This window comes from Sabethes cyaneus, chromosome 3, assembly GCF_943734655.1.
Source record: "Sabethes cyaneus chromosome 3, idSabCyanKW18_F2, whole genome shotgun sequence".
Classification (NCBI taxonomy): Eukaryota; Metazoa; Arthropoda; class Insecta; order Diptera; family Culicidae; genus Sabethes; species Sabethes cyaneus.
In genome coordinates this window covers 159055888-160209320 of record NC_071355.1, presented here as the reverse complement: position 1 = coordinate 160209320, position 1153433 = coordinate 159055888, and the positions used below count along the sequence as shown (strand labels likewise).

The window sequence follows — 1153433 nt, the reverse complement described above, 5'->3', positions numbered from 1 at the left end:
ATAATAGCCATAATGAAATAATCTTAAAAATTTGGTATAACTGAGGATTCATTGTAGTTTATAATTACGATTGTTTAGCTTATATTTGAAGAAACGCGAAAAATTCAGCACTTTTATTCTGGACCTGTGGTACAAAAATATTACCTGACTGTGACTGTACCAGGCTAAAAAAAAACTTTGTTGATGAAATGTTTCTTTCGATCGCAAGATGTCGGTGGTTCAACTAGTAAACAGCTGATCCAAGCAAATTGTCATATCCGTAGCCGAAACTACGACCATAGTAGTTACCAGGATAGTATCCAACCGATTGCTGTACCTGGACCGATCGCCTGGAGCACTGAACTGGCTCCACACATGCCCCGAGGGAATTGCGCACAAATCCGGACCGACAGAAGCATCCTACCCGGCACGAGCTGCCACACCGTGGTACTCCGAGGTTCCAGTTATCGCAGGTTGCCGGACAAGCTGATCCGCAGGTGGAGAAGACTTCATTTAAACCACTGCAGTAGGTGTCTGGTATAATAAGCAATGTTGATCAATTAGAATATTTACAATTCTGTTGTTCATTATAAATCATAAATTACTACTATATGGGAATCCCTGCACTAAGGCACCACAAACTATGACGAGAATCGCTACTATAGCCAATTTCATTTCTAAAATGGTTTTGTTTCGATACCTCGGTTAAAGTGATTGGTCAATGTGAATAGTTGATGAATAGCAACGTACGCATATATAGCTAAAAAAAAACCAAGGAAACGCTTGTGACTAGTTTCATTCAACAAATTGAAACGCAAACGTGTCCACAAATAAAACAATAGTCAACATCAATACGCCTCAATACTGCCGGAAGAATTAAAATAAAAACGTGCCTTACTATGCGAGCTATGCCTAGGTAGTATATAATACTTCTTTGAGAATTCTTCCTGCTAAGAGCTGTTTTAGTTTATTGACCGTTATATTATATTCCGAATATAGTTCTGTGTGACAAATAGACAAATAGAGATGATTTTAAGTTTGCGGAATGGAATACAAGTTAAATATTTCTTGGATTTAATTCACTTCTTATCGCAATTTTGCTAGTGGAGAGTAGTTGTGATGACCATTAGTGTGCCCAAACATAAAAAAAGGTGGGGATACCTTTTAGTAGACTGTTCTGGCCTGAAAAATGGAGTAATCGAGGGATGGCGAGTCTATTATTACGTACCTAAAAAATACCTAAAATACCAGTCGATTAGGTTGAAAATTCCGGACTTTCGGGTGCAATTGAATTTAAAATTAATGTTTAAATAGGACTTTAAATTAGACTTGGAACTGGAAAGTTGAAATTGGACTTAAAATCGACATAGGATATTAAATTAGGCTTGAATTTGGGCTAATTTGGGCGTGAAGTTTTACTTCATATTAAACTGGAAATTGGAAGCCGGACTTAAATTTAGAGAAGCTTGGACTGGAAGTTTTATTTGAAAGTGAGGAAGTGTCTGGTGCGAAGAATGATAAAGCTGGATGAACTAGAAAATTTCTATAGGCCAAAAATATATTGAGTTGTGCAACGGCTCGCTTCCACACTCTTTCGGTTGCCGGCCGAATGTTTTACTCACTAAACTACTGCCGTAGTCTTCAGGAATCAGAATAAATCGCTCAAGCGGCACGCTGTCCACGCTTATAAGGAAATCAATACCTAGTCTAGTCTAATATCTAGTATTATTCTTCCAATTCTATCAATTATTTTTGTTGATTTGTCTTTGTTTCTGGAAGTTTTACTTCGATTTAGACATGAAATCGGACTTAAAAGAAAATTTGGAGTTTTTATTTGAGTTTGGTATTGAAACTTTATTTGAATTGAATTGGAATTGGATTTGAAATTAACGTTGGAATTGGAATTAAATGAGACTTGAAGCTGGGTTTACGATTGGACGTACAATAGAACTTGACATTGAACATTTAATTAAACTTGAATTTAGACGGCTTTGAACATGAAGTTTTACTTCAAACCGGACATGAATACAAAGTTTTACTTAAAATGAGAATGAAAATTTTTGTTTTATTCTCTTTTCTTTTTTCGTTACTATTTTTCTGTTGGGAACTTTTTTTCTTCCTATTTCGTTTCCAGTTTTCGTCTTTTCTTCTTTTTCTTTATCAGCACAGAGCCAGGGTGGCTCGTGGTGTTTCAAGCACTCGTCTCCATTCAGCTCGTTCCTAGTCGTCTCAGAAGTCGCAAATCGCTTTCGACCTAGTCGAGCCATCGTGCACGTTGGGCCCCACTGTACCTGGTGCCGGTAGGGTTGTTGAAGAGGACTATTTTCGTCGCACTGTCGTCCGGCATCCTTACGGCGTGTCCAGCCCACCGTAGCCTGCTAAATTTTGCTAGATGTACGATGGGAGTCTCCCCAAGCAGTGCCTGTAGCTCGTCATTCATACGGCTCCGTCACTCTCCGTTTTCAGTTTGTACTTCGCCAAATATCGTCCGCAGCACTTTCCGCTCGAACACGGCAAGGGCGCGTATGTCCTCCGTGAGCAGCGTCACGGCTTCAAGTCCATAAAGAACTACCGGTCTAATAAGGCTTTTATACATTGTTAGCTTCGTGCGGCGGCGTGTGCTTCCTGATCGTAGCGTTTTACGAATGGCAAAGTAGGCCCGATTTCCCGCTTGGATGCGCCGCTGGATCTCCTTACTAGTGTTGTTGTCCGCGGTGACCAGCGATCCCAAATACACGAACTCCGTCCGAGGGAGATGCGCGTTTGTTTCCCTTGAGCCTATTCCTTTCATGTATTTGGTCTTCAACGCATTTATTTTTTGCCCAATTCTCCTAGACTCCACTTTCATTCTGTCGTAGATTTCCTCCGCCGTCGCAAAGTTCCTGGCTATGATATCGAATTGATGATGATGATGATGATGGTCCCGCCTCATACCCCCACAAAGGTTTGAGCAAGACGGTTTATCTATAAGATAATTGATATAATAACAATTTGAACCAGTTATGCAAAAAAGACGAACTGATTTCATAAACAGGTATAAATTCCTTCAAAAACAGTTTACTTGAGATCTAATAAAAAAGCTTTTGATGTCTACCACAAAAGTTTGCAAGTTGGCCCAGCAGTCTGCCGGATAACCCACTAATCATTTATGATTTCTCTCAAAGCATGCAATATGAATTATTTTTCATCAAAATGTAAAAATGTCCTTTATACCTGTATTCCGCGCGCGAGGCTCAAACTTTTGTAGACTACTCTTTATTTTTTTTTTAATTACTACAATTTAAAAGAAAATTCCATCATCACCATCGTGGTGAACACAGCAGTTAATGTGATATACAATTAAAATAAAAATAAATAAATAAATTCTATATAAATACAAGTTAAAAATATTCAATACATACAGAAATGAGAGCCGTTCATAAAAACTTTGTTAGTTACAATCTTCGAATTATTAAAAAAGAAAAAAAAAAATAGAATAAATATAGGTAATGCTATGCAAAATAGAATTATCCACATATAAATTAATCCTTTTTGAAATTTCGTCAAATGTATGCTACAGCAATGAGTAAAATATTTTCTTCCGTTTTTAATAAATTGTTTTAACGTGTGAAATGCATAGTCTCTTAAACTCGGCAAGTGTTAATGCCCGGTTAATGTGTCTTGGCATTGAATTGAAAACGTTTATTCCTTTGTAAAATAATGAATTTTGTGAAGCACCTGACAAAAAATTCGGTGTCCTTATTTCATCCGCGTTTCTGGTGTTATATCTATGAAAATCTCGTCCTCTTTCAATTCGATTACACAAATATTGAGGCAACATACCGTTGACTACTTTGAAAATGAACACCATAGTTAAATAAACAATTCTTTGCTTCACTGACAACCATTGCAACGCGTCTAACAGAAAAGTTGAGGAGGTGAATCTATCGCATCTTAAAATCAACCGCATTAATTTATTCTGCAAACGCTGTAGTCTCAATATTTGCGTTTCATTGGCCAAAAATAAAATGGAAGGGCAAAAGTCCAAATGAGGAGAGATGATTGATTTGTATAGCTGTATTTTACTACCAACAGTTAAATCGTTTTTCAATCGGCATAAAATTCCATACTTTTTGGCAATTTTCTTGATGACATTGTCAATGTGAGTATTGAACTTTAGTTTGTCATCAATAGTCACGCCAAGATATTTTATCTCCCGAACGCGTTCAATTGTCTCATTATCAATCATCACTGAGACATTTTGATTTGATCGATTCCGCGAAATGACCATAAATTTTGTTTTAGTTGTGTTCAATTTCAGTTGCTTATACTTCAACCATCTACTTAGACAACGTAAATCTTCATTCAAGTGTAAAACGGCTTCATCTAAATCTTTAGCTGCAATGAACAATACGGTGTCATCTGCAAAAAGATTGATGTCACAAAAACGCAAAACTCGCCGCATGTCATTTATATACATAATAAATAAAAGGGGCCCTAATACACTTCCCTGGGGTACACCAAGATTGTTACCCACAGGATCAGATACGAAATCATTAAAGGCAGTCCTTTGAGTTCTGTTGGACAAATAGCTTTCAAACCACTTGAAAGCAATATTCCTAATTCCAAAGCGCTTTATTGTTTTCAACAATAAGGGCCTAGAAATTGTCTCAAAAGCGCGTTTTAGGTCCAAGAAAACAGCAACTATTGAGTCTTTACGCTCTAAGTAGTCTTTCCATTTTGCTAACACCAAGTTCAATGCGGTTTCACAAGAATGACCTTCTCGATAGCCCGATTGTTCCGGAATCAACAAAGAATTACTACTTAAGTATTGCAGTAGCTGATCTTTAACAACAAGTTCTAGGATTTTTTCTAAAGTGTTCAACATGTTGATGGGACGAAACTCTTCGGCTTTAATCGTTCCAGCAACCTTTTGAATTGGAACAACCAACGATTCTTTCCATACTTGAGGAACGTACCCAGTTTGCAACGATTCATTAATCAGGTCTAGTACGGTATAACCTATAACATGAAAGCAATCTTGAATAACTCTAGCATTTACGTTATCTACGCCAGCCGTTTTTCCTAATGAAAAGCAGATTTTTCTAAGTTCACCTAATGTGATTGGTTGAAAACCTTCAAATCTACAATTACTATTAATCGGCTGTTTTATTTCATTGGGCTCATCGACCAATTCAATAGACTGGTTGATCAACGACACACTTTCGACGAAATAATCGTTAAACTTAGAAGCAATTACTAGTTCTGACTGTTCTAACGTGCCATTAAAAGTTATGGACCGCGATCTACAATTACTTGGTTTCAATAAAGCTTTTAAAATTTTCCATAACTCTTTGCTGTTATTTTGATGCTGATTAATCTTCCTCTGGATATATTCACATCGAGTTTTCTTAATCTCTTGTGAATATTTATTACGCGCGGTCGTGTACTCATACCAATGATTTTGACTATTCGATCTGCGAAATTTTTTGTACCATTTGTCCCTCTCACGTTTAAGACGCAAGAGGTCCAAATTATACCAGCTGTTCGAGTTTTTCAAAGAAACAAATTTTTGTTCAACTAATTGATTCGTACACGTTTTCAAAGCATTCGTAAGAACAGCCGCAGATTCATCTAAACTTCCGGCCGCGAGTGGAAAATCTACGCTTCTCTCAACAAGATTCGAAATAGCATGTTTCGAATATTTTCTCCAGCATTTCAATTTTACAAAATCCTCGCTATTATTTAAGTTATCCACAACTTTAATAACTAATGTTTCATGATCGGTTATTTTCAAATTTATATCCGTGACTGTGCAAACAGTATCAAAATTGGAATAGACATGATCAATCAAAGTTCTGCTATGCTGGGAAATCCGCGTGTGATTATCTACAGTTTGTCTTAAATTGAAAAATTCAGCAAGACGTTTCAAGCGATGCGAAATTGAGGTATCGAGCCAATTCATATTAAAATCTCCAGCCAATATGTTTAATTTACCTGCATCAAGGAATGTCCCTAGCCAGTTCTCTAAGATTTCAACAAAACGCTGGTTACTAGAGCTGGGAGAATGATACAAAACACCATAATTACCCATCTTTATGCCACGTACAACCGTAATGCCTAAGAACCAGTTACCTTCATTCACTTCGTTAAGACAAAGGTTGAATTGAACTGATTCTTTGACATAAATAGCAACACCGCCAGTATGTCTAGAATGTGATAAACAAGCAGCAACATTATATCCCGGAATAGTGTATTGATCAAACGCTTCAGTTTCAATAATGTGAGTTTCTGCTAGAAAAACCATAAGTGGACGTTTTTCTTCAACAATCTGACGTAATGCAACGTAGTTTGTTGACAACCCCGCAATATTCAAATACAAAAAATCGATTTGATTCACACTTTTCTTGGATCTTTGTTGCTATTTGTTGAAACGCAAGCTGCTTTGCTTTTGCTCAAACAATCTTTTATAAATTGAGCACTCTGAACTAAATGCGGCATGGTTGACTTCCAAATTCATTTTTCGTTCTTTATTAATTTTCAAACAATTAACACATTTCAATACAGTTGATGTGCACTCTGATGTCTTATGTTTTTGGCTACACTTTGAGCAGGTATCACAATTTTTGCAATCCGTACTCTTGTGTCCAAATTCCCCACACTTGAAGCATCTTAAAACATTAATCGCGGGAACAACAAAGCACCGATCAAACTCGACATTTACTTTTTTCGCAGACAGCATAGACTTATACGTCGCCAAATCGACTTCAATCACTGCGCTAAACTTGTTATACATGAAGCGTGGATTTTCATATATATTTATAACTTTTACATCATTAATTTCGATACCATCATTTTGACTTTTTAAAAAATCAATGAAGACATCGGAGGAATATTTATCGCTCATGCCCACTACCTTTAATCTTGGCACCGACATGGGAACAACAGCGCTATAATTTTCACCCAGATTGCTTTCGATACCATTCTTCACCTGATCAATATTTTCGCCCGAAGCGCATTCAACAATAATGGAACCATCTTTACCGTTCCTGAAATTACTTATTTTATGTGTTCTCGGATCTAAAGCTCTCTTTAAAAACTTACGAGTGTCATCGCAAGCTTGTTTGGATTCTTTCGGTTTAATCACAATGACCGGTCGAGTTTTACGTTTAACCGGTTTAAAACCGGCATTGTTATAGTTGCCAGTATCGGTAACATTAGTATCACTAATAGTTTTAGGTTTACTTTTACTGTGATTTTTAACGACTTCCGCAAATGTTGCGTCGTCCGCAAAAACATTATCATCATCACTACAATTTCGTAATTTACGCTTCTTTCCAATTTGGTCAGATTCAGAACGAATCGTCCCCGACAACCCGCGAGCATTATTCATTGCAGCTAATTTCTGATGCGCAGTAATTTCTGACACTGAACAGTTCAATGATTCAAATTTGTCACAAATTAATTTTTCAAGGGACTCATTCATGTTTAGCCTTACTTGTTCCATAGCGTTTCTCAACGCGTTCTCTATCTGGGCAGAAATTTGATCCCGCATGCCAGTGACCGAGTCGGAGAGTGCAGTCTTCATCTCTTCCTCCATTCTCTTGACGTCCGAGATCAAATCGTTCCGCTGCCCACTACAACACTGATCTGATCGATCAGATAAACAATCATTACACTTGAAGCAAAGATTGTCGTTATCTGTTATCATTTTTGCCACTGGCTTGTTGAGTGGCGTACACTTGTAGTGAAATACTCGTGCACACTTACCCACGCATTTCAGCGGCAAATCTGACAACACAATTGCCAAATCACAGGCCGAACAAATCATGGCTCAATACACATTAAACACGGGACGTTAACGTTACACCAACAGACATGCAGTGTGGCACAGAGACAGGAAGAAAAAAAAAACAAAATCGCCGCCGCAGCTGCTGTATAGTAGCGCGCTGGGGGGATAAAAATATATCAATATTTAATAAGAACAAGCTGTAATTGCAACTATTTTTCTACTTAGCTTGAAGTAACTTTAGTTTAGTCACACGGTAGGAAGTTTCTACGGTGGAACACTTCACTATTTCACACGAAAAATATCAATTTATTAGCACCACAAAATCACACGAACTACTGTGTTCGCCATTACAAAACAATTGAATTCATCTGCAAACCCTAGAAGTTGGCTACCCTTGGTAAAAATCGTGCCTCTCGTTTCGATGGCCGCTCATCGGATCACCTCCTAGGAGCGATGTTAAACAGCATGCAGGATAAACCGTCACCTTGTCTCAACCCTCGCCGCGTCTCGAAGGGACTCGAGAGTGTCCCAGAGATGCGTACGAAACACATCACTCGATCCAATGTAGCTCTGATCAGTCGCGTCAGTTTGTCCGAAAAACCATGTTCGTGCATTATCTGCCATTGCTTGTCTCGATCGACTGTATCATATACTGCTTTGAAATCAATAAATATGTGATGAGTGGGCACGTTGTACTCCCGACATTTCTGCATGACCTGTCCGATAGTAAAAATTTGGTAGTTGCGCGAGCCCCCATGAAACCCGCCTGATAATTCCCTACGAAACCTTGTGCTATCGGTGACAACCGGCGTAACAGGATATGGGAGAGTACCTTGCAGGCGGCGTTTACCAGCGTAATACCACGATAATTGCAGCAGTCTAGCCGATCACCCTTTTTGTAGATGGGACAAGCCACTCCTTCCATCCATTCCTCCGGTAGCTTTTGCTCCTACCAAATCATCGAAATAACCCAGTGTAGAGCTCTGCCGGTAGGCGGTTCTTCCCAGCGGCTTTATTGGTCTTCAGCAGCCCAATTTCTCGTTTGACTTCTTGGAGATCAGGTGCTAGGATATTACTGTCTTCCTTGCGCGCTCCTAGGTTAATTTGTAAATTGAGGTGTTCATCGAAGAACTGCTTCCATCGACCACCTCGCGCTCGTTTGTAATTAGATTCCCTCCCTCGTCCCTACACATGTCAGGTTTCGGTGTGTAGCCCTTCCGAGTTTGGTTCACCTTCTCATAAAACTTGCGCGTGTCATTAGCTCGGAATAGTTGTTCTAGTTCTTCACGAGCTCTGTCCTTCTTTTGGCGCTTTTTCCTCCTCAAGATTGTGATCACCTGGTTCCTAGCTCGTCGGTATTTGGCCAGGTTCTCTTTAGTGGCAATTCTTAGATAATTTTTCCAAGCAGTTTTTTCCCCTTCACCGCTTCCCATCAAACCAATCATTTTGTGTACTCCGAGGCTCAATACCTAGTGCCGAGCGTATTCTGCCCCAACCGTCTTCGAGGTTTGAAGCACCTAACTCCTCGGAAGAAAGCAGTGCCTCATTCAGTGTTCGCGCGTAGTTCTCGGCAGCTTACGGGTTATCTAGCTGCCTGATGTTCAGCTGTGGAGGGCGACTTTGGCGTATCCGGTATACGGTGGATAGCTTTAAGCACACATGTACTGCTACTAGGTAATGGTCAGAATCAATATCCGCACCCCGTTGGAAGTGTACGTTTGTGATGTTAGAACGGCCCTCTATAAGAACGTGGTCAATTTGGTTCATTGTACGTTGGTCAGGTGATCTCCAGGTGGCTTTGTGGATATCCTTACGCGGGAAAAAGGTGCTTCGGATCACCAGGCCTCGGGAAGCTGCGAAGTTTATACATCGTTGGCCGTTATCGTTTGTGTCGGTGTGCAGGCTATGGGGTCCTACCACCGGTCTATACATTTCGTCTTGTAGTTACTCTTTTTATTCCTCTTCTTACTCGTTTTTCGTCTGTTCCATCGTTTCTCATTTTGATGCCTTCTTTTTCGTCCGTCTGTCATTTTTCCCTTTTCTCTTCGGTTTTTGGTTCTTCATCCTTTTCTGTTCCGTTTCACCTTTTTCTTTAGTCAGTTTTCTTGTTTCTTTTTCTGTTCTATTTTCCGGTTTTTTGCCTCACCTTTTCCTTTTATATCCCGATTGACTCTTTTTTTCCAGTTTCCTTGTTTTCTCATCGGTTTTCTTTTTTCTCTCATGCTATTCTTCTTTTCCTTTTTGGTTTCTCTTGTTTTCTGCTTCGGATTCCTTTTTTTAACTCGTTTTCCCTCTTTTTCTCGTTTTTCATTTTCCCTATCCACTGCTACCTCTTTTCTGTTCCTTTTCTCTTCTGCTTCTGTCCTAGTTTCCATCCTTCACTAAATCCTAATTTTCCTCTGTAAGGTTCTTTAGTCTTTTTTCAGTTTTTTCTCGTTTTCAAGTCCATTTTTCCTCTTTTCGTGTCTCGTTTTTTGACATCCTGTCCCGATCATGACGGTTCCGGTTTTAGTCCATTTTTCGCTTTATAAAAACTTTTCTATCCCGTTTTTCGATGTCGTCTGTTCCGTTCTTCCTGTTATTATATTCAGCATTTCCTCCTTTTTTGTCACGTTCTGTTTTTCTTTTTTCTGTTCCAGTTTCTCTATTTACTTGTCCCGTATTCTTTTCATTTCTTTTTCTCCTATTCTATCCCACTTTCCTCCTTTTTGTTCCGTTGTTTCTTCTTTTCTGTCCTTCTTTCTGTTCTGTTTATTATAGTTCCTTGTTTTCACTTTTTTTCTCACCAATTTTCTTCTTTTCAAACTTTTTTCTTCTGCTGTCTCGTTTTTCTTTCATTCTGTCACGTTTTTATTCTCTCTCCTCTTTTTATATCCTGTTTGTCCAGTTTTCAACCATATTTTCAGTGCTTTTTGATTGAAATTTGAATAAAACTTACAATCAAGTGAGAAAAACAATGTGATAATTGTTTATCCATGTAGATATTGATAGGACTAATATTGGATCCTGGGATTAATAAATATTTATCCATGTAGATATTGATAGGACTAATATAATAATGTAGATTGATAGGGCTAATATTGGCGCCCCACCCTATATTGTTGATAAAAAGGATTAGATAATATTATTAGAGAGATTTAGAGAGCGGTTAAACCGTCAGCTCATTTACCACATAAAAAAGGACATCCTTTAACAAAAAATAATAAATAGCACAAGCAACACGCCCGTTGTATAAGTCGAGAAATTAATAAATCCATTAGTTACACTTAATAACTGAAAAGCTAGTTAAAACCGATTGGGACTTGATTTATGAAAATATGTGTAAAATATTACCAATCGACTTGCAAACGAAAATACGCACATATTGTCCATGAAACTTTCCTTCGCCAAAGCATACGATATCGGATTTCTTCGGTCATAGATTTAATCTTTCCCTCGCCAATATCTGTCGGAAAGCCCCGAAAAAACGGAAGGCCTCACGTCGCAATAAGTAAACAAATTTTCATAAGGATATCCTCTTTGCTGCCAGCATGTTCCGGCAAAATCTCGATAATAAAATTCATCTAATCATCTCTGACACCGCAGTGCTCACCGAAATACGGCACAGCTGGAGAAAAATCTCTTCCACCCTCGTCCAAGGAATCATCGCCGCATTCATGGCACAGCCTTCCGTTCGGAGGGTGCGAATTTGGCACTTGTACCATCACCGTCGTGTACCACGATTTCGATACGGATTTTGCCCGCCAGGTTCCCCTGCCTAGGCATCATGAGTGCGGAAAATAATAAAAACATATCGCTACGCCGGCCGGCGGAACGGATGCACTTTTCACTGTCGGCGCTTAATTCGATAATGAGAGTGATTAGATTATAATCTCGTTCTCTCTTCGGGTGTGCCACGGGAGCGGATTACATGCGTTTTCGCAGTTTCCTTGCCGTTTCGGCTCTGATGTGTAATGTACGCGGGTGTTCATGCAACGTCGCCGGTGCTCTGGTGGCGTAACGAGGGTCTCGTTACGAGAATATGCGGATTGTCACTAATATCTTACGGTACTGAGTTTCAGTAGAGAAATAAAGTCAAAAATTTTACGAATAATACGAAATTTTTTGAAGAAATGGTTAACCTTAGCTTCAAAAATTCCAGATTTGTACAGAAAAGTTAAGCCGACAACAGTATCCTAACTTAGGTTCGTTTAAGATTCAACTTGTTCCTCAACAGATTTATAATATGCTCCGTTGAAAAGTTCATCGATCTTATCTTAGGTGTTGGAGATTATAGATGACCGAAGCTTAGCACCAATTTAAATTTAATTTTTCACACTTGAACATTATTGTAGCAATTAAAACTGGACAATGTTTAACACACGTGCACGAGATTATCGCCTGTAGCAGTAATCATTAACCAAAGCAGCAGGATTTTCGGACAGTACTTAGCACATATTACTGATTCTAATATTATTTCTTATAATTTTTATTTTCATTTATTAGCGCCGTGTTGTAACACCTGTATATGCATGGTTCGTTTTATTGACTCGATTACCATGTTATCACTGTCATTCTTATAAACTTACATGGCTATAAACAAAAATAAATCCTAATAATTTTTGTGACATTAGAAACCATCGTAAAAATAAGTACTTTTTTTGATACAGTTCATACTGTTAGCTGACTACTATGGTAATAAAAAAATACCAACAATTCACTCGACAGCAGTATCTAATATGTGATGGTCTAAACTATAAGCAGCCTAATCAACGCGGATTGAAAAATAAATTAATTAGCAGGTGTAACAATCGTCTTGAGATTTATTTGAATTGCACTTCCAAAGTACTAGAAAATATGACATGAAAAATAAAGATGTGTTATGGTCAACTAATTCTGTTTTAGGGTATGTCTTACTAGTGTAGAAGAGGTTAAGCAAATATTTTTTTAATTCTCGCATCAAACACAAACTTTTAATCGCTCTACAGCAACTACAACTTGACTGTCGCAAATGGTTTTGGGAAATATTTGCTTCTGTCACAAAATATCAAAATACGTAACAACCTCTGTAGTTGTCTTAAAGTGTAACTAGCCAACAAAGTAAAATTTGAGGGTACCATTAAAGACCAAACAATTTTCCGAAGAGTGATTGATTGTATCTTAACGAAATGCAGCAATCCAAAATTAAAGCAAACAATTGATCGCTTACGGAAAATCGACTCACCGATCAGTGAATACAATTATTTAAAAATTGAAAGGAGTAGATATAAATTAAGCAAAATACGAAAAAATCTAAATTATATTACTATTATTGTCGCTTTTCAACAAATATTAATTTTCGTACTATCGATGGATCTTCGAATTTACGTCATGACTTTTGTTACACCTGTTATCTGTTTCTGTGTAGGTATTGTTTGATCCACTTTTATGTATACAAAAGCCTAGTCAAAAAATCAAAAAATATTAAAAGCCTAGTTATTGAATCCACGAGCAATGTAATCTACCATCGGAGCTAGTCTACACCCATTTGCCGCTGAGTATTTTGTTTTCCACGAAATGTACAGCTTACTAAAAATTATCACTCAAAAAGAATTATTTACACAGCTGATGGTGATGAATACAGAAAAAGATAATGCAAGATCCTAACCACATGAAAGGATGACGTGGGACAGCATTGCGTTTATATCACGTTATATCAATTTGTGTTTTTCACTTGTTTCAAATAAAATGTTATTGTCTGCCAAGACTTAATCACAGCAACTAGGTACAGTCACTAAATTTGTAGTTGAATACCTGTGGATGATTTGACTTCATCTGTTCGCTTCGTTCTATTCGTTCTATGTGATCATTTTACGTAACTTATAAAGCTTTATACCTTGTAGGCTCTTTTGTTGTTTAAAAGGATTTTGCACTCCAATAGCTTATAAATGGTTTATTCTCAGACAAAGCGCAATTCTATAAAACCCAATAGACATGCCGAATTATGCAATGCAACATCCGTCAGTTTTTCTGGGGCGAAAATATCGCAATCAATAGCAGCCAATATTGTTCGATTTAGTGATAACACGTATAAGATCCACAAAGCCGGTATTTTAGTAAGCACGTTCTCAAATAAGCTAATTGCTTTAATAAATCACTCTATACCGAAATACTGCAATGGTAGAAAAGAAACATCATTGTTCAATTTTTCAAAAACTGAAACGTAATAATCAATTAATTTGTTTGCAATTGTTCTTGTTGTAACTAATCCGGAAAGAAACTTGTCTGGGGCCCTGAACGTGAATATGGTCTCCGAGAAACATGAGAGAATCCCAATCGCTGGTTTGTCGAATGCTGATTTGGTTTTAAATAAACTATTTAGAAAAAGCCTTGTTGCAGTGCCCCAAGGTACACCAAAATATGGGACCATGTAACATGTGGCCTCGATCTGTGAGAATCATGAAATTACGAATGATACCAAATATTGAAACATAAAAATGTAATGATCATTTTAGTGGATTACGCATTGCTGTAGACCTTAGAGAAATTAATAAACTTCTTTAGTAATTTTATTCCAGTAGACGAAAAGGATGGTTGAAGAAAGTAAATGAAATAAAGGTATTTTATAGCACCTTTAGAGAGGGACAAAACATAACGGGAAAAGAGCATAGTAGCAACACTTACTTTTCACCAAGCTAAGAAATCCCCGAAAAGAAGATGTATTGAAATTTTGATTTGGTTCACAGCTTATGTATTTGTTTCTTATTGGAAAATATTGGCCTCATATTTTTTCATTGGCCATTAGGTTGCACTCTTCTTAGTTAGGGTGGTCTCACAAACTATAATTTATGCATTGAGACACTTTTTTTCTGAAAATTTTTGAACTGATTTTAATGGTTTTGGTAGGAAATAAAAGATATTTTTAATGGTTTTTTTAGGGAAAATATTTGATTGACACAATTTTTTTTTGCCATGGAAAAACATTGGAACATCATTTTACCATTTTTTAAGCAGGTAAGCCATTTTATATTGCCAACAACGTTTATCTTTGCTAAAGACAAAATCAGGAAATAGAGTAAGGAGGGGTAAAAGTGCGATGCGGGTAAGAGTGCGATTCAATAATTTATCGGTGCAGATTCCGAGTAAATTTTCTACATTGGCATGGATGAGTGACAACTTTGACAGCTTGAATCTAACGAAAACTTTGGTTGCTTACGAAGCATTGTTACTGAGTTATGTTCAAATGTTATTTTAGGGCGGTTTTAATGTAATTTTTCGTTATATGGCAAATACGATATCAACAGGAGGATATTACTTATTGAAAATTTGTAGCAGCGTTTTACATCACACACATATCTGTTTTGAAAATACGGCGAAAATAATTTACAAAATATATTTCGCTTTTCCGCAATTTAATCTAAACCCGTCAAGCGCCTTGCGGGGTAAAAGTTCGATTTAGCTAATTATGTAAAGTTTTAGGCACTATATTACAGATACTAGAAATGAAAGATCTGCAGAAAACTGTGTGCTCTACAGATGTTGGCCGAAGAAAAACAATGTGTTTCCGCTGATGAAACAAAAAACAAACGTTTGGAAAAGTTTCGATCTAACGGAGGCTGCAATACACCAGCGCACAATAGAAAAGGTGCAAATTCAGAATATTCCTTACCGAAACATAACGCAGATTGAAGATAATATGGTTTTGTTAGCTACTGCTGGGCTAATTTCATGGATTCTAACTTCGAACTTTTGCCCCGCGGTATTCGCACTTTTGCCCCGCTAGTGGGGTAAAAGCGCGAATCTGCACTTGATCAGAAGAAAGAAGAATTTATTTTGCAAAACACTATTACCGCAGATGATTTATAGTTGAATATGAAGACATTGAGTTACTGCATCACTATAAAATATATTATGTTGTTGTCCTTCTTTATACCTCACGAAAATTGATGACAACTTCAAGCATCGCACTTATGCCCCGCCCTACTCTACTAATTTTTTGGTCAATAGGCTCAAACTGCGAACCTCTTGAGGAGTCAGGTCATAAGTTTCGGTGTACCTTATAGTTTTTTTTTGTCTGCTTGACAGAAACCGCCTAAATCTAATAAAGCTTTTCGCTTTAGTCGACAAAACTATTAAGCATAAAGATTGCAGACAGCTTTATTAACTTGAAAATATATAGCCGTGAACAGAAAAGGCAGAGTTTTACTGTCATATTATCCTGATCGAATTTACAGCGATTTACAGCGACCATTATAAAAAAACGAAATATAATACATTTTCAGCAGTTTTCGTACCTGTGCAGCATATGCGCATTAAATTTTTTCGTGCATATTGGAATAAGCGGTTAAAATTAATGAGCCATAAAAATTTTGCAATTTTTGAGAATCAGTCGTTTAAGAAGAAATGAGTAGTCAATAACTTTTCGTCGGAAAGCCCACTTTCGGAAGCAGTTTTTGGGTCCAAGACAGGGCTCTGTTTTTAGAAACATATTTATCGCATTCTTCTTGCCAATTTAAGCACAGAGAAGATATTTTCACGAACAGAATTGTTGTTTCAAACAAAAAACTGCTTTTGAAATTTACAGAATCAATGACGGCTCATTTCTCCAACTAAATAATTAGGGGTACTCACGTAACGCTTGCTACGTTGCGTATACGACGTATTGCGTATTTATACTGCCACTATTCACATATCAGTTCCATCTCTATAGAAACTGGGACTGTCATGCGAATAGCGGCAGTATATACACGGAATACACGGTTTACGCAAAATAGCAAGCGCTACGTGAATACCCCTATTATATTTGATGGGCAATCTGCGGTTTGATAAGTCAGCTTTGATTGGTGCGCCATATTGTATTGCTACGCTCTACTTCTAGTATGTTTATAAGAGATGTGTCGGAGCCAACCAGTTTTAATGTGGTACTATAAGCAACCTAAATAAATTTGCTTTATTAACAGTTTTATTATGGTTTTATAGCTAGTTATAAGTAGTTTTTGACTTGTATCATCTCGGTATTGCATAAAACCATGATAAAACCAGTGGTAATGATTAATATCGTAACCTTTAAAAAAAATAAATAAAACTTTAGAACTGTTACTTGGATTTTCTTCACTCGTTCGGAAATTGAGAAATCATGGAGAAAATGAGAAAATGTTTTCAACTAAATTTTCAAAAGCACGAAAAAGAATTTTATAATTTTTTAAAAATTTTGTTTTGGTTCATCAGCCTATCAACTCTGTCCGTATACAAAATTCCACGAAGTTATGGGACCCTCCAAAATGTCCAAAAATTTCCATCCCCATTATAGTACCCAAACAGAATGCGACAAGGCGTGAATGAGAAAGAGCAGAAAATAAGGTAAGGGAGAGCCTTTGAAGTAACGCTTATTAAGAATGTGTACCGTTCCTCTATACCCGAAGGTCGGGTTAACCGCTGATCGATAAACACGGAGATCAGCAGGAACGGGATAAGAATTATGACCGAGGGTCAAGCTGTGGAGCCACCAGTACAGGAGGAGATTAAGAAGGCAATCAGTAAGCAGAAAAACGGTAAGGCTATTGAAAAGGACAGTATCCTGGCTAACTTGCTAAAAGCGGGGAGCGAGCGGTTGTACAAAGGCAATCCACCGGATCATTGTCACAATCTGGGAGGAAGAACAAATGCCGGAAGTTTGGTTGGAAGGCCTAATTTGTCCTATTTTTAATAAAGCACATCGACTCGAGTGTAAAAACTATCGATGCATTACATTATTCAATTCTGCCTATAAAATGCTTTTCCGTTTCCTGTTCTGTAGACAACAAGCGAGTAGCAAGCTGGTTTTCCTGAGGTTCGCTGCACGACGGATCAAATGTTTACCCTACGGCAGTTACTTGACAAGTTCAGGGAGTACAATTTGCAGGTTCCTCACCTGTTTGTGGACTTTAAGGCGGCGTACGATTCAGTCAAACCAGAATAAACTGTGGCAGATAATGCCAGAACATAGGTTTCCGACGAAATTAGTTACGCTGATTCGTGCGTCAATGGATAGATCAAATTCATGCGTCAGAATGCTTTGGTGACGTTGGATGAATTGGGCAAGGCAAGGAGATGCACTCTCTAACCTGCTATTCCATATTGCCTTGGAAAGTGCAATACAAACGTGGAACAAACGTGGAAAGGAACGGAACTATCATCAGAAAATTTTACATGCTTCTTAGTATTGCAGATCAATCAACCGTAGAGCAGTGGAAGATGCTTTTGAGCCTTTTAAATGGGAAGCAGCGAGATTAGAACTTTTACATTTTTTAAGCCCACCAAAACGAAGTACACGGCTGCTGACAGAGAACGTGGGTGACTAAATGGTGCTGATGCCGAGATGGAGCTGGATGGGGGACAATTTGTAGTATTGGAGGAATTCATACACTTTGGTACGTTCGTGACATATTTATTTGATCTGTGAACATGTGACAACGATGTAAACCGAGAAGTGAAACGACGAATTGCAGCTGCGAATCGGGCTTTTTACGGATTCATAACCAGCTGAAGTACCGTAATTTGTAGTTTGAGGATGATGCACGTTCAACTGACGTTCGAGGAGACTGGAGAACGGCAGCCCAGGACCGACAGTACTAAATAGAAGACCATAATTCGGCATAGGATCGATAATCGAGAATCGATAACGGACCGTTGTCACTGAAGTAAGTAGGAAAGGGGAGCAGGGGTATAAAAAATTGTTGATCTCTTATTACGTAATATATAAATAAAGCTTGCTTCATTTAGAATTGGAACAAACTTTTGCTCATATTGTGGCGCTCTTGGTGGACGGATTTGGAAGTTCTTGGCGACCACTGATCGGAAATTTTCTCTAGCTCCACCTATGTACTTTTGACATTCCGCAAAACAACTGCATTTTGTAAACAAACAACAAAACGGCTTCCAAAAGAAGGGAAAAATTGTGCACAGTTATTTGGATAATCCATTGTGGTCTGCATCTAAACTAGCTAAACAGTTGAAATTGCCCAGAAATACCGTTTGGCGCGTTATCAAACAATATTAGGAAACATTGACGACGATTCGGAAGCCTCAAGCTAATCATCGGAGTGGAACTGTCGATCGGAAGCTGCGTGGTAAGAATTTGAAGACCATCAAGAGGAATCCCAATCTGTCGGACCGTGGCCAGAAAATTCGGTGCTGCCCATAGTATAGTACCGTGAGGAGAATTCGACTCCGGGAAGGAATCAAGTCGTATCGAGCTAGCAAATAGCCAAACCGAACCATAAAACAGAATAGTGTGGCCAAAAACCCTGCTCGAAAACTAGACGAGCGGGTGCTAACTAAATTCGACGGGTGTCTTCTGATGCACGATGAAACCTATGTCAAAGCTGACTTCGGGCAAATGCCAGGTCAAAAATTTTACTTGGCAACGGCTCGGGGGATGTTCCAAGCAAATTTAAATTTGTTTTTACCGACAAATTTGCACGAAAATTTCTGATTTGGTAGGGCATTTGCAGCTGTGGCAGAAAAACGAAAGTTTTCGTTACAAATAAGACAATGACGTCGTACCAAAACGAGTGTCTCCAAAAACGAATTTTGCCGTACATTCGATCCCACCACCATCCCATGATGTTTTGGCCAGATTTGGCAAGCTGTCATTACAGCAAAGTCGTTTAAGAATGGTATGCAGAGACAGGGGTCCAGTTTGTTCCGAAAGACCTTAACTCACCCAACTGCTCCCAGTTCTGCTCTATTGAGGAATACTGGGCAATCACGAAAAGGAGACTCAAAGCAAAGGGAAAAGTTGTCAAAGATATCAACCAGATGAAGGCCTGGTGGAATAAGATAGCCAAAACGATGAACGAAGAAAGTGTGCGCCGCCTAATGAGCCATATTACAAGAAAAGTTTGAGAATTCCTTCGAAACCGTGACGAATAGTTTTATCCGTATTTTTTCTTAAAAGTATGTAGAAAATGCTACATTAGTGTAAGAAAATCTTGAATTCAAAAATAAATAACTGAAATACACGCATCACTAGACACAATCGCGGACAAGACACTTCTAACTCTTACAAAATGTTGTACGTTGCACAAAAAATTTATTTGTTAAATACACGCAATTGTTTTTGTTCCAATACTGTCTGAAGCAATCTTTATTCCCGGAATATGTTACTGTTGCTAGATACAGGTGATATTGTGGGGCGATTTCTTGTAATTTTTTTCTTTCTAGCCTCTCCGCGCCCATTGCGTGTTTCCCGAGAAAAATGGACAAATTTTCGACTCGCGGAGTCATCTTATACTTTTCAGCTGTGCATTCTGTATTGCTAGGTGCAAAAAGAAACAATAGCTAGTCTCGTAAAATTAACGGAAAGAAGTTTTTTATGTCTGCTAATTGTTGCAAGTGACCCCGGCTAAGTACATGTCTTCGAAATAATGTGGTAACAAGCAGGATACATAAAAATAATCACCGTCATGAATTACTTTGTTTCCTTGCAGTATACTTGACTATAAAGAAGTTATGTTATAGTTTTTTGACCAATTGTGGACGAAACGAACATTTTCCAGACGAAAAAATCACAATAAATGTTCAAAGATTTTTCAAAAGTCAGAAAAGTCAAGCAAAGCTAAGGGTTTATACAGTCTTTAGATATTACCCTTCTTTATCGACAGACTACAGTACAGGAAAATTACAGGGCCAGCTCAACGATCCTGCTGACTCTATCTAGCAAGCACCGCGTAGCCGAGATTCGAACATACGACGACTGGCTTGTTAGACCAGCATCGTATCTCGAAGCTAACTGGGCGGTAAATCAAAAATCAGCGAAATATGAAAAAATCAACATTGCAGTTGCTATGCCTTTAATTGTTTATAAACAAGTTTCAGTAATTGATATAAATAAAAAATTGAAGTAACAGGTCATAAAATACAAAAAAATCGACCGATGTAGTGTTGTTCCAAGTTACCCCGCTATTGCAAGTAAAAAGTGTAAAAAGGGTATTAGAATCTTTACCCGTATTCGACAAGAGAATCACTAAAACTTTGTTCCATCGCTGTAGTATCAATCCAGTTTCCAAGGCTGAATCTGGGCATGAATTCTCGACCGTGATACGGTAGGTTTCCATCCCCGGACGAACCAAAACGGTTCGCGCTGAATCTCTACGATTTCTCGCATTGGAATTGTGTGGTGGGATTCTGAATAAAATTCGTACAGAATGCCATGCTTTATAAAACCAGGATTCTTGTATGAAAATCCAACAGGTGAATTCTCAGGATTCCTGCAACTTGGTAAGGGAATCTCCTTTATTATGAAATAGAAATTCTCAGGATTCTGAAAGCCGGAATCCTGTGTGTGTGTGTGTTGGTAAGGATTGTTTGATAGTTCAATTGATTAAAACCTTTTTTATAGCCGGTTAAGGTTAACCCTTCTAATTGTCTAATCGTCTGTTTCCAGCTATTTTTAATCTTCTCAGCAGGGAACTTAGATAATAAAAAAAATATTCCCGAGCGTCTTAGTAGATAATGAATAAACGAAAGAAAAATTCTGTGGAGTTGTTGCGCACTATCTGATTCACAGGTTTGACCGCAATCTTTTTCAACAAATCGAATAGTCTCAAACCAAGTGATGACTATATATGACTACATTAACCCGCGTAGTATGAGTGAATTTTGTGACTGGCACTAAAAGGTGAAAAAATTGCATTTCCTGCCGCTAATGCTTGCTCAAGCTTGCGAAAAATTCTATGCTTTCCATCTGTACTCAGTCCATCGAACCACAAATCAAATACAACTTTCTAAATTACACTTCCGTCAGATGTCAGAATAGAAATTTTTCATCGCTACCTCTTTTATAGCCTGTTACCTAACATATTTGAAAGCAGAAAATGGAAAAAAAAACCTACCATTGGGTACAAGCAGCTTATGAATATGACAAAATATGTAGTATTTCAATTCTACGTATGCTTTGTAAATAGAAAACTTATCTTTCGTTTATCATGCCTTTGCATCTTATTATTGAACAAATAGTGTTGATATGAAAACACCATTTAACCTTCGACCGCAATACTTAAGACCGTTGTAGCCAGCCGCCTGTTTGTACACATTATGCAGCGCGGTAAGTGTAAATTTCACAGATCGTGCACTCGACAAACATTAGGAGTGCAAAACATCCACCTTTACCTAGTATCACATACACAATAAAATCAGTACAAGAAAAAAAAATAACTCCCCGAACAGTGCACTGTAGTGGAACGTTTAGTTTGTCAGCGGCAAGCTGAAGTAGGAGGCACACGTAGCGTCACGTTGCGTTGCATGAAACCCATCTCATTAGAGGCGGTGATCAATTTTGTGCAGCGTTATATTACTCGATCAATACAATCGGCCCCTTCTTGGTTCGCGAGTCCCTGAAGACGCCGAGGGAAAACAAGGGGTTACTGACGTTAATCACTGCGCTTTTATGTCGCTGTTTTATTGATTCCACTTCGTTCTCATTATTTATTGCTTTCGACAAATAGCGATGACAGACGGTGGCTCCTCGGTGTTGATCTGCGTTGACCTAAGCGTAATTCGACTCGAACGGTAGGAAGGGCAGAACATTCAACATTCGGTATTGTTTATTTACCATATCAGGAAGTGAGTACGGAATACTGGCCGGTGAAATCTATTCCGTCTTGGTCAGCAGGGACACGATTCGGTTCTTTTTCGCCAGATCCGATCGGCTGTACTCCTCCAGCGACTGCGACAATAAACGATAAAACAGACAGGTGAAGTTAACATTAAGATCTTCATTAGCATTCTAGCAGATTTGTGGTCTTTTTCGAACACCGTCTGCGGATGCGACAAGTGTCATAAAAACGACAGACAAGCAGTAACAAAATGATTCTTTTTTTCTTCTTCTGGCCAACTTACCGCAATGTCGAAATCTTTACTTAGCACAGCTTTGGCATCAGGATTCTCGTGGGTGACGGTGACTAGTGTTGGGTAGATGACCATGTCGAATTTCTTCGGTAACTTGGTCAAACTCTTGATTATCACTGACGACTGATCTGAAGTAAGCCGATCCTGCAAAGATGCAATCATAGAAGAGTGGGGGTTTAAAACTTAGCTGAATTAGGGTATATAAAATAGAATAGTGATCCAGAAAATGATGACTGATTTCAATACGAGATTTGGGAGTCAAGTAGCTTGATACCAATTAACTTATATCCGGTATCAAATTTTTATATGGACATGGCACATGTCTTCTACTATGGGGTTTCGTTATTGTGTTCATAGCATTTTTGGTTGTTGTTCGTCGTCAAACAGGTCGAGGTTTGTGCCTAATAAGTAAACTGTTTTTGCAAGAAATATTAAACATTATATCTACTTTAAACAAAATAAAAATTATCGCGGAGAGTCACCGTATATTTTAGTGAATGATTATGGTGAGATGAGTCTTGCTAAACAAACGTGTAGAGAGATTGGTTTGTACAGTATTTATAAACGTAGAAACTTTGATTTGTCATGCACAACTGAAAAAGTTTGCGGCGACATAGATAAGGACCCTCGCCAAACGGTTCCAGAGTTGTACGACTTATCCATTATTAATGAATGCCTCAAATTCACGATAGAACGATCCAAACATAAGCGATATAGGCTCCGCATGATTGGAAGGTTATGGCATCTGCTAGAAAAAGTGAAAAAGGTTGGAGTTTGTTCTGCGCTAATACAATGGCTTCGATCGTATCTTTTAAATCGAGTGCTCTATGTAAAGATAGGAAGTCAGCAAAGAAAGCAAAGCCTAGGTGCTACATTCCGTTATCGAAACTTGACCTTCTGTTTTCATACGACAGACTTCGCAGCCAGCTGTTAGAGTGCAGGACAATTGCAGGGCACCAATTGCTACGATCCTATTGACTCTAACAGCCTCTCCCAGTCGAGATTCAAACATATTACGACTGGCTTATTAGGCCAGCGTCATACCTCGAAACCAACTGGGAGGAAGTCAGCAGCCAGCAGTGCATATTTCACGAACCTCTCCGGTGTTCCACAGGACAGTAATCTTGGACCATTGCTCTTCACGCTGTTTATAGACGACGTTTCATTTTTGCTCCCGGAGGATTGCCGATTGCTTTTTGCAGACGACGTGAAACTGTTCAAGATTGTCAATGGTACTGACCTGCAGAAGACTGTGTGCTCTTTCAGATATTGGAAATAGCAAAACAGCGTCTAACCGTGGGTAAAAGGACAAAATACGGTTGGCAGGCTGCAGTACACCAGAGATTCACAGGAAGCGCGAGAATTGTGAATATTTTTGTCCGAAATCTATAGCAGATTGGAGATATTCCGGCTTTGTTAGGTAGGGTAATAAGGGGTAAGAAGGCCCGGCGGGGTAAGAGGGACCTCATCGATTTCGCCAAGAAATCCTTAAATTTTCTACAAATGCCCCAGTATGTTTTGTTTATTAAACTATCTAAACACTTTCGAGATAACCTGTGGCACTCGGCCGTATCCAACGTCAAAACTAGAATCAAAACAAGCTTTTCGTTCGCAGTGTTTTCATGCGATATAATTTCAGCAGCAACAAATTTAAGGTTATTTAAGCAAAAAAAAGCTTTGTATTTTGTCGATTTTCTTACCACTGACTATTGGGCAATTCTTGTTCTGTGTGTGGCGGAAAAGGTAAATAAAATAGTACGGATTGAGAGATAAAAGCAAAATAATGTAAATTGTTAACTAGGGGTAAGACAGGTCATTTTTCACGGGGTAAAAGGGCCATACGTCATAGTGCTTATAATTGCCTGAAGTTCTTCTGTTTAGTGTCTTAATAGATTTTAAAAATATTGAATGAAAAAACCAACTTTTTTCCTGTTGAATTTGACTAACTTTTTTATTATTCTGACAGATACGCATTTCGTTTACGACAGTGTCTTTTTCGAAATAGAGTACACTTGCAATAAAAATTATTCCTGAATCTGAGATCATCCTGTCTAACACAGAGCCTCCCACGTCAAAAGAAACCAGCAAGTGCCATTCAAATTACAAAATCAATGTAAATTTGGATCTAACGGAATCAAAATTCGATGATCCCAAGTCACTTAACGGCTCATTTAATGTGTTGCCTTCTTTGCCTTCACATAAAGTGAAGTGTATTCAAAGAGTAAAAGTCCTGCTGACATATCAACAAAATAACGCCAAGAAAAGAGTAAATAAAAACCAGTGGAGTAAAATAACGTCTACCGCCATCCGGGGTGAGATTGTGCCACGGGGGTGAGATTGGGCCAAAAACCAAAAATGTTTACTTGTGAAAATTTATTATATCTATAGACACTGGTGACCTAAATTCAAACTGATGATGAACATAACATATTTATTCATAACTTAGAGTGGAACACAGATAAAATTAGCAAACTATTTAGCCCAAACAGGGCTTCAAAGTTCGCGATCAAAAATACTCGGAAATAACGCTTGTAAAAAATGTCCGCCATAAACCAACCCAAACAAGAAATCGCATCAACTTGCTATTTTGAAGGTAAATAAATTAATCATTTACAATGTATTGAAAGGTTAATATGCGTTGGATAAGTTTTGATTACGAAAATAATATTTTTCGAAACTTTGTACTTTTCGAGCTTCATGGGGGTGAGATTGTGCCAAGCCATAATGATCGATCCTATTTGTGGATTTCACATACACAACAAAAATACGTCAGTATACACCAGTACACTCACATTTCTTACTATTGGGCACAATATTTTGACAGATTAGATTGCATCATCCATTTTAGAGCAAACAGCATCATATGTCTGCTGAATAATTTAAACTAATTTTTACTTTTTCTCTGGAAATTTCAGATGCTTTGAATAAACACTCTAATATACGACGAATATATTATGCCGTGTATAAACTGCAAGTTTTAAGGAGGGAGAGGGGGGTGGGATGGGCCACATGTTCCGCGGCCGCGGGTTCTCGAACGAAGTAATGGTTGCTTTTGTTAAATGATCAAATAGGTATGCCACCTTAGGATACACGCCCTCCATATATTTGCCCTTTGTTAACCATAGAAACGCTACTGGCTATATAAAGGCTGTTCATTGACTACGAACTCATTTTTAGTTATTTCAGACCTCCCCGGGTTATTTTTCGTTCACACTTCTTGTGTGATGCGTTGTTTTTGGCCGACTCCCTGCCCCTAAAAGCCCACTTAGTTCATGGACGGCCCCATACGAGCTACTTTATACTGATATTTATGTATATTGTTTATAAACATGCTAATGTTCACTGTTTAGGTTTTTAGCTCAATCTTTTTTTTGGCACAATGTCACCCCCTAGAAGGGGTAAGATTGTGCCAAAGTTCAAGCACTTCCAGTAAAATTAGGTTTCATTGTAACTAAACCATCTCTACGGTTGTTGTTAATTGAACAATTTAGTATATATTAACAGGTTTGAAATTAATTTAGTTTCTAAATTGTGTGTATACTAAGCTAAAGAACAAAAACAAATGCTTTTTTGGCACAATCTCGCCCCGGATGACGGTACTCTTATTTTCAAAATTGAACTAGTAGTAAAATTCCTTCTTTTAGCAGGTCTCTAAATTAAACTATACCTTCTTTTAGCATGTACCTAAAATCCCTTAAGAACTTGTTCTTACTTAGTTAATAATATTGAAATTGTGTTTACAACTCACAGAAACCTTCAAATCTGCCACAATCCGCCTTACTCCGCCATGGTCCGTCTTACCCCTTTGGTGGTCCTTCTTACTCTGCCTGGTTGTTAACGAGTAATTTTTAGACGTTTCGAAAATTGATGAAAAATCACGGAAAAATAGACTAATTAATTCTTTATATAATTTTTAGTGGTAGATAAATGAACGCTTTTCCATGTGTGGAACAAGAAAAGGCGAATTTTCGTACTCATTTTATGCTAGTAATTTATTCGCTTAGGGGGCCCGTCTTACCCCGTCTTCCCCTACTACTGCGCTAATCTTATGGATTCATATTTCAACCTTTTGACTCGCGAATAACGCAACTTTGCCCCGAATCTTAAAAAAATATTGTGCATAATACTAATACCAGATGGTTTATAGTTGAATGTGAAGATACTGAGTTGCTGCATCAATCTGATATATAAATATGGATTTCTGTCTGTCTGTCTGTCGGGATGTTCCTTATAGAATCGAAAACTACTGAACCAATTGGCGTAAAAATTTGCATGTAGAGGTTTTTGGGGCCAGGAAAGGTTTTAGTGATGGTTAGAGACCCCTCCCTCCACTTAGAGGGCGGGCTCCCATACAAATGAAACACAAATTTCTGCATAACTCGAGAACTAATCAAGCAAATAGAACAAAATGTGGCATGTGGGTGTTTTTGGTGACAAGAATTTACCCTATGGTAAATTGAGACCCCTCCCCTCTTTAGAAGGGGGGGCTCCTATACAGATGAAACACAAATTTCCTCATAATTCGAGAACTAATCAAGCAAATGGAACAAAATTTGGCATGTGAAGGTTTTCGAGGACCAGAATATTTTCTATGGTGAATTAGGACCCCTCCCCACTTTAAGAGGGGGGCTCCTGTACAAATGAAAAACAAATTTCCTCATAACTCGAGAACTAATCAAGCAAATGGAACCAAATTTGGCATGTGGGTATTTTTGGAGACATGAATTTTTTCTATGATGAATGGGGACCCCTCCCCACTTTAGAAGGGGGGGCTCCTATACAGATGAAACACAAATTTCCTCATAATTCGAGAACTAATCAAGCAAATGGAACAAAATTTGGCATGTGAAAGTTTTCGAGGGCAAGAATATTTTCTATGGTGAATTAGGACCCCTCCCCACTTTCAGAGGGGGGGCTCCTTTACAAACGAAATACAAATTTCCTCATAACTCGAGGACTAATCAAGCAAATGGAACCAAATTTGGCATGTAGGTGTTTTTGGAGGTAATAATTTTTTTTATGATGAATTAGGACCCCTCTCCACTTTACGAGGGGGCTCCTATACAAATGAAATACAAATTTCCTTATAACTTGAGTACTAATTAAGCAAATGGAACCAAATTTGGCATGTGGGGCTTTTGGGGGACAGAAATTTTTTCTATGATGAATTAAGACCCCTCCCCTGTTTAGGAGGGGGGGGCTCCCATACAAATGAAATTCAAATTTCCTTATAACTTGAGAACTAATCAAGCAAATGGAACCAAATTTGGCATGTGTTAGATTTTGGAGTCTTGAATTTGTTTTATGATAGTTAGAGACCTCTCACCCCTGTGCACAGTGGTCCAAACAGCGAAATACTTGATCGTTTGATATAGCGCTGAAACGTGAAGTTTTTCGCATATAGTGTCTTTAGGAACATTTCTTTGTATAACAATTTTATTTTTTGTTTGAGTAAAGTTAATTCTTAACTGCTTGTCAATTCGTGTTTTCTAATTAAATAGACTAAAAAGTCATTCCAAGAAAATTCGGTCTTCTGTGACTGTTGTTGAAATTCGGTCATTTGGATTTCGGCCATTCGTGATTCGACCATCTGTGTTTCGACCATTTGGTACCAGCCCATTATGAGTGGGATCTTTTGAAAAGACACAAATCGAAGGTATTGAACAAAATAGACTTAAGTTAGTTATTTGGAAGCTTTTCTGTTATTAATTGCATCAAATAATTTTCAGTCTACATTCATTTTCAACTCGAAAATAGGCGAAAAAATTGCTGGTAACTCAACTTGTTAGAAAGAGATTGTCAACATAAACAAAATGGCGTTTATTGCATTCGAAGTACATTTTAATTGTTCGATAAACATGACTGCGAAGGATTTTTAAAACAACTATAACTTTTGAGGATACAAACAGATACAGTCAATTGACACTTGATTTTAAAGGTTTTTTGTTGTACTTTTAAGTAGGAGTTGTTTGGTCTGCCACCATTTGCCACCTTGGGAAATATTTAAGCTCAAAGTAGTACTATTTTTCATCAAAAATGCTCAAAATCTCCGAAACTGCAGAAAATCACTTATAATAGTGTTCTACAAAAACGTTGATTTTAGCAAGATAAACAACTTTTTAGAAGACTATGAACACGTAAAAGTTGACCAGAATAAGTTAGGGTTTAAAAACTGTTTTAAAGGGTTTGTCCACGAATAACGCTTCATAGACAATTTTCATGAAGAGATACAAGTATAGTGTCTTTGACAAAGTTGTTTGCATTGATATTTACTACAACTTTGCCGAGAGTACCAAACCTGTATCTAGAATGTACGAGAAAATAAATTTCTTATCTCACTTTTAAGGGAATTAATCACCCAAAGATTTCTCTCACAAGAAGGGGCTTGTTATACCAAGAATTGTTCCTAAAGACACTACATGCGAAAAACTTCACGTTTTGGCGCAATATCACACGATCACGTATTTCGCTGATTGGACCACTGTGCTGTGGTAGGGGGATATGGACTCTCATACAAATAAAACAGAAACTTTTGCGAAACTCAAAAACTAATCGAACTCGAGAAATTCCAGACTCTTCCATAAAACATTAGTCAATAACAAGACCACAAAAACTATGTATAGTAACACTAGATCATTCAGGACGTGACGGCCGCGAGTGTTGCCGGCGACCCGCCGTCAGAAGCGCCGCCCACGGGGGGAGGCAACTCCCCGCAGAAATCACTACTGTCTAGGTTTATTTGTTTTCCTAGGTCTACCTGGGTTTCCTGGAACGAGCGACAGCGAGTAAGGACAGGATCGCGAAATGGTACTTTCCACAAAAAAAAAAATTCCGTGAAATGGTACATTCCGCTTAAGGTTTTTTGCAAAATGATATTCGGCGAAATGTTGTACAATCATGACGAATATTACTATCCGCTTTCTGGCTATGCAATGAGGGGACAGGGGAGTTGTTTTCTACTTTACTGTGAGGAAAAATTGCAAATTTGTATATTAAACTACCCATTCCTGGTAACTAATAAGCATTAACATAAGCAGCAAATCAGCGTATCTGGCATTTTATAATGCACGTTGTTATATATTAGCTTTTTGACTGCATAGGTGTTGTAAATTGGCATTCAAAATTGTATTCAAATTCTTCATGTCGGTAATTAGCTGTAAATTAGCATTGTCAGCACTATAAAAAGGTTATCAGTAAAGCAGCTGTATATTTTGCCAAAATAGCATTTAAGTAGCATTTAAGGCGACTTAAATGCCTATTGGCCTACAATTGAATAGCATTGGTGATGCTTATTGGTTAACTGGGATGCTTTCATAGTTACGTAACTGCCAAAATGAATCATCTAAGGTTGAACTCCTCAGAAACTTGCAAAACTCGAGATTATGACAAAAATCATCCGAGATTCATGTTTTATGTACAACACAGGTTAATTTGTGGCAATACGAAGTTTGTCGGGTCGGCTAGTATCAAATAAATTTAATTGTCAAGCTTCTTTATATCTCATGAAAGTTGAAGACAACTTCAAACGTCGCCGTTTTGCCCCGCCTTACTCTATATGTCAATCCATCTAATCAGTGCGAAATCTTAAAAAAGAATAGATTTGATCACATTGAAAAAGTTGTAAACTTTAAACAAAAACTGTCGAACTTGTACAGAAATCCTTATGCAGTAGTAGTACTATACACTGCCGATTTCAGTTATTTTGCGTTAGACAAACAAATAGCAACATAACATGACAAATAAGTAAAACCAAAAGTAAAATCATTTCGCAGATATCTTTCAATCATCGTCACGACAAACTGAGCCGCTGCTTCCTTCACTGGTACTCCGTACTACGGTACTCCACATCGTTAGATTATTGCAATTTGGCAGCATAAACACGAGCCGAAAAATCTCAAGGCGGTAAAGGTAGGTACATGTACGATGTATCCTATTGTTTGCCGTTCTGTGCCCTATATTTACCCATCGACGATAATTGGCAGTTTTCAGCGGAAAAAGTATCAAAATATTTTGCTGTAAATTTTGAATTATTTATCATCCATAGCAGCATCGGAATGAAAAAGGAATGGTTTTCCTGTGTTGGTGGCTGGTGGCAATGTGTATCGTATTTTGACTGCTGGTACTTGAGGGCTGGTTTCTTTATGTGGGTACAAAGTAAACTTTTCAGGTTATTTGAACTGAAGGATACTAGGGATGGCCGCTTTGACAAACGAGTCTTCCGATTTTTTTTGCGCAAAAGTATTCTATATGTATTTTGTCGCAAGGATTTTTACTATTACATTATGAGGAAAGCTTTAGAGTGACTGCGAAATAAAATAAAAAATGGTTCAAGATTCCAAAAGACGCAAGCTACAGCCTAATGGTTCCCATCAGAGAACCGTGGAAACTTGAGCAACACTACAGCCCCTCCGCAAAATGATTGCGCCGGCTCAAGGCTGTGCCGGGCTTCGGTGTTCCACATAAAGGCCGGAAGATGGCATCGAAAGCAAACTACAGATAATGATACGTTTTGTTACGACGATATGACTGGTGCTTTTTTGCGGCTCCGAGCTACGGCAAAGCAACATAAAAACCAAAATCAGAAAGATACGACCCCGCTGATAGGAATCGGGGCTGGCGAGAAGGCTCGAATCTGGCATTTATTTTTAGAGGAATGGCCTCGCGATGCAAAACCGATGTGCGCTGGGAGCCGAAAATCCAAATCAGCATTATTCGGGTTACACGGGCATGGCGAGGAAAAGCGGAAAACATAAACTAACTAGAATACACAAGTCATAAAAGTAATTTAGATCAGAAAATCATTGCGGCAAGCGGTAAAAAGCTAATGGAAGAAAAAATTGGCTGCCAAGCGAAGGAGGCGCGCGCGCATTCGGAAGAACAAAAGGAAACTTGAAGGTTCGTTCCCTTTGTGGTTGGCTCGGTTTTGCCGTTTCTTCGATTCGTTTCTACCTACAGACAAGTGGCTGGTCGTGCCACAAAAGCATAAAGATATCCACCATCATAACTAATCTAACTAACCTGTCTCGGAAATATGGTTGCAACCGTCCATAAGAGAAAAAATGGCGTCTTTGTAACTTCTGAAACCGACACCCCATCGGGTATCGAAAGCAAGCGGGACGTACCTGATTAATTTTATTATTGGCACAAAAGAAACCTAGCGTTGCTATTAAGTCGATTATCACAGCCTGGGTTTCGCCTTTCTCCTCCGCCTTGGGCACGCAGTACTGCAGTAGGATGCTGACCACGTCTAGGAACTTGAACGAAAGATTCTCCTCCGTTAACACGCCCTGTAAAGCAAAGGAAATTGGAAAAGCAAAGTTATTGTAGTTTAATTTAATCTAGAACATTAAGAAAATCATAACGGACTTCATTTGCAGTTGCAATCATTATGAATTTTATATAACCAGTCATAATCATAATAATAGTTTATTATAACAACAAATTAACAAATATAAAGCATAAAAATGCACGGTGGCTGAATCTAACGACCCATAGCAGAAGTGTACACTTCAAGCAAACATTAATCCAGAAAGTTTAATTCCAAATTGAATTACAGATTGATACAGATTGTGGCGTGAGTGAAATCCGCAAGGCAAAAAGTGAAACATAAGACCGAAAGACCTTCGTACCGATGATATAAGATAGCGCCGAAAGAAAAATATTTGCAGAACATATTGCTTTTCGTACTCGAATCGAATATTGCAGTTCATCACAGCAAATAAACACGAAAAACATAGAGATGTGGATCTGAAAAAAAGTGGTTTACTACCTTATAGCTCGATAAGCTGACTTCGATGATTAGATAATTTATTCTTACGTAAGACGGAAAACAGAGCCTGCAATAATTTTTTTTAAACCAACACAAGAAAGTGCGTAAATCCAGATATTCTGAAGCGATTGTGAAATTCACGGGAAACCCACTATAGTCTATAATTGATTTTTAAAAAGTTTACTCTCCAAGCGCAACTGATTTGAAATTCAATGAGGTCATCTTCAAAAATCACAACCGAAACAAATCTCTGTTGTTTGCAAGTTGTTGCCGTTTTTCCAGCAGCAACCCAAAGAGACACACTGTATCTGACTTGTTGCACGCTTGTTGTTCTACAAACAAAGGGTAAAACCCGCTTCCCGCCCATCCGGCGTCGTCGGGTGATATCCTGTCAGAGCACTTTGATTAAAATTTCAAGCAGTGTTTCAACACTTTAGTAAATATTATTCCAAGGAGCAGTTTTCAATCAGATTCACCGAGCTGGAGGAATTGCCTACTTTGGGAAAGCGTTCGCAGTTTTTTGCCGGATGTCAACCTTCTTTGCGAGGTTGACCACCGAAAATTGTGTGCAGAAGGTACAGTGTTTACCATTTCGATATACTCAGTAGATCAGTTTCTACTGAAATGACGAAATCAATGATTTTTACCACAAAGAAACTCAAGTGAACAGACCCTTTTGCGCCGAAAGAATGTTGAATTTTTTGAAGTATAAAGAGGACACCCAATCAACTTATGAGCAATATTGAAGAAGAAAACACGCGAAAAATTAAAAAATGCACGAATAAACCATGATATTGTCGTACGTAGTAGAACAATTCAGCTTTGGAAATGAAATGAATTAGTACAGGCCGCATACTACAGATAAATTTGTCTCTTTTTACTAGTTTCACTAATCTGTTTACCAAATTAAAGAATTTGTTACATTATAATCGTTATTATTCAGTATAAAAAATCAGGTCCAATGAAATCAGCCAAACACTTATATCTCTATAACGCATTTCTTTGCAAATACTTTAGATTCAGAGCTAAAAGTTTTTTGGTATGCACTTTTAAATAGTACCTGAATCGTTAAAATTGAAAATAAAAATTGCTTTTCAAGCTGAAGACGACCAATCCTCAGCTCCACATAATATTGAACAGAATAGCGAATAAAATTTGGTAAGTGGAAATGATCCATTAGAGAGCATAACTTCCGTACACAATGATAAGAATTGAAAGCTTGAAAAGCGAAATGCTCTTTGCTGACAATGTTGGGAGAATATTAGAATAACAGATATGAGTAGGATAGGACTAGAAGTCGCGTTCCGTTATGCAAATTTTTCAGTTCGATATGATTCTGCGAAGAGCACATTTATTTGTTTTTGTTCTATTTGTTCAAAAGCATAATCATATATTTTTATGGATATAGGTTTAGTTCCGAGTGAATGGGAAAGTTAATCAGAGCCACTGAATTCCCCATGAGAATAATTTAATGAAAACAAATAAGATGGCGAATGACCCTTTGGGTTAAAACCACTCTAAAAAAAATAAGGTTTACATATCGAATTAAATGAAAAAATCAAAAGAGTAATAACTTTATTAGACAGAGATGAAATATCACATATAAGACGATATGCACACTGGCTAAAGGATGCTCTGGGCAATCAACTTATTGTCCTGCTTCCGATAAATGTTTGTTAGGTAATCTTCTAGTATTCAAGCTATTTTTGAATTTTTGACTTTCGTACGAAATAAATTATTCAAATTAACATACTAAATCAAACAACGTATTTGAGAATACACTGAAGTCTCTTTTTACGCGAATTTCGTAATTTACGCGATTTTCGGAATTTACGCGGATATGCTCAAAACGTCTATTTTTTCGCGTATTGTTGAAATCCACAGTTTTTTTACGCGAAATTTTGGTTTTTTTTACGCGAACTTTGGAATTTACGCGGTTTTTTACGCGAATTTCGGAATTTACGCGTTTTTTACGCGGTTTTGATTTACGCGGGACGAGTCCTCCACGTAAAAATCGACTTGAGTGTAATTTCATGTAGAATAAGGAGGAGTAAAAGTGCGATGCAGGTAAAAGTGCGATTCGATGATTTATCGGTGCCGATTCCGAGTGAATTGACTACATTGGCATGGATGGGTGACTACTTTGACAGCTTGAATCAAACGTAAACTTTGATTGCTTACGAAGCATAGTTGCTGAGTGATGTGCAATTGTTGCTTTAGGGCGGTTTTGATGTAATTTTTTATTATACGGAGGATCAACAGGAGGATATTACTTGTTGAAAATTTGAAGCAGCGTTTTACATCACTCACATATCTGTTTTGACAATACGGTGAAAAGAATTTACAAAATATATTTCGCTTTTCCACAATTTAAGCAAACCCCGTCAAGCGCCTAGCGGGGTAAAAGTGCGATTCACGGACGGGGCAAAAGTGCGATTCATGGGCGAGGCAAAAATGTATAGCTAATTACATACAGCTTTAGGCACTATATTACATACTGGAGATAGACGATCTGCAGAAAACTGCGTGCTCTACAGATGTTAGCCGAAGGAAAACAATGTTTTTCCGCTGATGAAACAAAAAACAAACGTTTGGAAAAGTTTCGACCTGACAGGGGCTGCAATACACCAGCGCAAATGGGAAAGGTGCAAATTGAGAATATTCCTTACCGAAACATAACGCAGATTGAAGATAATATGGTTTTGTTAGCTATTGCTGTGCTAATTTCATGGATTCGAGCTTCGCACTTTTGCCCCGCGGTAATCGCACTTTTGGCCCTGCTAGTGGGGTAAAAGTGCAAATTGGCACTTGATCAGAAGAATGAAAAATTTGTTTTGCATAACACTATTATTCCAGACGATTTATAGTTGAATGTGAAGACATGTCAATGCATTGAGTTACTGCATCACTATAAAATATATTTTGTTGTTGTCCTTCTTTATATCTTAAGAAAATTGATGACAACTTCAACCATCGCACTTATGCCCCGCCCTACTCTAATGAGAATCAGTTTATGTATAAAAATGTGATAAATAGCATAATATCAGGGATTTACAGGCACCACTATCGTGCCCAAATCTTTCAGAAGAATATTTTGGACAGAGCAAACGGGGTAATCGAAGGATGGCGAATCTGTTATTATTATCATTATCACAAAAATAGCGGCCGATAAGGTTGAAAACTTCGGAATTTTGTTTGCAATTGGATTTAAATTCAAAGCTGAAATTGGGTTAGAAATTAGACTCTTGAAACTGGAGTAGAAATCAGAGTTGAAATTGGACGTGAATGTGGGCTTGAACCTTTACTTGATATTGAAGTAGAAATTGAACCTAACATTGGATTTGAAATTGGACTTAAATTTAGAGTAACTTGGACTGGAAGTTTCATTTGAAATTAGACATGAAATCGAAGTTAAAACAGAATTTAAAGATACATTTGAAAACGGACTTGAAATTTTATTGGAATATTAAAGTGTAAATTTGACATGAAACTGGATTTGAAATTAAGCTCGAAATTGAATTTAAAATTAGACTTGAAATTGATCAGCATTTGAATTTGATTTGAAATTGAAACTAATATTGAACCAGACTTGCAATTGTGTTTAGAATAGGACATGAAATTGAACATTAAATTAATCTTTAATTTGGACTTGAAGTTTTACTTCACACAGGACATAGACACGAAGTTTTACTTGAAATTCTATTGCCATTTTTCGTCTTACGTGTGAGAGAACGTTCCACCTCTTTTTTGTTCCGTTTTTTCTCTATTCCAGTACCGCTTTCCCACTATTTGTTTTTCTCCTTTTCTATATCGTTTCTATTATCGTTCCGTTCCGTTCCATTATCGTTGATCTATTGTGGGCTTGAAAAAGGATCGCAAGGTAAATGTGACTGCGTAAATGGGTACGCTGCCGTCTTATAATTCATGCGGCCTCTCAAGAGAAGCCAACAGTCGTTCTCCCGCTTTGCGTCTATATCGGAGAATATAAACTGCAAACTGACTGGAAGTATAAGATGGCGTATTTTTTCGTTTCTCTTTTTGTCTCCAAATCGGTTGCTCACAGTAACATTTTGTCATCCGGAGTCGGTCCGGTGCAAGCAAAATGTTCATTTGTATTGGACGGAGTCCGACCGACTTCTTCCATGCACATGTAGTGGTTGTTTTTATTAATGGTCATAATGGCCAAGTAGCAAAAGCAGTCGGACCGGAAGTTAACTTCGAGATGCACATAGAAGATAATAATGTGCCAGTACCTGATCTCGAAGAAGTCAAACGAGAAATGAGAAATCGTTTTGCTCAAGACCAATAAGCCCATTGGTAAGGACCATCTACCAGCAAAGCTTTATAAATAGGGCCGAGAAACGCAGGCATAACATCTTTATCGACTTCAAAGCAGCATACGATACAGTCGATCGAGACCAGCTATGACAGATAATGCACGAACACAGTTTTCCAGACAAGCTGACGCGGCTGACCAAAGCTACATTTGATCGAGTGATTACGTGCGCATTACCTGGACACTCTAGAATCCCTTCAAGACACGGCGAGGGTTGACACAACGTGACGGTTTATAAGCCGGATATCCGGTATGCTATTCAACATCGCTCTTGATGGGGTGATCCGAACGAAACGAGGTACGATCTTCAGCAAAAGTAGCCAACTCGTAGGCTTCGAAGATGACTTTGATATCATACCCAGGAATTCTGCGATGGCGAAGGCATTAAACACCAGACTGAAAACGGAGTCTACGAGGATTAGGCTAGACATTAATGCGTCAAAGACGAAATACATGACAGGCAGAGGCTCAAAGAAGGCCATCGTCCTCCGGCTGGCATTCACCTCGAATCCGGAACTTTCATGGTTTAGTGAAATAGCTGGTCCATCAATATATTCGCACATCAAACCGTTTTTGGAACCTGCTTTCCTCGCGGAGCGTAATCGCCACAGAACCGATTCGACTATTCACGGTAAATTTTACTTAACTCAGCATTTTCAGGTATTTTCAGCATGCTACTAAATTCAGCTTACAGTCCCTTTCTTTTGCTGCGCTTTCCCAAATAAAAACTTTGCCGCTGTATAACAATACTGAAACGAATGTAGCACTCATAGACTTTGATGTGCTATAACTATGTATTTTTTCATAAAAATGTAAGTAATTTACTAATTTTTATACAATAAACATCAAAACCATTGTTTCTCTTCTAGCACATAATCAGGCCGAAAAAATAGAAACAATAGCTTACGTGTATCCGCTCCCGATGATGGTTTAGAAAATACACAATTATGTTCACGTTTACTTATTCTATAAATTCAACAACTGTTAATACGGTATCACAGAACAATTCTGCTTTTTTTATCACGGAGGAACACAAAAAATTTCCTTCCGATATGAAAATACAAATCAATTTTCATTCACTAGCAATTTGCAGCATTTTACAAATACAAATACAAATTTTGTTTTTAATTTATGCCTGAAAAATGAGGTGCTCCATTTACAATACTACAAATGTGCGAGGCAGATGCGTCTGGAACACTTCTAGCATGTTGAAATAGCTAGGTTTCGAGTGACAAGTTGTCACTGACAACCACTTGCTTCTGCGCTAGTGAATATGGACGTTTTCATGTACACTAGCGCCAGAAGCAAGCTGCTGTCATTGCAATCTTCAATGAGCCGGTATGTAGGCAACACCGACATGTAAAATATCCTACTCACTTTTGATCTGCTGTTGAAGCACACTGCCGATGGAAGCATAACTGTCCCATGTTACATTTTGATATTTTCGACATTTTGTTATCTAACGTTATAATTCGATATGTATTTTTAAAATATGAATCGAAAACATGGTGTTTATACTAGAAAAACTCGAAAGAAATTTGAAGAAAATTTGTCCCACTGAAATAATAGACGCATATTTGTCTTACTGCAAGTATCATTTCATATAAAATGTTTTCAAGTTCTATACAAAATTGATTGAAGTTTTTCAACATTTTTTCAAAGAGAGACAAATAATAACATCAAAATTCAATTTTGAATAATTTAAAAAAAATCAGTTTTTCAACTTTGAGTGCGAATTTCTCATTTTCGTGTTTTGTAACATGGGACAGATATGCTGCCAGCGGCAGTTCAGCAATCCACTGAATAGACCCTTGGGTGGAGCTTGCTCATCGCAGTTTCCTAAGTTTCTTCAAATAGATTTAGCTGGTTTTTGGTAGACGATAAGCCTTTGATAAGCCCCAACAATATGCCAACAATCAATCAGTTATTCGGGTTATTGGTCAATCCCGGCGTAGTGGTTAGCATTCACGCCTCTCACGCCGCGGACCTGGGTTCAAATCCCAACCGCGCAGAAGTCACGAATGACCTAAAAGTGTTAAAGTGACTATAATCTAAGAAAAAAAATATAGGGTATTGTCGTTATCGTCGGGCCACTGTTATGGTCGGGCCATAACGATTTTACAGTTTTAGTAGCTCATGATATCTATGCTACAACCATTGTAAAGCTTCTTACTGTGATAGCTAACTTTTCACAATATTGTGAGTTTCAATCGTGTATTCAAAACACCCGTACTGAATTCAGTGACTAAATCTTACAAAAAAAGTTTTCCAGGCGCAATGAACTTTTCTTCAAGAAATGGTTTAAGAAATGCAATTATCGAGATAAATTTTGAAAATGTATAAAGTGTGTTGTGCTGCACACGAAGACTATAGAAAAATCCCCGCTGGTAAGGTGTTTGGGAAGGCTAAGGTGATATACTAGAAAAGCGCTATTTGTGAAGGTCGGGCCACTTGAGTAGTCATGGTTGGGCCACCATAATTTTAAGCGCAGAAGCGCAACAATCGCTAGAGAATGTCAGTCACGTAAAATGTGATGAAATAAAGCAAAATTAATACGATAAAAACTTAGATTTTTGTTGTTTTTTTTTTCATTGTAGTTGTATACTTCGGAAAAGGCGATTGTAGCAATATTGATTTTACTAGATCGTTAAAATTTCGCAAACATGCAATTAAAAATAGGGGATTTGTACTTATATCGGCCGTTGTTCACGGAATTCATTCTTTTCATGTCTCTATATAGAATTTCGATACGTATGTCTTAGATTTTCTGCGGAGGCCCAACCTGTACAACATGGTCCGACTATGACAACATTTTTTGTCGTCACGTAAATGCCTATAACTTTTTTATTTTTCAAGCAATTAGTTCAAAACTTTTCAGAAATATACCTTATTCTTAGACCTTTGCAACGATGTATTTAGATTTCCAAAACTCCTTTTGAAACGAATGTTATGGGCGAATTCCAAAACGTGGCCCAACCACGACGACACTCCCCTATAGTTTCAACGTATTTCATAAATATTGTTCAGACTACCGCTTAATAGGTCGCTTAGGGAAACTCCAAATTTTCTTCGAAACTGACTGCACAACTCGAAGACAAAATAGCTAAGCAATCGAAAACTTTCTTTGGCGCATTGAAGAAAACTTTTCAACTATTTTTCTGTTGCGAAAGTGCTAGTATTCGAGATTTCGAGATAGACGGCTGACAGCTTAGTTAACCTTCTGTCTGTACAAAAAAATACTTACAAAAATTCAAACTGCTATATCTCAACGAAAACTTGACGGATTTCCGAATTTTTAGATGTTTTAGAAAACTAATTTAATGGACTAACTGAAAAAATTATGAATTGGCGAAGGAGGGGTTTTAGTAAAGAAAAGTCGGAAAAATGGGATCCGTTCCAGATTTGTGACGTTTATATCACGAAATCCTTACCACCTAGAGCAATGCTCTCAAAAATATAGATATATCAGGATATATGTTAAAACGCTTCGCAAAACTTGAACATAGTACCGGAAGAAAATGAATACATCACTAGCGTCCCCTGGCAACTGAATTTTATACCAAATTTTTCAGAATAGAGTGTCCATCTGTCCAATTTTTCTGCGAGCAAGAACGATTTGGAGTAGAATTCAAAAAATTTAAGACTAAAAAAATTGATTATTCTCGCATTAACGTCACCTAGCGAGCAAACTCTGTAAAATGCCACATGTAACTTTGAATATCTCGTGTTTGCTTATATTTTTGTAGAAGGAACCATCGCTCTAGGTGGTAAGGATTTCGTGATATAAACGTCACATGTTTGAAAAAAATGCGATTTTTCCGACTTTTCTTTACTAAAACCGCTCCTTGTAAAAGGTTTTCCCCGTCAAGTCGCCATTCATAATTCAGTCATTTAGTCCATTAAATTACCTTTCTAAAACATCTAAAAATTCGAAAATCCGTCAGGTTTTCGCTGAAATACAGCAGTTGGAATTTTTGGGTCAAATTGACCCCAATGTACAGACAACGAAGTTTTTCAATAAAATTGTCGCAAAACGTAAGTTATCGAAATTTCGAATAACTTCTAAAATAAAAGATCTCCGATAGACACACCTAGTCGTGAAAGAAGTAGATTATTTCATTGAAAAATAAAAAAGTTATAACTTCTCAAAATGGCCTGGGGTCTACATACAAAGGCTTAATAATCCCACTATTCTTTTACTAAGCCCTTTTCGGTACAAAGGTACGGCCTGAAACTTAATTTTTCGTATTATAAAATTGAAAATTACCTGGAATGTTGCAATGTCCAGATTGGCCAGTGTTACCAGAAGATTAAATGTGGCCGCCGCCAGCGAAATAGTTCTCGGTGGAATACATTCACCTGGGGGTAAAAAAAAGAAAAATACAAATGAAATAAAAAACCTGTTTCGATTATAACCATTACACAGAGATACATAGTCACATCAAATATACTAAATACCATAAATTAATCAGTCGTACTAAATTAGAAAGCTTAGGTTGTTTTGGGGTAAACGCTAACTGATTACAAAACTTTTAAGTTCATTTTCACTTTGATTAAAGTAACAATGCCTTGGGATGATCCTACAATTTAACTGCTCGTAACGTAACCATTGAGCAAGTAGTAAAAATCGAATTTTAAACCACCCTTCTATTAAATTAGTTAAGCTTGGATTCTGACACGAACTTAACTAGTTAGCAGTAGCTTCTCAGCCATAAACATGATGCTACTGTTAGTGATTGAAGCGTCCTTTAACGGTCAGTCAAAGCCGTCTTCCGGTACTTCAAAGAGCTCCTTCTTTAGTTCAGATTGTTCCGAAACCATGAAATGGGACGAGAAAAGCACACAACGGAAAATAGATCTGAATTACCGAAATCAACCTATTCTCACGTTTCGAACCGTCCGCCTGGGCTCAAACAAACCGACAGGCGGTTCAAGCAAATACAGCTTCCCGTGCGTGTGCATGCGCTTGAAGATGTACACGTTTACACCCAGTCCAGAGCCCATAAGATATATCAACGGATTATCCAAACAAAAGCGGAGCGAGCTTGGCAGACAAACACTTCGCAAGTAAATAAGTATCTCCACCATTCTTTCCGACAAGACAGCTGGGGAAAAACAAAACATCAAACTTTTTGTTGTGCTCTGTTAAACTAACAGCACACTATCTCCCACAGCAAGGGCAACAGCAGAAAGTGGCATCAAAGTTCGGTCTTACCGATCGGTACAATGGCGGCGTACAACAGCGAGATGGTTCCAAAGAGTTCCGTCGATTTGACCGTTAGCAGAAATTTGGTAACGTCAGGACCTAGAAAACCGGGAGAGAAAATAAAGGAAAACGAATCAAGTTACGTCCGATGTAAGCACAGCCAGCGGATTCACGCCGCGAACGGATCTTACCTCTCGGGCACAATTCCGCCAGTTTCGTCAACAGACCGAGCGAAGCCAGCAGGGATAGCACCAAACTTTGTTGACTTTCCACCGATTCTCGGATGGTATTGAATTTCCTAACTAGGGTATCTATCAGTCCTAGGCATACTGCGTAACTGTAAAAAGAGTGAAAAATGAACCACAATGAGAAGTTGAAACTAAACTATGAAAATATGAAAATATTATTCGTACAAGGACAGCTTTTTCGTAAGAATTTTTAAAAACTATTTGTATACTACTTATATGGTTTTGAACCATTGCCGAACAATTTCCCATTTTGTAATACATAGTTGAAATATAATGTACAGCATTCGAAAGATGAAGATGTAATCCGAAAAGGTTTTGCTTATGAACATTTGCCATTGTTTTCTATCAATAAACGTGCATCTTTTATACAACAATGGCTAAAGTCGAATCACAGAGCCGATATTTAGCAGTAACATCAAAAGCTTGAAGCCAGGGAATCAATCCTTGAATTTTAAATTTCAATTACTCGCCAACTTAATCCTTCATTTTTACCAAAGTAGAGAAAACACGAATTGATGGGTTCAGATACCATCCATGGAACCAAAGCTTAAGCAGAATGATGCAAACAGTCTCCGTGGCAGTTCATCTGTCTAGGTTTGGGTTCTTCTAGGGCAAATGGAATACGCTTTCCACCATTCGCTCCAAGGGTCAGCTCGGTTGTTTACTCTCCTAAAGGATTTAAAAATAAACCCGTAATTTGTATGCCGAAGTGGTCGGCCTGAAACCCTTCGCCAAATCCCTCCCAGTTAAGGTGATTGCATGCCAATGGGACTGGACTGGACAGCGTCTGGACCGAGTATGTCGCCTACGGTGAGGGTTGAAAAAGGAACCGAATGGGGTAGAGGTGCATTGCTCTCCGGAGCATGATGAACAGTTGCAAAGATTCGATGCTGCATCGAGAGTGGTTATGATATGCAAACGCAAAGTGTTAATACCTTTTTCATTTATTACTGGCGTCGAATTCGAGTGTGTCGTGTGCTGCTTTTTTTCCTTGACATCCATGACGAGGGCATGGCTTGAAGGGAAAGAGCAGGTTTTTGTAGCTGATACGGCTCTTGTAGATTTCAATGGGGTGTGACGACACATGCAGAAGTCTGTTACTAGGGGAAAATTACGTAGGATAAAAAAGGTTCGAAAAAAAACTTAACTTAGATGTTGGTTTGTGTCTAGCGATCCCTTGAATACTCTAAAATTGTAACTTAATTAGGTCTCGCCGGATTAAAACAGCTTATCCAGTCGAACGATGATTGGGAGAGTGATTGCGAAGTGAAATCAACAGAAACTTTTACCGTGTCGTCCCTAGCACAATACGAAATTTACATTTTGTTGTTGTTTAATTATCACACATTTTCATAATCCTATGGAAAATTAAATCGCGAATAATGATGATAAACAATTCCGAACATGTGTATTTGAAATATTTGGAACTTTCGTACGATATAGTTTAGGCAATACAACATGTAGAAAACAAATGCATTTTTTAGATTTTCAAATATCAAATGAATGCAAAGAACTTGGGAAAGTCGATTGAATGGAACAATTTAAGATCGAATAAATTTCACATAAACTATGAAACTGTACCATTTATTACTGAGTGCAAATGGAACAACCAAGAAGCTCAGCAACTAACTACATTTTCGGATCAATCCACACGATAGACTTATTTATATTAATTGAAGTCGCACAATCAGAGCGAGTGTTCGCGGCATAGAAATATGTTTCACTTAAACTAAATTTGCATTTCGTCGCCTGTTCTAGTTTGGCTGCATTTGTTTTTGTTTCGTTGTTTCGTTATTTCGTTCACGTATCTGCGACGCGGAAATAATCCGAATTTATCACCAGCGGTAAAAAGCAAATAAACATCGCTAATACTGGTGTACACATAATTCAGTTCCAATCTAAATATAAATAAATCATCCATTCCATTATAGGCGAGAGCTTGTGTGTTTGTCCGCCTAGTGACCGAGCTCCAACTTTCAAGCTGTAAACATGCAAGCAAGCATAGATGTCGCACCGACGAAGGAAGGCTGCCTGGGAATCACTCGAACCATTCATCCGTTCGATCGACCAATTGAAACTGAAACGGGCGACAAAGTTGCCCATATTCACACGATACTAGTTGATGGTATAAATGTTTCGCCGAATCGCTATTTAGTTAGGTTTGAATGGTATTCCCATGATAATCGATGTTTATTCTTTTAATTGACTTGTGTTCATTTCAAATGCACAGCAAAGTAATTTTGGTAACTACTCATAGTACCATACTCGATAGATTCAAATCGATGAACTGTGTCGTCAATTAGACCATGTAACACATTTGAGATTTAGTGAATAAAGCAAGTTCAAGTTAAAACAGGAAAAATTGATAGATTAACGGTTATCGATTTCACATTCCACTGTGAACGAACATTGAGAGCGATTTCTGTTGGAGGGTTTTATCGCTGTAAGTTAATTATTTATCAATTTTGTTGATTATTTTCGGTGAAATGCCGTTAACAAAACATAATTTTCTTACTAAAAAATCGGCAAGAATATTCTCCTTTGTCACATCAGTTTGCTTTTGGTGGGCTAGGGTTTAGGATTATGTTTTGTGCTTGATTTTGTCTTTGAAATTATCATGTTAAATGTAAAATTAAGTATCAATCCAATGTGTAACTATGTTAAGTAATAAATTTTGCAGGCGTCTGATCATAGTCGAAGTATAGTAGACTGAAACGTCACGTGTTTAAAAAAGGAATTGCAAAGTTGTCATTTCACCGAAAATAATCAACAAATTTGATAAATAATTGAGAGCGATTGTGTGTATTTTGATCTAGTTTTTTGCTGATACTCACAAATGCGACACATGCTATCGAACTCCACTGTGACATAAGACTACGTTGAACAGGAAAGTATGAGCATATAAACAAAATCTAAAAGTGCAACAGGTTTAAACCTTTACAACTTTCAGTCCTTAATGAATTAATAAACTTATTTCATAAATCAATTGGATTTTTTTCTACGAATTAATTCGTACAGGAAAATGACTATTTTCCAATTCATAAATAGTTAAAATTGAAAGAAAATATGGTGTACATTGTCAATAAATATTCTACAGGATTTCTCCGCTTCCCAAGCACAGATGACACAAATATATACACACTTGAGGGTGAGAACTATCATTAAAAATTGTTACTGATCACTATCAGTAGTTTCCAAATAAAAACGTATTTGTCGGAAGATTTGACCACTGCGTTTCAGTACGTTACTGATAACAATAAGTAATAATCAGTAATTTTACCCATCACATTTAATCACATTGAATCGGCATTGAAGCAAAAAAAAAGGAAATTGTTATACTATAACTGTGTTATGCATTGTAAGTTTACTTTATAATTTACTAGGCGGACTTGATGGTGACTCGTGCAGCTGCGTACCAGATTTTTACCATCCTACAGATCTTGCAAAAATGTCGGGAGTACAACGCGCTCGCGCATCACATCTTTATTGATTTCAACGCAACATACGATACAGTCGATCGAGACCACCTATGACACATAATGCATGAACACCGTTTTCTGGATGAACTGACATGACTGATCTACATTGTATCGAGCGATGTGTTTCGTGCGGATCTCGGGGACACACTCGAGTTCCTTCGAAACGTAGCGTGGGTTGAGACAAGGTGACGGTTTATCCTGCAAGCTGTTCAGCGTAACTCTTGAGGGGGTGATCCGACAAACGGGCATCGAAACGAGAGGCATGATTTTCACTAAGGATAGCCAAATCCTACCCTTTGCAGATGACTTTGATGTCATATCTAGAAACCTTGCGACGGCGGAGGCAATCTAGGCCAGACTGAAAGCGTAATCTAGGAGGATTGGGTTAAAAATAAATGCGTCCAAAACCAAATACATGAAAAGAAGATGCTCAAAGGAAACCAACCGTTAACGGCGACGAACTCGAAGTGTTAGATGGGATGGCTGAAGAGCGCGGACAACAACACTAGTAAGGAGATCCTTATTAGACCAATAGTTCTTTATAGACTTGAAGCCGTGACGCTGCTCACGGAGGATTTACGCACGGCGGAGGCACGGATTTGGCGGAGTACAAACTGAAAGCGGAGATTGACGAAGGCATAGGCATCACGAGATACTTGCACTACTTAGAGAGATTTTCATCGTACATCTGGCGAAAGTCGGTAGGCTACGAAGTACGACGAAAACAGTTCTCTTCAACAATCCCACGGGCACCAAGAACAGGGGGCTCAATGTGCAAGGTTGAACGTGTTTTGTGGCTTCTGAGATGACTGGGAAATGGGCGATGAGTAGCCCAAGATCCACTTGAATGGAGACGACATATTGTGTCATTCTCGTTTATCGTACGCAACTACCGACCAATAAGTTTAATCTTACTGTATCAGTAAACATCAATAACAGCGAAACCTTACTGATGCTTGGTGATATTATTGCTTACTGATAACTATCAGTAGTTAATGATAGTTTTCCCATCCCTAAGTCACCTAACAGTATGCTTAGATATATCATCCTGGTACAACATGAATATATCAGACCATTATAAATTTGTGTTAATTTTGCTTAAGATTGTTCTGATAATCGAGTTTACACTTAGTTGTATTCAAAAATATATAAATTTACTACGTCAGAGCTTTCCATGCCCTCCCACAAGGTATAATGGGATGCGATCTGGCAAAAGAAGAGGATGATTGCTCACTTTTCTAATGATATTTCTTGAACACATCGTCAGATTGTTGTCATCAGGGCCCGGCATCGTCGAAACAAATAAATGAAACTGACTTTCGCTTACCTTCGCTTCATACATGAAGTGACTTGCTTCATCTGTTGAACAGAACGTTTCAAGCAAGCTTCAGTTGAAGTTGGTGGCTGTATCGATTGACGCCGGCAGAAAGTCAGGCACGATTTGTCGATCTTGACAAAGTTGACTTTAACATGCGTTGGCATGGAGGAAATGTTATTCAAATTCAATTCATTTGCATTCATAGTTACTGGCCTTCTTCTGAATATTTGGTAGAAAAATTCAGATGAAAATTTGAAACCGATAGTCATGACGAAGTGAAACCCGTTTCGCTGACGCTGACAAAAGCCAGTTTGAAACTGAAGCGGTGCTGCTTCTGTTGAAACCGAGGCTTCACTACTTCATTGTTGAGTGACGCTATGCAATTGAAGGTGATGTTGTTTGGCCCTGGTTGTCATACTAATATGAAAATGTCATGAAATCTGTTCTGCGCACATTATTCATATTTGACAATTCAAAACAAATATCGTTTGTGGCTTTGAAGCTTGAAAAGCGAAGATCGTCTACGGTTTTAAGTTCAATTTGAAGTGGTATTTCATGTCTATAGCCAAGTCTAATTTGAAGTCCAATTTTAAGTAGTACAAATTCAAATCCTTCCAAGTTCAACTTCAAGTTCGATTTCAAATCCAGTTTCTAGTCTAATTTAAAACCAATTTGATTCCAATTTTTAGTCCAATTTCTAGTTCAGTGATGGAGAAAAATCCGAAATAAAAGACGGAAAGATATATTCCCTCACTTGGAAGTTTTTTGAAATGTTTATTCTTGTCATTTTCATATTTTTTAATCATAAAATTTTCATGGTTACATTTTTTGTTATTCCTGAGCTTAGATTATGTTAGGTGGGTTTTTGTTGTTCCTGAGCTATGGCCGAAAAACTTGGTTTTCCTGAATATTTACCTAATTCAAAAATTTATTTCATCTCATGAACTTAGCAGCGTAAAGCAAACGATTTCTTATAAATAATATAAGTAAATTTTTATAACATATTTGCAGACGGATTACAGATGGCTCTATTTTTTTTATTCAATATTTGAGAGGTTTTCAGCAAATGGATCTATTCCTGTGACAATTAAATAAAAAAAGAAAAGAGCCAAGGGTAAACGTAACAAAAACTGGATAAAGAAAATAGAAAAAGAGGAAAAACGTGAAAGAAAAAAATAAGAAAAACTGGTATAAAAGAAGAAAAAACAACAGCGTGACAAAATGGGAGAGAAAACGAGACGTCAAACGGGACAAGAAATAAGTAAAAAGAAAATCGGGAAAAAAGGAAAACGAGAAAAAAAGAGGAGCCAGAGCCAGATAAAAACAGAGCAAGAACGGAAGAGAAAAGAAGAAAACACGATAAAGATAACTAGGAAAACAAAATTAGAAAGATAATGAGAATAAACGGAACAAAAAAGAGAAAAACGGGATAGAAAAGAAGGAAAAAGAGAAAGTAAGGACGCGAAGAAACGTGAACAGAAAAAGTGGAAAATGGAGAAAAATTAAAACGGAAGACAAATGAAATAAAGTGACAATAAAACAGAACGTGACAGAAAATAAGAAAAAGCACGACATAAGAGGAAGAACGGAACAGAGAAAAATAAAAAATGGAAAAGAAATTTAGCGGGACAGAACACAAAAAACGAGACAGTGAAAGAGGAAAAACGGGTCTGAAAATCAGAAAAAATGAATAATAAAAGGCGAAAAACGGAACAAAAGAGAGAAAAACAAGAGAAATAATAGAACTGAAAAGGGAGAAAAACGGGATAGAAAAGGAAGAGAAAAAATAAACAGGCAGAAAAAAAGAAAACGAGACAAATGGAGGGAAGATGGGGCAGAAATAGAAAAAATAACGCAACCGAGAAGGCAGAAAAGAAAAAGACATTAAAAAGGGAACACGCAACCAAAAACAAAAGAAACTAAAATGAAAAGAAAGAATAACGAGAGAGGAAAATAAAAACCTATAGAGGAAACGAGAACGGGAAAAAGAGTCAAACGTTATAAATTAGAAGGATGGGACGAAATGGGAATGGAAAAATGAGACAGAAAAAGCATAAAAGAAGAACAAGGAAAGCAAACCAGAAACAGAATAAAGGTAAGAGAAAAGAAGAAAAATGGGGCATCTAAAAGAGGTGAAAAATAGGCAAAACGAACGAGAAAAGATGGAAAACTTGACAGAAATCTACCAAAAATAATTTAAAAAACAAGCGGGAAAACACAACTAAAAATAATAAAAATGCGACAATAAACAAAGAAAAATGGAACAATGAAACACAGACCACAGAAAAAAATAAAGGACAGAAAAAAAGGAAAACGAGAGAAGAGGAAAAACGGAAGGAAAAAGAAAAAATAATGAGAGCAAAAACTAAGAAAACAGTACAGAAAAGAAGAAAAACGGAACGAAAAGTGGAAAAACGGGACTGGAAAAGAGAAATAAAGAACAAAAAATGTAAAATGTGTGAGAGACGAAAAATGTCAATCCCAATGTCAAGTAAGATTTCATGTATAATTTCGTGTTAATGTCCAAATTCAAATTTAATTTAATATCCAATGTGCAATTCCAAGTTCAATTGCATGTCCGATGATACACCCAATATCTAGTCTAATTTAATTCCAGTTTTAAATTCAATTTTAAGTCAAATTTAATCTTTGATTTCATATCCAATTTCTAGTACAACCCGAATTTCAATTTGAGGAATTTTGAAGTCTAATTTCAAATGAAATTCCAAGTCTATCTAGTGATTCTGGTTATGGTTATACATATCAACACAATAATACGATGTAGATGCTCAAGTTTTGCTTTCTCAGATGCACACACACACAAATAAAAAAAATCCTTCTACAGTAAACTATAAGTTTCCCATCACTAAGAGACAAATCTCAGCCATAAGCCGACACAATGCTGCGCCAATCCTTCCGTTAAACGTGGCCCAGCATACAATAAGGAACAGTTCACCTCGCAATAGCTGTGAGTAAATATTTTAACAAGTGTCAAATACACACGGATCTTAGATTGCCGCTGTTGGAACAACAATCGTGTCTCATCCGTGTCTCGAGTCCCTATCAAATAGTGAACCGAAGCAGCTGGCTGTACGGTAAAGTGGAACCCTCTCCGTACCGACCGTAGTATGGTTGTGCTGCGTGTCACGGAACGAATATCCTTTTTGCGTGCCAGTGAAGGATTTAGTTAAATAAATCTCCCAAATCACGAAACGAGTAACTGTTGCGAACGACAGGTTGCGGTGGGTTATTCGAAGCTCTTGCGTTGATATATGTATACGGCTTCGACGTGTTCGGTCAGGTTAAACAACTATTATTATGAGCCTATGGTCACCGAGAGCTGTTTGACCCTCGTGATGAATGTGACATTCGGCATTATCTGGTCGTAGACTTTTGATATTCAAGTTTTCTCAAGTATATGAAGATAGTTTAGAATTAAAAATAGTGTCTAAAGATAGCCATAAAACTTCGAGATAGACGATGGTTGACGAATGTAGTAATAAAGATATTGATTTTTAGTGTCCAAGATCTCATTTTTTTATAGCCGGTCTTCTCCTTGGAGGACTAATTAACAAGATCAAGACTGATAAGGCGTACTGGTGGTGAATTCACTTGTTCCATCGTCACCAAACTCCGAATGTTGCTGGAAGCAAGCACACGCAGACAAAGAGCAAACAAAATTGACTAATTAATAATAATTTATTTAGACACGGTGCGGTTAGTTTCTCTTTGAACCCCCAGAGTTTCTGTTCGTTTATCTTGTACTGATTTACCGATATGCAAATAGACAAACACCGGCATCGGCCGTTCGGTCAGGTTGGGTTAGGTTTGCTGCACGCTTTGCGAACCCCTTTTGGCTTGAGATCCGTCCGTCAGACACCGCACGTCTATGGCGAATTTTATCCCAAGTCAACGAAGATTGTATAGTACGGCTATTATTCTCCGCTGGTCACAGCAAAAAAAGCTAGATAGAACTCCGTCGTAATACAGACAAAGAATACATACACCAACCTCTCACGAGAAAGGCCTCCGTTTGTTTTCCATCATCATTATCAGTGACCAAAACGAATTATCGATGCCTTTCCTACCGATGCGATGCGGCAGCATGCATGAGATTGTGGGAGAATCCGCCGAGGCACGTCTTGGCACATGATCCGACCGGTGGCATCCCTTCGCCGCTGTTTGCCTTTGTTTGTTTGCGCTGGAAAACGGAAAATTCACAAGCAGCAGCGCACTGCTTCCCTCCTAAACTCACAGATCCACAGCGCGTAACACAGGAATTGAACATCAGTGCAAATATTTGTCATCAGTAACTGTTCGCTAATTGAAATTTCAGAATTTCTAGCCAAGCTTCTGTGGCATACGCAACCCAAGCCTGAAGCCGCTCTGGGCCGGGGTTTGATGAACTTTAACGGCGTCGGAAGTCGGAACGAATTGGTTGCGGATTGAATTTTTCCTAGAACTGTTGTAATGTTTACTTAGACGAGGGAAGAATTTAACGTAACGTGTTTTTCAATGCTCATCAAATTTTCACCCAGCTTTAGTTTGTATGATTGAATATCGCAATTTTAAACAGTAAACCTGTTGCTTTGGATGCACGATCCTGTAAAAAATACGTCATTTCAGTTCAACGAAACAACTATATAATAAAATATCGTGAAATTTCCTGATGTCAATAATCCAGCTTTTTTGAAGCGTTTTCTGAAAATTTCAAAAGATGCGAAAATGAACATGTCGTTTATATCGATTCATATCTAACACGCAAACAATAATCAATACGTGAAGCAGATGTCACGCTACGCTAGATACTGCAATGCTATGCACCCTCTAATATTCATTAACGTACATTGTCACCTCTTGTTTAACCAAAAAAAATCCTCCCCACCTCAAGGAAAGGTACTTCTATTTTCATTGCTATTATTATTTATAAATTTTCGACTTCAATTGTTATTGTTATTACTCGGAGGTCCTCTTTAATCTTCCCTTTTTTTGCCTGCACTGCTTCTCGTGTCTGCTGTTGTCATTGTCATTTCGCCAATTTTCCTCTTTTTGAGACTTTTTTTTGTTTTGCATTGAATAGCCCGCCGGCTGCTGCTGCTTCTGTCGCGTTTTATTGTCGGTCAAATTCAATAAATGTTTTCCTCCTCTATTATGTCGTCTCCCTCCTCTGATTATTACATACAGCACAAGCAGGGGACATATACAAAAACCATACATCAGCCAGTACATGGAGAAGTACGTCACACAAGAGTTTTCTATGCTGTAGGTGAGCATGGTGTACTTTTGGTTGTTTGCTATTTTATTTTAACTTTTTTCGAAACGGCAATACTTCATTTCATAAGGTTTGAAATTTTCTTTCAATTCTGGAATAAAAACCCGCGTTGTGAACCGCCAAAAATTGACCATCGAAACGTTGAAACCGAACCGAACTGCCACTAGTACAACACACTCTCCTACACTTCCCGAGCTTCGATGATGATTCTGCTGAATGTTTATCCACTCCAATGTGTTTTCATCATTCTCCGCATTTTCCTCCCGTGACGGGTACAGAGTAACCACCCCTACCTACAGTCCATAGGATTCTGCTACCGTGCAGTTTCAGAGTAGCGGAAAGCGAGAATGGGAGTAGGTACAATGGATTGGCACTTGAAATTCACTCGGCGGTAAAATAGCACATGCTGTAATTGTAAATCAATACGGAAAGTAGATTCATCTCACTACTGGCAGGCAGGGTTTCGGTGTCTGAATGCAAGCCTGCCCGATCGAGGGGACGCCTTCTGTTCTGCGTTTCAGTCAGGTTCAATAAACATAGTGTCCTCGATGGCGAAACAATGCCATGACGGCGCGGCCGCGCTATTGTGCGTGCGTCGGTTGGCATTAACACAATCGGTTTTGCCATCAATACGTACTCGAGAGATTTTGGAAATTACAAACACGAGCTTCGGATTGATTTGTAATAACTACGGGATACAAAGCGCGTTAAGTACAATTAATGCCATTATCGTGGGCTAAAGAGGAACATTCCCCGCATATTGGCCGTTCTCGATAGTTTACAAGTACCCAACCCAATGGCGCTGTCCTTCACCGTGCATCGAAAAGAAAAAAAAATACAATGAAAGTAAAACCACCTCGACGATAACGACGGGTCCAGCAAAACTTTGTCGAATCAGAGACGACTGACTGCTTTGGTTTCGTCCGGTCAGTACGGTCCGAAGAGGTGGATGCGAAGGAATTCCAAAAATATTCTAGATAAGACTGTCTCCTCACGTTGTCGCTTTTTACGACGCAACGACCATCTGGGAGGTAACCGCTTAGTTCTAGACTGGGATTTGGTATTTGTATGGTTTTTTTTTATCTTCAGAGAGTTTAAAATTCCACTGCGATGACTGTAAACGCCAAAGGCAAATTGTTCGTCGAAAAAAAATCTGGAGCGCGGCCAATAAACGAGCATAGTATGTTAATTCGTAGAATGATTGTGAAATAGGCGACCCATGTTCTACTACTTGCGAAAAGTTAACAGCTTACCTTAAACAATCTTTATATCTGGCTAAAAAGCCTAGGTGCTACATTCCATTTTTGAAACTTGACCAGTTGTATGTTCTTTATACTACAGACTTTGCAGCCAGTTGAAAAAGTACAAGACAATTGCGTGGCCAGTGCTACGATCGTATTGACTCTAATCCCCAAAACTCATGACAAAAGCTTATTAACAATATAGAAACTGATTTGCCGTCGTGAAATGAACTAAACTAGCTTTTAAAAGTTGTCAAAACATCAGAAGAATCAAATCTAATTCACTTCATACTGTACGAAACACAATAATATATTATGCCGAATGGTTATGAACCTAGTAGCAGTAAAAGAAGTCTGATAGCCAGCATAGTCAGGTCAGTGGTAAGGTATGGAGCACCACACCGGGTTGGGTCTCAGCACTGTGCAGTAAACGCAATTACTCCCTATATGTATGCTCCTAAGCGAGGATGTTGAGTGCCATAGGCGGAGAAATGTCAGAAGCATTCAGAAGAGAGTTAGGCAGAGTCGGTATGGTCGAGCACGGCAGATGGACCCATAGTCATCGTCGTCGATGTCAGCAGCCTAGACCCGGGGTGGCTCGCAGTTTCAAGCAGTCGTCTCCATTCAACTCGATCTTGGGCTACTCGTTCCAAATTTCCCAGTCGTCTCAGAAATCGAATATCATTTTCGACCTGGTTGAGCTATCTCACACGTTGAACCTCCCTATTCCTGGAAGGGTTGTTGAAAAGAACTGTTTTCGTCGGACTGTCGTCCGGCGTTCTTACGACGTATTCCACGCATCGTAGTCTACTGACTTCTGCCAGGTGTACGATGGGAGCAGCTCGTGATTCATACGCCTACGCCACTCTCCGCTTTTAGTTTGTACTAGCTGACCCGACATACTTCCTATTGCCACATATCAAACTGTATTGTACATAAATCGTGAATCTCGGATGACCTTTGTCCCAATTTCAAGTTTTGCAAATTTCATTTTGGCAGTTACGTAACTATGAGAGCATGCGTATTTGCTTGATTAGTTCTCGAGTAATGAGGAAATTTGTATTTCATTTGCATGAGAGCCTCACTCTTAAAAGCGGAGGGGTTCTAATTCATCATAGAAAAAATTCTGGCCTCCAAAAACCCCTACATGCCAAATTTGGTTCCATTTGCTTGATTAGTTCTCGAGTTATGAGGAAATTTGTATTTCATTTGTATGGGAGCCCCCCTCCTTAAAAGGGAGAGGGGTCCTAATTCATCATAGAAAAAATTCATGCCTCCAAAAACACCCACATGCAAAATGTTGTTCCATTGGATTAATTAGTTCTCGAGTTAAAAGGAAATTCGAATTTCATTTGTATAGGAGCCCCCCCTGCTAAAGTGGGGAGAGGTTTCAATTCACCATAGAAAAAATTCTTGTCTCCAAAAACACCCACATGCCATATATGGCTCCACTTGATTAATTAATTCTCGAGTTATGAGGAAATTTGAATTTCATTTGTATAGGAGCCCCCCCTACTAAAGTAGGGAGAGGTTTTAATTCGCCATAGAAAAAAATCTTGTCTACAAAAACAGTGGGGAGGGATGTCATTTCACCATAGAAAAAATTCTTGTCTCCAAAAACACCCACATTTCAAATTTTGTTCCATTTGCTTGGTTAGTTCTCGAGTTATGAGGAAATTTGTATTTCATTTTTATGGGAGCTCCCCCTCTTAAAAGGGAGAGGGGTCATTATTCCCTTCCTAAAGATGCGAGGGGTCTCAATTCACCATAGAAAAAAAAATTGCCTACAAAATCACCCACATGCTAAAATTGGTTCCATTTGCTAGGTTAGTTCTCGAGTTATGAGGAAATTTGAATTTCATTTGTATGGGAGCCCCTCTCCTAAAAAGGTAAGGGGTCTCAATTCATCATAGAAAAAATTCATGACTCCAAAAACACCCACATGCCAAATATGGTTCCATTTGATTAATTAGTTTTCGAGTTATGAGGAAATTTGAATTTCATTTGTATAGAAGCCCCCCTCTTAATGTGGGGAAGGGTCTCAATTCACCATAGAAAAAATTCTTGTCTCCAAAAACACCCACATGTATAATTTGGTTCTATTTGCTTGATTAGTTCGCGAGTTATGCCGAAATTCGTGTTTCATTTGTATGGGAGCCCCCCCCTCTTAGTGGGGGGAGGAGTCTTTAACCATTATAAGAACCTTCCCTGGCCCCAAAACCCCTATATGCAGCTTTTCACGCCGATCGGTTCAGTAGTTTTCGATTCTATAAGGAACATTCGGGCAGACAGACAGAAATACATTTTTATAGGTATAGATTTGTATGGGAACCCCCCCTCTTAGTGGTGAGAGGGGTCTTTTGCCATCGAGAGAACCTTCCCTAACCCCAACAACTTCTACATGCTAATTTTCACGCCGATCGGTTCAGTAGTTTTCGATTCTATAAGGAACATACGGACAGACAGACAGACAGAAATCCATTTTTATAGGTATAGATATTCCGTCAAATATACTCCGCAGTACCTTCCGGTCGAACACGGGAAGGGCGCGCATGTCTTCCATGAATTAATGGTCTAATAAAGGTTTTGTACACCATCAGCTTCGTACGGCGGCGGATGCTTCTTGATCATAGCGTTTTGTGAAGGGCAAAGTGGGCTCGATTTTCCGCATGACTTTTGGATCTCCTTATTAGTCTTGTTGTCTGCGATCACCAGCGATCCCAAATACATGAACTCATCTATCACTTCTAGTTCGTCGCCGTTAACAGTTACCACTTGTATTTGGTCTTTGACGCCTTTATTTTTAACCTAATCCTCATAGACTCCGCTTTCAGTATGGCGTAGATTGCTTCGGCCGGCCGTGCTTGCTATGATATTATTAAAGGCATCTGCAATCGTGCGCTCGTCGGCTCACACCTTGAAGAACGACATTGAACAGTAGTGATGTTGATAAGCCGTCTCCTGGTCTCAACCGTCGCTGCGTTTTGAAGGGACTCAAGAGTGTCTCCGAGATGCGCACAAAACAAATCACTCGATCAATAGCTCGAATGATAGCTCGGTCAGTCGCGTCAGTTTATCCGGAAAAACGTCTTCGTGCATTATCTGCCACAGCTGGTCTTGACCAACTGTATTATATGCCGCTTTGAAACCAATAAAGGTGAAATGCGTGGACACGTTGTACTTCCGAAATTGCGCGAGCCTCCATACAGCTCATCTAGTACATCCCTACGAAACCATATACTATCGGTAACAACCAACGTAACAGGATTTGAGAGAGTATCATGTCGGCGGTGTTTATCAGCTTTTTGCGCGATAGTTGCAGCAGTCGAGCCGATCACCCTTTTTGTAGACGGATTATACTACCCCTTCCATCCATTCCTGCGGTAGTTTCTCCTCCTCCCAAATCTTGGAAATAACCCAGTCTTGTGATTATATAGCCCTGCCGGTAAGCGGACCTTACCTGCGACTTTTTTGGACTACAGCAACCCGATTTCTCGTTTGACTTCTTGGAGATCACGTGCTGGAACACTGCTATCTCCCATGAGCACTCCTGATGGACCCGTAGGCAGATCCAAAATACCACATCTTGGATCGGCAGAAGACATGGCGAGTTAAATATTTACCTCATATTTCCCTGTCAGGCCACGGGCATTTCAAGAAAAAACTTACACAGGCGTGGGAGGCTAGGTTCACCCTTCTGCCCCGTTTGTGGAACGTGCTGCTAGAGCCAAAGATGCTGATGGTGTTGTTTTTAGAAGTTTTTTCAAACCTGTGTTATAAAAAAAACTAGCGGCGCACAGAGGAGTAACTAGGGCAAAAAGATGGCCAAAATTATTTTCTTACGTATTAAGTAATATTTCGCTCGAATATGAAATGAAACGTAAAAATAGTTAATTTTGTAACAAACTGGTGCCATTACAAGTCATTTCAATTCACTTAATAGTGCAAATTATGCTTTTCTTCTATTCACTATTCACTATTTAGCCTTCTCCAAAACCTACAAACGCATGAGTAAATCAATGAGTATCTTGTTTGTCTCTGATTCATATAAAATAATGACATTGGTTAATACCAAATTGTTGATACTGGAGTAGACTGATTCTTCGACACTAAATCAACGCAGATGTCTTCTCTGTGATATATAACTTTTGTTATGCAATTTATCAAATAACAATTGCGCCACACATACTATTACATACTTTACCGTCACCCAACTAACATTTTTCCTACTATTTTTGTCAGCGAATTTTGTTGAATGGGAATGTAGATTCAAATAGTGACATATTTGGAGAACAGACCTCATAATCCCTAGACATGTAGTATTGCTAGTGTGCCCATTGTATTGAAGGTGAATTCTCTTGCACAGAAGATAGTACGCATCTAGATGCGAATGGTCGATATTTCCTTCAAAACAATGTGAAACATACAATTTTCAAAATGGTCGCAAATGCCAGTCCGGACGTTTCCGGATGAGCTTTAGGTACCGATTTGTCCAGAATACCACAAAGATTCATTCCTTCATAGAATGTATGACCAGATTCTGCAAGATTAGATAACTTTTTTACCGTTGAAAAAGCACAAAATTACAAAAAAATAGTTGTTTGAAAAAACTATTTAAAACAAGTCATATTTTCAAAATTTTAAATTTTCTTCCTACAAACCAGTTAGAATTACTTATGATGAACCTATGTTTTGATAAATATCCTTTGTTAATCTTTTTGTTTACTTCTGATGGAATCCGTTTCCTGATGCTTGATGATTTTTCAAAAAAATGTTTCAAATATTGTCAATGTTTGTACACCTGCCAAAACTTACAGGTATGTTTCCGTGTGTTTTGACTAAGAGTACTTTGAGCAGCATCTATTTAAGCATACAAAAATATATATATTATATTAGAAGACCGAAAAAAATGTTTTTCTTATTTTGGCCAGCTTTTTGCCCTAGTTACTCCTCTGTGCGGCGTCTAAATAATTGAAATAACGAGCCCATTTTCGCCCACTAATATGCTTATTACTTCTAGCAGCGCAGAGCCGGGATGGCTCTTGCCGTTTCAAAAACTCCACTCCACTGTACTCGGTCCTGGGCTACTCGTCGCCAATTCGTAGAGCGTCTCGACACACGCAAGTCGGTTTCAACCAGGTCGAGCCATTTAGCACGTTGGGCCCTCTATTCCTGATGCCGATGAAGTTGTTGAAGAGAACGGATTCCATTGCACTTTCGTCCGGCAATCTTGTGACGAGACTGGCTCATCGTAGTCTCCAAACTTTCGCCAGGTGTACAATGGGAATCTCCTTAAGTATTTCCATTAGTACTCCACCAAAAAAAAGTCCGCAACACCTTTCGTTCAGATACAGCACACAAAGCTACAGTCTCGAGTTCGGCAACTTTATACGCTGGCGTATGCTCATTGCCGCTTCAGAGGGAAAAGTAAGCTCGACTTTCAGCTTGAATGTGTCGTTGAATCTCTTTACTCGCATTATTGTCGGCGGTGACCAGAGATCTCACTGGAAGATCATTTTATATGCGGCGTTGTTCAGCGTAATACTTACTTACTTACTTACTTAATCAGCTCCAGGCCGTGGTTTCCTCTGCTGTACGAAGAAGTCGTCTCCATTCCACTCGGTCCATGGCCGCAATTCGCCAGCCACGTAGTCTGCGTAGGGTCCGCAGGTCGCCTTCCACTTGATCGATCCATCTTGCTCGCTGCGCGCCCCACTGTCTCGTTCCAGTCGGATCGACGGTGCTGCACTCCGCCGTAGATGGTGCGCAGCACCTGCCGTTCAATAACACTAAGGACGCGTTGGTCCTCCACGAGCATAGTCCATGTCTCATGGCCGTAAAGGACAACCGGTATAATCAGCGTCTTGTAGATTGTTAACTTCGTGCGGTGGCGAATTTTGTTCGATCGCAGCGTCCTACGGAGTCCAAAGTAGGCACGATTTCCTGCCATAATGCGACTTTGTATTTCTCTGCTGGTGTCGTTGTCTGCGGTAACCAGTGAGCCCAGATACACGAACTATCCTACCACCACGATTTAATCACCGTCTAAATGAATCCGGGGAGGGAGGTCAGCATTCACTTCTCTAGAATCTCTTCCTTTCATGTATTTTGTTTTCGATACATTAATGACAAGTCCAATCCGTTTGGCTTCAGCTTTCAGTCCGATGTACGTTTCCGCCATCCTCTCAAAGGTACGTGTAATAATGTCAACATCGTCACGAAGCCAAGAAGCTGGACGGCCTTCGTGAATATCGTGCCACTCGTGTCTATCCCCGCTCTTCTTATCATACCCTCCAAAGCGATGTTTAATAGCAAACATGAAAGCCCATCACCTTGTCGTAACCCTTTTCGAGATTCAAAGGAACTCGAGGCTGCCCCTAATACTCGAACAACACACATTACTCGATCCATCGTCGCCTTGACCAATCGCGCCGACCGTTCGCGCAAAGGATATGCTCAGCGTAATGCCACGGTCATTACAGCAATCGACCTGATCGCCCTTTTTATAGTTGGGATAAACCACACCTTCTATCCACTCCTTCGGTAGTTCCCCCTCCTCACCAATCCTTAAAATTACCCAGTGAAGTGCCGTTGCTAGTGATTCTTTGCCACTTTTGTAGAGTTCTGCTGAGAGCCGGTCTTTTCCATCAGCTCTGTTATTCGTCAGCTGACCGATTTCTTGCGGGATCTCTTCGAGATCGGGAACCGGTGCAATGTTATCACTTGTAGGCATTCCTAGGTTAACTTCTGTTCTGTCTACTTGCGTCATGTGCCAATTGTCCTTCACGATTCTGGTTCACCTTCTCATATAACTTGCGTGTGTTATAGCCCGGAATAGTTCTACCTCTTCACGATCTATGTCCCACTTCGGGCGCATTTATCTTCTCAGAATCGTGGTCAACATATTCCGCACTCATCGATACTTGGCCAAATCCTCCCTCGTGGCAATGCTTAGATTAAAGTGACTAGATTTTTTATGGACTAATTCGGGGCGGTGGAGGCAATTTACACCAGACAGAAGCCGAAGCCTGAGAGGATTGGGTTAAAAAGAAATGCGTTGGGCACATGCACAAAGGGCACCAACGCGCACCTTCCACGGACGGTAACCGTTAACGGCGACATTCTAGTTCGTAGTAGATGGGTTCGTGTATTTGGGATAGCTGGTGACCATGGATAACAATACTGGTAAGTAAATCCAGCGATGCATTCAAACGGGAAATCGGGACTACTTTGCCCTTCACAAAACTTTATGATCAAGAAGCATACGGCACCGTGCGAAACTGCCGATTTACAAAACCCCTATTAGTAGTTTTTTGTGGACTTGAAGCTGTGGCGCTGCTCACAGGGAACATACGCACTCTTCAAGACTTGTAAATGTAGAGTCGTGAGCAGGGCTCGAAAAGGGATCGCAAGTTGAATGTGACTGCCGTGAATGCGAACTTTCCGCATTCAAACTCCGCTTATTGAACGATCATTTGACTGTTTTTCTTATCCAGTCAATCTGCCGCTTGCGCTGCTGCCGTCTTACAATTCATGCGGCATCTCAGCAAAAGCAAACAGTCAATCTCCCGTTTTGCTTTGCGCTTTGAGAATATAAACTGCAAACTGACTGGAAGCATACGGTGACGTATTTTTTCGTTTCTCTTTTTGTCTCCAAATCGGCTGCTCACAGTAATAGTTTGTCACCCGGACGTCGGTCCGACGCAAGCAAAATGTTCGTTTGTATTGGACGGAGTCCGACCGACTTCTTCCATGCACATGTAGTGGTTGTTTTTTTGTAGTATTGAATCATACGATTGTGCGATTGCTTTTCGTTAGCGTGGTGATTGCCAGTCATTTGACTGTTTTGCAGTCATTCGCTGCTCCAAACGGTAAAGGTAACTTGATCGAAACGAAAATGTCAAAAAGTTTTAGAACGCGTTCATTCTGTTGCGTGCATTCGGCGTTTGACTGAGCAAACTGCCAGTTGTGTTATGCATAGCGTTCGTGTTCCACCTCTAAACGGACGGTGTGAACTTGAATGCGCGTTGGTGTGACTGCGGTAGAAAAAAAGGATCGGTCGAAGCATACGGCACCGTGAGAAACTGACGATTTACAAAACCCCTATTAGTAGTTTTTTGTGGAGCTGTGGCGTTGCTCACAGGGAACATACGCGCTCTTGTCATCTTCGAGCGGAAGGTGCTACGGACAGTATTTGGTGGAGTACCAACTGAAAGCGGAAAGTGGCAGAGACATATGAATCACGATCTACATGCACTGCTACAAGCTACAAGCACTGCTTCCAATCGGATATCTTGCAAGTCGGTAAGCTACGGTGGGCAGGCCACGTCGTAAGGATGCCGCACGAAATTGCGACGAAAACGGTACTCTTCAATAATGCCACCAGCACCAGGAACAAAGGAGCTCTACGTGCGAGTTGGCTTGACTAGATCTGAAGCGAATTGTGACTTTTGAGACGCCTGGGAAATCGGCGACGTGTGACCCAAGATCGGATTAAATGGAAGCGACTGCTTGAAACAGTTCTAGTTTGTCCAGCTCTATGTTGACGACGACGACGAGGAAATTATTTGCTAAATTCGTCATGTAGTGTATTTTAATCTATAACCTATATTGAATATAAAAAATAATCAATACGGGACACTTTCCGGCACAAGCCATCCGAGTCCGGGACAGTCCCGCAAAATCCGGGCCGTCTGGTCAGTCTAACTTAGATAGTTTTTCCAAGCTCTCTTTTTCCTCATTTCCAGCATAATCAACTGGGACACTGATTAGATCTAATCGGTTCCGATAGAAATTATAATTCGCCTGATTCAATAAACAAGATTTCCACAACAACTTTATCGAGGGACAAGAGTTTCAAATTATATGTGAATTGGTTGTTCACTGATTTCATAGCCAACAATTTTTTTTAGTTATCTATGACTGTTTGATGGAAGAATGAGAATTCATATTGATATCGATTTAGCAATTATATTCGACTTAGTACCTACGAATATATGCATTATTTACAAATTGGCTTTTTTAACAAGTAAATCCTAACTCACATAAAAAATGAAGACCGCCTAGAATTCACACATCCTCTAGTACTGATTGGTCGTATCGATATACTTCTCAAGTCTCATCGTGTGATCTCTAGTCGATGGTCATTAATCGTTTTCCATCCACATCCAGTGCATTATAGCTTCGGATTCGCTAACGTCGTTGGTTGCAACCGGGGTAGGAGCCAGGGGTGGCAAGGTGCTGATGCATTCGCGCTAGTAGTGATGGATCAAAGAGGATGAAATTTATTGTCTGCTCTCGTTAACACATGTTTTCAGCAGCTCATTTTCACTTTCACACGCCGACCGTGGTTGGTTGCAGCACATCATATTCTATGCAGAGTGCGGGGCGGTGGAAACATCAAGAATGTCGTTTCGTTTTATTTTCATCCCATTTGCTAGAACTAATGCAGTCGATGAAATGTGGAGAGAAAAAAAGTTGCTAGTCACTGGTGTACCACCTAAAAAACACGAACGTCAGATGGCACCGTAAAGTACGTGTAACGGATTGGAAAATTATCAAAGTACCTAGCGGGCCATTTACGAGCATCGTGAGGCAAAACAGGGAACGGTGGGGAGAGATGCAGAAAAGGTAACGAGCTTTGGTAAACGTTGACGGAAAAGACATTTGTTTTCACTGTTTTCTAACTGTGGCTTTTGGTGGGTGGGAAATGTGTTAACTTGTGTTTCCCTCAAGTTTTACAAAGGTCATTCATTAGTCCTTTGAAAAGCAAAGATTTTTTTTCTCTTGATAAGGGTTCATTTGACTTCAGGTGAAATAAATTTCTAGGAAGTCGCGAAAAATGAAATAACAACCACATTAAAATTGTTGTTTGCACGATGAGCCAAACCTGCATCCATTTTTTGCGATAATCATTGCTGGTCGTGAGTTTCACGTTCATTTTTTCTACTGCTGCGTTTTTTATCAACTTGGTTTATCGTGTATGCATGCGTTATGATTTGCGATCACGTCTTTGATTAATGTTATCTGCGCGTTGCTTTCTAGCGATGATTTTCAATCAGAAGGCAAAAAAACTGTAAACCGGGAAACGAAGATGATAAGTAATATCCTGCCTAAAGTAGTATAAATGATCCTAAATGGACGATGATGACACCCGACGCATCCCTCTCGCAAAGAAAGGATGATTTATTTCGGGACAGAGCATGTTGATGATTGGCGATTATTCATATGAGCCTAAAAGGGTGTTGGCTGTAAGTCCAATTTATCAGTTGGCGTTGCTGAGATTAAAATAATGTTTTACTCTATTTATAAAATTGAAATGTTTGCTGAAAATTTTATGGTTCATAACATGATTTAATTCAACAAAATGGCAATATAATAATAAAATAATTGGGTGGTCCGGAAATCTTGATGAAATAAATTTTCAATATTTCAAGAAAAAACCCGATTTAATCCACCCAGTGGTGAAAGGAACCTTTGTTATACGGTCTTACTTGCTATTTGAGATAGAAATCGACACGTCTTCGGAACATAATTCATGTATTGGTTATCGTTGCGTAGTACGTTGGTTTACATAAAATTTTTAAAAATTGATTAAGTTAACAATATTTGAACAAAATAGGAACACTTTTTAATTTTGATACATCCTTTTTTCATGAAATTGCTGAGTAAGGATTAGTAAGTTGTTATTAATCTGAGTTATTAGTTTATAGGTTTTAGAACTATGCATAGTTTCCTGTAATGCCATTCTATTTATATCACATGAATAGAGTTTTCTTGAATAATTTTCATCAATTTCAACGCCATATTGTTATAAAGTTACAAATCGTTGTTTAACTAACGTATATTCTTCAACAAACTTATTGTGAGCAAAATATCATAATTATTCAATGCATTAATAATTTAAATTGTTGGGAAAATTTATGCAGCAAAACTATCAGCAAATGTAAAATGTTTAAAATGTATCCGTCTGCTGGTAGTCGAGTGATTCGGAGTCAAAATTAGGGTATTCTTTATAATCAAAGTTCTACGGTTTCTAAACAAGCAAACATACAGGTATACTATTTTCAGCAAAGTTGTGTATTTTTACTATTTGTACAAATTTGTAGTACATGAAAAAGTCATACAACAATTACAAAAAGAGGAAAAATAGAAAAACTGGTTTTACAAATTCATATACAATAAATAAGATATTTCTATCTTCTCTGCAGAGATAGAAGGGTACTATCTTTACTAAAATTTCTTGTAATAATATGCTCTATAACTTTGCAGAACACATCAATGTGTTATATTGACACTGAAGAAAAATATTTTTTATATTTCATTTTTAGGGGGATTAATCAAAATTTAAATTCCACCAGACGATAGAGCTTTCAATTTCAAGAAACTCTTCCAAAGGTTCGATAAACCTAAAACCAAGTTTTCCCAGTCAAAACTCTAGTGCACACGTTTTCTTTGGTTTGGGGCTATTGTGCGCGCGAGTAACTGTGTTACAAAAGTTGGCGCGAGTGTTCGAGGGTTAATATCTTTTAAGCGGTAAAACCAATTCTTATGAAATTTTGCATATATATTCGTGGTGTCAAAACCTCTCGTTTGATATTAAAATAATTGAAATTAGGTGAATTATGTAGGTTAAAATCATTATAAATTATTGTTACTTTTGGTGTGGTGTATACGGTTGCTCATAACTTTCGAATTAAACGTCCAATTAAAAAACCATTCAATAGTGATCTATTAGGATATATTATCTTTCAAATGAGACTAATAGCTTATAAATCGGTTTGGCCATCTCTAAGAAACAGGCGATAATTATTACCTTGTCAAAACAGGTTTTTTAAGCATAACTTTTAAACTACTTGTTTGTATTCAATTGAAAATTCCTGAACAATTTAGCTTTAATAAGGGCTTTCATTTGATACTAAGATCGTTGAAATCGGTCATGTATTTCCGAAGAAACCAGTGTCACGTATTTTTCACATTTTTGCTTATAACTTTTAAACGAAATGTCGTATAACGAAACAACTCAATAGTGATCTACTAGACAATAACACCTTTCAAACAAAAGTAATAGCGAACCGTTCGGTTCAGCCATCTCTGAGAAACAGGCGATAGAAAAAATCATTACATACATACACACACACACACACACACACACAGACATTGCTCAAATCGTCGAACCCTATCGATTGGTATATGTGACTTGGCCCTCCGGGCCTCGGATCAATTTCGTGTTTTTCGACCAATTTTTAAACCTTTGTTATAGTATAACAAAGGTAAAAAACAAATTCGGATTTGTATTGTTATTTTTCCAGTAACAGTGAATACTGTCATTGCGTCAAATTACAAATTACAAATTACTCTCCAATGTGTATTTCCTATTTCAATAAAATAATAAATATCGATCGTAAAATCGACAAATTTTGAATTCCATCGCAGACAAACCCTTGGAGTTGAATCGTAGTGAGTCATAGCAAATTAGCTGAACCACAAACAATTACGTATGAGATGACGAAGCTTTCAATTATAAAAGACGAACACATTAAAAACTACCCGACAATTATCTCAATACACCACAATCCTTTCACACTGTGAAACCCTACGACATCGATTGAACTGCATTGATTAATTGGTTGAAAGCCTATAATCCAGGACTACGAAGTCACCGCCTGGAGTTATTGTTCCGCATACAAGTCACATGTTTACATTCCTATGGCCCCCGAGTAGTCTACCGTGGCCCAGCTGCCAATAATCATTAATATCGACATAATCATCGAGAGCAGCATCCTGCTACCCTACTGGGCGCAGGGATGTGTAGGTACTCAGTTGCCCCACCTTCCGCTTGAAATGGGAACATTTCAGCCGAAAATATCAAATATCAATGCCCACTCCAACCAAACTACCGTTCGCACGAGAAACGGTATGAAGCCTCCTGTGTTACATCGATTGTGGTGATTTTACGCCACAGGATGCCTTTCCACACACTCCGTAAGCTTGCTTGGCCGAAAGCTGCACAGCTGCCTCCCGCTGGGTTGTCCAAGTGATTTTAGAGAGTCGGCTCTTTTCCATTACCAGATTAAGTCTTTTTATTTATCCAATCGGGAGAAATCATCTTAATTTATAAATAAAGAGCAACGCTAGCGCGTTCCCGAGCACGGTACTGCAAGAGGAATCCCTGCTGTTTTTGTTTTGAGCAACCCTCGGCTTGAAGTGCTACCGGAAAATACGGCACGGGGGTGATTTCATTTTTAAGGCTGCTACAAGTCCATTGAGGACCATTCGTGGCACTGCTGGAAGAAGTGGCTATGTACGGCTGGCTGGCTGGAAAAGGGCCCCCTGGGGAGACACAAAAGTTTTATTCTCACATTAGGATCGGTTATGAGCCAAGCAGCGCCTAATGTGACGGTCATCATCTTCAGCATTAGCAGAACACAACGGAAAAAAAGGAACATACTATCGATGAAGCGTGTTTTTTCTCCAATGACAAAAAGATATTTCAACAATTTAAATCTTACTAATTCCTTAGGCTACGAGTTGTGCACTGTTAGGTGAATTGTTATTCCGAGAGAATGCTACGTAGATGCTGATAGGGACACCGGCGTAAAACATGGTCAAATACTATTGGAGAGTGGTAGCCCACAGGAATCCCAGCGGGTAGCTGCGAACGACGTATCGGTTGTATTTTGCTTGCCGGCAAGCGGTATGATCGTCATAATAATCGACGCCATTAAAACGAAATGTCTTAATCTTTAATGTAGATGGCACCGCCATTCGGAGGTAATTCTGGCACCATTAGGGGAAACAAGGGAGACTTGATCCCCATTTTGTTTTTTGTATATTTCTCAAAAGTCTACTAGAAAAAAAAACCTGGGTTTTCAATTTTTCGGCAGTTTACAATACAGCTTACTACCTACAATTTATCAGTTAGTGATACGTAGCGCTAAACAAAAGATATGAGATATTTTGGAAAGTACAGAAAATTGTACATATTCAAAATATGCGGGAGACTTGATCCCCTGTTAAGGCACAATTGATCCATTTGCAAGTATATATTTTTAAAGCTCAACTTTCATTTGGAAGTTTTATTAAAATAGGCCTAGTTCATATAGTATCATTATTTAGTGTATAACAGTTTAATTCAAAAGTATAAAAAGTATTTAGAAATCGTTAAGTGCATCGATCTGTAAAAGTATAGCTTTGGACATCTTTTATAATTTGAGACGAGAACTTTTTCGTTGGGTTTTAATTTTTGAAGCATTATATTTTTCCTGTTTAATAATCAGAGCAGCCTCCAGCTTCTATATCGTTGGTGCATCTGTAAGGATGTGTATCTCCTCATTTTCATACTCTTCGCATGTTTTTACGTGGTGAGGCCTTTGGTAATAGTTTTATATTTACAGGTGTTTTGATAATTGTATTGTTCGGAATCATCGATTTTGGTACCTGATTAATAGAATTCTTCAAAGAAGATGAGCTGTTTTGTTCAGATGAATTCTTTGTCCGAGCAGTCTTTCTTCATCCTCGGAAAATGCACAGGTTGCTTCTCCGTAGTCCGGTTGGTAAATGATCTTTTCAGAAGCATTTTTTCGCTTTCTCACATATCGCTTAAGTGTCATTACAATCAAATTGAACATTTTTGCGGTCGTTCTGACCGGATTTCCAGACTATTCGTGATTTTTACATAACGAATGTTTACGACATGGAAAATTGTTCATTTTATTATTTACGACATAACGGCCTCCAAGCTCTTCACTACCTAACAAAAGGATCAAGTGTCACTGAAATTATGTGGATCAAGTGTACCTGTCGTAGTAAGTTTTACTGAAAATTAATTTTGTAAAATATTCACAAGTTTTATTGTAAAATGTATACAGCATCAATGAATAAACATGTTTAGCTAATTTTTTGTTTGAAAAGTAATTCAAAAATTTCAAGGCAGTTTTCCGTAGCCAAAAAGTTGGACTTCACTAAAAAAAGAAGTATAGAGAATTATTCCGTTGCAAATCTTATTATATTATATTTTCCTTGCAATGTAAAAATTTATTACATTTTTGTTTTGCAATTTTGTTAGTTGAATGAAATGTACAACTTTGTTTTTTTTCTACATAAAAACAACATTGTATTTACTGAGAAACAATGAATGGATCAAGTGTCCCAAGGGATCAAGTCTACCTGGTCTCCCCTACGCGGTACAAAATACCTACTTCGCGAAGCAGTAACCTTATCGCGAAATTGGTTTGCTACATATAAAGCTGAATTGCGGGAACACCTGATGCACTTAACTGAGGGCAAAACATTAACAAGCAGCGGCGCCTGAAATGTGCTCATTATGATCTCGAATTTTTTTAGCTGGATTCGTCGGCGGAACTGAAAAGTTTCCAAACTAAAATTCACATTCAACCTGCGTAACACTTTGGTTGATGGTAACTTAACTTTTAATGGTTTTTGTCGATATCTGTTTTAATACTGAAGGGTAATGCTAGGGAAGATGTGAAATCAAATCAAGATTCATTGACTGTACTCTAATTAATTGGATTATAAACTGTAAGAACTTAGTTGTTCTGAGCGTAAATTCTAAAAAACATAAAACATCCGGCATAAAAAAATGTGAAGCAATAAACAAATTGTAACCATAGTAATGATTGAAAAAATCATTAATATTACTAAAAACGAGCTTTAAGTACTGTGCTTTTGGGATCACCGATAAGATGATTAAAATTCTATATTGTTGATTAACAAACGTACAATAACTTTCGATGAAACACAAGCTATTTCAAATCAGAAAATATCGTAAGCTCACTGAGAATCGGACATGTGTCTCGGTCCAGGAAGGGTAAATTTAATATTCTAAAGCCATCATCTCTTACTGGCTGCCAGGCAAAACAATCACGAATTTTGACAGGATTAAAAACTACCGCGCGTTTATTTGCACAATGAAAGTGAACAAAAAAAAGGAACGATCCTGAATCCCAAAAAATCCGTCCATCAGCTTTCCGGTTGCCGGTGTCGCGAAAACACTCCATCCAGTCGCCCTCGGCTATGCTTGTTTACTTGTGTCATATGTTAATTTTTCACGACTGATTATGTTGTTTGGCGTTCCACTTGTTCCACTTGATTACAGCTGACAGTGTCACCAACATGCATGCAGGCAAAAGGCAACCATGAAAGGGCCTGTTGTGCGTTGATTGCAGCGGCACTCGCACAAAAAAGGATGTGAGAGGGAGTATTCATCTCCCTTAGGTAGGCAATGTATAGGCATAGAGACGTGTCCGATGTAATTTCATCTTTGCGCAAACAATTCATCGTGATGCTGTCAAGTATCAACTGTCACTACGAGTAAGTGTTACATAATGCGCTGCAGAACAGTGGACAGTTGATAGTTTCAATCAAGAATAGATGATGGGCATGCCGGGTTTGCCAATTACCAAAAGTACTGCGAAATTAGGTTGATTTGTAAAATTAGGTTGTCATTCGTATGGCTTGCATATGCAGCAAACATAATCGAGCGGTATAAACCTGTACTGAAATCTAAACTGTTTCGTACGTTTTAAAAATCTTTGTACAAACAGGTTGAATTTTGGGTTTGTGGAGTGATTAGCAGTGACCAAAGACATTAAAATACATAAACTTTCTGACAGTTTCATCTCACTTAAATTAGCTATCATCGACGAATTCTAATATTTTAGCAATTTAATGAATCAGTAGCTAAAGAAACTACTGTGATGATGAATGGCCTCGCAAAAAAGTATCGCATAAAAGAATTACTTACTGATGCACTAGCACTGGGTATGATTTGAAGAGACAATCCTTTCAAAAGACGAAAAAATTTGAAAACAAAGAATTGGAAGTATTACTCAATGACGATCCGAATCAAACGCAAGAGGAGTTAGTTGAATCATTGGGATTAACACGACAAACAGTTGCTGTACGATTTGCACCTATGAGAATGATTCAAAATGTTGGAAATTAGGTGCTGTATGAGCTAAATTGAGAGACATTGGAAAGGAAAATTTTCAGCAGCTGACCCCAAGAAGAAAAATACTATGCTCTGGGCGGTTAATCATTGCCATCGAACTCTACATTAACACTAAAACTGAAACATAGTCAAGTCATAGATTGAAGGTCATGCTCATTACCTCTAATTTTATTAGGGTACTACGAAATACCACGATGATCAAAGCCAAAAAATGCTTCTAGCTAGCTACAAAACCATAATAAAACTGTGTACAGGTATACCTCGATAGTACGTACACCTCTGCTTCGTTTAGCGTACGTATTACCGAAATGTACGTATTATCGAATCACAATTTTTGGCTTTAAAGCATTGTTGTATTATGCTTAATATTGCATGAAATATGCAAATTTGCATACTCTTTTGAATAAATACCTATATTTTTTTTGTTAGATTCTAGTCACTTTAACACTTTTAGGTCATTCGTGACTTCTGCGGGATTGGGATTTGAACCCGGGTCCTCGGTGTGAGAGGCGTGAATGCTAACCAATACACCGGGACTAACCCATATATTTTAGTGGTATTGATTTGATTTAATATAAATCAATGATGTTGCCCTTTGCAAAGCTTGGAATGAAACAAATAAAGTGTTGCTGCAAAATGTACGTACTATCGAGGCAAAATGTACGTATTATGGAGGGAAAGGGTATGTACTATCGAGGTATACCTGTAAAAAACAAATATATTGTGGTTGCTTATACTACCACAATAAAACTAATTGGCTGCGCCACATCTCTTAAAAAATTGCTTCAAGTGTTTATACGTGAAGGCGCAGCAATACAATGGCGTACCAACACTAAGCTGATCTAATTGTGGTTACTTGTTAAACCGCAATAAATCTGTTAACTTTACAGTACTGTTGAAATGGTAACACCCTGATGAAGCAGATTTATTGCTGCTATTAGGAAGAATATTAAAATTCAACACCGAAAACATTTCTTTATGCTAGGCCATATTACCATATCCTAGCACTTTTTAGCGCACAAAGAAAAATTCACCAAGCAAAGTGTGAGTTACAAAAGAAAGTAATTGTCAATCGGTATTCATGTCACAAACTGCAGCTACAATGATTTTGATAATGATGATTTTGAGTTTGCATATTTGGGATCTCTGGTTCCCGCTGAAAATAATACGAGTAACTAGATCCAACGACGCATTCAAGCTGGAAATCGAGCCTACTTTTCCCTCCGCAAGACACTTTGATCAAGGAGCATACGCACAAAGCTGACGATGTACAAAACGCTAATAAGACCGGTAGTCCTCAACGGACTTGAGAGAGTAGCTTTGCTTATAGACGACATGTGAACGTAGTCGTATTTGAACGAAAGGTGTTGCGGATTATTTTTGGCGGGGTACCGGAGAGTGGAGGAGGAGTATGAATCACGAGCTACAGGCACTCCTTGGAGAGGTTCCCATCGTACACCTGGCGAAAGTTGGAAGGCTACGGTGGGCCGGCCACGTCGCAAGTATGCCGGACCACTGTGCAGAGAATTCCGTTCTCTTCAAGAAACCCACCGGCACCAGGAATAGAGGGGTCCAAGGTGCTAGATGGCCTGACCATCAGGTTGAACACGACTTGCGTGTGCCGAGACTCGCAACGAATTGGCGATGAGTAAACCAGAAACGAGTACAATGAAGAGGAATGCTTGATACGGCAAGACACATCCCGACTCTCGGCTGGTAAAGTAAGTAAGTAATGACTTCGATAAGACTGGCTAATCGAATATGTTTAATTTGTTCAAACAACTGGTTTGAAAAATATGCTAAATTTTGATGGCACGTTGATTTTAGTCACTTATCATTATGCATTATGCATCCAATATGCACGAGGACATTTAATACGCATATGTTGCACAACTATGGAAACTGCTGAAAATTTATTCTTTATTCTTTTGGATATTTTATTCTGGTCGCTATAAACCATTGTTCCGGACGATTTGACAGTAAAGCATGAACTGTTCTGCTCACGGCCAGGGCTTCGACCGATCCTTTTTTCTACCGCAGTCACACCAACGCGCATTCAAGTTCACACCGTCCGTTTAGTGGTGGAATACGAACGCTCTGCATAACACAACTGGCAGTTTGCTCAGTCAAACGCCGATTGAACGAAGTAGAACGAATGCGTTCTTAACTTTTTTAACATTTTCGTTTCGATCAAGTTGCCTTTACCGTTTGGAGCAGCGAATGACTGCAAGACAGTCAAATGACTGGCAGTCACCACGCTAACGAAAAGCAACCGCACTATCGTATGATTCAATACTACAAAAAAAAACAACCACTACATGTGCATGGAAGAAGTCGGTCGGACTCCGACCAATATAAACGAACATTTTGCTTGCGTCGGACCGACGTCCGGGTGACAAACTATTACTGTGAGCAGCCGATTTGGAGACAAAAAGAGAAACGAAAAAATACGTCACCGTGTGATTCCAGTAAGTTTGCAGTTTATATTCTCAAAGCGCAAAGCAAAACGGGAGATCGACTGTTTGTTTTTGCTGAGAGGCCGCATGAATTGTAAGATGGCAGCAGCGCTAGCGGCAGATTGACTGGATTCAAAAAACAGTCAAATGATCGTTCAAAAAGCGCAGGCTGAATGCGGATAGCATGCACATTCACGGCAGTCATATTCAACTTGCGATCCCTATTCAAGCCCTGCTCACGGCTCTACATTTACAAGTTAACAAAGGTGGTGCACTATGGAATGAAGCTCTAGGTGGACAAAAGTAATTACGCTAAAACCGTTGATCCTAGATATATACACTGAAGTCGCTTTATACGCGGTTTTTTACGTGGTTTTTTTACGCGACTATTTTTACGCAAATTTCGGAATTCACGCGGTTTTTTACGCGAATTTCGGAATTTACGCGATTATTTTTTACGCGATTTTCGGAATTTACGCGGTTTTTTTACGCGAATTTTGGAATTTACGCGAATTTCGGAATTTACGTGGTTTTTTACGCGATTTTCGGAATTTACGCGGATGTGCTCAAAACGTCTATTTTTTCGCGTAATGTTAAAATCCAGTTTTTTTATGCGAAATTTTGTTTTTTTTTACGCGAATTTTGGAATTTACGCGGTTTTTTTTACGCGAATTTTGAAATTTACGCGGTTTTTTACGCGATTTTCGGAACTTACGCGGTTTCGATTTACGCGGGACGTATCCTTCGCGTAAAAAGCGACTTGAGTGTAGTATCTTCAGAGAAAATTCATTATTTTAACCTACAGTTTTTTCTTAATATCTCCTTTCGTGTCCATTTCTAACAAGTCATGTCTTCTGAGCACTTTCACATCTATTGAAAATGCACATTTTGTTTGAAGGAATCAAGTCGCTATCTCCTTTGGTTATGAAGCCAAAGACAGTTTTTCTAAAAAATATACTTTTTTCAAATGTCAATAACGTAAAAACTGCTCAAAAGAAGCAAATCAAATTTTGTATAGATGTTCAGTAATATATTGGCAATTCAGACCGCATCGGTCCAGATCGGCCCTTTTTTTGCTAGACCGTATTGAATAATAATTTTGGGCGAAATTTCATGAAGTTGTGGGACCCTTAAGCCCATTTTTTACAATAATTTCAATAAACATTAAAATTAAAATCAATGTATGTCAAAATCAAAATGAATCAAAGTAGACTAGTAGGAGGTTTTCAGTGATACACGCTTTAAGAAGGAGTTCTTTTTATCATTTAACCATGTAGGGCAGCGTTTTCCAAATGGGGGTCCGCCAAAAATTTAGTTCGCAATAGAATAGCATAGGGAATTTCGCCAGGGGGTTCGTGAAATGGGGAAGGCAAATGAGGAGCGTCCAATATAGCTCTAGCCATCCCAAGCCATCCCAAGAAAAAAGTTTGGAATGCTGATGTAGGGAATCAAATACAATAATTTTACCAAATGATTCGAATAGATTATCATAGAATCACAAGAATTTTTCTATCTTTTATTACAATATTCATACACAGTTCAAACCAACGTTTATACGTGGCATAGCACGCATAAGTTACCAAAAGATTATGAATATAACAATTTTACGAAAAACTGGTACAACAGTCAGTTTATTAGCATGTTCGTTTCGGCAGTAGCTCTGATTTCTCCCCTCGTTAAAAACTGTCTAAGCTAAAACCTGTAAAATCGCAAGGGGAACGGCCGGTAATGAATGTTTCATTATCACACCCATATTGCTGGGCTATAAAATTAAGAAAAAATACAGTTGCAAAGTGCACATTTGCCTGCGCCGAAGCCAAAAATAATGTTTTTGGCATATCTATCCAATGATCCATGTACCGATCCGGTAACCCTCATCATTGCCATTTGATTGACTCATCTATCTATTGTTTGCATATGTCACGGAAAATATTTTGTAATGCAGATATACGGTTCATTTTGCATACATACATTGCGCATATTTATGCTACAGGCACTGAGTGGAAAACGGCAACATAAGTTCAAAGTAAACCGCATCCTGGGGAAAAGAGGGTTGTCAGACGGAGAGATATACACGCAGAGTAAATATACACAGTTGTTGGCTGTCCCTAAATGTTGTATCTTCCGCGCATAGCCGTTTCCCCTTAAAATACAAACGGGTTGACACATCTAGCAAAACTTGTTCGCTAAATTTAACCAGGCCGTGATGATAATCTAGCGGTATATCCTTTTCAAGGGGCTGACGAATGTTTCCTCTGTATAAGTGTCAGAGTGTTAGCAGCTATATTTAAGGACCCCTTACAATGAATCTGGCTGTAGACGTCTCAATTTCCGTATTCAAAGCTTTGAAAAATATGACAATTGCTCGCAGTGGCAGTTTGAAAAGGGGTGATGCAGCGTCTGACATTGCAGGCACCAAGAAAAAATTAATTTCATTTAATGCTGATATTGACGAAATGGCCTGAGGTATAATTAACGAAGATTTATCAGATCGTTGGGCGTATCCGGAAGGAATTACATAGACCATGTGCTTCTGTTCTCCCACCCACGAAGAGTAATCGAGTCGCTAGACATTGACATATACAAGCAGGCACGCAATTCGAGAGTTTTCTCTTTATCTATCAGAAGAAAGTCAAAGGGCATACCGCGAATGCACACATTTGAGTGAAAGGAAATCCTAAAGCAACCTAAGTGGAGTTAAGAAAACAGTATCTGCCCGGAACCTGGAACACCCATGATGGTCTGATAGGCTGATGTCGATGTAAGCTACTTGAAACACTTAATTTTACATCACCGAAATAAGGGAAAAGAGATGACGTCTGAGCCGACACATCTGTTTAGAGCCGTCCTACTTTGGATGCGATATTTATCACCACTCCGTGCGAGAGGCCTAAGCCGAATCGGTGAATCGGTGAAAATCTCGTTCAAAGAAAATCTGACCTTTTGGCTCAATCTCGTTTGACAGACAGATAGGAAAAACAGTGCATTTTGCTGGTGTTTCACTGGATGACATGTTGAAATGATTGCATGTACAGAAAGAAAATTTTAAAAGAAAATGCGAATTTTTCAATATATAAAATACATAAAGCAAGTAACGTATATACCAACAGTAAGCTAACCGAATAAACTATCAATCATTCGGACAGAATACCAGTACATGACGGAGAGTCCGTTTGGGAAAATTCATTTCAAAGAAGCAGTTGTTTACATCCAGTTGCTAATAACTCGTCGAAGATGATCGATTCTACTTGGGTGGCAAACAGCGGAAAAAAAACGAACGTTGTGCCGCGCGCTAAAAACTCATCGACCGGATCGAAACGAGCGGAAAGCCACCCAAGCGATCAAACGGCAAATCGAAGATGCTCAACTTACCGCAACGGATATTGGTTGTGCGTATTTTCAAGCCAGACGGTCTCGTCCACTCGTACCTATACAAGAGTGTGAGCAAAAGAAACAGAAACTACATACTTTTCATGTGGAGAATTCCCAGTCAGTTGCGGCTTCACATGCTGTCAGCCGAGTTTTCCGATGCAACCATTGGGGAATGGTGACGTTCCTTCACCTGCTAATGTGACGCGACAGATCGTGTGTTTTTTTTTTCTACCTATTCCGAGAGGAAAAACTCGAGACATAGCACACATGGTCGTGAACCGTAAAGCAACTGAGACTGAGACAACCGCAACGGCACAAAGGCTAGCATGCAGAAAATATCAATCGAATGTCATGAAGATTGGAGAAGTGAAAACACGCACTTTGACTGCCACCAACCCTTGAAGTGTGACTTAAAATCTCAAAATAATAATAGGTATGCCCCCCGAAGGATCGCAGTTGAGAAGCATTTCGGAGAATAAACAGGAAATCGATAGTTCCAGCTTCTGTACAAGATAAACAATCTGACATTCTCAGTGCTCCATATTCAAATATTAAATGCATCAACCATTCTTTCGCATTTGTTCGTCAGCAAGCAACGTTTGTAAATTACAACCACATTTACAGGTTTTTCGTAACTAGTTTCAAAAAGATGGATGGAGATTTATTTTCTTATGTTTTACTAGTAAGAGGCAAATTGGTAATATAGCATGTTAACCCTCTAACGGGTAAGGCCGTCTGTAGACGGCCTTCGTTTTTGGAGCTCCAGAGCCGCATACGAAATTTGTTTTAAATTGACAATATGCAAAATGTGTTCAGAACAGATTTCTTGACATTTTGATATTAATATCACAACATTCTGACTATGCATACAAAAGTTATCATTTTTCAAAAACAAAAATTCCGAAAAATTTCGAAAATAATTAATGCACGAATATTTCCTTTTTTACTTTTGATCAAAAAGCACATCTAGAACGAAATGATTGACCTTAAAATTTTTCTATGAGTAAACTTCATGCTTTATATCAATTTTGCAATGTATTTGAATTGAAAAAATATCTGGGTAGAGCATTAGACATGAAAAACGAAAAAGAGAAATTGGACTTTTTCTAACCTGGCGCATTTTTGCATGAAAATCAGAACTTAAGGTTCTTTTGAGTGTAGTTTCATGATAAAACAGTCTTTAGCTTGATCGCATCGTTTTTACGATGTTGCCCGTTAGAGGGTTAAAAATAGGCCACTTTCTTTTGGTAGGAATAGTTGAAATTTACGTTCTATCAGAGCACTTAAATTGACCTTTAAAAGTTTTACTGTGTTTGCTCATTGGGTTTCGAGATATTTTTAATAAAAATTATAAAAGGCCGGAAGCTGTTATAAAAATAGTTTTCAATAACATCATTTCCCACTTTGATTCCCTTAGTGTTATTAAAAGTGAATAAAATATTGCACCTGAAAATTGAAAATATTAGACAAATGAGTTTTGGATGCAATATTGTGATCAAAATGTCGAATATTTCATCCCTTGTCGGTTTCAATCGGTACTAGATTGTATGATTCCCAGTTGACTTCTAGGTACGACTCTGGTCTAACAAGTCAGTCGTCAAATGTTCAAATCTCGGCTGGAAGAGGCCGTTAGAGATAACAGGATCGTAGCATTAGCCCCACAAATGTACTGTATTCTAACAGCGAAGGCTACGAAGTCTTTCGAATAAAAACAACAGAACATTAAGTATTGAAAACTCTAACTCAAAATTCATAGAAATCAAAGCCAAGTGGCATCACGAACTTCGAATGCAATTAAACTTCTATACTGAAACCGCAAGTAAATCTTTATTAACACCGATTTAAAAGTTACATTTCATCGTATAGAACACTGAATACTTTTGCCGAAATCTTGGTGGCACATAACTAACCGGGGCTGGGCATTTTTCAAAATAATCGTACAAAGGAACCGAGGGATTTTAAGCATGAGAACATAGTTTTTTTGAGTTTCTTAATGAGAACAAAATTTGAAAAATTCGAATTTTCAAAATCTCTTCGAAAATTTGAAGTGAAATTTTCCATTTGGTCGGACATCGGAGCATCGTAGAACAATTTTTTATAAAAATGCAAAACCAAATTCTCAGTTTCTCAGTCAGAAAACTCGAGTTTTCCATCAATTAAGGTACCCTGGGCCAAGTGGGAATGGAGGACATAACTCGCTTCAACATCATTTTAGAAATGACAGATACTGCAACTTATAAATTGGCATTCCAAACACCAAAAATGAACGTTAAATTTAAACTTCATTTTCAATTTGCGTTATGCATTGGACGTACATTCTATAAATAATGTTTTGGTCGCAGGCACCCAGAACAAGTTGGACCTATTAGAAATAAATACTTTCAGTTACGTTTGTTTGTTAGTCGGCCTTACATCTTATGACAAGGCCTGCGTAGTATAATTCCTCCATTTAATTCGTCCATGACAGCTGGTCTCCAGTTTCGCGGGCACCCAGTGCTCGCCACATCTCGCTCCACCTGGTTTTGCCACCTCGCTTGCTGTGCCCCACATCGTCTTGTTCCTACCGGATTCGATGCGAAATCCATTTTTGTAGGATAGTTGCCGGCATTCAAGCAACATGTCCTGCCCAGCGTAAAAAGCAGAGCCTGGGTGCTAATTCCGTTATCGAAATTTGACCTTCTGTTTTTATACAACAGACTTTGCAACCAGCTGTTACAATACAGGACAGTGCAGGGTTAGTGCTGGTAAACGACTGGATAATGCAGAATATAGACCCCATAGTGGTCGTTAGCCTCTTATCCAGCAACTCCGATCCCGACCTCCTCGTGGTACCAGCCGGAATACGAGCAACCTTAGCGGAGATCGGGTAACCAACCCCGGTGGAAACTAAGGTCGTATACTAACCGGGAAGGAGGTATAGCGAGTCTCGGTACTATAAGATGGCAGCCTCATCGCGAGACTCGGTAGTGTTGCCCCAGTACGGCTACACACCTAAATAAAGAAAAACTTACAAAATTCAAGCAAATTCGAAGCGGAATATTCGGCATCGACCTAGGCGACGGAACAAGGACGACGAATGGAGACTCGGTACTTGGAACTGCAGATCGCTAAATTTCGCAGGTTGCGAGCGGGTGCTGATTGAACAGCTTGAACCCCGCAATCTCGGCATCGTAGCTCTGCAGGAAATCTGTCGCAAAGGAGAGAAGGTATGGAAGATGCCTGGCGGAAAGGCCCAGTTTTACCAGAGCGGTGGCGCTACCAACGAACTGGGAACGGGTTTTGTAGTGCTGGGCGGAATGCAGGATTGCGTGATAGATTGGAAGGCGATCAACGAGAGAATGTGTGTATTGAGGATAAAGAGCCATTTCTTCAATTATAGGATCATTAACTTGCACTGCCCGCACGAAGGTAGACCCGACGATGAGAAAGAAGCGTTCTATGCGAGGCTGGAGGTAACGTACGACAGCTGCTCGTCACGGGACATCAAGATCGTCATCGGGGATATGAACGCCCAGGTCGGTAGGGAAGAAATGTATAGACCGGTGGTAGGACCCCATAGCCTGCACACCGACACAAACGATAACGGCCAACGATGTATAAACTTCGCAGCTTCCTGAGGCCTGGTGATCCGAAGCGCCTTTTTTCCCGCGCAAGGATATCCACAAAGCCAACTGGAAATCACCTGACCAACGTGCAATGAACCAAATTGACCACGTTCTCATAGAGGGCCGGTTTTTTACTAACATCACGAACGTACGCTCCTGTCGGGGTGCGGACATTGATTCTGACCATTACCTAGTAGCAGTACATGTGCGCTCAAAGCTGTCCACCGTATATTGGACACGTCAAAGCCGCCCTCCTCGGCTAAACATCAGGCAGCTAGATAACCCACAAGCTGCCGAGAACTACGCGCGTGAGGCACTGCCTTCTTCTGAAGAGTTAGGTACTTCAAACCTCGAAGACGGGTGGGGCAGAATACGCTCGGCCATCGGAGAGGCACTAGGTATTCAGCCTCGTAGTACACCAAATGATTGGTTTGATGGGCAATGCCCAACAAGCGGTGGAGGGGAAAAAACTGCTTGGAAAAATTATCTAAGCATTGCCACTAGAGAGAACCTGGCCAAATACCGACGAGCTAGAAACCAGTTGACCAAGATCCTGAGGAGGAAAAAGCGCCAGAAGGAGGACAGAGATCGTGAAGAATTAGAGCAACTATTCCGAGCTAATGAAACGCGCAAGTTTTATGAGAAGGTGAACCAAACTCGGAAGGGCTACCCACCGAAATCTGACATGTGTAGGGACGAGGGGGGAATCTAATTACAAACGAGTGCGAGGTGGTCGACAGATGGAAGCAGTTCTTCGATGAACACCTCAATGGCGAAGTGGCAGAAGGAGGCGGAACGGAAATTAACCTAGGGGCGCCCATAAAAGATAGTAATGTCCTAGCACCTGATCTCCAAGAAGTCAAACGAGAAATCGGGCTGCTGAAGACCAATAAAGCTGCTGGGAAGGACCGCCTACCGGCTGAGCTTTATAATCATGGCGGAGAAACGCTAGCAAAGGCTCTACCCTGGGTTATTTCGATGATTTGGGACGAGGAAAAGCTACCGGAGGAATGGATGGAAGGAGTGGTTTGTCCCATCTACACAAAGGGTGATCGGCTAGACTGCTGCAACTATCGTGGTATAACGCTGGTAAACGACGCCTACAAGGTACTCTCCCAGATCCTGCTACGCCGGTTGTCACCGATAGCACAAGGTTTCGTAGGGAATTATCAGGCGGGTTTCATGGGGGCTCGCACAACTACGGACCAAATTTTTACTATCCGACAGATCTTGCAGAAATGTCGGGAGTACAACGTGCCCACGCATCATATCTTTATTGATTTCAAAGCAGCATACGATACAGTCGATCGAGACAAGCTATGGCAGATAATGCATGAATACGATTTTCCGGACAAACTGACGCGACTGATCAGAGCTATATTGGATTGAGTGATGTGTTTCATACGCATCTCTGGGACATTCTCGAGTCCCTTCGAGACGCGGCGAGGGTTAGGACAAGGTTACGGTTTATCCTGCATGCTGTTCAATATCGCTCTTGAGGGGGTGATCCGACGAGCGGGCATCGAAACAAGAGGCACAATTTTTACCAACTTCTAGGCTTTGCAGATGACTTCGATATCATTGCCAGGAACTTTGCGACGGCGGAGGCATTCAGATTCAGCGGCGCTTCCAAGCGGGAAATCGGGCCTACTTTGCCCTTCGTAAAACGCTATAATCAGGAAGCGTACGCCGCCGCACGAAGCTAACAATGTACAAAACTCTTATTAAACCGGTAGTTCTTTATGGACTTGAAGCCGTGACGCTGCTCACGGAGGACATAAGCGCCCTTGCCGTGTTCGAGCGGAAAGTGCTGCGGACGATATTTGGCGGAGGACAAACTGAAAGCGGAGAGTGGCGGAGGCGTGTGAATCACGAACTACAGGCACTGCTTGGGGAGACTCCCATCGTACATCTAGCGAAAGTTAGCAGGCTACGGTGGGCCGGACACGTCGTAAGGATGCCGGACGACAGTGCGACGAAAATAGTCCTCTTCAACAACCCCACCGGTACCAGGAACAGAGGGGCCCAACGTGCACGATGGCTCGACCAGGTCGAAAGCGATTTGCGACTTCTGAGACGACTAGGAAATTGACGACGAGTGGCCCAAGACCGAGTTGAATGGAGACGAATGCTTGAAACAGTACGAGCCACCCCGGCTCTATGCTGCTGAAGAAGAAGCAGTGGAGTTAGTGCTACGATCCTATTGACTCTAACAGCCTCTCTCAGCCGAGATCCCAACGTATCCGTCAATTTTTATTCACATTCTGAATACTGGGTTCGCCGTAGAGACGCGCGAACTCGTGGTTCATTCTTCTCCTCCATACACCGTTCTCTAGCGCACCGCCAAAGATGGTTCTTAGCACCCGCCGTTCGAACACTCCGAGCCGTAGGTCGTAGTCGTAGACCACATTTGTTTGTGGAGTTCGTAATAGGCCTCAATTCCGCAGGTAATACGCTTTGTGTGGTGGCGTATGCTCCTTGACTTCACCCTCTGAACGATTCAAAAGAACTCGAGAGTGTCCCAGAAACACGCACGTAGCATATCACTCGTTCCAGGGAAGCTTTGATCAGCCGCGTCAGTTTGTCCGGAAAACCGTACTCGTGCATTATCAGCCATAGCTGTTTGCGTTCAACTATATCGTATGCTGCTTTGAAATCCATGAAAGCATGATGCGTGGGCATGTTCTACTCGCGATATTTCTGGAGGATCCATCGTAGCCATGATAAATGTAGTAAGCTTACCCGGAAAGCCGTTTTCGTCCAAAACTTTCCGTAGCTCTAGTCGGTTTACACTATCATATGCGGCTTTGAAATCAATGAACAGGTGAAGCGTGTGGACTCGGAGTTCGCGGCACTTCTGGAGGATCTGCCGCAGGATGAATATATTGTCAGTCTAATTACATAATATTTATACCGATAAAACTTTAAAACAGAACCAAAAGCAACCCTTACTATAACACATACTTACAGCACTTACTGTAACATACCCTTACCATTACTGTAAACCATACCGGACTCATACTTTCAAAATTCCGAGGATTCCTATTTCATAGTAAAGGAGATTCCTTTGGCGAGTTATAGGCATCCTAGGGATTCGCTTTTTGGACTCTAATATAAGAATCCTGGTCTAATAATCCAGTCGTCGTATGCTCGAATGTCGGCTGGAAGTCTGTTAGAGTCAATAGTATGGTAGCACTAACCCCGCAATTTTATTCTAACCGCTGGCTGCGAAGTCTGTCGTAGAAAAACAAAAGGTCCTTTTTGGTTCGTCCAAGAGTGCTAAAAAATCATCGCTATTTTTAACTGGAAATGCTTTTAAATTAATTTCAATTTTCTGCAACAGTGTCAAAAACTACATGTCACTGTATGTAACTTTCAGATCTCTCACAGCTAGTCAGTTTCACTTTTGTTGGACGAAACGGTTGCTGGTGTTATTAATAGCTATTAATTAAGAAAAATTGCATTGGAATGCATTTATGTCGCCGTGTTAAGCGTAGGAAGAGAGATACGAAGAGAATCTCTCATTTGCACATAAGCCCTTTTCCCATGTTGTGCTTGTTTCTTTAGTGTATCATTTAAGTTCCTAATTGGGGTTGTTACGTCGGTTTACTGATGTTTCGGTACCAAATTTTCGGTAAAATTGCTGATAAATTTTCAAGTAGCGGTTAGGTTAAAATACGTTAAGTTATTTTCAAAATATAAACATTAATAAATTTTAAATATCTGTTCATGTAAGAGAACACGGCCGACTAAAAGTTGTGAAAAATCATATATTTATTGCAGATTTTGATATTTGTAGCTTTATTCTACCAACAAAACATAAAAAGATTACTGCAATACGATCAACCGAGAGAAAAAGACACATAAAGTTTGAAAATCGTGTTTTTACAGCAGAGGTGTTTCATTGTGTGAAGTTTATTCTGAATACTTATGAGTATGATTGTTTTTCATCCACTTTCTGGGGTCATATCATCACAGCTAGTATCAAAATAACGGATTAGATAGAGAGATTCAAAAATAAAATAAATATTATGATTTTTGACGTAGGACTACGTCTTACGGCAAGTTTTGAGAAAGGGTGTCATTCCAAAAAATCGAAAAATGCGAGCGTCACGAAAAATGAAAGGTTTTGAGCGCTAATAGCTCAGGGGTTTTCCGATCGATTTTCAATATTCTTACACCAATCGATCGGAAAATCTTCTAAGAATTGACTCAAATGAAGAAAAGTATAGATTCTTGATGTTGAACTATTGAAAAATTGAAAATAATGAACCTATGTTTTACCAGAATTCTCGCTTCGTGATTGGTCTGAAGATTCTATACGATGATCTAAACCTATAACAATTTGATATCTGTGCTTGGGAAGTGAGCCAAAACAAGTGACAAAGCTTCCTCATTTCAATAAGATTTCTTAACACCGCGGTTCAACCTAGACCATTTTGATGTCCTTGCTTGGGAAGTACGCCAGAGAGAGTGACAAAGCCCCCTCGTGCCAACAGATTTCTTACGAACGCGATTAAACCTAGTCCAATTTGATGTCTGTGTTAGATAAGTGTGCCAGAAAAAATGACACAAGTCCGTTACCCCAACAGATCGCAAATTCTTTACTGCGAGACGATTAAACCTCGGCGAACTTGATATCTGTGTTAGAAAAATGTGCTACAGCTGTATTGTTCGGTTATAATACGACTCTGTATGAATACGCATGCTTGCCGTTTTATTAGAAGTGTAGTGAAAAGATGTGCTGTTGATAAAATAGGATTGAATTGGTAAAATCCCTTCAACGTGGGAAACCATGGATAATAAAAACAATCAGGAAAGCAATAGTTTGTGTTCTTGATTTTGTTAAATTGTTTTCAAATGCACAACCTTTGAGAATTGAACGTATGCAATGTTACTACTTTGATAAATGTTACATACAACGCATGTAGCATGTATATATGTTACATATAGCATGTATACATGAAGAATCGAATGATTACAAGCATGAATACATGCTACTATCACTATACAAAGAGACTTACGTAGTCCTGCGTCACCTATATATGCGGTCGTGTCTTGTACACAACCCCTCTGATTTTCCAATAACTTTTAGTCGTTTATGTCGGCTATCTTCAACATTATTGTCAAAAATTGACTACTTGTGATTCGTCACTCTGGACAAACCGAAAGCTCTTTGCACACAGATCAAAACTTGATCTCCAAGTGTTTTCTTAACAGCTGCACTAGGCGGAGGTCTAAATCTTCGTAAGGTTTTTTTTCGTTTCAAAAAGTATTTCTTATGATTTATTCGTACTATCCAAAATTGAAATAGTTATGGATAAGTGTTTCTGCTAGTATTGTTTAAGTCACGGTAATCGGCCATCAGCGCATCAAAAGACTTATGGTCGGTGTTAAATCAGATTGGACCAAATCGCGAAATTAAAAAAAAGTGTTAATGACGGCAAGCTATCAAGAATTTTCTAAGCTACATTGTACTCTAATCAGACTACATAAATGTTGCAAATAACCAGAGTTTTGAAATGACTTTGTATGATTGATAGCTTTAAATCATATGGAGCAGCAAACTTTAACACGTTTTTCTCGAATTCAGAACTTTGTCACTTGATTTGGTCTGACTCACACCGACCACATAGGCAACAAAAATATTCAAAGATGGGCTGTCTTTGGTCTTCACACTATGAAAACTAATATTTTCAATATTTTTGAAATTATAATTGATGCTTTTGGGACCTAAAATTCCATATGAAAAACACATATCTAAAATTTTCTACAACGGAATATAAGTTTTGATTTTGATCAAAATTTTCGATTTTTATCGGAGCCATGAACGTCCATTTATATTTTTAAAAATGTTGTATGTTCAAGTACTATGTAAATAAAATTCAATTGAATTTTGCTCCTCTCTAAATGTTAATTTTAAACGAAGTTATTAACCTTTTCCCTTGGTTATATATAGCAATAAGAATGGTAAAACTATTGATTTTTTCTCTGCAAACTCCAGAATTGCTTAAGATTATTTTCAATCTAAGTGCCATTCTAGTATGTCAACCAATATAGCAGCGCAGCATGGTTTTTGAAAACTAGATTCAATCAATAATAACAACATGCAGAAAAAGCTATTTTTACCTAACATCATCGCATTGACAGTAATGACACTTCACGTAAGATCGTGGATTGATAACAACCGCATCACAATAGCTCAAACTTCACCTACCGTTGCAAAAATACATAAATCACAATTAAACATTCAATAAATAACAAATAAAACATAGAAAACGACCGGCTACTGATGTGGTTCCGGACTGCCACAGGACGGCACCGCCCCTACGTCCATCCGCCATGGAGCTCCAAGATGGCTTAGCCCCTAAAAGCTTTAGCCTTGAACTCGCCACGATTTGGAACGTAGACATCGTCTGTTATGTGCTGCCATCCGCTAAACTACAGGGACGACAGGAATGGATTGTGCGAAATTTTACGACCATCACCGTCGGATGAAATTCACTGCGATCTCTAGTTTACATAGGACGACGTGTGGACCAAACTCAGAAACCACATGAGTGAACCACAGCTCTCCGGCAGCCGACGTACACGGTACACCCACACACTTCATCGCAACCGAAACCAGTCCGCTGAGAAATTTGTTACAACTTTTGTGTCGGACATGCCACCCACATATGTATTAGTTCTATCGCAACATACAAAACTGCATTTCTAGGCAACACAAGTGGTAGCCTTCGTCAAGGCAATGTTTCTTTGCACGTCAAACATCAGAACCACTACCACTACTGCGCAGCATAGTTCTATGCTCTAACGTTTGTTGATACAACCCTATTCGAGCACGAAAGTGTGCAGTGTCGAATTAAGAACAATAATACAAACACACCAATAATGTAGAGAAACTGTTGCACTAGAAGAAACAGATTTTCAAGTAAGTGTATGTGTGTGTGAAGAGACGGGGGTTGGAAAGAAAGGTTCTGTCCGACGGTGATATAGATTGTGCTCGCTCGCACCACTTACCTTATGAGATCCGGAAGGCGTTCCACAACCTTTGGGTGTGTCTGCTTGAGTGAGTTGGAAGGCGAGAGAGCTACCGTGCAGGCTAGTATGAGCTCGGTAGATAATTCTACCGGATACAAAGGACTTTTCTCCTCCGGTGTCTGTCGGAAAGAAACAAAAGAAATACAGACGTTAATAACTTAGCATGAAAAAGTTAGATCAAATATAAATTCTCTCCGAAAAGCCGAGTCGGGATATATCCGAAGCTTTAGTTATGGGTATCGCTTAACGTAGACACCGTCAAAACGACTCGTTCCAGACGAGAAAAGTATGATAGAAGGAGTGGAGCTGCTGAACGAGATTAGACTGACTCAAACGTGTCAGAGCATAAATTCTCCGTCAGCGTCCATTCGCCAACGCACCCGATAAGTATTCCGCCCGTGACTGTACCTATATTGGGCCACCCCAGCGCAAGCCGGGAATCGTCGGAACGTGTTTCCCCCTCGAACTATTGATTTTCAATTTGTGCTTTTACGGTGAAATATTTTCACTTCTAAAAGTGTCCCATGCGATGGGCCTTTCTAGAACACTGGCACGACACGTGAACGGCGCAGTTATGCTGCTACAATCTCCACATTCTCCACAGTTCCACAACTTGTCAGCACCTATCAGCTATCACTATGCTGGCCGTTGCGTTGGTAGATAAAACTGCGATGCCACGTCGGTCGTTGTTGTGTATATAAAGTGCTCCTCCATTCACATAGGTTGGAGTAAATTGAAACGGAAAATCCGAACGCGACTCAATGGTGCAATAAGGGTTTTCGTTTGCCCCTAAATTTCTACAGCTTTAAGTTGGTCTATTGTTATGTTAAAGAGATTTTTCCGCTGCAAAAATTTGAGTTGTAACAATTTTTTTTCGTTCTATCAGAAGCTTGTTTGTAGTGATGGAGCTTTCAGCGTGTTTTCACATTTTCGTCCTATTCGAAAGATTCTCAAATGCGTAGCAACTTATTGTTATAAAGTTTTTGTAGAAGTACACTAACATTAGGTACGAATATATAAACCTGAAGTACAATTTTAATCTTTGAAGTTCGCATAATCATATTTAAACCTTATTTATTTTCGTATCATATAAAAAAATAGCTTAGATTGTTTCAATCAGAAAATAAAATAGTTATCTGGAATAATCCACCCAATAGTAAAATAAACCTTTGTTGTAGAGGAAAGTCGGCGTGGTTTGGCTTCCTTTCGGCATTTGCCTATAAATCCCGTTCAAAAGACTTTTTAACAATATAATACATCCATTGTAAAGTTCTAAAAATAATTTTCATTGAAAGTGAAGTTTGTGCATAATATAGTTTGGGAAAAAGTTGTTGACTTTTCAATATATTTTTCAACAAAAAAACCCCCCAAAGGTCAAAGTATTTTTTTTTTGCAATTGTTTTCAAGTGATTTTCAGCAACAAAATACAAATTAAATTGAAATTAAAATTACTGCATGGCATCACAAGTTAATATTCAAAAAAATATGATAATCGAATTGTTTGCTAACTTCGCTAGTTCACTATTTTTCATAAAACATTCCTATTGGCAACGGCGAGACACGGATATATGGCTGACACTGAGACATAGCTTTGGCCATGCAAATTTTTTTGAAACCTTTTTAGTTATTAATTGCAAATCAACTCATAGTTCAAGTTGAAAGTCAGATTTCCAGGATTTATCCTTTCTATGAGTATAAATGTATATGTGAAAATAATCGGAATTCCAATCCAATCATACACCGCACAAAGTGCTTTTGTAGCGACCTGAAGTGCAAACTGAGCTCTGCACATAATCGCAAAGATTTCAGCTTTAAAAACGGTGCAGTAACTACCCAATGATTAAGATTCCGAAACCAGACACTGATGAAGCCTGCAAGTCGTAGACGAAATACGTATCTCATCTGTCGCGAAGAAATATACATAGTAGAATTTAATAGGATTCCTCCAATTGCAGCTCACGGCAGTAAACATCAGCACCCGTGCGACCTCCGTGCAAGGAACCATCGGTATAACAGACCACATATTTAGTCGGAAATTTTCCTTTCCATGTAGTCACTCCTCTCTAGGATGAAAGTTACTTGAGAAAGTCCTATACGGAAAAGCATTCATAAGCGTTACATCGCTAGGAGCAGGAGCAAATTGTAGTCAGCAACAATTCACGACCACAATCGAGTATGACCAGGGAAACCATCCACATACTGCCAAAAGCCAATCGTGTGTACTCGATAAGCACATATCAGTGCCTTTTGCTTTAGGTGGAAGTGTAGAGGTTTCATATTGAAACTAGCTTCTTAGGCGGCAGTAGAGTTGTAGTAAATGCTGCAGACACTGCCAATCTGCTATTAAACACATGCTTTGAAGATGGTTTAGCTTTGTCTGAACCCGAACACTTACAACGTCCCCACTCTGCCAACATACACGACAACCATACGCCAGTATTGGTCTGACAAAGAGCGTGTACAACCAGTGTACACTTAAAATATTCTGCACATAACTAATGGTAAATTTCCATATGAAATTCCATATGATCATCATGTGCTACACATAAGCACAATCCGTGTCCACAATAAAATTTTTCGCGTTCACATAAATGATAACTGTTTGGCACATTAAGTTCTATTTTTTTGAAACGATGATTCTACAATTGATGAAGGGACGGTAAGGGAAAGTAATGAAGAAGGATTTTTTGGGAATGGAGGGGAAAGAGTGGAAAGGAAGGGGGGGGGGGGTAATAGGTAGCTACGCTTAACAAGTTGTCGTTGTGATTCCAATCTTTTGTCCAATGCTGGAAGGTGCATGGGTCGAACCAAGCTATAATCAGAGATTATAACCGGATTTGAACCCACACGCCCTGGCAGGTGTATTTGGGTTTAAGTCCCCAAGAGTTGGCAATTGCTCGTAAACATTGCTCGAGGGCCGTGCAAGCTTTTTTTGAAAATAAATATTTGTGGACCAGTCAAACTTAGAGTTGAGAATCAGCCCCACTTACTACAAGCCCATCCGGATCATAAAAGCGCAGAGCGCGAGCTCCAATAGTATTTCTACATCTTGAAAATAAGACGATAGATATTTTGCTCGAATTTACGGAAAATCCAGATTCTCAGCACCACGTTTCCATAACGCTTAGTCTTAGTCTTCTTCTTCTTCAGAAAAGCCACCCCGGCTGCTCGTGCTGTATCAAGCACTCGTCTCCATTCAACTCGGTCTTAGGCCACTCGTCGCCAATTCCCTAGTCGTCTCAGAAGTTGCAAATCGCTTTCGACCTGGTCGAGCCATCGTGCACGTTGGGTCCCCCTGTTCCTGGTCCCGGTGGGGTTGTTGAAGAGGACTATTTTCGTCGCACTGTCGTCCGGCATCCTTACGACGTGTCCAGCCCAACGTAGCCTGCTAACTTTCGCTAGATATACAATGGGAGTCTCCCCAAGCAGTGCCTGTAGCTCGTGATTCAAACGCCTCCGCCACTCTCCGCTTTCAGTTTGAACTCCGACAAATATCGTCCGCAGCACTTTCCGCTCCCGTGTCCTCCCTGAACAGCGTCACGGCTTCAAGTCCATAAAGAACTACCGGTCTAATAAGGGTTTTGTACATTGTTAGTTTCGTGCGGCGGCGTATACTTCCTGATCGTAGCGTTTTACGAAGGGCAACGTAAGCCCGATTTCCCGCTTGGATGCGCCGCTGGATCTCCTTACTAGTGTTGATATCTGCGGTCACCAGCGATCCCAAATACACGAACTCCTCTACCACTTCTAGTTCGTCGCCGTCAACGGTTACCGTCCGTTTGTTTCCTTTGAGCTTCTTCCTTTCATGTATTTGGTGGACAGCGCTTAGTGCCTGCTGCATCAAGTCAAATAATGTGCTTATGCACTTTCCAACTATTAGAATGAGACAGTCATCCGCAAAACCATATGACGGATAGACTCGACCATTGAATTTTCTTAGTAGGCCGTCCGCCACAAGGTTCCATAAAAGAGGCGAGAGAACGCCATGGAACATCCACAAACACATCGCTTCCAAATGCTTGCCTTCCTTAACGATGAAAAAAGCAATCGGTTACTAAGCATTTGTTCTATCCAATTTACGCACGAATCAGAAGGAAGCATTCTACGCGAGGCTACGGGACATCAAGATCGTCATCGGGGATATGACTTCCCAGGTCGGTAGGGAAGAAATGTCTTTACATTTTTGGTGATTGGACCCCATAGCATGCACACCAACATAACGGATTATGAGGTATAATCTTCGCAGCTTCTCGAGACCTGGTGATTCGAAGCACCTTTTTTCTACAAAGATATCTACAAAGCCACCTAGAGGTCGCCTGACCAACATATAATGAACCCGATTGACCACGTTCCCGTAGATGACTGGTTCATCTCTAACATCATGAGGATACGTTCCCTACTGGGTGCTCAACATCACCTAGTAAAAGTTAACATGCGCTCAGAACTGTCAACTGCATACCAGACACGTCAAAACCGTCCTCCTCGGCTGAACATTAGGTAGTGTTAGATAACCTGCAATCTCCCGAGAATTACGCGAATACTGAATGAGGCAACGCCTTCTTCCGAGGAGTTAGTTACTTCAAACTTCGGTGCTACCGCGGTACTAGGTGCAGAGTCACGGAGTATGGAACATGATTAGTTTGATGGGAAATGCCAACAAACAGTGGAGCGGAAAAAATTGCTTTAACAAATTATCTGAGCATCGCCACTAGAGAGAACTTGGCCAAATACCGACGAGCAAGGAACCAGATGACCACGATTCTGGGGAGTAAATTTTTATAAGTTTTACGACAAGGTGAACCAAACTCGTCAGGGCTGCACACCGAAACGTGACATGCGTTGGGATAGGGACGAGGGAAGAAATCTAATCACAAACGAGTAGGAGGTGATTGACAAGTGGAAGTAGTTCTTCCATAAACACCTCAATGGCGAAGTTGCAGAAGAAGGTGGAACAAAAGTTATCCTAGGAGTGCCCAGGAAAGGTAGTAATGTCCCAGCACATCTCCAAGAAGTCAAACGAGAAATAGGGATTGCTTCGGCAACAAAACTGAGGATAGAAGGAGTAGTTTGTCCCATCTACAAAAAGGTTGATCAACTCGACTGTTGCACTTTTCGCAGCATAACGCTGGTAAACGCCGGCTACAAGGTACTCTCCCAGATCCTGTTACGTCGGCTATCACCAATAGCACAAGGTTTCGTAGGAAATTATCAGGCGGGTTTCATGGGGGCGCGCTCAACTACACACCAAATTTTTACCGTCCGAAGATCTTGCACAAATGTCGGGAGTACAACTTGAACACGCATCACATCTTTATTGATTTCAAAGCAGTAGGGGAATGTCGTCGTGGTTGGGCCGTCTTTTGGTCCATGAATTCCATTTTAAAAGAAGTTTCGGAAATTTAACAAAGGTCTCAATACAAAGGTCTAAATACGAGCTATTAATAAGACCTTTGTTAAATTTCCAAAGTTTCTTTTGAAATGAGATTTGTGGACCAAAAAATGGCCCAACCACGACGACAGTCCCCTACACGATGCAGTCAATCGAAAGCAGCTATGGCAGATAATGGCAGACTGAAAGCGGTATCTAATAGTAAGAGAGTAAGAGGCTCAAACGAAACAACTTCTAGTAAGCACATATTTCAAATAATATTTTCTCTATCCCGGTAATTTCGACTAGATTGTATGTTTTCATCTACAAACTAGTACTTTCATTTGGAGTCCCTGCTGATTTTTTAAATCCTGAAGAGCAGCATGAATGGATGATCTCATCAAATAAAACAGTATGTAGTTGCAGATCAAGTCTTTCGGATTATTGAGAACAGTATTCGCGATGAGTAGTTTGAAACTGAACTAAATTTGACCGAAAAAAGTAGCGAAAAGATACTATCGTGGATGTGGTCTGTTAAGCGGTATATTTGTCACTAAGCTGCCGACTGCTATCTATCGATATGCAAAGAGCATTGCTACCTGATGTAATTAATCGATTCGCGCGATCGGATTCTGATACTAATTAATTGAAACGGGCAAGCGAATTTTATGCATTCTTGCAGTTTGTCGTCCCTAAATTACGACATGCTTTAACACAGTAGGTAGAGAATTTTCCGTTGTTCGTTTCAATAGCCATCAACAATAGTCACAAGTCACATGTCACATTTCTTTAGACAACTGAAACTATACCAAAATTAATTATTTAGTGCGATATAAGCACTCTCGTTAAAAGATAGTCACTTTAGCTTAGATGGTTGGCTTCGTTTAATATGTACATGTGAGGTTAGTTACCCACAACAAATCCAAAAAAAAACACCATAAACAATTCTATCCAACAGCACATCAATTATCATTCCGCAAAATTATTGCTTGAACCCGTTGAACTTTTGTGTCGAAAACCAGCGTCATCGCGACTCTAACGCTCAACCAAAGCGTGCTAGCAATCACCAAATCATCATCAACATCAGCATCATCACCACCACAGTTCCAGACTTAACGACCTTGAAGCAATCAATCAAACACCGCCTGATTCATCTCACTTAAAAGCCCGATAATGCAACCGCCGAGCAAGGCAACGAACGCCGAACAACGGGAAGGGTGTGTGCAAGTGAAAGCGGACGAAAACCGGACACGTATATAAAGATGATTTTTACGAGATTTCAACCACATAAAAGTGAAGTCTAATCTAGACAATTCTTTTAATCTGCACATGAATCCATTAGGACTTTGCTTCGATTGCATGTGCTACAAAAAGTGGGGATATTTTACAGCTTCGTCGAAACGTTGCGCAAATTCTTCATCCAGACGTCCTGTCCACCCATCGCGATGTCCGAAGGGGAAAGATGCAAAAATACATAAAGTAAAACGCATCGCGGATTACGACGTGTTTATGAAGGAAGTTAGGGTTCCGCTAGCTTGCGTCCGTTTTACGACCGAGCAGGAATCAGGGTTGCCATTTTGAAATCTGTGTTTCTAGTTTAAAAATCTGTGAAAATCTGTAAAACTACCGAAAAAAATCTGTTACTAAATCTGTGCAACATAATTATGCTCCCATGAAGAAAAATTAGCATTTTAATGTTTTTGAACAATATGGTTTATGTAATATCATTCATACGCTTCGTAAATTTTGATTTTGATGTGCAGTAATTTCGGTTTTGTAACTTTACCTCCCGATTGTTTGTGCAATTTCGCTTCCAGTGATAAAATTGATAAACTTTTCTTCAACATGTAGCATATCTGTGAAAATCTGTGATTTTCAAAAATATCTGTCATCTGTGATCACAGATTCTGTGCTTTAAAATGACAAAAAAATCTGTGATTTTACAGAAAATTCTGTGAAAATGGCAACTCTGGCAGGAATCTCTCCAATCTCGCAAACACAGCAGAGCAAGAGGGGCAAGGGCAGCCAGCGGAAAAGGTAAACCGAGAAGTGAAGTAGGCCGCCCTCATGCCGCCGTCGTCGATTAGCTCAAGTGTCCGCCTGTTTGTTGAATAGCTTGAGCTGTAGCTAAAGTGTTGAGACATTAAACGACGGCGGTCGGATTTACGATTGTTTTACATTAATGGGTGTAAAACCGTCTCTACGGAAGATCCTTCCAGAGCAGCCCACGTCGTTGCATTGCGAGACGCTGCGCGCTGGTAGTCTTAATGTGTTGAATGTTATGACTTATTTATACAGGAATTATAGAAGACGCACCTCATATCATTTAAAGCAAAGGTATCTCAGCGTCATAACAAGATAAATATCGTATTTTTTCAACGCTTGTTCGAGAGGTGAGCGGTTTGACGGACAGGAACAGTCAACTACTGGCGGAGCATATCGTATGCACTATTAGTAATGGATCATTATGAAAATGTTTTTTACAAAAACCAACACAACTTTTAAGGTAAAGTGAGTTTAGCGTTTTATTTTGAAAATACCTTTTGTCTCGACTTATAATGTAATCAGGCATTAATTGAATAATTCTTAAAACGGTATTCTTTCTAATCAGGGATCGAAAAGGTTGACATTTTTTCTGTACATTTACCACAAAAAAAATTCTTGCACAAAATGTATAGAAACGATATGTATTTGCCGCTTTTTGTTTATAGTTGTAGTTTAGATATTGGTGTCATTTTTCTTTTCTCTAACAATCCATATTTTTAGTAGAGATGGAAAACCAACCGCCTTAGTGAAATTACTCGCATTCAGTGTTCAGTGTTCCTTCCAAAATGGTCGATCAAAAGATAGACGTCAGCATATTCAACTCTCTTGGGGCCTTGATGATCAGCTCCTTCCACGTTTTGACCACAAAACGTGGGGGGGGGAATGCTGCGTTTGAGCTTCGCCCAATTTTCTATTGGTTGCAGTTGACGGACGTTGGGATAGTTGATGATCGTCGGTACAGCGTTTCAAGGTCCAAGGCCTGGTCCGGCTAAAAGACCACGGCAACTTGGTAGGTTCCAAAAGGGTGGTAGTTCCAAAATAAGGCAGCAACTTCCGGTAGGTACTTCGTACTGTATCTTCGTATCTCCTCGTTCACCGTGAACCCCAAACGATACAACAGCAGCTTAAACATTCGTTTCGCGCTGATCGTCAGCTACAGGATCTTTTTCGGGAACTTGGCGCGGAAGATATAGTTAACATCATCGTTTACCTTCTTGGTCAGGGACGTAAAATACTCGGTCCTCTGCCAGTCGTTGCCATCCAGCGTCAAATAGTTTTCATCACTGATTATAACCACGACATCGAGCTTTACCGACACCTTCAGCCGATCTCTGGGCGATTGCCCTCTGCTCAAACACGGCCAGTTTCGACTGACGTTTCCGTATAAAAAAGTCCAGTTTAGCCAAGTACTTCTTCATCGTTTAGCCGGTTACTCCGACCTCTCGGCCCAAGGGGCGCAGCAATGAGATCGCCTTGCAATCGATTTTCATCTTCAGGTGCTCCGTGCCGTTCAACGCTTTCGCTTTTCTCACTTTCGTCTTTCTTGTAAATGCTAGATTGGCTCCATTCAGCGGGTACGAAGTGCTCACCATGTCCAACTTCTTCAATACGGGGTGGAGGTTGCAGTACGAACAAAGCATCGAGCGTAGTTGTTTAGCTGTTTTCGTGGTAACGTGGTGTGAAAAATCGTTAAAATCAGTCATTTTTCAATGCATATGTCATTGCTTTACACAAACGCAGGCCCTTTTTGGCGCCCCAAAGAGCTAGCGCCCCAAAGAGCTAGCGCCCTTGGCGGGGGCCAGTCTGGCCAACCGCACGCTACGGCCCCCAATAAATTACACTCTTAAATGGTAAATTGGTTGAATTTAGTAAAACTTGGTTAAAACTACTCAAAATGCCCTTAAAGTATACAAACTCAGATTTTGAGTAGTTTTTCAACCAAAAAATTGGTAGTAGGAACGCAAACGATGCCATCGTTATTTTGGCATTTTTTTTCGGCTAGACGCCTACCGCAAGACTGGTCACAAGAAAAAATATCAAATGTCTTCAATTTTTAGTCACCAACTAGTACATTTAACGACCCTGTTTGTTTATTAGAAGTCAACAGGTTTCTTAATCCTACTGACTACTTAAGAATTAATAGCTAGAATTTTAAATCAGGTTTTTAGCACGTTGCGGCTGACATCCTAGTCAAAGTAGAGCACGAATCCCCTGAAATAGCGTTGTAGCCCATTATAGCATCGAAGTGCTGTATATGCAAGAAGGAATAGATAGGTGTTAAGCGAGGCCGAGCTATGATGTCGAATCTTTCTAGAATCCAAGGGCAGCTAATCCGGGATATCAGAACATTTGATTTGAAGACAACTCTATTTACGTCCCGGCGTGCTTGCAGGGGGTCCAAGTTGATTAATCTGCAGCGCTGTTCGTAGCTTAGTAACCGAAGCGGCTCGTTCCATGGTAACCATCGGAGGGTAAAGCGATTCGATTCGGCTGACACCGTTTTGGTAATACGGGTGCGTAGTATTCGAGGTTGGAGCGAACCAACGCACAAAAGAGTGATTTTAAACCATAAATATCGTTAAAGTTTTTGGCGAAAGGCATAATGAATCCCAAGTTCCTGCAGACCTCGTCGACAACGAACGAAACATGCTGTTAGAAAGTCAATTTGGAGTCGAACGGTACCCCAAGATCTTTGAGTACTTTGCACGGCGTAAAGCAGTGATAGCCAAAGCGCGGCCCGCGGGCCGCATGCGGCCCTTCGTAATAATTCGTGCGGCCCGCGGGCTAATTTGAGGGATGGCAGACTTATGAATATTTTTTTTGATGACACAAGGGTCACTCAGTTCAGTCGTAGTCGTAGTATGCATATTGTAGATCTGATTGGTTTAAATCTTGTGGTGATTGCTAATAGCTGCCTATTTTACATTTTGTATGCGAAAGAATGGCCAGAGGTCACTGCGGCCCGCGGACTCATGCGGCGATCTGATTTGGCCCGTACCACGCTTATGCCTGGGCACCACTGGCGTAAAGGTACACTTGATAGTCGGTAATCAAATTTTATTTTATTATCGAGAATGTAATCACTTCACATTTGTCCAGGTATAGTGCCAAACGGTTGTGTTTGCACTATCCAGCGAATATCAACAGTTGTTCCTGGAGTGCAAGAGTGTCCGATGAGTCGTTGACTTTTGTGAACAGTTTCAAGTCGACGTCGAACACAAACCGAGGAGCTTTGAGCACTATGCTAACGTCGTTAAAATAAATAAGGAAAACCAATGGGCCGAGCTGGCTACCTTGTAGGACTCCAGAAAAGGCTTTCAGCCGGTTAGACGAACTCATCAATGGATACATTTATAAGACGGTCATCAAAGCAATCTATTGCGTAGGTAGTGGGTGTTAGTAGATTGGTAGACGTTGAGCGCTTGGCCAGGAATCCGTGTTGCTCGTCGGCGATGTATGCTGGATGGACCAGGGAATTTTTGCGGTCACAACGAGTTCGCTTTGTAGTTGTCTATGTTTCTTTTGTTCCCCTTATGTAGGGGAATAAATTTTATTGCTAATTATGTTGATATATGAACCCATTATATCCCAGCAAACAAACGTTTGGACAAACGATATAACAAACGCTTCCGCCATTTTGGAAGCCTAGTTTTAGGAGTTCATACAACATGTAATTATATGTAAATTTGTTGGTTGTGTTTAACGCCTGGCTGGGCAAACTTGGTGCGTTTTGCCCATGGGTTTTGGCATTTTGTAATGATTTGATTTTGACTCTTGCTAAAAATCGTCAAAAATAATGAAAAATACCGGTTTTTGTAAGGAAATTTTACCAGGAATAAGTGTAAAAAAGATCCCAAAGTCTTCTAGAGGTTGAAAAACGTGGAACAAACACACCGTTGCTCTGCAAAATGATGTTTTGCTTAAGCGGTGCGTTCTGCACCACTTTACCCTACTGGAAACATGCAAGCGGATTTCCAAACATAAAAAATGAGCTAATCGATGAGTTAAATAGACGTCGGATTGGAGCAACCAAGGTATCGATACAGTTCTTTAGAAAGATTGAACGTATGCCAACGGGTCCACTGGTTGTTGAGCTTTTTAACTTCAAGACGGTCTGCTTGATCATAGAATCGTCAGTAGTCAGGTTATAGACGGAATCGCCGAGATTTGGAACGCTGTCTAGCGCAGTAGACGCACTTCTGTTTCGGACAGCATTTCATCGATAAACAAGCTGGAGAATTTCCTCAAGAACTGTTAACAAACCATACCCAATTTGGGTGCAGTATTGTTTCCAAGGAACATGATTGATAGAAGACTGTCGTCTTTTCGTTGAACACAAACATATTTCTAGAATGACTTAGGATTACGCTTCAGTCTACACTCAAGATTGTTTAAGTATTTGCGGAGGCAGTGCCACCTAAATGTTTTGTAGCTAAATGCTTGTTAAAAGCTAGATATTGGTGATAGGGAGTGATAGGGTTTTATACCTTCAGTACCTCCTCAAGGCAGTCTTTTTTCAGATTTGAAGCGACGTAGCGTAGGTTTATCCAAAGCAGGTGCGGATCCATGCGTGCGTATAGCGGCAGTATTTACGTTATCCTCTTCCATGGCTACATGCATCGATACTATTCAATACACTTTAGATTGCGTCAAAATCGGCACGGTTGACAATATAATAGACGGATAGTGGTGTATCGGTCGTTTTGTCTGGTGTATGTTGATGAATCAGAACTAATAGCGGTGGATGTTGGAGACCATCCTTAAACGAGTGAAGCTGTTGCCAACATACATTCTGGAGCCTGGCTGAGAACAATAGCGTTACAAAGATCCAAACAGCGTCCGTTTTCATTGAAACAACTTGGTGATACTCGAGGGAAGAGTTACTTACTTTACTTTACTTTAGTGGCAACGGCCCGTTCCCGATCCTGCGCCGAACTAATTATGGTCCTCCAGTACCGTCGGTCCTGGGCTGCCGTTCTCCAATCCCCACGAACACCAGCTAAACGTGCATCGTCTTCGACAGCACTATGTCTTCAAGTGAAAACATTTCACTTTTTTGTAACAAAAAGTCTTCAAAATGAAGACATGTCTTCACTTCTGGCATCTCTGGACAGCACACACCCACTGGGTGCGGGGTCTGTCTCGGAGTCTACGGCCTCTTCCTGCTTCTCTGCTGAAAATAGTTTTGGCTACTCTTTCATCGGGCATTCTGGCCACGTGTCCAGCCCACCGCAGCCTGCCACATTGCACTACCTTCACTATATCAGCATATTTGTATACTTGGTACAGCTCGTGATTCATGCGTCTGCGCCACACTCCATTTTCCATTTTGCCACCAAGTATAGATCGCAGAATTTTACGCTCAAAAACCCCAAGCACTCATCGATCAGCTTCCTTTAGCATCCATGATTCGTGTCCGTAAAGGGCAACCGGGAGGATTAGTGTTCTGTAGAGCGCCAGTTTTGTGCGAATTTGAAAACTACGGGACTTCAGCTGGCTACGTAGGGGAACTGGGGGGAAAATGAACACCCTTAGCAACTTCGCCATTTTCTTCCCCAGGAACCATCCAAATGCTGATCGCACTACATGAATTGAAAGCTGGATTCATATTCCACGTAGCAATATATAAAGATGTTTAAAAAAGGACTATCTGTCATGAAAAATTCCTTTTTTTCGAAAGCGTCACATTCGAGCCTGATTTTTTTCATGTGGGTAAAATGAACATGCAGTGAGGGTAAAATGAACCTGTCATAGAAAACTAAAGTTAACATGCAGTTTGGATAAATTAAACATTATTTTACATTATCATAAGCTCTACATAAGCCGTAGGTATTTAACAAGGCTGTTGGAATTAAAATGGGAGTCCACAAAGTTAACATAATGTATCTTCGCCACGTTCATACAATGCTTGACTTTTAGCTCGCAGGATTTTCCAGCACTCGGTCATTTTCCGTCATTTTTCGAGAGACTCGATCATTTTTGTTGCTTGAATTGTAATTATTTCGTAGCTGCTGATAAATGGAAAGTAAAACGTCATGATACACACTGTTCATTTTGCCCCCATAGTGAGGTGTTCATTTTACCCGCAAAACACCAATTGTTTTCAAGTGTTTATTATAAACAAACAGTTGATAAAAATATTTGGAATTTTCGACAGATCCGTAGGATAGTGATAAGCAAACAACACTGAATGATACCAATAGTCGAAATTTAATTTGTTTATCCAAAATAGCTTATTTACTAATAGTGGAAATTACCATCCGCGTCAGATTTCTGCGAATATTTTTTACTTTTTCCATTTTTTCACATTGGAAAGCTTATGATCACCACATATTGTCTCAAACAGCTTGAAATACTTCTAGGAGAAGATACCTATTGATCTGGAATAGATTTTAATTGGTTTACTGGGAATTTGGCTGCCTGTTCATTTTACCTCCCCTGTTCATTATACCCACAGTTCCCCTAATCCGTAGAAAGCCCGATTCGCGGCACTCCAGACACAGCCGGGGAAGAACTGGAAACGTACGTCAGCGTGACATACTTGTCGCTGCAGTGTCGGAAAGCCCTAACTCCCACACTCACACGCAGGACCAGGACGACTGATGTACACTGGCGTCATAACCAGGGATGGTACGATCACTTTGGCTCAATTTTGATTCATTTGACAGTACCGTCTCAGTCAAGCAAAATTTGACAATGTTTTATATGGGACATTTGTAGAATTAGTTATTATCTACAACCTTTCTAAATAAAGTTAGGCTGTATCTTTTGTAGTTACTAGTTCTACAAATGTCCTATACACAACTTTGTCAAATTTTGCGCGGCTGAGACGGTACTGTCAAATGAATCAAAATTGAGCCAAAGTGATCGAACCATTCCTGTTCATTAGTAGCTAAGTGAACGTTCACTTGGCTACTAATGAGTTGCTAGCATTGTAGCACCGTAAATACAAAATTAAAAAGCCCAACTTTTTTCAGAAAAGTTGTAGATAATAACTAGTTCTTCACTATAACACTAGCTGTAAACCGCGCGCGTCGCCTCGCGTCTGATTGAGAGCAAATTGGAAGTACGCTATGTAACGCTAACGTTATGTAACTCTATGAGGTGCAACGACTTTTGCACGTCTTGAATGCAATCTGGTATGATTGGTTTGAGTCTTTGTTTAACGTTGGCGATTATTACCACGAAAATATATGGCGCCCCTCGTTTTGGCTACAGACAAGGCTCTTATATGTAGATTTTCAAATTCTGCTGGACTGATACGGTACTGTCAAATGAATGTGAATTGAGTGTGGTACAAACACAACTTCTATACAATACAAAGTGATTGTGTCATCGCTGGTCATCACTTTATTCACATTCTTTCTTTCGGTAGTTTTTTACAACCAAGAAAGTAATGAAACAAAGATGTCGATAGAATCCAAACAGAATGAGACCAGGCATGAAGAGGAAAGAGCGGAAAAATTAGGTAAGGGAGAGTCATTGATGCAACGCTTAACCCATTATGTCCTAGTGTATGAAATTTAATATGTGTTTTCAATGGAGCCCGGGTCATGATGGACTAAGAAGTTGTGTACCGCTTTCTATCCAAGCTGATGCATCCGCGGATCGAAATAAGGTATAATCGGAGTAAACTATAAGCGATTTCGAATCACAATGTTAGCATAGCTAAGATTTCTGAAAATATTGCAAACATGTAACGTAAGTACAGATTATCAATATGTTCAATAAAAGAAATGCTGCTTTTATTAAAAATTCAATTTGCTACCAGCCGTTAAAACCGCAATAGCAGACTTTAAAATCGAAAGAAAAGGATGTTGCCATAAACACTTACAATATTGAAACCAAATTAGGTCCTATTTATTACAGAAGCTATTGTCTAATGATAGATAATATATAAAAATTCGAAACTAAATTTACGCTATTAATGAGAAGAGCACTCAGTCTGTCTATCATCCATAATTTGTCTAAAATTCCATCCCTGCTTGGTTACACCATCACGTATCTATGCATTTCTCAAATGAACAACGTTCACGAAGAATCTGCAAGTGGCTGCAAGTCGGTACTTTCCCACTGGGTTGAGGGCAAATATTCACTGAATCGACAACGTCACACAAGCCTGAGCCATCGTACTTTGATGTGACTTCCTTTTGCCTTTCCATTTTTCACCCGCTTTCCTACCAGCTGCCTGCTTCGTCCGCTATATCGACACGCGATGGAAATTAAATTTTATCACACTCATTAGACAATCACATTAAAGCACGTTAAAATTTTGTACATAAAACCGCTAAATGTTCGTTGAAACTACTACTCAAAGCGAGAATCATTAACGAGATGACCGACCGGCCGTACAATCGAAAAGCTTCCCAACCAAAAACCATTTTAGAGCTTCGACTCCGTCGACTGCTACGACGATACCGGTGTTGATAACGAACGTACTGAACGGATCACATCATTCATCCTTTCTCGCATGCAAACACCTACCCACTCTGTACACTGCACTGCCCTGGAGGTATCAGTTTCGCGGGCGTGAAATGCACTGTTTATTTGCGATGATTTTATTGCCAGTTTGATTGCTTTCATTAGTCGCCGTAATTTAAATATTGGTTCGTTTTGGGACCCATCATATCCTATGGAGCCAGGCCAGTAGAGATTGCATTCCCATACGTCGATTCTCGCCGTGAAGGTTTTGCTGCCATGGGTGGTGGGTGGTAGATACCGCCAAAATTCGCAATCGAGAAGTTTTTCATGCTCTTCCTTAATTAATTAGGAACGTTCTCATGAAAACGACTCATGTACATTAAGCTTTCATTCCGGTTTGCATGATCTGTATGCATACGCACTCGCACAAAGAGAATATTTAATGAAAGGATAAGTAAATGAGCCTCTCGTGTGCAGGAAATTTTAGAACTGACAAGTTGATGCTGCTGAAGTTTTGTAATTAAAATCCAAAACTAAGTACAGTGACTGGTGTTACATACCCCATGTACGACTCAATGGGTATGATTGCGAAAGTAAAAATTAGTAAATGAAACAAACACTGAAAACTACTATTTGGCTTTGCCCGCAAGATCTCTCAATTTGAATTTAGTTTGGCTTCGTTTACGGTGATTATTATACTTGATAAATGCGAATTTATCAAATTTCTTTAATATTGAACGTTTTTGGTTCCTTAACTCGTTTTATGATATACACTTCGTGACGAGTGTGGCCATCTAGAACAATTGGTACAGTGCTTACTAGCAAAAGTTCGAAATATCCCACTTCCGGACATTTGAAAGCTGGAAACACTAATAGCATTCGGAAGAGAAGTTAAGAATCTAACCTATATTGAATCTCCATGCACACCTATCGAAACCATTGGTTTTGACTGAGTTGATAAATAGGCTGCCTACGAATCCACGGTTAGATGGGGGACTATATACTCAGCGATTTCCCAAAATTTCACTCAAAGCGTTTAGCGGTTTCGCCCTGATTATTAAAAACGTCCGACTGATTACAATCTACCCGAGCGCTCGGGAGTTATGCGGGGTTGACGCACTCCAAGAAAAGATTAAAGGCAGTGGAAGACTAATGTAAAACTTCGGAAAAACTGGAGCGACCCAAGTATGACATTTCGAATGACGATTCAAATACAGCCTGACAAGCCTGACAGGTCACGAAAAATGGCCATGCGGTACAAAACAACCTTGTCGAGTGCAAAGAACGACCTAAGCAAGAAATGCACCATAAATTGCTGCTTCTGAACCCGAAAACCCGACAGGAGCAATATTGCAGGCAATAATAACTAGACTATTACTTTAGGAATGTCAGAGGAACTGTTGAACTGTTGGGTCTGCCTAAGCAAAATCTTAATTGCGAAAACGTTTTTTCGCGGTTTACCTCTAAAAGGCTACTCAGACAATATATAAGCCCGTATCTTGATAGGGGTGGATAATGCAGGGTGGAATCTACTTTTGAAGAAACGAGATAGAAGGGAAGCTGAACCAGTAGCCATTAAGCACGCTTAGATTGGATAAAATTTGGTGGTCAGTAAGGATCAATAGGACTTCAACGATGTATGGTTGAGACTGTTGAGGATCGCGAGCTACACTCATTGGTTGAAGATAATTTTGCGGCTAAGGATACAGAGATTAACTGAAAAGTCCCCACGGAATCAATGGAAAAGCAGAGGTGCAATAAAGATTTTAGAAGAGGCGCAACGCACAAACGCGCTGGCCATTTCGAGACAGACCAGCTATGGGCCAAGGACAATGTGGACTCAGCGATTACCCAATGACCGAACCTCGTTTAAGTTTTTAGAGTGCCGGCTATCAGTCGATTCAGTGTTACAAATTGTCGAGGATCAGAATCTACGCTACGGGATACGCTCACAAAGCATCGGTAGAGGAGCTTCGCGATTCGGAATATCATAGGGGATGGTGCCTGCCAGTGGGAGTGATCCGCAATTCCAGGAAGTCGAGTGATCGGGGTCGCCTTGGTGACTTTCAGAATTACAAATTGCGCTCTCCTTGAAAAATTTAGGTGAGGTGATGGTTAGAATAGGGCCCCTGGTATAGAACTTATTTACTTACTTAAGTGGGTTGCCGTCCTAAGAAAAAGCCTGTTGAACAAGGTTTCTCCAGTTAACTCGGTTGTGGGCTACCGCGCTTCAATTCCTCGGACACCGAGTACTCTCCACCAGATCTCGCTCTACTCGGTCTAACCATCTTGCTCGCTGCGCTTCTAGTAGTCTTGTTTCTACCGGATTTAATGCAAACATCTTTACTAGATTCGCCATAAAGCTGTATGAGTTCATGGTTCATCCTTAGCTTCCATACTCCGTTTTCCTGTACGCCGCCGAAGATTGTTCTTGTTAGCACTCGTTTTTCGAAAACTCCGCAGGTCCTCCTCGAGTGTTGTCCAAGTTTCATACCCATAGAGAACACCCGGTTTAATAAGCATCTTGTACGCCTTGTGAAGCCCATAGTAAGCACAACTTCCGCTGATAATACACCTCTGAATCTCCTGGCTAATATCACTGCGCCGCCATTAACAGTGAGCCAAGGTAGACATATTCGTCAACTTCCTCATCGTCGTCGATCATTATACTACCGCCCAAGCGGCTTCGGTCGGCCTCGGTTCCACTGGACAATACGTACTTTGTTTTAGACGTATTTACCTTTAACCCAATCTTTTCTGCTTCGCGCTTTAGTCTGGTATACTGTGTATGGTTGACTAGATTTGTTGAAGATCGTACCCTGCGTGTTGATATCCGCTCGGTTCATTAAACTTTGTAGCGCTATCAGTTTGGCTCATTTCACATTCATTCACCAGTACCGGTTCAACCAAGCATGCCTTGAAAAAGTCATGGATAGTATATTTGTAGAACTAGTTATTTACAACTTTTCTGAATAAAGTTAGGCTGGATCTTGTGTATTGACAGTGCTACAATGCTGCTACCTCGTTGGTAGCCAAGTAAACGTTCATTTGGTTACCAATGGGTAGCAGCCGTATAGCACCATGACTACAAAAGATACACCGTAGCTTTATTCAGCAAAATTTCAGATAACTAGCTCTACGAATGCCCATACATAACTTTTTCAAATTCTGCTTGGCTGAGACGGTACTGCCAAATGAATATGAATTAAGTCAAAATGATCGTGTCATCCTTGGGCATGAGAGACCATCACCTTGACAATGCCCTGTGTGTGATTTAAATGATGATAACCGGTCCGGTCTTCCGGTCGATGATATCATATGTGGCTTTGAAGTCAACGAACAAATGGTGCATGAGAACTCTGTATTCACGGCTCTGTATCGCGTTTCATCTGGATAACATGCTTCAAACGCTTTTTAAAGACGTTACATGCGGCACGCACTACTTCCATCAGTGTATCATCTCATATCTTGTTGATAACTAACTTAAATTCATCCAAATTATGATATTTATAATCCTTGAGCTACTGCTGCATGTACCCCATATACAAAACTCCAATGGGTTCAAATCAGGAGAACTCGGAGGCCATTTTTCGATATGAAATCCGTCGGATTGGCTTTGCACCACATCTGCACGAAATTTGCAGTGTGGCTGGAGTTCCATCCTATTGAAAGTCGTAATCTTCTTCACCATACATTCCCCGAACGTAAGGTGTCAAATTTTGTTCTAAGACCATTTCCAGATAGTATTTTGCATTAACTTTCACACCCTTGTCAATAAATACAAGAGAAAGTTCCTAATAAGGAAATATCCTTGAAATACCTCCCCATACCATGACTTTGTGCTTTGGAACGTCCATGATCGAACCCGACCACAACCGATGATTTTGAGCATGATGCGGTGTTTGAAGAACAAACAAACTTCTCATCAGAATAGATCACTTCTAAAATACAGTGCCGACAGAGCATCAGTTTGCATCTTTCCTGCCGTTTTTGTTTTGTTGCTCCCGTTAATCCATAGATTTTACCTTTTTTGAATGCTTTCATATCCAGATCCATTTTCAAAATTCGAGGAAGAGTTTTCCTTTTGATATTCAGTTGAACTGTCATTTTCCGAGCGGACCGGTCGCAACTGCGTTGAATTCATTCTCGATCAACCTGGTGGCTTTTCTGGTCCCATTTTAATAAACTCCTCTTCGATACCATCTTTTCCATCTTGATGACCTCCTTAACTTCGCCTATGGTTGGGGAAGAGATGCTATTCACCGTTTGTTGCACCGTTGAAATCGCTATCTCCGCCGCCATGATTCTCTGCTTGGGCGCCACCCAGGCGTTCATCGAAGCGCTGCTTCCATCTATCGGTTACCTCACAATCGTCCGTCAAAATACTGCTACATTTCGGCTCACGGCACAAAGCGAAATCCGATCAGCTCCTGGTAGAACTTCCGCGTTTCCTGAAAACGATGCAGCCGCTCCATCTCTGCATATTCGTGCTTTTACAGGTAGCGCTTTTTCTCCCGGAAGATTTGGTTTCGCGGCATCTTGTTCTGTTTGTGTCTTTTCACGTTCTGATGTGTGGCACTGCGCATCTTGGCCGCCCCACATACCTGACGAAGCTCTCCGCTACACTAGTAATGGCTGTGTTGATGGTGTTCCAACAGTCCTCGAGAGGACCTTCGTCCAGCTCGTCCTCCTCCGGCAGCACCATTTCGAGTGAGTGCGCATAGCGGCTACATCGGGCTGCTTCAGCGCGCGAGATCTAACCGAGGCTGGCATCTGTACCGAACGTTGTTCACAACGGAGAGTTTTGGGAGTATTTGGGAGTACGAGTCAACGTTAGCGCTACGATAGAATCTGACGTCTATAATGTCTAAGAAGTTTGATTGGAGGATTGATAAACCGCAAAGCTGTGATTCCATTCAATTACATATTTTTGCAGATGCTAGCTAGCTGGCATATTGCTGTGTAGCATTTTTTTCGCATTTTCAACAATGGGCTGCCTGGATGCGTGTTGGTTTCAACAAAAGCAAAAATAAATCCGGCACTACCGCTTACAATTCCTACCGGACAATGAATTAAATGCGGTTTTTGTGGACTCATTCACGAACAGTCCTATCCTGGATTCGAACTTACTGTAAGTAAAATTAAATATTTTGTTGGTATAAATTGCAAATAGAACTATTTCAGTTCGTGTCACGCAAAAACGAATTTCGAAAAACTCTCTACAATAATGTTCACGCGCACAGCAACTGATTCACAGGCACATTAGTTTTGACGAATTCTACATGTTTTCGTTTGAACTCATTTGGTCCCCTGATTTGTACTGGCAACGTGTTACACGGTCTCACTCCTTTAAAGAATAGTGCATTTTGAGTGCTTACTATCAGGAACGATTTGCTGATCTTGTATCATACAGGTAAATGTCCCTTCCTCGCGTGATTCTGGAAGTAAAGTTTTCTGGTGCCAAGTACTTTGCAATCTTGTGTATCAGTAAGAATGAGGTACGTTACGTATTAATTGAGAGCCATTGTAGTGTTTGAAGCATGAGCAGAAGGGAAGTCCGTCGATCGTATTTCAGGATTACATGCATAATCTTATTCTGTATTTACTGGAGGCGACGTATTTGCTGATCATTGGCGAAAACATTCAACAAATTCAAAACCACCGCAGTCATACTTTGCTTCTTCTCCGTGTTCTCTTTCCATTCTTAAAGTACTAGATTTCAAAACCGAGACTCGTTAGACCTTTATCTGTGAAATCTCCATTCAGCTCATCTGGTTCTGCCTTTTCTTCTATTGAACTATATTGTATGTACTTTACTTTTGCTTGACAAAATAAATAAATTTATTTAAAAAGAGCAAATGGGTCATCTGAGCTAAAAAGGTTGAGTCAAACTTAAGTATGAAAAGCTGTTTTTCTCTTGCACTCTGGTCTTAAAGTAGATGCTTGATATATAGGTACAAATTGAATCAACGTATCGTTTGAGAAATATGAAAACACACGCCTCTATTCAGCATACCAGACTTATTCAAATCAGAAATTTCACTCCGATCAAAATCAAACTTTATACTATAACATACGTCGATCAGAATTCAGAAAATGGTTCCTGATTGGAAGCTTCCTACCGGGATGTAGAATCGAGGCGACAGTTTCAACAAGAACTCAAAAATCTTCAGTTATTAGGTATGTCGAATATACTAGGGGTCAATAGGACAGTAAGAGTCAAGACGTGGTTCTCAATTCAAAGTTTCATATTTGTACCGAAGCATTTCTGTAGCTAGGTGTCTGTAGACTAAGTGCATAAGGTCTTTAATATAGATCCAAACTGCGAAATCGTTTGTCAATTATAGCTGAAACGTAGTCATGCAACAAATATCACAAACTAATACTGCTGGTGAATCGTTTCAAGGTTCATAAGTATGCTGTAGTTACGGCATTGTTTGGCTCTAGAATGCGTGATGTACAAAATGTTTACAAATATGGGAAGATCCCTCCGAAACTATCTGTCAATCATTGTACATTATGCACATCGGATGATGAAAGAAGTCTTTACCACAAACAACTCTTCTTGGCACAGTTCTCATCATTAATGCACTTCCTTGTTTACCAATGATTGCATAAACAATTCGATGCGCAGAAAAACTGCAACAGCTGTTGCTGCTACATCTGTGATTCTCCAGCTGCTATTCTGCCTTACTACTGAAATGTTAGACTTTTTTACTACCTACCTTCAAACTAATCTGCAATGCATCTAATAATACTGTGATTGTATTGCCCAAAATAGCATGGCGGGAAATTTGCGGACACAGGGAGCACGAGTTGCGGTAAAGCTGCACCGAAATGACGACCGCTCTGTAAAAAAAGATATACATCGCTGGTGATTGTTTACTTCACTAGATAAATAAACAAGCGTACCGTTTAGAAACCTCTGAGTTCGGTTCCATTCCAGTTTGAACGACATCAGCGATTGTCTTCAATCCATCTAGGAGCCACATTGACTGAAAGTCGACCACTTCCGCTTTGGCCATTAATCGCAGCAATTGGCCAAGGGGACGCTCCACTCCCAGAGGACCACCACCTTTAACGATAGTACCTAACAGTTTCGGCACTTGACTTTGCTTCCGAATTTGTGGTGCCAAAGGTTGCATTTCCGCCAAGTACTGTTCCGCTTCCTGAGCCATTCGCAGCCGCAGTTTCTTTAATTTCTTTTTGTTAATCTTAGCACTGTTATTATCCTTATTGCTCTTATCACTAACACTGAGATTATCATCGTTTTCGTGGTCTTGCCTGTTTGAGTTGATTTCATCAGGGTTCCGAGTTGGAATGGTCAGTTCAACTGCTCGTTGCCGGATATGTTCGATATTTTCCTCGTGTCTACGAGCTGACTCTTGCTGCTTCTGAATTATCTTTCGTTGCAATTCCTCAGTAGTTGCCTGCTGTTGCGCTTGCAGCGCAAGAAGCCGCTCCTCTCTATCGCGTGCCTTTTCTCTGGCGAGAGCCTGTCGTTGTTTTTCTTTTTGTTCCTGCATTTTTCCAACTCGCTTTTCTCGCTCCCGGCGATTTTCACTCATTATTTGAAGCTTCTTCTGACGTTCCTGCTCAATTTCCTGCCGCCTTCGTTCAACCGCCGCCTCTTTAGCTGCTTTCTCTTCAGCCCTCTTCTGCCTTTCGGTTTCCAGGTCCTGCAGCCGACCTTCTTGCTCTTTACATGACTCTATGAAATCTAACCTCTTGTTTTGTGCTTCTAAATTTTTAATAAAAGCAATTTCCTTTAATTTTTCCTCTTCGTCGTGGGCTTTTTTAATTTTGTCTTTCAGATATTGAGTGCGATTTTCCGCTGCACGCTGCAGTCTTTCCTCCATTCGCATTCTTTTTTTATCAATCAACTGCTGTTTGGCGGTCTTTACGTCTTCCACTCTTGCCAGCAAATGCTGAATTTTGAGAGCCTTCTCCTTTTGCAAAGCCTGCCTCTTCTCCAAGGCTCGGGTTTGTTTTGCTTGGTATTTTTTCAGTGTTTCATGCAAGGATCTCCTCCGTGAAGGACTGGACAGCTTCGCATGCAATTGCTGTGCTCTGCCTGGATGCCGGGCCACCAAGGCTTGCAATGTTGCCAAAGTTTGAGCGCGCTCAACCCACGTCATTTCTACGATGGGGGAACAAAATGGTAACTTTAGAACGTAGTTAAACATAACATGATAGGCACTTACCAGCCAGCACCGATTCGTACCGCATTTCAAGGGTCATTTCCTCTTCATCCATTGAACCATTTACACTAACGGGTTCTAAGTTTTCCGCGCTACTTTCGTTATCCTCCAGATCAATGATAGCTTCACAATCCGTCTCATCTGTCTCAGTATCAACGTCAATTTCTAAAAGTAAAGCAGCAAATTTTGGTTTGGTAAGAAATAAACGATAAGAATTAACTTCAGAAATCTGGCTTACCCGTATTTTGCAGCTCCCGAATTTGAGCTTCCAAGCTCTCCTGCTCTTCCAATAATTTACGTTGATCTTCGTCACTTTCCATGTCCTCCCGTTCCTCTAGTTCATCACAACTGGACAGATTGATATCCGGCCGATGTTCGGACCTGACGCAGTTGGCGGTAATCGTAATGCCGTCACCACAGCTTTCTTCGTCGGCTAGATCCGATGATTCCAAGCATTTGGCGTATAGGTTTTGGATTGTTGACGACACCAAATTGGTTTGAATGTTCATATCCACTTTGTTCAGATGAGAAGCCAAATCTTCCTGCTGTAGTAGTGCTGATTGCGTCGGAGATGTTTTTGACAATGACGGTGCTTCGTCGGTTTTGTCTAGATCTGTTTCCGAGGACGGTTTCAATTTAAGTTTTTCGTTGCGCAAAAACTCTTTGTGAAGGGTTTTCAATTTTAAACCCGTCAAGTCAGATTTTTGTCGAGTAACAGCCAACCCGTTCGTCGTTACGGTTGCTGTTGCCGTTGGTTTATTCTGTGATGATTGTGAAGCCCCATTAGGATTGGATTTTTTTGTGGCTGCTGGTGCTGTTGTTGGTCGTTTCAGCACAGGGGCAGTAGTAGCTTTACAAGGGGGATTTTTCGGTTTTACGTTGGCCAAAGTTGGTGCTTTGGATTTTGACTCAACCGACGGTTTCGAAACGGATGCTAATTTGGAGGGTTTCTGCTGTATCTTGGGTTGTTTACCAATGCTTTCAGTGGATTGTTTTGTTTCACCATCTTCGGTAGGAGCGTTCTCATCTAACAGAGAAAGTGAAGGCAAACTTGCATAACCACTGGGTTGATTGAAGCGAGTAGCCCAATGTAGACTGGATCGTCGCTTATTTTTAACCGTGTACCACCCGTCATTGTTGGTGGCTTCTGACGGGAGACATTTAGGTTCCGAACGTCTGCTGCTGGTGCTTGCTCCGCTTTGAGTTCGGTTTTTCAAGGATTCATTAATCGAGCTTCGGGATCCCAATCTATCAGTACTTGCTTTTAAAGTTGAGGTAGAACTATCAATGTCATCGCGAGATATTTTTCGAGAAAAAGTTAGTCTGGAAGAAGCACAAGCAGATTTAACTTCATTTTTTCGATTGTTAATTTCTATCATCGTCTTCGAACGAGCCGAAAGTCTCGAGGCAGTATTAGTTGGTATAGTTTTATTCTTTGTAGAGTTGATTAACGACCGAGCTCCGGACTTCATCGCGGTCGAGTGTATATTAGAAATAGTTGCACTCTTCGCAGGAAGCTGCACCATTTTTGTTTGACTCTGAGTCAAGCTAGACATAGTAGCGGACAAACGAATGCTGTTAGTGGCCGTTGAAGGGGCTTTAAGAATTTTTGTTGGAAGAGCTTTCGATGGTAAACCTGGTTTGTTTTGTAAAACCGGCCGTGGTGCTGGTTTTATTGCATTATTTACGACAGTGGCATATTTCGCAGCAGGTGCGATAGTTTTCTTTGTCAGCAAATCTGGTTTCTCCACATTTTTGGATACTTCAGCAAGTTTTTTGTCTTCCTGAATGCCATTTTCACCAGTTTTACATTCCTGTTCAGTTAGATTCTTGGTGTCAGTTTCAAGCTGCAAGCATGGTTCTTCCTGTTTACAATACTTTTCCAGATACTCTGCCAGTGTTAAATTTTCATCGTCTAGATTTGTCTGCGTATACTGATCCAGTTTCAACACATAATTCTCTAAGCTGTTACATGCTACTACGACATCGAAACAATTTTCACCATTTAAAGGAGGTTTCCCATCTGGAGAACAGTTTTCAACAGTACAGGGCCCAATTTGCTTTAAAACGCCTATTTTTCCAATACCGGTTCCTTTTAGACTAGTTCCGAGACTTTCCGTTGAACTGAAATGCTTTTTCGGGGAATTTTTGCTAACACTGAGCTCCTCGTGCGCATGGCTTGGACTATTCTTGCCCGAAAAGCTTGGACTTGATTTTCCAGATAGACCTGGGCTGGAGATTGGTTTTCGAACACCTGAGCATGAAATATTGATAAAAAATTATTATTGTTCGGTTGTCGGCTAGTTACGGTTAAACTTACGCGGTGCTGGATTACTCTTTCGCACCTCCCAAGCCAGAGAATGAGGACGTTGCGGTAAAGGGGTAGCTTCGTAATCCCAAGACACTTTGAACCACTCAGCCAATGCTCGAAAATCGCGTATGTAGTTTTCAAGCACCAAAATCGCCTCTTGACAAGAAGGCAAATTTTCGTAGCACTCAACGGTTTGATAAATTTCATTTACCTAAAATAGAATAAACTTTAAGTTAATAGAAAAAAAACTAGCAAAATTAAACTTACTGATCTTTGCAAATTTCCGAAAAGAAACGCCCAATATCGGGCTTGAAGTTCGGATTTTTTATCTCTGCCCGTGGAAGCGGAACGAACACGGGGTGCCGATGATTTGGAAGTTTTACTCTGCGTTGCACTTTGAATGGAACGGGGTCTCAAATTCACCGGTGGTTTGCGCACATTGTAGCTTCCTGTAGAAGATGATTCATGAGTTTTAATTTGCGAACAAGAATCGGCCTGTGCGATCGCCGTCCCACGCAATCTTTTGAGCATCAGTGACGACACTCTAGAACAAACTTACTTTCGTCACCGTCATCAGACAGATGGTAGAAGTTTTTCGCCTCCTTGCCTTCCTGTTTAAAATACCGTCGATTTTCCATTTCCATCATATCGGATATTCATTGATTTTTGTCGTGCCAGTAGTCGATCACAGACGTACAGATAATTTATGCTTTGTAACTAACTTTAACTGTTAACCACTCGAATGTTTTTTTATGAATAAGAAGACACCTAACGGTAATGCTATTAGGGATCACAGTGAACTCAAGAGGAAACAAAACGTTACAGTACCAACTTATTTGAAAACTTATTATTAAAAGAGGAAGTAATACACGATTTTCCAACGCGACATGCAAAAACTTAATGCAGTACAAATAGTAAATAACAACAATCTGGCTTAGTATTTGCCTTGATGCACAAAGAACCTAAACGAAAATAGCCTGAACACCAGAATGATCAAAAACTTTTTCTTCGATGCCAAAACCTTGTTAAATCGACATAAAAAAGATGTGGAACAAAGCGAGCGAGGAAACAATAATAATTTATTTTGCTTACACTTCGCGAAATTCGACGGACGGTGGTTCTGCTTGTTTTGACTGTCAAGTTAACACCCAGTTCTCTTTTACCCAGAGTTTCGTAGCTTTCACATGTGTGATGTGAATTGCAGAAGGTGCGAAGCAACCAAACATCGAGATTGGATGTTAAAAATAATAAACAAAAACATAATCTTTTTAAAAACTATACTAACTTCCTGAATATTATTTGGAATTGCGTAAGAACAATAAGCTTTTAGAGTACAATACAGGCAAGTGGCAGTTTGACGTATAATGTTTAATAATGTTAATAACATTAATTATTGGCAATGCAAAACGAATATATTGCCGCACCTCTTGTAGTGAACGTTGGAAAGCAGAGCAGAAAGCACCAGCTGTAAAGCGAAACGAGCGAAACACTAAAAAAAAAACAAAATAGCCATAAAAATCAAAAGTTAAACAATATTCAGCTATGTGAACACTGCTTCTTTTTAGCATCCCATAAAAAAATCTGTTCCACGAGGCAAGACACTGAAGGTACTACCCAGTAAACCATTTGGTTTGTATATCTCGATTGCAACTGAGGTATACGAAATCATATCTGAACGAAAAAGTTATATTTCACGCCATATAAGAACATATATGTACCAAAGTGGAGGCAATATACGTGCGAAAATTTTGACAACTATTTGTAATTCTATTTTGCGCAGTTTTTATAACACGCAATTAAATACTCCTGAATATACGATAAAAATATAATCAAATATTGCAATTGTCTATCCTGCTTTATAATTCACAGTCATGAATTGTATATGAAGACACGCACGACTGCAAAACAACTTATTGTTCACTTCGATTTGACATACTCTAATCATTATACAATTCCAATGTGAAATTGACATGAAAACAATTTAATGTGAACTTTCTATTACGATTTTGTGTTATCTGGGTAGTACACTGTTTGCTGAATCATCCAATATTTGATCTATTTCTTCAAATAAATTTGAAAACCCGTGTACTGACCCAACCAAATATTCGAACAAATTTTATTTTTCAAAATGTCGCCGAGCTTTTCCAATAAAATTTGGCTGTTTATAAAACAGTGTAATATGCCAATCAAATTAAATTTGTTTTCGTAACATTTTCGCTGTTCGCTGGTTTGTATGCTTGAAACTTATCGAAAAGCTCACAATGTTTATTATTTGAACTGCTGTCAAAATCGAATTTGGTACAGGAAAAATAGTGCAGAAAGGAAGGTTTGCAAAAGGAAATCTGGAATAAATCAAGACATTATTGAATCAATAGTAAAAAGTTAAAAAAATTCATGAATAATGAGGAAATCACTTTATAGACCTGTTTTTCGAACATGATTTGTTTAACGGGAAATTAGCAGTCATTAACTTTTCGTCGGAGAGCCCAATTTCGGAAGCAGTTTTTGGACCCAATAGCTGGGGTCTGGTTGTAAAAATGTAAATACTGCCTTCTTGCCAAACTGAACACAGCGAATATATTTTCATGAACAGAATGTTTGTTTCAAACAAAAAAAACTGCTTCTGAAATTGGCAGAATCGATGACGACTAATTTCACCTTAAATACCCTCTAAAATTAGGCACTAACGTATATAATACTACATATGTCAAACATTATTCTAGTAAATCTAGTAAATAAATAGTCAGCATGTAAACGTTCATTTCAGGATCGAAAGGCTACATTCTGTTTTTGTTAACATGGATAATCTACTGGAAAATATGAACAATAATTGTATGCATATCCACCTTTTCGCGCGCTTAATGGCGGCTAATGGGTACAGTTTTCGACAATATTTATTTGCTTTTGGGAACTCCGCTTACGTATGCTTGAAAGTTCTACAACAACAATTGAGGCTAGAAATATCAACTCGAAGTGAATAAAGTTGCCAAAGGCATGCTAACGTTCTACGAAAGTTGTACCCACTAGCTGCCATTACGCACGCGAAAAGGTCGATTGGACAAAAGCGACACGGCTGACATTGGTATTGATATTAGTGATGTCCGAAATTTTCAAATATTCGATTACCGATTAATCGGTTAGCGTTGTAGGCACTGATCGATTAGTCCAGTATTCGTACCAGTATAATATTCGACTATAAATATTCGAATATTTCGTTAAATTATTCGATTAATCGTACGATTATGAACGATTTATGGCGATTATTTGTATTTTTTTATCCCCTTTGAACTATTCGATTAGTGAATCATTCGTGCCGGCAGTATTTGATTATAAATTATTCAATTATTTCATGTTTTAATCGATTACTCGATTAATCGAGCGATTACTGGACATTACTAGATATTGGTATTGTATTCCTTTGTTGATTACAATACCAATATCTTTGGTACGGCTTATCAGTAAGTGACATGGCCGGTCAATCTGAAACGTTGGTAACGGTAGAGACCGAAGTGAACATGTCTGATGGGGACGGGGAGTCATCCCAGTCCCAGTCACAACATAAAAAATCGAAAAGGAGAAGGGTGCTAGTGGATAGCTATTGTGGAAAGTAAGTTTTAATTGAAATCAAATTCTATCCTTTTCTACCTTAACATTTTAACATTCAAAAATAAACATATTTTGCTGATGCCATTGTATATAGGCTATAGCGAAACGTTTTATCGCCCCGAAGAGGTACTGTATGGGACTACCCTGCATTTCATATCGGTCTGTTGTAAAACAGAATTGCACATCTCCTTATTGATCCCGTTATTCCTCATCCGGTTTGATAACATACGCTTAACAAGAGTCATGACCTTACTGAGCAGCGCACAGGAATCAATGTACTGCTCGAGCATGGTTATAAGCCGGATCAGTTATCGCATTCTTCTACAGCAACTGCTTGGCCAATTTGTACTGAATCTTCGAACAACCATTCTTGGCAAGTAGTAAAAGATTATTTATCTGTGAGAGAAATTGCATTTGTTTAAAAAAATTAAATTTTCCACCCTGAACATAGCCGCATTTTCTAAACAAGTTTGTCATGTCAAAATTAAGGAACTTCACCATTGTCTCAGCAATTTGCATTTTAATGTTCACTCTTCTGCCTTCCTGGTAGCATTTTTGCATTTCGCGTTTACAAAGCCAAAACACAATCTCTATAGGGTTATAAAATGGGCAATATGCCGGAAGAAAAATTGGGTATATTCCAAGTGACCGTAAATATTCGATAATTTTTGCACTGCAATGAATTTTGGCTCCATCCATTATCCAAATGGAGTGTTTTCCAGGGTAATGGTGCACTAAGCCAGATTGTAGTGCAAATCGCTTACAATTTTTAAAGAAAATTAGTCTCGTGAATGTGCCGTTTGTACTACATGAATCGAGCATACCTCGCTGTCCGATGAAGCACAACAGAGATTCTCTAGCTCTTCGTAAAAACTCTCCGCGAAAAACCAAGCGTTGACCTTTCACGTCGTAACCTCTTGAACGAAGCATGGAACGGTTATCGAATGACACCTCATCCAAAAAGACGAGATTTGAATAATCCCATGGTATGACTGAAAGCTCATTAAAAAAGCGGATGATATCCGATTCTTTGATTTGTAAAGCACGTCGTTCGAGACTTTTCCAAGTCAAGCCTTCGTTGTGTAGAATACGCCAAATACTAGCTATCGCGATTCTACTACCAAATTCTTGGTGAAACATTCTTTGAGCTTCAGTAATAAGTAAAAGTTAAAGTAATAACCGTGAAGAACTAGCTGTCAACATAAAAATAAAAGACAGACGAATTTCGTATCAAAAGTCTAATCATCAATGAAAAACACAATAGTAGTGATGTCCGAAATTTTCAATTATTCGATTACAGTGGACCCCCGTTCGTTTGAACGATTCCTCATGCAAACTAACGGGGTTAGTTTTTAATTTGAACAACTAGTAACCCTAAATATGCTGAAGTTTGTGTGAACTGGCTGCCCTGTTCTTTGTTATTGTTTTGGTGGTTTGATTCAGTTGGCAGTTGCAAGCAGCGAATATTTCATTTTGCGATCGGATTTCTATACCATAACCGTTGGGAAAACGCGGGAACACGCAATGTGAAACAGATTAAACACGCTAAATCAGTACAAACAAATCGTGTTTATGTGCATTGTCCGCATTAGCAAATGATGTCATATTGAGAATGACATTTGAACCATTTTTAGTTTGCACGTCGTGCAAACCAACGGGGTTCAAATTAAAAAGTGTTCAGATTAAAAACGGTCAAACGAACGGGGGTCCACGATACCGATTAATCGGTTAGCGTTGTATGCACTAATTGATTAGTTCAATATTAGTGCTAGTAGTGTTCGATTATAAATATTCGAATTCTTCGTTTAATAATTGGAATCGTACGATTATAAATGATTAATGGGGATTATTCGCATTTTTTTATCTTATTTAAACTATTCGATTAATGAATTACTCGTGCCGGCAGTGTTCGATTACAAATTATTCGATTATTCCATTACTCGATTAATCGAGCCATTACCGGACATCACTAAATGTAGAAATTGAATTTATATAATTTGTATTTTTTTTTTCATACCGCAGTAATTTGTATTAATTATTTTGAAATAACAATAATGACCGTATTAAAATGTGTTTAAAAAAATTAAAATTAAATCCCGTGGGTGAAGGAGGCTGCTGCTGGCCGTCATTTGTTTTTCGAACAAGACGGAGCACCTGCTTGGAATGCCAACAAACCACAAAAATGACTTGCTGAAAATATTCCGGAGTTTTGGGAGAAGGAAATTTGGCCCACTAGCAGTTCCGATATCAATCCTTTGTTGAGTACAGGATAATTAATGTTTAAATATTAATTTGCGTAAAACTCGTAAAAATGCTAGAAAGCACATTATTAATCGCGTGGCATTTTTTCCGTGCTATAATACCAATTGTAACCCCGGCTGAATATTGCAGTTTAGACGTTTCGCAATTGACGTTTCCTTTTTCATCCCACTTCGCTCTTGGCTCTCGGTCGATTTTTGTGCTGCTGTCGCTGTGATGGTGGGCGAGTAAATTTTCCTACATCGCTATTTCGAGTCGGAAGAAAAACTTTCGCCAGTGCCACTGTCCAGCAGTTAGTTGAGTTTTTCGCTTTTCCGCTCTCACCAGACAGATCGCGCATACCATCCATCAATCGGAATTTTCATTTCCAGTCTGTCGTCGGGATAGGGCAGAACAGTTTCTTTTTCGGTATTTAATCCATTTAATCGGACGTTCCATTATGTGTTGTCGCTTGTCGCTGAGTTGTCGAAAAGGGTGAAAACGGTGAGCTGGACATAATATAGTTGGCAAACCCTTCTTCAACGAGTAGAAAATTTGAGATGTGGAAAAGTGTGAAGTGAATGGCCTCAAAGAAAAAGTGATTAGCCTCTTTTGTTATCTATCGAATTCTTTTTTCGAGTGAAGGTGTTGTATGGGTGAAAATCTTTGACGAGATTATATGTAATTTTGTTCGGACTTGCTTTCCCGTCCATTACCGTCGAGTCTGACATAAGTGAAGATCTCTCGGGTGAGTGATGTTTAAGTCGAATTGAAGAGAAAAATTACCCATTCTGAAGAAAACCAATTAGATCGAAAACAAAAGCGGTCTCCAGACTAGGAAGTAGCCCAAGAGCAGTCCCAATGGCGCTGGACGACTTACAATCCGAGATCGAGCGTCTCAACCGGGAGCTCGATCAGGCCAGCAGTGAAAACATCCAGTCGGCCAAGTATGGCTTGGGACTGCTGGAGGAGAAACAGGCACTGCAGCATAAATGCGAGGAACTGGAAGCGCTGTACGAGAATGCTAGACACGAGCTCGAAATCACCCAGGAGGTAGGATGATTGATAATAAATTTATATGCATACTTTTCACTCGAGCAATTGTTCGGTATAACCTGGGTAAGACCTGGTAAGACATGTAACGATGATGATGAAGGTAAAATAAAATGTGCACTCAGGTGTGCGAATGAATTCTCACCTATCAGATCACGTCATCTGTCTGTCAGCCACATAGGTGCGAAGGCAGAGTTGCCATATGCAATTTGGGCATACAAACATACCTACCTATTATTGTACAAATTTTATTCCCGTATTGCTTCACAACTTAAAATCGTTGTTTTCTGTTAAGCTGGGCGGTGAAGATGAAGTAATTATAGATCTGCAAATTGTCAATTCACATTTTCGACCAGGGGCTTGCGATGGGTGCCATGTTTTTGTTGCCAACATCTCAGCACATCTCGACAAAGGTTGGCAGCAAATCTACCTGTCAGACGGGCGCTATTTCTTGCATTTTTTGAAATAGCGCCCTTCGTTAAGTGGACTGTCAAACACCGTTCGTTAAGATACGGATAGCACCCCGCTGTTTTCGACCCTTGTTTTGGGTAGGTTATCTAACTAAACAAAGATTCCATGCTTACTACAGAATATGGTTCCAGTTCAGGATAAACTTGTCTAAAAAAAAACCTAAAATTATAATATAATTATTAACATGATCCACACGTGTTGCTAAAAAATATTGGCCCGTCCATATCTTGATGCACGATGATATGGATGAAGGAATTTCGTTAAAAAGCTGCAAAAAAGGTACCAAGACTACCACCAAAACACTAAGAAAGGTATCTTATGCGTCCTTGTGTATGTCGACGATCTCCTGGTAGTTGGAGATCACTTGGATTCGGTTTTGGATATGAAAACACATTCGGAGCAGTTCCAAATGACGGATTACGGTGAAATAGCTATTTCTTTGTAATCAATACAATCGATACGGCAAATCAACAGAAATTCGCTAAATATTAAATTAGGCATTCCTCGTGTCCTCACTAGACCAATTTTGGAATGGTTAAGTGGAATACTGTTGAAACTATGCTTATGCCGTGCTCTGAAAATAATCTCAATACTCAGCGTTTTACTGGCAAAGCCCAGAAAACGAATCGATCTGCTCTCTCTATTGGACGTTAACCGCCTAACGAATCTCGGTTGAGCGGCTCTGCTAGAGTAAGTAGGATTGTTCCACTAGCCCCGTAATTGTCCCGTACTCTAATAGTCTGTCGGTAAAGAAGGGTCAAGTCTTAAAGACGTTTATAGCCCAAGGCTTTGCGGTTGGATGTTACCTTCGCTGACAACTCGGACTAACCCAAAAGATTCGCAAAGAATTCCTGAGATTCTTTCAAGCTACGTTGGCCCTCCGGCGATACTGTGGGGTTGGTTGCGGGCTTTGCAAGCCTGAACCATTAAAAAAACCAAAGCAATGGACTCCGTAAGTAATAATAATAACTCTAATCGGAACAATCGGCAAAGACCCAGGCGACGAAAACGGACTAACGATTGGAAATTAGGAACATGGAACTGTCGGTCTCTAAATTTCCTCGGAAGTACCCACGTGCTTTCTAAAGAAGTGAAGAGCCGCAAGTTCAACATCATAGCGCTGCAGGAGGTATGCTGGAAAGGAACGATGGTACGTACGTATAGAGATAGTCTTACCATCTACCAGAGCTGCGGCAATACACACGAGCTGGGCACAGCTTTTATAGTGATGGGCGAGATGCAGAAGCGGGTGATCGGGTAGTGGTCGATCAACCCCCGAATGTGCAGATTAAGAATCAAGGGCCGATTCTTCAATATAAGCATAATTAACGTGCACAGCACTCACCTCGGAAGTACCGATGATGACAAAGACGAATTCTACGCGCAGTTGGAGCGTGAACACGACCGCTGTCCAAGACATGATGTCAAAATTATCATCGGGGACTGTAATGCTCCGGTTGGTCAGGAGGAGGAATTCAAACCGGTGATTGGACGGTTCAGCGGCCACCCGCAAACGAACGAAAGCGGCCTAAGACTTATCGACTTCGCCGCCTCCAAGAACATGGCCATACGTAGTACCTTCTTCCAGCATAACCTCTACCATCGGTACACCTGGAGATCACCCAACCAGACAGAATCACAAATCGAGCACGTTCTGATAGATGGTCGGCACTTTTCAGACATTATCGACGTCAGAACCTATCCGGGCGCTAACATTGATTCGAATCACTACCTAGTGATGGTAAGGATACGTCAAAAACTATCTGTTGTGAACAACATACGATACCGCCCCCCGCCACGGTATAATCTAGCGCGACTGAAGCAACTGGAGGTCGCCGAAAACTACGCGTTATCTCTCGAAACCGCGCTGCCGGAAGAGGGTGAGCTGGATGAAGCCCCTCTTGAAGACTGTTGGAATGCCGTGAAAACAGCCATTAACAGCGTAGCGGAGAACGTCCTAGGCAGTGTGGCACCGAATCGACGTAACGAATGGTTTGACGAGGAATGCCAGCAGATATTGGATGAGAAGAACGCAGCGCGGGTACAAATGCTGCGTAGAGCCACCCGTCAGAATGTGGAGCGATACAAACAGAAGCGGAGGCAGCAAACCCGACTCTTCAAGGAGAAGCGCCACCAAGAGGAGAAGGAGTGTGAAGAACTCGAACAGCTGAACCGCTTTCACGACACACGGAAGTTCTATCAAAGACTCAACGGATTTCGCAAAGGCTTCGTGCCGCGGGCCGAAAGGTGCAGAGATAAAGATGGAGGTATCTTGACTGACGACCGTGCGGTGATCGAAAGGTAGAAGCAGCACTACGATGAACACCTGAATGGCGTGCAGGCGGAAGACAATGAGCGGAGGAAGTGACCACATTGGTGCAGCAAGCGACGAAGATGTTCCACCCCCATCGATAAGGGAAGTTAAAGAAGCCATCCAGCGGCTGATGAACAACAAAGCAACGGGAAAGGATGGCATTGGAGCGGAACTTATTAAGATGGGCCCGGACAAGTTGGCTGGCTGTCTGCATCAACTGATTGTCAAGATTTGAGATACGGAACGACTACTGGAGGAGTGGAAAGACGGGGTTATCTGCCCTATCTACAAGAAAGGTGATAAGCTGGATTGTGAGAACTACCGAACCATCACTATCCTGAATGCCGCCTACAAAGTGCTGTCCCAAGTCCTCTTTCATCACCTATCGCCAATAGCCAATAGATTTGCGGGAAGTTACCAGGCCGGCTTCATGGAGGGTCGATCTATAACGGACCAAATATTCAGCCTGCGGCAGATCCTCCAAAAGTGCCGCGAATTCCGAGTCCCCACGCACCACCTGTTCATCGATTTCAAAGCCGCATATGATAGCGTAAACCGACAAGAGCTATGGAAAATTTTGGACGAAAACGGCTTTCCGGGTAAGCTTACTAGACTTATCTAGTGAGAATCTCGGGTGGATTGTCGGACCCATTCGAATCTCGCAGGGGACTTCGACAAGGAGATGGTCTTTCCTGCCTGCTATTCAACATTGCGCTTGAAGGTGTTATAAGACTAGCGGCGATCGAAATGCGGGGCACGATTTTCAATAAATCCAGTCAATTTATCTGCTTTGCTGACGACGTGGATGCTGTCGGCAGAACATTTGAGGCGGTGGAAGATCAGTACACCAGACTGAAACGCGAAGCAGAGAAGATTGGATTGAAGATAAATACGTCTAAAACGAAGTATATGCTGGCGGGCGGGACCGAGCGTGACAGGGCCCGCTTAGGCAGTACCGTGGTAATCGACGGGGATGAGTTCGAGGTAGTCGACGAGTTCGTATACCTTGGCTCGCTGGCAACAGAGGACAACAATACCAGCCGTGGGATTAAAAGACGTATTATCAGCGGAAGTCGGGCCTACTACGGACTCCATAAACACTTGCGATCGAACAATTTGAGCCCCCGTACAAAATGCACACTGTACAAAACGCTAACTAGACCGGTTGTCCTCTACGGGCACGAAACGTGGACACTGCTAGAAGAGGACCTACGAGCACTCGGAGTTATCGAACGGCGGGTGCTAAGAACCATCTTTGGCGGAGTGCAAGAGAACGGTGTATGGAGGCGAAGAATGAACCACGAGCTCGCGCGTCTCTACGGCGAACCAAGTATTCAGAAAGTGGTTAAAGCTGGACGGATACGTTGGGCAGGACATGTTGCTAGAATGCCGGACAACTATCCTGCAAAAATGGTTTTCGCATCAAATCCGGTAGGAACAAGACGAAGAGGGGCCCAGCGAGCGAGGTGGCAAGACCAGGTGGAACGAGATCTGGCGAGCACTGGGTGCCCGCGGAACTGGAGATCAGTTGCCATGGACCGAAACAGATGAAGAAATTATACTGCGCAGGCCTTGTCGTAAGACGTTAGGCCAATTAACTAACTAACTAACTCCTGAGATTCCTCGCATGGGAATCGTGTGCAGGAATTCTGCAGAAGATTCCTACAGAATGCCTTGCTTATAGCGCCAGGATTCTGATATGAGAATCCAACTGTTAAATTCTCGTGATACCTATAACCCGGTATATAAAACAAGAGTCCTCGGAATTCTAAAGGAGGAGTTCCGAGTGTGTTAGTAACGGAAGTCACGAGATTGTTTTCTTTTGCAGTGCTTTGCTGCTTTGGTGTATCCCGAATAAGCGTCACTTTTGTTTCATCTTTCTTTTTCTACTGCAGCGCTACCAAATGCATGGTCTCACGATAACGGAGCAAATCGTTTCATTCCATATAATTTCCTGCCGTGATGTTATCTTTGGCATACGGAGCAAATAGTCTCTAGCCTCCAGTGAGTAAAGAAAAGATTAGCTCTGCTTGTAGTTGTGCTCTTTTTGCGCAAGATCAGTGGTTGTAAGAGAAAACGGTATTTGTGCATACCCCATTTGCCATATTTCCAAAGAAACTACAAAATGGTCAATTTTGAGTTCCCGTAGAAGCAACAACGGAAATTCCGGAATGTCCAGAGCGACTCAAAATACATCCAAAAGTCCACCCAAGAGCTGGCGTTGAAAAATTCTTTGATTTGATACCCCATTTGCCATATTACTGAAAAGAATTCAAAATGGCCAATTTTGAGTTCCGGTGGAACCGATACCGGATGTTCCGGAGTGTGGGACATGAACATGCGCTCTACAGGATAGTGTAACATTCATTCTTATTGACCACAAATGAAATGGATAACTATTGCGCACTCTGTTAAGCAGATTTCTAGTTTTATTTCACATGCTACTTATGACATCAAGAAAATCCCACTGCGATCTGGAATATTTCCTGGAAAATAGAGCCATAATTTACCTACCTAAAGGCCAATATAATGTGGTTCTTTTAAGACTAATTGCATAAAAATCGAATGAAAATAAGTGGAGATATTGCCAAAATTGTAACTGCTAGTACCATCATTTTGGATGTCGGGAACGTAAAGGTTAATTTGCATAGAGCTCATTAGGCATTGATTTGAGTAGGACAAGAAGATATAGGTAGCTGGGTATATGCGGTTATCAACAAAAGAATAGCTCATTTGTCAATCGATAATCGATGGCCCATTGTCAAAACCAGAGCCCAAACCACTTTAACAAGAAAAACATCAACATCGATGTTATCCTCAACAAACACCAGTCGTTATGAGCAGATATCAAGTTTCTGCAACAGCAATGCTAATATGCTGCTTTTTTATACAAGGCAGACAGGATGGCAGAAGGTTTTTTTTCTACTATCTTTTGTCTGTCAACAAAGACTTTTTCAGTGACCTGTTAAAAACTCCGCTCAAATAGGCTTATCAGAGAGCACCCAGATGGTAGAAAGGCATTAATTTATGATTTATTTACATTTATGCTCTTTGTATGCGCGTTGTGTGTCATTTCAGCCTGTGAGCCGGCACTATGTGGCACGGTAGTACACATTCTAGTGTCGCCCGATTTTTCAAATGACACACGCGTTGCGTTGCGTAAGATGTGATCAATCAATTTAATATGTACTTTTTTTTCGGAAAATATCCCAAAAAGCGATACATTATGCCAAATGCTGCATCATCAGCTACGATGCTACAATTTCGATATGAATCATTTTCGTTATTGCTCGCGCTGCTGCATTTCACCGGCTCCAGATAAAGTTCAAACTGATTTTGCATCTTTCTTTCATAACATTTTCTCGTGCCGCTTGAACGAATTTTAAAAAGCAATCCATCCGATCTTCCCTGCGTGCAGTTTTGCAAGTGTTGGTATGAGGCTAATTGTATTGATTTTCCGTGTCCCGAGTACTTCGTTTTTCCTGCTTCTGCTTCGTCGGGCAGAACAGGGGCGAAATGCTGTTCGTTCATGTGATGTGATGTGATGTGATGGGATGCAGCCTCCCTATTTTCCACGGTCGGAGACGTTTGGCCTGTGCACTGTATGTACACAGATACGTATAATACGGGCTTCTAGAGGGCATGGCTCTTTCCTAGCGTCCTCCAGGCAGAGCTCGCGCGGATGAGGAACATGTGCCTGTGGGGGTCTACAAGCTAAGCCGGCTAATTGCGCCCGTCCGTGGATAATTTGAATCTGATGCTGCTACTGCGCTGGGTGCATCTTTTGCGAATTTCTTTCGTTTCGCCATGCGGCTGCTCTCGCCTGTCGGCTGGAAATTGATTTTGCCAAGAAAAGAAATTAGCGCAACTGAGCGAAAGAAAGTGGTTGTAAATGAATTATGCAATTAAAGGTGGACCAACTTCGGACGTGGCTTCGGGGCTGATTTCAGTCTCTCTGAGTTAAAACTGTGCACGAAAACTGAATAGTGATAGCGGCAAATGTGTATCACACGTAGAGCTGCTGCAATCGATGAGTGGCACCGTTTCTTCTTAAATCGAATATTGATTTGGCTGGTTTATTCGACTTGTTTCGCTAGCTGTTTCTACTGATAGAAACGTGTGATGTCGTGGTTTTTTGTATTGCACCAGATAATAGCCCGTTGATATGATGGGAGTTTTTATTTTATCCTTATATGCAATTTTTATTCTGAAATTCAATAATCGTTTAATTTAAAATTCTATCATTGTATATTTTTCGATACGACAATCTTATACACCTGCAATTGGCTATGATGGAGCCGAAAAAGATTTTAATTTTTTATGATGGAGCCGAAGTGTCAACGCGTGCGTGAAAAAAAGCAAAAACATTTCTCTTTCTCTCTCAAAAACCAGAAAAATATCAACAACTCCATCATAGCGAATTTCGATTACTTCAATTCTAGAAAAAAAGTGACCGATGCTTTCCGTCCCAACTGGTCAGAAATTATTTATTTAGATAAAACTTCGACCAAGTTGATGTCCTGAAAGTAAATCAATTTGTAAAAGTGTAAAACTATAAACTAACCTTTTTCTTCAATCGATTTAATCATTTGTACATTGACCTTATACGAACTTGATGTCCTGAAAGTAAATCGATAAATCGAAAAACTCCACCATCGCTTCTCCTTAACCACTTATAGCTATAAAATTTAAGACTTTATTAAAAATTGAACTTACGAATGAAAACGCGACAGACGGAATATTCGAACATGTGTTGTGACACAGAAATTTTCAGAGTGGAGTACGCTGTATTTGAAGGCTAGCGACGGAATTCTTTACATACTTTCGGTTGCATTACTATCAAGTATAAAAATAACTGAAGAGCAAAGTCCAAAGCAAACTTGCAAGGTACAGAGAACGATAATAATAACAATTGATAATCTTTTAACCGTCATAATTTTTAACTAGCATTCCACATGCTAGTTGAAAGATAAATTCAAATTCATTTCCAACAATCTGACTTTTAGTCACAGTCAGCAGTTCTACAGTTAGGCATTGGCCAAAAATGCAAGAGAAACACACCCACTTTAGTTATTTTACGCCATTCCGGCTGCAGACTACATCCCTTGTGTCAATCCCCTTGTGCTGATTCTCTCATGTCAAAGAACATGCGTGTCAAGTTTGATGAAGAACTGTCCAGGCGTTCTGGAGTTATGATGGAACATTCATACTTATATTCCTCTTCCTCCCTTGTTGGTTTTTGCTGTCAGCTCCTCCCTTTTATCACGTAGCCACTTAATGATCTGCTTTCTTTCCGAAAATCCATATAACAAAAGAAAAACAAAGCTATTTCTCCATATATCCCACCTGTGCTGCCCTCCTATCAGAAGCCCCTTCCCCCTCTTATCTCCCGGGGAAAGGAAAGCGCAACCCCTTTCATTTATTTTGGCCTAATTCCCTTGTTGGGGACCCCCCACTTTGTCAAATCCAAAGTGCTATTTCCTTATGTGAAAGAATATGTAAAGGGTGTTCCACCTAAAATTGTATCACGGAAAAAACGCTGTAGTAAATTACCTAGTTGAACGATCCTTTTCAAACTTTCAGACACTAAAATATAACCCTTTAGTAAGCTTTTGGCAAATTTATTTCATTCAACTTCTGTACCATAACCGTCTGCTCGCACCTTTCGCTTAACTCCACTCATAAGGTTCTGTACAACATCTGGCTGCAGCTTCTTCTGTACGAAACCCCACTTTTTCTTCATATCTAACTCAGATTAGATCTCCTTGGGATGCTTATGATGTTTCTGTAGTGCCTACTCCACGTTAAATTAAATTAAATAATAGCCCAGTATTGTTCGAAGGGCCTTATGGGGGGGACCCCGTCGGTTTCATACCATTCCAGGACATCTTTTGAATAGTGGCCAGGAGATCATAGGGCCCTCGTATTGCTTCAACAGGGAAAGCAGACGCCTTTGTTAGGTAGATTTGTCTGTCTCGGTCACGAGCGGCGTACTCCGTTTGCCACGTGAGATCGCATGTCAAATCATGTATTTCTTAGCAAACTTTGAAACCAAACAGTTACTTCCTCCGGAACTTCTTACTTGTGCTGGACGGTGACGAACAGCAGCCTTGGAAGTCCGCCTTGACGTAAGTCTCATTATCCATGATGAGAAAATGAGGCTTCGTCAGCATCTGGGTGTACAATTTCCGAGCCCGTGCCTCTCCCACCGTGTTTTGCCGTTGGTCACGATTTGGAGCCTTCTGGACTTTGAACGTATGCAATCCCTCCGGGTTCTTGGCCTTTTGAACTATGACTTTGACAGATTCAACTTTTTGGTCACATCCCTGGCGCAAGCATTGGGGTTCCGCTTAAACGCTTTCACGACACGCTTGCGTTCCTGATCATTAATAGAACATCAATTTTGACCGCATTTCTCTTTCCGCTCGATGCACAAAGTTTCGTAGTAATTCACACGACTCACCGTTGACTGCACGATTCCGAGTTGTTTTCCGATGTCTCGATTAGAGTTGAGAATTTTCCAGCTGCTTGCGCAAAATCAATTCGTGACGTTGCGTTGCAGCGTTAGGTGACGCCAATTCTTCCAATTTTCGAAAAACTGAGCGGTAAAAATACAGTGTTTGTGCACTCTAAACTACTTCTACCCACATTTTCAAGAAGAAATATCCTAAGGGTAATTTTATACTGCGTTTTTTCTGTGATGTAATTTGATATGGGACACCCTTTATGACAAGTTTGGTGCAGCATGGTCACGGCGTTCTGGAGTTATTGCAGAACATACAAACATACTCACGTTCATTTCTATATATTTAGATAATAATTAGTTCTACAATTGCCCTATATACTACTTTTTCAAATTCTGTTTGGTTGAAACGCTGTAGTCAAAAGAGCAAAAACGAATACAAAAAGAGCAAACTAAGTCTGTAGGAATCACCTTGTCAAAATCTCCTGCGAGATTCGATTGGGTTCGACAGACCAACGGAAATTCTTACACTGCAGTGGATCCTATCCACTGATAGGACCATGATCAAGTCCAATCAGCTTCCCCGGAAAACCGTTTTCGTTCAAGATTTTCCAAAGCTCTGGTTGTTTTACACTATCATATACGGCTTTGAAATCAATGAACAGGTGAAACGTAGAGACAAGGAATTCGCGACACTTCTGAAGAACCTGTCGCAGAGTGAAGATTTGGTCCGTTGTAGGCTGATGAAGCCGGCCTGATAACTTTTCACGAATTTGTTGGCTGTTAGCAAAAATCGATGGGTGATGACTTGGGAAACCATTTGTAGGCGGCAATCAGGACAGTATTCTCAGTTCCATTTCTCCCGTAGTTCGGGCCCATTATAAGTTTCTGCGAAATTCCATCCTTTCTTGCTGCTTTGTCGTTCTTCAGTCGCAATGCAATGGTCTGAACATCTATATCTCTTAGAGAATCGAAAACTACTGAATCGATCGGCGTGAAAATTTGCACGTAGAGGTTTTTGGGGCTAGGGAAGGTTCTCTCGATGGCAAAAGACCCCTCCCCCCACTAAGAGGGGAGGGGGGGGCTCCCATACAAATCTATGCCTATAAGAATGGATTTCTGTCTGCTCTATATTCCTTATAGAATCGAAAACTACTGAACCGATCGGAGTGAAAATTTGCATGTAGGGGTTTTTGGTGCCAGGGAAGATTCTTATGATGGTTAGAGATCCCACCCCCCACTAAGAAGGGGGGCTCCCATACAAATGAAACATAAATTTCTGCATTACGCGAGAACTAATCAAGCAAATGGAACAAAATTTTACAGGTGGGTGTTTTTGGAGACAAGAATTTTTTCTATGGTGAATTAAGACCCCTCCCCACTTTAGGAGGGGGAGGCTCCCATACAAATGAAATACAAATTTCCTCATAACTCCAGAACTAATCGAGCAAATAGAACCAAATTTAGCATGTGGGTGTTTTTGTAGGCAATTTTTTTTCTATGGTGAATTGAAACCTCTCCCCACTTTAGGAGGGGGGGGGGGGGCTCCTATACGAATGAAATACAAATTTCCTCATAACTCGAGAACCAATCAAGCAAATGGAACAAAATTTGACATGTGGGTGTTTTTGGAGACTAGAATGTTTTCTGTGGTGAATTGAAACCTCTCCCTGCATTAGTAGGGGTGCTCCTATAGAAATGAAATACAAATTTCCTCATAACTCTAGAAGTAATCAAGCAAATGGAACCAAATTCGGCATGTGGGGGGTTTTGGAGTAGGGTTGCCAAGTCTGAAAATTACAAAAACCGGCCGGTCGATCCTGCCTTCAAAAAATGCGGGGGGGGGGGGGGGGGGTTGTGGCAGCATATTAGAGGATTTGTCTGTAATGTGTAACGTGCGTTAGACAGTTTCCTGTGTAAATTCTTGAAGATAGCTACTGTTTTACCTGACTCACTGCGAATATGCGTATTATTGAAATCAAACGTAACCGTATGCTTTATTCGTTTATAACGCATATGCAGTTAATATCGATAACAAACGATTTTTTGTAAGTTGTGCTTTTGTTATTGCATTTAATTTGTAAAAAGTTGCATAAATAACAATTCGGTTTCACAATACAATTATTGCGTACTACTGGCACATGAAATATAACGTTTAAGTACGTTATTTTTAGTGATCAAAATTAACGATATTTTCGATACAAGGGCGATATTTTTCGAAACCTTTCGAACCAACACGATCCCGCGAATACAACGCATTTCGCAGTGAGTCAGGTAACACAGTAGTTTTTGAGTGACAACTACTTGCTTCTGGCGCTAGTGGACAATTTAATGTATATTACCGTCAGAAGCAAGGTATTATCACTGCAAAACTTCAATCTTCAACTATCTTCAATGATCCAATGTTCAGGATTGGTAATAAATTTATCAGAAAATTTAACAAACCAGGCAAAAAGTACAAATCCGGCTTTATACGTCAGAAAACCGGCCTTTTTGCTGGATTGACCGGCCACCGGTTTTGCAAGTGAAAAACCGGTCGGGCCGGCCAAAAACCGGCCACCTGGCAACCCTATTTTGGAGGCAGGAATTTTTTTAATGATGGTTTGAGACCCCTCACCCCTGTGGTAGGGGGATAAGGACTCTCATACAAATAAAACAGAAATTTTTGCGTAACTCAAAAACTAATCAAACTCGAGAAATTTTAGACTCATAAAACATTAATCAAAAACAAGACCACCAAAAACTATCAATAGTAACATTAGATAATTCAGCGCCAGTCGGCCGTAGGCCGCGAGTGTTGCCGGCGACCTGCCGTCAGAAGCGCCGGCCGCTACGGGGGGGGAGCTCCCCGTAGAGATCACCTCTATCTAGGTTTATTTATTTGCCTAGATCTACTGACCTCTATTAATTTCCTTCAGTTGGGTCACCTCTGCGAAATGGTACTTTCTACGAAAAGATTTTCCGTGAAATGGTACATCCCGCGTAAGGTTTTTCGCGAAATGGTATTTTGCGAAACTCTATATTCCGCGTTATGGTCAACCGAGAATTGGTGTTCCGCAAAATGGTATTCGGCGAAATGGTTCGTAATTATGGCGAATATTTAAATGCTATCCGCTTTATTTTATCAGGCTGAGCGATGGGGGGAGTTGTTTTCTACTTTACTGTGAGGAAAATTTGTATATTAAACCACCAATGAACTCCTCAGAAACTTGCAAAATTCGAGATTGTGACAAAGGTCATCCGAGATTCACGATTTATGTACAACATAGTTTAATTTGTGGCAATACGAAGTTTGTCGGGTCAGCTAGTAAACTATATTTCTGGAAAATGTTAAACTGGTTGCTCGAAAAATAATAAAGTTATAGGCGTTTACGTGAAGATAAAAAATGTTGTCATAGTTGGGCCATGTTATACAGATTGGACCACTGCTGAAAATCACAGAAATACGTATTGAAATTCTGTATAGACACATGATAAAGAATGAATCTCTTGCACAACGGCCCATAGAAGTACAAACCTCCTATTTTTCATTACATCTTAGTGAAATTTTTGGCGATCTTGTAAAACCAATATTAGTACAATCGCCTTTTCCGAAGTGTACCGTGAACGTACCATATTCTGCGCAGTTAAGACATTTTTATGATTCTTCCGCTATTCTAAGTATTCTAGATCTAAAATAAACAACGCGGATAGCAGCAACGTGTAGTGCTATGGTCTATAATATCTGGTAAAAAATATGGGAATTATAAGTCGACCAACAATTGAGTATATTTTTTTTTGTAAACTTATCCACGGTGCCTAATTCTGCGCACTCTCTTGTTCATGTTCTCCAATTCTGCGCATGTTTGCTCCTAATTCTGCGCATGTTTGCTCCTAATTCTGCGCACCCAAAAAGTGAAAATAAATACTCCTGACATGCTGTTTATGACTTCAGGCGCTGAAAGCACACCAAAAAATTCGGCTAAGCGTGTAGGGCGCTATATCTCTGCATATTAGCGTTGGTAAGAGGAAATGCTTATCAACTTAGGGACTATATTGACTCGTTTCATTATCCCTGATTTCCCTGATCGCGGATAAGTTCAAGTTGTTACGTGGTTTTTGAGCCGTAAATCTCGCATGTGCATAGTATTTTTCGATATAAATTAAATTATGGTTGTATATGAGCACCATTGGCATTATATTAAATTTGTTAAAAAGGTATTTTTTATATCTTAATTTTCGTAGTTACTGGCTTTACAAGAAAATTTTCGAATATCCAGGTTAGTCTCATATGACTGATGCTTACATACTTACATTATCCATCTAGCTCCGCCCATCTACTAACAACAATTCCTTTCCCGAAATACTTGTGAAGATGCAGAGGATTCCCTGGTCTTTAGTAGCAACAAGTATTGGACTAACATTCCTTTCCATCCCACCAGGACCCGCATTCGGACGTGGCCGGCGTCGGTATTGATCAGCATGCAGGGACCTGATAATGTTGCACAATGAAAAATAGCCTGCTGTCCCAAATATGCTTTTTCCAACCATAATTTTGCAATTTTCATCGGTCCTGGTCAATAACGGAGTAGCAGCACACGGGCGGTATCCTATTATTATGCTTATGCTTATGCTTATGAAAGCACACCAAAAAATTCGGCATTAGCCATTACCATAATTAAATCTATGAGTCGGTCTTCTTGTGCTGTCCGGGCGGCAAAGGAATATTGTTATCATTTTGATTGCCTCATTTTAAATATTTTATTCTCGATAACGTGAAAGACGAATTGATTTGGGTTTTCTGCATACTGAGCATTACACTTTAGACACTTTTTACTAGTAATTGTGTTTTCATATAGAAACCACTTCCCCACGCTCTGACAGCCCCATGAGATTGGACATTAAAAAAAATAGAAGACATGGTTTCATGAATTGGCGCTCGTAGGTTCGGACCCCGAGACACAGCACAGGATTCCATTAAATGCAAGTTAAAGATTCTATTTGAATTTTCATGCCTCTATACCTCAGCCATTTGGGTGAGGTTGCGTATTCTTTCGCGATTTCTTCGTAGGATACATTACTGCGCAGAATTTGGAACATGAATAAAAAATCTGTGCCTAAATCTGCGCATTATTGCATCGCATTTTTCTAAGGAAAGCAATGCATGCAATCACTCTTTTTACCTAAAACGTGACTAAAATTAATTATTATTTCTAATTATGCTGGGTAATTTGATGATTGCAAAGATTTTCGATCATAAATTTGTTAATTTTCTAGAAGGACAATCTTAGCGTTGGTGCTAACGATAATGTTTTCTGCCATATAAAATACTATCAGTTTGACGTTAAATTATTTCGCTCTCAAATATTATGGCCCGTTTGTGAATAATGACGTAATATTCAACAGACATTTATAAAAAAATAACGCAATGATCATAGTTATGCACAATGTTAAAAAATACTTATATAAAGAAAAATGCGCAGAATTAGGAGCTGCGCAGAATTAGGAGCGTTCACGGTACTTCTATAATGAAAAATCAACAAGAATTTAGGTTTTTATCGTATTAATTTTGCTTTATTTCATCACATTTTACACGACTGACATTCACTAGCGAATATTGCGCTTCTGTGCTAAAAATTATAGTGGCCCAACCATGACTACACAAGTGGCCCGACCTTTACAATAGGCGCTTTTGTAGCATTTCGCCTTACCCTACCCGAACACCTAACTGGACGGGATTTTTCTATAGTCTTCGTCTGGAGAGTTTCTATGCACCTGGAAAACTTTTTTTTTGTAAGATTCAGTCACTGAATTCAGTATGCGTGTTTTGAATACACGATTGAAACTCACAGTATTGTGAAAAGTTAGCTGTCACAGTAAGAAGTTGTACAATGCTTGTACTTAGATACACTCAAATCTCGTTTTACGTCCACTATTGGGGGGATAAAAAAATCGGTCGTAAAAACGGATGTTTATTCAAATTTTGGACGTAAAACGAGAGGACGATAATTCAAATTTTGGACGTAAAACGAGAGGACGTTAATTCAAATTTTGGACCTAAGAAAGGTGACGTAAGACGAAATCACGTAAAATGAATAGATATAAATCGAGATTCTAGTGTATCACGAGTTACTAAAACATTACCCCACCTCCATGCTTTTCTGCATCTTTTGGCCCGTTGCACAAAGCTTCCGTAAGATACATTAAGTTTTGCTATGGAACCCCTCTTGAAGAGGGTTTCTCCAGGTTGATAGAGTGACTTCGAGTGGTAAGACGTAGCTTTCGACGACATCGGATTGTCAAAGTTGCGCTAGATTATACTGTTTTGAACAGTTTTGACGTATCTAAACCATCATTAGTTAGTGGTCCAAATCAATGTTAGCGCCCCACCGATAGATTCTGGTGTCGATAATGTCCGGAAAATTGCGATCATCTATCAAAACGTAGTCTATTTGTGATTCTGTCTGGTTGGATGATCTCCAGATGTTCCGATGGCGGAGGTTTTGCTGGAAAAAGATTCTACGTATGGTCATGTTCTTGGAAGGGGCGAAGATGATAAGTCCAATTCCCGATTTGAATGTCTCCTCTTGGCCGCCCTGAGCGTTGGAATCCCCAATAACGATCTTGATGTCTTGGGTAGCGATCGTCTTCGCGTTCCAACTGCGCCTTGAATCTTCAGCGTTGTGATCATCGGTACTTCGCCAAGGTGAGAGCTGAGCACGTTAATAATGCTAATATTGAAAAATTACCCTTTAATGCTCTTGAACTGAACATTCGGGAGTTGATCGTTCACTATCCGGTTACCCGCTTCAGCATGTTGCCCACCACATTAAATGTTGCCAGAGTCTTTGTCAGCTGTTCCGATCTGAATTACTACTTAATTCGTGCATTGCTTTGTTTTTTAGTGAAGCTAGCTTGCAAGGCTCGTGGCCAACCAACGTAATTTATTTTTCGGGTTCCGAACACCACCTAATCACTTTTATGAAAAAGAAAGCCCGTTCCTCTGTCAACATGTGACCAGTAGTTCCACCGGGGTGGATTCCTCGCATTCCAGTTGGCATCACGAGTAGGCAGGGGTTCGGTAAGTCTAAGGTAAACTATGTGGGAATATATTGTTTGATGGAATGCTAATACTGGCACTGATGATGGTTTGAACAAAACACCGGTAATGATCAGTTCGCCCGGAGGAATAAAACCGTTTTCGTTATTTAGAGCATCCCCCAGACCACTCTTCCCTTTCGGTTTGATTCTCGCTATGTCTCTCCATTTATGCCAGCGAACCCATATGTTAAGTTTGGTGGAGAAAGGGCTAGACGAACATATATAAAGAAGAACACTCTCTCCCTGGCGTTAAACTCATTGCTGTTTTAGAAATTGTAATTGTAAATTATTTTTTGATTTTTTAGTATAACTTCCGAATAAACTAGAAAAATTTGAAGCAATTCCATTTACTTCTACTAGTTAGGTAATGCGATCTTCATATCGTAGAGAGGTACGCTTATTTCGGCTACGATTTGTAACATTCATCAATGTGGCAAGTTAAGGACTGCAGTTGGTTCATTTATATAGTAAATTTTCCGAATTTCGCAGGTTGGGTTGCTTTCATAGCTCTTAATTCTAAAGTCAATTCAAAGCTTTTAATTCTAAAGTCAAACATTGTACAATAACATTTTTATGAAAATGTAAGCAAATATCATAGAAATATCAAAAAAATGTGATCAGAAAAAGTTCCATTTTTTTTAGATTTATTGTTCGTTTATTTCTTAATCTTTAAACGATGAAAATATCACAATACGACTTTTTTCTTTCTCGATTTATGGCATAATAGAATGGCATGGATACAAAGCAATAAAAATACATTTCAATGCACGGGTTGGATGCAGAATGGCACTTTTTTGCAATGTTACACGGAAAGAATAGCTGAGATGCTGTCGGTAGCACCACTCTTAAATAAACGGCAAGGAGAACCAGTCTTACCCGCGAGTGTGAAAATACCAATAAATCTCCACTAGCGCCATTCCAGCTCTACTAGCGAGCTTTATGTTTGGACAGTTTAAAAACCAGATAAAAGTATCACTAAATTCAATTTTTGTTATACGTACATTCCCTGAACAATACGCGCAAATGTCACAGGAATTCAAGAAACAGACAAACAATACGTGAAAGAAATATCTAGGGTGCAAAAATTCCGTTGCTTTGTACGTAATAATCGTAATCAAATTGCGGCTGAAAGACATGTTAGTTCAGGAGATGACCCTAAAATCTTTTCTGTGATCGATAAAACTAGGGAATAAAACATATGAACATGAGTTTCTTGTACATAAGTACTTTCCATAGCTGGATTTATCAAAGAGAAACTTCGGTGATGTAATTTTTATTCAATTATAGTATTTTAGTTCTAAGATGTATTTTAATGTAATTAATTTTAAATTTGTGATTGTGATTGCAAACTTGCTATTTGGATAACGGAAAATCGAGACTTCCTGCTCATGCTCATTCAAAAACATGCTTTTGTTTCCATTTATATCTTGACCAGTGCTGTTAACCCTCTAGTTCCCAACCCTGCCAATTGGCGGGCTTCAGCAAAATCGTAGTAAATCTACTATGCTTATTCGTTTTATGTTGAGATCCACCCATACCTTCTCATTATAGTCTAATCTAACTATTCGAGTGGTTTGTTTGTTTTATTACGTTAATTTGAAACAGATATTTCGTGCAAAACTTGAAAAATGCCAGAAAACTGAGAAAAAAAATATTTTGCTCTGCAGTGTGAAATTCAAATTGTTGTAAATTGCTTATTTCTTGGAATAAATGAACAAAAAAATTATTGGTGAATAGCTGATAAGTTGTACTTCATGGTAAAAAAGGAAATTTGCGAAAAAAGTTTAGGAACTGGCCGATTTTTATCCAGGAACTGACCCCGCCAATTGGCGGGGTTGGGCATTAACGTCAGCTTTTTTTGGTAATTTGACAACGTGTTGTTTTCGTTGTATTTATTGATTTTTTCGAGTTTAAGCTACAAATTATTGTTATAGGCCTTGTTAGCTTCTTTTATATGCCTTGAAAAATACACAAGCATGCAGTGGCATTAATATGGAAGGGGAATTTACAGGACTTATCACTAATTTTCAGTGCGCCTTTTTGACGAGCTGCAATATAACGCTTTATAGCTATATCACACAACATTTTTGCATTTTATGGTATTTGAATACCATAACCCAACCCAACCCAACCCAACCAAGAAACAGATTCATTGAAACCCGGCTAATTTTACTGCTTAACGACAAAATCTTGATAAGCAAGACAATATTATTCAAAATGGGATCTATCGTGGACCATTTTAAAACCGCAAATTTCAATCTATACCTAAATTTCAATCTATCTAAGTTTGTGTTAATGAACAAATTGAATGGATTACCAGTCGATAAAAGATTATAGTGAACAAATGTGTAATACAAAAATGAAAAACCCAATTTATCAAACAAGTCACATAAATGAGGATTTAAGTTTCATGTTCTATCAGATTCTAAAGGTTTTTCAAAGGTTACAGTTTCAAAGCATATTATGGCGTAGACAATCCTGACTTGGGAGCAGCTACTAATGTTGTTGTTCGCTTTTCTAAAATTTTGCCGGATTTTAAAAATCATATTTTTCGATTATTATTATACGGCATTACGGCATTGATTTTATATCTCCACTCGAGAGGAACGAGAGGAATATACGACTGGTAACTATTCGGAGTAATAGAATCCCCAAAAACTGCTTACTGATAAGGACATCAATAGGCAAGATCGTGGTGATTCTGCTGAATTCATTGCCAAATATGAAAATACAACTGTTTCTGTGTCTGTTTGGAAAGATTCGCTTCCCACGGGCAATGACTATAGACAACGATGAACTGGAAGTGGTTGATGAGTTCATATATTTGGGAGCTCTGGTCTCCGCCGACAATATTACGGGTAAGGAGATTCAATGATGCATTGAAGCTGGAAATCAAGTCTAGTTTTCCTCCGCAAGACGCTTCGATTAACCCCTCTAGAGAATACTTCATTTTTAGCACTGCAAAATTCACTAAACAGGCCGTAACTTTTTTATCTTTCAATATTTTTTTACCACATTTGGGAATTTTTCCGGAAATATTTTCTATTTTCATAATATCTATAGCTAATGTAGAGAGATTTGTTTGACCAACGATACTAATTTTGGTTTTAGTGATGGCGTTTTGGTCATCGGGTTACTAGTAAACTAGTTTATTTGCTGTCTAGGCCAACGTTTCAAGGACTTTATTTCCTCATCATCAGGGCAACTACGAAAATACAGTTTACATTTACATTGAGTTACAAAGTCAATTTTTTACACATAAAACTTACAAACATATTAAACTAATTCTTGTCAAGTTTGTTGGGGTGGGTTTTTTCTGCTATTGGTCGAACTACACTATAAAAACAGTACAATTTATTACAAACTACTGGGTTGGTCTAATTTTGAAAATTCAAATTTGAATACCGGCGAGCAAAAACTTACACAGTCATTCCTGTACACAACACAGTACGGTTATGACTTTCAGGGAGCGTCAAAATGGAGAGTACTGTTTCAACCTGATTTGAGAGTGTGTATCATTGTGTGAGAGACCGTAACATACCAGAATAAGCTATGCTCAGGTTGTTTGTGTCTGTTCTGTAGTTGATTGCGGTTCTGTCACAAGTAATATGGCAATATGGCTATAGCTAATAGCCATATGTCATATGGTCCCGGAGTTATTCCAGAGTTCCTTGGGCGACCGTGACATGGCTTATTTAGATAAAGTTGCAAAATATTTAAAACTTGTTTAAAATCTGTTGATTTTTGTAAGCATATCATCGACTGTAGACATATCAGTTACTTTGCCGCAGTTATGAGCCATGATGCGCGCCATCCGAATCCGGGGGGATATTATAAATCCGGAACCGGTTCCCATAAAGGGACATTTCAGCATCAGTAAATTAAGTCGTGTCGCATATCAAAAAACATCAGCACTCGACAAAATAGCGATTGGTGATCATCTCACGTCTCACAGAGGCCGTATGATCGGTTCCGGGCCCGGGGAGGGTTTCTTTTCTGATTCAAGCACGGAACGGATTTCGAAGGAACTTGTCCGGGACCTGGAATCACCAATATGGTCAGAAAATTTCAGTTGAAGCTCATTGTAACTAGTTCCATAAATACTAGCACTGTTATAGATGTTCTGAAATCGATGTCCCGAATTAAATCGAAAAATTTGATTTTGCAACTTTTTTGCGCCCAGGTGCCCAACCCCGCCAATTGGCGGGTTACGAATTTTTATAAATAATCAAACTATTCCTGAACTTAGTAATTAGAGAATATTTTTTCCATTATTCTGGCCACGAAATGAGCATTTTAAAATTTTTTCAAGCAAATCAAAAATTTGGGCACTAGAGGGTTAATATTCACGAGCACAACGTTCAAACTTCTGGATTATCAGCCTACCTTGTATTGAAAATCTACTAGGTATCAAAGCGAAGCGCTCGTAATAACAGCAGCAAGCATGAGTTTCATATGGGAGAATATAACATATTAGTACGCTGTGATATTGCAACAAACTGATATTCTCGTTTGAGCAGTGAAAATCAATAAAACAAATGTTATGGTGTGGTTTTGCATCTATTGCGTTCAGCTGTTGGTTAAAAATTCATTCTTTTCATTAACTGCATTTAAAATTGTTTTTCATCTGAAGTAAATATCACCTTCTGTATTTGAAAATCATTTTCTTCGGTTTTATTTTCATGAGATATTGAACTTGTTTATGATAAAAATCACTGTGCAATTGTATATATGAAACTCAGAGGTACAAAACACAATGCATGCTAAGAAAAAAGATTATCTGTTCTGTTTGAAATTCGGTGATAATTTAAGGTTCTGATCTTGACATTGAGTAAGTAAGATGAACGAAAATGTTTACCACTCTATTCATCTAATAGTCTAACGTTATTCTATCGTAAATACGCGTAATTCGATTACTGCATATTCGTAGCCTTCTTCACAGCTTATGATTATGTAAATTCGAATAATTTTCCTTTCGAATACATCGTGATCATTTCCCGATCCAACCACTTTTACGAGCAAAACATAAATTTGAGGTTATTCAAAGTTGATCATTTGGAAAGTATGTATGCTTGACCAATTGAAAATATTTTCGGCGATCCTTTTTCCATCATACAATTCCACTCCCACATCACCGTGCCATCGCCGGTCTGCCGCTACACCTGCTGAAGCCCGTCTTTTTTCCACCCATTTTTTACGCCTATTACCGGAACGAAAGCACACGAATTCAAATGCCGAGCGAAATTAAATGCTCGATTTTCACCTATCATCTGGGGGGCCTTTCGTATCGTTTGCCGGTTATTGCAACCGCACCTTCGACACCGGCACTATGTACACATTGACAAGCAAAGCTGTATATACAGATACACAGGCATCGTTGTTGCGTTCGTTCAACATCGATTCACGGCCTTATTCGCCACACCCATCAGTCGATAGTCAAAAGCACTAGCAGTCTATCGCTCACAATCGGGTTGTCATCTATTGCCTAGAGCTGTTAGATTTTTCGTTCGTTGCTGGTTGCAAAACCAACAGTTGAAAAGGGCGTAATATACCTGCATAATAATATGATAGATCCTACGTTATCTGGAACACAACCAGTCTAGCGAATAAACAATATTGATGGTCATCTCATAGCAGCTAAAATCTATTCCATAAAGGGACAATGTACTTCTAAATCAAGCAGAAGGTAGAAAATAGATACATATTAACGCACAAAAACTATAAACCATACGAGTTATTAAAATCGTATAAGTGACCAAGTGTTTAAAAGTATTTTGTTGATGTAATTGATCATTACTTAGTATAAAACAGATTTTCTGCGTATTTACGACATATCTTTTCGGAAATTCCGGAGTTTTCTTACGTCTGGATGTAAACAACACGACATTTCAAACCCCCAGTGACATTAGTTTTACTGCCGGATTTTCGAGTCAAAATTCGATAATTTTCCCATGAATTTCCCGGATTAGCGGGGTGGTACTGTAACATAAAGTATGGCAATGAGGTCGTACGTTGCACCAATCGAACTGTCAAATGTTCACAGTCGATGATATGTTTACAAAAATCAACAGATTTTTAAACAAATTTTATATATTTGACAACTTTATCTAAAAAAGCCATGTCACGGTCCCCCAAGGAACTCCGAAATAACTCCGGGGCCATATGACATATGGCCATTATCTGTAGATATTATGAAAATAGAAAATATTTTCGGGAAAATTCCCAAATTTGGTGAAAAAATATTGAAATATAAAAAAGTTGCGGTCATTTTAGTGAATTTTGCGGTGCTGAAAATGATGTAGGCCTTAGAGGGGTTAATGTTTTTAGTGTCATTGCTGCTGATTTCTTACAAGAAGTTCTACAACTCAATGTCCTACCTCACCGGATAGAAGACATTCTAACGAACACGGTGGTGTACAATAAGCATCATATTAGCGATACTAACGAGCATTTTATTCTGAAGTGTTCAAAGTGAGACTGTTCTAAGTTTGAATCAGTACGGTATTTCTCCAACGCGCTCAATATAGAGCGCACTGCTTGCTTAAAATATACAGACACTTAAGAAACGCCGTGTAATTGCAATGCTCTGCTTTATCAGTTACCGTAATCCGTGGGCAAATTAATCATGTTTTTGAGGAAACTTTTAATGTTTCCGTTATTTTAAGTTTATTTTTTTTTCTCAATTATTTTCAAAACTAGTAGGTGCTAAGATCAAAAATAAACTAACGCAAATCTCGGTTGAAATATTTTGTTAAGTAGGGTAATTTGCCATTTATTGCACACCACCCAACTATTGCACACTTTCTCGACAGTTTATTATCTTATATATAAAAATGGATTTCTGTCTGTCTGTCTGTCGGGAAAACTACTGAACCAGTCGGCGTGAAAATTTACATGTAGAGGTTTTTGGGGCCAGGGAAGGTTCTTATGATGGTTAGAAACCTCTCCCCCCACTAAGAGGGGGGGCTCCCGTACAAATGAAACACAAATTTCTGCATAATTCGAGAACAAATTAAGCAAATGGAACAAAATTTGGCATGTGGGTGTTTTTGGTGACAAGAATTTTTTCTATGGTAAATTGAGACCCCTCCCCTCTTTAGAAGGAGATTTATGACTCCTCTCCTCTTTAAGAGGGGGGGCTTCCATACAAATTTCCTCATAACTCGAAAACTAATCAAGTAAATGGAACCAAATTTAACATGTGAAGGTTTTTGGAGGCAAGAATTTTTTCTATGGTGAATTAGGACCGCTCCCCACTTTGGGAGGGGGGGGGGGGACTCCTTTACAAATGAAATACAAATTTCCTTATGATTCGAGAACTAATCAATCAATTGGAACCAAATTTGGCATGTGGGTGTTTTTGGAGGCAAGAATTTTTTCTATGATGAATTGGGACCCCTTCCCACTTTGGGAGGGGGGTTCCCATACAAATGAAAAACAATTTTTTCATAACTCGAGAACTAATCAATCAAATGGAACCAAATTTGGCATGTGAAGGTTTTGGGACGCCAGAATTTTTTCTATGGTGAATTAGGATCTCTCCCCACTTTAGGAGGGGGGGGGCTCCTATACAAATGAAAAACAAATTTCCTCATAACTCGAGAACTAATCAAATGGAACCAAATTTGGCATATGGGGGTTTTTGGAGGCAAGAATTTTTTGTATGATGAATTATGATCCCTCCCCCTATAAAAGGGGACGCTCCCATACAAATGAAATATGTACAAATTTCCTCATAACTAGAGAACTAATCAACCAAATGGAACCAAATTTGGCATGTGGGGGTTTTGGAGGCAGGAATTTTTTTATGATGGTTTTAGTCGCCTCACCCCTGTGATAGGGGAGGGGGATAAGGACTCTCATACAAATAAAACAGAAATTTTTGCGTAGCTTAAGAACTAATCGATCTCGAGAAATTTAAGACTCTTCCATAAAACATTAGTCAAAAACAACTTCACCAAAAACTATCAATTAGGTTTATTTGTTTTCCTAGGTCTACTGACCTCTATTACTTTCTTTCAGTTTGGGTCCGAACGAGCGTCAGCGTGTAAAGAGAGAATAACCCCTGCGAAATGGTACTTTCTACGAAAAGATTTTCCGTGAAATGGTACATCTCGGGTATGGTTTTTCGCGAAATGGTATTCTGCGAAACTCTATATTCCGCGTTGTGGTCAACCGAGAAATGGTGTTCCGCAAAACGGTATGCGGCGAAATGTTATGTAATCATGGCGAATATTTAAATGCTATCCGCTTTATTTTATCAGGCTAAGCAATGGGGGGAGTTGTTTTCTACTTTACTTTGAGGCAAATTTGTATATTAAACCACACATGAACTCCTCAGAAACTTCACGCAAAACTCGAGATTGTGACAAAGGTCATCCGAGATTCACGATTTATGAACAACACAGTTTAATTTGTGGCAATACGAAGTTTGTCCGGTCTGCTAGTGTTAAATATAATTTGACAACAACATCGGCTATACAATTTCATTATCCATCGAATGTTACGATTTTTTCCAGTAAATCAACGTGATTTTGAAGCGTAATGATAAACTTTCTTACGTGTGTCAAAGTTTTACCTTCACTAAACGAGCATTGATAGAAACATACTATACTCAAAAAGTGAATAAAATTGTGTCTTTATAACATATATTGCCGATAAATTCATAAGTTCAACAATTGGAACAACGTACGACACTCCTTGCAATCTTATTGCGCACCTGTTTTTCTAGTCCTAACCCAGTGGTGCCCAGGCATAGGCAAGGTGCGGGCCAAATGAAATCGCCCCATGATGTTGCGGGCCGCAAATTCCTCTGGCCATTCCTGCGCATAACAAAATGCAAAATATGCGGCAATAAAAACCATTTTCTGGGAATTACCACAAGATTTAAACCGGAAAGCATTCGGAACTACAAAATGCAGGAGGCATTACGACTGATTTGAGTGACCCCTGTGTCATCAATAAAGTTACTCAGAAGTCCACCATCTCTCAAATCAGTCCGCGGGCCGCACAAAACATCTTGAAGGGCCGCATGCGGCCCGCGAGCCATAGTTTGGCCATCACTGTCCTAACCCCTATTTTTCTGCAACACACGTTTGAAAGTTCACTTCTCTGCGGTGTTGCTTTTTGTTTATCAACGCAAGCGGTGGGAGCCGTAGTTTTCCTTATCGCGATTTTTCCCGTTTTTTACCATTTATTGCGAGCTTTTCAAGTCCGTACTGGATGTTAAGGTAAATCTAATGTATGTATATGTAAGTGGCTTTGTGGGGGGCTCCGTAGCCGCAAGGTTACCGAGTCTGCTTTGACAAGCGAGTGGTCGTGGGTTCGAATCTTAGTAGAATCAAGCCATTCGATGTCAAGTGACTTTAGCATGGGTTTATTCTCAGGCCCCTCCATTTACCCTTCCTTCGTGCTGAATTCTATATTTACCCTCTGAAGCCCCTTGACAGTGCAAATGTCCCTCCTATAGTTAAGTGTACAGGTCAGAGGTACGAATGAGTCCTCGCCAGGGACGGCTAGAATATGGGATAGTGCTGGTAGCGAGGAATAAGTGGGTAAAGTAGATCAAGCTTTGAAGGAAGGGTAAACCCCAATACACGCAAGCACGCATACAATTTAAAATAAGCATATCCCTCACTCAATAGCGATTATAGCAAAAAGAAATGCAGTGCAGGTCATACAGCAAACACCCGGGCGATATTACAATAGATCAACTATACTGGTCGCAGTAATGAGTCCACACATGAAAAAAAAAGTGGCTTTGTCCACAAGTAAAACAATTTGGTAATAATGTCAATGTGTTAATGAGGAAAAATCAAAACAACAAAAGCTGTGCAATAATTGAGCGTTAGGTGTGCAATGATAAGATTTGAAGGTTATTTTGGTGTGCAATAAGTGGGTGCAGAGCTGCTATGCAAAAAAACATATTTTACAGTTTTACACGGTTTTTGTAAGGAATTTCTCAGCGATGGCTATAGGAACTTATTTTATATTAGTCTTTCGCATAGTAAGCAGTTTTCCAAAAAAACAAAAAATCTGCTTTTATTTGTTCAAAATCATCAAATTGCTCATAGACGAGTGCTTAGCTGTGCAACAATTGGCAATTTAACCTATTTAGACTAATCTCAAATTTTTAGTCTTGACCTTGAAATGCGGTCATACATATATATTAATATTTTTTTGAAACGATGGTTCTACAATTGATGAAGGGACGGTAGGGGACAGAAATGAAAATGTTTTGGTGAAGGAGGGGAAGAGCGGAAAGGAAGGGGGGGGGGGTATTGGTAGCTATGCTTGATAAGTAGTCATTTTGACTTCTACCTTTGTTCGACTCATGCACCTTCCAGCATTGGACAAAAGGTAGGAGTTAAAATGACTACTTGTCAAGCATAGCTACCAATCCCCCCCTCCCCTTCCTTTCCGCTCTTTCCCTCCTTCACCAAAAAATTTTCATTTCTTTCCCCTACCGTCCCTTCATCAATTGTAGAACCATCGTTTCAAAAAAATATTAACCTATTTGTTTGAAAATGTTTTATTACAAAATTTTAAAACAGCGCTTTGTGGTGAAATTGGTCAATTTGTTTTTTCGTCATTTTTTAGTATAATATATATTAAAATACATAGAAATTGACGAATTTAGGAGTTAGGTAGATTACAGTTTTATTTGCGCGATTTTCGGAATTTACGAGTGTACATGTCATTGCATTTGACGAATTTGTATGCAAATTGGTATACTAACCTACATCTACGCCGTTTTCACATGTTAGTGTGCCCTGCTTCTGTATATAGTAATCATAAATGGCGTAATCAAATCAAAGTCGCTTTATAGTTTTCACTGGTTACACCGTTCATTGCCGTACCGAAAGGAAGAAAAAGGAAAAGAAAAACGAATTATACGCTCTGAACAATGGAAACTGTCAAATAGAACAGAGGGTTGATTGGTCATAAAGAAGTCTGTAGTTTATTACGTGAAAAGTCGACCATCGGTATTAAGCTGAAAAGTAAGTATTTTTGTCTCATTAGGTAAGTGTCGGCCGCATTTCGGTCGCTATATCAGTTACTAAGCTTTCTCTAATAATGAACAGTCATTCTTATTCCATCTGAAATGAAATCTTTTGAATTGTAGTCGCCCCAGCTTTACGAAATGCATCAATTGTATCTAAAGTTATGGCGCTATATCCTTGCCTACAGTAGATGGCTCGTGCATACGGTATGAGGTAAAGGCTTGCCCAGATAGCTCATACATCAGCAATATCACCTGTCATGACAAAGCCGACGAAACACCCATCCTTGAACAGTTCGATATTCTCTTCAGACAAACTTGCCTCCAGTTGCAATAAATATTGCATCACGCTAGTTGTTGAAGTGAAGTAATTATAAATTGGAGAGGAATTTTAATGACTGCATTTTTCCTTTTTTCCTTGCCGACAATGTAGTTCCGATTGAAGCCGAGCTCGAAAATATATCTATCTTCAGCTTATTAGGCGATTATACACAATTATTTTTGAACAGAGTTGTATCCTTATTAGTCGATCATATGCAATATATTCCAATCGTAATGCAATTCGATTTGTTATCCATAGTGAAAGATGTGCTTCGAACCATGTAGTTTTCCATGCCGGTGAACCACAATCCACAGTTCATTGAAAATCGCAATTCAGCGCTTGCCAATTTCCACGGTAAATTACGGATTACAATTTTAATTCAAGCTTTTGTTTGGAGAAATTTCCAGCATCCAACGATTTCATAATTTGAAAGGGACCACTTCGGCTGGAAATTTGCCTGTTATGTGCCGGTTATATGCGGTTCTCCTGACTACGACCGGAAAAACAGTACAAACGGTCCACATCGGAAACACACTTGAGACAAGTGCATCGTCGTCGTTGCAAACATTCTATTCTCTGTTTTACATTTCCTCCGCATGGCATGCAAGAAACAGATCGGGTAGTGGCAGCATACTTCATTATGAAATATTTCTTATTTTGGAAGCAACCAGCAACAGCAACCAACGACGGTGCGATGTGATGGTCGCCGAGAAGTGATCTATTATTAAGCGAAACAACATCCAGTTGCTAACGTTTTAATTTACATACTGTCGAAGGGGGTGACTTTGCACCAAATTAGTTTATTTTTACAGTATTTACCATGAAGCAAACTTCTACGTTAATGATTAAAATTATGGTTTAATGCTTGTTGGACTAGAAGTACATTCTAACTCCTACTGACGGGTGTAAAAATCTTAATTCAAAGTGGCGATTCCGGAAGTAAGAAAATGTAGGCGTAGATCTGGAATCTCTAAAATTTTAGACTCAAATCATTAGTAGGTTTGTTTGCTGCGTACAAGCTTATTTCAAATTATTCTGCCATTTTATCATTCCATAAAACCTATTTCGGTTAAATGCGTTGACGGACTTTTATTTTTTGTGCTATCGGTGACAGCCGGCATAAAAGGATCTGGAAGACAATCTGGTTTACTAGCGTTATGTCGCGATAGTTGTAGCAGTCGAGCTGATCACCCTTTTTGAAGATAGGACAAACAACTCGTTCCATACGTTCCTTCGGTAGCTTCTCCTCTTAGTGAATAACCCAGTGTAGAGCCGATGCCAGCATTTTCCGGCCATGTTTGTAGTCTTTGTTGGTATTTCTCGTTTGACTTCTTAGTAATCGGGTGCTGACAACTTCGCCATTGCACAGTGGTCCAAACAGCGAAATACGTGATCGTTTGATATAGCGCCGAAGCGTGAAGTTTCTCGCATATAGTTTCTTTAGGAACATTTCTTGGTATAATAAGCCCCTTCTTGTGAGAGAAACCTTTGGGTGATTAATTCCCTTAAAAGTGAGATACGAAATTTATTTTCTCGTACATTCGAGATACAGGTTTGGTATTTTCAGCAAAGTTGTAGTAAATACCAATATAAACAACTTTGTCAACGACACCATACTTGTATCTTTTCATGGAAATTGTCTATGAAGCGTCATTCGTGGACAAACCCTTCAGAACAGTGTTTAAACCCTGGCTTATTCTGGTCAACTTTTATGTGTTCATAGTGTTCTAGAAAGTTGTTTATCTTGCTAAAATCAACGTTTTTGTAGAACATTATTATACGCGATTTTCTGCAGTTTCGGAGATTTTGAGCATTTTTGATGAAAAATAGTACTAATTTGAGCCTCAATATTTCCCAAGGTGGCAAATGGTGGCAGACCAAACAACTTCTACTTAAAAGTACAACAAAAAGCCTTTAAAATCAAGTGTCAATTGTCTGTATCCGTTTGTATCCTCAAAAGTTATAGTTGTTTTAAAAATCCATCTCAGTCATGTTTATAGAACAATTAAAATGTACTTCGGATGCAATAAACGCCATTTTGTTTACGTTGACAATCTCTTTCTAACAAGTTGAGTTACCAGAAATTTTTTCGCCTATTTTCGAGTCGAAAATGAATGTAGACTTAAAATTATTTGCCGCAATTAATAAGAGCAAGACTTCCAAATAACTAACTTAAGTCTATTTTGTTCAATACCTTCGATTGATGTCTTTTCAAAAGATCACACTCATAATGGACTGGTACCGAATGGCCGAAACACAAATGGTCGAATCACGAATGGCTGAAATCCAGATGGCCGAATTTCAACAACAGTCACAGAAGGCCGAATTTTCTCGGAATGACTAAATAACTATTTAATTAGAAAACACGAATTAACAAGCAGTTAACAATTAACTTTACTCAAACCAAAAATAAAATAAGCAACACATCTTTTTGTTGTACTTTTAAGTACGAGTTGTTTGATCTGCCACCATTTGCCACCTTGGGAAATATTTAAGCTCAAAAAAGTACTATTTTTCATCAAAAAAGCTCAAAATCTCCGAAACTTCAGAAAATCACGTATAACAATGTTCTACAAAAACATTGATTTTAGCAAGATAAACAACTTTCTAGAACACTATGAACACGTAAAATTTGACCAGAATAAGTCAGGGTTTAGAAACTGTTTTAAAGAGTTTGTCCACGAAAAACGCTCCATAGATAATTTCCTTGAAGAGATACAAGTATGGTGTCGTTGACAAAGTTGTTTGCATTAATATTTACTACAACTTTGCCGAAAGTACCAAACCTGTATCTTGAATGTACGAGAAAATAAATTTCGTATCTCACTTTTAAGGGAATTAATCACCCAAAGATTTCTCTCACAAGAAGGGGCTTATTATACCAAGAAATGTTCCTAAAGAAACTATATGCGAAAAACTTCATGTTTTGGTGCAATAGCACACGATCACGTATTTCGCTGTTTGGACCACTGTGCATTGAGGTGTTCATCGAAGAGCTGCTTCCACCTGTCGTAGTCATCTAGTACACTCTGAAACTCTTCAGCTAATATCGCTGTAGCAGGCTGCTACTAGCAGCCTCTTCGACAACCGAGCGTATTCTTCCTCCGTCTTCGAGGGCCGCATCCAATATATTACGCGATTCTGCATTCTGCCGAACACTACGAAGCCCGTACTCAGTTCAGAAGATTTTCCAAATCTTCTCCCCTTGGCGGCAGATACATGCCGATACCGAGTTTGCGAGGTTCAAGCTATTCGAATAGCACCCGGTCGTCACCTTCGAAATCCAGCGATCTGCAGTTCCAAGTACCCAGTTTGCCATTACTTTGCTAGGGCTGTCATGTTAGTTTTAGTGCCGAGTGTCACATTTCTGTATTCAGCCGCCCATTTCAGATCAGACGCTGTCGTGAGCCGCTCTTAACCTGGAGGACGAACGAGTCAGAATCAATGCGAAGAGTAGTTCATTTTTGTCGAAAGAGATCTTAAGAGATCAATTGGTCAAATATTGGTCAAACATGATTAAGTACACGCCAATTATGTTATTATCTAAATATTCAAGCCTCATTGGTCATTGCAAATTATTTATTTTCTCTTTAAAATTTGCTTCAAAAGTCGGGGAAGCAAAATAAAAAAATGTTAGACATGAGTAAGAATTTTTTAAGTAAAATCGATCATCTGCGGGCTCTATAGCTAAAAGTACTCAAAAAATGAGTGCACGAAATTTTAACACTTCCAACACGAAACAGAAGTAAAAGTTTCAACAACATTACATTACTTCCGGAAAGCGGTAAAAAAGATCTATCGATTTTGTTTCTTTTTTTGCATGAAAAATAATAACGTAATATTTAAAAAGCAATAGAAGATTAAGTTTTCACGATTAAGCTTCAGATAAACACGCTTGAAATGCTGAAATTTTTGTTGTGATAAAAAATATTTCTATAAAATATTTGCTACGGCCTTATTGGATTTCACATCTTCCATCAGATTTTGTACCACTGGCTGTATCCACCTTATCAAGACACCAATTTGAGCTGAATGAACCGATTCATATTTCAACTGTTCAACTGTTTTCTAAGTTTTTTGAGGTTCCGCCTAAATTCTAAGTGTAATATATTTGAATAAATTGGAAAAAATAATCGGAATCAATGGAGAATGGAAAGATTTGCGAATGTGATGCGCGACAGATCTTAGATATGTGCCAAAACGGCCTGCATAACTTTATGGCCAAACTTACGCTTCTAGCTGCCCACGTCGATGCCCTGCAGAATGTCAAACTACAGATCGCTGCAGAAGAAGAGTTGGCGAGTAGGTTTGGTATAAAAAAATTTACATTAGCGTTGCATAAAAAATTGATTTCTAGACGTTTCCAACAATAAGGACAAAATGATAAACGACAAGTTGAACGAAGCAATTTCAATGCACGCTAACTGGTTTCCACTGCTGAAAGGAGATCTTGAAAAGTTAAAGAAAGACATTAACTGTGCAGATGCGATGGTAGTGGACGAAATTACGTGTCTGAAGAACAAGGTAGTAGTTGAGTTATTGAATTTATGAATGGTTTTAATTGATTATTCCTTTACTGCACTAGGTACTTTCCACTGAACAAAAGTCATTAGACCTACACAATGTTGTGCAAGGGCTAATAACATTGTCACAGAATGCCGGCCAAAGCCTCAGCTCAACCAGGAGTAATTTGGTATCACTTAGTAACGATCTTGCTCAACTGAATCATATCGTTTGTACTGCTAATGGCCAAACACCAAAACTGGGTTTATTACATCATAAGAATGACGATCTAAGGTTTGTTTGTGAAAAAGGGCATTTGACTAATTTCATCTGATAAATGTTCCTAATTTGCAGCTTTGATAATAATGCCCGTTCGGCCATCCAATCGCTCAAGTCCGAAATCCTAACTTCGAGGCCAAACATCTTGGAGGATTTGCAAGCATTGAGTGACGCTGTTGAAATCAAAAAGTATGTCGATGCTATCAGCGATCAGATTAAATATCTTAAAACGTATGTGGAACATATTGTCGATCTCAACAAGGGTAAACCAGATGCGACTGCTGCCAATAAAGATACCGAAGAGGAGAATGCCAACCTACATAAACAAATTATTGAACTCAAGAATTTGCTGTCGAGGAGACAGGAACATTTAGTTAAGTTGAACGCAGCACATACATTGGAAATGAACAACATCAGAAAAGTAATCGATACTTTGCTATCCAATCACGAAAATGAGAATCTGGTTGTAAGAGACACCATGTTTAAGTTACGAAACGAGCTGAGTATTATGAGAGAGGATGCGTCAAATTATCGAGAGCTCAAGAGCTTTCTGTCGACGAACCAGGAGCCGGAACTGGAGAACTCGAACCAAAATAACACCGAAGAGACCCCTCATATCGAGCCAAAATACCGAAGTGACGCCCGCCAATGGATTTTTGATTGATTAAAATATCCTTCAATTGAATTTAATTAGTACTTTAATTTATGAATGAAATGTTAATGCTACGATTGGTGCTTTCTATTAGCCGATTTTCAACCAAACTTCCAGAATTTCTTTATTTCAGGTTAAGTTTCTCGATTGTATCTGATAGCAGTATTTAAGTAGCGGTATTTAGTTAGTTCTATACGTTCACAATTTGATTTAGGCAATACTTTCTTACCACTGGATTAGTAAACCATCAAGCAATAAATTTTGTTGATTCCCTTTGAAAATAGTAATAAAAATAGTGATTACAAATTATTAATTTTGTTAAGCTGTTTCACGCCGAAAGACATACAACAAGCTTTATCGTTTTACATTCCACTTGAGGTCAAACCAAACTTTCTGTGTTCAATCGTCCATTCCGACCGCTATTAAAAAGCTAAGGCGTGCGACTAAGTAGTGTACATATTCTGTGACGATCTGAGATTTTTTTAAATTTCGCTTAACGATAGCTCAATATCATATGTTTAATTGGGTGCAATCCCGGTGAGTTTAAAGACTTTTTTTCTTGGGTACAACGTGCTCGGTGTTAGCATTCTGAACCATATTCCCGTAATGACATATTTTTGGGAACCTTCACTAATTTTTTTGCTTGAACTTATCTTAAATTTTACTTTTCGGGTTAAGCTGGGAGTTCCTTGTAATCCGCTTTAACGTATCAAACTTGGTCAACCATGTCATGTACAACTTACGCGCTTTTACTTTGGCCGTGCTGTTACACTTGTTTTTTCGGTGTCACTGAAACCTTAAGGTGAAATTAGTCGTCATCGATTCTGCCTATTTCAAAAGCAGTTTTTTTGTTTGAAACAAAAATTCTGTTTATGAAAATATATTCGCTGTGTTCAGATTGGCAAGAAGAATTCAGTGTTTACATTTTTATAAACAGAATCCCGCTTTTGGGCCGAAAAACTGCTTCCGAAATTGGGCTTTCCGACGAAACGTTAATGACTGCTAGTTTCCCGTTAACGGGTGACACCTAAAATTTTGGAATTTTTTTCTCAAGCTGTCAAAAAAAGATACATGAAGAAGATCTGATTTACCGAAATTAAAAATACATTATCCATTATTGAAAAAAAAATAGTGTACATTTGAAAACGGTCCGTAATCGGCTGTTAGCCGTAATCGGCGAAGCTTTCGTTAGACGTCGAAACAGGAGCGTTGTACGACCGTCATGTCAACTTTGCGTATGCATCTAATGATTCTACCAATCAACTGTTTGCAATTCGTGGCTCATCAGTTATTTTTGTTCATCGAGGAACTCAAAATCCCGAAGAAATCTTCGATTGGGCGCACTGAGACAGATTTTTTGGGGTCGTGGTTTTTGGGTAAAAATGGAATCGAATGAGTAGTCATGAACGATTGAGTTTTTTTGGCGTAATGCGGTGATGCTCTATCCGGCCAAAACACGTATTGTCAATCTGTATGATATTTTTGTAGAAACGGGATCAAAATTTTCTTCAAACATTCGTCTGGTGCATCTTAATGGATAGCTAAACCAGAGGGCTTGTTGTTGAAGAAATGAGAAAGAGAACGATGTCCTTCTACGTCCATAATTTTGGCTGGTCTTCCACCACCTTGCTTGCGAATAGTTTGTTGGGCGTCTTTTCCCGAGATTTCGGTGGAAGTTCGTAGAAGTGTACAACGCGCTTGTGGAATGCTTCTTGTTTTGACGCCATTTTAAGCAAGACTTGGCCAGCATAAACAAAACAAAAAATACTGACAGAAAGAGGAGAGAAAGAGCTAACACATACACACTCTCATTCCTCTCTCAGCCCGTTTGTTGTTGAGTATAGGGGCCTCGAAAAACTTCCAAAATTTTAGTTGCCACCCGTTATAGGTACATTAACATGTTGGCTCAATTTGGCTCTTTGCACTATTTTGTGCGATATTCCCGACATTTTCTGCCATCTCTGATGGAAAGTTTGGAATACATTGGAAAAAGCAGGCCACCCTTACTAACACATACTGGGTTCCTGCTTTCAGAATCCCGAGGATTCATATTTCACAGTAAAGGGAATTCCTCGTATCGAGTTATAGATATCCTGGAGATTCGCCTTTTGGATTCTCATACAAGAATCCAGATTCTTTAAGAAAACCATTCTTATGCAGGGTTTCTCTACACGATTCCAATACGAGGAATCCCAGAGATTATGTGCGAATCTTTTTGGTTCGTCCGGGCACTCTTCTTCCGTTCGCTGCATCCTCGTTTCGGTATTGTCACAGCAGATTTGACTAGTTTTAGCTATTTTTTCAAGTTGGCGTGGAAACAATTTGTATTTTGATTATGGTGCTCCTCTTGTCTCGACGCCATTTTGACAGCTGAAAAAAAAAATGAGGAAAACGAGATATGAGCAACATGCCGTATCATACACATACCTACATACCTACAAAATGGTGTTGAAATTTATAAATACCTACATGATTGAAGAATTAAATTCAAACTTGATTCTACCAATTTTTGCCCGTTTCGTCCTTTACATTTTTAAGTAGGCCGCGCCGGAAACACACGTCATATGCATTAAACTTTTCGGCAAGACAAAAAATCAATAAAATTTCTTTCGGTCCAAAAGTTTCAAAATTTTTTGTAATGCGTGAAATAATCGCTCTTCATTTGGGACAGTGTGGAAACCGGATTGCCGACAGCTTTTGGGAAACCATTTGCGAAGAGCACTGCCTCAATGAGCGCGGCCAGTTCGTCGGGAAGCACTTTCTGCCGCTACAGCGGATTAACGTTTACTTCGAGGAAGCGCCTTGCTGCAATTTTGTTCCCCGAGCAATATTTGCCGATCTGGAACCGGGCACTTTGAATGGACTGCGCTGTAGTCGTTTCGGGAAACTCTTTTCGCCGGAAAGCTTCGTCAGTGGAGTTCTGGGAGCGGGAAACAATTGGGCCCGTGGTTATCATACCGAAGGTGCAGAAATGCTGGATCGCTTGATGAACGTTACGCGGAAAATGGTAGAGAGCTGTGACTGCTTTCAGGGATTTCAGCTGGTGCATTCCATTGGCGGAGGCACGGGTTCGGGATTGGGAACGCTTATGATGGAGAATTTGAAAGACGAATATCCACGGAAAATACTGAACACGTTTAGTGTTATTCCATCTCCTAAGGTATGCTTTCCTCGATGCCCGGTACTAACCAAAAATAAACGTACATATTACCTTACCTACAGGTTTCAGAGGTTGTTGTTGAACCATATAACGCTGTATTCACGCTGAGTACAATGATCGATTGTAGTGATGAAACGTTTTGTCTCGACAATGAAGCGTTATACGATATAAGTATGCATACTTTGCGAGTAGATAAACCGAGCTTAGACGATTTGAATCACCTCATATCGATGGCAATGTCAGGAATTACATGCAGTTTTCGCTATCCTGGACAGCTGAATTCGGATTTGCGAAAACTTCTCACCAACATGGTTCCCTATCGAAAACTGCATTTTTTCGTCCCAGGAATAGCTCCGTTAACGTCAAAGGAGAATCAGTGTTACAAACAGCTGTCCGTACCGGAACTGGTTTATCAGATATTCGACGAGCGGAACCTTATGGCTGCCTGTTGTCCTACCAAGGGAAAGTATCTCACTGCTGCTGCACTGTTTCGGGGTCGCGTCTCAACTCGGAACGTGGAGGAGCAGATGGTCAATATCAAGCAGAAAAACAGCAGCTGTTTCGTCCCTTGGATACCAAATAACGTAAAGTCAGCCATTTGTGACATAGCACCGCGGGGCATGAAAATGGCAGCAACGTTCATAGCCAACACAACCGCCATTACGCAGCTTTTCAACCGCTTGCTGGATCAATTCGGTGTTATGTATCGACGGAAGGCTTTTTTGCATTGGTACACCGGAGAAGGAATGGAAGAACGGGAGTTTACGGAAGCTGAACAAAAACTGCGGGAGCTTGTCCAGGAGTACGAATCGTACGAGATGGGAAATGACTCGGCGGGATCGGTCAACAACTAGATTATTGCTGATCAGAGACTGAGAATATAATGTGTTGTTGAAGGGAGCATGTTTCACGCAAATTTGTCATGTTAAATGTTGTAATAAATCAAAATTGGATTGATCAATGTAAGTGATTCAAATGTTCTCTGTTGACTGACGCGTTTGGTTTTTCTAATTAGAAATTTAAAATTGACGAAAACTATGGGTAATCGTGTTTGATAGCTAATAAGAAACGCGTTGACTGGATTTCAATTGCTATAGAACAGAACTTTGAAATTAAAAAGTACTTATCCCTGTACTTTATATATGTAATCCACTGGTGTGAGACTTTTATTGCACTTGCACTAAATATATCCTTGAACAATGGTGATATTTTAGATGCAATGTTCGGGAAGTTGGCTTACGAGACTCAACCTTCATAAGCATTATTTTTCCACTAAGCCTGTTCTCTCGCACATGAACAATCTCGAATTCAAACAGTAAATTGTTACCAACTGGAAAAAAAACTTAAAGTGCTTCCTTTTTGCATACGTAGCAAGCCTTTTGCGGTTCCATTTATAGTTCTGTGCTTTTGCCATCCCTCTGAGGACGCCACAAGCAATTGCAATTGGAGAAGGTGCTGAAGCACACTCTTAGTTTGTCATTAATAGTGATAAACCATTCCGCAGGTACCTACAGCGTCTACACTGTGCTCACGGTGGATGCATACTGCCGGATACTATGTGAAAGCACCTCATTCATCATCATCGTCACATGTACCTGAATTATGCGAGTCGATTCTCTGCGAGCTGCTAACAAATGGCACAAGTATTCACAATTCATATGCCCTTTTCTGTTCCGTTGTTTTTTACAGGCGCTGCAAAAATTTCAAAAGACACAGCAAGTTACCACCAAGAGTGGCATCGAACAGGAAGATGCCCTGCTCAACGAATCCGCCGCGATGGAAACGTCGCTTAACCTGCAGATTTTGGAGCTCGAAAATGAAACCAAACAGCTGCGACACGAGCTGGAACGGGTTACGAACGAACGGGACCGGATGTTGCAGGAAAATTCCGAAATAGGTCGCGATAAATCCGGTGCCGAAGCCGAACGAGCTCGGCTGAAGGCCGAACTCAAAGACATGAAGTACCGGGAGACCCGGATGCTGAGTGACTACAGTGAATTGGAGGAGGAAAATATTTCGCTGCAAAAGCAGGTGTCCAGCTTAAGGAGCTCACAGGTATAATTTTGAAATTATTTTGATCAGGTAGCAAGTTTTAAGTATTTTTCTTTCGATAACAGGTAGAATTTGAAGGTGCCAAACACGAAATCCGAAGACTTTCGGAAGAAATTGAGTTGCTCAACTCGCAGGTAGAGGAATTGGCTAGCCTGAAGAAAATAGCCGAAAAACAGATGGAGGAAGCATTGACTGCTCTACAAGTATGCATTGTCTTGTATGAACTGGAGATTATCACTCAATCATGGCTCGTTCCTCGTTACAGATCGAACGTGAAACCAAATATGCACTGAAGAAGGAGCTTGATACACATATCAATCGAGAATCGATGTACAATATTAGCAATTTGGCAATCAGTATACGTGGAATGGAGGAAAGCACTCTGAATAGCAGTGATTGTGAAGATGAAATGCCCACGCTGAAGTATACATATCATTAACTCATTTCAATTATGTTTATTAAACTTTTTTTATCGCAATTACAGAGACTCAACACTGAAACGGTTGGAAACCTTGGAAGCGGAAACGGCAGATCTGAAGTCCCCGGACGGTACCAAGGTTGACTTGTTCTCGGAGATTCATTTGAACGAGCTGAAGAAGCTGGAAAAACAACTGGAATCAATGGAGAACGAAAAGATTTGCTTAACCGCTAATCTGCGTGATGCGCAACAAAACCTAGATAAGAGCCAAAACGAACTGCAAAACTTTATGGCCAAACTTATGCTTCTGGCTGCCCACGTCGATGCCCTGCAGAATCTCAAGAAACAAATCGCTGCAGAGGATAAGTTTGCAAGTAAGCTTGGTATAAAATCATTTTAAATTAACGTTTGCTTAGTAAGAATTCATTTTTAGACGTTTCCAACAATAAGGACAAGGTGATGAATGACAAGTTGAACGAAGCAATCTTAATGTACTCCAACTGGTTTGCACTTAGTTCGAAGGAGATCGATACGCTGAAAGCAGATCTTGTTGAGTTGCAAAAAGGCATTAACTGTTCAGATGCGATGGCTGTATTGCGTAATGAAATTACCAATCTAAAGAATAAGGTAATTGTTGAGTTCTTTTAATCCATGATAATCGTTTTATATAATTGATTATTCAATTACTAGCTACTTTCCACTGAACAAAAGTCATTAGACCTTCACAGCGATGTACAAGTACTAACAACCTTGTCGCAGAATGCCGGCCAAAGTCTCAACTCAACCAGAAGTAATTTGGTATCACTTAGTGACGATCTCGCTCAACTGTATCATCTCGTTTGTACTGTTAATGGCGAAACACCGAACCGTGTTTTATTAGATCACAAGAATGACGATCTAAGGTTTGTAATTTTATCTTACAAGCATTTCATTAATTTCAACTAACAAATGTTTCTAACTTGCAGCTTTGACAATGATTCTCTTTCGGCCATCCAATCGCAGCTCAAGTCCGACATACTAACTTCGAGGCCGCACGTCTTCGAGGATTTGCAAGCATTGAGCGATGCTGTTGAGATCAAAAAGTACGTCGACACCATCAGCGATCAGATTAAATATCTCAAAACGGCCGTCGAACATACTATCGAGCTCAACAAGGATAAGGTGTCGGATGTGGCCGCTGGCGACAAGGACACCAAAGAGGAGAATGCCGATCTGCATGAACAAATTATCAAACTCAAGAGCTTGCTGTCGACGAAACGGGAGCAGATAGCTACCTTGAGAACAGTACTTAAGTCGAACAAGAACACCGCCGAAGTGGCGCTGACCAACTTGAAATCCAAGTACGAAAACGAGAAGCTGGTTGTAAGTGACACCATGTCTAAGTTACGAAACGAGTTGAGGATTCTGAAGGAAGATGCTGCTACGTTCTCAAGTAATTATCGCAAGTGTTTGCTATGAAGTCGGAAATAATTAAAGCCGTTTTGTTTATAGGTCTCCGTGCAATGTTTGCCGCTCGATGCGAGGAGTACGTTGGTCAGGTCGACGAGCTAACCAAAGCTTTATCGGCAGCAGAGGAAGAGAAGAAGACGCTCAACCAACTTCTACGATTGGCTGTGCAGCAAAAGTTGAGCCTTACACAAAAACTGGAGGATTTGGAGATGGATCGGTAAGTCAAAACGTATTTATTGTGCGTACATAATTTAGTTTAAGCATTACCTAGTTCGAAATTGGCATTTGTAATTTTGCTTTTTTTTATATTTTAGTGAAATGCGCCATCGACGACCGGTAATGCCAGCACGAGGTGGCGGTAAGTCAGCCTTCAGCCGCGGAGTCCCTGCCCGTAGTAGCAACCAGAATCCGAACAACAGCAACAACAATCCGAACCAAGCATTCTTCTAACATAAGGTTAGCGTACAGCGTAAGATCTTAGCCTTTATTTATACAATGCTGAAGCTGTAAACAGCACGATCAGTCGTTTCCATGATCATCATCGTCGTCATCGTCGTCATCGTCGTCGTCTTCGGCGGTCCCATCTAGCTCCGCTTGCAATTATTTCTTCCGGTAAACGACGATACGATGAATCTTTCCATCCATTTTCGGACTATGTTCGTTCACCTGATCCGCGGTGGATGTGGACTACTCTCACCACCTCTGTTTCCGTTTTTGTACTATACACATCGGACTGTTGTAGGTGAACTTGGAATGCCACAGACAGATAGCGAGTGCGAGTGTGTGAAGAGGGCATATATTTTTACTAATATTGTAGCAGAAGAGAAGTCTGGCCCACATCCCCACAGGGGCATATGAAATAAGAAGAATGTGTGAAAGTATATCGTTAATTTATTTTGATATAAGATTACAATATACATATTACAACGGCTAACCATTTAGAACTATTATCACTTGAATATATGGGTAAGGGGAAAGATTATTCTGTCCTGAAATACACAGACGAAATCAAGCGACGCAGCTGTACGAATGAATGACATGCCAACCAGGGTCGTCACAATTAAGCCAATTGTAGTGAAATACTTTATAGGATCAAGCAGAAAACAAATGACTATTACATTATTGTCAAACAATAATTTTATTTATAGCATCCGATCAATGTAGACACTATTGTTCACAAATGTTGTGTTCGTAGTTTTTGTGCAATAAAGACTTTTTTCTTAATTTAATTACCAGCTCAGTTTCTGATTGTGGTAAAATTATCTTTGATTAGACTCCAAAATAATAAGCAGAAATATGATAACTTTTTAAGCAACTATTTTTTTGACGAAGGACTAAATTTTACGAAGACTTTTAATGGGGTACGGCGAAGGCAGCCTTGAATGACCTGCAAGCTATAAAAAGAAGCAGCTTTTTTGACCAGAAGATTTAATTCACAAACAGATTAGCATTATTTAAAATGCTAATTTGTATTCCACACGGTAGTTGTTTTTATATTTTGCTTTTAAATATTACAGTTTAAAATTGACTCTTTGTACATTGATGTTCCGAATGAACCATGAAATTCAATAGGGTTGAAGAAAATATTAGACGCAAACTAAATTAGTAGTTTTTAAATAATGAACACTTTGTCGTAGTCTAATAGTTCAAGTAGAGTATTGCAACTATTCACTCATTCTAGAGAGCATTATTGATTGCTTAATTTATCTTAAGTATGCTGGGCTCTGAATTAAAGGTCACATCAATAGAAGGTGGTCATCCTGAATAGTTAGACGTAGAGCTATAACAACAACAGACTTTTCCTTGGAATCGAAATGCAAGCTTTTTAATATTTTTTGCACCGTACTAATATGATAGCAACGAACTCAGCTCATGAGAGTATAAACTATGATTTGAAAATCCTCCAACCAACAAGAAGCATCTAATCAAATAATTTTACCACCCGATTGGCGTTTATGTTTGACACCGTTGAAAATGATGACATTAGTAACTATGTGCGTGACCACGGCATAACATTCACTGCGACGAGCATCACAATTCTGTCCTAACGTTACGAATGATGTTTTTTCGATGCGAAAAGTTGTTAGGTAAGAAATCTAATCAGAAAGCGTCCAGATTAACTATTAACTGAAAAGTCATGTTTTTCCAACTAATTAAAGAGCACAGTGAGAATGAAATTAATTTGTGTCGGAAGGCACAGAACACGAATAAAACGATGAAAATTACCGAGCCATTTATTTATTTATCAAGAATTTAATTGATAAAATCTGAATTTAAATTAGGTATATTGAACGGTGACTCACTGAAGCAAAAAATAAACTAATATCTTTGGGAATGTCTTTCCTGTTTGCCCAATATAAATGGTCCAGCAGCTGAGTCACTGTAACGAAATCACAAAGCAACTCAAATTCGAGAAGTAAACAAACCAATAATAAAATAAATTATTTACCGTCCCTTTTTACGAAAACAAAGTAAAAGTAAAACAAATATGATACCTAAGTGTGTGTGTTTGTAGAAAATCAATAATCCTTATTGCTGATTGTTTGTAACTGTTGACTGTTACTAGTAAATGTAAAAGAACGCAGCTTTTTTTGAATAAGTTTGTGTTTGATTATATTATCACTCACTGAAAATTAGGCAGTGTTTCGTTCACAGATTATTCTATTATGTTTGGTTTCATCGCAGCTTATTATTGGCTTGTTATAGAAATGACATAAGCAATTATGGGATGAATGGAAGTTTAAAAAAAAGCAATGTTTTCTTTCCAAGGAACTCGTCGTGTCCCAGCGAGGATGGATTGAATTGCAAGATAGGCAAGAACCGACACAACCAGCTCCATTTGACACACACAAAAATCTAAAAATGTAATGTAGCTGTCCAGCATAGCAAAATACAAGAATACAACACAGTAGAGATTTTAATAGCCATAACCAACTACAGAACCGTACAGTAGGTAATAAGTTTGGCCTCAAAATTAATTGTAGTGTTATTCGTCACACATGTTTTATAAGTACCAGACTAAGGATATTCTGGTCAAATTTATTACTACTTCCGATCAGTGACATTGGGAACTTTAGCCACACAACAGCAGTAAAATACCAACAGCTTACGAATTATTTTTTGTAGATAGCATCTTGATCGACCCACAGCAGTGGCATTGAGATTATTCACCGCTCTGTAGAACTCTTTCCATTCATCTGTTAAACTGATAGTAGTAGTAATAGTAGTAGTAGTTAGTATGCCAAACGTAGCATAATAGTTTCAGCATCCAATTTTCAAACAGCCCGTAGAAAGCAGCGTTGTTCGAGTGAATACTCATTTCCGGTAAAATATAACAGACAGTAGCAGTTACATGTTTTCCTCTGATTAAGCCCCAAATCCAGATGAAGTACCGTACAGATTACAGGCTCGTCCCGAAACCTTTCACTATTAACACTGAAAAGTAAAACGAATGGCAACAAGAAGCAGGAAATATTCTAAATATCAATTTACAGGTACTCAGTTGGTTGATTGCATGCATGCAGTGAACAGTTTAAGTTTGAACGCATAGTTCTAGTAAGATTTCTCACAGCAAACGAGTTTGGTTACCTAGATGTATTCGGTTATGAGCTATTATAATTAGAGCAAGTAAAAGCGCCGTTAATATATTGGTTTGCAGCTTTCCAACTATTCGTTATCTGTTCGCTATTCAAGTCTTTCCCCGAGTCAGACGCCGTGTAGTAACAGCGCAGGTCTTTTATATATTGGATACCAATATTAAAGCGAATAATTATTATTTGCTTCATACTAATAATTTATTGTATCTCATTGGAAATAAACGTAATCTATGATAAACTATATTGTAAAACTCGTACAGAGGATGAAAAGATAACATAAAAATACAGGAAGCTATCGATTGTTACTACCTATTTAGAACGAAAAGAATTTGTTTTGTTTACGCCTCATGTTATTTATTATTCACTTTTAAATAGTCATTTGTAAAAAGCTATGTTAATTTTCTTATGGGAGCGGTAAATGTGTTTGTGTAAAAAACGAAAATTAAAAGAAATGGGGAGAATGATGTGCTGCAAACTTAAAAAATAATTGACTGGACCGAAGAGACTTGAATCTACAGCTGTCAGACTCCGGTCGAATGCGCTATCCAATTTTAACACCGACCTGTTCTTTATCAGGGCAGTCTGATATTTAGTTCTCGTTTCCGCTCTCCCTGTACAAAATAACTTCTTCGACCTATGGTCGCTGGTGATATCGGCGGGCACAGTAAAACCCCGGAGTGTTAAATACGACACTTATATTTTAATAACGCAAACTACGCGACTGGATACGTCGAACGATTTATTGCAGCTGACTAACTGATATAAAGTAATCTCGATCTTAACCCCTCTAAGGTTTACATCATTTTTAGCGCCGCAAAATTCACTAAAATGGCCATAACTTTTTTATTTTTCAATATTTTTTCACCAAATTTGGGAATTTTGCCGAAAATATTTTCTATTTTCATAATATCTATAGATAATGATCATATGTCATATGGTCCCGGAGTTATTCCGGAGTTCCTTGGGGGACCGAGATATGGCTTTTTTAGATAAAGTTGCCAAATATCTCAAATTTGTTTGAAATCTGTTGATTTTTGAAAATATATCATCAACTGTGGACATATTAGCTACTTTGCCGCAGTTATGAGCCATGGTGGGAGGTGTAGTACTCCAGTACATCCAGATGATTGTGACTCGCTCAAACAAGTGGTTGTCAAACTTTCTCTTTCGACCAAATCTTTCTATGTGGAATCTGCTTGAGGCCCAACAGCGAACCGGATAATTACATCGCGCATTCCAACTGCGTGCAGTAAATAATGACTAAAGCGGCCCGGCGATTTAGTGGTGACAGTCGGAAACCATAAGGTAGAGGCACAGACAAACAGACATAACTCTAGGAAGAAAAATCAACAAAAATTATCGTACCTCAAATTTAGCCTGAACACTAGCACCATCTATGATCGACATTCCTAAATATCAAATAGCAATTTGGGTATCCCTCGAAGTAGCAAGTATTTTTTATGAGGAATTCCCCTTCTTTCGTCAAAAAGCGCCACTTTGACCAAAACGGAGACATTCCCAACTAAGCTCAAATTTGAAATGACGGTTTAATCGGTACGATGAATGGAAAACGAGTGTTATGTCTGTTTGTCTGTGGTAGAGGTTAAGTCGGATCCATTCTATCTCTGACGATTTTTCAACGCTGAAGGCTGGCTTGCCATTTTCTCACTCATTGGGCAAAAAGTGTTTGTCCAAATTCCTTTTTTTTTTGTTTAATACGTTTGTTCGATTCTCTGGTGTCCAGCAAAAGCATTCAAACTTCTGACTCACGATAGAAAGTACATACTCTGCAGCTGAACCCATAATACGTGAAACACTGCTTTATGGAAAATCGCTCCACCACTACCACAAATCTTATGGTATACACGAGTACGCTCAACAGCCACGTAGCCAGAAGGGGGGGCCCGGGGGCCCAATTTTGATTTTAACTGTTTTATGTGCATATTTTTGCGTTTAGAACTACAATACATTAAATGCATTGTGATGTATTATATTTATAAGCAGTAAGATATGCCTATAATGGATTAGAAGCCAAGATAGGGCTCCTGGCCCCCACCTCTAGCTACGTGGCTGACGCTCAACTCTAGTTTAAAGAAGCGATGTCAAGAGGATTCTGCCAAACCGTTCCATAAAGTGTCGTTAAAGCTGAAGAAGTTTGAAAAGCTAAGTTTTCCTCATTGGTTTATTGCATGGTTGAAGTTATGTCTATTGGACAGATCAGCTGTCGTTAAATTATGATCGGTCGAGTCAGGTAAACAGGCCACAAGGTAGTCATCTTGGTTGCTTGCTTTCATCCTGCTCGTGAAAACCTTGAGCCGCCGATTTAGCGAACTATTAGCTTGTTGGCAAGGCGTTTATTTGTTTATTTGTTTATTTGTATAAAAAATATCAACAGGCCTACTGGCCCTACTGATACACCTAAACTAGAATCTACGTGCTAGTGCCAGGAAACGAGTTTTCAGTACCTCGCGGCTGACGTTTAAGTCGAAGCAATGTGTGAATCGATTGAAATGGCGTTGCAGACCGATGATTGTGCTAAATGTGCTATAGTTGGTTCGCCGATGCGGTACACGCAGAAATGGACCGTTGCGTAGAACACGACTTTGGGCGTATATGTTGAGGTTCGCGAGTAGACATGGGCAATCCACTCTCGAGGTCAGCATGTCGGCGACTGCCATTGCTCTGATCACGTCACGACGAGTGGTCAACGAGTCAAGATCGATGAGTCTGCAGCGTTGTTCATAGCATGGCAGCTGAAAGGGGTCGTTCCAGGGCAATCTTCGAAGTGCAAAACGTATGAATCGGCGCTGCACTGACTCGATTCGGTCAACTCCATTTTGGTAGTACGGACTCCACACAGGAGCACAGTACTCAAGGTTGGACCGGACAAGAGCACAGTAGAGAGCTTTGAGGCAGTAGATGTCGTTGAAGTTCTTGGCGATCCGCATGATAAATCCCAGATTCCTGCAGGCCTTATCGACAATATATGCGATGTGCTGTTTGAAGTCGAGCTTAGAGTCAAGCAGTATTCCCAAGTCCTTAACACAGTTTTCGCGGCGTAGAGGCACGTCTGATAGAATGTAGTCGAAAACGAGAGGGTTCAATTTCCTTGAGAATGTAATTATTTCACATTTGTCGGAATTTAGCAGCATGCGGTTGTCTGTGCACCATTTTGCAAAAATCAACAGCTGCTCTTGCAGGAACGCGGCGTCGGACGGACTATCGACTTTAGCATACAGCTTCAGATCGTCGGCAAACAGTTGACGCGTTGACAGCCTAGTCAGTTGGTGTGTCTTAAATGGCACAGTGATGAACGCAACAAAGTACATGCTAATAAGTTTTACTAAAGCGCGGACGCAGCTGACTTCCCAAGCAACAAGCTTGGGTTTTATTGTACTCTTATGGCGGTCTTCATGACTAATTTTGGTCTTGAATGCCATCATAAGAGTGTAATAAAATCCAAAATTTTACTTGGGTTATGATCACAGAGTAAATGTTTTCAGTTTGGATCGTATTACATCGATACAAAATTTGGGAGTCACAATGAACTGCAAACTTTCTCTCAACGAACACGTCAGTGCAACTTCCAAGAATTTTGCCATGCTTGGATTCGTCCGCCGTAATGTATATTTATACGCAGGAAATTTAGTTCAAATGGGATGTCAAATTCCTGCAGACTGAAAACGAGTTTGTCGCGCGGAACTGTTGTTGAACTTTTTTGTTAGGGAAACATCGTGCCAGTGCGAAGACCCTGAATGTTATGTTTGTCACAATAAGCGAATCCAAGAGTTTGGACGAGAGGGAAAAGCCGTATCGCTTGGATTTTACAAATATACAAGACAATCCGGTGATGAATTGAGCGAAACTGTACAATTTCTATTCGAAAGTTGTGAAATGTCTGAATTTACTAATACTGTCAAACAGCATCATAACTACCTAAATGATCGGTTTTTCATCATGCAGATCTTATTTTGCTACTTTCAAATAACTATTTCAAGAGGTCATCATCTCGCTGCCATGATTTGAGACAGGATGTGGAGGAAAATCTTGTGGAGGAGCAACACTTACCTATACCAGGTTCGCTGTTCGTTACTCGTTTACCAAACTAAAAAATCAGCGGGCTTAAGCAGGGTATAATGGTAGCTTATTAAAAAAAATACTGTTAGTTGTTGTTACCCAGTTAGCCCAGTTAGCTTCTAGGTATGTGAACTAACAAGCCAGTCGTCGTATGATCGAATCTTGGCTGAGCGATACTTTTAATTTAATTTTACTATTAATTTTTGCAATTGCCTTTTCGGAGCTTTTGAATGAAAGGATAAACCTCTCAAATCATCCAATTTCTATTGTCCATCTTTAAGTCCAAAGCCTGCAGAACCACGCATAAATGACTACCATCCGAAACCATTTCTTTTGAAGGTTTTGGAACGAAATAAACGTAGAGGAGCTTGCGACAATCATGGATAAACTCCTGGAACGTTGGAAAAGGCGCGTATCTTAGCACAGGGTGATTATTTTGAAATAAACAAATTAACCCATTATGACCCAGCGTATGATATATCATACCTCGTCTTCAAAACCTGTTTACTGCTGAATTTCAATAGTTAGCATTGTTAATATATCACTACAAGAGAGATAAGACATCAATCTGATGTGTGTGTGATATAATTTGTCAGTTTTTGTCATTTCATCTGTATTTTCAGCAGTGCAAAGTTGTGACAAATGGCGGAAAAAAAGTTGAAAAATTGGCGAAAAAATTTTTGTCTCCAAAACGCATGGAAAAGTCTACATTTAGTGACGAAACATTACCTGACATGTAAATTAGTATTTATATGTAAAGTCTATCACAAAATTCGGTAAGAAATCTGTAAAAAACTTTGTAATTTGTTTGTTTGAAACAGAGCCTATAAAATATTTAACCTGCGATATTTTGGCCTTGAAAGCATTCCAAATGATGATTTTGCGTTTCCCGACACATTCGAGCCATAATATAATAGATTACAGAGTTTCACTTCATTTGGTCCAAATTTAGGTATACCCGGGTCATAATGGGTTAAAGTTGTTTCTTATTAATATACCAGTTAACCCGACAAACTTCGTATTGCCACAAATTAAACTGTGTTGTACATAAATTGTGAATCTCGGATGACCTTTGTCACAATCTCGAGTTTTGCAAGTTTCTGAGAAGTTCATGGGTGAATATACAAGTTCAGGGGTGTAATATACGGCCTGCGGCCGTCTCGCCTTCAATCATCTAGTGTTACTATTGATAGTTTTTGGTGGTCTTGTTATTGACTAATGTTTTATGGAAGAGTTTCATTTCCCCTCTTAGTGGGGGGAGATGTCTCTAACCATCAAAAGAACCTTCCCCGGCCCCAAAACACCTACATGCAAATTTTTACGCCGATCGTTTCAGTAGTTTTCGATTCTATAAGGAACATACGGGCAGACAGACCGAAATCCATTTTTATAGGTATGGATTTGTATGGGAGCCCCCCCCCCCCTCTTAGTGGGGGTCTCTAACCATCATAAGAACCTTCCCCGGCCCCAGAAGCCCCTACATGCAATTTTTCACGGCGATCGGTTCAGTAGTTTTCGTTTCTATAAGGAACATACGGACAGACAGACAGACAGAAATCCATTTTTATAGGTATAGATTGTTATAATGTATTGTGCATATTGATTTTAAGGTAATCAATAAACGATAATTCTAACATCATATTGTACGGAAAATAATCGCGGAAACTGAATTGGCATATTTTAAGTAAGATACTCTGTTACAATAATATTACTCGTTCTGTTTTTAAGTTTGGCAGCATATTATACTTTCACTCAGTGGCGACTCGTGGTGGTTTAGCTTACCTGTTCAACCAGCGAAAAATACAAATTAATACGCAGCTTTTTTTATTATCAAAATTCTATATTTTATTCATAAAACAAACATTAGGTGTATGCACGTAGCGCTTGCTATGTTGCGTAAACGGTGTATTTCGTGTATATGCTGCCGCAATTCGCATAGCAGTTCCGGTTTCTATGGAAGCGGCAGAGTAGCGGCAGTATAAATACGCAATACTCCGTATACGCAACATAACAAGCGCTACGGGAATACCCCTATTATTTAAATAACAACGGAATACGGCGGTTTACTTTACCAGCAAACCCGTCTCTGAATTTTAACTACGAACCTAAGACTTTCCGTTCAATTTACCTATTGAACCAAATTCAAGAATAACCACCACACGCACCACAAGCAATATGCGTAAGTTGTTCAATGCTAAAGATGAACGAGTTAATGAGAAAATTTTGCGAATAATGCATGCCATCCCCTTCGTACCAATACATTGTCCTGGTGCTAATCTCTAAACCAACGTTCAAGCGTCGTATTGAACGTTTTGCTCATTAGCTTCGTAACTCGATAAAATGGAATCAAAGCGCAGGCCATAGGAATATGGGGTAGTAAGTTGTTCAATGCTGAAGATGAACGAGTAATGAGACAATAATGCGCCCGCACCTTCGAGTAAAAGCTGTTTCACATTCTCTTTTTATCTCCTTCGTACGCAGAATCAATACCAGGAATAATGTGTTGGTATATGCTTGTGCATTGAGATCAAAGCAACGTTCAAACGTCGTGTTGAACGGTTTGCTCAGCAGCTTCGTAAACTAAACTAATAATTTACCGAATTATTCGTATTGCATGTGCGTCGGTTCAAACGAAATCATGAACTAGTGATGAAAAAAAATTTTGTCGGGTTGAATTTTGTTGCCTGTCCTATGAACAGGTTGAACATGCGGACGAGTCGCCACTGCTTTCACTGCTTAAATGATTAGATAGACGACTTGGCTTGTAGGCTTGTGGACGAGAGGCATGGGGACGCTAAGTATAACGGATATTAAGCAGACAGCTACTAAGCTCTTTTGGCAGTATGCCTTTTATGTCCATTATGCTTCAAGTCCATTATGCCTGACATCTGTATATCTCGTGTCCCATCTCCGGTTAGACAACATGGTTAACGTCATCGTAGTCCAGAATGTACAATTCAAGATCTGAAGGACGATTGTATCTCAGCGGAACGTACATGAAGAAAAACACTGCATAGCATCCCAGAAACAATAAGAAGAACATGCGATCCAAAGTTTTGCTGAACGTTGACCAAACTGTACGGTTCGGACAGGTTTCCGCTGAAGTGTCTAGCGGGATTACTGATTTCTGCAAGCATATTATGAGAGTTACTAGAATACGCAAAGAATTAGCTAAATACCTTATATTCCACGCTCATGTAATTCCCTGCCAGAATCAATTCGCCGACTTTGTTCTTTTGAATGTTACCAGTTAAAAGAATAATTGTATTTGGCGGTGTTCTCTTCATTCGTTTCAGAGCCGATCCTAGCAACGTTTGGACAAGTAGCAGACACACAATGATGATCGAATTGCGGAGAAAGATCACTGAAATACCGACAATTAAAAACAGTAACAAAGCATGTTAGGTTTAAAGTTACACAATCCGGGAACCGTATCCCCATTAGCAGGAGCCGCCCACTGAAGAAGAGCCAAGTATTTGAAATGACAAATAATGGACACACCTAGAAGAAGTTTCCGTTCAATGGAGTCCGTATCAAGCCAGGTTAAAAATAGATTTAAAATTATCAGCACTGAAATAAATAAAAATAAAAACTGGGTTATGGAACGGAGCATTTGCAACCAGAGAAAATAAATTCTCACAAAATATGGGCGTCAATATCGTTGCCATATGGAAGTTGGAATGTCGTTCGATTATATAGTCGTATATCAGCACCGGATATGAGTGGTTATCACTGATAGACTTAATTGATTGTTTGTCCGTTTTAGCCGATATAACGCGCCACTGAATGTGGTCGTTGGATTGGGTCGACCCGAGCCAGGTTAAGTCGGAATGGAAGTCCACCTCACTTGCTGACTCCATCCAGGCTCCGTAATATAAGAAACACTGCTGCAAATCAAGCGGCCAATCAGAATAATCTGAATCGCACCGGCCATTGAAATCACAGGATGGTACACATAAAGCTCCTCCGTTTGATTTTACCCGACAACGCAGATTGGTGCAGCTTGCCTTCGAGTCCGGTTTATAGTAGCTGTGAAAAAAAACGTTGCATCATCAAAAAATACCGACCAAAAAATCTGATAAAATTTACGAAGAGAAAAGCTGCAAATCAGGAGTCCATATTTCATCTGCGTTAACCACTATACTGCTTATATTGCTGAAGGCCTTCGAGTCCCAGCTGAGAAATGCATCAGTCCATTGCTTTATTGAAAAAATATCGGTTTGAGCATTGGTTTTTGTTAAGTGCTAACATATATCTTATTTCGAAATTTACATACCAGAATCAGCAATATATTAGCATTGAGGGTATCTTCTCTGTCATCCTAGATATGTCGAACTATATTTACTAAACGATTTTCGAATTAATCACACTTGGTGGAACTTACGTAGTCGTAACTCATTAGAACCGGTGTAACCGATACGTTAACCGAGAGCTTCGAATCCTTTACAGGCCGTAGTTCCGAGTTGTAATTGCCACACAGTAACTGCTTCTTCAAACGGCCTTCCACGTGTGTAGGATCTTTGTCGCAGTTTATGCTTTCTAGACCACATTAAACCGATTATTTTCAGAGCAAAGTAGAAACAACAATAGAGGGCAAATCACCTGATGATTGAACTAAACATGTTACGATGGAAATGGCAACTATGAACAGACGGTTTAGCAGCTTCATTTCGACTGTACAATGATTCTCTGGACACTGCTCAACATTGAATGCTGCTCATGGGTGTAAAATTGATGGGTTTGCTTCTATCAGGTTCGACAGAGTCAAATTTCAACCGTGATAAATTGTGTATAGTATTGAAGGCATGAAAAAATGAGAGATAAAATGTAATGGTTTTGGTATTTCAACATAGCTAGATATCAAAATCAGTCGGAATAATGCTTTTTGAAGAAAAGTTGAAACTTCTAAATAGAGCGAGTGGATCAGTGACTCATGGCTTCTATCTAAAAAAATACTACATTTTTTCTCAGTGACTTTTCTAGATTTCTTGAAGCAAACTACCCAACAAACATTTTATTTGATGAGCAGCTTATTCAACCATTTACAGCTAATTTCCAGTTAAGCGGGCATACACGACTAAAAATTTTGAAAAATTCATTATTTTTTTGTTTCAAATTTTGATTCTGCGGTCTTTTCCGCCTATTTTGATACTAATTTTGTAACGATTCGACCACGGGAAGTGACCGAAAAATGATCACACACATTAGCGTTCCAGTGCGGCATGGAACAACCTCGACGGAATAAAAGGCCGTTCCTGAAAAACCACGATTTACAAACTTTATGTACCTTTTTTCAGAAACTACACAACGTACTGGAACAATTTTTTTTGTTTTGTTGGTAGGAGATTGGCAAAGACTTATATAACTTTTGAGCTCTGTAAACGGAATACAGTTTGAGAAAAACGAAAAAGAAGAATAAAATATGGCTGAAAAAATCAAATTTAGTCTTCTTTTCCTTTTTTATCTTTTTTATGTCGCACTGGAACCACGGGAATGACACTTCCAATACCAACCTATACAAAAAAAACGTAGCCAACATAGAGCGGGCCCAAGCTGACAGCTTCATAGATGGGCTCAAGCTGACAACCGAGTCGGATGTATAAATTGTTAAATTTTGTTAGTTTTAGTTCGATTTTAGTCAAGGTTTTAGCATCACATAGCCAATTTCAGGCAGACAATTAATGCGAAATACATGAAGCTGTGAAAATGGTTAGATAAATTCGTTTTGTGAAATCGCTTTGCGTTTGCCGCCTTTTTCATGTGAGTAACGAAAATGTGACGTCATATCAGCCTCCTGACTGGAACGCTTATGTGTATGCTCGTTTTTCGGTCACTTTCCGTGGTCAGATCATTACAAAATTAATATCAAAATAAGTGAAAAAGACTGCAGAATCAAAATCTGAAATAAAAAAATAGTGAATTCTTAAAAAGTTTTAGTTGTTTATGTCCCCTTAACAAGTGCTTGATAAGCTATTATACAACAAAAATGTTTGTTATATGGAAAAACCGTAATGTTATATTCTGCTACTCTAAAGTGGCGCTAGAGTGATATGCAGCTAATAATGTCGCTTTGAGACCAAAAGAGATGAGCCCTCAAAATTGTTCGGAGTCTCGATCAATTGTCAAACCACAACTTCGACGAAGCGGGGGTCAACCGTTCAGTCGCATCTTCAACTGTGCAGGGTATGATGACTTCTAGAGAAAAGTTCGAGATTTTATCAGAACTGGAGAAATCCAATGATGAATACTGTGAAAGCTGAACAAAAATATTGCAATTCAGATATTTATATTTTATTCGATGCTTCAGCCCCGAATTGTTTGTTTTATGCATCCAGATTAATTTTTTATGCATCCTGTGCTTTTATGCTGCATGTGCAGATTATGTTGTTTTATGCATCCAGATTAATTTTTAGCCAGGCTTTACTTACTGAACATCATGATGAAATGAGAGCATTTTTAAATTCAAGGCAATTTTTGTGCAACCTTTGGACCAGGGTTTGGAGGAGGGTCTCAACATTTCATAAAATTTTGTATCGCGGTAAGCATGGTAAGCTGGGTAATGAAAGAAAAAGTTTGTATTATTAGACAGTTTTTTTTATCCCAGAAAACTTCAAGGTAAATTTTTTGATTTACTCGGAAATTGTTTATTTCCAAATTTTACACTAAGCACTTAGCACTAAGCTTTTCCACTAAGCAAACATTTTTGTAAAGGTAACAAATATTCTCAGCAATACCACCAGGAATTTATTTTAAAGTTTTTCGAAATATTTTTTTTTGATTGCCAATCCATAATCTTTTAATGTTAACATTTAATGTTTCTGAGTTATAAATCTTGAGCAAATCGGGCTTTTCGGCTGAATTTTTTTTTCAGAAAAGATTTAAGCATATTCATCATATCAGCATATTCATTGCATTGCATTGTTACGTCGCTGTTCAAACTCTAACTTCTTTGTAAATTATATCAGAGCAGCTGTTTACGCCTGTACGCACGTTCGCATCTTAGCTAGATGCTGCGATTAACAAAGGAGTTTTACAACGTTTCTGCACATATATAAACTGCATGCAGCATCTGCTTTTCATGCAACAGTTGCTTGGGATTGAACACCGGTTGAACGATTAAAATTACCACAATGAAATTGGCAGTCGTTGCACTTTTAGCTACCATTTGCGCTTCCATGGTTCATGGTGTACCTTACAGTAAATAGCAATCAATATACCTAAACGTTTTCGTTTTTAATTATATTTAATGTTATTTCAGATACCTACTGCAATGGCATAAATGAATACTTTTCGAGTTGTGGGTGTCCTTCCACTTGCAATTCATACCAATACGGATATCAAGGATGTGGTTCTTTCTGTCAAAGGGGATGTTTCTGTCGACCCGGCTATGTTCGAAATACAGTTGGTGTATGCATTGAAGAGGTACAATGTACCAGAAGGAGAACATACGTTCAACAGCAATCAGTTGGCGGTTGGTATCCATTCGCATACTATGGCTATGGCAATAATGGACTAGTTTACTGATCTGTTTTCGATGTTTGAAGCTTAGTAATGACTACGCGCGGTAGCTTGAGAATTGTTTCACATTTTAAAAGGTAAAGGGTTTTCATCTAAATAAATTGTGTAGTAAAGAACAAAAATCGTTTTTATTTTATGTGATGTTCTCACCATTTCAAAATATTTATGTATCGTGCGGAGCTTCCTTTGAAATGCGGGACAACTTTGGACAATTTAAAAGTTTAAATATTTTAAACAGAAAATTTAATTGATTTCATGTCATATCCATGACATTTCATAGAAAAATGTTTAATCTACCTTTTGGCATAAATCTACCACTACGGCTTTGCAAAACGAAAAAAACACTGAAAGCCACACGGCGGAAATTACCAGCTGCTGGAACTTCTGTCCACATTATTACAAATAACGCTAATATTGAAATATATCTCACGAAACATGTGAAAAGGGCTTATGTCGGTGGTTACAAGAGATCCCAAATATATGAACTCATCAACCACTTTGGGTTCATCTCCGTCAATAATGACGCTTTTTCTGGAACCTTTTCGTACTATATATTTGGGTATTGACGCATTGATCCAGAGCAGGAGCGAAGAGCAAAATGATATAAAAACAATATCAAACTAAAGTATCTATATATATAAAAATGAAATGCTGTTCGTGTGTCCGGTATAGACTCGCAAACCGCTCGACAGATTTTGGTGAAACTTGGCATATACATTGCGTTTGATGCGAGGAATGTTGTTAGCATAGTTTGAGACCCCTCCCCCCTCTAGAAGGGGGGGCTCCCATACAAATGGAACACAAATTTCTTCATAACTCGGGAACTAATCAAGCAAATGGAACCAAATTTGGCATGTGAAGGTTTTCGTAGGCAGATATTTTTTCTATGGTAGATTGAGAATCCTCCTTCCTCTAAGAGGGGGGGCTCCCATACAAATGAAACACAAATTTCTTTATAACTCGGGAACTAATCAAGCAAATGGAACCAAATTTGGCATGTGAAAGTTTTTGGAGGCAGAAATTTTTTCTATGGTAAATTGAGAACCCTCCTTCCTCTAAGAGGGGGGGGGGGCTCCCATACAAATAAAACCAAAATTTCTTCATAACTTGACTATTAATCAAGCAAATGGAACCAAATTTGGCATGTGAAGGTTTTTGGAGGCAGAATTTTTTCTATGGTAGATTGAGAACCCTCCTTCCTCTAAGAGGGGGGCTTCTATGCAAAAAAAAAAACAAAATTTCTTCATAACTTGACAGTTAATCAAGCAAATGGAACCATATTTGGCATGTGGGGGTTTCTAGAGACTGGATTTTTTTCTATAGTTGTTTGAGACCCCTCCCCCTCTAGAAGGGAGGGAATTTATAACTCGGGAACTAATCAAGCAAATGGAACCAAATGTGGCATGTGAAGGTTTTTGGAGGTAGAATTTTTTTTCTATGGTAGATTGAGAAACCTTCTTCTAAGAGGTGGCTTCCATTCAAATAAAACACAAATTTCCCCATAACTCGACTATTAATAAAGCAATTATTAATTATTTGGGGGTTACTGGAGACTTTTTTTCTATGGCGTATTGAGATTCCTCTCCCGTCTGGAAGGGGGGAGGGCTCTCATACAAATTAAACAATGCAATATTCAAAAAATATTCGAACTCGTGAGTGTTGCCGTCCGTACTAAAATATAAGAGAAATTTGGAACAAAATTTTTAAAAATAAATCGGTGAAGCCTAGATAATGGGTCATATTACATAAAAGTAAGATGATATGATACTTATTTTAAAAACAAAATTGAAGAGAAAATACATTGTTGAAATGAAAATATGAAGAAAATAATGTTGAGATTACACTTAGTTTATGGTTTCTGACCAGTTTTCAACTGATTTCAATCGAACTGCACTGATATTTTATTACGATTTTGTCAACATTACCATTTTAAGGGTTAGTAATCGCAAATCGTTACGTTGGACTTGCTGCTCGAGTCACAAATGCTGATGCGTTGGATTAGAAATTTGCGGCATGATTTAGGAATATCTTGGGTTGTCAAAAAGAAAGCTCTTGGTTGCAAGATTACAATTAATCAAATCTTCAGGATTATGCATGTACCCCCTTTTTAGAATGGCGTAGCAACGCGCGCCGGGTCCTCTAGTAATGCTATATTTTGTTATTGAATAAATATGGAGATACATTGATAACACATTTTGTTATTGAGTAGATATTTAGAACATTGGTTGTAAGATGAGTTTAATAACTGATTTGATTATCACAGCTTATTATGACCTTAAAATGTCATTCGATATATTTCAAAAATTTATTTTTTATTGATTAAAGAGATTTTAAATTATAAATATTTTATAAAATATTTTTTTAATATGTCATATGCTACTGCATTTGTTATTCAATACCTTAATAATACTAAAATATGTTATTCCAAACTCTGAATACAGTAATGTTATTGGTTTGTTATTCAAATAACACATGTAGTTATTGTTTTGGCGTTAGAGGAACAAGATTTTGATATTATTTTTTGTTGTTTTACCAACTATGTCAGGCAAAACAAGACCAAATTTTGATACGAATTATTCGATTTCCATAACACATTTTGATATTATTTTGCCCTTCGCTCCTGCTCGGGATTTGTAACCAAATCCTCTTAGCTTCCGTTTTAAGACTAAAGTAAGATGCCCCCTACTTTCTAATGGTTTCTAAGAATGATGTTAAGGTCGTCTATCGGGTACAAAAGCTAAAAGTTAGATACTTTTACCGAAGATCACTCCTGTCGTTTCGATGTTCGCTCGCCGGATCAAACTTCAAGTAGCAATGTTAAATAACACAGATTAGTCCATCCCCTGGCTGCAAGCCTTTGCGCAATTCGAAAGGACTTAAGAATGCCCCCAAAACACGCACGTAGCACATCATTCGCTTCAGGGTAACTTTGGTCAGCTGCGGCTGTTTGTTAGGGTAACCGTTGTCGAGCATTATCTACCATAGCTCTTTGCACTCAATTGTATCGTATGCTGCCTTGCAATTTACGAAAATATGAAGCACGGGTACGTTGTACACCCGACATTTCTGGAGAATATGTGGAGAGTGAACATTTGATCCGCAGTAGCATGGGCCCACCTGGTACTGCCCTATGAAATCTTTTGTTACAAGGAATAGACGACGTAATATGATTTGGGAGAGAACCTTGCAGACTGCATTGATCAGTCTAATGCAGCGGTAATTTCCCTATCCAGCAATTCCTATCTCTAACTTCTCGTGGTACCAGCCGAGATAGCAGCAACCGGGTAACCAACTCTGGTAGAAACTAAGGTCGTATGCTGAGTGCTGACAGGGAAGGGATTTGCGGCAATATACATGGGCTGAGTACAGATTTTATCATGATGGCCGACATGTGATCAGGTGGTGGCCAATCGACAACCGTATGTGCAAGTTGAGGATTAGAGGCCGTTTCTTCAACATTATCAACATTATGGCATTACTAACGTGCAAACCCTACACCAAGGAAGTGACGAGATCGATAAGAACGCTTTTTTACGCGCAGCTTGAGCGTGAATACGACAACTGCCAAGACATGACATGAAAATCGTCATTGGAGACCTTAACGATCAGATTAGCTAGGAAAACGAACTAGGACCAGTTTTCGGAAAGTTCCGCGCACACTCGCCTACGCTTACAAACGAAAACGGCCATCAACTCATTGACTTTGCCGCTGCTTCAAAAAATATGACCTTTTGAAACCCCTACTTCCGTTTTGATTGATGGAAGGCACTTCTCGGACTTGAGCGACGATAAAACTTATCGTGGCGTAAACATCGATTCTGACCGATACCTTTTGATGGTTTAAGAGCACAAAAGCCTTTCCGTTGTTACCAACTTTCGGTAGCGTTGCTCGCCACAGAATAATTAGGAATGACTTGAGTTACTTGAGGTCGCTACTGAGTACGCGCGATACCTTGAGGCTGCGCTGCCGGGTGAGAAAGAGCTAAACAAAACCCCTCTCGAGGACTGCTGGGATAGCGTTAAAGTAGCCATTAACAGCGCAGCGGAAGGTGCGACTTTACAACTGTTTCGACGAGGAATGCCAGAGGATGTTAGACGAGAAGAATGCAGTACGCTCGATGCTGCAGGAAGGGACTTGTCAAAAGGTGAGACGATATAGACAGAAAGGAAAACAGCAAGTTGGAACTATTGAGCGATCATCATTCTCAATGCCGCCTATAAAGTGCTTACTCAGATCATCCTTCGCCGTCTATCGGCGCTAGCAAGTAGATTCATTGGAGGTAATGAAGCCGGTTTTGTAGACGGGCGATTAACGACGGACCTAATCTTTGTACTGCGACAGATCCTCCAAAAGTGTCGCGAATCGCGAATACCAGGTCTCTACGCACCAATGATAAGAAAACGTGCTGGTTTGAACCAGTGTTTTTGCGAGTGTGTGTTTAGCTAACAGCTACAGTCGTCGCTCGTCGTTCGTTGTTGCAGCCCGATCCGCTGATCCCGATTACTCGCGACGGCTCGTACTCCCTCCCGTGAGTAGAATCGAGGGCGAAGATGAAGAAGAAGAAGAAGAAAAAGTAATGCAAAATTTGTGTCCCAGTGCGTCACCAGCCTCATGGGTAGCTGATTCCCCACGAGTTTTTTGACTCGGGAATAAACTATGCAGGAAGACGATGTGAGGATGCGCGTATACGAGTGTGTGGGTAGCAGAATGTCTGCACACAGCACCGGCGGCTGTTTCTTTTACGGCTGGGTGTGCGGCGTAAGTGTTGAATAATATGTTTCTCATGCTCTTTCGCGTATTAGTAGACATGATTGACTTCTCGCTGGATTCGCAACATTGGTTGAACATGCGGGGCATGATCTTCAATAAATCTAGCCAACTTATCTGTTTCACTGGTGACGTGGACATTGTCGGAAAGATACCAATCGAAGAATTGCTTCCATCTTCTTGAACCTAGATCTAGTAAAGGTGTGCCTTAAGGAGAGAATGCTGCATTTTTTAAACTAAAATAGCATGAGATTGATACTAAAAGGATGGTTTTATGAGAAAACATTAACATCCTACATAGCAGTTCCACGCGAAATAGGAAATTGACAAAATTTGAACCTTTTTGATTTGGCTTAACCTACATTTTTCATAGCAGGAAACATGCACCTTCTACAGATACTGGTGCGATTTTGATTTAGGACTTATTTTTACAAAGGTGTTTTTATTTTCATGGGAGTTTTTTGAAAAATTGTATCTTGAAAACTATCGATTGCTCTAAAATTGATGTGTTAGGATAGGATAGAATGTTGATGAAAAAAATATACACTCAAGTCGCTTTTTACGCGAAGGATACGTCCCGCGTAAATCAAAACCGCTTAAAAAACCGCGTAAATTCCGAAAATCGAGTAAAAAACCGCGTAAATTCTGAAATTCTCGCAAAACAAAACCGCGTAAATTCCGAAATTCGCAAAAAAAACCGCGTAAATACCGAAATTCGCGTAAAAAGCGACTTCAGTGTATACTCAAAAAAATACACTTTTTCTTGCTTCCGTGGCACCGCCAGAGCACCACAATACGAAAGTTGATGGACAAGACACAATTTTTTCAAAAATAAGAAAACAAATTTAAATGAAAATACCCAAAATATGTCATATTCTTGATGTCCCACTAAAGTTTCATCGTTCATTATAATGCATGGTGCACGGTATTGTGAGCCACTTTCTGTATAACTTCCTTGTCACCGTGTTCTGTTTGTCATTCCAGTTCGGTACCGTCGATTCGGGCGAAATTGATCAGTCGGGTGAAATTGATCACCTTGGACCAACGAGTAAAAAACTCTTTATTCTACGTTTATACTGATTCATAAAACTGAATATGCACCCATCCATATAAAGATTGAGTTACAGGTCAAAGTCACTTGGCTTTCAGCAAGATTGATCTCGTAAATGGCTTGATTTTTTAAAATTTACTATTTTGATCGAATCGCAATTTTCAACATGCCCGATAAAACTCCTTGCTGTTAACACAAATTTCGTTGCAGAAGGAAATTTTGATAGAACTAATTCGATTCTCTAATTATCTGGCTGTGCTTTGATAATTTCCATGAATAAAATTATGCGACAGAAATTGTTTGATTTGACCTTTTACGAAATAAAACGATTGATAACATCATGAACTGAGGCAACATAGATTTCTAGATCGCTATGGGTGCGAAATGGAGCTGCCACCTGCGAAAGTTTATTCTTTCTGTGAAGCAGAATGGAGATTTATAAAAGGGTGCAAAAGACAGACAATACTTCGCACAAATTTTACAAACGCTCCATATGGCAGTTGCATGAGAGTGCAAGAGATCGGTTTGTGCTTACATAGCGAAATGCAACTACACATTCAAAGAGACAGTCAAGCTCCCGTATATGAGGAGAATTAAATTATTTGTTTCACTAGATTGATGAAGATTGTATACGAAAATCGTACATTTACACATATATACAGCAATGTTTAAACAAAAACAAATGATAACGATGCTAAAATTGGCTTAATATCTTTTTTATCGTTCATATTTATTTAGCAGATGCATCAACCATGCTAATGTAGAGCTGACTGTTTGATTTTTGTGCTAGTTGCTGTACGCGACATTGTTGCCTACATACAGGCAATATCTCGATTACGCCAGATTTTATACTGCACGTTTGGTTATTGCTGTCAGAGCGTATGGTTTAATAGCAATATCGTCTTGATTTCTACGTGATCAATTTCACCCGTTATTTGTAAATTTCCAATTTCACGATTACATTAAGTTTTATCTAAAATAAAACTATTTATATAAGATATAGATGATACTGTCGTGTAGCCAGCACTACAGTACTTATTTTAAAATTGAATCATCTTCCTAAATATGTTTCTATTCAAAGATATTTAAAAAATACTCGAAAAAGTGATCAATTTCACCCGAATTCACGGTACCTTCTGAACTTTGTACACGAGAAGTTCATAACACGTCATTATTTTTTGCACAAACAAACAGAAGCAGAGGCTTTTTGGCTATTTTCTGATTCAAATTGGGCTGGATTGTGCTTGAATTGGTTAACTATCATCCTGGCATTTTTCGAGCCGGTGGTGCTGCGTTTTCAATCCCTACCATCCTTATGCATCGGACTACATGCCTCTTGAACGTTCTGATCACTTGTTGGGATATGGTTGAATGTGTGATTAAGAACTGTTTACCGATCTATCGATGAGAAGTATTTGGATTTTCGAAGTGAGTGCCCAAATTTTTTTTACGTACTTTCTCTAGTTTCAAAGATTTTACTGTAATGGGCCAATCGATTATGCCGATGCAACTCAATAGCAGAAAGTTGAACATTCACAGTACCCAAGATCCCTTACATACGAATTTTAATGACGATCGGTTCAGTAGCTTTTGAAAAGGCGTGCTTTGTTATATTATATTATAATTAGTTTTATTCCAAATCATCAGGTGAAAAAAAATCCTAGATCATAAAAGATTTCTCACATAATTTTAAAAGAAAGCTATGTTACCGAAGCCATTTCCAAGCATTGCAAATACAGCAAATAAATCAGTAAAGCATATCATCATCGCCATAACCGTAGTCTCCAAATGGCCAGTATCCAAGTGATTGTTGAACGTATGTATTTCTGGTACATTGCACCTCTTCGATGCATACACCAACGGTATTACGAACATAGCCGGGCCTGCAGAAGCATCCTCTATTACACGAAGAACCACATCCTTGGTAGCCGTACAGATAGGAATCACAGGTTGCTGGACAAGCCGAACCGCAAGTAGAAAAGATCTCGTTTACACCGTTACAGTAGGTATCTAGGATAAAGTTAAGTAAATTAAGAATTAATTAAACAATTTAATAAACAGGTATCACTGCAAAGCTAGCGTTACCGTAGGGTACAGCATTAACCAGAGAAGCGCAAACTGCAACAACCGTTACGATGGCTACCAGCTTCATTATGAAATAATTATAATTTGTTTCAGTTTTTCCGAACTCACTCAATTAATGAATGAAAATCTGATGCTGCATACTGTTTATATATGTGCATAAATGCTGAAGAGTTCCTTTGTTGTTTGTGGCATCTAATTGAGATGGGAACGTGCGTGCGATCGTAAACATTAAGCCTGATATACTTTTGAAAGGAGTTACAAATAGAACAATATGCCTAGGTATTCTCCGGCAGTTTTATTCAAGAAGATTTTATGATTCGTTTTTTTTAAATTTCGTACTGATACAAGCTGGACCAGATTATCTGAATTGAAAACGATGAAGATTCCGAATAAACTTAATCTTGTTCTTTAATAATCTAAGGAATAATCGAGTCTTGCCCGTAAAGTACAAATTATCTGAAGATGAAAATTTTGACATTTACGCATAAAAAGTAAGCATTTAAGATTTTTTTAAATATATTTACTGTGGATAATCGTGTCTAAAACACTAAATAACCGATTCCTTGGATAATCGAGTTCGATCTATAACTGGTTCTTCAGGTTCAAGAGAAATAATATATGTGGGGAATACCGAATAATTGAAAACATGGCGAAAATCTCATATCCTAACTATTAACAGTTCTCGTGTTATCATGCTTTAAATTTGGTTACTGTCGAGTTCAAGTATGTTACAGGAACCGGTTTTATCGTATCGCTTGGTGGTACGAAAGATGAATTTATTCCGAGTGATCTCATTCTTTAAAATATCACACGGTCGAAAGTTTTTCAAAACAGACTTATCACAAGTTCTCTTTTTGCGCCTATGATCACCACGACTCTTAAACGAACGAAAATTCATTTGAATGAAAATGACATTTGAACACACTTTAAAAGAAAAATATTCAGACACATCTGTGATTAACCCATTTTTCATTATAGGGGGAGGGGGGACAAAGAACACTGTTAGTTATTACTACTCAGCTTGTATATTCGATCCCAAGGAAATGTTTTGAAATATTTTTTACTCATTCGTTAACTTCTGATCTTTTAATGGTGAAATTTTCATGATAACATTTTTGTTATTTCTAAAGCATGGCTGAAAAACTCGGTTTTCTTGAATATTTGATTCAAAAATACATATCTCATCAACCAAATAGTACTCAGAAAGTAGTACAATTTATTTTCAACATGCTACCATGTTGGGATGTTGCCTTCAATTAAAATAACAAAATAACAATTAATACTAAATGACAAAGTTGCTGTTCATAAGTAAAGGCATACAGCGAAAGACGACACACCACCCCAACAAGGAAAAAAACAGTACGCAGTACGAGCAAACGGTTTTTTATGAAAATGCAGGGAAATTTGCTTAGCAACACATGGATTAACGATGTATCTAGAAGTGCTCCGTACCTTGCTGCTTATGGAAATAAAACGGTAACGAATGCGGGAAAAACGTGACAAAAACTGGACAAACGGATTAGAAAAAGAGGAAAAACGCGCATAAAAAATAGAAAAACTAAAGAATTTATCATGACACAATGGAAGGGAAAACGAAATGTAAAAAGAAAAAAAGTGTGAAGAAGAAAACGAGAGAAAAACATTGGAAGTGGGGCAAAATAGGAGGAGAATAGGCAGAAAAGAGGAAGAATGGAAGAGAAAAAAAAGCAAAATCAGAGAAAAGCAGGTAAATAGATAAGAAAAACGAAAAAGGAAATAAGGATTAATAGGACCGAAAAAAATGGAACAGAAAAGTTGCAAAATGAAAGAAGAGAATATGGAAGCAGCAAAATATAAAAATGAGATCAGAAACAGTGGAAAATGGAGAAAAAATACATACGGAAGACACACGGTATAAAATGGTAAACAGAATGTGACGTAAAAGGAGAAAATGCAGAACGTAATAAGCAGTTAATGGAACAGAAAACAAAAAAAAAGACGGAACTAGATGAAAAACAGGCCTGAAAATAGTAGAAAAAGAACGAAAAACGGGACAGGAAAACAAGTTAAAAAGATAACAGAGGGTAGAAAACAGGGAAAACGAGTGAGAAAAGAAAAGAGAACGAGACAAATAGAGGAATTATGTGTGTGAAAAGAAAAAACGTGATAGAAAAAATAGGAAAACGGAAAAAGGAAGAAAAACAGACAAGGTAGAGAAAATGAAATAGAAAACTAGAGAAACTCAAAGGTAAAGAGCAATAGTGAGAGAGAGAGAAAAAAGAACACCGAAAGAAAAAGCTACGAAAACGTGAAAAAGATGATTGTATAAAAATTCCCCGAAAACCACTTCCCCGAAACCCGCCTCCCCGAAAGATATTTCCCCGAATGAACCAATTCCCCGAAAACCATTTTCCCGAAAGCTATTTTTCCGAATGTACTAATTCCCCTAAAGATATTTTCCCGAATGTACTAATTCCCCGACAGATATTTCCCCAAATGGACTAATGTATGTATGTATGTATGGGGGTAGCCACCATCACCTCAAGGGTTTTCCATTGTATGCAAGTAGAATTACTGCAGAATCGAATTTATCTACCTAGCATGTCAATGCTGTTCGTGAAGGACCAAAAGGGGTTTTTCCGTGTTGGGTATTTTTATCACTGCGACCATTTGTTCGATCTATTGTGATATATCCCCCGTTTTATTAAAGCTATGTTGTCAAGATGACGTACCACTATCAGAAGTGATCGATTTGACTAATAGTATTTGTCCAGCCCAGTGATGCACTTCGGATGAAGTGCACTACTGCGCTGGGAGTTGTTCTCCAATTATCAGGTTCTGACAGCCCTCTTTCGAAAAACCCTAATCTTTTATTGAGAATTGCCGGACATCGGCATAACAGGTGTTCCGAGTCTTCTTTTTCTATGTCACAGAAGCGACATAGGGTTTATTTCTAATTCTCGTCGTAGTAAGTAAAGCCATTCTAATTTTCATCATTTGTTGGACGGATATAATGAATACTCCAAAAGTTCTTGTGCTGATTTGACTAAAAGACATTTACCATCCGATCCGTGAACTTTGTAATCACTGAAAAGCGATTATTAAAGCATATTATTGAAATTACGCAACTGATTTTATTTCTAAAATTCGTCGTACCGTTTTAAAATCCGTCCATCAAAATTTTTCATCGTTCGAACTAAAAATCACAACAATGTTTACGAAGCTAACGCGCATGTAGGTATTTGTGTAGGACGGCATGACAAATGTTATTCTGCAAAATTTCTGCAGGTCAGGCAAGTTTTCCTAGCTGAATAATAACGACAAAGCCTTGCATGAGTTATTTTCATTTATGAATGCCGGAAATTAGACATTTTCTTCTTCGTCGCATGAAAAAACGTGGGTAATTTGGCTGGTAGGACTTCTTTAATGATAAAAAGCATTTAAATAAATCTCAGCTCACTTTGATTGGTCGCGGATGATAGACAACAAACTAAAATATTAGGGAATAACTAGTTTTGTATTGTGTGTCATAAATATGCTGATATTTTTAATAATTTGTGTTGGATAGGACGGGAATAGGCAATTACGACGAAGCAGCAACATACTCTATATCATCTTGAAGTTTTCCCATTAGCTTCAGATGATATCGGCTCGGACAATGTCCTGTTATAAGACCAGTATAAATGCTAAGATCTTTCTTCGAAAGCTCCAGGATTTTGTAAGTCATTGAAACGTTTGGAGAGATAAACCGTTTCGACTGTCTAGCATTGAAAGTGTTATTCCAATTTGATTCCACTTTCGTACATTCCCATGCTTTTAGCTCCATTTTTAAAGCAGAAGCAGATAAACCACAGAAGGGTTCAGGTCCTACAAATTGATGAGATGATCCGAGTCTTGCAAGCGCATCAGCTCTTTCATTTCCATCGATTCCACTGTGACCTGGGACCCAGTACAGGTTGACTTGGTTACGACAAGACAATTTTTGGAGTGATTGAATACATTCCCAGACAAGTTTTGATGTGCATGTCGCCGACTTTAGAGCGTTTAGAGCTGCTTAGCTGTCGGACATGATGCATATATTTGAATGTCTATAGTTCCTGCGCAAGCACACAGTCGTACATTCTATAATTGCTTGTATTTCAACGTGGAATACAGTTGGCCATCTGCCCATAGAAATTGACATGTCTATTCCTGGGCCAGTCACTCCTGCACCAACTTGATTGTCCATTTTTGAACCGTCTGTATGGAAAACTGTCGAGCCTGGACGAAGATCGGGACCACCATCTGCCCAAGAATCACGTCTAGGCTCAAATACACGAAATATTCGATTCAAATTGTATTTTTTCTCCATCCAATCTTCATTATACCAAAAGGGGTTGGGTGGATCTATAAGCAATGTCGCTTATTTACATGATTCCACGGGAATATACGACACTCCTTCCAGCATAGACTTCCGGTTTCAAGATGCATAACTTCGCCGAGCAAACTTATCTTACGTGATGATTTGTGTGCTAGAAGGGCGCGTCAAAATCCTCTCCGACCTTATGTGACTTGGGCTGGTTATCACATCCCTCATCCAGTCTGCGATTCATTCATTACCCTGATGCTCCTTCCCCTTTACAATAATGATGATATATGGCAATGTAATAAAATATGTGTTATATGAATATACATTACATAAAGATATATAGACAAAAACAGAACAATCTCACCAGCAGTCCTTCGAATGGAATAGAGTTGCATCATTTGAGTTTACATGAGTGCTTCCATTATTAATTTAATTTTTTCTTCTGGTATCCATGAGCATTATTTAAACTCTCTTCGGCCCGAGTTTTCACTGTACAGTAGGAGTGCTTGCTTCATGAGCCAAAACAAAACAAATCATTAAAATAACTTATGTTAAGCATACCTACTAACAAGGTCGTGTGGCTCAGCCGTCATCCAAACCCGCAGTTTTGAGCTCAGGCAGCCGGGAACCACTCATCATCGCACCTCCTTGCTTGGCTACTCAATAGAGCATTACCGGGTAAGGCTACGTGGAGGCGCTAGGTAGGGACTTGGAATGGCTGGACCCAGCTAGCACCAACTCGTATATCAATGTACGAAAACTATCGTAAATATCTCCTAACAAACTCGAAATCGTAACTAAAGCTGGATAAAGTGGTATCAAGTTGATTTTCTGTCGTATATAATGGTAATGACTGACATACATACGATTTTCAGCACAAAATCGTAGAGTAGTACGGACTGAATCGCGCTTAATCGGATATTATCGTATATAAATACTTTTGTAGTCGTAACGCTCAAAATTATTCGTAATCACGTATATCGCCTCCAAAATAGTACGGATATGCCAATTTTGCGCATGAAATACGATTTATTTAACATGTATATCTGTACGTAATGCTGATTTTTACGTTTTTTATACATATGAAAATGCTAGCTGGGGAGCTATGTTGGACGCTTCCTCATTTGCCTTCCCCATTTCATACCCAGATATTTCCCCGAATGTACTAATTCCCCGAAAAATATTTCCTAGAATGTACCAATTCCCCTAAAAACATTTTCCCGAAAGTATCGTTTTCCCGAAAACCATTTACCCGAATACTGATTTCCACGAGTCAAATCATGTTACATTGCATTGCAAGCCTGTTGCCAAGTGTGTGTCTCGTCTTACCCAAATTTTCTTTCCCAGTATTTTGAAAGTAGAAATATGTGTAAGATTATACGACTTTTCCTCGAAACCCTACTTTTACGAAATATTTTCTCCGAATGAAGTTTATCTGAAAAATGCTTTTCCGAATGCATTGATTCCTCGAATGTATTGAATTCGAAAATTAACTCCCTCAATAGTACTAGATTCCCAAAATACAGTTTCTGAAAACAAATTTCTAAAATGCCGCTTCTCCGAAAACCATGTTTTTAAAAATAACCCATTACTTTCACTGCGCAGCATTATAGAATAGGTGAAGCAGTTTGATGCTACAAAACTGATAGATTTAAAATTTGATAATAAGGCTGCAAATCAAAAAGCAGAAAAACACATAAAGCTGAAACAATTGAAAAATCAATGAATTTTGACGTAACATGTAACCTACCGTTTAACATTACAAAACAAAACCAGCTTTCACGTACTCTTGCTCATAAAATAATTGCTGCTCGTGCGGAATCAACTGAAGATTGATTACTACGGCTGGGTATGCGGAGATTCTTAAATTTGTGCGTGCGAAACATCTTATAAAAATCTATCAAAAGTATTTCAAAAGTCATCAAAAGTCATTATTTCAAAGATATTCTCGCGCTTTGCTATTGATAACGCTCATCAGACGGCGCACATCTTTTTCAACTACTGTCTAGACCAGCCGGTTCCATTAATTTTTCATATGACCAAAGTCGCTGGAGATTGGTTTCTTCTTTATCTTCAGCTTTCGCTTTATTATCACCCAATACTACTACATTGGATAGAACTGGAGATGATCTTGTAGATTTAGTTTATTTGACATTAATTGTCATTGTCATTCGAAGAAATGGTTTTCGGCGAAGTGTTACATTCGGGGAAGTAGTACATTCGGGGAAATGGTTTTCGGGAAAGTAGTACATTCGGGAAAACAGTTCATTCGGGGAAATAGGTTTCGGGAAAATATCCTTCGGGGAACTGGGTTTCGGGGAAACGGGTTTCGGGAAGATGTTGTACAACCGAAAAAGATATCAAACGGGACATGAAAGGAGAGAGATACGTCAAAATGGGAATGAGCAATCGGATGGGAAAAAGAGATAGAAAAAGAAAAACAGGAAAAACGTCCCAAAGAAAGAGATAAAACTGGAGACAAAAAGAGAAAAACGGGAGATAATAAAGAAGACCGGGAAGAAAAACGAAAAATGGGACTCAAAAACAGAAAAAAACGTGACAAAAAAGAAGAAGAAAGTAGGCCTTCATAAGAAAAAACACTGAACAAACGTAAAAAATCGTTAAAAATGTGAAAACTGGAAACGAAAAGAGGAAAAAGGGAAGAGGACAAACAGGAAACGGGGGAGAAAATTACAAAAAAGTGAGTAAAAACAAAAAGAAAAACTGAAATGAAATTTAGAAGAAAAAATAAGCTGGAAACATAGAAAACAGGTGATATGTAACAGGAAACACGGAACAGAAAAAAATAAACTCTAGGAGGAAAGAGGAAATCGGAAGGAATAAGAAAAATAGTGAGAACGAAAATCAAGAAAATGATACAGAAAAGAAGTAAAAAAAGGAACATGAAAGAGTTAAACGACAAACTATGTTAATTCTTATTATAAGTAAGATTTCTTTTCTAATTTCGTCCAAATTCCAAATAAAGTCCAAATTCAAATCTAATTTTATGCCCATGCGTCAAGTCCGATCTCACGTCCTTTTGCATGTCCGATTTAAGCATTATTTGGAGTGCAATTTAATTTCAATTTTAAATCAAATTTGAATTTTGGTTTCAAGTCCAATTTCTAATCAAATTTAAATTCCAATTCCGGTCTAATTTCATATATAATTCCAAGTCCAATCTCAAGCGCAATTTAAATCTAGTTTACGTCCATTTTCATTTCAATTTCAAGTACAATTTCGAGCATAAGTTCAAATTCATGTTTGAATATACACATAAAACTTACGTTCAATCTCGTTCACATTCTGCAATCATTCTTACTGGATATAACGCTAGATTCCAATGTTTATAGACACTCTGAGAAAGGTGCATAATGCTAAAATTACAGAGCTGTAATGCAGTTATTGTTATTATATGTTATTTGTTTGCAGAACGTAATTATGCAAAAAAGTTACAACGTTTGAAGAGATAAAATTTGATTTAAAAAAAGCAAAGTCATGGGTATAAACGTCCTTCAGCATGTGACCCTTCTTTATCGACTGACTTCGCAGCCAGTTATTAGAGTACAGGAAAATCACGGGACTAGTGCAAAGATCCTATTAACATTGTAGCGGCACCGCCCACTCGAGATTCGAACATACGACGACTGGTTTGTTAGAGCAGCATCGTACCCCGGAGCTAGCTGGGCGGGCTATTTTGCTGATTTGTTAACATATGTTAAAATGTAACGGTACACTCTATCTGAATGTTGAATCATGAGATTGTTTTTGCACGGTGATTTTATAAATACTTGGATTGGTGCATGGATTTTGTATATTCTTATTTTTTAGAAACAATTCAAAACTTAGCACTTGACTTGACTATTTTGCAATCAAAATATTATATGTTTCATCAATTAATGATGAATTTATCGCAACAATTGTTTATACTCGTACGCACGTTTGTGTTTCAGCTGGATGCTTCAATCAACAAAGGAGTTTTTCAGTGATTGGACGCGTATATAAACTATGTGCAGCATCTACTATTCATTCATTCGTTTATTGGTTGTGTTAGCAAGCTAGCAAAGCAAACATTATTGCAACAATGAAGCTGACAATTATCGCAGTTCTTACAATCATTTCCATTTCTATGGTTATGGCAGTGCCATACAGTAAGCAGTCAGGGCAACGAACATTTTTGAATGTTCTTTAATATTTTTACTTTATTTCAGATACTTATTGCAATGGGGTAAACGAAGTCTTCTCGACTTGTGGATGTCCTTCCACGTGCAATTCGTACCGATACGGCTATCAAGGATGTGGTTCCTTGTGCCAGAGAGGATGCTTCTGCCGACCAGGTTACGTTCGAAATACAGTCGGTGTGTGCATCGAAGAGGTACAATGCACCAGAAGAAGAACGTACATTCAACAGCAATCAGTTGGTTACTACCCATTCGGATACGGATTCGGTTATGGTAACAACCTGGTTTACTAATTTACTTTTTGAACGATTAAATTAGACTATGCATGCGTTGCTGCATAACAAAGACAAACTGATTTTGGTTTGACATTAAAATCTTTTTGTTTTGAAACCACCAATAAATGCCTAAACAACAACGGTTAGACTCAAGTTCGTTGCTTTTTTCAATGTCATAATTCTTCTCATCTGAGCGTAAATTTGTCCGAATAAATTCTGAATGAGCGGATCTAAACTGACTTAATTCGTTTACACGTGATGCATAGCGTGTATTCCAAGTGTGTCGTGTAAAAGTGGCAAACTTTTCACATGTGTCTCTGTGATCACGTACGTGACGAAGCTCCTGCGACAGATAGTAAATATCCACCCTCACAGCAGCGAACAGCGGGTTACAAGTGGTCACTCCAATCGGAGGAGTAAATTCTTTAGTTGATATACTTCCTGAAATCTAAATTTTTCACAAATCGTTGTCAGGCAATACGGTTGAGTTTTCGAAATGTATTTTTGGATCAACTTTTTTTTGGGATAGATCACTAACTGTGTCTCTGACTGCCGGTTAGGTTGATCTATCCAATTGATTATCTCGTTCCGTTGTCTGTAGGTACACATCTATTTGAATGAGGTTGTGTTTATACTCTAAGCAGATTGGCATAAAATAAAGTGCAATTTTAATGACGTTTCCCTCGAGACACGGCACAATATTTGCAACATTAGTGACTGAATAAAGCATGTATGTGCATATTACGGTTGCAATTGCAGTTTCAACTATGCAGCCGGCTCATCTACAGCCACAGCTACAGTAGTGCAAGGAACATTACGCTGCCAACGGAGGTGGGTCGTAGAACAATTCGGATTTCATAACTATGCCGTACAGTGGTAGTGCATTTTGAATCATCGTAATCAGTTCTGATCAGTCTGGATGCAGAAACATACCGTTGGATTTGGTTCGGCAAAGATGCCAAATTTCACTGGTTGGTGGCAACCCGTGACACTTATAATCACTGTTTGGATCATTTGTTGTGTCAACGTCAGTGGAATCAGTGGTAAATTGAGTAGTAAACCGAAGTGTGATTTGATGGTAAACATAATATAATTGAAGTGAATTTTCTAAGGTTCTACGAATGGTTTCGGTTGTGATAATGGCTATCAAGGAAACAATTCGGAGTTGATACTGAAGAATGCTCTGCTCTGCGGAACTGGCTATGATATTCGTAAACGGCCAGTGAAAAATCAGCAGGATCGTGTCGCAATGTACATTGGAGCGGAAGTTCTGAGTGTTGAATTGGTAAGTTTTTTTTTCATTTTGATTGATCTATTATTCACAGGTTTGCAAAAAACTTGTGTAAATTTTTTGACCGATTCTTAAATTCTTTTGTCTGACATTTGGTAGTAATAAATATATCACAAAGGTGATTTAAAAAAAAAAGTTTCATCATAATTGTGTTGATTAATGTAAAGCTTCCATCACAGACTAACAGACGTAACAATGAAGCCTCATTCCAACGCCAATAAAAACGATCATTTCAAATTTTCGCTTTAGCTAAGACTCAAATAACAGTCGCTGCGCGAAAATGCCGCTCGCCTGCGTTGGCGCTGTTGTCAAATAATATTGTAAGTTTCACTGAAAATTATCCACCGCGCAACTCTAAAATGAAATGCTCTTTCATAGTTTCCGGGTCGATTTTGATATTATTGGAAGAAATTATCAGAAATCATAAAGTTTTAGTTACCTTTGACGACCTAGTTGGGTGAACAACATGCCTGTTTACAGCATTCTGGCAACAGTTCTAGCGCGGTGTTTGCTTCAAGCGCAGTGTTTCCTTTAGACCGCGTTTAACTTTGGGCAAAGCACCCAATATACAAGTAAATATATAGCATTACTAAATTTATACCAAACTACTCTGCGTAGCGCGAAGACTGCACCAGGTGGTGCTAGTATTTTTTCCAAGTTTTAGGGATGTCATTGAAACGATGTATTGTTAGAAAATTTGATCGAAGCGTTACTTCTGTTAGTCTGTGCTTCCATGCTTTGTATTGAATATGTAATGGTAACTGTTATGTGTATAATGAATCCAAAATCTATTGTTTTGAAGTGCATAATACGCTTGCATTTAAAACTTTTCCATATAAAAAGTATATTTTGCCAAATAATCTGCACGTAGAAAATTGGAAATCAATTCTGGATTCTCCGCGACAAACAAACTGATCTAAAATATCCCATGTGGCGCACGAGGAATTTCTTTTCGATAGAAAAAAAAACAACAAAATGAAAGAAGTGTTATAAATACACTCAAGTCTTTATTTACACGAAGGATACGTGCCGTGTAAAATAAAACTGTTTAAAAAACCGCGTTAATTCAAAAATCGTCGTAAAAAAACCGTGTTAATTCAAAAATCGTCATAAAAACCCGCATTAATTCAAAAATCTTAAAAATAAACCGTGTAAAAAAGATTTGAGTGTAATACGTTGTTTAGTGTATAAGAACAAAAAACAGTAGCGGACTAATTAGATTAGGACTTTTTTCGTCCTCTTTCCGTGGACAAATTTTAAAACATCAGTTTGTTTAAACAGCAAAACTTCGATGTTTGAATCCATGAAATTAGCACAGTAGTAGCTAACAAAAGTGTAATACCATCAACCTGCGATAAGTTTCGTATAAAAACAAAACAATTTCAATTTTAGTGTTTTCTGTTTGATCTCTGTTGTGCTGTGGCCTCCGTCAGACCGAAAATTTTAGTAACCGTTTCTTTTTTCTTCATCAGCGGTTAGACCCTGCTGTAATAGAGGAGGGGGTTTACAAAAAAAATCGTACATAGCCTAACCTTAAGCAGTTTATTCCAGAAATAGGGAATTATTATCAGTCAAATGTTAAAATTATACCTCTCAATGTGCATCGAGGTATGTTGTATGTTCGAATCTCGCTCATTCAATAGCGATTAAAGCAAAAAATACAGTGCATGTTATACAGCAAACACCCGGGCGATATCACAATAGATCAACGATACTGGTCACAGTCCATACAAGAAAAAAAAGTTCGAATCTCGGCTGGGAGAGGCTGTAAGAATCCATAGGATAGGATCTCTTCGAGACGCGACCAGGGTGGAAGCAAGCTGACAACTTATCCTGCTTGCTTTTCAAGGTCGCTCTTGAGGCGGTAATTCGACAAACAGATATCGAAACAAAAAGCTTGATTTTCAGAAGCTTGATGTAGCAAACTGCGTAGGCTTACTTACCTTACTTAATCAGCTCCAGGCCGTGGTTTCCTCTGCTGTACGGAGAAGTCGTCTCCATTCCACTCGGTCCATGGCCGCAATTCGCCAGCCACGTAGTCTGCGTAGGGTCCGCAGGTCGCCATCCACTTGAACGATCCATCTTGCTCGCTGCGCGCCCCGCCGGCTCGTTCCAGTCGGATCGTTATTGAGAACTTTTTTAACCGGGCAGTCTTCCGACATCCTCACGCCATGCCCAGCCCATCGTAGACGACCGATTTTTGCGGTGTGAGCGATGGGTGGTTCCCTAAGCAGCTGATGCAATGCATGGATCATTCGCCTCTTCCACGTTTCGTCTTCCATCTGCACTCCGCCGTAGATGGTGCGCAACACCTTCCGTTCGAAAACACTAAGGGCGCGTTGATCCTCCACGAGCATAGTCCATGTCTCATGGCCGTAAAGGATTACCGGTCTAATCAGCGTCTTGTAGATTGTTAACTTCGTGAGGTGGCGTATTTTGTTCGATCGCAGCGTCCTACGGAGTACAAAGTAGGCACGATTTCCTGCCATGATCCGTCTTTGTATTTCTCTGGTGTCTGGTGTCGTTGTCTGCGGTAACCAGTGAGCCCAGATACACGAACGATTTCATCACCGTCTAAATGAATCCGGGGAGGGAGGTCAGCATTCACTTCTCTAGAACCTCTTCCTTTCATGTATTTTGTTTTCGATACACGAATGACAAGTCCAATCCGTTTGGCTTCAGCTTTCAGTCCGATGTACGTTTCCGCCATCCTCCCAAAGGTGCGTGTAATGATGTCAACGTCGTCAGCGTAACCAAGAAGCTGGACGGACTTCGTGAATATCGTGCCACTCGTGTCTGTACCCGCTCTTCTTATCACACCCTCCAAAGCGATGTTGAACAGCAAACATGAAAGCCCATCACCTTGCCGTAACCCTCTTCGAGATCCAAAGGGACTCGAGACTGCCCCTGATACTCGAACAACACACATTACTCGATCCATCGTCGCCTTGACCAATCGCGTTAGTTTATCCGGAAATCCGTAGTAGTGTATAATCTGCCATAGCTGATCTCGATCGATCGTGTCGTACGCCGATTTGAAGTCGATGAATAAATGATGTGTGGGCACGTTGTATTCGCGACATTTCTGCAACACTTGCCGAAGCGCGAAAATCTGGTCCGTGGTGCACGGGCACCCATGAATCCCGCTTGATATTGCCTCACGAACTCGTTTGCAAATGGTGATAAACGACGACATAAAAGTTGGGAGGGTACCTTGTTGGCGGCGTTCAACAGTGTGATTGCGCGGTAATTACAACAATCCAGCTTGTCGCCCTTTTTGTAGATCGGACACACGATACCTTCCGTCCAATCCTCCGGTAGTAGCTACTGCTCCCAAATCTTGATAATGACCCAGTGCAGCGCTCTAGCCAGTGCGTTCCCACCGCATTTCAGCAGCTCGCCGGTTAGCTGATCAGCCCCAGCCGCTTTATTGTTCTTCAGCCGACCGATCTCTTCTGCTACCTCTTGGAGGTCGGGGGCTGGTATTCTGTCGCCTTCTGCACGTGCTCCAAGATCTATTGCCATATCGTCACCTTCATGTTCAGCTACCTCCCTGTTAAGGTGCTCGCCATAATACTGCTTCCACCTTTCGGTCACCTCACGTTCGTTCGTGAGAAGATTACCGTCTGAGTCCCGACAGATATCGGCCTGCGGCACATAGCCTTTGCGCGAACGGTGTAACTTCTCGTAGAACTTCCGTTTATCATTAGTACGGTACAGTTCTTCCATCGCCTCGCGATCTCGATCTTCCTTTTGGCGCTTTTTCCTCCGGAAGACCGAGATTTGCTGATCCGTGCTTGTTTATATCGCTCCACATACGCCCTCGTACGGTGTTGCAGCATTCTCGCACATGCTGCATTCTTCTCCTGCACTAATTGCTCGCATGCGCCGTCGAACCAATCGTTTTTTTCGGATCGGATTCATTGTACCTAGTGCCGCTAGAGCAGTACTACCGATGGCGGTTCTAATGCCTTTCCAACCATCTTCAAGAATTGCTGCGCCAAGTTGCTCTTCCGTTGGAAGCGCTGCTTCCAGTTGCCGCGCGTATTCCTGGACAACTTCGGTGTCTCGTAGCTGCTCGTGTTGGGTCGTGGCGTACGACTTCGACGCGTGTTATGCACCGTCGAGAGTTTTGAGCGCAGGCAGACTGCAATTAGGAAATGATCCGAATCTATATTCGCATTCTATATTCGTTTATAACATCAGAGAAGAATTTACCGTCGATTTGAATATGGTCAATTTGGTTTTCTATTCGTTGGTCTGGTGATCTCCAGCCTTACCTTACCAGATACCTTTGTGGGGGAAGAAGGTACTTCGGACTACCATACCGCGGGAAGCTTCCAAATTTACGCTTCGTTGGCCGTTGTCGTTCGTTGTGGCATGCAGACAGTTTGGCCCGATTACCGGTCTTCCCGTCTTACCTGCGCGTTCATGTTACCGATGACGATTTTCACGTCCCGTCGCGGACAGCTATCATACACCTGCTCCAGCTGCGTGTAGAACGCCTCCTTCTCGTCATCGGGTCTCCCTTCGTGTGGGCAGTGCACATTGATGATACTGTAATTGAAGAAACGGCCCTTAATCCTCAACTTGCACATCCTTGCGTTGATCGGTTGCCAACCAATCACACGCTGGCGCATCTTTCCCAGTACTATAAAGCCGGTTCCCAGCTCGTTGGTGGTGCCACAGCTCTGGTAGAAAGTAGCCGCTCGATGCCCGCTTTTCCATACCTTCTGTCCTGTCCAGCAAAGTTCCTGCAGTGCTACGACTTCGAAGTTTCGGGGATATAGTTCATCATATATTATCCTATCGCAACCCGGGAAGCCGAGCGATTTGCAATTCTATATCCCGAGTTTCCAATCGTAGTCCTTATTTCGTCGCGTAGGTCGATGCCGATTGTTCCGATCCCTATTTTCTTGTTGGGCCTGTAAGGCCTGCCCCTAACCTCCTGTCTCGCCGGAGGACCATCGTGACAAGCACTGTTTAGAGTCCCTGCTGGCGCGAGGACGAGTATAATAATCAGCCGCCCCTAACATGGAGAACAGACCTTGGTGAACCTCCTTGGTGAACAGACGCTCGTGTTTGACGAAGCATTTCCTTTACCGCCATGCTATGGATACCGCGCCAGTATTCGCGTCGCACCTCATCACTTCGCTATTGTTAGATTGACAACTTCACCCAGGCTACGCCGCATTTGGTATCAAATGACTCGTGGAGGCGTGAGGCGGGAGCTTGTGAGGACCAGAGCTGTGTTTGACGCTCCTTCCAGGTTGTCAACTCACCATTTGAAGCCCAACTACGCAGGCTATGCGCTTTAATATTAAAGCCAGAAACTTTGCCATTTGCCCTAGACTGAAAGCGGAGGATTGGAGGATTGGGTTTAAAATAAATGCGTCGAAGACCAAATGCATGTATGGTAGAGGCTCAAACGAGATCAACGTGCGTATTTCGCGGACGTTAATTGTGACAGCGACGAACCAGAAGTGGTGGATGAGTTCGTTTATGTAGGATCGCTGGTGGCCACGGACAGCAACACAAATAAGGAGATCCAGAAACGTCAAGCCTACTTCGCCCTTCGTAAAACGGCACGATCAAAAGGCATAAGCCGCCGTTCGAAGCTGACAATGTACAAACCCCCTTCTAGACCGATAGTTTTTAGGAATTTGACATTGCGTACAGAGGACAAACGCGCCATTGTGGACGGTATTTGGTGGAGTGAGTACAAGCTGAAAGTGAAGAGTGACGGAGGTGCACACATCAAAGGCAACAGACACTACTTGGGGAGATTTCTAACGGATTTGGCGACAGCCGGTAAGCTACGGTGAACCGAACACGTCGTAAGGAAAACGGTTCTATTCAACAACCCCACCGGCACCCAGAACCGAGGGGGGGGGGGGGTTAAACCTTCAAATCCCCTCCCCCCTCGCTACGCCCATGGAGCTGAGCATGGTAATTAGGGTTTACTATTATTTAGGGGTGAATTGGGCAAAATGGACTGTACCTGTATTTCGCACAATATAGAATGGATGGGATTTGATTCTTCTGTTTTGACAAAATTTGGAAGCTTTTTGAGTTCGTTTCACGGGCGGCAAATAAGCTTTTATACTGTTTAATTAGCTTTTAACATGATTTTTGGGGAAAATAGGGCAAAATGGACTACTTCTTGAAGTCTGCGCAGGATGTAACCATCACCAATCGATTTCCTGCATTTTTTTACATAAGAATAGGTATTTTGTAAGATTCCAAACCAGCGACTTCTAATTCTTGGGATTACGAGCTCATTTTTGCCCATTGCGCAATGGGCGGCGTTGTTTTCTACTTTATTGTGAGGAAAAATTGAAAATTTGTGTATTAAACTACCCATGCTTTCATAGTTACGTAACTGCCAAAATAAATCATCTAAGGTTGAACTCCTCAGAAACTTGGAAAAGATTATGACAAAGGTCATCCGAGATTCACCATTTATGTACAGTACAGTTTAGTTTGTGGCAATACGAAGTTTGTCGGATCAGCTAGTAATGGAATAATTACATGTTTCTAATCTTGCAGTAGTAAAACATTGTGCACTACAGGTGTCCAAAAAACTTAAAAGTGGAAAAAACGAAAAAAAAACATGTTGGGATTCGTATAAAAGCGAGTGTGTTCGTTAATTTTTGAAGTACTCTGACAAATGCCGTCATAATTATTATCGCCACCTAAAATTTAAACAATTTAGAATAGAATATTTAGTATTAATGAATATTATTTTTCAGAAAATCGCAGTTTTTAAACGTCACGCACTAACCCAGTTAGCTCTAATTCTTTCAACGTGAATGAACTTTCTCTATTCCGGCTTTTATATTACCCTATATCAGTTGCTTTAATACGATTTATTCCAATGATTTGATTGATTTTAGGTACAAAACTCAAACTTGAAGCTGGAGATAACGGTGGAGCTATCAATGGTAAGCTTCTTTCTAACAGGGAAATATTCTGATCAATCAAATATTAAATAATTATTTTCCAAACAAAACAGCAATGGTACGATGCCTATCTGCACTGGAACAAAAAGGAACACGCCAACATAAATACTCTTTCCATTTCGGAGCAAGACATCTGGTTGCCAAAGCTGGCAGCAAAGTCTTTGTTTAGGTACAAACCAGAACCACATGAACCAGTCAGAGATGCAATTTTTCTAACCCAATTTCCTTTCAGATCACGCGTTCAAGGTGCTAGCCACTGCTTCCAGGTTAAATGTCATTTGAGCTTCAATGGCGAGGTGATGTACTCCATGCTGTGCACTTACGGTGTTGACTGTTTCGACAATTCGCGCCATTGGGCGTTCGAGACAAAGAGTTGTCCCTTGAGGATTTTTACTCCGGATTATGATATCAATCAGCTTTCGTTGTTTCATTTTCAGCGACGATTATCGTATGCAGTGTCCGGTGTGCTGCCTTATAAGATAACATCGTTCCAGATGGCGATTGTCAATAATACGGTGCATCCGGAATTTAGAATGGATATAATTGTGGAACGATTGATTGGTCCTCATTTGGTTATCTTTCTGCTGTTTATTCTCAGTAAGTGAAATTCTGAAACAATTAATTGAAATAATCAACCCTTCAATTTTTTCAGTATTATTTGCCATAAATCTTACGATCACTTGGTTGAGAATTGATAGTTCTATTCGAGCGGTAATTACGTTTGCTTCTTTGGCACTGCATAGTGCATACACCTGCATACTATATTGGTACGCCAGCACTCGGATGGAACCTGCTCTAAAGTTAGCTCATATGCTGCTAGGTTCATTGTTTTGGACTGTTGCATTAGTCGGTTTGTTGGCCTATTCGGAAAGAATGTCAAAACGTGACTGCAACGGTGTTCCTCACTTTCTTCGGAATATTTATCGAACGCTAGCCAGAAATGCGACTTTTAAACCTTTCCTTCAGTTAGGCTACATCAATCTAGAGGCTCCTCTGATAAAGCCAACCACTGAAAGTACCGAAGCACGAATGTCCAACCACGTGACCGAGGACCAATCAATGCCACCATTGCCTCCTCCATCGACCCGGGATACTGCTATCGAGCAGGCAGATTCTGACGAGGAAGTCGATCCAAGCGACGTTAAGTGGAGCGTGTTTTTTCAACCATTCGATCGTATCGTCTTCTGCGGAATTGCGACAACCTACGTGTTCATGCTGATGGTGCTGTTTCTGGCGTGAGTCTGTTTATCTATCCGGAGAAGCATGCGATAGAGACGAGACAGGCAGGCTTACGGCTCAATTGGATGCAATATAATAAAACCAATAAACTATAAGAAAATTTCCCATGTTTGTCGCTCGCTACGAATAGGAAGATTATTATTACCACATTCACAAGCAGGGAATGCTCATTGATTAGTAGCTGCTGGAAGCAGCATAAATAGTGACGGTTTGAAACTAGTCACTTCCGTTCAGAAATTAATGTGTTCGGTGCTAGGTTTAGTGTGGACCATTTGCAAATGGTCCAGAAAATATGTAGTTTTATTACGACATTAAAGGATCGTTCCAACTAGTTGATGGTTTTTCTATTCAACCGTGTCGGAATTTTGGCCATTGCGTTTGAGTAATAGGTGCATAAATTAATTTATGGCTCGTAACAGGAACATGCGACGAACAAGGATGAATGCTTAGAGAAAGCAATTTTCTTCACTTTTTTGAGTTTTGATTGGGTGAGTACACCCAACCCATGTAATGTGCGGCTTTTACTTGCTTTCGCTGCTCAAAGCTCAAAGCTTTGTGAATTTTCGAGGTTATTTTTATTGCAGGTATTTTTTCGAATTAGGGGAAGTTGCTTGCTAAACAAGAGAGATAGACAGATAGACAGATACATCACGTCTAAAACTTTGTTTAATAGAAGCATAAGGAACGTTAAACTTTACTTCGTGTTTAAAATGATGACTTGCAGCCCAGGCAGCGAAAGAATAGAAAAAGAAAAACAAATTGCAGGTGAATTGGGTATTTGTTTCAGTTCTGGTGGTCACCACCATCACTATGTTTGTTAGGGAAAACACATTTCATAAGCAGTTTTCTAATTACAAGCGAGTTTCTACTCGGAGTGCCAAACCATGAAAATTAATACTCCGTCAGTCCTAGCCATGATAAGTCTAGTAAACTTTCCCGGAAAGCCGTTTTCGTCCAAAATTTTCCACAGCTCTTGTCGGTTTACACTATCATATGCGGCTTTGAAGTCGATTAACGGGTGATGCGTGGGGGCTCAGAATTGGCGGGACTTCTAGAAGATCTGCCGCAGAGTGAATATTTGGCCCGTTGTAGACCGACTCTCCATGAAGCCGGCCTGATAACTTCCCACCAATCTATTGGCTATTGGCGATAGTCGATGGAAGATGACTTGGGATAGCACCTTGTAGGAGGCATTCAGGATAGTGATTGCTCGGTAGTTCTAGTTCTAGTATCGCCTTTCTTGTAGACAGGGCAAATAACCCCGTCTTTCCACTCCTCCGGTAGGTGTTCCGTATCCCAAATCTTGAATCAGTGGAAGCAGACAGCCGGTCAACTTATCCGGGCCATCTTTTATCGCTGCTTTGTTATTCTTCAGCCGCTGGATGGTTTCTTTAATTTCCCTTATCGATGGGGGTGGCACATCTTCGTTGCTTGCTACACCAATGTGGTCACTTCCTCCGCTATCATAGTCTTTCGCCTGCGCGCCATTCAGGTGTTCATCGTAGTGCTGCTTCCACCTTTCGATCACCGCACGGTCGTCAGTCAAGTTTCCTCCATCTTCATCTCTCCACATTTCAGCCCACGGCACAAAACCTTTGCGAGATTCGTTGAGTCTTCGATGGGACTTCCGTGTTTCGTGAAAGCGGTACAGCTGCTTGAGTTCTTCACACTCCTTCTCCTTCTGGTGGCGCTTCTTCTCCTGGAAGCGTCGGGTTTGCTGTCTCCGCTTTTATTTGTATCGCTCGACATTCTGACGGGTGACTCTACGCAGCATTTGTACCCGCGCTACATTCTTGTCAGCCAATATCTGCTGGCAGCAGGCTTGTCTTGCACTCAGTGAACTTATTTTGCTCTTTTAACTGTAGCACCTCAGCCAAGCAAAATTCGAAATTGTGTGAACTGGGAGTGCGCCGTAAATACTAAAGATAGAGCAATCTTATGGATAATAATTTACTCTATAAATGCCCCATACATAATATTTTCGAATTTTGTTTGGCTGAGGTGCTACATTTAAAAAAGCAAAATAAGTTCACTGAGTGCAGGACAAGCCTGGCTGGCATTACTCGTCAAACCATTCGTTACGTCGATTCAGTGCCACACGGCCTAGGACGTTCTCCGCTACGCTGTAAATGGCTGTTTTCACGGCATTCTAACAGTCCTCAAAAGGGGCTTCATCCAGCTCACCCTCTTCCGGCAGCGCGGTTACGAGAGATAACGCGTAGTTTCGGCGATACCCGCTTGCTCCAGTCGCGCTAGATCATACTGTGGTAGGCGCCGGTATCGTATGTAGTGATCCGAATTAATGTTGGAGTCCGGATAGGCTCTGACGTCGATAATGCCTGAAAAGTACCGACCATCTATCAGAACGTGGTTGATTTGTGATTCCGTCTGGTTGGGTGATCTCCAGGTGTACCGTGTACCAATAGTAGAGGTTATACTGTTAGAAGGCACTACGTATGGTCATGTTCCTGGAGGCGGCGAAGTCTATGAGTCTTAGGCCGTTTTCGTTCGTTTGTGGGGGTACGCTGAACCGTCCAATAACCGGTTCAAAATCCTCCTCCTGACCAACCTGAGCATTATAGTCCCCGATGATGATTTTGACATCATGTCTTGAGAGGTCGTATTTGCGTTAATTGTGCTACTATTAAACAATCGGCCCTTGATTCTTAATCTGCTCATTCGGGGGTTGATCGGCCACCATCCCATCACCCACTTCTGCAGTTCGTCCATCACTATAAGCGTAGTACCCAGTTAGCTTCGAGGTACCATGCTGGTCTTGCAAACCAGTCGTCGTATGTTCGAATCTCGGCTAGGCGGTGCTTGCTAGATAGAGTCAGTAGGATCGTTGCACCCCTAGTAACAATTTGGGTTTTATTACACTCTTATGATGGCATTTAAGACCAAAATTGGTCTTGGAGACCACCATAAGAGTACAATAAAACTTACACTGTTGCTTGGGACTTGCCCCGTAAATTTCCTGTACTCTAATAGCTGACTGGGAAGTCTGTCGATAAAGAAGGGTAATGTCTAATCCTGATCCTGTTTTCAAGCTAAGTTACATAGATATTTTATACAAATAATTTTCAAAAGCTGTCATCTTTGGAACCCCTATATAAAATTAGTAGATGGCCAGCGCATGTATTCGCGCCCGACGAATCGGTCGAGTTATAGCAAATTTTTATTGTGTTTGGCTTTATGGCGCGTTCTGTTATTTTTTGTCGTCGTGTGCATTTACCGTTACGTATATTGTTTGTTTGGGCGTTCTTGTTGGATCGTGTACGGTGTACGGTTTGGTTTCGAGTTGGCGCGTGTGAACTTGTCGTTAAGCCTAAAAGTTATTCTTATAAATTTACGGCTATAGTCGAAGTAGCAACATTCCTTTTATCAACAGCACATCTTTTCACTACACTTCTAATGGAACGGCAAGCATGCGTATTCATACAAAGTCGTATTATAACCGAACACTACAGCTGTAGTACATTTTTCCAACACAGATATCAAATTCGCCGAGGTTTAATCGTCTCGCAGTAAAGAATTTGCGATCTGTTGAGAGACAATGAACTTATGTCATTTTTTCTGGCACACTTCCCTAACACAGACATCAAATTGGACTAGGTTTAATCGCGTTCGTAAGAACTTTGTTGGAACGAGGGGACTTTGTCACTCTTTCTGGCATACTTCCCAAGCAAGGACATCAAAATGGCCTAGGTTTAACCGCGGTGTTAAGAAATCTTGTTGAAATAAGGAAACTTTGTCACTTGTTTTGGCTTACTTCCCAAGCACAGATATCAAATTGGTATAGGTTTAAATCATCGTAAAGAATATTCTAACCAATCACGAAGCGAGAATTCTGGTAAAACACTGGTTCATTATTTTCAATTTTTCAATAGTTCAACATCAAGGATCCATACTTGTCTTCATTTGGGTCAATTCTTAGAAGATTTTCCAATCGATTGGTGTAAGAATATTGAAAATCGATCAAAAAACCGCTGAGCTATTAGCGCTCAAAACCTTTCATTTTTCGTGACGCTCGCATTTTTCGATTTTTTGGAATGACACCCTATCTCAAAACTTGCCGTAAGACATAGTCCTACGTCAAAAGACGGCATCCGTTAGATGGAAGAGGACACGAATAGTGGTCATAGAATAGCAAAATAAGAAGTCAAGTACAAGCCGTTTATCAACGCTTACGGCTCGTTTTAATGCAATTGACTAAATTCATTATATTGTTACGTTATATGCGCATATATTGCTTTATTTAATGTTGATTTACGTTAATGTTTCTATGCATCAACAATGTTAATATACGTTTTATAAGCATTAAGATGGCTAATATACAAAAGTTTGGCACTAGAGATGCAGAATTATTTCCAATATACGGCTTTGGATTAATGCTTATGGTTACTTGGGCAGTGCGCAAGGCACCGATGGTACGTATTAACCAGCCGTTTACCAGCCTAGCCTAGTCTGAGAGTGTTTGTTGGGTCTTATTATGTTAGACGTCGAGCTCGACACGAAAGACAGGGTATTAGGAAAAGCCCTTCAAGCTGCCGAATAAAAACAAAAAGCTGTAAATAATACAGAAGAAATTACGGATAGGAAAAACCTTGCCTATGAAATAAGGACTGTGATTGGAGACTCGGAACAGTGAATTGTACATCGCTCTGCTTCGTAGGTTGCGATAAGATAAGATCGAAGGTAACTACGACCGTGAATGGACGTAAAATTTATTTCACGTGTAAATTTTTATCATTTTCTTTGTTTGGAAAACGAATGAAAATTAGTGATCAAATACTAAACTAACCCTGAACGTGAAATATGTGCGCTTTAAGGAAAGACCCTACTCTGGTAGGTCGAAAAATAATGAGTTTTCCTAAATTTTTTCGGATGCTGGAATTTATGTTAAGTGGTGGGGTATTTTGGTTATACTTGCTTTCCCTAAACTGCAGCAGAACTTCTATAAGCGGAACGAGGGGATGCGGACCTTTCAGCAGCATATCGTTAAATGATACACCTCCAGCTTTCGCTGTGGCATCCCAAACCATTCGAATTTTATCCGGTTTCTTAGGAATTGACATTGACACTATCTCTAGCCGGAGATACAACGCTCGTTGCGGGTTGATGTTCTTCAGTTCATCCACTGACACCTTACGGACATATTCTTTCTGTTCGAAGCTTTCGATTTGTTCGTTCAGCCTTCTGCGCAGCTCCAGATCTTTTGCGAGCCGTCTATCCAAGTCTCTTAACCTGTTGACCGCCATTGGGATTGCCATCAGGGAAGTTAACATTTTCACTTCGTCAGAGCAAACCCGTTTCAGTACGAGTTCTGAGCTTCGAGCTGTTTCATCGCTACCGCGAAAAACTTCCGCATTGAGTCCTGTATTAGTTATTCCTTCTCAGGTGTAAAAATGAAGTTATTCAATAGCCTAGTTTTAGTTGCGACCGGCGCACTGCCAAGGCCTATTCGAGACTTCAGACTAGTTAGCAGATGAATAGTTATGCTCTAGACTGACAACCATGCTTGCTTTAGCGCTAGTGTATCTGGCCACTGGAGGTTTCTACAGATGCGGATAATTATTCGAAAGCTCCGCATAATCCACTATTTGACGGCGAAGTCCCAGCTCCCGCGCAGCCCGTACATTTCCCAATTGAGATATTTTCTTACTGGAACCGGATATTTTCACACTTAACCTTCCGTTACTCGCGCTGTTGTATTTTGTACAACACTTGTAGATTTTTGGATGCCATTTTGTTTTAAAGTAACAGATCGATGTCAAACCAAAATGTATTCTTCAATAAACTTATTATGAACAAAATAACATAATTATTCAATACATGAATGCTGTAAACTGTTCAGCAAAATAGATGAGCATAAACCGAAATCACAGAAACGATGTAAGCGGTGTGTGAGGGGTACCGCACTTGGTCCCTACTGGAATTTTCTCTTATTTCTTCATAGGGGAAAATGGTTTCTGTATACTGCAAAGCTATTCAGCAGTTGACGGTCATTCCACAGGTGTGCAAAAGTTCATAATTTCGTGACTTCACTGCGCTAGTGTATGGGCACGTTTTCTGAATGGGTTCTATCTACGGAATCTGTTTATTTGTAAGATCCTGTTTTCAGAAAATGTTTTAGTTGACCAAAAATGCTAGGCTGATGAACGGAAGTATTCAATTTTCATACTATGTATCATCATTGTGCAAAAAACTTTCTAAACATCCTGCCCAAGTAAATCAAAACACCACATCAGCCCTAGTTTCTAACCACAGATGCCCTTCTTTCTGCCAAAAGCAGAAATGTTATCATACTTTATGTGATGAGATGTTTTATGTGAAAAATATCTAAGAAAACATGATAACTGCAAGAAAAAATTTAATCAATAGAATGCTACATCATTTAGGAACGATAAAAGGATCTTTCCGAATGCAGCTACTTGTATATGGCCGCAATTGTAAGATGTACAATTTACAGCGGGTTTTGGCGCCGCCTGGTGACAAACTTATAAAATTCTATCCCCCAAACAAAAGGTCTTAACCTACTGGTTAACTTTGCTGAAGACAGTAACTTTCTACATAGCAAGGATTCTGAGATATTCCGAGATAAAGAGTGTTGTACAAAATACAACGCGCGAGTATCCGTGTTACAAAAGTTGGCGCGAGTAACGGAATGTTAAGCGCCTAGAAGTTTTCTTGTATCTGCTGATCTTTCCCGCCCAGCTCAACAAAAGATCGTCAGTTTTACTTTCGATGCCTAACTGCGCAGCGATTCTTGCTTCCAGCAACGTCGATGACGATCCGTCGGCTAAGACATGAACATTTTGAGTTGCGTCCCATCTCCATACAGTGTGACTGGCAATAACCAGAACAGGGAAAACGACTTCATTTGGTGATGATTATGATAAACGCGTCACTCCGGCTACTCTAACTACTCGGCATTCTTTCTTCGAACGGCACGGCCATTTCCGATGTGGTATCAAGCACTATCGACACAAATTCTTCTGTCACAACTCGCTCAAAGTCTAAGGGCCAAAACCGGCATGTGTCGAGATTTGGAGGGTCATTTTATACGTACTACTTTTCGATCACCCCACAAATTTTTTTTTTGTGTTGATCGAAAAGTAGAAGCAGCATTACGACGGCGATGTAGCAGTGAACAAAGGCGATCAATATACGAGCACCCGCAGATGACGGCCGTCGACTAATAAGAAGGTAGTAACTCCAAATCATAACGATAAACCAAACCAGATAACGATTCCGAAGGCTGTATAGGACGATGCAGATGAAGTTCGGTTACGTCGTATTGGACGATAATGCCTACACCAATAGCTGCTTCCTAGGCAAGAAATTTATACACAACCGGAAGGGAAGTGGTGACAGACATTTTCAAGCATATGGAACCGACGAACTGTTAACGCTCACTAAGAAATATCTGGTTTGGCTGCCTGTGGTTTCAAAAGGGACAATTTAATTGCAACCAGGGCTGTCAGTCTGAAACAAAGTCTGCTGTCTTTTCTGATGCATTGCTGTTTTGGCCGGGTTTAGCATCCTGCCATTACGGAAGAAAGGCTATGAGGGACGACAATTTGCCAACCACTTAAATGAGCATGTACTTTGTATTGTGCTTTCTCAATTGTTTTTCAGTTAGAATGAAACAAAATATTTTGAAACGATGTTAGATGTGTTTTAATGTGAAGGTCGTCAGAGTCCAGCTGCATTTTTTACTGATTTCAGTACTTTCACGTCCTGTTCAGTGATGGTTGAAACTCAAAATCTCAAAACTCATCAAAAATCAAAATCAACTGTGAATCATGTCAGCTTGATCCTATGCAGAAAAAAATCACACGTGAGTTTTTCTCTTTTCAAAGCAAAAAGCCCAAAATTCACACATATTTATTCCGCTTGATCACATTCTGCTTTGCCTCAACTGCTACTCGGAGCTATGCACATATACATACACATTCCTTGTTGAATAGCATAGGCATTCTCTCGTGCGATACGTAGCTGGGAGTGAGCGCGAGGGAAGAAATCTGTTAATAAATCGCTAAGTTGAACTAAAACGCACATTTAAATTACATGTTTATCTAATTCTTATTAGGCTTGTTACTTTCTATTTAAGAAAATGTCGATTCCCGCGAAAGAAAAATGTAAATCCCGCCAATATGTTTGCCATCTTAATTCATGAATGTGTATTGCATTTTTCGCGGCGGGTGTTTTCTCTAGTGGTAGATTCTCTTTTGCTCTCTGGTTCGTTGTATGAAGTGCCAGTGCGTTGTATGAAGAATCAAGCAAAAAGCTCACAGTTGAATTTGGTTCACATCGCATAGCAACAGAGACATCGCGTATAATAGCGAGAGAAATTTATATGCGAGTTTCGCGCTTGTGATCAAGGTTGAAATTTCACTGAGTGTTTTGCTGCTATGAATTTTTCAATACTGGTCCTGTTGCCACTCTCGTTTTGTTTATGCTATGCACTTTTTCCAGGAGAACAGTGTTTTAAGTATAGTACGTAATAATCTGTTATGAACAATTATTAAACGTAGAATCGCGTATCAATTTTTGCTGTTGAACTAGATCCAACAGTAATTCTATCACATAAAATGTTGTTTACGGTGAATTTTATTATCAGTGAATTTTATAAGTACGTTATCGACACTCTACGACTGTTAATTTGATAGCGAAAATAATTGGTCAATTTCATGCTCAAATGTTTACGTTGGCATCACTCCATATATAACGGGTGGCAACTAAAATTTTGGATTTTTTTCTCAAGCTGTCAAAAAAAGACAAAGATACATGAAGAAGATCTGATTTACCGAAATTAAAGATACATTTTCCATTGTTGTAAAAAAATTAGTGTGCATTTGAAAACGGTCCGTAATCGGCTGTTCGGCGAAGCTTTCGTTTGACGTCGAAACAGGAACGTTGTACGACCTTCTTGTCAACTTTGCGAATGCATCTTTTGTTTCTACCAATCAACTGTTTGCAATTTGTGGCTCTACAGTTATTTTTATACACCAAGGAACTCAAAATCCCGAAGAAATCTTCAATTGAGCGCACTGAGACAGATTTTTTGGGTCGTGGTCTTCGGGTAAAAATGAGATCGAATGGGTATTCAGTAACGATTGTGTTTTTTTGGCGTAATGCGATAATGCTCTATCCGGCCAAAACACGTATTGTCCATCTGCATGATGTTTTTGTAGAAACGGGATCAAAATTTTCTTCAAACATTCGTCTGCTGCATCTTAATTGATAGCCAAACCAGAGCGCTTGTTGTTGAAGAAACGAGAAAGAGAACGATGTCCTTCTGCGTCCATAATTTTGGCTGGTCTTCCACTACCTTGCTTGCGAATAGTTGTTGGGCATCTTAGAATATGGTAAACAATCGAAGCCGCAACATATTTGCTTTTTGAATGTTGTATCGTATAGTTTTTGCCGAGATTTCTGTTGCAGTTCGTGGAAGTGTACAACGCGCTCCCGAAATGCTTCTTGTTTCGACGCCATTTTTAGCAAAACTGGGCAAGCATAAACAAAACAAAAAATATTAGCAAAAAGTTAAGTTTCGCGAGTGATGTAATGAATGGAACAGCCGAAAAAAATTAATGAAAAATCGACAGTGAAAAAGTGCAAATAATTTTAATTGGGCACAAATCTCAATATTAAGTGTAATTTATGGCCCAAAAAGTAATAGAACTTGTAGAATGCAATGCTTACTGCCTCGAGTTGCTAGATCTTATTATGGCTAGCAGGTTAGTTGAACAAATTTTATTTTGTGTGATGGTTTCCTAAGTCTATGGGAGTATGTTGGTTACATTCCATTGGCGCCCTAATGTTGGTACACTGAAGAAGGGAAGGGTGATATTCGGTGCCATACTAACTGCCATAAATTTACTCTGCCGACCTTGTCGTTAACCCAATCTGGCAAAAATTTTATTTCAGTAGGTAGCCATGAATACGTAATTTCATTAGATCAAGTTAAAAACTTTTCACTGAACTAGTTGTGAGTTTTAAATTCAAAGGAAGAAACACAAAAAAAATTGAAAGGTTCTAATACTACTTAATATCTAGGAATAAGCGTAAGAAACATAAAAACATATATAACAACTGTACCCACAAAGAGAAGTTTATCGCACACTACTGCTACCATTCTACACAGCTTTCTCGTCCCGTTAATTTTTTCCGGCTCGTTCGGATTGCCATCAACCAAAATTACAGTATCTTCGGTTATTTCCTCAGCGGAACGCTCATTGGCACGGTCATTTTCTATCGCATTGTGACTACTATCGTCTTCATCCGTGTCTGCACTGAAAAGCTTCTGTGCCAAGCGGTTACTGGCTATGGATACTAGTAAACCCCTGATAGCCAGTGGTGCTTCCTTGTCACTGAAGAACACGTATTTGAGAAAAACTGTCGCGTACAAGATGCATGATGTGAGTACTAGGGAGTCTCGGAAGAAAAGTACTGTGTGTTGAAAAGAAGCAATCAGTATTGAAAATTCAGTCATGTCCACAATAAACCTACAAAAAGAGGGCGTTGTCGATCCATTATAGGGAATCATCCAGTAAAGATTTTCGATGAACAGAAAATGTATAAAAAGGTTCGCTCCAAGCAGGAGCATTCGATCCAAAGAGTAACATTTCAACCAAAGCGCTATCAAATTTATGGCAACCATTACTATGGAAAAACAAAATTCATTAAAAATATCTCATCTGAAACTATTCAAACCCTAAATGTTAGGGGACAGATTTTAGTTACCAAAAGCAGGTGTTAGTACGACTGCACAATGCGATCCGGAGTGTCGTTCCAGGATGTAGTTGTAGATCAATGATGGATAGGTAGTGTTTTTCTCCGGTAGTGGTGAATCGTATTTTTGCACACTCATGGAAAGAATTTTCCACTCGTTGTGACTGTTGGTTTCCTCTGAAGCGAATGACGTTTCGTTTGCGACGAAGTCAATCTCCTTCGAATGTTCCGCCCACATTCCGAAGCGGATACTACAGTTTTGCCGATCGAACGGCCAATTGGTGTAATCCGATCGACACAGCGTGTGGTACTCGCAGGCAGGGACACACTTTATCTTCCCGGTACTCTCCAGCAGACACTTTGGTGTAGTGCATGCGGTATCTAGGTTGTTGCTGTAATAACTTCAGATTGATTGAAAGACGGTTAGAGCTGGTACGTGTGGAATGTTGAGTCAATTGAATCTTACGCCGAATACGGGAGCATGTCGGGAACCCAGATATCGTCAGATTCTATGATGAGTTCTATGATGCCATCGTACTCCATTGGATTCCAATTTAAATATTCATCCTTCCAAAGCAGCAATAGCCACACGTTGATGTACAATTTTTGAAGGTTGTCTTCCTATTAGTGAAATGCAATTAATTGTAAATACTAACTTATTTTAGTATTTGCTTAGCACTTACAAAGTTAAAATTTTGCATAATCATATGCATGTCTACGAGCACTGGAATGGTATGATTCTTCACTGGTCGTTCCGATTTATCGTATTTAGAGCAGAGGAGTTTTTTTCGGAGTACTGCTTCTGTAGTTTTTGGTTCGACATCACAATTAATTGCCACTGGAATGAAAACTTCTTTGCTTCTTTTTCGTTGAAATAATAAACAATAATAAACATATCTTACATGTTCCGTGGACATATAGAAAGAATGTTAAAAACAGGAGCTGCTTCATGTTTTCCTAGCAGTTGACTTACGCAGAGATGTGATGCTCACGGTTTTGAAATCTGTACTGATCCCACTAGAAGCGACAATTTCCAGAAAACATTGAGAGACATTAGCCTAACCTACATTTAGGAGTCGTCAATATCCGCCCCTAGTGTAATATGATACAATTGTGCTATATATATTGGTTATCACCCGACGTCATAATGAATGAAAGAAACTAACGGTTTTATCGCACTGACTATCGTGAGTATTGCATATGTATTACCAGTGATAATGTTAGTTCTATTTTACTGATAAACTAGGGCAATTCTAGAAATAATAGAAATCTGATTTTTTTTCAAAAAAGATCACTTTTAGTAGTATCTTTCATTTCCAAGGTCTTACAACGGGAGCCATGATGTTATCCGGTCTGTCGTTGCCAAGTGGGATGAAGCAAATTAGCATCATCGCATAGATGACAGCCACCAGATAGAAGCCGATCCGTTCTACTATCAAAGCAAACCATTTCCATTGGTTGTTGAGGTGGGATGCTTTCTCAGTTGCATCATTCTGTACCAAATTGGTATCATCTGCGGTCGTTTCAATGAAAGGCTGTAATGCAATGTGTACGTACTACGATCAGTGTTTTTATATCTATCAGCAGGGTTACGGATTCTCTTCGTCATACGTAAACACGATCCATATTTTATTGCGAATTTTTATAAGAAAATTTTATAAAAAAAATTTATAAAATAAAAAATGGGTACATGTATACCCATTTAGCCCGAAAAAACATTTCGGAACTTACATTTCTCAGTGCAACAATTTTTCATGCTCCAGCGGGAGTTCGTCATACGAAAATTCACTTCGTCATAAGCAAGATTTCTTTCGTTTATCCTGGACAGACACCAGTTATTTATAAAAATCTAGGCACGTGTTCTTTGAGCTGAGTGCAAGAGCTACCCAACTACTATAAAAAAGTGGAAATAGTTTGAATAACAGCTCAAAATTTCAAGTAGTTACTCTTCGTCATCCTCAAATTTCTCTTCGTCATACTCAAAGCTGGTAGAAAAACCAAGATGACTTTTATTTTTTGAACAAATAGTGAAAACCTAGAATCAAATCGACAATATTCTCATCGAGGGCCGGTTTTTCTCGAACATCATCAACGTACGCTCCCTACGGAGTGCGGGTATTGACTCGGACCACTACCTAGTAGCAGTACATGTGCGCTCAAAACTATCGACGGTTTATACCTCACGACAAAGTCGCCCTCCTCGGCTAAACATTCGGCAACTAGACAACCCGCGAACTGACGAAAACTACGCGCGCGTACTGGATGAAGCTATACCTTCCGCCGTGGAGCTAGATGTTTCGACCCTCGAAAACGGATGGAACAGGATACCAGGCCGCAACCGCGGTGCTAGGTGTGGAAACCTCGAATGCACGAAATGATTGGTTCGACGGGGAATGCCAAGAAGCGATAGAGAGGTAAAAAAGAGCTTGGGAAAACTATCTGAGCATATCCACGAGAGAGAATTTGGCCAAGTATCGACGAGCGAGGAATGAGTTGACCACGATCCTGAGGAGGAAAAAGCGCCAGAAGGAGGAAAGAGGTCGTGAGGAGCTAGAACAACTATTCTGGGCCAATGACACCCGCAAGTTTTACGAGAAGGTGAGCCAAATTTGCAAGGCCCACACACCAAAACCTGACATGTGTAGGGTCGAGGGAGGGGATCTAATCACAAACGAGCGCGATGTGTTCGACAGGTGGAAGCAGTTCTTCGATGAGAAACAACGACGATATAGCAGCAGGAGACGCAATGGAAGTTGACCCCGGAGTATCTACAAACGACAACAGCGTACCGGCTCCCGATCTCGAAGAGATCCGGCGACAAATCGGTCTGCTAAAGAATAATAAAGTCGCCGGAAAGGACCGACTCCCGGCAGAACTCTACAAAAATGGCCAAGAACCGCTAGCAACGGCACTTCACTGGCTGATTTCAAGGATTTAGCAAGAAGAGAAACTACCGGAGGATTAGATGGAAGACTAGACTGCTATAACTACCGCGACATTACGCTGCTCAACGCCGCCTACAAGGTGCTCTCCCAGATTTTGTTGCGTCGTCTATCCCCAATAGCAAGAGAATGCGTAGGGCAGTATCAGGCGGGCTTCATGGAGGCCCATGCTACTACGGATCAAATTTTTACTCTCCGACAAATCCTTCAGAAATGTCGAGAGTACAACGTGCCTACGCATCATATTTTCGTTGATTTCAGAGCAGCATACGATACCGTTGAACGCGAACAGCTATGGCAGATAATGCACGAGTACGGTTTTCCGGACAAACTGACGCGGCTGATCAGAGCTACTTTGGAACGAGTGATGTGCTACGTGCGCGTTTCGGGGACACTCTCAAGTCCTTTCGAATCGCGCAGAGGGCTACGGCAAGGGGATGGACTACCCTGTATGTTATTCAATATCGCTATTGAAGATGTGATCCGGCGAACGGGCATCGAAACGAGAGCAACGATCTTCAGCAAAAGTAGTCAACTCCTAGCCTTTGCAGACGACCTCGACATCATTGCTGGAAACCGTGGAACGGCGGGCGAAATCTGCGCCAGACTAAGACCGGAGGTTAGGAGGATAGGGTTATAAATTAATGCGTCGAAAACCAAATATACGGTAGGTAGAGGCTCCCGAGAAAATAACGTTTGCCCCCTTGATCCAACGACGCATTCAAGCTGGAAATCGAACCTATTTTTCCCTCCGCAAGACGTTTCGATCTAGGAGCATAGGCCGCCGCACAAAGCTGACGATGTACAAAACGCTAATAAGACCGGTAGTCCTCTACGGACTTTAGGCAGTAACCTTGCTTACGGAAGACATACGTGCACTTGCCGTTTTTGAATGAAAGGTGTTGCGGACTATTTTTGGCGGAGTACAAACGGAAAGCGGAGAGTGGTGGAGACGTATGAATCACGAGCTACACGGCACTGCTTTGAGAGATTCCCATCGTACACCTGGCGAAAGTTGGGAGACTAAGGTGGGCCGGCCACGTCGCAAAGATGCCGGATTACTGTGTAGTAAAATACGTTCTCTTTAAGAACCCTACCGGCACCAGGAATAGAGGGGCTCAACGTGCTAGATGGCTCGACCAGGTTGAAGCCGACTTGTGTGTGTCGAGACACGCAACGAATTGGCGACGAGTAGCCCAGGACCGAGTACAATGGAGAGGAATTCTTTATACGGCAAGAGCCACCCCGGCTCTCGGCTGAATAAGTAGTAGGGTTTTTTTCTAATTCCCGTCGTAGTAAGGAAAGCCACTCTGATTTACATCATTTGTTGGATGGATTTAATGAATACTCCAAAAGTTCTAGTGCTGATTTGACTAAAACACATTTACCTTCCGATCCGTGAACATTGAAATCACTGAAAAGCGACTATTAAAGCATATTATTGAAATTACGCAACTGACTTTATTTCTAAAATACGTCGTACCGTTTTAAAATCCGTCCATCAAAATTTTTCATCGTCCGAACTAAAAATCACAACAATGTTTACGAAGCTAACGCGCATGTATTTGTGTAGGACGGCAGATCAAATGTTATTCTACAAAATTTCTGCAGGTCAGGCAAGTTTTCCTGGCTGTAGAATAACGACTATGGCTTGCGTGAGTTATTTTCATTTATGAATGACGGAAATTAAAACGATTAGTCGACATTGTCTTCTTCGTCGCACGAAAAACGCAGGAAATTTGGCTGGTAGGACTTCTTTAATGATAAAAAGCATTTAAATAGATCTCAGCTCACTTTGATTGATCGCATGTGATAGAAAACAAACTAAAATATTAGGGAATAACTAGTTTTGCATTGTGCGTCATAAAAATGCTGATATTTTTAATAATTTGTGTTGGATAGGACGGGAATAGGCAATTACGACGATGTAGCAACATACCCTAAGTGAAAACTAATAATTTTCTAACATAATCTTTTCCTCGATAGCGAAGAGACAATCCATAAATATCAATACCAGGTTAGCTTGACTGTAATTCGCATCAAAATTGGGTATAATGCTGGTTTCTTGTCAATATGTCTAGAAAGTAGACGAAGACCCGCCGTAGACGAACCCGTCCAGCACCCTACAGAGCATTTTATCGATTTTAAAAGCGAATCGAAATTTGATTTTTTTTTTTTAATTTTTTGCTATAAAAAAAGTTCAATTTGTGTTTAACAACGTTCACAGTAATCAAACGGGTCAAGAGTTGTGTACAACCTCTAGATATGGACGTTAGATGCGAATACACTAAATAAGCGCTTCAGACGTTCAGACAAGCAAGCTAGCTTGTTGACATGAGTTTTATAAAATTTCATTAAACAGTAAAGTCAATGCGGCCAATAGCGTACTTGTGAAAGAACTCCGTACATCTGTTTTCTAGAAAGAGCAGCCCAAATAGCATTTGAGTTAAGAAACCTCTGATGAATAGAATACGACGTCTTTTCAATAACATCTAAGATGGCAGCCTCTTCGCAAGCTTAAAGCCGGGGTCAGACTACATGGCAAACTTCCATGTTTAATAAACTATATAATATTCTTCCACGCGATCCTGCATTCTGCTCAATACTACAAAGCCCATTCCCAGTTCGTTGGTAGTTCAATCATAATCTAGTAAAACTGGAGTTTCCCACAGCGGATCTTCCAAGCCTTCTCTCCTTTGCAACAGATCTCCTGCAGAGCTACGATGCCGAGTTTGCGGAGTTCCGGCTCGTTGAGCGACACTTGATCATTCAGCGATCTGCAGTTCCAAGTACCGAGCTTCCATTCGTTGTCCTTGTTTCATTGGTGATTCGAAGTACCGTCATCCTTGCCACTTGCAACATTTTTGAACTTTGACTTAGTATAACTTTCGAAATATACCGTGTAAATCCAAGTGTAAGTAGCCAAAACTTGTATAGTGGTGAGTATTTTTGATTTTTGATTATGAGAAAAAATATAAACTAAATGAATCTGCAGAATGAACCGAAAATAGGGGTGTTGCAAGTTACCCAGTAAACGGGGTTACTTGCAACACTTTTCTGATTTTGCGTTTCTTATGATTTAATATCTGATTTCAAACCGCGAATGACTATTTTGAAATATTTTGAATGTATTTGTAGTAAAACAAGAGATACTGGAGGTGTTTTTTGTTTCCCAATTTCGTCTATCGCTTTTTTAAAGATATTCGGTGAAAATGCAGCATGTCGGCGAACTCCAAATTGCCGTTTCAAGGCACGTGAAATTTTTCACAATTTTAATTTTTCTGGAGATGGTGGTAGACAAAATAACATCGTACAGATGCAAACTTGCTTTGTACATACTGTCTATTACGATAATTTTCATTTTTACAAGTGCTGCAAACTGCGCCATATTGGAAGTAACAACACGAATTCATCGTTTCTTCTCCAAGTTCAAAATATAAACAAAGCTCAAAGTTGCTATTTGTTAGCTTATATGATGCACTTATTGTGTACAGGGACCAAACAATAAATAATAATTCCATGTCAATGAACTGACGCAACTTTGCACATCCATTTTTCCGACTCTGAAAGTGACATTACTTTCTAATCGTATAAAAACAAGCAAAACAATGATGTAATGGATTAAACTTAACTAAACAATAGATAAACATCCCTTCTTTGAAATGGCATTGGGTACAAATGGTTATGTTAACAAACAAATGCGTTAGAGCTGCCTGAAGCGCGATGCGCCAAAGTGTTGCAAGTAACCCCGGTGTTGCAGGTATCCCCGGATGACGGTACCTTTTTTCCACGCAAAGATATCCACAAAGTCTGCTGAAGATCACCTCAGCAACGTACAATGAACCATATTGACCACAGTCTCATAGATTGCCAATTCGTCTCTAACATTACGAACATACGTTCCCTACGGGGTGCGGATATCAGCGCTGACTACTTGGTAATATATGTGCGCTAAAAACTGTCAACCTGATACCAGACACGTCAAAACCATCCTCCACGGCTAAACATTGAGCAATCTGCCGACAACGTTGGCACAGACTAGGCGAGGCCATCGGAAAGGCCACTACCGTGAAAAATCATGCAGCATACGAAACGATAAGTTTGATGGGGAATGCCAACAAGCGGCGGAGAGAAAAAATATGAGAACTTGACCAAATACCGACGAGCAAGGAATCAGTTAACTACGATTCTGAGTAGTAAAAAGCGATAGAGTTCGTGAACCGGCATGAGCTGCATCGACAAGAAGTGGAGATCCCTGCTATACAAGAAGTTCGATGGCCAAATTCCGATGAACAGAATATAGTGTCGGTTTCGTAGTGCTGGGAAAGCAAAAGCAACGAGTTTTCCGTTCGGAGCCCGTCCAACAAACACTTTTGTTTAAGAGTATTGTATAACTAAAACTAATGGAACAAGCGTTTAGCAAGCTGCTATGCAACAAAATTGTTCCTTGGGCGTAGATGACCGTATTTTTGTGCTGAGAATTAAGCGCAAATTTTTCAACTACCGTCTAATCAACGTCTACGCACCGACAAACGATAAATCTGACGATATTAAGGACTAGTTCTACGTTGGGCTCCAGAGGACCTATGGAGAGTACCCAAAACATGACGGGCAAATCATCATCGGAGATGCAAATGCGCAGATCGGGAGGCAGGAATTCTTCCGTCCCGTCATTAGAAGACATAGCCTTCATCTGTCGACCAATGATAATGGTCTGAGGCTCATAAATTTTACCGCGACCAGAGGAACGGCCATCTGTAGCACCTACTTTTCACGATTGAATATTCGGAAAGACACCTGGAGACATCCAAATGGAGACTCTAGCTCTCAGAACGATCATTCTTGATTGACGATCGACACTTTTCGAATGTCATCGATATATGGTCTTTTCGGGAACAAATATCGACTTTGACCACTATCTCGTAGTGTGTAAGATTCGCGCAAGGCTGTCGAACACGGCGGAGGCTAGCACTGAGAGGTCGCGGCGTTTTAACATACAGTGGTTGACGGCAGATGCCGTGGCAGCGGAGTACGTCAGGAAGCTTGGTTAAGGAATCGCAGAACAGCAGGTAGAAGGAGAATATATAAATGGCCTGCAGAGGAACATCCATGATGTCATCGAAACAGCTGCGAGAGAGGTGGTAAGCACGACACGTGGAAGACAGCGTAACAGCTGGTTTGATGCCGAAAGCCAGAGAGTAGGCCAAGCTGTGGAGTCACCAACACAGGAGGAGGTTAAGAAAGCAACTGAAAAACGGTAAGGCTGCTGGGAAGGACGGTATCCCGGCTGAACTTCTGAAAGCGGAGAAGGAGCGACTGTACGAAGCAATCCACCGGATCATTGTCAGAATCTGGGAGGAAGCCCAATGTTTTAAAAAGGGCATCGACTCGAGTGTAAAAACTATCGAGGAAATATATTGCTCAATTCTGCCTATAAGGTGCTCTCCCGTATGTTCTGCAGACTGAGACTGTTAGCGGAGTCTTTCGTCAGCGAGTACCAACCTGGTTTTCGTGAGGGTCGCTCCACGACGGATCAGATGTTTACCCTGTGTCAGTTACTAGACAAGTTTCGGGAGTACAACCTGCAGATACATCATCTGTTTGTGAACTTTAAGGCGGTGTACGATTCGGTCAAACGAAATGAGCTATGGCGGATAATGCTAGAACATGGTTTTCCAACAAAACTAGTTACGCTGATTCGTGCGACGCTGGATGGGTCCAAATCATGCGTTAGAATAGCTGAGGTAGACCTCAGCCATTTTGTGACGTTGGATGGACTGAAGCAAGGAGATGAACTCTCTAACCTACTATTCAACTTTGCCTTGGAAGGTACAATACGAAGAGCAAACGTGGAATAGAATGAAACTATTATCACGAAGTTTCACATGCTTCTTGGTTTTGCGGATGACTTTAATATCATCGGAATTAACCGTAGAGCAGTGGAAGAGATCTTCAGGCCTTTCAAAAGGAAAACGGCGAGATTGGGGCTTACCATTAACACCACCAAAAAGAGGTACATGATTGCTGGCAGGGAACGTGGGAGATCAAGTGGTGTTGATGCCGAGGTGGAGTCAGATGGGGAACGATATGAAGTAGTGGAAAAAATTTTATACCGTCATCCGGGGTTACTAAAAATGTGACATAACCTAATTTAATAAGTTTACTGGGTGAACAGTTATAAATGTAAGTGTTTTTTGGAGGTGTTTAATTAAAAATTAGTTAATCACAGATATGTCTGCACATTTTTCGTTTAGAGTGTTTTCAAATGTTAACACAGCTTGCAACTTCGTGTTAAATTTTTATTCGTTTAAAATTCGTAATAATCAATGACGCAAAATGGGAACTTGTGATACGTCGGTTTTTGGAAAAAATTTCGACCGTGTGTAATTTTAAACAAATTGAGGCCACCCTGAATAAACGAAAGATTCACCTTTCGTACCATCAACCAATACAAGGAACGCACTGTAAGAACACTGGAAGCTAGAATTCGACGGAAAATAGATTACTCTATTCGTAAGATAGCTAAGGAACAGGGAATTTTGCAATCAACCATGAATAATATTTTGAAGATGATCTTCGATTAATTCTATATAAAAAACAACAGGTGCATGGTTGGCTGAAAAGCAGAAGGTTGCAAGAGTTGAAAAATGTCGGCAACTACTCGAGCGGCACGGTGATTGCATAATTCTGTTTTCGGACGAAAACATGTTTCTATTACAGGATCCCCTCAATTAACAAAATAATCGATTATATGCAGTACATCTTTCTGATATTCCTCGGAACAAACTCGGTTGTTCGAAGGTTCCAGAATGTTTCCAGGGTGATGACACGGGGATGTTTCTTCAAAAATTTGAAGGATCATTGAACCAGGTGTTAAAATCAACACTAAATATTCCATCAATAATGTTTTGAAGGACCATTAGCTTCTATTCTACAGACCTCGCAGCTAGCTATGAGAGTAAAGGTCAATGGCGAGGATTGTGCTGCGGTCTTATTAACTGTCCCAGACTCTCCTAGTCAAGATTCGAACATACGACGACTAAGGGGTTAGACCCGTCGTGCTCCAAGGCCAAATGAGGTAGAAATCCGGGTAAATAGTTATTTAAATAATTGGTACAAATTGCATAACTGTTTGAAAATTACTTACATTAATCTGGTCATTATTTGTTGACGGTAAGACCAACGAAAGCAACGACTGTCTTTCCATAGTCCTTAGTGTAACATCAATCCAGTGTGGAACGCGGGATTGCTTAGTTGCTAGTCTTCCAGTTACAGTTATAAAAAGGACCAAAAATGCAGTCAACAACATGGAGTCGCGGTAATAGTTTACTGTCAACACGAAATTAATTAAAAATTATTGATTCGTAATTGAGGTTTACATCTACTAACACAACATCGGTGTAGATTCTCCATATGTTGGCAAAATCCAGGATAACTGTTGCATGAAAGTGAAGTGTGCATGCAGAACAACTAGCAGTATTATATAGCGAGCGTTGCTGTTTAGTGGTAACCAAAGAGAAACCAAATTGCAGCATAGCATGACTGAAATTTTCATCGAAGAAATAAAAACGAATTTTTAATGACTTTGAAAACTTACCCAATGCTGGCACAACGATGGAAATCGCATAGAACGTTGACATTCGCTCTATAAGGAATGACACCAGGACCAGCGTAAAAGTTTTGTCATGCAACGGAGTGGTGTTTTTCGTCAGATCACTGGTGATCGATAGCAGTCGCCAATTCTTATTAAGTGCTTTCAGTTCCGTTATTACCGTTGCACTGAAGCCGGTAATTGTGGTATCATCATCGATTTGATTCCAGACTCCTAGCTGCAGTGTACAGGACGCCGCTCCGTACGGCCATCGTTGCAGATTGTCAACGCAGGGACTTGGAAAGGTACAAAATGAACTGCACGTTACTTTACCGCTGCTGCGTGCGATGCAACCCATGTCGTAGCATTTGATGTCCGATTCATCGAAGCTGAAATAAAAATTCTAGTGTTTGGTAATCACATTTTTCTACGACAAAGTCGGCACGACATGTGAAGTACGCTACTTACGTTTTTTCAACGTTGAAAGTCGGATTCCAGATATCTTTTTTCACGAGAAATGCCGTGTCTTCTGCGGAGAATTCTGACGGATTCCATCGCAGTCGCTCATCAGTCCACGTCTAAATGTTATTGTTGTAGCAATAAATAGAGACATATCAATTATTATTACTACTTTTCATTACTATTGTTGGGAATTTTGGGAAATGGGCCAAAGAGTCTCAGTATTAATGACAGCTCATGTATGGATAATTTATCCACTTAAAAAGAAAAACAATATTTTAAAATAGCGAGTTCTCCTATTTTCAACTAACGGGTAATATTCTGATGTTCAAGAACTTCGCTTAAGGGGGGACCCTACTCTGGAAGGTAGAAAAATGATAGATTTTCATAACAAAGGTACATTTGAAGATGTAATTTGTATTTTTTGGATGCCAAAATAGTGGTGATTATGGTGGTGGCAGCTAGGCGCGTGGATGCTCTCTAGAAAACAGTTCCTTGCTGGCGGTACGTGGCGGAAACCAACGGAGTATCGGAGAATGGATTTCAATGATGATTTTGAAGCTTTAGGTCAATATCTAAGTTGTTACGTAGCGGTTTTTGAAAATTCGAAAAATCACCAAAATGGCGCCAATTTTTCGAAAAGAAAAGTGTGTTTGCGTCAAAAATCGCCAATTAAGAGTTCATGAAAGATTGAAAGGGCTTCAAATGGTGAGTTGACAACCTGGAAGGAGCGTCAAACACAGCTCTGGTCCTCATAAGCTTCCGCCTCACGCCTCCACGAGTCATATGATACCAAATGCGGCGTAGCCTGGGCAATGTTGTCAATCTGACAATAGCGAAGTGAGGAGGTGCGACGCGAATACTGGCGCGGTAACCATAGCATGCCGGTAGAGGAAATGCTTCGCCAAACGCGGAGCGTATATTCACCAGGGGTGCGGCTCAAACAGCGTCTGTTTTCCATGTTAGGGGCAGCTGATTATTATACTCGTCCTCGTGTCAGCAGGGGCTCTAAGCAGTGCTGTGCACGATGGTCTTCCGGCGAGACAGGGGGTTAGGGGCAGGCCCAACAAGTTTCTCTGGAAAACAAAAAAATACCAACAACGTAGAAGAAAATCGGGATCGGAACAATCAGCGTCGACCTACGCGACGAAATAACGACTACGATTGGAAACTCGAGACATCGAATTGCAAATCGCTCGGCTTCTCGGGTTGCGATAGGATAATCTATGATGAACTACATTGCCGAAACTGCGTAGCCGTAGCACTGCAGGAACTTTGCTGGACAGGACAGAAGGTATGGAAAAGCGGGCATCGAGCGGCTACTTTCTACCAGAGCTGTGGCACCACCTACGAGCTGAGAACCGATTTTATAGTCCTGGGAAATGCGCCAGCGGGTGATTGATTGGCAACCGATCAACGCAAGGATGTGCAAGTTGAGGATTAAGGGCTGTTTCTTCAATTACAGCAGGTATCAGTAACAGTATAACAATGTGCACTGCCCTCACGAAGGGAGACCCGATGACAAGAAGGAGGCGTTTTACGCGCAGCTGGAGCAGGTGTATGATCTATGATGGCTGTCCGCGACGGGACATGAAAATCGTCATCGGTGACATGAACGCGCAAGTACGACGGGAAGCTATATATAGACCGGTAATCAGGCCAAACAGCCTGCATGCCGCAACGATGGCCAACGATGCGTAAATTTTGCAGCTTCCCGTGGTATGGTAGTCCGAAGTACCTTCTTCCCCCGCAAAGATATCCACAAGGCCACCTGGAGATCACCAGATCAAAGAATAGAAAACCAAATTGACCATATTCTAATCGACGGTAAATTCTTCTCTAATGTTATAAACGTTCGCACCTACTGCAGTGCGAATATAGATTCGGACAATTTCCTAGTTGCAGTATGCATGCGCTCAAAACTTTCGACGGTGTATAACACGCGTCGAAGTCGTACGCCGGGACCCAACAGCGAGCAGCTACGAGGCACCGGAGTTACCCAGGAATACGCGCGGCAGCTGGAAACAGCGCTACCAACGGAAGAGCAACTTGGCGCAGCAACTCTTGAAGATGATTGGAAAGGCATTAAGACCGCCATCGGTAGTACTGCTCTAGCGGCACTAGGTACAATGAATCTGAACCGAAAAAACGTTTGGTTCGACGGCGAATGCGAGCAATTAGCGCAGGAGAAGAATGCAGCGCGTGCGAAAATGCTGTAACACCGTACGAGGGCGAATGCGGAGCGATATAAACAAGCACGGAACAGGCAAAACTCGATCTTCCGGAGGAAAACGCACCAACAGGAAGAACGAGACCGTGAGGCGATGGAAGAACGGTACCGTGCTAACGATAAACGGAAATTCTACGAGAAGTTAAACCGTTCGCGCAAAGGCTACCCAACAAACAATTTTCTTGAATAGTAGCTTGTTCAACCATTGTACGGTCAATTACTAAGTAACAAGCGTTTGAAAAGCTGTTATTCAACAAAAATGTTTGTTAGGTATGTGCCGCAGGCCGATATGTGTCGGGCCTCAGACGGTAATCTTCTCACGAACGAACGTGAGGTGATCGAGAGGAGGAAGCAGTATTATGATGGGTACCTTAACAGCGATGTGGCTAAACACGAAGGTGGCGATATGGCAATAGATCTTGGAGCGCGTGCAGAAGACGACAGAATACCAGAAGAGATCAGTCGGCTGAAGAACAATAAAGCGGCTGGTGCTCATCAGCTATCCGGCGATCTGCTGAAATACGGTGGTGACGCACTGGCTAAAGCGCTGCACTGGGTCATTGACAAGATTTGGGAGGAGGAGCTACTACCGGAGGAGTGGATGGACGGCATCGTGTGTCCGATCTACAAAAAGGGCGACAAGTTGGATTGTTGTAATTACCGCGCAATCACACTGTTGAACGCCGCCTACAAGGTACTCTCCCAACTTTCGTCGTCGACTATCACCATTTGCAAAGGAGTTCGTGGGGTTATATCAAGCGGGATTCATGGGTGCCCGTGCCACCACGGATCAGATATTCGCGCTTCGGCAAGTGTTGCAGAAATGTCGCATATACAACGTGCCCACGCATCATTTATTCATCGACTTAAAATCGGCGTATAACACGATCGATCGAGATCAGCTATGGCAGATTATGCACTACTACGGATTTCCGGATAAACTAACGCGATTGGTCAAAGCGACGATGGATCGAGTAATGTGTGTTATTCGAGTATCAGGGGCAGTCTCAAGTCCCTTTGAATCTCGAAGAGGGTTACGGCAAGGTGATGGGCTTTCATGGTTGCTATTCAACATCGCTTTGAACGGTGCGATAAGAAGAGCGGAGATAGACATAAGTAGCACGATATTCACGAAGTCCGTCCAGCTTCTTGGCTTCGCTGATGACGTTGACATTATTACACGTACCTTTGAGAGGATGGTGGAACTGAAAGCTGAAGCCAAACGGATTGGACTTGTCATTAATGTATCGAAAACAAAATACATGAAAGGAAGAGATTCTTGAGAAGTGAATGAATCCCACCCCGGATTAATTTAGGTGGTGATGCATTCGAGGTGGTAGAAGAGTTCGTGTATCTGGACTCACTGGTTACCGCAGACAACGACACCAGCAGAGAAATATAAAGACGCATTATTGTAGGAAATCGTGCCTACTTTGGACTCCGTAGAACGCTGCGATCGAACAAAATTCGCCACCGCACGAAATTAACAATCTACAAGACGCTGATTAGACCGGTTGTCCTTTACGGCCATGAGACATGGACTATGCTCGTGGAGGGCCAACGCGCCCGTAGTGTTTTCGAACGGAAAGTGTTGCGCACCATCTACGGCGGAGTGCAGGTGGAAGACGGAACGTGGAGGAGGCGAACGAACCATGAATTGCATCAGCTGCTTAGGAAACCACCCGTCGCTCACACCGCAAAAATAGGTCGCCTGCGATGGGCTGGGCACGTCGTGAGGGTGTCGGACGACAGCCCGGTTAAAAAGTTCTCAATAGCGATCCGATAGGAGCGAGACGGCGGGGCGCGCAGCAAGCAAGATGGATCGATCAAGTGGAAGGCGACCTGCGGACTCTACGCAGACTACGTGGCTGGCGAATTGCGGCCATGGACCGAGTGGAATGGAGATGACTTCTTCGTACAGCAGAAAAAACCTCGGCCACTAGCTGATTAAGAAGAAAAGATTGAAAAGTTGAGATATCAAAAAACGGCTACGTAACAATTTAGATAATTCATTTTTACATGCTGAAAAAAAATTTCAGGCTAATCGGACCACCAAATCGGATAACGATGCACTTCCCTTAAGGCGACCCCACAGTTTTTGCCGTAACTTTTCAATGAGATGTGATATCAAAAAATCATTTTGGCATGACATTTCTAAAGGTATAAGCTTCTCAAAAATGCAAAAAAAAAAAAAAATAAAATTCGATTTTCAAATTTTCCAGAGTAGGGGGACCCTACTTTGTTTAAAAACTTCATAACTCTTGAACTAAGCATCGTATATTATACGGGCAAGAGGTGGGCAAAACGGCTCTGAACCGTTCATTTGCTACCGCGAACCGATTCAAATGAGCGACTCATGGTTCACGGTTCACTTGTCCGCCAAGTTGACAGTTCGGTAAATTGCGATTCACGAACCAAACTTCGTGCCACTTTCGGCAACCTTCGGGTAGGTTCTTTTTCAGGAGCCGTTCTTTTGAACGCTCTTTCCTTTGAACCGGTTCATTTGAACGCCTCGCGAGCTGTTCGCCCATCCCTATCGTATAAAGATATTTTGATTTTGATAATGAAAGCATAGATGAAAATTTGTAATTCATGGCCTGAAAATTTCACAAATAAACTAGAAATAATTACACTCACCTGTAGAAACAATCCTTTAATCTTCATGGTTTCACCTCCCGATGCGAAATATCCTCTTTCCTGTTACAAAACGAATGGTTAATAATTTTTAGAGTAATCAGTTAGGTGACATAGGTGCTTGCTTAGCAAAATTATAAAAGCTTCCAGATTGTGAAAATAAGTATTAACGCGCTTTGCCGTGACAAAACAACTACTTACGACCCGAAAATTTTTGAGTTGTAGTTCCAGTTCTAGCTCAGCCGGTTGATTTTGTGCAGACGCGGGTGCAATGGACGAATTATAATTATTCAGTATTTTTTCTTTTATTTTTAATCTGTTTGATTGACCTGTTTGGGCGATGACAATAGTTCAGTAGAAGCCATTTAACTGATTGAAAAAATTACCATGAATCAAGTGGATATTACAAATGAGAAGTATTAGCAGCATTTTTGACGCTAAACTTTCATGTTTTACAAAATACGACCACAAATATGACAGACTGAAATGAAACTGGTAGGAATCAAAGCTGTTGTCCGCCATAACTGATAAACATTGATAATGATATTTAAAATTACGCCCACTAATAGCATACCACGGATGATGTGTCAAATTAGCAAAGTGGCAGTGGCATTGCAAAGTATCATGTAAATTTAGTCCAACACAACCAACGATGAAATCAATAAAATTATGGAGTGTTCGAAGAATTCATTAAATCTTTTAAAATTATTAGGCTAGAGTTTCTGTACGTGCTTATTTGTCTACAAACAGAATCCTGGTCCACTCGGTGGCTGAGCAGGAATATTGCGTTTATTCATGCGACAAGCATGTTCCTCCAGACGATGGGCGGCTTCATCGGCATCGTTAACGTCTTCCTGTGACCATAGCTTTTCAGCCGTAGCCGATACTCGTGGAAAGATACGCTGCAGAATGTTGTGCTCATTCACCACTTCGGCCCACATGCAAGCTTCACCGCCGAGCACCAGATCTTTCTGGTATTGTGTGCCAACAAAATCGTGCGGATCACAATTGTAGAACTTGCGCCAATCTCCACCGGTAGCGAGGTGATCCAAATACCAGCAGGATGAGAGCAGGGCAGGCAGTCCTTCAAGAGTTATCTGCAAAAAATAAAAAGCAATTAGTTATCTATAAGTATCGGGTCGATAGTAATAAATGAATACTCTATGAAGCAGATCCTGTCGGTTGCCAGTCCACACATGAACTACCGTTCCGTTGGGAAGTCGCACTCCGTTGACGTACACTTCTTGCCAGACAAGCGAACTTCTGTTCAGGACATCAATCTGATCGACAACTCGCTGGATGAACTTTTCCTCCAGCATCTCAAACGAATACAGACGATTTCGTTCCATGTAGTCCATGATATCGGAATTGCTAGCCCAGCATTCGAACCCGACTTCGTCGCCACCGAGATGAATATACTGATCAGGAAATACTTTGACCACTTCCTGAAACAGATTGAACAGGAACGTGTAGGTGGATTCCTTTGTGGGATCCATCGGTCCTAGTTTCCCTTCGTATTGATCATGGCACTCAGTTAAAAGTTCCGGATGGGAAACACCCCATGAACGAGTGTGTCCCGGTGTGTCGTACTCCGACATGACACGAATGCCTCGCAATCGAGCTTCTTCGATAATCTTCTGCACGTCTGCCGGAGTATAGACCATCGAAGGATGATAGGCTCCTTTGGCGCTTAGTTCCGGATAGACTTGACTTTGGTAGGGGAAACTGTGATCATCAACAATGTGCCAATGAAAAACGTTCAACTTATTGTATGCCATGCCGTCCAGGATTTTCACGAGAGTGCACACCGGAATGAAGTGCCGTGAAGTGTCCACCAGAAGACCTCTGTGGGAGAATCGTGGTCGATCCCTAATTATGGTGGAGTTTATACGGAGCTACATGAAACATAACGTATAATTTAGAAAATTATTTGTCTGCTTGTTTTGGTGTCAACTCACCATGGTTCCCTCATCGTCCAACACCACCATCTGCGAGAAAGATTCCAGGGCTCTTAAAATACCCCATATTGAGTACGATTCGATACTTGCTCGTGCATCATCAACGGTAATATCATCTAGAAGATTACAAGGTTTATTGAAAATTCTAAACTTTAAACAGCTATCCATACGTACAAGACTCATCCATTCCTAGGTGCGGCAAAGTCTCACATGGCATCTTAAGGTCGACCTTCACTTCATCAAGGTAACCCTAAAATTGTATTTTTTTTTAAGTAAAACAAAACCGTTCCGATGATTAGTAGCAAAAACAATTACATTGAAATTCACATCTGATCGCCAGGATTTTCTAGGTAACTCATTTCCTACAGCCGCAGTACTGAAAATTGACCTCCGGGCGTCATTTGCTTCGTCAACGATCAGCTTTTGGTAACGTTCGATGGCCTTCTCTAAAATATCACATGTGTAGTTTGCAGTCTGTAATCGTACCGCGAAATTTTATTTTTTTCAGAGTTGTTTGAAAATGTATTTAAATCAGCAAACCTTGAAATGGAAAGATGTTCTCTTGAGAACATTATATCGACCGGACGAAGTTTGTTCCTTTGGTTTGGGCCAAATTTCACCTGTAAAAAGAAAAATAATTCAAACTCTGGATGACTATTGTGGAAAAATATCTCGCAAAGACAATGAAATTCAAATAAATGAGCGTAATTAAAATTTCGATTAGGTTGTCTTGAAAATTGCTTGATCAAATGGATAGACGTGAGCGTTGTGAGTGTTGTATAGTCGAGTCGTGAGAGGAAACAAGAAGTAGAAACAAATAATGATCACTTAAAGTGCCCTATTGGCAGTCACAATTAAACCATCAACTTTTATATTCATCACATGGAAATCACAGCTTGTAATTGATAGACTATATAATCATTGGCAAAGCTAAGCAGTGTTAAGCGCTAAGATGATGCTTAGTTGTTCATGAGTGATTTATAGTTTAAGATAAAAACCAACACATCTTTGAAACATGAAACCACTCCATGTTAACTATACATTGAAGCGTGCTGATTATTTGTTTGCTTGTGTTGTTTTATTGTTCAATTTTATTGTTTTCAATTTGCAATCTTCGATCTTTCCGAGTCCAGCTTGGTACAGTATTCATAGAACTTTTGCTTATAATCTACTATTTATAACTATTGTTGATTTCAATAAGCTGCCCTTCTAAAAAAAATACTTCTGGCGGTTAACGCTTTAATGAGCTTGCACGGAAAGAAATTTGATTCCGATACCATGAATAAAATCATGAAATAATGAAGTTTGAATTGCTGTCAAATCATGACTAAACTACCATATCAGGCAGCACAAAATCATGAGTAATAGTTCATGATCTTGTGTTGTGGTGCACTGCAAGAATTTCGCGATATCATGGTTATTATTCATAGACCATCGTGTATTTTCATAAAACATAAGCTAGAAACCTGAAATCATGAGTAATTTTGCGCATTTTGGAGATTAAATTTCTATCCGTGTGGAAGAGCTGCAGTTAACCATACCAAACACAAACAGTGAATTAGCGTCGCACTTATGGCCGCCTCCCAGTCGGCCTCGATGTAAGACACTGGTCTAATAAGCCAGTCGTCGTATGTTCGAATCTCGGCTGGGAGAGGCTGTTAGAGTCAATTGGATCATAGCACTGACTTTGCACTGTCCTGTATTCTAACAGCTGGTTGCGAAGTCTGTCGTATAAAAACAGAAGGTCAAACTTCAAACTTCAAATCGGCTGGAAATAATAACTTTAACTAAATTTGGGTCATTGATTTCAAATTTGAGATTAAAAATCGAAAAAACAAATAATTTACTTATTGGGGTGATTTACAAATATTTTATATTGGTTTTATTTGTTTTGGGATAGCAAATTTGAATTGAAACTCTGGAAACTTTTATTTCAATCTTCTTTCAAAACTTGCTCTACTTTACCCACTTATTCCTCACTATTAGTACTATCTAAAATTATAACTGTCTATGGTGAGGATTCATTGCGTTCCTCTGGCCAGTACCCTTAAACCTAGCAGCCATTGATATCAATGTCGAGATGATTTCGAAGCCGCCCAGTTAGCTTCAAGGTACGATGCTAGTCTATCAAGCCAGTCGTCGTATGTTCGAATCTTGGCTAGGCAGTGCTTGCTAGATAGAGCCAGTAGGATCGTAAACCCCGTAATTGTCTCGTACTCTAACAGCCGGCTGCAAAGTCTGTCGATAAAGCAGGATTATGTCTTAGAAAGACATTTAACCCCAAATCTTCGCTTTATGATTTCGAAGGCCGTGACCATGCTCAGGTTCCCCTTCAATCCTGGATCCTTCAATCCTGGAGTACCTACGGTATTCTTGAAGAGACACATAGCCTGCTTGCTGACACCGTTGCTCCGTTTATTTCGAATGTCCATCTTCAGCCGAATTTTCCCATCGTATCGGAAATTTGCCAATATGTTCCCTGTACACAAAAAAGGAACTAAACGGAATGTGGACTGAGTGGTTCAATCCTACTAAGATTCGAGCCTACGACCATTCGCTTGTCAAAGCAGAATAGGTAACCTAAGTCTAAGTCGAACGATGTCGATCGATGGCCATACCAGGAAACGCTTCATGTACGTACATGCTAGAGCAGCTAAGTTAGGAGGTGCGAACTTGAGCACCTGTTAACCTGGTGAGGGGTGACTCCAACGGCGTTTATCTCGGAACGAGCAGCTGAATATGACATGTTGCCTCCCACAAGCTATACCTAAGATGGCTGACACATCAGCGAAATGAAGGTATTGCGATTCGCGATCCCGGTAAGGTAGTCTACCGAAGCTCTCATATACCACAAACAACGACTATGGAAATACGGAATGAACCAAACGATATAGGATGCGGCAAAGAGCAACGAAACGATTAATGGATAATCATTGGAAACTTGGTACCTGGAATGTCCTAACTCTCCATAAAACGGCACGAGCAGTTCTCGAAGACCAGTCGTGATAAGCGAAAATTTCAATGCATGGATTGGGAAGTAGACATACCAACTCAAAAGGTTTCAGTCTACTGCAAACTCTTGCAAAACTAGATGTCCACCTTATAAACGAAGGCACCACTAGCACCTTGCGCAAAGATGGGCGGGAATCTTTTATCGATGCCACCTGATGCAGTCCGTCGCTGGACCAGGTAACAAACACAAACTGAAGAGTTTGCGAGGGGTACACACATAGTGACCAGTAGGCGATCCGGTGTAACATTGGCCAGCGAAACACTGTGGCAATACTGGAGCTTTGACTTCACGAGCGTAAGTGGAAGACGAAACATTTCGATCGCGTTCTTCTCGTTGTAGCACTTCGTGCAGAGAGTGGATCTTCAGTGCCAGCCAGAAGACGGGCACAGTGAGCAAGAACGGTGACAGACAGAGAGGAGCGTAGGGAAGGGTAGAATGCAGCGCTTAAACAGGAAATCAAGCAGAGCAAATCTAACTGCTTCAAGGAGCTGTCAATGTCAAGGAGCTGTGTCAATGCAAACCGCAAAGACGACGCATACCGCATCACCATGAGAAATCTCAAAGGTCCATCGATGCCCGCTGAAATATGTCCAGACACCTTACCGAGAGCAGGAGGATGGAAACGCAGTTGAAAGAGTAATCTTCAATGCGGAATTCGTAGTAATTGCAAAACGATTGAAACTGAAAAGCACCCGGGATGGACAGAATGAATCCACAATGTACCTTTAAAAACGGCGATCCTGGCTTTTCTGGACATATTTAGGTTGGTGATGCAAAAATGTCTGGACAAAAGCCACTTCCCAGACAGGTGAAAATCACAAAAGCTGGTGTTGCTACCTAAGCCAGGAAAACCACCTGGAGAATCGGCCTCGTATAGGCCTCTCTGAGAAAGAGTCATCCTCAACAGATTGACATGATATATTCGTAGAGTGAGTACGGATCGTCGAATAAATAATTCGGTTTCCGGAAAGAGAAGTCCACAGTGGATGCAATTCGGAAAGTATATAAAGTATATAAATTAGACCAAGTAAATGTATTGTAATTGACTGAAAATTTTATGTTGTATGTAAAATGTAATCGTAAATAAATTTTATTATTGTTTTGTAGACGTCTGATGATGGCCGAAGGAAAACAGTAGGCAGAAACGTCACACCAAATCAATAGTTTTTGATTTTCACCGAAAAGAATCAACAAGTTCTAATAATAAAAGTACCACTTCTACTACGGTGGCGACAGAAAGGCAAGGAGTCGATTTCGTATTGTTGGGAAAGCAAAAGCAACGAGTTAGTCGAAAGAGGCCCGTAGATGACCGTATATTTTTGTTAAGACTTAAGGGCTAATTCTTCAACTACAGCCTAATCACCCTATGCATACCGACAAATGATAAATGCGATGATGCTAAAGACAAATTCTACGACAGGCTCGAGAGGACCTATGGACAAAGCATGACGTGAAAATCATCATCGGAGATCCAAATGCACAGATTGGGAGAAAGGAATTCTTCCAGACTATCATTGGAAGACTTCATTTGTCGACCAATGGTAACGAATAGCAATCTGTAGCACCTACTTTCCACGACTGAATATTTGGAAACACACCTGGAAGCATCCAAATGGCGTAAAAAACTGGCGCTCTATAAAATGCAAATCCTCCCGGACATAAATCATGGACGCTAAAGGAAGCTGACGCGTACTCATTCTAACGAACACGCCAGCATAAGCATTTCTTTCGGACTTCGCTCTTATCTATTCATGAACTGCGACGAGTTTTTACGAGTGTGTATCAAGCTAACAGCTACGGTCGTTGCTCTCGTTCGTCATTGCAGCCTGAGTTGCTGATGCCGATTACTCGCAATAGCTCGCACGCGTGAGTAGAATTGAGGGCGAAGATGAAGAAAAAAAGAAAAAGTAATGCAAAATCAGGAGGCTACGTACGACAGCTGCTCGTCACGGGACATCAAGATCGTCATCGGGGATATGAACGCCCAGGTCGGTAGGGAAGAAATGTATAGACCGGTGGTAGGACCCCATAGCCTGCACACCGACACAACCGATAACGACCAACGATGTATAAACTTCGCAGCTTCCCGAGGCCTGGTGATCCGAAGTACCTTTTTCCCGCGCAAGGATATCCACAAAGCCACCTGGAGATCACCTGACCAACGTACAATGAACCAAATTGACCACGTTCTCATAGAGGGCCGGTTCTTCTCTAACATCACGAACGTACGCTCCCGTCGGGGTGCGGATATTGATTCTGACCATTACCTAGTAGCAGTACATGTGCGCTCAAAGCTGTCCACCGTATACCGGACACGTCAAAGCCGCCCTCCTCGGCTGAACATCAGGCAGCTAGATAACCCACAAGCTGCCGAGAACTACGCGCGAGTACTGAATGAGGCACTGCCTTCTTCCGAGGAGTTAGGTGCTTCAAACCTCGAAGACGGTTGGGGCAGAATACGCTCGGCCATCGGAGAGGCCGCTACCGCGGCACTAGGTATTGAGCCTCGGAGTACACAAAATGATTGGTTTGATGGGGAATGCCAACAAGCGGTGGAGGAGAAAAAAAACGCTTGGAAAAATTATCTAAGTATTGCCACTAGAGAGAACCTGGCCAAGTACCGACGAGCTAGGAACCAGTTGACCACGATCCTGAGGAGGAAAAAGCGCCAAAAGGAGGACAGAGATCGTGAAGAATTAGAACAACTATTCCGAGCTAATGACACGCGCAAGTTTTATGAGAAGGTGAACCAAACTCGGAAGGGCTACACACCGAAACCTGACATGTGTAGGGACGAGGGAGGGAATCTAATTACAAACGAGCGCGAGGTGGTCGACAGGTGGAAGCAGTTCTTCGATGAACACCTCAATGGCGAAGTCGCAGAAGGAGGCGGAACGGAAATTAACCTAGGAGCGCCCATGGAAGATAGTGATGTCCTAGCACCTGATCTCCAAGAAGTCAAACGAGAAATCAGGTTGCAGAAGATCAATAAAGCCGCTGGGAAGGACCGCCTACCGGCAGAGCTTTATAAACATGGCGGGGAAACGCTAGCAAAGGCTCTACACTGGATTATTTCGAGGATTTGGGAGGAGGAAAAGCTACCGGAGGAATGGATGGAAGGAGTGGTTTGTCCCATCTACAAAAACGGTGATCGGCTAGACTGCTGCAACTATCGTGGTATTACGCTGGTAAACGCCGCCTACAAGGTACTCTCCCAGATCCTGTTACGCCGGCTGTCACCGATAGCACAAGGTTTCGTAGGGAATTATCAGGCGGGTTTCATGGGGGCTCGCGCAACTACGGACCAAATGTTTACTATCCGACAGATCTTGCAGAAATGTCGGGAGTACAACGTGCCCACGCATCACATATTTATCGATTTCAAAGCAGCATACGATACAGTCGATCGAGACAAGCTATGGTAGATAATGCACGAATACGGTTTTCCGGACAAACTGACGCGACTGATCAGAGCTACATTGGATCGAGTGATGTGTTTCGTACGCATCTCTGGGACACTCTCGAGTCCCTTCGAGACGCGACGAGGGTTGAGACAAGGTGACGGTCTATCCTGCATGCTGTTCAACATCGCTCTTGAGGGGGTGATCCGACGAGCGGGCATTGAAACGAGAGGCACGATTTTTACCAAGAGTAGCCAACTTCTAGGCTTTGCAGATGACTTCGATATCATAGCCAGGAACTTTGCGACGGCGGAGGCAATCTACGCCAGACTGAAAGCGGAGTCTAGGAGAATTGGGCTAAAAATAAATGCGTCGAAGATCAAATACATGAAAGGAAGAGGCTCAAAGGAAACAAATGTGCGCCTCCCACGGACGGTAACCGTTGACGGCGACGAACTACAAGTGGTAGAAGAGTTCGTGTATTTGGGATCGCTGGTGACCGCGGACAACAACACTAGTAAGGAGATCCAGCGGCGCATCCAAGCGGGAAATCGGGCCTACTTTGCCCTTCGTAAAACGCTACGATCAGGAAGCATACGCCGCCGCACGAAGCTAACAATGTACAAAACCATTATTAGACCGGTAGTTCTTTATGGACTTGAAGCCGTGACGCTGCTTACGGAGGACATACGCGCCCTTGCCGTGTTTGAGCGGAAAGTGCTGCGGACGATATTTGGCGGAGTACAAACTGAAAGCGGAGAGTGGCGGAGGCGTATGAATCACGAGCTACAGGCACTGCTTGGGGAGGCTCCCATCGTACATCTAGCGAAAGTTAGCAGGCTACGGTGGGCCGGACACGTCGTAAGGATGCCGGACGACAGTGCGACGAAAACGGTCCTCTTCAACAACCCCACCGGCACCAGGAACAGGGGGGCCCAACGTGCACGATGGCTCGACCAGGTCGAAAGCGATTTGCGACTTCTGAGACGACTAGGAAATTGGCGACGAGTGGCCCAAGACCGAGTTGAATGGAGACGAGTGCTTGAAACAGCACGAGCCACCCCGGCTCTATGCTGCTGAAGAAGAAGGAGAAGAATGCAAAATCAGTTTCCCAGGGCGCCACTAGCCCTCATGGGCAGCTGGTTGCGCACAAATTATTTGACTCACGAGTGGGCTATGCAGAAAGACGATACACTGAGAAAACTTTTTGTATAGTTTCTATGTGTCCCACATATAGATTTTTGCAATGTGCCCAGTAAATGATCTTTATGTGCCAAACAGTTATCATTTAAGTGCAAGCGAAAAATTAACACATACTATTCATACGCGTATAATTTTTATGTGTATTTCTGGGAGGATTGTGTTCATATGCGGCTCATGATAATCATATGGGATTTCATATGGAAATTTACTATTAGTTATGTGCAGAATATTTTGAGAGTATGAGGCTGTGCGTTCGCGAGTGTGTAGGTAGCAGAATGTCTGCACACAGCTACGACGGCTGTTTGTGTTACACTTACGCGAGCGGCGTAAGCGTTGAATGTTACGCTTTTCATACTCTCTCGCGTGAGAGTGGGCATCGTTGGCTTCTTGCTCGCTTTGCAGCGATACTTGGCACACTCTTCTCGCTTCGATTTTGCTTCTTTGATTACTGCTTCTCAGTAAAGCAGAATTTGAAAAAGTGATGTATGAGGCATTTATAGCATTAGTTATAATCTATAATATTGCTGAAGTAAGCATTGCTAAGCCTTTTGTATTTACCAGTGCGGGGACTAGTTATAATTTGCCCTTGGACACGAGATTTCGTTATACACCACAAGTCAGTACCATTCTTATAGCTTGCCCTGGTACGTTGCTTCATTGTTGGTAAAAGTTGAATTCAGTGTGAAGGAAGAATGTGGAGAGGTCTCAGAATTAACCCTTACTAAAGTCACTTAAGGGGGCATAGTACTTTTGCAATTTAAAAAAATCGAAATTTTTTTTGTTGATTATTTCGAAAGATTAATATTTTGACCATATGTGTTTCAAGTCATTTCGATGAATTCCAAAAATTGACAAAGTTACAGCTATTTGTACCGCGCATGTCTGGAGCGATTACACAGCGAATAAAAACTTCAACGTCGTTTTTCTCGAAACCAGGTTTTGAAAGTCGGTACCATAAATATCTCAAGAACGGCTGAAGCAATTCACATGATTCTTTTTTTGTTTCAAAGCCAACAAAATTATCTAGTGTTTGACCCATCCTTTTTTCGATATTACAATTTTTGTATTTTTTAGAAATGTTTAAAGTCAATTTTTTCGACTGAAAACCTTACTTTTATGTTTGAATGTCTGCCATTTTGTTATGCGTTCGAATTTTAAAAAAAGGATGGGTCAAACACGAGATAATTTAATATTCTTTCATGTCGTTTTGGAATTTTTCAATTCGGATAAGCCCCCCAGCGCCAATCCATGGTACCGCAAATCATGTTTTTTTCGAATGATCATGTTCAAGGAGCCGTAGGGGAGAGGGGAAGAGGTTCACATATGCAAACAAAACTGCAAATATTAGTATAAAGTGCAATGTTTAGTAAGCAATAAACCCGAATCGATTCGCTTTTCGCGTTATCGAGAAAAAAATATTTGAAATAAGGCAAAAAATATGGTGTAAAAAGTACTATGCCCCCTTAACGTCTGATAAGTCACTTAACGTCTGAAAAGTCTGATAAGATTCGAACCCACGTCCTTGTCAAGATAGACTCGGTAAACTTGTCGCTACAGCGACTCCAATATAGAGAGATATTGACAATATCATCCAGGAATGTCGTTCATCTGCTAGAAAAAACAGCAAACTAAAGTTCCCATTCGATTCACGGCATTGCGATTTAATGTGATTTGTTCGTCTTTAATTTGACTTTTAATACTTTTCAGTGACGATTCTTTTGCAGATTATATATATCTTTATTTCGTATACACTATTAAATGAAAATAAAAAAAAATTAAAAGGTTGGCACAGTGACGGTAATTTGAAAAACGAAGCTGATAAATAGGTACAACTAAATTGTGTATGGAAGAAATTATTTTCTTACAAGCAAACGAAAGGAGCATTCATGGGGAATCCCCTTTAATCTTAGCTGTATGAGCCCTTAATGACTAACATAGAAATTAAATAAATTGGAAGAAATCGCGACATGTGGATGAAGTTTTTCTTGTCTTTATTGAAAAATAACTTAAGCTATTTTCAGATATTATTGATGAAGTTTTTAAGCTATAGTAACGGCTATAATAAAGTCCACAGTCATCTTTCTAATAATACCCCGGGGACTTTTTGAGCCTTTTGAAACTTAGAAAGAGGTAAAAACTTGCATTGCCGAATGTTCAAATATGTTCGTTAATAAAAAATACTAACGTTTGTGAAAATGTAATGAATTACAATTAAACATTTTATATGATATTGAAATTCTAGGAAAAGCGACTATTTTTTTTAAAATTTATTGCAATGGAAATTTCTCCTTGTAGAAAAAATATGCACATATCAACATTTGTAGAACGAGTACTAGCATGTCCCTTACAATCATGTGGAAGAATTGTGCCTTACTAATAAAAGTAGTCCATTAAGAAGAAAGGTAAATAATGACCATTAGTTAAGTATGAATTCGAATATAAAATAAATGCCATTACCAACGAAAATCAAAATGCTAAAAACGGTTTAAAAAAGGGTTTCATTGAAATATAAAAATGGCTATTTTCTGCTAGAGGTGGATTCATTCTACAATAACCTACGAAAACCTATAAGAAACTGTTTTACAACAAAAATACTGTATACTGTATTACTGTAATACTGTAAATTATATTATATATAATTGTGAAAGCATAATATATTACCTTTGGTAGCTTTAACAACCGGACCCGGTTCAACTATGTACGACAGCACTCCATAGCTGACCAAACAGTACACATTCACCAGAACCAAAACAAACTTCATGTTCAACCAGAAACACTCGAAACCACGAAAAACACTTGTCGCAAAGGTCACTGGGCAAGACAAATCGAGCTCATTGGTTACGGTAAGCACTTTTAATTATTCGTTGACCTATTATCACCTCGGCCGATCGAGAAGGTATGTTGCGGCTAGCCTCGAAAGCGCACCAATAAATAATAAAGTATGTAAGTCAGCAGCAGCAGCACACCTCCGCACTGCTAGCTACCGTCGTCCCCCTGCCTGGCACGGCCCACAATCAAGCAATCTGAAGAGGAGACTCTCGTCGCCTTCCCACAGTAACCGGTCGTTCCTCCCTGATTGATTGCTATTCTTAGGAGGAGCTCCGTGCGTATCCAACTAACCGCCGAAAGGAACTGAGCTGAAAGTAAAATGAAATTCTTTGATGCTGCAGCGATCGCGAGAACTACCTATCGACGACGCGATCGCGATCGATGCTCCTTCGGCCTTCACCACTGTACTTTATGTTTCATCCTCCCGGCTGAACGGAAAGTCTAGTGGCGTTCATTCGCCAAGTGAGGTTTCAATTAATTCCGCAAGTGTCGAACGATCCCAAGCTAACTAATGAAAACGACCTAATTAAATAAATTTTACATAAAATTAATGTGGATTAATTCTGAAAATTTTGCTTGAAAAAGTATCAACGAATATTAAAATATTTAATAAATTCTAGTTTTTCGTTATGCCCTTTTCCAATGTTGTTCCTGTACTTAGATTTCTTCACACTTGACGAATTACGATAATACGAGTATTACGACTACTATGGGGGTGGCGGGTACGGTACGAACCCCTATTTAGAACCTATTAATTTGAGCGCCTTTGAAAGGACTTGTCAGCACAAAACAGCAGCCACTACCTGCCTGATGGCTGGACGTTTCCAAGCATTCGTTTCCCAGTCCAATTAGTGCTCGTATTTTTTCTCCCATTCCAACATTCGGTTCCAGTCGCTGCTGGCTTATCGCTATCGGTTGGTGATTCCCTCTCATTGTGCCAGCATCATTTGAGAATTTCTGTTTTTCTGAGCTATTGAAGTTGGCTCCAGTGTTTTTCATGTTATTGAATCTCGTAAGACAATGGGACGAAATTAGGCACGAGTGTTATCGGAAATTTGATGAGTTGACGGATTCATGTCTAGTTGGTAATCGTGAAAGCAATCGATGAAATTAGAATTGAGTTGATACTGAAGTACCTATATTTGTAGCTTGACTGAAAAGTAATCTCATTTCAGAGCAAAACATTGCGTAACAGACATCAAAACAAGTTTGAGTTTGAACATGTGTTCCAGGCAATGTAGTAGAGTTTTGCTTTGACTCCATCAAGCCCCCACGAGAGCTCATCATTTACACCTGTCAAGTACCGAAAACTCAAAGCTTCATCCAATTACGACATGAAGTACTTGCAACTAAGTATCTTATCAAGCACCCACTTCAAGTAGATTTTGATATAGAGCACAGTAACGAAGAAAAGTTCAGCTAGAATTCACCTATTCCTGCATGGATTTGCAAAGGTTATAAATTTATCAGGCTGGTTCTGCTGCAGCATGTTGTTACGCGCAAACTTTCATCCGTGTGGCGTCTTCCTGACTCACTCAACAAGCACAAGATAAAGTTTACTTGATGAGGGTAATTTTCTAAAATCTGATATGGGAATAGCTGAGAAAGTTGATACTTTCTATGACTTTCGTTCGGGTGGGACATTTGCGGAGCAGCCATTTTCCGATGTAGAAGAGTCTCTAATATCAAGCACCATGCCATATGTGCGGCATTGCTTTGTACTCTGCACTTGGCTGCAGAAAGAAGCTAATATTGGATTGAGAGCATTTTGTTATAGTTCTACTTGTTAATTGTAATGCAAAAGATATTTCATTTCAATGTTGGCGTTGACACGGTTGTTTTTTCTATTACCTTTTCTAAGTATTGGCAGCGTGTTTTGGGATTGGTTTGAATAATTCAATATTGTCAAAACCTTTATTTATTGCCTCAAATATATTTAACAATGTTTTTTTTCCGAAAAAAATTAACTATGATGATTTTTATTAAAGCATGTCGGATCTTCCTCTACAAAGTAACTGTGTTGGAATATTTTTGGCGTATATTAAAAATTTATCATTGAAAATGTCATCAAAATTTATGACATTGAAATATATTAAAAATTCTGATATTGTTAAATATACAAACGTGTTATTTATTTATTGCACTTCATATAACCCAGTATGTGTTCTGCAGTTGTGTACACTTTGTGGTTAAGACACACCCCAGATGTTAAAGAATAAACAATTGCACTGCCAATTACACTTGGTAGTAGACGTTCAAGTAACCCATAAACAATGCAAGAACTGATAATGAATTGTCGCATATTAGTTTCTCAAGTTTTTAAAGAACTATCTGAATATTTCTTAAAATAAATGTGATAATGGTCATTGATATTTTCGAGATTCTCCTAAATGCATCCTTGTGTTGGATATAAAATTGATAAATAGACGGTTAAACGATTAATGAAATGTTCTTTGGTGTGAATAACCTGTTCTTTGGCTTATATCAAATATGGGCTGTCAATGGTTTTCCAGGGTTCAGAAATAAATGGATAAAATTGCTTCGTGAAAGCACTAGATCGTTTCTTCTCATGTGGTCGCTTTGAACCCCAGCATTGCGGTGAACGAAGCCCTGATGCTTAGCTCATTAGCAATTGAAATGTGGCTCGAGAATGGGAGGAACAAAACTTGCAAGCAATAGACGCTCAACTAAACTTAAGATAAAGAATTATAAGATAAAGAAGATAATTATTTTACAGTTTGAAGTATCTTTTAAACACAAACCAAATGTGTCCCCATGGGAAACCCCTTTTTCACCTTATTCAAGTGAATAAAATTAATTGAAAGATATAAATCTCTTACCAGCCCATTGGTAGCGATATGTAGATTTTGTTCGTTAGGTTGGCATTTCGGAACGAGGGGATATTGAAAAGTTCCGTTGTTCCGTTGCATCCGTTTAAACAACCCGAGCAGGAGCGAAGAGCAAAATAATATCAAAATGTGTTATGGAAATCGAATACCTCATATCAAAATTTGGTCTTGTTTTGGCCACATAGTTGGTAAATTAACAAAAAATAAAATCAAAATTTTGCTCCTTTAACGTGGAACCCAAAGTGGCTAACGTTATTGTGTTAGTGCGACAAACACTGCACTGTGTTCTCATGTGTTCGTTAAAAACCTCAACGTTTATTTGAATATTGCATTAGTATTGGTAATTGTTGCATCTGAGAATAAATGTAACGGAGTTTATCGCTGCGTCCTCTATGGACGAAATGGATTAATACGATTTGTCTTTTGCTTTGCCTTTGTTAACGATAAGTAAACGAGAACAATATAGTGTCTATATAATTTAAGCTGTTTTGTGCGAAATGAGTCAGTTGTTCAATATACACGATCAAGAACGATCACGATAGTTTTATTTGACCGAAAATTCGTCCCGTGCCGAAGATCATACTCTCGTTTCGAAGTCGATTGGATGCTGCTGCGGTTCACTACCGTTTTCTGGACTACTGGTAGAAGTTACTAATAGTTCGACACATTTCTTTCGTTTGCGGTTGGTGCTGCCTGTGTTCGAACTTGCTGTGCTGTTTGATGAGCAGCAACAGTAATATATGTCAAATAGCGGAGCTTGCAAACATAAACGGCTGATCCGCTGCCGACCGCACTGACTACAAACATCCCGAAAAAGGGTTTGTTTTCTTTATCAATGCATTTCGATTCAATCAAAATTAACAGCAGTAACTGAATAATGCGTTGGATCACTAGGATGTTTAATTAATCCGCTAATATCGGTGGCGAAAGCGTGCTCTGCCAATACAGATGCATTTTTAAGGCGCAAAACAATACATGATTCGAAGGGTAGCCATTTATCCAGCCATCTTTGAGCCACTTTCGGTTTCCCCTTAAGACCAAAAGAATAACTACTTGTGCTATTTGAATAACAAAGCAATAACATGGAATAACTTATTTTAGTATTATTAAGATATTGAATAATAAATGCAGTAGCATTTGAGATTTTAAAAAATCATTTTATAAAATATTTATACAATATAGTGTGTGTATATAAAATATTTATAATTTAAAATCTCTTTAATCAATAAAATAAAATTTTATTAAATATATCGAATGTCATAACGGAACTTTTTATCTATTGTGATTTCGCCCGGGTGTTTGCTGTATAACCCGCACTGCATTTATTTTTGCTATAATCGCTATTGATTGAGCGATACGCTTATTGAATTTTTTTTATGCGTGCTTGTGTGTAATTGGGTACCCTTTGTTCAATGCTTTACTCTACTTTGCCCACCTCGTTTCACATGACAACACGCAGTCCCCAATTATAGCCATCCCTGGCGTGGCAAATCAGTGCATTTTTACTATAAGGGTCTCATTTTTGCACTGTCAATAGGCCATATCGGGATAATATAGAACTGAGCATGATGGAAGGGTGATAAGGGGCCTGAGAATAAACCCATGCTTAAGTCACTTTGACATCGAATGGCCTGATTGAATTATTTAAGCGATTAAAACTAACTCAAAGGTAAAAATTGTCTTCAAAAAAATGTGTAGTTTATCGTACTGAATAACTTTGGAGAACAGTTGAAAGCAATAAATTAATTGGAAGCGGAGTTATTCAGCAGAATTGATTTTTATTTGTACTTTTTAAATAAATCATTATATCTCGCAACTAGTTAAAGATAGGTAGGTAGTTACTATATTCAGCAAAGTTGCTCATTTTAATGCGTTCTATAATTTTTCTGAAGAAAAGATGAATATAAGGTCACCTTGATAGTTTGAAATTGAAAAATCATTGAAAAATTACGACTTTTTCCGCAATAGCAAATGAACTTGTTTTTGTAGATCTAGAAGAGAATCAGGTAAAACGAACCGATTGTGAATTCATCACTGTACTAAATCGATGACAATCAACTCTCCTGATGTCTTTCGAGTAAATTGGTGCTATTTGAGTTTATTCCCCTGTCTTTGAATTAGTTTTAATCGCTCTGATTAGGTTTTACTATGTATTTAGGGGTGAATTATGCAAAATGGACTATAACTGCATTTCGCACAGTATGGAATGGATATGATTCTTCTTATTTTTGGGTAAAATAGGGCAAAATGGACCACTTTCCGAAGTCTGCGCAGGATGAAACTATCACCAATCGGTTTCTTGCATTTTTTACATAAGAATAGGTATCTTGTAAGATTCCAAACCAGCGGCTTCTAATTCTAGGGATTACGAGCTCGTTTTTGCTCATTGTGCACTCTACTATATACTCTATCTACTCAATAGCAAAATGTGGTATCAATGTATCTCGATATCAATTCAATAACAAAATATAGCATCATAACACAGTTTGATATTGTTTTTATATTATTTTGCTCTTCGCTCCTGCTCGGGAAGCAACACACATTTATCAAAATGGTTCTATACCATGCTGCATCAAAATCCGGACGGTACCAATATCCGGACACCTTCACTAATTTATCCTTATTAAGTAATAATATGTACAAATTATGAGGTGTAGCGGCGTGGATTACTCTGCAAATATATCGTAAGATCGTTTAAACATAGTCAGTGGTTAAGTAGGCTGCGCGAAATAACTTAAATAAATCCAAACGTAATGTTGGTGTCGAACAGTGTCTTTTTTCTACGAGTTTTTTTAGATTACTAAACAGCAGTGTTTTCGCGATTTAAGGTTTTGGGAGCTTATTATTATAAAGAAACCAACTTTTTAGGCTTAGTATCAACAAAGAAGGTTAGTTTTCAATAATTGAAACGGTGTCATTCATTAATGTGTCGAAATAAAGTGTATTTTTATAAATAATTACGCTGTCCGGAATTAAAACCATGTTTTTAAATCCGGACATGTTTGATTATTGATGGTAACTACCTACTGTTTTTCTTAGAAAATGCGAAAGGACACACTGAACCAGGCAGAAGGTGTGGTAAGAGAAGGAGTCTCGATCCATGGAACCGTCAAAATATTTGGAAATGCAAAATACTTCAATGCAATTAATGTAGAAGTATTTAATCACTTTCGTTCTCTGGTTAGGTACGTGGGTCAGTGTAGTACTTGACTAAAATCGTACTGTTAATGGCATTAAAAGTAAAAAAAAATGTATAGAGAGATGATTATTTAATACTACAAGTGACAGGTTGTTTACTTATAGGCATACATTTCTTAGACAAAATATGAAAAAGTTTTGCCTGTCCGGAAAATGATTCAAAAGTGTCCGGATATTGATTCACTGAGATGTCAGGTGTCCGGATTTATGAACAAGACAAGCCTGTTTATTTCTCTTATTTTAATGTTTTTATTGGGTTTTCATTGTAAAATTGACGTGTTATTGCGAATTTAAGCTTTATATTTGATTATAGTACAAAGCAATTACTAGAATGTTGCGAAAATATTGTTTACGGAGCATATTAAAAATATGACCTGCTTAAGTGTCCGGATATTGATGCAGCATGGTACTGTACTGTTAACAATTCATTCTAGCATAACATTGTTGTTTCTTGTATATAAAATTGCATTGACCAGTAGAGTTGTAAAAGCACATCTAGCAGCGGCAAAAAGTTTAGATATTTAATAAAGATCTTCCACTAATTTATACACCAACCTAGCAATCTTCACTTCTGTCTGATTATTTATTACTGCAAATGGTATGTTGATCTGTTGTGATATTTTTCAGGTATTTTCTGTATTCCGCACTCCATTTTCTCTGCAATATCTTTATTAAGTAGGGTAATATCGTAATCGTTAGCAATTCTACAGTTCAATCCCATCTAATAAGGTGTTTGGGTAGGATAAGGTGAAATGCTACAAAAGCGCTTATTGTAAAGATCGGGCCACTTGTGTAGTTACTTGTGTAGAACGTCAATCACGTGAAATATAATGAAATATAGCAAAATTAATACGATAAAAACCAGGATTGTTATTGTTTGTTCGTTGCAATTGTTTGCGTCGGAAAAGGCGATCGTAGTAATATTCATTTTACGAAAAAACAATAGATATTAACATAAAACATATCTATAATTATACTTATTCATTTCTCGAGACACATTCAAATTAAATATATGGTAACATTCATTAAATAGACGAGATATACTGCGCACTGGTTCATGTAGACCATAATTCCTAGCTGGGGTAATGCTGAGAAACGAGTGATATCGCAGATTGCGGCGACGTATATTGATATCCAAGCATATGAGCATGATATGAGCAATTAGCGGAACTTTGCAAAAGATCGCCATTTAAACATGAATTTTCGCTCAACAGCCAGGATAGGTCGAATAATAAAACAATAGAGAGTTTTCAAGCAGTGAATATTCTTGAACCTTTTCGCTAAACGCAAAAAAAGCTCAGCTGTGAAGAAGCTTTTGCCACCACGTATGAAATGTGATCCACGAATGTTAATTTAGCATCCTTAGCTGTGGATTCACGCAGTAAACGTACGTCGCTAGCGTCTCCATACAACGTTTCAGAATGATTGACGGGATATCATCAGGGCCAAATCCCATGGAGGATTTTGGAGTTTTTCCAGCTGATGTAACCATGTCAACGGAGATAGCAAACTTCGGCAAAGGTACAGAAAATCATGGAGCCAGCTGTTAGAGTACAGGACAATTGCAGGGCCAGTTGCTACGATCCTATTGACTCTAACAGCCTCTCCCAGCCGAGATTCGAACATACGACGACAGGCTTATTAGATCAGTGTCATACCTCGAAGCTTTATTGTTATATCAATGGTAAATTGAAATTTAAAAATACTTCAGTTTTAATTCAAAACTGTTATTTTTTTGATTCAAATAGAATTTCGTTTCGTCCCTTCATCAATTGTAAAACCATCGTTTCAAAAAATATTAAAATTTTCAGGTTGAAATTTTTTTGTTGAGGCTTGAAGTAACAATAATATTGTTTGAAAAAAAAACTGGATTTTTTCGCTCCGTGAAATATGCACAAACGGCCTTACCCGCAGGTAAGGATATTTCACGAAGAAAGATACATCAATTCAAATGCAGTAGATCAGCCTACATGTATGCTACTAAACCTACCTAAACCTTATTTTGCATTGTGAAATATTCCTTAATATTACATAGTTTACGTGAATATTAAAAGACATAAATTTAGTGGAGTTTTTCGAAGATGGTTATAACGGAGGTTTTACCTACTTCTTGTAGAACCGGTAATGTTGATGCAACTCTTATGAAAACTTATTTAACCCTAATCAAATAAAAGGTTAGTTTTAACAATGACTTGTGGAAAGAGAAAATAGAACTAAATATGTTGCATGGAACGCAAGTGATCTTCAACCTATATCACTAAACTATTATTCGCTATTATTCATTTATTTATTTCATTTAAGCCGTTTTGTTTGTACGTTTGTACGCCATATGAATATAACAGTTTGCTTTGCTTTTCCCGTGTAAATCTTATGGGAGAGTTTGCCCTAACTCTTTTATACATACGGCCTATTGTGGCAGTTAGGCATATCGCCTTTATTCTTTAATCCGCATGCAATTTCTTATCCTAATTTTGACCGAATTGTTTGCCCATTTAATTTTGCTGGCAGAATAAAAAGTACCATCAACTTTCGGTCGAAAAATCGATCCGTCGAAATATAGAAACAGGCTGTAACCTCTACAATCGTTACTTTTTTCGAAGATTTAACAAGAACGTTTAGAATATTATTTTTTCTTCAAACCAACTGATATCTAAATATACGGAAATTTAAATTACAGTCATAAGAAACTTTACTTTTTCTGCAACATCAGTTGGGAGAGAAATTTAGTTCTTCCAGAGTAGCGAAATATTTAATGTAACCACCATGCTTTTTGCTTAACAATGTTTTATTTTTATATTTACGTAAATTCCCTCAAATTGAACAATTTCCTCGCAGTTACACACTTTCAATAAACAACCGACGGAAGCAGATTGTCATATCCGTACCCGTAACCGTAGTACCCGGGAGCAAATCCGAGAGGATAACCGATTGGTCGAGAGGCAAGCGTTTCGTAGGTTTCAACCGAGGTTCTGCTGCATTGGGCCGGCTCGACGCACAGTCCCTGTGTGTTACGTACGAATCCTGAACGGCAGAAGCACCCTCGCTGACAGGAACGGCCACACCATTGTGGACCAAGCCTCCAGTTGTCGCAAGTGGCCGGACAGCCGCACTGGGAGTAGACCTCGTTTAAGCCGTTACAGTAGGAACCGACTAAAATGAGGAAAAAAAGCAAAGTTAGTTGATATCGTACACATTTTTAGTTGAAAGATAGACAACTTACAGTACGGAACTCCGTTCACCATGGTGGCGCACAACGCGGCAAGAACTGCAACAAGGGCGAACTTCATTGTTGAATTGAATTGAACTATTGCTTCACTGCACAGTTGGTTGACTGCAATTGATGATGGTTACTTTTTTGTTTTCGCATATATACTAGTAAGTATTAAGGAAGAACTTTTTCGTGGATTTTCACAATCGAATGTACAAAACGTGCGTAAAATGCAAAGCTTTCGGTTCTTCCGAATCAGTGCACACAAAGCTATTGCTACTAAAGCGAACGTGTTTGTTTTTCGTTAGACAAAACTACCGGCAAGATAAAGGGCATAAACATAGCAATATGTTTTCTTTTCACACGTAGTTATGCCGGCAACGAAATCGGTTTGGATCTTCGGTTTCTGTTTGTTTGTTCTGCAACGTAAGTAAATAAGTCTGGATATGATTTAATGCCAGCAGTGTATGATTATCGAGCTCAGCTAAAATCAAAAGAATACTATTTTGCTATGTGATAAAATTGAAGTGAAAAAATGGCATGATTTTACAAAAGTCTTATTATTTCAAATTTTTATTGGTGTCAAGTTTGTTCAAACATGTAATAGAATTTAATACGAAACAAAATCGTTGAGTATTTCAACTAGGATAGAAAAGCTTATAATTGATTGGATTTAAGGCAGAGATAAAATAATATCAATAATTACGACGACTAATTATGGATAGAAAAATCGTCACAAAACTTTGACTGCCATCGGCATTTGTTTACCAAAAGGCAGCTGTCTGTCAGATACTGATTGAATTGACTCAATTAAGTATCAGAAATCCTCAATTTCGCGGGCCAAATCTGAAAGCATTTCCATGAAAAGCTGTGAGTGCGAATCGTCGGCATTGTTGGCTCGCCTTCCAGGTGCCTTTTCCGCTGCTGGGCTGCCCACGGGAAAGGGTCCACCGGTGCCGGTGCCACCCCGCAGCACGGTATCCATTAGGCGCGAAACGTGTTCAAGTGTTTGCTGGAAATGAATTCGATTCAAGGAGACAATAATTAGCATAAATTAGCAGCGACAGTGTTCCGAACGTAATTGCACGCACACTTCATTCGACTTCATCCTGGCATCAGCGGTTCAAATTAAAGTGGCTCTGTTTAAATGATGTTATTCAGAAAATTCATTTAGGAAATGTTGTCCTCCGATGTGCAACAATTCTCCTTTCGCTTCGCTTGTTTTATCTCACTGTGTTTAACGGTGCCATTCTTTTGATATGCTTAGTGTTCAAAACAATGACTCGTTATTTTGTTGAGCTATTTAAAGTATTGTTTTGAATTAGATTCACATTGTTGAAGACAAAAGTGAAGCGGAGTGAAAAACAGTATGAATTTTAATCATTTTGATATTTTCAAACTCGAATAGCCTAACGTAATATTTCACCATAAAGTTTTTAATCAATAAAATAGGAAAATTCAAATAATAAACTGCTAATCTTATTAAATGTTCGGTGATAGCATGTAATGATTGGTTCTCTCACACGAGAACGCACATCGAAGGTTCTTAACAACACCGAACCGAACGGACCGAAGGACATTCATTATCAACCAACTGGTTGGTTCCAGGTTCGCCCCGAAAACAGGGTAAAACTTGCGAAACATCAACCAATCAATATTACAACGCATTCATTCATTCGGTTCTCGCAACACACCAAACCGGGAAAAGCGCACACGAACTAATTGCACGCTCTAATCCTGCTGAATACTTACCTGCTGCCAGTCCTCGCTGAAAATCTGCACAAACTGCTCGTTCAAGCGCCGGATGCTGATCAGATTACAGTCCACCAGACTGTTGATGAAATTAGCAAAGCAGGCGAACACTTGCTCTGCCGTGGCTCGGTGGCTGGCCGCCATCATTCGGATGCAGCGATTGCTGACCAGCGTCGAGAAGATGTAGTTACTTCCTGGTTAACCGGAATCAGTCCAAATTGGTCGAAAAGTTCGGCATGACAGGTGGTTGTGACGGATGCGGTAGCCGTAGCCAAACAACGATGCGGAAAATAAAGAGGGGCAATGAGCGTACACGTAAATCAATTAGCTGCGGAGGTCTGATGAAATTAAAACGACTGAAGTTTGTCGGTGTGGTTCGTGCTAGGGTATGAAGTTGGTTGTAATTTAGTTTACGAACTCGAGTGGAATAAATATTTTCATCTTTGGATCTAATTTTCACTGGGTATAATCTCGAATACTAACCTTCCTGTTGTTTCTTTAATCTGATACGCCGAATGTCCTCTTCGTCAACAATTGGCCTTTCACCGTCCTCGGTGGCATTTTCACTAATAAGCTTCTCCAACTCATCCTCCAGATTGCTTGCCTCGGAATCATCGGGAATCGTACAGAACTCACTCAATTTCCGGTGTCTCCACACGGTTGTGAAACTTTGTATTACGTCAGGTACTATTAAATCACATCGGTTGATCACTGCGAATGGTGAAAGATAAATCGAATTTTCGTTCGAACACGCAAACGGTGGCCAGTGCCATTAGCCAATACAAACCTAGCAGTAGGGCCAACTGCAACACCATATACGCTAGCATTTTGTTCATCGCAGTCGTTGCTTCCTGCTCGTCCAGGTAGCGCAACGTTAGCGCTAGAAACTGTGCTAATTCGTCCGGCTTTAATTCTTCCGGATATGAGGCCGCCAGGTGGATGGTAGATTGAAGCTTGTCGTACACCAGTGTGTGATGTACACGGTCCAGTAGAACGGTCAGGTTTGTCACAGGAGATGGCTGCTTGGTATTCGAGGCATCCTTCGCAATCCTAGCGGCTTCGCTCGGGATGTCTTTGCAGAATAGGTCTGTGGAAGAAGGTACGGTCATAATTGGATTAGAAGCATAGAATACATAATTCAACAATTGATTAAAATTTTACCAATCAGTTAAACCACAGCAAAACTTTAGAATTATTTTCAGATTGAATTTTCGGAATAGGTCGGAAAGCATAAACACAAACAATTTGTAAGATTTTGAGACAAATTGATTTACTTTCAAAACTAAAATAATTTAAAAGGTTTTGATGAAATTTTTACACCATAATTTCTTGAATTGAAACTGCTTGAGATAAAAACATTAAAAGTAGGGTAGGGAACCTGTTTTAAAACCCTCTAAGTGGAACACTGATTGTTTTACCTTATTATAAACTTCTGTCTTTTGTATTAATATGACGCTGGAGCTAATTTCAGTTAGCCAGAATGCATTTTAATCACCATGGTGGTTACTTAAGCAGCCTTGAATTTTACTGATGTATTGCAAACTTGTTATTTAAAGAAATATGTTTACGCGTCGCCCGTGTTCAGCGAGGAGAGCAGAAAGTAGGGTATCATTACAACGTCCGCCAATTGGAAAATGAAACCGAAGTGAAACAGGCTGTTGCCGAATAACTTGAATCTCGAGCCTCGAAGTTGCTACCTAGCGGTACCGTAGAAGACCAATAGACCGTAGAAGACCTTTGTCCCGCGCAAGGATAACCACAAAGCCACCTGAAGATCACCTGACCAACGTACAATGAACCAAATTGACCACGTTCTCATAGAGGGCCGGTTTTTCTCTAACATCACGAACGTACGCTCCCGACGGGGTGCGGATATTGATTCTGACCATTACCTAGTAGAGTACATGTGCGCTAAAAGCTGTCCACCGTATACCGGACGCTTCAAAGCCGCCCTGCTCGGCTGAATATCAGGTAGCTAGATAACCCGCAAGCAGCCGAGAACTACGCGCGAATGCTGAATGATGCACTGCCTTCTTCTGAGGAGTTAGGTGCTTCAAACTGAACCTCGGAGTACACAAAATGATTAGTTTGATGGGGAATGTCAACAAGGGGTGGAGGGGAAAAAACTGCTTGGCAAAATTATCTAAGTAGTGCCACTAGAGAGAACCTGGCCAAATACCGACGAGCTAGGAACCAGTTGACCACGATCCTGAGGAGGAAAAAGCGCTAAAAGGAGGACAGAGATCGTGAAGAATTAGAACAACTATTCCGAGCTAATGACACGCGCAAGTTTTATGAGATGGTGAACCAAACTCGGAAGGGCTATACAGCAAAACCTGACATGTGTACGGACGAGGGAGGGAATCTAATCACAAACGAGCACGAGGTGGTTGACAGATGGAAGCAGTTCTTCGATGAACACCGCAATGGCGAAGTCGCAGAAGGAGGCGGAACGGAAGATAGTTATGTTCTAGCACTTGATCTCCAAGAAGTCAAACGAGAAATCGGGCTCCTGAAGACCAATAAAGCCGCTGGGAAGGACCGCCTACCGACAGAGCTTTATAAACATGGCGGAGAAACGCTAGCAAAAACTTTACACTGGATTATTTCGAGGATTTAGGAGGAGGAAAAGCTACCGGAGGAATGGATGGAAGGAGTGGTTTGTCCCATCAACAAAAAGGGTGATAGGCTAGACTGCAGCAACTAGCGCGGTATTACGCTGGTGAAAGCCGCCTACAAGGTACTCTCTCAGATCCTGTTACGCCGGCTGTCACCGATAGCACAAGGTTTCGTAGGGAATTATCGGGCGGGTTTCATGGGGGTTCGCGCAACTACGGACCAAATTTTTACTATCCGACAGATCTTGCAGAAATGTCGGGAGTACAACGTGCCACGCATCACATCTTTATTGATTTCAAAGCAGCATACGATACAGTCGATCGAGACAAGCTATGGCAGATAATACACGAACACGGTTTTCCGGACAAACTGACGCGACTGATCAGAGCTACATTGGATCGAGTGATGTGTTTCGTACCCATCTCTGGAACACTCTCATGTCCCTTCGAGACGCGGCGAGGGTTGAGACAAGGTGACGGTTTATCCTGCATGATGTTCAACATCACTCTGAAGGGGGTGATCGGACGAGCGGGCATCGAAACGAGAGGCACGATTTTTACCCGGGTATCCAACTTCTAGACTTTGCAGATGACTTCGATATCATAGCCAGGAACTTTGCGACGGCGGAGGCAATCTACGCCAGACTGACAGCGGAGTCTAGGAGAATTGGGCTAAAAATAAATGCGTTGAAGACCAAATACATGAAAGGAAGAGGCTCAAAGGAAACAAACGCGCGTCTCTCACGAACGGTAACCGTTGACGGCGACGAACTAGAAGTGGTAGAGGAGTTCGTGTATTTGGGATCGCTGGTGACCGCGGACAACAACACTAGTATGGAGATCCAGCGACGCATCCTAGCGGGAAATCGGGACTACTTTGCCCTTCGAAATCCCTACGATCAGAAAGCATACGCCGCCGCACGAAGCTAACAATGTACAAAACCCTTATTAGACCGGTAGTTCTTTATGGATTTGAAGCCGTGACGCTGCTCACGAAGGACATACGCGCCCTTGCCGTGTTCGAGCGGAAAGTGCTGCCGATGATATTTGGCGGAGTACAAACTGAAAGCGGAGAGTGACGAAGGCGTATGAATCACGAACTACAGGCACTGCTTGGGTAGACTCTCATCGTACATCTAGCGAAAGTTAGCAGGCGACGGTGGGCCGGACATGTCGTAAGGATGCCGGACGACAGTGCGACGAAAATAATCCTCTTCAACAGCCTCGCCGGCACCAGGAACACAGGGGCCCAACGTGCACGATGGCTCTACCAGGTCGAAAGCGATTTGCGACTCCTGAGACGACTAGGAAATTGGCGACGAGTGACCCAAGACCGAGTTGAATGGAGACGAGTGCTTGAAACAGCACGAGCCACCCCGGCTCTATGCTGAAGAAGAAGAAGAAGAAGAAGAAAAAGAAGAAGAAAAAAAAGAACAAGAAGAAGAAGGTGGGACAAGAGAGCCTGGACTATCTCTCTAGCCGACGAAGGAGAAACCGCCGCCTTCAATCGTGATATCCGTTCATCGTACGATATTTCTCGCCATCGTAGTGTTACCAGGATGAATACTAATACGCCGCTTAAGAACTGGTAAGTTACTGATTGACCGTACAGAAAGAACAGTTTAAGCGATGCACTGAACATTTTGAACAACACTTTCGAGTTTCAAATGTCAGAGACCAACAAAACTAGCATAGCATGATGCTAATAGTTTGCCACATGCATCGCATCAACCCAGAGGCGCCTTCACTGAATGAAATTGAAGCAGCCATCATTAGTATGAAAGCCAATAGAGCGCCAGGGACAGATTGTATTGCAGCCGAGATGCTCAAAGCTGTCCTATCTTTGTCAACCCAGGAGATCCATCAGCTTCTCAGCAATACATGGGACACAACTTTTCCGGTGGACTGTATGCAGGGCATATTGGTCAAAAACCCTAAAAAAGGACACCTAGCTGAATACAATAACTGCCGTGGACGTTGCTTTGTATTTTTCTCAAAGTACTCTGTAAGGTAATCCTCAACCGGATCCAGGAGAAGGTCGACGCTATTCTCCGGCGCTACTCTGATCGATCATCTACAGACCATATCACAATGCTTCACATTATATTCAACGAATAAATCAACGAATTTCAGACTCTCTTCTGCTGGCGTTCGTTGACTTCGATGCCTTTCCAGCTAGCACTAACTCGAATAACAATGTATGTAAATTATCGTAAATATCTCTTAACAAATTCGGATTCGTAAATAAAGCCTAACAAAGCACGCACAAGTTGACATTCTATCGTTTATAACGCTAGTAGCTGACAAATGGGGTCAATCCCGGTGTAGTAGTTAGCTTTCACGCCTCTCACGCTGAGGACCCGGGGTCAATTCCCGACGCCGCAGAAGTCATGAATGACCCAAGCTGTTAACGTGATTATAATAAAAAAAGAAAAAAATAGTAGCTAACAAACATAAAATTTTCAGCACAAAGTTGTATAATAGTATGAAGCTGGTCTTGTTTAATCGGATCTTATCGTATAGAAATACCTATATAAGTGTATCGTTAAAAACTATTCCTCAGTGCGTATATCGCCTCCAACATAGTACGTATATGCTGATTTTACGCATTAAATACGATTTTGTTGGATACATGTCATATCACATACGTAACTCTTATTAGGAATCTAATCATACATATGAAAATGCTGGCTGGGTTTCAATATCTTGGTAGACAGACAATGCCCGATAGTGGTACCAAGATTGGAAGAAAAATCTTCTTGTCGTCAGCGTAAATCTATACCTATAAAAATGGATTTCTGTCCGTCTGACTGTCTGTCCGTATGTTCCTTATAGAATCGAAAACTACTGAATCGATCGGAGATGGTTAGAGATCCCTCCCCGCACTAAGAGGGGGGGCTCCCATACAAATCTATACCTATAAAAATGGATTTCTGTCTGTCTGCCCGAATGCTCCTTATAGAATCGAAAACTACTGAACCGATCGGCGTGAAAATTTCATATAGGGGTTTTTGGGACCAGGGAAGGTCCTTATGATGGTTAGAAATATCTCCCTCCACTAAGAGGGGGGGGGGGGCTCCCATACAAATGAAACAAATTTCTACATAACTCGAGAACTAATCAAACAAATGGAACAAAATTTTCCATGTGGGTGTTTTTGGAGACAAGAATTTTTTCTATGGTAAATTGAGACCCCTCCCATACAAATCAAATACAAATTTCCTCATAACTCCAGAACTAATCAAGCAAATGGAACCAAATTTAGCATGTGGGTGTTTTTGCAGGTAAATTTTTTTTTCTATGGTGAATTGAGACCCCTACCCTCTTTAGAAGAGGAATTATGACCCCTCTCCCTTTTAAGATGGGGAGCTTCCATACAAATGAAATACAAATTTCCTCATAACTCGAGAACCAATCAAGTAAATGGAACAAAATTGGACATGTGGGTGTTTTTGGAGACAACCCCCCGATGAGATCACCTCTATCTAGCCGGAGACTTAAAGTCTGACTGATTTAAAGTCTCCGTTAACAAATAAAAAAACGAACGAACGAACCTCTATCTAGGTTTATTTATTTTCCTAGATCTACTGACCTCTATTACTTTCCTTCAGATGGGTCACCCCTGTGAAATGGTACTTTATATGAAAAGATTTTCCGTGCAATGGTACATCCCGCATAAGGTTTTTCGTGAAATGGTATTCTGTGAAACTCTATATTCCGCGTTAGGGTCAACCGAGAATTGGTGTTCCGCAAAATGGTATTCGACGAAATGGTTTGTAATGATGGCGAATATATAAATGCTATCCGCTTTAATTTATCAGGCTAAGGGCATGTGCAGCACAATGTTTGTTCTATTCTATATTTTAAAACAGTTTTAAATTTTGTAACATGTGAAAAATGAAACAAAATGCAGGCAACCGCAATCCAGTGTTAATGGCAGTTCTATTTGATATTACCCCATAAACAATCCTTCCTGCTTTCCCCCTATTTAGAGATGCGTGTTGATTTGTGGGGAACAAAGGTCATATGTCACTCGCTAGGTGTGTGAAACGGTGCTGCCACCTGCCTAACTTTGTTCTATTTGTGAGGCGGAAAGGGGATTTGTAAAAAGATTGCAAAACATTATTGTCTGTCGCAAAAATTTTAACAAACACTCCATATAGACACTTGGGTGAGTGTACAAGGGATCAATTTATGTTTAGAATAATCACTATTCAGTATCCCAAAGTGCTCCCTGTACAAGACGCTTATGCGCTTGTTAAACTGGTTGTTCTCTACGGGAATGAAGCATGGACAATGCTGGAGGAGGACTTGCGAGTGCTCGGAGCTTTCGAACGATGAGTGCTTAATGCGATCTTCGGCAGCGTACAGGAGAACGGAGTAAGAAGGCGGAGGATGAACCATGAACTCGCATAGCTCTATGGCGAACCCAGTATCCAAGAGGTGGCTAAAGCTGGACGGATACGATAGGTAGGGCATGTTGCAAGGATACCGGACAAGTACCCTGCAAAGATGACGATTGCCTCAAGTCGGATAGGACCAAGACGACCAGGAACATAGCGAGCAAGATCGTTAGACCATGTGGAGCGAGATCTGGTGGAGAGTACTCGGTGTCCAAGAAATTGGAGAGCGGCAGCCTACAACCAAGTTGATTGGAGAAATGTTATTCAACAGGCTTTGTCTTAGGACGGAAAGCCACCTAAGTAAGTAAGTACTATCCAGCATTCCACTGTCTGTCCAGCATTATCTGTCTGATTTACGCAACCGCTGCCACAACGTACCAATTCGGCGCGTGCCTTTAACGAAACTCTGTCCGGAGGCAGGATCTATTGGTGTCAAATTCTTTACATATGTGTATTACCGCGGATGGTGTTTGGTCCATGACGTTTGAACACTGTCAAGGACCAAACGGCGGGTAATTGTTTTCGAGCCAGGGGACTCGAAACTCTATTCTTGTCTACTGCAACCAGCCTATAGGGTATCTCTATATCGAGCTGCAGTAAGTGACAGCAAAAGGATGCCCTCGGCTCAAAATTTGACAGCGGGCCCAAATCACACTGCTGGCAGTCAAGTGAAACGACGCACACACGAGATGTTGGCGACGAAAGCATGGTTGCCTGCCGATGGGGTGACTGCAACTGATAAAAACTCAATTCCAAACATGCAGCACAGTTATGGTTTGTGTCGTTTTGATCCCGGTAATGCATTTACCTCCTTTTTAGCATAAATGAAACAAACTAAGTAACTTTTTGTAAGCTACATATACTGGCAGGAGCGTAAAATCGATCATAAAAAAGGTAGCAAGAGCAGCATTACAAATCATGGTCACCTACCTGTCCGTTTCACAATTTCTTATCGAATGATCCCCCTGGTCCGGACGACAGGTGGAAGCCATACCAGGGGCCCTATTCTCACAGTTACCTCACCTCACCTCACTTCTCTCACGCGTCCTATTCTCACAGTCACTCTCACCTCACCTTACCGGCCCCATTTGATTTGTACAGTCACCCAGGTGAGTGGTGTCACCTAGGTGACTGAGAATCGCAAATTGTGCTCTCACTCAAAAAATTTTGGTGAGATGACTATGAGAATCTTCAGCAATGGACGTCTTTGGTTTCATCCCTTTGCTCTGGACCGGCGAATAGTGATGTGAATGTCATCTTTTAATGAACGTTAAAGAAAATCCGTCATTACTACTATTTTGATAGCAAAGCAATAGTGCTGCCGCCGCGAAATTTAGAATCCTTTGCTATAATTTCGTACTAACCTGCATACGTAGCAGGTTTTACAATATGAAACAACTAAACAAATAACCGTCGGCCGAAACACACCCCAAATTTGTTTAAATTACTTGTATCATTCTGAACGAAAACGATTATGAAGCAACCGACTGTCAAAAGTTTGTATTTTGCTTATTATTGGCCACATACACAATATCCCATCTGTTTGAAACTCCGCTTTACTCGTGTTTCAAATATCTGCAGAAATAGAACACTGTTGTATACCAGTTTCAAATTTTGTAACTCAACTGTTAGAAAAAATAGAACTGAAACGCTCTGTTGGGGTTGCCGATATTTTAAATTTGTTTCATTTTAAAACTTTCATATATAGTAAAACAGTGTTGTACATGCCCTAAGCAATGGGAGGAGTTGTTTTCTACTTTACTGTGAAGAAAATTTGTATATTAAAACACCCATGAACTCCCCAGAAACTTGCAAAACTCAAAATTGTGACAAAGGTCATCCTAGATTCACGACTGTGTACAACACAGTTTAATTTGTGGCAATACGAAGTTTGTCGGGTCAGCTAGTCTTATATATAAAAATGGATTTCTATCGGGATGTTCCTTATAGAATCGAAAACTACTGAACCAATCGGCATGAAAATTTGCATGTAGAGGTTTTTGGGGCCAAGAAAGGTTCTTATGATGGTTAGAGACTCCTCCCCCCACTAAGGGGGGGGGGGGCTCCCATACAAATGAAACACAAATTTCTGCATAACTCGAGAACTAATCAACCAAATTTGGCATGTGAAGGTTTTTGGAGGCAAGAATTTTTTCCATAGTGAATTAGGACCCCTCCCCACTTTAGGAGTCGGAGAATAACTTTGCTACTTCAGTGACGTTTTCAGCTATCCTGTGTTTATGAACAACTTTTGTCAGTAGTAAAACATATAAGTAAGGAAGTAGGGAGATCCATCTACTTTGGACAGTGCTTTGCGCGCTATATTTTGAATGGGACATTTACGGCAAAATCAAATGGATGTGTCCGAAATTAAGTACGCGTACCGCACGGTACAAAATACGTACATCACCCTAAAACTCAGTATTTTTAGCAGACGGTTAGTTAAGCAGACGGCCGGAAAACTGTAGTTCTATGTAGGTAAATTTGTTTCGTCTGGATTATACCTCAAATAGTAGTAATTGATTTATCTTGGACAGTACGTTACGTGTAAATATTTCGCACATTTGCAATAAAATCAAATGGAAGAGTCTAAAATATATTCATGTAACACTCTGTTCAAACTAGTTTAATCACCTTATTATGTCAAATTTTAAAACCTTCCAAATTAGTTTCAGGTCAATAAAAATGCGCTACAAGCGCATGGGTCCGGGAATTGATTAAGTAAAACATCAACGTGTGGATAGTTACGGATACTGAAAAAGAGTACAAGTAGCAACTGAAATACATGTCTATAAACATTGTTATACTATATCTTATGTTCCACTGCACATTTAATAAAGTTTTCTTCATACGTTATCGTCGGTTATAATTTGTTCAAATGAGCCGGAGGCGTTGGTCGTTCGTTAATTGTTGAATAATACTATTGTTTTGTAATTTTTAGATAGCTATTTGAGTAATACGCAAAATTCAATTGTCATAAAAACGTTACAGGGCATTTTTTTGTTACAGGACTTTAGAAGTATGGCAATTTGATAGAAGTTCAAATTAGTCCTATAAATCTCTTCTAAGCCTATTAGTATTCAAACACCTATCAGATTCCATTAGATCCTAAAATGCTAACCTAAGGGAAATCCCGCGTGCAGTCATGAATGCTGCCACTGATTGGTTTCAAATCCCGCCCTTAACTAAACAGTCAAAAATGTTACACTTACCTATCTCGAACATATGCGTTTGGCGCCATTCGTTCGTCTTGGCGAGGCACCGCTCCAGTGTAAGATTTATACAAGTTTGCTTCACTGGTACCAGAGTTTCGCAGGGGAGCAATGCATCAAATGCTTCCTACGGCGGGTGTGGGAGGAAAATAAAGACACATGAAATCAAAAACAATTGCTGACGGCAGGCAAGTGTGATTTATGAAAGAAAGTACATGTTCGTTCGAGGAACAGTTCTTAATCGTGTCACTCTCGACTTATCATAAATGCGATTTTGAACTTAACAAAAAAAAAGATACAAGGATACTTATTTCGAATACATTTTGACTTCTAACTCAATAAAGTAACACGAAAAAGAACTGCTGTGCTTTCTCCTGCAAACCTGAATTCGCCTTGCCAACATCAAGACGATGTGCGTCTCCCAGCTGGCATTAATGTTGGCCAGTGCCGTCGAACAAATCTTGTAAATCTCTTTCGTGGCGTGGGACACAGAGTCCGCCTGGACGGAGCTGATTCGGTCGGATGTGCGTTTTCTCAGCGGCAAAAGATGCGTAATTTGAAAGTCCTTTATGGCAGCGGATGAAGCTCGTTCGATGACAAACTCCACGGTTCGACGAACCGACAGACTTTGTGAGCGCAGAAAGGCTTCAACCAGCCGGTGCTGGTCGTTGGTTGGCTTCTGGCTGTTGTTGCCATCGCTGGCTATGGTTGAGGTTCCAGAGTATTTGGTTGTGATATGTCGGTATCGTCCCGAACGAGAGACGGTTTTCTCCATTTTGCTGGGCATCATAGAAACGCGGAAATCGGCTAGGAATGGACAGGCAGCGTTGAGGATGGTTTCAAGAAACGGATTTAGCACAATAGCATCGTTTCCGGTAGCAATCAAACCAGTTTTTAGTAGAGTTCCAGTAGCTTGTTGCTTTGAAGGCTTTATTTCACATTTCCACGTTCCTTGTAAGCGTTCATCAATTTTTGTTAGGATTAGAGGACCTGTGGTTTCAATTTCTTCACAAACAGTTTTGTCCACAAGAACTTTTATTTTTTTGTAATTGTGCAGGCCTTCATCAACCAACAACAGAGAGCGGCGCTCCTGCCGATAGCTATAGTATTCTTCGGGGATATTCGGATGTTCAAATAGCCAACCAAGGCATGCTCTTAGGATAAATTTTGAAGTGGGGGTAACTAAAAGCTTTCGCTCAGACCAACTGTCGAATGCGGTGGTCCTCAGGTACAGCTCATACAGAACATCGAACAATTCCTTGTAGTAACTTAACCGGAGGGTGATTGCATCCAGCATGGCCAAATATTGAACCATCCAAGGCACCGTGATGATAAGCTTTCGTTCCGCTATGGCTTTTAGCAGAATCGATTTCACGTCAAACAAGGGGAGAAGCTGTAAAAGAGAAACGAATCATGTGTTAATCCACCTGGTTGAGAGTATGATCTTTTCTGGTACAGAAATGTCAGAGGAACTTCTCCCTCCAGCGGAAAACTTTCTCAATAAGGGAAATGGTATAAATCAAAGAAAGGCACCGGATCTGCAATAGCAGACAAGATAGACACGAGTTGAGAAATTAAATTCCTTCCTCTTCAGCTCAGCACATCAATCAACCTCAATCTGCCCGGTTTCTGATGGTGCGCCTGTCGCTCGTGGCAGATTGTAACAAGAATCCCAATATGCAGAAGCAGGACCTGGTAATGGAAGGTGTTTGCTTAGGCGATAGCTGAAAATGAAACATCAACAAAAAATAGAGAAAGGGAGGAAACGGGATGCGTCCATTGTTACCATCAGGATACGATGGCACAGAGATGTGATGAAAAAAGGGTCAATAGTTGGTTCAAATTGTAATTATTTAAGTGGTGGGAGATAAGCTTCATTCGAGAGGAAAAGGTTAATTTTGAACACCAAAGTAAAGATCGAATGGTGGAGATGGCATCATAAAATCGATTTGTTGGATTACTATTTTGGTGATGACTCAAGTTACTCAGTAAAAATTGAAGTTAGAAATTTAGGCTAAATATGCAAGCTGCTGTAAAATAACACATTTGATTGTTTGTAAACTTCCGGCCTTACTCATATTTTTTCGGCGAATCAAACAAAATACAATTTATAATTTGGTTTGAATTTTCAATTGAAGCAAACGATGGAAATTTTATAAAATTACCGCACAGCTTTAAGCCATCTACCTTCAGCTGTATTTTTATAGCATCTACTTCTGTGATGACCGAAATTATGGCCAGACAAAGTAAAGAGTCTACCGGCATGCGGTTCCTCTTTATTGTCTGTCAAAAAAAGATAATTCACGTGCAATGTTGGATCTTTTTATGCAAATTTTGTACGAATATTGTTGTGGATCTAAAATGTTAACGATGCAAAAAAATCTTCAATGTTATTACGAAACAGAACCTTAAACCACCATAAACAGTAGATAAGTGAAGAAATCGATAAATTTCATCACGCTAGTGGTGTCACGAGGAGTGATTGTTGACGATGCTTTCGATGAAATATCTTGTTGAAATTTTTTAACTGGTTCTAAGTGGTAGCACGTGGCACTGCGAGTGTTGATAATGTCTGGTGCTGCTTCGTAGTAACTGCCTGTTCGCGTTCTGTCCAATACAAATCATTACAAATATCCACGTTTTGCCTGACACACAAAGAAAAATTAGTTATTCTCTAATATTTTAGTTTGCTGGCTATCGTGCGGCATCACCTAAAATGAGCTGCTTTTTTTCATTAAACAATTCATAGTAGCGAAATTCCTATCTTTTTCGTGCGACAAAGAAAAAATGTCGACAAATCGTTTCAATTCCCGTCATTCATAAAATGAAAGTAACTCTCGCAACACATTGTCGTTGCAGAATGACTTTTGTCGTGCCGCCAATAGATGTGCGCACATTTCGTAAATATGGTTGTGATTTTTGGTTCGGACGAAGAAAAATTATGATAGGCGGATTTAAGGACGGTACGACGAATTTAAAAAATAAATTCAGTGGCATAATTTCAACAAAATGCTTATAAAAATCGCTTTTTAGTGAAATTAAAGTACACGGATCGGAAGTTAAGCGTGTTTGAGTCAAATCAGTACAAGAATTTTTAGATTGTTTGTTTAAATCCATCCAAGAAATGATGAAAATTGTAATCGCTATCGTCATTACGATAGGAATTAGCACTAAACCCTATATTTGAAACAGTTTTGTGCTTTGTTAGGACGAGGGTGTGTTAATGTTTCATTTTTTTTTATTTATCAGCTTGTTACTAAATTTATCGGAATCTATATATATAAAAGTGGACATATATATAATAACTATTTATAACTGACAAATGAGGTAGAGGAAAAAAAGTATAGACATTCAAACGGAGAAAGAAGGTTTTGTTTACTGCATTATGAGAATTTTCGTTGCAATAACAACAGATGGACAAGTGGCTGAGAGACAAAGAGGCCCTGAGTAAGAACAAGCACTCAGATTCAGCTAGTATTTCATTACTGGAACGAATAGTTAACAATACACCAGACAAGAACGCGAAGCAGAGAAGGTTGAGTTGAAGATAAATACGTCTAAAACGAAGTGTGGTAGCCGACGAGTTCGTGTATCTTGGCTCACTGGCAACTAAAGACAAAAGACAACAATACCAACCGCGAGATTAAATGCGTATTATCAACGAAAGTCGTGGCTACTATGGACTGTACAAATACCTGCGGTCTAGCAATCTGGGTCTCCGTCTCTATGGGTATGACAGGTGTACAGAAGATGATCATTGACCACTCGGATTATTCGAACAACGGGTGGCGTAACTCCGTCTGCAAATGACGGATCTCGGTAGAAGCATGCTCGATGAACCTGAAAATACCGAAAACCTGAGCAGAGGGTACAAAGCCCCCAAAAGGAGGATGGTAAAATAGCTGTTATCCATGGCTAAAAGTAAAAACGTGAATGGATAAACCCCTAATCCAAGGTGTCATGCGACATCCGCCGAGGGATGAATGGCGAGAGGGATTCTATAAATACTCAGCCTCAAACGGAGCCTGTGGAGTACCAGAGCGCCCTCCACAGTAATCAACCCTTACGGCATCATGAGGGGCTCAGATGCGGCGGACTCTTCTTTACCCTCAACTCGTGGGAATCTATAAATGAATGTATAATAACAAAACAAAACTAACTTCAGTGAGCGTGGACGGATTAGATAATCCGTTCGCAAAAGGTGGTATCCAGAGCTCTCCGCCGATGGATACGAGTAGATGCGCCAGCGTAAGCGGGAAATAACACCGAAGAGAAGCGACCAACTGCATTTACGCCGGACGCAACGATGAACGGCCCGTCGCTAATAAAAGCAGTGGAAGGAAAGAGAGACATGCTACCAAGAGTGGTAGCGGCATCTCAACAGCTCGATGCCATTATCGAGTTTGTGGCAGGTCGCAGCACCCTAGTGAAGGACCGAGCTCCACCGAAAGTGGTCAGAAAAAAGAAGAGCAAAGGCGATGCCCTTATCCTCAAAATTAAGGGGCCAAAATATTCGGAAGTTTTGAAGGCCATGAGAGGGGACGATCAGTTGAAGGGTCTTGGCGCGGATGTGCGGAATATTCGCCGCTCTCGCACGGACGACATGATCCTTGAGCTCAAAAAGCATGTCATTGAGATGGGTTCTACCTACAAAGTGCTGGCAGAAAAGGTCCTCGGCGATAGCGTACAGATCCGCGCACTAATGCCCGAGATGACCCTCCAGCTTAAAAACTTGAACGAGATCACTGAAGCGTGGTGGTGACTACCGAGGCAGTTCGTCTGCGCAAAGGTCCGGCAGGAACCCAGGTAGAAACTATAAGACTTCCACTGGTAGACGGAAATGCAGCTCTGAAAGTGGCTAAGTTGAAGGTGGGATGGTCCGTATGCCCACTGAGCGTGTTCCAGCAGCCGGAGGCCTGCTTCCGGTGCTTTGAGCGAGGGCACCAGTCCTGGAGCTGTTAGGGGCCTGACAGAACCCTCCTGTGTAGGAGATGTGGCGATGCGACCATATAGCGAGAAACTGTACTGCGCCGCCCAAGTACCTGATACGTACTGACCAGTGGGACGCTAAGCACACAATAGGAGGCCCAAAGTGCTTGGCAGGTGCGCCGGCGACTAAAACACGGGCGTAGTGCATGTGACGCAACTAAACTTGAATCACTGCTACGCAGCCCAGCAGCTGTTGTTCCAAGCAGTTACTGAGTCGACTGAAGTTTTTGGAGCGTCTTAGTAGAATACGAAACCTAAAAATAAAAAATAAGAAAACTTATCCAATTTAATTCTACTATGTGTATTTTATTCAATGACAGATACGTATTTCGCCTACGACTTGCAGGCTTCCTCAGTGTCTGTTTTCGAACGAGTTCGAAATTGGATAAGTTTTCTTATTTTTTATTTTTAAGTTACTGAGTCGTTGACGGGCATTGCCATCATCTCGGACCTATACCGCATCCCTACCGGAAACGGCAACTGGGTTTCAGATAAGTTCGGGACGGCGGCTATATGGACGACAAGCAAGCGGTTCAAGAGGTTGTGTCAACCGCAGACGAGGGATTTTTCAAAGTGGGTGGAATGTTCTACTGCAGTTGTTATGCTCCGCCGAGTTGATCTATCGAGCAGTTTACGCGGATGATAGACCGAGTATCAGTTGTGCTGACTGGTCTAAGACCGTTGGTTGTGGCGGGCGACTTTAACGCTTGGGCGGTAGAGTGGGGAAGTCGTCGCACGAACCATAGGGGTCGGATTTTGCTTGAGGCTCTGGCAAAGCTCAACGTAGACCCGGCCAACGTCGGCACCATAAGTACCTTCAGTAGGAATGATGCAGAGTTTATCACCGACGTGACATTTGGCAGTCCTGCTCTGATAAGAGACTGGAGGGTAGAGAATGGCTACACTGACAGTGACCATCAGGCGGTCCGCTATTGTGTCGGTCAGATAATGAGGCGGCAGGCGGCGGGTAGAGTCAACACTCCAACCACCCGTGAATGGAAGACATCATACTTCGATTCCGAAGTATTTGTGGAAGCGATCCGAAGAGAGTGCAGTGACCGCGATATGCCCGACCCGAACGCTGATCATTTGGTTGAGGTACTGCTGCGAGCGTGTGACGCTACCATGCCTAGCAAAAGCCGACCTAGGTATAGTAGGTCACCGGCTTACTGGTGGACAGAGGAAATTGTGGAACTCCGCGGAGCGTGCTTTCGTGCGAGGAGAATTATGCAAAGAGCTCGTTCGGACGAAGGCAGGGCAGCATGTCGAGCAGCAGTGCAGCGCTTAAGAGTGGGATAAAAGCAAGCAAGTGAGCTTGCTTTGAAAGGTTATGTGCTAGTGCCAATGCGAACCCGTGGGGTGATGCCTACAGGATCGTAATGGCAAAGACCTAGGGAGTGATGGCGTCCACACAGCGATCGTCAGAGATGCTAGCGCTCAGAGTATCTCAGACCATAACGTAAGATGGTCGGCCTCCATCCAAAGTAACGTGGGCGACGGCGGTTTAGAGGTCGAGGAGAAAGCGACGGTTACGAACGAGAAACTAATTGAGATTGCTAAATCCCTAAAGATGAACAAAGCATCGGGGCCGGACGGAATCCCGAATATGACCATTAAATCGGCTATTATAGAGGCTCCCAAATTATTCAAGGCAGTAATGAGTAGATGCCTGGAAGATGACCACTTCCCGGACAGATAGAAGCGACAGAACCTGGTCCTATTGCCGAAGCCGGGAAAACCTCCGGGTGTCCCCTCGTCATACAGGTTATCCTTCACAGACTCGTACAGTACATTAAGGATACAAACGGTCTGTCAAGGAACCAATTCGACTTCCGAAAAGGCAAATCTACGGTGGATGCCATCTTGTCTGTCACTAAGACGCCGAGATGGCAATCCAGCACAAGAGGAACGCTTCGGAACGTCCAAGTGCCGGTGTCGCTGTACAGGATTCTGGAAAATTATTTCCAGAATTGTGTGCTATGCTACAACACGGAGGAGGGTCAGAAGCGCGTTCCAATTACCGCAGGGGTTCCGCAAGGTTCCTTACTGGGCCCGGTGTTATGGAACGTTATGTATGACGAGGTGTTGAAGCTTAAGTTCCCGGTAGGGGTTGTGATTGTTGGCTTTGTGGACGACATCACCTTGGAAGTCTACGGTGAATCTATCAGAGAGGTTGAGTCAACGGCTGCCCACTCTATAAGCATTGTTGAAGACTGGATGCGCTCCAGGAAACTGGTGGAGAAAACGGTGCAGCAAGCGAATATCAGCGTTGGGGACTACACTATTTCGTCAACACGGTCCTTAAAACTCCTGGGAGTCATGGTCGACGACAAGCTAAAGTTCGGGAGCCACGTCGACTATGCCTGCAAGAAGGCTTTCACAGCTATTTCGGTATTGTCTCATATGATATCTAATAGCTCTGCGGTATATCACAGCAAGCGAAGGCTATTAACCAACGTGATCCAATTAGGTATGACGGGCCGATGTGGTCATCGGCGTTGTGTACTAAAAGCTACCTAGGTAAGCTGAAAAGTAGGGTAAATGATTTTGAAATGGACCTAGTCGAAATCTGATCTTGAATGGACCTATTTTTAAATAAGAATTTTAGGATATAATTATCAAGTCTTTGTACTGTATTTAGCTTTTATGTTTATCTTTAATCATTTCTGAACGTAAATATACTAAAATTAAATTAAAATTATAGCCAAAACCACTTTATTGCCGCTTATTTAAAAGTAGCTGTTTTTCAGCGTTTTGGCAGTCACCATAGAGTATTTTCAAACTGTTACTACCCGGAACCCTTCTGGTTTGAAATAAAACAATACTCTTAAAATGATGCTAAAATATGTGTAATTTCAATTTAGGTATTTAAAAGTTCAGTAAAACCAGTAAAATCTTCAAATTCCTTAAAAATGTTAACCCCCTTTTTTGATCTTGAATGGACCTAGTATTGATTTTAGAATGGACCTAGTTTTGCGCTCCGAGACATCACTGGCGGTAGCTATCATTGCCTACCACTAACGAACACGCCGTTGTATATTCCATAAAACTGCTTGTTGTCACTATAGTATCTCCGTTTATAATTAATCTATAAGCACGAGATATTGAAAGTAGGCTTGATTTATAGCCTAAATAAAAACTTAATTATATTGATAAAACTAACTATCACTCATCCTTTTTCGTAGTTGCTTCATAGTGTTTGTACATTGTAGCCTCTAGTTTTGAAACTAAAAAGTCTTCCTAATTAGTTAGCTAACATATGTCATTTTATGCTTAAAATAATATAAACTTAATTTATTCTCAGTATTGTACAAAAATTTTAACCATCATTGTTTAAAAGATAAGATGGATCAAAAGATAAGAGGGATACTAACTGCCTTCTGTTAAGGGGGCAATGTCCGCCATTTTGTTATGTGTTCAAATTCTAAAAAAGGATGGATCAAACACGAGATAATTTAATGTTCTTTCATGTCGTTTTGGAATTTTTCAATTCGGATAAGCCCCCCAGCGCCAATCCATGGTACCGCAATTCATGGTTTTTTTTGAACGACTATCTTCAAGGAGCCGTAGGGGCAAGGGGAAGAGGTTCCCTTATGAAAACAAAATTGCAAATATTAGTATAAAATGCAATGTTTCGAATGCAAAAAACCCGATTCAATTTGCCTTTCGCGTTATCGAGAAAAAATTATTTGAAATTAGGCAAAAAATATGGTGTAAAAGGTACTATGCCCCTTAAAAAAGAGTTATTTTTGCTTCATTTGCTTTTAGCACAAAACCAGTTACACTTAAATTTTTCAATTGTATTTTACGTATTTGTTTTAGCACGAAGCAAAAGTGTAATCTATATAATCTATATAAGTAATCTATATAAGTAGAGTAAAATTTTCCCAATTTGTTCGCCCTATGTAAAAAAAATCCCAAATTATGCTAAACGGGACAATTCTTGTACCATTAAAAGTAATACACAGAAGAATGAAACAAGTTATTTGAGAATACAATTCTGAAGATTTATATATAGCTTTATTGTATAGGAAAGTCTAGAACTGGAACTTCGAATTGAGTTACAAAGCTAATATTCCAAACTCTATTTAAAGTGGTTATCCCTGCTTAACTATCTACGGGCAACATCGTAAAAATGGTTGGAATCAAAATTTTGGACAAATAACGTCCTGTATTTTCCATATAAATACAGCAAAAAGTTTTGCTGTAAATTTAAGTTTTGACAAAACTCAGATGAGAAATAGTTTAAACACGTTAATCAAGCATATACCAAAGCTTCAAAACACCTTTAGCGCGCTGACCAAAAACCCTAAGGCCAATAAAATTCAACCGGATCCTGTAGTCACAAAATCAGACTCGTCTGAGTAAAAAGAAGCAGCCACTTCTGATGGTTAAGAACGCCAACTTCCTCACCCTCGTGAAACTTTGAAATCATCTGTGCGTCAATGGAGGATTTAGAAATTAGGTAAAGGCCTGGATAATGTTATGGTGCAAAAAATATAAAATTTGGATCAATATCTGGACCATTTTCGAACTGGATATGCCTAAAAAAAAATATTGTATTTGATAATTTTCTAAATAGTTTAGTTAAAATAATTATGAGGCTCAGAATAAAGTAAAATTAGGCCATTACAAATATTTTATAAAGTTTTTGTCCTTCCGGTGTTGGGCCACTGAAGGGGGGGGGAACAAAGTGAATTTTTTAATTGCTCGAACATAAAAACATGGGTTTTAAGCATTTTTATTTAAAGTTTAAGCGTGAAAACCAAATCTGTTCTTGCTTTTAATATATACGTTATTATTTTCCATGCAAAAATGTACGAAAAGAAGACAAAGTTCGTCAAAGTTCAAGTTTTTCAGGCTGTAGAGCCCACGGACAATTGATTTTATACTCATATCCTACAAATTTTTTTAGCCCCCCGATTTTTCAAGCCAATTTCCAAAGGCGGGGGGGGGGGGTGACAAAAACTTAAAAAATATTTTGCAAAGGCCTTATATTCCGCCGATAAGTAAGCAGGTTGACTTCACAGCACCTTTTAGTCGATTGACAGATAGATTAAAAATCAGTTTAGTAAAATATTCAAAATCATGCAACCGGACTAACATTGTACTACGTCATCCGTGGTCGTATCTTATACACAACCCCTCTGATTTTTTTCTTGCGGGATGTAAAGTTTTATTTGAGCACCTCTCCCCTCTGACTTGATTAATACCTCCTTGTCCACCGAAATTGAGTGACCCTGAGAACTAAACTATTCATTTTTGAAACTTCCTATTTTCTATCTGGTACAGTTCTTCATCGACTATCATTTAAAATTAAAACCTAGTATTTAACCTTACCTTTAAACCTAGTAAAATTACCAAGTCGAATTTTTTCAAGCACCATTTACAGTATGATTTCGAATTTGACAACAAATGCGTGTCGCCTATGTTGCCAAAATCTAGACCATTTTTTAACTGAAAAAATTGCATATAAATGTGTCAAAAATTGAATAATTACCACTAATTAACGAATTTTTCACGATTGCAACGGTTTTATATTCAAAATGTTCGACAGAAGCTGTCGCAAACCTTTAGATACTTTGCAGTAAGACGTAGTCCTACGTCAGTAAAAGTCTGACCTTTCGAAATATGTAGTCACTAAATAAAAACTCGAACCCCACTGTACTTGATAAACTACGTTTAATACAAGTTATATTACATTATAACTAATGAATGGTTTAAATTTTTGAAACTAATAGGCGACATAATTTTTTTATGACGTGGAAATCGTTTCAACCATATCTGAACAACATGTAATAATAAATTCCCAATATACAAATGTCACACACAGATACATACACAACGCATATCAAGTCACTGAAACATTGTTCAATTGTTGGGCTGACATCAAAACAAGACCCTCGGTGACTGTGACTGATTTCAAATTTTTCAACCGACTTTCATACCTTTCTAACAGAGTATAAGAAAGGTAAAAGCTGTTCAACCTTGTGTCCTATTAATAAATAACATTAGTATAGTAATTAAACTATTAAACTACTATTAAAAAAAAATTCTTTGTTATTATTTTGTTCATTTACATGGAAGAAACTATGACAATCCTAATTTAGGTCCATTTCAAAATCAAAAATAGGTCCAATTCAAGATCATGTTGGGTCCATTCAAGATCAAAAAAAGGCTTTGGCAAAAAACGATATATTTAGTAAAAGTTTCATCAATTTTTTAAAGTACATTTTTAAAGTACTGATAATGTAGAAAAAAGGTGGTACTTTCCAACAAATAGTAACATCACCACATATTATTTATAAATGACGAGTAAATTGAGCAGGAGTGCGAGTGGTGGTGTTAAAAAGCGCTAAATAGGTCCATTCAAGATCAATTACCCTACCTATCGTCTCATGTGCTTGAGAGTGGCGAGTGCGTATCGCACAGTTTCACACGACGCAATCTGCGTCTTAGCTGGTATGATGCCTATTGGCATCATCATCAGTGAGGACGTAGAGTACTTCAACCAACGTGGAACTAGAGGCATACGGAGTACCGCAAGATTGGTCTCGATAACCACAAGTCAGCGGGTATGGACTGATTCCACAAAAGGCCGATGGCCACGTCGACTTATCTCAGAACTATCCGGGTGGGTCAACAGGTGCCACGGCGAAGAGCCAATCAACGGCGAATAAACAGCCTAACTACCATAGTCCAGTAGTTATCTAAGAGGGTGCGTTAAGCACAATAGCCCCTCCCTGAAGTAATACCGATAAGGTGATCCCAGGGAGGATTGAGGCTGGAGACTCGAGTAGGGTTTTAGTGGGTCGCGAATCTCACGCCCCTTTAGGGGGGTCAGGATACCCAACCCCACACTACTCGAGTTGTCTTCCCAGGTGTCTGACAGTACTGTATCTTCTCAGGTGCTTAGCAGATTTCTCTATTCGTAAAAAACAACGGGTGGCGTGCAAGAGAACGGTGTGTGAAGACGAAGAATGAACCACGAACTCGCGTGTTTCTACGGCGAACTTACTATTCAGAAAGTAGCTAAAGCAGGACGAATGCATTGAACTGAATGTTTCGTGGAATACCGGACAACTATTCTGCAAAAAGAGTTTCGCATCGAAGTGGCAATACCGAGTGAAGCGGTAACTGGCGAGCACTGGATGCCCGCGTTATGCGTTATGCAGGCCTTATCACAAGACGTAAGGTCTTAATTCTAAGCAGTCACTACTCTTCTAAAGTGGTACTAGAGTGGTATGCAGCGAACCCTCCAAATTGCAACCGATCGTTACAGTAGTACAAAGTAATTTTAAAATTTGTTTTACATATTTCACATAAACGCCCACCTATTTTGGATACAAATCGTGAATAGTACTAAACTCTAAACACACTTCAAACATATGCAACAAAACCGATGGGTAACTGGGTAACGGCACAATACACAATGCTAACACAGAACTGAGCTACGGGCAGTTCTCGGCAGTGAGCTAACAGCCATTTCGAATCAGGTGAACAAGTCCTTTAGTAGTGCGAAAAGTTAAAATTGAAATTAGTGCCAAAGTGTCAAGTTGAAAGGTTTATGAAAAGAGTTTAAGCCGAGACAGCCATTCAGTACCTTTTGTATACTTTTTCTATCGATACCGTTTAAGGTAATTTGCCAATTATTGCACACTAACGTAGGAACTTCCAGTTTTTCTTATCTCTCATGGAAACTGTTATGTTACTATCAAAATTTTTCCTGTAAAAAAATCCATTTTAAGATCAATTTCAAATCTTATTTAAAACCAATTTCAGCGCGGATCTCAAGTCCAATTCTGTGTATCACACTAAGTAAAATTGCAAAGTTCAGTGTGTTTATGTCTGGAAATGCCAATGATAATACTACTACTTATCATATGCTGAACATTATCAATCGAAATGGAACTAGTTATATTAAAATGTACGGGACCGTTACCCTATGGAAAATTATTTCCTCCTGCCTACCGGGCGGCGTTCAACTGAATAAATGAAGAGATCTGCTTCCGCTGTAAGTAAGCTGGAAACTCAGTTTGTGGAGCAACGCCGTCACAAAATTGACATCAAATTGAGGAGAAAAGGAAACAATTTCGCAATTCAAGTCAACCGTTGCCCAGCCACCGTAAAGCACTCGGATAAGTACATAAACAGCACGATGACGGAACAACTTCACACTTGGTCACGATGAAAAATAGACGCGCTCGCTGGAGCGCTGAATCGATGCTGGCGACATTTTCTTTTTTGTTCAGTTTTTTTTTTCTTTTAAAAGGATCCCCCCGTGCACAGTAAAAGTATTTAATAGCAAGGCACTCGGTGCAATTCTCTGCTTGAGCCTGTTGCGGAACGATATCGGCCAGAAGAATGAAAAATGAATGATTTAACAGCAGGTGAACATCGCAGCAGTTCTCGGCTTCTGCTTGGCCGAGGTGAAGGCGTAATCCGAAAGATGAGCTGGATCCTTGTTCTGAGCTGAGCATCGCTGGAGATAGTGAAGCAGAATTTCATTGGCAACGACAGAGAATTTTTTTTTCTCAGAATATATGACAACAGACGGTACGTGATTTCATTATCATTATGAGCGCCATCCCAAGCAACGTCGTGACGGTACTACTGGTATGGTAAAAAGCAATATTCCGTCTAGCGCCACGACCACGAGCAGCAAAGAAGGATACTGTATTTTCTCGGGTGTGTGGTGAAAAAAAGCACACTGGATCTGCCCGGAAACGATGATGGTTATGGCCGTCATTTGATCGTGTTCTTGAAATATTGGATGCTTTGTGTGCTACCATTAGAAGTGCAGAGCGCACTCTCGGTACAATCTTTCCATTAGTGCTAATAGAAGCCTAAAAATTGAAGCTTCAAACATCTTCAATAAAGCTTTTGATTTGATACTCTGGCGATGTGATTCTATGATTATAATATAATACTAAAATGAATGTGCGTCATTCTGAATCTCACATAGTAACAACACAAGGACAATGGTGCAAATCACGGTTAATGGATCGCCTTGGTTGTTATATTTATGTCATCGTTTTCAAAGAGATTTTTTTCCTCCAACAACATACGATACACAGGAGACGATAGTTATTTTCCCTCTTGTGTGTGTAACAATCTCGTCATAACACAACAGGATATAACGATATTGGCTGCGCTTATGCTTACTTTGGCCGTAGTTTTTTAGGTCCCCCGGATACAGAATGTTCGTAAGCCATGGAAAAAGATATTTCGCTTCACCGTTGCTGATTTATCATTAACATCATGTCATGAGCTCATATCAAAACACTGGATGAAACCAGTATGGGGAATGAGTGGTTTACTTTATTGTCAGGAAATTTGAGTGATGAGCATAACATCGGGGAAATAATGCAGCAGTGCATCACAGCACCCGTTTTCCTTCCTGAGATGCTTTCAACGTTGAACAATAATTGAAAATGAAATATTCTCGACCATTTGGGATGTAAAACCCTTTTAAGTATTAATGTAAATTGAATGTTGTCTAGCTTTTCCTCGGAGCAGGATGTATCGTTCATTTCCGAAGTACTTGAACAAAGTATTTGCAAATGTAATTAACTAGACTACCAACGTCTACAAGTCCGGGTCCTACAACTTTCGCATTTTAACACATACAAAGGGAACCCCTTGGTAGGTACTCACCCTACCCAAACGAATATTGCAATTTAATGCAAATATCCTTTACACTTGAGATCTCCTTTGAATCGTGCACGATGAAAGTACTGAGAACCATGCCAGAACCATAGACGAACATCTCTAAACGCTGTCTGGGCTGCTGTCTGCTCAATTCTTTGCACTTAAGTGGAGACGATATTTGTACACAGATCCGTCGTCTATCCCTGCACAGTTGTGACAATTCATTGAAGCACATCGGAACCGACCTGTGAGAGCTGTTCAAACCGACTGCAATATGATTGGCATTAAATCACTCTATATGACACACGGGGAGGTGCTCTCCAGTGATTTCCAGTAGCTTGACTGCTTCACCCCATCAACAACGGTTTTAACTTGACAGGAATACTGTGGGAAAGATGCTAAGTATTTCTATTTCATAGTGTATACTCATTGACGCTATATTTCGGCTATCTGCCGAATCTCTGGTACGTTTCTATCAGAAATACAGTTTTCAGCTTACCGCTTCTATCTTCCCTACAGTTTTTTCTCGCTTCTTGCTTTTCCTCTTTTGGCTTGGTCTTACGGTTTATTTTAAAACATTTAAACAAAGCGAGCGTCACGAAAAATAGTTAGATTTTGAGAATGAATAACTCAGCGATTTCTTTTAAATTTTTGACGCTAATCGTTCGGAAAATCTTCTAGGCATCTAATCCAGTAAAGAAAACTCTTGATTTTGAATGCGCGCTAAAGAAAAATTGTAAAATATCGTGTCGTTTCTGGCTTTTGTCATTTTAAACGTACATATTATTCAAGAAAACGAGGTGTTTACTAGGAAAGACAACAATTTGATTACAGTCACAGCAGCTGCAAACAAATGCAGAATAAGTTCGTTTTTATCTTGCTTTCAAAAATTACAATCTTCGTTGTAATCATTTTTCCTACGATTTCCCAAGTACGAACTAGGGTGATTAATGTATTTTGGACAGGCGTTACGCGTATTCTATTTTGGACATTTCCATTCGATTTTGCCGTAAAAGTCCAAAATAGAGTACGCGTAACGCCTGTCCAAAATATATAAATCCCCCTATATCTCCCACAGTCTGACTGCTGCAGTGGTTGGAGAATTCACGAGAAAATGAACATTTGAATCGATGAACGTCCCTCATGAACATGCACTATTCGCTTCTGTTGCTGATGATGCATTTAGCGGCTTTTGACTATCACGTGTATAGCTCATCATGAACATCGCAAGTTTGTTCAAAAATTGAATATTGAACTTTGAACGCAGCCGATTTAATGGAATGGATAATTTTCCATTTATCAATTTTATTTCAATTTTTGCCTTATCTAATATTTGCATCGAACTGAGAAAATCAACAGTGAAACTATTTACTCATCATTTTAAATCCTATTTAAAAAGCTGGCAATTATTTTAGTGGATATTGCCCAACGGTATACTTTTTACTACGGTTTTGCATTATTGTAGTAACGATTCTAAGTATGTTTAAAAATAATTGAGTTTTGAGCAAAAATAAAGTATACAACGCTTTGCTTCAGTAAAAAAAAAACATACACCGGTTTCATAAGACATAATGACAGCTAGCGAGTTATTTTCCACTTGGCGTAACGTACGCTATAAACTGGTGCGTTATCTTACGTCAAGATGTTGTGTCAAATTGAAAACCGTTATGTTGTATTCGTCAAAATCGTCAATACGTTTGCGTCTTTCAATGCAGTCAAATTGTACTTACGTCGAATTAAACATAAGCATATCATGCTGTATTATAGGCTTTAGCGTAAACAGTGTTGTGTTTTGGTTCGTCGTTCGTATCATTGTGAGTTAGAATAACTCGAGGAAAAACTAAAATAAAGCTATCCGAATAAAAACCACAAGTTCACACAAAATGACGAAAGTGACTGTGGTGCATTTCTTTTTTCTTTGGTTCCTTCCGCTGATGTTATAAGAGCGTGTGTCAAATGACAATTCGTTTCATACATTCGTCCCGAAGCGGTGCAAGTAAAAAATATAACTGTAGGGAAGTTCGGTCATATTGTCAAAATTGTTTAAACTTATTGAAGCGTCTATTTTCGTTAATTTAATCGAATAAGTGCGCCTTCATTACATGTTATATAGTAACATAGCATAAAAAACCGTTTGTTGACATTTTTCGACTTACGTCCCTTTGAAAATTTTCCCAAGAATTGAACCCAAGAATTTTGGTCAACACTTGTGATAAAGTTGCTTGCCGATGCTTGGTGTATACATTCAATTTGCAAATTCTCCAACCTCTGGACTGCTGTGAAACAATGTTTGTACCTTGACGGTTGCAACTCAGAAAACAGCACAAAACATGCTCGGACGGAATGAATCAACATTGAATAGTTAGAAAAGTGTTATAGCAGAAAACCTGCCTACGTCAATCATGCATTCGTGGTTGTAAAACAACCCTTCTGATTTTAGCACTTATTTTATAATTAGGCACTTGAGGGTATGAAATGGGGAAGGCAACTAGGAAGAAGCGCCCGACATAGCTCTAGCCATCTCAAGCCCCTACCCAGCGCCTCCACGTGGCCATACCTGGAAATACTTCAATTTGTATAATTGAGTAGCCAAGCTAGGAGATGCGGGGTCGTGCGGTTTTCAATTCCTAACCTTACAAATGTAGTTTTTGGGCAACCATTAATCCACACGAGACATACACGACCTTATTTTCAAGTATTATATGATTTAAACTAATATTTTTGGCAAACTAATCTATTTTCAGAGAGCGAAGTAAGGCGCTATATCCTTGGCCAATTGCAGCCTGGCTGCTGGCCTAAATGCCACTAGTTCATTTCTAAGGGTCCGGAGCATCACTTTCACTTAACCTTTATTAGGAAAGATACTCTCAACGACTGTAAATAAATCATTAGCTATGTATATGGGAAGCGTTTGGTACGGGAGGTCCACGCTTTCTTCCTTCCCCTTGATTTCAAGGAGTTTAATGGAATTGGGTATTTTTTCTGGTTCCACTTGATTCCTTGAAGCAAGCAAGCGAAGGCTATTAGCCAACGTGGTCCAGTCTATACTTAGGTATGGCGGACCGGTGTGGTCATCGTTAGGTACCAAAAGCTATCTAGCCAAGCTGGAAAGCACCTATCGTCTCATGTGCTTGAGAGTGGCGAGTGCGTATCGCACAGTTTCACATGACGCAATCTGCGTCTTAGCAGGTATGATGCCTATTGGCATTATCATCAGCGAAGACGTAGAGTGCTTCAACCAACGTGGAACTAGAGGCATACGGAGTACCGCAAGATCGGCCTCGATGACCACATGGCAGCGGGCATGGTCTAATTCCACAAAAGGTCGGTGGACACATCGACTTATCCCGGAAGTATCCGGGTGGGTCAACAGGCGCCACGGCGAAGTCAACTTCCACCTGACACAGATTCTGTCAGGGCATGGTTGTTTTAGACAGTATCTGCACAAATTTAAGCATGCGGAGTCCCCCGAGTGTCCCGAATACGCGGACGTTGAGGAAACTGCAGAACATGCTTTCTTCATATGCCCTCGTTTCGCGGGCGTGAGAAGCAACATGATGGCAGTTAGCGGACAGGACACTACTCCGGATAACTTAGTCCAAAGGATGTGTTCTAGCTCGGACGTCTGGGGGGCGGTCAATGCGGCTGCTACCCAGATCGTACTTGAGCTACAAAACCGCTGGAAAGCCGATCAACGGCAAATAAACAGCCTAACTACCATAGTCCAGTAGTTATCTAAGAGCGTGCGTTAAGCACAATAGCCCTTCCCTGAAGTAATGCCGATAAGGTGGTGCCAGGGGGGATTGAGGCTGGAGACTCGAGTAGGGTTTTAGTGGGTCGGGATCCTTACGCCCCATTAGGGGGGTCGGGACACCTAAACCCCACTCCCTGAGTTATCTTCTCAGGTGTCTGATAGTACCGTATCTTCTTTGGAATGAACGTTGGAATGAAATATTTCAAATGCTAATAACTACTAAACTGCTGAACGAAACTGAACAATTTATATGTCGTTGGAAAGATAAAATGATCAGCATTTCCATGGAGGGGGCGAGAGAGCAATTTACGGACGGCGTAAGAGGGGGGGGGGGCTCCTATACAAATGAAACACAAATTTCCTCAAAACTCAAGAACTAATCAATCAAAAGGAACCAAATTTGGCATGTGGGGATTTTAGAAGGTAGGATTTTTTTCTATGATGTTCTGAGACCCCTCCCCTTTCTAAGAGGGGGGCTCCCATACTAATGAAATACAAATTTCCTCATAAATCTAGAACTAATCAAGCCAATGGAACCAAATTTAGCATGTGGGGGCTTATGGATGCATGAATTTATATTATGATGGTTTGAGATCCCTCATTCCTGTGGTAGGAGGATAAGGACTCATACAAATAAAACAAAATTTTTGCGAATGTGCCATATTTTCTGCTATGTAACCAGCGATAAGCTGTGAAAGTAAACTAGTAAAACCTTCTTGGAGCAAAAGACAGTGAATCGACGCCGTTAACTTACATGCCTGTTGCCATTCATGTTAAAAGAGAAGCACATTCGAATGTCATATTTGCGATGAATGTGCTTTGGCTTTAATGTTATTTATAACCAATGGCCCTTTTAAAGGTCACAAGCGAGTAAAAGTAAGATTATTGAAACATGTCAAGCTACGCATAATCATATTTAATACAAAAATCTCCGGGGGCTGGTCATTCATTACTATTTCAACCTTTATGATGCACACAAGTGATTTTTAAAAGAAATTTATGTCTCAATGGTTGCAGGCGTTGTACTTATGAACCCCCTTCCATGTATTTTCAAAGACACCATTGCATTCAATGAAGAATTGAATCTGAATATTTCGCTCTCTTTTAAACATTCACTTAAACAATGGCACTCACAGATACTTATAAACATACATACGCCAGAAATGCAGTTTACATTAGTCTTTGATCAGAAGATCTGATATAGTCCTACGTCACCCTTTCGTACAATCCTTAGGGCGGTACACCTTATAGTTTTTTGTTCTCTCTACTACATGTTATATTTTAAATCACTCTGACTTTTCATCCCCACTAAACAACAACGTATTTTTCTTTCCGTTTGAGGTAACTAAATATTGTTTTAGGGAATAAATTGTATTATTCTATTGACTACGTTTTGTTATTGATTTTGTTTACCATTTTATCAAATGGTATACTAAAGGTGCAGTAAAATATGTTGAATATCACAAAAATAAAAATGTTTTTGTAGGTTCATCCAAATTATTTAAAGTGTCTTCCTTTTAATATACTTTATATACATGACAACAGAAACATTAAAGGTAGTACTTTCAAAAAGAAAAAAATATTCCAGTGCGGTAATTAAGCAACTAATATCTCTTCAAACACCCGTACGCTAACACTTCAAAGCAAAACAAATTCTAGCTTGTTTGTTTTCTAAAAATAAAAACCCACGCATTTGTTTAATAATTGTTATGCACAAGTGCTTAGTACAGTATCCAACAAGCAGAAGCTGTTTCGAAAAAACCCAATCCTTGTTGGTAGCAAATTCATTGTATGGACGTATCTGTGCCAAACAGAAAAGTACGGATTTATTTCCGGCTGATGGGAGTTATTAAAAACTTTTCCTAATGGATTAATTCTGCTTTCTCCATACGTAGGTACCCATATGGAAGGTAGACTTACTTATACAATTTTAAAATATGCAAACACCGGTTTCATCTCACTCAATTCCAGCGCAGCGCTGGCTGGCTGGCTGGCTGCTGCTGTTTTGCTGCTGAAGTATGCTCCGGTAAGACCGGCTGTCTACCCAAGTCAACCAAAGTCTCGATATTGAAGTTAAACGTATAAAAAAGCTGTATTTTATTTCCGCATCAATTTTTCCTTGCAATGCTTCATCGCTTCACCTTTCGAGCTTGTCTTGGTCCAGGAAATGGGAGACTTAAGAGGGTACGAAGAAAAAAGTTTTCTCGGCGACTGAGTGTATTCAAAACACCCTACCCAGCAATTTTCCACACTCCTTATGCCATCTCTTAGCTACTACATAGAAATCGTGAAGGGAGCCTTGTACTTGGGCATTCAAGGAAAAGCAGACGGGGGAAATCAACAGTTATAGAACTGTTTCCTTACTTTTTCCTCTTCATTTTTGCAGCTTGATCGGATTCACGCAGGCTCATTTGCCTCTATATTTTCCAGTCCGATAGCTGTGCATTGTGTTTTGCCAGGGCATACCGATATATTCCGCTGTCACTGGAAACTTTCGGTGTCCTCTCGGTTGGGCGGAAATGCTTCGTTGCTTTTTTTGTTTGGTTTGTTTGCGCAATTTATCATTGCCAGTCTCGTAGAGTTGTGGATGTGCGTTACAATAATAGGGGAGACAGCTTGGTCAGGTGTTCTGATGATACGAAAATAACAAAAAAAAAATGCAGGGAAGTGTTTGTCCGTAATCAGAATCTATCTCTCTCTCTAGCAATTGCCAATGGATGCTATACCAGTTCAGAAGGTACAGTTTACTGTGAGATCATGAGGATTCTTTCCTGCACTATCACTGTGATAGATGGCAAACAAAACAGAAAGTAATGCTAGTAATAAACGTTTGTGACAAGCTTTTACGATATTTTATTGCGACCATTTCCTTGTACTTCGAGTACTTCTATTTTATTTGCCCGCCAACGTGTCCGGGAGTATAATAAACGAGAAAAAATCCGTTAATATTTCATCTTCTCGCTTTCAGGAACGTAGCGGAAAGCAGATGGCAAAACATTAGAGCAGGAGCATTTTCAGATTTTTTTAGGTAGGATTTACCATTATAGTATGATATCTCACAAAATCTCGTAGGTAACAGCCAAAAGACCATTGTGAGCATTGACAATGGCAAGCGTGAGTATTTGAAATTTCTACATGTCATTCGATGGAAGCTATTAACTAAGCTTTTACTATTTCAGTACCATAAATTTTGTATGGTACTTATGCCCCAAGTTTATGATGATGGTACTCCCAAATCATTTATTACTCTGACACAGATATACTGCGTAATCCTAATACTGGCTAGAGTTTAGACTATTAGATCTCCATGTGTAATCGACAATTAATAGCTGTTTATAGTAATTTATCGGATATTATGGGCCATCCGAGAGCTCCATAGTGTGTAGTTACCAATATCTAGAAGCGTAGATTTATTTTTTTTTTAATTTTATTTTTGATGGTGTTTAACCAGTTGGTCATTCACCACGCAGATGTAGGTATATATTCCAAGAGCTGTATTGAACTAAGTTGAATAAATTATTGAATTCAATAGTAATTGTTGGTAATCTAAGACTCCCTGAAGTTTGAATCTTGAAACCTAAATCTTTGCACAACAGTCCGGGCCCACTCCAAGTCTTCGCTGGGATGGCAGAGGCAACTTACGCCAGACTAAGAGCGGAGGCTGGGAGGATTGGGTTACAAATCAACGCGTCGAAAACCAAACATATGGTTGGAAGAGGCTCCAGAGAAAACAACGCTTGCCTCCCACGAACAGTGACTATTGACGCCGATGAACTGGTAGTGGTTGGTGAGTTCGTATATTTGGGATTTCTGGTCACCGCCGGCAATATTACGAGTAAGGAGGTTCAACGGCCTGGTAAATGGCTAGATAATGCGGAATATAAACCCCTTACTGGTCGTAAGCCTCTTATCCAGCAACTCCGATCCCGACCTCCTCTTGGTACCAGGCGGAATACGAGCAACCTTAGCGGAGATCGGGTAACCAACCTTGGTGGAAACTTAGGTCGTGTATTAACCGGGAAGGAGGTATAGTGAGTCTCGGCACTATAAGATGGCAGCCCCATCGCGAGACTAGTGGTGCCCCAGTACGGCTACACACCTAAATTAAATCACACTTACAAAATTCAAGCAAATTCGGAGCGGAATATTCGGCATCGAACTAGGCGACGGAATGAGGATGACGAATGGAGACTCGGTACTTGGAACTGCAGATCGCTAAATTTCGCAGATTGCGAGCGGGTGCTGATTGAACAGCTTGAACCCCGCAAACTCGGCATCGTAACTCTGCAGGAAATCTGTCGCAAAGGAGAGAAGGTATGGAAGATCCGTGGCGGAAAGGCCCAATTTTACCAGAGCAGTGGCACTACCAACGAACTGGGAACGGGCTTTGTTGTGTTGGGCGGAATGCAGGATCGCGTGATAGATTGGAAGGCGATCACCGAGAGAATGTGTGTATTGAGGATAAAGGGTCGTTTCTTCAATTATAGCATCATTAACGTGCACTGCCCGCACGAAGGTAGACCCAACGATGAGAAAGAAGCGTTCTACGCGAGGCTGGAGGCAACGTACGACAGCTCCTCGTTACGAGACATCAAGATCGTCATCGGGGATATGAACGCCCAGGTCGGTAGGGAAGAAATGTATAAACCGGTGGTAGGACCCCATAGTTTGCACACCGACACGAACGATAGCGGCCAACGATGTATAAACTTCGCAGCTTCCCGAGGCCTGGTGATACGAAGCACCTTTTCCCGCGCAAGGATATCCACAAAGCCACCTGAAGATCACCTGACCAACGTACAATGAATCAAATTGACTACGTTCTCATAGGGCCGGTTTTTCTCTAACATCACGAACGTACGCTCCTGTCAGGGTGCGGATATTGATTCTGACCATTACCTAATAGCAGTACATGTGCGCTCAAAGCTGTCCACCGTATACCGGACACGTCAAAGCCGCCCTCCTCGGCTAAACATCAGGTAGCTAGATAACCCACAAGCTGCTGAGACATACGCGCGAGTACTGAATGAGGCACTGCCTTCTTCCGAGGAGTTAGGTGCTTCAAACCTCGATGACGGTTGGGGCAGAATACGCTCGGCCATCGGAGAGGCCGCTACCGCGGGACTAGATATTGAGCCTCGAAGTACACAAAATGATTGGTTTGATGGGGAATACCAACAAGCGGTGGAGGGGAAAAACTGCTTGGAAAAATTATCTAAGTATTGCCACTAGAGAGAACCTGGCCAAATACCGACGAGCTGGGAACCAGTTGACCGCGGTCCTGAGGAGGGAAAAGCGCCAAAAGGAGGACAGAGATCGTGAAGAATTAGAACAACTATTCCGAGCTAATGAAACGCGCCAGTTTTATGAGAAGGTGAACCAAACTCGGAAGGGCTACACACCGAAACCTGACATGTGTTGGCGCAAGCGCGAGGTGGTCGACAGATGGAAGCAATTCTCCGATGAACACCTCAATGGCGAATTCGCAGAAGGAGGTGGAACGGAAATTAACCTAGGGGCGCCCATGGAAGATAGTAATGTCCTAGCACCTAATCTTCAAGAAGTCAAACAAGAAATCGGGCTGCTGAAGACCAATAAAGCCGCTGGGAAGGACCGCTTACCGGTAGAGCTTTATAAACATGGCGGAGAAACGCTAGCAAAGGCTCTACACGGGGTTATTTTGAGGATTTGGGAGGAGGAAAAGCTACCGGATGAATGGATGGAAGGAGTGGTTTGTCACATCTACAAAAAGGGTGATCGGCTAGACTGCTGCAACTATCGCGGTATTACGCTGGAAAACGCCGCCTACAAAGTACTCTCCCAGATCCTGTTACGCCGGTTGTCACCGATAGCACAGGGTTTCGTAGGGAATTATCAGGTGGGTTATATAGGGGCTTGCGCAACTACGGACCAAAAAAATTTTACTATCCGACAGATCTTGCTGAAATGTCGGGAGTACAACGTGCCCACGCATCACATCTTTATTGATTTCAAAGCAGCATACGATACAATCGATCGAGACATGCTATAGCGGATAATGCACGAACACGGTTTTCCGGACAAACTGACGCGACTGATCAGAGCTACATTGGATCGAGTGATGTGTTTCGTACACATCTCTGGGACACTCTCGAGCCCCTTCAAGACGCGGCGAGGGTTGAGACAAGGTGATGGTTCCTGTTCAACATCGCTCTTGAGGGAGTGACCGACGAGCGGGCATCGAAACGAGAGGCACGATTTTTACTAAGGCTTTGCAGATGACTTCGATATCATAGCCAGGAACTTTGCGACGGCGGAGACAATCTGCACCAGACTGGAAGCGGAATCTAGGAGAATTGGGCTAAAAATAAATGCGTCGAAGACCAAATACATGAAAGGAAGATACTCAAAGGAAACAAACGCGCGTCTCCCACGGACGGTAACCGTTGACGGCTTCGAACTAGAAGTGGTAGAGGAGTTCGTGTATTTGAGATCGCTGGTGACCGCGGCCAACAACACTAGTAAGGAGATACAGTGCCGCATCCAAGCGACAAATCGGGTCTACCTTGCCCTTCGTAAAACGCTACGATCAGGAAGCATACACCGCCACACGAAGCTAACAATGTACAAACCCCTTATTATACCGGTAGTTCTTTATGGATTTGAAGCCGTGACGCTGCTCACGGACGACATACGCGCCCTTGCCGTGTTCGAGCGGAAAGTGCTGCGAACGATATTTAGCGGAGTACAAACTGAAAGCGGAGAGTGACGAAGGCGTATGAATCACGAGCTACAGTCACTGCTTGGGGAGACTCTCATCTAGCGAAAGTTAGCAGGCTACGGTGGGCCGGACACGTCGTAAGGATGCCAGACGACAGTGCGACGAAAATAGTCCTCTTCAACAGCCCCATCGGCACCAGGAACAGGGGGCCCAACGTACACGATGGCTCGACCAGGTCGAAAGCGATTTGCGACTTCTGAGACGACTAGCAAATTGGCGACGAGTGGTCCAAGACGGAGTTGAATGGAGACGAGTGTCTAAAACAACACAAGCCGCCCCGGCTCTATGCTGAAGAAGAAGTAGAAGAAGAAGAAGGTTCAACGACGCATTCAAGCTGGAAGTCGTACATACGTTTCCCTCCGCAAGACGCTTCGATCAAAGCGTCGCACAAAGCTAACGATGCACAAAACGCTAATCAGACCGGTAGCACTCTCTGGACTTGAGACAGTAACTTTGTTTACGGAAGACATACGTACCATATTTAAATGAAAGTTTTTGCGGAGTACAAACGGTAGTTCTTGGAGAATCCCATCCCACATGGCGAAAGGTGGGAAATTACGGTGTGCCGGCCGCGTCGCAAGGATATACAGCGAAATATGTTCCCTTAAAGAAACTCACCGGTAGCAGGAATAGAGGCCTAACGTGCTAGATCGCGCGAGCAGATTGAAGCCGACTTGCGCGAGTCGCAGACGTGCAACGAATTGGCGACGAGTAGCCCAGGATCGAGTACAGTCGAGTACAGTTCTTGATACAGCACGATCCGTCTCGGCACTATGCTAGCCGATGACGCCACAAACCCCATTTGATTGCATTTAAAGTTTTAAATTTAAATCGCCTAAAGACCTCTTCCACTGCTCTACGCTACACGCTTGATATATCGACCGCTCCGCACCAGGACCGTCCCAACCCGAATAAAAATGTATAGCGAAAAAACATTAAATTTCACTGTTACAAACATTGAAAAACTTCGAAAAACCACATTGCAACAGTGAAAATCTTGGTAAAAGTTACACTGAAGTTACCATGAATATCGCTGTTTTCACAGTAAATTTTAATGGAAACCGCCAATTTTACAGCGAATAAGGGGGTGATTAGGTGATGTAACACTAAATTTTTCGGCTTTTTCCCATACAAATAAAAACCAAAAACAATCTACCAAACAATATAAGTTTTACACTGTTTTACAACGAAGTTATAATGAAATTTAAGGTGAGTTCTGAGAAAAAAATTGTAGGCTTTCGGATTATTAGGACAAAATAAAACCGGCTGATTAATTACGGTATTTCATGTTTTTGAAAAGATATGATGACAATGAAGTTGATAGGCTTCGAACTATTATGATTTTCGAGCCGCATTCATCGCTCATATTAGGAAAGTATTAGAGGTCAGTACAACTACATAAATAAATTCCGCTCTTTCCCATTCACGCCTTATCTCAATCTGTTAGATCCTATCGACTCTTTGTTTCATTACTGTCTTCTATCGTTCCCTTTGTCAATTGTAAAATCTACCGTTATAAAAACTTAATTATATGCCTGACACCTCAATCGATGTCAAGACGTAGAAACAACGAGGTTGGTCTATTCCATAGGAACGGAGCGTTTCCCCGAACACCCGCGTTGAATATCGCGGCTAATATGTTGACGAACAAGTAAGTCGCAAGCGCCTGCATAGTGTCGTCGTCCCGTCAGTAAAACGAATTAGATTAAACTTCTCGATCGATACTTCGATAGTTTCTACAGTAGACGGAGGAAGAGACACAATTTGTGTCTACAAATAACTCAACCTGCCAAGGATTGGACCTTAGATAGAGATTATTTCCTGCTTCGAAACAATTTGCATTGTTGCCGAATTATATGAAAAATTTTCCAAGAACGTTACAGTGAAGTTACAGCATAAAGTGTTGTAAACAGTAAAATTCATTGTAATCGGAAAGTTTTTACATTAATATGAAAAGTGAAGTTACAGCATAAAATGTTGTAAACAGTAAAATTCATAGTAACCGTAATGTTTTGCCTTTCTACTATATAAATATATAGTATAAAGGTATAGAAATCACTTGGAAAACCGGAAATGGAAAGAAGGTCCTGCAGGCCGAATGTCATATGCCATTCGACTCAGTTTCGAAAACTGAGCATTTTCTGTGTGTGTGTATGTATGTGTGTGTGTGTGTGTATGTGTGTGTGTGTGTATGTGACGCTTTTAATCTCACTCACTTTTCTCGGAGATGGCTGGACCGATTTTAATGTTCTTAGTGTCAAATGAAAGGTCTAGGTGTCCCATTGGTCGCTATTGAATTTCATACTGATTTGACTTTTAGTTCAAAAGTTATGTATAAAAATATGAAAAATATGGGACTTCATTATCTCATAGGTCCCTTAACCGATTTGAACAAAATTGATTGCATATGAAAGAGGAGCATTGCAAACCCTTAACTTCCAAATTTCATGACGATTGGGCTTGTAATTTGAAAGTTACATAAAGAAATGTGAAAAAATAGTATTTAAAACATATTTTTGTAACATATAAGCATTAATTCAATGAAAAACATCACACATTTTATTATTATTTGAAAATTACTACTGAGATCTATCAAACGAAACCGAGTTATTTAAAATCGGACGGTTCATTCAAAAGTTATTTAAACTTTAACATTTAAGCACCGTATATTAAACCGTTAAAACGTGTGAATTCAAAACAAATGTTGATTGTATTCAATGTGTGTGATGTATGTGTGTTTGTATGTATGTATGTATGTATGTATGTATGTATGTATGTATGTATGTATGTATGTATGTATGTATGTATGTATGTATGTATGTATGTATATGGGTCATTCCACGGGAAATTTACAGTCAAAATTTTTTTTCTCTCCGGAACATTTTTTTTACGTTCTTTGTTCAATAAAATTCGACACGTATTTTTGTATTTCGATGTTACTGTTGAAATTCGCAAGATATGATTTTTTAAAGTATTGTAATTCGAAAAAATTATTATTTTTTAAATGCTGATTGTAAACATAGTTTGTAATATCAAAAAATGACTTTCTACCAGATGTGTTCACTATTCCACAAGCTTTCAAAATTGGTATACCATACCTCATCTCGATTGTTTTTCAATAGTTAAATAGTGCATTTTTATAAACAATTGCAATTTTTTCAAAGTTGGAACTTTTTTTTCTCGATTTTTTTAATTTTAATATATTTGTTGATCTTTCCTGAAGAAGCATGCAAAATTTGGAAATGGAGAAATGAAAACTCTAGAAGCTATGAATTTTTATATCGAAGCGCGCACGTTAATGCAAACGAGCGGACGAACACACGTGCTTCAACGACACGTTACACTTAATAGAATCAAAGGCGGCCTCGTTATGAAGCTGCCCGTGGGTTAGAACATCGATTGAGCATTTCCGCTCGCTTCACATTAACATACGCGCTGCGACATAAAAATTCATAGCTTCTAGAGTTTTCATTTCTCCATTTCCAAATTTTGCATGTTTCTTCAGGAAAGATCAACAAATATATTAAAATAAAAAAAATCGAGAAAAAAAAGTTCCAACTTTGAAAAAATTGCAATTGTTTATAAAAATGCACTATTTAACTATTGAAAAACAATCGAGAGGAGATATGGTATACCAATTTCGAAAGCTTGTGCAATAGTGAACACATCTGGTAGAAAGTCATTTTTTGATATTACAAACTATGTTTACAATCAGCATTTAAAAAATAATAATTTTTTCAAATTACAATACTTTAAAAAATCATATCTTGCGAATTCCAACAGTAACATCGAAATACAAAAATACGTGTCGAATTTTTTTAAACAAAGAACATAAAAAAAATGTTCCGGAGTGAAAAAAAATTTTGACTGTAAATTTCCCGTGGAATGACCCATATATATATATGTATGTATGTATATATGTATGTATGTATGCATGTATGTGTGTGTATGTGATCCCAAGCAACAATGTGAGTTTGATTGTACTCTTATGGTGGTTTTCATGACCAATTTTGGTCTTGAATACCATCATAAGAGTTTAATGAAATTCAAATTGTTACTTGGGATGACAATTTGCAATTTTTAAATTTGCATTGAAATTCAAGAAAAGATGTTTCTCACTTTTCTGAATCAATTGTCTGAAATTTTTGAAGCCTCTCAGTGGAATACGAAATTTGAAATTAAAGAAAAGAAAAAACTTTTACGACTAAATTCCACTATTTAATATTTATTCGCGACAGATACGTATACGCTTTGAAATAAGACACTGCTGAAGCCTGCACGTCGTAGGCGAACTACGTATCTGTTGCAAATAAATATTAAATAGTGGGATTCAATCGAAAAGCTTTTTCTTTTCTTTGATTTCAGATTTCAATTGTCATTTTGTTCACTTGCTGTTACTCACAATTGTACACAAAAAGCAAACAGCGAAGAAAAGCAGTTAATTTAAGCATGTAGGTCTTTTTAATCAATAGATACTAGAGCATAGAAATGTTATATGAAAAATAGGAAGTAAACGTTGCACGGTAGTAATTTTGTAAGATTTGTTTTCGTTGATGACATTTTAAAGGACAGATGTCTTATGTCATGTATCATGTTTCAACAAATAAATCAAAAATGACAAGCACTGGAAATCATATCGATCATATTTCCCATTCTCAAGCATGTTTAAGGCGCAGCTTGCACTATTTTTCGACCTCATCTTGTTTTCCTAACCCTCTAACATTGTAAAAACGATGCGATCAAGTTAATGACTATCTTTTCATGAAAGTACATTCAAAAGAAGCTTAAGTTTTGATTTTCATGCAAAAATAATTATCTGAAAAATTTCTCTTTTTCATATCTAATGCTCTATTCAGTTATTTTTTCTAATTCAGATATATCGCAAAATTGAAGCCAAGCAAACTAATAGTAAAATTTTGAGATTAATCATTTTGTTGTCGATATCTTTTGTCTTCAAAAGCGAAGTATAATAATAATTTTTCTGAACTCTTGTTTTTCAAAGATGCTAACTTTTGAACGCATGGTATTAATTAATTATCAAAAAATCTGTTATGAACACATATTTCATATTGTCAATTCAAAACAAGTTTCGTATATGGCTCTGAAGCCCAAAAGTTAAGGCCGACCGATTATAAAACTAAATAAGGTTTTACAAGTATTTACGCACCCAAGGAAAGAAAATTTAATTATTCTACGCAATACGTTGTGAATTTTACTGGCAAATAAGGATTTTGAGGAATACGGAACGGATATTTAAAAATATAGTCAAGTTAATTATACATAGACGTTCCTGAGAAATTAAATAATGATTATTATGGCAGTAGAAAGGCTAGGTCACGCCGCTAGGTGGATTAATTCGGGTTTTTACATTAATATTCGTTATGCATTTCTACCCGGGAAGTAACAATTCTAAAGCCACTTGGCTTTACTTGAATTTTATAAAGGTTTTATTGCGGTATTAATCATTACCTCTGGTTTTCTTGTGGTATTGCGCAATACCGAAAGGATACGAGTCCAAACACACACATAGCTAGCTAGAAAACCATAATAAAACTGTTAATAAAGCAAATTTATTGTGGTGGCTTATATTACCACGTTAAAACTTGTTGGCTGCACCACGTCTTTTATAAACGTACCATAAGTGTGGCGTAGCAATACAAAATGGCGCACCAATCAAAATTGATCTTATCGCGGTTTCTTGTCAAACCGCAATAAATCTGTTAGTTTTACAGAGCTATTAAATCGGTATCGGTTTTTTTGCTGCTATTATGAAGAATACCAAAGTTTAACATCAAAATCAATTTTTTATACGAAGCCACAAGCCATATTGCCATATTCTAATATTTTGTTTTAGCTCGTAAACAAAAATTCATCAAAGCAAAGTGTTTTGCAGAAAGAAAGTTATTATCAATCGGTTTTCAGCCATAGGAAGCAACTAAAATGATTTTGCTAGGAATTGAGATTGACAACTGATATTCAGTTTTATTTTAAATTTCATTTTGTTAAAACAACCAGTCTTCGAAAATTGCAAAAATTTAGAGGCGCGTTGATTTTATCTTTTACATTTATATTATTTACCTATTATATCAATATGCACGATGAAATTAAATGCGCACATGCTGCAAACCAACGAAATTGCTTAAAATTTATGACATATTCTATAAGATATTTTATTATGGTCGCAATACCTAAACCAAATCGATAAGAATAATCTGACAGCAAAACTATAACTTTGCTGCTCACGCATGTATTCTCAAGTTGATAATGCTGGCGAACTTATTTAGCTTTCACCAGATTCGAAAAGCGAAAAGCTTTTTTAAATTATGGGGATGGCTGTCAAGCAGCGAAAGCTTAATCGGTTTTATTGTTGCTTTCAGCAGAGCGTGATACGACTACTTGAGCTTATGACCTGATTCTTATAGCGGTTATGAAAACCTTCTGAAGAGTGGGCCACTTAGTCAGAAGGCAGTTTTATATCGGTCATCAGATAAATCTGGTGGAGCTCATAGTTTTATTAGCGGTTTTATGAAATTGGTCATGAAACCCACTATACGAACGTAATAAACTTGGAATTGTTACTTGGAGTTGACCGCATGTGAGATTTGGTGATGAAATTTCTGTTCCTTTCCACATTTGCCCTTTGATTGCACCTCCCAAGGCAATGCTGAATAGCAGATTAAAGAGTTCATCCAACGACACGAATGCGGCTGAGGTGTCGCCCGAATCAGCGTAATTAGTTTAGTCGGTAAATCATATTCTAGCATTATTTGCCACAGCTCATTTTCGTTTGATTGAATCGTACACCGCCTTAAAATCCACAAACAGATGATGAGGCTGTAAGTTGTACTAACGGAACTTGTCTAGTAACTGACACAGAGTAAATATCTAATCCATCGTGCAGCGACGCTCACGGAAACCCGCTTAACCCTCTAACGGGTAAGACCGTCTGTAAACGGCCTTCGTTTCTGAAGCATCAGCGCCACATATGAAATTTGTTTTGATTTCTTGACATTTTGGTATTAATATCTCAACATTCTGATCATGCCTTCAACAGTTATCATCTTTCAAAATCAAGAATTCAGGAAAATTCCGAAAAAAATTGCGCGAATATTCCTTTTTTTACTTTTAAAGATAAAGGACATCTAGAATGAAATGATTAGCCTCAATTTTTCTCTGTGAGTAATTTTCATGCTTTATTTCAATTCTGTAATTCAATGTATGTTCGAATGGCAGCTGGGAGAGGCTGTTTGAGTCAATAGAAGTCAAAAACAGAAGGTCAAGTATCGGAAACGGAGTGTAGTAACTAGGCATTACTTTGCTTTTACTTAGGCCTCAAGTCTTAGGCCGCGTACAGAGTAAACGCGACACGACTTCGTTCACATTCGTTTAAATACGCAGCACTGCTCCCGGTCGTCCCCTGTCGCGTTTACTCTGGCGGTACCCTTATTTAGGGTGCAACATCTTTTTTTCAGTATAACTTTTTTGTGTTGTTTTCTCATGAAAATATTCTGCACACAATATCAATATACTTCGGTGCAAATTTTAACCTGGTAAAAAGCTCAATTTAGTGTATTGTCATAGATAGAAATATCAATGAGCCTCATAGGGTTAACAGATAGTGTCACTCTAGTGTATACAGCGTTCAAACAGAAGCGTCCATTGAGTTTTAATTAGATTTTACAGGCTTGAAATTCCATTAGTCGAACACTTAAAATCGAATTAGCATAAGATGAATCTAAATACCAAAATTCAGGCAGACGCGCTCCGGTAGCCATTACTGGCACTTAACTCAAAGCTCCCTACAAACGTTCCAATCCGTCTTGTTTCGTGTCGCTACAGTCACACTCATCATGCGACCAGTCCATTCTAGACTTTTCTTTTTTTGCTGGGGATGCAATGTCAAATATTTACAGTCAAAACAACACCGACCGTCGATCGAACATCGTCAACTTAATTGAATTTCCCTAAGATGCTACAGATTCCAGTCTAAATCCCTGCGGATCTGAAATCGAAAAAAAACTTCATTACGCACAGGCATTCCTGCACACGTAAACAAGTTGCTGTTCTCACCGAGCATTCCTATCGCTTAAATTAAATTCTTCATTTCGCATCCTCTGCAAAATGTCGTACCCGGAAACAAGGAAAATTCTTTGAGTGACCAGCCAACCAACGAACGGATTGAGTAGACAAAAAAGTAGCCACAGTCCATGGTCGCAATACATATTGACCAACCTTCAGTGGCACCACCCACACCCATTAGCACTGGCGAAAATTCGACAGCTTTAGCACTGAGGGTACTTTCATTCAGCCAGACATGTCTAAATCCAGATAGGAATATGTAGGTACGGTGTAGGTACGGTGCAGCAACACACCTACCACTGTACGTAGGTATGCGAGGATTTCCGCGTTGCTAGATGACGCTCATCCTGCACTACTTGCTGCCATTTTGCTTTCCCGCCGCTCTCGGGGTGATGAATTACAGTTTATTATGTCTTACTAGGGGTGTCTGAAGTTTTTCAAATTGAATGTTTCTAGCAGACAATACGTGCAAAATGTTTCGTATAAAAGGCGCGTTTATATACATCATTAATCATCATAACCATAACATTCAACGCAAGAAACTATTTGCATGAAATTTGTTTAACGGTACAATGCTCTCGATGAATGATTGATCATCTTTAAAACTGCCGTACATTTTGCAAACCCCAAAATTCCAGATTGTCTGATTTTCGTCGCGTCAGACGTCTGCTCTCGCACACACACCCACTCGAGCACACCAACGTGCATAAGAAAAGGACGTGCTGAGGGTAAATAATAATAATGCAATTTTCCCATCCCAGCATCCTCGGTTTCACCACGCGCAGTACCTAACGGCCCAGGCAACCGACACGGCACCGTTTCGACCAGAGCGAGATTAAATACAAATAAGCCACACAGACACAAACACATACTCACTACCACATCAATAAACTCCAGCAACCGGTGAGTTCCGTACAGACAAAGAAAATGACGATGACGGTTGCTGATGTTTTTTGCTGATGGTACTCAATAATTTGTTTTCCGGCATAAACGTGCTTTTCAGCAGTGGATCCGGTTACAACAAGTAACTGTAAAAATAAGTTATCCTAAAATGAACGCTCGTGAGTGCTACTCGACCGCACCGGAACCGAAAATGTCAACAATCGCAACCGAAAGAAATTTTTGCGCACATGGCAACAACTTCCACACAGTTGCGGAAAAAAAGTTTCGGATAACCGGAAACACAATTTACCAACACATGGTTGACTGTTTTCCTGTTCTTTACCAGCGGCGGCGAGAGCACGCTCCTGGCGCCGGAAACAAAGAGCACCCAGACTTAGCTACTCTCGCTCACCCGGGTTTTTCTCGCCAACCTTGAAAGAGGGAAAACTCTTTCATTGTACACGCTTGTTGCGCATAATCGAAATTCAATATTAATGTGGAAACTTTATCCTACAAGCGGCATCACCATCCTGCAGCCAAGCACCGCGCACTCTTCACGGAATTGGTTGTCGTTCTCATCTGCCTTTTGTTGCCAATTAGACGACGACGGAGGCAGGCAGGCAGGCCCAACGGAAGGCAGGCAGGAATCGACGGAGATCTGCGAGCGACGGCTCTTTGTGTACCGATTCCAGTTTTGCCGGGTTCTCACTCTTCTTTGTCGTCTGAGACTTGTTTTTTGTGCTTGTGTTTTTCTGATCTTCCGGGTGATAGTTTTGCACACACGCACGGTACAAGGCTAGAAAGGTAACGAAACTGAGGTGAGCGCATGGTCTTCTGTGCCGCTGGATGCATTATAAATCCGACGTCGATGTGTGCGTGCCCTACCCCGCCCCCTAACTAGGGCTGTCAGATTTGATGGTTTGATACGGCACTATTCCGCCCGCATCGTAGACGGTCCATCACTAGGGATTATAGTGCTAGGAGATGATTATATGGTCTACCGTAGCTTTGAGAATTGAGAAACATAAAAGTACAAAATATGGAACGATTAAAGGGTTTTGTTGCGATTTTGTCAGCTTTTAAATTTAGTGTCATTTTTTTATATTCGTGTGCAGTAGGCCTTATGAATCTTAAATATTATTAATTTCGAGTTTATGAATTCCATGAACTCTTTTTCCAAATTCATAAATCTCAAAATCAAGTTATTAATTTTTATTCTTACAACTTTTGACATGAAAATGCAGTAATAAGACTCTAATATGGTAAGAGATTCCAACATAAGCATCAATTGAATTTAGTTTTTTTTTCAATAAGAAATATAAACTTTTACAGTACGAGATTCTTCATTCAACAGATTCAACGCTTATACAATTTTGGCTTACTGATTATTCTTGTCGATTCGTGAGAGCAAACAATAAAAAAAGGAATCGAGGTCACTAGTTTTTCGATTAGCTTAAAGTAGGTTTGTTATACAATCGCCAATAAATCTTTCTATCTAATGAAATATCTAGACCTAGAACAACTTTATGTAAAATGTAACCGGGCTCTATTAGATCTCTTCTTAGCAGATCCTGGAAGACTACCAATGAAATCATGCAAAAAACTACAAGGTATACAGCCCTAAGGGTTGTACGAAAGGGTGACGTATGCCTATGTTAACATTATATTGTAACAACTGTTAATATTTGGCAGGGCAGTCTTCGGAGAAATTTATCAAGACTGAAGTTTGATGTTTTTCCGACGTTTCGACACTTTGTTGGTGTCTTTTTTAAGGGGTAATATCATTTAGTCGTTTGTTCTGTTTTTAGGAGTGCACATATTACGGTCATGGAGGGTTTCACCTTGAATTTGACCTTGTTTTTACATATATTTTCACCATTAAGCGTATGAAAGATGAAATTGGTGGACATTTTATCTTTCCATCGACATATTAACAGTTATATTTTGTTTAGTAGTATAGAAATTATAAGCATTTAAAATCTTTCATTCAAATGTTACACTTCTATTTTCATTTTCACAAAGTGCTACCCTACCCAGTATAGTAAACAAGGGACGTACTCCTACGTCAAAAGAAATAGTTTTCATTTCATAAATGTTAAGTGAAAACCGGATCAATAATTATACCTAATTCTCTATCGCTTGCCCATACTATTTCAAGTAGTACGCTAAGCAAATAGCGACGAATGCCTGTCATTTCCATACTATGACATTTTGCGTGACTGATCACCGGACATAAAAGAATATTTGCTTATTATAATGAAAGTGTTTGAGCTAGTTTTGACAGAAGACAATACGGAACGACGGCATTGGTTGAGATTCTGACATGACACTGCATACAGGTAAATGTAGAGAAAAATTGACAAAGGAGGGAGAGAGTGGCCCCTTTTGATGGGGGAGGTTCAAAAGGGGTTGCGTTTCTCCTGCATGCAGACCGATTGCAGTTTCACAAGTGGCTGGGACTCTGGGAGACAATAAAGCGGGAGTTATGGTGGGGGTACGAGGGAGGAGTTTTGTTTCTCTTCCGTTATAGACATTTTCAAAGAGCAAACAGATACATAAGTGGTTACGTAACAAAAGGGGGAACTGATTGGTAAGGAGGAGAGGCGACGAGGAACGTGAGTGTGAATGTATGTTCTGCCATAACTCCGTAACGGCTGCACGATTCTTCATCAAACTTGGCACACTTATTCTTTCACGTAAAAGAATTAGCGTAGGGTGATGACAAAAAGGGGGAGTTCCCTTACAAGGGGGGGGATCCAATTAAGTAAAAGGGGTCGCGCCTCTCTTGCACTTGGAACGATAACAGTTGTACAATAAACAACTAAACAAGTGGCTGAACGACAAGGGGAGATTTCTTAAACGGGGACGGAGGTTTAAAAATGTGAAAAAGGCTTTGCCATACTTTATAGGCATAACCGAAAAGAAAACAGATTTACAAGTGGCTTGAGGAAAACAGGAGGGGGAAGCTGATAAAGTGTAGATACATTCAAATGAAGAAAAAGGGTTTAGTGTTTTGCATTATGAGAATTTTCGTTACAATAACAGATGTACAAGTTACTGAGAGACAAAGAAGCTTTGAGTAAGATCGGGCAATCAGCTAGTATTATAGTAAAATTGTATCTCATGCTTATAAATGAAAATTAAACCGGCAAACGTGGACTTCAACGAAATTAGTAGTGGCCAGGCATGAAATAGATTTCAGTATGCTTGTTCATACTGACGTTGCCAAACAATTGGCATCCCCCTTCATTTTTTGCACGCGAAACCACCATATTTTACGTATTCAATCTGATAATACTCAAAATACGCATTGAAAAACATTTTTGTTAAATATTTCACTAGCTGCTTTTGAAAACCATATATTGAACTGAAGTAAACTGCATTTAGATTTTAGAAATCATAAGTTTAGATGTTCTTCTTAACCTGTTTGTCTTACCCACTGTTCCCCTCAAACTTTCTTACGTCAAATAAACTGTTTATGGCCTAAAGAGCTTAAAAATTAGTGTATGAAATGTTAACGCTTCTAACGCGAGACAAAAGCGGAAGTTTGAGCAAAGCAATGACCGAAAATTAGGAGGAAAAAAGTTTTTACGATTTTGACTCGTTCTAGCAAGGTAAGAAATAATGCATATAATATACAAAAATAAGATTAAACTTAATTTTCACGAATACACTTAAGATGAAAGCGCACAAACTATAAAATATAAAGTATAAAGTTCAGAATGTAGCATCGATATTAGACTCTAGGTCTACACAATCAATTAACGATAAGTTGAAAGTGTATTTTATATAATATATGTTGTAATTCATTTATGTTATGTGTAAAGTATAAAGTATAAAGTATAAAGTATAAAGTATAAAGTATAAAGTATAAAGTATAAAGTATAAAGTATAAAGTATAAAGTATAAAGTATAAAGTATAAAGTATAAAGTATAAAGTATAAAGTATAAAGTATAAAGTATAAAGTATAAAGTATAACGTATAAAGTATAAAGTATAAAGTACAAAGCATAAAGTATAAAGTATAAAGTATAAAGTATAAAGTATAAAGTATAAAGTATAAAGTATAAAGTATAAAGTATAAAGTATAAAGTATAAAGTATAAAGTATAAAGTATAAAGTATAAAGTATAAAGTATAAAGTATAAAGTATAAAGTATAAAGTATAAAGTATAAAGTATAAAATATAAAGTATAAAGTATAAAGTATAAAGTATAAAGTATAAAGTATAAAGTATAAAGTATAAAGTATAAAGTATAAAGTATAAAGTATAAAGTATAAAGTATAAAGTATAAAGTATAAAGTATAAAGTATAAAGTATAAAGTATAAAGTATAAAGTATAAAGTATAAAGTATAAAGTATAAAGTATAAAGTATAAAGTATAAAGTATAAAGTATAAAGTATAAAGTATAAAGTATAAAGTATAAAGTATAAAGTATAAAGTATAAAGTATAAAGTATAAAGTATAAAGTATAAAGTATAAAGTATAAAGTATAAAGTATAAAGTATAAAGTATAAAGTATAAAGTATAAAGTATAAAGTATAAAGTATAAAGTATAAAGTATAAAGTATAAAGTATAAAGTATAAAGTATAAAGTATAAAGTATAAAGTATAAAGTATAAAGTATTAAGTATTAAGTATAAAGTATAAAGTATAAAGTATAAAGTATAAAGTATCTATACCTATAAAGAAGGATTTCTGTCTGTCTGTCTGTCTGTCTGTCCGTATGTTCCTTATAGAATCGAAAACTACTGAACCAATCGGCATGAAAATATGCATGTAGAGGTTTTTTGGGGCCAGGAAAGGTTTTAGTGATGGTTGGAAACCCCTCCCCCCACTAAGAGGGGGGGCTCCCATTCAAATGAAACACAAATTTCTGCATAACTCGACAACTAATCAAGCAAATAGAACAAAATTTGGCATGTGGGTGTTTTCGGTGACAAGAATTTATTCTATGGTAAATTGAGACCCCTCTCCTCTTTATAAGAGGAATTATAACTCCTCTCCTCTTTAAAAGGGGGGGCTTCCATACAAATTTCCTCATAACTCGAGAACTAATCAAGCAAATGGAACCAAATTTGACATGTGGGAGTTTTAGATGGCAGAAATTTTTTCTATGGTGAATTACGACCCCTTCCCCTTTTAAGAGGGGAGCTCGCATACAAATGAAATTCAAATTTCCTTATAACTTGAGAACTAATGAAGAAAATGGAACCAAATTTGGCATGTGGGAGATTTTGGAGTCTTGAATTTATTTTACGATAGTTAGAGACCTCTCACCCCTGTGGTAGGGGGATATGGACTCTCATACAAATAAAACAGAAATTTTTGCGAAACTCAAAAACTAATCGAACTCGAGAAATTCGAGACTCTTCCATAAAACATTAGTCAATACAAGACCACAAAAACTATCTATAGTAACACTAGATCATTCAGGACGAGACGGTCGCGAGTGTTGCCGGTGACCCGCAGTCGGAAGCGCCGCCCACTGGGGGGCTTGCAAAACTCAAGATTGTGACAAAGATCATTCGAGATTCATGATTTATGTAAAACACAGGTTAATTTGTGGCAATACGAAGTTTGTCAGGTCAGCTAGTAAAGTATAAAGTATAAAGTATAAAGTATAAAGTATAAAGTATAAAGTATAAAGTATAAAGTATAAAGTATAAAGTATAAAGTATAAAGTATAAAGTATAAAGTATAAAGTATAAAGTATAAAGTATAAAGTATAAAGTATAAAGTATAAAGTATAAAGTATAAAGTATAAAGTATAAAGTATAAAGTATAAAGTATAAAGTATAAAGTATAAAGTATAAAGTATAAAGTATAAAGTATAAAGTATAAAGTATAAAGTATAAAGTATAAAGTATAAAGTATAAAGTATAAAGTATAAAGTATAAAGTATAAAGTATAAAGTATAAAGTATAAAGTATAAAGTATAAAGTATAAAGTATAAAGTATAAAGTATAAAGTATAAAGTATTAAGCATACAGTATTACAGTAATGTTCCGATTTTGTCAACCCAATGTTGAATTTTGGGCTGACAAAATGGGGATTCTGACAAAATCGGAAATTTTTTTTCGAAATCATTTTCAAAATTCATGACTTAAGACCTTGAAATATCGAAGACTTCTACTAAAAAATAAATTTCAACCCTCAATTGATCAATCGAAAGTTCAACGCAATCTAATCAACCAGGTACAGTACACTGGTCCAGAACCTTTCTTGGGGCGCATTAGAGTTTTTGGAACCTTTGAAAGAGTTACTTATAATTGTAAGTTCTATCATCTAGCGGAAGTCAAATTTTGATTAATCCCCCTAAAAGTACAATAAAAAATTTATTTTAAACTGCTGAACGTTTGGTAAAAATTTTGGTGATGCCAAGCGTTACTAAAGACCCGATAACGTTGATATCCATCTCCGAAATTTTTACCGAACGTCCAAAAGTTCTAATTTCGTCAAAAAATTTTGGTGTTCGGTAAATTTTTAAGTGTGTAAAACGATATTTGTTGTATATTCGACGTTTCGGCCGTTAAATATACAACAAATATCGTTTTGAAATCAAATCAAGTAAAACGAAAAAAGTAAAACTAATGGTAAAAAATAAAAAGAAAGTAAGTAAAGTGTAAAAATGTAAAAAGTAAAAAAGTAAAAAGTAAAAAGTAATAAGTAAATCGAAAAAGTAAAATGTAAAAAGTAGAAAAAAAAGTAAAAAGTAAAACGTAAAACGTAAAAAGTAAAATGTGATAAGTAAAAAGGAAGAAGGAAAAAGTAAAAAGTAGAGGGTAAATAGTGAAGAGTTAAAGGTAAAAAGTAAAAATCAAAAAGTAAGGCCATTGCACAAATTATTTTTAAAGGTTGTGTCACCCACCTCCCCCCCCCCCCATGGAAATTTGCTTGAAAAATCGGGGGGCAAAGAAATAATTTGTAGGATATGAGTTGCTTTTTTTTTATAAAATCGATTGTCTGTGGGCTCTACAGCTTGAAATACTCCAAAAATGCGTGTACGAGTAGAGTTAACGCTTCTAGCACGGAACAGAAATGGAAATTCGACGAGACAGAAATGGAAATTCGAACAATGAGATTTCCGAATATCGGCCAAAAAAAATTCTTTCGTTTTTGATTATTTGTCGTAGATTTTTGCATGGAAAATGATAGCGTATATATTAAAAGTAAGAATAGATTTGGTTTTCACTTTAAACATTAAGTAAAAATGCTTAAAACCCATATTTTTTTGCTCGATTAAAAAAATCTCTTTGTTTTTTTTTTGTCGCAACCCCCTTTAGTGGTCCAACACCGGAAGTACAAAAAGTTTATAAAATATTTGTAATGGTCTAATATGTAAAAAGTAAAAAGAATAGAGTAAAAAGTAAAAATTAAAAGGAAGAAGTAAAAAATAAAAAGATAAAAGTAGAAAGCGAAAATTAAATGGTAAAAAGAAAAAAGTGAAAAGTGAAAATTAAAAAGTTAAAATTTAAAAGTTAAAAGTAAAAGGTAAAAGTTAAAAAGTAAGAAGTAGAAAACGTAAAGTGAAAAGTCAAACATAATAAATAACAAGAAAAAGTAAAAATACTCTGTCTCCAAATGTTGAACAGTTTGTTACCGTTTGTTATTTATATAATGTTTGTTAAATATGGTCGAAGTTAAATTTTTCAAATGCCTGAGCCCTGTTTATGATTGTAAAAAGCAACAACCGAAAGTAAAATGTTAAAAGTGAAATTAAAACTATGAAAGTATTAGGTACTAATGAATCATGAACGCAACTTTAGCCACCTACAAAAATAACAATGTAACGTTAGCATGTAATTTGCTGGGCCAATAGCAACACAAATTTCACCATTTCTTATAATACGTCTGAAGTGAATGCAATGTTTAAAGGTTTAAAGTAAGTATGGAATATGGAGCATTCGTTCCAGTCTCATTCTTAAATTCATGTTTATATTTGTTATCCTAAATTGTTGCCGATAAACCTATAAAGTTAACGTTCTGTAGAAGATGCACTGGGTCACGAATAAATAATTAGATTCCAATATAAAATAATCCTTATTACTTTGGTCGGCTATATAGACAAAGAAACTTACCGCATTACGGAGCTCTATTTGGCGATTTTCCACTGTACTGTTCCTGTAGCTATCGCAGTTGAATGGCCTTGAGATGATATATCCGATAAATTTCGCCAGGACACGCATTGTTGTCGTCGATTCTGGCCGGACCTGTTGTTTAAAAGACCACGAAAGGAGAGAGAGAAGAAAAAAAAATTGAAATGAAATAAATTCAGCTCAAGAGTAAGGATTGCGTGAAACGGTGCCATAAAATATCTGTTGGCAGTCGGCCGCGTACGTCTCCGGGCAGCATGCAACAGAAAGTGCTACGGTGATCCGCACGGAAGGAGATTGGGGACGAATACACGAAGGTAGCAGTCCTATACAATACAAATATACTAGCCGGAAATGGAGCCTAGCAGAAATAACAACAGCACGCCTCCCCACTCCCCCAAAAGCTTTATAGTAGTGCTGCATCGTCCGCACCGGAGGACATAAAACTAAATTGAAAACAAAATTCGGCACGGTCTTCTTTGTTCCGAGAAGAGTCCCGGAGTCAGAGGCTGAACAACCAGGGAAATAGAATCGATTATTATTAACTCGAAGCCTTGTTCGTTTCAGCACGGCTGGAGTTGTTTTCAGCCAGAATCTTTTACCTGACAATCCGCTTCCGTTCGTCTCGCATTTTCGATGGTTGCTGTATTAGACATTCTCACAAATGGTGTATTTCCCATTCTGGTGATGTGTTAGTTAGGGCACGTTTCAGGCAGGACTCGGTACGGTAGTGGGTGGAAAAATTGAGTGGCTGTGGCAAACAAAATTGTCGGACTAATACGTGGATCTGTCCGTATCGCTACCGACGGACCGACCGACCCGACGGACGCCTGGAGGTGTGTGCGTGTGTGTATGTGTGTGTGTGTGGGTTCTCCCTGCTGTCGGGCCCCTGCTTTTGCAACAAGTGAGCTACGGCGGCGGGTGAAATGGTCTATTTAGCATAACATTGCTCTCTGCATTGATAGGAATCACAGCCGTACTGTGATGTGAACTTCTTTGTTTTGAGATTATGCGATGTGGATGTGATGGGAAGTTGTTGTTTTTATTTCGATTTGAAGTCTCTACTTAGATTCTAGAAGAATAAACGCATTTAATTTTGAAATCAGGTTATTCGAACAGGTTTTTTTCTGCTCGATATAACATGACAAACATTAACCTGAAAATTAGATTTAATCTAATCAAATAGTCATCTTACGACATAAACTAAATAAATTATTTTAAAAAACTACCCATTAACGTATTATGTCCTATTTTAATGATACTTAAGGTTATGCTTGCCTTCGCTCTTCACCCATGTATGTGAATAGTTGTTCTCGAAACGTTTACATCTATTGTTCGCAGCTATCACTTTGTTTTGTCATACTGCCATATGTATAATTTTGCTAATTTGTAGAGTTTCTTTAAATAATACGAACAATAGTTGAGCAAACTATGCCACAGTCAGTAACAGCAAACGATCTCAAGCACCGATTCTTTCCTTATACATATTTACAAATGGATTTGATAGCTGGTCCAGCAGCAGTGGCTATTCAGCACGTTTGGCGCATCCAGTTGGTGACATTTCAAGTGCTTGGTAAACGGTAATGTCGAGATGCTATTCGTGGCATTTTATATAAAAATCCAATCAAGCCTTGCCGGGGTGCTGTATTTGATTACCGCAAGAAAAACCAAACACTAGCAGACCTTTATCGTCATTGGCAATCAACGGCAATGATTTGTGGTATTATCCAAAGAATTAAATACTGAATTTTGCGCTGAATAACTAAATCTCAACATTGCTTTCATCTTTGTTTATGAACTTTATATTTATTGACAAATTATTTTCAATATGTTTAAATATTCTATTAAGCAAATGAGTGAAAAAAGAACATTTATAATAGCAATCAGGTTACTTGGTATTCATAGAATGCAACAATAAGTTCTAAATGCCTGTATATATGCACAAATCAAATTTAAACATATAAAATTCAATGTAGGTATGCCTATTCAAATATTCGTACATCCCGCCACTACTGTCTTATTGTAAATCTGCATTTACTTAAGTAGCTTATTACTTGAAATCTCTCATCGTTACCTTAAGACAAGTTCTAACACAGATGGTAAAACTATTATGACTAAGACTGTGTTTTCTTTTATCCTTTGTCATCTACTGTTTAAACTTTTTGACTGAGTTTTAGGTTTTCAGCAGGCGTCAGAATTACTTTCCGAATTTCTTTTCGAACCCACTTCTTATCATGTTCGTCATTATCCGAGATGGGTCTTCGTAACTGACCGATTGTGAACAATTTCCGTGGCAGACAATCATTATGAGCAGCTTTTCTTCGAACTTCGATCGATATAATCCCTCTTGTCCGAAACGATTGCGCTCCGACCAACTGTAAACTGTTAATAGAAGTCCCAAGGGTACCACATTTAGGCCCGGTCTCATCGGTCCACCTCGGAAAAGCGATCCCCATAAACTAAGGAGGTAAATCGATTGTAATACACAGGCATAAAAAAGGTAAACTTTCGATGGGACAGCTAGCGGTCGGATTTCTAGCGCCGTCCTGTTGGTGAAAATTGAATTATTCTTAGCTCTCGAGCTAAGGCATGTAATTGGTTTGCGAAAAACCAGTCTAACGTTTATTGTATTATAATGTCGTAAAGTCCTGCGGGTAATTCAGGACAAATATATGTTTTTGCTGGAGCATCAAATTTATTTTCGAGCTGTGCATTTAAGCTGTTGCCGCTGTTTATTTGCGGTTTCGGTGTAAACGGTTCAGTCACTGAAGTGAAAAGTGGGATGACAAGCCACATCAAACTCCCGACATTTTGTTGATATCGAAGGCATCACGATAAATATGCTGCCCGCAGCTCCGGCCAGGTCGAACTTTTTACTTCTAGCTTGGGCGCAAAGGCTGTTGAAAAGGACTTTAACAACGGCCATAAAGGAGGTGAAATTTAATCCCATCTTGTGTAACCAAACGGGTATAAAAGGAAAACGATACAATTGAGTGCTAAGAACACAATATTACCATAAACCATATATGATTGTGACAAATGATCAATAAAGCCAGAATAGACACATATGTGTTTCGGCAGTACGGAAAAGAGGTTGACTCCCCTGAAGGTAAATTGCTAAGTACAAAGGTGATGAATGGAAACTGAAAGGTGTGTCGTCTTATTTTCACTCCGGGCTGTACATACGCAACCATTATAATGATTACCTTTGTTTGGAAGTATCAAGTTGTCAGGCAAGGAATTAGTAACCGAAGGCGTAATTTAATGAGTTTGGTATGTGTGTCGAAATTGCTATGTAGGCTCTTGTTTACAGGATCAGTGTCAGTTTGTGACGATTTTCGATGTCATCAATACAAAGCTTACATGAACCCATTATTATATTTAGTTTGCGAACAGCAATTTAAAGCATGAAAAGTTTCTGTTGTCAAACTTCGATGAAAAATAATTGGTAGAAATTGACATATAGGAGGCACACTTGTTTTTTGCAATAAATTATTAGCTATTTCTAACCGACTGTCAATTGTACGATATAACAAAGTATAAAAAACTGATAAGTTAAACAACCTGCCAATTCAACAAGGCATATCTCGTGAATCGTTAACTGGAAATAGTATTTTCGGTTAACTAGTAAAGATTGTTTTCAATAAATTTACAAATCTATTCCATTTATTCAAGGTTCGCGAGAAATGCGATATCAATGCTTTGCTACAGCTATAATATATGCTGCTGCGGTAACAATATGTCATTGAAAACAAAACGCCGGGTAAAATTTGTGTGAAAGAACAAATTGAAAGTGAGAAAAGAAAATTGGATATCGGACTCCCTGTTGATAAACTGACCGGTGCGCGGTGGTGTAATTGGAAATGCACTCGACGCGAGATTGAGAGTTGTGGGTTCTAATCCCACTTGGACAGTCAATTATTTTTCACAGTTGGCAAATCATTTTTCCTTACTTTGCATCAGCAGTTTTCTCACTTATATGGCAGCCAAATTTCATTTTTGTCTATTTCTCGGCGCTAGCAGTTCCACCTTTCAAATTCGAAAAGTATTTTTCAATCTGCCTTAGCTGCGAGGTATTAGTAGGAGTCCATGCCTTGGAAACCACGGCCATTGTCGTTGTACCACAATTTGACCAAATTTGGATAGTGACAGCTATCCTAGTCGGATCAGAAAAGATAGTCAATCTTAAACTGCTCCTAAAAAGGCCCCATTATTTTCTGAAGGTACTCCCTCTGATAAAAATACGTGATCATGATTCCAGCAGTTACGAATGTATCAGTTTTCAATTGGCAACTGCAGATTGGTTATCAATGAGGAACTTTTTCAGAAACTTTGACATAATTTTTACTTTGCAGTGCTGATCAAACGAGGTAAAAAGTTGTTGCCCAGGTATTTACCCGCAACAGCCAAGCAGTACGTATTGTCAGCAATCTTTTATAATATTTCTTTCTCTTCAGATTTTCTGCGCCTTACGACCCGGAACGGTATAATGCGTACCGCCGGTGTTTCGCGTACCTATAGGAACGAATATCGAGTAACTCTTAACCCTACTACGATACGAGCAACCTTAATGAAAATTGGATGTCCCCCAACGCCGCCGGTATATGCAGGCCCTTGCGACTTACAAGGTAGTACGTGTGAACGCTGTTCGTCTGCCAGCGTGTTAGCCACGATTCTCAGCGCGGGGTTGCGGGAGGTCTCGTCGTCCTGCCAGTAAACACAAAGTTAGATTAAGCTTGTCTGTCGGTGGTTTCTGCAGTAGGTTAAGGAAGAGGCACAAGTTGTGACTAAAAACAGCCCAACCCATGTCGCTACATTAATAAGGGGGGTTGTGCAGTCTCCTTTTGTCCAGCGCCTCTGTGGTTCATAAGTACACGGGTACCAGCGAGTCACATGCCCTGGCGGGTGTTGTGGGTTCGAATCCGGTTATAATCTCAGATTATAGCTTGGTTCGACCCATGCACCTTCCAGCATTGGACAAAAGGTAGGAGTCACAACGACAACTTGTTAAGCGTAACTACCTGTTATCCCCCCCTTCCTCTCCACTCTTTCCCCTCCTTTTCCAAAAAATCCTTCTTGATTACTTTCCCTTATCGTCCCTTCATCAATTATAGAACCATCGTTTTAAAAAAATATTAATATATGCCTGACGGCATTTCAAGGTCATGACTAAAATCACGAAGGCTGTTAGGTTTCTTCTTTTTTGTCTTTTCAGGTCCCGTTTGCCTGTCTTTAGTGTCAAAATTTTTGGATTCGAAATCAGACTTGAAGTAGAACTTGAAAACATTTAAAGTTTGACATAAATTCTTGTAATTGCACTTGAATTTGGACTTAAAATCAAGATTAAATTTAGATTTGGCAATGTGGATCATGATATAATGGGGATATGAATAAAGCCATGGATATAAACGTCCTTAAGAACTTGACCCTTCTTTATTGACAGACTTCGCAGCCAATTACGGGGCTAGTGCAACGTTCCCAATAACTGTATCTAGCAAGCACCGCCTAACCGAGATTCGAAGAAACGACGACTGGTCTTTAGACCAGCATCGTACCTCGAAGCTAACTGGGCGGTTCTAATTAGAATTGAAATTGGACGTAAATTGGATTTAAATTGGACTCGCGATACGACTTGAAACTAAAATTCAAACATAACTAGAAATTAGACTTGAAATCAGCGTTTAAATTTGACTTCAAATTGAAATTGAATTAGACTTCAAATTGAACTTGAATTAGTCTTGAAGACGAAGTTTTACTTGAAATTATGATCGACATATTTCGCCTCTCTTGCACGTTTTATCTCTTTTCTGTCTCTCTTTTCCACTTTTTGTTCTGTGTTTTCTTCTTTTCTGTACCGGTATCTAGGCTTTTGATTTCACTTTCGTCCTTTACTCTCGTGTTTCTTTTTTCCTGTTACATATTTCATTGTACCGTTTTTTTTTTCGTTTCGTCCTATTTCATCTTATTTTCTATCCTGCTTTTTTCCTCTTGGTTTTCACCCGATTTGCCCAATTTTCTTTCGCGTTTTACGTCTTTTCAATTCCTTTTTTTCATTTTTCGTTTCCAGTTTCCGTCTTTTTCTAACTTTTCTTCTTCTCGTGTTTCGTTTTAATCTGTTGCGTTTTTTCGCTTTTAGATGTCTAGTTTTATTTTCTTCTCTGTCACGTTTAATCGTCTTTTATCGTCTTTTTCTCTACAGTTTCACCTCTTTGTTTGGTCCGTTTTTCCTGTTTTTCTTTTCTTCTTTTTCTGTTTCATTTTACATTCCATTCCCATTACTCTTTCTAATTTTGTATCATCTTTCACCTTTTATATTGACCATTTTGACTTCGTTTGCCCGTTTTCCTTCTCTTGACTCAGTTTCCTTCTTTTTTTCTCTCGTTTTTTCTGTTTTCCGGCCGTTTTCTTTCTTTAACTTTTTTTTTATTTTTTGTTCCGTTTCTCGTTCATTTTCAGGCGTATTTTTCCTCTTTTCCAAATCTTTTCACTTTTTGTCCCGCTAACTTCTATTCTATTTTTCGTTTTCGTCTGTTCCGATATTCCTCTTATTATGCCTGAATTTTCCTCCTTTTCTATCACGTTCTGTTTTTCGTTTCATCCTGTTTGTCTTCCGTTCACATTTTTCGCTCTGCATTTGCCCCCTTTCTATTCTCGTTTCTCAATTCATCTGCTCCTATATTTTCTCTTTTTCTTTTCCTTCTTTCTATCCCGTTTTATCCTATTTTTGACTCGTTTTTCTCCTTTTCTGTCTGTTTTGTCCTCATTTTATTTCTCGTTTTTCCGTCTCAACTCTGATTTTTCCTCTTCCGTTTTCCCTTCTTTTTCTTTTAAGTATCTTCTTTCTTGCCTCGTTTCGTAATTTTCCTCCTGCTTTTTTCTTTTCCATTTTTTTCTCTTTTCAGGTCCTGTCTTTCCTCCCTTTAACCGCCCAGTTAGCTTCGAGGTACAATGCTGATCTAACAAGCTAGTCGCGGTATGCTCAAATCTCGGCTGGGCAGTGCTACTAGAGTCAGTAGGATCGTTGCACTACCCCCGTGATTGTGTTGTACTCTAATAACCAGCTGCGAAGTCTGTCGATAAAGAAGAGTCAAGTAATAAAGACGATTATAACCCAACCTTTTTACCTTTGTTATACAATATAACAAAGGTTTAGGAATTGGTCGAAAAACACGAAGTCGATCTGAGGCCCGGAGGGCCGTGTCACATATACCAATCGATCAGGTTCGACGAATGAGCAATGTCTGTGTGTGTGTGTGTGTGTGTGTGTGTATGTGTGTATGTGAGTGCGCTTCAATTTTCAATCGCCTATTTCTCGGAGATGGCTGAACCGATTCGTCTGCTATAACTTTTATTTTAAAGGTATTTTTATCTAGTATATCACTATTAAATGGTTTCGTGGTCTGACTTTTAGTTTAAAAGTTATAAGCAAAAATGTGAAAATTACGTGACACGATTTTCTCCGGAACCACATAACCGATTTCATCGATCTTAGTACCAAATAAAAGCTCTTACTATTGCTAAACTTCACGCCAATTTTTATTGAAAACAAACAAGTGGTTTAAAAGTTATGCTTAAAAAACCAGTTTTGACAAGGTTCAAATGATCGCCTGTTTCTCAGAGATGGCCAAACCGATTTATGCGCTATTAGTTTCATTTGACAGGTAATATAGCCGGATAGATCACTATTGAATGGTTTTTTGATTGGATGGTTAATTTGAAAGTTATGAGTAATTCAATACACCACACCAAAATTAACTATAATTTATAATGATTTTAACCAAGATAATTTACCTAATTTCAATTATTTTAATATCAAACGAGAGGTTTTCACACTACGAATATATATGCAAAATTTCATAAGAATTGATTTTACCGGTCAAAAGATATTAACCCTCGAACACTCGCGCCAACTTTTATAACACAGTTACTCGCAGGCTTCATTCTCGGTTTTTGGCTCAGTAGATGCTCATTTGACTACAGCGCCTCAACTAAACAGAATTCGAAAAAGTAGTGTAAAGGGAAATTGTAGAGCTAATTACTATTTACATTATTGTTGAAGAAAGTATAGTTCTATCTTTCGTATTTACGGCACTATGGGGCTGCTACTCCGTTGGTAGCAAAAAGAGCGCTCATTTGGCTACCAACGGGGTAGCAGCCCCATAGCGCCGTAAGTACGAAAGATAGCACTAAACTTTCTTCAACAATAATGTAGATAATAATTAGCTCTACAATTGCTCTTTACACTACTTTTTCGAATTCTGTTTAGTTGAGGCGCTGTAGTCAAATGAGCATCTACTGAGCAAAAAACCGAGAATGAAGCCTGGTTACTCGCGCGCACAATAGCCCAAAACCAAAGAAAACGTGCGCACTAGAGTTTTGACTAGGAAAACTTGGTTTTAGGTTTATCGAACCTTTGGAAGAGTTTCTTGAAATTGAAAGCTCTATCGTCTGGTAGAATTTGATTTTTGATTAATCCCCCTGAAAGTGAAATAAAAAAATTATTTTCCTTCAGTTTCAATATAACACATTGATGTGTTCTGCAAAGTTTTAGAGCATATTATTACAAGAAATTTTGATGAAGACAGTAACCTTCTATCTCTTCAACGAAGAGATCTTATTTATTGTATATGAATTTGAAAAATCAGTTTTTCTATTTTAGCTCTTTTTGTAATTGTTGTATGACTTTTTCATGTATTACAAAGTTGTATAAATTATAAAAATACACAACTTTGCTGAACATAGTATACCTCTATGTTTCCTTGTTTACGAACTGTAGAACTTTGATTATAAAAAATACCCTGATTTTGACCCCGAATCACTCGACTACCAACAGACGGATACATTTTAAACATTTTACATTTGCTGGTAGTTTTGCTGCACACAGACACCATTTTTCCATATGAAGAAACGAAAGAAAATTCCAGTCGGGGCCAACTGCGGTACACCTCACATGCTACTTGCTTCGTTTCTGTGATGTCGGTTTATGCTAATCTATTTTCCTAACAATTTAAAGTAATAATGCATTGAATAATTCTGACATTTTGCTCATAACAAGTTTATTGAAGAATATACGTTAGTATATACGTAATATACGATTTGTAACTATATAACAATATGGCATTCAAAAACCTACATATGGTGTACAAAATACAACAACGTGAGTAACCGAAGGTTCATAAAAATTGATGAAATTTATTCAAGAAAACTTTATTGTTGTGAATCAAATAGAATGGCGTTACAGGAAATTATGCATAGTTCAAAAACCTATTAACTAGACCTTTACTACGCAATGTGTATGTTAAAGAATACTATTTCATCTTACAATTTACTTTTACTTGCACTTACCCTCATTAGTAACAACTTACTCAGCAATTTCATGAGAAAAGAAACTATCAAAATTTATAAGTGCTTCTATTTGTTTCAAATTTTGTAAACTTATTCAATTTCCAAAAATTTCATGTAAACCAAACGTGTCGATTTCTATCTCAAATTGCAAGTAAGACGGTATAACAAAGGTTCCCTTCACCACTAGGTGGATTAAATCAGGTTTTTCCCCTCCATTTGAGTCAGAACTTTCGAATTTGAAATCGTACCTAAAATTGTACTTTAAGTTGGACTTAAAATCGAAGTTGAAATTAGACTTGGCAATGGTTATGAAATTATACTAAAATTGAACTTAAAACTAGAGTTATAAAATTGGACTTGAAATCAGTGCTGAAATTGGGCATAAAATTAGTATTGAATTTGGACTTCAGAATTCCTTAAATTAGGCTTGAAACAAAACTTGAACTTTAATGTATAATTGAAATGGAAATTGGAGCTATTTTGGTACAATTAATTTAGGTCATTACAAATATTTTAAAAAGTTTTTGTCCGGTGTTGGGCCACTGAAGGGGGGGGGGGGGGGGTTGGCGAAAAAAAACAAAGAGAATTTTTTAATCGAGCAAAAAAAATATGGATTTTAGGCATTTTTATTTTAAGTTTAAACGTGAAAACCAAATCTATGCTTGCTTTTAATATATACGTTGTTAATTTCCATGCAAAATTCTACGAAAAAAGACAAAAACGAAAGATATTTTTTCTGGCCGATTTTCGGAAATTCCGCTGTTTGAATTTTCATTTCTATTTAATGCTAGAAGTGTTAACTCAACTCGTACACTCATTTTTCAAGTTTTTCAGGTTGTAGAGCCCACAGACAACAGATTTTATAAAAAAAAAATTAACTCATATCCTACAAATTATTTTTTTACCCCCCAATTTTTCAAGCCAATTTCCAAGGGGAGGGGGGTGACAAAAACTTTCAAAATGATTTGCAATGGCCTTACTAGTAGATTAAATTAGAAACTGCGGACCGCTGAATTACAGAAATTTTGTTTTAGATTAAATTTTAAAGGAAAGGTGGGGTACGTGGCCCAGTTTGTCCAAGCCTGGACCCGTTAGTGAATGTAGTAACATATAATACATATGCAAAACCATGAAAAATATTGAAAAAAAGTAAAAGAAAAAATCTTCAGAACTCTGCGAATAACATGCGGGTGTATACTTTCTAGTTTCTTAAATAAAATGCAAAAGGCATTCAACAAATTTTGAGCCTGTATAATTGTGACAATAGTAATAGTTATTAATGCCATAATTAAATTTATAATTAAATATAATTTTATGATTGGTTATTGTTGATTTGAGATAATCGCTGCCACCACAATGTTTGTTCGATTTAATCGACGTTTTTCGGCGATATAATTATAAGACATTTCTAATACCAGTTAGTCCAGACGTTTCGAGCTACTGCTGGTCTTCGCTCATCATCTGCGGACAACTTTTTTCGTCCATTAGGTTTTACATGGTAAAAGATAAACCAAGTAGAACCTAATGGACGCAAAAAGTTGTCCGCAGATGATGAGCGAAGATCAGCAGTAGCTGGAAACGTCGGGACTTACTGGTATTTAAAATTTCATATAATTATCTCGCCGAAAAACGGCGATAAAATCGAACAAAGATTATAACCATTGCAATAGGGTTCGTTAGTAAAGTAGCTCTGTGCATTTTAGTCGCCCAGCCTGTCAAAATTCAAAGCAAATTATAATACTGTAAGACTAACTAGGGTGAAACCAAGCTTGAACCACGCATAACTTCCATTTAATGACTCCAATGGCATAATTTGACAAATGCGTTTTCATTTACCAATCAACCGCTTTCATCGCTCCCTTTTCCCTAAACAGTAAATGACTTCCGCGTTGATCGAAAAGTAAATCATAATTTCGATTCGTATGTGCTCGAAGTTTGTGACTATCAGAATAAAGCGGTGAAAGCAGAACCTTCCGATATGCCCGAAATTGTCGTATCAACAATCAACCAAAACAAACTGCTCGCGGGACTACATTATTTATCGTGACACAGCCGAAGACGAGAGGGCGGCTTGTTCTTCTGAATGGCCTATAACATTCGATAACGATAACGATATGCGGGAAAAACTTGATACGGGACATTTTATGTGTCACATGAATTTGTCGGTCGTTGAACACACTTGGGGCCGCCGGTGGTGCTGCAACCAGGCGCATTCATGAAATTGAAGTGGATGGAGATGGAAATGACACACTATCATGAACTTTGTCGATCGGTTTTATGCACAGTTGGACAACGTCTCTCTTATCTTTCCAGCGATGCCCGCCCGAGTGGGTTGCGTGCAGCTGTAGCACCATCGCAGCACCGGCAGCCAGCAATGGTAGGTCTGCATCAGAATTGCCATGCTTCGACCCAATCGATGTGGTAATGACACGGTTGGGATGCGGAGGTGGCATGTACAAACCGCATGTAGACATACTAATCACAGCAGTGGCACTGGTGCTGTCTTCAATAGGTACAAATACTCTCTTCTGCTGGTGACAGTCGATGGTTTTTTCCACTCTGTTTTTTCTTCTTCTCAGTTCACAGTCTTTTGTGACCGGGTTCGCCTAGTTGCCGGGCCTGGAAAAACCTTCAGTAGTGAACCTCTGTGCCGTAGTCAGCCAGTTTGCACACGCACGCAGGAGAGATGAAACCGCAAGGAAACGAACGGGTTTCTAGCACATGTGCGGAAACTTCCTGCGTCACTTGTGAAATGGGGCAAACGAGAAAAAGGAAAAAAAAGGAAAAACTAACCTCGCTGAGTAATACCGGTTTGTAGGAAAATATGTCGATAAGGCATCTATTTCCAGCGTTAGACAACTTTACTGTCTAATCATTTTCTGGAAAAAATGTGTCAAGTGATTGTGTGCTTTCACTTTGATGACTCAGATAGAACGATTTAATATGATGTTTATGTTTTAACTAATTTAAAAGTTTTGGATGATTGCGTCAGCTTATGATTGCTAATTTAAGCACTACTCCATTAAGCCGTAAATTGTTTAAATGGAGGCGCGCGGTTTCTTATTGTTTGCACAAAGCACCGCCACCCACAGAATTGAATGTGAATAGAATAGCTTGCTAAGCTTTCATTTATTTATCAGTTTCCGGATGGATTGAAGCTCACTCAACAGTATCTCTTGCGTGACAGATTCAATCCTCTGGCACAAAGTACATATCCGCGTTAGCTCTCGGAGCGAAAACCGTTATTTCCGGTGGAATAAACAATTGTGGTCGACGGATCCATTCGAGGCTGCGTGCGTGTGTATGTGTTTCTAGGTCTAGCGGATGATGGTTTCGAATATAGTAAGTACCTACCAACCGATACGAAACACAGAGAACCAGACTAACAAAGCAAACAAAGCGCAATTGCTTACGTCTATTTAATTAAAATCTAGCTAATCCAGTGCTACGCCGCCGCTGACTGGTGGGTGGTTGGTTCGTGGGAATATTATCTGCGAGCGCACAATGAGGTGTTGCTTGCATACTGGCGTGGCTCTTGGAAAATTATAAAATGTACAAAGTATTTTTGTGTATATATCTAAAGTAAAACCTTATTGTAACGTAATAATTCACTTATGAGTATGAGCTGTTTAAACAAACTGTTCATTTAGTTAATTGATCGAATCGACGAAACAAACTTTATTTAATATGCATGTAATAGAGGATATAATCTGTTTACCTTGTTATGCAAATAAATAAGGTGCACTCTGTCAAGATGCAATTCAAGGCAGTGGCAGGGACGAGACGATGATCCCAGGAAATTTCACAAGAAAATGAACAGTTTTATTCCCTTTTGCACTTATACCCAAGATCCTAAATTTTGAATTTGGAAATATACGGTTTCGAAAACCTTAAAATCCTTATCAGGGTTCGACGAAAGGTAGCTCGACGTAGAATTGTTTATTGAAAAACAACCCTCAACAGAATCAACCCAATCTACCTGCCAACAATCCTGCGTACATGCTTGATTTCACTGACGAGTTTCATTCAATTAAAATCTCTCAACCAATGAAACTCAAACAAAACCCTACTTCAAACGACTTTGCGCATTTCCTTTCATTTAATGTGGCAATAACGTACGGGTTATCTCGATGGGTGTGTAAACTAATTCTGCCAAAAGTTTATTGCCTTGGATAACGATGGTAATATGACCGAGTTTCGGAATAAAATTCCCTTTTATCCACTCACTCCTGGGTTCAGCCGCAAATAAACCGAATCCTTTTGCAATGTTACGCTCGTGTTCGTCAATATATGTTCTATGTTTGGCAATCAATATTCTTTTGTATTTTTTTTTTCAAGCGAATTGCCCACGAAGATGGAAAAATTCATAGCGAATGAGCCCATTTGCACCCATTCAACAATTTAAAACATAAACAGTGAAGAACTTTCAACTTTATCCTTAACGGAATTGAAATTGTACTGAAACGGCTCCTAGGAATACGGAGCTTCTTCACGCGTAATAGCATCAATTAATGCCAAATTAATTCAAACAAATCGCGGAAAAGTGGAATAAAAAATTGTTCCGTTACAGTGTAATAATCGAAGATCGAACAAAAGGAAATGTACGGGTATAACCTTGATTATTTGAGTTTGAAACTTCTCACAGGGTAAGAGAAAAAAAAAGTTAAAATTTGCATGATACAAATAAAGTTCAAAAGTGTTTATATAATAGAAATAAACATTTTTTGCTGTTACAATCGCAAAGTCGCAAGTCGCAACGCAGATATTTAATTAAGTATCGTGAACCAGCAAAAGCTCAATTATGCGCACAGGTGTCGGGTTTTTTCGCAGCAGTTCTAGCATACTTCGAAAGCCAAAATTGCCATCGAAAAAACCTTGACACCATAGAAATATACTTATATCCGGGAGTTTGCTCTCTAATCTTAAAAGGGGACGACGCCTTAAGAAAGGCTTCCCCGTTCCAGCAACGGAAACTTCAAACGGTATTTAATTAGGAATAAATTTTCTATTAACCCTCGCTTCCGCGACGAATGAGCTGGCTGGTTCGAATCTACCAGTCAGTCGCCGGCACCTCCCGCGTGCACTACCTAATAGGTTCGGCTTACTTTGCTTCCTGATGAATTTAATTTTAATTTTATGCAAATATAGCATAGTTTCCGCACTCGACACTGGTGTGTCTGCTCGTTTCGTTCCTGCTCTTGTTCTTTTTTTCCGCTTCGCTCCAGGGAACGGAAAATATTCATTGCGTTTCGTAGCACCGAAAACTAGCCCCCCGTACCCTCCGAATTTGACAACAACACCCCGGCAGAAAAAGGGAAACGGTCGGCTATTAAATATTCAGCGCTATTGGAAATTTCATGAAGCTTTTTTATCATACTTGTTTACTTCTGCCTTCGGTCAACGGTTTCGGTTAAGTATTTTTTGTGTTTCATTTCTTCTATCGGCAGTTCCAGTTTTAGTTTCCGAGTCCTTTCAGCAAGAACGTATCTATTTTCTTCTGTCGGTTTCGGTGGTCGCTTTTATTATGCTGCATTTTAAAAGGACCCTGAGGTGAGGTATCCCATCGATATTTTTGTTTTGTTTTTATATGATTGGCTTTAAAGATTTTCTATTTTCATTGCCCATGGCTTTAAAACTTTAACAGTGTGTATAAAGCGCTGATAGAATGAATGTAAAGAATTCAACAAACAGATCTTTACAGCGGGGGCCAAATTGCCATGTTTGGGTTGTCTGTCAGAGGTCGTTTTTTGCTTGTTTATTATCTAGCGAGGGAATTTTCTGTTTTCGGCAGCAATAACGTCGAGCCTTTCTATGATGAATAATTAATTCTTTGCGAGCAACTGATGTTCTGGGTTACAATCTAGGGGCCGCCGCCTGTCTATTTTTCTCTCCGACAGCACAGCAGACGGTTGCTTTGAATCTGAGGGAACTTTTTGCGTCCATACATGATTTTTAATCGGATCAGTTCTCCGGGCGGGCTGCGTGTGTCGACAGGCCAGAGATGAAATGAAATTCTACAGCCGTCTGAATTTTCGCCTAGCCTCATTCAACCGAGACTGACTGAGCAGCATTTGTTGAAGTAGACCGGGGCTGCCCGATTTGAGCTTCGAGCTGCGGAGCAGGCACGTGCGTTTTTGGTATTGCGAGTGGTTGTGTTTGGCATTTAGAGTCGTGTTTGCTTCAAGGAATGAGGATGATTAGCTTAGTGATTCTCTTCATGCGTCAGTTCCAAAATAAATGATTGTGCGCTATGTTGCCAAGGAAGGGAAAGGCTCTATTCAAATATTTATGAGATACGCATAGAGAGAACAAAAACTTGAGACAGTAAAAAGATAATACAGTTTTAGGACATATTCTCTAGATAATAATACAGTAAAATGCATTAATATCACATTGGAGGTAAATTTAAAATTATTTAAAATAAAATCCAACAAATCAGTCCAACTCAGTCCAACAAATCATTCTCTTATTGACCATTACTGTCCAATAAGCAAAAATCAGAACTCTATTTAATTTTAAAATTGGATTGAAGTGATTGAAATGAGCAATATCAATGAAGTGAAGAGTTACTCTTCTTGATGGCATCGAAGCTTCAGCGAGAATAGCAGTTATTGTATCCCAAGACTAGATTTTAATTGATCGAGTAATTTTTTTATCAGCGACTATTCAGTTCGTGTTGATTAAAGTTAATCCTTAGAAGAAAAAATACAGAATGGAAATATTCTTCCGAAGCTAATTATTCAGATACCTGCTGCCATCTGCTGTGAATTCCTGTGAAAAGTTATTCCACTAAAAAGTAGGAGGTACGTTCGTCTCAGATTTATTGTACTATCAGAATGTAAGAGGGCTTTGGAATAGAATTGAACTATTTGTTGTTGTCACTGAGGTATACCAAGCAGAGCTGTAGAGTGACATTCTGGTGCTCTTGGCAAAGATCCGGTTTGGCGCCCTCCTCGTTGCTTAACCTATTTTTCCAAGTTCATCATTCGATCGATAACTTAAAATATTGTAAAAGGGCATAGTGCATTTTCAAACTGTTTTGTTTCCGAGTTGCTAATAGCATGACACGTCCCTGAGACCAAGATGTTTCTTATTTTCAGCTAAACAAGGCTGACTAAAAACGTATAATACATCGCAGTTCTTTAAAGCACTGTAAACCATGTGAAGTATTAAAAAAAAATTTCCGATCATCGGATCTGGTACTGTTCTTATTTTTTTTATCAACCTGGTACGGGTGGGGTACGCGTATATAAATTTTCATACCCGACCATCTCTCTTGAACACATTGAATACTAAAGATAGTAAAGTCGGGTGCCCGTGCCCGTATCCGTATCCGACGGGTTCGGACCGGGTTTGAGTATCAAAAAGAATTAAATTGACGGGTTCTGGCCGCGCACGGGTTTTTAATTTTGTCTTAATCGGGTACAGGTCGGGTTCGGGCATTCAAATTTGTATATCCGACCATCTCTAGTATGAACCACGAGTTGCAGGCACTACTTGGAGAGATTTTCATCGTGCATCGGGCGAAAGTTGGTAGACTACGGTTGGTCGGTCACTTCGCAAAGATGCCGTACGACTGTGTAGTGCAATCCGTTCTTTTTAAGAACCCTATCGGCACCAAGAATAGAGGGGTCCGACGTGGCAGATGGTTTGACGAAGTTGAAACCGACTTGCGCGTATCGAGACGCTCAACGAATCGGCGACGAGCAGCTCAGGAACGAGTACAGTTATTGATGCAGCACGAACCATTACGGTTCTAAGCCGCAATGAGCGACGTAGGAGGAAGAAGTTGCAAGGCAGATTGATGAAATGGAACTAGCTAAAAGTGCCCTATTGTTTGGCAAAGTTGTAACTGTATAACCCACTCACTTCGTCCATTCATTTTAGTACAGCAACTCCTATCTCTTTGTGGAACCAGCCGATATACGACCAATTTAAAGTAGATCGCCAACCTCAGTGAAAACCAAGCACAAGGAATAGCCTTGCCCTGCCCATGGATGCAACTATCAGCTATGGCAGATTATGCACTACTACGGATTTCCGAATAAACTAACGCGATTCGTCAAGGCGACGATGGATCGAGTAATGTGTGTTGTTCGAGTACCAGGGGCAGTCTCGAGTCCCTTTGAATCACGAAGAGGGTACGGCAAGGTGATGGGCTTTCATGTTTGTTGTTCAACATCGCTTTGGAGGGTGTGATAAGAAGACCGGGGAAAGACACGAGTGGTACGATATTCACGAAGTCCGTCCAGCTTCTTGGTTTCGCTGACGACGTCGACATCATCACACGTACCTTTGAGAGGACGGCGGAAACGTGCATCGGACTGAAAGCTGAAGCCAAACGGATTGGACTTGTCATTAATGTATCGAAAACAAAATACATGAAAGGAAGAATTTCTAGAGAAGCGAATGCTGACCTCCCCTCCTCCCGGATTCATTGAGATGGTAATGAAATCGAGGTGGTAGAAGAGTTCGTGTATTTGGGCTCACTGGTTACCGCAGGCAACGACACCAGCAGAGAAATACAAAGACGCATTATGGCAGGAAATCGTGCCTTCTTTGGACTCCGTAGGACGCTGCGGCCGAACAAAATTCGCCACCGCACGAAGTTAACAATCTACAAGACGCTGATTAGACCGGTAGTCCTTTACGACCATGAGGCATGGACTATGCTCGTGGAGGACCAACGCGCCCTCAGTGTTTTCGAGCGGAAGGTGTTGCGCACCATCTACGGCGGAGTGCAGATGGAAGACGAAACGTAGAGGAGGTGAACGAACCATGAATTGCATCAGCTGCTTAGGGAACTACCCGTTGCTCCCACTGCAAAAATCGGTCGCCTGCGATGGGCTGGACATGTCGTGAGGATGTCGGACGACAGCCCGGTTAAAAAAGTTCTCAATAATGATCCAACTGGAACGAGACGACAGGGCGCGCAGCGAGCAAGATGGATCGATCAAGTGGAAGGCGACCTGCGGACCCTACGCAGACTACGTGGCTGGAGAATTGCGGCCATGGACCGAGTGGAATGGAGACGACTTCTTCGTAAATTGGCCCGAAAGATAACGTCTAGCGGTGCTTCCACTAACCAAGCACTAGCACTAACCAAGGAGTACGGTATCTGCGCAAAACCGAAAGGCACAAAACCGCCTTGAGATCTCTTAACTAATTAACAATGAATCAAACCGATCACGTTTTCAGCGAAAGCTGGATTTGCATTAACATACGCTACCTATGAGATGCATAGCCCCACAGTGGTCCAATTTCGAAAAAGAGCGGACATTATCAAATTGGGTAAAAAATGTGTAATTTTTCAAGAGTAGCCAGCAGCCAGCCAAGGTGGTGAGGGAGCTGGTTCGTCTTCGGAGAAGTTTATCATCAAAATATAGCACATTTTTCTGCACTATTAGAGTAACCGTGAATTTAGGGTGATACTAAATTTTGATTTTTTAAATAATTTCAGAAAAAAAATTCTTCCAAAAAGTTGCAGAATGTGTATTTGTGTATTTGTGTTATGTCGTCCCAGATCTTGGAAATCAGCTTCTTAAATTGGTCCATAGTGCTCACTTTATGTTCGTTCTGCTTGGCCAGCATGTACGACCATACATAAAAGTCCAGGGGATTAAGATCCGGTGAGCCGGGAGGCCACAAAGTCCTATCGAGAAAATCAGTCAAATTCTCCCGACACCACGCTTGGACAATATCCTCCATGTGGGCCGGTGCGCCGTCCTGTTGAAAGACGTAATGATTTTTCCCGTAGAGGTCACGAAGTGCCGGAGCCACAACATTCTCCAGAACCTCGGTCTTATAGTACGCGGCGTTGATTTTCACGTTTTTCTCGATAAACACCAGTAGAAGCTTCCCACGCTTGGATACGGCCCCCCAAACCATCACCGACGCGGCGCTCTGGAACCACGGGATGTTTATGCTGGCCAACGTCGGCGCCCACAGCCGATCATTTTGGACATTGTGCGGCTGTTGCAAGATGAAGAGTTTCTCATCAGAAAACACGACTTCCTGACCAGTGTGCCGCGAAAGTATCAGTTTTGCTCTATCCAGCCTCTTCTTCGTTGTAGCCTCCGTTACCCCGTGAACTTTGCGTTTCTTGTACGGCTTGCATCCCAGGTCCTTCGCCATGATGGTCTGGGCAGTCCCGATCGACACATCCAGGTCAACAGCGATTTTCCGGATCGAGCGGTTCATTTTTCAGCGAACCCGCTCCCTCACCACCTTGATGGCTGCTGGCGTCCTCGAGAACACGGTCGCCCGGATTTAGCATGGTCCTTGGCCGAGCCCGTCTCCCGGTACCGACGGATGGTGTTATAGATGAAATTCGGCTTCACCGCATGGGATTTCAACCGTCGAAATATGCCGCCGGGTCGCTCACCTCTCGCAAACAACTTTACTACAACGTTGCGGTACTCCTTCATCGCGCGCTGTAAACAAATAACAAATGACATCAAGTTGACACCTTGCGCGTGGGTTAGCCTATATATAAAGCTGAACCTGACACCAATACCAATACACAGAATGAACATGATGCGCACTTACACAACGATGAAAAGTTGTATTCGAACTTATTGAACACCCTGTACAACTTTTTGGAGGATTTTTTTTAAATTATTTAAAACAACAATAGTTCGTATCACCCTAATAGGTGAATTCACGGTTACCTCAACAGTGCGAAAAGATGCGCTAAATATATTTTATTGATAAATTTGTCCAAAGACACTACCCTTGAAGGATTGCGCAATTTTTACCCAATTGCCAATGTCTGCTCTTTTTCGAAACTGGACCAATGAGCGCCCGTGAGTTGCCCGCAATTGTTCGAAATTAGTTGAAATTGCACAAACGACCATCTCAATGGTGCTAGAGAGTAGCAGTTCATTTTTAGTGTACATTTTCTGGTAATCCAATTCCTTGTGATGATCAATAACAAAGCTGGTCACGTCCAAGGTAGGTCCGTTTGGGACGGAAAAGAATGTTAGTCCGATACTTGCTGCTATACTACTAGAGACCGAGAAATCCTCTGCATCACCCACAAGTGTCACAGGAAGGAGTTATTGTTAGTGGAAAGGAATGATCTGGGTTTACCGAAGGAGGAGGTGCGACCACAGTTATTCGAGCTCGCGTACGATTTGAGGACGTACACTGAAGTCGCTTTTTATGCGAAGGATATGTTTCGCGTAATTCAAAATCGCGTGAGAAAACCGCGTAAATTCCGAAATTCGCAAAAAAAAAGCGTAAAATCCAAAATTCGCGAAAAAACCCAAAAATTTGCGTAAAAAAGCGACTTCAGTGTTTTTGGTTACGTGACCATCGCTAATCGGAAAAAATGCGAGTTAGGCACGAAAGCAAACGTTGCTAAATACCCATACGAAACGAAACCCAGTACGTACCGGTTTCATTAACACACATGCAAGATTTACGATGACTCGAAAACCATGTGACAAACTTGTGTTCATGATACCTGAAAATGGTCCATAAGTTGATTAGCATTTCTTCTTCCCATCACTAATACGCAGAGATATTGGGCCCTACACAAATGATGCAGACATTAACTCGAAATATTACCACGTAGCAGTGCATGTGCGCTCAAAACTATCGATGGTATACCATGCCCGCGGGAACCGGGAATGCCAGCACCGTGATGGAGAGGAAAAAAAAGCTTGCAAAAATTGTCAAGGTATTACTACGAGAAAGAATTTGGTCAAGCATCGACGAGCACCGAATAAGTTGACCACGATCATGACGAACAGTACCAAAAGGAGGACAGAGATAGTGAAGAATAAGACAGCTATTTCGGATTAATGATACGCGCAAGTTCTATGAGGAGTGATCTCATAGCGATAGTGTCTCAGGGGAGAGATGGTGCGAAGGGCAAAAGCGGAAAACTAGGGTCAGGGAAAGGGAGAGTCTATAAAGCAACGTTTATTAAGTTTGTATAACATTTCTCTTTACTCAAGCTAGGGAATCCGCAAATCGAATCTAGCTATAATGGGAGCCAATTGAAACCAGATTCGAATCCTACCTCGCTCTCAGGCTCTGTGAAGTGCTAATGGAAAGCGGAGAGTGGCGCAGGCGTATGCACCACGAACCGCAGATATTATTTGCAGTGTTGAAAAATTCATAGCAGCAAAAAACTCAATGAGATTTCAAGCACATGAAATTTCAACCTTGATCACAAGCGCGAAAATCACATATGAATTTCTCTCGCTATTATGCGCGATGTCTCTGTTGCTATGCGATGTGAACCAAATTCAGCTGCGAGCATTTTGATTAATTCTTCCACAGCTGGCATTTCATACAACGAACCAGAGAACTAAAGAGAATCTACCGTCAAAGAAAACTTCAGCAACGAAAAATGCAGCACACATTCATGAATTAAGATGGCAAACATATTGGCGGAATTTACGTTTTTCCTTCGCTGGAATCGACATTTTTTTAACTAGAAAGTAACAAGCCTAATAGGAATTAGATAAACAAGTAATTGAAATGTGCGTTTTAGTTTAACTTTGCGATTTATTTAGAGATTCATTCCCTCACGCTTACTCACAGCTACGTATCGCACCCGATCAAATGATTCTAACAAAAATATTACAGAATCATAGCTTCAGTTGATATTTTTATCAAAGTTTGTTATAAATGTGATAAGGAGACTTGCGGTACACAAAATAATTTACAAAGATTCTATCTCATTCTGTTGTTGTTTTCTGTTGTTGTTGTTCACGTTTTGTTATATTTATGTTATAAAGCAGGACCGAATGCTGGTTTTTGTAACTCATCAATATGAGTAAACTAGATCAAATTATATCATAATTTGATATATTTGTGATATGCTTAGATGATTTTATTACAATATTTTTATTTTAACTACTAACGAGATCAAGTTTATAACAAAGCGCAAAGGGGTTTTTGTTATGAAAAACTTGTTAAGCTTACACAAATTTGAAAAAAGTTTATGTCCTGGTCTCAAAATATTGTTGAAGGCAACATATTTTGTCATTTTCAAAAGGTAATGGGTTTTCGTATTGTCTTGTCTATGTCAATGTTTATAACACATAAAGACGACAAAACGAAGAATATATGAAAAGCAATTATTTTCGCGATTAAATTTGAGGTGAAAACCCTTGAAACGCTTGCTTATTCCTACACATTTAAAAACGTCGCATTTTTTATAACCTTCTCCCCGCTTCAGGAGCCCAAAATCAAAAGAAGAAAAACACAACGGAGTAGAAGCTTCGAAAAGTTTAGAATAAAAGTTAAAAAATGATTTTAAACCCTTCTCTTTGATTAGGTACATTAAAATTACATAAATATCCTGAAACACTAAAAGCTTTGTCGAATAAAATTATTACATGCTTTCGAAGAAAAACCATAACAATAATCTATTACAACAATTCGATTTCTTTTTAAATACACTTGCGATACCATATACAAAATATACACTTGCGATTGAGCACAGAATACGAAATATACTACCTACTAGATAACTACTTTTATTTACATCGACATACAAGCTATCCCCCCATTTAAAAACTGAATAGTACACTTTTGAAGTTAACATTTCCCGAAAAAAAGTCGTTCTCATCGACAGGTCGTTGAACTTGCATGTTTATTTCTTCCGCAAATACTTTTCAATCTCCTTTTCACCCACTGCCAAACATCTATCACATCCAGGCGCACCGGGCACAAAAGTATACGAAGGATTTTCCACCCCTGCATAGCTGGCCTCTACAGCACAAGTTATGCGCTACACAGTCAGTTAATGCGGTAGAGAGGGGTCGTTTTTGATTATCATTTCCACCCCTCGTGGCAGAATGTGAGCCGTACGTAACAGAAGACTCGGCAGGAGTAGGCAGGCTAGAGCTAACCAACAGCCGCAGCCAAAACAACCAGCAGCAGCAGCAGCAACAACAGCAGCGGTGTCAATTGCTTTAGTGCGCTCAACTCCTATCGATCGTGTTGTGGTACAGCTTTAACCTATCCCTTGCTATAGACCGGGACCGAAGAGGAACCTTTCAAGGAAGGCCTCCCTCGACGGGATGATGGTGGCGCATATACTCAGCAATGCTAGGTCACATGCACCATCTCACAGACACAGCAAGGAGCATTCTGATGAGAAGCAGCTTCAGGAGACCGGGAACACAAACTAGGCTAAAAGTGAGCCCGTTTCCCCTTGGACCTGTGACCGTTGAAGTTGTCCTCTCCGCACTGCCAGATATCTGATAGATATTTATACAGGAGCGAGCGAGCGTCACTAAGAACACGGTTTCGAGGTTTGAAAGATACCGGAAGAGGCGAAAACTATCGCTAGAAGATTTATTCCAATTGATATAAATTATGGCACCTTGTAGCTTGGTCATGACTTTAGCAGTGTCGGCAAACACCCATCATTGGGCCGCACCGCAGACACCGAATCGGTTAGAAAGTGGCAGATTCCTAGGAGGCAGTTAAATGCGCCACTCGGGTGTTTTATCGATGCAAACACGAGGGACTATGTTAAGGTTCGGTGTGGTGGATATTTCGGTAGCTAGTTTATAGGTTCACTGAAAATTATTGCATACCGTTTTGGGGGCATGGGAAGGGGAAGAAGATCCATTTTAGCTCGAATGATTAATACCGGTAGGTTGAAGTTTTGCGTAGTATATATTTTGCTGGGGTTCACGAATTACACAGACGACAGGATGGTTGATTGTTTCAGCTTTCAAATTAATATTTGTTTAGCAGAAATATATTTCGCTTTATCCATTGCACCTGAACTTTATTTGGTTTAGAAGCATAGCTTTCGATACGAGCAGCTAGCAGTTTTATTAGTGAGGAATTTAATTCTCAGCGCAAACATGACATTTTTTCTGTTATATATTTTGTGGTTTAATAACGACATGCTTTTTCCTTTTCCTGTGAAAATAATCGAAACATAATCGCAAATATCAGGAATACATATAAATTGAGTGGAGAAATAAAATTAATTGAATTTTTTGTTGTTTGAAGTCATTGAAATACACATTTCATGATTAAATTTTAAATTATTTCATAATTTCACATCGTACAGCCGTTCCTTTTTCACGTAATTCACAATTCACTGTTATTATAACCTTTTTCGGACTTGGCTTCACTTCCGGGAAGCTGAGTCAACAACATTATTGTGCCTACGCAATGGAATGGAAATGATAAACAGACTTCTGCAAGCGGCAAAATTCTGTGAAGGTAAATATCCGGAATCGCGCTGGTGAAAAGCTCTGTGCCCTGCTCTCGGGTCCAACAGCACGCGAAACAAGAATGCTTTCAAATGATCCCGAAGCCAATGCGGAGCATCGTTAACAACGTCGAGTCAGGATTGTTCGAGTTGCTATTGAGTTCGAGTTGCCTATTGTCGATGTTTAAAATAGAGATGATCGGATTTTCCGTTCTGCTCACCGTGACCGATATCCGACTATATTTTTTTTATTGAATCGCGAACATGAACTTCCAATTCTACTTGATCTCGTTAAGCTCTGGGTTTGGTGTTTAAATCCCGAGACCCGACCACCTCTAGCTTACTTTCGGAAAAACCAAAATTTTAGCACGTCATAAAAACTTATCACTCGGCTGCGAATGTGATGCTTTTTGTTTGCCGCACAATAACAAAAACTTTATCACTGTTAAATTGCGTTCGCCAGAAAAAAACGCAGGATTATGTCGTAAAGTCCAATATCAGTGCTCGACGCAAGAGGTTGATAAATTTTCAAGAATCACAGAATCGTTTGCTCAAGAAGGACACCTAGACATGAGCTAGGTCAATCGTAAAAATTCTAACTGTTATTGCACATGCCATGAATAGCAAATATACAAATTCAAATATTATATTTCACTGATTTTTTATTGTATATATGGAAATGGTTTACTAAATGGACAAAACTGTATATAAGTAAGAGTTACTAAAATTGCGTGTAGAATATTTGCACCATATTTTTCATTTATCTCACCGCCAGTTTTTGAGAAGATTTATATTAGAAAACAGTGCTGGCCATTTAAAGACATTGATCTTATTCCTTTTATCATTTTTATAATTTCGTACACTCATTTGTTTAGTTTTGGTTTGGTTTGGGGTTTTGGTCAGAAGGTTTAGCTATCACATTCATGTATTTTTTTTCGGAATTAAATGTCACAATCAACAGCACTCATTGCGCTGATGAAAGAATAATAAGACATGGACAGATGGACAGGACGAAACAGGATTAACTGTACTCACCACATACTCGCAGTCGTGCTGATTTTCGGAGCCGGTAACATTTAGCACCTCGTACGAGGAACCATTCATCTCGAGCAGCTCGTGAATCAGCACTGCCTTCAGCTGCTCCATGAATATTTGATTGGTCTCGCTGGCGATGATGAAATCGCGGAAGAACGCCTGACTGCCCGGAAACAAATATTGGGTGGAAAACTGACTGGGTGCGACCAGCCGTTGTCGCAGCTTCACCAGTTTGGCCGGGTCCACGTTCGGCAGTGCCATTGCCAGCTCCGAGGCTGAGGTCTGTTGGCGGAGAGAAAGAGATAGATGAAACGATTGAAGTATTGGTAAAGTCTTTCTAACGCTTGTTGTATGAAGTGTATGCCTATATAGGTACCCAACGATGAGTAAACTAACTGATTCATTTATTGGCAAAAGTGTATGACGTGAAGGGGATTTTATACAAGAAGAAATAAACTAAATGTGCAGAAATGCATTGTCTAGTGGATTAAAGTTTTTTTTTTTGAAGTAAAATTCTCACTATTTACCAATAAATAAAAGAAAAAAATGTAGCGATTTGAAAGCAGCACGACAGCATAAAGTCAACAGTTTGGAGAATAAATTTCAAGAGTCCACCACATGATTTTGTGATAATCGCTCAAATTTTGCAGAACTAGTGTGATGATTTCAGTGCAGCTGTCAGGCAAGCCCATAAGGAATTAACTTTATTAATAGTTCAGGTGAAACAATGCATATAGCGAAGTTTCCCATTGATTCTCTGGCACCTCTTTAAATAGAAATCGCATACCGTGGACCCCTGTTCATTTGACCGTTTTTAATCTGAACACTTTTTAATTTGAACCCCGCTGAATTAAAAATGGTTCAAATGTCATTCTCAACATGGCATCATTTGCCTTCGCAGACAATGCACTTAAGGTGAAATTAGTCGTCATCGATTCTGCCAATTTCAAAAGCAGTTTTTTTGTTTGAAACAAAAATTCTGTTTATGAAAATATATTTGAAGTGTTCAGATCCGCAAGAAGAATGCAGTATTTACAATTTTACGAACAATACCTCGATTTTGGGTCCAAAAACTGCTTCCAAAATTGGGCTTTTCGACGAAAAGTTGATGACTGCTAATTTCCCGTTAAACACGATTTGTTTGTACTGATCTAGCGTGTTTAATCCTAGTTTAATGAGTTTCACATTTCGTTTCCCAACGATTACGATAGAAATCCGAAGAATAAGAATAACATATTCGCTGCTTGCAACTACCAACTAAACGACACTAAATCAAACCACCAAAACAATAACAAAGAGCAGGGCGGCCAGTTCATACAAGTTTCAGCATATTTAGGGTTGCTAGTTGTTCAAATTAATAACGAACCCCGTTAGTTTGCATGAGGAATCGTTCAAACGAACGGGGGTCCACTGTACTTACGTCGTCGACGAAAAATTTGAAGAATGAAGATTTGCACAATGTTTTGACAAAGCTATCTATTCAATTCTACATTTAGCGATGCCAAAGCCATACAAATAGTTAAAAAGTAATAATACTTAATGCACGATGCTCTTTTATTGAAAATGCCATACCATTCATATTTAAAATTTGATCATCACTTATTTATGTATAACGGTGTGCATTTATAGGCAAATCATTCGCATTTATAGACGAATTTTTACTTAATAAGATTCACAAAATGTGAAACACATACACGCACTTCGAATTTACGAAACAGGGACCGAAACGGTTACACTTTTTCTATACATTTACCAGCATGCAATGCCATGTCAGACTCTTAACCAATACCATCGCTCAGTAGTGTTTCTGTATCGAAGGTGTCCATCTCTTGTAAGTGTCGAGACTAGCACGAATACGTACATGATAACAAGCAAACATTTTTGTACGTGAGCTGACTATTCATCAAAATGTCGTCTAGAAATGACATGCATTTGCCGCTTTTTGCTTACAGTTATAGTTAGAATAGTATGGAGAAGTGATAGAGAATAAGGTGTATGGGAAACCTTCTTATTTAAAACCGTGTTGTTTGGGGGAAAGCTGTATGTTTGGCTTACGTGCGCAACAGCAAAAGAAAATACAAAAAAGTGTCTCCAAAGCTGGTGACATTTACTCCATCATACCGAAAAGTGTACGACACGTAGAACAAAAGATGTTTTCGTTGTTTATGCATTTCTTTTTGGTGCTTGTGTATCAGTAATATGTCGCAAGATTGGTAGCAAGAAAAATTTGCAATTTGTCTTCAAATTATTGTCCCCAACCAGTACATTCAACGTCCCTGGTACGAAATACCTCGTTTATAAAGCTTCACTATTAGTCCCGGCTTATAAAACCGTCAGTAGTCCTAAGTGCGACCAAGAAAATTTAAAATGACCTTTTAAAACAAGGTTCTTTTTGCAGCGAGTGAGGTACGAAAGCAAACGATGCTTAACTGCCATAGGAAAAGACACTCAGTATGTAAGTAGTAAGTACCCGGCTTTAGAAAATCAATTTAGGTCATTCCACGTCAAGCAACCGAGAAAAAGTTCAAACGTGCAATCGATCTTCACGGATTTGAACCAAATTTTGCCAGATTGTTCGTTTTCGGTCAGGAAGAAAAATCTCAAATTTGGTGCCGAACAGACATTCCCTCGATTAATGACACTATTTTCACATTTTCAATGGAAATTACCCATGGAATTCGAAAAAGATATTATTTTTGAGAACCAGTGCTGCCAAATATTTTTAAACTCAATTCGAAAACTAAATTTACATTTTTCTCTCAATGAAAACAATTTGATCTCAAAAATTCCAACTTCATCGTGTTTCGCAGATTTTTTTTTACATAAGAATCACTTATCGTCCTGAGGTATTCTTTGCCGATCTCGAGATACAGCGTTTTAAAGCAAGCAATCCACCATTTTTTATGTAAAACTATGAGCAAAATTACTTTTTTTTTGAAGCAGTGATTCTCTACACAATGTAAAAATACTTTGGCATATCGGGAAAGCATTTATACATTATATAAGAAAGTTTTTCTTAACAGTGTTGCCAGCTTTTCAGTTTTTTGTTTGATTTGTAGCACTAGATGAGAAAATATTATTTCAAAAACGTATAAAATATACGTTAGTTGTTTGATTATAGCCTTGTAGACTGTTTTTTATCTCGCTAATAGACATGATCTCTTACCTATCTTGTTTATTGCATTTATTGTTGTCAGCCCAAGTAACAATTTGGGTTTTATTACACACTTATGATGGCATTTAAGACCAAAATTGGCCTTTAACACCACCATAAGAGTACAATAAAACTCACATTGTTGCTTAGGAGGAGACTAATAAGGCTTGTTCGCGACAAAATTTGGACACCCTTAAACACACACAGCTTCGAAAATACCTTAACAATGAGTGAAATATTTTCCAGAGTGGTAGACGTATGTCTGTTCTTTCTGAAAATATAACACTTGTTTATATTAGAAGCGTTTAGCGTAAAATGGCGTCGAAAGAAGAGCAGGCGCGAAAAGCGATTGTGTGCGGTCGCAATGGAAATCCGGATCTCTTTTTAAGAAAACTTTCCAAAAAGCTTGGATTTCCTCCAAGCACTGTTCCCAGTGTTTTAAAATCGTTCGATACTCGCTTGACAACAGCTAGGAAGAAGGGAAGTGGAATAAAAACGGATCTGAGGAACCACCACAAGGATGCGAAGGTAAAACAAATATTACGGAGGAGACCAGATCTTTCTGTACGTACCATTGCTCGTAAAATAAATATGTCGCCAACATTCGTGCACACTTCTAAGCAACGACAAGACATGAAGTCTTTCAAGATGAGGACTGTGCCAAACCGTAATGATAAGCCAAATACGACGGCCAAAACACGCGCCCGTAAGCTTTATCGCGAATATTTAACGAAGTTTCCATGCGTTATAATGGACGATGAAACGTATATCCTAGAAGACTTTAAACAGTTTCCTGGTATGTCTTTTTACACTGCCATGAAACGGATTGGCGTTGGAAAAAAATATTTAGTATGGCAGGCCATATGCAGCTGTGGTCGAGCAAGCAAAAGTTACATCACAACGGGAACGGTTAACAAGGAAATATACCGTGAAGAATGCCTGCAGAAACGATTGTTACCGTTCCTACACAGCCATGATGTACCCTCGCTGTTTTGGCCTGATTTGGCATCCTGTCACTATGCCAAAGATGTTTTGGAATGGTATGATGTTAATGGAATCCATATTATACGGAGGAGGCGAATCCACCTAACTGTCCACAGTTACGCCCCAACGAGCGGTATTGGACTTTGGTGAAGAGAGAGCTGTCCCAGCACAAATAACAAGCAACAACTATAGATAAATTTGGAAAATCTTGGACAAACGCAGCTAAATTGGTTGCCAACAAGTCTGCACTGACCCTCATGGCAAGGGTAAACTCCAAAGTTCGCCAATTTTTCATGCAGACCAAATAAGTAATGTTAATTTGTTTGATAATTGTTAACGATACACACATAAATGAAATAAAATTGCTTCATGGATTAAACTTCTAGCAAATTTGTTTTATTGCAAAATTGAGGTGTCCAGATTTTGTCGCGAACAAGCCTTATTTCCTTAAATAATGTAATCAACCATGCGGGAAACTGGCCCTCAAATATCGCTTCACCAGGTCTGACCATCTTGTTCTTAGTCCGGATTTCAAATAAACACCATCTGTGGAAGGTATTGTCCGGTGTTTATCCAACATGCTCCACCCGCAGAATTTGACCAGTTTTAGGCCCCTTTTGAATACTGGGTACATCACTCATGCTTCATCCTCTGCTTCCATATTTCGTCCTATTCGTCCTCTTGTTCTCCGTTCACCGTCAAATATCGTTTGTAGCGTTGGTCTCCCGAAAACTCCGAGTACTCACAAATCCCTTCTTGAGCACAAGAGAGCAAGAGAACAAACTGTCTAATGAGTGTCTTGTAGAGTGTACACTTTGTACGGCGGCTTAGCCTGTTAGACAGCAACTGCTGATAAAGCCCATAGCAAGCACGACTTCCGCTGATAATCGCTGTCACACAAGGTAGACAACTTCGCAAACTACCTCGAATTCCTCACCGTCGATCGGTTCACTACTATGCAAGCGCCATCGTTCGTCTTCGTTTCGACTGGTCAACAAAGGGTCAAAGTACCGAATCTTCTCTGCATCGCGCCTTATTCTGATGTACTGTTCAGCCTCAGACGTTCTGCCAGCAATGTCCATGTCATCAGACGAATTAACCAGATTTGTTGAGATCGTGTCCCACGATCAGTTCATAAACCCTTGTAGCGCTATGTTGCACAGCAGGCAGGAACGACCATAACTTCCATCCATCTGAAAACCCCACACAGCACTGTTGACCATCCATCGTAGATTAAATCAGTCTGATCAGCTTCCCGGCAAAACCGTTTTCATCTATGATTTGACACGGCTCTTTACGATCGATGATATCATATGCTGCTTTGAAGTCAACCAACAAATAAGCTCTATTCCGATGCTATCAATTTTAGCCGATTTATTATTCTTGCTGCCGTGGTTATCTGCATGTTTAGTATTTAAGTGATCGTCAAAGTAGGGTTTATTTCTAAATCCCGTCGTAGTAAGTAAAGCCATTCTAATTTTCATCCTTTGTTGGACGGATTTAATGAATACTCCAAAAGTTCTTGTGCTGATTTGACTAAAACACACTTGCCTTCCGATTCGTGAACTTTGAAATCACTAAAAAGCGATTATTAAAGCATATTATTGAAATTACGCAACTGACTTTATTTCTTAAATTCGTCGTACCGTTTTAAAATCCATTCATCAAAATTTTTCATCGTCCGAACTAAAAATCACAACAATGTTTACAAAGCTCACGCGCGTGTATTTGTGTAGGACGGCATGACAAATGTTATTCTGCAAAATTTCTGCAGGTCAAGCAAGTTGTTCTGGCTGTAGAATAACAACAATGCCTTTCGTGAGTTATTTTCATTTATGAATGACGGAAATTAAAACGATTAGTCGACATTTTTCTCTTCGTCGCATGAAAAACCGTAGGAAATTTGGCTGGTAGGACTTCTTTAATGATAAAAAGCATTTAAATAAATCTCAGTTCACTTTGATTGATCGCGTATGATAGATAACAAACTAAAATATTAGGGAATAACTAGTTTTGCATTGTGTGTCATAAAAATGCAGATATTTTTAATAATTTGTGTTGGATAGGACGGGAATAGGCAATTACGACGAAGCAGCAACATACCCTACTTCTTTCACATTTCGGTTACCTCACGTCACGGTCACAACTTTCCGTCAAGATACTACCATTCTTATCCGAGAAAGTTTCGGCTAGCAGCACAGTAGTGTTCCCCTCATCCACCTCTCTTTTGAATAAATGGTCATACCAGTGGTTCCACTGATTCTGTTCCACGTGTTCGATGATGGTATCTGCTAAGCTATTGATGGATGTTTTGATGGTATTTCAATAGTCCTAGAGAGAGGCTGCGCCCAGCTTGTTCAACTGGTCCACTTCTAGCGCAGCACAGCTTCGAGTAAATGTCCGTACGGCGACGTCAGGCTGTTTTTAATTGAGACTGTCGTCGATACCTCATGTTGTTCACAACGCTTCTGGTAGCACGCTTACATCGTATTCAGCCATAGTAACTTATTTCTAAAATTTTCTGTTTTACTTGTCTCGGACTCTGTCACGGTCCAACGAAATTACCCAGTTTCAGGCGGTCTACCATTCTTCTCACCAAACACCCATCCACTGTATTTATGATTGTTATTGATCATTAATAGCTTGCAGGAACTAGTAGTGATAGAAGTGTGTTGCTTGAGGCAGAGTGTTTGGTCCACCTCAATCATCACTAGGTAGTGGTTGCCCGCCCAGTTAACTTCGGGGTACTATGCTGGCCTAACAAGCTAGTCGTCGTACGTTCGAATCTTGACTGGGCGGTGCCGCTACAGAGTTAATAGAATCTTTGCACTATAGTGCTAAGCCCCGTAATTTTCCTATACTCTAATAACCGACTGCGAAGTTTGTCGATAAAGAAGGGTCAAGTTGTGAAGGACGTTTATACCCATGGCTTTGCTTTTTGTAGTGGTTCGAGTCAACGTTAGCGCTTCGTTAGGATTTGACACCAATGATGTCTGAGAAGGACGGTATCCCGGTTGAACTTTTAAAACCGGGGAACGAGCGATGCAATCCACCGGATAATTGTCAGGATCTGGGAGAAAGAACAAATGCCGGTGAGGTGGTGGGAAGGCCTTATTTGCCCTATTTTGAAAAAAGGGCACCGACTCGGGTGTACAAAACTATCGAGGCGTTACATTGCTCAATTCTGCTTAGAAGGCGCTTTCCCATGTCCTGTTCTGTAGACTGAGACCGTTAGCGGAGTCCTGAGTCGCGTGCGGCTACTGAGCTAGTTTTTGGGAGGATCACTCCATGACGGATCCGATGTTTACCCTGCGTCTCGGCAACTGCGACTAGGCAAGTTTCGGGTGTACAACTTGCAGATTCATCACCTGTTTGTGGACTTCAAGGCAGGTGTACGATTCAGTGAAACGAAATGAGCTGTGACAGGTAATGGTAGAACATGGTTTTTCGACGAATCGACTTACGCTGCTTCTTGCACCGCTGGATTGGTTAATATCATTCGTCAGAATAGCGGATGGGCACTTCAGCTTCTTTCGTGACGACAGATGGACTAAAGCAAGGCGATGCCCACACCAATCTGCTATTTAACATTGCTTTGGAATGCAAAACGAAGAGCCAACGTGGAAAGGAACGGAACTATCGTCACAGAATCTCAAATGACGGATTTCACGCCAACTCGACCAGAGGTTGGCATGACCCTCTGGGTTAATACAAAGTTTTAGTATCCGCGGATGATGAGTGAAAGCCAGTAAGTAACTCGAAACGTGCGAACAAACTGGCATTTAAATTGATATTTATTTTCGCCGAAAACTGGCGATTACAAGAAGCAAACAAACGAAATTACAACAAACGTAAACATTGCTCCGAAGTTTCATTAATTTCATTTACCCAGGTTTTGGTTGACTTCAAAAAGCAGACAGTTTAAAAAACAAACTTTGATATCTAACATATCAGTCAAAAGCAAGCTTATGAATGAAAAAGACAAATACTGTCAGGAGTTCAGTAGCCAAGTGTTTTCACAAACGTTGTAGGACGTAGAAAAATAAGCAACTTTGCTGAATATAGCAACTAAGAGATTTTAGTGGTTGCAAAATATAAAAATATGCTTAAAAAAGCACTCTGTAAGGTTGTCAAATAATAGATTTCTGAATTTTTTCTGAATTTTGGAATTGTTTGGAATTTGATTAGAGTATTTTCGTTTTTGGTTAAATTTTGTTTGAAAAAGTATTTTGCATTTTTTGGATGCAAAAATAGTGATTATTATGCTGTTGGCAACTGGGCGCGTGAATGCTCACAGGAAAGCAGTTCCTTAGTAGCTTAGTAAAACTAAAATGATTTCAGATTTATAGTTGTGCATACGCCGTTAACCGTAAACTATAAGCACGACGGTTTAGCAATATTATCACCTTTTTTGTCATCATTTCACAAATCTCATCAGTGCCGTAGAACCTTCATCAGTGGGCAAAATCTTCAACTTAATTCATCTTACAGGGGAAAAAATACTTTTTAGAACGCCTCCGTAATGTCAAATCAGACAATGTCCAACCTAGGCACGAAAACGTTTGAAGCAGGATTCAAAACGGGTGTCTAAACAGGTTGAAATCGAATTAATTCGCTTTTCAGCTCATTCAATTTTTCTTTACAGAACTACGTGCCTAAAATTGGATTTGACGCAGTTGAGAGAATCGAGCCATTTTTTTGTAAACCGAATATCTAAACAAACAGCCACTCAGTTTGCCAAACTGATTCGATTGCTTTATGTGACTTTATTCCTGCGACGTGCTTCTTGGATAAAATTGTAACATTTCTTTGATGTAGATAGCAACAAGAAAAAAAAACAATCTCATTACAGAATCGCTTTGACGGCAAATTAAGCAGATAACGAACGGATCTTTTGAATCAGTCGGGGGCTACGGTAGCTATATACAGCTAAGGTGTGGGCGGATGGTGTTTGTGCGAGAAAGGTTAACACTACCACCGCACACCGTACCGACCGGTATTATAATACTCACATCAAAGTTACACGATTGCACCAGCTGTGCCGTGAAGAGCTTCGCCAGGTGTGCCATGTTGATCGGATGCTCCATGATGGCCAGCAGGGAGCGAATTTTCCCGCCGAGCTCTGCTAGAAAGTTCCAGGTGGGATTCAGGTGCTTAATATCCCACGACCTGCCGGGAGTGAGTTGGTGTTGGCCCGAGAACGAGAAAAAAAGGAAAAGAAATTATTTAGTATGGTGACATATTGTGCAATATTTGCCGTTTTACAAAATTAAAATACATGACGAAAAGAATCTGCTTGAAAGTTGCTAGACTGTAGAAAAGCACAATTAACACGTTGTGAAAAGCATGAGAATGAACGACGCAGATGAAGGTGTTTAATGATGATACGAGTAGAATAGATTTTCTTCTTCTACACATAAATTATACACCCGCTATTGAACAATCGATTACGTTCAGGAGACAATACGTCATGTTAATATATAATTCACTCTAATGCCAAAGGTCCTTATTGCTGAATTACTTAATCGAAGTTTTCATCACGTGGCACGCTGAAAGACGTAGCACGCTGTTCATCAGGGGCGTGCAAAATTTGAAAAGTAAATCTGGAACAGCTTTACTATGATTATCGATCATAATTTATTACTTTCGCCTGCCAGTTAGCAGGAGCAAAGTCGAACATAAATTTCGCTACTTATAGACTAGAGCTCCGACGATAGTGACTTCGCCCGTAAGTCCTTGTGTATACAATTTGCATCGTGAACTATAGTGAATCGATTCGATACAGCCAACTGTATCAAGAGCTAAACATGGCCTTAGATGAAGCAGTCAAAAAGCAACATCGAAGCAAGAAATATAAAGTGCAAATGGAACCAGATACCCTTGAACGGTGGCTGGTTAATTAATTATCATTTATGATAATATTAGTTCCGAAGATAGTGGAAGAATAATGAAATACGAAGCATGGTTAAACATTTGAAAAATTACAGCGATGTTCAACACAGTTCTAAATTGATATGGCAAATTAGAAACAATCAATCAAAACGTAGTAAATTCTAAATCTTAAAGCTCACCTATAGACCGTACAGAAAGCATCTCGCTGTTTCTTGAAGGCACCGAATTCTCTATCGGAGGGAAAGTGTTCCCTTGTGTCCGCTTCCTGCTGATAAAATACATTGATTCCTCCGGTTGCACTGTTGGCGAAATTGAAGGACGATACATCCAGCAGTTTGTGCACGTCGTTATCAAGCTGCAGTTTCTGTGCGTGAATTTCTCGCAGATAACTACTAAGCGGTTGATCGAGGCTTGCAATGCGTTCGTTCTCTATCAACACCTTTAACGTAACGCTGTCCAGGAGACCCAGTAGAGTGCGCTGCCGGTGTAATGCTTGCAAAGCAAAAAATACACAATTGTTTAGATTTTTCAGGATCGTACCTGCTAGGAAAATTGGTCTAGTTTGATCAATTTCTTCCTGTGCTGCCGCACTTTCCGTTGGCTCAAATTCAGTATTAATCAAATTAATTAGGTATGCTAACTCAGATAGGATATTGGGAGTCATATTGAGGTCAATTAAAACCGTATATACGTCTACTAAACGATCGATCAGTGCACGTTCCGTTACTCGATCCAGTTCGATGTGAACCGGTTGTGCAGCTGCTGTGCCGCTTCCTTCCGACAGCTTTCTGGGTGTAACAATTGTATTTCGGAGCGCTGTTTGGAGCATTTTGCTCGTGTCCCGGTGCTGTTCCTCGACAGCATCAAAACTGCTTTTGATTATATCCTTGTAATTCCGTAGCAGTCCACGTTCGTCCTTTTGTGACAGATCCAACTCTAAACTGTCTTCCGTTAAATCTATGAGATTATTATCCGATTTAAAAGAGGAACTGGTAAAGTCGTGCTTATTAGAAAATGACTTGCTGACAATAGTCGGTGTGACTCGACGTTTTGCCTTTCCCTCGGCAACAGTTGGACTTGTCGAGTTGTCCAGTTCGAAGCTGGAACCGCCAGTCGCTAGTCGACTGGTGAGTGTTTTACTGACCGTGATAGGCGTAACACGTTTCTTGCTTCGCTGCGGTTGTTCGTTTCCGGGGGTCGACGACTGCATCGAGGTTTGCAGTCCCGGAAAGTCGTCCGCCAAGAAAAGTGAGTTAGCCTTGCTGCTACTATCTTTACTGTTATTCGCACTGGCGCCGGCATAAGTAGCGGATTTTCGCTGCTTAGATTTCATAGAGGAGTGTATGATGAAATCACCCAGACAAGGTGAGCTGGTATGCCGGCTGACGGTGCTGCTGTTGTTGTTGTTGTTGCCAAAGGATCGATCGTGACTGCGACGTGAGTCATGGCGAGAACCGTTACCTGGCGTCGCCTTTTGGCTGTTCGGTGTCGATGTGCAATCCTGATTCCAAGCCGAGTTTCGAGACCCTCTACCGGAGCGTTGGCTCGAGTTGACGATCGGAGTGCTGGTATTCAGCTGGTGTACCATTGACTTGCCAGCGTGACCTCTAATGGGGGTACCGCTACTGCTCACGGCATCTTCTTCTTTTTTCCCGACAGAACTAATCCGAGAGCTTGGAATCGGGCTAAATGGTGCATCAGCGATGGTAGTAGGTGTGAATTCTGTAAGGACAAATAAAATGAGATGGGCTTTATTTTGTTGAATGAGAAACTTAATCTGATTATCACAAACAGCGGTGCAAACTACTTTAACAGTAGTTGACCTGTAAAATGTGACGCTATAGCGTCAATGCTGGAAGATGATTCAAACGATGATTTATTAATCTTTGCTCCGCCTTCCATTGAGCGATGAGCGGTTCTTGGTTTTAGTGTAGTTATTTATAAGTTTCTGACCTTACCGACAAGGGTTTCGTCAGAAAAGTATCAACCATCATCTTGATGATGGATTTCGTAACAGACATTAAGAGGAGTACACTTACTTTCGTTTTCACTCCTCTCATAACTGCGACGTTCATTGTTAGCAGTCTGATCGGCAGAAATGAGGTCAACCCTTCGTGGTAAGATTGCGACGTTGTTAGTGCTAACTTTCGTACCAGCATCTATTTGGCGGAAGCCCGCATGAATGTCCGTATCAACCTCCTCGACCGCACTTGCAGCACCGGCAAATAAATCACGGGAGATCGATCGACTCGGCTGTTGGGATCGATTTCCGGATGTATCCTGATCGGCTCCGATCCCACCGGTATCTTCTTTCAGCTGCCGACCGGACGACGACGACGGTAATTGAGCTACTTGATTGGCTGGTTCCTCAGCGGCCAGCGCCGTTGATGATAATATGCACGCTTTGTTATTGTTCTCGATTTTGATCTCTTCGGACGGGAATGTGATTGACGTCTTCCTGACTGACACCGGGTTGGTTTTCTTTGGAGTGTCGCATATCGATGGAGCGCATTTTGTGAAACTGAAAGAGCGAACAAAAAGAGAGATTTCGTTTTAGTTATTGCATAACAATTGTTCTCGGTATTATGAATTTTGTTTGTCGTTACATATCAATGATATATGATATATCCAATGCAAAAAATATGCTAATACTAATACCAAAGCAGCATTTCTAAGTGAAAAATGCATGGCCCTCTCCAATTCCAATCAATTTTTTAATTCAAAGGAGACAATGCTTTTTCTCGTCAGAATAATTGATTGTTTGAATCCAAGACTAATATCTCGAAAGGGCGTATTTGTTTTCACATATGTATTTAAAAATTATAATTTGAAGACTATCGGTTCTACCGACCGGGGTGATGTCCAGAGTTACCAGGTGAATTTTTGAAAAGTCTTCCCGAATCAAGAAAAAAATGTCATTTGTCTTCTTCCGGGTTTCCAGAACTTCCCGCCCATTTAAATTGCATGGTGAAGACATGTCTTCCAGTGTCTTCAAGCGAAGACATTTCAACATAAATCCTCAAAAATGTCTTCAAAATGAAGACATGTCATCACTTCTGGCATCTCTGGTGATGTCTCAGAACGAGTGACTAATGACTAATTGTAAAATAAAAGATGATCGATTTCTGCTACTACGCGATCACAAGGAAGTTAACAGGAATTTACAGACTTAGACAGAGAAAATATTGTAACAGACCAACCACTTGTTTCTTGTTTTGGCTTTTTAACCAGGGCAGACATTTAATTAATTTTTATAATGGTTTTATTTTTATAATCGACGGAGGAAACGGTACACAAAAAGGAATGGCACACAAACTTACTAAGCGTTACTTCAATGACCCTCCTTTACTTAATTTTCCACTCTTTGCCTTTCACGTCTTGCCACCCTTGGGGAACTATAAACACCATTGTTTTATTACTTTCTTCTACCGTCCCATCCGTAGATAGTAAAAAGTACCGTTATAAAAAATTAAATAGTGTAAGCCCTGATGAAAGAGGTTTTTCTGCCATATATTACTAAGATCCGCACGGTCATGTGCCGCCAACAGTCGTTAATTTTTGTTACTAGCTAAATTTTATGAATTCTAGTAAAATGTTAACCACATATAAATTATACATGATTAATCATTTAAATGTGTCTATTTTGTGCGAAACGAAACACTATTTAATATAACAATTTGCAAAGTTTATGATTTAAAAATTGTCGTGAAAATGAAATGGGTAAAATGGTATTTTTTAATGACCAGTTGTCTGATCAGTCAAAAATAACAACCGAACAATGTATAAAATGAATCATGATTTCAAGATTCTAAAGTAGCATCTATGAAACTACACCATAAATCTATACCTAAAAAAAGGATTTCTGTCTGTCTGTCCCTATGTTCCTTATAGAATCGAAAACTACTGAACCGATCGGAGTGTAAATTTGCTTGTAGGGGTTTTTGGGGTCAGGGAAGGTTCTTATGATGGTTAGAGACCCCTCCCCCCACTAAGAGGGGGGGGGGCATACAAATGAATCAAAAATTTCTGCATAACTCGAGAACTAATCAAGCAAATGGAACAAAATTTTACATCTGGGTGTTTTTGGAGACAAGATTTTTTTCTATGGTGAATTGAGACCCCTCCCCACTTTAGGAGGGGGGGCTCCTATACAAATGAAATGCAAATTTCCTAATTAATCAAATGGAACCATATTTCGCATGTGGGTGTTTTTGGAGGCATGAATTTTTTCTATGATGAATTGAAGAACCCTTTACCTTTTTAGGAGGGGGGATCCCATACAAATGAAATACAAATTTCCTCATAACTCGAGCACTAATCAAGCAAATGGAACCAAATTTACCCCTTGAGAGAAATAATGACCCCTCTCCCTTTTAAGAGGGGGGGGGGCTTCCATACAAATGAAATACAAATTTCCTCATAAATCGAGAGCTAATCAAGCAAATAGAACCAAATTTGAGATGTGGGTGGTTTTGGAGACAAGAATTTTTTCTATAGTGAATTGAAACCTCTCCCTACTTTAGGAAGGGGAGCTCCTATACAAATAAAATACAAAGTTCCTCATAACTCGAGAATTAATTAATCAAATAGAACCATATTTGGCATGTAGGTGTTTTTGGAGGCATGAATTTTTTCTATGATGAATTAGGACGTCTCTCCCTTTTTGAGAGGGGGGCTCCCATGCAAATGAAATACAAATTTCCTCATAACTCGAGAATTAATTAATCAAATGGAACCATATTTGGCATGTGGGAGATTTTGGAGACAGAAATTTTTTTAATGATGGTTTGAGACCCCTCACCCCTGTGGTAGGGGGATAAGGACTCTCATACAAATAAAAAAGAATTTTTTGCGTAACTCAAAAACTAATCGAACTCGAGAAATATTAGCATCTTTCATAAAACATTAATCAATAACAAGACCACCAAGAACTATCAATAGTAACATTAGATAATTCAGCGCGAGACGGCCACAGGCCGCGAGTGTTGCCGGCGACCTGCCGTCGGACGCACCGGCCACTGCGGGGAACAGACCCCCGTAGAGATCACCTCTATCTAGGTTTATTTATTTTCCTAGAACTACTGACCTCTATTACTTTTCTTCAGTTGGGTCTATATTTCGCGTTATGGTCAACCGAGAATTGGTGTTCCGCAAAATGGTATTCGGCGAAATGGTTTGTAATGATGGCGAATATTTAAATGCTATCCGCTTTATTTTATCAGGCTAAGCAATGGGGGGAGTTATTTTCTACTTTACTGTGAGGAAAATTTGTATATTAAAACACTCATGAACTCCCCAGAAACTTGCAAAACTCGAGATTGCGACAAAGGTCATCCGAGATTCACGATTTCTGTACAACACAGTTTAATTTGTGGCAATACGAAGTTTGTCGGGTCAGCTAGTAATAATATAAGACAACACAAGATCATGAATTATTATTCATGGTTTTTAGTTACCTAACATATCGATTGAACCATGAACAATCATGAATTCTAAATTTAACTATCTGTAGCCCGCGTGCGTCGCCTCGCATCTAATTGAGAGGTTCCCGAACGGTACCATCGGTACGAATCGGAGGTACTCACCTACTTTTCTATAATTTCGGCGCACAAACACTAAGTCTTTTTTGCTTCGATAATCTAAATTCACTATAACGGAGATAACCAGAATGTACGACCAAAAGACCTAAATGTATCTTTAACGCTATGTAACTCTATTAGATGCAACAACGTTACTGATGTTTGCCTTGCTTGATTGCAATCTGGCATATTAATTTATTTGAGTCTTCGCTTACACTTATATAACAATGCCATTTTCAACTGTGGCGCTGGAGCCCACAACAAACCTTGCTTCGGATAAGAGACTACTCGACTTAACTACTCGATTCTGCTTAATACATTTGCTCGACTTACTACCCGACCCAACCGCTCGACTTAACTGCACGACTGAACCGCTTGACCCGACTGCTCAACTCAACTGCTCGACTAGACTACTCGATTCAACTGCTTACTTACTTACTTATGTGTCCATGTCCGCCGGTCCGGCAGAACAAAGGGATGAAATCAGAGATCTCCACTTCTGACGGTTACCCGCCATGGCTTTTACCTGTCGCCAGGACAGGTTCTCGTCTACAGCCCGGATGTCGTTGGCTAAGCTCCGTCGTCATGAGCCTCTGGGTCTGCCTCTTCTACGCTGTCCTTGTGGATTCCAGTCGAGTGCTTCCCTGCAAACCTCGTTCGCTCCTTTCCTCAAGGTGTGTCCGATCCACTTCCACCTACGTTCACGAATTTCTGTGGCTATCGGCTGTGGATGACACCAACGATGGAGTTCCTCATTGGATATCCAGTTATCAGGTCACCAGGCACGAATGATGTATCGCAGGCACCGGTTAATGAATACCTGCAGTTTTTGCGTTGTCTCCGCTGAGACGCACCACGTTTCGCAGGCATACAGCGGTACGGATTTAACGTTTGAATTAAAGATTCGGGTTTTCATACGTAGAGTGATCTGGTTTGAGCGCCAAATGTTTCGCAGACCTGCAAAGGCACCCCTGGCCTTCCTGATCCGTGTGGCTATATCAGTCTTGGTACCACCATCGGGCGTTGTTTGGCTACCAAGATATTGAAAGGCGGTTACCTGCTTAACTTGTTGTCCCGCTACTGTGAAGTTGGTGGCATTGTCAGTGTTCCCTACCATAGACTTAGTTTTTGCTACATTGACTGTGAGACCTGCTTCTTGGGAGCTCTCGGAGAGGTCATCTAACTTGCTCTGCATGTCGTTTCGGTGTTGTGCGAGCAAGACAGTGTCGTCGGCTAGGTCGAGGTCATTTAGCTGCTCCATCGTTAGAGGATTCCAAGGCAATCCTCGATTTGGTCTACTGTCAATTGCTCCAACTAATATCTCATCCATAACGATGAGAAACAGAAGCGGTGATAAAATGCAGCCCTATCTCACGCCAGCAGTAACCCTTATGGTGTCGGACAAGACGCCGTCGTGCAAAACCTTGCACGAGAACGCCTCGTACTGAGCCTCGATGAGATGGACTAGCTTATCTGGAATTCCTCTACGCCTAAGTGCGCCCCAGATGTTTTCGTGATTGAGTCGGTCGAACGCCTTTTCGAAGTCAACGAACACCAGCAGAAGAGAGTCCTGGAATTCGTTGATCTGCTCCAATATAATGCGGAGCGTTGTGATATGGTCTACACATGATCGGCCAGTACGGAATCCAGCTTACTGCCGCCGGAAAGTAGCGTCGATCTTCTCCTGGATCCGGTTGAGGATTACCTTACTCACTTACTTAATTGGCCTAACGTCTTATGACAAGACCTGCGCAGTATAATTTCTCCATCTGTTTCGGTCCATGGCAACTGATCTCCAGTTCCGCGGGCACCCAGTGCTCGCCAGATCTCGCTCCACCTGGTCTTGCCACCTCGCTCGCTGTGGCCCTCTTCGTCTTGTTCCTACCGGATTTGATGCGAAAACCATTTTTGCAGGATAGTTGTCCGGCATTCTAGCAACATGTCCTGCCCAACGTATTCGTCCAGCTTTAACCACTTTCTGAATACTTGGTTCGCCGTAGAGACGCGCGAGCTCGTGGTTCATTCTTCGCCTCCATACACCGTTCTCTTGCACTCCGCCAAAGATGGTTCTTAGCACCCGCCGTTCGAAAACTCCGAGTGCTCGTAGGTCCTCTTCAAGCAATGTCCACGTTTCGTGCCCGTAGAGGACAACCGGTCTAATTAGCGTTTTGTACAGTGTGCACTTTGTACGGGGGCTCAGATTGTTCGACCGCAAGTGTTTGTGGAGTCCGTAGTAGGCCCGACTTCCGCTGATAATACGTATTTTAATCTCACGGCTGGTATTGTTGTCCTCTGTTGCCAGCGAGCCAAGGTATACGAACTCGTCGACTACCTCGAACTCATCCCCGTCGATTACCACGGTGCTGCCCAAGCGAGCCCTGTCGCGCTCGGTCCCGCACGCCAGCATATACTTCGTTTTAGACGTATTTATCTGCAATCCAATCTTCTCTGCTTCGCGTTTCAGTCTGGTGTACTGATCTTCCACCGCCTCAAATGTTCTGCCGACAGCATCCACGTCGTTAGCAAAGTAGATAAATTGACTGGATTTATTGAAAATCGTGTCCCGCATTTCGATCGCCGCTCGCCTTATAACACCTTCAAGCGCAATGTTGAATAGCAGGCAGGAAAGACCATCTCCTTGTCGAAGTCCCCTGCGAGATTCGAATGGGTCCGACAAATCCACCCGAGATTCTCACACAGCACTGGATCCCATCCATCGTAGCCATGATAAGTCTAGTAAGCTTACCCGGAAAGCCGTTTTCGTCCAAAATTTTCCATAGCTCTTGTCGGTTTACGCTATCATATACGGCTTTGAAATCGATGAACAGGTGGTGCGTGGGGACTCGGAATTCGCGGCACTTCTGGAGGATCGCCCGCAGGTTGAAGCTCCGTCGTAGACCGACCCTCCATGAAGCCGGCCTGGTAACTTCCCACAAATCTATTGGCTATTGGCGATAGTCGATGAAAGAGGACTTGGGACAGCACTTTGTAGGCGGCATTCAGGATAGTGATGGCTCGGTAGTTCTCACAATCCAGCTTATCACCTTTCTTGTAGATAGGGCAGATAACCCCGTCTTTCCACTCCTCCGGTAGTCGTTCCGTATCCCAAATCTTGACAATCAATTGATGCAGACAGCCGGCCAACTTGCCCGGGCCCATTTTAATAAGTTCCGCTCCAATGCCATCCTTTCCCGCTGCTTTGTTGTTCTTCAGCCGCTGGATGGCTTCTTTAACTTCCCTTATCGATGGGGGTGGCACATCTTCGTCGCTTGCTGCACCAATGTGGTCACTTCCTCCGCTATCATGGTCTTCCGCCTGCACGCCATTCAGGTGTTTATCGTAGTGCTGCTTCCACCTTTCGATCACCGCACGGTCATCAGTCAAGATACCTCCATCTTTATCTCTGCACATTTCGGCCCGCGGCACGAAGCCTTTGCGAGATCCATTGAGTTTCTGATAGAACTTCCGTGTGTCGTGAAAGCGGTACAACTGTTCGAGTTCTTCGCACTCCTTCTCCTCTTGGTGGCGCTTCTTTTCCTTGAAGAGTCGGGTTTGCTGCCTCCGCTTCTGTTTGTATCGCTCCACATTCTGACGGATGGCTCTACGCAGCATTTGTACCCGCGCTGCGTTCTTCTCATCCAATATCTGCTGGCATTCCTCGTCAAACCATTCGTTACGTCGATTCGGTGCCACACTGCCTAGGACGTTCTCCGCTACGCTGTTAATGGCTGTTTTCACGGCATTCCAACAGTCTTCAAGAGGGGCTTTATCCAGCTCTCCCTCTTCCGGCAGCGCGGTTTCGAGAGATAACGCGTAGTTTTCGGCGACCTCTGGTTGCTTCAGTCGCGCTAGATTATACCGTGGCGGGCGGCGGTATCGTATGTTGTTCACAACAGATAGTTTTTGACGTATCCTTACCATCACTAGGTAGTGATCCGAATCAATGTTGGCGCCCGGATAGGTTCTGACGTCGATAATGTCTGAAAAGTGCCGACTATCTATCAGAACGTGGACGATTTGTGATTCTGTCTGGTTGGGTGATCTCCAGGTGTACCGATGCTAGAGGTTATGCTGGAAGAAGGTACTACGTATGGCCATGTTCTTGGAGGCGGCGAAGTCGACAAGTCTTAGGCCGTTTTCGTTCGTTTGCGGGTGAGCGCTGAACCGTCCAATCACCGGTTTGAATTCCTCCTCCTGACCAACCTGAGCATTACAGTCCCCAATGATAATTTTGACATCATGTCTTGGGCAGCGGTCGTATTCACGCTCCAACTGCGCGTAGAATTCGTCTTTGTCATCATCGGTACTTCCGAGGTGAGGGCTGTGCACGTAAATTATGCTTACATTGAAGAATCGGCCCTTAATTCTTAATCTGCACATTCAGGGGTTGATCGGCCACCACCCGATCACCCGCTTCTGCATCTCGCCCATCACTATAAAAGCTGTGCCCAGCTCGTGTGTATTGCCGCAGCTCTGGTAGATGGTATGACCATCTCTATACGTACGTACCATCGTTCCTTTCCAGCATACCTCCTGCAGCGCTACGATGTCGAACTTGCGGCTCTTCACTTCTTTAGAAAGCACGTGGGTACTTCCGAAGTAATTTAGAGACCGACAGTTCCATGTTCCTAATTTCCAATCGTTAGTCCGTTTTCGTCGCCTGGGTCTTTGCCGATTGTTCCGATTAGAGTTATTATTATTACTTACGGAGTCCATTGCTTTGGTTTTTTTAGTGGTTCAGGCTTGCAAAGCCCGCAACCAACCCCACAGTATCGCCGGAGGGCCAACGTAGCTCGAAGGAGCCCTCCTCCCCTGTCAGCATACTACCTTGGTTTCCACCGGGGTTGGTTACCCGATCTCCACCCGAGGTTGCTCGTATCCCGGCTGGTACCACGAGGAGGTTGGGGTAGGAGTTGCTAGGTAAGAGGCTGTGAACCACTGTGGGGTCTATTTTATGCCCAGTGCACAAGGCACCGATGGTACGCATTACCAAGCCATTTACCAGCCTGAGGATTACCTTACAGAATACTTTAAGAGTAATACAGAGCAACGTGATGCCACGCCAGTTACCGCATTCCGTTAGGTCTCCTTTCTCAGGGACTTTGACCAATATGCCCTGCATCCAGTCCACCGGAAAAATTGCGGTTTCCCAAATATTGCTGAAAAGCTGATGCATCATCTGGGCTGACAAAGATGGGTCAGCTTTGAGCACTTCGGCTGAAATACGATCTATCCCTGGCGCTCTATTGGATTTCATACTCTTGATGGCTGCTACAATTTCATCCAGTGATGGTGCCTCCCAGTTAACGCGATTAATTCGACGAACTGTAGGCGTCATACGCTGCTGGTTTTGTTGGTCTCTGATATTTGAAACTCGGAAGAGTTGTTCAAAATGTTCAGTCAATCGCTTAAGCTGTTCTGTACGGTCAGTCAATAGCTGACCAGCTCTGTCCTTTAGCGGCATCTTTGTATTCATCCTGGCACCATTAAGGCGGCGAGAAATATCGTACAACAAACGGATATCACCATTGGCGGCGGCGGTTTCTCCTTGTTCGGCTAGGGAGTTAGTCCAGGCTCTCTTGTCCCACCTACAAGCACGTTTAACAGCCCTCTCCATTTCGGCGTATCGTTGACGATTCAACTGCGCGATTAGACTATTCGATACAACTGCTCGAGTGGACTGCTTGACTCGACTGCTCGGTTCAACTGCCCAACTGGACTGCTCGGCTGGACTGTTTGACTGAACAGCTTGATTTAACTGCTCGACTAGACTGCTCGGTTTGTCTGCTCGACTCAACTGCTTGACTTCTGTTTGATTCGACAGCTCGACTTAACTGCTCGATTCGACTGCTCGACTGGACTACTCGACTCAACTGCTCGACTGGACTACTCGACTCGGCTACAGCAGTAAGCGTGAAAATGAAACAACCGGTTCGGCGCCGAGAGTATAAGCTCAGAGGCGTCAAGGCAATCAAAAGTCGTTAAATTTTTAATCTTAGCGGAAAATTACCTTTGTTTATCATGGGACTTTCCTGTAGGTGCGCATCAAGAAGTAAGTGCATGGGAATTCCAATGTTGCCATATCTAAATAGCATTTTTCGCACTGTTGCCGTTGTCACATGCCTGACCATATAGATGCAGTTGCATCCACAGGCAGCCAAACTCAACTGAATATACTAAATGTCGGAATCACGATTCAACTACATTAATGGATTAATATTTTTCTGATGACAATGACCGCTATTTACAATCGTCTTTTTTTCTCAACGCACTACCCATGTTAAAACTACCCGTAGTTGTCATACGTCAGCGCATCGCATCATCGTATTCAAAGTGTATTTAGGTACATTCTGTTGCTCCTCAATGAGTAGCACAATGTGCGGTTGCTCATACAACTGCGTTCAGCAAGAAAGAGAAAAGTCAAAATGAAGAATAAATCGCGTTGAAGACTGAGCACAGTTTGAATTTTTCTCTTCTCTTTTTTTCTTCTGAGGAGGAATCATCCCTGCATAAGTTTTTCCCACCAGATGAATCTGACACATCTTGTCTGTAGCTGTACACATGTACTCATTTAGGTAGATAAAATATTTCGGAACTTACCAACAATAATTTTTGAAAAAATAGTGAAAAATAATGGTTTTTATTACATTATCTTTTCATCAGTAATGAAGAGGTATTCCATAGCTAAGTAATAGTTCGAATGTAATTCGCTTAAAAGTTCGTTCTAATGCTACTTTTTCATCTGTATATCGAAAAAGAAGAACAAGACCCGCCGTAGACGAACCCATCTAGCCCCTTCAGGCACCAGATAAAAATACTTACTTTCAGTTACTACTGAAAGACGCTTAGCATAATTAATTAAAATATCTGGATGATAGAAATTGCCCATTTATCTCTCATAGCAAGATTAAAATTAAGATTTAATTAAGATTAAAAAGTGTATGTCAATTGAAGAAATTGAACGTTATCCAAGCAACAAATACCCTTTAATTCGACAGACATTCCACGGAGCAGGCACGCGAAAAGCCGCACGCCTTCACGAGGGTGGGTAATCGATTTTCCCCAGAAATATATTGTGCAGCTGATTTCTGACAGCAACTGGTTACTGCAAACATACCTTCTGCAACATAGTAAAAATGCTAACATGCGCTAATTGTGACTGTTTACACGCGAAAAAATTTGTTCGCCGGTCATTGGAAAAGCTGTTTTTTGCTGGTTCTCCTTCGACCGCACAAACAACCTTGTGCCATTATTCAATTAAACGCAACGCACGACCACGAATTCCCCCCGTGGCGTGGAGGAAAAACGCAGCCACACGGGCACAGCATAACAGCATAACACTTGATGAATTCCATTTTATAACCTCACTAACCCAATCCCCTCGATTAGCTGGTTGTTTTGCAGCTTTTCATTTTTGCTGTTTACATTTGTTTTCCCTAGCTTTCCATGTCTTTTCTTCGGTTTGCCGCGCGGTTGTCTCTGATCCGTGGCTCGTGGGCTCTCGCGGTCAGTGACGGTGGAAAAAATCTGGTCAATGAAAATCGTTCGCACATTGCATATCACCGTATCAGTATCACTATCGCTGCGCCTATCGGATTGCGCCTCTGGTAAATTGTGAGCATAGTTATGCATAATATAATGAAAAATAACCGATCAGCGGCACAGTGGGACATTATTGGTTAGTTTTTATTAAAGTTTTTACATTTAAAAGTGACTGCATTTGGCTTCTTATCGTTTGAATTCTGTGAAAGGTACTTTATTAATAAAAAGGATGATTAATTTTAGCTTCACCACATGTTATATTACATTGTGCTGGGAGCAGTGAGATAACCGAAGACAGTCGGGAAAAGTAGCGGGAAAATGCCCCGCTAGCGTATCATAGCAAGCAGTAGAAAGCACAAACTGTTTGTCGATCCGCAATCGAAGTGTAATAACAATAATAGGCTTGTAATAATTTAATGCACTTATTATTTAATCATTTGAAGCTTGTTTGCCTAATGCCACACCACACTGGTTGGTTCAACACGTTGGTCGGCATTTTTCTTTCATTTTACTACTTCGATAATAAACGTTCATTCGGTTCAATAAGTTTTCTTTTGATACTAGCTAATTATTAGGTCACGAACCAACCGCGTAGTGACAAGTCGGGTGGTTGCGCATGGTTGAACGGTTTAGTTATTTTTTGCAGTTTTAGTTTGTTTCGTAAGTTAGTTGTAACATGACTGAGAAAAGTTTACAAGTAAGTTTTATAAAACCAACGTTCCTCGGAAAAGAAATTGGGTCTTTATGAGTTTCAATAAATATGTCACCAATTCCTGCCATAAAGATTGCCACTTCATATACTGATAAGTATACAATAGAATTGAGTAGGTTAACTTTACGTCTAGTTGCGCAAAACTAATGATATAACATGTACTACTATTGTGTCCTAAATAACCAAACAGGCGTCACCATTAATCAATTATGCAGTGTAATGCACTACTCGGCACCAATACAATTTCTATAAATCGTAGTTGTACTTCAAACAAACGACCATTTTAGTTGTAGAGTGACTCCGGTCCAAGTAACAGCCACCGGCACCAGTATCGCGCCCAATCGATCAGCTTGCGAAAGCTCCTGCCGCGCGCGGTACTCAAGGACAGTCCCTTTTCCGCCTTCATTGTAGGTCACTGCAATATAGACCGACTTGGTGCTGTTTTCATTTTCCCGTTCTCCGTACCGAAAAGCTTTTGCTAAGGTTGATCTCGGTTGAGCTTTTGTAGGCGCTAATGCAAACTAATGGTGTGATAAAAATAAATCGCATCACGTTCGTGAGAGGTGATTCCCATAGATTAGCTTCCACCTCGGTGCTGCTGCTGCTGCTGCTGCACTGTTGCATTTGCATCAAGTTCGGACGGCTTGGAAGTGCCTTCAGTTTTTACTTTCGTTCCGCGTGAATAATAAACAGCATTAGTTTTTCTCGTAAATATCCAATAGAACAGCGCTCTAAAAGCTTTGACTAAGCACCCCGCATCCTCTTAGTTCCTGCCCTCTAGCCCATTACTGTATCCTAGTCGGGGATCGCTTTCAACGCAGCACCGCACTACAGTTAGAAGGAAGAGTTATACAAATTACCAGCTGTTGTGCAGTGACTGTTGCATTTTATTACTCGTTTAACCCGCCGCAGGCCGATCCACACCGCCGCCGAGTCGGACAGCAGGCGGTTAGAAAAGGCAAACTTTTTGCATCTAGTTTTCCGTGGCAGCCAGGCTAGAAAACGAAGCAGGCGTTTAGCAAATTGCTAATTGATGGCTGGCAGCCCAAGAGCCCCGTGGCTGACGCAGAGCGCACGAATGGCGGCAACGTGTACTTACGTGCCCGGCTGTCTAGAGTGTCGCAATGAACGACCGTGTCGATTTTTGGTTAAACAAGGGATTTGAGAATTGAAATATGGGACAGGAAAATGGAAAAGCAAAATATATATATCAGAAACAAAATAGATAGAGATGTATGGGGACAGGTAATGGAAAAGAATACGAAACGGAAAAGGAAATAGGAATACAAAATGGAAAAAGAAAATGGGTACAGGAAATTTTTCAAAATTGAAGGCTGAAGGATTGAAGAATTTCATAAAATTTTACTAGCGGGGTGGATTTTTGTCAAATCCTCTTATTTTCTTTTGCTTATATCTCTGGAAATACTAGGTTAAGAAAGACTATTTTATCACGTTTCCAAAGGAAGTTGTAAGTTTTTGTCACCCCCCCCCCCCTTTTGAAAATGGCTTGAAAAATCCAAAGGTCAAAAAAATAATTTGTGGGTTATAAGCAGGATCGGCGCTAGCCAAATTGTCGCTCCACGCAAATTCTCAAAATGGCGCCCCCAAAACAAACGAAAAACAGCCGGCGTTGCTGTGTGCAGACATTTTACTACCTACACGCTCGCCAACGCACAGTCTCCTAGCGTCTTTCTGCATAACCACTCACGAGGCAAACAACTCGTGAGCAGCCAGCTGCCCGTGAAAGCTAGCGGCACGTTGGAATACAGATTAAGCATTACTGTTTGTTTTCTTCTTCATCTTACGCCCTCGTTTCTACTCGCGGGTGGGAGTGCGAGTCCTCGCGAGTGATCGGTATCAGTTTCTCAGGCTGCAGTGACGTGCGAGAGCAACTACCGTAGTTGTTAGCTAAATACACACTCGCAAAAGTCGTTGCAGTGCATGAATAAACAAGAGCGGGAGTCCGAAAGGAATGCCGGCGTGTTCATTAGAACGAGTACGCGACTAGTGTGAGAAAATTAGCCCACACAAGTGCGGGGTTCGCAACACTGGTCACAGTCAACCGCCATTTATTTGAATAATTGTCGGTTTCTTGAAACCAATTATTAGAATGATAAACCTTCAAAAATGAAAAAGTTTCGTTCATATTTCCTGTTACTTCAGAAACTTCGTCCTTATACCTTGCTACTTTATCGAAGATGAATCTGCTGATTGCGGGTTCTAAAAGAATCGAAAATCTCTCCCCAAAAAAATTCTAAATAATTTAATATCATCTTTGCCACTTTCCCACCACGTTTATCTGAGTGATTTGATTGTTGTGTTTTGTTGGGCATAGATTTTCATCAGGAGGAGGTGGAGCGCAAACGGAAAGCAAAGAATGGCGTAGGCGAATGAACCATGCACTTCAGGCACTACTTGGCATGATTCTCAAAGTACTCTTGTCGAAAGTTGGGAGATTACGATGGTTCGGTCACGTCGCAAGAATACCGGATTTTCTTCTAGACCTTCATCGGCCTTGGTTCTCATACACGTACGCGTATGTTGAGTTGGAAGCGAAAAAAATGTTGGTGGGTCATCCAGGTCGAGCGACAAGCCCAACATCTGCTTTTGCCTGCTTGGTTCGCGGCGCTCATATACCTACTGGCGAGAGTGTTGACCGAACATGAATTCACCAACATTTTCGACCAACATGTTCGTACGTGTATGAGGGCCTTTAGGAGTAGAGAGACCCAACTTATTAGATGGCTCGACCAGGTTGAAGCCGATTTGCTTGATTCGAGATGCTCAACGAATTGGCGGCAAATAGCCCAGAACCCAATTCAGCGGAGAATACCTCTAGATACACCACTTGCCATCCCGGCTTTATGCTGCTAAAGCAGAAGGAAGAAAGTTTTATATTACCCACTTATTTATTTAATACTACAGTTTTTTTATGTAGTCGAAATGGCGCCCCCTCGAAGTGGCGCTCCAAGCAACTTGTTTTGCTTGTTATAAAATCAATTGTCTGTGGGTTCTACAGCCTAAAGATCTCGAAAAATGAGTATACGGAGTGTACGGAACGCTTCTAACACAAAAACGAAATCGAAATTCGACCAATAGAATTTCCGAAAATCGGCAAAAAAATTCCTTCGATTTTGTGTGTCTTTTCATTAATTTTTGCATGAAAAATAATAACTTATATGTACAAAGTAAGAATATATTTGATTTTCATGTTTAAGCTTTAAAAAATGCGTTTGAAGCGTATATTTTTTTGCGATTAAAAAAATATCTTCGTTTTTTATGACACCCCCTCCCACCCCCCAAAGAAATGATAAAGGGAAATGAAAAACGGGGAAGCGACAAAGTAAAGGAATATTAGTAAGAAACAAAAGAAATGAAAAAATTGCAAAGCGGCGGTGGAAAACAAGAGAATGCAGTTGGAACTCAAAACAGAACAAGACAATGGGACATCCAAAGTAAAAACGGAAATTATGACAAAGCGAAAAGATATATCAAAAAGTCGAACGGGCAAATATCAAAAAGAAAGAAAAATTAGAAATCAAAATGAAAATATAGCCTGATTTAATCCACCTAATGGTGAAAAAAAAGCTTTGTTATACGTTCTTACATGAGTAATTCTCGCTGAAACGGGACCACTACTGACACGAGGTCTTCAAATATTGGAACCTTTTGCGCTTAATTGGTTGAAAATGGTTAAAAAATAAGAATTACACATTTGATATCTCAAAATAGTGGACCCCTCGTTCGCCAAGGGGCCTAACAGGTTCAAAAAAAGTTGAATTTTGAGCAAACCTTGAGATCTACATCATGTGACATTTCATAAATTTGCCCTGAAACAACTAACAAATGGCTCATTTCTGTAAAGAAGAAGAACAGGGCTTTCAAATGGAGTAAAAAAATTTGGCGGCCATCTTGGATTTGGTCGCCATATTGGAATTTATCAAAATATCGCCGTTTTCACTATGTGCTACTCAAGCGATTTTCATTTTAAGACCACCATTGGCAAGCTGAGGAAAAATGCTATAAGAAACATTCATAAAATTAGGTGCGCAATGGCACCAACTGAATAAAACAACCAGTTGTTTGTAGCAAGGTTCATAATTTTCATGTAATTAATATTGTGATATTTCCAAAATTTGCTATGAAACAAACTACAAACGACACGGTTTTGTAAATAGGCGAGATAGGGTTTATAGACGAAGTGAAAAAAAATCGACGGCCATCTTGGATTTGGCCGCTGTGTTGGATTTTATCAAAAAATCGCCGTTTTCGCCATGATCCCCCAACCGATTTTAATTTTAAGACCACCATCGGAAAGCTGAGAAAAATGCTATAAAGAACATTTATCAAATTACATGTGTAGTGGCATTAAATAAACGAAACAATTTATTATTTGTATCAAGGTTTACAACTCTCATATAATGGAATATCTTGCTACAAAAAATTAATTGTTTTATTTAGTTAATGCCATTGCACAGCTAACTTGATGAATGTTCCTTATAGCATTTTTTCTCAGTTTTCCGATGGTGGTCGTGAAATTAAAATCGGTTGGAGGATCATGGCGAAAACGGCGATTTTTTGATAAAATCCAACATGGCGGCTAAATCCAAGATGGCCGTCGATTTTTTTCGCTTCGTCTATAAACCCTATCTCGCCTATTTACTTTGTTTATTAGCCCTATCTCTCCTCTTTACATAACCTTGTCGTTTGTAGTTTGTTTCATAGCAAATTTTGGAAATATCACAATAATTATATTAAAATTGTGAACCTTGCTACAAATAACTGGTTGTTTTATTCAGTTGATGCCATTGCACACCTAATTTTATGAATGTTTCTTGTAGCATTTTTCCCCAGCTTTAGAATGGTGGTTAATTGTAGATGAGAAAACAAAATGTGAAAGGGGAATGGGAAAGTGTAGTTGGAAAAGGATATGGTACGGGGGAATGAGAAATGGGGAATACAATGGAAAACCGGAATAGGAGAGAGGAATGAGAAATGAAAACAGAAATAAGGAACCAGAAAGCTTAAAAGGTGAATGAAATCATAATGGGAAACTTACTGGCAAATAGGGAAGAGAAAAAACAGGTAAAAAGAAGAGCAAAAAATTTAAAATTTTAAAAAATGAGAAACTGAACCGTAAAATGGAAAAGAGCTGGAAAAGCTAAATGAAACACTTGAAAGGGACAAAAAAGATAAATGAGTAATGCGATTGGAAAAAGAAAGTGGAATAGGGAGTTGAAAAATACTAAAAAACAAATAAAAAATGGGAAATGGAAATAAAATGAGAGAAAGGAAATGGAAACAGTAAGCGAACGCGAAAAGGCAATCAATAACAAAATGTAGAAGGAATGTGAATGTGAGAGATGTGGTGTCCAACTCCAACGTTAATTTTCTAATAAATCAGAGTCCTCCTTTCCGCATGCTGTTTTTCTATTGTTGGATTACTTAATCGTGTTTACTTCAAAGATTGAATAAAATTGAAATAGAAAGAAAATTAGCAAGTCCTGCTATAGGTACCTAACTCGAGAGCCGGATTTTAATTCTCGACATTTGAAGATAAATGTTTACCCAAAAAAATTAAATATCTTTCCATTTTTTTCTGCGAAATATTATTGTAATGAATGTTTTGGGTTACGAAATATTTTATAGTGTATTCGTTAAGTATTTGTGAAGCGATTCTTTTTTGAATTCCATACAGTAGCAGCATTAAAAGGAATAATCTGTTTGGTTCTTGGCATGAGGTTGCAGCAGGCATGGCTCAAAAACTTTGACTAAATTTAGATTCATTTGTCAATATTATTTTTTCCAAGCAAAATTTGAGAAAGTTATGTATGGTTGGTAAATGGTTGGATAATGCGTAAAACAGACCCCATTGTGGTCCCTAACCTCTTATCTAGCAACTCCTACCCCTGCCTCCACGTGGTACCGGTCGGAATACGAGCAACCTTAGCGGAGATCGGGTAACCAACCCCGGTGGAAACTAAGGTCGTATACTAACAGGGGAGGAGGCATAGTGTTGTCTCGACACTGAAAGATGGCAGCCTCATCCCAAGACTCGGTAGCGTAAGCCTTAGTACGGCTACCTATCTAAACCCAAACAACTAACAACAAGAGTCAAGAAACATCTTCTCGGAATATTCGGCATGGGCCAAGGCGACGTAATAAGGACATGGAATGGAGACTTGGTACCTGGACCTGCAGAACGCTAAATTTCGTTGGTGGCGACATGGTGCTGCTCGATCAACTAGAACCCCGAAAGTTTGGCATCGTGACACTGCAGGAGATCTGCAGCAAAGGCGAGAAGGTGTGGAGGATCCGTGGCATCAAAGCCCAATTTTTCCAGAGTGGTGGAGCGACCAACGAGCTGGGAACGGGCTTCGTAGTATTGGGCAAAATGCAGGATCGCGTAATGGACTGGAAAGCGATCAACGAGAGGATGTGCGTGTTGAAGATAAAAGGCCGTTTCTTCAACTATACCATCATAAACGTGCATTGTCCACATGAAGGTAGACCCGACGACGAGAAGGAAGCGTTCTATGCGTAGCTGGAGGCAACGTACGACAGCTGCTCACTCACGACGGGACATCAAGATCGTCATCGGGGATATGAACGCCCAGATCGGGCGGGAAGCAATGTATAGACCGGTGATCGGGCCCCATAGCCTGCACACCGACACGAACGATAACGGCCAGCGATGCATCAACCTTGCGACTTCCCGAGGCTTGGTGATCAAAAGCACCTTCTTTCCCCACAAAGATATCCAGAAGGCCACCTGGAGATCACCTGACCAGCGAACTTCGAACCAAATCGACCATCGAGGGCCGATTTTTCTCGAACATCACCAACGTACGCTGCCTACGGAGTGCGAATAGTGACTCAGGCTACTACCTAGTAGCACTACATGTGTGCTCAAAACTATCGACGGTTTATACCTCGCGACAAAGTCGCCCTCCTCGGCTAAACATTCGGCAACTAGACAACCCGCGATCTGCCGAAAACTACGCGCGCGTACTGGATGAAGCTCTGCCTTCCTCTGTGCAGCTAGATGCTTCGACCCTCGAAAACGGATGGAGTAGGATACGCTCGGTCATCAACGAAGCCGCAATCGCGGTGCTAGGTGCGGAAACCTCGAGTGCACGAAATGATTGGTTTGACGGGGAATGCCAAGAAGCGATAGAGAGGAAAAAAGCGCTTGGGAAAACTATTTGAGCATATCCACGAGAGAGAATTTGGCCAAGTATCAACGAGCGAGGAATGAGTTGACCACGATCCTGAGGAGGAAAAAGCGCCAGAAAGAGGACAGAGATCGTGAGGAGCTATAACAACTATTCCGGGCTAATGACACCCGCAAGTTTTACAAGAAGGTGAACCAAACTCGCAAGGCTCACACATCAAAACCTGGCATGTGAAGGGACGAGGGAGGGGATCTAATCATAAACGAGCGCGAGGTGGTCGACAGGTGGAAGCAGTTCTTCGATGAGCACCTCAACGGCGATATAGCAGCAGGAGACGCAATGGAAGTTAACCTCGGAGTACCTACAAACGACAACAGCATATCGGCTTCCGATCTCGAAGAGATCCGGCGGTCTGCTGAAGAATAATAGAGCCGCCGGAAAGGACAGACTCCCGGCTGAATTCTACAAAAATGGCCAAGAACCGCTTGCAACGGCACTTCACTGGCTGATTTCAAGGATTTGAGAAGAAGAGAAACTTCCAGAGGAGTGGATGGAAGGCGTAGTCTGTCTCATCTACAAAAAGGGCGACCGGCTAGACTGCAGAAACTACCGCGGCATTACGATGGTCAACGCCGCCTACAAGGTGCTCTCCCAGATTTTGTTGCGTCGCCTATCCCCAATAGCAAGAGAATTCGTAGGGCAGTATCAGGCGGGCTTTATGGGGGCCCGTGCTACTACAGATCAAATTTTTACTCTCCGACAAATCCTTTAGAAATGTCGAGAGTACAAGGTGCCCACGCATCATATTTTCGTGGATTTCAGAGCAGCATACGATACCGTTGAACGCTAACAGCTATGGCAGATAATGCACGAGTACGGTTTGAAACTGACGCGGCTGATCAAAGCTACTCTGGAACGAGTGATGTGCTACGTGCGCGTTTCGGGGACACTCTCAAGTCCTTTCGAATCGCACAGAGGGCTACGGCAAGGGGATGGACTGTCCTGTATGTTATTCAATATCGCTATTGAAGGTGTGATCCGGCGAGCGGGCATCGAAACGAGAGGAACGATCTTCAGCAAGAATAGCCAACTCCTAGCCTTTGCAGACGACCTCGACATCATTACTAGAAACCGTGGGACGGCGGAGGCAATCTACGCCAGACTAAAAACGGAGTCTAGGAGGATAGGGTTACAAATTAATGCGTCGAAAACCAAATATATGGTAGGAAGAGGCTCCCGAGAAAGTAACGTTTGCCTCCCACGGACAGTGACTATTGACGGCGATGAACTGGAAGTGGTTGATGAGTTCGTATATTTGGGATCTCTGGTCATCATTATTTTTGGCGGAATACAAACGGAAAACGGAGAGTGGCGGAGACGTATGAATCACGAGCTACAAGCACTGCTTGGAGAGATTCCCATCGTACACCTGGCGAAAGTCTACGGGAGACTACGGTGGGCCGGTCATGTCGCCAGGATGCCGGACGACTGTGTAGTGAAATCCGTTCTCTTCAAAATCCCCACCGACACCAGGAATAGAGAGGCTCAACGTGCACGATGGCTCGACCAGGTTGAAGCCTACTTGCGTGTGTCGAGACGCGCAACGAATTGGCGACGAGTAGCCCAGGACCGAGTGTAATGGAGAGGAATTCTTGATACGGCAAGAGCCACCCCGGCTCTCGGCTGAATAAGTAAGTAAGTATGTATTGTATATTTGTAGAACTAGTTATTATCTACAATATTTCTGAATAAAGTTTTGCTGTATGTTATGTATTTACGGTGCTATAATGTTGCTACCCTATTGGTAGCCAAGTGAACGTTGATTTGATTACCAACGCGGTAGCAGCCGTATAGCAGCATAGATACAGCCTAGCATTATTCAGCAAAATTGTAAATAATAATAATTCTACAGGTGTTCTATACACAACTTCCGCAAATTTTATTTGGCTGAGACAGTATTGTCAATTGAATCAAAATTGAGTCAAAGTGATCCAACGATCCCTGAGTTGCAATGTCTTCGACTAAATTAAGAATGGTTTTACAACACACTTTTTTCAAAGTTAACTTTAGTAGTTTTTGTTGAGTATCGAGAGAGTGCTTGAATGGAATTTTTTTAATTTCATTTATCAATCTTGCATAAATTAGTAGTAAACAACAAAAGCTGATTCATATTTTATCTCTGTAAGCTTTGTGGCACGATCTTTCTAAAACTTCGCACTTCACATAATTTAAATGAATTATCTTTAGGGCCGATTTGATTTAACCATTCATAAAACCTTATACCCGGTAATTTACAATAATTTCCTTCACCTGCAGTTGATTGAGACATTTTCAACCCCAAGTTCAATTAAAACGTAAATTAAACAACAATCATGCCGCCATTATTTCAATAACTCCATCACATCAGTCAGAGGAAGTAATCATCGGGTCTCTGGCTGAAATCAAGATCATCGATAGACGTAAACGGACAGCTCCATTGGTCATGGGAGTAATGAAAAAATAATACAACCTCTCCGTAGAACATTTTGCTCATTACAGCACAACCACACCGCTGCCATTCATCACCGTCACTTCCCGCAGTTCGGGTGAGTTCTAGTTCAACCACCCCATGAAGTGGAACATAAATGCCCTTTGCTGGCGGCATCGAAGCCACGCTGACCAACGGCCGCCAGTCAGGTTCGCCGTACGCTCATTACCTATACCACCGAAGCATACAAGTTCTGCTAGAGTAACTTCTAGTAGGGTAGATGAGATTTTTTTCGCCCTCAACCGTGTATGGAAGGTTTGTTAGAAAATATACGATGATTTATTTTCGTTTAGCAACCGATCTCACCTGAGTGTGCCTGTGAGCTGATTAAAGCCGTGTTTACCTTTGAGTCGCTTTGCGTATGCGCCTAGTTAGATCAAATAGTTGCCAAGAGGATGGGGATCCCCGGACCGTGGAAGACCACTCACTATTAAAACTTGCCTCCAAAGTGTGCTATTTGGAAATTGAACAATTCAGCAAATTACCATTCATAATAATTACGGTGCGGTCAATGCCTTTTAGTCGTGCGAGGGGACCATCGTATTGTGGTTGCTTAACTTACCAGTGGAATAAAAGGGTGGGAGTTATGACCTAACGCATCTACAAAATGCTTGTACTTGTTTTAAATTCTGGTTAATTTTTATTGATGCTTGTACAACAAATTTACCCATATTGGAATAACACACTACCACACAACCGACAGTCCCTTCTCAAACTTTCAGTGAGTACTATATTGACAAGATTTATCACCGCAGGACATTATTAGCTCACTGCGTGTCAACTGAAACTCAAACTCGTAAACGAAAAGCCGCTATCTGTCCCGACCAGCAGGTCAATGGAGTCGTCTATCCCGCGGCGATTTGATCAATCAACAAAGCAGTTTCAGATACAAATAGACGAGTAGTAAAAACAATGAATCTTCCGCTTCTCTTAGCCAGGCCATATGTGACCATTCCCTGCACATTCGATATGTGTACGTTCTGCTGACAATAGAAAAACGCGCCCAACGCCGTAAGGCAAGGAAAATAGAATCGAACCCCGTGAGACCGTCTATACATCACCCTCTCACCCAGGCAGAAACAAAAAAACACCAGCAAACTACCCGATCCGTTACCAGGCAGAGCCATGACAACCACCATTCGCGTCACTGTCTTTTCGCCTTTCCAGTTTCCGCCCGCCAGTAACTAGCTGGCACTGGTTGTGGACTTGTGGATTGAACGAACAGCCCCACTGTCACCGTCACCGCAAAGGCGACCGCCCCAGGAGCGAGTGCCATCAAACGCAAATAATAATGAAGAATAAAATTTATGGCATATTATCACTTAAGCAAACGAGCGGGTGGATCCGACAAACTGATGATTCCTTGGAAAACACATTCTTTATTTCCACGGTTGGCAGCAGTTTTGCGTCCCCCCTGTTTGATTCATCAGCGACTGCGACGATGAGTCCAGGCCTTTACGGTAGAATGATTAAAATTATATGCCAGGATAGCTCCCACCGCCCACTCATCTTGGGCTCACCTCGGAAATAGAAGTTTGTTTTGGTGGTTCTCGTAGATTTTTTTTTTGTTATTTTGTTTTGGCAGCGGTGAATGCTTCCGTGGTCACAACATTGGTTTTTGGTATTTATCGCTGTGTGACTGTCACGAGCCTAACACTGGCACAGCGTGCAATGTTAGTAATTTATAGCACGCGCCACATTTTTTTACCGGTCCGAAGCAGGATCAACAACAGCGCTGTTATTAATAAAGTTCGGTAAGGTTGCAGTAAAGTAAGGTGCAGGATAAATTTATGGCTGAAACGCCAGACAAAGCTTATATGTAAAGCATGTATTATTTTAAGTATATTATGGCTATAAAAGGAAATGAAAGCATGTGCTGCGTTCAATATTAATTTGAGAAGGTGTACACGTGCCAGATAGTGAGCACTCATTGGGCTTTATAGAGCAAATGAATTCTATGAATTGAGCATATTTTTAGCCTTAGTTGTTCGGTTTATTGAAATACAGCCACAGATATATCTGTAAATTGTTTGATTCGTTGAAGTGATAATTGACGGTTTGAGTCAAACGATTTTTATAGAATAATCAATATTGCTAACACGTTTTTTTTATGAATTCACAGATGTTGTAAACGATTTTTAAGGAAAATATAGTGTTCCATAGCTACATACTTGTTCAGCCAAGTGACAAGATATGAACGCAGAACCCTCAGGAACTATTTGTTTGTTAAAATCTGCCTATGTGTTTTCTATTTTCAGCAGACAACAAGTGTTTCTACGAAACAAACCGTTACACTTTGACATGCATCCACCGAATAACACATTAGGTGATGCTGTGCGGGCACCCACCGTAACCTGGTTGTTGCTCAATAAACAATAAAGCTGATTTTGGCATACTGTTCGAACCTCTCAAAGGCGTATCGCCAACCTTTCAGTTAGCAAGATCTATTGAAAGCAACCGGAGGAATTACGATCATCGAACAGCACCACTCAAGGCCCTATTCGGGGTATTGCTGTACTTCAACAAAACCACCAACAGGACGCTGTTGGTACGGCCAATATACCGGCATTTTTGCATCAAATATTTAGCAACAAAAAAAAGATCCAGATGAAAACAAGTCATATACGTATACGTGACAAAGTGATAAGATAAACGTCAGCAATATCTATGGACACAACATGCTAGAAGCGCCCTTTGCGCTTTGTTTCATTTCGTTAACGTTTGCTGGTTTGTTTACAACAGTTCTGAACTTCAAGTACCTACCAGTAAAAATTTAAGGTTTGTTCGCGACAAAATTTGGATACCTCTAAACACACACAGCTTAGGAAATACATTAACAATGAGTGAAATATTTTGCAAAGTGGTAGTCGGATATCTGTTCTTTCTGAAAATGTAACACTTGTTTATATTACAAGCGCTCAGCGTAAAATGTCGTCGAAAGAAGAGGAGGTGCGAAAAGCAATTGTGTGCGGTCGCAATGAAAATTCGGATTTCTCGCTAAGAAAACTTGCCAAAAAGCTTGGATTTCCTCCAAGCACTGTTCACAGTGTTTTAAAATCGATAAGCTAGCAAGAAGGGAAGTGGAACAAAAACGGATCTGAGGAACTACCACAAGGATGCGAAGGTAAAACAAATATTACGGAGGAGACCAGATCTTTCTGTACGTACCATTGCTCGTAAAATAAGAAAGATCGCCAACATTCGCGCACACTTCTAAGCAACGACAAGGCATGAAGTCTTTCAAGGTGAGGACTGTGCCAAACCGTAATGATAAGCAAAATACGAATGTAACGAATACGAATACGAATACACTGCCACGAAACGGAATGGCGTTGCAGAGCATTTTAGGACAAAGAAGAAAGCCAAGTTCCCCAAAAAATATTTAGTATGGCAGGCCATATGTAGCTGTGATCGAGCAAGCAAAAGTTACATCACTACGGGAACGGTTAACAAGGAAATATACAGTGAAGAATGCCTGCAGAAACGAATGTTACCGTTCCTACACAGCCATGATGTACCCTCGCTGTTTTGGCCTGATTTGGCATCCTGTCACTACGCCAAAGATGTTTTGGAATGGTATGATGCTAATGGAGTTCATATTGTACCGAAGGAGCCTTCGGTCATATCTCGAAGTCATCCACCTGATCATTGTCAGGATCTGTGTGGAAGAAAAAAAAAACAGGAGTGGTTGGATAGCGTTATTTTTAAAAAAGGACATCGACTCGAGGGTGAAAACTATGGAGAGATAACATTACTTAATTCTACCTATAAGGTGCTCTTCCGGATCCTGTTTTGTAGACAGTGACACAGTGATAGTAGACAGTGAGTGAGAATAGGGACGCACTACCTAAACTGGTAGCAGCGTCACAGCAGCTCGATATAATTATCGAGTTCACGTCAGGTCGCGGCAATTTCTCCAAGGACTTGAAGCAGAGCTTGCTCATGCAACCTCTGAACCTTGTGTGTAGCGACCAAAACACACAACGACCTCGTGGCGCGTGCTGGAGAGGTGAAGAAGGTGAAGAGCACTACCAACAGCGGTAAGCTGTCCGCCAAGCGTATGAGACAGTCCCCGTAGGATGGCACCCCCAGTGGACCAAAAAAACGCCTGATTGGTAAAAGCCCTCAAGCGAGCGGGTTGGCGGAGCCAATCGATCAACCAGCGGGAAGCACCAAGACGAATGGCCCGTGGATCGAAGTTAACGCCAAGAAGAGAAAAAGAAAGAAAAAGGAAGCTCCACCTAAACCGACAAGGAAGCGAGCGAAAAAGGGCGACGCTCTAATCCTGAAAACCGACGAGTCGAAATACTCGGAGGTTTTGAAGACCATGAGAGGAGATGCCTTACTCAGGGATCTGGGCGCGGACGTGCGGAGCATCCGCCGCTCACGCACTGGCGAAATGATTCTTGAGTTAAAGAAGGGCGCCACCAAGAAGAGTTCCGTATACAAGTCGGTTGCGGAAGGAGTGCTCGGGGAGGGAGTGCAGGTACGTGCTCCAGCTTAAAAACTTGGATGAGATCACCAATGTGTGTGAGGTCGTACAGGCTCTCAAAGAGCAAAGTGGAGTGGTGGTGGTAACCGAGGCGGTTCGTCTGCGTAGGGGTTCTGTCGGGACATTGCCATCATCGCGGATCCATATCGCGTCCCTGCCGGAAACGGCCCTGTTCAAGAGGTTGTGTCAACCACAGAAGAGGGATTTGCGGTTGCCAAAGTGGGTGGAATGTTCTACTGCAGCTGTTATGCTCCGCCGAGATGGTCTATCGAGCAGTTTACGCGCATGGTAGACCAAGTATCAGTAGTGCTGACTGGTCTAAGGCCGGTGGTTGTGGCGGGAGACTTTAACGCTTGGGCGGTAGAGTGGGTAAATCGACGCACGAACCATAGGGGTCGGATTCTGCTTGAGGCTTTGGCAAAGCTCAACGTAGATTTGGCCAACGTCGGCACCACAAGTACCTTCAGTAGGAACGGTGCGGAGTCTATCATCGACGTGACATTCGGCAGTCCTGGTCTGATAGGAGACTGGAGGGTAGACAATGGCTACACTCACAGTGACCATCAGGCGATCCGCTATGGTGTCGGCCAGATAACGAGGCGGCAGGCGGCGAGTAGAGCCAACACTCCAACCACCCGTGGATGGAAGACATCTTACTTCGATCCCGAAGTATTTGTGGAAGCGATCCGGCAAGAGTGCGGTGATCGCGGTGTGCCCGAGCCGAACGCTGATCATTTGGTTGAGGTACTATCGCGATCGTGTGACGCTACCATGCCTAGGAAAGGTCGACCTTGGTATGGGAGGTCACCAGCTTACTGGTCGACAGATGAAATTGCGGAACTCCGCGGAGCGTACTTTCTGGCGAGGAGAATTACGCAAAGAGCTCGTTCGGACGAAGGCAGGGCTGAATGTCGAGTAGCACTTGTTGCTGCAAAAAAGTTAGTAAACGAGCCTGCTTTGAAAGGTTATGTGCTAGTGCCAATGCGAACCCGTGGGGTGATGCCTACAGGGTCGTAAAGGCAAAGACCAAGGGCGTGATGGCGTCCGCAGAGCAATCGCCAGAGATGCTGGAGCGGATCATCGAGGGCCTCTTTCCGCGCCATGAGCCAAGGCGCTGGCCGCAGGCCGCTGAGTCATCCCACGGCCGACGTTCCAGTATTTCAGACCATAGCGTAGGATGGTCGGCCTCCATGCCGAACATCCAAAGTAACGTGGGCGATGGCGGTTTGGAGGTCGGGGAGGAAGTGACGGTTACGAACGAGGAACTAATTGAGATCGCTAAATCCCTAAAGGTGAGCAAGGCACCGGGGCCAGACGGAATCCCGAATATGGCCATTAAAGCGGCTATTCTAGAGGCTCCCGAAATACTTGGGGCAATAATGAGCAGATGCCTGGAAGATGGCCACTTCCCGGATAGATGGAAGCGACAGAACCTGGTCCTATTGCTGTAGCCGGAAAAACCTCCGATTGTCCCCTCGTCACATAGGCCGATCTGTCTGCTCGATACTACCGGCAAGGTGCTGGAGAGGGTTATCCTTAACAGACTCGTACAGTACACGGAGGGTACAAACGGTCTGTCGAGAAACCAATTCGGCTTCCGAAAAGGCAAATCTACGGTGGGTGCCATCTTGTCTGTCACTAAGACAGCCGAGGTGGCAATCCAGCCCAAGAGGACAGGTATCCGTTATTGCGCAGGTCACGTTCGACGTGAGAAATGCGTTTAATAGCGCTAGCTGGGACTCGCTTTGGAACGTCCAAGTGCCGGTGTCGCAGTACAGAATGCTACAACACGGAGGAGGGTCAGAAGTGCGTTCCAATCACCGCAGGGGTTCCGCAAGGTTCCATACTGGGCCCGGTGTTGTGGAACGTCATGTATGACGAGATGTTGAAGCTAAAGTTCCTGGTAGGGATGGTGATTGTCGGCTTTGCGGACGATATCACCTTGGAAGTCTACGCTGAATCTATCAGAGAGGTTGAGTTGACGGCTGCCCACTCTATAAGCATTGTCGATGACTGGATGCGCTCCAGGAAACTGGAGCTAGCGCATCACAAAACGGAGGTTATCGTGGTGAACAACCGCAAGTCGATGCAGCAAGCAAATATCAGCGTCGGGGATTGCACTGTTTCGTCAACGCGGTCCTTAAAACTCCTGGGAGTCATGGTCGACGATAAGCTCAAGTTCGGGAGCCACGTCGACTATGCATGCAAGAAGGCTTCCACAGCTATTTCGGCATTGTCTCGTATGATGTCTAATAGCTCTGCGGTATATGGCAGCAAGCGAAGGCTATTAGCCAACGTGGTCCAGTCCATACTCAGGTATGGCACGCCGGTGTGGTCATCGGCGTTAGGTACCAAAAGCTATCTAGCCAAGCTGGACAGCATCTATCGTCTCATGTGCTTAAGAGTGGCGAGTGCGTATCGCACAGTTTCACATGACGCAATATGCGTCTTAGCGGGTATGATGCCTATTGGTATCATCATCAGCGAGGACGTAGAGTGCTTCAACCAACGTGGAACTAGAGGCATACGGAGTACCACAAGATCGGCCTCGATGACCACATGGCAGCGGGCATGGTCTAATTCCACAAAAGGCCGGTGGACACACCGACTTATCCCGGAACTATCCGGGTGGGTCAACAGGCGCCACGGCGAAGTCAACTTCCATCTGACACAGATTTTGTCAGGGCATGGTTCTTTTAGACAGTATCTGCACAAGTTCGGATATGCGGAGTCCTTCGCATGTCTCGAATGCGTGGATGTAGAAGAAACTGCAGAACATGTTTCCTTTATAGGCCCTCGTTTCGTGGGCGCGAGAAGCAACATGCAGGCAGTGAGCGGACAGGACACTACTCCGGACAACTTAGTCCAAAGGATGTGTTCTAGCTCGGACGTCTGGGGAGCGGTCAATGCGGCTTCTACCCAGATTGCACTTGAGCTACAAAACCGCTGGAGAGCCGATCAACGGCGAGTAAATAGCCTAACTACCATAGTCCAGTAGTAATCTAAGACTTGAGTAGGTTTTTAGTGGGTCTGGGTCCTCACACCCCATAAGGGGGGTCGGGATACCAAACCACACTCCCTGAATTGTATTCTTAGGTGTCGGATGGTACTGTATCTACTAAGGTGCTGAGCAGATTTCCCTACTCGTTAAACAAAAAGACAGTGACCGATATCGGCATCCTTCGTCAGCCAGTACCAACCTTGTTTGCGCGAGGGTCACTCCACGACGGATCACATGTTTACCCTGTTTCAGCTACTAGGTATCTGACGAGACCACAACTAGCAGATTCATCGTTTATTTTTAGCTTCAAGGCGGCGTACGATTCAGTCAAATGAAATGCGCTTAGGCGTATAAGCAGCGCGACTGGGACTTAACTACTGTTAACATTGCTAAACCAAACTAGGTGCATTGTTGCAGACAGGTGGAGGTGCCTAAATGATATTGGTGACGAGATAGTGCTGTGTGGGAAACGATATGAAGTAGTGGAAGTTCATAAATCTTGGTACGTTCGTGATATGTGACAACAACGTAAATCGGAAAGTTAATTGTTGAATCTCAGTCGCAAATCGAGCTTTCTATACTATCGGTTACAATTATCTAGCTAAAGTTTGCCGAATCACACAAAATTGGCGCGCTATAGAACATTAAATTCTGAAGTTGACCATTTACGGACAAGATTCATTGACGCTGAAGGAAGTCGATTGACGAGGTTTGTGGATTTAAAACTTTGCGTTGCGTGGCGCAAACGCATGAACCGCGAGGTGTATCAAGCATCATTCATGCTGATATAGTGAAGGTGAAGTACAATGGGTAGACTGCGATGGACTGGGCACGTGGTCAGAATGCCCGCTGAAATTATATTAAGCAGAGAGTCAGGAATAGGCAGTAGACTCTGGGGGCTGACCCGCATCCAGTGGATGTGCGCCGTTGAAGATCAAACACGTTCAGTTGGTTCAGTTCTAGGGGATTGGAGAACGGTAGCCCTAAACCGACAGTACCGGAGGACCATAATTCGTTCGGTGCAAGATCGATAACGAACCGTAGGGTCGCTGCTAAAGTACAGTTAAGTAAAGTGAGTAGATCTTTATGGCAACTCTCACCATCCAGTTTGGTTATAATGAATTTCCCCTCTGTTTTATTTTCATTTCCTAAACCGCAGGAACCTTTGTCGACTAGATTGGTGGACTATCGAGCCATCGAATAATGTGAAATATTAGTTATTGTTGACATGAAAATATAATTAAAACAGAAATTATCTGCCTTAAACTTTCTCTCTTTCTCGTCAATATTCCTCCGTAATGCAGGAGTTTTTCCGGGAAATAAATCATTAGCTTCGGTCTAGTCGACGAAAGTGCTTCGGAAAGCAATGCTTGAGCAGGCCTAAGGGTAGAACATAAACAACAAACTTTTTCTGCTAGCTCAGTAGGTAGGTACACTTGGCAGCACCGTCACTACTGAAGTTCGAAATGACCTTCCACTACTGGGAAGGAAAACCCGCAACAATAGAATACACAAATAAATGAGGCAAAACGGTTCGGTTTTCATCCTTCCACCTTTGTTCCCGATACCCGGCAGCACTTACTTAACTGATTCAACAAATGATTCACAAGTTGAGCCCAGTTTTGCGCCTAGGCCAAATGAAATGTACAACCATCTATGAACTGAACACTCACTCACTACTCATGGGGAAATATATTCCCCCTGCAGGAGCAACAAACAACCGCTCCAATGAACCTGCCAATGGGTGGGACTGGGTTGTGATTTTGACATTAACGTATAAATACTTACGTTTGCACAGCGAGACATGAGCCGCCGTTTCCGGTGAGTCATCGCTAGTCGGTTGGAAGTTTTTCCGACGCACATAACAAATTGTCAAAGTTTTCGCGCTTACCTCCACCATACCATAGCATAGGTACCTTCTGCTTCTTCATTCCCGGAATACTTTGCTCACTTGACTGATGACGCCAGCGACAGGCGGGAATGACATCAATGAAAAGTTGTGCTTGCAATTTAAATGTTTCATAATTGGAAGGAGTCCCCGATGACTGGTTCCTCCGGAAGGACGTTGTCTAACAAGTTTCGCTTTAATTCTTTTTCACAGTGACGTGTGAGCCGTTTAGACGATGGTTTATTTTACATGTTGTTTTCTGGGAAAAGTTTCGTTCGCTAATTTTAATTAGATCTTGGTACACAACGAGTATGTAATGCTACCAATTTATCAATGTTTCTAAGCCATTTCGTAGCTTCTATACGGTAATGTTTATGCTAATTCAACTGCTGTGGTACACGCACTGTTGTCGATGAACAGTAGTAAAACCGTTTTATGAGGTTAATTTATCTTCAGCCGCAACGAAGCGACATGTGCCTTTACCATTAATATTGGCGATATCTAAACGGTTTTCATTAATATACAGCACACACACACATACACACACTTACACACAAAGTATCGCATGTCATCTTTAGTATGATGAACAGTGCCAGATAAAGGCCTCCATTTCGTCGTCGCCGGCTGCTGGAGTCTAAAATTAGATTCCGAAAGCATGGTAAAAAATAAAGAACTCCAACGACAAACAATCGATCCTAGCGTCTGCTTTTGCTTCTGACTAACGTTGCAAAAAGAAGGAAAAAAATCATACATTTTGCAAACAGTCGTGAGATCAGTCGGCATCTCAGTGATTAGTAGGGATACTAATGGTTCAATAAATATGTAATTTCTGTTCACATTACCGATGTAAGGCCGAGAGTTGTAATTTAACTTAATCTACTTGAGATTAAATGTACCAGCAGTTTCGCTCGATCTTTGTTTGCGAAAACCAGTACCTACCTACTTAAATTATAATTTTCTGCTGGTACAGAGCTGTTTGTTTTATCATCTAATCATCTTAATGCAGCGCAGTAGATTGTGTTGCGATTTTCGTATGATATTCTGCGAATTCGTTTTGTTTTCTCATGATTCGCTTGTCTTATATCGGTGATTAAAATTGTATCATACAGTAGGATGATACTTTTATGTTTGAAATTAACTTTTATGTTTATACGGTTGGAGAAAATTGTTTGTATGCAACTAATCATTATTCTTACCTACCTAAATTTAAAAAATATATCATCGAACTGAAACAACTACACCAACGCACACTCGCTTTTGATTTGGCAATAACGAAAGCAATATTTACATTTTGATAATCAAATATTTTTTCATCATAATCAAATGAAAGTCAAACCCAGCAGCCGGATAATCGCCCTTTGAAATTGAATCCCTCTTCATTAAGAAAACAAAACTGCCGTTTGTCAACAGACGACGATAGACATAACAGACAGGAAAAAAGCTCTTGGGGCTCACGAATCCGTGAAAATTATCGCAAACTGACAGTCGTCGTCCGTGCACACGCTCGACTCGAATTCGCCCGTCGAAGCGAACCTCGAGTGATTTAATCGAGAGCAGGTTATCATTTATTAAAATTCATTTCGACGCTCGCATTACGGGGCTACGTGTGTTTCACGATCGGGACCATCATCGCTCGGCTCGGCATGTGCCATAACTTCCACCAGCCAGACTGGAACCGATAGGACATAGGACGCAAGCAAAGGATTCGCTCGCAGTCAGTGCTGTGATGACAGTGATGATGACGGCATCATTGTAGGCAATTAAATTAATAGTCCAATTATCATATGATAAATTCAGCAAATCTCTTAAAATGGCAAAACATATGAAAGTGTAACGAGAGTGATTGGAATCGAAAGGCTCAGGACAGGCCAAGATAACCAATCAAATGGCTGAAATAAAACCAGAATGAATGAAATTGTCAGAAAAATGAGTCTTTTGAACATTTAATGGAAGAACCGTTTTTACTGTTGTTGCGAAATAAAAAAGGCAAGCAACGCAATACTTGTGCATAACGGAATTATAATATTTTTTATAACATTGCTTCCAACAAGCGATTTATAATGATTCGTGTCATGAATATATTTGGCCAAGAGCATCGCCAGCCGTAATGCAATAAGGCTTGTTCGCGACAGAATTTGGACTCCCCTAAACACACACAGCTTCAGAAATACCGTCATCTGGGGATACTTGCAACACTTTCGAACTTAGACTTGGTATAATTGTCGAAGTGTACCGTTTAGATGCAAGTTTAAGTAGCCAAAACTTGTATAGTGGTCAGTACTTTTGATTTATGATTATGAGAAAAAATATCAACTAAATCAATCTGTAGAATGAACCGAAAATAGGGGTGTTGCAAGTTACCCAGTAAACGGGGTTACTTGCAAAACTTTTCTGATTTGGCGTTTCTTATTATTTCAAATTTAATTTCAAACCGCGAATGATTATTTTAAGATATTCTGAGTATTTTTCTAGTAAAACAAGAGATACTGGAAGCATGTTTTGTTTTCCAATTTTGTCTATCGCTTTTTTAAAGATATTCGGTGAAAATACAACATGTCCGCGAACTTCATATTGCCGTTTCAAGGCACGTGGAATTTTTTACAATTTTAATTTTTCTGGAGATGGCAGTAGACAAAATAACATCGTACAGATGCAAACTTACTTAACTTATACTGTCTATTACGATAATTACCTATTTTACATGTGCTGCAAGCCGCACCATATTAGAAGTAACAACACGAATTCATCGTTACTTCTCCAAGTTCAAAATATGATGCACTCATTGTGTACAGGAATCAAACGATAAAAAATAATTTCATGTCATATGTCAATGAACTGATGCAACCTTACAAATCCATTTTTCCTACTCTGAAAGTGAAATTATTTTCCAATCGTATAAAAACAAGCAAAACAATGACTTAACTAAACAACAGGTAAACAACCTTTCTTTAAAACACCATTGGTTACAAACGGTCATGTTAACAAACAAATGCGTTAGAGCTGTCAAAAGCGCGATGCGCAGAAGTGTTGCCAGTAACACCGGTGCTGCAAGTATCTCCGGATGACGGTACATTAACAATGAGTGAAATATTTTGCAGAGTGGTAGACGTATATCTGTTCTTTCTGAAAATATAACACTTGTTTATATTACAAGCGCTCAGCGTAAAATGGCGTCGAAAGAAGAGCAGGTGCGAAAAGCAATTGTGTGCGGTCGCAATGAAAATCCGGATCTCTCGTTAAGAAAACTTGCCAAAAAGCTTGGATTTCCTCCAAGCACTGTTCACAGTATTTCAAAATCGTTCGATACTCGCTTGACAACAACTAGGAAGAAGGGAAGTGGAACACAAACGGATCTGAGGAACCACCACAAGGATGCGAAGGTAAAACAAATATTATGGGGTAGACCAGATCTTTCTGTACGTACCAGAGGTTGGAAAACTCACAAAATGAATAGATACGCCGAGCATCGGCAAACGGTTTTTATCATGATAAAACAGCTACGCGAGTGGTTCAATTCGCCTATAACAATGAGCAACATACACTCACGCTTCGTAGCATCGCTGAATATACGAATATCGTGAGCAACGCAAAAGTGCCAAATGACGCTTTCTGCTGCTTGTAAAGCCACTAACACTACTTTAAACTATTCCCTTTTCGTGGTAATATTATTTTGAATAATTTCCGACGTCCCCGGCCATTCTATATCCGAAAAATCGAACACACTCAATGTTCAATATTCAATTTTTGAACGAATTCTGATGTTCACATTGAGGTTCTGTTCGTGATAAAATTCAAAGCTGATGCGTGCATTATCGGCGAGGCAGGCGAATAGTGTATGTTCATGAGGGATGTTAATCGATTCAAATGATCACTTTTTCGCGAATTCTCCAACCACTGGTACGTACCATTGCTCGTAAAATAAAAATGTCGCCAACATTCGTGCACACTTCTAAGCAACGACAAGGCATGAAGTCTTTCAAGGTGAGGACTGTGTCAAACTGGAATGATAAGCAAAATACGACGGCCAAAACACGCGCTCGTAAGCTTAATCGCGAATATTTAACGAAGATTCCATGCGTTATAATGGACGATGAAACGTATGTCCTAGAAGACTTTAAACAGCTTCCTGGTATGTCTCTTTACACTGCCATGAAACGAAATTGCGTTGCAGAGCATTTTAGGACAAAGAAGAAAGCCAAGTTCCCCAAAAAATATTTAAAATGGCAGGCCATATGCAGCTGTGGTCGAGCAAGCAAAAGTTACATGACTACGGGAACGGTTAATAAGGAAATATACCGTGAAGAATGCCTGCAGAAACGATTGTTACCGTTCCTACACAGCCATGTTGTACCCTCGCTGTTTTGGCCTGATTTGGCATGCTGTCACTACGCCAAAGATGTTTTGGAATGGTATGATGCTAATGGAGTCCATATTGTACCGAAGGAGGCGAATCCACCTGAACTGTCCAGAGTTACGCGCCATCGAGCGGTATTGGGCTTTGTTGAAGAGAGAGCTGTCCCAGCACAAACAACAAGCAACAACTATAGATAAATTTCGAAAATCTTGGAAAAATGCAGCTAAATTGATTGCCAACAAGTCTGCACTGACCCCCATGGCAAGCGTAAACTCCAAAGTTCGCCTATTTTCCATGCAGACCAAATAAGTAATGCTAATTTGTTTGATAATTATTAACGATACACACATAAATGATATAAAATTATTTTATGGATTAAACTTCTAGCAAATTTATTTTATTGCAAAATTGAGGTGTCCAGATTTTGTCGCGAACAAGCCTTATATGTAGACTGATATAGCTGTGTCAAATTCTGTAATTCCAAGGCGGAGAGTCCAGCACATTTGCTTTATTCCTAATTCCATGTTCTAGTTGGGCTAGAGGTACGATGCTGAATCTCGGCTGGGAGAGACCGAGTCCTGTATTTTGAAATTGAAAGTCAAGTTTCGAAAGCGGATTGTAGCACCTAAGCTTTGGCTTTTTGTGCGTTATAGGTAGAGCTTTTTCGAAATTACCCCCCGTTGATACTACTGCGAGTTGAGGAGACTGCCTAGGAGGTGGCAGAATTTGACAGTAGGCCCTGTCAAATCACTACAACAATTTTGGAAAGGGAAGGAAAAGGTTGATGCGAAGAATGATTAGTTGGATGAACTGGAAAACTTCGATATAGACCAAAAGTATATAGGGGTATGCAATGGCAGGTGGGGCTCGCACCCACCCTCTTTCGGTTGGTACTCGAATGTTTTACTCACTAAACTACTGCCACCCGTTATATTACCCAAGTAACAATTCGAAAGTCACTTGGTTTTACTTGAATTTTATAAAGGTTTTATTGCGGTATTGATCATTACCTCTGGTTTTATTGTGGTATTGCGCAATACCAAGAGGATACGAGTCCAAAAACACTTATAGCTAGCTAGAAAACCATTATAAAACTATTAATAAAGCAAATGTATTGTGGTTGCTTGTATTACCACATTAAAACTTGTTGGCTGCACCATGTCTCTTACAAACCTACCATACGTGTGGCGTATCAATACAAAATGGCGCACCAATCAAAATTAATCTTATCGCGGTTACTTGTCAAACCGCAATAAATCTGTTAGTTTTATCAGTGGCGACTCGTGGGGGTTTAGCTTAGCTGTTCAACCGGCGAAAAATATAAATTAATACGCAGCTTATTTTATTACTTTCCCAGCAAACTCGTCTCTGAATTTTTACTACGAGCCGCAAACTTTTAGTTTAATTTACCTATTGAACCAAATTCAAGAATAACCACCTTCCTGCGATGCGCGTACAAGTCCTCAGCACACGCACCACAAGCAATATGCGTAAGTTGTTCAATGCTAAAGATGAACGAGTTAATGAGAAAATTTAGCGAATAATGCATGCCAACCGCGCTCTATTTTCAAATCCCCTTCGTACCAACACATTGTTCCTGGTGCTAAACTTTAAGCAACGTTCAAACGTCGTGTTGAACGTTTTGCTCATTAGCTTCGTAACTAAATAAAATGGAATCAAAGCGCAGGCCATAGGGATATGTGATAATAAGTTGTTCAATGCTGAAGATGAACGAGTTAATGAGACAATAATGCGCCCGCGCTTTCGAGTAAAAGCTGTTTTACATTCACATGTTCCTGGTTCCAACACATTGTTCCTGGTGCTAATTCAGTATCAAGAATCATCACCAGGAATAATGTGTTGGTATGCTTGTGCATTGAGATTTCTAAGGCAACGTTCAAACGTCGTGTTGAACGGTTTGCTCATCAGCTTCGTAACTAAACTAAATTCGTATTGCATGCGTCGGTGCAAACGAATTCATGAACGAGTGATGAAAACAATTTTGTCAGGCTGAATTTTGTTGCCTGTCCTATGAACAGGTTGAACATGCGGACGAGTCGCCACTGAGTTTTATAGAGCTATTAAAACGGTAACACCCTGACCAAACAGATTTTTGCTGCTATTATGAAGAATACCAAAGTTCAACACCAAAATCATTTTTTAATGGGAAGCCATATTGCCATATTCTAGTATTTTGTTTTAGCTCGCAAACTGCAATTCATCAAAGTAAGGTGTTTTTCAGAAAAAAAGTTATTATCAATCGGTTTTCCTGTCAGACGAAGCAACTAAAATGACTTTGCTAGAAATTGAGATTGACTAACTGAATATTTTCAATTTGTTAAAACAACCAGTTGTCGAAAATTGCAAAATTTCAGTGGCGCGCTCATTTTATCGACCTATCATATCAATATGCACGATGAAATTAAATGCGCACATGCTGCAAGCCAAAGAAATTGCTCAAAATTTAATAAATATTCTATGGGATCTTTTATTCGCTATAAACCAAATCGTTCAGAATGATATGTCAGTAAAACCTAAACTTTTCTTCTCACGGATATATTTTCAAGTTGACAAAGCTAGTGAACTTATTTAGCTTTTGCCAGAAAAGCGAAAAGCGAAATACGAAAAACGAAATGCGAAAAGCGAAAGCTTTTTTAAATTATGGCGATGGCTGTCAAGCAGCGAAAGCTTAATCGGTTTTATTGCTGCTTTGAGCAGAGCGTGATACGACTACTTGAGCTTATAACCTGATTCTTATAGCGGTTATGAAAACACTCTGAGGAGTGGGCCACTTGGTCAGAAAGCAGTTTTATAGCGGTCATCAGAAAGTTCTGGTGGAGCTCATAGTTTTATTAGCGGTTTTATGAAATTGGTCATGAAAACCACTATACGAACGTAATAAAACTTGGAATTGTTACTTGGGTAGGCAGTATTGTATATAGTTTTGTTTTGGTCATCCAATTCCATCATTTCGTATACGCACCACACACTCCTGTGCGACAATGTTATTTTTGTATGACTGCTTTTTGTTCCCATCGCCGAGAAGATAGACTGTTATCTACTCGACCAGTGCAACAGAAACAAGCAGTGCGTAGCCACAGTCGCCGACAGTCGCTCCGGCAAGTCTCGTGAAAACCCCCCAGTAAAAAACCATGTTGATCTGAAAGCGACTCCGTCAAAGCGAATACGTAACGCTTAAAGCACCCTAGTGCACGCTCTATCAGAAGCGCCAGGAGTGTACATCAGGCTCGATGCTAGTAAAATTCTGATTATGGTATACTGGCAACGGCATGGCAACTGGTTGCGTCCACACGGATTGAAAAAGGTGCACTGAACCTGGTGGACGTGCTATTCTGCTGCCTGACTATGGAAAGGTCACACTTCCCAGAACTGGTAGTGGGTTAAATAGTTCGACTCCCCGTCCCGTTAAAACCCTGGCAGGTCTCCGGGTACGTTCAAAACTTGTTACAAAAGTTGGTGGGTAGTAAACTCAGGTGGACCATTCCTTACGTCGATTACGTGCTTTGAACATGGTCTTCATAAGGGGCCGTGTCAATTCTAGCATACTTGCAAAGACAACCATGAATACAGTGTTCGAATACAGAGACCTGACTGAGATCACTACGAAGGAAGAGTTATTGAATGCGTTGCAAATATAATGTGGTGTAGGAGACGTTCCGATGACAATTCGGAACGTAGTTCAACTACTGTTCAACATGGCACTACAAGGTGTTATGAACCGAGCGGAGCACGATCTTCAACAAATCTAGTCATTTCGTCTGCTTTGCCAATGATATGGATATATCCGGCAGAATATCCGTGGCAGTAGCCAAACAGTGCACCAGACTAAAGCGCTAGGCAGAAAAGATTGGGTAAAAGGTAAATACGTTTAAAACAAAATACATGCTGGGCAACGGAACCGAAGCCGACCGACGCCACTTAGGCGGTAGTAAAATGATCGACGGCTATGAGTTTGAGGTAGTCGACGAATTTGTCTACCTTGGCTAAATGGTAACAGTGGAAGTCGTGCTTACACAAGACGGGCTTCACAAGCAATTGCGGTCGAGCAGACTAAGCCCTCGTATAAAGTGCACCCTGTACAAGACGTTTATTAGACTGGTTGTTCTCTACGGGCATGAAACATGGACAATGCTCGGAGTTTTCGAAAAACGAGTGCTATGAACGATCTTCGGCGGCGTACAAGAGAACGGAGTAAAGAGGCGAAAGATGAACCATGAATTCGCACAGCTCTATGGGGAACCCACCCAAGCAACAATGTGAGTTTAATTGCACTCTTATGCTGGTCTCTTAAGACCAATTTTGGTGTTAAATGCCATCATAAAAGTGCAATAAAACCCAAATTGTTACTTGGGTAGTATCCAAAATGTGGCTAAAGCTGAACGGATACGATGGACAGGGCATGTTGCGAGAATGCCGGACAATTTCCCTGCAAAGATGGCATTTACCTCAAATCCGGTATGAACAAGACGACCAGGAGCATAGCGAGCAAGATGGTTAGACCAAGTGGAGCGAGATCTGGCGGAGAATACTCGGTGTTCGAGGAATTCGAGAGCGGTAGCCCACAAGCGAGTTAATTAGAGAAATCTTGTTCAACAGTCTTAGGACGGCAAGCAACTTAAGTAAGTAAGGACACACTGTAGTATGCAGACAGCGTCGATTCGACTTTTAACGACTGTGGCCAACAAACTACTGGGAGTAGGCAAAGTGAAGGTCGGTTGGTCGGTGTATTCACTGAGAGCCGTTCCTCGAGATCAGTGCTGCGTTGGAAATTGCCACACATTCCAAGAGACTACACGAAGCAACCTTGGCATGTACTCTACAAAAAAGAGAATCGTAACGACCACGTTATGAGAGATTTCAAGTATCCAGGCGTACAAGTTGGCGGTGGCTGTCCAGCAATAATGGAAGTTACCAACATCAACCTCAATCATTATGACACAGCACAGCATCTGTTGTGGCGGTCGACAATAGAAACTAAGTGCGACGTCACATTGATCACAGAACCGCACCGATTTCCACTCCACTACGATAACTAGTTTACCATACATGTGATGGGAAGCTTTCCCATTCAAGAGCTGATTTCAAATTCGCATGAAGGTTTCGTGATCGCCAAAATCAATGGTATCTATATCTGAAGCTGTTACGGTCCCTCAAGGTGAACCATTCTATCGAATGATGGACGCGATTACGGAAAAGCTCGTCGGAAGAAGGCCGATTATTATCGGAGGGGATTTTAATGCTTGGACAGTGGAGTGGGGTAGAAGATGGACCAATGCCAGAGGGTATGCAGGCTGCAGGCCCTAGCAAAGGTGGATGTCATATTATCCAACGAAGGTTCGGCTAATATTTTCCATAAGGATGGTCGCGAATTAATAAGAGACATTACCTTTTGCAGTTACCTTGGTTGGTGGCAAACTGGAGGGTTTGTGAGAAGTATAGCAATAGCAACCCCCTGGCGATCCGGTACAGCGCAGGTCAACAAAATGAAAATGATGTAGCAGTACGGAGGACAAAAAAACTGTGAGCGGAAATGGAAGACGGAAACCTTCGACAAGGACTTCCCAAGAAGCAATGTAAGTTTTATTGTACTCTTATGGCGGTCTTCATAAATGATTTTGATCTTTAATGCCATCATAAGAATGTAACAAAACCCAAAATGTTACTTGGGTTCTTTGTTGAGACTTTTAAGGCGGACGTCGAGCCTTCAAATCGGAGCGCGAAAGGGCTTACAAATACGTTAGTGAGGGCATGTGAAGCAACCATACAAAGAAAGCAAGAATTGAAGATTCTATGGTGAACAGCTTATTGGTGGAACGAGCTTAGTGACCTCCACCATAGTAAGAAGATAAATTTAGAGAGCTAAAAACACAGCAGACCGATTCGAGCATAGGTTGGAGTTCCAATCGGCAACAGTTGTATTGAAGATGGAAACAAAAAGTGCAAAACGAACAGCTGTGTCGTGGCGTTGATGTCAATCCCCGGAGCGACGTGTACCGTACCCAAGCAACACAGCTTGTTATAGAACAGTATAATATTACATATATCAGAACTTCTCTATTACCTGAAAAGCGCAAAAAATTGAAGTCTAATGAAACAAGTATTGAAAGAAGTATGTATCAGGTTATTTCATACCAATTTAAAACGTTATTATAGCATAAGCTACAACTTGTTCTTCCAGTAGTTTAAATTTAGTAATGGAGACATAATAAAAACTTCGTGTTGACATGTTGACAAAACAAAAATTATTCATTTGATATGAGCTGTCAAATAAATTCAAGTTATCACCAAACATCTCAAAACCTTAATAATAACGACATATGTTTTCAAAGTACGTTTATAGTACTCTTAAGCGACTACTTTCCATGAATATTATTTTCTAACTTGTTTTGTGTGTTACTTGGGTACCATCATGGCAAAGGTCAAAGGGCCAACGATAATTGTGGACCTTGAGTCCTTGACACAGAAAAGATAAATGCCATCTTTGGACTTTTCCCGAGGCACGTAGCAATGCGGTGGCCACCTACTCCGTAGTTAGACTAGGAGACAATGCTGAGAGGTTACAGGAGTCCAATGAGGAGCTCATAGCTATTGCAAGATTTCTGAAAGTGAAGAAGGCACCAGGTCCAAATGGAATTCCTAACGTAGAACTAGAAGCCGGAGCGTCTGCGGAAATGTTCAGGAAGATGCTATAGAACTTTCTAGAGGAAGGTCACAAAGGCTGGCATTACTGCCGAAACCGGGAAAGCATTCTAGAAATCCAGCATCGTATAGACCAATCTACCCACTCGATATACTCGTAAAACTGTTGGACATAGCCACGTGGACTATGTCTACGTGAATTTTGCAGTAGTAAGCGAAGACTTCTGGCTAGTGTCTCCCTGTCGATTCTCAAGTAGAAATGTCCAGTCTGGATTTACGCGATAAAGACCAAATGTAACCTAGCAAAGTCGAAGGTCACGTTCCAGCTCATGGTCCAGCGAGTCGTGGGCATGTAGCACAATTATATCCGAGGCAGTATGTCTCATAGCAGGAATGATCCCTATCGGCATCACACTGGTTATATGCGAAGGGAAATCAAATGTGTCCAGAACGCTGTATGATCTGGATCAACAGAACGCATTCAGAGGTGACCTTCCACTTGACGCAGTTCTTATCTGGACACGACTGCTTTAGACAGAACCTGCGTCAGTCTGGCCACGCTGAGTCGCCATTCTGTCCAAAATGCAGGAGCGTTGAAGAAACACAAGAGCCTGTAATATTCGATTGCTCAAGATTCGAAGTAGTGCGGAGTGAGACTCTTACACAACACAACACAACACAACACAACACAACACAACACAACACAACACAACACAACACAACACAACACAACACAACACAACACAACACAACACAACACAACACAACACAACACAACACAACACAACACAACACAACACAACACAACACAACACAACACAACACAACACAACACAACACAACACAACACAACACAACACAACACAACACAACACAACACAACACAACACAACACAACACAACACAACACAACACAACACAACACAACACAACACAACACAACACAACACAACACAACACAACACAACACAACACAACACAACACAACACAACACAACACAACACAACACAACACAACACAACACAACACAACACAACACAACACAACACAACACAACACAACACAACACAACACAACACAACACAACACAACACAACACAACACAACACAACACAACACAACACAACACAACACAACACAACACAACACAACACAACACAACACAACACAACACAACACAACACAACACAACACAACACAACACAACACAACACAACACAACACAACACAACACAACACAACACAACACAACACAACACAACACAACACAACACAACACAACACAACACAACACAACACAACACAACACAACACAACACAACGCAACACAACGCAACACAACACAACACAACACAACACAACGCAACGCAACACAACACAACACAACACAACACAACACAACACAACACAACACAACACAACACAACACAACACAACACAACACAACACAACACAACACAACACCACACAACACAACACAACACAACACAACACAACACACACACACACACACACACACACACACACACACACACACACACACACACACACACACACACACACACACACACACACACACACACACACACACACACACACACACACACACACACACACACACACACACACACACACACACACACACACACGAAGACTCTTTAAGACTCTTTAACTTTAGATTTCTTCAACTACACACATTTGTCTTTCTAAACTAGTATTATTTCAATAAAAACTGCAATATCGTAAAGGTTATCGGCAGGCAGGCCGATAATATTTTCACGATATGCGCTAGATCTGTCAACTGCATGAAAATCGAAACGCTTGGCGTTTATTTGAGTTCAATTGAATTGATTCAGAGGGGTGCATCTGGCGATGCATAATCAAAACCTGTGCACGTAAAGCATGCGATTTTGACGTTGTTCTGTCTTCTGTGACGTTGGCAGTGCCGTGGCTATGACGGCAGAGGAGAGTATGACCTTCCGGTAATATTATGTCTCTTCGCTTTCGAGTCCACCCGGCTAGGATTGCTGCTACGGCTGACTGAAGCCACTCGATCGAGATAAAAATTTCAACCGCATTGATTTATGGCTTTGTGGTTTCTATAATTTATGATTTTTGTTAAATTTTTCGTTGAAATGAATGAAACATACGGAATGGAAAAAGCACAGCATTTCTATGCATGACTTCAAGTAGGTAAAATCGCTCGATACTTCAACTCGTTTGTATTTGCATTTGGTATTTCTTTTTAGTTAGTGGTTTCAGTTCACATTGTAAATCGTAATTTGTTTCAATAGTATTCTGGGTCCACGGAACTACAACACTGCTTGGAAGACATATAATGTCGATAGATTGTTTTGCTACCGTACCGAAAATTATAACATGAAAACCAAGAGTGATAGAATATTAATTAAATTTACAATGTTTCGTACCGAATGCCTTAAAACTTAGGTGTGGTCAATTTTGAAAAAGGTAACAACTAAAACGAATTTTTATTTAATTTAACATGTTTCCATTAAAGTCTTAAAATACATATCGAATAATATGAATTAGATATAATGGCAATTCCCTTTTATATCCCACCAAAACTAAAAGCAGTAATTTTATTACCAACCTTCGAACTAAACCAAACCATTGGAAAATTCCAGCCAGCACTTCTACGGCTTCGCCTGAAACTTACCAATAACCTATGACCGAATTTTCCACTGTACGCTACTTCCACTGGCCAGCTGGACCGCAGAAGTGTTAAAGCGTAATTCGATTTCATTCACCGCCACAAATCAAGTTATACCATCATCTGTCCGAATCGGAACAGGAGATCGTGTGCGTGCAAGCGTTTCTCCTGTGGTTGAAAGTCGAATGAAATTCAATCTTTCTATCAGAGATGTAGGATACGTATAAGCGATGACTGGAGAGAAAGGACAAGACCGGATACATCACTTTGCTTGAACTTTCCTAAGGTCCCATCAAATCACCCGGTCTTTCGTCTTCATTTGCCAGATTAAAGTTTATCCTTAGTTAGTTCCACTGACAGACGGTTTCTTTGTTTGTTTGTCGATATCATGCGCCACCGGGGTTTGAATGCTTTATGTGGGATTAGCGCTATTAGATATTTGAGCAGTATCCTAAATGCCTGATCGGAATTAAGGATGCAGGGGAAATAGCGATAGTAGACTCTACTGTAGGGTTGATGATAAAACTCAATTTATGACCGTTGACACGCGTTAGATTTCATTTGCCGGGAGGAGCTGATTTCGTTGGTGACTGCCACTGGACGTGACCAAAATTCGAAATTAAATTCAATTCATTTGATTGGATGTACAACAACAATCAGGGCGCTCGTCACTTCATCGTTGTGTGATGATTTGAATTTTGGTTTTAGCACTATCGAAGGGACGGGGAAAGGCAGTGCTCTTACTACGAGTCCGTTCAATTACTTTGAGAAGTGAAATTAATTTTTGTTTTTGATAAATTGGATTATTACGAATAATATCAATTACTACACCAATTGGTACATTGCAGTAAAGTTCTCAAGAAAAACTAGATGTTTTATTGGTGACGTTAGCGTTAAACACAAATTAAATATAGCGGATTCCTTTTTCAGTCCATTATCGCTTCTATGCAATCTAGTCTGAAAGCTTCAATCGAAACAGTTTCAAATGAAATTTGTCAATCCGTTTCGCATCCAAGGGAAAACAATGTTCCTCACTATTCTTTCTCTGTGCTTGCTAACGGCAGAAGTGCCATCCCGAGGGGCACTTCATCTCCAGTAGGCAGCCGCAATCCGCACGCACTTTGGTGAGATTTCCGCAAAATGTCGCGTTTACGGTTGTAGCAGTCAACAGAACGATCCCGCCCTGTAAACCACGCCGGAACCAAACAGAGAATATTTAAATTGGTGACGATATATAAGAAACAGTATTAAGCATCTTAATGACTTTGCACCACTTCCGGCAGCCAGCCAGCGGTCGGAGTGACAGCCTGTTTTGAAAAGTCCGTTTCGCAGTAAACCCCACCACCGCACCGCACCGCACCACACCGAACACGGGAGTGCGGCTACATTAAGGCGCATTCCCTGGAGAGGAACAAAAGAATGGAGGACTGAGTGGAATGTAAAGTTTTTGCCGGATTCTCCCACCAATCGGAATGTCAGTTCCAATTTACACTTTGCACGGGTGCTACGAGCAGTGACAGTCGTGTACTGCTTTTAAAGTACCTTTTGTATTCAATGTTGTTGAGTGTACATTTTTATTTAAAGTTTACGGAACAATGACCGTCACATTCTAACAATCAAATATGGTGATTTGAAAGGGAACATTATCTCGAGTGCAACTTATCATCTTGAAAGTTTTGAATTGATGCTAGATGTGTGGTAATTTTAGGTGTCAGCTGAATAATTATTCTTCCTGATTGGATTTTTTAACTACCGTCATCCGGGGATACTTGCAACACTTTGGCGAATCGCACTTTTGACAGCTATAACGCATTTGTTTGTTAACATAACCATTTATACCCAATGCCATTTTAAAGAAGGGACGTTTACCTATTGTTTAGTTAAGTTTAATCCATTACATCATTGGTTTGCTTGTTTCTATACGATTGGAAAGTAATACCACTTTCAGAGTAGGAGAAATGGATGTGCAAAGTTGCGTCAGTTCATTGACATGGAATTATTTTTTATTGTTTGGTTCCTGTACACAATAAGTGCATCATATAAGCTAACAAATAGCAACTTTGAGCTTTGTTTATATTTTGAACTTGGAGAAGAAACGATGAATTCGTGTTGTTACTTCCAAAATGGCGCGGCTTGCAGCACTTGTAAAAATGAAAATTATCGTAATAGACAGTATGTACAAAGTAAGTTTGCATCTGTACGAAGTTATTTTGTCTACCACCATCTCCAGAAAAAATAAAATTGTGGAAAATTCCACGTGCCTTGAAACGGCATTTTCAACCAATATCTTTAAAAAGCGATAGACGAAATTGGGAAACAAAAAACGCCTCCAGTATCTCTTGTTTTACTACAAATACATTCAAAATATCTCAAAATAGTCATTCGCGGTTTGAAATCAGATATAAAATCATAAGAAACGCAAAATCAGAAAAGTGTTGCAAGTAACGCCTTACTGGGTAACTTGCAACACCCCTATTTTCGGTTCATTCTACAGATTCACTTAGTTTATATTTTTTCTCATAATCATAAATCAAAAGTACTCACCACTATACAAGTTTTGGCTACTTACACTTCGACCTAAACGGTATACTTCGAAAGTTATACTAAGTCAAAGTTCAAAAGTGTTGCAAGTATCCCCGGATGACGGAACTGGAAGATCAGGAGGCTATAAAGAGTAATCATGCCGAAAGACACAGGTTTAAGTGGCAATGCGACATTAGGCATAATGGAGCATAAGCAAATGGACGTTAGGCATAATTTACAAAACTTAGCTTTTCTATGAATACGCACTTGAGGTAATCATCGCTTTGTTACAATGCAATGAGAATAGGGGCCGTTCTTTTATTTTATTTATTTAGTCGTCAAATCATAGTAGACCTTTTACATTAGTTATTACATTATATTAGTTCTATTACTACAATACAGTCTACAAAGAAAACTGAACAGTGCAACTTTTAAATTACATAATATTGCTTACATTTTTTGCATCTAACGCGTAGAATTAAAGTATTGTTTTAATTTTAATTTAGACATAGTAAAGTCAACATTTTCGCAATGTTGGTTATAGGCGATCATCATCTGATTTAAAGGCCCGAATTTGGCATAGTTTGTGCGACAGTGACTTATGCTAAATATATTTCGGTTCCGCAATTGACGGTTCGGTACATAAAAGCTGAATTTGGATAAAATTTCCATAGAATCTATACGGTGTGAAAAAATATCGTTTACAAATGACACTTTGGCGAACTCACGTCGCTGTTTTAGTGTCTGTATATTTATAAGCAAGCAGCGGGCTTCATAAGAGGGAAGAGGAAAGCTTGTCCAATTTAGTTTACGCAAAGCAAACAGCACGAATTGTTTTTGTACTGATTCTATTCGTTCCTGGTGTATTCATGAAAATGGTGACCAGACTATGCTACAGTATTCTAATATTGACCTCACTTATGCAAGATATAGTGTTTTTATTGTGTATGGGTCACGGAAGTCGTAGCTAAATCTTTTTATAAATCCTAGCATACTATTAGCTCTGTTGATAATTGTGTTATAATGTTCAATAAATGTTAGTTTTGAGTCTAATATAACTCCTAAATCTCTGATTTTTTCACACTTTTCAACCAAATTATTTCCTAGAGAAATTGTAATGTTTGGCATGTTTCTTTTTCTACTGAAGGCTATTGATCTACATTTATGAGTGTTAAGTTGAAGAAGACTTTTGTTACACCAAATATAGAAAACCTGTATTTCGAGCTGGAATACTCTGACGTCCTCCTCGTTTGTTATTTCTAAAAAGAGCTTCATATCATCGGCATATATTAATACCCTAACATTTCTCAGCAAGAAAGAGATATCGTTCACAAATAAAATAAACAAAAGAGGGCCTAAATGTGAACCTTGGGGAACTCCAGAGGTTACTTCTAGAGGGTTTGAGTTTTTCCCTTCAAATTTGACTATTTGCTGACGATTAGTCAGATAGGATTCGATCCATTTAAGCAGATCTGATCGGACTCCTATTTTTTGTAATTTAAATAATAGCATGGGTATATCAACGCGATCAAATGCTTTGCTGAAATCAGTATATAATGCTTCTACATAGCTCCCTTTGTCCATTGCATTCAGCGAATAACTAACGAATTCAATTAGATTTATATTAGTTGAGCGGCCCTTAAAAAACCCATGTTGCATATTAGATATTCTATTTTTGACTTGATTGAACAACGATTCATTAATGATTGCTTCAAAAAGTTTGGGAATACAAGAAATAATAGCAATACCTCGATAGTTACTTATATCAGATTTTTTACCGCTTTTAAAAATTGGAATGAGGTATAAGGCTTTCCATGCCTTAGGGAAATAGCCGGATTCTAGTGACATGTTAAAAAGCCAATACAATGGAGCTGTAAGTTCTAATGCTAACTTTTTCAAAAACACGGGAGGAATACCGTCGGGTCCGCAACCCTTGGAGGCATCCAACTTAGTTAAACCTTCTAAAATAACATGTGCTTCGATTTTTTTGATAGTGATATCAGTAGTAAATTCTGGGAGGAAATGGAAATATCTGTAATCCCGATCTGTTTCCGAAAAAGCAGTATAAGTTCCTTGAAAAAAAGTTGAAAATAGATTGCAAATTTCATCTGGGTTATCAGCAACCGTTTCGTTGAGATACATTTCTGTCGGATAATTATTCGATTTCAATTTAGTTTTTACATAATTAAAGAAATTTTTTGGATGACGTTTTAATTCACTTTCGGTTTTGGAATTATATTGCTCGTATGCTGTATCAATGGCTACATTTAGTTGGTTACAAATATCTAAGTAAAGGGCCAGATTTGCGTTACTGCCATTATTCTTGTACCTTTTATGGGCTTTTTGTTTGCGATTTTTCAAGTTTTTTATTTGTTGGTTAAACCAAATAGGATATTTTGAATAGCCATGTCGCCTTACTTTCTTTAGGGGAACATGCTCATTTATAATTTCATTTAATAATTTGTAAAAGATTTCTACAGAGGTTTCGATACCTTCATCACAATTGAGAAGGGTTTGCCAATCTAATGTGCTAAGACAACATAAAGCCACAACGCTGTTTAACATAACGTCGTTTGCCATGAAAACATTGGCATAAACATAAGGGATCATTTGACCGAAAAATGTTTCGCGTAACAACCTTTCGGCATGATGCTCTCAAAAAAGTTAGGGTGATAGGGTGATTGATCGTGGTTCGATCAAACGATCACAACTGTGTTAACAAATAACCGGCCATACACCGACGTTAGTCGTTGGTTTTTTACCTAATTCAGGGACAACAAATAATGCTAAATTCTTAACGTTAAAAGAATAGGAATTGGCGAACCGAAATACTTTAAAAAAAATTCAAAAGGTAAAGCATACGTTTATTCAAAACTAGCTGACCCGACAAACTTCGTATTGCCACAAATTAAACTGTGTTGTACATAAATCGTGAATCTCGGATGACCTTTGTCACAATCTCGAGTTTTGCAAGATTCTGGGGAGTTCATGGGTGTTTTAATATACAAATTTTCCTCACAGTAAAGTAGAAAACAAATCCCCCCTTTGCTTAGCCTGATAAAATAAAGCGGATAGCATTTAAATATTCGCCATCATTACAAACCATTTCGCAGAATACCATTTTGCGGAACACCAATACTCGGTTGACCATAACGCGGAATATAGAGTTTCGCAGAATACCATTTCGCGAAAAACCTTACGGAAAATCTTTTCATAGAAATATTTTCATATTTCGCAGGGGTGACCCAACTGAAGGAAAGTAATAGAGGTCAGTAGATCTAGGCAAATAAATAAACCCAGATAGAAGTGATCTCTACGGGGGTCTGCCCCCCGCAGTGGCCGACGCTTCTGACGGCAGGTCGCCGGAAACACCCGCGGCCTGTGGTAGTCTCGCGCTGAATTATCAAATGTTACTATTGATAGTTTTTGGTGGTCTTGTTATTGATTAATGTTTTATGAAAGAGTCTAAAGTCTCGAGTTCGATCAGTTTTTGAGTTACGCAAAAATTTCTGTTTTATTTGTATGAAAGTCCTTATCCCCTTACCACAGGGGTGAGGGGTATTAAACCATCATGAAAAATTCCTACCTCCAAAACCCCTTACATGCCAAATTTGGTTGCATTTGCTTGATTACTTATCGAGTTATGAGGAAATTTGAATTTCATTTGTATAGGATCCCCCCCCTCCTTAAGTGGGGAGGGGTCCTAATTCATCATAGAAAAAATTCTTGCCTCCAAAAACACCTACATGTCAAATTTGGTTCCATTTGCTTGATTAGTTCTCGAGTTATGAGGAAATTTGTTTTTCAATTGTATAGGAGCCACCCTCCTAAAGTGGGGAGGGGTCCTAATTCACTATAGAAAATATTTTTGCCTACAAAAACACCCACATGCTAAATCTGGTTCCATTTGCTTGATTAGTTCTCGAATTATGAGGAAATTTGTATTTCATTTGTGTAGAAGCACCCCCTCTTAAAGTGGGAAGGGGTCCTAATTCACCATAGAAAAAATTCTTGTCTCCAAAAACCCACACATGCCGAATTTGGTTCCATTTGCTTGATTAGTTCTCGAGTTATGAGGACATTTATATTTCGTTTGTATAGGAGCCCCCCCTCTTAAGGTGGGAAGGGGTCCTAATTCACCATAGAAAATATTTTTGCCTTCGAAAACTTTCACATGCCAAATTTTGTTTCATTTGCTTGATTAGTTCTCGAGATATGAGGAAATTTGTATTTCATTTGTATAGGAGCCCCCCCTCCTAAAGTGGGGAGGGGTCCCAATTCATCATAGAAAAAAATTTTGTCTCCAAAACACCTACGTGCCAAATTTGGTTCCATATGCTTGATTAGTTCTCGAGTTATGAGGAAATTTGTATTTCATTTGTATGAAAGCCCCCCCTCTTAAAGGAGAGAGGAGTCATAATTCCCCTTCTAAAGAGGAGAGGGGTTCCAATTTACCCTAGAATAAATTCTTGTCGCCAAAAACACCCACATGCCAAATTTTGTTCTATTTGCTTGATTAGTTCTCGAGATATGAGGAAATTTGTATTTCATTTGTATAGGAGCCCCCCCTCCTAAAGTGGGGAGGGGTCCCAATTCATCATAGAAAAAAATTTTGTCTCCAAAAACACCTACGTGCCAAATTTGGTTCCATATGCTTGATTAGTTCTCGAGTTATGAGGAAATTTGTATTTCATTTGTATGAAAGCCCCCCCTCTTAAAGGAGAGAGGAGTCATAATTCCCCTTCTAAAGAGGAGAGGGGTTCCAATTTACCATAGAATAAATTCTTGTCGCCAAAAACACCCACATGCCAAATTTTTTTCTATTTGCTTGATTAGTTCTCGAGTTATGCAAAAATTTGTGTTTCATTTGTATGGGAGCCCGCCCTCTTAGTGGGAGGAGAGATCTCTAACCATCACTAAAACCTTTCCTGGCTCCAAAAACCTCTACATGCAAATTTTCACGCCGATTGGTTCAGTAGTTTTCGATTCTATAAGGAACATACGGACAGACAGACAGAAATACTTTTTTATAGGTATAGATTTGTATGGGAGCACGCCCTCTTTGTGAGGGGAGGGGTCTTTTGCCATCGAGAGAACCTTCCCTGGTCCCAATAACCCCTACATGCAAATTTTCACGCCGATCGGTTCAGTAGTTTTCGATTCTAAAAGGAACATAGGGACAGACAGACAGACAGACAGAAATTCATTTTTATAGGTATAGATTATTTACGAGCGTCTTAGTAGAACTCACGAAATATCGCGAACTAATTGAAAACGAATTCCTTTTAGTTCTACTATAATTTCTGCAGATATTTGCCACGCTTATGAAGGTTGCAAGTCGTAACCGAAAAACGCGTATAAGTGACGTAAGTCAAATTAGTAGAACTGAAAGGAATTCATTTCCAATTAGTTCGTAATACTTCTTTTATTGATTTTTTGTTAGAGTTCCCATAATCATGAAGTTTTTGTGGAAATTTTTTTCCAGATAGTATTTTTCTGGATTGGTGAGTAAATTTGCTTACATCAGCATGAAAAAATATTTATTTTTCAATACCTACAACAGCTATGAATTTTTAAAATAGGGGATGTACAGTCAGTCCACTTTCTACATTATTTTTGGGAAAGGGAGGAAGTGTCTGATGCGAATAGTGATTAATTGGATGAACTAGAAAATTCCGATATTGTCCAAAAATATATTGAATCGTGCAATGGCATGTGAGGCTCGCACTCACACTCTCTCGGTTGGTACTCGAATGTTTTACTCACTAAACTACTGCCGCCCGTTATATTTGGTAATCTTATACCTAGTTTTGTTTCATTCTCCCAATCCTATCATTTCCGTATACGCACGCACCACACACTCTTATGCGACGAAATTATTTTTGTTTGATTGCTCTTTGTTGATAGAAAATAGAGTAGGAAATGTAATCTACGCGGTCATTGCGATAGAAACAAGTCGTGCGTTGCCGACAGTCGTTCCGTCGGCAGTCTCGTGATTAAACCTATCGGTTGTGCCGAAACACACATGACCGAAACACGAATGACAGAAATCCAAATGGCCGAATTTCAACAACAGTCACAGAAGGCCGAATCATGAAAGGCCGAATCATGAATAGCCGAATCACGAAAAGCTGAATTTTCTCGGAAAAACATGTTTGGCAAACAATTAACAAATAACTTTGAGCAAACAAAAAATTAAATAAGCAAATGATTGAATAAACAAGTAAATATGATTGAAAGTTTTTCCAATCATTTACCCCTAACCGCAAATGATTTACATTCGTCATAAGGTGCGAGACCTATTCACTGCGCCAATAGGAAATGTTTTCTAGATGATTCAGGGCTAGACGGCCGCATGCCGCGAGTGTCCACCGGCGACCCGCCGTTGGAAGCACCGACTACTGCGGGGGCAGTCCCTCCATGTATAGCATCATGGAGCGAGTCGCGCTTAATCGGATATTATCGTATATAAATACCTATATAGTCGGAACGCTTATAATTATTCCTAATCACGTATATCGCTTCCGAAATAGTACGAATATACCAGTTCGTAATTTGTACGTAATGCTGATTTTTATCTTTCATATACACATGAAAATGCTAGCTGGGTTGTTAACCAGCCCAAGCGCCAACCCAACCCATTCAGAAGGCGAAAGGCGGAAAGGCGAATTTTATGTAAAAAGCCTGAAGACAAAAATGATAATTTTTAGAAGCACCATAACTTAGAAAGAGGTACTCTTAGCACCAAATAAAAAAATTAGTGTTTGGGAACTCTAATTTTTCGAAAAGGAACAAGTGCTTACACAAGGTTTGAACAGAACCAAATTGGAATTGCTAAATTATAAATTTTTTATTTGCTCTTGTTTTTTTGCCGATTTTATATCCCCAATCTAAAATGGAAATCATCATTGATTTGATCGAGTAATTAAAATTATTTTCCTATTATTCTTTAAGTACGTATATGTACGTAATTCAAAATGCTTCAAATTAAAAGTATTTTCTATTAGCAACGAAATAGATTATCGTTTTCTCTTTCAGCTGTAGCTATAAAACACATTCCTAAAAAGAACAACAATTATCAATACGTCTTGATTTCCTTCAACAGCCCGAGATTTTCGTTCTGGTGTATAAATAGATCTCCAAGCGCTTCTCTTTCCGAGCCATAATTTAGAAATTAGATTTTTTTTTCTTCCAGCCCATTGCCCATCTTTATGCTAAAACTAATTAATCACTCTAGATTGATCTTGCCCCATCATGCACAGCAGAAGACCGGCGCAAAGCCCCGAAGAAGCAGCGATCCGTATCCGAACCGACGATCCAATCTGATCCGAGAGAATCGAATTGAGCCTTCCTGTCAGCATAGTTCGATCACGCACAACGCAGCACCATCATCGGGCAATGTTCGATCGATTGATCTAGGAAACCAGAGAGAATGAAGAAACCCGCCGCGATCACGTCAATCTGTTCGTGCGAACTCACTCACGCGCGGTCGCCGCGCCTCGGAAAGGTTAAAAGTTTTTTGACCCGCTCCGGGTGGTGATCTTGAACTAGAATAATCGCACAAGAATCGCAATTCATCACGTTCACAACAAACCACGTGGGGCGGCGGCACTGCCTCTTCTTGTCGGTTCGGTCGGTTGGTCGGTCGATTCGTTGGCATCCACTTCTTCCCTCTGGCGCCCTGGCGTGGTGTAGAATTATAGGATCTCGTCTCTCATTTCGCACTGTTCTCCACCGATAGCTTTATGGGAGAGGAAGTACGCAGGTGAATACTCCGAAGCAGCAAAACAACTATCATCAACGATAAAAGCTCGAAAACATTTTCCACCTTGCCTCCTCGTAGTCTGACACACCCTTCGGTCTCCCAATACACAACTACGATGGGAAGTCATTTCGTGCGAAAGTTTCGCATATCGAAACCAAAACATCGAGCGAACGTTCTTAGCCGCCGAATCAACCCCGAAGGAGGTTTCACTGCTCTAGGATTGATCAATTATTTCCGATTGAATACCGCTTCCGAACTCAGTGTGTATACCGCCAATGAATGTTGTTATTTAATATTTAAGTGCCTCTCACTGCGTAAAATTCTAACCTGGCAACAAACCATTAAACAGAGTTTTAAAAATGAAACAACCCTAGCTTGCGTAGAACGCGGCCACATCACAGGACATTGACTTTAGGGCATGAAAGAGTAAGTTCTTTGTTCTGCTCTTTTTGGTGCGATAGTTCGTCTGATCACCGGCATTGCTATGCCTGCAGCGGTGCCCTTTACCAGCCAGCCCAGCAATGAATGGTTCAGATGTCCGCCTGGCTTGGTAAGTACCAATGTTGTACGCCGCCGTTCGTTCGTTCGTAGGCAGAAAGACAACCAAGCACTGAGCAGGCAAGGCAGTACTGGTACATTTACGAGCGGGCCATGTACGGTCCTGGAGAACATGATGCCGCGCCGGAGAGCGCTCGGCAGATGGGTCTACGGATGGTTTCCGAAGCATCGTTCGCTTTCCCGCTAGGTGGAATGGTATGCAAGTGAATATACATTACAAAGCAGTTAGTGCCTTAGTCCCTTTGTTTCACACTGGCATTCCACACTGTTTCCATTTCGTAAGGGGGATTTACTTCGACTCTCGGCAGTAACTAACCTACGTACCGCGACGGATTCGCCTGAGCTGAACATGAAATCCGGCGTGCAACCAAAACATGATTACAGGGTGATTCGAATCAGCTGTTTTTATGGGTTTTCATCGTAAAAAGTTTTGATTGAATGACATCGTAAAATTCATATCTGAAGTTTTTTCTATGACAGAGATTGATTTTATTTATTTATTTTATAAAAATATAGGGACCGGTTATGTGCTGTCGTTTATCATTAGTTTTCCGGTTATAGCCCTGGAACCAAAAATAACGCATCGTATATTATTTGCCATTAAAAGACAATGAATTCGATTGTAATTGGAAAATAGATTTAAAAAAGATTAGTACATAGTTTTTCCGACTTTTCTTCGGAATAACCGTGGCAAATGTTTGTACAAAAATTTTCGGATAATATATTTTCTGCATAGCTAAGAAAATTTACTTACATTTTTGTAAAAAAAATTTACTTCGCGATGCGTAATTCCTGAGATATAATTTAATTTATTTGGGGGTCTTTGCCTAGGGGCATGAACGAGGGGTTCACGTAGGACTACGAATGCGAGTATAATTTGACAATACTTGGTAATTTTAATATGTTCAGCAGTTTGTTACGCAAATTTATAATTTACTGTATTGTAATAAATGCTTTAAAACATTTATATACATTTGTTAAAAGTCTGTACGCTGTATATAATTTTTAACAATTTCTTAGAGTTTGAATTTTAACTAAGAGTTAAACTATCAGACCACAATTGCACATCTTCTAATTAGCGATGATTTCGTATTTTAACAATTTTTGCATGATTTGTAGTACTAGTCAACTTTGAGTGACTGGCTTGAAACAGGAATGCAGTTGACAAAGTCAGCTTTCTTAAGAAGCTTGCTTACAACTATAGTTAAACCGAACAAATAAATAACTATTCTGCGTTATCATTTCTTACACTGATTCGCATTCGTCAATTTCCACAAAATTGTTGATAGCCCCATGAATTGTGATAGATTGATTTGAAGTAAAATTGCCTTACAACTAACATGTGGATAGCCAGTTAAAACATTAACTAACTAACGTCCTCTGCATCTTACTAGTTCCTTTCGACACTCTACTTTACAGCTGTTTGAATACTTACCAGGAATATAATTGAAACTTTGTAAGGAATTGCAAGCAACTAACTGATGCAAAGCAGCAAATAAAACGCTAAAAAACTATTCTCGGATAAGACAGTCGCTGGTTTTCCTCGCTTTGAGAATTACTGCAACACGTCGCCTGCACAAGTATCCCTTCAGCCCTGTTTCCGTGCAAAACAATAGTTCCGAACAAATTCTTGCAGTATATGGATGCAATCTGGCAAAAGGAAAGGATGACCGCTCACTTTTCTATGACGTTTCACGATCAGCACATTAAATTGGACTAGATTCAATATTTAAAGGAAAATTCGGTTAAAGAAAATGGGTGGTTTTATACTTCAACAAAATTGTTTACTTTCAAGACATCAAAAGAAAAGGGGTGATTTTGCACTCTGGCGTACTTCCCAAGCACAGATATAAAATTGGAATAGGTTTAAATGTCGTAAGAATCTTCGACCTGTTGGGACGGGAGGGGTTTATTTTTTTTTGTAATAGGAAACCACACTAAGCAGATGGTTCTGTTTAATTGTCGTCCCAGCCTGTGAAGCAAGGTAATCACGAAGACTATGTATGGAGAAATTTAACCTTGAAACTTTTTGTTAATTTTCGCTATTTGCTATAGTATAAACTGAAAAATAAAATTGTAATGAAAACCACATAATTGCTGCATCTATCATGAATCCATTGGTATTCAAATCATCAAAACCCATTCATAATTGACAGAGCGATTAGCGCTCAAAATCATTCATTTTTTCGTGACACTTGCATCTGTTTTGATTTTTTGTTATTACCCCCTGTATCAACCACCCTCCTGAGAGGCGTAGTTCTACTTCAAAACACTTAGTGTTAAAAATCTAAAGTCAAAGTAAAAAGCCAAGAGCTAAAGTCAATAGTCGAAAGTCTAAACGAAGAAGTCCAAAGTCAAGTCAAACTTTCACCCAAAAGAGAAAGGTGAAAAAATTGAAAATTAATAATCAAGACATAAATTTCAAAATCGAAAATTAAAACTAGAAAATTCGTAGTAAAAATTCAAAAGATGAAAATCAAAATTTTTTAATTAAAAGTTGAAAATTAAAAGGTAAAACTCAAAATTAAAAAACCAAAAATCAAAAGCCGAAAGTTTGAAATCAAAAGTCAAAAGTTGAAATTCGAAAGTCAAAAGTAAAATGTCAAGAGTCAAAAGTCGAAAGTCATATATCAATTTTGTAACTAAAAAGTGAAACTTCTCAATTCAAAAACCAAAGTTTTACTCAGAAGTCCGATAGAAATTGGAATGAAGTTAAATGTGAAATTAGGCTTCAAACCGGATTTGAAATTGGACATGAAAATTTGCGAGTTTTGCAGGAAAATTTGCATGTAGAGGTTTTTGGGGCCAGGGAAGGTTCTTATGATGGTTAGAGACCCCTTCCCCTTACTAAGAGGGGGGGGGGGGCTCCCATACAAATGAAACACAAATTTCTCCATAATTCGAGAACTAATCAAGCAAATGGAACAAAATTTGACATGTGGGTGTTTTTGGATACAAGAATTTTTTCTATGGTGAATTGAGACCCCTCCCCTCTTTAGAAGGGGAATTATGACCCCTCTCCCCTTTAAGAGGGGGGAGGGGCTTCCATATAAATTTCCTCATAACTCGAGAACTAATCAAGCAAATGGAACCAAATTTGGCATATGATGAAGGTTTTTGGAGGCAAGAATTTTTTCTATGTTGAATTAGGACTCCTCCCCACTTTAGGAGGGGAGGGGGGTCCTATACAAATAAAATACAAATTTCCTCATAACTCCAGAACTAATCAAGCAAATGGAACCAAATTTAGCATGTGGGTGTTTTTATAGGCAGAAACTTGAAAAACTCGAGATTGTGACAAAGGTTATCCGAGAATCACGATTTATGTACAACACAGTTTAATTTGTGGCAATACGAAGTTTGTCGGGTCAGCTAGTTTAAAATAAAATTAGATATTTTACTTGAAACTGGACTTTAAACGGGACTTGAACTGACATGAACTGAAACTGGACTTTAAATTGGACGTTAAATTGGACTTAAAATCAAACTTGAAAATGAACTTGAAATTGGACGTGAAACTGAAAATGAAAGTGAACTTAAAATTATATTTAATATTGAACTTGGATGCGGATTGATTTGAGCTAATGGATGAAAATAAAACAGGTCTTAATTCAAAAATAAAATGGCAGAACGAAAGTCAAAAGTCAACATAAAAAATAAACCTGATAATATTTCAGCAAAACAAAAAAAAAGCAAAACAAAAATAAATCATAGAGTAAAAAGCCGAGTACCAAAACAAAAGACGAAGGTTAAAAGCAACAGTCAGAGTCAAAGTACGCAGAATCAAGAATAAAAAGTCAAAAACTAAAACAAAAAGACAACACTAAGGTTAAAATTCAAAAATTAGAATGCGTCAGTGACAGTCAAAGGTTAAAATCGAAAATAAAATAACAAACCAGAAGTAAAGTAGAAAGTCAAAGGTAAAGTCGAAATCCAAAAGTCAGTTCAAATGGTAAAAGTTCACAGCCAAAGGCCAATAAAATGAACAGTCGAAATCAAAAAAGTTCTGAACACAGCCTAAGAGTTGAAACTCAAAACTTAAAAGTTAAAAGTCAAAAATCAAAGGCCAAGAGTCAAAGTCAGAAGCCAAGTGCCAAAGAAAGTCGAAGAATAAAAATCCAGAGTCAAAATTTCAAAGTAAAAAATTAAAAATCGAAAATTAAAAATAAAAATTGGAAAGTCGGAAATCAAAATTTGAAATTCGCAACTCAAAATTCAAAACGCTTTCGAAATTAAAAAGTCAAAAGCCAAAGTCAGAAAAATAAAATACCAAGAATTAAAAGTCGAAACACAAATGTAAATTGAGTGAGCCATGGGCGTAGCGACGGGGGGAGGGGTTCAAACCCCCCCCCCCAGAAGAAAAATTGATCTACAATTTCAAGCTTGAAATTTCACAGCCATCAGCTTAGAGCACAGCCCGACAATACCACTTTCAATTGCAAATTGTCACTCGACAATGACGCAATGAAGCTTCGGTTTTAACTGAAGCAACACCGCTTCGCTTCAAAGCTGGCTTCAATCTGCGTCAGTAAAACAGGTTTCACGTCAGCATAGCGATCGGTTTTAAAGTTTCGTTTTCACTTTCCTATCAAACATTCAGAAGAAAGTTAATAACTTTTAACGCAAATGAATTGAATTTGAGTAACATTTCATACAATATAACGCATGCCGATATATATATATATATATATATATATATATATATATATATATATATATATATATATATATATATATACAATATATGCCGGGTCTTGGTTTAGAACACAACAAAATTTGCGGGGCTGGCTGTACGATCTTCGTCGTTGTCGTCAGCAGCTTAGAGCCGGGGTGGTTCGTGCTGTTAGCTTCATTCAACTCGATCTTGGGTTATTCGTCGCCAATTTCCCAGGCGTTTCTGAAGTTGTAGTCCACCGTCCACAGGGGCGCGTATGTCCTCAGTGCGCATTGTCAAATCCCTAAAAACTACCGGTCCAGAAAGGGGTTTATACATTGTCAGCTTCGTACGGCGGCTTATGCCTCTTGATCGTGCCGTTTCACGAAGTAGGCTTGATGTTCTGCTTGAATACGTTGCTGGATCTCCTCATTTGTGTTGCTGTCCGTGGCCAACAGCGATCCCACATACACGAGCTCATCTACCACTTCTGGTTCGTCGCTGCCAACAATTGCCGTCCGCGAAAAGCGCACGTTGCTCTCGTTTGAGCCTCTAACATACACGTATTTGGTCTTCGACGCATTTATTTTAAACCCAATCCTCCTAGCCTCCGCTTTCAGTCTAGCGCAAATGGCCTCCGCCGTGGCAAGTTTCTGGTTTTAATATCAAAACGCGTAGCCTGCGAAGTTTGCTACATTTATTGAAAATCAAACTTCTTTTACCCCCTCAAGAGCGATCTTGAAAAGCATGGAGGCTAAATTGTTAGCTTGTTTCGATCCTGGCCGCGTCTCGAAGAGGCTCGATCCTTTACAGCCCCTCCCAGCCGAGATTCGAACACTTGAGAAAGCGCAAGGCTATTCAGTCAGTCACGACAACAACATATACCTCGATGCCAACTGAGAGGAAAAATTTTAACATTTGTCTGATTTTATTTCAATTCGATTTTTTGTCAAATGAAGAACACTCAATTTCAACCTAAATAGTTTTTAACTGAAAAAAATTTCCCATTTCTTGAATAAAGTGCTTAAGGTTAGGCTGCGTCCGATTTTTTTTCGTAAACTCCCCCCCCCCCCCCCCAAGAAACTTTTCTGGCTATGCCCCTGGAGTGAGCCAAATTTGAATGTCAGAATTTAAAAGCCAAATGTTTTAAACATTGACTGAAAATTTGAGTGTATTTTAGTCTTAATAAAACGCTAAATTTGTGTTATGGTCGCGTCAAATGATTAGGTTGCTGTGGCTTTTTTCGACAGACGAAACTATTGAGCTATCTGTGTGGTTTGAATTTCCAGCAGGCCGAACGCGTCTATATGGTACAAACCACAACAGTTATAAAGGAACTAGCTGAAACCCGCGCGCGTAGTCTCGTGTCTAATTGAGAGCAAATTGGCGGTACGCTATGTACCGCTGACGCTATGTAACACTATCAGGTGCGACTACGTTACTTTTGCTCATCTTGAATGTAATCTGGTATGATTGGTTTGAGTCTTTGCTTAATGTGGGCGATTATTACCACAAAATATCAAATTTATAACAGGATGAGTTTAAATAACAAGTATTTTATAGCAAAATCTCCTATGTGTTTTGTTATAAACTTGGTCTCGTTAGTAGTTAAAATAACAAAAATTGTAACAAAATCCGCTCTAGGCATATCACAATTATATCAATTTATGATATAATTTGATCAAGTTTATTTCAAGATGAGTTATAAAAACCAGTATTCGGCCCTGCTTTTTAACCAAAATGTAACAAACCGTGTTATAAGTAGCAGAACGAGATAGATTCTTTGTAAAACATTTCGTGTGTCGCTAGTTTTGCTATCACATTTTTAACACACTTTGATAGAAATATCAACTGGAGCTACAATTCTGTAATATTTTTGTTAGAATCATCTGATCGGGAATTGAATGTTTTCCAAATCATCATCGAGAGCGCATATACGAAAGCGATTGCTTCTATTTTTTCGGTCTTATTTCGTGCTGGTGGAGAAAGAGTGGTTTTGATGTTTATTGAATAAAAATTAGCAAACTACTTACATTTATGTGAAAATAGTTATAAAACATTATAACCTATGAATGTTACATTCTTTTCTGTTTTGTGATATTTCGGCAAAGCGTTTTTTTTTCGGGAAAGCGCACCAAAGAAAAGGAATGTAGGCTGAATTAAAAAAAAAGCATGCTGAAAATACCCTCTGGTACTCTATATTTGTTTTGTTGGAGTAACTAGTTTTCAAAACTTGCAAAATTTCGATGACGTATTAATTTTAGCCTACTATACCAATATGCACGATAAAATTTAATGCGCATATGCTGCGTAACTACGAAAACTGCTAAAAGTTTATTATTTATTCTTTCTGGTATTATATTATGGTCACTATAAATCTAATTGACAATGATGATTTGACAGTAAAACTTTAACTTTTTTGCTCACGGCTATACATTTTCAAACTAACAAAGCTGGCTGGCTGATTTAGTTGTTTTGCTTCAACAAGCTTTATGCTTTATAGCTTTATAGAGCACAACGGTGGTTATCGTCAAGCAGCAAAAAGTATAATCTGATTCATTGCTGCTTACAACATTCAACAAGGTTAAAAAACGTTCTGAAGAATGGGTCACTTGGTCGGAAGGCAGTTTTATAGCGGTCATCAGAAGATTTTAGTGGAGCTCATAGTTTTATTACCGGTTCTATGAAGTTGGTCATGAAAACCACCAGAGGAACGTGATAAAACTAAAATTGTTGTTTGGAATCTGAAGCGTTTAATAATTTTAAATTTGAATACTTACTAGGGATTACACTGGAAATTTATCTTAAGAACTTGGAGTTGTGCTTAAATTGGCTTTGAATTGGGTTGGGAAACCCAATTGGTTTTAAAAAGAGATTTGAAATTGGACATAAAATTAGTCAGTTCGACTTAAAATAAAATTTTAAATATTCTTAAAACTGAAATATGAATTAAGCTTAAAATTAAACTTAAAATTGGGCTTGAGAAGCGAATTGAAGTGAATTTGGAGTTTAAAATTTGTCGAAAGTTAATTTTGAAATTTTACTTGAAACCAGACTTAAAATTGAATACGAAATTGGTTTTGGAATTCGATATATTTTTACGCAATTAATTTTCCGATCGCAAAAATATCGGGCAGAAAAATTAAATGTCCCATACTGTCGGGTTACACTTTAAAAATTTTGCTTTGTTTTGAAATAAATCGAGCACCTGTTCCGGCGTACCCCAGCCTTGGCCCGCCAGTGATTACGTGGTTATCCTTCAGTTTTGGTAGCACCGACCATGCTTCCGATTCATCCAGCCTTGACCAATAAACTATTGTCATTGCATCGCAGTACGTTATTTTTATTTCTTAATGATAGCTAATCTAAATATGCTTACTTTTTCTGTGCGCTTATTTTTGAGAACAACGTATAATAGAGTATTGCGGGTCAGCAAACTGGAAAACTCACTGTTACTCTGAACAATAGCAAGACGAGATGAACTCCCATTTTTCGGCTGTTAGGTTCTGCTGAATAATGTTTCATCCCGTAAAACTTTGTTGCAGAGAATATTCACCGGTCAGGCCGGGGAATATTTATTGCCAGTGATGCGGTAATATGTTTCCGCTGCAGCATGAATAGGTTGTGTTTTATGGTTGATAATATACGCTTTCTTGCTGCAGGGATGGATGCATAGCCTCGACGAGAGTTGAAATTTTTATTCTGCCGTCGTTGTGCACTTCAAGCATAGCGAACCGATGATGTTACGGTCGAGCATAGCGATATTAATAAAATGAACTACGCGTGGTACACAGATATCATCTATCTTCAAGGCACATCACGAAAACGGCATAAAATTGTCCACATGTAAGCAACCAGCAACACCCTGCCGAGTCATGTCACAATAGGATACTCCATATTCACGGTATGTGAAGGAAAAATTCAATGTGGCGGGTGACGACGCGGATGCAGGGGTTCATCGGGTTTTATTTTGTACGGTAGTTGTATTGCCCCTCAACAATAGTAGAATATCGCGCATCCATTCGAGCCATTCTGCGCGGCCTTGAACTATGTTTTCTGTCCGCTCATCGTTCGCTTTCCGCCATCATCGTTGCGCCCGACTTAGGTTCGATAGCCGCATTCATGAGCGGGGCAAGCGCGCGTGTGTGTCGAGTCAAAAGAGCGTAATTTTATGATCGTTCGTTGAAGAGACCCGCTGCTCAAGCACGCGGTCAACGATCTGATGAGCCATTCTAATGGTGAGCTTTTGCGCTAGGATAGGATCGTTAAGGTAGAAGATTTTAAATCGTTTGGGCATTGTTTTGGTTTAACATTGTATTTTATATTTTAATTAAGCTTTGAAACTCCTAAAATGTACTTACTCTTCCGTTTGCGTCCTGATCAGTCCAAAAAAGTGTTCGGCGAAAGTTTCAATCGAGCAGCGCCTTGGTTCGCTCTTTTGTATGTCGGCCAATAGGAGGACATGAAATAAAGAAAAAAAAAACAAACGAAAAAAAAACAGGTATTAATTGGCTTAGTCGTAAAAGAACGTCAACCCACATGGAATTTGTCACCGGTATGGAGGCGATATGATCGTACAAAAAACTATCGAAACCACTATACAGGTGGTGATCACCGACCTAACTGGGACACATTAAGGCCAGCTGCCAAAAGCAGCGAATTCGCAAACACTGCGCAACCCTGCCAGGTGCCATTACGCTCGTGTAAACATACGTCACTTGAACCTGGACGGACATTAGTTCACTTTTAACTTCTGGGCTACAAATGGGTGACCCGCGCCAAGGCCATCCATCCGGTTGCGAATGGCTGCAAAACAGTCAATGACAGACAGTGACACCTCTCTTAGTATCCGGTCAGTGTGGCGACTAAAACGGGTTTCTCGCTTGTTTGATATTCGGCATGCGTGTGAGCTGACGTGATTGATTCTTTTTTTTTTGCGGATATTTTGGTAGTGAGTTAAAAGGTCGCAGTGGAATCGTGCGAAACTGTAGCTTTGGGTGGATTTGAATCTATCTGAGTGCGTTACTATTAAACTCTGGCTGGGTGCGTTTATCTTCAGTTTCTATTTACTTAAAGTGCGATTCTATAAGAAACGCTCACAACCTGCATCATTTTTTGTAATATTTATTCATGGATGGTTGTAAAAAATATATTTACGAAGTCGGTCGTAGATGCAGAAACTATTAGAAACCTGGAGAACTGAGTCATAAACTTTGACACAGCGATCTTCAAGCAATTTACTTTCTGTTTCCAGACAGCATTTTAGATATCTTCAATAAAATACAATTCACTGACAATATTTTTCATTTTAGGGATTCGACATGGACTCAAGAGTTCTCAAATAAATGAAATCATGTCTTTTACATCGTTCACATACACTTAAATTTAAAGGAAGAATATCGAGTCTCATTCAAGTTACTTTCGGAGTCCCCCAAGGCTCTCACTTTGGCCCTCCATTGTTTGTTTTTTCCGTTAACGATAGTCTTTCTTTCTTTCCGATAGTCCGAAGAGTCAAGGACCTCGATTCAATTTCGTGTTATTTCGAACAATTTTTCATACTATTGTAATAATACAATTAAAATCTCGCATGACTCGCTCCATTTTGAATGAAACTTTCAACGTGTCTTCAGTGGAGAAAACAATCCTATTCTTACAGGTCAATTGACCATTACAATTCAAGAACAATTTTTACAAAACTACTCGTCGCCAATGCTTTGAGCGTCTCGACAGTTGCAAAACAGCATTATCCTGGTCGAGTCATCTAGTGGGTTGAGCTTCTATATTCCTGTTTTATTGGTGTGATCCTTGAAGAGCACAGATTTTACTGCACAGTCGTCCGACACCCCTTGCGACGCGACGTGGTCGGCCCATCGTAGCCTGATGATTTTCGCCAGGTTTACGATGGGAATCTTTTGAAATTCAGTTCGTGGTCTGCACCACACTCCGCTTTTCATTTGTAGGTACTCAGCCAAAAATAGTTCGCAATACGTTTCGTTCAAATAAGCCAAGTGCACGTATATCTTCCGTCAGCACTGGCGTGCAGACTCTTCTTGCTTGTCAATTTCTACTCTTTCAATGATTAAGCTTTCATGATAACATTTTTGTGGTATTAGAGTTATGGCCGATAAATTTCCCAGTTAGCATTTTCATATTATAAAAAGCAAAGCAAAGCTTAGGTGCTACATTCCATTATCGAAACTTGACCTTCTGTTTTTATACGACAGACTTCGCAGCCAGCTGTTAGAGTGCAGGACAATTGCAGGGCCAGTTTCTACGATCCTATTAACTCTAACAGCCTCTCCCAGTCGAGATTCGAACATACGATGACAGGCTTATTTTTCATATGTATATAAAATGTTCATATGTATCTATATAGATAAAGATAAAATTCAGCATTACGTACAGATATACAGTCAGGCCACAATCATGGGCCACACACAATTGTGGGTCATTTTAATTTTAACTGTCGATTAATGCATGAATGTTATACTAATTTATTGACAAAAATGTTCTAAAGGGTTATAAGCATTAGGTTAGTTAGAGGGGATGCCTAGGGGACCAGGCCGCTTCCAGAGTTATGCAGGCCTCCTCCAGAAAGTTTCACCAGTGAAATTTGAAAACGGGAAACAACTCGGTGTATATGTTCTCAAAAATAATTCTCTCCTAATGGCGAAGTTGCAAAAGAAAGCGGAACGGAAGTTAACCTGGCCCATGGAAGATACTAATGATCTAGCACCTGATATCCAATTAAGTCAAACGAAAAATCGAGATACTGAAGACCAATAAAATCGAGCCGGTTTCAAATTCCAATAGTGAAACTTTCTGGAAGAGGCCTGCAGAACTCTGAAAGTGGCCTGGTCCCCTGGGCATCCCACCTAGCTACGCTATAACCCTTTAGAACATTACATACTGTTGATTTTTTCGCGTGTCCCGAATGCGTGGATGTAGAGGAAACTGAAGAACATGCTTTCTTCATATGCCCTCGTTTCGCGGGCGCGAGAAACGACATGATGGCAGTGAGCGGACAGGACACTACTCCGGATAACTTAGTCCAAAGGATGTCCGTCCAGCTCGGACATCTGGGGAGCGGTCAATGCGGCTGCTACGCAGATTGTACTTGTGCTACAAAACCGCTGGAGTGCCGATCAAAGACGAATAAACAGCCTAACTACCATAGTCCAGTAGTTTTCTAAGAGGGTGCGTTAAGCACAATAGCCCCTCCCTGAAGTAATACCGATAAGGTGGTGCCAGGGGGGATTGAGGCTGGAGTCTCGAGTAGGGTATTTGTGGGTTGGGATCCTCACACCCCATTAGGGGGGTCGGGATACCCAACCCCAGCCCTGAGTTGTCTTCTCAGGTGTCTGATAGTATCCTATCTTCTAAGGTGCTTAGCGGATTTCTCTGGCATTTTTAGCACTTTACCTAACTTTAATCCAAGCCACTGATTTTTCAGGTTTTTGTGCAACATTTTTTGCGTCGTTTGAGTGCTGCTGCTCGAGCCAATGATGCTGATACACCGACTGTTACTGTTAGCACATGGTCGTCATAGGGGTTCGGGCAACTACGGACCATATTTTTAACATCCGACAGATCTTGCAGAAATTTCAAGAGCACAACGTGCCTACGAACCACATCTTTCATCATTTTTAAAGCAGCATACGATACAGTCGATCGGGACCACCTACATGGCAGATAATGCAAGGACACGGTATTCCGCATAAACTGACGGGACTGATCAGATTTACATTGGATCGAGTTTGTATTTCGTGCGCATCTCGGAGACACTCTCGAGTCCCTTCGCGACGCAGCGTGTGTTGAGACAAGGCAACGGCCCTTCCTGCATGCTGTGCAACATCGGTCTTGAGGAGGTGATCCGACGAGCGGGTATCGAAACGAGATGCGAGATGAGAATTTTTACCAAGGGGTAGCCAACTCGCAGCCAGCAACTTTGCGACGCAAAATACTACGATGAAGAAGCTACGCCACCGTACGAAGCTGACAACGTACAAAACCATTATAATATGGGAAGTTCTTTACGGAGTTGAAGCCGGGACGCTGCTCACGGAGGACATACTCGCCATTGCCGTGTTCGAGCTCGAGAAAGTGTTGCAGACAATATTTGGCGGAGTGCAAACTGAAAGCGGAGAGTAGTGGAGGCGTATGAATCACGAGCTACAGGCACTGCTTGAATGTAAGGATGCCGGATGACAATACGATGAAAATAGTTCTCTTCAGCCACCCCACCGGCACCAGGAACAAGGCGGCTCCACGTGTAAGATAGCTCGATCAAGTCGAAAGTGATTCTTCTTCTGAGACTTCTGAGACGACTGGGAAGTTGGCGACGAGTGGGCCAAAATCGAGTTGAATGGAGACGACTGCTTGAAACAGCATGAGCCACTTCGACTCTATGCTGCTGACGACAACGACGACGATGGCGCTTATATAAATTTTATGAAAAGGTAAATTTTTTTTGGAAGGCACCCCTAGGCTCCTACCAGAGAAATTTCCTAGTTACGCCAATGGTTATAAGGAGAATCTAGGTTTGTAAAGGCGGCAAAAAAACTTTCAAGAAAACCGTAACTAGTGACTGAGAGCTATTCTAAAGTGGTACTAGAGTGGTATGCAATTAATAATGTCTTTCCTGTGCCAAAAGAGATGAACTCTCAAAATTTTTCGGGCTTGAGACCCATTGAAAAATTTTGGGCAGTTGTCAAACAACGACATTGACGATCCGGGGGGACAGTCAACAGTGCTGAAGAACTACGTACAAAGTGGAAGAAATTTTCTGATCCAGTCGCATCTTCAACTGTGCAGGATCCAATGAGTTCTGTTAGGAAAAAAGTTCCAGAATTTATCGGAAACAAAAAAATGCAATGATATAATACTGTGAAACTTAGCCCCGAATAAAAATACTGCAATTCAGATATTTATGGGTTTTTTGCGACTCTCTATTTTCGAATTACACGGAATTACGAATTCCGAATTGAGAGGTGGAAGCAGTTCTTCGATAAGCACCTCAACGGCGATAGAGCAGCAGGAGACGCAATGGAAGTTAACCTCGGAGTACCTACAAACGACAACAGCGTACCGGTTCCCGATCTCGAAGAGATCCGACGAGAAATCGGACTGCTGAAGAATAATAGAGCCGACGGAAAGGACCGACTCCCGGCAGAACTCTGCAAAAATGGCCAAGAACCGCTAGCAACGGCACTTAACTGGCTGATTTCAAGGACTTGGGAAGAAGAGAAACTACCGGAGGAGTGTATGGAAGGCGTAGTCTGTCCCATCTACAAAAAGGGCGACCGACTAGACTGCTCGATACGACTACGGATCAAATTTTTACTCTCCGACAAATCCTCCAGAAATGTCGAGAGTACAACGTGCCCACACATCATATTTTCGTGGATTTCAGAGCAGCATACGATACCGTTGAACGCGAAGAGCTATGGCAGATAATGCACGAGTACGGTTTTCCGGACAAACTGACGCGGCTGATCAAAGCTACTCTGAAACGAGTGATGTGCTACGTGCGCGTGTCGAGGACACTCTCAAGTCCTTTCGAATCACGCAGAGGGTTACGGTAAGGGGATGGACTGTCCTGTATGTTATTCAATATCGCTATTGAGAGTGTGATCCGGCGAACGTGCATCGAAACGAGAGGAACGATCTTCAGCAAGAGTAGCCAACTCCTAGCCTTTGCAGACGACCTCGACATCATTACATCAGAAACCGTCATCAGAAACCGTGGGACGTCGGAGGCACTCCACGCCAGACTAAAAGCGGAAGCTAGGAGGATAGGGTTACAAATTAATGCGTTGAAAACCAAATATATGGTAGGAAGAGGCTCCAGAAAAAGCAACGTTTGCTTCTCACGAATAGTTACTATTTCCAAATTTTATTACGTTCTTATAGTGGTTTTCATGACCAATTTCATAAAACCGCTAACAAAATTATGAGCTCCACCAGAACTTTCTGATGACCGCTATAAAACTGCTTTCTGACCAAGTGGCCCACTCCTCAGAATGTTTTCATAACAGCTATAAGTATCAGGTTATAAGCTCAAGTAGTCGTATCACGCTCTGCTGAAAGCAACAATAAAACCGGTTAAGCTTTCGCTGCTTGACAGCCATCGTTATAATTTAAAAAAGCTTTTCGCTTATCTGGCAAAAGCTAAATAAGTTGTCAACTTGAAAATATATCCGTGATCAGAAAAGTTTAAATTTTACTGACAGATCATTCTGAACGATTTGGTTTATAGCGAACAGAATAAAATATCCCATAGAATATTTATTAAATTTTAAGCAATTTCTTTGGTTTGCAGCATCTGCGCATTTAATTTCATCGTGCATATTGATATGATAGGTCGATATAATCAGCGCACCACTGAAATTTTGCAATTTTCGAAAACTGGTTGTTTTAACAAATTGAAAATATTCAGTCAATCTCAATTTCTAGCAAAATCATTTTAGTTGCTTCCTCTGACAGGAAAACCGATTGATAATAACTTTTTTTCTGCAAAACCCTTTGCTTTGATGAACTGTTGTTTGCGAGCTAAAACATAATACTACAATATGGCAATATGGCTTCGCATAAAAAAATGATTTGGTGTTGAAAAAATGAGGTGTTGGTGTTGAATTTTGGTATTCTTCATAATAGCAGCAAAAAAATTGTTTGGTTAAGGTGTTACCAATTTAGATTGGTGCGCCATTTTGTATTGCCATGCCACACTTAAGGTAAGTTTATAAGAGAGGTGGTGCAGCCAACAAGGTAATATAAGCAACCACAATAAATTAGCTTTATTAGCAGTTTTATTATGGTTTTCTAACCAGCTATAAGTGTGTTTGGACTCGTATCCTCTTGGTATTGCAAAATACCACAATAAACCCAGAGGTAATGATTAATACCGCAATAAAACCTTTATAAAATTCAAGTAAAATCAAGTGGCTTTAGAATTGTTACTTGGGTTGACGGCGATGAACTGGGAGTGGTTGATGAGTTCGTATATTTGGGATCTCTGGTCACCGCCGACAATAATTCGAGTAAGGAGATCCAATGATGCATTCAAGTTGGAAATCGAGCCTACTTTTCTCTTCGCAAGACGTTTCGATCAAGGAGCATACGCCGCCGCACAAAGCTGACGATGTACAAAATGCTAATCAGACCGGTAGTCCTCTACGGACTTGGGACAATTACTTTGCTTACGGAAGATATACGTGCACTTGACGTTTTTGAACGAAAGGTGTTGCGGACTATTTTTGGCGGAGTACAAACGGAAAGCGGAGAGTGGCGGAGACGTATGAATCACGAGCTACAGGCACTGCTTGGAGAGATTCCCATCGTACACCTGGCGAAAGTTGGGAGACTACGGTGAGCCGGCCACGTCGCAAGGATGCCGGACGACTGTGTTGTGAAATCCGTTCTCTTCAAGAACCCCACCAGCACCAGGAATAGAGGGGCTCGGGGACGAGTAGCCCAGGACCGAGTACAATGAAGAGGAATTCTTGATACGTCAAGAGCCACCCCGGCTCTTGGCTGAATAAGTAAGTAGGTAAGTCCCGAATTATAGGTTGTTCTATGCATCTGGACGCATAGAGCAACCTATCTTTAATTCAAGCTTTAGAAAATGAAGATCGGAATACAGCAATTACCTGAACAGTATCATTATTATTCATAATAATGTCAAAGTGGTAATAGAAACGACTATGCTAAAATATTGGTTTTAATATTTGATTTTAATAAATGTGTATTACACGGAATTGAGAAAATACTGCATTTAAAGTGACGGAAAAAAGAAGGACAGCGTTACGAAAATTTATGCCTTTGGGATTGGCTACCAGTGCAACATATCAAACGAGATTATGTCTCTAATCCGAGGGAGAGTCGGTATGGCACATTCACGTCATCAGCCTCCCGTATGAAGATTGCCAGTAAAACTACTTGTACAGAAAACTTGGAGGCTGTATTAAGTAAGTGGTTCAAAAGCAAATGTCATTCTGTATGCAACAAAATACAACATGTTTGCTCATAAAAACAGTTGCATAATGCCAGCCGCTAAAATTTACTAAGCGTGCTTAGTGTCATTCGTCCGGCGCTGCTTAATTACGGTGGTGACACTAAAGCCTTCGGCATGAGCTTTTCAAATGTGACAACTACACCGTTTTTTTTTCATACAAGTCCTGGGGTGTCATCATCGTCGCTACCGTACACTACAAGTACCTGCCCGCGAGCTGATTACATGTGGAAACTGAATTGGTAAAAAGTAAACTGAAAGTAGTCAGTCACCTTCCACGCTTAGAATGTGCATGGATTCATGCGTCGATTAGAAAGCTATAATATCCAACACCGAACGAGCGGCGACTGGCGCTGAAATTTCACACTTGATCAAACAAAAGCCATGCAGGGCCACTGGCTGATTGGTGCGCGGTTTACCATATAGCAAATGGCAATTGGCAACAGCAGCTGCACGGATAGTTTGGTTGCGGAATTGTTTGGATCGCTTTATTATAGGTTAGCGCGAGCAGGCAGTCGCGCTACATTAGCACATAGTTTTGGGGCGTTTATTTGGTGTTTGGCCGGCTGGCCGGTCGATGGCCAGCTGCCGTGAGCGTATTTTTTTACTAACGAGTCGCCCCCGTATCTACTTCTAGCTCTCGCTTCCACAGACCACGGCGCGGCGCAGCGCAGCGTCTTGGTGACCGCTATGCCGGGTTCGATTTCAGTTGGTTGTCGAAATCTATGATTAGATTTTTTTCGCTAACCCTTCGCCGCTTGTTAGTTTGTTTAGCCGAGTGGCCCAGTTGTATTGCAATGAGCCGCCACCGCCGCCGCCGCCAATTGCTAGGCTATATTGGTGCATAATTTATTTCTTGACCATGGGCTAGCGGTAAGTTTCACTGAATTAGAGTGCACTTGTAGTTATAGCCGTATCACTAAACTGTGTTTAGAAGGGATCCTTTGGCATCCGAAGTGTTCATTAAAACGTACATTAAAATTGTTAGTATGTACCTATTTTTTCTAATTTATTTATTGACCAGTTTCGTACTGCTATTGTCGTATGCGTTACTAATTTACGTTGAAAAATTGAGCAAACAAGCGCTCTAAATTATGAAGCAATAAATATCTGATCTATCAAAGCTAGGCAATTGTGCAATAGCTTCTTATTTATACAGTACAATCGGCAACTTTGGTAATGAACGACATTCTACCGTGCAACTACATGAAACTGAGCGCCACCCCTTCACAGCAAGTAATCTGACATTTATCCGCAATGGCACAACAATTGCCGGTTCGTCGATTAAAATCCAATCCACCACACGAGCATGGCAAAAACCTTTCCAAACCGTTTGCGCGTTCTTTCCGCAACCGGTCTCCCAAGCCTTCATTAGTTCTCGTTCACCAGGCAGGTAGCAGCAAGCACAGGCCGCCCGTCGCCGCTCGAAGGCAATGCAACTCAGCGAAGTAACTGTTACCCAAGACCATTATTTCCTAAATAACGGATCGATTCCGCGGAGCTGTGAAAAGTTCTGCCGCCGTCGATCGGAGCGACCTATGCGGTATTGAACTTGGCGTGGACAGGACGCATGAGGCGGTCGCGATTCGACATCACGAGATACACACACATACACACGAGGGTATAAAACTAATTAGCACTCAAGGACAGCGCAATTCGTCCATCCATTCATGTGCAAGTTATCGGCACCGTCATCGTCATCGTCGTCGCAGTCGCCGTCGTCGTCAGCTCAATGAACAATCGAGTTGAAGTTGCAATAAACCACGTGTTAACTACTAGTGTAATGCATGTTCATGGTTTGATCTTGTATGCCAAGTTTGCAGGTTTTTTTCATTCTTGTATCGTTCTTTTGTTTGATCTTGCTACCGTACCTTCATCAGTGCACAATAAAACAGATTTTCGTATTTTATAAGCTATTACAGCGAACAAACATTTAAAGTCTAAAGACGGAATGAAATTTTATTGCTGGAACTTTTTTGCCGATCACAAAGCGATTGTAAAATGCGTTGTTCTACCAAGGGTTTTCCGTACTTCCGGGTTGGAAAGGTGACACCAGGTTTGTCGCATTGAAATCATATTTCATTCGACAATTTATGAAGACGCTTGGTTATTAACGCAATGTACCCAGCTACAGAAACACAATAACTTAAACACAATACTTAAAATAAATTCTGCAGAAAATTTTCTATAAAATATCTTATAGAGGTAATTGTTCTAAAATTATCTGATATTGCTCAATTAACAGTGTGGGTTTTATTACACATTCGTAGTGGCTTTATGTGAACAATATTGATCTTTCATTCGTTGTCAATAGGAGTGAAATAAAATGTCGATCATTAGTCGAGATGGACAACTTTTTCATATTTATCATGTTTTAAATTTCGAATTGTGAGATAAAACACGTATACTTTTAAGTACACTATTACCACACAGAGAGAACAAATGTAAATAAAATGTAAATAAATGAGCATTGTCTAAGTAGAATATATGATTGAAAATAATTAGAATTAATTAGAAATCCTCGCGTCGTGTTTAGTTGAAAATGCTTTGCAAATTTACCTTGCATGCAACATGTACCTAAAGTACATGGTTGTAACTCAATCAATTCTGGAGTTACGATATTTTAGTATCAATTGGAAATGTTTCCAACTACCGCCATCCGGGGTGAGATTGTGCCACAGGGGTGAGATTGTGCCAAAAACCAAAAATGTTTATTTGTGAAAATTTATTATATCTATCACTACTAAGGCGTCGCCCTTATGGACGCGCCTTGGCTTTGGCTTTGCAGCCGCAGCCTCGCTCGGTTTCGGCCTCGGCGGTTTAGGCGGTTTACGCCTAACCACCTGCCATTCCTCCTCCCCGGTCCCGGAAGCACCATCCGGGACCGCCTCCGCGCGTTCGCTGGTAGAGGCGCGAGCCGAAGTCCGCTGCCTCTTGGCTACCAGCGTTGGTCCATGTTCGGGCGTAGCCGCCTTGCGCTTGGCAAGCGGCGTACGCGCTTGACTAGGCATGGCCACAGCCTTAGCGGCTATGACCAGAGCTTCGGCGATTTCGCATCGCTGCAGAAGCTCTTGCCTCTCCACCTCGGCAGCTATGACGGTAGAGCGGAGGCTCACCGCCAGCTTTTTAATGTCGAGGTGGACATTTGACCTAGAGTTGATGAACGAGTACAACTCGTCCACCAACCTTTTGGCTTCCTCCAACTTGCAACTGGCTGGAGGAAGCCCAACTTCGCCCTCAAGAGGGTGCACCACGCCCTCCGTTGACATTTGCCTACCGCTGTCGCTCGCCCTCTTGGCTGAGCTAGCAGCGGTGGCCACCTGCGTTCTAACTGGGGTGTTAGACTTTGGTGGAGTCAACTTCCTCTTCGGTATCGCCCCCGTTTTCGGGGGGCTTCCCTGTATGGGCTGTGCCCCCGATTTCGGCGGGCTTCCCTTCTTGGGTCGCGCCCCCGATAACGGGGGGGGGGGCTACCTGTCTTTGCTGTTGGTGACCTGGCCAACTTACTACTTTTGGCAAAGATATCATCTTTGCAGGGGCAGGGATGTCAGCATCCGATCAGCGTTAGTCAGGAATGTATCATCTGAGCCTACACCACCGCACTTTGACGTGAGTGACGAGCTTTGAACGTACCTAGAGACCAGCCACGGTTTTAACGGGACGGAAGGCAGCTGTACCATTAGCCTACTCGCCGTTTCAGGAAGGTACCACCCTGCCTTACATAAGGTAGTAGAATAGCACAGCCGTCAGCCCTGTAGCGCCAAATCCAAACGTTTATTCCCGCCCGTCCAGTACACCGTAATTAGGATCTTCCTGGAACCGATCCTAATGTGCCCATGGCACTCCTGACCCGGCTTTTTTGCTTAAAGTCCTGAGCTCTAACAGGACGCTACTACGTCCGCAGCTGGCTTATAGGAGTTGAGCCCCGCTCGCCTCTTTACACCACTACGCCACGCTACCCTCAGGCACAACGTGCCCCCCTTTCCCTGTTAGCACACAACTGAGGGTGCAACCAAAGACTGGTATTTGGTCGACCCTAGGCCCAGTTGCGTCCCGGCCGGTACCGCGTGGAGGTAGGGATAAGAGTTCCCGCTCCCATCGTAGTGGCTATACGGAGTCGCGCAAAGTCGAATGCGACTTTGTTAGGCGCCTTAACCTCGCTGGGTTACGGCCTTAACCGGCCAATCAAAGCTACCCTTTTTTTTGTATTGTTTATGCAGGGAGAAAATCTTCATAGACAGCACCTTCGCGGTGCCGAATAGGATTCACATGGTGCCAACATGCGCCTACCTACTAAAAACTATCCTGCTGCCCGTTCCTGAACCCCTCCCGGAACTACCGTTAGGTTTTACTTCAGGAGGGAGGACGTGCCGAAGCACTCCGACTTGTCCGTTGCGTGTGTGGGTTCACACAACATCCTTGCCCTTGCATACCGCCACTACCCTTCACCTAGGGCCTGGGCTGCCCAATCAGCCCATTACTGACCCTAGCAAGCTATGTCAGGCCCTGTCGTTGCAACCGTTCTAGCCGTTGCAACTCCGTTATCACCGCCGTTGCCGCCCTAACGACGGCACCCCATGCGCGCTGCTCAGCGCACATTCTCTGCACAATGTTGTCGGCGTTGGTGTCTTCCCCAACGACCGCAAGCATCACCCGCCGAATGGACGTAAACCGCGGGCAGTGAAAAATCACATGCTCCGCCGTTTCCTCGGCTACCGTGCAAACTGGGCAAAAGGGTGAATCTACCCGCCCGCGTGTATGTAGATACTTCTTGAAGCATCCATGACCCGACAGAAACTGGGTAAGGAAAAAGTTTACCTCACCATGACCTCTGCCGATCCAGGACGATATGTTCTGGATCAGCCTATGGGTCCACCTACCATGGTCGGTGCGATCCCATTCCGCCTGCCAACGCCTAATAGAGTCCAGCCTAACTCTGTCCCTAGCGCTCCTGACGTTCCTCTGCCTATGGCACTCGATATCCTCACCTAGGAGTATGCATATTGGAATCATGGCTGCAATAACCCCAATCGCATCCAACGATATGGTACGGTAGCCGCACGCAACGCGCAATGCTAACAGCCTGAACACCTTGTTCAGACATGCCTGATTGCGCTTACTCTCCAAAGCCGGGGCCCACGCCGGTGCACCGTATCGTAGCACCGACATGGCAACGCTGGCCATCAGGCGTCTCTTACTGCTGCTAGGACCGTAGCCGTTCGGCATGATCTTAGACAGCGCAGTGACCGCCGTTGACGCTTTACCACAAGCATAATCCACATGGCTGGTGAAGTTCAGCCTGTTGTCTGTCATGACACCCAGGTACTTCACACTTCGTTTGGAGACAATCACCTGTCCCCCCACGATTACTTTTGCCTCTAGGGCCGACTTTCGGTTGCTGACCATCACAGCTTCCGTCTTATGGTGGGCCAATCGCAGATTGACGCCCGCCATCCAACCCTCTATTATGCTTATGGCGTCTGATGCCAGCATTTCCACCTCCTCCAGAAACTCGCCTACCACTGTAAGGACGATATCATCGGCGAAGCCAGTGATATCGACCCCAGTGGGTAGTTCGAGCCTCAGCACCCCATCGTACATGGCATTCCAAAGCGTGGGGCCGAGAATCGAGCCCTGTGGAACACCCGCTGTCACTCTGTACCTCTTCGCCCCGTCCGCCGTGTCGTACACTAGCGTCCGGTTCTCGAAGTAACTCTTAAGCAACCTGCATAGATGATCCGGTACCCTCATCCTATGCAGCGCTAACGCAATTGCACCCCAGTTAGCGCTGTTATAGGCGTTTTTGACATCGATTGTGACTATGGCACAATACCTGTCGCCTCGCCTTTTCCGTTTCATAGGCTTCTCGGCCCTCTCCACTACGGGCTTTATGGCATCTACAGTGGACTTCCCCTTACGGAAGCCAAACTGCGTGTTTGCCAGTCCGACATCACTTTCCGTCACAGGCGTTAGCCTGTTTAGGATTACCCGCTCTAGCAATGTCCAGTAAGCAAATTGGCCTGTACGACGAGGGATCACCAGGTGGTTTCCCCGGCTTTGGCAGCAGTACCAATCTTTGGACTTTCCATTTGTCTGGAAATTCGCATACCTCTAGGCAACTCTGAAGCGTCTCTCTACACATATCGGGATATGCTTGGATCGCCGCTTTGAGTGCCTCGTTTGGAATCCCGTCAGGACCGGGCGCTTTCTTCGTTTTTAGACCCCTGGCGATTACGTGACCGGATTGAGGACATCATTCGATTGACCGTACGGGGTCGGAGGCCACCAAACTGGATCGTGTTGCGGAAAGAGCCCTTCCACGATGACTTTCAGCTTTTGGGGGCAGGTTTCCTGCGGCGCAGATGTACCCTTCATCTTTTTCATTACCACCTGGTATGCACCTCCCCAGGGGTTTGAATCCGCATCGCGACATAGCTCCTGGAAACAGGATTTCTTGCTACGCCTAACCTCCTTCTTAAGCGCCGACCTTGCCGCTCTAAGATCAACTCCCCGAGCTTCAGCATCTGCATCGGTCCGGGCCCTCTGCGCTAGCCTTCTCGCTCTGTGGCACCTGGAACGGAGCTGGGCAATGGTATCACTCCACCAGTATACCGAGCGACGACCGTTCATTGGCTGCCCCGTCCTAGGCATAGTGGTATCACATGCCCGTACTAGGACGTTGGTCAGCTCACGAGCACTCAGGTTCGAGCGGGTGCTCTCTGCACTGAGTGCTTCAACGAACAGGTCTTTGTCGAAGGCCTTCACTTTCCACCTCCTCCCTGTCGACTTCACCCCGCGTGGCCGTAGCGCCCGTCGTTCAATCGTGTACCGTATAGCTTGGTGGTCGCTATGCGTGAACTCATCTGACACCCTCCAGCCCATGTTGGCAAGCAACGTTGGGCTGCAGAAGGTGATGTCGATGATCGATTGTTGTACCCCCCTACAAAAGGTACTGACGGATCCCACATTAGCCAGACTTACATCTAGCTTGGACAGAGCTTCCAGCAAGCTTTGTCCCCTCGGAGTAGTGCACCTGCTACCCCATTCGACAGCCCAAGCATTGAAGTCTCCTCCAATGACAACGGGCTTGCGGCCCGTGAGTTCGTCGGTGAGCACGTCTAGCATCCGGTCAAACTGCTCCGGCGACCACCTAGGTGGAGCGTAGCAGCTACAGATGCAGACGCCATCGACTACCGCGATCACGAACCCCTCTTGGTCGGACGACACCACCTCCTGGATCGGGTATCTACCCATCACGGCGATCGCTGCCATCCGACCCTTGTCGATAACCCAGTTTGTGCCTCCACGGGGGACCCGGTAGGGATCCGCGATAATGGCAATATCGCACCCCGCTTCGGCTGCCGTTTGCCAAAGCAACTCCTGTGCCGTTTCACAGTGGTTTAGGTTAATCTGTATAACCTGCACCCTTATCGTTGCAATGCCCGCCTATAAGCCGCACACAGTGGGCCACCTGTGGCATGCTTATTTCCCGCATCGACTGTGCAGAGCATGCACCTGGGGGGTTTGCTACATCCCCTGGCGAAGTATGGCCAAAGCCCATACACCTGAAACAGCGTTCGATACGCCGTTTCGACACCAGTGTACACACTGACCATCCTACCTTAATTTTGCCAGACGCCAACATCTTGTTGGCGATTGCCTCTGGCACGTTTAAGGTCGCAGTTTGCATATCACCGTATGCCTTCCTCAACCGGATGTCTGCGGGTGCCACATCAACCTTAAGCTGATCCCGCAGAGCATCACTCAGGTCCACTGTCGTCGTAATCTCGTCGAGGTTTTTGCACTCGACCAGAACACGCTGCGACAGCGCCTTTACCTGGCCCGCTTCGCCCAGGGACTGCTCTACCAGTTTCTGGTAATTCGAACTCTGGACCGTTGGGTCCTTTTTGAGCTCGAAGAGCATATCCCCTGCCTGGGTTCGGCGGGTCTTTACTACGTTGGCCCCAAGCTCCTGCAACTTGGGGTCCACTCGAACCTTACGCAGTAGTTCGGCGTACGACAGCTCACCTGTCAGCTTCACTACTAAGGCGTCGCCCTTATGGACGCGCCTTGGCTTTGGCTTTGCAGCCGCAGCCTCGCTCGGTTTCGGCCTCGGCGGTTTAGGCGGTTTACGCCTAACCACCTGCCATTCCTCCTCCCCGGTCCCGGAAGCACCATCCGGGACCGCCTCCGCACGTTCACTGGTAGAGGCGCGAGCCGAAGTCCGCTGCCTCTTGGCTACCAGCGTTGGTCCATGGTCGGGCGTAGCCGCCTTGCGCTTGGCAAGCGGCGTACGCGCCTGACTAGGCATGGCCACAGCCTTAGCGGCTATGACCAGAGCTTCGGCGATTTCGCATCGCTGCAGAAGCTCTTGCCTCTCCACCTCGGCAGCTATGACGGTAGAGCGGAGGCTCACCGCCAGCTTTTTAATGTCGAGGTGGACATTTGACCTAGAGTTGATGAACGAGTACAACTCGTCCACCAACTTTTTGGCTTCCTCCAGCTTGCAACTGGCTGGAGGAAGCCCAACTTCGCCCTCAAGAGGGTGCACCACGCCCTCCGTTGACATTTGCCTACCGCTGTCGCTCGCCCTCTTGGCTGAGCTAGCAGTGGTGGCCACCTGCGTTCTAACTGGGGTGTTAGACTTTGGTGGAGTCAACTTCCTCTTCGGTATCGCCCCCGAATTCGGGGGGCTTCCCTTCTTGGGTCGCGCCCCCGATAACGGGGGGCTACCTGTCTTTGCTGTTGGTGACCTGGCCAACTTACTACTTTTGGCAAAGATGTCATCTTTGCCACTAGTAGCACCCGTATTCGCTCCCTCTTTAAAATTTAAAAATTTGTCCATTCGAAAGGGTCCCAACTCTAGGCCGCTATCTCCACTCGTAATTGTGTAGTCGCCTTAACGATCCCATGGTGATCTATGCAAGCAGGGAGGCCATGGCTAGGGACACTCCCCCCTACCCTTCATGGGGGCAGGGATGTCAGCATCCGATCAGCGTTAGTCAGGAATGTATCATCTGAGCCTACACCACCGCACTTTGACGTGAGTGACGAGCTTTGAACGTACCTAGAGACCAGCTACGGTTTTAACGGGACGGAAGGCAGCTGTACCATTAGCCTACTCGCCGTTTCAGGAAGGTATCACCCTTCCTTACATAAGGTAGTAGAATAGCACAGCCGTCAGCCCTGTAGCGCCAAATCCAAACGTTTATTCCCGCCCGTCCAGTACACCGTAATTAGGATCTTCCTGGAACCGATCCTAATGTGCCCATGGCACTCCTGACCCGGCTTTTTTGCTTAAAGTCCTGAGCTCTAACAGGACGCTACTACGTCCGCAGCTGGCTTATAGGAATTGAGCCCCGCTCGCCTCTTTACACCACTGCGCCACGCTAACCGCAAACACTACGGCGCCCGCAGCTGGCTTATAGGAGTTGAGCCCCGCTCGCCTCTTTACACCACTACGCCACGCTACCCTCAGGCACAACGTGCCCCCCTTTCCCTGTTAGCACACAACTGAGGGTGCAACCAAAGACTGATATTTGGTCGACCCTAGGCCCAGTTGCGTCCCGGCCGGTACCGCGTGGGGGTAGGGATAAGAGTTCCCGCTCCCATCTTAGTGGCTATACGGAGTCGCGCAAAGTCGAATGCGACTTTGTTCGGCGCCTTAACCTCGCTGGGTTAGGGCCTTAACCGGCCAATCAAAGCTACCCTGGAGCGAATGATGTGCTACGTGCATGCTTCGAATCGCGCAGGGGGTTGCGGCAAGGGCATAGACTGTTCTGTATGTTATTCAATATCGCTATTGAAGATGTGAGCAAGCGAGCGTGCATCGTAACGAGAGGAACGATCTTCAGCAAGAGTAGCCAACTCCTAGCTTTTGCAGACAATTTCGACATCATTACTAGAAACCTTTGGACGGCGGAGGCAATCTATGCCAGACTAAAAACGGAGACTAGGAGGATAGGGTTAAAAATCAATGCACCGAAAACCAAATATATGGTAGGAAGAGGCTGCAGCGAAAACAGCGTTCGCCTCCCATGGACAGTAACTATTGACGGCGATGAACTGCAAGTGGTTGATGAACTCGTATATTTGGGATCTCTGGTCACCACCGAAAATAATACCAGTAAGGAGATTGAACGACGCAATCAAGCTGGAAATTGAGTCTACTTCTCCCTCCGCAAGACGCTTCGATCAAGGAGCATTCGCCGATGCACAAAGCTGACGATGTAAAAACCGCTAATCAGGCCGGTAGTCCTCTACGGACCTGAGTCTGTAACTTTGCGTACAGAAGACATACGTGCACTTGCCGTATTTGAACGAAAAGTTTTGAGGACTATTTTTGGCGGAGTACAAACGAATAGCGGAGAGGGGCGTTGCAGGCGCTACTTGGAGAGATTCCCATCGTATACCTTGCGAAAGTTGGAAGACTACGGGGGGCCGGCCACGTCGCAAGGATTCCGGACGACTGTGTAGTGAAGTCCGTTCTGTTCGAGAACCCCACCGGCACCAGGAATAGAGGGGTTCAACGTGCTAGATGGCTCGACTAGGTTGAAGCCGACTTGTGTGTGTCGAGACGCGCAACGAATTGGCGACGAGTAGCTCAGGACCGAGTACAATGGAGAGGAATTCTTGAGTGCAGGCTTCGCAATGCTAGTTTTAACATGCAATACGAAATACTGTCCGGGACGCTTGGTTATCCAGAACAAGTCATCCAAATCCGATACTGATCCGCAAAATCTGGGACGTCAGATCAACCGATAGTGTGGCTGATCAGACGTCCATGATTTTGGATGAACCCCTACGTAAAGATTACTTGCGCTTGTAGCCATTCACTTTAATGTGCTGCCAATAACATCACATGCTTCCTTGCCATGCAAAGTTGCAACTAGGAACCAATATTGTCTCAAATTAAATAAAAAAGAAAACTTTCCAATTAACTTCTACTATGCATATTTATTCGCGACAGATACGTATTTCGCCTACGACTTGCAGGCTTCATCAGTGTCTGTCTTTGAACCGTTTCGTATTCTACTAAGACGCTCCAAAAACTTCAGTTTGTGATAGGGTGTCATTTTATAAAATCAAAAAATGCGACCCTCACGAAAAAATGAGGTTGCGCTAATAAAAAAGACGGAAAAGGTGCCATCATACTTTCAACGAGATTTTAGAAAAAAAGTGACAAAATTAATCCGTCCTAACAGGTCGAAGATTCTTCGCGGGCGTGCACTGATAGAACCTAGACTAATTTGACATCTGTGCTCGGGAAGTAATCTAGAACAAATGACAGAATCTCCTCGTCTCAACAAGATTTTTCAACATCGCGATTAAACCTAGACTATTTGTCTTTGCTTGCGAAGTACGCCAGATAGAGTGAGAAAGCCCCCGTTCCAACAAAATTATTTGCGAACGCTATTACACCTAGTCCAATTTAATGTCCGTGTTTGGGAAGTGTGCCAGAAAAAATGACAAAAATTGCTTGCCCCAACAGACGTTTACGGTAAGGCGGAAGATTCTCTGGGTCTCTCCATGGCAAATCTCTAAAGGCAAAATGATTGAATTATCTTTAGATCCGTTCAATTCTTAAAATTCAGGTGTACTGGTGTGGTTGCCAAATCACACGGGAGTTTACAACCAAAGAACGGACAGTATAAAGTATAAAGAGTATCAAGCAGCGAGGGCCCTTAAAATTTCTTCAGATTTTAGCGATAAATCCTAGCTGTCGGGATGCTTTGAAAATAATAGCAAAACGATGCGCATTAAACATAAGTTTAGTTTTAATTTAACATAATTGACCGGTGCCCTAAAAATTCAAATTATTAAGTTTAGTTTTAGTTCGAGTAAGATACCGAGGTCGATAATTTGCTCTACCCGGCGGAGAGTATTTTCATTTACATTGTAGTCAAAGATGATAGGGCTTTAGCTGTGGTGGAACGTTATTACCTCACATTTTGCTGTGCTCACTATCAAGAAGTTTAATTTGCACCAATTCACAGAGGCATTTAACAATTCAACAAACAACTTTTTGTTGCCGCTATTTTTAAGGAGTAAAAAGTGACATTTATTATGTAAAATCTCGACAAATGGATTGGTGATGGGCTCAACGCGCGGAAATGACGGGAAGTAGCCCGTTTTATCCTATTCACCCCTATTTTTTTAATAGTTTTGAAAGAATCAGGTACAAACTTTCTCTAATTTGAGGTTCTATGGCATGGAAAAGAAGAAGAATGTTAGGAGAAAGATATATGAACAATTTGATTTTAATACAACATAATTTAGAAGTTCGTTTGCCCCATTTTTCAAGGTTTTTGTGCTACAGGCAAAATGCTACTTCGATAGTTTTATTAGAGACTAGCTGACCCGACAAACTTCGTATTGCCACAAATTAACCTGTGTTGTACATAAATCATGAATCTCGGATGATCTTTGTCACTATCTCGAGTTTTGCAAGCCGCGCTTCCGACGGCGGGTCACCGGCAACACTCGCGACCGGCTCGTCCTGAATGATCTAGTGTTACTATAGATAGTTTTTGTGGTCTTGTTATTGATTAATGTTTTATGGAAGAGTCTCGAATTTCTCGAGTTGGATTAGTTTTTGAGTTTCGCAAAAATTTCTGTTTTATTTGTATGAGAGTCCATATCCCCCTACCACAGGGGTGAGAGGTCTCTAACTATCATAAAATAAATTCAAGACTCAAAAATCTCCTACATGCTAAATTTGGTTCCATTTGCTTGATTAGTACTCAAATTATAAGGAAATTTGTATTTCATTTGTATGGGAGCCCACCCTCTTAAAAGGGAAAGGGGTCGTAATACACCACAGAAAAAAAATTCTGCCATCTAAAACTCTCACATGCCAAATTTGGTTCCATTTGCTTGATTAGTTCTAAAGTTATGAGCAAATTTGTATTTCGTTTGAATGGGAGCCCCCCCCTCCTAAAAAGGTAAGAAGTCCTAATTCATAATGGGAAAAATGGTTGCCTCCAAAAACACCCACATGCCAAATATGGTTCCATTTGCTTGATTAGTTCTCGAATTATGAGGAAATTTGTATTTCATTTGTGTAGAAGCCCCCCCTCTTGAAGTGTGGAAGGATCCTAATTCACCGTAGAAAATATTTTTGCCTCCAAAAACCTCCACATGCCGAATTTGGTTCTATTTGCTTGATTAGTTCTCGAGTTATGGGGAAATTTGTATTTCATTTGTATTGGAGCCCCCCCTCCTAATGTGGGAAGAGGTCCTAATTCATCACAGAAAAAATTCTTGCCTCCAAAAACACCTACACGCCAAATTTGGTTCCATTTGCTGGATTAGTTCTCGAGTTCTGAGAAAATTTGTATTTCGTTTGTATAGGACCCCCCCTCCTAAAGTGGGGAGGGGTCCCAATTCATCATTGAAAAAAAATTGTCTCCAAAAACACACATATGCCAAATTTGGTTCAATTCGCTTGATTAGTTCTCGAGTTATGAGGAAATTTGTATTTCATTTGTACAGGAGCCCCTCCTCTTAAAGTGGGGAGGGGTCCTAATTCACCATAGAAAATTTTCTTGCTCTCGAAGACCTTCACATGCCAAATTTGGTTGCATTTGCTTGATTAGTTCTCGAGTTATGAGGAAACTTGTATGGAAGCCCCCCCTCTTAAAGGGGAGAGGAGTTATAATTCCTCTTATAAAGAGGGGACGGGTCTCAATTCACCATAGAATAAATTCTTGTCACCAAAAAAAACACCCACATGCCAAATGTTGTTCTATTTGCTTCATTAGTTCTCGAGTTAGGAGGAAATTTGTATTTCATTTGTACAGGAGCCCCCCCTCTTAGAGTGGGGAGGGGTCCTAATTCACCGTAGAAAATTTTCCTGCCCTAGAAAACCTTCACATGCCAAATTTGGTTCCATTTGCTTGATTAGTTCTCGAGTTATGAGGAAATTTGTATGGAAGCCCCCCCTCTTAAAGGGGAGAGGAGTTACAATTCCCCTTATAAAGAGGGAGGGGTCTCAAGTTACCATAGAATAAATTCTTGTCACCGAAAACACCCACATGCCAAATATGGTTCTATTTGCTTGATTAGTTCCCGAGTTATGAGGAAATTTGTATTTCATTTGTATAGGAGCCCCCCCTCTTACTGGTGGGAGGGGTCTCTAACCATCACTAAAACCTTTCCTGGCCCCAAAAACCTCTACATGCAAATTTTCACGCCGATTGGTTCAGTAGTTTTTGATTCTATAAGGAACACAGGACAGACAGACAGAAATCCTTCTTTATAGGTATAGATTTTCAAGAAAAAGTTCTCCGATTTCGTTCAAATTTGGTGTGTTTGTGCCTAGTTGAAAAATTCTAGAGCCAAATTTCTTATTGGACGCTTAGGGTGCCGCCTTCCGAGTTAGGGTAGTCACAGAAATCGTCATGCTTTCCGATTTTGTTCCATTCAAAACTTCATAACTTTTGAACCACTTAACTGATTTTAATGATTTGGGTTCCAAATAAAAGATATTTCAATGAACTTTTCAGAAAATATATTCGACTGTAGCTCAAAACATTCCGGACCACAAAAACATTTAAACTTTGAAAAAGGAAGAAAGAATGACAAACATGTTCCTCGCGCCTCATTAAGGGGGGTCGGGATAGCCAACCCCACACTACCTGAGTTGTCTTTCCAGGTGTCTGATAGCAGATTTCTCTACTCTAGGGTAAAACAAGGCAAATCATTCCCTTACACGACATTTTTGTGAAAAGCTTGATCGTCATTCGATCTTTTGACTTTTTCAACCTTCCCAACAGACATGCCTTTTTGAAAATCTCTGGTAAAAGTATCGAATTGGCATTTTGCCTGTAGTAAAAAAACCTTGAAAAATGGGGCAAAACGGACTTCTAAATTAAGTTGCATTAAAATAAAATTGTTCATATATTTTTTTCCTAGCATTCTTCTTCTTTTCCGTACCATAGAACCGATTCGATTTATCGTGATTTTACATAATAAAAGTCACTTTTTACCCCTTGAAAATAGCGTCAACAAAAAGTTCCGTTTCTTCGGTCGATTCTGCCCACCGTGCAATCCTTGGAGGAGCCGGCGACAATTTTCGATGGAACGCACAGTGAGAAACAATCTAAGATCGTCAGTGAATATAAGTGCAGATCCGGTTTTTAGTAGCATAACTATATCGTTGAAGAATATTACGAACAGAAAGGGTCCCATATTGCTTCCTTGAGGAACACCAAACTTTTTTTTTGTAAACACAGATGAAACAGTAGATTCAAACTTGAATTGCAAAACTCTATCACGTAAATATGATTCAAGCCAAGCCAATAGCTGGTCTGCTCTGAAGCTCCCAAACGAGAGAGAGTCAAGAGAGAACGAGAGGGAAAGAGAGTTAGGAGAGAGCCGGAGAGAGAAGAGAGCGAGAGACAGAGAGAGTTAACAGAGCTAGACAGAGCGCGAGAGAGAGAGAGTGAGGAGAGAACCTGGGAGGCAATGAAGAGAGGGCGAGAGAGAGATAATCGTTTAGCCTGAAGGCAACGCAGAATATTTTTGCGTCATTTTAATTCGAATAAATTAAATTACCTGGCGTAGGCACGATCAAGCTTGTTTTTGCATTAAGAGACAGAGATATGTGCTTTTTATAACGATCAGGCACTTTTATTTCCTTTTAAACCGTTTGCTCTGCCTCCGAATGAGGAATAAATACTGTTTTCTCTTACAACCACTCATCTTGTGGAGACAGAGCACAACTACAAGCAGGGCTAATCATTCTTTACACACTGGAACTATATGGATTGAAACGATTTTCTCCGTGACCCTGAGAGCATGCACTGACGCTTATTCGGGGATAGAGCAAAGCACTGCAAAAGCCAAAAAACTCGACGCTTGTTGGAGAAGATAACATCCGACTTTGTAAGAGAGAGCAAATCGATTCTTCTCCTGCGCATTGCCAGTAAAACACCGAGAATTGAAATTATTGTATTCAACAATAAGATACACTCATACATGATAGCACAGCACAGAAACGCTAGTGCCAGCTTTTGTTTTTACGTAGGACTACGTCTTACCGCAGGATGTCATTCCATAATTTAGATTCTAGTTACCGTCACGAAAATATGAAAGATTTTGAGCACTAAACGCTGCTCTGCCAATTATAAATTAATTGTCATGGTTTAGATACCAATAGCCACGGTGCTCAAAATACCGTTATTAAAGAATAAAATAGGCCATTTAAACGGAAAATGCCAGTTGGTTTGTATTGCCATCCTACACCGTCGCAGTGGTCTAGTCTCCTATAAACATCCTACACCTCTGAGCCAATTTTTAAAAAAATTGATCGACAAAGTTTTGAGTTACGCCTTTTTAAAGTTTTAAAAGGCAGACTGCTCATATAAAGTAAATAAAGATCTTCAATGACACTTCCAAAATGTACGTAACTTACAGCTGGTATTGATTTTTTTATAAAACACATGTCTATTCCCAGATCCTGTTACGCCGGCTGTCACCGATAGCACAAGGTTTCGTAGGGAATTATCAGGCGGGTTTCATGGGGGCTCGCGCAACTACGGACCCACGTGCCCACGCATCACATCTTTATTGATTTCAAACAGCATACGATACAGTCGATCGAGACAAGCTATGGCAGATAATGCACGAATACGGTTTTCCGGACAAACTAACGCGACTGATCAGAGCTACATTGGATCGAGTGATGTGTATCGTACGCATCTCTGGGACACTCTCGAGTCCCTTCGAGACGCGACGAGGGTTGAGACAAGGTGACGGTCTATCCTGCATGCTGTTCAACATCGCTCTTGAGGGGGTGATCCGACGAGCGGGCATCGAAACGAGAGGCACGGTTTTTACCAAGAGTAGCCAACTTCTAGGCTTTGCAGATGACTTCGATATCATTGCCAGGAACTTTGCGACGGCGGAGGCAATCTACGCCAAACTGAAAGCGGAGTCTAGGAGAATTGGGCTAAAAATAAATGCGTCGAAGACCAAATACATGAAAGGAAGAGGCTCAAAGGAAACCAACGCGCGCGTCCCACGGACGGTAACCGTTGACGGCGACGAACTAGAAGTGGTAGAGGAGTTCGTGTATTTGGGATCGCTGGTGACCGCGGACAACAACACTAGTAAGGAGATCCAGCGGCGCATCCAAGCGGGAAATCGGGCCTACTTTGCCCTTCGTAAAACGCTACGATCAGGAAGCATACGCCGCCGCACGAAGCTAACAATGTACAAAACCATTATTAGACCGGTAGTTTTTTATGGACTTGAAGCCGTGACGCTGCTTAGGCGTGGTACACAAATTACGTAACGCAAAAATTCCGGTTTTTTGACCCCCTCCCTCCCCTATGTAACATTAAGTAACGCTTGGCACAACCCCCCCCCCATTAAATTACGTAACGTTAACTAAACCTCCCCCCCCTGGTACTCAACATTGAATAAAAATGGCATAAACCGCATATTTAATTTAATTTTTAAAGAATTTAACCAAATCAGCAAGAGCTTCATATTAAAAAGCACAATCGGCCATCGGCCCATGTTAAGCTGAAATGGTCTTGAACCGTAATATGTAAATGGAAATTTAATAGGATTATCTCATCAGCTACAAACCATAATTTTGTACCAGAATTTTCATCAGTATATACCGATTCACCATTTGCCACTTCCAACACATCCTATCCTCGTTTGGCAACTGAATTCTGGTATTCATAAATTTGTTACGTAACTATTCTCATGACTCCCCCTCCCCCCTATGTAACAAAAAGTAACGCAAGCTCGACCCCCCTCCCTCCCCTCTAAGCGTTACGTAATTTGTGTACGAAGCCTTACGGAGGACATACGCGCCCTTGCCGTGTTTGAGCGGAAAGTGCTGCGGACGATATTTAATTAATTTATTGTCAAGATATATGGGCTTTGCCCGTCAGGATACAAATATAAAATATAATACCAAATACAAAGTAATATAAAATGCAGAGGTTTTAGTGTACATGTAATTTACCTCTCAGAAATAGCCTAAGTTTTTCCTTAATAGTCTCAGTCGACATATTTAAATTTAGTACATTTCTAAAATTGTTCATTAGCTGCATAAAGCGATAGGCTGGTTCATTGCGTGCGTAGTTAGCCCGACGGTGTTCTAGAGTGAATGGCCTTGGTCTTCTCAGAACTACTGTACTCTGGTTAGCAGTTATTCTGGATTTCAAATAATCGCTGTCGTATCGTCCTCTCTGCAAATTGAGAAAAAAGCTAACGTCCACAATCTGGTATCTATTTTCCAGAGTATCCATATCCAGCAGACAGCACAAATCTTTATATTCCGGAAGATTTCCTCTCCATCCCAAATTTCTCACGGCAAATTTAACGAATTTTTTCTGTACCGCTTCCAATTTGTTCATGTATGTTGCATACATTGGCCTCCACACCACACTTGCGAATTCTAATTTTGATCGTACCAGGCTCACATATATAGATTTGATTGTATACGGGTCATCCAGTTCTGTTGCGAATCGTCTTACTACAGTAAATAGTGCAAGACACTCGGAAACCAGCGTATTCACGTGATCGTTGAAAGTCAACTCTGCGTCTAGATTGACTCCTAAGTCCTTAATCCTGCTCACTCGTTTGATGGTTTTTCCATCCAAGCTGTAGTCGAATATTAACGGATTTGAGCAGCGTGTAAACGTTATGGTAGCACATTTTTCGTTGTTGATTTGCAACTTGCATGCTGAACAGAAACGCCCAAAAGTTTGCACATCTCTTTGAAGCTTTAAGCAATCCTCCTGCTTTCTCACAGGGTAAAAGAGCTTCATATCATCAGCGTAAATTAATACGAGGGCATTGTCAATTGCGGTAGGCAGTTCATTCATCAGTAGGATGAATAGAAGTGGTCCCAAATGACTGCCTTGCGGAACTCCTGATGTTACATCGTAAAGTTCTGAGTTTGCACCATCTACAGTAACGTATTGCTTTCTTCCGGTCAAATATCCATGAATCCATGTTATCAAGGAGCCACCAATACCGGCACGTGCCGCGGCACGCAACACCTCTAGAATTCCAACAACGTCGAAGGCTTTCGTCATATCTGTGTACACACAATCAACTTGATACCCCATTTTTATCCATTCTATGACACGCGTTGTGAACTCACACAAGTTTGTTACCACTGACCGGCGCTTGAAGAATCCATGCTGTGCTGATGATATCCAATTTTCAACTGCTGAATATAACTTGTTTTAAACTAGCGCTTCAAACAGCTTCGGGATTGCGGATAATATAGCTACTCCTCTATAATTTTCTGCTTTTATTTTGGACCCCTTTTTATGAATTGGTTTTAGCCGTGAGATTTTCCACAAGTTAGGAAAGTATCCAATCCCTAGAGAAGCATTGAAAATTCTGGTCAACGGATTTGGCGGAGCACAGCTTGGAAGCGTAGAGTGGCGTAGGCGTGTGAATCACGAGCTACAGGCACTGCTTGGGGAGACTCCCATCGTACACCTAGCGAAAGTTAGCAGGCTACGGTGGGCCGGACACGTCGTAAGGATGCCGGACGACTGTGCGACGAAAATAGTCCTCTTCAACAACCGCACCGGCACCAGGAACAGAGGGGCCCAACGTGCACGATGGCTCGACCAGGTCGAAAGCGATTTGCGACTTCTGAGACGACTAGGAAATTGGCGACGAGTGGCCCAAGACCGAGTTGAATGGAGACGAGTGCTTGAAACAGCACGAGCCACCCCGGCTCTATGCTGCTGAAGAAGAAGAAGGCGTAACTATCGATAGACTCATTGTAGATATAGCAATTATGTGAATTCATTATAATTTGCTTTTTCAATCACTAATTAGTGAAAAACAACAAAAAATTTCAAGATCAAATATTCTCGCACATTTTCTTCGTGATCGCCTTCCTTCACAGGCAAGGACGACTGGTTAATGCACCATCTGTTTACTGTAATTTCGATTAGTTGCCTTTTAGAAAAAAAGGGAAGGAACCTCCCTGTCCCAACAGGGCGAAGATATATTTGATGCCTTTGCTTGGGAAGTATACCAGAAAAAGTTACAAAGTCTTCTCGTACCAACAAAATTTCTTTCAACCGCGATTATACCTAGACCGATTTGATGCCTGTGTTAGGAAAGTATGCCAGAAAAAATGACGAAAAGTTCCTTGTCCCAACAGATCGTAAATTATTTACGGCGAGACGGTTAACCGAATAGGCAAATTTGACATCTGTGTTGGGGCACTACAGTTGTAGCACAGAGTTGTAGTGTTTGGTTGTAATATGATTTTATATGGATGCGCACGTTTGGGTTTGCCATTTCATTGGAATGAAATCCGTAGCCGTAAGGTTATCGAGTCTGCTTTGACAAGCGAGTGGTCGTGGGTTCGAATCTTAGTAGAATCAAGCCATTCGATGTCAAGTGGTCAAGTGACTTTAGCATGGGTTTATTCTCAGGCCCCTCATTTACCCTTCCTTCATGCTGAATTCTATATATTTACTCACTGAAGCCTCTTGACAGTGCAAAAGTCCCTCCTATAGGTAAGTGTACTGGTCAGAGGAACGAAGGAATCCTCGTCAGGGACGGCTATAACATGGGATAGTGCTGGCAGCGAGGAATAAGTGGGTAAAGTAGATCAAGCTTTGAGGGAAGGGTAAATCTCAATACACACAAGCACGCATAAAATTTATTAAGCATATCGCTCACTCAATAGCGATTATAGCAAAAAGAAATGCAGTGCAGGTCATACAGCACCCGGGCGATATTACAATAGATCAACCATACTGATCGCAGTAATGAGTCCACACATGGAAAAATTGGAAAATGCTGATATCTGCGCGAATTTTGTTCCATCATTTAAAATATTTAAAGAGTGAAATTTATAGATTGTTGTACAAGTATCAAATTGTAGCACCGACCTAATAATGATCTAATTTGACATCTTTATACGAAATCTATAGATAGGTCTGTAGTGCCAATATTAACGGGAGGGACTGCACCTATATGTGTATGCATTCGTAGTTCTACGCCAAGCCTACCTTTGTGTCCTGAAACACAAACCCTTCTACTTTTTATTATCAGAAACCATAAGCGGTGTCCCATTGTGTTAGTTAGAGCGTCTTTGTGACAAACTGATGATATGTTGTTGGGCTGACAGTTGTTGAAACCAATAATCAAATAATTGCTTTTCAATATATGAAAGCAACTGTATATTGGTTAAGATTGTTTGTATCCATTGGAAAGAAAATATATTATTGGTGTAACAGGAAATATAACACACTGGCACAGTTCGCCATTTCGCCATGACACTTATCATGAAGCCTTGGTCTTGATATTCCTAGATGAGCTACATACGCATTTTCAATAAAACTTAAATTATCTACTGGAAGAGATACGTACTTATGTGCCAATTACAACTACCAAAGCAAAATAATGATGCGATAGACTGTTAAACAATTAGCTCTGATTCCACAAATGAGTCACAAATTGCGTCTGCAATGAAAGAAAACTTGTGATTGTAACTCACAAGCACAAGTTTAAATTGTTTTCATTGCGACTGATTGCTTTTGTTGTTTATTTGACAAAAGTAGCTAAACACCTACTGTAGGATAATAATATAGATGTTCAGTAGCAGACGTTGGAGCATCAACCAGCGTTGTAATGACCCTGGAGGAAAAAACAAATAGACCAGCGTAATTGTCCCCTAGAATTGCTGCATTTCTCTTCTCAACAGCCTTCGTACAAATTAGCTATTCGTACAAAAATGAAGAAGCACTAAGCCAAATAAAAAGTTGCTCTCGGGAGATCATAAATTTTACTAGCCATTACAACAACGGTAGCCACTAGCAGTCGCTGCAATTGCGTGTGAGTAATGATTCTTTTATGGATTGAAATAAATCATAAGAAAATTTATGTCTTTTCTAGCTAAATGGCATTTACACATTTTGATGGTGTTGTTTGGAGACAGTAAAATTTGAGTTTGCATATTGCTGCATGTCCCTGCTCGCATCAATGATGCAATGTTTGCTGCTGTCGTGTGAAGGCTCTTGAACTGCAAAGATCAAATGGAGGCTCCTAGCGTTAGATTATCCCGCATCGTGCCGTTTTAATAGCTTCAGATGCAGCAGCACGTTGAGTGTAGATTTTCGTTGACCAGCAACGCCGGGGTTAGTTCGAAACGGTAAGGTTCCTCAAAACACCAAGTAACTACTTTTCAACAACTATGTGGATCTAAGATACAGAAGTTAATTATGCAAATCAACTGAAAAAATAAGCTGATTTATGTGAACACAAACTGGCAAACTGAAGTCAAATCAAGCAATTTAAGCCCAAAGAAAATGTTTATATAGGTGCTTACTTCACAATCAAGAAAACCAAATAAAAATTTACGAGTCTGATAATTTGAACTGTAAGGAGAGAAATTGTTTTTTAATGGCTAAATAAATATTTTCAGTCCATTGCTTCATACATTGCTGAAGTAGCAAGGCTATGAATATAAGGTAATAAAGTTACACATTCCAGCACATGAAGAGATTAGCTATTCAATCTATTAATTAAGCTGATGTATCTTTGTTGAGCGCCTTAGTAGAATCAGTAAATGGAGTCTCAACCATGTGTTACATTTCAATTATCTCAATCTGGATGTTGGATGTCTGGATTTTGCAATACTATTATTGAATCGCTTTGACTTGGTACTTGCCATCTAATGAGGATGTCGTTTTTGAAAACACAAACAGGAAGGAAAAACAAACAAGCCATTAACTCGATCGAATCGTACTCAACTGAAAGCATAATTCAACGAATTCCGACTTTTTCCAATTTTTTTTTTCGATTGTAATGAATTTTATGTTATGCTACTAGTTATGCCTCACCAACTGCGAAGTACTTCTCCAAATTAAAGGGTGTACCACATCGAATTGCGTCACGGAAAAAACACTGTGAAAAATTACCCATTGAGTATTTTCTTTTAAAAATTTCAATAAAGGTAGTTTAGAGTGTATTGTTTACACTGTATTTTTATCGATGTCAGTTTTCCGTAAATTGGAAAAAATGGCGTCACCCGAAAAGCAACGTCGTGAATTGATTTTGCGCAAGCACCTGAAAAATCCTCAACTCTCTGATCGGGACATCGGAAAACAACTCGAAATCGTGCAGTAAACTGTGTATTGTGTGCATTAACGTTACTACGAGACTCTGAGCATCAAACGGAAGGAGAAATGCCGTCAAAATGGCTGTTCTATTAGTGATCAGGATCACAAGCAGGGTTGCCACATGCAAAGATTAAACGGTGTCCCACATCAAATTGCACGCCGGAACGCTGTAGAAAATTAGCCATAGGGTATTTTGTCTTGAAAATTTGACTAGAAGTAGTTTAGAGTGTATTGTTTACACTCTATTTTTAGCGCGGTAAATTTCTAGAAAATTGAAAAAATGGCGACACCCGAAAAGCAACGTCGCGAATTTATTTTGCGCAAGTACCTGGAAAATCCTCAACTCTCTCATTATGAACGATGAGGCGTCAAGGCGGACTTCCGGCAGCTTCCGGGGCTACTGTACTTCACCGCCCAACACAAGTTTGATGTTCCGGAAGAAGTAAGGATGCAGAAACTTTCATAGTTTGCCAAGATATACATGGTTTGGCCAAGAAATACATCATGTGGCAAACGGAGTGCGCCGTTCGTGACAACCAGGACTGTAAACGGGCAGATCTACCTCAAGGAGTGTCCACAGAAGCATGTGCTTCCTCTGTCAAAGCAACTCGAAGGCCCTACGATCTTCTGGCCGGATCAACCTTCGTGCCAATATTCAAACGATGTATTGGAGTGGTACGAAGTCAACGGAGTCAATTTCGTACCCAAGGGCATGAACGCCTCATACGCACCGGAACTAAGGCTCCTCGAAAAATACTAGGCTGTTATGAAGCAAACACTATGGAAGCATCCCAAGGAGTTCAAGTCTGTGGAAGACATGAAGAAAAATTGGACTTCCGTACAGATGAAGCTGCAGCTAGGTTGTACAAAACTTTTTGGGTGCAGTTAAGCGTAAGGTGCGAGCATACGGTTATGGTATTGAAGTTGAATGAAACAAATATCCCAAAAGCTTACTAATGGGTTATATTTTGTTGTCTGAAAGTTTGAAAAGGATCGGTCAATTAGGTAATTTTCTACAGCGTTTCTTCCGTGGTGTAATTTGATGTGGGACACCCTTTATTCTGTGTTTAAAAGATATTTGAAGGAAATCGCCTGTACAGAATCTATACGTATAGAATACCAATTACCCAGATTAATCCGATTTTTGAACTTTTACATGAGAGTGAAAGAAACGGAAGTGGTCAGCAAAATGACTCTCGGTCTCTTTCACTCCCATTGTTTTGCATTGGACAGATTTTACCACAGATATTTTTTTTCCGCTCTTTTTACGATGGTCAGATTTTCCAACAAAAAACACAGAATTATATGTGGCATCCCTGATCACAAGCGTATCGTGAAAGCGTTTAAGCGGAATCCCAATGCTTCGGTCAGGGATGTTGAAAAAAGTTGAATCTGTCCAAGTCTTTCGTTCAAAGAGCCAAGGACCGGGAGCGACTGCATACGTACAAAGTGCAGAAGGCTCCAAATCGTGACAAACGGCAAAATACGGTGGGAAAGTCACGGACCCGGAAACTATGCATCCAGATGCTGACGAAGCCTCACTTTCTCATCACGGATGATGAGACTTACGTCGAGGCGGACTTGCGGGGATACTGTTCTTCACCGTCCAACACAAGTTTGATGTTTCGGAGGAAGTAAGGAAGCAGAAACTGTCAAAGTTTGCCAAGAAATACATGATTTGGCAAGCGTGACTACAGGGAATGTAAACGGGCAGGTCTACCTCAAGGAGTGTCTACAGAAGCGTTTGCTTCCTCTGTTGAAGCAACATGAGGGCTATACAATCTTCTGGCCGGATTTAGCTTCCTGCCACTATTCAAAGGATGTCCTAGAGTTAATATATCCTAATAGCAATCTAGCCAGGAACGTAACTTGAGCGTTGGCATGCCTTCTTTCAAGAGTCTCCAAGTTAAGCAAACGGGAGCGTTCCTCATATGGCGGAAGGTTTCTGGGATCGCACCAAGGAAAACTACGCAACCGTAGAAAAATTTCTCTGCCGCCTCGATTCTAGCGATTTAAATTTGTTGTTATGCACACCAGATCACTGATCCGAATTCCAAAACAGACCTTACTAGTACGTAGTATAAAGATGCATAGTACAAAGTGCATTGGTCAAAGAGTACAGATCACGGAACTTCTTAGCGAAAAATAAATTTTGACTTATTTACTCTGGAGATCGTTGTAGTATATGTGAACGACATGTGATAGACCTGCAATGTTGTAGCTAAAAGCTATAGGTTTTTTTTTACGGTGAAAGGAGATGGTGAAGCATTTTGAGAAGGTGACGGTAAGCATGTTATTCGAGCACTAATCTTCAAGTTTGTTCACATCGTCGGCATAAAAAAACTGACAGCCTGGTGGCAGGAGAGTTGATAGTTCATTTATAAAAATAGAAAAGAGCAAGAGTCAAAGCTTGCTCCCTGGTGGTACGCCAGAGATGTTGCTGAACGAGTCGGAAATTTCGGATCCAATCTTCACTCTCAGCTTGCGGCGTGTTAGGTAGGACTGTAGCCAATTGCAGAACGGGGCGGAGACTCTCAGCTTCTCCAGCCTAGCAAGGAGGATGCCGTGATCCACCCGATCAAACGCTGCTTTCAGGTCCGTGTACACTGCATTAATTTACACCCCTTCATTCGTACTGCGCAGGCAGAACGAGACGAAATCGACAAGATTCGTAGAGACTGAATGTTTTGGAAAAAAAACAATGCTAGTCAGAGGAAATGTAGTGTTGACAGCTAATTAAGTAAGTAAGTAAATACCTGTGTCTAAACTAAGATGCAATTTTGGCATCATTGGGACAAATTTAATTGAAAGTAAGACAAAATTAAGGCAAGAATTTGTTTTAGAATCAAAGAAACAAAATGAAATCAAATAGAGCTAAACCAAGAAACCTAGTCAAGGTCTGTGGGGTAATTGTGATGAAGATAATTTTTGAATTGAAGTACAACCATTCACAGAAAAGTGAGGTAATGTATAATCAGAAAATTTTACCAGCATTAGAATGAAAACTGAAAAAAGCTTGCAATAAAACACTATAAATACGTAATAAACATTACTCTTTTAGCGAACTGAATGGCGAGAAAATATCTTCATATGCAGCCATCCCGAACCGTACGCAAAACAAAATCGTTCTCAAGACGTCATTCACCAGGGTAGAACGTAACAATCTTGAACTTTACATCAGTTTCATTGACCTATCAGTGTCTCTATCTTCTCTGCTCGCTGTGTGTTCGCTGGTTGTTTCGCGTACTTTTCCTTTATTTCCGTCTACACCGGTAGCGATCGTCGAGCGTTTTGATCGCGCTGACTTTGCACACTGCGCGTACCAACGTAAACGATAGCGCGTCTGTCAAAACAAAAGTTGAAAAAACGTGCTCAAGAGCTGCATTTTTCAATGACGACGACTACCAACCAAACGGGCAACCACGCTGCTGCTGCTGCGATATGAGTGACCAAACCTACTGCACTCACCGTTGTGTTGTGCCGCCAGCCATTCAATGGAAAACGATTGACGTTTTTTTTTTTGCGAGTGAGAAACCGCGTGGCCAGTAATTGGCGTACACAAAGCTGCGCGAGTAAACGTTCGTCATTCGTCATTCTCCCGTCAGTATTTTGTGTTGTTAGCAAAGGGGAGCAAATCGTCGCGCTAAGTATCCAGAGCAACGCCCCAACGGAGAATATAGCGACAAGCAGTCAGAAGCAACACCACAACACAACATAACACAACAACAGAGGAAGGGGCAATCCGAGACAAAAAAAAACCTTGAACTGACAGTGACCCCAAATGACTTCCTTTCGGAGAAGAGTTGATTTTTTTTATTTTTATTAATATTGTTGTGTTTTGTCTTTCCTCTCGGTCTTTCGCTGTGCCTTTCTATTCGTTTGCGATTATTTTTATTGTTGCTCTGCTACTCGTAGTGCTGCCGGTTTTTATTAGTGTTTTACTCTTTGTTTCTGTTGCCGTTTACTTTAGACCGCGGCGGCGGCGGCGGCTGCCGCCCTTACGTTACGCTGATGTTACCGCCTTGTTCAACATAATTAATTTAAGCATATACTCACTGTATATCAGCGTCGATATCAACGAACGCTTCACGTTCTAGTCGAACCCAACCGATTAGGGACGGTCAGGTTTTTTAACAACTTTTTTAACGGTTTTGTGTAAACTTGAACTTCGTGAATATTTTAAATGAATTTGAAAAAATGAATTTTTTAAGCAAAACTCCGAAAGTTTTAAATGCCATAGTGCAAATAATTTCTAGGTGTTTAACAGTATTCATAAATATTAATAGGGTTCCCCTCCCCCCTTAAATCGGGTGGCAAACAAATTTTGAATTTGAGTAAAAAATATTTGTATTAATAAAATTATCTGTGGGCCTACTTGTCTAGCCTAAAGAACTCGGAAAATACGTTTACGGAATATTAACGCTCCTAGGACGAAACTGAAGTGGAAGGTCAAGTAAAATAGGTAAAATAAGTAAAATAAGTAAAATAAGTAAAATAAGTAAATGAATAAATTAAAAAAAGTCAAACAATCTAATTTTCGGCAAAAAATACCGTGAACGTACCATATTCTGCGCAGTTAAGACATTTTTATGATTCTTCCGCTATTCTAAGTATTCTAGATTTAAATTAACAACGAGGATAGCAGCAACGTGTAGTGCTACGGTCTACAATATCTGGTAAAAAATATGGGAATTATAAGTCGACCAACAATTGAGTATTTTTTCTCGTTTTGTAAACTTATCCACGGTGCCTAATTCTGCGCACTTTCTTGCCCATGTTCCTAATTCTGCGCATATTTGTTCCTAATTCTGCGCACCCAGAAAGTGAAAATAAATGATCCTGCCATACTTTTTATGTCTTTATACGCTGAAAGCACACCAAAAAATCCGGCATTAGTCATAACCATAATTAAATCCATGATCCGGCCTTCTTGTGCTGTCCGGGTGGCAAAGGAAAATAGTTATCATTTTAAATATTTTATTCTCGATAACGTGATAGGCGAATTGATTCGGGTTTTCTGCATACTGAACATTACACTGTAGACTAATACTAAAAATTGTGTTTTCATATAGAAACCACTTCCCCACTCTCTGACAGCCCCATGAGGTTGGACATTGAAAACATAGAATACATGGTTTCATGAATTGGCGCTCGTAGGTTCGGACCCCGAGACACAGCACAGGATTCCAATCAATGCAAGTTAAAGATTCTGCTTTAATTTTCATGCTTCTATACCTCAGCCATTTGGGTGAGGTTGCGTATTCTTTCGCGATTTCTTCTTAGGATACATCACTACGCAGAATTTGGAACATGAATAAAAAATCTGTGCCTAAATCTGCGCATTACTGCATCGCATTTTCCTAAGGAAAGCAATGCATGCAATCACTCTTTTTGTCTAAAACATGACTAAAACTAATTATTCTTTCTAATTATGCTGGGTAATTTGATCATTGCAAAGAATTTTGATCATAAATTTGTTAATTTTCTAGAAGGACAATCTTAGCTTTGGTGCTAACGACGATGTTTTCTGCCATATAAAATACTTTCAGTTTCACGTTAAATTATTTCGCTCTCAAATATTATGGCCCTTTTGTGAATAATGGCGTAATATTCAACAGATATTTGTAAAAAAATAACGCAATGATCATAGTTATGCACAATGTTAAAAAAATACCTATATAAAGAAAAATGCGCAGAATTAGGAGCTGCGCAGAATTAGGAGCGGTCACGGAACTTTAAATTTGTTTTTAATTTGGTGGGTTTAATTTTTTGCGTGAATGAAAAAATCATATTGCTTCAAAAAATTCTTATACTTAATTCGCTGGTTCACAGTGCTTTTGTACTTGTAAAAAATACACATAAATAAATATTAGTTCATATTTTAAATCATGTCGCAATCATCATGAAAATCTACTGATAAAAATCTCCGAGATGCGTAATGATTCTGACACCGTTCGTTTAATGTGAGTCTCACGACGATCAAAGTCCTGTAGTTAACGAGGAATTGGACGGGTACCAGTTTGCTAAGCGGACGGACGGCCTCGAGATATAAACTCTAGGTTAGTCTGTTCTTCAGGAGGAGTGACTCGAACAGCGTCTGACTCTAGCATAGCGGACTGAAAACAGAAGTTAGCGTCGCGCGACTAACGTTTTTAATGTACACTAGCTGACCCGACAAACTTCGTATTGCCACAAATTAAACTGTGTTGTACATAAATCCTGAATCTCGGATGACCTTTGTCACAATCTTGAGTTTTGCAAGTTTCTGGGGAGTTCATGGGTGTTTTAATATACAAATTTTCCTCACAGTAAAGTAGAAAACAATTCCCCCCATTGCTTAGCCTGATAAAATAAAGCGGATAGCATTTAAATATTCGCCATCATTACAAACCATTTCGCTGAATACCATTTTGCGGAACACCAATTCTCGGTTGACCATAACGCGGAATATAGAGTTTCGCAGAATACCATTTCGCGAAAAACCTTACGCGGGATGTACCATTTCACGGAAAATCTTTTCGTAGAAAGTACCATTTCGCAGGGGTGACCCAACTGAAGGAAAGTAATAGAGGTCAGTAGATCTAGGAAGATAAATAAACCTAGATAGAGGTGATCTCTACGGGGGACTGGCCCCCGCTGTGGCCAGCGCTTCCGACGGCAGGTCGCCGGCAACATTCGCGGCCTATGGCCGTCTCGTCCTGAATTATCTAATGTTACTATTGATAGATTTTGGTGGTTTTGTTATTGATTAATATTTTATTAAAGAGTCTAAAATTTCTCGAGTTCGATTAGTTTTTGAGTTACGCAAAAACTTCTGTTTTATTTGTATGATAGTCCCCCTACCACAGGGGTGAGGGGTCTCAAACCATCATTAAAAAAATTCCTGCCTGCAAAGCCCCCCACATGCCAAATTTGGTTCCATTTGCTTGCTTAGTTCTCGAGTTATAAGGACATTTGTATGTTATTTGTATGGAAGCCCCCCCTCTTAAAAGGGAGAGGGATCATCATTCTCCTCCTAAAGAGGGGAGGGGTCTTAATTCACCATAGAAAAAAATTGCTTACAAAAACACCCACATGCTAAATTTGGTTCCATTTGCTTGATTAGTTCTCGAGTTATGCAGAAATTTGTGTTTCATTTGTATAGGAGCCCCCCCCCCTCTTAGTGGGGGAGGGGTTTCAAACCATCATAAGAACCTTCCCTGGCCCCAAAAAACCCTATATGCAAATTTTCACGCCGATCGTTTCAGTGGTTTTCGATTCAATAAGGAACATTCGGGCAGACGGACAGAAATCCATTTTAATATGCATAGATTTGTATGGGAGCCCCCCCTCTTAGTGCGGGGAGGGATCTCTAACCATTCTAAGAACCTTCCCTGAAAAAAATAACATAAATTTAAAAATATAAATACAGTTTAAATTTCAAACACAATGAATTAATTCATAAAATACTTCGTCAATTACAATATTCTGTTCCCAAAATAAAATAAATAATCTTAATAATAAATAAGTAAATAATCTTGAAACAAAATGGACCTTTAAAAAAATTTGTTTTGATCAAAACTTCGTCAATAAATCAATGAATATGTTTTAAAAAGGAGCTGTGAAATACATAGCCTTTTAAATTCTACAAGTGTTGACACACGTTTAATGTGTCTTGGCATCGAATTGAAAACAGTAAATATGTTACATCTTAAAATTAAACGTATTATTTTATTCTGCAGGCGCTGTAGTCTCACTATTTGTGTTTCGTTGGTCAAAAATAAAATGGAATATGCAGCTAATAGAGCCGCCGGAAAGCACTGACTCGTGGCAGAGCTCTACAAAAATTGTAAGAAACACTAGCAACGGCACTTCATTGTATAATTAGGGAGGAAGACAAACTACCGGATGAATGGATGGAAGGCGTGGGCCGTTCCATCTATAGAAAGGGCGATCTGTGCGATTGCTGTAATTACTGCGGCATTACCCTGATCAACGATACCTACAAGGTCGTTATGTCGTCTATCCCCAATAGCCAAAAATTTGATAGGGATTTATGGGGGTTAGTGCTACTACTAATGAAATCTTTACACTCCGACAAATCCTCCAGAAATGTCGGCAGTGCAACATGCGTACGCATCATATTTTCGTGGATCTCCAAGCAGCATGAGATACAGTCGAGCGCGAACAGCTTTTGCAGATAATGCACGAGAACGGTTTTCTAAACAAACTGAACGATTTTTCGGACTGAAACAAGAGTAATCATACGAAAACAATACTCTCGCTGCATATGTGGTAAAGGTAAAACTTAGAAGAGCGCAACAAAACTAGATGTTAGACTACCTACTAGAAGTGTGCGGCAGTGGACGCACCAAACTGACGATGTACAAGACACTAATCAGACCGGTAGTCCGTTATGGACTTAAGACTGTAACTGTGCTTACGAACAGGGTTTCGACCGATCCTTTTTTTCTACCGCAGTCACAAAAACGCGCATTCAAGTTCACGAACGCTATGCATAACACAACTGGCAGTTTGGTCAGTCAAACGCCGATTACACGCAGTAGAACGAACGCGTTCTAAAGCTTTTTAACATTTTCGTTTCGATCAAGTTGCCTTTACCGTTTGGAGCAGCGAATGACTGCAAAACAGTCAAATGACTGGCAGTCACCACGCTTACGAAAAGCAACCGCACAATGGAATGATTCAATACTACAAAAAAAACAACCACTACATGTACATGGAAGAAGTCGGTCGGCCTCCGTCCAATACAAACGAATATTTTGCTTGCGTCGGACCGACGTTCCGGGTGACAAACTGTTACTGTGAGCAGCCGATTTGGAGACAAAAAGAGAAACGAAAAAATACGTCACCGTATGCTTCCAGTCAGTTTGCAGTTTATATTCTCAAAGCACAAAGCAAAACGGGGGATTGACTGTTTGCTTTTGCTGAGATGCCGCATGAATTGTAAAACGCCAGCAGCGCAAGCGGCAGATTGGCTGGATTCAAAAAACAGTCAAATGATCGTTCAAAAAGCGGAGTTTGAATGCGGAAAGTTCGCATTCACGGCAGTCACATTCAACTTGCGATCCCTTTTCAAGCCCTGCTTACGGAAGACATACGTGCACTTGCCGTATTTGAACGAAAGGTGTTGCGGACTATTTTTGGCTGAGTAAAAACGGATAACGGAGAGTGGCGTAGGGGTATGAACAGGCACCGCTTAGAGAGATTCCCATCGTACATCATGCGAAAGTTAGAAGACTACTGTGGATCGACCACGCCGCAAGGATGCCGAACGACTGTATAGTGAAATCTGTGCTAAATGGCACGACTAGACTGAAGCCGATTTGCGTATGTCGAGACGCTCAACGAATTGGCACCGAATAGTCCAGGACCGAGTTCAGTTGAAGCAAATTCTTGATACAACACGAGCTACCCCGGCTCTATGCTGCTAGAAGTAAGAAGTAAGTAACCGTCCTCTAGAGCCGTGGAAAAGATGGCCTATACCAGAATTAGGTTCACCATAAACGCTACCAAAATGAAGTATGTGATAGTTGGTACTGCGATAGGCGGAGATTTTGAACTAGCCGACGATTTTTTGCTTTCGTACGCTAGTGGTACGGGACAATGATGTTTGCCGTAAAGGGGTTAATAGCGGCAACAAAAGGAGTCTTACGGATTGCGAAGCCAGCTAAAGTTCCTCGTAGTCTGCAAGTTTTAACAAAACTCGCCATCTACAAGAAGTTGATTCTTCTGGAGACACTCTACGCCTTCGGAACGTGAATGCGGACTACGTAGAAGAGGCGGGCGGGTAGCCGTTGGTAGTGGAGATCACTGATTTAGTAAGTAAGTAAAGCTGAAAGAGGGTGATCCCGCACTCGCTGGATCTGCTCTGTTGACAAGCACTCCACTGACGTAAGCGTACGGCAAGCGTCGCAGTGTCTTTCTGTGCAGCCCGCTCACGAGGTGAACCAACAGCTCGTGAGCACGAGCGACACATTAGAATGTGGAAATATAGATTTTGCTTTACTTCTTCACCTTATGCCTTACACTCACACACGCGGGTAAGAGTTCGGGCGTCTTGCGAGCGATACGGCATCGAATACAGGGTTGTAGTGACAAGCGAAAGTCACAATCGTGGCTGATAGTTAATAACATACTCGCAAAAACTTATCGCAGTGCATGGAAAAATAAGAAAGGGAGTCTGTTAAACAAATGTGTTCGTTAGAACGAGGATACGCGTGTAACGAAACAAACTGATTATCCGAGTGGGGGCTTCGCAACACTAAAAAATAAGTGAGTTAGTAAACTTTTGCAAAAATTTGGAAATAGAACTGATTTGCATGAAATCATCAATTTCTTCCTAATATTATTGAATTTTCAAACAGTTATCATACACTAGAATGAATCAATGTTCTGTAGCATCGTTAAACTTAAAACTTTTATTTTACACAACGACTAAACGATACCCACTTGAAAAATTCTTTAAATTAGGACTGACGAGATGAGATCATTTATATTAATTACAAAGATGCAAGTTGATGGAAAAATTTAGATCTTGTTAAAATGAGATGGATGGCTCGTTTGAGTTGCATTACAATAAATGATTTTCCAATGACAATTCAGCGAAAATGTTTTGTTCCGATCTACCTAGGGCACTCTTAAAAGTAAATAAATGAGCGGTAGTAAATTCTGCTAACTGCTGAATAAATAACCTTGCTTGCCTCACGATAACAATCCGATCCGACGGTATTTTATATGCTCAAATGAGGAATGGACAAAGACGATTTTTGATCGCAACCGGTAAAATGTTCTTCACCTGCACTGTTCTTCGCATTCATGTTTTATATCAACTTAAACACTGTCGAGCTTGATTTCAATTACGCATAAAATAAGCCATGACTTTTAATTGCTCATAAATACCCAGCATAAACACCAGAGTACATAAATCTTTCCGACACGTTACACACTGCAAACGTCATTCGCAGTCAGTTGCTAACCGGCACTGGTCTCTGGTCTCTGTTCGGCTCTTGTTGGTCACCCAACCCGAACGGAATTCCGCGTCAAAGCAGCCAGCGTTTAGCTTCCCGTGGCACAATCGGAAGGCCTCTGCTATGACTCAACGTCATCGCCACCGGCTGAGGTCACTGGCCTTTCCCGCGAACCGAACTGGAACCATTGTAACGTTTCTAATTTCAGTGATGCTCAAAAATTATCATTGAAAATGATTCATCGTAGTTTTCGATTGATTTGATTGAACTATTTCAAGTTGGCTTTCGGTTTGCAACACTTAAAATCATGCTATTCTGGATTGAGGTTTTCATGCATGAGCAAATCATCAAGGGATCACGGTCGCAATCACGACTAAATATTACATAGACTGTTGTTCTATCATACGGTTTTGAAAGCTAACCGGTAGTGGGTCACAACGCGAAACAACAAGAGGTGGTAACAGTGGAAAATTTGTGCTCTTCTCAATATCGTGCATAAATTATATAGCTTTGCGAAATGGTAATGAACGAAACAAGGAAAAATGCGCCAGAATTGGTTTTGTGGGTTATAATTTAAATTCTTGGTTGATTTTTTCATTATTACTTTTCTGCATTATTTTATTCAATAACTTTTTTTTCCAAGGTACGATGTCTCTCTTTATTTCCGTACACAGCAAAAAAAAAAAAACAAAAAAAAAACATTTTTCTCTAAATGATTTTTTTTCACGACACAATTAATAAACTTGTTGGTTTGTAAGCTTCAACTTTTCAAATAAAAATTGAAATTGCAAGTATGAAAAAACTATCTTTATTGCACCGTGCACCTCGCAATCGTTATGGTCGCGAAAGGTAGTACGGATATTTTTACGCAATGCAGATTTTACTATAGTATTTTTAGCGGTGCACGCAATAATACGTAAAATTTAAATTGCACTTGAAAGCATCGTCGCTCAGCCCAGAACGTGCACCGATTGTTCGATTCCTTTGGTTTTCATCATCATGCATGTTGCGTAATTTTCGTTCTTTTCCTTTAATGTCGGATCCGACGGTCGAGAAGCAATTTAAAGTACGATGTTTAATAACCGATGTGCGATTGATGTGGTGAGAATGAAAATTATAGGATATCGTAAAATTGTGATTGCGCCCATTTGTCCGAGCTGATGGAAAACAAGCCTCAGAAATGTTCGTTTGTTCAGCAGACAGAAGACGAACCCGACCCGAAAAACGGGCAGAAACATTTCGAGTTTCATAATTGAATAACAAAAAACACATATGTTGGGTAAAGATTTGCAGTGGAAGCTGCAGCTGCAGCTGTGCTTGCGAAGTCACAAATCAATCGTAATTTGTATGGTAGCTATTGCACACTACCTACTAGTTGAGTTTCTGATAGCATAGATCCGAGCCGATTAATTTGTATGCATAGGTCGGCAATCGAACGAACAGTGACGACCCTGAAATTTAACGCCAGCTGATCAAGATTCCCGGATGAGTGAAGCTAACCGGTTGTTTTGTATCGCAAGTCACATGTCGACTGGCGTCAGCAGTGCTCAATTTTGTTACCGAAAGCCACGTTAGGTTTTAGAACGATTTATATGCGAATGACGACGACCGGTAGATTTCCCGATAGAGTAGCTGATAAGGAAAGTTTGTCGAAGTTAATTATCTAAAATGGTTATGTCACCAGTTGAGAAGTTTTTAGATTTTAATTGCACTCTGCAAATTAAAATATATTTAGAACTTGAGAATGCTCTGGACACTAAATTTTTCAGTTTTTCGAGAAATTTTTTTGAATTCTCCAAAAATTTTTGATTATCTCAATAGTTCATTTCAGTTCTTACAAATCCAAATTTGCTAAGAACTAACAGGTCTAACCTGTATAATATTAAAAAATTTCTACGTACATTTCAATCACTTCCAGAAATTGAGCAGGTGTGCAGGAATTTTGACTTAAGCTAGCTAAAAGTGTAATGTTTATGTTGGAAGAGTTTCACCATAATCTGTTAGATAACCATAATCCATAGATGCCTCGAGAAACACCTGGGAATCCATCACTCGACGACGGGAATCCATCTTTCGATAGGTGATGAAATTTTGATTCGCGGTGCAGCGAAAATCACGGATGTTGCCATTTGGTTTGTCTAAAAAACTATGCAACGTGTTGGTGGATGTCTTCAAAATCCAGAAGGTATCGAACCGGAATGACAAACAAAACACGATGGATTAACCTCGCGTCAGAAAGCTGTACCGAGAGTAACTGACGAAAGCCAGGTGCGATGATTTACATCAAAGTGGATAGAAAGCAATTGACGGGACAGGAATTTTAAGTTGTTACATCAGGGTCGTTCCTGCAGAGACTAGGAAGAATCCACCGAAAAGTTATTGGTTTGTAACTTCTTTGAGAAATGGCGTATGTAGTCAAAGCAAAATCGTAACAAATTTTAAGTTACTCTCCGACGTTTCGCTTTGTATTTTTAAAGCTTTTTCAAGGAATCGCTAGAAACATTGGCATTTTACATATTTTGATACGTTTTTTTTGGTATTTATTTGCTACTCACTAACTAGTCTGTCCGTTGTCGGTATGATTTTGTATGCTCTTGGTTTGGCAGCTTATCCCTAGGTGTGGCAATATGAGCCAGCCATACATCACGCCGGGTACCATTCACGAGCACTTCTACTGCAGAAGCGCCTCCCAAGCAACAATTTAAGTTTTAGTATACTCTTCGGGTGGGCTTCAATAACAAGTTTATAAAACTGCTAATAAAATTTAGAGAACCTTACAACGTCCTGACAGCAGCTATAAACCTGTAATACTGCCAAGTGTCCCGCTCTTCAAAAGGTTTCACAATCTTCAAAAGTAAAATTATAAGATCAACTAGTCTTGTTTCGCTCTGCTGCATGCAGCAATAAAATCTATTATTCACGACAGGAATCGCCATTATTTAATAAAGCTTTTCGCTTTATACTACAAAGTCATAAAGCATAAAGCTTGCTGCGTAAAAAAGTTGAATCAGCCAGGCAGCTCATGTGAAAAGAAAAGTTGAAATTTTACTGTCAGAACATTCTAGTCGATTCTTGTTTTTCTTGCGACCATAAAATATCTGCGAGTATCTATCTATTTATATAAGAGGCTTATGTCTGTACCGAAAACCAGGTCTCTGATAGGACGTCATAAGAGGCTTATCGGTAACTAAAAACAGGTTCCTGACAGGACGTCATGCTTTCGTAGCAATGGGTTGTATTCTCAGTCACCTCACTGGTCGACTGCTGGACTGCTCGATTGCTCAACTGGTTGACTAGACTGCTCGACTGAACTGGTCGATTAGACTGCTCGATTTAATTGCACGACTGGACTGCTTAACTGAACTGCTCGACTGAATTGTTCGATTCGACTGCTCGACTCAACTGCTTGATTGGACAGATCGAATTGGCTGCTTGACTGAACAACTTGATTTAACTGCTCGAGTGGACTACTCGACTCAACTACTCGATTCGACTGCTTGACACATTTGCTTGACTTACTACTCGACCCGACTGCTCGACTTAACTGCACGATTGAACTGCTCGACTGGACTGTTCGATTCGACTGCTCGACTGGATTGCTTGGCTGGACAGCATGATTTATCTGTTCGACTCAACTGTTCGATTCGATGCTCGACACAACTACTCGATTCAACTGCTTAATTCCACTGCTCAACTGGACTACTAGATTCAACTGCGCGACTAGACTACTTGATTCAACTGCTCGATTAGACTACTCGATTCAACTTCGCGACTAGACTACTCGATTCAGTTGTTTGATTGGACTACTCGACTTGACTGTTCGGTCCAACTGCTCGACTTGACTGTTCGGTCCAACTGCCCAACTCGGCTGCTCGACTCAACTACTGAACAGCTTGATTTAACTGCTTGACTCTACTACTCGATTGGACTATTCGAATCGGCTGCTCGATTCAACTACTCAACCCGATTGCTCGATTCAACTGCTCGACTAGACTACTTGATTTAATTGCTCGACTCAACTGACAGCTTGATTCAACAGTTAGACTAGACTGCTCGACTAAACTGCTTGACTCAGCCACTCAACCCGACTGCTCGACTCAACTGCTTGGCTTAACTGTTTGATTCGACAGCTCGACTTAACTGCTCGACTGGACTACTCGACTGAACTGCCCGACTCAACTGTTCGACTTAGCTGCTCGACTGAACCGCTTGACCCGACTGCTTGACTAGACTGCTCGACTCAACTGCTCGACTATACTACTCGATTCAACTGCGCGACTAGACTACTCGATTCGACTGGACTACACGACTCAACTGCTCGATTAAACTACTAGACTCGACTGCTCGGTTCAACTGCCCAACTAGACAGCTCGAATCAACTACTTAGCTGGACTTCACAGCTGGATTAAACAGCTTGATTTAACTGCTCGACTAGACAGCTAGATTTGACTACTCGACTCAACTGCTTGACTTCTGTTTGATTCAACAGCTCGACTTAAATGCTCGACTGGATTACTCGACTCGACTGCTCGACTCGACTCAGCTGCTCAACTGGACTACTCGACTGAACTGCTCGACTCAACCGCTCGACTCAACTGCCTGATTCGACTGCTCGAAAAAAAAGCAAAATTTTATAGATAAGTACAATAAATATTTGAACCGGCTCGAAATTTCTTAGCAAAAGCTGCTCAACTGGACTACACGACTTAACTGCTCGAATAAACCGTTCGATTGAACCACTCGGCTCATCTGCTCGACTCGACTGCTCGACTCAACTGTTCGACTTAACCGACTGGTCTACTCGATTCAGCTGCTCGACTGGACTACTCGACTTAACTTCTCGATTAAACTGCTCGATTAAACTGCTCGATTTAACAGCTCGACTTGACTGTTCGACTCCAAGTTGACCAAGCCGCAAAATTTAAAAAAATGAGTTAATGATAGCAAACGATTAAGAATTTTCTAAGCAACATTTTACTCTAATCAGACTACATAAATGTTGCAAACAGCCAGAAGCTTTTATTCAGTGAAATAAAATCCAATCTATACCTATAAAGAAGGATTTCTGTCTGTCTGTCTGTCTGTCTGTCTGTCCGTATGTTCCTTATAGAATCGAAAACTACTGAACCAATCGGCATGAAAATATGCATGTACAGGTTTTTTGGGGCCAGGAAAGGTTTTAGTGATGGTTAGAAACCCCTCCCCCCACTAAGAGGGGGGGCTCCCATACAAATGAAACACAAATTTCTGCATAACTCGACAACTAATCAAGCAAATAGAACAAAATTTGGCATGTGGGTGTTTTCGGTGACAAGAATTTATTCTATGGTAAATTGAGACCCCTCCCCTCTTTATAAGGGGAATTATAACTCCTCTCCTCTTTAAAAGGGGGGGCTTCCATACAAATTTCCTCATAACTCGGGAAGTAATCAAGCAAATGGAACCAAATTTGGCATGTGCAGGTTTTCGAGGGCAAGAATATTTTCTATAGTAAATTAGGACCCCTCCCCACTTTAAGAGGGGGGGGCTCCTGTACCAAAGAAACACAATTTTCCTCATAGCTCGAGAAGTAATTAAGCAAATGAAACCAAATTTGGCATGTGGGTATTTTTGGAGACAAAAATTTTTTCTATGATGAATTGGGACCCCTCCCCGTTTTAGGAGTGGGGGATCCTATACACATGAAATACAAATTTCCTCATAACTGAAGAACTAATCAAGCAAATGGAACAAAATTTGGCATGTGAAAGTTTTCGAGGGCAAGAATATTTTCTATGGTGAATAAGGACCCCTCCCCACTTTAAGAGGGGGGGCTCCTATACAAACGAAATACAAATTTCCTCATAACTCGAGAACTAATCAAGCAAATGGAACAAAATTTGGCACGTGGGTGTTTTTGGAGACGAATTTTTTTTCTATGATGAATTGGGACCCCTCCCCACTTTAGGAAGGGGGGCTCCTATACAAATGAAATGCAAATTTCCTCATAACTCGAGAATTAATCAAGCTAATGGAACCAAATTTGGCATGTGAAAGTTTTCTAGGGCATGAATATTTTCCATGGTGAATTAGAACCCCTCCCCACTTTAAGAGGGGGGGCTCCTATACAAACGAAATACAAATTTCCTCATAACTCGAGAACTAATCAAGCAAATGGAACCAAATTTGACACGTGGGTGTTTTTGGAGACAAAATTTTTTTCTATGATGAACTGGGACCCCTCCTCACTTTAGAAGGGGGGCTCCTATACAAATGGAATACAAATTTCCTTATAACTCGAGAGCTAATCAAGCAAATGAAACCAAATTTGGCATGTGAAAGTTTTCGAGGGCAAGAATATTTTCTATGCTGAACTTTAAGAGGGGGGGCTCCTATACAAACGAAATACACATTTCCTCATAACTCGAGAACTAATCAAGCAAATGTGAACCAAATTTGGCACGTGGGTGTTTTTGGAGACAAAAATTTTTTCTATGATGAATTGGGACCCCTACCCACTTTAGGAGGGGGCTCCTATACAAATGAAATTCAAATTTCCTCATAACTCGAGAACTAATCAAGCAAATAGAACCAAATTTGGCATGTGGAGGTTTCTGGAGGCAAAAATATTTTCTATGGTGAATTAGGACCCCTCCCAACTTTAACAGGGGGTGCTTCTACACAAATGAAATACAAATTTCCTCATAATTCGAGAACTAATCAAGCAAATGGAACCATATTTGGCATGTGGGTGTTTTTGGAGGCAACCATTTTTTCTATGATGAATTAGGACCCCTTACCTTTTTAAGAGGGGGTGGCTCCTATACAAATGAAAATCAAATTTCCTCATAACTCGAGAACTAATCAAGCAAATGGAACCAAATTTGACATGTAAGTGGTTTTGGATGCAAGATTTTTTTCTATGGTGAATTGAGACCCCTCTCTTCTTTAGAAAGCGAGTTATGGCCCATCTCCCCTTTAAGAGGGTGGGCTTCCATACAAATGAAATGCAAATTTCCTCTTATCTTGAGAACTAATCAATCAAATGGAACCAAATTTGGCATGTGGGAGTTTTAGATGGCAGAAATTTTTTCTATGGTGAATTACGACCCCTTCCCCTTTTAAGAGGGGAGCTCCCATACAAATGAAATTCAAATTTCCTTATAACTTGAGAACTAATCAAGCAAATGGAACCAATTTTGGCATGTGGGAGATTTTGGAGTCTTGAATTTATTTTACGATAGTTAGAGACCTCTCACCCCTGTGGTAGGGGGATATGGACTCTCATACAAATAAAACAGAAATTTTTGCGAAACTCAAAAACTAATCGAACTCGAGAAATTCGAGACTCTTCCATAAAACTCAAGTCCACAAAAACTATATAGTAACACTAGATCATTCAGGACGAAACGGTCGCGAGTGTTGCCGGTGACCCGCCGTCGGAAGCGCCGCCCACTGGGGGGCTTGCAAAACTCGAGATTGTGACAAAGATCATCCGAGATTCATGATTTATGTACAACACAGGTTAAATTGTGGCAATACGAAGTTTGTCGGGTCAGCTAGTACGTCTATAAAATATTTGTTTCAGTTTCCGGTTATGACTCTTTTATGTACAACATCTTATAGCTCTATAATGCAATATAAGAACTTAAAGAACTAATACAAAGAATAAACATCTTCGCAAACACTGGCTAATGGAATGTATCCGCAGTTTTCGGAACTCTGAACAGACATTTATATTTTCCGGATCGTAAGATTCGGGCTCAACTAGTAAATAATAAATTTTCAGATGTTTCTGTAGCTGTGCAGTATATGCGCATTAAATTTAATCGTTCATATTGGAATGGTATGGGGATAAAATCAACGCAGCTGAAAATTTTTACATAAAGTTGAATAACTTTAATAAATTTACATAGATCTCCACCCAATCACGTATGAGCATTTTCGGGTATGAAATCGATACTGGCATTACATTTATCAGGAAGATATGAGAGTGAAATCCATCGTTTTTATAACCTTTTAGTCTAATTATCGCCATTTTTTTTTAAATATTGGATATTTAAGATCTCAATTCCTCAGCTTTTCCTTTTATGCTGAGTCCCTCCAGATAACCTGAAATGCAATTCAAAACACTATCAATTTTCGTTGCTTTGTGTTGCTAACATAGCAACAGTTTTGCGGCCTTGTGGTAGTGCATCGACAAGCTACGCCCTTTAGTTAAGTAGATGATGGAATGAGAGACTTTGAAAAGAAGGATTGACTTTAAATCCTCGTTCTAATGAAGCAGAGACTACTAGATCAAAAACATCACCACAATGTACAAAAGGTTCTGAAGCAGGTCCACTCTTACACTGATAATTCTTCAAATGAAATGAGTTTCTTCGAACGGATTCCTGCCTTCTACTCCGACTTGCAACAATGATCGCTCTACGATTACCTTTCCCGAGAGTCAAACCTCTCGAAATCTGCTATATGCAGGAGACTTGGACAAGTTCATCACCTCTAATCGTGTGTTTGGTAGCTGTTGCCTGTGTACTTGGTAATTATATATAAGTTTTATATATCGTCCACCAATAAGGCTCTTTAAGAGCCACCAAATAATTGTTAAAGAAGTCTTAGAATTAATTTTCTTTTCACTGAAATTAACTTTTCAAGTTCTGAAGGTTTCGCCGAAACCAATTAAAAATGTTCATTTATGTTTGGGTCCCAAGCTTAATTTAGAAGCCAAGTCCAAGTTTTAAATTATTCAATTCGAGTTTTGTTTTAATATGCTGGATATTTTTTGAAACTCGATCCATTCCGTAAAATTTTCAATACAATTGAAGTGTTTTGTAAAACAAATTCAGCAAACCTTTTTAATATAAAGAAATATTTCAGGAAGTGAGAATTAGTTGAATCGACCGTTCTATTCTAAATCAATTTTGAAGGAGCTGAAGGACTTGTTAACCCAGAATATCTATTATTTTCAGTACTTTTTTCAATGCTTAGATTTCAATTTGCTTAGATCGATTAATGAAAGTATTTCTAAAGGAAAAACATATTACTAAGATTCTCATATAACCAATGGTTAATTTCTAAGGTCTTTTAGAAAATGGCTGAGTTATGAGTGTGTAAAAAGTATCCACTTTCCGTTAAGTAATCAGTTATTTTTCGTATCATAAACTGCACCTCAAGAACGTAGTAAAAGTAGGTATGTTTATAAATAACAGCTCTGCGTGGTCCTACGTCCATAGGCGGTAATGTCTCTGATGCAACCTTCCACTTTTTCAACAAAATGTCTTACGATCCGATCTGCCTCCACACCCTCCATATTCACCGGATTCAACCCCATGTGACTTCTACCTGTTCGTAGATTTCAAAAATTTACTGTATAGAAAGAGGTTTGGCCGTAACAATGAGGTTATATAAATCGGTTATAAAACAAAGAATTTAACCTTCATTTTTTAAAATTATGGATGGATTATGGAACGACAACAGTAGTAGCTCGATGTAATACTGAGAGAAAGGAAAATTCGAGACAGAAACTCTTATTACGCAGACTACTCGAGTAAAGTCCAAGGCCAAATTGAAAATTTATTTTCATAACCTAATATGCTTAGGATCACGCCTACGTTGAAAACTGCTAAAAATAGTAATGCTGTATACAATTAAATCTAGTTTCACGTCTAATACATGAAAATTAAACTGGAATTTATATGATCCTGTTTCAGTAGTTTCATTAATTTCCAGAGAAATGGTTCCGTTTCTGAACCATTTTTGAATTGTTTCCGTCGGTAATGTATTAATTTTTTTAAATCAAATGCCTCAATCAACAGTCTGATTAAATTTATTTCTACAAGTGTTTCAATCGACGTCCAATTTTTGCATTAAATTCTATCGAAATGTAATCGTCCAACAGCACAGACATAGATCGTAAAATCTTCAGCACATGCATCCAATTTCACGATTCGCAGAAGTGCATATAATCGCTTCCACGGAAGGCTCTTTGATCGCACCGATTACTGCTCTGGATGCAATCGACCACCGCCAGCGTCGGCTGGGAACAGCCTGACAGACAGCCAAACGGATAGACAGACAGACATACAGCCAGACAAAAGACCTCGGTTCGGTGGATTTTTTTTTCTGCTGTCGCGGTTTTTATTTAGCCTTCCGCCGAACGGGCAACCAACGCAACGCAAGGCCAGCCCCCAGACTGTGGGATGCGAAATGGTTCGATCGGTACTAATTAGTTGACGGCATCCCCAGACAGACAAGGCCACTGGTCAATGGTTCCCAGCCTTCGCCAGGCTGCATTGTCGTGCGGCTGACCGTCAGTGACCGGTGAAATTTAGCTGCAGATCGTTGATAGGATGGGATTTACGAGCCCTTGCTGTATTTTGCGGGTTTTGGTTTCGAACTCTGGAGTCTAGAGAATGCTAAACGTCAACTAGGATTTCTACAATATGTTTTCTTTTTAAATTATATTCATTCCTTCAGCTGCAGATGATTGATTTTGGGTACACCTAGAAGAAATTCACACATCGCAGATCCATTGTCAACCCGACGTGATTGTTGACCACCAAAGAGCAACCCTTGTCAAAATTTTCTATGAATCGCTTTTGTTTTTGCTCAAGCCATTCTATGTCGAATATTGCAAAATGTACTTTTGAATACCAAAAATCCTATGTTGTCTTACCGTTTGCAGTAGGAAAAATACTTTAACAAAATCGCCGTTTCTGTTCGGGTCGCAAGTTTTCTTTTTCGGCTTAATAATCAAACCGCTTACCTTTGCCATTCTACCGGGCGGCCGGCCAGTCGGCTACAACGGCAGTGTCTGATGGAGCAATTTTCAGCTCGGTTAGTGAAGCATTAGTTTTATTACCGCCTCCGATTAAGTTGTAGTTACCTGTCCATCCGCCAGTTTTGCACCCGCCCGCGCTCCACTGCCAACGCTCACTACTGACTGGTAAGTATACGTACCTATGGCATTTCGAGGCGACGGCGACGGTGCGATCGGCAAATCGATGACGATGGGTGAGTTTAATTTTTAAAGTGGAAAGCAGATGGGGCGCAGCTTGGCGCGGTCGGTACAGGTAAACATTCGCTTTTCGCGTGTTGAATTGCTGTTTGATGACGACGTAATGGAATGGTTCTCCATACACACGCGGTTCTGTAATTCGATCGAATGCCAGCCAGCGGAAAACGGCGGATATTGATTTCATTCTGTTGCAATTGCGAGAGGAGATTTCTTCGTAACGAAGGAAAAAATAGCGACTTCTCAAGCTATGTAATTTGGAACTGATTATGTCAGAGTTAAAAAACAATGTCTTTTGCACCTTGGCTTGAATAATCTGCAATCTTTTTTCATGAACAGTCTTGAATAACGAACTTGAGAGTGCATTATTTCAATCCATCCGACCATCCAGTTTTGATCTCTCCAACATCCTTCGAATCGGTATCGTAGGAAACCTCATCCATCACCCTGGTCACAGTTCTTTTTCTTTTAATAAATCATTCGTCGCCTTAAAATTCACAAACAAAGTATCTCACTGCAAGTTGTGCTCCTGGTGCAAACATTTGCTGCGTAGTGTGGATGGATTCATAACCCTCAATAGTACTCGAAATATCACACAGTGACTTTTATCGAATTGTTTAAGTACCCAAGTAGCACTTGTAACTAATCATAAAAATAAAAAAATACAAAAAGGTTGCACAGCAGTTACATTTAGGATACTTGTAACGAGTTAGGTTACATAAAATTAAAAATAGTTACTTTTTAGTTTTCTAGTGACAAAAATCTCAAAAAGTTACCAGGTAGTTACCAAATGGCCAAATTGAAACCTTTTTTTTCGAACTGTCAACAACTTGGTCGTCGCAAAACAGTCACCTTTCAGTTACGAGTTACCAAATAGTTATCAAGTGACACAAATGAAACCTTTTTCCAAACTGTCATCAACTTGCTGGTCGCAAAACAGTTAATTTTCCGTTACGAGCAGTTACGAAGTCAAAAAAAAGTCGGCTAGTAACATTTTCGCAACAATTTGTTCACTGTTCCTTGTAAACACAACGGATTAAGGAAAAACTAGACCTGAAGAATATTGCTAATGGTAAAGATAAACAATTGGTACACGGGTTGTGAAATGCTCTTGTAAATGCGTTTATTTACTTAATTGATGGTACTTGGAATCTTCTCCGCCCAGACATTGGTATTAAGTAAGCAAATGATGATTATTCTCAAACGTCAAAACGATCAAGTTACATCGAAACGAAATCGGCAATGAAAATAGGTTACAGTGTAACTTAGAAATGACGACATAAGAAATAAGTGACTGCAACAGATTTAATATTGGTTACCGTATAACCGATACCGTAACCAGGTCGAAGGCTAAGGTTACGTACAACTAGAATGTAACTGAAATGTAACCTTCTATGATTAACACTGGTGGTAACTGTTTTATTCAAACTGAAACTATTCTTTGATATTAAATTAACACTTTCTTTTCACAACAATCACTAAAAAATACCTTTTCCCGATATCAACAATGTGAACAATGAACAACGGCTGCTTAAAATCATTTCATGCAATATGCCGAAAACGATACAAAACTTCAAGGACGATGGTGTAGTAGTTAGAACCAAAGGCAAAATGGCTATGAATTTTACTGTGATAGAAGTGATAGCGAAAACAATTTGATTTTTAATGGTTTCTAGGTGAATGCTCCACTAATTCATTATTGCTAAGAATAAATTTAAAAAATCAAAAAATTAAAATTTAAATTTTTATATTTGATTTACAAAACATCAATTTTTCAACGAAGTAAGTAACGAAAAGCTATATTAAATAAGAGCGCGTGAATTTTTCAAAGCTAGAATCATGCATTTCACCATAAATTTGAAACTGCATTAAAATTTGTGTTGAAATAATAATTTATACACTCTTCTATATTCAACAGTTAAATTTACTGCTTGACGTTGACAGCCATAGATTGAAATAATAAACCTGCTACATTTTCGCTATGCAATAAAAGTTACAAGATAACTAATTTGCCACCAATTGAAAGTCAATTTACAGTTTATGTGTAACTTCAATAGTAACCATTTTGTAACTATACATGTTACATATTGGTTATTGAGTAACTGTTAATGCAACCAGATTTAGTTACATAAGTTGCGCTATTTCGGTTACACAACTGTTATATTTTAGGTTACTGTAACCGAAGTTTTACATTTAAATTTGTCGCATATCAGCCGCTGCGACTCAATTGTGACAACGTGTGCTACTTGGGTACCGTCATCCGGGGATTACTTGCAAGTTGCAACAACTCTGCGCATCGCGCTGTTGATAGCTCTAACGCATTTGTTTGTTAACATAACCATTTGTAGCCAATGGTGTTTTAAAGAAGGGTATCGTTTACCTATTGCTTAGTTAAGTTTAATCCATTATATCAACGCTTGAATCCTCGTACATTCTGATAATATTACTGACGTTAGAGTCTACGATCTGCAGCAAGTCCATATCGTTCACTTTAATTTATTCAAGCCAAAGCCCTTGCTTTTTTAAATAATATCTTAGGTATTTTATTTAGGTACCTCACTTACTTCCTTTTATTTTACTTTAGTAGCAATGGTCCGTTATCAATCCTGCACCGAACGAATTACGATCCACCAGTACTGTCGGTCCTGAGCTGCCGTTATCCAATCCCCTCGAACACCAGCTGAGCAACAGCGCACATCCATTGCGTGCGGAGTCTGCTCCAAAGTCTACGGCCTCTTCCTGGTTCTCTGCTTAAAACAGTTTTGACTACTCTTTCGTCGGTTCAGCGCCCACCCGCAAACGAACGAAAACGGCCTAAGATTTGCCGACCTCGCCGCCTCCAAGAACGTGGCCATACTTAGTACCTTCTTCCAGCATAACCTCTACCATCGGTACACCTGGAGATCACTCAACCAGACAGAATCACAAATCGACCACGTTCTGATAGATGGTCGGCACTACCTAGTGATGGTAAGGGTACGTCAAAAACTATCTGTTGTAAACAACATACGAAACCGGCGCCCGCTACGGTCTAATCTTGTGCGACTGAAGGAACCGGAGGTCGCCGAAAACTACGCGTTATCTCTCGAAACCGCGCTGCCGGAAGAGGGTGAGCTGGATGAAGCCCCTCTTGAGGACTGTTGGAATGCCGTAAAAACTGCCATTAACAGCGTAGCGGATAACGTCCTAGGCCATGTGGCACCGAATCGACGTAACGAATGGTTTGACGAGGAATGCCAGCAGATATTGGCTGAGAAGAACGCAGCGCGTGTACAAATGCTGCGTAGAGCCACTTGACAGAATGTGCAGCGATACAAACAGAAGCGGAGGCAGCAAACCCGACTCTTCAAGGAGAAGAAGCGCCACCAAGAGGAGAAGGAGTGCGAAGAACTCGAACAACTGTACCGCTTTCACGCCACACGGAAGTTCTATCAGAGACTCAACGGATCTCACAAAGGCTTCGTGCCGCGGGCCGAAATGTGCAGAGATAAAGATGGAGGTATCTTGACTGACAACCGTGCGGTGACCGAAAGGTGGAAGCAGCACTACGATGAACACATGAATGGCATGCAGGCGGAAGACCATGATAGCGGAGAAAGTGACCACATTGGTGCAGCAAGCGACGAAGATGTGCCACCTCCATCGATAAGGGAAGTTAAAGAAGCCATCCAGGGGCTGAAGAACAACAAAGCAGCGGGAAAGGATGGCATTGGAGCGGAAGTTATTAAATTGGGCCCCGACAAGTTGGCCGGCTGCCTGCATCAACTGATTGTCAAGATTTGTGATACGGAACGACTACCGGAGGAGTGGAAAGACGAGGTAATCTGCCCTATCTACAAGAAAGGTGATAAGCTGGATTGTGAGAACTACCGAGCAATCACTATCCTGAATGCCGCCTACCAAGTGCTGTCCCAAGTAATCTTTCATCGATTATCGCCAATAGCCAATAGATTTGTGGGAAGTTACCGACCGGCTTCATGGAGGGTCGGTTTACAACGGACCAACTCTTCACCCTGCGGCAGATCCTCCAGAAGTGCCGCGAATTCCGAGTCCCCACGCACCACCTGTTAATCGATTTCAAAGCCGCATATGATAGTGTAAACCGACAAGAGCTATGGAAAATTTTGGACGAAAACGGCTTTCCGGGTAAGCTTATTAAACTTATCATGGTTACGATGGGTGGGATCCATCCTGTGTGAGAATCTCGGGTGGATTGTCGAACCCATTCGAATCTCGCAAAGGTCTTCGACAAGAAGATTGTGCTTGAAGGTGTTATAAGACGAGCGGCGATCGAAATGCGGGGCACGATTTTCAATAAAGTCAATTTATCTGCTTTGCTGATGACGCGGATGTTGTTGGCAGAACATTTGAGGCGGTGGAAGATCAGTACTCCAGACTGAAACGCAAAGCATAGAAGATTGGATTGAAGATAAATACGTCTAAAACGAAGTATTTGCTGGCAGGCGGGACCGAGCGCGACAACAGTACTCGCTTGGGCAGTACCGTGATAATCGACGGAGATGAGTTCGAGGTAGTCGACGAGTTCGTATACCTTGGCTCGCTGGCAACAGAGGACAACAATACCAGCCGTGAGATTATAAGACGTATTATCAGCGGAAGTCGGGCCTACTACGGACTCCACAAACACTTGCGGTCGAACAATTTGAGCCCCCGAACAAAGTGCACATTGTACAAAACGCTAATTAGACCGGTTGTCCTCTACGGGCACGAAACGTGGACACTGCTAGAAGAGGACCTACGAGCACTCGGAGTTTTCGAACGGCGGGTGCTAAGAACCATCTTTGGCGAAGTGCAAGAGAACGGTGTATGGAGGCGAAGAATGAACCACGAGCTCGCGCGTCTCTACGGCGAACCAAGTATTCAGAAACTGGTTAAAGCAGGACGGATACGTTGGGCAGGACATGTTGCTAGAATGCCGGACAACAGGCTTGGCATACACTTTTCGTTTTGATTTTGCTCTTTTGATTACTGCTCCTCAGCCAAGCAGAATTTGAAAAAGTGGTGTATAGGGCATTTGTAGAGCTAGTAATTATCTATAATATTGCTGAAGAAAGTGAAGTTTTATCTTTAGTATTCACGGCGCTGTAGGGCAGCAATGCCGTTGGTAGCAAAAAGAGCGCTCTTTTTGCTACCAAGAGGGTAGCAGCCTTATAGCGCCATAAATACAAAATGCACAGTAATGCTTACTTCAACAATATTGTAGATAATAACAAATTCTACAAACGCCCCATACATCACTTTTTCAAATTTTGCTTGGCTGAGATGCAGTAATCAAAAGAGCAAAATCGAAGCGAAAAGTGTATGCCAAGCCTGCCGGACAACTATCCTGCAAAAATGGTTTTCGCATCAAATCCGGTAGGAACAAGACGAAGAGGGGCACAGCGAACAAGGTGGCCAGACCAGGTGGAGCGAGATCTGGCGAGCGCCGGATGCCCGCGGAACTGGAGATCAGTTGTCATGGACCAAAACAGATGGAGAAATTATACTGCGCATGCCTTGTCGTAAGACGTTAGGCCAATTAAGTAAGTAAGTCAGATGGCACCATCCATGCTGCTGACTACGTAATCCGTAGAAAGCTCGAATCACAACTTCAATTCATCGTTTTGTTTCGTAGCTTACATCGTTGTCACATGTCTCGAGCGTACCAAAGTGTATGAATTCCTCCACTAATCATACCCTATCCAACTTCACCTCGACACCAACTCCATTTGAACTCCCACGTTTCCTGCAACCGTGTACTTAATTTGGCGGTATTAATGGTAAGTTCCAATCTCGGTGCTTGCCATTTAAAAGGTCTAAAGGCCTCTCCACTGTTCAACGGTTGATTTTGATGGTACCGACTTTTTCCGCAAAACCAAGAAGGAAGTGATATTTCGTGATGATAGTCCCGTTCCTTTTCACGTTTGCTCTTCGTATTGCACCTTCCAAGGCGATGTTGAATAGCAGGTTAAAGAGTACCCAGCTTGCACCAACTCGTGTATCAATGTACGAAAACTATCATAAATATCTCCTAACAAACTCGAAATCGTAACTAAAGCTGGATAAAGTGGGATCAGGTTGATTTTTTGTCGTATATAATGATAATGACTGACATACATACGATTTTCAGCACAAAATCGTAGAGTAGTACGGAGCGACTCGCGCTTAATCGGATATTATCGTATATAAATACTTATATAGTCGTAAAGCTCAAAATTATTCGTAATCATGTATATCGCCTCCAAAATAGTACGGATATGCCAATTTTGCGCATGAAATACTGATATGCTGATGAAATACTGATTTTTACCTTTTTTATACATATGAAAATGCTTGCTGGGTACATCCCCTTGCTTTAGTCCAGTGATGGCCAAACTGCGGCTCTTCAAGATGTTTTGTGCGGACCGCGGACAGATTTGAGAGATGGTGGACTTATGAGTAACTTATTTGATGACACAGGGATCACTCAAATCGTAATACCTTGTGCATTTTGTAGTTCCGAATGCTTTCCGGTTTAAATCTTGTGGTAATTCCCAGAAAATGGTTTTTGTTGTAATGCGCAGGAATGGCCAGAGAAATTTGCGGCCCGTGACATCATTGGACGATCTCGTTTGGCCCGCACCGTTCCTATGCGCCTGGGCACCACTGCTTTAGTCTATCCAATATCCCGAAAGCGACTGAGGCCTCACCCGCTACACTGACGCATTGTTTTGACCCATCCAGCGTCGCACAAATCAGCTTAACTAATTTCGTCGGAAAACCGTGTTCTAGTATTATTTAGCACAGCTTATATCGTTTGACTGAATTGTACGCCGCCTTAAAGTCTACAAACAGATGATGAGCCTGCAAGTTGTGCTCCCCAAACTTGGTCGTTTTAAGCAGCTTGCCAACATTAGCAGATAAACAGGTTGCATTGCACATCACAGGCCTGACAAAATTCCTGCACTGCACCGTTTTGTAGAAACTCCGCGTGTCGTTGCTAGCGGATCTCTCCTCTGCGCCGGCAAGCAAGTGCTCCTGGTACCTACGCATGTACACTTTTCTCTGTTTTGACGAGTAGTCACAGTGAGCATACGACTTTTAGCCTGGTTCTACTCATCTGTCACTCTCTGGTATCCGGTATTGAACCAGTTGTTGTGCTTCCTTCCATGTGTCGTGCCTACCACCTCTTTCGCAGTTGTTTCAGTATTCCATTGCCAAGCTATCTACCGTCTTACATATGACGAGATATTAGTGGGAGACGTTATTTGGTTCTCAAAAAGACCCCACATCGATGACATCTGAAAAGTGTCGATCGGAAATCAGGACATGAACTACCTTAGAGCTAGAGGATAATCCAAGTGTGTTTCCGAAAGTTCACCCGTGGAAATTAGGTGCTACAGACGGTCATTCTTATTGTTGCGGAAAAATGTTTGAGCCTCAGACCGTTATCATTGGTCAACAGATGAAGGCTATGTCTTCCAATGACAGGACGGAAGTGTTCCTCCCTACCGATCTGCGCATCTCCAATGATTATTTTACGTCATGTTTTGGGCACTTTCCATAGGTTCTGACGAGTCTATTGAGGACTCGTCCTTGGCATCATAAAAGCATTTTTTTAAATTAAAGATGAAGGAGCGTTTGGCGAGGAAGAATGGTAGACGGGATGATATTGCGAAACCTCGATGTGGGGCCAAAAATATATTGCCTAATTCAATTACTGAGTGGGACTCTAACCCACACTCTTTCGGTTTGCGCCCAAATGTTTGGTAATTTAACTATCAGTACACGGCATCCTATATTAGATAATCTAACATCTAGTTTTCGATCCACCGAAGGTGAAGACCTTTAATAAAAAAATGATTTACGTCGAACCGCGACACAATCAAACACAAGTAAAACAGGAAAAAAATCATAAGAGCATCCCACCAATCCCACAATCATTATGTACAGCTGGCTAGGAAGCGTGTCGAATAAAAAATAGTAGGTCAAGTTTCTAAAACGGACGGGAAGGCTTTTAATTACTCACTACTTTTAAGCGCACTCTTTTCTCGCCAGCCTTTGAAAAAAATAAACACTAACCCATAGTAGCTCTAAGGGTGATGATTAGTGAATAATGTATAGTCAACATGCGATTATCTCTTTCGAATATAACTAATTGAAGTTGGCGTTGTGACAGCGAAATGTGGCATTTTCATCGATGTAATAAAAATGAAAAATTTACATCACTTCACATCAAACTGGATCACGCGAAAAGCATACAGCCCCTGCAAAATTGATTAAAATTAATGAATTTATATGAACGTCATAATGCGTAAAAAATGCTCCACATAAAACCCCCGTCCGAATTACGCCACAGTTCAATAGCATCTCATCGAAATATTTTGACGCGATTTTAATAACTTCGATCAACTCGCTTTGACAAGCTTTTCCCCCGCTCGTTCACTCGTATTTCGGTTGACGAGCGTAAGATGAGGACAAAATCCACCCGCCTCGTCGTCTCGGCGAGCCTTCCTCGGTTCCTGGCGGCCGGCGACGACATTGATGGCAAATTGGTTTGTTTGGAGGAAAACTCGAAATCGTTTAGTGCGGACAACTTTCGCCTGCATGCACCGTCAATCTTAGCGCCCCGCATTTGCTGCTCCAAGACCGGAAATGGAGCGCTTCCCACCGGCTGCGGACGACAACTGCTCAATCTGCGTCGCTGTGAGATACGGCGAAAACAGAAAACAGGCGATTTAGGGCTTTCCGAATTACGGCGCCTCCGTTTGCGGAATTACGGCAGACTTTTCCTCCGGAACTTTGAATTGCAAATTGGATTCATCGAGGTTAGCGCACGGGTTCAGCATTAATTTTGTTTTTCTTTCGGCTTTGGCTGTTGCTGACTGCCGACATTGCGAAGGATTTTTTTCCGAAATGACATTGTCCCTTCTCCCCCGTCTGTGTAACCCTTTCGGTTCGGTTCGGTGATTCCGAATTGGAAACGGATCGCCACCGCCGCAGCACACACACAAAGAGCACACCGAATGACGCTTGCTTGGTGGCGAGGCTTGAAGGCATCACCGAGCACTGTGACGCGACGCTAGATTGGGATCATATGGATCGGTATTATGCTGGAAAAGCGGGAAAGCGGAGATGGTGGGTTCGGATGTAACATTGGTTAAGAAGCAGTCAACTGAACGAGAAAAAAAAGGAGGCAGTAACGCACGATTGATCGGAGGATAGTTCGAAACTGAAGGAAAAATAATCATGAGAATAACCGATAAAAGCGAATCCCTCTTCGTTAGCATGATAAATATGCGGATTCGAGGGATGTCGAAATTGATTCTTACCATTTGTTTGACTGGGGAGAGCTATGCGTTCACTGTCTTTATGTCTATTTGAGCACTTTCCTGGAGCCCAATTCTTATGAAGAATTGTCAACCGCACAGTGCACTGCTAGATGAACGGTCACCTTTCCGAAATATGTTTGGCGATTCTTTTTCCTAATCTTTTCCTGATCCCGGTCCAAAAATAAACATGAATAGAATACAACTGAATGAGATGAATGGATTTTCCATTGAGAAATATTCTTTTCGATTGTTGTTCTAGCATGCGTCATGGAAAAATACAAAATAAATATTAAAAGTTTAACACAGATTTGATTCGAATAACTGAAATAAATAAATGGTAGGGTAGATGCTCCAGTAGTTGTGGTAGTACCAGTAGTGGTGGAAACTCGAAATATATCATAATTTTGGCGGATTTCGAGATAATTTCAGTTTTCTATTGTTAAATATTTATTTGTTAACAGTTTTATCTAAGATACACAGTTAAAATGCAAGAGCCTGGTGCAAAAATTACAAATTTCTTTTCTGCAGTCCAATAGAGTGCAATTTCTTAAGAAATTCGTAACAATCCATAGCATTTTAACAAGCCTACGTTGTTATCCACATGCTGCCATGCTCATTGCATGCGTTGCTAAGGCGGTAAACAACATTCCACTATTATAGGCAAATTTTCCACTATTATAGGAACATTACCACTACTTTAGGAGCACATACTAATGTCAGGAAAATCAATATTTTAGATATATTAACCAGCAGAATGGTATAATTTTGGTATGTATTTAAAGCCAACACTATGCTGCATCATATTATCATGTAGTTCAATTGAAAACTGATAAATTGAGCGTTTAAATTGTCTTTACACACTACCCCCCGACATAATCCCTCCATTACTGGAGCATCTACCCTACTCTGGTCGCGGGAGCTATTATTATTGGGAAATTAAGTGACGGGTGTCGAATGTCATGTGGTTCTTATCTAAAATAATATTATCCTATAGCTACTGCCGCTACTCGCATAACAGTCCTATTCCCAGCCCCAGTCAATGGAGTTTCGAGAAACAGTACAGGTATACCTCGATAGTACGTACACCTTGCGCTTCGTTTAGTGTACGTATTATCGAAATGTACGTGCTTTTTAAATCACAATTTGTGGGTTTGAAGTATTGTATGTTTTATCATGCCCACGTAACCTTTGTAAATGTGTATACATTATTTAATAAATAACTATTTTAGTGGTATTGACCTAATATCAACTTTAATGCGAATTGCGTGATTTATGACTATGTCTTACGGGAAGATATAGGGTGTTAATTCAAATTATCTGAAAATGAAAGTGTCACGAAACGTTGCTAGGTTTCGAGCTCCAACAACTCGAACTCGTTTTTTTGATCGATATTCAATAGTTTTGCACCGCAAAGCAAAACTTTGCGTATAAATGTCTTCAAGACTTTACCCTGCTTTATCGAGTGACTGTGCAGCATGTTATTAGAGTACAGGATAATTACGGGGCTAGTGCAGCGACCCTACGGTCTCTCACAACACCAAGCCCAGCCGAGATCCGAACATACGATAACTGGCTTATTAGATCAGCATCGTCCCTCTAAGCTAACTGGACCGCTGAGTTTTGAATCGATTGATTGGAAAAACTTCTATGCATGGACTGCTATAGAGTAAATTATTAATTTTTAAGTGCGCGTCATTGAAAAATTTTCAAATGTCATGTTGTGTCTTATTTTTCCGTTTTCAGTATCTAACATTGCAATATTGCATATCGAGCGAGAAGCCAACGATGCTTACTCTCACGCGAGCGAATATGAGAATCATAGCATTCAACGCGTACATCCCTCACGTAAGCGTAAGACAAACAGCCGCCGTTGCTGTGTGCAGACATTCTGCTACCTACCCACTCGCGAACGCACATCCTTATATCGTTTTTTTTGCATAACCCACTCGCGAGTCAAAAAACTCGTGAGCAACATCAGCTACACGTGAGGGCTAGTAGCGCACTAGGATACAGATTTTGCATTACTTTTTCTTTTTTCTTTATCTTCTCGATTCTACTCACAGGCGGATATGCGAGCCCGGTATCAGCAGCTCGGGTTGCATTACGAGCGAGAGCGACGACCTTGGCTGTTAGCACTCGCTAAAACTCGTATGAACAAATAGGAATGAGAGTCCCAAACCAATTCTGAAGCCGATGTGCTCGTTAGAATGAGTACACGTGTGTGAGAAAATTAGATCATACGAGTGCAGACTTCGCACCACTGCCTTCACAGGAAGATTTTTCAAAATTATCGTTCAGATTCAATAGATTCACAATAAATCTAGAAATTATACGGTTTTCATTAAAATTTTCTTTTACAATCACTAGATAGTGTCGCAAAACCTTGGCTAAAACTGCACAAGTCGTTTTTTCGTGGAAATCGAGAATTTGCATAAAATTTCGTTTGTCAAATCGAGATGATCATTTTCTTTAGCACCTTACCCAAGTAATAAATTCGGTGTTAGAGTGCACTCCACTTTAAGTTCAGCAGTTGCTCCTTAAAACCAATCGAAAAATTCGTAATTCTACTAAACTGCGATAAAACAGTCATAAAACTCTTACAAAAGAGATGTTCAATGCGTGTGCTACCAAGGGAAATAAACAAAGTACAGTAATATTTTGAATTTGGCATGGTTCAATTTTGGTATGCCTCGATTTTGGCATGGACCGAGTTTGGGAACACGCTTAAAGTATGCTCCAAAAATATGCTAAAACATCAATCCATTTCCGCGTACATGATGACGTCAGTATGTGCACGAATAAAAGTTTGTAGTTGTAGAATGTTTCGAAAGGTAATATTTTTTTTGATGTAGGACTACGTCTTACCGCAGGGCGTATAATATTGTTGCAATCGTAAGAACATAATCGATATTTAGCTCATTTCGGACCCTTTTTTAAAACAGTTTTCTACATCAAAAGAAGGTCTCGATTTTGGCACGGTTTCGCTTTTGGTAACATAGGCGACATGCATTTATTGCCAAATTCGAAATCCTACTGTACCACTATTATAGGAACATTACTACAACTATAGGAACATAGACTAATGTCAGGAAAAGCAATATTTGAAATATATTAAGCATAGGAATGCTATAATTTGGTTGGTGTTTAAAGCCAACATAACCCTTTAAGCCCGAGCCCACACAATTGTGTGGGTGAGACATGATTACTTTTAAAAAATTTTCCTTTCCTTTCTAAACGTCGTACTTTTACATATATGGCACCAATCTCTTGTGTAAACATCGTAACTCGTAGAAAAAATAGAAAATAGCTGAAAAGAAGTTTTCTTTTGTGCTTGGATTAATTATTGTCTAGTCTTCAAAATCATGTGAAAACAGCAAAAAGTTTTATCTGTCGTATTTTCTTATTGGATCCGTATTTAGAAATTGCTTAGATAAAAAATTATTGGTAATAAGTATTTCTAATTGATGTAAGTTTTTTGATTCCTGCTGCAGGTCGCAGGCGGTCCCAAAGCCGAAAATTGGATGTGTTTGAAATCAGACTTTTGGCTCCATTTACTTTAAATCTTATTCCATTTTATTTTAACTTGTTTTAAAAGAATGGAATTAGATTGAGGCATCAACAAACTAAACAATATATTAGTGAAATTTGGTACCGCTTTTGACGGATATATTCCGGATTGCAGGAGAGTTAGTTTATGCTGTCATCGGTAGTAGATAGATTAAAATAGAAGTACAACAAATTAAACACTCCGGAATATCAGCTTTCAGTGCTTTCGGGGCTTAGTCGGCAATTAGTCGTTTTATTCCGTAGTGTCTAAGAACTTACCCTAATTTTGGATGTTGGGGACATAAAGCTTACAATTTTACCTTACAAATACAATATTTTACCATGCATTGATTGCATGCAGAAAGGATGTTACTGAATTGTTCGAAACTTTTCGGACTATTGTCATGTTGTGACATTAACATCAAATCAAGTCATGTTAAGTTATATTGCTTTTGTACTGTGCATCTTCTTCTGCTTTAAAAATGAAGTTTTAGTATGGATTATGGCAATGTGCGAAACTGTAATTAAATTGGAATAACATTTTCAGTCGTAACGGTTTATCTCTCCAAATATTTTAATGTACAACATTTTTGTATTAAATATGTATTAATATGGAAAAATAGACACTGGTTTCTACTCCTTTGTTTCGGTTTTGAAGGTTTGATGCTATTATTTTCTTCTTGCCCCTCCCTTGAACAATATTTCGAGACCAGGACTTTTTTTCAAATTTGTATAAGCCTTATTGCGTACTACTGGAACTTGAAATATAACGTTTAAGTACGTTATTTTTAGTGATCGAAATTAACGATATTTTAGATACAAGGGCGATATTTTTCGAAACCTTTCGAAAAAACACGATCCCGCGAATACAACGCATATTCGCAGTGAGTCAGGTAACACAGTAGTTCTTTTGAGGCTTTTTGGAAACTCGTTTGAACTTTTTCGAGATTAAGCAGCATAAGCATAAGCATAGGATACCGCCCGTGTGCTGCTACTCCGTTATTGACCAGGACCAACGAGAGTTGCAACATGGTGGTCGGAAAAAGCATGATTGGGGCACCTTTGAACTTTTTTGAGATTCTTTTGGAAGTTTTTGGGACTCTTTTGACATTCTTTTGAGATTCTTTCGAACCCCTTTTGAGACTTTTTAAAACGCGTCTGAGATTTGACGCGCTTTTGAGACTTTCTTGAGATTTTCTGAGAAATTTTTCACACTCACTTGAGATCCTTCTGAGACTTTTCTGAGATTGTTTTAAAACTCTTTAGAAACTCTTTTGGGACTCTTTTTTAGACTTATTTGAACTCTTTTGAAACTTTCGTGAGGTTTCTTTAAGACTCGAAACACTTTTGAAACTTTTTTGAGATCCTTTGAGATTGTCAAAAGAGTGAGATTATTGACGCGCATTTGAAAATCTCTAGAGGTTCATTTGAGAATTTTTTTACTCATTTTAAACTTTTTTGAGACTGTTTTGACTTCGAGTATGTTTGGGGATTTCCATTAAACCCTTTCGGGACTCTTTTGAAGTTTTAGAAACTCTTATAAGACATTTTTGAAACTCTTTTGCAACATACTTTTGAGATTGTTTTGAAATTATTTTGAAACTGTTTTGAGTTCTTTCGAAACTCTTTTGAGATTGTTGTGAGCTTATTTTGAGATGTTTTGAGACTCTTTTGAGACCTATTTTAGTTTGTTTGGGAGTTTTTTCAGAATCTATTGAGAATTCTTTGTTTTTGTCAAAATGTTTTTGGAACTTATTTAAGATTTCTACTGCTGGTTGTGCTAACCGCTGAATCTTTTTGTAAACCACACGAGTGAGGGCTTCGCAACACTGGCTACATGTGGCTAGAAAATGATTCTCCGGTACTTTTTCGAAAGAAACTAAGTAACATTGTGACAATTTTTGGTGTTCCTTCCTTCCGATTATACGGCGACATCCATGCATTTCAAAGGAAATTTTCTTAATACTTAGCTAACTACAGACGTATCGTCATGTATCGCAAGTTTTATAAAAGGTGATACAAACTCGTAAGGGTTATACACCGAAATCTGACATGTGTAGGGACGAGGGAGGGAATCTTATCACAAACGAGAGCGAGGTGGTCGACAGGTGGAAGCAGTTCTTCGCTGAACACCCCAATGGTTAAGTTGCAGAAGGTGGTGGAACGGAAGGCAACCTAGGACTACTATAATACATGTATCGTATGTGACAAAAGTAGTTTTGGTGGCGTATTGATTGTCGTTGCTTAACAGTTCCCTAGTTCGCTGGTCAACTGAAGGCATGGAAATTGTCTCGAAAAAGTATGTGTTTCTGCTATCATCGAAGAAATAAAGTCTTTGTTTTCTGCAATCTACATCCCACCAGGCAGAAGTCAGGTTTTCAAGTTTATCGACGAGCAGATCCTCTCAGTCCTTGAATTACGTGGCAAATGATCTTCAGACGAAAGAATTCTCATTTGTGGTGATTATAACCAAAGCAAATTTCTTGGTTTAATGGAGAGGATGAAGTACAGTACGACAATTCTCCCCCGCTTCCCGCTGCAAGCGCTGCTGTGGTCGATGGATTTGAATTTCTGAACTTGAAACAAATTAATTCACTGCGTAACTACCTCGGATGAGCACTGGACCTCGTTTACTACCTTCCTGAATATTAGATCTCTGTGCTTCGGGCCATTTCTCCGTTACTTCCTGTTGATGTTCCCCATCCTCCACTGAAGTCATTCTTGCCTACACTGGTACGTCCCGTTGAAGTTCAAGATGTCAATTTCAGACTTGCACTTCTAAACTATCGTTGTATTAATTTTAATACACTTGTGGATTACCTTTCATCTCTAGATTGGGCTGCATTATCAGACGAGATCGACGTTGATGATGTGACATTGCGGTTTTGCGATGCTGTTTGCATTTGAACGAAGATATTCCCAGAATTAATTTTCCTTCAAAATCTTCCTGCAGTAATAGTGAGCTGCACAGATTGAAATGGCATCGAAACGCAAAGCAAAGACTACTTCGTAAGCAACGAACACTGGCGCTACTCGCATAGCAGTCCCATTTATATAGAAAACTCCATAGAACACCGCAAAATAAACAAGTTTTGAAATATGCCAGTGACGCATACCGTAGGTTAAATAGTTCTCTTTGCAAATCAAACATACTGGCATTAACTGTCTTTGTGCTCAATCAAAGTTCTTTGAAATCATCGTATGTGGTATAATTCTGAACAGCAATAAAACCTATATATCAATAGACCTGTGTGGTTTTATGGCCTGGTTCCACAAGGCAGTAATCTGGGGTCTTAGCTTATTGCCTTGTACTTTGCTATTCTGGTTGATTCCGGATGCACATTAGTGCCGACGCATATGACGACAATCTAAAGATCTATCTCGTTGTGAAATCTATCGCTGATTGCTACCGATTGCAAGCGCTGTTGGACAACTTTGCTGATTGGTATAACAGAAACAAGCTTACACCAAATGTGTGGTTATAACATTTCACCGATGTAATGCGGTCATCTCTTTTGATTATCGGATGAACGGAGCTATTCTCGAACGCGATTAGTGATGTCCGAAATTTTCAATTATTTGATTACCGATTAATCGGCGAGCGTTGACTGCACTAATCGATTAATTCAACTATTCTTGTTAGTGGTATTCGATTAGAAACATTCGAATATTTTTTTCATTAATTCGATTAATCGAACGATTATGAACGATTAGCGGCCATTATTCTAGGATTATTAGCATTCACATTATTTCCTTTGAACTATTCGATTAATTCAACTACTCGTGCTGGCAGTATTCGATTAAAAATTATTCGAATATTTTTATAGTTATTCGATTAGTTGAATTAATCGAACGATTAACGGACATCACTAAACGCGACGATCAGATCAGCGATCTTGGAGTTCTGTTGGATATAACAACAAGTCAAGCTCACGTTCAACCCACATTAAACTACTGTCATCTCTAGAGCTTCGCAACAACTTGGGTTTAGGGTATGTTGCTGCTTCGTCGTAATTACCTATTCCCGACTTATCCAACACAAATTATTAAAAATATTAGTATTTTTATGACACACAATGCAAAACTAGTTATTCCCTAATATTTTAGTTTGTTGTCTATCATACGCGATCAATCAAAGTGAGCTGAGATCTATTTAAATGCTTTTTATCATTAAAGAAGTCCTACCAGCCAAATTTTCAACGTTTTTTTGTGTGACAAACAAGGAAATGTCGACTAATCGTTTTAATTTCCGTCATTCATAAATAAATATAACTCACGCAAGGCATTGCCGTTTTCTATAGGCATGAAAAATTGCCTGACCTGCAGAAATTTTGCAGTACCTATAACATTCGTCATGCCGTTCTACACAAATACATGCGCGTTAGATTCGTAAACATTGTTGTGATTTTTAGTTCGTACGATGAAAAATTTTGTTGGATTTTGTTGGAAAATGTCACGAGTAATGCCATGACGTGACGAGGACGATAATAAATTTGACATTGTCTGAGGAAATTCCGATTGTTTTACAAACTTAACAACATTATTAAATACTTACTTGTATTACTTAATATCAGAAACTGCTTTCAGACTGGCGCTACTTACCATTGAAATGTGCTAGAAATCAATCAACCAAAACATATACTAACCTGTAAAATAAAATAAATAGACATTGTAGAGTATGATTAACTAATTCATAGTTGAAAACCGCGATCATCCAAACGGTAAGTTTTTAGGAAATCTAACCTACATAACAGTTTCGACGAAAACGGAAAAGATTTTCGGATTTCGGATACAGTAAATAATCACATCAAACCGCTTGTATTAGGAATCCAATGTTTTATTTATTTCTATTCGGTAAAAATACATTTAAATTATCGAAACTTTAAAACAAACAAAAAGTATTCATGAAAAATCTCAGAGTACAACCTCCGAGTTACAAGATGTAAAGAAAACAAACGTCAAGTGGGATTGATTTGCTCACTTAGTTGTTAGTGGTTTCGAAATTGGTTTCGCACAACTCGAGTCGAGTTCGGACAGTTCGAGCCCCATTTGCAGCAACAGCAGTTTGACACTTCCACTTTCGCATTCGCATTGAATGGAGCCTCAAACTACGCCCGAACTACATGCTCTCTGGTTTTGTTTTTTTCTTGTAACATAACAATAGAGGCGGTTACTTTCGTTTCGGTGACCATTTTGCTGTTTGCTGAGTGGTTTGTAATTAAATAAGTGCTTCATTATACCTTTACTAAATAGTAATAAGTTTCAATATATTAATCAACCTAAAAAATCTCTCCAACAAACGACTATAGGCTATGACTAGTTGGAATTCGAACATTTTTCCTCGTGTCCGAGTTTGAATAGCGGGAAGAAAAATCACTCGATTGCGGTAGATTACGATAAATAGAGTTTTAGAGCTAAAGAAAAAAAAAAACTAAAAATAATATTCAAATAGTTATCCTAACATAGTTAAACCATTTCCATAGTGGCAGAAAAAAAATGAAACAATCGAACAAAGTTACGTATAATGGTGAATAGCGAAAAATCGTAAACTAGTTAATAAAAAAAGTATTGAAACTGGCAAATGTTTGTTTTCTTTTTTTTTCTTAGTCACATGTGTTAACGATTTGAATTTTCACCACATTTCTTCTGCTTCATTCCTCACTCTCTGGCTTGTGTGTAAAATTTCCCTTTTGTGTATTTTTTTCTTCTTCTGCCTCTTTGCTATACTTAAACATCAGTCGCATTCTTGTTTTTTATCTTCATTTAATTTTATTGTATATTTTAAAATATTTTCTCTCTGCTTCTCTTCTCATCGTAAAAATATAACAAATAATCGTAACGGAGGAGGGCGCGTTGTGTCCACAAGTTTACTTGGTTTCTGTTCTCTCTTTCTCCTTTCTCGTCCTATTCTTCTCTTTCTTCTTCCTCTTCTATATCTCCTGCTGCTCAATGTGCTTGTTTCCATTGCGTGTTTTCACTCTCTTTTCACTGATTTGCTTAGTTTATCAATCGTTTGTTTTCACCCCAAATTTAGTGTTCCTCTCGCTTGTTTGTTTTTTTTTTCGTCTGATTTGAATTCATCAGTAACTCTAACAGAAATAGAAATTTTAACGATTTTTTTTTCTTCTTTGTTTTTACGCTGGAATGTGATAACCAACTACAGTCATGCTTCGACGTACAGTGAAAGGGAGAATGTGAATGTGAGTGTGTGTGTGTTTGTGTTTGTGTGTCTGAATACCTGTGGCTGTGCGTGTAAGTGTGTTGTTGTTGTGACTCGCGCTGATTCCTAGTGTGGGTGAAAACGGTCGACGGAAAAAATACACAAAGCACAAGTTAACAAATCTACCAATTCCTGTTTTGTTTTTCCTCTTTTGTTTCACTTGTTGTTGTATTGACGTTTTCCTTGCAAATGGTTTTCTTTTAGTAAATTGATTAATATAGCTAGGCGTGGTACTATAATGATGGCTGTTAACTTAGTGAACATTCTGCTGCCGAGGGATTTGAAACCTTCGCTTTTCGAGGTAAAACCGAAATGGTACAGGACGCTGGAAGGAAAAGAAACCGAGCGAACGTTTTGCCGTCGATTTGAAGTAACATAACTAAATGCCTCTCGATTAAGGGATAAAAGTTTCTTAGCGAATTTTTTTCTTACGTCAGTCTGATAATAAATAACACTACAACAGTCACACAAATTTAATTTAGGAAATGGAAAAATGTGGAGAAATGTAATTGTTCTCTTCCGTTTAGGTTGGCAATGCTAGATAAATGCTAGTTTTTTTTCTTTATCATTATTTCAATGTTTAACATGGTACCAAACTCAATAAGTGTTTGCAAACATGGATGCGATATGCGATTTTCGGGGGAAATTGTGTTTTTCCAACTCCGTTCATTTTCTTTTTCTTGTGCATGGTGGGAAAAACTGCTATAGTTTCTCATTGTAATAATGGAGGTGTTTACTTTCGCCTTTCTTTTTCTTCCTTCTTAGTTTAATAATAGCAATAATCGTAAACATTGTTTTTAAGTGCATTTTTATAGTTTTTTATGTTTTTTTTTATATTTTTGAATTAGTTTTTTGAAAACACACACAATTGATCGAAATCCTAGTTCAGATCCATTACGTTTAAATATGTTTGATAAGATTCGAATAGTTTTATTCTGTATTTTTTTAGTTGATAACTGTCACATGTTTCCTGTTTTTTTTTCTGTTTGCCTCCTGCTGTCAAGGATTAATTATTCCAATTGTTTAATCGCTAACATTTACTAAAGTTGTGTATAGTCAATTATATTATACCTCACCTTAATACGACATCATCGAAAAAGCGATACAAGAATATTTTTTCACGTTTTCTGCGATATTTTATTACAAGAATAATTTCAATAATAATCGTCATTACCCCAATAATAATATTAGTAATAATAATAATAATCATAATAGTAATAATTGATAATAGTAATAATAATAATAATCATAATAATTATAATAGTGTTCCAATGATGGTTGGAAATAGGCTAAAATTCGTGTTTAATTGTGTTGTGGGTTTGTGGCTGGCAAAAATGCAACGTTTTCGCCTTACCTTGTATGAGTCTGCTGCGTGTGTGACATTTGTGATTAACCTTGTTGTTGTTGTTGTTGTTGTTGTCTTCCCCGCAGTACGCTATTTACAACCGTCACGTGACGTGGGTGCGAGGAGTGCTAACCCACCTGGACCGTTCGTAATCGTTCCGAAACCCAAAAAGCGCTCAAAAGTTGATGTTTCGTTTCGTTTTGTTTGGCTGGACAGTAACGCTAATAGACACGTTTGAATCGGACATAAAATTTCCCGATGCTTTCTTCAGTTTCGGTTTCTTCAGTGCTCACGACTTCTTCATTTGTTTTTCTTTGTTACCGTTTTCTTTTCCTTTGTTTTGTTATTTTTTGTGATTTCTTGGAGTATTTCTGTCAGTTTTATTTTATGTCCTCATTTTGCTACTATGCTTCCCTACAAAAAAGTTTGGAAAAGTAGTCAACAGTATAAAAAGTGATTAACATTTTTTTGGTTATCTTTTTTTTTTTGACCATTTAAAAAATAATTGATTCCCATAGTTCACTTCATACGCTTATAAGCCTACTAGTTTAGAATAATTGTATTCTTTTTTCTTGTTTAATTTTCTACTCATTACGAAAAAACGGTAAAACGCCTATGATTGTGTAAAAAGTTTAGTAACAGTGGTTTGAGTTTATTGTTTCAGTTGATTCTTATACGCTCGGTAGCTGATCCAGTAGTTTTCATCTTTATTTCGATTTTGTTTTTTTTTGCTAGTTCGTAAGATTGCGTGCATAGTTTTCTGGTCATATTTCGTGAAGTGAAACTGGTTCGTTCCGAAAATGTATGTTAGACATCAGCTTCGAATGATCATCTTAAACTTATGCTGGAATAGAACGCCTGCCTCTACGTGATTGCGGGCTTTTTGGCTCAATTTTTTTTCTTCGTTAAAATGGCATGGCATTTGGTCCTCATCTTCTGTCGTCAAAGCAAGTAGTGAATTCAACGTATCCCTCTTGTTATGAGACAGGGGCGCAGTTTCGAATTTTTTTAACGCTCGTTTGGTTGTCCCACAGTAGGATATTTCGTTTTGGGTTTTCATGCATAAGGCCAAAGAAAAACGAAACTTTATTGTTTGCGTAATTTTTTTCTTTCTCCCAAACCCATGCAACTTTTATCTGATCGAACTTGTTTTGTTTTTATTTTTTGTTATTCTCAACAGCACAATTCCACTACTGACCTACACACAAATGCGTGAAGGTTGATTTAAGTAATATGTTACGTAGAAATAAGCTGCTATTTACTGCGTCACGGCACCGTTCCGGTTGTGGGCCCGTTTCGAAAATTCGTAAACATTATATTCTATCACGAAAGTTAACCACACGCTTAGATACAGCTTCTTGGTGTGTGTGTGACTGACTGAGTGTACATATGTATGCATGTGTATGTGTTTATGTTTATTGAAAAAGTTCCACCTCAAAAAATGCTGCTCTACAGTAGTGAGGAGAAATCGTATAAGTTGGCAAGTTTTGTTCCGCCATCTCATCGTTCTCATTCGATCTAAACAAACTTCATCGGCGGTCTCATCTTTGGTTTTATTACAGCTGTAATTGTTAAGCTATTTTATGTAAGTTGATTGTTATGATTTTCCTTATCGAGTCCTTGTTATTTCATCTAACAATAATGATTCGTAAGTCTAGTTAAAATGTTTAACATTTTTTGCTTTCATGCGCTGTTCTCTGTTTTATTCTTGCTGCTTTCCCAATGTTTTTGCCTTTTTCTTTCTGACTCTCCGCTTTGGTTTTTTTTGTTTTCGAGGATAAATATGACTAACTGTGTGTGTGTGATCCAACATCGATCCTCTACTGAAAGGGTTGCATGTGAATTTACCAACAATTCGAATACTAATATGGAAAGACAAGAATTCAACGACAACATGCACACTGTTTTTTTTTCTTCTTCTTCTGTTCTCCCGATGGCATCCTCTTATGCTATAAAACGTACAAATATATAGATTCTCTATGCCTTAATCTGGTTTAATTTTTAATTTTGTTTCTGTTTTCCATGAATTCCGCAAGTAAGCCCTACGGGTGTTATTCATCATCATGCTCTCGAATTATCGGAAGTTTATGTTCAAGTAATTAGCGAGTAGTTCGATTATATTGTGTGTTTAATAATTTTTTTACAGCCTGCCTGCAGCGGCATGAAGTGGTCTTCTGTTCGTTTGCGTGGGTGTGTCTCTGTTTGCGTATGTTTGATGTCTGCTTGATAATTGACATTTGTTTAGCTAGTCTTGTTCGGTTGTCGTCGTTACCCGGATGGTTACAAGTTTCTTCGAGTTTTTATCGATGTTTTACAAAAAAAAACGCAACGTAAATCCGATAAAAACTAGGGTTTTAAACAGCATTTTCCTGCTATAATGTGTAGTCAAAATTGTAAACTAAGTTAATAAAATTATCTTAACTTACTTCCTTGCGGTACCTTTGAACCATTGACCTTTATTATTCAGCGAATCCACGGAAAAAGTACTATCAAATTTCAAATGCTCAATACAATATTTGATGTATTAGCTTAACGTGTTATATAAAAATTACTCAATTCTCTAGAAAAAGTATAAAAAGGGACATTTATTTGGTACCCAAACCATGAAAATGTGAAGAAAAAAATACCAGAATTTATTCCAATATATAAAATACCTTTCGTTTGCAATTATTGGACAGGAACAATTGGTTCAAAAGTTTTGAATTTTTGAAAACAAGCGTAAAGGCATTTTAGATGCATTTTTGAACCACCATAACTGAGAAAGCGAAACCCTAAGCGACAAATAAAACCTACGGTTTTGGAATTTTGCGAAATAGTATTAAGTCTACTACTTTTGAACACAATCAGAGCACTTTAAAATTTCGATAGTACTTTCACACATGAAAGTGCTGAATTCGAAGGTTCCGCAAGGAAGCAAGTTAAGATAATTTTTACTAATTTTGGTCTACAACAGTCCTGTGAGCATTATGAGTGATTTTACTTGCTTTCAATAATTGAATTAAAGGTGATTTAAGCAGAGTGTCTTTAAAATTCAAAAACTGTAGATCGAAATAAACATAGACTGAGTGACTTGCATGTTTCAGAACACATGGGCAAATGTTAAAAGAAAATACAGTGCATAAAATGGGGCTACTTTAATTATAACACATTCATCTAGTGCGGAACAATCAATTCAAATGCTATCAACCGAACTAATGCGTACAGAATAAGTATCTGAAGTTTGCCCAAAGTCTTAACCTCGAATATGTGAGAAAACAATTGTTGTTGTTGTTTCCATGAGTGCCGTTGCCGTCGTGTCTCTCTCTACTATAATCTACGAGTACTCTATATCATATTTAATCGGTATAATTATAATGGTACAATACAGTAGATAACAACGGGGGGTTTCCATAAAGTTGGAGAAAGACTAGGTATGGAACAAACATTTACTTCATTCTCGACTGCTACCACTGGCACTGCACTGCTCGTGGTCGTGTTATATTTCGGCCTCGCCTACACCGGCAGGACCGATCATCACACGGTTGCGCCTAATTATTCGATTATTGATCAAGCAATCCAATTTAATATTGTTACTTCTAGCAAAAAAACAAGAGCCTTAATGCTAAGTTCAGTGATCTCACATTTATTAGTTTCATTTCATTTCATTTCGTGGCTTGTTGGACAGAAAAAATTGTTCCCCTAAGACTGCCAAGTACACTACCACCAGCGCAGCGATTGAGTAGAATAAATATAAACGTGCAACAAGTAATTTCGCTTTTCTTCTTGTGGAATCTAAGACATACGCACACACGCACACATGCCCAACGAGCACACCGTAATATTGTATTTGACCAATCGGACTTATCAGAGGGAAAAATATTTCAGTAAATCTAAGGCCCGACCCGATAGAGAATCAAACTCTATTCCTCGTCACGAATTGGTGGTATTTACAGTGTCTCCAGCATCATTACAATCAAAAGGGTGTCCCTTGAACCAAAAGCTTCCATTCCGCCACTAGCAACGTTCCACAATTGGGGGAGCGGGGACGCTCTTCGGCCTTCGATTAATATTTATTTTTATTGGAATTTCGTCGACTGTTGCGTCAACCCTCAGTCAGTCTTGGGGGTTCGCATTACCGAAAGACAGTCGACGACGGCCAGGGAGGCAGACGACGAATTGGGGGCAGGGTTAACGTAATGTGAAATGACTCTCTCCCCCCCCCACCTCCCCTCTTTCTACGTCGTTCGGTTTTGGATTGCGCGAAAAAGTATCATCATCGACTCGGTTCAATAAAGAACCGATTAATGGATTGATATTTATAGACAGATTAAAGCGGAAAAATGAACTTCCCGTTTCAAGACAAGCACCAATACAGCTGAAAAGCTGGTGAGGGTGGTTTTAGTGCTTTGTTTTCGTTCGAAAGTCGTACTGCTGTGACTTGAATTGAGCAGATAAGTCTCGATTTATTAGTTTCTTTTGCGGAAAGATTTGTGCGGCCTGCGGATTCTCCGGGGAGTTACTATTTCTTTTTCGGTTTGCCTTTACCGTGTTCGGTACCGCAAATCCGCAATAATTTAGTGAACCCTAAACAGAAACGCCGTCATCGCAGCATCAAAATATGCTGATACGCCTCATTAGTGTTCCATTCAGCTACTGAAAATAGACCAGCCGAATTAGGTTGGCTCGCATGAAGCGAAAATTTTGCCCATACGTAGCCGGAAATTGCACACACACCGGCTCTCTGATGTTTGCGTTTTTCTTCCGCTTCAACTGGTACTGGTGCTGCCCGCGGCAATTAAAATACTCGTCAAACAACAAATAGAAACTTGCTGCGTAAACAGCAACCCGGATCCGCCCTTTTCGATTCCATTGTTGGTCGCTTTTCGGGGATGAGATCCGACCGATTCAACCGGCGGCGGCGGCGGCAGCAGCGGCGTCGGCTTATTTAACAATGGAACTGTACCGAAACGAACCTCAAAAGTTGCCTATTTCCTCCCGCGTAACGTCCCGTGGTCCGGATGAGGGCCACCGCCATTAAACCACTTCCTGTTGAATCAAGCATTTCATGCTCACCGTCGTGAAAGAGTAATTGCTGCTGCGGAACTTTTTCGTTGAAAGTTCTGTGGACCAAAGCTTAATGGGTAACCAAGCGTCTGCATTGGTTGTGCGGTGCGGAGTGGACGCATGGTCATTTGTCAGTTTCGTGAGTTTTATTGAATTTTTTTTTCGAAACGTTAACTTACTGGTTAAATTAATTGTATTTTAGGTTAAAATTATCAAATTAAATAGTATTAATATTCACTTTTTGATAGTTCCGGGCTCTTATAATGATAGAATTTGGGCCACTTTCAAAATATTCGTACAAAATGGGCTGAAGGATTCCAAAATTTCATGAAATTATGCGTATGTAGGCATAGTTAATGGACTTTTGAACACAACTAACATTAAAAAATGCGAGTTTTTCAATTTTTCCATAAACTCCAAGATAAATTTTCGGATTCCTTTCGTACATCGCTTACTTCAAAAATTCATAACTCTTAAAAGCAACCTTTCTAGAACAATTATTTCTATGAAAATGTAAGCAAATGTTTTCAGGCATCCAAAAAAATATTACGTAGAACAAGTTTTCCACAGAAATTTCCACGGCACTGGAAGAAGCCAATAAAATGTTCTCTAAATGATTTTTTTATTTTTGAATTCATAGTTTGTTAGTGAAGAAATTTTTCGGCGACGGTTTTTGATGCTCCTGAATTATAAACAGTTCGATATTCACCATATACCACCATATGAGGAAATTTTCTAACAACTGCCAAAGATTCTGGACCAAAAGAGTCGTTGTGGGCTCAATGAATCGTGGAGATTTAAAAATTGTAAGCAAATGCCATACAAGAGTCTTGTCAAAGCAGAACAATATGATATTTGAGAAACAATATAAACAGAATATGGTGCCAAATAATTTCCTTGTGGTCTGCTTAATATTTTTGGCCGACTGCAGGTGAAGTTTAATCTGCACGTTGTCACAAATCAGGATTTTTTTTCTGAAAGTTAAGCAATGGAACCATTTTCGCAATGACTTTCTACCAAGAAGGCAAATGATCAACAGCGACTACTAATTCACGTTGATTGATCGATTGTATGACACAATCACATAGAAAAGGCTCAAGAAAAACCATAATTTCACCAAGATAGTGCATCGATCTACAAGTCTACGAGAAAGTTAAATGAAAATTACTACCACATCCTCCATATTCGCCAAATCTGGTCCCATCTGGCTTCTACCTGTTTGCAGGTCTCAAAGACCATGACCATGACCATGATCAGACCATGTCCATGAAAAGAAATTTGACTTCTGTAATAAGATTACAGCCTATTTCAAAATGAAGGACAAATTGTTCTACATATAAGCAAGCATTGAGAGTTTAGCAAAACGTTATAATGTTTGCAGCGTTATTTTGATAATGTCAAACTTCGCAAAAATTGGTTTAATTACTTATCTACGGGACTTAATGTGTTAGCACTTATTGTTTTTGTATTGACACCCCCTGCTTTAAGCATATAAACAAAAAAAAAACAATTATTGCCCGTCACAATACCAAACCTTTCAAGTCCTCGAAAAAGGCCTCCAATCTTCAGAGTTTTTTCCCTCCCGAAAAGCCTCTTCGCTCACCCATAGTCACGAAAGTATTCGCTCACCCAAGTGTCACGCCAAATGTCACCGGAGGACGCATCCGACCAAAGCAAATGAACGTCCACTCCCGTCGTTGTCGTCGTCGTCGTCGTCGTCGTCGTCTTCGCTCATCTGCTTGAAGCTGCAGCCTGCCTATCCCGACAAAACCCGAGAGGGACACTGCTGCAGCTTCCTCTCCTGTTCGAAACCAAAAGAAAAAAAAACCCTGCGAGAGGAAATTGTTTTTCTAATCATCGCCACCCACCGTGCTGATTTTCCCGGGTCCGAAACAAAGAAATCTTCCTTCAAGATATTAAGCTCCGACACTTTGGGAAATGGCTTTGCATAAATCACAACCGTCTGTCCGTCACAATCACAGTCACGGCTGACGGATGAGGTGTTGTTTGAACGTGTGCACCACCGACCACCTGGGTCTGGGGCTGGGGCTGGGGCTGGGGCAGCCATTTCAAATAGAACCACCACCATTCGCAGTCGAAGGAAGAAAGCCTTCCGACTGCGAGTGGGGTTTGTTTTTGCGTGTCTATCAGTGAATGATTAAAATTTGCGATTAAAATTGAAATTTCACCTGCCACCTCTCGTGCAGGCGGGCGGCGCAGATCCGGCGGATGAGGCGACGCGAAAATTTGTTTGCATTTGCTACGAATCGCGGGCGCGACCGCGGGTGTTGGCGCGGGTCTGGTCTGTCCGGTTGTGTTTTCGGGCTGAAAAGCAACAAGCGGGCGCGCAAGGCTGTTTTTTTTCGAAACGGAGCCTGTGCAAATATTAATTATCGTGCACCGTGTAGTGGCGGCGGTCTGCTTCCACCGGTATGGCGGTAGTGGTGGTGGGTTGATAAATATATCCTTCGGCGATGAGGAGACTTTCAATTAGAGGTAAATAAATTGCTGGATGGCTGTTGTGTGTTGGATTGTGTTTTTCGGATAATTATTCGCGACGCTAATCCGGTTCACTTTGTAGCAACAGGATTAAATGGATGTGTGTCCTGCTTTGAGGGGGTTTGAGTGTAAAACAATTGTAGCTCTGTCGACTATAGACGCACACGCGCACACATGCACACATTCCAATGAACGCACCGTTGACAGTGCCGATTATTTGTTGCTCGTTGGAGTGTTTGTTAGTTGTCATTCCTAAGTGGTATTGTTGTATAGAGTTAAGTGACAGTATAGTTGTACGAAGTACGCTTTGGGCAGATTATAAATCGTTCTTTGTCTAGGTTTTAAGCTAAATGTCCGCTCTCGGAATGCTCTCTAAACAGTTGCAGATGATTTAAATTTAATGAGTTAACAAACAGCTCGTGTATTCTATGACTATTTTCTTTTTTTTTTTCGTTTGCTTTATTTTGCTTTTCGATTTTATACAACACTGCCCTTACTGCTCCCTAGTAACAACAAGAATGTAAAATGCTTTAACAAGTGTGACACTTACTCGGTCTGCATAGGTATGAGCGAAAAAGGAGAATCCGGATATGTACGATCTTTTAACATGTGTCAGAAAAGCGTTGCAGCTTTTCTGATGGATGATTTTCTCTGTTGTTTTTTCTTTTTTCTTTTTTAATCCACTAGGCAAAATATGATAGGTTTGACTGCCAGGAAAATGTTCAACGTGGTGTTATTTTGCCCGCTTGGTTTGATTACTTGATTTTGTTTACAGTATTTTTGTTCGTTATGCAAACTACTAGAATGTATACTATTTCGGCCGCTCAACATCACTATACAATACAGTACATAATTGACAATAAGATGTTCCATGTTTGGATTTGCTCCTTGAAAAACCCATGTTATGATGACAATGATGATGATGATGATGATTATGATGATGATGATAATGATAATGATGTAGTTTTGTGTGTGAACGCATTATACAGTTTTAATGATGGATGAAATCGGTTACAGAGCCAAATCCGCACTTTAAATCCGCGAAGTTTTGATCCGTTATTGAAAACTTTTTGGAATCCAACAAAATTCCAACAGCGCTAACATGATTTTTTCTCGACTTTCGTAAGTTCTTGGTTGTCATATTGGTGGTGTCGAAATGAAACTTTTTTCTTCTACCTTCTATTCACTTCATACATGACGCGACTTGCATCGTTTGTTGAAGAGAAGCTTCAATTGCAGCAGATAATTGTTTCAAGTAACAAGGCAATTACATAGAACATAATTTTACACCAATACAGGATGACCCTTAACAGGATGACTTGCTCAGGGCCCGACATCGTCGAAACAAAAAAATGAAACTGACTTTCTCTTACAGAACAGAATGTTTCAAGGTGAAGGTCGTCAGAGTCCAGTTGCATTTTTACTGATTTCAGTACTTTTACGACGAGAACAGAGTTGCTAGTAGTAGGTAATCTGTTATGAATAATTATGAAACGCAGAATCGCGTATCTATTTTTGCTATTGAACGAGATCCAACAGTAATTCTATCATATAAAATGCAGTTTACGGTGAATTTTATAAGTATATTTTCGACCGTTAATCTAATAGCGAAAATTATTGGTCAATTTCATGCTCAACGTAAATATGGCATCACTTCACATATACACCCGTTTCCTTGGTAACGTAAAACAACGACGATCGCGGATTCGGAATTTCCAGCAAAATTAAGTAAAGTTTTTCATATCAATTCAAGTAAACAGTTTGGGCAAAATCATTATAATATCTTATCAAATAACTGTTCGGGTGGTAAATTAAAATTTTCTGTGTCTCAAGTTAAGTTTCGCGAGTGATGGGACGACTGGAACGGCCGTAAAAAATTAATGAAAATTCGACGGCGAAAAAGTGAAAGTATAGTGATTAATTTTAATTGGGTAGAAATCTCAGTATTTAATGTAATTTATGCCTCAAAAAGTAATAGAACCTATAGAATGCAATGTTTAGTGCTTCGAGTTGCAAGATCTTATGACGGATAGCAGGTTAGTTAAACTAATTTTATTTTTTTTGTGATGGTTTCCCGAATCTATGGGAGCACGTTGGTACACCGAAGCAGGGAAGGGTGATATACTGACTGATATACGGTGCCATACTGACTGCCATAAATGGACTCTGACGACCTTGTCGTTAAGCAAACTTCAGCTGAACTTAGTGACTGTTTCAAGTGACGACGACTGAAAGTCAGGCACGATTTGTCGATGTAAACTAGGTGATGTAATATGCATTACATTGTGGGAAATGTTACTCAAATTCAATTCATTTGCATTCAAAGTTACTGGTCTTCTACTAAATATTTGATAGAAAAGTACAAATGAACCTTTAAAACCGATCGTCATGATCAAATGAAACTGGTTTTACTGACGTTGATTAAAGAAAGTTTTGAAGTGAAGCGGTGCTGCTTCAGTTGAAACCGAAGCCTGATTGACATTGTCGAGACCAGGACTTGGTCTATTCCAGCGATTCCTAACCCTCTTTGGTTCGCGAACCCTATGATGCAATTCCGTATACTATTTACTGTGAGCTAAATTTTTAGTAAACTCCCATTTGAGAAACGCTCCCTACTAGCACGGATGTTACAAAGTAGTTGTGGTAACCGAATTATGACTAATTTTAGTCGTAATCCGGTTGCTTCAACTAAATGGACCTAAAATGTGCTACTTGGGTTGGTCTATTTGATCAAACGCCGCATTAAAAACAGTGTTAATAGCATTAACTTGAGTCTCTATTTCTATAGAGAAAAATATTTTCGAAAATTCTCTATTGACAGACTGATCAATACCAAGCATGGTTTGAAATCAATACGTTATCTAATCATGTCTAACAACACTTTTTGTTTCACAAATCCGCCACTAGAACTGAGTATAACCAACTTTCGTGTGCGACTTTGTTCGTTTCTATTTTTCATGAAAGAAAAACTTGTAAACCATCATACATGGCAGGCTGTAGTCGGCTGGCCGTGTAGCAAGAATGCCGAATGAAATACCAGCGAAAACGATATCTGGCAGAAAGCCCGACAGAGGCCGACGAGTTCGAGGCAGACTCTGTACTCGTTGGATGAGCGCTGTTTCACGAGAATGCTACATCAGCGGGTGTTAGAGGCGATTGGAGAGCCCAAATCCAGCACCGACAAACACGGAGACGGTTCCTAAATTCGGTACTGATTCGCTAAGCGGATTTTTGCCGAAAAAGTAAAAGTAAGTAAAACACAGAAAATGACAGAATGTTCGTCATGGTTTACTAACTATTTTGTATTAGAATATAGAGACATGGTTTCTTTAGCAAAGTTGCTGAAAATGTTAAAAGAAGCAACTTTGCTGAAGAAATAGATTGCGTGCCTTCATCGGGTATCGAATTATAGAGCATTTTCTTTGCGAGTTCTTTTGAAATTAGTTGAATGAATGTTCGTCATGGCTTACTAACGTTTTTGTAGTAGGAGATAGAGGCATGGTTTCTTCAGCAAAGTTGTTGAAAATGGAAAAACAAACAACTTTGTTGAAGAAATAGAACTTGCTTCTCCATCGGGTGTCCAATTATACAGCATTTTCTTTGGGAATTCCTTAAAAATTTACTTATCTTTTGTTAGTTGCATTTTACAAAATAAATTTTTCCAGGCAATTATTGAAGCACTCAACACACACGTCTTTGCAGATTTCGTAATTTTCCTTAGCTTCATGAAGCCAATAGGGTACAATGGACCAAGTGAAGACATTAAATCAGTACTTCACCTGGAAGCTTTGGCCATATACTGGAAATTTCTATGGGTTCGCCTGTCTCCACCAATATGGGTAGGTGGGGACAAGCACCACCTATACAAGTTGCCACCAATTGATCAAAGCGTCAAGATGAAATACTGATTTCACATCACCACTTGCCCCATTCAACCCTATGGGTTTGTGAAGTAAGGAAAAATAATGCTTAAACATCCGATAACTTTACAAGGAAAAGCCATAGACATTTGCGGTCTTTTGCAAAAATGTGTATTTTGAGTGCTTTGATGATTATCTAGAACAATGTATTCTTGTAAAATACAATAAACACAAGTTAAGCATAAAATACTAATATTTAAAAAAATTTAAAAGAAAGATGCTCTATAATTCTGCACCCGTTGAAAATAGAAATGTCATTTCTGCAACAAAATTGCTTGTTTTTACATTTTCTACAACTTTTCCGAAGAAACCACGTCTCTAACTCTTAACGCAAAAAAGTTGTTTTATTATTTTTTGACGTAGGACTACTTCTTTGTTTACTATACTGGGACTGGGTAGCACTTTGTGAAAACGAAAATAGAAGTGTAACGTTTGAATGAAAGATTTCAAATGCTAATGACTACTGATGCAACTGAACAATTTATATCTCGTTGGATAGATAAAATGACCAGCAATTTTATGGAGGGGGCAAGAGAGCAATATTAAGAAAGGCGTAAATGGGGGGCCTCCTATACAAATGAAACATAAATTTCCTCAAAACTCGAGAACTAATCAAGCAAATGGAACCAAATTTGGCATGTAGGGGTTTTATAAGGCAGGAATATTTTCTATGGTATACTGAGACCCCTTCTCCTTTTAAGAGGGGGGGCTCCCATACAAATGAAATACAAATTTCCTCATAACTCTAGAACTATTCAAGTAAATGGAACCAAATTTGGCATTTGGGGGTTCCAGTTCAGGAAGATTAGTTTACTATGGTGAATTGAGACCCCTCCTCTCTTTAGGAGGGGGGCTCCCATACATGTAATATACAAATTTCCTCATAACTCTAGAACTAATCAAGCAAAAAGAACCAAATTTGGCATGTGGGGTTTTTTGGAGGTGTGAATTTATTTTATGATGGTTTGAAACTCCTCACCCCTGTATGGATAAGGACTGTCATACAAATAAAACAGAAATTTTTGCGTATGTGCCATATTTTGTGCTATGTAACAAGCGGAAAGCTGTGAAAGTAAACTGATAGAACCTTCTCGGAGCAGAGACAGTGAATCGATGCCGCTAAGTAACGTGCATGTTGTCATTCATGTCGAAAGACAAGGACATTCGAATGACACGTTATATTTGCGATGTACGTGCTTTGGCTTTAATGTTATTTGTAACCAATGGCCCTTTTAAAGACCACAAGCGAGTTGAAGTAAGATTATTGAAACATGTCAAGCTATGCATAATCAATCGCATAATCGCATTTAATACAATAATCTGTGGGCTGGTCATTCATTACTATTTTACCCTTTATGATGCACACAAGTGATTTTTAAAAGAAATCTCTATGTCTCAATAGTTGCAGGCGTTGTACTTATGAGCCCCCGTCCACGTATTTTCAAAGCAACCATTGCATTCAATGAAGAATTGAATCTGAATATTTCGCTCTTCTCTTTTAAACATTAAACAATGATTCTTATGAGCATAAATATGACAGAAATGAAGTTTACATTGGTCTTTGATCTAATGATCTGATATAGTCCTACGTCACCCTTTCGTACAACCCTTAGGGCTGTATACCTTGTAGTTTTTTGTAGAAAACCATACCAAGCAACAATTTAGGTTTCATTATACGTTTATGGTGATTTTTATGACCAAAAATTTGTCACGAAAACTACACTAAGAGTGCAATAAAACTTATATTGTTACTTAGGATGACTAACTGTTTGACACTTACACATTGTGGATGGAGGGTATTCGTACGAACAAAAGTTCTGAAGACGCTATAATGAACTAAACCGAAAGCAAAAGACGCTAATAAAGGAGTTTCCCATTTCGCCATTGTGGACCACAATGCATCTTAGCTTTCAAAAAATAAAATTAAAGATTTTGTTTCTCTTAGCATCAAACCATGCAAACATAAACAAAAATTTTGCGATTATAACAAAAGCCAATATTTTACTGATATTAAAAGATTAGACATTGGCTCTTAAAATTCCCTTCGTTTAATGTTAAAAAATTTAAAATCAGTTCAGTGCACGTTGTAAAAGTTTTCCAAAAGATTTTTTGATAAGTTCTAAAGTAGGCTGCTTAGACGTCTCGAATTTTGCGGAACAATCCCGGCTTTCGAATACTTGTCCCGCATGATGAAGTGTCCCACGAAAGTGTCCCACATTGATTATTTTGTCTATCGTACCAGTTGAATGTCCAAACTGTCATAGAAATACTATCACAATGACACCAGGTCCCGCAAAGTTTTTCTGAAAGCTGTCAAGAATTTTTCAAATCAATCTCTATTTATGAATTCGATATCAATTCGATAACAGCCTTAAAATAAATTTTTCATGCTATACAGAACTAATTTTCTCTTTATTGCCGTCCATTTTGTGCCGCATTCATATATAGTTAACATGACTGCTTTAGTCTAAAGAAAAAGATAGGCAAGAATGATGATTTTTGGATCAACCGTAACTTAGAAACCCTAAGCAACCCTAAGCGCCAAATAAAAAAATATGGGTGTAAAGTTTTCCGAAAAGCAACAAGGGCACGAGATTTGAATCGAAGCACTTTTAAATTTCGATAACACCCAAGCCACAATTCAATTTTGTTACACTCTTATGAAGGCATTTAAGGCCAAAATTGGTCATGAAATAAGAGTACAATAAAACTCACATTGTTGCTTGGGTGCTTTTCTCACGAAATTGCTAAAAAATAAATATTTATCGAATTTTCTAAAACTTACTACAGAGTCTAAGTACTGTAGTCAAAATTCTCATTTACAAGGCATTTTAGAAAAATAATTTTTGGAAAAATTTGATTATAATATACCTTATTCAAATATTGTCCATGAATATTTTGAATTGAATACCTTCAAAATTGCTTTGAAGGAATAGTACATCGAGGCTACTTATTCTGCCAGGCGAGTGACCTGACAGGGAAAATTTTAATTCACTGTCATGCGCGTTTCGGTTCGGTATTAGTGTAAACGAATCAAATAACGCGAGAGTTTCCAGAGGAATATCTCGCGCGGGTGCGCGACTCGATTCACATAACACCGCAGTACATACGAATCTGGCAGTGCAATGAAATTTGGCTTGTTACGTCACTCGCCTCGTAGAATAGGCTAGCTGGAAAATCAACGACATAAATTATCATTCGGTGAATAACTAACCACAGAGCCTTTGATGAAGTTTTTATTAGTTTTAAAATTCTATTTTTAATTATGTCATTGATTTTTTTTGCTTTCCATGAGCTTCATTTATTACTGAACTTAGCAAATTACCCTACTACCAGAACTGCAAAAAAAGAAAATTGCTACCCTAGTAGCACAGTTGTTACAAACCGGTTGTGGCAACCGATTTGTGACTAAATTTAATCATCAATAAGTTGCTGCAACTAAAAGTGCCAAGTATGTGCTACTTAAGTACTCTTAATTTTTTATTTTTTCATTGAAAAAAATCGGTGAATATTTTATGTTCTCTTTTGCCAAAGAGAACAATCAAATCCCTCTAGGCTAAATTGACCAAATATCCCGGATTTTGCGGGACAGTCCCGGATTTGAATGAATTATTTCGGATTATCAAGTGTCCCGCAAAGTGTCCCACATGGATTACCAAAAAGCTAGTCAATGTTGAAACGTTAAGAGCAATGCTGAAGGTGCGACAGTTTTATTAAATTGCGGATAAATAAATAAAGCAAACTTCGAAGCTGACCCAACCTGGACAATATGGCCCGACATTGACAAATAAAAAATCTTTCCGTAAATTCTTATAACGTTGTTATTTTTCAAGCAATTAGTTCGAGATTATCCAGAAATATACCTTTTTCTTAGACATTCGCAACGATGTATTTAGATTTTGAAATTTCCTATTGAAGATGGAGTGACTATACTTTATTGCTTTACGCAATGTTGTTAAAGCTTTATTTAATATTTGAAGGTATAATAAGTTAAATTAATAAAGATTTCTGTTTATTACATTCATTAACAGTGAAAATTTTCTAGGCGTACGATTTAAACTTCAGCAGATTATTCTCGTAAAGTGAATTAGATCAAAAACTAAATAGGAAAACCAGTGCACAAATGGATTTCATTTTCATAGCCTTCACCTGAAGTACCAGGTGTTATTTATTCACTTGATAAAAACTCGACTAGAACCAAGCGTTTTAATAGTTCCTCACGTTAAATCAAGGCTTTCAGAATGCTGCAAATCATCACATCACAAGTTTTATTCCTTTTTTAAAATAATTGAATTAAATTACTTTTTCAGGAAATTAAAAATCGTATTTGAAAGCCGAAAGGAAATTTACCACAGCCGCGGCTTCCTGATCATGAAGGTAAATCACGTTCAGCAAAGTTTTTTTCTCTCCAAACTTTACCACCGGAAGCCGCTAAAGCTCTCGCTGATCATTAGCGGAGTCTAAAAAAAACTTTGATGCCAAACAGGATTCTTAGGCTTAGGCATCACACAGCAAAATGGAAGAGGTTAAACGTCGAAACGGTTCTAACCTTTCGTCCGCGTCCGCAGCAGCTAAGCTAGAAACAAAGAAAAAGTGAAAATTTTACAGCTTTTTCATTGTTTCGACGTTTTGTTCCGCCCGATGGGGGCGAAGCGCTTTACGGCGACAGTCGTATAGATTCCCAAGCCGGATAGCTCTCACGCAGTCCCCGGCCTGGCCGCGCCGCCGGTAGAAAGCAATCGAAGCTTTAACTATTTTCCCGGTACTGCAGCAGCAGCAGCAGCAGCAGGTAGATATTGAAGAAGTCCCGTACCTTCTTCTTTCCCAAAACCGAAAAGACCGAGGAGTCATAAAAATAAAGTAATAAAACAGCTCAAATTGACTTGAATCACTGTGCTCGCACACTTCTTCACTCCAGTGGTAGTCGAGAATTTTTCCATACCGGAGCATTGAACAAAAAGGCTCGCAATACCAGGTTCTTCACAAAGAATGGAATGGAATCTTCCGAGATAATTGAGCGTCTGAGTGTGTACCCCGAGTAGTTGCAGGCTGGCTCACCTTGCCCTGACTTGCTGCAGCAAACAGAACGGACGAAAGATATACGAGGTCGTAAAGTTTCCACCGCTAAGACCGTCTTCCTCGGAACCCACTCTAACCAGAAGGGTTCAACCGTGTGCGGTGTTTGAAATTACCACTCCACGGGCAAGAGAAAGTGTCGGTTATAGTTATGGCTGCACACGGTAGATTCTATCTTTGTCTCTCATCACTTTCTTTATTATCTGGTTTTGGCTTTGCTTGGCAAACTCTGCACAGAGTGCAGTGGAGAGAACTTATCGCACTTCTCACTCCGCACCATTCTTCTTTAATGTTTTGTTTTTGATGGATTTGCCCTCGTCCCCTTCCGAAAGAATTCATTTTACCTCGTAAATAAATTATTCAAATCGCCCGTTCCGAGAACGTTCCAGATTAGAAAACATACCTTTCGAAAAATCGGTGATTACCGATCCTCCTCCGCATTTTGGGCTGCGTTAGAGCTTCAGCATGTTTATTTAGGTTCTTTTTTTTCAATTCTCACTTTGTGTTTGAAATTCTACCATAAACTGAAAGGAAACCTAAAAGCAAAGCACAGAGTTGACACAGATTCTATATTTTCTACGATGGTCAGAATTGGTATAAAAACAAAACAAATTCCGAATGGACCTCCGGCGTTGATGGTCACCCAAAAACCAAAAAGCGACAGAACGTGAAGATGCCGCACCGCGATAGCAGGCTCGAGGTTGACCTATTTAAAAGCCGACACTGCCCAAAAAAAAGCAAGAAGTGCGAAATTCCGCTAGAATTCGACCTGGTTCCGAGATCAATAAAACATCGCCAATAGAAGCCTGACCAGGACCGGCAGCGGCCCATCAATCTTCCGTTCTCACACAAATTAACCGTCCAGATTTTCATTTAATCTTATGCCAAGCTAATAAATATTACAGCCCCCGCCGTTGTCTGCTTCTCTCTTGCTCCCGCACTCATTCGCTTTCCAACTTAAGTGGCTGCACAGGGTGGAGCAAATCTCGCGGTCATCCAATGCGCTGAAATCGAACCAGGAAGGGCAATCTAGAACAAATTATTAGTGTTCCACATTCATTTCCGAACACACTCTACTCTACTACTGCTCGGTTCGTTCGCCCCTTTGCCAACCAGAACAGAAAGTGGGGTCCATTGAGTAAAAGTAGTGTGGCCTCCTTTAGGAGGCGTAAATTGTGTTCAAAATTTAAGAACGCATTCGAAAACTCTTATCCCTCACTCTGAGGTTCTTCGGCGGTTGCCCGGCGACAGCCCCCCAAAAAGAAAAGGGTAAATGATTTGTTACACACCGACCGTCATCCTGGGGAACGGAGCGCGGAGTGCAGCACGGGAGTGGAGGTCGGAGCAACTGCGATCTAAACGGAAGGGTGTGTGGTGAGGAAAATTTGTTCACCTCGCGCGCGCGTTTCGGTCGCTTGCTCGCTCGCTAGAGCTCGTTCGCTTGCAATATGTTGCCGGTTGCCTATGCTATGCTATGCTGCCTGCCCATGTTGTTGGGCTGTTGCTGGCGCTGCTGGTGGAATGGGGAATTCAAACTGATGGTGATGATGGTTACCGCGCCGCCCGCGGATAATCGACGGAAAACGGTGGGACTCTGGTGCGTGATAAATGTTCAAAAAAAAACCTATGTTTGGTGGGAACGTATTTTGATGGATCTGGTTCCGATTCTGTCGGGTTTTATTTTACAAACCAACGAAGTTTTTCAATAGGATTTGGCGAAACTCAGAGTTTTTCCTATGAACTTTAGCTTGCATTACGCGAAATCTTCAAATATCAAAAACCATATCTTATGATTTCTTTTTACTAGTACAGACATCAGTTTGATGGAGGTCAATGCAGCTGCAAACAAACGTACGTGAAGAGTAAATTAACTTTTTCTCGCTTTTAAGCGATTTTGTTAAGTTATTTAGAATAATTTTTTCACGATTCATCAACTTTCTAAACACGGAAAACATTAATGTAAAGGGTGTCCCACATCAAATTGCACCACGGAAGAAACGCTGTAGAAAATTACCCATTAGGTATTTTCTCTTGAAAATTTGAGTAGAAGTAGTTTAGAGTGTATTGTTTACACTTTATTTTTATCGCGGTCAATTTTTCGAAAATTGGAAAAAATGGCGTCACCCGAAAAGCAACGTCACGAATTTATTTTGCGCAAGCACCTGGAAAATCTTCAATTCTCTCATCATGAATGATGAGACTTACGTCAAGGCGGACTTCCGGCAACTTCCGGGGCTACTGTACTGCATCGCCCAGCACAAGTTTGATGTTCCGGAGGAAGTAAGGATGCAGAAGCTTTTAAAGTTTGCCAAGAAATACATGATTTGGCAAGCGATCTGCTCATGTGGCAAACGGAGTGCACCGTTCGTGACTACCGGGACTGTAAACGGGCAGATCTACCTCAAGGAGTATCTATAGAAGCGTCTGCTTCCTCTGTCGAAGCAACACGAGGGCCCTATGATCTTCTGACCGGATCTAGCTTTGTGCCACTGTTAAAAAGATATCCTGGAGTGGTACGAAGCCAACGAGGTCACATTCTTACCCAAGGACATGAATCCCCCCAACGCACCGGAGTTAAGGTGCTTCGAAAAATACTGAACTATTATGAAGCAGGCACTACGGAAGCATCCCAAGCAGGTCAAATCTAAGCCGCAGCTAGGTTGTAAAAAACTTTTTGAGTGGAGTTAAGCGTAAGGAGTGAGTAAACGGTTATGGTATTGAAGTTTAATGAAATAAGTATGCTTACTAATGGGTTATATTTTATTGTCTGAAAGTTTGAAAAGGATCGGTCAATTAGGTAATTTTCTACAGCATTTCTTCCGTGGTGCAATTTTATGTGGGACACCCTTTACTCCGTATAAATACTTTTTGCTGGAATTGGGAGTAAAAAAATTCGTTTTTTGGCAACATATAATAGCTCGTCTATCAAATTATGGTAAAGTGCTAAACTATTTTCAACATATGTGTTCTAAAGCACATGAAACCTTATGATTTTATTATACACATGAACAAAAGAAAACAGTTTTGATTGTTTAGAAAGAATACAGCGAGTCTTTGTTTATGTTTATGAACAAGATATAGCACTTTTTTGTACTACTAGGATGACCGTGAATCCACCTAATAGGATTATACAAACTTTTAATTTTTTTAAATGCGTACTAGAAATTTAGTGTCTTCACAAAAGTTGTAGAACACACCTAAACAGGCAACTTTGCTGTATATAGTAACTATCTTTGTCTTAACGGTTGCGAAATATAATGATTTGTTTAAAGAGAGCACTCAATACTACTCAATAACTTTGCACACGATTTTTTATTGCTTTCAAATGTTCTACAAAGTTGTTCAGTATGTAAAAATACACATTTTCTCTGACGACAGTTTATCGCTAGGATGCATATAGATGATGTGAAAAAGTGAAATAAGGTTCGACAATATATTTTTTTGATTAAACTTTTATGCCCTAGTTGATATACTCCTAAAATTTTGGCATTATTAAAGCCCCAAGTAACATTGTGCATTTCATTGTGCAACCGTAATAACAGTTCAATAAAACTCAAATATGTTGTTTGGGTTGACAATGGCAATTATAAGGGACCATGGAAGACACTCTTACGATTGTTTTAATGACCAGAATTGATCTTAAATGCCATTATAAGAGTGTGAGAAAGCTCAAACTATTACCTGAAAATTCAACATTTATAAAAAAGCTCATTCGTGTCATCAGTGAGTGTTATTTCCCTGATCGCATTCGAAATTTTCTGATATTTCTCGATACTCTTTGTTCCAATAGCGAATTCCCATACAATCCCTAATTTTTCAGGTTGTTTTTGTACTTAAATGATATTTGAATTCATTTTTAATTTTGATTTAAACTTATTTTTTCCTTAAATGGTTGATTCAGCTAAAATTTGAAACCGACTCTATATTTGTCAAGTTGGCGAAAATTCATTCGAATAACGTTTAAGTTTGTACTGCAGTTGACAATTAAATAATGCATACTCAAACTGGTATCAGTCGTACACTTTTTCAACACAACGCAGAAAGCAACACAATGGAAGTTAATCAGAAACACCGTTTTCATTATTATTATTTTGCCCATTTCGCACCCTCCATTCGCCCGTGGTTCGGTCAGGTTCTATTCCAGAATCTCCTCGCTTGTTTGGCAAAACTGACTAGCCGCGAGAGCGTGCGGCGACAGGCGACGCCGGCAAGATGGTGATGGTGGCGGAGCAACACGTACGGTACGGGCGGCGGCAAGCAACAGAATCGCACGCTCACATAGATGCTTAGCAGCGACAGTCGCTTCTCCGTTCGGCTCGGGGGTCGGGCGGCGTAAGTCCGCGCGTGTAGAAGGTAGAATATCTTGGGCGAAAATCTCTCAACTGTACCGCAATGACCACCGCCGCCACCCATCAGCCAGCACCGTCCGTCCGTCCATCGTTCCTCATACGAGGATGAATAGCTAAGGCGTTCAGCGTTCAGAACGTTAAAGCTATCAGACCATGACGATGACGACGGGCAGCAGCGACGAGTCCCCCGGCGCAGTACCGGCGAAGAACCAAACGTGTGTAGAGACAGGAAGAAAAGCGAAAAGTCGTTACCCATATAAAGCGCAGCAGCAGGCAGCACGGATCGCGGAGGACGCTGCCCCGGCAGAGGCGGCGGAGTGGCTCGACTTATGGGGTTTTATTTTTGGTCTATGAAATTGAGACGGGAACTGGGCAGGGAAAGGGGTAGCAGAGGATGCGGAAGAGGATCACGCGCTGGAAAAACAACACACTGAAGCGATGAGCAAATGGGTGGTGAAGATCTCTGCGACTCGGCAGCGCTGTAGCACCGGGAGAGGCACAAATGTGAAGGTAAATTATTTATATTTACCACGTTCACTCATTGCTCTTTTCCCCTTCCGTACACACGCGGGATTTTTGTCTTGGTACTGTGTCTCGTTTTCGCCCCGCAGCGGACGTCAGTATAGAACGTAGTATTGGGATTGGATTGCCCGTGCGTCTCTGCGCGACCCGCTTTCTTGCCCGCCCGCCCCACTGGAGAACAGGTTCCGTGCGCTCGAGGTGAGCCGTGTGTGAGCTATTCATGCTACTAGAGATCGTTGACGTGATGCAGGTCAGCGACTTCCGCGGTGGTGGATCTTGTTTGAGCAAGTTCTGTCGCGCAATTCTCCTTCCTCTGTTTTGTGTTGCTGTTCTGCGGGGCTACGTGATCAGAACCAAGGGATCGTGAAATCATGGGGAAGGCGTGTAAATACCATTGACCTCGGTCAGCTTCTCGCCTGCCGGCAACAGCAACAACAACAGGCAGCGGCCAGAAGAAACAGAACTTCCAGGAACCTATAAGAGCCACTGTGGTGGGGTGCGGGGTCTGAGAAAGACATGGTTCCTCCTGTTCGCGCACGATATAGAGTGCGAGGTTCTCACGGCTCAGCTTGGCGTGGTAAGCTAAGCGGTCAATAATCTATGGTATTTCTGGGCACCAGAGATGACACTGCAGAATGCAACCGCCTGGTGTTCTGAAATGCGTGACCACGCAAACTCTTGATAAGGTGTGTGTTAAATTCTAGTCGATCTACGAGGCAGCCGTTGGCTGCGATCATTGTTGGGCTTTGTAAGTTTAGCGTTGTATTGGAAGAAACAAAATCCATATCAAAAGCCTCGTGTTGAAAACGTTGGAAGCAGTTGAAACGAGGAGCGATAAAAAATGAATTCTGAAACTGGAATTTCAAGTTCGATGGACCTTTTTTGATTGCGCTGTCCGTGAAATAGCTTGAGGAAGCGAAGCAAGGGAGGCGGGATCCAGTTGGTCACATTTGTGAAACGCGCAAATTGTGTGTGTGTTTTTTTTCCTTCGCTGCAGAGAATCCATCTGCCGTGCGCGTGGTTGCCACTCATCTTATGCCTTCGCAACTGGATGTCAACATATATTCATGAAGTGTTAAACTACGGGGCTCGAAGGCACGAGTGCGACGAACTGAAAAGAGCAGACGGCTCAGCTGTTGATTGCTGGCAAGGTTTCGGATGAAATCAAGAGTGTCCGGACTTTCATGGTGGGCGGCGGTTAGTTGTGGTATAAATATGCAAATGAATGTTTTTGATCTGGCACATCTTCAGCGACTCGAGGCCGCTACCAGTGGTCGCTGGCTGCAAAGCTGTGACGTTAAAAAAGCAATCAATCTAGATGCAATGCCTGAAGCTGGCCTCAATTTTTGAAGGTTTCACCGAGATATAGCGGTTCATAGCGCACAGCTGATTAGAAGAACATTTAGCTGATGAAATATTTGGAAAATAATCCAACTTAAAAACCGGTATCATTTCCTCCCGTCGACTCATTCGACGTTGTAGGATTTCGCTAACATTCGCAATGCCGGCTGCAGATGTAGAGCGCGGATTACGTCATCGTCGTGAACCAGACAGCCTGACAGACAAACAGCGGCGAACCAGACACTGCCGGCCAGGGGACATCGTCGTATTGGCGCACAGAAAAAAAATTGTTATTGAGCAAAACTGTGTGCGCCTTCATTTCGAACTATTCGCGTGGCAACTGCAATGAAATTCATGGCACACTTTGCCTGCTGCGGCCTACGGGCGCGAAAAGCAGCAGAATCAAAACAGTACCAACCGGCACCGGGATGGATGGCGCAGGCAGGGGTGAAGTTGTTTACGTTGACACAAAAAAAAAACCACAACAGACATTGGGTTTTTGCGATTTCAACCCTGCTAGCTCCGAAAGGGGCATTCCCATTACACCACCGACACGACGACAGTACGTGCAGTGCAGCGGTGCGACAGTTGCAGCAGCCGCAGCTGCAGTTGCACATTGCACAAGCCGAAAATGGCAAAGCCTCTGACGAAATCAATATTTGTGCTGTGTTCCCCACAGTAACGCCAAAAACACGACTCACCGCCTTCCGCTGCAGATCATTACACTCATCGTGGCCAAGTCCTTCGTCGAGACTGTGCAAAACGCGACTGTCGACGCGGAAATTAGGCGGACAGCTGCTCCGGCACCAGGCAAGAACTCTGTCACTCGACACGCCCTGCTCGGTCTCTGGGAGGTTTTGTATATTCATTTCGTTCGACGAAATCCAATTCGTAGGAATGGTTATACAATTTCTTGTTTTGCTTAATTTGCACCTTTCGCCGGTAGTATATGGGTGCACCAGGAGAAGCAGCCGTCGTCGTTGTCGTTTAGCGTTTGCTCACCACCAGCCGGGCGGCTGCCATTGCGCGGGCGGCTGATTCCGACTGCGCTCTGAATCACTTTTTAAGACTCTCGCGCGAGCGTTGAAAATAACTTGAAGCGAGCGGAAGAGAGAGTGAGAAAAAGAGCAACACTCTCCTAACCTAACGGGCTACCCGGCGGCGAAATAGACATGAAGAATCGCTAGTAGAACTCCAGCAAAGCAGCTGCTAGCGACGACGTAACATTTGCCGATTACAAAAGTTATTAGGAAATTTTACTTTCACTCCCCGGGAAAGCAAAATGGCATAATTGCTGCTGGCCCGGTTCGAACGCAGCACGGGGGGTAGCCGGGTAGACGCGGTTGTTGTTGTTGTTGCGAAGAAAGAGCTCAAAACAGACATGCGAAATGAGGTTTCCGCGGCATTGCCGGCGTTTACTGACGAAGAAAGCAGCAAAACAGAGAAAGGTTAGAGCCGCGAGCTGGCTGCTGCTGGTGCTGCGGCTGCGGCTGCCGCGCCGACGTCTTCAAAGAAATGTAGTCCAATCAGAGCCGTTTGCGCTGGATATCTGTGCAGCTTAACATTTCGAGTGACTCGATAGTCAACGCAGAGAAGACGACCGGCTAGGACACCACACTGGGCGGCGGCTTGCTGGCTGGCTGGCTGGCTGACTGCGGTCGCTATCATGACATACTTATTCCGTCGCGAAGTCGGCCAGGTCTCGACCAGACGTGCGACGTGCAATTGTTACATAATGCGCTGACGTTGTTGATCACGGCAGGCTGGTGGCGTTCAAGACTTGAATAACACGGCAGAGTTAAACCGGTCCGAGATCAGTCCGCCAGTCTGCTGCTGCGGCACTCTTAGCTGCCGCCGCCGCTGCTGCTGCTGCTGCTGCTGGGTTGAAAGGGAAAGGATTCCCTTTTTAGGGTCATTTGATAAGATGAGGCGTGGGAAGATCTTGACCCGTATGAAGAGTTATGAAATCGGCAGTTGTAATTCGGCAGACAAGTATAGGACGATTGGCTTATTTGGCCGCTTGATTCCAAACGATTACAGAAATGTACGAGTGTCTCGTCAATTCTTTCCTCCTAGTCAACCGCAATGCACCCACGTCAACCGGAAGTCACACTCGCACGCGATTAGAATACGGAACAGAATCGGACGCTGCTTCTGGTTGGCATATGCTTTCGCGCCGCCATCGTCGTCGTCGTCGGTATATTACACCGTATGCAGTAAATCAACAACGCCACCGATGGGCATCAACTTGGAAATTGGTGCGATGAGGTGGCCGCCAGCCGCCACCGTCATCATCATCCACACCATCATCAGCGTTCGCCATCATAGTCGTTTTCATGATGCGTGAACAGAAATAATTTATCGCCGGCAGTTACTTCGATCTGGTTGGCTCTAAAAGCGTAAACGTAAGTGACGATGATGAATGGGTAGATTGCGGATGGGACCGCTTACTGGTGGACCAACGCAACGCACCGGATTCTGATCGCTCCGGATTCACCGTTGACGTCCGAAAATGCTGATCCGAACTGAAGTGTGAATCATTGGCGACATGACATCGTTTGCCATCTAGGAATACTGCATTAGCTGCTGGAATACGACCTGGTAAGAAACCATCTTTCTCTACCAAAAATAGGTGCGACTACCAGCGTAGAAACATCCAAAATTATTGAAATGTTTTTTTTATTGCTTCAAAAACACGAAACTGAAAATTTCAGAAACTAATCTGAACCTTAAGGTTCAAGCACGGGTTATTGATTTCTGAAATTTCAAAAGCAGTTGTTATGCTTCAAACATTAGTAATGTTCAGTTGTTATGCTTAAAACATTACCCAAGTAGCACACTTTTGTCATATCTGGTTGCTGCAACCTATTTATGACTGAAATTAGTCATTAATCGTTTGCCACAACCAGTTTATAACAACTGTGCTAGTAGGGTAGTGGTTGTCACTTCATTCTTTCTATCTATCAGAACACAATGAATATATTTTTGTGTACGTAACTTTTATTTTGAGCGTAAAACTACCTTTGAAATCACAAAAACCAATGATTCGTGATTGAACCTTAAAGTTTTCAAATGACACAGCTGTTTAGTGACATACACTACCCAAGTAACAATCTAATTTGTCTTATTTGATTGCCAGTTCTGAAGCATGACTGAAGAAACATCCATGAAACTGTATTATAAATATGTGAATTCACCTTATGAGCGATTTTAAAGGATATTTAATTTCCGTTTAAACTTTCGTTTCATTGTTTGCTTAATGCTTGAAAATATTTTTGAAAAAGTTTTATAACATTCTTTTGCAAGATGGATTTATCTTAGCATTATTGCTGTCATAAAACTCTCGTAAACCGTATATCTTCGAAAAAAACCCGCTCGCTTATGAAAAGACATTCTGGCATATAAAACTAATCTGTCAAAATGGACAGCAAAACTTAGAAAATTTTTGGGTTTTCAGCCACAGGCAAGTTTCAAGGTACTGGCGAAGAACAGTGAGAATACGAGAGAAATTTTACGACCGTATAAAGATGTCGAACGAAAAAACGAGGCCAAAAGGTTTTCTCGAAAACCTGATAAACATGAATAACAGTGTCTGATCGGTATGTGGCGATCGATCAGACTGATGTGGAGTTTTTCGGAAAACGTCTTGATGTTTTGCTCAATGCAGATGTAAAATTTTATCTGAAATTAGAAGTGATGAACTTTTTGCAAGACGGAGAAACGGAAATCTGGCGATTTACCAAATGTCTGGAAGATTTTGCCTAGCAGTCCTTCGGCAGCAATTGCCACAAATCACGCGTGAGTTTTTCTGTTTTCATAGCAAGAAGCACAAAACTCACACATATTTCTTCCCGCTTGATCACACTCTGCTTTGCTTCAACTGCTACCCGGAGCTATGCACAAATACATACAAATTCCCTGTTGAACAGCAAAGGCATTCTCTCGTGCGATACGTAGCTGTGAGTGAGCGTGAGAGAATGAATCTCTAAATAAATCACAAAGTTTAACTAAAACGCACATTTAAATTATTTGTTTATTCTTATTAGGCTTGTTACTTTCTAGTTAAGAAAATGTCGATTCCCGCGAACGTAAGGAAAAACGTAAATTCCGCCAATATGTTTGCCATTTTAATTCATGAATGTGTGCTGCATTTTTCGTTGCTGATGTTTTCTCTGACGGTAGATTCTCTTTAGCTCTCTGGTTCGTTGTATGAAATTCCAGCTGTGGGAGAATTAAGCAAAATGCTCACAGCTGAATTAGGTTCACATCGCATAGCAACAGAGACATCGCGCATAATAGCGAGAGAAATGCATATGTGAGTTTCGCGCTTGTGATCAAGGTTGAAATTTCATGTGCTTGAAATCTCATTAAGTTTTTTGCTGCTATGAATTTTTCAGCACTGGTTAATTGCACTAAGCTTATCGCCGATTTTGACAAAGACTTTCATTAAATGGGTTGAGCTGTTATACTAAACAGTTTAAGTTTTGTTTGCCTCATGGTTTTATCGAGTCAACGCGGCTATTTCAATCTCAAAAGAAAATCACAAGAGTCAAACTCTCACACGCGCCTCAAAGAATTCCAAAAAAATTTTAAGACAGTCCCAAAAGAGATTTAAAAGAGTTTTAAAATAGTTTCAAAACAGTCTCAAAAGAAATTCTACATAGTCTCAAAAGAGTTTGAAACGAATCTCAAAAATGTGTCGCAAGAGAGTTTCAAAAGTGTTTCAAAAACGTCTTTTAAGCATTTCTAGAGTTTTAAGAGTCCCAAAAGGAATCTCAAAAGGTACTTAAAACAGTCTTGGAAAAGTCTCAACATGATCTCAAATGGGTGTAAATAACTTCTCAAAAGAACCTCAAGGTAGTTTCAAAGACGCCTCAAAAATTTCAGTAGAATCTCAAAACAACCACAAAAATGTCTCAAAAGAGTTCCGAAAGAGTTTCAAAGGAATCTCGTGAGTTTCATAGGAGTTCAAATGAGTTTAAAAAAAGAGTTCCAAAAGGGTTTCGAAAAAGACTTAAAACAACTCCAAGAAAGTGTGTGAAAAAAATATCTGTGTGAAAAATGTCTCGAAAAATCTCAAGTGAATCTCAAAAGTGCGTCAAAAGAATCTCAAAAGAGTCTCAAAAACTTTCAAAAGAATCTCGAAAGTGTTCAAATGAGTCTCAAAAACAGCCTCAAAAGTATTAAAAGGATACTCAAGACTCTTCTAGTAGAAGGTAGAACGCCAGTGATTATAGCTATCTTGCAAAAAACAGGGATGGATCGATCACTTCGACTAAATTTTGATTCATTTGACAGTACCGTCTCGGCCGTGCAAAATTTGACAAAGTTGTATATCGGACATTTGTAGAACTAGTTATTATCTACAATTTTGTTCAATAAAGTTTTGCTTTAGTTTTGCGTTCATTTAGTCATCAATGAGGTACTAGCATTGTAGCGCCGTAAATACAAGATACAGCAAAACTTTGTTCAGCAAAGTTATAGATAATAACTAGTTCTACAAATGTTCCATATACAACTTTGTCGAATTTTGCACGGCCGAGACGGTACTGTCAAATGAATCAAAATTTAGTCAAAGTGATCCAACCTTTCTTGGCAAAAAACTTGGCTACTTTAAGTAGGGATGCGGCACTAGCTCTTCAGCCTGTTTCTATTTTAGGTCTACTCTCTGTTCTCCACATCCTAGGCGTAAAATCATCACTAATTCTTACCAATATGCACTACTATGTTGCACATTCGTTTCGTGGTGGTTCTTCAGGTACAGATAACACGAAAACAGAGTAGGCTCAATAATTAGAAGCATGTCGAAAACACCATCCAGTGCCCTAATTTAATGAAGTTTTATTTAAGCTCAATTTTTCTTTTTCAAGATTGCAACAAGTTCAAATAAACTTATTCTACTCTTGAAAAAATCTCCTTTTTCTCGTGCCAGAAATATTAGTTTTATTGACACGTTATGGTGAAAGCAGATAAAAGCCCTGAAAAAAATCGCGAACAAGGCTGTTTTGACTACTTTCGAAATGGTAGCCAATTGCATAGGATATATGCTTCAGTCGGGGGACAATTTGTATGCTCCATTTATCAGTTTCCGATTGAACTATATGACAATATGGTGTGCCATTACGTAGGCCTTAAACACATACCAAAATTATAGCACTTTGTTGGCTAACATATCTAAACTATTGCTTTTTCTGGCATTAGTCTGTACTCCCTTAATTGTACTAATGTTCCTATAATAGTGGTACTTTGTTTACCTCCCTTAGTAACGCTCGCAGTAAACATAGTTTAATATGCTTTATATGAGTTTTATGACCGTTTTACCGCAGTTTTGTAGAATTATAATTCATCAATTGTAGAACCATCGTTTCAAAAAATATCAATATATATGTATGACCGCATTTCAAGGTCAAGCCTAAAAACATGAGATTAGTCAATTTTTTGAATGGTTCTCTGTGCGATTCGTAAAAAGTAATACTAATGTTCCTATAATAGTGGTACTTTGTTTACCTCCCTTAGTAACGCTCGCAGTAAACATAGTTTAATATGCTTTATATGAGTTTTATGACCGTTTTACCGCAGTTTTGTAGAATTATAATTCATCAATTGTAGAACCATCGTTTCAAAAAATATCAATATATATGTATGACCGCATTTCAAGGTCAAGCCTAAAAACATGAGATTAGTCAATTTTTTGAATGGTTCTCTGTGCGATTCGTAAAAAGTAATTTTAATTACATGCCCTCCGTGTAAATTAAATTGGACATTTCCTCTTCCGATATATGCAGCACGCTACACTTTTATAAACGCACAACTATTGAAAGATTACCACAGATAAGAAATGAAAATTTGTTGTTGCGCTCATGGCGAAAATGACGATTTTCTGAGAAATTTTAACATGGCGGCCAAATCCAAGATGGCAGCTAAATTTTTTTACTTCATTTGAAGGCCCTGTTCTTCTTCTTAATAGAACCATGCAATTTACTAGTTGTTTCATTGCCAATTTAAGAAACATCACATGACATAGATCCCAAACTTTGCTAAAAATTCTACTTTTTTAAACTTTTTTGATTAGGATTTTTCATGAAAATTCATTGCATTTGTACTAATAAAATAAATCAACTAACTAAAAAGTTATATTAAAAATTTGTAATCAGCACTAAGCGACTGACGAAATGAGAGCAACCACGGAATTCTATTCAACTTTTTTAAGCATTACTTTAATCTCAAAAGATTTGATGAAACATATTATTAGTATTCACCCATTTTCTGTGGATTGTATAATTAAATTCCATCTTAGATCCGACAAAACCGGGCTGGCACTACCGACTACCGAGTACCGGTATGTACCGGGTCGAGCCGTTCAATCCGGTAGCACTGCTAATAGTTAGATGCACCTAAACATGTGCGCCCTCCTCCTCCCTAGGGCGTGTGTGCGTGCGTGTGTGCTTAGTTGGGCATGAAATGTTTGTTCTAGCAAATCGAGTGCGAATAAGAGTTTGTGCGGCGCACGAAGCGCTTCCCGTTCCCGTTCCCGTCCGCTTGCTCGCTCGTTCGGCACTCCGTTTTCCTCTCGGCGCGCGGCGACGATCAGAAAAGGCAATGGCGTGAAATGCGAAGCGCGGAAAGTGCGGATTTTCTCCGATGATGGCAGAAATATGCGGCAAGTGGAATGGATATGATTTGCTGGTGCTGGTGTGCGATGTCTTGTTCGGGTGTGTATGTGTGCGTATGTGAGCGAGATAATTTCTTGGCGTTTGATAGTTAATGACGACGATGATCGCTTTACTACGTTAAGAGCAGCCACATGCGAATCGGCATGGAAGCGCGTGTGGCACCGTATTGATATTCCAGCTACTTTTGGGGAAAGTGATTTGCTCTAAATGTTTACTTTTTTTCGAAATTTTAATATGTTTAGCAAAAAATCGCCGCAGCCGAACATCATTAGCGGCCAGCGCAGCGGCTTCGAGAGCGTGTGGCGTGCCGCGAGTCGCGAGGGATGGATTCTCTCATTTGAAAGCTATTAGTAACAGTTTGTTTACTGTCCTTGGATTGGCGTTGCCACACGCAGATATGGTTTGCTCATTAAGCAGCCGACCATGATTTATACGTTTATGCTCGACAATCCTACATTTCCTGGAAAGCTATTAGTCGGATTATAGATAAAAAGCACTACTCGAATACAACGGTTAGCGTTCTGCTGCTGCTACTACTGCTACTAAGTGGTAAATATTTTCAAATTGGTCTCATACATATCGTTATTAAGGTGAACATCTCTTTGTTATAAGCTCATTACAATACATATTCGAAAAGCACATTGGAAAAAGGGTGGCAACAACACGCTGTTTTGTGTACGACAGAATGAATGTGTTTGCGTTCGAAAGAGCGGCGCAACGTTTCGGAGTACATGGTTTCGCGCCCGTTCAGGGTGGCTTCAGATAGCGACTATCGCCGCCAGGCAGAATTAGATTTGGGAAGAAAGAGCAAACGGTGTGTGTGTGTGTGCTGCTGCTGCATAGGTATGCCTTCGACTTAACTAAATTGCTTGAACTACATCGAATCGAAACATTTTTACACACTGACGGACAATATTCTACCGTTGATAAAGATTATGTTGTTTTTTTTGTCTGTTTTGATTTGTTCGTTTCGTTTTCTTACGTTGAAAAATGAAAACAAATGCTTAGTTTGTGCGGTAAAATCCCGCCCGTGTTTGCAAATAGTACTGGTGTATGATTGCTATTTTGAGTCTGTGTTTGTTTTGTATAAATATGAGCTAAAAGTTTTCTAGTAAAAATTCGGCGAAATACGTTCTGAGTATATCCATTGTGTCAGTTTTCAAATGGGTTGAGTTTAAAACTACGGCTTAAATTCCCTAAATATGTTATCAGCGCTATCATTCACAGTTGTGTTATTTTTCTTCCTCTTCTTATGTTGTCAGTAGATGCACGGAGAAGATTTGCTTTTAATTACTATGGAAAAGTGTTTTCGAGGGGAACTACCCTCCGATTTTGGCTTAGGTTTTACTGACCTCATTTTTTAGTAGTAGTTTTTTTCGATTTTCAACATCTACAACGAAACTTTGGGTCACGGTCTAATTGATTGATTGATTGATGATAGTTGAAGACTACCCTCTCTACTATCGTGCCATATCTCTAAAAGAGCTACTTAGCTGAAAACCGATTGCAGTTATACAAAAATATAGGCCTATTTATCAAGCACGTGGGACAAATCCAAATGATTACACACACTGGCAACACGCATAAAAAGCTGTAACGGCATCAAAAACTGGCGACGTTCTGACTAAAACCTAACTCTGACTGCAGTTACCCGCATCAGCCACCAGAGGGAATTGCCACTCGGTGGAAAAATTGAGATCATGGAATGCTGTTTTAAACTGTGGTTTAGTATTTTCTACAAATGGTTTTAAATACTGCCGGCAGGTCCGCGTATTTAGTGTGCGTAGTGCGGTCATCTTAACGCACACCATCCGCTAACCCGCTGCTGGTTTCGGTTTTAAAATGATAAAACAAACGAACAACACGTTTCTGCAACTACTTTAATCCAACCGGCCGCACCGTCGATTGACACTGGATGGAAGTTTTCCTCAATCATTGTATAATATTGTTGTTTACAGTTTCGTTTATATGTATGTAGATACTTCACCTCCCGCAGATAACAATAATAAGTTTGTTTGATTGATTAATAACTGGTTCTTTCGCCGCGGCATTGCATTTGCAAGCGCTTCTTGTGTTTTTTTTTGTTATCTATGTTAACGCTTTCTGCACAAATACGCGTACACATGTTCAACAGTAGCTGCGCGTTCGATTGTTTCTCGAGTCACCCTACACCACAATACTCAAATAACAACGGAGTGAGAGAGCCGCACACACTTCTAAGGATTGATTAATCTTTCTCGATCTCTCGACACTTGTTCTTTCGCATTTCAAATTTTGTTTTAAAATACTAACATTTTGGTTTGTTTATACTTTTTTTTGTTTGGTTCAACATATAACAAGAATTCCAATAACGATGCTAATCATTTGCTGAGAATATAATCGATGGTATGAGCGAAAGTTTGCTAGTTAAAAGCTTGTTGTGTGCTTTGACTATGAGCGATGGACCATTTTGATGGAGATGCTTTAGTGACGTGTGAGATGGTTCATGAGAATCGTGCGGTGATCGGCGATATGCGCGAGTGTGCGTATGAACGTGATCGATAAATTTTGTCAATGCGTGTTCCAAAGTTGCCAAACTTGCGGGTGGCAATCTGAACTCAACGGTCAAAGGTACAAAAAGCAATGCAAACAAAGCGGAATCATATCTCGATTCCGGACACACACAAAAAGGCAATCGCCCTTGGCCTTGGCCTAAGCGTGTCGATTGAGCCGGGGCCGGGTAAGCCCCAAGTGAAAATACCGTTTGGCGAAGGTTGAACAAAAAAAAAACTGACATGTCATGTCTTTGTGATAAATCTGCAACTCGTCATTCGTCAGCGAGCGAGAGTGTACGGGGGGCGGGCCGATCGGCCGTGAAGGTTGCGACCACTGGAATGTTAGTATCCCACATGATGAACAACCCAAAACGAACGAACGGGGATTCATTCATTCATTAGGTATGCAGAAGAAGTCTTAACGGAACCGTGTCGTTCGTGTGTCGTGACCGACATGTGTTGTCAGGGGGGCGCTCCAATCGACGAAAAAACAGCAAAAAATCTGACAACTCATCCCTCTTGGGTGCTGCTATTAGAGAGGGCGTGCAAGAAAAAAAAAACGTTGCGCAAGAAGTTAAGTTGAATATTTCACAGTGAGTATTTTTGTTGAATCCGATCGCAATCGGTTGAATTGGTGATTTTGTTTTCAGTGTCGTACCACACCGCAGCAGCAGCTGTCAAAGAGACGTAGTAGGTAATGCCAATGTTAAAGCAGATGAGTAACGATAATGATGTTTGATGATCTGTGATGATTGAGGGCTTACAATGTTAGGCGATCACAATGTTGCTTTTTCCTTCTTCTACTGCTTCTTCGTCTTCTCTACTTCTATCAACAAGATTAAGCTGTGACGTATAAAAACGACTGTGAATGAATAAACGCGCGTGCCTGAAAAACCTGTTACGCGGCCTTGACACATGACGAAGATAATGATAATGATGAGGATGACGATGATAATGACACTAATGATTCCGGCGCTAATGTACATAGCAAGAATGAGCATGATTTGGTTACAAAATATCAATTTCATCATATATATTATATACGTATGTGGTGCGCGGGTTTTCAACATTAACCGATTCCCCGTTCCGCTGCCCCTCCTAGCCTAAACATACTGTGAAACGTGACAAAAATCTCTGCGTCCTCGAGGATGCTACCGAATGTGGAGACACGGAAACAAAAAGCGTTATTATTGTTTGGAGTTCCTAACTCATGTTTGCTTGCCGTTTCTTTTTTTTTGCTCCTCTCAACTTCACTCTGTACAAATATTTTCTGGGCTTTCCTTGTCGTATTTACACTTGGTTTTACACGCTAAAATGGTTAAGTTCCCTTAGTTGTCACTCTTACGGACTATGGTGAAACTGTTGTTGTTGTTTTTTTGCTGGTTCCCAACTGTAGCGGGAAAAAAACGAGACAAATGCAAGGAAGAAGACGCTTTCGCTTATGTGTGTGAGTGAATGTTCTGAATTTTCGTTCTGGTCGCCTCCGAATGTGTTTTGTTGTATTAAATAGATCGAATAAGAAATATATATAGATCGTAGAAAAATAGAGTTTTTTTTTGTTTCGCTATCATTTCGCTTATTTCATTTTTTTTATTCATTCAACATTGTTCCAAAACTAAAAACGATATAATTAATTGCTGTTGTCGATTCGGTTCGGTTTATCGATTTCCATGTTTAACTAAGCAATTAATTATCGATTTGTGTTGTTTACGAGTTTCTCAACTAAATTGTAGCTACTCTTCCACTCCCGGTCGCCATTTTTTAGCTTACGAGATAGAAAACTTTTAAGGAAAAACTTCAAAGACGAGTACTGGTTACGCTTAACACATTAGATTACTGCTGCTACTAGGTATGTATCAATATAGTGTTTGGTAAATCTCTAAACAGATGAAAGGACGACAGTCTTGTGTTAGTTATTTCCGATACCTTCCTCCTACGACCGGCGACCAATGTCGGCGGCTGTGATAAACACGTACATATATTATGGCTTCTCTGACGGTTCGACCTCCACGCAATTAAATACATTCACAGCGTGTGATCAATCTACAAACGAACTAGTTTCTTCTATTTGTTTTCGGGCTTCTTCGTACACAACCTATATCGGATGAAAAATAATCTATCTTCTTTAAGTGATTCGTCAATCAATTTCCTTTAATTGCCAATAAGGGTGGTAGCTAGTCCTGAATGGCCAGAAACAATTTTGCTACAGTTTTCCGAGTCAGTGTGACGCAGGCTGCAACTGAGCGCACCGACCGATCACGAAGACCTATGTAACATAAATCATAACACAAACCTGACATTCATGTTGTGTCTAGTAAAATAATGAGGAGAAAAAAAAACAATAGACAATCAAAAAACAGCATGCGCTAGCTATTGAACAAAGCAAAAAAAAAACTGGCAACACTGTCAACTGAAACATCGTCATCATCGGTGTCAAACCCGTTCGCAACGCAGCCGCCGCCATCGCGCAGCAGTTCGCCGGTTCTACTGAGTGTTTGCTGGTGCCAAATGGCGACAATGTTGCCGTCGCCAAATTTCCAGACTACAATTTGTTTATTCTGACTGGGGGCTCGTTGGAGCCCAAGCAACCGCAGCGCTTATTTTCCACCCACCGCCCACGGAGCGAGGAAAAAACGCGTTTCACTCTCTACCAGAGTGCAGTGCCGTCGTCGTCGTCTGTGGTGGTCATCAGTGTTAATACAGGTCCCTTTATTGGGAACTGTTGGTGTTGTTGTTGCTGCTGCCGAAATTTGAACGCACGAGTGTCATGGGAAATAACCTTTTTTTTTGTTTTTTATCCTACAATTTATCCCCTTCCAGCTTCCAGTTGAGACGAACGACGGTCGGGAATTGGCAGGTAAGGTTACGACGCTGGTACAGTGTAAAAAGTGTACATGTTTGGAATGAAAACTTTATTGAGAACCCAATCTAGCAGGTAGGAAAACCTTCAGAAAGTATTGTTTTAATGGTCCTGAATAGGTTCGGATAATATGGCATATAAAATTAATGGAAAAACCATGTTGTGAATGGTTAAACAAAGGTTTTGAAACCAAACTTTCAATTTTTAAAGTTTTATTTTCTCCGTAGTCGTAACAAATTGAACCTATTGTTCGAAAGGTTTCAACAATCATTCGACTAACAGTCCGACAGGCCAACAAACCGAAGAAACAATCAAAAATGGGTCTAAAGTCTAAGGGGAAAACAAACTTCTCGACCGAGCAAGCCGAGTAACCAACCGGACTTGGATTGACGTGCTTTACTATTTTCTCAATTATTTGCCTCCGGAAGACCACATTCCATCGTTCAATCAAGCGAACCTCAGCGGATCGGACGGCGGACGGGCACTGGTCGAAGACAAATTGGAATTCTTCGAGGAAAAGTAAACCCAATACCAGCGACCAAAGCATACGAGGAGCCGCCCAGGAAGACAGGGAAGAAATTCTTTTGACGCTGGAAACCATCAACCGAAATGTGAGGAACAACCAATGTCTTCTTGATGAATATGCGTGAAGATATGTGTGTATGTGCATGTATGCGGCTCAAGTAATGGGCACCGGCGGATGCAGCAGGAGTAGAAGTATGCCTAGGCCATCTTTCAATAATGGCTGCTATGAGCTGCCATTCTCATGCTGTATGATAGATCACCCGATGCTGTGGATGCTGTCATCTGTTATTCGCTGCGGTTCAGACTAGTTAAACAATTTTTTTATAGCCACAGATTATTTACACTGTTTGATGACTTCTACTTGACTAGCTGACAGTATTAGAGGAGTTTTTTGCCATCAGATTACATTTAAATATTTCATTTAACCTTGCTAAATTTGATCGTAATTTTTGCCTGAGTAGCGACTATAAATGACGGAAGTGTTTGGTGGTGCTGGCCCAGTTTGTACACCATTTCTGTCCCATTTTCCTGGAGGACTCTACGCTACTGCTCTAAGTAGCAATCAAGACCTAACGACAACTATTATTTAGAGTGTCTGGTGTGCCTACTACGGCTCTGCAGCAGTCCTCCACCCGGTTCAAGCTCTTTTTCCTTCTTTCTCACTCGACACAGTCGAGGAGGCAAATAAATTTACGACGTTGTTGTAACTGCCGTTCAATTACTGCGCTGCTGCCCGTCTAAAAGCCAGCACACGCTTAATCGGTCATAAGTTTCTCACTGTAATCGCACTCCTCACATCGCATCGGCTTCAGCTAGGCGCGCGTTTCGACGATGGAAATAAACCGATGACGAAAGACAGAACCCCGTAGCATACCGCGGAAGGTTCACTCACAGCAGAGCACACGCCCTAATTCAGTACTCACTCCTAATTAAAATAAGCATCTGACGACGACGAGGACGCGTTTATGTTTCCGCTCGCGACGCGGTCAACCGCGCACCGATCGAAACTTCCCAGAGTCTCTTCCATGAGTATTCCCACCGCTTGTACCACTTCTAATCGAATCATTGCGAAACCGGCAAGTGTTTATACAATCTTGAAAAAAAAATCCCAGCGAAAACCTCTAGGTGTAACGGTGGTTGCCATGCAATATCCCTTTTTATTTGATGGAGACGCATGGCTTGGTACGTGATGCGTCTCCATTGCATTTTTTTGCATTCCTCCGTTCCGAAAGAGTAAGCAATCTGCGCCATAAATCAAATTGTTTATTTCATTCAGTTTGAATAAAAATCCACTTCTAGAGCTGAATTCGCGTTCGCGAATTGCACCGATCGACCGACCGACCGGCCGACCGAGTCGGGCGTCCTCCGAATTCGGATCAAATCTTACCAACCATTTGGAAATCACTTTCCCACACCTCGTTGTCACGTTCCCCCGGTCCCGTTGCCATTCTCGTTCCCGGGCTTCCACTCTGGAAGAAAAAATGCGCGCTTTGGATTATTCTCGGTCGATCGCACGTACGCAACCAGCTACTCAGTGCTCATCACGGAAAGTGCACCATTTCGATTGCGATAGCATCACGCTGCTGGCTGCTGGCTGAGTATACTACAACTACTAAGTTGCTGCAGCACGATATACAGCGTTGGATTAACTTCACCCGTCCTCTTCCTTCGCGGCCGTCGCGTCGTCCGGTAGCAAAACTTCCTCTCTCTAACTTATTCTCAAATGCCGCTGCCAGCTAGCGCACCAGAACGAGACAGCGCCGGATGGTGATTACTGCCTGCTTGGCTGCTAGCAGCGTAGTGGTTCGTTCAGCAGAAGTGCTCGTGGTTTCCGCGAAATTGAACCACTTAACGAGGGGTGACTGGACGGCCGTAGACGGTCGATGGGTGTCTGGATAGAAATTTGATCGTTACAATCTTGCCGTTGCTAGTAGAATGTGGTACAAATTGCCGGCCTTAATTGACGGTTTGATTTTAGATCTTGAGGAGAAATTAGTCGTCGTTATTGGTTTTTTCTAATCTCAAAAGCAGGTTTTTGTTACTCAAAATATGATTTTGCTCATAAAAATATTTTTGTACTCTGATTAGCAACGTAGAATGCAGTTAAAAATATTTCATAAGCAAAGACTATACAATATTTCTGTGTTTGATTAAAGAATACTCGACCACCATTTCTTCAAACTCATTTTACATATTCGAAAACAATGGCAGAAGCGAATATGAATTGCCAAACCAAAACAAGTCAGCCTTATTCAACGTGTTTTCTTTCATTTCGCTCCGGTTGGTGGCGAGCGACACCACGATCGGACAGAACTTGACTGCGAAACCCTGGGCTGAAGTGGCGAAATTCGATTCCCGACTTCGTTAGGATTGCTCATATCTACGCCACGACACTGAAACGATGCTCCGCCGTTCGAATGTTCCGAACCCGGATTCGGTCATTTTGCGGTGACCTTCAGAGCGAGCATTGTGCCAAGTCGGCAATTTTCGAATGCAACAACCAAATACCTTGGTTTTGTCGGTGACGACGGCGATATTCGCCAAGCGAAATACAACCAGCGAGCGAGTGAGCGAGTGCAGGCAGGCGAACAATGACGGAGAGAAGCGACCCTTTTGGTTAGTACCGATGAGCGAGAGAAAACAAAAAGATTACGACGAAAGAAGTGGTGACTGGTAACAACGCTCGAAAGCGCCAACTCTCGCCATCTCTTTCGTCGTAATCGGGCACTTGGGTTTTTGAGTGTTAGTGAGTTAGTTAGTCGTTTGAGTTGTAGTTTTTTTTAGAGTAAAGAAATTTGAGTTAGTAATTTGTGAAGGACGTTTTGCGTGTTGGTGTTAAAATAAAACCAATTTTTCGTTCAATTAAAAAAGATTGTTTAAATTTATCTAAACAACTCATTCTTTTATTTTTGTGTTTTTTTTTCAATCGTTTTGTTAATAAATCATCGTATATCATATAATTTAAAAATAATCAAAAAAGTAAGTAACTTTCTAGTTTATTTCTACAAAAATTAAAACAGTTTTTTTTCAGTGTCAAAAAAGAACTATTTGTGATCCCTTTCCAGCTGTTTGGCAGTTTGTTTTTCTCTTACTGACAGCGAAAACAAATTAGAGCGATTCACAACACAATTCTTTCTCTTCGCTCTGGTTCTACAAATTTTTGCTCTCTTTTTTTAGTTGTCTTTAAGTTCTTTGCGTTTGCTTAAAACGAGAGAAAAATGAGCATACCTTGCACCCTCACACTCTCTGGTTTGCTTAAATGCGTTTCTATTTCGATTGATATTTTCGGTTTCTTATAGGTTACACAAATTGCTCAAATTTCGTTGCTTTAAAAAATGTACATTTTCAGCGTTTTTATTTTCTTATTTGTCCTCGCAGTGAGCTAATCTACAACTACTGCTACTAGTATTACTATTACAATTATAGGTTTTTTGTCAAAACTCGTTAAACTCAAAAACTTACGTGTAATAATTTAACAAAACAAAAATCAACATAACCAACAAAGGTGTATAATATTAATTTAAAAATGTATCGTTTTCTAAATGCAATAATAATATATCAAAAATAATATTCATATATAAAAATACAATAAAAAATGAGATAACTAAAAAGAGACGACTATTTACTAGGGTAAAGGTGAAATAGTTAGCAAAAAACACACACGATTATGACGAACTGTTTGCTGAAGTCTTACAAAATAACGAGATACTTTCTACAGATAATGGTTCTCTGCCATTCCTAGGTTCAGATGAGAAAAAAGCTAAACCACGCAACTACTACGACGACAATGTTGTAAAATCAATAGTGAAAAACCAGCGAGAAAAAAAACCTAATACATAGGAATAATAATAATAATAAAGACAATAATTTGAGTAATAATTAAATATGTACAAATCAATCGCTGGATTCCTCCTTGGCCTTACGTGTGTAAACGAGCAAAAACAAACAACAAAAAAATCAGTAATACTGCACTGTAAAATCATTGAAAACAAACTTTTCGTTCTTTGTCTCTCTGTCTCTCAAACTCTTTTCTTGTTCGTTCTTCCGCTAGCTCTCTGTAGTCATCTCCTCTTTTGTTCACTCGTTCCCGTTCATGCATGCATTGTTAGAGAGCAGACTCTTGTTTTTTTCTTCATCTAATTCCTTTCCTGTTTCTCGTTTTACTTGTCGTGTTAATTTCTTTGTTTGATTCGTTATGTTATGTTTATGAACACAGATATGATAGTTTTTCGTGGAAACTTTAACAAAAAAAAAATCCGGAGGAGTTTCGCCGCCGGTAGTTAGACGGCAGTTTTCCTCGCGGTTATACTCGGTTAGACTAACTTCTCACTTTCGCTTTCGCTGTTTGGAGTTTGAGTTTGCTTCTGTTCAGTTCTTCGACGAAGGTGAAGCTCGGAGGAGGCGAAATCTAACGGCTAAGAAAAAAAATAAATACGCATAGGAAAAACGCACACATACATTTACGGAGAAAAACGAAAGTAATGATTAGAATAAGTTACTGATAATTACGATTGAATTGAAAAAAAAAATCTACCTAACTAAATCACTATTTTTCTAAGTAGGAAACGGACGTTCCTAGGAAAATGAAACGCTTAAGCGCGAAAAAGGGGGGCCGCAGGCTGTGTTTGTGTCAGTTTTGCATTATGTTGGAACTGGATGTTGTACACTAATTTATGTTACATTTGGACGAGTCTCAGTTTGCTTCCAGCGATTGGGCGAATCGATATCGCGTTCATCGTTTTACACTCGTGGTTTGCTCATTCTGATAGCAATTAAATTTTGGTTTATCGTAAAACGCTACAAAACAGTTCAACAATTTATCTAAATATTTTCTTTTAAATATATATTAAACGCCTAATTGATTTTCCTTTTTTTCGATTTCTTTTTTTTCGGCCCTACTAGCGCGCATTGTGCTGCAATTTTAGGTTGTTTCCGCCAATCGAATAATAGATTATTTTTCATGTGTTCGCTTCACGTTCGTATTGTTATCGACTTAGCGAGAAAATGTTTTAATAATATTTATATATTTATCAACGTAAAGTAATAGAAACATGATTTCTTTCGCGTTCGCGGGCATACACGCTGCCCGACGGCGGCGACGACTTAGATAGATTTGAAGTTAAATACGTTTAAATTGTTGAAAAAATGCCTGTTGTGAATCATGCCACGGACATCCTGCTCGCACGCACAACGTTTCAACCCACCCGATGGAACGACTTCTCCAGGGTTCGGAGTTAACGCCGTTTCCGAGTGCTAAGACTCGTTACCAATGGATATTGTCCCCCGCCAGGGTGGTAATTTTCATTTATAACGAATCTTCACGATTCAACGGGTTTTCTGGTTGATTTGGGCTGTGATTTAGGCATGGCATTCGATGGCACGATTAACAGTGGGTATTTTTCCCAAGTCTTATGAGTTAGCGCATTTAAAAAGAAGCACTGAGAACCGATTCGAACGAAAAACACTAGTCTCACAAAAATTCAAGTATATAATCGATGACTTAACTAACACGTTCGAGTTTTGTGTATGTATGTGTATATGTAATCCCATACGATTTGCTGTAATCTTAAAGTATGTGTGTGTTTGAATCTTAGTTATGAACGAACATGTACCCTGATAATAAAACACGCTGATGATCGTCTTCTTCTTGAGGTGCATTACCGTAGTAAATAAGTAGGTATGTTTAAACATATACAACCGGACGGTCCTGACTAGGATATATTCAGAGGCTGTCCAGAGTGTGTGTGTATGTGTTTGTCTACACTTAATAATCAATGCTTCGTACTAGATTTTTGCTTATATCCACTTGCAATAACAATTGTTCAGTCGTAAGAAAGTCGAATCGATTTGCATTATTCAATAGCTAATAATAAGTTCTTAATTTAATAAAAATGGATAATCATGCTTGTTTCTTTTCACGCTAACGGAAAAACGTTTCCGAACATCCAAAATGTCCCTTCGCATGCATAGGCCTGATCTTAAGATATCAGGCTAAGATTTAGTTTGCTTCCATAGTCATATCTATAAAAGCAGTGTCTGGGTGTGTGTGTGTGTATTTCTCCTCCTATTGACTTGTCATAATCTCTCATAATGTTGTTTTAACTTCTTAGTTCACTTAGTCTTACGATTAGCCAGCGAGAAATGCAATGTTTTCACATCGTCAAACTCTTATCAACAGGGAAGGAGGAGAGTGCTAAAAAGTTCTTACTTGACTTCGTTTCCCATCGATCGGCGTGCTTGTGTCTGTGTACTCTCCAAGTTGCACCTTGGCTTCCTCCTCATGCTGCCGCGGTCGCCCTCAACGACCGCCAAACACGAACTTGACATCACCGTAGTCTGCACCAGTAGTAAACAGCTGGCTTTCAGATTGATAACACACATTTTTCTGCCTCTTGTTGTCGTTGTTGCTGTTGCTGTTGTTGTTGTTGTTGTTTTGTGGCAGCGAAAGCGTGTCACTCACAGCAATATTCTGCATATATGCTAGGCGACTTAAGGTCCAATCTCACTGCTTACGCGCTAAGCGAAAGAGTGAAAGAGATAGTCGCATAAGTAGGCCTCGGAGCGTCCACAGCATTTCTCGTTCTTCCGGTTCATGCTCTTTCCCTCTTCCTTTGCTCCGTCGTTTCGCTCTGTGCTATAGATATATCGCGTTCTCAGGGTTCATCGTCTTCGTTCTTGGTCATTTCTGGATCGTGATGTGTGCCGTGGCTGCGATGCGGTCGCCTGTCGTCGTCGTCTCTTTGTCCGCGCGTTGAATTAAGATAGAGAGGAGATCTAGAATTGAATTCAAAATGTGATGTTTTTAGGGTATTAGTAGAGTTTTAACGAAATAAGGCAACGTTGGCTATCGGATCCTTGCCTCAGGGTACCCCGGTGCTGCTGCTGCTGCTGTTGATGTTACTGTTAAAGATGATTCATCACAGTCCCGATTTGAAAATGGATGATTCGGTCATTTCTATTTTCGAAAGAGAATCAACATTGACACAAACTCATTTGATAGTGCCACAGCACAGACACATGCAAAACACGGAAAACCCACGGGAGGGAGAAATCTGGAACGGTGCAGGACATCGATTTAAATCCACTAACGGCCGATGATACAGACTTGGGGGAGCAGACGGGCGGACTGGGGGGGAGCGGACTGTTTGCACCCAGCGACGAAGACATACGGAAGTTAAATCGAGCGAATCGTGAACGAACCGTGGAGTGCAGATGCAGACGGTGGTGATGTGCGAGCGCGGGCGTGCAGGAAAGGGAGAAAATTAATTTTAAATGCAACTGGCGGATGTCCGGGTAATAACTGATAGTTCAATTTTATATTTAATAGATATTTCTGATGAGTATTTATCTATTTCTGCATTGGCTGTATGTTCTTGTTGCGGTTTAACAAAATATGCGAAATTAATATGAAACTAAAATGATGTAAATCCGTTGCTCAAATTGCTCTTATTTTGTTGCAATTAGGTATACCAAGTATAACAAGTACTACACACTAGGTATAACAAGTACTGTAGTACTAAAAAACTTGTCAAAAATGAAAGAACAGTAGGAATTCGTCAGACAATTCAATGACGTAAACGTAAACTTTTTTGGTGACCCAAGACGAAAGAAAAAATATTACCTTTGTTTAACAATTTATTACTTTTTTGGTAATATAACATTAGGCAAAAGTATGTGTAATTGATTTTGGTTTGGTTTGATTTGGATCGTATTATAGAGTTTTCAACCTGAAGGATCATTCAGCTCTTATATGTGTAATTGAGATATCTACCATTTGTAGTTGGTATTGCAAACTGATGTCCCACAAGAAAACTAGTCTTTTTGCAGTATAAGAAAACGCAGTTAAAAAATCAAAATCCAAATGTACTGAAAAATGATTGATATCTATCTCTAATCACAATACAAAAGCTCGTAGTATCATATTGAAAATGAGTCACGAAATATAAAAACGGGTATAAATTTTCTCGAAATGGCGAAATTAAGTACATAATAATTTAACAAAGTCGGAAATTTTAAAAATCTCGATAGTACTTTTTTCATGAAATTGCTATTACATGATAGCAAAATAATGAATGAAAGAATCATGAGGCAGTCAACACATAAGGATGAGTCAAATTTCGGAACTTCTAAACTTGCGATAAAAGTTGGCTAAAAAAATATCATCTAAAATTTTTTAAAACTGGGTTTTTGATACAATTCTACTAGCTAATCAATTCACTACACTTTTCTGTTATTTTCGATCTACAATAAACCACCGCAATTTTCTATTGGTTTCGAAACGATTTTTGAGTAAACATCTTGTAAATGGTATTTTTTAAAATTATTGTACAAATTGGGCCAAAAACAATTGGGTAAACAATTACCACTTGAAATTTATTCAGAATCAAGAGTCTGTCAATTACAAAAGAAAAAGAAGATATTCCAAATGATTACCCTGAGGGACATCTGAAACAACTACAGTTGGATTGCAGTTTTTATCGTAGAATTTTATGATTCGTTAAACACTAGTTGAATATGATTCAAACTGATGCAGGAACTCGATTGGCTCAATTTCGATTTTATTGTGCAATTTGCAGAGCAGCATGGCTATCGCAGTGCGATCAAATGTGTTGCCAAGGTCCGTATAAAACGCTTCTATGTGTGGAAAAACCGAATCTACCGAATGTTTCCCGCAAAATTGTCAAAAATAAGTGTTGGCCAATTTCTAATGTTTTGATAATAAAAAGTCCAGGGTAGCGCTTTTTTCATGAAAATACAAGCAAATTTTCTCAGCAATCCAGGAGAAAGTTTTCTATAAAATATATCAAGTAACAATTCTAAGTTTTATTACGTTCTTCTAGTGGTTTTCATGGCCAATTTCATAAAATCGCTAATAAAACTATGAGGTCCGCCAGAACATCCTGATGACCGCTATAAAGCTGCCTTCCGACCAAGGATCCTACTCGTCTCTTTAAGAATCAGGTCATAAGCTTCAATAGTCTTATCACACTCTACTGAAAGCAACAATAAAACCGAATATGCTCTTCGCTGTCAGTCAGCTACCGCCATCATTTAATGCAGCTTTTCGCTACAATGCATACAGCTTGCTCTGGTAAAAAACTAAATCAGTCCGCCGGTTTTGTTAACTTGAAAATACATCCGTGAGCAGAAAAATTGAAGTTTCATCCTGATCGATTTGGTTTATAGCGACCATAATAAAATATCCCATAGAATAATTAATAAATTTCCAGCAGTATCCGTTGGTTTGCAGCATACGCGCATTGAATTTTATCGTGCATATTGATATGGTAGCAGGATAACATCAACGCGCCATCAAAATTTTGCAATTTTTCAAAACTAGTTGTTTAAACAAAATAAATATATTCGATTTTTCAATCTTAGTTTCTAGCAAAGTCATTCTAGTTGTATTCTGACATGAGAACCGATTAATAATAACTTTGCAATAAGATCAATTTTGATTGGTGCGCCATATTGTATTGCTATGCCCCATATTTAGTAAGCAAAATTTAGTAATTGTGTGTGAGATATATTCCTTTAGCCGATTCAATATTTTCCAGTCCACTTAATTGTCATCTGCGAAAGACTGTTTGATTGTATTTTAATGTAAACTCATTCAAATTACCGGAGTTCAGATGAAAAATGATCAAACAAAAATCAATCACAATTAGTGGGCCACGTTGGAAAGAAAATAGTGGCCCGCGGTACAAAAGATATTGAAAAGCGTGATGAATAAGGCGCCTCCATCAATTCCAACAAAAAAGGGTACGCGTGGTTGTTGTAGTTCTGGATTGTTAAAAACACCAAAAATGTTTGAAAAGAGTTGTTACTAATGAGTAGTTTTTAACATTCAATTGAGTGAAAAACAGTGTGCCTTGATATTATATTAAAATTACGTGGACGAAATCCCGAGCAGACGTGAAAGGCAAAATAATATCAAAATGTGTTATGGAAATCGAATAATTCATATCAAAATTTGGTCTTGTTTTGGCGGACATAGTTGGTAAAATAACAAAAAATAATATCAAAATTTTACTCCTTTAAGGTCAAAAAAATAACTACTTGTGCTAACGGGTGGCAACTAAAATTTTGGGATTTTTTCTCAAGCTGTCAAAAAAGATACATCAAGAAGATCACATTTACCGAAATTAAAGATACATTATCCATTATTGAAAAAAAGTGTAGGTACATTTGAAAACGGTCCGTAATCGGCTGTTCGGCGAAGCTTTCGTTTGACGTTGAAACCAGGCTTCATTTTCAGTTTTTTGCTCAGCAGATGCTCATTTAACTGCAGCGCTTCAACGAACCAGAATTCAAAAAAGTAGTGTAAAAAGCAATTGTAGAGTTAATTATTATCTACATTATTGTTGAAGAAAGTATAGTTCTATCTTTTGTATTTACGGCGCTATGGGGCTGCTACCCCGTTGGTAGCAAAAAGAGCGCTCAGTTGGCTACCAACGGGGTAGCAATCGCTTAGCGCCGTAAATAGAAAAGATAAAACTATACTTTCTTCAACAATAATGTAGATAATAATTAACTCTACAATTGCTTTTTACACTACTTTTTTGAATTCTGGTTCGTTGAGGCGCTGCAGTTAAATGAGCATCTGCTGAGCAAAAAACCGAGAATGAAGCCTGGTTGAAACAGGAGCGTTGTACGGCCGTCATGTCAACTTTGCGAATGCATGCATCTCTTGATCTTGATTCTATCAATCAACTGTTTGCAATTCGATTGCATTTTATAAAATATTTATAATTTAAAAAAGTTTTAAGAAATATATCGAATGTCATTTCAAGGTCGTAAAATATGTTAACAAAATCAGTTATTAAACTTATCTTACAACCAATATTCTAAATATCTACTCAACAACAAAATGTGTTATCAATGTATTTCCATATCTATTCAATAACAAATATAGCATTATACTTTAGTTTGCTATTGTTTTTATATTATTTTGCTCTTCGCTCCTGCTCGGAATACATTTGAGTTCAACCAACTATCTTTAATATTCACCGTATACGGTCACTTCGAAGTTGTGAATCACCCACAGTTACGTATCATCGTCTTTATATTATAGCGTTGAGCCTTGGTAATGTGAATAACACTCCATTTAGATAAGAAATGCGTTGGAAAACTAGAAAAAAATTAACAAAAACGAATGATTCTACTTGGCTACAGAGGGGTTAGTTCTGTATGATTTTCTGTATTCCCGAAGCCGATTCAATATTGTCCAGTCAATTTTCCTGTCAACCCTGTATGACCATTTGATTACCTTTTATTGTAAACTCATTCAAATTACCGCCTTATTCAAATTAAAAATGATCAATTTGAAATCGATCACACTAGTGGGTCACATTGGAAAAGAAATTAGTGGCCCACGGTACAAAATACAGGAATCCCCCGAATAGAGCGGTTGGTGCTGTAAGCCCATCGTGATATCACAGCTGTCCATTGCTCAATAAAGCTGATTTTTGGTAGTTGACTAAGTTATACTACATACTAACAATGTACCAAATATCAGCTTTATTGATTAATGTACAACTAAGAAATCGCCGTGGGCGTACACCATCACCCACCGTCTTATTCGGGGGACTGCTGTATATAACGGAAGGCAACTAAAATTATGGATTTTTTGTAGGTCCCTATACTCCACAACAAACGAGTTCAGAGAGAAATGAGAGTATGTATGTGTAAGCTCTCTCTCTCCTCTTTTTGTCAATATTTTTTGCTTTGTTTATACTTGCCTTGTCTTGCTGAAAATGACGTCGAAACAAGAAGCATTTCGTAAGTGCGTTGTACACTTCTACGAACTGCAAAAGAAATCTCGGCATAAAGTATACGGTACAACATTTAAAAAGCGAATATGTTGCGGCTTCGACTGTTTACCATATCCTAAGTTGCCCAACAACTATTCGCAAGCAAGGTAGTGGAAGATCAGTCAAAATTATGGACGCAGAAGGACATCACTCTCTTTCTCGTTTCTTCAACAATAAGCCCTTTCGTTTGGCTATCAATTAAGATGCAGCAGATAAATGTTTGAAGAAAATTTTGATCCCGTTTGTACAAAAACATCATGCAGATGAACAATACGTGTTTTGGCCGGATAGAGCACCATCGCATTACGCCAATAAAACACAATCGTTCCTATTCGATCCCATTTTTACCCAAAAACAACGATCCGAAAAATCTGTTTCAATGCGCCAAATCGAAGATTTCTGCGGGATTTTGAGTTCCTTGGTGTACAAAAATAACTGGAGAACCACGAATTGCAAAAAGTTGATGGGTAGAAACAAGAGATGCATTCGCAAAGTTGACATGACGGCCGTACAACGCTCCTGTTTCGACGTCAAACGAAAGCTTCGTCAAACAGCCGGTTACGGACCGTTTTCAAATGTACACTAATGTTTTTTCAACAATGGATAATGTATCTTTAATTTCAATAGATAAGATCTTCTCATTGTATCTTTGTCTTATTTTGACAGCTCGAGAAAAAAATTCCAAAATTTTAGTTGTCACCCGTTAGCAAGTACCGTAATGAACAACGCGCCTCCATCGATTCTAACCAAAAAGGGTACGCGTGGTGTTTTTTGTAGCTTGTAGTGCCGGATTGTTTTAAAAACGCCAAAAATGTTTGAAAATAATTATCATTAGTAGATTTTAATTTTTCAATTGAGTGTTAAAAAGTGTGCCTTCATTTTGGCAGATTAAGGCAATAAACTTCTTTCAAATTTAGTTTGCTTGGGTAACATGTGATTCGCAAAAAACTTAAAAATTAAGGAAGTTAAGGATTCATTCTGCTAAAACAGAGGCTTTACATCAATCCAAGTAACAATATAGGTCTTTTACACTCTTATGGCGGTTCCGAGGATTAAAATTGGCCACAGAAAACCGCAACAAGAGTGCTTCACAGTAACACGGGAATGTTGATTTATAACTATGGGTGATTCTCATAACTGTGGAGTGACTGTATAGGGTAAATAATAAAGATAGTTGGTGGAACTAAAGTGCATTGCGTCTGCGTAATTTCAATATAATATCAAGGAACACTGTTTGTCATTTAACTGAACTGTTAAGAACTAGGGTACGGGAGGGTATTTTCAGTAGGTTTCTAAATTCAGCCTACTTGCCTATTCTTTCGCCAATAAAAATACTTTGCCGACATACAATTTTAATATGTTGGAACTATTTTCTCAAGACTGTAAGTAATCCACCATTTTTTATTCAAAGAACGTCAAAACCACCTGTTCTTCCACTAGAACTAGGCCATAGGTCGTAAAAATAGATGCCATCGCTTAATGGGCTGAAAATACTCTCCCGTGCCCTACTAAAGATAATTATTTTCAAACATTTTTGGCGTTTTAGCAGTTTGGCAGTATCAGCTGCAAAACCAACCACGCGTACCCTTTTTTGTTGGAATCGATAGAGATGCCTTGTTCAGCACGGTATTTTATATCTTTTGTACGATGGACCGCTAATTTTTTTTCAACGTGGCCTACTAATGTCATTGATTTGGGGACAATTTGAGGGATCCACAACGATTGAGTGACATGAAGACTCTATGCATTCGTGTGAACTAGTGGTGCTACCCAAGCAGTTTTCTTGTAAATTCATATGAGAAACAGGCTTCATTCTCGTTTTTTTTGCTCAGTAGATGCTCATTTGACTACAGCGTCTCAAGTATACAAAATTCGAAGAAGTAGTGTAAAGGGAATTGTAGAGCTACTTATTATCTACATTATTGTTGAAGCAAGTATAGTTTTATCTTTTGTATTTACGGCGCTATGCGATTGCTACCCCGTTGGTAGCTAAATGATAAGCTAAATGAAAAGATAGAACTATGCTTTCTTCAACAATAATGTATATAATAATTAACTCTACAATTGCCTTTTTCACTACTTTTTCGAATTTTGTTTCGTTGAGGCGTTGCAGTCAAATGAGCATCTACTGAGCAAAAAACTGAAAATGAAGCCTGATGAGAAAACACATAGAGAACAGTCTTTTATAAAACACAGAAAGATATTTTTTCTAAACATTTTCATATTTTTTTTTGAAGATAGCTATCAACTTCTTCAGCCCATTTGAAAGGTTTGAAAAAAAGTTGCAGTAGTTTTGGTCTTACCCTAAATTAGTTGCAACCACAAATGTAAAGGCGTCATATTGTCTCACTGTTTCCCAATGGGCTGGAAAAAAAATTTACTTTGATCCCGCCGTTGAAAAATATATAACAAATGGTTCTCGATCTGCGTCACATAGTGTAGGTTCACAAGCTTTACTTTCCAGGAATATATCTTGAATGCTTTGTGACCAAGGCACTCTTGTTAATTCGCATGCTTTCTGATTCTGAAGTCTGAAATGATTTGGCACAACTTTTTATTGTTGTGTAAATTTCATTTAGAAATGCTCTAATACAAAAAAGCTTAAAAACCGTGCTTGTTCAGGCACCTCCATTGATTCCAGCAAAAAGGGTACGTATGGTTATTTTTGCCGCTTAGTTGGTTTCTTGGTACGATGCTAGTCTCACATGTTCACAGTCGTCTTATGTTCGAATCTCGGCTAGGCGGTGCTGCTAGATAGAGTCATGGTAGAGTAGATACTAGCCCCGTAACTGCCTTATACTCTAAAAGCCGGCTGCGAAGTCTGTCGATAAAGAAGGGTCAAGTTCTCAACAGGACGTTTATACCCATGGCTTTGCTATTATGGTTATTTTTGCAGTACTTAAATTTCAAAATCGCAAAACATGATATTTGAATTGTTTGTTTGAGAAACCCCACAAGCACCATTTGACATGAGTCAATTTCCATGAGTGTTGGTAGTTTTGAATCCTCGGGTATCCCTACATCTTGTTTTAAACACTGGAAATAGGTTAGTTCTGCAAACCCCTTTTAGTTGTGGTTGAAAATATTACAATATTTCGAAAAAATATGTTTTTTGTTGTTTTCCTTACAATTGTGTCAAAAGCACATGTGGGGTTTCTCAACCAAACTAAATGAGTCGTAAGGTGCCGGTCGACCCCTAGTAGCACAGTTGTTACAAACCGGTTGTGGCAACCAATTTGTGACTAATTTTAGTCGTAAATAAGTTGCTGCAACTAAAGGTGTCAAATATGCGCCGCTTGGGAGCCGTCTGGTCGATCAGGTGTAGTTTAACCGGCGTTTACTTCTTTTCGTTTTTGAAGAAGTCCGTAGGGTAGCACGGGCCACCCTACATCGTGGTGACAGCGGTGGGATTTCATTTAGTTCATTTAGCTCTGGCAGTCTTCGCCCGAATTGTGCGTGCGTGTGTTTTTGGGTAATCAAAACTTAGATATAGATACCCTCGTGGAGTTGGTGGATGGTAAGAGAGAGAGAACGAGAGAGAGAGAGAGAGAGAGAGAGAGAGAGAGAGAAAGAGATTGCCTAAATTTTCTGGATACCTGACTGTCCCTTCCAAATTTCAATTACTATATAGTGAACCTTCAATGTTCTTTGGAATCGATGGAGCGGTTTGTAGTTTTCGGCTATTGTCACGCTCGTTTATTTATTCGATCGCACCGATAAAGCAGACGTTTGAGTGAACCTGGTCATTTGTTAAGAACTTGTTCGATTAGTAAATGTTGAAGTCCTCGAGTTCAAGACCATTTTTCTGTACTTTGTTAGGCCAAAGTAATTAAATTTTCAATGCGAATTGGATTGAAAAGTATGAAAAGCATATCCAACCCATTCTAATAGTAGGAAAGCATATATTGCTGCTACACCCAACTATTTTGGTCTGGAGCTTTATTGATTTACTAAGTGACGATATATTCTATATTTGAACGTGACACGTGAACAAAACGCATCAAGACCACACCGTCCCAGCAAGATTGCCTTAGATTGAATTTTCTATGAAGCAAAAAATCAATACCTGATCAAAACAAAAGTACATAGCGGCAGTTAATATCTTCATTTGTCCCGAATGGAGCGCTAATCGGCTCACATTAGCCCTTCGGTCAGGCCATTGAAGCACACTTAGAGACGCAGATAGTAGACTTCTCATCCCCAACCAAGCCGGCGGCACAAATTCGCATTGACATTGAACCACTCGTCGAACAGCGCAGTTCTCTGCTGCGACAAAGCGCAGTGCCAACAAACTAGCCGTATGCTTTTAAGTGATTATAGAAAAAAAGTAAGTATAAAACACATGCAGCCACAAGCGTCAGTCAGCGACATCTACGACGGACCGTTACCCGTTGTCACCTTCGCCTAGAAAAGCCATTAGCTTGGAAACCATCTGTCGCATCGCTCCAGCCAACAAAGAGGTGAGCGAGCGGGAGGGAAGGCGTGTGCAGACGAGAGAGCAGCTGCGGCTGGCTTAATCGAAGCGATCACACGGACTGTCACCGTCGAACCTGTATCGACTGGATGGGTACACTACCTGGGCGCCTATATCCGCTGCTAGTTCACACACAATCGATTCGAATGCGTCACCCCGCGCTATCGTCAACGTAATATTTTGTCAATATTTACATCACACCATTGAGCCAAAGCCAGCAGTCGGACCGAGCCGTCAATGCTATCGCTTATAACCGAGCAGCTTGCGACCCGGCAGAATGTGTAGCTTCGAACAAAGCAAAGAAGGTGCTCTTATCTACTATCTGAACTGTGTTGTTCGGGCTTATTACTTAGAGCATTTCCTACTAATGGATCCGTACGGAAACTAAATCAATTCCGGGCTATCTTCGGTTATTGGCCTTTCAAATCTGTACGAAATCGATATCAAACCGGAGATTCCTACTAGTCTTTGGCCCCTTTTTTAGGGACATCCAACGCGCGACGTAAATCGATTAAGTTTGACATTAAGAATTTTATTTGAACTACTCAGTTCGGGCCCGCTCGGTCGGACCAAACCTAATCAATCTTTGTCAACTGCGGTTCTGGACCGTCGTCGTTGTCGTCGTCGCATACCGAGCGCTGCTGGTAGGCTTTCTATTCCGTACCGGTCGGCGTGGCCCAGATTCTAATTACGCTCCTTCCCTTCCGAACACGATTCTAGCTAGCTCGTAGTGCCGACTGGCAAATTAAGTGAGTAATTCCGGGTCGCAGCGAAGCGGCGGTGGCTGACAAAGTCTTTTAAATTAACATCATTGCTGAACGTACGTACGATTAGACTGTCCGACGGTGGCAGAGGCAGTTGTCGACAAGGGCCGAGCGAGCGCGGCAGGGGGAAGCGTAATTGATGATATTTTCTGCAGCGGTCGCCAAATGTACGGCACGTCCTTCGTTTTCTGCACTGTGTGCGAATGTCGATCGTCGCTGCCTATTGGGACACGTCCATGACTGACGCTCATTACGCAAGGGGAAACAGAAACAGAAACAGTTGGCGGGCTGTACGGATGGGATGTTGCCGAAATAAGGGTTTGTGGTTGGGAAAGGAGCAACAAATTCCGTTGTTGTTGCGGACTTTCATTTAGAGGCAAACTGTGAATGTTTTTCTTGCTGGCCGGAGAAAAATAATTCAAATAAATGAGGCACCGAGAATGGTATTAATTATGTAATGAAAAATTTGGCCTGGAGTCACGATACTGTCTTGAATTGAAAAATGAAGCCTTAGCAAAAGACTGAAACATCAGACCAAAGCCAGTTTGCTTCTGTGTTCTGGAATACCGATTTCTGCAGCCTAAAAGCTTTGAAGTTCACCTATCAGGAAGATCAAATTCTAACGAAAGCGCCCTTCAAAGTGGTGATCAGATAGTTACGGAAGCTTGTGGTTTGCTTTAGTACTCTTCACGCAAGAGAACAGAGTAAAATTAGTACCTACTGGCATTTTAATCTTTCGAACAAACGATAACCGGCAAGGTACCAACCGTTTTCGTTCATTGCTTTACGAAATCAATTTCGGTCCGTTAACGGTAACACACTAACAGTACTTTTTCCCATCGGGCAAAATAGACATTCGGCCTGCCTCCTGACGAAGCACAATCATCGCCGCCTTTTCCTGGCACACATTAGCCGAACAGCTGAAGCTTCCAGCCGGAAGGCAGCGACAACATCGGTTCGAAGTCTGCTTAATTGAATTGGCCACAAGGCAAATTAAAATTTGCGTCAATTGCGTTGAAGGTGAAATCCGACCTGCCTTTCGCCGCCTGCAGCTCGCGTCCGCTCCGCGACTGGAGTACCACCCCCGCCCGCGGTGGCGATGGCGATGGAACGTGCAAGTGGAGAACACAGTTTCGGCAAACTATTTTAGGAACGTGCCACATTACATGCTCGGACGTAGGCATCACCACCAGCCGGCACCTGTTCGGGAAATTGGTCTTCCTGATGTTTTACCACGTCAGACTCTAATCAGGACGGCTGGCAGGACAAAATGCGCACTAAGTTTCGATCGAATCGATTGAAACGTTGAAGCTTTCATTGTGATGAACTTTTAAAACTATAATTACACAGGTTAGTTGTTTCATTTACAACACTAAACAAGTTGTGATTTATGTGTAATCAATCACACTCAAGTGCTTTCGTTTTGTGATTGACAGCTGCGTGCTGTTTCTGCAAGTGATAACTAAATAGACACTTCGGAATTGTAGGTACAGAATGATCGGAAAGAAAAAAAAACAAGCCGGAGAGGAAGAAACTAGAAGAAGAAAAAATTGGCTCACAATCATTGCCGTACGTGTTTTAATTTGAAACACTAGCACCGTACCGCGCACGCTGCTCGTGTTTCGCCGTTTTGTCACTTGGCGTAGAACTACCGCGAAGAAGCGCCGCTGACGTCTGGAAACGTGTACTTCGCTGACTACCGCAAGTGTAAATGCAAATGGGAATTATTTTTTCCGGTTTAGATTGGCTAGAATGATGCACATGGCTTGCAGCTCGGAGGTACACATATTGAGATGACGACCGTGCTGCTGCTGGCTGGAGCAATAGACTGAGCTACGAAACCCGGAAGCGAATTGAAATTTTACTCCGCTGCTGATGGTTGGACCGAGCTTCGGTCAGCTGAGTTTGATTTTTTATTTATAAAAAATCATTCAAAATCATCAAATAATAAATTTTATTCTGAAAAGTCATATCAATTTTGCCTCGATAATAGAAACTTTGCAAAATTAATGTTTATTGCACATTGAAGGAATGGAATTCAACGAAAATAAAGAGATAACTTTGTAAATAAATAATAAACTTGAAAACTTTGTGAAGGCACTACGTTGTTTTGTACGTAGAAACAAAAAGAAAGCAAGTTTTTTTATCATCCTAACAAGTGGATACATCATCATCCTAACGATCAAAAATGATGGACTATGTTTTACTTTGAAACATCTTTAAAGAAAACACTCTTGTAAAATTACACATTTGCAAACTACTGAAAAAAATCGTTCTACTATACATCGCCAAGTGGGTGAAAATTAAAACGGCTCTTTTTAGGACGACCATTTAGACGATTGAGTTTAGGAATAGTTGATCTCTCAAACTGCAGCACACAATTCGTAAGTTACAAACAAATTATAACTCAGACAACAACAGCTAATGAGAGTACACACAAAAATGTTTTAGCCCTGATGAAGTTCCAAATCGGGGTCGAAACGTTAGCGTAAAAAACAAAAAAATTAGTGTCTACTATAATTTAATGACGGAACGGCCAAAATCCCAATCATTCGATGGCTTTTTACATTTAATCAGGAAATAAACTCACTTAATTCATTAAGAATAACACAATTGGATTTTTCAAACAGATCATTGTTCGTTTGAGGTACAAAGCTCTCTATTCATGAGGAGTACGTGCTTCTTAAGCTACACGTGTTGATACTGATAGAGAAATTGCTTTAAAAAGTATCAAATGAACAAAAAACAGCAGACAAGTCTCCGTCTTTATTATGCAAATTATGCAAACTCGCTATAAAACTGGATATAAAACACTGACAGAAACACTGAAAAAAATCTCTATACCTGCTGCTACCTTCTTCAGCTTACTCACAACTCTCTGGGGTTATATACAATTGCGAGGCCTATAAAAGTCGATTTTCTAGAATTTTCTCTAGAGATAACCTTTTAGCTCATTAACCGAGAAAATTTGCATACATGTTACGGTAACTTTTAACTTTATTTTAACATATTTTATTTGTAAAAATAGTTAAGTTATTGAAATAGCTGTTATCACTAACCACCTACTAAACGCTCCTAAAATAAAGCCTATTGCGGTGAGCACGATATATAAGGACCAAATTATCGGAAATCCAAAAGTTAAAAAGGAATCGCTATCGGTGTTACAAAGGCCGCACTCGTGTGGTCTTATTTTCACACACACGCGTTCTCGTTCTAACGAACACGCCAGCATGAGCATCTCTTTCGGAGAAGAAAAAGGCAATGCAAAATCTGTATGCAAAAACCCTAGTGTGCCTAGTGTTCACAAACTGGTGGCTTCGTGAGTGAGCTGTGCAGAAAGACGCTACGAGGCTGTGTGTTCGCGAGTGTGTAGCCAACAGGCAGAATGTATGCACACAGCACCAACGGTTGTTTGTCGTACGATTGCACCACTAGCGTACGCGTTGGATGCTATGTTTCTCATACTCACTATGCTTCTACTCGATTTGCAACATCGAAAGAATTTGCTAATTTTTATAAATGATAATTTTTGGAAAAATGGCGGCTTCTTAAGCAAAAAACTATCGAGTTTTGCCATAAATTTATTTCTTCTAAATTGTCTTTAAAATTAAATATATAGAGCTTGTCAGCTTCGAGATATGATTCTGGTCTAACAAGTCAGTCGACGCATGTTCGAATCTTACCCAGATAACACAAGATTGTAATAGAAAGTTCACATTAAATCATTTTCATGTCAATTTTACATTGGAATTGTATAATGATTATAGTATATCAAAACAAAGTGAACAATAAGTTGTTTTGCAGTCGTGCGTGTCCTCATATATAACTCATGACTGTGAATTATAAAGCAGTACAGATGATTGCAATATGAAGTTATATCTTAATCATATATTCAGGAGTATTAAGTTGCGTGTTATGAAAACCGCTGTATAAAGTGCAAGTTAGAATTAAAAATAATCGTCGAAATATTCGCACGTATATTGCCTCCACTTTGGTACATATATGTTCTTATCTGGCGTGAAATATAACTTTTCCGTTCAGATATGATGCCGTATTTGTCAGTTGCAATCGAGATATACAAACCAAATGGTTTACTGCCCAAGTAGCACACTTTTGTCACTTCTGGTTGCTGCAACCTATTTCTGACTGAAATCAGTCATTAATCGGTTACCACAACTATTTTATAACAACTGAGCTAGTTGGGTGGGCAGCTAGGCTACGCTGTACAGCTAGATAGAGCCAGTAGGATCCTTGCAGTAGCTCCGTAATTGTTCTGTACTCCTAACCACTGGAGCAGCTGCAAAGTCTGTCGATAAAGAAGGTTGGTTAGGTCCTAAAGACGTTTATTGCTAATCCAGCTTGAACACTTTTCTGCAGTTTAGACTATTAAGGACGCTTATAAAGAACCCAATTTACTGGGTAGCTGCTAAATTTTCATTTTATGAAATTTATCAATTGCTGAAAATTTGTTGCTATTTTGGGCTTATTTTGAGTTCAGTTCGGTATTGAAGACTCAGTAAATTGAAGAATCCATACTGGGTATCAATACATTTTATGGAAAATATTAAGCTGTCGGTAACTGTTATAGTATACTGTTGTAAAAGTTGTGAAAAACATAGAAATTGTTTCAAATTTCTTTTTTTTTCACTATGCTAAATAAAACACACCCTCCCCGCACGAGCAAGAATGATAACATAAAAAAATTAGGTTGGTTCAACTCTACCCTTTCTCTACATCACGTCACTGAGTAAACCATATGGCACTAGACTTTCCGCTTATTTTCATGTAATTTCAAAATCTTCATGTAATTCTCCTCGGCAACTAAACAACGGGATGGAACAAACTTGGTGGATGTTTGGAGCGATTTCTTGTAAATTTTAGACTTTGTAAACAAAGCCTGATTCAAGAAAAAAGAAAACGAACACAAAATTTAGATGCTTTAGTTTATGATGCTTTAACTTTATCTTAAAATCATGAGTTTTCGTGTTCTGTAGAAAACCTATTTAAAACCGAATCAGCCCGATGATGTCATATGGCATCACTTGACACATTTTGTGTTACTCGCCATAAAATACAAACGATTTGATATTTTCACCATTTGGCAACTCCTTCTCAAGGACCAATGGCTACCATTTAATAGAAGATATAGCATTAGGTATTTGAGCTTTGTACGTTGCTGCGAAACTCAACTAAGTTGAGTTGAAAATTGAACTGAATATATAGGGTTAAATTCTAGGCTGATTCGGGTTAAATATGGTAAGCATTTTGTATGTTAAGCAGGTGTTTTTTGACGTAGCTGGTATAGGGGGTCATTCCAAAAAATCTATCTCGAAAAGTGGTCAGGTTTTGAACGGTTATATCTTATACTTCCACGCGTCGAGCCAAAGAAAGAAAACTATTGTAATTGTCTTTTTCAAATCATCTTATATATAAAAATGGAAGTGAAAAAGTTCGACCGCGCATCACTTGAGAACGGAGCGTCCGATTTGAGCCAGCTTTTTTTCATTATGTTCGTTTCCATCGCCGCTATGTTTTTACGGCGAGAAAAATCGGAAAATTTACTGGAAAGAACTCGAAAACTCGAAAAATTTGTTTTCCATATGAAATCCACAGCGTATTGCAAACGCCATGTCAGTGTCTGCTACGATCATCGTTCGATTTTTAGTAGCGCCGTTACCGTTCGTTGTCTGATAAACAAACACGTGATTACTTTCATTGAAATCGCCACATGTAACAATGCTATTAACAATTTGTGTGCTTTTACAAAACAAATTAAAATGAAAAAATACATTTACAATAGTTAGCATTTCATTGATTCGTTTATTCATTTATCGAATTTTGTTTCATAACACAAAACTGTTTTATGCCTTTTTACATCGTATGCTTATCCAGAAGATCCAATACAAATGGTTTAGGCACTAAATTGACTAAATTGCCAGTTCCCAATCATCAAATGAAGAATACATGTCACATATGTAGTAAAATAGAGTTTCCAGCAATTCAGCAACAAATCTATCCTGAAAGTAGGTAGGTACTTACATAAATTAAAATTTTACTACAGTTCATAACGAATTCCCAGTTTTATTTCGTAGTGCACTCCTTAAAAGTATAAAAAATCTTACAAAATTATGCTTCTGTGTTAAATTATTTTAGTGCGTGAAATACCAAAGGAACAGAAAGAACAAAAATGGATTTAAATGTATACTTTTATTAGCATTTCAACATATTTGACGAGACGGTTAGAAATAAAATTAACAATTAAATTCATTTTGTGGGATAATGAAGTTATCTTGAACAGTAATTTATTACTAATGCAGTTTGCAAATTACAGTTATCAAGATTCGGCAATGCAATTATTTCGGCTAATTCTTATCCATTAACATACAAATCTAATAAAAACAAAAATCATATCCCTATTGACATCAAATACATATCAGAATATTGAATTGAATTTTAAATTATCAAGGAACCCCCAATTAACCATTGATTGTGATGAAGGGAATATGCTTGAGTGTCAAAAAATTTCAGCATCAATTAAAATATAGTTGTTGGTGGTGTAATGATTATGTTCTCAGGAAGTTTTTAAGGTATATTGCCTATTAACAATTACGCAATTTGGCGCTGTTTAAGCCATCGAATTTACTTTTACAAAAAATAATTTAACAATCAGTAGGGTTTATAAGACAAGACTCGATGCAACTTCTACCAACACAACCGTTGGGTATTGGGAACTGACAAACCAACTTTTACACCGACATGTTTCCAATGTGTAGCTATAAATTTTGAGATTTTGTCAAATTTTCATATCTTGCTAATGGCTTAATACGTTTGATAGATATACACGATCTCTGAAAATCCAGAGTTATAGACTACATCAAACGTTGGAATCTTCAAAAAATTACAAAATTCTACCTATACCGTTAGTACACTCCTTTTTCTAAAAACCGGCAGCTCTCTCAGTTCATCTGAATTTTACAATCTGAAATATTCGGTCTAATTTGTGGCAGTACGAAGTTTGCCGGGTCCTCTAGTTAAATAGTAAAAATTAACAGTTTCAAGGTCAAATTTCCCCAAACCTTTTCTTCGTGATTGTCTTGCTGTACAGGCAGGGACGACAGTTAAACACACCTTCTGTTTAGTGTGATTTCGTTTACTTCATTTTCAGAAAAAAGTGACAACGCCCTCTCATCCCAACAGGTCGAAAATTCTTTACGACGTTCCAACTAATATTAATGTTAGAAAAAGTGATTGAGTCCTCCCGTCCCAACAAGAATTCTTAGAACCGTGTTTAACCTAGTCCAATTTGATGTTCTGAAACTCTCAGTTTCTGGATTTGAATGTATTTAACCATCGGCGGGAAGAAGACGATAGTTTTGTGACATAACCTAGCTAACATTTATGGTTTCATTGCGTACTTATTACGGTGTATATTACTAATTTTGGTTAACAGAATAGTTAAAACTACATAATAAAATTCGAAATGTTCATAAAATGTTCGGAATGATTTTTTTTGTAAATTTCGTTACACAGCTACAAACACAGAACGGAGAACGGAAAACGGTGATAAATAACAATGATTAATATCAAATAATTTTTTGTGTGTCAAATATGCCACTGAATACCCCCATTTTCAACAAAATCGACTGGTTCGCTTCTTCTTTAACAAAATTTATCTATTTTAAAATCCCAAGAGAAGGTGTAACCATCTGCATTTAAAAAGTTAATCCTAGCAGTAAACGCTACCAACAACCACAATGATTCTACCTACAGCTATAAATTCCAAAAGCACAATCCGCAAACGGTGCAGGAACCCTGCCAGAACCGTGTTCTCTAAAAGCTATCGAAAACTCAATATCCTGAGAGCAACGGCCAACCTTCTTCAGTTAACAAAAAAATTAGTTTCCGTAATAGCAACAAATAGCCATTACCGTTCCGTTTGCACACACCAACTAGCATGAGCATGTTTTGGAGAACCGAAACGCCAGCCTTCCCCACCGACCGCCGCTATTGACATCGTCTTTGCTATGATGTTGCTGTGCTGTTTCGAGCACAAGCGGGCGGGCAGGCAAGCGTCTCTCCGATCGGGACATTTTCTTTCAGCTGTCCGACTGGACCGACCCGCCAGTAGTGCGGTCTGGGAATGGAACACACTCTCGGTTGGTTAGAGCCCTCGGGATGGATCTCAGCTGGAAGTAGTCTCAGCAGCTATGCAGTGACTCTACACAAAAGGTACGAAGAAAATGGATGTGCCTGACGGAGAAGATGATGGTAACGATAATGACGAGGACGAACACGACGACGCCAGGGAACAACAGGACCAACGAAGAAAAGCAGAGAATGATGAAACAGCCATCAACAGCGGGATACCCCTTAGGAGGGTTGGATCCGATAAAGCCTATTTTTTATATGGTTTGAGAATGGAAGACAAGGCGGTAAAAACTTACCTGTATTTCAGTTGAAGATTTTGCTTTCGCTCGTTTGGGTTGCGATCCGAATCCGGAGGTAAACCGAAATCGCATAAACGCACACACTCTCGAACGCATGCAGATATACGGCTGTGCTGGAACGACGGTAATGGCGAGGACTAGAGTTGATTCTGACGGTATAGTTTTCGTTGCTTTTTGCGGCGCATTTCTTAATCTCACACACTAGTAGCTCGGAAAATTTGGCAAAGAAAACTTTTGTTTTTGCTGATACGGTTTGCTTTGGAGTACACAAACTAACCTTTCTATTTCTGTGTTCATTCACTTCGTCTCATGTTGTATGTCATGCTTTTTCTGTGTCTTACAAAACAGTGTCTATCGGATTCGGTTGATCCGCGCGCTTGTTCGTCGCGCAGATCCTCGCCCCTTTACAAACCGATCGGCGGTACTTGAACGTACCGGTAGATGTACAATCTGTAGTCCTTGCTCGCCAGTACCACACTGCCATCGTCCATCAGAGCCACGTCAAAGCATTGGGCATGCTTAACTTTGCTTTCCAGTGCCGAGACCAGCTGGCCATCCTGGGTGAAAATGGTTAAGTTGAAGTTGTTGTGATTGTCCGCAATTAGAATTTCTCCGCTGGCATTGATTCCGACTCCGATCGGGTAGTTGGTGATGCCTTCGCCACCAATCTGCCGCAGGAACTGGCCTTCGTAGTTGAACACTTTAACGCAGTGCGCTCGGTTGTCGCTGATAAAGATTTCCTGTTTGTCATTCACTACCACTCCGTTCGGGAACTCTAGATGTTTACTGCAGCCAAACTTCTGCAGGACATTGCCCGACTGATCGAAGATGATCACCCGCATAACTTTGCACTCCACCACCACGATACGGCCTTTGCTGTCTACCGTAACGCCGCGGGGATGCTGCAGGATGTTGGCTCCAAACTTTCGCACAAACTGTCCGTATTGGTTATAGATCTGAATTTGGTGCGTCGGGGATCGTTCGGTCACAATTATGTCGCCGGAGGTTCTAACCACTGCTACTCGGTTCGGGTACAGCAGCTGTCCGTCACGCTTACCGCATTCGCCAAATTGAAACTTGAAGCGACCTTCCTTGTCGAAGATCTGAATCCGATGGTTGTTCGTATCCGCAACGATGATGTCATTCTGAGCATTCACGGCCACACCGCTAGGTTCGGTGAACTGTCCCTCCATGACTCCAAACTCACCAAACTTACAGTGGTAGATCATTTTCTGCCGTTTGATTTGCGACTTCGGTGGGAAAATTGACGTGTTCATCAGTTTCGAGCTGAGATCGATCATCGACTCTTGTGGGATGTGATTCAGCGGAATGGTGTACTGGTCGTTGATGTTGTTGAAAATGTCGGTTCCACCGTTGCTCCACTTTTCGTAAGGGTTCAGTGGCTGCAATGGTTGCACTTCGCCGACGAATGGTCCCAAACTGTTGGCGCTGTTGAATCGTTTGGAGATGATATTGGAGTCGAATGAGGACAAGCCTCCGCTGCCGCCGCCCGAGGTTTGCGATGGCGATGTGGACATGTTGATGCCATTTCCGGTGTTTCCGTTGTTGGTGGGGAACGGTCGATCGATTAGGTGACCACTGTTGCCACCGTTTACCATCAGTGGATTCTGGTGCTGGATCAGATTGAGACTACCGGTACTGCTGGACGGGCTGTTGCCATTGGTCATGATCAAATTAGAGCCGATGACTCCATTCGAGCCGTTACTGTTGTTGGTCGATGTAGGCCGAGCGATGGGCGGCTGTTTTGTCGTCGAGGTCATGTCCGAGGTCATATCCGTGGTAGAACGTATGTAACCGAAGGTGTTCCGTACGCCAACCTGGATCGCTTGAAAGTTTGACACAAAATCAAGCTCGTATGAGGCCTGCAGATCTTGCGTGATGCTCGGAAAGATCAGTAGTTTGTTTTCCATAAACTTTCGCAGCATGATTGTCTCCGCTAGGCCGGCACATTTACTAAGGCGTTCTACAAACTCGCAGCTCTGCAGCACCTTGTCGACCTGATCCTGGCTCTTGGTTAGCAGCACCGATTGGGACATGTTCTTGGTGTTGTAGAAACTTTGCAGCTCCTTTAGCAGTTCGGCTTTCCGCTCGTCTAGCATCGAGCGATAGAACTGGTGTGTGTCGGTTATTTCGTTCTGAGCTTTATGATATTGCACCTGGATTCGCTGCGAGTTGTGTTCCACATTCTTGATTAGGGCCCGTAGTTCCGTTGCCTTGGCACGAACTTCACTGACGGTGTGTAGCAGGTTTTCGATCTGTTTCGGTGTCGAGTCCGGGTTGTGCTCACATTCGTGCACGCCGTTCGGATGCTCCATAAGCATGCAGTCTTTGCAAACCGGAACGCTGCAGGTGCGGCAGAAAAATTTGAGTAGCTCGCTGGTGTGGCGTTTGCAGAAGTAAGTAGGTTTGTTCTGGCCATTCATTTCGACACCGTTGAAGTTTAGAGCCGATAGTTGACTATTAAGCTGGTTGACGGTCGTAATAGGCAGATTTCCTCCCCCTCCGCCGGTACCGGTGGATGTCGGTGGCGATATCACATTATTCATGATGGACTTTACTAGACTGCTGGTTTCGTCTTTGATGGTGAGATTTAACGAGGCTAGCCGATGTGGGGCCGGCTCGAAACCGTTCATAATTTTAGAGCTATTCAGTATGTTGTTTGCCAACAAGCTACCTTCAAGTCCGCCCAAAACTCCACCGTTTGCGAGCGTTGTGGTTGTGCCGGTCGTTGAACCCGCGCTAGAGTTTGAATTTGGAATACGGTACACGGAATGTCCGTCGAAACAGTGCATGAACTGATGTGCCGTGACACAGTTGGAGCAGAGGAAGTTGACGCAATCGATACACTTGGCTACTGCATCCGACTGTTTGCTTTTGCAGCCGGTGCACCGGGGATATACCGACTCGGAACTGTTCGACTGGGCCGACTCAAGGCTGGACGCGGTCACGTAGTCGTCGCAGATGGCGCTGTCACTGGCAGGGGGCGATGATCCGGCTCCGGAACCGCTAAGTGTGGTCAATGGCGAGTCGGAAAGATAATCTGTAGGTTCACCGTACGATCCAATCGAGTTTGATGCACCGGGTAACGATTCTAGTGACGGCGTAGGAGATGAGGCCATTTTACTGCACGCGCATCAATGAATCCGGTTTGGCTGGTGCGAGGGGTTTGCGATAAGCAGTTTGTTTGTTTGTTTGTTTTTTTTCTGTTGTTATCGTCGTATTTAACTTTGCAATTAGCTTTTTTCTCACTGATTCACTTTTTGTTTTGTATTACCATTTGCCAACAAACACACGGTCGGTATCAATTTTCTGTTTTCACCATTTAGCATCTCTATCAAACATTAACAACTTAAAAACGGTTTACATTTGTTTCGTTTCACTGATCTAGAAAATAAAGGGAAAAAAATCACTTTAATGACACAGCAGCTCGGAGGAAATTCGAGAACAATTCGGACTCCCGGGCTGCCTGCCTGGGCGTCCCGCGTCCGCCGTCCCAGCCGTCTGGAACTCCTCACTCAAGCGGCTTCTTTTTCTTCTGAAAATATGAGCGTGCTTTTCTCCCTTTCTACTCTTCTTCATTCATCACATTCGATTCAATAGCGCATTTGATCGTTCTCGGTTGCACACACGAATCCACCAACATACGCACAAGAGGCCGCCGAGGCACTCCCCCCTTCTTTTTCGTCGTTGTTCTCGTGCGTAGTTATTTTTACTTTTACTTGTATGTTTATGCTTCCAGCATATTTTTTATTACTTTCAATTGCACTGCGTATCGAGTTTTCGTTTTTTTTTTTTCAACATACAAACGAACCGCGTCGCGTCGTTGAGGTTGCCGTTGTTTTATGTAAGGTTTCGACGGTTAAGAACTACGCGTTCTCTTGCTTCTGTTGAAGCTACTGAACTCTTTGCTAGAACCGCGGTGGTCCTGTTTTTGCCTTTGTGTGTGCACACTCATGCGGGTATAGGAAAGGAAAGAACACCGAGCCAATCTTGGGCCCGTAAAGCAGGATGCTTGCTGGTTGAAAAAACAAAAGGGAAGCGTAAAAAATGCAACTTGGAACGCAAGCTGGCAGAGGCAATGATGAATTGGTCTGGATGGTTGTTGCCAGGAAGAAGTTGAGGAATCACACTAATGGAAGAAAAAGATGATAATCACTCGTAAGAAACCAAGACCAAGCTGGCGGTAAGGAATGCGAGGGGAAAAAAGGATGGATCAGAAAAGAGACCATGCATCAAGAGGATGGATCTCAGTTCCGAACAGCGACAGAATCGTATTAAAATTGTGCGTTATTTCGTTTCTTCTGAATTTTGTTTCTACCCGCCGTCGTCGTTTCACACAAATACACTTTAAGGGCAAAGATTGCTGGCGATGAGCAGTGCCTGTATTTTTTCAGGTTTTCTTCTGGCTGTTAGTCGCAGAATTTTCCCGTTGGCCAACTACTAAATACGGCCCCGGGGATGAAGAGCGCAGCTTCTAGCAGCCACAATTTCTCAAGGTTGCCTCCAGGCTGACAGGCAGAAACTAGTTAACACAAGGCCCTTGAGATCGATGATGGCTTTTTCGGTCCGCTGCGGAACGAATATTGCGAAAAACACGCCAAACATATGGTTTGATCACGCGAAGACGCGACAAAGACCGCGTTTCGAAAGCACGTTTTCAATGCTAATTCCGAACCGTGTTTGACGGATTGGAGTGCTTTATTAGACACTAAGCAGCAAAAAACTGTTTGTGGATGACTAACTCCTCTCTGTCTGGCTCTGATTTGCCTGCTTGCAGTAGGACTCTCTCTACTCCTCTATGAGTGAGCCTTGCACCGCACAAGGAGAAAGAACTGGCTATATTTTGCTAATAGTGGATGCCGAGCACACAAAACTCACTGTTACTCTCGTCGAGTCTGCAGTACGACTAGCAGCCGTTGAGCATAAAATGTGCTGGAAACCAACAAAAGCTGCCTCACCAAGCCAGTTCCATCGACACCAATACACTCAAGCATGGACCGCACGGAGCAAGCAGGCAAACATGGGGTGTCGTATCGGACGGTACCTGTTTATCCGCTCATGTTCTGAGCTCACTCTCCTGCCTGTCTGTACGGTACCCAGGCAGCAGGCAGAGGGTTCTCTGCTTCGTTTGTGTACGTTATGCTATCATCATCGAACCATGCGAGGGTAAACAAGAGTCCGCATCATGCTAAAGCTAAAGCGACCGCCGCGGTGGGTAAGAAAAGCCGACCGTCATTGACGGTTCGTCATCATGAGTGCCGGATGCTCAATGAGCCCGGAATACACGCACACACAGGTAAACTGGCTTCAATGAGCGTACATGTGCGCGCCGCCGTCATGTTTTTTGTTTACACCGCAACCCAATCCAAGCAAAAGCACCCCCTAGCAGGAAGGCAAGAGAATATTGTTACCACTCCATTGAAACCGCCATGAGAGAGCACCGCCACCGGGTTGGTGTTTGTGTGGTCGTTCCGATCGACTCGGGGGATTCTAGACACTAACACCAGCACTGTTCTGGGAGCCCCAAAGTTCAAAAACACTACGCGCGTTCTGCTTTGCTTTTTCCCCATGACTAAACAAAGAATGTATCGAGCACAGTCCCGTCACCGTCAACCACCCCACGCCTTCAACCCATACGTCGACGTCGACAACGGCGACGGCGGCGACGGCGGCTGCTGTGGCAGTGGTAGCGGTCGGCAGTTCGACGATACGAACTTCCTTTCTTTTTGGATTGGGCCCCGCACTCCCACAGTCCCACCCCCAGTGCAGATAGCAACGCCGTACCCGGAATCGTTGCTAACCATCCACCGGCGACATCCAAGTGCACTAAGCAGCGACGACGACGGCGGCGGCAACGGCGGCGGCGGCGGCGACGGCGATCAACAGTCTACGATTTGTCGTTCGTGTTATTATTGTTAGTCTTGCTGCGCTGCAGAAGGCAGGAGCAGTTGGATTGAATCACAGCCAGAAAAGCGTGACAAAACTAGCGTCACGATGTGCTGCAGTTTAGTACGTATTGCTGGCAGTAATTTCCGACGCTGCCATCAAGTAGAACCCAATCAAAACGTTATCTGTGTATAACGCATTTATTCGACGACAGAAAAACTTGCTCCGTCCGCGAACCAAATCCGTAACAAAATTCCGAGATTCATTTGTTTGTAATAAATAAAAAATAAGCGAACAGTTCGGGCAAGCAGCAAGCAGCAGGTACAGCGGGGTAGAAATATTTCCTAAAATTTACCCGAGAAATTTTTTCAACATCTTCTTGTCTTGTTCTTTTTACAGTGCTTTTTTTTATTTCCTTCCCCGAATCGTCCTTTTTCCCCGGCAACAACGAACGGTTCCACTCGCCTACAACACTCGTCGTCACCGCGCGCGCTTCTGTCTGGCTCTTCAAATTCTCGACAAGGATGAAACGCCATTAGGCTGATTTTCGGAGCTAGTTGCTGCTGGCTGGTTGGTTTGAAATGATTTACTGAAGTTTTATCCTTTTTATAACGGTTATATTACTGCCGGCCGTGATCCTGTTGCTTTTTACGGTTGCTCGCTTCGATTTTTTTTTGTTTTGCTGCTTAAGACGGCCCTAGAGTGTATGTGCAGCATGTGTCCCGCGCCGCCTCGAGCTTCGAGGTTAGTAATAGCCAAAAAGCTATTTAAGCGAATAGGCAAAATGTAATTTGCCGAAAAGGTGAATTTTTATTTATGAACGGCGGCATGCCGCCACCGTTTGGTACCCCGTGGAAGGAATTTGGATTGCGATGCTGATATACTTTTCGGGATGAATAATTGAATGGGATGATAGCGATAAAGGTAGCTGCTCGTCGTTCGTTCCCGGTGGTAATCGTCGTCCGGAGACGGAGATTCACTTCACGTTTCAAGTACCTGCGGAACGATTTGAAAAATCTGATGCAGCAGCAAAAGAAATGGGTATAATGACTCCAACGCTCCTTTTATTCTTTTTATGAATACGTGATAGAGCAGTAAGTTTGGGTTATTCACAGTTGGGAAGAAGATTCTATTCAGGATTTTGTAAGCTAACAGCTCTGGCCCCATTTTTCAACAGGTTCTGGTTGGAACTCTGCGGACAGCAAGTTTCGTAATTTTTTACACGACGATGTTTATGACGAAACCCAAAAAGATCGAAATTATGCTCTTGGAACAATTTGAAATGTCCATATTTTAAGATGGAGTTCCACAGACCACAGTAGTCGAAAAGGGCGAAAAGTGGAACTTTTTTCCTAGTGTCCTTGTTTTCATTTTATCATTTATTCAAGGGTATATGGTTCTAGGCGATTATTGAAGGACTCAAAACAAATGTGTTTGCAGAAGATTGCAAAACTCTAGCAGGTATCGCTTATTTAAGCTTTATTTTTCCTTAACTTCATGATCCAAAAGCGAGAAATTTGCAAGGAAAGATCCTAGAGTTTGGTAATCTTCTGCAAAAACGTGCATTTTGAGTCCTTAAATAATCGCCTAGAGCCATATATTCTTGTTAAATGCAACCAACATACGTTAAATATGAAAAACGTATTTTTTAAAGAATTTCCAAAGAAAACGCTCTATAGCTCTGCACTCGATAAAGATAGAAATGTCATTTTTTTAGCAACATTGTTTGCCTTTATAATTTTTATAACTTTTAATCTTATAATTTTTTAATCTTTTAATTTTTTATAATTTTTATAACTGTGTTAATCTCCTTCGGTCGCAAACGTAACATGTATCCGCACGATTACGCCCTTCGTGAGACGGCCCTAAAGCGCGAAACAACTGTTAAAGACTTGGGAGTCTTGCTTGACTCGAAACTAACGTTCAAGAACCACATTTCCTTCGTTGTATCCAGGGCTTTCTCGCAACTAGGATTTCTGTTCCGCTTTGCGAAAAGCTTCAAGGATGTATATTGCTTAAAATCTCTATATTGCTCGCTAGTTCGTCCTATGCTGGAATAATGCAAATGCTTCGCAGAATGCTACGATAAAGAAGCATACACCACTATACGAAGAGTAGTGGTTCTTTATGAACTTGAAGCCGTGTCTCAGTTCACGGAGGACGAACGCGCCCTTGCCGTGTTCGAGCGGAAGGTGCTACGGATGATATTTGGCGGAGTACAAACTGAAAGCGGAGAGTGGTGGAAAGGTGAATCACGAGCTACAGGCACTGTTGGGAGAGATTCCTATCATGCATTTGGCGAAAGTCAGTACGCTACGGTGGGCCGGACATATCGACGAAAATAGTTCTTTTCAAGAACTGCACTAGCACCAGGAACAGAGGTCTTAACGTGCAAGATGCCTTGACCAGGTCGAAAGTGATTCGCAACATTCCGAGACGACTGGCAAATTGGCTACGAGAGGTCTAATTTGAATGGAAGCGAATGCTACCCATGGGGAAAATTTCTGGAGGAGGCCTGTAGAATTCTGGAGGGGGCCTGGTCCCCCAGGCACCCCCTCTAGCTACGCCAATGCCATAGGCTCGTGAAGCTACGGAAATTTAAAGCTTGAATATATGATACTTAGAAAGTAGTCCCAGAGATTTGCGGTCTTCTGTAAAAACGTGTGTTTTGAGTGCTTCGATACATGCCTAGAACAATGTGTTTTTGTAAAATGCAACTAACAAAAGCTAAGAATGAAAAATTAATTTTTGTAGAAATTTCAAAGAATATGCCCTATAGTTCAGCACTCGATAAAGATAGAAGCAAAGTTGCTTGCTTTTACAATACTTACAACTTCGCCGAAGAAACTATCTATATTTCCTAGCACAAAAAAGTTATTTTTTTATATTCATTATGGTAAGCAATGACTAACTTTTGACAGTTTTAAATTAAGCACGATATTCATACGAACAAAAGTGCTGAAAACTATAAATGATAAAATGAAAGCAAAAGACACTAGGAAAAAAGTTCCGCTTTTCGTCCTTTGAACCACTGTGCGTTCCAGTTGTCCTTAGATTTTTCGATAATTTTTATTATTTAGTGATTGTCAATCACTGATTGAAAATGAAATTTGTAATAAAACATAATTAGGCTTATACAAATTTGAAAAAAAGTTTATGTCACCCCCCCCTTCAAAAATTTTTGAAATTTGAAGGGGCAAAAAAATAAAGTGCAACATTATTATGTTGCATTCTTTAGTGATAGCAGATTTTTTACAGTTCAACGAGTTTACATCTCTAAATTACCCAATATGTGCAAAGTTAAAGAAATTATCCGGTTAGTCACGATCAACTTTCCTTCACCAAGCAGTCTGATTCTCGCTACAGGTCACAGACGACTATTGTGCTTAATCTTTAAATCCCGGCGCTGAAAATTGGGGTGCTTGAAATCAGACTTTTGGCTCTATTTACTTTAAATTTTATTCCAATTTAATTCAACTTGTTTTAAAAGAACCGAATTAGGTTGAGGCATTAATAAACTAAACAATATATTAGTGAAATTTGGTACCGCTTTTGACGGAGATATTCAGAATTGCAGTGGGGTTATTTTTTCATAGGTAGTAGATAGATTAAAAAAAAATACAACAAATTAGACAATCCGGAGTATCAGCTTTCAGTGCTTTTGGGGCTCCAATTGGTCGTTTTATTCCGTAATGTCCAAGAAACTTACCCTAATTTTGGATGTTAGGGACGTAAAACTTACAATTTTATCTTACAAATACAATATTTTACCACGCATTCGATGCATGCAGAAAGGATGTCAGTGAGTTGTTCGAAAAATTTCTGACTATTGTCATGTTGTGATTATCATTGGGATAAATGGTGGCCCCGACCATAACATCAAATCAAGCCATGCTGTTATATTGATTTTTTACTGAGCTTTATCTTCTTCTGCTTAAAAAATGGAGTTTTAGTAAGGAAATGTGCGAAACTGGAATTAAATTGGAATAAAATATTTATTGCTAGGCAGTCGAAACGGTTTATCTCTCAAAACATTTCAATGATTCGCAAAATCCTGGCGCTTACGAAGAAATATGCAATCATTTATACTGGTCTTATAACAAGACATTGTCCGAACCACTATCATCCGAAGCTTAAAAAAAGACCCAGGACGCCTGTTATGCTGATATCCGGCAATTTTCAATTAAAGATCAAGGTTCTTCGGAAGAGGGCTGTTAAAACTCCTAATATTTGGAGAACAACTTCCACCGCAGTAGTAAACTTCATCCGAAGTGCATCACCGGCCTGAAAAAATACTGTTAGTCAAGCAATGACAATCGCTTCTGATAGTGCTTTATTCTAGTATTCTTTAATATTTATACAAAGATAAACACGTTATTGTTGAGAACCAGCAGGAATGACCTGATATTCATATCACTAAGAGGTTAATCAAGAAACGAGCGGTTTCAAACGTAGATAGTATCAGAGATTTTGTTCTTAACAAATGCCGGTAGCACAGCACAGTAGCCATTATTATCAAGCTGATTTATCTCCACCACAATGCTTACTTTATGTGCTTGAATCAAAAAATTTTGAAGGTTGGTTCGGTTTGAACTAAAAGTTAAGTACTGTACAATATTTTTGTATTAAATTTGTATTAATATGGAAAAATAAACAGTGGTTTTTTCTCCTTCGTTTAGTTATTGAAGGTTGAATGTTATTATTTTTTTCTTGCCCCCCCCTTGAACAATATTTCGGGACCAGGACATAAACTTTTTTCCAAATTTGTATAAGCCTTACTACATTTATTATAAATCGATCCAAATTTATCCGTAGTTCTACGTAGTTCTATCCAACAAATATATCCGTTGTTCTACGGATTTAGAAATTTTCTACGGGTCTACAGATCAGGTGGTCGTTTTAACGTACGCTACTTGCAGAGAATAATATCCCGAAAAGCATGACTACCTTATTCTATGAGTAAAAGAAAAAAAATCCATTTAATTCGGCTACCTAGCGATTAGGCAGACAGATTAAATGGATTTTTTTTCTTTAAATCATATTTGAGATTTTGCTGGTATGAAATGCAGAGGGCAACTTAATAGAAGCGCCCAACATAGGCTCTAGCCTCTCAAGTCCCTACCTAGCGCCTCCACGTGGCCATGCTTGAAAATACTCCAATTTGTATGGTTGAGTAGTCAAGCTAGGAAGTCGCACCCAGGCATTATGGCCCAGAAAGTCAAAATGGATGGAATAAATTGTTTACTCAGTAGTCGTTGATTTTAGACGATTTACGTGTTAGCAACAAAATCTTGATTTAGGATGCCGCTGTTTTTGGCATGAGCTATTTTAGGGTAACCCTTAAATTAACCAAGATCCAGAAATTATCTTCAACACACAGTTGACTACAATAGACGTAGGCGAGACACAATTCGTGTCGTGTCTAAAAATAATGCAATTCCGCCAGCGATCGTGGCACACTAAACTGCTGTAACGCGCGAATCCCTTAGCTTGGTAAAACGAAATGAATTACAAACCTAGTAAGTGTTGCTTCAATGACTTTGCTTCATGTCATTTTTCGCTATTTCCCCTTCACGTCTTGTTCCACTCTATTATACTATGAAACACATTTGATTTCATTACTTGGTGTACCATTCCCACCGTTTATTGGAAAGACTACCGTTTTAAATGCTTAACCTGATTATAAAGGTCAAGTCAACAAGCATGAGGTTGAGTTTATACATTCTCTTTTAGATATGGACTACTCACACAACTTATAATGGTCTAAATGCCAGATAATCGCAGTCACTTTTACTTATTTGGACCTCCCCCTTCCTTTTGTCAGCCCCCTGTGCTGATTCTCTTATGTCAAGAAACATGTACGCCAAGTTTACTGTAGAACAGTCAAAGAGTTCCGGAGTTATGGCGCAACACGATAACTTTTATATACTTAAATCTGTTAAAACCTCTCATATTCAAAGATGATTTATTTGAGATAGACAAAAATCCCCTCTCCAATTTTTTGATATTATGCACAGAAAACCACAGTCTTTCAAACGCAATCAACCGATTTTAATTCTGCTTGCATCTTTCTAAGATACTAACATTTGAAAACGGTCTATTTTTAACACAAAATTTAATATAAGTGTAGAAGTAAAGTAGATAGCCAGTTTCTTTTTTCACCAAAAGTTTTTATCAAAAGTCATCTAAAGTAGTGTTTTGTGAGAAATGCAAAATAAAAAAGTTATGGAGAAAAATCGTAAAATAGCAGAGTCACCTTAACTTGATTCATGAAAAACGCCTTTATATATAAACGGTTCGAGAAAAAGGGATTCAGTCTTCTGCAATATTACTCAAAATACTTCAAGCTATAAAACTGCTAAAGTGAATATCGCTCTATCTTGTTTCGTTTTGAAGATAATTTATGGATCTTGGTTAATTTAAGGGTCACCCTAAAATAGCTCATACCAAAAAAGCGGCATCCTAAATCAAGATTTTGTTGCTAACACGTAAATCGTCTAAAATCAACGACTACTGAGTAGACAATTTATTCCACCTAATTTGGTTTTCTGGACCACAGTGCAGTGTGTGGTTTTCAGTTCCTGATCTTACAATTGTAGTTTTAGGCAACCGTTGAAGCAAACGACTGGATTTTCAAGCGTTATGCTATTCAAACTACTATCTTTGATTGTTAGTTTGCATACCAGATGAACCGGTTCAAATGTACATTGCATACTAATTGGCAACCCTGTGTATTCCCACCTAGCATTAAATAGAATAATCTTGTGCAGCATTCAGATGACAGTTCGATATAATGATTTGTTTACATAAAAGACTCATTATTATATTCTGTACGAAGTTTAGTCAGCAGTTGTAGTTAGTGCAGCTGCAGTTTGCAGCTTCCGCCCTGTTTTCCCGATAAAAGGGACTGCAAATAGTTTATCAGTGTTCAGACAATTAGAAGACTTGCTGGAATTAACGTCGCGAGTTAGCACAGTTGCTCCTGTTATGAATAAACCTTACTCAAGATTGATACTTACCCCAGAATATTAGTGAATTATTTCGTGATATTATTTGAAGAATACTTACCCGGTTGTTCACTCGCCCAGTGTAAATTCCTAGATACTTACCAATGCCTGCATCCGCTGATCCTGAAAAGAAGAAGCGCTGAAAATAGAAGAAGGTAAAAGTGATCCCGAAGCCCCATATAGAATCCTGACCCAACATTCTGGTGCCGTGACCAGGATTTCTATCCAGATCTGTCGCGAGTGAAAAATCATTACACACAACGTAAAGTCCCAACACGAGGGTAACAAAGCGCCTCGTGAAAAACCCGCGAAAAACCCGTGAAAAACTAGTTTACCCGCTGCATGTGGAGAACAAAGAGGGAACCTAACCTCAACCCGGATCACAGTGATATTTCCCCAATCCGTTCCAGCACGAGGGTAACAAGGTACCTCGTGAGAAAGTTAGGTTACTCGTCGCACGTGCAAAAGAGGAGAGGAACGTAACCTCTAGTTTGAAGCCCGTCTCGCTGCCTGAGTGAAAGAGAGGAAACATAACCTCAAGTTTCGTAAACCGCGTGCTGGACATCGTTTCTTGGCGCTTGGTTTAACGATTTTTCCTGCTATTGCGTACCAGTTGCACCCGCAGCAGAAGATTTAGTCGCCCGAATAGCAGCTCAACATTTTTTGTAATTTTTTATAAAAATACAAGGCCTCTTTGGAAGAGGTACCAGGTGAGTACCTTTCCAAAGTAAAATAAAATCCGTTTTGCGGTACTTCCTGGGTCTCTTTTGGTTCCAGAAACGTGCTCGAAACCGTTCCCGTTCTGATGTCGACTGTTAAAATGCCTGCCGAAAAGAAAATGAAAGCTAAAGAGTTGAAGCGGAAAAATGTGGTGGAAGCGTTGAAGCGCATGGATGAATTTCTAGTGAATTACACTCCAGATGAGCATCAATATGAAGTGCCTCTACGACTCGAACGCTTAGAAAAGCTAAATGAAGCGTTCGAGATGATCCAGTCGGAATACGAACAGCTAGATGATAGCGAGCAGTTTTTAATTGCGAACATGGAATGTCGAGCAAAAATAGAAGAGCAGTATTTTCGCATCAAAGCCAGCCTGATCTCAAAGATGCCCCCGCCAGTCCCCGTTCCTGTTGCGCAAACTTCAGCTTCAGAACCCCAGCTCATCCCGTCCGGTCTAGCAAATGTGAAATTGCCAACGATAACGCTGCCAGAATTTGATGGAGATTTCAACAATTGGCTGACGTTCCACGATACGTTCGTTTCGATGATTCATGCCTCAACAGAAATTTCTTGTGTGCAGAAGTTCCATTATCTCCGTGCGGCCTTGAAGGGAGAGGCTGCCAATCTGATCCAGTCTATTACTATTACTGCAGCAAATTATTCGGTGGCATGGGATACCCTTGTCAAGCGCTACTCCAATAAGGCAATACTACGCAAGAAGCACATTCGAGCGCTTTTGAAATACCCGAAGATCCTGAACAGTAACGTCGATGCTCTGCATAAAATCGTGGACGACTTTCAACGTCATGTAAAGGTGCTGCAGCAATTAGGCGAACCCATTGAACATTTCAGTTCTATACTGATAGAGCTTTTGGAAGATAAGCTGGATGACGCATCATTGCAGGCATGGGAGGAATCAGTCTCATCGGAAGAACAACCCACGTACACTAAGTTGATTGAATTTTTGCTAAAGAGAACCCGTGTACTAGAGAACATTCTCATCAACCGTCCCCAACACGGCAACCCCAAGTCCGGTGGCCAGCATTCAGGAAATAGGAAACCCTTCCAGTTCCGCGTGAACACCAATGCCATGACCGAAGCTGCTCCGAAGATGTTCCTGCCCTGTCCCGCTTGTGAAAGAGACAAACATCCCATGGTTGAATGTCCTGTTTTTAACGGATTAGACGTAAAAGGCCGTCTTAAAGTGCTTACCGATAAAAAACTGTGCAGCAACTGCTTTCGAAGTGACCATTTTGCCCGTACCTGTCGGTCCAAATACCGTTGCAGGCACTGCCATAAACGACATCATTCCATGATTCATCCCGGTCCTTTCCGGTCTGCAGAAAACGATCCCGTTGCTGATCGTGCACCGCCTGGCGCGTTTCAAATTGCTACCGCTGTTGCTACCCCGTTTTCACCCGATCCAGTTCAGTTAAATGCTGCTGCAAAGGAAACTAGCGGAAACGTTATCCTGTCGACCGTTGTTCTTTTAATAGTTGATGCCTACGGTCAGGAGCATATAGCCCGAGCCCTGTTGGATACTGGATCGCAGCCTAACGCGATCAGTGAGCATTTATGCCAGCAATTGCATCTTCCTCGAAAAATTGTTAACGTACCCATTGCAGGCGTGGATGGTATAACAACCAATTCGAAATATCAAATCCGCGCTGAAATCCGTTCCCGAGTTACCGGGTTCAAGGACACTCTTGATTTCTTGGTCCTACGAAAAGTGACCAGTGACACACCTCCCAGATCGTACACTGTTTCACAATGGAAAATTCCCGATGGAATACAACTCGCCGATCCCGAGTTCAACGTTAGTCGTAGGATCGATCTGATTATTGGTGCCGGTGATTTCTACACGCAACTGTTGGAAGGTCGGCTACGATTGGCTTCTAACAAATCCCTGTTAGTTGAGTCTGTGTTTGGTTGGATAGTAACAGGCAAGACCACAATACCCGCTGAAGAAGCCCAGCAAGCACCAGTAACTTGTCATGTGGCGACAGTTACATCAGTCGACAAACTGCTCGAGCGTTTTTGGGCTGTAGAAGAAGTCAGTAAAACAAATTATTCGATCACCGAGCAAGAGTGCGAAGATCTTTTTTCTGCCACGACAACCCGAGATGCTACCGGAAGATACATCGTTCGATTACCGAAACAGTCTAAATTCGAACAGCTGATTGGAGGTTCGAAGTTCAACGCATTACGACGTTTCAAGTGGCTGGAGCAGAAATTAGAAAAGGACGCTGACCTTAAGCAACAATATTGTGATTTCATGGCCGAATATATTTCCCTGGAGCATATGCGTGCCATTCCCGAGGACCATTTGGACGGTCCCGAAGCTTTCTATCTCCCGCATCACCCTGTAATCAAAACTTCCAGTACCACCACTAAAGTGCGAGTGGTATTTGATGGTTCCGCGAGATCTAAATCCGGACATTCGCTTAACGACGCCCTGCTTGTTGGCCCGGTAGTGCAGGATGAGCTACTAAGCAACATTCTACGATTTCGCAAATTCCCGATCGCGCTCGTAGCGGACATCGAAAAAATGTACCGCCAAGTTTTGATACACCCAGTAGACCGCCGGCTGCAGCGGATCTTTTGGCGATTCAACAGTACGCAACCCATTGGCACATATGAACTTTCGACGGTAACCTATGGTCTCGCCCCCTCCTCGTTCTTGGCAACCCGAACCCTGCACCAACTGGTGAATGATGAAGGTAACCTGTTTCCCAAGGCTGGCCCATCAGTCAAAAAATGTATGTACGTCGATGATTTCATTGGTGGGGAACATTCAGTAGAGCAGGCGATCCAGCTGCGCAACGAACTCAACGAGCTATTGCAGAAGGGTGGCTTCTGTCTTCGTAAATGGAACTCGAACGACCCTAAAGCACTAGCTGACCTCCCACAAGAACTGCTGGGAACAAAAACATCCCACAAATTTGATTCGGAGGAAACAATCAAGACGCTGGGAATCAGTTGGGAACCGGCAAGCGACTTGTTCAGCTTCGACGTTGCTGTAAATCTGCACAATGGCCCAGCAACTAAGCGCAGCGTACTTTCAACTATCGCCCAGCTTTTCGACCCGTTAGGCCTGATCGCTCCCGTAATCGTCCAGGCAAAAATCCTATTGCAACATTTATGGCTCTTATCTTTGAAATGGGACGAGGAAGTAACGCCGGAATTCCAAACGAAGTGGTCGACGTTCTGCCAAAATCTCCCGGATCTTCGTAATTTTCGGATCGATCGTTTTGCCTTCCTGCCCCAGTTTTCTTCCGTTGAGCTACATTGTTTTGCAGATGCGTCAGAAGCAGCTTATGGTGCATGCATATATGTTCGATCCGAATCTATCGACGGCGAAGTTAAAATCAGTTTATTGGCATCGAAATCAAAAGTAGCTCCCCTTAAGCGAATTACAATTCCCCGCCTGGAACTATGCGCGGCGCTGCTTGGTTCCTGTTTATATGAAAAAATTATCGCTGCGCTGGAAGTGAATTTTAGCGCAGTTTACTTCTGGACCGATTCAACTGTAGTCCTGCAGTGGTTGAAAGCGCCTCCTCGAACTTGGAAAACTTTCATCGCAAATAGAGTTTCAACTATCCAGTCAACAACCCACGGTTCAACCTGGGCGCACGTAGCTGGCGCCGACAACCCCGCGGACATGGTTTCCCGCGGTTTTCCTGCTGACGAGTTAGTCCTTAGCAATAAATGGAAGCATGGACCTAGCTGGTTATCCTTACCCAAATCGAAATGGCCTGTGCAGCAACCTGTTTTGGACCCGAGCCCAGTAGAAGAAATGGAAATAAGACCTGTAGCAGTGTCAATTGCGCAAGAAAATACTCCCAACCCGTTATTTCTACGATTCTCGTCGTACCAGCGCCTTCTCAACGTCGTCGGTTTCTGTCTACGATTTGCCCGAAATGCACGTGAACAAAATCAAACCTACCGAGTTCGCGAACCCTTTCTTACTGTGGAAGAGTTGGAAACTGCAAAATTTGTTTTGGTAAAATTGGTTCAGGCCGAATCATTTCCCGAAGAAATCAAAAATTTGCGCAGAGGTAGCAGAGTATCAACACGATCTCACATTCGTCTTCTCAGCCCGTTTCTGGATGCACAAGGTATAATTCGCGTCGGTGGTCGGTTGTGCCTGTCCGACGAACCATATAGTGTGAAACATCAAATAGTTATTCCCGGATTCCACCCGTTTGCAAAGCTGCTAATCAACTTTCATCATCGCAAAGTGTTGCACGGCGGCAACAGTATGACTTTGGCTGTCGTTAGGGATGAATTTTGGCCTTTGAATGGAAGGAGAGCAGTGCACAATGTCATACGAAATTGTTTCAGATGCAGCAGAGCAAATCCCCGTCCCATACAACAACCCATCGGACAGCTACCAGTTGGCCGAGTTACCGCTAGTGAAGCATTCTGTCACACTGGTGTAGATTACTGCGGACCCCTGTATTTGAAACCTACCCATCGCAGAGCAGCAGCAAGGAAATGCTACGTCGCAGTATTCGTTTGTCTTGCAACAAAAGCCGTTCACCTTGAGTTGGTGGGCGATCTATCAACAAACACCTTTCTCATGGCCCTCGACCGTTTCATTTGGAGGAGAAATAAACCGTCGCACATATATTCCGATAATGGTACTAATTTCATCGGAGCAAAGAATACCCTTCATCAACTGTACATCATGCTTCAACCAGGACCGGAGCAAGAACGCATATCGAAACATCTAGCTGAAGATCACATCCAATGGCATCTCATTCCCCCCCGCTCCCCGAATTTCGGTGGCCTTTGGGAGGCCGCTGTGAAGGTAGCCAAAAAGCATCTTATTCGCCAGCTCGGAACCGCAACTCTATCCTACGAAGAACTTACTACTGTATTAACTGCTGTTGAAGGTTGCATGAATTCCCGCCCGCTCACGCCACTTTCAGAAGACCCCAACGACTTGTCTGCGCTGACTCCGGCGCACTTTCTGGTCAAAAACATGATTCGTCCGCTTCCCGAGCCAGATGTTAGAAACGTGCCTATGAACCGGCTTAGCCAGTATCAACGAGTTCAAGCTTATTCACAACGATTCTGGTACCGATGGAGGAATGAGTATCTCAAGCAGCTTCAAACCCAGTACAGCATTAATCCCGATCGTTACACTCTCGACGTCGGCTCGGTGGTAATTCTCAAAGACGACTCGCTTCCACCAGCACGATGGCCATTGGCCAGAGTTCTAGCAATCCATCCTGGTCCTGACAACATCACCCGAGTTGCTACACTACGAACGTCAGCCGGAATATTGAAGCGATCTGTATCTCGAATTTGCCCGCTTCCTTGTGTCACCGAACATCCCGTAACGAGCAATGATCCAGAATGATTACCGAACTGCCGCGCATCCAGCAAAATAGGAGCACATTAGGAAGTAAACTTATAATTTTGTTAAACTGAAACTTGTAGACAGCGTAGTTGAAAAATGTATTTTCAAGGTGGCCGGTTATGTTAGTTTGCATACCAGATGAACCGGTTCAAATGTACATTGCATACTAATTGGCAACCCTGTGTATTCCCACCTAGCATTAAATAGAATAATCTTGTGCAGCATTCAGATGACAGTTCGATATAATGATTTGTTTACATAAAAGACTCATTATTATATTCTGTACGAAGTTTAGTCAGCAGTTGTAGTTAGTGCAGCTGCAGTTTGCAGCTTCCGCCCTGTTTTCCCGATAAAAGGGACTGCAAATAGTTTATCAGTGTTCAGACAATTAGAAGACTTGCTGGAATTAACGTCGCGAGTTAGCACAGTTGCTCCTGTTATGAATAAACCTTACTCAAGATTGATACTTACCCCAGAATATTAGTGAATTATTTCGTGATATTATTTGAAGAATACTTACCCGGTTGTTCACTCGCCCAGTGTAAATTCCTAGATACTTACCAATGCCTGCATCCGCTGATCCTGAAAAGAAGAAGCGCTGAAAATAGAAGAAGGTAAAAGTGATCCCGAAGCCCCATATAGAATCCTGACCCAACATTGATAGTTTAATATATATTCAGATAGCGAAACAAGGCGCTATTTCATTGACCAATTGCAGTCTGTTTTCTGTTATTTTGTTGTTATTATTTTTGTTGTAAGTTATTTTTGTTGCACATCTGTTTTTGTGCCCGTTAGATTAAATTGTCATGGTTTGGTTTTTCTTTGTAATCTTGAAAAAGACTACAAAATATAGTCGAAACGTCGGAGAAAGTACAACATTAGTTCTGATTTAGTAAGACTGATAGCTGGTAAAAATAAAACAGTAAATCATTATCTATATGCGAAGCGCTTTCTTCCTTCTTCTTCGTTGCAAGGAGTTGAATGGAATTAGTTATTAGGGTGATTTATGTATTTTGGCTAGGCAAAACGCGTACTCTATTTTGGACATTTCCATTTAATTCAGTAGTTGAGTAGTGAATTAAAACGTGAAAGTTTATTTTAACACAGCCATCATGCTATTAATACGAACTTTCATTTTCCACTTTGACGACAGACAGAACCCTTCATCATTATTGGCATTGATGGCAGGATATTTTCCCTTTCAGGTTTTTGCGCTCTGACCATATAATTTTAACATTAATAGTAACACGAAATAGTTTCGTTGCTATTTCTTCACACATTTTGACTGTTCGACCCTCTTTTTCCGCGATTTACCCTTTTTCGTGATAATTTAAACCTGTTGAACTTGAAGAATGAAGATCCGGCTTACAGCCGTTATAGCGCACAAAAAGAGATGAAAAGATGACTCAAGATGACTAAGACAACCAGGATACTGGATAAAACCGGCGAAGATGCGATTGAAAGATGATGAAAATGTGGTAGAAAGATGGCGAAAATACAATAAAAAGCTGACGAAAATACGACAAAACTAACATGAAAATACGATGGAAAAATGATGAAAAAAACACACGACGAAAAACAATTAAAATTTGTTAAAAAGGCGATGACACGAGGTCTTCAAATACTGGAACTTTTGTGCTTGATTGGTCAAAAATGGTTAAAAAATGAGAATTGAATTATTTTTGACGTAGGACTACGTCTTTGTTTACTATACTGGGACTGGGTAGCACTTTGTGAAAACGAAAATAGAAGTGGAACGTTTGAATGAAAGATTTCAAATGGTAATAACTACTAAACTACTGAACGAAACTGAACAATTTATATGTCGTTGGATAGATAAAATGACCAGCAATTTTATGGAGGGGGTGAGAGACCAATTTTATGGAGGGCGTAAGAGGGGGGGGGGGCTACCATATAAATGAAAATCAAATTTCCTCAAAACTCGAGAACTAATCAAGCAAATGAAACCAAATTTGGCACGTGGGGGTTTTAGAAAGCAGGATTTTTTCTATGGTGTACTAAGACCCTTTCCCATTCTAAGAGGGGGGGCTCCTATATAAATGAAATACAAATTTCCTCATAGCTCTATAACTAATCAAGCAAATGGAACCAAATTTGGCATGTGGGGCAGGTTTCAGAAGGCAAGAAGTTTTTCTATGGTGGATTAAGATCTCTTTAGGTGGGGGGCTACCATTGAAGTAATATACAAATTTCCTCATAATTCGAGAACTAATCAAGCAAAAGGACCCATATTGGAGATGTGGGGGTTTTTGAAAGTTAGAATTTTTTCTATGGTATACTGAAAACCATCCGTCTTTTAACAGGGGGACTTCTATATCAAATGAAACACAAATTTCCTCATAACTCGAGAACTAATCAAGCAAATGGAACCAAATTTGGCATGTGGAGGTTTTTGGAGGCATGAATTTATTTTATGATGTTTCGAGAACCCCTGTGGTAGGAGGATGAGGACTCTCATACAAATAAAATAGAAATTTTGGCGTATGTGCTATATTTTCTGATATGTAACAAGCGGTAAGCTAAACCCTTCTCTGAGCATAAGACGCCGATAACTTACGTGCCTGTGGCCATTCATGTCAAAAGAGAAGAACATTCGAATGGCTCATCATATTTGCGATGAACGTGCTTTGGCTTTAATGTTATTTGTAACCAATGGCCCTTTTAAAGGCTACAAGCGAGTTAAAATAAGATTATTGAAACATGTCAAGCTACGCATAATCATATTTAATACAATAATGTGTGGGCTGGTCATTCATTACTATTTCAACTTTTATGATGCACACAAGTGATTTTTAAAGAAATCTCTATGTCTCAATGGTTGCAGGCGTTGTACTTATGAACTCCCGTCCACGTATTTTCAAAGCCACCATTGCATTCAATGATTCAATAACTGAATCTGAATATTTCGCTCTTCTCTTTTAAACATTCACTTAAACAATGGCACTCACGGATTCTTATATGTCAGAAATGCAGTTTACATTAGTCTTTGATCTAATGATCTGATATAGTCCTACGTCACTGTTTCGTACAACCCTTAGGGCTATTTACCTTGTAGTTTTTTTAATACCTCGAGACAGTGGAGCCCTCGTTCACCGTTCACCACGGTTCTCAGCTTTCCAATGGTGGTCAAAAAATGAAAATCGTTTGGGAGGCTCATAGCAAAAACGGCGATTTTTGGATAAAATTCAATATGGCAACCAAATACAAGATGAGCGCCAAATTTTTTTTGACTCCATTCGAAATCCCTGTTCTTCTTCTTTACAGAACCATGCCATTTGTTGTATATCATATGAGATAGATATCAAGGTTTGCTAAAAATTCAACTTTTTTAAAGCTGTCGGGCCGCTTGGCGAACAAAGCGTTCACTGTTTCAAAGTATTAAAGTGGAATTCTTATTTTTTAACCATTTTCAACCAATAAAGCACAAAACTTCCAATATATGAAGACCTCCTGTCAGTAGTGGCCCGTTTCAACGCAAATTACTCAAATACAATAAAAAGCTGACGAAAAGACGACAAAAAGACGACAACAAAACGACGGAATCAACATGAACATGATGGAAAGACTACGAAAAGATGACGAATATTAAAATGGACGTTAAAATGGTGACGAAAAAACAGCGAAAAGGCAGTAAGAAGGCAACATTCTTGTTGTGTTCACAACAAATAGGACAACGATGGCCAAAAAGTGACAAAAAACGGTAAAATGACGACCAAAGTGGTTCACAAAAAACCAAAAAACGAAAAAAAAAATCTTTGGTTGCTTCCCATATATAGCCCGCCTAAACTTACAACTGAGCATCTTGTACACGATGTAAGATTAGGCGGGTGATATATGAGAAACAATAAATTCTACAACTCTTAAAAATGGTCTCAAATTTGCAAATGTTGACCGATTTGGCTGAAATTTTGACCAAAGTCTTAGGATTGAATATAAACCAAGTGATGTTTTGCTTAGGAACGTGGGTCATTTTTAAGGTCACTTTAAGGACCCCTAAAGTGAGAAAAATTTTAATTTTTTAGTTAAATTTCATATTTAATTGAAAAAATCGTGTCTAACTTTTGTAGAACCATAGTGAATGTATATATATCCTGAAAGCTTATCCTCTAAGCTTTCCAAAAATGTATAAAAAACTTAAAATTGCTTGGAAAATTATTGAGTTATTTATGATAGTATGTGTACACCTAGCCAAAAAACGTTTTTTTGCAATAACTTGAAATTTTGGGGGTGTTAGGAAGATTTCAAATGTGTTTTTTGATGTACTAGGTATGACGAACAACGTGCACTAGGTCATTTGAGAAGTATTTTTTCCGTGTAACACCGTGTAATAAGTGCCTTCAGACATAGCGTGTCCAATTCTTCGAGTTGTTAACTAATAAAATTAAGATAAAATGGCTATTTTTGCCACAATCAAATATCTTGGCATCAGGGTCCGCATTAAAATAGCTTTCAATGGAGAAAAAATATCGGTTTTATCCTAGCCAGTGGATCTCAGAATTATTGACCATCACTGAAATCCTTAGAAAAATATCTTGCTTATAATTGCAAATGTAGCCCAGTAGCACTTGGACGGAGATATCTACGTAAAGGAAGTTTTTTCGAAAAAAATATCCCTACTGTACAGTGTATCGGAGGACGCTTATAAACTTGCCCTGGCAAGCGGTTTCTTTTTTACTACATGCAGAATTCTGTATGAAGGAAGGATGCGGGTTGTGCATAAAGTGGCATCACTTGCTTTGATGGAGCAGCTTCCGGATGCTGTGGTATTTATTAGAGACTCGACAGGGCTCACTATTCGATTTTGTTACATGCTTGGCAAGCTTCCCGGGTGGATAAATTGTGTATATGGACATGGACAAATTGTGATTGGCTGTAATTTGTTGTTACTTAAAACAATCACCAGCACCATTTGAAGCTTATTTGAATGACTTAGTTCTAAACAAGGCAACTCGGAAGTAATTGAGCGGTCGATGAGAATAGGGATTTATTACGAATGATTTTTCGCAAATAAGCATAAGCATAAGCATAAGCATAAGCATAGGATACCGCCCGTGTGCTGCTACTCCGTTATTGACCAGGACCGATGAATATTGCAAAATGATGGCTGGAAAAAGCATACTTGGGCCAGCACGCTATTCCTCATTGTGCAATCTTATTAGGTCTCTGCATGCTGATCAATACCGACGCCGGCCACGTCCGAATGCGGGTCCTGGTGGGATGGGAAGGAATGTTAGTCCAATACTTGTTGCTACTAAAGACCAGGGAATCCTCTGCATCTTCACAAGTATTTTGGGACAGGAATTGTTGTTAGTAGATGAGGGGAGCTAGATGGATGAGGTAAGTATGTAAGCACCAGTTATATGAGACTAACCTGGATATTAGAAAATTTTCTTATAAAGCCAGTAATTACGAAAATTAAGATATAAACAATACCTTTTAGCAAATTTAATATAATGCCAATGGTGCTCATATACAACCATAATTTAATTTACATCGAAAAATACTATGCACATGCGAGATTTACGGCTCGAAAACTACGTGACAACTTGAACTTATAACCTATACCTGAAAATAAAAATCAGGGATAACGAAATGAGCCGATATAGTCCCTAAGTTGATAAGCATTTCCTCCTATCAACGCTAATATGCAGAGATATAGCGCCCTACACGCTTATTACGAATGATTTTTCGCAAATACCCAAAAACTCATCTACACTTCAATATTCGTCTTTTTGCTTATGCACCGTTACTGCCTTATATCGATCGAAACTCCAGGAAGCAAAACTCTAATCGACGGGACAATTAACCTCACTGCGAATATTGGTTTCACCTTCTGAATCTATCTAGATCATCAAAGGAAACATCCCAGCAAGTGAACCCAAGTTGACCTACAAGTTCGCTGTGCCGGCCGGCCGGCATTCAAATTGAAGCCCATTAGTTCCCAGCAGTCAGTGGCTCAACCAAACACGGTGAGTTCAAATACCTTTTCCAGCAGAACACAAGCGCGTGGACCTCGTTCCCCAATCATTCGCTGTAATCATCACCTTCTAATGCTTCCGTTTAGCTTTGCCCCATACACACTCGTCGTGTAGTTCCATGTTTTTCCACCTTTTGTTTCGCGCGTATTCAGTAGTTAGCCAACCCGAAATTTCGTTAATAGACCACTCATGCTCCACCGCGCTTTGCGTGTGCCCCCTTGATCAACAGTCGGTAGTTCATTTTTTATATTTCGACCAAAACGAGTCTCGTCCATTCACCTTCCCCGGTATCTGAGCACAGAGCTGTTTTTTTTGCGCTGTAGCAAATTCCCGACAGTCCGCCGCTGCTGCTGATTTCGACGACTGTTCCAATCCGATTCCACCACAAAGAAGGAAACAGGAGTGACTCAGATGGACGAACCGAACCGCGAATAGCTGACGTCTTTAGAACATTTCGCGGCTGTAATCATCTCACCTGATTGGTGGTGGTTCGGGTTCGGGGTACGTCGTCGTCCTCAACAGGCTGCAGTTATACAGGTGAGCTAAGTATCCTCGGTATTCTGCATTCTTCGACGGCACACTCAATAAAACAACTGTACAGGGACTTGCTTTTCAACCGATTGCTGAACAATGAACCTTTCGCGTCTCCGACGCGTCGAGACAGAAAGGAACAAAGAATCAACAAACTTTTTCAGAGACTTAATTTTGATCTGTTTAGCATTATCGGTGGCTGCTTTATATTTTCTTTTCATTGATGTTTTTGATGGTTGCTAGCGTTGCTGGCTTTAAGTATGTTATTTCGCTCTTATGATGTTTTGTGTGTGTGCTGAAGCACATTCATAGCTGGTTCATAGGTGTCTGATTTAATTCCAGTGGACTACTACAAAAGGCAAGTAACTTGTTGTTGAATAACTCTTTAAATTTTGAACACTTTTGATCATCGAATACATTGGTTCTTTCTAGCAGTTTAACTTCATTACAAATCATTGTAAAGCAAGAAGGGAAGCTTCAGCGTGGAGTATTTCCTAACGGATGCACCGAACCGAATCATGCAAACTATGGGGCTTTCGATGCAGAGAACCAAACGCACTAAACATACCGGCGACGAGCGACGGCTCAAGGATATACCTGACGCACAACACACCCTTTTACCTGGGCTGTGTGCGATGCATAAAATCGACGTTAACCTTCGCGTGCTCGCTTTTCCGCGGCTTTTGTTGCCCTAAAACGAAGAAGACACCCGGTGCGCGGTGCTGGCGACCAAATTTTAGTGGCCATGGTAATTAGACATCGGACCAGAAGCCAGCTTTGGAAACAAATTCAAACGCTTGGCCCGTTTAATATATGTGCATGAAATTAATATTTCCATGTATATCACGTACAAAGTCATTAGCGCGAGCACACGGCCATCGCTGCAGCATTATACGGCGTCTGTATAGATTCCCAGACCACCGCACAGCCGGTTGATACTTTAACGCATTTGCAACCACCCCCGGCCGAACATATCGCACCGCTACCGCTGCGCTGGCTGACTGGCTAGTGGCAGAGAACAACTACGGCGGGGACGACGATAGTCACAATTAATCACCGCAGCCAGCAGCGGCGGACCCCTTCCAATTCGAACGCACGGCATTCGATTGTGGCAGCAAACAAACGACCAAAGCGTATCTTCGTTAAGCCTTAAAGTTGCCCTTCTTACTCCGCAACGAATAGGGCTTTGGTGGCAACCTCACTCTCTACCACACATATGCCATTTTTTCCATCAAACGAGTAACTACGCACAGACGAGGGTGTTGTTTGCCTTTGGCTCACCCTCCTACTCGTTCTGTTGATACGAATGTACGCATTTTCATATTTTTCCACTCCGTGTTGCATTGGGTACCTCAGCCGGTGCCTTACAGTGGGTGTGCTGCTTCCCTGCGAATCCATGTGCCTATCCGCAGGGATGTGTGGCCGACTGTAATTGAACTATACGATTCGATGGCGAAGGTGCTTTTGTTGAGAACTTCCACGGACACGGACGTGAAATTGTAAGTCCTCGCTAGCTTCGCTAGAGAGAAGCGAAAGCGACTCGTTTAGCGTGGAAAGCCTACTTGAACAGTAGGTATAGGATGGCTAGCAAGCAGGCTCAAAAAGCTAGCCAAATAATCCCAGTATAATTGAGGAGAGAAGGTTTTTCCAGATGAGTAAACAACTGTCATGTCACTGTCGTCATGGGTTGTATTTACTTTAAGAGTAAGTTAAGCCTTTTTCATAATGAAATGCTTATTTAAACATGATGATTAAATTATCTCGCGTTTTTCTTATTTTGTTATTTTTTTTAATTTTTAAATTAAATTATTCAACATTTGGTTGGGACACAGAAAAATATTGAATGTTTCATTAGTTTCTTTAATTGATTTCAATTAATTTCTCAACAAACCAATGCCAGCATTTTTTTTATTACACTTAGAAAGTAAGTCTGCTCCATAAACAATTGTTAGTTTCGATAATATGGATGCTAGAGCGACTAATAATAAGATTCTGGTACCTACACGAAAATTTTAAGATGAACCAAATGAAAGCATTTTACAACGAGTACTATCCAGCGATGTCAGATCTACGAATTTTTGTGCATGCTTAAATTTGGGACCCTTCAATTTTCTCAATTTCTGTGAGTTTAGAAGGGAGCCGCAGATTCCAAACAAAGAATACTTCATATAATCTTCGTATGTACATGTTTAGACTGGATAGTTTCTCTGATCTCGAGTAAAAGAGTGGGATGCAAATTTAAGCATGCAGAAAAATCCGTAGATCTGACATCGCTGGTGCTATCTTCCTAGAGTAACGGGTGGCAACTAAAATTTTGGAATGTTTTTCTCAAGCTGTCAGAAATAGACAAAGATACTTGAAGAAGATCTGATTTACCGAAATTAAAGATACGTTATACATTGTTGAGAAAAAAATAGTGTACATTTGAAAACGGTCCATAATCGGCTGTTCGGCGAAGCTTTCGTTTGATGTCGCAACAGGCGCGTTGTACGGCCATCATGTCAACTTTGCGAATGCATCTCTTGATTCTACCAATCAACTGTTTGCAATTCGTGGCTCTCCAGTTATTTTTGTACACCAAGGACCTCAAAATCCCAAAGAAATCTTCGGTTAGGGGCGCTGAGCCTGAGACAGATTTTTCGGGTCGTGGTTTTGGGTAAAAATGGGATCGAATGGGTATTCAGGAACGATTGTGTTTTTTTGTCGTAATGCGATGATGCTCTATCCGGTCAAAACACGTATTGTCCATCTGCATGATGTTTTTGTAGAAACGGGGTCAAAATTTTCTTCAAATATTCGTTTGGTGCATCTTAATTGATAGCCAAACCAGAGGGCTTGTTGTTGAAGAAACGTAAAAGAGAGCGATGTCCTTCTGCGTCCATAATTTTAGCTGATCTACTACCACTACCTTGCTTGCGAATAGTTGTTCGGTATCTGAGATATGGTAAACAGTCGAAGCCGCAACATTTTCGCTTTTTAAAATGTTGTACCGTATACTTTTTGCCGAGATTTCTGTTGCAGTTCGTAGAAATGTACAACGCGTTCCCGAAATGCTTCTTGTTTCGACGCCATTTTTAGCAAGACTGGGCAAGCATAAACAAAACAAAAAATATTAACAAAAAGAGGAGAGAGAGAGCTAACACATACATACTCTCATTTCTCTTTGAGCTCTTTTGTTGTTGACTATAAGGGCCGCGCAAAAATTCCAAAATTTTAGTTGCCACCCGTTATGAAATTGGGAGCATTACCTGGAAGGAGCGTCAAATACAACTTTGGTTCTCTTAAGCCCCTACCTGGTACCTCCTTGCAGGTGTAAGTCAAACGATGACGATCGACAGCCATACTTGGAAATGCTTCATATACATACTGATACTGGAGCAGCTAAGCAAGCAGGTGCAAATTAAGCGCCTGTACCCCAGGTGAGAAGCGGCTCAAACAGTGTCTGTCTCGAAGCGACCGGCTAAATATGAAATGCTGTATCCCGCAAGCTATACCTAAGATGGCAAACTTACCAGCGGGATGTAGGTAGCGCGAACCCGGTAAGGTAATACAGTAATGTTCTGATTTTGTCAGCTCTCGATTTGGTCTACCCTTGATTTTATCAGCTTTCTATTTTGCCAGCCTATCAATTTTGTTTAACTTTTGTGCTTTTAAACATCATCAGCAGTAGAATCGAGCAGTTCAGTCGAGTAGTTGAGTCGAGCAGTTGAATCGAGTAATCGAATCGAACAGTTAGGTCAAGCACTTCAGTCGAGCAGTCAGGTTGAGTGTTTAAGTTGAACAGTTGAGTCGAGTAGTGAAATCAAGCAGCTCAGTCGAGCAGTTGAATCAAGCAGTCTAATCGAACAGTTTAATTGGGCAGTTGAGTCGAGTAGTCTAGTCGAGCAGTCGAATCATATAGTTTAGTCAAGCAGTCTAATCGAGCAGTCGGGTCAAGTGGTTCAGCCGAGCAGTTAAGTTTCGCAGTGAAATCGAGCAGTTGAATCGAGCAGTTCAGTCGAGTAGGCTCGTTGAGCAGTTGATTCGAGCAGTCGAATCGAACAGTTAGGTCAAGCAGTTGAGGTTGAATGGCATGGAAATTAAATAAGGAAACTTTTCCAATTTAATTTATTTAATTTTCAGGTTATTCAGTTAATTTAATTTATTATCATTTAATTTAACTTGTCTGTCTGACTTGTCTGCAGCCAAAACCAGCTCTGACAGGACGTCATAAGAGGCTTACCGGCAATTAAAAACTTAACTAACATGAAGCCATGTTTTCGTAGCAGTGGGTTCTATTCTCAGTCACCTCACTGGTCCACTGCTGGACTGCTCGATTGCTCAACTGGTTGACAAGACTGCTTGACTGGGCTGGCCGATTAGACTGCTCGATTTGATTGCTCGACTGGACTGCTCAACTGAACTGCTCGACTGAACTGTTCGATTCGACTGGTCGACTCAACTGCTTGATTGAACAGATCGACTTGACTGCTTGACTGAATAGCTCAATTTAACTGCTCGAGTGAACTACTCGACTTAACTGCTCGATTCGACTGCTCGACTCAACTGCTCGATTCAACTGCTAGACTGGACTACTCAACTCAACTGTTCTATACGACTCAACTACTCGACTAAATTACTCGACTTAACTGCTTGACGCAACTACTCGATTGGACTATTCGAACCGACTGCTTGAATCAACTGCTCAACTCGATTGCTCAACTCAACTGCTCGATTAGACTACTCGATTCACCTGGTCGACCTGACAGCTCGATTCAACTGCTCGATTTCACTGCGAAACCTAACTGTAGACTGAACCACTTGACCTGATTGCTCGACTAGACTGCTTGACAAAGCTGTATGATTAGACTGCTCGATTCAACTGCTCGACTAGACCACTCGATTCAACCGCTCGACCGGACAGCTCGATTCAACTGACTGGACAGCTTGATTCATCTGCTCGACTTAACTGAAGTTTTTGGAGCGTCTTAGTAGAATACGAAACATGGAAATTAAATAAATTAAATTGGATAAGTTTTCTTTTTAATTAATTTCCATGTTCGACTTAGTCATTCGACCTTAACTGCTTGACCTAACTGTTCGATTCGACTGCTGGAATCAACTGCTCAACTAGCCTACTCGAGAGAGCTGCTCGATTCAACTGCTCGATTCCACTGCGACACTCAACTGCTCGACTGAACCACTTGACCCGATACTCGACTGCTTGACTAAACTGTATGATTCGACTGCTCGACTCAACTGCTCCACTAGACCACTCGACTCAACTGCTCGACTGGACTATCCGACTCAACTGCCTGATTAAACTGTTCGATTGGACGGCTGGATTCAGCTGCTCGACTTGACTGCTCGATTCAACAGCTCGACTGAGCTGGTCGATTTCACTGCTTGACTCAACTGTCCGACTAAACACACGACCTGACCGCTCGACTCGACTGCTTGACTAACTGCTCGACTCAACTACTCGATTCAACTGCTTGACGTAGCTGGTCGATTGGACTATTCGAATCGGTTGCTCGACTCAACTGCTGTACTCGATTGCTCGATTCAACTACTCGACTCGACTCGACCGCTCGTCTAAACTGCTTGATTTCACTGCGAAACTTAACTGCTCGACTGAACCATTTGACCCGACTGCTCGACTAGACTGCTTGACTAAGCTGTTGAATTCGACTGCTCGACTCAACTGCTTGACTCGACTGCTCGATTAGGAAACTCTAGTCAACTGCTCGACTGGACTACTTGACTCAACTGCTCGATTAAACTGATCGACTGAACTACCGGACCAAACTGCTCGACTTGAATACTCGATTCAACTGCTCGACTAAGCTGCTCGACCGAACTGCTCGACTGGACTGCTTGACTGAACAGCATGATTTAACTGCTCGACTAGACTGCTCGACTCGACTGCTCGACCAAACTGCTTGACTCGACTGCTTGATTCAATTGCTCGACTCGCCTTCTCAACTAAATACTGCTGCAGAAAATTTCACGACTTGGTGCATCTCAGAACTTTACGAAATGGCTCAGTTCCTACCTATGTGGTAGAGTCCTATGCGTGCAGCTCGACTCTTGCTTCTCTTCCCAGTTTACTAACTTGTCGGGTGTACCACAAGGTAGCAACATGGGACCGCTTCTGTTTTTGCTGTTTGTGAACGATATTGCTTCGCTGCTTGGAGTTGGATGCAAGCTAATGTATGCTGACGATTTGAAATTATATTCAGTAGTTCGTTCCATAGACGATTGTATCCGGCTTCAAAGGCTCTTGGATGTGTTTGTTGATTGGTGCAAGAAAAATTGGCTTGTTATCAGCATCACAAAATGTCAAGTGATGACTTTCCACCGCATCGCCAGTCCGGTTGTTTTCAATTACCAAATAAACGAACATGTACTCAAAAGAGTCGATCAAGTCAATGACCTTGGGGTTCTGCTTGACACCAAACTCACGTTCAACTTACATCGTACCACGGCAATATCGAAAGCCTCCCGACAGCTCGGTTTCATTGCTAAAATTGCACGTGACTTCAGTGATCCCCACTGCATGAAGGCGCTGTACTGTTCATTAGTTCGCCCGTTGATTGAAAATGCTTGCTTGGTATGGTGCCCCTATCAGTTGTCGTGGATTTTGCGTATCGAAAGAGTGCAAAAACGTTTCTTGAGGCTTGCGTTGAGAGACCTACCATGGCGCGACCCAATCAATCTACCACCGTACGCCGATCGTTGCCGTTTATTGGGTCTTCAGACACTTGAACAGCGTAGGAAGGTTCAACAAGCAGTGTGTGTTGCAAAAATCTTAAATGGCGAAATCGAGTCACCGAGCATCCTGTCTCTCATCAACTTTCGTGCATCGCAACGTGCCCTGCGCTCAACCGAGCTATTGCAACCGAGATTCCATCGGACCACCTTTGGATCCTATGAGCCAATAACTGCCTGCATCCGGACTTTTTCTATTGTGGAAAGTTTATTTGAATTTAATGAACCATCACATAAGTTCGCTCAAAAATTGTATAATGTTAGCTTTTTATAAACCGACCAGAAATATTCAATAAGACAATCCATGTCAGTTGATTTTTACAAATAAACAAATAAACAAATAAACTCGATTGCTTGTCGCGATATCATATGGTCGGTGTTAAATCAGACCGGACCAAGTAGCAAAATTTGTTGAAAAATGAGTTAATGACAGCAAACGATCAGGAATTTTCTAAGCAACATTTTATTCTAATCAGACTAGATAAATGTTGCAAATAGCCAAAGTTATAAGATGATTTCGAACGATTGATAGCTATAAACCATACAGAGAGTTTGTTTGTGGAATGCGTTTTTCTCGAAGGGAAAAGATGACGAAATAACTTTGAAACACGATAAAAGACGACGAAAAGACGCTAAGGCATTACAAAAAGAAAACAAAACACAATAAAAAGACGTTTAAAAGTGTCAAAAGGGCGACAAAACATGCAAAAAAGACGACGAAAAATTGATATGAAAGAAATACGACGAAAGAACGAAGGCAACAAAAAGATATTTTTGTTGTCTTAACAGCAAACACGACAATGAACTAATGGCAAAAAGAGACAAAAAGACAGCAAAATGATTAAAAAAACGAGGAAAAGACAGCTAAATGTCGACGACAAGAAATTAAAACAGCAACAACAAAAAACGACAAAAACGGTAGTCGCCGAAAATGCCATAAAAATTCCAAAAACCAGGGCAAAATACGACGAAAAAATGGCGAAAAAATAGGAAAAGAGGCCAAAAATACGACAATGACCTGACAAAAAGACGACGAATGGGAAGCAAAGACAACAAAGAGACTATAAAAGAGGGCAAAAAGGCGTTAACAACGACAACATGGCGAAAAGAAATTAAAAGAATGGCGAAAGGACAGTAAATAAACGGCAAAAATACGACGAAGAGGAGCGGTCAAAATACAGCGAAAAAACGACAGAAAAATCACAAAAAAATAGATGTAAACGAAAAGACAATTATAAAAGACAAAATACGACGAAAAGACACCGAAAGAAGCGCATACTAAAGAAACGACGAAAATGGTCAAATAAGGCAATGAAAAAACGACAAAAAAACTACAAATACATGCAGAAAAGGTGATTGAGAGACGATAAAAAGACGGCAGAACAACGACAAAAATGCCGAAAACACTACAAATGACGACAAAAAAACGCTAAAAGTAACTTATGACGACGCAAAAGTTGATAAAAATGATGGACCCGCCTATGCATGTCACGTCGAGTTTCACTTTGCTCGACTAGTTTACTTTTGGTATTATGTAAGTCAAATGCTACAGGATTTTGTCGAGTAGCTCGATCGAGTCGCCCGCTAAAGAGCTGATGACTCAGCTGTCAGCTGTCTGTGAGTTGGTTTTGTTTTGCCGGGCTAGGAACTTAAATTTTTTACTATCCGGCAGATCTTGCAGAAATGTCGGGAGTACAACGTGCCCACACATCACATCTTTATTGCTTTCAAAGCAGCATACGATACAGTCGGTCGAGACAAGCTATGGCAAATAATGCACGAACACGGTTTTCTGGACAAACTGTTTCGAATGCATCTCTGGGACACTCTCGAGTCCCTTCAAATTGCGGCGAGGGTTGAGATAAGGTGACGGTTTATCCTGCATGCTGTTCAACATCGCTCTTGAGGGGGTGATCCGACGAGCGGGCATCGAAACGAGAGGCACGATTTTTACCAAGGGTAGCCAACTTCTAGGCTTTGCAGAAGACTTCGATGTCATAGCCAAGAACTTTGCGACGGCGGAGGTATTCTACGCCAGACTGAAAGCTCAGTCTAGGAGAATTGGGCTAAAAATGAATGCGCCGAAGACCAAATACATGAAAAGAAGAGGCTCAAAGAAAACAAACGCGCGTCTCCCACGCACGGTAACCGTTGACGGCGACAAACTAGAAGTGGTAGAGGAGTTCGTGTATTTGGGATCGCTGGTGACCGCGGACAACCATACTAGTAAGGAGATCCAGCGGCTCATCCAAGCGGGAAATCGGGCCTACTTTGCCCTTCGTGAAACGCTACGATCAGAAAGCATACGTCGCCGCACGAAGCTAACAATGTACAAAACCCTTATTAGACCGGTAGTTCTTTATGGACTTGAAACTGTGGCGCTGCTTACGGAGGACATACGCGTCCTTGCCGTGTTCGGAAAGTGCTGCGGACGATATTTGGTCAAGTACAAACTGAAAGCGGAGAGTGGCGGAGGCGTATGAATCACGAGCTACAGGCACTGCTTGGGGAGACTCCCATCGTACATCTAGCGAAAGTTTGTAGGCTACGGTGGGCCGGACACGTCGTAAGGATGCCGGACGACAGTGTCACGAAAATAGTCCTCTTCAACAACCCCACCGACACCAGGAACAGGGGGGCCCAACGTGCACGATGGCTCGACCAGGTTGAAAGCGATTTGCGACTTCTGAGACGACTAGGAAATTGGCAACGAGTGGACCAAGACCGAGTTGAATGGAGACGAGTGCTTGGAACAGCACGACATCATTTGTTTTAACGTTACTTAATCAGATGCAAGTTATTATAATAATAAAATGAATAGTAAGTTGAATTAAACTATGTTCTATTATAGTACATACAGACGTACATCACAAATGTACATTTCAGTTCTAATTATAATTCTACTCGGATTCTATGCTAATCAAAGCAAAGAAAACATTCATTTTCGCAAGCAAAATGAACACTGCAGGACGAACGCGTTAGCCATAAGTAGCTCAGCTTCAAGTTGAATTTTCCAAATCATGCGCCACTTCGGAACTATTCCGTATCGTCGTCGTGATACCATTCTGCGGACAACAAGAACAAATGATGATGGGCCGCTTTCGAATGGGCATTTGAAAATCATACATTCATTTGTCGATTCCGTTCGAGTACAACGGCGCCATAAAAAGTAATCTCATTCACCCTCTGCTGCTTTCCAGCAGTTCAGGGATATTCACAATTCCACAGATCCGTGCAGCTGTATGTTACTGGTTTCAAACGCACAGAGAGAGAAAAAAAAGAACTCCCTTCCGGTACCCCGATTTCTGATACTGGATTGATAAAAACGAGTTTCGGCGATTGAAGTTTGCGTATGGAGCATCGACCGCGTCCCCCGATATGTATTTGCTGTCAGCTAGCTTGCCTGCTGGATTCGAAATTCCCGTCCGACTTTCACGACTAACACCCCTTTTTTTCGATCGTGTGCGTGCGGAACTGTACTAGGAAAGGACCGCAGCAGCAGCAACGGGCATAAAATGCTGAATACAAAAGTTCCATTAATTTACAGTTTTTTACGACCGAGGACCGTGAGTGAAAAAGCATACAACATAACCGGACCAGGCAGGCGGATCCGGTATCGCACGAACGCACTCGTCACGAGGGGTAGTTTCCGAGCTTTGGATTTGGCTCTCTGGGTTGACTGGGTTGTGAAGTTGAAGGATGGAAATTAATTAATTCCAAAGGGAACCGCTGCCAGCCTGACCGGGCACAAACTGAAACTGTTCATTATCACACTGAACGCACTGACGAAGCTTCGCTTTTCATCAGGATTCATTGATTATGAGTGTTGTCCTCGAACACATACACAGACAGACAGACGGACCGATAGATACAGACACACATGTGCAGAACACGGGTACCGCACAAGAGCGACGCGTCGGTTCTCTGATGACAATGTCCTGCGGCTCTTTGGCTGCTAATGGTGGGTGATGGAAACGAGATGAATGGCAGCGCCCGGCAGCCAGCGTACAGGGATCGCAATGGTGGCATATTCGTGTGCATACGCAGCTCTCGGTCGGAACAAAGGGTGTGCTTTCTCATACCGAAAGCATTTTTGCACATGCTTCGGTGCATATTTCTATCAGGATGCGGACAGTGGTTCGTTCCGATGATGGATTTGAAAATACTTGGAATTCTTTGCATGTTTTGGTGAGTACTCTTTGAGAACATCTTTTTAGAAGTAGGACTACGTCTTTGTTTACCATATTGTGGTGCTTTGAAGCGCACGCAGTGTGGTAAAAAAATATAATCTGTAACAATAAGTTGGAACTTGCAAAATATTTGTATCAAGAAAACTAAAATTTGTAGACGCATTGATAAACATAAAGAATATATCAGTTTCTCCAAAAGTCACTATGTTTTCTACAATTCAATACCGAACTACTGAACTCTCTGGATTTCTCGGTTGCATATTGAGAAATTATTTTGTTATACATTAAATTGTTGTAGAAGCCGGGACACGTGCCCCAGCCTGGACACGCCAGTGTCATTGAGTAACAATGATCGAAAAATAATCTGCTTTCTAATTAACCAATGTTGTTCCGTTCTGTCCGAACATGTTCTGTCCAGTTTCCTGAGCTGCAAGGCACAAAAAATTGCTTCATAGTAGTCGGACGATGCACAGTTCTGTCGTTTGGAAAGTTAAGAAGTTGTGAAGATAATGACTCCAAAGATTATTTCAAGCAAATTTTCAGAAGCAAGAAAAAACTAATTCATTATTCATCAAGCGCTCGTTTGTATGCAGCTGCACTGGTAATGATTGAATTGATGTCTGTGCTAGTAACACACCTTTTTTTGTTAGCAAGCGTTGTGCCGGAATTAACAAAAATAAAACATGATATGGTATTTGACATGACATAATACAGTAATGTTCCGATTTTGACAGCCCCATATTGAATTTTGGGCTGACAAAATGGGGAAATTGACAAAATCGGGAATTTTTTTTTCAAAAGTTTTTTCAAAATTCAAGACTTAAGACCTTGCAATCAAGCTTTATTTTAGGTTTTTTGCTCAGTAGATGCTAATTTGACTGCAGCGCCTCAACGAAGCAGAATTCGAAAAAGTAGTGTAAAGGGCAATTGTAGAGCTAATAATTATCTACGAAAGAGCGCTCATTTGGCTACCAAAGGGGTAGCAATCGCATACGGCCGTAAATACAAAACATAGAACTATACTTTCTTCAACAATAATGTAGATAATAATTAGCTCTACAATTGCTCTTTACACTACTTTTTCGAGTTCTGTTTCGTTGAGGCGCTGCAGTTAAATGAGCATCTACTGAGCAAAAAACCGAGAATGAAGCCTGCTTGCAATATCGATGACTTCTACTAAAAATTAAATTTTAACTTTCAATTGGTCAACCGAAAGCTCAACCGGGCACAGCACACTGGTCCAGAACCTTTTTTGGTGCGCATTAGCTTTGAGCGAGAAAACTTGGTTTTGGGTTTTTAGAACCTTTGGAACCTTTTGATTAATCTTCCTGAAAGTGTAATAAAAAATTTATTTTTCTTCAATTTCAATATACAATGATGTGTTTATTACTATTATTACAAGAAATTTTGCTGAAGACAGTAACCTTCTATCTCTTCAGCAAAGATAGGAAAATCTTATCTATACCTATAAAAAAGGATTTCTGTCTGTCTGTCCGTATGTTCCTTATAGAATCGAAAACTACTGAACCAATCGGCGTGAAAATTTGCATGTAGAGGTTTTTGGGACCAGGAAAGGTTTTAGTGATGGTTAGAGACCCCTCCCCCCACTAAGAGGGGAGGCTCCCATACAAACAGCACAAATTTCTGCATAACTCGAAAACTAATCAAGCAAATAGAACAAAATTTGGCATGTGGGTGTTTTCGGTGACAAGAATTTATTCTATGGTAAATTGAGACCCCTCCCCTCTTTATAACTCCTCTCCCCTTTAAGAGGGGGGGCTTCCATACAAATTTCCTCATAACTCGAGAACTAATCAAGCAAATGGAACCAAATTTGTGATGTGAAGGTTTTCGAGGGTAAGAAAATTTTCTATGGTGAATTAGGACCCCTCCCCACTTTAAGAGGGGGGGGGGCTCCTGTACAAATGAAATACAAATTTCCTCATATCTCGAAAACTAATCAAGCAAATGGAACCAAATTTGGCATGTGAAGGTTTTCGAGGGCAAGAAAATTTTCTATGGTGAATTAGGACCCCTGCCCACTTTAAGAGGGGGAGGCTCCTATACAAACGAAATACAAATTTCCTCATAACTCGAGAACTAATCAAGCAAATGGAACCAAATTTGACATGTGGAGGTTTTTGGAGGCAAAACTATTTTCTATGGTGAATTAGGACCCCTCCCCACTTTAGGAGGGGGGACATCTACACAAATGAAATACAAATTTCCTCATAATTCGAGAACTAATCAAGCAAATGGAACCATATTTGGCATGTGGGTGTTTTTGGAGGCAACCATTTTTTCCATGATGAATTAGGACTTCTTACCTTTTTAGGAGGGGGGGTCCCATACAAACGAAATACAAATTTCCTCATAACTCTAGAACTAATCAAGCAAATGGAACCAAATTTACCATGTGGGTGTTTTCGTAGGCAAGAATATTTTCTACGGTGAATTAGGACCCCTCCCCACTTTAGGAGGGGGGGGGGGTCCTATACAAATGAAAAACAAATTTCCTCATAACTCGAGAACTAAACAAGTCAATGGAACCACATTTTACATGTAAATGGTTTTGGAGGCAAGTTTTTTTCTATGGTGAATTGAGACCCCTCTCCTCTTTAGAAAGCGAGTTATGACCCACCTCCCCTTTAAGAGGGTGGGCTTCCATACAAATGAAATGCAAATTTCCTCTTATCTCGAGAACTAATCAAGCAAATGGAACCAAATTTGGCATGTGGGAGTTTTAGAAGGCAGAAATTTTTTCTATTGTGAATTACGACCCCTTCCCCTTTTAAGAGGGGGGGCTCCCATACAAATGAAATACAAATTTCCTTATAATTTGAGTACTAATCAAGCCAATAGAACCAAATTTAGCATGTAGGAGATTTTTGAGTCTTGAATTTATTTTATGATAGTTAGAGACCTCTCACCCCTGTGGCAGGGGGATATGGACTCTCATACAAATAAAACAGAAATGTTTGCGAACTCAAAAACTAATCGAACTCGAAAAATTTGAGACTCTTGCATAAAACATCAATCAATAACAAGACTACAAAAACTATCTATAGTAACACTAGATCATTCAGGACGAGACGGCCGCGAGTGTTGCCGGCGACCCGCCGTCGGAAGCGCCGCCCACTGCACAGTGGGGAATCGCTGGCCAGCAGCCAAAAAATGAAAGTTCATTTCGACTCTCCCTTGTATTTTTCCTGTGATTCTATACTATTGAAGTGTTCAAATCCAAAATTTTAGATCAATATAACAAAATTTGAATTTTCTATGAATTTTTAAAGTATGCTATCTCAGCATGTTTTAGTGTTTTTTTGAAAAATAACCCAATATTTCAAAACAAGCTAGAGGTCTAACGGTAGCTCGGATTTCAACGGTGTCTAAGGAAAAGTTCTTCGAAAAATAGTGCAGAATAAAGCCCATTAATTGAGTATGCAGTAATTTTATCATAGTATGCCACAATTTTAATTTTCATTAAAAAAGTGCCATATTTTCGCGTAAAACACGCTTAAAAGTTTTGAAGCCAAGGTTCGCCACTATTGACACTACCGGTAAAAGTTAGCGTAAAATATGAGCTTTCAAATGGATATAGTCTCATTTAGCGCAGAGTAGCGCAGAGCACAGATGTTACGCTTGTAAGGCTACTATATCAGAATTCAACAATATAGACAAAATGCAAACACTCAAAGTAAACGTAGGATATCTTAATTATGGGATATCTCCTTTACATGGTTGGATAAGCTGCATCGAATGTATGGTCCATATTGCATATTGACTAGATTTTAGAGGTTGGAGAAAATCTGGGGGATACAGCGATAGTAACGACGGAAATACAGCTTGAAGATCTTATGCCAATCCTGGTATAAGTTCTGAAATCACGGGTATAGATATGAATTTAATTAAAAGGTTGAGAAATTTTCTTTAGCAAGTTATTGAACACATTATTTCAGAAAAATTCGAAACTTATTGTTTGTATACCAAAAACCTTTATGTCAGGGTATAGTCCTCATATAATACGTCCACTGCAATGCAAAGAATTTGAATTCGCGGTCATAAATGAATCTAGACAACTATATTGCTGATAGGACGAATGATAGAAGAAGCAAAAAATAAGTTTTTTTTTGTTTAATTATATAGTCACTTTAACAACTCGGGTCATTCGTGACTTCCGCGGGGTTGGGAATTGAACCACGGTCCTCGGTGTGAGAGGCATGAATGCTAGCCACTACACCGGTATTGACCCTCATGAAAATAAGGTTATTGCCTTATGCTAAAAATAGTCGTAAAAATACAAGACAATATTTTACATGCAAAAATGAGTGTGAAAATACAAATCGTGATAGAATTATTCGTCTTCTTATTTCTCCGGATAAAGCTTATAGCTTCTTCGAAACGGAAAAATGTGATTAGAAAAATCTTTCTGAGAACGCTATATGAGGATGAAATGTGAAACGAGTGATTCTGCAGAAGGAGAAGAAGAAGAAGAAGAAGAAGAAGAAGAAGAAGATGGAGATAAAGAAGATTAAGAAAACTAATAAGGGGAAAAGTTTTGATTTTTGATTAATATTAACTTATGTGGATTTTGTGTTGATTATAAAAGCTCATACTTGCTTTGTATTGTTTTATATAATGTTTTATCCTATAAAAATCCATCTGCAATAGTTTTCCAAATGACCCTCATTTCTTATGCGTCATTATACTTAAAAAATACTTGAAAAATAGTTGAAAATTCTCCCTAACACAAAAAATATACGTTCTAATGCAAAATAAACCTGAAATTCGGGCTCAGCACCCCAAAATTACTTAAGAACCACATATTATCCTTGATTTAAAGAGATTTTTTTGCTTGGCCAGCATTTGTATGGAGTCGCCCCACTGTGCACTGGCGGGAGGCAACTCCCCGCAGAAATCACTACTGTCTAGGTTTATTTATTTTCTTAGGTCTACCTGGGTTTCCTGGAACGATCGACAGCGAGTACGGAGAGGATCGCGAAATGGTACCTTCCACAAAAAAGTTTTCCGTGAAATGGTACATTCCGCTTAAGGTTTTTCGCAAAATGATGTTCGGCGTAATGTTGTACAATCATGGCGAATATTACTATCCGCTTTCTGGCTATGCAATGAGGGGACAGGGGAGTTGTTTTCTACTTTACTGTGAGGAAAAATTGCAAATTTGTATATTAAACTACCCATTCTAGGTAACTAATAAGCCTTAACGTAAGCATCAAATCAGCGTATCTGGCATTTTATACTGCACGTTATTGTATTTTAGCTTTTTGACTGCATAGGTGTTGTAAATTGGCATCCAAAATTGTATTCAAATGCTTCGTGTCGGTAATTAGCTGTAAATTAGCATTGTCAGCACTATAAGAAGGTTATCAGTAAAGTAGCTGTATATTTTGCCAAAATAGCATTTAAGTAGCATTTAAATGCTTATTGGCCTGCATTTGAATACTATTGGTGATGCTTATTGGTTACCTGGGATGCTTTCATAGTTACGTAACTGCCAAAATGAATCATCTAAGGTTGAACTTCTCAGAAACTGGCAAAACTCGAGATTGTGACAAAGATCATCCGAGATTCATGATTTATGTACAACACATGTTAATTTGTGACAATACGAAGTTTGTTGGGTCAGCTAGTTTCTCATAAATGAAAAATCGTTAAACTTAGTTTTTATATTTTAGCTGTTTCTGTAGTTGTTGTATGACTTTGTCCTGTTTTACAAAGTTGCACAAATAGTAAAAATACACAACATTGCTGAATATAGAATACCTCTATCTTTGCTTGTTTAGGAACTACCCAAGCAACACAGCTTGTTATAGAATAGTATAACATTACATACATCAGAACTTCTCTATTACCAGAAAAGCGCAAAAAATTGAAGTCTAATGAAACAACAATTGAAAGAAGTATGTATCAGGTTATTTCATACCATTTTAAAACGTTATTATAGCATCAGCTACAACTTGTTCTTCCAGTAGTTGAAATTTAGTAATGGAGATACAATAAAAACTTTGTGTTGACATGTTGACAAAAACAAACATTATTCATTTGATATGAGCTGTCAAATAAATTCATGTTATCACAAAACATCTCAAAACCTTAATAATAACGACACATGTTTTCAAAGTACGTTTATAGTACTCTTAAACGACTAATTTCCCTGAAGAACTTGTTTTGTGTGTTACTTGGGTATAGAACTTATACTATAAAAATACCCTAGTTTTGACCCCGAATTACTCGCAAGAAGGCATCATTTTATTCAAAAACTCTCCCCAGAGAATTAGAATAGTTTCAAGCAGACTGAAAAGTTTTATAAATCATGTTTAAAGCACAAAAGTTAAATAATAGGCTGACAAAATCGGGATAAAAAGCTGATAAAATCGGGGGTAGACAAAATCGGGAGCTGACAAAATCGGAACATTCCTGTAATCGACAGTTTTCTTTATTGGCGTAGAAGTATAATGATCGGTTGGTACAGAAATATTGTAACTCGATCAGGAAATTGCTGAGTTATTAGCGAGTTATAACACACTAAACTTCCGTAAACTGTGCCCATATACAACAGTTTATAAAATTCTGGAATCCTTCAGTTCATTGTGTGCGATTTTTACACTCAAATCTCGTTTTACGTCCACTTTTGGGGGAACGTAAAAAAACGTTCGTAAAAAAGAGGACGGTAATTAATATTTGAGACGTTAATTCAAATTTTCGATTTAAAAAATGAGAACGTTAATATAATATTTGGACGTTAAAAAAAGGACGGTAATTCAAATTTTGGACGTGAAAAGAAAAGACGTCATTTCGAATTTCTCGAGATTATCTCACGGCATTTGACAAGGACGATAATTTCAATGTTGGATGTAAAACAAGAGGACGTTTATTCAAAATTCGGTCGTAAAAAAAAAGAGGACGTTAATTCCAGTTTAGGCCGTAAAAAGAGACGACGTTCATACGAATGCACACAGATGCACGAGATATCAAAATATTTTAGACTATGCATTTTCACGCAAGACTTCAGTTTACAAGCGGGACTTCAGCCGGTATCGCTCGTTGTAATGGTGAGTGCCGCAAACACAAGTCGATCTAAGTGTAATTTTGACTGACGCTAATAAGATTTTCTAAGGTAAACATTGTTGGGTCACACCTTTTATCGTCTTGAGAAGTAAAATGACGCAGGTTCTTTGTTATATGAGTCATTAGACTATGGAGCTGGGTGGATACAATTCTCCGGGCTCAGGTGATTAATACAAAAAATGACAAACAAATTCCGACAGAAAATTTTCACGAACAAATATTTTATTACATTCTTTTGGTGATCGATACATCCATACGATCTTAGTATTAAGTAAATTGTTTTTTTGCAGGAAAAAAGATCTGACACAACACAGATCTACAGTTTATCTATACCTATAAAATTGGATTTCTGTCTGTCTGTCCGTATGTTCCTTATTGAATCGAAAACTACTGAACCGATCGGCGTGAAAATTTACATATAGGGGTTTTTGGGGCCAGGGAAGTCTCTTATGATGGTTAGAGACCCCTCCCCTCACTAAGAGAGGTCTCCCATACAAATGAAACTTAAATTTCTGCATAACTCGAGAATTAATCAAGCAAATGGAACAAAATGTGACATGTGGGTGTTTTTGGAGACAAGAATATTTCTATGGTGCAATGAGACCCCTTCCCTCTTTAGAAGGGGAATTATGACCCTTCTCCCCTTCAAGAGGGGGGCTTCCATACGAATGAAATACAAATTTATTCATAACTCGAGAACTAATCAAGCAAATGAAACCAAATTTGGCATGTGAAGGTTTTTGGAGGCAAGCATTTTTTCTATAGTGAATTGGAACCCCTCCCCACTTTAGGGGGGGGGGGGGCTTCTATTCAAATGAAATACAAATTTCCTTATAACTCGAGAACTAATTAATCAAATGGAACCAAATTTGGCATGTGGGTGTTTTTGGAGGCATGAATTTTTACTATGATGAATTAGGACCCATTACCTTTGTAGGAGGGGGGTCCCATACAAATGAAATACAAGTTTACTCATAACTCCAGAACTAATCAAGCAAATGGAACCAAATTTGGCATGTGGGTGGTTTTGGAGGTAGGATTTTTTTATGATGGTTTGAGACCCCACACCCCTGTAGTAGGGGGATAAGGACTCTCATACAAACAAAACAGAAATTTATGCGTAACTCAAAAACTAATCAAACTCGAGAAATTTTAGACTTTTTCATAAAACATTAGTCCATAACAAGACCACCAAAAAATATCAATAGTAACATTAGATAATTTAGCGCGAGACGGCCACAGGCCGCGAGTGTTGCCGGCGACCTGCTGTCGGAGCGCCGGCCACTGCTGGGGGCCAGCCCCCCGTAAAGATCACCTTTATCTAGGTTTATTTATTTTTCTAGATCTACTAACCTCTATTACTTTGCTTCAGTTGAGTCACCCCTGTGAAATGGTACTTTCTACGAAAAGATTTTCCGTGAAATGGTACATCCCGCGTAAGGTTTTTCGCGAAATGGTATTCTGCGAAACTCTATATTCCGGGTTATGGTCAACCGAGAATTGGTGTTCCGCAAAATGGTATTCGGCGAAATGGTTTGTAATGATGGTGAATATTTAAATGCTATCCGCTTTATGTTATCAGGCTAAGCAATGGGGGGAGTTGTTTTCTATTTTACTGTGAGGAAAATTTGTATATTAAAACACCCATGAACTCCCCAGAAACTTGCAAAACTCGAGATTGTGACAAAGGTCATCCGAGATTCACGATTTATGTACAACACAGTTTAATTTGTGGCAACATGAAGTTTGTTGGGTCAGCTAGTAAAGTGAATAAAGATAACGGAAAATAATAGATTACGTCCAATCCTTGTGACGATTAAAATGCTAGTTAAAGGTGACAATTTAACTTTCCGTCATCCAATTCCATAAATTAATAGGTCGAGAAATCGCGAATTAATTGAATAATTTCTTCCATCGATGCATAGTAATGGTTCCATTATAATTAAAACTTTTCCATTTTCAATGAAAACAACTTCGATCCATTAATCACCGTTCGCCAATCTCTGCAGCTGAAAGACATCAAGCTTAGCCGTTCTATTCTAGGGGGGAAAAGCTGCCCCTTTGGAAAGGCGCTACGCTGGCTGGAGAATGGCTGCCTTGACACATCAACCAGCAGCGGGCCGGAGAAAATAACACCCACCCCACTACACTCGGCTCCTAGTGTATAGCGAGGCAATGGCCGAGAAATTCAATCGAGCCCGAAGGAAACAATTACATCCCTCCGCTCGCTGTAATCGTCTCCGATAGGGACGCTCCGATAAGCTGCATAATAACAGTGGTGACGGGCGGAAGAATGGACTTCCGTTCCGGTAAAGGGCTAAGCTGTACGCCCGGGTGCCAGGATGAAAGCACAGCACAGTCATGAAACCGTTTTATGTACCTAACCTATCTGGGGCATCCGACGGACGTCTTAGCTTCGGCGTCTCCGACGAATTCGGAGAACGACGATTTTAGATGAAACACAAACTAATCGCCTGTTTACGATTAGCAGTGTGTAAAAGTTAATGAACGAAAACGGGCAGAGCCTTTCAGCTCGGATTTAGGTGTCGGTTCCGGTTAAACGGACGAAGCGAAACTTGCCGGTGCTATCGCTCAAAAGCGCGTATATATCTCTGACAGAGGTTGAAGCTTTCCCGGGCATCGTTTCTGTGGGCAAAAATAGCGAGTCGTTCTTTGCGAGGATAGCTGAAGTTTAAAAAGGCAATGCCCATGTTATATCGATGACGGCGGTGGAGGCTAACAGATAAGCCGATAATCTGCTACGTTCTAGATTTTACTTAAAACAAACGTGTAATTGACTGAAAAAATAGACCTCATCAGTTGGTGAAGTTTGAGAAATGGACTTTTATTGGTAACATTACAGTTAAGCAATTTAATTCAGTAAAAGAGCGTCTCATTTCTGTCTTCAATAAGAAAATAGACATCAGCCGGCAAACAGTTCGTGAAAATCCGCTCACTAAAATGGCTATCACCAAATGTGCCTTCACGAGCAATTAAATTTTATATCACAAAGACGTGATTAGAGCGAACCGGGAAAAAGTTTTCGATTCATCTTCATTACAATGTCCAACCGAGACAGTGTAGTGGCAGGTCCTGCGACAAAGAATACAGTGCAGGCAGCAGCAGCAGCAGTGCGCCCGGTAGTGACGACAGCTTTCGGTTGAAAAACAATCTGCTCGCTTGTCGTCTGCAGTAAAACTTTCCTGCATTAGTCTGCAAAATTTTCCGGTTAGTTTTCCAACTCGAATGTCCGCTGCAACAATGAACTGTCAAATGGCTGACAACAAAATTGCTATAATTCAGCAGACAACGGGCGAAGTAAAATATTGTAGCACTCCAGCACATGATCCTGATGATTTTAATTTAGAGAAAAAGATTAGAGCATGGATTGTGTATTTGAAATGATAAAAACTAGTCCTCGTATTTCATAAAAAAAAGTCCGATTGAAATTCCGATTTTTCATTTTCAATTTTTCAAAATCAAAATCTTTCAATAAAAGCTCTAATAAATTTAATGATCAAAACAACGAAGAAGTGTCACAGCTAATATTCGAAATCGCTCCATCGAACACGACCGAAGTCGGAAACGAACAGCACTAGTAACCGAGAATAACCTAATATATTAATTGAGATTGAAAGAGTCGTAAAATAAAATACGAACCATTTAATTAAAGATGGACAGACGGACACTTTCTCTCCGTTTATCCGTTCGACGCCATACTAAGGCGGAAAGTTAGTCCCGATTTTGCCGACATCCGTCGGGTCCTGCTGTCCCGCCGATCATATCGTATATATGAGTCATTCAATGTAATAAATCGAAAAAAGGAGCAAAACTGCAGAGGCAAAAAGGCATCGAAAGCAACGGAGCAGTGAAAAAGGACACAAATTGAGTGGGTGGCAGTGGATTGGATTATACAATCCGACAGTCACGTTTTGTTGGAATAAACGCCGGCGTTGTCTAATCGGCTCCCAACCGGCACCCACTGGACAGATCTGTAGGACTCTGATAAGTAGAAATGGATTTCATCATGCGTCACGTTTCTTCCGGATTGATGAAGCTTGAACTGCTTGTTCGGTATGTTTCAATATTTCGTAATATTTTTCTCCACCATCCCTTCCGATTACGAAAGCATTTGCATATGGCTGTCAGTCAACCATCCAACCCACCAGGTTTCAATACCTATCAATTTAGCCGGCGCAGCTGCCAGCACCATCAAGGACATCCTGCATCAGACGAATTGCGACGGGGCTTCGGATGCAGCCGGTCCAGTGGCGAAGTTGAGTTGTACAAATTGTAACGTAACCGATGGGCTGAACCGGCAGGATACTCTGTCCTTAGCCTTGGGATGATCGAGGCAGAATCGAGGGTGAAAACGAAATAAAACATCACCATCTCCTGCCTGTGCGTTTGCAGTGAAATAAAGCGACAAAATTAAGCACGAGCCACAGTGTGATTACGAAGCAGCCGCAGAGGTTGTGTAGGGTTAGCATAGGGCCAGGTTTAACCGGCTCTTCGGTGTATGGAATGCTGCAAGGATAAGTTCGGCGTATGCCAGGGTGGTTCCAAACTTATCTAGTAGGAAATTTTTTGCTTAATCAATTGAAAAGGATTGACATTCGAACTCCTATTGTAGAATAAAATTTAACATTTGCCGAACGACGTTTGATTCAGCGAGCACCACCCTGGCCAGACCGACCCTCCGGCAAAGGGGGAGGAAATCCTAATGATGCTGCTTCACGCGCGCGACAAATGCAGCAGATGGAACATGGCCAACGCACGAAACGCGGCGGCGTTGGCTGACGAACTGACGACGGGAGGGTGAAAATTATGTTTATTGTAATTGCTTCGAAAGGGAGTTTGTTCAGTTTAGAACAGCTAGCAGCACTTAGTTGCTACCAGACCGTAGCACTGGCTTTGCGATGATAGTAGGGGGCTGGAACGTAGAAACAGGACAAACAGGAGCGGGGTGTAAACGGCGACCGGAGGAAAGATAATGCCCGGGCACAAGCCAAAATAAGAGAGGAAACAACGTAAACGTGCATGAAAATGGGGCGCAGCTTTTCAAAATACTAAATAAAACACGTTCCCTTTATCTCGCGAAGTTGTATACGGTGTCTGTTTGTAGAGCAGAAGGAGACGAAGAAGAGTATATACCGAGCGGCGAGTTCCGCAGATGTTTTTGTGTTTCAAAGCCAATCCAAATAAGAGCAAATGGTAAAATGTTGCTACCTTTTTGTTCCTAGCGGAGGCCGGAACGGTTCAGGATTGTTGGTGCTCGAGCCCGGGTTTGTCACTTTGGGATATTTTGATGGGACCAACTGAACCAGAACGATCCACACATTAGAATAATAATCTTGAAAGAAAGCTAATTTAAAAATTAAGCTTGGTTGCATTGTTAATGATGAAACTGTTGTTACCATCCAAAATCATCAGAGTTACAAAAACGAGATGAAGGTAGTAGCTTTCAAGATATGCGAAAGATTCACTTGCACAAAAGTTTACATATTTCACGGAAGTTGAATCGTTAATTTTCGATCGATGCTTTTGCATTTGCGAAAGTTTAATTTTGCTATTATTTGCAGAGTTATATCACTGACGAACTGACATGACACATAGAAGAAAATTCTTCAAAAACCATCGTCCTACACATTTTGCTTGCAAACTAGTGCTCTCTGTTATGCATGTTGCGGAGTAGTTTGCATTTGCAGGGTTTTGTACTGTAGGTGTTTTACATTTGCAGGGTTTTATACTGTAGGTTTTTTACATTTGTATGGTTTTATACTGGAAACTCGAAGCAACACTCGATTGCCGCGGTGTGGCCATGTTGCGAAACATGCTTTTTTGAAAAATAAGTGGTTTTTGAATGGACGATGGAATTAACGCGAGTGTCTCGTCTGTTTGTCTGTGGTTGTATTCTGCTCACTTTAATTCACTTTAATTGTTTTATTTTTTCCTAAACTCCTAAACTGTGTGAACATTATACTGCCGCTACTCGTATAACAGTCCCATTTATATAGGAAGCTCCGTAGACAATGGGACTGTTATTCGAGTAGCGGCAGTATAGACAAGTTAGAAAATCATAAACATTTTATCAATACAATATTATTTCCAAAATCGTTCAATTTAACTCAGAAATGTAGGGTAGGGAACCTTTTAGCAGTCGAACTGACGAACTGGTTGGTAACACAGTTCGTATATCTCGGACTGCAAAAGAACAAAAATTGTCGCTAAGTAAGTGTGTGAAGAATGGTAAAAATAGACGAGCGCAACAAAACTGGATATTAGACTATTTAATATAAGGATGTAGCGGTGGTGTAATGGTCTCACACTTAATCGGCTATCGACAGTTGTGGATTCGAGTCCAACTTGCTATAGAACCCTATAGTTTTTGGATTATATAGGCTGATTAATAATAACTATCAGTGTTTTTGGACGTGTTCAATTAAAAATGGGATAATCACAGATGTATTTGCGTATTTTTCGTTTAAAGTATATTTAAAAGTCAATACAACTTTGTTGGTTTTTAATTTTCATTCCTTTACGAGTCGTGGTAATCATGGACGCAAAAAGGGAACTTGTGATAAGTCGGTCTTTGAAAGTTTTTCGTTCGTGAAATATTTAGTCAAAACTAAACTCGGAATAAATGAACGATTCAACTTTCGTACCATCAAGCAATACAGTGAAACCAGTTTTTGGAAAATACTCTCCAAACCTGGTCGTAAACACATTGTAAGAACACCGGAAGCCATCAAACGAGTAAGACTGCCAGAGAGCGAATTCGACGGAAACCAGATTAGTCTGGGTGTAAGATGGTCAAGGAACCGGAAGCTTCACAGTCAACCATGAAGAATATTTTGAAAGATGATCTACGATTGATTCCATACAAAAAGCAACGGATACAGGATTTGACTGAAGAGCAGAAGGTTGCAAGCTGTCGGCAGCTTCTCAAGCGGCACGGTGATTGTGAAATTCTGTATTCGGACGAATAAATGTTCCAGCTACAGGATCACCACAACCAAGAAACTGATCGGATATATGCAGCACCACAACTTTCTGATATTTCTCGGGACAACCCGGCTGTTCAAAGGTTCTAGAATGTTTGCTTCCCATCGTCAGAATGCACCATACTACCTACAACAAGATTCTGCACCGTCTCACCAGGCGAAAACTACGTAGGCTTGGTGTGAGGACAATTTCACACACTCGAGTGCGTGCCAGTTGTAACGCTTTTCATTAAAGCAAAGGGAGAATGGTTTGAATTCGACTACTATTCAAGACAAAAAAAAATCCACTCAAAATTAAAATGTATGCAAGCGTCCTATTTTTGTGACCATTTGTTGTTGCTGAAAGGTGTTATCACCTTGTAGATCACTATTGCATGGTTTTGCGGTCCGACATTTTGTTTAAAAGTTATAAGCAAAAATGTAAAAATTACGTGACATGATTTTCTCCGGAACCACCCAACCGATTTCAACCATTTTAGTATCAAATGAAGGCTCTTGCTACTGCAAATTTTTTGGGAGAATTTTATCGCAAACAATCGAGCGGTTCAAAAGTTATGCTTAAAAATGTGCTTTTTTAAGGTGTCAATTAGTCGAACGTTTCTCAGAGATGGCCAAACCGAGTTATGCGCTATTAGTCTCATTTGGTAGGTAATATAGCCTCATAGATCACTATTGATTTGTTTTTTGATTGGATGTTTAATTTGAAAGTTATGAGCAGTCGTGTACAGCATAATAAAATTTACAATTATTTATAACGATTTTAACCTGATAATGAATCAGATTTCAATTATTTTAGTATAAAACAGGAGGCCTTAACGCTGTGAACATATTTGCTAAATCTTATTAGAATTGGCCTTACCAGTCAAAAGTTATTTGAAAAACATTGCTGAAATTATTAAAGCAAACTTTACTGATATGAACCAAATAGAAAAAACGCGATCATGTGCTCTAGCGTAAAAATGCTTAATTTTCCAGGTGGTGTGTCTTTGGAAAAGTTTATTTAAAAAATCTGTCGCAACTTTTTACACTATTAGGGTGACCGTAAATCTACCTATTAGGGTGATACAATTTGTTTTTTTTTAATGCGTCCAAAAAGTACAGTGTCTCCACAAAAGTTATAGAACACAGTAAAATAAGCAACTTTGCTGTACATAGTAACTATCTATCTCTTACTTGTTGCGAAGTGTAACGATTTTTTTTTTGAAAAATGCAGCGAAAATTAAAAAGTTGAGATATCGAAAAGCGGTTACGTCACAATTTAGATAAGTAATTTTTACACGTCAAAAAAATTCACCCAAATCGATCCTCTAAGATACTGCAATACACGCACAGTCACTGAAAACATATGATTTCGAGGAGAGCGCGTTTAAACTATTGTACAGCACTGCACTTCCCTTCAAGTGATCCAACAGTTTTACTGTAAATTCTCAACGAGACCACGTACCGAAAAATACTATGGGCTCAACATTTCTAAAGATAAAAGCCTTCTGAAAATGCAAAACAAACAAGTTTTTCGATTTTCCAGTGAGGGTCCCCCTTAAATATCAATCCTGCCCAAGAACTTTGCACACGATTTTTTGATTGCTTTCAAGTATTCTACAAATCTGTCAGTATATTACATATGCATGCATATGTGTTGATGATAACTACCATTACTGCCTATAAATGCATAACAGTCCCATGTGATTTTCACCACTTTGGAGATGAGCCTGGTAATCATCTTTAAATTGTTCATGCTTTCAATATTTCAAACAGCAATGTTATGTTTGTTTCCAAAATTTTGAAAAAAAATGAAACTATGTCAGTTACAAGTTCCAAATAAACGCATAACAGTCTCTGTAGTGAAAATATAACAATAAACATCTGCTTTTAGAAAATGCCTGGACCGATTTGACTGAATAACTTACAAATGCAGAGTTTTGTGGCCTAGAAGAATTCTATTGAACAGAATTTGGATCGGATGTACGGTTCCGAAGATATTCCGGAACAACACCGGATCAGTTTCTGAATTCAGCTAAAGTACAACATATGACATCTTTAAGTACTCAAAATTGCAAAAGTAGCTTATTTCTCGACAAATAAAGTGTCCAGGGTTACATTGGCCACAGCTAGACACATTCTAGGAACGTTCCGAATACATCCAGGAAAACGGACAGTTGCTCACTTAAACCAAACCCCAGAATGTCACCCCGCTATTAGCTCGAAATAACAAATTATACAAATAAAAGGAAGACATATTTTGATTGCTTTGGAATATTATACAAATATATCAGTATATTACATAGACATGCATATGTATTGATAATAACTATCATAGCGTTATCAAAAAGTTGAGTTCCGAAGGCGAATTCTAACTCAAATGACGAATGAGATGGTATAACAAAGGTTTCTTTCACCAATAAGTGGATTAAATCGGGTTTTTTTTTTCTAGAAATACGTTAAAACTTTGATGACGACTTTTTCAATCAATCACGAAGCGAGGATTTATAGTTGGATAATGCTTCATTGTTTTCAAGGCTTAAACTAACTTTAAAATCAATAGTTTTTCTTTATTAATGTGGATACATAGAAGATTTTCTGATCGATTGGTGCAAAAACATTAAAAATCGATCGGAAAACGGCTACGTAATCCTTTTGTCGTAACGCTCGCATTTTTAGATGGCAACCTTACCCTAATACGTAGTCCTACGTCAAAATCTCCATCCTTACGAGTTACATAATGAGAATTTGTTCATATTAAGTTTCACTGAGATGGCGGGACATTTGTCCCGGCCTGGGCATCTGGGATTTGAAATTAGACTTGAAATTGAATTTTAAATTATGATTTGATAAGATTTTAGCATTTAATTTGAACTTAGTTTCGGACTTGAACTTGGACCTGAAATTGGGATTGGAATTGGACCCAAAATTTCGACTTAAAATTGGTATCAAGTTGGACATGAAATTGGTCATAAATTTTAATTAATTTAGGCTTGAAACTTAACCTCATTAAACTGAAAAATGCACTTCAAATTCGAATTCAAATCAGACCTGAAATCTCGACCAACATGTCAAAAGGTCCAATGGGCAAATGAGAGATTTTCTTTGAGTCTCCTCTGTTATGCTTATTATGACGGGATAAATGCATTTCAAACCAATTTTTCTTAAGGATTACCTAGTCAATAACACCAGCAATCTTGTCAAGCAAAATAGCCGTATTCAAGTGCATCTATGCCGCCGTGTAAGCGCAAGATAGAAGACGCAAAGAGAATTTTTCATGTCCCAAATGTCCCATTATTCTTAAAATACGATGTAACACTGGATTTGAAATTGATCTTAAAATCAGGGTTAAATTTGGGCGAAGTTTTACTTGAAATTAGACATAGAATCGGACTAAAAATTTAATTTGAAATGTTACTTGCAATTGGATTTGAGATTGCACCTGAAATTAGAATTTTTCTTAAAATTGCACTTAACATTAAACGACAAATTGGACATGATATTGGACTTGAAATGAAAATTGAAATTAACCTTAGAAATAAACTAGAAATGATCTTAATTAATTAATTAATTAATTAATTAATTAATTAAAATTAATTTAGATTTGAAGCTTTACATCAGATTGAACTGCAAGTTCTGGAAAAACTAGACTTAATTCAATTAAAAAAAAATAAGGTGGAAATTTGATTTGAAATTAGACAGTAAGGGGCCCTCTGGCAGTGGTCGGCGACAGCAGGTCGCAGGTTCTGACAGCAGGTCACAGACAACACTCATGTCCTACGGCCATTTCGACCTGAACCAACTAATTAGTGTGGAATAATTCATAGCAGTAAAAAACTCAATGAGATTTCAAGCACATGAAATTTCAACCTTGATCATTAGCGCGAAACTCACATATGAATTTCTCTCACTATTATACGTGATGTCTCTGTTGCTATGCGATGTGAACCAAATTCAGCCGTGAGCATTTTGCTTAATTCTTCCACAGCTGGCATTTCATACATCGAACCAGAGAGCGAAAGAGAATCTACCGTCAGAGAAAACATCAGCAGCGAAAAATGCAGCACACATTTATGAATTAAGATGGCAAATAAATTGACAGAATTAACATTTTTCCTTCGTGGCACATTTAAATGTGCGTTTTAGTTTAACTTTGCGATTTATTTAGAGATTCATTCCCTCATGCTCACTCACAGCAACGTATCGCACGAGAGAATGCCTATGCTGATCAACAAAGAATTTGTATGTATATGTGCATAGCTCTGGGTAGCAGTTGAAGCAAAGCAGAATGGGATCAAGCAGGAAAAAATATGTGTGAGTTTTGTACTTCTCGCTATGAAAACAGAAAAACTCACGCGTGAGTTTTTCTGCATAGGATCAAGCTGACATAATACACAGTTGATTTTGATTTTTGATGATTTTTGAGATTTTGAGTTTTTACCATGACTGCAACTAACTATGAAATGTCATAAAATGATGTAATTTTATTAAATTTGCGTTAAACATAGCAATTTTTTAATATTTAACTAGCATAAAATAAAGAAAAAAATATCCGGCAAAGTTTCTAGTTGACCGAATCCGAAGCGGCGACTTGTTTGTTTTACTTCTACTGACAGATGGTGTACAGCAAGCTCGTTAACTTGTTTCGCCGCAGAACGCCAGTTTGCCTTAAACTACTTCTAGTTTACAACAGTTTTTGGGTCTTCTTGAGGTTTCACCTGACTATGGCCCAATATTTCTCGGTACCACTTCGTGGCTTTGTTCCGTAATGGCAGCATGTCAAATTCGGCTAAAGCAGTACGGAATAAATATGTTGCTTTAAAAAATGCAACAGACGATTTTCCAGACACTCGTTCACATAAATTTCTTGATTGATGATTCTGGTTGCACAGTGGGACCTTCAAAAACGCAATGATTTACTATAACGTAAAAAAGTTAATCAAAAGTTATTACGATGAGGGCCTTAGCAGAATCTCAAATACGATTTGAAGAAAAACTTTTCCGTTTTATTCTGCTATATTACCTAAAACCTACACAATATTCATATTACGAATAATTACAAAATGTCACTATACTATAATTACACTCCTAACTGTAACATAGCTATTCTAATTAGGCGTCATTCACAGAAGACGCCTGTCAAACAGGGGAACTATTGGGGGAAGAGGCACGATCTGTGTTTAAAAATGCCCAAACCATGTCCATCTTAATAAGGGAGGTTGTGCAGTCTCCTTTTATCCAGCGCCTTTATGGTTCAAAGGTACAAGTACCAGCGAGCCACATGCCCTGGCAGGTGTTGTGGGTTCGAATTCGGTTATAATTTCAGATTATAGCTTGGTTCGATCCATGCACCTTCCAGCATTGTACAAAAGGTAGGAGTCACAACGACAACTTGTTAAGCGTAGCTACCAATAACCCCCCTCTCACCTTTCCACTCTTTCCCCTCCATTTTCAAAAAACTTTTCATAACTTTCCCCTACCGTCCTTTAATCAATTGTAGAACCACCGTTTCAAAAAATATTAATAGATGCTTGACCGCATTTCAAGGTCAAGATGAAAAATACGAGGTTTGGTCTATGTAATATTTTGCAACCAGTAAAAGCTAGATGGTTACTATATTTAGCAAAGTTTGGTTAATTTTAGTGCGTTCTACAGCGTTCTTTTCTAAAGACACTAGTCACACTAATAGTGTTAAAAGATGCGCTTTATTTTATTAACAAACTTTTCAAAAGACATCACCATTGAAAAATTAAGATTGTTTTACGTTACAGTAAATCATTGCGTTTTTACATGGCACAGGTTTACAGATAGTCTACCGAATCAGATATTTCTTAACGAACTTCGACAGTTTCATATGCTTGAAAATGTCTGCCACCTTTTTTCATTGGGGGAAAATAGTCAACATTACACAGTACAGTGGGAAGTTTTTCCTTTATCTTTACCTTATATCTCCAAAATGCCGCTGAGCTAGGTTTAATCGTTCGATACCAAAAGAAAGATATTTTTATAGGGATTCAAATGGTGTATTGCTTGTTCACGGTACGCACCTGTTTCTAGCTGTTTTTGTCAAAAGAAGGGCATTTTACCCTACTTTTCTCGATATAAAGAGATGTGAAAGTCCATATCTCCAAGTTCGGCAGGGATAAAATCGATGTTTTCCCCCATAAATAAGCAATTTTCATGAGCAATCCGATTGCAGGGTATTTATCCACGACACATGGCTGTTGCTTGAGGTTTCGGTCAATGGCAACTAAATCTTTCAAATGAATTGAAGAGCTCGTAGGTAGCTATCACCAAAAATAAATGAAGATTTTTGGAAAACAGTGTCACACTGATAGACGACTATCCCTTTCATTTGTTTGTAAGCGTAGTTAGTACTGCTTCCTCTTTGGAAAAGTTATTCTTTATTCAAAGACCTTCCAACGAAATAATTTTAATTGAAACCGTAGCCCTTAATGACATTGTAATTTCATCATAAAAGAGAAATTAGAATTGTTCCAAATTATTCGCTGGGGATGTCTTTTCATGCATTAATTATCCGTCCTATAGAATTTAGTAATAATTAGATATCCATATTAGGAAATGAGTCTGTTTGAATAGCAGGACAGCATACGATCATAGTCTTCATCTCGTTCTTTTCATCACTCTACTCGTACGACCCAAGCAATTACTAGCATCACATTAAACTGAAAAGGTAATACAACAGCTCATCACTGGAGCAATAACTTCGCCAACTTCAGGATATTCGAATAATTGCGACTTATATGCCTCCACCGGCACACATTCGCATTCGCCATTGAGTAAAACTGCTAACAGCCCCAGCCTGTCTTTTTATTTTTCGCTCTCTGAACAGAACGCACATACCCCCCGGACGTAGCGATTTCTCCACTTTGCCAGTCTCTTCGCTCGGCATTCTGATTCATTTCGGTCGATTATAACGAAAGAAGAGCGCTATCCGCGTCAGAACCAGGAGGGTATGTTAGGTTCGGTTTTATTCTCGAATGCTTTGGCTTCCCTGCTTCAACATATACTTAGCGCGGAGAGCATCACACGGTGTATAAAAATCCCATACCTTCGCTGGAAACGCACGACGACGGGACCAGCGGGCTTCGAAAGAAAGGAAGCTGCAGGCAACAGGAGCAACAGCCCCATTTTTTCGAACCCCAGACAAAGAAGGCCACGCGAGAAGCAAACCCGACGAAGGCTTGTGGATAGCGAAAATACGCCCGGTTGCCTGATGACGGCAACGGCTGCCATCGTCGGACGGCCGAACGGACATCATCAGGCACGGCGTAGTAAGTTCCTCTCAGTTCTGTCTGGGATGGGTTTAATGCCTGCCGGCAGTAGCCGCGGCAGAAATTTGAGGCAGAAGTAAAACCGGGGGGAGAGAGTTCAGTGAACTTACATGTGCGCCAAGCACGGTTCGCCTTGAGCGAAAACACTTGAGCTATCAGGAGAAATAAGACGAAACGAATCGAAGCATACCTTCCCAGGACTTTGGCGCGAGAGGGTGCCGCGCGCTGTTGGAAGGGGATGATTGGATGGATGCGGAAGGTGCGGCACGTATTACATGCAGCCTCCAGGATTACGGTCGTTCGGTCGGTCGGTCGACGACTATGGTGGAAGGTGGATTTGTGTGCGGAATTGCCTAAATGCTGGCTGCCGGGGCTGCGGAAGTCGGTGCGAGCCTTCAAACGGAATCAGTGTTACAGTGAAGCAGAGCAACAGGGTTCAATAAGAATATTGCGTCGGTCGTGTGCTGTTTTGCAGCATGCGACATACCGGCGGTGATGGGGAGCCCTAATGTTTAGACAGAGTGTGGAAGCTTGTTCCAGGCAATGGACCAGAGCAACGCTCGGTCGACGATTTATGGACGAGAACAGATATCAAGGATGACGATAGGTACGGTAATACTATACGATGCTTACTAGCTTCAGTTCGACGCCGGTGGGCGACGAAGGGTAAAACCTCCGGGTGAGATTTAGATTTCGTTTCGTTATTTCTTCTGTGGTGTAACTACGCATTATGGATCTACGAAAAGGATGTACCTGCATGTGCCGATGGATAGACCAAGCCTTGTATGTTGTTGGATGAAGTAGGATTTAAAAGCTTCGTATGTCACAATTTAGTACGAGCTGTGAGTAATTGATATTCGATATGTGGGGCAATAAAAGTCTGCAAAACAATACTGCGCAGATATTGGAGAAACAAATTTAGCAGTAACAGTGAATAAGTAATGGTAGAAACATTTTGTTGTGCCATTTATAACACTGTTACATTAGTTTTAGTTTAAATTTTTTAAACATTTGTTATGTGTATTAGTTTCTATACGATACCAATAAAAAATAACAAATGAAATCTTTACCAAAAAATAGATAACTTTAAAATAATCCTTTCTTGGTGTGCTTAAACCGGTCAAATGTTGATTGTATAGTTAGTTGCTACACTGGGAATTTCATCAGAATTAAAAATTAGCTCACCAGCAGAACGGACCTGACGACTACACTGAACACATACACCTGCCAGCTACGCTCGACCCGGAAATATGAAGAAACATTGTGAATGCATAAATATTTAAATCTTGCACAAAACCAGGCGGTTACCAAGGCGGCCCATGGGAGGGAAAAATCTGGCCTTAAAGTGATCTCGGCGGGCGCAGGAAACGTGAACGGAATTTCAATCCTCTAATGCTACATTCATTACGTCGCTGGACGTCGTCGTTTGAATAAAAAGCAGAACGGATGCTAGGCCTTCGGCAGGCGAAAGTACCTACCTGTGCTGTGGTGATTCTTAAGGTAAACGAGCTTAATTTTGAATCAAAACAGGAAGAAGCTCCCCCTGATTTTTACGGCCTGGGCGTTTGGGTATGATTAAATTGTACTTTTCGATTTGCATCAAAGAATGTCACAGTTCATGGATACGACGAAAATTGAAAAGTGATGGAGGCTTATCATGCGACTTTTCGATTGTAATTTTAAGGATAATCTCTCCTCTGCGCTGGTGAATCAAATGAAAAAATATTCAGCTGCAGTGAAAGTTCATCAGAACCTGCATTATAGCTTATTTTGACCCAAATTCATTAAAATAAAAAAGTAAAATGAAAAACCTAATCAAAATGCGGAAGAGGTTTTTAATCATAACAACAGTTGAATAAAAAACTCAGAGACCCAAGTTACATTTAGTCCTTTTAATCTTTATTAGCTAGGTAATCATCAACCATTGATGAAAGTCAAGACAAGGAATGGAAAATTCCACAGCAAAAAAAAACGAAAAGGTACAGGAAAATCCCCGGGGCAATCAAGCAATTTCTCAAAGGTTTCCTTTGTGTTTTGCTATTTTTTTTCGATTCACCCCTCATCCTGCCTCCCATAGCTTTAGCGATTTCGGACACACCGTTGACGGACGTACGTACTTTCGTACGTACAGAACGAAACCGAAATTAATAGCCGTTGCAATTATTTTTAATTTCCACGCGACCAACCAGCACTACGCAATTCTGAGCAAAGCTTCATTAAATTATGATAAAGCTAGTCTGCGTTGAAAAAAAAAAAATAAATGCGCACACAGCCGTGATCTCGGGATTTTTTTCCCTTCCATTTCCGTGTATAGGTTTAAAAAAAAACTGCAGTGGAAGCATAAATTTAAATACATTTTTCTGCTTACGGGGTGCTATGTGGGATTATCCTTATTTCCCTGGAAAGTTGTGCAGGAAGCAACGTGGAGATGTAATTTTTCTTTTAGCATTACGACGAGGGTGAAGCTTATTTCTCGGGGGATGAATTTTCCTTCGGAAGAAAGAGAAATAAAAACATCCACCACGCCACAGCAGCAGCAGCTGTAGGATCGGAACACAGTTACACAACAAAAGAAAGCCCTGCGAATTGATGAAATCACAGTCAAGGATGTCATAACGAGCCTTTTAAAGCTAATCGGGATTTTTCTCAGTTGGGAAGTTAAAATGGGTTATTAATGAGCCTCATATTTTTTGGTAATACTGAGACTGTCGGATTGAGCTAGACGAAGGAAATGCTAAAGGATGTTCGGAATAAAATTGCATCATTCGCAAATGGCTCTAACTTTTTGTGTTTTGTGTAAAATTAGCTCAATGTGTATTGTTTACACGGTGTATGTTGCACCAGCAGCTGTGCAATCGTTGTGAAGATGGAGTCGGAAAAACCGCATTTGACGCGTTCTCGTTCTAACAATTACACCGGCACGAACATCTTTTTCGAACTTTCCCTCGCTTTTTTCATGCTCTGCGATGAGTTTTTGTGAATGTGTATTTAGCTTTTTTCTTGCTTCCGTGCCACCGTAAGAGCACCACAATACGAATATTGATGGACAAGACACTAACACGTGTCGCTCTTACAAAATCTAAGGATAAAAAAATATTAACCAAATTTTTTTTTACCTCCACGTCGACCATGTCCACGTCGATGTGTATTCAGCTATTAGCCATGGTATCCTTGTAACCTGAGCGGCTGATACCGATCCCTCGCGAGTACGTAAGATGAAAAAGAAAAGAAAAAAGTAATACAAAATCTACATCCATACATCCTAGTGTGCCGCTGGCCCTCACGGACGGTTAGCTGCTCACGAGTTGTTGGCCTCGTGAGTGGACTGTGCAGAAAGACGCTATGAGGATGTGTGCTCGTGAATGTGTAGGTAGCAGAATGTATGCACATAGCACCGACGCACTATGGGGCAGAACCCGAAAAAGCTCGGACAAAACCTCAAAATTTTTATTTGAGATATTCTGTCAAACTTAATATTCTATGTATAGTAGACATATAATCTATAAGAAATATGCATAAATTGTTTTAACAAGTGCTTTTTCAATAGGCATTAAAGAAGGTGAAACACAGTGTAAAAAAAAATTTGGAAAATGAAAAAATAAAAATCATTCAACCTTTTAGTATCTAGCTACCATGCTGCTTAAAATTCTATACTTTTAAAGGACAATTCACATTAAAGGGATTATAAACTAATAGTTTAGGTGATATTAAGACAGATTTTTCAGTAGTAGGCTTTGTTCTGGCGAAGTGTTTTAGAACAAAAAATTTATTATTTTTATCAATTTTCAATAGTGTGTAGAAAAAGATTTCCACAGATTTCCGCTCTGACACTACCATAAAATCAACATTCAAGGTGTTAACTACTAATAAGCAAAAAATTAGCTGCTACTAGTTGCGATGTTCGGAGTTATTAAAGTTTTCCGAATGCATGTTTTCCGGCATTTTAGGCTACAAATTAGTAAATGCGCGCGCCAGTGCGAAGTTCATTCCTGCTGTACGTTACATAGTCACACACACCCAACAAACAATTTTGCTTAAGAGTAGCTTATTCAACTATTGTATAGCTAAAACCAATTGAAGAAGCGTTTGATAAGCTGCTATACAACAAAAATGTTCCTTAACAGCTTTTTTCCAATTAGCTCTGTTTCAAGTCAAATTGGCAGTAGAATATGTGCGGATAGACTTTCAGCTCGATTGAACAAGCCTCCATTTTGTTTATTTGGAGTCCAACATGTTGATACGTGTTTGCAGGATAAAAAGATTGCATATTTTTTGCTCGTTATTTTGTGTGCCTTCTGCCAGGCTTTGGCTGAGGTCGATGACGGTCTATCTCGCCACTCGTATCCATTTGCTTCGTATGGCCAAACTAATGAAATAAAAATTTCAAATATAACGGAGATTGTACTACGGAAACCTAGTATTATAAACGATCGAGAGGCATACCATAAAATACGCACATGTCCGTAATTTATCCTTTAAAAATCAAAACAAATGCTAACAGAGCAAAAGAAATATGAAATATTTTCATCTTTGCAATGAGAAATGACTTCTAAAATCGCTTGGTTCGACCCATGCACCTTCCAGCATTGGACAAAAGATAGGAGTCACAACGACAACTTGTTAAGCATAGCTACCTATTACCCCCCCCTTTCCTTTCCACCCTTCCCCTTCATTCCCGAAAAAAAATCCTTCTTCATTACTTTCCCTTACCGTCCCTTCATCAATTGTAGAATCATCGTTTAAAAAAAAACAAAAAAAAAAAATATTAATGTATGCCTGACCGCATTTCAAGGTCATGACTAAAGTCACGAGTTTGGTCAATTCTAAAATCGGTTAAAATTGTTAGTCCATCAAAAACACATGAATGCACTAAAGCACCCTCTCGATGCAAAATAAAAGGAAAATGTTTTAAAATATAGAGATTTGCAGCATAAATTGATATATTTAGCCTTATTCGAAAGTTACTAATATTGTAAGTGTCATCGGTTGGGTGTTTCGCGTTACGAGTTCAAAATAATTTATAGAAAGGTCTACAAATGGTCGATTTACCCTATACTAGAGTAATAATACTAAATTACTTTTGATATACAGCTTGTGATAATTTGTAGAGGAGGTCGTCTTACTACCAATTTCGACAACACACTGAAAAAAATGTGTTTGAGTATTTAAAATATTTATAACTTGATTCTCGTAAGTCCTACAGTTTTGGTATGTTCAGTAACTTTACGTAACTTTACAGGACAAACAACTTTTCTGAAGACACAACATTTCTAAAGTCATTATTTAAAAAGTTATACTTCAACGCCATCTATAGGAATAAAAACACAACTACTTAAAATTTACAAAAAGATGCGAAATTTTATTACAAACAATGTTACTGAAGACAATAAAGCTCTACGAAGCATATGAAAGAAGTTATGAGGTTTTGTCCGAGCGCCGGGTCAATCTGCCCCACTGTGCGACGGTTGGTTGTCGTACGTTTAAGGCTTGTTCGCGACAAAATTTGGACACCCCTAAACACACACAGCTTCGGAAATACATTAACAATGAGTGAAATATTTTGCAGAGTGGTAGACGTATGTCTGTTCTTTCTGAAAATATAACACTTGTTTATATTACAAGCGCTCAGCGTAAAATGCCATCGAAAGAAGAGCAGGTGCGAAAAGCAATTGTGTGCGGTCGCAATGAAAATCCGGATCTCTCGTTAAGAAAACTTTCCAAAAAGCTTGGAATTCCTCCAAGCACTGTTCACAGTGTTTTAAAATCGTTCGATACTCACTTGACAACAGCTAGGAATAAGGGAAGTGGAATAAAAACGGATCTGAGGAACGACCACAAGGAGGCGAAGGTAAAACAAATATTACGGAGGAGACCAGATCTTTCTGTACGTAAAATTTCTCGTAAAATAAAAATGTCGCCAACATTCGTGCACACTTCTCAGCAACGACAAGGCATGAAGTCTTTCAAGGTGAGGACTGTGCCAAACCGTAATGATAAGCAAAATGGGGGAACTTCGGACGGAAAACCAATCGAGCGAAACGAAGGACACCGAAGCTATTCAAAATCAAAAATTGTGCACTACTTGAACGTACCGGGTATACAGGACAGATAAGATAGTTTGTTGAATGTAGGGTTTTTTTCAATAAATACATATTGATCATGCTTTAAACGAACCTCATTAACTGAAGTCGAAAAGAGTGGCTTTCGAATACTTTCACAACGATTGAGGTACGAACGTGACTGACGCTAAATTGTTGATAGGCCGGCTATTATAAGATAAGCTTGATACAATAAAACTAGTAATCTTATATATAAAAATGGATTTCTGTCTGTCTGTCTGTCGGGATGTTCCTTATAGAATCAAAAACTACTGAACCAATCGGCGTGAAAATTTGCATGTAGAGTTTTTAGAGTAGAGTTTGCGTGAACAAATTAAGCAAATAGAACAAAATTTGGCATGTGGGTGTTTTTGGTGACAAGAATTTCTTCTATGGTAAATTGGGACCCCTCCCCTCTTTAGGAACAAATTTGGCATGTGAAGGTTTTCGAGGGCAAGAATATTTTCTATGGTGAATTAGGACCCCTCCCCAGTTCAAGAGGGGGGGGGGGGGGCTCCTGTACCAATGAAATACAACTATTCTAATAACTCGAGAACTAATCAAGCAAATGGAACCAAATTTGGCATGTAGGTGTTTTTGGAGGCAAGAATTTTTTCTATGATGAATTAGGATCCCTCCCCAGTTTAGGAGGGGGATACAAATGAAATACAAATTTCATCACAACTCGAGAACTAATCAAGCAAATGGAACCAAATTTGGCATGTGGGAGTTTTAGATGGCAGAAATTGTTTCTAAGGTGAATTACGACGCCTTCCCCTTTTAAGAGGGGAGCTCCTATACAAATGAAATACAAATTTCCTTATAATTTGAGTACTAATCAAGCAAATGGAACCAAATTTGGCATGTGGGGCTTTCAGGGGGCAGAAATTTTTTCCATGATGGATTAAGACCCCTCCCCTGTTTAGGGGATATTTTCTATGGTAAATTAGGACCCCTTCTCACTTTAAGAGGGGGCTCCTATACAAACGAAATACAAATTTCCTCATAACTCGAGAACTAATCAAGCAAATGGAACTAAATTTGGCATGTGGCTGTTTTTGGAGACAAAATTTTTTTCTATGACGAATTGGGACCCCTCCCCACTTTAGGAGGGGGGCTCCTATACAAATGAAATACAAATTTTCTCATAACTCGAGAACTAATCAAGCAAATGGAACAAAATTTGTCATGTGAAAGTCTTCGAGGGCAAGAATATTTTCTATGGTGATTTGGGACCCCCCTCCACTTTAATAGGGGGGGGGGGGGCTCCTCTAATGAGGACTCTAACGAAATACAAATTTCCTCATAACTCGAGAACTAATCAAGCAAATGGTACCAAATTTGGCATGTAGGTGTTTTTGGAGGCAAGAATTTTTTCTATGATGAATTAGGATCCCTCCCCACTTTAGGAGGGGAAGCTCCTATACAAATGAAATACAAATTTCATCATAACTCGAGAACTAATCAAGCAAATGGAACCAAATTTGGCATGTGGGAGTTTTAGATGGTAGAAATTTTTTCTAAGGTGAATTACGACCCCTTCCCCTTTTAAGAGGGGAGCTCCTATACAAATGAAATACAAATTTCCTTATAATTTGAGTACTAATCAAGCAAATAGAACCAAATTTGGCATGCGGGGCTTTCAGGGGGCAGAAATTTTTTCTATGATGAATTATGACCCCTCCCCTGTTTAGGGGATATTTTTTATGGTAAATTAGGACCCCTTCTCACTTTAAGAGGGGGCTCCTATACAAACGAAATACAAATTTCCTCATAACTCGAGAACTAATCAAGCAAATGGAACTAAATTTGGCATGTGGGTGTTTTTGGAGATAAAATTTTTTTCTATGACGAATTGGGACCCCTCCCCACTTTAGGAGGGGGGCTCCTATACAAATGAAATACAAATTTTCTCATAACTCGAGAACTAATCAAGCAAATGGAACTAAATTTGGCATGTGGGTGTTTTTGGAGATAAAATTTTTTTCTATGACGAATTGGGACCCTTCCCCACTTTAGGATGGGGGCTCCTATACAAATGAAATACAAATTTTCTCATAACTCGAGAACTAATCAAGCAAATGGAACCAAATTTGTCATGTGAAAGTCTTCGAGGGCAAGAATATTTTCTATGGTGAATTGGGACCCCTCTCCACTTTAATAGGGTGGGGGGCTCCTCTAATGAGGACTCTAACGAAATACAAATTTCCTCATAACTCGAGAACTAATCAAGCAAATGGTACCAAATTTGGCATGTAGGTGTTTTTGGAGGCAGGAATTTTTTCTATGCTGAATTAGGATCCCTCCCCACTTTAGGAGGGGGAGCTCCTATACAAATGAAATACAAATTTCATCATAACTCGAGAACTAATCAAGCAAATGGAACCAAATTTGGCATGTGGGAGTTTTAGATGGCAGAAATTTTTTCTAAGGTGAATTATGACCCCTTCCCCTTTTAAGAGGGGAGCTCTTATACAAATGAAATACAAATTTCCTTTTAATTTGAGTACTAATCAAGCAAATGGAACTAAATTTGGCATGCGGAGCATTTAGGGGGCAGAAATTTTTTCTATGATGAATTAAGACCCCTCCCCTGTTTGGGAGGGGGGGGAGATCCCATACAAATGAAATTCAAATTTCCTTATAACTTGAGAACTAATCAAGCAAATGGAACCAAATTTGTCATGTGGAAGATTTTGGAGTCTTGAATTTATTTTATGATAGTTAGAGATCTCTCACCCCTGTGGTAGGGGGATATGGACTTTCATACAAATAAAACAGAAATTTTTGCGAAACTGAAAAACTAATCAAACTCTAAAAATTCGAGACTCTTCCATAAAACATTAGTCAATAACAAGACCCCAAAAACTATCAATAGTAACACTAGATCATTCAGGACGAGACGGCCGCGAGTGTTGCCGGCGACCCGCCATCGGAAGCGCCGCCCACTGGGGTAGGCGACTTAAATGCTTATTGGCCTACATTTGAATAGCATTGGTGATGCTTATTGGTTACCTGGGATGCTTGCATAGTTACGTAACTGCCAAAATGAATCATCTAAGGTTGAACTCCTCAGAAACTTGCAAAACTCGAGATTGTGACAAAGATCATCCGAGATTCATGATTTATGTACAACACAGGTTAATTTGTGGCAATACGAAGTTTGTCGGGTCAGCTAGTAATAATAATAAAACTAATACACCCAATTCTTTTTTTACACGGGAGATGCGTCCCGTGTAAAAAAACCGTGCAAAAATAAACCGTGTAAAAAAAATCCGTGTTATTTCTAGAAACCGTGCAAAAAAATTCGTGCAAAAAAAATTCTGCGTAAAAGAATCCGTGTAAAAAAAGAATTGGGTATACAACTGTTGCTGGCGAAATTTTAGAAAAACCGTGTTATTTCGAGAAACCGTGTAAAAAAAGTCGTGCAAAAAAAATCCGTGTCAACAAAATCCGTGCAAAAAAAAAAGAATTGGGTGTATTGATTACTTATCCTGGATATTAAGTTGCATGAACTCATTAACATGAGACAAGCGAAGTCCTTGGGAAATCAGCTATCGTGAGAAAACCGCTTGACAATCTTTTTCTGAATAAATGTATTAGCACCTTAAATAATCACAAGTAGTTTTATTGGTTTACCGAACATGAAAAAATAATCTTCGAATGGTATTCAACAGAGAGTAAAAAGTATCAACAGAAAACATACCACCAGCAAAACTGTAAACAATCACTTGCACTTGATACTGCTGAAAATGGCAGTAATTGGGGCACAGTTAGGAGCAGGTATCTCATTATTTGTAATCAAAGATCAAATTAAATTTGTTTACAGTAATATTAAGTTCGATTCTACTGAATCAGAAGTTTTTTTGCTCGAGGGAGAAAACCAATTACTAACTTTACTTTCCGCGGTTCGATCAATCTAAATCAAAAATCGAATTATGCTTCGAAATAAATGGCTTCTATTAAACAGTTCCCCCGCACTTCTTCAAATTTCGTTTTTGCTTGATAATGCCTTACAACATGCTAATGATAATTACAATAATGAGGACGAATAAATGAGGAAAACATCGAATGTTATATGTTATTCGTTAATAAACTTTTGACCATCTGATGTCAGCAAAGAATGATAACTTTAAGGAACATTTATTTGAAGCATGCTCGGGGAAAGCTTCTGTGCGGTGCACTGGGATGGTCGTTGACACTCAAATCGCATATCAGTACAAAGAGAAGGTTACTGTCCTCGTCTCGAACACACTAGCTAGAATGCAAACCGGATAGGTATGTTGCAACCATCAATGCTAGGCCAGTTCCAACTTCGGTCATAAACACGCGAGCAGCATCAAATTGAACGAATGCAAACTTTCGTTTAGATTTTCCACCCGATTGGTTGCAACTGTTGCAATGTTGAACCGATCGAACGAGTAAATTTGTGTTCGAAATGACATGCAACTCTAGCCCGGCTCCCCGTGTGAACACCTTGGGACAAATATTCAACCAACTAGCAACTTCACAGTCTCGACTACCGGTAATCAACTGTAGACGGTGTCCTTTTTCCTCCTTTGCAATAAAACCGCAATGGTTGGCACATGTTTTTTGCGTCCTCAGTCTGCGCCGGATATGATGGCAGAAACATGGGCAGAATATTCGAGCAGCTCCATCGGGTGGCTCCTTCATGGATGGCTGGTAGACGGACAAACAGACGGGTAGAGAGTGCAACACAGAACCGGATGATGAAGTGATTGATTGCTCCCGAACAAATTGGGAATTGATGGAGACGGGATGGACGGGCGAAAGCGGTGGACGGTGGAGGCAATAAAACTGCAACAAAGTGTATACAAAACTGTAGGCAATGTTTGTACAATGTTGTTGGTAGGAAGCAGTTAATATAGGGTTTATATATTGCTATTCCGGTGGCTAAAGGCGAGCGGAAGTTGTTCTAGTTGATTTCGTTTTCCGAAAGAAAATTCCTCATTCACGCCTGTAGCCGTGTATTTCGCTTTGGTTGCTGGAGATACTATACTAGTACCCTGTTTATAATGTGTTTTATTCCAAGTGAAAGCCAGAATCCGTACGAAACCACAGAAGTTCATTTGTTTATCCGCTTTAATTTCAGGATTCATGGCTAATGACGACACTATAATTAGTTTCATAAACAGCCAGCTGGACAATATTAAACTTACCCGCTCCTACTCCTTTTGCCCGTTTGAGGTACACCATCAAAATCGCTAATCTGAACTTCATCTCATCTCCACGCGGTTCTACCTGCATGCAACGTGAGGATGGCTCAATCCATGTGTGACTCACAGCCTGAATCCGGTGGAACAATACCGTATAGACAACGTGCAGACCCTCATCGTGTCCCAGATGAAAATTAATACCTAACCGGTGTCAAAGCAGCCCGCACAATCGAGACCCATCCTACGTACGCGTCGGGGGTCTCTCCAGCAACGAAACAGCCTATACAGCGCACCGGTCGGCGCACGGTGGTGGTCGATGCTTTTGACAGTCTCCCGCTGTAGACCGCGACAGACGAGTAACACTAGAAGGGACCGCCATTAGCAGCATAAACCATCGCCCAGTATTGTCGTCCCGCGATGCAATTGTTTGCTCTCGGTGTTGTTTTGGGCGGTCACCTGGTGGTTGTTGCGAGATGGGATGAGCCTCGTCATCGGTGCTGTTGTTGGCGTTTGTTTTCATATTGCCTTCAGTTTTTGTTAGTCCCCTCTCGATTGCTGTTGTCGTGGGCGTCGTCGCCGCCGCCGCGATGGGAAACCGAGTCCCGAGGACTGCCGTAATTAATGTTAATAATAACTCAGTAATTGAGATGTATTGTTTGTGCTGAAACTTTATCGTTTTCTTCCACTCTGGTCCCGAGCAAAAGCTAATGCGATTGTTTTGCACTGCCGGAATGTATGCATTCTTTGGTGAAACTCAATAAGTCGTGTGAGGTAATCAACTGAAAGCTTGAATCTAAAAAATTAAAACCATCCACTGAGTTTATTACATCCTGGAAAGATCATGTTTGTTTGGAAAAGCTTATCCTACATCTTGCCACGTATTATTGATAGTTATATATCTGGTGGACTAATACCGAGATTAATTAGAATAAAAATGATTTCCGAGCATCTCAGTAATAATCCCGAATACGCGAGAACAAATTAGAAACGAATTCTTTTTAGTTCTACTATCTTTTACTATCGTTACGAATACGTGTAATTCAGCTACAACTTTTAAACTTTTTTAGCAGAAAGCTAAAGCAACAAGCATATTATTTGATATAAACAGCAATTTTTCCTCCCCGTATATGATAAAAAATGCAAAGAATCGAATGGTGATGGTCCGATCTTGTGCAGATCTCGTGAAGCGGACCGTTTTGCCCTATTATTCCCGAAAATAATGATAAAAGTTAAGTAAACAGTTGTAGAAACCTATTTGTTGCCCGTAGAATGAGCTCATATAGCTTCCAAATATTGTCAATATATGGTAATATATCGTGTTACCAAAAACAAACAAGGCTTATACAAATTTAAAAAAAAGTTTATGTCACCCCCCCTTCCAAAATTTTCGAAATTTGAAGGGGCAAAAAAATAAAGTGCAATAATGTTACATTCTTTAATGGTAAGCAGATTTTTACAATTCAACAAGTTGACATCTCTAAATTACACAATTCGTGCAAAGTTGAAGTAATTTACCCGTTAGTCTCGATCAACTATCCTACACCGTCTGTGCTTTCTGATTCCTGCTACAGGTCACAGGCAACTATTGTGCTTAACCTTTAAGTTCCCGACGCCAAAAATTGGGGTGCTTGGAATTAGACTTTTGGCTCCATTTACGTTAAATTTTGTTCCATATTAATTCAACTTGCTTGAAAAGAACCGAATTAGATTGAGGCATCAATCAACTAAACAATGTATTAGTGAAATTTGCTACCACTTTTGACGAAGATATTCCGAATTGCTGTGGGATTATATTTTACTGTCATAGGTAGTAGATAAGATTAAAATAGAAAGACAACAAATTACACACTCCGGAACATCAGCTTTCGGTGCTTTCGGGGCTCCAAATTGATCGTTTTATTCCGTAGTGTCCATGTACCTACCCTAATTTTTAATGTAAGGGACGAAAAACTTAAAGATAAATTTTTTTTCATGCATTGGACGCATGCAGAAAGGATGTCACTGAACTGTTCGAAACTTTTCTGGATATTGTCATGTTGTGATTATCATTGGGATCAACGGTGGCCCCGACCAGTACATCAAATCAAGTCATGTTAAGTTATATTGCTATTTTACTGAGCTTTAGTATGGAAATTACGAAGGTGGAATTAAATTGGAATAACACTTTCATTGTTAGGCAGTCGAAACAGTTTATCTCTCCAAACATTTCAATAGTTCGCAAAATCCTAGAGCTTTCGAAGAAAGATCTAAACATTTATACTGATCTTATAACAGGACATTGTCCAAACCGCTATCATCTGTAGCTTATGCCAGGTGATATATGTCGATTCTGTGGCAAAGAAAAAAAGACTCGGAGCACCTGTTATGCCGATGTCCGGCGTTTTTCAATTAAAGATCAAGGTTCTTCGACAGAGGGCTGTTAGAAGCCCTGATATTTGGAAAACAGCTCCCAGCGCAGTACTGCACTTCATCCGAAGTGCAGCACCGCACTGGACAAATGCTACTAATCAAACAATGACAATCGCTTCTGATAGTGCCGTTTGCATCCTTAATATATATAAGATAAACACGTTATTGTTGAGATCCAGCATCAGCTGGGGAATGGGCTGATATTCATATGACTAAAAGGTTGACCAAGAAACAAGCGGTTTCACACGTGAATGGTGTCAGAAATTTTTTTCTTAAAAAATGTTAGTAGCATTGCACAGGCGTTCCAAGTAAAACAGGTTTTAGGGACCCAAATTGCCGTTTTGACGAGAAGATTATATTCCGATACTATTTTGTGGTTATTGAGTTCTGAACTAATAAGTGACAGAGGTTTGGATTATTCTAAAATACAAGGTAACTAACCGAGTGACATGCAAGTAAAAAACAAAATTCAAATGAAGGTACGTATTTTCAAGTTGATTCATCTCTGCCAGAATACTTATTTTATGTGCTTGGATAAAAAAATTTTGAAAGTTGTTTTGGATTGAACTAAAATTTAAGTACTGTACAACTTTTTTGTATTGAACTTTTATTAATCTGGAAAAATATACACTGGTTTCTTCTCCTTTGTTTAGTTATTGAAGGTTTGATGTTATTATTTTTTTCTTGCCCCCCCCCCCCCCCCTTGAGCAATATTTCGAGACTAGGACATAAACTTTTTTCCAAATTTGTATAAGCCTAATTTTGTTGCTAAAATCGGTCCGTGCCAAAATCGAAATTCCACTGTATGTACTGTACATATTTGATTTTCCTTATTTTCGAATGTTATCTGTTTGATTATTGTTAGTTACCGACGCGTCACAGGGAAGTAATTTAGGACCATTAAAAAGCAAAGTAATGCAAAGCCTAGGTGCTACATTCCGTTATCGAAACTTTACCTTCTGTTTTTGTACGATAGACTTCGCAGCCAACTGTTAGAGTACAGGACAATTGCAGGGCCAGTTGCTGCGACCCTATTGACTCTAACAGCCTCTCCCCCTAACAGCCGAGATTTGAACATACGACGACTGGTGTATTAGGCCAACATAATACCTCAAATCCTACTGGGAGGAGGTGAATTTAGGACCATTACTTTTCCTCATATACATCAACGATGCTTGTTTTGTGAAACCACCTGGAAGCAAGTTGTTAAATGCGGATGATTTGAAAATATTCCTTCCTATAAGATCAGTTGAGTTTTGCACAAAACTACAAGATTTGGTTCACTAATTTGCTGATTAGTGCAGTTTGAACAATCTCACTATAAGCGATTCCAGCCGTTCAGTTATCACGTTTTCTAAAAGTAAAAACCCAATTCTACATGCATATAGGATCTAACGAACGTGCAGCAAGCATCCTTCTTGAACGTTTTGCTAACGTTGAAGATTTGGGAGTGAAACTGGATTCAAAGCTTGCTTTCTGTAACCATTATTCCAACATTATATCTAAAGCAAATCAGAACTGCAATCTTCCACCGTACATTGTTGCTGAACATTAACTAACACTTCGGTTTTAAACAGAGAGGCTTTTAAGGGGAAACCGAAAATGGCTCAAAGATGGCTGGATACCCAGTAAACAATTTGGTTTGTATATTTCGGTTGCAACTGAGCGATACGAAATCATATCCGCACGAAAAAGTTTTATTTCACACCACATAAGAACATATAAGTACCAAAGTGGAGGCAATATACGTGCAAAAATTTTGATAATTCTATCTTGCATTCTATACAACAATTTTTGGAACACGCAACTTAATAATGCTCAATATACGATTAAGATATAACTAAATGTTACAGTCATCTATACTGCTTTACAATTTACAGCAATAAGTTGTATATGACGACACGCACGACCGCAAAACAACTTATTGTACACTTCGTCTTGACATACTCTAATCATTATGCAATTCCAATGTAAAATTGACATGCATACGACTTAATGTGCACTTTCTATTACGATTTTGTGTTATCTGGGTAAATGGCTACCGTTCGATGTATGTTTTGTTTTGTACTTTAAAAATGCATATGTATTGGCAGAGCACGTAATCAGTGCTCCCAGTGCTGTTAGAATTTCCTAAATCTTGTCATTCCATTTATCGACCCGGTATATATCAACAAACGCTCAGCAAAACATAATTGCTAATGGAAAATAAATTCAACGGATCATATAGATGATTACGTGATCATAAAACGTATAATCTGGAATTGGTTAATAGATATTTGGTTGCGCACATATTTCGTTGCACTAGCGCTTTCCGAAAAAAACAGCACCACGGTCTCAATGCTTCGCCACATCAATGAGCTTTTAAAGAGCTTTCTGCTTTTGCCGCATCGATAAGCTTAGAGAATGTAAACAAACTAACAGCTGACCAGCAATCAAAAACTCGCCTTCAATGCAAACGGATTAATTAGCCATCCTATTGAATGCACAGGATCAATAGGATTGCTGCTGCAAATCTTAGATGAATCGGAATGTCTTGATAAAGAAAATAAACCATATTGCGGGATGTTCGTAGTCGGTGCGATTGGCTGCGGATCAGCTGTGTTTATGTTTGCAAGCTCTGCCATTTGACATATATTACCAATACTAATGCAACATTGAAATAAACGTTTAGAGTTTTAACGAACACATGAGATGTCCAGTACAGTGTGTGTCGCTGTAACACAATAACGTTAGCCACTTTCAGTGTCTCCTTAAAGATATTTTTATTGCCAGACTAATGAAGGAAGAAATCAAAGTTCCCGAAATTCTGTCCCTGCCGTACATGAGTACCTTGCTTAGATACTTACGATCCCGCAACTTTTTCCGACTTGCACTTCACCATACCATGTATGGTAACAATGACCAGACCCAGGCCATGTGCTTCAATTTCAACTAAACCGTTTGTACAATCTCTTTGATTTCACGCTTTCATGTGACCAATTCTCGTGTAACTTTTCAAAAGGACATTGTAAAACTCTCTTTAGTGACCCTCTTTTCCAGATTATTACGGTGCGTTTTGCTAAAAGAACATTTTTTTTAAAAAGCATAGAATTGAGAAAAGAAGTCAATTTATAAATTGAGGAATTTCACGCGAAATCGTCCTAAAAATGCTAAAAGGAAGTGCAACGATCCTACTGATGAACAATAGTATGGGCAGTATGGACAATTGCACGCCTAATAAAGAGTTATTATGGATGTTCTTGCTTCTCAAAATCTATACCTATAAAAATGGATTTCTGTCTGTCTGTCTCTCTGTCCGCAAGTTCCTTATAGAATCGAAAACTACTGAACCGATCGGCGTGAAAATTTGCAAGTAGGGGTTTTTGGGGCTAGGGAAGGTTCTCTAGATGGCAAAAGACCCCTCCCCCACTAAGGGGTGGGGGGGGGGTGTCCCATACAAATCTATGCCTATAAAAATGGATTTCTGTCTGCTCTATGTTCCTTATAGAATCGAAAACTACTGAACCGATCGGCGTGAAAATTTGCATGTAGGGGTTTTTGGTGCCAGGGAAGGTTCTTATGATGGTGAGAGATCACTCCCCCCACTAAGAGGGGTGGCTCCCATACAAATGAAAAACAAATTTCTGCATAACTCGAGAACTAATCAAGCAAATGGAACAAAATTTTACATGTGGGTGTTTTCGGAGACAAGAATTTTTTCTATGGTGAATTGAGACCCCTCCCCACTTTAGGAGGGGGGCTCCTATACAACTGAAATACAAATTTCCTCATAACTCGAAAACTAATTAATCAAATGAAACCATATTTGGCACGTGGGTGTTTTTGGAGGCAAGAATTTTTTCTATGATGAATTGAGACCCCTTACATTTTCAGGAGGGGGGGCTCCCATACAAATTAAATACAAATTAACTCATAACTAATCAAGCAAATGGAACAAAGTTTGACATGTGGGTGTTTTTGGAGACAAGATTTTTTTCTATGGTGAATTGAAATTTCTTCCCACTTTAGGAGGGGGGGCTCCTATACAAATGAAATACAAATTTCCTCATACTTGGAAAACTAATTAGTCAAATGGAACTATGTTTGGCATGTGGGTGTTTTTGGAGGCATGAATTTTTCTATGATGAATTAGGACCCCTTACCTTTTTAGGAGGGGGGGCTCCCATACAAATGAAATACAAATTTACTCATAACTCCAGAACTAATCAAGCAAATGGAACCAAATTTAGCATGTGGGTGTTTTTGTAGGCAATTTTATTCTATGGTGAATTGAGACCCCTCCCCGTTTTAGAAGGGGAATAATGACCCCTCTCCCTTTTAAGAGGGGGGGCTTCCATACAAATGAAATACAAATTTCCTCATGACTCGAGAATTAATTAATCAAATGGAACCATATTTGGACATGTTGGTGTTTTTGGAGGCATGATTTTTTTCTATGATGAATTAGGACCCCTTACCTTTTTAGGAGGGGGGGGGGCTGCCATACAAATGAAATACAAATTTCCTCATAACTCGAGAACCAATCAAGCAAATGGAATAAAATATGACGTGTGGGTGTTTTTGGTGACAAGGGTGTTTTCTATGGTGAATTGAAACCTCTCCCCGCTTCAGGAGGGGGAGCTCCTAAACAAATGAAATACAAATTTCCTCATAACCCGAGAACTAATTAATCAAATGGAACAAACGGAAAACTTCATTTGCCTTAAACTCAACAAATTTCATTTCATTTAAATAATCTTTTTTGAAATATTATTTTATTTCAAGCATAAATCAAAAATTTTGCAATAACCATGGCTGGTTCAAATTTTCTGCACTCGAGTAAAAACTTTGATGAATCAAGGTAAGATTATTTAGCCACGAAACATATTTTATGAAAAATAAGTTATTTATGTCAATCTATCCGTCTGTACGAATACTTTTTTTAGTTACGATTACATTGTTACATTGCCAACCCAACGCCAACGGTACAAAAGAAATTTAAACAACTGCTACGCACCCCAAATTTACATTCAAGGATTTTGCTACAAAATTTGCTCAATGTGACAGGCTAGAGAATCCTGCACCGTTAATTATTTATGCAGATATTTATTCCACAATAGCGAACACACGAGTTTAAAAACCGATTACTTTACCTTCGTCAACGCCGACATAATCCTTTCCCCAAGATAATTTCGGCGGCACACCCTCCCGCCCAGGAGAGCACGAGCAAGCCGCATTTGCTCACCCCGTATTTCTAATTAGCATACCTAACCCTGTGCGGAAGCGAATAATTGTTCCCTCCGAAAATTCTCCATCGGGAAAAGTTTATTCATTTTTCACCGATCCTTAGCGCAGTAGCATATTAGAAAGAGGAAATTTATGAAAAATGAGACACCATTTATTTTCCCCCCCACAAAAACAGAGCGGTTGCTCACCGGCACATTCACAACTCATTCTCACAAAATGCGACAGTTCAAGTTAGCGATACGGTGTGGTGGATAGAAAAACCAAGCGGAAGCCTAATGTTTCTTCACTTTTCAATTTTCTTCCTGTCAAAAAGTTTTCCTCTGTCAAGAAGAATAGTCGACCCCGGTCTTTTGTCGTTCGCTTCGTTCATTGTGGGGATACGCGCTAGTAACCGAAATTGGCAAGCCATTCTCTTTCAACTATTCTACTATGTACACCTGCGGGAATTTAAAAGGACTTTGAAGTTAAATGCATGTTGTCAAGGGTATCAACAATTGATAGAACAGAGAAAATTGCAATTCGCTTCGCCTCACTTCGCCCGTAAATGTAGCCTGGTTGGATGATTCGGCAGTTGGCAGGCTCATCAGCTGTCAGAAGTTGAAAAGTTGGTCTAAACTTTTCACTTAATTGCTTTCGTACGCGTGATCGTCTAAGAAAAGTTCACAAAGGTCGGAAGTGGAATCGTTTGAATTGTGTCGTAGATTACAATTCCGGCGACAATATTGGACCCAAGAGAACAAACACAAAGGGTCTTTGTGCAGGAAGCTGGACGTAAAATACAACCGGGTTGCTCCTCTCTGGCCGGTTCCTGTTATGGGGACTGGCTCAATAACTTATTTATATGAAAAAATCTCCTCCAACAGTTCGTTCCCCCTGCTGGTGGGTAAACCGAAACATATTTTGCTGTGTTACGCACATCCGCACTTGTATTTCGTTTTTTTGCTTGCTGAAGCCAAGAAGAACATACCAAGTAGGGTAGCCTTTTTACGTGCCCCAAAGGGTAATGAACCGTCCTTTGTCGACGCTCGGTGGTTGCTACGGGGGGGTTGTTGGAGAAAGTGTCGATGGCCCCGGAAGTTACCCTCATTGTCACATTTTTATTACTTATTTCGAGATTATTGTCCTGGATTATAAAGGATATCATCGATGCCTTCTGGTACCCAGCGAAAAACATTTAAAATTGGATGCGGCAGCGGTTGTTTTCTCTTGTTTCTCCATAAACAAATGATGGATCAATGGATTTATCGAAGCAGCAAAAAAAATAAACTCATCTGGAAGAACGCAGTTTCGAGACCCGAACAGGTTCGTTTTAACTCTTCAATCTAATGAATATTGAATGGAATTATACGCTCTTGTGACAGGTACATCCGCCTGGGAATGATTCAATAACTAAGCAGCACTGAAAACGCACCATTCCAGAATCGACGGACACAAAAGAACACACATTTCTTTTAAATGTACACGGAATTTTTTCATTCGATAGTCTCCATGATTCAACATCGCCATAGGTCAGTAACACTGTGACTGTTGATTTTTTTTCTTTCTTTTTTTTCATGAATATATGCGTGAAGTGGAGCTTCTTCCTAGTTTCTTACCCCTGTGCCTTGCCATCCATTACCCGGCGATGAGGACTAGAAGATGATACCATGACGAACCGACTGTGTCCGACTGATGAACGAAGAGGCCCACGATCATCATTAACAATTCAAATCTCGTTCTAACAACAATTCCCTAGTTCATCATTGTTTGCCTCAGAACCGCGGAATTGCCGCCAGAAGCGAAGAAAAAATAAATATATATGAAGGAAGAAGTAGCAGAGCAGAAACCGAAGAATGTACCTGCGTATGTGTATATCCAGATAGACCGAATCTTCTCCCAACTTGTCCAAAGACAGCGAAGTGAGACTCCGGAAGTGCCGTGAAGAATTAACATACCAATAAATCTCCGCTCATTACTTCATTAACTCTTTCCCTTCTTTGGATGTGATTCTCGCGTTCAGAAAGAAATTTTTTGAATTGAAATTGTAAGAAAACCGAACCATTTCATGGCCAAGAGTAGATATTTCGAAAATAAGTAAAAAGTAGAAGATTTCCGATTGTTCGTTCGATCAAAGGATGTGGAAATTTGATAAGTTCATTCAGTTTATCGCTTAACTTTTGAAGATGAGCATTGCGTTGTTTGGGCGCTTGTTTTGTGGATTTGGTTAGTTATTTCAAATTTGATTTGTTTGCAATCGTTTTAAGTATTCTTTCAATGGTTTGCAGTTAGTCAGCAAACCATTGAAAGAATACTTAAAATATTTATAAGATATATAATGTTTACAAAAGACAATTCTACAGAAAATCTTAATGTAAATAACTTAGATTTCTATATGACTATGTATAACAACTTTTAATAAAAGCAAGATAAGGTTATAAAAAAACCTGTCTATATTCGATAGTAGTTTTCTTAAATTGTTATCTGGAAATATGGAAGTCTAAAATGGATTAACATATAAAGCAAGAAATAGATGATTAGTTTAGGACGAATTGAAACTTTGATGTATTTTCAAAAATTTGATGGCTTTGAACGTTTCTCAGAGATAGGGAAATTTTAGAATAATAGCGCATAAATCGGTTTCCCTATCTCTGAGAAACGTTCGACTAATTGGAACCTAGCTGAAACACACTTTTAATTATCATTTTGACTCTTCGATTCTAACAAAATTTTGCAAGAAACTTTACCGTAATAAGACATTTCATTTGATACTAAGACTCTTGAAATCGAATTAAAAAGAAAACTTTCCAATTAAATTCTATTATGTGTATTTATTCTTGACAGATACGTATTTCGCTTACGACTTGCAGCCTTCATCAGCGTCTGAATTCGAAAACAGACACTGATGAAGCCGGACACTGAGTTGCTGATTAGCTTTCGCAATTATCGCAGATCGATGCAGATCAAATGACAATTTTTGATCCAAAACCATGCCAAGATCGCTCGCATGGTCTGCCCACTGTAGTTCAATATCATCGATTTTATAGTCGAATATAATGGGAAAACGATTGCGGTTGATTGCGGAATACTAATCGTAAGTTGATTTCGTAACCAGTCAACGAAGTTATCCAGAAGTTCTTGTAGGTGCGTGCAATCATCAGGTAAACGAACTTCATAAAACATCTTCAATTCATCCGCATATGCTAACTTGCGACCTGAGACAAGCATTAGTATAATGTCGTTGATATGAAGAATAAATAGTAGCGGGTTCAAGTTGCTACCCTGTGGTACACCAATGTGTGTGAATACAATCGTTCACGAAGTGTTCTACCGACCAGATATAATCGCAGCCAACAGGTCATATCATGAGATACTCCCAGGAATTTTTATTTATACAACATGATTACATGATCAATTCAGTCGAATGCAGCTCTCAGATTGGTGATTATGACGTCAACCTGGGTTTTGTTCTTGAGATGTACAATGCAATTCGACGTGAACTCCAGCAAGTTTGTAGTAATTGAGCGGCCTGGCAAATATCCATGTTGTTCCAAAAAATATAGTTTTAAATTTGACTAGAGAGTACATTGCCCATAATGATCTCAAAGAGCGTGGGTCCAGCCGAAAGGTTTATTAAACCTCGGAAGTAAAATTGTAGCTTGTACCAAAGAGTTGTTGTGACAGAATGCAGTCGTTGCGGCCAGTTTCTGTCAACATGATGAATTTGTAATTGCAATCCAGAGTAGCAAGAAAAACGTCGTCGACTTTCGACCTAAGTCCACGTACATTCTGGTGATACTTCCAGATACAGCCGGTATCTTCGTGGTATCTCGGTTGTAGGTCAAACTGCGTCGGTTGAATATCCCGCAATGGTGAATCGGAATCAACGGAGACATCGGTGTTGACAGTTTCGCATTTGGGTCTGGCATTTTGGAAGTCCTGTACCCTACACTCGCACACAGGATCGGGTGGCCGTACTGCTCTACTACCTGAGTATGGAAGGATGATACTTTATACACATTTTCTGGTAATGGTCCCACTCAAACCTACGCAGACCTCGAAGTACGTTCGAAACTCGTCGCCAAAGTTAGTGGGTTAGTGAGAGTTAGTGGGTTAGATGGACAACTCCTAACCTACGCCGATCCAGTTCGGTCTGTGTTAACCCTGCCATAACCTCTCAGCTTGCAAAGACAGTCATGAGACCTCGGAAGGTGACTGTGAAGTGGAGATAGCGGCCCAGAGGGTGAGCCCAAGAACATGGACAATGCAGAAACCATACAAACCCAAGCGATGATCTTTAAAAAATCTAGACAATTCATCTGCTTTGCCGATGACATGGGTATTATCGGCCAAACATCTGTGGCCAAACACCGCCGCTTGAGCACTAGCAGTATAATGATCGACGACGATGAGTTTAAGGTAGTCGACCAATTTGTTTACCTTGGCTCACTGGTAACGGCGGACAATGATACGAGCCGTGAGATTCAGAGGCGTATTATCAGCGGAAATCGTGCTTACCTCACAAGCAATTGCGGTCGAGTAGACTAAATCCCCGTACGAAGCGCACCCTGTACAAAACGCTTATTAGACCGATGGTTCTCTTCGGGCATGAAACATGGACAATGCTCGAGGAGGACCTGCGAGCGATCGGAGGTCTCGAAAGACAAGTGCTATGAACAATCTTCGGCGGCGTACAGGAGAACGGAGAATGGAGGACGAGGACGAACCATGAACAGCTCTATGGCGAACCCAGTATCCGAAATGTGGCTAAATCTGGACAGATACGATGGGCAGGGCATGTTGCAAGAATGCCGAACAACTACCCTGCAAAGATGGTGTTGCCTCAAATCCGGTAGGAACAAGACGACCAGGAGCGCAGCGAGCAAGATGGTTAGACCAAGTGGAACGAGATATGCCGGAGTGTACTCGGTGTCCGAGGAGTTGGAGAGTGGCGGAAGAAGGAACATGCTGCTCGAGTGAAAGATGCTGATACCTGGAAAGCGGTAGCCCACAACCGAGTTGACTGCAGAAACATTGTTTGACAGGGTGGGTCTTAAGACGGCAAGCCACTAAATAAAGTAAGTAAGAACAACAGTAACGTCCATTTAAAAATGCGGAATCTTGTAACGGTCATTAAATCCGCGGTGATTACTGCCGAGCGAGAGCAGGGTAAGTTAAGGAGAAGTGCCAACCATGGTGAGTATAGACATGGTGAAACGCTAATGATCAACAGTAGGCGAAGTGGAGTAAAAGCTTTTGTTGTGCAGGGCAGGGGACGACACGAGCTCTGTGACGTAGGAAGTTTGCAGCTTTTTCTCATTGCTTTGGTTTTATAAACAGCAACCTTAGCAACGATGCGTTGCTACTAAGTGTTTGCTAGCTGCACCTATTCATCATGGTGCCAACATTACCGAGAAGGCCTTAATCGAGGCTTCCGAAAAAGCAGCAACGGAAAACGAAACGTCAAAGCGACCCCCAAATCCAAAGACCAATTGCACCCAAAAAGGCGAGATGCTTTATGAGCTGAGAGGAACCCCTTGCACCGCCCACTCAGCTTCTAGGTACGATACAGGTCCAACAGGCCAGTCGTCATATATTCGAATCTCGCCTGGGCGGTACTGCTGGAGTCAGTTAGATCGTTGCACTAGCCACAAAATTGACAAAATTTATGGAGAGCGCACATGGTCTATCTAAGATGCAATTTGGTTTTCGGAAAGGTAGGTCTACGGTAGAGGTTCTTTACACGAAATTATTCGTTTGTCGTTTTTTTTAATGAATCAATTATGACACGAACAGTATGGCATGTTGTACCGTCTTATTGCAAACACCCCAAGCAGCAATTTAAGTTTTATTACGTTTCTACGTGGTTTCCATGAACAATTACATAAAACCGTTAATAAAACTATGGGCACCATTAGAACCATCTGAAGATCGTTATAAAACATTCTGCCGAACAAGAGGCCCACTCTTCAGAAGCTTTTTATAACTTCTTGAAGAGTCAGGCCATAAGATCAAATAGCAATTAAACCGATTATGCTTTTCGCTGCTTGAAGGCAACCGTCATAATCTAATGAAGTTTTTCGCTTTGTTCGACACAGCTATAAAGCACAGAGCTTGCTGCGTAAAAAAACTAAATTAACAGCTTTATTAACTTGAAAATATATAGCCGTGAGCAGAAAAGGCAAAGTTTTACTTTAGATCTGACCATCCTGATCGATTTGATTTACAGCGATCATAATAAAATAGCTGAAAGATATTATTAATTGTATTATAAATATAATATATTTTCAGCAGTTTCCCTAGTTGTTCAACATATGCGCATTAAATCTTATCGTCCATATTGGAATAATACATGACTAAAATTAAAACGTCATCAAAATTTTGTAATTTTTGAAATCCAGTTCTTAAAACAACCGGATTTGAACCCACAACACCCGCCAGGGCCGGTTATAATCTCAGATTATAGCTTGGTTCGACCCATGCACCTTCCAGCATTGGACAAAAGGTAGGAGTCACAAAGACAACTTGCTAAGCTGGTAGCTACCCCCCTTTCCTATCCACTCTTTCCCCTCCATTCCCAAAAAATCCTTCTTCGTCACTTTCCCTTACCGTCCCTTCATCAATTGTAGAACCATCGTTTCAAAAAAATATCAAGGTTGTTGGGTTTATTATAGAGTGGTTTAACCGACGGGTCATTCACCACTCGTGTGGTGAATTCACCACTTTGGTCAAGGTGTTACCATATTAATAGCAACTAACAGTTCTATTGCGGTATGACAAGCAACCGTAATAAGATCAACTTTGATTGGTGCGCAATATTGCTATGCCCTACTTATAGTAAGTTTATATGGGAAGTGTCGCAGCCAACCAGTTTTATCGTGGTAATATAAGCAACCACAATAAATGTGCTTTATTAACAGTTTGGGTATGGTTTTGTAGCTAGCTATAAATAGTTTTTGACTTGCATCATCTTGGTATTGTGCAACACCATGATAGAATCAGATGTAATGATTTATACCGCTATAAAACCTTTTTAAAGTTAAAAAAAACCAAGCGGTTTTAGAATTGTTACTTGGGACGCTTTTTCTATATTAAGGGCATTATATTTTTAAGAAAAATAATCAATCCAGTTGTCTAACTATTCAGCGCGCCAAACAGTGACGATAATAGCAAGAAGATTTTCTTCAGTCCAAATAGTATAATCAATATATATATAGAATGCCAGTGTCGCTGCAGTGCGCGTGGTAAACATCACACTTGTTCAGATAATGTATTCACAGTATATATGCATATGTGTGTGTGCCTGAGATTCATCAAAAAGAAATCTCACTGTCAAACTTTGACAACCAGTTTAAAATTTCAAATATGGCTGCCAAGTAATGTGATTGGAAACTTCGCTTGCTGCAAATTTCTGAAAAAATCGGTGCAAAAGGGCGCAGTTGTGGGATTCAACATTTCACTGGCATGAAAACACAGCGATGAGCGTACTGATGACAGCACCAACGAGTGCACAGATAAAGAACAGATAAATAACAATGAGCAACTTTGACAATGAAGTTCCCGATTCACAGACTTGATACAGATTGTTAGCATCATGTTTACCACTATGAGTCCCGTAGTAAAACAGCGACACTGGCATTCTATATATATATTGATTCTACTGTCCAAATGTAATGGATTTGCTTATTGACATAAGCACTTAATCAAAAATCTTCATCGCTTAACAAAATTTTGATGAGGTTCTCGAACTAAAGCATGATTATCGTTTCCGTTTTTCAGGTGTTGGTCTGTGTGAGTTATAAAAAAGTGATGCCAACCTAAAGAGCTCCATAAAGCCACTCTTTGCAAGGGTTAGGTTGAGATTTCACTAATCATAAAATAATATTAAAAGCAGCTTTTGTTTTATGTGAGTTACTAGAACAAAATCTCAGAGCTAGCTATAGTTTTGTTCCAAGAACTTGCTTAATTTTACTACATTATGTAACCCGCCCGCTAGCGCTTCCGGGCAATATCTCAGTTTGAGCAGTAAACACTAATCTTTCGTGGAAACTTTCAAACTATTATTACCAAGTACACTGTCCTGGGGACGCCATTTTGCGAATACAGTAACTTCATCAATTCGCGGCGAACACCTTTCCTAACATGGCACCAAAGCGCACTGTTCGCTAAGTTTGTCAATTAATAAAGTTTATGCTACAACTATTGCGGGCGTGGTAGGTATCCAAACAGAAAGGTTACTCATTGCTCGTTGTAGAAAATTTTCCGGAATCAGACGGGAGGGACAAACCGCAGGTGCGAAAAGTCGAGGCAACGAGCGAGAAGGCACTACGGTATAGTTCGGCTGAGCATGGAAAATATATCCAGCTTCCCCAGCGGAAGGTGCTCCGCTTGATGGAAAGAAGCAAACAAATTCTGGAAAGGAAACCAAACTGAACTAGTGCCGGCCGAGTATTCGGGGACACCAGATGTGCGTATCAAGGATGGTTTTCCAAAGATGTAATCTTTTGGTCGGCAATGTTACATGTACAGCGACAGACCGTCGTCGTTGGGGCACGACGAAGACGGCACAACACATAGTATAACAACAACATCTAGAACGAGCAGAAACATCAATAAACCCCGACGGCTAGAGCAGCAGCGGCAACAGTCAATGGTGGAAAGACAGAAATTTGTGGCGTACATTTTCATCAGCTCCGTTGTTTGTTTTTGGGTTTGCGTTCGACTGTTGTGTTTCCCTTTGCTTACACGTGTGGTTGTGTGTATGTCGCAGTCGGGACTTTCATTTCATCCACCACCACGGTGCAGTGCATAACTGCAGACTCATTTGGTAGAGATACTTATGCTTTGGTTTTTTGCCTCCATTCTAAGTTAGATTGCCTCCATTCTAGAAGATAGCGAGAATCAGTAGGATTTTCACAAATAATCCAGCAAGAAAAATGCACAGAAACGTTGTACGTTGCATCACTTAATGCAAACATTTATCATGGAAATCTCTAAACTTTTTGGCTTGGCTATGGATCCAACGAAACTTATACCTCAAGTTTAACACCGAATAATGAATCGTTAAATAAAAACAATGTTCTGTTTTCCATTTCAGCAATCTTCAATCTCGTTTATAGTTTTACCATTACAACTCGTTTACAATGGCAAAACTAGTAAACATAGTTAGTCCATTTAACTGGAAATTGAAAAAGCAAGTTTCTTCCCCATGTTCTGGTGGTTTTCTTAAGTTCCTCTTTTGTGGGTAATTGCAGCAGACGCAAAGGATGCCGCAGATATCCGATTGCCGATTTCAGAATGATCCGGAATTCTTCCAGCATTTATCATTCTAACGACTTCCATGGAATGAAAACTTCCAGACGAAAACTATTTTTCAAGTGGCTAGACGAGAATTCGTTCGAAACGAAATGAACAAAGAATAACTTTGCTGCGACAACGGCAACGACAACGACGAATGCGGCTGGAATCGAGCAAAAAAGATGATCAAAATAAAAGGCAGAGAGCGACAGTGTATGAAATCCTTCTGAAAGGAGCGCATTGCAGCTTTGCCGTTCGGTGCAACCGAGACGAGGATGAACTCGTAGCAGCATCCTCACGATTCCGGAAAGCGAACCTTGCTACATCTTTTGCATCGTTAACATTTAGAGAATTTTTTCTTCCAACATCAACCAGAGCTCGTGGCACAAATACAAACACCCAGCAAAATGATAAGAGCTCCACCCTCGCAAACCTCTGGCACTAGACCCCCTTAGAATGTAACTGAAAAACATACGTGCTCACTTTAGACAAATGCCGCTAAAACGCCGGGAACGGTGCTGGGAAGAGTGCTAAATCAAATATTTACCATTTTTGCAGCGGTCCTTGGTTTCGTCACTGTTGTCTGACAACAGTACCGCGTCTGTCTTAACACATGAGCAGATTAGCCGGACGGGCTTCTTTGACTTTGTGTCATTTAGAGCAGTCTTATCAAAACTAGCCAGCTCTGCCAGGTGGGTAGAGAAACCTTCTCGTGGGTGGCATTGGTATATGCACAACGGATGGCACAAAACCGGTTGAACTAGGGTTAACATAGTATCGAAAAACGGTTTGACGGTTGACTGGGTGGTCCTAGGTATCGCAGTGCAATTTTACCGGCAAAGTCGCCTTAAAGATATATGAAACCTATCTCAATATATTGTGAGTTCAGAGAAAAATTTACATCGGGCGATTTTGAACGAAAAAGAAAAAGCAACCCCGCAGTTGACAAACTTCTCAATCATCAATCATCGTTATCATCGATTTTATCAATCATCGATTTTCTGTCTATATTGCGAGGGACGCTGGCCTAATAAGCCAGTCGTCGTATGTTCAAATCTCGACTGGGAGAGGCTGTTAGAGTCAATAGGATCGTAGCAACTGGCCCTGCAATTGTCCTGTACTCTAACAGCTGGCTGCGAAGTCTGTCGTATAAAAACAGAAGGTCAAATTTCGATAACGGAGTGTAGCACCTATGCCTTGCTTTTTATATTGCGAGGGTTTTCCTGTAAAATGAAAAATAATAGTCCGCCATCTTGGATTTCAAAATGCTATTTAATGATGATAAACGCGTAGGACTAAAAAGTCAAAAAAATAAAAATTTTCGGTTTTCGTTTAGCGTTAGTGACGAAACTGACCGTTACCAGCCCCAATAGAGGTAGTAACTATGTAGTTCACTGCAAGTTAAGTAGTTGTTTAACGATTCAGATGAAGATTTAGATAGATACTCTGTTTAGCTGTGCAGCTGTTGCGGTTGTCAAAATGAGCGCAGAATGCCAATTTTTCGCTGCAGTCACAATATAATAGTGAATGTAAGTACGTAGAGTGAGGCGGGCATCAAAGCGACGTTTGGGGTTGTCTTCATTTTAAGATATAAAGTAGTACTTTATTGCTATGTAATAAAAATGTATGTCATGTGAAATAAATATGTAAAATAAGTACGTGAGTAAACTCAATAAGTCATCTAGAGTAATAATACTGTGCATAGCATAAATTTTAATAAAGGTTCACCAATATTTGCGATCCACAGGGCCTGGGAGGAAAAGTTGAGTTCGAATCCAGTTATAATTGGCTCCGATTATAGCTTGTTTTGATTCGCGGATCCAGCAAGAGGAAAGTCCGCTGTTTCCTCTTCACGACTTGTCCTTTTCTGTTTGGATACTATCAACACCTTTGTTCCACTACTTTCTTCTACCATCCCTGCATTGATTGTAAAAAAACTAGCGCTATAAAAGATTAATTATGTACCTGATCTCATTAGAGATCAAGATAAAAACACAAGGTTAGTCAATGCCATACCAATTTTGTCAAACTGTTGATGACATAGATAAAAAATAAGATCAAAAGGCTTTATTTTTCTTCCATTAGAAATTTCGGACACATATGTGCCTGTAGGAAAAGGGGCAGCTGATCAAGGGAGGAGCTGATCAGGGCGACTGAGTCCCCGATCCATATGTAAGTTCTGCCATAACTCCGGAACGCCTGGACCGTTCTCCATTTAACTTGGTATACATGTTCCTTGGCATGAGGGGATGGAAATATAGGGGTTGAAAAATGGCTTTCTTTCTCTTTTAGGAAGAGAGGAAACTGACAAGTGAGAGCGTCTCGTCCAAATGAGAAAAAAAGTTTTTTTTGCATTATGAGAATTTTCGAAATGAAAACAAATGGCTGGAAGACAAAACGGGAGTGGTGTCCTACAAGCAGGGTTACCAACAGGTTTTCCCGAAAATCTGGCGAACACGAAAAAAAGTGTCTGACGAAAATTTGGCGGTCAATTAGCCGGCTGGGGAGACGTTTTCTTGGAAAAGTCTTGCTCGTTTTGCTCATCGCAAAACAAAAATTTTGTCCAAAATTAAAAGTGATGACCTTTTTGCAAGACGGAGGACCAAAAATCTGGTACATTACCAAACATCTGGAAGATTTTGGGCTTTGTCTGTTTGTCTGGCGCGCAATAAAAAAACTGGCAAAATTCAAATTTATGTGACATGCTGGCCAGAAACGTGACGGAAAAAGTGATGAGAAGGCGGTGGAAATACGATGAATAGTCGAACGAAATATAGTGACAAAAACAATAAAACACAATAAAAAGACGTCAAAAAAGTGACAAAAAGGTCATAAAAATGCAAAATAGAATACGAAAATTAGAATATAGGATAGAAAGACGACTAAAGATCAATGGATAGGTAGTTAAAAGACAACATTTTTGCTGTCTTGGCAACAAACAGAACGACAAAAAAATCAAATATAAGTCAAAGTTATATAAATAAAACTAAAACAATGACGAAACAAATTTGTAATTTGTAATTTGTTTGTTTATTTGTTACGGTAACCTTTAGTTTAACCTTAACGGTAACCTTAACAAATTTAAGAAAAGAAGACAAAATGAAGATGTAAAGACGGCAAAACAGCAACAAAAAGACGACAAAAACGGCAAAAAGCTAATAAAATGCCAATAAACTGAGTTAAAAACTACAAGGTATACAGCCCTAAGGGTTGTACGAAAGGGTGACTATATAGGATCTAGGACTATATCAGATCATTAGATCAAAGACTAATGTAAATTGCATTTTTGGCAAATGTATGTTTATATGAATTATTGCTCAAACGAATGTTTAAAAGAGGAGCGAAATAGTCAGATTCAATTTTTCATTGAATGCAATGGTGGCTTTGAAAATACGTGGAGGAGGGTTCATGAGTACAACGCCTCAACCATTGAGACATAGAGATTTCTTTTAAAACGCACTTGTGTGCATCATAAGGGTTGAAATAGTAATGAATGACCAGCCCACAGATTATTGTATTAAATATGATTATGCGTAGCTTGACATGTTTCAATAATCTTACTTTAATTCGCTGTGGCCTTTAGAAGGATCATTGGTTACAAATAACATTAAAGCCAAAGAACGTTCATCGCAAATATGACGTGCCGTTCGAATGTCCTTCCTTTTTGACATGAATGGCAATAGGCTCGTAAATTAGCAGCGTCGATTCACTGTCTCTTGTTCCGAGAAGGTTTTACTAGTTTACTTTCACAGCTCACCGCTTGTTACATAGTAGAGATGGTCGGGTAGCGGAAAATTTGCCCGAAACCCGCACCCGTACCCGTACCCGCCGGGTTCGGGTCGGGTTCGGGTATTGAAAAAAAATAATTTGCAAAACCCACACATGCCAAATTTGGTTCCATTTGCTTTTTTTTTCCATGTGTGGACTCATTACTGCGACCAGTATAGTTGATCTATTGTAATATCGCCCGGGTGTTTGCTGTATGACCTGCACTGCATTTTTTTTGCTATAATCGCTATTGAGTGAGCGATATGCTTATTAAATTTTATGCGTGCTTGCGTGTATTGGGGTTTACCCTTCCTTCAAAGCTTAATCTACTTTACCCACTTATTCCTCACTGCCAGCACTATCCCATATTATAGTCGTCCCTGGCGAGGACTCATTCGTACCTCTGACCAGTACACTTAACTATAGGAGGGACATTTGCACTGTCAAGAGGCTTCAGAGGGTAAATATAGAATTCAGCACGAAGGAAGGGTAAATGGAGGGGCCTGAGAATAAACCCATGCTAAAGTCACTTGACATCGAATGGCTTGATTCTACTAAGATTCGAACCCACGACCACTCGCTTGTCAAAGCAGACTCGGTAACCTTGCGGCTACGGAGCCCCCCGTTCCATTTGCTTGCTTAGTTCTCGAGTTATGAGGAAATTTGTATTTCATTTGTATGGGAGCCCCCCTGCCCCTCTTAGAAGGGCAAAGGTCTCAGTACACCATAGAAAAAAATCTTTCTGAAACCCTCACATGCCAAATTTGGTTCCAGTTGCATGATTAGTTCTCGAGTTTTGAGGAAATTTTTGTTTCATTTGTTTAGAAGCCCCCTCTCTTACGCACACCTTAAAATTGCTCTCTAATCTCCTCTATAGAATCGCTGATCATATTATCTATCCAACGACATATAAATTGTTCAGTTTCTTTCAGTAGTTTAGTAGTTATTACCATTTGAAATCTTTCATTCAAACGTTACACTACTAGTTTCGCTTTCACAAAGTGCTACCCAGACCCAGTATAGTAAACAAAGACGTAGTCCTACGTCAAAAAATACGGTAAGAGGATGAGAAATGAACCTCAAAAAGATAATACGACAGAAAGATGACAAAAAGTCGTCAAATGCACTAGAATCTCTTTTTACGTCCATTCATTTTACGTGATTTCGGTTTACGTCCACTATTTTACGTCCGAAATTTAAATTAACGTCCTCTTTTTTTCGACCGTTTTTTCCATCTCCCCAATATGTGTTTACGTCCACAAGATTTGAGTGTACCAAGAAAGGACAACAAAGATATGAGACAAATAAAGACAGAAAGGCGTCGAAGAAAACAATAATAGAAGGTCGACTAGTCCTTCGGCAACGTTCATTGCAGCCGATGCAGCTTCAGCATCAATAGCGAACGTATTGGCGAACACAGAGGAGAAGGAAGATGTGAACATTTCACAAGAGTCAGTAACGGAGCGCACCTCGAAGCCATGAAGACAAACATTAGCAGGAATAGAAGCCTGAAGTTGTTGGAGCGTCTTAGTAGTAGTAATTTTAGGAATAGAAGCACTTTTGCGATTCGAGTTGACAAAGCTCCAAAAACTTTGTGGGAAACTTCGCGGGTCAGTTTGTACACGGAGAACATAAGACTTGTACAGCGAGGCGTTGACCTAACGATATTCTTCACTAGTCCGTTTGAATTCACGTTTCGATTCTGCGGATCTACGTTGCCGATGCTTACGATAAGCGTTACGTGCTCGTTTTAATGAACGTAGAAGACTTGTAGCCCATGGCAGTATGTAACGTTGCTTAACAAATGGTAAGTTAGATCGGAGCCACAGGTTGATAGTGTCACAGAATAAACTGGCCATATCATGTAAATCTTTCGTACCAAATAAATTTTCCCAGTCAATGTTCAGTAAATACTGTGAGAGCAAGTCAAAATCTATTTTGCGATAGTTCAGTTAGATAGTTTAATTTCAGGTTCATAACTGGTAACGATATCAGCAACGGGAAACAGTGGTGCAACACACGTGTCAACGGATACAGCATGGTCTGCAGCAAGTGCAACGGATACAGCATGGAAAACTAAATCGAGTACTCTACCAAGCTGATTACGTTCCAAGTTGGCTTGTTGGAGGTTGAGAAAATCCATTCCGTCGACTAAAATCGCACTCGTAGCAGATTGGTATGATATATAGTGGCATCTTTGTATCCTAAACTTTTCCGAAAGCCGTAGTCCTACGTCATAAAAAGCCGATGAAAAGACGACAAAAAGACGTCATCAAGAGTAACCACAACAGAGGATAAAAAATGACAACAAATCGTTGAAATGCGATAAAAAGATGATGTTAAAAGGAACAAAAAAAAACTAACTGATGACAGCAAAAAAGCGACACAAAATGAGGAAGGGAATGGATAAGAGTGGTTTCTCGACTACTGCAACCTTCGCGGCATAATGCTGGAAAACGCCGCCTACAAGGTTCCGTATGGAATTACCAGCCGAGCTTCATGGGGGCTCGCGCAACTTGCTGCCCCACTTGCAACAATCTTGCAAAAATGTCGGGAGTACAGGTTCATCACATCTTCATTGATTTTAAAGCAGCATACGATACAGTCGATCGAGGCCAGCTATGGTAGATAATGCATGAACACGATATTCTGAGAGATGCATTTTGTGCGGATCTGAGGGATCCTCTCGAGTACCTTCGAGAAGCGGCGAGGATAGAAACAAGGAGACGGCTTATGCTACATGCTGTTCAACATCGCTTTTAAGGAGGTTATCAGACGAGCGGGTATCGAAACGAGAGACACGAGATTCTCCAAGGTAAGCCAACGCTTAGGTAACTTTGATATCATAACCGGGAACTTTGCAACGACGGAGGCAATCTATACCAGACTGAAAGCGGAGTATAGGAGGGTTGGGCTGAAAATAAACGCGTCGAAGACCAAACGCAAAAAAGAAAGAGGCTCGAAAGAAACAAACGCGAGCCTCCCATAGACGGTAACCGTTGACGGCGACGAACTAGAAGTGGTAGATGAGTTAGTGTATTTGGGATCGCTGGTGACCGAAGACAACAACACTAGTGTAGCGACCATACCCGCTACTCTCCCATATACTAATCCTGCCTGGATCCGAAGGACGAAATCCTGGATCAAATCATATTATTATTAACTTCAACATTTTATTAGATTACCCGCGCCGGTCAGTGACTCGATCGAGCGACGGCGCCGGTAGGGCAAAATACTTCGATGAAAAACAACGCGTTCGGCACCATTCTAGGTTAATGAACGCGCAAGTTTTTTAACCTGCCGCAACGAACAGTTCCCAAAACAAATGCGGGGTTGCGCGAAGTTGCAGTTTTGCCGACTAAGGTAAACAACAACCAATTCTTATGAAATTTTGCATACATATTCGTAGTGTCAAAACCTCTCGTTTGATATTAATATAATTGAAATTAGGTAAATTATCTTGGTTAAAATCATTATAAATTGACTGAAGTTTTTGAAGCGTCTTATTAGAATACGAAACCTAAAAATAAAAAATAAGAAAACTTATCCAATTTAATTCTACTATGTGTATTTTATTCAATGACAAATACGTATTTCGCCTACGACTTGCAGGCTTCCTCAGTGTCTGTTTTCGAACTACACTGAGGAAGCCTGCGAAGACACTGAGGAAGCCTGCAAGTCGTAGGCGAAATACGTATCTGTCATTGAATAAAATACACATAGTAGAATTAAATTGGATAAGTTTTCTTATTTTTTATTTTTAGGTCATTATAAATTATTGTTAATTTTGGTGTGATGTATACGGTTGCTCATAACTTTCAAATTAAACGTCCAATCAAAAAATCATTCAATAGTGATCTATTAGGATATATTATCTTTCAAATGAGACTAATAGCGCATAAATCGGTTTGGCCATCTCTGAGAAACAGGCGATAATTATTACCTTGTCAAAACAGATTTTTTAAGCATAACTTTTAAACTACTTGTTTGTTTTCAATTAAAAAATCCTGAATAATTTAGCTTTAAAAAGGGCTTTCATTTGATGCTAAGATCGTTGTAATCGGTCGTGTAGTTCTGGAGAAACCCGAGTCACGTATTTTTCACATTTTTGTCTATAACTTTTAAACGAAACGTCGTGTCACGAAACAACTCAATAGTGATCTACTAGACAATAATACCTTTCAAACAAAAGTAATAGCGAACGATTCGGTTCAGCCATCTCTGAGAAACAGGCGATAGAAAAAATCATTACATACATACACACACACACACACACACACACACACACACACACACACACACACACACACACACACACACACACACACACACACACACACACACACACACACACACACACACACACACACACACACACACACACACACACACACACACACACACACACACACACACACACACACACACACACACACACACACACACACACACACACACACACACACACACACACACACACACACACACACACACACACACACACACACACACACACACACACACACACACACACACACACACACACACACACACACACACACACACACACACACACACACACACACACACACACACACACACACACACACACACACACACACACACACACACACACACACACACACACACACACACACACACACACACACACACACACACACACACACACACACACACACACACACACACACACACACACACACACACACACACACACACACACACACACACACACACACACACACACACACACACACACACACACACACACACACACACACACACACACACACACACACACACACACACACACACACACACACACACACACACACACACACACACACACACACACACACACACACACACACACAGACATTGCTCAAATCGTCAAACCCTATCGATTGGTATATGTGACTTGGCCCTCCATTTCGGCCTCGGATCCATTTCGTGTTTTTCGATCAATTTTTAAACCTTTGTTATAGTATAACAAAGGTAAAAATATTAATTACTAAATTTCAACAGTTTTTGTTTTCATACAAATAATTTGAAGAAGGAAGCTCTTAACAACATGAAAACCAACCTTACGTGGTGTTACGCTTACGCGTCGGTAGTCTCTCGGACGTAACCTTCAACTTTTTCCGAGAGTTAGCTTTTCAAGAGTCCACTGTTCCTATACAAGACTTTCAAGTATGTTTTCAAACAAGATTTCACTTGAATTTAATACCCGATACCCGAACAATACGCGAACAAAATAACAGATTTGCACTAGAATGAGCTCTGAATTATAAATTATTAAAACAAAACATCTATTGTTTTGAGAGGAGAAAGCAGATAAGAGAGAGGTTTGACGCATATATTAGTACGGTTTCGGTCATATCCTGAACGGCCATAGAGGTAGAGGTTACTGGTAACACTTCCGAAACTGGTTTCATGGAAAACCCCATATCCAGGTTGTTGTCTGTCCTAATTATTTTCTCTATCCCCTGCAGTTGCCCCAATAGTTTTGTTTTCTGTTTCATGAACCTAATAATACAATAAAGTATGATTTAGGTATGATATGATGAAGTATGCTAACAAAGAAACCTCACTTGCAGCATGTAGTCAACAATGTTCGGCTTCTCCGGCCTACCGGATGTCACATTAAACGATCCGAACCACTCATTGGTCTCATCGGCGGATAAACTCTCAAATTACCCGACATCTGTCCGCTGTCAAGATCATTCGGAAGAAAAACGGCTTTATTTTGCAGCCGTCATCGTCTTGTTTTGTATTCTCCAACTAGCCGGGCTGCTCCCGAACGACGCCGCTGCTGTCCAAAAGCGACGGAAAACAAAAACAAAACATATTCTAGCACCATTCACGGCATAATCATTCACTCGTAGTGTTTCTGACGGCAAGCCGGCACGGAAAATTCCAGCAATCGTACGGCGGCCAGCTCGCTGGGTTCACAAGTATGTACATGGGTGTGATGTATGGGTGCTTACGGTTCGTAGCTGTAAGGTACACTACACTGCTGCTTTACGATTGCTCCGGGAAACCTGGATGATGACTCAAGAATTGAGAAGATGAAAATTTTCACTTTCGTTGTCATCAACAACGTACAGTGCTTGCTGCCCTTGGCCCTTGGCTTGAAAACACTGCTTTGGTTCAGGCAGGGGAAAAGCCTGTGGCACAACCGCCCGTATTTCAAAAGGATTCGAGAAGAAAAACGCGGAAAGCGTAAGGGGGAGAAGAGAGGATTTTCTCGACTGTTTATTAATTTTTCAATGCGTTCGGCGAAAAGAAATAGAACGAAATCCAATTACAAGTGGAAATTGTTCACTGTGCTCCCTTCTTTCAGCAGCGTACCGGCACATGTAAAGTGAACGTGCCTGTATTGGTCTAATGTTTTATTTAGAATGGTGAAACTCATTATATCATGTTTTATTGTTTATTTAATTTAAAATATAATAGAATAATGTAATGCTAAAATAAAACTTAATAAATTTCAGGCCAGTAATTGGAAGTTGCTGCAGGTTTGTAAAAAAGAAATTTCCGCTTTTAAGTTGCTAACTTGCTGACAAAGGTCGGTTAAGGAACAGTCTTTGGTTGACAAGATTGCTTTTTAGAATCTAGATGGCAATTATGCACTAATGAGTCTAACGCAATAGTCGGTAAATGGAAAGTCCAACCGAGTAATAAAATGACGTCCTTCGGAGCAAGCAACGCAACGTACCTCTACAATAAAGGCACCATTTCGTGTTATATTTTTACATTACCAGATGCCTGTCTATATTATCATATGCGTTTCCAACAATTTCACTTCAAAGCAATAAAGAAACTTTATCAAAGACACACTGAAACTTGCAAATTAGGTTACCCTGTGCGGAGACACACTCCCAGCGAAATTTAATCAAGCCGCCGACATTTCAACAAGTTCATAAAGATAACGAACCATTGTCATTTATTTCAACATAAAGCTTCCTGAATGTGTCTTGTTCACGCTTTTGGATGTCTGCTAAAACGATGCAGAACAGCCTAACAATCCCCTAAATGCTACTGATAGACAATATCCCAAACACAAAGGATGCAGCAGGAAATGAGTGAGCCGTCGAGGGAGTCTCGCTCACCCACACATTTTCGTATGTCCGGCAAATGAATGTAAAAGCATGCTTCAGCAAGGCTCCAAAGTTCATTGGCACCTTGGTTATCTCGTCCTTCACTTAGGTACTACACACCTAGTAAATAATCAATGATGTCGTTCATTCTACACACATTTGGTTGTTGGTATTTTTGGCAACCATCAACTATACAACGAACGCATATGGTGTGTCTATCGCAAACTCGAAACCACTTGTGTGCGTGGTTGAATCGTCCCTGCCGAATTGAAAGCACTTCCTGCTTTCATGATACCGGCACGACATGCAGGCCAGGCCGGTCGGTGCTCGATGTCTCTCCTTCGGTGGGACATTCAGAATATTTGCAGTCTGTGACAAACAATGCTCAGGATAGACAGGATGACCATAGGAACAGGGGCGAGTGCCGTCATTCTCGCTTCCTAGGCGTCTAAGCTATGCATTGGCTTAATCGAGTAAAGGGTAGACGGATATGGAACCGAAAACTGGTGCGAAGTTCAGTTTGCTATTGCAAAAATGATTCGGTTGAATAGTGGGTAAAATGAATTTCAGAAAAAAGGAAAGATTTTTTTTTTGCTGTCATACTTCAAAGTACCCTGGGCCATCTCGCCGTAAGAAAAGATTTGAGAGCAAGGTTATATGATTGAATGACATGAAACGTAAATTATTTGGAGATCAAAACGATTTCCTTTTTTATCGTTCAATATAAAGATACAATATTGATTCCGAGTGGCATTTTTTGCAATTTCGCATGGTGATGGACCAGGCTCTTTCCGACACATTGAAGCGAATGGCTAGTCTTAAAAAGAATATGAAGAAGGTATTAAAGAATGGTGTGGTAAACATGATTACACGTAGGTATGTAGAAATATCACTATTTCTTGCCTATTTCAGGTGACAAGATCGATAGACCGACACAAGAACTGGTTAGACAAACATTTTTTTATGAAAACGTAAAATTATAAAAATAATTTCCCAGATAGTATATTTTTCTGAAATGTAGAAAAAAATTGCTGAACTTAATGAAGCCTGTTGAAACCCAAACACGTCTATCTATCAAAATAATGAATAAATAGAGGATTTAAAAGGAGAAGTGTTATTCTCAATCTACGGCATCTATTAAAACGCTTATAAAGGAAACATTACACAAAATAACATGAAAACGATATTAAAATAACACTAAAATAATATAACACTGAATATAACACAGAATTGAACATCTAATCCTAATAGGGTATGAATGGATTAAAATCAGGGGTCGCCTATTTTAATCAGCTCATGAATGAGCTTGAAATGCAGTATTCTGTTCACATTTTCAGAATCTTTTGATAAGAACATCATCTTGAACAACTTAACCATAGATATTATTCATATAAATACAATTTACTGTATTTTCAACAAGAAACAGGATGCCGGAGGGTATTTTCAGCATGCTACTAAATTCAGCCTACATTCTCTTGTTTTGCTGTGTCTTCCCAAATAAAAACTTTGCCGCTATAAAACAATACTGAAACGGATGTAGCACTCATATGCTTTAATGTGTTATAACTATTGAGCGAGGCAGAGGCGCCTAGAACGCTTTTAGCATATCGAGTAAAAATTCATACTAAGTTGAAAGTTGAATAATTGAAGATGGCTAGATTTTGAGTGACAACCACTTACTGCTGGCGTTAGTGTGTATATACGATTACATGCACACTAGCGCCAGAAGCAATAGGTAGCACTTGAAAAACATCGACACATAAACCATATGACTCCCTTTTGGTCTGCTGTTGAAGTACAGCAATCCACCGATTAAGCCCTTGGGTGGTGCTGCTTGCTCATCGCAATTTTTCAGGTTTGTTCAATAGATATGGCTGCTTTGAAAAGCTTTATTGTTAATTGCGCAACTAAGAAATTACGGTGGGCGCATGCCCGGTACCACCTATTGAGTTATTCGGGGGATTGATTTATAGTTAACTGTTAGGATTTAAACCATACATGCGCGTTTGGTCCGCTGGAAATTCAAATCACACAGACACCACAATAAAAAATGGGCTTAGAATAGTCGCAGCAACCTCGTCATTTCTCGCGATTAACACTCAAATTTAACAGCGTTTTATTAACTTCAAAATGCACCCAGATATTCAGTAAATGTTTTCCAACCAATTGGTATGAAAGTCTTGTTTTGAATAAATATAGTTTCAATGTAATTCATAATTATTGTTCCGGCTACGGCTACATGAACCTACATGAATCCCATGATGAATTAAAAATTGTCAAAAACAAAAAAAAAAATTCAGCTGCTGGAGAAAATCGCCACCTCGCTACTTTGAGCACTGATTACAGCATTTCTAAAAACTAAGCACTCAATTTTAACATACCTTATTGTAGTTGACATGTGAGCGCTTGCGTCATCTGATGTCATGGTCACAACCCAAGCAGTAATGTGAGTTTTATTGTACTCTTATGGTGGTCTTCCAGACCAATTTTGGTCTTAAATGCCATCATAAGAGCGTAGTAAAACCCAAAATTACTTGGAAAGCTTACAAGAGTGATAATTTAAGACTGCTAAATAAAGCACGGTGATAGATATGCGTTTGGGGGTAAAAATTAGTCCCAGCGTCTCAAATTTTAATGTATAAAAAGTTTAGAAGTTTAGCTTATTACTGGTGACTTTCTTTGGTAACAGCTTGGAGAACTAAAGTTAACAAGAAGATTAGTCTGCTGATATCTCCCATTCAGCGAGCCCGACACTTATAATAGGATCAAATAACAAGTGATTCGCCTAGACTGCTTAAAATAAGTTACCTACCCCACCAAATACAAAGACATAAAATAAATAGAAATGATCCAACAATGGCAAAAAAAAAAGATTCAAAACTAATTCATAAATGGTATAAATGATTTGAAACGAACAAAAAATAATAAACAAATAACGCAACAAAAGCTAATCAAAACTAAACGAAAATTAATAACTGACGCAGAAATTAAAAACAGACATAGAAATATACAACAATGGCCAGGAAGAGATCCAAAAGTAATAGAAGGAATCAAACTGGCACAAAATGACACAAGAAATAACGCGAAAGTTACAAAATAATGAAATAATAAAAATATGAAAAAGAAAAAGTAAACTCAAATTTACATAGAAATGAAAAATGACGCAGAAATGATAAAAATGGCCAAGAAAGAAGACAAAAATACAAGGAAAATGAACGAATCAATAAAATAAAAAACAATTGACACTGAAATAAAAAGTAATATAAAAATGAAAACGATAAAATACAAAAATAACACATTTTTATTTCAAAAATGACACAAAATTGGTAAAAAATGATACAAACATGCAAAAATAAGAGAATAAAAAAGAAAAACACACTAAGAAACACTAAGTAGCGAACAAAGATGACAAAAAATAAAATTTGAAACAGAAATGATGCACAAATGGCACCGAAATGATGCGAAAATAACAGAAAAATTATTCAACTTACACAAAAAGCATTCCGAAAGGCACAAATATGCATCATTTACTCTATTTATTTAATTTTTTTACACTGGCTTTCAGCCGGTGGTTAGTTCGCCTCAAAGTAAAGATGCATCAAGATTATACAGAAATACTAAAATTATAGTATACAAAAAATAACACACAAATAATGCAATAGTAAAATAAAACAACACAAAAAGGACTACAAAATCGCACTTAGAAATGAGAAATAATACGAAACTGATGCAAAAAAGGCCTGAAAAAATAAAAAAATAACATGAAAATGATCAACACATATACAAAATGGTATACAACAAATATACAAAAATAATATAAAGTATAATAGAATAGTGACCAGAAAAAAAATAAAGACTTGAAACTAAAAAAGCTGACAGAAAAGTAAGACGGCACAGAAATAATACAAAAATAGTCCCGAAATAAAAAAAGTGGAAAATGATTGAAAAATGACGCATAATAGATGTAAAAGTGACACAAAATGATAAAAGCAATAATTTAAAAATAACGCTATAAACAGATATAAAGATACTAAAACAATCGCAAAAACGAACAAAAGGAATAACCAAATAAAAAATTCATTGATCAAGAGACATAAAAAGAGATCCAAAACGTACAGAAATAATAATAAAACGTACACGGAAAGAAAAAATAGTGCAGAAATAATACAAATATAGCAAAAAGTTCTGCAATAATAAAACATACCAAAATAATAACCCATAAAAGAAACCTAAAAATGCAGAAACAAAACAAAACGAAAACAAACGCCAGAATGACCCAAAAAGGCACAAAAATATTAGGAAAACTTATATAAAACTAACACAAATATGATACCAAAATCGTAATTTTGCAGCAAAATAACACAGAAATGACTTCAGAATAATGCATGACATTGAAAAGGCGCAAAAAGTTACAAAAAAATCAAACAAATATTATACAGAGGGATTACGAAATTGGCGTGGTTCGTTATTGGCAATGGAAGTATTCGTTTTGACGTAGGACTACGTCTTACGGCAAGGTTTGGATTAGGGTGTCATTCCAAACAATTAAAAAATGCGAGCGACACGAAAAACTTACAAATTTTGAACGCTATTAGCTCTGCCAATTATTTTGATAGTATTTGTAGATTTTGATGGTTTGAATACCAACCGATTTATAATAGATGTAGCAATTGTGTAGTTTTAAATTTCAATTCGTCCAAATTATGATATTTATAATCCTTGAGCTTTTGATGCATGTACCGGCATATACAAAATTCCAGTGGGTTCAAATCAGGAGAACTTGGAGGCCATTCCTTTTTCGATATGCAATCCGTCGGATTGGCTTTGCACCACGTCTTCACAAGATTTGCAGTGTGGGCTGGAGTTCCTTCCTGTTGAAAGCCGTAATCTTGTTTGTTTGTTTGTTTAGATTATAGTCACTTTAACCAGTTTTCGGTCATTCGTGACTTCTGCGGGGTTGGGATTTGAACCCGGGTCCTCGGCGTGAGAGGCGTGAATGCTAACCACTACGCCGGGACTGACCCCTGAGCCGTAATCTTCTTTATCATACATACCCCGAACTTAAGGTATCAAATTTTGTTCCAAGACCATTTCTAGATAGTATTTTTCATTAACTTTCACATCCTTGTCAATAAATAATGGAGGAAGTTTCCCTTTCTTTGAAATGCTTTCCCATATCATGCCCGTCGATGGATTTTGGTATCGTGATACATTCCGTTTGTGCTTTGGAACGTCCATAATCGAAACCGACCACTTCCGATCATTTCGAGCATGATACGGTGTTTGAAGAACAAACAACTTCTCATCAGAAAAGATCACTTCTGAAACACCGTGCCGACGGAGCAGCAGTTTGCATTTTTCCTGTCGTTTTTGTTTTGTTGCTTCCGTTAATCCATGGATTTTACGTTTTTTGAATGATTTCATATCCAGATCGATTTTCAAAATTCGACGAAGAGTTTTCCTTTTGATATTCAGATGAACTCCAACGGGGTAACAAACTGACTGCTCCCATATATAAAAAACGTACCTCGAAATGCTGGCTCCTGGTTCCACTACTAACCTTTGAGTGTGATGAATAACTCTAAATGATAACATTTCATGCATTTTCATGCAATACGCGTGCAAATTTTGTCTTTCAGTATATACTATTTTTTAACTATTGTTTCACTCAAGACCGTGAAAAAATGTCGGCATGGACCGACAATTCCAAAATCATCATCGTAAATGCTTATTGCAACAAAGTTGTTCTACCTTTTCATTCTACTTTTTTCGTTGAAATCTGCGTAAACAGATACAGAACGTTTGAAGCATGAACCTACAAAAAGGCATTTGCGCAAACGAAAACCAAAACAAGTAAAAGATTGTTTTTCTACATATGCTGGGCTATCGATTTACAATCAGCAAGATAAATGTGCAATTTTGTAATACGCGCATTTCAAATGTAACGCAAGATAAGCTTTTGCTTCCATAATTGATGCTACAAAAGTGAACGTTTTCCTATAAAAATAATGCATCACTTATTATGGACGGCCTGAAAATGCGATTGCAGCGCCGCTCACAACACTGATAGCACTCACGGGAAACATGCTCTGCACTGTCATTATAATAGGGAGTAGCTTTTACCAGATTGCATCCATATGCTGCAAGAGTTTGTTCGGAACTGTTGTCTTGCACGGAAACAGAGTTGAAGGGTTATTTTAGCATGTGACGTGGCGCTGCAATTGCAATTCTCAAAGTGAGGAAAATCAGAGACTATCTTATTTGAGAACAGTTTTTGAGCGTTTTATTTGCTGCCTTGCGTCGGTTAGTTGCTTGCAATTCTTTACATAGTTTCAATTGTATTTCTGTCAAGTATTTAAATAACTGTAAAGTAAAGTGTCGAAAAGAACTAGTAAGATGCAGAGGACGTTAACTAATTGAAATTTTAACTGTTTGTCCACATGTTAGTTGTAAGACAATTATACTTCAAATCAATCTATCACAATCAATGGTTCTATCAACAATTTCGTGGAATTTGAAAAATAAGAATCAGTGTTGTAAATGATAACCCAGAGTAGTTATTTATTATTTCGGTTTAACCGTAGTTGTAAGCAAGCTGCTTAAGTAAGCTAACTTCGTCAACTGCATACCAGTTTCAAGCCAGTTACCTAAAGTTGACCTAAAGTTGAAGATGTGTATTTGGGGCCTGATGGTTTAACTCTTTGGAACAACGATGTTAAATTATCAAGCATTGTCGACTCGTACCCGCCTTCGTAATCCTACATGAACGTCTCGTTCGTTCCCCTAGGCACAAGTCGCCATACTTTTTGGCAATACAAAATATTTCACTTCCAAAAGCATGCTAAAACATCAAACAGTTTGTGCCTTGAATGCTTTAAAAGGCGAAAAAATGATGCTGTCAATACGTGTATGACGTAGAAAAATCGTTCATTAATGAAGGATAATTACTCAATTGTTGATATCAGTCCTCTCCATTACCCTTCCTTTATGCTGAACTCTATATTACCCTGATGAAGCCTCTTGATAGTGTAAAAATCACTAGTTGAAGTGTACTGGTCAGAGGAACGCATAGAGCTTTAAATGTGTTGAATTTTTTTATACTCAAATACTGATTTACAAATAATTGGTACAAAATTGTCATACTTAGTCATAGTGAATAGGTTTGTAAATTTTCAACCGAATTGAAACTAGACAACGTTCTATTGTACCCCATAAACCCTCTCTTCGAGTGCACTATACCTAATGCAAGCCCGGATACAACTAACACAGGCATACACACCCACTGAGGCGGCCGGCCTTTTGCTTATGCTTCGTTTCGGCGACAGATGCCCCCTAAAATGTAGTCAATTTTATTCCCAAGTCAGGTTCTCGGTCGCTGCGTCCCGGATACGATTCACTTCCTTCTATTTTTTTTCGCAACGCTATCAACGTCTGGCTTATTCGTGTCGTGCAACAATATTCCATCCAACCCACCGAGTATTTCAGTATTTCTTTCTTTTTTTTTATTAAAATTCATTTTGCTGTGTGTGCGGTCGGTTTCGAAATCCATTCCATTCCAGACAAAATGCGCCCAAACCAACCCGTTTGGTGGCAGCACCCGAGCTGCAGCCAGTCCACAGGACAGGACAAACCAGGAACTCAACTGACGGGTGGCTGTCGACTGTCTGCTCGTTCGTTCAGTTCCGGGTCCGGGTGGAGCCGCGGCAGCAGTTGTGCGGTAGGTGGCCCCTTTCCCTGCTGGCGCTACAGTGTTGAATTTCCCGTTTCGTGACAGTGGCGTTGATGAAGAGGAACACGCGGTAAAACGAACCCCGAGCGAGCTTACCTACGCTACTGCGTCCGTTCGGTCTGTCTGGGCTGCATCCACAGGATCGTATAGTTTGCTCGCTGCCTAGGATATTCCATCCAGACTGTTGAGGGATGAGTCGGACAATTTCAGACAGTTTGCCACTCGCCTCCTGCAGTGCCGGTAGTAATTGTTGGGGACTTGTGCAAATGTGGAAAATTTTGGGGGGAGATTTTTTAAAATGCACAGGAAAATCGATTAAAATTTTGCAACCCTGGGACTCGCCACATTCGATTCGGAGGGTGGTCACAGTATGCACGCTGCAGGCGCACCGACAGGGATGAGACCAGACAGCCGCCCCCGACACCACCGTCGTGTCGCCATGATGCCACTGGTTTTTGGGTTGATTTAATTTTTGATTCCATTCGAAAGACAGCAGTAATAAATATGGACAAACAGGGTTCGCTCGATGGTGGTAATCCCGCGGGAGAATTTTGAACTGTCGCGTTTTTCCTGTCAGCCGGACCAGCACCACTGTACGGACGGATCGAAGAAGATAGGAAGTGCGTCAGGTTCCCTCGACAGGTCGCATCCTGTCTGGTTCCACAGCCAGCAGACGCTTTCACACGGTTTGGGGAAGTCATTGACATTGCAAACTGTTTGTTGGTGGGGGTTGGGTTCTGAATGTGATGCTGCAGGAATTTTAAATTCATTTCCACTGATTGTATCCCATAAATAAGAGAGTTCGATTTATTCATTGAACGAAACCGTCGTAAAACGTTAACGGACGAAGCAACGATCGGAAAATCATCTGTTAGCCATCAACGAATCATAATCCAAACAAACTTTAAACTTATAAATAAATTTCGAAATGTTCTCCGGTTACCGTGCTCCGGCAGCAGTAGTTCTGTAACGTGTCGCTGCGCATACTGTTGGTCCATAAGTAGAAGAAATCAGAAAGGAAACCCACAACAGACTCATGGGAGGAAGCGCAGGCCCTAAATCAAAATCGCTCTTTAATGATTTTCTTTACGTTCCTTGGTGGAATATATTCAAACAAGACGGGTGAGAAATAAAACAGCAACAACAACAACTGCGCCGGTCATGTCCACACAGTATGAATGGCGGGCTAGATAGTGTAATTACATAATTGTTTCGTTTTGTATCCGTCATCATCACCATCGCCATGAACCAGCAGCCGTACACTGCACTGCATTGCAGCGAGCGGTAATTGTTGTTGCAGCATAGAAAACAAAAAGAAAAAAAAGAATGAGAAAGCAGAAAAAGCACGCACGCAGCTTGATCATTGCGTGTTAGCATCATATCATTTGATCTATTTATTTATGCTAGCATGTCAGGAGCATTTAAACGGTTCAGGGTTGTGAACCTACAGGAACTGCTGCGCTGTGGGTTACACGGTGCTAGATTCTTTATATTAGAGGGGTACACACATATAGTCATACTTGGTTCAGTCTTTATACTGTGTTATAACTGGACTGGTAATTAGGATTGACCAACTTAGAGCTAAGCTTTTAATTTAATTGACTTGAATGAAATGAAATTAATTAAAAATTATCTTGATTCATAATAGACAATGAAGCCCTCATGCTATCTGTTTTTAATTTAGTTAACTTTTGTATAAATTTTGAAAACTGCTAAACCAAGTAATAAAATAATTGCGAAAAGACAGTTAGAAAGAATAATTAACATTAAGGCATTCATCAAAGGTTTGCTGGATTAATTTTCATTTAAAAAATTGATGTACCGCAGGGTAGCAATATGGGTCCGCATGCTGTTAACTTTAAAATTAGTTTTAAATGATTTTTTAACACCGTTAGTTGTCCCCACATTCAGTTTTTGTTGGGAATCTTTGTGGCGTAGACTTAACCTCATATTGTAGTCTTTCCAATAAACGGAGAGAATGGTAGCAAAGAGTAAAGGAACAAAAAGTGTCTTAAAGAATCGAAAGAGCGGAACATTTGATAAGGGAGGGTAATTGAAGCAACACTTACTAGGTTTCTAGATCACGGTTTCAAGTTTTATGGGTTAATGCAGGTTACAACGGGAGCCAATTATAACCGGATTTGAACCCAACCATTCATTACATTTGATTTGTCTTTATTGATGTGTAGGCTTTGCCCGTTATCAGACTTTGCATAAACCTTGAACCATAGAGGACCGGTAAAATACAATCTCCATAAACTCGACAAATGCGGGTGATGACTATCGTTGATGAAGCTGAGTTATTTCAGATTTCTTTATTTTCATCTATCATTCCCTCGTCTATTGGATAGACTATTTTTAAAAATCCTTGAGACCTATACCTGTAAACTAAATTATTTTCGAATGCTGATTATTTTCCATTGTTGGACTTGAGTAACCAAATGCGTACTTTACTGTCGACTGACCTGTTCTCAGTTTTTTGCCTGATGGATAAGTCTTTTCCAATCATTTTGGTTTCTAATTGACCCTAACACGTGCTGCACTGGTAATCCCGCAGGATATTACGCTCACAGACACCAGGAGCTCGTCTGTCACTCTCTTTCAGTGCCACACTTTGGGCACTATGTCCTGTTTTGTTTGAAGTCAGTTAATCAAAAAGATCTGCATCTATCACTACTGCAGCATCAACACTGCACTATGGGCCAGAAATTAAAATTTCGGGACAAAAATATTTGCGGTTAAACAGCATGTCTCAGCTCAATGTGGTCTTCGGCAACTTTTTGAATAAAAAATTGATGCATCTTTTGAAGGGGTCGTCCAATATTTAAGCGTTACTTAAACAACAATTTTAGTAATAACTTTTTGAGTAAACTTTTTTTTACCTTTTTGGTTTCAAAATATTAAAGATAAACCAATTTTAAGTAATTTTTGTGAAGATATCAAACTTCTACCTTTTACCCATTTTCAGCAATAGACCTTTGTTTATAAACGACCCCTCAAATCACATTTCTTCTTGTAACATGTTTATTTCAACAGACAGTTCAATGTGATGTTCTAGAAAGTATTTTGCACATGAAAGAGGAATATTTTTGCTGAAGACTGTTTTGCTTTATATGCATTAATTAATAAGATATAACTGATTTAAGTTAAAAACCATCTGATGAAAAATCCGAATATCTTAGCCATCTGCAAGTATCTGCAATTAGTTTGCATACCAGTTTGTAAAGAATTATTAAAGCTATCTGCCCAAATGTGTACTTCAGGGAATACCTGGGAATACCATGGCTGGGAATACCTGGGAATAGTGCGGATTTTTTTTTCATACATTTTATAACTTAATAAATATGCGTCCTAGCGTCAAACAGTCTTCACAAAAAATATGTATTTCAACATACTAAATAACTTTGTAGAACATTTGTAAGCAATAAAATAATCGCGTGCAAAGTTATTGAGTGTAATTGATTTTTAAGTGCTCTTTTTTAACACATCATTATATTTCGTAACCGGTAAGAGATAGATAGTTACTTTATTCAGCAAAGTTGCTTATTTTAGTATTTTCTGCAACTTTTGGAGAAAAAAACTTTTTTTAAAAATTATTTAAGAAAACAAAAGTTTGTATCACCCTAATAGGTGAATTCATGGTCACCCTAATAGTGCAGAAAAATGCGCTATATTTTATTATTTTCTCTTCTCCGAAGACACCACCTTTGAAAAAATACACATTTTTCATCAAACGGTTTTTAGCTTAAACACAGTTATATCTTATTAATTAATGCAGAAAAAGCGAAGCAGTCTCCAGCAAAAATATTCCTCTTTAATGTGCAAAATGTTGTCTAGAACATCACATTGAGCTGTCTGTTGAAATAAACATGTTACAAGAAAAAATGTGATTTGAGGGGTCGTTTATAAATAAAGGTCTATTGCTGAAAATGGGTAAAAGGTAGAAGCTTGATATCTTCAGAAAAAATACTTGAAATTGAAATATCTTTAATATTCTGAAACCAAAAAGGTGAAAAAAAATTTACTCAAAAAGTTATTACTTAAATTGTTGTTAAAGTAACACGTAAATATTGGACAATCCCTTCAAAAAGTTGCCTTTCATTCAAAAAGTTGCCGAAGACTACATTGAGCTGAGACACGCCATTCAACCGCAAATATATTTGTCCCGAAATGTCAATTTCTGGCCCATAGTGCACTGGAGGAGCTACAACGCTCCCTGCCAGCCACCATATACTTCGTATTACCAGTGTTTATGATAAGCCCAATTCTCGCAGTTATCTTTTGAAGAGGCCTAAGAACCTCTTCGATAGCTCAATGATTAACGCTGATGATATCAATGCCGTCCGCTAAACCTAGCAAGTGTAGCTTGGCAACGATCGTACCGGTTCTCTGCTCTTCGAGTAGCGCCTCTAATGATGTGTCGAAAAGTAGATCCAATAGTCCATCGCCTTGCTTAAAGCCAAATAACATCATAAACGAGTCTAATAACTCAATGCTAATACTTGGTGTGGAGCCATTAAGGCTGGTCTGTATCAGCTTAATCAGTTTCGTTGAAAACCCATGTTCAATCGTTATCTGTCATAACTCATTTCGCATTACTAAATCGAACGCTGCTTTGAAATCTATAAACAGATAGTGGGACTGCAAGATTAATTTTCTAAATTTGTCGGGTATCTGTCGCAAGGTAATTGAAGACATTAGGCCGTATGAATAAAACAGTTTACTTTGCTTTTCCCGTGTGAATCTTATGGAGAGTTTGCTCTAATTCTTTTATTCATACGGTCGGGCGCTTAATGGTTTAATGTGTGAAGCCGTCATGAGTCGTTCATGACATGGGAATTGACGCTCAGGGTTGACAAGGCTGTTTCTTGTAGCAACATTCACCATTAGCACGAGTGCCTCCTTCCAGGTTCTAGCGGGATTGGAATTGGATTGGATTCCTGTTTTCAGTTCAACATCGCGATAAAAGGTGTTATGAAACGTGCGGATGCGAGACTCGATCTACAATAAATACGTGGAAATAGTCGGAAGGACGATCCAGGCTGTTACTGAGCAGTATACCAAACTGAAATGTGAAGCAGTGAAGGTAGGATTAGAGCTGAATACGTCTAAAACCAAGTACCTGTTAGCACGAGGAACTGAGGCGATTAAGCTCGTATAGGCAATAGTGTGGTAGTCGGTAGACCAAGAGGGTGAACGAATTTGTAGGGTCGTTGACGACGTCGGGTGACAACTGCAGCAGAGAAATACGTAGACGTATTCTTGCCGGCAGTCGTGCTTACTACGGACCTCTCTTAAAGACCATAAGATCTGGTAAGCCTCACCCCGTACCAAAAGTACCATGTATAAAACGCTAATAAGACCGGTAGTCCTCAACGGGCACGAAACATGGACAATGTTCAACGGGGACTTGAAAGCATTGGCCATTTTTGAACGTCGTGTGCTTAATACTATCTTTAGCGATGTTTGTGAGAACCGTGGATGGAGGAGAAGGATGAATCACGAGCAGAGGTGCGCAGCGAGCTCGATGGTTAGACCAAGTGGAGCAAGACCTGGAAAAAGTGGAACATTCGAGAAATTGGAGGCGGAGAGCTAGTAATGTCCGAAATTTTCAGTTATTCGATTACTAATTAATCGGAAAGCGTTGTCTGCATTAAACGAGTAATTCAACTGATCGTGCTTGTAGCATTCGATTAAAAATATTCGAATATTTCCCTTTCCAAGCAACAATGTGAGTTTTATTGTTCTCTTATGGTGGTCTTCAAGAGCAATTTTGGTCTTAAATGTCATCATGAGAGTGTAATAAAACCCAAATTGTTGCTTGGGTTATTAATTCGATTAATCGAACGCTTACGAACGATTAACGGGGATGATTCGCATTCATATTATTTCCTTTGAATTATTCGATTAATTCAACTACTCGTGTTGGCAGTATTCGGTTAAAAATTATTCGAATATTTTTTTAGTTAATCAAACGATTAACGGACATCTTTATTCGTAGCAATGGGCTCTATTCTCTCTAAGTCACCTCACTGGTCGATTGGTCAACTGGTCGACTAGACTGCTCGAATGAATTGGTCGACTATGCTGCTCGATTTGATTGCTTGACTGGGCTGCTCAGCTGAACTGCTCAACTGACTTGTTCGATTCGACTGCTCGATTGGACAGATCAACTCGACTGCTCGACTGAACTGGTCGATTGAACTGCTTGACTCGACTGTTCAATAAGACTGCTCGACTTAACTTCTCAACTAGACTACTCGATGAAACTGCTCGACTCAACTACTCGATTCAACTGTTCGATTCAACTGCTCGACTAGACTGCATGATTCAACTGTTGGACTGAACTGGTCAATTGTACTGCTTGGGTAGACTGTTCGGTTCGACTGCTCGAGTCAACTGCTCGATTGGACTGCTTGACTGGACAGCTTGATTCAACTGTTCGATTTGACTGCTCGATTCAACTGCTCGATTCAACTATTCGAATCGCCTACTCTACTCAACTACACGACTTACTACTCGAACCAACTACTCGATTTAACTACCCGACTGTAAAGCTTGACTCAACTGTTCGACTGTACTGCTTGACTAAACAGCTTGATTCAACTGTTCAACTAGATTGCTCGACATAACTGCTTGACTCGACTGCTTGATTCGACTGCTCGACTCACTAGATCGACTGGATTGTTCAACGCGATATCAAATTGGACCATTTGAATCGGTTCGCGGCAGAAAATAGACGGTTCAGAGTCACTCACACAAAAGAACCAATTTGCCCACCTATTGAATCAGCACAGTGAAGATAATGTTTTTATTCAGTTAAATAAAACTCAATGCACAGTAGTCCAAAAGGGCGAAAAGTGGAACTTTTTTCCTAGTGTCTCTGGTTTCATTTTATCATTTATGGTCTTCAGCATTTTTGTTCGTATGAATATCCCCCTTAATCTAAAACTGTCAAAGGTTAGTCATCGCTTACTATAATGAAAATAAAAAAATAACTTTTTTGTGTTAGGAAATATAGACATAGTTTCTTCAGCAAAGTTGTAAATATTGTAACAACAAGCAACTTTACTGAAGCAATAAAATTTCTATCTTTCACGAGTGCTGAACTATAGGCCATATTCTTTAAAACTTCTTTAAAAACTGGTTTTTCATACTTAGCTTTTGTTAGTTGTATTTTACAAGAATACAATGTTCAAGGCAATTTATCGAAGCTCTAAAAATATACGTTTTTGCAGAAGACCGCAAATCTCTTGGACCTTCACTTGCTGAATTAGCGCATATTTTAGTTTTATATTTCCATGGGCTTCACGAGCCCATGGGATAAAATGGGGCAAGCGGAGTTATGAAATCAGCGCTTCATTTTAAAGTTTAAGTCGAGTACTATAAACTTGTATGGGTTTCACTTGTCCCCAACCACCCAAATGAGAGTACGGCAAGTATACGTTTTATGTGTTTCGCGATCGCGAAAGGCTTGATACACGTCCACTTTTTTGGGTTCGTAGATAGACACATGATTTCTTCGGCAAAGTTATAGAAATAAGAAAGATAAACAATTTTGCTAAAGAAATGACATTTCTATCTCTATCAAGTGCGGAACTGTAGAGCGTTTTCCTTGAAATTTTTTTAAAACAAAAAGTTTTTCATATTTAGCGTATGTTGGTTGCATTTTACAAGAGTATATGGTTCTAGGCGATTATTTAAAGACTCAAAACACATGTTTTTGCAGAAGGTTGCAAATCTCTAGGATCATTCCCTACAAAGTTATCGCTTATTTAGGCCCGGCGTAGTGGTTAGTATTCACGCCGAGGACCCGGGTTCAATTCCCAACCCCGCAGAACTCACGAATGGCCCAAAACTGGTTAAAGTGACAATAATCTAACAAAAAAAAGAATATGCCTTATAGCTCAGCACTCGATAAGGATCGAAATTTTATTACTTTAGCAAAGTTGCTTGTTTTTACAATATTTACAACTTTGCCAAAGAAACTATGTCTATATTTCGTAACACAAGAAAGTTATTTTTTTATTTTCATTATAGTAAGCGATGACGAACTTTTGACAGTTTTAGATTCAGGGGGTTACTCATACGAACAAAAGTGCTGAAGACCATAAATGATCAAATGAAAGCAAAAGACACTAGGAAAAAAGTTCCGCTTTTCGCCCTTTTGGACCACTGTGCAATGTGAGCATAAAAACTATTTGTTTCAGTTTCAGGCTTTGGCTCTGTTATGTACAACATCTTCGTACGCCGTGATGTAAATAAATTTAATGTTAAGCTCAAAGAACTAACACAAAGATTAAACATCTTCGCAAACACTGGCAAATGGAAGTAGTTACGTACAAAGTAACTTGAGTGTACTGTATTTTTTTATGATGATGCTTCACTAACTCATCCAAATAATTGAAAAGCTTATAACAAACACCTGCGTAGAAGACAGACAAACTCGGTATCAACTTTTCAAAAAGGCTTGACTGCAAAATGTTAACAACCCGAGTGAGGGTTCTTTTCGCTATGCTAGTTCAGCTCTATCTGACTCTATCTCTGCAGCTTTATCTGGCACGTTAGATAAGCTGGCAGGTTAGAGTATATGTAGAGCTCTACCAAGCACAAAATGAACGTGTATGCACTGTAGAGTTTTTTGCAGTAGAGAACTCTTCCATAGAGTTGCTGTAGAGCTCTACCAGTGAGCTCTACAGGGCGTATACACTACTCTACCTATCTCTTCGTGAGATTTTTCTCTAGCCCTACCTAAAAAACTCTATAGTGGACACTTGCCTTTAAGGCATCAATAATATCCCTAGTATCACACCTTTGGCACTTCTAGTTGCAGCAACTTATTTATAACTAAAATTAGTCCTATATCGGTTTCCACAACTCTTTTGTAATACGTGCGTAAGCAATGATTACTTGTGTACTACGGTTTTTGAACTCTGCGTCGAAATGAATTGCAATTTGCTAATGACTGGCACTTCGTTTACATTTTATTTCAAGAGATGCTTTGAAATTAAGTATGTCAAGCAATTTTACCAAAGCATTCAAAAAGTAGGTAATACTGATTGACAAAGTTCGCATTCAATGTGAGATTGAGTGATTCATCGACGCAGCTTCGTCCAATAAGAGGAGAACAAATTTGTAAATCAAAACGTCTGCAAAAACAAACTCATTATTTATGGATTCCATGCTAAATATGGAATATTTAGACATAAAACAGCAGGCTTCACAACTTTTGCAAAAACACCTAAATCAACATCTATGTTTAAAGCGTACAACAAAACATCACCATCGAGATTGCTATGCATAACGTATGGCTTTATATTTTAATCTCAGCGAACAAACGATCAGTTTGGTTCGAAAATAAAATAGCAAGAGAGAACGATTAAAACTAAAGCCCAAAGACGAAATTGGGTTCTTCATCTGCATTTTTTTTTCGTTTTTTGTTCCAATTTTTTTCAACTTTCCCACTTTACCGATCTTCTCTTCTCGAAATGGGCAATTGAATGACAGCAAAGTGCTAATTGCGCTATTGTTCATTAGCCCTAGCTATAAGAGGTGTAAAATATTTTTATCATGTTTTCGTGAAACATTTATAATTTGTTCTTCCATAGACCGCAATGTGCCAATTGCCCGAAAAAATCAAACCGGCAAGATGCACTTTATTGGTAGCCAATTCACGAAATGGGAAGTGTTAAAAAGTGTAATCGTCCTAGTGTCGAGAAAGTTGCACTCGTAGGACTATGAGGTTTGTTATTTTAGTCAGCTAACTGAGTTTAGCAAAGGGGATTACTTAGATAGTTTACAGAAGTTCTATCTACTCAATGGAATTTTTTCGGCTTTGCAGTCTTAAGACTGTTAAGACCGCAAAGCCGAAAAAAAATCCATTGAGTGAATTACCAGTCGGTAAAAGATTGTAGTTCTATCTACTTTATAAATAAGCAATATATGTGTTCTAATATTCCAAACCTAATCTAAGAGGTAAAAATATCGAGAAACACACTTTCCTCACCAGACATTTTTACAGCTTACGATGAACGTACGATCCACCTTAGACCTTGTTCTCCGAATCGTTCATCAAGCATAGAATTCGGAGCAGACAGTGAAATGGCTTCCCCAGAAATTGATCAATTTACAGAACCATATTCCAAACCTCTTTCCTTCCATTCGTCGCTTCAGCCGCTTTCCTCGCCGTTCGTCGTTCATCGGCTTCCGACAGCAAGTGCTAGCCAGAACCCCGGAGACACAGGATGTCAAGAAACCTTGAGTCGAACAGACGGAAAAAATTGGACCCCTCAAACAGACGACGACGACGACGACGACGGCGACGACGTCTACGGCTCTTCATGTCAGGTGCATCCATCCTTCCTCCGTTGCCGCTGAAATTCCCGGGACAGCTACGCTTTCTGTTTTGCTTTTTAATCATACTCAAACATTCCCATTACAAGACGCAAAGCATTTTCTGTGGAAAACAAGCGTTTCGAAGCAACCTTTTCTCCGGACCGGCTTCCCTCAAGAATTGTACTATTTTATTTCATGTGCCTGTAATAGTGCGCGGTGCGGCAACAACGATTCCCCAAGCAAACCCAGCCAGTCGGCTTTGGCCTCACAACAAACACGGTGAGTTGTGTACAGTAAATCATATTCCGCCATGCTATACAAGAGGATGGCGCTTTTCACGTCTGTGTGTTAAAATTGTTCATGGTGAAACGATAACGACGAAAACAACAACGACTAAACTGGTTAGACTGGGGGGTTCTCCGTATTCGAATCCGTAGACTGTGATCTTAATAAATAGGTTTTTATTCGGATAAAGTCAATATAACTCGGCCTGAAACCTTCAACCATAAGGGTCACCCTCTCGCCCGATGAGTAAACAGCATAGAACATGCAGCATAATCGAGCTCTGTCCGGGGAAACCCTTGTTCGCCACTAACACACTGACATTGCACACCGGCCGGTCGGAGTTTGAACGCATATGCTGCTGTTGGGACCCGGAGTGCACTTCTCCCTTCGCAGCATAGCACAAACGAAAGAGAGACCAGATTCTGCCGGATTCGAGGGTGATCGATCGACGGCACAGACGGGACAGACGCGCGGCCTGCGAGGTGCGTTCAATTTCCCTTCGTCTGACCGGGAGAGTTTGGCTTGCAATTGAAGGTTACACTTTGCCGGCAAGGTTCTATGCGCTGCCGTGCATGAATCCGTAATTTAAGGGGAAAGTTTAGCTGTTACTGTAATGCGCTGCTACCGCCGCCGCCAGTGCGGAACACAATGCTACCCTTCTGGATGGGTCGACGGGTTCTACCGGAGGAGGAAAGAATAGTGTTGGTAGCAGCGCAGTCATGAACCTTTACGAGACGCCGCCGGCCGGGGTTGAACCGAGTGACGGCGCGACGTACGTAATTAATGTTCATTGCGGAATGGAATGGATGGATGTTTCATCAGTTTGTTGCCCCTCTGCTGACGAGATTAGAAGCAATAATCGAAAAATATATCATAATCTTGTTCTTATTTTTTTCGACTATAATGAGAGTAAAATTTGCCGGATTGCTTTTATGGTTTGCAATCATTTCAACATTTGCAAAATAAAAGAAACAATATTGTTAAAATTTCGTTTAAACTCGTATTGGTTACCTAGATCCGAGTTTTTATCATGAATTACGTAGTCCGAAAAAACGGCGTATATGTACTCAGTCACCATGAAGAGAACTAAATCATCATGTTTTTTTCCTACCATAGCAACCTTGTCTACTATGCAACTAAGTTACTTTTCATAGGACTGTAGGATATCGCTAAAACAACGTTCTCCATGGAATATATTTGGAAAGGTGACTATTTTCTCATGGAAGCGTTATGTCAGTGACAGAATTGATCATCTTCTGTAACTATAAAAATGGATTTCTGTCTGTCTGTCTGTCGGGATGTTCCTTATACAATCGAAAACTACTGAACCAATCGGCGTGAAAATTTGCATGTAGAGGTTTTTGGGGCCATGGAAGGTTCTTATGATGGTTACGGGTTAGAGACTCCTCCCCCCACTAAGAGGAGGGGGGGGGCTCCTATACAAATGAAACACAGATTTCTGCATAACTCGAGAACTAATCAAGCAAATGGAACAAAATTTGGCATGTGGGTGTTTTTGGAGACAAGAATTTTTTCTACGGTGAATTGAGACCCCTCCCCTCTTAAGAAGGGGAATTATGACTCCTCTCCCCTTTTAGAAGGGGGGGGGGTGGGCTTCCATAAAAATGAAATACAAATTTCCTCATAAATCGAGAACTAATCAAGCAAATGGAATAAAATTTGACATATGAAGGTTTTTGGATGCAAGAATTTTTTCTATGGCAGTCCCCCGTATAGATCACCTTTATCTAGGTTTATTTATTTTACCAAGATCTACTGACCTCTATTACTTTCCTTCAGTAGGGTCACCCCTGCGAAATGGTACTTTCTACGAAAAGATTTTCCGTACCTAAGGTTTTTCGCGAAATGGTATTCTGCGAAACTCTATATTCCGCGTTATGGTCAACCGAGAATTGCTGTTCCGTAAAATGGTATTCGGCGAAATGGATTGTAATGATGGCGAATATTTAAATGATATTCGCTTTATTTTATCAGGCTGAGCAATGGGGGGAGTTGTTTTCTACTATGCTGTGACGAAAATTTGTAAATTAAAACACCCATGAACTCCCCAGAAACTTGCAAAACTCGAGATTGTAACAAAGGTCATCCGAGATGTACACGATTTATGTACAACACAGTTTAATTTGTGGCAATACGAAGTTTGTCGGGTCAGCTAGTTATTCATAAGATTGCTGAACTAAGTAATGCTCTATCTTAAGTATTTACTGCGCATTCCTATTTTACAACAGGTAGTGCACCAAGAACGCTCTTTGCGCACCAGCCTTCGTGAACTGGGAGCCCGTAATACTTACTTAAGATAGAGTAATACTTAGTTCGGCAATCTTATGGATAATAATCTATTTATATAAGATCTATTTATATAAGAGGCTTATGTCTGTACCGAAAACCAGGTCTTTGACAGGCAGGCTTGGCATACACTTTTCGCTTCGATTTTGCTCTTTTGATTACTGCATCTCAGCCAAGCAAAATTTGAAAAAGTGATGTATGGGGCGTTTGTAGAATTTGTTATTATCTAGAATATTGCTGAAGTGAGCATTACTGTGCATTTTGTATTTATTGCACTAGAAGGCTGCTACCCTCGTGGTAGCAAAAAGAGCGCTCTTTTTGCTACCAACGACATTGCTTCGCTACAGCGCCGTAAATACTAAAGATAAAACTTCACTTTCTTCAGCAATATTATAGATCATTACTAGCTCTACAAATGCCCCATACACCACTTTTTCAAATTCTGCTTGGCTGAGGAGCAGTATTCAAAAGAGCAAAATCAAAGCGAAAAGTGAATGCCAAGCCTGCTGACAGGACGTCATAAGAAGCTTATCGGTAACTAAAAACAGGTCCCTGACAGGACGTCTTGCTTTCGTAGCAATGGATTGAATTCTCAGTCACCTCGCTGGTCGACAGCTGGACTGCTCGATTGCTCAACTGGTTGAACAGACTGCTCGACTGAACTGTTCGATTCGACTGCTCGACTCAACTGCTTGATTGGACAGATCGACTTGACTGCTTGACTGAACAGCTCGATTTAACTGCACGAGTTGACTACTCTACTTAACTACTCGACCCGACTGCTCGACTTAACTGCACGATGGAGCTGCTCGACTGGACTACTCGACTTAACTGCTCGAATGAACTGCTTGACTCAACTACTCGATTGGACTATTCGAATCGGCTGCTCGACTTACTGCTTAACCCGATTGCTCGATTCAACTGCTCGATTAGACTACTCGATTTGATTGCTCGACTAGACTACTCGATTTGATTACTCGACTCAACTGACAGCTTGATTCAACAACTTAACCCGACTGCTCGACTCAACTGCTTGACTTAACTGTTTGATTTGACAGCTCGACTTAACTGCTCGCTTAACAGTTCGACTGGACTACTCGACTCATCTGCTCGACTCAACCGCTCGACTCAACTGCTCGACTCGACTGCACGAATGAACTACTCGACTCAACTGTTCGGCTTATCCGCTTGACCCGACTGTTTAACTAAACCATTCGATTCGGCTGCTCGACTCGACCACTTGATTCAATTGCTCGACTCAACTGCTCGACCGGACTGCTAGACTGAACAGCTTGATTTTACTGCTCGACTAGACTGCACGACTAGACTGCTCGATTTGACTATTCGACTCGACTGCTCGACCCAACTGCTTGACTCGATTGCTTGATTCGACTGCTCGACTCGCCTGCTAAACTCGATTGCTTGTCACGATATCATACACATTTAAATAAAAGCACCGAGCTCGGCAAAATTTTGCCGAAATCTCAACAGCTGACCGTTCGGTAAAATTTTTTATGTTGCCAAACGTTACTAAAGATCCGTAAACGTCGATATACACCATCGACATTTTCACCGAACGTTGCCGAACTCGGTGCTATTTTTTAAGTGTGTATGGTCGGTATTAAATCAGACCGGACCAAGTCGCAAAATTTTAAAAAATGAGTTAATCATAGCAAACGGTCAAAAATTTTCTAAGCAACATTTTACTCTAATCAGACTCCATAAATGTTCCAAACAGCCAGAAGCTTTTATTCAGTTGAAAAAAAATCTAATACGACCATAAAAACTATTTATTTCAGTTTCCGGCTGACTCTTTTATGTACAACATCTTAGGGTTATATTATGCAATATAAGAACTCAAAGAACCGATACCAAGATTAAACATCTTCGCAAACACTGGCCAATGGAATGTATCCGCAGTTTTTGGAATTCTGAACAGACATTTATATTTTCCGGATCGTAAGATTCGGGCTCAACTGGTTAGATCTATAAATGTCTCATACATAGCATTTTAGAATTTTTCTTGTTACAGTTAAATAAGCAAAATCGGTGTACTAAATGCATGGCAGCCCTGATTCTGACGATTCAAATTTGTTAATAAAGACATCAAATCACAGTTCCGAATTCCAAAACAGACCTTAGAAGTGAGTAGTACAACGGTCGACAACAGTACGGATTGTGGAACCCCTTGGCGATTTTAAAAATAAATCCAAGTTGCTCATTAGTTCTGGAGATAATGTCGTTTCGTATCCAAGGTTAGTGCGCCATCTAGGACGACACCATGATCATGTCCCAAGCAACAATGTGAGTTTTCTTGTACTCTTATGGTGGTCTTCAAGATCAATTTTGGTCTTAAATTCCATCATAAGAGTAGAATAAAATCCAAATTGTTACTTGGGGTATGTGATATCCCGCCAAGTTTCAGCTGAAAGCGATAGGCTCATTTTTATGGTGAAAGAAGATGGTGAAGAAGCACTTTGAGATGTTGACGAGAAGCATGTTATTCGAGCACCAATCTTTAAATTAGTTCACAACGCGTTGCAGACTACATTGCAATGTAGTCGGAGTCCGTTTCAATTACCTTAAAAATTTCGACTGCGTCGGCCAAAAAGACCGACAGGCAGGTAGCAGGTCATTTACAAAAAGAGGAGGAAGTGGTTTACAAAAAGAGAAAAGAGCAGTGACCCAAGGCTGCTTCCCTGTACGCTGGAGATATTGCAGAACGAGTCGGAAAACTCGGACTCGATCTTTAAACTCACCATACGGTGTGTGTCATATTTTGAACTGGATTTGGATTAGATTGTTATTGGCTTTCGACCGAATTTGGATTAGATTTGTATTGGAATTGGACTGAATTAGGGTTGAATTGGATTTGGATTTAATTTTGTTGGATTTGGACTGAACTTGGATGGGATTTGAATTGGAATTTGAATGGAATTTTGGTTTGATTTTGCATTGGATGTGGATTAAATTTGGCTTGGATATCCCTTGGATTTGGATTATACATGGAATTGATTTGGAGTATATGTGGATTGGATTTTGATTGGATTCGATTTGGGTTTGGAGTGATTTGAGTGAATTTCGATTTAATTTGAATTGGATTTGGTTTGAGTTTGGACTGGATTTGAATTGGATTTGGATTACCGTGACCGCTCCTAATTCTGCGCAGCGCCTAATTCTGCGCAGCTCCTAATTCTGCGCATTTTTCTTTATATAAGTTTTAACATGGTGCATAACTATGATCATTGCGTTACTTTTTTATAAACGTCTGTTGAATATTACGCCATTATTCACAAACGGGTCATAATATTTGAGAACGAAATAATCTAACGTGAAACTGCAAGTATTTTATATGGCAGAAAACATCGTCGTTAGCACCAACGTTAAGATTGTCCGTCTAGAAAATTAACAAATTTATGATCGAAATTCTTTGCAATGATCAAATTACCCAGCACAATTAGAAAGAATAATTAGTTTTAGTCATGTTTTGGACAAAAAGAGTGGTTGTACGCATTGCTTTCCTTAGAAAAATGCGATGCAATAATGCGCAGATTTAGGCACAGATTTTTTATTCATGTTCCAAATTCTGCGCAGTAATGTATCCTACGAAGAAATCGCGAAAGAATACGCAACCTCACCCAAATGGCTGAGGTATAGAAGCATGAAAATTCAAGTAGAATCTTTAACTTGCATTGATTGGAATCCTGTGGTGTGTCTCGGGGTTTCCATACGAAAACACAATTTTTAATCTTTGTCTAATTTTTAGCAGGAAGCCCAATCAATTCGCCCTTTACGTTGTCGAGAATAAAATATTTAAAATGAGGCAATCAAAATGATAACAATATTCCTTTGCCACCCGGACAGCACAAGAAGGCCGGATCGTGGATTTAATTATGGTAATGGCCAATGCCGGATTTTTTTGGTGTGCTTTCAGCGTATAAAGACATAAACAGCATGACAACTCCTATTTATTTTTACTTTTTGGGTGCACAGAATTAGGAGCAAACATGCGCAGAATTAGGAACATGGACAAGAAAGTGCGCAGAATTAGGCACCGTGGATAAGTTTACAAAACGAAAAATATACTCAATTGTTGGTCGACTTATAATTCCTATATTTTTTACCAGATATTATAACCCGTAGCACTACACGTTGCTGCTATCCACGTTGTTAATTTAAATCTAGAATACTTAGAATAGCGGAAGAATCATAACAATGTCTTAACTGCGCAGAATATGGTACGTTCACGGTATATTTGGGACGGATTTGGATTAGACGTGGATTTGATTTGGATTGAATTTGGATTGGATGTGGATTGGAAGTGGGCTGGATTTAGAATGGATTTGGTTTAGATTTGGATTGAATTGAATTGGAGGTGAATTGGATTTTGATTAAATTTGGTTTGGTTTTGAATTGGATTTGGATTGGATTTCGAAGGGGTTTGGATTGAATTTGGTTTGTAGTGATTTTGAAGTGGATTTCGATTTGATTTGAATTGGATTTGGTTTGAATTTAGATAAACCCAATCCAAATTTGGATTAGGATTAGATTTGGAATGGATTTGGATTTGATTTAGATTGGATGTGGATCTGATTTGGATTAGATTTGAACTGGATGTGGCTTTGATTTAGAATGGATGTGGATTGGATATGAATTGGATTACTGCCCAATTGAATTTTGATTGAATTTGGTGTAGTTTTGAATTGGATTTTAATTTGATTTGGATGGGTGGGGTTTGGATTGGATTTAATTTGAATTTGGTTTGGAGTGCTTTTGGAATGGATTTCGATTTGATTTGAATTGGATTAGATTTGAATTTGGATTACCGCCCAGTTAGCTCCGGGGTACGGTACAATGCCTGCCTAACAAGCCAGTCGTCGTATGTTCGAATCTCGACTGGGCGGTGCCGCTATTCCTGTACTGTAATATCTGGCTGCGAAGTCTGTTTTAAAGAAGGGTCACGTTTGAAGGACGTTTGTACCCATGGCTTTGCTTTTGAATTTGGATTGGATTTGAATTGGATTCGAATTGGTTTAGATTGGATTTTGTTTGATTTAGGATTAGATTAGAATTGGATTTGGATTGGAATTGGATTGGATTTTGATTTGAATTCAATGGCGTTCGGATTGGATTTAGTTTCAATTTGGATTGCATTTAAACTGGATTTGTGTTAAATTTGAAATAGATTTCGATTGGGTTTGGATTGAATGTGGATTGAATTTAGAATGCATTTGGATTGGATGTAGTATGGATACGGTTTAGATTTGGAATGGAATGGATTTGGGTTGTATTTTGTTTCATTTTGGATTGGATTCGGATTAGCTTTGGTTTGAATTTGGTATGGATTTAGATTGTATTGGATTGAGATGAGATTTAAAGTGGGCTTGGGTTGAATTTGTGTTGGATTTGGAGTGGTTTTGGGTTAGATTTGGATTGGATTTCGGCTGGATTCGAATTGGTCTTGGTTTGAATTTGGATTGGATTTGGATTAGATTCGATAGATTTCACCAGCCGGCTATGACAGTACAGGTTGGGACAACGATCCTATTGTCTCTATCAAGCAGCAGTAATCGAGGTTTGAACTCCCAATGAACCTCAAAGTTCAAAGAAGGTCCTATTTCGCCAGCAACCGTGAAAGTTGGATGTTGTTGATAAAGAACTCACTTTTTGGTTTTTTAGTACACGTTAAAATAATAGGGAACGCCGGGATACGTGGAAACACCCACGTTAGATTCTACTGCGACGTCAGAATAAGCAGCGAGAGACAGATCAGTAAAAAAGAACTACGCTGCCGTAAGAAGTGCAAGCAAAGGAATCGCATTCTAGCGAAAGCGAAGAATTGCTTTACTAGAAACGATACGAAAAGTTTCTAAGGGACAAGCAATTGATCCATTTGGTGACACTTCAGGTGCGAAGGAACGTCGCAAGAGCCTTATTTGCTGCTGATATGTTGCAGGAAAGAATCGATTGTTCTGCTAACGAATGGCAACTAAAATTTTGGATTTTTTTTCTCAGGCTGTCAAAAAAGGCAAGATACACGAAGAAGATCTGATTTACCGAAATTAAAGATACATTGTCCATTGATGAAAAAAATAGTGAACATTTGAAAACGGTCCGTAATCGGTTGTTCGGCGAAGCTTCCGTTTGATGTCGGAAGTCCAATCCCATTAAATGGAAAATTCATAGCAGAGTACCAAATGGGCATTATGGGGGTGCTACAGATCCTATTTTTTTCAACGAAGTCACTCATTATCTTTTTGTAGATTTTCAGACAGCATATGCTACAATCAAACCGGGAACAGTAATTCCGGATAAATCAATGCGGCTACCCAAAGCTATTCTGGAACCAGTGAGGTGCCACCGGCTCGTTTCGGGGATAGTCTACAATTTCTTCGAATCACGTCGGGGGTTGCAGTGTATCCTGTACTTTTATTAATATCGCTATTGAAAATGTAATCTGGCCAGTAGATATAGAATCGAGAGGTAGTTACGATTATTAGTCAGAGTAGTCAACTCCTAGGTATCATGGATGACTTTGGTATTATCGCTAGTCACTCTAAGAGAAATATATGAGAAATAAAGGCTGAAGAAGCAAACCACGGACAGTGACTAATAACAATATGGCAATAATGAACTGACGGTGTATATATTTGTGTTTTCTAATCACCGTCGATAAAGAGATGAGGAAGGAGATTGAACGACTGATACAGGATGCAAGTAGGCCCTCCGCAAGATATGTCGATCAAGGAGCATACGGCTTCTCGTGAAGCTGATGACGTACAAAATGCTAAGCCAACATTCATTATGCGTTTAGATATTCGCTAATTTAGCAACTTGTTTTTATTGGCGATATAAGGATTTTACACGATACCCAAGTAATAATGTAAGTTTTATTGAACTTCTTTTGCGATTTATAAGTAACTCAGAGCATAGTAGAATCCAAATTAACGTTTAATATCCAAAACCAATCTTTCTTGAATTAGATCTGCAAAAGATGGCGACTTTAAATTAGAACGGTCTTGATTTTCCTATCCCTGGATGAGAGAGAAGTAGGCTTTACCCTATTCAACGACTTGAATATCTGCACCGTATGATTCCAGTTAGTTCCCATTTTTGGACACCAAACTGAAAAGACAACAGATTCATTTTATGACCCATATAAACTTTCCGATAACCGTCATTTAAAAACAACAATCAATATTTCAGGGATTAGCCTCTTTTGCAAACCGATTTTAATCTGCCTAAAAGAGAACGTTTGAAATTTACAACACATGCGATAGGTAAATTCCCATGCGGAAACTATCTCCCGCAGGATATAGGCCTGTGCAGTGCAGGCTCTGCTTGAAGCAGCAGCAACAGCAAGCACCGCAACCCAGCCCGGATCAGACCAGACCACTCGTCGTTATGCGGGCTTTTCTTTCCAATTTATTTTTCGCCATAAACAAGAATATTTATCACATCGTTTTTCGTTCCTGTCAGGTGCCGGGCGGTCACACATTTGCCTGTGCTTCACAGCCCGTCGAACTACCTACTACAGCATAATCATGTGTACCGTTTTACTTTTCGCTCATTTGTTTCCCGCATGGTTGAGGTTGGATATGTTTCCTTCACGTCTGATATCCTTTTGAAGGAAGTGGAGCAAGATCTCAGCGAGACCGGATATCGTCTCCTGCCAGGTACGAGCCCCCACTGGCGATGAGAAGTGTATATCACCGGGTGAGTGGCATGACACTGCTGTGTGTGCGCACTGCAAGAACTGCTTGCCGAGGCGCTAAAGCGTGGAAAAATGCGTGTGCGAAACGAGCGACATTCGGTCGCACTGCTCGTAAGGGGATCATTATCCTGTAAATTTCAAGCTTGTTTCCTGTTCACCGCGCAAAGTGGCAAAAGTTGTATATAGTATATCCAAGTGTCTTTCCGTTCCGTGTTTGCCATTAGCTGAGTGTCATTCGTATCGCATTGAGCATCTTTCGCAATTGTTAGTGTATGCTAATTAACTAATAACGAATGCGAGTGCTCAGTCTAATCGGAAATATACATTCTGTTTAGGTCTCTTTATCTAGCTCCCGTGTAAATCCATGTCGAACCCATTGAGGTGTCACGTTTGAATTAAACGGACATTTCTCGAAACAAAATACACTGTATCTAACTCCATAAGCCAATTTGTAACACAGTTGATACACCAGTTAAGTTCTATGTTTCTTTTCGTTTGATTAAGGCTCAATTTCCGACTTCCTGGCACACATTGCCCTAATGTCACCTTTCGTCTATCTACCTAGAGCTTTCCAGGGATTTTCCGCCTGGAACGCGCGGTAACCACTTACTTAATTCCGAAGTCTACCGGCTTTCATTGTATTTTCTTATTCTATTTCGCCGACCGGTGCAGATTGGACTCCTTCCGTCGTCGGTGAAGAATGTACATACTTTGCTGACAATGTTGATGTGGGTGGCTCGCTGGCAAATAGGTGTTTTGTTGCCGGGCCCCGTCGGACGGCCGAAAACGGGGTGAGGTAAGGAACCTTCCGAATAAATTGTTCCGCTGCGTGACTCATCTAGGTCGTTGCGTTAGCAATAGCAATGAGGAAGGAGTTCTTGTTAGTTTGTTTTCTTTTTATCTCGTTTTCTCATTACGTGTACATATTCACGCACGACCGGTCAAAGCGATGCGTGGCACCTGTTTTCCTTTGATTCAATCTGGCACAAATGAACCAGATGTTATGTTAATTGGAGTACCAAAATTGACAGAGCGCCAATTCGAGACCTTTCACGTGAGGGTAGGTGATTTGCCGAAAAAACTGTGTCTATGTGTTCTTTTATTGATGTTCCTCTGAATGCTAGTTGAAATTGGAAGGATCGTTTATTAATAAAAACAAATATTGTAAGATTCCTCCATGATCCGAAATGTATGACACCAAGTGCTATAAACACTGGTTTACCGATTTGCAAAGTCAATTCCCTTTGTTTTCATATTCATTAGCCACATTCAATGTATCTCTTTTTCTTGGCGTCTATTAACCGCATATCTTTTAAGTACAACGCCTATTAAAGTCGAGTATAACTACCATTCATAATGTCAACCATCCATTATACTTAACGACTTTATGCTTGATGCTCATTATATTTTACGAATACTTTTCGATTGTAAAGCAACTAAACGTAAAATTGTTCATTCACGGAACCTACTGCATTCGATTCTATTGAGATTTTGTCGCCAAATCCGAGCAGATGGCGAGAGGAAGACCATTAGCAATACTGTTTTAACCGCTATTTTACCGCACACGTGTGCAGGCAAGAAATCTTTATTTGACATCATCAAAATCATACAAAATAATATATATACTAACATTGTAAATTTTAAATGCAAAAATGAAATTCGAAATTTGCTTTGAGTGGTTAAAAGACATAAACATGTTTGTCAACATAAAAACAACAGTCAAGAGTGATGGGGAATACTCAGCTCATTGTCTAAAAAGAGAAATTATATCGCAGCCCAACGAAAAGTATTACAGTATTTCAGCAATCAATCAGTCTATTGAATGGGCAGAGGAAACTGAACGAGCTTGTCAATGTAAATTGTAGTGACTTTCGCCCAATTATGATAGCAGAAATGATGTACATTTTTTCAAACACAAAAAATTGGTACGATGTTAAAGATTGACTAACTCAAGATTGCTTTTATTTCGTTGTGGACACGACATTCTTGGCCTAATTAGTCAATCATTACAACTTGATGCGATTAAAGAAGCCAAAGAGTTTCCTTCCATTAATACGTCGCACACACCTTCGTTACATAAAACAGCTTTTAGTGAGAGAAATCGCATATAAGTTTAATGATAATTTCATCGAAAGTATTTCAGCGATCAATCAGCAGTCTATTGAATTGATTGATGAACCTGACGAACGGAAGCAGCCTATCAAAGTAAATTGTAGCTTTAGCGGCTTTGGCCCAATTATCAATTGAATAACAGGTGGACAATTGTTTTGTGAACACAAAAAAAAAAAAACATCCGCAATGAATAATGTTAGAGTGATTAAGGATTGCTTTCAATTCATGGGACACAATCTTCTTACCCTAATTAATGAATTGTCATGAACTAGTATAATTAAAGCCGAAGAGTCCCGTCCGATAATGGTGTAGGGCAGAATACCAATGGACAATTGAAACTTGCAAAAACCAACTAATCATTGTAAAAAATATGAGTGATATTCTAATATCAGAATAATGAAGAAATTTTGTTTTTACTGCAGTTGCTTATGTTACAAAATTCAATGAACTATTTTAATGGCTTAGCTTCTGATCCTCCTTTGGGCAACAATCTTTGAGTACCTCAAGGAAGTGTGTTAGAGCCCATTTAATTGATTATACGGTCGGTGTTAAATCAGACCGGACCAAGTCGCAAAATTTAAAAAAAATAAGGTAATGACAGCAAACGATTAAGAATTTCCTAAGCTACAATTTGCTCTAATCAGAATACATAAATGTTGCAAACAGCCAAAGATATGAAATAATTTCGAACGATTGATAGCTTTGTACCATGCTGCATCAATATCCGGACACTTAAACAGGTCATATTTTTAATATGCTCCGTAAACAATATTTTCGCAACATTCTAGTAATTGCTTTGTACTATAATCAAATATAAAGCTTAAATTCGCAATAACACGTCAATTTTACAATGAAAACCCAATAAAAACATTAAAATAAGAGAAATAAACAGGCTTGTCTTGTTCATAAATCCGGACACCTGACATCTCAGTGAATCAATATCCGGACACATTTGAATCATTTTCCGGACAGGCAAAACTTTTTCATATTTTGTCTAAGAAATGTATGCCTATAAGTAAACAACCTGTCACTTGTAGTATTAAATAATCATCTCTCTATACATTTTTTTACTTTTAATGCCATTAACAGGACGATTTTAGTCAAGTACTACACTGACCCACGTACCTAACCAGAGAACGAAAGTGATAAAATACTTCTACATTAATTGCCTTGAAGTATTTTGCATTTCCAAATATTTTGACGGTTCCATGGATCGAGACTCCTTCTCTTACCACACCTTCTGCCTGGTTCAGTGTGTCCTTTCGCATTTTCTAAGAAAAACAGTAGGTAGTTACCATCAATAATCAAACATGTCCGGATTTAAAAACATGGTTTTAATTCCGGACAGCGTAATTATTTATAAAAATACACTTTATTTCGACACATTAATGAATGACACCGTCTCAATTATTGAAAACTAACCTTCTTTGTTGATACTAAGCCTAAAAAGTTGGTTTCTTTGTAATAATAAGCTCCCAAAACCTTAAATCGCGAAAACACTGCTGTTTAGTAATCTAAAAAAACTCGCAGAAAAAAGACACTGTTCGACACCAACGTTACGTTTGGATTTATTTAAGTTATTTCGCGCAGCCTACTTAACCACTGACTATGTTTAAACGATCTTACGATATATTTGCAGAGTAATCCACGCCGCTACACCTCATAATTTGTACATATTATTACTTAATAAGGATAAATTAGTGAAGGTGTCCGGATATTGGTACCGTCCGGATTTTGATGCAGCATGGTACTACTCAGCAGCAGCAAACTTTGACTTCGTTTTTCTCGAAATCAGATTTTTGTCACTTGGTTCGGTCTGACTTAACACCGGCCATATACAGTAGCGACATGCAGAGCCGTAGCACGACATGGTGGCGCCCTTAGCGAAGACTCGATTTAGCACTCCCTCGCGTTTTGAATAAGTAGGTACTCTTTCCAAGTTTATTATTTTTGATAAGATTTCAAACCCCCAACCAGATCCTGGACCTGGAATAAATTCTGGAGCACATTTTTTTTAGATGTTGTTTCTTATTTTGCAACATGTATTGGAACAGATTTGGACTAGAATATGGACCAGATTTTGGAATACATTTTTGATCAGATTTTGGACCATATTCTGGACCAAAACCAGATTTTGGACCACATTTTCTTTCATAAGGTTTCGGCCTAGATTTTGTATTGAATTTTGGGCCACATTCTGGAACTGGACCAAGAAATAAACCAGATTGGACCACATTTTTTATCCGATTTACTGGGCCAGATTATGGACCTAAAGCAGATTTTGGGTCACACACAGTTTTTTGAGCAGTTTTTAAGCTACCAACCAGATTTTAGATCAGGGTTTGAGCTTAATTCCGCACTTGGACTCAGTGGACTTCGTGGACCACATTTTTGATCAATTTTCGTTTCTGTTTTCGAAACAGATTTGGACTAGATTCTGGACCAAATTTTGAAACACATTTTAGATCATTTTAGATTTAGATCGGATTATGGATTAGATTTAGGACCCAGTTGCCAGACCTGGTATGGACCACATACTGCAACTGCATCAGATTCTAGATCACATTTTAATCAGATCTGGACGAGCTTTTGGATAAGACTTTAAGCCATATTTTTGATCACATTTTGGACCTCATTTTTAATCATATTTTAGATCAGATTCAGGACCTGGACCACATTCTGGATCTGAACCAGATCATGGAGCTGCATCTGCATGACCAGATTTTAGACGACATTTTTATCGTATTTGAACCAGATTTTGGATGCTTTGAACCATATTTTTGATTAAATTTTGAACCAGATTCTGTACCAGTAGTACCAGATTGTGGACCTTGTCTTGATTCTGGATCACCTTTTTATCAGATTTTAAACCAAATTTTGAAACAAACTTGAGTCCAGATTCTGGAACCGGAACTGGATTCGAAACACCGGATTTTGGGTCACATTTTAAACTACCCAAGAGATTTTGAATCAGGTTTTGAACCAGATTCTGGACCAGGACCGGGACTGGATTGTGGACCTAGATTTTGGGCCAGATTCTGGACTACATTTTTGATTAGATTTGGCCGTATTTTGGAGCAGATTCTGGACGTAAACCAAACGTTGGACCCCCATCAGATGCCGGACCAGATTTTGGGCCACATTTTTATCAAATTTGGACCAGGTTTTGGATATCATTTGGACCTTTTTTTATCAGATGTGGGACCAGATTTTGAACTACATTCTGGGCCAAATTTGGATTGCCTCCTTATCATCCTGACCTCCAATATCACCTGAACTCTTTCGTTTCCTGCTGGGAACCATGTACTTTGTTTAGATAGAGTTGCTGATAAGTCCCACACTCGCTGTAAAGGGATTAAAGCCTCTTTCACAACCTTACGCTCCCTGAGAAGCATAGCAAACCTGACTGCATCAACTTGTTTCGCCCAGTTAGCTTTGGGGTACGTATGTTCGAATCTCGGCTGGATAGTGCCGCTATAGAATCAGTAGGATCGTTGCACTATATATCGGTTGCCATAACTACTATTTAACAATTGTTTTAGTAGCGTCAATCTATTGATTTCATCCCGAAAAGCAAAAAAATGAGCAGAAATAAACCAGATTTGGGACCATATTTTTGATCAGATTTACTGGGCCAGATTATGGACCTAAAGCAGATTTTGGGTCACACAGTTTTTTGAGCAGTTTTTCAACTACCAACCAGATTTCAGATCAGGTTTTGAACTTGATTCCGCACCTGAGCAAATTCGTTATAATAGTATCGCTTCTTTGTGCATTTTTCGTATAACTGAGTCGTACGTCGCCTTAAAACTCATAAGCAAATAATGAACCTGGTTGGTGAACGGCTGGATAATGGTACGGTCGGTACTTCGTGTACCTGTAGGAATAAAATAGACTCCACAGTAGCCCTCAGCTTCATATTTAGCAACTCCTATCCCTATCTCCCCGTGGCACTATGGTCCAAAAAGCACAAATTCAAGACAAAAATTAATATCTCGAAAACTATTTGCTCTACAGATTTCATGTATTCAGAAGATTTTGTTTACAAAAAGAGACCTATCTTTTGGTATACCGGAAAAACTAAGTAAGCAAAGTTGCTTATTTACATGAACTCTTTACACACACAAAGTTTCATTGAATTCTGAGGGTGCTACCAACCCCACAGACGAGTTGACGTGAAATCCTTCATATAAATGTAAAAATACTCACTTTTTAAATGCGTTTTCTGAGTGGCGGATAAACTTTTAGGTTTAAAACCACTCTTTGATAAAAATCAATACCAACCAACCGAATGCGTTTTCTACAGAACAGAAGAAGTGTGGAAAAATGGCATTACATAGATTGTGTAGCATCAGGTATGTACTTTTAAACCACCTATTCTGATTTTGCAAATATGTGCCAACGGAAGTGTGAGATGTCGTGGAAAACTGTAATATTTTGGAACAAAAACTATTTTAACTTCTTTCAAAAAATAGCATCAAAAGATAGCAACTACATAATAGCTTCAAAAAATGCATCATTTTACGCCCTAAAAGTCAACCTAGCACAGTTTCTAAATTGGGCTTCAAATAAAAATGTTAGAGCAAAAAAACTGAATTTTTAAGACCCACCCTGACAAAATCTAGAAAAATCGTTATATAGCGATACTCAGACGAGATACAATTTTTGTTTCTTCAGCAAAGTTTCTGAAAAATAAATTAACTACAACTTTGTAGTACGAAATATTGCTCACAAGAATATCACAAGAAAAAAAAGTTAATATTTTTAAAACGAGCAAAAGCGAAAGATAGATCTCTTTTTGTAAACAAAATCTTCTGAATACATGAAATTTGTAGAGCAAATAGTTTACGAGATATTGATTTTTGTCTTGAATTTTTTGCTTTTTCGACCAGTGCGTGGTAGCAACCGGAATACTAGCAACCTTAATGGAGATCGGGTACACTCATAAAAATCGGCACGTCAAGTTTACGTGAAAACATAGGTAATTCTCATCCATCACACTTTTCATGTAACATTTACGTGAATTGTTGGTAACCCGCACTCATACTAACCAGTTTACGTGCGATCCCGGTAAGTTTTATTAATTTTCCCATTAACTAGTACATGAAATTCACGTCAGTTGCTGTACAGAAGTTTACATGATTTTTCACGTGGATGCGACGTGCCGCTTTTTTTGAGTGTAACTATCCCCGGTGGAAATTACGCTGCCGACAGGTAAAGAGGCACTCTGTTTTCCCTGTGTGAATTCATTACTGCGATCAGTACCATTGATCTATTGTGACCTCACTCTTGTGTTTGGTGTATAACACCTGGGTGTTGCAGTATAACTATATCGGGATAATATAGGATTAAGCATAAAAGGAAAGTAATAAGGGACCTGAGAATAAATCCATGCTGAAAGCACTTGGCATCAAATGACCTGATTTTACAAAAATTCGAACCCACAATTACTCGCTTTGTCAAAGCAGACTCGGTAACCTTGCGGTTACGGAGAACTCAGCATTCATGCGAATGCTGAGTGTGAACGCAGAAGCCCTGTCAGCCATTAACATGCGTCCGCATGCCTCGACTTAATGAGCGCGTGCAATCCAGGTTAGGAGCGACTCACGACAGCGTCTGAACCGAATCGGGCGACTGAATTAAGAAACGTGTTGTCTCGGCACGAACGCTAACATGTCAGCCCTATCACAAGAATTGTATGGAAAGGATGCTAATTGCTTGGAACTCCAGGAGATCTTTCGCGAGGGCAAGACGCTATGGATGATTCGTGGCGGCACGGCAACCAACGAGCCGAGAACGGGATTGGTGATGATGCGCAGAACACAGGATCGCGTGATGGACTGGAAGGTGGTCAATGATAGGATATGTATCCTGCGAATAAAAGTCCGATCCTTCAACTTCACCATCATAAACTTGCACGGAGGTAGACTTGACGACGAGTAGGAAACATTCTACGTGCAATTGGTCTGAAATAAAAAAATAATGAATTTTTCAAAATTTTTAATCGTTGATGTCCCCTTAACAGGAAAAGAAATTGAAATTAACCTAGGAGTGGCTACAAACGATAACAGTATCGGGCTCCCAATCTCGAAGAAATCCGGCGAGAAATTGGATAGCTGAAGAATACTAGAACAACCAAGAGGTAGCGACTCTCTGTAGCAATCTACAAACATGGTAAGGAACCCCTAACAACGACGTTTCACTGGAAAATTTCAAGGATTTGGGAAGAGAAGAAAATGTTGGAGAAATGGATGGAAGGTGTGGTTCGCTACCGATCGATTCTCCAGAAATGTCGGGAGTACAACGTGCCCACGCATCATATTTTCGTGGATTTCAGGGCAGCATACGATACAGTCGAGTGCGAACTGATATGGCAAATAATTTCCGGAAGAATTGACACGTCTAATCAACGCTACCCTGGAGTGAGTGATGTGTTACGTACGTGTTTCGAGAGTACTCTCGAGTCCTTTCGAATTACGCCGAGGTTTGTGGCAAGGGGATGGACTGTCCTGTATGTTATTCAACATCGCTATTGAAGATCCAGTGATCCAGCGAGAGGGCATCGAAACGAGAGAAACGATCTTCAGCAAGAGTGGCCAACTCCTAGCCTTCACAGACGATCTCGACATCATTACTAGAAATCTTGGGACGGCGGAGGCAATCTACGCCAGGCTAAAAACGTAGGCTAGGAGGATTGGGTTACAAATCAATGCGGCGAAAACCAAATACATGGTAGGAAGAGACTCCAGAGAAAGCAACTTTTCGCCTCCCATGGACAGTGACTACTGACACGACGCTCGCCGGAATTTAAATTTTGGAATGTCGTTTTGCAGTAAATTCAGGTTATAGAGATGTAACATTCAAGAAAGTTCGACATTTGGCATTCTTAATACATTTCGCAAATTACTACAAAACTCTCAAACGTTCTCTTTAAAATTTAACAATAATTCTAAAAGTTTTGTAACCGATAACACGATTGCCATGTAATCGGAAATGACGACATTATTCATTCCAATTTATTATTGTGTACATAGATTACCCAAAAATAATTACTGCAATCGGAAATACTGGATTTATGTTCATTGCAATGGCTTTTGCGGTTGATTCACTGTAGTTAATGATACTCCATAAATATTCGGAATTGTTTTTGCAGATAATTTTCACATCAAGGGTTCCTGTGTTCCATTTCGCCTAGTTGACAAGAAGGCCGTATGTTTGTTTTACCATGCCAATTCAATAATGAAAAATGGCTGCCGAATAATCCTTATCTTGAGTACGGATTCTGTATCAAATCAAGAATACAAGAACAACTAAAGTTATCCTTCTCATATTATCACTCTGACTGAAATGTTGTTATGTATCAACCCTTAGCCATCCATCAAACACGCTCACTTTTTATATCTACTTCACACAGTCTTTGTCTTGAACGGAATCCTCCTTTCCTACTCGGCTACCGCAAATCACGAGCGGCAATCTTGTTTAGCATTTGCCCAATCGTTTGTTGCTTGGAAATTGCATAAAAATTAAAATGTGCCACTTCAAAGCAGCCACACTGCGCTGGTTGGCTGGCTGGTTTGGCGTCTGTGCAAAAGTGCAGGCGAATCGCGCGCTGCATTCCACTCCACTTGTTCACCAGGTGACTGTCGGGGCGAGAATGGCAATGGGGATGGTATTCTTCTCCTCCTTCCATCGGGTTTGCAGTGTGCTGTTGTTTCAGTGAGCCCCCGGAGCAGAGTCTTACCCCATTGAGAGACACCGAAAAGTTACTTTTCATTAAAAGAGATTATCTGGTGCATTTTTTCCTGCCTGTGTAGTGCGCTACAACACATATGGTTCACATTCACAATAACGCTCTGTCAGATCTGGAGTGCAGCGAACAGCTTCGTCGTGGTTTTGTTCCGAATGCAGTTAACGAGAAAACTGGCAACACAGCGGCTTTCAACGTGCGATGAGCTTTTCCTGTGTCTGAAAGGAGCATTACCGCCCACTTGCCCGTCGGTATGTGTCGGGAAGAATCTTGCACTGGAGAACCCAGTAGAGTGAAAATGCCAACTGCAGAAGAATGCCATCATGGTGCACTTCAACGACACTCTCGACACGACATAGCGATACCAGCTGGCCGACCAGCTTGGGTGGTTGCCTAGCGGGCGGGATGGGAGGATGCCGCACAGAGTCAAGGTGTTAGGACATAATCGTTGCACACTGACTGCGTTGTTAGAAGTGTCAAATGGTAGGAAACAGTAGAACTCCGAGCGAGAGGCACATTTACGAGTGGCATCATTTGCACAACAGAAGTCTAGCGGAGAGACCTACAGCTAAATTTAGATTGGCAAAAGCCTGCCAGAGGAATGAACTCTTCCGGCGGCAAGGCTGCACTGAAGTCAAATGTTGTTCAAATATCAAAGAGCTTACGTAAACCGACGACCAGATCGAAACGTCGAAGATAGCTGGCTTAGATATTTATATTATGAATAAAGAATCCAACCGAGTCTCCATAGTTTAGGCGTCGTAAAAATTTGATCTCTGTTTTATAGCGCAACTTTCTAACATTCGTAACACGACGCATGCAATAATAACACTTGATAACATGCGAAACATCGTCGGCATTCGGCACGATAAGCCCTTGAGACGATCCGCTTCAAATTCGTCCTTTACGATCCCCTCGGGAACTGCATCATGAATTTCAAACAGTTCGTAAATTTCACGTCGTAGACGAGCCTCTTCCTGTTGTATTATAAGCCTTGGATCAGAATCGTTTCGGAAAGCGGCGGCACGAAATTGAACGTGAAAGTTGCGGTTTTGTGTGGCAATCAGTAGCACCAGAGCAGCAAGGCAGCATAGCAGCGAGCGCCGTATGCTGCGCCATCCTGTTAGGCCGATGGATGGCTGTGCTCGGTCAAATGGCAAACCGCAGCCGAAGGGCCTCCGGCCTGTTTTAATTTTTTGTTATTACAAGCCCAAGAGTGAGGAGCAGTTTTGCGATTTTACGACCTCGGAACAACGTGCTCCGGATGGCTGCACAGAGCCTGGCTGCTTGCCTGCCTGCCTGCCTGCCTGGACGCATACAGTCTACACAGGATGCTGCGGTTTATGACTCCTGTGGCTGGGGGGATGCTGTTCCGTTAGTGGGGTACGGATTTTGCCAGAATCTAAAGCGATGTCGCTGGAAATGATTGAAATGGAAAGGGTAGCAAGGGATTTATGTTGGAAAATTTGCTTTAAATTTGATTACAGATTGTATGCGTCGGACGAATGGTCAATTACGCGGGATTCTAAGCGTTTTAACAAATTTTTGCGCTTGTTGGTAGGTATGTTTTCAGCGCTGAAACTTGTGACACACTTGTAGTCTTTGTAGCACAAAAATTTACGACATTGGGGATTTGAACACGTAATTTCGAGATTATGCGATTTAATAAAATCTGGGATCTAAGCACGGGAAAGTGTCGATATAAATGAAAAATTAAGCAACTGATATATAATAACCCAGATGAATGACAACGTTACTGAAAGAAAGTGACATGTAATTCCCATTATATTAATAAAACATAGATAATAATTTTATCAACATCATATTAATAACATACGCTGTCAACTGGCACTAGCGTGTCCAGACAGAAACAAAAGATGAGGCACACAATTTTTCAAAAGAACGTTTTGGTCTAAAAAATTGAGTAATCGTAGAATGTATCTAGGGTACGGGAGGGTATTCCCAGCACGCTTCTAATTTCGGCATGCATTATCTTGTTTGGCTACACTTTCCCAAATAAAAACTTTGCCGCTATATAACAATACTGAAACGAAAGTAGCACTCATAGGATTGAATGTGTTATAACTATTTTCATAAAAATGTAAGTAGTTTGCTAAATTTTATTCAATACACATCAAAACCACTGTTTTTCCACTAGCACGTAACCAGGCTGAAAAAACCAGCAGCAATCGCTTATGCGTATCCGCTCTTGATGATGGTTTGGAAAACACACAATTATTTTCACGTTTACTTATTCTAGCAACTAAATAGCTGTGAATATGCTATCACAGAACAATTCTACTTCTTTTTATCACGGGAGAACACAAAAATTCCCCTCTGATATGGAAATATAAATCAAATTTTCATTCACTAGCCATTAGCAGCATTTTGTTTTTAATTCCAGCATATGGTGCGTTATTTACACTACTACCAATATGTGAGGCCTGAAACGCCTGAAAAGCTTCTATCGTGTTGACATAGCTAGTATTTGAGTGACAACCACTTGCTTCTGGCGCTATCAGCATTTGTGGCTCGAGCAGCACGTTCTTCACAATCGTGTTTCTTTTGACGCTAATGTATATGAACGATTCAATGATACACTAGCGCCAGCAGCAAGCTGTTGTCACTGCAAAACTAATTATCTTCAATGAGCCCGGAATGTAGGCAATACCGACGTTATCCATCGGTCTCTCTTAATCTGTTTTTGCAAAGCATCTTATCCCTGTGCAGACTATTTCGGCCGGTCGGATTTAAAAATCACAGACACCACTATAGAAAATGGGCTCAATTTAGCCGCAGCGACTTCAACATTTCTCGCAACTGTAACTCAAATTCAGTAGCGTTTCATTAAAACCAAAATACACGCCGATATTCAGTAAATAAAATTCTATCAACTGGTATAAAAATCTTCTCTCGAATAAATATAGTTTCAACGTAATTCCTGAATATTGTTCAGGCTACCGCTTAATGGACTGGAAATACGCTCCCGTACCCTACTTATCACAAAAATACCGATCGATTAGGTTGAAAACTCCGAACTTTCGGGTGTAATTGACTTTAAAAATCAATGTTAAAATTGGACTTGACATAGAGTTGAAATTGGACTGGAAATAAGCACTAAATTAGACATGAATTTAGATTAATGTAGGCTTCAATTATGTCAAATTGAACTCAAAATCGGACATAAAATTGGATTTGAAATTGAATTTAAATTTGGACTGGAAGTTTTACTTTGAATTAGATATGAAACCGATCTTAAAAGAGAGTTTTAAGTTTTTATATAAAATTGGACTTGAAATTTTACGTGAAATTAGAATTGGATTTAAAATTAAAGTTGAAATTGAACATGAAATTATATTCGAAATTGAACTTAAAATTGGAATTCGACTTGAGATTGAACTTAGAATTTCATTTGAAAAGGGAGGAAGCGTCTGATTCGAAGAATGAATTTCGGAAAATTTTGATATAGGGTAAAGAACTAGTTTTAAGCAGTCTAAGCGGGTCACTGATTGTTTTACCTTATTACAAGCGATGGGTTGACTAAGTGGGGAATATCAGCATACCAATCTTCTTGCTATCTTTAGTTCTTCAAGCTGTTACCATTGGAAGACACTATTGTTGAGCTAAACTTTTGATTTTTCGCTTTAAAAGTTGGAGCGGTGGAACTAATTTTGAACACACCGAACCCATTTTCACCCGCAGGGTGCTGTTTTCAGCAATCCTGAAATCTGAATTTTTTTACGTCCCGTTAAAAAATCCCTCGAACTTTTCCCCCTATTCAGTAAGTTCGCGTTCCTATCCGCGACCTACTAATCGGCATCTGATGCGTAATCGGCATAGCGTATCGGCATAAGCGTAAAATGCCATCTGTCTAAATTGTTTATCGGGGCATACACTCACCGCACCGTTCGGCAAACGGTATTCGTCGTCTCTTTTATTCTCTGGTGTTCTTATGGGAAACTGCGAGTTTGACGTCTCACTCGCTGTTCATAAGGATGGTGGGAGAACAAAAGAGGCAAACATAGAAGTGCACACGATCTAACTTTAGAACAGTGTTGTCAAAGCAAATAACATTGAAACACATCGTTGCTTCATTAAATCACTGAGAAAATCTTCGAAAATTATTGAAAAAGCTGTCTTTTGTGTTGTTTTTAATAAAGAAAAATTAATTATGAACATACATTTCTCTTAAAAGTATTGAACCACGTTTTCACCATAGGAGGTTTCAGTTAATTTCAAACTTAAAATTCTTATTTCCAGAACCGAAACAGTATCTTGGCAACACGATAGTTCATCAGTTGTGCTGCAGCTGCTGCTACTGGTGAACAGGTTCCATCAATTCAGAATTTGTTTTCAGTTTTGTTAGAAAATAATAAAACTTTCGGCTAGTGACAAAGCCTTAGATAATAGAAAAAAAGAGACTGAATAATATGGTATGTGACAATTGAGTGCTTGACTTTTAGAGTGGTTGTAATCAGTGCTGAAAATTTGATGAATTCGTTAGTAGCGAGGTGGCGATTGCTGAAGAGCAGCTGAAAAATGTACGTTTTTGGACAACAATTTTTAATTCATCATATTTCTTGTCGGAAACCCAATAAATTGTGTTTGTGTGAACCAAATGTATGGTTAAGTGATTTGTGAAGATGATCCTATCAAAAGATTTTGAAAATATGAATAAAAAAGTGCATTTTCGGATCATTTATGTTCAACTGATTAAAATAGGTAACACTGCTTAACTCGTTCCTTACCCTAGACGATATAAAATATACTGGTTTGTGCAATGAGTCGCACCCGCGCTCTTCCGGTTGGTACCCGAATGTTTTATTCACTAAACTACTGCCGCCCGTTATATTAGGTAGTCTCCTATGAGGTGCGTATACGGGAATGATAGAATTGAGAGAATAAAAAATTGAGAGCTGTGAGTTCGACTCTCACCTTCGCTAAGCCTATATTTTTGGCCTAATATAAAGAATTTTCATATCGCCTGAATCTACATTTCTCGCGTCACTTTTCATTTCGTCCAATGTAACAAATATAAACAAATCCGGTTTATCACAACAAATTATTGCTCTTTTTAAACTCTATGTTATACAAAAACACCTGCCCAAATAGAATTATTTTGAGGTTAAAGAATTAGCATTATCAAAATGTCCAATGTGCACATTCGAATTACGGATGACTGACTGTTACTTTGGTCGTTCTCATCTGATGTCCAAAGTGCAAAAAAAAATCAAAACAAACCCAATCTGTACATTGGACGTTTAGCAAGTGAGTTTTTTTCGCATTATTTATACATTTTAAGTGAAACAAGCGGCCTAATATTGAAAAATAGCCTCAAGAATAGCGTAGCACGGCAACGCACGTATTTTACGGTGATCTCGCTTAATTTATGTGCAATAGCCTGGAAAAATAAAAACGTCCAAAGTACAGCATGAGATGGTAAACAGTCCAATGTAACTTTTTCCATAACAAACCAAAACTGCTAAGTTTTAATTAGATTTTTAAAATCTCCGTTAAATATTGAATGTTATTATTCATCAACCACGTTGAGTGAATGACTAAAAATTATTTCATTTTGAAACAATTTAAAGTTCAATTCGAAGAACTTCGATCTCGTTTTTCTCAATATGGTGGAATTGTTACATTGGACGAAATCAAAAGTGACGCGAGATTTATTCTTCCCCAACAGAAAAGTAAAGCCGACTGCTATACGTCGTTAGAAAAAAAAAGAAAAATACGTAGTGGATCCTCACACTACATGTAACCGCTGGCACGGACGGTTACCGACTGGATCATTGCTAAGCACAAGCCTAATATCAAGAATTTTCAGTTTGCCTGAATTCACCATTTCTCGCATTAAACCCCAACAGAAAAATAAAAAACTAGTTATTAGACTACTGAATATAGCGGACGACAGTAGTTTACTGAGTCAAACATTCGGGTACCAACCGCAAGAGCGTGGGTGCGAGCCCAATTTCCATCTTTTCTCTACCTTTTTTTTCGTTTCCAGTTTTCGTCTTTTTCTGGTTCTTTTCCTTCGTGTTTCTCGTCTTTGTTTGTTCTGTTTTTGCTCTTTTAGCAGTCCCGTTTATTGTTTTTGGCTTCCTTTTTCCCTTTGCTCTCCGGTTTTCGTATTTATCTCCCGTTTTTCGTCTTTTGCTCTCCAACTTTGCTTTTTCTTTAGTCCCTTTTTCGTATTTTTTCTTTTCTCCTTTTCTGTCTCATTTTTCTGTTTTGTCCCATATTTTTCTTTTTATACTCCGTATAACCTATTTCTCCTGTTTTCCACGTTTCAGTTTCTTATCAATTCTGTTTTTCTTTCTTTCTGGTATTCTTGTTTCGTTTGCTCTCTTATTTTTTCCTGTTTTCTCAATTTTTCCGTTACGTTTTTATTCTTTTTCTGTCCCATAATCCCTTTCGTTTGTCTTCTTTTTCCTCGTTTTCGCTCTCGTTCTTACTTTTTTCTGCCTGCAACTTCCTCTTATTCTTCTTTTCCTGTCTCGTTTTTTGCATATTTTAATCCAAAATATGGTTCCATTTGTTTAATTAGTTCTCGAGTTATGAGGAAATTTGTATTTCATTTGTATAGGAGCCCCCCTCCTAAAGCGGGGAGAGGTTTTAATTCACCATAGAAAACATTCTTGTGTCCAAAAGCACTCACTTGTCATATTTTGTTCCATTTGCTTGATTAGTTCTCGAGTTATGAGGAAATTTGTATTTCATTTGTATAGGAGCCCCCCCTTCTAAAGTGGGGAGGGATCTCAATTCACCATAGAAAAATTTTTGTCTCCAAAAACACCCACATGTAAAATTTGGTTCCATTTGCTTGATTAGTTCTCGAGTTATGCAGACATTTGTGTTTCATTTGTATGGGAGCCCCCCCTCTTAGTGGGGGGAGGGGTCTCTAACTATCATAAGAACCTTCCCTGGCCCCAAAAACCCCTATATGCAAATTTTCACGCCGATCGGTTCAGTAGTTTTCGATTCTATAAGGATCATACGGGCAGACAGACAGAAATCCATTTTTATAGGTAGATTTGTATGGGAGCCCCCCCCCCCTCTTAGTGGGGGGAGGGATCTCTAACCATCATAAGACCCTTCCCTAGCACCAAAAACCCCTACATGCAAATTTTCACTACGATCGGATCAATAGTTTTCGATTCCATAAGGAACATACAGCAGACAGACATCCATTTTTATAGGCATACATAGGTTTGTATGGGAGCCACCCCTCTTAGTGGGGGGAGGGGTCTTTTGCCAAAAAGAGAACCTTCCCTGGCGCCAAAAACCCCTACATACAAATTTTCACAGAATGGACATGCAAATTTTCATAGAATGGACAGAAATCCATTTTTATAGGTATAGATAGACAGCCATATTCCTTGTTTTCTGTTCTTGTTTCTCAATTTGCCTGCTCGGGAGTATTTTCTCTTTTTCTATTTCTCGTTTTCTATCCCCTTTTTTCCTTTCTGTCCAGTTTGTCTTCATTTTTTCCTTCGTTTCCTTTACAGCTTTTCCATCTGTTCTCTTCCTTGCTTCCTCTTTTTCTGTCCAATCTCCTCTTTTAATTGCCTCGCATGCCCACTTTTTCCAATTTTTCTCTTCTTACGTTCCGTTTCTCTCCCACTGTGTCCCGATTTTTCTCTCGGTTTTTGCATACCGGTTTTTCTTGTTTTTCTCTCTCGTTTTCCACGTTTTCTATTCGTTTGTGCAGTTTTCGTGATATTTTCCCAATGCTTTTTTTCGTTGTTTATCTCCAGGTGCAGCAAGAGAACAATTAATGATATAAAAAGACTAGACTCTGCGAAAAAATCAGAGGGGTTGTGTACAAGACACGACCATATAGATGACATAGGACTACATAGGTCTCTTTGTAGCGATACAGAATACAGAATTATATTACAACTGAACACCACAGCTGTAGCGCACTTTTCCAGCACAGAGATCAAATTCGTTTAGGCTTAGAGAATCGTCGCCGTAAAGGATTTGCGATCTGTTGGGATTAAGTATCTTGTTCACTTTTTCTGACGCACTTCCCTAACACAGACATCAACTTAGTCTAAGTTAATCGTGATACGTAAAAAAACCTTTTTGGGATGGGAAGATTTCTTCAATTTTTCTGGCGCACTTCCCAAGCACAGATGTCAAGTTGGTCTAGGTTCAATAGTCGCAAAGAATCTTCGGCCTGTTGGGATGGGATGATTTTGTGGTTTTTTTTTCTAAAAACACGTTAACCTGCTGCGGCTAAGGTGCTCTAATCTTAACGATTATCTGAAGTTTTTGGAGCGTCTTAGTAGAATACGAAACCTAAAATTAAAAAAAAAGAAAACTTATCCAATTTAATTCTACTATGTATATTTTATTCGAAATATACATAGTAGAATTAAATTGGATTAGTTCGAAAACAGACACTGAGGAAGCCTGCAAGTCGTAGGCGAAATACGTATCTGTCGTGAATAAAATGTGCATAGTAGAATTAAATTGGATAAGTTTTCTTCTTTTTTAACTTTAGCTTAACGATTATGCTGACGTGGTAGCCTGCTGGACACCTAAACTTAATATAATAATTGTTATTTTTGAATAATGTATATTCAGATTTTATTTATTTTAGAATTGAGAACATATGTTTAGCAACCTATTGGATGTAACGAAACCGCATACATAAATCGGGAAGACACTGAAAACTTCTGCATAAAAATACAATACATAATGCATTTGTCTGATTTTTGGTGTCTGTCAGACTACCACCTCAGCCGCAGAAGGTTAAACTTATATCACGTCTTTTCCAACCAAAACCAGTCATGAAGCGAAGATTTCTAGTTGGACCACTATTTAGCACGCGTACATTTGGGGCTCTATCATTTTGTCCGGAGTATTTTATTTCCTTAGTTTAATATTTTGCATAACAAAAACAGTCTACGGAGTATTTTAAATTCCAGGAACGTTAGTAGAACCTGAGCTCACAGGAACTAAAATGATAGGTGGGTTCCAAATTTATGCGTGTTAAATATCTGACAATAGTGGCATCTCTGTGTTGAATGTAAATATTGTAGCACTTATTTGCCAATCTTCAATAGTGTAACCTCAAGAATCTTAATTTGGGTGCAGTAACTTGTTTGTGGACTTTAAGGCAGCGTACGATTCGGTCAAACGAAATGGCTGTGGCAGATAATGCTAGAACATGGGTTTTCGACGAAACTAATCAAGCTGATTCTACGACTGGGTTCTACGACTCTGGATGGGTAAAAATCACCCGTTGTCGTGACGTTGAATGGACTGAATTAAGGGGATGCACTCTCTAACCTGCTATTCAACATTACCTTGAAAGGTGCAATACGAAGAGCAAACGGGAAGAAAGGAACGGACTATCATCACGAAATCTCAGATGCTTCTTGGTTTTGCGGAAGACATCGATACCATCGGAATTAACTGTACAGCAGTGGAAGAGCCCTTTAGGCCGTTCGAACAGGATGCAGCGATATTGGGACAGGATGTGGTGATATTGAAGGCGCAAATCGCGCTTTCTATGGATTTATAGCCAGCTGAAGCTCAAATTGCACTTGAAATTTTATTTGGAGTTGAACTTAAAACTGGACTGAAAATTGGACTTGGAATCCGTGTTGAATTTGGACTTAAAATTAAGCTTAAATTTTCAAGCCTGAACTTGACTTGAAATTTAATTTATAACAAGATTTGAAATTGGAGTTCAAATTAGAACTATTTTTACGCAATTAATTTGCTTATTGCAAAACAAGTGAGACACTAAATTAAAAACTATGGACTTCTGTTTAAAGAAATGTCGGGACACGTGCCCCAGTGAATCCCAGTGCAGGCTCGCCAGTGTCCTGGTACTACTAACTTTGTCTGGATGCCTTATAAAACAGGATTGTGCTCGTGCAAACCTTTCCGTTCCATTCGTCACATGACCATTTCACGTGACTTCGAAGATAACACAACCCGCCAACTCACTTCCTCCCACTTCCACTGTGTTGTTGCTCATCAAATCCACCCACCGGATTTTCAGGTGCATGTTTCCCATTCGAAGGCTCAGTATCGGCTGGGGTGACCACCCGGACGCCCTCCGATACGTCGTCGGCTAGATTTTTGTTGTTTGCTCTCTGAACAAGACAAGCTCTAAGCATGATAAGGAATGTATACGATCCGGTAGTCCCATACACTCCTTTTTCTGCACAATCATTTGGATCCTCCAAAGGTCGTAACAAGCCAGGCAGCATCTCATTTTTCATTTTGACTGACTGAGCTCTGTTGTCGGCGCGATATGGAATAGTAGGCACACGCAGCAGGGCACGGAAGCAGAAAAGAGGCGAAGTTTAATCCTTATTTATAGCTTCCTATGAATTGGAAACTGCTGCCAGGAGTGGGTTTCTGGGAATGTTATTGAATCGAGGCATCGGCAAAAGATTTGCTTCGTGTTGAAAATTGTTATTTGGGAAGCGGAACGGATGAATCGGCTGTCTGCTACCGTTCAAACACACCATCGACCGTACCGCACCGCAGCAGTCAACCAAGGCCGGAACCATGGAAAGGGTTGCGTTGCGATGGAGGACACTCATCGTCGAGCTTAGAATAGGGACGATGGTTGAAACAAATTTTACAGATGTGCCAAAATCCAAGCACATATGTCAAATGCATAACTTTGGATTAATTTTTTGTAATGAAAAATATGCGTATCAAATCTTGAGAGGTTTAGATTTGCCAGTAATATTCGACGATTTATTTTCAGAGTGTAGCTTTCAGAAAGGTCTTTGGGTGGAAATAAGTTTCCCGATGAAATGGTAACGTTTGTCATTGGGGATTCACTTTTATTTTATTGAAATGGGTCTGTTTTAGTTTAAGAATATCATTGTGCCGAATATATTATTATGTATCCTGTTTGTTTTTTCCGATGGCTCAGATTTTACTCATAAGAAGGGTATATTACGACCAGAAAAGTGGAACGTATGACTCATAAAATTGCTGTCCGGACTTATATTGTAGTTAAAAGTATAGCCACAATAAGTACTGGAGAAAACTTAAACCCATACTACTTTTAAATTGAATTCAATTGTGCACATGAAATAGATGCAAACATCCGCAACACCATATGACCTTAGATTGTCATTTCAAATGCACCAATCAGTACAAACATGGCTGCTGCTGATTGCGAAGTTCTAGGAAAAAGCCTTCCCTCAGCAACTAGGCTAGGAATAGCCTCCGTTCAGAGAGAAAATGCGGCAACCGGGATTCAGTTGCAGTTCCACAGCCAGCTAGCGTCTTGGCACAGCACGCTCAACTCAACCACCGATGATTCGGAACGAAAACGAACTCGTCGTGCTCAGCGGTGGTGGTGGTGGCGGTACGTGGTAGTGGTAGTAGCGGATCGTGTAACCAAAGAAGACCTTCCAGTACAATAGGCACTGGCTAGAATCCTAAAGATACATATTCCAACCAAGTCGAAACCCCGTCCGGCCAGCCGCAGCCTAGCAACAGCTGATGACGGCAGCCGGCGATGAAAGTGTGGAAAAATGCGAACGCAAAACCGGTTCGCCGTCCCGTCGCGCCGTCGACACGGCTCGGAGGAAGCAAGCCGGAGGAAAGTAAAATACTTGCCTATGAGCCAACTTCCCCATGTGGTACCTCTAGCAGCCTTACATAAATGGTCTTCAATTACGCTGACCTTGGTATTGAAAGCGTTAGATATTGCTTCTACTTAATAATAACGTGTTGTTCGAGGAAAGCGTTTGTTGGTGGATGGGAAAAGTATGATATAATTATGACTTGCTTTGAGTGCAGGGATAATCGTGGAAGCGCATGAATAATGGCATTGAAACTTAATCGCTTAGGTTTTAATTTAAGGTGCTTTTTCTCCGGTTACCAAATAAGATATCCCCCTGATATTACTTGGTTTATGATTTTCATAACATTGAAATACAAAGATGGCATTGGTTAAAAAAGAATGTGAAAAACCAATTCAGTTGAGTTGATGAGGATGTGCACCTTTCGGACGATCGTATGTACTATGAAAAGTTAATGCGCAATATCCGCTGTAGATAAATCCAATGTAAAACAAAATCTTTCGGTGGAAGCATAACTGTCCCATGGTACATTTTTTGATTTTTGATATTTTGTTGCCTATCGTTTGAAAATCGATATGTATTTTTAAAATATAATTTGAAAACATGGTGTTTATACCAGAAAAACTCGAAAAAAAATTGAAAACAGCTTGTCCCACTGGAAAAATGGACGCCTATTTGTCTCACTGCATATATCATTTCTTGTAAAATGACGAAGAGTTGGATATCAAAGAAAATAATTGCGATTTTAATGAAAAATCATCAAAAAATATATACAATTGGAGAATTATATATTTTTAAGTGTAACTCTAAACAACACAAGGAAACAAGGAAACGATTAAGCGATAATGATTGGAAACTTGGTACCTGGAATGTCCGAACTCTCCATGAATCGGCACGGGCTGACTTGCTTGCTCGAGAGCTGCATTAACTCGGAGTGGAGATTGCTGCTATTCAGGAAGTTCGGTTGCCGAATTCCGGAGAAAGGGAGTTCCGTGCAGCAGACTCTATTGCAGGCACTTCTTTCAAGTACCACATCTACTACAGTGGCGGTAAAAGAGCAGAACATGGAGTCGGTTTCGTAGTGTTGGGAAAATAAAAGCAACGAGTTATCCGGTGGAGGCCCGTAGATGATCATATATGCGTGTTGAGGATTAAGGTCAAATTCTTCAACTACAGCTTAATCAACTTATACGCACCGACAAATGATAAATCCGATGATGCTAAGGACGAGTTTTACGACAGGCTTGAGAGGACCTATGAAGAGTGCCCAAATCACGACGTGAAAATCATCATCGGAGATGCAAACGCGCAGATCGGGAGGGAGGAATTCTTCCGTCCAGTCATTGGAAGACATAGCCTTCATCTGTCGACAAATGATAACGGTCTGAGGCTCATAAATTTTGCCGCGGCCAGAGGAATGGCTATCTGTAACACCTACTTTCTACGTTTGAATATTCGGAAACACACCTGGAGGCATCCAAATGGAGACTCCAGCTCTCAGATCGATCATATCTTGATTGACGGTCGACACTTTTCGAATGTTATCGATGTACGGTCTCGTAGGAAGTAAGATTCGCGCAAGACTGTCGAACACGGCGAAAGCTCGCACTGAGAAGACGCTGCGTTTCAACATACAGAGGTTAGCGGCAGACGGCATAGCAGCGGAGTACGCCAGGAAGCTTTACCAACGAATCGCAGAACAGCATGTAGAAGGAGAATATATAAATGGGCTGTGGAGGAACATCCATGGTGGCATCGAAACAGCTGCGAGAGAGGTGGTAGGGACGACGCGTGGAAGACAGTGTAACAGCTGGTTTGATGCCGAATGCCAGATGAAAAGAACCAGGCTAGGAGTTGCATGCGGCAACGCGTCAAAACAGAAAGAGGTACAGAGAGACTAGAGCTGCGGTAAAAGAATCCATCGTCTAAACAAACGCGAGTACGAGGAGCACGTGCTCGCCGGCGCAGATAAGCGATACGCCAGCAACGACACACGGAGTTTCTATAAAACTGTGAGATGCAGGACCACCGCTCACCGACAAAACGCAGCCAGGTGGAAGGAGCACTTTCAGACGCTGTTAAGTGGAGAGGTAAATGCGGAGATCAGCAGGTATAGGATAGGAATTGTAAGTGATGGTCAAGCTGTGGAGCTACCAACACAAGAGGAGTTTTTAACCTCAGTGAGCTGAGGCAATCAGTGAGCTGAAAAACGGTAAGGCTGCTGGGAAGGACGGTATCCCAGGTGAATTTCTAAAAGCGGGGAGCGAGCGGCTGTACGAAGCAATCCAACAACGATAATTGTCAGGATCTAGAAGGAAGAAAAAATGCTGGAGGAGTGGTTGGATGGCCTCATTTGCCCAATTTTCAAAAAGAGACATCGACTGGAGTGTAAAAACTATCGAGGAATTACATTACTCAATTCTGTCTACAACGTGCTTTCCCGTATCCTGTTCTGCAGACTGAGACCGTTAGCGGAGTCCTTCGTCGGCGAGTACCAAGCTGGTTTTCGTGAGGGTCGCTCCACGACGGATCAGATGTTCACCCTGCGTTAGTTGCTGGACAAGTTCTGGAAGTACAACTTGCAGACACACCATCTGTTTGTGAACTTTAAAGCGGCGTACGATTCAGTTAAACGAAATGAGCTGTGGAGATAATGCTAGAACATGGTTTTCCGACGAAACTAGTTACGCTGATTCGTGCGACGCTGAACGGATCCAAATTATGCGTTAGAATAGCGGGTGAAACCTTTAGCTGCTTTTGTGACGTTGGATGGACTGAAGCAAGGGGATGCACTCTCGAACCTGCTATTCAACATTGCCTTGAAAGGTGCATTACGAAGGGCAACCGTGGAAAGGAATGGAACTATCATCACGAAATCTCACATGCTCCTTGGTTTTGCGGATGACGTCGATATCATCGGAATCAACCGTAGAGCAGTGTAAGAGGCCTTCAGGCCTTTTAAAAGGGAAGCGGCGAGATTTTGACTTACCATCCCAAGTAACAATGTGAGTTTTATTGTAGTCTTATGGTGGTCTTCAAGACTAATTTTAGTCTTAAATGCCACCATAAGAGTGTAATAAAACCAAAATTGTTACTTGGGATTAACACTGCCAAAACGAAGTACATGGTTGCTGGTAGGGAACGTGGGAGCCCAAATGGTGTTGGTGCCGAGGTGGAGTTAGATGGGGAACGATATGAAGTAGTGGAGGAATTTATATACCTTGGTACACTCGTGACATGTGACAACGATGTATGCCGTAAACGACGAGTTGCAGCCGCGAATCGGGTTTTCTACGGATTACGTAGCCAGCTGAAGTCCCGTAGTTTGCAAATTCGCACAAAACTGGCGCTCTACAGAACACTAATCCTCCCGGTGGCCCTTTACAGACACGAATCATGGACGCTAAAGGAAGCTGATTGGCGAGTGCTTGGGATTTTTGAGCGTAAAATTCTGCGGTCTATACTTGGTGGCAAAACGGAAAATGGAGTGTGGCGCAGACGCATGAATCACGAGCTGTACCAAGTACATAAATATGCTTATATAGTGAAGGTAGTGCAATGTGGCAGGCTGCGGTGGGCTGGATACGTGACCAGAATGCCCGACGAAAGAGTAGCCAAAACTATTTTCAGCAGAGAACCAGGAAGAGGCCGTAGAATCCGAGGCAGACCCCGCACCCGGTGGGTGTGTGCTATCGAAGACGATGCACGTTCAGCTGGTGTTCGTGGGGATTGGAGAACGGCAGCCCAGGACCGACGGTACTAGAGAACCTTAATTCGTTCGGCGCAGGATCGGTAACGGACCGTTGCCACTAAAGTGAAGTAAAGCAGCCGCCATCTACGGATCAGTACACGTCTCGGCAGGTCTATGAAGTAGTACAGACACAGCCTCCCCTCGAAGTAATACTTGACGGTAGTTCCGGGGGTGTTCAGGTCAGGCGCCTGTAAGGTTTTTAGTGGGCTGAAGTCACACACTGTGCCACGTGATGTAAACATACATCATCCTGGTAATGAGCGTTTCCTTACGAAAAAATAATTCTCTCGCTCTCTCTCTTTCTCTCTCTCTTATAGCTGATGAACATTAAGTTTTTATTTAAATTTTAGGTCGTTTTAAATTGAAACACTCGTCGTCAATTTTGAAGGCATCTTAAAAATCAGCAAATCGCCCGCTTTGTCGCAAATCTTACCCCTTTGTTCCTAAGATTACTGAAGAGAACTGTTTTCTTTGCCAGCCACCGTAATCTACCGACTTTCTCCAGATCTCTCTAAGAAGTACCTAAGCAGGGACGTAGTACCTCATATGCCTTTGTCACTCTTCACCTTTAGTTTGTACTTCACCAAAAATCGCAGCATTGGACATTGGACATGCGGTAGACGTATGTCTACCGTAAACAGTGTCACAACTTCAAAGTCGTAAATGTCTTATAATGATTTTTTACACTGTCAACATTGTCAACAAGTAGCCTTCGTCACCGCAAAACTTCTGGCTAGTCGAGCCCACCTGTTAAACATATGAGTCGGTTTTGTTTCCAATACTCGTTTGACGAATTAATAACATGTATGATAAGATCAGTTTATCATTATTCATTAGTTTACCATTAGTAAAAATAAACTCAAAACTTTCAAACGTAATATTCTACATCTAGACCTATAAAAATGAATTTCTGTTTGTCTGCATGTTACTCATAGACTCGGGAACTACTGAACCGATCGGCGTGAAAATGTGCATGCAGAGGTTTTTGGGGCCGAGGAAGGTTCTTATGTTAGTTAGAGATGCCTCCCCCTTAAGAGGGGGGGGGCTCCTATACAAATTAAACACAAATTTCTGCATGACTGGAGAACTAATCAAGCAAATGGAACCAAATTTAGCATGTGGGGGATTTTGGAGGCATGAATTTATTTTATGATGGTTTGAGACCCCTCACCCCTGGGGTAGGAGAATAAGGACTCTCATACAAATCCAAGTGGGGGGGTTGACAAAAACTTTAAAAATAATTTGCAATGGTCTAATTTTACAGAGAAAAACCACAAGTAAAAAAGCTGTAAGTGACTGTAGGAACAAATCTAGGATAGAAAAACAACATGAACAAATGCCAAAAGAAAACAAAACAACTTCATTGCACATAGTTTTGAAAATAAAGCTCTTAATTGCCATTGTCCAGCCCCACCATGTACCAATTATGATGAAATTCAGACCTAAAAAAGGTCAATATTCTGTGACTTAGTATGAGCTTCTACAAGCAGAACAAATCTCGTCTCGTATACTGTAACGAATGATAACAAAAAAAAAACGAACAACGCGATTTCCGTCAAACCGTATTCAGTGCCAGCAATAACAAACAATGTTCAGCCGAACGCTAATGCTTTCGCCGCACTCGATAGTGTCGACAATTTGAACGCCGCGACGAAGTTTTCCGTCAAAATTGCATACTAACCATAATAAAAGAAAATGACTCGACACATCCATCCGTGCGGAATGTGTGCGCGGAAAAAAAATCAACTTTCACAGTGCAATGAAAGCGGAATTAGGGCAACCAAATGCAGTAGGAACTCTGAATGAACAGAACGTGTATAGAATATATAGTATGATGATGATGATGATGATGATAGTGATCATCACCATCATCATCATCATCATCGATGTGCTGCCTCAGCGGAATAAGGCTCAGAACACTATTAACGAAAAAAGAGAAAAATGAAATAAAATAAAATAAAACCAGCACCGCACCGCAACCGGGTAGGGAAAATGTTACATGCAAAAAGTGCTAGGGAGCATTGCTGCAACACAACTTCAACCAAACCGAATGTAATATGCAACAGTCGAAGTATAAACAAAATAATAACTCAAACCAAGCTCGGGCGCATACAGCAGAGAGACCCCGAAAGTGAACGCAACAACCAAACAACTACGGCAGGAGGGAATCGTGTTACCGAAACGGACCGCTGCTGTAGACATAGTGAAAAAACAAACTCCCGGCTGCTATCCATCCAACGGTGTGAGTAAGCCTTTCTTCTGCTCTCGATCGACCGAGAAATAAGGGGCTTCTAGATTGATAATAACGTTTTTCCAATCGAAAATGCGCACGAAGCACTCAAACAAACTCCAAACTAACCCGGCAACATCGCATTACTCCGTACCGATCCTCGCCCGGGCCAAGTTCGACACGACGATGACGACGACGACGACGTCGCCGCCGCCGCCGACGACGATGTTGTGAATGTAAATATTGCTCGAATACGAAAACTACTCCAAGTGGGGGAGAAAATAATAACAAATGCGAAATGCATTTAAAAGTGCATACTTTGTGCATTTTTTCAATTATGGCACAATTATGCCACGGTCTCTGGTTCTGGCCCTCCGCCAACACGCGTTCTTGTGTTTGGCGTTCCGACGGGCCGGGCCGTGCCGGCGATACACAGAGAGGGATAGGACCTAAGGTTCGTTTGAGGCCTATGCTGCTGCTGCCCCGTCGGTCGCTAAAGTTTCTTGACCAACATGCCCGACCGTTGTTGTATTTGGCGATAATTTTGTTGTAAATTCGTTTGTAACTTTGCCGAACGCGATACCATAATACATCGCAACGCAAGGCGGCGCGAGCTTCATATGCGAGATTAATGTATCACATCGAATGACGCGATTTTGTAAGAGCATAGCAAAATTAGATTCTCTATGGCGTGTTTAAGTGCATACAATAAATAATAAAGAACATACGACAAAATGATTATGTTACTTGCAATAATTGGTAGTTTTAGTAATAGCGTCCCACACAATTTTGACTATCCTGGATCTACCATTTCTAAACGTTCCCGAGAAGATAACATGAAGTCTCCCTTTAACCTCCGTTTCAATAATGTTGAAATACGAAACAAAAAATTAAAACGTAAATCGGTCCCTACAGTATTTTACAACCAATTGTTAAATTTTCCCGGAAATGATTTGCTAATTTGTTGCTCGCTGGCTCTGCTCTGCAAACTACCACGAGCAACCTTCCATTTTTGCCGACCGTTACCGTTAAATCAAATCCTTGACTTCGGTACGTAACCGATTCCTCAAGGACACCGCAAAACCATTTCTGGTATAATTAATCGAAGCAAACACACCGCAGTCAATTGCGTGGGTAATAGTCGCTACCGTCGTCGCTTGCAAAACGTCAGTTCGGTCAAACTTGCGCGGCGCGGCGGTGTGATGGCCAGGCGAGGTATCCGCGCTCGATGCCCGAAGACAACGGCCGTTTCGAGAAATCAAAAAAATAATAATAATCGAACGTACTTATAAACTTCTGTCGTTGCGTTGCTCGGCAACAGAAACCAGCTGGCGGCTCGTGGTTCGTCGTCGTCGTCGCCAACATCCACCAACGCGACGGCAGCGACGCAAAACGTCACACGCACAGCACAGCTCAGATGGCACCGGCGTACAGTGGTCCAAAAGGGCTAAAAGTGGAACTTTTTTCCTAGTGTCTTTTGTTTTCATTTTATCATTGATGGTCTTCAGCACTTTTGTTCGTATGAATATCCCCCTTAATCTAAGACTGTCAAAAGTTAGACATCCCTTACTATAATGAAAATAAGAAAATAACTTTTTTGTGTTAGGAAATATAGACATAGTTTCTTTGGCAAAGTTGTTAATAATGTAAAAACAAGCAACCTTGCTGAAGAAATAAAATTTCTATCTTTATCGAGTGCTGAACTATTGGCCATATTCCTTAAAACTTCTTTAAAAATTAGTTTTTCGTACTTAGCTTTTCTTCGTTGCATTTTACTAGAATACATTGTTCCAGGCAATTATCGAAGTACTCAAAATACACGTTTTTGCAGAAGACCGCAAATCTATTGAACCTTTACTTGCTAAGTTATCGCATATTCAACCTTTAAATTTCCATAGCTTCACGACCTCATGGGATAAAATGGAGCTTGCCATTTTATGGGAATTTATGAAATCAGCGCTTCATCGTAATGTCTAAGTCGAGTACTATATACTTTTATGGGTTCCGCTTGTCCCCAACCACCCAAATGAGAGTACGGCAAGCACACGTTTTATGTGTTTCGCGTTCGCTATAGGCTCCATACACGTCCATTCTTTTGTGTTAGTAAATAGACACACGTTGTTTTCGGCAAAGTTATAGAAAATATAAAGGCAAACAACTTTGCTAAAGAAATGACATTTCTATCTCTATCGAGTGCAGAGCTATAGAACATTTTCTTTGGAAATTCTTTAAAATGTAGTTTTTCATACTTAGCGTGTGTTGGTTGCATTTTACAAGAGTAAATGGTTCTGAGCGATTATTGAAGAGCTCAAAACACATGTTTTTGCAGAAGGTTGCAAATCTTTAGGACCTTCACTTACAAAATTATCGCTTATTTAAGCTTTATTTTTCCTTAACTTCACGAGCCAAAAGCGATAACTTTGTAAGGAAAGGTCCTAGAGATTTTCAACCTTCTGCAAAAGCATGTGTTTTGAGTTCTTCAATAATCGCTTAGAACCAGGGAATCAAAACATCATTGTTCATACGAAGAAATAACCGATAAAAACAAAGAGCGATAAACTAGCTATTCTCTGCCTATAAAACACTGTGCACTCAAGAGTACCACAAGGCAGTCACTTAGGATCGTTGCTATTCGTGCTTCTGATGCTATCTTCCATGCAACTATACTGATTTACGCAGATGATGTGAAAATCTTTTTTCCCATCAAATCCATTGGTGATTGCATGAAATTGCAGCTTGATTTAGGCCATGTGGGAAGGTACTGCGAAATCCGTGGATTGAAAGTGAATACCAATAAGTGTTAGGTTGTGACTTTTACCAGAAAAACCAACCCTGTTATCTTTGATTATGCATACCGAGGAAATGTGGTGCCGCGAGTTGAATATGTTCGTGACCTACGGATAACGTTTGATCGCTCGCTTGCCTTTAGTAGGTACATAGACAATGTGATCAAAGAGAGTCTGAGACTTTATGCACTTGTCAGAAGATTTTGACGTGATCTCGACGACCCTTACGCAGTACTTTCCATCTACAAAGGCCTTGTCAGAAGTAAACTCGATTTTGCGAGCGTTATTTGGCTTCGTCAGTATATAACGCACATCCAGCGCATCGAAGGTATCCAGAAAAGGTTTGTAAGATTCGCTCTCCGGAATCTTAGATGGAACGGAGAACAGCTACCACCGTATCACGATCTGTGTTCTCTGGTGGATATTGATACGGTCCATTCGAGCCATAAAATAGCCGACATCGTATATTTTTGAACATCCTCTCAGAACGAACAAACAGCCAACCTCTGAGCAGTCGGTTAATATTTAACGATAGTGCAGTCACACTCCGACAACGCAGGACCTTTGAGCCGCCTTTTCGGTCCAGAAATTATTCGCAGTACGAACCTACTCCTCGCTTCATGAATGCCTTCAATGCATTGCAGTATGTTATAATTATTGGCATGAGCTCGGATGTGATTAGACATAGAATTAGTTTATGCTTCAGAGGGCAATTACGTCAACTCTAAAACTATTTATTTTATAACTTGTAATTTTTGTAACTTTTGTTACCTGTAGAAGTATATTCATTGTCATTATTAGGGTGTGTTGCTACATCGTCGTAATTGCCTATTCCCGTCCTATCCAACACAAATTATTAAAAATATTTGCATTTTTATGACACAATGTAAAACTAGTAATTCCCTGGTATTTTAGTTTGTTGTCTATCATACGCGATCAATCAAAGTGAGCTGAGATCTATTTAAATGCTTTTTATCATTAAAGAAGTCTTACCAGCCAAATTTCCAACGTTTTTTCGTGTGACGAAGAAGAAAATGTGGACTAATCGTTCTAATTTCCGTCGTTCATAAATGAAAAGAACTCACGCAAGGCATTGTCGTTATTCTACAGCCAGGAAAACATGCCCGACCTGCAGAAATTTTGAAGAATAACATTTGTCATGCCGTCGTACACAAATACATGCGCGTTAGCTTCATAAACATTGTTGTGATTTTTAGTTCGGACGATGAAAAATTTTGATGGACGGATTTTAAAACGGGACGACGAATTTTAGAAATAAAGTCAGTTGCGTAATTTAAATAATATGCTTTAATAGTCGCTTTTCAGTGATTTCAAAGTTCACGTATCGGAAGGTAAGTGTGTTTTAGTCAAATCAGCACAAGAACTTTTGGAGTATTCATTAAATCCATCCAACAAATGATGAAAATTAGAATGGCTTTACTTATTACGACGGGAATTAGAAAAAAAACCCTACTTGTATAGATTTAAGAACGGGTAAAGAGCTTGAAGGGCTCAATTCAATACAATTAAATTCAATTTCAAAACAAACATGCGCAGCAACCAGAATGTGTCACGATAACAAAATATTGGGACAAATGAATATCCATTCACACCAGCAAGCAGGACAACTTTCTATGAGAATATATTTTGATACTCACTCGGTCTCAGAAGCGCTTGCTGTTGGTGATGCAGGTATGCAATAAAATATGTCTTTGTCGCCAGTCGGCTGGTTCAAGACAATACTTTATCAGCAACTTGTACTAAAGGGACAAACAGCAAAACCCTTAAGGAAAAAAATTTGTTTGCTTTGACCTAAAGTCTGGTGTACAAAAGTTACCAACGTTACCTTGGTAACTACCAAGCATTGCTGCTGCCGACACAGTGTGACATGATTAGGATTGCTTTTGTTACGTGCAATACGTATTGCATACAGCAGTGTGTGTTTTTCGCAGGCAACAACTTAGTTGTCATGAAACATCTGTATCCACGATAAACAGCTATGATAACTTGTCTTTGTCCGAACTCCCATGCAATAGTGATAGTGACAAACTTTCATCATACATTGTCGCAACATTTTGAAGTAGGGACAATATCTTTGTCTCTTGTGCGTTCGTGATTTTTGATTCCCTGCTTAGAACCATATACTCTTGTAAAATGCAACCAACATACACTAAGTATGAAAACTAATTTTTAAAGAATTTCCAAAGAAAATACTCTATAGTTCTGCACTCGATAGAGATACAAATGCTATTTCTTTAGCAAAGTTGTTTGCCTTTATATTTTCTCTATCTTTGTCGAAAATACCATGTGTCCATCTACTAACACAAAAGAATGGACGTGTATCGAGCCTATAGCAAACAAGAAACACATAAACCATATGCTTGCCGTACTCTCATTTGGGTGGTTGGGGACAAGCGGAGCCCATACAAGTTTATAGTATTCAACTTAGGCTTTAACATGAAGTGCTGATTTCATAAATCCGCTTGCCCCATTTTATCTAATGGGCTCGTGAAGCTATGGTAATGTAAAGCTGGAATATGCGATAACTTAGCAAGTAAAGGTCCAAGAGATTTGCGGTCTTCTGCAAAAACGTGTATTTTGAGTACTTCGATAATTTCCTAGAAGATTGTATTCTAGTAAAATGCAACTAAGAAAAACTAAGTACGAAAAACCAATGTTTAAAGAAGTTTTGAAGGTTATGCCCAATAGTTCAGCACTCGACATAGATATAAATTTTATTTCTTCAGCAAAGTTGCTTGTTTTTACATTATTTACAACTTTGCCGAAGAAACTATGTCTATATTTTCTAACACAAAAAAGTTATTTTTTTATTTTCATTATAGTAAGCAACGACTAACTTTTGACAGTTTTAGATTAAGGGAAATATTCACACGAACAAAAGTGCTGAAGACCACAAATGATAAAATGAAAACAAAAGACACTAGGAAAAAAGTTCCACTTTTCGCCCTTTTGGACCAGTGTGCGGCGACTGATGGCGTTTTTTTTCTTGCATTTGCTCTTCGTTTTCTTTCCGTCAGCTTGGGCAGTTACTTCGGAAATTAATGCGATTATTATTCGCCAATTTAGAGTCGCAGCCGTCGTCGTCATCATTTTGTACATTCATTCACTGCTGGAATCGCAAATGTTGCGATCCTATGGGACCGGTCGGTTGTTAGCAATTCGATGCGATGACCGGCGACGGTAGTGGGTGGCGCTTCGGCGAACTGAACGCCGTCGATACGGTGAACACGGAGGAGACATGAATGTCGTTTGAAGCGACAGACTTGAGGACTGAACTTGGAGACAAACTCATTTTCGTATCATTTGAAGTGCAAATTATGAAACCATTGAGAGCTTTGTAGCTTGCTGGTAATCAATAGATGCGTTTACGTCTGTGTTTACGTCTTTAGGACAAATGGGTTTGGTAACACTGCGTCACCTCGCTGGTGTTCCGCCTCCTCGAAAGGGCTGGACCTACCGCAGAATATGGCAGCTTGCTACAATCGACTCATGCTGGCTGCTTCATCATAATTCGAGTTGAGTGAAACCAATTTACCGAATGGTGGTGCACTTAGAGCATGTAATGCGAGTGCACGTAGCTCCAAGTGGAACTGCTTCGCGGTATACCCATTATACCCATACTCGACACCACCACCGGGACTTTGTCAGTCAGTTCGGTGCGATGTTCAACGTTCAGTGTCAAACACTCAATGTTAATGGCCACACGCAGGGGAAGCTGGCAACATGATGTCCTTGGTTGATTTTTTGCAGCACATTTTCAGTGCTCAAACGATCCCTCATTTCCTCCATCAGAACCTGTCGGTGACATGCTCGCAAGTTTTATAATGCAGCGTAATTTGGTTCCTCTCTCGGTGTAGGTATATACGGCAGGCTGATGGCCGGAGGAACCAGTTATTGTGGCACTGCTTGCAAGCCGAGCCGTGCGTTGGTTATCGATTCTGGCAAGTGACTCCAGAACCATTCCGCCTTATGGCCCCGTCGTTAAACTCATGCCTTTTTATTACAACCTCTATATGTCCGTGTAATTTCAAATTGTCTGTAAAATGTATGATGTATAATATATATGAAATACAAATACAAGTCTGTAAAATACATTACGCTTATATATATTACCATTGAATATTGATTGATATTTATAACTGGTCGCATATCCAAAATAAGTTTATTTGTTACTCTATTCTAACTACCGAAAACTGTCAATCAACAAACATTTATTGTATCATTATTACATTTCTTTTTTTTATTTTAAACAAAAAACAGACTCAACCATAGCATTATTTTAGTTCAATTCAATCCGTTTGTACGAATCAATTTTATGGAGTTAACCTCTACCTGTATTTAGCAAATAGAGAATAAGAAGCAAGTGGACGCTATCTACATGGACTTGAAAGCAGCTTTTGATCGAATTGACCATACAATATTATTGCGTAAACTCTTTCGACTTGGTGCATCTCAACAACTTGTGCAATGGCTCAGCTCGTACTTGCGTGACAAGGTAGTGTGTGTGAAGCTTGGTTCACGTAACTCTGCGCAATTCACCTCAGGTACCCGCAAGGTAGTAATATAGGATCACTGTTTTTTTCACTGGTTTCAACGAAGTCATATTGCTTTTGGATATCGGATGCAGACTTGTGTACGCTGATGACTTGAAACTGTTTCTACCTGTTGGAAAAACTGAAGATTGTCGCCGCCTGCAAGCATTGCAAGCATACATTTGTTGATTGGTGTAAACGAAACTGGCTCACACTAAGTGTGGCAAAATATGAGGTGAAGAGTTTTTACCGCATTAAAAGTCCGTTTCTATTAAACTATCAGATTGAGGGATCTGAGCTGCGCAGAGTAGACCACGTAAGCGATCTTGATGTGTTACTTGATACTAAACTAACATTTTCCACATGATTGCGAAGAACATTCGACCTATACTGTGAAACGATAATTTCGAAGGCAATGCGTCAGCTCGGCTCTATTTCGAAAATTGGAAAGAACTTTAACGACCCTAACTGCCTAAAATCATTATATTGTGCTCTGGTGCGACCGGCGCTGCTTGAAAATTGTATCTAGTATAATTTGGTTTTCTCAGCAATTAACGTGGAACCTGCGCATCGCACGAGTGCAAAAAAAATTCATTCAGCTTGCCTTGCGACATCTACTATAGCGTAATCACGAGAACCTCCCGCCATACTCAGATCGGTGCCGATCTTGACTCATTAGACTGCCGACGAAGAACCCAGCAGGCTGTATTCGTAACCAGTGTTGAAAAATTCATAGCAGCGAAAAACTCACACATGAATTTCTCTCGCTATTATACGCGATGTGAACCAAATTCAGCAGTGAGCATTTTGCTTAATTCTTCCACAGCTGGCATTTCATACAACGAACCAGAGAACGAAAGAGAATCTTCCGTTAGAGAAAACATCAGCAGCGAAAAATGCCGCACACATTCATGAATTTACGGGTGACAAAAAATTTTGGAATTTTTTTGAGACCCTTATACTCAACAATAAACGAGCTCAGAGATACATGAGAGTATGAAGGTGTTAGCTCTAGCCCCCCTTTTTGTCAATATTTTTTGTGTTTAGTTGATGCTTGCCTTGTTTTGCTTAAAATGACGTCGAAACAAGAAGCTTTTCGGGAGCGCACTGTGCACTTCTACGAACTGTACGGTACAACTTTTAAAAAGCGAATATGTTGCGGCTTCGACTGTTTACCATATCCTAAGATGTCCAACAACTATTCGCAAGCAAGGTAGTGGAAGACCGGCCAAAATTATAGACGCAGAAGGACATCGTTCTCTTTCTCGTTTCTTCAACAACAAGCCCTCTGGTTTGGCTATCAATTAAGATGTGCACCAGACGAATGTTTGAAGAAAATTTTGATCCCGTTTCTACAAAAACATCATGCAGATGGACAATACGTGTTTCGGCCGGATAGAGCATCATCGCATTACGCCAAAAAACAAAATTTTTCCTGAATACCCATTCGATTCCATTTGTACCCAAAAAACACGACCTGAAAAATCTGTCTCAATGCGCTCAATCGAAGATTTCTTCGGGATTTTGAGTTCCGTGGTGTACAAAAATAACCGGAGAGCCACGAATTACAAACAGTTGATTGGTAGAATCAAGAGATGCATTCGTAAAGTTGACATGACGGCCGTACAACGCTCCTGTTCGGACATCAAACGAAAGCTTCGCCGAACAGCCGACTACGGACCGTTTTCAAATGTACACTAATTTTTTTTCAACAATGGATATCTTTAATTTCGGTAAATCAGATCTTCTTCATGTATCTTTTTCTTTTTTTGACAGCTTGAGAAAAAAATTCCAAAATTTTAGTTGTCACCCGTTAAGATGGCAAACATATTGGCGGAATTTACAGTTTTCCTTCGCGGAAATCAACATTTTCTTAACTAGAAAGTGAAAACCCTAAGAAGAACTAGATAAACATGTAATTTAAATGTGTGTTTTAGTTTAACTTTGCGATTTATTTAGAGATTGATTCTCTCACGCTCACTCACAGCTACGTATCGCACGAGAGAATGCCTATGCAGTTCAACAACGAATTTGTATGTATATGTGCATAGCTCCGGGTAGCAGTTGAAGCAAAGCAGAATTTTATCAAGCAGGAAGAAATATGCGTGATTTTTGTGCTTCTTGCTATGAAGCACGCGTGAGTTTTTCTCAAGTAGCTGGCAGGCAGTAGAGATGGTCGGGTAGCGGAAAATTTGCCCGAAACCCGCACCCGTACCCGTACCCGCCGGGTTCGGGTCGGGTTCGGGTAATGAAAAAAAAAATAATTTGCGGGTTCGGGTCGGGTACGGGTTCTTAATTTTTGTTTTTGAAACCAGGTACGGGTCGGGTCGGGTATCTCCATTGACCTTTTTAACACTAAAGATGGTCGGGTACCCGGGCCCGTTCGGGTATCAAAAATAATAAACTTGCGGGTTCGGGTCGGGTACGGGTTTTCAATTTTTTTCTTGATCGGGTACGGGTCGGGTTCGGGTATTCAAATTTTCATACCCGACCATCTCTAGCAGGCAGCCATGTTTTCGATGCCAACATGTTAGCGTTAGCGTAAACGAGTTATCATATATTCGCCACTCTTCACACAAGTTAGCTCTTCAGCTGTCAGTGGGGCCCACGACTCCTGAGCCCGCAGTGATGTTAGCCCTTGTCAACGTAAAGCAAATGAGATAAAGGTGCCAGTTAGCTGGTTTTTCTGCATACACCCTTAAATGATTCTACCCCAAGCAACAATTTGACTTTTATTGGTCTCTTGTGATGGTATTTATGGCCAATTTTGGTCATGACAATCATCAGAAGAGTGCGATAAAACTCTCATTGTTACGTGGGACCTGTAAATAGGTCGGATTTAGTTAAACCTAGATTGAAACTACACAAAATGCCCTTAAAGTGCAACTTTGGGTAAAAATTTCAACCAATTTTGGCTGCTTGCTACCGATAATTGAATTATTGTCTATGACAAATAACGCACTTTTAAGTTCCTACTACTATTTTTTGGTTGAAAAACTACTTAAAATCTGATTTAGCATTTTGAGTAGTTTCAACCTAGCTTTAACGAAATACGACCTATTTGCAGGTAGAATCATTTAAGAGTGTAGGATCAAGTTGACATGATTCACAGTTTACAGGTAGAATCATTTAAGAGTGTAGGATCAAGTTGACATGATTCACAGTTGATTTTGATTTTGGATGAGTTTTAAGATTTTGAGTTTTTATCACCACCGTCAGTAGCTAAAAAGCCATCCATGGTGAAATCGATTCTCCCAAGCTTTTGTCACTACTGGACTTTCGTGCTTCACAACGGATCCACTACAAGTACCATTCCATCGTACTGTTTTTGGATATAATGAACCAGTTACCACATGTATTAGAACCTTTTTGAAAGTGGAAGAGTTATTTGATTTCCATGAGCCGTCGCATAAATTTTTGCAGAAGATAAAAGCCTCTAATCTTTTATAGTAATTAGACTTCATGTAGACATTAGTTAGATGAATTACAAATCTGAATAAATTAATTAATTAATTAATTAATTAATTAATTAAATAATGGGTAAATTATAATAGGTAAAACTTCGACAAAGAGTATTAAAACTTTGCATTATTTGTCTTTGACTAAGAAAAGACATATTTTAGAAGCTCCGAAGAAGCTCTAAACCAAAGATCGAAACGTTGGCGCAAAAGAAAACAAATCGTCTACTTCATTTAAGACTGAACCGTCAGTCCCCTAACCTATTATTATTAAAAACTACAGTCAAAGAAACTTCCAGGTAGAGTAGGATTTCGAATTTGGCAACAAATGCGTGTCGCATATGTTGCCAAAATCGAAACCGAGTCAAAATCGAGACCCTTTTTCGATATGAAAAAAATTAATGTAAATGCTTTAGAAGTTGACTAAATATCATTGATCAACGATTGCAACCATTTTATGTTTAAAAAGTCCGACAAGATCTATCCGTCCGGTGCAAATAAGTTATTGGCACACTGCGGTAAGACATAGTCCTACGGCAATAAAGATATTATTGTTCGAAACCACATAACTTTTTTTCATAAACATACTCAGGGCATCATTTTTTCGTCATTTAAAGCATGTATGCGGAAACAAGCGTTTTAGGCGCTATATCTCTGCATATTAGCGCTGATAGCAGGAAATGCTTATCAACTTAGGAACTATATTGGCTTGTTTCATTATGCCTGATTTTTGTTTTCAGGTATAATAAATTCAAATTTGTCACGAGGTTTTCGAGTCACTTTAAATCTCGCATGTGCATAATATTTTTAGATATAAATTACCAAATTATGGTTGTATATGAGCACCTATGGCATTATATTTAATTTATTAAAAGGTATTTTTTAAAGGTATCTTAATTTTCGTAATTACTAGCTTTACCAGAAAATTTTTGAATAGTCAGGTTAGTCTCATATAACTCCCCCCATCTACTAACAACAATTCCTTTCCCGAAATACTTGTGAAGATGCAGAGGATTCCCTGGTCTTTAGTAGCAACAAGTATTGGACTAACATTCCTTCCCATCCCACCAAGACCCGCATTCGGACGTGGCCGGCGTCGGTATTGATCAGCATGCAGGGACCTGATAAGGTTGCACAATGAGGAATAGCGTGCTGTCCCAAGTATGCTCTTTCCAGCCATCATTTTGCAATTTTCATCGGTCCTGGCCAATAACGGAGTAGCAGCACACGGGCGGTATCCTATGTTTATGCTTATGCTTATGCTTATTTAAAGCATGTATGCGGAAACGGATTGATATTTAAGCATATTTTTGGAAGTAATATATCCTGTGTTGCCAAAAACGAATACTTTTGTTGCCAAAATCAAACCATGCCAAAATCGAACCATGCCAAATTTGAAATCCAACTGTAATTATTATGTTTAAAAATTTTCCTTAAGTCTGAATGAAAAAGTGCAACCGCGCATCACTCGGGAATGCCTCCTGTCTTTACTTTTGTTATTGTGTTTTGTCCACCACCGCAATACTTTTACGGCGAGAAAAATAGAAAAATTTAGATAAGGCCATTGCAAATCATTTTCAAAGTTTTTGTCACCCCCCCCCCCCCCCCCCTTGGAAATTGGCTTGAAAAATCGGGGGGCAAAAAAATAATTTGTAGGATATGAGTTAAATTTTTTTATAAAATCAATTGTCTGTGGGTTCTTCAGCTTGAAAAACTCGAAAAATGAGTGTACGAGTTGAGTTAACGCTTCTAGCACGAAATAGAAATGGAAGTTCAAACAGTGGAATTTCCGAAACTCGTCCAAAAAAAATTTTCTTTCGTTTTTGTCTTTTTGTTCGTGGATTTTTGCATGAAAAATAACAACGTATTTTTTAAAAGCAAGAATAGATTTGTGAAGAATGCGTGAGATTTGTGAGAATGCGGGAATTTCAACGACACATACAACGGACTAATGACTAAACTACGACTACTAGAAGAAAGGAAGAAACGATAGGTTAGTTAGTAATAGTTATAAAGGACGAGGCAGTGAGAATAGATGTTCAACGTAAGTTTGTCTTGACAATAGTAAATTGTGTAAATATTTAAATAAATGTGATCATGTTTTAGGCGTAGTAAATGACTGAAGCATAGTAAGTCGAAACGTCCGCTGAAAACATTTTAGTTCTTATTTCTCACCGAAAAAGTCAACAAGAGTAATATATAGAATTTTACGGTGACAAACCCCAACAATAGTATCCAGTTGATCAAGCACAATGCTAATAGCAAAAGAGATCGCCGCCAAGTATGGCCACGGTGGCAGAGATTTAATGAAACAGTACCAAAAAACATCTATACGTATCGTTAAGACAAACAACCGCGTTAAATTTCTACTACAATGCAGAAAGTGTAAAATTATACCGGTATGTTTAAATTACAAGGTTCACATTAATTTGAACAGTGAGACATCGATTCGTGAGTTCGAACGAATTATTTTCAAACAAAAAATACGAATACTAAGCATCATGATAGCAGACGCGAAGCGAACGGTAGTGGAGTTGAAAAAGAAGAAAGACTTTCTTGTGTTGAAAATGGGTAGTGTGTACGAGAGCGCTGATCTGCTAAAAGTAAAACAAACTATCAACACGAAGTGCGCAGTGGTATGCAACATCGTCCAGACGAAAGAGAAGAGGAAAATAGAAACACTAAAATCCCGCAAAGTAAGCGCACTAACTGGAAACTCAGAGTGGATAGTAAACACCACTAACACACAGATCCCACCGTACTTAGAACGAATCTTAATGCTTGGCCCAAACTTCAATATACAGAACAAGCAAAATACTCCATACATAGAGGTAGCGTCAGAAATTGAAAAAAGCATAAGATTCAAGCAGAATGCGGACGATATTAGAGCAGAAATCTCGAACATCATGGTTAACCACATTAACTACCAAATGCAACCGCGAAATCATGAAAATGACTGGATTCGGAAAGACGCACAACATAGCAAAGGATTTCTCAAAGAGCACCCAGAATTGCTAATATCGAAAGCAGACAAGGGTACCCAAACCGTTATCTTGTCTGCACAAGAATATCGGGAAAAAATGAGTGAAATGCTAGAGGACCAAACCACGTATCAGAAACTGCAAACCGACCCAACAAACAAAATTCAGAAGAAAGTTAATGCTTTCGCGGACGAGTGGCTGGAGAAAAAGTACATCGAAAAACGCATACACGCAAAACTCAAAATGTCCAGCAGCGAGCCGCCTCGCATATACGGGTTACCCAAAATACACAAAGAAAACAGACCACTAAGACCAGTAGTGTCTACCATCGGTTCTGCAACGTACAACCTGGCAAAAATGCTGACCGATGCCATAAGCAGCACTGTTGGACAAACCATACATCATGTGAGGAACAGCTTCGAATTTGCAAACGAGATCACGCGAGAGGAATTCCCTACCGACGGTATTTTGTTCTCATTGGACGTTAAGTCTCTATACACTAACGTGCCAATTGAGCTTGCGTTGGACTGCTTAGACGAAAGGTGGAATGCGATAAACAAAAATACAAACATCGACAGAACGAGCTTCTTGGCAGCGGTAAAGCTAGTGTTGGAATCGACTTACTTCGTGTATGATGGACACTACCACCAGCAACACTATGGGGTACCAATGGGGAGTCCCCTCTCGCCTGTGATTGCTAACGTAGTAATGGAAAGGTTAGAACAGGAGAGTACGCACTCACTACAAGGAAAGCAGGTTCCGCTTCTATACTACCGCCGATATGTGGATGACTGTTTGTGTGTTGCGAAAGAAGAGCATATCCAAGCAATCTTGGATACGTTTAATGCATTTCATGAACGGCTTGAGTTTACCATAGAAAGAGAACAGCAAGGTAGGATCAAGTTTCTGGATATGATGCTAACTCGGGAAAATGGAAAGGTTCGGACAAATTGGCTGCCCAAACAAACCAATGGAAGATATCTAGATTATACGTCAGAAAGTCCGTTTCAACATAAATGTAATACAGTAATTGCATTATATGATAGGGCAATTAAACTAACAAACATAAATGATCGTCCGGCAGCAATACAGACAGCAACAAAAATTTTAGAAGGCAACAGTTATCCGGATTGGTTCACACGAAAATTGTTAAAACAGCGCGTACATAAACACTATAACACAATCGACAATGTAGTTAAAAATGATGTAGAAGTAAAATATATGTCCACACCATATGTACCAGGCCTAAGTGAAAAAATATCAAAAACGTTAAAAAAGAATAATTTAATAGTTGCTACAAAACCTAGGGACAAAATAAAAAACAAAATCTTCAGTAAGCTAAAAGACCCGATTCCAACTACAAAACAAAAAAATGTTATATACTCTATACCGTGTTTAGCAGGAGATAACAGGGAATACATAGGGCAGACAGGCAGAAGGCTAGATACACGAATAGCGGAACATAAAAATGACGCTAAAAAATCAGAAGCTAGAACGGGATTAGCACTACATACAATTCAAGAAGGACATATTTTTGACTTCGAAAAAACGCGCATTCTAGAGAAAATTGAAAATAAAGATACTAGACTTACAGCAGAGATGTTCCATATTAAAATGAGAGGACAAGAACGGACAGTTAATTTACAACGAGAATGCGGGAATTTCAACGACACATACAACGGACTAATGACTAAACTACGACTACTAGAAGAAAGGAAGAAACGATAGGTTAGTTAGTAATAGTTATAAAGGACGAGGCAGTGAGAATAGATGTTCAACGTAAGTTTGTCTTGACAATAGTAAATTGTGTAAATATTTAAATAAATGTGATCATGTTTTAGGCGTAGTAAATGACTGAAGCATAGTAAGTCGAAACGTCCGCTGAAAACATTTTAGTTCTTATTTCTCACCGAAAAAGTCAACAAGAGTAATATATAAAGTCAACAAGAGTAATATATATAAAGAATAGATTTGGTTTTCACGTTTAAACTTTAGGTAAAAATGCCTAAAGTTCTCTTTGTTTGCCCCCCCCCCCCCCCCTCTTCAGTGGCCCAACACCGGCGGGAAAAAAACTTTTTTAAATATTTATAATGGCCTAATAGATTGGAAAACTCGAAAAATTAAATTTCCGATAATTTTTTATAACGATATCTTTTTACAATCGACGGCGGGAACGGTAGAAGAAAGTAATTAAACAAAGGTGTTGATAGTATCTCAGGGGAAGCAAGGCGTTATGGGAAAAGAGTAGAAAATTAGATAAGCGAGGGCCATTGAAGCAAAGCTTAATGAGTTTGTAACGTTCCTCTTCACCCAGCGTAACATCAATGATCCTCCCTTACCTAATTTCCCGCTCTTTCCCCTTTACGCCTGTAACCCCTGAGATACTATCAACATCATTATTATCAAATTCGTAACGCATCACAAGCGCAAAATCATTGGTTACAACAATCAACGGTCAATACCACGTTCTATCTCTAGCATAGTCGTTGCTGTGGTCGTCGTGTGATAGACAAACATTTGTTCCTGCGGTTGCTCCTACAGGTTCATTCAGTTCTATAAAAATGTAGTCTAAAGGAACGGCCAAAGTCGAAAATTTCTTGGAACAAAGGTACTGTAAATCTAACTCAAAATTTGCGCAGCGTCTATTTCAGTTGGAAGTAATATTCCAACGAAAACAGCACTGGCAATGTCACTTTGTTTCCTCGCAAAGATATCCACTCATCCACTTGGAGATCGCCTGATCAACGAACACTGAACCAAATCGAGCATACTCTCATCGATGGCCGGTTTTCTCGAACATCAGCAATATCTTCCTACGGAGTGTGGATATCGACTAGGATCATTATCTAGCAGCAGTGCATGCTGAAGAGGAAAAAGCACCAGAAGGAAGACAGATATCGTGAGTAACTAGAACGACTATTCCGGGCTAATGAGACGTGGAGGTTCTATGAGTAGGTGAACCAATCTCGTAAAAGAAAGACACTCCGAAGCATGATGCGTGTTGAAACGAGGAGGGAAACCTGGCCACAAACGAGCGTGAGGCGGTCGACAGGTGGAAGCAGTTCTTCGATTAACATCTCAATGGCGATATAACAGAAAGAGCCGGAACGGGAGTTAACCCAGAGTTGTCTACAGACGTAAACAGAATCCCAGCTCCCGATTTCGAAGAGATCCGGCAAGAATCAGACAGCTGTGGAATAATAGAGCCACCGGCAAGGACGGACTCCCGGCAGAATTCTACAAAAATGGTAAAGAACCACTAGCAACAGCACTTCACTAGATAATTTCAAGGATTTGGGAAGAGAAGAAGCTACCGGAGGAATAGATAGAAAAGGTAGTTTGTCCTATCTATAAAAAGGGTGATCGACACAATTGCTGTAATTACCACAGCATTACGCTGCCTACAAGGTACTCCTCCAGATTTGGTCACGTCATCTATCCCCAATAGCAAGAGAATTTGTAGGGCATTATAGGTTGGTTTTATGAGCGCCTGTGTTGCTAAGGATTACATTTTCACTCTCTGACAAATCCTACAGAAATGTACAACATGCCCACGCGTAATATTTTCGCAGACTTTAGGGCAACACACGATGCAGTCAAGCGCGAACAGCTATGGCATTTATCACACGAGGACCTGCTACGTGTTTCGGGGGCACTCTAGTCCCTTCGAATCACGCAGAGGGTTGCGGCAAGAGGATGAACTGTCCTGTTCATTACTAGAAACCTTGGTATGGCGGAGGGTAGGAAGATTGGCTTACAAATCAATGCATCGAAAACGAAATACATGGTAGGAAGAGGTACCGAAGAAAAAAACGATCGCCTCCCTTGGATAGTGACTATTGACGGTGATTAACTGGAAGTGGTTGATGAGTTCATATATTTGGGATCTCTGGCCAAAAAACAATGCGCCAAAAACGCCGACAATAATATGAGCAAAGAGATTCTACGAATTCGCATTCAAGCTGAAAGTCGAGCCTATAGTACTTTTCCTCCCGTAAGACGCTTCGATCAAGCAGCATACGCCGCCGTATAAAGTTGACGATGTACAAAACGCTAATCAGACCGGTGAGAGGCTACTGTGGGTCCTGGAAAGGATGCCAATCAACTGTGTAGTGAAATTCGTTTTCTTCAATAACCCTACTGGCACCAGGAAAAGAGGGGTCCAAAGTGCCAGATGGTTCGACCAGGTTGAAGCCAACTTGCGTATGTCGCGACGCTCAACGAATTAGCGAAAAGTAACCCATGACTGAGGTCAGTGGAGAGGAATTTTAAATAGGTACGGCAAGAACCACCTCGGTTCTATACTGCTAGAAGGAAGAAAAGTTGGTATTGTAAGCTGAAGTCCTAAAAGGAAACACATCGTACCATTTTCATCTATACATACGAAAATGAATTTGTGTCTGTCTGTATATTCCTTATAGAATCGAAAACTACTGCACCGATCGGCGTGAAAACTTGTATGCAGGGATTTTTGGGGCCGAGAAAGGTTCTTATGCTGGTTAGAAACCCCTCCCCCTAAGAAGGGGGGCTCCCATACAAATGAAATCAAGCAAATGGAACCTAATTTGGCATGTGAGGGTTTTTAGAGGCAGTAATTTTCTCTACCTATACAAATAAAACACAAATTTCCTTATAACTCGAGAATTTGCTTGAATAAGCAAATGGAACCAAATTTGGCATGTGTGGGATTTTGGAGGCATGATTTTTACGGTGGTTCGAGACCCCTCGCCTCATAAATCATACTCTCATACAAATAAAACAGAAATTTTTGCTTAACTCAAAAGGAAATTCTAAGGAAAGCCACTCTAATTTTCATCATTTCTTATGTGGATTTAATGAATACTCTAAAAGCTCTGCTGTTGATTTGACTCAAACGCACTTACCTTCCGAACCGTGCCCTTTGAATTCACTAAAAAGCGATTAAAAAGCATTTGATTGAAATTACGCAACAGACTCTATATCTTAAGTTCGTCGTACCGTTTTAAAATCCGTCCATCAAAATTATTCATCATCCGAACTAAAAATCACAATAATGTTTACGAAGCTAGCGCGCATGTATTTCTGTAGGTTATGCAAGTTTTCCCGGCTGCAGAATAACAACAATGCGTTGCGTGAGTTGTTTTCATTTTATGAATGACGGAAATTGAAACGATTAGTCGACATTTTCTTCTTCATCGCACGAAAAAACGTTAGAAATTTGGCTGCTAGGGATTCTTTAATGAAGAAAAGCATTTAAATAGATCATAGCTCACTTTCATTGATCACGTACACACTTAAAAAAAAGTGCCGAAGTCAGCAAAATTTTGCCGAGATTTGGACAGCCGAGCGTTCGGTAAAATTTTTTATGATGCCAAACGTTAGTAAAGATCCGTAAACGTCGAACTGCAAAACTAAAATTTTTACCGAACGCTCGGCTGTCCAAATCTCGGCAAATTTTGCTGAGTTTTTTAAGTGTGTATGAGCGGCAACAAACTAAAATATTAGGAAATAACTAATTTTGCATTGTGTGTCATAAAAATCGCCGATATTTTTAATAATTTGTGTTGGATAGGATGGGAATAGGCAATAGGGAATAGACGAAGCAGCAACATGCCCTAATTTCACTAGAAGCTGGAAAGTTTCTCAATTACCATGTAGAATGAAGGTAACTTTAGTCCCTCGTCATTATCCCGCCATCTAAGTTCGCAACCCAGCTGTTGAACTTCAGTGAAAGCAAAAAAATACACTTTTTTTAGCAAATTTTCAAATTAGTGGCTAGGCAAGAAAGAACCAAATGTCACAACTAACCTCATTTATAGTGTAATTACACCCTCGAATGGTTCCCTTACCCTAACACACCATCCATGAAATCATATGCCACCACAAGCACAACCGACAGTCAGCTGAGAAAGTGTGTGGAGTTTAAAAATTAAAGATCCCATTTGCCATATGCTTCCGCCAGAGCAACGGGGTGGCCGACGATGGTTTTAAAGGTCCCACTATTTGATCGGGAACTGCTAATAACTTACTGCTGGCAAGGACCGAAACGGTATGTGAGTTTTTCGTTCCGCACCAATATCCTGTGTACAGACAACCAAAAAAAAAAGGAAAGAGCACATAAAATACTCCCCTTTTTGCGCTACAAACCTTGGCACAAACGGTGCTCACGGATAGACTGCTGCGGTGAGAGCGTTGGCAACTGTCGACCGCCGAACCACCGACCGATGTTTCTGCATGAGTCTGTCAGAGAATGCTTCCGAATACAAAATCGTCAGCTGTTATGCTTTTCAATAAGTAGCATTAGAGTGGTGAGGCGGGGGTGAAATGTGCCTAATACTTCCTATTTTTAGAGAGAGAATTTCCAACCGATCCCGTTATATTTATGTTCTATCCCTAACCAAGCAGTTGGGCCTGTCTGAAGGGTGTTTTTGCGCTCATAGCAGAACAAACAGGACTCGCAACTGAAAGCAACTTCTTTCCGAGGCTGATATTGGATAAACCGTGGTTCGTCGTTTCATTTCTGAAATACGCCGGTTCGAAACATCTGCCTAGTATTACTTTGTTGTTCACGCAAATACGTAGTCGTGGCAGGGAATCATTTTGTTCACCCTCATGCATGGTTCGCTATCAAGGAGGGAAGTTTTTGTACACCTTCTGCTGTGCACGTTCAATACTTCCAATACATCATTGTCGAAGGAACCTGTGTTTGCATATTCGCTTCCAAATGTTGGTATTGGTAGATCCACTCCGGGGAATAGGGTTTCCCCCATTCGATTTGATGCGAGTTTGGTTAAGGGAGGCTCGTCCGGTTTGCGACAGGACCGTGCTAATGGCAGCTGTATGTACGACGATACACTCAAGTCCGCGTGAACTTTCGAAACAAACGGTGCAAAAGCAAACCGATATTAATAAAGCATAATTTAATACCCGGCCCGTCTGGAACGTTTGTTCCACATGGGTACTTAATCAATGAAGATTTAAAGCGGTTGTAAACCGCTGACTACAAAACACGGCTTCGGCTAGTGAGTCAGGTTTGAGACAGAGAATACAGAGGAATATAAGGGTGTTAAACCTTTTTACCGTCGGACCAAGGGACCCAGACAAAGTATGCAATGTAAGTGATACCACGTATGTGATGCTTAGCAACTCGGTGCGGTGGGCAGCAAGGGAACGAAAATGGAAGAGGGCGCGTAAGGAACAGAACATGCCAACTGAAACATGGAACAACAAAGAACAAGTGATAAATTTATTTTCACTTATGAATCAACCCAGCCCTTTATGGGTAGTAAATTCCGACGAGAAGTTTGGGATTGCCAAAAAAAGAAGCACTGAATGGAGTGCAAAATTTATCAGCAATCTCGTTTTTATCGGCAATTCGTCTTATTTGTGCTTCGTTTCAGATTACGAACGTACTTTTATCAAGTTAGAAGGATTTAGGGGTTAAATCCTTCAGGTAACCGTGCAACATTCTTGTTACCTGTTGTTCACGCTCGACACCTTTATGGTACTTAAACAAAGGTAAAAATCAAAATTGTTGTTGAAACTAGAGTAAAATAAAATAAAATAGATTATAAATTTTTAGAAAAACCAAACTAAAATTTATTGAAGCAGGCTTTTTGCCCTTTATAATAGGAATAGGAAAAAAGCACCCTCAAAAATGACATTACAACTTTAGGTGTGTAGCCGAAACGATCCATTTCTGCCCCAATTTCAATACCGATAAACCGCAGGCAAACTTGTCGAGAAAATCTAGCAACCGCAATAGTACAGTAAAAGTAGTAGTAAATCTTCAGTCACGAATGTAGAGCGTAAAAATTTACAACATTGGTGTCGACTCTTCTGCCAATTTCGGACAGCCGGTGCAATGGTCGAATGTTTGTACTACATATTTTACAGCTCACAGAAACGACCGACGGAAACTCCTCTGCTCAGTACTTTTTGATGGTCTTTTCCGCAAGTTCTTTCCATAGAGCAATAAACAGTCAATAGTCCGGAAGACCTCTGGTGACTGTTACGATTGATTTCATGTTTTGATGCCATTTTTTTGATGTAGTATTGAGCTGAATATTATTACAGCATGCATGCAGTTTACTGCTCTCTGATGACTTCTACCATGTGTTTGGTACTGTCTCTCAATTAGGATTGGATATAAAGTTTTCGGAATAATAAACAGGAAAACAAGTTTTTATCCTTTCGATGCATAATTTTTCAGTTCTTTCGATCTCTTTTCCTCTCTTTTGTTGCGCATGTTTTTATGTTTTTAATGGTAAGTTTTAAACGTCGTCAATTGAAATAATTTTGGTCAATGCTATCGTATTAAACGAGAAGGCCACACATCTTTTTATGGATTTTATTTTAAATACTTTTTAAAGAAAACAGTAGGTACGTCGATGATGTTTAGGATTCCAGCAAAAATATCTAGCTAAGCTATTTGGCAAACTAGCTGAGTGGCCTCTTCGTCTCTCAGCCAGGAAATCCTCATAATTCAAAAAATAACTCCCTTTTTCTTCATTTTAACGTGTCTATTCCTCTTAAAATAGTGGACGTAAAAAGATAAGACGTTAATTCAAATTTTGGACATAAAACGAGAGGATGGTAATTCAAATTTTGGACGTAAAAACTGCGGTCGAACATACTAAGTCCACGTACAAAGTGCACCCTATACAAGACGCTATTTTATATTAGACCGGTGTTCCCTACGAGCATGAAACATGAACAATGGTCGAGAAGGACCTGCGAGTGCTTGGAGTTTTCGAACGACGAGTGCTTAGAACGATCTTCGGCGGAGTACAGGAAAAGGGAGTATGAAGACGGAGGATGAATCATGAACTCGCACAGCTCTATGGCGAACCCTGTGCCAAATCCAAAAGGTGACTAAAGCTGGACGGATACAATGGGCGACGCATGTTGCAAGAATGCCGGACAACTACCCTGCAAAGATTGTGCCTCGAAGCCGGTAGGAACAAGACTACCAGGAGCGCAGCGAGCAAGATGGTTAGACCAGGTGGAGTGAGATCTCGCGGAGAGTACTCGGTCTCGTTAATTGAAATTTCGGACATAAAAAGAGAGGACGTTAATTGTAATTTTGGAGGTAAAACAAAAGGACGTTAATTCAAATTTCGGTTGTAAAAAAGTGAACGTAAAATGAGTGGACGTGTAAAAAATTTAGTTCATAACAAAGGTGTCACATGTCAATCGATAGGGTTCGTATATGTGTCTGTACGAGCGCGTGCGTGCGTTTGTGTGCTTGTGTGTGTATAAATGTTTGGGACGCTTGATTTAGGCGTCTATTTCTCGGAGATCGCTGAACCGATTTATACGCTATTACTCTCGTTTGAAAGGTCTAAGTACCTAGAAAATTGTTGTCCAATTGTTTGGTGGTCCGACGCAACGTTTAAAAGTTATAAGTGAAAATTTAAAAGCAAAACTAAAAGATTTTCTTCGAAACCGTTCAACCGATTCCAATAATTTTAATACCGAATGAAAGGTTTTATTATCATCATGTTATACGCAAAGTTTTTCAAGAGTGAAACAAACAGTTGAAAAGTGATGCTTAAAAATATGTTTTTACTTGATTTCAATTAGTCGAGCGTATATCAAAGACGGCCAAATCGATTTATATGCTATTAGTCTTGTTTAATAATATGCATATTAAAGGGTGTCGCACATCAAATTGCATCACGGAAAAAACGCTGTAGAAAATTACCGGGTTGACTAATCTTTTTCGAACTTTCAGACAATAAAATATAACCCATTAGTAATCTTTTGGCATATTTATTTAATTCAACTTCCATACCAAAACCGTATGCTCGCACTTCACGCTTAACTCCACTCATAACGTTCTGTACAACACAGTGTAAAAGTAAATTCACAATTAAAATAACCAAAATGATTGGTGGAAAATCCAATATGCCCGAGCAGACCCGGCTGTAATTTTTGGCACACTGCTACTCTATTCTATGGCAGTTCCAGCAGTACTAATTATAGCTGCCAGTAGGTGGCTATTAACGAAAAAAACTACTTGTAAAAATGGTAAAGGTTTTGCTTGAAATCAGTTTATAGAGCAAATAAAGCAACAAACGATATTTACATCTTCTAGAAAGTTATGTATTTCGATGGTATCAAAAAGTTTGTAGAACATGTCAAACCAGTTAGACAAGGTTTTGTATATAAAAAAGTTAATAAGCTGATTTTAAGGGAGTCACGACAGAAAGCCAATTATGTTTCGCATACCATATGACATAGATGCTTGGTATCTTCGGCAAAGCTTTATGAAATTTATAGTTCTACAACTTTGCCGAATACATATACCTGCTATCGAGTTCCTACAAAAAGTTAATTGTTAAAAAGTTTGCCACATGAGCAGATCGCTTGCCAAATCATGTATTTCTTGATAAACTTTGAAAGTTTCTGCTTCCTTATTTCCTCCGGAACATCAAACCTGTGCTGGGCGGAACATCAAATTTGTGCTGAAAGCTGCCGACTCAAAGTTGAGTGCACGATTCCGAGTTTTTTTTCGATGTCTCGATAAAATAGCTCAGGATTTTCCAGGTGTTGCGCAAAATCAATTCGCAAAGTTGCTTTTCGGGTGACTCCATTTTTTCCAATTTTCGAAAAACTGACAGCGATAAATATACAGTGTAAACAATACACTCTAAACCACTTCTACTCAAATTTTCAAGAGGAAATACCTGTTGGGTCATTTTCAACAGCGTTTTTTCCGTGATGCAATTTGATGTGGGACTCCCTTTAAAATTAACAATCTAATATATAAGAGCCTTCTTGATCAAATGAAAATATTAACTTTACAACAGGATGAGCTCTTAATAACAAGTATTTTGTAACAATATCTCCTTTTAGTTTTGGTATAAACTAGGTCTCGTTGGTAGTTAAAATAACAAGAATTGCAACAAAATCTGCTCTAGGCATATCGCAAATATATCAAAATATGATTTAAACTGATCTAGTTTATATCAAGATGAGTTACAAATTTCATTTATAACAAACTTTGATAGAAATATCAACTAGAGTTACAATTCTGTAATATTTTTGTTATAATCATCCGATCGGGTTAACTGCACCCAAAACCAGGCCTCTGACAGGATGCCACATTTTGCAGCTCGCTCTCTATACGCTTTGCACAAAGTTGACACTAATACATGTCCCAGCTAGCATTTTCATATGCATAAAAAAGATAAAAATCAGCATTACGTACAGATATACATCCTAATAAATCGTATTTGATGCGCAAAATTGGCATATCCGTACCATTTTGGAGGCGATATACGTGATTACGAATAATTTTAAGCGTTACGACTATATTTTATTTTATTTTATTTTTATTTTATTTTTTATTTTGCTATTCATCTGACCTATAAGTATTTATATACGATAATATCCGATTGAGCGCGACTTGCTCCGTACTGCTATACGGTTTTGTGCTGAAAATCGTATCTATATCTGTTATTATCATTAGGCCATTACAAATATTTTATAAAGTTTTTGTCCTTCCGGTGTTAGACCACTGAAGGGGGGGGGGCGAAAAAAAAACAAAGCGAATTTTTTAATCGAGCAAAAAAAAACTTGGCTTTAAGTATTTTTATTTAGCGTTTAAACGTGAAAACCGAATCTATTCTTGCTTATAATATATACGTTATTATTTTATATGCAAAAATCGACAAAAAAAAGACAAAAATGAAGGAAAATTTTTTTGGACGATTTTCTGAAATTCCATTGTTCGAATTTTCATTTTTGTTTCTTGCTAGAAGCGTTAACTCAACTTGTACACTCATTTTTCGAGTTTTTCAGACTGTAGAGCCTACTGACAATTGATTTTATAAAAAAAAATTTGACTCATATCCTACAAATTATTTTGACGTAGGACTACGCTGCCCATAAATGGAAGACAGTCACATATGCAAAAACGTGCAGCGGCGAAAAACGCATTTGAAACCGCTACAATTTTTTCTTAAATATTGAGTAAATTTCGGAAACAAATCGTCCAAATCATCATAATATTTCTTGAATGTACATTATAGGATACTTTTACAAGCAATTTGTTCACAAGTGACCTAGAATTTGTTCCAAAACTTATAAAAACTACCGAAGTTACTGATATGCGTTTATTTGTGCTTGAATAAGCAAGAATAAACGCATAACAGTCACACTTACAGCATGCCTTGATCCTTGCATTGCTGGTGAGCCGGTGACTACCGGTGGAGTATTTTCACGACCACGTGTGGTTGTTGTTTTGATAATTCATGTGCACGTTTAATTCAACAGTTTCAAATGTCTGTACTGAACTATTTGAAATTTGACGAGAGTAAGGATAACTCTGAAGATAAACTTCCAGTTCCTAGCATTTTCTGCTTTTATTTGTAATTTGTTATCGTGGGGTCGCATAAGAGGTTTTGTTCAACTCAGAAACTGGTCGCTTTCCTGTGTCAGGAACACTCCCAGAACGTGTCCGAGTGTGACCAATGTGATCCTGGACATATTATATGCCGACAAATGAACTATTCTGAGCTAGTTTTGCACTTTCGCGTACTTAGAGATGTCACATGTTGTATTTTAGTTCTATTCAGAAACTGATCCCTGTAGGGGTATCCGGAGCGTTTCCGGATATGTGGTTAGATATGGTCAATGACGTCTTGAACACTTTATACAACTATCAATGGTCTAGTTTTGCAAATTCGAGTACTTAGAGGTGTCGTATAATGGAATTATTGTGATTCAAGGTGATTCAAGTTCCATATATTCCGGAACTTGTTCCGACTATAGCTTCGGAACCGTGTATCCGCTCCAAATTTTCTTCAATAGTGTTCTTGCAGGCCATAAAATCTTTCGTTTGGTAGTTGTTGCAGTCAAATCGGTTCAGGAATTTCCAAAAATCAAATGCTTATTCATATATATTCACTACTGTGACTGTTATGCGTTTATTTGTAATATGGGACTGACATAGTTTAATATTTTTTTCAACATTTCGGGAACAAACATAGCTTTTTTGTTTGAAATATTGAAAGAATAGGTAATTTAAAGATGATTCCCAGGCTTATCTCAAAAATGGTGAAAAGTCATATGGGACTGTTATGCGTTTATGGGCAGTACGTCTTTGTTTACTATACTGGGACTGGGTAGCACTTTGTAAAAACGAAAAATAGAAGTGTAACGTTTGAATGAAATATTTCAAACGCTAATAGCTACTATACTACAAATTTCTGCATAACTCGAGAACTAATCAAGCAAATGGAACAAAATTTTACATGTGGGGGTTTTTGGAGACAACAATTTTTTCTATGGTGAATTGAGACCCGTCCCCACTTTAGGAGGGGGGCTCCTATACAAATGAAATACAAATTTCCTCATAACTCGAAAACTAATTAATCAAATGGAACCACATTTGGCATGTGGGTGTTTTTGGAAGCATGAATTTTTTCTATGATGAATTGAGACCCCTTACCTTTTTAGGAGGGAGGGGCTACCATACAAATGAAATACAAATTTCCTCAAAACTCGAGAAGTTATCAAGCAAATGGAACCAAATTTAGCATGTGGGGGATTTTGGAGGCAGGAATTTTTTAATGGTGGCTTGAGACCCCTCATCTCTGTGGTAGGGGGATAAGAACTCTCATAGAAATAAAACAGAAATTTTTGCTTAACTCAAAAACTAATCGAGGTCGAGAAACTCTCATAAAACATTAATCAATAACACCACCAAAAACTATCAATAGTAACATTAGATAATTCAGCGCGAGACGGCCACAGGCCGCGAGTGTTGCCGGCGACCTGCCGTCGGAAGCGCCGGCCATTGCGGGGGGCAGCCCCCCGTAGAGATCACATCTATCTAGGTTTATTTATTTTCCTAGATCTATTGACCTCTACTACTTTCTTTCAGTTGGGTCGCCCCTGCGAAATGGTACTTTCTACGAAAAGATTTTCCGTGAAATGGTACATCCTGCGTAAGATTTTTCGCGAAATGGTATTCTGCGAAACTCTATATTCCGCGTTATGGTCAACCGAGAATTGGTGTTCCGCAAAATGGTATTCGGCGAAATGCTTTGTAATGATGGCGAATAGGGTAAAGAACTAGTTTTAAGCAGTCTAAGCGGGTCACTGATTGTTTTACCTTATTACAAGCGATGGGTTGACTAAGTGGGGGATATCAGCATACCAATCTTCTTGCTATCTTTAGTTCTTCAAGCTGTTACCATTGGAAGACAGTATTGTTGAGCTAAACTTTCGATTTTTCGCTTTAAAAGTTGGAGCGGCGGAACTAATTTTGAACACACCGAACCCATTTTCACCCACAAGGTGCTATTTTAAGCAATCCTGAAATCTGAATTTTTTTACGTCCCGTTGAAAAATCCCTCGAACTTTTCCCCCTATTCAGTAAGTTCGCGTTCCTATCCGCGACCTACTAATCGGCATCTGATGCGTAATCGGCATAGCGTATCGGCATAGATGCGTAAAATGCCATCTGTCTAAATTGTTTATCGGGGCATACACTTACCGCACCGTTCGGCAAATGGTATTCGTCGTCTCTTTTATTCTCTGGTGATCTTATGGGAAACTGCGAGTTTGACGTCTCACTCGCTGTTCATAAGGATGGTGGGAGAACAAAAGAGGTAAGCATATAGCAGTACAAACGATCCGAGTATAAACGATCAGAACAGTGTTGTCAAAGCAAATAACATTGAAACACATCGTTGCTTTATTAAATCACTGAGAAAATCTTCGAAAATTATTGAAAAAGCTGTCTTTTGTGTTGTTTTTAATAAAGAAAAATTAATTATGAACATACATTTCTCTTGAAAGTATTGAACCACGTTTTCACCATAGGAGGTTTCAGGTAATTTCAAACTTAAAATTCTCATTTCCAGAACCGAAACAGTGTCTTGGCAACACGATAGTTCATCAGTTGTGCAGCAGCTGCTGCTACTGGTGAACAAGTTCCGTCAATTCAGAATTTGTTTTCAGTTTTGTTAGAAAATAATAAAGCTTTTGGCTAGTTACAAAGCCTTAGATAATAGAAAAAAAGAGACTGAATAATATGGTATGTGACAATTGAGTGCTTGACTTTCAGAGTGGTTGTAATCAGTGCTGAAAATTTGATGAATTCGTTAGTAGCGAGGTGGCGATTGCTGAAGAGCAGCTGAAAAATGTACGTTTTTGGACAACAATTTTTAATTCATCATATTTCTTGTCGGAAACCCAGTAAATTGTGTTTGTGTGAATCAAATGTATGGTTAAGTGATTTGTGAAGATGATCCTATCAAAAGATTTTGAAAATATGAATAAAAAAGTGCATATTCGGATCATTTATGTTCAACTGATTAAAATAGGTAACACTGCTTAACTCGTTCCTTACCCTATATAAATGCTATCCGCTTTATTTTATCAGGCTAAGCAATGGGGGAGTTGTTTTCTACTTTACTGAGGTAAATTTGTATATTAAAACATCCATGAACTCCCCAGAAACTTGCAAAACTCAAGATTGTAACAAAGGTCACCCGAGATTCACGATTTCTGTACAACACAGTTTAATTTGTTCCAACACGAAGTTTGTTGGATCAGCTAGTACTATTATAAAATTCGAAGATTTGATTTTTTTCCAATTTTTCGTAGAAGTTAATATGTAATGGAATGAACTATGGAACAAATATAGTGGGAGTAAAAATTAGATTTTGGAACGCTCCTATTTTGACAATGGCGAAAAGGTTCGTTTTTATAAGCTACTACTCAGCCAGCTCCAAACCGTACGTCAAAGAATGAAAATTATCATAAATAACTTAACAAATTCGGAATCGCAATTAAAGCTTAATAAAGTGCGGTTAAGTTAATTTTTAATCGTATATAATAATAATAAGGCCATTACAAATATTTTATAAAGTTTTTGTCCTTCCGGTGTTCGGCCACTGAAGGGGGGGGGGCGAAAAAAAAACAAAGCGAATTTTTTAATCGAGCAAAAAAAAACTTGGGTTTAAGTATTTTTATTTAGCGTTTAAACGTGAAAACCGAATCTATTCTTGCTTATAATATATACGTTATTATTTTATATGGAAAAATCGACAAAAAAAAAGACAAAAACGAAGGAAAATTTTTTTGGACGATTTTCTGAAATTCCATTGTTCGAATTTTCATTTTTGTTTCTTGCTAGAAGCGTTAACTCAACTTGTACACTCATTTTTCGAGTTTTTCAGACTGTAGAGCCTACTGACAATTGATTTTATAAAAAAAATTTGACTCATATCCTACAAATTATTTTGACGTAGGACTACGTCTTTGTTTACTATACTGGGACTGGGTAGCACTTTGTAAAAACGAAAAATAGAAGTGTAACGTTTGAATGAAATATTTCAATCGCTAATAGCTACTATACTACTGAATGAAACATAACAGTTACTATAAACATAACAGTGGATAGATAAAATGTCCAGCAATTTTATAGTAACATATTAATAATAATTTTTTATACGCTAAATAGTGAAAATGTGTGTAAAGTTTTAAGGCCGAATTTTCCCATACATTTCCCTTGTGATCGCCTAGCTTCACAGGCACGGACGACAATTAGATACACCAAAGGATTTGGAACCAAATGATAACCTTTGAGACCACTTTGTAAGCCACACCCCTTTTCCAATCCAATTGGCAACATCGATGGCAACACCGACCCCGAAGACAAGCGAAATCAGCGGGCAATGGCCAACGTGAATCCTACACGATGCACTTTGCGTTACATTTTGCATTATCCCCATCGCAGACATGCGAAATTGTTCGATAGCTTGCTCAATTAGTGTCGGACAATCATTTAAGCAACAGCAGCCGATATGGTTTCCTCCACCACCTACACTAGCTTACAAGTTGCAGCGGCAGTGCCAGTGACTATAAAATCGCACACTAGGTTCACCGTCTGCTCATTTACCGCACGATCGCACTGACGGACGGTCAGTATTTTAATAAAACTAATCCATTTCTACTTTACAGTGATTTGGTATTTCCTATCACTCCTGTATTAGCGAGCAACCATCATCCTAGAGTCTAAAGGACCAAATAGCGACATCCATCTATATATTGGCAACAGTAATTATAGTACTGATTTTTAAGAAGTGCTATCAGCTCAAACATAGTTCTTTTCAGGGCCACCAAACAATTTCAAACGGTTTTTTTCAAAACCACCATTGATTCAATGAAGAATTAAATCAGAATATTTCGCTCTTCTTTTACAAATAAACACTCAAACAATGATACTCACAAATACTCAAATATGCATATGCCAGAAATGCAGTTTACATTAGTCTTTGATTTAATGATCAGACATAAAGTTATACTTCATCGATTAAAACATGTTATCAATATAATGAGTATTATATGACACAGTCCTACGTCACCCTTTCGTACAACCCTTAGGGCTGTATACCTTGTAGTTTTTTGCCCCCCGATTTTTCAAGCCAATTTCCAAGGGGGGGGGGGGGGTGACAAAAACTTTGAAAATGATTTGCAATGGCCTTATATACGATAGAAAATCAACTTGGTCCCACTTTATCAAGCTTTAGTTACGATTTCGAATTTGTTAAGAGATATTTACAATAATTTTCGTACATTGATATACGAGTTGGTGCTAGCTGGGGTCTCACTTAAACTACATCTGGTGCGAGCAGCTCATGAACAATCTGTCATCCGAAGCAGGATTTGTAGTGGGTCCGAAAAAGAAGGGGCTCAAAATCGGTGTTAAAAATTCGTGATGCAACAATATATAGATGCGAATATAAGCGAAAGGGAGCGTGTACTCTGCTGATAAGGGTAGTTAATTTGTGGTTGAGTTAGGGGTTTGTTTTCTCCCAGTTTAAAAAACTCTACAACAGCACAATTCGACAACCACCAACAGCAACAACAAATCGCGTATAGGCAAGGGTTTTCCAGAATGGTCAAACCTCCTCCTTCAAACGAACTTTGAAGAATCTGAAGGTTACAAGATATCATTTCCGGTAAAAATTTTAAAAAATCAGATACGTTTAACAACATCTTGCAACTGAAAATATTCTTCCCAAATCAACGATTGGTACCGGTCAACTTTAACCAAATCGCCAAATTACCATATAAATCAAACATTCCATTTAAATCGGTTACCAAGAGATCAGCTTCTTTCTTCGAGTCACGAAGCCTAATTAGCAAAACACTTGCCTAAATGATTTTTCCGCCAAACAGGAAACGAGACGGACGAGAGAGAGAGAGAGAAAAAACAACAAATCGAGAAAGCGACCGTCGGTCGCCGTCGCTTCACGGTGAATTCTAACTTAATCTTACTACTGCTGGCCAATTGTGGCGGCAACAACACACGGTACTTCGTCGCCTTCGTCTGGCAATCAAAGCATCGCCTTGCCACCATCACAACCGTGTTGCGTTGCGAAGGCGCACAATAAAGACTCCTAATCGAAAGAGAAAAAAAATTAAACTTTACCATTTTCTTCCTATTACTTTTGCGGCCCGGCAAGCTTGGCTGGGCCAAATAAACAATCCTTGGATATTTTTATAAGCGATTCGCATACTTCAGAAGATTCTCGGCAGGAAAATAAACAAACATCATCACCAAAGGAAACAGGAAAACTACCCAGTCGCGGCGGCCGGAGGAGTCGCGTCGTGAAGCGAAAAGATGAATGTATTTTTACGTGAGATTGGAGGTAGAGATAAGCTCTGGCGGTGCTGCGGTGGATGGTTGAATATGAATGGAATTCGAATACATACACATAGTTTGTGTAAATTTTCCATCATGTTGTTAGTTTGAGAGTCTTCATAATTTAGATGTTGATTCAATCATCAGTGAAATTATCGGAAATTAAAGTAGAATTCATTGAAAACGTCTCCACTTTACGGCTTCTTCTCAGGGGCAACCTTCTTTCAAATCTTTTCCATAAAGCTAGTCTAGATGGCAGCATTTCCTTTGCTTGTCCGCGGCTAGCCTTATCGTTCAACACGTGTTTTCGTAGGCAAAAATATCCCACGACATTTATCAGATCTTGCCGCGTGAATTCTGCACCGTCATGAACAAACACACCATTGACGTTACCATTCAAACGATTCGATGAACTTTTTTAATTTGCCAAACTGTGTTCGTCGCTATTGACAAGCTGATAAAGAAACTCCGATCGGACGACTCTCATCGGGTGCGCTGGCCATTCTTACCGCGGGCTGCCGCAAAATTAAATGGTGAACAGCAATAAGCAGTCGACGGAGGATGTCGTTCCTGTGTCAGCCGATGAATTGCATGATAAGCCCAACCGTGCTGTTGCCGTCCAGCCGATTTACTGATTTTTTGGAAACGCTTTTAGCGAGGGCGACTTTAGGCGTAGATCCTGGCAAATCTAAAGTCGTCCGCCTGGTAAATACTGGTAGGCAGGCAACCGTAGCTGGCTGCGAGCAATATGAAGGAAAATAGACCTCCCACCGATCATGCTTCAACACGCTCGTCTCTAACACTAACTTCAGTTGCGAATGCCGGCGGAAAGGGAAACATTTTTGTCCGACCGACAGTATGAACAAATCAGTTGAAATTGGCATCAGGGAACGGAAACTAAACTCAATCATCGTAATTTATGCACAAAACCAACACGGGCGACGATGGTCGCATTCATTCAGTGAGGAACAGGAAAAACTGTTTTAACTTTACGTGCAAAGTCCTAGATTAATCCTCATCATTTTAATGAATTGTTTGCTTTCGCGAGGACAGCAACCAGCAACCAGTCGTGACGACGACGGGCGCTTACGAGGGGAGATTTTCCACGTGGGGGAGTGGCAATACAATTTGAAGGGGAGAAGGCAATTTAAAATATTTTGCTTTGGTTTATTGCATATAGACGTCAATAAGGTACGTCTAACGTAGGACTACGTCCTATGGGAAGGTAGGTAGGTTATACCGAAAATCTAAAAATGAGAGTGTCATAAAAAGTTGTAACTTTTCAAACGCCTGCAACTCAGCGTTTTTCTGATCGATTTCCAATATATTAGCACTAATTGATCAGAAAATCTCCTACGCGTCGAGTAGATTGATCATTGTCAGAGCAGATGTAAACAAAATTGCGCTTAATTTACCTTACGCATCATCAGTTTTTCATACTTTACAAAACCGAGAGTTGCAATCTTTTTCTCCATTTTTTTCAACTTTCCAAGCACGGACGAACTGAATACTTTTTGACTACTGTAGAGAAATTTTCGTGCAGAAGAAAGTGCTGGCCAACGAAACTGCCAAGGGACAGAGATTGGCGGAGATTATGGAGCGAGTTCCGCAAGGCTCCACCCTCGGTCCGATGCTCTTGAACGGGGAATATACAACGGTGTGCTAACGCTGAAGCTAAACAAGGGGGCAGGCTTTGCAGACGATATCTTTCTGTCGGTAACAGATGCTGGAAGAGGTAGAAATGCCAGTTAAGCCAGTTAAGAACGATTGATACCGTATTGGAATCACCCTGGCGGAGAAAAGGGTCTATTACATTGAGTTGAGTTCAGTTGAGTTGGAAACCAAAGCAATTTGGAAACTGGTAAGAGCGTAGTCCTTCGCCAAATGGCAACACAGATGGACTCATAAACTCATAGCGATTCTGACGATTTAGGTGAATAGTGCACAGTGGTCCAGAATAGACGTTTAAATGTGTAACTTAGGGTGTATCACTTTGACAGCATAAGTTCTTCAGTTTTAATTTTTATTGAGCATTGCCTTCTGAACGCTTTTAGAACGTATAAAAGCGCATACATTTCTTAAAGCACTCAATACTGTAGCGTCTATAGGAAAGAAGTTATGCATTATTTTCCTTTGAAAATACTCTACTAACACAGTTATTACCCAGATAAACAAAATCGTAATAGAGAGTTCACATTATATCGTTTTCATGTCAATTTCACATTGGAATTGTATAATGATTAGAGTATGTCAAACCGAAGTGAACAATAAATTGTTTTGCAGTCATGAATGTCTTCATATACAATTCATGACTGTGAATTATAAAGCAGTATAGACGATTGCAATATTTGATTATATCTTAATCATATATTCAGGATTATTTAGTTGCGTGTTATAAAAACAACGCAAAATAGAATTACAAATAGTTGCAAAAATTTTCGCACGTATATCGCCTCCACTTTGGTACATATATGTTCTTATATGGCGTGAAATATAACTTTTTCGTTCAGATATGTTTTCGTATATCTCAGTTGTAATCGAGATATACAAACCAAATGGTTTACTGGGTATAGACTTGAGTAGCTGATTATGTAAGTAATTCCAGGTATAGATAAGTCACTGCAACTAGAAGTACCAAAATTATTTACTTGGGTAGGTTACTTGGGTTACTTGGATAGGTAAAATTCAACCTGATTTCAAACGACATGTTTGTCTTACAGTTTTTCTATAAATATACTTTAAAGTATGATGTTTCATGAACCAAATTTCAGTTCGCGTGCCTTTTTCGAAGATAACAATAACGAAGATAATTGTTTTTAATAAAATGAGGTCATATTTTTTACAGAAAAGTTGACTGATAACGTCAGAAAAAATGTGCGTCTATACAAGCTGTAAATGTTCTCACACACACCCTAGTTAGAGATATTCTATATCTATACCTATAAAAATGGATTTCTGTCTGTCGGTATGTTCGTTATAGAATCGAAAACTACTTAACCGATCGCCGTGAAAATTTGCACGTAGCGGTTTTTGGGGCCGAGGAAGGTTCTTATGATGGTTAGAGACCCCTTCCACACTAAGAGTGGGGCTCCCATACAAATGAAACACAAATTGCTGCATAACTCCAAAACTAATCAGGCTAATGGAACAAAATTTGGCAAGTGGGTATTTTTGGAGATTTTTATGATACATTGAGACCCCTTCCCTCTTTAGGAGGGAAATTAAGACCCGTCCCCACTTCAAGACGGGGGGGTCTCCAATACAAGTGAAATACAAATTACCTCCTAACTCGAGAACTAATCAAGCAAATGGAACAAAATTTGGCATGTGAAGGTTCTTGGAGGCAAGATTTTTTTATATGATGAACTAGGACCCCTTCCCTTTTTAGGAGGGGGGGGGGTCCCACACAAATGAAATATAAATTTCCTCATAACGCTAGAACTAATTAAGCAAATGAAACCAAATTTTGCATCTGGATCTCCCCTTATAAGAGGGGGGCTCCCATTGAAATGAAATACAAACTTTCTCATAACTAGAGAACTAATCAAGTAAATGGAACCAAATTTGGCATGTGGGGGATTTTGCAGGCAGGATTTTTTATGATGGTTTGAGACCCCTCACCTCTGTGGTAAGGGAATAAAGACTCTCATACAAACAATAGACTCTTCCATAAAACTTCTCATAGGCTCTTCCATAAAACATAATAGACAATATCAAGACCACCAAAAACTATCTGCAGTCCCCCGCAGAAATCACCTCTGTCTAGGTTTATTTGTTTTCCTAGGTCTACTGACCTCTATATTACTTTCCTCCAGAAGGGTTCGAACGAGCGACAACGAGTAAGGAGAGGACCACCCCGAGGATCGAAATGGTACTTTCCACGAAAAAGTTTTCCGTGAAATGGTACATTCCGCGTAAGGTTTTTCGCGAAATGGTATTTGGCGAAATGTTATACAATCACGGTGAATATGTAAATGCTATCCGCTTTATTTTATCTTGCTAAGTAACGGGGGGATTGTTTTCTACTTTACTGTGAGGAAAAATTGAAAATTTGTAAATTGAACTACCCATGCTTTCATAGTGACGTAACTGCCAAAATGAATTATCTTATAGAGCTCCTCAGAAACTTGCTAAATTCGAGATTGTGACAGATTCACGATTTATGTACAACACAATTTTTAATTTGTGGGAATACGAAGTTTGTCGGGTCAGTTAGCTATATATAAGAGTCTTGTCTGTAACCAAAGCCAAGTCCCTAATAGGGGGCCGTATATTTTCGTGGTAAGCATCAAAGATTCAAACCAATTATACCAGATTCAATCTGGCAGATTGCATTCAAGACAAGCAAAAACAACGTAGTTGCATCTCATTGAGTTACATAGCGTACCTCCGATTTGCTCTCAATTAGATGCGAGCCGACGCACGCGGGTTATAGCTAGTGATTATGATACTGTAAGTCTCCTTATGTCCAGCGCCTCTATGGTTCAAAGGTACATTGGTACCAGCGAGCCACATGCCCTGGCGGGTGTTGTGGGTTCGAATCCAGTTATAATCTCAGATTATAGCTTGGTTCGACCCATGCACCTTCCAGCATTGGACAAAAGGTAGGCCTCAATTGTAGAACCATCGTTTCAAAAAAAAATATTAATATTAATGCCTGACCGCATTTCAAGGTCAAAGACTAAAAACACGAGTTTGTTTAATTTCATAGAAACGAAACCTTTCATCGAAAACCCGCGCTGAGAATCGCGGCTAACATGCTGAGGGACGAACAGCACCACGGGCAGTACCTTGCAAGTCGTAAGAGCCTGCATAGTGTCGTCGTCCTGAAAGTAAAAACAAGTTAGTTTAAAACTTCTCGGTCAGTGGTTTCTACAATAGAAGTTAGATTAAAACTTCTCGGTCGGTGGTTTCTACAGTAGAAGGAGGAAGAGGCACAATTTGTATCTAAAATTAACCCTAACCAAATACATCGCTACATTAATAAGGCGGGTTGCGCAGTCTCCTTTTGTCCAGCGCCTCTATGGTTCAAAGGTACATGGGTACCAGCGAGCCACATGCCCTGGCGGGTGTTGTCGGTTCGAATCCGGGTATAATCTCTGATTATAGCTTGGTTCGACCCATGCACCTTCCAGCATTGGACAAAAGATAGGAGTCACAATGACAACTTGTTAAGCGTAGCTACCTTTTACCCCCCCCCCCCCCTACCTTTCCACTCTTTCCCCTGCATTCCCAACAAATTTTCATTACTTTCCCCTACCGTCTCTCCACCAATGGTAGAACCATCGTTTCAAAAAAATATTAATTATAAACATGACAATATTCGTGTACAGATGTCAGTCAGCGTGGAGTAAGCGAAAACTCAAACCAATTATGCCAGATTGCAGTCAAGACAAGCATCAGTAACGTAGTTGCATCTAGCGGTACATTTTGGACATACATTCCGGTTATCTCCGTTAGAGTAAATCTAGATTATTAAATCATAAAAGTATTTTTTCGTCGAAGTTTTAGAAGATTTAGTTAAAAACTACCGATTCGCTCTCAATTAAATGCGAGGCGACCCACGCGGGCTACTGCTAGTTAGAAATAAGTATATGAATGAAAGTATAAAAGATTTTTTGCCTTCAGCAAAGTTATTTTCAATGGAATGTTCTATATTTTTTCTGGGAAGAATAAAGTTGTTACTCTTGCAGCAAAACATCAGAGAAGTTGTACACAAAACACGACCCCATAGGTGACGGAGAGCTACGTAAGTCTCTTCGAACAGATAGTAGCATGTATCTATGAGTGTAATAATACGATTCTTCATGTATACATGCTACATGCTTACGTTATATGTAACAATTTATCAAAGTAGTAACATTGAAAACGTTCAATCTTCAATAAACTTTTATGTTATTTCTATGTGTATTGTTTGCCTGTTACCTTGCAGAAATTAAAGATTGCTTTTATTACCAATCTACGGATTACGTAGCCAGCTGAAGTGCTGATATAGTGAGGGTAGTGCAATGTGGCAGGCTGCGGTGGGCTGGACACGTGGCCAGAATGCCCGATGAAAGAGTAGCCAAAACTATTTTCAGCAGAGAACCAGGAAGAGGCCGTTGACTCCGAGGCAGACCCCGCACCCGGTGGGTGTGTGCTGTCGAAGACGATGCACGTTTAGCTGGTGTTCGTGGAGATTGGAGAACGGCAGCCCAGGACCGACGGTACTGGAGGACCAGAATTCGATCGGCGCAGGATCGGTAACGGACCGTTGCCACTAAAGTAAAGTAAGTAAAGTTTTATTATCAATCGTTCCCCTACGTTGAAAGGATTTTACCAATTCGATACCATTTTATCAGCAGCGCATCTTTTCACTACACTTCCAATGAAACGGAAAACATGCGCATGAGCGCATCCCTACAGAATTATATTATAACCGAACACTACACTGTAGCGCACTTTTCCAACACAGATATCAAAATCGCCTGGGTTTAATTGTCTCGCCGTAAAGAATTCGCGATCTGTTGGGTCGAAGAACTGTCATTTTTTGTGGCACACTTCTTTATGACAGACATCAAATTGGTCTAGATTTAATCGCGGTCGTAAGAAATTTTGTTGGCACGACTTTTCAACTCTTTCTGGCGTTCTTCCCAAATAAAGACATTCAATTGGTTTAATCGTGGTGTTAAAAAAAAATCAGAGGGGTTGTGTACAAGACACGACCGCATATATAGGTGACGTAGGACTACATAAGTCTCTTTGTAGTGATAGTAGCATGTATTCATGCTTGTAATCATTCGATTCTTCATATAGACGTGCTATATGCAACATATATACATGCTACATGCGTTGTATGTAACATTTATCAAAGTAATAACATTGCATACGTTCAATTCTCAAAAGATTGTGCATTTGAAAACAATTTAACAAAATCAAGAACACAAACTATTGCTTTCCTGCTACCTTACTGAAATTAAAGATTGTTTTTATTACCCATGGTTCCCCACGTTGAAGGGATTTTACCAATTCAATCCTATTTTATTAACAGCACATCTTTTCACTACACTTCTAATGAAACGGCAAGCATGTGTATTCATACAGAGTGGTATTATAACCGAACACTACAGTTGTAGCACATTTTTCCAACATAGATATCAAATTCGCCGAGGTTTAATCGTCTCGCAGTAAAGAATTTGCGATCTGTTGGGGCAATGAACTTCTATCATGTTTTCTGGCACACTTCCCTAACACAGACATCAAATTGGACTAAGTTTAATCGCGTTCGTAAGAAATCTGTTGGCACGAGGCGGCTCTGTCACTCTTTCTGGCGTACTTCTTAAGCAAGGACATCAAAATGGTCTAGGTTTAATCGCGGTGTTAAGAAATTTTGTTGAAATGAGGAAACTTTGTCAGTTGTTTTGGCTTACTTCCCAAGCACAGATATCAAATTGGTATGGGTTTAGACATCGTAAAGAATCTTCCAACCAATCACGAAGCGAGAATTCTGGTAAAACATAGGTTCATTATTTTCAATTTTTCAATAGTTCAACATCAATAATCCACACTTTTCTTCATTTGGGTCAATTCTTAGAAGATTTTCCGATCGATTGGTGTAAGAATATTGAAAATCGATCGGAAAACCGCTGAGCTATTAGCGCTCAAAACCTTTCATTTTTCGTGACGCTCGCATTTTTCGATTTTTTGGAATGACACCCTATCTCAAAACTTGCCGTAAGACGTAGTCCTACGTCAAAATCGTTTTGAGACGAGGAGACTTTGTCATTTGTTCTGACTTACTTCCCAAACACAGATATCAAATTGGTCTAGGTTCAATCGTCGCAAAGAATCTTCGACCTGACACGTTCACACAAACTATGATGTCGTCTCAGTCAGTATTTTTCAACCAAACACGAAGCTAGAATTTCCAGTTGAACAATGCTTCATTTTCAATTTTTCAATAGTGCGTGCTTTGAAATCAATAGGTTTTTTGTCTGAGTTGATGCGTAGAAGATTTTCCGATCGATTGAATAGTCTACAACGATGCTCGTATGGGGGTAATTGTATTGGTTCACGCCAAGATAGAGATCTAAGAGCACTACGTAAAAATCTGGATTGTACAGCTTCCAATCTGCGTATCCAAACATCTACATAGGGTCTCCAAATTACTGCTGAAGTTTCCAAAACAGAGCGAACAAGGGTGCCCTCAAACAATATGGGTCAGTGAACTCTTTGCCAATTCTGATGATAAAACCAAGGTTTCTATTTGCCTGTGCAATGATCGATGAGTAGTGATCTTTAAACGACATGCAAGAGTCCAACAGAACCCCAAGATCCTTGTAAGAGTTGATACTCTTACAAGCGGGTGACCAGAAATAGTGTAGTCCCATAGAATGGATGTTTTTTTTGCGAGTGAAGGAGATTACGTAGCATTTACTTATACTGAGGATCAGCTGATTATAGGAGCACCATTCAAATTGATTGTCGAGATATCCTTGCAGTTCAATACAGTCTTACAGTATTGATTACCGTTGGTTACGCATTTAAAACGAAAATGATTACAAAAGTTATTTCTAATTACTACGCACTTATACGCCTTACTGGAACCCCCTTGCGCACACGCGATTTGTTGTTGCTGTTGGTGGTTTTTCCATTGTGGTGTTGTTGAGTTTTTCAAACGGAAGGAAAACAAACCACAACGCAACCACAAATTCTCGCGAGCTTTTTCATTTCGACGTAAGTGACAATGAGAGATTCTCTTCGTGTCTCCTCTCTTCTGCTTATTACGGCGAAGCAAATCTACTTAGACCAATCAACTTTGCATGAATCGGTTGTTGGCGTTACCATTACCAGTTTGCTAAACGTTGAGACAATTATCTTTAAATTACATTTATGTCGCCGTAATAATCGGAAGAGAGGGACACCAAAGAGAATCTCTCTTTTTCACTTACGTCGAAATGAAAAAGTACCCTAGAATTAGCAAAATCCATTAGCAGAGCGCACGCTTCCTTTCGCTGCTATAAGCTTTCGTAGGCTTAAAGAAAACGGTTAAGTTAAACATCAGGAATTCAAAACTTCTGCTGAAATTTCTAATCAAATAGCATTTAATATATCGAAGCTAGGTATCACAAATTGCCAGTTTGCAGATAAGGAAGTAATATTCTGGATTGAAATTCTTTGTTTTGAAAGGAGTGCAAAAGCCGTCTCCGGGCCATACCCTCCGGTAGAATTAAAACCCAGAAAGCGTACGGCTAAGTGAAATTTGATACGGCTTGACCTGGTTTTCATCATAGCTCTAGAGGTACACTAACTGTGTTATATCTAGTCCCCTGTTTCTAACTGCGAATGCTCCGGGTAGTGGAACTGAAAGAACCATCGGAGCCGGGTACGGAATCCGTGCGGAACAAACGCAGCTGCGACAGGGAATGCGATGACTGGCAAAAAGAATATAATTTATAAGAGCTTATTAGAATGTTATACATTAAACTTGCTATTGTGCGTACGCCATAGATTCTGCTCGCCCTTTTTACGATTTTTCATATTTATTAAACCATTCAGGAATTCTGACAGGCGAGCGGGCGACGTACCTCTACCATGCGGAAACGCGCAATCGCCTGTGGGGGAGAGTATGCGAATGAAAACAGGAAGAATATTCGGGGGGATGACAAAGGAACTCGCTCTAATATTAATGGATTTAATAAATCTTGCACGCTTTGAAACCTCTAGAAAAATGCAAAATTTGCACATGACAATAATTGTTAAACCCTCGCGGAAGCCCAAGAACAAGCAGCCTCTTCGCGGTTGAGAATCGCACGCGAAATCACTCCCAATTAATCCGCGCACTCGATGAGTCAGTCCATTCAACCAGAAACAGCCGATGAACGGAAAAAAACTGAACCCGACCAGCTCCCCACAGGAAATAGCGATCACGGCTGAAAAAAACTCGAATTCCCATGGCCATTATTTTTTACTAGCTGACCCGACAAACTTCGTATTGCCACAAATTAACCTGGGTTGTACATAAATCATGAATCTCGGATGATCTTTGTCACAATCTCGAGTTTTGCAAGCCCCCCAGTGGGCGGCGCTTCCGACGGCGGGTCACCGGCAACACTCGCGGCCGTCTCGTCCTGAATGATCTAGTGTTACTATAGATAGTTTTTGTGGTCTTGTATTGACTAATGATTTATGGAAGAGTCTCGAATTTCTCGAGTTCGATTAGTTTTTGAGTTTCGCAAAAATTTCTGTTTTATTTCTATGAGAGTCCATATCCCCCTACCACAGGGGTGAGAGGTCTCTAACTATCGTAAAATAAATTCAAGACTCCAAAATCTCCCGCATGCCAAATTTGGTTCCATTTGCTTGATTAGTTCTCAAGTTATAAGGAAATTTGAATTTCATTTGTATGGGAGCTCCCCTCTTAAAAGGGGAAGGGGTCGTAATTCACCATAGAAAAAATTTCTGCCATCTAAAACTCCCACATGCCAAATTTGGTTCCATTTGATTGATTAGTTCTCGAGATAAGAGGAAATTTGCATTTCATTTGTATGGAAGCCCACCCTCTTAAAGGGGAGATGGGCCATAACTCGCTTTCTAAAGAAGAGAGGGGTCTTAATTCACCACAGAAAAAAATCTTGCGTCCAAAACCACTTACATGTCAAATTTGGTTCCATTTGCTTGATTAGTTCTCGAGTTATGAGGAAATTTGTTTTCCATTTGTATAGGAGCCCCCCCCTCCTTCTTAAAGTGGGGAATTCCATAGAAAATATACCATAGAAAATATTCTTGCCTACAAAAAAACCCACATGATAAATTTGGTTCCATTTGCTTGATTAATTCTAGAGTAATGAGGAAATTTGTATTTTGTTTGTATGAGAGCCCCCCCTCTTAAAAAGGTAAGGGGTCCTAATTCATCATAGAAAAAATGGTTGCCTCCAAAAACACCCACTTGCCAAATATGGTTCGATTTGCTTGATTAGTTCTCGAATTATGAGGAAATTTGTGTTTCATTTGTGTAGAAGCACCCCCTCTTAAAGTTGGGAGGGGTCCTATTTTTTTTTTTTTTTTTTTCCGTGTTGGGGACTTACCACCGCGACCATTATTTTGATCTATTGTGGTGTGTCCTCTTTTAATTTACGCCATGTCGTATCGGTGAGCTATCAAAGTTTGATGAGCCACCTCAACTACTGTCGGCATTTATCCCAATCGGGTGATGCATTTCGTATGAAATTTATCACCTGATTAGGAGCAGCATTCCAAATATCGCAGGGCTGAGTCAGCCCCTTATCAAGATATCTACGTCGTTTATGATATAGTGCAACACAGTCGCACAACAAATGTTCGGAGCTTTCAATCTCATGATTACAAAAGCGACAGTTAGCTTCATTAAGTTTACCGATGAGTTTCAGGTGGTACTTACAAGGACAATGTCCTGTTATCAAACCGGTGTATGTGCTCAAGTCGGGTTTTGAAAGGTTTAATAGTTTTTGTGATTGAAGAGCATTTGGCTCTATAAAACGTTTCGATTGCCGGGCATTCGAGGTAATATTCCAGTTAGACTGTACCTTTAGTTTTTCCCAATTCCTAAGTTCCATTTTAAGGGCACATGAAGATAGTCCAAAAAAGGGTTCGGGTCCTATGAACTGCATAGATGATCCCTTCTTTGCCAATTGATCAGCGGTTTCGTTCCCTTTGATTCCGCAGTGACCAGGAACCCAATAGAGGTTGACCATATTGCGACAGGAAAGTTTTTCCAACAGTTTTATGCATTCCCACACCAGTTTAGAAGTGTGAGTTTTTGATTTCAAAGCATTCAGTGCTGCTTGACTATCCGAGCAAATACAGATATTTGCATTTTTGTAGTTTCTTTTTATGCATATCGATACACATTCTAGTATTGCATATATTTCTGCTTGAAATACAGTGGGATGTTTTCCCATTGCAACTGAAACGTTAATCCCTGGGCCTGTTATACCAGCACCTGCCATGTTATTTTGTCTTGATCCGTCTGTGTAGAACACCAGTGATCCTGAGCGAAAGTTTGGTTCTCTGGCATTCCAATCAGAGCGAGTAAAATCAAGAACACGAAATTTGTGATCGAAGTAGTTACGCTTAGGCATATGATCTTCGTTCATTAATATTAAGGGATTTACGGAAAACTCTTTGAGAATACTCAAGTGTCCAACGAGATCACCATCGAAGAACCTCATGGATCGCTTGAGCCTCAAAGCATTTTTCATAGCATCCAATTGGATGAATTGATGTAGAGGAAGAAGATTGAGTAGAGCTTCTAAGGCTTTAGAGGGAGTGCTACTCATAGCTCCTGTTATGGAGATGGTAGCAAGCCTTTGTAGCTTGTTCAACTTAATTTGAGCCGTTTTTTGTTTTGTTTTCGGCCACCAGATAAGCGATGCATAAGTGATTCTGGGTTTAACTATTGCTGAGTATATCCAGTAAATCATATTTGGTTTAAGACCCCATTTTTTGCCGAAGGTTCTTTTACAGACCCAAAAAGCATTTATTGCTTTACTTGTTTGTTGTTCGATATGCGTGTTCCAAGAGAGTTGTTTATCTAAGGTAACGCCCAAATATTTGACATCTGTAGATAGAGACAACTTAACGTCTCCTAGTTTTAGATCAGTGAAAGACACTTTGCGTCTTTTAGTAAATGGCACAATTGTTGTTTTCGTAGGATTTATGCTCAATCCCTCGCTTTTGCACCATGATAATGTGAAGTTTAATGCGCTTTGCATTCTATCAGCGATGATAGTATCGTACTTTCCGCGGACTATGATAACAATATCATCCGCAAATCCGATTGTTTCAAATCCTTTGTGCTTCAGTTTAACGAGAAGATCATCAACTACTAGAGACCACAAAAGAGGGGATAGGACACCCCCTTGAGGACAGCCTTTGACAGCTATTACTTTTACTTCTGTGTCTCCAAGATTGGCTGATATTTCTCTGCTTGATAGCATTTCCACAACCCAATCGATTATACTTACATTGAAGCCACGATTTCTCATGGCATTCTTCATCGATAGGAAAGATGCATTATCAAAAGCACCTTCAATATCAAGAAATGACGCTAAAAGAATTTCTTTGGCAGCGAAAGATTTTTCAATTTTTGTTACAAGAGTGTGAAGAGCTGTTATCGTTGATTTGCCTGCTTGATAAGCAAATTGCTCTTTGGTTAGTGGATTTTTAGGAAGTATTTCAGATTTAACGTACTCATCGATCAGTTTTTCCATTAATTTCAAGAAAATTGACGAGAGACTAATTGGTCTGAATGCTTTGGGAGAGGACTTATCTTTTTTATTAGCTTTTGGTATAAATATTGCCCTGACTTTCCTCCAAGTTTTTGGAATATATCCCAATACAAGACTTGACCTAAATAGTTTTCCTAAAGCGGGAATTATTACCGGTTTGCACTTTTGAATAAGTGCCGGAAAAATTCCATCTGGACCAGGTGATTTGAATGGACTGAAAGAATCGATAGCCCATTCAATTCTAGAGTATGAGAAAATTAAGTTTGCTAAATTTTTAGGTTCTTCGCTGAACATATCTAGTGACCTAGTAGGTTCATTCCGGACCTCTTGTTCTTCTGTAGCATTTTGCATGCTATTAAAATTTTGCACTTGATCGGTGAGTAAGAGCGATCCTGGAAAATGAGTATGCATCATTAGTTCCAGAGTTTCATTTACGGTTTTCGTGAATTGGCCGTTGGTCTTTTTGAGGGACCCAAGGCCATTTGAATGATCTTTCGAGAGAACTTTTTGAAGTCTTGCAGTCTCAGGAGCGCTTTCTATGTTTTCACACATATGCCTCCAATCTTTCCGCTTCGATCTTCTTATTTCTCTGTTGTAATTACTCAGGGCCTCTTTGTACTCAGACCAGTTTGACGTTGTTTTAGCACGATTAAACAGCTTCCGTGCTTTCCTGCGTAGTTTCCCTAACTTATCATTCCACCATGAGACATCTCTGTTAGTCGTACGCTGTTTTAGAGGACAGCTGGCAGTATAAGCTTGATTAATATTTGTTATTAGGTAATTAGAACTATTTTCCAATTCTTGGATGGTATCTATATCACTTAAGATGGGTTTATATTGATTAATATTAGAGATATATAGATCCCAATTTGTTTTTCGGGCATCTCTATAGGTTTCCTTGATTATATCACTAGCTGCAATTTCAAACAAAATTTGTCTATGATCAGATAGAGAGATTTCATCTGATACATGCCAGTTTATCACACGATCGGAAAGTATAGAACTACAGAGTGTAAGATCCAAAACCTCTTCCCTTATCGCATTAACAAAAGTGGGAGAATTTCCCTTATTACATATATCTATGTCATGTTTAGAAATGAAATCAAATAAGGACTCACCCCTCTTGTTGATTCCTGAGCTGCTCCATATTGTGTGATGCGCATTTGCATCACATCCGATGATAAAAGCTCTATTTTGGCTTCTGCAATAGTTGACGAACGCTGCAACTTCTGGAGGAGGTACATCTTCAACATCGCCAGGAAAATAAGCAGATGCCACGTAAAGCATCGTTTTTCCTCCCGTTGTTGGCACCTCTAATGAAACTGCAGCGATATCCCTATTAATAAATTCAGTAATTGGTGTTACTTTCACATTAGTATTGACCAAGATGGCGGCTCTTGGTGCAAGTTGAGTGTTGTCGTATATTAACTTACAAGCTTGTGTAGGCATTCCTAGGATCCTGCTGTTATAAGTCCAGGGCTCTTGTAAAAGAGCTACGTCCAATTGACCTTTGATGAATGTTTTACTAAGTATAGCTGAAGCTGCCTTTGCGTGGTGAAGATTTTCTTGCATGAATTTTATAGTTTTTCCGGCCATTTTATGTCCCTTTTGTATTTGTGTTTACTTACATAGGCATATCTAACTGCCTTCCTACAGATTGCGGTGGATGAAAAAGACGTTTATCTTTATCCACTTTAGATTCAAAATTGGAGGTGGGCGCTGCAGAATTTCCATTTTTCTTTCCTCCGCTAACTCCTAAAGGACACTCATTTGCATCGTAAGAGCAACCCTCAACATTTGCAGTAGCATTGCGGCCGGGACTGTCGTCCCTTATACCAGTAGCTACTGTGCAGCGTTGATTAGCCTCATGCATCTCAGTATCCTCGGAGTTTGTGTGGGATCGAGAACTTTCGCTGGACTGTTCTGTGCTGCCCTTGGCCGTCCTATCGTTTGAATGCTTTTTATTTTGACCATGATTAGCCTTTTTCCGTATATAAGCAACCCCAAATTTGTAGTCAACTGTAAAGTTGCACTTTTCCAATGTATTCATGGAAACATTATCAACCGTCAGGATTAGTTCGACGTGATGTTGTTTAACCGTGAAACGCTTAAGGATTTTCCAAGAGTCGACTATTAATCCTTCATTTTGGCTTTCTACAAATGCAAGGATATCTTCATTTGTATCCTCCACACTACGTGGAAAGAATCCCACTAGAATTTCAGGCTTGGGTATATCTGATTCATCCACTGCTATTAGGCAAGCTTCTTCCCATGGCTTGATGCTACGAATTGTCGCCTTTACCCAGTTCACAGTGTCTTGGCTTTTGCAGGCGATGATCATATGCCCTTGTCTGAATGAACAGTTGCCGAACTTTGGTTTTATTTTCTCCTTTCTTTGCTCAGCTACTTTTGTTAGGATTGCCTTTTGGGTAGCAATTAATTGTTGAGTAGTTAGTTCGACGTTTGGAAAACCGTTAGGCAAGATTCCAATATTGATAGAATTCAGGATGTCCTTATAAGATGACTTTCTGGAGACATTGTCTAGCCTTTTCGGGGTCGAGGATTCTCCTGCAATCCTTTTCCTTGCCGCCTCCAGTCTAGACTGCACCGAGAATTTCACTTGAGTAGTGTTTGCTCTTTCAATGTGACGAGCAATTCTTTTGGGTGGATTAGTATCACTGGAGTTAGATTCACTAAGCTCTGCATTTCTGCGACGCTTGTTTGGATCAGGACATGGGACTCTAAAAGGCTTTTCAGCCAGCAATCGAGCCTCGTTATGACTATGGCCATGATCCACCAGGTACCTGTACCTTTTTTTACCAGCTCCGTTGAGTCGATTTAATTTTTTGTCGTTATGGACAGAATTGTCCATCGACGAATTCACAGCAGCAGCAACAGCCACAGGAGGAGCATTTAACTCCTTTCCAACTTTATTATCACCACTCGAAACAGCAGCAGGTACCGACAGTAGAGTAACGTTGATTCCGTCCTCATAATCGTCATCATCCTCATAGCAGTCACTGCCGCCACTATGTTTGGGTGAATTCAGGATTGATGAGGAACATGAACGTACATCCTCCAACGAAATACTGCGTAGCTGGTCCTCAGCGGTGATTTCTTTGTCGACTTCCATATTAACGCGTACCTATATTCTGTAACAACGAGGGGAAAATAGAAACATATTGGCGAATTCCCTTTAGTAATTGTACGAAGAAGTCGCTTGACTTCTATAATGTAATAGTTTTTATTGAATAACACAGGAATGATATCAGTATATAAAGAAAAAAAAAAAAAAAAAAAATAAAAAAAAAAATTAACGTTTAATGATGGATAATTAGTATAATGTTGTTAACATGTTAAAACAAAATAAAATAAAAATATAATAATATACGAATAAATATATAACATATAATAAAATGATAGTATTTCGTGATTGTTGCATGCCGTCACATTCCTTAGTCAATAATAGCGATATACATTTTTATTTAATAACAAGAATGATAAAATAAAAGAAAACCATATAAAATAATTTAATAGTCTTTAAGAATTTTTGAAAAAATATTTCCTAACATTTCCTGCCGGCTGCATACCGTCCCATTTATCTATAGTAACATAGAAATGTCTTGTTTGCTAGCGGCAACATGCAAGCGGTATTTGTAGGGTTCACAAACACTATGACTATAACCACTTCACGAAAAGATTTGTTCTTAGGCATTAGCCGCCCACTTGTTTATGTTTTTCTAGGCCTACATAACCGAAAGTTATTAAGGCAATGCACTGTTTTCATCACAGGAACATAACATTGGTTCCGCACCGATGTGTGTTCAATAACGGACCCGATCAGTCTGTTGATGCTTTGTCCGTACGGTAACATAGAGGATCTTGCATGCAAGCAATGCGATCCTATTCCATTAGTCCATTGTTTACGTTGAGGAACTCTTACGAAGCTCCTTTGTGTAAATAATTAATGGTGATAAACACCAAATAACGGCACTTGCTTACCTTACTGCACTCGATTCAAATTAAATACCAGGGAGGGGTCCTAACTCACCATAGAAAATATTCTTGCTTCCAGAAACCTCCACATGCCAAATTTGGTTCTATTTGCTTGATTAGTTCTCGAGTTATGAGGAAATTTGAATTTCATTTGTATAGGAGCCCCCCCTCCTAAATTGGGTAGGGATCCCAATTTATCATAGAAAAAATTTTTGTCTCCAAAAACACCCACGTGCCAAATTTGGTTCCATTTGCTTGATTAGTTCTCGAGTTATGAGGAAATTTGTATTTCGTTTGTATAGGAGCCCCCCCTCTTAAAGTTGGGAGGGGTCCTAATTCACCATAGAAAATATTCTTGCCCTCGAAAACTTTTACATGCCAAATTTGGTTCCATTTGCTCTCGAGTTATGAGGAAATTTGTATTTTATTTGTATAGGAGCCCCCCCTCCCAAAGTGAGGAGGGGTCCCAGTTCATCATAGAAAAAATTTTTGTCTCCAAAAACACCCACGTGCCAAATTTGGTTCCATTTGCTTGATTAGTTCTCGAGTTATGAGGAAATTTGTATTTCGTTTGTATAGGAGCCCCCCCTCTTAAAGTGGGGAGGGGTCCTTATTTACCATAGAAAATATTCTTGCCCTCGAAAACTTTCACATGCCAAATTTGGTTCCATTTGCTTGATTAATTCTCGAGTTATGAGGAAATTTGCATTTCATTTGAATAGGAGCCCCCCTACCTAAAGTGGGGAGGGGTCCCAATTCATCATAGAAAAAATTTTGTCTCCAAAAACACCCACGTGCCAAATTTTGTTCTATTTGCTTGATTAGTTCTCGAGTTATGAGGAAATTTGTATTTCGTTTGTATAGGAGCCCCCCCTCTTAAAGTGGGGAGGGGTCCTTATTTACCATAGAAAATATTCTTGCCCTCGAAAACTTTCACATGCCAAATTTGGTTGCATTTGCTTGATTAGTTCTTCAGTTATGAGGAAATTTGTATTTCATGTGTATAGGATCCCCCCTCCTAAAGCGGGGAGGGGTCCCAATTCATCATAGAAAAAATTTTTGTCTCCAAAAACACTCACATGCCAAATTTGGTTCCATTTGCTTAATTACTTCTCGAGTTATGAGGAAAATTGTGTTTCTTTGGTACAGGAGCCCCCCCTCTTAAAGTGGGGAGGGGTTCTAATTTATTATAGAAAATATTCTTGCCCTCGAAAACCTTCACATGCCAAATTTGGTTCCATTTGCTTGATTAGTTCTCGAGTTATGAGGAAATTTGTATGGAAGCCCCCCCTCTTATAGAGGAGAGGAGTTATAATTCCCCTTATAAAGAGGGGAGGGGTCTCAATTTACCATAGAATAAATTCTTGTCACCGAAAACACCCACATGCCAAATTTTGTTCTATTTGCTTGATTAGTTGTCGAGTTATGCAGAAATTTGTGTTTCATTTGTATGGGAGCCCCCCCTCTTAGTTGGGGGAGGGGTTTCTAACCATCACTAAAACCTTTCCTGGCCCCAAAAAACCTCTACATGCATATTTTCATGTTGATTGGATCAGTAGTTTTCGATTCTATAAGGAACATACGGACAGACAGACAGACAGACAGACAGACAGACAGACAGACAGACAGACAGACAGAAATCCTTCTTTATAGGTATAGATTAGCATTTTTTGCGCTTCATTGTCTTTCGGCAGCCAGCCGCGGCCGGCATGTCCACCCGAGTTTGAAGTTTGTTTCTTCACTCCCACCGCCCTGTCTAGCCCACAGCCAGGCCAGTCAGTCCATGGGTCTCTTTCTCTGCACTGTATTCTCACTTGTTGTTGTTGTTCCGCGCTATCCGTCGTGTCCAGTTTCAGTCCCAGACGACGACGACGTAAAGTTCTTCGACCGCGCCACCACCGTCAAGATTAATGGAAGCGAACAGCAGCGCTTTTGTGCAACCAACCAACAAACCGGCCGCCCTCAACCATCCCTCTTATCATCCACCAACCAGCATGTGCAGCAGGATAAAACCTTTCATCATCCCCGGGATTTAGAACGAACAGTGCGGCCCGTACCCGGATCGGTGTGTTGGGCTTCTTCCTCCCGCACCAGTCCGATTGTTGCTGTTGTTGTTGTTGTTGTTGTTGTTGTTGTTGTTGTTGTGCACCAAAGCACCAACAGCTAAACAGATGAAGATCATTATTTTTTTCGCCTCGGCTTTCGTCGCAGGATTCATCCGTTGTCGTCGGTCGCGCCTAGCGCATAACGCGAAGTGCATTATTTCGCCGCCGCCGCCGCCGCTGTTGTTGTTGTTGTTGTTCTTGGTCGGGCTGTCGTGCACTAACCTCAGAAGGTCTTCGCACATGCCAGACCAGTGAGCGTTCCCGAGCGAAATCGCCGATCAAATTCGGAATCAAATTTGTTTAATATGATTCTTTAGGATCACATCAGTTGAACTTGTGAAATTTTTTATGAATATGAAATTATTTTCCAATGCAGGGTGTTATGCAACTGATAAAAAATACGAAAAAAAAAAATTTCGGGCGCTTCGTTCGTATGTTAATAGTTTGACCTGAAAGTTACGAAATTTGATATTTTCTACACAACCATCTTTGTGTGTGTCCATTATGTAAAATGATATTGCAATCAGCCAAGGTTAGACAAAGCGGGATTATTGTTTAATCTGTCTCTAGTCGAACAGTATGATTTTTTTTATAATTCTTGGGTTTTATCTTCCTTCGTCGATTTGGAGTTACTGTTCCAAGAATAGTATTACAATGTGTACGTGTAATATTAATTTACATCGGTTGAGTATCAAAAACAGAGTGATAAATTGTTATCCACGTGGTCAGGTGAAAAAGTTAAACATCCATTGTTAGGTGGATTAAAGCAGATTTTTAATTCACTTCACTTTACCACGAACAGTTGGTTACCGTATCATCAACGGTTTAGTGTTCCACCTTGTTCGGGTTGCCCGCCGGGCTGCTCTGGTATCGGCGCGGCGGCGGGCCGTGTTTTTGCGCAACCGTGATGCAGACGGCCAGCGGCAGGAAGAAAGACGACAAACGGCTGCAGATAAACCGGTTTTGCGATGCATTCTGATTCCATTCAAAACCATGTGCTCAGGGTGATGATCCCAGAAAGGTTCGTTCTGGAGAAGGCTTCGATCGCTCGATTGTACATTGTTTTGTGACAAAGAAACGATACATTTTGCACTCCTCCCGACCCCTTTTGAAACTGATCTCCTCCTAGAGTGTAAGGCAGGTTTCGTTCATACTTAAGGATAACTTTGAAATATTTCTGCGTAGTATGCAAAATATATACCAATTTTATACAACTTTCAACTGCTTTTGTTACTAATAGGATTGGAATTCAATGGGTGTTATCAATAGTATTTGTTCCTTAATGGAGCAACAGTATGAAGCGCCATGAAAGAAATAAGATAAATAAACTCACGCTAAATATATATCAGCTCTCTGTGCATATTACTATATTATTTGTAAAGAATCTTTATTCATTGCTATGACCAGACAAAAAATCTGTATTGTTAACAAAACTGGCAGAGAAAACGAATATTAATAGCTATAGCATTTTGCATTGAGTATTTCCCCTACCCTGTTCTGACTGAGACCCTTAGCGGAGTCCTTCGTCGGCGAGTACCATGCTGGTTTCCGTGAGGGTCGCCTCACGACGGATCAGATGTTTACCCTGCGTCAGTTGCTAGACAAGTCCCAGGAGTACAACTTGCAAACACACCATCTGGTTGAGGACTTTAAAGCGGCGTACGATTCAGTCAAACGAAATGAGCTGTGGCAGATAATGCTATAGCATGGTTTTCCAACGAAATTGGTTACGCTGATTCGTGCGACACTGGACGGATCCAAATCATACGTTAGAATAGCGGGTGAGACCTCAGCTGCTTTCGTGACGGTGAATGGACTGAAGCAAGGGGATACACTCTCTAACCTGCTGTTCAACATTGCCTTGGAAGGTGCATTACGAAGGGCAAACGTGTTAAGCAATGGAACTATCATCGCGAAATCTCACATGCTTCATTGTTTTGCGGATGACGTCGATATCATCGGAATCAACCATAGAGCAGTGAAAGAGACCTTCAGACCCTTTAAAAGAGAAGCGGCGAGATTGGGACTTACCATTAACACCGCTAAAACGAAGTACATGGTTGCTGGCAGGGACCTTGGGAGACCAAGTGGTGTTGGTGCCGAGGTGGAGTTAGATGGGGAACGATATGAAGTAGTGGAGGAATTTATATACCTTGATACACTCGTGACATGTGACAACGATGTAAACCGCGAAGTGAAACGACAAGTTGCAGCCGCGAAACGGGTTTTCTACGGTTTACGTAGCCAGCTGAAGTCCCGTAGTTTGCAAATTCACACAAAACTGGCGCTCACAGAACACTAATCCTTCCGGTGGCTCTTTACGGACACGAATCATGGACGCTAAAGGAAGCTGATCGACGAGTGCTTGGGGTTTTTGAGCGTAAAGTTCTGCAATCTATATTTGGTGGCAAAATGGGAAATGGAGTGTGGCGCAGACGAACGAATCACGAGCTGTACCAAGTATACAAATATGCTGATATAGTGAAGGTAGTGCAATGTGGCAGGCTGTGGTGGGCTAGGCACGTGGCCAGAATGCCCGACGAAAGAGTAGCCAGCAGAGAACCAGCAAGAGGCCGTAGACTCCGAGGTAAACCCCGCACCCGGTGGGTGTGTGCTGTCGAAGACGATGCACGTTCAACTGGTGTTCGTGGGGATTGGAGAACGGCAGCCCAGGACTGACGGTACTGGAGGACCATAATTCGTTCGGCACAGGATCGTTGCCACTGAAGTAAGTAAGTAAGCATTTTGCATATTAGGAGATGCGATCTATGTAATATGTCAAAAAGAGTACAATAATCCTTGTAGGGCCCAGTTGAAAATATGAAACAAAAGTATGAATAGCAGATTCATTGATGATAAGCTGGTCGGTGGTGTAACTAAGAACGCACTCGGCCGCAGACTGAGAGTTTTGGGTTCAAATCTCATCTGCCCGGTTAGGTAATTATTTTCTACGCTTTAAGGATCATTTTTCCCAGTTCATTCTATTGTCGTTCTCCGCGAAGATACATTTATTACATATTATCACAAAGGTATCACAAAGGTTGAATAAACCATCCCAAGTAACAATTTTGGTTTTATTACACCCTTATGATGGTATTTGAGACCAAAAATGGTCTTGAAGACCACCATAAGAGTACAATAAAACTTACATTGTTGCTTGGGATCTGTTAATAATCATTTGGGTTACGTTCCTTATAGCAAAAAGTATCACAGTATCCTTGTCTCAATAGGTCGAAGACTCATTTTGATTCAACGTTTAAACCTAGACCAATTTGATGTCTGTGCTTGGGTAGTACGTCAGAAAATATAACAAAATCTCCTCGCCTTAACAGATCGAATATTTGTTACGTATATCTGTGTTACGTAGTACGTCAGAAAAAGTGACGACATTTTCTTGTCCCAGCAACTTAAATATTATTTACGACCTAGGCCAATTTGATATCTATGTTAGGGAAGTGCACCACAACTGTACTGTTCGGTTGAATATTATTCTATATGTTTATATCTATGTATGCGCATGTCTGCCACTTGATTGGGAGGACCTGCTATTGAGAAGAAAGCATTAACTTGGTAAAATGTCTTCAACGTGAGTTAAGGGTTGGTAATAAAAATAATCTTTTATTGTTGTAAGGTAACAGGGCAGCTGTAGTTTTGTTCTTCTTTCGTTAAACTGTTTTCAAATGCACATTTTCGCCAGGGCCAGTAAATATAAAATACATATTTCCAATCTTATTGCTGTTCCGGAGAAGGCTTTAGTATTAAGTTTATGAAACTTATACAGTGAAAACTGCTATCTTCTATAATAATCTGTTACTCTTATAATTGCATGGTTGTTTTTGGAATATTATGCCAATAAGATTTTTAATCTGAAAATGCTAAATACCTACTAAACTTGAACAAATTATTAAATCGATAATGTTTTCTCGTTGCTCAATATTGAAACCTAAAACTTCTTTTTAAATGCTAGATTTGCAGATAATTTCATAAATTTAATAAATTTTGCAACATTTTTTTGTTTTCACACAAATAATATGAATGAGTAAGTTCCTAATTGCATAAAAACCACCTTCGCGTAGTCCTACGTTAACACGCCGGTATTGTCTCAGATGCAACCTTGAACCTTTTTTATCCCTTGAAGGTTGCAGCGCAGATAAAAAATAAAAAACCGGTCAGGATGAAAGCTCGTACGGGACTAGTCAACATCGAAATGGTGAGCGATTTTACCATTTTTGAAGATATGCTTGAAATATTCTTAAAGAATTTAGAATCTATACCTATAAAATAGGATTTCTGTCTGTCTGTCTGTCTGTCCCTATGTTCCTTATAGAATCGAAAATTACTGAACCGATCGGCGTGAAAATCTGCAGGGGTTTTTGGGACCAGGGAAAGTTCTCTCGATGGGAAAAGACCCCTCCCCCCACTAAGAGGGGGCTCGTACAAATCTATGCCTATAAAAATGGATTTCTGTCTGCTCTATGTTCCTTATAGAATCGAAAACTACTGAACCGATCGGAGTGAAAATTTGCATGTAGGGGTTTTTGGTGCCAGGGAAGGTTCTTATGATGCCTAGAGATCCCTCCCCCCACTAAGAGGGGGAACTCCCATACAAATCTATTCCTATAAAAATGGATTTCTGTCTGTTTGCCCGAATGTTCCTTATAGAATCGAAAACTACTGAACCGATCGGCGTGAAAATTTGCATATAGGGGTTTTTGGGGCCAGGGAAGGTTCTTATGATGGTTAGAGACCCCTCCTCCCACTAAGAGGGAGGGCTCCCATACAAATGAAACACAAATTTCTGCATAACTCGAGAATTAATCAAGCAAATGGAACAAAATTTTACATGTGGGTCTTTTTGGAGACAGAAATTTTTTCTATGGTGAATTGAGACTCCTCTCCACTTTAGGAGGGGGGACTCCTATACAAATGAAATATAAGTTTCCTCATAACTCGAAAACTAATTAATCAAATGGAACCATATTTGGTATGTGGGTGTTTTTAAAGGCATGAGTTTTTTCTATGGTGAATTGAGACCGCTTACCTTTTAAGGAGGGGGGGGGCTCCCATACACATAAAATACAAATTTCCTCATAAATCGAGAACTAATCAAGCAAATGGAACAAAATTTGACATGTGGGTGTTTTTGGAGACGAGAATTTTTTCTATGGCGAATTCAAACCTCTCCCCACTTTAGGAGGGGGGACTCCTATACAAATGAAATACAAATTTCCTCATAACTCGTGAACTAATTAATCAAATGGAACCATATTTGGTATGTGGGTGTTTTTGGAGGCATGATTTTTTTCTATGATGAATTAGGACCCCTCTCCCTTTTTAGGAGGGGGGGGGCTCCCATACAAATGAAATACAAGTTTTTTTATTATTTATTTCTTCTAGGGAAGGAAAGCCCGTTGGAGTGAAGCTTCTTTTAAGCCTTTTCTTCCCTAGAAGAAATAAATTTAAAAAAAATTAAAAAAAAGTTTCCTTATAAGTCGAAAAGTAATCAAGCAAATGGAACCAAATTTGGCATGTGGGGGGTTTTGGAGGCAGGATTTTTTTGAATGATGGAATACACTCGGATGTGACGGAACATGATCAACAAACCTACGCTCAATGCAAAATTATTTTTAGTTTGGTAAATACTAGTATAACATTCGAAGATTTGGTTTTTTCCAATTTTTTGTAGAAGTTAATACGTAATGGGATGAACTATGGAACAAATATAGTAGGAGTAAAAGTTAGATTTGGAACGCCCCCATTTTGGCGAAAATGTTCGTTTTTTTATCATGCTACTCTGCCAGCTCCAAATCGTACGTCAGTGAATGAAAATTATCATAAATAACTCTTAACAAATTCGGAATCGCAATTAAAGCCTAATAAAGTGCGGTTAAGTTCATTTTTAATCGTATATAATGATAATAACTGACATATATACGATTTTCAGCACAGAATTGTATAGCAGTACGGAGCGCGTCGAGTTTAATCGTATATGATCGTATATAAGTACTTATATAGATAAAATGCGCATAATTATTCTTCATCACGTATATTGTACGTATACGTATATTCCAAAACAGTACGGATATAGCAGTTTTGGACGTCAAATACGATTTATTAGTGCACATATCTGCACTGTCCCAGTCTATTTGATGTTGAAGACTAATGGCATGTATCGCCAAATTGTTAAAAAACATGCGAAAATCGTCACATATAGATGCTTGGGAGTCTATGCAGATATCTACAGCTGAGCAACCGCTAATGAATGGGGACGATGCTCCAATAATATCGCCCCTCTTCAGTTTGACTAAGTTAAGGATGTAGATACTCTAAAAAATGCAGGAAATCGATTGGTGATGGTTTCGCTGTGCAGACTTCGGGAAATGGTCCATTTGGCCCTATTTTCCCCAAAAATCATGTTAAAAGCTAACCAAACAGTATAAAAACTTATTTGCCGCCCATGAAACGATATCAAATAGCTTCCAAATGTTGTCAAAACATCAAACCCCATCCATTCCATACTGTGCGAAATGCAGGTATAGTCCATTTTGCCTAATTCACCTCTAAATACATAGTAAATTCTAATTAGAGCGAGTAAAACTAATTCAAAGACAGGGGAATAAACTTGAATAGTACCAATTTACTCAAAAGACATCAGGAGAGTTGATTGTCATCGATTTAGTACCGTGATGAATTCACAATCGGTTCGTTTTGCCAGATTCTCTCCTAGATCAACAAAAACACGTTCATTTGCTATTGCGTAAAAAAATCGTAATTTTTCAACGATGGTATCTTTGGAGAAGTTTATAGGTACAGTGCATTTTTCAAACTATCAGTGATCTTATATTCATCTATCAGGGTGACACAACCTTTTGTTTTTTTGAATACGTCCAAAAAAAATTTTTTTCTTCTGAAAAATTATAGAACACACTAAAGCGAGCAACTTTGCTGAATATAGTAACTATCTATCTTTTGCTAGTTGCGAGATATAATGATTAATTTAAAATGTACACTTAAAAATCAATTCTGCACAATAACTCCGCATCTAGGGTAATTTGCCAATGATCGCACAGCTAAGCCTCTGAGTTTTGAGTTTTAGCGATATTTGCTAAACAAATAATTACAAATAGACAGAAACATAAAAATCTGAATCAGATACAAAATATGTTCACATTACATAGCCATATTCACGAAATAAATAAGCTTTTCGTGAAAAATATGCGATTTTTTGACAACGCTTGAATGCCCAATCGTTGAACAGTTCTGAAACCGTATTGTCCTATAGTTGGACACTTATTGTCCAATGGTTGGACATGCAATATATTGCACCGACCTCAAAGTTAATTTGATGGCTTACTATTAAGAATGAATACATTTTAAGATATATTTATTAAAAATAATCAGCAATTAGTTAACATGTTACTAATTATCAATATATTTCTGAAGGGATGTTATTTTCCCCTTCTAAACTTCGATGCTCTTCTCCTTCATTTCTGTTGCTTTCCCGCAAATTTTTCTCTCTTTACGGTTCCCTCGAAGCATACTTTTTCCTATTCTTCTATTTCCTGCGGCCTAATGGCAAGAACTGTTTTTTGCAAGGGAAACAATGTTTGTTTCTCTCCTGGTTACTCGAAAAAAATTTGTTAGCAAGATTATAATCTGAAAAACTGCGAATATCCGTTTCCTTACAGTTCAAAAAATGCACCATTCATCTTCGTTTCATCATCGAACATTTATTTATAAAAGAAATAAAATTATTAAATTTATATTTTTTCAAAAGTAATGATAAAAAATTTTTAGCTCTCAATAAATATGAAAAACTAGCTCGCCACTGTTGGCAAAAATTTAGAAAACAAAATATTTTCAACGTTATATAAAAATATTGTTTATTCTACAATAATCATAGAAGTATCTTACGTTTGCTGTCAGTACTATTAAGACCGGAACGATTCAATGATTCAAACTTCTTAATTTTCTTCAAGTCTTTTGTGATTACCCTAATACAGGAGCAGGCACTTTTAGCATCAAATCAAACACACGATAATAAAATTTCTCAGATAAGGTACAAGTACAAATAGTTTAAGCAAATCTGGAGTAGCTTTAATTTGCAGTAGGACTATTTTTCTCGAAATTGCTGTATTAAAACAAAAAAATTAAAAGCATGTATGTATATAAAATAAAAAATTAATACCATTACATAAATTTTCATCCGAAAACTTTTGCGTTCAAATGGAAACCATTTGTAAACAGTGCCACGAACATAAAAACTGTCAAATACACATGCATAATGAGAAGTAATGCGGTTTTTTCATGCTATATCAGTTCTTGTACAAGCTTAGGACAATTGTTGCTTTATTGTCCAATGATTAAACAGTTAAATTTTAATACTTTAAAAACTATAAGTAATTTTTTATTTTGCTTGAAAATGTTGACAAATAGTGCATAGATAAATATCAGTAGCTATGTACAGCATGATATGGTAATATAATTATTTTAAACGTTAATTAGTGAGACATGATTCTTATCTGAAATGCTAACAAAATTGAGGGTTAAAACCCATATTGTATATGGCAATGTTGAACTTGAATTTTTGTTATTAAATCTTGCCATATGTACCGCTATTGTCACAAGAAATGATCCACAACTAATCAAAGTGAGTAATTCATGCACTTTGATAGGGTTTGAGCGCATATGTATTCTAGAATTAGCGTTTTATTGGACGCTGTCCAATCATTGGAATCGTTCAATGATAGGCAAAATACCCTAATTAATTTATTGCTTTCAACTGTTTTCCAAAGTTATTCAGTATGATAAAATACACATTTTTTGAAGACTGTTTTTATTTTTGAGTTAGTTTTAATCGCTTTAATTAGGTTATCTATGTATATGGGGGTGAATTGGGCAAAATGGACTATTCTTGCATTTCGCACAGTATGGAATGGATGAAATTTGAGTCTCCTGATGTTTGGACAAAATTTGGAAGCTATTTGAGTTCGTTTCACGGGCGGCAAATAAGTTTTTATATTGTTTAATTAGCTTTTATCATTTTATTTATTTATTTACTATTTGATAGGGCTTTCAACCGTTGGGTGGTTCGTCCCAAAAAAAGCTTTCATCATGATTTTTGGGGAAAATAGGGCAAAATGGACCACTTCCCGAAGTCTGCGCAGGATGAAACCATCACCAATCGATTTCTTGTATTTTTTTACATAGAAATAGGTATCTTGTAAGATTCCAAACCAGCGGGCTCTATATCTTGGGATTACGAGCTCGTTTTTGCCATTGTGCGTTGATGGGAAACATATTTCCCGAAACCGGTCGGTTTAAAAGGTAAACTATCCGTTTTGTAAGAACTATTAGTGTTGGGTCCCGTTCACTAGATATTGAGTTATCGGTTCTTACGTTGGCATGAAAAAAGTTTTTGTAGTTGAAATTGCACTAGAAATTGGACTTGAAACCGGTGGTGAAATTGAAATTTATCTAGATTAGTAAATTAGTTTTAAAGCGGGACATTGACATTGGACTAAATTTAATTACGGTCGTAGGAAATCTTGTTGGGACGAGTCAACGTATAGAAGATTTTTTGGTCGATTGGTGCAAAAATATTGAAGATCGATCAGAAAACTGCTTAGCTATTAGCAGGTCAGGTATCACTTTTCGAGGAAGATTTTTTGAAATGACACCCTGTTTAGCCAAACCTTGCTGTAAGACGTAATCGTACGTCAAAATACTGCTATTTGTATCGAACGGGTGAATGCTAATTACACATCAACGTTTCGACACTGCTTTTCTGATTTTGAGGTTTCTAAAGTCATCACCCAGCTAGCATCAACTCGTATATCAATGTACGAAAACTATCGTAAATATCTCCTAACAAACTCGAAATCGTAGCTAAAGCTGGATAAAGTGGGATCAAGTTGATTTTCTGTCGTATATAATGATAATGACTGACATACATACGATTTTCAGCACAAAATCGTAGAGTAGTACGGAGCGACTCGCGCTTAATCGGATATTACCGTATATAAATACTTATATAGTCGTAACGCTCGAAATTATTCGTAATCACGTATATCGCCTCCAAAATAGTACGGATATGCCAATTTTGCGCATGAAATACGATTTATTTAGCATGTATATCTGTACGTAATGCTGAGTTTTACCTTTTTTATACATATGAAAATGCTAGCTGGGCAATTCATTTACTTATTCCTTTGTTTGAGTGCTTAAATAATTAACTCACATTTGAGTTATTCTTTTCAATTATTTCAATTTTGGTATTTTTAAAGAAAATTTAAAACAATTTTTGATTGAAAAACTTCTTGAAATAAATGAAATAGATCCTGAGACTGCTGTTGTTCGATGAAATAGAACCAACGTGCGTCAATAGGATTGTTGTTTTGAGCAAAGAAAAACAACTTTCAAAATCCAACAAGTCACTGACAACTATTGGAATCTTAATGAGAAGTTCTGTAGAACATAATTATGAGCTTTATGATCCGGTTCTTAATAATTTATGGAGCTTTCTGTCAAGCAATGGAACATTATATTATAACTGTTTCTAGCGGTATAACAATATAACTGTTTTATAGTGATTATTAGCAGGTTGTTATAAATTTTTAAGTAGTATAAGCAATTTAAAAAACTTGATCTTGAAAACAAGGAATAGGGTGCAACAAAACGTGAACATTTACTTGGCTGTACCATCCTCTCTCTACGTTGACAGAGCAACAAGTAATTATAGCACATGACAACACTTCATGTTTTCACAAGGATAGCCGTATATTGTAGTTAAACTCACGGCAAAATTACCAAACGCAAATTACCAATGCATGTCAACAATGTCAAAATCAAATCATATCCCTTAAAGCACGGCATGTTTTTCGCAGTTTTTCGGAAAAATGTTAATATGAAATAGCACCCATTTCTAGAATATATTTAACTACTGGAATATCTATCTATAGAATAAGCTACCGTAGTGCAACTTTTGTATTTTGTGGGTCACGTAAACGATTTTATGTAGTCGTTTTAGCAAAACCTATCACTTATACAATTGTGTGGGCTAGTACTTAAAGGGATATAAACTTAATATTCATGACAACGGTATGCAAACGGCAAGTTTCCAGCAAAATCATGTATGTGTCAAGCATTGAATACTGCTTATTCCAGGGATGTTTTTACGAGAAACAATGTTAAGTGGTAATCAAGTAGTAATGTTAATAAACAATGAATCAAGCAATTTAAATTAAGATTAATAAAATACAATGTTCCAACACGATTTTTTTCTTCGGAAGATTATCCCATGCAGAAACAGATTTTAGATGCATAATAAAAAACAAAAAACAAACTTGAGCAAATCACGGTTCTCCACCTGCCCTCGATAGCCTAGCTTCCATCGCATCGTTAGCAAGCACGTGATGTTCCGCCCGAGCCACCCAACACAAGAAAGAATCCAACGAGAAAATCCGCCCAGGCAAAAGTTCAAAAATGCGTGACCAGGAATCGCAACTACAGTCAAAGTTAAAACCAGATGGAAAACGAAAAAAAAGAAGGATGCAGCCTCTACCACCAACACCACGGAGGAGCAATATAGTCCCACTGAATGCCGGAGACGCACGTTGCGTCGTCGGTTGCCAAGGTAAACAACCTGAAGCGCAATCTGCCCATTGCGTTCACTTGTTGTTGCTGTTGTTTCCCGTCCAGAACATTCCACGGAGGCTGCCTAGTCACGTGCTTGAAGGGGGCGTTCGTTGCCTACGAGAATAAATTGGCCAGTTCGGAAAATTGATGCGACGTCACCGGGCGGGGGTGGTGGCGGGCGTGGTGATAGCGGGGACGATTGGTTGGGGTTTATTATAATGGAGGCAATACGATTTTCGAGGACGAGCGATGAGGATTTCGTCAAATGCCAACAGAGCAAGCACAGTACAGTGGGAAAATTGGAAGAATTTATGATAATTGTCCAAAGCCAGCGATTGCTGTGCTGAAAGAGCGATGTATTTGCTCCGGTGAAACGCAATTTATGGTGATCGTTAGGAGGATTATGAAGCTATTCGGGCAGCTTCCCTACAGGAACCGACTCCGTGAAGTGTTCGATATCTTTGGAAAACATATTTTACTGCGGGGTGTTCTGTTATTTATGCGATAACGGAAAGTGGGCACATTTTAATGACTCTGGAAGAGTGCCGATAAAATGGCACTGCCGAAGCACCTAATTCTATTGAAATTAAAATTGTCCATTGCAAAATGTTGGAACAAAACACACAAATTTTATTGTCGTTATCAAATGGTCAACATTTTATGATTGAAAGTGTTCCACTAGCATACATTGCATGAAACGCAACACAGAACACTTTAATTTTGTCTGTTCTAAGCACAATTTTTATTTTTTGTGTATGAATAATCTAGTTGGATTCTATACATACAACTTGAGATAAATGCATGCATCAGACGAAAATCTGAGGATAACAAAGTAAATATATAAAACATACAACAAATCCTGCAAAAGCAGGATTCATTTTTGTACCACCTACTAGTCGCTTTGATCTTTCTGCAGCTGATGTGGTAATCCTACAGACACCATTTGTTTGTCGTTCACTGTATAGTAAGAAAAAACTCGTTTTGTACAGACATTCTTAATACAGTACTGTCAAATATTTTTTTCTCTACTAGTAAACATATTATCAAACGTGAGTTTTTTCATGAAATACACAAAAAAAGCTAATCAAATGTTGGTAAACTGCGGCCAGAAGTTATCCAGTCACGAAGTCAAAGACGATTCTCGCCAAATCGATCTGAGCTGAAGCACCATCCTTGCTCGGTTGAAGTAGGAATCACTTCTTCCTTGCTAAGCTTTCAATCCTAACAAAAAGTCGAGAGCAAAAGAGAACTACTAGGTAGAGGTGGAAACCCTTGCCTGTCTTACCACTTTTCGAAATTCGTTTGCCAGAGTTTTGCATAGCCAATTTCCATAATGAAGGGTGAATTTGAATTCCTAGCATGGTTCGTTCGATAGCCCACTTGAATTGCCAGACCATTAGGTTTGAAGCTCGAAAAAGGTTAACGCCTTGGCTAGTTTCCAGACGTCGTTCGTTGTTGGAAGCAAAATTCATACTGTGGGAAATCCCCAACACAACTACACTACAGGACAGGCGGAAGACCGATGCAGCCAGCCAGCCTGTCAGTCAGTCGGATTGCGGTGTGGTTACGAATCAGTGACCGAACCGAACAAAAAGCCGGAACCCGTCTGTTGATGCACTGACGCAATCCAACAGTGACAGTGAACAGTGACACTTTTTGCCACTTTTGGTTCAAGGCAAAATGAAATAAGAAAATCCTGGGGCCACCTTAAATTATGACTGCTCCGAACTGCAAATGTGAGGACGAGGACGGTCAGATTTGTTATAAAAAATGCATACCGGTGCAGAAATTAGGTCCTGAAGGTAACACTGGATACGATGATGATCGTTTATGAGAAAACGGTGCGAAGAGATTGCATTCACGAAGGTTTTTTTTCATCTTTCGTATTTGAAGAGTAACAAAAAAGTAGTCTTTAAGACCGACATTTTAAGCACGCTTGAAAGGTTTACTAGTTACGTATACTTGAAGTTAATAAAAGATGTAGACAACGTACTTTTGCATAAAGTATTCCCACATTTTGTACACATATTTATATTTGAAATTCTAAATTAATTACACGTAAGTTGAAGAAAAATCGATTTTACAGTAGCAATTCCGAAGTTCCTCAGGGTAGTATTTTGAGACTCTTAACGTTTTCATTGTTTATTAGATATTACCAAACTCCGATCGAACGTGTTATCCGATTACACTACTATACCAAGTCGTCTTCTATTCTGCAGCCTAATATCCTGATATTTTTGATATTTTGATAATATTCATAGGGGAAGGGCGGTAAAGACGGACACCTTAAGGTCAAGAGTCAATATCTACTCAAATATAACTGTATTGATTGCAATTTTCATACAAACTGAAACTTTAAGTCTCTGTCTAATAAAGTTACAGCGTGTACTAGAAAATTTCTTCCAAAATTTATACTTTTTTAATATTATAAACATTATGTATAAATCAGAGTTTCTGCGCATTGGCGGGAAAGACGGACACTTGATATGGGAAAGACGGACACTCGCGAAAAGGTGTCACGCGCCGACGAATTATCAGTATTAAGAAAGATTAACATATTTCATCATGTATTTAGGAAAGAATTGGCTTGGGAAAACCCCCTACCCAATTCCCCCTTTGAGCGAGGAAATAACATGGTTCCCTTTTATAATCTTCAATATTTTAATTGGTGATGAATTAATCGTTTCTAAAAGTTGGCCTATTCCAACTGTTAAATGACTTTTGGATACTTTTACATGTATAATATGCAAGTATTTGCAATTTAAATCGTTGTTAGGCAAAATGAATACGGAATCTTTGTGTCCGTCTTTCCCTACCTTCGGGTGTCCGTCTTTCCCGACTTGGATACCATTTTTTCAAACTTTAATAACTTTTTACTGAATATTCAAAAATTCACTAGATTTCCAATGGACATTCAGTGAAGGGTCAAACTAACGTAATGTCGTCGATATAGCACGAAAGTATTGCTTTTTAACGATTTACCAGCTATTTTCTTCACACACAAAATTACATCGGTTAGCGTATTTAGGCATTTTTTCTTTCTTTTGCTTATAAATCTGACAGCTGCGCTGCTAGAAATCGGCAGTTTAATTCAAAAGTGTTTATTCAGTCTATAGAAACATTTCCCATCATTGGTTTGCTTCAAAAAATTATTGTTTATGAAATATGATAAGTGTCCGTCTTTCCCGCAGTGTCCGTCTTTACTGCCCTTCCCCTACTGAAAAAAAATGGTTTAAATAGCTATAAAATTTTGTTAGAAAAACTTTTTTCTCTTAAATATGACCATTTTACAATGTATGGTAAACTTGCAGGCTATATAATATCTATCTTTAAAAAAAATTCATCAATTTCTGAGATGGCTTGTTATGGAAAATCCATTTTCCGTTTTAAATTTTTTTTCTAGTGTAGAATTTCTTTTGTTTTTTCAGAATTTTTTTTATAAAAATTTAGCATATTTTCTAAAATTCACTCATTGATCGTTTTTTGTAGGTGTCATAATTTTCGGAAATACTGAAATACCTTTTTTCCGGTACAGACTCGAAAAAGTTTTAATTAGAAAAACTTTTTTCCGTTAAATATAACCATTTTGCGATGTATGGAAGACTTGTAGGCCATATAATTGACTACTTTCAAAAGTTTCATCAATTTCTGCTCTGGCTTATTTACATGAACTCTTTACACACACAAAGTTTCATTAAATTCTGAGAAGGTCATGACAACCTCCGCACGGTGGTCCGGTTTCGAGAAAATGCGGACATTAACAATTGGGAAAAAAATCCTTATTTTTCAAGGGATTTTCTTCGGAGAAGTTTAATAATAAAATATAACGCATCTTTCTGCACTATTAGAGTGACCATGAATTCATCTATTAGAGTGATACAAACTTTTGTTTTTTTAATAATTTCAACAAATTTTTTTTTTCACTTTCGTATCTTCGTGCAACGTAAGAACTATTGAACTAATAATGTAATGTATATACTGGACACTATCACTTATTGTTCTTACGAAATAAAACATCTCCAAAAAGTTGCAGAACATACTAAAATAAGTAACTTTGCTGAATATAGTAATTATCTATCTCTTACTGGTTGCAAAATATAATGGTATGTTAAAAATTAAAAAAGAGTACTTGAAAATCAATTATGCTTAATTGCACACGATTTTTTTTTTGTTGCTTTCAAGTGTCCTACAAAGTTATTCAGTATATTAGAATACATATTTTCTCTTAAGACTGTTTGTCGCTAGGACGCATATTCAATAAGTTATAAAATATATAAAAAAATCGCAATATTCAAAAAAAAATTTTCAATTTCGGGCAACTTTGCGCAATATTCGCTCTAATAAGGATTTACTATGCATTTAGGGGTGAATTGGGCAAAATGGGCTATACCTACATTTCGCACAGTATGGAATGGATAGGATTTGATTCTTCTGAAGTTTTGACAAAATTTGGAAGCTATTTGAGTTCGTTTCACAGGCGGCAAAAAAGTTTTTATACTGTTTAATTAGCTTTTAACATGATTTTTGGGTAAAATGGACCACTTCCCCAAGTCTGCGCAGGACGAAACCATCACCATTCGATTTCCTGCATTTTTACATAAGAATAGGTATTTTGTACGATTACAAACCAGCGACTTCTAATTCTTAAGATTACGAGCTCGGTTTTACCCATTGTGCACCGGAAGGACAAAAACTTCATAAAATATTTGTAATGGCCTTATTAAATATGCGTCCTAGTGTCAAACAGTTTCTAGAGAAAATGTGTATTCTAGTATACTGAATAACTTTGTAGAACACTCGAAAGCAATTAAAAAATCGTGTGCAAAGTTATTAAGCATAATTGATTTTCAAGTGCTCTTTTGACGAAGGACTACGTCTTTGTTTACTATACTGGGACTGGGTAGCACTTTGTGAAAACGAAAATAGAAGTGAAACGTTTGAATGAAAGATTTCAAATGCTAATAACTACTAAACTACTGAACGAAACTGAACAATTTATATGTCGATATATAGATAAAATAACCAGCAATTTTAAGGGGGTGTAAGAGGGGGGGCTCCTATACAAATGAAACACAAATTTCCGCAATACTGGAAAACTATTCAAGCAAATGGAACCAAATTTGGCATGCGGTGGTTTCAGAAGGCAGGATTTTTTTTCTACGGTGTACTGAGACCTCTTCTCCTTTTAAGAGGGGGGGCTCCTGTACAAATGAAACACAATTTCCTCAAAACTCTAGAACTAATCAACCAAATGGAACCAAATTTGGAATGTAGGGGTTTCAGAAGGCAAGATTTTTTTATGGTAAATTGAGACCCCTCCCTTCTTTAGGAGGGGGGGGCTCCCATACAAATAATACACATAACTCGAGAACTAATCAAGCAAAAGGATTCAATATTGGCATGGAAGGGTTTTTGGAGGTAAGATGTTTTTCTATGGTGTACTGAGACCCCTTCTTCTTCTAAGAAGGGGGGCTCCCATACAAATGAAATACAAATTTCCTCATAACTCTAGAACTAATCAAGCAAATGGAACCAAATTTAGCATGTGGGGGTTTTAGAAGGCAGGAGTTTTTTCTATGGTATGAGACTCATCCGTCTTTTAATATGGGAATTTTTTCTATGGTGGATTAGAACCTTTGCTTTCTTTAAGAAGGACAGATCCCATACAAATGAAATACAAATTTCTTCATAACTCGAGAACTAATCAAGTAAATGGCTCCAAATTTGGCATATGGGGATTTTTGGAGGTATGAATTTTTTTTTGAATTTATTTATTTTATGATGGTTTGAGACCCCTCACCCCTGTGGTAGGAGGATAAGGACTACTCATACAGAAATTAGTTGTTCATTACCCATTGAACCTTTATGATGCACACAAGTGATTTTTAAAAGAAATTTCTATGTCTAAAAGGTTGCAGGCGTTGTACTTATGAACCCCCGTTCACGTATTTTCAAAGTCACCATTGCATTAAATGAAGAATTGAATCTGAATATTTCGCTCTTCTCTTTTAAACATGCACTTAAACAATGGCACTCACAGCTTCTTATAAACATACATATGCCAGAAACGCAGTTTACATTAGTCTTTGATCTGATGATCTGATATAGTCCTACGGCACCCTTTCGTACAACCCTTAGGTCTGTATACCTTGTAGTTTTTTAACACATCATTATATTTCGCAACCAGTAAGAGATAGATAACAACTGTATTCAGCAAAGTTGCTTATTTTAGTATGTTCCGCAACTTTTTGGACAAATTTTTTTTTTGAAATTTATTTAAAAAAAAAACGAAAATTCGTATCACCCTAATAGGTGGATTCACGGTCACTCTGTAGTGCAGTACGATGCGCTATATTTTATTATTAAACTTCTCCGAAGACACCACCCTTGAAAAATTACGCATTTTTTACCCAATTGGCAATTGCTAATGTTCGCACTTTTTCGAAATCGGACCACCGCGATCAGGTCGAGTTGACGTGAAAATCGTCGTATTCGTTATTCCGTTGGTTTCTTGTCGTTTAGTTTGTTTGACTTTTTTGTTATGTGTACTCTGTCGTCCTCTTGTCGTTTTTAAGTTGTCTTTTTAACGTCTGTTAATCATTTTTCGTTCTTTTTTCTCAGCGATTTGTTGTTGTTTTATCGATTTTGTTGTACGCGATTTGCTTGCTCTTGATGGCGCCTTTTTGCCGTTATTTGCAGTCTTTTGTGGCATTTGTCATCGCAGTTTTGTCGTCTTTTCATCGTCTCTTCAACTCCTTTTCTGTATCAGCTGAGTCTTTTCGTTATTTTTTCGGCAACTTTTGATCTTATTTTTGTACGCCTTTCGTTTTATTTCTCATGATCTCCCGCCTACTTGTCATTACCTTTACGTCATGTTCTCGTCTAAATTCTATCTTAACTATCTTTTCATCGACTAATCTCAAGTTTTTAGTCTTGACCTTGAAATGAGGTCATACATATAAATTAATTTTTTTTTTTTTTTGAAACGATGGTTCTACAATTGATGAAGGGACGGTAGCTGGCGGGTGTTGTGGGTTCGAATCCGGTTATAATCTCAGATTACAGCTTGGTTCGACTCATGCACCTTCCAGCATTGGACAAAAGGTAGGAGTCAAAATGACTACTTGTCAAGCATAGCTACCAATACCCCCCCCCCCCCTTCCTTTCCGCCCTTCCCCTCCTTCACCAAAAAATTTTCATTTCTTTCCCCTACCGTCCCTTCATCAATTGTAGAACTATCTTTTCATCGATTCTTCGTCGTATTTTGTTTTTTTTCATCTATGTGTTGTCTTTTCGTTGTTCTTTTGTGTCATCTTATTGTCTTTTGTTTTTCGAGTTCGTCGTAATATCTCGGGTTTTTTACCATCTTTGCATCGTATTTTCGTCGTTTTTTGAGCTTTGGCGTATTTTTTCATATTTTTCGCCAAAATTTTATCATTTTTATGCTTGTTTTTGTTGCTGTTTCGATGTTTTTTGTCACCATCCCGCCGACAATCCGTCTTTTTATTATTTCTTTTATCTCAAAATTATCGTGTTTCTTTTGCCATTTACACGAGTAGAATTCACAAATTTAAGACAAAAAAAGTTGATTATTCTCGCATTAACGCCACCTAGCGAGCAAATTCTGTAAAATGCCAGATGTAACTTTGAAGATCTCGAATACCCGTATATTTTTGTAGAGGGAACCATCGCTCTAGGTGATAAGGATTTCATGATATAAACATCACAAATCTGAAAATATCCAATTTCTCCGACTTTTGTTTACTAAAACCCCTCATTGTAAAAGGTCCCCCCCGCCAAGTCGCCATTTCATCATTTAGTCCATTAAAATACCTTTCTAAAACATCCAAAAATTCGGAATCCGTTAAGTTTTCGCTGAGATATAGCAGTTTGAATTTTGGGGTCAAATTGACCCCAATGTACAGTACAGACAACGTACGTTTTTCAATAAAATTGTCGCAAAACGTAAGTTTTCGAAATTTTTTGATCAAATAACTTCTATTACAAAAGATCTCCGGTAGACACACTTAGTGGCGAAAGAAGTAGATTATTCCATTGAAAAATAAAAAAGTTATAGCTTCTCAAAGTGGTCTGGGGTCAAATTGACCTCAGTGTACAGATAATGGGTTAATAAACATCTTCAAAAGTACTATCCTTGAAACATAGAACAGGAGATTTCGAAAAAAATAACTCGCGTATCGAAAATATGAAAAAATACTGACCACTTTTAACTTGTGTTTTAAAAAATACGAAAATATGATATGCGCGAACTTTTGACGTCTTTGTTTACTAGGTAGCACTTTGTAAAAACGAAAGTAGAAGTGTAACGTTTAAATGAAAGATTTCAAATGCTAATAACTACTAAACTACTGAACGAAACTGAACAATTAATATGTCGTTGGAGAGATAAAATGATCAGCAATTTTATGGAGGACGTAAGAGGGGGGCTTCTATACAAATAAAACACAAATTTCCTCAAATCTCGAAAACTGATCAAGCAAATGGAACCAAATTTGGCACGTGGGGGTTTTAGAAGGTAGCATTTGTTGCTATGGTTTACTGAGACCCGTTCCCCTTCTAAGAGGGGGCTCCCAAACAAATGAAATACAAATTACGTCATAAATCTCGAGCTAATCAAGCAAATGGAACCAAATTTGGCAGTTTCAGAAGGCAAAATTTTTTTCTATGGTCAATTGAGACCCCTCCCCTCTTTAGGAAGGGGGTCTCCAATACAAATAATATACAAATTTTCTCATAACTTGAAAACTAATCAAGCAAAAGGCACCAAATTTGGCGTGTGGGGTTTTTTGGAGGTGTGAATTTTTTCTATGGTGTAGACCCCTTCCCCTTCTAAGAGGGATGGCTTCCATACAAATGAAATACAAATTTCTTCATAACTCTAGAACTAATCAAGCAAATGTAACCAAATATGGCAAGTGGGGGTCTTTGAAGGCAGGAATTTTTTCTATAGTGTACTGAGACCCCTCACCCCTGCAGAAGGAAGATAAGGACTCATACAAGATAAGGACTCATACAAATAAAACATTAATTTTTGCGCATGTGCCATATTTTCTGCTATGTAACAAGCAGTAAGCTGTGAAAGTAAACTGGTAAAACCTTCTCGGAGCAAAACACGGTGAATCGACGCCGCTAACTTACGTACCTGTTGCCATTCATGTCAAAAGAGAGGGACTTTCGAAAAGCATGTCATACTTGAGAAAAATGTGCTTTGGCATTAACGCTATTTGTAACCAATGGCTCTTTCAAAGGCCACAAGCAAGTTAAAGTAAGATTATTGAAACATGTCAAGTCACGCATAATCATATTTAATACAATAATCTGTGGGCTGGTCATTCATTACTATTTCAACCTTTATGATGCACACAAGTGAGTTTTAAAATAAAACTCTATGTCTCAATGGTTGCAGGCGTTGTACTTATGAGCCCCCGTCGACGTATTTTCAAAACCACCATTGCATTCACTAAAGAATTTAATCTGAATATTTCACTCTTCTCTTTCAAGCATTCACTTAAACAATGGCACTCACAGATTCTTATAAACATACATATGCCAGAAATGCAGTTTACATTAGTCTTTGATCTACGTCACCCTTTCGTACAACCCTTAGGGCTGAATACCTTGTAGTTGTTCATGCTATTTTTTACGCTATATTGGCTCTACATGGGTCAAAGTCGCAAAAAAAGTTTTCTTACTCAAGGTTTTATAGCACATACCTTTGCTAGAAAAATCAGAATAATTTTGTAAGAATTGTATTTTGATCCTTGAAATGTTTACAACTTGTACAACTTTCAATAAGAATGAGAGATTGTATTCGCCTCCGCTCTCTTGAGCTCATTAGGAAGATGCAAATGCACTTGAACGCATCGGCATTGCATGAATCGATTACTGGCATCATTAACTAGCTAACCCGTAAGAAATCTTGCATTGAAATGCGTTTATGTTGCCGTAATAAACGGAAGAGAGGGACATTGAAAACAGTCTCTCAATGTTACGTTGGACGTTTCGAAAAGTTCCGCGAGATTCCTTTGTATAAAGTTACAGAGATTATAGATTGCAGATGCGACAAGGCACTCAAAAACCGCTAAATTTTGAATCAAAGGGGAGAGTTACCTTTATTTATAATTATGATAATAGTATTCTCCGCTTTGATTCAAAATTTAGTGGTTTTGGTTATGTCGCCTCTGCAATCTATAGTCTCTATATATAGAGTAGGCGCAACCAAGTACAAAATAATTCCTTTTTTATTGTTCAATGCGATGTATGCTTAATCAATGTTTGTGGGATATATATTTGACAAACAGAAAGTATTTCTCATTAAACAAGATCATATACGTTGTAGGAGTAACTTTACAAAGAAAACTACTAATACTTCAGTTCTTGTTGGTTGAACCTATAGTTGCACTTATAAAGTAGGATATCGATTATAAAGTAGCATAATCCATCTTGGTGCTTTTCCATATAATTTGTTAGCTGAAAACCGGGTAGCGTAGCTATACATTAATTTAGCAAACAAAGTATTAATTTTAAATGGCGTAGTCGAAAAACCAATATTTCCTAGAATCCCATATGACCCAAAATCTAAAACTTTCCTGAGAACTTTGGGAGAAAATAATTGAACCAAGGGGCCCACTTTGAAATTTTTACGAATCGGAGATTTTTTATGTTTTCATGCAGCTATTTCGTCCAAAATCTCCCAGATGGTATCGAAGTACGACGCTGGCCTAAAAAAACAGTCGTCGTATGTTCGAATATTCGCCGAAAGTAGCATTTAGAGTCAAATAGGATCGCAGCATTTGTACTTTGACTGTTAAGTCAAAGTCGAATTAAAACAGATGGCTATGTTTCGAAAAAGGAAATGTTAGCACCTAGGTTTTGCTTTCTTGTCGCAAAAATGGCATTATTTAAAAAAAATGGCACATTTGAAAATAGGTATTATAAAACTAATGCAAAAAACAAAGAAAAATTCACTAAGGATTGATTCTAAAGGGTTGATTTTAGGAAACCAGGAATGAGGATTTGCTAAATATTTGTTAAATTAACGTTATAATTAAAACTACAGTAATATTGTGCGATGTTTTTTGCTAATATTTTCTAATAATATTTTTACAGCTACAATAAAAAAAATATCATTTATTGATATTTTGTCATAATTTCTGGTGCTGTAGCTCTCAGATTTCTCGTAGGTATGCGTAAAAATATACCTATACGATTAAAAAGAACTGAAATATTCACGCTCGTAAAACCTGTCACAAAATATGGAAAACGAATTACTAAACAGCCAGGACAATTAATATTAACTTTGTACACAAGCCTGTATTTGTTTCCTAGCTAAGTAGTTCAGCCAATTGCCGTTAGCCGCGCATCCCAATTTGTGGGAATACACATTATTTTCTTACAAATCTTTCGCCGTTCATTCTCATCTCCGATATCCGCGTAACGACCCATTACCTCTCATCTGTCTACAGCTTTTTGATATATTTCTCCTGTGCTCTTGAAATTCGCCTTACTCCGTCTTCGTCCGACATATGGCAAACAGAGAGTCCGACCCGCTAGACTGCACCCGCTTCTCAGCCTAGCAAGCCAGCCAGCCAGCCAACCAACCAACCAACCCGCCAGCCAGGAGTTCGATTTGCGAAAAAAAAATGCAGTTTGAACTCGAATGACTTTTCGCCTCAAAGCACCACAAAATGCTGCTGAGGCTTCTGCCGAGAAAAGACAGCAGAGACGACCGATCGTCGTCGTGACCAGACACTTTGCGCTGGCCAATCGAGCGTCCGTGTGGACAGAATGATTGTTTCCAATTATCTACCACAAACCATCTGGCGCTCGATGTTCTCGATGGGACTCGCACATCCCGTCCGACCGTTTTTGCCCCAGGAGCTGGCAATTCGATCCTCCCGGTTCCCGAGCGGTTGCAATGCGCGGAGAATGCCCTCGCAAGGAAAAGACCTTTTGGCTTCGGCAGAACTAGGGACAGAATCAGAAGATGAAAGAATGATTTTTTCTCCGGTTTCTCCTCCCGTGTGCCACACAGCACAGAAACCAGCAAATCTTCCAATCGGATCGGACAAAACAGGCAGATTGAAATTCCCGGAAAAAAGCGCAGCAGCGGCGCAGCGGTTCGAAAAGGCTGCACACTGCACAAAAGTTCGTCACGATGATACAGAGCCTAGTGGGATGATTATGGGTTGCTCGGTCGGAATAATTCGTCCAGCATGGGTTCGCTCTTCGTGTGTGCGTGTGTTGCTCGGCTACGGGTGGGATGGTTTAGGAGTTTGCCTGTAATGAGACAGAACACTGGCCTTGCATACCAAAGAAAACATTACTTCTTCATGGGTGATCAGGATCAAGACAAGTGACCAAATTTGGTGTAAATTTATTCACTGAATTAACGCCGGAAGTTAGTAGGCAGTAAAGTTTAATGAAACGAAATGTGTGTTTAAGATGGATTCACGCTTGAAAACCTAAACAGAAGCTTTTATGCTGAAATGTTTTGCTTTATAGCATAAAAATTCTTTTAATTTTTAGATAAATAAAAGAAAAGATAAATCTCGAACATGGCGGCCAAATCCAAGTTGGCCGTCGATTTTTTTTCACTTCGTTTATAAACCCTATTTCACTTCTTTACAAAACCGTGTCAAATTTTGGATATATCACAATAATTATATGAAAATTGTGAACCTTGCTACAAATAACTGGTTGTTTTATTCAGTTAATGCAATTGCACACCTAATCGAAATAAATGAAAATTGGTTGGGGGGCTCACGATGAAAACGGCAATTGTTTGATAAAATCCAATATGACGACAAAATCCAAGATGGGCGCCAAATAAATTTTTACTACATTTGAAAGCCCTGTTCTTCTTCTTTACAGAACCGGGCCATATGATAGTTGTTTCATGGCAAATTTATGAAATATCACATGATATAGATCTCAAGGTTTGCTCAAAATTCAACTTTTTTGAACCTGTTAGGCTCCTTGGCGAACGAGGGGTCCTCTATTTCGAGGTATCAAAAATGTAATTCTTATTTTTTTACCATTTTCAACCAATTATGCACAAAAGTTCCAATACTTGACGACCTCGTGTCAGTAGTGGCCCCGTTTCAGCGAGAATCACTCAACTATATTCCGACGAAATTTGGCCTTCTTGCTTGTTTAGTTTGACAGACTTTGTTAGGCGTGAGGTTACCCCGTTACTTTGAGGAGGCGTGAGGTTACCCAGAGTCTATATTGGCAAGCCTACTTTGGAATCTTGATAGAATCAGGCCATTCGATGTCATAGTGACTCTATATTACCTGCTGCTGAGCTCTATATTACCTTGATAAAGTGTACGGACTATATGCATAATGGACGGAAGACATAATGGATGATAGCCAGAATGGACGTTCTTCAACCAGAGTAGCCAACTCCTGGCCTTCGCAGACGACTTCCATATCATAACTAGAAATCTTGGGATGGCGGAGGCTGGTAAACGGCTGGATAATGCGAAATATAGACCCCATAGTGGTCGTTAGCCTCTTATCCAGCAACTCCGATCCCGGCCTTCTCTTGGTACCAGCCGGAATACGAGCAACCTTAGCGGAGATCGGGTAACCAACCCCGGTGGAAACCAAGGTCGTATACTAACCGGGAAGGAGGTATAGTGAGTCTCGGCACTATAAGATGGCAGCCCCATCGTGAGACTCGGTAGTGTTGCCCCAGTACGGCTACACACCTAAGTTAAACTTAAACTAACAACATTCAAGCATATTCGGAGCGGAATATTCGGCATCGACCTAGGCGACGGAACAAGGACGACGGATGGAGACTCGGGACTTAGAACTGCAGATCGCTAAATTTCGCAGGTTGCGAGCGGGTGCTGATTGAACAGCTGGAACCCCGCAAACTCGGCATCGTAGCTCTGCAGGAAATCTGTCGCAAAGGAGAGAAGGTTTGGAAGATCCGTGGCGGAAAGGCCCAGTTTTACCAGAGCGGTGGCGCTACCAACGAACTGGGAACGGGCTTTGTAGTGCTGGGCGGAATGCAGGATCGCGTGATAGATTGGAGTGCGATCAACGAGAGAATGTGTGTATTGAGGATAAAGGGCCGTTTCTTCAATTATAGCATTATTAACGTGCACTGCCCGCACGACCCGATCGAGGTAGACCCGACGATGAGAAAGAAGCGTTCTACGCGAGGCTGGAGGCAACGTACCACAGCTGCTCGTCATGGGACATCAAGATCGTCATCGGGGATATGAACGCCCAGGTCGGTAGGGAAGAAATGTATAGACCGATGGTAGGACCCCATAGCCTGCATACCGACACAAACGATAACGGCCAACGATGTATAAACTTCGCAGCTTCCCGAGGCCTGGTGATCCGAAGCACCTTTTTCCCGCGCAAGGATATCCAGAAAGCCACCTGGAGATCACCTGACCAACGTACAATGAACCAAATTGACCACGTTCCCATAGACGGCCGGGTTTTCTCTAACATCACGAACGTACGCTTCCGTCGACCATGATTCTGACCATTACCTAGTAGCAGTACATGTGCGCTCAAAGCTGTCCACCGTATACCGGGCACGTCAAAGCCGCCCTCCTCGGCTGAACATCAGGCAGCTAGATAACCCACAAGCTGCCGAGAACTACGCGCGTGTACTGAATGAGGCACTGCCTTCTTCCGAGGAGTTAGGTGCTTCAAAACTCGAAGACGGTTGGGGCAGAATACGCTCGGCCATCGGAGAGGCCGCCACCGCGGCACTAGGTATTGAGTCTCGGAGTACACAAAACGATTGGTTTGATGGGGAATGCCAACAAGCGGTGGAGGAGAAAAAAAATGCTTGGAAAAATTATCTAAGTATTGCCACTAGAGAGAGCCTGGCCAAATACCGACGAGCTAGGAACCAGTTGACCACGAGTCTGAGGAGAAAAAAGCGTCAAAAGGAGGACAGAGATCGTGAAGAATTAGACAACTATTTCCAGCTAATGATACGCGCAAGTTTTATGAGAAGCTGAACCAAACTCGGAAGGGCTACACACCGAAACCTGACATATGTAGGGATGTAGGGATGGAGGGAATCTAATCTCAAACGAGCGCGAGGTGGTCGACGGATGGAAGCAGTTCTTCGATGAACACCTCAATGGCGAAGTCGCAGAAGGAGGCGGAACGGAAATTAATCTAGGAGCGCCCATGGAAGATAGTAATGTCCTAGCACCTGATCTCCAAGAAGTCAAATGAGAAATCGGGCTACTGAAGACCAATAAAGCCGCTGGGTAGGACCGCCTACCGGCAGAGCTTTATAAGCATGACCGAGAAACGCTAGCAAAGGCTCTACACTGGGTTATTTCGAGGATTAAGGAGGAGGAAAAGCTACCGGAGGAATGAATGGAAGGAGTGGTTTGTCCCATCTACAAAAAGGGTGATCGACTCTGCTGCAACTACCGCGGTATTACGCTGGTAAACCCCGCCTACAAGGTACTATCCTAGATCCTGTTACGCCGGTTGTCACGAATAGCACAAGGTTTCGTAGGGAATTATCAGGCGGGATTCATGGGGGCTCGCGCAACTACGGACCAAATTTTTACTATCTGACAGATCTTGCAGAAATGTCGAGAGTACAACGTGCCCACGCATCACATCTTTATTGATTTCAAAGCAGCATACGATACTGTCGATCGAGACAAGCTATGGCAGATAATGCACGGGCTCGGTTTTCCCCACAAACTGACGCAACTGATCAGAGCTACATTGGATCGAGTGATGCGCTTCGTACGCACTCTGGGACACTCCCTTCGAGACGCGGCGAGGGTTGAGACAAGGTGACGGTTTATCCTGCATGCTGTTCAACATCGCTCTTGAGGGGGTGATCTGACGTGCGTTCATCGAAACGAGAGGCACGATTTTTACCCAGGGTAGCCAACTTCTAGGCTTTGCAGATGACTTCGATATCATAGCCAGGAACTTTGCGACGGCGGAGGCAAACTGCGCCAGACTGAAAGCGGAGTCTAGGAGAATTGGGCTAAAAATAAATGCGTCGAAGACCAAATACATGAAAGGAAGAGGCTCAAAGGAAACAAACGCGCGTCTCTCACGTACGGTAACCGTTGACGGCGACGAATTAAAAGTGGTAGAGGAGTTCGTGTATTTGGGATCGCTGGTGACCGCGGACAACAACACTAGTAAGGAGATCCAGCGGCACATCCAAGCGGGAAATCGGGTCTACTTTGCTCTTCGTAAAACGCTACGATCAGGAAGCATACGCCGCCGCACGAAGCTAGCAATGTACAAAACCCTTATTAGACCGGTAGTTCTTTATGGACTTGAAGGCGTGACGCCGCTCACGGAGGACATACGCTCCCTTACCGAGTTCGAGCGGAAAATGCTGCGGACGATATTTGGCGGAGTACAAACTGAAAGCGGAGAGTGGCGGAGGCGTATGAATCACGAGCTACAGGCACTGCTTGGGGAGACTCCCATCGTACATCTAGCGAAAGTTTGCAGGCTACGGTGGGCCGGACACGACGTAAGGATGCCGGACGACAGTGCGACGAAAATAGTGCTCTTCAACAACCCCACCGGCACCAGGAACAGGCGGGCCCAACGTGCACGATGGCTCGACCAGGTCGAAAGCGATTTGCGACTTCTGAGACGACTAAGAAATTGGCGACGAGTGGCCCAAGACCGAGTTAAATGGAGACGAGTGCTTGAAACAGCACAAGCCACCCCGGCTCTATGCTGAAGAAAAAGAAGAAGAAGAAGAAGATAGAAGGTGACATAACAGATAACACCTCGATAAGATTGTGATATGTGACCTTGGAGTAGAAACAGATAGTGAGCTCAACTTCGTTCGCCACGTTGAAAAGATAGTTGCAAAGGCACAATTTGACTTTATCAAACGCCTTAGTGAAGATCTGAATGACCCGTAAACTATCATGTAAACCATTCATGTAAACCATCAATGTAAACCTATTCTTTCCGTCTAAATGATCCTTATAGACTCGGAAACTACTGAGCCGATTGGGGTGAAAATGTCTATGCAGGAGTTCTGAGGCCGAGAAAGATTCTCATGATGGTTCGAGACACCTGTCGAAGACGGGGCTCTCATACAAATGAAATAGAAATGCATAACTCGAGAACTAATCAAGCAATTGGAACCAAATTTGGCATGTGAAGGTTTTTGAAGGAAAGAAATGGTGGTTCGAGACCCCTACCCCCTCTGGAAGAGGGACTCTCATCAAATGAAACAGAAATTTCATTTCAACCAGACATGATAATTAGGCCATCACAAATAATTTTGAAAGTTTTTGTCACCCCCCCCCCCCCCCCCCCAATACGAGCCAATTTTTATTTATAAAATCAATTGTCTGTGGGTTCTTTAGCCTGAAAAACACGAAAAATGAGTGTACGAGTTGAGTTAATGCTTCTAGCACGAAACAGAAATGGAAATTCAAACAACGGAATTTCCGAAAATCGGCCGAAAATTTTTTTTTCGTTTTTGTCGTTTTTCGTAGATTTTTGCATGAAAAATAATAACATATATATTAAAAGCAAGAATAGATTTGGTTTTCACGTCAGAGCTTTAAGTAAAAATGCCTAAAATCAATATTTGTTTTGCTCAATCAAAAAAATCTTTTTGTTTTTTTTCGACCTCCCCCCCCCCCCCCCCTTCAGTGACCCAACACCGGCAGGACAAAAACTTTATAAAATATTTGTACTGGCCTTATCCAGGCAACTAAAACACGAAATGTGCATTTCTCGGGTAAAAAGCATGTTCTGATAAGTTTGAACCTCTCCTTAGTCAAAAAAGGAGGATGCTTGACCTACTAAATTATATCCGGGTTTCGGGATGGATTTCAATTTGAACAAAAACTTAAAATTCGACAACGAATTAAATCATAAAAATTTTGGTTCGGGTTTCGTAAACATGGAACCCGACTATCTCTAGCGTAGAGTCAAGACAGAATGATATCGACGAGCCTTGGAGACGAGCTTTCCGGATTTGACTCCATCGAATTTCTATTTAAAGAACAAACGAATTGGAAGATCGAAAAGAAAACTGGATATTAGGCTCCCTGATGGTAAACTGGTCAGTACGATGGTGTAATTGTATAAGACACTCAGACAAGATTGAGAATGGTGGGGTCTAGCCCAGTCAATTTCCGGAAAAAATAACCATATAACGAAGATAAAAATTATTGTAACAGTAGGATACAAAATACAGTAAAAACAATCAAATTTATCGTCAGAAAAGATAACCAACCCATGAAACTTATTGTTGTCCACCATAACTTTTATGGTTTTCAGAGATTCTACCATAAAATGACGCGTTGTTAAGTATCTTAACAATAAAAAAATCTAGTTTTTCGCGAACAAAAATTTTCATTTACAGTAAAAGTTATCGTCCTATTATGCTATTTTTTGTTTTTGTTTACAAGTTGTGAAAATAAAATTAAAATTGCATATGACAGAGGAAAAACAAAAACTGCTTTTTCTTGCCGCTTACGACCTTCCGATCTGACCTCGAATATATCTGATCCGATTCTGACCTCGAATACACTGCTTCTACCTAATACGGCAAACCACCCTACTGATCTCGAAAGCAAAACAGCAAATGTGCGGGTACATAACCTATATTAGTTTTCCTAATACTATAGCGCCTAAGCAATTGATTGACTACTCAGCTGCGCGGTTTTCCACCACAGCAATATCAACAACACTAACAACATTGCATCGGTAAACACAAAACGCAGAACCAGAAATGCCACAAAAACACAATTAAGTGCAGCGAAAAATTAAGGTGTGTACAGGTCTACAGAAAATGCCGTGTCTATCAATCGGGTACCAACAAACGAACGGTACGGGACTGGTTAATATTACGACATTAGCGTAAAATGTGCCCGTTTGATTGCCGTTAGGTCGCGTTTAGTCATTGCGCCCTGCCGTCCGTCCGTGTGCCACGAGCGCGTTCTTTGTTATTACTTTGCGGAGGCGTAGAACGAGCAACAGGAGGTAAACACTTTCGATTTTTTTTACATCAAACTTAGGACCTTTGGTACCGCGAGACAGCCGACCGCGGCAACGGCAACGGCAGCGGCAACAACGGTGGCGACAACGACAACGCAAATACTCGTAAATCGTCGCTGATTCTGTTCCGCGGTACGAAAGAACACTCGCCGTGTGGTGTGGTAGTGTATCGATGTCTATGGGCACTAAATTGAAATCGCCAGACGGTTTTTGCGATACAGGGTTGATTTAGTAGCAAGTCAATAAAATTCTGCTCTGTTCAAAGGTGAGTAATTTGAATGAAATCACTGTCCATTGGATAAATAATAAAAATAATTTATAAACCCATCTGCAACCTTCGAATAACGCACAATTTAGTATACGATTCTAGCTTGATTCAGGAACAAAGGAAAATCACGTATGTATGCAAATGGAAAGGAAAAAAGGCATCCACAATACCTGGCGAGAGCTCTTCAAAGATGTGCGCGTTTCCCGAACCGGCAAATTTTCCAATTTCCGGGTGCGGCAAGGTCCGGGTGTTTGATGTCTTCCGTGTTGCATACTAGCACAGCCTGGTAGTGGTAGTGGTAGTTTCCTGTTTCCTCCCTGTCAGTCATCGTCATCGGGAACGCACACCGATAAAACTTATTTATTGATTCTTGGTTCGCAGCCAATGCATGTGACGTTCCGAGACGATAGCAATTCCACGGAAGCGCAAGGAAGTACGCATCGATGCTTTAATCCCCCCGTTCCGCACCCGGTTGCCTCTCGGGATCCTAACCGTGGGACGACGACGGGCGGTGTCGCACAAATACACACAACTGCTGCTGCATCCAAAAAGTACCGGCATTGGAGCATGGAGCGCAAACTGCCATGATGCAGAATCATTCTCTTTGTTCGTCTATATATGCTTTCACTGGGAGATGCACTTCCACGGGGAAATTTGCATGGAATTTTGCACCAACACAATTGCGCTTGAATGCGCTCGCCGCGATAGTGCGATAGTGCGGGAGAAAGAGCGCAATTGGGAGTAGATTAATTATCACAAAGACGATCGCGTATTCTCCCATTCCCACCACCCGCCAGAACACGATTGTGCTTTGTTTGCAACTTTGATTTAGTTTGTTTTTCGTTTTTGCAACTAGAAACCTTATAGACATCTTTTTATGTAATTTTTAACTTGATCATTCGTCTCTAAACACATAGAGTGGTTTAGATATGTTTTAATAGTACAAAAAAACGACTGAGCTTCGATGATCAAATTGATAGCTCCACTTTTTTAATATTTTAATTCAAAACAAAAAGCAAATAAGTGGAGTTTCACCTCAAAAATTAAAATTACCTCTCATGTTGTGTGAATTTTTTTTAAATTAATATTCAGGACATTTAATATTTGAGTTCAAAATTTATATCAATTCTGCTCTGAATGTTGTTTCGATCAACAATCTAGTCAATCAGAGCCTCTAACCGTGGCGGTTACAATCCTGGAACTTTGTAAACTCTTATTTTTGAATTGTGAAGAACCCAAGACTCAGAAAATGCATTAATCTTCGATCTAAATGCGCTCGTAAGCCGCTTGAGTGAAGGAGAATCCACAAACGATTTGCCCGCAGCAGACCGACAATGCACGGAAGAACAATAGAAAGCAACAAGTTCGCTACAAACCACTTAATATTTATCGATGTTAAAATAAACTTATATAGCCGAATAACAGAAACATAACAATTTCAACAGGTAACAACACTTCAGCGTAATTCAGCGCATAACAAACCGGCTCAACTTAACAATTAACAGTTTAACAATTTTGCTACGATTTGACCAATGCGGCAAATCTTGCGGTGTTACAAGGTTGGCAAATTCTACTACTCATCCCGATTCGATCAATTCTGCACATCATGCATAGCTGAGTGGCGGCCGCTATTGTGCCGCTGAGTGCCGTCCACTAACAAAGCCGCCGCAGCAACCTTGGCTGGCAGACCTGTAGCTTTTATTAAGGAAGGCTGAGAGCTCACAGCAGAAGCAGAGCACACACTATGAGCGCATGTGCGCTCAAATCCAATGCAAAATGTAAATATTCAACCGGCTTTTCGATTTTAAACAAAGATAAAGGAATTAAAGTTTTATGTAACTACCTATATAGCCAGCTAGGTTTTGCTAGGTAGTAAGACATTTCCTTTTAACGAAGGTGCACGTTTGAGCGCATTTTTAAGAACATTAGTTGTTCATTATTCTATTCGTGCGTGTCAAGGCGCGCAACAGTAAAACGTGACGCTCCCTGTTGGCAAAATGACACAACGTACAAACGATATGTCGTTTCAACACTCAGACCATTGCCGGTGTGTACGGAGCTGAACGTACTGCTGTGAGCATGCACGGATTGGTGAAAAAAAGTATAATTAAGTGATTTTTACTCAACCGCAGTACGCACGCGACCAACACCGCACGTAATTGCTGACAAGTATATATATAAGTATATATGCCACAGTTGAATGAATTTCCCCTTTTATGACTATTTAAACTACTGTGATAATCATTTAATGAAACATTCCGTAGTTGGCACTGCTAATCGGATACTAGAGGAGCGTTTAGTTTAATCAACCTATGAGTTTGACTTCTTTTTCCTTCTTGTCCTTTTCAGTTCGTTTTCCTTGAGCGAAATCGTGTGCGAGATTCGACTGTGATATTTGTGCAAATCGGGGTAGTCTAAATAGGGCAAAACGTCGCAATATCAAGTACAATAAATATTTGTAGTGTGGTTTGGGAGAACGCGGATTTCTATACTGCGGGTAACACAATAATTCTATAACGTGGTACTCCACGTATAAAAATACACATAGCATATGGATATCGACTTCATTCATTGGAATTTTAGGAAATTTAGAATACATATAATTGTCCATCTTTTGGATACTAGTTTGAACTTCGAACTATTGTTCGGGCCTCCAGGGGTTTCGAAATATCAGTTGAAGTTTTCACGCAAATTATTTCCAAAGTTGTTGTCACCCCTCCTTTTTGAAATAGGCTTGAAAAATCGGGGGACAAGAAAAATTGTGGGATATAAATCAAAATGTTTTGTGTAAAATCAATTTTTTGCGGGTTTTACAGCTTAAAGAATGCGAAAAATTACCCAGGTAACCAATAAGTATTGATTGCTGTTTATCAGCCTTTTGACTGCAGAACTGTTTTAAATTGGTATCCACAATTCTATTTAAATTCTTCTTGTCGGTGACTAGCTGCAAATAAGCATTGTCAGCACTATAAGAGGGCTAGCAGTGAAGTAGCCGCATATTTTGCCAAAATAGCATTTAAGTAGCATTTAAGGCAACTTAAATGCTTATTGGCTTGCATTTAAATTGCAAAATGGAAATGCTTACTGGTTACCTACTACAGCTGTAGCGCACTTTTCCAACACAGATATCAAATTCGCCTAGGTTTAATCGACTCGCCGCAAAGAATTTGCAATCTCTTGAAACAATGGACTTAAGTCATTTTTTTCTGGCACATTTCCCTAACACAGACATCAAATTGGACAAGGTTGAATCGCGTTCGAAAGAAATTTGTTGGCACAAGAGGGCTTTGCCACTCTCTCTGGCGTACTCCCAAGCAAGGACATCAAAATGGTCTAGGTTTAATCGCGGTGTTAAGAAATCTTCTTGAGAAAGCTTTGTCACTTGTTTTGGCTTACTTCCCAAGCACAGATATCAAATTAATATAGGTTTAGATCCTCGTAAAGAATCTCAACCACTCACGAAGTGAGGATTTCCAGTTGGACAATGCTTCATTATTTTCAATTTTTCAATAGTACGTACTTTGAAATCAATAGGTATCATTATTAGTATGGATGCGTAGATTTTCCGATCGATTGGTGTAAAAATATTTAAAATTAATCTGGCAACCGCTAAGCTATTAGCGCTCAAAATCTTTCATTTTTCATGACGCTCGCATTTTTCGATTTTTTGGAATTACTAACCCCTAACCAGCTAACTTCTCGAAAGACGTAGTCCTACGTCAAAAGAAATGGTCCCAGAATAATGAAAAGTAAGAATACATTAAAAGCATCTGCTAGTTTATCACCCCCGATAGTAAACAAAGTCCAACAGTTGAAAAACTCGTTCGTCACCAAAACAGATATTACATTAAATGTGTCGATTATGGGGATGTGTAATAAGGGCCTGCCTATGGATTACATTTAAATTCAACAGAAAGCACTAAAATTTTACGAACATTACACTTCTCTAAATGATTTACAATCAGAATCATCAACTACGTTTCTTGAACATTCTCCGTTTCCTCAACGTTACACAAGATAATAACCGAAGGAGGTTACACTAATCAGATCAGATATTTAATTACGATGAAACGAATCTGCAATTGAAACGAATTCCAGGGATAAAAACCGATAAATAAGGTATGTTGGGCTTGTTCTGCTACAATGCAAGTTACTGATGACTAAATCTTTCATTATTAGTAATGTAAAGAACCTAAGGATGTTAACAGGGACAGTTTTGATATTTCTTACAACTCTAACAAAAAAGGACTTCCCTACTTTATTAAGTATAGTTTGTTGATTTTTTTGTACCTGAAGTGAATTTTTGTAAAGCTAAAATACCACATCATTGATCTAGCCATTGGATCATCAATTTTAAGCTGCTCATATGTCCGCGAAAGCTACAGTAAAATCTTTAATCTGATTGATGGTAAAGGAAAATCATTATTCGACGCATGGAGAGAATTTACCGTATTAGATAGCATTCATTGCTTAACAACAGTAGTTCAAAATAAAAAACAAACTTAATAACTGTTGGATTTTTATTTCACGTTCCATCCCTGTTTAAATCTGAATACCCTGGACCACAAAATATAGTGCGGACAATCCAACTTCTTTGAATGCAAACGGGTACTAATGAGTTGTCTACGGAAGAGCCTGCAAATATCATCGAAGACAAGGAAACATCAGTCGAAAAGATAATTGAATTGCTGCACGCTGAAGCTGAACAAAACTTGAATGAGCAAGCAGATTAGGAAATCAATTATCAAATTGAAATACTGGATCAAGTCTAAAGATTTTGTACGTCTGATGATAATCGCACAAGATGCACAGCTATTAATAAATTGATTTCATAATCTCAGCCAGTATTAGCTGAATGGAGAAACGGTTAAGGCAATAAACATTCCTCATTTTCAACCAGTTTGAACCAAATTAAAGAAAAAATACTTCTAGCCTAATTTTTATGTATTGATCAAATTCATGTTCCGGACGAACACCGCTGAACCATCATGTGACCAATGTTAGCTACAAATTGCTGTATTCTATAACGCGATCCCAATTAACCGTATTATAACAATATTTGTCTTATAAGCTGCCCATACTTGTATTTTGTTTCAAAAACCGAAACGTTTATTTGAATGTTGCGTTTGTAAAATATAACAAATAGGATATGTTGCTGCTTCGTCGTAATTGCCTATTCCCGTCCTCTCCAACACAAATTATTAAAAATATCAGCATTTTTATGACGCAATGCAAAACGAGTTATTCTCTAATATTTTAGTTTGTTGTCTATCATACGCGATCAATCAAAGTGAGCTGAGATCTATTTAAATGCTTTTTATCATTAAAGAAGTCCTACCAGCAAAATTTCCTAAGTTTTTTCGTGCGACGAAGAAAATGTTGACTAATCGTTTTAATTTCCGTCATTCATAAACGAAAATAACTCACGCAAGGCATTTTAGAATGGCTTTACTTACTACGACAGGAGTTAGAAATAAACCCTAGTAACTATATTTTGCTGAACGTTCGTCGATGTATAGCGGACCGATAAATGGGATAAGTTTATTTCAAATAAATAGAATGGAATAATTTCAGAAAATTATTACAGCACTGAACAGTACAGATGCCTTTTAAAGACGCATTATTCAGTAGTCATTTATGCAGCCATTTTCTAGCCTTTTCCTTTAAAGGAATTGGGATGCTACTACGTAAACTAAACATGATGGCACTACCATCGGTCCACCGTATACGTAAACAAAAGCATTATAGGTAAAGCTACATACATATTCTTTGATGCATTCGGTAAACTATTTCTGGAGGGCGTGACAGAAAGATATAACACGCAAAAAACGAACGAATGCTAAATTCTTAAAGCCGGTTAGCCTGTTCTCTTTGATTTCGCGTTAATAATTTAAAATTAAATCATTTAAAATTAGGAAAAATGTAAAATCGAGTACGACTCTTTGCTGGATTAACGTGTAAAAAAACTTTACTCGGTTTGTTTATATTTCAGCAGCAGTGGCTCGAACAGCATTGTTTATCTTTAGTTAATTTTTCTTTTTCAAATCTTGGGCAAGATTTGTTGTAAAGATGAACTGGTTTCAAAAACCTGCAAATTGGATATTTTAATTTTTCAAAAAAGTGGTTTTATTTACCTCATATAATAGCTTATACCTTTCTGAATATGGCAGTCATATTTTATTTTATTTAAGTCTATATTTCATGAGAAATTTAATAAAAACCAAAAATTAAATGATTCGCTATTTGATAGATTTTAACAGTTTGACAGATCGACATGATGTCTTTGATCTTTTTGATAAAGCGTTTCATTTTGACCGAGTTTTTAATAATTTTCACCTGAAACAAGTGTTGTCCAATGACCATGGTGTATCTCTTCTACTGTGTTGTCTAAGGCGAGCTAAGGAAAAAATTGGTCTGCCTATGAGCCATCGTCATACCGCAAAAAAAATTTAAACACAAAAAGTTTTTAAATACTTTTACTAATCAAATTTAAAAAAACCTTCAAGTGATGACATACCTTATCATGTGATGTTTAGGTTTAGATTATATTTGATGTTTAGGTTCAAACACGAATCACAGATCTCTGGAATTTCAAAACCAGTTTTTATGCTCAAAACAAGACATGTTCACGAAAATTTATCATTGTGTTTTGACGGACGCGAAGAACACAATGATCGATTTTCGTGAACATATCTGTTGTTTTGAGCATAAAAACTTCTTTTGAAATTCCACAAATCTGTGATTCGTGTTTGAACCTTAATTGACAAGATCTAGGGTAACCAACCTATTTTGGACCTCACCAGCAAATTTACATAATTTGGACATTTCCATTTGATTTTGCTGTAAGTGTCCAAATTCAAGGGGTCGGACACTCAGCACATTGTGCCGCGGCACTCTAGAGATATCAAACGGCACACCTCCGGTTTAATTTTACATATGAAATGTGCCGAGTGACCGACCCTTGGTCCAAATTACATACAGCTGCTGATGGGGTCCAAAATACGTTACCCTACGGCAGTGGGCCACACTGATAACCGTAGAACTAACTCGTGTGTAGCGTAGCGGCACAGAACAGAAGTGGAAGTCCGAACGATTCGGCGATCAAAACTGGTAACAGACTTTTTTGTTTTTCTTTTTCTTTGGGAAGGTTTTCGCATAGAAGCGAATAACAGCAATATAAGAACGCTCGCTGCCAATAGTATATCAGATTTCACATGCTTTCGTGTGCATTCGTATGCGTTCGTGTGTTTTCGTGGGAAAAAGTGACTCGCTATCGCCAGGTTAGCTAGTATCTGTAGAAAGTAGCATGTACGTGTTTGGATTTCTACTACCACTTCTGTTCTGTGGTAGCGGTATATTACCGTTATATTATTGAGTTTCATTGAAAGTTATCCATCGCGCAACTCAAAAATGAAATGCTCTTTTATGAATTGAAATTTTATGAAAGAAATTGCACACAAATCATAAAGTTTTAGTTACTTTTGGCGACATAGTTATGTGAACAACATGTTTGTTTACCACATTCTGGCAAAAGTTCTAGCGCGGTGTTTCCTTTAGACTGCGTTTAACTTTGGATAAAGCTCTCAATATTATTATCTCATTTAATGCGGAGTTTCCAACTATTTAGAGTCCCACGCGAAAATTACTAGCGTGCTTATTTTCTGTGTTTACCACACATATTTGCAATTTAGCAATTTGAACCATTAGTTTTTCGTTATTGCCTCCCACTGCACCCCTCCTTACTTGACAAGCATATTTTCAATGTATTTAGTAAGTACAGGATGATTATTATTAAAAAACGAATTTGCGTAGAACACTTAAAATTGCTGCCAGGTGCAATATTTACAGTTTACGTTAACATGTCGCATCGAAAGCTTGTTGCCTGTCAGATTTGCATAACACATAACTTTCGAGGTTCAATTAGATGAACATTAATATTAAATGTATAAAACTAATTTAGCGTGTAAGTACAGTGTTAACGTACCTTAACCAAAACAAAAAAGTGAGTACCAGAAATCGTAACCTTGACTGGTTTGCAAAATTTTTGCTACATGTTTATACACTGGCTTCGATAAGGGCACATGAAATTTGTATCAAACACTGCTTCAATTACAAATTTATTGCATTAGATTTTACCGTTTGGATGATACGATTCACTTTAAATAGCACCGATAGAATTAAATTCTCCACTTACCTCGAAAAGCGTGATGAACCACTTCGGGAACTCATCAGCACTTTTAGCGTCGGCAGCCAAGATTATTTCCAGTATTTCTTCAGCCATTGAACAAAAATCACTTTTATTCGCACCAATACTGTTTAGTAAAACGCCGGCCCACAATTAGATTCTAACAATAGCACTATTATTACTTCTATTTTGCTTATAAATCACTTCCCAACAATAGGCAACGTTTACACAGCACTGAGCAATTCGACAAGATATTCCACTTCGGTTAGCAACTATTTGCAAAACACAGCTACAATAACAACACACCCTATCAATTTAGCATAGAAAAATTCACTACAATTCAACAAACTTTCCAAAAACTGACGCAAAAACGAAAGAAAAGCACAATCACAAAACCTGCTTCCGACAAATTCGCACTATTTACGTACTGTATTGGAATGGCAGAAAGAACAGCAAGCAAACATCGCTTTGCTTTCGCCGATAGTGGTTTTTGACAGCTGATTGAGCGCTCAATTTATTTTGCGTGTGTGTGTTGTGTACCGCCGTAATGCAGTGCAGTGCCGAACCGGCACCAGTAATGCCGGATGATTTTTACAAAAACCATGACAAAGGTTAGTAGATATGTTTTCATTTATCTTCACTGTCTTTCTAACCCATTACCTAATGTTGTACATTGAACAATTTAAAAATGTTTTCACTAAATCAAAAGATCTCTTTGAAATTGTGTAACCTTGTCCGTGCTCTACATTCCTCAAAATGAAGATATCTTCACTACAGAGACTATAGATTAATCTTCACACTTGGCATCTCTGTTGCCGGTGCAGAAACCAAACACGTTTAAATAGTGAGTGCCGCGAGTGTCGCCAACAGTACTGAGCGCGCGCGAAACCGGTCTGCGAACGACAGTAGAGGCAGATGTCGATTGGTAACACGTGGTTTATGTATAAACTGTGGGCGTTAAGTTGCTATAGGCTGTTGCTTATACCTTACCTTCAACTAAATTAGACACTTTTTGTAACTGCTATGTAACCGATGCTTCTCGTGGGTTTTTAGGTAGACTAAACACATGGACTTTCAATGTGACGTTTCTCCGGTTTCTCCTATTAAATCCTTGACAAAGTGTGAACTAATAGGTTGACGTAAAGCTAATAAATTACAATTAAAACAGTATGGTCGATCCAAATACCATGTAAGTGTTCGTTTCCTCGGAAATCTATGTCAAATTTAAGCTCAATCGAATATTAAACAGTTTTAAAATTGCATTACTTGTTACATAACAAAATTAGAGCTTTGTTTTTTTATGTAATACGGTTAGGGTAGATGCTCCAGTAGTTGTGGTAGTACCAGTAACGGTGAAAACTCGAAATTTTCCATTATTTTTGCAGATTTTGTACAATTTTGATAAATATCGAACTATTAGTACCAGTATCATTCGGTAAGTACCAAACTTGTACCATTAGTATCAACGTCGTCGTAGTCGTTCCGGTAGTCGTTCCGTATCCCAAGTCTTGATAATCAACAGCTCAATTAATAAGTTCCGCTCCGGTACCATCCTTTACTACCGCTTTGTTATTCTTCAGCAGATTGCTTTAAGCTTATAAGTTTAACTTCGCTTATTGATGGTAGTGGCACATATTCGTTGCTTGCTGCTCCAATAGAGTCACTTCCTTCACTATCACGTCATTCAGGCGTACATTATGGTGCTGCTTTCACCTTTCGTTAACCATAAGCTTGTCTCCCAAGGAACATTTTTAATGTAATGCGTAATGTAATGTAATTATCAAGTATTTGTTCCACGGGTGTTAGCTGTACAATAGTTGAATAAGCTACTCTTAAACAAAAATGTTTGTTAGGGTGTCAAAATACCTCCATCCCTATCTCTGCAGAGATTTCGCTTCGCGGCACAAAGCCCTTGCGAGATTCGTTGAGTCTTTGATAGATATTCCGCGTAACATGAAAACGATATAGCTGCTCGAGTTTCTCGGACTCCTTCTCCTCCTGGTGAAGCTTTTTCTCTTGGAGGAATTGGGCTTGCTCTACGCAATATTAAAACCCCCGCAGCATTCTTCTCAACAATCTAGGAGGGTGATTCATCGTTAAACCAGTCTTTCTGCTGATACTTATGTGTCCATGTTCGCCAGTCCGGCAGAACAAAGGGATGAAAACAGAGATCTCCACTGCTGACTGTTACCCGCCATGGCTTTTACCTGTCGCCAGGACAGGTTCTCGTCTACAGCCCGGATGTCATCTCTGGGTCTGCTTCTTCTACGCTGTCCTTGTGGCTTCCAGTCGAGGGCTTCTCTGTAAACCTCGTTCGCTCCTTTCCTCAAGGTGTGTCCGATCCACTTCCACCTACGTTCACGAATTTCTGTGGCTATCGGCCACAGTCATCTAGAAGGGCTTTATTCACCTCGTCCTCTTGCAGCAGCGCAGCTACGAGTGAATGCTTCAGCCGCGTGAGGTTTAACCGAGACTGGCGTTGGTACCGAGTGTTGTTCACAACGGAGGATTTTTATGCTCGTCTTAACCATTACTAGGTCCGAATAAATGTTAGCGCTTCGATAGGATCTGACGTCATTGAGCAGTACCGTCATTGACGTCTGAGCAGTACCGACTGTCAATCAAAACATGATCGATTTGTGATTCTATCTGATTTGGTGACCTCCAGATATACTTGTGTAGGAGTCTGTGCTGTAAGAAGGTATTACCACAGACAAACAGACGAGACACTCGGCGATAATTCCATCGTCCAATCAAAAACCACTCATTTTTCAAAAAAGCATGTTTCGCAACATCGCCATACCGCGGCGTGCAAGTGTTGCTTTGAGTTTTCAGTATAAAACCATTCAAATGTACAAAACCCTACAGCATAAAACACTGCAAATGCAAGCTACTCCGCAACATGCATAACAGAGGGTGCTAGTGTGCAAGCAAAATGTGCAGGACGATGGTTTTTAAAGGATTTTCTTCTAGGTGTCATGTCAGTTCGTCAGTGGTATTACGTACGGCCATGTTCTTCGAGGTAGCAGTCTATAAGTCTTAGGCCTATTTCGTTGGTCAGCGCGTGAATACTGAACCCTTCAATTACACGGTGTGACAAAAAAAATTTTTTTTAATATACTTTACAAGTGACCTACTGTACGTTGTTAGTCACACCTAGTACATCATAAAAACACATTTGAAATCTTCCTACCACCCCCAAAATTTCAAGTTATTGCAAAAAACGTTTTTTGGCTAGGTGTACACATACTATCATGAATAACTCAATAATTTTTCAAACAATTTTGAGTGTTTTATATATTTTTGGAAAGCTTAGAGGACAAGCTTTCAGAATATATACACATTCACTATGGTTCTATAAAAGTTAGACGAGATTTTTTCAATTAAATATGAAATTTAACTACAAAAATGAAATTTTTCTCACTTTAGGGGTCCTTGAAGTGACCTTAAAAATGACCCACATTCCTGAGCTCACTCAGGAAATCACTTGTTTTATATTCAATCCTATGACTTTGGTCAAAATTTCAGCCAAATCGGTCAACATTTGCAAATTTGACGCCATTTTTAAGAGTTGTAGAATTTGTTGGTTCTCATATATCACCCGCCTAATCTTACAACTGAGCATCTTGAACACGATGTAAGATTAGGCGGGTGATATATGAGAAGCAACAAATATACAACTCTTAAAAATGGTCTCGAATTTGCAAATGTAGACCGATTTGGCTGAAATTTTGACCAAAGTCTTAGGATTGAATATAAAACAAGTGATGTTGAGCTCAGGATTGTGGGTCATTTTTAAGGTCACTTTAAGGACCCCTAAAGTGAGAAAAAATTTCATTTTTGTAGTTAAATTTCATATTTAATTGAAAAAATCTCGTCTAACTTTTATAGAACCATAGTGAATGTGTATATATTCTGAAAGCTTGTCCTCTAAGCTTTCCAAGAATGTATAAAACATTTAAAATTGCTTGGAAAAATATTGAGTTATTCATGATAGTATGTGTACACCTAGCCAAAAAACGTTTTTTACAATAACTTGAAATTTTGGGGGTGGCAGGAAGATTTCAAATGTGTTTTTATGATGTACTAGGTGTGACTAACAACGTACACTAGGTCATTTGCGAAGTATTTTTTCCGTGTAACACCGTGTTATCGATTTGTATTCCTCCTCCTGGCCGACCTGAACGTTGAACTCCCCGATGACGATCTTCGTATCATGTATTGGGCAGCGGTCGTATTTATTTACGCTCCAACTGCACCAACTCCTCCTTGTCTTCCTCGGTACTTCTGAGGTCCATCTCTGAACGTACATACCGTTGAACCCTTCCAATCACACCTTCTTCCCGCATCGCGATCCAGTGAGAACCGACCCCGTACGGTCAAGCGAATGACATCCTCGTTCCGGTCATGAATGAGGAGCCATGTTGCGGTAACCAGGGGTTTGAAAACAAAGAAAGCGACCGGTTCTGACGGGATTCCCAATGAGGAACTGGATGCGGCGATATAAGCATACACTGATATGTTTAGAGAGACGCTTCAGAATTGCCTAGAAGTATGCGAATTTCAAGAAAAATGGAAAATCCAGAGATTGGTGCTGCTACTGAAGCTGGGGAAACCACCTGGATTTGGAGGGGATCCTGGATTTGCCAACTTGACACGTAAGGAAAGTTACTAGATCGGGTAATCCTAGGCAGGCAGACCAACGCCCGTTGTGGAAAGGGGTTACGGGTTGGCAAGGACGCAGTTTGAATTCCGTGAGGGGAAGTTCACTGTCGATGCCATCAAGCCCGTTATAGAGAGGGCAGAGAAGCCTATGAGACAGAGAAGGCGGGGAGACAGGTATTGTGCCATAGTCACCATCGATGTCAAAAACACCTTTAACAACGTTAATTGGCGTGCGATCGCGCTAGCGCTGCATAGAATGAGGGTACCGGACCATCTATGCAGGCTACCTTCGCTACTTCGCTACCAGGCTACTTCGAGAGCCGGGTGTACGATATAGCTGATGGGGCGTAGAAGTACAAAGTGACAGCGGGTGTTCCACAGGGTTCGATTCTCGGTCCTACGGCCTGGAATGCCATGTACAATTGATGTTGAGACTCGAGTTGCCCACAAGGGTCGAGTTCACAGGCTTCGCCAAGGATATCGTCATAACAGTGGTAGCCGAGTTTCTAGAAGGGGTGGAAATGCTGGCATCGCACACCATAAGCATAATAGAGGGATGGACGGCTGGCGTCAATCTGCGATTGGCATACCATGAGGCCCCGTACAGAGTAAACGCGACAGCGACGCGACACGACTTCGCTCTCATTTTGCTAAATGCACAGTCCTGTTTCGGGTGAAAAAAGGCTACGCGTATAACTACAGCAAGAAATGTCGCGGCGCGTCGCATGTCGCTTGCACTCTGGCGGTACCCTAAGATGGAAGCGGTTACGATCAGCAACCGCAAGGCCACCCTAGAGGCCAAAATTATCGTAGGGGGATAAGTGATTATCTCCAAGTGTAGTATGAAGTGGGTATAATGGCAGCCATTGGATTATGCATGTGGTAAAACGTCAAGGGCGGTTACTGCGCTGTCCAAGATTCCTCGATAGCCGAGGAAACGGCGGAGCATGGGATGTTTCACTGTCCGCGTTTCGAGGTCACTCGGCGTGAGATGCTGGCGATCGTTTCAGTAGACACCAACGCCGGCAACATCATGCAGAGAATGTGTGCGGAGCAGCACGCGTGGGGTGCCATCCATAGGGCGGTTACAAACGTGATGACGGAGTTGCAACGGCTAGAATGTTTGCAACCACAGGGCCTGACATAGCTTAGCTAGTCAGATAAGGGGCTGAGTGGCCAGCCGAGACCATAGGTGAGGGTTGCGACGGTATGACGCAACAGGAGGTGGTGTTTGAACCTACACCAACAACGGCAACGATGGAGTGCTTACGCATGTCCTCCCTTCATAAGTAAAACCTTACGGTAGCTCTGGAAAAGGTAATGTAACGGTGAGCAGGAGAGTTTTTAGTGGGTAGACACAAGTTGGCACCTTGCGAATCCTACACTTCACCGTCGTTGAAAGTTGAGAGATCGGTTGTTCACGCACTTCACGAATTTTCAAACCATAGTCCTTTTTCGTCTATTCCAATTGTTCCAGTCCGAATTTCTTTGTTAATCGTTAATTGCTTATTAGTTTTTCATGGTGGCGGCTTGAAAGGCTTGTGGAGGCTACCCCCTGTCTTGCTGTAGTAACAACGAAGCTCAAAAGAAACCTCCTTCCTTGTCAGCATACGACCTTGGACTCCACTGGGGTTGGTTACCCGGTCTCTACCAAAGTTGCTCGTATCCCAGCTAGTGCCACGAAGAAGTAGGGATAGGTGACAAATAAGAGGCTGTGAACTATTGTACGGTCTATTTGATGCCTACTGGTGCGCAAGGCACCGACGGTACGCTTGATTCAGCCGTTAACCAGACGATTTGAACACGAAATTTATCAATTTTTTTTTTGCGGGAATCCGAACTACGCGCAGGGTATTGGGTTCAAAACGCCATATATCACTAGAAAAGGCCTCATAGTAGAAATTTAGTTTCCGTAGAAAAAACCTGATTTAATCCACCTATTGGTGAAAAGAACCTTTGTTATACGGTCTTACTTGCTATTTGAGATAGAAATCGACACGTCTTCGGAACATAATTCATCTATTAGTTAACGTTGCGTTGTGCGTTGGTTTACATAAAAAGTTTGGAAATTGAATAAGCTTACAAAATTTGAGCAAAATAGAAGCACTTACAAATTTTGATAGTTCTTTTTCTCATGAAATTGCTGAGTAAGTTGTTACTAATGTGGGTAAGTGTAAGTAAAAGTGAGTTGTAAGAAGAAATATTATTCTTTAACATATACATTGCCTAGTAAAGGTCTAGTTTATAGGTTTTTGAACTATGCATAACTATGCATCAATAAAGTTTTCTTGAAAAAATTTCATCAATTTTTATTAACCTTCGGTTACTCACGCTGTTGTATTCTGAACAACATGTGTAGGATTTTGAATGCCATATTTACCAATCGTTGTTTAACTAACGTATATTTTTCAATAAACTTGTTATGAGCAAAATGTCTGAATTATTCAATGCAATAATACTTTAAATTGTTAGGAAAATAGATCAGCATAAACCGACAGCACAGAAACGAAGCAAGCAGCATGTGAGGTGTACCGCTATTGGCCCCAACTGGAATTTTTTCACGTTACTTCATATGGAAAAATGGTGTCTGTATGTGGCAAAACTATCAGCAAATGTAAAATGTTTAAAATGTATCCGTCAGTTGGTAGTCGAGTAATTCGGGGTTAAAATCAGGGTATTTTTATAATCAAAGTTCTACAGTTCCTAAACAAGCAAATATAGAGGTATACTATTTTCAGCAAAGTTGTATATTTTTACTATTTGCATTACTTTGTAACACATGAAAAAATCATAAAGTTCCAAAAAGAGCTAAAATAGAAAAACTGATTTTACAAATACAGAAACAATAAATAAGATTTCTCTGTCTTCGCTGAAGAGATAGAAGGTTACAGTCTTCAGCAAAATTTCTTGTAATAATAGGCTCTAAAACTTTGCAGAACACATCAATGTGTTATATTGAAACTGAAGAAAAATAGTTTTTTTCACTTTTAGGGGGATTAATCCAAATTTAAATTCTACCAGATGATAGAGCATTCAATTTCAAGAAACTCTTTCAAAGGTTCGATAAACTTAAAACCAAGTTTTCCTAGTCAAAACTCTAGTGCACACGTTTTCTTTGGTTAGGGGCTATTGTGCGCGCGAGTAACTGTGTTGCAAAAGTTGGCGCGAGCGTTCGAGGATTAATATCTTTTGACCGGTAAAACCAATTCTTATGAAATTTTGCATAGGGGAAATGTGTATAATGTGCCCCCCCTAAGAATAAATGGTTATATCTCCGTTATACTTCCCCAAATTAACGTTACAACTACGTGTATATGTTGGTGTTTAAGCTGACAACCAATTGCAATTGTTTATTTCATTTAGTATTGTGGAATAAACATGCTAGGAATTATTTAATAAAAGCACCTAAATGTTGTGTTTCTCGTCTGCGCGGGGTAAAATGCCCCACCTGCGGTATAATATGCCCAATACGGTAATTTGAGTATTTCTACCAGTGACAGACCAACTCTATTTTGTAGAAAGTAAAACTATTTCCTTTGTTTTGCAAAATATCGTTATTTTATGTAAAATAAACCTAGTTTCGGCCTTTTGGTGCACTTTTTCTTTTCTGCATGGGGCACATTATACTGCAGCTGTGGCGTTTTGTACCGGGTAGTTGAATTACCTAGAATTTGGACGTTGGTAACAAATTATTCCCACCACGGTTGCTCTACAATACTAATTGAATTAAATAATGGCAATTGGCTTCAACTTAGATCTGTTTACCTATGTTTATAGCCACATTTGCAAGGGGGGCAAATTGCACCACCGCAAGTGGGGCATTTTGGCCTGCTTTTACTTATTTGAAAAAATATTAAATGCTAAAGCAAATCAAGCGTTTCATACCGTTATTTTTGGCAGGGATGTCTTTTTGAAGTTCACTTTACGCAATCGAATCACAACAACCGGTTATTTACAGATTTTGACAAGAAAATAGCTTATGGAAATGACGTCAAAAGTTACATCGGAAGCTGCTCAAAAACAAATTTATTTTTGTTTTGTTTTTACAGCATGTGACAACTGTCATACTTGCATAGTAGGCTAGTTCCATCAAATACTATGGTTTCTGGGTGGTTTTGCATTTTGATTTCGCTTGTTTAGCGAAAAACGAAGGGGGGGCACATTGGCCAGGGGGGGCACGTTATACACAATTCCCCTATATATTTGTAGTGTCAAAACCTGTCGTTTGATATTAAAATAATTGAAATTAGGTAAATTATCTTGGTTAAAATCATTATAAATTATTGTTAATTTTGGTGTGGTGTATTCAATTGCTTATAACTTTCAAATTAAACGTCCAATCCCAAAACCATTCAATAGTGATCTAACCGGCTATATTACCTGCCAAATAAAACTAATAGCGCATAAATCGGCTTGGCCATCTCTGAGAAACAGGCGATCATTTGAACCTTATCAAAAATGGTTTTTTAAGGCTAACTTTTAAACTGGTTGTTCGTTTTCAATAAAACTTGGTAAAAAGTTTAGTAACAGCAAGAGCTTTCGTTTGGTAGTAAGATCGTAGAAATTGGTTGCGTAGTTCAGGAGAAAGGCGTGTCACGTAGTTTTCACATTTTTGCTTATAACTTTTAAACGAAACGTCGGACCGCAAAGCAATTCAATAATGATATACTAGACAATAATACCTTTCAAACAAAAGTAAAAGCGATCAAATCGGTTCAGCCATCTTTGAGAAACAGGCGATAGAAAATGAGCTGCACACACACATACACACATACACACATACACACACACACACAGACATTGCTCAGTTCGTCGAGCTCTATCGATTGGTATATGTGATTCGGCCCTACGGGCCTCGGATCAATTTCGGGTTTTTCGACCAATTTCTAAACCTTTGTAATATTGTATAACAAAGGTAAAAACGTTATGTAACTTACACACTTTAAAAAAAGCACCGAGTTGGGCAAAATTTTGCCGAAATCTCAACAGCTGACCGTTCGGCAAAAACTTTTCTGATACCAAACGTTACTAACGATCCGTAAACGTCGATTTGCACCATCAAAATTTTTGCCGAACGTTCGGCTGTTGAAATTTTGGTAAAATTTTTCCGAATTCGGTACTTATTTTTAAGTGTGTACCTCTACTTATTTACTTTCAAATACCTTAAGCCAATATTGAAAATCGATTATTGTTAGTTCGGATTGAGAAAAAATCTTACTATAACTACTGATTTTATTTATTATGGTGCTTATGATAAGTCAGTTATTTTCTTCTTACTTCTGTATATAAATGTAATATCGACATGGTTATGCTTTAATTTGCACAGTATAATGACCACCAAAGGTCTGACGAAAGAGAGACAATAGTGCAGAAAGGTGAATATCAGTCCCGTCTGCCGGTCGAGCGTCGGATATTTGTATCGGAGAATCGGTTTCGACAGGACCTCAAACAGTAGTGATCCGTACAGTTTTTGGATTGAAAATATCGCATAGGTTAGTGACAGAAAAATAGCAACCTTCAAAATGAAGGCCACATTTTCGTCGATTTCGGTTGGCTGCGTAAAACTGCGACCCTGGTAGAACTTGAAAATAATTATAACCGTTGTAACTAGCAACGTCACAGTTGGGATGGCAATTCGAATCACGATGATTAGCCACTGGATGATGTAATGGTTGGTGCGATCGTTGATAAGGATCGTACAAAAGCGAACACCTTCATTCGCACTGGCAGAAGTGACGTCCGAGAATAGAAACAACGGCAAAGATTCGGACATAGCGATGAACCATATCAGCATGACAGGCCAGAGAACAGATATGTTGGTTTTACGATGGCGGTAATCGATAGTTAGTGAACGTTTCTGGATGATGTTCTCCGTTGCCACTTCATAATTATTTTCTTCGGCTATCATATAGTCGGAATTGCTTTCGCTATTGTCATGATACGAGCTGGTCAGATCATCGCATGCCGTCGACATTTGCTGGGCTAGGTTGTATGTTGAGATCGAGTGGAAATTAAGGCCAATAATGAAGTACACGATAGCAATGTTGGTAAACGATTCAAATCCGATGTAGAAAGTGCAGTGCTCCGATTCGAAGATCCACCGCTGATGTACAATGTAGAACAGCTCCCAGATGCTGATCAGAAGGCTGCAGATGTCCAGGATGGCAATTTGGAGAACAAAATATAAGGCACCTAAAAAGAATGAAAATAAAAACGAATTAAAAAATAAGTTTAAAAACAATATTGAATTATTAATTTTTCTCCATCAAGGTTTACATCAGTTTTAGCATCGCAAAACTCACTGAAATGATGACAATTTCTCGAAAACCTTTTCTTAATTCGCAATCTCTATAGATTGTGTGCATGTATGTTACTTGATTGAAGTTAATCTATAGTTCCTTGGGATACCGCAGCGTAGTGTTTTAGAGCAATTTGCTTTAATTTTTATAATTTGTTTGAAACCGATTGATTTTTCCAAGCAAATCATTGACTGTGGTTGTAGCGGATAATTTTCTGCAGTTACGTGCCATGATGCGCGCCATCAAGACCTTTGTGCAGAATCTGACAAAAAATGAGTTGAAAAACTTATTCACATTTAAACGATCACATTTATAAATTTTTGTTCAACTCCTGTTACTAACTGTAATATGCAGCCCTGCACCTAAAACAGACCTAAAGTTATTGTTTTCGTTCTATAAATCAAAAAAAAAAATCAAACGTGTTTGGAGTTTTGTTGTTTCAACATGTTTTTAAGTATCACATATTCCATCACACCTACCGCTATATTTTGCTTGCAGAATTCCTTTAATCAGAATCAGGTTCAGCAAGATTCCTCCGCCAACGACAAATCCGATGTAAACGTACAGTGCCAAGCCCTCCGGCTGATCGTTCCGACGAAATTCTTCGCCCACGCGATCCACCGCATTGCTGAGCAGCTCGTACATGTCGAACAGTTCGCCTTTAGCAGGATCGTTTTCAATAGCAACGGAATGGCGTTCGTCCACGGCGACGACGCTGGTCGTCGCGATGCTATAATCCTCTCCAGCCAAAGCTGAATGAAGTGATACTTTTGTCATCGCCATCTTCAGCATACCTTGCTTCTATGTGCTGTTAGCTATTTGCTCCCACGTGAAGAGCGAAGAATGTTTTGCCAAAAATTCAAATTTTGCGCTTACGAAATGTATTCGCTTGGCTCTTGTGTTCCTCACACTGCTGGCAGCTTTCTGTTTGGCGCACGCCCGGAAAACAGCCAAAAACTGCACCCAGACCAACCATCAAGCCAGCCAAACAAGACAAAGTGTATTTTTTTTACGTCGGCGGCGGACCACTTCTCACACTTCACTTTACTGCCTACTTAACAAATTGTTTGTGGAGTAACGCTGGTTTCGCACTCGAATTAAAACTCACTTCAAACTCTTTCTTCCATAACCGACTTGCAACTGCTGAACGTCTAATGTACGGTTCGAAGTCTACTAAACGACTAGCGAGTGACAGAGCGTCTGCAGCGGTAAATTTACTATTAACACTGCTTCCAGGGCTAGGATGCATGGTTAGGCCGCGGCGATGTCACCCATTCCAGTCGTCGGCTGTTGCTGTCTGTCTGCCAGGACTGCCGCCGATGATGGATATGGCACAGATGCAGCGCGGACTGAACCTAAACAATAACAAGACTTCCACTTCGAGATAACGAAAATAAAACAACTCGCGGTGAGCCAAAGAGAATGTACCGGCAAATGCGCCCCACTAGCGGAATGTGCGGTAGAAAGACAAACAGCGAGCGCATCCGATCACATCTCGACCAAGACTAAAACTGATTCCACGTTCATGGAGCCGGCAGATTTGAACGCTGACGGTATGAATGAATAGCAAAACACGGCGTGCGACGTAGGCTGGCCACAGTAAAACTAAATAGAAAGGTTTTTTAGTTAAAATTTAAGGCGAAGTTTTAGTAATAGAAATTAAAAAACAAAAATTATATTTCTGAAGTGATTTCATTTTGTATTCGCTACAAAGTATAGAACAAAACAATCCACAACACTAATTTAAAATAAATAGTTCAAACTAAACAGTTAAATCTCGAAATAGAAATTCATAAAATACCTCCACAAAATTATTCTTACTAGGGAGTTAAACCACTGTATCCATAATATTAATTATTGTTCATATGTTCCGTTTTTACTTACCACACTTCAAGCTTGCCGATTCCTGACTGATTAAGTTATAGGCTGATAGTTATATGGTACGAGATAAGTGGTAACCGGGGATAACTTGCCTAATGAGACTAGTTATCCTGATCGGAAACACAAACCAGATTTTTATTATGCTCTAGCGTGCCTTTGTTGAGATACTATCTTATCTCAGCATCTTATTAAGTAGTACTTTCAGCGCAAATGTCCTGAGGCCTTGAACGAAGCAGAAATGTCGTAGACTACATTTTCTCGGATAATGTATAGTTATTACTTCGGTAAACGTGCTGATATTTCTTATACTGAAATTCAGAATCTCTGAGTAGGTAACTATTATATTTAAGTGTTATAAATCTTATTGATTTACAATCAATCTGATTTTATTAGATTTTTCATTGCTTTGAATCGCTCTTTAGGGCACAGTCAAAAATTTCACCAGTTAAACAGGAGCTAAACCCACATCTGACGATTTCATGTTCGTTCATACCGCATTGCTCAGCAAACCACAAATCGTATAATAATGTGTGAAATCTTAAATATCGCTAAACAAACTCGAAATCGTACATAAAGCTTAATAAAGCGCACCCTAATATACATTTATTCGTACAAAATGATAGTAACTAATTCACATACGATTTTCGTCACAGAATTGTATAGCATTATGGAACTAATCAGGTTGATTCGGATTTCATCGTATACAAATACTTATGAATGTGAATTGTTTTCATATAATTTGCAGTACGTATATCGCCTCCAAAACAGTACGCATATGCTGGTTTCGTGCATCGAATTCGATTTTTCTAGTTATATATCGGTACATATATCATATTTGTTACTTTGATATACGTACGAAAATGTTTGCTGGGTGATCAGAAATCCAGTTCAGGTTTACTGAGTTTTACAACGTAAAGGGTGTCCCACATCAAATTGCATCACGGAAGAAACGCTGTAGAAAATTTCACGCTGTAGAAAATTACCCATTGAGTATTTTCTCTTGAATATTTGGGTAGAAATAGTTTAGAGTGCATTGTTTACACTGTATTTTTATCGCGGTCAGTTTTTCGAAAATTGGAAAAAATGGCGTCACCCGAAAAGCAACGCCGCGAATATATTTTGCGCAATCATCTGGAAAATTCTCAACTCTCTCATCATGGATGATGAGACTAACGTCAAGCTGGACTTCCGGCAGCTTCCGGGACTACTGTACTTCATCGTTTGTTGTTGCAGATGCAGAAACTTTCAAAGTTTGCCAAGAAATGCATGATTCGGCAAGCGATCTGCTCATGTGGCTAACGGAGTGCGCCGTTTGTGACTACCGGGACTGCAAACGGGCAGATCTACCTTAAGGAGTGTCTACAGAAGCGTCTGCTTCCTCTGTTGAAGCAATACGAGGGTCCTACGATATTCTGGCCGGATCTAGCTTCGTGGTACGAAGCCAACGGGGTTACTTTCGTACCCAAGGACATGACGGCCCCCTCCCCCAAACGCACCGAAACTAGTGTTCAACATCGGAACGAAAATTGAAGTCCGGGTTCCGGTCGGGTCCGGTCCGGTTAAAAATCGGCACGAACTTTGTTATTCCGAATTTATTTCGGTCCGATTTGGCTCTGTTCCGGTTCCGGAACTTCAACAGAGTCAAATCGGACCGGATTATTAGTTTTTATAGTCGGAATAACATAGTTCGTGCCGACTTTTAACCGGAGACCGGACCGCCCAAGTAACCAAAAGTTCCGATAAAAGGGGATTTTTTGGCTTAATCAGCCAACGAAATGATCATGAATAGAAATCTATTCAGCTTAATTTTTAAGTTATTAACTGTACTTTCAAGTTCATATTTGATGATTAAACTTCGAAAGGAATACAAAGCAACTTCAAACAGAACTAGAAAGTTCGCAAAAAGTCCACTTAAGTTGCTATATAGAACACTGTTCAGCTCAAAAAGAAACTCCAATAATCTTAAAAATAAAGAAGATTGGGGATTGGGGGAATTTTCCCACTTCTTCCTGTATTGTAGATTCATGTCATTTCCCATTTCTAAGGCATTTAATTTCGGTTAATAGTGATAACCAACATAAATTATTTTATTTAATGAAAGATCATCAGAAGAGTAATCGACTTTTGTTTAAATATTAATTTATTGTAACTTACCACACACCACCAACCAAACCTCGGGGATTTGAGAACTCGAGTACTCCCTTTCGGTGACTTAGATGCATACCACTGCTCCGTTACTGGAGTAGTCGATTTGCATTGATTTTACTCGAAGTGCTAATTTCTCATTTACCACAGCCCCGCAACGAACGTACACTCAAGAACAACTCATCGGCAAATTTCATGTCACTAGCGGCATCAAAGATGGAGCAATGCATCAGGATACACTTGCAACACGGAACGCTCGGGTTCAAATCCAGCAGCGGTAGGTGTTAGAGTTTTTTTAAAATATGGTCTATCTTAATCGCATGAACCGATTTTACCGAAGTTGGAAGGAGGCGGAGGTAAACAATAGAAAGGTCTAAAATTAGAACTCAAAATGCTATTTATAAATTTCTGACAAAGTTTCGTTAGAAGCTGCTTAGCGCTCTATGCAGCGAATTCAAGGCAACTTAGAAGTTCGGTTAATTACGGGCTAATTACAGGTAAAGCTGATTAGCAAGCTATAGATCCATAGACATAAAGCTTGCTAACCTTCCTTAGACACCATTATCCGAACTTTTAGTTGCCTTCAAGCTGTATGTTGAACTTTCAAGTTGGTACAGATATGAACGGTACTTTATTGAGAATGAAGTTCGGTTTACAAATGTCGTGTCTGGCTGTTCAGCAAGAAAGTTCTGCGGAACTAAATTTGAACCAAATATGAACTTCCAAGTTCGTTCCTTAAGTGAAATTCAAACTTTTGGTTGCTTGGGCGTAACCCGGACTTCAATTTTCGTTCCGATGTCGAACACTAACCGGAACTAAGGCTCAATGAAAAATATTGGCCTATTATGAAGCAGTCACTACGGAAACATCCTAAGGAGGTCAAACCTGAGGAAAACATGAAGAAAAAGTGGGTTTCCGTACACAAGCTGCAGCGAGATGTTGCATAAAACTTTTTAAGTGGAGTTAAGCGTAAGGTGCGAGCAAACGGTTATGGTATTGAGGTTGAATGAAATAAATATGCCAAAAGCTTACTAATGGGTTATATTTTATTGTGCGAAAGTTTGAAAAGGATCGGTCAATTAGGTAATTTTATACAGCGTTGCAATTTGATGTGGGACACCCTTTATTTACAACCTTTATCATTTTTGCAACGACTTATACTGGTTAGATTATTTTGTACTTTATGAGGAAGTAAAATATGTTTTTTTGTGAAAAAAGAACATTGGATAAACTGGGAAAAATAATTAATTGCCCAGGTGGGATTTAGACCCACAATTCTTCGCATCGAGTGCTTTTCTAATAACACCACCGGTCAGTTTATCAACAGGGACTCTGCTATCCAGTTTTCTGCGAATAGAGCTTTCTACAGATTATGTAGCCAGCTGAAGTCTCATAGATTGCGAATACACACAAAATCGCACGGCGCTCTGCAGAACATCAAGCGTCCCGGTAGCCTTGTACAGACATAAATCATGGACGCTAAAGGAAGCTGACAGATGAGTGCTTGGGGTTTTTGAGCGTAAAATTCTGCGATCATTACTTGAAAAGATCGCAGTAAACCGCAACCGCGAATGGTCGTAATTTTTATCGTGTCAAAATTTTTCGATTCTGAACAATTTTACATTACCTGTATTATGAAAAAGTTTTGCAAAATAATAAGTGTCGATGTTCAAGTGATTTGTGATTAATTATATGCTATTAAATGCCGAAAGCAGACCTGGAACTACTTGTTAAGACACTGCTCTTGCTTCAAATTGTAGTGGTAGTGAAGCTTTAGAAAACGGTTGAGGTCTCTAAGCAAGGATTTCTAGGAAATTGATGCAAGTGATTTACTTAATTCAAAAAGATAGTAGTAGATAATTGGCCTTCATACGTTTGGCATCTACAATATAAAGGCATAGTTGATTCTGCCACTAGAGGATCTATGGATTGCACAGTTTTTGTATCAGTTCCTGTTAGCAAGTGCGACTCGTCGCCACCTTTACGAAGTTCTGATTTGGAGATCTGAGAGCTAATAACGCATTGGAAAATTGAAGTTGTAGGAGTCAAGCTACAGGTGCTTTTGAGTACTACTGGTTTTACTGGATTAGTAGGAGAATACATATAAGGTTAACCACTCGAAGAATGACGGGCTTGCGATTCAGCACGAAAACAGACAACGAGTTTTGGTAAGATCGTTTCAGTTGTTCAAACGCGTGATTGTTGGTTGCTAAACTTACCACTATAGTTTTGGACTAAGCCTGAGCCATGGACCCTTATTAAAAATGTAATCTGCATTTTATTTATACAAATATTTTTGGAGCTTGGTATGTTTGATCTATTTTAAGAGAGCGAAATAAGGCGCTATACCCTTGGCATATTACAGCCTGGCTTTTGGTCTAAATACCATAATTTCATCCCCGAGGGTCCGGAGTATTATTTAACCATTACTAGCTAAATACTCCCAACGAAAAAAGCTCAATCACTAATAATTAATCAGAAGCGGTTGGTATGAGACGTCCCCGTTCCTTCTTCCCCTGTTGATTCAGAAATGTATTTATGTATGAATTATATATTCATACCAGATACAATTCACAGAATCGTCCTTGCGGCAATGCTACTTTTTTCATTATTCTTCAACGACGTCTGCCAAGTTATACCTTCAGGCCGATTTCTTATCTATGCCGACGACCTCAAGCTCTTCCTTACCGTACGTTCGACATCAGATTGCATTGAACTACAGCAGCATTTGAATGATTTTCATGACTGGTGTTCCCGAAACCTCCTGGTATTGAGTGTATCTAAGTGCTCTGTGATCTCTTTTTCACGTAGGAAAAACTTTATTCTTTGGAATTATACTCTTTCTGAAGAGCAACTCAACAGAGTAACAGTAATAAAAGATCTTGGGGTACTATTGGACACACAAATGTCTTTTAGAAACCATTACTCGCACATTATAGCACAGGCGAACAGAAATTTGGGATTTATCGTAAGAATTACCAAAGATTTTAATGATCCATACTGCTTACGAGCATTGTATTTCTGCCTTGTTCGTTCTGTATTGGAATCCTCAGCCATTATATGGAGCCCATACGCCGCTTCATGGTCAAACAGAATCGAAGCAGTTCAATCAAGGTTCCTGCGCTATGCTCTAAGACGTTTGCCTTGGCAGAACCCAGTGGAGTTACCACCATACATTGATCGTTGCCGTTTGCTCGACATGAATACGCTGGCCAGAAGAAGGGACATTTCCAGAGCAGTTTTTGTTGGAAAGCTGCTACTAGGGGAAATCGATTCGCCTTTCATCCTATCTAAAATAAATATTAACATTCCGCCTAGAAGCCTAAGAACATGGGACTTTCTAAGACTGCAATACCAGCGTACTCAATACGGCCAAAACGAACCCATAAGGGCGATGAGTGATGTTTTTAATAAATACTATGTTCACTTTGATTTTTGCATGTCCAGTGTTAGTTTTAAGACAAGACTACGAAGATTATTTTAATATGTATGACGCCTACTAGAAATTTGATTAGTTATTAAGAAGTGTATGATTTTTGTGTATTTGTATGTAAGTAGTGTAAAAACGAATTTGTAAATACTGAAAATGATCAAAAGATGATGGGGTTTTTATGCCTCTTTGAGAATGGCGTATGTTAGACTATCTCAAAGGGGCTTTTCCCCATCCAATCCAAGTGAATTTCATGGAGGCTCAAGTGGCCAGATGGAAAATAACAAATAAACAAACAAACAAACAAATAAACAAATGCTTCACAGTTGGCATGGCCGATTTGACATTTGTGATATATTTAGGATCTTTTACAAATGTGAATACTGACTATTATTTCTTTGCTTAGAAATAATTGAAATTATTTCGAGGAATCCTTTATTGTGGCTGTGACGGTATTAATAAGATAAGATAAGATAAGCTAAATAAAATTCTGCGATCAATACTTGGGGCCTTATTCTCACAGTCATCTCACCTCACCTCACTTCTCTCAAGCGTCCTATTCTCACAGTCACCCTCACCTCATCTTACCGGCCCCATTTAATTTGTACAGTCACGCAGGTGAGTGGAGTCACCTAGGTGACTCTGATAATCGCAAATTGTGCTTTCACCCAAAGAATTAAGGTGAGGTGAGGTGACTGTGAGACGGCTATGACAACGCACCGTCACTTCCGAGAAGGAACGTTGTTTTCAACGAGGTTTCAAGGCCTCATCAGCAAGTGGCGTCAGCGATTGACCATAAAATTTTGTTTTGAGAATCGTGGGAAATGGTTTCGGGTATGAAATGGAGAGAGTTACCTGGAAGGAGCGTCAAACATAGCTCTGGCTCTCTCAAGCTCCCACCTGGCGCCTCCACGCAGATCTAAGTCAAATGATGACGGTCGATGGCCTTACCCGGAAATGCTTCACGTACTTACTGAAGCAGCTAAGCTAGGAGGTGCGAACTAGAGCGCCTGTTCTCCAGGTGAGGGGCGGCTCACACAACGTCTGTCTCGTAACGGGCGGCTGAATATGAAATGCTGTATCCCGCAAGCTATACCTAAGATGGCAGACCCATCAGCGGGATGTAGGTATCGCGACCCCGGTGAGGTAGTATACCGAAAACTCAATTACCACGAACAACGAACAAAGAAATTCAGGACGGAACAATCGGTATAGGACACGGCAAGGGACAAGGAAACGATTAAGGGATAACGATTGGAAACTTGGTACCTGGAATGTCCGAACTCTCCATGAACCGGCACGGGCTGGCTTGCTTGCTCGAGAGCTGCATCAACTCGGAGTGGAGATCGCTGCTATTCAGGAAGTTCGGTGGCCAAATTCCGGAGAAAGGGAGTTCCGTGCAGTAGACCCTATTGCAGGCACTTCTTTTAAGTACCACATCTACTACAGTGGCGGTAAGAAAGCTGAACATGGAGTCGGTTTCGTAGTGTTGGGAAAACAAAAGCAACGAGTTATCCGGTGGAGGCCCGTAGATGACCGTATATGCGTGTTGAGGATTAAGGGCAAATTCTTCAACTATAGCCTAATCAACTTATACGCACCGACAAATGATAAATCCGATGATGCTAAAGACGAGTTTTACGACAAGCTTGAGAGGACCTATGGAGAGTGCCCAAAACACGACGTGAAAATCATCATCGGAGATGCAAACGCGCAGATCGGGAGGGAGGAATTCTTCCGTCCAGTTATTGGAAGACATAGCCTGCATCTGTCGACCAATGATAACGGTCTGAGGCTCATAAATTTTGCCGCGGCCAGAGGGATGGCCATCTGTAGCACCTACTTTCCACGTTTGAATATTCGGAAACAAACCTGGAGGCATCCAAATGGAGACTCTAGCTCTCAGATCGATCATGTCTTGATTGACGGTCGACACTTTTCGGATGTTATCGATGTACGGTCTTTTCGTGGACCAAATATCGACTCTGACCACTATCTCGTAGTGAGTAAGATTCGCGCAAGGCTGTCGAACACGGCGAAAGCTCGCACTGAAAGGACGCTGCGTTTCAACATCCAGCGGTTAACGGCAGACGGCGTTGCAGTGGAGTACGCCAGGAAGCTTCACCAGCGAATCGCAGAACAGCAGGTAGAAGAAGAAGATATAAATGGGCTGTGGAGGAACATCCATGGTGCCATCCAAACAACAGCGAGAGAGGTGGTAGGCACGACGCGTGGAAGACAGCGTAACAGCTGGTTCGATGCCGAATGCCAGAGAGTGACAGACGAAAAGAACCAGGCCAGGAGTCGCATGCTCACTGCGGCAACGCGTCAAAACAGAGAGAGATACAGAGAGACTAAAGCTGCGGAAAAAAGAATCCATCGTCTAAAGAAACGCGAGTACGAGGAGCACGTGCTTGCCGGCGCAGAGGAGCGATACGCCAGCAACGACACACGGAGTTTCTATAAAACGGTGAGAAGCAGGAATTTTGCCATGCCTGTGATGTGCAATGATAGTGCTGGCAACCTGCTTACCGACAAAACGGCGGTAGCAGCCAGGTGGAAGGAGCACTTCCAGACACTATTGAATGGAGAGGTAAATGAGGAGATCAGCAGGGACAGGATAGAAATTGTAAGCGATGGTCAAGCTGTGGAGCCACCAACACAGGAGGAGGTTAAGAAGGCAATCAGTGAGCTGAAAAACGGTAAGGCTGCTGGGAAGGACGGTATCCCGGCTGAACTTCTAAAAGCGGGGAGCGAGCGGCTGTACGAAGCAATCCACCGGATCATTGTCAGGATCTGGGAGGAAGAACAAATGCCGGAGGAGTGGTTGGATGGCCTCATTTGCCCAATTTTCAAAAAGGGACATCGAATGGAGTGTAAAAACTATCGAGGAATTACATTGCTCAATTCTGCCTACAAGGTGCTTTCCCGTATCCTGTTCTGCAGACTGAGACCGTTAGCGGAGTCCTTCGTCGGCGAGTACCAAGCTGGTTTTCGTGAGGGTCGCTCCACGACGGATCAGATGTTTACCCTGCGCCAGTTGCTAGACAAGTTCCGGGAGTACAACTTGCAGACACACCATCTGTTTGTGGACTTTAAAGCGGCGTACGATTCAGTTAAACGAAATGAGCTGTGGCAGATAATGCTAGAACATGGTTTTCCGACGAAACTAGTTACGCTGATTCGTGCGACGCTGGATGGATCCAAATCATGCGTTAGAATAGCGGGTGAGACCTCAGCTGCTTTCGTGACGTTGGATGGACTGAAGCAAGGGGACGCACTCTCTAACCTGCTATTCAACATTGCCTTGGAAGGTGCATTACGAAGAGCAAACGTGGAAAGGAATGAAACTATCATCACGAAATCTCACATGCTTCTTGGTTTTGCGGATGACGTCGATATCATCGGAATCAACCGTAGAGCAGTAGAAGAGGCCTTTAAGCCCTTTAAAAGGGAAGCTGCGAGATTGGGACTTACCATTAATACCGCCAAAACGAAGTACATGGTTGCTGGTAGGGAACGTGGGAGCCCAAGTGGTGTTGGTGTCGAGGTGGAGTTAGATGGGGAACGATATGAAGTAGTGGAGGAATTTATATACCTTGGTACACTCGTGACATGTGACAACGATGTAAGCCGCGAAGTGAAACGACGAGTTGCAGCCGCGAATCGGGCTTTCTACGGATTACGTAGCCAGCTGAAGTCCCGTAGTTTGCAAATTCGCACAAAACTGGCGCTCTACAGAACACTAATCCTCCCGGTGGCCCTTTACGGACACGAATCATGGACGCTAAAGGAAGCTGATCGGCGAGTGCTTGGGGTTTTTGAGCGTAAAATTCTGCGATCTATGGGGGCATCCAGATACCACGTGGACAGAAAAATACCAATTTTCAACCCCCCCGTCCCCCTCCGTGGACAAGCGTGGACATTGACTCAACCCCCACCCCCCTCCCTGTTTGTCCACGTGGACATTTTTTTCCTTACGTAAAATTGAACAAAACAAAAGCATGGTGCTAAATTTTGTTTTCAACTTAATTTATGGAGTATTTATTGAAAAAGCTTATGTAAAAGGAAGCTCCAGTCTAAAAGCCCCGACACAATGCTTAAGGAATGCCGAAATTTTAGTTTTTCCATGGATTTTCTGTCAAATTTCCGCAGCGTATTAAAATCCGTATGCAAGGTGTTAAATGGTGTTAAACCTAAATTATTCTGTTCATAGTCATCTTATCTACTGCGAATTATTATCGACTGCAAAAAAGTCCGTTTCAGTTTGACTTTCGCTTGACGATTCTTCTCCGTGAATAGTATCCTTGTCTAACTAGAGCACCTTAGCTTTATCGTCTACTTTGACACAACACAAGACGTTTCCGACGCGCTGTGGTTATTAAAATTTTCTGAAGACGAATCCTTTCATAATGCTCGGTTCATGTATTTACTTTATTTGAGCTTAAAAACAATCACTGATCAATCGTTAATGCTAATATGTATAATCAATTCAATATTTCTAATTTCTATTGTTTGTATGAAAAAAAAACTTGTCCACGTGGACATTTTTCATACCCCCTCCCCCCCTTCCGTGGACAAGCGTGGACATTTTCGTACCCCCCACCCCCCTCTAAACTGTCCACGTGGTATATGGATGGCCCCTATACTTGGTGGCAAAATGGAAAATGGAGTGTGGCGCAGACGCATGAATCACGAGCTGTACCAAGTATACAAATATGCTGATATAGTGACGGTAGTGCAATGTGGCAGGCTGCGGTGGGCTGGACACGTGGCCAGAATGCCCGATGAAAGAGTAGCCAAAACTATTTTCAGCAGAGAACCAGGAAGAGGCCGTAGACTCCGAGGCAGACCCCGCACCCGGTGGGTGTGTGCTGTCGAAGACGATGCACGTTCAGCTGGTGTTCGTGGGGATTGGAGAACGGCAGCCCAGGACCGACGGTACTGGAGGACTATAATTCGTTCGGCGCAGGATCGGTAACGGACCGTTGCCACTAAAGTAAAGTAAAGTAAAGTAAGGGAAATGGTTTCAAGACAAGCACAAGGCAAATTGCAGCACAGTCCCTTGTCACCATGGAGGTGTGAAACGTGTTGAACCGGAAAAAATACATCCTTTCCACACTATCGGTTCAAGAGCTGCTGCCAGCGAATAAACCTAAGCGGCTTGAGTTTCGCAAGATTGTGCAAGCAAAATTGAAGAGGCGAACCCTAAATTGATGAAAAACATTGTTGTTGTTTTTCATACGTGTCAGACTGTGTTCATCGCGCGCGATAATCTAGTGTGCTATGCGTGATGTATGAATTCCTGCAGTTTTCAGATGCCAATTCAATACCTGGTACGCTACGTTTAAAATGAAATTGCAACGAAATTAAAAGAGATAGGCGTTTGACGTCAAAGAACGAATTGGAGAAAGGTACTAAAACTTTAAATTGGTGAATAACAGCAATCAGTTTTATCATACATTTCTAGGAGAAATTCGCTAAAAACGGCTTATGGAACACTTATTTCAAAGCTTTTTGCTTCTAAAAAGTTACTAAATCTCATGAAGTAGGAGGTTTAAGACCGATTTTAAGTACAAAATTTTCTCAGCTTTCGAATGGAAGTGACCGAATTGAGCTAGCTAGCACAGCTTTTGTACCAAAGCTAATTTAAGGCAAACAGAACCGAAAACTAAAAATGTTCAATGACTCTGTAACAATTGAGATTGGGGGGCCATGTAGCCGCAAGGTTACCGAGTCTGCCTTGACAAGCGAGTGGTCGTGGGTTCGAATTTTAGTAGAATCAGGCCATTCGATGTTAAGTGACTTTAGCATGGGTTTATTCTCAGGCCCCTCCGCATCCTTCCTACTGCATTCTGCATTTACTAACAATGAAAGCCTCTTGCCAGGGCAAGTTATAAGAGTGGTACTTGCTTGAGGTGCGAATGAAGCCTCTTGTTCAAGGGCAAATTATAGCTTGTTCCGCTTCCTGGTTCTAGACGCGAGATTGGTAATGCATAAGTTGTAAGGAACACATACATATACACCCTCACTCTGTGCTGAACTCTGCTTTACCGACCATGAAGCCTTTAGCCGGGACTGGTTATAAGAATGATACTTGCTCGAGGTGCGAATGAATCCTCTTAACCAAGGACAAATTGTAACTAGTCTCCGCACTTCCTGGCTCTAGAGCTAGATTGGTTGAAAAGTAGTAAGAAGCGTAGAGTCTATCTCCTCCTGAAATATCTGCACTACACTACCTAACACCCTGTATTTAACTCATTTGTTACTCTGATATATATATATATATATATATATATATATATATATATATATATATATATATATATATATATATATATATATATATAAATGTTTGCTGAGAGGCTGCGGTGGGCTGGGCACGTGGCCAGGATGTCCGACGAAAGAGTAGCCAAAATTATTTTCAGCAGAGAACCAGAAACAGACCGTAGACTTCGGGGCAGACGTCGCGCACTCGATTGATGTGCGTTGTCGAAGACGACGCACGGTCAGCTGGGGTTCGAGCTGATTGCAGTACGGTGGTCCAGCACCGACAGTACTGGAGGACCATAATTCTTTCGGTGCAGGATCGATAGTGGACCGTCGCCAATAAAGTAAAGTAAGTTCTATTGCAGCTATTTCTGCATGCAAAACAGATGGCCATGGACAGTTTCTCGTAGCTAGACACATATTTGTTCTGGGCCCCAGGACCCCAGTACCTGTTCCGATTCTTATTTTTGTACCGTCAGTCAGACCTGCGTGCGAGTGCAGAGTACGGGACTTCCAAAATCCCACACTAAGTGCAAAATTTCCAACGTCAATTTCTCCGTTATAAGATACTCAACCAACGCCGCTTAACTCAGTGTCTACAATTGAACCACGCCGCGATAATACCGATCGTATCTGGATGTATTACCAGAATGTACGAGGGCTTAGGACGAAAGTAAATTGCATTTTTGTTGCCACTATTGAATGGAATCTTGTGGCTATGAATCATGGATAGAATACCGTAGCCACAAATAGCTAGACCAGACCATAGTCTCACCAAAGTTTTGACTTGAATGGATGCCCGACCGACACCGTTTGAGCAGTCGTATAATGATCGACGGCGATGAGTTTGAGGTAGTCGACGAATTTGTCTACCTTGGCTCACTTGTAACGGTGGACAATGAAGTCGTGCTTACTATGGGCTTCACAAGCAATTTCGGTCGAGCAGACTAAGTCCCCGTACAAAGCGCACCCTGTACAAGACGCTTATTAGACCGGTTGTTCTCTACGGGCATGAAATATGGAAAATGCTCGAGCGCGGGCACTTTCGAATTCTATTGAAACGCGCCGACCCCAGGGGCTCGACTATCCTGTTTGTGGTATAACTATTTAACCATCATTAGAGTGAATCGGCGGACAAAGAAATGAGAGCCACAATTTTCACCAGGGGCATCCAACTCTAAGGCTTCGTGGATGACTTCCATGTCAGCAATCTAAACCAGAAAAGCGCGGGCTTGGGGGATCGGGCTAAATATCAATGCGTCGATGACTAAATCATATGCGAAGTAGAAGCTTAACAGTGGATAACATTAGCCTCCCAGTGACATTTGACACGGATGAAGTGGTTGATGAATTCTTACATTTGGGATCTCTGGTCGCCGTCGCCAATAATACATGTAAGGAGATTCAACGACGCATTCAAACTGGAAGTCGGGCATACTTTTCGCTTCGCAAGACCTTTCATGGAGGATACGCCGCCACACAAAGCTGACGATGTAAAAAAACGCTAATCAGACCGTTAATCCTTTACGAACTTGAAATGCGTAATGCGGACTTAAAATGTGTCCTTTACGGACTTGAAATTTCATAAGTGTTGCTTACGGAAGACATACGTGCACTTGTCATATATGAACGGAAGGTATTGCGGACTATTTTTGATGAAGTACAAGCAGAGAGTGGCGGAGGCGTATGAGCTGCGAACGGCAGGCACTACTTGGGTACTACTCCTATAACCCATCGTGCACCTGGTGAATGTCTCGGCACGACTAGATCGAAGAAAAAAGAAGAAGAAGAAGAAGAAGAAGAAATAAGAAGAATAAGAAGAAGAAGAAGAAGAAGAAGAAGAAGAAGAAGAAGCATCCTTATTGAACTGAGCAAGCTCGAGCTAGAGACTGGTGTAAAATCCGCTATAGGAAGAAAACAGTATCGATGGAATTTCAAATTGCACAGAGGAGTCCCAGAGATCGCTCAAACAAATAGTAGTTTTTAGTTCTTTATGTTTATGACGATGCTGTGAACCATCCTATAATCCTACACACTTAGAAAAAAGCGCCGAAGTCGGCTAAATTTTGCCGAGATTTGGACAGCCGAGCGTTCGGCAAAATTTTTTATGATGCCAAACGTTAGTAAAGATCCGTAAACGTCGATTTGCAAAACCGAAATTTTTACCGAACGCTCGGCTGTCCAAATCTCGGCAAAATTTAGCCGACTTCGGCGCTTTTTTTTAAGTGTGTACAACTGCTTCAAAGTTACTCATCCATAGTGAATATGAAATATTACCATTAAATCTAATTTTCTATTAGAATGAAATAAAGAAAATATTCCAGCAGTGACTAGTTCGAATTTTGATGAACAAATGGAAAGCGTTATTAAATATGCATCTTATTTTGAATGACTTTTATTAGCGAAAATGACGGTTAGAAGCGAACTTAATTGCTACAGTTGTTTTATTGGATCTAAAATATATAACTCATTCTCCGGTTTTTTAAATATATAAAATAACAACAATACCGAATATGTTCATCACGATGCTTAGAACATCAGATCTCAACACACGAGAGTTATAAATTTCAACGGCGAGTTTCTTCTCCTTAGGGAAGTGAATATGGCCTCAACTCAAGTGAAGTCGCTTTTTTCTTTCATTTAGTTTTAATTCCGTCCAATCTACGACTTTTGGCTGTGCAAAGTGATGCTGCATAGTGGCACACTCGTTGTGCTGCCCTTCTACCGAAGAAAACGAAACGGTAGGTAGGTAAAAGTGAAGTCGCCCGCTCGCCGGCGACGATGACAACGGAACGGCGAGCCGAACCATTGGAATTCTACTTCGAATTCAAAAGATGCATTTTAATGCTCTCCGCTTTCCGCGTTCATGGTTAGATGCTACAATAACAACACCATTAGTATGGTTAGATTCCAGTTGTGCTTATTTTCGGCGGTATTTTTTCGAGATGCGCAGCAATCATTAAATTTTATGAGACGAACGATAGAATGATGAAGTGCTGGCAATTTAGTGTTTAAAACGTAGTCGCTTGGTAAACACGAAGGCTTCTGATATAAAAACTAAAATGACTCAATAAAACCGTCAATTTGAATTATGAATAGACAATCATTTACCTGCATAGACGATTAAATCAGAACATGCCCATGAAAACCATAGTATGAATATCCATAGGAAATTAAAGCCAATTGCTAAGCTGTGACCGCCCACACCGCACGCAGTGAGTTTCCAACGTTTCCAAGCTGACAAGAAAATTACGCTTTCATTGCGTACATTCGAATTTGCACAAGATCATAACAGCGTTAAGATCGTCAGTCACGATGATGAGTTGATGATACTGCGGCCACTATGCATGTAAGACCGAAACGAGGGAATATGCAAAACATAACTTATGAGCCTGCTGACGACGATGTGAAAGCCTTAAATAATGAAATCGGATCTGTTACTGGAATTATAAAAAATAACTCCACGATTCCGTGATACTAATAGTAGCAAAAAAGGAAACAAAACTTCTGGATACAATCCGCCATGCTGGAATTGGGAAAAGTGATGACATTTATACGAAATCAATCAAAGATTCTTGAGGTGATAGCAACGACTTACATCATAGAACTGATTATAACTGCAGTTGAAAAATTGATACAAATGCAAATATATCGATCATACATTACTCTACAATAAAAACCTTCAAGAATGAGTTCCGACGTGGCGGCTGCGGCTTAAGCCGACAATGTTTTATTATGCTAATTAAAGCATCGGCTTCGCACCGATCGCTGATGTTGGCTCGTTGTTGTGCGTTATTCATCTTTCCGTTTACCGATTCAGAGTGTTCTTGTTCTTATAGGCACAAAGAACTTCTGTATACATACAGTGCACTTGCAAGGGAAGACAAAAAAGAGACATGCTTGCAAAGCGCCATTAGGATGTGTGTACAGATCAGTCACGTACGATGCAGGACGTTGACTAGCTGTCGGTACTTCGGTAGTGAAATGTGTTGTGTGGGGGGCTATCACTTGGTCGGATCAGTGTCTGTGGAGTTTGTGTGAAGAAACCGATCCGGTTGCGATTATTCAGTGGGCGGAAGATAAAAAAAACAAGATGGGTAAGAGAGAGCTGATTATTATCATTGTAATATTTAAAAGAAACAAATTCGATAAAACATGAATGGCACTAACCTGGCATTTTACGATGCTGTTGAAATATCTGCATTGAAAGTCAAAAGGTGTTATCAATTTTAATTGTGATCCACTTTACATGTACCCTATTCTACAAGCAAAAGGTTTATTCCGCTTTCAATATATAAATATAAATTTAATTAATTTGTTTTCATAAATTCGTTCTCCCATTTTGTTTTAAACTATACTAGATCTTTTGTAAAAAATTCATAAAGCAAATGTTTGATTTTAACTGGAGCAGGTGTTGTTGGAGCTAGTTATGTCCTCCATCATCACTTACCCTGATTTCTTGCCTGCTCTGAGATACTTATTCTTTCAAATATCACTAAGAGTGCTTGCTAACTTATAGCGAATTCATAAATTAACCTGGCTCAGGTCGATTAGCACTCAGTTTTAATCGAAGTGCTGTCAAAGCGTTCATAAATTAACCGAGATTGCATTTCGGTTAAACTGACAGCATTCAGTTTGAAGCGCAGGTTAAAACTGTCTAGCATTACGGTTTACGGGTCGATCTGTCAAACTGCCCGTATCGTTCATAAATTTCGGGTTCGAGTTAGCACGAACCCAGGTTAATTTATGAATTCGCTATTAGTAAAGCTGGCCTGTAAAAATTTTTTCACAAAAAACTTATGTGGCTCGTATAGGCGTAGCCAAGGGGAGAGTTTTGGGGGCTCAACTCCCCCCCCCCCCCCCTTAAGAAAATTGTTTATCATCAAACTTTTTGATATAGCCCTTCCCAAGCAGCACACTTTTGGCCCTTCCGGTTGTACCGACTCAGTTATGACTAAAATTGGTCATATATCGGTTGCCACACCTGGTTTGTAACAACTATGCTAGTAGGGTTCTCAAATATTACTTATTTGTAACATTAACTTGCAGGTTTCATCAGTATCGGTTTTCGATCTCAATGTTATGCGCGTTAGCTTCATAAAAATTGTTGTGATTTTTAGTTCGGACGATGAAAAATTTTGATAGACGGATTTTAAAACGGTACGACGAATTTAAGAAATAAAGTCAGTTTCGTAATTTCAATAATATGCTTTAATAATCGCTTTTCAGTGATTTCAAAGTTCACGGATCGGAAGGTAAGTGTGTTTTAGTCAAATGAGCACAAGAACTTTTGGAGTATTCATTAAATCCATCCAACAAATGATGAAAATTAGAATGGCTTTACTTACTACGACTGGAATTAAAAATAAACCCAATAAGAAATACACTTGGACCTGATTCAAGCTATATAACCGGGGTTCTGCCAAAATAAACCAAATGCCAGAAATATTATTTTGAGTACTTGATACTTAAACTTTATCGTCACGCCAACTAGTTGGAGCTAGTCTAATAAATAATTTTATTATACTTATTTAGGCTCCCATGCAAAAATTATTAGCGTGGTTATTGTCTGCGTAACCGCTTAGTTGGTTTCGAGGTACGATGCTGGTGTTACAAACCAGTCGTCGCATGTTCGAATCTCGGCTGTGCGGTGCTGCTTGCTAGAGTCAGTAGGATTGTTGCCCCACACATGTTTACAATATAGCAATTTGTACCATCAGTTTCTCGTTATTGTTATTGGTAAGTAGCTAATTATTAATAAAATATGAATTTGCCTAGGACTCGTAAAATTGCTGCAAGACACAATACAACATACCACAAACGAGAGTACAATGCACCCGCACATTACATTTTCGTGTATTTCAGAGCAGCATATGATACTGTCGAGCGCAAACAGCAAAACCGGCCGATAATGGTTGCATCAATTACCCCAATGCACAAGGCTGGATGTATCCCATTGATGGTCTACGATGTCGTGATCATGTAGTGCGCACAATAATTTCCGTACACAGACACAATTTTAAACTGACTTGAAAACCGCTTTCGACACCGTTAATTATGTAATTCTTTTGAGTAAGCTAGCCAAAATAAGATGTTGCAAATGATTGGAATTATATCATATGAACTATATGTACAGCTTGATAACTGCCGGTCTGCTGCGTTCACAAGTAATGCTGGTGTACCGCAGGGTGGTAATCTGGGGCCACTGCTGTTCTCTATCTGAACGATACAGCGTTACTACTTAATAGAGATGGAAGGTTTTTTTTGCAGATGACTTGAAAATCTATCTTTCAATCAGGTGAATCAAGGGCTGCAGAATGTTACATGAGCTTTTGAACTTGTTTAGTGACTGGTGCATAAGCAATCAATCGTATCGAGTATTGCGAAATGCTGCGTGATCAGTTTTTACCGCACTAGAAACTTAATCTGTTTTAAATACGATTTTTCTAAAGCCAAACTGAATAGTGTAGCACAAGTAAAGAATCGTGAAGTTATACTTGACGGGATGCTAACATTAGTTTCACATTTCAAAGAAGTCCAATCATAGTCTTGGCCTATATTCAAATTCATAACTGCATTCAATAACCCAATTTGCTTCGAAGCTCTGTATTGTTTCATTATTCATTCGACGATGGAGTTTGCAAGTTTTGTTTGGAACTCGTACAATGCTGTTTGGGTGGGTAGAATGAGGAACGTACAGTGCACTGTGGTCCAGAAAGCCAAATTAGGTGGAAAAAATTGTTTACTCAGTAGTCGTTGATTTTAGACTATTTACGTCTTAGCAACATAATCTTGATTTAGGATGGCGCTTTTTTTGGCATGAGCTATTTTAGGGTGACCCTTAAATTAACCAAGATCCAGAAATTATCTTCAAAACGAAACAAGATAGAGCGATATTCACTGCAGCAATTTCATAGCTTGAAATATTTTGAGTAATATTGTAGAAGACGAAATCCTTCTATCTTCAACCGTTTCCATATTAGGGCGATTTTCCTAAGTCAAGTTAGGGTGACCTTGCTATTTTGCGATTTTTCTCCATAACTTTTTTATTTTGCATTTCTCGCAAAACACTTCTTCAGATGACTTTTGAAGCTCAATAAGACGCAACTTTGGGTGAAAAAAGAAATTGGCTATCTATTTTACTTCTACACTTATATTAAATTTTATGATAAAAATAGGCCGTTTTCAAATGTTAGTATCTCAGAAAGGTGCAAGCAGAATTAAAATCGGTTGATTGCGTTTGAAAGATCGTGATTTTTTGTACATAATATCAAAAAATTGGAGAGTGGATTTTTTTCTATCTCAAATAAATCAACTTTGAATACGTGTGGTTTTAACATATTTAAGTATATAAAAGTAAACGAGTTGCGCCATAACTCCGGAAGGCCTTGACTGTTCTTGATTAAACTTAGCGTACATGTTTCTTGACATAAGTAAATCAGTACAGGGGGTTGACAAAAGCGGGGTGGTCGCTGAAAATGGGAGCGGAAGGTACAAATAAGTAAAAGTGGCTGCGATCATCTTGCATTAAGGGGCGAACCAGCCACAGGCTGAAAACCTCTCAAATATAGAATAATAATAATAATAATAATAATAATATCTTGCATTTGGTCTGTTAGAAGTTGTACAAGTGGCTGGGAGATAAGATGAAGAGCGGTCACAACTACGGAAGTAGAACAATATAAGGAAGACTTTAGGTCTCTTTCATTATCTTCGGAGAGACGTACACGTTGCTGTAGACAAAAGGGCCACTGACCGAGAAGAGCTAATCAAGGGAAGGGGTAGATATGTCTAAATGAGGAAAAAAGCTTTGTTTTTTGTATTATGAGAATTTGCAAACTGAAACGTAGTGTTGTGAAGACCGCATTCGCGTGGTCCAATTTCTCTCACTATTTTCTTCTAACGAACACATATGCATGAGCGTTTCTTTCGGATTTCTTTGCTGATATTCTCATGCACTGCGACAAGTTTTTGCCATAGTGTATTTAGTTATCACCTCCCAGTTGGCCTCGAGGTATGATGCTGGTCTAATAAGCCAGTCGTCATATGTTCGAATCCCGACTGGGAGAGGCTGTTAGAGTCAACAGGATCGTAGCAACTGGCCCTGCAATTGTCCTGCACTCTAACAGCTGGCTGCAAAGTCTGTCGTATAAAAAAACAGAAGGTCAAGTTTCGATAACGGAATGTAGCACCTAGGCTTTGCAATGCTTTGCTATTTAGTTATCAGCTACGGTCGTTGCTTACGCTCGTCATTGCAACCCAGCAGTTGATACCTATCATCGCTCGCATTGGCCCGCACACTTACCCGCCTGTGTAAGCGAGGGTGTAAAATGAAGAAGAAAAGTAAAATCCGTATCCATACATCCTAGTGTGCCGCTCGTGCTCACGACCTATGTACAGCTCGTGAGCTTTGGATTCGCGGGCGGGATGTGTAGAAAGTTAATACTGAACACTCGCGAGTGTGCAGGTAGCCGAATGTATATCGGAGACGAATGAATCTAATGATTTAAAGTCTCCGTTAACAAATAAAAAACGAACGAACGCAGAATGTATGCACCCAGTGCCAGCAGTTGTTTGGCGTAGACTTGCGTCAGTGGAGTACGCTTTGGATGCTATGCTTTTCACACACGCTCGCCTGTGATTTTTAATCTTATCGAAAACAAATGTACAAGTGGCTGAAAGACAAAAGAATGGTGGCCTCTGACGAAAGGGGAGGTGGGAATCACGGAAATCCCCGTCGCGGGTAGAAAACTATTTAAACTTCTCATTCGGTAGTTCCACTCCATGATACTATGAAACACATATGATTTCATTACTTTGTCTACCATTCCCTCTGTTTATTGGAAAGTCTACCGTTTTTAATGTCTAACCTCGTTATAAAGTTCAAGTCAACAAACATGAGGTTAAATTTATACATTCTCTTTTAGATTTGGACCACTCACACAACTTATAACGGTTTAAATGCAATATAATTACAGCCACTTTTACTTATTTGTACCTCCCGCTCCCATTTTCAGCGACCACCCCGCTTTTGTCAACCCCCTGTACTGATTTACTTATGTCAAGAAACATGTACGCTAAGTTTAATCAAGAACAGTCAAGGCCTTCCGCAACTGGCGCAACTCGTTTACTTTTATATACTTAAATATGTTAAAACCACACATATTCAAAGTTGATTTATTTGAGATAGAAAAAAATCCACTCTCCAATTTTTTGATATTATCCACAAAAAATCACGATCTTTCAAACGCAATCAACCGATTTTAATTCTGCTTGCACCTTTCTGAGATACTAACATTTGAAAACGGCCTATTTTTATCATAAAATTTAATATAAGTGTAGAAGTAAAATAGATAGCCAATTTCTTTTTTCACCAAAAGTTGTGTCTTATTGAGCTTCAAAAGTCATCTGAAGAAGTGTTTTGCGAGAAATGCAAAATAAAAAAGTTATGGAGAAAAATCGCAAAATAGCGAGGTCACCCTAACTTGACTCAGGAAAATCGCCCTAATATGGAAACGGTTCGAGATAGAAGGATTTCGTCTTCTACAATATTACTCAAAATATTTCAAGCTATGAAATTACTGCAGTGAATATCGCTCTATCTTGTTTCGTTTTGAAGATAATTTCTGGATCTTGGTTAATTTAAGGGTCACCCTAAAATAGCTCATGCCAAAAAAAGCGCCATCCTAAATCAAGATTTTGTTGCTAAGACGTAAATAGTCTAAAATCAACGACTACTGAGTAAACAATTTTTTCCACCTAATTTGGCTTTCTGGACCATAGTGCAGTGGTAGTGTGACCGTTATGCATTTCGTAAAGTTCTCTGGAGAGATCAGTAATATTTACCGTCATATGAAGACCGCAATATGTACATACAAAATTCTGTCCCACATCCTGTTTCTTAGACTGAGGCCGTTCCAGGAAACCTTTTTTGGCGAATACCAGTGCGGTTTTCGAGAGGGACGCTCCACGATGGACCAAATGTTGACCATCTAGCGACACATTCACGATGAATTCCGAGAGTTCAACCTGCAAACTCATCATTTGTTTATAGACTTCAAGGCGGCGTACGATTCAGTTAAACAAAATGAGCCGGACCCGGAGAACACGAATGCTTCAGTTTGGCGGCGGCGTCGGCTATAATCATATGGCAATCGAAGCGAAGGAATGTACAAGACGACGAACATAATTAGCGGCGTCCGTGTGGCCACGTCTTTTTACTAGTCAAAAACTTTTTCAAAAAGTTGTCATAGATCGAAATTGTCTTATATCGAAGCATGATTTTATCAGAAAATGTTTGCGTTAGCGGTCGCCAATTAGGTCTGTGTTGTGAGTTTACGTTTTTTGAACTATTTATTATTGTTTGAGCTGTTATTTTGTACCATTTTTAGGATTATTTTGAAATAATGAACATCTTCATGGCGCTGCTCTTGGAATGGAAAATTAACTCTGTGTCGTTACCAGTTACGGAAGAAAAAAAATTTAATTGTCACCCGTTATATGATACTAGCTGACCCGACATACTTCGTATTGCCAAAAACAACACTCGTTGCCTGCGGCCGTCTCGCCCTGAATCATCTAGTGTTACTATAGGTAGTTTCTGGTGGTCTTGTTATTGACTAATGTTTCATGGAAGAGTCTAAAATTTCTCGAATTCGATTAGTTTTTAAGTTACGCAAAAATTTCTGTTTCATTTGTATGAGAGTCCAATCCCACTAACACAGGGGTGAGGGGTCTCAAACCATCCTTAAATAAATTCATGCCTTTAAAATCCCCCACATGCCAAATTTGGTTCCATTTGCTTGATTAGTTCTCGAATTATGAGGACATTTGTATTTCATTTGTATGGGAGACCCCCTCTTATAGGTGGGAGGGGTCATAGTCTCAACTCCCCATAGAAAAAAATTTGCCTGCAGAAACACCCAAATTTGGTTCCATTTGCTTGATTAGTTCTAGAGTTATGAGGAAATTTGTATTTAATTTGTATGGGAGCCCCCTTCCTAAAAAGGAAAGGGGCCCTAATTCATCATAGAAAAGATTCTTGCCTTCAAGAACCCCCACATGCCAAATTTGGTACTATTTGATTGATTAGTTCTCGAGTTATGAGGAAATATGTATTTCATTTTCATTTGTATTTCCACGCTTAGTGGGGGAGTGGTCTCTAACCGTAAGAAGAACCTTCCCCGGCAGACACGAAACGAAAATAAAAATAAAGTTGTTTTATATCAAGGTATTACTCTAACCATAAGAAGAACCTTCCCCGGCCCCAAAAACCCTACATGCAAATTTTCACGCCGATCGGTTCAGTAGTTTTCGATTCTAAAAGGAACATACAGATACAGGGCATACAGATAGAAGTCCATTTTTATAGGTATAGATGATGGTATACAATTGCGTTATTTATTTGATTTATGTTATATATTTCAAGTTTTAATTAACAAAATCTTTACACACTCTTCGTTTTTTTTTCGCATTTCTTAATGTACTTGCAAACTACAAGTTCAATTATCATAAAATTTAGAAGTGAACGGTTTGAAATGCTCCCCTTTTATGTGCAATCAATTTCATTTGAATAAAAATATAACTCGTTTTTGTTTCGACATAACGTAACGAAAATAAAAATAAAGTTGCTTTATATCAAAGTATTACTGTAGTTAGACGATTAATTTTTAAGTGTTCATTTAGACTCTAAATTTCCGATGAATAATATCAATAAATAAGGCCATTTCAAATATTTAAAAAAGTTTTTGTCCCTCCGGTGTTGGGCCACTGAAGGCGGGGGGCGAAAAAAACAAAGAGAATTTTTTAATCGAGCAAAAAAATATGGATTTTAGACATTTTTACTTAAAGTTTAAACGTGAAACCCTAATCTATTCTTGCTTTTAATAAATACGTTGTTATTTTCCATGCAAAAATCAACGAACAAATAGACAAAAACGAAAGAAAATTTTTTTGGCCCAGTTTCGGAAATTTCACTGTTTGAACTTCCATTTCCATTTCGTGCTAGAAGCGTCAACTCAACTCGTACACTCATTTTTCGAGTTTTTCAGGCTGTAGTGCCCACAGACTAGCAACTCCTACCCCTACCTCCACGTGGTACCAGCTGGAATACGAGCAACCTTAGCGAAGATCGGGTAACCAACCCCGGTGGAAACTAAGGTCGTATGCCAACAGGGGAGGAGGCACAGTGTGTCTCGACACTGCAAGATGGCAGCCCCATCACGAGATTCGGTAGCGTAAGCCCTAGTACGGCTACCTATCTAAACCAAAAAACAACTTACAACAAGAGTCAAGAAATATCTTCTCGGAATATTCGGCATGGACCAAGGCGACGAAATAAGGACATGGAATGGAGACTTGGTACCTGGAACTGCAGATCGCTAAATTTCGTTGGCGACGACAGGGTGCTGCTCGATCAGCTAGAACCCCGAAAGTTTGGCATCGTGGCACTGCAGGAGATTTGTCGCAAGGGCGAGAAGGTGTGGAGGATCCGTGGCGGCAGAGCCCGATTTTTCCAGAGTGGTGGAGCGACCAACGAGCTGGGAACGGGCTTCGTAGTGCTGGGCAAAATGCAGGATCGCGTAATGGATTGAAAAGCGATCAACGAGAGGATGTGCGTGTTGAGGATAAAAGGCCGTTTCTTCAACTACACCATCATAAACGTGCATTGCCCACACGAAGGTAGACCCGACGACGAGAAGGAAGGGTTCTATGCGCAGTTGGAGGCAACGTACGACAGCTGCTCACCACGGGACATCAAGATCGTCATCGGGGATATGAACGCCCAAATCGGCAGGGAAGCAATGTATAGTGATCGGGCCCCATAGCCTGCACACCGTCACGAACGATAACGGCCAGCGATGCATCAATTTTGCGGCTTCCCGAGGTTTGGTGATTAAAAGCACCTTCTTTCCCCACAAAGATATCCACAAGGCCACCTGGAGATCACCTGACCAACGAACCTCGAACCAAATCGACCATATTCTCATCGAGGTACGGTTTTTCTCGAACATCACCAACGTACGCTCCCTACGGAGTGCGGATATTGACTCGGACCACTACCTAGTAGCAGTACATGTGCGCTCAAAACTATCGACGGTTTATACCTCGCGACAAAGTCGCCCTCCTCGGCTAAACATTCGGCAACTAGACAACCCGCGAACTGCCGAAAACTACGCGCGCGTGCTGGATGAAGCTCTGCCTACTTCTGTGAAGCTAGATGCTTCGACCCTCGAAAACGGATGGAGTAGGATACGCTCGGCCGTCAACGAGGCCGCAACCTCGAGTGCACGAAATGATTGGTTTGACGGGGAATGCCAAGAAGCGATAGAGAGGAAAAAAGAGCTTGGGAAAACTATCTGAGCATATCCAGGAGAGAGAATTTGGCCAAGTATCGACGAGCGAGGAATGAGTTGACCACGATCCTGAGAAGGAAAAAGCGCCAGAAGGAGGACAGAGATCGTGAGGAGCTTGAACAACTATTCCGGGCTTATGATTCCCGCAAGTTTTACGAGAACGTGAACCAAACTCGCAAGGCCCACACACCAAATCCTGACATGTGTAGGGACGAGGGAGGGGATCTTCGATGAACACCTCAACGGCGATATAGCAGCAGGAGACGGAATGGAAGTTAACCTCGGAGTACCTACAAACGACAACAGCGTACCGGCTCCCGATCTCGAAGAGATCCGGCGAGAAATCGGTCTGCTGAAGAATAATAGAGCCGCCGGGAAGGACCGACTTCCGGCAGAACTCTTCAAAAACGGCCAAGAACCGCTAGTAACGGCACATCACTGGCTTATTTAAATGATTTGGGAAGAAGAGAAACTACCGGAGGAGTGAATGGAAGGCGTAGTTTGTCCCATCTACAAAAAGGGCGACCGGCTAGACTGCTGTCGTCTATCCCCAATAGCAAGAGAATTCGTAGGGCAGTATCAGGCGGGCCTTATGGGGGCCCGTGCTACTACGGATCAAATTTTTACTCTCCGACAAATCCTTCAGAAATGTCGAGAGTACAACGTGCCCAAGCATCATATTTTCGTGGATTTTAGAGCAGCATACGATACCGTTGAACGCGAACAGCTATGGCAGATAATGCACGAGTACGGTTTTCCGGACAAACTGACGCGGCTGATCAAAGCTACTCTGGAACGAGTGATGTGCTACGTGCGCGTTTCGGGGACACTCTTTAACCCCTTCGAATCGCGCAGAGGGTTACGGCAAGGGGATGGACTGTCCTGTATGTTGTTCAATATTGCTGTTGAAGGTGTGATCCGGCGAGCGGGCATTGAAACGAGGGGAACGATCTTCAGTAAGAGTATCCAACTCCTAGCCTTTGCAGACGACCTCGACATCATTACTGGAAACCGTGGGACGGCTGAGGTAATCTACGCCAGACTAAAAACGGAGGCTAGGAGGATAGGGTTACAAATTAATGCGTTGAAAACCAAATATATGGTAGGAAGAGGCTCCCGAGAAAGTAACGTTTGCCTCCCACGGACAGTGACTATTGACGGCGATTAACTGGAAGTGGTTGATGAGTTCGTATATATGGGATCTCTGGTCACCGCCGACAATAATACGAGTAAGGAGATCCAACGACGCATTCAAGCTGGAAATCGAGCCCACTTTTCCCTTCGCAAGACGTTTCGATCAAGAAGCATACGCCGCCGCACAAAGCTGACGATGTACAAAACGCTAATCAGACCAGTAGTCCTCTACGGACTTGAGACAGTAACTTTACTTACGGAAGACATACGTGCACTTGCCGTTTTTGAACGAAAGGTGTTGCGGACTATTTTTGACGGAGTACAGACGGAAAGCGGAGAGTGACGGAGACGTATGAATCATGAGCTACAGGCACTGCTTGGAGAGATTCCCATCGTACACCTGGCGAAAGTTGGGAGACTACGGTGGGCCGGCCACGTCGCAAGGATGCCGGATGACTGTGTAGTGAAATCCGTTCTCTTCAAGAACCCCACCGGCACCAGGAATAGGGGGGCTCAACGTGCTAGATGGCTCGACCAGGTTGAAGCCGACTTGCGTGTGTCGAGACGCGCAACGAATTGGCGACGAGTAGCCCAGGACCGAGTACAATGGAGAGGAATTCTTGATACGGCAAGAGCCACCCCGGCTGAATAAGTAAGTAAGGTCAACCGAGAATTGGTGTTCCGCAAAATGGTATTCGGCGAAATGGTTTGTAATGATGGCGAATATTTAAATGCTATCCGCTTTATTTTATCAGGCTAAGTAATGGGGCGAGTCGTTTTCTACTTTACTGTGAGGAAAATTTGTATATTAAAACACCCATGATCTTTCCAGAAACTTGCAAAACTCAATATTGTGACAAAGGTCATCCGAGATTCACGATTTATGTACAACACAGTTTAATTTGTAGAAATACGAAGTTTGTCGGGTCAGCTACCCAGGTAACCAATAAGCATTAAAATAAGCAGTAAATCAGTCGTTTATTAGCATCCCTGGCGTTTTATACTGCAGGTTGTTGTTTATCAGCTTTTTGACTGCATAACTGTTGTAAATTGGCATCCACAATTCTATTTAAATTCTTCTTGTTGGTAACTGCAAATAAGCATTGTCGGCACTATAAGAGGGCTAGCAGTAAAGTAGCCGCATATTTTGCCAAAATAGCTTTTAAGTAGCATTTAAGGCAACTTAAATGCGTATTGGCTTGCTTTTAAATTGCAAATGCTTATTGGTTACCTGGGTAGTATTCAATAAATTATTCATAATTAAATTGATAGATCGAACCAGGATCAGTTTTTCCATAGGCCCAACCATGAGTCAAGTACTCTACAAACAACGCTGTGGATTAAAGTTTACGCTATTGTAAACGGTGGCTGTGATTTAGTTATAACTTACTAAATAAACTTACCTAATAAACACATTCAAGTCAACTGGAATAATAAATCAAAACAACAAATTAGCATCATAATTTTTGTACAAAACATAGTTTTAAACATACCACTATCCAGTAATTCGTGATTATCATACACTTTCCCACTGTGGCACCACATCAGTGGGTCTCATCTTGGGAGTCTGCAAAGTAGACCCGCATCCCAGATAATACGAAATGCAGTTGTAGAAACACTCGTAAAATAAATATTGCTTCATGCATTCGGATGCAATTTGATGCATTTCGTAACGCACACCGAAGTTTCAAGCACGTACCGGCATCAGGTGCGTTTCGTTCTGTTCGTTCTGCAGGCAGGCTATCTCACGGTGTCCCATTTCGAGCGGCATGGTGGCATGTAAACAAGCGACAACGACGACGATGAGGCTTTGCACGTTTGGCGAAAGTATAAAACTGCCGGAAATGCCTCGGTTCGCTGGCAGTTGTGGCTCGAGTTCTGACGATGGCATTTCGATGTTCTACCACCGAAAGTGTGCGCAAAATCCAAATGGAATGCTAATTTGAAGCGATAAAATGCGGTTGCCTTTCACCGAGTGCTTGCTGATGGTGTCAGTGTTGCTGTTTGGTCAGCTGATCAAAAGTGCATCCACCCTGAAGTTCGAGGAATTACCTCATTTGATGAATGAACATGAGTTGAGTTTCTACTTTGGCAGTGAACACCGGCAGAAGCTTCCTCCGTTCGAGCTGTTTGCCCCCCGGAGTGAACCTATAGATGCGCGGCAACGTCCCGGGAGTAACCTTGTGTTGCGGGTGCCTTTTCAGGATACCGTGCTGAACTTAAATTTGCATAGCCGAACTAGTCTTGTGACGGATCGAACGAAACTTGTGATTCGTGGTGAGAATGGAAGCACGGAAGAGTTTGTCCATCGGTCGATAAATGGTTGTCATTATTTGCATGTGGACCACGAGTCAACGGCAGCTGTCACGAGTTGTGATTTAGAAAATTATGTGAGTTTTCGGTGATGCTTGTTGTGCAGTAATGTCACGTTGGGAATGCTATTGTTAATATTCCTATTGTTTAGCGAACAGAATAGTCAAATAATAGAAAATTACCGGTTTTTTTCAAAATTCCAGTAAAATAGGACACTAGGGTATAGTCCTCTCAAATAGCGTGTGTGCTTGCTGTAAACATTCTGGTAAAATGTTTAATAACTCAAGTGCTCAGCAAAGGACTGTTACTGCTTTGAATTTCAAATAAGTATAATTTATCGACACTTTTCGCTTCTTCTCTTCGAAGAATTGTGTCCTAGATTTATTACTAGATATTACGTGATGTAAATTACAATTTCTGCTGCGGAAGGAATTTCAATTCTTAATCATTATATTTCTTCCAGCACGGCATTGTCTTCCTCCCGAATCAAACCTTAGAAATACAACCACTGAACAGTCGCCTTCGAAGTCTGGTCCCTCTGTATGGACCATTCATGGTGGAGTCGCAAAATCTGCACCTAATCAAGAGGACTTCCTTCGAAGACGTGATATTCGCCGATGACTTGTTGGTTCGTAAAAATTTACCTACCCCACTGAAAAGTCCAGAAATCCACCTACTAGGAGACACCCTGGATCAAAACAATTACACCATCGAAGGCTTGGAGCAACTGGATGGACAGACGGAAGAAAATGCGAAAGCACGTTTGCGGCGTTTGACGATCGAACTTGGTCTGTTCTTCGATGAAGCAGCACATCGAATTTTTGCTCCTCATTTCGATGGGGATGATCATCAGTTGAAAGATTTTATTCTGGCCTATGTCAATGCCATTCAAGCTCTTTATCATCATCCATCGCTGGGCACCGCAGTGGATATTACGGTGGTCTATCTGGAAATAATGAAACGCCAACCTGCGGCTATGCCGCATTTCAACGGTGAACGAGAGTCATTGCTGGATACGTTTTGCGCTTATCAGAAGAGTTTGAATAATGCTGATGATAGTGATCCCAACCATTGGGATTTGGGTCTGTATGTTTCCGGGCTTGACTTTTATGCAATCGAAAAGGGACGCAGAAATGGCGTTACAATGGGGTTAGCCACAGTCGGAGGGATATGTATCGACGAATATTCCTGCGTGATCGCCGAATTTGGAACGACTAGTATTTTTGGAAAACCATATCCTTCCGCTGGCTTTACGTCGGTGTATGTTTCTGCTCATGAAATTGGACACAGGTTTGACCTACAAATTTTATTTTTTAGTTTAAAGTAAAATATTGCATAAACCCATTTATTTCAGTTTAGGAATGCATCATGATTCATCGGGGAATAGCTGTACCAAGGACGGTTATGTAATGTCCCCCTCGCGAGGGACCCAAGGTGAAACGACCTGGTCTAGATGCAGTGCGACAGCGATTCGAGAGCTAACGTAAGACTTGACGATATGGTACATAGCACGATATTTGTTTTCATCACGTTTTAGATGGGCTGATTGCTTATTCGATGCACCGGTAAAAACCAAAAAGGAACTTGATGCTTGGAAATTTCACGGCTATCCGGGACAGGTATTCACCGCCAAAAAGCAGTGTGAATTATTATTGATGTAAGTACATTTTCACATTTTCTGAATCGTGACCATGTGATAATTAGGTCAACGGTGACCAGTCAATAATCTAATGTGTACATTGCAATTTAAGGCAGAGTGCTGCAAAAGAAAGTGCATTTCCCACCTCATTACAAGAATTTACAATGCAACTTTATATTTGAGAACATATCAACAGAAAGGTACTTCCAATAATGCGCATGCTCAGATAAAAAGTAAGATCGAATGCTCTATTCAACATGCTACGAATAATAAAGCAGGTTCAGGGCTGACTTTTTTGCTCCAGATCTTGCCAGTTCTTTTCCGGTTATTTGGAAAGGTCAGGAATGGCCCGCAGAATTTCTAGTTTTTGAGTATGGCGGTCGACAACAACTGATTTGGATTGTAAATTAATCGGACAAAAACTTCGGTTTGTAAACGGTGCAGTAATTCAGCGAACATGATTCATTCAATTTCATTCACTTTACGCGCGACCTTCAAGGAACCGTCGGTATAGTAGGTTACATAGTCAGAAATCTCTCTCTCTCTCTCTCTCTCTCTCTCTCTCTGTGTGTCTCTGTCTGCCTTTCCTCTCTATTATCCCTGCTGTTTGTCGCCACTACATTGAGCGTCTCGACGCTCACAAGTCAGCTTCAATCTGGTCCAGCTTTCTACCATACTTAGGGCCCTCCATTCATGGTGCCGGTGGGGTCCTTGAAAAGTACAGATTTGGCAGCACAGTCGTCCACAGCATTCTTGCACCGGGTCCGGCCCACCGTAGCATTTCCAGTTTCGCTAGATGTATAACAATAAGGAATCTCCCTAAATAGTGCCTGAAGCTCGTGGCTCACCGACCACGCACTTTTCTCCGCATTCCATTTGTACCCGCCAAAAATAGTTCGCAACCCTTTTTGTTCAAAGTGCCACGTATATCTTCCGTAGCGAAAGTTACAATCTCTAGTCCATAACAATTTCTTCCACCTATTGACCACCTTAAACTGGTTTGTGATCAAGCTTTCCTCCTAATCTGTACACTTTAGTTTACCTTGCTAATGACCTTGCGTGTGTTAGTAGCCCGGAGTCCTGGCCTGGTGCATCCTTCTCCATAGGATTAAGGTCAACTTTCATCTCGATACTTGGTGAATTTCTTCCTCGTGGTAATACATAGATAGATTTTTCTCGTTTTGCGCGTATTCGGGTCTATAAAAATGCAGTCTAAGATATCTGGAATCAATACTCATATTAATCTGACCCAAAATTTGAGCAGCGTCTATTTCACTTAGCAGTTTTTTTTCCAACGAACACAGACTTCAGAGCAACTAACAGACTTAAATTCCTTGACAGTACAGAGAGTTGAAGATTGCCATTAGCCTTCGCGAGCTCCCTGAATGACAGTTTTGTATTAACCAAAATTCCAAGATTCTTGAAATATGAAACTCTTTCGATCACTAAATCCACAATCTTGTATTACCGTGGATGTTTTTCACGAGTGAAGGAAATTGGGGCACATTTTTTCACGCTAATAACCATCCGATTTGCAGAACGCCAATCTGCCAACAAGTCTACTATTAATTATAAGTGCTTGCATTCTTCAAGAGATTGCGTCCCCAAGAAAATTTCCAGGTCATCTGAATAGAACTTTTTGCATCCTTCGGGTATTAAGAAGCAAACATCGGTGATTGTTATGGAGAAAAGCAACGGTTCTACATAGCTCCCTTGGGGTACACTGGAAAGCTTTCCAAAATTGTTCGATTTGTGTGACCCAAGTTACCGCATTCAGTTAGCTCTGCTTTTTTAGAGACTTTGACCAATATGGCCTGCATCCAGTCCACCGGAGAAGCAGCGGTTTCCCATATATTACTGAAAAGCTGTAGCAACATCGAAGGATTTCATGCTCTTGATGCTTGCTGCATCTCTTGCGATGCAAGTAGAGCAAAGCTTTGGGTATAACCGTCTTTAAGGCAATACCCTTCTTTAACGACAGATTTCGCAGCCGGTTATTAGAGTACAGGACAATTACAGGGCGAGTGTAATGATCCTATTAAACTCTAGCAATACCGCACAGCCGAGATTAGTCCATACGATGACTGGTACATTAGCATCGAACCTTGCTGCTAACAGGGTGATGGGGTATAGTAAACATTATGATATATGTTTCCAAAAGACTGAGTAACACTTTTTGGAAATGCACATTAAATGATGAAGATACTTAAAGAGACAAATGACTTAGCATGTTTTAAGATCAGTTTTGAATGTACTTTCACTTTATTTATACTATATGGCTAATTATTACGGAAATATGGCTAATTTTTACGATATGCGTTCGCTTTCTTCTGCAAAAGTGTGTGATTTTAATAGATGCAAATGTTTGCAGAACATTATTTTTCCCTAAATCACTCAGTTTTGAAGCTACAGTGAAAACTCCGATTTTTGGAGGTCCGTCATGAAAGACGCCTAATATCTCAAAAACTGTGATACTTAGAGGAATAATGTTTTCAGCAAAAAGCTTCATAATAAGATTATATAAAACTTTCTAGAACATACTATAGCTCTATATCATCAAATTAGAAAGTTAAATTTTGCAGTGCCACTTGTGTTTGAGTTCCGAACTAATACTAACCACCAGTTGTTGTGTCTAATGATATAAAGAAATTCTGCCGAACACGCCATATTGGAAAAAACACTATGAAAAGAGTTATAAAAAAATCGGAGGGGTTGTGCACCAGACACAACCGCATAGGTAACGTAGGACCACGCAAGTCTCTTTGTAGCGATAGTAGGATGTATCCATGTATGTAATACTATGATTCTTCATGTATACAAGCTACATACGCAACGTTTATCAAAGTAGTAACATTGTATACATTCAATCTTCAACCGATTTTGGAGTCATATCCATGAATTGATTGAATCCATTTTATTAAAACGAAACCAAACAGCAAATAAATTTTCAGACGGTACGCGCGAGTTTTCAAAAAGTTGAAAATTTTGCGCAACTTTTCTGCGGCTTACAAAAGAACACTGATAAAGCATTTACAACCTGCAGACGTTTTGGAAGTCGCAGAAAATCTCGTCCGTGACCAGAAAACTTATTTTTGTCATTTGTTGGTCGTCCGCAATGGCGAAAAATTCAACTTTTCCCTCGTTGCCTGTGTTATTATGGTATTAACTGGGCAAGAAAATATAATAAACTCTTCAATCGTTGTGTGGCCCTTAAAAGGGCCGATTGTTTGATTATCATAACTCCAGCTTGCAATAAACTTGCACTAACGCACTTAACGTAATTCTCTGTTCGGTAAATTGGAGTACCGATAACCGCTAACCAGGCAGGGCTTGTTGCAACGGATCAGCCGGAAAGCCTCAGCAGCTATGCGATCAACGAAGCCGTTCGTGTATAGTCCTGAATCACGATGAAATACCACTCCAAGTGGCCAGCTGCAAGTGACGTGGGATGCTTCTGGTCGTTTTGTTGTGGCGAGCAGCAAATTTCCGGCCAATTCCAGAACTTCAGCAGCCAGATATTCCATCACGGCAGCGAAATGAGTGCTCCAGCTCCAACACATGCTCAGTAGCCGACCGGGAACTGCAAACGTGCACGAGTTGACTTTCGTTTACCCTGGCAAACGATGTTGGCAGTAGCTCAGCTAGCGTTTGAATAATGCTGTATAGGGCGTAAATTAAATACAATCATAAGGAAGCTTAACCCATAGCTTGTATCGTATATAGTTCTGTCATCCGTGCTAGGGAAGCATTGACGAGAGAAGGCAAAAATATGAAAATAATTCAATTTTTCAATGACGCGCATTGAAAATCAATAGTTTTCTATATTTTCAATATTTTCCAAATCGATTTTTCGATCAATTGGTGTAAATATCTTGGAAATCTATTGAAAATTGACTGAATTATAAGCCGAAGCGTGAAAACGCGTTTCTATTTTGATGACGTCATTTCCAACAACCAATCACGAAGCAAGAATTCTGGTAAAACATAGTTTCATCATTTTCAATTTTTCAATAGTTCAACATCAAGAATCCATACTTTTCTTCATTTGGGTCAATTTTTAGAAGATTTTCCGATCGATTGGTGTAAGAATATTGAAAATCGATTGGAAAACCGCTGAGCTATTAGCCCTCAAAACCCATAATTTTTGTGACACTCGCATTTTTCGATTGGAATGACACCCTATCTCAAAACTTACCGTAAGACGTAGTCCTACGTCAAAAGTTCACGATTCCAGAGCAATCAAACCACTGTGCAGTCATGGCGCCACAAGGTTACCCCAATAATGCGACGAACTATTGGCGTCATACGCTGCTGGTTTTATTGCTCTCTGACATTTCAAACTCAGAGGACTGAAGTTTTTGGAGCGTCTTAGTAGAATACGAAACCTTCTTTTCTTTAATTTCAGAACTCGGAAAAGTTGTTCAAAATGTTCAGTCTATCGCTTAGCTGTTCTGTACGATCAGTCAGTAGTTGACCAGCACAGTTCTTTAGCGGCATCTTTGTATTCATCCTGGCACCCCTAAAGCGGTAAGAAATATCGTACAACAAACGGATATCACCATTGGCAGTTTCTCTTTAGACTAATCTCAAGTTTTTAGTCTTGACCTTGAAATGCGGTCATACATATATATTAATATTTTTTGAAACGATGGTTCTACAATTGATGAAGGGACGGTAGGGGAAAGAAATGAAAATTTTTGGTGAAGGAGGGGCAGAGCGGAAAGGAAGGGGGGGGGGGGTATTGGTAGCTATGCTTGACAAGTAGTCATTTTTGACTCCTACACCACATGCCCTGGCGGGTGTTGTGGGTTCGAATCCGGTTATAATCTCAGATTACAGCTTGGTTCGACTCATGCACCTTCCAGCATTGGACAAAAGGTAGGAGTCAAAATGACTACTTGTCAAGCATAGCTACCAATACCCCCCCCTTCCTTTCCACTCTCCCCCTTCTTTACCAAAAATTTTCATTTCTTTCCCCTACTGTCCCTTCATCAATTGTAGAACCATCGTTTCAAAAAATATTAAGGTTTCTCTTTGTTCGGCTAAGAAGTCGTCCAGGCTTTCTTGTTCAGTCTACAAGTTCGTTGAACTACCCTCTCCAGTTCGGCGTATCGTTGACGGGCAGCTGTCTTAACAGATCTGGTTCGCATTCGTTTAATGCCGGCTTTCGCCTCTCTCCTCCAAGTTTCATTCAAAATCTACTTCCTCCGCCCGTCGCGCACTTTGCCGAGTGGCAACTCCGAGACTGGGAATTCAAGTTGTTCGACAAAGGCCCTTTTCACCTCACCGGCAGGCGTCGTAACGGCACCCAACTTTCTCCTCCCGTCGTTGGTCATTAAGAAGGCTCCTTCGCCATTTTCGTCGGATGCAGATGTGGTCGATTGGATTTTCGTTCGGCTGTCGCGGGGAACCCACATGATTTTATGTGGTGGTTTGTGGGGAAAGCGAAAGAGCGATCTACCAATGACCAAAATTCTATAAACCGCTCCCCGTTTTCGCTCATCTCTCCCAGGTCATGGCGTCCCATGACGCGTTCAAGGTCCGCGTTATTCGAGCCAATCTTCGCGTTGAAGTCGCCCAAGTGGATTTGGATGTCCTCCTTTGGGATTTTCTCAACCACGCTGTTACGCTGGCTATAGAAACTCAAAAACTGCAAAACGCTAGGTTGCTGCAAGGTTTCAAACCCGTGGTAACGTGGTAACGATTATTCTTTCGTTTATCGGTTCCCACTTCATCAGGACCACATGTGCTCTTTGGCTCAGTAAGAATCCAACTCCCATTTGTCGAGTAGCATTTTCACCTAGTATGTCAGAATAGAGCAAGACTTGCCCGGATGATGTCTTCTGTTCGCCAGTACCTGGCCTGTGAACCAGGTTCAGCCCCAGGATTGCAAGCTTCAGGCGGCTAGCTTCCCTTGCAAGTTGAACGGCTGGGCAAGGGTTAGTACATTCCACGTTCCGATTCGTGTTCGTGTTTTCATGCTAAATGTCGTTAATACATTTTGAAACGATGGTTTTACAATTGATGGAGGGACGGTAGGGGAAAGTAATGAAAATTTTTTGGGAAAGGAGGGGAAAGAGTGGAAAGGAAGGGTTCCCAAAATTTTGCCCTATTGATTTTGTACTATAAACCCGGAGAATGCATAAAACGAACAGGCCAACCTGTTCTGGGCAATAAGTAATAGACATTAGCAATAGCATTTATTTGCTTAAATCAAATACTGTTGATGTACGTGTTATTGGTTTGGCATTTTTAATTAGGTATTAGTTTTCTATAGAAATATAGGGTGTGTTTTTGGTTTACCTATTGAATTTTTAAGCATTAAAAATAAACCGTGTAAAAAAAGTTAAGTGTATACATATACTCACAATACTTTTTTCACTTACCTAAAATTTCTACTTCCAGCGACAAGGACGCGATTGCGGTTACTTCACCCAACATGGAACGCATTTGCCAAAACCTACACTGCCGAACACCGCATCGCACAGGATTCTATTTTTCCGGCCCGGCACTGGAGGGAACTGACTGTGGCGATAGTAAGGTGAGTGAAACGCCTTTCCGTAGGCAACCATAGCTGCAGTTGTGTCACTGAAAAGCTACCCTCTTTTGCAGTGGTGTATTGGAGGAAGTTGCGTGAAGCAGAAGAAAAAACCGGTCAGCATCGTTAAGGGAGGTTGGAGTGAGTGGGACAACGGCGATTGTAACTCGGGTTGTCTCGAACAATCGAAAGGATTCCAGGAAAGGTCGAGAAAGTGTGATAATCCCAAACCGGTCAACACAGACGATGGATGCGAAGGAACTTCCGTCGATGTGGTTTTGTGTGACGACGAGAAGCTTTGCGCGAACAAACGGCAACCAGTTGATGTTTTTGCAACCATTAAATGTCGAGAGTTTAGTAAATTATTGACTAGACTGGATCCCGCGGGCTTGGGAATTCAAGGACCGTACGATGGAAATCGTTTATGGATGAGTTGTGCCATATACTGCAAACGGGCCGATAGTACTGCATACTATGCGCCTCGTTTCGATTTAAATGACTTGGGTATTGACGCATACTTCCCGGATGGAACGCAATGCCATAAAGAAGGAACATTAAACTACTACTGTCAGCAACATCATTGTTTGCCAGAGGTAATTAATTATTCTATTGACTTCTTAGAACATAATTAAAAGAGTTAATTCCGCAGAATTTCAAATCATCTAAAATCTCAATCTGGGCACTGACGGAGGATATTCCCATTCCAAACAATGCACTTCCTATACGAACGCGCTATCTCGATAACGAGTTATTCAACTATCTTTCGATTGACCGTCATGGGAAGCCGCTTATCAAGAAGTGGAATTATCATACCGTGCCGCACGAGGACGACGGTGAGTGGCCAGACATAGACTATCGGGAGCTACCGGAAGAGGTGAAACGTGCTGCCCACCGCCTACGCTAGGAGTATTTATCATCATAGTAAATAATTAATACCCAATAAATTTCCCAGATGGTCAGAATCAAACTATCGCGATAATGTTTGCTGTTCAGTCTGCGAGCGAGCTTCTTCACGGAGATCAGCAAACATTTGCGTGTTAAATAGATTAATATGTTCGTCAAATAATGAGAAGCTTTTTATCACCATTTGTGTGTTATATTTTCTGTTGCCGATGGCAGTTTCAACTGCTGAGAGGCGGCTTAAATTTCAGCCCGCAAAAAAAGATAATTTTTTTCGTTCACTAATTACATAAATTAGTAAACTGAGAATTTTCCTTTGTTTGCGTAAATAACAACCACAATTTCTGTCGTTGACAATAAAAGCTACGTTTAAAGCTTTGACTGTCAGGATGCAGATTAGAAAGAAGGAATTTATCTATTTATGCCTTATTTGATTAGCTGCGTGTCAGTTATGTTAGGTATTACCTATACAATTTATTCAAGTAAACAAAACAAATATTATAATTTTAAATACTGGTTTACCTTTACAAGGTGAATTATTAATAATTATTGTAATACAGCTAGATTTTAAATAAAATTAAAGCTCAATACACAAATAATAGGTTAACTACAATCTTTTAAACTAATTAAAGCCAAAACTAAACTTAAAATTTAGACGAAAGCACGAAAGGTAACAAAATGAAATGAATTGAACCTTAATTTGAAGGTATACAATGTGGCATGCGCCGCTAAGGGAGACATTGATTCCAAAAGGTATTTGCACTGGACTTATGATTTCGATTTTAAATTTTACTAAAGTTATCATTCCTTGGTTCGTATTGGTTGATGAGTTCGTTATATGGGATCTCTTACCGTCGACAATAAGACTAGCCTATTTTGTACGAACATTTTGGAGAACGCCCAAGTAACCAAAAGTTCCGATAAAAGGGGATTTTTTGGCTTAATCAGCCAACAAAATGATCATGAATAGAACTCTATTCAACCTAATTTTTAAGTAATTAACCGTGCTTTAAAGTTCGTATTTGATGATTAAACTTCGAAGGGAATACAAAGTAACTTCTAACAGAACTATAAAGTTTGCAGAAAGTTCACTTAAGTTGCTATATAGAACACTATTCAGCCCAAAAAGAAACTCCAATAATTTTAAAAATAAAAAAAAATTGGGGGAATATTTTCCCATTTCTTCCTGTTTTGTAGATTCATGACATTTCTCATTAACTAAGGCATTTAATTTCGGTTAATAATCGACTGTTTTTTTTTTTATAAATATTGATTTATTGTAACTTACCACACACCACCAACCAAAACCTCGGGGAGATTTGAACTCGAGTACTTCTTTTCGATGACTTAGACGCATACCCCTGCTCTGTTGCTGGAATATGCGATTTGCATCGTTTTTACTCGATGTGCTAATTTCTCATTTATCACAGCCCCGAAACGAACTTACACTTAAGAACAACTCATCGGCAAAATTCATGTCACTAGCGGCGTCAGAGATAGCGCAATGCATTAGGATGGGCTTGCAACGAGGAACGCTCGGGTTCAAATCCAGCAGCGGTCGGTGTTAGTTAGGCTTTTTTTATATGGTCTATCTTAATCGCATGAACCGACTTTACAAAAGTTAGGAGGAGGCGGAGGTAGAAAATAGAAAAGTATAAAAATAGAACTAAAAGTGCTGTTTTATTATAAACTTTCGCCAAAGTTTCTTTAGAAGCTGCTTAGTGCTCTATGCAGCGAACTCAAGGCAACTTTGAAGTTCGGTTAATTACAGGTAAAACTGCTTAGCAAGCTATAGATCCATAGACATAAAGCTTGTTAACCTTCCTTAGACATTATTATCCGAACTTTAAGTTACTTTCAAGTTGAATGTTGAACTTTCAAGCTGCATGTTGAACTTTCAAGTTGCCACAGATATAAACGGTACTTTAATGAGAATGAAGTTCGGTTTACAAATGTAGCGTCTGGCTATTCAGCAAGAAAGTTCTGCGGAACTAAATTTGAACCAAATATGAACTTTCAAGTTTGTTCCTTAAGTGAAATTCGAACTTTTGGTTGCTTGGGCGACGCATTTAAACTGGAAGTCGAGCTTACTTTTCCCTGCGCAAGATGCTTCGATTAAGGAACATACACCGCTGCACAAAGCTGATGATGTACAAAACGCTAATCTGATCGGTAGTCCTTTCCGGATTTGAGACTGGAACTTTGCTTACGGAAGACATACAGGTTCAACGTGCTAGACGATTGTCCGTCGTAGTCGACTTCTTCTTCTTCTTCAGCAGCATAGAGCCGGGGTGGCTCGTGCTGTTTCAAGCACTCGTCTCCATTCAACTCGGTCTTGGGCCACTCGTCGCCAATTCCCTAGTCGTCTCAGAAGTCGCAAATCGCTTTCGACCTGGTCGAGCCATCGTGCACGTTGGGCCCCCCTGTTCCTGGTGCCGGTGGGGTTGTTGAAGAGTACTATTTTCGTCGCATTGTCGTCCGGCATCCTTACGACGTGTCCGGTCCACCGTAGCCTGCTAACTTTCGCTAGATGTACGGTGGGAGTCTCCCCAAGCAGTGTCTGTAGCTCGCGATTCATACGCCTCCGCCATTCTCCGCTTTCAGTTTGTACTCCGCCAAATATCGTCCGCAGCACTTTCCGCTCAAACACGGCAAGCGCGCATATGTCCTCCGTAAGCAGCGTCACGGTTTCAAGTCCATAAAGAACTACCGGTCTAATAATAGTTTTGTACATTGTTAGCTTCGTGCGGCGGCATATGCTTCCTGATCGTAGCGTTTTACGAAGGGCAAAGTAGGCCCGATTTCCCGCTTGGATGCGCCGCTGGATCTCCTTACTAGTGTTGTTGTCCGCGGTCACCAGCGATCCCAAATACACGAACTCCTCTACCACTTCTAGTTCGTCGCCGTCAACGGTTACCGTCCGTGGAAGGCGCGCATTTGTTTCCTTTGAGCCTCTTCCTTTCATGTATTTGGTCTTCGACGCATTTATTTTTAGCCCAATTCTCCTAGACTCCGCTTTCAGTCTGGCGTAGATTGCCTCCGCCGTCGCAAAGTTCCTGGAAATGATATCGAAGTCATCTGCAAAGCCTAGAAGTTGGCTACTCTTGGTAAAAATCGTGCCTCGCGTTTCGATGACCGCTCGTCTGATCACCCCCTCAAGAGCGATGTTGAACAGCATGCAGGATAGATCGTCACCTTGTCTCAACCCTCGTCGCGTCTCGAAGGGACTCGAGAGTGTCCCAGAGATGCGTACGAAACACATCACTCGATCCAATGTAGCTCTGATCAGTCACGTCAGTTTGTCCGGAAAACCGTATTCGTGCATTATCTGCCATAGCTTGTCTCGATCGACTGTATCGTATGCTGCTTTGAAATCAATAAAGATGTGATGCGTGGGCACGTTGTACTCCCGACATTTCTGCAAGATCTGTCGGATAGTAAATATTTGGTCCGTAGTTGCGCGAGCCCCCATGAAACCCGCCTGATAATTCCCTACGAAACCTTGTGCTATCGGTGACAGCCGGCGTAACAGGATCTGGGAGAGTACCTTGCAGGCGGCGTTTACCAGCGTAATACCACGATAGTTGCAGCAGTCTAGCCGATCACCCTTTTTGTAGATGGGACAAACCACTCCTTCCATCCATTCTTCCGGTAGCTTTTCCTCCTCATAAATCCTCGAAATAACCCAGTGTAGAGCCTTTGCTAGCGTTTCTCCGCCATGTTTACAAAGCTCTGCCGGTAGGCGGTCCTTCCCAGCGGCTGGTCTTCAGCAGCCTGATTTCTCGTTTGACTTCTTGTAGATCAGGTGCTAGGACATTACTATCTTCCATGGGCACTCTTAGGTTAATTTCCGTTCCGCCTCCTTCTGCGACTTCGCCATTGAGGTGTTCATTGAAGAACTGCTTCCACCTGTCGACCACCTCGCGCTCGTTTGTAATTAGATTCCCTGCCTCGTCCCTACACATGTCAGGTTTCGGTGTGTAGCCCTTCCGAGTTTGGTTCACCTTCTCATAAAACTTGCGCGTGTCATTAGCTCGGAATAGTTGCTCTAATTCTTCACGATCTCTGTACTCCTTTTGGCGCTTTTTTCTCCTCAGGATCGTGGTCAACTGGTTCCTAGCTCGTCGGTACTTGGCCAGGTTCTCTCTAGTGGCAATACTTAGATAATTTTTCCAAGCATTTTTTTCTCCTCCACCGCTTGTTGGCATTCCCCATCAAACCAATCATTTTGTGTACTCCGATGCGCAATACCTAGTGCCGCGGTAGCGGCCTCTTCGATGGCCGAGCGTATTCTGCCCCAACCGTCTTCGAGGTTTGAAGCACATAACTCCTCGGAAGAAGGCAGTGCCTCATTCAGTACTCGCGCGTAGTTCTCGGCAGCTTGTGGGTTATCTAGCTGCCTGATGTTCAGCCGAGGAGGGCGGCTTTGACGTGTCCGGTATACGGTGGACAGCTTTGAGCGCACATGTACTGCTACTAGGTAATGGTCAGAATCGATATCCGCACCCCGACGGGAGCGTACGTTCGTGATGTTAGAGAAGAACCGGCCCTCTATGAGAACGTGGTCAATTTGGTTCATTGTACGTTGGTCAGGTGATCTCCAGGTGGCTTTGTGGATATCCTTGCGCGGGAAAAAGGTGCTTCGGATCACCAGGCCTCGGGAAGCTGCGAAGTTTATACATCGTTGGCCGTTATCGTTTGTGTCGGTGTGCAGGCTATGGGGTCCTACCACCGGTCTATACATTTCGTCCCTACCGACCTGGGCGTTCATATCCCCGATGACGATCTTGATGTCCCGTGACGAGCAGCTGTCGTACGTTGCCTCCAGCCTCGCGTAGAACGCTTCTTTCTCATCGTCGGGTCTACCTTCGTGCGGGCAGTGCACGTTAATGATGCTATAATTGAAGAAACGGCCCTTTATCCTCAATACACACATTCTCTCGTTGATCGCCTTCCAATCTATCACGCGATCCTGCATTCCGCCCAGCACTACAAAGCCCGTTCCCAGTTCGTTGGTAGCGCCACCACTCTGGTAAAACTGGGCCTATCCGCCACGGATCTTCCATGCCTTCTCTCCTTTGCGATAGATTTCCTGCAGAGCTACGATGCCGAGTTTGCGGGGTTCCAGCTGTTCAATTAGCACCCACTCGCAACCTGCGAAATTTAGCGATCTGCAGTTCCAAGTCCCGAGTCTCCATTCGTCGTCCTTATTCCGTCGCCTAGGTCGATGCCGAATATTCCGCTCCGAATATGCTTGAATGTTGTTAGTTTAAGTTTGTTTAGGTGTGTAGCCGTACTGGGGCAACACTACCGAATCTCGTGATGGGGCTGCCATCTTATAGTGCCGAGAGTCACTATACCTCCTTCCCGGTTAGTATACGACCTTAGTTTCCACCGGGGTTGGTTACCCGATCTCCGCTAAGGTTGCTCGTATTCCGGATGGTACCACGAGGAGGTCGGGATCGGAGTTGCTGGATAAGAGGCTAACGACCACTATGGAGTCTATATGCCGCATTATCCAGCCGTTTACCAACCATTCATGTATACATGCTACATGCATATAGGGTTTGTTCAGACTGGAGGTTGAGAAAATTCGATAATTTTTAAACGAATGTTAACAACGCCTCAAATCTTACTTCAGCATCAAACACTATCAAAAAAAAACTCAAAATCATATAAAAAATTGTTATGTTAAAATGACTTGGCAGTGCTGCCGGTTGAGAAATCCATTTTCATGATCGAAAACTACTATATAAGTTAAAGTAGTTTCAAAATGTTTTGTGCCTTACTGCCTTATACTAAGTTGACCGTCAAATAAATATTGACCGGAATGATGGAATGAATCATTTTCGAAAGAAATTAATCTAAATGTAATGCTTAGCCATTGAAACTATGTTAGCTACTACTTACATAGTTGCAGGCAACTAACTGACGCAAAGCAGCCAATGGAACGTTCAAAACTATTCTCGGATAAAAGAGTCACTGATTTTCGTTCCTTTGAGAATTGCTGCGTTATGTTACATGCAGAAATATCCCTATTTCCTTGTAAGACGACAGTTCCGGACAAATGCTTGCAGTATCTACACCTATATGTATATAATCTGGCAAAAGGAAAGGATTACCGCTCACTTTTCTATGATGTTTCACTTTCGGGACATCAATTTGGACTAGATTCAATGTTTAAAGGTAAACTCGGTTTAAAAAAGGCGTGGTTTTATACTTTAACTAGAGGACCCGGCGCGCGTTGCTACGCCATTCTAAAAAGATGGTACATGCATAATCCTGGAGAATTGATTAATTGTAATCTTGCAACCAAGAGCTTTCTTGTTGACAACCCATGATATTCCTTAATCTTGCCGCAAATTTCTAATCCAACGCATAAGCATTTGTGACTCGAGCAGCAAGTCCAACGTAACGATTTGGGTTTTATTACCAACCCTTAAAATGGTAATGTTGGCAAAATCGTAATAAAATATCGGTGCAGTTCGATTGAAATCAGTTGAAAACTGGTCAGAAACAATAAACTTAGTGTAACCTCAACATTATTTTCTTCATATTTTCATTTTAACAATGTATTTTCTTTTCAATTTTGTTTTTAAAATAAGTATTATATTATCTTACTTCTATTTAATTTGACCCATTATCGTGGCTTCACCGATTTATTCTTAACAATTTTGTTCCAAATTTATCTTATATTTTAGTATGGACGGCAACACTCGCGAGTTCGATTACTTTTTGAATATTGTAAAAATTCTGTTTAATTTGTATGAGAGCCATCCCCCCTTACAGAGGGGAGAGGAATCACAATACGCCATAGAAAAAAATTTTGCCTCCAGTAACCCCCAAGTTATGATGAAATTTTCTGTTTTATTTGTATGGCAACCCCCTCTTAGAAGAAGGAGGATTCTCAATCTACCATAGAAAAAAAATTCTACCTCCAAAAACCTTCACTTGCCAAATTTGGTTCCATTTGCTTGATTAGTTCCCGAGTTATGAAGGAATTTGTGTTTCATTTGTATGGGAGCCCCCCCTTCTAGAGGAAGAGGGGTCTCAAACAACCATTGAAAAAATCCTGTCTTTAGAAACCCCCACATGCCAAATTTGGTTCCATTTGCTTGATTAATAGTCAAGTTATGAGGAAATTTTGGTTTTATTTAAATGGGAGCCCCCCCCCCCCTCTTAGAGGAAGGAGGGTTCTCAATCTACCATAGAAGAAATTTCGGCCTCCAAAAACCTTCACATGCCAAATTTGGTTCCATTTGCTTATTTAGTTCCCGAGTTATAAAGAAATTTGTGTTTCATTTGTGTGGGAGCCCCCCTTCTAGAAGGGGAGTGGTCTCAAACAACCATAGAAATAAATCCTGTCTCTAGAAACCCCCACATGCCAAATTTGGTTCCATTTGCTTGATCAATAGTCAAGTTATGAGGAAATTTGGTTTTATTTGTATGGGAGCCCCCCCTCTTAGAGGAAGGAGGGCTCTCAATCTACCATAGAAAAAATTTTAACCTCCAAAAACCTTCACATGCCAAATTTGGTTTCATTTGCTTAATTAGTTTCCGAGTTTGATGAAGAAATTTGTGTTTCATTTGTATGGAAGCCCCCCCTCCCCCTTCTAGAGGGGGAGGGGTCTCAAACAACCGTAGAAATAAATCCTGTCTCTAGAAACCACCACATGCCAAATTTGGTTCCATTTGCTTGATTAATAGTCAAGTTATGAGGAAATTTTGGTTTTATTTGTATGGGAGCCCCCCCTCTTAGAGGAAAGGGGGTTCTCAATCTACCCTAGAAAAAATTTCTACCTCCAAAAACCTACACATGCCAAATTTGGTTCCATCTGCTTGATTAGTTCCCGAGTTATTAAGAAATTCGTGTTTCATTTGTATGGGAGCCCCCCTTCTAGAAGGGGAGGGGTCTCAAACAACCGTAGAAATAAATCCTGTCTCTAGAAACTCCCGCATGCCAAATTTGGTTCCATTTACTTGATTAATAGTCAAGTTATGAGAAAATTTTGGTTTTATTTGTATGGGAGCCCCCCCTCTTAGAGGAAGGGGGGTTCTCAATCTACCCTAGAAAAAATTTCTACCTCCAAAAACCTACACATGCCAAATTTGGTTCCATTTGCTTGATTAATTCTCGAGTTATGAAGAAATTTGTGTTCCATTTGTATGGGAGCCCCCCCTTCTAGAGGGGGGAGGGGTCTCAAACCATGCTAACAACATTCCTCACATCAAACGCAATGTGTATGCTAAGTTTCATCAAAATCCGTCGAGCGGTTTGCGAGTCTATACCGGACACACGAACAGCATTTCATTTTTATATATATAGATAGATAAAATTGTTCACTTTCCGAACATCAAATTGGACTAGGTTATATGTTCAAACGATAACATCGGTTGAAGGAGAGGGGTGGTTTTGCACTCTGATGTACTTCCCAAGCACAGCTATCAAATTGGACTAGGTTTAATCGCGTTCGTATCGTAAGGAATTTTGTTGGGACGAGAAGACTTTGTCACACTTTATGGTCTACTACCCAAGCACAGATATCGAATAGGTCTTGGTTCAATCGTCGCAAAGAATCTCTGACCTATTGGGACGAGGAGATTTTGTCACTTTTTTCTAAAAATAGGATAAAACTATTATAGCGTCTTTTGTATCCAATCGCGTAGCGAGGATTTCCAGTTGGACAATGCTTCATTATTTCCAATTTTTCAATAGTGCGTACTTTGAAATTAATAGGTTTCTTTATTGGGGTTGGTGCGTAGATTTTCCGTTTCATTGGCACAAAAATGTTTAAATTCGATCTGGAAACCGCTGAGCTGCTAACGCTCAAAATCATTCATTTTTTCGTAACACTCGCATTTTTTTGAATTTTTTGGAATGATACCCTTTCGCAAACCTGACCGTAAGACGTAGTCCTACGTCAAAAAAGCGATTCGGAATCCAGTCCAGGTCCGGAATCTGGGTCAAAACCTGATACAAGATCTGGTTGGTGGTTCAAGAACTGCATAAAATCTTTTCCAGGTCCACAACTCAAGCAACAATGTGAGTTTTATTGTACTCTTATGGTGTTCTTCAAGACCGATTTTGGTCTTAAAGGCCATCATAAGACTGTAATAAAACCAAAATTGTTACTTGGAATCTAACTTAAAATATTATCAAAAATGTGGTCCAGAATCGAGTCCAAGTCTGTTACAAAATTTGTTCCAAAATTTGGAACAAAATCGAATAAAAAATGTAGTCCAGATTTGAGAGGCTCTGAGTCCGGTACGTGGTTCAAAATCTTAACGGAAAGAACAAGGATTTAAGAAACGACTTACTTAGGTGGCTTGCCGTCCTAAGACAAAACCTGCTGAACAGGGTTTCTCCAATTAACTCGATTGTGGGCTCCCGCTCTTCAATTCCTTGGACACCGAGTACTCTTCGGCAGATCTCGCTCCGCCTGCTCTAACCATCTTGCTTGTTGCGCTCCTGGTCGTCCGTGTTCCTACCGGATTTGAGGCAAACACCATCTTTGCAGGTTAGTGGTCCGACATATTTGCAACATACCCTGCCCATCGCCACCTTTTGGAAACTGGATTCGCCATAGAGCTGTGCGAGTTCATAATTCATCCTCCACCTCCATTTAAGAAACGAGGGAGTGCTAAAACGGGTCTTCGCCAAAGGCGCAACAATGTCACGCTACGACTCTGCCCGGAAAAATTTTGTTCATTACATACATTTATAACGCATTGCACGCAGATGTCAGTGCATTTTTTTTCCTCCCAGGTTTGACAGTGTTGTGGGGTTTGTTTTGATTACTTATTCGCAAGACCCAGAAGCAAAAAACTGCAAAAAGGACAAAAATATATGTTGTACAGAAGTGTTATCATTTTCCTGCTTCGGAAAAGTCGGGTTTTCCGGTTTCCGCAAACAAGTGGTACGAATTACAAGTAATAAACCCACTAGCAATAAAATTAGGTTATAATGGGAATCAAAACAAAACACACAAAAACGTCAAACCAGAGTTGAGGTTAGGCACCGTGCAAAGGTTTATTTGCTCGTAGCTTATTGTATTCGCTTTGCGGAGTCATATATGATATGACAATGTTAGGTTATGTTTCTGTTTAGCAGGCCAACATTGTCATCTTAAACCGAATCAGCTTGATGCAGTGCTGCTACATTTACATTTTTATTTTGTGGTGTAGATTTTACAAAGATTTTTTCAACAAAAATTTATTTATACAAAGTTTCGTTTATTTTTTTCATTTATTCAAATTTGATACAAGCATTACAGCAAATTTGTTTTATTCAGATGATGATGTTTATCTCTATAATATGACAAAAGGCGGAGTTGACAACATGGACAAAATGCTGGTAGAGTAAACAGTTCAACGCCAAACAAGTCGATGACTTTTGGCACTGTTTTATAATATGATTTTCATGAGCACAGAAGAAACTTTTCATCAACGGATAGGCGCAGAAAGTTTCTACAAGTTCTAGAAAATTTATCCCTGCAGCTCTGCATGCCATCAATTTTGAAAAGAATGGAAAATTCAATGAAGAATGAGAATGAATCAGAAGAGAATAGAAAATTATGCAATTGGTATACAGTCAAATTTAATTGAAAAGTCAAATACAGTGGACCCCCGTTCGTTTGAACGATTCATCATGCAAACTAACGGGGTTAGCTTTTAATTTGAACAACTGGCAACCCAAAATATGCTGAAACTTGAGTGAATTGGACGCCCTACTCATTGTTATTGTTTTGGAGGCTTGATTTAGTTCGCAGTTGCAAGCAGCGAAAATTTCATTCTCCAATCGGATTTCTATCATAATCGTCGGGAAACGAAATGTGATACAGATTAAACACGCTAGTACAAACAAATCGTGTTTATGTGCATTGTCTGCATAAGCAAATGATGTCATGTTGAGAATGACATTTGAACCATTTTTAATTTTAATTAATACACGAATTTGATGTCCTGAGAGTAAACCACTTCTCGACCAATTTTGGCAATCGGTCACTATGGCGACATCCATTTAGTACGTCACGCAAATTTTGACCAAAATCAAGCCCCCCCCCCCCCCTTGTCACATTTCGTCACACATTCGTGACACCCTTGAGAAAGTACGTCACGTCACGGCTACCCCCCCCCTCGCTCCCTTCTCAACAAAAAAAAAATTAAATATTCATTCCAACCTTTTTATTTAAAGCTATCAAATGAATTTCAGCAAATAAAAAAAGGAAAAGCTTATAAGTCATCGATTCACGGATTTTGAAGATGATCTCCAATTGCTGCGATCGGATACGCTTCAGAAGTCGCTGATGTGTCGTCGATTAATGTTTCGCGCATATCCACGTCTTTTACACCCATCCACTCAAATTCGTCTTATCTTGTTGAAAAAATCTGGACATCCTGCTGACGTCTTGCAGCAACACGCCTTGGAAGAACTTTTCTGACGGATTTTGTCATTTTGTGTATTCATTCAATCGTGCAATCATTCAACACTACCTTAGATGCGAAATTTAATCCGCAAGTGGCATAAACTCTATCCTTCAGAGAGCTTTTGAGTGAGGGGCAGTATAAATTATACCAAAATCCTTAAAAGCAGCCGTGGAACTTCGGTATAAGTTTATGTTCATCGATTGAGTTCAGTACGAATATCAAGGGAAAACATTGCCCTAGGTCTCTGGTAGCACCCCGTAGCCCCTCAGGAGTTTGAGCGACTGCTATTTGCGGTTGCGAAAATCTTTGGCAGAACGGTACACAAGTAGCTCTTCAGCGATGTACTGCATATTCTGTAAAGCCTTAATGGAGAGTTCATACTACATAGAGGAATAAATGAGTCCTGTTTACACATATATGTTAAAAAAAAGTTTTCATTCAAACAATTTAACTAGTTGTTTTAAAATCTATAAACAACGGTCAAACTTCAACATTTACAATGGTTTGTAGGAAAAGTGTTTGAAAAAACACCAAAAAAAGTTTGTTCGCATGTTTTGCAATTGATGCAAATGGAATAAAAAAGCTCAGGTGAAGGCATATAAGCTAAGTTTTGGGCCTCTATTTCATCACACTGACAAAGTTTAGGTGAAATAATTGACTCAAAAATTATTATATAATTTTTTTGCAATATGGCCACCGCCCCGGTTATGAAACAGTCGAGTTCCCCGGTTGTGAAACATCTAGAACATCAATTATTTTATACTTCAATGATCGTACATTACTTAAATTGGGGCTTTACGAGTTTTTATGGCAGCAGGATTCGTTTAGGTTTAGCAAAAACTCAATTCCTTGTACCATATGTAACAGACCAGTGCATTTGAAATGCGCCAATATGATTGCTTGCTATTTTACATGCATTCATTGCGATTCAGATTTAGATGATTAAACGAAGAAATTGATTAATGATTTAATATTTTTAGTATTTTCCATGAAGAAATGATTTTAATTTTTGATTTTCCTTCGATATTTCTATATTTTCTTTTCTTTTCTAAAGATTTCCCGAGGTGTTTCATAACCGGGGACACTTTACTTTTAGCCACAAAAAACCATGTTTTGAAATTTTGCTACAACGTTTGTGTTTTAAACAAAAACCATATGCTTCCTTAGGCAAATAGATAAGTATACGTTCAAACTTTCCAAAGCTTCAAAAAGATTTAAAATTGGATAATCCGGTCAAAAGCTATGGCCAAAAAACAAAACCTGTTTCATAACCGGGGACATTAAAATGATGCCAGGTAGACGGAATTTTTCAATTTTCAGAGAGCGAAAAAAAGGCGCTAAAACCTTGGCCTATTGCAGCCAGACTATGGTTAATGCCATAAGTTCATCCCCGAGGGTCCGGAGTATCACTTAACCTTTATTAGCAAAGATACTCCCAACGACTACAATTTGTAATCTGTAAATTAATCAATATCTTCAAGGGAAGCGTTTGGTACGGGAGGTCCACGCTTTCTTCCTTCCCCTTGATTTCAATGAGTTGAATGGAATTAAGTATCATTTTTAATTCCACTTAATTCTTTGGAATTCTCTCTGCGGTACATGCTGCGCAGTTGGCCTGGCCGTTGACAAGAAAAATGACCGATTTAAGCAATCGGCATTTTCCAGGATGCCTTCAAGTATTGGCTGCGTTAGTGTGAGATAAGATAAGATAAGATAAGAAAGCTGCACTTTTGAAAAGTAACTATTACATAGATTACGTAACTATTACATAGACCGTAACCATAACAGTAATGAAATTACGATTGTGGAAAAATGTGCTGTTTTCAAAAATTTTCGGTAAGCTTAGCTTACTTTCTCTTATCTCATCGTACTGTTAGCTATTGGAACAACTCAAATAGAAAGTCTTATTCTTTTCAAATACATTCAAAATTTTCCATTTTTTTTTGCTATATTCCTTATCATGGTTCCTTTGCTTCAAATCCACAGCCGCTGGCGCTGGCCGCAAATTAAAACGAATGATTTTGAGCTGGCTACAAGAAGATGCTGTTTGCGTCGGATTTACGGTAGATTGGCTGGTTTTTGCTCGCACCGCAAATTTATAACATTGGTATGGAAATTAAAAAAATAAACAAATCGATGACGTTTAGGGTAGTGTATTTTGCGCACCGCTCTACCGTCAATGCGGTTGGTAACCAGCGGATGATGGACTATTGAAATTTGTTCGAGAGCTGTCGGTTGTTATCGGAAACTCTATCAAATGTGTCTATAATTCATTTTCGGATGATTGTTTTTCGACGATGTGAAACATCGTGCTAAGGTACTCTCTCTTAAATTATACAGCCTTCAACTTATTGACGTATTTTGAAGCGGAATCGAACGATGTTCCAGCAGCAGCAGCGGCGACAAACAATTTGCAAAGTGACACAATTTCTTTATCTACCTGAAAAATATTTACCCAATACTTTAGTGCATTCGTTAGCACGTCTTCGCTGTCCATCACGCGTGGTTCGCCTAACAACAGTCCGAATGCACGCGCGAGCGCAGGACTAATCGCGTCGAAAGCCACTTCCAAATGGTTTTCGATCGCTTGTGTTCCATTTTGACCTGCAGTAGCCACAGGATGGCTGGTTTCGAAAAATCGTTCCCGTTTGACCTAGCTGGGGTAATTATAGCGACATGCCGAGATCGTTAGCTACCGATAGCGTGTTGAGAAAAATAGTCAGTAATTTTCCATCGCTGATATAATGGCTGATAATTATCTGTTCAATTTCGTTAATTAGAGGATTACAAACTGGGGTGTCGGTAACGAGATTGAAAAATTAGTGTTGCTTAATAGTTTATTAAATTGGAAGACAGTTTTGGAATGGCATGACATTTCTAATTCAATTTTGTCACAAGTTTTAGATCAAACTTTGTTATCTGAATTGCAGATTACATCCAACTTTGTCACACTGATTGCACAATCAGTGGTTTTGTACTGGCACCAACCAGTATAGTAGAGAATTTTTCGTTGATTATTACTAAGTTTTTACTTTATTGGAATTTATACTAGATAATTAGAGACAGGACTCAATTGAAATATTTGGGATTTTAATGAAACACATCTAATATTTTTTCATTTTCAACAAAATGGATAAGATTTGTGTTATGTAATCGCAAAACTTCGTGAACAAAAATATACATTCCGTATCTGAATTTGAAATGTATCGTCAAATTGTTCTTGAGTAACAACTGATGGTCAGACTACATAAAACCAAATGATTCAATTTCGTAAACCAAAAGAATATTTTATAGAGTTAATCCATTTTCTTCGTTTTTCACTCCAACGCCATCATATTATCATGAACACGATAAATAATTACTTTATATTGGGTCTCCATAAGATTTAAACTAATGGAGTCGCATGGCTATTGTTAACTTACAAATTACCAATTGAGTTGTTGCTGGACAAATTTTATTAGAATAGAACAAATCCCACAAAGGGGGCTTATAAACCAAACGATTTAATTGTTCAAATAAACTTTCGGAACAGCAGTTAACTAATATGAACTCGTTAGCTCAGAAAACTTTTACTTCATTTTAAGAGTACCATGAAGGAAAAATATGATTTGATCACGAGCTTTTACGAGCATTGAAATGGGTAATCCAGATGTTACATTGTCAGTACAACTTTTTCGCACAATAGCAATAAATATTTACAACAGAAACTGTTTTCGTCGTGAATGGTCGGTCACATCATTTCGCGAATTGATAAATGGTTTACAACTGTGAATAGGTCAATAAGACGTTCGAATTGAATGTATGCTTTTCAAATATTTTTTATGGCCTAGCAACCGTACTTGCTGTTTATATTTTCACAGCATCAACACTATAACCATCGTAATTTACGATAATTCAAAACTTCAACAGTTTCTAGTTGGAGCAGTGTCTAAAATTTGGATTTGAACGTATAATGGCAATACGGTATAAATGCAGGGCTTTGAGTTTCTATGAAGATCAAATAAGAAAATTAGGTAATTGTTATTGGTGTATAAAAACTTAGGATTCGTTTTTTTACTTACAGATATATTTAGCAAATCCACAGAAAAAGTAGGGTAAGTTATCCTATAGTGGACCCTTTCCCTATAATGGACCGCGGGTACAGTTTCGGCGTTTATTAGCTTGTACTTCTTATTTCCGAGGATATATGACATGGAACAGAAAGTACTAAACATGCCACACAGTTCAGATTACAAATTTTTAGTCGTATTTGATGATTTACGCCTTAAAATCGACATTTTCAACAAGTGAGGGTCCATTATACGGTTAACAATGCAAAATATGTCGCTATTAGTGAACCCTCGTCATGCAAAATGCACTAGAATTCCTATAACGGACCCGTTCGCTATCCTATCCCGTAAACCAAAAGGTCCAGAAAAGGAAAACGGACATTCTAATTTGTTTTAAAAACATGTGGAAAATATAAAGATTTGCAACATAAATTGATATTTTTTAGCGTTAATCGAAAGTTACTTGTATTATAAGTGCCATCTGTTGCGTGTTTGGCGTTGCCAGCTCAAAATAATTCATGGAAGAAAGCCATTCAAATACTAAATGGTCCACTAATGGTTGATTTACCCTACGGGTCATAGGTATTTTAAAAGGTTTTCTAAGAAAAATACTGAGTTTAGAATTTACCTGTAATGATTTTTTGTCAAGGACGAACTACAAATGACCATTTCTTTGCCAGAAAAATCTGTTTTATTACAGATAAAAACAAAACAACTTTGTTTTTTTAAAACATGGTATCTCAAAATCATGAGGATTTTTTAGCTTAAAATTCATAGAGAAGGCGGGGTACGTGCTGCAGCCTGGACTTGAACCAAGAATTGAAATTCGTATGAAATTGGACTTAAGTTTGAGTTAATCTAGACTTGAATCCTGATCTCAAATTAAACTGGATATTGAACTTCGAATTAAACTCAGAATTGGACTTCATTTCAAATTTAAATCAGACATGAAATTGGACTTGAAGTGGTCATCAAATTAATTTTAAAATCAGAGCTGAACCTGCTATTAAAATTAGACACAAAATTTTACGTAAAAATGATTTTGAAATTGGACTTGAAATGGGAACTAAAATTGATCTTAGAATTAGGTTTGAAATTATACTTAAAGTTTGTCTTTAAAATGAATTTAAAATTTAACTCGAAGCAATTTTTTGCAATGGCCTTAATATAAAACAAAATTAATTCTGTAACTCACTATTCTTGCGATAAGTAAATAATTTGCGTAAAAGTAGTGCCGTTTTTCTATCGTTTATTTTTTTGCTGTCCCATATTTGCTAGTTCAATGTTTCAAATCCAATTATAAATTAAATTTCAAGGATAGTTTCGAGCCTATTTGAGCCTAATTTCAACTGCAAATTCAATTTCTTATTTCATGCCCAATTTCAACACTGATTTCAAGTTCAATTTTCCATAATTGTGTGTGACCCATGATTGCGAACTGAGCCAGACAGTTTCTTATGAAAATGCAAGTAAATTTTCATGTTCATAAATGGATTACCATAGATAGAAGAAGCGGATAACGTTAGAAAATAAAAAATAAAAAACTGGAATAGAAAGAAAAAAGAGTATGTTAGAATGGGAGGAAAAATGAAACTTAAAGAGAGAAAAAAGTAGATGGGAGAAAAATAGAGGGAAAAACAGGCAAAAAGTTGAGATTGACAGAAAAAAAACGGTAAAAAACGAGGAAAATGGGTAAGAAAATGGACAGAAAAAGAACGGGTTAGAAAAAGGGGGGAAAGAAAAAGAGTCATTATGAGAGCTGAGGAAACCAGATCAGAAAAGATAAAAATGGGGAGAAAAAATAAAATCGAAAGACAAAAGGGAATAGCTAAAATAGAATGGGACAGACGAAAATGAAAATAGAAAAGGTGTTAAAGAGGGAAAAAACGAAAAAGACAGATAATGACAAAAAAACGAAAAAGAAAAGAGGAAAAACGAGGGGAAAGTCGGAATAGACGTGACAATAATATATAAAAAGAGAAAGATGGTATAAAAATGTGAAAATGAAACAGAAAAAGCAGTAATTTTCCAAAAACCCAATGAAAAAGGTAAAAAGGGAGATCGAAAGGAAAACCGGAAAACACTGGGAGAAAAGGGAGTCGAAAATAGAATAAACTTAACAGAAAATAAGGATAGAAACATACGGGACAAAATACATACAAAATACGGGACACAAAAAGAAGCAAAACGAAACAGTGGAACGGGATTTTTGAGATAGCAAAATATTAAACGATAGAAGAAGAGGAAAAAAGAAAGGAAAAGATAAAAAGTGTGAGCAAAAGCCAAAAGAAAACGAGAAACAAACGAGAAAAAAAGTGGAAAAACGGCACTGGAAACAAGAAAAGACGGAAAAATGGTAAAACGTGTGAGAGAATAAGACGAAAAAGTCCAATCTTAATTTTAAGTAAAACTTCTAATTTCGTGTGCATGTTAAATTTCAAGTCTAATTTAAATGCAATTTTAAATTCAATTTCAGGTCACATTTAAACTCTGATATAAAGTCTAATTTCTAGTAAAAATTGAATTCAAATTTCGAATGTAATTACAAGTCTAATCTCAATTTCTATTTAAATCTAATTTACGTCAAATTTTTATTCCAATATCAATGCCAATGATAAGTTCAATTTCGAGCTTAATTTAAAATCCAATATCAAGCTCTAAGTTCAAGTCCAATTTTAAATAAAAACTTTACATTCCGTTTTAAGTCCGATTTCATGTCTAATTCAAAGTAAAACTTCCAGTATAGGTCGGGTGCTCCACCATGGTTGTTACATAAAATGTCACTCTTATAGCGTTTGATGAGAGAGCGGTGGAGCCGTACTGTGTTGTGTACAGGAATGACTGTTGTAGTTCGACCAATAGCAGAAAAAACCCACCCCAACAAACTTGACAAGAATTAGTTTAATATGTTTTTGCCCTGATGATGAGGAAATAAAGTCCTTGAAACGTTGGCCTAGACAGCAAATAAACTAGTTTACTAGTAACCCGATGACCAAAACGCCGTCACTAAAACCAAAACTCTTATATAAAGTTCTGCTCTACATTATGCCTATGGTTTCTCCTGCAAAGCCAAACTTGAAATTTAACTTAAAATTTGACTTGATATTAGACATGAAATCGAATTTAAGTTTAAACCAATTCAGACGATGAATTGAATTAGGCGTTGGACTCTAAATTGAACTTAAAATTGAACCTTGAAATTGGACTTCTATTTGTACTTCAAATTGAACATTAACCACGAAATAGGACTTGTGATAGGAAATGAAATTGGACTTGATATATCACTTAAAATTTAACTTGAAATGTTACTTGAAACTAGAGTTGAATTGGACGTAAAATTAAGCTTGAAATTGCACTTGAAAATTGTACCGCCCAGTTAGCATCGAGGTTCGATGCTAGTCGATGCGTCGGCTAGCTGGCTAACCGGCTGCCAAGTCTGGCGATATAGAAGGGTAATGTCCTATGACTGTTATACCCAAGGTTTTGGAGTTAAATGAGACTTAAAACTGAACTTCAAATTGGATTTGGAAGTAAACACGAAATTAAAATTATTTATTTGTTTATTTATTGTTGTTCACAGTCTTCAATACTGTACAGACTAGTATTACTATGTACTATCAACTTAAATTAACAATTGCCTTTCTAAACCTACTTTTACTGATATTGAAGTCAAATACATGAGATACTTCGTTAAAAAGCCTACAATAAGCGTGCAACGGGTTATTCTGACCATACAATGTTCGGTGCGCAAATTCTGACGAGGTGCATGAATGTTTAGCTGCTCCAGGAGGTAACTGCAATCCACAGTCCCCTTTAGTAGGTCGAAAATAAACAGTCTGCGCGATACCTTGATAACCGCGATAACTTGAAATAGAATTTAAAACTGAATTTGAATTTTTATATTTTAAATCCGGCTAGTAATTGGGTTTCAAATCTAGTTATTTAACTACTTTTCCAGTTGTTTTCGATAAAATGCAGTCAGCGTAGTGTCGTTAATTTTGAAATTCTTTCTATTATCACTCGAAGCCAGTAGAGCGTTGACTGTCGAGATTCGATATGTGAGTCAGCTTGTTTCCAACCGTTCGTGTTGTTATTCTCTGCTTACGCATCAAGATCTTTCAAGTTGATCACTGCCTGGAGTTTGCGCTGGGCTGCGTTGGGCTGGGTGGGGTTGGGGGTGCATGTTGACAACTGTGTTGCCTTTCACGGTATAGTCACGAGAGGGGCGAGCAAGAGGCGAAACAAAGCGTTGCTTGACGCTCTGTATGTTGCTCGATAAATGCGACCGACCGACAACCGACAACACCAACACCAACACCACAGTCAGTGCCGATCACGGCGCGGCTGTAAACATATACGGTTGTAAACAGTGTCTCGTGCTCGTTCGGATCGTCTTCGTATACCGGCGAGTAAGATAATTTGTTTACTTCCAGTTGGTTCAGTGCCTTCCAATTAATACGATGCGTTGTACTACACTGATGAATGGAAACGGTTCGTTGAGTTTGAGACGGAATTTAAAAAAAATTATTCAACATTTAATGAAAAAATCGTTTTTATAATAATACAAGATCAAAACAATATCAAGATGAAATCGTTACACGCACAAGTATTATAAACAATTATAATCAAATATTGTAACAGGCTTGTATAACTGTTTAATTATTTCTTGTGTATGTTCAAGTATAGTAGAATTTCAAGAAAGTTGATTGGAATGAGATTGAGTCGTTTAAGTTTTTCAAATATTGATTTTTCTGAGTCGGAAAGTCTGAAAACACAAATGCGAAAACAGATTTTCGCATCATACGTGTTTTAATTTAAATTTTCAATACAGGGAAGCAATATTTTTATAAACTAATATTAAACTAACTAACAAGCTATTAAACTAATTGAACCAATTGATACTTAAACATATTATCGACGTTCTAGGTGTATTGTTCAATTATGCTTCCATCTCAACTTTACTTTTAATAACGGTAGAACATGAAAATACTTGGGCACTCGAGAAATGCTACAATCTAATTATTTAATCATCAATTTATTGATAACAAGAAACGTAAAAAATAAAAAATTGCTGCTATTTTGTTTACATTTTCTGTCCATGTTCCTTTTTGTATTTTATATTTTCAAACTATCGCCAATTTACGCCAGTCACTCGGTTAATACAAATCTTCTAGAGTTTATCTTAAAATGCCTTAACGTCATGGAGAACCATCAATAAATTGACATTATCTACACAGATTTAAAAGCAGCATGTGATAAAATCGATCGCGATTTGTTCTTGGCCAGAATTTCTAAACTAGGAGCCTAACACAATTACTGCGATCTGACCTGTGTGATCGCATGCTTCAAGTTAAGCTAGAAAATGTTGAATATCGGAACTTCACGAGCTTATCTGGAGTTTCGCAAGGCAGTAAGCTAGGCCCCATGATATTTTTTGATATCCGTAAGCGATTTTTGTATTCTGTTTCCTGATGGATGCCGCTTGCTGTATGCTGACGACCTTAAATACTGAAGATTGCCCTGAGCTCAAGAGAATCCTTTATCTTTTTGTACAGTGATGCAAGTGGAACCGTATCATCATAACTAACGCGAAATGTTGTATTGTATCATTCACGTGTAACAAAAATCCAATACTTCACGCCTATTATATCAAAGCAAGTCGTTTGACAAGAGTTTATAAAACTGCCAGCTGGGGTTTATCAAAAAAGTTTGTAACGAGTTCAGTTCCTTTGTGCTTTCGATCATTGTACTGCGCTAAACATAAACATAAACATAAACATAAACATAAACATAAACATAAACATAAACATAAACATAAACATAAACATAAACATAAACATAAACATAAACATAAACATAAACATAAACATAAACATAAACATAAACATAAACATAAACATAAACATAAACATAAACATAAACATAAACATAAACATAAACATAAACATAAACATAAACATAAACATAAACATAAACATAAACATAAACATAAACATAAACATAAACATAAACATAAACATAAACATAAACATAAACATAAACATAAACATAAACATAAACATAAACATAAACATAAACATAAACATTGTATGTATGTATGTATGGGGGTAGCCACCATCACCTCAAGGGTTTCCCATTGTATGCAAGTAGAATTACTGCAGAATCGAATTTATCCACCCAGAAACTTTCATGTCAATGCTGTTCGTGAAGGACCAAAAGGGGTTGGGTGGATCTATAAGCAATGTCGCTTATATGATTCCACGGGAATATAAGACACTCCTTCCAGCATAGACCTCCGGTTCCTAGATACATAACTTCGCCGTGCAAACTTATCTTGCGTGATGATTTGTGTGCTAGAAGGGCGCGTCAAAATCCTCTCCGACCTTATGTGACTTGGGCTGGTTACCACATCCCTCATCCAGTCTTCGATTCATTTGGTACCCTGATGCTCCCTCCCCTCCCTTTTAATGATGTATATGTAAATGTATTAAATAATGAGTAATATGAATATACTATATATGTAAGGACTATCTATTATACTGCCCATGGATGCATAGTCGACGTAACGACCAGCACCATGATTGTTGAGAAAACGCATTTTTATCGTGAAAAACGTTTAAAGCCATATAATCTTTGCTATAAACTTTTTCAAACGAATAATCTGTCTATTTAGTAGAGTTTATTAATCAAAACAGGACTGATGGGGTTTTATGATTAATTCCTCATTTATTGTGTTTAAAAAATGCGAACGCCAGTTTATGTGAATAAACAGACTGTTTTTTGAACGATTATTCCCATAACTTGGCGTAAAGCTACAAAAACAAATACCCAAGTAACAATCCAATAGCAAATTGGTCTTATTCATTTCTTATAGTAGTTTTATCAGAGCATTTCAAAGTCTACTAGGTTTTGTTTGACTAACATTTCTGAAGTATGACTGAAGGAGACTTGAAGAATCACCCATAAAACTAAATTATCAATAAGTGTAATTTACCTTATAAGGGGTTTTAAAGGATACTTCATTTTTGCTTAAAAACGACGCTCCTTAAAATTTAACTAGTTTTGACAAAAACTTATGACATTCTTCTGCAAGATTCGTTTATCTTAACAATACTGCCATAAAACTCTCTTAAAATCGTATATTCTTGAAAGAAAAATTATACTCTTGAATAAGAACATTCTAACGTAAACAACTAATCTGTCAAAATGGGCGACTGAACCTGGAGAAAATTGAAGAATACAGATCTTTTATGTGAAAATCTGTGTAATATTTTGAAAACTCTTTCATATGAACAATCAGCGAAGTCACAAAACAATAAAGATCTCAGGACTGACTGAACTGGGGAAAGACGGTGCCGGTAATGATGCATTTGCCAGAGGCGGTGCGGGTTTCCTCTAGAGCTTTTCGTATTTTTTAAACTAAATATAGAGTTCATAAGTCAGATGTCTTTGTATGGAAAATGTTTGAAGGCACTGAAGCAGTTGAAGCATAATTTTTAAAAACAGTTGTACCAATTGTAAATTAAACGCTTGGAACTGTCGTGCAGTCCAAACAGCACAAACAACACGTTACGTCGATACTTCGTTGATGTTTTCTTTGTTTATACTAGAATGGTTATCTTGCAATAACTTGGTGCCCTCAAGTAATTCAAACAATTCTTATTTAAGCGCAACTTGTCTTCTTCAAGAATACAATAAGTATTGATGAACTTATCGCGCTCTTGGAAAAATTTTCTTTGTCTTGTGCAAGAAATGTTAGTCTAATAAGCGCTTTCGGGTTGATTTGGATAAAACCATTGAAAAAATGGCGAACAGTGCTATTTTGATTACTTTTGAAATTGTAGTCAATTGCATATGGGCGCTTATAAATATGGTATTATGCAATACTATTAGTGATCTTATCTTTTTAAATAAATGTTTAGACATATAAAAGCCTTTTTGCCACAATTAGTTAAAAATTTGGTAGCTATCAACTTCTTCATGAAATCATTCATTTTTTTTTTATTAATTTAATTTTTTAATAATCTAGCAAAAATAACTGGCGCGTTAAAATTTTCCAACTTTCAAGTCACAAAACATCGACAAACCGAGCGTGGCATGAAAAATTTCTCATTTATGAGCAACAAAGCAGCTGCTTTTATCACCATTTTTATTTTCAATTTTCATTTATACCCATTTCGAAATAGCAAAATCTGTGAATGTTTATAGCTTATAGCTCTTGTTCAATTTGAAACATTTAAGGCTGTGAGAAGTGTATGATGTCTTGCAAGTCTTTGAAGAGACAACCATAAAATCATCAACACTTGTGGCAGTTTTCTTTTTGTTTCTAGCGACTCTTGGAAGTCATTATGAACAGATATCGATAAGAATTACAAGTTTTAATAGGATCTTTGGAAATTTTCTTGAGAACCTTCTTTAGTGTGGGCCTCCCTCGCCTTATAAGGGTTTTATGGCTGTTTTATCGTAGTTTCGTAGAATTACAAGTTTTGAGATCGGGTTTAAGCAGCAAATGCTGGAAACCTCTTCAAGTGCACCTTAAAATTGAAATTGTTACTTGGGTAGGTTACTATGCTGATTAATTATACAGGAAATTACGTCAACCATTAGCATTACGTGAAACCAATAGCAGAGTAACTCAATTTTCCTAAATTTCTCGAATATTTTCGAACAAACATATGTTATTTGAGTATTGGGCATGTGAACAACATAGTTAAGAGTGCGTAGGACCGAAAAAGTACATTTTGGTCATTTTGGTTTTTACGTCAACTATGCATCCATGGGCAGTATAGTGGCAATGATTCTACACTTGTTTATGTATCGCAGTCATATACTAATTAATAAACTATATTTCAAAAGTGCAATAAATTGTATAAAACTCTACACTGTATTATTAACCGAATCAGCCACCCGATTGGCCATCAGTCTGCGACTGTGTAAGGTTCAAAACGGACAGCACACAAGAAAGACATAGCCACACATCAGTCTTTAGCTTAAAAAAACAAACAGTCAAACCACTACTCATCTAAGCACTCGTCGAATCGGAACGTCTTCTGTCCACTCTACATTACACATCAGACCATACACATGTGGAGCATGGTACCCGTACACACTAACTGCATGATGGTCTCTTATTCCCACCACTAGCAAGCAAAAACACGACAAAACGAACGGCGATTATTCGGTTTATTCGTCAGCGGCTTCAACAGCAAGTAGCACAACAAGATGCACACACGGAAAGCACGAAACTATGTGCTAGCAAAAAAATTAACAAGCCTCAACTGCTTCACTAACACACATGCACTTTGCATTCGAAACACATTATTACACGAACTGCCGAAACACAAATTTTCCTGCGCTCTGTAAAGACGCACATAACTGAGCGGGCAATGTCATTGCTTGAATACACAGACATGCATAACCGACAAGGAAAAAGCTGAAATAGCTTGCTTCGGAATCGCACTTTTCATCACAATTAGCCCAAAACATCACTCATTCTGATCTGCGGAGTGTAAACTCGTCGTTAATCACTCTTGGATCTTCGAATTCCAACTAAAGGCACTCGCGTATATTAAATCACAGTGAAAACTACTGATCTTTCGATTCTGCGTCTCGCGAAAACGCACAAGCGTCCGATCTCTCTGATAAACATAAACATAAACATAAACATAAACATAAACATAAACATAAACATAAACATAAACATAAACATAAACATAAACATAAACATAAACATAAACATAAACATAAACATAAACATAAACATAAACATAAACATAAACATAAACATAAACATAAACATAAACATAAACATAAACATAAACATAAACATAAACATAAACATAAACATAAACATAAACATAAACATAAACATAAACATAAACATAAACATAAACATAAACATAAACATAAACATAAACATAAACATAAACATAAACATAAACATAAACATAAACATAAACATAAACATAAACATAAACATAAACATAAACATAAACATAAACATAAACATAAACATAAACATAAACATAAACATAAACATAAACATAAACATAAACATAAACATAAACATAAACATAAACATAAACATAAACATAAACATAAACATAAACATAAACCATGAACAAAATAAAACAAAAAGCGTAAGCTCAGTAAGCTGAAGGTGATTTTTCATGTGAAATTGGCCGCTGAATCCAAAAATGAGGTCAGAAAAATTTAAATTGGGATAGTTTTTGAGATATGCACTAAAGTTTCTGGCTTAGATTCTGCTTGAAGAAAGAAAGTACATGCACAAGAATACAAATAACTCTGGCTGTAGTGCATCAATTTTAAATCTCTTTTTTTCATAAGAAAGGTGAGAAAATTTGCTATCGATTAGTTGAACTTATCTGTAATTAAAATAGTACTGTAGATATTTGTTAATTTGTTTACAATAAAACAAAAACGATCGCATTTTTTGGGAATGATTTCAACTTTATCAAAGATTTTCGACAAGATTGACGCATTTAAAAAAATTTATTGACGTAGGACTACGTCTTACGGCAAGGTTTGGCTGGGTAGGGCGTCATTCCAAAAAATCTCTCGAAAAGTGGTCAGGTTTTGAACGCTAAGAGCTTAGCGGTTTCCCGATCGATTTTCAATAGTTTTGCACCAATCGATCGGAACATCTTCTAAGAATTGGCTCAAATGAAGAACGCTATCATTTCGTAAGTGTACACTATTGGAAAACTGAAAATAATGAAGCATTGTCCAACTAGAAATCTTCGCATCCTGATCATGATTGCACGTGTTTTTTGCAAAAATGTGACAGAAACTCCTCGTCCCAATAGGTCGAAGATTCTTTACGGCGCTTAAACCTGTGCTTGGGAAGTACCTCAGAGTGCAAAACCACCCCTCGTCTTCAACCGATGTTATCGTTTTAGCATTAAACCTAGTCCAATGTGATGTCCTGAAGGTAAACATTTTTCTTAAGGTATAATACCACCCCTTTTCTTCAACCGCCTTTAACAAGATTGAAATTAGTCCAAATTGATGTCCTGAAGGTGAAACGTCATCGAAAAATGAGCGGTCATCCTTTCCCTTTGCAGATTGTATCCATATAGGTCCTGCAAGAATTTGTTCGAAACTGTTGTTTTGTATTTGTACATGTGACGTGACACAGAATTCTCAAAGCGAGGAAAATCAACGACTTTCTTACCCGAGAATAGTTTTGAACGTTTCATTCTAAATTCTTAATTCTCAATTCTCAAAGCGAGGAAAATCAACGACTTTCTTACCCGAGAATAGTTTTGAACGTTTTCATAATCAAGCATTACATTTAGATTAATTTCTTTCGAAAATGATGGACAAGACAATTCAGGAGGGACCCGTAGTGATGCTAATGTTTATTTGACTGTCAACTCAGTATAAGGCAGTAAAGTACATAGAATCTCGTTTTACGTCCGCTCATTTTACGTGATTTCGTGTTACGTCACCTTTTCTACGTCCAAAATTTGAATCAACGTCCTCTCGTTTTACGTCCAAAATTTGAATTAACGTCCACTTTTTTTACGGCCAAAACTTAAATTAACGTCCTCTCGTTTTACGTCCGAAATTTGAATTAACGTCCTTTCGTTTTACGTCCGAAATTTGAATTAACGTATTCGGGAAAGTTACTTAAATGACTGCCGCCTTCAAGATGGTATGGAAATCAGCGCAGAATTGACTCACTACGTGGCGCTAGCGTATATGTAGCATTCTTATATAAGCTGTATCTTGCGCTGCTGACTATCTAGAAAGTTGCGGTCTTCGGGAAGGTCACTTAAATGACTGCCACCTTCAAGATGGTATGGAAAATAGCGCATTCATTAACTTGGTTCCGAGACAGATCCGTTTATTTGCGTCCAGATATTAAAAGACTCAAGCTTTATTTTCTTTGGCCACTGGCTCGAATTGCGCAACGAATGTTCTCCCATATTCGCTATATCCGTTTCTTCGAATTTTTTGGTGCGGGTGATAAATCTGCCATTGACATATTTGAGTTGTTTCAAAATCCAACAAGATTTGATTTTTTTTTTCAAATATAAGTTTAGTATCAGTTCTTGTTTCGAGCTTATAATTGTAGTAGCACGAAAACGATGTTTCAAAACAAATTGCATCACTCAAATGTCACATGATTACCCTTAAAAAACGTTAAAGTCAACTTTACACGAAATACCCACTGTACCCAAATAACCCTTACCACCCTGTAAGGCAGGTTGCACATCAGAAATAACCGCGCTCGACAGTATAGCGATTGACAATTATCTCATACCGAGCTCAAATCAGCGATTACAAATCCTAAGAAATTTGTTCCGGATTTGGATAAAAAATGATAAGGTTATAGGGTAAACATTATCACTTCATCTAATTGATTTATTTTCGAAAGTATGTATTTCAAAAGCTTTGATATGAGTTAATGATTGATCACTTTGCCTTAAATCCGCAATCTGTTATCGGTACAACGATATACGGAAGTTCATACACACATGATTTTATTATGATGTTAAGGCTCTATGATAAGGATGGAAATCCGGATACCTCATTACCCTATTGCGATAGAAAATGTATTTGATTCTGATGAAATTTAAAAAATGAGTTAATCTGTATCTTTTACAACGAACCTAAAACTTTATTTTGTATAAAGTAAAAAGTAAAAGTAAAATATACAGGCATTTTACAATCTTGCAGTGTTGAAGATTTACATTACATTTATTATTTTCGAATTATTTCATTGTCCCATAATCAGTAAATCTTTTTCTCAAGATTTTAAAGTATATTTTGTTTAATTCTACATTATTTAGAACGACTCCACCTAATTCTTTGGGACTTTTTTCCGAGTCACATTTAACAAGAGATCCGCCCTCCAAGGCACCGCACTAACACCGAACCGCTATCAGTTGCACTACCGTAGGCGTTCTACATGGATCCGCGAGCGAACGAACCGCGGTCGGCCTTTCCGACTCACACGAATGGTAGAGTGCCGATAATGAACCATTGCCGTGTATATAAAGTGCTGCTTTGAAGTCTTCTGAGCTTACTCGTCAATCAGTTGAGCGCTACCTTTACCATAGTACGGACGCACATTCTCGCTATCAGGCTAAATATTGCAACTGAACCTTTGCTTTGTCTGTTGATACTGGACAAGTGACACATATCAACGGTGAAATTAGTGCACTGCACTGAGGTCGTGCGATTCGAAAACTACATTTGATCTTATCAAAGGGGCGAAAAAAAAGCTGGTGCACGCAGCTTCAGTCGTGCGTATCAACGAGAGGAATTCTAAAAATCCCAGTGTGCTGCAGGGAAAAGTGCGAGTTGCAGTGAAGTGCAACACAGTGGAAGTGGTCAGGGCTGAACTCTAGGCTTAAAGTTCGCGAGTGAGTTGTTATTTACTGCGCACGGTTGATTCCTGCTAATTCTTTCATCGATATCAAGCTACGCGAGGCGTGAGGTGTGGATTGGAAAGTTTCTGATAAATATTTAATTTTAAATTGCCGGTTACTACTGAACCAGCTGTCAAAGGTACTAACGCAAACAAACAAACGAACAGCGGAGAAAAATGAGCAACGTTTGGGGATACACTGAACTGAATGGTAAGTACCTTAATGGAGTAGATTTTTTTGTTGCAATCGCTGTTCAATAGTTATGGTGCATCATCCGATCCGAGTATAGTAGTTAGTGGCAGGCAGCGGCAATAGAAATCAAACAAGTTGCCTGGATTGGGAAAACTTTCGTAATTAAATCAGTAACAGTCGATCTAATGACGACGCGACGGCAGCAACGTTCGAGTTTGCAATCCGAGCTGCGCGTAGATTGAGTGGCTTGTTCTAGCGTTGCTTCAATAAATATTGTATTCCCGACGTGTAGTTGTATATGCCGGTAGATTATTATTACTATCAGGTGAATCTCCCTTAGATTTACATAAATATTTGCGTGCTTACGTAACTGGTACCTTTGGAATCATAGTGTTGGAGAGGGATTTTTCATGAATATCGTCAAATAATAATTCCAAAAATTTGTATTTTCACGCCAATTTTTAAAATTATTACGTAAAATATGTAAATTAAGAAAAACTGCTGTTTTTTCTAAATTTATAAAAAATTGACAAAAAAACTGAAAGGAAAAATTACTATTTTGTAAATCAAAACATTCGAAAAATTGATGCACGTTTTTCAATTTGTTAAGAATATTTTGTAATTGAATTCTGAAGGTTTATTTAAGGCCATTACAAATGTTTTATAAAATGTTTGTCCTTCCGATGTTGGGCCAGTGAAGAAGACGATGCGAAAAAAATAGATTTTTTAAAGTAAAAAAATTAAGCGTTTTTACTTAAAGTTTAATCGTGAACACTGAATTTATTCTTGCTTTCAATATTTGCATGATTATTTTCTAGGCAAATACCTTCCCAAACAAGGTAAAATAGATTTTTTTTAGTTTGTAGAGTCCACAGACAATTGGTTTTACACAAAAATTATTACTCATGTACACCATTTTTTTATTGGGGGGGAGGGGTGTAAAAAAACTTAATTACGGCAGAAAAAATATGGACTGGATCAAAATTGATTTACCAATTGAATATAAGCTCGGCATAAAATTTTCTGTTTCAAACATATCAAGAGCTCAATTATTGGACGTATTATGGACGTATATTAAAGTGATTTACTTCATGTTTATTTTGTATGTTTTATACTAGTTGTTGGAAAACATTATAAAGAGGACACACTAAAAGAGATTTTTCAAAATTAACGAGAATTTCAGACAATTTTGCATACGTGCCATAGTCTAGAAACAAAACATAACGCTATCGTGATAATTTTGTCTCTAAAAACCTATAAATTGGAGAAGAAAAAAATATTTTAAAAATTTTCTAAGAATTAGAACAAACTTTTCCCGACCTTTTTTGGAATGTTCCACCACTGGGGCAAATTTTCTGAATAATTTTTTCCAGATAATATTTTTCTTGGATAGCTAAGAAAATATACTTACATTTTTCATAAAGAATGTTCACTCTGTAATGCTTGGTTTCTGAGATATGAATATTTGAAAATTTAGGAAGAACGAGTTTCTTGTCACTGAAAGATCATATATTAGCAAATAAGAAAAAAAATATTCAAAAAGTATTCTAATTATTAGAACATTCCTAGATTACTTTCTTTTATCTCCAAAATTATTCTGCGATGCTTTGTTTAGAAGTTGAAAAGTAAAAAAGAAAAATTTCCTTTGGTTTTTTCTAAAAAAATAAAAGAACTCGATTTTTTTAAAATATTACATTCATTAATAAGTCCATAAACTATGCTTGTGTGCAAAACTTTATAAGGTTCTGAGGCCTTTCGTTCATTTTTGTCCGATAATTTTGCAAAATGCTGTGAATTTTTCATTCGAGCGGTACAAATCTACCTGTAACTTTATTAATTTTTGGAGTTCATCCAAACTGCTTTAGACCCTTATGCCTTATTCATAAAATGTTTGTATTTCGAAATAATCAATAAAAAAACGTTTTTTTGAAATTTGCCTTCTTTTGCAATAAAAAAGTTGAAATCTCAGTAAACATGTTTGCTTTGAAGTTATGCAGCATAGTTGGGAGCTGTCCAGTAACTAGTATCTGAGTAATTTTCGCTAAAACGGGGCCGCGAGATCTTCAAATATTAGAACTTTTGTACTTGATTGATTGAAAATGCTTAAAAAATGAGATCTACACTTTTAATACCCCGAAACGTTCGTCAGGGAGCCCGAAAGTTAAAAAAAGTAGAACCAAACCTTGAGGTCGATATCATGTGATATTTTCTGAATTTGCAATGAAACAATTAAAGAAGGAAAGGACTTTCAAATGGAGTAAAAATTTTGTTTGGCAGTCATCTTTTTTCTTTACTTTCCAATGGTGGTCCTAAAATGAAAATCGGTTCAGGGGATTATGGCGAAAATGGCAATTTAAAAAAAATTCAAAATGGCCACCAAGTCCAAAGTGGCCGCCATTTTTTTGTTTTTTTTTATTCTATATTTGAGAGGTTTTCAGCCTGCCGCCGCTAATTTTTTGTTTTCCCTTTATTTGAACGCTGTATTCTTCCTCTTTACAAAACCATGGCGTTTGAAATTTATTTCGTAGCACATTTTGCAAATATCACTATAATTATATAGAAATTGTGAACTTTGCTGCAGGTAATTAGTTGTGTGGATTTGGTTTTCTCAACTTTCCAATGAATGGTGGTCTTAAAACTCAATTCGGTTGGAGAGCTCATGGTGAAAACGACGGTTTTTTGATAAAATCCAATATGGCAACCAAATCCAAGATGGCCGCTTACATATTTTTACTCTATTTCAGAGCACAATTCTTCTTTTTTACAGAACCATGTTGTTTAATTACAAATTTAGGAAACATCACATGATACAGATATCAAGGTGCTAAAAATTCATCTTTCGGGCCTCTTGGCGAACGACGGGTTCACTGTTTCGAGGTATTAAAAATGTGAATCTCATTTTTTTAACCATTTTCAACCAATCAAGTACCGAAAATTCCAATATTTGAAGACTTCGTGTCAGTAGTGGCCTCGTTTCAACGAGAATTACTCAACTTTGTTAACAATTCAATGTGACATTTTGAGAGCCGTATAAATTCAGTCGATTACCAATATTTAGGTTCTACGTTAGAGGATAATTGTGATAGCAACCATGGAAATATAGATATACTGGAGTTGCTTTTTATGGTTTTTAGCGTGACTATTTTTACGCAAATTGTGGAGTTTACGCCGCTTTCAACGTAAATTTTGGAAATAAGCGGTTTTACTTAAGCGATTTTCGGAACTAACGTGGTTATGCTCTAGCTCTACACGTCTATTTTTACGCGTAGTTCGAAATTCGCAAGTTTTTTGACGCGAATTTGAGAATTCATGCTATTTACGCCAGTTAAGGAAAAAGACCATTCGTCCCTTGCATTATCGTGAATTATTTTCTCTAAAAAATGTTATTTCTTCATATATTAACTGAAAAGTGCAACTATTTAGCAAAATATATAAAAAATGGAAGTTGTTCACCATCTGCGGGTTTTGGTCCTACCGGTTTGGTGCCTTCCGGAGCTTCAAGACGTGGAGGCTGGCACGTTTCATGGTTTACGGGCAAACCAGATGGAAAGATCTGCATTCTTCATGAATCGAAAGCGTTGGTCGACACTTGAACAGACTCAACACCTTGCTGGACTTCATCTGATTTGCTGTCTTCCGCCACAGCCTGACCACCGTAGAGTAGTCTGGCTATCCTTGAATGACTTTACCTCCCGGGTAACCGACAAATGATAGATTCCAAGAAGTTTCCCGATCCAAGATCGCAGTCAAGTTTTCTACAATGGCTTATTTACTTACTTTTTGCCTTGTGTTCGCTGATCCGATAGAACAAAGCAATGAAGTCAGGTATGTCCGCTGCCGACCGTTACCCGTCATGGCTTTCACCTGTCGACAGGACAGGTTCTCATTAACAGCCCGGATGTTGCCCGGCTAAGCAATGTTGCCATGAGCCTCTGAGTCTGCCTTTTCTACGTTGTCTTTGTGGATTCCAGTTGAGTACTTCTCTGTAGATCTCATTCGCTCCCCTTCGCAAGGTGTGTCCTATCCACTTCCACCTACATTCTTGAATTTCTGTTGCTATCGGCCGTTGATGATATCGAGGATGGAGTTCCTCGTTGGTTATCCAGTTGCCAGGCACGAATGATATATCGCCAGCAACGATTGATAAATACTTGCAGTTTTTGCGTTGTCTCCGTCCAGACCCACCACGTTTTCAGGAGTACAGCAAGACGGATTCAACGTTTGTGTTGAAAATTCGGGGTTTGGTATGTAGAGTGATCTGGTTTGAGCACCAAATGTTTCACAGACATGCAAAGGCAGACCTGACTATATGGCTATCTTGGTACTATCAATGGGCATGGTCTAACTACCAAGATATTGAAAGGCTTGTTGGGCCTACTGAACTTGTTGTCCCGCTACTGGCTACTGTGAAGCTGGTGAGATTGTCAGTGTTCACTACCATAGACTTAGTCTTTACTAATTTGACTGTGTGACTTGCTGACTGGGAGCTCTCGCACAGGTCGTCTAATTTGCTTTGCATATCGATTCGGAGTTTTGCGAGCAAGACAATGTCTTCGGCAAGGTCGAGGTCATTTAGCTGCTCCATCCTTAGAGGTTTCCAGGCAATCTTCGATTTGGTCTACCTTCAATGTCTCCAACTAGGATCTCATATGGTCTATACATGATCGACCTGCACGGAATCTAGCTTCCTGCCATCGTAGAGTAGCGTTGATCTTCTTTTGGATCCGGTTAAAAATTACATTAGAGAGTAATACAGAGCAACGTGATATGATGCCAGTTCCCGCATTCAGTTAGGTCTTCTTTTTGGGGACCTTGACCAATACGCGCGACGCGCAAACGTGTCTCAGCGATAACAAGATGATCACCTTTATTCTGTATTTCGAACGGGTCTTTATTTCGTTCGACTTGTTGTTTTGCCCATTAGATTTTACTGGCGGATTGAAGAATACCATCCAGTTTCGTTCGAAAACCCCATCCGTTCGAAATACAGAATAGGGGTGGGTGGTCCGATGCAATATCAGCACTGCATTTGTCGCGTACATCAAGAAGGCTCCTTCGCCATTTTCGACTAATGCAGATGTGGTTAATTTGGTTTTCGATTCTGCCGTCGCAGGAAACAGTTCCAAAGAGCTCCCCGTTTTCGCTCATCTCGCCTAGACCCTGGCGATCCATGCATGACGCGTTCAAGTCCGCATTGTTTGAGGCAATCTTCGCGTTGAAGTCGTCCAAGTGGATTTTAATGTCCCCCTTAGGGATTTTTCAACCGCACTGTTCAGCTGGCTGTAGAAACTCTCATTCTCCTGTTGGTCGACAGCATCTGTAGGTACATGGTACAATCCCACTTCATCCGGGCTGGATACTCTTAGACTGGGTAGGAATTCAACTCATTTCTCACCTTGTTGGCCAAAGTCGAGCAAGATATGCCCGGACGAAGTCTCAATATATCGCTCAATATATTCCCAAATCGAATAATCCAAAGGGGTTATGGTCCGGACTGCTAGGGGACCAAAAATCATTCGGCCAAAACTTCATGTTTTCTATTAGCCATTGTTGGGTCCGATTTAACGTGTGATATGGTGCTTCATCCTGTTGTAGGACAACGTATTGATTCTAAGCGAAGTTAGCCCCAGGGAAGCACTTGGTCTTTCAAAATACCGACATATACTTCGATATTGATATTGAAGCCAAACATCATGACACCGGCAGGATGCTGGATTTGGAACTTCAATTTCACTTGCTCCTGAATATCCCCAAACTTCCTCGGTGAAATGAACCGGTCCTTGAGGCTGTTGGACACAGCATGGATGCCGAACCCGTTTTCTTCAGAGAACGGCTTTATAGCTTTTTGCTTCTTTATCAAATTCCGTTATCGAAACTTGACCTTCTGTTTTTATACGACAGACTTCGCAGCCAGCTGTTAGAGTGCAGGACAATTGCAGGACCAGTTGCTACGATCCTATTGACTCTAACATCCTCTCCCAGTCGAGATTCGAACATACAATGACTGGCTTATTAGACCAGCGTCATATCTCGAAGCCAACTGGGAGGCTAACATAAACAAATACACTGAATACAAAAATAAGTCATTAGTTCTCAAATTTATGTAACAAAAATAGGTCATTAGTTCTCAAATTAACCCAATATTAAAGTTGAAATATTTTTTTCGCATTTTTTCCTGGTACACCTTTATTATTTTTTAGTTTCACCTAACCTTACATAACTTTAGAGGAGCAATGCAAATTTGCGCTCACTTAGGTATTTCTCTGAAGTAGACCTTAAAACCCTTCGCAAATAGAATTTTTGAGAATCTCTCGTTTCATCGATCGTAATAAAAGTATTATTTAGAAGCGCTATCAATCTCTTAAATCTAAATTTATTAAGCTTACAGTACGTTAAGGCCAGACGCATGATTACTGGTTCCACTATACATATATGTGCTTGTACAGACTGCATTTGCTATCAGTATTGAGAGAAAATTTATTAATCCAGCAGTCGGTTAATATTATAAAGATATGTAAATATAATTAATTGAACGAAATTATTCAAAACTAGGTTTGATTTATGACTTACTAGTGAGGTGAAGTGTTGGGAAAGGTAAACAGAAGGGAAAAGCTTTATCTATTGCTACTCACATAAATCTTGTGTACCAACTGGCTCCATAAGATCGGACTAACTAAAGTGTCCGGTAAATTTGCTCTGTCGTTCTAATCAGCGTACACATCGGATCCCACACCGTCACGTGTATTGAACTTAAAATTCAATGTCCGCTTGATTCCACGCTGTTAGAAACAATCACGAGACCCCGGTTATCACTGGCCCAGCCAGTTTTGATTAGGACTCCGAAACAATCGCACTCTAATTCGGGACAACAGTGCATCCTATCGGGCCTGTTTGTATGAAGTAGCTTGCTCCAAACAATTCGAACCGTATCGCACGACTGCAAGCAGGCCGCTTCCCCGCTTGATTGATTGGCTCCTACGTCAGTTGATCAATCAATCAAACTGTAATCGGTTATGATATCTGTCCATCAGTATAAACACACGATCGGCTACTAAGTAGCTACCAGCACCGCACGCGTCATGTCCTAGTGTCGAGATGTGTTTTTCATTTTTGAAACCTTTTCAAAGCATCTGATTTGAGCGAGCGAGCACAATCTGGAACCCTTTCGCAGCTGCTAGTTTTAGTCATAATTTGCCGGAAAAGTGACTTTTTGAAAACTCAACCGACAGTATTTAAACGGTCCGGGTGGACGTCCGATTTTTGTCTATATTCGATTGGGCGATTATGGATGACGCGAAGCGCGCAAAACACAAGCACCTGCTGATGTGCGTGTTGTCACACATTAGATTGTCAAGCCGGGAAAATGCGCGAAGTTTTTCCTCATTTTCATTTTTAAGAAAAATTACGTCAACAGCCTCAGGAACCTGTCGCGAATGCGACAATCTTTGAATTTGCATATTCGAACAAATCACGTGATTTTGTTTCGTAATCACTTGGTTGTGCAATTTGCGCTCGTTTGACAGCGACTGCGTGGATGTCACCGGCTTATTACCTATCGTGTCATGAAGATAAACGACTCCTGACGTGCGTCTTGTGCCGGGTTTCTAACGATGTAGTGGCTCTAATAAATCAATATATTTCGTAATTAATTTAGAATTGCGGGATTAAGTGTACTTTGTTTGTGCCAATCGAAAGGATTACCACCGTTGCGAAACAGTTGCTCCTGTTTGTTTGGCTTTGTCGGGAGTGGATTTCGAAATGATGTGCTACCAACTGATATCAGAAGGCTTGCACCCGTCAGCCGGGGCGATTTGTGTATTATCATTTGAGCACGCATGGATAAGGGGATTAAATTTTTAACAGCAAGCGAGGATGTCGGCACCCACTTGATTGGGATGATTACTGGTCAATTGAAACAATTGGATCATGTCAGCCAGCACCACACGTTCTCGTGGTGCGTTCGAGATGACCGTTGCAGCAGTTCAGTAGTCCTACTCCGGCGGAATGATTGTTGCGATGCTTGGAATTATTTCATCCACGATCAGTGTGAGTGCACATTCCAAACTTATCTCGAATCTGGAATCTGGGCTACTCGTAATCGGGCAATTTTGAATTGAACACAATTATTTTTGCATTGTACCTACCGTCTTGCAACATTTATGGTTAAATCTAAATGCTTGATCTAAACTTTGCTATTTTTAATTGATGCATTTGTATAGTATTCAGAGAAATACCTCAAATCAGTAATCTATACTAAACTGATCGTTAACAAAGAAAGCAAATCATGCGATTTTAATTCGATTTTAACTAGATTGATCGAAAATGATAGTCTCTATCATCCGTAGGTACAAACCTAATAGCTATATTTGGCACCACCACCGGTACCGGTGCGGTGTGGCATATAGGCGTTGGGAAAATATGTTTTTTCATGTCCATGATAGTTTGTCCGTACTCCGTAATTACCGCCGGTGACTTTTTTCTGCTTCGGTCAGCACAGTATGTACTGTACTCACGTTGAAACTTACGTCACTGGTAGTGCATTGTGTTTCAACTCGATTGATTCTAAAATTGACAGGTTAATGAAAACACGATGATATTAGAGTCAATCTTCCTGATCACGATTGCCAGTGAGTTTGTTTACGATTTTAAACGTTCAAAGTTTTCTTTGATTTTTCTAAATGCAGCTTATCAGGCTAGTCACAAAATATTTCCATACATTCTTTTGAATTTGGAAGTCCAACAACGTTATCAAGTTTACTCGCAATTGTCCCCTTCATAAACTGTCAATCTCTCTGCTGTACTGTGCTCGCAGCCATAATTAGCCTGCCAACGCACGTTGTTTGTCTACATTCGTCATATATACTGTTCTACGTAGTGGAAAAGGGTTGATACATAACAAGGTGGTAAATTTCCGGAAATTAGATTAGTTAGTATCTAGACATGTGCGCCGATCATACCATTTGCGGCGGCGGCGGCGGTTTAAGAACGATTTGGCTTCGGCGACGGCGGAGTTCATCGTTAAAACATCCAAAGCAAACCTCATTCTATACTATAACTCCCTACAATAACACTTCACATCCTGAATTATTTTTAATTTGCATGTTTACGGATACAGAATATAGTAGATATTGACACGTTCCTCCTCTTCTTGATTTTATACCATACTCCATACATATTAACAACCAATAGGTACAGATGACGTCCCAGATAACCAATAAGCGTTAACATAAGCAGTAAATCAACCGTTTATTGCCAATCCTGGCATTTTTACTGCAGGTTGTTGTGAAAACATTACCTTTTGACTGCAAAGCTGTTGTTGATTGGCATCCAAAATTCTATTCAAATTCTTCTCGTCAACAATCAGCTGTAAACAAGTATTTCCAGTACTTAAAGAGGGTTAGCATTAAGTAGCCGTATATTGCGCCAAATTAGTTTTTAAGTAGTTTCAGTGGTGTAAACCAAAGCCACTGGGACAAAAAGTAAAGCCTTGGACTTTAACGTATTTCTAAAACTTGACCCTTCTATCGACAGACTTTACAGCCACTTATCAGAGTACAGGACAGTTACGGGGCTAGTGCAACAAATCCTGCTAACTCTTTCTAGCAGTACGGCCTAGCCGAGATTCGATCATATGGCTTGTTAAACCAGCATCGTACCTCGAAACCAACTTAGCGGTTACACTGGTACAAAAAGGCGCGTAATAATTCCGTGAAGCAACAGGTTGAAACTTAGTACTTTAATTTTTTAAATTTTTACAATTTTAAGGGCTTTATAAAACAAAGTTTTATGTGAGGGTCATTTCAATTTTTGTGACGGAAAACCTCTATTAGAGATATATAAAACTTACTTTATTTTATTTTTCGGCGACAATTTGTCGGTCTTGGGCTGCCGCTCTCCAATTGCCCCTAACATCCGTTGTTCTGGGATCCTCGTCAACAGTGCTCATCCAATGGAAACGGGGTGAGCCTCTGTCGGGTTCTTTGCCAGATATTGTTTACGCTTGTCATCCGGCATTCCTGCTACACGGCCAGCCCGCTGTAGCCTGCTGTGTTTTAGTCACCTCCTAATATCCGCATATTTGTTTACATGATATATTTCGTGATTCATGCTCCAGCACCAAACTCCTTCTTCTAATATATCACCAAGAATTTACCGCAAGATCTTACGCTCAAAAAACGCCAAGAGCTCGTCGGTCGCTCTCTTTCAACGTCCACTCTTCGTCACCGCAGACCACGAGTTTTATACGGAGTTGTAGGCTACGGGACTTCAATTGGCTACGTTATCGTTAACGTTGCAAGCGAGTTCGATGTCACGTCCGCTATTCTGAAGCTTCTGATGGTTCTATCAAAGGTAGCACGTACCAACCTGATCTTGCTTATGTGTCCATGTCCGCCGGTCCGGCGGAACAAAGGGGTGAAATCAGAGATCTCCACTACTGACGGTTACCCGCCATGGCTTTTACCTGTCGCCAGGACAGGTTCTCGTCTACAGCCCGGGTGTCGTTGGCTAAGCTCCGTCGCCATGAGTCTCTGGGTCTGCCTCTTCGACGCTGTCCTTGTGGATTCCAGTCGAGTGTTTCTCTGCAAACCTCGTTCGCCCCTTTCCTCAAGGTGTGTCCGCTATCCGGCTCTGGCTATCGGCCATTGATAACACCGACGATGGAGTTCCTCATTGGATATCCAATTATCAGGCCACCAGGCACGAATAATGTATCGCAGGCACCGGTTAATGAATACCTGCAGTTTTTGCGTTGTCTCCGCTGAGACGCACCACGTTTCGCAGGCATACAGCAGTACGGATTTAACGTTTGAATTGAGGATTCGGGTTTTCGTACGTAAAGTGATCTGGTTTGAGCGCCAAATGTTTCGCAGACCTGCAAAGGCACCCCTGGCCTTCCTGATCCGTGTGGCTATATCAGTCTTGGTACCACCATCGGGCGTTGTTTGGCTACCAAGATATTGAAAGGCGGCTACCTGCTCAACTTGTTGTCCCGCTACTGTGAAGTTGGTGGAATTGACAGTGTTCACTACCATTGACTTAGTTTTCGCTACATTTACTGTGAGACCAGCTGCCTGGGAACTTTCTGAGAGGTCGTCTAACTTGCTCTGCATATCGTTTCGGCGTTGTGCGAGCAAGACAATGTCATCGGCTAGGTCGAGGTCATTTAGCTGCTCCATCGTTAGAGGATTCCAAGGCAATCCTCGATTTGGTCTACTGTCAATTGCTCCAACTAATATCTCATCCATAACGATGAGAAACAGAAGCGGTGATAAAATGCAGCCCTGTCTCACGCCAGCAGTAACCCTTATGGGGCCGGACAAGACGCCGTCGTGCAAAACCTTGCATGAGAACGCCTCGTACTGACGTACAACCTGATCAGTTTTACTGAAAAATTATGTTTTAGTTTAACCTACCCCTGCTCATTTCGTTTAACTGAATCGCACGCCGCCTTGAAGGCTATGAACAAATAATGAGTGGTCGAGTTTAAATTATTTTTTTTAGTTTGATTATTGTCACTTTAACAGCTTAGGTCATTCGTGACTTCTGCGGGGTTGGGTTTTGAACCCGGGTCCTCGGTGTGAGAGGCGTGAATGCTAACCGCTAATGCCGGGATTGACCCCTTGAGTTTAAATTAGAATTTATCGAGGATTTGTCGCAAGATGAATATTTGGTTTGCTCAAGTAACCATTTCAGGCTGATTAAACATTTTAATGGCTTAATTTATCCAACCTGTGGCTGATCCACAGACAAACAGACATAACACTCGATATCCATTCTTCGTACCGATTAAACCGTCATTTAAAATTTGAGCTTAGTTGGGAATGTCTCCGTTTTGGTCAAAGTGGCGCTTTTTGACGAAAGAAGGGGAATTCCCCATGAAAAATATTTGCTACTTCGAGGGATACCCATGTTGCTATTTGGTATTTGGGAATGTCGATCATAGATGGTGCTAGTGTTCAGGCAAAATGTGAGGTACGATAAATTTTGTTGATTTTTCTTCCAAGAGTTATGTCTGTTTGTCTGTGGTAATAGTTTGTAAAGACACTTTGACACCCTTGAGCAGCTTTAAAGCTTTAAAGTAGTGAACCACTGTGAGTCTAATGAGAACTTCTACTGGTTTATAACGGCACTTTAACACCTTTGAGCAACCGTAAAACGGTTCGATGTTTATTGCTGTTTAGAAGCGGATTGTTTAGCAGAAAAATCCGCTACTAAGCTTGTTTATCAGCTTGTATACCTACACATAGATTACATGGTCTTAAGCATCAACTAACGCATTGCATCTGTTTACCTACACTAATTTTGTATATCCACACATAGGTTACGTAATCTTAAGCTCCTATATAAAAACCACAGACTGACAGACGTAACACTTGAAATAAATTTTCTACAAAAAAATCGTTTCAATGACACCCCTAAAACTTGGAAAAAACACTACTTACTTACTTATTCAACCGAGAGCCGGGGTGGCTCTTGCCGTATCAAGAATTCCTCTCCATTGTACTCGGTCCTGGGCTACTCGTCGCCAATTCGTCGCGCGTCTCGACACACGCAAGTCGGCTTCAACCTGGTCGAGCCATCTAGCACGTTGAGCCCCTCTATTCCTGGTGCCGGTGGGGTTCTTTAAGAGAACGGATTTCACTACACAGTCGTCCGGCATCCTTGCGACGTGGCCGGCCCGCCGTAGTCTCCCAACTTTCGCTAGGTGTATGATGGGAAGCTCTCCAAGCAGTGCCTGTAGCTTGTGATTCACACGTCGGCAAGTGCACGTATGTCTTCCGTAAGTAAAGTTACTGTCTCAAGTCCGTAGAGGACTACCGGTCTGATTAGCGTTTTGTACATCGTTAGCTTTGTGCGGCGGCGTATGCTCCTTGATCGAAACGTCTTGCGAAGGGAAAAGTAGACTCGATTTCCAGCTTGAATGCGTCGTTGGATCTCCTTACTCGTATTATGGTCGGCGGTGACCAGAGATCCCAAATATATGAACTCATCAACCACTTCCAGTTCATCGCCGTCAATAGTCACTGTCCGTTGGAGGCAAACGTTACTTTCTCGGGAGCCTCTTCCTACCATATATTTGGTTTTCAACGCATTAATTTGTAACCCTATCCTCCTAGCCTCCGTTTTTAGTCTGGCGTAGGTTACCTCCGCCGTCCCACGGTTTCTAGTAATGATGTCAAGGTCGTCTGCAAAGGCTAGGAGTTGGCTACTCTTACTGAAGATCGTTCCCCTCGTTTCGATGCCCGCTCGCCGGCTCACACTTTCAATAGCGATATTGAATAACATACAGGATAGTCCATCCCCTTGCCGTAACCCTCTGCGCGATTCGAACGGGCTTGAGAGTGTCCCCGAAACGCGCACGTAGCACATCACTCGTTCCAGAGTAGCTTTTATCAGCCGCGTCAGTTTGTCCGGAAAACCGCACTCGTGCATTATCTGCCATAGCTGTTCGCGTTCAACGGTATCGTATGCTGCTCTGAAATCCACGAAAATATGATTCGTGGGCACGTTGTACTCTCGACATTTCTGAAGGATTTGTCGGAGAGTAAAAATTTGATCCGTAGTAGCACGGGCCCCCATAAAGCCCGCCTGATACTGCCCTACGAATTCTCTTGCTATTGGGGATAGACGACGCAACAAAATCTGGGAGAGCACCTTGTAGGCGGCGTTGACCAGCGTTATGCCGTGGTAATTACAGCAGTTTAGTCGGTCGCCCTTTTTGTAGATGGGGCAGACTACGCCTTCCATCCACTCCTCCGGTAGTTTCTCTTTTTCCCAAATCCTTGAAATTAGCCAGTGAAGTGCCGTGGGAGTCGGTCCTTTCTGGCGGCTCCATTATTCTTCAGCAGACCGATTTCTTGTCGGATCTCTTCGAGATCGGGAGCCGGTGCACTGTTGTCGTTTGTAGGTACTCCGAGGTTAACTTCCATTGCGTCTCCTGCTGCTATATCGCCGTTGAGGTGGAACTGCTTCCACCTGTCGACCACCTCGTGCGCGTTTGTGATTAGATCCCCTCCCTCGTCCCTACATACATCAGGATTTGGTGTGTTGGCCTTGCGAGTTTGGTTCACCTTCTCGTAAAACTTACGGGTATCATTAGCCCGGAATAGTTGTTCAAGCTCCTCACGATCCTCACGTCCTCCGTCTGGCGCTTTTTCCTTCTCAGGATCGTGGTCAACTCATTCCTTGCTCGTCGATACTTGGCCAAATTCTCTCTCGTGGATATGTTCAGATAGTTTTCCCAAGCTTTTTTTTCCTCTCTATCGCTTCTTGGCATTTCCCGTCAAACCAATCATTTCATGCACTCGAGGTTTCCACGCCTAGTACCGCGGTTGCGGCCTCGTTACGGCCGAACGTATCCTACTCCATCCGTTTTCGAGGGTCGAAACATCTAGCTCCACAGAGGAAGGCAGAGCTTCATCCAGTACGCGCGCGTAGTTTTCGGCAGTTCGCGGGTTGTCTAGTTGCCGAATGTTTAGTCGAGGTGGGCGACTTTGTCGCGAGGTATAAACCCTCAATAGTTTTGAGCGCACATGTACTGCTACTAGGTAGTGGTCCGAATCAATATCCGCACTCCGTAGGGAGCGTACGTTGGTGATGTTCAAGAAAAACCGGTCCTCGATGAGAATATGGTCGATTTGGTTCGAGGTTCGTTGGTCAGGTGATCTCCGGGTGGCCTTGTGGATATCTTTGTGAGGAAAGAAGGTGCTTTTGACCACCAAGCCTCGGGAAGCCGCAAAGTTGATAAGCTAAGCTAAGTCGTAGGCGAAATACGTATCTGTCGCGAAGAAATATGCATAGTAGAATTAAATTGGATAAGTTTTCTTTTTATTTTTTGTTTAATTTCAAATAATCGTCCTTTTGTCTTTCGCCTGGGTCCATACCGATTATTCTGTTGTAGTTCATTTCCTGAATTGTTTATAGCATAAGTTTTTTAAGCATGCTGCCTTACTAAGGCCTAGTCTCGCAGACAGGTCTGCTGTCTTGGGTATAGCTGGCGAGACACAGTGCCCGCTCCAAATCAATGTTGTACGTCGCCCCTAACCTGGGATCCAGCCGCGTACTTAGTAAGGAAACGGCGATTTGTGCAGTGGGATTACCGTCATGAGCCTCCATTAAGTTGGGGACAAGCGCTCTCGGCTGGCAAAGCTATTCTTTTTGCCAAAACTTCTTCCCTGTCGGTATACGACCTTAGTTTCCACTGGGGTTGGTTACCCGATCTCTACTATGGTTGCTCGTGTCTCGGCTGATATCACAAGTAGGTAAGGAGAAAAGTTACTGGATAAGAGGCTGTTTTATGACTACAGATAAGCGATGCACTGACGGTACGTGTTATCCAGTTATTAGAGGTTAATAGTCGAGTAACAATTCGGGTTTAATTACACTCTTATGCAGGTTTTTATGATCAAAGTTGGTTGTTAAGCATAGCTACCTATTACCCCTCCCCCCTTCCTTTTCACCCTTCCCCTTCATTCCCGGAAAAAAATCCTTCTTCGTTACTTTCCCTTACCGTCCCTTCATCAATTGTAGAATCATCGTTTCAAAAAAAAATAATAATATATACCTGACCGCATTTCAAGGTCATGACTAAAGTCAAGAGTTTGGTCAATCATAAAACCACAATAAAACTAAAATTTTAATTAGAAAAACGGGTTTAATGTGGGCTACCAAAATTTTATTCTGCATCCTTTGTCAAAAGTACATCAGCATAGGTTAAATTATCTCGACTTTAAAACACTAACGGCGGCGGCAGCATCGGCGGGTCAAAAAGTTCGGCGGCGCACAAGTCTAATAGCTAAAGTAATTGACAATAAACTGTATCAAATTTATCAGTGACGTAAAACTAACTTTCTAATTTAGATTTAACTGCAATCAATGACAACTCAAAAAGTAAAAAATCTTTTATAACTAGACATCCGATTTTTTATTGTTCATATGATGGAAGTAAAACAGATTATGTAAACTAACGTCTATTCCAATTATAAAATTGCTCTGATAAATCCAACGATTGATAACAACTGAAGCATGCAAAAACACATTATCCCACAAACCACCAGGAAAACCTTCAATTCGCCATTGAAAACCGTTAAGAACAAGTTCGCATAAGTACCGGTTTCACGTGCAGAAACTGTACACAATGACCGCCGGGCCGGCGGTGCGGTGCCGGTGTCATAATGCCGGCGGTGCTTGGCTGCTGATAGTTTCTAAAAAAATTGCGCCCAGCCGAGGGACATGATATCAGCACGTGACGCCACGGTAACCACTTACGAGGTTTGATACTTGATACGACGGCGGCCCCGGTTGGTGCTGCAACAGGTAGTTTCCGCAGTACCCTCTAATTGTTTTATTGATAAGTACCGCAGGGACACCTTAACTTCGAGTCGTCTCGCACCTTTGGTCAACTATTAGTAGGTACACCGTAAATTGACACTTGTCTTTCAATTATCGACAGACCTTATTTTCTTAATATGATTACCTTGTTCTACAATAGTTACTTCCCGACCCGTTAATCGGTGTCTGTTTCGACTGTGGTAAACGGAAATCTATTTTCCTTAAAGGATATCGGCACCAACTATTCAAAAGCGCGTAACTCTCCCGGTTTGTTTACATTTTCCAGTTGAAAAGTTGGTGCCAATACTTTTATTTTTCACTCATACTGTTATGCCGCGAGAGATTAGATATCAAATGAATGTGATATTATTTTCCATACCCGATGATCTCTCTAGAAGTTGTGTCAATTGGTAAAATGACTGCTATTTGCTTGTTCGATACTGCAACTAGCGTGAGTTAAGACAATCAAACGGCTAAAAATTATTTTCAATTGCACTCAATTGTTTAGGTACGATTTTAACCTTGAAGGTATACATAGTAATGAGAAAACAAAACTCTAACTAGAATAAAGTTTGCAGCTGATTCATTTAGTAACGGAACTAAAATTTGACACACCTTTATTGCGTGCAGTAGCTCATTGCGTGATCGATTAAATTGATTTATACAGTGGAATTTTAGTTCCCATCGAAATTGAGTAATTGTCAATCAATTAGCTGGGTTTCCTAGAGCTAATTATCATTCCAATTAGACACGTCTGAGAAAATAATGTGAAAACTTGATAAATTGTTACAGAAGAAATTCTGTGCAAGTGCAGTTGAAACGCAATTCTTTTATGGAGAATACAAGATGAGGTTAACCTTCAAACATAACCACGTCGGATTCTGCAAATGAATATGTTTCAGAAAAAAAAACAAAATAATAAAATGCAACTTGACTTGGCGATCATTGATCGGACACGGAAACCTTGAGACGGTTTATCGACACTTGAAAACTGCGCCCACAGCGCCGGAGGTGGGTTGGTGGTGGCTAGGAAAACAGATAAATTTTATCGCCGTTCGCGCAGATCTCTTCCATCCAGATGGCGGGGAAAACAATATGGCAGTCGAGTCGGCTATTTGCGTTGCAAATCTGGTTCGAGCGGACGAACGAACGCAGTTTATGAGTCGCTACGGCTACGGCTTTTTGCAAATGTTGATATAAGCTCCACCAGATCAAGAGATGTTTGCATACTCTCTTAGGCTTTTGACATTGGCAGGTGCAGCGTCAGCGGAAGGAATTACGGATGCAGGAAATAGGATTTTTCATTCACAGTGGGAAGAACATTCCTGCTTAGTGCACCATTCTGCCACAGCCACCTCCATTCAGTTCGAGTGTACTCCTATGACAAAGACCCAATGGTCTAGATTTGACAGCATGCATTATCATCGTCAAAACTACGGTCATTTGCAGCATGAGCTTCAATTGAGTGCATTGCAATCTTTTATTGTTATGTTGAGAAATCATTTCAGACAATAAAATACGGTACACTATAAAAGAATACCGAGAAGGCAACGACGGCGATTTATCGGACTCAAGCTATGGAAAGCATAATGACGGGCATGCCATACAAATAATGGTGTCTGTTATTCAACATGCGAACTAATCAAAATATTATCGGGATTGAAACCGGGTTTGTGTGACGGGTATTTAAATACTGAGATCTGATCTGAAAGCACTCTGGATTTTTCAAATTGTCGTTCAAGTTCCATTCTGTACTGTGCCGCAACGTGCTGGAATATATTGACGAAACGTGCACCAGTTGTTATTCATAAACATGTAAACAAAGTTATGTCAAATGGTTCCAGTTTCTAACACAAGGGGCGGTGACGCAAGAGGAGCATCCAAATTTACTTTTAGCCAGACTTTATGAAGCGAAATACTGTCAGTAAATTTTTACGAAGACGCAAGAGGAAAAAAGCATTCGATTTTTTTTGTGTAAAATCTTTCTGTGGTGCCTTTCTTTTGTTTATGCATTTTACTCGATCTTGAGCCAATCGTCGCCAATTTCCCAGCCGTCTCAAAAGTTGCAAATTATTTTCGACCGGGTGGAGCCATCTTGCTCGTTGAGCACTCCTGTTCGTAGTGCCGGTGGAGTTGTTTAAGAGAAATGTTTACGTAGCACTGTCGTGCGGCATCATTATGACGTGTCTGGCTTACCGTAGCCTACCGACTTTCGTCAGATGGGCAGTACGATGGGAATTTCTCCAAGATAATTCGTGATTAATACGTAATTAATACGCGTCGCCGCTTTCAGTTTGTACTCTGTCAAATATCATTCCCATTCGAATACGACAAGGGCGCATAGGTAATTCCATGAGCAGCGTAACAGCTTCAAGTCCATAAAGAACTGTCGGCCTAATAAAGTTTTTGTACATTGTCAGCTTTGTATGGCGGCGTATGCTTCTTAAATTGAGCCAGATTTCCCGCTTGAATGCGCCGCTGGATCTACTTACCGGTGTTGTTGTCCGCGGTCACCAGCGATCCCAAACACACGAACTCATCTACCACTTCTAGTTCGTCACCATCAACAGTTACCGTCCATGGGAGGCACACGTTTGTCCCGTTTGAGCCTCTCTTCCATGTATTTGGTCTTCGACGTATTTATTTTTAGCCCGATCCTCCAAGACTCCTTTTGCAGTTTGGCGTAATTTACGCCGTCGCAAAGTTCCTGGCTATGACATTAAAGTCATCTGCAAAGTCTATCAGTTGGCTATCCTTGGGAAAAATCGTGCCTGGTTTCGATGCCCGTTCATTGGATCACCCCCTCAAGAGCAAAGTTGAACAGCATGCAGGATAAGCTATCACATGGTCTCAACCCTCAACTCTCTAAGGAACTCGAGAGTGTTTCTGAGCTGCGCACGAAACACATCCCTCGATCCAACGTTGCTTTAATCAGTCGCATCAGTTTATCCGGAAAACCGTATTTGTGCATTATGTGCCATAGTTGGTCTCGATCAACTGTTTCGTATGCTGCTTTGAAATCAATTAAAATGCGTTGCGCGGGCACGTTGTACTTCCGTTATTTCTGCGAGATCTGTCGGATGGTAAAAATATGACCAGTAGTTGTGCGAATCCCCCTGAAACGCACCTGACAATTCCCTATGTAACTCTCTGATAGCAAGCGTAACAGGAACTAGGAGGGTACCTTGTAGGCGGCGTTTACTAGTGTTAAAGCCGAATAGCTGCATCAATCAAGCCGTATAGCCTTTTTGTAGATATGACCAATCCATTCCTCCTTCTGACGCTTTTTACTCCTCAGAATCCAAGTTAACTGGTTCCTTGCTTGTCGGTATTTGACTAAGTTCTCCCTGGTTATAATGCTCAGATAATTTTTTCAAGCCATTTACACCGCCCCCCCCCTGTAATTTCGTATACTCCAGAGCTTCACACTAGTGTCGATAGTGCGGTAGTGCTCAAACGGCCAAGTATATTATGCAGTTGGAGCATCTTTGTGGATTGAAGCACCTAACTTCTCAGAAAAAGACGGTGCCTCATTCAGTATCTGCGGGTAGTTCTCGGCAGATTGTGGGTTATCTAGCTGCCTCATGTTCAGCCAAGGAGGATGGCTTTGACGTATCTGGTATACTGTTGACAGTTTTGAGCGCACAAATACTGCGACTTGCTGTTGGTTAAAGCCAATATCCGCACGCCGCACCCCGTAGGGAACGTATGTTTGTGATGTTAGAGAAGGACCGGCCACCCATGAGAACGCGGTCAATCTGGTTCATTGAACGTTAGTCAGGTGATCTGCCGTTGCCTTTGTGGAAATCTTTGCGTGGGAAATAGGCACTTTGGATCGCCAGGTGTCGGGAAGCTGCGAAGTTTATACATCGTTGTCTGTTACCGTTCGTGTCGATGTGCAGGCTATATGGTCCTATCACCAAGCTATACATTTTTTCCTACCGAACTGGGCGTACATATCCCAGACGACGGTTTTGATGTCCCGTGGCACACAGTTATAGTACGTTATTAGCCGCGCGTAAAATACTTCCTTCACATTTTCGGTCCTACCTTCGCCTTCCCATCTATCACGCAATCCTGCAATCTGAGCAATACTACGAAACCCGTTCCCAGTTTGTTGATAGTGCCACCGCTCTGGTAAAACTGGGCGTTTCCATACATCCTCTCCTTTAAAATTCAGTGATCTACCGTTTTAAGTTCCAAATTTCCATTCGTCGTCCCTGTTTTGTTGCTTAGGCTGATGACGAGTATTCCGATCCGTATTTGCTTGACTTGTCGTGGTAGTTTGATTTAGGTAGATTGTCTTACTAGGGCCACGCTACCAAGTCTCGTGATGGGACTGCCAACTTAACCTTAGTGCCGAGACACCACGTTTCTCAATTTAAATGGCCACTGTGGATTAGACGCTGCGCCAGAGAGAAGCCGGTCATAAGGTGGAGTATGACCGCTCATTTGGTTGCTAAACTCAGCATTCGCTGTCGGCTTATAATCTTAGTTTCCACCGGGGATGATTACCCGGTCTCCGCTAAACTTACTCGTATTCTGGCTGGTACCACGAGAATGTAGGGATAGGAGCTCCTGGATGGGATGTAAAGACCACTGTTGGGGTCTGTTTTATACCTGCAGGAGGCACCAATGTTACGCATCATCCAGACGTTCACCAACCTGCTCCACCATCAGCTGATGTTAATTATTATTCCTTCCATGAGTCGGGCTCAGCAACATGAATAAGCGGCCGAAGTACATCGAAGTAGGTTATTTCATACCTTCTCTTAGTCCTATCTCTTAGTCTATAGTCCATTCACAAAGTAATGCATAATCTATCATCGGAACTATATATCAAGGCTATGCGAGGCTTTGTTTCATCACGTGGATCTCCATTTGAGTTCTTTCGGATGATGGCACGTGTTTCACATTTTGCAGCGAGAGATAAACGAAAAAAAATTGAACACTGGCAACGACCTCTTCAAAAGCCCAGACATTCTGGAAGTTCATTTTACAACGTCCCATGTGGTAGGTATATGGGAATGGCTGGTGAAGGCGGTGAAATTAATTCGCATTAATTCTGAAGGGCGGCACAGGCAGATTTTACACATACAAAATCGATTACATTCTTGGAGCCTGTTAGTTTGTTCTCTGTGGTTAATAATTCAATGAAGTCTTAGGCATCAAAATATGAGTTTTTCTGGTGAGTGGAATTAGTGGAATTAGTGAAATATTAATGCGAGACACTTTCCGGGACATCCGGTCGGTATCCCTATGGTCAAAATTATGATTATACAAATAATGCAAACGCCAGCTGATGAAAAAACGACAAAAGGATTTTCATTTGATATATCCAACACTCTATTTAGATTAGGCTGGCCAGGGGTCCCGGATATTGATGACTTGTCCCCGATGACCTTATGTCCCGCAAAATTGATTGATTTTATTATCGTGCCAGTTGAATGTTGAAACGTTCCAAGAAATGTCACAGGTGTATTTATTGTATTTAATTGTCTCTAAATAAATTTGACTACATTTTTTTTTATCACCATCTCTCTTTTTTATTACCATCACTCAACTTTGCCCAATACTCTTAATTTATGGCTTAATTTTAATTGTAATCCTTCACAGTATTTTGTATTGATGCTGTTAGTTTAATCTACCGCAGCAGCATCCCAAGCAACCAAAAGTTCGGATTTCACTTAAGGAACGAACTCGGAAGTTCATATTTCGTTCAAATTTAGTTCCGCAGGACTTTCTTGCTGAACAACATGATTCTACATTTCCAAACCGAACTTGATTCCTACTAAAGTACCGTTAATATCCGTAGCAAATTGAAAGTTCATCATGCGACTTGAAAGTTTGTCAAGCGACTTGAGAGTTCAACATACGACTTGAAAGTTCAATATGCGGCTTGAAAGTTTAACATGCGATTTGAAAGTTTGAAATTGAAGCAAAACTTAGACGCAGACACTGAAACGGCGTTTTGATTGAATAGTGAAATTTATACTCCGGTATTAAAAAAAATGAATTTTTCTAAAACAATAAAAAGAAATGGTTTGTTCTATGCCTGCGGTAAAGCGAGTGGTGGTTGCATTGGTATGGGTTGTGGCTGCAACGGTGCGGCGGTTGGTCGAAGTGGAGCGACTGGTGGTTCCAGCTTTGCAATTACTGGAGGTAAAGGCAGACCTGCACTATCCAGAACCAGCATGTTTTGAAAGCTCACAGGATTCTGGTTAACCTTTTTCTTGCGTTGGTTGTTGGCTGGCCGCGCATCTGATGAGGACTTGCCGGAGAGTTCCTCACATAAGCCCATCGCGTCATCGTAGGACCGGATACCATTCCGCTTGATCGTACATTCACATTTTAGCCATGCATTTTGGGGGAGATGTTTGCATCCCGAAGCATTTTTTTCACATCTTGAACTTCCTGTAAATTGGGCCACAGCATAATGTTGCCGGATTTGGAGCTTCGGATCCATTTTTCTGGCACCGCCGAAAGCTCTTTGGTGCCCCTTTGCGCTCATAGTCTCGACTAACGACTACGGCAAACGGCATATCTGTAATTAATGAAGCTGTAATAATTTTGCGTCAGTCAATATTGTTTGCATTGTATATAATTACTAACCTGGATTTTACGAAACATGTTGCTGCAGAAAAAATTACCGCTTGCTGCTGCTGAAACATTCAAAACAAACTGGTGAACTGTCAAACGCAAGTTCACATAAAGCTACGCGGGTATTTTTTTCGAACCATCCAGTTCGAACAATGTTTCGCGCGAATTTTTTCTGAACTGTCACGTTCGGATGAAGTTTCGTGCGTACTATTTCAAAACTTTCACGTTCTGATGAAGTTTTGCGCGTACTATTTCTGAACTTCAAGTTCAGATCATGGCTTTCAAGTTCAAAAAGAAACCAGGGGCTGTTCTTGATGTTACACTAAATGAGAAATCAGTACATCGAGTGAAATTTATGCAGACCTCATATTTCAGCAATGGAGCAGTGGTATGTGCCTAGGTTACAAAGAGGAGTACTCGAGTTCGAAACTCGATGCAAGTTTTCATAACTTAATAAATTAATATTAATAAACAATCCGAAAGTGAAAGTAAATAATCATTATTCTTCTGATCTATGTTTTCGATCTAAGTTTATCATTAATAACCAAAACACATGGTTTAGTTAAGAAAAAAAACATGGAAAAGAGGAAAATTACTTTTCAATTTTGAGATTATCGAAGTTTTTTGTCGAGCTGACCAGCGTTCTATACAGCGACCTAAGCAAACTTTTGGCGAACTTTCTAGTTCTGCTAGTTGCTTAGCATTCCTCCTTGAAACTTGAAAGTACGGTTAGTTGCTTAAAAATTAAGCTGAATAGAATTCTATTCATGATAATTTGGGTAGCTGATTAAGCTAAAAATTGCACTTTTATCGAAACTTTTGGTTGCTTGGGATGTGTCTGTAGTACTGATTTTTTTTATGTTCCTTTTATGGCTGTTCAAATTCACCTCGGAGTACGGCATTTCTGTGCAGGCACGTAAGTTCCACCCGCAGTGTTATCGTTGATGCAATATGAAAAGTCAGCTCTATTTATAGCACCAGCTATCTTAACCGGCGTTGCTTCAACGTCTTCGGTGTTGACAGACACTAACAGAGCTGAAGTTTTTGGAGTTCGCTAGTTTGCTGACTGAACTACATCGTTATCGGGTAATGCAGTTCCTTTCACGACTTTTTGTGTAATGGTTCATTGCGGATTGTTATGGAAAGTATACCATAAGACCATATAGTGGTTTAATGATATTCAATTCACGTTCCGAATTCACAATTTAAACTGTTTCCACTTGTAGTTCTCTCTTGTACCTTACAGTTGATCGAAGCGCGTGCTGCTGAACCACTCCTCTTCGATCAGGTGCAATACAACAGCACTCGATTTCGGAAAACCCCCGCTCTGTTTCATATTTTTGTGTCGTTCAACTTTTCATCCGTTTATTTGTTTACTTTTTGGCAAACCGGCTTAGCTCCTTTCCACAACATCACCGTCAACCGTCGTCGGCGACGTCGCCGCAATTGCTTCACGTGCTTCCCGGCCACGACGGCTCTTATCGATCAGCTTATCCGAGCTGACCAGCGAGCGCCGATACGCGCACGATTGGTTGGCCGGTGTGGGATCGACGGGGGGTGCCGGGGAACCCAAGCGACGGGGAACCGGTTTCACGCTTTGTCATCATTAGTCATTCGAAATTAAGAATGCGGCATTCGACTTGCTGACTGGCTCCTTTCCGTATGACTCTTTTCCTTTTCGTGTGGCAAAAGTGGTACCCATCCCTATTGCCGTGTGAGGTAAGATTCGCTTGTTTTATTAACTGGAACGACTGATGTATTGGGTAGTTTTCCGCGAAAACCAGTTCGATTGGGTTTCAATGATGCAAATCATGATCATCGCTGTAAGGCAGAACCGGCAGCATACTTGGTCCGGTACGAAACTCAATGTTGCAATACGAAAAAAAAACTATAATTGATACAGGCTTGCAAGGGTCTCACCACAGGATTGAAATGCTACCACTCACAGACTAATCAAAATTTATTATTAAAATGTTTTATTTTGACAAAAGCACCAAAGGAAGAAAATTCCCAGTGTTGCAAAATTTCCTATCCAAAGTAATTTCATCTTAAAAACACATGTTAACGTCTGTTTGAGCCTAAATCAGGATTCCCCACCTTAGCCGGCAATAAAACCGGTTTCTGCCTGCACCCGTTGTAGCCTTTCTTTGGGTGGCAACTTTCGGATGCGCCTTGTTGCCACCTTTCAGTTGTGTTGTTTGTTGACGCATCGTGTTCGGCCAATTCGCCGGTGCGCGGAGGTCACGTGACGATTCGCTCGTGCTAAATGCCAATCGGAACCGTCTCGTGTTTATTGTTCCCATTCGTGTGTACCTAGCCAGGTAACACCTCATACCGGAATCGTGTGTGACCAGAAAGACCAACCAACAAGCAACAACTACTGGCTGAAGGGGTGTGCGTGCTGTTTTGGGCGCATGAGTCAAGCGATTGTCGGTGCGTGCTGATGTGAGCTCGAGTAACGTTACACGTCGCACGTGTTACCATGTTTATCAACACGTTTAACGGTCTTCAGGTAATTTTTAAATTGACTAAGTCTTTAGCACGAATACGGTTGTTGGTTGCTGCCTTTTCCCATAGGGTAGCGAGAGCAATTATCTACGCGACAAACAGAACAGGTCGAACATTTTTGACGTGGGCACTTATTTGGAACATCACAAAAGTCTCGTATATCGCTCTCTAGGCAATAAAAACAAGATAAGCAAATTGTATGCGTTCAGTTATTTCCGTAGCACATCAACACAATGAGTAATTACTGGTTATCAAGAGACAGTGCAATCTTTGTTTCTTTGATACAGCAAGGCTATAACGTCACTCTAATCGTTCAAATAAGAGACAGGTGATAATTGTCTGCATACAATGAAAAAATCTTCAAAAGATCTTTGCTTAAAAATATTCCATTGTCCAATTCGTAAGTCAAGCCACTAAAAATATTTTTATTTCCTGCATTTCATTTAATGAATAAATAAATAAATAAATAAATAAATAAATAAATAAATAAATAAATAAATAAATAAATAATTTTTTTCACTATTTTTTAAATGCTTCCACTTATAAAGTAGGCACTTATAAAAATCTGTAAAATCTCATCTGTCCAATTTTATGTACTATTATTGGCAATATTTGAACATCGGATTGTAACCCCTCAACACTTGATGATGATAAATTAATCCATTTTTTATCTTTTTGTTGTTCTTTTTGCACCCCGAGTGGAGCATTGTTTATAACGTTCGCACGTTGTAAAATTCCGCCTTGTTTACTGAATTAGCAACCGGCAAGCTGATATCTAGATCTTCAGAATAATGTAGTGTATATTGAGTTGAAGAAACGTGATTTAATTCGAGGATAGTGATTGATTAAAAACCAGCAGCAGTGGCAGTGGAACAATGAAGGTTCTAGTTTTGTGATTTTTATTTGCCTTTGTTCCACTGCTCAAGCTCATATGTGTCGTTATGACATAAAAAAACAGGTATTGATCACATACAATGTCAAACAAAACAATAACGCTCCTCCAATCATGCCAAGCTGCGATACTCGTAGGAGAAGGTATAAAATCAATGGATTTAATTGCCGGAAATTGATTTATTATCGGTACAAAAGAAGACAAAAACACTTTAGAAGAGATCAGAACATTCTAAAAAATTGTTCTATCACGTAAATTGAAGTGCCAAAAACAAGCAAAACAAAAAAAAAATACTTTCTTTGGCAAACTGTTTCTTTTGGCCGCAATCACTTTAACCGTTGCACAGTGGTCCAAAAGGGCGAAAAGTGGAACTTTTTTCCTAGGGTCTTTTGCTTTCATTTGATCATTTATGGTTAGTTCGTATGTATGAATTTCCAAGGAAAATGCTGTATAGCACTCTGCACTCGATAGAAATGGAAATGTCATTTCTTTGGCAAAGTTGTTTCGCTTAAATTTTTCATAACTTTGCCGAAGAAACTATGTGTCTATCTACTATCACAAAAAAATGGACGTGTATCGAGCCTTTCGCGAACGCGAAACATATAAAACCTACGCTTGCCGTACGCTGATTTGGGTGGCTGGGGACAAGCGGTACCCATACAAGTTTACGGTACTCGACTTAAGCTTTAAGATGAAGTACTGATTTCATAAATCATGGGCAAGGGCAAGTGGCTCCAGTTTATCCCATGGGCTCGTTAAGCTATGGAAATTTAAAGTTTGAATATGCGCTAACTCGGCAAATAAAGGTCCAAGAGATTTGCGGACTTCTGCAAAAACGTGTATTTTGAGAGCTTCGGTAATTACCTAGAACACTGTATTCTTGTAAAATGCAACTAACAAAAGCTAAGTATGAAAAACCAGTTTTTAAGGAAGTTTTAAAGAATATGGCCTATAGTTCAGCACTCGATAAAGATAGAAATTTTATTTTTTCAGCAAAGTTGCTTGTTTTTACAATATTTACAACTTTTCCGAAGAATCTATGTCTATATTTCCTTACACAAAAAAGTTATTTTTTAATTTTCATTATAGTAAGCGATGACTAACCTTTCACAGTTTTAGATTAAGGGGGATATTCATACGAACAAAAGTGCTGAAGACCATAAATGATAAACTGAAAACAAGAGACACTAAGAAAAAAGTTCCACTTTTCGCCCTTTTTGAGTACTGTGCTTTGTTCCGAATAACTTCACTTACTCTCCGCTCCGCGGCAAACAACTCGACAAGGCTTCGATATTTGATTTCACACAACTCACGGACTTTTTACCGAACTGCCATAGGTTGTCTGCTGGACTCAGATCCGGCCATTGCATATAAATAATTTTGTTATCTTCTAATCAGTTTGTATTATCTTGCATAAACTGCCATTTGAACGGCGTTTCCCATTCCGCATGTGGCAGCTCTGCAGTTTCTAAGATCTCAGCATACAAATGTTGGTCCAAAAAATTGGACGAACTTCATACCATGAGAAATATTCCCAGATCATGATATGAGATATGCGGTTCATTGTCTAACACGAACTGACTGCTCATCCCATTTGCGAGGGAAGCTGTCAATGGACTCCGACGCTTTACCTGTACCAGTACTGGTACTCTGTACCAGCTACACTCTACTAGCTACTACCCAAATAATGTGTCGTTTACAAATATTACGCAAATCCTCTAATATGCTATAAATACCAGGATGCCACATCCTCCCCTTGCATTAAACAATAAATTCAATAGACGATATTGTTCCAAGTCTATTATAATTTATTTACATTGTTGATAGTAGTAGTAGTAGTAGTAGTAGTAGTAGTAGTAGTAGTAGTAGTAGGGGAAAGCCACCATCATTTCAAGGACTTGCCAATGTATGTGGGTAGAATTACAGTAGATCCAAATTTGATTATCAAATGAATTTCACACTAATGCTGGTACAGAAGGGCCAAAAGGGATTGGGAGGAGCCACAAGCAGAGGCACTTGTGCGCATTCCGGGGTTATAAGAGTCGCCTTCCAGCATTAGGATCCTTCCATGTAATAATCAATTTCGCTGTACCAACTTTAACCCACGTGATGATTTGTTTGTTTTGAATTGAGAAGTGCCATATTTGCTTCAGTCCTTAAGGATCCAGGTTGGCAATCCACTCCATCATCCAGCCTTCCACATTTATGATTTCAATAATAATACTGTTAATAATATGATATTAAGATGAAATGTGGTATATATAGGTAAAAATAGAACAATCTCACCAGCAGTCCTTCGTATGAAATAAAGTAGCGTCCTTTGAGGTTCCATAAGTGCTTCTAATAGTTAAATTAATTTTTCATTCTGGTATCCATGTGCAGTATTAAAACTCGTTTTGGCCAAAGTTTTTACTGTATAGCAGTAGATGCTTCATAAGCTAAAACAAAACAAAAATAATTAAAATAACTCATTAGGCTTACCAATTAGCTAGGCCGTGTGGCTCCGCCGTCTGCCCAAAACTTCGGTTTTGAAGTCAGGCAGCCGGAAACCACCCAGCATCGCACCTCCTAGTTTGGCTACTCAATAGAGCATTACCAGGTATGGCCACGTGGAGGCGCTTGGTAGGGGCTTGGGATGGCTAGAGCTATATTGGACGCTCCTCATTTGCCTTCCCCATTTCATACCCATAATTTATTTACATTGTTGGTAATCTTCAAATTATTCTTGTGTGTTATGTTGAAATTTGTTACATACATAGGCTGTAGAGAAATCGCACACTTTTGTATTGTGACGACCTAAAATAGAAACGGGGCTCGGCCAATTTCCTTTGTTATTGCGACTGCAAGCATTCAAACTTTCGTAGCTCGATGAGCACACCAAACCTAGCAACAAATGCCGCCACAAAATGCCCAAACAAGCCCCTTCTAAAAGCAACAGCAAGTTGTACGCACTAACTTCGCGAAACTAACGCTAGCCGAAGCAAATCACCACTTTGTATCCGATATTTCCCCCGAATAGCCAACCCAGCTGGCACCAACTCGTATATCAATGTACGAAAATTATCATAAATATCTCTTAACAAATTCTAAATCGTAACTTAAGCTGGATAAAGTTGAACAAGTTGATTTTCTATCGTATATAATGATAATAACTGATATACATACGATTTTCAGCACAAAATCGAATAGTAGTTCGGAGCGACTCGGGCTTAATCGGATTTTATCGTATATAAATACTTATATAGTCGTAACGCTCAAAATTATTCGTAATCACGTATATCGCCTCCAAAATAGTACGGATATGCCAGTTTTGCACATCGAATACGACTTATTAGCAAGTATATCTGTACGTATTGCTGATTTTTATCTTTTTCATACATATGAAAATGCTAGCTGGGAATATATTACGTTGAAAAATATATTGCATATTTCTTACCTCAGATTTTAGCTCTAAAATCGTTCCGAAGAAGGTTCAATTTGGCCAAAAGATCGCCAATGTGATGTCTTGGGGTTCACCATCTAACACAAACTGACTACTCATCCCATTTATGCGGGCAGCTGTCAACCGACTCCGACACTTTCTCTTTGTACCAGTTCACGCTACTGGCAACTACACAAACAATTAACACATATTACATTCCAGGCAAATCCTTTAATATGCTATAAATACCAGGACGAAAAGAAGCGAAATCTTTTAGGTAAAACTTCATGTTTTTCATCAGCTATCGTTGGCTACGATTTAACGTGTGATACGGCGCTCCATCCTCTAGCAGGACAACGTATTGATCTTCAGAAAAGTTGGACTTCACCCACTTGGCATTTGTTTGTCCTTCGAAATTCCTATATACACTTCGGCATTGATTTTACACCAGCTTTAATGAAAACAAACGGCACTACCACACTATTGGACGCCACCAAATCAAACGTTATGACACCAGCCGGATGTTTGGTTTAGGACTTAAATTTCACCTTCTCCGAAGTTGCAAAAACGACCAAAATGCGACAAAAAGACGAAGAAACTACAGCATAAAGATAAAAAGGGCGACGCAAAAATGGCAAAAAAACAAAATGACAACAAAAGACGATGAAAAGATGACAAACAAGACGAAGAAAATATGACCAAAAGGTGCCAAAATACCAGGCTTCATTCTCGGTTTTATGCTCAGTAGATGCTCATTTGACTGCAGTGCCTCAACTAAATAGAATTTGAAAAAGTAGTGTATATGGCAATTGTAGAGTTAATTATTATCTACATTATTGTTGAAGAAAGTATAGTTTTATCTTTCATATTTACGGCGCTATGCGATTGCTACCCCGTTGATAGCCAACTGAGCGCTCTTTTTGCGACCACCGGGATAGCAGCCCCATAGCGCCATAAATACAATAGATAGAACCATACTTTCTTTAACAATAATGTAGATAATAATTAACTCTACAATTGCCACATACACTACTTTTTCGAATTCTGTTTCGTTGAGGCGCTGCAGTTAAATGAGCATTCTGAGCAAACAACTGAAAATGAAGCCTGCAAAATAGCAGCAAAATGTTACACAAAATGTCAAAAAGTCATCAGAAAACAACGACAAAAGGGTAGGCGGCAAAATGATAATGAAAAGACTACAAAAATACGATAGAAAACTGACAAAAAGATGTCGAAAAGGCAACTATAAGAATCGAAAAACAACGAAAACATGACTAAAAGTCAGCAAATAGATAGTTGCAGGGAATTGGTATGAAGAACATATACGAATGTCAAATAGCACAGCAGTTGGAGCTCCTTGTGGCAGTATTCACCCGATTGACATTGATATACCTCAAGGAAGTAATATAGGCCCTATACAGTTTCTAGTGTTTATCAATGATATTAGAAGTCTAAATTAAGTATACAGAAATTTTTTTTTCTCGTAACAGTCTAATTCATGTAACTTGCAGTTAGTTTCTTGAAAAAAAGATAACTTTATTCCATGTTAGATTACTACTTGACCAAATTGGTACTGATATAAGGTATTGGTGGTCTAAAATTTTGATTGTACATCAATTATTTTCGGACAAATCTCTTGAGCTGTGGCTTATAATTAGATTGTTAAAAGAAGTTTTATCACCAACCAAATTCTAGAGTTCCTAAACGTGACACTTATTCCCGTACTATACACTTGCGTTAGACAGATAGGTGACCTTGCAAACTAGACCACGTACTTATTAGGACCGGTCCAATGCATTTACTGTTGTGCTTCAATGGTTTTGATAAGATAGTACACCTCTGATTGACCATCTAGGAAGAAAGAAAGAAGCTCCAATGAATGCGCGTAGCTATCAGTTTTATACATACGTATTAAAATTGTGGCTCTCACTTCAATTAAAAACCTCATTGCTGCTGTTGGAAATCCAGATTGCGGACACGTTTTTTTACTACCTACGAGCTTCTCTGCCACGCGCGATTGGTTCAGGCAGGACGCTTTTAAACTGAATAATCTTATCGACAATGTTTTCGTTGATTCATTTAAAATTATTATTGTCTGTCTTAATTGAGCTGTAGATTTAAAAATGGACTCTTAAAAAAATCATGCGAGAAAGATAGCGTTTGATTGCAACCGCAAAGCCATATTGTTTATTACCGGTTTGCGAAAGGATTCCTATGATATTGCCTATATTTCACAATTTTTAGGTGAAAATATTTAGTGTCAGAATAGCTAACCTGCCGTGAATCGCATAACATTCTATAGAGTTTCCTATATAAATGGGACTGTTTTGCGATTCACGGCAGTAACGTTTTTCAAAATAATTAATTTGATATTTAACTAAAAATTTAACTACTCATAAAAAGTATTTCCGATTGTTTTTGTTGATCCATTATTCAAACGAATTTTGGAGTACCTACCAGACGCGGTTGTCTGGAATCAATTTCGTGATTGCTGCTGGATCAATTCACGTCAATCGATTTGATATTGATATTAATTTGGAAATTTTCCACAGGAACGAGCGCCGGTCTTAGCACTTTTTTTTTGTCACCAAACGGTTTCCTCGCAGACAGTAGCTATAATTGAGATCAATCAAAACGGCACGCAGCCCTATCGACAGTCATCGTCATAAAGATTTCAACACCTAATAAAACTGTTTGCTGTATCTGTTCCGTCACATCTCCAATATTTTGGATTGAGTGAAATTTCACTTGGCGGTTGATTTTAATGACGGTATCAAATAAATACTGTGTTGATAAAATTGAGTTTATAAACAGACTAATTTCCATCACATTGAACACCAGTATCAGTAACAGCTTTGTGTCTAACAGTGAACTTGAATACTCTACTACCACTTAGTAGAGGTTTAAAATCGATGAGGAAGCAATTGATGTTCATTATGAATGTATTAGAGCTTCTTATCTCGAAGCTCCTCTTGCATCCCTTCCAGCAGGTACTACAGCGATGTCTACGGTTTGCATAACGGGTGAGAAAACTGCGTCATAGACGGCAAGAAATCAACTATGATGCCGGAGGACCTTGACTTTGCATTTCAACAAACTCCGTAATCTGCCTCACTTTTAATATCAAGATTTCAAAATGCTACTAGAACTACCAAAATTAGAAAAAAAAACTTATTTTAGTATATGACTATTTTAGTTTGAATTTTAGTCTAAAAAAAAAGTTTCATGTAAATAAAGAAAATCATAAAATTTATAAAAACAAGTCATGAATTGCCATCGAAAGCATGCTAAAAATATGCTGGCATATGATTTCGACCTTCTAGAAATCACTTTCCTCAAGATCATGACCATGAAATCGAGATCACTTAACACATTTCGACAGCTATGCACTAGATTAACCACTTCAGAAGTCATCCATAGGGCTGTGTGCCAGTAGTGGATGCAGGATGCAGACAATGCAACTTTCTGGTTTTCCCTGTACCGTTCGTGAGTAGTGGCAATTTTCCCGTGGCTCTTCATCAAACATGCATAGCACTATGCTAGACAGAATTTGCATTGTCACACAATGCACACAAAACGGTACGGTCATGTGTGAGACGGAACCAAAAGAAAGACTGGCACTCAGATTTGACCCTTAAAAGTCCTATCTACCTTAGTTTTTGGATGATGACGATTACTTTAAAAAAATCTCATTTGCAGTTTTACTTTCAGTTTTATTAATACATGCAATACTTTGACTTCTTCAGTTCTATTAATTTTTAACATTATAAATTTTAATTTAGCAGAATGCTCATGGTGCTTAGAATACTGAAATTTTTATCCATGGAGACCATGGACACGACAAAACCTGAACACACCAATAAATTGAAGCCAGATGTGTTTCAAATTGACTCGATTAATTTACGTTTATGAGGTAAAAAACTTGACTTTGCGATTCAATCTTCCGTATAATCTTCCCTTGTGATATGACCAAGAGCCACGGTGGTAACCAAAATTGGCAGATTTACTTTGCATTTGCCACTGCATATGCGAACTAGTATCTTACAAACATTGAGCATCATGTTGTCATTTGTGATTAGCAAGTGTTGGTTAGTAATTCGCGGAAATGTCTGCCAGAAATTGCAATGCAAAATATATCCGTAATTGCATCAGCATCGTGAATCACTGTTTATCATAGCAAGATGAAATAATACAAATGCAAGATTTTCAGTATGTTTTCATGAAATTATTTATTTTGAATGAAAATGTTTGCTGTCCATTATCCTCGCCACCTTTAGATAGTTTTATGGTCAAAACTAATCTGCTTGAATCATGTCAATTCATTTGTTTATCTAAGTGTCTCACTTCATTCACTTCACTTTTGGAATGTTGTCTGTCGACTTTAAATATTATTACTGCTCGAGTAAACACTGCATTTTTACAAATAACAGGGAAATCTCATTTATTTTTAAATGTGTTTATAGTCGTTCTAAAACTGATTTTAAGCTGTTATCCAGAGAAAATATTGTTCTCTTGTTAATTATTATTTACTTCAAACTTTTCGTAAGAAGGCATAGAACGATTTTTTGTAATGTTCATAGCATTAATTTGGTTTAATAAAGTATATTCACTTTTAGACAAGTGGAGATAGCATTAATATAATCTTCACTTTAAATTTTGGATAGTATTGCAGTATAGCAAATTTTCTCAATTAGAAAATGTTCTATTTTTATTCTCAACGAGCAGTAGAGGGTTAAACTGTATATGCACTTCTTAGCACTAGAAAGTAAAACCGCTGACGTACATAGTTATACCAGCAATGGAGACCACGAAGACAAATCTATTATGACTAACGCTTATACATCACGAATGCCGTCAGCATGGTTGTTGGTAGGTACATATTTATCAATCGTTTCTCTTTCGAACGACATTAGTTAATAGGCTTTCCCGGTTTATTTGCTGCTATTACGGATTAATATTTCAATTGTATTATGACGGTTTTCCGTGAACGGCAAGTAATTGAATTAGTTGACACTGTCAGCAATCAAGTAGCGTTTATATCGGAAAACACGATACATGAAATCTTTGTTGGGTCACGGCTTTGACAAACATTCAAATTATTACTGCTTGCTACCTACATCAAATGACATCAAATCAAAGAGTGGGCACTCTATCAAACATCTAAGGACAGGGTTAGTACACCCTCCACGCCCTCAGCTTTGAGTTCCATAGTCTTCGGGTATAACCTGCAAACGTAGTGGCTAATCTCTCTTTCAATTCTTTGAAGAAAAAATCTTCAAAATTTAAATTTAAGAACTTGTTCAGAGCTGTGAAATATTTCTTACGGTTTCGTTAAAACTCCAAAATTCACCGTATTCTCTCGTCAATTGAGTTTTTTGTTAGGCCTTATCCTCAATTTTCATCCCTGTTTTTATTTGTATGCTTTAAACCTTACATTACTGGGAATCCAGGGTATCTCTCTCATACACCTTGCTTGTTCTTGTCTAGGGTGCATGTTCAGGACCATTTTTGAGCAATTGTTTTGCACGCGCTGGAGTCTCAGTCGGTGCGTCCGAGCATAATGCATCCAGTCCGGGACCGCATACTCTAATGCTGGATAGATTATTTCTCTGGAGACAGCCAGGCTCGTCAGGGTAAGTTTTGATGCTTGGGCCACTGACTGGACGACAGAATTGAATTCTAGCGTCATTAACCTGACCAAGTTTCGGCAATTTTGAATGCGGGAATAGCTTCTTAGCCTAGGATCTAGTCACATAGTTACAATTTTCCAGCCCGTGAAATAGTCTGTTAGAGCATTTTTCCAAATGGGGTTTCGCCAAAATTTGATACGCAGCAGAATAGTATACGGAATAGCAAGAGGGGTTCGCGAACTAAAAAAGGTTGGGAACCGCTGTGTTAGAGCATCGAATTCTCTCTGAAGCTTGCATGTGAGGGTACTTATGACAAGACTCACGTACTCGTCCGCAAACTGTGAGAACACGCCAACCCTGGGAGGAATGGAGTGGTGGATGTATGTATGTTGATACAGAATGGGTCCCAGTATACTTCCTTGGGGTACACTTGCCAAAATTTTAAACGTTTGCCGATAGACATTATTAGGGGGCACCTAGAATATTCTGCCAGACAGATATCTTCTGATGATATTTATCAGATACGTCGGACAATTGTATCGATGAAGCTTAACCACCAGGCCATCGTGTGGTACACATGTTCGAAAGCCTATGCGACATCGAAGAGCGCCATAGCTGTCGTCTTGAATTCTGACTTGTTTCGCTGGATGATGTTGGCAACTCGATGCAGTTGATGGAAGGTGAACTGTCCCTTGCGAAATCTAATCTATTTATTCAGGTAAACTCCCATACTCCCCACTACTGTTGAATAGTTCTGTTACAAAAACAAATGAGCCGTGGCACAAGCACTTGAGTCCGACATTAAATGTTCTATCGAAACCGGGGACCTCCACGTTTCAGATCGGTGAAAAGATCTATCAGCTGCAGGAATGGGAACTATCATTGAAAATTGTTACTGATAACTATCAGTAGTTTCCAGTACACTACTGATTACTATCAGTAAATATAAGTAATTTAACCCAACACGGCATCGAAGTAAAAACTAGGAAATTGTAATATTATAACTGCGTTATTCATTGTAAGTTTAATTTGGAATTTACCAGGCAGGCTTCATGGGGGTTTACGCAACTACGGACCAGATTTTTACCATCCAACAGATCTTACAGAAATGTCGAAAGTACAACGTGTCCACGCATCACATCTTAATTGATTTCAAAGCAGTATACGATACAGCCGATCGAGACCAGCTATGGCACATAAAGCACGGATACGGATTTTCTGTATAAACTGACGCGACTGACCAGAGCTATATTAGAACGAGTAATGTATGTCGCGCCTCGCGGAGACACACTCAAGTGTTGCGAATTGAACGAGAAGTCAACCATGCCTACTCACACGCGAAAGAGTATGAGAAAAATAGCATTCAACACTTACGCCGCACACGGAGGCGTAAAAGAAAGAGCCGCCGAAGCTGTGTGAGACATTTTGCTACGCACACACTCGCGCACACTACTTGCATCGTCGTCCTGCATAGCTTATTCCCGAAGCAAAAAACTCGTGGGGAATCAAATGCCCGTGAGGCTGGTGGCGCACTGGGATACACATTTTGCATTACTTTTTCTTCTTCTTCTCCATCTTCGCCCTCGATTCTACTCACGGGCGGGAGCGCGAGCCCCCGTATGTAATCGGCATCATCAGATTGGGCTGCAACGACGAACGACGAACGACGAGCGACAACTGTAGCTGTTAGCTAAACACATACGCGCAAAAACTCATTGCAGTGCATGAAGAAATACGTGCGGGAGTTTTTAAGGAATGCTTATGCCGGGTTGTTCGTTAGAATGAGTACGCGTGTGTGCGTGCTTCGCAGCACGGCTCGAGTCCCTTCAAGACGCGGCTAAGGTTGAGATAAGCAGACGTTTTATCCAGCATGCTGTTCAACATCGCTCTTGAGGAGGTGATCCGACGATCGGGCATCGAAACGGGAGGCACGCTTTTCACTAAGGGTAGCCAACTCCTAAGCTTTACAGATTACTTTGACATCCTAACCAGGAACATTGCGATGGCGGAGGTAAACTACGGTAGAAGGAAAGCGGGGTCTAGAGAGATTGGGTTAAAAATAAATGCGTCGAAAAACAAATACACGGAAGGAAGAGGTTCAAAGGAGACAGACGCGTGCCTCCCACGGATGGTGACTGTTGACGGCCACGAAGTAGAAGTGGTAGATGAGCTCACGCTGGCGATCGCGCACAAGAACACTGGAGATCCAGCGGCACATTCAAGCGGGAGATCGAGCCTGCTTTGCGATGGCAAAACGCTGCGATCAAGAAGCGTACGCCGCTATACGAAGCTAACAATGTGCAAACTGAGAACAGAGAGGCACGGTGCTGGTTTCGTTGGAGTTGACTGTCAACGGCGATAGGATGATAGCTTATTGAGAACCTCCGCTTAGAATTCCGTTTGTCAGGGAAATATCCAGATTGAATTGCGGACAAAGATATTGTTGTGGTTGACTTCGAGGCTTCCTCCAAGCTAGTTCCGTTTTGGCTTCTTCGGTTACCTCAAGCCGAGCAGTCACCAACTTCGCCTGCCACTGAATCAGTTTGGTCACGTTTGGGACAGTAGGCCGCTATGATGTTGATGAGACCCACCGATGTGTCGGCCTCGTCCCCGATGGTCTCGATGACTTTTAAGATGAAGCTCGGCGGCAGGTGGAAGTTAATCCCAAGTAACAATTTGGGTTTTATTACACTCTTATGATGGCATTTAAGACCAAAATTGGTGTTGAAGACCACCATAAGAGTACAATAAAACTCACATTGTTGCTTGGGATGTCGCGCCTTACAAAAACATTTCGTTCCATTGAGTTTCAACAGCCGAGTGCTTCAAAATTTCTGTGATGACGGTTATGTCGGCCTCTTTCTGACTAAGAAAGTCGAGAAGCTTGATGTGTTTGCTCTTCAGAGAATAAGTGCTTCAATTAACTAGGTGCTTCACACGGTCATAAGGACTTTATGGTTCCTATTGGCTTACGATGGACATTGCAGCTAGGCGTTGCTAAGCTAAGGTTGATGATGATATCCTCTAAGCTAGGTTGGACGAGCTCTTTCGTAGTGAGAGGTTGATGAGGCGGTGAGGAGGTGAAACCTTCATCGGGTGATGCAGCTATCAATGGTGAGGCGGTGACGGACTAAACCGGAGTTAGCGGGCTGGTTATTGACAGAGTGGGATAGTTTTGAGATCTACCGACGGGGCTAAGAGGCAGGATACAAGGCATCCGTATTGGTCGAAAGCGTGGGCTAGTTGACCATTCTCCCTTGTTGTCGGATGCAATTAAAATCCGATCGATTAGGGCAGCCGGCGATTCGTGGCTTTGTGGTTTTCGTCGTAGTCACTTTGTCTTGATGTCATCGATTTTTTAAAGGCTCGTAGCGAATGGAGCGTCAGCCGGATTCTCACAAAGTGGAGTCTATCTAAAGTTCTTGATGCCAAACCTATACCTATGTCAAACCATGCCAAACCTAGCAGAAAGTAGCATGTATATGTTTGGATTTTAATTTCCACTTCTGTTCTGGGGCACCAAGCTTACAAAACTTGTTTAGGCATAGAAATACCAGCAGTTTTTGTTGCTAACATAAGTGTTTCTAGTGATTTAACTTGATCCACCACAAAAATAACTAATTTTCTAAAACCTAAGAATGATTTTTTTTGAGCTAGTTCGGCGTTACACTTGACAATAGCTTTTCTTGGTAGTGGTATGGCTGGTGTCTTGTAAGAGGACCCAAAACTGATTGCTCCTCTAGAAGCCGGTTTATGGCTGCATCCGGAGGGTCTCTGGACTGCGTGTAGGCTTCCTTCGGGGACCCCTCGATGGCTTTGTTTTGGCTTTGTTTTTGCCTCTTTCTTCGCCAGCCGTATACTAGCGTAGCTTTACGTCCCGCATCCACGCTGCTGACCCACGACGGATTCGAAGCTATCGACTGTTCTACCGCAAGTCGGTAATTGCGACGATTTACATCTTGACGCCGATCAGCGCAACGCCATTTTTGCACGGCCGAGACCACCGTTGTTTAATTGCCCGGCCATTGTGCAGCCCCCGGAGCATTGTTCGTCAGCTTCCGGTGCCATTTTGTAGGCGCGAGTAACGCCATCGCTGGCAACACTATTCAGCCATCGCGCATGATTGGCGCATCATCGCTATTTTTGAACGACATCCACGATACCGGAGCTTTGCAGAAACTGGCATCTAAAAATAGCCTGCAACGATCTACTTAACCTGCGTGAGTAAAAATAGCTCATTGAGCCGACCGTAATCACTCACTTACACCTTCTTGCTTTATTGCCACTCGAGAGCTTTTGCCGAGTGTGCTTCACCCGTTCGACCAATGGTGAGCGTGCTTGATCTGACCGCACAGTAAGAGTTAGTAGGGAAGCAAACCACTAGAGAGAGTAAGGAACATAACACGTGACTGAACCAATGTACACCACCAACCCTACCAAGCAATAAATAAAGCAGCTGTAACCTTTAAATAAGAGAAAGCGCTTCCCAATCAGATAATCTTGTCCGAAAGAACTTCTCACATTCCACGTACGTTGTTTAGATTTCCTTTTTTGTCGTTATTGTATTCCGGGGGGTTACCGGTAAATGACCCCTCTGCTGCGCTGAAGCGAAATAGCGAGATTGGTCGAGTACGTTCGACCGGTGATGAGAAAACACTTTTGAGGCGCTGCGAGTTTTCGTGCGTCGGTGAGACGGTTGTGATAATCGCTAAGCGGAGCAGTGGCTCCATCGTACGTCAAACGGAGTAACTCTTTCGGCCTTTAAAAGCTCTTCGCACTATACGCCGTTTCGGGACTTTATTCAAAACCTGCCCTGAGATCAGGTTTCAAGCTGGGCAAATTCCATCTGACGAGTGGCCCTCATTAGAGGTGGCGCTAAAGTCACTCGTTTAGCACGTCCTGAAGGCATTTAGAAGACGGAAACACTTAGCGGCCTTCCGGCCAGCTACAAATTCCCGGTGAACTGCAGAAGACCATCTACAGTGCAAGTATGACTTGAAGTACCTCGTGGACAACTGAGAGACTAAATTGTAAAATTACTGAATTTATTGATGTTAATTTTCACTTTTTGTCCAGATTTTCAGTCGTTTGTAGAAATCAGAGCAGTTTTTTAAATTCTTTCCGACGTTTCGGCTTTATATTTAAGCTTCAATTCCAGCTCAAAGCCGAAACATAGGAAAGAATTTAAAAAACTGTTCTGATTTCTACAAAAAAAAAACTGAAAAGCCGGAATACATTTTATACTGAATTTATTTTTTTATTAAATAATAATTTACAAAAGGTGTACTCCTAGGACAAGTATGCATTCGGCGAACGGCGTTTGCCCCGTTTTTTTAAAAGGCGCCTCCATTATGACACAATCCCAGCCAAAACCAAATGTAAATTGACTGTTATAGGATCCGAAAAAAGGTGTTACGTTCCTATAACAGTCGGTTCTATAATAGCAGTGAATCTGATCTGACACATAAGCTAATTGTTTTACTGTGGTTTATTTCCCGCAGCAAATAAAAAGAAAGCCTCGGAAGTCACATCTTTGAAAAATTTAATTCCATCGTCAATAAGTCATTCACTATGTTCAAATTTACCCTAAACTACTTTGTAGTCTAGTTGGGTGGAATCAATTTGGGAGCGATTATCGGGTTTAAATATTCATTTGAATTGAAAGACATCGCTGGCTGTTGATGTTGCTGCCGACCGTGTGTCAACACCCTATAATGGTTCAGAACGTTTACAAAGGTGAAAGTTTATTTGATTATATTCGATGGCATAGAAAGCTCAGTACATTTTGGAAGAAAATACGTTTGAGATTGTGAAACAAGTGCACTAAGAAGTGATGACCTGGGTCAGGTACCGAGAGGATCAATTCCTGAAACTATCATCATCTAATTTACAGTGAATTATGGTATAATTAGTTATAAAATCTAATGATATGGTTTTAAATTTGATCATTCACCACTGGTTTTGTATTTTCCTATTGCTTTACAGGACCACATGTATGGCCAAAAATGTACCCGGAAGCGGCCGGCCAGCGTCAATCGCCGGTAGATATTATCACCAAGAGAACGAAACAGTCGAGCGACCTGAAGGAAAAACCGCTCCGTTGGACGTACATTCCGGAAAACACACGCAGTCTGGTCAATCCGGGTTACTGCTGGCGGGTCGATGTCAATGGCAAGGGTTCCCTGCTGACCGGGGGACCCCTGCAGGACGAGGAATTCATTCTGGAGCAGTTCCACTGCCACTGGGGCTGCTCGGATTCACGGGGCTCGGAGCATACCGTGGACGGTGAATCCTTCGCCGGTGAGCTGCATCTGGTGCACTGGAATCGCTCCAAGTATGCCAGCTTTGCCGAAGCTGCCGGCCAGCCTGATGGATTGGCTGTGCTGGGTGTATTTTTGAAGGTAAGTCAGACTTAATTTGTTTTTAATTAAATCTTGACCTGATCCCGAAAAATCATGCGATGAAGTACGGGTATCGCACTTTGTTCGGCCGAATCAAACATTTATTGTGGCACACTCGAAAGCGGTTCATTTGCAAAGGTCATCAAAACAACGCACCCATCACGCGCCGTACAGGTTGTCTGTCGGGCAACGGAATGAACCAAGTTGAAACCAACTGGCGCGTGATTCGAACGTGCCAGGAATTTTTTATGATATTTACTTCTTGTAATCAACATCGAAAGGTTCGAATATTGGACGTTTATTAACCGTATTTTACAGTGTGTCATCGCAAGGAAGCTGAGATTTGTGCGATTACAGGACAGTTAGATTATTAAAAGCGAAAATATAGAACAACAATTGCTAGAGAAAAAGCTAAAAACCTAAAGAAATTACAAGCAAATCTAGTTTTTCATACGAATCGGAAAGATGTAGGTTGACAATCGACCCGATCGTTACAAGACCGATTCTATCAGAGGTGTTGATTATGTACCAAAGTGTTGTTGATTATGTACAATCTGGAACATCATAAACAATCCTTCACTATTGTAAATAAATAAATAGCAAAGTTCAAGGTACCATAGATGTCGTTAGACTGCAATAAATTAAGTTAAGCTTACCTCAATGTAATCACCGTCACAGTATGGAAGTCCCCGATCGCATAAATTAATCTTACACACTGACTTCAAACTGAAAAAGTGCGATGTAGCTCCGTTCACTTTTTGCAAGACTCCAATGATCGGGCCATCACCGACACTAAAGTGTGACGGAATTAAAACCATAGCACAATTGCACTGTGCCAGATCTGCCAATGCACCTCGTCATAACGACCCATATTGAAACTGGAAACCGAGCATAGTAATTATTGTGGACAACACAACAAAAATAGTACCCTCGATTCTATAACCTGTGCGCTCTTTAATTTACTAACAGTTTACTAATGCTGACAATCTTGTGCATCGTTGGCTGCTCGAGTATATCAAAACATCCCAACATTACGGGGGAATTCGGAGGGGTGGTGCAACGCGCAGCAGTCACGTGTAGATTACCACTGCGACACAGACGTCGTAGTACAATCGGTCTCACAACCGACAATTAGGATTAGGCCAGTAGGTACCTAGGAAGTAATTGTTGGCCGCTCCTGCAACAGGTTACGGATACAAAGTCCACAGAGAAAGGGCGTTGAATTTCCTAATACCTTCAAGCAATTATCGTCTATATAGCCAAAGGGCTCGCAGGGGTTAACGATTACTAAACTGAAGCTGCGACGTTAGGCCATGTGATGGTGACTGGCAGAAAAGTGCAACCGACGGACGGAGCACAGGTTAATAAACAGTTTACAGCCATTCAGTGCAAGTGCGTTGTCACAATAATTCATGTAGCTTTGTCATTCATCCAGGTCGGCTTGGTGTGGTCACTGCACGAGAAACAATATTAGCTGATGAATGTTGATTTATTCAATTCTTTCTGACGAGATAATTACTAAACGGCCGGGATAAAGCCGCGTGGAGTAAAACGTTTGTTCGCATCATTCTATGGAAGTTAGCTGTGCCTCGGCTATGCAGTGGTCGGTGGTGCAATTTACATACTGTGCGGTTTTAGTTTCGTTGACTAGTGGTTTACAGATCGTTGCTACCGGTTGAATGCGTGTCTGGGTAACAGGCGGTGACTTAAACCCCGTACCTACTAGTCACTCGTCGGTCGGTAACGAGGAAAACCCAAGTTTTTCTATTATATTGTAATACAGGATGACCTTGCTCTGCCACTCAAGCGCTGGAATTGTTGGATCATTTTCTAGACCTAGAGTCGCAAATTTATCTCGTCGTCATCGATGAGTGAGGATAAAGTAAGTCCACAGACTAACAGACGTAACACTGAAGGCTCATTCCATCGTCAATAAAAACGATCATTTCAAATTTTCACTTAAGCCACGACTCAAAACAAACAACGTTACGCGAGAACGCCGCTCGTCTGCGCTGGCGCTGTTGTCAGATAATATACAAGTAAATTTATAGCATTGCTAACATTATAGCGACCTACTCTGCGTAGCGCGAAGACTGCGCCAGGTGATGCTAGTGTTTTTTCCAAGTTTTAGGGATGTCATTGAAACGATGTTTTGTTAGAAAATTCGTTCGAAGTGTTACGTCTGTTAGTCTGTGATAAGTCTATCGAACGTTGCATTGTTTCCGTGTAAAGCTCGGTTAGATTGAATTACAAACTGCAACCTTCGGGCGATTCTAATATATAAGTTCAGTTGATTACGCCTAGTAAGTCAAAGAAAATGCAAAATATAGAGAATACTGACAAAGCGTGTCACTTTCAACGTGTTTTTTCGCAGTTACTCCTACTCAAATCAGCATCGAGAATAAATTTCCCCAGCGAATGTCCCGCTTTTTAATTGGATTTTGTGATGCAACCAACGACGTTGGTCATTTCCTTACGTGCGTTGGTTTGTAACCTACATATTTAGGTGGTGTGCAAAACTTGATGCGAAATTACCTAAGTAGAAAGACCGTTGTTCGTTTCAAGGACGTTTGCTTTCTAGGCGACCGCTTTCACAGTATTACAGTCGTAATTCTAAAACAATGCTTTTCTATTCTAGGTTGGAAAACCGCACCCGCAATTGGACACTCTCGCAAAGCTGTTGCCGTTCATCACACATAAGGGTGACCGAGTAAGTATTGCAATGATTTAACGAGTTTAATAAACCAAAGACGTACAGCTGCTGGCATTTCTCAGACTTGGGATTATCACGCTGGGGTTAACATTTTAATATGGAGCAGATTTCATGACATTGTTGACGGTCATTTACGGTTCACGAGATCTACCAAATTTCACCAGCTTAAAGTTTAGCTTTAATTGGGATTTAGTAAAATTAGCTTGAAAATATGGGAAATAGGGTTTGAAATTACTTTTTAACAGTCATCTGTTCACAGCGTCAGAACCCAAGCAGCACACTTCCGTCATATTCTGTTTTAGCAACCTATTTATAACTGAAACTAGTCAAAAATGGGTTACTACAACCAAATGTGATGAAAGTGCACTACTCGGGAAGGAAGACAGAGATGGTGAAGAATTACAACAACTTAGGACAACAAGCGCAAGTTTTACAAGAAGGTGAACCAATCTCGTAAGCGCTACATACCGAATCCTCACATGGGTAGAGACTAGGGAGAGAATCTGATCGCAAACTTGGTGGAAGCAGTTCTACACTGAACACCTCCAATGTGATATATACAGGTGTGGCAATGTTGGTTAAGTGGTGTTAGTGCAATGAAGAAATTTCATCATGGTGTGGGTGGAATCGTAAATGGACCAATCACGATGAAGCGTGACGTCAAACTCCGAAAACAAACCCCATTGTCCGACGAGGTTTGTTTTTGTAGTTTGACGTCGTTTTCTGATTTTTCGCTACTAATACCATCAAATGTCTTCATCTGCCACACCTTTTTAAACTCATTGGAACACCTCAATGGCGAAGTTGCAGAAAGAGACGCAACAGACGTTAACCTAGGAGTGCCCATGGAAGATAGAAATGTTCCAGCACCTGGTCTCCAAGAAGTCAAACGAGAAATCGGTTTGCTGAACACCAACAAAGCCGTCGCTAAGGATTGCCTACCAGTAGAGCTTTATAAATATGTTTTATAATTGCTAGTAATGGCTCTACACTAGGTTATTTCACAGATTTGCGAGGAGGAGAAACTACCGGAGGAATGGATGGAAGGAGTAGTTTGTCCCATCTACAATAAGAATGATCGGTAAACGCCGCCTATAAGGTACTCTCCCAGATCCTATTGCGCCGGTTAGCACAAAGTTTCACAGGGTACATGTTATCAGGCGAGCTTCATGACGGCTCGCGCAACTACGGATCGCTTTTTTACCATACGACAGATCTAGCAGAAATGTGGGAAGTACAACGGGTCCGCTCATCACATCTTTATTGACTTCAAAACGGCATTCGATGCAATTGATCGTGACCAGCTATGTCAGATAATGCACGAGCACAATTTATACCGGACAAACTGACGCGACTAATCAGAGCTACATTCTGCATGCTGTTCAAAATCGCCCTTGAGGTTGTGATCTGACGAGTGGGTATCGAAACGAGAGATATCATAGCCAGGAACTTTGCGATAGTGGAGGAAATCTGCGCCAAACTGACAGCGGAGTCTAGGAGAATTGAGCTAATAATTGATACGTCGAAGACCAAATACATGAAAGGAAGAGACTTAAAGGGGACAAACGTGCGCCTGCCATGGACGGTAACCGTTGACAGCGACGAAATAAAAGTGCTAGATGAAGTCGTATATTTGGAATCGCTGAAGAACGCAGACAACAACACTAGTAGGGAGCTCTAGCGGCGCATTTACGCGCCGTACGAAGCTGACGATGTACAAAACCCTTCTTTTTTTGTATGCCAGAAGGGCACTGGGTTCAAAAATGCCACTGCGATAGTCACGAAGATTGTCTTTTGTAGCTGGCCCCGATTGCTGTACACAGTTTACGGATTGCTCATACCCATTGATTGAGTTGAGCTGGGTTGTAAAACTGTGCCCCAATTAGGTATTACATGGTTAATAAACCAACTACCTTCTTGGGTTGAAGTTTCCATACTGAGTATGGAGTTAATAGGTAGCTTCCGAAGAAGCTGAACCTGGAAGACGCAAGAGCTCCACAGGAGCAGAGCAAGTGCGCTGAACTTTCTAGTTCTAAATTGCAAAAGCGGCAAATGTCGGTTAAGACCTTGCCCATTCTCTTTAAATAGTAAAGAGTGCGACAATGTTCGGTGAGGAGTCCCGTGATTGTGCGCAGTTCCCTACACGTTAAGGTAAGTAGTTTGTTAACTACTGCAGGGTCTGGGTAGATAAACTGTTTAGCTTGTCTACAGGCCTACGCTTTATACCAACTGGATGCTATTTCTAGCTTTTCCCAGGTCAGTAATTCGCTTTTGACAGCGAATATGGAGGTGCCCAGAAACGGTTCGGGGCCAATGAACTGATGAACAGATCCTTGTCTCGCTAGGCTGTCGGCAAGCTCATTGCCCTCGATTCCGCAGTGTCCAGGCACCCAGAGCGGGAGAGCTCCCTCAAAGTTGTGCTGCACTCATACAAAACCCTTATTAGACCGGTAGTTCTTCATGTAATTGAAGCTGTGACACTGCTCACGGATGACATATGCGCCCTCTCCATGTTATAGCTGAAGGTGCTGCAGATGATATTTGGCGGAGTACAAACTGAAAGCGGAGATTGGAGAAAGCATATAAATCACGAGCTACAATCGGAGGGTTACGGTAAGCCAATCACGTCGTAAGGATGCCGTACGACAGTGCGACGAAAAAGGTACTTTTCAACCGCACCGGTAACAAACAGAGGCACTTAATGTGCAAGACCAGGCTGAAGGTGATTTGCTACATCTGAGACGCCTGGGAAATTGGTGACGAGCGGCCCAAGAAGGACTGTTGGGACACCGTCAACACAGCCATCAGCACTTTAGCGAAGAGCTCCATCGGGCATGTGACAGGGAATTAAATGAACGATTGGTTTAACGATGATTGTAAGAGGGTGAGGGACCGGAAAGAGCTATGGAAAATCATGGACGAGAACAGCTTCATCCGAGGCTGTGTTCGGATTTCGGGTGGATTGTCAAGTTCATTCGAATCACACAGAGGGCTTCATAAATGTGATGTGATGGACTCATGCCTGCTGTTCAATATGGTGCTATAAGGTGTTATGAATCGAGCGGATATCAATACGTAAGGCACGATATTCAACAAATCTAGTCAATTTGTCTGCTTTGCCGATGACATGGATAACATGACATAGTATAATGATCGACGGCGATGAGTTTGACGTGGTGGTCGACGAATTCCACCCGTGAGATTCGGAGGCGTATTATCAACGGAAGTCGTGCTTACTATGGGTTTCACAAGCAATTATGGTCGAGCAGACTACGTCTCCGTACAAAGTGCACCCTGTGTAGGACGCTTATTAGACAGGTTGTTCTCTACGAGTATGAAACATGGACAATGCTCGTGGAGGACCTGCGAATGCTCGGAGTTTTCTAACGACAAGTGCCAAGAACGTCGGCGGTGTACAGGAGAATGGAATATGGAGGCGGAGGATGAACCATGAACTCACACAGCTCTATGGCAAATCCAGTATCCAAAAGATGCGGATACGATGTGCAGGGCATGTTTCAAGAATGTCGGATAACTATCATGCAAAGATGGTATTCGCCTCAAATCCGGTAGGAACAAGACGACCAGGAGCGCAGCGAGTAAAATGGTTCGATTAGGTGGAGCGAGATCTGATGGAGAGTACTCGGTGTCCGAGGAATTGGAGGGTGGTAGCCCACAACCGAGTTAATTGGAGGATAACCTTGTTCAGCAGTTTTGTCTTAGGACGGCAAGCCACCTAACAACAATCTTTATTTCTCGGAATATCTCATCAAGTCTTATTCAATAATCGGTCAACCGCAGTCGTGGCATGGTTCGTTACTAAATAAAATGAACAGTACTAAATGGCACAGAGGCCTTCCAGTTGGCCTCGAGGTACGATGCTGTCCTAATAAGCCAGTTGTCGTATGTTAGAATCTCGGTTGGAAGAGGCGTTTGGAATCAATAAGATCGTAGCAACTGGCCCTGAAATTGTCCTGTATTCTAACAGCGGGCTGCGAAGTCTGTCGTATAAAAAACAGAAGGTCAAGTTTTGATAATGGAATGTAGCACCTAGGCGTTGCTTTGCTTTGCTTTTACTAATGACTACCTTAGGGTACATATTTCTCAAATCTTTCCGGTGTTCCAAAGGGCAGTAGTCTTGGACTATTTCCCTTCATGTTGTTTACTAAAGTTATGTCGCTCTCAATTCCGAGTGATTATCACATGATTTTGGCTGACTGCATGAAATTGCCTGATATTGATATTCTTTTACTGTAGTATTCCAATCCAGTACCTTACTGACCGTTAGCATCGAGAAGTGTTTTGTGCTTCCGGCTGAACCATCCGGCTGGACTTGTCAAGAACGACTCTTGCATATTTTCTTTGAACAACCGACTTTTACAATTTCCCCTCCTATTCTATTTACCTATGCGAGTTCTCTATACGAGAATCACTTTCTACGGTGCAAGTTCATTGGTAAGCTTAAGCGCAATCGGAGGCCAAAGGTTGATAAATAAAGGTCAGTTGCGTGGAGAACATCTCTCGCTTTCTCACCGCTTAACTTGCGCACTCTGAAACGTAGCGGCAACCCTTTATCATCTTTGCGGCTAAATATAAAATCCGTCGCTATACGGAAAGACGAAAAAGCAAAGGCTTAAACGTCTTTCTACGAGTTGACCCTTCTTTATCGACAGACTGCACAGCCGGCTGTCAGAGTACCAGGCCAGTTAAGGAGCTAGTGCAACAGTCCTCTATCCAGCGGCACCGCCTAGCCCAGATTCGAACATACTTGTTAGACTAGCATCGTACTTCGAAGCAAACTAGGTGGTTTTGTGGAAAGGTTCATAGCTTTATTTCGTTCTCCGAGCCGCAAGGCATGCGGAGAAAACGATTTAATTAAGCTTTTGTTTCATTGCATTTTCAATATGCGCACCCTTGGAGAAACTGGGCCGCCAACTCTTAGAAATGTTTTCGTTACTTTATGCCTCCGTTGCTGGTCGTTCTACTTTCAGACCAATGCGACTGGTTGTACTTTGCATGGATTAACCTGGATTTAATCCTGCGAGTCCAGGCTAATCTTCTACATTGGGCTAAAGAGGGTCTAGGGTCGTTACACTTCGCAGTTGATTGTAATAGAAACGAATCTTGCTACTAGACACTGTTCTCTCTCACGGAAAGTACGTGTCAATACACAAACAAAAGGATGGTAGTTGATCGTGAAAGATCTGTAGGTAATTAGTTGAAAATGATTAAAATAATATCATTATTCCTTTTGGTTCCACTTCCTGATGATTATTTAGGTGTAGCAAAATTCTTTATGTAGCTTATTTATGCGAGTTTTACCAATTTATTGTAAAATATTAAGTTTTACCTTTGTTATACTATAACAAAGGTTTAAAAATTGGTCGAAAAACACGAAATTGATCCGAGGCCCGGAGGGCCAAGTCACATATACCAATCGATAGGGTTCGACGATTTGAGCAATGTCTGTGTGTGTGTGTGTGTGTGTGTATGTATGTAATGATTTTTTCTATCGCCTGTTTCTCAGAGATGGCTGAACCGAATGGTTCGCTATTACTTTTGTTTGAAAGGTGTTATTGTCTAGTAGATCACTATTGAGTTGTTTCGTGACACGACGTTTCGTTTAAAAGTTATAAGCAAAAATGTGAAAAATACGTGACACGGGTTTCTTCAAAACTACATGACCGATTTCAACGATCTTAGTATCAAATGAAAGCCCTTATTAAAGCTAAATTGTCCAGGAATTTTTAATTGAAAACAAATAAGTAGTTTAAAAGTTATGCATTAAAAACCTGTTTTGACAAGGTAATAATTATCGCCTGTTTCTCAGAGGTGGCTAAACCGATTAATGCGCTATTAGTCTCATTTGAAAGATAATATATCCTAATAGATCACTATTGAATGGTTTTTTGATTGGACGTTTAATTTGAAAGTTATGAGCAACCGTATACACCACACCAAAATTTACAATAATTTATAATGATTTTAACCAAGATAAATTACCTAATTTCAATTATTTTAATATCAAACGAGAGGTTTTGAGACTACGAATATATATGCAAAATTTCATAAGAATTGGTTTTGCCGGTCAAAAGATATTAACCCTCGAACACTCGCGCCAACTTTTGTAACGCAGTTACTCGCGCGCACAATAGCCTCAAACCAAAGAAAACGTGCGCACTAGAGTTTTGACTGGAAAAACTTGGTTTTAGGTTTATCGAACCTATGGAAGAGTTTCTTGAAATTGGAAGCTCTATCGTCTGGTGGAATTTAAATTTTTATTAATCCCCCTAAAAGTGAAATAAAAAAAATATTTTTCTTCAGTGTCAATATAACACATTGATGTGTTCTGCAAAGTTATAGAGGATATTATTACAAGAAATTTTTCTGAAGACAGTAATCTCTGCAGCGAAGATAGAAAAATCTTATTTATTGTATATGAATTTGTAAAATCAGTTTTTCTATTATTGCTCTTTTTGTAATTGTTGCATGACTTTTTCATGAACTACAAAATTGTACAAATAGTAAAAATACACAACTTTTCTGAAAATAGTATACCTGTATGTTTGCTTGTTTAGGAACTGTAGAACTTTGATTATAAAGAATACCCTAATTTTGACTCCGAATTACTCGACTATCAGCAGACGGATACATTTTAAACATTTTACTTTTGCTGATAGTTTTGCTGCATAAATTTTCCCAACAATTTAAATTATTAATGCATTGAATAATTATGATATTTTGCTCACAATGAGTTTGTTGAAGAATATACGTTAGTTAAACAACGATTTGTAATTTTATAACAATATGGCGTTGAAAAACCTACACGTGTTGTATAAAATACAACAGCGTGAGTTAATAAAAATTGATGAAAATTATTCAAGAAAACTCTATTGATGTGATTCAAATAGAATGGTATTACAGGAAACTATGCATAGTCCAAAAACCTATAAACTAGACCTTTACTAGACAATGTATATGCTAAAGGACAAGATTTCCTCTTACAACTTACTTTTATTTGCACTTACTCAGATTAATAACAACTTACTTATCCTTACTCAGCAATTTCATGATCCTTTTTTCATCAAAATTTAAAAGTGTTCCTATTTTGTTCAAATTTTGTAAACTTATTCAAATTTCAAAAATATTATGTAAACCAACGCACTACGCAACTACAACCAATAGATGAATTATTTTCCGAAGACGTGTCGATTTCTATCTCAAATAGCAAGTAAGACCGTATAACAAAGGTTCCTTTCACCACTAGGTGGATTAAATCGGGTTTTTTCTTCAATACGCTATTGCTTGAATTATTTACAGGCAAATGTAAAAAATATGGTGTTGAGATTTTTAGTCCAATAATTTTTTGAGTTTAAAAATTTCTTAACATTCCCAAATTTAGTTGTTAACTAAGCAATATTAAAGCTTTGGTTACTTTGGAAGTGCCTTGAGTGAATAGATCGCGGGTGTAAGCATACACTCAAAATAATCCGCACATAACTAATGGAAAATTTCCATAAAAATCCTTATGATTATTATGTGCCACATATAATCACAATCCACCCAGAAGTACACATGAAAATTATTTGCATATGAATAGTATGTGCAAATTTTAAGGGTAAATTTTTAAAACTCATAAATGGTAACTGTTTGGCACATAAAATTTATTTACTGGGCAAATGGAAAAATCTAAGTGTGAAACACATAGAAATTATACGAAAAGTTTTCTCAGTGTACACCAATATCATGATTGTATGTGTTTGGAATGTGTTTGTGTTATCATAGATAGTGTTTGCAGACCTTCACCTTAACAATTAATAATAGCTTTTCAGTTTTAAAATCATGTTGATAGCGTTTTGCGCTACACTCAAAAACTCTAGCTGGGACTGGGACAATATACCACTTGCGAATACCACGTTGGATTCAAGTTTATTTTTACTTCACTCGAACTGTAAACCTGTACTGTACCACTGCACTGTAATCACTGGAACTGTAAACCCATGTAAACTGAGAGCTGGTGAAATTACAAAGAGATCCACAGTCTTTATTTTACACAAAAAATACGCTTTAATACTGCATAGTAATGCGTGATATAAGTAAAATTTGAGAAAGTCTTGCGTGAAACATTTGTTGAGCTGAATATTGCTTACTTTTTGTATGAATAAAGCACTGCGTAATTGTTTCCATTTACGCCGCTAGAAATCTGCAGCTATAGTTAGTAACAAATGAGTGCTCATTTGCTAATGAAAAAGTTACAGCCTAATCGCAGCACAAATATAAAAAATTGGGCCATACTTTATTCAACAGCACTGTAAGCTACAGTCAGTTCAGCAATTGTTCAATACAGGGCTTTTGTAAATGTTGCTTCTGTTCAAATGTATTTGTATTTGAGTGAGCGTAACAACCTTGTTGATCAGGTAATCAACTAAAAAATCAACGCTCATTAGACATATATTTCGAGCAGTGATTTGATCACTCTTTTTAAAACAAATAGCTGCAGACTGTAAATTAAACGAGGCATCTCGTATGTCAGTGATTAGCATGTTGTAACTTTCGAATTGTGAAAGTTTTGGCAATAAAACTTGTTTGTTAAGTATTCCAAAACAATATATCTTTTAACAAGCCGGTAATTTGAAGATAGGGTTGTAGATGTTTTCGCAATACCTAAGTATACGATCCATACTAGATTTCTTTGAGAGTAACTTAAGAGTGTTACGTTACAAAATGCTGAGTCTGTGCATCCGTCAGCGTTTTTCTGACAGTTTTCCCATGGGCCGCTGCATTCTATTTGGCGCTTTAACTTTTTGAACCATTCCTATTGATGATCTATACTTTTTAGCGTAATCCCTAGCTGTAACCTTCTTTTTCTTTTCAGCATCTTAGAAATCTAAGATGGTTTATATGGACCAGCTTTTCAGCCCCGACCGAGTAGATGCATTTTGGACCTCGTGAAGAACAACTTCTTCCTGGTTCACCAATTTTCTCATCAAAAATCAAGTTTCAGTACAATATTCGATCACAATCGACTTACGTTTTTCTTCTGTTAGTCCTCTCATTATTACACTTGGGATGAAAATGATATTTTTTTACGAAGCAATTTGTTTACTCACTGTGTTGAAACACACGAAAAATTAACAACTGTCAAAAACGTCATAGGCTTTTTCTAGCAACTATTTAAAGGCGTATCCATAATAAACGCTACGGTCTTTACTTCTGCTTGCTTCGGGCTTGCAAATTCACCACCAACGTACGCTGTTTGTCATATTCCAAAACGAGAGCCGGAACGAACGGGTAAATTGGATTAAATTGTTTTGTAGTCCTACGTCAACAAAATATGCATTAGTGCCATCCACTAACTTTTATCTCTGAGTGATTTTGCTAATTGACGTGCATAACAACGGTCAATATCAGGCGAGATTCGCAATATACTATTGATATTAGAAATTCTCGTGAAATGCAAATTAGCATTCGTGGTGCCATCACAATCGGAATAAATATTGAACAAAATGTTAGGCGAGATTTTATTCTCACTCTATTTCAAATTGAATGTCAATTTGTTTGATTAGCACAGGTAAACCAATCTACAGGTGTCGAATGGAAAAAAAATCAGGACGTCTCTCTTTTTCCTCGCCCAATCCAATCCATTCATGGATGAATGCGCCGTAAAGCTAACTTATACTTGCAGATGAATCGATCGTTTCGGATTCTGATTTAAATCAATGCATGCATTTGCATGAGCGGATGCAATTGCTCGAAATGGAATCGGTTTACTGTAACAGAATAATAATTCAAATATATTCTTCTCACCGACTCGAAACGCAACAAGCTGATCGATCGTTAGACGTTCTGCAGTTAAGTAATTTGAATCTTCAATTTACGTAAGCTAGAACTAGCAATTTATTCATTGTCTTATTGTATGGGTTGAAGAATCCTCCATTGTTATCTAATCAAGGAATGGCTTGGAGTACCGGTATCTGATGGAATTGCTTGCCAGAGAAGAGCTGCGCATTTTTGCGTACACAATCCATTTTCTTGATTGCTTCAAGCGGAAGCTCGGTGACATATTTGACTCCCACGCGGGTTGGTTGTTTACAGCACTTACCTGCGGTTTGCTGTAGTATCAGTTATCATGGTGCAAATTGGATGTCCAGACTTTTTGCGGCGCACATCTAGAACCATTCGAAAGCTATCAGCTTCTTTTTGTTTGTTTTATCGATATTATCGCTTTAAATTCATTGGCGGAACTAGCGCTCATTTCTAGGGGGGGCTATAGCCCCCGGAATTTTTTTCAACCGTTTTATTTCGTCGGCATATTAAAATTTAATGCACATTAATGCCTATAATCTTATAACAGTCATGCAAATAAACGTTATTCTGAAGTTTTTCGTACCTATAGTTATCTAACTATTGGTTTTTCAAAAATTAAAAAACTTAGTCAACTTTCCTAGGGGGGGCTAAATCTTTTCTAGGGAGGGCTTAGCCCCCCTAGCCCCCCCTAGTTCCGCCAATGTTTAACTTGTGCAAATTTTTTACTTCATGTTGAACAAACAAAGGAAAAGCAAATCAGTGTTTCCTAGGTGTAAGATTTATCACTTCCTCTGTCTTTTGATAAAAGCATGTTTAACGGTTTTATATCTCACAATTTAGAGATAGAGAATAGAACCAACTTAATCTTCATATCATACTCAAAACCTTTCGTTTTTGTTCGTTATATTACACACTTACATCAGTTTTGATGACCAGCATAGATCATAAAACCACAATAAGAGTACAATAAAACCCAAGCTGATGTTTCCATTAGCAGCAGCCAGTGCGCTTTAACTGCTTTATTTTTTAAGACAAATTCTAACCCGATCTTCTCGTTATTCTTGTCCTTTCCTCAGGTCACCATCACCAAACCGTTGGATCCGGCTCACCTGCTGCCGGAGGGCAAAGCCTACTGGACCTACCTGGGCTCGCTGACCACACCACCGTGCACGGAATCGGTCACTTGGATTCTGTTCAAGGAACCGATCGAGGTATCGCACGAGCAGCTGGAACTGTTCCGCGAGATGCGCTGCTACGATGCCCGGGAAGAGTGTCCCTGCGATGATTCGCTTCACAAAACATTCGAATACGGCAAGGTGATCAACAACTACCGGCCCCCGCTGGAGTTGGGCAACCGTGAGCTGAGGGAATACGGTGAACACTGAAGCCATCCTGAGCCTACCGATTGTTGTGACAGTCTTCTTCTGCACAGCTGATTTAAATTCTTCATAAAAAAAACGAGAAGCAATAGCATTTCACTTGTGACTGCACGTGGTTGGTCGGTGTTTCTATGCAATCGTTCAAGAAATTGAGAACAGAAGATGTAGTTTGTATGTGACGCTATCCACTTCAATAAAGAACAAACGTTCAGTGGTTGTCTCTCAGCAAACGGAAATATTTAATTTAAAACAATATACTGTAACAATAACCCCCAGAGCGGCTGTTTAATCGTAAGGTGACAAAGTCAGGCGGCTGTTGTTGAAGTAATCCGTTTCCAAAAATGAGCTGCAATACTTTGTCAATAAATTGAGGATAAACAGGTTTTTTTAACAAAGTTAACGGTGTTTTAGAGGATTTCGTTGAGGAATTGGAGCAGTGGGATCGATTGTTGAACTTGTTTTCATTCAAAACTATTATAGCAAGGTTGCACTAGTAAGCATGATATTACATTAATATTTTCAGTGCGACTGATAAACCCCAAAACACAAAAATCAAAAGAGCCATGTAGTAGTAGTTAACGTAGTAATTTTAGGAATTGGTTAAGTTTGAAATTATATTCTTTCTACACAACCCAATATGAAATGAAATTATAATATGATAGCGTAGAAGATATTTAGTCGAGTATCGAAAGTGCCTATTGTAAATTGGAGTAACAAAAAGAAATCGACAAGTTAACATCCAGTCACAGGTTCAGAAGCCGTGAACAGTATTTCGGCTTAGGCGAAATGGTTTCATTTAGAGTGGCATTTGTTGCGAATATGAAACTGTTAGTTGTGTTTACATAATCTAGAGAGTGCTGTTAGATATTTACACGAGCACCTTATTTACACCAGCATCATCCTTCGCAGAAAATGAGTTGTTAATCGATTGTGCTATAATCTATATATAGTGAGTGAATTATTAATAAAGAGTGTATCAAATGTTGATTTAACAATTTGCGTTCACTTTGGTTTGAGAAATCATAACGACTGTGTCTGAAACACACACATTAGTGATGTAGGACTACACTAATTTCTCAAATTTTACTTGTCGACTTATGGGATATATGAGAAAAGTATATTCTAGGGATACTCCTGTTGTAGGTTGTCATTTATAAATGTTATTCATAGATGGTGCTAGATTTGCGCTTTTTGCGTCTATGACGGGAACGTAGATAAGAAATGCCGTGGATGCCGGATTTCCTCGAGCATCGTCTACGTTTCATGCCCGTAGAGAACAGACTAATCAGCATCACAGTACAATTTGTACGGGGACTCAGACAGTTCAATCGCAATTGCTTGTGTAGCCCATGGGTAAGCACGATTTCCGCTGATAATATGGCCGTGAATCTCACGGCTGGCAAACAATTAAGTAAACTAATTGGCCAACTTCTTCGAACTGATCGCAGTTGATCGTTACACTGCACAAGCAACGTCGGTTAACATCTGTTTCGCCAGCCATCAGCGTTATGTTTAGCCCAATTTTCACTAATTTGTGCTATAGTGTGGTTTAATGTTCAGCCACCTCTGCAAACGTTCTACCGAAAATATCCTTATCTTCGTCAAAGCAGGTGAATTGACTAAATTTGATAAAGATCGTGCAGCGCGAGTTAATATCCGCTCGGTCAATTACACCTTGTAGTGCTATGTGGAACAGTAAGCATGCGAGACCAACACTTTAAGCTCCCTGTGGGATTTGGGTAGACTCGACAATGTTAATTCGCCAAAAGTCTTTGGTTTGGCAGGCCTTTTGTGGATGCGGCAAGATGAACCAGCGTTAACTGTTCACAACGGAGAGTTTTGGGCGCATTCTAACCATCTACTACCAACTAGATGGTGGTCCGAGTCAGCCATCAACGTTACCGTTTTGATAACACTTGACGTCAATGATATCTGGGAAATGCCAGCGTGATTGATCTGTGTTTCTGTCTGATACCGTGACCTCCAGGCAGCGCCACTTGGTGGCTCTTGCTTTATCAAGAATTTCTCCCCACTGTACTCGGTCCTGGGCTGCTCGTCGCCAATGGATCATTGAAAAAACTGAAAAATCTCACAGATGGCTCCAGGATAGACATGTTCCGTTAAACATACTTGACGAACGTTTGTGAACAACTGTCAAACTGCATTTCAATCTGATTGGCCCACCCAAACATGCCGATTCAGATTAACTGTCTGCAACCGTCAACAACAATGAAACGGAAAGAAATTATGACGTATAATCTGAGTATAATCAATATATATAGAATGCCAGTGTCGCAGGTGTTTCATGGATATTTTGGTGGCAAATATGTTGCTGGTTCGTGTCTTGGATACGGGAACTACATTGTTAAATTGAGTCAACTATAATCTGTGTCAGCCTTAAAGCTTGCTCTAAACATGGCATGTGGCGCTTTAATGTCCATCTAGCGGCAAGCATGAGCAAAAACTACCTAAACTGATCCATTCATTGCGCCTCTCGACACACGCAAGTCGGTTTCAAACTGATCGAGCCGTCTAGCACGTTGGGCCCCTCTATTCCTGGTGCCGGTGGGGTTTTTGAAGAGAACGGATTTCACTGCACATGCGTCTGGCATCCTACAACGCGGCCGGCCCACCGTAGTTTTCCAGATTTTCTCAGGTGTACGATGGGAATCTCTCTAAGCAGTGCCTGTAGCTCGTGATTCATACATCTCCGCCACTCTCCGTTTGTACTCCGCCAAAAATAATCCGCAACACGTTTGGTTCAAATATGGCAAGTGCACGTATATCTTCCATAAGCAAGGTTACTGGCTACTGGTAGAGGACTATCGGTTTGATTAGCGTTTTGTACATTGTCAGTTTTGTGCTGCGGCGTGTGCTCCATGATCGAAGCGTCTTGCAGAGGGAAAAGCAGGTTCAACTTCCAGCTTGCATGCGTCGTTGAATCTCCTTACTCATATAGTCGTCGGCAGTGTCTGAAGATCCCAAATATACGAACTCGTCGACCACATCAGGTACATCGCCGTCACTGTCCGTGGGAGGTAAACGTTACTTTCTCTGGAAGCTCTTCATACCATATATTTGGTTTTCAGCGCGTTAATTTGTAATCTAATTCTCCTAGCCTTCGTTTTTAGTCTGGCGAAGATTGCCTCCGCCATCCCTAGGTTTCTAGTAATGATGTTGAGGTCGTCGGCGAAGGTTAGGGGATGCTTACTCTTGCTGAAGATCGTTCCTCTCATTTCGATGCTCGCTCACCGGATCACACCTTCAATAGCGATATTTAATAACACACAGAAGACACATCCTTTTGCAGCAACCCTCTGCGCGATTCGGAAGGATTCGAGAGTGTCCCAGAAACGCGCACGTAGCACATCACTCACTTCAGAGTAGCTTTGTTCAGCCGCGTCAATTTGTTCGGAAAACCGTACTCGTCTATTATCTGCCATAGCTGTTCGCGTTCAACTGTATTGCATACTGCCCTGAAATCTACGAAAATATGAACGAAAAATTTGATCTGTAGTAGCACGGGCCTCCATAAAGCCCGCCTGATACTACCACCCGAATTATCTTACTATTGGAGATAGCCGACGTAACCAAATCTGGGAATGCACCTTACAGGTGGCGTTGTAATACCACGGTAAATACAGCAACTTAGCCGATCCCCATTTTTGTAGATGGGACAAACTCTACTTCTCTCAACCCTTGAAACTATCCAGTGAGGTGCCGTTACTAGCGGTATTTGGCCACTTTTGTAGAGTTCTCCTTGTAGTCGGTCCTTTCCGGCGGCTCTATTATTCTTCAGCTGACCGATCTCTTCAAGATCGGGAGCCGGCACACTAGTGTCGTTTGTAGGCACTCCCAGGTTAACTTCCGTTGCGCCTCCTGTTATATTATCGTTGAGGTGCTCATTGAAGAACTGCTTTCACCTGTCGATCACCTGACCACCTTGCGCTCGTTTGTGATTAGTTTGCTTACGAGTTTGGTTCACCTTCTCGTAAAACTTGTGCGTGCCATTAGCCAGAAGTAGTTATTCCAGCTCCTTACGATCCCTTTCCTCCTTCTTGCTCCTCAGGATCGTGGTCAATTCATTCCGCGCTCGTCGATACTTGACCAAATTCTCCTTCGTGGAAATGCTTAGATAGTTTTTCCAAGCTCTTTTTTCCTCTCCATCGTTTGTTGGCATTCCCCATCAAACCATTCATTTTGTGCGCTCGAAGTTTCCTCACCTAGCACCCCGGTGCCGTCGACCGTATCGAGGGTCGAAACATCTTGCTCCACAGAGGAAAGTAGAGCTTCATCCAGTAGCGCGCGTAGTTTTCGGCAACTCGCAAGTTGTTTAATTGGCGAATGTTTAACTGAGGATGGCGGTTTTTCGCGAGGTGTAAACGGTTGATAGTTTTGAGCACATGTACTGCTACTAGGTGATGGTCAGGGTCAATATCCACACCTCGTAGGGAGCGTACGTTGATGATATCGAGAAAAACCGCCCCTCGATGAGAATATGGTCAATTTGGTTCAAGGTCCGTTGGTTAGGTGAGCTCCAGGCGGCTTTGTGGATATTTTTGCAGGGAAAGAAAGTGCTTTTGATCACCAAGCCTCGGGAAGCTGCAAAGTTGATACATCGCCGGTCATTATGGTGCGTTTCGAAGGTTAGGCTATGGGGCCCGATCAGCGGTGTATATATTGCTTCCCTGCCGATCTGGGCGTTCATATCCCCGATAGCGATCTAGATGTCCCGTGGCGAGCAGCTGTCGTACTTTGCCTCCAGCTGCGCATAGAACACTTCCTTCTGGTCGTCGGGTCTACCTTACAATGCACGTTTATGTTCGTGTTGTTGAAGAAACGGTCTTTTATCCTCAACATGCACATCCTCTCGTTAATCGCTTTCCAGTCCACTACGCGATCCTGCATTTTGCCCAACACTACGAAACCCGTTCCCAGCTCGTTGGGCGCTCCACCGCTCTGGTAAAATTGGAGTTGACGCCACGGATCCTCCACACATTCTCGCTTTTGCGACAGAGTTCCTGCAGTGCCACGATGCCAAATTTTCGGGGTTCTAATTGATCGAGCAGCACACTGTCGCCGCCCACGAAATTTAGCGATCTGCAGTTCAGGGTACCGGATGTAATGATATTTATACCGAAAAAGTTGATAGCGCACTGAACATTGGAGATTCACTGAGTTGTTAAATATTCCGTAAAAATAATCAAAGTTGGAAAGATTTGTGTTTTAGTCAGGAAAGAACACTTAATGGTATAGGAAAATGCGCCATTAACAGTTCGAATTTATTCGGCAAAAATAGTAGAATCTTTATCTTTTTTTACGGCTAGTCCCCCACCATTTTCTTGTTAGATTATGATTGCTATTACGATAGACGTATTCACACAAAAGCGATAAATCGTAGGATTTTATTTAATCGCAACTCTAATCTCTATCGTCACTTTGGTTTCAAGTTGAGAAATTACAGATTTTCAGAAATCCCCCCGCTCTATGAGCTAATTGTAATCAGTTTTTTGTCAGAATCAAAGTAAAACAATGTGCAGATTATGAGATTATATAATTTTTTTTAATCTCTTAGTAGTGTTCAAAACTGTAACGGATTTGAAACAAAAATCACAATCATGATTTAGTTATCGAAAAACAATCACGACACCGAAAGTTAGCATAGCATCGACTTCCGTATTTTTATCACCTTCTATTATTACTAAATCAATTAAGTATGACACTCGCACGAAACGAATTAAGGGGTTTAGATTCCGAACTGTGTAACAGATTATTTGCTAATTTAGAAATTCAATGCGTGCACACGCGGATCATGTGAATGCGGTAAGATGAGATCCGCCACGGAACCTCAATTAGAATGATTGATAGGTCCCTGCTGGTTTGACGTTTACTACCGTTTATACTTTTGGTGGTAAATGATAAGCAACCGGAGATCGGACAACGGAACGAAGTGTCCGGGGTTTGGTTACAAATTACAAGTTAAAATTCTCGACCAACATGCTTACTCTTATGCTTATTACGGCGGCATAAATGCGTTTCAATCCAATTTTTCTTAAGGATTAACTAGCCAACAATGCCAGCAACCGTTTCATGCAAATAAAAAAGCAAAGTCATGGGCTTAAACCGTCATTAGACATTACCCTTCTTTATCGACAGACTTCGCAGCCGGCTGTTTTAGAGTACAGGAAAATTACGAGGCCAGTGTAACGATCCTACTGACTCTATCAAGCAAGCACCGTCTAACCGAGATTCGATTCATGCAAATAGACGCATTCATTTATGCTGCCGTGATAAGCGTAAGAGAGGAGACGCAAAGAGAATCTCTCATTTGCACATTGGACCTTGTTGCTGGAAAATTGGAAAATGTTGCTCATCAAATGTAATATGTATCTGGAACTCATCTCTCGAAATCTCCAAGTACTCTCAGATCCCTCTCAAGCATTAACCACGTTTCATGCCCATAGAAAACAACCGGTCTAATTACCGTCTGTACAGGTCTGTACCGTCTGTACAGGTTTGTACGGGGGCTTAGTCTATATGAACGCAAATTCTTATGAAGCCCATTGTATCAGGATCTGTGGTTCGAGCAACACGTCCCATAGTAAGCACGACTTCCGCTGATAATACACCTCTAAATCTTAGAGGTGGTGATTTTGCATTTTCGGTCGATAGTACGTAGGAATTCTGTTTTCACGTCCTTTTTAGAGGATCTGCCGTAGTGTAAGTATTTGATAAACCAGAAATCTGTTCGTAATTGCCGGAAAATGATTGGGACTTTGTAGGCAGCATTGAGAATGATGATCGCAGGATAGCTCTCATAGTCCAACTTGTCGCCCTTCTTGCAGATCGGGTAGATAACCGACCCGGTAGTTGTTTTGTATCCCAAATTTTAACAACAAATTTTAACACACCGTCGAAATTTCTTTCCCCGCCGTCATCGTTTTCTCCCTGGGCGTCATTCACTGTTCATCGGAGTGCTACTTCCACCTTTCGTTCACCTTACGATCGTTCGTCAAATTACTGTTATTCCGACACAATTTGTCTCTCGGCACAAAGCGTTTGCAGGATCCAGTTTATGGTAGAATTTTCGTGTTTTCTGAGAGCGATGCAGCCACTTTGGCTACTTTAGCCGGGCTTAATTTAAGCAAAGCTGACGTCGGTACCGGAAATGGAGTGTTGGCTCTACCCGCTGCCTGCCGCCTCGTTATCTGACCGACCCCATAGCGGGCCGCCTGATAGTCACTGTGAGTGTAGCCATTGTCTACCCTCCAGTTTCCTATCAGACCAGGACCGCTGAATGTCATGTCGATGATAGACTCTGCACCATTCCTACTGAAGGTACTTATAGTGCCGACGTTGGCCAGGTCTACGTTGAATGTTGCCAGAGCCTTAACTGCCCAAGCGTTAAAGTCACCCGCCACAACCACCGGCCTTAGACCAGTCAGCACAACTGATACTCGGTCTACCATCCGCGTAAACTGCTCGATAGACCAACTCAGCGGAGCATAACAACTGCAGAAGAACACTCCCCCCACTTTTGCAACCGCAAATCCCTCGTCTGGGGTTGACATAACCTCTTGAACCGGGAACTTGCTTGTCGTCCATATTCCATTCTCCTCTGCTGGGTACCCAGGCAACCAAAAGTTCGAATTTCACTTAAGAAACAAACTTGAAAGTTCATATCTGGTTCAAATTTAGTTCCGCAGAACTTTCTTGCTGAACAACCAGACACTACATTTGTAAACCGAACTTCATTCTCATTAAAGTACCGTTAATATCTGTAGCACCTTGAAAGTCCAACATGCAGCTTGAAAGTTTAACATACAACTTGAAAGTAACTTAGAGTTCGGATAATGGTGTCTAAGGAAGGTTAACAAGCTTTATGTCTATGGAGGTATAGCTTGCTAAGCAGCTCTACCTTCAATTAACCGAACTTCAAAGTTGCCTTGAGTTCGCTGCATAGAGCGCTAAGCAGCTTCTGAAGAAACTTTAACAAAAGTTTATAAAAACAGGACTTGCAGTTCTATTTTTATACTTTTCCATTTTCTACCTCCGCCTCGTCCTAACTTTTGTAAAGTCGGTTCATGCGATTAAGATAGACCATTTAAAAAAGCCTAACTAACACCGATCGCTACTGGATTTGAACCCGAGCGTTCCTCGTTGCATGCCTATCCTGATGCATTGGGCCATCTCTGACGCCGCTAGTGACATGAATTTTGCCGATGAGTTGTTCTTAAGTGTAAGTTCGTTTCGGGGCTGTGATAAATGAGAAATTAGCACATCGAGTAAAAACGATGCAAATCGCATATTCCAGCAACGGAGCAGTGGTATGCGTCTAAGTTACCGAAAAGAAGTACTCGAGTTCAAATCCCCGAGGTTTATGTTGGTGGTGTGTGGTAAGTTACAATAAATTAATATTTATAAAAAACAGTCGATTATTAACCGAAATTAAACACCTTAGTTAATGAGAAATGTCATGAATCTGCAAAACAGGAAGAAGTGGGAAAATATTCCCCCAATCTTTTTTATTTTGAAAATTATTGGAGTTTCTTTTTGGGCTGAACAGTGTTCTATATAGCGACTTAAGTGAACTTTTTGCGAACTTTCTAGTTCTGTTAGAAGTTACTTTGTATTCCCTTCGAAGTTTAAACATGAAATGCGAACTTGAAAGTACGGTTAATTACTTAAAAATGAAGTTGAATAGAGTTCTATTCATGATCATTTCATTGGCTGATTAAGCCAAAAATACCCTTTTATCGGAACTTTTGGTTACTTGGGCTATCCTCAACACGCCGACTCGTTGTGAGTCGACAAACGAAGATGTGGCTCCAACTCTCTACTCACGGGTCGTGATTCACTCTGCCTGATCTCTGACTGTGTGCTGGAGGGTGGGCTGAAACAAAAGGAGAGCCGAACAATTATGGCCAGTAGGATGGCTGTACAATCGCTCAAACAATCTAAATAAATGTATAACGTCGAGCATCCACCCTTAGGTTACTCAAAAGTTGCTGAGTCTCAATAAGAGAGATCTCAGCAAGCTTACCGGTCTTGCGACAGGACATGTCCGAGTAAATATCATCTTCGGAATCTCAGTTTCGTACAAGATAATATTTAACCTCGGAACCCTTGCTCTGCAATCGTGGAGCACAAATAGTACGCAGACTGCAGTATCTCAAAAAGGGGAGATCTGGTTGGCGTCGCCGATCAGGGTACTAGGTTCATAAACCTAGTCCTCCCTGATTGGCACATGTCTCGCTCCAGCTACCAGCCTATCACTTCCTCAATAAGTGATAGGTAAGCTTGAAGCGTATAGTAAAACAATAAAACGGGGCATACCACAATAGTTCAAAATAATGGACGCAGTGGTAAGAGTACCCAAGTAACCAAAAGTTCCGATAAAAGGGTATTTTTGGCTTAATCAGCCAATGAAATGATCATGAATAGAACTCTATTCAACTTCATTTTTAAGTAATTAACCGTACTTTCAAGTTCGCATTTCATGTTTAAACTTCGAAGGGAATACAAAGTAACTTCTAACAGAACTAGAAAGTTCGCAAAAAGTTCACTTAAGTCGCTATATAGAACACTGTTCAGCCCAAAAAGAAACTCCAATAATTTTCAAAATAAAAAAGATTGGGGGAATATTTTCCCACTTCTTCCTGTTTTGCAGATTCATGACATTTCTCATTAACTAAGGTGTTTAATTTCGGTTAATAATCGACTGTTTTTTATAAATATTAATTTATTGTAACTTACCACACACCACCAACATAAACCTCGGGGATTTGAACTCGAGTACTTCTTTTCGGTAACTTAGACGCATACCACTGCTCCGTTGCTGGAATATGCGATTTGCATCGTTTTTACTCGATGTGCTAATTTCTCATTTATCACAGCCCCGAAACGAACTTACACTTAAGAACAACTCATCGGCAAAATTCATGTCACTAGCGGCGTCAGAGATGGCCCAATGCATCAGGATAGGCATGCAACGAGGAACGCTCGGGTTCAAATCCAGTAGCGATCGGTGTTAGTTAGGCTTTTTTAAATGGTCTATCTTAATCGCATGAACCGACTTTACAAAAGTTAGGAGGAGGCGGAGGTAGAAAATGGAAAAGTATAAAAATAGAACTGCAAGTCCTGTTTTTATAAACTTTTGTTAAAGTTTCTTCAGAAGCTGCTTAGCGCTCTATGCAGCGAACTCAAGGCAACTTTGAAGTTCGGTTAATTGAAGGTAAAGCTGCTTAGCAAGCTATACCTCCATAGACATAAAGCTTGTTAACCTTCCTTAGACACCATTATCCGAACTCTAAGTTACTTTCAAGTTGTATGTTAAACTTTCAAGCTGCATGTTGGACTTTCAAGGTGCTACAGATATTAACGGTACTTTAATGAGAATGAAGTTCGGTTTACAAATGTAGTGTCTGGTTGTTCAGCAAGAAAGTTCTGCGGAACTAAATTTGAACCAGATATGAACTTTCAAGTTTGTTTCTTAAGTGAAATTCGAACTTTTGGTTGCCTGGGAGGGGCATAATGAGCAGACGGGGCAAAATGGGCAATAGTTCGTTTAGGCATATTGGACAATCAATTTCGCTAATTTGTTCAATGAACTTGTTGATAATGTTCTTAATAAGCATCTCAACAAAAACCGCATCCAAAATTGTTGACATGTTTGAGATATTAAGAAATAACTCGAATTTTTATGACTTGTTTTGCTTACGCGGTCCATATAATCAGGGATGGTTCCTCCTCAGAAGAAAAAAAGAGAAGAGAAAAATTCGAACTGTGCTCAGTCTTCAATGCGATTTATTCTGCTCCGTTTCATTTTAACTTTTCTCTTTCTTGCTGAACGCAGTTGTATGAGCAACCGCACACTGTGCTACTCATTGAGGAGAATGTTAATACACTTTGAATACGTTGATGCGATGCGCTGACGTATGACAACTACGGGTAGTTTTAACATGGGTACTGCGTTGAGAAAAAACGACGATTGTCAGTAGCGGTCATTGCCATCAGAAAAATATTAATCCATTAATGCAATTAAATCATGATTCTTACAATTAGTATATTCAGTTGAGTTTAGCTGCCCGTGAACGCAACTGCATCATATGGTTAGGCTGTCACAACGGCAACAGTGCGAAAAATGTTATTTAGATATGACAACATTGGAATTCCCATGCACTTGCTTCTTGACGCGTACCTACAGGAAAGTCCCATTATAAACAAATTCTCCACTAAGATTCAAAATTTAACGACCTTTGATTATCTTGACGCCTCTGAGTCTATAGTTGCTGTACGCGCACCGGTTGTTTTGTTTTCACGTTTACTGCTGTAGCTACCGAGAGGACCGGGAGCAAAACCGAAAGTTGCTCATTTAAAGAGCGCATTAAGAAGTTTTTCTGCGCGTCAGTTTTTCTCGTTGTTTTTAGTCTGTTTCTCATTGTGTGGATTTATTTCTCATTTCTGAAAGCAGTTCTGCTCATTGTGTTGAACAAAAACAGTTGCACTTTTTGCACAATGAGTGAGGAAATAACAAGCCTGCAATATAACCCCTACCACCCCTATCTATATGTTCTGTAACTAATTCATGTTGGCTGGTAAAGATTGATAAACAAATCACTGGTTTCTACGGAAAGAAAAACATTATAGATTTTATTAGTGCATTTTTCTTATTGCTAACGACTAAAGAAAGTGAAGGAAACTAATCTATTCTCATATAAGCTCCAGAATATATGCTATGCAGTTCACACGATAACTACCGATCGCAAGCGATCCTCTAAGTTTCAACAGCGGGCTTTATTTTCTTCATTTCCGATTCTAGGTATTTACAGAACCGGCAGAGATTGGTCCGCACAGTGCAAACGGCCGGATACCGTTCATTTAGTTCCCGTTTATTCTGCTTCAGTTTCGACTTTATGCGGCGGTCTAATTCCTTGCATTTGGCTACCATTCCCAGGTCATGTACAATTTGATTCCAATCGTTTTCTGCGAAAATGTCCATCATGGAGTCCATTGCCTCCGAAATGGTCCACAAATTTTGCTCCTTTAGGCAAGTCGTAAGGACAAAATCAATAATCAGCCTGATCAGCGGTTCCGGCAAAAGGCAGCCGAGAATTCCAAGCATGCGCAGCCAGTTTGCGCGAATTTCTGCGTCTTGGCATTCGGTTACTCCATTCAACATAAGCTGTAGATCATTTTCAGTCATTTGGCGGAATAATTCCGGACTTTTGCGCAAATGTTCCAAAGTGGCTCGCATCAATGTTGTCGATGCTTCCAATAGTTTGGGGTTTTGTTCGCCTTGAAAAACTTGTTGACCTAGCTCCAGCCAAACCTGGTAGATAGCTTCAGCACCTCCAAGATCATCGGTAGAGATATTATTGCATAGATTATGAAGACAAAGCATGGCGGAAGCTCGCAAATTGTTAACGCGTTTCAGTAAGTTTCGTTCGCTTTCAGCAAGAATTTGTCGAACATTTTCCGCAATTGGTTGCGCTTTATGCCAAAGCTTTTCAACAAGTCCAAGTGATTTAATTGCGTCCAGCACTTCTACCGGCAATTTGTCGGTATTTTGCAGGCTGTCGTTCGGTCCATTGTCCGCATCGTAATCGTGTACACTTTCCGCATCTGACAGATTTTCATCGTCCATGTCATCCTGCCATTCCTCTTCCTCGGTGGAGCAGATATTGGTCAAAATTTCAGCGGCTATTCGTTGTGCTTGCAGCAACCAGCCTATGTTTCGAACCTCTATTTCAACTTCGGAAGGCATGTCGTCTCGGCGTCGTCGTTGATGCGACTGTTGTGCTGATTCCTCTTCCATAGGAGCATCATCTAGTACTTCAACATCGGCAACATCTTTGCGTGACAGTAACGGTAAAGAACTGGTAACGGCACCCAGTGCCGAGCGATGATTAATCTCTAAAGTTTTGGAAATGGCCATGAACAACTGACTAAGATAAGTTGCAGACAAAGCCGGGACATTGGCAATTACTCCAGCGGCGACGGTTCTCAACAGTGCATTCGGACTGTCCCCATCAAGAGATAGCAGAGATGAAAGTTCGTTACCAAAATTTGATAGCACCCTCCATGACGCGGCATTATCTTCTGAAATGACCAACAAACACTGGGCAACAGAAATAGCTAAAAGAATAAAACAAATGACAATCGCCTGTTTTATGACATTCCTTATGGTAACTTACCAATATCTTTTCCGTAAATCTTCCAATCCAGACACCTAACGAAACTTTCCAAAAGGTGGGACTGATTGAAACTGTCCAAAGCCACCGAAGTGCTTTCGCATAAATTCCAGAGCAAGCTGACAGCTTGCAAAAAGGTGTCAGACTTTTCGTCCATTTGCCCTTGTACAGTTGTATCGAAAGTCGGCTTCCATTCCACGGAAGTATAACGATTCAACAATGCTAGAAGTGGAGTTAGCACATCCTGGTCGACCATGTACTCACAAATTTCGACGCTCAGCACCGACAGATTCCGGAGTGCTCCTGCCGTAGCGTGTCGAACGCTTTGATCGGAATCTACCAGCAACGAAGCCGCAATCCGGACGACATCGCTCTTCACAACAGCACCAATATTCACTTCATTGTGGCAGATCGTGGCCAACGTTTGCAAGCCGCATATTTTTTCTTCGACACTAGCCGACTGCAACTGTTCTGCTATGGCTTGGATCGGTGAATCCGTTTTACCGTTCGACAGTTCCTGATCGAGCATTGCATTCACGTCTACCAGACCGGTAGGATTAAGCTTATTTTTGTGCACTTTTGGTTTCCTTGCTTTTCCCATGGCTGAAAAATGATAACAATTTATTTTAGAACGGAACTGCAAATAAAAATACCGAAACACATGTACCGAATACGGATTTCACTTTGCAAAGCACCACACGCGTTGAGAAATCGACACGAAAGGAAAACAAAAGAAAAAGATGTCAGTTTGACATTTTGTTATTGGGTGCTGTGTAAAAATGACGCAACACCGAAACCGAACAAATGTGCACGGTAAAAAATCGCCATGTCCAATTCAAGTGTTCTAGCATTTTATTTAGTCATCGTTTTACGTGTCGTTTCATCAATACTGTGTTACCTGACTCACTGCGAATATGCGTTGTATTCGCGGGATCGTGTTGGTTCGAAAGGTTTCGAAAAATATCGCCCTTGTATCGAAAATATCGTTAATTTTGATCACTAAAAATAACGTACTTAAACGTTATATTTCATGTGCCAGTAGTACGTAATAATTGTATTGTGAAACTGAATTGTTATTTATGCAACTTTTTACAAATTAAATGCAATAACAAAAGCACAACTTATAGAAAATCGTTTGTTAGCGATATTAACTGCATATGCGTTATAAACGAATAAAACGTATGTCTACGTTTTATTTCAATAATACGCATATTCGCAGTGAGTCAGGTAAAACAGTAGTATTTTTTCGTTATATAGACCATTTTACGAACTAACAACATTGCTGATATTGATATTGCTTCCCCGTGGGGTTATCTGTGGATTGTCAAAGTGCTAGCACGGGAAAGCGCAATATCAACATCAATATCAACAGATTTCAAACAAATTTTAACTATTTGGCAACTTTATCTAAAAAAGCCATATCACGGTCCCCCAAGGGACTCCGGAATAACTCCGGGGCCGTAAGACATATGGCCATTATCTATAGATATTATGAAAATAGAAAAGATTTTCGGGAATTCCTCCAAATTTAGTGAAAAAATATTGAGAGATAGAAAAGTTACGACCATTTTAGTGAATTTTGCGGTGCTAATAATGATGTAGACCTTAGAGGGGTTAAACTAAACGCCACTCTACCCAGGTAACCAATAGGCGTTTCCATTGCAATTTAAAAGCAAGCCAATAAGCATTTAAGTTGCCTTAAATTATGCTGACCAGACGTCCCGGATTATGCGGGACTGTCCCGGATTTGGATGGCTTGTCCCGGATTACTAAGTGTCCCGGAAAGTGTCCCTCATTGATTAATTTTTTAATCTAAACAGTTTCTAAGGACGAAACATAGGAAATTATGTTACATTACATGGCTCGTCAACCGGTGACATCCTCCCCAGTCACCGCCCCGGCCCCGGCCAGCCAGTATCTCGAACTCCTCATCTGACCAATGCAATATCACTGGTGACTGTACTCTTCATCTTCAGCTTTCGCTTCATTATCACCATGTATTTCAATACTGGACGAACCCGGGGACAATTTGGTGCACTCAGCTCTTTTGAAATGAACTGAAGTCAATTGTTTATTGTAGCATGCATGCTGAAACTCCGGCAGGCTATCATGGGACTTAATGAAGGGCAAAATCCGTCTGGTCAGGCGCCTACCCTCTGTGTATCTCCGAATTCTTATCTGTCACCAAAAAAAAACACACACCGATGCCCGAATGGTTTACACACCGATGCCAATGAAACAGATCGCTTGCCAAGTCATGACCTTTTATCACGAACCGGGCTCACGGTAGCGTTTGTAGCAGATTCGAGATTGGTTTTGGGGAATCTAACCCCTGAGTTTGGCTGAAATCGGCCTTCTCTGAAGCTTGTTCATTATCGAGTCAGAAACATGCATCGCGTTTCATCACCACCTGGCCGCACAGCCCAAAAAAGCGGATTCTAGCCTTTGTTTATTATTTGAGGCTTCTGTTGGGCTACCCACTTGCACGCTAACACTTGCTAGTCATTCCAAGGCGGATCCGCCGTGCAGTACAGCGGTCAGTATTCCGTTTATTCGTCAAAGTACAATTCGGGATGCTGAGATCAGCCTTGACTTTCCGAATGACCTTCAACCGCAGTTGACGATCAAGAATTCAACTCCAACGTCTGGTCTCCATCTTGCGGACAGCCCTGAGAGTTTCCTTGCACCCCTCAATTATTCACACCACAGCTCTTTTAGGATAATCCGTCAATCTCACCAGCTCCCAGACCGACGCTGGTGGATTCTACAGGTGACCGCACACAATTACTTTCATTTCTCCCCCTGCATGATGAATATCTCGAAACCACGATACCTTTAAACTGCGAAAAAAATATACCGAGCAGAACTGTTTACAAATAACACAACGCTACCAAAAGCTAGCATTCACGGCCACTGAGAGCGCCGCTATCGCCAAAATGAAGTGCCCAATTTCTAAATGATCCCATCTTTACTACCGAACTTATTTAGCAAATAAGCCATTCAATATGTCCCGCATTCATCCAAAAAAAATCTGGTCACTTTACCTTAAATGCAACTTAAATGCTATTTTGGCAAAATATGCGGCTACTTTACTGCTAGCCCTCTTATAGTGCTGACAATGCTTATTTGCAGCTAGTTACCAACAACAAGAATTTAAATAGAATTGTGGATGCCAATTTACAGCATCTATGCAGCCGAAAGGCTGATAAACAGCAACCTGCAGTATAAAACGCCAGGGATGCGAATAAACGATTGATTTACTGCTTATACTAGTGCTTATTGGTTACCTGGGTATCTTAAAATTACAAAAATAATCAAAATTATGAAACCAAGTTTTTTTGGTAAACAACCGATTCTTACTAGCACTGATTGTAGGTCAGGCGTTAATACAGGTAAAATCGAGTTTTATGAGCATTTTCCTTAACTGTCTGAAAAATAGCAAAACCTGTTGTTTTGTCACAGCTGTAATTATGTTACATGTAACATCTGACCTTTGAGCAAAAACAGGTCAATTAGATTTTTTTCCAATCTTTCTTTGCTATCTTACTTTGCTGCTTTGCTTCTCAGCTATTAAGTTTGTTTATCAGCTTTAGGGAGAGAACTATGGTTTGTAAAACTTAAAGTAGCTTAAACATTGCTTATTTAAACACCATTTGAGTCAAGGGGTCGGTCACTCGGCACAGCCGTTTTTATGTTAGGCGACTTGAAACAAGCCGAACTGTGCCGATGCTGTACCGAAAGTGCCGAACTGCAAGATTTGTTAAATTCGTTAAAATCTGATAGATCTGGCAACCGTGCGAGATGATTTTGACAACTGGCAGTGCTCCCATTTCATATGTAAAATTGAACCGGAGGTGTGTAAAGCCCTATAAATGTTATTTTTATAAGGCTTTAGAGGTGTGCCGTTTGATATCTCTGCAGTGCCCGGGCACTATGTGCTGAGTGTCCGACCCCTTGATTTGAGTGCTTACTTTATGCAGCTTTGATCGCCTTAAACCAACGTGATCGCCTTAAAGGTTCGTGTTAGTGCTTTTGGGTAGTGGACGTCGCGCGACTAACGAAAGAATTTTTTTTCGGGTTTTCGGCGAACATTGCGGAAATAAAATGATTTCCGTCTAGTACACTCGTTACTAAGGACATTTGATGTCCTAAAAGTGTAAAGTGCAGTGTTTTACCGCGATGTGTTTTACTAAAAATTCAATTTTAGTTTACCGAAATCGTCGGGAAGTGGACGCTTTCAAAGCGTTTTGTTACATGTGAATGTGTTAACTCATAGCTGCCGGTTATTGTGTCGCTTCAACACCGGTACATATGCTGTGATGGCTGTGATAGTGTTCTGTCACTATGAAAATAATATCTTTTCGCCCTGCTGCGTTCATTTGGAAAGTTTCCGGAGCAGCTATAATTTCGTGGTATATACCACGCTAATCTGCAAGTGTTTTCTGTCCAGCTGACGACTAGAAGTCGATTGGCATATTAACATTTGTGTATGCGGTGGCGGTGTGTACTCTGTTTTGTTAAGTGCAGAAAACACACGCACTAACCGCTTTATGTTTCATATAAAGAAGCTGTACGTGACGAGATGATAGTGCTGGTGCGAAAAATAGCAGTATTCCGACTGTTTTAACGTTCCTCTAGTGCTCTTATGCAAGTCTGTGATAGTTGCCTCAGTATTCATTCGTGTACGGTCAACAAAAACCTGTCGGTGGATGCTGCAGAAGCTGTAAGCCTATAGGGGTGACATGGACCTTGGTGTTTTGAAGTTAAACGGTGAGTTTGCATTATAAATAATGCAAAGTCTCCGTTCTGGTTTTAGAGTACTCGAGTTCTTTGTCGCCTCTTTGGTTTACACCCTCTGTAAACTCTCACCGAGTTGAGTGTATTTATTGGATATACAACAATCCCTTAGATAGGGCTACTCTCCAAGGAAACGATAAGTATAAATATAAATTATATTCATTTATATTACATATACATATTTTTTCCTATCGAGTAATGCGTAACCCAGTGGAAATTGTCGAACGGACGTCGAGACACAAGTGTTTTTGCTTGCGTCGGTCCGACGTCGGGTCACAAATTCTCACTGGAAATACGTTTGCTGCCTGTCGCGCTGATTGATTCACGGAGAATAAAAATGTAGTTTCAACCATATTTATGGTTGTTTTACGCACAAACAAAAATTTCGTTTTGTTTCAAACTGAAATGTATGATTGAAATGAAAATATTTATTGTTACATCAATGTCAACTTCAAATTTGAAAATACTTTACTTTTAATTCAAAACTGTTATTTACTTGATTCAAACAGAATCTCGTTTGGAAACAACAATATTTTCAGGTTGTTATAAAAATATTTTATTGAGGCTTAAAACAACAATCATTTTGTTTGAAACAAACCGGAGCTTTTTCGCTCCGTGTTGGGATTATCCGTCCCATGCAGAGCGACAGCGCACGAAAATTGAAACAAAAACGTTTTGTTTCTTTTGACTGGCAACGCACTTACGGTTCTGTTTCACAACGAGAAGTTTGAAGACTTGAGAGGAAGGTTCATCGGCAGTTTGATCATTTACAGTACACATTATCGTGTCCAAGGGAATACCCTTTACTCGGTGACGTAGTATTGGCACATGGTTGGATGCTGTCGGTGGGTGTTTCTTTCGAGTATTTGAATTTTGCGGGAAACAGAACGGTAGCTGTGCGATCATGCAATTTCTGTTGTGCGGTATTGATATTGGCACAACATCCATTTTGCAGTTTAGCAGTGCGTGTCACGCGGTGATAAGATGTAACAGTGCTTTTTTTTGCGCTTTCGTAAATATTTTTTGCTGGCGCGAATATTATGCATGTTAATTTTAACATCAATATCGACGCACTGTGATACTGCGTTCTCATGCGGATATGTAATATTTTTAATGTTACTGATATGGCGAAGCATGATTATGTGTCTTGTGATAGCACTAAACAGTTCTGTGGATATTCATTGACAGATATATCGAGATTATTCTTCCAGAGAAAAATCGATCTGCAGGTTTTTCTTTTTCATGATGAACTCTTTTTACACTTACACAAGTATGAAAATACAAGTACAGTGTAAATGCGGTCAATCATAGAGTTAGTATAAAATATTATAAATATAATAATTTTATACTAATACAGGCTTTTGCTGCGATTGTAACCACGTAGCACTTCAAGTTGAACGGGTAACGCGCTTTTCAACGTTTGCCTTCTACAGCATCTTAAATAGATGCACTTTTGAGTGACCTCTATGTGACTCTATTTACCGTACCCCCAAACTCGTTTGTGCCAACTTTTAAGTGTCATAGATTGGGATCTTGGATGGCATGGTTTGTTCCGTATTCCGCTTAAATTGCAGTTTCCGGAAAATTTCGTCAACAGCTGTAAGAACGGATTTGAAAATGACCACGTTTTAACTCGATCATTTTCCAATTCCTTTTTATAACTGTAATTGACGATTTAAGGGCATTGTTTATGCCATGTATCTTGTACATCTTAAATGAATCAGATTTCAGGAAACTGAAATTGCGTGACATTTTTGATGTTTTCCGCCGCAAGCGGTATATTTATCATGTGTACACCTCCTAGGGGGTGTATTATTGATAAGTTAACTACCAAGGATTACAGCACCCCCTTGGGGGTACAGTAATTACTTGGTATATATGTGTTTGTGTTGTCAAGTTCCCTTATCCACCCCTTCCTATTCCCTCTGTTTTCCTTTCCCGTCCTCATCAGGTAAATGATGACACGGGCAAGATGGGCAAGGCACAAATCTTCCATACAATTGTGAAGAACGTGCTGCTCGAGCCACAAATGCTGATACCTGATACCAACAACAAGAATTTAAATAGAATTGTGGATGCCAATTTACAGCATCTATGCAGCCGAAAGGCTGATAAACAGCAACCTGCAGTATAAAACGCCAGGGATGCGAATAAATGATTGATTTACTGCTTATACTAGTGCTTATTGGTTACCTGGGTATCTTAAAATTACAAAAATAATCAAAATTATGAAACCAAGTTTTTTTGGTAAACAACCGATTCTTACTAGCACTGATTGTAGGTCAGGCGTTAATACAGGTAAAATCGAGTTTTATGAGCATTTTCCTTAACTGTCTGAAAAATAGCAAAACCTGTTGTTTTGTCACAGCTGTAATTATGTTACATGTAACATCTGACCTTTGAGCAAAAACAGGTCAATTAGATTTTTTTCCAATCTTTCTTTGCTATCTTACTTTGCTGCTTTGCTTCTCAGCTATTAAGTTTGTTTATCAGCTTTAGGGAGAGAACTATGGTTTGTAAAACTTAAAGTAGCTTAAACATTGCTTATTTAAACACCATTTGAGTGCTTACTTTATGCAGCTTTGATCGCCTTAAACCAACTCGTAAACAGTCATTGCTCTTGCAATTCAGCTACCATTGTTACTTGGGCAATCATCAAGACGGCTGCTTTTTGAAAGAAAATCGACAGTGTCGTTGCTATTCAGCGATAAAAGTACTGATTCGGTTCGAAACACACTCAAAGGTGATTCCATAACGTCAAATTCTCTGGCAATGCTTTTCTAGCTGAGAATTATTTAATGAGAGTGAGCGAAAAGCGAATTACCACTCACTCTTTTTCATGCAATGATTTGATCGCTAGTGATCGCAATCTAAAACGAATACCTCGCATTTGGCTCATCGCGATGAGTAGCTATGATTTATCAATTTTGGAAAACAGGCAAAAGCGCTATCGGATATTGAATTATACCGTCAAAAAAACATGTACCTAACATTTATGTTGGTTTTTCAGTTCGACTATTAGCCCCTGAGATACTTGGAATATACATTTTTGCAACATAATACATAAATGCACTTCAAAACATCAACGTTCTTCTACACACAGAAGACTTTTAATCTCATAAAATTATTTTAACATGCTATTCATAATTTTTCAACATTCACGTTGAGCGCAGCATAAATCTTGTTTTTTTCGTGACAATGACAAGCACCAGGATCAAATTTTGAACAGCTGCCGACGAAATTTTTATTTTCAGCCTTCATCGTTAGTCACATAAGAAGATGTATTATTTTTCATAGCTTCGAACCTTCGAGGCACCAATTAATAATAATAATATTGCACCAGGTTTGCATTTCATTGAAACTAAATCTTGAAACCATTTTGTTTGTCCGTGTGCCGCTTGAAGTTACTGGTTGTGTATGGCGTTGCAAGTATATGTTGACGTTTGACAAGTTCATAATTATTATATGTGGTACGAATAACATTTTATATTTGAACGAGCAATATTTCTTTTGTAATTTGCCAAAAATATATGTTTGTTTACGTTTCATCGCAAAATACATTCTCGGCTGGATGACAGCGATTAACGATGATTAGCGATGAGTGTAAGACAGAGATACCGAGCGAGTATTTTCGAGCGTAATCAATTCATATTTTGCTTACCAGTTTTTGCGCCGGCGATTCATCGCGAGCAATCAGGTTACGACAGAGTTTCCAGTTGATAAGATTTAAATCGCTGATGAGCAGGTGATGAGCCTTCATCGTGATGAAAATTTGCAACAATTCGACACCTTTGCGTTTTAGCGAAAACTTTCACATGGTAACGAAGAAATGCTGCTTGTACAAAATATGTTTAAAGTAAAATTTACTTGAAACGTACTATTTAATAATCAAATTTAGACGATGTAATCCAGATTTTATTTACATTGATTGGTTACTTTTGACTGGCATGATGAAATTTGAGAAAACTGAGATATACTGATGTACATACTTTATTGCATTTGAAACATTTAACAATAACTTCAGTTATCAAAAAAGCATGTCTTGATTGATTTGTTAAGACACCAAAGAAAACTACCTGCCCATTGTTCAAAATAAATATTTTTTATGTACTATTATTTTAAAGACAGCATAATTTTATTTTGCAAGAGTTAACTTTTACTAGTTCCGTTGTTATTCTGATCAATATTCGATAGTACACCCCCTCCAACCGTCATTTGATGCGCAGTTTCTGGGAAGTGGCGACTTCTTCGCGGCTTTGGCAATGGGTTCCAATCAATACAATCCTTGAACTGTGCCTCATCGCTCGGTTCAATGCCTAATGACTTTGTTGGACTTTTCTTTGAACGCATATCCGACTTGCTGAGCAAGTTGTCCGTGTTTTCATCGTCTCCATCATCCGGAACGTTGTCATAGTAGGAACCACGGTCTCTAGGTGGAGCTGCTGGTTTCTGATTCCCAAAATGAGAGTCCATTTCGTTAATGAGAGCTTGTAGCTCTCGTTCCCGTTCGCTTAGCTCCCTCATGTTTCTGTTGACACTATCGTTTGACTGAGCTGTGCGTAGTCCGGTTGTCGAATCTTGATTGACCTTCAACAGACTTTGACTTTTATTGATGGATTCGATGATATCCCGGACCGAACGACGGCGTTCGTTGCCAGCACCCGGTGTTGAATGGATGTCTTCAATCGATTCGCTAATTTTCATGCGAGCTGTGCCAATTTTCTCGTCAATTTCGGTAACAATTGGTTGCACCTTGTACTCGAACTCGTAGTTGACGTTTTTCACTGCTCTGGATTGCATGTTTTCCTCCTCGCTGACAGAAGAGGAAGTAACGGAATCGGAACGCTCCGAGATTTGCAAAATATTTCCGTTGGTCTTTGCTGCGTTGCGATGCTTATTTAAACGGCGTGCGGGCACCGGAGTTTCAGGAAGTGAGACGTTTTCTAGGTCAAGCTCTTCCGCAACGGGGGGAGTCTTCGGTCCCGGTGGAGGTGACGATTTACCTCGGGGGGATGGTTGTGGAGCGGTTTCACATTTAAACTCCTCCACTATTTTTAGCTCTTCGATTTGCGAGATTTGTTCAACGGGTTCTGGTATTGTAGAATCCGTTTTGGTGGTTGATTCCTTAGTCAACAATTCACTTGATTGTTCTGCTGGTTTGTCCAGCAGGACTACATCATTTGGTGTCGATATCTCTGCTGGCTTAACTGTAACACGCTGTTCGGACTGTTCAACTATTTTGAGTTTTACTTCATTATTGCTGGTATCACTGAGTGGGGAGGGCTCAGCTCTCGGCTGTTTCTGTTCTGCTGAGCTCGTGGTAACGTCGTCATTCGAGGTTGTTCGGACAAAGGATTCAATTTCAGCCGTAAGATTGGTAAGTTTGTCAATATCCTCTGAGTTTTCCGGAGGACATGATTCCTCGATCTTCAACCTTGTGCTGAGTGTCGCGTCGTCAACTGATTCGACTGAAGAGTCTAACTGTAAGAAGTAAGATTAAGAGTTTAATATGACATAGATGTTTGACTTCAATGTACGGTTCTATACTAACTAGTTTTTGTACTGGTGGAGGTGGCGCGCGTCGCTTCTTACGTGGTCTCAAACGAACTACTCCATTGCTGCTGACGTAAGTTTCAGTGACCAAAACGCCATCGTCGTCCTCTTCGAAAGGATTGGTTGCCCTTAGACTAGATTGGGATGTTCTAGAACAATAATAATACTAATAAAAGTTTCTAAATTCTTTCTCATCTTAATTTTTATATATACCCAGCGTTCATTCCATATCGGGGTGTTCCTGGAGCATATCTGGAGCGGGGTGTAGATGTTACCATGGAACCACCACTGTAAGTTGCAAATCCATTTTGAATTGTGCTTCTATAGCGATCGTTTCTAAAAAGACCAATTCCGATATCCTATAAAGCAACCTTTTTATGTTAAGAGTCTGAATAAAGTTAGAATGAGGACTGAGTGATGCCTTACATTCGGCTGATTCTGGAGGGAACTGCGGTAACGTGTATTTCTTTCGAACAGCGGAGTGTTCGAGCTGGATTGTGAGTATCCTGGACGATATCCGGCAGTGCCGATGGTACTTCTGTATGCGGACGCATTACTGATAGTGTGATATTGTGAATCATGATCATCCCGACGAAGCGGAGGCGGACTTTCGGAAGTTTTGTTGACACCCAGAGATGACGAGCGCTTCTTTTTCAGTCGAAATGTTTTGAATTCCCTGGGAAAGAGTGAGAGAAAGAGTTGCAAAAAGGTATATTAAAGTTAAAACAAATAGATTTTAGATCGTAGATATAGTGTTGGCAGCCGTAGAATATAAACCAAGAGACTGATAAGATAGGTACATTTGGTATTGCGTAATAAAATGCGGCAACTCAGTAAAAGTTACTGCTGCAATTGAGTCTGGTGATCCGATGTATGTGCGATAAGTTTGAACCTGGATGGATGCGTTAGATGCGGTTCGTTTAATCTTTGAACTCACTTTGATTTATTGTTTTCATATAAATTACCTTTCAATGTAGTGGTCAGTGTACTGTGTCGTATGCACGTGATGTAGTTAGTAGACGGCTGCTTAATTGAGCCTAATCGATTTCTACACGCTGTCTCTTTGAGTTGAGCATTTACTTCAACCGTGACTACAGCCATACTGCATGAATAGAGTGTTTATGATAAATAAAATATAAACAGGCGCTTAACTTGAAATTACAGTTTTAAGGCTAGAATTATTTATTGTTATCTAGACAGATAAATAAGAGTCACTACTGGTCATTGGACATACACGTAACACGACATACAGATAACGTAAAATTAGTTTCCTTTCAAAAATATAACATTTATTGGGTAATTTATGTCAATGTTAATGTAGTACCAATATCGTGTAAAAAATAAAAAATAAAATGAACGTTCATTTAGTCACTAATAAGATACTAGCATCGTAGCACAGTAACTACAAAAGATACAGCAAAACTTTATTCAGCAAAATTATAGATAATAGCTTGCTCTGCAAATGTTCTATATATATAACTTTGTCATATTTGGATCCGCTGAGACGGTACTGTCAAATGAATGAAAATTGAGTTAAAGTGATCAAACCATCCCTGCACTTATGTCATACAAAACAAAATGGAATTACTAAAAATGAATTATCCAGAGTTATCATTAATTATTGCATTAGGTATCATTCATTACGTAAGACGAAATAGATCAGTAATAACTGATCACTATGCACTTGCACGCCATACTGGAGCCCTCTTTATAATGTAACAGGATATTTGCATAATGTTTGGAAGAGTTGCCTGGAGCGTATAACTGGATCAGAGAGGATGTGGAATAAGGCGCTAGTAGTACCTGCAAAAATAAGGTCAGTTGTGCAAGGTGGCCAAAACCATCGAATATCACATTGGCGATCCTGTCTAATTGATATTTCTGTGTATTTGTAAAGCCAAAACTTTTGTTTTGCGATTCATGAGGTGATCAAGGAGGTTTAAGAAAAATGAAATGTAGTTTAGCTGTTAAACAAAAGTTTTGTCGCCTGTAGTTCGGTTGACAGTTCGGACATTTTCAGACCAACGATTTGATTTCGGAATTACAGTAACAAACTATATTAAAGACATTTATTAATTTAATTCAATATCATGCTCAAGTTCAAGCTCGAGTAATAAACGTATTCATATTTATTCACATTCTCATTCATATTCTTAAAACGGCTGAATCTAACTTATTAAGCAACCGGTGCCACCGGCAGATGATTTCCTTCCGGATGGAAACCATTCTCATCCGCTGTGTATTTCAGCTCGATCTGCGTTCCATCGGGCGCCTGGTAGGAAAAGCTGCCGCTTTGCACAACGGCTTGACCATTTTCCGTTCCGCTTCCGTCGGCCTTTGTCACTTGGACGCTCTTCAGTGATCCTTGGTTCTGAGCTTTGATTCCATTTCCGGTTTCGTAGGAATATTGAAAGCTTCCATCGGGCTGAATATCCGAATTTGAACTAACGATTGGAGCCTGCGCATCGGCAGATGGAGATTTCTGCGGGGCAGCAAAGCACGCTGCTAACAGGGTTACGAATAGGGCCAGATGCAGCGAACTCATTTTTGACACAATGTTTAAATGACTGTCGAAATGATTGTTTTGAGTAGTGAACAGAGACTATGTCAAATGTTTTAGATAATTTTGCTTTTATAGTCAGCCGAAATTATGCATACTATTCCACTATTGTAAACATTATTCGTTGTTAGTTTATCGATGGAACGGGAGAGTGAACTTGGCCATCACTTCACGCCTTCTCTCGTCAAGGTGTGTATGCTTCACTTCATATTTTCATGAAAGATTTGCACCGCTGCATTATGCATCCAGCGGGTGCTAATTATCATGCATTGTGAATATCACTGTATGACCAAATTCACTATTTAACTTGCAAATTATGCATACCCTCAGTCGGACACCAGTGTGAATTTTGATTATGTCACCGATCGGTCACTGCCGTGGTACTCAGTCGATGTCCATTTGTACCTGTACCCCCGTACAGATCATATAAATGTTGAAAGTGTAGTGATGCTGCATGCTGCGTGGGGGATGGGGGGTTTCGCATAGTACTATCGAATATTCAAAATTTTGTCTTTTATACAGTTTATGGTATCGGTTATTTGGTATTTTTATCTTCTTCGCAGTGTTTAAATTCCAAAATGGAAGCAACTAGTTTTTTTATACAAGTTTACAAAAGTTTTACGTGTTAGGCTTAAATAATGAACAAAATAAATATAGTTTTCGAACCGATTATCAGCTATTCATAACTATTTACTAAGAACAGAAGTGTTATTTTGCGTTATTAGTTTATTACCTTGAATTACGCTTCGTCGTTTTAGAAAAAAGATCTAACTGGAATCCACTTCACAATAATGTGTGAAGGATTTTTAGTGCAGAAGATAGGTATAGTTTGTTTTCTTAACAAGTTGCATCTACCGCTAGAATTCGTAAAATAACCTTGAATATTCGACTGTTTTGTCGCAAAACTACTAGATATATCGTTGACGTAGGATGTTGCAGCGTTGCTAATTTATACCGGTGAATTTGATCCCGCTAAAATTACACGCGCGTTAACGTTCTGCTTGCCGGGTGGTACTAATAAGAAAAATTTTAACGTTTTTTTTGCATCCGACTACTGCAACATAGGTTGGAATATTTTTTTCTTTTCCTGTGAGTTTTTCATTAAGCATCTTTGTAGAACATATACCTAGTAAGAAAGACGACACTGTTTAATTTTTAATTTAGTTTTGAAGCACCCGACATTTTTGACTAGCATTGTTAAGCTTCCATGATAGCTCCAGATCTCGAAGAGATATCAGCTGAAGAATAATAAAGCCACTGAAAAAGACCAACTCCCCGGCAGAACTCTACCATTGGCAAAGGCACTTTACTGGATAATATCAAGGATTTGGGAGGAGAAGAAACTCCCGGAGGAGTGGACGGAAGGTGTTGTTTGTCCCATCTATAAAAAGGGTGAACGGCTCGATTCCTGTAACACTCGCGGCAAGATGCTCTCCCAAATTGTGTTACATAAGCTATGCACAAAAGCAAGAAATTCTAAAAGGCAGTATCTGGCGGGTTTTATGGGGGCCGTGCTTCACTGCGGATCAAATTTTTACTCCCAGAAAAATCCCCCAGAAATGTTGGGAGTACAACGTGACCACGCATCATATTTTCGTGGATTTAAGGGCAGCGTGCGATACAGTCGTGTGCGAACAGCTTTGGCACTTAATATATGTGTAACGTGTTAGTGTTTTGTAAAATGACGTCCACCCTTATTTGCGAAATAGTAAACAGTAAAAGTAATACAGACAACCAGACACTTACACAGTTAACGACAAAACGATAAATTTTCTGTAAGTTTAGACAAAACATAAAACACATAGAAAACAGACCTAATAGTACCGCCATCCGGGGTGAGATTGTGCCACAGGGGTGAGAACCAAAAATGTTTATTTGGGAAAATTTATTATATCTATAGAAACTGATGACCTTAATTCAAATGATGACGAAAATAACATATTTATTCATAACTTAGAATGGAACACAGATAATATTAGCAAACTATTTAACCTTAACAGAGTGTCAAAGTTCGCGATCAAAAATACTCGGAAATAACGCTTGTAAAAAATGTCCCCCATAAACCAACCCAAACAAGAAATCGCATCAACTTGCTATTTTGAAGGTACATAAACTAATCATTTACAATGTATTGAAAGGTTGTTATGCGTTGGATAAGTTTTGATTACGAAAATAATATTTATCGAAACTGTATACTTTTCGAGCTTCACGGGGATGAGATTGTGCCAAGCCATAATGATCGATCCAATTTGTGGATTTCACATACACAACAAAAATACGTCAGTATACACCAGTACACTCACATTCTTTACAATTGAGCACAATATTTTGACAGATTAGATTGCATCATCCATTTTGGAGCAAACAGCATCATATGTCTGCTAAATAATTTAAACTAATTTTTACTTTTTCTCTGGGAATTTCAGATGCTTTGAATAGACACTCTAATATAAGACGAATGTATACGTGTATAAACTGCCAGTTTTAAGGAGGGGGAGGGGGGTAGGATGGGCTACATGTTCTGCGTTGTTTTTGGCCGACCCCCTGCCCCTAATAGTCCACTTAGTTCATGGACAGCCCCATATGAACTACTTTATACTGATATTTATGTGTATTGTTTATAAACATGCTAATGTTCACTGTTTAGGTTTTTAGTTTAACTTAACCCCCTTCTAGGCGGTGACATTGTGCCAAAGTTCATGCACTTCCAGTAAAATTATGTTTCATTGTAACTAAACCATCTCTACGGTAGTTGTTAATTGAACAATTTAGTACATATTGACAGGTTTGAAATCAACTTAGTTCCAAAATTGTGTGTATACTGAGCTAAAGAACAAAAACATATGCTTTTTTGGCACAATCTGGCCCCGGATGACGGTAACGCAAAACCAGTACTACTTTATATTTTACTAGCTGACCCGGAATACTTTGTATTGTCACAAATCAAACTGCGCTGTACATAAATCGTCAATCTCGGATTCTTCTGAGGAGTACTACCTTAGACGATTCGTTTTGGCAGTTACGCTACTATGAAACTATAGGTAATTCACCATTAAAAAAATCTGCCTCCAAAAATCCTCATGTGCCAAATTTGGTTCCTTTTGCTTGATAAGTTCTCCAGTTATGGAGAAGTACCAATTTTCGCGCCGATCGGTTCGATAGTTTCCGAGTCTATAAGGAACATACAGATAGTCAAACACACAAACAGGATGTAGAGATTAAATTCGTTTTGGCATTTTGAGACTGATCAAGCCCAGAGAAAAATCCGAGAAATAAACAGGAAAGTTGTGGAACATCCAGTGAATCAATTATTTAATACTTCAACGATTACACATTGCTTCAAATGGATAGACGTAACGACTGACTGGTTCGCCGAGCAAGGAACCTTGCTTGCCTGCTTGCTCAGCTCACCATCTCATCGCCGTTTGTTGTCGTCAGTAATCAGATTTGTGGAGAGTTTTCAAATTCTGGTTAAGTTGACGAACGGTGAAAAACGGATTAAATTTTTAGGTTGCGTTAGATCCTTAAAAAATGTCGTTAACATCAAGTCATTACGCGCCACCCTTGCATCGATTTTAATGTCGCATATGATATGGTCGCCCGTGAAAAGCTATGGAAAATAACGGACGATGGCGGGCTGTGATATGCGGGCCACTATCTGGAATTAATTCAGTCTATTTATTCGTTTCGCTGACGACATTGACGATTGTTGTAAGGAAGTTAATTGGCGATTACTGAGCGGAGAAGGATAGATTGGTAGTGAGTACGTTAAAACCCAAGCAGGGATGGTTCGATCACTTTGACTCAATTTTGATTCATTTGACAGTACCGTCTTAACGGGGCCAAATATGACAAAGTTACGTATAGGGCATTTGTAGAACAGGTTATTATCTATAATTTTGCTGAAAGAAGTTTTGCTGTATCTTTTGTAGTTACGGCGCTACAATGCTAGTATCTTAATAGTGACTAAATGATCATTCATTTAGTCACTGATAAGTTACTAGCATTGTAGCACCGTAACTACAAAAGATACAGCAAAACTTAATTTAGAAAAATTGTAGATTAGAGCTAGTTCTACAAATGTTCCATACATAACTTTGTCATATTGGGCTCGGCTGAGACGGTACTGTCAAATGAATCAAAAATTAGTCAAAGTGATCGAACCATCCCTGAACCCAAGTATTGGTTAGCTCAACGGGGCGCTGGCCGTTTTTGAACGTCATATGAACCATCGTTGTAGAGTATGTGGGAACGGTGTATGGAAGAGAGGGATGAACCACGAGCTGGCAGAACTCTTCGGTGAACTCGGAATTCAGAAAACCACTAAAGCTGAAAGGGCTCAATGGTTGGGATATGTCGTGAGAATGCCTAATAACAACCCCGGAATAATGGTGTTCGCTTCGAATTCGGTTGGTACCAGATACTGAGATGCGCAGCAAACTGGGCGGTTAATCTAAGTGGAGAAAGATCTAGAAAGCGTGGGACTATTAAGGAATTGGAAACAAACAGCCATGTACCATGTACCATGATCACTGAGCTTTATACACCACGATTGAATGTCCTTAATGTGACTAGCTGCGGTTTCAAAAAGACGGCACAACATGCCACAATTGATTTATTAAAAGAAACAGTCAAGTGATTTGACACCGTTGGACTGTTCTATGTAGGGCTACGTAAAGCCACTGATCTACACCAATAAGCTGTTCACGATTGACGCCTTGCAAGACAACATTCGCGATGTTATCACTGATATACGATACATTATTGCACATTGTGATAATAAAAAATTTGCAAATACGATGAAAAATCAATGCCACAGATCCGTAAGTATCTGGATCGCTTTGTTTTTTTTCAATTATTTGTAGTAGCTTTTACTAATTGAACACAGAACTAGGCCGAAATTTTTTATATAATTTTATATAATTTAATGTTATTTATTTAGTAAACTCTATGCTCTTTAATATAAGAATTTTGAACCTGACTTCCGTTTTTACATTATCCATGATTTTTTTCTAGGCATGATGATGTATAAATTAATCAACATAATTGTGATAAAAGTTAATATATTATTTTGAACTACCTTCGTGATATTTTCGTTGTAAGCAAATGTTAACCTTATTCAAATCAGAAAAATGTGCTTCGTAAAAAACAACTTAATGTAAGGCACTTTTACTACTATTTTTATCCTAAATACAGTGTCAAATCAGTCAAAAAATCCTTTGCATTTTTTTTATGCAAACCTATGTCGTATTGTAGGCCTGAATATTTCAACGACATAGTTATTGCAGGCGTATTTGCATAATTGGCTACAGAAAGTTAATCTTAATTGGCAGGACACATTCACTTTCCAACATTTGAATAATAAACCAATGAAATAAATGAACATTTTACTCTTTTATTTATATTCATATAGGGCGTTTTTCTTAATTATTTACACTTTGAGTATTATAGGATTTCAACTGTTAGAATCAACCTCCGGTTGGATTAGATTTACGATAGCGGAGCTGGTGCTACCGGCAAGTGAGCACCCTCCGGGTGGAATCCATTTTCGTCGGCTGTGTACTTTAGCTCAATATTGGTACCATCAGGTGACTGGTACGAGAAGCTTCCAGTCTGTACCAGTGCCTGCGCTTGCTCGGTTCCACTTCCGTCTGCTTTCGTCACCTGGACCGTCTTCAGTGATCCCTCCTCTTGTGCTTTGATTCCGTTGCCGGTTTCGTAGGAATATTTGAAGCTTCCGTCGGGTTGGACATCAGAATTTTGACTTACAATCGGAATCGGGGTGTTGGATGACCCACCAGCTTGTGGGGCAGCGCAGACTGCCGCCAGCAGAGTTAAAACTAGCGCTGCCCTCAAAGGATTCATGTTGATTCTAGCACGGGAAGACTAAGAATTTTACAGCTTTTAGAAGAAACCGAACAGATACTGAACTAGTCCAGCCAAATAGTTTTTCTTTTATAGCCAAAAAGCGGCTAGATCTGCACGCAAATGCGAATATTTCACTTATTATATAAGAAAATCAGAGTCACCTGGAGACATTACTATCGACCAACTGCAAACCGGTTAGGAAATATAGATAATCTTGACTATCAATTGACACCTTCACTTGTCAAGGATACAAATGAGGCGGATGGGAGAATTCACACCATTTCTAACATGCAACGACGTGTAGTATAAAACTAGCTTAGTGATAAGCATGCCAAATTATGAAGCTTCAAGAATCTTTGGTAGTGATTTGCGGGAAATTTAATCAGAACACACCTATATAAAGAGACACAAATTAAAACAGTCATATGTAACTACACGCTCTTCGCCTTAAGAGTTAATATAAGTGGTAACAATTTGGATACTAGTTAAATTTTGGTTAGAATTCAGAAATCCAATATCCTTTATTATTACCTTGATAAATTACAAGGTAACGTTATAATCCACAGATATAGCTATATAAAAAGCTATCTGTGACTGAACACAAGTTCTGGTGTACCTGAAATTTAAGATCTGTTATGATACTTTCCATTATGATATCCGAAATGAAGAAAAAATAAAATGCAATTCCTTAAAAGACAAGACAATAACCCTTTCTGCAACTATTAAGGTAGCAGCATTAAGGGAACGGTGTGGACTGGAAGTTTAAAAGAACATTATGAGAATTAGCAATCCTTCAAAGAGCCGGCACTCGATGTGTAATGTATCTAAAAGGCCATAAACTCCATTTGAAAAATGATTTTTATTTATTTCAAAGTACAGAATATGTGAGATGAGTACAGAATCGTCAAAAATTCAGAATCAAATCACTTTGACTTGATATGACCAGCTTTTGCTTGTTTATACTCAGTCAACTTATTACTATGGTTTAAGTGTATAAGTTTTATGGACCCGGTTTCTTTTCAAAGTAGTAGAGAAAAACTACTTTCTGTCTTTTACTATGGTCCTTTGATGGGTGCAAAACGAGCTGCCCGAATGTGACTTACCGGTTACCGGTTACCGCGCTTTATGAAGCGGTGCCGAGTCTTGTTGAAACGTCCATGATCTGCGAGTGAAATGTTTGTCAACCCACGGTATTATTAGGTGATGCGGCGAAGAAGGACACTTTGCCAGGGGCTGTAGTAAACCTCCCAGATGTTTGCTCTGCACAGCGAAAGCAGGTAATAAGCACGTAACAGGTGATCCACTGTGTGCGGCTTTTAAGAGGTCCATGCAAGGATAATGGTGCAGGGTATACAGATGAATCTAAGGCACTGTGACATGGCACAGCAGTTGCTTTGGCAAACGGCAGCCGAAACGGGGTGCAATATTGCCATTATCGCGGACCCCTACCGGGTCCCACGGGGCAGCGGACACTGAGTCGGATAAGGGTCGGATGGCGGTGGTTGCCTTATGAATTATCTTGCTATTGGGGATAGATGACGGAACAAAATCTCGGAGAGCATCTTGCAGGTGGCGTTGATCAGCTTATTGCTGCGGTAATTTCAACAATCGAACCGATTGCCCTTTTTACAGATCCATTCCATCCATTCCTCTGGTAGCTTCTTCTCCCCCCAAATCTTTAAAATTATCCAGAGAAGTGCCATTGCTAGCTATAGTGAAGTGACTCCTGGGTTAACTTCCGTTCCATCTTCCTCTGCCACATCGCCTTTGAGATGCCCATCGAAGAACTTCCTCTACCTATCGACCACCTCGCACTCGTTTGTGACCGGGCTTCCCTCCTGGTCCCTACACATATCAGGCTTCGGTGTGTATTCTTTACGAGAATGGTTCATCTTTTCATAGAACTTGCGCGTTTCATTAGCCCGGAATAGTTTTCTAGCTTTTTACAGTTTTTTTTATCTGTGTCCTTGTTTCCCACAGGCCTCCCACTTGGCTTCGAGGTATGACGCTGGCCTAATAAGCCAGTCGTCGTATGTTCGAATCTCGGCTGGGAGAGGCAGTTAAAGTCAATAGGATCGTAGCAGCTGGCCCTGCAATTGTCCTGTACTCTTTCAGCTGGCTGCGAAGTCTGTCATATAAAAACAGAAGGTCAAGTTTCGATAACGGAATGTAGCACCTAGGCTTTGCTTCTTTCTCCTTGTTTCCTCCTTATTGGCATTCCCCGTCAAATCAATCATTTCGTGCACTCGAGGTTTCTTCGCCTAACACCGCGGTTACGGCTTCATTGACGACCGAGCGTATCCTCCCATGTATCACGTTCCTACCACTTTTGATTGAAATAACTTATTTAGAACTTGTATTTGTCATATATTAGTTACTAGAACTACTATATAACTACTGCACTTCTAGGGCTGCTCCATTCGTCGCATAATCTAGGACGAGGTCATTCAGTACGAGCGTGTAGTCCTCGACAACTCGTGGGCGAGGTGGACGGGTTTGTTGTAGGGTCCGAGTGGGTATATTCAGCCTATTTAGAGGTAGCCTGAACAATATTCATGAATTACGTTGAAACTATATTTATTCGAGACAAGAATTTCATTCGAATTGGTTACTGAATATCTGAGTGTATTTTGGTCTTAATAAAATGCTATTAAATTCGAGTTACAGTTGCGAGAAATAATAAGATTGCTGAGACGATTTTGGACCCTTTTCTATTGTGGTGTCTGCTGGGCGGTGAAGTACAGTAGCCCCGGAAGCTGCCGGAAGTCCGCCTTGACGTAATTTCATGATGAGAGAGTTGAGAGTTCGGGTGACACCATTTTTTCCAATTTTCTAAAAACTGACCGTGATAAAAATAGAGTGTAAACAATACACTCTAAACTATTTCTACTCAAATTTTCAAGAGAAAATACCCAATGAATAGTTTTATACAGCGTTTCTTCCGTGGTGCAATTTGATGTGGGACACCTTTTACGAATGCCATTAACGTCACATTACTAATGTTGTGTGACATTAATGCCTATTAAGTTGTTGCAGGTTTCGATTTAAAAAAATCAGTGATTAAAAATCGACAATTTGTTATGATTATATAATTTTTATGAATCGTTAAGAATGTTTAGAAAGTAGCTGGAACTGTGTTCACGTGACCCAGGCTTATAACGGGTGACAACTAAAATTTTGGAATTGTTTTCTCAAGCTGTCAAAAAAAAAACACATGAAAATTAAAATTAAAGATACATTATCCATTGTTGAAAAAAAATTAGTATACATTTGAAAAGAATGATAACATTCTGCGTCCGTAATGTTGGCTGGTCTTCCACTACCTTGCTTGCGAATAGTTGTTGGGCACCTTAGGATATGGTAAACAATCGAAGTGGCAACATATTTGCTTTTTAAATGTTGTACCGTATACTTTTTGCCGAGATTCTGTGGAAGTTCGTACAAAGTGTACAACGCGCTCCCGAAAAGCTTCTTGTTTCGACGCCATTTTAAGCAAAACAAGGCAAGCATATACAAAACAAAAAAATCAGAGGGGTTGTGCACAAGACACGACCGCATAGGTGACGTAGGACCACGTAAGTCTCTTTGTAGCGATAGTAGGATGTATCCATGTATGTAATAATACGATTCTTCATGTATACATGCTGCATACGTAACGTTTATCAAAGTAGTAACATTGTATACATTCAATCCTGAACCGATTTTGGAGTTATATCCATGAATTGATTGAATCTATTTTATTAAAATGAAACCAAGTCAGTAACTAAATCAAACAGTAAATAAATTTGTATGATATGTTTCTACGTTGAATAGTACTTTTCCTCTGGTAATCGGTAGACGGTACGCGCGAGCTTTCAAAAAGTTGAAAATTTTGCGCAACTTTTCTGCGGCTTACAAAAGAACACTGATAAAGCATTTACAACCTGCAGACGTTTTGGAAGTCGTAGAAAATGTCGCCCGTGACCAGAAAACTTATTTCCGTCATTTGTTGGTCGTCCGCAATGGCGAAAAATTCAACTTTTCCCTCGTTGACTGTGTTAATTATGGTATTAACTGGGCAAGAAAATATAATAAAATCTTCAATCGTTGTGTGTCCCTTAAAAGAACCGATTGTTTGATTATCATAACTCCTGCTTGCAATAAACTTGCACTAACGCATTTTACGTAATTCTCTGTTCGGTAAATTGGAGTACCGATAACCGCTAACCAGGCACGGCTTGTTGCAACGGACCAACCGGAAAGCCTCAGCAGCTATGCGATCAACGAAGCCGTTCGTGTATGGTCCTGAATCACGATGAAATACCACTCCAAGTGGCCAGCTGCAAGTGACGTGGGATGCTTCTGGTCGTTTTGTTGTCGCGAGCAGCATATTTCCTGCCAACTCCAGAACTCCTGTAGCCAGATATTCCATCACGGCAGCGAAATGAGTGCTTCAGCTCCAACACATGGTCACACGGTTAGCCGCCGATGAACACGTGCACGAGTCGAACGTGACTCCCGTTTGCCCTGGCAAACAATGTTGGCAGTAGCTCAGCTAGCGTTTGAATAATGTTGTTCGCCGGCTTACCACGTGTTATGTACCATAGCAAGCGACAAGAATCGGCCACACCCATTTTTCATGGTACTTCATTCTATCATCTACGTTAAATAAAATAGAGCATTTCAATTTCAGTCTGAACAAAAGAGCTAAGTTACTAGTGAGCCGTTCGCCTTTTGCTGCCAAAGGAAAATTACGCTACGTATTAGCATTGGTAGCATTGGTGATGGATAAATTTGTGTTGCTAAGATGCAAAAGATGTTACTAAAACTCTTTCATTTGATTAAATCCATGGTTTCATTTATTTTGACGCTTGACCGAACTCATTTACTTGGAGCTGGTATATTTGTTGGCTGCTTCTTACCTTCCGAGACGGCCAACTGAACCAGCGTCCAGCAGCAACAAGCGAACAGAAGCGCGAGAGGTGATCGGTTAAAATTATTTGATAAGAAGCGAGCAATCAGATCAATCTAAATTAAATAGAATTAAAATCAGTGAGTGAAAATTTCTTAAATCTTCATGAACATATGTTTCGTTCTTAAAAGAACGGTTTTTCGACGCTGGAAATTTAAGCCTTCTTTTCCGTCTTCTTGGGTAGCAACAAAACAGTTTGGATGTTCTAAAAGACACTTCTCATAGCAGTGGTGGCACGGGACAGCAATTTGTTCAACTCTTCGTTGTTGCGGAGTGACGATAATTCTAATCGTTTCGTTGTCGCGAGCAGCATATTTCCTGCCACTTCCAGAACTTCAGCAGCCAGATATTCCTTCACGGTAGCGAAACGAGTGCTCCAGCTCCAACACCTCGCTTGGTGAATTTACATGTCTTCATTGCCTTATCCGTGGGAAGCGGCAACAGCTGAAGCTCAACCATTTTCTATCGGATTCTATAGGGCATAAATTAAATACAATCATAAGGAAGCTTAACCCATAGCTTATATCGTATATATTTCTGTCATCCCTGCTAGGGAAGCACTGACGAGGGAAGGCAAAAATATGAAATTTTCAAAATCAATTCTAAAACAAAAATTTTTTAAATTCAATTTCAAAAACAAAATCAATAGTTTTCTATATTGTCAATCGATTTTCCGATCAATTGGTGTAAATATCTTGGAAATCTATTGAAAATTGACTGAATTATAAGCCGAAGCGTGAAAACGCGTTTCTACTTTGATGACGTCATTTCCAACAATCAATCACGAAGCGAGAATTCTGGTAAAACATAGGTTCATTATTTTCAATTTTTCAATAGTTCAACATCAAGAATCCACATTTTTCTTTATTTGGGTCAATTTTTAGAAGATTTTCCAATCGATTGGTGTACGAATATTGAAAATCGATCGGAAAACCGCTAAGCTATTAGCGCTCAAAACCTTTCATTTTTCGTGACGCTCGCATTTTTCGATTTTTTGGAATGACACCCTATCTCAAAACTTGCCGTAAGACGTAGTCCTACGTCAATATTGACAAAAAGAGGAAAGAGAGAGAGAGAGAGAGAGAGAGAGAGAGAGAGAGAGAGAGAGAGAGAGAGAGAGAGAGAGAGAGAGAGAGAGAGCTAACACATACATACTCTCATTTCTCTCTGAGCTCGTATGTTGTTGAGTACAGGGTCCTCAAAAAAATCCACAATTTTAGTTGTCACCCGTTAGAATAAGTGATTTGGAGGGATTTTACTGACCATTTAGGAACAAGCATTACTAGATGGTAGATAAGTACGATGGATTTTTTCCAGGCAGTGAACGTTACTAGAGAAAAAAATTGAGCATTGAAGTTAAAAATTTCTTATAATTTGGTAGTGGTTTTGTAGTACTAGTAGACAATTCTGAACTATTTTTCATACCATCCCGAAAACCGCAACTATCTAGATAATCAACAGTGCAAGATACAGCCTATATAAGAAAAGTACAAGTACGCTGGCGCCACGTAGTGAGTCAATTCTAAAATACTACAATCCAACGAAAAACCCTTGATCTACTGAACAACTTTGTCGAAGACACTAACGTTCTATATACGGTGAAGATCACGACCTATTCCATGTTGCAACTAATTAAGTCAATTAAGCCAATAATTAAGCCAATATGCACGCAGACTTCATTAAGACGGTTTCCATTAAGGCGGTTCCTATTAGCGTTCTGATTGGGGGGATTGCTGCAATTGAACATAAAAGGTGGGAGTAAACAGAAATAACATAAAATGCATTAACGTAAAAAGGGATTCTAGTGTACTGAAATACTGATTCGAAAATTAGTTGAAATATAACAATTAGGCCCAGACCTTGAGAGTGACGGGTTATAGAGAAATACTGAAAATATGTATGAACTAAATAAACAAAATCAAGTCCTGCGATAGAATAAATTGTAATTTTACTAGTGGTTCTTCTGTCTAGAAACAGAAAATATACTGCTTCGACTTGTAGCTGGTGGATCTATCAGCTTAAACTTGACCGTGATATTTTTTCACACCGGAATGCATCACTAGTTGTTAGCAACAATCTTGCATAACTAATTGTCTCATGTTTAGTTGAATGAAGACATAATATCCATCATGCAGGTGAAAAAGAAATATGGTGGGAAAAACGCTTTTGCATATATAACTCTACATTTCACACATTTATGTATTCAGTTTTGAATTACGATAACATCCGACGTGCATCCAAATCTAGTCAAACAAAAATGAATTTCTTTATCGGAATTTTCGCGGTCGCATTTCTAGCGACTGTTGTTTCGAGCGCTCCACAGCAAAGTTCGGGCAACACTCCGGTTCCGATAATTTCGGAATCTTCCAACCTGCTACCGGATGGTAGCTTCAATTTCGCTTTCGAAACCGGCGACGGTATAAAGGTGGACAATCAGGGCGAAGTCCGGACGCTGCAGGTACCGAAACAGGACGGAACCGGCTCGGAGCAGGTGGCAGTTACGGTGCAGAAGGGATCCTACTCGTACCAGGCACCGGACGGGACACCGATTAGCGTGCAGTGGACGGCCGACGAAAATGGATTCCAAGCGCAGGGCGCTCATTTGCCAGTGGGTCCGGGTTTGTAAATTAGTGATTAGGAAAAATTTATTTAAGCAAATAATAAACAAGAGTGTTCAGAAGAAAGTGCGGGTGATTTAAATATTTTTGCCCGTGGAACATACTGTAATTTAAATTAGTAGAGATCGCTGAAAAAGTAAACACTTTGAAGTGCGCAGTAAGAAAAATATAATTGAGATAGAATACTATGATGAAAGAATTTAGCCTGAATTTTTTGAAATCCTCTAGACTTAATCTAAAAGTTTCAAATACAATGTTTTAATTTGTATCATTCTTTTGAGTTTGTTTCCCCAAAATTTCATTATGAGCTCTAGAATCATAGTGAAGCTTATGAGAGTGTGTAATCTGCGATGTGTGCAAAGTTAAACCGTAATTGTCTTGAAGTAGATAGCTTTAATTTTTATATATAAATCACTTGAATTGACTCGTGGTGCAGCCTGTAGTGTGTTGATAACAAAAACACTTGCACTTTTGGACCAGTCACTAGTGCTAAATGGTAAACAGTGGATCTAATGACACTAACAACCAGTTCAGTAGAACGCAATTCGAAATTGGTTTTGCGTAGTAAAAATACGAAAAAAGGTGAGGGATATATTTCTCACACTTAAGTAATACTGTCATTTATTTCAATTCGTATTTTCAAATAATAAACAAGAGTGCTAATTAAATCTGATACGGTATGTTATATTTGTTGTTATAAAAACTATTATAGGGTAAGAACCCCACAATTCGCCCCCACCCCAGAATTCGCCCTCCCATTGGTATTCCCTTGATTTAACTCAATATATACTTGAATTATAAGTTGTTAGTTTAATTTATATTCAATTTAACTCAGTTTTCAGTTATTTGAATAGAATTCGTTGTGTTGTTTTATGTATTTTAATGATTTAATGCGGTTTGAAAAATAGGTATTGTATTTAAGACGCGATTTTTCCATTCTCAAGAACGAGCACGAAAAATAAAATTGAGGAAAAGTAATGGAAAATCGTATCTCTTTGCACTTTTTTCGCATCAATTTGGTTATATCTGTTTCAAATTTCATAATTGTGCCTTTATTTTAATATTTTATCGCAATTCTGCTGAAAATATAACATAAATGCACTGGGCGAAAACTGGGTATTGTAAATCATATGAGTTCCAAAATTCGCCCGGGTCGAATCTGTATATACTTAACCGAACTTACTGCGTGAACCAGTTTTCGCCCTCATCTATCAAATATATGCAAATATGCCACACATAAGCAAAAGCAAGTCACAATCGATTAGTTTGTTCGCTGATTTATGCTTATCAAAATGTTGAGTGAAAGTATCGAATAAATAATATTTTGATGCAGAAAGCACATCATATCTTCATTTGAATTCATCTAACAAAAGAATTACCTGCTAAACATGGGCTAATGGGGTTTCTACCAAACGAGATGTTGAATTAGCAATAACCGACATCGAAATTGATAATAAGATTAAACCCGCACGAATTAATAAGACGCGCATAATATTCTCAAAAATCACAATTTTTCTTGTTATGAGAATAAATCTGACTATTGGAAAATCACACGAAAAATCCGTCTACTATTTTAAAGCATCTAACCCAAGCAACGTTGTGAGTTTTATTGTACTCTTATGGCGGTTTTCATGACCAATTTTGGCCTTAAATGCCATCATAAGAGTGTAATAAAATCCAAATTGTTACTTGGGAAGCGCAATAAAATTGTTGGCATGGATAAAACTTTGAAAAGTATTTAATGTACAATGCGGACAACAAAGAAAAAATCGTGGTGATAAAATAGAATATTTCGATAACGTCATGAAAACTCTAATATCTTAGCATTACAAACCCGGTCTAACCAAAAATGCTAGTTAAGAGTTCCAAGTTATGTCAAAAAATATCCTAGTTGAGTAGGTAAGATGGGTATGCATACCAGTTACCAGGAATATTTAATACAGTAAACCGGCATACCTATTTACAGACAGTGATTTACTAAAAAAAAATTTTCTTCATCTTTTTATTGGCTATATAGAAGTTAAGCTTAGTTATTTCTTGGGGAAGAGGTTAGGTTGTGGACTCGAGTCTCGCCTTCGATTAGTCAATATATATAGCCGAATATCAAGATCTTCCAGTTCATCTAATTTTTTATTGTTCACAGTAAATATTTACTCTTTGCCAAAAAATTACTAAACAATGATGTAAGTAATCATTAAGGTTGTTTAAACTATTGAAATAAACATTGTATTATTCTGTAGGCACTGAATTGTATTTATTCGCCCACATGTCAATAGTGAAAATGAATTCAACAAAGGACCAGAAAAAGCACCAACAGGACCATTCATTTTAAATATCTTTGACGAGTGTCAAAGCTCTTATTTTACTGCAATGAAAATAAACATTTACAACCCACCTTCTCTGTGTTTTTTAGTTTTACTGAATCAGGTATCAGGAGGTGATCATGATCAGTTTAATTCAATTTACCGAATTCCTGATACAAATTGATTGCCATATTAACCACTGAATAGACATAATCTTAACATTAAATAATAGTAACAACAATTCTAATAAAATAATTGAGGTTATTTGGGAAATTTGCAACAAATAACAAGTGGGCGAAATTTGGGTCATTTGGAGGACGAATTTTGGATCGCTATGGGCGAAATGTGGTACTAGAGGTTCCTGCTCAAAATTGGATCTTTTGCTATCAAATTTCAATTTTCGCGATTCCGAATAGCCAAAATAGATAGAATATTAATATATAGTCATACTTGTCTGAGTTCAGGGCTGATTTTATAATAATATGGCGATTTATTCATTTTACAGCATAAAAACCTGATAAAAGGGGCGAATTCTGGGGTCGTTACCCTAACATACCTACTCGTCTGATCAAAATGATTTAGAATAGAGGCTGTTGTAGCATTTCTCACAATGTAATACGCTTGAATTGCAAATGTAAATCGCTCGCAGTAGTATGAAGAGCCACTAACAGATCAAGTAGTTATTACAAAATTATAAAATGGTTATATTCAAACTGTAACAATGCCGCAAACAAGACTATTGCTACCGTAGAACGCAGTGATTTTTTAACGTTTAGTGGGTGTCACGATCCTAAAAGAGGCATCATCTTGTTACGGCATTTTTTTTTATATCAGACTGCGATGTGATCTCCTATCAGACGGACGATCGGTTCGCGTCGACTACGCTTTCATCTGAACTGAACTGGGCAAGACCGGCACTTACTTGTTTGGAACTGGCGATGGCTGTATGAAATGTGCCGTGAATAAATTGCTACCCTAAATAAGTGTGTATGTACATTCAACGCCAATACCATAAATAACTCAATTGAATCAACCGGCGACGCAATCGCTCGGCCAGGAACTAGAGGAGACTTACCACATATCTCGCAGGCCATCTCTGATGCTGACCAGACTGCCGCGGCGTTCCGACCGAGCCTTGCCCGGTCGCTGGCTGGTGAAGTTCCAGAACCGCAACCGTTTGTGGTTCTCGTCTTCATAGAATGGATTCAAGTGCTCCGGATAGTCGTAGATTGATGTCTGGCTGGCGGATCGACCGGTCGTGTTATAGGAGTAGGACATATTCGTTTTCTTCTGTTACGGCAATCGTCTAAAGCTCTGCCACCACTCACTGCAGCGATAATTTCAAATCAATTTGCACTTTTGCACCACTCTTCGTCATAAAACTACGCAATTTTGTTTCACTGTTTTAGGTCATCACTCGAGTCATTTCTTCAGTCGATTTCAGTACTATCGTGCTAGTGTTGCCTTTTTCTTGCTTCACGATCAGGCTCGAGGACGGTGGTGATGACGACGATAAGATGTTTGAATTGCACTCATGTGTCACCTTCACTGGCCGCCCAACTCGCAACGTTTTGCACTTGGATGATAATTCGACAAAATATACGGTGGTTTTGCACAGCTATCTAGGTATGTGGACGCGTTCTGAAACGCGCTGTTGATGAGAAAAGAAACAACAAGTCGAAATGAGGAAATATAAATCTTGGATGTTAATTTGGTGTTCAGGAAACTTTGCCTTCGCGTGACCGTGTGCCTTCCAGTCGTACAGATATCGCGGAATAAAGGTATGTGTTCTGGATGTAACCTGGCGGCCGTTATCTGTTACACTTTCCACCGAGTGTTTTATCTTATCAAAATGCACAGAAAACGGCTACGACGACAATGGCATGTAGAATGTACACACGCGAGCGGACTATACTCGCGGGGCCGACCGACTAGGTTTCCATGCTCGAAGTAACGGGCTATTTTTATCGACACAAAAGATATTGAATGCTGCTCACTTATAAATTGCAACCCGTCGCTGCTGCGAGCGGTAAATATGAGATATGAATTGATGTTTTTTTGGAAAATGTAAATCGAAGAAGTTGATTTGATGAGCTAATTAACTACTCTATTTAATTGTAACGAAATTGAACCTTGGTTCTTTTAAAGGGTGTAGGTCTCGTACGTGACAATTCGCAACATTTTTCTCAAAAAGTGAAATACAAACTTGCGCAACAATTTTTTTTACAGTTATCTTTGTTTCAAACTTTTGTATCGTTTAGTTTCATGTTAGTTGTATCCTAATGTTGTTTATTATTAATTTTTTATTGAATTGTAATTTATATTCTGCCTTTCATATGTTTTGTAGACTGTTCTGCCGTTTCCGCAAATCATTCCCATATGCGGTTGCGATTTACATAAACATTAAATGTAATCGCAAACATTCTCATACCCGGATCATTAATGTTGTCATAATTAGGAAATTAAATAAAAATAAAAATTAACCTATTTAATTTTACTATGTATATTTTATTCTTGACAGATACGTATTTCACCTACGACTTGCAGGCTTCTTCAGTGTCTGTTTGCGTACTAAATTAGCCAAAGCAATTTTACAGCTTTTAAGACGCTCCAAAAACTTCAGTCAATTTTGAACTAATTTCTACGAGACCAGTGACATTTTACTTGTGATTTTTTCTAATTTTGATCCATCTCACCATTTGGCCATTAAACGAATATGACGGTTTCCGGGAAATCAAAATTCCGAAGGAATATCAGCTATGAGATAGAAACCTAGTTGCAATTTACAAAATATCAGTCAAGTGGGAATGACTGGTAAATGGTTGGATAACGCGTAAAACAGACCCCATTGTGGTCCCTAGCCTCTTATCTAGCAACTCCTACCCCTACCTCCACGTGGTACCAACTGGAATACGAGCAACCTTAGCGGAGATCGGGTAACCAACCCCGGTGGAAACTAAGGTCGTATACCAACAGGGGAGGAGGCACAGTGTGTCTCGACACTGCAAGATGGCAGCCCCATCACGAGGCTCGGTAGCGTAAGCCCTAGTACGGCTACCTATCTAAACAACAAAAAACTTACAATAAGAGTCAAGAAATATCTTCTCGGAATATTCGGCATGGACCAAGGCGGCGAAATAAGGACATGGAATGGATACTTGGTACCTGGAACTGCAGATCGCTAAATTTCGTTGGTGGCGACAGGGTGCTGCTCGATCAGCTAGAACCCCGAAAGTTTGGCATCGTGGCACTGCAGGAGATCTGTCGCAAGGGCGAGAAGGTGTGGAGGATCCGTGGCGGCAGAGCCCGATTTTTCCAGAGTGGTGGAGCTACCAACGAGCTGGTAACGGGCTTCGTAGTGTTGGGCAAACTGCAGGATCGCGTAATGGATTGGAAAGTGATCAACGAGAGGATGTGCGTGTTGAGGATAAAAGGCCGTTTCTTCAACTACACCATCATAAACGTGCATTGCCCACACGAAGGTAGACCCGACGACGAGAAGGAAGGGTTCTGTGCGTAGCTGGAGGCAACGTACGACAGCTGCTCACCACGGGACATCAAGATCGTCATCGGGGATATGAACGCCCAAATCGGCAGGGAAGCAATGTATAGACCGGTGATCGGGCCCCATAGCCTGCACACCGACACGAACGACAACGGCCAGCGATGTATCAGTTTTGCGGCTTTCCGAGGCTTGGTGATCAAAAGCACCTTCTTTCCTCACAAAGATATCCACATGGCCACCTGGAGATCACCTGACCAACGAATCTCGAACCAAATCGACCATATTCTGATCGAGGGCCGGTTTTACTCGAACATCACCAACGTACGCTCCCTACGGAGTGCGGATATTGACTCGGACCACTACCTAGTAGCAGTACATGTGCGCTCAAAACTATCGACGGTTTATACCTCGCGACAAAGTCGCCCTCCTCGGCTAAACATTCGGCAACTAGACAACCCGCGAACTGCCGAAAACTACGCGCGCGTTCTGGATAAAGCTCTGCCTTCTTCTGTGGAGCTAGATGCTTCGACTCTCAACAACGGATGGAGTAGGATACGCTCGGCCGTCAACGAGGCCGCAACCGCGGTGCTAGGTGTGGAAACCTCGAGTGCACGAAATGATTGGTTTGACGGGGAATGCCAAGAAGCGATAGAGAGGAAAAAAAGAGCTTGGGAAAACTGAGAATATCCACGAGAGAGAATTTGGCCAAGTATCGACGAGCAAGGAATGAGTTGACCACGATCCTGAGAAGGAAAAAGCGCCAGAAGGAGGACACAGATCGTGAGGAGCTTGAACAGCTATTCCGGGCTAATGATACCCGCAAGTTTTACGAGAAGGTGAACCAAACTCGCAAGGCCACACACCAAATCCTGACATGTGTAGGGACGAGGGAGGGGATCTTATCACAAACGAGTGCGAGGTGGTCGACAGGTGGAAGCAGTTCTTCGATAAACACCTCAACGGCGATATAGCAGCAGGAGACGCAATGGAAGTTAACCTCGGAGTATCTACAAACGACAACAGCGTACCGGCTCCCGATCTCGAAGAGATCCGACAAGAAATCGGTCTGCTGAAGAATAATAGAGCCGCCGGGAAGGATCGACTCCCGGCAGAACTCTTCAAAAATGGCCAAGAACCGCTAGTAACGGCACTTCACTGGCTAATTTCAATGATTTGGGAAGAAGAGAAACTACCGGAGGAGTGGATGGAAGGTGTAGTCTGTCCCATCTACAAAAAGGGCGACCGGCTAGACTGCTGTAACTACCGCGGCATTACGCTGGTCAACGCCGCCTACAAGGTGCTCTCCCAGATTTTGTTGCGTCGTTTATCCCCAATAGCAAGACAATTCGTAGGGCAGTATCAGGCGGGCTTTATGGGGGCCCGTGCTACTACGGATCAAATTTTTACTCTCCGACAAATCATTCAGAAATGTCGAGAGTACAACGTGCCAACGCATCATATTTTCGTGGATTTCAGAGCAGCATACGATACCGTTGAACGCGAACAGCTATGGCAGATAATGCACGAGTACGGTTTTCCGGACAAACTGACGCGGCTGATCAAAGCTACTCTGGAACGACGGAGGTAATCTACGCCAGACTAAAAACGGAGGCTAGGAGGATAGGGTTGCAAATTAATGCGTTGAAAACCAAATATATGGTAGGAAGAGGCTCCCGAGATAGTAACGTTTGCCTCCCACGGACAGTGACTATTGACCGCGATGAACTGGAAGTGGTTGAAGAGTTCGTATATTTGAGATCTCTGGTCACCGCCGACAATAATACGAGTAAGCAGATCCAAGGACGCATTCAAGCTGGAAATCGAGCCTACTTTTCCCTTCGCAAGACGTTTCGATCAAGGAGCATACGCCGCCGCACAAAGCTAACGATGGACATAACGCTAATCAGACCGGTAGTCCTCTACGGACTTGAGACAGTAACTTTACTTACGGAAGGCATACGTGCACTTGTCGTTTTCGAACGAAAGGTGTTGCGGACTATTTTTGGCGGAGTACAGACGGAAAGCGGAGAGTGGCGGAGACGTATGAACCACGAGCTACAGGCACTGCTTGGAGAGATTCCCATCGTACACCTGGCGAAAGTTGGGAGACTACGGTGGGCCGGCCACGTCGCAAGGATGCCGGACGACTGTGTAGTGAAATCCGTTCTCTTCAAGAACCCCACCGGTACCAGAAATAGAGGGGCTCAACGTGCTAGATGGCTCGACCAAGTTGAAGCCGACTTGCGTGTGTCGAGACGCGCAAGGAATTGGCGACGAGTAGCCCAGGACCGAGTACAATGGAGAGGAATTCTTGATACGGTAAGAGCCACCCCGGCTCTCGGCTGAATAAGTAAGTAAGTGGGAATGGGAATGTGTTCAATAATGAATTGTGGACTTCTTTAATATAAAGAGACGAAGCGGTTTGGCCATTCCGGAGTAGATTTCTATGGAATCAAGGATGGCCGTTCAGGACTTAATATAAAATCTATCAATATGGGTATCAAAGCTCATGGAATTGCTTTTCACGTTTCAAAGTGTTTTGAATAGTTATTTCGAAACTCGTTTGTACCGAACTGGGTCAGGAATGGTAGAATTTAGAATTGAAGATAAAGCAAAATTAGACCATCCGTTATTCCAGAGAAACCAGTTGCGAAATGATCAATCGGAGCTAAACTGCCCATATCAGTTCGAAATAACAAAAAATGACAAGAAAACAAAACAATTGTGAATAATATCATCTAATTCTATTACTTCACCAGATTCACTAAACCAATTTTAATTTTGTCTTAAGTTCCCTGCCATCCGTGAACCTATGAAAGCCAATTTCGAAATGACAAATATCGAACACTCTTCCGTAATTGCAGATTACCGAGAACTGTTATCGTTTGATGGCCAAACATTAAATAAATCAAAACTAGACTAAATGTACGAAATAATCACTGGTACCGGCCATATTATATACAAATTAGCAAAGTTATGGTAATGTCAAATGATGAGACTTGTGTGGGTACTTTTAATATGGGCCTACAAGTCTCTGGTATGTTTTGTACCTTGTAGAAATAAACAGGTCAATTGGTCCTTATCCTCTTATCTATCCTATCCCTCCATGTGGTACCAGCCGGAATACGACCAATCTTAGTGGAGATTGCGTTACCAACCCCGGGGGAAACTAAGATAGTTTATCGATAAGGAAAGAGGCTAAAATATATTCTGTCGGTACTGCATCTAAGATGGCAGCCCATTCACGCGACTCGGTAGCGTGGCCCTAGTTGGGCAACCTACCTAAATCAAATTACTACGGAAATTCAAGCAAATACAGATCGGAATAGCCGGCATCGCCCTAGGGACGAAACAAGGATGACGAACAGAAACTTGGTACTTTAGATCGCTAAGATCGCTTTAGATCGCTGCACGAACCCCGTAGACTAGGCATTGTATCATTGTATCTTGACTCTGCAGGTAATCTGTTGCAAAGAAGTGAAGCTTTGAAGATCCGCGGCGGAAAGGCCCATTTTTACCAGAGCGGTGGCAATACCAATGAACTGGAAACGGGCTTTATGGTTTTTGGTAGAATGCAGCATCACGCGGTAGATTGGAAGGCGATTAACGAGAGAATGTGTCTATGGTGGATAAAGGATCGTTTCTTCAATTACAGCATCATCAACCTACATTACCCGCACGAAGGTAGCCAGTGGTGTTTTGCATATTACAGACCTGGGAGTTATCTTGGATCCGCAGTTAACGTACAAGAAGCATATCTCGTACATTGTCACTAAAGCCTCGAGGTTTTTGGGCTTCATTTTCAGGATTGCAAAAAAATTCTCTGATATATATTGCCTTAAGTCGCTGTATTGATCGCTGGTGCGGTCCATCCTGGAATATTGTTCGCCATCATGTTGGTCAACGCCGCCTACAAGTTGCTTCCCCAGATTTGGTTGCGTCGTCTATCGCCAATAGCAAGAGAATTCGTAGGGCAATATTAGGCGGGCTATATGGGGGCCCGTGCTACTACGGATCAAATTTTTACTCTCCGACAAATCCCCCAGAATCAAAAGTACAACGTGCCCACGCATCATATTTTAGTGGATTTCAGGGCAGCATAGGATACAGTTAAACGAGAACAGCTATTGCAGATAATGCACGAAAACGGTTTTCCAGACTAACTGACGCGGCTGTTTTTTTGTTAGATAATAGTCACTTTAACATTTTTAGGTCATTCGTGACTTCTGCGGGGTTGAGATTTGAACCCGGGTCCTTGGCATGAGAGGCGTGAATGCTAACCACTACGCCGGGATTGACCCCGTAACGACGCGACTGTTCAAAGCTACTCTGGAGCGAGTGATGTGCTACGTACGCGTTTCAGGGACACTTTCGAGTCCTTTCGAATCGCGCAGAGGGTTGCGGCAAGGGTTTGGACTGTCCTGTATGTTATTCAATATCGCTATTGAAGGTGTGATCCGGCAAACGGGCATCAAAACGAGAGGAACGATCTTCAGCAAGAGTAGTCAACTCCTAGCCTTCGCAGACGACCTCGACATCATTACTAGAAATCTTGGGACGGCGAAGGCAATCTACGCCAGATTAAAAACGAAGGCTGGGAGGACTGGATTACAAATCAATGCGTCAAAAACCAAATATATGATAGAAAGAGGCTTCAGAGAAAACAACGTGCCCCTCCCATGGATAGTGACTGTTGGGGAGTACAAACCGTACTATCAGAGACCCTACTGTACGTGCGTGAGTGACCGGCCATCAAAGTGTCACCGGCTTAGTGCACTAATCCATAATACGTCTTTATGTGGGATTAGGCATTCATTAAATGCGACAATTGGACATTGTTCGTCAAAAATTATATAAGCTTGCTAAGCAAGATGCTTAAGCAGTCCACGTCGTTAACCGCCAGCAGCCGTCGTACTGTCTGTGTATAATTGTATAATATTAATAATTTATATAGTTCTTGTGTTAAGAAGTCTGTAGTAAAGAAAGGTGTGTCGTCGTGATAAACCGTCCGAATGTTCCAACAGCTGTACGAGCGCGGGTGCGCTCAAGAAAAGTAATTGCTGGCCTAGGATAGGCCAAAACCCCGGATAATTGGATCCCACCACCCCGGTACTCTGCGCTGATTCAAGGTTTGTCGAGTGCTGATGTTTTTTGATATGCGACACGACATATCTTACAGATGCTGAAATGTCCTTTGATAGGAACCGGTTCCGGGTTCAAAGTATTGCCCCGGACCCGGATGGTGCGCACTATGGCTCGTAACTGCGGCAAAGTAACTGATACGGCCACAGTCGACGATATGGTTCCAAAAATCAACAGATTTCAAACAAATTTTAACTATTTGGCTACTTTATCTAAAAAGCCATGTCACGATCCCCCAAGGAACTCCGGAGTAAATCCGGGGCTGTAAGACATATGGCCATTGCACTATGGTCCAGAAAGCGATTTTAGACGGACAAAAATGATTGCGCCTAAACGGGATAATTTAGCTCAATGAAGTCTTTGACAAGTTTTTGAATAAAAATATGATGCATCTTTTGAAGGGGTCGTCCAATGTTTAGATAATACCGTAACAACAAGTCAAGTTATAATTTTTTAAATAAGTTTGTTTTCGATTTTTTATTTTCAAAACATTAAAGATTAATTAATTTCACATAACTTTTCTGAACATATCAAATTTCTAACTCTTATGTATTTTCAGCAGTGGACCTTTGTTTATGGACGACCCGTAAAATCATATTTCTTCTTATAACTCATTTATCTCAATAGGTAGCTTAATATGATGTTCTACAAAATTTATTATACGTAAGAGAGTGATATTTTTCCAGAAGTCTATTTTGCTTTATCTTCATGAGGTAATAAGATATAGCCGATTTCAGGTTAAAAATAGGGTAATTTTACTAAAGCATAACTCGGAAAGTGGCAATCGAATCTTGATGGAACTTTGGCGATTCAATATACACATATGCACAAAGTTTTTAGCTAAAAATGGTAAGGGTAATATTTTTTTTAAAAAAAAGATAAAATTCTTTGAATTTTATGATTTACTGCAGCTAAAGTTGTAGTTTTATCCATCCCTAACGGTCTAGGCACAGTTTCTGGCTCAGTTTCACAGCGTTATAACACAATTTCGCTTAACTATTTTTTTTAGAAAATATCTTTAAAACATAATACAAAGTTTGTTGCTCTATTAGTTATTTTTTATCGAGACAAATACAAACGCTTATCTGACGACAATCGCGGTCTTTTCAATCAGTAAGCGAAAAATATTCATGATTATTCATTTGGTACGTTTAGTATTAATACCTACATTGTGAGAATATATGATATATACGCTGATGATATATACGCTGATGAATTACATAATTAAGAAATCTAAATACCATTTGCACTGTTGGAGACAAAAGATACCAGTCATAAAGCTATACATAACAAGTAAGAAATATTATAAAAATTTTATTTTGTTTTTCATATCCAATCCATGTTTTTTTCCAAATATTACAAAACTCAGTGAGTAGTTCATCACCGAATATTTTTGAGGTCGAACATTTTGTTCTAGATATCCTATGTTTTCAAAAGTAGAAATTGACAAAATTCGTGGAATTATTTTCGTCACAATTTTCCTGAATTTTTGATTTTAAAAGTTAAGAACTCTTGAACGCATAGTCAGAATGATACCAAAATGTCAATCTATTCTCAACACAGATATTATGCTATCCAGTTAGAATAAATTTCATATGTGGCTCTGAGACTCTCAAAGCAAAAACTATCTACAGAAGTCTACCCGTTGAAGGGTTGATTATACGTTTGCTAATAATTATTCGCAACACGTGCATTCGCTCAAACAAATCACCGTCGTGTCTAGTAATATTTGATAAATGTTAAAGTTGACTGAAGTTTTTTGCAATGGAATACGAAGATTGAAAATAAAGAAAAAAAATTTCCCGATTAATTTCCATTGTTAATTCTACTGTTTATAATGGATTTAAAATTCATATTGGAATTCTACTTGAATTTCAATGTTTAAATTACCGAAAAAGTATAACAATTAGTTAAGTTTCCTTCCTACGTAGTTCGATTACGCGCAAACCATAAGTTTTCCGCAGCCCTGCTTCATCTTCCTCGTTTTTCACATCGCAGTTAGTTTTAGTCTATAAAATATTTTCAAAAACATCTTCATATTGCGAATATACGCGAATAACAGTAAAGGTCCGTGTTAGTATCTGAAGCGATCGTAAACATCATTTAATTCAAGGTTATTGTTTAATGCCGAATGTTTAATTCTTTTAGCTTTTTCGCATGACAAACAAGATTGCGAATGTAACATTTTGAATGCATTCACTATTTTATTATCAACCACGGTCATTGCCAGTATATTTGTTGCGTATAGTATTCCGTGGTCGCATACTTGATTACTTGAATGTGAATCTATGGAGAAAACGACAATTTTAGCTATACCTAGTAAATCATAAAATTCAATAAATTTTATCTTTTTTTAAAAAAATAACACCCTCACCATTTTTTGCTAAAAACTTTATGCATATGTGTATATTAAATCTCCACAGTTTCATCAAGATTCGTTTGCCGCTTTCCGAGTTATGATTAAGTAAAATTACCCTGTTTTTAACCTGAAATCGGCTATATATTATTAACTCATAAAGATAAAGCACAAAAGTCTTCTGGAAAAATATTCCTCTCTAATTTATAATAAATTTTGTAGAACATCATATTAAGCTACCTGTTGAGATAAATGAGTTATAAGAGGAAATATGATTTTACGGGTCATCCATAAACAAAGCTCCACTGCTGAAAATACATAAGAGTTAGAAATTTGATATGTTCAGAAAAGTTATGTGAAAATAATTCATCTTTAAGGTTTTGAAGCTAAAAAATCGAAAACAAACTTATTTGAAAAATTATTATTTGAATTGCTGTTACAGTATTATCTGAACATTGGACGACACCTACAAAAGATGCATCATGTTTTCATTCAAAAAGTTTCCGAAGACTTCGTTGAGTTAAAATATCTCGTTTTGGCGCAATCATTTTTGTCCGTCAAAAATCGCTTTCTGGACCATAGTGCATTGTCTATAGATATTATGAAGATACCATGTTCCTGCAACAACTGGAGAGCTTTTCAAGATGGTGTTACGAAAATAGAATGGTGCTCAACTTTAGCAAGTGTTCAGTGTGGCGTTCTTCAGGAAAAAAAACGACCACTCCTTTTCCAGCTATTATTTCGGTGGTGAACTGATTAAAAGAAAGTCCTGCATCGCGGATCTGGGAGTCCTTCGTGACTCACAGCTCACTTACAAGCCGTATCTTGTTGCCAGAGCATGCCACAATCTTGGCCTAACTATGAAAACCGAGTAAAATTTCACTGATGTACATTGTCATTGTTATCACACCAGATTACCGTTGCATTCAAATCCAACTACAGAATCGATGTTGGATGGTAAAACGAGCAAGATCTTTAGATTGTTTGCTAAGGATGATTTCAACGATGAAATCTACAGATACAAATCATTCATAATCATATAGAAGTTCAGGGAACCAAGCACACTACTTCTTGGTACACCAGATGGAACTTGGCAGGCATCTGATTTAATGATAGTAACTTGTATTGGACTACACCAAGCAAGACCTCGAGCAAACAAAACTTTAAAATCGAATTATTTTGTGTTAAGAAGTCTGCAGAATCGAATCGGGTTTATCCCAATTTGAGCACGTCATTTTTTTTTGGTGAAACGTCTGGCATGGTCATAGGATAATTCAGCCAAAAAGTTAATACTCTGAAAGCTGATGATGAATTAGACAGGCAATTTTATGCAGCATTTGAAGCGTTGTATAAGGCGTGGAGTTGCTACAATGGAACATTCTTCGTAGATGTGAAACGTAAAATAACCACTTTTAGAAAGTTTTACGAAGATGACCAGCGTCAGTAGAAATTAGCTGAGTTCTACTCAACTAAGATGATCTGCTGGAAATTATTAGAATTCGGCTCAGCTAAGTAAATTCAATTCTGAAGCTCCCACTTCGGTGGAATTTGGGGGATGAATGTTAAATCTATACAATATTACCACAGACAAACAGACATAACACTCGTTTTCCATTCTTCGTACCGATTAAACCATCATTCTAATTTGGGCCTAGTTGGGAATGTCTCCGTTTTGGTGGCGCTTTTTGACAAAAGAAGGGGAATTCCCCATAAAAAATACTTTCTACTTCGTGGAATACCCATGTTGCTATTTGATATTTGGGAATGTCGATCATAGATGGTACTAATGTTTAGGCTAAATGTGAGGTACGATAATTTTTGTTGATTTTTCTTCCAAGAGTTATGTCTGTTTGTCTATGACATTACTTCAGGCAAGTTGTATGCGGAACAAAATTAACATTTAACGTTTTTGGTAAAAACTTGAGTTATACTATTGACACTGTTGTACTAGTTTCTTCGCACTTTTTTGCCGCACAGATGTGGCTCTTTCAAAACCGTCACGCACGGCAAAAACGGTGTGACCGCTGAGTAGATGGTACGTTTAGTAACTGAAGCAACATTTGTACAAAGGTGATCGAAGGAGTGTCTTCCACAATCAGGCAGAAGTGGCATATTCATGTTATAGACCCTAAACTCCATGAATTGGTAATGTTGCTCGACAAAAATCTATCGCCTCAGGAATGGTGATGCGGAAGATTTATTGCGATGCATTTCGGCGAAAATGAAGCAGTGACAGTTTTGACAGTGGAGATGACCCATGCAGGCGAGTATAAAGAAGTAGGAACTGAAACTCAATGGGGAAAGAATGAACAATTGAACTAATGCGTAAAGCAAACCTTAGAATAATATACAATAAACTTTGCAACGTTCAAATTTTAGCAACACAATATCGAACAAAAATTAATTAAAATAAGACACGTTGAACATAACGGTCTCGTTTTTAATTACTTTCTTACAGATCCGTTCTACATTTCGCGTATAATTTTTCGAATTGCCATAATACGACTAATTTTTAATTTCCACATATTTTTAATCGATACTACACGATCGGTTAAATAGTTTAGTGACCCGTACCGCGTTTTCTTATACTGTATAAATCACAAGATGTATGCACAATATAAACTATTACAGTTGAGTACCTGAAGCAGAACTTTAGCCATGCCTTTGTTATGAACATATGATAGTGAAAGCCAATCAGAAGGGCAATGGTGAAATCAAATATGAGCATGAACATACTTGCATTAACGATAATTGAGTTGGATCAGTTACTTGCAGATTTTCTAGAGGTGAGAAGGGTGTAACAGTTCCTTTGGCGAAATCAACGATTTTATGTTTAGTTAAGTATGTAACTATGTAATGTAACTCTAATCTTATTCGAATTTGCATTAATAACGAACATGACGAAAAATGCGGAAAACTACGAAATAATATCAAATATTCATAGCATTATGATCGCACAAGCGATTATCCATACATGTCCATTATATCCGCACTGGCACTACTCATAATAACGAGTAACGATATTAGCACACCTCACGGCAATGAGGTTAACTCCTTACTCTCCACTCTATTCGATTTACTCGTACGCAACTCTCGTACAAGGTTACTCCGCCGGGGCGTGTAAAATCCATCCACTTCAGAGGTATACATGGAAAATTGTTAGTTGGATTGCAAGCACGTGGTGAATCCGAGAAAAAATGAGCAGTCAAGACATAAAGCAACAAGCCGTAGCCAGTCAAGCTTTGACGTGAACCACGTTACCCACTTGCTCGTATCTCATGCTATCCTCTCGAATAATCAACTGGAAGATTAACTGAGGTGGAAAACGTTCGCTTTTATTTACTATTGGCTCAGCCGGACTAAGTAATTGCCGATTGATAAAATGAGGAAATAAGACAGACTGCAGCACACGAGCTGCCGGGTTTGTCGATCGTTGATCGGTTTGTTTGTGTAAGGAAAATTGAAGCTAACTAGGTTATGCGGTTAAAGATTCTTTTAGTTTTCAATTGAAAAAGTTAAAGTTTTTAATTTTTGGAAAAAAACAGCGTTCAACCAGAGATATCACGCACGCAGTAGCTGATAAACGTACTGATAAGATCCAAACGAGCGCACCACTAACAAACGATACGACGCAGAACATCGGTTCTTTAAATAAAATCGAAAGTTCAATTTATATACAGTTTTTTATTACTTTGCTTCTGTTTGCGAAGAAACGTACACGAATGGAAATGTTGACGATGTACACACTTGAGTTTACGTATATATATAAAGGCATAGGTTTTTTCCCTGCGGTATAGACCACTTGATATTACCGATAGCTTTTTTCAGATCAAATATTTATTAGCTAACTAAGGTTACTGTATTCCTTATTACGCAATTTAAAATTTCAATTAAGGATACGGGAGGGTATTTTCAGCAGGTTTCTAAATTCAGCCCGTTTGCCTTTTCTTTCGCCAATAAAAATACTTTGCCGATTTACAATTTTAGTATGTTATAACTATTTTCACAAGACTGTAAGTAATCTACTATTTTTCATTGAAAGAACGTCAAAACCACCTTTTCTTCCATTAGAACTAGGTCATAGGCCAAAAAAATAGATGCAATCGCTTCATGGGCCGAAAATATTCTCCCGTGTCCTAGATTCATTTGAACCATAAAGCTAATTGTACAAACGAACGCCATAGTTGTTCCAGTTCCGCTGACTGTTCAGAATGTCTTCTCAAACGATAAGTTTATTTTTCGCAAACTGCAACACCTGATAATTTTAACAGAATAATTCTGGAAATTCGGATAACAATTCTATTTAGTAGGATAACAAACTTATTTTTGGCCCCATGCGTTGTACATGATTTGAGCACTTACAGCAAAATCAAATGGTCCAAATGATATAGTTATAAAAGGGGTCCAAATTGGGTTGGTTACCCTAAAGTAAATTTCGTTTCGGCTGAAATCAAATTTTCTAATGTTTTTTGCGTACTGCAAAAAGGAACAGCTGAAAATTCGCAAAAAATAAGTAATTTTTTGAGTAACCTGAAAGTATTAGATATTCTCTAATACAATTCGACATATCAATCGAAATCGGGGAATTTGTCTGATATTTTTCGATTCGAGCCAACACTTAAGATTCAATACAAGCACACACGATGAAATTGTTAACTGAAATGCTAAGAAAGGTTCGTAATCTATATTCACGTACTGTCAACCTGATTGATGTCCGTGACGCGAAGAATAAATTATCAATCTTTCCCAACGTCGTCAGTCAGCAGTCATATTTAAATTTTTCCTTCTTGTCGATCCATTGTGTTGTTGCCAATTTGTTAGCAACAAACCGAGCAGGTCAAAAAATCATTTGCCTCTCTTTTAAAAATAGAGTAAAGGTATAATATTTTTACCTTTTACCTTGAGTGCCACGGTTGCAACCGTTTCATGTTAGTGAAAAGCATCAACAGTATTTCATCAGTATATAACAGACCAAATCGTCGGGTACCTGAAAACCCAGGGAACAATTCGCGTAAAGAAGCGTTTTTATTGGGAAACTTTTTTGCGACATGTAGCATATTGCTCATTATTGCTTCAGTTGAAATCTGAAAATATGTGGCATGTTCTCAGAGTTGCCTGGAAACATAGGGTAACATTTGAGGACAAGTTGCATGCTGCGTGCCAATTTAAACGAACTTTAATATTGAACTCTTACAGCTGTTTCCACTATCCATTTTAGTCTGTACAAGCGTTATTAATGTGCAATTTGAAGATTGTTGCTGGAAAAGCATTACCAACAGGGCAGTGATGAACTGCCACGCTTTCTGCCAACTAGTAAGCAAATCAAAGCAAAGCCTAAGTACTACATTCCGTTATCGAAACTTAACCTTCTGTTTTTATACGACAGACGTCGCAGCCAGCTATTAGAGTACGGGACAATTGCAGGACCAGCAGCTGCGATCCTATTAACTCTAACAGCCTCTTCCAGCCGAGATTAGAACATACGCCGACTGACTTATTAGACCAGCATCTTACCTCGAGGCCAACTGGAAGGTTGCCAACTAGTACAGTGAAGCTTTACTCGTTTGCTGCTCACGATCACCAGCGATCCCAAACCTAACAAACATTTGTGTTGTATAACAGCTTATTAAGCACCTGTTACCCGGTAATTAGCTATACAACGATTGAATAAGCTACTATTCAATAAAAATGATTGCAGGGGAAATACACGAACCAATCTACCAATTCTAGTTCGTCGCCGTTAACGGTTACCGTCCGTGGGAGGTGTACGTTTGTCCTTGAAACCTCTTTTAGGTCTACGATGCATTTATTTTTGGTCCAATTATCTTAGTTTTCGCCGCTACCTTCAAAGTTTAATTTATGAATGAAGCAAGGATAGGAATCTGACACAGACGTATTTTTACAAATTTTCATTCCATGAGTGTACAAGAGAACGTGTGCCCAATTGAATCTCTATTTCAATCTACCTAGAAGTAACATTGGTATATTATTGATTGATTAATTTTAGACATTGCTATTTCAAAATAGGATTGGAGTTATAGGAGAAAATGCAGTATCACAGTTAGCTGAATCAGAATTGGGTTTCAGACTAAGGTTTTATTAAACTGTTCAATATGAAATTCATGAATGCTATGAAATTGAAATGCATTTTCTGGTACTTTGTTGGCAACAAGCACAGTTGTCAATGCTCATAAATATTTATCCAATTAATGAAATTGACTCATAGTTAATAAACCTACCTAGTCCTAGGTGAGATCTCTTCACCTTGCTGCTTCGCCTAGTTATTATTATGTGTATTGATGATATCATTTATAACTTCTCACCTAAAGGTATTAGTCAACAACATAGACGGTGCAAAATTTTTTATAGTACTGGCTGACCCGACAAACTTCGTATTGCCACAAATTAACCTGTGTTGTATATAAGTCGTGTATCTCGGATGATCTTTGTCTTAATCACGAGTTTTGCAAGTTTCTGAGGAGTTCAACCTTAGATGATTCATTTTGGCAGTTACGTAACTATGAAAGCATGGGTAGTTTAATATACAAATTTGCAGTTTTTCCTCACAGTAAATTAGAAAACAACTCTCCCATTGCTTAGCTAGATAAAATAAAGCGGATAGCAATATTTGCCGTGATTGTATAACATTTCGCCGAAAACCGTATCGCGAAAAACCTTACGCGGAATATACCATTTCACGGAAAACCTTTATGTGGAATGTACCATTTCGCAGGGGTGATCATCTCCTTACTCACTGTCTCTCGTTCAGACCCAACTGAAGGAAAGTAATAGAGGGGGGTATAACGGGCAAAGGGTACAAAGGGTTTGGCATAGAAAGAAATATCAATAATATAAGCAGAACGCTCGCTGCTTATCGCTGCCGTATACCTTCACATGCTTTCGAATGCATTCGTGTGTTTTTGTGGAAAAAAATCACTTTCGCTAGTTCGCACAATAGATCAATTATTAATGGTCGCAGTGGTGCTAACCTTCCTACGAATAAAACCGCGGCTGGCAAAGAACGAACATGTGCAAATCTACCACCTCTGTTCATTAACTCCCTACAACCACGTGGTGTCAGCTGGGGTATGCACCCTTGGCTATTGATCACAACAGGGAACGCCCACATCAAAAATGGCAGCCCCATCAGCGGAATAGGGACTTTAGTGAACCAGATTGGCTAAGACAGCAGTCCGTCAACGATACGCCGACACATGGAGAGGGCTGTTAAACGAGTTTGTAGGCGAGACAAGAGAGCCTGGACTTACTTCCTAGCTGAAGCAGGAGAAACTAGAGTTCTGAATTGAGAGACTGGCCATGGCAACTCAGTAGCTCGCGAGAACTTGTCATTAAACCAGCGTCACACGTTTCACGTAATCAGTGAGTGTCGTTGGTTTAATGATGCGAGTTTTTGAGTGACATGGCCAATCTGTCTATTCAGAACTCAAGGAGAAACCGCCGCCGCCAATGGTGATATCCGTTTTTTTGTATGATATTTCTCGCCGCCTTTAGTGGCGTCGGGACAAATACCAAGATGCCGCTAAAGGACCGAGCTGATCAGTTACTGACTGACCGTACAGAATAGCTGAAGCGATGGACTGAGCATTTTGGCTAACGATTGGGGGGTTGGCTGTTCAGTCTTTAAATGAAGTAGACGATTTGTTGTCTTTTACACCAACGCTTCGATCTTCGGTTTAAATCTTCTTCAAATCGAAACGCTGGCATAAAAGACAACAAATCGTCTACTTCATTTAAAGACTGAACAGCCAAACCCCCAATCTATTATCATCGATGACTACAGTCGAAGAAACTCCCATTTTGATCGACTCTTTCGAGTTTGAAATGTTAGAGACCATCAGCAAGACCAGCATCGCGTAACGCCAATAGTTTGTCGCAATAATCGCGTCAACCATGAGGCATCATCACTGGATGAAACTCAGTAGCAATCAAAATTAACAAATCCAACAGATCGCCTGGGATGGACTGTACTTCAGCCGAGATGTTCAAAATAGACCCAGCAATATATGGGAAACCGCAAATTTTCCGGTGGACTGGATGCAGGGCATATTGATCAAGATCCCTAAAAAAGGGGACCTGAGTGAATTCGGTAACTGGCGTGGCATCACGTTGCTCTAGGTTACTCTTAAAGTACTTGGTAATGTAATACTAAATCGGATCCAGAAGAAGACCAACGCTACTCTCTGGTGGTAGCAAGCTGGATTCCGTGCCAGCCGATCATGTGTGGACGATATCACAACGCTCCACATTATACATTGAAGCAATCTACACAAAAGTTTAATTCAATGGACAAAGCAGTCTAGGTCCCCTCTAACAAAAAAAAACTATTGGAGCAGATCAACGTATGCCAGAGGTTTACTTCTGCTTCGAAAACGTAGGTGGAAGTGGATCGGAAACACCTTGAGGAAAGGAGCGAACTACTTCTGTAGAGAAACACTCGACTGGAATTCGCAAGGTCAACGTAGAAGAGGCAGACCAAACATGGCAACTTAGCCATGGACATCATGCTGTTGACGAGAACCTGTCATGAAGACAGGCGAAAGCCGTCGGCAGAGGAGATCTCTACGTTAATCCCTTAGCAGCATAGAGCCGGGATGGCTGTATCAAGAATTTCTCTCCCCGATTAGTTGAATGTCTCGATACACGTGAGTCGGCTTCAACCTGGTCGAGCCATCTAGCACGTTGGGCCCTGTTCCTGGTGCCGATGGTGCTCCCGACTTTCGTTAGGTACACGATAGGAATCTCTCCAAGTAGTGCTTGTAGCTTGTGATTCATACGCCTCCGCCACTTTCCGCTTACCGTTTGTACTCCACCAAAAAATAGTCTACGGCACCTTTCGTTCAAATACACCAGTTGCTCGTATGTCTTCCGTAAGCAATGTTAAAGTCTCAAGTCCACTGAGGCCTACCGGTCTGATTAGCGTTTTGTACATCGTCAGCTTTGTGCGACGGCTTAAACTCTTTGATTGAAGTGACTTACGGACAGAAAAGTGGGATCGAATTTCAGTTTGAATGCGTTTTTCATTCTTCTGAATTGTATTGTTGTAGGCCTTAATATATGGAAGAATTAACCACTTCGAGTTCATCGCCGTCAACAGTCACTATACGTGGGATGTGAACGTTATAATTTTTTTTTGTTAGATTATAGTCACTTTAACAACTTGGGCCATTCGCGACTTCTGCGGGGTTGGCATTTGAACCCGGGACCTCAGCATGAAAGGCGTGAATGCTAACCTCTACGCCGGGACTGACCCCTACGTTATTTTCTGTGGAGCCTCTTCCTACCGTATATTTGGTTTTTGCGCTTTGATTTGTAACCCAATACTTCTAGCCTCTATTTACAATCTGGTGTATATTGCATCCGCCGTCCCAAAGCTTCTAGTAATGCTGACAAGATCGTCAGCGAAGACTAGAAGTTTTGCCGAAAATCGTTTCGCTGCCCGCTCGCTGGATTACTTCTGCTGTCAATAGCACTAGAAAGTATCCTCGAAATACGCACTAGCACAAGTAGCAGCATCACTTGCTTCAGCATAGCTTTGATCAGCCGCGTCTGTTTATCCGGAAAAACGTTCTCGTGCATTATCTGCCATAGCTGTTCGCGCAAGACGAGTATGTATTCGAGATTTTAATAAGTAAAAGGGGTTGCGTTTCTCTTGAATTTAAACCGATTGCAGTTGTGCAACTGACTTTGAGAAAAGAGCGGGGTTCCATCGAGGAGGAATATACACGGTGTTTAATAAGTCCGAATACAACTCTTCATCGTTGTGTAAGTGCGCATCATGTGCATTCTGTGTATTGGTATTGGTATCAGCTTTAGCCTTGTATACAGGCTAACCGACGCGCAAGGTGTCGACTTCATGTCATTTGTTATTTATGTACCGCGCGCGATGAAGGAGTACCGCAACGTCGTAGTAAAGTTGTTTGCGAGAGGTGAGCGAGCCGGCGGCATATTTCGGCGGTTGAAATCCCGGGTCGGGTGTTGACGGGGACTGCCCACACCATCACGGCGAAGGACCTGGGATGCAAGCCGTACAAGAAACGCAAGGTTCACGGGGTAACGGAGGCTGCAACGAAGAAGAGGCTGGACAGAGCAAAACTGATACTTTCGCGGCACGCTGGGCAGGAGTTCGTGTATTCTGATAAAAAACTCTTCATCTTGCAACAGCCGCACAATGTCCAAAATGATCGGCCGTGGGCGCCGACGTTGGCCAACATTCCCCCGTCCCCCATAAACATCCCGCGGTTCTAGAGCGCCGCGTCGGTGATGGTTTGGTGGGCCGTATCCAAGCGTGGAAAGCTTCCACTGGTGTTTGTCGAGAAAAACGTGGAAATCAACGCCGCGTACTGTGAGACCGAGGTTCTGGAGAAGGTTGTGGCCCCGGCACTTCATGACCTCTACGGCAAAGGTCATTACGTCTTTCAACAGGACGGCGCTCCGGCCCACACGGCCAATATCGTCCAATCGTGGTGTCGTCTGATTCGTCTGATTTTCTCGATAGGACTTTGTGGCCTCCCAGCTCCCCGAATACATGCCGTACATGCTGGCCAAGCAGAGCGAACATAAAATGAGCACTATGGACCAATTTAAGAAGCTCATTTCCAAAATTTGGGAGATGCCCATGGACAAGGTGCGTGCCGTGTGTGACTCTTTTGAGAAATGTCTCAAGTTCGTCATAAAGCACAAAGGGGAGTGCTTTCACCAAATATGTCGTAAAGGTTCTCAAATAAAAATTGACTCAGAAAAGAATATCTAGTATTTTCATTTTTTAAACGCATTTTTATCGTCTATTCGAACTTATTGAACACCCTGTATGGTAAATAAACCTTTGTTTCGTTTCCATTATAGCGATGTTCATTGAGCAAACCGATGCATAATTAGCTATGTGACAGAAAGGGGGAGCTGACTGGGAAGAAACCGACATGTAGGTGGACGAGGAACGTGAGTATGAATGTATGTTCCGCCATAGCTCCGGAACTTCTGGACCGTCCTTCATTAAACGTCGTTTGTCAAACACATGTATTTTGGCATAAAAGAATCAGCACTGGGGGGGGATTGACAAAAGAGGGAGACAGTCTCTTACAAGGGGAGAGAAAGGTTCAAATGGGTGAATGGGTGCGTTTCTCTTGCATTTGGAATGATAGCAGTTGTACATGTTATTTTATTTCTGAAAGAGGGAACAGGGTGACCATTATAAAGGAGGAGATCTAAAACGTAAAAAAGGCTAAGTGTCGTTTTATAGGGATTACCGAGAAGAATACAGATAAGTGTTTGGGGGACAACATGAGAGTATCTGACAAATGGAGTAGACATATTCAAATAAAAAAGGATCTTTTTCTTGCATTATGAGAATTTTTGTTGCAAAATCAGATGTACAAGTGACTGCGTGACGAGGGGGCCCGAGTGAGATATTACCCACTAAGTAGGTTGTTGGTAAAATCAAAGTAATTTTATTCCAAAATTTCATCGGATTTGTTCCAAAGAATTAAATAATTTTATTTCAGCATCAGTAACTTTTAATAACGCTTAATCAATAATTTTACCCAAAACTTTAATAATACATGTAAACAATACATATCCAATTTCGTTGGGAATATATAGTGTTAAAATAGTATCATTATCAATATCTGTACAACCTATAGCACGAATGACAAATAACAAACAGTTGGTAAAGCCGGTAAGCCGGTGAATTCTGTGTGCGCCTTGTATACGTGCCACCATAAGTATACGATGAAAGTCAAACAACAATGTCATAAGTGGTAGTCGTTGATCGGCGCCATACTATTACGGGCGAGCGTCTAAAGAAACACATCGGGGCTGAATAAATAATACGGACGTGGACGTTGTTCTTTTCCACAGAACCTGTGCAGGTAGGTATACAGTTTCGTGGTTCATCACGAACAACAAGCACACCTGTGTGGTAGAGCGCGTGGCATTTACCAAAGCTAACTAAATGGATGATTTGACAGAAAAATGTGATAATTTGAGTTTTATTACCATCGCACTAGGAACATCGTCATAAGTGCAGCAACAAGAAATAACGTCACACTTTTTGTTCTGGTCTGGCCTGGCACAAAAGTGTTCGTGTATTCCGACATCTGGTGAACTGTGACGTTGGTTGGTTTGATATGCTTCGTATGCAGAATAGATATGTACCTAGACATAATAGCAAAATTACGCGAGTTAATGATTTATGAATGGTTGTCGGCTGGTCATGCAAAACGATCGTAAGTGGAGACTTGTTGTTCGGAATCAGCATTTCTTAGCTTTTTATTAGTGATTAAAATTGCACTTCCTTTTGTGTTGTATGTTATGATTTATGAGTTTACAAATGTGTCTATGCTCTTATGTGTGAGTTTTGAAATGGTTTGTATTGTATTATTTTGTATCCTGGTTGTTAAACAAATAGAGTACACGAAAACAATGCTGCAAGAAAGCGCCAAATAAAAATTGAAACATACAAAGTAGGAAGATTTGTTAATACGAAGCTTCAAATAATGAAGTTTAATAAGTATTCAAGATTCAGCTGTTCAGCCTTCATTTGATCTCACAATTACTATTGATTGGCTCTCAATGTTTATACCGGTAGCCGGTGAATACTCATCAATGTCATCAACTTCAACTCAAATGACCGAACTCGGTCGCAACATTACTGCGCACAGCTTGAAAACCCCGGTAGAGCAACGCTGGATAGACACGAACCGTATGAGTAACTGATCAGGTGGGAGGTCATTTGCGAATCTCGCCTCCGTCTGCTTCGTTGCCGCAATTGTCGTCGTAGTCGTCGTTCTTACTGCTTATTTTATGGCACTTAATAAAGCAAAATCAGAATTTCAATTCCTTTGGCAATGGACTCTTTCTCGAAAGACACTCCCAGCATTGTGCTAGAAGCATTTGAAGCAATATTTCCTTAGCGCCGAGTTTCAAATTTACACCAACACAAGACCTCACGGTTTTTCGTCCATCACACACTTCTCACCGTTCGGCATTATTCGCCGTTAGAAAAAACGCGCAAACCGTTTGTTGCTGAACCAGACGGCAACGAAAAATCAAAGCAAAATATAGAATACATTTATTTTTAGCTTCTGAGATCTGTTTTGCTTCGAAAATTTCACTGGCTTTTCTTGCACTCTCACTCTAAGCTAGAAACATATATTTTCGTTGCTCTTGGTTCTTGTTTCACTGCGAAAAATTTTCGCTGTCTCACGTCATCGTACTATTTTGCCACATTGCGGTGATCATATCCGATCATAGACTAGCCCAAACGCATACACTGTCACACGATTCGTCAATTCGCATTGATTTGCATCATCACAACAAAATTCATTCGAAATTGACGCCTCCTATCACCGTTCACCCGCATGCAGGCGCAGGTTATCGGAAGGATGATGTCAATGAACAGGGAATCCTCGTGACTCAACGTTTACTTGCCGTGCAGGAAAGAAACAAATAGCACCCGCCGCGCTGCTGCCCAAGCTACTTGACTTGACCGTGGGTTGGCAATCTCGATCGTTTCGCGTTCTCAAGTCGACTGTCGATCCGTGCAAGTAAATAATCGCATTTCGTTCGGCATCGAGGCGCGAAGTTCATTTCTACTCTACCACACGCGAGAACCAAACATCGCGCGTCACCACGTCGAACAGTGCAGTGCGATAAGCACCTAAATGGGCACAACTAACTGGGTTCGGTTAATTGGACGGTTTATATTGGTTACACAAGTTATCAATTTACCGGTTCGTTGATTAAACGATTTAACCTTTTAGCATTTCGGATGAACCATTTTACAATTTTAAGATTATATGATTTTATGGTTATATAATTATAGAATTTAAATATTTTACGATTTTCGAATATTATGATCTCGAAAGACATTGAAGATCCGTTTAATGTTTTCATTAAAGATTTTATTTAACGATTCAATGTTGTTGGAAAATTAAACATTGAACCATTAAACTTGTTAATGATCATTAATGTAGCATTTTGAAGATTTTATAATTAAATGGTTAATCGCTTTGGAGCATAGCCGATTAAAAATACCAATTTACCAATTTTTAACCTATGTTACATTTACATTTTACACAATTTCTTCATTGACGAATCCACTATGCCGTATGGTAAAAGAAATAGTCTCATCAAGAGAAAGAGTGCTGGTAATATGAGAACCGATTTACAACCGAACCACGGAATACACGGTTTACTTCAGTGTAAAATCAGCATCATCGACTACCGGCCGCGGCAACCGTGGCTTCAGAGTCGAAAATAATTCATTCCATTCCATGCGGGAAATGCCGATATACCGTAGCCGCGCAGCTACTAGCTACCGACCGACAACGCTAGCTCTGTAAACTGACTGACTATGGCTTGTTCGAATTCCGTGTTTACTTTCTAGTTCAATACTTGCCAGTCAGTGAAACGGCCAACGTTGCGCGGTTTACTTCTTTTATCTACGAGTGTAGTATCCGATTTGCATTGTATATTACACCTGCGGTGGGCGGAGGAAGCGTTTCGTGCGATGTTTCTTCTGTTGTGTTTGTTTGCCAGCTGAATATCAAACATGATCTAAGACTTGCATACCGTCTTATGGCGAAGGTCTCTTTATAATTTGTTATGAATAATGGTTGTTTCCAATCTTTCTGCAGCAACCTCTAGATGTACATTAATTACTTTTATGAGTGGCTGGCTATTAATCTTGTGTTCTTTTGGGCTATGTAATTTTTTTAATCTCTAATAAGCACTAACGAGGACTATTTTTGTATTTACATTTTTACTATATGATTTATTGACTTACTTAACCTGAATACAATGGTGATTATAAGTCTTCGAAAATAAGTAGTAAAATATTCCTAATATTTTTGGATAAGTGTATATTCAAGGAATAACAAATTTAAATCATTAGAAATTGTAAACAAGCCAGAGATATTTTACCAATTGAGTAGAATTACAATAAATCAACAGTTCAGTTACCCCTTTTTCAGTGTACCGTGAATGAAGGTAATTAAGATTAGATCCCATTCTGATCACTCAACTAAAGTATTATTAGAAGATTTATTAAAAATTAATAGTCAATGAGAATGCTTATAATCGAAGGATGCTTGTTAACTATGGTTTTTTATTCAATCTTCTTAAATCGACTGCTTTGGTTGAGTGATCGGAATTAGGAATTGATCGAAATTACGTGCATTCACGGTACGCGACAATCAATAGTGTAATCCTATTGCTATCCAATATGTATCCGCTTGTCAATCAATATAAAGAGAATTTCTCAACCTCAGCTATAGGTTCTTGTTTTATTTATTTGTTAACGGTAAAGTTTCCTCGTGATTAATTTAGATACAATTATCGAATCGTGATGAGGACAGTTTCAGTCATCTTGTATACGTTATTCATAACTGAGTGCTGAGTAACTTTCAGAGCTAAAGTGACTAAACGATCTTTAAGATTAAAAGGTTCGAACCTATTTTAATTTGTAGTCAAAGTCTTAGCGATGAATACTTTTCGCACATCTTTCAACATTTCCACTTAAATTTTAAATTTCTAGCAAAAAATCGTAACAAAGCGGTTAAAGGTTTAGTCACTTGTCTTTCTTTACATCACAACATGTGCATATTTAAGGTAAAAACGTTTTTCTAACAAACTTTTTGACGTAGGACTACGTCTTACGGCAAGTTTTGAGATAGGGTGTCATTCCAAAAAATCGAAAAATGCGAGCGTCACGAAAAATGAAAGGTTTTGAGCGCTACTAGCTCAGCGGTTTTCCTATCGATTTTCAAAATTCTTACACCAATCGATCGGAAAATCTTCTAAGAATTGACCCAAATAAAGAAAAGTATGGATTCTTGATGTTGAACTATTGAAAAATTGAAAATAATGAACCTATGTTTTACCAGAATTCTCGCTTCGTGATTGGTTGGAAGATTCTTTGCGATGATCCAAACATATACCCATTTGATATCTGTGCTTGGGAAGTAAGCCAAAACAAGTGACCAAGTTTCCTCATTTCAACAAGATTTCTTAACAGCGCAGTTAAACCTAGACCATTTTGATGTCCTTGCTTGGGAAGTACGCCAGAAAGAGTGACAAAGCCCCCTCGTACCAACAGATTTCTTACGAACGCGATTAAACCTAGTCCAATTTGATGTCTGTGTTAGGGAAGTGTGCCAGAAAAAATGACACAAGTTCGTTGTCCCAACAGATCGCAAATTCTTTACTGCGTGACGAATAAACCTCGATGAATTTGATATCTGTGTTGGAAAAATGTGCTACAGTTGTAGTGTTCGGTTATAATACGACTCTGTATGAAGGTGAAATTAGTCATCATCGATTCTGCCAATTTCAAAAACAGTTTTTTTGTTTGAAACAAAAATTCGGTTTATGAAAATATATTCGCTGTGTTCAGATTGGCAAGAAGAATGCAGTATATACATTTTTATTAGCACAATCACGCTTTTGGGCCGAAAAGCTGCTTCCGAAATTGTGCTTTCCGACGAAAAGTCAATGACTGCTAGTTTCCCGTGAATACGCATGCTTACCGTTTCATTAGAAGTGTATTGAAAAGATGTGCTGTTGATAAAATAGGATTGAATTGGTAAAATCCCTTCAACGCGGGAACCGTGGGTAATAAAAACAATCTTTAATTTCAGTAAGGTAGCAGGCAAGTAATAGTTTGTGTTCTTGATTTTGTTAAATTGTTTTCAAATGCACAATCTTTTGAGAATTGAACGTATGCAATGTTACTACTTTGATAAATGTTACATACAACGCATGTAGCATGTATATATGTTGCGTATAGCATGTATAAATGAAGAATCGAATGATTACAAGCATGAATACATGCCACTATCACTACAAAGAGACTTACGTAGTCCTGCGTCACCTATATATGCGGTCGTGTCTTGTACACAACCCCTCTGATTTTTTCATGTCCATACTGAAAAAGAGGTTATTTTTTTAATGTGTAATATCAAGGTGAAACCAAAAGTTGCTCTAAGGCAATTTTTTTGATTTTAAATAAAAATATCTAATACTTAAGGCGTAATCTCTGAAATTTATGTGAATTTTTGCTTTATTTTGTTGCAGGGCTTATTATTTTTGATTGATAATTTTCGCATAAAAAGAGAAAAAAATTGGGCCCTTTCAAAAAATTAATCTGGACTAATTTCGAAAATCCTTATCATGCCAAGTTTCCGTATTTGACGTGGGCTTTACACCCAACAAGTCTCATTTGATTCTAAAGGGGTCATGCCAACTTCTGGTTAAGTTGGCGCAATTTGGTTTGGTCCGTCATTTATTAATTTCTCGAACTGTTCATTACTCACTTCTTATAATTTATTTCTCATTTCTTATAATTTTATTTCACTACTCACTTCTTGAGCTGGCAAAGGGTGAACATGTGTATTCCATAACCTCTGTTCATTAACTCCTATTCCTACCTCCACGAGCTTCCGGCTGGGGTACGCAACTTCGGTTATCATATGCTAACAGGAAAGGGGGCACACTGGCTCCCGCCCACATTAAGATGGCAGCCCCATCAGCGGGATAAGGACCTTAAGTTAACAGCCTACTGTACCAGAACATAAAAAAGTTACCGAAAATGAAAGAAGAAATCTATCTGGATTATTGGCAACAACCTTAAGCATGAAAACACGGACACGAATCGGAACATGGAATATACTGACTCTTGCCCAGCAGGGCAAGCTGGCTCAACTTGCAAGGGAAGCTAGCCGCCTGAAGCTTGAAATCCTGGGGCTGAGCGAGGTCCGCTGGCCGGGTACTGGCGAACACAGGACATCATCTGGGCAAGTCTTGCTCTACTCTGGCATACGAGGTGAAAATGCTACTCGTGAAAGAGGATTCCTACTGAGCCCAGGGGCACATGCGGCCCTGATGAAGTGGGAACCAATAAATGAGCGAATAATCGTTGCCAGATTCAGAACACGGGTTAGGAACCTTACGGCAATCCAGTGCTATGCGCCAACAGATGCTGCCGACCTGCAGGAGAAAGAGAGTTTTTACAGCCAGCTGAACAGCGTGGTTGAGAAAATTCCGAAGGGGGATATCCAAATCCACGTGGGCGACTTCAACGCGAAGATTAGCTCAAACATGACGCGGACCTTGAACGCGTCATGGGACGCCAGGGCCTAGGAGAGATGAGCGAAAACGGGGAGCTTTTTACGGAATTTTGTGGTAATAACAACATGGTCATTGGTGGATCGCTCTTCCCCCATAGACCATAGTACATAAAGTCACGTGGGTTTCCCGCGACGGCCGAACAGAAAACCAAATCGACTATATCTGCATCAGCCGGAAATGGAAATGGAGCCTTCTTGATGTACGCAACAAACGCAGCGCTGATATTGCATCCGACCATCATCTTGTTATCGCTGAGATACGTCTGCGCGTCGCACGTGTCCAACGACGGGAGGAGAAAGTTGGGTACCGCTACGACGTCCACCGATTGGAGAATCCTGAGGTGAAAAGGGCCTTTGTTGAACAACTTGAATCTCGAGCCTCGGAGTTGCCACCTGGTGGAACCGTCGAAGAGCAATGGATCGGCATCAAGAACACCTTCATCACTACCAGTGATGAAACCCTCGTCAAAGCGCGCAGCGGGCAGAGGGAGTGGATTTCGGATGAAACTTGAAGGAAGATCGACAAGCGGAGAGAGACGAAAGCCGGCATTGAGCGAGCGCGGACCAGATCGGCTAAGACAGTTGCCCGTCAACGATACGCCGAACTGGAGAGGGCTGTTAAACGTGCTTGTAGGCGGGACAAAAGAGCCTGGACTCACTACCTAGCCGAACAAGGAGAAACCGCCGCCGTCAATGGTGATATCCCTTTGTTGTACGATATTTCTCGCCGCCTTAGTGGTGTCAGGATGAATACAAAGATGCCGCTAAAGGACAGAGCTGGTCAACTATTGACTGACCGTACAGAACAGCTTAAGCGATTGACTGAACATTTTGAACAACTCTTCCGAGTTTCTAATGTCAGAGACCAAAGAATCAGCAGCGTATGACGCCAATAGTTTGAGTCGCTTGATGAAATTGTAGCAGCCACAAGAGTATGAAATTCAATAGAGCGCCAGGGATAGACTGTATTTCAACAGAAATGCTCAAAGCTGACCCATCTTTGTCAGCCCAGATGATGCACCAGCTTTTCCGCAATATATGGGAAACTGCAACTTTTCTGGTGGACTGGATGCAGGGCATATTGGTCAAAGTCCCTAAGAAAGAAGACCTAACTGAATGCGGTAACTGGCGTGGCATCACGTTGCTCTGTATTACTCTCAAAGTACTCTGTAAGGTAATCCTCAACCGGATCCAGGAGAAGATCGACGCTACTCTCCGGCGGCAGCAAGCTGGATTCCGTGCTGGCCGATCATGTGTAGACCATATCACAACGCTCCGCATTATATTGGAGCAGATCAAAGAATTCCAGGACTCTCTTCTGCTGGTGTTCGTTGACTTCGAAAAGGCGTTCGACCGACTCAATCACGAAAACATCTGGGGCGCACTTAGGCGTAGAGGAGTTCCAGATAAGCTAGTCCATCTCATCGAAGCTCAGTACGAGGCGTTCTCGTGCAAGGTTTTGCACGACGGCGTCTTGTCCGACCCCATAAGGGTTACTGCTGGCGTGAGACAGGGCTGCATTTTATCACCGCTTCTGTTTCTCATCGTTATGGATGAGATATTAGTTGGAGCAATTGACAGTAGACCAAATCGAGGATTGCTTTGGAATCCTCTAACGATGGAGCAGCTAAATGACCTCGACCTAGCCGACGACATTTTCTTGCTCGCACTACGCCGAAATGATATGCAGAGCAAGTTAGATGACCTCTCCGAGAGCTACCAGGCAGCAGGTCTCACAGTCAATGTAGCGAAAACTAACTCTATGGTAGTGAACACTGACAATTCCACCAACTTCACAGTAGCGGGACAACAAGTTGACCAGGTACGCGTCTTTCAATATCTTGGTAGCCAGACAACGCCCGATGGTGGTACCAAGACTGAAATAAGCACACGGATCAGGAAGGCCAGGGGTGCCTTTGCAGGTCTACGAAACATTTAGCGCTCAAACCAGATCACTCTACGTACGAAAACCCGAATCTATATGCCTGCGAAACGTGGTGCGTCTCAGCGGAGACAACGCAAAAACTGCAGGTATTCATTAACCGGTGTCTGCGATACATTATTCGTGCCTGGTGGCCTGATAATTGGATATCCAATGAGGAACTCCATCGTCGGTGTCATCAACGGCCGATAGCCACAGAAATTCGTGAACGTAGGTGGAAGTGGATCGGACACACCTTGAGGAAAGGAGCGAACGAGGTTTGCAGAGCAGCACTTGACTGGAATCCACAAGGACAGCGTAGAAGAGGCAGACCCAGAGGCTCATGGCGACGGAGCTTAGCCAACGACATCCGGGCTGTAGACGAGAACCTGTCCTGGTGACAGGTAAAAGCTATGGCGGGTAACCGTCAGCAGTGGAGATCTCTGATTTCATCCCTTTGTTCTGCCGGACCGGCGGACATGGACACATAAGTAAGTAAGTAAGTAACTCACTTCTTGCTACTAATTTTTCACTTCTCATTACTCTCATTACACTTTTCGTAACTGTTTTGTCTTGTTGTCCTAATGCATAGCCTGATCAACAAAAATTCTACAATTCACTCGATTGCGGGCTAGCGGTTTATAATCCCTTGGACTCGGTGTGATCTCCGCTAGATCTCGATCTAACTAGTTTAACCATCTTGCTCACTGCGCCCCTTGTTTACTTGTTCCTATAGGATTTTAAGTAAACACCATTTTTTGCAGGGTACAGTAGCATTTCGAATTACACTAATTTTTCGAGGTATTTAGGCTGTAGAGTCCACAGATAATTCATTTTATAAAAACAATCAGAGGGGTTGTGTACAAGACACGACCGCATATATAGGTGACGCAGGACTACGTAAGTCTCTTTGTAGTGATACATGCGTTGTATGTAACATTTATCAAAGTATTGCATACGTTCAATCCTTAAAAGATTTCAGAGTTATTTCTATATGCATTTGGAAACAGTTTAATAAAATCAAGAACACAAACTATTGCTTTCCTGCTACCTTACAGAAATTAAAGATTGTTTTTATTACCCACTAGTTGAGCCCGAATCTTACGATCCGGAAAGTATAAAAGTCTGTTCAGAATTCAGAAAACTGCGGATACATTCCACAATGACAATGTTTGCGAAGATGTTTAATCTTTGTATTAGTTGTTTGAGTTCTTATATTGTATAGCTCTAAGATGTTGTACATAAAAGAGTCATAACCGGAAACTGAAACAAATAGTTTTTATGGTCGTATTGGAATTTATTTAACTAAATAAAAACTGGCTGTTTGCAACATTTATGTAGTCTGTTGCTTAGAAAATTCTTGATCGTTTGCTATCATTAACTCATTTTTTAAAATTTTGCGACTTGGTGCGGTCTGATTTAACACCGACCATATGATATCGCGACAAGCAATCGAGTTGAGCAGGTGAGTCGAGCAGTCGAATCAAGCAAACAAGTCAAGCAGTTGGGTCGAGCAGTAAAATCAAGCTATTCAGTCAAGCAGTCCAGTCGAGCAGTTGAGTCGAGTGGTCATGTCGAGCAGTTAAGTCCAGCAGTTAAATCGAGCAGTCCAGTCGAGCAGTTTAATGGAGCTGTTAAGTCGAGTAGTCCAGTCGAGCAGTTGAATCGAGTAGTCTAGTTTGGCACTTAAGTCGAGCAGTCGGATCGAATGGTTTAGTCAAGCAGTCGAGTCCAGCGGTTAAGTCGAACAGTTAAGTGGAGCAGTTCATTCGTGCAGTCTAGTCCAGCAGCTCATTCGAGACGTCGAGTCGAGCAGTCGAGTCGAGTAGTCCAGTCGCACGGTTTTTACTCGACCAGTAGAGTGGAGTAGTCCAGTTGAGCAGCTAAGTCGAGCAGTCGAGTCGAGCAGTCGAGTCGAGTAGTCCAGTCGTGCAGTTGAGTCGAGTAGTCTAGTCGAGCAATTGAATCAAGTTGTTCAGTTAAGCAGTCCAGCCGAGTAGTTTAGTTGAGCAGTTGAGTTGGGCAGTTGAACCGAGCAGTCGAGTCGAGCAGTTTAATCGTGCATTTAAGTCGAGTACTCCAGTCGATCAGTTGAATCAAACAGTTAAGTCAAGCAGTTGAGTCGATGAGTCGGGTTGTGTGGATAAGTCGAGCAGTCTAGTCGAGTTGTTGAATCAAGCTCTCAGTTGAGTCGAGCTATCAAACCGAGTAGTCTACTCGAGTAGTTGAATCGAGCAATCGGGTTGAGCAGTTGAATCCAGCAGCCGATTCGAATAGCCCAATCGAGTAGTTGAGTCAAGCAATTCATTCGAGCAGTTGACTCGAGTAGTCCAGTTGAGCAGTGGAATCAAGCAGCTGAATCGAGCAGTTGAGTCGAGAGTCGAATCGAACAGTTGAGTCGAGCAGTCTAGTCGAGCAGATGAATCATGAGTCCAGTCAACCAGTCCAGCTGTCCAGTCGAGCAGTCGAATCGAACAGTCCAGTCGAGCAGTTCAATCGTGCAGTTAAGTCGAGCAGTCGGGTCGAGTAGTAAGTCGAGCAGTCGAATCCAGTAGTCCACTCGAGCTGTTAATTCGAGCTGTCAAGTCGATTTGTCCAATCAAGCAGTTTAGTCGAGCAGTCGATTCGAACAACTCAGTCGACCAGTTCAGTTAAGCAGTCCAGTCGAGCAACCAAATCGAGCAGTCTAATCGACCAATCCAGTCGAGCAGTCTAGTCAACCAGTTGAGCAATCGAGCAGTCCAGCAGCGGCTTTCCATTGCTACGAAAGCGTGACGTCCTGTCAGGGACCTATTTTTAGTTAACGATAAGCCTCCTATGACGTCGTGTCAGAGACCTGGGGTGACATTGCGCATCTCGTTTCGAGTGATTTTGGTTCGTTTCGACCACGTTAAACAAATGGGCGTCTCGAACGAAAATCACTCGAAACGAGATGCGCAATGTCACCCCTGGTTTTCGGTACAGACATAAGCCTCTTATATAAATAGATGGTTCCCCACGTTGAAGGGATTTTACCAATTCAATCCTATTTTATCAATAGCACATCTGTTCACTACACTTCTAATGAAACGGCAAGCATGCGTATTCATACAGAGTCATATTTTAACCGAACACTACAGCTGTAGCACATTTTTCCAAAACAGATATCAAATTCGCCCAAGTTTAATCGTCTCGCAGTAAAGAATTTGCGATCTGTTGGGACAACGAACTTGTGTCATTTTTTCTGGCACCCTTCCTTAATAGAGACATCAAATTGGACTAGGTTTAATCGCGTTCGTAAGAAATCTGTTGTCACGAGGGGGCTTTGTTACTCTTTCTGGCGTACTTCCCAAGCAAGGACATCAAAATGGTCTCGATTTAATCGCGGTGTTAAGAAATCTTGTTGAAATGAGGAAACTTGGTCACTTGTTTTGGTTTACTCCCCAAGCACAGATATCAAATTGGTATAGATCATCGTAAAGAATCTTCCAACCAATCACGAAGCGAGAATTCTGGTAAAACATAGGTTCATTATTTTCAATTTTTCAATAGTTCAACATCAAGAATCCATACTTTTCTTCATTTGGGCCAATTCTTAAAAGATTTTCCAATCGATTGGTGTAAGAATATTGAAAATCGATCGGCAAACCACTAAGCTATTAGCGTTCAAAACCTGACCACTTTTCGGGAAAGATTTTTTTTGGAATTACCCCCTATACCAGCTACCTTCCTGAAAGACGTGGTCCTACCTTGACTTAAAGCATACAAATTATTTTTTTGCCCCCCGATTTTTCAACCCAATTCCGAAGAGGGAGGGGTGAGGGGTTTGACCAAAACTTTAAAAATAATTTGCAATGGCCTTTTTTACAAAAAAAAGTTCGTGTCACCCAAACAGGTGTATTAACGGTCATTCTAATAGTGTAGAAAGAAGCGCTATATTTTAATAATAAGTTTCTCCGAAAAGACCACCCTTGAAAAATTATGCATTTTCAACCTAATTACTAATGTCCGCTCTTTTTCGAAACTGGACCACTGTGCCATGTGATGGTTCTCGGCATTGTCTCCAGCGAGTGGAATGTAATGCCTTCGTATTTCTTTGAACAAGGACTAAAGGTAACAGCCGATGTATACCTGAAGGTTCTGAAGGATGTTTTTGTCCCGTGGATGAAGAAGGTTGCTGCTGGCCGTCATTTTCATTTCATCTTCCATCAAGATGGAGTACCTGCTCATAATGCCAGCAAAACACAAAAATGGCTTGCTGAAAATGTTCCGGAGTTTTGGGAGAAGGAAATTTGGCCCCCTAGCAATCCCGATATCAATTCTTTGGATGATTTTGTGCGGGGCGTCTTCGAGCGGGATACCAATAGGACGCCTCACACCACGCTCAGGTTACTCAAAGCTAAGATCATCGAGGTGATGATGTGTATGGATCGAAACATGGCGAAACGCACATGCGGCAGTTTGCGGAAGCGTCTATCAACACAACAGTCATTGAAAAGGAAGGTGACTTTTTTGAATGAAATAATTTACAATTCCCATATGTTACGAAAGAAAACAAACCACAGAACATTCCTCGCATAAATGACTAATTGGTGTTAATTTTCTAAAACATGTCATTTACTGTAAAAATTCGTCACGCACCCTGTATGTGTATGAATATTATTTATAGAACTTTGAATAACCGTTTTGTTTATTTTTAATTAATATTTACGCAACATGCTGACCCAAATAAATAAACAAAAATAAGCAAGCTAAAAGTTGAATTACACTCAATTATGTCTCGTGCTTGCAAGTGTAACTTAAGCTTTTTCCGCCGCTTTGGTAGTGCTGCCACCCACTGGTTTTTACGCGCTACATTCGACTTGCGCTTTGCCATAAAGCTTTCAGAAATCAGAGATTGCTTTTATCATGTAGGTATACTTATAGTTCGCGATTGTTCTTATACCTACGCTATTATTTTTCGGCTTCAATCATACACTGTTGATTGCGTTCAATTACCGGCGTGCCTGAAGCTAAACAGAAGCTGAGGATACTGACCTTTTGGAAGCATGTTTTGGTTTATAAAAATCAGGCAATTGATTGATGGTTGGTCTGTTTCTTTGAAATTAATTGAATTCTTGCAAAAATACCAGATGATTAAATGCGAAACTCTGGACTTCCGGATTACACCTTGAGGAATTAAAATTTTCTACATTAAATGAAAAAGAGAAGTTAAGCCACGTGCCCCAGTAAACCGCAGCTCAGACTCGCCGGACCCTTTATGGAGAAATCAGTCGTCATTGAATCTGTCTTTTAAAAGCAGTTTTTTGAAACAAAAATTCTGTTCATGAAAATATATTCTCTGTAATCCGTGAGCATACAGTGTATACATTTCTAAAACCAGAGATCTTGTTTTGGGCCCAAAAACTGCTTCTGAAATTGAGCTTCCCGACGGATGGGAAGGAGAAATGAGCAGTCATTCACTTTTCGTGGTCATTAACTTTATTGCTAATTGCAAAAGAAGTTTTCAAATCGATAAGTGCGCAATCGCTCATAAAAGTGATATTTTAGCTTAAATCGTTTTGGTCTCTTCGGCGTACTTATTGCTTGGAATACAACAAAGAAGTGCGCCGAAGATATCCAAACGATTGAATGCAAAATAGCACTTTTATGAGCGATATCGCGCTTTGGATGGTACAATTTTCCTTGCAATCAGCAATACCAACCAGAAGAAAAATCGGAGAGGTTGTGCTTGAGACACGACCGCATAGGCGTCGTAGGATTATGTAAGTCACTTTGTAATGATAGTAGCATGGTATCCATGTAGGTAATCAGGGATGCTTCGATCACTTTAATTCAATTTTGACAAAGTCATAATGGATGGACAAGGACATAATGAATAAAAATTGAGTCAAAATGATCGAACCATCCCTGCACGTAATAATACGATTCTTTCCCGCATAAATGAAAACAATTGGGAAAATGGTCATAACCATTTCGCTATTAACCACCATACGATCAAAGGGCACAGTACATTTCGAAAGCAAAAATTTCAATAGCCTCTACTATTTGCATTATGGTTCAACCATTACCGTTATGTTCATCATATCTTACGCTTCAAAAATATGAATGGAAAATTGCTTGTTTTCGTATGGTGAACATTCTTAACAATTCATTGTTTTTACGGTTAGTTGACGGATAACTATAACTAATGTACTTGATATTATACCAGGCAACAGCTGTGATACGGTAAGACACCATTTCACAAACGGTTCTAGCACAGACTAACAGACGTAACACTGAAGCCTCATTCCATCTCCAATAAAAACGATCATTTCAAATGTTCACTTAAGCCATGACTCAAAAAACAGTCGCTGCGCGAGAACGCCGCTCACTTGCGCTAGCGCTGTTGTCAGATAATATGCAAGTAAATTTATAACACTGCACCAGGAGCTGCTAGTATTTTTTCCAAGTTTGTTTGTTCGAATTTGTTCGAAGTGTTACGTCTGTTAGTCTGTGGTTCTAGATTTGGGGATAGACGATAATATTTATGGTTTTTTTTTTGTTAGGGGGGACTTAGACTACTTTGTCCATTGAATTGAACTTTTGAAGTACATATTTATGGTTAGAGTATAGTTCCAATTAATGCGGGTTATGTATATATGCTACATACGTTGTATGTACTAATTTATCAAAGTAGTAACATTGTATACGTTCAATCCTCAACAGATTTCAGAGTTATGCATTTGGTAACAATCTAACAAAATCAAGAACACAAACAATTGTTTTCCTGTTACCTTACAAAAATTAAAGATTGTTTCTATTATCAATCGTTTCGCCACATTGAAGGGATTTTACCAATTTGATCCCATTTTATCAGCAGCACTCCTTTTCACTACACTTTCAATGAAATGGCAAACATGCGCATCCATACAGAATTATATTACAACCGAAATTGGCCTAGGTTCAATCGCGGTCGTAAGAAATCTTGTTGAAACGAGGAGACATCGTCATTTGTTCTGGCTTACTTCCCGAGCACAGATATCAAATTGAACTAGGCTCAATCGTCATAAAGAATCTTCGACCGGTTGGGACCGGGGGATTTTGCCACTTTTTTTTTTCTGAAAACACGTTAAGCCTATGATGGCGTCTTTTGCAACCAATCACAAAGCAAGGATTTCCAGTTGGACAGTGCTTCATTATTTCCAATTTTTCAATAGTACGTACCTAAAAATCAATAGTTTTCTTTATTAGTGTGGATGCGTTGAAGATTTTTCGATCGATTGGCGCAAAAATCAAGAAAAAACTACAAGGTATACAGCTCTAAGAATTGTACGAAAGGGTGACGTAGGACTATATCAGATCTTCAGATCAAAGACTAATGTAAACTGCATTTTTGGCGTATGTATGTTTATAAGAATCTGTGTGTGCCATTGTTCAAGTGAATGTTTAAAAGAGAAGAGCTAAATATTCTGATTAAATTTTTCACTTATTGCAATGGTGGCTTTGAAAATACGTGAACGGGGTTCATAAATACAACTCCTGCAACCAAAGACAAAGAGATTTCTTTTAAAAATCACTTGTGTGCATCATAAAGGTTGAAATGGTAATGAATGACCAATTTCTGTTTTATTTGTATGTGATTGCTTATCCTTCTACCACAGGGGTTAGGCGTTCCAAATTTGGTTCCATTTGCTTGATTAGTTCTAGAGTTATGAGGAAATTTGTATTTCATTTATATTGGAGACCCCCCCCCCTCCCTCGTAGAAGGGGAAAGGATCTCAGTACACCATAGAAAAAATTCCTACCTCCAAAAAGCTCCATATGTCATATTTGATTCTATTTGCTTGATTAGTACTCGAGTTATGAGGAAATTTGTATATTATTTGTATGGGAGCCTCCCCTCTTAAAGAGGGGAGGGGTCTCAATCAGGAACGTAAAATGTACTGGTTGGTGACAAAATTTTGAAGACATTTACCATTCTTTCTTGCACAAAGCACCGATAAGAAATGCAATAACAACGAAAATATCACTTGGTCTACGTGTCATACACTTTTCGGAATCGTGGAGAAAATGTCACCAGTCTTTGAAACATTTTTTTGTATTCTCTTTTGCTGTTGTGCACGTAAACCAAACATACAGCTTTCCCCCAAACAATACGGTTTTAAATAAGAAGGTTCCCAACCAATACACCTTATTCTTTATTCCTGCTTCATACTATTCCAAATACAACTGTAATCAAAAAGCGACAAATGCTTGTCATTTCTACGCGACATTTTGTATGAATGGTCGGATGACATACGAAAATGTTTGCTTACTATCATGTGCGTATTCGGGCTAGTCTCGACACGTGCAAGAGGTAGGCACTGTCGATACTGAAACAGTACAGAGTGATGGTATTGGTTAGAGTCTGACATGGCATTGCATGCTGGTAAATGTTAAGAAAAAATGTAACCGTTTCGGTCCCTGGTCTCAATTTACCATAGAAAAAATTCTTGCCTTCTGAAACCACTACATTCCAAATTTGGTTCCATTTGCTTGATTAGTCCTCTTAGTCCTCGAATTTTGAGGAAATTTGTGTTTCATTTGTATAGGAGCTCCCCCTTTTACGCTCTACTTAAAATTGCTCTCTCACCCCCCTATAAATTGTTTAATTTCGTTCAGTAGTTTAGTAGTTATTAGCTTTTGACATCTTTCATTCAAACGTAACACTTCTATTTTCGTTTCCACAAAGTGCTATCCAGTCCCAGTATAGTAAACAAAGACGTAGTCCTACCTCAAAAGATCGGCAAACCGCTAAGCTCTTAGCGCTCAAAATCTTAAATTTTTTCGTAACGCTCGCATTTTTTTGGTTTTTTGTAATGACACCCTTGCCGTAAAACGTAGTCCCACGTCAAAAGCAGACGAACGAGAAGAGAGAGAATGGGAAAGCGGGAAAAATAGGATAAAGACAGAGGTTAAAGGATAATGACAAAGAGAAATAGAGAGATGGTGATAGACAGAAATGTATAAAGAGAGCAAGAGATAAATATTTAGGGAAATAAAAATAGAAACAGGGATAGGAATAGCGATAAAAAGTGAGAGTGAAACAGACGGAAAGCAAGCGAGGACTGGAAATATTACGAGAAGTACATTATAGACAGACAAGTAGAGCAAGCGAGAGTAAAAGAGAGAACAAGACGAGCAAAATAGAAAAAAGAAGATGTAGAGAGAAGTGGAACATGAATATTTAAAGAAAGGGAAAAAGCCATCTTTTTACTTTGCCAATTATCTCTCGCTAACTTTCGGTTTTGCATCTATCTGTCCTGCCAGCTGACGTCACCAAAAAAATGGCAAGACAGAAAGTTGTCAAGACTACAAATTTCTGTCTTGCCAACTTTCTATCTGGCCGCTTTTCGTCCTTGTCAATTTTTTGTGTTGCTGCCCTTCTGTCTTGAAAATTTTCTGTCTTGTAAACTTTCTGTCTTGCTAATTTTCTGTCTTACCATCTTTCTGTCATGCCATCTTTCAGTCTTGCACATTTTCTGTCTTGCACATTTTCTGTCTTGCCAACTTTTTGTATTGTTAATATTTTATGTTGCCGGCAGTGTTGAAAAGTTCATAGCAGCAAAAAACTCAATGAGATTTCAAGCACATGGAATTTCTAACATCACTGGTTGCCGGTCTTCTGTGCTGCCAACTTTCTGTCTTTCGAACATTCTGTCTAACGAGCTCTCCGTATTGCCAAATTTCTGTTTTAATAAATTTTCTGTCTTGTCAATTTTCAGCCTTGTCGACTATCAGTCTTACCAATTTTCTGTCAGAAAGAAATAATAAGAAAGAAAGAATGAACAATAAAACTAGGAAGAAAAGGTAAAACATGTAGAAGCAGAAGAAGATACTGAAATATAAAAAGAATAAAAGGAGGAAAATTAGGGAAGAAAACATAAACGGGAGATGGGAGAGAGAGAGAAAAAAGCAACAATGGAGATGCAAGGACAGTGAGTGGTAGTAAAAGACAGATTGAAATGAAGAAAAAGAGAATGGATGGAGAAAATACATATTGAAATGGTAGGATATAGGAAAAAGAATGAAATGTAAGGATATAGAAAAAGATGCCCCATCGTAGATGGGAAAGGAAAGATGAAAAGGTGATTGAAAAAACCCTACAAATTTAATTGAGAGAGTGCAGAATATAAAAAAGAAGATAAAGGAAAGAAGAGAACAAAAAATAAAGATTAGAGAAAAAAGCAACTGAGAAAGACATAAAAGCATGGAAATAATGTAAGAAATAGTTTTGAGTTTTTGTTGAGTTTAGTAAAAAGTGGTTTAACCGACGGGTCATTCACCAGTATGCAAGAAATAGATAGAAAAAAAATAGAAAGAGATGGTAACACCATAGGTTAGCAGATGGAAGTCTTCTAAACGGTTCTTAAGGGGACATAAACGACTAAATTTTTTTAAAAATTCATAAATTTTTTTTCAGATTTTGCAGTCTTTTCCGCTTTTTTTGATACTAATTTTGTAATGATCCGACCACGGGAAGTGGCCGAAAAACGATCGAACACATAAGCATTCCAGTGCGATGTGGAACAGCCTCGTCGGAATAAAACGCTGCTCCTGTAAAACCACGATTTTCAAAGGTTATGTACCTTTTTCTCAGAAACTGCTCAACGTATCGGAACAAACTTTTTTTTTGTTTTGTTGGTAGAAGCTTGGCAAAGACTTTTATAACTTTTAGGCTTTGTAAACGAAACACAGCCAGAGAATGCCTGTGTGTCCGATCGTTTTTCGGCCACTTTCCGTGGTCGGATCATTACGAAATCAGTATCAAAATAAACGGAAAAAACTGCAGAATCAAAATCTAAATTAAAAAATTTACGATTTTTTCAAAAAATTAACGATTTTTTCAAAAAATTTAGTCGTTTATGTCCCCTTAAGCAAAACATCGTTTATATGACGTCATCTGGTGCAGTATTCGTGTTACGCAAAACGGTTCGCTATAAATTTACTCGTAGAGCCAGCGTACATAGGTGAATGATGTTCTCGCGCAGCCTGGTGAATGACAGGTGAATAACTATTAGGGTACGGGAGGGTATTCCCATCACGCTACTAATTTCGGCATACATTAGCTTTTTTGGCTACACTTTCCCAAAATAAAAACTTTACCGCTATATAACAATACTGAAACGAATGTAGCACTCATAGGCTTTAATGTGTTATTACTATTTTCATAAAAATGTAAGTAATTTGCTTGATTTTATTCAATAAACATCAAAACCATTGTTTTTCCACTAGCACGTAATCACGCTGAAAAAACCAGCAGGAATCGCTTACGCGTATCCGCTCTTGATGATGGTTTGGAAAACACACAATTATGATCACGTTTACTTATACTAGAAACTAAACAGCTATGAATGTGCTATCATAAAACAATTCTACTTCTTTTTATCACGGAAGAACACAAAATTTCCCCTCTGATATGAAAATATAAATCAATTTTCATTCACTAGCCATTATTTAGCAGTATTAAGCAGTAGCAGTATTAGCAGTATTTTGTTTTTAATTCCAGCATATGGTGCGTTATTTACACTACTACCAATATATGTGCTGACATATCTGGTATTTGAATGACAACTGGAGCTAATGTGTATGAATGATTCAATAATACACTAGCGCCAGCAGCAAGTTGTTGTCACAGTTATCCATCGGTCTCTCTTTTCTTGTCTCTTTTGATCTGTTTTTGAAAAGCATTTAATCGCTGTGCTAGCTATTTCGGCCTGTCGGATTTAAAAAACACAGACACCACTGTAGAAAATGGGCTCAATTTAGCCGCATCGACTTCAGCATTTCTCGCGACTATAACTCAAATTCAGTAGCGTTTTGTTAAGATCAAAATACACGCCGGTATTCAGTAAATATTATTATATCAACTGGTATAAAAATCTTGTCTTGAATAAATATAGTTTCAACGTAGTTCGAATCCTGAATATGAATATGAATATGAATAATCCTGAATAGGATCCTGAATATTGTTAAGCGGTAGTAATGGGCTGGAAATACCCACCCGTACCCTATTTGAGGCTCGGCTGAAAGGGAAATTCAAAATAACCGTTTTTGTTGGCGATGGAACGACACTTTAGTCTGGTAATCTGAGGTAGCAGGAATTTTTCGGAAAATCGTTACTATGAAACAATTAGTTTCCCTATAACTTACTTAAATATTGAAAAAAGAATTGCGACTCTTAAGCTAACGTTGCTAACGTGCACTTTGTTGATCATACGAATAATTTTTCTTAGATGAAGCATTCATTTACACAATTATGAAGACTAGTGCCGGTGAGGTTACCAAAAGTGGAAAACTTCCACTTTAGATCATTACAAATTGCGTTGATAAAAAAATCCTGGTAATAAAATGTGTCAACTGAATGTATCCAAATGCATGTTCCTACGTTAACAATGCTGTCTTGTCTGTCACAGCCCTGTATACTGCTCTGCGAAAAGCGTGTTTTATTTTGAGCAGTTTTCCACTGATTGCGTTATTGTTGTGGTTTACAAGCAAAGTTAAAAACACGAGTTTAATGGTTTATTTTGTTAGCAAATGAATTTTTACTATCTTTATTGGTTTTCGGCAAATAGCAGCGTAAAAAATAAATAAAAATAAAAGTTATCAGACATAAATGTTGCGAATCACGAAAAAGTGCAGACTCAGCTGAGTTCGACAATTGCAATCTTTGAAAATAAAAAAAAAGCAGATCAAACTCAATCCACAAAGCAGTGAATGATAATCTTCGTGATAAACGAATGGCGAGGCCAATGCAATAACTGCTTGTAACCTCTTACAGCTGATACGTAAACGTACCTCAAACATGGTCAAATGAAAGTAAAATAACAAAACAAACGCATTGTACAATTTTTCATTCACAGTGTCACTGAACACCGAGCTGCTCCATTATAACCATTTGCATGCACAGGACTTGTACAAATTTTCCAAACGAAGAAATTTTTTATGGTGATCATTGATGATCATCATTTATGTATGCAACTTAAAGTACGGAAAGAGCTTACTTTAAAACAGGTACAGACGTATAGACTATTACTCAGTTCTCAGAATCTAAAATCAATTGTGTTAAGTACGTTTGATTTTGCTCCATGGGTCTTGAATACAGAAAAAGCTCAATTTTGAAACGAAATTATGGCCTTTGCTTTGCGAGGAAAGCAAAGCAGAACATAATCAAATTAATTATTCAAATTGAGGCCTGCACTCTCACTCCGTTGGATCGATGCGAAATTCACCTCCCGACCTGTTTGGTAAATTAAAATTTCATTAATCGAGCTGATGTGATCGGTGAGCATTCGCCCTGTTTTTTCGCTTGCCGTTGGCGTTTTTGACCAGCCAGCACCAAAGAGCGTCGCCGGATGCAGCAGCAGCAAGTGCATTTGGTAGGTAGGCAGGATATATGGAATTTTGCTGGTGAACTTGATATTTATGGCCGACAGTATAAAAGTACGTTTGCCTGGGGAAGTCAGTGGAGGACAGTGGTGGAGGGATTTTTCGATATATTTTTTAGCGCTTGTTAGCTGAGGTTCAAAAAGTTTATTCATTTTCGCAGACATTCATCTGCAGGGCGTTGTGAACAATTTATTGCATGTGCTGTTCGGGAGGCTGGAAATTGCTTACCGTGTGATGTGGTTCCAGCTCGCACCGTTCCTATGCGACGAACGATGGCGATGGTTTCCATTTTATTGATGCTTTTTCAGCACCGATGGAATCCATAAATGAAGGCAAATGGAATGAATAAATTAAAGGGAATTAGTTTTGATACGATTCCGGTGGCGCTGATTGATGCTGCCGACGCCGAGGACGGTTTTCCTGTGGGTTGAATTTAACGGAAAATAAAGACGAGAAATGTGGTTAGACGCAGAAATCGAACAGCGTTTACTTAGCGATACTATTATCTTTCAAATTGGTTTAAATTCAGTGGGGGCAGATTATCTTTTCAGTGCCCGTTAAAGCAATTTGCAGTCTTGATTCATGGGAATGGAAAATCAATAATAAATATGTCGTCTGTTAAATATTCTACAACAAACGTTTCATTCGCACCTGGTGGCTTAATGGGCGGCGTCACTGCTACCTGGGTGTCTCCCCAAGAGCTTGCCGGAGCTCTGTTCGAGTCAATAGGCTGCAGTGGATTGGCGTTGTTGGGAACACTGCTAGCGCCAGTCGCTGGACTAATGCCACCGGTTGCACCAGAAAGTCCAACGCTGTACAGGGAACCAATTTCGTTCTCAATCCAATCACGATAGGACCCTACCGGTGTGTAGTATGCGGTGGTATATTTTATCTGCTTGCAGCTTTGGGGATTCGCGGGTGGATTTATTTCTGCCAATATGGCCGCTAATTTGAAGTTGCACACGATGGCCGTGCCTCGGTCTCCGCTTTGCTTTAGTGCCACCGGATCCAACTGCAAATTTTCATACGTTTGTTAAATTGGCTGCCGGTTGGTTTGCTGATCTCATTTATTTTATTGAATTTAAAATTATTACCGCAGGGATTTGTATAATGGGACAGATAAATTTGTAACTATGTGTAGATTAATAAATACACGCGTGTTGGGAAGAATTAAATGTGCTGAACCTTGCATTATGACACCAGTTTTGTTCGGTTTGAATTAATGAGCTGGAATTAGAATTCGCTACGCATCACAGGTTGACATAATTTAATTACCCCGAAAATTGACTTCGGAGTTCAATGGCATTTCGATTATATACAATTTTTTAAGTTTACTCATCCCCAGCATTTGGCTAGAAATACACTCAATACAAGTATCAAGCGTTTCATGCCTGTAACGGCAATTCTAGTATACTCACATCACACATTCTGTTGTCACTGAATCGATATTCCCAGCAGCTTTCATTCCGTGTTGAAGAACTCATCCGACGTTCGGCACAGAACTTTTCATCCACAAGACTTACATTATTTACTAGAGTGAAGGGGTGTAACGGCAATTCTAGTATACTCACATCACACATTCTGTTGTCACTGAATCGATATTCCCAGCAGCTTTCATTCCGTGTTGAAGAACTCATCCGACGTTCGGCACAGAACTTTTCATCCACAAGACTTACATTATTTACTAGAGTGAAGCCTGGCCTAAAAGTGGAATTCATGGCCTAAAAGTGGAAAAAAGTTGATTAGTTAATAAAATTCAAACCTGAATAGTGCATTTTCACAATTCGTGTTAAATTCCATTTGTAACATGCTACAAATTTGGTTCCTCTTGCAATTAAAGACTGCTACTACAATTCTGAATTCCAAACAGGGGTGAATTAATTATCACAAAACTTTCTCTTCTATTTCTAAACTAGGGTGCATGTGAGTTGCTGGTTAATACAGGGTGAGTAATAATAACTGTGAGTATTTTTCGAACTTGCTTGATAAAAATAGGTCAATTACAAATGCGTTTGCATATTTTTCGTTTAGAATGTATTCAAATGTCAACACAGCTTGCAAGTTTGCTTTGAATTTTCATTCGTTTAAGAGTCGTGGACGCAAAAAGGGAACTAGTGATGGCTGTTTTTTTTAACTTTGGACCGTAAGAAGCTGAAGTCACTCGGAATAAACGAAAGATTCATCATTCGTACCATCAAGCAATACAAGGAAACCGGTTCTTGCAAAATACTCCCCAAAACTGACCGCAAACACACAGTAAGAACGCTGGAAGCCATCAAACGTGCAAGAGAGCAAATTCGACGGAAACAAGATCAGTCTGGATGTAAGATGGACATGGAACTGGGAGTTTTGCAGTCAACCATGAAGAGTATTTTGAAAGATGTTCTTCGATTGATTACATACAAAAACAACGGGCGCACGGTTTGACAGCAAATCAGAAGGTTGCAAGAGTAGACAGATGTTGGCAACAGCTTGGTGATTGTGAAATTCTGTTTTCGGATGAAAAAATTTTCCTTCTACAGGATCTTATCAAAATGATTCGATATATGTAGCACATCCTACTGATATTTCTCGAGACATACTTACTTACTTACTTAATTGGCCTAAAGTCTTACGACAAGGCCTGCGCAGTATAATTTCTCCATCTGTTTCGGTCCATGGCAACTGATGTCCAGTTCCGCGGGCACCTAGTGCTCGCCAGATCTCGCTCCACCTGGTCTTGCCACCTCGCTCGCTGTTCCCCTCTTCGTCTTGTTCCTACCGGATTTGATGCGAAAACCATTTTTGCAGGATAGTTGTCCGGCATTCTAGCAACATGTCCTGCCCAATGTATCCGTCCAGCTTTAACTATTTTCTGAATACTTGGTTCGCCATAGAGACGCGCGAGCTCGTGATACATTCTTCGCCTCCACACACCGTTCTCTTGTACTACGCCAAAGATGGTTCTTAGCACCCGCCGTTCGAAAACTCCGAGTGCTCGTAGGTCCTCTTCTAGCAGTGTCCACGTTTCGTGCCCGTAGAGGACAACCGGTCTAATTAGCGTTTTGTACAGTGTGCACTTTGTACTGGGGCTCAAATTGTTCGACCGCAAGTGTTTGTGGAGTCCGTAGTAGGCCCGACTTCCGCTGATAATACATCTTTTATTCTCACGGCTGGTATTGTTGTCCTCTGTTGCCAGCGAGCCAAGGTATACGAACTCGTCGACTACCTCGAACTCATCCCCGTCGATTACCACGGTACTGCCCAAGCGAGCCCTGTCGCGCTCGGTCTCGCCCGCCAGCATATACTTCGTTTTAGACACTGGTGTACTGATCTTCCACTGCCTCAAATGTTCTGCCGACAGCATCCACGTCGTCAGCAAAGCAGATAAATTGACTGGATTTATTGAAAATCGTGCCCCGCACGATTCCATAGCTCTTGTCGGTTTATGCTATCATATGCGGCTTTGAAATCGATGAACAAGTGGTACGTGGGGACTCGGAATTCGCGGCACTTCTGGAGGATCTGCCGCAGGGTGAAGATTTGGTCCGTTGTAGACCGACCCTCCATGAAGCCGTCCTGGTAACTTCCCACAAATCTATTGGCTATTGGCGATAGTCGATGAAAGAGGACTTGGGACAGCACTTTGTAGGCGGCATTCAGTATAGTGATGGCTCGGTAGTTCTCACAATCCAGCTTATCACCTTTCTTGTAGATAAGACAGATAACCCCGTCTTTCCACTCCTCCGGTAGTGGTTCCGTGTCCCAAATTTCGACAATCAGTTGATACAGACAGCGGGCCAACTTGTCCGGGCCCATTTTAATAAGTTCCGCTCCAATGCCATCCTTTCCCGCTGTTTTGTTGTTCTTCAGCCGCTGGATGGCTTCTTTAACTTCCCTTATCGATGGGGCTGGCACATCTTCGTCGCTTGCTGCACCAATGTGGTCACTTCCTCCGCTATCATGATCTTCCGCCTGCACGCCATTCAGGTGTTCATCGTAGTGCTGCTTCCACCTTTCGATCACCGCACGGTCATCAGTCAAGATACCTCCATCTTTATCTCTGCACATTTCGGCCCGCGGCACGAAGCCTTTGCGAGATCCGTTGAGTCTCTGGTAGAACTTCCGAGTGTCGTGAAAGCGGTACAGTTGTTCGAATTCTTCGCACTCTTTGTCCTCTTGGTGGCGCTTCTTCTCCTTGAAGAGTCGGGGTCTCTGCCTCCGCTTCTGTTTGTATCGCTCCACATTCTGACGGGTGGCTCTACGCAGCATTTGTACCCGCGCTGCGTTCTTCTCTGCCAATATCTACTGGCATTCCTCGACAAACCATTCGTTACGTCGATTCGGTGCCACACGGCCTAGGACGTTCTCCGTTACGCTGTTAATGGCTGTTTTCACGGTATTCCAACAGTCCTCAAGAGGGGCTTCATCCAGCTCACCCTCTTCCGGCAGCGCGGTTTCGAGAGATAACGCGTAGTTTTCGGCGACCTCCGGTTGCTTCAGTCGCGCAAGATTATACCGTGGCGGGCGGCGGTATCGTATGTTGTTCACAACAGATAGTTTTTGACGTATCCTTACTATCACTAGGTAGTGATCCGAATCGATGTTAGCGCCCGCATAGGTTCTGACGTCGATAATGTCTGAAAAGTGCCGACCATCTATCAGAACGTTGTCGATTTGTGATTCTGTCTGGTTGGGTGATCTCCAGGTGTACCGATGGTAGAGGTTATGCTGGAAGAAGGTACTACGTATGGCCATGTTCTTGGAGGCGGCGAAGTCGACAAGTCTTAGGCCGTTTTCGTTCGTTTGCGGGTGGGCGCTGAACCGTCCAATCACCGGTTTGAATTCCTCCTCCTGACCAATCTGAGCATTACAGTCCCCGATGATAATTTTGAAATCATGTCTTGGGCAGCGGTCGTATTCACGCTCCAACTGCGCGTAGAATTCGTCTTTGTCATCATCGGTACTTCCGCGGTGAGGGCTGTGCACGTAAATTATGCTTACATTGAAGAATCGGCCCTTGATTCTTAATCTGCACATTCGGGGGTTGATCGGCCACCACCCGATCACCCGCTTCTGCATCTCGCCCATCACTAAAAATCAGAGAGGTAGTGTACAAGACACGGCCGCATATATAGGTGACGCAGGACTACGTAAGTCTCTTTGTAGTGATAGTAGCATGTATTCATGCTTGTAATCATTCGATTCTTCATGTATACATGATATATGCAACATATATACATGCTACATGCGTTGTATGTAACGTTTATCAAAGTAGTAACATTGCATACGTACAATTCTCAAAAGATTGTGAATTTGAAAACAATTTAACAAAATCAAGAACACAAACTATTACTTTCCTGCTACCTTACTGAAATGAAAAATTGTTTTTATTATCCATGGTTTACCCCGTTGAAGGGATTTTACCAATTCAATCCTATTTTATCAACAGCACATCTTTTCACTACACTTCTAATGAAACGGCAAGCATGCGTATTCATACACAGTCGTATTATAACCGAACACTACAGCTGTAGCACATTTTTCCACCACAGATATCAAATTCGCCGAGGTTCAATCGTCTCGCAGTAAAGAATTTGCGATCTGTTGGGACAGCGCACTTGTGTCATTTTTTCTTGCACACTTCCCTAACACAGACATCAGATTGGACTAGGTTTAATCGCGTTCGTAAGAAATCTGTTGGCTCGAGGGGGTTTTGTCACTCTCTCTGGCGTACTTCCCAAGCAAGGACATCAAAATGGTCTAGGTTGGACCGCGGTGTTAAGATATCTTGTTGAAATGAGGAAACTTTGTCACTTGTTTTAGCTTACTTCCCAAACACAGATATCAAATTGGTATAGGCTTAGATCATCGTAAAAAATCTTCCAACCAATCGTGAAGCGAGAATTCTGGTTAAACATGGGTTTATTATTTTCAATTTTTCAATAGTTCAACATCAAGAATCCATACTTTTCTTCATTTGGGTCAATTCTTAGAAGATTTTCCGATCGATTGGTGTAAGAATATTGAAAATCGATCGGAAAACCGCTGGAGTTATTAGCGCTCAAAACCTTTCATTTTTCGTGACGCTCGCATTTTTCGATTTTTTGGAATGACACCCTATCTCAAAACTTGCCGTAAGACGTATTCCTACGTCAAAAAGCTGTGCCCAGCTCGTGTGTATTGCCGCAGCTCTGGTAGATGGTATGACCATCTCTATACGTACGTACCATCGTTCCTTTCCAGCATACCTCCTGGAGCGATATTCATTCCGCACGGCAGTGGAAAAGCGAAAACATCTTCAATTGGATCCCAAATAAACCCCAGCACACGTTCGACCATCGCGTCTTTGTCTTCATTGAAGTGAACGGGTTTCTGAGACAACTCTCCAATGTTTGCAGGGGCTTCGGTGAATCGTCTCAAAGACCCCCTGTTATCGATATCTTAATTTTTCAGTTGTTTATGAGCTCTCAATTGGCAATTTTTGATGAAAAAACGCCTTTCGTTTTGAAAAACTACTGCCATTGTGGTAACTTTTCGAATTTTCCAGAGCCGCTACATAACGATTTAGATATTGCGCTACAGTTTCAAAATCATGTTTTTCTTGTATGTGACTCTGTGCGCGGTCAAGACGTAAACTCTTTTTTGAAAAGTAAGGAAGTGTCTGTTACGAACAATGATAAATTGGATGAACTTGAAAATTTCGACATTTAGGTCACTATATTGAGTTGTTCAATGACAGGTGGGGCTCACATCCACGCTCTTTCGGTTGGCTCCCGAATCTTCTCGGCAGCAGAAACAGAGAGCAAATATAATTATCATCACCAAGGCGAGGGTGTGCGGAATGATAGAGTTGGTAGAAACGAAACTAGGTATTAGACCGCCTAATATAAGGGTGTGACAGTAGTTTAGTCAGAAAACATTCGGGTGCCAACCATGTGCATGAGTGCGAGCTCCACCTGTCATTGAACAACCCAATATATTTTTGAGTTATATCTCGTAATGTTCTAGTTCATCCTATTTATCATTCTTCGCACCAGACACTTCCTCACTTTCCTTTAAAATCATCGTTGAAATCCATACTCCGATACTTCGTTGGTTCAGGCCTCATACCACCAACAAGGAACTGTTTTCTAGAGAGTTAATTAATATTTTGGCATCTAAAAAATACAAAATACATCTTCCAATATACATTAACCAATAAACAAAACAACCCAAAACTTTACTTTAATTTCAAAATATTCACCAAAGGTCATTAGTATTCGAACTTCCAGAGTAGGGTCCCCTCTCAATGTCCTCCAATTTCAAGTCTAATTTTAATTCCAATTTCATTCTTATTTCTGGTACCTACAGTTAAAAATGGAATATCTAGTCCAACTTCAACCTTAATTTTATATCCAATTGCACCCGATAGTCCAGAGTTTTCAACCTAACCGGCCGGCATTTTTGTGATAAGTAAGAATAGATTCGTCATCCTACGATTATTCCGTTTTTTCAGGTCAAAATTTTCTTCTAAGAGGTCGAGTACCCCGGCTTTTGTTTATGTCTGGGCAGGCTAGCGCATGTAATTTGATGGCTGGCAAAGAAAAATGTTATCTATTTTAACCAGACAGGAAATACTACAAAAGTTCAATTCAATGGAGAAAGTAGTCTAAGTCCCCCCTAACAAAAAAAAAAAAAAAACAGAGAGGATTCTATACTTTTCGTTCTTATAATAAGTAAGCACTTACAATAAGCAAGAACGAAAAGTATTGTATCCTGTCTGGTTAAGAATTGTACCAGTTTTTACGCTAGCACAAATCAATAATAGGAGACAAATATTAGTCTAACATTGCCAGACGATTAAAGCATTTTTTTCGCAGAATAAATGAAACCTCTCGTAACTTGGTAACTTTAGCCTCAACCAGAATCAGGACATAATTTGCAATGAACTGAACCTTGGCATAAATTACCAGATACAGCATACATATTACGAAAACAGACACGAAACATTGCACAGTTGGAGGGCTCCTATCGCAACTGTTGTTGGGACCTTGAAAAGCGAAGTACCTAGCTAGAGGTATACCTACCCCGACCGAGTTGTTGTAAATGTTCGTGAAGCAGTTTTCATTAACATTGTTACCGGCTGCGAACGAGCTTTTCTGCTGCTGTTGAAGCTGTATCCACTGGACTGCGGTTGAGTTTTGCAGCGGCAGCGGACGGTCGAGCTTATCGTGTGCAAGTGCGGTTGTGTGCCATGTTGCCAAACGCCACCCGCCGCAACCGATGATGATGCCGCCAGTTAGTCGCCATTTCCGTTAGGATCCCGGTGGAAATTCGATGAGGGGTGGGTGTAAATAAAAGTTTATTAAATTTATTAAAATTAATTTCTGTTCAACTTGTTGCTGTTAAACTTTGCATTGGAGGTAAGAAGGCGTTAATCCCAGTGGGGTGGGGGCTCGGGGATTGAATAATGTGTTGATAATTTTAAGTGGAATTTATGTGTTTTACAAATTAGTAGATTTAGTTGAGTATGTCGGTGAAGTTCAGATTTTTAAATCATTTCTCACTTATTTACCTTGAGCAGTGCAATGTCATTTTCCAGTGTGGTCAAGTTGAATTTACTGTGAGGAATTCTGGACACTACATTTCGTCGAATGCTCTCGTGGTTGCCCAAGGATGATTGTCCGAGACTGATATAGCCTGCATAGATGACTGTTTCGTTTGGATGAATAAATCGACTGTAAATAGATCGACAAAATTTGGGTAAAGCGTTACTAAGTTCCTCAGCTTATGTCATTTTGGAGCACCTTATATTGGTTTGCTTGTCCTGAATCCAAATACAATTCGCAGTGGTTAGAATGTATTCCGCTTTGATAATCACTCCGTTACAAATGTGAATATCACTCGTGGTTGAAAATGCATTTGATCGAATAGAAACCTTAGAAAAATATTAAAAACGTAAGTAATCACGCATGATTTTCTGGATACGCAATCCTACCTGATAGGGAGCTGAAAGCTGGTGAGCCTGGCAAACCGCAATTAGAATCCAAATCGTTCCAAGTAAATACCACATTTTGGTCGAATTGCTTGCTTACGTTTCGAAGCTTGATTAGTAAAGCCAACAATTTTTAGACAATGCAGTTCCGCACTAAATATTCGTCGTAAAATTTAAATACCAATTAACAATACATTCACTGCTTTGGCACGGCTTATATTCATCCAAACCTCATTCGTGACTGATTCGTACTGTGCTCAGAATGATTCACATACAATTTCTTCGAACTAGTGGGGAATAAACACAGGAGAATAAATATATCTGCTTATCTTAGCACTCTTTAAACAGAGGATGGTGCTTCTAGAGCAGGGTACACATCACAATACTAATCTACGATACCTGCAGTTTATTGCAGAGTCAGTGGGAGGATTTTGGTTGCAACAAAAACAACGAATTGGTAGAGATAACATTACAAATTGTATGAGCACTTATTTGTAGTTATATGCACAATATTTCGTTGAAAAAATGAATTTTTTGATTGTTAGAGCTACCAAAAATCGAGAATAATCGAATAATCGAAATCCGAATTGTCACAAAAATACCCTCCCGTATCTTATGTGGATTAAAAACTAGAGTGGAGGCGTCATTATTAATCCTGTTGCCTATATTGATCCTATTTTCACTACAATCATCCATATATGCAATGAATGGCTATATCAACCATATTTTTAGTGAATTTGGATTGTAGCAGACATATATGAAGCTTTCGCATTCGTTATTATAACTCCGAGATAATTGTTTATCATTGCAGTGTTATAGTGAACATAGTAAAGATTATTTATTGTTTATTTGACTATGGTGTTTATTTTTATAGTAATCAATGGTTTGCTGCCTCAGTATTTGTGTAATCGAATTGAAAGAGGTAGAGACTTCCATAGATATAATACAAGGAACGCGGATGAAATAAGAACACCGAATTTCTTATCATGTGCTTCACAGAACTCGCTTTTTTACAAAGGAATAAATGTTTTCAATTCGATGCCAAGACACATTAAACGTGCAGCAACATTTATGGAGTTTAAAAGACTATGTATTTCACACGTAAAAGCTGTTTTTTAAGATTTACTTATTAACTTATAATTGACGAAGTTTTGAACGAAACAAATGATTTTTGTGGACCATTTTGTTTGAAATTATTTACTTATTTATTTTGTTTGATGAATAGAAGATTGTAATTGACGAAGTATTTTTATGAATTATCTCATAGTGTTCGAAATTTAAATTGTTTTTATATTTTTAAATTTATGACTTTTTTTTTAATTATTGTACACTTTAACTACTATGTTCACCACGATGGTGATGATGGATTTTTTTTTCTTATTATAGTAATTATAAAATAATACAAGAGCAGTCTTCAAAAGTTTGAGCCTCGCGCGCGGTGTTCAGATATAACGATCGTTTAAATTTGATTACCTATATCTGTATGTGAAACCAGATCGTTTTTTTTTGTTTGAATAACTGGTTTAAATTGTTATAATATTAATTATCTTATAGATATATCGTCTTGCTCAAATCTTTGTGGGGGTATGTGGCGGGACCATCATCATCATCATCATTTAAGATAGATCCAATATAAGCATTAGGACTAATAACAGCGCCCTCATCCTAAATGTTTTTAATTTTTTTGGTTGACTGCGTTTGCATGAGACTAAGGCCTCCCAATTAATCTCTAGGTACTAACTGTACTCTATTGTCAGGTATTCTGATAAGGCTGCGAAGCCTGTGAAATGAAAAACATAGGTCAAGTTCCAAATGCGGAATGTATCACCGAGCATTGCTTTACGGTAGTTTCTAAAGTTGAAGCAAAATCGGCTTCTAAATAATGAACATGTGAAAGTATACCAGATCTGTTCACTAACTCCTCTCTCTACCTTCATGTGGTGCTGGCTGAAGTACGCAGCCTTGGTTGTCCTACGCAAACAGGGTAGGAGGGAACAGCGGCTCTAGCCAACCCAGCTTCATCCTTGGGATACGATCCTTAAGCTAACGATCTACTGTACCTGACATTTTACCAAGTTACAGAAATGGATCTGGGTTATTGGCAATACTAAAACACGGATATGAATTGGAACATGGAACATACTGACCCTTGCCCAGCAGACTAAGCTGGCTCAACTTAAAAGGGAATTAAGTCGCCTGAAGCTTGAAATCCTGCGACTGAGCGAGGTCTGTTGGCCGGATACTGGCGAACACAAGACATCGTCCGCGTAAGTCTTATTCAACTCTGGCATACGAAGTGTATATCTGTCCATGAATCTGTCGGGTGTATCTGTTGTTACCGGTCATTTTGTTAAATGAACGGTACCAATCAATGGTGTCAAAGTTTTGGGATTTAGTGTCTAAGTTTAGTCGATAAGTGTAGTCTGTAAGAAAAATTTGTCAATTAATCAATCAATCTTGTCAATCTTGTTTATTGTTGTTAGTTTAGTTTGCTTTGTTGTTTGAATATTTATTGTATTTTTTGTTTAACCTAGAGTAAGTTTACTAACCCCTAAAACCCATCCAATAATTAGGCGACGAAAAATTTGCCAAAAAAGGATTTATGTGAGCGTTACCATTTAATAGCCTAAGAAGACCCTGTCTACAATGATGACTCAGAAGCTCAAAAGAGGCCTTCCGCGCCCACCCCGGAACATCCAGACCAGGTGTTGGGGCTTAGCATGGAGTCTCTAAAGGCTCCGTAAATCACTCACTGAGTCAGGGACAGTCTTAGCTATTAAATGGTAACGCCCTTTAAAACACGTTTGTAACGGAAAGACCGCAACGGAAAAGACGGCAAAAAGTCCGCATTAAACTAATAACCTCCGTAATAGTTCCCGATCGTACAGCCAATTTTATATCACTTGGACTGCACGAAAAAGTGGTATGTGGTGGTTAATACCGGGGGAGACGGAGAGTGAGAGGGAGAGGGAGAGAGGAGACAGGAGGAGAGAAACAAGTCTGTTCGGGATGATCGGCGAAAGCAAATATTGGCTCGAGAGAGTCGGATGAAAGCCGTAGTCACGTACGGAGGGGCTAGTTAATTCCCCGTCGAGCATCGAAAAATCCCTAGCGAAGTGTAATTTAGCGAATCCGCCACGAAGCCTAGAAGAGGGACGGCTGCGCGAGTGACGATATAAGCCTCGAAGAGGAACCATTCAAGTGCCCGGAGTTTCTCCTTTTTGTAACACCGAGAAGATTTCGACATACTAGCTAGCTGAGTGCAGAGTGACAGCGTCGTTCGGCAACAAAGCACAGCGCTTCGTAGTGTCCATTCTGGTGGTTTAGGCGGCAACCACATACCACTCAACCAAACCTGTATCGTGTATCGAACGTGTATCGTGTAAACGTGTATCGAACACGTGAGCGCTGCGGTTTATTACGTCGGCCACAATTGCTACTGTACGGTGCGTCATAAGAGTCCTGTCAACGTCCCGAGCGAGTCTACAGCCCTCTACACTCATTACGGTCATCACGGTCATCTCTTCAGGTACATTCGTCTCCTCTCCCTCCGTTCGTCGGTCATCAATGGGCCCCAACGTGCGACGCCAGGAGCTGCATCGATGGTATGGAGAAATAAATGTGCATGCATGAATTTTCCTTCTTTTTCTTTTATACAAAAGAGCCAGATTTCCATTTAAAAGCTCCTTTGACGCTTTTGATTGGTCTACTTCGTTCTTGGTAAGTAGTCGGGTTGAGCGAGTCCTCCGAAGGTCGGTTGCCGACCCTGAGATAAGCAAAATTGAGCTAGCTGGGTTGAGTGTCCGAACCAACACTTATACTGTCCATGAAGTCAGCCTATCATGGTTGAGTTCATGCATTTCATGTCGCACTCTGCGTGTCTGGATTCCACAATTTCACGTACATTCAGTAATACTTCTGGTGTCCCACAAGGCAGTGGCTTGGGCCTTTACTTTTCGACTTGTATTTCAACAACATTGCTATTCTACTTGGCTCCGGATGCGTACTGGTATATGCCTACGATCTAAAGAGCTGTCAGGTTGCCAAGTCCGTCGAGAATGGCAAACACTGTAGGACACCTTCGCTATAACAGAATCATGCTAACGATAAGCTATAGCATTTCATAATTGTAATGTGCCTATCTCATTTAAATCTCAGAAAAACGCAGCTACCATCGATCGCGTCGATCAGGTTAACAACCTTGGAGTTCTGTAGACTGGAAAAAGCATACTTGAGACAGCACGCCTTTTCTCATTGTGGTCCCTTATCAGGTCCATCAGGCGTGCTAATCAATTCCGACACCGGCCTCGTCCGAATGCGGGCCCTGATCGGGTGCGAAGAAGTGTTAGTCCAGTACTGGTTGCTACTAAAGAATCTTCTGCATCTTCACAGCCCAGCCAGCACCAACTAGTAAATCACTGTACGAAAACTATCGTAAATATCTCCTAACAAACTCGAAATCGTAACTAAAGCTGGATAAAGTGGGATCAAGTTAATTTTCTGTCATATATAATGATAATGACTGACATACATACGATTTTCAGCACAAAATCGTAGAGTAGTATGGAGCAACTCGCGCTTAATCGGATATTATCGTATATAAATACTTATATAGTCGTAACGCTCAAAATTATTCGTAATCACGTATATCGCCACCAAAATAGTACGGATATGCCATACGATTTATAAATACGATTTATTTAGCATGTATATCTGTACGTAAAGCTGACTTTTACCTTTTTATACATATGAAAATGCTAGCTGGGAAGCGTTTCGGGAAAAGAATTTTTGTAAGTAGATGAGGGAGCCCTATCTTAAAGGATAATGTAGTCTGTCGAACGCTACACGCGGTTTCGGTGCACTTTCATTAACACGCCTATGAAGTCTCTTAGCACCAGCTAACTCGGATGTTCGGATATTTTATTCGAGTACATGCTACAGATACCGTAGACTGCTTTGTCTATCTCGGTACATGCGTTACTTATTCATGTCGGCTCATGATATGTTGTCTTAAAATGTCATCGAGACTTAGTGGAATACCTGACACTTCTTTAATAACCCCAATATATTATATAGTATAATATCAATAAATTACGCTATAAGTAGGGGTTCACACTTAACCCAGCAAGCTAGATTTAAATTATCGGCCTTCGGAGGACTCACGCAACCCGACTAGTTACCAATAACGAAGCGGGCCTAACAATAGCGTCAAAGAATGGAATAAAACAACTAGTTTACCGGGGTCTTAATTATATAAAAATTAGGAATTTTCATTCATGACTACTTTTTTTCCGTATCGTCGGTACAGCGCTGGACGTCAAATGTTAGGCCCCATTGATGAACGACGAACGAAGGGAGAGGAGACATTCCTTAATGACAGTGCTGGTTTATTGATTTAGGTTTACCGGGATAAAATTCTCAGGATACCGCAAGGATGCCCGTGTGGTGGCGCAGTGACAATTCCTACCGTTTTAGTGATAGGCGTGAAAGGCTTTCCACGTGAAAGGCTCTACAGCTTTCAGAATTACCCACGACGCGTCGGTGCTCTTGGGAAATCACCGCTCGTTGCCGTTACCGTAGAATTGGCAACCGAAGAGTTTCAGCTCGTAGTGGCTATCATAGTGTGTTAGAACACTCGGGACTAAAAATGCACTCTCTGAAATGTTCCTGCACACTACTAAGCGAGTGATCGTGGATTCGAATTCTTCAACTACTGCCTAATCAACGTCTATGCACCGACAAACGATAAATCCGACGATGCTAGGGACGAGTTCTACGACAGGCTCGAGAGGACCTATGGAGAATGCCCCAAAACATGACGTGAAAATCATGATCGGAGATGCAAATGCGCAGATCGGGAGCGAGGAATTCTTTCGTTCAGACATTGGAAGACAAAGCCTTTATCTGTCGACCAGTGATAACGGTCTGAGGCTCATAAATTTTGCCGCGGCCAGAGGAATGGCCATTTGTAGCACCTGCTTTCCACGTTTGAATATTTAGAATCACACCTGGAGGCATTTAAATGGAGACCCTAGCTCTCAGATCGATTATGTTTTGATTGACGGTCGACACTTTTCGAACGTCATCGATGTAAGGTCTTGTCGGGAACCAAATATCAACTCTGACCACTATCTCGTCTAGTGTAAGATTCGCGCAAGGCTGTCGAACACGGCGAAGGCTCGCACTGAGAGGACGCTGCGTTTCAACATTCAGCGGTTGACGGCAGATGGCGTGGCAGTGGAGTACGCTAGGAAGCTAGATCGACGAATCGCAGAACAGCAGGTAGAAGGAGAAGATATAAATGGGCTGTGGTGGAACATCCATGGTGCCATCGAAACAGCTGCGAGAAAGGTGGTAGGCACGACGCGTGTAAGACAGCGCAACAACTGGTTTGAAGACGAATGCCAGAGAGTGACAGATGAAAAGAACCAACCCAGGAGTCGCATGCTCACTGCGGCAATGCGTCAAAACAGGAAGAGGTACCGAGAGACCAGAGCTGCGGAAAAAAGAAGCCATCGTCAAAAAACGCGAGTACGAGGAGCACGTGCTTGCCGGCGCAGAGGAGCGATACGCCAGTAACGACACACAGAGTTTCTGCAAAACCAACCAGTTCACTGACAAAACGGCAGCAGCTCCAGGTTGAAGGAGCGATTCCAAACACTGCTGAACGGAGAGGTAAACGTGGAGATCAGTAAGGACAGGATAAGAATTGTAAGCGAGGGCCAAACTGTGGAGACACCAACACAAAAGGAAATTAAGAAGGAAATCAGTGAGCTGAAAAACGGTAAGGCTGCAGGGAAGGACGGTATCCCGGCTGAACTTCTAAAAGCAGGGAGCGAGCGGCTGTACGAAACAATCCACCGGATCATTGTCAGGATCTGGGAGGAAGGACAAATGCCGGAGGAATGGTTGGATGGCCTGATTTGCCCAATTTTTAAAAAGGGGTATCGTCTCTAGCGTAAAAACTATCAAGGAATTACATTGACCAATTCTGCCTTTAAGGTGATCTCCCGTATTCTGTTCTATAGACTGAGACCGTTAGCGGAGTCCTTCGTGACTACCAAGTTAGTTTTCGTGAGGGTCGCTCCACGACAGATCAGATGTTTACCCTGCGTCAGTTACTAGATAAGTTTCGGGAGTACAACTTGCAGACACATCATTTGTTTGTGGACTTTAAGGTGGCGTACGATTCAGTCAAATAAAATGAGCTGTGGCAGGTAATGTTAGAACCTGGTTTTCCGACGAAACTAGTTAACATCGCCTTGGAAGATGTAATACGAAGAGCAAACGTGGAAAGCAATGGAACTATGAACACGAAATCTCACATGCTTCTTGGCTTTGCGGATGACGTCGATATCATAGGAATCAACCGTATAGCAGTGGAAGAGGTTTTCGGGCCCTTTGAAAAGGAAGCGGCGAGATTGGGGCTTACCATTATCACCACCAAAACGAAGTACATGGTTGCTGGCAGGGAACGTGGGAGATCAAGTGGTGTTGGTGCCGAGGTGGAGTTAGATGGGAAACGATATGAAGTAGTGGAGATAGTTATATACCTTGGTACACTTGTGACATGTGACAAGGATGTAAGCCGCGAAGTGAAATGATGAATTGTAGTTGCGAATCGGGCTTTCTACGGATTACGTAGCTAGCTGAAGTCTCATAGTTTGCAAATTCGTGCAAAACAGGCGCTCTACTGAACACTAATATTCCCGGTGAACCTTTACGGATATGAGTCATGGACGCTAAAGGAAGCTGATCGACGAGTCTTTGGAGTTTTTGAGCGTAAAATGATGCGATCCATACTTGGTGGCAAAATGGAAAATGGAGCGTGGCGCAGCGCGCAGATGCATGAATCACGAGCTGTACCATCTATACAAATATGCTGATATAGTGAAGGTAGTACAATTTGGTAGGCTGCGGTGGGGTAGGCACGTGACCATAATGCCCGACGAAAGAGTAGCCAGAACTATTTCCAGCAGAGCACCAGGAAGAGGCCATAGACTCCGAGGCAGACCCAGCACCCGATGGGTGTGCGCTATTGAACACGATGCACGTTGCATTAGCTGATCAGCTTCGTGGGGATTGTAGACCGGCAGCCCAGGACCGACAGTACTAGAGCATCATAATTCGTTCGGCGCAGGATCGGTAACGGACTGTCACCACTAAAGTAAAGTAAGTACAGTTCAGAGGAGCGCAATGAGTCCACGCCAGGGTGATACTAATGGCAGTGAGGAAAGAGTAGGTAAAGTGGAGCAAGCTTTGAAAGAAAGGTAAAACCCCATTACATACAGTAATCCAAAACTTTTGTTACATTAATAGGTTCATAGATTTGCTTATACACAAATGAAAACGACGATACGTTAATATGTAATAGCTTATTAACAATAGTCCCTTGGGTGGTATCGCCAATATGTTATAACTATTTTCTCAAGACTGAAAGTAATCTACTACTTTTTATTCAAAGAACGTCGAAAGCACCTGTTCTTCCACTAGAGCTAGGCCATAGGCCGAATAAATAGATGCCATCGCTTAATGGGCTGAAAATACTCTCCCGTACCCTATCTGTTTTAGAAATGCGGTGAGAAGAATTTCAAAAATAGATTTCGCTTTTCCATAAGATCAAACCCCGTCAAGCACCTAGCGGGGCAAAAGTGCGATTCATGGACGAGGCAAAAAAATGCATTGGTAGTTATATACAGCTTTAAGCACTATGTTACAGATACTAGAAATGGAAGTTCTGCAGAAAACTGTTTGCACTACAGATGCTGGTCGGAGAAAAACAGTGTTTATCCGCTGGTGTAATAAAAAAAAACGTTTGGTAAAGTTTCGATCTGACGGAGGCTGCAATACGCCAGTGGTAAATAGTAAAGGTGCAAATTGAGAATATTTCTTACCGAACTTATCGCAGATAAGCTTCGCACTTTTGCCCCGCTAGTGGGGTAAAACTGCGATTCGAAATAATCAGAAAAATAACGAATTTGTTTTGCATAACACTATTACCCCGGATGATTTATAGTTGTATGTGAAGATATTGAGTTATTGCATCAACATAAAATATATTTTATTGTTCTGCTTCTTTATATCTCATGAAAATTGATGACGACTTCAAACATCGCACTTATGCCCCGCATTACTCTATAGATTTTCCTTGCTTAGTGCCATCCTCAACATATTCATGAATATATGAGATTCAGACACATTGAAAATACAATTATTACTCCGCGAACTCTCTTCGGTTTGTTGAGTTTCCCATTGAATACTAACAAGTGTTGATTCTACGTAAATAAGCTCATCGTGAAATATTTTCGTAAAACCAATCTGATTAAACATAAATCAAAGCAATTTGCGGAAAGTATGCATTCGCCAATTGAGGTTAGAGTCGTTTTTGATGGTTATTTAATATCCTTCCTTTACATAGGAGGTTCATTTAAATATTGTTTCGTTTCATTTACAAAACCGACAATCTAACCGACAGTTATTCAAACTTTCTTCTCCACAGTTCCATGATCTTCAGTCTCCGCTACCTGGTGCTTGTCGTACTTTTTCAACCATGCCAGATGCAAAAATTTGTAGGTAAGACCACAGCAAACAGCAAAATAGCCCATATAACGGAATGCCATCCTTGTGCCGAATTGCGCTATCAGAAAACCTCCGGCGAAAGATCCAACTCCTTTCCCGAGACAGAAGTGGGCCATCCCGGCGACACCGATCAACGTTGCCACCAGACTGTTGGGTGCCAAAACGGCACAATATGTGGTGGCTACCACCCACATAAAGTAGCAAGAAATCGCTTCGTTTAATTCGATTGGAAAACACCAGAAGGGATTACTGCAAAAAATATATGATTTTATTAAAATATTCAAAATATTAGAGGAAAATAAAACTACACTTACTGAATAAAGGAGTATCCTAGAATTCTTGTGGCATGTGCGAAGAAAGCTATCACCAGCAGATTTACGTGTCCAACCTTTCTGGTGATGGGATTTGTCAGGTACATCATAGGTACGCTGGTGACAGTTCCAACTGTATAGGTTAGTCCAAGTAAATAGTTGGGTGAACCCATCTCTTTCATGATAACAAACATATAGCTTTCTATAAATCCCCAGAAACTGCCCATGAAGAATAGGAAAAAGATGAACACTAATACGTGAGGGTGTTGTAATATCTCGAATAGGTGTTTCATGATATTTTCCGACGGTAACTTTTGGCCGATGGGTAAAAACAAAACAGCAATTAAAGATAAGGCCATCAGAATGTCATAGGTGTAAAAGGCGGGCTGATAATTTGTAGTTCTATCCCCGTCAGAAAAATAATCGATTAGCAAGCCCGTGAGCGGGGTAAAGATCGCCATTCCAAGACTTGAAAATAACTTCTCACGCCCGAAGTCTCCTCCGTGTTGTTCGATCATAGTCAATGCCATCGGATCGACAATGGTGACGGTAGCAGTCAGCATGGTGGTGGCACAAAACCGAATCATCAAGTAGTACCAAAATGTTCGGTCGTATTCATTTGACAGTTCGCATTGGACGCTAATCGGTGGGTTGGAACTGTTCACTAGCAATTCTAGGATGCATTCATCGACCATTACTGATCCACAGGAACGGTTGGAATTATCGCTTTGAACAGCGATGAGTTCAATCGGTGTGTTATTTTGAGCGGCATTTGGGCAATCCTGGCGTAACTTTTGCTGGAGTACAGAAGCTGTGGGACATCCCGATTGACTGCAGGGCTGGTCCTGTCGAATAAAGCATTTATTTGTTTAATTCATTAATTACTTCTTTTTTCACACTTATGTGGCAGAAACTTATTTATGACTGAAATTAGTTTTAAATCGGTTACCACAACTGGTTTATAACAACTGTGCTAGCAGGGAAGGGTTGTTTATCTCTTCTACAAAAAGCACGTTCAGCTGGCTTGCAAGATTGAACGAGTTTTCACGTGTTTACCGAAATTTAAAGAAATCGTGCGAAACTTACTTTAGATTTTATGGTAAATCACCATTAAACTATAATAAATTTTGCTGAGATTTGTTCGGTTTCGGTAAAGCCGAAATTTCGCGAGATCAAGCACACGAGATGACGTTTCGTAGCGGGTTTCATGGAAGCTCGCGCCACCACGAACCAAATTTTCAAATCCGGATCTTGCAAAAATGTCGTGAATACAACGTGCTTACGCAACACCTATTTCTTGATTACAGTCTATAGAGACCAACTGTGGTAATGGTGAATAACGCACAAGCAAGGTTTCACGAACAAATTGACGAGACGGTAACATTTAATCGATTGATGTGTTAGGTACGCGTATCGGGTCTTTTCATGACGCGGCGAGGATTAACATAAGCAGACGGCCTTCCCCGCATGATTTTCAACATTGCTCATGAGGAGGTTTGCTTCTAGGTTTGAAGTATAGTAGAGTTCTAGGCTTGACAGATTTCTGTAATATTATAACCAGAAGCTAAATATAACAGAGCTATTCGAGAGCCAATCTGTAGGGTTGTGGATGGGCCTTTAAGTTTCAATATAAAATCTAGCAATATGGATTCCGGATATCAAGTTCGTGGAATTGGTTCAGCATGCCATCTGCGAGTGTTTTGAACCTTATATCGGACACTTTTCGAAACTACAGATTGCCGGAAACTATTGTCGATTAATAGCCAAATGTATCAGTACATCAAAACTACATGATTGTGTAAAGGCCCAGACACAATGTGTTTTCGACTGTTTGTTTTGTAGCCCAGTCTTTCCAGCCGCCGTTATTAGTCTGGCGTATATCGCCTCCTGATAGATGGTCGGCACTTTTAAGACATTATCGACGTCAGAACCTATCCGGGCGCTAACATTGATTCGGATCACTACCTAGTGATGGTAAGGATACGTCAAAAACTATCTGTTGTGAACAACATACGATACCGGCACCCGCCACGATATAATCTAGCGCGACTGAAGCAACCGGATGTCGCCGGAAACTACGCGTTATCTCTCGAAACCGCGCTGCCGGAAAAGGGGGAGCTGGATGAAGCCCCTCTTGAGGACTGTTGGAATGCCGTGAAAACAGCCATTAACAGCGTAGCGGAGAACGTCCTAGGCAGTGTGGCACCGAATCGACGTAACGAATGGTTTGACGAGGAATGCCAGCAGATTGGCTGAGAAGAACGCAGCGCGGGTACAAATGCTGCGTAGAGCCACCCGTCAGAATGTGGAGCGATACAAACAGAAGCGGAGGCAGCAAACCCGACTCTTCAAGGAGAAGAAGCGCCACCAAGAGGAGAAGGAGTGCGAAGAACTCGAACAGCTGTACCGCTTTCACGACACACGGAAGTTCTATCAAAGACTCAACGGATCTCGCAAAGCCTTCGTGCCGCGGGCCGAAATGTGCAGAGATAAAGATGGAGCTATCTTGACTGACGACCGTGCAGTGATCGAAAGGTGGAAGCAGCACTACGATGAACACCTGAATGGCGTGCAGGTGGAAGACCATGATAGCGGAGGAAGTGACCACATTGGTGCAGCAAGCGACGAAGATGTGCCAGCCCCATCGATAAGGGAAGTTAAAGAAGCCATCCAGCGGCTGAAGATCAACAAAACAGCGGGAAAGGATGGCATTGGAGCGGAACTTATTAAAATGGGCCCGGACAAGTTGGCCCGCTGTCTGTATCAACTGATTGTCGAAATTTGGGATACGGAACGACTTCCAGAGGAGTGGAAAGACGGGGTTATCTGCCCTATCTACAAGAAAGGTGATAAGCTGGATTGTGAGAACTACCGAGCCATCACTATCCTGAATGCCGCCTACAAAGTGCTGTCCCAAGTCCTCTTTCATCGACTATCGCCAATAATCAATAGATTTGTGGGAAGTTACCAGGCCGGCTTCATGGAGGGTCGGTCTACAACAGACCAAATCTTCACCCTGCGGCAGATCCTCCAGAAGTGCCGCGAATTCCGAGTCCCCACGTACCACTTGTGCATCGATTTCAAAGCCGCATATGATAGCATAAACCGACAAGAGCTATGGAAAATTTTAGACGAAAACGGCTTTCCGGGTAAGCTTACTAGACTTATCATGGCTACGATGGATGGGATCCAGTGCTGTGTGAGAATCTCGGGTGGATTGTCGGACCCATTCGAATCTCGCAGGGGACTTCGACAAGGAGATGGTCTTTCCTGCCTGCTATTCAACATTGCGCTTGAAGGTGTTATAAGGCGAGCGGCGATCGAAATGCGGGGCACGGTCGGCAGAACATTTGAGGCGGTGGAAGATCAGTACACCAGACTGAAACGCGAAGCAGAGAAGATTGGATTGAAGATAAATACGTCTAAAACGAAGTATATACTGGCGGGCAGGACCGAGCGCGACAGGGTTCGCTTGGGCAGTACCGTGGTAATCGACGGGGATGAGTTCGAGGTAGTCGACGAGTTCGTATACCTTGGCTCACTGGCAACAGAGGACAACAATACCAGCCGTGAGATTAAAAGACGTATTATCAGCGGAAGTCGGGCCTACTACGGACTCCACAAACACTTGCGGTCGAACAATTTGAGCCCCCGTACAAAGTGCACACTGTACAAAACGCTAATTAGACCGGTTGTCCTCTACGGGCACGAAACGTGGACACTGCTAGAAGAGGACCTACGAGCACTCGGAGTTTTCGAACGGCGGGTGCTAAGAACCATCTTTGGCGGAGTGCAAGAGAACGGTGTATGGAGGCGAAGAATGAACCACGAGCTCGCGCGTCTCTACGGCGAACCAAGTATTCAGAAAATGGTTAAAGCTGGACGGATACGTTGGGCAGGACATGTTTCTAGAATGCCGGACTACTATCCTGCAAAAATGGTTTTCGCATCAAATCCGGTAGGAACAAGACGAAGAGGGGCACAGCGAGCGAGGTGGCAAGACCAGGTGGAGCGAGATCTGGCGAGCACTGGGTGTCCGCGGAACTGGAGATCAGTTGGCATGGGCCGAAACAGATAGAGAAATTATAATGCGCAGGCCTTATCATAAGACGTTAGGCCAATTAAGTAAGTAAGTAAGTAAGTAAGTAAGTATATCGCCTCCGCTGTCCCAAGGTTTCGAGTAATGATGTCGAGGTTTTCTGCGAAGGCTAGGAGTTGGCTACTATTGCTGAAGATCGTTCCAGTCGTTTCGATGCCCGCTCGCCGAATCAGACCTGCAATAACGATGTTCAATAACATACCGGACAGTTAATCCCCTGGTCGCAACCCTCTGCACGATTTCAAAGGACTTGAGAGTGTCTCCGAAACGCGCACGTAGCACATCACTCACTCCAGGGTAGCTATGATCAGTCGCGTTAGTTTTTCCGGAAAACCGTACTCGTACATTATTTGCCATAGCTGTTCGCGTTCAACTGTATCGAATGCTGCCCTGAAATCCGCGAAAATATGATGCGTGGGCACGTTGTACTCCCGACATTTTTTTATCGTTAGGTAAAAATTGGACCCGTGATAACACGAAATCATTCTAGTTGGTTCCTATGCCATGAAAACTGAGTGATACCTAATAAATTTCTCTCTACAATTCCGGCTTTGCTTTGATGATTTTTTTTCTTGCGTGCTAAAAAATGCTAGAATATGGCAATGTGGCCATGCATAAAAAAGTATTGTCGGTGTTGTGCTCTAATATTCTTCATAATAGCAACAATAAACTGGGTCAACTAGCGGTAGCAACTTAGACTTAAGGTTTATAAGAGATGACCATAATAAGACCAGAGGTAATGATTATTCCCACAATAAAACCTTTATAAAATTCGGATAACAGCAAGTGGTTTTAGAATTGTTACTTGGAAATTTAATAATTTGCTCGGACTTTGGCTGCATTCACAACCGAATCACTGCTATATAATTTTTAATTACATTTTGCGTACTGTGAAAATATCCACGTGTTGGTAAGGTGTTTATAAAAAGGTAACCTTTCAAAATGACGATAATCGGCAAATTAGTCCTACTATGAATAATCACCCTTATTCTTGTTTTCGTTCGAATGATATTCGTTCGAAAGTTCAGCCGATCCGTATTCTTGTTTTCGTACGAATCAATTCGAACTTTCGAACGCCCCTTCCTTTTGTTCATTCGAATATGAGAACAGTATTTCCCGATTCGTTCGAAACAAACTATTAGCACGAATGCAGGATATGGTCGTAAACAAGAATAAAGGTGAATAGTTGAACACAAAAGGAACGAGGTTACTGTGTACGCCTTAAATGTTGCTCGTGAGCGTCAGTTACCTTACCTATTCTCTATCCCAAGGAAGACGCGATCATGATTTGGTTATTTTTCAATTTTTCTGGCTATGTGGATACGAATTTACTTTATCTCTTTGTGAGAGGATTTTCAGAGAGGACAACCGTCTTTCAGAAATGAAAATATTCAGGTGATTATTAAATGTAGTAAGCAACCAAACCACAAAAGAGAAAACTGAAACAGCTGCAGTGCTGTTAATATTCATGAGCATAACGTTCTGGTTTATCAGTCTACCTTGCATTGAAAATCTGCTTGCTTTGATCAAACATACGTAATAACTAAATGCAGCAAACATGAACTTCATGCACGAGAATATAGAATATCAGCGCCCTGTGATATTGTTACAAACTGATATTCACGTTTGAGCAGTGAAAATCAATAAAAAAACATTATGTTGTGGTTTAGCATCTATTGCGTTCAGTTGTTGGATATAAGATTTTTCTTTTCATTAACTGCATTTAAAATTGTTTTTACCTGAAGTGAATATCACCTTCCGGATTTGAAAATCACTTTCTCCTGTTCTATTTTCACGATATATTGAACTTGTATACTATGATGAAAATCACTGTGCAGTTGTACATCTGAAACTCAGAGGCATAAAAAACAATGTATGCTGAGAAAAAAGATTTTCTGTTTTGTTTGAAATTCGGTGATAATTAAAGGCCCTGAACAGCTGAGTTTATCTATTTTGACATTGCCATGGATTCGACATGAATCTATTATTGCATTATAGTTTTGCGCCAATACTGCCTACGATTTATATTTATCATGCTCCAGTTAGGGAGGCTAAATGTTTTTCAGGAAAAAAATTAAATGAGAAATTATTAACTCTCTTTGTTTTTTCGCTAAACAAAGAGAGTTGATAATTTCTCATTTAATTTTTTTTAATTTTGCAAAGCGGTTTTCTTTCGCTTTATACAAGCTGATAACTATAGAATCAAGCTTGTCATATTAGAATAATGGGTGAGTGAAAGACGTATATCCTCATGTGAGTGATAATTTTAATCACTGGTGCTAATATCTATTCAGCTCTCTCATTTATTTTAGGCTTGGTGCCGAAAAGAGTTAAAAACCAGAAAATGTATTTCGTCTTACCATGATAATTTTTATTTTTTCATAATGTGCTATGTTTCTCATTCAATTAGTTGGGTGATAATTGATCTTTGAGTTTATTGAATTTCAAGCTCAATGACTCACATTGGAGTCACTGTCGTCGTAAGATTCGCATCACCTATAATAGGGTTTATCTAAAAATTGATACTTCATCAGTACGAAATTTGTCGTTTGATAATTCTACCAATTTTATCATGAGAAGAACCGAACTTTCAATTCCAAATGCTATTCATACTTGCTTTAACGTTAACGTTATTTGTGAAAACATTTAATATTAGCATGTCATTACTAAATTACATAGCTGGCAAGGATAATAAATGGCATAGCCAATAAGGCCCCTAACCCTACAGACTATCATAACCTACCAAGTAAATATTTCCTTTATCTGCCGCTAGGAAAACCAACCGTGGCCGCACTGTTACCAACTCGAACGGCTGACGTCGTGGAATCAGATCCAGCGAGTGATGAGCGACAATGTTTAGCACCAGGCAGACCATAAGTACCGGTTTGTACTGGCCAAATCGATCGACAATATATCCACTAATCGGAGGACAAAGGCAGGTCGTGAAAAGCAGAGTCAAATAAACGGTCGCAATTTCGCCAACCGTCAGCCCAATACTTTGCATATGCACAGTTAGGTAAGGGACCAGAGAGGAGAAAGCACCGAAGATCAGGAATAAGGTAGCCTTCAGCAGCACCAGGTGCGGATTGATGACGCGAGATTTGTCCAGCTTCTGGTTTCGCTCCACATTCGGAGCAGCAAACGGTGTTTCAGCTATTTCCGACGGTGGCTTCATTGCTCCGCTGTTCCGTTACGGGCTGCCCTGTCCTGTGTCGGCTTCTGTACTGCGATTCGAAATGACGTTTTCTAACAGAAGACTCCATAAAGGTAACAAATGCGGCGGGGAATAGTGTGGCAAGAAATTAATTCACTCCAATTTTCCGCTTTAGCTCGTCGACACGCTCAATCACTTTCTGGAGCTGACTTCACCGACTTCTTGATGGTGATGGCTCTTCGGGCAGGATATGAAGTTACGCGGATTGTTGACCTAGACCGTGAACTGAAACTGACTGCACCCGCTTGACTGTCTAAGACGGCTGACACTGACTGACTGATGGAAGCGCGAAGTGGTGTACCGACTGAAATACGGAATTACTTCCCTTTCAGCCTGGCAGAAGATGGACGTGATAATTTAGAACGATAAGCAGCATCCGTATCGCTCCGTATATAGCGGTGTGATAACTGAACCAATTTAATTCTCGGCTATACATACATTAATTCTGTCCGCTGTGGGATAGTCCGTCGTTTCGTGCATGTCACGTGTTCGAGTAATGAACATCGTTTCGCAGTTTGATTTATAAAGTAGTAAAAGGAACGCTTAAGCAATCAGTTGAACAGGCCAGTGATATACATTGGTTTTAATTTTTTTTACGAAACTATACTCGAATTAGTCTGAAAATCCTAGTAAACTATAGGATGATTAAAATCATCTTAAACAAAGTAACTGGGAATGTAGTAATTTAATAGATTAATTTAAGCTACTGACACATGTGATTTTCTTCCAGGGGGCTTAAATAGTTAACTAATTGTTGAAAGTTATTGGAAGGTAAAGGAAAAGATAATGGTTATCGAGTCGGAAACATTTTGGTTAGTTACTGTGTATCCCTATGTTACTCTAACACAAAAGGCAGAAGTTACTGCAATCCTTTAGCGTATTATCGAAAAGCTTAAAATTAGACATTTATGGAAAATATAATGTAGAGCGGTAGTCGTTATGTTTCAATTAATTTTAATTAAACAATTCATAACCATTTTGTTAGCAAGCCGGTTACTAATGAAACAGAAATAGATGTCGTCATAAACAATCGTTATGCCTTTCGGAGCCAACACCACGAGAACATTAGCCGTACGATAAAAGCCCTGCGTTCTGGCCTGATTAGCTTTCTACAGATGATGGTAGAATATTGTACAGAGCTGTGTTTTGCTTTAAAGGTGTGTTAAACCTATTGCAGGGGGCCACGTATGCGCGGTGGGGTGTATGTATACGATAATAATCACTTTGAGTTAAAAAAAATTAGTTCAAATTAGTTCTTTCCGGCTACATGTTTTGGTTATTGTGTTGACTATGTTTTATTTTCAGCTTTAACAGTCTTGCAACTTTTATCATTGTTTAATTTTTTAATTATTTTTGGCCGATTTGTGGATCAAGTGTAGCAACTTATCACCCTAGTGTAAAAAAATATCTGTTCAACCTCAGGACTGGAACTGTACAATAAGATGAAAAATCTCGAAAGACAACACCCAGGGCTTGATACAAAGCAGAAGACACTGCCAGGTCTGGGAACATCTCTTTTCTTCCGGATAGTTGCGAAAGATAATCCCAGGTAATTGCTTCTCGTCACGTTCGCTTTGGGTTCTCAACAAACAACAACTTCCGCATCAACATCGGTGGCAGCAGCAGCAGCAGTGCCACCATGAGCAACTTCCGCCAGCTGAAGTAGATAGTAAGGGAAGTGCTGTCTTGTGAAATGCATGCTATATGCGATCCGGGTGCGCGGCTAGGTAAGGGGTCACGGGCAGCAATTACTTTAGTATACTTGCATGGAGGCGGAGATGCATCGGAGTGTCGAGTTCAATGAGAAGAGTGAGCTGCATTCTAAATTAATTTACAATCGCGATGAATTTGTGTTCGTATGAGATGAAACTTTTGGAAGCAATTTATAGAGTTGGGAGAGCAGATCAATATTTTTGCTTCAAGATTCCATTAAATTTTGTTAACTCTATTTGAAGAAATCTTCAATTATAAAGGACGTACTGCTAACTACTATAGTGTGCTCATGTCATTTCGACTGCTAAAAAGTGATATAAAAACTACGAAAATTATTGAATACCATTATAAATCAGCAAAGATTTATTTTTCAGTTGGCTCGAAAGTGTTTAAAAATGGAAAACATTGTGAAACATAAAACACGTTGGCAATTAGTTTAACTAGAATTGTTTTTAGTTTTAGGAATCGCACAAATTATTCTTTATTTAAGAGGTTTTCAGTCTGCGACTGTTTCGCCTCTTTGTGAAAAGTAAAAGACTACAATTTTGTTTCTGCTAAAGCATTCAATTTGTCATTTAATGATCTCGAATTCTTATCATAATTGGTTCTAACAAGCAAACTTGTATACTAATGAGTTATCCAACTAGCAGTTTTATATGTAACTCAAATTAAAAAATCAGCATTACGCACTTATATACAAGCCAATAAATCGTATTTGATGCACAAAATTGGCATATCCGAATTGTTTTGGAGGCGATATACGTGATGAGGAATAAACACGGCAAATGTCCGAGTGCCATGTAATCGACCTTCTCGGATTTGAACCAAATTTTGTCAGATTGTTCGTTTCAGGTCGGCATGGGAAAATCCCAAGTTTGGTGCCGATTGGACGTACCCTCGATTAATGGGAGTATCACCATTTTAAAAGAAAAGACACGTTTTCGTCAAATCCTCTTATTTACTTTTGCTTGTAACTCTGGAAACACCAGGTTTAAAAAGACAATTTTATCATGTTTCCAAAGGAAATTGCCCAATGAATCTGAAAAAATATTAATTTTTGGAGGCAGTGCTGCCAAATACTTTTAAATTCGATTTAAAAACTAAGTTTGCATTTTTCTCTCAATAAGTACAATTCGATTTAAAAAATTTCAACTCCATGGTATTTCTCAGATTTTTTTTACATAAGAATCACTCAAAACTACGAGGTGCTCTTTGCCGATCCAGAGTTATATAGCGATTTGAAGAAAGAAAGCTGTAATTTTTCATAAACAGTCAATAGAAGAATTATATTTCTTGAAGCACTGAGTTTCCCATAAAAATTAGTATTTTCTTCGGATTCCTTAGGCAATTTCCCTTGGACCTATGTCCAGAGTTACAACCAAAAGAAAATAACAGGATTTGACGAAAACGAGTCTTTTCTTTAAAAATGGAGGCACCCCCATTAATCGAGGGGATGTCCAATCGGCACCAAACTTAGGATTTTGTTAGCGGGAGCCTAGATGATTCAGGGCGAGCCGACCGCAGGCAACAGCGAGTGTTCGCCGGTGACCCGCCATCGGAAGTGCCGGCCATTGCGGGAGGTCAGCCCCCGCAGAAATCACGTCTGTCTAGGTCTATTCGTTTTCCTAGGTTTACCGTTCTCTAGTTAGTGTTCCCTATTCCTTGCATCGAGATACTCTTTATAAAATGAAAAGTGGCAAAGCTACTTTTTTCAAGCTGAATCAATTATTCCTCTTGCGACTTGGTCCCGCTGGTTCTTTAAGCTTTGAACTGGTGGAAGTGTAGTTCTGGGCCTCCATACCAAAAATATGAATTATGGTAAACGTACATTATGGCTTCCGTCCATTATGGCAAACATACATTATGGCATTCGTCTATATGGCATTCTTACGTATGGCAACCGTCCGTATGGCTATCGTATTTATGGCTATCGTCCGGCCACACCGTGTAATTTTATCCAAACTATAAAGAAAATGCTACATTTGTGTAAGAAAAGATCTTGAATTAAATAATAAATAACTGAAATACACGCAATTGTTTTCGTTCCAATACTATCTGAAGCAAGCTTTAGTCTATTTTTAAACAATGAAGATTCAACGCATGCATGTATGCAACCATTCTACCGAACACATCCAATCGTTCATCGCTGGTTTACCAGTTTCGCCGATTGCATGCAATCTTTCTAGTATAACTGACATGGTTCATATTCGTGAATATATTCACCGATCTACAATCTTCGATCGGGTGTGAAATGGAGAGAGCCCTGGAAGGAGCGTCAAACATAGCTCTGGCTCTCTCAAGCTCCCACCTGGCGCCTCCACGCAGATGACGATGACAAATGATGACGGTCGATGGCCTTACCCGGAAATGCTTCATGTACTTACTGAAGCAGCTAAGCTAGGAGGTGCGAACTAGAGCGCATGCTCTCCAGGTGACGGGCGGCTCACACAACGTCTGTTTCGTAGCGGGCGGTTGTATATAAAATGCCGTATCCCGTAAGCTATACCTAAGATGGCAGACCCATCAGCAGGATGTAGGTATCGCGACCCCGGTGAGGTAGTATACCGAAAACTCAATTACCACGAACAACGAACAAAGAAATTCAGGACGGAACAATCGGTATAGGACACGGCAAGGGACAAGGAAACGATTAAGGGATAACGAATGGAAACTTGGTACCTGGAATGTCCGAACTCTCTATGAACCGGTACGGGCTGACCTGCTTGCTCGAGAGCTGCATCAACTCGAAGTGGAAATCGCTGCTATTCAGAAAGTTCGGTGGCCAAATTCCGGAGAAAGGGAGTTCCGTGCAGTAGACCCTATTGCAGGCACTTCTTTCAAGTTCCACATCTACTATAGTGGCGGTGAGAAAGCAGAACATGGAGTCGGTTTCGTAGTGTTGGGAAAACAAAAGCAACGAGTTATCCGGTAGAGGCCCGTAGATGACCGTATGTGCGTGTTGAGGATTAAGGGCAAATTCTTCAACTATAGCCTAATCAACTTATACGTACCGATAAATGATAAATCCGATAATGCTAAAGACGAGTTTTACGAAAGGCTTGAGAGGACCCATGGAGAGTGCCCAAAGCACGACGTGATAATCATCAAAGGAGATGCAAACGCGCAGATCGGGAGGGAGGAATTCTTCCGTCCAGTTATTGGAAGACATAGCCTCCATCTGTCGACCAATGATAACGGTCTGAGGCTCATAAATTTTGCCGCGGCCAGAGGGATGGCCATCTGTAGCAACTATTTTCCACGTTTGAATATTCGGAAACACACCTGGAGGCATCCAAACGGAGACTCTAGCTCTCAGAGCGATCATGTCTTGATTGACGGTCGACACTTTTCGGATGTTATCGCGCAAGGCTGTTGAATACGGCAAAAGCTCGCACTGAGAGGACGCTGCGTTTCAACATCCAGCGGTTAACGGCAGACGGCGTAGCAGTGGAGTACGCCAAGGAGCTTCACCAACGAATCGCAGAACAGCAGGTAGAAGAAGAAGATATAAATGGGCTGTGGAGGAACATCCATGGTGCCATCCAAATAGCAGCGAGAGAGCTGGTAGGCACGACGCGTGGAGGACAGTGTAACAGCTGGTTTGATGCCGAATGCCAGAGAGTGACAGATGAAAAGAACCAGGCTAAGAGTCGCATGCTCACTGCGGCAACGCGTCAAAACAGAGAGAGATACAGCGAGACTATAGCTGCAGAAAAAGAATCCATCGTCTAAAGAAACGCGAGTACGAGGAGCACGTGCTCGCCGGCGCAGGGGAGCGATACGCCAGCAACGACACGCGGAGTTTCTATAAAACGGTGAGATGCAGGAATTTTGCCGTGCCTGTGATGTACAATGATAGTGCTAACAACCTGCTTACCGACAAAACGGCGGTAGCAGCCAGTTGGAAGGAGCACTTTCAGACACTATTGAATGGAGAGGTAAATGCGGAGATCAGCAGGGACAGGATAGAAATTGTAAGCGATGGTCAAGCTGTGGAGTCACTAACACAGGAGGAGGAAACTATCGAGGAATTACATTACTTAATTCTCCCTACAAGGTGCTTTCCCGTTGCCTGTTCTGCAGACTGAGACCGTTAGCGCAGTCCTTCGTCGGCGAGTAACAAGCTAGTTTTCGTGAGGGTCGCTCCACGACGGATCAGATGTTTACCCTGCGTCAGTTACTAGACACGTTCCGGGTGTACAACTTGCAGACACACCATCTGTTTGTGGATTTTAAAGCGGCGTACGATTCAGTTAAACGAAATAAGCTGTGGCAGATAATGCTAGAACATGGTTTTCCGACGAAACTAGTTACTACTAGTTATAATAGCGGGTGAGACATCAGCTGCTTTCGTGACGTTGAATGGACTAAAGCAAGGGGATGCGCTCTCTAACCTGCTATTCAACATTGCCTTAGAAGGTGCATTACGAAGGGCAAACATGGAAAGGAATGGTACTATCATCACGAAATCTCACATGCTTCTTGGTTTTGCGGATGTCGTCGATATCATCGGAATCATATCGATTACGTAGCCAGCTGAAGTCCCGTAGTTTGCAAATTCGCACAAAACTGGAGCTCTACAGAACACTAATCCTCCCGGTGGCTCTTTACGGACACGAATCACGGACGCTAAAGGAAGCTGATCGACGAGTGCTTGGGGTTTTTGAGCGAAAAATTCTACGATCTATACTTGTTGGCAAAATGGAAAATGGAGTGTGGCGCAGACGCATGAATCACGCTGTACCAAATATACAAATATACTGATATAGTGAAGGTAGTGCAATGTGGCAGGCTGCGGTGGGCTGGACACGTATCCAGAATGCCCGATGAAAGAGTAGCCAAAACTATTTTCAGCAGAGAACCAGGAAGAGGCCGTAGACTCCGAGGCAGACCCCGCACCCGTGTGTGTGCTGTCGAAGAAGATGCACGTTCAGCTGGTGTTCGAGAGGATTGAAGAGCGACAGACCGAGACCGACGATACTGGAGGATCATAATTCGTTCGGCGCAGCATCTGTAATGGACCGTTGCCACTAAAGTAAAGTAAGTAAAGTATGTGCATTATGGCATTCGTCTGTATGCCAATCGTACGTATGGCAACCGTCCGTATGGCAAACGTATTTATGGCTGATGGGGTGTCATCAAATTACACAGGTCTGCAAAAAAAATTTTTCAGGTGCATGAGATATTTTAGGTGAAATATAGGTATTTTGGGGTGCAGAATCCAAAACTGATTTTCATTTTTATCCATCACGTACAGATTTTTTGCAAATTATGCTTCTCATATGCAAAGTCACAAATCAGATGGGAAAAATATTATCACATATTCGTCATAAAAAGCCTAAATAAGATCAGTTTTGATTATTTTTGGAAATTTTTACCTAATAAATACTGGAAAATTACTACTGGGCTGAAATATTTTATCTCTACTATTTATTTTTCTCTTCAACACACGGTTACCCAAGTAACAATTCAAACGCCACTTGGTTTTGCTTGAATTTTTTAAAAGATTTATTGCGGTATTAATCATTACCTACCTCTGGTTTTATTCTGCACCGATCAGTTCATTCTTAATTCAAGTTCTCCCTGTTGCACACGTTTCGGTTAGAGATGGATTGGACAGATGCCGGTGTCGCGATACCAACTTCCCGCGGATGAGTCTGCCATTTTAGGTGTAACTTGCGGGATTCAGCGTTTCATATTCAGCTGCTCGCTGCGAGACAGACATTGTTTGAACCGCCCTTCACCTAAGGAACAGGCGCTGTTGTGCACATATTATTTGTATTATTTTGTTTTTGATGGCCCTTTCTTGGGCTAAAAAATTATTAAAATTTTCTCAACTGTCCCAACGATTACTCTCAAATCTCGGAAGCGAACTAAAACAAGCTTAACGTTATTTTTTCAACTAAGGCCTTTGCAAATATTTTTTAAAGTTTGCGTCACCCCACCCTTTGAAATTGGTTTAAACAATCGGGGGGCAAAAAAAAATTTGTGGTATAAAAGTTAGACTAGTTCTCAAGTTTTTAGTCTTGACCTTGAAATGCGGTCATACATATATTAATATTTTTTTTTTTGAAACGATGGTTCTACGATTGATGAAGGGACGGTAGGGGAAAGAAATGAAAATTTTTTGGTGAAGGAGGGGAAGAGCGGAAAAGAAGGGGTGGGGGGGTATTGGAAGCTATGCTTGACAAGTAGTCATTTTGACTCCTACCTTTTTTCCAATGCTGGAAGGTGCATGAGTCGAACCAAGCTGTAATCTGAGATTATAACCGGATTCGAACTCACAACACCCTCCAGGGCATATGGTTCGCTGGTACTTGTACCTTTGGTCCAGCGCCTCTATGGTTCAAAGGTACAAGTACCAGCGAACCACATACCCTGGCGGGTGTTGTGGGTTCGAATCCGGTTATAATCTCAGATTACAGCTTGGTTCGACTCATGCACCTTCTAGCATTGGACAAAAGGTAGGAGTCAAAATGACTACTTGTCAAGCCTAGCTTCCAAACCCCCCCCCCCTTCCTTTCCGCTCTTCCCCTCCTTCACCAAAAAATTTTCATGAAAAACATTCGTTTTCATCAGCAATTGGACTGCAAAGCCGAAAAATAAAATCTTGTTTAGTTTACTGTTAAATTCTATTAATACTAAATTATGTCGCGAGATGTATAAAAAGTACATTCTTCTCATCTTTGATTCCATGGAAAAGACTGCTAAAGATGACAGAATACTTGAATAACTTACAATTACCGTTTCAAGCAGAGTTTTTTCTGCTGAGAAGCTATGGTGAAAGACAATAATTTATCTCCTGTTGCGTGTCGTTACACTTCTAACAGCTAAAGGTGAAATAAAACACTCCATAAGTAAGTTTAGTCTGCCACCCTTCTAAAGTACATGCTTCATAAATATAGCATAGCTAGACTGCCCGTCTCCCATCATTGAAGTGTGTACTTTACGAAGGATATAAATATATCGCGAGAGATTCAAACAATAAACTGATAAGTGTTTCAAAGAAGAGAAAACAGAGTATTCATGACGTTGCGGTGAGTTCATATTTTGAGTGTTTGTTCACCCAAAAGCCCTATGCTGCTATCAGCCCTCTGATTGTTCTTGTTTGAATTGTGTCCCTGCCTATACACAGTAACAGCAGATTAGCATAGGTTGTCTTCGTGTTATTTATTTACTCTTTCTTCTCTAGCCGTGATTAAATGTAGCTAGCCGTTGTTGCATTCATCTAGCACAATCGAACTAACTAAGCTCTCAGAGTAAAAATCGATGGCGGTCAAAAATGATTTTTTCCGGAACCTCCTTCTCTGAACACCTGCTCTTCCAATAAATACTTCTAATGTAATGTTGAAAAGCGAATTTCATAATCTCTTATCTTCCTTTAAAGCTTTGCTCTAATGTTATAAACGAGTCCGACATCTGACTCACTATTCTGACGCATAACTTTGAACCAACGAGTGTGGAACGTATTACTCTAAACAGTTCTGTTAAAAAACTATGTTGAAGCATAACCCGCCTTAACTAATTTCGCTTAACTGAATTGTACGTCGCCTTGAAGTGTATAATTAGATGACAAATCTTCCAATTGAATTCAGTTGAATTTGTTGAGGATGTGTCGTAGGTGTATATTTCGTCTGCTGTGGAGCACATCTATTTACCGCACTAGTATATTTCTTTTTAGGCAGTGTCAATAAGGTAATATTTAGTTACGTCTAATGGAATATTCAAATCGGTCTATCCATTGCTAAAAACCTCAATAGCATTTTGTCGGATATAACAGTTTTCATTAAGTTTTCATTCATTGGAATGAAAATAAACAGTTGCTTAATATTTGTAAATCAGATGTTTTATTGATCTTATGTGATACGTCAGCAAATTCTCCATTGCTGTTTTAAAATTTTTCTGAGAAATGAACCTAAAGCAAAGAAAATCTCACTTTCATTGTATCATCCGTAATATCCGAAATCTTGTTTGTGGTTTGGACTCTGTCTTCTTCAGCTCGTGTCGTGTTCAACGACAGCAGCCAGCGGTCTAGTTAGGTCTGGTTACCGACAGCTCTTCATTGTGTCCTGTAATGCAGCTGGGCTGGGCCGGGCCGGTACAGCTTTGAGCCTTCGTGATGCGAAGGCATGCCTATTTGCCACCGCAAGATGCAAGGATGAAAATTTATGAGTTGTTGTATGATATATTTGGGTTTCCCAACGGCTTGAATCAGGTTCGCACCCGGTGTGTTGCCATCAGATTGTACAGCATTCAGGCACTGACAACGATGACACCGGTGCCGGTGACGACGACGACAGACTGACTTGCTCAGACAAGCGTATCTCTGGCTCTGGCTAGAAGCGGAAGTAACACTTACTTGGTGTTATTTGTCTTTTGGCTGCAAACTTTTCACCACCTCGACGTGTCGGCTATTTATCGTTGCGGTGGCAGTGATTTCAAGAAAAATGGTAACTTTTTGATGCAATAACTCAGCGAGGAAAGTAAATTTACTGCTCGACATGCTGTGCAGGGCAGTAATGAAGTTACTTCTGTCTAAAAAATATAACTTCTAAGAAAAATGACAGTGTTTACAGTGAAAACTACAATTGCGCAAAATTTTCTTTGTCGTTTGGAATTCATTCATTCATTTCAAAAACCTTTCAGTTTTTGCGGACATACAAGTAATTTATCTGATTAGTTTGCTGCTGTATAGCACATGAATTTAGAGCACATAATGGATAAAGTGTGTAAAAAGTATACAACGGCTTATCAAGTTTTTGTCCATTTCAAGTTTTTGTTTCAAATCCCATGTAGCTAAATAAACTTTACGTCATTTGCTAATGTTTTGTTTTACAACTGTCAAACATAGTTAAATCAACTACGCATGCAGGTTATTTTTGCATTTTGTTTCAATACCTCCCGCATCCAGTATTTCAGCACACGATCTACCATTATTCACAGGATCTGATCCATATACTAATCCATCCAAACTCATGCTTTTTCTATGGCAATCGAGCTCGCTCAATAGGCTTTCCTTCGCTTCCGGATACTGATACGTTAAGCCCATGAGTAAGAATGCTTTGCCAAAATATGGAAATCCTTGAGGAAAATCCCGTTTTATGTGATAGCATGCTTTACATGCATGAGTAAAATGGATTTCAGCTTCCCGTGCCAGTCAGTCAGTCAGCCAGTCTGTGACCGCTATTGAAAGACTCTGACCTGGCCGACCTGACTCCGTGTCAATACAGAGTGTGCAAATAGATTGCAACAACCGGGTGCGGGCAGGAGCAACGGGATAGCATACAAATAGCAAAAATTTAATTTGCATTCATGATGTTTGGCGGTGGGTCATATTTCGGATAGGTATCCATTTTCCATTTCTTCCATCCAGACACAACCGTTGGCTTCAACGAGGTAGGAGTGAGCGAAAAAAAATCATCATCAAGCTGAATTTCTATGAAAGGCAACCCCCTGATTTTCAAATGTAATGGAAGTGCATCTGCCAATGGAAAACCTATCGATTGAAAATGGGTTGTGTGCGGATGCATTTACTAAATTAGTTTCTTGGCAGAGTTATGACGAGGAACCGAAATCGGCCTCGCACAAAATCATGAAAATGTACAATGCCTGAAGCATTTGAATTTTCGAACGTTAAAGTATTAAAACTTTAAGAGAATGACTCATTTGAGGGCAACTTTGAGGTTTGAAACTTTAAATCGCAACATATTGTTCATACTTGCTCAATTCAATTCAATGCTTCAATTTTAGTTCTTTCAATTGAATTTACTCAAGAATATGAAAACTAAAAATATTTAATATATAGGTTCCAGACGGCTTTACTATCGTTAGCAAGAGAAGGCCTCAGTGGTCTGCGTTGTATACAAAAGTCATCTCCATTCAAATCGGTTTATGGCTGTTCGCCAGGCACCCTTATAGTCTGTGTAGGGTTCGTAAGTCGACTTCCATTTCGCCGATCCATCTTGACCTGTGTACATTACTTCACCTCGTTCCCATCGGGTCGTTTTAGAAAACCATCCTTACCGGACTGTGGTCATACATCCTCACAACATGCCTATTGCAGCCGGTCGATTGTAGTGATCTGATCGCAAAGTAATTCTCCCAATAGCTGTCACTATTCATGGTGTCTTCGACTTTTCCACGTTTCGTTATTCATTTGCAGTCTCCTGCAGATGAATGCGCAGCACATTCTGCTTAAAAACACCAAAGGTACGTAGTTTCTCCATGGCCATAGCCTCTGGCTAGTGGCCGTAGAGGACAAGTGGCGTAAGCAGTATTTTGTAGGTAGCCAACTTCGTAGTGCGGCGAGCAAAGCAAAGGCGTGGGTCCCCGTCCCCGTCCCCGCCACCGGGGTGGCTCTTGCCGTAACAAGAATTCCTGTCCTGTACAATACTCGGTCCTGGGCTATTCGTCGCCAATTCGTTAGGTACTTCGACACACGCAAATTGGCTTAAATCTGGGGGAGCCATCTGGCACGTTGGGCCCCTCTATTCCTGGTGCCGGTGGGAGTCTTGAAGAGAACGGATTTCAGTGCACAGTGCCCAAGTAACAATTTGGGTTTTATTACACTCTTATGATGGCATTGAGGCTGGTAAACGACTGAATAATGCGTACCGTCGGTGCCTTGTGCACGTGTAGGCATAAAATAGACCCTACCGTGGTTCATAGCCTCTAATTCAGCAACTCTTATTCCTACCTCCTCGTGTTACCAGCCGGGATACGAGCAACTTTGGTGGAGATCGGGTAACCAACCCCGGTGGAAGCCAAGGTCGTATGCTGATAGGAAAGGAGGACTCTTTCGAGCCTGTATAGCAGGCTTTGCAAGCCGTCACCACGAAAAATACGAAAGTACTGGAGCAATCCGTATAGACCCACGCAACGAAAAAGGACTATGGATTGGAAACTCGGGACGTGGAACTGCCGATCTCTCAACTTTCAAGGGAACACTTGAGTGCTCTCCGACGTATTGAAGAGCCGCAAGTTCGACGTCGTAGCGCTGCAGGAGGTGTGCTGGAAGAGCTCAACGGTACATACGTTCAGAGATGGACATACCATCTACCAGAGCTGCGGCAACACACACGGGCTGGGTACAGCTTTCATAGTGATGGGCGAGATGCGGAAACGGGTGATTGGGTGGTGGCCAATCAATCCTCGAATGTGCAGGTTGAGAATCAAGGGCCGATTCTTCAATATAAGCATCATCAACGTGCACAGCCCTCACCTCAGAAGTACCGATGACGACAAGGATGAATTCTACGCGCAGTTGGAGAGTGAATACGACCGCTGCCCAAACATGATATCAAGATCGTCCCCGGAGATTTCAATGCTCAGGTCGGCCAGGAGGAGGAATACAAACCGGTGATTGGAAGGTTCAGTTCACACCAGTGGACCAATGAAATGGGCCTAAGACTTATCGACTTTGCCGCCTTCAAGAATATGGCCGTACGTAGTACCTTTTCCAGCACAGAATCCACCATAAGTACACCTGGAGGTCACCAAATCAGACAGAATCACAGATCGACCACGTTTTGATCGACAGTCGGCACTTCTCAGACATTATCGACATCAGATCCTATCGAAGCGCTAACGTTGACTCGGACCACTACCTAGTGATGGTTAAGATGCGCCCAAGACTCTCCGTTGTGAACAACATTTGGTACCGACGCCAGCCTCGGTTTGATCTCACGCGGCTGAAGCAGCCAGATGGATGCGGAGAACGCTGCGCGGGCGGCCAAGAGCGCAGTGCCACACGTCAGAACGTGGAAAGACACAAACAGAAGAAGATGCAGCGAAACCAAATCCTTAGGGAGAAAAGGCGCTACCTGGAAGAGCAGGAATATGCAGAGTTGGAGCGGCTGCATCGTTCTCAGGAAAGATGAAAGTTCTACCAGAAATTGAACGGATCCCGCAAAGGCTTTGTGCCGCGAGCCGAAATGTGTCGGGATAACACTGCCAGTATTTTGATGATCGTGAGGTGACCGATAGGTGGAAGCAGCACTTCGACGAACACCTGAATGGCGCCCAGGCGGAGAACCATGGTGGCGGGGAAAGCGATTTCGACGGTGCAACAAACGGGTGCCAGCCCCAACGATAGGCGAAGGTAAGGAGGCCATCATGCAGCTAAAGAACAACAAGTCAGCTGGAAAAGATGGCATTGGAGCGGAGCTCATTAAAATGGGACCAGAAAAGCTGGCCGTTAGTATACACCGACTAACTGTTAGAATTTGGGATACGGAACAGCTACCGGAGGAGTGGAAAGATGGGGTTATCTGCCCGATCTATAAAAAGGGTAACAAGTTGGACTGTGAGAACTATCGAGCGATCACCGTTCTCAATGCCGCATATAAAGTGCTGTCCCAAATCATTTTCCGCCATCTATCACCAATTGCGAATAGATTTGTGGGAACTTATCAAGCCGGCTTCGTCGAAGGTCGGTCTACAACGGATCCAAAGGATTTTGGTAATGATGCCGAGGTCGTCTGCGAAGGCTAGAAGTTGGCTACTCTTGCTAAAGATCGTTTCTCTCGTTTAGATGCCACTCGCCCGATCACACCTTCAATAGCGATGTGGAATAACATACAAGAGAGTCCATCCTCTTACCCCAATCATGGGCGCATGGTATCTCTCTCCATGGTAGCTTTGATCAGCCGCGTCAGTTTATCCGGCAAAACGTACTTGTGCATTATCCGCCATAGCTGTGTGTGTTCAACTGTATCGTATGCTGCCCTGAAATCCACGAAACTATGATGCATGGGCACGTTGTACTCCCGATATTTATGGAGGATTTGTCGAAGAGTAAAAATTTGGTCCGCTGTAGCACGGGCCCTCATAAAACCCGCCTGATACTGCCCTATGAATTGTCTTGCTTTTGGGGATAGACGACGTAACCTTGCAGGTACCGTTGACTAGCGTAATGCTACGGTAATTACAGCAATCTAGCCGATCGCCCTTTTTGTAGATGAGACGAACTACACCTTCCATCCACTCCTCCGGTAGTTTCTCCTCTTCCCAAATCATTGAAATTATCCTGTGGAATGCCGTTGCTAGCCATTTTTCTTGGCCATTTTTGTAGATTTCTGCCGGGAGTCGGTCCTTTCCCGCGGCACTATTATTCTTCAGCTAATCGATTTTTGCCGGATCTCTTCGAGATCGGGAGCCAGCACGTTGTCATCGTTTGTAGGACTCTTAGGTTAACTTCTGTTGCGTCTCCTTCTGTTATATTGCCATTGAGATACTTCTCGAAGAACCGCTTCCTTCTGTCGATCACCTCACGCTCCTCTGTGATCTCCTCCATCGTTCCTACACATTTCAGGTTTAGGTATATAGCCCTTGGTTGCAACGCAATATTAAATTGCAAACACGTGAGCCTATCACTTAGCTGCAGCAGTCTTTAAAATTCGGAGGGATTCGTAAGTGTTTTCGGTGCTTGAACTACTCGCATAACGCAGTTTACGTCGCCTAAGTCAGTCGCGACTTACTTTACATTAGTGGCGACGGTTCGTTATTGATTCTGTACTGAATAATTCTTGCAATAACAGGACGGAAGAATTCCTCCCTCCTGACCTACGCATTTTCATTTCCGTTGATGATTTTCATCTCATGTTTTGGGCATTCTCCACAGGTCCTCTCGTGCCTATCGTAGAACTCGTTCTTAGTATCATCATATTTATCCTTTATCGGTGTGCATACGTTGATTATGCTGAAGAATTTGCCTCCAACACACATATCCGGTCATTTATGGGTCTCCACCTTTTGCTTTCCGAACACTACGAAATCGGCTCCATGTTCCACCTTTCTACCGTCACTGTAGTAGATGTGGTACTTGAAGGAAATACCTGCAATAGGGTCTACTGTACGGAACTCTCGGTGTTTCGATCTATACTGTCTAAATCATCTATGAAACCTAGGAGTTGGCTACCACAAGGACGATGATGAAAAAGATGATATCTGGAAATAAATATGCAATTTTTGCATGTTATCGACCGACTATATCGTATGCTGCCTTCAAATCGATGAATGTCAACTAATCGAAGAACCACAACATAACTTGTCGGACAACGCTGTTTACCCGACAATTCCGGAGGATGAAACCTACCTAGTATTTTGCACCGAATTCTGGTGTTATTATTGACAGGCAGGCTGATAAAAGTCGAGAGAGTACTTTGTACTCCGATTATCATTTTTATAGACAGGATAAATATTTCCTTTAATTTATTTCTCAGATAGGTTCTTCTCGTGACAAATTCTGAATTATTGCTAATAATTCAGCGCTGCTTGAGGTTGGCATTCGTTCTTTTTGCCACAGCCAGGGATGGAAGATCAGTGATTTTGATAAAATCTACGAGTTATCGCCACACGCACAGATCACGATCCGTACAGATCATGACAAACAGTGAGTCTTTAGCGTTGATCACAACATTTTGTTCTCTAAACAGTCGATCATAGTGTTACATTTTACCTAGCTGCGAGAAAAAAGGTCACACATGTTGTTTGTATTGCGATTCATGCGATGCACACAACCAATCGTCTGTACCTGTTATATTTCTCAACGCAATCATGTAATGAACATGATCTGGCATGAGGTTTGTCATAATCTGTGCGGATCGCGACAAAGCGTTTGTCGATTGTAAGTAGTGATGTCAATGAATCTGAATCTGATCGCTCCTATGATCTTGATCGCTAAAAGCAATTTTTTTCCATCCCTGGCCCACAACTATTAGACTTCAGCAACCCGATTTTGTACTTAATCTATTGCAGTTCGTTTTTCGAGGCCAGTATGTAGGAACTTTAAGGTCGATTTCCGTTTTGCTTCCTTACCATTAGAAACCTGCCACCGTTAGAAACCTGCGCCCATTCGACCTGTCAATCATATCGCACTCAGCTGCAAAGAAGTTTCTGAAGTTTTTGGAGCGTCTTAGTAGAATACGAAACCTAAAATTAAAAAAGAAGAAAACTTATCCAATTTAATTTTACTATGTATATTTTATTCACGACTTGCAGGCTTCCTCAGTGTCTGTTTTTAATTTTTAATTTTAAAAGAAGTTTCTACCAATAATACTTTGAACTATCAGTAAACTATGACTGGAAGAATATACTGATCGTATTGGACCCATACAATACATATCTCTTTGATCGACCTTTATTTTTCTGATATCGCACCACAAATTTACCACAGGCACCACTGTATTTACGCTGTTGTATTTTTCCTCCCCTAAGCACGCACTTGCGCACTAGTCACCTGCCTCGAAACGTCAGTTGGCATGCATTGCTTACCAATGTTTCGCATTCCAATACTCTATATTTTCCATGCATCCAGCATCCTATTCAGATCTGACAGTAGGCTGAAAGCTCTTCCGATGAGCTTTTCATTGCAATGTGAAAAATCACCGTCGGGTTTTTTAGCTTCTATGCTCATATTCACTCTCCCACTCTCTCTCTTTCTACTCACTCGGATACGATTGGGTTTGTTTTCCTTTTCACTTCTCTCAATTTTCCGGAAAATTGTGCGTGTTTTGCCTACAATCGCTGTTTGAGCCTTAGCAGAGAGGCCGATGTAAACATACCTTCGCTGTTCGTTCGTCTTCGATAAAAAAGAAAAGTTACACAATCGGAAGGCTTCGGGCTTTCATTCTCCAGCTAGGCAGGATTGTCTCTTTGGGCGTTGTGGTGGTACCCAAATCGAGGCACACTCCGAACGGTGAAGATGCGCTGGAGTGCAGTCAGTTTTGCAGAGATTTTCAACCTATTCGGATGCTGAAAACGTTCGGCTCGCGGGCGTGGACCGTTTCGCTGTGAAACCCCTGGAATACCCCCAAATTGTGTAAGCTTTTTGAGTGAGCAGCCTTGTGGTGCAGAAGAGACAAGAAAGGAAAATAACCTCCGAACAGTACTGTGAAGGAGAAACTTGTGCCAAATCATAAATTTAGCGAGCTGCTGCTGCCATCGAAAGTGTTTGCGTTCTTGGCGAATAATCAAATTGATTGGATATTATTGCATTGTCTGCTTTCGGGTGGAGTAGCTCTGGCATTGCCTTTAGTGGTTTGGTCGTGAGGAGTAGCTCCAATCGAATATTTTGCTGCCTCATTTTTGTCATCGATTTGTGTCGCCTGCTGTCAGGTGGGATAAATTTACCAAATAATTATATTACAGGCGGAATGTACAGTGTCACAGTGTTTGCAAGTGAATAATGTACAAGGAAGAAAACTAAGGATTCGTGTGACAACACGCAGCATCCAACTTTTCACGGCTGCGGCGGTCCTCAGTGGGGAGGTAGGCGAAATTGTACAACAGGAAGGTAAAGTTGGCCCAGTAGCTACGTACTTGCGTAGCGGCATTGAGTGTGTGTGTTTTAGGGAAGAAAACAAAAGTTTTTCACGAGGGTCATCCTTGACAGTAGAATTGTATCACTAATTTGCTCGTGAACTAAGAAGCAAACGCAGAGGGAGGAGAACCACAGTCATTAAAAATTCAAAGCTCCAGTTCAGTGTGTATTATTAGTGCTTGGAAAATCAAGCCAGTATTTTCTAAAGTAAAACTCAGTTGCGACTCAGTGAGGTTTTCCGGCAAAAGGAACTACTTTGCTTCGAAACGCTTGTGTTTACTCCTTACTCAATGGATATAAAAATTACCGGAGAAGCATAACCGAAAGTGAGAGGTAGGTGGAATTTTCCTATTTCCTTAATCTTTATTTATCTCACGTTTAGCCTAATTTTACTCCATTGCGGTAGCAATTCGTTTCACGTCATTGATTGCCTGCCACCGCCAGTAGGTACCGTTTTGTCTGATTATCAATTCCGCAGAAGATTAGAGTTTTCGGAACGTTTCTACCGTCTACTCTGGAAGTGATCTGTTTATTTTAATTTTTATATAATTGGAGAGAGCTGTCAGGAACAGACATGATTTAATTATTATTTCTGAGTGATCATTTCCGCCAAATGAGTAAAGGTGAGAGCATCGATGTTAATAAAAATTATAAAACGGTATACCCTGCCATGTGCAGATTCGCAATAACAAAGGTCAGTAGAGGTAATTAATATAATGGGTGGTTTTTTATAGAGACTGAGAGGCACAGATAAACACACGCTATGTCCGAAGGCACGTATTATTTAACTTTGATGCACCTCAGATTTTTCTTCACAGACTATTAGTATTGATCAAAACAATGAATTTAAAGAAGATCTAAAATATTCTATCTTGGGGTTTTTTTGAATAATTCAATTTTTAAGTTTATATATGGGTCATTTCCTCTCAAGTGATATCACCCGTTGTAATCGACCACCTCCGATTTCAACCAAATTTGGAAAAATTGTTCATTCTAACCTAAAATTGAATTTTCCAAAGTTTTGTATGGATTGATCAATCCCCCTTGCAGTGACATGCGGTGAAAAATGAATTTTTTCGAAAATCTGAGAAAAATAGAAAAGCTGCACTGCAAGGGGGATTGATCAATCCATACAAAACTTTGAGAAATTTAATGTAAGGTCGGAATGAGCAATAATACCAAATTTGGTTGAAATCGAAGGTGGTCGATTACAAAGGGTGATATCACTTGATAGGAAATAATCCTTATATAGACTTAAAAATTGAATTTTTCAATGAACCCAAGATAGAATATTTTAAGACTTTTTTTTTAAATTAATCGCTTCGACCACTACTAACATCCTGTGAAGAAAAATCTGAGGTGCATGAAAGTTAAATAATAAGTGCCCTCTGATATAGCGTGAAACAGTGTCAATCACTATGAATTTTGGATTAATTCTAAAGATAATACTTTGCCATTTTGATTTGAATATGATTTTTCTGGATGTGGTTGGCTTGGAGATAGTTCAATCGGAAAGTTCAGCTATCTTGTACATTTTGTAGCAATAGTAACCATTATATCAGAGCAATAACGTGGCGAATGATGTCTTCCAAAGCATCATTTGTCGGCGGCTTCTCAGCATAGACTGCCCAACAAAAAATAATCTAACGGTATTAAATCGCATGATCTTGGAGACTCAGTTCAATCTTTCCTGAACGAATCAAATCTCGCACGAAATGAAACTTCACATCTACATGCTTCAACCAATCCGGGTACAGGCGTATCCACTTAATAAGATAATACGTACGCTAAATGAAGCGAAGGGGTACGTAATATCAAGGTTTACTTGTAGGTATTGGTTTATTTATTAACTTCCGGTTGTCGCGGAGCAGATCAACGAATTCCTGGACTCTCTTCTGCTGGTGTTCGTTGACTTCGAAAAGGCGTTCGACCGACTCAACCACGAAAACATCTGGGGCGCACTTAGGCGTAGAGGAGTTCCAGACAAGCTAGTCCATCTCATCGAGTTTATTAGATATTAGTTGGAGCAATTGACAGTAGACCAAATCGAGAATTGTCTTGAAATCCTCTAACGACGGAGCAGCTAAATGACCTCGACCTAGCCGACGACATTGCCTTGCTCGCACAACGGCGAAAAGATATGCAGAGCAAGTTAGATGACCTCTCCGAGAGCTCCCAGGCAGCAGGTCTCACAGTCAATGTAGCGAAAACTAAGTCTATGGCAGTGCACAGTTACAATTCCACCAACTCTACAGTAGCTGGACAACAAGTTGAGCAGGTAGATACCTTTCAACAAATAACGTTATAGCAATAACGTGGCGAATGATGTCTTCCAAAGCATCATTTATCGGCGGCTTCTAAGCATAGACTGCCCAACAAAAAATAATCTAACGTTATTAAATCGCATGATCTTGGAGACTCAGTTCAATCTTTCCCGAGCGAATCAAATCTCGCACGAAATAAAACTTCACATCTACATGCTTCAATCGATCCGGGTACAGGCGTAGCCACTTAATAAGATAATACGTACGCTAAATGAAGCGAAGGTGTACGTAATATCGAGGTTTACTTGTAGGTATTGGTTTATTTATTAACTTCCGGTTTGTCGCAGAGTAAGACGAACCTTTCAAATTCCTAAACGAGATTCTTATTCAATTTTCTATGGCAACTTATTTGAATATTGCATGGTTTAGGAAAGAGATCGAAAGAGAGACGAAGAGTTCAATAGATGATTTATACGATGAAGAGAGATTTGAGGAGTTCTTACTTACTTTACCCTACTTTTTCGGCGAAAATCCGCTTATCGAATCTGGACTGAATTTAGGAGTTATTTCCGCCCTTCTTGGTCTTGGGCTGCCACTCTTCTGTCGCCCCTAACGGCTGCTGTTCTAGCATCTTCGTCAACAACGCTCATGTGAATACAGAAGCAGGCAGGCAGTGGTTACTTGTCGACAGCGGAAGCAGCATCAGAAAATAGACTAACAAAAATGCGTCTGACGATAGGCGAAGCATAGCTGCCAGAAATATTACGCAGATCGAGAAAATAAGGCATTTATTTCACCGAGAAACATCAACAAAACATGCTATAAAAATTGTTACGGTGACTAAAAATACAAAATAAGCTCATCCACGAACTCTGCCTTGAAGTCGCCGGCCTCTGTTGGGTTCTCTGCTGAAAATTGTTTTCGATGGTTTCTTATTTGGTAGTCTTGCTACGTTACCAGCCAACAGTAGCCTGCCGTGTTTGATTCGCTTAACGCTTCGTGACCGTAGAGTACCGCCAGGATAATTAGCATCTTATAGAGCGTGAGCTTCGTCCAAGTCCAAGGTAAACAAAGTCGTCTACTACTGCGAAAGTATCTCCATCTTGGTATCACAACCGCAGTTCCAACACCAGAAGGGCTATCGCGCTCTCTACCAGCCACCATATAAATACTTTGTTTTGACATAGATTATGGCAAGCCCTATCATCTCAGCTTCCTCCTTAAGATACGTGTACGCCTCTTCCAAAGCTCTGCGGTTAACACCAATGATATTGATGTCATCCGAGAACCGTAGGAGTATGTGAGATTTTGTGATGATAATACCGTTACTCTGCATGTCAGTTCGAATAGCACCTTGCAATATTGAACAGTAAATTCAATAGCTCGTCACCTTGCTTCAAACCATCTAACGTCACAAGCGAGTCCGATGTCTCGTCCGCTATTCTAACGCTTGATTTGGAACCATCAAGGGTAGCACCTATTAGTCTGATCAGTTTTGTTGAAATTCTCGGAATTTATCGAGGATTTGTCGCAAGATGAACATGTGGTCCGTCGTGGAGCGTCTCTCTCGAAAACCGCTCTGATATTCGTCAACAAAGGTTTCCTGCAAAGGCCTCAGTCTATGAAACAGGATGCGGGAGAGAATATTGTATGCAGAATTGAGGAGAGTCATGACCCGATGATTGCTTAATTAGAGTAGGTACCCAGCTAGCACCAACTCGTATATCAATGCGCGAACACTATCGTAAATATCTCCTAACAAACTCGAAATCATAACTAAAGCTGGATAAAGTGGGATCAAGTTGATTTTCTGTCGAATATAATGATAATAACTGACATACATACGATTTTCAGCACAAAATTGTACGGTAGTACGGAGCAACTCGCGCTTAATCGGATATTATCGTATATAAATACTTATATAGTCGTAACGCTCAAAATTATTCGTAATCACGTATATCGTCTCCAAAATAGTACGGATATGCCAATTTTGCGCGTGAAATACGGTTTATTTAGCATGTATATCTTTACGTAATGCTGATTTTTATCTTATTTATACATATGAAAATGCTAGCTGGGTAGCCCTTTTTGTAAATAAGGCATATGACATCTTCCAACCAGTTCGTAGGTAGTTCCTCCTTAGTCCATACCTGTAGTATAACCTGACCGATTGCGCAATACAACCGTTCGCTCCCGAGTTTCAAAATGTCGGCGGGAATACCGTCCTTTCCAGCTGCTTTGCCGTTTATCAGCTCACTAGCTGCTTGTCTATTCCGTCCAAAGTTGGAGGATCCACTGCTTGTCCACCATACTCTATCGTTATTCGGTTTCTGCTCCATCTTGTTCACCATTCAGCACCACATCGAAACGTTGTTCCAACGCCTGGCCGCATCAGGCTCCCCTCTTTGTCGTTGCTGGCACGGTTCAGTTCCAGAGGCCGTTAATCTTTTTAAAGTAGCTCGTATCGTGTCTCTTGAAGCAATTCTCCGCCTCAACAAGCATGCGATCTCTTTTCGGCAGCTCTAGCATCTCGGTATTTCTCTCTGCTCAATTGTGTCACAGTTGCAGCCAACTTCTGGCTCGTTTCTTCTCGTCAATCACCCGTTAGCACTCTGCGTCAAACCACTCACAGGAAATAGCACTTCTCGTGCTGTAGGACTGATCGCATCGCGGATATTGCTTCCACTGCTCGTACAGGTTCCCGTCAAGTTGTCCACTGATCCACTCATCAGTTTTCGGACAGTACTTTGCGGCTACTCCCTTCGCTGATAACCGCCGAATGTTTAGTCATATCTTTCTTGTTGGTCTCGATTTGACTACGTTGGACAACCGGGCGCGAATCTTGCTTACTACGAGATAGTGGTTCGTGTCGTCGATTGGTCTCCGGAAAGACATTAGAATAATACCGGTCATCAACCAGAACGTTATCGATCTGAGAACAGGCCTCTCTATTAGGGTGTTCTCGCATGTGTTACCGAATGTTCCGTCATGCAAAATAGGTACTACAGATAACCATTCCTGTGGCTGAGGCGAAACCTCAAGCCATTATCGTTTGTGGTATGATGGAGGTTTTCTCTACCAGTAACGGGGCGAATAACTATCTTTATAACTATCTTTATGTCATTCTGGGCAATCTTCAAATATTCTTTCGAGAAGATCATAGAACTCCTCTTTCACGCCGTCGGGTTTCTCGTTCGTCGATGAGTACACATTTATATGAGACTAGCTGACCCGACAAACTTCGTATTGCAACAAATTAACCTGTGTTGTATATAAATCATGAATCTCGGATGATCTTTGTCACAATCTCGAGTTTTGCAAGCCCCACAGTGGGCGGCGCTTCCGACGGCGGGTCACCGGCAACACTCGCGACCGTCTCGTCCTGAATGATCTAGTGTTACTATAGATAGTTTTTGTGGTCTTGTATTGACTAATGTTTTATGGAAGAGTCTCGAATTTCTCGAGTTCGATTAGTTTTTGAGTTTCGCAAAAATTTCTGTTTTATTTGTATGAGAGTCCACATCCCCCTACCACAGGGGTGAGAGGTCTCTAACTATCGTAAAATAAATTCAAGACTCCAAAATCTCCCACATGCCAAATTTGGTTCCATTTGCTTGATTAGTTCTCAAGTTATAAGGAAATTTGAATTTCATTTGTATGGGAGCTCCCCTCTTAAAAGGGGAAGGGGTCGTAATTCACCATAGAAAAAATTTCTGCCATCTAAAACTCCTACATGCCAAATTTGGTTCCATTTGATTGATTAGTTCTCGAGATAAGAGGAAATTAGCATTTCATTTGTATGGAAGCCCACCCTGTTAAAGGGGAGATGGGCCATAACTCGCTTTCTAAAGAAGAGAGGGGTCTCAATTCACCATAGAAAAAAATCTTGCGTCCAAAACCACTTACATGTCAAATTTGGTTCCATTTGCTTGATTAGTTCTCGAGTCATGAGGAAATTTGATTTTCATTTGTATAGGAGCCCCCCTCCCCTCTTAAAGTGGGGAAATCCATAGAAAATATACCATAGAAATATTCTTGCCTACAAAAACACCCACATGATAAATTTGGTTCCATTTGCTTGATTAGTTCTAGAGTTATGAGGAAATTTGTATTTCGTTTGTATGAGAGCCCCTCCTCTCAAAAAGGTAAGGGGTCCTAATTCATCATAGCAAAAATGGTTGCCTCCAAAAACACCCACATGCCAAATATGGTTCCATTTGCTTGATTAGTTCTCGAATTATGAGAAAATTTGTATTTCATTTGTGTAGAAGCACCCCCTCTTAAAGTTGGGAGGGGTCCTAATTCACCATAGAAAATATTTTTGCCTCCAGAAACCTCCACATGCCAAATTTGGTTCTATTTGCTTGATTAGTTCTCGAGTTATGAGGAAATTTGAATTTCATTTGTATAGGAGCCCCCCCTCCTAAAGTGAGGAGGGGTCCCAGTTTATCATGGAAAAAAATTTTGTCTCCAAAAACACCCACGTGTCAAATTTGGTTCCATTTGATTGATTAGTTCTCGAGTTATGAGGAAATTTGTATTTCATGTGTATAGGATCCCCCCCTCCTAAAACGGGGAGGGGTCCCAATTCATCATAGAAAAAATTTTTGTTTCCAAAAACACCCACATGCTAAATGTGGTTCCATTTGCTTAATTACTTCTCGAGTTTTGAGGAAAATTGTGTTTCTTTGGTACAGGAGCCCCCCCTCTTAAAGTGGGGAGGGGTCCCAATTTACTATAGAAAATATTCTTGCCCTCTAAAACCTTCACATGCCAAATTTGGTTCCATTTGCTTGATTAGTTCTCGAGTTATGAGGAAATTTGTATGGAAGCCCCCCCTTTTAAAGAGGAGAGGAGTTATAATTCCCTTTATAAAGAGGGGAGGGGTCTCAATTTACCATAGAATAAATTCTTGTCACCGAAAGCACCCACATGCCAAATTTTGTTCTATTTGCTTGATTAGTTGTCGAGTTATACAGAAATTTGTGTTTCATTTGTATGGGAGCCCCCCCTCTTAGTGGGGGGAGGGGTTTCTAACCATCACTAAAACCTTTCCTGGCCCCAAAAAACCTCTACATGCATATTTTCATGCCGATTGGTTCAGTAGTTTTCGATTCTATAAGGAACATACGGACAGACAGACAGACAGACAGACAGACAGACAGACAGACAGAAATCCTTCTTTATAGGTATAGATCACGAGAGAGATTAAGAGATCCAGAGAGAATATATCGAGAGGAGTGAAACATCTGTGAGAGCAAAGATAAGACAAAGAGAAGGATGGAGTAAGAGAGCCGAAGTGAGTGAAAGACTAAGAAAGACAGAATCGCTATGTAAAAGAGCTACGGAATGTGGTAGACATAAAGGGAGTACGTGAATGAGACAAAGAGAGAAAGACATTGGAAAGTACCCAGCAAACCACAAATCGTATAACATTATATGAAAATCATTTTAAATGTCTCTAAATAAAATGGAAATCGTACACAAAGCTTATTAAACCGCACCCTAGTTTATATTCAATCGTACAGAATGATGACGACTGATTTACATACGATTTTCATCACATAATTGTAGAGCATTATGGAACTAATCATGTTAAGTCAGATCTCATCGTATACAAATGCTTATGAAGGTGACTTGTTTACGAATAATCTGCAGTACGTATATCGCCTCCAAAATAGTACGCATATGCTGACCCGACAAACTTCGTATTGCCACAAATTAATCTGTGTTGTGTATAAATCGTGAATCCCGGATGACCTTTGTCACAATCTCGAGTTCTGCAAGTTTCTGGGGAGTTCATGGGTGTTTTAATATACAAATTTTCCTCACAGTAAAGTAGAAAACAACTTCCCCCATTACTTAGCCTGATAAAATAAAGTGGATAGCATTTAAATATTCGCCATCATTAAAAACCATTTCGCTGAATACCATTTTGCGGAACACCAATTCTCGGATGACCATAACGCGGAATATATAGTTTCGCAGAATACCATTTCGCGAAAAACCTTACGCGGGATGTACCATTTCACGGAAAATTTTTTCGTAGAAAGTACCATTTCGCAGAGGTGACCCAACTGAAGGAAAGTAATAGAGGTCAGTAGATATAGGAAAATAAATAAATCAATACCTACGATCTCTACGGGGAGCCCCTCGCAGTGGCCGGCGCTTCCGACGGCAAGTCGCCGGCAACACTCGCGGCCTGTGGCCGTCTCGCGCTAAATCATATAATGTTACTATTGATAGTTTTTGGGGTCTTGTTGTAGACTAATATTTTATGAGAGAGTCTAAAATTATTGAGTTACGCAAAAAAATTCCGTATCCCCCTACCACAGGGGTGAGGGGTCTCACACCATCAATACCTTCGAACCTTCCCTGGCACCAAAAACCCCTACGTGTAAATTTTCACGCCGATCGGTTCAGTAGTTTTTGATTCTATAAGGAACATACGGACAGACAGACAGACAGAAATCCATTTTTATACGAAAATTTTAGCTGGGTAATCGATATGAAGAAAAGGCGTAGAGAGATTCAGAGATATTCGAAGAGAGAGAGAGAGAGTACTCAAGATCAATATTTTCAGTTCATCTTATTTTTGATTTGTCACATTAAACATTTACACTTCCTGCAAAGAAAAAAGTAAAGTGACTTATTGTCAACCAAAACAAGGGATATTTTATTTACTGTTTTGATGGGACTTTCAACCGTTAGTTGGTTCACCCCAATTAAAACTAAAATTCTTATTGGTGACATACGGTCGAGTAGAACATTTGAATAGGCTTTAAAGAAAACTTATTGTCTGTTAGTGATTTCAAGGCAGTGTCCGATTCAGTTAAATGAAATGAGCTGTGGTAGATAATGATTAGACACGGGTGTTCAAAGAAATTGATTTTGCTAACTTAAATTACACTAACTAGTCCGTATGGATAATGCGAGGAGATGCCCTCTCAACTTGCCATTCAACATTAATGGCGCTGATTACTTCTACATCAGTGGGATTGACCGTCAAGTTTTTGAAGAGGACTTCAGTTCTTTTATGAGCGAAGCAGCGTAGTTGTAGTTAATCGATTCTGCTCAAACCAACGCATGGTAACATGGAAGCTGGTAAAAATCTGAGGGATTGTGTACAAGGCACGACCGCAAAGCATAGGTGACGTAGGACTACGTAAGTCTCTTTGTAGCGATAGTAGGATGTATCCATGTATGTAATAATACGATTCTTCATGTATACAACGTACATACGCAACGTTTATCCTAGTAGTAATATTGTATACGTTCAATCTTCAACCGATTTCGGAGTTATTTCCATGAATTGATTGAATCTATTTTATTAAAACGAATCGAAGTCACACTAAACCAAACAGTAAATAAATTTTCATTTTTTAAAAATGTCACGGCTTACAAAAGAACACTGATAATAAAGCATTTACAACCTGCAGACGTTTTGGAAGTCGCAGAAAATGTCGCCCGTGATCAGAAAACTGATTTCCGTCATTTGTTGGTCGCCCGCAACGGCGAAAAATTCAACTTTTCCCTCGTTGCCTGTATTATTATGGTATTAACTGAACAAGAAAATATAATAAACTCTTCAATCGTTGTGTGATCCTTAAAAGGACCGATTGTTTGATTATCATAACTCTAGCATGCAATAAACTTGCACTTACGCACCTAACGTAATTCTCTTTTCGGTAAATTGGAGTACCGATAACCGCTAACCAGGCACGGCTTGTTGCAACGGACTAGCTGGAAAGCCACAGCAGCTATGCGATCGACGAAGCCGCTCGCGTATGATCATGGGCCACGATTGAATACCAGTCCAGGTGGTCAACTGCAAGTGACGTGGCATAGTTCTGGTCGTTCTGTTGTCGCGAGCAGCATATTTCCTGCCAATTCCAGAACTTCAGCAGCCATATATTCCATCACGGTAGCGAGACGAGTGCTCCAGCTCCAACACGCTCAGCATACTTTTCTTTCCTCAGAAGCCGATGAACATGACCAACTGACGACGATGTGCACCGTAAGGCAAACAATATTTCAAATACAACCTTTAAAAGTATGCAACGGATGTGACTGGAAAGCTGCCTGTCCGATGTGCCGCAAGCTGGCTACTTGCCGATGTGTTGCCAACGAAAGCCGCTGACCGACTGACGATGCGCAGTAAAAGGCATAGCAGCCAAAACCATACTGTTCATTGGCGGATGAGTCGACGGATTCTTCGGTTTGTTGGCGTCTCGCTTGGTGAATTCACCGGATGTCTTCGTTGCCTTATCCGGGGAAGCAGCAACAGCTGAAGCTCAACAATTTTTGATCGAATTCTATGGAGCGTAAATTAAATACAATCATTAGGAAGCTTAACCCATAGCTAAATCGTATATATTTCTGTCAACCGTGCTAGGGAAGCACTGACGTGGGAAGGCAAAGTAATGAAAATAATTTAATTTTCAATATTTTCGAAATCGATTTTCCGATCAATTGGTGTAAATATCTTGGAAATCTAATGCTTAATCTAGCCGAAGTGTGAAAACGCATTTCCACTTTGATGACGTCATTCCCAACAACCAATCACGAAGCGAGAATTCTGGTAAAACATAGGTTCATTATTTTGAATTTTCAAATAGTTCACCATCAAGAATCCATACTTTTCTTCATTTGGGCCAATTCTTAGAAGATTTTTCAATCGATTAGTGTAAGAATATTGAAAATCGATCGCAAAACCGCTGAGCTATTAGCGCTCAAAACCTATCATTTTTCGTGACGCTCGCATTTTTCGATTTTATGGAATGGCACCCTTTTTCAAAACTTGCCGTAAGACGTAGTAGTCCTACGTCAAAAAACGTGGTAGTCTAAATTATTTTGAAAATCTTTGAGCAATATTCTTTTATTAGAATACGAAAAATATTAGAAATACTGCGAAATATCAATATTACGTCATTTCAAGCCATTATACCAAAACCGTGCTGATGAATTTGAAGTATAAACTACAGTAAATTGGAGAAGGACTTATAAATCAACACAATATCGCATTGTTAGGTGAACTTCAGTCACTGATCTTTCATAAAATATCGAAAAACGTAGGATATTTGATATTGCTTTCTTAGCCTCTTATCAAATCAAAAATGTTACATGCCTAGTGGAAAACCTCTAACATTATTTTTATGGCCTAAAACATTGTCGTATTATATTCACTACTTTCGCTGGTTCTAATAGTTTCACATTAGGTACAAACCGTTGATAAACTTACACGAAACCTTCGTTGCCGGCTGGGATCAGTAAAAACAATAAAACTTATCATGAAATGCAGCCTCATACACTTTTCAACAGTCCTCGCTGTAGGACTTTGACGAGGCGGAATGTAAAACTTTCTGGTCACCAACACCGACCGGCGGAAGGCCCTGCTAACCTACCCTGTGACAATCTGAAGAAAATGTTTTCTTTTATTTATCATTTCTGAGTAGAGATACCTCCTCTTCGTTTGCGCTATCTTGTTTTCCATGCAGCCGTGCAGCTCATAGTACCAGTCCAGCTCATTAGATCCTCCTTCCTTCCGTAAAAGAAAAATCATCAACATTTCGCCGCACACTGTCCTCAAGCTCTTCTTAGAGTCAAAATTGGTTTAACCTCGAGAACTTACTTTTAATGGGAAAGTGTATTCAATTTAAAATTCCCTTAAATGTTTTGTATTTTAATATAGGTAATTTGATTCTTTTAGAGTCAAGAACTAACAACTTTTGTCATTTTTGTATTTAAAAATACTTTTTTCAGCAAAGCTGCTTCGAATATTACATCAAATAAATGATTTTTTCTAGAATATCGTCTACAACACCATGAGAAATATTTTTCTTAAAGACAATAAATTTAGATTGAATTTGAATATTGAATAAATTATAAAACAGATATGTACAAAAGTTAGAAGAAGGATTTTTATTTATCTTTTTTAAGACTATCCAAATTATTGCTATCATTGAATAAAAAATATTTTATGAAAATTTTCTATAGACTACGTTATTCAGCTAAAAGCATCTCAAACAAAAATTGTTATTAAAATTTCGATCACGTTTGCCAACTTTTAGAAACAGTGTGGCACTGCCCAGCTCGAGCTCGTGCTTACAACTTGCAGCCAAGAAAAAATGTTCTCTTTGCCCTCCCCGACTAGTTTTGTGCAGTTTTGTTGGTGAAAAGCCATCTGAGCTTGTAGCTACCAGTTTTTCTTTATCTGTAAGAACAGAACAGCACAGTAGATAATATAGTTGTTGTTTAGCGTTAAAGTTTAAGTATCTAGGTACGAAGGCGGTATTTTTGTATTATTCCAACAACGTCTCACCGACCATGCTCACGTTTTTGATCGGTCGGCAAATCGGCCGCCGCCGGCGGTTTCTTGGTCGCTGGTTGTCTTTGTCCTTCCAGTTCCACCCACCACACCAGGTCCTTACGGCCATGGCTTTTTTATTGCTGCAGGCATTTTATTATCGTTATTATTTTTATCGCTCAAATTCTCATGCTTCCTTCAGTGTTACTCCTCTGGCCAGCTAGTACCTAGTAGACACCGATAGAGATAGGGCGATCCAATTTGCGACCCACACGGCTGGCTGCAGCGTAGAAAGTCAACGATGCGAGGATGCCCGTCGATTTGCTTTGTTCCGAATCGGGATGGTTTTGGGACTGTGAAAGTAGTGGTAAGATCATTTTACCGACGACGAAGGGAGCCGGCTTACGGTGCAAGTGTGTGGCCCCGGTCAGTTTGGGTTGCAAATTTGCTGAGGAAGCTAATAAGTATAACGCAGCAAAATAGAGTTGAGGTTTTATTTGAAACGAGGTTAGTTCGCACTATTTGGCAATCGTTGCTCTCGCTGTTTTGATTCAAGTGATTTCTATATGTTTCATTGTTCATTGTAAAATCCTAACAAATTTTATTTGCTTTGTGGATCGGGTCAGATAATTTAATGTTGTTAATTCAACATCCTAATGCAATCAGAGAATCAACCATTTTATAATTTTCATTGAAATGTTATCTTCTCTACCATACCAAAGTCCACCACCGCTCTGATGATGGGTAGCATCATACCCGAAACCGGTTAGCGGATAAGGTATTTATGTTTTTTGTAAGAACCATAAGTGTTGTGTCTAGTATTCGCGTTATTTAGTGTTCTTACGTTGCACATAAAATCAATATACATACCAAAGTCTTGCATAAAAATTTACGTAGGTATAGAAATAAAACATTTGTGTACCATAAAACGTTGATTTACAAGATGAAAAACACACAAATTGGTTTGTAAATGTTCGATTCTAGATTAGATGATGATCTGTTTCGGTCTATACCCAGTGCTCACCAGATCTCACTCCCTCTGGTTTTGCCATCTCGCTCGCAGTGCCCCTCTTCGTCTTGTTCCTACCGGATTCAATTCGAAAACCATTTTTGCAGGACAGTTATCCGTCATTCTAGCAACATGTCCTGCCCAACGTATCCGTCCAGTTTTAACCACTTTCTGAATACTGGGTTCGCCGAAGAGACGCACGAGCTCGTGGTTCATTCTTCGCCTCCATACACCATTCTCTTGCACTCCGCCAAAGATGATTCTTAGCAACCGCCGAGTGCTTATAGGTCCTCTTCTAGCAGTGTCCACGTTTTGTGCCCACAGAGGACAACCGGTCCAATTAGCGTTTTGTACAGTGTGCACTTTGAACGGGGGCTTCCGTCTTCCGCTGATAATACGTCTTTTAATCTCACGGCTGGTATTGTTGTCCTCTGTTGCCAGTGAATCAAGGTATACGAACTCGTTGACTACCTCAAACTCATCCCCGTCGATTACCACGGTACTACCCAAGCAGGCCCTGTCGCACTCGGTCCCGCTTAATCCAATTTTCTCTGCTTCGCGTTTTAGTCTGGTGTACTACTCATCGTAGCTATGATAAGTCTAGTAAGCTTACCCGAAAAGCCGTTTTCGTCCAAAATTTTCCATAGCTCTTGTCACTTTACGCTATCATATGCGGCTTTGGAATCGATGAACAGATGCTGCGTGGTGATTCGGAACTTCTGGAGGATCTGCAGCACGGTGAAGATTTGGTCCGTTATAGATCGACCCTCCATGAAGTCGGCCTGGCAACTTCCCACAAATCTATTGGCTATTGGCGATAGTCGATGGAAAATGATTTGGGATTGTACTTTCTAGGCGGCATTCAGTATAGTGATCGCCCGGTAGTTCTCACAATCAAGCTTATCGCTTTTGCTGTAGATAGGGTAGATAATCCCGTCTTTCCACTCCACCGGTAGTCGTTCCGTATCCCAAATCTTGACAATCAGTTGATGCAGACAGCCGGCCAACTTGTCCGGGCCCATTTTGATAAGTTCTGCTCAATGCCATCCTTTCCATCCTTTCTTGCTGGCATTCCTCGTCAAACCATTCGTGTCGTCAATTCGGTGCCACACGATCTAGAACGTTCTCCGCTACGCTATTAATGACTGTTTTCACGGCATTCCAACAGTTCTCAAGAGGACCCAGCTAACACTAACTCGTATATCAATATACGAAAATTATCGTAAATGTCTCCTAACAAATTCGAAATCGTAACTAAACCTGTATAAAGTGGGACCAAGTTGATTTTCTATCGTATATAATGATAATAACTGACATACATACGATTTTCAGCACAAAATCGTACAGTAGTACGGAGCGACTCGCGCTTAATCGGATATAATCGTATATAAATAGTTATATAGTCGTAACGCTCAAAATTCTTCGTAATCACGTATATCGTCTCCAAAATAGTACGGATAAGCTAATTTTGCGCATCAAATACGATTTATTAGCATGTATATCTGTACGTAACGCTGATTTATATCTTTTTTATACATATCAAAATACTAGCTGGGGAGCTTCATCCAGCTCACCCTCTTCCGGCAGCGCGGTTTCGATAATTAACGCGTAGTTTTCGGCGACAACCGGTTGCTTCGGTCGCGCTAGATTATACCGTGGCGCCGGTATCCAATGTTGTTCACAACAGATAGTTTTTAACATATCCTTACCATCACTAGGTAGTGATCCAAATCCATGTTAGCGCCCGGATAGGTTTTGACGTAGATAATGTCTGAAAAGTGCCGACAGAACGTGGTCGATTTGTTATTCTGTCTTATTGGGTGATCTCCAGGTGTGCCGATGGTAGAGGTTATGCTGGAAGAAGGTACTAAGTATGGCCATATAATATTCATCTTTGTCATCATCGGTACTTCCGAGATGAGGGCTGTGCACGTCAATTATGCTAGTTATGTTAATTCTTGGACTTCAGTTCATGATATTTAACGGTTCGTACAAGAAGCTTACATTACATCAAACCTCATAGTTGCGACAAACATTCTTGTTCCATTAACCACTTCTCTTTAGAAGAAAAGTTTCTTGATAAAATTCGTTATAGGGTAAGGAACGAGTTAAGCAGTGTCACCTATTTTAATCAGTTGAACATAATTGATCCGAAAATGCACTTTTTTATTCATATTTTCAAAATCTTTTGATAGGATCATCTTCACAAATCACTTAACCATACATTTGATTCACAAAAACACAATTTACTGGGTTTCCGACAAGAAATATGATGAATTAAAAATTGATGTCCAAAAACGTACATTTTTCAGCTGCTCTTCAGCAATCGCCACCTCGCTACTAACGAATTCATCAAATTTTCAGCACTGATTACAACCACTCTGAAAGTCAAGCACTCAATTGTCACATACCATATTATTCACTCTCTTTTTTTATATTATCTAAGGCTTTGTCACTAGCCAAAAGTTTTATTATTTTCTAACAAAACTGAAAACAAATTCTGAATTGACGGAACCTGTTCACCAGTAGCAGCAGCTGCAGCACAACTGATGAACTATCGTGTTGCCAAGACACTGTTTCGGTTCTGGAAATAAGAATTTTAAGTTTGAAATTAACTGAAACCTCCTATGGTGAAAACGTGGTTCAATACTTTCAAGAGAAATGTATGTTCATAATTAATTATTCTTTATTAAAAACAACACAAAAGACAGCTTTTTCAATAATTTCCGAAGATTTTCTCAGTGATTTAATAAAGCAACGATGTGTTTCAATGTTATTTGCTTTGACAACACTGTTCTTCGGATCGTTTGTACTGCTATATGTTTACCTCTTTTGTTCTCCCACCATCCTTATGAACAGCGAGTGAGACGTCAAACTCGCAGTTTCCCATAAGAACACTAGAGAATAAAAGAGACGACGAATACCGTTTGCCGAACGGTGCGGTGAGTGTATGCCCCGATAAACAATTTAGACAGATGGCATTTTACGCATCTATGCCGATACGCTATGCCGATTACGCATCAGATGCCGATTAGTAGGTCGCGGATAGGAACGCGAACTTACTGAATAGGGGGAAAAGTTCGAGGGATTTTTTAAGGGGACGTAAAAAAAATCAGATTTCAGGATTGCTTAAAAAAGCACCTTGCGAGTGAAAATGGGTTCGGTCTGTTCAAAATTAGTTCCGGCGCTCCAACTTTTAAAGCGAAAAATCAAAAGTTTAGCTCAACAATAGTGTCTTCCAATGGTAACAGCTTGAAGAACTAAAGATAGCAAGAAGATTGGTATGCTGATATCCCCCACTTAGTCAACCCATCGCTTGTAATAAGGTAAAACAATCAGTGACCCGCTTAGACTGCTTAAAACTAGTTCTTTACCCTACATGGCAAAGTATGTATAATATTATTTATTCTCCGAGGAGAACAAGAGCAACCGCAAAAGCCCGAAACCTGCTGTTTTGTTTACAAATTGTCGAAAACTTTACTTAGTAGGTAGCCGATGGTTCTTACATCACGTCTTACATAAAAGTTCCTTATGTTCCTCTACATAAAGTAAGTTTCAATATCTACGCGTTTCGATCATCATTCCTAATGCAAGCTTGTAAGCCCCAATCCATGTATTTCCAAACATGTTTAGGACGGTGCTACAGAACTGCCTGAAAGAAGCCCACTTTCCGGAATTGTGAAAGATGTAGAGGCTAGTATTACCATCATAGAGACCAATCTGTCTGCAAACACTCAGGAAACTGCTGGGAAGAATTATTTGCAATGGTCTGAGGTAATTCACGGAGAGCGCACACGGTATGTCGACAATGCAATTCGGATTCCGGAAGGGTAAGTCAACGGCGGGAAACCATGGCGACGGGGAGAGTGATTTCGATGGTGCAACAAACGGGGAAGAGGTGCCAGCCCCAACGATAGGCTAAGCTGAAGAACAACAAATCAGCTGGGAAAGATGGCATCGGAGCGGCGCTTACTGAAATGGGACCAGAATAGCTGGCCGTTTGAATGCACCGGCTAATTGTTAGAATTTGGGATATGGAACAGCTACCGAAGGAGTGGAAAGATTGGGTTATCTGTTCGATCAATAAAAAGGGCGACAAGTTGGACTGTGAGAACAATCGAGCGATCACCGTTCTCAATACCGCCTATAAAGTGCTGTCCCAAATCATTTTCCGCTGACTATCACCAATTGCGAACAGATTTGTGGGAACTCATCAAGCCGGCTTCGTCGAAGGTCGGTCTACAACGGATCAAATATTCACACTGCGGCAGATCCTGTAAAAAGGCCGTGGATACAGAGTTTCCACGCAGCATTGTTGATTTCAAAGCCGCATATGATACCATCGACCAGAAAGAGCTATGGAAAATCATGGACGAGAACAGCTTCTCCAGGAATTTCATCAAACTGATTTAATCTACGATGGCTTTCGGGTGGATTGTCAAGCTCATACACACGAATTACACAGAGGGCTTCGTCAAGGTGATGGCCTCTCATGCCTGGTATTCAACATAGCGCTATAAGGTATTATGAACCGAGCGGATATCAACACGCGGCACAGAGGGGCCGGGCCGGACAAAAATGCCAAAATCGATTTTCGATTTTTATTGTTTTCATATTTTTTCTTAAATGTACTATCATTGAATATATATATGCCAAATTTTGAGGTAAATTGAGTAAAAACTAAAGCTTGTAGAATTTTTTGAAGATACCAAAGTCAGTGAAATTTGTTGAAATTCGCAATGCGAAAACTGTACGCCCTGTGATATTCAATTCGTTTTAGTTAGTTTAAAATATTGAACACCAGGCCATGCAAATATGTGTTTTGATAGGAAATTTTCTTGGAAATCCAATGGAATTTTTAGATTTCACAAAACATCATTGTTATAAAAGTTACAATATGAAATACACGTTAGTATTTGATTTTGAAACAGTGTTTCGGTCTGTAGGACGCCATCTACATAGGAGTGCATACTAGTGCATCGAACCGCTCAACTAGCTCTACAAATGCCACATACATAACTTTTTCGGATTCTGCATGATTGAGACGGTACTGTCAAATGAATGTGAATTGAATCAAAATGATTGTGCCATGCCTGATTCTTTATTATTTCTTTATCATCTTAAATATCTGAAATCGAACGAAATCTTTCTCTGATTGATATGTCGCTTCCATATTAGGTCATTACTTTTGTTATCCATCAATAACTTTCAAATTGCTTCAAAATTTCATAGCAAGAAACACTATAGCCAAAAAAACAGTTTTAATCTGTTTCAAAACATGCGTGAATATGAAAAAATACCTCAAATTGAAACACAGTTATGTATTGGAAACATGAGCTTGCTCAATTTATTTTAATTTTAGTACATCGGTTTGTTGCAAAACACTAAGAATACATAAAAGGTATTTGCAGAAAAATAAACTATATGATTTACGGTATTAATATTTTTTTAATCAATCATAGACGTTCATATGATAATTTTAGAACATTTTAGATGCAAAAATCAGATTCAGCGACCCAAAATTACCCTCAGGTGGCATTTTCAGCATCTTTGGGCAACTTTTTTATTTTTGTCCAGCTTTTGTATGGAGAGGATCCACTGTGCGCGGGACACGATCTTCAACAAATCTACTCAATTCGTCTGCTTTGCCAATGACATGGGTATTATCGGCAGAACATCTGTGGCGGTGGCTGAACAGTACAATAGACATTCGGAGGCATATCAACAGCGGAAGTCGTGCTTACTATGGGTTTCACAAGCAATGGCGGTCGAGCAGACTAAGCCCTGTTACAAAGTGTACCCTGTACAAGACGCTTATTAGACCGGTTGTTCTCTACGGGCATGAAACATGGACAACGCTAGAGGAGGACCTGCGAGTGCGCGGAGTTTTCGAACGACGAGGGCTAAGAACGATCTTCGGCGGCGTACGAGAGAACGGAGTATGGAGGCGAAGGATGAACCCTAAACTTGCACAGCTCTATGATGAACCCAGGATCCAAAAGGTGGCTAAAACTGGACGGACACGATGGGCAGGTCCTGTTGCAAGAATGCCGGCCAACTACCATTACAGAAACTATAGATTACAGAGGCGCCGAGACACTCAAAATCCTTAAATTTTGAAACAAAAAGGAGAGCACCATCATAAATAAAGGTAACTTTAGCGGGTTTTGAGTGTCTCGGCGCCTCTGTAATCTATAGTCTCTGTAATTACCACGCAAAGATGGTGTTTGCCTCAAATCCGACAGAAACAAGACAACCTGGAGCGCAGCGAACAAGATGGTTAGATCAGGTGGAGTGAGATCTGACGGAGAGTACTCGGTGTCAGAAGAATTGGAGAGCGATAGCTCACAAACACAATCAAATTAACTGGAGAAACTTTGTTCCACAGACTTTGTCTGAGAACGGCAATCCACTGTAAGTATGTTAGTATGATGCAGAGGCACAAATCTTCCACATGATTGTGAGGAACATGCCGCTCAAGCCAAACATGCTGATGCTGATAGAATGATGCAGCTGCGGCGAAAGTGGAGAGATCACCAGCGAACAAGGAATGTTAACTAAGACACCTAGACAGATATAGCAGAAGCGGTTCGGTAAACTCGAAGTAATGGCACCGTAACCGATCAGAAATTCTACTAGTGTTCGTGAAAGAATGGAAGTCATATCGGTCGCCATTTCTGGATCCGTACACGTCTCGACTAGAGTGACTATATACAGAGTGGCGACATGTCATCCCAAAAGTATGCAATGCTCTAGCAAAGCTTATTTTCTTTCTCTTTCTTGCATACGCGTTGGATTGGTGGTCAGCTCGATTGGAATGACACTGACAGATAATTATCATTCCAATTTTGACATTGTCGCCACTCTATATATAGTCACTCTAGTCACGACAGGTGTTGGAAAAATTGTTTGTCAGTGACACTCAGAAACACCAAGAAGCAAGTAATCCCAGTAAGAATTCGTAGCACAGATGCAAGCAAAAGATTGGCTTGTACAAACGACGTCTGTCCAACAATTCTAATTATCTTTTATTTGTGACAAATATAAACACCAAAGCTTGTCAAAATTTAAAGAAAATGTATCTTTAATACTAATGAAGTTTTTAAATGAATCGAATACATATTAGGAATAATGAACGAGATTGGCTTGAATCGAAATCGAATTCGAAGTTTCGTGATGTGACGAGTTTTACTTGATGACGAAAGCGAAACTAACTAGTATAGGCAAAGGCTTACCGCAGAATAAATTATCGTAAATTTTACCGAACTCTGAGCAGCAGAACGTTCGGTAAAATTTTTTTTATGATGCCAAACATTACTAATAATCCGTAAACGTCGATTGGCACCATCGAATTTTACCGAACGTTCGGCTGCTCAGAGTTCGGTAAAAAAAATTAAGTGTGTAGTCTACTTAAATTCCATTGCATTGTACATTTCAATTCCCAAGGGCAGAAAGGCTGCATGATAAAAGTTAGCTGACAACAAATGCTCAGTATCCTGTGTTATTGCATTAAATAGTAGCCGTAAAGAATAGATTCATTTTGAAATGTCAGAAAACTGAAATCGGGGAACACAATGGAACAATGTGGCGCACGCTGGATGGCAGAAAAGAGAAAAAACAACAAAAAATCGAAATATACAACTACGAAACGTAATAAATTTCGAGGTGATAAATAGCCTACGGCGAAATAAATCCACCAAGACTGGGAGCAAAAGAGAGCGCGTGGAAACCAACGGGAAAAGCTGGCAGGATGGCACGCCGGGAGCGAGCGAGAAAATTTTCCGTTGTAATCTCGATAATCTTGATGATTTATAACGGCCGGGTGTGAATCCGCAGGATGAAGGAAAACAACAAATTTCAGCAGTGAAGCCGAAAAAGGATTGTCGTCGCAGCAGCAGCTGTTTGGTCGCTGGATGGCGCTGCTGGGCGGAATCACCGACTCCGAAACGTCGCCGAAACAGGTGGACAGGCGGGTGATGACCGACAAATTAATTAAAATTCTACACTTTGTCATTCTAAGCTTAGAGGGCTTTATGAAGTAAGGGTTCTACTATCTGCGATACTTTATCAAGATCGCTCGAACGTTTTCGCGGGTGCTATGTAATAAGTGATTTTTCTTGGCCCTGCAGAAGTTTTTTTCCTACTAAAAAGCAAAGAACAAAGATTGATAAGGCATGTTCCGCTTCGGTTGAATTTATCAGATTAGCTGTTTACAATCGTGGGTTTGTTGGCTTGTGATGTTGATTTTTCTCAGGTTTTGATGCTGCCATCCTGCAATAAAATATCGGAAACACCCACCCTACTTTTTATATTCTGCTTAAACGTTCCCCAATTCACTAAGTTGAAGTATAATTTAAAAACCTTTTACACAAACCAGTTTGGAAAATATATCTGTAAATTGTGTTGAAATATTGAAATGTTCCACAAAAATATCAATAATGTTTCCACTAATATCTATGTTGAAAATTGGATCAATATTATGGAATGCGGTAAACCTATTAAAGCATTAGGCGTTTCCATTGATTCCGGCGAAAAGAGAAAGTGTGTCCATTTTCAGCTCTGTGGTGCCTTAACAAACGCTTGAAATTTTTTGTTACGCAAGATTATGCAAAAACAATTCCGGGAGTTTACTGATCCAATATAAAACACTAGCGTTTCTTCATAAGCGATTGCCCTGTGTAAAAGGCTCATAAATGCCATTTTTCGAATATAGTGTCCCTAGTTATAAATGATTTTCAATTTGACGTAAACGATTTAGTTTACTGCTGACAATAGTAAACTTTTTAGGTTGATTGGATTTAACTACAATATATGACATAAAAAGAAGTAGCAAACATACTACAGATCCCATACACTATGGTACTGGTTGTACGCAAAATCGATCGGCCTTTTTGTTCCGAGTTTTTTTCTCTCTCCATTCTGGTTCGTATCAACATAAACGACAACCAAATATCCTGAACGCGTCCGGTTCGCTCGTTCGAATCGTGCTCGACACTTGACCTGATTCGGAGCTGAAACGACAGATGAATGGAATAAAATATTTCCCATCAAAAGGTATCTGCATTCTATTGCCGCAACGAGGATACACCGTAAGCGGATTTTTCCCGTTCGGCTCGCCACTGTTTGCAAATACGGAAGTACGGCTGAAACGCGCTAGATAATGACTTTTTGATAAAAAATAATAAAGCACAATAAGCATCATCATAACGTACATTCGAGAAAGATATGTAGTTGGCCTCTCGAAAAGTGAAAAAAAGAAATTGTTCAAGCTCGTTATGAGCTCGTTCTAGCACTTTTAGTTTAATAATGCATGTTTCAGAAATAAAAATAGCTGCTCGTCATGTTTCTACACATATGCCAGTCACGGCTCAGGTAGACTTTTCGAGTACGGGAAATTGCGCGTTTTTTTTCAAAAGACGTCACACACCCTGACAACCCAAGATTTCTAGGGTAAAAGACATAATTTAAACTCTTCCACTACTAACAATATCAATGAATACGAAGTCTGTTAGTCTAACGCTCCTTGAGGTAACGATGTCATACTTATAGAGACAATCGACAAAATGTAGTCAGCATCCCACTATTGTTACGAAAATGCCCTATGATACCCTTTGAAAAGTTGCTATTTGAAGTTTTGCTTCGTTAGATTTGAATGCCGCTTCGGAACGAAGATGAAATGTGAAACTCTTCCGCTTGTTTCGGCGTGTAGGTAGGAAAAGCGAATGCTTTTAACCGTGGGGCGGAATGAAGTTACGGGCAATGGAAATTTCTTTGGAAATTCCAATAAAACTCTTCACTTTTCGTGAATTTCTAAGGATGCGCTTTCGCTTTGATGTAGTTACATGTATGTTGAATTCTATCAGTGTTTCTGCGCTCGCTGTCGGAAGTTTTGCAACTTTTATGTTTTCTTTTATTAATGAGATAATTTTGAACGACTGTGAGGTTAAGTATGATATTTTAAAACTTCAATATGAGTTTGAAATACAGCACTTTAGGTCTTAATGTTTTGGAATGTTTTGTTTTAGTTGTCCAAACCCAGCAAACGTGTTTGCCGTTCTATTAGTAAAATATTAGTTCAAATAAGATTGATTTTGAAAACGATGAGCAATTAGTACTTAGTTTTAATCTGAAAGAAAATAGACCATAGTGAGTTTTAATTGATGTCCATGATCAACTTATATCAATTTGATATAATTTTTAGAGTAGCTTTTGGTTCCGCTATTATATTGAGCCGTATGAATAAAAGAGTTTGCTTAACATCTTCCATAAGGTTTACACGGGAAAAGCAAACCAAACTATAAACTAACTCAAATAAAACTCAAAATGTTATTTGGGTGATTTCGTGAGATCTCTCATTAAACTTTTGCACTTGTCTTGTACATTAAAGGTCTTTCTTTGAGCTGGTACCGAATGGTCGAAACACAAATGGCCGAATCACGAATGACTGAAATCCAAATGGCCGAATTCCAACAACAGTCACAGAAGGCCGAAACTCCGTTTAGTCGAATCACGAAAGGCCGAATCACCAATGGCCGAATCACCAATGACCGAATCACCGATGGCCGAATCACCAATGGCCGAATCATCAATGGTCGAATCAACAATTGCCGAATCACCAATGGCCGAATCACCAATGGTCGAATCACGAAAGGCCGAATTTTCTTGGAATGCCCAAAAAACTATTAAATAAAAACATAAATGAGCAAGGAGTTAACAAATAACTTTAATCATACCGAATGGTCGAAACCCAAATGGCCGAATCACGAATGACTGAAATTCAAATGGCCGAATTCCAACAACAGTCACAGAAGGCCGAAACTCCGTTTAGTCGAATCACGAAAGGCCGTATCACCAATGGCCGAATCACCAATGGCCGAATCACCAATGGCCGAATCACCAATGACCGAATCACCAATGGCCGAATCACGAAAGGCCGAATTTTCTCGGAATGCCCAAATAACTATTGAATAAAAACATAAATGAGCATGCAGTTAATAAATAACTTTAATCAAACAGAAAACAAAATAAGCAACACAACTATTTGTTATAAAACAAAAAAACATGCTTCAAAAACGCCTTTATTTAGCGCTTAATAATAGCGCAACTTTTGTTGCTCATTTTGTGAGCATTTACACATTTTGAATGGATTTTTGCGTCTACTTCTCTCCGCAAATTTGGAACATCCCTCTGAAGAACACTTGAAATTTTCCCCTCTATGACCTTTTGTTCCATCATTGTGAGACCTATTTACCGTGTTTCGGCCATTTGTGTTTCGCCCATTCGTAGGTAATCCCTTTATTTCATCAATAATTATCGTCATTACCACTTTGGACTACGAATTATACCTTGTGCTTCTTCGCAGATCTAACTCAAACAATGACGATCGATAGCCATACATCGAAATGCTTCATGACATACTGCTCAAGTAACACACAAAACAAGCTAGAAAATAATCTTCATGGAAAGTAGTCGTTTAAGAGTACTATAAACATACTTTGGAAACATGTGTCGTTATTATTAAGGTTTTGAGATGTTTTGTGATAACATTAATGTGTTTGACAGCTCATATCAAATGAATAATGTTTGTTTTTGTCAACATGTCATTACGAAGTTTTTATTATGTCTCCATTACTAAATTAAAACTACTGGACGAACAAGTTGTAGCTTATGCTATAATAACGTTTTAAAATGGTATGAAATAACCTGATACATACTTCTTTCAATTGTTGTTTCATTAGACTTCCATTTTTTGCGCTTTTCTGGTAATAGAGACAAGTTGTGTTGCTTGGGTCACATCCAGTCTACTCTCAGTCAGTTTACTCTCAGTCAGTCTACGTGGTCTCTCGGCTGAACTGCTGAAAATGGGATCCAGAAACTATACGAAGCAGTCCACCGGATCGTGTCAGGATCTAAGAGGAATAACAAATTTTTAAAAAAGGACATTGACGCGAGAGTAAAAACTATCGTGGCATTACATTGGTCAATTCTGCCTATAAGGTTCAATCCCGTATTCTGTTTTGTAGTCTGGATTCGCCAACAGACTGCTGGCGGAGTCCTTCATCAGTGAGTACCAAACTGGTTTTCCTGAGGGTCGCTCTACGACAGATCAGATGTTTAATCTTAGTAAGTTACCAGATAAGTTCCGAGAGTAAGCCTTGCTGACTCATAACCTGTTTGTAAACTTTAAAGCGGCGTACAATTCAGTCAAACGAAATGAGCTGTAACATGTAATTCGTGCGACGCTGGATGGGTAAATGTCATGCATCAGAATAGTTGGTGAGATCGCAACCGGTTTCGTGACGTTAAATAGGATGTATTGAAGCAAGGGGATGCACTCTTTTACCTACTACTCTGAATACGAAGGTACAACACGAATAGCAAACGTGGAAACGAACGGGACTCATTACGAAACCTCCCGTGCTTCTTGGTTTTACGAATAACCTCGGTATCATCGAAATCAACTGAAGAGCAGTGAAAGAGGCCTTTAGGCCCTTAAGTGGCCGCGAGATTGGTTCATACTATTAACACTGCCTAAACGAACTACATGGTTGCTGGCAGGAAACGTGGGAGTCCAAACGGTGTTGGTGCCAAGGTGGAACTGGTGGAAAACGATATGAAATAGTGGAACAATTCGTATACCTTGGTACGCTCGTGACATACGACAACGATGTAAGCCATAAAGTAAAACGAGAAATTTCAGCTGCTAATCGGGCTTTTAACAGATAACGTAGCCAGCTGAAGTCTTGCAGCTTGGATATTCGCACAAAACTGGCGTTCTGCGGAACACTAATCTTCCCGGTGACCCTTTACGGACATGAATCATGAACGCTAAAGGGAGCTGATCGAGGAGTGCTTGGGGTTTTGAGCGTAAAATTCTACGATCAATACCTGGTCGCAAATGTGGCAGGCTGCGGTGGGCTGGGTACGTGGCTAGAATGCCCGACGAAAGAGACAATATACTTCGGGGCAGACCCCACTACCCGATGGATGTGCGCTGTCGCGGATGATGCATATTCGAGGGGATTCGATAACGGCAGCCCAAGACCGATAGTACGGAAGAGCCATAATTCGTATGGCGCAGCATCGATCACGGACTGATCGTCACTGAAGTAAAGTAGGCTTCCTACGAATCATTGTAATTAAAAAATGCATGAATTTTACGCAAGTAATAAAATATCTAAAATTAAAAATAGTATGATACTGACATCTATTGTAAAACAGCGAAAACTCCTTTTTTCTCAGAAAAAAGCTAACACGGGGAATTAAATTGAATTGGGAATTGAAATTGAACTTGTTTTTAATTGTCTACTTACTGTAAGGAAACCAACGACGCAGCAGACCACAGAACCGCGAAGACTGCATATTGGGCAGAATATATTTACACAAGTATATTTTTTCATATATACATTCTTCGCAGCCCGATCCCATGGAAACCAATAACCCTGTATCAAATGCGTTCTGGTGCAAAAAGTGCTACGAATGTGTTCTCGTACCAAATACAAACCATCCGTAAACGCACCATTTACGGTAGGAAATGAGTCTACGAATGTTTTTGAATGGTATGAATTTATCAGTTTTATGAATATTTTTTCTAAAAAAATATAAAATTATGTTCTCAGTGTACCGAGTGAGATATTTTATGAGTTTCAATACAAAAACAAGTACCTAGTTAGTAAGCTTGTAGTTTAATGAAATAATCAAACAAATTTATAACCAATCTATTAAACTGATAGCAAACATAGTTTATTTATCGATTTCAAAACAAAATACACTACAAACATGATAAGCAACGTCTGTTGATTCCAAAGAAAAAGTTGACTCGTAAAAAACATTGTACTTCTAATCAATATCACAAGCATTTAAGATGACAAACGATCAATTTAGCAGAATAAATAAATAGTCGAGTTGAAGAATTACCAATTCTATGTAAATTTATTTATTTGTTTATTTTATTATTGTTACAATCATCTGTCATTTGAGTGGTCTCAATGATAGAAGCATAAATGACATAACAATCAGATAAAAATTTCATTAGATCCATTTAAATGCTGACCTTGAAAATCCTTTGTCCCATCTACATTCCTTTTTTATGGTGTAACATAGATGAGAAACTAACTTGCTGTATGTTCGCTAGTCGTTTCTCTTGCGCGTTTATGGCTAACCGACGACGAAAATCGTTTTATATGATGAACATCAAAGCTTTTACCCTATATATAGTATGAATAGATAAAAAGCAACTACGAACTGCACTTGATGCAATTCAGTCGCATTCCTATCTTCTTGCTGGGCCGTCAGCATCTGTATCCTTCAATGATTGCTGGTGTAGATACTAGCAGCACTCTTTGTTCCTTGCATCAGACAGACAGACAGGGTCGCAGAGAAGCGCCGATGACGTGAATGAAGCCTCCGATGTCGTTGCTAGGGATTTCTTCTCGATTTAAGCACAAATCTTCCCGGAATTACTCGGGCGAATTGCAATGGCGTGTCATCAGTATGAATTGTTGTTTTTTCTTCTTTCTTATAGAGGATTGAGTGAAGTTGAGTGGTACGTGGAAACGAACATTACAGTTCGCCAGGAATTACCCCCCATTATGCAGCAGATGTGGGTGTGTATGACTATAAAAGTAGTCGATAGGGAAGGAATGCAGATAAAGGTGAAAGATACTGAACCTGGAAATAGACGGATCCATCATCAAGGACGTCGACTGAAATAGAAGAAGAGCTTTCCACACTTTCCTTGGCCGAGTTGTTCGTTTCTTTTTCCTACACCCAGCGCGCGGTAACCAATTGCGGATGGGATGCAAACTGGAACGATAAAACGTTTGTTGGACCCGTGTTCTGCGCTAATTGATTTAAATTCCGTTTGCGTGACAAACTGCGGTTTGCGAAAGCCTACCGGGAATGCTTATTGTGCTTGCACCTGCGGGTGAAAATTTACGTCGAAAAGTTAGAGTGGGAATGTTAAGTGTACGCTATTTGCTGACTGTAAACGTTTGCGTTAGCTGGAAACATTTAGATGTCAGGAAATAATTTGTGTAGCTATCAAGAAAATTATGCTGTACTTCTTTTGCACGATTTGACTCGTTAATTTGTTGCGGCATATTCCATAATTGCCGGCAATGAAATGCAATCAAAATAATGTTTGCTTCAGAATATTTGCGAAAGAATACAGCTCAACCACGCAATTCTGAGGGTTTCGAAGCGTTGATTATTATATATCGTATTGGAAATGGGGAGATAATTGTTAGTTTCAGATAAATATATTGCTGTGTTGTTTATTTTGCGTTACTTACGATTAAAACTATTTATTTTAGCATCAGAGGGAAAACTCATCATATATTTGAAAAACAAATAACTTCGCAAAACTTAGGTATGTTTTTCCAATTATCTCCATTCTTGTTTTCAATTGAATTGGTATTGATAAAGAATAATAATGTTCATTACACCTAGAAAGGAGAATAAAATATACAAATATTCTTTCCCTATATCGTGAATCTGTTCTAATTTTAATATTAAAAATTCAAAAGTCTACACACACCATCGCCGGCTGTTGAGGGAATCATACTAACGGACAAAGTTTTCTGCTGAATATTACACGAACAGCCGCAAAACCCCAATCACGATTTTAAAAACCAGTTTGATGCCAGAAGACATTTTCCGCTAAGCTTGGCAAGTTTCGTTCGGTCGGTCCGTCGGTCGGCCCAACGAAATTACACTCGGAGACAGTTTTGTTGGTCACCGCTTGGAATGACAGCCACGGTCCAGCTCCACCCTGGCACACTCTTTCAGCTGCGCAGTTGGGTTTATATTTTCGGAATAGAGGTTAATTTTATTCATAATTTAATCTCGTCCGATTCCGATGGTAGGAGGCCGTTGGGTCACCCAGCCACCCATCGGGGGAGCAGTGCACAGGGCGGGACGGAGCTAGGGAGACGAAAACTGAATGCGAAACCTCTGTTGGGTTTCACAGCAGCCGGCAATTTGACCCGGAATGGTGAAAACTTTGGCAACTGGAGCGGTACGAGTATTGGGTTGATCAGAAAAAGGAACAAAAAATGGCTCCAGAAGAGTGAGAATATCGATTAGTGCTTCGTGCTGGTATTTTTGCTCTTTGGCAGAACCATTGTATTAAAAGCCCTTTCAATGCAACCAATTTGAAGGTTATGTATTTAGTAATGGGGTAATAAGATTGGAATGGACGAATTTCGTTGCCCAACGTTAACAGAGAGGTCGTTTGAAAGAAAGCGAATATTGCAACCACACAAAATGGCCATGATGATGCGAACTATAAATTTTCATTTTTGTTTTGACTTGCCACAAAGCCGTGAGTGGTACATTTGTACTTCATGAAGGTCATATTGGAGTTTAATTAGTTGCTGGCATTCCAAACTAAATGTCAACCAAATGATAATTAAATGACTCTTGTTCGAAACAAAGCAATGCTTCACCGGCAACAGTATTACATGACCACCTTAAATTAATGATGATAATTGATGGAAACATGTTCAATAAGGCAACTTAGTAGCAGCTTCAACATTGAAATGTTAATTATCGGTTGTAGTGTGAACATAGTAGTTTTTTGTTCGCTAATAATATTTTCTGTAGTACAGATACATCACAGTTAACCAAAATGCGAAATTGTGTCGAAGATAAATTCAAATTGATCACGAGAAAAGAGCCAAGATTCGTTCCTTCTAGCTACATGCTAATAAAGTTCTTGAATTTCAAATACCAATGATCATTATAACAGTGAATTGTTAGAATAATCACTTATAAATACGATTACAGCTTACTACAACTCATTCCAAATAGAATGCGACCTCCTAGCTTCGCGACTCACTAGAGCATTACTAGGTATGATCACGTGGAGGCGCTAGGTAGGAGCTTGGGATGGCTAGAGCTACATTGGACGCTCCTCATTTGCCTTCCCCATTTTATACACGGATCAATTTGCACTATTGATTAGTTCATAAACTCATTCAACATGTCTGGACGCGACAAAAAGACTGGTTCGAGTCGTGTTGATCTCGAGTTGCCTGTAGGCCGTATTACCATTTGATGCGAAAGCGAAATTACGCCAACCGCGTTAGTGCAGCAGTTGCCGTCTTGCCGCTTGTACCGCTGCACTATGGTCCAGAAAGCGATTTTAGACGGACAAAAATGATTGCGCCTAAACGGGATAATTTAGCTCAATGAAGTCTTCGGCAACTTTTTGAATAAAAATATAATGCATCTTTTGAAGGGGTCGTCCAATATTTAGATAATACCGTAACAGCAATTCAAGTAACAATTTTTCAAATAAGTTTGTTTTCGAGTTTTTATTTTCAAAACATTAAAGATGAATTAATTTCACATAACTTTTCTGAACATATCAAATTTCTAACTCTTATGTATTTTCAGCAGTGGAACTTTGTTTATGGACGACCCGTAAAATCATATTTCCTCTTATAACTCATTTATCTCAACAGGCAGCTCAATATGATATTCTACAAAATTTATTATACGTTAGAGAGGAATATTTCTGCAGAAGACTATTGTGCTTTATCTTTATGAGTTAATAAGATATAGCCGATTTCAGGTTAAAAACAGGCTAATTTTACTTAATCATAACTCGGAAAGTGGCAAACGAATCTTGATGAAACTTTGGAGATTTAATATACACATATGCATAAAGTTTTTAGCAAAAAATGGTGAGGGTGTTATTTTTTTAAAAAAAGATAAAATTCTTTGAATTTTATGATTTACTGTAGCTAAAGTTGTAAGCGCTGGTAACAACAAGTAAAGCTTGCTTCATTTGGAATTGGAACAAACTTTTGCTCATATTGTGGCGCTCTTGGTGGACAGATTTGGAAGCTCTTGGCGCCCACGTTTTGACGCAAAACGACTATTTTTAGTAAACAAATAACATAGAAACCGAAAGAAGGGAAAAAATTGTGCCCATTTATTTTGAAAATCCATTGTGGTCTGCATTTAGGCTAGCTAATCAGCTGAAATTGCCCAGAAATACCGTATGGCGCGTTATCAAACGGTATAAGGAAACATTGACGACGATTCGGAAGCCTCAAACTGATAATCGGAGTGAAATTGTCGACCAGAAACTGCGTGGTACGATTTTGTAGACCATCAAGAGGAATCCCAATCTGACGGGCCGTGATTTGGCCAGAAAATTCAGTGCTGCCCATAGTACCGTGAGGAGAATTCGACTCCGGGAAGGAATCAAGTCGTATCAAGCTAACAAACAACCAAACCGAACCATAAAACAGAATAGTGTGGCCAAAATCCATGCTCAAAAACTATACGACTGGGTGCTAACCAAGTTCGACGGGTGTCTTCTGATGGACGATGAAACCTATGTCAAGGCTGACTTCGGGCAAATGCCAGGTCAAAAATTTTACTTGGCAACGGCTCGGGGGGATATTCCAAGCAAATTTAAGTTTGTTTTTGCCGACTAATTTGCTCGAAAATTTATAATTTGGCTGGGCATTTGCAGCTGTGGCAGAAAAAACGAAAGCTTTCGTTACAAATAAGACAATGACGTCGAAACTGTACCAAAACGAGTGTCTCCGGAAACGAATTTTGCCGTTCATTCGATCCTACCACCATGCCGTGATGTTTTGACCGGATTTGGCAAACTGTCATTACAGTAAAGTCGTTCAAGAATGGTATGCATGTACGGAAATACATGCAATTGTCTATATTCCAGTACTATCAGAAGCAAGCTTTAGGACTCTGAGTTCATTGCCCAAGATGGTGTAATGCCGTATATTGAAATCGTTTTATGTCAAAAAAACCATGTCTCCATGTGTTCCACACACAGCACTCTGCCCAATAAATAACTTTTATGTGACAAACACATATCTTTTATGCGAACGGCAAAAATTTACACACACTATTCACATACTAATAATTTTATATGTACTTCTGGCCGGATTTGGTTAATATGTGACACATAGAAATCATGTGTAATTTCATATGGAAATTTACCATTAACTACGTGCAGAATATTTTGATATAGCGCTATCAAAATTTGTCATTGAAAAGTTGAATTTTAATTCCTAAAACAAGGAGCACGTGTTAAGCTGGTTCAATAGTCGATAATTAAGTATAATCAAGCAAATTTTACCGCCACTGCTAAGCATTTCCATGTATGTTAATCAGTCCTTATCAGAGATGCCAACATTTGTCATTGAAGATATAAATAGACATTTTCGAATTCGAAAGTCACAGTAAACACCTTTCAGATACAAAAATTCATCTGATAATAGGGTACGGGAGGGTATTTCCAGCCCATATTAAGCGGTAGCCTGAACAATATTCAGGAATTATGTTGAAACTATATTTAGACAAGATTTTTATACCAGTTGATAGAATAATATTTACTGAATATCGGCATGTATTTTGGTCTTAATAAAACGCTACTGAATTTGAGTTATAGTCGCGAGAAATGATGAAGTCGCTGCGGCTAAATTGAGCCCATTTTCTATAGTGGTGTCTGTGTTTTTTAAATCCGACCGGCCGAAATAGCCTGCACAGGGATTAGCGATTGCTGTTGGTTTTTTCAGCTTAATTACGTGCCAGTGGAAAAACAGTGGTTTTGATGTTCATTGAACAAAATTTAGCAAATTATTTACATTTTTATGAAAATAGTTACATTAAAGCTTATGAGTGCTACATTCGTTTCAGTATTGTTATATAGCGGCAAAGTTTTTTTTTGGGAAAGCGCAGCAAAAAAAGATAGTATATGCCGAATTTAGTAGCGTGCTGGGAATATCCTCCCGTACCCTATATGTATAGTATGTATAGCTGTTTTCTTTGGCACGTTTCTGGTTTCTTAAAATTCCAACTTATTTTGAAGATTTGTGTTTCAATTGATTGTAGATATGCCTATGAATCTTCTGCAATACAGTAAATTGTAGATTTCTGTTGCAAGCTTTTGAGTAATTGCAAAATATTAGGGATTGTTGAATCAAAATACTTTCTTTGGAGTGTTGGCGGTACGTGGGTTGGTCGAACGTTAGCTAGTGCCAATTTGATTGGGCCACTTAAACTAACGTTAGTTGTACGTCTACCGTGCGGTCGAGTCTTGTACTCAATCTGATTATTTTCTATACCCTTTGCTATGGGTTTCGTTATATGCTAAAACTACAGCTCTAATTTTACTTTTCATTCATTACTACTATCGTCAGATTGTGATTTTATTTTACAACCCCTTTTTGTAGCAGTGAGGAGTCGGCAAAGTTGGCGGCCAGACATATTTAATTACCCAGCTTTCACCTCGAATAAAAGGGTACCTTAGTTTACGCTTTTTAATTCTCAAAGCAAAGTCTCTACTGCTTTATCGTGGTCTTTAAAATAATCTTTTGATGTCGAAATGACTAAGGGTAGGAAAATAAATTCAAGCATAATACAGACAAATTTTATTCAGATTTCGATCCTAAATACGTTCGCAATTATGTCATAATTGATGAAACACTAGAAGCAGCTTAGAGATTCTTGTAGATAAATTTGGTTTGGTTTGTTGAATATGACAGAATGACGAAGTAATTTTAAAACCCAAATGACTCGTATCTATCAAGATGTTGAGCCGAAATAATTAACTCCTTCTTTCAAGTACGCGATAATGATGTGGGTGTGCTTTATAATGTCACTTCCTAGAATTATCCACCCTGTTTGCGGAGTAGTCGTGACATTTTGACAGGATTTTAGCCGCAACGCACAGTGGTCCGGTTTCGAAAAAGTGCGGACATTAGCAAAAGGGTCTAAAATGCGTAATTTTTCAAGTATTGTGTCTTCGGAGAAGTTTAATAATAAAATATAGCGCATCTTTCTGTACAACTAGGGTGATCATGAATTCACCTATTAGGGTGATACGAACTTTTGTTTTTTAAAATAAGGGGCCATCCATAAAGTACGTCACGCTTATAGGGGGAGGGGGGGTTGACGTAATCGTGACGATTTGTGACGTATGGGGGAGGGGGGATATGAAGTTAAGTGACGTCACATTAAAAAAAATTTAAATGGAAAATTTATTCGGGGAACTATAATTTAGCGTTCATTTTGAGACACAACTATTGAAGGCTTCTATAAAATTATCGTACTGATGGATTTTAGAGACAAATAGTTAAATTTTTTAAATGACCAATTTTATTTTCAACATATATGTGAGAACAGGACTCATTTATTCTTCCAGTATGAACACTCCATTAAGGCTTTACAGAATATTCTGTGCACCACTGAAGAGCTCTTTGAGTACCGTCCTGCCTAAAAGATTTTTGCAACCGCAAATAGCAGTCGCACAAACTCCTGAGGGGCTATGGGAACTACCAGAGACCAATGGCAATGTTTCCCCTTGATATTCGTGCCGAATTCAATCCATGAGAACATGAATATGAAGATGAATATATGGTACTACCACCTGCCTTAGCAGAACATGCGTTCATAGCAATGAGCCTATCATGTCAAAAAGAGTTGAACATATTCAACTATTGGTCATGCTTCTCAACTCTTGTACGAAGGGCCAAAAGGGAATTGGTCGATAAGCAACATCACTTTCACGTACCAGGGATTTAGAGAATCTCCTTCCAAGGGCTAAGTCGCCTGAGTCAATCGTTGAATAAACCGTCTTAATACAGAATGACTCCAGCAGGTGGGGAGAAGAGCCCGCTCATTATCCACGATGTGTTGTTAATCGGGCCAAGATTAACCCTAGAAAGTTGACTGTTTCACTCTCCCTAGGCCCACCGCTTCAAACAAGTGCTCTGATGGTCCCTCCCTCTTCCCGATTCTAGTTTATTTATGAAATGTGGTATATATGGGTAAAAATAGAACAATCTCACCAGCAGTCCTTCGAATGGAATAAAGATGCGTCTTTTTAGTTTCCATAAGTGCTTCTAATAATTAATTTAATTTTTGCTTCTGGTATCCAATATCCATGTGCAGTATTAACACTCGTATTGGCCAAAGTTTTCACTATATAGCAGGAAATGCTTCATAAGTTTGAAACCCCAATTTTAAAACTCAATCCATGAGAACCTAAACTCATACCGAAGTTCCAAGGCGGTTTTAGGGTTCTTCCGTATAGTATAACCTATAGACTCACTCGAAAACTCCCTGAAGGATAGAGTTTGTGCCACTTCCGGATTACACAAAAACAAATAAAATCCTCCATTAAAGTTTTTCCGCGTGTTGCTGCAAGACGTCAGCAGGAAGTCCTGATTCTTTGAACTAGATCAGACGAAGTGGATAAATGTAAATGACGTGGCACGTGGATATGCGCGAAATATTAATTGACGACACATCAGCGACTTTTGAAGCATATCCGATCACAGCAATTGGCGATCATCTTCAAAATCCGCGAATCGATGACTTATAAGCTCAAAAAAAACTGATCAAATTTATTTGTTATTTGATGAAATGATTGAAATCATAGCATAAAATAAAAAGGTTAGCATGTATATTTAATTTTTTTGTTGTGACGGAGGGAGGGGTGTTGCCGTGACGTGATGTACTTTCTCAGGGGGGGTCATGAATGTGTGACAAAATGTGACAAGGGGGGCTTGATTTTGGTCAAAATTTGCGTGACGTACTAAATGGGTGTCGCCTAAGGCTTATACAAATTTAAAAAAAAGTTTATGTCCTGGTCTTAAAATATTGTTGGTGGGGGGGGGGGGGTCAAAAAAAAAATAATAACGTCAAACCTTCAATAACTAAACAAAAGAGAAGAAACCAGCGTTTATTTATCCATATTATTAAAAATTTAATACAAACATTTTGTACAGTACTTAAATTTCAGTTCAAACCACGGTTCCTGGTAGAGATGAACCAGTTTGATATTAGTGGAGTGCCATAGGATCACCTTCTGGAGCCACAAACCTATAACTTCATTTGAATTTTGCTTTGAACTTGCGTGTCAGTCGGTTAGTTATCTTGTTTTTTTTTTTTTTGAATAATCCAAATCCGTGTCGTTTACTAGTTTCGAACTCGGTAACCACGAAAGAGTATCGCAATCTAATCATAGTGTGAAAATGGGAGTTTAGGTCCTACAACTTTTTTACTCGGAATGCTGTGCTACCTACTTGTTTTAAGAAAACATGTCTCTGAAACTATTTACGTTTGAAACCGCTTATTTCTTGGTCGGTTTTAGTCATGAATACCAGGCCATTCCTCAGCTGATGCTTGTTCTCCAACAATAACGTGTTTACTTTTGTAAATGCAAACCGTTTCGAAAGTTTCAAGTTTCGAACAGTTCAGTGACGTCCTTTCTGCATGCATCTAATGCATGATTAAAAAAATTGTATCTTTGAGTTTTACGTTCCCAACATTTAGAATTAGGGTATGTACTTGGACTACGGAATAAAACGACCAATCGTAGCCCTGAAAGCACCGATAGCTGATATTCCGGAGCATCTAATTTGTCGTATTTCTATTTTTGTCTTATCTAATACCTGTGACCGGAAAAAATAGTCCCACTGCAATTCGGAAATCTCCGTCAAAAGCGGTACCGAATTTCACTCATATATTACCCGAGCAAGAATTGACAACAAAAGTATATCAAAATTATTACATATTCTGCTGTTGATATCAACTAGAAAACATGTTTTGTTACCAACTCAAAATGGCACTTATGATGTATCAGACTTTGCTATCATTTTGCTTTCATTTTTATTGAAAGAAAATGTGTTGGCAGATTCTATATATGGTGTAAATAAACCTTCAATATTTAAATTAATCTATTTTCACTTAAATTTTTTTCTAGTAAAATGGTTGGTTCAAATTATATGATGATAGCAAAATGATGATGATATGATAGTAAAATGATAACTAATTCTGCTTTCCTATTAATATTGAGTGACAGCAAGATTAGTATTCCGTTTGATATTTTTGATAGCAAAAGTAGTATTCAATTTAATTTCACGGCGTGGAATTTTTGCAATCAATTTTGATATTTTAACCGCTAAGCCGACCAAAATGAAATCACACCGAGTATTCAAAATTCGTTACATCAAGATATCAAATTTTGTTTTCAATTTGCTCTAAAACCCTACTCGGGTACTCATATATTGTTTAATTGACCCAACCTAATTCGGTTCATTTAAAACAAGTTAGATTAAAATGGAACGAAATTTAAAGCAAACGGAGCCAAAAGTCTGATTGCAAGCACCCCAATTTTGGTGGTCGGGAACTTAAAAGACAAGCAAAATAGTCGCCTGTGAACCAGAAAGCTTAGTTGGCGAAAGAAAGTTGATCAAGAATAACGGGATAACTGCTTTAACTTTGCACATATTGGATAATTTAGAGATGTAAACTCGTCGAACTGTTAAAAATCTGCTTATCACTAAAGAATGCAACATTTATTTATATAATCTATTTATATAACAGGTTTATGTCTGTACCGAAAACTAGGTCTCTGACAGGTCGTCATGTTTTCGGTAACTAAAACAGGTCCCTGACAGGACGTCATGCTTTCGTAGCAATGGGTTGTATTTTCAGTCACCTCACTGGTCGACTGCTGAACTGCTTGATTGCTCAACTGGTTGATTAGACTGCTCGACTGGACTGGTCGAGTAGATTGCTCGATTTAATTGCTCGACTGGACTGCTTAACTGAACTGCTCGATTGAACTGTTCGATTCGACTGCTCGAAGCTCGACTCAACTGCTTGATTGGACAGATCGATTTGACAGCTTGACTGAACAGCTTGATTTAACTGCTTGAGTGGACTACTCGACTTAACTACTCGATTCGACTGCTTGACACATTTGCTTGACTTACTACTCGGTCCGACTGCTCGACTTAACTGCACGCTTGAACTGCTCGACTGGACTGCTTGACTGGACAGCATGATTCATCTGCTCGACTCAACTGTTCGATTCGACGCTCGACTCAACTGCTCGATTCAACTGCTTGATTCCACTGCTCGATTGGACTACTCGATTCAACTGCTCGAATCGACTGCTAGAATGAACTGCTTTACTCAACTACTCGATTGGACTATTCGAATCGGCTGCTCGACTCAATTGCTCAACCCGATTGCTCGACTCAACTGACAGCTTGTTTCTACAGCTCGACTCAACTGCTTGACTTAACTGTTTGATTCCACAGCTCGACTGAACTACTCGACTGGACTACTCGACTTAACTGCTCGATTAAACTGCTCGACACGACTGCTCGACTGAACTGCTCGGCTGGACTGCCTGAACAGCTTAGTTTAACTGCTCGACTCAACTGCTTGACTGGATTACTCGACTCATCTGCTCGAATAAACTATTCGACTGAACTACTCGACTCAACTGCTCGACTTGACTGCTCGAATGAACTGCTCGATACAACTGTTTGACTTAACTGCTTGACTCAAGTGCTCGACTAGACTACTCGATCCAACTGTTCGACTTAACTGCGCGATTCAACTGCTCGACTGGATTATTCGACTCATCTGCTCGAATAAACTATTCGACTGAACTACTCGACTCAACTGCTCGACTTGACTGCTCGAATGAACTGCTCGATACAACTGTTTGACTTAACTGCTTGACTCAAGTGCTCGACTAGACTACTCGATCCAACTGCTCGACTCAAGCGCTCGACTAGACTCCTCGGTTCAACTGCTCGACTCAACTGCTCGACCGGACTGCTTGACTGAACAGCTTGATTTAACTACTCGACCCAACTGCTCAACTCGATTGCTTGATTCGACTGCTCGACTCGCCTGCTTAACTCGATTGCTATTCGCGATATCATATGGTCGGTGTTAAATCAGACCGGACCAAGTCGTAAAATTTTTAAAAAAGGAGTTAATAATAGCAAACAATTAAGAATTTTCTAAGAAACATTTTACTCTAATCAGACTACATAAATGTTGCAAACAGCTAGAGTTAGAAGATGATTTCGAATGCAGTAAACTTTGAATGCGTTTTTCTCGAAGTCCGAATTTTGCCACTCGGTTGTTTCAGTTTCCGGTTATTACTCCTTTAGGTACAATCTTAGAGTTATATTATGCAATATAGGAACTCAAAGAACTAATACAAAGATTAAACATCTTCGCCAATACTGGCCAATGGTATGTATCCGCAGTTTTTTTAATTCTGAACAGACATTTATATTTTCTGGATCGTAAGATTCGGGCTCAACTAGTAGTAATATAACACTTTATTTTTTGTGGCCCTTCACATTTCGAAAATTTTTGAAGGGGGGGGACATAATTTTTTTTCAAATTTGTATTTGTATGAGCCTAACTTTGCACACGATTTTTTTTGCTTATATTAAATATATTAAATATTTTTTTTTGCTTTCGAATATTCTACAAAGTTATTCAGCATATAAAATACACATTTTCTGTGAAGACTGTTTTTCACTAAGATGCATATATAATGAGTTATAAAAATATTTATCAAAAAATAACACATTTTTCAATTGATTTTTTTCTGAGATTCCTTTGGAGATCTCCTTATGAAAATATATTTTTTTCTATAGACAAAATATAGTGCTTTCACCTAATGGTTATCTGGTTTTCGTGAAGTTGTCCGAAATTGAGTAAAAAAACCCGATTTAATCCACCTAGTGGTGAAAGGAACCTTTGTTATACGGTCTTACTTGCTTTTTGAGATAGAAATCGACACGTCTTCGGAACATAATTCATCTATTGGTTAACGTTGCGTAATGCGTTGGTTTACATAAAAATTTTGAAAATTGAATAAGTTTACACAATTTGAACAGAATAGGAACACTTTTAAATTTTGATAAATGCTTTTTTCATGAAATTGCTGAGTAAGGATAAGTAAGTTGTTATTAATATGAGTAAGTGCAAATAAAAGTAAGTTGTAAAAGGAAATCTTATTCTTTAACATATACATTGCCTAGTAAAGGTCTAGTTTATAGGTTTTTGAACTATGCATAATTTCCTGTAATGCCATTCTATTTGATTCACATCAATAGAGTTTTCTTGAATAATTTTCATCAATTTTTATTAACCTTCTGTTACTCACGCTGTTGTATTTTGTACAACACGTGCAGGTTTTTCAACGCCATATTGTTATAAAGTTACAAATCGTTGTTTAACTAACGTATATTCTTCAATAAACTTATTCTAAGCAAAATGTCATAATTATTCAATGCATTAATAATTTAAATTGTTGGGAAAATAGATCAGCATAAACCGCCATCACAGAAACGAAGCAATCAGTATGCGAGGTGTACCGCAATTGACCCCAACTGGAATTTTCTCTCGTTTCTTCATATGGAAAAATGGTGTCTGTATGCAGCAAAACCATCAGCAAATGTAAAATCTTTAAAATGTATCCGTCTGCTGGTAGTCGAGTAATTCGTAGTCAAAATTAAGGTATTTTTTATAATCAAAGTTCTACAGTTTCTAAACAAGCAAACATAGAGGTATACTATGTTCAGCAAAGTTGTGTATTTTTATCCTTTGTACAACTTTGTAATACATGAGAAAATCATATAACAATTACAAAAAGAGCGAATATATAAAAACTGATTTTACAAATTCGTATACTATAAATAAGATTTTTCTATCTTAGCTGTAGAGATAAAAGGTTATTGTCTTTAGCAAAATTTCTTGTAATAATATGCTATATAACTTTGCAGAACACATTAATGTGTTAAATTCACACTGAAGAAAAATATTTTTTTTTATTTCACTTTTGGGGAAATTAATCAAAACTTAGATTCCACCAGACGATAGAGCTTTTAATTTCAAGAAACTCTTCTAAAGGTTCAATAAACCAAAAACCAAGTTTTCCTAGTCAAAACTCTAGTGCGCACGTTTTCTTTGATTTGGGGTTATTGAGCGCGCGAGTAACCGTGTTACAAAAGTTGGCGCGAGTGTTCGAGGGTTAATATCTTTTGACCGGTACAACCAATTCTTATGAAATTTTGCATATATATTCGTAGTGTCAAAACCTCTCGTTTGATATTAAAATAATTGAAATTAGGTAAATTATCTTGGTTAAAATCATTATAAATTATTGTTAATTTTGGTGTGGTGTATACGGTTGCTTATAACTTTCAAATTAAACGTCCAATCAAAAAATCATTCGATAGTGATCTATTAGGATATATTATCTTTCAAATGAGACTATTCGCGCGTAACTCGGTCTGGCCATCTCTGAGAAACAGGCGATAATTATTACCTTGTCAAAACAGGTTTTTTAAGCATAACTTTTAAACTACTTGTTTGTTTTCAATTAAAAATTCCTGAACAATTAAGCTTTAATAATGGCTTTCATTTGATACTAAGATCGTTGAAATCGGTCATGTAATTCTGGAGAAACCTGTGTCACGTATTTTTTACATTTTTGCTTATAACTTTTAAGCGAAACGTCGTATCACGAAACAACTCAATAGTGATCTACTAGACATTAATACCTTTCAAACAAAAGTAATAGCGAACGATTCGGTTCAGCCATCTCTGAGAAACAGGCGATAGAAAAAATCATTACATACATACACACACACACACACACACACACAGACATTGCTCAAATTGTCGAACCCTATCGGTTGGTATATGTGACTTGGCCCTCCGGGCCTCGGATCAATTTCGTGTTTTTCGACCAATTTTTAAACCTTTGTTATAGTATAACAAAGGTAAAAATTTCGAATAGCGCGAAATTTTTTTCAGGTTTTATAACTTATTAAATATGCGTCCTTGTGACAAACAGTTGGTAAACGGCCGGATAATGCGGAATATAGACCCCATAGTGGCCGTTAGCCTCTTATCCAGCAACTCCGATCCCGACCTCCTCGTGGTACCAGCCGGAATACGAGCAACCTTAGCGGAGATCGGGTAACCAACCCCGGTGGAAACTAAGGTCGTATACTAACCGGGAAGGAGGTAGTGAGTCTCGGCACTATAAGATGGCAGCCGCATCACGAGACTCGGTAGTGTTGCCCCAGTACGGCTACACACCTAAACAACACAAACTAACAACATTCAAGCATATTCGGAGCGGAATATTCGGCATCGACCTAGGCGACGGAATAAGGACGACGAATGGAGACTCGGGACTTGGAACTGCAGATTGCTAAATTTCGCAGGTTGCGAGCGGGTGCTGATTGAACAGCTGGAACCCCGCAAACTCGGCATAGTAGCTCTGCAGGAAATCTGTCGCAAACGAGAAGATCCGTGGCGGAAAGGCTCGGTTTTACCAGAGCGGTGGCACTACCAACGAACTGGGAACGGGCTTTGTAGTGCTGGGCGGAATGCAGGATCGGGTGATTGATTGGAAGGCGATCAACGAAAGAATGTGTGTATTGAGGATAAAGGGCCGTTTCTTCAATTATAGCATCATTAACGTGCACTGCCCGCACGAAGGTAGACCCGAAGATGAGAAAGAAGCGTTCTACGCGAGGCTGGAGGCAACGTACGACAGCTGCTCGTCACGGGACATCAAGATCGGCATCGGGGATATGAATGCCCAGGTCGGTAGGGAAGATGTATAGACCGGCGGTGGGACCCCATAGCCTGCACACCGACACAAACGATAACGGTCAACGATGTATAAACTTCGCAGCTTCCCGAGGCCTGATGATCCGAAGCACCTTTTTCCCGCGCAAGGATATCCACAAAGCCACCTGGAAATCACCTGACCAACGTACAATGAACCAAATTAACCACGCTCTCATAGAGGGCCGGTTTTTCTCTAACATCACGAACGTACGCTCCCGTCGGGGTGCGGATATTGATTTTGACCATTACCTAGTAGCAGTACATGTGCGCTCAAAGCTGTCCACCGTATACCGGACACGTCAAAGCCGCCCTCCTCGGCTGAACATCAGGCAGCTAGATAACCCGCAAGCTGCCGAGAACTACGCGCGAATACTGAATGAGGCACTACCTTCTTCCGAAGAGTTAGGTGCTTCAAACCTCGAAGACGGTTGGGGCAGAATACGCTCGGCCATCGGAGAGGCCGCTACCGCGGCACTAGGTATTGAGCCTCGGAGTACACAAAATGATTGGTTTGATGGGGAATGCCAACAAGCGGTGGAGGAGAAAAAAAAAATGCTTGGAAAAATTATCTAAGTATTGCCACTAGAGAGAACCTGGCCAAGTACCGACGAGCTAGGAACCAGTTGACCACGATCCTGAGGAGAAAAAAGCGCCAAAAGGAGGACAGAGATCGTGAAGAATTAGAGCAACTATTCCGAGCTAATGATACGCGCAAGTTTTATGAGAAGGTGGACCAAACTCGGAAGGGCTACACACCTAAACCTGACATGTGTAGGGACGAGGGAGGGAATCTAATTACAAACGAGCGCGAGGTGGTCGACAGGTGGAAGCAGTTCTTCGATGAACACCTCAATGGCGAAGTCGCAGAAGGAGGCGGAACGGAAATTAACCTAGGAGCGCCCATGGAAGATAGTGATGTCCTAGCGCCTGATCTCCAAGAAGTCAAACGAGAAATCACGCTGCTGAAAACCAATAAAGCCGCTGGGAAGGACCGCCTACCGGCAGAGCTTTATAAACATGGCGGAGAAACGCTAGCAAAGGCTCTACACTGGGTTATTTCGAGGATTTGGGAGGAGGTAAAGCTACCGGAGGAATGGATGGAAGGAGTGGTTTGTCCCATCTACAAAAAGGGTGATCGGCTAGACTGCTGCAACTATCGTGGTATTACGCTGGTAAATGCCGCCTACAAGGTACTCTCCCAGATCCTTTTACGCCGGCTGTTACCGATAGCACAAGGTTTCGTAGGGAATTATCAGGCGGGTTTCATGGGGGCTCGCGCAACTACGGACCAAATTTTTACTATCCGACAGATCTTGCAGAAATGTCGGGAGTACAACATGCGATCAGGAAGCATACGCCGCCGCACGAAGCTAACAATGTACAAAACCATTATTAGACCGGTAGTTCTATATGGACTTGAAGCCGTGACGCTGCTTACGGAGGACATACGCGCCCTTGCCGTGTTTGAGCGGAAAGTGCTGCGGACGATATTTGGCGGAGTACAAACTGAAAGCGGAGAGTGGCGGAGGCGTATGAAACACGAGCTACAGGCACTGCTTGGGGAGACTCCCATCGTACATCTAGCGAAAGTTAGCAGGCTACGGTAAGCCGGATACGTCGTAAGGATGCCGGACGACAGTGCGACGAAAATAGTCCTCTTCAACAACCCCACCGACACCAGGAACAGGGGGGCCCAACGTGCACGATGGCTCGACCAGGTCGAAAGCGGTTTGCGACTTCTGAGACGACTAGGAAATTGGCGACGAGTGGCCCAAGACCGAGTTGAATGGAGGCGAGTGCTTGAAACAGCACGAGCCACCCCGGCTCTATGCTGCTGAAGAAGAATAATAATTGTTCAGTGCAGCGTGTATTTTCTCTTTTGTTTTGTATTTACATATTTTCTGCCCTTTTAATATGTAAATACAAAACAAAATTTCACTCACTGGGTGATTTTCACTGAGTGCTGTCGTTCGCTCCCACTTCGGTTCCGCTCGTACGCTTTGTGCATGTTAGCTGTTAAAGTGTGTTGCCGAATCGCTCTTTGCGACAAGGCGCATGGTGTGAGCAAATGACAGCCCTGCCTGTCAGAGACCTGGTTATCGGTACAGACATAAGCCTCTTATATGAATAGTTTAATAGATTAAATATGCGTCCTAGGGACAAACGGTCTTCAGAGAAAATGTGTATTTTAGCATACTGAATAACTTTGATAGAACACTCACAAAAGTAATACGAAAATCTTGTGCAAAGTTATTGAGCACAATTGATTTTTAAGTGCTCTTTTTTAACACATCATTAAATTTCGCAACCGGTAAGAGATGCATAGTTACTATATTCAGCAAAGTTGCTTATTGTAGTATGTTCTGCAATTTTTTGGAGAAAAAGATTTTTTTTAATTATTTAAAAAACAAAAGTATCATCCTAATAGATGAGTTCATGGTCACCTTAATAGTGCAGAAAGATGCGCTATATTTTATTATTAATCTTCTCTGAAGACACCACCCTTGAAAAATTACGCATTTTTACCCAATTGTTAATATCCGCACTTTTTCGGAACCGGACCACTGTGCTACGGGTTGACTTTACGTGTCGACGGAAGACACTGCAGTGCCTTTAAAGCCAGATTTGTCTTGTTTTCCTCAGATTTAAGTATGTTTTAAGGCGCTGCAAACCACCATAACACAGTCATCACCACCACACACGGCGATGATTCCTCACACCGTTGTGATTTAGAAGCTGCAGGGAAATGGTCTTTTTTCCCTTATATAGACACCGCCCGGTAACTCCTGTTTTTTCAACTTAACAGTCAAATTGGCTGTTCTGAAAAAGCCTGACTGTACTCTGAGCTACGTAGCTGGCAAACATCAGCTGCGCTTACACAAATGTATGCCGTACGTAGATTTGCTTCCGTTTACGTCACAGCCCACGCCACGGTGTGAAATATCATAAATTGATTGTCTTCTTTTTGTGTCATTGAATTTGTGTATGGCGGTGGCAGTGGTTTCCAGTGACGCAGCCAAAATTCGAACGCCGTAAAAGAGTGTTGCTGGTTAATTGAGATAAATGGGTCGAATCTTTGGCGCTGTTAGATGCGGCTTAGAGAGACAATTTGACCGGATTTTCACAGAAGCGGTATTAAGTTGATGTTTCTGGTGATTTGCTTTGAACTGCGGAAAAAGTCGACTTAATGGACATATATCTGAAAACTTTAAGAATCGGTATCAAAAAAAACATAGGTTTTTAAATCGAAATTTCAATTAAAATTTGATATTCAAAAGCTGTGCTCAAACCAACAAACAGGCATATCGTGTAGATCTAAATTTGGTACATCTTGTTGTCGATTACAATCGAACATCTGTGAGTTTATCATTGTTAGGCTATTGAAAAGCGAATCAAAATCGAATAATCCATTACTATGATTGACCGAAATAGAAAGCTTTGCATGAAAGATCAAATCAATGGAAAACATCCAATTTAAATATTGGAAAGCCCACAGGAAGCCAGTTGTTCTCTCTCTCACCATTACCGCAACACGGTACGGTACCAGAATATTTCAACCCCACCGTTACCTACCGTTTTCATACCGAGCACCGGAATCAAGCTCCCGAGACATTCTTCCTATCTTTTTCTCATACCACTGTAACAGCCTGTTATCAAACCGAACACATTTTTGAATTTCCACTTGAATTCATTTTGCTTTTGCCGTTCCTCGTCCGACCAAACATGAATCCGTTTCCTGTGAACGGTGGAGTTGGACGCAATTCATTATTTACTATAGTTATGGGGCATGGTTTATGTTATAACTTTCAGAATCGATGGGTTTTATTTCATTTTTCACTTCCGTACACGTTTGAATTCTGAACATCAGTACTGTTGATATTTATGATGGTCTGTTTTTATCACTTCAAAATGAATTTACTCTAAATGATTTAACGCAATAAACAATATTCATTTTTGCTTTCCATTTCTTTTCCGATTGGATTTTACCAACGTTAAGCGGAAAAACCGATTTATTTTAAATGAAACGTAAAAATGCGCAGAAAAACCATAACTCAATAAATCGCATAAAGCATCGACCTTAGTAGTATTTCCTCTTTGTTTATTATTATGTTCACCACTAATGATACCATAAACATAAAAGTGCTTTATTTGATACTTGTGTACCGTAATATCGTATTATTACTAACTTCTATCTTATTTTCTGCTTACAGGTAAAGTAACGTAGATTAACTTCAGTAAAATTCATTGTAATGTGGTAAGTTTTTAAATTCCTTTGAATTTTCCGCATTGTAGATATAAGTGGCAAACTCCAGTCGTTAGTGTGTCAATCCTAGTGATTACACATCGGTACTTTAAGGCGAACTTTTCGTACAGTTCCGTACACCATGCAGAGCGAAACTCATCTCCACTTTTGCTCGACGAGTTATAATTTTCCGTTTTACCGTGCTGCTTCTTGCGAAGAAAAGTTGCATGTCATTACGCTGATGGCATAGATTTTTTACTGTCCTCGTTCATATGGGAAAACTTTCCGCTCAACTTCAGCTTCATGCGCGACAGGCGGGCAAAACTGTATCACGCTTCCGATCTTTCAACCTGGCAAAACTTCCGCCCGACAAACAACTATTTCGGAACCTACGTGTCCCGAAACATGTGACACGCGCAAAATTATTCGCTTCGTATCCAACAGCCGTCGAACCGGTAAGCTGGAAAAACAAGTTTCTTTTTTCGCTTATTTTTCTTTGTCGCCGATGCACGGTAAAATATAATGTAGCTTCCCTGAAGCAAAGTTTTGACACAATGATGACCATGGTGAACTGAAGACGGCTGTAGCTGCTACCTCTGTGGAAAGGTAGTCACTATCAGCAAAACAGGTTAAGCAAACAAACCGGGCGATGCTTACACGTGTGTCCAAACTTTGCTGGAAAAAGGAAAATAGAAAATAGACCAACCAACAGCGGGAAAGTGGCGTCACCTGAGCGGATGTCGGTCAGGCGGCCGTCGAAAGCGGGTGTTCTCTCGTTTTTTTTTTCACCAAATTTGCAAATGTTACCCAGAAGTTTGTTCGTTTTAGTTAACTTTTCTAGAAGTCAATTAGAACAATACTAATATACAGCTCATCCCATTATTTTTTATGAATAACCGACGCTAGTGAGCGTTTCTGGGACAAAAAATATCAGAACCTCGCCTTTCATCGCATGAAAAATCACAGTGTGAAAAATATTGGTTCACACATTTTTGGTGTTTCATTGTCAACAAACAAAACACGAGAATATAATATTTCCGCCTGAGTAATAGAGTAAAGCGGGATATAAGTGCGATGTTTGAAGTTGTTTCGTGAATTTTCGTGAATTTCCATGAAATTAGCACAGCAGAAGCTAACAAAGCCATATTATTTTCAATCTGTGGTATGTTTCGTTAAGGAATATTCTCAATTTGCACCTTTCCTATTTTGCGCTGGTGTATTGCAGCCTCCGTCAGATCGAAACTTTTCCAAAGGTTTGTTTTTTGTTTCATCAGCGGAAAAACATTTTTTTCCTTCGGCCAACATCTATAGAGCACCCAATTTTCTGCAGATCTTCCATTTCTAGTATCTGTAATATAGTGCGTAAAGCTGTGTATAATTAGCTATACATTTTTGCCTCGTCCATGAATCGCACTTTTGCCCTGTCCGTTAATCGCACTTTTACCCCGCTAAGCGCTTGACGGGGTTTGATTAAGTTATGGAAAAGCGAAATATATTTTGTAACTTCTTTTCACCGTATTTTCAAAACAGACATGTGAGTGATGTAAACCGCTGCTACAAATTTTCAACAAGTAATATCCTCCTGTTGATATCGTATTTGCCGTATATGGAAAAATTACATCAAAACCGCCCTATAATAACATTTCCACATAACTCAGAAAATATGCTTCGTAAGTAACCAAAGTTTACGTTAGATTCAAGCTGTCCAAGTAGTTACTCATTCATGCATGTAGTCAATTTACTTGGAATCTGCACCGATAAATCATTGAATCGCACTTTTACCCTCATCGCACTTTTACCTCTCTTTACTCTAATAAATTCAGTTGTTTTCGAAGTGATTCGAAATACTATGGATCATAGGTCGCGCTTCTTCCGATGTAATTTTTCCGCTGTCGAATCAATGCTCGATTAACGCAAAATCTGACGTTGAATCCATCTAATACGACAATTTATTATCACCAAGGTGCCTCTGGGTTTAGAAGAGGATTATTGAATTCTTGAATCTTCTTGCTACTTTCAGAATGATCTTCCTCTTCTAATAGCCCAGAGCCGGGGTGGCTCGTGCTGTATAAAGAACTTGTCTCCATTGCACTTGATCTTGTGCCATTCGTCGACGACGAACTCTAGCCCCCCGGCATTGTACCTGTTAATTAAAATAGACCTCATAGGGGTTTTCAGTCTTATCCACCAGCTCATATACCTAATTTATCATGATTCCAACCTTAGTGGAGATCGGATAACTAACCCGGGTCTACCCGGATAACTAAGGTACTCGTGTGCATGTTGAATGTCAGCCTTGATAGTCAGTCCGTAGCCTTATCAGCCACGAGCCTCTGCTCCATGTCTGGGACGGCTTTTGATTGAGCTGTACATTCCTCGACCTAATGAGCGCCTGCACTCTAGGTTAGAAGCGGCTTACGACAGCGTCTGATCTGGATGATGTCTGGACACCAAAGCTAAGATGGCAGCCCCATTACTCGGTAGCATGGCTCTAGTAAGGCAACCTACCCAAACCAAACTACTATGAACATTCGGCGATGAAAGAAGAATGAGGAATGAAAGTTCGATACTTAGAACCGCTGATCGTGAAATTTCGTAGGTGGCAAAGTTGGTCATTTACATGAGCTCTTTACACATAAAAAGGTTTATTAAATTTTGAGAGGATGCTAGCAACCCCATAGACGAGTTGCCGTGAAATCCGTTATAAAAATGTAAAAATACTCACTTTTTAAAGTGTTTTTCCACAGAACAGAAGAAGTCTGGAAAATTACATGGATTATGGAGATTCAGGTATGTTCTTTTAAATGCGTGATTTTGAAAATATGTGCGTGGAAAACTGTAATATTTTAGAACAAAAACTTCTATAACTACCTTTAGGCAATAGATATCAAATAGCTAATAGCTTCAAAAAAATGCATTATTTTACGCCCCAAAAATTATCCCAACTCGGTTTCTAAATTGGTTATCAAATAAAAATATTCAAAAACACTGATTTCTTAAAATGCACCCAGACACAATCTGGAAAAATATTCATTTAGCGATACACAGACGAGATACAATTTTTGTTCCTTTAGCAAAGTTTCTGCAAAATAAATTATCTGCAACTTTGTGAATAAACTAAAAGATATTTAGTTTATTTATTTATTTATTTATTTATTTATTTATTTACTTCAGTGTTATTTCATCTGGCCTTCACAGCCCTTAATGAAATTTGGGGGGTGGGGAAAAGCCCACCTGAGGTCGACCCTCAGGTGCGCGTAAAAACCCCACTATCTTTTAACACCGTTACAATAGTTTTACAATTATAAAACTGTCTTACGAGCTATATACATTTATAGTAGCTTATATAAAAAATCTGTTTACCATTAATACATATTTAACTCAAAAGCACATTACAACAATCGCTTAAGTCGTTTCTTAAAAGTAACACTGGATAGATTAAAGTCAAATAGTTCAAACGCGTTATTAAAGACGTCACACATCGCCCTAACGGGTTCGTACTGGCCATAATCGGTTCGTTGAAATGCAAGGCGCAGAAAATTTCGTATTCTTAGTGTTCTGGTAGGCACATTTATATTGATTTGTGAAAGTATATGTGGAGCATCTATTTCACCAACTAAAAGTTTTCCTACGAAAACAACTTTGGCGATATTTCGCCTTTTTTCAAGTGTGTCAATTACCAATAGTCGACAACGGTCAACATAGGTTGGCAGATGGTTGGGATCACGCCACGGAAGAAACCTGAGATCGTAACGTAGAAACCTAGCTTGTACTGCTTCAATGCGGTTGGTCCAAATTTCAGTATACGGACTCCAAATTACAGCTGATGTCTCCAAAGTGGAGCGGACTAGTGAAAAGTACAACGACCGTAAGCAAAACGGATCTGTGAACTCTCTGGCAATCCTCATTATGAAGCCAAGGTTTCTGTTAGTGTTTGCTATGATGTGTGAATAGTGATGCCTAAAGGAGAGTTGTGAGTCTAGTAATACGCCCAAGTCTTTAATTACTGATACTCTTTCCAGTATTTCTCCAGATGCGGTGTAGTTCCATAATATTGGGTTTTTCTTACGTGTGAAAGTAATTACAGAACATTTTGATATACCAAGAGTCAGTGAATTGTGCAAGCAGCAGTTACAAAAAGAGTCCAAGAGCCGTTGCAGCTTAATGCAGTCCATTACAGTTCGTATGACGAAGAATAATTTCAGATCGTTAGCATAGATGAGTTTACAGTTTGGCGGGATAATGAAGCAGACGTCATTGAAAAATGCGGAAAATAGCAGCGGTTTCAGGTTGCTTCCCTGAGGAACACCTGATAAGCTAAGGAAGCTGTTAGACTCAATGTTTCCTAATTTAACACAGAGTTAACGGCCAACTAGGTATGATTTAAGCCATTCAGTAAAATGTATTATGGCTCCGAGACGTTCGATTTTTGCTAACAGGATAGAGTGATCGACGCGGTCAAACGCTGCTTTTAGGTCGGTATAGATAGTGTCCTCGTGCACGCCTTTTTCCATATTTCGAATGCAGTTTGACGTAAACTGAAGTAAGTTTGTCGTTGTTGATCTACCAGGGTAAAAACCATGCTGATCCGTGGAATTATATGGCTTGAATTCACGTAGTAGGACATTCCCAACTAAAATCTCAAATAGTTTCGATCCGGCGGAGAGGGAAGTTATAGGAAACAAAACGCATTTTTTCCAACACTCCGGAAATATTGCTTGTAACAGAGATCGATTAAATATAATTCTTAACGGAATACATAGCGCAATCGCACATTTTTTTAAGGTAATCGCGGGAATGCCGTCTGGACCAGTTGATGGAGAGGGTTTCAATTTTTTCATAGCCTCAAGTACATCTTCGTCAGAGAAACTGAAGTCACTCATGTTTATCACATTTCTGGGGACGTTGCGAAGGGCGTTGTCTATCTGAATCGAGTTAGGCGGAGTCGGATTGAATACACTCGAAAAGTGTTTCGCAAACAACGTACAAATACCTTCAGTTGTATTCGAATTTTCATTCCCTAAGAACATACTGGTAGGAAGACCGCTTACTTTTCATTTACTGTTCACGAATGACCAAAATCTTTTTGGGTTCCGACTAAGCTCTGACTGTGTGCGTAAAACATATTTCGAATAGAGAAAACGATTGTAAATTCTATATTTATTACTTGCGGTAGTAAAAGCAAGTTTTGTCGATGGATTTCGCCGTCTGGTGTAATTTCTAAGCGCAGCTGCCCTTAAACGCTTTAACTCACGAAGTCGTCGGTTGGACCACGGAGGTTTTGGTCGGGGGCGTGATGATGGAACATAGTTACTAAACAGCTGTTTCATTGTCAATGTACCATTAACGTCAGTCACTCTGTTTAGTAGAGTTTCCCATTCAATTGTGAGAAGAGAAGTCTGGAGCCCACCAAAGTCGGTTTTAAAGAAATTAAATTCCTTGGTTTCAGACAGCTCTTCCAAGTGGAGTTGCTGAATGCAAGCTATTGTAACCAATAGCGGAGGGTGATGCGGATCAATGTCTACTAACTGCTCGCATGCTTCTGCAATATTGCAGTTCAAAGAAGCCTCCTCATTTACGAACACGAGGTCCAACGTTCGATTTCGCCTACTTTTGATTGTGCATATTTGTGTTATGTTAACTAAAAACATCCCATCTAGCAACGCCGCACTAGATCTACTAAATCTGGATTCAGAAGGATCAGCAAAAACACGACCGGAATGACTAATTTTCCAAATGAGGCCTGGTTGGTTATAATCTCCAAATAGCAAATGAGTACTGTGGGGTTCTAGGGAGCTCGTGAAACAGGGTCGTAATGGCAAAGACCAAGGGAGTGATGGCGCCCTCAGAGCAATCGCCAGAGATGCTGGAGCGGATCATCGAGGGCCTCTTTCCGCGCCACGAGCCAAGGCCCTGGCCCCAGGCCCCTGAGTCGTACGGCCGACGTTCCAGTATCTCAGACCATAGCGTAGGATGGTCGGCCTCCCAGCCGAACATCCAAAGTAACGTGGGCGACGGCGGTTTGGCGGTCGGGGACGAAGTGACGGTTAAGAATGAGGAGCTCATTGAGATCGCTAAATCCCTAAAGGTGAGCAAGGCACCGGGGCCAGACGGAATCCCGAATATGGCCATTAAAGCGGCTATGTTACAGGCTCCCGAGTTATTCGGGGCAGTAATGAGTAGATGCCTGGAAGCTGGCCACTTCCCGGACAGATGGAATCGACAGAACCTCGTGCTGTTGCCGAAGCCGGGAAAATCTCCGGATGTTCCCTCGTCATATAGGCCGATCTGTCTGCTCGATACTGCCGGTAAGGTGCTGGAGAAGGTTATCCTTAACAGACTCGTACAGTACACGGAGGGTACAAACGGTCTGTCAAGGAACCAATTCGCCTTCCGAAAAGGCAAATCTACGGTGGATGCAATCTTGTCTGTCACTAAGACAGCCGAGGTGGCAATCCAGCGCAAGAGGACAGGTATCCGCTATTGCGCAGTTGTCACGCTTGACGTGAGAAATGCGTTTAATAGCGCTAGCTGGGACTCCATAGCCAACTCGCTTCGGAAAGTCCAAGTGCCGGTGTCGCTGTACAGGATTCTGTAAAATTATTTCCAGAATCGTATGCTATGCTACAACACGGAGGAGGGTCAGAAGTGCGTTTCAATCACCGCAGGGGTCCCGCAAGGTTCCATACTGGGCCCGGTGTTGTGGAACGTCATGTATGACGAGGTGTTGAAGCTAAAGTTCCCGGTAGGGGTGGTGATAGTTGGCTTTGCGGACGATATCACCTTGGAAGTCTATAGTGAATCTATCAGAGAGGTTGAGTTGACGGCTGCCCACTCTATAAGCATTGTTGAAGATTGGATGCGGTCCAGGAAACTGGAGCTAGCGCATCATAAAACGGAGGTTATCGTGGTGAACAACCACAAGTCGGTACAGCACGCAAATATCAGCGTCGGGGACTGCACTATTTCGTCAACGCGGTCCTTAAAACTTCGGGGAGTCATGGTCGACGACAAGCTCAAGTTCGGGAGCCACGTCGACTATGCCTGCAAGAAGGCTTCCACAGCTATTTCGGCATTGTCTCGTATGATGTCTAATAGCTCTGCGCTATATGGCAGCAAGCGAAGGCTATTAGCCAACGTGGTCCAGTCTATACTTAGGTATGGCGGACCGGTGTGGTCATCGGCGTTAGGTACCAAAAGCTATCTAGCCAAGCTGGAAAGCACCTATCGTCTCATGTGCTTGAGAGTGGCGAGTGCGTATCGCAGAGTTTCACATGACGCAATCTGCGTCTTAGCAGGTATGATGCCTATTGGCATCATCATCACCGAAGACGTAGAGTGCTTCCACCAACGTGGAACTAGAGGCATACGGAGTACCACAAGATTGGCCTCGATGACCACGTGGCAGCGGGCATGGTCTAATTCCACAAAAGGTCGGTGGACACATCGACTTATCCCGGAACTATCCGGGTGGGTCAAAAGGCGCCACGGCGAGGCCAACTTCCACCTGACACAGATTCTGTCAGGGCATGGTTGCTTCAGACAGTATCTGCACAAGTTTGGGCATGCGGAGTCCCCCGCGTGTCCCGAATGCGTGGATGTTGAGGAAACGGCAGAACATGCTTTCTTCATATGCCCTCGTTTCGCGGGCGCGGGAAGCAACATGATGACAGTGAGCGGACAGGACACTACCCCGGATAACTTAGTCCAAAGGATGTGTTTCAGCTCGGACGTCTGGGGAGCGGTCAATGCGGCTGCTACCCAGATTGTACTCGAGCTACACAACCACTGGAGAGCCGATCAACGGCGAATAAACAGCCTAACTACTATAGTCCAGTAGTTATCTAAGCGAGTGCATTAAGCACAATAGCCCCTCCCTGAAGTAATACCGATAAGGGTGCCAGGGGGGATTGAGGCTAGAGACTCGAGTAGGGTTTTAGTGGGTCGGGATGCTCACGCCCCATTAGGGGGGTCGGGATACCTAAACCCAACTCCCTGAGTTATCTTCTCAGGTGTCTGATAGTACCATGTCTTCTAAGGTGCTCAGCAGATTTCCCAACTCGTAAAAAAAAAGAAAAAAAAGGGGAGCTCGTGATAGCAAGCGTTGCATCTATATGCTGTTGAATGACAGTAGCGTTATCCGCGATGTCAGGAGGAATATATATCACGCCTACACAAGCATGGAAAAAATCATATCAAACAGCATTCATTTTGAAATCATCGACGAACCTGCTCATCGTAAGGTTTCAATCGCACTGACCACCTCTGTACAAAATTGCACGCTCCTACGAACGAAGAAGAACAAGCAAAGCAAAGGAAAATATGCGACAGCGTTCGTTGGTGGTTTTGTTCACGCGATGGATCTTTCGTGCGGTGTGTTAATTGTACTACGAACGCTCGGCAAAAGATTCATTTTTGAATGCATTCACTGAGTCGCAAAGAATGTTCACAAAACAATCGTTTGAATCTTTCTTGCGCGATCGTTCGAATGTTTCTTGAGCGTTCGTTATTAACCCCTCTATGCGGTCGGCGCGGTGCGGTCAATGAAATAATCGCAATTTTTCATGTTTTCCAATATTGTTTCACCAAATTTAGACATTTTCTCTTCATAATCCCTACAGATTGTGACCATATGTCATTCGGTTCTGGATAGGGTTGGGATAGCGGGCGTACCGGAACCGGGAAAACAGCTAATACCGGCTGATTTTCCAATATCGAAATACCGGTACCGGCACGGGAGAATACAGGTTTTTTCGGCATCGACAAATAATGCATTTTTTCTAACATTCGCCCACAAAACCGAAGTGGTCGAGCATGAGGAACGAGATTGGCGAAATTGTTGGTAAGGCACCGCCGAGCGTTGGTTATGCGAGTAGAACTGAAGGAAAAATTTGAAAGGACTGCAGAAGTACAAGGCAGTGGCAACTTGAAGGGGCTCGATTAGTCCCGTATTCCAAAAAATTTTGGCTATATGAATTGATTTACTTCGAAACTAGACGTTTGAAGGCAAGTATTTGCCTATGCTTATGATACCCTGTGTACAGTCTGTCCTACGATGATAGGTTTCGAGAGGAGATTTTGGGTGTCGAGCAATTTTGTTACAAAGGCTTATTGTCATATGGAGGATTTGAAGTGCATTGAATATTCTGTGCAGCTTAAAGTCGAATTTTGAAATCGCTAATTTGATTACGAGCCTGTTATCTTATCTACACAGGTACCTAGTATTATTTCCGGACACCTAGAGTTAGTAGAACATTTTCTTTTTCTTCAATTTTTCCATGAAATAAGTTCATATAGGCTATCGAAACTATGTATTCTGAAGAGCATTAAATTGTTTTTATAACCAGGTGGTTCCATCTGTACCGGAGGTACAGTGGAGTTTCGAATTTGGCATGGTTCGATTTTAGCATGCCTTGATTTTGGCAACTCAAAATATTTCCCTTACAAAAATATGCTCATATATCAATCAGTTTCCGCACACATGCTTCAAATGACGCAAAAATGATGTCCTCAGAGTGTTCATGAAAAAAAGTTTGCTGTTATAGAATGTTTCGAATAATATTTTTATTGCCGTAGGACTACGTCTTACCGCAGGTTACCAAAAACTTACTTGCAACGGACAGATAACTCTTGGCGGACTTTTCAAACATAAAACTGTTGCAATCGTTGATTAATAATATTTACTCAAATTCTAACGCATTTACATTCAATTTTTTCATATCAAAAAACGGTCTCGATTTTGGCACCGTTTCGATTGCCCAACATAGGCGACACGCATTTGTTGTCAAATTCGAAATCTCACTTAACGCAAAGTTTTATAATTTTGTCACCAGGCAACATTATTATTTGCGTGGATTATGCGAGCATGTCCGTTAATCGAAGTTGGTATGTGTATCGAAAGGTGGAAAACTCTTGGGTATCAGTATTACTGGTATTATTGATGTTTCCAGTACGGAAATACCGGTTTTCGAAAAATACTGTCGGCACTCCCGACCCTAATCAGCACTCAGTCCAGGTTTGAACCGCATTGAACATCTCTTGAAATATGATTTAAAGGCCAAGTTTTCTGTTTTGTTTTGCTACATAATTAAAAATCTAGATAATTTCATATCTATAATGAGAAATCAGTCGGTTTGTAATCAAAATGACTCAACGGGAAATGAACAGTCATTAACTTTTCGTCAAAAAGCCCAATTTCGGAAGCAGTTTATGGGCCAAAAACAGGAGTTTTATTCTTAAAAATATATTCACTGCATTCTTCTTGCCAATCGGAACATAGAGATATATTTTCATGAACAAAATTTTTGTTTCAAACAAAAAACTGTTTTTGAAATGTACAGAATCAACGACGGCTCATTTCACCTTAAACCGAGCTCTTGTATAAAAAGGGTCAGCAATTCACACAGGAATATTGGAGAAATTGGTTAAACGGACCGATATGACTACAGTCAATGATTTGTTTAAAAAAATATAAAAATGTTTCAAGCAAATTTTAGAAATTCGACAAAAAATCGTTAAAAGCTACATGTTAACGACCATCGGAATAATTCTGGGCCGAATAACATGTGGCTTAGGTCTGCAGGAAAAATGCAATTAGGAAAAGCATTTCAAAAAAAATTCCCAAAATGAGTAAAAAGTTTTGAAACATTAAACTCTTGTACCGGAAAGTCGTTTCTATGGTTTGATACAGGCATGCTTAATGATTTTTGTAAACATGTTACAAAAGCGCAAAATCAGGTTGAATTTAAGGAAAAATGACTCGTCATTGATCCTGTAAATTTCAAAAGCTTTTGATTTGAAACAAAAATTCGCTGTATTCAGATTGGCAAGAAGAATACAGTGAATACGTTTCTATAAACAGAACCCCGCTTTTGGGCCCAAAAACTGCTTCCAAAATTGGGCTCTCCGATTATTTTTAATGACTTTTAGGATTACTTAGAAAAGTTAATATTTCGAAAAAGTTAATCGATCCTATCCCCAATCAATTAACCGTTCCGAGAATCTACTGTGCATCTAACCATCACTGTTATTCAGCAAAAATCATTTTGAAAATTGTTTTACTTGATGCCATACGTGACCAACATCGTTAACTTGATAAAACATGAAATAAAACAATTTAATGTTCAGATTGGTCACACAGAGCTCGCACGACCAATTTACATCATTTCATTTTTATTGAGCCTGTTAATGATGAGCGATACCTAAATACATAAAACAAAAATGGCAGGATTATTCCGTCAATACCATTACAAAATCTGCTAAAATATAAGTTTCAGTCAGTGCCTTAGTTTAAAAACTACATTGAATATTCCTTGCATAGCTACGCATTGCGCGGTTTACGCTTTACCAACCCAACAGCAAACATTCTTTTATTTCGTTTAGTAAGAAGATCGTTGAACGCAATCATTTGGATTCGCAATCATGGTTCGCAGATGATTCTTTCCAACACAATCTTTTGATTCAAACGATTCTAAATGAACCTCGATACAACAGTTCCGATCTTGTTTGAATCATTCGCATTCTTTCTGCTATGGGTCGGCGATTCATCGGTGAATTCACTTTGTAGGGTTCTGTTCGAGAGCCTGCATGCGAGCGAGAATGATTGAAAGCAATACTTCGAAGCAAGCAGTATATTCACCAAAAATAATGTGAGTGAATGAATTTTTCCATGCTTGCGCCTACACAGATATTAGTATCATTTGTACTGACATCAACCCATAATTGTTCTAGATCATATTTAATCCCTGATTTCACTTGTGACTGTAGTCGGTTCGATACCGCAATAAGGACGCCACCACCACGTGATTTACCTGAGCTAGCTAAGTCGCGATCTTTGCGATATGTTGTGTACCTTGATCCAAATAGCTGAAGTGAACCTATTTCATCATTTAACCAGGTCTCAGTGAGAACGATAACATCATAATCTGCACCTGAGACAGCAGCAAACAGCTCATCAATTTTCGTACGCAATCCCCTCACATTCTGGTAATAAAATTCAAGATGTCCATCCGGCATATTTGGTGAAATAACATCGTCGCGATTTACAGCGTCATCAGAGCACATCTGTAAGGGTGGTTGATTTTTAACGGCGGCAGCATCTGGTTGTCTAGCTTCAGAAGGACATATACGTTCTTGGTTTTGATGGTAAATGACCACTATATTTATGTTCTCCTTGATTGGTAGAGGAAGGTGCGGGTTTGGCTGCATCACAGGAAGCATGGTTTATAAGATCGCAGTTGACATCATTCTCGTGAATATTTTGGTCGGTTGGAAGGCGTCTGTTAGCGAAATGGTCACAGTCGTCGTACTTCACATCTTGGTTCGGCTCGCTACAAATTACACACATTCTCTGAGAATTTTGAAGGTCATTTAAATACATATACTTAACTGGGCAGGGGGTTGCCCCCCCAAATCCCCCGATGGTAGAGCAACATCTTCTAAGGCACGGCAGACGTGTTTCCCAGTGGCGTTGCAGAATAGTCGTTTTTTGATCCATAATCTTCGAACTCCCTGAAGAAAATTCCTGCCGGCCAAGTTCTTGAAGAAAGTGCAGTTTCCTTGTACTTTGGATCTATGCCAACTTTAAAGGAAATGAAACGTAATAGTTTCAAATCGGCATCTTTCTTAACCAGTTTGACAACCTCGGGAAGCTCATCGCAATTTAGACATTCCATGACCATCTCTTTGATGTTTTCATTTGATACATCCGGGTGAATCCGAGATAAATACACCCAGAATTTTTTATCAGTGACAGGAACAGTGGCCACTATATTTGAAAAAGTAGTATTTGTTCCTTCTGCAGCATTTAACTTAGAGGTGGGCTGATCTTCGCGACGGCGTTTCGATACAGGGCGCTTAATAGATGGCTAATTGATCTTTGGACAGCGAGGCATATTTTACAAACTATCACAGCGATTTTGCGACATCAAGAGATCAACTTTTTCGCTGAGTGTACCAACTGTTTTGCACAGCTGTTGAAACCGATTATTTACTGTAGCATTCATCGGCGTGGTCAACGAATTATTTATCTGCTCAGCCATATAGGCACGGATGCTTCTGCCATTCAGTTCATCTCGGTAAACAGGGCAAATAAAAATTGCTCTACCCTGGCAGAACAAATCCTTGTGCGCACGACCGTTAAACCCACAACATTGCTGGTTGATGTGGTAAAAAGCGTCGCAGAAGCCACAGCGCACTGGCTCCAGATCGTTGATGGGTAAACGGCACTCGCCACAGAGCTTTTTTTCCATCTTCCTATTGTCGGAACTGGTGCGGATGCTGACTGGCTTACTGGTGCGCTTTTGTTTCGAACAGATCACGATCAGTATCAAAAACACTTGCTCAAATTGTATCACAGCTGGCGAAATTAATCTTCACTTCAACGAAAACCGAAAGTAAATTGTTCAGATATTGGATATACACAACTAACTAATCAAGAAATAACGTTTTACACGGGAAAATAATTACGAAAAATATAACAGCGCTAAAAGCGTAACTATAAACATGACAAAGTTGCCAAAAAAAAAGTTGTGAATGTTGTGACATATACAGCCACATCCAGGTCGATCGATGACTCAATCATCGGTTCGAATCCTTGAAATTTCGTCGAAGTTTTCGAGAACCGAAAACAAAAACTGTTTAATAACTCTACAATGATTCAGATTTGACCATATGCGTAGAAGAATTTTATTCGTCAAATGTGGTCCTCTATCACCCCCTAAAATATTTGGGCTAAGCCACCTAACACCCTACTTATTTTATCACAGTATTTTGATATTGATAACTTTAAACTTAGAAATCAAAAAACCTCTAAGCAACACAACAAAAAATTTAAATTACATGGAACACAACTTTTATGTAGACTAAATAACAAACAATCTAATTCACAAATTAGTAATAGTTTCCAGCTTATGTCTTTTTAATTTGGTTGATTGAAAGTGACACTCCCCAAGCTCGTTTTTGCAACATTTCACAACGAATTAATAACTAACTGCTCTATGCGGCTATTTGATATTGCCTTTCAGTTTCAGCATACTATGGTGGTATCAATTTTAATTATTTAACAGGTACTATCTCAAGCAAGAGATAAAGCAAACAACGGACACAAAGCCGTAATCACTGCTTAGCATTTACCCGTTCTTGTTCCGGTCTGTTTATCTCCGTAGTTCCGTTCATTGGTGTAGCGAGGTTTGTTTTAAGGAAAGAAGCAACACTAAATTTCAGTCGAACCATCTCGTTCTTCCGTCGACAAATTCCCATTGTATTGTCAACAGTTCACGGCTTTGCACTGTGAATGGTTTCGGTTGACTCTTTTCACCGCAGCCATTCTGGGTTGCTAGTCGGCTCCTACTTTGTCTTAAGATATCTGGTTGACGCTGTCTGGCACCAGACAGATTTGCTTTGTTCGTCCCAAAAAGCCGATGATTAAAACAACAGGGCAATGTTTGCTGTCTGTGGAGGTGTACATCGTTGCAGGTTGACACGGTCGGTAGACTATTTGTAAATAATTTTATCGAACTGAGATGATTTGGAGTGTTTTTTAAATTGGAGTGCTTTATATATTAAATGGGTTATATTTAATGACGGAAAGGGAGGTAATTAATATGAAAGCTAGCTAAAAATATAAAAACAAAAGAAATAAAACACCTAGTGGAGAAAAATATTTACCGTTATATTTTAAGCAACTTTACCTACGATGCTATAAAATTGCAACGCTGTAATCTTTTTTTACCAGTTAGGTATAATATGTTAACAACTTGGTCATAGTCAATTAAGCTAAACTTGACTAACAATTTTATGGTAAAAGCTAAAACGAGTACAACAGCTGCCTTATTGAAACATGAGGAAGCTTTAAACTCCCTTCAATCCTTTCATAGTTTCACCATACAGCTATCTACCCTCAGCATAATCGTTTGTCATACTAACACATTCCACAACGGAACAGCATCCCTAGAACCTAGCCTACGGCAAGGTCAACTGCTGCGCTATTATTCTTTATAGAAAACACGCAAACCTTTTTTCCGCTCGAATGGCACACAACAAAAACACATTATTATCCCTGCGAGATTCCTGAATCGGGAAATGAGCTCCCATCGAATGGCGCATAAACAGTAGCATGCGATAAACACATTTGTCAGCCTGACCAGCATCAGCATCAGTATCAGCATCAGCTATAGGAAACCTAGGAAACGAACGGAATGAGAGGGAGAGACAGAGATAGCGAAAGGTTCAAACACGTGTCGTCATGATTATCCGCTGGGCCCCGATGATGGCTATGTGTTCAACGGAAGACTGCCATCAGAGTCTCCAATAAATTAAATCTGACGCCAAGTGACCTGGCTCCTGCGAAAATCGATTTTCCTCTCGGTCCCTGTCTGTCTTGAGCTGGTTTGCGTTTGGGGGAATAGACCACGTTATGGCTTTGCTCCCCCGGCAGTTCTGGATGTCAACCGAGCCGGCGAACGTTGCAGCCAGCTATTTCTGGCTTTAAGTGCGGAGGCAGCTCCTGCCGGGGCTGGTGTTTACTCCTGACTAGAATTTGTTTATCTGTTAATGGTGCAGTCAACGACAACAACGAAGCGGGAGCGAAATGTTTCTAGGTCCTCAGACATACTGGCGCCATCTGGATGCCAATTATCTACTAGTGTGTGGGTTTTTGAATATATATACCATTCAAGAGCACTACGAGATCGTAACTATTTTTATTGCCACATTCTTCGTCGTGTTCTGCAGCATTATAATCTACCAGGAAATTATGCCACAATAAAAGCTCTCGGTCGAAGAGCTGGCCTGGTGAAATTGCCATTTGTGGCGAAACCAGTTATGCATTCCAAAGTGGAAGGTCAGCAACGAAAGATGCAATTGAAAATTATGGTATCTTATTGACAGCAAAAATAACGGTGCCTTTAAATTCAACCTTACCAGTAAAAGGCAAAGCAAAATCTAGGTGCAACCACAGATTAACAGACGTGTAACACAGAAGCCGTTGCCATAAACATTGCCAACTCAAACGATAAAGTATTTCAAATTGCCGCTCGAATCGAGATGCAAACAATAGTCAATGCGTGCCGTTCCAATGAGGTATGAAGATATTCCGGAGTGATTCGCAATTGGGGCTCAACTGGCAAATAGTCAACAAATCGTTTTATTACACCATCAGCCTTAAAAAGACCGATAATATGCTTGGCAAAAATCCTTTCTTCTGTTTTAATCGTTAGAATTATTTAATACAAGTTTTTAGCGATGGGCGATAGAAGTGTTTAATCAAAATAAAAGACAATTTGCAGTTTAGCCCCTTGCATTGTCATGAAGTGACAGGCTTATTTGCAAATCGTTTTGTAAACAGGCGATAGTAAAGAGCGAAACTGCGTTGTCTTCAAAACACAGGCGCATTGTTAACAGGCGTCAGGCGAAACTAAATAAAAAAATCAAAACAAGGCGAAACAGGGCTGGGCGAATCTCATTGTCAAAATGCTTTGAGGCTCATTCCAAGGGGTTCAACTTTAAAACTTAGATTTTGAGCTTGAATGCACAAATTTTATGCAGTATTGTTGTGAAATCATAAGATTGATTTATTCTACACCAATTTATGTCTTTAAAGTTGATTTTTGTAACTTTTATTTAAATTAAGACTTGAAAATGTACTGGCAAATTATCACAGTGATATTGCTCATTGTTTACACTTTGTTAGTTTCGCCCTTATCGCGAATCACTCCGGATATGTTCAAAGAGGGTTCAAATCCCATTGTCCAGTGCGGTTTGTTTTTGTAGTTTGACGTCCTTTCCTGATTTTTCGCTACTAATACCATCAAATGTCTTCTTCTTCCACAACTCTTTAACAATGAGGTTGTCAGATAATACAACAGACCTCATAATCCCTAGACAAGTAGTGGTGCTGGTATTCAAAATGAATTATCTTCCACAAAAGATACAGTACAACTAGATGCGAATTATCTACAATTGTACCTGGATATCAATGCAGCTATCATGTTGATCATCATCTAGTGCTATTACATCTTTTTTCGAAACAGCTGGTGGAACACATCTGTCAAAACTTGGAAGCGAATGAAAACGAATGAGTATGACGTAAGGTTTCCAACAAATCCAACCTGCAAAAATCCAGTGATGCCAGCGTTAGTACTGGTCGAGTCTAGTAGTCTGTTTATAGTGAGTCACTTTGCGTGTTGCGAACTTTTATAACTTTAGCAAAGTGGCAGACTCGATTTGCAGAACCGGTCCGACTCACCTTTTTCATCAACCCCGTTGACTCAGGACGCCTCGAGATTGAGACGGTGATGATTCTTGGTTATACTGGCACCTTGACCCGTCCACCCCCACAAATTCTTCCATATGGCTGGAGTGAGAAATACGGTTAACGGTGATTTTTCGGCACTCTGACACACGCGGAAAGAAAACTCTCGACGATGATGTCCTCTAAGTTTATTAAGCAAATCAGGAATTTTGCTTAGTCGTCAACTGACCAGGGTGGGATCGGGAATCGGTAGTTTTGGTTTGTCATCTCTTACTCTGCGTACAATGGCTTGGTCTCCACTTCCAGTGATTCGGGTTTTAAGATACAGCAGTCCCCAGAATAACGCGGTGGGTGGTGATGTACACTTATGGCGATTTCTTAGTTGTCCATTAACCAATAAAGTTGATTTTTGGTGCATTGTTAGTATGTGGTACAACCTAGTCAACTACCAAAAATCAACTTTATTGGTTAATGGACCGCTGAGATATCGCGATGGGCGTACAGCACCACCCATCGCATTATTAGGGAGATTCCTCTACATCACTTGGGGCGGTTATTGACTGGTGATAGTTCAGTCGATTCCACTCTCTTGGAATCGTTACTCCAAGGTCGATGCCATTTGTCTTCAACGAGAGCTTGACACCTCTTTGGATTGGTGTAGCAACAGAACTGAATTCTGAAAAATGCTCCAATATCTCTTTTGCCCGAATTCGTCAACCTGTGATTTTTAACTACAAGCTCCATGGTATTGCAATCCAACGAGTCGACCAGATGAAGGATCGCGACGTTATTTTGGACAGTCAGTTATCGTTTAGACGACATATTTTCTACATAGTGGATAAAGCATCTAGAACTTTAGGATTCGTCTGCCGCATCGTTAAAGGCTTCACTATCGTATATTGTCTCAAGGTATTATACTACTCAGGCTCACTCAGACGTACGTTCCAACCCAAGTAACAATTCAAAGCCACTTGGTTTTACTTGAATTTTATAAAGGTTTTATTGCGGTATGAATCATTACCACTGGATTTATGGTGGTATTTCGCAATACCAAGAGGATACGAGTCCAAACACACTTATAGCTAGCTAGAAAACCGTAATAAAACTGTTAATAAAGCGAATTTATTGTGGTTGCTTATATTACCACGTTAAAACTTGTTGGCTGCACCACGTCTCCTATAAACTTACCATAAGTGTGGCGTAGCAACACAAAATGGCGCACCAATCAAAATTGATCTTATCACGGTTACTTGTCAAACCGCAATAAATCTGTTAGTTTTATAGAGCTATTAAAATGGTAACACGCTAACCAAACAGTTTTTTGCTGCTATTATGAAGAATACCAAAGTTCAACACCAAAATCATTTTTTTTATGCGAAGCCATATTGCCATATTCTAGTATTTTGTTTTAGCTCGCAAACAACAAGTCATCAAAGCAAAGTATTTTGCAGAAAGAAGGTGATTATCAATCGGTTTTCCTGTCAGAGGAAGCAAATAAAATGATTTTGCTAGAAATTGAGATTGACTAACTGAATATTTTCAATTTGTTAAAACAACCAGTTTTCGAAAATTGCAAAATTTCAGTGGCGCGCAGATTTTATCGACCTACCATATCAAAATGCACGATGAAATTAAATGCGCACATAGGTCAAACTAACGAAATTGCTTAAAATTAATAAATATTCTATGGGATATTTTATTCTGGTCGCTATAAACCAAATCGTTCAGAATGATCTGTCAGTAAAACTAAAACTTTTCTGCTCACGGATATATTTTCAAGTTGACAAAGCTACCAAACTTATCTGGCGTTTGCTAGTAAAGCGAAAAGCAAAAAGCGAAAAGCATAAAGCGAAAAGCAAAAAGCGAAAAGCTTTTTTAAATTATGGCGATGGCTGTCAAGTAGCGAAAGCTTAATCGGTTTTATTGCTGCTCTTAGCAGAGCGTGATACGACTACTTGAGTTTATGGCCTGATTCTTATAGCGGTTATGAAAACATTCTGAGGCGTGGGCCACTTGGTCAGAAAGCAGTTTTATAGTGGTCATCAGAAAGTTCTGGTGGAGCTCATAGTTTTATTAGCGGTTTTATGAAATTGGTCATGAAAACCGCTATACGAACGTAATAAAACTTGGAATTGTTACTTGGGAAGGCACTGCAGAATGACGCAATGCTGCGACGCACCATTTCAACGCACCAACAACGAACGAAACCATTTTTTTTAGCGAGTAGGGAAATCTGCTATCAGACACCTTAGAAGACAACTCAGGGAGTGGGGTTTGGTATTCCGACCCCCCCCCCTCCCCCACTGGGGCGTGAGGATCCAGACCCACTAAAACCCTACTCGAGTCTCCAGCCTCAATTCCCCCTGGCACCACCTTATCGGTATTACTTCAGGGAGGGGCTACTGTGCTTAACGCCCTCTCTTAGATAACTACTGGACTATGGTAGTTAGGCTGTTTATTCGCCGTTGATCGGCTCTCCAGCGGTTTTGTAGCTCAAGTAAGATCTGGGTAGCAGCCGCATTGACCGCTCCCCAGACGTCCGAGCTAGAACACATCCTTTGGACTAAGTTATCCGAAGTAGTGTCCTGTCCGCTTACTGCCATCATGTTGCTTCTCACGCTCGCGAAACGAGGGCATATGAAGAAAGCATGTTCTGCAGTTTCCTCAACTTCCACGCATTCGGAACACGTGGGGGACTCCAGATACTGTCTAAAACAACCATGCCCTGACAGAATTTGTGTCAGCTGGAAGTTGACTTCGCCGTGGCGCCTGTTGACCCACTCGGATAGTTCCGGGATAAGTCGATGTGTCCACCGACCTTTTGTGGAGTTAGACCATGCCCGCTGCCATGTGATCATCGAGGCCGATCTTGTGGTACTCCGTATGCCTCTAGTTCCACGTTGGTTGAAGCACTCTACGTCTTCGCTGATGATGATACCAATAGGCAACATACTCGCTAAGACGCAGATTGCGTCATGTGAAACTGTGCTATACGCACTCACCACTCTTAAGCACATGAGACGATAGGTGCTTTCCAGCTTGGCTAGATAACTTTTGGTACCTAACGCCGATGACCACATCGGCCCGCCATACCTGAGTATGGACTGAACCACGTTGGCTAATAGCCTTCGCTTGCTGCCATATACCGCAGAGCTATTAGACATCACACGAGACAATGCCGAAATAGCTGTGGGAGCCTTCTTGCAGGCATAGTCAACGTGGCTCCCGAACTTGAGCTTGTCGTCGACCATGACTCCCAGGAGTTTTAAGGACCGCGTTGACGAAATAGTGCAGTCCCCGACGCTGATATTTGCTTGCTGCACCAACTTGCGGTTGTTCACCACGATAACCTCCGTTTTATGATGCGCTAGGTCCAGTTTCCTGGATCGCATCCAATCTTCAACAATGCTTACAGAGTGGGCAGCCGTCAACTCAACCTCTCTGATAGATTCACCATAAACTTCCAAGGTGATGTCATCCGCAAAGCCGACAATCACCACCCCATACCGGGAACTTTAGCTTCAACACCTCGTCTTACATGACGTTCCACAGCATCGGGCCCAGTATGGAACCTTGCGGAACCCCTGCGGTGATTGGAACGCACTTCTGACCCTCCTCCGTATTGTAGCATAGCACACGATTCTGGAAATAATATTCCAGGATCCTGTACAGCGACACCGGCACTTGGACGTTCCGAAGCGAGTTGGCTATGGAGTCTCAGCTAGCGCTATTAAACGCATTTCTCACATCAGGCGTGACAACTGCGCAATAGCGAATACCTGTCCTCTTGCGCTCGATCGCCACCTCAGCTGTCTTAGTGACAGACAACATGGCATCCACCGTAGATTTGCCTTTTCGGAAGCCGAATTGGTTCCTTGACAGACCGTTTCTACCCTCAGTGTACTGTACGAGTCTGTTAAGGATAACCCTTTCCAGTACCTTGCCGGCAGTGTCGAGCAGACAGATCGGCCCATATGACGAGGGGCTGCAGTAGAACACTCCACCCACTTTGGCAACCGCAAATCCCTCGTCTGTAGTTGACACAACCTCTTGAACCAGGAACCTGCTTGTCGTCCATATAGCCGCCATCCCGGACCTATCCGAGACCCAGTTACCGTTTCCGGCAGGGATGCGGTATGGGTCCGAGCTGATGGCAATGTCCGTCAACGACTCAGTAACTGCTTGGTATAACAGCTGCTGGATCGCGGGCCAGTGGTTCAAGTTTAGTTGCGTTACCTGCACTACGCCCGTGTTTTAGTCGCCGGCGCGTCTGCCGGGCACTTTGGGCCTCCCGTTATGTGCTTAGCGTCCCGTTGGCCTGTACATATCAGGCACTTGGGCGGCGCAGAACAGTCCTTCGCTATATGGCCCGCACCGCCACATCTTCTACACAGGTGGCTTCTGTCAGGCCCCTTACAGCTCCAGGACTTGTGCCCTCGCTCAAAGCACCGGAAGCAAGCCTCCGGCTGCTGGAACACGCTCAGTGGGCATACGGACCATCCCACCTTCAGCTTGGCCGTCTTCGGGGCTGTATTTCCGCCTACTAGTGGAAGTCTTATTGTAGCTACCTGGGTTCCCGCCGGTCCCTTGCGCAGACGAACTGCCTCGATAGTCACCACTACGTTGCATTGCTCCTTGAGAGCTCGTGTTAGTTCGAGCGCTTCAGTGATCTCGTCCAGGTTTTTAAGATGGAGAATCATCTCAGGCGTTAGTGCGCGGATCTGTATGCCATCACCAAGGACCTTTTCTGCCAGCACTTTGAAGGCAGAACCCTTCTCAGTGGCATCCTTTTTGAGCTCAAGGATCATGTCACCGCTGCGGGAGCGGCGGATACTCCGCACATCCGCGCCAAGACCCTTCAGCTGCTCGTCCCTCTCACGAAACGAAACCGTGCTATGATTGGAATGCAGAGAGTTTTCATTCAATAGAGTTGTCGCTGTCTTTGATTTTAATCTGTCACGTGAAACAATTCGTCTTAACTTTCCTGTGTTCTTCTCTATAAAAGACGTGTTAGAAAATGTGTGTATATTTGTCATTTTTTTTGACTACCGTCATCCGGGGATACTTGCAACACCGGGGTTACTTGCAACACTTTGGCGCATCGCGCTTTGGACAGCTCTAACGCATTTGTTTGTTAACATAACCATTTGTACCCAATGCCATTTTAAAGAAGGGATGTTTACCTATTGTTTAGTTAAGTTCAATCCATTACATCATTGTTTTGCTTGTTTTTATACGATTGGAAAGCAATGTCACTTTCAGAGTAGGAAAAATTGATGTGCAAAGTTGCGTCAGTTCATTGACATGGAATTATTATTTACTGTTTGGTTCCTATAAACAAAAAGTGCATCATATAAGCTAACAAATAGCAACTTTGAGCTTTGTTTATATTTTGAACTTGGAGAAGAAACGATGAATTCGTGTTGTTACTTCCAATATGGCGCGGCTTGCAGTACTTGTAAAAATGAAAATTATCGTAATAGACAGTATGTACAAAGCAAGTTTGCATCTGTACGATGTTATTTTGTCTACCATCATCTCCAGAAAAATTAAAATTGTGAAAAATTCCACGTGCCTTGAAACGGCAATTTGAAGTTTGCCGACATGCTACATTTTCACCGAATATCTTTAAAAAAGCGATAGACGAAATTGGGAAACAAAAAACGCCTCCAGTATCTCTTGTTTTACTACAAATACATTCAAAATATCTCAAAATAGTCATTCGCGGTTTGAAATCAGATATAAAATCATAAGAAACGCAAAATCAGAAAAGTGTTGCAAGTGACCCCGTTTACTGGGTAACTTGCAACACCCATATTTTCGGTTCATTCTGCAGATTCATTTAGTTTATATTTTTTCTCATAATCATAAATCAAAAGTACTCACCACTATACAAGTTTTGGCTACTTACACTTGGAGCTAAACGGTATACTTCGAAAGTTATACTAAGTCAAAGTTCAAAAGTGTTGCAAGTATCCCCGGATGACGGTATGTGATTGTCATTAGTTTAAGAAATGTTACCATCATTAGGACAACTGGAGTCTGATGATGTTGACTTAATAAATAAATAAATAAATATCCTTTCAAGTTGTGTCTTCCACTGTACTAAAATGAGTGATTTATTATTACTGAGCTAAACAACTACACAAGAGCAATGCCCGAGTAACAATTCTAAAGCTGTTAAGTTTTATTTAAATTTTATAAAGGTTTATGTTATATTATGTTAAGAGTCATAAGCCAGTTTAACATGGTTGTCTATATTACGATCTCTTATAAAACTACAGCGCAATACAATGACAAATCAATATAAAATTGATCTTATTGTGGTTGCTTGTTAAGCTGTAATAAATCTATTAGTTTTATGCTCTTGAAATGGTAATATTTTGGCCAAACAAATTTGTTACTGCTATTATGACGAATACTCAAGTTCAACACCGGAAACATTTTTTTATGCGAGTCCTTATTGCTACATTCTAGTATTTATTTTAGCTCGCGAACAAAAATTCATCAAAGCAAAGTGTGAATTGCAGAAAGAAAATTATTATTAATCGGTTTTCACAGGAAACAATTAAAATGATTGTGCTCGTAATTGAGATTGATTAATTGAATATATTTATTTTGCTAAGACATAATTTCGATAGCTCGTTGATATTATCCACCTATCATTCCAATATGCACGATAAAATGTAATGCGCATATGCTGCACAACAACGGAAATTTCTGTAAATTTATTATTGATTGCTGCTTTTAGCAGTACATAACAAAACAGAACGTAATAATGGGCTCCAGGTCTGACACTTAAAAAGCAAAGCCTAGGTGCTACATTCCGTTACGGAAATTGACCTTCTGTTTTTATACGACAGACTTTGCACCCAGCTGTTAGAGTACAGGACAATTGAAGGGCCAGTTGCTACGATCCTATTGACTCTAACAGCCTCTCCTAACCGAGATTCGAACATACGACGACTGGCTTATTAGGCCAACATCATACCTCGAGGTCAACTGGAAGGTCTGATACTTAAAATGGATAAAAAACTTTCTGATGAGTGGGCCACTTGATCAAAAACCAGTTTCATAACGGTCATCAGAAGGTTCTAGTGACGCTCATAGTTTTATAAGCCATTTTAAAATATTGACCATAAAACTTAGTGAAACTTAAATAGCTGCGTGGGTGGTTACGATGATGTTTCTTCTCGTCGTCCAGCAGAGGCTGTAAGTGGCATTGGTACTAATGCAATGCCGAGAATGCTGAACAGCATTCCATTAAATTCTGATTATACTTCTCAGGCTTATTCTCTGAAATTGCAGTGTCCAAGTTGAAAACTACCAATCTACGGGTTTTTAAACTCATTTCTCATGTAAAAAAACACAAGATCGCCGACATTTGGGTCATATATGATCGGAATGCCTATCTTGCATTTGACGGACTTACGGGTATACCCATTAGGCGTATGGACTTTAGGCATAATAGACAATATGCATATTGGACGATAGGCAATCTGCCGTTTGCTTGCAAACGACTCAGTTTAATAAGCATTGCATGAAGTCAGTCGGATTACTGAAACACAACGTGTTGCCGAAACACAAATGGACGAAATACCAAATGGCCGTAATACAGATAGTCGAATCACGAATGGCGAATTTCGTAGAAAATATTCGCAGCCCTCGACCTGCTCAAATGTTGGCAATATACTATTTGTTCATATCCTTGAGTACGAAAGTAACCCCGTTGGTTTCGTGCTACTCCAGGACATCTATTGAATAGTGGCACGAAGCTAGATCCGGCCAGAAGATCGTAGGATCCTCGTGTTGCTTCAGCAGAGGAAACAGACGCTTCTGTAGACACTTCTTGAGTTAGATCTGACCATGTACAGTCCCGGTAGTCACGAACGGCGCACTCTGTTTGCCACATGAGCAGATTGCTTGCCAAATTATGTATTTCTTGGCAAACTTTAAAAGTTTCTGAATTCTTACTTCCTCCAGAACATCAAACTTGTGCTGGGCGGTGAAGTACAGTAGCCCCGGAAGCTGCCGGAAGTCCGCCTTCGTTCATCATCCATGATGAGAGAGTTGAGAATTTTCTAGGTGCTTGCGCAAAACAAATTCGCGACGTTGCTTTTCGGGTGACACCATTTTTTTCAATTTTCGAAAGACTGACAGCGATAAAAATACATTGTAAATAATACACTCTAAACTACTTCTACCCAAATTTCCGATTTTTTTTACTAAACCCATACTGTGTATCATGCTTTTACAAGACGGAAAAATATTTTTACGTTACATGGGGACTCATTTCATCATGAAAAAGTAATTTTACTGTTGGTTTTACATGTGAAATTGGGGGTTGCTTACTTCAAAAAGCTGTATCTGCGAGGAATACCTCGTGACGATAAGTGATTATTATGTAAAAAAGTCTAGAAAATACGATGGAGTTAGAATTTTTGAGATCAAATTGTATTCATTTGGAGAAAAATAGAAATTTAGTTTTCAAATCTAATTCAAATCTAAATATTTGACAGCACTCGTGCTAACAAATACTATTTTTTTTCAAATTCTCTTGGCAATTTTGTTTGACCAAACCTCGTGATTTTAGTCATGACCTTGAATGCGGTCAGGCATATATTAATATTTTTTGAAACGATGGTTCTACAATTGATGAAGGGAATCAAAAAAATATTAATTTTCTTTGAAAATGTCTTTTTAGACTTCAAATTTCCGGAGATAAAAGCAAAAGAAAATAAGCAAATTTGACGAAAACAAGGCTATTGATCATAAAAGGGGGGGTCCTATAAAAGGAGGGGGAGTCCAATCGGCACCAAACTTGGGAACATTCTGACCGAATTTGGTATAAATCGGAGAACGTCGATTACACTGGTCTCGGACACTTAGCGTGGAATGAACCAAAAAACATAGCAATGCTTACTTCAACAATATTGCAGATAATAATTAGTTCTACAAATGCCTTATATATCACTTTTTAAATTCTGCTTGGCTGAGATGAAGTAATCAAAAGAGCAAAATCGAAGCGAAAAGAACGTGCTGCAAAGCCTGGCGGTTTGGGGCGGTTCCTTCCTCCCCAAATCATCTTTGGAAAATCATAAAATATTTTTTATGGAATTATGCGCATTGGTTACACATGTTTATGCTAATGTAATAATGGCAAACAACGTCATGCCGAACAGTATTATGCCAAATGACTTTTTGTTGAATGAGCAGTCCTTGTTCTCATCGCATTGTGACAGAATTGTGCCAAATGGTCGTTATGCCAAATGTATTTATCCCTTGTGATAATGCCAATGTTTTTATGGAAATCGACGTTACGCAAAATAGCCTTATGCCAAATGACTTTATGCTGAATAAGTACAAGTGCATATTCATATTATGCCCGACGTCCATTCTATCTACTGTCCGTATGCCCAAAATCTGTATGCCTATAACGTCGCGCACCTCGCACTTGCAACTGACAATTGACCGAACTCGCTTTCCTGAGCTTGAAGTTACAGATGAAAAGAACTAAACTAAACTAAACAAGAACTAACTAAGGTGTTTTAGAAACGTATTAGTAGAATACGAAAATTAAATGAACCAAACCTTTTTCTCGATTAAATTCTACTAATTATTTATTTCATTCACGACAAGTACTTATTACATATAATGGCTTAAATACACTCGTAATTAATATCACATCATTGATAGTCACAGCTAATAAACACGCACCAAAATATTAATTCTCAAGAGTGTCTTGCTAGACTTCAAATTTCCGGAGATTCATGTCAAAAGAGAAGGACATTCGAATGGCACGTCATATTTACGATGAATGTGCTTTGGCTTTAATGTTACTTGTAACTAATGGCCCTTTTAAAGGCCACAAGGGAGTTAAAGTAAGATTATTGAAGCATGTCAAGCTAAGCAATCATATTTAATACAATAATCTGTGGGCTGGTCATTTATTACTATTTCAACCTTTATGATGCACACAAGTGATTTTTAAAAGAAATTTCTTTATCTCAATGGTTGCAGGCGTTGTACTTATGATCGCCCGTCCACGTATTTTTAAAGCCACCATTGCATTCAATGAAGAATTGAATCTGAATATTTCACTTTTTCTCTTAATGGCACTCACAGATTCTTATAAACATACATATGCCAGAAATGCAGTTTACACTAGTCTTTGATCTGATATAGTCCTACGTCACCCTTTCGTACAACTCTTAGGGCTGTATACCTTGTAGTTTTTGCATTGTCAACCACCAAAGGAGACGAAAGTAGCTATAGCTTACGACAAGAATTACAGGAAGACAAGAAAATATCTTACTTTATCTTGACAGATGGAAACGATTTTTCATTCGGCCTGTTATTCATCATCATCCCGAGCATTCGGGAGCCCACACAAAAGAGCATTATAAAGTTATTCTTTCACAATTTGCATAATGCAATTTTGATCAACATACTCGTACCTACCCACCCGTTTGCGAAGGCTTTCTGCTTTGCAGCGAAGGAAGTGATCGACAACTCACCAGCCAGTCGGAGTGGAAGAAAAGCCCGTAAGCCGCCTCTCGGTAGGATTTCGCTGAACTTTATTTCACTGTTACCGTCTCACACAGCCCTCGGTTGAGCTGTTTCGTTCAGTCGGAATGGGCTCCATCTTTTCGAGTGCTTTGACGTATGTGTGTAAAGATGGGTTCGTTTTTGTATGAGAAGTTATGGAAATATTTCCTAATGATTTATATCCTATGGTAACCACGCCGATAACGATGTTGAATCCCGAGAGAAACATTTCTGTTTTTGTGGAACCATTTTGGGGTGCTCACGTAGAGCTACTAATGTGATGCGGGGCAATGGTGCAGTCAGCCATGTTGTTGCCTCGTAATTTGGTGGCGTCAAAACTGATGTCGTTAAAAACTCATGTTGAAGCATCAGCTGCAGGGCAAAAAAATCTGCGTACACAGAAAAAAAACCTGTCAACATTTTATGATATGAATACAAAATAGCCTAATCAAATTGTAATTCCGCTGGCAGTTCGAAAAACTGAAAAAGCGGACAGAAATGATGGAGCAGCACTTTATCCTATCAAGCAGAAAAACAGTCACCGCACAGGCGGGGTAGGATGTTCGATTATAGAATAAACATTTCATAGGAAAGGCCGATAAAAATAGATTATCGGAAAAATAACTTTCGTATCGTTGTTATTTGCACACGATTCGCACGCTTTCCAGACAGTATTCTCTTTACCATCAGTGGAAAATTACTAAATGGAGAGCTCCTCCAGGGATGGAAAATTGCTTTTTAAATACTTTTCGAGTTTGGTGCCCCATACTGAGAGGGGTTGTGACGCGCAACTGGTTAAATAGTTATAGAACATATGTTATGCTTGCGGAAATAAATTAGTTACTGTATTTTTTTCATGTGTGGAATCATCACTGACGAACCGACATATCATGTAATACATTTTTCTTGTTGAAATTGTAGTCCAAAATTTGAATAAAAATTCGTTGAATAGTAACATTATCTGCAAAACGAATTGCAATTTATCTTGAAAAAGTAAAGAATCTAATCTAATCTAATTAATCTAATTATTTTTCTAATAAGATTCGCAGTCACGACCATTCTCTTGTCAGAGCAAATTTGTAACTTTGCGGCTATAGAATTAAAGTTACTCGGTTTTTAGATAGCTGTCAAATCATATCTACATGGTTAGTAACTGTCAGCGTTTTTGGACGTTAAACACGTGAGCGAGGGAAATCAATTCAGTAAGATGGCAAAGGAACTGGGAATTTCGCATTCAAACATGAAGAATATTTTGAAAGATGGTCTCGATTGATTCCATACAAGAAACAACGGGTGCACGGTTTGATTGAAAAGCAGAAGGTTGCAAAAGTCGAAAAATGTTGACAGCTGTTCAAGCTGTACGGTGATTGCGAAATTCAGTTTTCGAACGAAAAAATGTTCCTGCTACAGTATCACCATTACCAACAAAATGATCGGTTATCGGGACGGGACGAACTGGCTGTTTAAAGGTTCCAGAATATTTTCAAGGTGACGGTATGAGGATGTTTTGTTGATGAAAATTTGAATGTTCCATTCGTCTTCATGGAACCTGGTGTTCGAATCAACATTACATCGATAATGTTTTGAAGAATTATTCCATACTACTTCCAACAAGATTCTGCACCGTCTTACAAAGCGAAATCCGGTGAGATAATTTTCCGGATTCTTCGAAAGAGTGACCTGCCTCTTCGTCTGATTTGAATTCTACCGACTTCTTTGCATGAAGTTAACTTCTAGGCAAACTAGGAAGCACCAAAGGATTGACTGTGGATACTTTCAAGCAACGTTTGGAGAAGATTTGGTCTGAAATGTCTCAGGATATCAGGCGGGCCAACTGTAAAGCTTTTGAATGCTTTTTTGCGACTGGTAATTAAAGCAAAGGGAGCAAAATTTGAATTAGACTAATTTAAGACAAATGCTATAGATACACTTTACACGAAATACACTCAAAATTAAAATTTATGCAATCGTCTTATGTTTGTCAGTTTTACTGACTGACAGTTTTTGCTGCTCACCCTGTATTCCGTTACCTTCACTTTCACACGAGACATCAGTTTCGAATGGATTCTAATAAAATATCCAATCAAACTGTCGAAGGAAATGTGTAACATCATTTTACGAACATATTTTACCTTCAGCACATCAAATTCGTCAAGTTTGACTAGAAAGAACATAGTTCGTGATATCCTGGGACGAGAAGATCTAGTTACTGCTTCTCAGAAATGGAAGCACAGGTGGTCTTCTTTTGCGTCCGACTTTTGTTTCATCTGCTTTAGGTTGCTAATGGCTGCGGAATAAAATAATTTTTCATTTCTCGAACTTGAGGAGAAACGTGATTATGAGCATATAGACCTCCAAATCCTTGATATGTAATTTTTTTGCTGTCGTACCTTGCGAAGACTTTTGTGAGATAAAGTTGTTCTGTCTCCGGGAGCTCGCCAAGTTTGGCAAGGTCGATTAATTCTTTTTTACTCTGTTTTCGTTAACAGTATACTTCGAGAAAACTTGACTGATTCTCGGGGCTTTCTATTTCGTAGCTCACCTGCAGTGGTTTCTGAGAACAAGCTGGCTTGTCGGTGGCGATGGCTTTTTCATCCACGGAAGTATCTGAAATAGCTTGTGGACAAATGAAATACGCCATTTCTATTTAACAAATACTTATTTTAATAATACCTAATATTGAGAGTACAATAAGTGCGTATGCACTGTTCGACGCCCGACGGTCGTATGGAAAAGAGATTGAGCGGTAGACTTTTCTGGTTGGCTGGCCTGACAGCTATAAAACTGTTATAGCTAAATCCCACAGTTTACTCCTACAGTATCCACCTCGGGAGCAGTTCGGTCTGTCAATGGTTCTTTGTTATAATTTAATTGCAGAGTTGTCAAAATATTCGCCTTATTTCGCATTCGCTATGCAATAATGATATCGAACAAATCCTCATAAACCAAAGATGATTCAGTAGGTTGTAAAAGGTTCAGCATCAACTGGTGTGGCACCGTCAGCCTGTTTGGCTCTTTATTCCCCCTAATTGCTTCACCACCCATCCTCTGCGGCGGCGGCGGCGTTTGATTGCTTGAAAGCTGCGGCCCCTTAAGGCTGCGAACTGTCTAGAACATTTTGACAAGTTCTTCTTCCCTATCTTTTCATGAACGGCAAACCGCGATTTGACAAGTGAGTAATACTTCTACCCGGTAACTACTTTATGTCCGTCTTGATGTACGTTTTGTTGTCCATTACGACGTATCTCGATTTCGTCAGCCACCCTCGGTACATCTCACCGGCGTGGGTTTTGAACACCGTGTTCTGGTTGTCGTTCCGGTTTGGTACCCTTTGGACCTTGAAGACGTGAAGACAGCACGTTTCATTGTTTTTTTGAACGACAACCGCCTTGTCCGCTGCATCCCAAATCGAAAGTTTCGACCCACGTGAGGTTTGAACACACTCCTGGTCTTTATCAGATCAGCTGTTTTGAAGTAGGATTACTTCTTTGACTTCATGTAACGAAAAGTGGTTATAGTTTGCATGCTTATAACTCAGTCATCCCTCAATAGATTCCAGAGATATTGGTATCAATCGATTGGATATTTTTGTAAGAATCTATTACAATACAGTAGATTATACGTTTACCTCACAAACTTTTAAATAATTGAAAAATGTTAGCCGCTGTCTAACTAAAAATTCACACTCTGTGATCGGTCGGAATAAGTAGTGCTGATTTGCCGCAGCGATAATGATGTTTTCATGCTACAAACAGTATGGTTGTATACAACCGTACCTAAATTTACACTAATTCCAGTTTCTACACTTGCATTTAATGGTTCTCGTTACATTTTTCCTTTATTTTTATAAAAAAAGTGACAGGTCGATTTGATATCTGTGCTTGGGAAGTACGCCAGATAAAGTGATAAAGTCCTCTAGTCCCAACATAACTTCTTATGACCGCTATAAACCTAGACCAATTTGATGTCTGTGTTAGGGTAGTGCCTAAGAAAAAGTGATAAGCCTCCTCATCCCAGCAAGATTTCTTGGGACCGCGATAATCCTAGTCCAGTTTGATATCCTGAAAGTGAACAGTTATAAAAAAGTAAGCGAACAACCCTATCTTTCACCCGTTGGTATCCATATACATAATGAATTTATTCAAAACTGATGTCTTATATGAAAATGGGGCTGCTGGGATATTCATGCATTTGATCCAAAAATAGGGAAACGGATATAACTAATATACAGAGCTAGAGCATTAGGAAATTTAAACTTGTCTTTTTGTATCAAATACACAAGAATGTTTCAGAGCATTTATTACAATGCAGTATAAATTAAAAATTTACGTGACAAACATTTGCAAAATTTCAAGCTTAGTCGAATTGAATGTGCATTTGTAGTCCTACGCCCCTCGTTCGTGCCCCTAGGCCCTGACCTTCACACTTTTTTGGTTTTCTGTGTCGTCTGGATCTTCTTGAATGGCTGCACCACCCATGGCAACGTCGAACGATGGACTCTCAGGTGTTTCACGATCCATGCATAGAATACAATCGAATTTCTGAAATAACCGCAGTACTGTTCTCTTTTCTAAATAAGCCCTGTGGTAAATTTTCTGACTTCCTGCTATAAACTCTTTAAACCAAAAGGATCGTAAGAACTAGCTTTCACTGTTTTAATATGCACTGAAGATCGAGCCAGCTATTTTCCTTATACTCAGCGTCTGAATTCTGTCCACACTGAGCAAACATTTGGACACCTCCGTTATTGTTTTAGAGATGCACCGACCCAGTCAAACTCTACACCGGCACAGTCCATGATTTGGAGTATCCAGATGTCTTACTGTAATCTGCGTACTGTGTGAAATTTTTGCAAATTGCGGTTTTGTCGCACGCGTGCGGGATCCTAGTTCCGGCAACCGAACGAAGCCCGAACGCACGCGACCTGCCATTCAAGAAACCTTATGCCGGGAGGTTGCAATAACTCCAACACTTTTTCCAATTGATCATGTAAGTAAAGCAACAGTAAGTGTGGTGGTATCTCAGTGATGCCTTATTGAGAGTTCATATTTTACCCCGTTCATTTTTTTACCACCTATTCTGTATATCGCCTTACAATGCCAGACTATAGTCAAGCTCAACATGGTATTCTTTCCCCGCTAGTGTTTTCAAGCCCGTTTGCTTGACTGTGGTTTCGCTAGATAGAGGATAGGGACAGAGGGAATTACGTTGATCCATTCTTGCGTGTCACTAAATAGATCGACCGCAGCCAGCGCTCAGCATAGTCGTCTCGGTCCTGCGGTTGGTGGTGGAGTGGGGGTTTTCCACCTTGCCTCCAAAGGCAAGTATTTTTGTGACAATAGTTTTTCTCTCTGTGATGAGCCCTCTCACAACCAGACTATTACGACTTCCCCCGAAGATACCGAAGCGGATGGTTGGATTCGATACGCTGTGGACTTTCATCGTTCACTGGGATGCACTACAACTAGCAATATGGAAACTCTGGAGCCCCCCGCCACAGTCGCGCCTTTGCAGCCAGTGATCATCAGTCATCCCGGTCCTGTGTGCGGGAGTGGTGAAGGGGTTTTCCAGAATGCTATCAATGGCAAGTATGAATCGGATCCAATTGATTCTGGCGCTGATTCGTTTCCTGCTTCCAGTCTTACGGTTCCCCGATTCGATCGCCTCATGATTTCCTACCACAATGCTGGCGGTCTAAATACTTGTATTGACGAGTACCTCTTGGCCTGCTCTGATGATAGCTACGACCTGATTGCCATCACGGAAACATGGCTGAACGCAGAAACCTTGTCGTTGCAAGTTTTTGGGCCCAACTACGAAGTTTTTCGCACCGATCGAAGCTCACGCAACAGCTCTAAGTCTTCCGGCGGTGGTGTGTTACTTGCAGTCCATCACAGTTTAAAAGCGCATCTGATTGAGAATAGTGTAAGCGAGTGTGTTGAGCAGGTTTGGGTACGAATCTCTCTAGACGGATACTCGCTCTACTTCTGTGTTATATACATACCGCCCGATCGAACACGTGATTTGACACTGCTTGATGCGCACAACGATTCGCTGAAGGCGATATCCGCTCGGGCCCTTCCTGTCGATGAAATCGTTATTGTTGGTGATTACAATTTTCCCGGTTTGAAATGGTGTTCTGCTGAAAACGGCTTTTTGTATCCTGATTCAGAACGTTCATCTTTTCATACTGGCACTAACAGCTTAATTGACTGCTACAGCTTTAATCTATTGCGTCAAATCAATCCAGTAGTGAACGAAAATGGTAGAATTCTGGATCTCTGCTTTGTTAGCTGTTCTGATTATGCACCGAAAATTTGTGAATCGCCTTCCCCTCTTGTCAAGAGTGTTAGATACCATCCTCCTCTGAATATGGCCCTCGACGTTAAACGTGCTACTCTCGGCTGTCTAGTTTCCGACATCGTCAGTTACAATTTTAAGAGAGCTGACTACGATAGTATTATTGACATCCTGTTGAACATAAATTGTTTTGAAATTCTTGACAATGACGATGTCAACCAAGCTGTAAATACTTTTACCAATATTTTGAATTACGCCATTGATCGCCATGTACCCAAAAGGGTTACCACTCGGCATTCTAGACAACCGTTGTGACATACTGTGGAGTTAAGACGTTTAAAAACAAGTAAAAGGGCTGCATTGAGGCAATACACAAAGCATGGTGGTTACATACTGCGCCAGCGTTACGTGCTAATCAACAGAGTCTACAAGAGGACAGCTAGACGCTGTCATACACATTATTTGCAGAACGTCCAACGCAGGCTTAAGTCAGCCCCAAAATCATTTTGGAAATACGTAAATGAGCAGAGGAAGGAACCTGGACTACCCTCAACGATGCACCATGAAGCGCAGACTGACTGGCGCCCACAGGAAATTTGCCAGCTGTTCGCTAGAAAGTTCGCCCGCATTTTTTCAAGTGAGACGTTGTCAATGCCTGATATATTGCTTGCGGCGCGTAACGTTCCCACATCAAGCCACTCGTTAGATTGTATCGATATCAATGAATGCATGATACATTCGGCTATAAGCCGGATGAAAACATCGACGTCTGCGGGTCCGGATGGGATACCATCAGTCCTTCTGAAACATTGCTGCGCTGCATTAGTAGCTCCTTTGAAACATTGTGTCAAACATTGTTCCAACTCTTTGGAAATCTTCATTTATGTTCCCAGTTTACAAAAAAGGAGATAAAAAGCAAGTTGATAATTACCGTGGGATTACGACGCTGTGTGCCGTTGCCAAACTTTTTGAAATGGTCATCTTGGAACCTGTCTTCAATCATAGCAAGCTGTATATTGCCGAAACTCAGCATGGATTTTTACCAAAACGTTCTACCGTTACGAACCTCTTAGCATTCACAACATATGCTACAGACGCAATGTCCAATGGCTTTCAGACTGACGCCATTTACACGGACTTATCGGCTGCTTTCGATAAAATTAACCATGCCATCGCGATAGCATAGTTAGACAGACTGGGTTTTGGACCTAACGTTCTACGTTGGTTCCAGTCGTACCTAAGAGATAGGCGTTTGTCAGTCAAGATAGCTGACTGTATATCCAAAGAGTTCTCTGCCTCTTCCGGAATTCCGCAGGGTAGCCATCTCAGACCCCTGATATTCCTACTTTATTTCAACGATGTGAATTTCTCTCTTGAATGCCCGCGGTTATCTTTTGCCGATGACCTTAAAATATTCTTTGTAATTTGGACGACCGAGGATGCTCTCTTTCTTCAACGTCAACTAACCGTTTTTGCTGAGTGGTGCCAAACTAACCGTATGAGCTTAAACAACAATAAGTGCTCAGTCATCACTTTCACACGAAGGAAAATGCCAATCCGATTCGACTATCATCTAGCAGGTAACGCAATCAATAGAGAAACATGTGTTAAGGATCTCGGTTTACACCTCGACGAGCAATTATCTTTTGAACAGCATACTTCCTATGTAGTAGCCAAAGCATCTCGTTGCTTGGGATTCGTAATGAGAGTGTCTAGGAATTTTACAGACATTTACTGCCTGAAATCTATCTACTGTTCACTCGTGCGTTCAGTTCTTGAATATTGCTCGGTCGTTTGGAATCCTCATTACCTCAACGGAGTACACAGGATCGAAGCTGTCCAACGAAGGTTTGTTCGATATGCTCTTCGGCGGTTACCTTGGAATAATCCACACCAGCTACCAAGTTACGAAAGTCGTGCACAGCTTATAGGACTTGACTCACTGCAAGTGAGGCGAGAGCTTTCCCGTGCTATGCTGATTGCGGATCTGCTTACCAATCACATCGATTGCCCTTTGCTTCTCGGCGAATTAAATATCAACGTCCGCTCTCGAGCTCTTCGCGATACTGCCTTCTTCAGATTGCCTGTTCGACGTACTAATTACGGAACCCACGGTGCTGTCATCGGTCTGCAGCGAACCTTCAATAGGGTTTCTTCTGGACTCGACTTCCACATTCCACGTTCTAGAATCAAAGTAAATATTTTAAGTATACTTAAGCATCATTAGCACCATCTGGGTCTGTTGAGTGGTAACAAATAAACAGACGACGCGGCATTTGGCTACCTTGAGAGAGTCATAGTTACTCCCGCCGTTTATCCATATTTGATTGAATTTCTTCACGATGACATTCAGAGCACTGGGTAGAAATCACATTGGGTGTAGGGGAACGTTGGGGAGTACATATGCTCATTCATGAGTTTTTGGTACTTCTGACAACGTGCACAGCTCTTAGAAGCAATGATATTATGGTTAGAAATATTAACTGTCCGAAAAGATGTCACATTGACAACAACCGGAAAGTACCGTTCGTTAGACAGAACATGATCAATCTGGGAGCAGACGGATGTCATTTGGACATTTGGATGTCTGCAGTTGTACCTCCGAATGTTACAACAAAGAAAGTAGATGTTACAGATGGTCATTTCGCTGGCTGCAGCAGAGCTTATAGGCCTCAGACCATTTTATTGGCAACAAATAAAATATTAATTACTGGATATGAATTATTCGTTCCGAATCTACAAGTTTGAATTCGACCAGCATTCCACAAGCATCCTTAGCTCCGGAATATCAGTCAGGCTCTGCTCCTAGGGTATCACAGTGACTCCATTGTCATTGTACCCCTACTCTTTGATTGAATTTCAATAGTGACAAATTACCATGTCTGGCCCGAAAATGCAGTCACACTTGCTTGCCAGAGATAAAATTGCGATACTCCTCTTATTTCCATTGCGCTACTCGATGAATCCGTTTGACAAGAGCTATCACTGTCGACAATTCAGTCACCTTTGCTTTTATGCCATTTTCGAGTTTCTTGTCGATGATCAGACGGACTGTAAATCGTTTTAGGACATCATGCAGCATTTCATATTTAACCTTGGCTACGAACGTTCAGTTTTGTAGTTCGTTTGACACCGCGAGGAGCTCTACAAGGTACATTTTTTATTGCAATCAATTTCAGATGATTTTTAAGCACAAAATGGAAATTAAATCCCAATTAAATGTACTGCATAACATCATATAGCAATAAGAGTCAATAATTAAAGAATGCGATGATTGAATTGTTTGTTAACACCGCTATTTCACTATTTTTTCATAAAATATTTCTAGTGGGAACAGTGAGACAAAATGAAACTTTCATGCTTGTGTATGTAACTACTTTAACTTATAACCAAAATGTCTAAAACTGTTTTTCAGACAACTAGAAGGGTATACCTTTCAAATGGATTGCAGAGCACGTTGGTAGCTATCATAAAAAAAATAAAAATTTGGGAATAAAGTGTCTCGCTGTAGACCCCAAGCAACAATTTGGGTTTTATTACACTCTTATGATGGCATTTAAGACTAGAATTGGTTTTGAATACCACCATAAGCGTACAATAAAACTCACATTGTTGCTTGGGACGTCTTCCCCATAATTTTACTAACCTTTTCAAATATTATGCAAATTTGCCCTTTGACCAATCGCATGATTTAAAAATGTTTATGCGAAGGCATGACAGGCTCTAAAAATCCTACACAAAAAAAAACATTTTATCACAACATCACGAGCGTTATTTTCCGAATCATAACCTTAGCGCACGTCAAGTTTCCTCAGATTTCCACACACATAAAAGACATTGTTTTTCTTCTCCTATGAGCAGCCAGCCGAAGGTGGAATGAAAATTCAGCTGTTTGTTCACTTGAGCGAACAGAACAGAGTAATATTTGCGTTTTCTGGCAGAACTTTCTTTTTCTCTTTCCACGCGGTACGATGCGATGGTAAAGTTGGGTAGGCAGGTACCTGCCATAATCCTTTTGTGATTCTCCCACCTTCCGGGACGACGACGTGGCGTGGAGGAGAAACAAACAAACAAAATGCCGAAGTGATGGACTTTTATGGGAAACAAATGGCACGGCCAGATGTTGTCGATTCGTGATTTTTATCGCAGCATTATTGATGGCTTTCTACTGCATACTCCAACACTTGTACGAGGGTTCTCTTTATGATTCTGCGGTATTTACATACCTGCAATCAAATATATCCTTTGGAAAATGCTTGTGCTTTTTTGTATTCCCAGGTAATGAAAGCCGAAGCTACTGCAGTGATAACATGAGTCGTCATTCGACAAAATTGTTTCGCCATGAAAAAAGAAACAGGGCAATATCGTAAGTCAAACTGTGGCTTATCACTGTCGCAAGAATAGACGGAGATTCTTTCTTAAGATGGAGACTGCCCAGCTCATCGTTGCCGGGCTTACTGCTGGAAGTTAAGGCCATATGATGCTACTTCTCACCGCTGCCCGCTCGGCTTCTGGTGAGCAGGCTTTTGTGTCCTTTGTCTCTTGAATGAAACACTTACAGTAGGTAAACATGGCGAAGGCAAAGATCAATTAACTTTTTTCCTACTCCTCGCCGATGGGCGTTATCTGCTTCTTGGCCGGCTCGTCATTGGCGTCGTCGACAGTTGGAGACTCTCCTCCGGTCGGGCGTCTCTTGTTGGTTGAATAAATTTTTCCGGGGACTAGGATGTTTTTACTAGGGTAGCCAATATTTTCATCTGCCGTTTGCCTTTGACGGAGAAAGTCAAACCGGCTCGGGTGTTTTTATCATTTTCAAACCGAACACAAAGAGCACGGCCGGAGAAAGCTTTTAGTGGGTTGACAGGTTGGCTTAGAGATAGGCTTTACACGGTGATGTCCACGTTAAGTAAAAAGATGTCGCCGTGCGGGTTACGGAGCTCAATTTAGATCGATTGCTCCCTGGTAGCCAAGGTTAGCGACTGTGGTCTATTTTATATCATTCAGTGAATCAGTGTCCTTAGCTTCGTTCGAAGCGGCAACCATTGCATAATCTCTAACATACGTATGCGCTCTTCTCTATATATTTTTAATATACAGCATGTATTTTATGCCGTAACTAGCTGACCCGATAAACTTTGGATCGTGAACCTCGGATGACTTTGTTGAGTTTTGCAAGTTTCTGAAGAGTTCATGGGTGGTTTAATATACAAATTTTCCTCACACTCACAGTAAAGAGCAGACAACAACTTCCCCCATTGCTTAATCTAATAAAATAAAGCGGAGAGCATTAAAATATTCGCCATGATTATATAACATTTCGCCGAATACAATTTCCCGGTTGAGCACCACTTCTCGGTTGACCATAACGCGGAATATAAAGTTTCGCGGAATACCATTTCGCGAAAACCCTTACGCGGGATGTTCCATTTCACGGAAAATGTTTTCGTGAGAAGTACCATTTCGTAGGGGTTATCCTCTCCTTATTCGCTGTCGCTCGTTCGGTCCCAACTGAAGGAAAGTAATATAGGTCAGTAGACCTGGGAAAATAAATAAACCTAGATAGAGGTGATCTCTGCGCCGGCACTTCCGACGTCGGGCGCCGGCAAAACTCGCGGCCTGCGGCCGTCTCGCCCTAAATCATTTAGCGTTACTATTGATAGTAACCACAGGGGTGAGGGGTCTAAAACCGTCATAAAAGAAATTCCTGCCTCCAAAACCCCCCACATGCCAAATTTAGTTCCATTTGGTTGATTAGGTATAAGTCTCTAGTTATGAGGAAATTTGTATTTCATTTGTATGGGCAATTTCATTTGTCATAAATTATTTTTTATGGAATTATGCCAAAAGGTCGCATGCCAAATCGTCCTTATGTTTATACTAATGTTTTTATGACGTTAGGCCGAAAAGCATTATGCCAAATGAATTTATTAAATGGGCGGCTCCGGTTCTCATTATATTGTAACAGAGCGATGATTGGCTCAAGTGCGTAGTCATAGGAAAGTGAAGTTTTAGTAAATTATGCCAATCGTCCATTATACCTAACGTTGTTTATGCCTAACGTCCATTATGCCAATAATCCGTACGCCTAACGTCGCACACCCAACATAAAACATAAAACATAAAACATAAAACGTAAAACATAAAACATAAAACATAAAACATAAAACATAAAACATAAAACATAAAACATAAAACATAAAACATAAAACATAAAACATAAAACATAAAACATAAAACATAAAACATAAAACATAAAACATAAAACATAAAACATAAAACATAAAACATAAAACATAAAACATAAAACATAAAACATAAAACATAAAACATAAAACATAAAACATAAAACATAAAACATAAAACATAAAACATAAAACATAAAACATAAAACATAAAACATAAAACAGAAACACAGACGAACAGAAGAACAGAAGAACAGAAGAACAGAAGAACAGAAGAACAGAAGAACAGAAGAACAGAAGAACAGAAGAACAGAAGAACAGAAGAACAGAAGAACAGAAGAACAGAAGAACAGAAGAACAGAAGAACAGAAGAACAGAAGAACAGAAGAACAGAAGAACAGAAGAACAGAAGAACAGAAGAACAGAAGAACAGAAGAACAGAAGAACAGAAGAACAGAAGAACAGAAGAACAGAAGAACAGAAGAACAGAAGAACAGAAGAACAGAAGAACAGAAGAACAGAAGAACAGAAGAACAGAAGAACAGAAGAACAGAAGAACAGAAGAACAGAAGAACAGAAGAACAGAAGAACAGAAGAACAGAAGAACAGAAGAACAGAAGAACAGAAGAACAGAAGAACAGAAGAACAGAAGAACAGAAGAACAGAAGAACAGAAGAACAGAAGAACAGTAGAACAGAAGAACGGAAGAACAGAAGAACAGAAGAACAGAAGAACAGAAGAACGGAAGAACGGAAGAACGGAAGAACAGAGAACAGAAGAACAGAAAAACAGAAGAACAGAAGAACAGAAGAACAGAAGAACAGAAGAACAGAAGAACAGAAGAACAGAAGAACAGAAGAACAGAAGAACAGAAGAACAGAAGAACAGAAGAACAGAAGAACAGAAGAACAGGAGAACAGGAGAACAGAAGAACAGAAGAACGGAAGAACGGAAGAACGGAAGAACGGAAGAACAGAAGAACAGAAGAACAGAAAAACAGAAGAACAGAAGAACAGAAGAACAGGAGAACAGGAGAACAGAAGAACAGAAGAACAGAAGAACAGGAGAACAGGAGAACAGAAGAACAGAAGAACAGATGAACAGAAAAACAGAAAAACAAAAAAGTAGAAAACAGTATAAGAAAAACACAAAAGCACAAAAACACAAAAACAGAAAACCAGAAAACAGAAACATTGAAAAACAGGAAAACACTAGAGCAGAAAAACAGAAAAACAGAGAATCAAAAAAACGAAAATAAGAAAAACGGAAAAACAGAAAAACATAAAAACAAAGAAACAGAACAACACATAATGGTGGTTCGTTTCGACCACGTTAAGCAAATGGGCGTCTTGAACGAAAATCACTCGAAACGAGATGCGCATTGTCACCCCAGAATATAAAAACAAAAATTAAGAAAAAAATAGAAAAGCAGAAACACTGAAAAATAGGAAAACAAAGAAATAGAAAAACTGAAAAACAGGAAAACGAAGAAACAGGAACACAGAAAAATTGAAAAACTGAAAAATTGAAAAACTGAAAAACTGAAAAACTTAAAAACTTAAAAACTGAAAAACAGACAAACAGAAAAACAAAATACAGAAAACAGAAAAACTGAAGAACGAAAAAAATTAGAAACAGAAAAATTGAAAAATTGAAAAAAATGTAAATCTAAAAAACTGGAAAACTGAAAAACTAAAAAACTGAAAAACTGAAAAGCGGTAAAAAAGAAAAAGAGATAAATATAAAAACCGAAAAACAAAAATCAGAACAACAGAAAAACAGAAAAACTGAAAAACAGGGAAAAAAACAAAAAAAAACTGCAAAACAGAAAATCCGTAAAACAGGAAAACAGAAAAATAGAAAAAGAAAAAAAAAAGAAAACTGAAAAACTGAAAAACTGAAAAACTGAAAAACTGAAAAACTGAAAACCTGAAAAACTGAAAAACTGAAAAACTGAAAAACTGAAAAACTGAAAAACTGAAAAGTGAAAAACAGAAAAAACAGTAAAACACAAAACAAAATAAACAGAAAACTTGAAAAATAGGAAAACAGATAAACTGAAAAAAGAACAACATAAAATTAGAAAAACAGTTAGAAAACAAGTTAGAAAATATTAAAAAGGAAACATAACACGAAAAACAAGTCAAAATAGCAAACTTTAGAAGAAGCCCACAAAAAATATAAAACAGATTTTTCATTTCCCGATAGGAGAAAACATTGGAATCTGTATCAATAATTCCATTCAGGCGCTACATTGAAGTTCTATCAGCGGTACCTTCTGCTGTCGTATTGTGAAATTTATTGTGACTCGAAGGAATGAATTGGATGGTGATATTTTTCGGATCGTTTTCCGATTATCTCTGTTGAGTACTGAATAAATAACGGCTGTTCAATGTTTGATTTTTATCCCTAGTTCGAAGATATTCGGAAAAGCAATAACATTGAAAAGGTTTTGATTTCCCTGAGGCGTAATTTTGACGAGCTGCTGCTGAATGTGTGCATTCGAATTGGAATCCTTCTTCGATATCATTTAGATTCGATACCTATGCAACACCGTCCGAGTAGCCTACGAGCTCTTTTCACAAAGGATTGAATGAGCGTACGATTGCTCTCTGGAATTCGTAAGGCTAAAGCATTAGTGTACAGTAATTGTTCTCTAGCGAGAACAATCAACTGAAACACATAATTTTCTACGCGAAGAACAGAACTTCGATGCTTGTAGATTTGAATCCACAGCTTCACTAATCTCAAGCTGTGATCAAACGATTTTAGCAACTTGAGTATTTTCAGTTTTCACAGTGGAGCAAACTAGAGAACGTATTCCTTATTCCACCCTGTTGTTTTCATTGTCTACGAAATCTGAAATAAAAGGTACAAAAAGCGTTCCGGGGCACTGCTACTGCAGTGGATGGAATGCATTAGCAACTGTACAACTAACCCGTCGTGCATATCCAAAACAGGCAACAACGTTAGTCAAGACAATATAGGTTGTGAGCGCTAGATTCACTCTTTCAACGCCATATAGACGGAATAATTTTGTACCGACCGAAGACTGTACGCGAATAGAGCGATGCACTGCAGTTGCAGTTCATCCTGCCGCTGCTGCACTGGCGTGAGTGGGGCGTGGTGGGGTTAGAAGTAGAGTGGCAAGGGCCAAAATGCGAAAGAGAAAATGCTATTTATCCTCACAACCAGGTCAAGTTAGGAGTCCACGAATGCGAATGCGTTTGCATCTGACAAGCAAAGGACCCGGCTTGCGCGCCCTATTGCCTAGAACGAATGCTTCAGGAGAACACGATTTTTACGCCCGTACACAAATTGAAATTTATATACATATCAGCTTCCTTTTCAGTCCCAATCAAGTGCATTAGAGGGTGTACGTGTACGCTATCAGTGAGTTTGCTTACAGTTTCGCCTCGCTTGGAGTGAAGCGCCCTCTTGGGGGCAGGAGTTCTGCCGGCAATGTCATGCACCGTGACGGTACACTGTACGACAATGCGGACCGGTTTGCGGGGTCGGACACGACAGAAATATGCATTAATAGACATGGAGAGTGACAGGAGGAACGACATGGCCATTCGGCATAATGAATAGACTACAACTGTTGGTGTATGGATGATTTTGAGTTCTACAATTTCGTGTGAGGTGAACTTGCAAAAGGATAGATTACGATAATGTCATGGGGAAACATGCATTTCCACTGCGTCACGTCGGGGACGCTGCGCTGATGGGTTGTGAAAATGTGTATCATTCTGGGTGTATAATTACTAGCACATGAGTTTACATTACTGGCGTGCATCTGAATAACCGTGACAAGGATGTGTTAAAATGTAGCCGTGCGGTTTGGTATGGTTCTGAAAAATAATTTGTAGAATTCACGTTAATTTTTTTTTATAAAATCAATTGCCGGTGGGCTTTACTCTTTCATCTTTGTCTTTATTTTCGTAGGTTTTTACAAAGAAAATGATGAAAAGCAAGAATAGATCTACAGTTTAGCCTATTTCTCTCAAATAACTTCATGAAGAAAAGGTGTTTGTTTTCACTACCAAAAATTATGTAATGAAACTTAGGAAACATTGCTTGACTTTCTCACTCGTCAAAGTGGTCAACTAACTTGCGTAATACCTTACCATTCTAGGTTGTTTCGCTATCAAATATTGTCACAATTCCTACTTCATTATTTTGTTGCTAACGCGTTAAATGAGAATATTTCGCCAAATTGTATCGTGCGGCAAGTGAATTGCACTTCCACAGGCGAAAGCCGGTGAGACTTTCTCTTCGGAACAATTGCCGAATAAGAAGAAAAGTTAGTCCATCATCGCACTCGGTCCTGTTGCCTGTGGCCTGTGAGCTGCGTAGGCTCTGGGAACTGATTATCGCCATATCGAAAGTCTCAGCGCGCTGGTTACAATCAATGGAAACCGACAACGATAACGCCGCCGAGGTGATTCGATCCCCTTAACGGTTGTAACTAAATCAGCGGCTTTGGCAGTGCACATGGAAAAGTTTCAGTTTCCTATATAAGTACTTTTTCATGAGTTGTTAGCCAGTGCGCTAAATGGGAAAATGGTTTCTCCTTTCGGAATCTTGCGTCCAGTCTCAGCCGCCCAAAATAGAACGTTATCATTGAAAACACTCATAGCCACATACACACAGACACATGCACACGAAGAGTTTGCTCATATATGCCATTGACTTATTGCTTCGAAAGTTACCGAAACAGTTTGCCGAAACAAGAAAACTTTTAATTGAATCGTTAAAGCAAGCAACTATTTTTTGGACCAATCTTTTCGGGTTGATAAGAGGGAAAGTTATACCCTTTCCAGCTGAAATGCGTGTGCAGTTGACTGAGGGATCATTGGCATGGCTGCATGGTATGATATTAGTGTAAGTTTTTTTTATTTGCACATTATTTTATTCAATCTAACTACTAAAAAAACTTGCATAGTGCAAGTCACTACAAACTGTGATCCACTGCCGCTGCCGTAAATTGTTTGACTGCCTCTAACACTTTCTAGGTTAAATAAAGGGCTGAATTCATATTATATTTTACGATAACACAAATAAAATTGTTCGCTTTCAAAATATCCCCTCCGACAATAATCAAGACACCCCTGGAGTTCCCCGGGGCTACTTTTTTCCATTTTACGCATAGCTGTCCTTAGCTTCATATTTAAGCACTCGAAATTATATGCACAGGATGAGTAATAATAACTATCAGTATAGTATATGGTCACAAAAATAAGACGCTTGCCCAAATTCACTCTTCCCAATCGTTGTTAAAAAGTGTTAAAAAGTGTTACGCATGATATCCCATATCTTCTCCAAACGATGCTTAAACGCAGTCTTACACCAAGTTGTTAAACCAAACTTGAATCCAGAACGAAAACCGAACGTTAATTATATTACTCAGTTTCATCCTAACCTTAAAACCGAACGGCTGTTCAATTCAATACTCTCAACCTGTGTGCCCTACCGAGAAATAGTATTCTAAATATCCCTAATTTTCCTGGCACAAAATTTCTTTATCCCCGTGCTTTTCATTTTCAGGATTAGCCTGACTCACCGAGTACCAGCCAGGGAGTGTAGAAAATCCCTGCTGTTTTCCATTGAAAATGAATTAATTCTGGTCTTGCCCGTTCCGGGTAACCAACCCGGACGGACGGACGGGTCTCCACGGGCGAAACGATAGGATAGCATCACGTATTCTTCCCATTCGAAGCAAAAGCCGGAAAGACGCGCGCTGACTTTGGTACCAAAGGCGTTTCGCCACTTGGCTCGTTCGGGTTCGAAGCAGGCTCGGCAGTAATTTAAAGAGATTTTCCATTAACTTTTGCAAGACTCGGTCATAATTCATCTGATGCACATCGAAACACACTGTCTCGTTCGCGGTGGGTCTTATGTAGAGGGATGGTGGTGTTTCAAATTGTGGAACATTTCTCTGTTGTGTATTCGACAGATCCTATTAGAAGAAATTTCCCCCAGCCATGCTACAGATGTTTGACGGTGAATTGTTATGCTGGAGACTGACTAAATTGTAGTTTCAGTGCGATTCGGTTTGTTCGCAAATTATGGCTCTATTGTGGAGCTTGTTTTCTCGCCGGAGCTTCAACCAGCCGGTTCCTATTGTGCAGGACGTTTCCAATAAAGCATGCTTTTTCCTCATGTTTTAGGGGCTCTCTCGCGACAGCAGCGGTGATCTACAAAATTCTGGTGAATTTGCTCTTCAGAAGAGCAGAACGTTATCTCATTGTATTTAATTTCACACGGCTTTCTGCACACACAGTCATTCAGACAACGTTAGCTGGTTACCTGAGTAAAGTTCAAAAATATTCGATAAAATTCATCTTTTTATATGACGAGTGTTGAGGTACATTTTTTGATTTGCTGTTTTGTTTCTTCGGTATATATTACTTAAACAGCACATCAACAGCACATCTTCACGGCATTTAAAAAAAAATGTTATGTTCGATATTATGCCATTTCAAACATTTTATGAAGTTTTTGTAATTGCGGTGTTAGGCAAAACAAAAAGATCTTTTTAATCGACCGAAAAAATTTGCTTTTCAAGCATTTTTACTTAAATTTTAAATATGAAAACCAAATCTATTCTTGCTTTTTATATGTACGTTATTATTTTTCATGCAAAAATCTACAGTAAGAGACACAAAATCGAAAGATTTTTTATATGCCGATTTTCGAAAATTACATTGTTCGAAATTCCATTTCTGTTTCTCCCAACACGTGGACAAACAGGGGCGGGGATGGGAGTTGAATATTTTTCTGTTCAAGTGGTATCTGGCTGACCCCTACGATCATTGTTGAATGAATTATACGGTTCGGTACAACCATAGAGTATTTAAACGGTTTGGTACGATTATTAAAATAGCCTCTCAGTTAGCTCCGACGTATGACGCTCGCCTAATAAGCCAGTCGTCGTATGTTCGAATCTCGGCTGGGAGAGGCTGTTAGAGTCAATAGGATCGTACCAACTGGCCCTGCAATTGTCCTGCACTCTAACAGCTGGCTGCAAGATCTGTCGTATAAAAAACAGAAGGTCAAGTTTCGATAACGGAATGTAGCACCTAGGTTTTGCTTTGCTTTGGTACGATCATTTATAAGGAAAATGATTCAATGCGATTATTCTTAAATGAAGTATATAACTCAGTACGACCATTTTCAAGTAAAATGATTCGGAACGATCATTGCTAAATGAACAATATGGTTCGGTACGACCATAGTTAAATTGAACGATTCGGAACGGTCATTGTTGAATGTAGTATATCGATCCGCACGACCATAGATTATTAAACGGTTCGGAACGACCATTTGTAAGTGCATAATTTGCTGCGTATTGTTCGGTACGATCATAGTTAAATGAAGAAATATGAATCGGTAAGGCCATAGAGGAATGAAATATATTAAACCGACGATTAATAAATAAAATGGTTTTGTACGATCATTATCAAAAAGATGAGTTTATTCAGTGTGAAGTAAGCACTAGATTTTGAATGTAAGTAGTTACACAATAACAGTTGAGATTTACACTCAACTCTTTTTTTTACACGGAGGATAGATGGCGCGTAAAAGAAAACCGTTTAAAAACCCCCGTTAATTAAAAAAATGTTGCAAAAAAAAATCGCACCAATTGGAAAAGTGTTGTAAAAAACCGCGTTAATTTGAAAATTGTAAAAATTGCCCACGTGGACATTTTTTTCTAATGTAAAATTCTACAAACAGAAGTCATGGTGCTAAATTTGGTTTTTAACTTGAATTATTCAGTAATTTTTAAGAAGGTTTACGAAAAAGAAAGATGTAATAGGCATGTTATTCAGTCTAGAGGCACACAATGCATACGGAACGTTGCGGAAATTTGACTGTTTTTCCATGGATTTTCTGTCAAGTTTTCGCAGCGCAATAAAATTCCTATCCATGGTGTTTGGCTTAATTCTTTTGTTCATAGTGATCTTGTCTACTGCGAATTATTATCGACTACAAGAAACCCGTTTCAGCTTGAGCTTTTGCTTGACGATTCATCTCCGTCAAGATTTCCGTATCCCTGTCCAACCAGAGTGCCTCAGCTTGCCCGTTGACATCAAGACAATACACTCCAGTCGCTTTTTACGCGAAGGATACGTTCCGCGTGCATCAAAATCGCGTAAAAAACAACCGCGTAAATTCTGATATTCACGTGAAAACCCCGATTTTATCCACTTCATATTACCCCATCTTATTTGTCAAAGAAAACGTTGGGGGAAATTAGGTGTATTTTCAGAAAAAAAAATTCACTGAAAGAAAAAACTTCACAAAATCATGATAAAAATCATAAAAGGTGAATTTTCTCAATATATCCCCAACTATTTTCCTTATTTTTTTTAATGTAGCTTAAATAATGCTCTAAAATTTGGCGAAATCTACTTATGGGCACTATGATATTGCCTTGGTTAATTTTAATATGCGTGGTATTGTAGGAAATTCTGCTCAATTAATTTGCATTCAAAGTTGCTGGCTTTCTTCTTGGTATTTGACAGAAAAGTACAAATGATAAGTTAAAACTGACAGTCGTGATGAACTAAAACCCGTTTCACTGACGCTGACTGAAGCCAGCTTGGAGACGAAGCGGTGTTGTTTCAGTTGAAACCGAAGCATCATTGATTTATTGTTGAGTGACGATATGCCCGATATGCCGACGTTGTCGGGCCCTGGTCACCTCATTCACCTTTGGCTACCATGCGACTGCAGCAAAGGTTATCCAAAATCGTACAATAGTGGTGTATGACTAAAAGGCTTGTTGAGGCTTCGATGCCCAGGTTTTGCCAAACAGTGAGCTTCTCTAATGCCCTGATAGCCGAAGTTGCTTTCTTAACAGCATAATCCGGATGGGCAACCCAGTTCAGTTTTTTATCGAGCATTATTCCGAGGTGTTTGACTCCATTACCTAAGCTCACCCTGACACCATTCAGTATAGGGGCAGTACCGAACCATACACTTCATTGAACAGTGATCGTACCGAATCTTTTAACTTCTCAATGGTCAAACCGAACCATTTAGTTCATCTATGGTTGTACCGAACCATATACGCTCAAGTCGCTTTTTACGTGGAGGATACGTTCCGTGTAAATCAAAACCATTCCGAAATTCGCGCAAAAAACGCGTAAATTCCGAAATTCGGGTCAAAATAGTAGTGTAAAAAACAAACCTTTTTGAAAATAATACAGGGTGTCGATTACCTGAAAAATCAGGGGAACCCTGGAAATGTCAGGGAAATTCGTTTCAACCTGGAAAAGTCAGGGAATGTCAGGGAATTTCATTTGAAGTCAGGGATTTTTGACATGGGAAGAAAAGTTAAGACGCAAGAATAACATTTACTTCAAATATCTGGCACCTTTTCATTCAAGGCTTTCCGTATGCCTAAATCAAATAGAGTACGAAACGTTATTTTTACTCACATGCTTCCAATCTGCTGTGTAAAAATTTCCGAGTTTCGAAATTTCGAATTTCGAATGATCGATTCTGGTTTCAAAGGGAAGTGCTCACAACCTAACCGATCATTATCAATATCTTTGGATTCTTTGATAATAATTGTATATTTAGATCAACAATTGTGGATAGAAAATTTGCTTATCTTGTACGGAAAGTGGCATAAAAAAGCCATACCAGCAAATTTTGTCTCTAGATAATTCCAGACTTCCTGGAGCGAGATCGGACTGCAACTGGTACGAGGGCTAATCAAACTGAACGGCTAATCAAATTTACTACGATGTTCAACCTGAACGGGCCAGAACCCGGACTTTAATTTTTATTCTCATGTCGATCACTAGTGAAAACCTACGCTTCTGATTTAGTCTAACCAATCAGTCATATCTCCGAAATTCGACTGCGAGCAGAGAGTCGATAGAGTCGCAAACCCGAAGTTTTCCTGAATATCGAAAGCTGGCTAGCTGGTAGGTCGAATAAAAACAGAAGGTCAGGTTGTAAATAATACAACGATGCTGCGATGTTCGTTGAGTCATTTGGCCTTAAAATTTTTTATATTCAATTATTATGAGGTTCAATTATTTCCTCAAATTTTGATAACAAATCGAGATAGCTGCTCAGACAAATCGGACTTTGTGTCAGAAAATATCTTCAAATTATGTTCTAAATTAAAGAACAACTTTTATGTTTATTGATTTGCATAGTTAAATGTTTGAAGTGGATTTATACCCGTTCATTATATGTGATTTTACAGGCAAAACAGATCATTCCACAACCATTTGGCAACCAGCTAAACCAGATATTTCATTTTTTCCGAAAAGATATCTTGTAATTTTTATTTAACTTGATTCTTTAATTTCGATGTGCGTTAATTGAGTTCGAATTAATTTTAATTTTGCACATAGAAATTTTGCATAAAAAGGTAAATTTGAATTAAAAAGGAAAATTGAATTCATTAGGAAATGATAATTCAAGAGTAAACAACCAATTAAGCCAAATAAACATTTTGATAAGTGAAATTAAGGAGATATTTTGCGTCTGGAATTTTTCGAAATACACCTGGAAAACCTGGAAAAGTCAGGGAATTTTATTTTCGCTGGATAATCGACACGCTGTAGTAATACTCGTAACTTTTGGTTTTGCGCCTAGGGTGGCTCTTCCTAAGTTAGGGTGGCTCCAAAAAACGCGGTTTTGAGCTACGAACGCCCATTTAAATGCCGTTTATTTGCTGCGTCAACGCTTCAAATCGGTCCAGTGGTTCAAAAGTTATGAAGGAAGGTAGATAATAATCTCATTTTTTGGAACCACCCTAATTCAGAAAGGGCCTCCCTAGGGGCCAAATACAAAATTACGGGTTTAGTTATCTTCATGAAACATAAAATAGAGTGAGCTTCCACAAAATCGGAGCAATTTTTTTTTAATTACATATAATCGAGCCTAAAATTGTACATAATTGAATCATATATAAGGTACCCCGGGGCAAATGGGACCTAAAAATGCATAGCTAGCCTAAATTACACTGTGTTATCTATACCTATGATTATTTCAAAATTCTTTCAGCACAAAAACTCTTCAGTGGTATAACTTCGAAGGTTTAATTACGAAAAAGGCCTATCAATTTACATGAAATGAATCTGGAGGAGAATTTTCAAAACTATGGCGATTCAAATTTGATTAAAAAGCATAAAATAACAGAAAATTGTGTAAGTTAATATACAGCAATATTAAAGCATTGCAAGAAGCAATCAAAGACAATATTTGTACGAATGGTTCATCTAAAATAAGCGTAACAAAATCAGATCACAACGGGTGACTTTATAATTTATATAAAACACAGATCGTGAGCGATTACGCTGTAATGCATCATTATAATAAAATGTAGTTGAATATGTCGCTGTATCCAATTCTTTCAAGACTTAATTTAGGATTAACCATTGTTTAAATGCTCGAAGATACGATTATAATCTGTTAGTTCTAGCATGCCCAATTCAGTAGAGCTACTCACAAGAAATAGTTACGCTATAATAACCACAACACTTTATTGTTTCAATTCCAGTTGCAGATTTGCTTAATTATATCAAATTTGCCTTTCCAGATTCAATTTACATCGTTCAGGTGTTACCAAAATGTGACCAAACTGTTTGTTTCCTCGTAAGCTGTGCTAATGGACTTCTTTTTTAGGTCCCCTTGGTTTAGTCCTTTTCGGTTTTATTTTAAAGCTTAGCTGATATAAATATTATGTAATTGAACTGAAAATGTTCGGTACTACATCTAAAAAATGTATAAAGACAGGAAGTTCTGTGCTAAAACCCTTTATTTTTAATAGATCCCACTTGCCCCAGGTGCTTTGAAGTGCCGACCTTATTTCGACCCATTTTTTAGTGCCGTTTGTCAAATTAAACAACTAGTTTTCGGGTGTAATTTGTTAATACACTCATTATGTTTACCTACTGTCAGAAAAACATATACTTTTACGTAAAGCCTGTGGCCAAAATATTATTTATAGAAAGGTGCGTCAAACTTACAACGCAAATTGAAAGTAACGCTCAAATTTAAAGTCCAATTTTGGTGTTTGGAATGCCTGTTATAAATAATCTATAATTTTAATACATGCGTTTGAGCTGTATCTTTCATTTATAGAAAGGTTCGATTGGAGAAAATAAGGTTGAAGAGAGTTATGAGCTCCGTTCCCACTTACCCCGTATTCCCACTTGCCCCGGGGTACCTTAAGAAAATGTTAAAAATAGGGGAAAATGAGCCAAATGGGACACTTCCCGATGACAAACGGAAGAGGGGTTGGCACCACAAGATTCTCCGAAATTTTTTACATGAGATCACCTATATTTTATCGGCCTGTAGGCCGTATCTTAATTGCGTCTGTTTTATCGCTCGTTTTCGCCCATAGTGCATTGTAAAAAGCCTGACCTAAATTATAGCCACAAAGAATCTCCCGAGTCTAGCTTTTCAATCTACCGCAGATGACTGACTGTAACAAGCAGTTTGGTCGCTGAACGCGGTCGGAATCTAGACAATATCGATAATTGCCGACACGATGGTGCACCGAACTGTTCATACCGTTTGTCGCAACGGTAGCACAACAGAACTCTGCCGAGATGGTGTATTGCGCGAGACATATTCTGATGCTGGGATAAGCTATATTCGGTATCAGGGGTATTCAACCTCCAAGGAATATGTGTAAAAACGATCCCAAGGTATTGTTATTGTTATGGAATGTGGAACAAACACACCGTTGCTCTACAAAATGACGCTGCATGAGAAACTTCAACTCCATTTTGGGTGTTTTGTCTTTGGTTTAGAAAACAGAAACGATAACGACCTAAGATTACGTACACTCTGATAATAAAACTTGGTTCATAGTACGAAAACGAGCGTTTGCTTTACGAATTATTTCGTTGTTTTCTACCACGAAGTAGATTCGTAAAATCAATCCTGAATGTTTTGTACATAGTAACAAAGCTATATTCGTATGAATCATTGCATTCTACAAAATGGTTTGTAGATTTTACGAATGCACGAAAAGGCTGTCGATGAAAGTAATACTAGATTTCACTATTTTCCGATAGGTGTCAGTATGCTACATTACCGACACCTATCGAAAAATAGCGAAATCTTTATTATCTCTGAAAAAAGCTGATATTATCGGGAATCGAACTGAGCTCGTTTGTCATACTTCTTTGCGAACAGTCGACGACGCCGCAAACCACAGAACCACAGCTACTGCGTACCAAGAAGGACATAATTGCACAAGTCTATTTTCTCTTCATACAATCTTCGCATCCCGTTTTCGTCGATAATGATGCCAGACAACAACCGTGCATCAAATGGGTCTTGATGCAAGACAGCTACGAATGTGGTCTCGTAAGAAATACGAACCATTCGTAATAACAACATTTGCGGTAAACAATAAATAAAGTGACCAGATTTTTCTTGGATGAATGCGGGACATATTGAATAGCTTATTTACTAAATTGATTCAGTAGTAAAGATGGGTTCATTTAGAAATTGGGCACTTCATTTTGGCACTAGCGGCGCTCCCAGTGGTCATGGATGCTAACTTTTGGTAGCGTTGTATTATTTGTAAACGGTTCTGCTGGGTATATTTTGTTAGCAGTATAAAGGTAACGTGGTTTGGAGATATTCATCGTGCAGGAGGAGAAATGAAAGTAATTGTGTGCGGTCACCTGCAGAATCTATCAGCGTCGGCTCGGGAGCTGGTGGGATTGACGGATTATCCTAAAAAAGCTGTAGTGTGAGTAATTGAGGGGTGCAAGGAAACTTGGGGCTATCCGCAAGGTGGAGGCCAGACGTTGGAGTTGAACTCTTGATCGTCTACTGCAGTTGAGGGTCACGGCATAGCGCTTTGGCGAAAAAACTGAATACTGATCGCTGGCTGTACTGCACGACGAATCCGACTCGGAATGGCTACAAGCGTTAACGAGCAAATGGGGAGCCCAACTGAAGCCTCAAACAATAAACAAAGGCCAAAATGCGGTCTCGTGGGCTGTGCGGCCGGATGGTGAAGAAACACGATGCATGTGTCTGACTCGATGATGAATAAGCTTTAGCGAAGGCCGATTTTAACCAAATCCAGGGGTGCTTTGACTCGCGGTAGGATTTGTAGCAGATTCGAGATTGGCTTTGGGGATGGGTTCGTGATAAAAGCTCATGACTTGGCAAGGGATCTATTTCATTGGCATCCGTGTGAAAACCAGTGTTTTGTGACGGAAAGGAATTCGGAGATACACAGAGGTAGATGCCTCACCAGGTGGATTTTGCCCTTCATTAAGTCCCATGATAGCCTGCCGCAGTTTCTGCATGCATGCTACAATGGACTTGAGTCCATCTCGAAAGAGCTGAGTGCACCAGATTATCCCCGAGTTTGTCCAGTATTGAAATACGGGGGGATAATGAAGCGAAAGCTGAAGATGAAGAGTACAGTTGTCAGCGACATTGTTCAGATGAAGACTTCGAGGTGCCGGCTGGCCGGGGCCGTGACTGGGAAGGGTGCCAGCTGACACGTGGTGTCAGCAGTAAGTTTTTTCATGCAATGTAACATAATTTCCTATGTTTCATCCTTAGAAACTGTTTCGATTCAAAAATTAATCAATGCGGGACACTTTCCGGGACGTTTAGTAATCCGGGACAAGTCATCCGGATCCGGGACAGTCCCGCATAATCCGGGCGTCTGGTCAGCCTACAATAAACCTACCAAAGTTTTTAAATGGTATGAAATTATTTGTACCAGCTACGAATATAGTTTTACGAAAGTTTTTTCAAACAAAATACGAAATTATATTCTCAGTGTAGTGTCTTTCAGTAATAATATCATGTTGAGTCAAATGCATAAGAATTGGTTCCACTAGATATATATGAACAATAAAGAAGAAAAGTACTTTGATACGTAAAAAACTTTACACTCCATTCAAAAGATTTTTGTATACACAGTAGTCTCAATCGCTCTTAGCAATATAAGTGGTTTATTTTCTGTCTGTGGTTAATTATGTCTACCACTCGTTAGGGGTGCTTTCAACAAACCCGCATATCAAAGCGGGGAATAAAATAATAGGTAAAAATTTTAATAAACAGAAAAAACTGAACCAGACCGCACTGAATGCAATCGTTTTCGTTTTTGAACACCGGCAAAGCTCTTTAATAGCAGTTCAAAATCAAAACAGCATAAGAACGAAAATAACACGCTGGCCTCCAATAGTACTTCACCGAAATTTCAGACAAAAAATATCCTGACTATGC

The 1153433-nt window shown here is 40.1% G+C and overlaps 18 protein-coding genes and 1 long non-coding RNA gene across 29 annotated transcripts; 5 read left to right on the top strand and 14 right to left on the bottom strand.

Moving 5' to 3' along the window:
• Positions 1 to 16823: 16823 nt before the first annotated feature.
• Positions 16824 to 114308, bottom strand: LOC128741779 (S phase cyclin A-associated protein in the endoplasmic reticulum). Its single transcript, XM_053837813.1, has 14 exons — positions 113819 to 114308; positions 113527 to 113708; positions 113269 to 113470; positions 111187 to 113202; positions 110952 to 111113; positions 109660 to 110887; positions 109473 to 109596; positions 86892 to 87031; positions 42100 to 42245; positions 41918 to 42007; positions 40970 to 41061; positions 31720 to 31884; positions 22589 to 22741; positions 16824 to 22415 (listed from the first exon to the last, which is right to left on the bottom strand). The coding sequence occupies exons 1-14, from the start codon at positions 113904 to 113906 to the stop codon at positions 22341 to 22343; spliced, it is 4863 nt and encodes a 1620-aa protein (XP_053693788.1). The 5' UTR covers positions 113907 to 114308; the 3' UTR covers positions 16824 to 22340.
• A 5073-nt stretch (positions 114309 to 119381) lies between these two features.
• Positions 119382 to 164199, top strand: LOC128744020 (protein bicaudal D). Its single transcript, XM_053840760.1, has 10 exons — positions 119382 to 120156; positions 158092 to 158457; positions 158520 to 158657; positions 158720 to 158877; positions 158939 to 159246; positions 159306 to 159499; positions 159563 to 159774; positions 159838 to 160304; positions 160364 to 160538; positions 160636 to 164199. Exons 1-10 carry the CDS (start codon positions 119965 to 119967, stop codon positions 160769 to 160771), a joined length of 2346 nt encoding a protein of 781 aa, XP_053696735.1. The 5' UTR covers positions 119382 to 119964; the 3' UTR covers positions 160772 to 164199.
• Positions 164200 to 170706: 6507 nt separating this feature from the next.
• Positions 170707 to 172674, bottom strand: LOC128741362 (neuronal acetylcholine receptor subunit alpha-10-like). The gene is made up of 8 exons (XM_053837139.1): positions 172597 to 172674; positions 172379 to 172533; positions 172271 to 172315; positions 172084 to 172193; positions 171635 to 172023; positions 171412 to 171564; positions 171174 to 171358; positions 170707 to 171121 (listed from the first exon to the last, which is right to left on the bottom strand). Exons 1-8 carry the CDS (start codon positions 172661 to 172663, stop codon positions 170909 to 170911), a joined length of 1317 nt encoding a protein of 438 aa, XP_053693114.1. The 5' UTR covers positions 172664 to 172674; the 3' UTR covers positions 170707 to 170908.
• Positions 172675 to 192919: 20245 nt separating this feature from the next.
• Positions 192920 to 201947, top strand: LOC128741361 (acetylcholine receptor subunit alpha-like). The gene is made up of 6 exons (XM_053837138.1): positions 192920 to 193242; positions 193312 to 193484; positions 200387 to 200434; positions 200506 to 200621; positions 200685 to 201049; positions 201105 to 201947. The coding sequence occupies exons 1-6, from the start codon at positions 193119 to 193121 to the stop codon at positions 201689 to 201691; spliced, it is 1413 nt and encodes a 470-aa protein (XP_053693113.1). The 5' UTR covers positions 192920 to 193118; the 3' UTR covers positions 201692 to 201947.
• Positions 201948 to 203893: 1946 nt separating this feature from the next.
• Positions 203894 to 213416, bottom strand: LOC128740331 (acetylcholine receptor subunit alpha-like). The gene is made up of 8 exons (XM_053835868.1): positions 213334 to 213416; positions 213115 to 213269; positions 212898 to 213052; positions 212444 to 212832; positions 212210 to 212362; positions 211799 to 212149; positions 206625 to 207083; positions 203894 to 204030 (listed from the first exon to the last, which is right to left on the bottom strand). The coding sequence occupies exons 1-8, from the start codon at positions 213380 to 213382 to the stop codon at positions 203894 to 203896; spliced, it is 1848 nt and encodes a 615-aa protein (XP_053691843.1). The 5' UTR covers positions 213383 to 213416.
• Positions 213417 to 222852: 9436 nt separating this feature from the next.
• Positions 222853 to 228317, bottom strand: LOC128740330 (neuronal acetylcholine receptor subunit non-alpha-3-like). Its single transcript, XM_053835867.1, has 4 exons — positions 228291 to 228317; positions 223433 to 223542; positions 222971 to 223353; positions 222853 to 222869 (listed from the first exon to the last, which is right to left on the bottom strand). Exons 1-4 carry the CDS (start codon positions 228315 to 228317, stop codon positions 222853 to 222855), a joined length of 537 nt encoding a protein of 178 aa, XP_053691842.1.
• Positions 228318 to 229005: 688 nt separating this feature from the next.
• LOC128741759 (beta-hexosaminidase subunit beta-like) lies at positions 229006 to 241081 on the bottom strand. 2 transcript variants are annotated; one of them, XM_053837776.1, is made up of 8 exons: positions 240742 to 241081; positions 240524 to 240673; positions 230786 to 230865; positions 230561 to 230719; positions 230420 to 230495; positions 230246 to 230361; positions 229448 to 230182; positions 229006 to 229384 (listed from the first exon to the last, which is right to left on the bottom strand). In XM_053837776.1, exons 2-8 carry the CDS (start codon positions 240621 to 240623, stop codon positions 229028 to 229030), a joined length of 1623 nt encoding a protein of 540 aa, XP_053693751.1. In that variant the 5' UTR covers positions 240624 to 240673; positions 240742 to 241081; the 3' UTR covers positions 229006 to 229027. The 2 variants fall into 2 exon arrangements, with proteins under 2 accessions (XP_053693751.1, XP_053693750.1); XM_053837775.1 differs by having other exon boundaries at positions 240524 to 241081.
• Positions 241082 to 250763: 9682 nt separating this feature from the next.
• On the bottom strand, positions 250764 to 342137 carry LOC128740329 (protein disks lost; the record flags this gene model as incomplete). The annotated part of the gene is made up of 11 exons (XM_053835866.1): positions 250764 to 250958; positions 251699 to 251892; positions 252182 to 252409; positions 252486 to 252785; positions 261932 to 262058; positions 262314 to 263324; positions 304129 to 304260; positions 329720 to 330001; positions 338870 to 339026; positions 339929 to 341471; positions 341789 to 342137. Coding segments are annotated over 11 exons (4518 nt in total), but the record flags the coding sequence as incomplete, so codon positions are not given.
• A 25-nt stretch (positions 342138 to 342162) lies between these two features.
• Positions 342163 to 784867, bottom strand: LOC128741892 (uncharacterized). The gene is made up of 3 exons (XR_008412237.1): positions 784816 to 784867; positions 406213 to 406286; positions 342163 to 342270 (listed from the first exon to the last, which is right to left on the bottom strand). It is a non-coding gene; the product is annotated as an uncharacterized LOC128741892 (long non-coding RNA).
• On the bottom strand, positions 518618 to 546130 carry LOC128741889 (brain tumor protein). Of its 2 annotated transcripts, none has more exons than XM_053837992.1 (3): positions 546115 to 546130; positions 541213 to 544620; positions 518618 to 522491 (listed from the first exon to the last, which is right to left on the bottom strand). In XM_053837992.1, the coding sequence occupies exon 2, from the start codon at positions 544353 to 544355 to the stop codon at positions 541620 to 541622; it is 2736 nt and encodes a 911-aa protein (XP_053693967.1). In that variant the 5' UTR covers positions 544356 to 544620; positions 546115 to 546130; the 3' UTR covers positions 518618 to 522491; positions 541213 to 541619. The 2 variants fall into 2 exon arrangements, with proteins under 2 accessions (XP_053693967.1, XP_053693966.1); XM_053837991.1 differs by lacking the exon at positions 546115 to 546130 and adding an exon at positions 545979 to 546111.
• Positions 784868 to 794719: 9852 nt separating the features above from the next.
• On the bottom strand, positions 794720 to 797258 carry LOC128741891 (uncharacterized). The gene is made up of 2 exons (XM_053837995.1): positions 796250 to 797258; positions 794720 to 795663 (listed from the first exon to the last, which is right to left on the bottom strand). The coding sequence occupies exons 1-2, from the start codon at positions 796560 to 796562 to the stop codon at positions 794720 to 794722; spliced, it is 1257 nt and encodes a 418-aa protein (XP_053693970.1). The 5' UTR covers positions 796563 to 797258.
• A 28647-nt stretch (positions 797259 to 825905) lies between these two features.
• Positions 825906 to 835857, top strand: LOC128741890 (A disintegrin and metalloproteinase with thrombospondin motifs adt-2-like). The gene is made up of 7 exons (XM_053837993.1): positions 825906 to 826375; positions 826762 to 827588; positions 827653 to 827781; positions 827836 to 827955; positions 834343 to 834478; positions 834550 to 835068; positions 835125 to 835857. The coding sequence occupies exons 1-7, from the start codon at positions 825941 to 825943 to the stop codon at positions 835377 to 835379; spliced, it is 2421 nt and encodes an 806-aa protein (XP_053693968.1). The 5' UTR covers positions 825906 to 825940; the 3' UTR covers positions 835380 to 835857.
• Positions 835858 to 863918: 28061 nt separating this feature from the next.
• Positions 863919 to 921102, top strand: LOC128741173 (carbonic anhydrase 2). The gene is made up of 4 exons (XM_053836790.1): positions 863919 to 864461; positions 905812 to 906227; positions 908866 to 908937; positions 919824 to 921102. Exons 1-4 carry the CDS (start codon positions 864428 to 864430, stop codon positions 920130 to 920132), a joined length of 831 nt encoding a protein of 276 aa, XP_053692765.1. The 5' UTR covers positions 863919 to 864427; the 3' UTR covers positions 920133 to 921102.
• Positions 921103 to 931761: 10659 nt separating this feature from the next.
• On the bottom strand, positions 931762 to 934024 carry LOC128742469 (HEAT repeat-containing protein 3). The gene is made up of 3 exons (XM_053838839.1): positions 933987 to 934024; positions 933323 to 933922; positions 931762 to 933263 (listed from the first exon to the last, which is right to left on the bottom strand). Exons 2-3 carry the CDS (start codon positions 933918 to 933920, stop codon positions 931903 to 931905), a joined length of 1959 nt encoding a protein of 652 aa, XP_053694814.1. The 5' UTR covers positions 933921 to 933922; positions 933987 to 934024; the 3' UTR covers positions 931762 to 931902.
• An 8077-nt stretch (positions 934025 to 942101) lies between these two features.
• On the bottom strand, positions 942102 to 987308 carry LOC128742924 (uncharacterized). 6 transcript variants are annotated; one of them, XM_053839420.1, is made up of 6 exons: positions 987033 to 987308; positions 963045 to 963620; positions 944096 to 944345; positions 943883 to 944028; positions 943668 to 943818; positions 942102 to 943597 (listed from the first exon to the last, which is right to left on the bottom strand). In XM_053839420.1, exons 2-6 carry the CDS (start codon positions 963245 to 963247, stop codon positions 942266 to 942268), a joined length of 2082 nt encoding a protein of 693 aa, XP_053695395.1. In that variant the 5' UTR covers positions 963248 to 963620; positions 987033 to 987308; the 3' UTR covers positions 942102 to 942265. The 6 variants fall into 6 exon arrangements, with proteins under 6 accessions (XP_053695395.1, XP_053695394.1, XP_053695396.1 ...); XM_053839419.1 differs by having other exon boundaries at positions 987059 to 987308; XM_053839421.1 differs by lacking the exon at positions 987033 to 987308 and adding an exon at positions 986415 to 986709.
• On the bottom strand, positions 945837 to 946376 carry LOC128742929 (endocuticle structural glycoprotein SgAbd-2-like). The gene has a single exon (XM_053839430.1). It carries the CDS (start codon positions 946212 to 946214, stop codon positions 945846 to 945848), a length of 369 nt encoding a protein of 122 aa, XP_053695405.1. The 5' UTR covers positions 946215 to 946376; the 3' UTR covers positions 945837 to 945845.
• Positions 984875 to 1025259, top strand: LOC128742928 (uncharacterized). 3 transcript variants are annotated; one of them, XR_008412275.1, is made up of 2 exons: positions 984875 to 985104; positions 1024881 to 1025259. XR_008412275.1 is itself a non-coding variant. In XM_053839429.1 (2 exons), exons 1-2 carry the CDS (start codon positions 985138 to 985140, stop codon positions 997594 to 997596), a joined length of 591 nt encoding a protein of 196 aa, XP_053695404.1. In that variant the 5' UTR covers positions 984875 to 985137; the 3' UTR covers positions 997597 to 997734. The 3 variants fall into 3 exon arrangements, 1 of the variants encoding a protein (XP_053695404.1); XR_008412274.1 differs by having other exon boundaries at positions 984875 to 985214; XM_053839429.1 differs by lacking the exon at positions 1024881 to 1025259 and adding an exon at positions 997083 to 997734 and having other exon boundaries at positions 984875 to 985214.
• Positions 1006562 to 1015652, bottom strand: LOC128742927 (trypsin I-P1-like). Of its 2 annotated transcripts, XM_053839428.1 has the most exons (8): positions 1015385 to 1015650; positions 1015194 to 1015324; positions 1014962 to 1015124; positions 1014474 to 1014611; positions 1007997 to 1008146; positions 1007844 to 1007927; positions 1007077 to 1007437; positions 1006562 to 1006845 (listed from the first exon to the last, which is right to left on the bottom strand). In XM_053839428.1, exons 1-8 carry the CDS (start codon positions 1015457 to 1015459, stop codon positions 1006730 to 1006732), a joined length of 1218 nt encoding a protein of 405 aa, XP_053695403.1. In that variant the 5' UTR covers positions 1015460 to 1015650; the 3' UTR covers positions 1006562 to 1006729. The 2 variants fall into 2 exon arrangements, with proteins under 2 accessions (XP_053695403.1, XP_053695402.1); XM_053839427.1 differs by having other exon boundaries at positions 1007844 to 1008146; positions 1015385 to 1015652.
• On the bottom strand, positions 1024778 to 1032810 carry LOC128742926 (uncharacterized). The gene is made up of 3 exons (XM_053839426.1): positions 1032114 to 1032810; positions 1025275 to 1026116; positions 1024778 to 1025209 (listed from the first exon to the last, which is right to left on the bottom strand). The coding sequence occupies exons 1-3, from the start codon at positions 1032543 to 1032545 to the stop codon at positions 1024861 to 1024863; spliced, it is 1623 nt and encodes a 540-aa protein (XP_053695401.1). The 5' UTR covers positions 1032546 to 1032810; the 3' UTR covers positions 1024778 to 1024860.
• Between the last annotated feature and the right edge of the window lie 120623 nt (positions 1032811 to 1153433).

Bases quoted from the DNA above. Each gene is read 5' to 3' on its own strand.
- LOC128742927 (XM_053839427.1), bottom strand. From the start codon at position 1,015,459: ATGTGGTATTTACTTGGAACGATTTGGATTCTAATTGCGGTTTGCCAG. The intron at 1,015,325-1,015,384 runs GTAGGATTGCGT...TATTTTTCTAAG, and splicing joins AGCTTTCAGCTCCCTATCAG to GTTTCTATTCGATCAAATGC. The intron at 1,006,846-1,007,076 runs GTGCGAATGAAA...TTCAACCCACAG, and splicing joins GCCGCCCATTAAGCCACCAG to GAAAACCGTCCTCGGCGTCG.
- LOC128740330 (XM_053835867.1), bottom strand. From the start codon at position 228,317: ATGAAGATTAAAGGATTGTTTCTACAG. The intron at 223,543-228,290 runs GTGAGTGTAATT...AATAACATTTAG, and splicing joins TTAAAGGATTGTTTCTACAG to ACGTGGACTGATGAGCGACT. The intron at 223,354-223,432 runs GTAAGTAGCGTA...TTTTTATTTCAG, and splicing joins ACTTTCAACGTTGAAAAAAC to CTTCGATGAATCGGACATCA.
- LOC128744020 (XM_053840760.1), top strand. From the start codon at position 119,965: ATGGCGCTGGACGACTTACAATCCGAGATCGAGCGTCTCAACCGGGAG. The intron at 158,878-158,938 runs GTATACATATCA...TCGCAATTACAG, and splicing joins GATGAAATGCCCACGCTGAA to AGACTCAACACTGAAACGGT. The intron at 159,500-159,562 runs GTAATTGTTGAG...TTCAATTACTAG, and splicing joins TTACCAATCTAAAGAATAAG to CTACTTTCCACTGAACAAAA.
- LOC128742924 (XM_053839420.1), bottom strand. From the start codon at position 963,247: ATGTCCTACTCCTATAACACGACCGGTCGATCCGCCAGCCAGACATCA. The intron at 944,346-963,044 runs GTAAGTCTCCTC...ACTCTTTCCCAG, and splicing joins GATGGCCTGCGAGATATGTG to GGAATTCAAAACATTTCGAC. The intron at 944,029-944,095 runs GTAAGGCATCAC...GTTGCTTTATAG, and splicing joins CCCTCCAGAATCAGCCGAAT to GATATCGGAATTGGTCTTTT.
- LOC128741890 (XM_053837993.1), top strand. From the start codon at position 825,941: ATGCGGTTGCCTTTCACCGAGTGCTTGCTGATGGTGTCAGTGTTGCTG. The intron at 834,479-834,549 runs GTGAGTGAAACG...CCTCTTTTGCAG, and splicing joins CTGACTGTGGCGATAGTAAG to TGGTGTATTGGAGGAAGTTG. The intron at 835,069-835,124 runs GTAATTAATTAT...TTAATTCCGCAG, and splicing joins AACATCATTGTTTGCCAGAG to AATTTCAAATCATCTAAAAT.
- LOC128740331 (XM_053835868.1), bottom strand. From the start codon at position 213,382: ATGAAGCAGCTCCTGTTTTTAACATTCTTTCTATATGTCCACGGAACA. The intron at 213,270-213,333 runs GTAAGATATGTT...TTTTCATTCCAG, and splicing joins TCTATATGTCCACGGAACAT to TGGCAATTAATTGTGATGTC. The intron at 212,363-212,443 runs GTAACTAAAATC...GTTTTTCCATAG, and splicing joins CGTACTAACACCTGCTTTTG to TAATGGTTGCCATAAATTTG.
- LOC128741779 (XM_053837813.1), bottom strand. From the start codon at position 113,906: ATGATGGAAATGGAAAATCGACGGTATTTTAAACAGGAAGGCAAGGAG. The intron at 113,471-113,526 runs GTAAGTTTAATT...ATTCTATTTTAG, and splicing joins TCGGAAATTTGCAAAGATCA to GTAAATGAAATTTATCAAAC. The intron at 22,416-22,588 runs GTAAGTTGGCCA...TTATTGTCGCAG, and splicing joins GTAAAGATTTCGACATTGCG to TCGCTGGAGGAGTACAGCCG.
- LOC128741759 (XM_053837775.1), bottom strand. From the start codon at position 240,623: ATGAAGTTTGTTTTGGTTCTGGTGAATGTGTACTGTTTGGTCAGCTAT. The intron at 230,362-230,419 runs GTACGTATGGAT...GTAATCTTCTAG, and splicing joins CCTAGGAATGGATGAGTCTT to ATGATATTACCGTTGATGAT. The intron at 230,183-230,245 runs GTGAGTTGACAC...TGTTTCATGTAG, and splicing joins TGGACGATGAGGGAACCATG to CTCCGTATAAACTCCACCAT.
- LOC128741362 (XM_053837139.1), bottom strand. From the start codon at position 172,663: ATGAAGCTGCTAAACCGTCTGTTCATAGTTGCCATTTCCATCGTAACA. The intron at 172,534-172,596 runs GTGATTTGCCCT...AATGTGGTCTAG, and splicing joins ATGTTTAGTTCAATCATCAG to AAAGCATAAACTGCGACAAA. The intron at 171,122-171,173 runs GTATTTAGCTAA...ATATGCTTGCAG, and splicing joins ACATGAGCGTGGAATATAAG to AAATCAGTAATCCCGCTAGA.
- LOC128741361 (XM_053837138.1), top strand. From the start codon at position 193,119: ATGCAGAAACATACCGTTGGATTTGGTTCGGCAAAGATGCCAAATTTC. The intron at 200,435-200,505 runs GTAAGCTTCTTT...CAAACAAAACAG, and splicing joins TAACGGTGGAGCTATCAATG to CAATGGTACGATGCCTATCT. The intron at 201,050-201,104 runs GTAAGTGAAATT...CAATTTTTTCAG, and splicing joins CTTTCTGCTGTTTATTCTCA to TATTATTTGCCATAAATCTT.
- LOC128742928 (XM_053839429.1), top strand. From the start codon at position 985,138: ATGTACCTAGACATAATAGCAAAATTACGCGAGTTAATGATTTATGAA. The intron at 985,215-997,082 runs GTAAGTGGAGAC...CATTGTCTCCAG, and splicing joins GCTGGTCATGCAAAACGATC to CGAGTGGAATGTAATGCCTT.
- LOC128741889 (XM_053837992.1), bottom strand. From the start codon at position 544,355: ATGGCCTCATCTCCTACGCCGTCACTAGAATCGTTACCCGGTGCATCA.
- LOC128742469 (XM_053838839.1), bottom strand. From the start codon at position 933,920: ATGGGAAAAGCAAGGAAACCAAAAGTGCACAAAAATAAGCTTAATCCT. The intron at 933,264-933,322 runs GTAAGTTACCAT...TTATTCTTTTAG, and splicing joins GATTTACGGAAAAGATATTG to CTATTTCTGTTGCCCAGTGT.
- LOC128741891 (XM_053837995.1), bottom strand. From the start codon at position 796,562: ATGCTGAAGATGGCGATGACAAAAGTATCACTTCATTCAGCTTTGGCT. The intron at 795,664-796,249 runs GTAGGTGTGATG...CATTCTTTTTAG, and splicing joins TCTGCAAGCAAAATATAGCG to GTGCCTTATATTTTGTTCTC.
- LOC128742929 (XM_053839430.1), bottom strand. From the start codon at position 946,214: ATGAGTTCGCTGCATCTGGCCCTATTCGTAACCCTGTTAGCAGCGTGC.
- LOC128742926 (XM_053839426.1), bottom strand. From the start codon at position 1,032,545: ATGAAGCCACCGTCGGAAATAGCTGAAACACCGTTTGCTGCTCCGAAT. The intron at 1,026,117-1,032,113 runs GTAGGTTATGAT...TTTATTCGACAG, and splicing joins ATAAAGGAAATATTTACTTG to GACCAGCCCTGCAGTCAATC. The intron at 1,025,210-1,025,274 runs GTAAGTGTAGTT...TATTTTTTGCAG, and splicing joins CTAGGATACTCCTTTATTCA to TAATCCCTTCTGGTGTTTTC.
- LOC128741173 (XM_053836790.1), top strand. From the start codon at position 864,428: ATGAGCAACGTTTGGGGATACACTGAACTGAATG. The intron at 864,462-905,811 runs GTAAGTACCTTA...ATTGCTTTACAG, and splicing joins GGGATACACTGAACTGAATG to GACCACATGTATGGCCAAAA. The intron at 908,938-919,823 runs GTAAGTATTGCA...TCCTTTCCTCAG, and splicing joins TCACACATAAGGGTGACCGA to GTCACCATCACCAAACCGTT.